The sequence below is a fragment of the Netta rufina genome (assembly GCF_964035555.1).
Source record: "Netta rufina genome assembly, chromosome: 1".
NCBI lineage: Eukaryota > Metazoa > Chordata > Aves > Anseriformes > Anatidae > Netta > Netta rufina.
This window is the reverse complement of record NC_140123.1, coordinates 142,348,396-143,385,393: the sequence shown is the minus strand read 5'-3', so window position 1 is coordinate 143,385,393 and position 1,036,998 is coordinate 142,348,396. Positions and strand designations below refer to the sequence as shown.

The window sequence follows — 1,036,998 nt, the reverse complement described above, 5'->3', positions numbered from 1 at the left end:
GGATGAAGGACTAAATGTATACCACAGCTCTCCTGGAGGGAGCAGACCACAGAAAAATCACCAGCTATTGACAGCAGTGATACCAATCGTGAACCTAGCACAATCCTTCAGGTGGTGGGATCGGGCAGGAAGAGCTGTGGCAGAGATCAGATCAACTCTAAAGAACCTATGGCTGCTGGCTGCGGAATTCCTAGCCTTCTGTATTAAGAAAAGGAGGGGAGGAGGAAAGAGAAACCCAATAACAAGCGTTCTGCAGTAAGTTTCTGGTGCTCAGTGGCCAAACAGGAACGTGTCTCTGCTGGAAGATGGAGGAAGCGAGGTGTTACTGCGGTCTGCAGAGCTGTGGTACACAGATCTTCAGGCTCTGCCCAGGTTGCTGGTGCAGGTCCAGTGAAATTGGTTAGTTTATACCACTTAGAAAGGGTTGAAAAAGGTTGACAGAGGGATCAAGCTTAACGCAAACAAGCTGGGCTTACTGCAGTGTTTGTCCACTTCTGTAGTACTTCTGATGCTGAAGACTCGGCTACTCTAGTAGCAATTGTTAGTGCTTTCTGCAAGGCCTTCAAAGCACTGTTTGTGTGTCTCACCTCCTTGTAGATGAAAGTTGTGGGTGTGGTCCACAAGTAGAGTTTTGTCAATACTCAGTCTTCTTCACAAAAAAACAAACAAAAAAACCACCACCAGTTTTGCAAGCATTTGAGGGCCCCTGACCTGCAAGAGTTTGAGTTTTTTTTTTTCTGTATGTTTTTCAGAAGGCTTAACTTGCAACTATTTGTGAGGTTTCCGAAACTAATCTGAGCCCTAAATCAAGAAATCTGCTGCTTGGGAGAGTCTCTGCTTTGAAATGAGAGTTGCTGAGCAAGCTCCCCCATCTCCTGCTCCACCAGCTGCCTCACTGTGCTAGTGTAGGCTCCAGGGACTGCCGGCAGTGTTTCGTGAGCTAGAGCTGTCCTTGTCCTGCTTGCTCTTTCACAGCCATGCCTGGGACAGCAGCTTTGAAGTCACCCAGCTCTTCAGCACTAGTCACAATCCCATCTGAATGTGTCTTTTTTAAAAAAAAAACAAACAAAGTTAACAACAGAAGTGTTACCTGTGTGTAGGCTGTTGAAAGCACCTGTCTGTCTGTACCTGTTTTCTGCTGTAAATATCACCAAGAAAAGCTTCCTTCGGGGAAAAGTGGTGTGGTCACACCTAGCTAAGAGTCCAAATGGCGAATATTTTGTAACAAAACAACGAAAATAGATCAGAAGTATTTTATCTGTTCAATTAATAGAGTTTTAGAAATTATATTGAGATATGTCACTTGTGCGCTAATGTCTTCTTTGCCTCAGCCCCCTCCTGTGTCCCTGGGCTCCGTCGATGTGCACAGGCGCAGGGGCGACACACCAAGGCTGTGCTCCCAAGGCCTGGGGGGGCAGCCCTCTGCCGAGACTGCTGATTGCCCAGCGGCTGCAGCAGGAGCTAGCTCAGTGCTCAGGCTCTCTGAGGACCGGATCGAGAGGAAATTGGGATGAAATAATCTTGTCCAAGGGAAAGCAATGCAATGTGAAATTCAGCCCCAGAGCGAGCCTGTTATCCGTAGGTATAATGCTTATGACTACAAAAAACAGGGCAGGGGGGGAGGCAAGGCCCTTCCATGCTGCAGCTCCTTTCCTTACACCTTGCTGGCGGGCAGCAGAGCAAGCCCCAGCCTCTCTTGCCCACAGCGGTGCAGCTCTGCACCCGTGCGAGGTGTGTGCTGCCGTGCGCGCACGCTGCGGCGAGGAGAGCAACTTCCCATGCCGCATGTGCCAATGCATGTGTTGTACGCCAGCTGGCCGCAGAGAAGCTCATGCACCCAGAGACATCGGCACACAGCGTGTGTTAATGCACACACCATCTGCCAGCATATAAGGCTATATGGCAGAGAATATGTAGGCGCCACTGCTATCCACGCAGCCGAACATGCCTGTACAAAAATGTCAGGCATATGCAGCCATCCTCTGTCTGAGCGGGACAGCTGTGCTGGCTGCAGTTACCATCACAGCACATTTCCTAAGTTACGTAGGCTCAGGCTTGATTAACATTTGGATGGGGGACACGTAAGGAAAATGACATTTCCCATGCAAATCAGATGTACGTGCATATTTACACAAAGCATAACCCCAAGGTTAATGAAACCGACCTTTACAAAGCTGTGTGCAAAGATGAGAGGCATGATCCGAGACAAACATGTGCACACAAAGCAAGCTCTCCTCTGCGAAGGCCGGGGGAAGGCAACCTACATTCTTGCAGCTGGGAGTCCAACACGTGCGGGGTCAGACTGCACTTGCTGAAGAAGCAGTCTGTAGGTTGCAAATTCTTTGCTGGCTTCAAAGAATCCCTTAGAGCCCCAGGCCCATGGTGATACACTTGGGAGGACAGAAATCCCTCTGGGACACAGACAGGAAGTTTCCCAGGGATTCAGAGGCTTCCGTTTATGTTTTTGTGTGCCACGGATATATTATATATCAGTCCATCCCAAACACATCCATTTTCTAAGATGTTTTGTAGCAGGAGTTTATCCGGAGAAGTTTCTGCCTGATGTTTAGATCACACACCTGGCTGTAAAGATGAAAGCAATAAAAACAGATTGTCTATATGTGATATACTCCTACCTTGCTCTGATGTGCATACACTACTACTATTGAGAAGATGGCAGGTGCCTTTATGATGGATACAGTGTAGGCACATATAGGTAGTGCCAATACAGAGTTTACAACCTGGAAAGCATATACCACAACTGTCGTATTGCATCTGTACAACATAATATCTATAGTGTAGATAATGCACAATGCACCGACTGTACATTCAGAGCTGATCAAAACATGCCAATCTTTTCCGCAGAGAAGTCTGAGATGCAATTTGTTGTTCTTGGAGTGAGGTGCTCGTCCCAAGCCCACACAAACAGTGGAGCCCTGAGGGAGCAGCGTGGTGGCAGCAGGGTTACCACGAGCCCAAACATTTGGTGGTCTTCAAGCATCTTTCCTACAGCTAATGAGAGCAACTGAGGTTACAAACTGGCTGAGGAGTTGTGTGTGTGTTGTTTTTTTTTTTTTTTCTTTTTGCCTTAAAGCTTACAATCCATGAGCTGGGCTTATTCTCAAACACGTAGAGTAGGGTCTGGTTTTGTGCATCACCCATGCTCCAGCCTTGCCTTCTGGCAGGATGGCACAGACATCGGTGACTTCTTGAAAACAAGAGTCCTGTGTCCCTGGGCCTTCCTGCTCATGAAGGGCAGATCCTCCCAAACTGCAACAAGTTCATTGCAAAACAGAAATTTGCAATGAACCTGATGGCATGGGGGGCACAGGTGGGGCCGTGCAGGTGATGGCAACACAAGGAGGAGCACAGGTTGGTCCCTGCCAGGCAGATTTCTGCCAGGACGAGCAGGCAGTGTGCTGGTTTCAGCACTCGCATCAGCTTTCTGTGCAGCTAGGACCTGCCCCAGTGTTTCAGACACTTCTCACCTCTGCCTTTTTGCAGAGGGAGAGCCTTACTCAGAGAGGGCCACACAGACTCAGGCAGGATTATCTTCCCTTTAAAAGGGAAAGAAAAAAAAACATCCCCTGGGCTCTGACCTTGGCCATCACATCTTCTGGCATCCCCAGTGCAAAGGACACCCCGTCCAGCAGCTCAGGACATGTGGCCAGGAAAGAAATGTGCAAGGGAAAAGCAGGAGCTCTTATTAAATAGCTTGTTCAAAGATAAACCCCCGGCCATCTGTCAGCTTGCCCTAGAAGAGGCACTGCTGTGGTAATTAGCAGAGGGAAAGGCAGCAGAGACGCCGAGGGAAAAAGACATTTCACGCAGGTCTGCCACGAACACAGTGCAAGGAAGGAGCAGGGGGGAAAGCACAAGGAAAGGAAGCACACAGTGCCTCGCAAGGGCAGGGGATGCTGGAGGTGTGGGGTAGGAGCTGCCCAGGGCCCGCAGGATGCTTGGGGTTGGTGCAATTTGGGACTCGGCGTCCCGGGAGCAGCTCCTGCCATGGGGAGCCGCAGGGACGCTGCCACAGGGTCTGTGCTGCTGTGGCTGGGGCTCTGCCACCGAGCTCCCCAGCAGCACCAGGCTGAAGTTCCCCACGCAGAGCTGAAAAGCCGCTTTAAAATGCAAATCGTGGATTATAATTCCTAATCCCTTCATTGACAGCAAGCGCAGTCAGGGGACGGAGATGCCAGCTCCCTTTCTCTCCCTCCTGCGGGACCAAAACCGCTTCAAGAACACATCCAAGTGTTGGTGCCACAGGCTGGGCAGGTGGTGACCCGGGGACAGGGCCGGGGACATTGTGGTGATACACGCCAGGCTGTGACAGCGGGGACGAGGGCTGCTGGTCCCCAGGGGCCACAGAGGGGACAGATACCACCCAAGAGGTGCTGTGGTTTCACCCCGTGGCTGGCCGGCAGTGAGCACAGTGTCTGGGGCTGGTCCCTGAGGCCCCAGTGAGGCCGGTGCCGCTTTCTTGGCAGCAGACCGGGCTGTCAGGAGACATCTCCATCAGCGTCACGGCCGGCAGGTATTGGTGCGGGAGCACTAACCTCTCCTGAGCCTCTCCAGACACGGATACTTCCCGGCTGATGGCACCATGGGGATGATGGACAGGGGCTGGGCAGGAGCCAGCGCTGCCCTTGGTGCGCTGCCATGGCAGTGCTGCAATGGGGGTGCTGTGATGCCACCCCCTGCCCCCTGCCCCCTGCCCCCTTCCTACCTCTGTCCCAGGGGCATGGTGGGGACAGCCAGCAGCCGTGGGGTTGCTCTGGATGGGGGGAACCAAGCCGGAGAGCCCAGGTGCTGCCCACAAGCAACACTTCAACGATGCAGGAAGGTTGCTCGTCCCGAATGGCCTCGTTTTTCCCTGCACAGCACAACTGCACCCAACTCGTTATTTAATGGGGAGAGGATTGTGCCCGTGTTGCTGGGGGACGTGGCACTTGGGCAGCATCGGAGCCATCCTGCCTTTTGCATCGCCCCTCAGCTCCTGCTGCTGCAGCAAAGGGTGGGGGCACGGCGTTCATTTTTATTTCTCACAGCCCTCGGGAAAAAGAGGATTTTGAAGGGATTTGAGCACAGCTCCCTAAATAGCTCCTTAAAATTAAGAGGTTTCACGGCGGATTATGGTAAGCGGCCGCCTGCGGCGGGCGGGAGGCACCAGCAGGTGCTGGGGAGCTGCGGGGCAGAGGAGAGGCAGGAGAGCTGCGGGCAGGAGCAGCAGCAGGGGAGCAGGATCTGCCCCAGGACCTGCTGGGGGCAGAAGGAGCAGGGAGGTGGCCACCAGTAGCTGCTGGTGGATGGCACGGAGCAGCCCTTACTGGGAACTGGCCTTCTTCTCTGGGCCCTTCCTTCCACACCAGCCTGGATGTACAGCCCTTGTACAGCCGAGGTCTTCCATGGTTTTAGGATCTCACCCAAGCATTGACTCCTCTGCCCATTACCCGTGTTGGAAGCCCCCACGCTGTGTTTAAGGGGGGGGGGGGGGGGAAGTGACCGGGATGCACAAGCAAAAGCAGGTTTCTAGTAAAGGTCATGGCTGCAAAGATCAGAGTAATGTCTGTTCTCAACACATGCCCCTCTCAAAGGATTTGAGAAGACTCTGGGCTCCTTCATCACCCAGTTTATAAAGACAGGTGAAAGTGGAATAGAAATTGTCAGATACATGAGTGCCTGAAATCACAGGGCAGGGAAAGATGACATTTCTGTAACTACCTGAGATTAATCATGCTGAACTATGAAATCCTAGTTTTTGGCTTTCAGCTTTATGAGACCCAGCGTGTACACCCAGAGCTCCCTGGTGTCTCTCTCAGCTGTGAGTTTTTGGACGCAAATACCCTAATGATGAGATGCGGGATGGGGCCTGCTCTCAGCTTCTGATGAGGGCCGTGCACTCAGTGTGCTGCTTCCACCGCCTCATCTGGGGAGCCAGAGCTCCGAGGTGTTGCAGCAGCTCCAGCAATTCCCAGCCTGGTGCTGGGTGTGCTGCCGGTGCAGGAGCTCCCCGGGGAAGTCAGCACCGCTCCACGGGGGAGCCCACTGCTGGCTGCATCCTGCCAGGAGCTCCCGTCTTCCACAGCCCAGGGTTTTGGTGCTGCCACCTCCCCAAACAGGTAGAAGCCATGCTACCCATGGGCACAACCCTGCATCTTTCTGCCTCCCACCCGGGGACGTAGCCAAGGAGGGTGCTTGGCAGGAATCGCCTTGTCCCAGCCTGGGGGCAGATCTGCACCATGCCAAAAGGTCTCCCCGTGACCCAGCAGACCACTGGCCTCCACACAGAGCAGAACACGGTCAGCATAGGAAACAGGGCAAACACCCAGCAAAGAGCCCTCTTAATTGCTTTTTAGGGTCAGGGGGGGCCACTGCATGCAGCTGCAAAGGGCAGGGTGCTCCAGGAGAGAAAGGCTGCCTCTGTGCTCAGCTCTGGCTCATGGGGCCAGCCCGATGGATGGGGTGGCAACAGCTAGGGACATGCAGGGCTGAGATATGGCATCTGGGCAGCACAGCCTCTCCTGATTCCGTCTTAAATTTTAGGGTGGTGTCTATCAGCATGCTGGGCCCCTCACTGGAATTGCTTGTCCTGCCACATCCCCTCTAACAATGTGTTTGCTAGAGTTGCTTTATGCTACATCACTTGATGATCATCTGGGATTTGAACCTGGTGGCTTGCTGGGGTGGCAGCACAGCTGTGTGCTACGGGACGCTCAGTGTGGGATCATGCAGAAAGGCAAGATGGAGAAGGGGGAAGTGGCGGGCAATCAGTCTAAGCTCTCTAGAACATCGCCTCTCTCCAGGCGGGCCAGGATGTTGTACGATGAGGACGGTCACCGCACAGCGCCCTGGTGGCACCTCACGCAGAGCCGTGGTCAGCCAGGAGGGGGGAAGAGATTGAGGGGCTCCTCCGCCAGGTCCTTTCTCCTCCTGGAAAGCCACCAGAGAGCCGGGGACAGCGGGCTGTGCTGGAGGAGCTGGAGGGACGGCGTGGCGCGGGCAGCTACGGGGCAGGGCGAGGAGCTCCAGCTCTCCTCCTAGACGGCAGCATCCGAGACCCTCCCGTTCAAGGACGTCTTCGGCTGGAGGCCGTTCTCCTGCACCTGCACCTCGGGCTGGGGCTGTGTCATCTGCTGCAAACGCTGCAGGACAAGCAGAGAGAGCTCATCAGATGCTGAGATGGCAGCAGCTGAGGGCTGGGACCCCCATCACCAGCCTTGTGGTGGTCCCGGTGACAGCGCGAGGGGACAGTGCGCATGGCAGGGGTTGCTCCTGCAGCTTTGGTGCTGTGCAGAGCACAGCAGCGCCTGCTGTTACCTGAAATGCAGGGAGCAGCTTTACAACACGGGTACACTGCTAGCAGGCAGTACCCGCTGCAAGCAGGAACAGGAGAGAGCTGTAATGTCACAGACTTCAGAGCAGACCCATTTTCCGAGTTCCCCTATTTTTTGCAGCTAGGGTTTATTATGGAACATTATTAGCTAGCTGCAGCATGCTGACAAGGTCACGGTCCGTGCCTCTGATGCAGATCAGACCCGTCCCCCTGCACAAACCTCAGCGCCAGCAGTGATTCCCGTCACCCTAAAACTGATCAAATGGAAACTGCAGAGCAAAGTAAAAAGAAGCAAGAACCCAGGAAGATACGGAGGGGCAAGTCATTACTGGAGGCGTGTGGACTGAGCATCAGGAGTGATGAAAGCAAATGAATCACTTTTGCCTGTCAGGGAGGGACTGATGCTTCAAATTGCAAAAGAGAAGGCAGAGGAGGATCGAGCCTGACCTGAATAGGCTTTGCTAAGTCAGGAAGAGGCTCCTTCCAGCAAAGAGAAACAAGCTCCTACTCTCCAACACAGCTGAAGAGGCTGTTGCTGGGTGAAGTCCCTGAAATGTTCACTGAGCTGCTTCTGCCATTCATGGTCTTTTTTTTTCCCCTCGCATTCATGCTTGGTAGGATCAAAATGACTTGTAATCTTCCCTGTCTGTCATAACCACTTTATTCAGCATTGGCATCTAATTTCCCTCCAGCTTCAGCTCTATTACAAACTAATCCAGGATCTACGCATATAAGAGGCCAAAAATTCTCCCTGTCTCTCTGACACACACGCACGCACGCACACCAAAGCCTGCTTTCTTCCTGCTGCCATCTGCTGCTTATTGCTGGATCTATGGGCACCGGGGAGCACAAGCCCGTGGTCAGAAGGAGTGGGGCTACTCCTGGGGGGCACAAGTCGGCGTGGGCTCCCCCAGACCCCAAGACGTGTTATCCCCATCCTTGCTGGGAACAGGATTAAAACCATATCTGTATCTGCACCCTTCTTTTTTCCCCCCTTTTCAGCTCTTAGTACAAGGTGGTAAGGAGCCCTCTAAACATCTGAGGAAGGATCTTCTATTGGAATTGCACTGACCCAAAATCACCTGAGTGGCTCGAGTCCTGTGGGAACCTCAAGGCTGGCCTCAAGCCCAATGGCAAGAACCAAAAAATGACCTCAGATGAGAGGCCAGAAATGGAAAGCAGATGTGAGACATCAACCCCCCCCCCCAGTTCCTGCACCAGAGCCCATCCAAACAGAGAGTTGGGAGGAAGAAGAGTCAAATCCACCTGACCTCAGAGGTAGGGAGCCTGAGGCTGACCTCAGCCCAGTGAATCCAGCCCAAACATTTCCACATTAAACATTATTCAAGATACGTCATCCACGAAGTAAACTGAAGGGGTTTAGGTGGCGTCTGCTGTCTGCTGCTGCTGAGCTGTGGAAGTCGTAAATCAGCAGCACCCCTGCAGAGACTTCTTGTGCACCGAGCCGGGGACGTGGTGCACGGTGCTCGCAAGACTGAGCGTCAACACTGTAATTGAGATCTTAACAGCAATCACTAGGTAGGACATACAGAGACTCATGATTCACCGCTATATAAAAACCTTGCTCAAATCACACACACACACACAAAGAAGTTTTAAACAAGATTGAAGAGTTGCAGGTATTTTAGTTCCCGTATAAAAGTCTGCCTTGCTTCTTATCCCCTCATTCACTGGCTGCCATTTGCACAGCACATATCAAACGAGCACTGTATGTCTCCATACTAGCATGTCTTAGCCCTGAGTTATTTCAAGCTCTGTGCTTGGAGGATGCTGATTTCTCTGCTGAGAAGTGCCAGGTAGCCATGCTCATGGCTGGGGACCGGTGGGAACCGGGATTTTTCTGGGTTAGTAAATTTCAAGGGTTTTTATTTATTTTTTTTCAATCTCCTCCAGGGCTCCAGTGCCCAGCTGTGCTGGGAACTCCTCTCCAGCCAGCCCACGTAGCCAGAGGCTGGTCTGTGACTTGGGGCTGATCCGAACCCTCCTGGAGGAGGGGATGCTCAGGGCTCCTGCAGCACCCAACTAAAAAGCTCTGGCACAACAGCCTTTGTCAGAGCAGTCTCTGCTTGGCTCTCCTTGGGTCGGTTCAGCAGGAGGCTTAACTCTAAGCAGAAAGCAGAAGAGGAGAGGCAAAGCCATTCATACCTGCCGGAGAGTCCCTGTTGAGGTGAAGAAGCAGTACAGCATGTATCCTGGAATCAGCACCATGGAGGACAGAGCCATGAGCCAGCCAATGCCTTGCCCCCACGCAGGATAGACGTATTTTCCCAGTGTCAGAGGGGTCATTTCCACCACACTGAAGAAGAACACGCCCTGGGAAAAGAGCACCAGCCATTGCAGGTGAGGGTGTGCAAAATCAGAGGCCATCTGTTCATCTTTTTCCTTCATCATCCTCTTAGCTCACAGCGGTATTACAGAAATCCAGCAGCTCCTTAAACTATTTCAGATGCTTTCAGCCCATTGCCTCTTAATTTTATATCATTTCTCTCCGATTATCCTACGGAAAATGCTGGAACTGGAATAACCCTGGTTTTCTTCTCTACCAGATTGCTCGAATAAGCAGTGTCCCCGTAAGCAGTTCCTACCCAACTTGATTACTAACTGGCCTCAGGAGCCTTCAGCTTTCTGTCACCGACCTTCTCACGCCATTCCTTGTACTACTCCTGCTGGAAATGTGGGAACCAGCAAAGGCAAAACTGCTCCACAGTCTGCTATACTGTTTTTGCTGGTGTCTTGAGCTCTGACAAGCCTATTAGGCACTGAGGCAGAAGCTGCAGCAGCTGAGAACCTTCTCCAGTACCAGTAACAGCTTCTAAAGACAGTACATTATTTGCTTATCTCTTGGCATCTCAGAAAGAAGAACTGATAACATAGTGTAGATTAAAACAATCACTCTGGATCTTTTCTTATTATTGATTTTCAGCAGACAGGGTGAAAGAGGGTTTTGTATTACGTCGTCCATCTCAGATAAGCCTACCAAGCACCTTGCAGTTATGGACAGACCTAGAGTGGATTGAGAACACAGTGTTTCCCCTATAGCCCACCCAAACTAAGAGGCCCATCTGGACCCACTCCTGCAGATAGGTTCCTTCTGTTCTTACCAGGCAGACAAGAGGAGTGAAGAAGGCCCAGCAGATCTTCCACCAGATGCAAGGTTTGTAGCCAATCATTTCTTCAATGTTCCTGTAAAATCTGTTCACACCTACAAGAAGAAATGACTCTTGGAGAAAACCATCCCACCTCAGTGCCATGGTCATCACCTCTTCTCATGACAGAGCAAAGGCCAGCCACAGGGAGAGGGTGACAATGCATGAGAATCATGATCTGGAGGAGTCAGGACATGAGCACTCAAACACGGATTCATCCTAGCAGCTTTCAAGGTCCTGGTGCCCTCAGGAGGGACCAGAGGGCAGGACCCTAGGCATCTGCCAGCTTGTGCAGAGGTCTTTGTGGTGGCCTGGGGAAGTGAGATGACAGCCTCCTGCTCCTGATTTTCTGGAGTTATCTGCCTGAGCTGTTTTCAGTTGCAAATATTTCATTGGCTTCACCGTGGGACGCTTTTGAAAAATCTCACTGTGTGTGCCCGTGGAGACAAGAAAGAAACATGGTCTTTTGTGCTTACCGTAACACCAAGAAATTGAGATGGTCTCAAAGAAGACAAGAAAGAGAAGACACATGCCGCTGGCTGAGTAGTAATCAAAGAGCTTGAAGACATAAATGCCACCCTGAGGAGACAAAGCCAGGGTCAAGGAGTTTAGTTATAGATTATGCTTGACAATATCAGCCAGCTGCTTGGATTGCTACTGTTTACAACTGCTGGCTTCAATGATAATTTCCTTGGACAGCAGAGCGAGCACTGCAATGTTTCCACTGGAATCGGGTTCCCAGAAGAAAAAACGATGTGCTCTTGCAGACAATTAGCCAGCTTGTTCTGGCATGGCCAGTGGTGAGGAGAAAAGCGGGGATTCACTAGGATTTCTTATTTTTCTCTGCTTTAGATGGTGGTGACAATTACAGAGGCATCCTAAGCCACCTGAGACACGACAGTCATGGTAAGCCCATTTGTTCAGCACTAGGATGGCTCCTATGAGTGCTGTCACTTCTCCCAAAGCTTTTGATGCTACTGTGGTAGGCAAAGGTGCCTGGAAAAGTGCAGAGGTACAAGCTGTCTGTACCTGGGTGATGTTGGAGAATCCAATGAGATAAGAGATGAAGCAGACTATCGCAATGAAGACCTTCTTCCTGGCTCTCAGGACGTGAGGATATTCATCCATCAGGGCTGTAATGAACCCCTCCACGGTGCAGAACTGTGGCAAAAGATATACACCAAGGACATGTCTGTGAGTATCTGAGCCTGACACCACCCCCACCTCCATTTAGCCTCAGTGCTGAGAGCCTCATTTCCTCGAGTGTCATCTCTAGACACTAGAAGAGAAGGCTCTGCACAACGTTGATTTTCATCATCTTCTGAAAGCGTCTCTCCCCTTCACTGAACATAGAGGGGAATTAAAAGGACTGAATTAAATGCCTAAAATTAGCTGGGATATATCTCCACCTTCTGCCACCCGTGGAAAGCTTCCTCTTTCCTCCCCGACCTCTCGAGGGCCACCCACCACTGCCCCACTCCCTGAGCTGCCGTCGCAGCAGTGTGTCTGTCTGCTGCTGGCTTTATTTCACTTTGCAAGCACACAGTACTTAAAAAAACATCCTCACAGCACACGGTCTTTCTAGATCTGAAGGCACCTGGCTGGCTCACGTGGTGCTGTACTGGGCACAGTGTGCTAATGCTGCCTGCACTGTGACACATGAAGAAGGCCCCATGGGTGTGACCTTCCTGTCCCATGGCACGAGGGCAGTTTGTATATATGGGCAGTGCATCCTTCTCTCCTATTACTTGTTAAATTCTGAGATTCATTTTTACATCTCACTCCCAGAAACTGCTGGTAACGCACAGCTCTCAGAGAGCACATCACAGCTGTAGCAAAAATGCTGGGAAGCTTATGAGACCATTCCCCTGGTCACCCTCAGTAAGTGCATAAGCCAGTGACAATGACAGAGCTTTCATTGCTCTCGGGTGTCAGGGACTTCTCTGTCTCTGGGAGAGTGCTCTAGAAAGAAGGGGGCATTTCTAGATTTAGGTTTGAGCAGGGAGATTGAATCAGGAAGATTGAACAGGAAGAATCTAGATTTATATTTGAGACAAGAAGAAAAAAATAAAATCAGTGGAGGTAGGGGTAGAGATGGACAGCCTAAAAAGAGCAGCATAGGACTAGAAAAAATCTGTGGAGAAAAGCCGGGTGTCTGAGTCATGCCTGCTGCTGGGCATGGATGGTGGAAGAGCTCATGTCCTGTTGGTTCTGAGGCACAGAGTGAGGCAAAGAGCAATGTTTCTACCCAGGGTTTTATCTGTACGCGGTGTAGCATGGAAGGCTGCACCCCAGAGAGCCTAAGCTCTATTGCTTTGACTCAAAAATATAATGAACTAAGCCTTTTGTGTTGGACACAAGTGCTATTAAAGCATCCTTTCCATTTGGGCAGGGGTTAAGCTGCCTTTATACTCATTGACAGCCAGCTCTGCATCCCCATCCCACCTGGCTCGCTGTCTGGAAGAGTCAGGACTGAGCTGTACCACGGTGTGAAGCGCCAGGGTGACAAAAACAACCCTGTCGAAAGCTATTCCTTCCATGTGGCTGCGTGGCCAGTGCTGGGCAGCCTGGCACCAGGCAAGGCAGAGAGGCTGGGACCAGGGAGAGAGGGTGGATGTCAGGGGTGTCCAGGTAGCTAGACAAAATGGGGAACCAAATGGTGGTACATTGTTTTTTTCTGGGCGTAAAAGAGGCAGTGACCTTCACACCATTCACTGAAGATTGCCTTGTCACCTCATTGCCTCAGGCTTGGGAGATGACGCAGCTACAGGGGCTGGAGGAGGCTCAAATCCCAGACCTTGGTTCCCTGTCCGAAACTCCCAGCCCAGACACTTAACCCCAGACTTGCTAGCCCCCCTCGGCCATGCCAGCCAGAAGGAGCCCCCTGACCCGGCCAGGACCAGGGCCTGGGGGTGCTATAACCACTGCTGCCAGCTGTGCAGCAGGGAGTCCTGAGCGTGGGTCTGGCTGTTCTCAGCAGCAAATCCTCATGGATAACCTGCGAGAGGCGGCCTCACATGGGACAGACGCGGGCGTGCAGTCACAAGGCTTGCTAGCTCCCTTGGGGAGAAAACGCCTGACCTGGAAACTGGTAGGTTAAAAGAAAGCATTAACATGTTATGCAAGATGCAAGAGAGCTGAGCCGGGGTAGATCAGAGGCAGAGCGAACACGAAGGACCACGAGCAGCAACTGGGGGACGGTTGGGAGGCACATGTGCCCCGATGTAGGTCACGGCTCCGCTCATCGCGCCGCGGAGGAGAGGAGCACGACGGCAGGGAGGCGGCTGGAGCTGGGCAGCATCTGCAGAAGGCTCTCTGCTGAGCTCGTGGGCACAGGCACACCTCCACCCACCTTTTTTTTTTTTTTTTTTTTTATTTAATAGATGCTTCAAAACACATGTGTGATTGCAGCTCTTATTGAAGCCCGTGCATGTTATTTGGTTTAGATGCACAGGCTGCCACTCTCTAAATCATGCGTTTGATCGACTCAGAGCTCCAGCATGCACGTGGAAAGCTTCTCCCCATCTATTTATCTGCACTTTTTTAAAAGCCTGTTCTCTGATGCTTCCTCCCCCCCTGCTCCTCCTCCAGGCAGCGATAGCCCCCCACAGACTGCCTGCCCTCTGAGACCAGCTGGCAGAGGGGACTTGGAGAATTTCAAGTGGTATTTGAGAAGCAAATGCAGCAAATAAATTCCACGCTGTGCTTTGAGGGCTTATTGTCATGTCTCGAACTATTTACTAGAGCCGAGTGAATAATCCATGGAGAACATTTTTTTTTTTTTTCTGTAAATGGAGCTTCTTTTGGAACATTTAGTCATTATTTGAAATTATTTGCCAAATAATGTCTGTGGTCATGCAGCTGTGAGCTTCATGATGTGTTTATGGGAGTGTGCCATAATTGAAAACTAGGTCTGGCTGATCAGATTTTCTTGGAAACCAGTCATGACATTTCAGGAATATGTCTGATTCTGAGCTAGACTCGGGTTTATGACGGCTACATGTAATCCGGGAGAGCATCCATTTTGTGCCAGTGGTTTGCACTGCAAGGGAAGACCATGCAGGCACAGGAGAGGATGTGGTAGACCAAACACACTCTTCTGAAGGAGCCTTTGGTTTTAGTGCACATCCCTCCCCAAAGGGGTTACTTCGCATGGGTAGCTACTTATATGCTGAACCACCAGAAAAACAAAAAAAAACAAAAAAAAACAAAAAAAAAAAAAAAACAAAAAAAAAAAAAAAACAAAAAAAAAGAAAGAAAAGTATCATCACTTGTAAAAAACAGAGAGAGCCCATGCTGTTTTGTTTGGGGAGCCTTTCCCAAGGCACGGCTCCCTCCCTCTGCCAGGAAGCTGGTCAGAGATCTCAAGCTGCACAACTCTCCACCTTGTTATTAACAGGACTACACTTGTTATTAACAACAGTGCCACAACACTGCACTGAACCCCCATCGCCACGAGGGAGCCCTGCTTCAAATGCCACATCACTGCTTTTCTCAGTGCAATCTGGTGATGCCGCACCAGAGCACTGCAGTCTGACTAGAGACTGGTACATGTCGCACAGAGATGTTCCTGGGAGAGGAAAAGTTGGGGGACTTCCTACCCTAGCCCATGCCAGTAAGCCAAAGTAGTTGCATTTTCTTGGCAGTGCATCACCAGAAGTGCAGTTTGGTCATGGTGCTCCATGACACGGTAAGGAAATCCAAAGCACACAAAATTAGCTTCTCACTAAATACTAAGAATGGCAACAACCACAAACTGCTATCACGCGGACACAAAATGAAATAGCGTCAATGACGCTATTTATCAAATAGCTACTCATCACTGACCCAAGGTGCAGAAGGGAAAATCACCACCACATCCAAAAGTATCTTTGTACCTCACCCCGCTTTAGCCCTGGGTTCTCTCACCTGACTGTCCAGGCCCAGCATCATCAACATAGAGAAGAAGAGGATGGACCAGAGCGGGGACAGGGGTAGCTGTGTGACCACTTGTGGGTAGGCGAGGAAAGCCAGTCCAGGGCCTGCAGCAGTGAAAAGAAAGATGAGCCCATGTTTATAATGCATTTGGTGGAAAGTCTGAGTGACAAGCAAGAGTGAGAGAGAGTCAGTGATGGCAGTCAAGGAGTGCAGGAATTTGAGATAGAGGCTAGAACAACCTGAGCCTTCACCCATGACACACCAACCCCATGGGGTGAACAGTGGTGGGAAGGGGAAGCAGCAATGACTGCAGAAATGCTTTGCCTTTTCTTCTACTGCCAGAAAGAAAGTCGTCAAATTACTGCTACCAAATGGAGCTGGAGTACTTTGCTAGAAAAAAACAACGACAACAACAACAACAACAAAAAAAACACAGAATGAAGATCAGAGCTGGATGTAACTTTCCTGATATATATATATATATATTTTTTTTTTTTCTCTCTCTCTCCCATCACAAAATGCTGTTGCTTGAGATTAAAGCTTTCTCTGAGAAGACAGCAATTTCAAAATATGTCTTTGGGCAAAAAGACGGAGTCCCATCTAGGTTAAAAAAATATTCTGCGATTACAATTTTTAAATTTCACATGGAAAAGGGACTCCAAGTTTTGATCACATCTGCTGAGAACACAGGCAATGTGTGAGGAGCCATCTATTCTCCAAGGAAGATTTCAGAAAGCAAACAGCCTAAATATTTCACTGTAGCAAAAGCACATAAAATGTTCACCTCCTTTCAGTGGTGAAGTTAAAAGCCATCAGGGATGCCCCTGGCAGCAGGAATTGGTGTGCAATAAATGACAGCCACAGGTGCCTTGGGCCCATCTTGGCGGGAGGACACGCAAAGAGGGTTGCACGCTTGGCTTGCGGACAAGACAGGAGCATCCCATGTGTGAAGTGGTGTTGGCTGCACCAATAAAAGTGGTGTCATTACACTGATGACAGAGAAAGACCTGGTCCTCTGTACATACACAATGCATAAAGGTTTCCCGGGAAAATATTAAGATCTTATTCTTCTCCATTTTCACTCAAGGACACCCCCTGAGTATCAAAACAAAGAAATGCAAGCCCACAGAGGGGATGTTGGAGGAGCAGGGATGGAAACACAGCCTGAGCCTTATTGGCAGTGCTGCTGTGTCTGCTTACCTGAGGAGGCCAGCTCTGAGATCGACTTCTTCGTGATGTGCGACATGAAGCCAACAATAGAGAAAATAACAAATCCAGCGAATATGCTTGTTGTGGAGTTTATACAGCAGACAATAATGGAGTCTCTGCAAAAGAGAAGGTAAGAGAAGAAACCAGCTGCAAGACCCTACCAGAGAGGCAAGAAGCAAAGGGTGGGCAAGCAGAAGACGAAGCCTTTCCCCTGGGGAGGTGGCAGCATGCCCCTCAGCTGCGTGGTGACACAGGGGTTGGGCTCCCAGACTCACTGTGACCCCTCCATCCCCACAGACACTCGGGGCAGAGGGGTTTTGGTGGCTGTGTGGTGGTGGCTGCAATGTTTCTCTGCACCCACCACACGGGGACACAGGAGAACCCAACAGACCTGTAGACATTGTTGTGGAAAGTGTTGTAGCTCCCCAGCGCGATCAGGGACCCCAGCCCCAGGCCGTAGGAGAAGAAGATCTGCGTGGCCGCATCCATCCAGACCTGTGGAGGAAGAGCCAGCTTCGAGCCTGTCCTGCCCCGTGTGGCCAGCTGGGTGGGTGAGGCCCACCACCACCCAACCTCCAGGTAGCATGGCCCAGCCTCCACGCTGCAAGCAGCTCCATGCAGGGCCACCGAGGGGGCCAATTCCAGACATCAGGGTTGGTGGCTTGGCCATTCAGCACATCATCACTCTCCATCTAAAACTTCCAGGAATTGCTGTTGTGTGCCCTGCTGTGCTTGTGCTACTTCTGAGCTCCCAACACCAATGCCACCATGGCATCCTCTCCCTGGGAGCACCAGAGCAGGGCCAAATCACCAGCCCAGGGCGATCAGGGAAATGAGGCACTCCTGGTGCAGAGGGGAGGCCCCTTTGTTGTGGTAATTTCTCACTTAAATATCACTTAATTACAACACACCTGCGGCACTCATTTTCCACCCTTTAAGGACCTGAGTTTTGCCTCAAACTGTGAGGGTTGTGACAACTTTAATGGGGGCAGCTCTTCCATTTCATTTTCAGTTCTTTCTTAAATTATTCAAAGGAAGATCCCAGGGTACACTAACAGGGAGATAGCTGGGATGTCAGAGCTCCCAACATACAGCCAGGCTACCAACCTCAGAGTCAGAGAGCTTTCTGAAGTCAGGCGTGAGGTAGAAGAGGATGCCCTCCTTGGCCCCCGGCAGCGTGACTCCCCGGAAGAAGAGGATGAACAGCATGAAGTAGGGGTAGGTGGCTGAGAAATACACCACCTGCGGGAGACACAGCAGGGGAGAGGCCATCAGCCATTTCTCTTCCTACCCTTGGTGGCTTTGTGGCCACTGTGTCCCACTGTGAGGGGGGACAGGGTCCCCGTGCACGGGAGAGCAGCCCACACAGCCCCCAGAGAAGAGATTGGCCAAGAGGTTCCTTGTGTTTTCCATCTCCCACTCCCATGCAAGTATCGTTTCTGTCTGTTCCTCTCTGCCAATGACATACAAGGACGTATTAATCGCAAAAGTAGCAGGCGAAATTCTGGATGGATTGCCCAAAGTCGAGGGAATTGCAGAGGAATAAATTTAGTTCACAGAAGTAATCCCTTTAAGTCACTGCATCCTTGTTTTGCAGAGCTAAAGCTGGTGTTCCTCCAGTCCAACGCATCAAGAAACATTAGCCATCTTGGCTTTCTTTTCAGCAGTGTTTTGGAGCATCAAACATGTGCCATCAATCAACACATAACAGCAGTCAATGGGGCTCTGCTGCAGCCGTGTAGCAAAACCCCATCCGAGAACCCCCACAGGAGCCAGCAGTGGAGGTGACCTACCCCTGAAGTGTTTCTTTCTGATCTTCCCTCTAGATTATTCCTTCCATAATGCTGTCCCTTTACAACACGCTGTGCTCTAAATAACACACCTCAGTATCTCATCATCACCATTTCACTAAACTAAGCAATTACCTCTCCGCTGTGCTGGGCTGAAATGCTGCTCAGTGAATAACCATATGCTTCTCATCTGTAAGTCTCCCACCAATAACTAAAGGGCAGCAGAGAAATTTTCAAACCAGGCAGTGAGTGTTTTTCAGCCCGCAGCATTTTAAGAGACCCCGATTTTCAAAAAGGGGGAGCCTAGAACTGACCTCACCTTCTTGAACTGTCCTGAGGTGGGTAGCATAAGTCAGCTCTGAAAATTTCTTTCCCAAACCTTCAAAGACTGAGTGCTCAGACCTGTGACTTTGCAGGGAACTCTGTGAATTCTCTATGCTTAGACTGAAAGTTCCCATGAACACAGTAGCAATTTTTTTACAGCCGTGTAAGGTAAATGTCAAGAATTTAATAGCATCTACTGTGATTCTGCCTTGAAACACCGTAACCGTAGTTATAGGCACTCAGAGTAAATTGAGGCTGGAGGACATTGCGACTGTGCCAAACCACACGTACCTTGCCCGTCCACTCCACGCCCTTCCAGATGGAGAAGTAGACCAGCAGCCAGGCCAGGGCCAGCGTGCCGGCCAGGGGCCAGCGGATGGAGCCGGGCTCCCCCAGGCCCCCAGACATCTGGTGCATGTTCCTCCTAGGGGCGGGAGAGGTTGTGTTAAGGGGAGGCTCAGCCCTTGGGGACAGAGGGGTGGGAGATCCCAGAGGTGGCTAGAGAGAGAAGGGCCAGGTGCAGGCATGCACAAAGGCCTGCAAACCCCTAGGAGAACCTGAAGCCCATCGTGAGGGCCTAAGGGAAGGAGAACAGATGCAGGGAGGCCATTACCCTCCCTATGTGACTGCACATCACACCCCATGTCCATGCCCACCCCAGCCGAGGGCTGGCTCTCCAGGGTGAGGACTTGACAGGGAGGGCAGCAGCCCCAGCGGGCAGGACGGCCACGGCGGGGGAGAAACCTGGTGTAGGCAGCTGTGGACGTACTCCCAGAACTCGGTGACGGCGCTGGTGAGGTTGGTGGTGTCCTCCAGGGAGTAGTTGGAGAAGCAGCGGTCGGTGTTCCAGGCGTTCCCACAGCTCTGCCACGGCAGGTCCTGGGGAGCACGGCTGCAGTTAGCACCACCTCTGCCTTCTTTCAAACTGCAAACCCATTATTAATGATTTATTTATTTCAAAGAGGATGGGTGGTTCATCCGGATGGGCAGGAGCCGTGCAGCCAAAGGCACTAAATGGTTTTCCAGAATAACAATGAAGTGTGACGCCGGCTTTTCCAGGAAATAATATCAAGACATGATTAGGGCAATGTCATAGCTCTAATAAAATGCAGCGATTCCCTGGATAGGAAGCAATTTCCAATTAACTGTTGGTAATTAATAGCTACTAATTAAAATAGCTACCAGCAGATATTGTGTTTATAATCACTTCAGCTTTTGGCTATTTTCATACAACAAGAGGTTGGAATTTACTGCACAAAGGATAAACTCTGTTTTGTTCCTTATCTCCTATTTATACCAGGCTCCAATGTGTAAAAAGCAATGTGGCATTGAGAACTGGGGGCTAAGGGCTTGTCTGTATGAATAAACTGTTGCAGCATAAGCTCAGGAGTAAACGTGAAGCGCAGTAGTTATTTCATGCTGTCCCCTCCCCTGATTTCAAGCAGTGCAGAGGGGTTCTCGGGATATGTTTACACCGTGGGCAGCAGCGTGACAGCAGCACACCGCTGCAGGTTGAATGCAATCAGCTCTGGGGCTGCAGCAGCACGGGCTGTATGAGCACACAGGGCAGCGTGTCCTTGCCACGTAGTGCTGTGGCTAAGGGAGCCCAGCTTGAGCAGCTCAGACACATCCCCACGTGCAGCAGTCTCATTTCCCCAGCGCAGAGCAGGCACGTCCACAGCACGTAGACGGATGCAGAAGGGCTATTCTGGATGATTTCCCTTTGTCGATTAGACCTCGGGCTCTAGCTCAACAAAGCCTTTGGGAATACGTCTGTGTCCATTCCTATCCATCCATGAATGCAGACCCCATTAAAAAATATGATCTGTGTTTCAAGTGCTTTCTTGCACCAGCGCCTGTAAGCAGAGCCAAGCAGCAGCCCTTCAACCAAGTGGTTTGCATGACAGAGATGCTGCACAGCTCTTCCAGGAGGGGTGGGCAGGGGGACTTGTTTGCTGCTCTATTTCCTCTGGATCTCAGAGGACAGAAGCTGCACAAGGCAAGCTGGGCCCCTTGTTCAGCTTCCAAATACTCCTAGTCAAACGTAGGAGAGGCAGGGGTCATGCATCAGCCTGGCTTTGCGATTGGCATGTTGAGAAGCATCTCAGGTGAAAGCAGACACCTGGAGCTGCCTATGGAGACACTGACACTGTCACCAGCCAGGTCTGTGACACCTCAACAAGATGCATCCTGCCCAGCATTTTGTTCATTTGGGAATCCCAGAGGGTGTACTAGTCATCCACTGCTGACAATTTTGTTCAGGACCCAGCAGCCTACAGTGAGTAAAGGTGGTATAAGTACAGCTGGGAATGTCAGACAGAACATTTCAGCTAAAGTGTTAAGAGGTATGTGAAATCTTTTGATCAAACAAAAAGTGCAAGTGGTTGCACAACCTTCATAACAGCAGTTCAGGCTTATGTTTAAATGAAAATCATCCCATTTGAACCATAGACTTGATGTCTTTAAGGCTGCGGGTTGCTCAGAGAGTTAATGGAGTTCTTCCCAGCTGCTAGGCCAGAAAAAATCACTCAGAAACCAAGAAATTTACATGGGGTGTTAACATGGGAACCTCACACGGTAAAATACCGTGCTGCAGGAGAGGAGCCCACCACATACCACAATGCTGAAGTACCTCTTAAGGGACAGTCACAACCCCATGTCTAAATGCTGTCTGAATCATGTTCCAAGCAGAAGAAATTCTGGGGATTTAATTTATCAAGACAAGTGTAAATGAGGACTAATTAAGGTCAGGACCTTAGATAAATCCCACGTAATGAGAACATGTTGTAACAATACCCAGCTGGGGAACGTGCAGCTCTTGGTTTCACATAGCTCTAGACATAAAACAGAGACACAGGGTGGGTTTTAAAGACCAGTGTGAGTAGGGAATGGCTTGCAGAGAGTGGATAAGACCATCCCCTCAGGAGGACCATCATCTCTGGTGGACAGTGATCAGTGATAGGCACTGCAGGGCTGCCTCTAGGCTGAGGAACCTCTACATGAAGGGTCCAGTAGGATGCTGAGAAAGTCTCTTTGCACACACTACGAGGAGCTAGCGTGTGTTTCATGGCATGAGCAACTCTTCCTGGTAAAACAGCGAGTAAGGACTGCACATCCAACACCACAGCACAGAAATGCCCATGACTCACCGCAGTGAAAGAGTTGAAGAGATAGTAGAGAGACCAGGCGATGATGACAATGTAGTAGATGTTCAGCCAGAAGGAGAGAACCACAGCTGCCAGGCCCACTCCTGGGAAAGAAGGCAGAGAACAGCATCAGTCCAGGTTTCTGGTGCCCAGCTGAGCTCCTGGGCACCACAACAAGCTTTGTGGCAGAGCCAGAAAAAAATGGACGCTGTGTGCCTTCAAGTGAACTGGTCAGCAAGGGAGGCTTATTCCCTTATATTTCTCACCCACTCATTTCCATTGGGTGAAAATTTCAGTATGCTAAAGGTACTTTAGGGACAGAGCTCCACAAAAACAATATCTGGCCACTTCCCCAGCAGAACCTCTCCTTCCCACATCCAAGGCATTTCTAAATTGTCATTCCCTTCCAGAAGGCTGTGACTCCAGACATGGCAGCAGGTCCACAAACTCTATCTACAGTCTTCCCAGGCAACTAAAGCGAGCCCTCATAGAGAGGGTAGGGGCAGGTCTCCTGCAGCCAGAGCCCCTCCATCAAGTCCTTGCTGCTCTTGAAGAGCTCTGTCACCACACAGGACTGCTTGACTGCACGGTGATGTTAGTGACTCCAGGCTTCAGGGTCAAGGACAGCCTGATAAATACAGATGGAAAAAACCCTGCTGACCTGGCATCCCACCCCAGCTCCCCAGGGATTTATTTCCCATACCATTAGAGGACTTATTTTCTGTAGCCACGTGCCACCCACTCCACAAACTTACAGTACAGTACCTTTAAACATGGGTGCTAATTTCCAGACCCCCAGTCCACCCACAGAGGTATACTGGCCGAGAGCAGTTTCCAGCAGGAAGAGGGGAATCCCAGCAAACACCAGCGTCAGGAAATAGGGAATCAGGAATGCCCCTGAAAGAAGGAGAAGTGTTATCAGGTGGCTCCCCATTTTACTGAGAAGTAAATGCCTCCAGCTGCAGTTTCTCTAGCAGCACCTACACGATGATGAGCAGATTTGCTCAGAGGCAACAGCGGGTGTTGGTGAGTTTGGAAAGTCTCCCACTGAGAGCACCTCTGCCTTCTGCTTGTGTACTCATACCACTATGGGTATTTGTATCTCATGTATACATATATACATACATCATAGCTAGATGATGCCTGTCTCACTTAGTTGATAGATTTTGGGGTGTTGCTAAGCCCAGTGTGACAATGAACCCAAATGCCCAGGTACTGACATTGGTGACTTGTTCTTGTGGGTGTTTTCTGTCTTGCAGTGGCACACAATTTTACGACTTGAGGAAAAGGGCATAGGAATACCTGGCATTGACCACCGTTTTCTTTGTTTGCAGCTGTTTCAGTCTCTTAAGAAAACTATGGCTAAGCCTGTATTTGCTCTTCTATCAGCCCTGTATACCTCACCACCCTTCTCCTAGGTTTTACCCTTGAAGTCACTGGTGAAAACATTATTCCTCTCTACGAATCCTTTTGGAAATCATCTTGTCACTAGAAGGGAGGCAGTGCAGCCGTCCAACAGAGATATTACTTGCACCCTGATATTAGAAGAGCAAATACAATAGGTGAGCCTCACCATGTGATTTGAAGGGTGTACATGTGCAGGTCATCCTGACTTCTAGGACCTGGCACAAAACTCACTTCCCAGCTTCCTTGTGCATGTGCATTGTCCCTGAGGAGGACAAAGTCTTGCAGAAGATACCAGTAGGACGGAGAGAGGGGGACACTATGCACAGCAGCAGCTGGCTGTCTCCAGGGTGGCACTAATGCCTGCATCAGCTGGAGGGCTGAGCAGTCAGCCCATGTCTTCTTCTGCAGGTGTTATCAGGAGAGCAGACATGGAGCCAGACAGCACAGCCACCTGCAGAGCTGCAGCCCAGCTTGCACCTGGCAGAGCCGGGCTCCCTCAGCTGCTCTCCGAGGGCAGCAAAGCAGAGAGGATTTCATGGCCGCTGGCCCGGGGGCACCCAGCTGAGGACTCCTGCGTGCCAAGCGAGGAGCCGAGCCCAGCTGGGAGAGCCCGGTGCCAGCACCCGGCGTGGGACTCGGCAGGGGCCACCATGCAAGCAGAGCTGGCAGCGGGTGGTGGGGATGAAACGCTGCAGGCCAGCAGCTCAATGTCCTCAGCCTGAACTGCAAGCTGGCATGCAAGCACAGGCTCTCGGCTCCGACAGCAGCTTGGCGAGGAGGAGCCAACAGCTCTGAGCATGGCAGCAGGAGTGCTGCCCACACAGCATCCTACCCGTGGGACAGGTCCAGCCCCAGGAGCTCCGCAAGAAGCCAGGCCATGGATGCTGCCTTGGTACCGTTGTAGAGCCTGGGGATTGGGCTTATCAGTGGACACAGTGTCTGGCTCACTTCTGTGCAAGCAGCTGATGAAATCTGGCCACTGCCTGGTCCTGCATTTTTCATCTGCAGCAGGCCAGGGGGATTTGTAAAAGGTTTTATTAGACTACTGAGAGAGAAAATAAACGAAACCAACAAACCAACCAACCAAACAGAAACAGACAAACTTTTGGACCCAGGTCAGTTATCCTGGCTTGACCAAAAATCTTCTAGAATTGGGGAAAATCTACAAGCCAGACTACAGGCTTAAACTGAGGGCTGTTGGCAACAGTGCTACTCTGCAGGATCAGGTTCCCCAGCAGGCACTGATAACACCCCCAAGGGGCTGTACAGCCAGAGGGGAAATCAGTCTGGAAAATTTTACCTAAAATCTGCATGCCGGTGCCTCACTATGCAGCCCCACATCTATCTGCAGTCTCCAGCTCCTAATGCCATACAGCAAGGAATAACAATTAATCTCTAAGCCAGTGAACACTGCCCACGAATCAGAAGTTGAGCATTACAAGCTGTTATGTGCCTTTTCTTGGCATCTCAAAGTGTAAATGAGAAGTGCATGATGCTTATTTAAAGAAACGTTCCTCTCTCAAGTTATTCAAACTCAGGATCTCACAGACAATTTTTAGTACCTACTGAGCCACATTTAGAGTCGATTTAGAGTCCGGTAAAATCCTTTTGACATCAGAAGGACTGCATGGAGCTGAGCATTAGTCATCGCTGGGCTCATCTACCTGCGCGCAGAGCCAGCAGGGAGCCCGGGCATCTCTCTGGATGAAGCCTGCTCCATGCAGAGGATGGGGCTTGTATGGGGCTGCCATACCCAGGGTGAATATCCCCTAACTGCGTGCCCATTTACAATGCAGAGCAAATCAGCCACGAGCTGATACAACGTGATGGCAGTAAGATGACATTTCCATCCAGTCCTATTGTCCTGTGTGTGATGGAAGCAGCCTGTGCCCTACACAGCACACATGCAGGATGCCACAATTAGCATCCTACCCTCTGTCTGCTCTGCTGGAGCCATGCCCAGGCGCTGCCCACTGGCTTGCCATCAGATGCAGCGTGACCCTTCCTCACTGCTCCCCACCGGGGACCGCTGACGCCTGTGTGCGTCACTTCTGCCTCTTCCAGGCATCAGCTGCTCTCTGCTCCTTGTTGCCAGCTGTGGGCACAGCCAGAGTGGGATGGAGCTGGAGGAACAGGCAGCACAGGCTGCCACCAGCCGCACAACCCAGCAGGTGAGGCGAGGCATGAGAGCAGAGGTACCGATTCCCCCGTTTCACAGCATTTTTGCTGGCAGCTGGCTGGTCCCTCAGCATGCCTGCAGCTGCCAGGTCAGAGGTTACCCCACTTTGCTGGCACTAATTACAGCAGTCCGCACCTCTGCTGCACCATCCCTCTTAGGATCTCAGCTGGCTTTATAAATTGTATTGATTTAAGCTCAGAGAAACCTCTCACCTAATTATAGGTATCGCCATCCTAACTTTTAAATGCAAAGAGACGGGCAGCATAGATACGGTGTGTTTGAGATCATGCAACCATCACAGGGCAAAGACTGGGCTAGCTTTGTATGAGGGTGGGCACCACAGCCTCGTGCCAGAGCATGGATGGATAAACACAGGAAACCTGCACCATGGCTCCCCTGCATAGACCTGGCTGATGCCCACAAACCTCATTCAGCTCAGCCACTCACTTGTGCATCCCTACGAAATGACACACCAAAACCAAGATCACCTTTTCAAAATGGAATACTGCCCGGTCTCCCACTGGGACTCACTCCACAGGCTTCAGATAAAGGGCCGTGATTCCCCTAAGAGCCACGCAGTTACACAGGCAGACCACTGCAGGTTCCCAGGAGGGAAGAAGGTCCACCTACACTCCCTATGCCAGGAACAGCAGGGGTGGGCTGGAGACATCAGAATTCATGAGAACCAGGGATGAAGCAGGTTTTGAAAATAAAATTTGAGGCAAAAAGAAAAGAAAAAAGGTGAGGAGAAGATAAATGAGGAGACCCTCAGAGCAGCACAAATAAACATGACCCTGGGGATGAGGACTCCGGGCAACCAAGAGCTAAGAAGGAAGCAACACCAACACGGGAAGGCTAACATGATGATATAATTATACGTACAGCCTGCAAGGTGAGGTGGAGGAGTTCAGATTTGTGGAGAAGTCTGAGGAATGGCCCAAGGAGGTGAGCAGCATGTTAAAGAGGAAGGGAAGTCTATTTTACTAATAGACAAAAACACTGAGAGAGATGGGCATGGGGGAGGAGAAGAAAAGACTGTCTGCTCTATGGATGTGAAAGCAGCACATATTCCCATCCCCCCCAAAGCATCTCCATGCTGAGGCTGAAGGAACAGCATGATTTTACATAGGCAAGCTGAGACACAAGGGAGTGTTTAATGACTTGATCCAGGTCATGGAGAAAGTCTGTAGCTGGGGTGGGAGCTGACCTCCCATCTCTCTTGATTTCTAACCCAGTGCTGTTTCCACATGCCCACCAGCCATTTGTACAGACCCACACCAAGCCAGAGCCCATCCAGGGGACAAGGCTGCTCAGAGGTGTGTTTCTCTCACCTCCTCCATTCTTGCCACAGAGATAGGGGAAGCGCCAGACATTGCCCAGCCCAATGGCATAGCCCACGCAGGACAGCAAGAAGTCAAATCTCCCCTTCCAGGAGCCCCTGTCTGGGATCTCCTTCTTCTTCTTGGTGCTCACAGCTTCAGGGGCGATGGGCTCTGACTCCTCCAGGGCTGCCTGCTTCACCTCAGAGGGAGAGCTCAGCTCCACGGAGGTGTTGTCCATCTTGCCCATGGTGATTCAGATGTACGGCTGCTCTTGCTCAGGGGCTGAAGGAGCAGAAAGGGCAGCCTTGGTCCTGGCCAAGCTTGGATGAAACGGGCAGTGCTGGGCAAATCTGATGAGAAAGGAAAACAACAATTACCCAGTTAGTGTGTCAGGCTCAAGGGAGAACCTCACTGGGCTGACGTGGACCTGTGAGGCTCATACACATCAGGGCAGCCTCGGCATGCCTCTCTGCTTTCATCAGAGGCAACCAGGAGGGAAATTTTGCTCTACTGAGGAGCCATGGTCACACAGACTGCTAACAACGGGCTCAGACCTGGTTGTTATCAGCATATAGCACACCTCTCACCTCTCATCTCCTCCTCATCCCAACACTTGCTCTGTGAAAAGCTCTGGGACCAGTGTGCATGTGGGGACACCCCAGCAGTCCAGGCAGAGAAGTATATCTGGCATGTCCATGAGACAGTGGACAGAAGGGCACACCAGAAGTACCACATCCCCCATGTCCAGGACCCAAACCTGAGTACACAAAGCCACCTGAGATGGTGTGGCCCAGCCATCCATGCATGGCTGTAACCATGTAGCTTTGCAACAGCACCTCCACTATGGACACATGCTGCTTTTCTACTCATTGCCCTAAAAGAGGGATTTTCATGAGTACTTTGTGGAAGTACCCTGAAGGCATCTAAGCAGGCCTTTGGAGCTGTGATGTGCACCCCAACAGGATGTCCAAGCAGGGCCCAGGGCCTACATGCCAAATCAGCAGCCATGCAGGTTTTTGAGGCCCAGACAGGGCAGAGATGCCCAGCTGAGGGAGAGAGCAGCCTTTGCAGCACCTACACACTCCCCAGCTCCTTGGAGCATGGCAGAGGGATCTATTTTGGGCTGCACAAGGTGGCAGCGACTCAGCCATAATCACTGCAATACCCGGCAAGGAAATCCCTGGTCTGTTCAGTGCCTCCTTCTACACCCTGATGCATGTGATGTTGCACTCACCAGACGATGATCAGGCGATGGTCATGAGTAGAATCCACCAGGATTTTCACCAGAACTGAGGAGTTACCACCTCAGTTCGGGAAATCCCTGAGCTACAAGCTGCTGGAGGCTGAGGGGCTCTTCTAGGGAAGCACTGCTCCGTACTTCTCCTGGTTGTTTCCTTTCCCCTCAGCATCTGCCCTTGGCCAGAGCAGAAGATGGGGCCTGGGGCCAGCATGGCCTTGGCTCTCACCCAGGCCATTTTCCGTAAAAGTGAATATTATATATTCACTTCACAAGTGAATATCCAGCAGGGGCCATCACAGTAGCCAGTGCTACAGTCTCCCAGAAAAATTCTGTTGACAAAAACCTTGCCAGATACACAGATCAGAAATAAATGTCAGGTGGGTCTATCAGGAAACAAAAGCATACTATGAAGAGGTGGCATAGTCTAGTAGTCAAAGCTGGCCTTACTTGAGCTACTTATACTTGCCAGTCTCATCTAGTAAGCAAAGAGTACCCACTTGCCCCACAGGATACTTGTGAGTACTCACTAACAGGTGTTTCTAAAGCTTTCTGAACAGACACCCTCCCAGCCAGGCTGAACAGCAGCATCAGATCCTGCTTACTAGAAGTGATGCCCCACGACTACAGCAGATGGATTTCCTTCCTCCACAGAATTTGTCACAGAGGTTAGAAAAACTGCCAATTGCAAAGAGTATGGCTGAGCCAGAAAATAACTATAATTTATTCTGCTACGTCAACAGAGAAGCCAGAATACTCCTTGCTGCAGAATAAAGGCTGCAAGCCAAAGCCCTCAGAGCTTCAAAGCCAGCCCAGAGCCACACAACTCCTTTAGCCCGAGGATGGTTGCAGGTAAGCCCAGCAGTAAATGACAGCACACAGAAGCCTCCTGGGGAGAAGAGACAGTTTCAAATAGCCCATGACGCAGATACCAGAAGAAAGCATTTCTGGACACCCGACACAAAGGCTTCAGTTAATGGATCCTCTTCCCATCCTACACTTTGTGATAGCACTGTCACACCAACTCCCGTCTCCTCAGTGAGGCAGAGAGCACAAAGATTATACAGAGCATGTAGGAGGAAGGTAAAATAAAGACAATTTATAAATCAAAACAGAAGAAATAGCACCAAAACCCCTGGGAAGAATTCAGAGCTGGGCTAAGTCAGGATAATTAGCTATGCCTGGAGACATAACAAATTAGGCTCAGCAGAAGCCATTTTGACTCTTTTTTTCTTTTTCTTTTTCTGAGACCAAAAAAAGAAAAAAAAAAAAAAAAAGCAGTAGGTAAGTTGTTATCTTATATATTTATATGTATGAGATAAATATATATCTCTTAAATCTTGCTCTTCCTGTGCTCTTTCACTATGTTTTCGCTGCCAGAGTGCTGGAGCAATACTTTTACTAGATCCATACTTCATATGCTTGGGGCTAGGACGTTAGAGGGGCAGCAGACCATACTGGCAGTTTCTTCTAACCTGAGAAGTGATTTCCTTCATCAAAAGCTCAGAACGAATAAATTCTGCCAGACTCTAACTAGATTTATAATGTTTCTCCATAGCCAAGAGACCTAGCAGAAAAACAGTGAAATGGACCCACTGACAGTCCATCTTACCTACTGTCCTGCCTCTTATAGTGATGGATAATTAGGCAAAGTGTACAGGAGCACGAGAAGTTTGAGATGGTGTTTCTCACAGTGTATCCAGCTTCCCAAGCTAGGTTTTGCACCTGCACTTTAAGATTTAATCGAGTCTGATAGATTTTTCATCTGTCAGAGAGAGATCTGTCAGAGACATCCATCAGAGAGACATTTAGCCTTGGGACGTGTCCTTTTCCAACCGTCCCTCTCCTCAGCACACAGGTGATATCATTGAGGGGGGTGAGCAATAGGACATGTAACCTCTCTTGAGAAATCTCCAGAAAGCCTCCAGGCTGTGGATGACCATCTCTCCGGTTCCCATACATCTGCTCTCAGGTGTCTCAGAATCTCTCCAACCATCAGTACTCAAGTAAAGCACAGAAGTCTTAAAAAGCAACCTTGTTCAGGACTGAGAGGTGCTGAGAAGAGCAGTCTGATGCCCCGCAGAGCTGTGGTGTCCCGTGAGATCTGCCCACCAGCTATGGTGGCAGGGTCCACATGTGTCCTGCAGCCTGGCCACGCGATGCCCTTCCCATGCATACATGCACCTCTGAGCAGGAAAAATCCAGGTATTGGATTTGCTCCTAGGCACAGGTATTGGTTGCTCCTAGGCACAGCGTTTGACTCTTGTGCTGGGACGTGAGCTCACACACCAGAGAAGTGGTCCTACCAGGACAAGATACCACGTTTGGCTACGTGGTATCCTCAGCACAAGTACAAGCCTCTGCCCTGTGATGAAAGCCTGGAGAAAACAGAGTGGGTGCAGCGGCTCTCTGTCATGTCACATTATTTGTTCTGAAAAGCACACGGTGCTTTGGGCACAGCAAAAAGCCCGAAGGACTGAGAATGATAATCAATAAGAGCAGAGTTACCAGCTGGAGGTGGTCAGTGCTCGGCAAGGCCTTGAAAACAAGGTCGAAAAGTCTGAGGTCAAAACATGACTGTGCAGCAGGTTTCTCATTCAGCTTCTTCCAAACACATCATAAACTGAAGCTAAGGCTTTCAAAATAATCATTAAAAGCTGGGGTCATAAATCCCTGGCAGCAAAGCAGTGACCTGAGTCTGAGAGTCCTACAGAAGGCCTGGTGTTCTGCTGGTCAGGTCAATAGGAACAACGGCATGGTCTCCAGTGGGTGCAGAGACAGGCTGCAATGCCTTCTGGAAACAGTCCTTTATCTCATTTTTGAAGAGTTTCAGAGAAAATAAGAAAATAGCCCTGAAAATATATTACCTCTGCTCAGAATGCTGCAACCTGAAACCGCTAACAACGGTGACCTTTCTGCTTTCCCCTGCTTCAGTGTGAAATATTAACAGTCTCCTCAAATTTGACAGAAACCAAAATTTCAAGGGCGTAAAATTGCCTGAAATGAAACAGCATAACCACTTGTGGAAACGCGTGTTAAAAAAAAAAATGCCTTCACACCGCCCCACTTCTTATTTGTCAGGGCCGTAACAGCCACACAAATCACTTCTGACCCATGCAGGTAGAGCCACAATTAGTTTAATTACACGGCACAGGCTGTTGTTCAGTCAATTAGACTTTTCCTTCCATCCACACCATTTTAATGACAGCCAAGTAGCCCCAAGGCTCTTGCTTCTTGTTTGGAGCCGTGACCAGCTGATCAGGCCACGGCAGGCCCTGTGCTGATTTTCGGCTGGCTGTGGCAGCAGCATATGCTTGGGCTTCCTGCATCTCCGAAAGCCCTGGCGTGACTGAGCTGCTCTGGGGGCACGGGGACAGATCTGCACATCGGATCTACAGGGCTTTGGGGTCAAATACCAGTCTGTGGCCGGGTGAGTGCCAAGAGCTAGCGCAGTGAAGGTTTTGCAACTGGGTTTGGCCAAAATCCTCACAGCAAGATTGCCAGGCTGTTTATGTTAGGTGATGCTGAAGTTTATGAGCAAAAACACCATTTGCATGGCAAGCATCTTTAGAAAGAGTAGAGGAGAAAAACAGCACCGGTTTGGGGAACATAAATCTGAAAGCTGCAATCACACAGGAATTTGGGGATTTGGGGTAGGAATTCTCCTCTCCCATCGCCCCCAAAAATGATCTGACAGAAAGGAGAAGGGAGAGTGCTGCATGGTTTAAGAGATATTCAAAAACTGGCAGGACTGGAAAAAAGCCCCCCAGGAACCCAGGTCTGCCCTTGAGCAGGCAGGATGTGCAGGGGAGGTGTCTGGTACCGTTCTCCAAAATGCCCCCTGCTCAGTATCATGTCTCCTGACTTGGCAATGCCTGCTGCTTCTGAAGAAGGCTGAAAAAGCCACCTCCATGCCTCTTTCACAGCCTCCTGCACGAGGTTTGGGCTGTTGATGTCCAGGTCTGCACCATGGCTGTGGCCCACCCTCCCTGCTCTGCCAGCAGCTGTGTGTGACCCAAGTGACACCCGACAGCCCCAGATGGCACCATGCCATGACCCCCTCCAGCAGAGAGAGGAGGCGATGGGGTTGTGGGCTGTGTTTTGGGAGCCACTGAGCAATCAGGATGTCAACGGGAGACAGAAAATGTTTCACTGCCCTGTGCTGCAGGCCTGGGGGAGTGCTGGGAGTCCCTCATGGTCCTGAAAATACAAGTGAAGAACCATGGAGCTGCTGGCTTTGGCTCCAGCCCTCTGCCTGGTCACTCTGTCAAGTGACACCTTTATTTTTACATTACATAAGCAGGAAGAGCTGGGTCAGCTCTTGCAACCTCCAGCCCAGCTCTGGATGCTAATTTAAACCTCCTCTAGCTCCTCTTCCCACAGGGAAAGCAGGGTCAGACCCTATCCCCCATTCCTGCCCTTGCTTCCACCTACAGTCACCTTGGGTGGCTTGGGCTACCTGGTGCCACTAAGGAAAGGATGTTTTTTGTGCCTTATTTTTAAAAGACAACCAAATGACACAAGCAACACACTTTTCCCTAGCAGCACCGAGCAGTTTTAGCAACCTTGCTTGAGGATCTGCCCCAGCTGCGAAGAGGGGATGAGTGGCATGTGTCTGCTGGGGACCGGGACCTCGTGGGGACCCCTCAGCTCCTGCTGGCCATCCAGACCCAACCTGGGTGGCCACGTCGCACAGCCACGGTGGCAGCCTCCAAGCAGGCAGCAAGCAGATCCTCCAGCCCCTGGAGAATCTGGCTTCCAGATTGGGAAAGACAGACAAGGGGCTTAAAGGCACCCCTGCCTCCACCCGCCTCAGCGAAGCTACAGCATTAAAAAGATTAAAGGCCCATTTCTGCCTATTTAAAATGTGCTGATTAAATTAGGAAGCGTTTTCCTTTTCTTACACAGTGCAAGCTGGCACACTGGGATGCCAATTTCACAAAACTGGAAGTTTATACAGTTTTGATATATTTTTTATTTATTTATTTATTTTTTCTCTGCTTGGAGCAATTCAGACATTTTTAGCCCTATTCCTGTTCCTGTCTCCGGACAGCCAAGCACCATGCCCAAGCACCACCACCACTGCCCCCTCCCTCTCCTAGAGAGGGGCTGTGGTGTCACAGCACCCATAGCTCCTTCTGTCCCCTCCCTCAGCCCAAACCGTGCCTCTAAGCAATGATTTTAGCTCCAGCCCTGAGCTGCAGCCTTCAGAGAGGTGTTTCCCCATCTCACCAGGAGTCACACCTGCTGTGAAAGGCACGGCTGCCCTGTGCATGGGGGGGAAATAATAACTTCATATGCGTAGAAATGGATTTCATAAATCCCCAGAGACATTTCAGGTAATTTCAGTGGTTATTTGCTGGGATACTATTTTTTGGTTTTCTTTCCTTCATTCTTTTTTTTTTTTTCTTTTTAATGAAGTCACTGAGCAGAGCTCTGGGTGAAATTGGTCTTGCAGCTGGAAGCATTGACCTTCACTTGAAAAGGTCACCCTGGACTTCATTGTCACAATTTAATAACGAAAAGATGAATAAAGAAGAAAGAAATGACAAGGAAACACAAAGAGCAGAAACATGTGAGGGTGACCAGAGCCCGCCCCCACATTTCCAGCCTGTCAGGGGAGCAATCTGTCCTCTCCTTGTGCGGCTGAGGAGTAAAGGTCTGGCACTGCATGTCCCCATCAGCTGGGAAGCTCCCAGGTGGGGCATGGCCTGTCCATAAAGGCAGGGACGAGGACAGCACCCACTGCTTGTGGAGAGGGGTGAGCAGGTAAAAACCCTGCCCTGCCCCAAAAGCCTTTGCTACACTCATCTGAGAGCATGGTGGGGAGATAGGCAAGGGTGGGAGGAGGAGACGTGGCAGCTGCCAAGCACTTCATCACATTTCCACGAGACCCATCCAGGCCAGGATCTTTCAAAATGTAGCCCCTGTGAAACTGTCCAGCATCACTTGGGCACGCAGCTCTGAGAAAGAGCATAGCCTCCCTCACAAAGAGGACAGCAGCCTTCTCCTGCTGCAGCGCAGCCACGCTGGAGAGGAAATCTGTGTCCCACTTTCAGATGCCAAACTCTTTGTTCTCCTTCCCCATGAACAGAGAGATAATCGTGGCCCAGAGCCCCGCGGCTGCTGTGAGGCTCAGTTTGTTCATGTGCTTTTTGGGGCTGGAAAACAGAGAATGGCAGAGGCAGCCCCCTCTGCAGGAGCCACACATGAGGACTGCTATCTGGCAGCCCTTTGACTGCGTTTTTCCTGGAAGCTGCCCAGAAAATGTGCTCACAAACCCAGCAAGGCCATCATCCCCTGCTGTCTAGGATCAGCCTGCAGCTGGCTGGGCATTATAATTCCTACTGCTATAACACTCAGAGCTTCCTCCTCCTCTCCCTACACCTTGTGCTATACAGTGGTGCAGAATGACCAGCTCTTCCCCCAGGGCTTGTGATACCAGGAGATAAGGCTGGGGAAGGAAAGGCTGTCACTGCGTGCCTTGGCTGGCCATAGTGGGGTTCAGGTCCCAAACCTCTGGGGCCAGGCTCAGCCTTTATTGCAGGAGGAGATGAAAGGGATTCCCCCACAGCCCGGGACTGCAGGGGCCGGGCACGGTGGTCACTTGCTGTATCCCCAGGACATAGCAGCACGGGAGCTCTGTCCCAGTGTAAGGACATTGGTCATTCATTCCCTGTGGCCATTAAATTCTTCAAGAAGAAAGCACACGTGCAGCTACCTGACTTCAGGTTTATTATCATTCTCCTCAAGCTATGGTAGAGCTTCTCTGGGAGGGAGGGAAATACAGCGAGGAGAACCCAAGTTAAGCGTGTTGGAGGTGTCCACCAGACACTGGTGGAGTCGCAGCATGGTCACCAGCCAGCTGAGGAGCCCTGGAGGGCAGGCTGCAGCTCTCTTCCTCCAGGCAGTGCTCCCTCAGCCCCACGTCTGAACCAAGGTGTATGGAGCAGAGCTCAATGCCCGCAGCTGCCCTTCCCCAGTGATGCTGCTGCATGGCCATGGTCCCTTCCCCAACCTCCACACTCCCACACCCAGGTCCTGCTGTCCCACCTACCTCCGGATGCCCACCGGGTCCTCACGGAGCCTCTCAAGAAGCCACCAGCCCGGGGAAGCAGGTAGTGACCCACTGCTGTGCACAGAGGGGAGCTATCAGCCTCGCCCCACACAGCTCCTCATCGTCCGTATTGATGAGCCCTTAATGAGCTTTGCGCTCACGTCCAGTCAAATCAACACCAGGCATGTCGCGGCCGGGGGGGCACCCGGAGCCACTGGAAAAACACCGGGTGCTGGGAAAGACGAGGCTCCAAGGGCATGGGTAGGAGCTCTGGCCAAGGGCCTGCTGCCAAAAGCCATCAGGGAGGATGGGGTGTTTTGCCCCTGTGACCCAGGCTCTCAGTCTTTCAGAGGGCTTCTTGGCAGCCCCTGGTGAATTCCATCTCCTGGGCGGTGTGTGGGCTCAGCAGGGAGGGTGCTGGTCATGGCAGGAGGCTCAGCTCTGGCCTGAGCTTGCTTTGTACCAGTCATGAGGCTCATGCTGGGAAGGAGTTTTCTGAATGTAACAGGGTGTGACCAGGTTGGATTTACCTTGGCTGAGCAAACCAAATTAGAGCACTTACCTGCAAATGGCAGTCAGTGGGCAGCCCGTAGCAAAGCCCCGGCCTTCACTTGCAGAAAGGAATGAAAACCCATCTACAGAGACAGATAGCACTACCCACCTTGCAGTCCAAAGGTGCTTTTAGGGCTTCCCACGCAGCCCCAGCTGAGGACCAGCTGAGAGCAGTGGTGGCTCAACTGCAACCACCGGGTGCTGTAGGCAAAGTCACGCAGCCCTTTCCCTGGAAGCACAATAAACCATCTCCCCACCTCATGCACTGCTGGCCTGGAGAGCAAACAGGCCGCAAAGCAGCCATTTCCACTGAAGGGATAAAAAATGAGTTTGAAAGCAACACATTTTCTGCAAAGGGTTAGTTGTCCAAGTTAGAGGCAGAAGCAGGCAGCCGGTATCAAAGACACCGGGGAGCGTGAATTTCAGCCTGACACAAGCAACCCCTTTCTTTCCCAAAAGGAAGGGAAATGGGATCAAGAGAAGAAGAGAGGCTGGAGATATTTCATACTTGGCTAGAAGGAGGTACGGACGGGTGAGCCCAAATGAATTTGGGAACGTGCCGTAGAGGAGAAGCAGGATTTGCTTGGAACGATGGGATTTGGAGCTGTTCTCTTGGTTGTTGTCCATAAACATTCATGAGACTAAATTTTGATTCGCCAGCATGTTCACAGAAAATGGGAGCTTGGCAGATACTCAGACAAATACTCGCTGGCTTGAGTATTTGCATCTGAAGCGTTTGGGCTGCCACCTCCAAAGCTTTTGGTGGCTTGGGAGCTATCCAGAGAAAGAGCCCAACCCCACCGTATAATCTGGGTGAGTAAACACAAGTGCGAAGAGTGTTTTCTGCATAACAGACACTGGATGCAGTGACAGCAGTAAAAGCAGCCAGATAATCAGGCTAGCCATCTCCTGGTTTAAAATTCATTTGCAAAAATCATTAGCACAATAATTGTAAAATAAGCAGAGGTATAATCACTCGAGGATAATTTGCAAAGAGGAAGAGGGCTGCACTCCCTGAAAAGAGCTGCTACGAGCTGTTAGGCTGCCTGGCTCTGGCTGAGGCCAGCAGCCCACCAGCTCCAAGGGAAGCGACGCTGGCCAGCACGGCAGGTCTGGCAGGCATTGCTTTTTGGGGCTCACTCGGAAGCATGGCCCTCTTAGGGGTCCTGCCAGCCTGTGCTGTGGCCACTCTTGCTTCTACTCCTTCCTTCCTCCCCGAGGAGGCTCAGTGCTCAGCACTGGTCTGGCTCCTGGCACCTCTTCTCCCCAGGAAAGCTTCAAGGACCTGGGCTCCCCCTGATCTCAGGCACCTCATGTGGGTCTCTCCCTGTTGAGCTGTGACCAGTCAGTCCCATGGCACAGGGTATCTGATTGCCTCAGACATCAGTAGTTCTTCACAGGCTGCCTCCCGGGACGCACAGCTTCTTGGAAACCCTTCCCACGGAAACCTGTTCGATACTTGACACAGCTAGCACTGTTATTTACAACTGCCTTCACCCACTGGTCTTAAAACTGCATTTATGGCACTTGCCCCTGCAGCTGCTAGGAGCCCTGGGGAGTGATTTCATTTGGAAACCACCTCTTTCAAAACAGGCATTTTTAAATCATTCCCATTGCCAGCAGCAGAAACAAAGCAGAACATGGTGGAAGAACCAAAGACCACAAAGAAATACAGTAAGAAAAAAAAAATGAAAATACAAGAAAGGAAAAGTAATTTCCACCCTGGCAGAGATTAAGGGTGACCTGCAAAAGCAAAATAAATTAGGTTGGAGGACATTTTTTTTTCTGGACTCGCCAAATTGTTTTTCTCCCTCAAATACTCTGGAGACACAGGGAACTAGTGAGATAATGTCAGCTGGAGATACTGCAAGTAAGAATTCATCAGCTGTGAAACAGACAGATTCTTTTAAGCTCAGTGTTTTTTCTTGTTTCCCCTGTGCATACCACCTTAATTCATTTGGTCAAGAAACACCTGGGAGAAAAACTGCCTCTGCTAAAGATTTATAACCACTGAGATTTCAGATAGCAGGTGGGACCTGGAGGACCAAGCATCCTCCAGCACAAAATGAAGAAGATCAACCTGACAGGTCCCGAGATGTGTTATGGGAGGAAGGGGGATACGAGGTCATTAGCAGGAAATCCATTTATTCAGAAAGGTCACAGTGGCATTTTCCCTATTATTCCTTTGAATGAAGAGCTTTCACATCCAGTTTGTTTCAGCAGGGGACATAGATATGTGACCAATTTTTCCATTTGATGGAAATAAATGTCTGTACATAAGGAAGCTTCTGAGAGAAGAGAAACACGCTGCTTCATGAGGGGTAACGTGCCAGTGGCTCCATTAACTGCTAAAGCACAGTGTCAGACCCAGGTTTCCAGTTTCTGTGATGTGCTCCTCTTGGTCAGTGCAATGGCAAGGGGCACCAGGCCCCAGGAACCAGGAGCAATAGGTAGGACAGACACCAGCTGTGGGATTTCTGCTGGGAGAGGACTTTGGGTAGGACTCTGGTACCTAGCCACGGGCAGAAAGAGTGGGGAGCTCTCTTAGGCCTTGTCTTTGCATAAGTAACCACAGTTGCCTGTCTAAATCAAAACCAGCTAGGCTAAATCAAACCAGAGCAGCCCCCTTTGCAAGCAGTTTAAAAACAATTTAGGTGGGCATAGTCATGTTGATGCAAGCATGCCTGTGTCTGTAGGCTGCTTTGATAAATGTAGTTAAAATACCCAAACATCTTTCTATCAGTGAAACTGTGCTCACGAGGGATTGTGATGGCTTAGCTCTAGTGCTTCTAAATCCATCCAAAAGCAGTGTGAAAAGTAACCTGTCTTCAATTTAGCTTAAGCTTGATCATGATGGACTTCATACAAATTAAAAAAAAAAAAAAAAAGTGCCACACAGATGAAATCTGGTTTACAGCAGCATGGGAAGGGTCGGCATGTGCACCCATGTGCAGGGTGATGCTGGCATAAGCGCAAGCAGGAGAAATGGAGCAGAGCAGGTCTGGGTTAAGGAAAGCATCTCCAGCTTTGCTTGCCCACGTAATGCACACACACAAAGCGAGCCCTTGTTTGCAGCAATTGTATTTCACCCCCTCGGGGGACTTGCTCCTATCGATAGAATTGGACGTTGGGAAATTGTTTTGCCGTCACTCGATGGGCCATACGTACGTCAGCCTGTCCGAGGGACTCTGGCCAGAACAAGCTGAAGGTGCTGCTGACACCTCTGCCTGGGCCCATAAGATGAGCGGGAAAGGAGAGGCATTTGGAGCACGCTCCCCCTGCCCATTACAAAAAAAGCCCAGCTCTGACTTCACAGAGCCCAAGTAAGCAGCAAAGTGGGACTGAGCAATCCCACCCCCAAATACCAGGGAAATATCAAACCCCAACTTCCCCGTCTTGAACTCCAAAAGAGGCTGTGGTGAGGGTCCCTTGGTTCATACAGGTAAGTTATGTAAAAATTCATGCACCAAATAACTTCTAAACGCTGAGTCCTTTCACTGCTGCTCCCAGACAATGAGGTTTCAGGGGCAGGACAACCACAGAGCCCTGTGGTTCCAGAGATGCTGGCTGAGAAACACCTGCCTCCAGCTCCCAGGGCATCCCCACTACAAAGCTAGAGAAGCCTGTGTGTGGGAGGGAGGCTCACATTGGACGAGGTGCTGATGGCCCTTCTCCAGGACTGGGGAAGTGACAGGCTGCTTTTTGTTTCGGAGTGGGTTTATGCTCCCTGCGAAAAAGAAGCTCGTTTCATCGACTGCTGAAATAGGAGCTTGTGAGAGGCACCAGACTGCCTGTCATCACTCACCCGTCTCCAGAGACTGTTACCCACACCGTGGCACAGCGTGGCACAACTGGATAGCAGCATACACATCTCCCCAGCCTCTCAAGTCTCAAGTCTTAATCCTTACTTTCTGAAATCTTATATTATTTTCTTCTCCTTTGATTATCATTACTTCCCCCTGCCCTGTTCAAGGCCTCCTTAGCTAACTAGTAAGAGGTGAGGTGTTTGTAAACACATGCAGCCTTATCAAGCAAAGAACAGCAAGGTGGCCAGATGCTCCCTGTGCGTGTGTGAATGCAGAGCTCCCTCTTCCCCTGCCCTTGCTGCTGTGCACCCAAGGCACATGGCTACTGCCTCTGATTTCTACCCAGGCAAGGGCCACGACCCTTCATGGTCAGGAAAACATGTCACCAAACCCCTCCTGCCAAACACCCAGGTGTCATGCTTTAACCCGGCCGGCAGCTAAACACCACACAGCCGTTCGCTCCCCCTCCCTCTCTGGGACAGGGGAGAGAAATGGAAAGTGAAGCCCGTGAGTTGAGATAAAGACAGTTTAATAAGACAGGAGAATAACAATAACAGTAACAATAATAATAACAATAACAATAATAATAATACAATGATGATAATAGTACTACTGCTACTAATGTGTACAAACAAGTGATGCCCAATGCAATTGCTCACCACCCGCTGACCGATGCCCAGCCTAACCCCAAGCAGTCCCGGCCCCCCTCCCCCGGCTAGCCACCCCTATAATATGGTTTAGCCTGACGTCAGATGCTATGGAATACCCCTTTGGCTAGTTTGGGTCACCTGTCCTGGGTCTGTCCCCTCCCAGCTCTTACTGCACCCCCAGCCTGCCTGTTGGCAGGACAGAGCAAGAAGCTGAGATGTCCTTGGCTTGGTGGAAGCACTGCTCTGCAACAATTAAACCATCGGGGTGTTATCAGCACTCTTCTCATCCTAAGCCAAAACAGAGCATTCTACCAGCTACTAGGAAGAAAATTAACTCTGTCCTAACTGAAACCAGGACATCTATCCACCCCTTATTCCATACCATTTATGCCATGCTCAGGTTACACTCTTTCCCATACATTCTAATCAGTCACCATTTTCATCTAGGGTATATAGTAGTCATGGTAGTGATGACATACAGTATTATATAGTAATTAACATGATACAATTCAATTCATGAGCTATTCTCACCTCGTATTAAATCCCCTTGAGGTACACACCGGACCTCTCCGTTCTTTTGCATTACGCACCAAGTGTATCCAGGTCCCTGAGCAAAAGCCATTCCACAAATGGGTTTGCCTTTTCCTGAGGCAGGAGTAGCCCAGACTGTTTTACCCAGCATATTTCTTACATGCACTACCGGAACTTTATCCCCTTCTACAGTACGTAACTAATTTGATTGGGCAGGTCCAGCTCGGTTGGCAGATCCCCTAGTATTGACCAACCGGGTGGCTTTTGCCAAATGTGTATCCCAATTTTTGAATGTCCCAGCGCCCATTGCTTTCAATGTAGTCTTTCACAGTCCATTGTATCGTTCAACTTTCCCGGAGGCTGGTGCATGATAGGGGGGGATGTGATACACCCACTCAATACCGTGCTCTTTGGCCCAAGTGTCTATAAGGTTGTTTTGGAAATGAGTCCCATTGTCTGACTCTATTCTTTCTGGGGTGCCATGTTGCCTTGGACTTGCTTTTCAAGGCCCAGAATAGTGTTCCGGGCGGTGGCATGAGGCACAGGATATGTTTCCAGCCATCCAGTGCTTGCTTCCACCATTGGAAGTACATGGCGCTTGCCGTTGCGAGTTTGAGGGAGTGTGATGTAATCAATCTGCCAGGCCTCTCCATATTTATATTTCAGCCATCGTCCTCCATGCCAAAGAGGCTTTGACCGTTTGGCTTGCTTGATTGCAGCATACGTTTCACAGTCATGAATTACCTGTGCTACAGCGTCCATGGTCAGGTCCACCCCTCGATCACGAGCCCATCTGTACGTTGCATCTCTACCTTGATGGCCTTATGCTGCCAATCCAGGTCCACCTGAGCTACTTCAATCTTAGCAACCTGATCCACCTGCTGGTTGTTTTGATGTTCTTCAGTAGCCCGATTCTTGGGCACATGAGCATCTACGTGGCGTACCTTTACAGCCAGGTTCTCTATCCGAGCAGCAATATCTTGCCACAATGCAGCAGCCCAAATGGGTTTGCCCCTGCACTGCCAGTTGTTTTGCTTCCATTGCTGTAACCATCCCCACAGGGCATTTGCTACCATCCGTGAATCGGTGTAGAGATAGAGAACTGGCCATTTTTCTCGTTCAGCAATGTCTAAAGCCAGCTGAATGGCCTTCACTTCTGCAAACTGACTCGATTCACCTTCTCCCTCAGCAGCTTCTGCAACTCGTCGTGTAGGACTCCATACAGCAGCCTTCCATCTGCGATGCTTCCCCACAATACGACAGGACCCATCAGTGAACGGGGCATATTTCTTCTCATTCTCTGGTAACTGGTTGTACAGTGGGGCTTCTTCAGCATGACCCACCTCCTCCTCTGATGATATCCCAAAGTATTTGCCTTCTGGCCAGTCCATAATCACTTCCAAGATTCCTGGGCGACTGGGGTTTCCTATGTGAGCCCGCTGAGTAATCAGTGCAACCCACTTGCTCCATGTAGCATCAGTTGCATGATGTGTAGAGGAGACCCTTCCTCTGAACATCCAGCCTAGTACTGGCAATCGGGGTGCTAGGAGGAGCTGCGCTTCAGTACCGACCACCTCTGAAGCAGATCGAACTCCTTCATATGCTGCCAATATCTCCTTTTCAGTTGGAGTATAGCGGGCCTCAGATCCTCTGTATCCCTGACTCCAAAACCCCAGGGGCCGACCTCGAGTTTCCCCAGGTTCTTTCTGCCAGAGGCTCCAGGTGGGGCCGTTCTCCCCGGCTGCGGTGTAGAGCACATTCTTTACATCTGGTCCTGTTTGAACTGGCCCAAGGGCTACTGCATGGACTATTTCCTGCTTGATTTGTTCAAAGGCTTGTCGTTGCTCAGGGCTCCATTCAAACTCATTCTTCTTACGGGTTACTTGGTAGAGCGGGTTTCCAATCAGACTGTAGTTTGGGATGTGCATTCTCCAAAACCCCACAACACCTAGGTAAGTCTGTGTTTCTTTTTTGCTAGTTGGTGGAGACATAGCTGTTGTTTTGTTGATCACATTCATTGGGATTTGACGACGTCCATCTTGCCATTTTATTCCTAAAAACTGGATCTCTCGTGCAGGTCCTTTGACTGTATTTTGTTTTATGGCAAAACCGGCTTTCAGAAGGATTTGGACTATTTTCTTTCCTTTCTCGAAAACTTCCTCTGCTGTGTTAGGGGAACCCAGCAGAGGGGAACCCTTGCTGAGAGTCTGTCAATCCCATCCAAAGGGTCTGGATGGAAGTCCCAGTCCTGGGAATTCTGAAATTTCTTCAGTGGGAACAGCAGCTCCTCCCCTGACTGTTAAAGCACGCTGCCTCCTGACAGGGCTGGGACGCTGCTATCAGATTATACACAACCAACAGAGGAACCCGTTCAAACCCGCTACATCCCCCCCCTCACCTCTATGAAAAGCGTATTTAAGAATAATCACAATATACTCTCCCTTTACAACCATCACAATCTTCACAAACTTGCCTTACATCAAAAAGAGAAAAAATTCCCCACACCAACAATATTGTGTAGCAAATTGGAAAGCAGGTCTTCTTTATCAACAGCGCTGGGGATGTGGGGGATAATGCCAGGACGCCCCTGGCTCCCAGGGGCAGATCCAGGCCGCGGGCCGCCCTCCTGGCCTGGACCCCAGCCTGGCAGACATTGCTCCTGTCAGCGTGGAGCAGCCATCTCACCTCAGCACTTCCTCACCACAGGCAGGTGCCCTCTGTCAGCGCTGCCATCAGGGGCACCCCGAGACCCTTGTGATGCCACCACAGAGTCACCGTCACCCTGTGACCTCACAAAGGGTGGCAGGCTATAAGAGCCCCGAGCGTCGCGCCTGAGTCCAGTCCGGCTGCTGGTACTCGAGATTTCGAGGTGCCATTGCTGGAAGGAGAGAGGCGGAGGTGTAGCTGGAAGCTCACGCGAAGCCCTTTTTGTTGCACACGATCCATCAAACTCCTTCGGTAAGGTTATCAAATATCTATACGGATATGTACCTCATCTGTCCTAAGTGTAGTCTTGTGAAGCATAACCTATCATGAGCATATTTGCCACTCCAGTAGCAATGTTTGTAATCCATACTAAGAATGTTCACTGCTACAGTACTGTAGACAACCTGGGTGAACCTAGCAAGCTAATGTATAGTTGCTGATAGACTATTTTCTGCCTGGTTCTGTCTGTAGTGGTCCTGCTGGTGGAACGCGACGCGTCGAGGTCCAGCCAGCGACACGAGAGGAGGCCCTGAGGTCCCGTCAGTGACCATCAAGGGAGGTGCTGAGGACCGCAGGCTGCTGAGAAGCGCCTGGCACCAGGAGAGATCCCAGGGGACGACCATCCCCACGCCAGGGCGGCTGCAAGCAGCATGAACCGGTCCCAGCAGGAGCAGCCAGAGGAGGCCCCCGGGGACGAGACGTGCCCCATCTGCCTGGGCCAGATGACCGACCCGGCTCGCGTCGCACCGTGCAGGCACTCCTTCTGCCGGGAGTGCATCCACGTCTGGGCTGCCGGCAGACTCCGCTGCCCAATGTGCCGCGGGCCCATCGTGGCCATCGTGCGTGTGGTGCCGCCCGCCCAGCGGGACGCCTTATCCCGCTGGCTCCGCAGAAGATCGGAGCACAATGCGGAGCTGGGGCGGCGGCAGCGCCAGAGGAACCCCTCCAGATATCGGTCCCGCAGCGTGTCGCCCAGGCGCCCGGAGCGCAGCCCCGCCATGGAGCGACAACTTCGCCGAAGCTTTTCTTGGCACTCGGGGGACGATGGGCGCGGACTGCTACGGTCCCGCGAGGACGACAACATCGGGGACATGCGCTGGATTCAAAGGGCCCAGCTGGAGGAACCGGGGTCTGGCGACCACGCGGGCCGCGAGGCCAGGCCCGAGGACTGAGAGGGGCCTCACTTGGGGACGGGCTGAGGGTGGCAGCCACAATTACCCCAGTATTAAATTGACTTTTCCACCCCACAAAGCCTCTGTCTGCACTTATTCCTGCATTGGTTAGGGGAAGGGGGGGTGAACGCAGCCCCCTCTGGCTGCCCGCTGCCTGTGCCACACATTGTTTCGGGTGGGGATGTCTGCTCTTGATGGGGAACGGCTGCAGGTGGCGGGTCCCCAAGGGACACGTGGGGATGAGAAGTCATTTGGCAGCCTGTTCCAGTGCTCTGGCACCCTGGGCCACCAGCTGGGCCACCTTTTGGGAGGGAGAAGCCCTCATACCCTCTCGACCATACTCAGTGTCTTCATAGGAACCAACCTCTCACCAACCCTCGTGTCCTTCCTGCACAATGGTGTGTCATCCTCAGCCTTCACCGAGACACAAGACTGCAAGGTCTTGCTAGCACATTCCTCACCCACAAGAACTGGCATGTTACTCCAGGCTCCTTTCTGGTGCCCTCAATTCCACTCCTGCCCGCTCCACACCTAGTTAAAAGCTCTGTCCATGAACCCTGTCAACTGCCATCCTAAAACCCTTTTCTGCCAGTGAAAAGACCTATTCCTGTCTGTTGTCAGCAGGCTTGGTCCCATCTAAATTGACTCAAGGTCAAAACAAAAAACAAAACAAAACAGAACCCTGCCCGTTACACCAGGCTCGGAGCCAATTATTAACCCGCTGGCTCATCATGTCCACTCCCTCATTATTTCCTATAACTGGAGGGATAGAGGAGAACACGACTTGTGCTCCCGAACCCTTGACCAGTCTCCCCAAGGCTCTGAAGTCCTTCTTCATAGTCCTTAGAGGAGTTCTTCCTATTTCATCACTGCCTACCTGAAACTACAAAAGAGGACAATAATGCGATGATACTTGCAGGTGTGCTATGTAACTGTACCCAATCTGAATAAACTCTTCAGGTGAGCAGCTGTATCCTGCACGGTGTCAGGTCCGACCTGGTGTAGTGGGTTTACGTGGCAAGGTTTTGGTAGCAGGGGGCCATAGGGCCCCCCTTCTCCCTGCGACTGGCGGCTAGCAAACGTGACGCCCATCTACAAGAAGGGCCAGAGGACTGACCCGGGAAACTATAGGCCTGTCAGTTTGACCTCAGTGCCAGGGAAGCTCATGGAGAAGATTATCTTGAGAGTCATCACGCAGCACTTGCAGGGCAAGCAGGCGATCAGGCCCAGTCAGCATGGGTTTATGAAAGGCAGGTCCTGCTTGACGAACCTGATCTCCTTCTATGACACAGTGACGCGCTGGGTGGATGAGGGAAAGGCTGTGGATGTGCTCTACCTTGACTTCAGCAAGGCTTTTGACACCGTTTCCCACAGCATTCTCCTCAAGAAACTGGCTGCTCTTGGCTTGGACTGGCGCACGCTTCGTTGGCTTAGAAACTGGCTGGATAGCCGGGCCCAAAGAGTCGTGGTAAATGGAGTCAAGTCCAGTTGGAGGCCAGTCACTAGTGGTGTTCCCCAGGGCTCGGTGCTGGGGCCGGTCCTCTTTAATATCTTCATCGATGATCTGGACGAGGGCATTGAGTGCACCCTCAGTAAGTTTGCAGATGACACCAAGTTAGGTGCGTGTGTCGATCTGCTTGAGGGTAGGAAGGCTCTGCAGGAGGATCTGGATAGGCTGCAGCGATGGGCTGAGGTCAACTGCATGAAGTTCAACAAGGCCAAGTGCTGGGTCCTCCACCTGGGGTGCAATAACCCCAAGCAGAGCTCCAGGCTGGGTGAGGAATGGTTGGAGAGCTGCCAGGCAGAGAAGGACCTGGGAGTGATGGTTGATAGTCGGCTGAATATGAGCCAGCAGTGTGCTCAGGTGGCCAAGAAGGCCAACAGCATCCTGGCTTGCATAGGAAGCAGTGTGACCAGCAGGGCTAGGGAGGTGATCGTCCCCCTGTACTCGGCTCTGGTGAGGCCGCACCTCGAGTACTGTGTTCAGTTTTGGGCCCCTCGCTACAAGAAGGACATGGAGGTGCTTGAGCGGGTCCAGAGAAGGATGATGAAGCTGGTGAGGGGCCTGGAGAACAAGTGCTATGAGGAGCGGCTGAGGGCGCTGGGCTTGTTCAGCCTGGAGAAAAGGAGGCTCAGGGGCGACCTTATCGCGCTCTGCAGGTACCTCAAAGGAGGCTGTAGCGAGGTGGGGGTTGCTCTGTTCTCCCACGTGCCTGGTGACAGGACGAGGGGGAATGGGCTTATGTTGAGCCAGGGGAGGTTTAGGTTGGATCTTAGGAAGAACTTCTTTACCGCAAGGGTTGTTAGACATTGGAACAGGCTGCCCAGGGAAGTGGTGGAGTCACCATCCCTGGAAGTCTTGAAAAGACGTTTAGATGTAGAGCTTAGGGATATGGTTTAGTGGGGACTGTTAGCGTTAGGTCAGAGGTTGGGCTCGATGATCTTGAGGTCTCTTCCAATCTAGAAATTCTGTGATTCTGTGATTCCGTGAAAAAGAAGCTCGTTTCATCGACTGCTGAAATAGGAGCTTGTGAGAGGCACCAGACTGCCTGTCATCACTCACCCGTCTCCAGAGACTGTTACCCACACCGTGGCACAGCGTGGCACAACTGGATAGCAGCATACACATCTCCCCAGCCTCTCAAGTCTCAAGTCTTAATCCTTACTTTCTGAAATCTTATATTATTTTCTTCTCCTTTGATTATCATTACTTCCCCCTTGCCCTGTTCAAGGCCTCCTTAGCTAACTAGTAAGAGGTGAGGTGTTTGTAAACACATGCAGCCTTATCAAGCAAAGAACAGCAAGGTGGCCAGATGCTCCCTGTGCGTGTGTGAATGCAGAGCTCCCTCTTCCCCTGCCCTTGCTGCTGTGCACCCAAGGCACATGGCTACTGCCTCTGATTTCTACCCAGGCAAGGGCCACGACCCTTCATGGTCAGGAAAACATGTCACCAAACCCCTCCTGCCACACACCCAGGTGTCATGGTTTAACCCGGCCGGCAGCTAAACACCACACAGCCGTTCGCTCCCCCTCCCCCCTCCCTCTCTGGGACAGGGGAGAGAAATGGAAAGTGAAGCCCGTGAGTTGAGATAAAGACAGTTTAATAAGACAGGAGAATAACAATAACAGTAACAATAATAATAATAATAACAATAATAATAATACAATGATGATAATAGTACTACTACTACTAATGTGTACAAACAAGTGATGCCCAATGCAATTGCTCACCACCCGCTGACCGATGCCCAGCCTAACCCCAAGCAGTCCCGGACCCCTCCCCCGGCTAGCCACCCCTATAATATGGTTTAGCCTGACGTCAGATGCTATGGAATACCCCTTTGGCTAGTTTGGGTCACCTGTCCTGGGTCTGTCCCCTCCCAGCTCTTGCTGCACCCCCAGCCTGCCTGTTGGCAGGACAGAGCAAGAAGCTGAGACGTCCTTGGCTTGGTGGAAGCACTGCTCTGCAACAATTAAACCATCGGGGTGTTATCAGCACTCTTCTCATCCTAAGCCAAAACAGAGCATTCTACCAGCTACTAGGAAGAAAATTAACTCTGTCCTAACTGAAACCAGGACATCTATCCACCCCTTATTCCATACCATTTATGTCATGCTCAGGTTACACTCTTTCCCATACATTCTAATCAGTCACCATTTTCATCTAGGGTATATAGTAGTCATGGTAGTGATGACATACAGTATTATATAGTAATTAACATGATACAATTCAATTCATGAGCTATTCTCACCTCGTATTAAATCCCCTTGAGGTACACACCGGACCTCTCCGTTCTTTTGCATTACGCACCAAGTGTATCCAGGTCCCTGAGCAAAAGCCATTCCACAAATGGGTTTGCCTTTTCCTGAGGCAGGAGTAGCCCAGACTGTTTTACCCAGCATATTTCTTACATGCACTACCGGAACTTTATCCCCTTCTACAGTACGTAACTAATTTGATTGGGCAGGTCCAGCTCGGTTGGCAGATCCCCTAGTATTGACCAACCGGGTGGCTTTTGCCAAATGTGTATCCCAATTTTTGAATGTCCCAGCGCCCATTGCTTTCAATGTAGTCTTTCACAGTCCATTGTATCGTTCAACTTTCCCGGAGGCTGGTGCATGATAGGGGGGGATGTGATACACCCACTCAATACCGTGCTCTTTGGCCCAAGTGTCTATAAGGTTGTTTTGGAAATGAGTCCCATTGTCTGACTCTATTCTTTCTGGGGTGCCATGTTGCCTTGGACTTGCTTTTCAAGGCCCAGAATAGTGTTCCGGGCGGTGGCATGAGGCACAGGATATGTTTCCAGCCATCCAGTGCTTGCTTCCACCATTGGAAGTACATGGCGCTTGCCGTTGCGAGTTTGAGGGAGTGTGATGTAATCAATCTGCCAGGCCTCTCCATATTTATATTTCAGCCATCGTCCTCCATGCCAAAGAGGCTTTGACCGTTTGGCTTGCTTGATTGCAGCATACGTTTCACAGTCATGAATTACCTGTGCTACAGCGTCCATGGTCAGGTCCACCCCTCGATCACGAGCCCATCTGTACGTTGCATCTCTACCTTGATGGCCTTATGCTGCCAATCCAGGTCCACCTGAGCTACTTCAATCTTAGCAACCTGATCCACCTGCTGGTTGTTTTGATGTTCTTCAGTAGCCCGATTCTTGGGCACATGAGCATCTACGTGGCGTACCTTTACAGCCAGGTTCTCTATCCGAGCAGCAATATCTTGCCACAATGCAGCAGCCCAAATGGGTTTGCCCCTGCACTGCCAGTTGTTTTGCTTCCATTGCTGTAACCATCCCCACAGGGCATTTGCTACCATCCGTGAATCGGTGTAGAGATAGAGAACTGGCCATTTTTCTCGTTCAGCAATGTCTAAAGCCAGCTGAATGGCCTTCACTTCTGCAAACTGACTCGATTCACCTTCTCCCTCAGCAGCTTCTGCAACTCGTCGTGTAGGACTCCATACAGCAGCCTTCCATCTGCGATGCTTCCCCACAATACGACAGGACCCATCAGTGAACGGGGCATATTTCTTCTCATTCTCTGGTAACTGGTTGTACAGTGGGGCTTCTTCAGCACGACCCACCTCCTCCTCTGATGATATCCCAAAGTATTTGCCTTCTGGCCAGTCCATAATCACTTCCAAGATTCCTGGGCGACTGGGGTTTCCTATGTGAGCCCGCTGAGTAATCAGTGCAACCCACTTGCTCCATGTAGCATCAGTTGCATGATGTGTAGAGGAGACCCTTCCTCTGAACATCCAGCCTAGTACTGGCAATCGGGGTGCTAGGAGGAGCTGCGCTTCAGTACCGACCACCTCTGAAGCAGATCGAACTCCTTCATATGCTGCCAATATCTCCTTTTCAGTTGGAGTATAGCGGGCCTCAGATCCTCTGTATCCCTGACTCCAAAACCCCAGGGGCCGACCTCGAGTTTCCCCAGGTTCTTTCTGCCAGAGGCTCCAGGTGGGGCCGTTCTCCCCGGCTGCGGTGTAGAGCACATTCTTTACATCTGGTCCTGTTTGAACTGGCCCAAGGGCTACTGCATGGACTATTTCCTGCTTGATTTGTTCAAAGGCTTGTCGTTGCTCAGGGCTCCATTCAAACTCATTCTTCTTACGGGTTACTTGGTAGAGCGGGTTTCCAATCAGACTGTAGTTTGGGATGTGCATTCTCCAAAACCCCACAACACCTAGGTAAGTCTGTGTTTCTTTTTTGCTAGTTGGTGGAGACATAGCTGTTGTTTTGTTGATCACATTCATTGGGATTTGACGACGTCCATCTTGCCATTTTATTCCTAAAAACTGGATCTCTCGTGCAGGTCCTTTGACTGTATTTTGTTTTATGGCAAAACCGGCTTTCAGAAGGATTTGGACTATTTTCTTTCCTTTCTCGAAAACTTCCTCTGCTGTGTTAGGGGAACCCAGCAGAGGGGAACCCTTGCTGAGAGTCTGTCAATCCCATCCAAAGGGTCTGGATGGAAGTCCCAGTCCTGGGAATTCTGAAATTTCTTCAGTGGGAACAGCAGCTCCTCCCCTGACTGTTAAAGCACGCTGCCTCCTGACAGGGCTGGGACGCTGCTATCAGATTATACACAACCAACAGAGGAACCCGTTCAAACCCGCTACATCCCCCCCCTCACCTCTATGAAAAGCGTATTTAAGAATAATCACAATATACTCTCCCTTTACAACCATCACAATCTTCACAAACTTGCCTTACATCAAAAAGAGAAAAAATTCCCCACACCAACAATATTGTGTAGCAAATTAGAAAGCAGGTCTTCTTTATCAACAGCGCTGGGGATGTGGGGGATAATGCCAGGACGCCCCTGGCTCCCAGGGGCAGATCCAGGCCGCGGGCCGCCCTCCTGGCCTGGACCCCAGCCTGGCAGACATTGCTCCTGTCAGCGTGGAGCAGCCATCTCACCTCAGCACTTCCTCACCACAGGCAGGTGCCCTCTGTCAGCGCTGCCATCAGGGGCACCCCCAGACCCTTGTGATGCCACCACAGAGTCACCGTCACCCTGTGACCTCACAAAGGGTGGCAGGCTATAAGAGCCCCGAGCGTCGCGCCTGAGTCCAGTCCGGCTGCTGGTACTCGAGATTTCGAGGTGCCATTGCTGGAAGGAGAGAGGCGGAGGTGTAGCTGGAAGCTCACGCAAAGCCCTTTTTGTTGCACACGATCCATCAAACTCCTTCGGTAAGGTTATCAAATATCTATACGGATATGTACCTCATCTGTCCTAAGTGTAGTCTTGTGAAGCATAACCTATCATGAGCATATTTGCCACTCCAGTAGCAATGTTTGTAATCCATACTAAGAATGTTCACTGCTACAGTACTGTAGACAACCTGGGTGAACCTAGCAAGCTAATGTATAGTTGCTGATAGACTATTTTCTGCCTGGTTCTGTCTGTAGTGGTCCTGCTGGTGGAACGCGACGCGTCGAGGTCCAGCCAGCGACACGAGAGGAGGCCCTGAGGTCCCGTCAGTGACCATCAAGGGAGGTGCTGAGGACCGCAGGCTGCTGAGAAGCGCCTGGCACCAGGAGAGATCCCAGGGGACGACCATCCCCACGCCAGGGCGGCTGCAAGCAGCATGAACCGGTCCCAGCAGGAGCAGCCAGAGGAGGCCCCCGGGGACGAGACGTGCCCCATCTGCCTGGGCCAGATGACCGACCCGGCTCGCGTCGCACCGTGCAGGCACTCCTTCTGCCGGGAGTGCATCCACGTCTGGGCTGCCGGCAGACTCCGCTGCCCAATGTGCCGCGGGCCCATCGTGGCCATCGTGCGTGTGGTGCCGCCCGCCCAGCGGGACGCCTTATCCCGCTGGCTCCGCAGAAGATCGGAGCACAATGCGGAGCTGGGGCGGCGGCAGCGCCAGAGGAACCCCTCCAGATATCGGTCCCGCAGCGTGTCGCCCAGGCGCCCGGAGCGCAGCCCCGCCATGGAGCGACAACTTCGCCGAAGCTTTTCTTGGCACTCGGGGGACGATGGGCGCGGACTGCTACGGTCCCGCGAGGACGACAACATCGGGGACATGCGCTGGATTCAAAGGGCCCAGCTGGAGGAACCGGGGTCTGGCGACCACGCGGGCCGCGAGGCCAGGCCCGAGGACTGAGAGGGGCCTCACTTGGGGACGGGCTGAGGGTGGCAGCCACAATTACCCCAGTATTAAATTGACTTTTCCACCCCACAAAGCCTCTGTCTGCACTTATTCCTGCATTGGTTAGGGGAAGGGGGGGTGAACGCAGCCCCCTCTGGCTGCCCGCTGCCTGTGCCACACATTGTTTCGGGTGGGGATGTCTGCTCTTGATGGGGAACGGCTGCAGGTGGCGGGTCCCCAAGGGACACGTGGGGATGAGAAGTCATTTGGCAGCCTGTTCCAGTGCTCTGGCACCCTGGGCCACCAGCTGGGCCACCTTTTGGGAGGGAGAAGCCCTCATACCCTCTCGACCATACTCAGTGTCTTCATAGGAACCAACCTCTCACCAACCCTCGTGTCCTTCCTGCACAATGGTGTGTCATCCTCAGCCTTCACCGAGACACAAGACTGCAAGGTCTTGCTAGCACATTCCTCACCCACAAGAACTGGCATGTTACTCCAGGCTCCTTTCTGGTGCCCTCAATTCCACTCCTGCCCGCTCCACACCTAGTTAAAAGCTCTGTCCATGAACCCTGCCAACTGCCATCCTAAAACCCTTTTCTGCCAGTGAAAAGACCTATTCCTGTCTGTTGTCAGCAGGCTTGGTCCCATCTAAATTGACTCAAGGTCAAAACAAAAAACAAAACAAAACAGAACCCTGCCCGTTACACCAGGCTCGGAGCCAATTATTAACCCGCTGGCTCATCATGTCCACTCCCTCATTATTTCCTATAACTGGAGGGATAGAGGAGAACACGACTTGTGCTCCCGAACCCTTGACCAGTCTCCCCAAGGCTCTGAAGTCCTTCTTCATAGTCCTTAGAGGAGTTCTTCCTATTTCATCACTGCCTACCTGAAACTACAAAAGAGGACAATAATGCGATGATACTTGCAGGTGTGCTATGTAACTGTACCCAATCTGAATAAACTCTTCAGGTGAGCAGCTGTATCCTGCACGGTGTCAGGTCCGACCTGGTGTAGTGGGTTTACGTGGCAAGGTTTTGGTAGCAGGGGGCCATAGGGCCCCCCTTCTCCCTGCGACTGGCGGCTAGCAAACGTGACGCCCATCTACAAGAAGGGCCAGAGGACTGACCCGGGAAACTATAGGCCTGTCAGTTTGACCTCAGTGCCAGGGAAGCTCATGGAGAAGATTATCTTGAGAGTCATCACGCAGCACTTGCAGGGCAAGCAGGCGATCAGGCCCAGTCAGCATGGGTTTATGAAAGGCAGGTCCTGCTTGACGAACCTGATCTCCTTCTATGACACAGTGACGCGCTGGGTGGATGAGGGAAAGGCTGTGGATGTGCTCTACCTTGACTTCAGCAAGGCTTTTGACACCGTTCCCCACAGCATTCTCCTCAAGAAACTGGCTGCTCTTGGCTTGGACTGGCGCACGCTTCGTTGGCTTAGAAACTGGCTGGATAGCCGGGCCCAAAGAGTCGTGGTAAATGGAGTCAAGTCCAGTTGGAGGCCAGTCACTAGTGGTGTTCCCCAGGGCTCGGTGCTGGGGCCGGTCCTCTTTAATATCTTCATCGATGATCTGGACGAGGGCATTGAGTGCACCCTCAGTAAGTTTGCAGATGACACCAAGTTAGGTGCGTGTGTCGATCTGCTTGAGGGTAGGAAGGCTCTGCAGGAGGATCTGGATAGGCTGCAGCGATGGGCTGAGGTCAACTGCATGAAGTTCAACAAGGCCAAGTGCTGGGTCCTCCACCTGGGGTGCAATAACCCCAAGCAGAGCTCCAGGCTGGGTGAGGAATGGTTGGAGAGCTGCCAGGCAGAGAAGGACCTGGGAGTGATGGTTGATAGTCGGCTGAATATGAGCCAGCAGTGTGCTCAGGTGGCCAAGAAGGCCAACAGCATCCTGGCTTGCATAGGAAGCAGTGTGACCAGCAGGGCTAGGGAGGTGATCGTCCCCCTGTACTCGGCTCTGGTGAGGCCGCACCTCGAGTACTGTGTTCAGTTTTGGGCCCCTCGCTACAAGAAGGACATGGAGGTGCTTGAGCGGGTCCAGAGAAGGATGATGAAGCTGGTGAGGGGCCTGGAGAACAAGTGCTATGAGGAGCGGCTGAGGGCGCTGGGCTTGTTCAGCCTGGAGAAAAGGAGGCTCAGGGGCGACCTTATCGCGCTCTGCAGGTACCTCAAAGGAGGCTGTAGCGAGGTGGGGGTTGCTCTGTTCTCCCACGTGCCTGGTGACAGGACGAGGGGGAATGGGCTTAAGTTGAGCCAGGGGAGGTTTAGGTTGGATCTTAGGAAGAACTTCTTTACCGCAAGGGTTGTTAGACATTGGAACAGGCTGCCCAGGGAAGTGGTGGAGTCACCATCCCTGGAAGTCTTCAAAAGACGTTTAGATGTAGAGCTTAGGGATATGGTTTAGTGGGGACTGTTAGCGTTAGGTCAGAGGTTGGGCTCGATGATCTTGAGGTCTCTTCCAATCTAGAAATTCTGTGATTCTGTGATTCCGTGAAAAAGAAGCTCGTTTCATCGACTGCTGAAATAGGAGCTTGTGAGAGGCACCAGACTGCCTGTCATCACTCACCCGTCTCCAGAGACTGTTACCCACACCGTGGCACAGCGTGGCACAACTGGATAGCAGCATACACATCTCCCCAGCCTCTCAAGTCTCAAGTCTTAATCCTTACTTTCTGAAATCTTATATTATTTTCTTCTCCTTTGATTATCATTACTTCCCCCTTGCCCTGTTCAAGGCCTCCTTAGCTAACTAGTAAGAGGTGAGGTGTTTGTAAACACATGCAGCCTTATCAAGCAAAGAACAGCAAGGTGGCCAGATGCTCCCTGTGCGTGTGTGAATGCAGAGCTCCCTCTTCCCCTGCCCTTGCTGCTGTGCACCCAAGGCACATGGCTACTGCCTCTGATTTCTACCCAGGCAAGGGCCACGACCCTTCATGGTCAGGAAAACATGTCACCAAACCCCTCCTGCCACACACCCAGGTGTCATGGTTTAACCCGGCCGGCAGCTAAACACCACACAGCCGTTCGCTCCCCCTCCCCCCTCCCTCTCTGGGACAGGGGAGAGAAATGGAAAGTGAAGCCCGTGAGTTGAGATAAAGACAGTTTAATAAGACAGGAGAATAACAATAACAGTAACAATAATAATAATAATAATAATAACAATAATAATAATACAATGATGATAATAGTACTACTACTACTAATGTGTACAAACAAGTGATGCCCAATGCAATTGCTCACCACCCGCTGACCGATGCCCAGCCTAACCCCAAGCAGTCCCGGCCCCCCTCCCCCGGCTAGCCACCCCTATAATATGGTTTAGCCTGACGTCAGATGCTATGGAATACCCCTTTGGCTAGTTTGGGTCACCTGTCCTGGGTCTGTCCCCTCCCAGCTCTTACTGCACCCCCAGCCTGCCTGTTGGCAGGACAGAGCAAGAAGCTGAGATGTCCTTGGCTTGGTGGAAGCACTGCTCTGCAACAATTAAACCATCGGGGTGTTATCAGCACTCTTCTCATCCTAAGCCAAAACAGAGCATTCTACCAGCTACTAGGAAGAAAATTAACTCTGTCCTAACTGAAACCAGGACATCTATCCACCCCTTATTCCATACCATTTATGCCATGCTCAGGTTACACTCTTTCCCATACATTCTAATCAGTCACCATTTTCATCTAGGGTATATAGTAGTCATGGTAGTGATGACATACAGTATTATATAGTAATTAACATGATACAATTCAATTCATGAGCTATTCTCACCTCGTATTAAATCCCCTTGAGGTACACACCGGACCTCTCCGTTCTTTTGCATTACGCACCAAGTGTATCCAGGTCCCTGAGCAAAAGCCATTCCACAAATGGGTTTGCCTTTTCCTGAGGCAGGAGTTGCCCAGACTGTTTTACCCAGCATATTTCTTACATGCACTACCGGAACTTTATCCCCTTCTACAGTACGTAACTAATTTGATTGGGCAGGTCCAGCTCGGTTGGCAGATCCCCTAGTATTGACCAACCGGGTGGCTTTTGCCAAATGTGTATCCCAATTTTTGAATGTCCCAGCGCCCATTGCTTTCAATGTAGTCTTTCACAGTCCATTGTATCGTTCAACTTTCCCGGAGGCTGGTGCATGATAGGGGGGGATGTGATACACCCACTCAATACCGTGCTCTTTGGCCCAAGTGTCTATAAGGTTGTTTTGGAAATGAGTCCCATTGTCTGACTCTATTCTTTCTGGGGTGCCATGTTGCCTTGGACTTGCTTTTCAAGGCCCAGAATAGTGTTCCGGGCGGTGGCATGAGGCACAGGATATGTTTCCAGCCATCCGGTGCTTGCTTCCACCATTGGAAGTACATGGCGCTTGCCGTTGCGAGTTTGAGGGAGTGTGATGTAATCAATCTGCCAGGCCTCTCCATATTTATATTTCAGCCATCGTCCTCCATGCCAAAGAGGCTTTGACCGTTTGGCTTGCTTGATTGCAGCATACGTTTCACAGTCATGAATTACCTGTGCTACAGCGTCCATGGTCAGGTCCACCCCTCGATCACGAGCCCATCTGTACGTTGCATCTCTACCTTGATGGCCTTATGCTGCCAATCCAGGTCCACCTGAGCTACTTCAATCTTAGCAACCTGATCCACCTGCTGGTTGTTTTGATGTTCTTCAGTAGCCCGATTCTTGGGCACATGAGCATCTACGTGGCGTACCTTTACAGCCAGGTTCTCTATCCGAGCAGCAATATCTTGCCACAATGCAGCAGCCCAAATGGGTTTGCCCCTGCACTGCCAGTTGTTTTGCTTCCATTGCTGTAACCATCCCCACAGGGCATTTGCTACCATCCGTGAATCGGTGTAGAGATAGAGAACTGGCCATTTTTCTCGTTCAGCAATGTCTAAAGCCAGCTGAATGGCCTTCACTTCTGCAAACTGACTCGATTCACCTTCTCCCTCAGCAGCTTCTGCAACTCGTCGTGTAGGACTCCATACAGCAGCCTTCCATCTGCGATGCTTCCCCACAATACGACAGGACCCATCAGTGAACGGGGCATATTTCTTCTCATTCTCTGGTAACTGGTTGTACAGTGGGGCTTCTTCAGCACGACCCACCTCCTCCTCTGATGATATCCCAAAGTATTTGCCTTCTGGCCAGTCCATAATCACTTCCAAGATTCCTGGGCGACTGGGGTTTCCTATGTGAGCCCGCTGAGTAATCAGTGCAACCCACTTGCTCCATGTAGCATCAGTTGCATGATGTGTAGAGGAGACCCTTCCTCTGAACATCCAGCCTAGTACTGGCAATCGGGGTGCTAGGAGGAGCTGCGCTTCAGTACCGACCACCTCTGAAGCAGATCGAACTCCTTCATATGCTGCCAATATCTCCTTTTCAGTTGGAGTATAGCGGGCCTCAGATCCTCTGTATCCCTGACTCCAAAACCCCAGGGGCCGACCTCGAGTTTCCCCAGGTTCTTTCTGCCAGAGGCTCCAGGTGGGGCCGTTCTCCCCGGCTGCGGTGTAGAGCACATTCTTTACATCTGGTCCTGTTTGAACTGGCCCAAGGGCTACTGCATGGACTATTTCCTGCTTGATTTGTTCAAAGGCTTGTCGTTGCTCAGGGCTCCATTCAAACTCATTCTTCTTACGGGTTACTTGGTAGAGCGGGTTTCCAATCAGACTGTAGTTTGGGATGTGCATTCTCCAAAACCCCACAACACCTAGGTAAGTCTGTGTTTCTTTTTTGCTAGTTGGTGGAGACATAGCTGTTGTTTTGTTGATCACATTCATTGGGATTTGACGACGTCCATCTTGCCATTTTATTCCTAAAAACTGGATCTCTCGTGCAGGTCCTTTGACTGTATTTTGTTTTATGGCAAAACCGGCTTTCAGAAGGATTTGGACTATTTTCTTTCCTTTCTCGAAAACTTCCTCTGCTGTGTTAGGGGAACCCAGCAGAGGGGAACCCTTGCTGAGAGTCTGTCAATCCCATCCAAAGGGTCTGGATGGAAGTCCCAGTCCTGGGAATTCTGAAATTTCTTCAGTGGGAACAGCAGCTCCTCCCCTGACTGTTAAAGCACGCTGCCTCCTGACAGGGCTGGGACGCTGCTATCAGATTATACACAACCAACAGAGGAACCCGTTCAAACCCGCTACATCCCCCCCCTCACCTCTATGAAAAGCGTATTTAAGAATAATCACAATATACTCTCCCTTTACAACCATCACAATCTTCACAAACTTGCCTTACATCAAAAAGAGAAAAAATTCCCCACACCAACAATATTGTGTAGCAAATTGGAAAGCAGGTCTTCTTTATCAACAGCGCTGGGGATGTGGGGGATAATGCCAGGACGCCCCTGGCTCCCAGGGGCAGATCCAGGCCGCGGGCCGCCCTCCTGGCCTGGACCCCAGCCTGGCAGACATTGCTCCTGTCAGCGTGGAGCAGCCATCTCACCTCAGCACTTCCTCACCACAGGCAGGTGCCCTCTGTCAGCGCTGCCATCAGGGGCACCCCGAGACCCTTGTGATGCCACCACAGAGTCACCGTCACCCTGTGACCTCACAAAGGGTGGCAGGCTATAAGAGCCCCGAGCGTCGCGCCTGAGTCCAGTCCGGCTGCTGGTACTCGAGATTTCGAGGTGCCATTGCTGGAAGGAGAGAGGCGGAGGTGTAGCTGGAAGCTCACGCGAAGCCCTTTTTGTTGCACACGATCCATCAAACTCCTTCGGTAAGGTTATCAAATATCTATACGGATATGTACCTCATCTGTCCTAAGTGTAGTCTTGTGAAGCATAACCTATCATGAGCATATTTGCCACTCCAGTAGCAATGTTTGTAATCCATACTAAGAATGTTCACTGCTACAGTACTGTAGACAACCTGGGTGAACCTAGCAAGCTAATGTATAGTTGCTGATAGACTATTTTCTGCCTGGTTCTGTCTGTAGTGGTCCTGCTGGTGGAACGCGACGCGTCGAGGTCCAGCCAGCGACACGAGAGGAGGCCCTGAGGTCCCGTCAGTGACCATCAAGGGAGGTGCTGAGGACCGCAGGCTGCTGAGAAGCGCCTGGCACCAGGAGAGATCCCAGGGGACGACCATCCCCACGCCAGGGCGGCTGCAAGCAGCATGAACCGGTCCCAGCAGGAGCAGCCAGAGGAGGCCCCCGGGGACGAGACGTGCCCCATCTGCCTGGGCCAGATGACCGACCCGGCTCGCGTCGCACCGTGCAGGCACTCCTTCTGCCGGGAGTGCATCCACGTCTGGGCTGCCGGCAGACTCCGCTGCCCAATGTGCCGCGGGCCCATCGTGGCCATCGTGCGTGTGGTGCCGCCCGCCCAGCGGGACGCCTTATCCCGCTGGCTCCGCAGAAGATCGGAGCACAATGCGGAGCTGGGGCGGCGGCAGCGCCAGAGGAACCCCTCCAGATATCGGTCCCGCAGCGTGTCGCCCAGGCGCCCGGAGCGCAGCCCCGCCATGGAGCGACAACTTCGCCGAAGCTTTTCTTGGCACTCGGGGGACGATGGGCGCGGACTGCTACGGTCCCGCGAGGACGACAACATCGGGGACATGCGCTGGATTCAAAGGGCCCAGCTGGAGGAACCGGGGTCTGGCGACCACGCGGGCCGCGAGGCCAGGCCCGAGGACTGAGAGGGGCCTCACTTGGGGACGGGCTGAGGGTGGCAGCCACAATTACCCCAGTATTAAATTGACTTTTCCACCCCACAAAGCCTCTGTCTGCACTTATTCCTGCATTGGTTAGGGGAAGGGGGGGTGAACGCAGCCCCCTCTGGCTGCCCGCTGCCTGTGCCACACATTGTTTCGGGTGGGGATGTCTGCTCTTGATGGGGAACGGCTGCAGGTGGCGGGTCCCCAAGGGACACGTGGGGATGAGAAGTCATTTGGCAGCCTGTTCCAGTGCTCTGGCACCCTGGGCCACCAGCTGGGCCACCTTTTGGGAGGGAGAAGCCCTCATACCCTCTCGACCATACTCAGTGTCTTCATAGGAACCAACCTCTCACCAACCCTCGTGTCCTTCCTGCACAATGGTGTGTCATCCTCAGCCTTCACCGAGACACAAGACTGCAAGGTCTTGCTAGCACATTCCTCACCCACAAGAACTGGCATGTTACTCCAGGCTCCTTTCTGGTGCCCTCAATTCCACTCCTGCCCGCTCCACACCTAGTTAAAAGCTCTGTCCATGAACCCTGCCAACTGCCATCCTAAAACCCTTTTCTGCCAGTGAAAAGACCTATTCCTGTCTGTTGTCAGCAGGCTTGGTCCCATCTAAATTGACTCAAGGTCAAAACAAAAAACAAAACAAAACAGAACCCTGCCCGTTACACCAGGCTCGGAGCCAATTATTAACCCGCTGGCTCATCATGTCCACTCCCTCATTATTTCCTATAACTGGAGGGATAGAGGAGAACACGACTTGTGCTCCCGAACCCTTGACCAGTCTCCCCAAGGCTCTGAAGTCCTTCTTCATAGTCCTTAGAGGAGTTCTTCCTATTTCATCACTGCCTACCTGAAACTACAAAAGAGGACAATAATGCGATGATACTTGCAGGTGTGCTATGTAACTGTACCCAATCTGAATAAACTCTTCAGGTGAGCAGCTGTATCCTGCACGGTGTCAGGTCCGACCTGGTGTAGTGGGTTTACGTGGCAAGGTTTTGGTAGCAGGGGGCCATAGGGCCCCCCTTCTCCCTGCGACTGGCGGCTAGCAAACGTGACGCCCATCTACAAGAAGGGCCAGAGGACTGACCCGGGAAACTATAGGCCTGTCAGTTTGACCTCAGTGCCAGGGAAGCTCATGGAGAAGATTATCTTGAGAGTCATCACGCAGCACTTGCAGGGCAAGCAGGCGATCAGGCCCAGTCAGCATGGGTTTATGAAAGGCAGGTCCTGCTTGACGAACCTGATCTCCTTCTATGACACAGTGACGCGCTGGGTGGATGAGGGAAAGGCTGTGGATGTGCTCTACCTTGACTTCAGCAAGGCTTTTGACACCGTTCCCCACAGCATTCTCCTCAAGAAACTGGCTGCTCTTGGCTTGGACTGGCGCACGCTTCGTTGGCTTAGAAACTGGCTGGATAGCCGGGCCCAAAGAGTCGTGGTAAATGGAGTCAAGTCCAGTTGGAGGCCAGTCACTAGTGGTGTTCCCCAGGGCTCGGTGCTGGGGCCGGTCCTCTTTAATATCTTCATCGATGATCTGGACGAGGGCATTGAGTGCACCCTCAGTAAGTTTGCAGATGACACCAAGTTAGGTGCGTGTGTCGATCTGCTTGAGGGTAGGAAGGCTCTGCAGGAGGATCTGGATAGGCTGCAGCGATGGGCTGAGGTCAACTGCATGAAGTTCAACAAGGCCAAGTGCTGGGTCCTCCACCTGGGGTGCAATAACCCCAAGCAGAGCTCCAGGCTGGGTGAGGAATGGTTGGAGAGCTGCCAGGCAGAGAAGGACCTGGGAGTGATGGTTGATAGTCGGCTGAATATGAGCCAGCAGTGTGCTCAGGTGGCCAAGAAGGCCAACAGCATCCTGGCTTGCATAGGAAGCAGTGTGACCAGCAGGGCTAGGGAGGTGATCGTCCCCCTGTACTCGGCTCTGGTGAGGCCGCACCTCGAGTACTGTGTTCAGTTTTGGGCCCCTCGCTACAAGAAGGACATGGAGGTGCTTGAGCGGGTCCAGAGAAGGATGATGAAGCTGGTGAGGGGCCTGGAGAACAAGTGCTATGAGGAGCGGCTGAGGGCGCTGGGCTTGTTCAGCCTGGAGAAAAGGAGGCTCAGGGGCGACCTTATCGCGCTCTGCAGGTACCTCAAAGGAGGCTGTAGCGAGGTGGGGGTTGCTCTGTTCTCCCACGTGCCTGGTGACAGGACGAGGGGGAATGGGCTTAAGTTGAGCCAGGGGAGGTTTAGGTTGGATCTTAGGAAGAACTTCTTTACCGCAAGGGTTGTTAGACATTGGAACAGGCTGCCCAGGGAAGTGGTGGAGTCACCATCCCTGGAAGTCTTCAAAAGACGTTTAGATGTAGAGCTTAGGGATATGGTTTAGTGGGGACTGTTAGCGTTAGGTCAGAGGTTGGGCTCGATGATCTTGAGGTCTCTTCCAATCTAGAAATTCTGTGATTCTGTGATTCCGTGAAAAAGAAGCTCGTTTCATCGACTGCTGAAATAGGAGCTTGTGAGAGGCACCAGACTGCCTGTCATCACTCACCCGTCTCCAGAGACTGTTACCCACACCGTGGCACAGCGTGGCACAACTGGATAGCAGCATACACATCTCCCCAGCCTCTCAAGTCTCAAGTCTTAATCCTTACTTTCTGAAATCTTATATTATTTTCTTCTCCTTTGATTATCATTACTTCCCCCTTGCCCTGTTCAAGGCCTCCTTAGCTAACTAGTAAGAGGTGAGGTGTTTGTAAACACATGCAGCCTTATCAAGCAAAGAACAGCAAGGTGGCCAGATGCTCCCTGTGCGTGTGTGAATGCAGAGCTCCCTCTTCCCCTGCCCTTGCTGCTGTGCACCCAAGGCACATGGCTACTGCCTCTGATTTCTACCCAGGCAAGGGCCACGACCCTTCATGGTCAGGAAAACATGTCACCAAACCCCTCCTGCCACACACCCAGGTGTCATGGTTTAACCCGGCCGGCAGCTAAACACCACACAGCCGTTCGCTCCCCCTCCCCCCTCCCTCTCTGGGACAGGGGAGAGAAATGGAAAGTGAAGCCCGTGAGTTGAGATAAAGACAGTTTAATAAGACAGGAGAATAACAATAACAGTAACAATAATAATAATAATAACAATAATAATAATACAATGACGATAATAGTACTACTACTACTAATGTGTACAAACAAGTGATGCCCAATGCAATTGCTCACCACCCGCTGACCGATGCCCAGCCTAACCCCAAGCAGTCCCGGCCCCCCTCCCCCGGCTAGCCACCCCTATAATATGGTTTAGCCTGACGTCAGATGCTATGGAATACCCCTTTGGCTAGTTTGGGTCACCTGTCCTGGGTCTGTCCCCTCCCAGCTCTTACTGCACCCCCAGCCTGCCTGTTGGCAGGACAGAGCAAGAAGCTGAGATGTCCTTGGCTTGGTGGAAGCACTGCTCTGCAACAATTAAACCATCGGGGTGTTATCAGCACTCTTCTCATCCTAAGCCAAAACAGAGCATTCTACCAGCTACTAGGAAGAAAATTAACTCTGTCCTAACTGAAACCAGGACATCTATCCACCCCTTATTCCATACCATTTATGCCATGCTCAGGTTACACTCTTTCCCATACATTCTAATCAGTCACCATTTTCATCTAGGGTATATAGTAGTCATGGTAGTGATGACATACAGTATTATATAGTAATTAACATGATACAATTCAATTCATGAGCTATTCTCACCTCGTATTAAATCCCCTTGAGGTACACACCGGACCTCTCCGTTCTTTTGCATTACGCACCAAGTGTATCCAGGTCCCTGAGCAAAAGCCATTCCACAAATGGGTTTGCCTTTTCCTGAGGCAGGAGTTGCCCAGACTGTTTTACCCAGCATATTTCTTACATGCACTACCGGAACTTTATCCCCTTCTACAGTACGTAACTAATTTGATTGGGCAGGTCCAGCTCGGTTGGCAGATCCCCTAGTATTGACCAACCGGGTGGCTTTTGCCAAATGTGTATCCCAATTTTTGAATGTCCCAGCGCCCATTGCTTTCAATGTAGTCTTTCACAGTCCATTGTATCGTTCAACTTTCCCGGAGGCTGGTGCATGATAGGGGGGGATGTGATACACCCACTCAATACCGTGCTCTTTGGCCCAAGTGTCTATAAGGTTGTTTTGGAAATGAGTCCCATTGTCTGACTCTATTCTTTCTGGGGTGCCATGTTGCCTTGGACTTGCTTTTCAAGGCCCAGAATAGTGTTCCGGGCGGTGGCATGAGGCACAGGATATGTTTCCAGCCATCCGGTGCTTGCTTCCACCATTGGAAGTACATGGCGCTTGCCGTTGCGAGTTTGAGGGAGTGTGATGTAATCAATCTGCCAGGCCTCTCCATATTTATATTTCAGCCATCGTCCTCCATGCCAAAGAGGCTTTGACCGTTTGGCTTGCTTGATTGCAGCATATGTTTCACAGTCATGAATTACCTGTGCTACAGCGTCCATGGTCAGGTCCACCCCTCGATCACGAGCCCATCTGTACGTTGCATCTCTACCTTGATGGCCTTATGCTGCCAATCCAGGTCCACCTGAGCTACTTCAATCTTAGCAACCTGATCCACCTGCTGGTTGTTTTGATGTTCTTCAGTAGCCCGATTCTTGGGCACATGAGCATCTACGTGGCGTACCTTTACAGCCAGGTTCTCTATCCGAGCAGCAATATCTTGCCACAATGCAGCAGCCCAAATGGGTTTGCCCCTGCACTGCCAGTTGTTTTGCTTCCATTGCTGTAACCATCCCCACAGGGCATTTGCTACCATCCGTGAATCGGTGTAGAGATAGAGAACTGGCCATTTTTCTCGTTCAGCAATGTCTAAAGCCAGCTGAATGGCCTTCACTTCTGCAAACTGACTCGATTCACCTTCTCCCTCAGCAGCTTCTGCAACTCGTCGTGTAGGACTCCATACAGCAGCCTTCCATCTGCGATGCTTCCCCACAATACGACAGGACCCATCAGTGAACGGGGCATATTTCTTCTCATTCTCTGGTAACTGGTTGTACAGTGGGGCTTCTTCAGCACGACCCACCTCCTCCTCTGATGATATCCCAAAGTATTTGCCTTCTGGCCAGTCCATAATCACTTCCAAGATTCCTGGGCGACTGGGGTTTCCTATGTGAGCCCGCTGAGTAATCAGTGCAACCCACTTGCTCCATGTAGCATCAGTTGCATGATGTGTAGAGGAGACCCTTCCTCTGAACATCCAGCCTAGTACTGGCAATCGGGGTGCTAGGAGGAGCTGCGCTTCAGTACCGACCACCTCTGAAGCAGATCGAACTCCTTCATATGCTGCCAATATCTCCTTTTCAGTTGGAGTATAGCGGGCCTCAGATCCTCTGTATCCCTGACTCCAAAACCCCAGGGGCCGACCTCGAGTTTCCCCAGGTTCTTTCTGCCAGAGGCTCCAGGTGGGGCCGTTCTCCCCGGCTGCGGTGTAGAGCACATTCTTTACATCTGGTCCTGTTTGAACTGGCCCAAGGGCTACTGCATGGACTATTTCCTGCTTGATTTGTTCAAAGGCTTGTCGTTGCTCAGGGCTCCATTCAAACTCATTCTTCTTACGGGTTACTTGGTAGAGCGGGTTTCCAATCAGACTGTAGTTTGGGATGTGCATTCTCCAAAACCCCACAACACCTAGGTAAGTCTGTGTTTCTTTTTTGCTAGTTGGTGGAGACATAGCTGTTGTTTTGTTGATCACATTCATTGGGATTTGACGACGTCCATCTTGCCATTTTATTCCTAAAAACTGGATCTCTCGTGCAGGTCCTTTGACTGTATTTTGTTTTATGGCAAAACCGGCTTTCAGAAGGATTTGGACTATTTTCTTTCCTTTCTCGAAAACTTCCTCTGCTGTGTTAGGGGAACCCAGCAGAGGGGAACCCTTGCTGAGAGTCTGTCAATCCCATCCAAAGGGTCTGGATGGAAGTCCCAGTCCTGGGAATTCTGAAATTTCTTCAGTGGGAACAGCAGCTCCTCCCCTGACTGTTAAAGCACGCTGCCTCCTGACAGGGCTGGGACGCTGCTATCAGATTATACACAACCAACAGAGGAACCCGTTCAAACCCGCTACATCCCCCCCCTCACCTCTATGAAAAGCGTATTTAAGAATAATCACAATATACTCTCCCTTTACAACCATCACAATCTTCACAAACTTGCCTTACATCAAAAAGAGAAAAAATTCCCCACACCAACAATATTGTGTAGCAAATTAGAAAGCAGGTCTTCTTTATCAACAGCGCTGGGGATGTGGGGGATAATGCCAGGACGCCCCTGGCTCCCAGGGGCAGATCCAGGCCGCGGGCCGCCCTCCTGGCCTGGACCCCAGCCTGGCAGACATTGCTCCTGTCAGCGTGGAGCAGCCATCTCACCTCAGCACTTCCTCACCACAGGCAGGTGCCCTCTGTCAGCGCTGCCATCAGGGGCACCCCCAGACCCTTGTGATGCCACCACAGAGTCACCGTCACCCTGTGACCTCACAAAGGGTGGCAGGCTATAAGAGCCCCGAGCGTCGCGCCTGAGTCCAGTCCGGCTGCTGGTACTCGAGATTTCGAGGTGCCATTGCTGGAAGGAGAGAGGCGGAGGTGTAGCTGGAAGCTCACGCAAAGCCCTTTTTGTTGCACACGATCCATCAAACTCCTTCGGTAAGGTTATCAAATATCTATACGGATATGTACCTCATCTGTCCTAAGTGTAGTCTTGTGAAGCATAACCTATCATGAGCATATTTGCCACTCCAGTAGCAATGTTTGTAATCCATACTAAGAATGTTCACTGCTACAGTACTGTAGACAACCTGGGTGAACCTAGCAAGCTAATGTATAGTTGCTGATAGACTATTTTCTGCCTGGTTCTGTCTGTAGTGGTCCTGCTGGTGGAACGCGACGCGTCGAGGTCCAGCCAGCGACACGAGAGGAGGCCCTGAGGTCCCGTCAGTGACCATCAAGGGAGGTGCTGAGGACCGCAGGCTGCTGAGAAGCGCCTGGCACCAGGAGAGATCCCAGGGGACGACCATCCCCACGCCAGGGCGGCTGCAAGCAGCATGAACCGGTCCCAGCAGGAGCAGCCAGAGGAGGCCCCCGGGGACGAGACGTGCCCCATCTGCCTGGGCCAGATGACCGACCCGGCTCGCGTCGCACCGTGCAGGCACTCCTTCTGCCGGGAGTGCATCCACGTCTGGGCTGCCGGCAGACTCCGCTGCCCAATGTGCCGCGGGCCCATCGTGGCCATCGTGCGTGTGGTGCCGCCCGCCCAGCGGGACGCCTTATCCCGCTGGCTCCGCAGAAGATCGGAGCACAATGCGGAGCTGGGGCGGCGGCAGCGCCAGAGGAACCCCTCCAGATATCGGTCCCGCAGCGTGTCGCCCAGGCGCCCGGAGCGCAGCCCCGCCATGGAGCGACAACTTCGCCGAAGCTTTTCTTGGCACTCGGGGGACGATGGGCGCGGACTGCTACGGTCCCGCGAGGACGACAACATCGGGGACATGCGCTGGATTCAAAGGGCCCAGCTGGAGGAACCGGGGTCTGGCGACCACGCGGGCCGCGAGGCCAGGCCCGAGGACTGAGAGGGGCCTCACTTGGGGACGGGCTGAGGGTGGCAGCCACAATTACCCCAGTATTAAATTGACTTTTCCACCCCACAAAGCCTCTGTCTGCACTTATTCCTGCATTGGTTAGGGGAAGGGGGGGTGAACGCAGCCCCCTCTGGCTGCCCGCTGCCTGTGCCACACATTGTTTCGGGTGGGGATGTCTGCTCTTGATGGGGAACGGCTGCAGGTGGCGGGTCCCCAAGGGACACGTGGGGATGAGAAGTCATTTGGCAGCCTGTTCCAGTGCTCTGGCACCCTGGGCCACCAGCTGGGCCACCTTTTGGGAGGGAGAAGCCCTCATACCCTCTCGACCATACTCAGTGTCTTCATAGGAACCAACCTCTCACCAACCCTCGTGTCCTTCCTGCACAATGGTGTGTCATCCTCAGCCTTCACCGAGACACAAGACTGCAAGGTCTTGCTAGCACATTCCTCACCCACAAGAACTGGCATGTTACTCCAGGCTCCTTTCTGGTGCCCTCAATTCCACTCCTGCCCGCTCCACACCTAGTTAAAAGCTCTGTCCATGAACCCTGCCAACTGCCATCCTAAAACCCTTTTCTGCCAGTGAAAAGACCTATTCCTGTCTGTTGTCAGCAGGCTTGGTCCCATCTAAATTGACTCAAGGTCAAAACAAAAAACAAAACAAAACAGAACCCTGCCCGTTACACCAGGCTCGGAGCCAATTATTAACCCGCTGGCTCATCATGTCCACTCCCTCATTATTTCCTATAACTGGAGGGATAGAGGAGAACATGACTTGTGCTCCCGAACCCTTGACCAGTCTCCCCAAGGCTCTGAAGTCCTTCTTCATAGTCCTTAGAGGAGTTCTTCCTATTTCATCACTGCCTACCTGAAACTACAAAAGAGGACAATAATGCGATGATACTTGCAGGTGTGCTATGTAACTGTACCCAATCTGAATAAACTCTTCAGGTGAGCAGCTGTATCCTGCACGGTGTCAGGTCCGACCTGGTGTAGTGGGTTTACGTGGCAAGGTTTTGGTAGCAGGGGGCCATAAGGGTGGTTTCTGTGAGAAGAATCTAGAAGCTGCCTCATGTTAGTTTATAGCCCCGCTGCTGTCCATAGCTGAGCCAATAAGCTATGTTGTTTGAGGTTCTGTGAGAGGAGATTTAAGACGGGGGAAAAAAAACGCTGCACCACACAGCAGCTGGGAGAGTGAGAGGAGTGAGGAACAGCCTTGCAGGTGCCAAGGTCAGTGAAGAAGGAGGGGGAGAGGCGCTCCAGGCGCTGGAGCCGAAGTCCCCTGTGGCCTGTGGTGAGGACCATGGTGAAGCAGGCCCCTGCAGCCCATGGGTCCCACACAGAGCAGATCTCCACACTCTAGCCCATGGAGGAGACCACAGTGAAGCAGGTGGACCTGCACTGACAGAGGCTGTGGCCTGTGGAGGACCCCTGCTGGAGCCAGAGCCCCTGGACCAGAGCTGCAGCCCATGGAGAGGAGACCACGCAGGAGCAGGGGGCCTGGCAGGAGCTGCTGCCCATGGATGACTCAGGTTGGAGCAGTTTTCTCCTGAGGGATGGACCCTGTGGTACAGACCCATATCTGGAGCAGTTCTTGAAGAGCTGCTGCCTGTGGGCAGCCCATGCCAGATCAGTTCATCAGGGACTGCATTCCGTGGGTGGGACCCCACAGCACAGGGGACGAGAGTGGCTGAGAAAAAGTGGCAGAGAAGAAGCGCTACAGACTGACCACAATCCCCATTCCCCCGTTCCCCTGCACTGCTCAGGGGAAGGAGGTGGAAGAAGGTGGATGGGAGGGGAAGGTGCTTTTTGTTTCTTTCCTTTGTTTCTCGCTTCTCTAGCTTGTTAGTAATAAATAATAAAACTTACTATCTCCCTATGCTGTCTGTTTTGCCTGTCACGATAATTACTGTGCAATCTCCTCGTCCTTATCTCAACCCTTGAGCCCTTTTCATTGTATTTTCTCCCTGTTCCTCTTTGAGGAGGGGGAGTGAGAGAGCGGTTTTGGTGGAGCTCAGCTGCCCACCTGAGTATAACCACCACTGTGATTAGTTTCTATCTAGGATTATTGCAGTATTATCAGGCTACCTCAGGAAAAGTGGACACATCACCACCTCTCTGGCAGCAAGACACTATCTTCCACCTTAAAGGCATGGCAAGAGGAGCCAAAGGGTTAAACATCCTACCGAGGGTTGTACGAGAAGCCCATGTTAATACCTAAGACTGAACCTGGTTGGCAAGACCCAGTCCTGCTATTTAAATTTATGTTGCTTAAAGAAGAGAAGGCTGATATCTTCCTCAAGACCAATACTGACATGTTGCTGGTGGTTACCACCAAAACCAGACCCCTGTGAACAACCCTCCTGTTGGGTGGTGGATGGAGGGCAAGCACCCTCAAGACCCATGGGGCTGGTGGCTTTGCCAGACAATCAGGCTGGGCCCCCATGGCACCACCATGTGCCTTGGGCTTGCAGTGGTGGTGACCACCAGTTTTTGCTGTGGCTGCAGGTAGGGACCTGCTGCAGGGTGGCTCACCCCACCAAACTGTGAGCAGCACTGCTGGAAGGGAGGGGGAAAACGTCAAAATGCTTACCGTAGGGCATGGCTGCAAGCCTGTGGATTTTAAGCTCTTCCCAGGACTATTACAGCAAAGTGACATTTAGCTCTTAAAAAATAAAATAAAGTAAATGGTGCCTTATGTGGTGCTGCACTCCTTTGTAGCGAACAAGAAAGAGGTTTGCCAGCTATCTCTACCTTCTACAGCAAATCGTCTCCAATCAAATGATAACATCCTAGAGAGGTAAAAAATTTGATACTTGACTTTCAGCATTCATTTCACCGATGGTTTTTAGTTTTTTATAGGAAAGGAAATTAAATGGGGAAAAAATTGTCCTATGCTAATTCACCAGTTAAACTCACAGAAGAGTGCAAAAGATAAGGTTCCCATAGCAATTGGAAAAGGTACTGCGCGGCACAGATGAGGCCTGATTTTCCCACTTACTTTTAGTGCTGGCAGTTTATCTCCACACAGCATGGGGACAAGCAATTACTTGGAAGGTGGAACAAGGGAAAGGAGCCTGTGGCACCCGTGATTCTCTTTAATGGCAATTCTCCTGCAAGGTGCGATACGGCACTATTGCAAGGCAGCTCCACACGACCGTGCATGCCCTGGATTACAGTAAGGCTCCCAGGGAGATCCTGCTGCTGGCTTTTCCTCTGGTTTTAACTGTGAAATCCTGATAGGCATTCAGGTGGGTTTTGGCACCAAGTGTTAGGGCCGCGCGTGTGATGTCCCAGCCTCTGCAGGACAGGGCTGTGTGGCACCACATCGAACGCTGCATCCCTGTGAAATCTCTCCCATTCACGACCACCCGTGCAATGAGACACCGTTATTTCAACACAATCTGCTGCCAATGAACCCATTTATTTATTAATTATCCCTTTATCTTGCCTGAGTTTATGACTGTTGTGCCCAATTTTACCTGCCTTTTCCCCTGAGTGGTCACCAGTAGAGCCGAGGCAGCACAATCCTTCTCCCACCCTCGCCCCAAAGCTGCTCTGCAGCGCAGAATCAGGCCCATCAACTCCTTCAATTAATTCCTCTATAAGATGCCCCAGCAGTGCAGTTAAATTTGTGGGCGTGCAGTCCCTGGGGTCTCATTTCTCTCTGTTGTGCTGCAGCTCATTTTTAACCAAACTGCTCTGGGACTTTGCCTTCGCTCCATGATTTTTCTGAGAGAACTAAGACTCAGCTGTTCCACTCTCAGGTGCATGTTCACTGGGCCATGTGGGTTTGACTGAGAGCACATCCCCTGGATAGCTATCCCGCATCCCTTTCCCACCCTGCACCTGCCATAAGATCCATCATCAGTAACTGCGGTTGCATCCAGCGCCCTGTCACTTGTCCCTTTCAGCAAGAGCCGAGGCTGTAACTGCTCACACTGCAGCCTCCTTTCATCATTGCCTGTGATACATTACTGGCTCCCTCTCCCTCCTATGTAGGTGACCTAGCAATACACTTTCCTTTGTCATCCTCACGCTTCTTATGTACTTCTGAGCCCACTCACTTATTTCCTGTGCTAACGCCCCATCGTTTTGTGCCTTTGCATCCCTAACTTTGCTCCTGCACACCTTTATTCTCTGCTCTCTCTCACCACTGTGGTTTCCTTTCCTCCTCCCAACATCATTGCTTCATTTTTTTTTCTTTTCTTTTCTTTCCTTTTTTTTTTTTTTTTTTGTTAACATATTACTTTTTTTTACATTTATTTCCCCCCCAGCCAGTGTCAGTACTGGAGGACACCTCTGACAAAAGCGTGTTGCTCCCTGCCCAGCTGCCAGCAGGGAGAGTTGTCCATAGGGTGTCCTGAAGCTGGAAGGAGAGATGTCCCTGGTGTCTCAGACGTGAAGGAGAGAAGGGAAGAGCCCAGGAGAGAAAAGAAACTACTTCAGGAAGGAGAGAGAGCGAATCAATCCGGAGCACGAAGCCGACATCCCCGGTGCCTCAGAAGTGCGTTTCTCTCTCTGTGATGCTGAGCACCTCCCGGACTGGAGGGGACTGCTCCTTGCACTCCGATTCGGGCAGACACGCCATGTGCTTCTTCACCTGTGGCAGGTCCTCTGCTGGGGAAATCAGCTGCACGAGCCGCTGCGGAGGGGAAGTCTCTGTTAATTGAGCTGATAAACAAAGTGACACCAAACAGTGATCTGAAACCACTGCTGGGAGCAAAGGCGTCCGGAGAGCTAATGCATGCAGCTCCCATTCCTCTCCTGCTGCATGGCCATGGATGGGAGAGGAAGGAGGGAAGGCTTTCTTTAGCTGCTTGCAGCAAAAAATATTCCACCCCTGGGCTCAGACCCTTCCTGTGGACTGACACCTGACATACAGGGCCTCACAGATGTACTTGTTGGCAGAAAGGTGCTAGTTATTACCCCACAGACATTTTTCTATGGCCACAGGGGAAAAAAAAAAAAGAAAAAAAAAAAAAAAAAGAGTAAAGCCCAATATTGTTTCCCCATGCCGAGTAGCCCTGCTTCCCTTTGAGTTTGGTGGGGGCTGGGATATGATGGCCCTGCTGAGTACCCACAGCCACAGCTACTTGTCCCTTCGTGAGCTGTTCAGGCCACGGTACTCTCCTTCCTTGCAAAGCACATCAAAAGGAGAGCAGGCAACTCATCCATGACCCATTTGATTAATTTCAGTGCTTCCACTCACTGTGAAGTGCCTGCCAGGATTCAGGATTTCAGTCATTTATTCAGAAGTATTTGCCCCATGATTTATGAAACCAGCCTTGGCCTGGAGCTACTCTATCAGCAGCTCATTGCAAGTTTTCAGTGCTTGGGACTTGAGCTGTCTTAATCAGACACATTAAGAAACAACATTTGTGTTTCTTGATCAGTCAAGTGTAACAAGGGGAATCAGTTTGTTGCAGCAACTGATCATAATTACCAATTAAATGCTTGCTTTCAGTGAAAGGTTTGCAGTATTCAGTTAAAAGGAACCGTACCTGGAAGCAGCTGTATCGGGAAATTAATTCAATACATTTGTGGGGCGTGACTGGAAAAATGGAACAGGTATGTTTTGAGAAAACTTGTTTACAAAACAGGAGCAAATATTCTGGGAGGTGTCATGCAGTTGGCTTTGATTCTCCCCTGAATCAGCCCGAGCTTGGCAGCTGATTCCTTCGTGCATGCCTCAAGCACATCCTCGAAAGTTTCTTCATAATAATGTAACTGAAAAGTCCCTAGAAATTACAGCTAATATAATTCAAACCAGGGCAAATAGAAAAACCCTCAGTCTGAAATTGGCCAAATCAATTCCTTGGATGTGCTGTAACATAAGCATTAGCACCACTTACAGCTGCATTTCAGCCCAAAGGCTCAAAGCACTTTGCAACAGGTGAGAAATATTACCTATTTAGCGAGCAGGACATTTGGGCAATTACTTCACAGACATCTCCACGTCCTTATACAGACATGTAAAAGTTCTGAGCTGTGGGGAGTCAGACATAGTGCCAGCCACGACTTCCTAGACAGTCTTCCTAGCATGAGGCCAAGGGGTCTACAGTGAAAGAGAGCAGGCTTGGCCATGGCATTGGGCAGACCTCTACAGATCTGTGAGCATCTCCTCTTTAATAGCCCGTGTGCAATTTCTTCAGAGAAAGTAACACAGCTCTCACCCAGCACTAAAAGGGGAGCAGGGGAAGGGATGAGAAGTAAAGGCAAAACAGATCCTGGTTTTGTACCAGGTGTGCACTAGTGGGAGTCTGTAAAGGAAGAGGACCCTCCAAGAGAGACCCTCCAAGCCCCACAAGTTGCCAGCAATAGCTATAGGACACTCTGGGGAAAAGCCACCTTCTCCGTGGAGAAATGTGCTAAGTGCATCTTCCCTGGTGCCCTTGCCATGCGCCGTCATGGGGAAGCAGCAGCAATTCACCCAGCGACCACCATCTCAGTACCTGCTTCAGAGGTCCCTTGGTTCTCAGGAGGATGAAGATGGCGTAGAGAGGAATGCAGACCATGGAGGAGAGTGCCATCATCCAGCCCAGCACGTAGCCCCAGGTTGGGTACACGTAGGTGTTGTTGTACTTCAGGGGTGTGTACTTGATGAGGGAGAACAGGAAGACAGCCTGAGGAGCAGAGAACAGACATAGCCCAAGGATAGGGAACACAGCCAGACAGCAGTCCGGTCACCCTACAAGTGCCAGGTGGCAATAAGTGTGCTGCCTTGCATGACCTGGCACAGACATTGCTAGCTGCAGCAAGGCAGGGCTTGGTGCCTGCTGACTGCACGTGGGGTCAGTTCACAGCCAGGTCCAGGCCTCTCTGCAGTGCAAAGCCTTCAGGCTCCCTGTGTGCAACCTATGCGAGGCTGGCAGCAACTCTGAGTCCATGAACACTGAGACAGTATATTAGTCATATCAAGGTCAGGAATTGTTGTTGTCCACCTCAGAAGCCCTCCAGAAGTACTGTGTGGGCCCAGATTGATACCTCTAGGGGGTCTCTGGCCACAGAGCTATCAGATTATTTGGGCTGGATCAGGCTTGCTTTGAAGATTCCCCCAGTATTCAACTCCTTGTGGAGTCCAAGGACAAGGGACCAGAAATATTTTGTAATCCGTGGGTATACATCTTGTCTATGTTCCCACTGAGGTCAAAGAAAGCAGCTCACAAGATCAAGCACAGGAGCAGAATTTGCCTCAGAAAACATGTAAACACCGGTGGAGCAAAACTGGACATACTCAAAACAGGCAAGAACTTGTCTGACTTAGGGTTTCCTTGATTTTAAAACACAGTTGTCACAGAAGTTTTCAAAGATATTTAATAATATGGAAAGCAAATGGCCATAAAAACACATTTCTGAGTCATTGGAGGTCACAAGAACACAGGCTGAAGTGAGTATTTCAGAATAGGGTAATACTCACCAGCTTTTTATTCAAAATTTGACCAAACCTCTTCAAACTTTGAGTGTGCATTTTCTTTTGCCTGCGCAGTAAACAAATGGCTCTTCAGGCTTAATTAATTTTCCAGGCAAAAGATAAAGCTTTACAAAGGAAACAAGTTGCCACCTCAGCTATGGATAAGCTTGTGCTTCTCCATAGTGGTTTGATAAAATTACACAGCACCTTGAAAACAAACAGAGAATGCAGGGAACCAGAATAACGTGTCGTTATCTTTAACGGCAGTAGCCAGATTGAGCTCCAGATGAGCTTTGGCCTTCCTAATTTTGTCCCTGCACAGCCTCGCTACTTCTTTAAAGTCCTCCTTAGTGGCCTGCCCACTTTTCCAAAGCTTATAAACCCTCTTTTTCCTCCTAAGATCAAGCCACAATTCTCTGTTGAGCCAGGCCGGTCTTCTTCCCCGCCAGCTCGTCTTTGGGCACGTGGGGACAGACTGTTCCTGCGCCATTAAGACTTGTGGTACTTGCACATACTCACCAAGCACAAGCCCGGGGTGATGACCAGCCAGCATATCTTGATCAGGGGCCACGGCCGGAAACCAATCATGTCCTCAATGTTGTCGTAGAAGCGGTTGGCTCCTTCACCACCAGCCAGCACGGAGACAAAGACAGAGGTGAGGAGGTGAGATCATTGCTCTTCCCTTCAATCACTACTCACTTCAGATCCCAACCTTCTCTGTCCTCAGTATCTCTTCCTGGCAAAACACATAGCTCTCCTAGTGAAATAACAGTTGACAAGCTTTGCTGGCATCCAGAAAGCCCATCTGTGGCTAAATGCAGAGGGAAGTTTTTAACTTCAGCCATAACTTTTTGGAAAGCTTTGAGTTACACTGTGGTGTCTGATCTCTTCTTTCTCTCCTTAGCTTCACTCACTAGATTACGTTGTCCATAATAGACTGCACCCAACTGAACTTTATGATACACCAAAGAGGGATATACCTCTAAAGATCATCTAAAAGTCCTTCAACTGATGAGACCCTGTCCATTAACTCTTCCCAACCCAAAGCATAAATTGAAAATGTATGCAATAGTATGCAGAGGAAAAAACACAATGCAAATGGACTTCAGCAGACCTTGTAGGCTAGGATGTCTTCAAGGTGTAAGATCCTTACATTGGCCAAAAAGAGAAGCAAAAGGAAGAAGAATCAAAAAGTCATTCATAAGATGCCCTATCATCTTCCTAACTGCTAGAAGTACTACGTGAGACAGCCTTAGATTAAATAGGGTAACAATATGAGACAAAATGCTCGAGCTAAACTCTCCAGAGAAAGGGTTACCACTTAAGTATCTCCGGGGTGAAATAACATTTATCTTACTGATGTTTTATCATAGTGCTTAGCTGATAAAGAAAGGCTTCTGCCTTTAGGGTTGTTTGAACTCATGGCCATGCCACATTTCCCACATACAAGTGTGGTGAGACCATGCTTCTTTGCATCTCGACAGCAGAAGGCTGGGAAAAATATGCCCGGAGGACTTGCCACACCTGCAGGTGCTTAGGGTTTGCTGGGTTTTATTTGGGGTTTTCTGTCCTAGAATTAAGCCCCAGTATTATGATTCCTTTATGTGAGTTCTACAAAAGCACATTATGTATGCTTTTCTTTTCTGTAATTCTTTGTGTAATTTTCTGTATCCCATGACTAATGTTTGCAGGAAAGCCGTCTTAAAACCAGCCTTTTGAAGTACTTAGGATGGGGAGGAGCAGGTTCTTCGAATACCTCATAGCTCCCATCTTGAGTTGGCAAGTTAACAAGTAGCCTCGAGCAAAAACAAGCTGTGGCATATCAGGGGACTCGCAGGCTCGTGTGGGAGCACAGCCTACATCAGAGAACAGAACCCTAAAACTTCCAAGTGGTAAATCCCATGAGGCTTCAGATAGCATTTCTGAAAATATATTGGGGATGAAATGGAGATGGTATAAACACGTGTTCTGCCAAAAAACTGAAATCTTCCACAGGGTGGAAAAAAAGGAGAGCATGATAAATGATACGACTTGCAGTTTACAGTCTGAGCACAGTGCAGTCTTTTATACCACACAGTGTTTCCACAGAAACACACCGTGATGTCAGAGACACGATGGATAAACTCATTTACACTGGTGGCTGAAGTCAGTTCCACTGCAAATTTGGAGCTAGTGAAAGAGACAGAGTGATCCAGGAAACACAAAGGTGTCGGACCAAAAGAAAGACACACAGACATCCATTCCCCACCAAGGAAACAACACAAGCCTTACACCACTAGCTGCTGCGTGCCTCCACCCATCCTTATCCCTATTCCCTGTAGTATAGCCATCAGGTCCTGTGTTTCCACGGTCACTGTGGCAGTCAGGAGGTGAAGTGGTGAAAGACAAAGGGCCCTGACAAGAATGGCCTCAGAGAGTATATGAACAGGAGGTTTTACATGTTCTGCATCTCACAGGCACATGAAGAGGTAATCAAGCTTAAGAAGTCATCAGTTCAATTACTCAGCATTGGCTTTTTGAGCAAACTAGAAGCTGGAGGCCATGTGCAGTCCCCCTTCCTTCCCAGGATTAGATAAAGCTCCAGAAGGGGAATCCTTAAGCCTCCTCAAAGATACTGCTGCTGGATTGAACAAAGATGTTTGCTGTTATCCCCATTATTCCAAGACAAGGGAGCTGCTGTGCAGGCTCAGGGCAGCTGTCCATGCACACCGGTATCACTTCTCTTCTGCTGACCAGTCCTACATGCTTTCACAGATGCCGCAGTCTTCCTGGCAACTCATTTTATTTTGCTACATAAATTTGTTGGAATAAATTTCATATTAACCCAACTGTAGATTTGTTTATATCCTTATATTTTGTCCTTGTGGAACCCTTCTCATTTTAAGTAGCTTATAACAACTGCAAGTGATACCCAAGCTGAAAGAGACTAAGATTTTTTTTTCTTCCACATCCAGAAATGGTGAGTTTCATAGATCAATAATATGTTCTGGGAAATATTTCTCAATACAATCTGTTCAAATTTTTAGTTTGGAACATACAAAAAAAGTCCCCCCTTTTAAATCTTTTATCCAAAGCTACATTTATTTGCATTCCTGTGTATCGAATTTCATGCACAGGATGTCAATAGGTGATGTCCTTGGCTCCATACCATAAAGCTAATCTTGTATCTGCTCCCTTGCTGTCCCAAACCTGCAGCGCCCACCCCTGCACCAAACCTGTGCGCAAAGCCAGCAGCAGAGGCGTTGGGGCACTGCAGGAACAACACGCCCTTTGGGTATCAGGTGCTTTTAAGGAGCCCTTGCTGTCCATAAATAAACATGTAAGGCTGCCTGTAGCAGGTGCACCTGAGAGGATAAAGCACGCCCAGTAAGTGCAAGCCCGATGGGCAGGATCCAGCCAGGAGTAGCCACACTGCATGTGAGTAAAAAGACAGAGAAAGATTTATGCCAGCAGGGCACAGATTCACCCTGGGGCCACCCACAGGTACCTGCTGTCCTCAGTTTGCTCTAGCTTTGTAAACAGTCCTTTTAGTTTCAGCCCCATCTCTCTTGTAGCGATGGAGGCCCTCCCTTTCTCCTGCTGATCCTAATGTGCACACTGTGACTGCCTGGAAAACGTCCTCCCCACGTCACATTTCCATGGTATCATGCTGCAAACCCCAGCATGCAAAAAGTGTGCTTGCTTGTATGAAGGCTGGCTCTCCCAAAACGGAAGGGACAGAGGTGTGGGGGGGAAACCAAACCACCTCCAGCACCTCACTGCAGGTGGGATGCCTGAGATCCTTGCACGGGCAGAGGGTGATACGTGAGGAAAGCCTCAGATCTCAGCGAGAGCATCTGCCTGGCAGCAGAGGGAAGCTGCCAAGCGGTGGGTGGCTGGCGTATGTGCTGGGAGAGGGGAAACTCGGAGCGCGTATTTGTGTTAGCAGAAACGCTGTAATTCTTCACAGTGTAAGCAAGAGGCTTGGTCCTGCCAAATCTGAGGCAGGGAAAAAAGCAGTGGCTGGCACTAGGCACATCTTTTCCACTAAGATGGCCCACCTCAGCCTGCCGACTGTGTCTCAGCCCAGAACCAGGCCTGTGTGATGGCTACTTTCCATGAGGAGCGGGGCGGCAGGATGCACAAACTGCACTGTAAGTTTCACATAACTCAGTGTGCTGATAGTGGAGCCCTGTCATGCATGGGCAGGAATGTCTCCTTCTCCCTGGAAATCCCATGGGGGATGTGTAGAAGTTGACTCTAAATTTAAAGCTGGCCGGGACCTGGCACTGCAAGCCCTCAGGTGAGCTTCCCCTGTAGGACATCTCACTGGAATAATCTCTCCTACAGACCTGCCTTTCTTGCATCCCTGGGAGGTCAAGCACAAGCAGCTGGACCTGCTCGCATTTCAGCTAGAGGGGAGCCCATCCAGACAAGAAATTGGCTATTGCTGTACATAAAGTGTTTGGAGAACCCGAACTGTTTTGCTTGGAGAACTTCATCAGCTACTCAGCTACAGCTACTGCAACCTCGGTAAAGCTGCAGGTGGCGAAGAGGGCAAAGAGGGACTGACTGTTCACTGTCTCTTCTAAAGTAAGACCCAGGTGGCACCAAATAAAACTAGCAGGTGGCAGATTCAAAACAAGCAAAAGCTAGCGACTCCTCATGCAACACCACACCAAGCCATAGAGCTCCTTGCTATGGGGTTTTGTGGATGATTAATGCTTGTCTGACCCAACTTGAAAAAAAATCACAGAAGTGAAATAAATAGAAAGATTTTACTTCTGGTTCTAACAATCCCCGAGGCAGTAGTTGTTAGAAGCTGGAAGAATATTCCCAGAAAGAATCATTTCCTGTTGGAAAACTCCACAGCTATACTCTTTCCTAAGCACAGGCTTCTGGCCATCAAAAGAGATATGGTATGGTGCTTGTGCCTGCAGAAGCCTGCCCTTGGTTTCCTTCTGATAGTTCATGGAGCTCAGCCTAATCCTGCTCCTGCATGGTCTAGTTACAGCTCCCTGAGAGCCAAGTCCCACATGCTTCTACGAATGCCATCACAGCCTGTGCAAACAAAAACCATGCATTGTCACAGATGTGACACATAGCAAGTTGGCATGCCAGCACTTGGTGTGAAGCGAACCAGCAGGACTAGACCAAAGGCCCAGGATAGGGAGACTGAGACAGAGGCTGAAGAGCAGCAGTCACTCCTCTGCAACTGATTTTCTACCTCAAAGGACAGCTGGGAAGAGAAGAAAAGATACACAAGATGAGGAAGCTTCAGAGACGGAAAATTCCTACTCCAAATGTGGAGCAGCTAAAAAATGTTGTAAGGAAACACTGGAAAACAGACAAAAAAGAGGGTCATTGCAGCATTTCTTTGCCCCCTAAGGGAGTGGATGGATCTTTTCTATCCACCTCCACTTCTTTACTCCCAGTCCTTGCCTTGAGATGGAGCAACACAGGCTTTTGTCTTCCACTTACCGTACACCCATCCTACACAGATGACTTCAAAAATGGCCACAAAGAGCAGGCAGGTGCCACTGGCAGCGTAGTAATCAAAGAGCTGGAAGATGTACATCCCGCCCTGTGAAAGAGGGAGAGAAGAGGGAGTCGTGTCAGGTTTCTATGCCCACAGGAGTGGAAACTATTTTGTTGGTTTTGTTTCATTTTGGTTTGGTTTGTTTGTTTATTAACCACATAGCAAGCGACCAGCATCATTCCAAAATATGATGTGGCAGTGCAAATCTCTGCACCTAAGAAATTGGGATCCGGAGGATTAGGATATTCAGATACCGTATTTTATCTCTATTCATCTTTATGCATTGCTTAAGGTCCAAGCAGCACGATGACAGAAGCACACCCCTCCCCTGCTGCCCCTGCCCACGGGCTGAGCCTTCTCACTTGCTGTCGGCTACCTCTGAGGCAGCTCAGTGGACTCCTCCCTCATATTTTCATGTGTTTTCTCAAAGAGAAAGCTGCTCTGTTAGAAATCGAGCAGATGTTTCCAACAGTGCTGAAGGACTCAACAGCAGGAGAGTGAACCCTTCATCCCACCACATGTGGGGCGATGTCCTGCAGCGGTGGGTGTAGGCACTTCGGTGCGAGGGGGCAGACAAAAGCCGTGGGATCCCTGAACCCAGCTTCACAGTCCAAGCTCTCTTGATCACAGTGGGAGCTGCCTTCAGCAAATCCTGAGCCAGGATCCCGTTGGAGGATCGCTCAGTGGTGGCTAAGAGGCTTAGCAGGAATTAGCTGTCACCACACAGCGGGTGGGGACAGCGCGGAGGAGGGCTGAGCCCCCTGCCCACGCGTGTGGTGTGCAGGCACAGCACAGCACCACATTTTGTAGACAAACACCACGTCCGTAGCATCAACACTGCATCAACACGACTCTGCTGCCTCTGGTCCTGGGATGACAGGCTCTCCCCTGGCCCAGGGAAGGGGGTGATGCAGCCATTACCCCATCCTTCCCTCCTGCTGCCCTGTTCCTTGTGGAAAGTAGCCAGCAAACGCCTGCTGATCAGCCTCTACACGTGAACAGTGCTCATTTTAGCAAGCTGGTATTTGCACAGGGCTGTGCGTCAGGCAGCCTCGCGGGGCTGCAGGACTGTCGCTGTGTCAGGCTGGGCTCTGTGGCTCTGTATTGGTGTAGGAGCATCACACTGGCTGGGAGAGACACCAGCTAATGCATCGGAAATTAAGGATAAATAACAGCATCAAAGACAAGCCTGCTGCCTCTGAGTGCTCCTCCAGAGCAGTCTAGCAGGGCTTCTGGTGCTTTGTTGTAATCCAGCTCCACCTTTCTTACCTCAGTGACCAGCAGCAGGCCCAGCAGGTAGCAAATGACTGCGATGGTCAGGATCAGCAGCTCCCGACGCCCCTTCTTCCGAAACACGGCCGGGAACATGTCAATGAGAGCTGTCACCATGCTTTCCACACAGACGAACTGCAGGAGAAGGCAGGTCAGAAAGCCCAGTGTCTCTCCTTCCCCAGGCACATGCAGATGCTGCCCTTGAGCAGGGTGAGGAAGCATCTGAGATGGCACCAGCAAGCGCTGGGACAGAAGGGAGCTCCCCTTGCCTCTGTGAAGCACAGGGAGCCAGGACACATGAGAAATGGAGGTGTGAGACCTCGTTCTTCATGTTCAGGGGTTGAGGTGCTCCAAAGTGGAGCCTGAGCAGAATGCCCTGCCTGGCACCCATGCTGGGACACCACCCTGTCCCCTCCAACCAGCACACAAAGACTGCACACTGCCCCACCGGGTTTTCCTCCTGTGGTACCAAGGGTACAGGAAGGTAAGAGATGGGCCCAGTGCTGAGGGGAGCACACAGGGGATTGCTCCAGTGAGATGCAGGCAGTGGAAAACAGCACCACTCCCCTTTGTAGCTGGGGATGTAGCTGGGACAGCCTCTCCTTTGAGGAGAAGGATGCCACCACGCGTAGCCACTGGCCGTGGCTCTGAGCACCCACAGCGTGGAAGTGCTGTGGCCAGTGTGGGGATGTATGTGAGGTATTAGCAAAGCACACACCACCTCGTCCTTTTCCATGGCTGTCAGGAGGTGCTCAGTGTGGTTACAAGTATTTTGGGAGTTAGACATGGAGAAGCTGTTTGCTGTACCTGGCTGTCCAGTCCCAAGAAGATCAGCATGAGGAAGAAGAGGCAGGACCAGAGCTGAGACACGGGCATCATCGTTACTGCTGTGGGGTATGCTATGAAAGCCAGCCCAGGACCTGGCAACAGACAGTAGCATGACCATGAGCTCCCTCCATGCTGGCTTTCACTTCAAAAAGGCCCCCACTGCCCTCCTCAGGCTCTGAAGCCTCCCGGGAAAACCCACCTGATTCAGCCACTTCTGCGATGGGCACACCCTGCTCTCGAGCCATGAAGCCCAGCACAGAGAAAATGGCAAAGCCAGCCACGAAGCTGGTGGCACTGTTCAGGAAGCAGAGCATGAAGCAGTCCCTGTGGGAGGAGAGCAGAGAGAGCATTGTTCCCCTCTGCACCTAAGCACAAGGCACCTACGATACTAGAGGAAGATACTAGAGGAAGGTGTCAGTGCGCTGCTCCACTGGTGACAGATACAGTTTGAGGAGCCGTGGGGAAGTAATAATTGCCTGCCAGCAGCCACAGCAGCACCTATTTGGGAAGGGATGAAGAGGAGAGGTGATTGATGTCTCCATCCAGAGTACTATTAAATTCTCCATCCATGCTGGAGCAATACTTGAAGGAATAGCAGAGCTCCAGCTCCTTGGAGCTCTGGGGATGTGTCAGAAATGGTCCTGATGGCTTCACTGAGCTTCATGTCAGGCCATGGAGAAAACAGTCCAAGGGCAAGGAGGAGGCCAGACAGGCTCAGTTAATCTCCTTGATAGGATCAAAATGCCACTGGTAGTACATTACCCTGCTGCTAGTAAAGCACTGGAGACAGAGGGCCCAGCATTAATCATCTTTGTACCATCTCCCCTGCCCAGCAAGGGACAGCAGAGCTGGCCACGCAACCTACCATTCGCTCACCCTGTCAAAACAGCCCGTGGTGTCTCCACGCTGGCTGGACACATTCTCCACTTCCATTCCTCCTCCTCTAATCCCTCCCATTTCCAAGCTGACTCATGCAAGGGAGCACTTCTAAAACAATTTTCTGGTTTTCTGTGTTCCCATAGCCCCTCTCCATCCCTGTGCTGTGTTGTCTGCAGCTTCCAAACTCCGAGCACCTCCTCATGCAAAAGAGCATGACCCAAGGTCTCTCCTGTGGACGGAGCCTTCCTCAGGTGCAGCAAATTTCCAGAAGGCTGCCAGGAGCCCAGGCTCCCCTTACCTGTAGCAGTTGTTGGTATATTTGTTGTAGCTGCCCAGAGCTGTGAGGCACCCCTGGCAAATGGCATAGGAGAAGAGGATCTGAGTGCCTGCATCCATCCAGACCTGGAACAGAGAAGGGCAGTGGTCTCCAGACCTGGCAACAAAATTAAACAAGTGGCTGTGCCCTGTCTGGCAACAACCTCTCCATCAGGGCAGAACAAACAGATTTCAGGTTTGAGGGGTGCCCTGGCATTGCATGGGAAAACTGAGTGGGCTCGTCCACCTCTGCTCCAGCCCTGTGCCCTGTGGAGGGTCCCTTGCTGTCCTGGTGCATTGCAGGGTGAACCTGGCCCTGCCCGAGCTGCAAGGTAGTAGGCAGGAAGGAAAACAGCCCACCTCTTTGTTTGTCTGTGTGCTCCCCCTCGCTCTCTTTTCCCTCTAAGCAGCCTCCAGCTGCAAACAGGCAGGCAGCTGCAATTTGGCAGCCTTCAGAAAATCCCAGCCTGGGTGCTTGCACTTGAATCTGCATGAATCTTTAGCAGATACACACATACATGGGAGCCCTTTAGGCATGGGCACACGCACACGTCCTCCTTTACACCCAAACTTCACACTCTGCCTAAAATCAGCAGCAGAATCCCTCACCCCTGCCGCACTGCCTTGCAGCAGCCTAGATAGACCATGTCAGCTTTGGTTAGCTTTTAAAAGACAGGGAGGCTTTCTCTGAATAAGCTCTGGCCATGAATAAAACACATTCAGCCCCCGTTGCCCCCCTGTTATTTATTTTGATATTAAAATGCCATTTATGTTCAGCTGGCTCTCGCGCTCGGCGCACTGCAGATTTTGTATTGACAACACATAATTGCATCTGAAAGCCATTTGGGGGAAGACAGTGTGTTTGGCAGCTGGTTTGGGAGCAGTTGGGGCTTCGGCCATCTGGGAAGATGCGGGAGGTAAGCTGGGGCTGTGGGCTAAGCATATTGCTTGGCAGCCGCCATGAGAAAATTTGGTGGTGGAATAATTAGCAGCGGTGGCGTTTAAATGCTCTTTTCGAGGGCGGGGGGGCTGCATTGACACCTCCCGGGGATGGCACAGGCATGTGGGGCATTGCTGAGCCCATTGGGAATGGGAGGCAGCCTGCTGAGGCAGAGAGAAGACACCAGGGGCTCCTTGGAGGGGGGTCTGCAGCCCCCAAGGGTGCTGCCCAGCTGGGACAGGGGAAGCAAACCCACTGCCCGGGTCCAGCATGCACTGTCAGCGTGCAATGGGTCTCAGGAGGGCCCTGTCCTTGCCAAACAACGCTCTAAGAGGACCAGAAGAAATGAGAAGTGGTAAATTGTTTTCACCCCACCTTTCCCTAATTATTTGTCTTTAAGAACCAGCAGGACCATCTGCTCCATGCTGAATATTTCATGCGCTGTGCTGCTTTCGCCGAGCCCGTGAGTGGAAACAACCCACGTGCTGTGCGCCCAAGCAGAAAGGCTGTGCTGGATGGGGGACAGACCCCTCTCGGCTCCTTGCAGAGGTCTGAAGGTCCCCCTTCAGGGCAGACAGCCAGATCCTCATGCAGCAGCAGCCCCAAGGGCTGCGCCCACCCACCTGCGGGTCTGCCAGCCTGGAGATGTCCGGCTTCAGGTAGAAGATGATCCCCTCGGCAGCACCTGGCAGCGTGACTCCCCGCACCAGCAGGATGATCAGCATCACGTAGGGGAAGGTGGCGGTGAAGTACACGACCTGTGGACGTGAGGAAACCACAGGGGAGATGGTCAGCGGGGATGGGGTGCAGGTATCGGCTCCTCTCATCTGCAGCCCCCACCCTACACACCAGCCTTGGCTCTGCCACCGGCCTTAGCTGCTACTGCTAATGTAGTCGTGGGGTAGGGAAGGGATTAATCAAGGTTAGATCTCAGCAGTGGCTTAGTTAATCTGCATTTTGTTCCTCACCCAAGGCTGTGCCACTGGTTGCTCTTGCTATTTTCTCCTTCCAGCCATCATCATTTCCCTGCTCTCAAGCTGTTCTCTTCATCTTTCTAGAGCTGCAAAAGAAACCTGGGTCTCCTCCTGTCACGGAGTTTTAATGAGGAGTTATTAAAATGATCCCATTCCCAGCAAGGGCTTTCCAAATTAAATAGCAACTTTTTGTGTCCAATTTGAGACATCTCATTTCCAGAGGATGCTCATGTGGTTCCCTCATCGCTTCTGAGCTCACAGGTAAAAAATGGGGGCACCAAGAACCTCAAAGCCTTTCAAGGAGACATGGACCATTGCTCATGTAAAGCTTTCTTTTCACATCTTGTGTGTGAAGTAAACAAATATTAAATCAGAATTAATCATCTCTAATCCATTGACTAGCTTGACATTTTTGTTTCTTTGCAAGCAAGCTGCAACTTCCTAACAGGTATTCATTACTAAAATTCATCCAAGTAATACGCAGGCTTGTTTACTCTATGGATTCATAGTGAGGGGTTTAAAACAAAGTTGCTGCTGCTTAATGACTGTTGGTCAAATAAGTCACAGTGTGTGGCACTCTTACTGTTCCCTTACTGAAGTAGAATATGAGCACTTTTGGCACAAGTGTGAAAATCTACCTTCAGAAATCACTTCTGCGGGGCATTTATACACATCAGCTGGATGCATAAGGAAAGGAAACATGGAAAAAGTACAAGGGTGGGCAAAATGCATGAAAGGAAAAGGGTTTTAATGAAAATGAGTCTTCGTGGAGTTGAACACAATTATTTTCCAGAGGTCACCATTGTTTCTTTAAGCTCAGACTCCTTAAATCACAGAAGCACAAATACAAGGGTCTGGAAGGGTTATCAGATCAGTGCAGCCTGGCAGTCAACCACGGCGTCCTGTTTACTCTGCAACTGGTGAACAGAATTATGCACATAGACCTTCTGGTACCTCCCTACTGCCTATCCTACTATGCTGTCAGTGAGGAAAAAGTAGAAAGGAGCTGCATTTTTTGACAGTGCCCCTGCAAATTTCAATATGACTACCTGCAGAGGAGACAACTACCCTGTCTCGCCTGAGGCATGTCTCATGACTGAGAAACCCACCCTGTGTTACTGCATCATGCCCATAACATCTGGCTATTAAAAAGTAGGTCCTGTATCCCAAAACCTGTGATGGAAAAATCCCCTGTGGTCCCAGGAAAAGCATTACAGCTATTCACTGCGCTCACTGTTTCCTCTCACCTTCTGGGCTGCCTGCTGAAACCAATTGGCCCAGCCAGCCCAAATGAACTTCTTCAGCCTTCTCCCACAGGGCAAGGCCATATCTCCAGAGGAGAGACTCGGTGGGGAGAGGTCTGAGAGCTCAGGGGAACCTGGGACAACTCGATGACACTTCCATGCACATCAAACAGCCTTTCAGACCCATCCCCTCAATATCAGAAGGGTATCTCTTGTGAAGAGGGCACTGTCATCTCCAGACCAGCCTACAAGGAGCATCAGAGATTTAAGATTTGATGCAGAGCACCCCCTCGCCCCACAGATGGGGAACCTGGCTCTTCCTCCTTCGGAAGTGGTGGAGAGCAGGTCAACATCAGCAAGAGGCACTGGCAGTCTAGGAGAAACCTAGCCAGCAGAGCAAGCTCTATTCTTGCCCTGTTAAAATAGGTGCCTTGTGTGGTTTGAAGGTGGGAAGGGGGATTTGACACTGAAACGTGGGTGTCCAGTACTACAGGGCATATCTGCCAATATTAGGGGTAGTGATTTGGAGGAAGAAGGCTGCTGAAAAAAATTGGTTCCCCTCCCTTTGTTCCTGAGACATCCCCTGGCCACCCACAGGACTCAACCCTTAGTTAATAACCCACCCATCCCACCACACCTCCAGGAAGAAAGGAGGTCCCAAACAAGTTGAGGCCATAGCAGCGTCCCTAACACCCACCCCAAGGCACACCACACTCATCCACCCCAAAAGGACAACCAGTTCACCTGATCTATGAGATCAACACCAGCAGGGCTCCAGCCTCACTAGCAGTATGCATAAAGTGACCTGCTGAGCCAAAACCCACAGGGGAGAATAAAAGGAGAGCACAAAGACATCCCTCCCACCCCATTATTTTGTAGGAAGAAGGAGCAGGAGAGATTCATGATCTATTCACTGAGGTGGTTACAGGCGGAGGCTTGTCTATTTTGCTTAAGTGTTTAATTATTGACAGGGATAGGAAGCTTAACGCTGAAGAAGACCTAGTCAAAAATGAGGTTTTAGGTTTGACGTTGGTGCTGTCACCTGCCTCTACTTCATGAAAAGGGGAAAGAGATTGGGAAAGAAATGTAAGACGGATACAAGGAGGCTTATGGACCAGGAGGACAGTCTCTGTTCCTACTTTGCCTGTGGACTTGACCCCTTTCCAGATGCAGAAGTAGCAGATGATCCACGCCAGCAGGAGACACAGAGCCAGCTCCCAGCGCACAGTGCCCAGTTTGTGAATACCATCCGTGAGCCCCAGGACTCGCTTCCTGCCGGTGTCCGGGGACAGGGAGAGAAACATTAACACCCCAGATCCCATTAATCCATACAGACCTCTGCCAAATTACCCCCATCAAGAGACTTAGCAGACTGTCCACAACTCCTCACCTCTGTGCCTTGTGCTGGCTGCAAAGGACTAAGGGCACTCACCCCTCTCAGAGGTGCTTTAAGGGCCATAGATGAAAAAATCCCTGCTGAGGCTGAGCCTCTGTCACCTCCTCCTTTCTGAGACCTTCCTCAGTTCAGTGAGAAGCAGCAGCATGGCTCTGTGGCCATTTCAGCCTCTCTGGGGTGCAGCAAGGAGCCCTTCTGGGACACTGTCTGGCCTGATGCACGACCCCTCTTTCAGAGGTGTATTATGGCATGCAGAGGTGTTTTATGGCTTCCAGGCCCATAGTCAGACCTCCCTGAGCAGCCCGATGGACCTCTTCTCTTTGGCACCAATAAATACATGGACGGAAGAAGTGAAATGGCACTTCTGTCCCTTTCTGTTTCACTGTTCAGTCTGCTCTGGCCTCTTGTGCTTGCCTGCCAAGGACAGCCTGCAGCACCCAACGCAAGCACACCCTTACAGCAAGTCCTCATCCTCTTTTGGGGCTTCTTTTTCACCTGGGCACGTCAGTGCCAGAATTTGTGCACATTACTGCTCAGTGCAAGCAGCCTCTGGGGTGCATCTAGTCCTCATGCCCCTGGGATCTGTGATGATCTCCTTGGCAGCTCCATGCATTGTGCTCCCCTGGGTCTGACCTATGGCATCTCACTTGGCCTTACTGGAAACCCCCCACCCTGGGGTATTCCTACAGCTTCAGCCTTTGGATGAGAGTGGAGCCTGAATCAAGGGAAAGTGATCACATACTCCCAAAACTCAACCACTGGGGAGGTGGCGTTCGCAGGCATGGTCCTGTTGTCCAAGCTGGATTTATTCAGAAAGTCCACACAGAGATCTACCAAAAGAAAAGGAAGCCAATGAGCCAGAGAAATTCTCCAAGGCTCCTCCATGAGGGATGCTCCTTCCCCTCTGTACCCTAACCCTCATGCTGACTGCACACAGACTCTTCACTCCATGCTATTGAGCATCTCATTAAACCCTTGTATCTCATTAAGCATCTCATAAAGGACTGGCTCTCCCCAGCTGCAAGTTCCAGTCCAGGAGCAGCCAAAGAGAGGAAGGAGAGAGGGAAGGGGAGAGCAATTCCTAGCCAAAGGGAAAACAGATGGCTGCAAGATGTAGATTATTGTGGGATAACCACTACAAGTAGCCAGGATACAAAATCCCGTTCACCTCCTGAACTACACATCACCTGCTATGCACACATACAGGTATATGTTCACACATGCACCACAGCTGCCTTCGTGTCCTGCTAGCCCACCCCCAACCCTGTCACTTAGCGTAAAACTGCTAAAAACAGAGGACATGCCATGCATCCAAGAAATGCACCTCGTCATGCATTTGGCAAGCAAAAGATAATCCACAGGAAAACAGGAGAAGCCCAGCTGTGGCTGGGAAGCTTCTGCACGTGAAGCGAACATCTGTGGTTTCCTCACACCCAAACCATGCTGGGAGAGCTGAAGGAATCAGATCCTCTATTGACAAGGCTGCTTACCTCTCCTGGGATGCAGGGGCAGAGGAAGCTGTGAGTGAATGGCCCATAGGGCGGGGAAGTTTAACACATCACAGAAATGAATCATTACAGCCCAGAGAAAAAGGGAGGGAACTAAACTGCTGCCAAAGCCCTTTCCAGCTTGGCTTTGCACTGAAAACAAAACAACCTGTTCAACTTGGTTAAAAAAAAAAAAAAAGGCCTATCAGGGCATCTGATCCATGAAGGTTGACTCACATCTACCCCATCTTCACAGCCCGAGTGCCTTGAACAAAACCAAAGCCAGGTTATCACTGCTGGTCACAGTTTTGTGAACTGTGGCCAGCACAATGAGGTTAATCCAGAAGAAGAGTGCCTTAGGAGTTTTGTTTTCCTGGTTCCTGCACTGGAAGACTTGTACTGGCAAATCCTCCACAAGGGCCTGGACCAACTCAGCCAAAAGCTGAGCATGTGAAGGAAAACAGTTTGGTATGTGACAGCAGCTGCTCCAGTAGCTCTGAAGTAGCAGGGTAGCATAAGGCAATTGTGAGATAAATTGTTGTGCCAAAGCTAATGAAATGCTCCTGCGTTGTGAGGAGGACACTAGATTCGTTTAAAAACCCTCCTGACCCACCTCTCTCACTTTCAAGAAAATGTGGGTTTTTCAGTGAAATCTCAATGACCAAAATATCTCCGTGCAGAAACAGTTTTGTCCCCTACTGCTAAACACAGGGACGGACCTGTCACTCCTGGCAGCTGCCCAAGGTGAATGACGACAGCTGCCTTCGCTGGAGTCCCTGACCACAGAGCACCTCATGAGACCTCTGGGCACCTCTCTGTGACACCCATATTACAACTACAAAGCAATGCAGGAAACCATGACATTCATCTACAGCTAAAACATTTTTTAGACGAATAAAAAACATTTTCTACAAAATCCAGATAATGTGGGGGAATTGGGAAGGGGAGTCAGCTTGAAAGGCAAGTTTGCACCTGCTCCACCAGAAGCCATCCATAGGAAAGTGTACCTGAGTTCCAGGGGTTATTGCAGCTGGCCCACGGCAGCACTGCGGTGAAGGAGCTGAAGAGGTAGAAGAGTGCCCAGGACAGGATGATGATGTAGTAGATGTTCAGATAGGACTCAATGACTTGTGCGGAATATCCAAGTCCTGTGAAGGAAAGCAAAGGCTTTTGAGACAGATGCCAACCAGCTACGTGTCGAGCTTAGCCCCAGAAAAGACATAGTCCATGCTGTGGTAAGAAGGGCACAATGCCAACCACATGGGTCCCTAGAGAGCAGGATCAGACCTACTTCTGGGAAAGGGAAAGGATTATATGACTGTGCATGAAGGCAGGAAACGTTGTTGGTAACTCTAAAACAGCTCTATGGTGGAACAGAGGAGAAAACCTTTCACTGTCAAGAAAACATTTTTGTAGTACTAATGTGTTACTGTATTGCACTGTGTCTCCTGCAGGAAAACCAGCTGTAGCCCTGAAAGTGAAGAAATGCAGGTGAGTTCCTTCCTTCTGGAAAGACTCAGGGAAAAAGGGTTCATAGTGCTGATGCACACCATGCATAAAGCGTGGAGTTGGGGCAAAAGTGCAGATACTGCTGAGCTCCGGCCTCGGGTCCTGCTTAGGCCTATCACTCACTGGGACACCAGAAAATTCATTGGGTCAGAAAGCCCAAATTCGCCTGTTTAAAACTGGTTATCAGCACTGAGCCAGCACCACTTGCCCTCAGTCACCTACAGGAGTCGTGGTATTGCTGCCCTGCACAGGCACCAGGAGAGAAAATGAGGCTGGTATAGAGAGGATGGGAGGGGAAAATAAATTAAAAAAAGAAAAAATAATAATAAAATAAAATAAGAAGGAGAAGAACCAGAATAAGAAGATTTCCAAAAGAGGCTGTGAGTCACTACCTGCCAGAAAGTGCTGCCAGCAATTCCTGCAACTTGACTCACCTTCGAAGATGGGACAGATCTTCCTCCAGGCAGTCACCCCTCCCTGGCTGGTGTACTGCCCCAGCGCCGTCTCCAGGAGGAACAGGGGGATCCCACAGGTGAAGAGGAAGATGAGGTAGGGGATGAGGAAGGCTCCTGCAGAGATGGGTGAGATGCTGCCTCAGGAACCTCTGTAAAACCTTACCCCACACACACCCCTTGCCAGGTACCTGTGGCCACAGTTGGAATCGTCTAGATAAACACAAATATTTCTCTGAATTAACTGCGTGGCCCGTGCAAAAGAGCAAGGTCTCTAATTCCCTCATTTCTTGGAAAAATGACCTGTCTTGTGCTACTGCGGTACTTTGGTGTTTGGTATTGGCCAGAACCCAGAGGTAGGGAGTAGTCGGGTGAGGAGAAGGGAAAAGACCACTCTGGAGGAGTTGTCCCTGTCGTCACTCCCCCACCTCCTGCTGGCTTTCAGCAGGAGCCAGGTAAAGCAGAAGGAGCCCTCGTTTCACATAACCACATTAGTTATGCCTGTCCCGGGAGTCACAGCAAAACTCCCACTTGCCCAGAGGATACGAACCTGGGGGATGGTGACATTTCCTGGTAAATAATAAATTTGCTGGGGTATAGATTTGCTTGAGACAAATTTCACATCAAATTTGACAAGTAGCTTGCACTGAAAGGATGGAAGTAGGGGGATGGCTAAAGAGCATCTTTCCATCATTTTCAAAATGAAAAAGTTTAACTTCTCTCTTCAATTTTTCATTACAATATAGAGAAACAGCTCAAGAGAAATTGGCCTGAAATGACCCTTGGATTAACTCTTGATGTAACGGAGAGAGAGCAGTTGTTTTCCCAGAAACAAAAGCCAACAAAATCACTGCAGCAAAAAAAAAAGACTAAAATAATATTAATAAAATAATAATTAATAATAATAATTAATAATTATTATTGTTGTTATTTATTGTTGTTGTTATTATTATTATGCCATGCTCAACTTTTTTTTTTCTTTTTCCTCTTCTTTTTGGTTCCACTGCCACCAGCACTTTTGTTGTTCTGCTCAAAACTGCTCCTGAGATCTCAGTCTCTCTGCTTTCCTCCCTTCTGTCATCTCTCAGACTTTCTCCCCATCATTCTCCCACCCCCAGTGCCTGGGGAGCAGCGCTGGTGTGAGCAGCAGAGAGGAGGGCCCTTTCCTCAGCAGGACCAGGCTTTGTCCCCAGGCCCACTCCTCCCCTGCCAGCACAGCCATTCATGCTGAAATTCCTTCCCATGAAGGATAATTAGCAATTAGGAACGTTTCCTCTTGTTTTTAAGCCAGCAATGTTACAATAACAAGCAACATCCAGATTTCCCCTAAACACAGCTGTGCCATAGCTGCAGGGGACCTGGGGCTGGAGGCAGGGAGGCCAGCTCACAGCTTCCACCCAGGTTTGCAGAGCAGGGAGTGGGAACTGCCTGTGATAAACCAGGGGCAGCTGCTCCTGCGATGTTACAAGGCATCTGCATGCCAAATCTACAAGACAGCTTTATTATCCTGCACATGGACGAGCCCTTCAGCAGGGCCCGGACCCTCTCCTCTCATACTGTGTCTCAGAACCTGATCCACTTTAGTCTCTGAGCAATGAGGGTCTTCTCACACCTCTGTTGTCTTGTCTCCGTTAACATTGCCAGGGTTGTTACCAGCTAAAACTCAGGTTGCAAGCTCTTCCCCAGCTTTCTGCTCCACTGGAGGAGGCTCAACCCTGACTGAAGCCCCCAGAAATGAGCCCTCTTTCCTTATGAGTCTACGACTCCATAATGCTGAGCAATTAGATCAAACCTGAAAATGAAACCAGACACTTGGTTGCTTAACAAAAAGGTAGCACAACTGCTTTTATGGCATCTGTCTTTACAGCTTTATAACTGTTTCACTGCACCTGAAGGTGGAGAAAGGTGACAGGACGCCATTCTCCAGTTTGGGAGCGGTGGAGCAGTTATAGATGGCAAATGCCTTTTTTTGCAACAACTTGAAGGACTTTACCAATGGTGAGAATATCTTTTAGTGGCATGGGAGAGACTGTGTATCATCCCACACTAGTTTGTTGGCCAACTAGTTCTCTGGAGCACCAGAGAGAGAAATACGCCTTCTGTTTTCTGCAATGGCAGTGTGTGAGTTGGGAGGGAAAGACTCTCCCATCCCAATCTTTCCCAAGCCTAGCCTTGATGACCTCTGAATGTCAGCATTAGATATTCCAGAGTAGTTTAATTTAAATATATATATATATATATATATATATATCTCATATGGACATCTAATATGAACAAAGTAGCCTTTCCACACTAATTAACATAGAAGTTGCAAAGACTACTGAACCAGATGCCATAGGCACGCACTATGCAAAGATATCATCTGAGCCCAGGGAGCCTTTTCCACGCAAAAACCATTTCTCTCAAGGCATCACTGCAGAATGGGCTGTTCAATGAGGTGCAACACCAGTGTTTACTCTCCTGTGCCATTCCGACTTGCTTTTGTTGCCCACAGTGCCTGTCATCAAAACCTCAGAGAGGGAGACTGGAGGACCTGCTAAAAAATGTCCCAGGTTCACGTAAAAACTTTTTTAATTTTCTTAAACCATCTTCCTATCCAACCCCCATTTGGCTCAGAGGAGACATTGTATTGACTCCAGCTTGATTTGGAAAAACTTCAGTAACAGCGCAGGGGACAGGAATTTGGTAGTCCTGGGCTGAACAACAGCTGAGTCAGTAATCCACTGGTGACAGCTCACAGCACCTTGGGAAAGAAGGGCCTTTGTGACATGGCCCGCAGGGAAAAGATGCTTAAAGGAGGGGGAACGGGCTAAGAAAAATTGGTGACAGTCTGTTATTCCCTTCCTACTTCCCAGTTACATTATAATGTTTAACCACACAATGATTTTATTGCATTGTTATTATGAAAGGGGTAGTGACACAAGAAAGAAATAAAAAAAAAATGGGGAAGAGGAACAGAATCTTCCTGGGAATAAATTTCCCTTCTGTGGTTTGACAACCAGGAGAGCTGCTCCTCGGGAAGAGGCATTAGTGTCCTTCTTCCCATCCTCTGCGAAAATCCTTCCCTTCAGCTGTGGTTATCTGGTCCCCTTTGTTGCTTCTGGAGCCAACTGAGTTACACTGACACAATAATATGCTGTGTTTCCCTCATAACCACAGGGCAGCCAGCACAGTGAGAGGAGCTGGTGGGAGGTAAGTGCCCTGGAGATGGAAGCAGGCTCCCAGGTGCCAGGAAGGCAGTACCAGGCTTTGGCAAGTATACCAGCACCACCAGAGCCTTTCTTCCTCCACAGCAAGGGCCCAAGAGAGGTTGGGGTGGCAGACAGGGTGGGAAAGGGACTGATGTAGAAGGAGGTTGCTGCTGGTTTTCTGAACCCTCACACCTTTCTGGTCATTTCAGGAGATAATCTGTGTCTCTAAATGCCCAAGAGCCTTGAAGAGTTACAGGAAGGGCTTCCCTAAAAGACCAATCTGTCATCCAAAGCTGGGAGAGCTGCTTTGAGAGCCAGAACCCAGCGGGGAGCTGGATTCACCTCCCAGTGCTGCTCAGCTCCTGGCTTTGGCAGGAGCCAACTTGCTGGAGGAGCCACTAAGGGATTGCATATGGGGGCACAAAATGTGTAGGAGAAATAGATCCAGACACGAGTGTGTCTTGCAGTGCCCACAGACCAAGAACAATTGATGCATGCTGCGAACTTACCACCGCCGTTCTTGTAGCAGAGGTAGGGGAACCTCCACACGTTGCCCAGACCAATGATCTCCCCGGCCACAGACAGCACAAACTCCATTTTGCTGCTCCACTGGCCTCGCTCTTCCATTTGCTCCTTTTTTATCTCTTCGGGAGCTGCAATGGCCCCATTGGGCCCTGCCTCCTTTGCTGCAGCTCTTGTCATGGCTCTGTGGGACAAAAGAGAAATAGTGCACGGGATGCAGGGAGCTGCTGTGGGACCTGCTGCTGGGAGGAAGAGGGAGGGGACCAGCAACCACGATGGATCTGTCCCTGCTATCACCGTGGGGTTCCCCTCATCCTTTGGAAAATGGCTGATTTGGCATCAGCAAGAAGCATTTTCCCTGGGACAAAAATCCTGTGTTGAAGGGACAGGGGAAGGGTCTCTGGTCTTCCCCGTGTGTATTATACAGCAACTGCCTCTGAACAGGCTCCTGGAGTGGCTGCAGAGGGCAGGACAGGAATGTTAAGGATTAATAGCCTGACTAAGGGTGACCTATCATCTTGTTTCAGCACATTGCCAGAAGTGCCGTCTTCAGACCCCTGGCCACCACATTACATGACAGTGCAGCCTGCCACCTGAGCAAAATGCACGTGTACTTATTTGACCTGGGCTCCTTTCGGTAACAGGCACAAGCAACAAACCTCCACCTCTTTGTCCAGTCCTACAAGAAAAAAAAAAGGAAACAACACCCCTGAGATTAGCAAAAAGGCCTCATCCTTGCGAGGTGCTTCTGGTCTGGGCAGGGATGTACTAAGCATAGACCATCTGTGGAGGTCTTTAGAAGACATTTAGATGTAGAGCTCAGTGATATGGCTTAGTGGAGGACTGGTTAGTGTTAGGTCAGAGGTTGGGCTTGGTGATCTTAGAGGTCTCTTCCAACCTAGGTGATTCTGTGCTTCTGTGACAAGCTCAGTTCCTGCAATGAAAAGGTTAGTAGGGAAAAGCCCAGGTGTGGAAGCACGGAGCAAATCCTCTGTCTGAGGAGCACACTGAATGTGGCTGGGCCTGTGAGGTGCTTCCTGTGCACAAGGAAGACATTCCCCAGCCTATACTGAACCACGAACTATGCTTCTTGTCATCCTAACTAAGCAAGATAGTGGTTGCTAGTTGCAAGATATAATTTTGTATCATATAAAGAGTCCTTTTAAGTGGCTAGTCAATCTAAATCTAGCCAAAACTCACTCCGGCCAGACCAAAACTTCTTGTTGACAACATTTTACATTGATCTGCTGAAGCCGAAGTGTAAAGACAGGAAGCTCCCTTTGACTTAGCTACAAGAATACCCCTCAAAAGCTTGCTCTAATGAGCTACCTCATGTAAGGATGCACGTGAGAGTCCAGCTGGAAAGCACAGACCTAGCACAAGGAGGATAGATGATGAACGGTGCCAGGGAGCTCCGAACTGTAGCTGCCTCTGGCTGGTGGCATCGCTGAGCAGAAGTTAGCCTTTGGAGGCCTGACTGCTGTCAGCAAGGGATAGATGTTCCCATGCTGGGATTAGGAAGCTACACTGGAAATAAATCTCTCCAAAGCAGCAACATCCCTGTTAAAGACTTCCATTGCCACCAGCTGTGAGTGCAAGAAAACCGGGGCTTTGTCTCTTCACATTAGCTTGCTGTTGGTTTGATAGGTATTTTAATAGCACATCTATAGTTTCCTCTGCACATCCTAAGGGGACATCCCCATTACCAGGGAGCAGCAGGGACAAGAATCTGCGTCACTCACACTGCTTAACCCTTCCTCTGCCCCTGGGTCTCCTCAGGACCACTGCTGTGAGCTCTGTCCCAGGAGAAGTCCAGGCATGGGTCTAGGGGTAGCTCAGCCCAGGGACTGAATGAGCAATACCTCACCACGCTTGACTTCCTCCACGTTATAGGACCTCTGAACTTATGCAACAATCTTTGGCACCCTCAGATGGGACTAGGACACCATCTGCTCCCTCCAAAGGGGCCATGTTTGCACTTGCTCCACACCAGACAGCATCGTTATCAGCATCTCATTTGTGTCTGTAAGGTGCTCGGTGCAAATGGAATGATTTTCTAAATGCTAACCCGCTGGATATATCAGGCCCTGGGGCAGAGAAAGACACTTGCACATGAAAAGACCACTTTCAGTAAATGTTCACAGCAAAGCAAGCAGCTTTTGGCAGAAGGTGTGCTTCCTGCCTGTCATCCAAGCAAGGAAAAGAAACCAGACCTCACACTGCAATACACCAATTGCTCTCTAAGTGCCCAGGTCTTTTTTTCCCCCTTTCACTTAGTGCTGATGACCCCATCCTATTCCCTTTGACATCAGCAGCACGTTTCCATAGGCTCTGAGCACAGGTGGCTGAATCTCACGCAAGGCATTAACATTGCCCTCAGTAAGAGGAGCTGCGGCAAGAGCAGGGGAGCATAAAGCATGGAGGAGGGCAGCCAGGGGTCAATGAAAACCATTTTCCTGGCTATAAAGGTGCATGTTCTAAAAAAGAAAAAAAGAAACAGAAAGGTTCTGTTCCTCTGTTAAATCTGAAAGACTTTTTTTAGAGTTATTTCCAATAAAATGTTATATATAGGGCACTACTATTGCAGGCACCACCGCTTCAAGAGCCAAATGTAGATGCACCGAGGCGCTAAGGGAGCAACCTCCCTTCTTTCCCCAGCCCTTTATGCTCTATATGTCAGGAAGCACCTATCTACAGGTATGGCCTGCACTGCCCCAATCCCACCAGGTCCTACAGCACATGTGGATCTGCACTTGAGTGGCATGCTGGGTCAGCCCTCTGGCCTCCAGCCCCACATTTAAAGAGGTCTGGGCATGAGCACCAAATGCTGCCTGGTGCAGAGCTCGCGGGGCATCAACAGCTCACCAGCACGGCGGTGCTCTCGGCCCCAGCTTTGCCCCCTCCAGTCAGCTTTCCTGCCGGGCTGGGTGGGGAGGTGGAAGGACCAGGTCCTGCTGCCAGTCTTTTCTCAGCCCCTGCAAGGAGCCCGCCTGCTGCACGGCCTGCCAGCTGGCTAATCAGTTCATTCAGATGCTGCAGCACAGCCTCCTCGTCTCTGAGAGGAGCAGAGCTCCACGCGCTGTCAAATGGGAGAGAAAAAATAACTCGTACTTAATGAAACGTGTTTGATCTGTCACAGTCCTTGGCACGTTCCAATTTGCTGCAGTCCAGGGCACATTATCAAGCACAATGGTGCTTAAGTCTGGGCTTATTGAGGATGTCATGAGAAGCTGACAGGAGAGGACTTAGCTAATTCTCTGCTTTTATTCTTTTAATGCAAGGAGGATCCAAGAGCCAGCCTATTTCTGCTAATATTTGTGTTTTTCCTGTTTTTGTGTTAGGCCTGTCTCACACAGGGCAGAGGGAGAGCACGCTCAGACCTCCTCTCACCCATTCCAGGCAGCGAGTGCCTCGGGATGTCTGGAGCAGGGCTGGGACTCTGTGCCCAGCCCCGGGCTCCTCACCAGGCCAACACAAAGCCAGAAGCTTGGGCACTGGCTGGGAAAACACAGACCGGAGAGGGAGATCCTGTGCTGGTGGATTTATGTTCCTATTTTAAACCGTGTACAGGTGGTAGATTAAACCAGAGCCTAAAATCTGGGCCCTCTGTGGCATGAGCTCCAGCTTCTCCCCTCCCAGGCAAAGCAGGACACAGCATTACACCTCTCCATTATCTCCCTCCTCTGCATTGCCCGCTGTTTCTCTGAGAAAGCCTATTCACACACCTCCTGCCTCTTTTCCTGAATGTCTGCTCCTACTGTGCTCCTGCCCTATACGTTCTCAGGCCAGATGGGGACTCAAATAACTTCTTGTTTCCAGCTAGGAACAATCTGAATCTCCCACAGCAGCCCAGCCACCCGCCGTGTTACATCCTCCCCAACACGCAGGCATTTTCATCTCCCTTTCGATTCTCTTGTCCTTCACACACAAGTTTGGAGAAAAAACTTTGCCTCTCACTGCCTGCCTGTGATTTTACTGCTCTCCCTTTACCAAAATTTGGAGAAAAATCCTCTTAATTCTCAGCCTATTTTTTCCTCTGCTATAAAGCTCTTCCCATGGCTAAAATGCCATCCTGACCCTCTCCTGGACCCATTCAGCCACCACCTCCATCTTCTGTCCTCAGCTCTCTCAGACCTCACCAATTTCTTTCAGAGGTGCCTTGCTTTATTTTCATCCCTCAGTGCTTTGAGAAGCCTGGAGTACCCCTGGCAGACATGACCTGTCCTCTTCCCACAGAGGAGAGAGGGCTTCCCTTCCACCCAGAGCAACAGGCTTGGTGCATGCAGGCAGCCCAATTTTTTCTCCACAAGATTTAATGCTGCAAAAATAAGAACCCACCTGGATTCTAAAAAAAAGGCAGGCAGCATGCAGGCAGTCATAAACAAGTCCCTTCCTCAGTAGCTGATGGAGGTAGCCCTGTCTGTCCATGGTCACAAGTTTTGGGCCGTGTTGTCCTGCACCTACCAGCACGGGATCCATCAGGTATGGCCACCCAAGGCAAGCAAGGCCAAAGACACACCTGAAGCACTGTGGATGCTCACCTCTTCAGTGCAACATGCCAAAAGCATGATGCAGGAGATAAACATTTATTGGCTTCCCTTGGGAGCAGGCTATCATTAAAGGGAGGAGGCAGGAACTGGAAAGAGAGAAGAATGAAATGTCTTTTGAAAGCAAAATGTGGTGGCACCTCAACCACTCCTAGGGCAAGAAGGGCTTATTGAGAGCTGCTCATATGAGATGAGGAACAAGAGAAAGAAGCTGCTTGGGTTTCTGTTGCAGGAGAAAGAAGCCATCAGAGACTCCCCTGAAGCTTTTCTTCCCCCAAGCCTAGTGCCATCACACAGGAGCTCCTACCACTGGGTAGCTAACGCCGTCTGTTTGACCTCTTCTGCTCTTTTATCTCAAGGCAAATGAGAGGAGGAAGATCTTATGCGCAAACAATGAAACAGCAATTGAGACATTGCTAACAAGCACTAGATAACGCTTACCAGATGACACACAACTTAAAGCACCTTTGGACACTCGTACGGGTTGCCTGAGCTGCAGGAGGAGGAATTGCAGGCGATGCTGCAGACAGCTGCATTGCATTTGTGCTTCTTGGGTTTGTTGTGGAACGAGCAGCAGCCAAGCACAGAAACTGCAGTCTGAGGTGGGGAGGGAGGAATCAGAAAGAAGGAAGGCTAGGTTGCGTTACACAAGGAGGAGCAGGAGGACGCAGAAAATTCACTGGTTGCACGATACGAGCTGGCAGCTGGTCAGCAGCCAAAAGCCTGCATCGCATTTTGATGGCAGGTGGAGGGAGCAGGGACAGAAAGTCAGGGCTCTGTGAGGAGTAGCAGAGCCAGGGCACAGCTGAGGGAACAAACCCAGCTGGATTAGTGCATGAGGGCTGCTGCTGGAGTAGGTCATATCTGCAAGATGGACAGAAAATTATTAGCAGTAAGTGCTTCCCAGACAGTCTGAGAGCAGCGACATGAATAAGGACAGCTGCTCCCAAACCCAAACACTGCTGGGGCATTGCTCACTGCAGCTGCAAGAAGGAGAAGGGCAAGGAAAGGTGTAGCAAGAGAAAAAAATGATCAGCTCCAGGACAGCAGTCAGAATTAAAATGCCTTGCTTTTCAAGCTGTTGAAAGCTAGCTGCCTTCTTTACAACTTTTAATCAACTTGCAGGTTGCGTGGGCTACGGGGCATTCTCAAAGCATCTGTTCAGCAAGGTTCATAGGGCACAGGAGGCTGCCACAAGGCTCAGACCCTGCTTCCATTCCCTCCAGTGTGAAACCAGGGCCACGCTCCTGCAGTTGGCGAGTTTGCTGCTTACTGACACCGGCAAGAGTGAGATGAGGAGCGACTGCGGGTATGCTAACAACACGTACATCCGTGATGCAAGCCGCGAGGAGTATGAGCATTGTCCTTCACAGAGCACAGCCCCAGATCAGGAAGCACAAAATGGCTCCTGCCCGGCCCTCTGTTACCAGAGCCTGCCCAGCACCCAGCAGAGGCTGGACCTGTTGCCCGCATCCCATCCCTTGCTAAAAGCAGCATAGGCTGTTGTTCTCCCTGCTGGCTTAGTCTCCCGATGCCCGTGGTTCACTGTCCCTGCTGTAGAGGACAGATATAGAGGTTGTTTTGTACGTAGCCTAGAAAAAACTCAAGACTAACCAATGAAGTCCATAAATAGGATGTAAACATGTTCAGAAACCATTCTCTGCCTTCACACTGAATCAAATACACCTGAGACCTTTGCTTAGCTTATACCTTGGCCGTACCCACTTCCCGGTAGCACAAGACCCCATAGTATGCAACCAGAGCAGGAGCAGGAGCAGGAGGCAGTGACCTGATGTGCAGGCTGGGGGGGACCCCACAGGGATAGGACACAGTCCTGGGCAATGGAAACGGAGCCCTGCAGCCACCTCACCGGGGCTGCAAATTTGGGGAGCATGCCCAAATGCAGTTGTGCATGAAAACCCTAACCTCTGCAGCACCTAAAATCTGAGCCTTGTAGACTCAGGACAGGCACAACACACAAAATCAGGGCAGGCAGAGAGGAGGTTGCTGGCTGTGACTTCGAGGGCTCTGTGCCCCACTGCCAGCAGTGCCTGCGGCAGTGCATGTGTACGTGCATCCTACCCACCCATTGCCACGGCATCCTGCGCCTGCAAGAGGAGATGTGCCTGCTCCTCACCGCAGGGCACCACACCTTTCCTGTGGGCTTGGTGCCCTGCCCAGGAGCACTGGCAGGCAGGGACAAGGCACGGGATTCATCAGCCAGCCCTCGGCGAGGACTGCATCTGTGCCCGTGAGTCCAGCAATGCTGGGCTCTTGCAGAGGTCAGGTCCAAAGTTCAGCCTCTCCTATCAGCGGCTGTCAAAGAGGAAGAAGCGGGGCAATAACATTTCCAATGACATTGCATGAAAGCCCTGATTAGCAGTGATTACTTTAAAAGCACTGTTGATTTAAGGAGATGTGGGTCAGGTGTTATGAAACCCCCTTGCGCTCTGCCTGGGTTTGTTCACAAACACACCCGCCGGTGCCCAGAGTTTAGCACATGCACAGACTGTGCCTTCTCCGTGCCCTCCCTTTCTTCACCCCAAACCAGGAACAGACGTGGGGACACCCACAGCAGGAAGAACCAGCAGCACACTGCCGAACACACCTCCAGGAACCGCAGCCCCAAATCCATGTGCCAGCAGAGGGCCAGCACCTCTGCAGGGCAGGATGGGGGGAGAGGACATCTCTGTTTCCTGCTTGCCCTAGCACCTTTCCTCCCATGTTTACCCGCACCCAGCCATCGCTGCCCTCCATCCCCATCTCTGCCCTGCTCTCTTCTCAGCCTGAGGACTCCTCTTGCTCTGCTGCAGCCTCCAGTGCCTCTTCCCTGTGCCGCTCCAAGCTGGTTATTTCTCACCCTCTCTCCCTTTGCGTGGTGCTGGAAGCTCTCCCCTGGCAGGGTTGGACAGGAGACACCGGCACAGCCACCAGACCTGCACCCAGCTCACCTGCACCCGGCGAGCTCTGCCGGGCAAGCCCGTCCCGTCCCACCGGCGTCCAGGCAGGGAATCCACTGGCAGCCAAAGAGATACAGCAAGAGTTAAGGCCAAAACTCCCCTCTCTCCTCCTCCTGTCCCTCCCCTTCCACCAGTTCCCCCAGCACACTGCCACCCGGCTGGCAGGTGGGTGGCAGGGCGGTAGCAAGGGAGGTGCAGCGGGGAGGGAGAACTTTCTCCCCGGCTCCCTTACCACATACCTCCCCAGCCCTTGAACTGTGGCCCCAACAGGGAAGCAAGAATAGAAAGCAGCCATAGTCGGGCAGGGCAAAGGCCCCAGGTTCACAGAGCTCAGCCGCAGCCACCCGTGGGTGGCTCTGGGGCCTTGGAGAGGTGGCAGCAGGGCGCTGTGCCCCAACAGACCCCATGGCAGGACCCCGGCTCTGCATCCATCTCAGTGCTTCTCGTGAGCAGTGCCAGCAGCAGGCACTCTGGGTTTGCTGCTTTTCTCAGGACAGTTCAACTCGGTTTTGTCTGTTGGTTTGCCTGCCAATGTGCCTGCCAAATTCCTATTGACGTGCTCGTGTACCCACGCGGTCAAACGGGAGCAGCGTGCGGGATCGAAGATAGGACGTGTCCACCACATGATCCGGTCTTCTCACCCGTGTCAGCACTCACCAGATGAATATCCTCTGGTCACCTGAGAGCTGACAGCAGCCCTCGCCACCATGGGGTGGGGGCAGTAGGTTTACATGCCTGCCTTTTCCACGGAGGTTGTTTGTCATCTTGTCTCTCCATAAAACCCTTCCTAGGTGCCAAAAGCCAGTGAATCACGTCATATTGGAGCAATACTGGATTGCCCCAGGGACATAACGTGCCTGAGACATGCAGGGAGCACTATGGGAGCCACCCTCGTGCCTGGCAGGATCCTCGGGACAAAGGGCCTAGCCCCGCACTGGGGGCTGTGGGGCAAAAACCTCCCCTTCTGCTCTGGTCTCCGAGCCCCTGCTGCTGGGGAACACGAGGCGGGCTCAGGACAAGCTCTGGGGGATGTCCCCAGGGCTGGGGGCTTGGAGACATCCTAGGCCCAGCCCTGAGGCCACGGTCCTGCTGGGGCATGTGGAGCCTCTTCATGGACAGCCGCATGAAGACATAGAAAGATGACCCCCATCTCTGGGGCTAAACTTTCCGAACATGTCATGTTTCAAAGCTGTGGTTTCCACCTTCCACTTGGGCTGTTTGAGTGGGTTGGGACTGCCCTGGTCCCTGTTGATGAAGGACGGTGCCACTGCCCGTCCTGTCACAGAGCACTGGCGGCAGCCAGGGCAGCTGGGAAGAGGGGCAGGAGAGGTTATCCTGATATGAAGAGGGGATTGAGATAAGCCTAGGTAAGCAGAGCTGACCTGAAAACCTGATTTATGACTCTGAAGTATTTCACAAGAACATCACAGCTTTTTGAAAGCTGTAGATGGGAATGACCTGCGGCATTCAGGCAAAAGAAGAAGAAAGCCAACCTAAATGAAAACATTATCCATCAATGGGTGAAAATCATTTTTCATCAGGAAAAAAAAAAAAAAAAAAAAAAAAAGGCTCCTATTTCCAATTCTCAGCCCAGAGAGTACCAGAAGTTACAAACACTCGGAGTTTCTCCCTAGGCTATAATTCATCCTGTTTTAAACCCTGCTATGGACATGGAGCAACCTCATCCCGCCATGGCAGCCTCCGCTTGAGGACTTGCCCTGGTGTCACAGCCCAGATCAAAGAGCAGAAATCACCTTCTGACCAGCTCAGCTAGGGGGGTACAAGCCCAGGAGAGGACAAGGGAAGGGTGACAGGCTCCCTGGTGAGTTGCCGTGCTTGCTGGCAGCCCCAGCCCCAGCCAAGTACTCTGGGCTGCACTGCTGTGAAGGGTTTCCACACCTGGGACCCCCAAGGAAGGCAGCTGGCACAGCAAATGGGTCTCTTCAGGTCACATCTTCCTCCTCCACCATGGTCAAGGGCAGAGGACACATCCTACACCCCAGCAAATGTCTCCCCCTTCCCACCCTGCTCACTGCCGGCTGGCTGGCAGTGCACCCTCACCTCCCTTTTTCTCTTGCCCTTTGAGGACAAAGCATGGTGCAGACCTGGCTTCCACCTCACTGGGCCTCCAGCCAGAGAAGCCACCACTGTCCTTGCTCATCCACAATGATCCAACCTTTTGGCACCTTTGCTAATGAAACTGAAGAAACGTCGCCTCCCCCGCGGACAGAGAGCAGCTGCTTGTTTAATCAGGAATTTGCCTTGCCGGCTGAATGCTATATTTTTAGAGGAGTTTCCCCTAGGCATTCTTATAATTTATTTTTTATGTTTATGGTTAATTTCTGCTTAAGTAAGCCTGCAACTTCCTACAACAATTCCAGCGTAACTAATCGCAAGTGAACATAACCAAAGTAACGAGTGCTAATGAGGCCCTACAGAACCGTAATGGGCTCGGCAGCCACAGCACCGCCCCAGCACGGGGCCCCGCTGTGCCTTCCTCAGTGCCACCTACTATCCATGAACCCTCCCAAGGGCTCAGGAGAAGGCTTTTGGAAGGCCTTTGGAAGCACATGAAGGGAGAGACATCTCCTTATTCCACAGCACCCATGGCAAGGGAGAGGACAAGGCAAGGGCAAATGGCTCAGGAGCTTGGTGTTGGCAACAGCAGTGGGGAGGATTAGAGATGCGAGGGTGATGTCCATGGTCTAGCAGCCTCTCTGAGTCTAACACCAGTGCTTACTGGTGATCGGAGGCCAAGGAGGATGACGGAAAACCTCAGGCAGAGGACCCAGGTGCAGGCTCGCTTGCTCCTGCTTGTCCTCCCTGCCTCCTCCGGGCAGCCAAACCTGCCAGTGCTGGGCGCACGCTGTGACAGCAAATACCTCGGATTGTCACAAGGATGTGAAGGACACGGTCGGGCTGTGGGGACAGAGGAAGGCATGTAACTCTGGACAGGTCAGGTGGAGAAAGAGGGCAACCAAGTCACTGCTAATATCTCAGAGGCAACAGCTTTCCCTGTGCTTCTTCGTGCTCCTGCCGTGCACTTGCCTTATCAGCGCTGTGCAGATCCCCTCACAGCAGGCTGCTAACCACATTAACAGACAAGGGCTCAGCCAAGCACCCTGCTCCGAGGGATACGCTCATTTGCACTGGCCTGTAGGCCACATTTAGCAGATTATCTGGGGATGTCTGCTTCACAGGATTAAGTATTTCCCATATTAAGATGTTAATCTTACTCTGCTCTCTCCGTGTGCACACCATGCCCTGTCTTCACCCCACACATCCACCTTCCCTGTCACCTGAGTATCCAATATAACTCACACTGCACGATTCTTCAGTAGCCAAAGAAAAACTGCCTTATACACAGCCCATGGCTAATGGATAAGGATCCCTCAGGGCATCCATTTGAACCCTTGGGGAGATCTAAGGTTCAGGCTGCTTCCCACGGGATCAGATGCATCCTGGTCCATGGAGGACAGCAGCATCACCAGTACTTCTTCACCTGACCAGGGGGCTGAGATGCTTCCCCAGGCACCACTGATACAAGCACCACAGCGGGAAAAGCAGAGCCTGCTTTTCATGGCCAGATGGACCGTGGCAGTCTTTCCAAGCGCTAATGACGCCAGGCAGAATCTCAGGGACTCCTTTATTTCTATGTCCTTTCTCATTTGAAACCAAAAGAAAAAATAATAGAAGAATAACACTATGAAAAATAAAATGTGTCTTTAATCTCATCCCCATATTCCTGAAACTTATGGATTGACTTCTCAGGCTGTGATGCAAATTTTGGATTCTGAAGGTTGGGGGGAAATTTCAAAGATTTACATGTCTCCTGTCTAAAGAGACATCATGCCTTCTCTGTCTGGGGAGATGCTGAGTAGGGGCACATGCCACAGACTGCAGGAGGGTGTGTACTGAATGCAATATAAACTCGTTTCTCTTGAATGCAACATAAACTCCTCTCACTATATTCCAAATCACCAAAAATCACCATATTCACCAAAATTCCAGGCACCATAAACTGGTGAGTGGTAGGTTGTGCTGCTGTGATCTAACGATGGAGTTTTTAAAAAAGTGCTGTGAAAAATACCGTATCTGGAAGTTTCAAGTGTACTCATTTCAGATTTAATCCATCAGTCTGCTCAGTGAGTAATGCAGAATATACTGAGTCGTATTTCAAGCCAGGCATCACAGGTTCCAATATTTCATCCCGAAGTCCTATCACAAATAAGAATATCCAACAAAACCTTTGGTTTTCTTGCTTATCTGACCTGCCTAGCTCATCCAAAGCTTTACAGCAATTAGGTCATTTAGGAACACAGGCTTCAGAGGTTTCCTGGCTCATACATAACCAGATCAATAAACCACATGCCCAATTCATTGGACACCAAACTATTTTGAAACAAAGCAAGTCACAAGCCTTTCAGCAGGCTCCCACTTTGCCTAAAAGCAGCCGAGCAGGCTTTCTACCTCAGCTATATTCTGGAGAGAGCTGCGGACAATTTTATGTTAGGTTTAATTTACTTTCCCAGTGGGACAAACCTCTTATGGATGTTACTGGAAAATGAAAGCATAATTTTGTTTGAAATTAGAATGACACGTATAAAAATATCTGTTGCTGGAGCTTCTAATATGATTCACACAGAAAGCCAACAGAAAAAAATATCTTCTGCATTAAACTCCATTCATTCGTTTCTACCAGTCATTTCTACCAGCCAGCAGTGTATGCAAGTGTAATGGCTCCATCCCCCATCACACTGCAGGGCTCTTCCAAAAGGGCCTTTTCCCGGGTTTCTAAATGATTCCTGACCCTCAGCTCACAGATGAGCACCAACCTGTAGGTCCTTAGGAGGCTAAAGCCATCTGTGCCACAGCTGGGAGGAGCGTGGTCCCTGTGGGAGGGAGCTGACTGCAGAGCATCAGCTTGGAAAATGTCGACAGGCAGCAGGGATTGAAGGGCCCCCATCATCATGATTGAGGGAAAATCCCCTCCTTGGTCCTACCACTGGTGAACTGCCTGACACCAGCCATGCAGGAGGAGCCCAAGAGCCACTCAGCTCAGAGGATCTCCTGATCTGCTTTGGAGACTGGTTTCTGAGACAGATTTGGGGTTTTTGCCAATTGCTGGCTGTGGTCAATCGTCATCTTTGCAGAAGGGCAGGGAAGAAATCCCCCAGAGCACAGGAATCAGCACTGCCTCCCACAGACAACTATCTATATGCTGGCTATGTGTGGAAGGCAAGAGCTGACACTGTGCCAAAGGAAAGAGTCTTCTCCAACCCTTCCTGCACCCTTTTCTGCAGAAACCCATACACCACCTACACCTCATGCTTGCCCAGGAGCCCCATGGCCCCAGCCCTATCAGGCAGGGAGCTGGAGCATCTCCTCTTCCTCAGCTCCTTGCAGCAAGGAGCAGGTGATGTGGAGACCCGGCCACCTCTCCTAGTGCCACCAGCCTGCCCGAGGAGGGACCGAGCCTGGCACCTCGCTGCTCTGCTGCCAGCAGTAGGTGAAGTCCTGGGGCCACCTGGTGGCTAATTGCGTGGATTGTTTTAATTCCTCTCCCCGTGATGGGTGCTCCAGAAGACCGGGCCATACCTGTGGTGCCCACCAGTGTCCATGGATCCTTTGGAAAGACGAGCTCTGCTCACTCACTCAGCTCTTCCTAGGCTCCGGCTTCCTCAGGGTTACCCGAGAGTCATCCAGCTTCCCAGGGCTACGTGTCCTCTGGCTGCCCTCCTCAGATGCTGAGGCTACACCATCTAAAACAGCAGCTCTCTGATGCGTGGTGGGTTTGTTTGTTGTTTTTTTTTTTTTGTGGAAATGAGGGGCCCTGTTAGCGGCAGTGTTGACATAACATACAGGTCCTGTCTCAGCCATGCAGCCCTTTTTCCATACGCAGGAAAAACAAAATAACTGGCTGCAGAGCACCTCGAAGCCAGTCAGCACAGAAATTGCCTAGACCTGCAGATGCCAGGGGCAGTTTGCCGTGGTCCTTCACTTGCGTGAAGAAACGCCAGCCCACACACCTCTCTCAGGCCCCAGTGACTCCCCAGCCAGGTGACTCCTTTGGCTGGGAGCTGGCAGTGGCTCCAGCAGAAGGTGGCACCACGCTCTCCACCTAAGAACCCCAAGCATGCTGCTTACAGAGGCCTCCTAATCAATGTTCCCCGTTTCCCCTCCTACCCTGACCAAGCTTCCTCTTCTCTGGCCATGCTGCTGTACAAATGTGCCAGTGCAACAGAGATGCAGACCAGGACGCCCGGCACAGCTGCACTAACAGCCCACCAGGCGTGCCCTAGCAGTGGATGCAGGTCAGACAAAACTGAGACAGAGTGTATCTAGAGGGGAAATACAAGGATTTAATGGAATTAACGGAGAAGCTCCCAAAGTCCAGACCAGAGCCACAGCTTTGAGACTCTCTGGCACTCTCCACTCCATGATCAGTCCTTCCTTTCTGCCTACCAGAAGGCTGGGGATGCTCAGGAACACCACTGGTGCTTGATCTGCCCCTTCAGAGCCCTCTCTAGGGAGAGGATTAAGGTGCATTCCGAACTCCACACAAACCATCTCCATGGCAGCCTCTCCCTCAGCCCTTCAAATCTTCCAGGGAAGGGAGCAGAACCCAGAAATCCCTCTCTCCTCGGTGGGTGAAGAATCCTTGTGTTTTCCGACAGGTAGTAAAGGCTGCACAGAAACCGTCCTGGGGGGAGGGAGGGAGAGCCGCACAGGTCCTAGCAGTGAGATTCCAGCTCTGTCAGCATCAGGAGGCTTGATCTGGTGGAGGGAAGGGGCAGTCCCGTGCTCGGCCTGGAAGACAAGTCCTCAAGTGGGCAGGTGAGCTGGCGGAGCCTCTGGAAGGCAAAGGCAAGCATTGAGTATGGCCACAAGGGCAAAAGGTGACCTGGACCCTCCCCTTCCAGTCATGGTTATCATGCATTCAGCCAGCTATCACAACCCATTCCCGAGCACATGCAGGAGGCAGAGAACAGGCAGGGTTGTGGATTTTCTTGGAGCAAGACTCCTGGCTGCAGTCAATGGCAGCCTCCAAATTGAGCTGAGGCACTGGAGACCATCTTTGTCCTCACCACCTAATGAGTTTATTCCTAATGGTGCTTGCAGAGAGACAAAAGCAATAAAGTAAGGACACCAAGAGGCAACAGCCAGCTTGGAGCAGCCCTGCAGCCAGGCAGAACTCAATAAAACCAACAGTTTCACTGTAGCAATGAACTCATTCAATTGATTTATTCCAGGCTCCTTACTAATTAACCCACAACACACACAAAGAAAAAACCTTGCAAGGCTGGACTTCACCGCGGCAGCACAGCCCTGATCCCAGCGCATCAGCCTCACCTCTCTGAGGGAACCTTTGATGGTGGAGAGCTTGTAGACGATCCAGAGAGGGATGCACACCATGGAGGAGAGGGCCAGCAGCCAGCCCAGGGTGTCACCCCACCACGGGTACACGTACTTCTTGTTGTAGGTCAGTGGGGTGTATTTGATCAGAGAAAACAAGAAGGTCGCCTGGCAGGGTGGAAGAAACCAAGAGGAGAAGTGCCAGAAAATCAACTGTTAGTGAAAATATGTCTTCCTGGAGGCTCCACACCTGCAAAGTTTTATAGTAACCAAGAGCTCCTTGGGACAGCAACAGAGGAGACACCAGTCAAAACAGCTCTGCTAGGGCAGTCCCCATGCACAGCCCCAAGGAGCTCGTCCCAGCAGTAGACACATCTGTCACTGTTCAAACTGGGCCCTTCTGCCCATTGCTTAGCCCCATACCCGACCCCAAATGTCACAAACATGTGCAGAAGAACAGGCTACACAACCCTCTACATATATGCACACACCTCCATATATATGTACGTATATCTCAGAGGCACCAGGCTCTGCCCATCTCCCTCCCCACACCTCTTCCCGTGGGCTCTCACCATGCAAACTGCTGGAGTGATGAAAAGCCAGCAGTATTTGATGATGGGCCACGGCCGGTAACCGATCATGTCTTCAATGTTATCGTAGAAACGCTCAGCACCTGTAGAAGAAGGGAAGGATGGATGCCTCACTGCCACCAGGAACAAGGGCAGCAGGGTCTGTGTGTCCCAGGGAGGATGGCGAGTGGAGTCCCTGCTTCACCACCATTTGGGAGCTCCCCAGAAGATGAGGCAGTAACCTCAGCATAGCCAAAAACCCTGCTGGGGAGCTCCCTGAGGAAGAGTGTGGCCATCTCTTGTGAATATCAGGACTGAGAGAGGTGTCTCAAAAATGCTGGGGGAATATCAGATGCTTGTACGCACAGGGTGGGAAATCACTTCACAACCAGCTCCACATCCCCAGGGAAGGAGGGCCTCAAAAGCAGGGGCACGTAGGAACACACTGGGGATATCTGCCAAGCAGATCCCCCAGGGCTTTGCTGTGAGGAAGCCCCCACAGCTGAGTCCATGTTCACCAAAGCATATGTTTAGAGGGCTGCCTTGCACTGCGAAGCACTTGCCAAGAGGAGTTACGGACCGTCACGTTGAGGATGGGGAAAGCAGACTGAGAGAGCAGATCTGGGGGCCCTCCCGGTCCATACTCACCATAGACCCAGGCGATGCAGAGAGTCTCGAAGATGGCCACAAAGAGCAGGCACATGCCACTGGCAGCATAGTAATCAAAGAGCTGGAAGACATACATCCCACCCTGGGAAGGGCCAAGCGGGCAGCGAGGCGAGGTGGGGAGGGAGAGAGGGGAAAGGAGTCAGGCACAGGCCAGGAGCTCCAGCCAGAGCAGGAAATGAACTCAGCATCTTCCCCAGAGCTGCGGGCACCTCCCTCTAACTGGGGCACCGTCTGAGCTGACAGCAAAGCCACATCCCTTGTACCCAAGGCCTGATGGAGACGTGGCAGCCCTAGGAGGCTCCCTGCTGCCAGGAGCCTCTGCAGCCCTTCAGCCCAGGGCAGGACAGGAGAGGGGAAGTGGCCGTCAGAGACTGTGGGGGTATTTTAGGACAAGACAGGTGTTTCCACTACCCAGTGCCACAAACCAGTCTACAAACTGGGCCTGAAGGTTCATCCAGGCACAAGGCTGCAGGTGAAACATTATTCGGGCAAAATTTTGAAAAAGCTGTCCTCTGAACACAGGAGATGCAAATTGTAAAGGGCATCGTGGCAGCACCAACCCCATGATACACAGACTGCCAGGAGGAGTCAAAGGTCTTAGAGCAGAACAGTTTTAACTCTGAGGCAAATAATCACAAGGGGAATATACATGAAAACAGTGTAATAGATACAAGACATGCTCAGTCACACTAGATTTTCCATCCATTTTCCACCTAGGTCTATACAGGAGGGAAGAGAAGGACAAAGGCTCTCCCCGAACCATGCAACAGGCCAAAGCAGTAAAGATTTGGCTCATATAGAGATAAATCTATAACCAAAATATTGGCTGGCCAGAGCTCCAATTATCAGTCCTGGCAGGAGAGCTGTCAGGGCTGTAACTGGCACAAGGGCTGAGGGCTGGAAGCAAAAATGTGAATGCCCTGGGGAAGGGCAGGGCAGGGCAGCCTCCCCCAGGCACCAGGCAGCAGGATGGGGCTCACCGGTGAGCACGTGGCCCCAGCATGAACCCCACCACCCGCCAGGCCCCCAGTGAGCACCATGCGGGTGGTCTGAGCCCAAAATACCTCGGTGAGCATCACCAGCCCGACCAGGTAGGAGAGGACGGAGACCAGCAGGATGAGGGTCTCCCGGCGGTTCTTCTTGCGGAAGATGGTGGGGTACATGTCCACGAGGGCTGTGACAAGGCTCTCCACGCAGACGAACTGCAGAGAGCAGAGACCCCACCTCTGTCAGCCCATCCCGCACCTCCTCCCCAGCACCCCCTGCACTCCCACCGGCCAAGTTCAATCCCGTCCTGAAGGGACAGGGGACCTGCGCCTTTACCTGGCTGTCCAGTCCCAGCAACACCACCATCAGGAAGAAGAAGCAGGCCCAGAGCGGGGAGAAGGGCAGCATGACCACAGCACGAGGGTAGGCGATGAATGCCAGGCCAGGCCCTGCGGGGAGAAGGGCTTCAGAGCAGGCAGCGACACGGCACGGCTGGTGCAGGACCACACGGCCACGAGCCATGCAGAAAACCCAAGCTCCTCACGGTGCAGAGGAGGTCCTGAGGGCAGGAAGGGAACGGAGGCACAGCAAGCCACAGCCACATCACTGCTGCGAGGGCTGGGAGGCCACCAAGATGGGGACGTGCAGTGCAACAACACTCAGCCCGGGGCGAGTACCTGGCCCCGGGGACAGCCAGCAGCCCCCCCATGACCCCACCACGGCCCCACTCACCTGACTCGGCCACCTCGGCGATGGGCACCCCCTGCTCCTCTGCCATGAAGCCCAGGATGGAGAAGATGGCAAAGCCGGCCACGAAGCTGGTGCCGCTGTTGAGGAAGCAGAGGGCCACGCAGTCCCTGGAGGAGGGGGCACAGCATCAGCCAGGGGGCCAGGGGTGACCCACACCCCACCCTGGGCACTGACCCATGAGATAGACTTGCTGCACATCTAAACGCCTAATTTTTTTTTCCCTCTCTCTCTTCTGATCCCTCCTGTGGGGGAGAGTGCCAGAGATTATTTCTGTCTGAGAGGGGGGCATTTATTTTTCCTTAATAGATTTCTCAGACCAGTTACAATGTTCTGGGCTCTCAGCGCTACTAGATATCTCCTGGTCCTCGCATTATGAGGAAAAGATGAACAGAGCCATCCAATTTATTTCCTCTGATCTATTCCCTTTTGTCTCTGTTTCATCTCATTCCCATCCATCTACTTGTTAAACTAAACATTGCTTATCTATCCAATTCTTTTTTATGCTCCAGTCTCCCCGGGCCTCCTGTGGCGGCAGCCCTGGGGACAACACTAACATTTGCAGCGTCTTTCCAAAATAGTCTGCACTAAACTGAACACACCCTTCCGGCATTTCATGGCCTACTCTGACTCTGTTAAACGCTACTCGGCGAATCCAGTGTGATTTTCTTTGCCACTCTGTAGATCTTTAGCATCTGGGGGGCTTCACGCTCCTCCCTGCACAGGAACTAGAGCTAGTCACGGTCTGCAAACATTTCTGGAGATAAAGCAGAGTTCACACAGAACCCCCACACCACACGTGTAGCTCAGATTATTCCTCCCAAACCACAGCACTTTGCATGGTCAAGGACTGCCCATCACTTAACACCATTTTACACTAACTTGCATTTATTTCACATATTTTTTCTTCCTTCCTAGTGTTCCTTCCCTCTTTCTCCCAGATGTATGTATGAGGTCTTTGCCTCCTTGGAAAAGCATGGGCTGGAAGGTGCTCTCCAGTCACCTGGCAGGTGGGAAGGGGCATCATGCTGGGGAGTGAGACATGGGAAATGGCCAGAGCAAAAAGGAGACCCCAGATTTTCACCCTAAAGGAAGCTGGAGAGATCTGGTGATGTCCCTTATCATCCCAGAGAACGAGAAACAGCCCCTGCTCTTTGGTGCCAACTTGGAGATGGCCTCTGTGTGAGCCTCTTTACAACTTTGCTGCTCAGCAGCCCCTCCGTGTCACATAACCAGACTGGAAATGCACACAGATAATGCCCAAGGCCATGCAGCAGGCCAGAGTCAATCTGTTCTCTTCTCTTCCCACAGCTTTCTCTCTGAGAACTGCACCCACCTGACAGAAGGGACACGAAAAGGAAGAGAGGTCCCAGCCCCGCTGCTGGAGAGGGTGGGCTAACGCCTCCCTACAGCAGGTGTTAACTTCTAAGGCGAAGAGAAAGATGCCAAGCTAGGACCACATGGTGGTTTGCCAGGACCTTCCACAGCAAGGACAACAAATCTGAATTTAAAAGGTGTGGGGAGAACCCAGTACTAAGAGCAATATGGCCAGCAGAGAAAGGGTGAGAAGGGAGGCAGGTCGGTTTTCTGAGCTCTTCCTCTCACACTATTTTTTTGACTGATCCCTGTTGGAGGGCTGCTCAGCATGGGCAGAGCACACAAGAAACAGGAGTCACACCTGCAGGTTTATATACAGACCACAGATAGCATGTAGGCACCCAGAGCACTGATAGCTGTGCAAGACACTAGGTCCAAATGAACCTTGGGAGGATAAATTGCAAGGTGGAAGGACTCCAGTCTAGAGCCACTTGGTCTGACAGCTCTGCTTCAGCACCTATGTAAATAGGGGACATCATGGTGTGGGGTCACAAAGCCAGTTAAGAGGATCTGCCTCTGATGGGTTTTATGCAGTGTGGAAGAGGGAATTTGTCATCTGTGATACAGACAGAAAGTTCCTGGCATTCCCCTTGGGTACAAAGCACAGAAAACTGGATTTGAGGAAAAAACACGTGGAAAAAGTGTCCTTATGCCTTGAGTAGAAATGGAAAGCAAGGCACTTCTAAAGGCCAGGAGCCTCCAGCAGCTCACCAGCCTATTTGTGCTGATGTTGAGGGAGGGGAAGGCTCAAGGCAGCAGAGCCATGCTCCAGTTACCTGTAGCAGTTGTTATGGTATTTGTTATAGCTGCCCAGAGCTGTCAGGCATCCCAGACAAATTGCATACGAAAAGAAGATTTGAGTGCCTGCATCCATCCAGACCTGCAAGGGAGATGCAAACACAGGTGAGAAGACAAGGCCAGCACAGAGCGCAGACACTGCACTGATGGGAGGAGGCAGAGCCCCCGGGGCCACCATGAGCAGCAGGAAGATCAGTGCTGGGGTGGTCAGCAATACCCAGCGCTTGGACAAGCCCTTGCTAGGAACAGGCTACACAGTGCCAAGAGTTCCCGTGCTCTGTGAAGCGCCCTGGGGGTGATAAGAGTGCCAAGGGGAAGGGACGCAGCCAGAGCCCTGCAAACCCACGGCACATACAGCTCTTCATCATCATCTCTGTCTTCCTCAGACAAATCTGCAGAGAACTGTGATTCTCCAGAGTCTCTTGGAGTGAGAGACTGGGTGAATGCTGTTCAGGAGAGCTGAAGGAGCCCTCACTGCCAGCAGAGAAAGGGGACACGATTTGGGCAGGCCTGGTCTCCCACTGGGTGGCACAGGTACATGCTGATGGTGGCCCTTTGCTCCAAGACCTAACTTTAAAGGATCCAAAATGTAAAAGCAAATTAACCAGACAGGAGGGGAGTATAAGAAACAGACAGAGTTGTTTGCCCAAGACAGCTCCTAAAAGCAAATACAAGAGTGATGTTAGTGCCATGAAGCCCCTCTGAACTCCACTGCGATCTCTCTGTCAAGAGCATGTCCCGGTGCTTGGAGGCTGACATTTGTCAGTGCCAAATTTGATTCGAAAGCCCTGCTGTGTGCAGTCACTGCTGCAGCCACAGCCACCGTCTTCTGCAGAGAGCAGCAAAAGCAGGAGCCAACAGCGAGGAACGAAGCAGTGACAAAGGTTATTAATTAACCCCTCCACTGTCTAACATCTTTCTTCCTGGAGGGTTTATAAAATAGAGATAAGGCAATCATTCAATCAGTGCTGAAGTGCAGCCACCTTCTAGAGACAGGAGGGAAGGCAGTCAGGAAAGGAGAGCAGAAGGAAGTTGTTATGGGGACAAGCTTAATGCAAAGACTCTCCAGGTGGAGCAGCAGTGCTGGTGAGTCCTCAAACACTTGCCTTGCTCAGGGCCCTAAGACGTCTCCTGAGGAGAGCAGAAGCCAACAGAAAGCACTGCAATGGTTTCGGTGGCTCCAAGTAACACCTGTACCTTGCCATCCACGGCCTCGTGTCCCAAGGGGCAATGGGGTGCATGAGCCAGCAGTGCCAGCAGCTAGAGCAGGATGGGGAAGCCGCTTTCCCCGGCTGTCCTGCAAGCAGCTTGGGAAATGTTCAGCCCTACCTTCTTCTCGTCAGTCACAGGGAGTCAGATCACGCCTTTGGTTTGTAGAATGGGAAGAGGCAGACAATGAGGTTGGACGGGAACAGTTAGTTCCGGGCACGAGGATTTGGAAAAAGTCATTGATCTCAGTGAATTTTACTTGTTTTAGAGGGGTGGAATAGGGACGCAGGTTTAGAGACCAAAATGTTAGCTCGTTACTGCATTTCAAAAGCATTGGGAATAAATGGGGCATTTTGTTTTGCTTTTTATAAATAATTCCTAAAGAATCATTGTGCTTGTGGGCAGCCAGGGCATGGCCTTTGCTTTTCTGCTGCTTTTTGGGGCACAGAAACGCACTGATGTGGGCTGGCCCAGCTGACACCTTTGCATCAATAATGTAAGCATCTTTTCATGGGATAGGGCAGAAAGTTTTATTAGGTTTATTTTTTTTTTATTTTATTTTGCTGTTCCTTCCTAGGGCTCTGTGTTTTGTTTTGTTTTCATCAAATTCTAACTTGAATCCCCCTCTCTTGTGTTTTTTTTTTTGAAGCCCTTTTAGTTTCATTTATTGGGTTTTACAAGACTTTTGCTGTCAAATGGTGCCCCCCTGCCCTTGCTACAACATCAGACCCAGTTGCCCAGTTTCGAACAGATTTAACAGTGGGCAGAAGCCTCAAAGAAACCAACTACCTATGAATTTCACAGCAACCAGGGAACGGGAAAGACTCAGCATCCCCTCTGAGAGGGAATCTGCAGGGAGGAACAGTCAACCAGTGTTAAATATCAGACAAATCACACAAGCAAGAGACACGAGAGACATCCCAAGGGCAGGAAAAGAAATGGTGCTTTACCAGACATGGGAGAAGTCAAATACCAAGACAGCGAGCTTCATTAGCTCTGTGGCTCATGGAGAGGCTGCTTTCTACAGCCAGCAATGCCCCTGACGTGTGGCAGAGACCAGCCTGGGGTCTGCAGGCTCCTGCTCTGCTGCCTGCTCCTTCCAACACAACACCCCTGGGGTGCATATCCGAGGGGATATCTGTGGGGAGTGCGGGGCCTGCCTCAGCACTTGTTCCCACCTGAGGCAAGGCAGCACATGAACCAGTGTAAATAAAGCTAAATGTGGCTTGTGGAGCTTATGGTCCATAACCAGCATAACCGTGAACACCAGCCTAGGCTGTACGCGGTTTTATTTCCTATTTTAAGAGGCCACTGAGGTTCTTGTTCACTGACCAGTCACCTTTCCCTCCTTCCCAGCCCCTTGGCAGTTCCTAAATTCCTTGAGGGCTGAGAGGCTCCACCAGGACTGATGCCATGGGTGCTCCTGACCCACCTGTGATGGAGCTGAGCAGCACAACGCAGGACCTGGGGTTGGAAGAGCCCCCAGCCCACCTCTCATCCAGCCTCCTCCTCAAACTCCTCATGAGAAGCACTGCTCTCCCCCCAGCCCTGCAGGCTCATGGGGGCCACACACAGCAGCCACCCCTGGAAACAACAGCCCAAATCTGCCCTACCCAAGCTGTGCTCAGTCCCCTCCCTGCTGTGTCTCAGAGAAATGCTCATTTCAGTCCTTCCAGGACCCCCCCCCCTCCATCCCACACTGCTGATCAGCATCCTCCCATTATTTTAATATTCCCACTCTGACTGAAGGGGCTTGATGGGGTCGCAGGAGGCTCTCTCCTTCCCCTGCAGAAAATCTTGCTGCTGTTCTCTGACCGCCGCTCCCGAAGCAACTGGAGAAGCTCGCCCCGTGGTTCAGATTTCGCCAGCACATTGGCGGCCTGGGTATTTTGATGTGGTTGCTGTCTGCAGTTTTCTAAGCCATCCAGTTTATTTAATTCATAATTCAATTTCCTTGAACATGTTGTTTACTCCAGTCTGTAATAACCTCCTACTCTCTGTTTTTAAGCAAAGCCTTCACACCTGAGCTGCAGTTATCCAAGGTAGTTATGGCCTATCAGAGGACATTTTCCTTCCTCCCTTAATTTTCTCAGCAATATTCGCTTTATTATATGTGCTAGAATTTAATAGCCCCCTGTACTGAGACAGATCCTTCCTCAGGAAGACCTCAGAGCACTTACAGATAATAACACAGACCATTGCAGAGCAAAATCCTGCTGAAGCCCAGTGCCAAGCTGCCCCCATCGGGGACTCAGCACAGAGCACGCCCAGGGCCAAAGCCAGGTAAGCCTCCACCTGCAGCACATTGAGCACCTCTTCCCAGATTATTGCCTTCCTCCGACCTCCAGGATTGGCACTTGGGCACTCAGGGTCCCCACGACACCCCACCAGCCTGCCCCGACCTCCTGCACCCACCCTGCTGACCGACTTTTTGCACCCAGGGGAGCTCCCCCACTGCTGGGCTTCCTTTAAACACTGCAAGAAAACACAACAGGTTGTGGTTCATCCCAAAAAGCACAGCTGCCCACCCTGGGGGGTGCAGCGGGGCGAGGGATGCTCCTGGCCCCCAGGCTTTGTGGCTCTGCCCGAAGACAAACACGCTGCCTTCAGAAAGGGGACGTGGGGGGCCGGCAGCAGCACGGCATGGGCGTGCAGAGCTGAGTTAAAGGCTTGCTGGGAAAGGAAACAAATAAGGGGAACAAATAATATTTAGCAGGCCCGCAGTCGCCTTCCCCTCTTGCTGGGAAGCAGCGGCTCTCGCTGGCAGAGGAGCAGCAGCAGGAGGGGGCTGAATTGGAAGGGGTTTGGGGACTCTGACCCCTTCCCATGGCTGGGGGGCCCACGATCAAGCAGTCCTTGGCCCTGCCGCTGCCTCCTGGCCCCAGGGGCCACAGGGGAAGTGGCTCTGTAAAGATTGCTCCGTCATTACATTACACACAGGCTTTCTGAAGCTCTCGGGGTAAAGCACAAGCACACGCAGCAAGACAGCGTGTTTTCTGGAAATTGCAGGGGGAAAACAAGAGTGGGAGGTCCTGGGCATGTTGTGAGAAGCACTCGCTGTTTGTGCAGAGAGGGAGATGCTCAGGGGCTGGGGAATTTTACCCCTTCGTTCTCACTCACCAAACACAATGAAATTTAGCCAAAAACACTTGTGACTGATACCAGAGCAAAACGAGACCATTATATTTCTTCTCTTTCAAGCAAGCCCAAGCACACTGCTGGCACTTTCTGCACCAAGCCCTTCAGCTCTCCCCCCAAGCCTGTCCATAACACTGGTGTCTGGTCATGGTACAAAAGCATCGAGCGATGGCCAGCCTGCCAGCACTGGAGAAAAGCTGCTCCAATGACAAGTTTCTCACACTTAACGCTTATTTTTAGTCTGAATTCCTCTCATTTCAGCCTCCTGCTAGTGGATCACGCTGTGCATCTCCCTCCATAATCACATCAGGAAGTCCCCGGTGTTATCTCACTGAAATAAACAATTGATAAAATTGCCACAAGGCTCCTTGTGAAGGGCAGAGCGAGCAAATGTGGAAGTGGTGAAAAACCCCAAGCCCCCCCCTTTCTGTTAAACCACAGCCTGAACTATGAAAAACGTAGGAAGTTTCTGGAGCTCCAAAAATGCAGTCAGGGAGGGGGAAAAAGATTTTGACTTGGTAATTGGCTAGCATGCTAACACAAAAATACTAAATATTATGCAACTTTAAAATATATACATGAGGTTGCTTTTTTTTGGGGGGGGGGGGGCGTGGAGGGGGGATTTTAATTTTGGGACATACCGTTCAAAATCAATTTTCTCTCCGGTGGTTTTGCTGTTATCTGCTTGTATTTCAGCAGAATTGGATTCCAATATGCAAAACTTCTGGTTAGCAGGTTCTCCGTATAATCCGCTCTTCCTATACATCAAATATTTTGCATCTGATGTTTTAATTACAAACGTTTTATAAAGTGAGAAGGTGAAGGTGCGGGAAGATTTAGGGAGTTTCAGACTTTATGGCCAGCAGAGACCATTATCAATCAGCTCTCCTGCGCAGGATTTCACACTTCTGTCCAAGGTCGTTGGGCAGGTGATAAGCAATGATTTCCACACACTGACACTTCATCACATCTCAGCTCCTTCTCCCCTAGTAGAACCTGCTAAATAATTCATCCCCTCTTTTGACATATGTTTTCATATACTTTTAAGCAGTTACCCTTTTGTCCCCTTGTGCATCGTTCGCCCTTCGCTTAAACCTCCCCTTAAGACTCCTTATCACAAGGCTCAGATCGAAGAGCTTATTTTGCTTATTTTTATTTTTATTTCCCACCTCCAACACCCCTCCCCAGGAACTGCAGAACCTTGCCTTTTTCCAGGACTGCGGGTAAACAACCACAGCCTGCTGCCTTGTGGGCACAAATCAATTATCATCGACTTGGCCCAGGCTCGTGCTGCCCTTGCACGGTGCACACGCGGGGCACTCACCCTTACCTTCCCTCCCCGATGGGGGAACAAAGGAGAAACCACAAGCTGTGCTACCTGGCTTGGTAAGACAAATAAACCACAGTATATGAGGGCAACCACTGCTACTGAATCCACCTTTTCTTCCCCAGAAACAAAGCACTGGTCAGGGAATGATGGCATCTGTGGTGTGTCGGGGAGGAGGGAGCAGAGCTCGTGTGCTGAGGGGTCACAGCACAACCACATCCACCCAGGCTGGAAGGAAGCCGTGCTTCCAAAGGTCAGGCTGTAACTGGGACAGAGCAGCAGCAGACCACGCCGTGCCCGGAGGGGTTCAGTGCTGTCCCCTGGGGGACGCAGCCAAAAAGACCACGGGGCTTTGTGTAATCTGGGGAGCACCACTCGAAAATGGCATCTCGGTGCAGAAAGCCCTCATACAACATCAATACAAAGGGAGCCACACACACAGTGCTACCACTGGCCTGTCCTCGTGCTCCTGGGTGTTTTGGAAAAGCCCCTTCCAACCGTGCTGCACTTTCCCAGAAAGGAAGGGCTGTCCTACCCACCTCCTCCCCACGGGCAAGGGGAGACAGCGCGAGGGAAGCCAGCACTGCAAAATTAAGCTTTTCAGCCACTGCTCAGGCACACAGCTGGCCAGAGAGCGACTGCCAGAAAGCTGAGCAGGAGCTCTGAGCACTGCACAAATGACACAAAGCAGACCACCTTCAGCTGCAAAGCGGAAACTGGCGCTTAGCTCCCCAGATGGGACGCCCTACGTCAAGCTGGATCACCCGGAGCCGCACCGCACCAGTGGCACCAGCAAGGCCAGGGGTGCCCAGCAGCCCTGGCACACCCCCACCCCAGGGACCCTCCTGTGCACCTCACATCAGGCAGGGCAGGGTCAGCTGGAGATGCCCCTGCTTGCAAAATTAACACCGAAGGCAGCAGCGGGGTGAGAGCAGGAAGAGTTAACAGGGTTACGAGGGGTTTTGCTGGCCTATTTTCCAGGCAGGCACCCTTTAATCTCCTTTGGAAACACCTTCGCACAAAGGCTGGTACAGCAGCTCAGCTGGAGCCAGGATTTAACGTGGAAGAACTTGTCCCAAAGAGATTAACATCGGGTGCCGACCCTCTGTTTCTGCAGGCAGCAATTTCTCGATGGGGACGGGGAGGCGAGGAGGGCAGCCAGGCCCCAAGGGTGCACAGAGCCATCCTCCTCCTCTTCCCCATGTGCCGCAGTGCTGCAGCAGCACAGGGGTCTCCTCAAGAAATGGGGGGGTTCAGCTGGAACTGCTCTCACAGAGGGGTTAATCTGCCACCTCAGCCCATGCCACTGGGTAGTTCAGACCCAGCTCAGGCTAGAAAATACAGGAAAGGGAGAGGTGAAGGCTGAGGGTGAGGGAGCATGGGGACCCACAGTATCTACCCATATCTCAGCTCTGCCTTATGCCCAGCAGGGTGAAAGAGGAGATAGACAGAATAAACTGGAAGAAAAGGAGCGAGAAGGCGTTGGTTAGGCATTGGAACGGGTTGCCCAGGGAGGTGGTGGAGTCACTGTCCCTGGGGGTGTTCAAGGAGAGGCTAGACATGGTGCTTGGGGATATGGTTAGTGGGTGACACTGGTGATTGGCCCTGATGATCCTGGAGGTCTTTTCCAACCTTAATGATTGATTCTAGGATTCTATGAAAAGGAAAAAGAGGTGAAGAGGACAGCCCCAGGCATCCATGCAAGCACAGCTCAGCCATTTGGCTCCCCACAGTCCTTACCTGGGGGTCCCCGAGGCGACTGAGGTCTGGATAAAGGTAAAAGAGGATTCCCTGGGATGCCCCGGGCAGGGTGACTCCCCGGATCAGCAGAACCACCAGCATGAGGTACGGGAACGTGGCCGTGAAGTACACCACCTGGGAGGAGGATGAGAGGACAGGTGTGAGCGCACCAAGCGCCTTGCTTTAGCCTGCAGTGGGAAGAAATACATTTTTGAATGTGCCCAGGAAACCTGGGTCGTGGCATGGTGCTTCTGGAGCCAGAGAAGACCTTTCTAGTCCTAGGAGAGACACAGAGCATGAGCTAGGCTATCAGCAGTCACTGGAGCAGCTCCACGGAAGGCAGCAGCAATCCCTGCGTGCATCAGCAGAGGACCTGCACGCCCCCACCCTGATTACAGGGCTGAGTCACACGCACAGAACATAAATGTAACCTCCTGTTTGGGGACAAATGAGGAGTTTTCAGGACTACTCAGGATAATTGCTGTAGTGTGCTACAACACCACACTGCGGCCTGTTTCCCACACAGTTAAAACCAAAGCTGAGGGCTGGTGTGGCCTCACCAGCAATTTGGGTAGTGTCATTAATGCCTCTGCTTGGCCACCACACCTTCAAGACTGATTGACCACCGTGCAAACACTAGTTGAGTTTGTTGTATCACACTGGGGCAGCAAAGAAACGCTGCTCCTTCAGTTTTTTCCTGTGTGGATGTGCAGAGCAAGGTTTTGCCTTCGCCGTAATGCTACCCAACAGCTCTTTTCTCAGCTTTGGCAGTTACACACCAAAGAGCTAAAGCACATCTCTAGAGGAGCTGCAATGTGTGATGCTGTGAAATGGTCTGTTCCTCATGCCTGCCCATCCATCCAGAACGAGCCGTTCCCAAATCCTCCTAAAGCCCACCACCCCATAGTGGTGGTGGCAGTCTGTCGCTGCTACAGCAGTTTCTGCAGCAGCAGAGGTACTGCCAGCAATGGGAGGGTGATTTGCCTGGACAACACGATTAGGTTTATCCTGGATAATCCTCATGGATCCAAGTGGTGAATCAAAACAAGATTCTTCTGGACCCACCCTGATATACTCCATCTGAGTAAAGCACCCAAAGCACCTGACACTGCAATGGGTCTAAGCTGAGATACAGACTTGGTGACTCAGGTTTGTGATGTGGAAGGACAGAAGGATTTGAGAGATCCCACCCTTGAAAAAACAAACTACTAGGTTATCACCTCAGCCTACAGCCCCAATATCTCCATGCACTTCATGTGTCTTGCTGCATATATCACAGCAGTCCTGGGGAATGCCACAGAGAGAGGTGAAAAACACCTCCTTGCTGGGGCTCATGATTGCCTGAGACGTCTGTGTGAGCAGCTCCATCCCTGTCCCTCTGAATCTGCATCCTGGACATTGAAGGAGCCCAGGGACATCATCCTTCAACACCAGCAAATGCCATTACTCATTTCAATCTCAAAGTTTCAAGAAGACTCTGATTTAGAGCTTCTCAGTGACAGTTAATCAAATCTACAGGTCCTGAGAGTTTAACAGTCATCCCTGTACTTGCCACACAACCGAATTATTGCTTTGGGATATGGCAGGATGAAAGTCTAATCTTTCTCAGCTTGTGAAAGCAAGATTAAAAGCAAAAATCTTAAAGACAACCCATTGACTTTGAACCTTCGTGCATATTCCTCCAGGATGGCAGGCTGCACGTTCTCAGATGGATCTCTACATCACAGCAGTTTCAGGGGCTCTGTGCACAACCTGGTTGTTCTCTGGTGCACGGTTCAGATCTTGGTAATGCCCCGTGTGCCTGCAAGAACTCGCGTGTTAAGCTCGTCACTCAACAGCCACTCACATCTGCAGAGACCAGCATCCTGAATTTGGAGAATGTTTTCTTGGATGGAGAGTGCCAAACTTCTATCTAACAACACGAACATCTGGATCCAATGAGATATTACTCACTGCTTGGCTCAGACCCAATCTTTTTATTTCTTGGGCATTGTTAGCACTAGCTACATCACCAGGAACCTTGCCGGGATCAGTGTGATCATTCTGTCACATGCTGGTCAGCAACATCCAGGGTTTTATTTGAACCTGATCCACATGCCTCGGCGAAGTGATTCCATCTGTGACAACCTCCTGCATCTGCGAGCGCTCCCCGGGGAGATGCAGTCCCTGCATCTGAGGATGCAAACCACTGCAGGACTGTTCTGTCCAGGGCAATGTCAGTTCAGGGGCTGATAGACCAGTGGGCAGTGATTCTCCACTATAAGAAGAAGGGTTCTGCTTTCCAGGTGGTAAGATCTCACCATCGCTTGTCCTTTTAGCTAAGAAGTGCCTGCATTTTACATAGAACTTGTATCTAAAATAGATTGAATTTGTTCTCAGCACTTCCCACACTATGTTTGCTGTATCTTAGTATCATATTTGCTGTTATTATACTGCCTCTGCTTTCTTTTACTAGGCCACCACAGCAAGCAGTTGCTCTTTTCTTCTAATTTTACTCCATGGAAACCAGAAAACATCATCTCTGCAAGCTGCTTGATTTCCCCTTCATGTTTCATAATTCCAGACCATTCTGGAAGTAGGAGAAGCTGCTAACATCCATGCCATCAACTTGATGGAAATGGATGCGGCAACAATTTATATCCCATCACACATGCCATGTTGTTTGAAGCACACTGAGAAGACACCATGTAGATAACAGACTAAACCTTTTCACTTCCATCTGCTCTTGCTGGCTGGGAATGGGTCAGGAGGCAGTAGTAGAAACTAAGTAATGGTGTCAGTGCAAATAACAGCGGCACATGCTGCAACAGAGGGAGAAGACAGGGATGGGGCAGCTTGGGATGGAGCTGTATCATCACACCAACCCTTCCTAGGAGAATTTGGAGAAATATCTCTGTGGTGACCAGAGTGAGTAAAAAAAGGAGACTCTTGCTGGGGAATATGAGCAAATATAGCAAGAGTTGGGACCAACAAAAAGACAAAAAGAATATCCCCGTGATGCTGAGGCAGAGAGGGCTTTGAGATCACCAGTGTTACTTTCGTAACTATCTAATGAATTTGAAGATTTTCCATCTGCACCTGCCAGCAGAGGCAAAAACCACACTGCTTGTTCATGCTGTGGCAGAAGGGAAGGGAATGTGCAGCCATCCACTATGCAGAAAGACAGCAAGTTCTCCTGGGCCTCAGATGGAGAGGGATCAGGTGGGAGGTAATCTTGGAAGTTAATGCTCTGAGAAGCCTCCCACCTCTGTCTAGCACTCCCATCCTTTCTAGCACAGAGCCTGGTGCTGCACAGTGAGCACTGCAGGGTCCTGCTGCCTCAGAAAGGCATTTTCAGGACTTGCCTAAACACACAAGAAGCAGGTGGGTCAAACACCCCAGCTGTGATCAAAGGAGGAGCTCAACGTGAGCCAAGCACTCACCTTGCCTGTGGACTTGACCCCTTTCCAGATGCAGAAGTAGCAGATGATCCACGCCAGCAGGAGACACAGAGCCAGCTCCCAGCGCAGGCTGCCCACATGCTGGATGCCATCGGAAATCTTCAGCACTCTCCTCCTGCACAGAGGGAAGGAAAACAGCACCTGAGTGTCACCAGAGATGGCCACCAGTGTTCCCAGCACCATATCTCACTCACCCCACCACCAGAGCACCTGACAGCTCAAGGGAGGAAGGATGTTTTACAAACAAGGCCCAGCTCTGAGCTGCAAGCCACAGAGGTGTCAAACAGCACCCCACACGTAGACTGCTACTGCAGTACCACCAGCCTGATTCTGCACTTACTCCGGCGCTGGCCTGTTGGGTTAGACATTTCTACTCCCTTTATCTGAGAGTGATACCATGGTGCAGTCCTGAACCTGAGACAGGCAGAGAGGGACCTGCTGGAGCCCCAGCAGCTGCATGTGGAGCATGCTCACAAGCCTGCCCTGCTGTAAAAGGCTGCAATTATCCCAAAATAAAGGCCACATTCCTGGAGAACCACAGTCTAAGATGGTAAGAAGAGGATAAGAAGGGAATCGCAAGAAATCATGCTGTTCCTCTGAGTATTTTGTTGTTATCTCGCTCTTTCCCTGCTTCTAAGCACGTGGACTATGTAACCTTTGGGGAAGGATGCTAACAGACCATAACTAACTGGACACTGTACCGCAGCCAGAAGCATGCCATCACCCCAGTGGCAGGTCAGTGCATCTCAGGGAAACACTTGCCTCCTCCACCCCTGCCCAAGGAGGGCAGGAACAGACGCTGCATCAAAAGGGACAGACAGTGGAAATTTCCAGTCCTGTGTGCTGGTTCCCCAGAAACACAGGGATGCTCACAGAAGACCAACTTTTCCAGCTGCCAGTCTCAGGAGGAGCAGTCTGAGGCAGGCCAGCATCTAACTGCATGCAAGCAGGTTGAAAGAAAAAATACAAGTGCACTGTAGGAGAAAAGAAAAATCCCATCTATGGAAGGAATTACCATAAGCTCATTAGGAGCAGTGTATGTACCCAGCGCCTTGCAGTCTGTAACGATCACTGCTCATGGGCAGATGCAAGACCAGGGCTTTGTCCTATGCTGCCCCAGGGATGCCGCTGTGTGCAGAGCCCTCTGCCAGCCTCAGCTCACAAGGGAAATTCGTGGTGGCAGCAGAGGCTGCCTTCTTGGTCTGTCAGCCAGGACTCGGAGCTGGGCAGTGCCCATTCTCCCAGGAGATGCTGAGCATCATCAGAAATCGCACGCCTGCAGCCTGTGCCTTTGTGCCAGAAATCAAGCTACTCTGTACTTTGGGCTAACCAATGCACAAAGGAAAAAGACAACGAAAAGGAGGGAGCGAATATCACCATGATGTGAGCTGAACCCAGCACTCAAGTTTGATTTCGGTGAGCTTCTCCCCTCAGTATAGCTATCATATTAGTCAGTGAAGTAAAAGCATCACCTCTTTTTCTATTTTTGAGATGAAGATTAGCCTGCATACAAAAGTCACCATCCACCATGACACAGCCTCCTGGGAACATGCTGGTACCACACAGGAGCACAGATCCAAAGGAAAGAGAACACCCACTGCATCACCAGCATGGGCTCCTGCAATACTTCACAGGGTTTTAAGGTCTCCTCTTAAACAGGTGAATACTCTAAAGCTTACAAAGCATACAGACAAAGACCCAACAGAGAGCTGCTTCATGGTGGATCACCACAGATTGCACCACACTCACAGATGTGTTCTTGTGTCCTGAGCGTGGTTACAGCGGATGTAGCCACCAGGCAGGTCAAGGGCTGCACACACAGAGTGCTTAGACAGAACGAGAGCAGTGGATAATCCAGCAGACACATAAACCATTCCCAAGCCATAAGGCAATGGTCACCATATCCTGAGGTAGTGACTCTAATTTTAATGAGGTTTGCACCCTGGGTAAGCCTGATCCACAGTTTGGGGATGAGGAAGATAAAGCAATTCACCTACACTGCTGGAGGAAATGTCTGTACAAGGGAGTTCACGGGTGGAATTGAGCAACATGAGAGGAAGCAGAGAGAGAAGCAGCACAAACAGAGGAGGAATAAGGGAGAAGAAGAAATGTCAAGGCCCAAAGGAAGTAAAGCAACAGCGAGGTAAAGTTTTTTACAGAGTCAGCTGGCCATCACCAAGGCCTGTGAGAATGAGGAGCCCAAAAAGTCCAGGGGGATAGCAATAAGGCATAAGGGCAGGACAAGTCTGAGGCATGCCAGCACAGCCCCAGACAACCACGTCTCGGAGGGAAGAGGAGTACAGGCCGTGCTTTACTTACTCCCAGAACTCGATGACCGGCGAGGTGGCGTTTTCGCGGGTCACGTTGAGGGTCGAGTTCGCCCTCTGGAGCTCCATGCAGTTCCCTGCGGGAGAGGCCCGGGGAGAGAGGGGGCGTGAGTAGCAGTGACTGGAGAACCGGAGGAAACCGCTCCCTGTCCATCCACAGGGTCAACACCCAGTGACATTGACTCAGAGACAAATTTTGTACAGTCCCACTGATGCACCAAAGGAGTCCCCTCCAGGGCAAGAAACCTAGGACAATTAAGAAGATGACATTTAATTTTTCCTTCCAGCAGGCATGGTAAGCCGTCCCTGGGTTTGTAGCTAACACACAGCACAGGATGATGGATGGAAGGAAGGAGGACGACACCCTCAGTGGCTGCAGCCTCATCCCCAAAAGCACCATCAGGACTGTGGTCACTGTGGGCTCCCCACCCCTACAGGCAGCAGTGCGACCTGAGCTGGGGTTTCATGGGCTCAGCAGTGCCTGGACCCAGGGGAGCAGCAGGGCCTCCGCACCCACCTGTGTTCCACTCATGGTTGCAGCTGCCCCAGGGGAGGTCGATGGTGAAGGAGCTGAAGAGATAGAACAGGGCCCAGGCCAGCACGACGATGTAGTAGAAGTTCAGAAGCACTACGATGACCTGCGAGGCGTAGCCAATTCCTGCAGAGAGGAGGCCCCCAGAGGGGGTGAACCACTTGTTGAGGACCAGGTTTCACCAAGGGGTCAGCACCTCGCCACCCAGCCTGTCCCCCACTGTGCTCACTCAGAGCTTCATCTCTGCTCTGCATGGTGAGTGCTGCTGGAGGAGCACCAGCACGTCAGCCACCCGAGGTGTCAGTCCCCCCCAAAATCCCACTGTCTATACAGGTGCTTTAACCCAACCTGCACCAGCAGATGGGCTTGGAGGGCAGCTGAGGTGGGATGAATACACAAAACCACTGGCTGGGAGGCAGCTCCTGGGGCCTTAATCTACAAGGTTTTGGTACAGGGAATTCAGGCAACTGGGACTTTTCAGTCCTGAGAAATCATGGAAAGTGACTTGAGAGTGGATGATTGTGCTGAAACAGTGGTAGAAGTGGATCTGACAGTTAATGAAAGCTAACACCTTTCACCACTAACGTTTTAAGCCCTCCACAAACTCAGGGAAATGACATAGCATCTTAGAAAGGTAACAGTATATTTCAGGTTCTGCATAACTGCCAGGAGCATTTTCATCATTAGAGCTAGGAGGAATTTTTATTGGGTGCAAAGCTCCCAGCCAGAGCCTGACATGAAGAAGGAAGCTGGGATCAACTTTTCTGGCTTAATTTTGGGAAGGGCTGGGATTCACAAGGATGGGCAGAAGATGAGCACAGAGCCCCCATGGGTCCCCCCAGTCTCACCCCACTCACCTTCAAAGAGGGGACAAATCCTGCGCCAGGCTGTCACCCCTCCCTGGCTGGTGTACTGCCCCAGCGCTGTCTCCAGGAAGAAGACAGGGATCCCGCAGGTGAAGAGGAAGATGAGGTAGGGGATGAAGAAGGCACCTGGCAGATTCAAGCAGCATACAAGAGAAATAAGGCCTGGATGTCAACACCAAGACAAAATGTGTCAGCCTTTTGGTTACTCCAGGGTTAGTGTTCAATGCAATAACAGCTTTCACCCTGCAGGGCCTGAGGGACATCCCCACAAGCTGCTTGATGATCCCAGGTTCATTAATACCCCGTGGAAATTGCTCAAGCCTTGCCTTTCCCTCACTTAGTCCTTTTCCAAGACAGTGAGATATTAACTGGCTCTTGGGTCAGGCTGGTGGGAGTACAGGAGAAATAACAATTCTGGAGCAGAAGTAAACTCAAAATCCAAGATTTTTCATTAAGAAGCTTGGCTGGTATGGATGAATGTGGAGAAGGCTCTTTGGGGCCAGAAGTCCCACCCTATGCTCACGCCGTCAGGAAACAGGGCCACAGCCCTCCCCTTCTGCAAAAAATGTGACCCAAAAAGTGCACAGAGAGAACTTCCTGGCAGCACCATGAAAGCGGTGCCTTTTTCCCAGAGGGACGTGGTGGGACGTTGTGGCAGGGACCCCAATGCCCATGGGAGGTGTGCCGCGTGTCGCCCCAGCCCCTTCCCCTTCCCCTGCGGCGCCAGCAGCCGCACCACCAGACAGGCTTCCCCAGTATTTCCCAATCGGCCGGGCCAGCCTGCCCAGGGAAGGCCTGACCCTGTCATGGGAGGCAAAAGCAAGCACGAACGAGAGTGAAAATAACTTTTTTTTTACTGTTTGTTGTTTTTTTGTTGTTGTTTGTTTTTTTGTTTTTCCCACTACTATACAGGACCTTGGTATCTCACATGGAGTACTAAATATGTAAGACTCTTTGCTATATGGAAATATCCCTCAAGAAAGACAAGGTGACAGGCTGCCCCTATTTACATAACTCAGATTTTGCAGATCTCTTTTGTGGAGAGCCCGGCGCATTGAGCCAAGCAAAGCACAAGCTGAGGAGAGTTATCACCACTGCCTGCAAACGCTTCAGCAAAAGTCACTGGGAGCTGCATGGCAACACTGGTGACAGGCTGGCCACAGCTGCCCTGAAACTGGAAATTAAATAAAGGCCCCTCACTTTTATTTAAGCACCAGAGAAGCAAGTGGCTAGACCAGCCTTCCCCAAGGAGCACAGAACCAAACCAGGTTTTAAAAACCTGGCAGCCTTTAAAATCAATCTCGATGCACTATGAGGGATCTGGTGCCAGGACGGGGCTGGGCTCTGGAGGCAGGGCAGAGCCCCTGCTGCTGCCTGGCCTCACTTCACCTCACTGCCCCAAGAACTTCTGCCCTCTGTGCCCCAGTCTCGTGCATCCTTCCCCTGCCTCACAGGATGAAAACTTTGCCCGAGACTTCAAACTCTTCGTTGCCTCTGCCACTTCACGGGGCTTTGCTTCAGGCCCATTTTGAGGGGAAAAAAAAAGGCTGAGAAACCTCTTTTCTGTCCAAGCAATCCCGAGCTGCCTTTCGAAAGGGAATGAAATTCCCAAGCACCTGGTGAAAAGCAACACGCACCAGGCAAAGCACAGCGTGAAAGTAGCTAAACAGCGGCTAATCCTCTTTTATGCCACCGGGATGAAAGCAGTTTAGTGAGGCCCATGAGACTGCCCCCAGTTAACGCCAGGGGATTTCAGCCCTGGTCCCCAGTGCCCACCAGCTCCCAGCCAAGTGCCGCTTCCCCCAGCCCTCCCTCCCTTCCGGAGAGCCCAATTAGCAATTAATCACCAAATGGGGACAGCAGCTCCCTCCCCACCTGCCACCGAACCGAGCTTGAGAAAAACTTTGGGCTTTCATCTTTCTCTCCTAAAAGGGTGCCTCAAGCTAAAAGAAAATGTGCACTGGGGCTGGGCAGGGATGTCACCGGGGAGATGCTGGTGGCACCAGGGCCGCACTCACCTCCGCCGTTCTTGTAGCAGAGGTAGGGGAAGCGCCAGACGTTTCCCAGGCCGATGATCTCCCCAGCCACCGACAGGACGTACTCCAGCTTGTTGTTCCACTGCCCTCGCTCCAGGGTCTGGTCCTTCTCCTCTTCCTTCTCCTTTTCCACGCCAGGCCGCGTGGGCACCGTTTCGCCATTGCTAACGGCGCCAGGGACTCTGTAATCCATCCCACCTTCAGGAGGAGTTTCCTTTGTTATGCTCATAACAAGCCATGCAACGAGGCCAAAACCCGAGCTATGGAAGGCCAGAGAGGGGAGAGGACACGCACAGACACCCATGTGCCGAACCCTTACTCGGCTGTTTGTAATGATTCCTGCTAGAAGGAGGGCACCAAGGCCACGTGTGAGCTTTGGCTGTGCCAGTCCTTAAAAAGCCATTCCCAGTTTCATTATTTTTAATTGACCCATCTCAAAACGCTTCTGGAAGCACATCCTTCTACAGAAGCTCCCACTGCAGCACGCACCGGGAAACTGCGTTGGGGCTGGAGTGGGGTGAGAGAAGGGATTAAATACATAAAGAGATGTTTTATAAGGACTTCTCTCACCTGTTGCTGTTTACTAAGGTCTGGTGTTACAGACTGTATGGTGAAAGCTGGAAAGGACACAAAAGTCTTGGATATGGGAAAGGGGCAAACTGAAATAGGAGGGAAGAAGCTTTTGCTGTCAGTGGTGGCAGCTGTTAGGAGCAATCTCCCCGGCTCTGCGGCTGCCATTTAGGAGGCTGGGGGTGTTTGGGCCTGTTCCTTGCGGGCAGGATGCCCTCCTGCCTGCAGAGCCCTGGGGGCAAAGGGCAACCCAACCAAACCCCATCCCACAGCTGGGAGCGCCGAAGACCCTCGTGCCCCGGAGGGAGCCTTCCTCTGCGTGGTGCCTGCCGCTGACCCTCGCACTCTGAGCTTGAGCCCATCGAGCTCAGCCTACGGTGGGAAACTTTGGCCATTCATTCACGCCAGGAGAGCAGGAAAAGGCACCGGCAGCAAAGGACACTCTTCCCCCATCCGGGGAGGGGAAAAAAAGAAAAAAGAAAAACAGGCAAAGCAGCACTTTGACCCCCTCCCTCCCTCCCTGCCCCTGTGTAGCCCCCTGCAAAGCCCTCGGGGAGGTGGAGAGGAGCAAGAAGCACTGGCAGGAGTTTGACAGCAGCGGATCGGGAGGAACCGTGGGTGCTGGAAAATGATTAAACGAGCAGAAAGCGCGCGGTGACCTCTCATCCAGCGCGGGCCCAGGGGTGGGCGCGGGGGGCGGGTGGGCGCGCAGCGGTTACCTGGCGGACGGGGCCGGCGGGGCGCGAGCTGGCGGGAGAGGCGAAGGCAGGACCCAAAGGTGCTGGCGATTTAAAGCGTGGAAAGGGAAAAAATTCAGCCCTGGTGTAATCCTAGACTTCGCCCAACCCACATTCCTTCCCCCACCCCCCAGGGCCGGACAAAAACCTACACATGACTGATTTCATGGCCAGGGCGAAGGGGCTCTTTCCCCCTGCCTGCCCGCAGCTCTTGCTGGGGCCGCCCGTCCCTCGCCCTCCCTGCCGGCCGGTGGCTTTTTGGCTGCTGCAGGGTCACACGTGGCCGTGCTGCTCCCCTTCGCTGGCCACAGAAGCACGGGAGCACCCAAGGGAGCCAAAACCAGGGGCTGAGGTAAGAGCCGAAACCCCATTTAATGGGGTCTCTCCTGGGAGAAGGGGACGTGGGCAGGGGGCAGCGCCCAGCCGCACATCACCCCAGCAGCCAGAGCCAAGCAGCAGCTGGAAAACCACACATGAGGATAAAAACCAGCCCTGGTGGCGCACAGGGCTGCAACATCAGCAGGAAGGAGGTCTTGGTACCGCTGCTGGTCGTTATCTGAAGGCATTACGGCCGTGCTTGGGGGCCATAAATAAGGCAAACAGAGCTGGATTTTGTTCGCAGAAGGCATGCTACAGCTGTGATGGTCCAAGGATGTAAGTGAGACACGGCTTTAAAATATTTTTATTACATCTGCTGCTGAATATCTGGGGCAAGAGAGGAAAAAAGTATCATCTTTTTGGGCTCAGAGTCAGGCCTGCAAAGCAGCAGCAGAGCCTGGGCTGTAGGCATGTAGAGTTAATAGGGAAAGGAGAGGAATAGTGCAGCCACACCACATTAATCTATGGTAGGCTCACATCCACACAGTGCTGGACTTCCCAGGGGAAGAAACAGGGAAGGGGAACAAGGAACAGGACTGGATCCAGCCAAGGGGTGAGCACATACACCACAACTCATCATCACGGGGAGAGAAGGATGAGATAGGGAGGGAGGCAATGGGGGTCTAGGAAACAAGGACATAGCAGAGGAGGTGGATGCATCATTCACTACATCTCACAGCGCAGCAACTTCCGGCACCAGATGAAATTCAGAGTTAAAACAAAAGGACACACTTCTCCACAAAAAACATACGTACGCTGCATAATGGATGAAATGCAGTACCCGTGGCCCTTGCCACAGGCACAGCACTCAGAAAGTGACCAGGGAAACTCACACAGGACTCTGCTGCTGCAGCGATTTAAGCAGATGGGCCAAATAAAAAAACAGCTCTAGTCCTCAACCCAGAGGTTGCTGGAAAACGGGGAAAACACCGCAGAGGGGAGTTAATGCTGGAGGGAGAGGATGGGAGAACATTCGTGGAGGGAAGCCGTCTGCCAGTCAATAGCATAGCTGTTAAACAGCAAGGGTAAGGCTACGTGGATTAAAAAATGAAAGCAAAGCCAAATAATGCCTTGCCTTGTGCAACAGATTTGCATAAAAAAGAGAGGAAAGTGAATAAGGGAACATGTCTCAAACCTCTAGTAGGCACCAGCATCACTGCACAAATATCCCTGGATAACAGTGATAACTACAGTGCACCACTGACAATGTTCTTATCAACAATTCAAACAGAAAACAAACTAATTAGCAGGCACTAATGGACTATGATAGGAAACGGTGTAATCAGTAAGAAACTATTTAACTTCTGCCTGGTCAGATAGGACTGCGCTGAAAGCAACAATAAGTTTAAAAAGAAAACGAGTGTTCAGCAGAAACAAAAGCAGCCAGGAAAAGTGCTAAATCTACGAGTGTAAAAGAAAGCCAGAAAATCCTGAATAAAGTGAATTTAAGTAAAATCTCCCTTTACAAGTCTTCTGCAGAGAAACAGGAAAAAGTCTGTATGGTTGTGGGAGATGTTACTTGAGAGAGCTGAGAGCTTACAAAATAATTGTATCTTTTTACCGAAGATGAGAAGAGGACCAACACATATCACAAAGGATCGTTTAAGACTACAGAAAGAGATGAGTTCAATACACATTTTTAAAATTGCAGAAGGTAGAGAAACTGGGGGAGGGAAGGGGCTTTAATCAGCCTGTCAGAGGCGATGAAAATCCAAAGGGAAAAATGCAAAGGATGAAATCCATCTAGCTGTCTGAGATTCTGCACCCATACAGATATCTAAGCCAAAAGTAGAAGAACTAGGACAAGCAGCATTAAAAGCTTAGGAAATTTGCTAGAAACGAATAAGAGATAGGGAATGAAGTGAGCCTTTGAGGAGGGGACTGGCCTAGCTGAGGTGCATGCATTTCTGCAGCCAGCAGAGCTCCGGGCACTGATGAGGGGACAAGAGGAGGGGAACACCCCAGCCCACCAAAAGACCATCAGGGGAGCCCCACTGCTGCCCAGTTGTCCCCAAGGTGCAGGAGCTGCTGGCCCCATGGACAAGCCGAGATCCCAAAGCGGAGGCCCCCAGCCCCACCTCCCCCTCTGCTTCCCCTCCACGTGGGGCCACTTTGCCCGGCGCCCCAGCGCCCCGTAATCTCGAGAGCCACCCCCCTGCTTCCAGGAACACGATTTGCCGTTGTGTTATCTGGGAACCAAAGGCCAGAGCAAATACGATGCCTTTCCTCTATCTGATAACCACCGGGCCACCGGCCTCTTCAGCCTGGAAACGTTATTAGGCTGAAGTGGAAACGGCTGTATAGGAAGCCCAGCTCGCACGAGTACGCGCACACAGGGATAATAGAGACTGATACTGCAGAGAAAGAAGCCGAAATAAGCACAAAGGATTGATTCCTGCTTCAGCCGGCTTCAGAGAAAGGTTCGTGTAGATTGAAATAGCCATGGCAGAAGCCAGAAGTCATCACAAAGAGCCTGTGGGTCCTTCGGTGAGGGAAAACACTGCTGCAGCCATTTGGCCAGCCCCAGAGAAATGCGGCTTCCTCAGAGGACACTTGCTCTGACAAGCAACCTGAGCGATCAGGGCCTCAAGGCAAGAAAACCCATGTCTGCACTGGGCACCTGCGGGGTGGCGAAGATAGGTGGCTCTGTGGACAACAGATAAAGGGGCAGAGCCCAGGGAGCAGCCCGAAGGCAGGACAGCACCGTGCATGTCCTTATAATATAACATGCAATATAAGCAAGAGCTGATGTAGCAAGCAAAGACTCCTGAGACTGGAGTGTTCATTCATTTTGGCATCTCCTTCCTTGCTGCCACCTCCAGCAGCTCCTTGAGGTTTGTCTCTTGCAGCTTGCCAGAGGCTGGGCAGCCTGAACAGACACACGCGGAGCGGCTGCAGGAGCGGAGCCTGAGCTCGGATCAGGGAGGGGATAGGAACCACGGCCCTCCTGAGGACCGGCCATCTACCTCCTGGTGTGGAAATGGGTATTGTGCATGGAAAAATAAAGCTCAGCAGTTGGCTGCTGCAGCCAGAGAGCTAATTAGGGGGCACTGTCACATCACGAACCATATGCCAAAGGAAAGCATAATTTCAGCCTAACGATAGCAGTGTTGTGCAAGTGGCCCAGAAGTGAGACAAAAGACCAGCAGATGCCCCCTGACAGTGTAGGTCAGGGGGCAGAGAAGCTGGGTGTTGGTCTGGGGATGATGCACTCTCCCTGTGCTCTGCACACCTTACTCCTCTGAGGTGAAGGTTTTCAGTCTGACAGACTGCAGTAGGAACAAAATCAAAGCCATTGACAGGGCTGGGATGTTTAGATGCCCCTGCTCTCTGCCTGGAAGATGGATGCTCTGAGGGGAAAAGGGAAAGCTTTTCTCAGAGGTGAGACATGGTCGTACCTGTTTAACTGATTTTTTCACAGAAAACCTACGACCTGGTTTTAAATAGGCAAGGCTTGAGCAATGTTCACACATCATCTGTCCATACTTATCTATATACTTTTTAAATATATATATATATTTAATTCAAGAGCTGTACAGGGCCGGTAAGTACTCAGAACGCAAAGTTTCCATTCTGGGAGGAAATCCAGCGCCCTGTCTCATTTTGTCCACAAGTGACTAATTTAAAAGATTCTCAGACGTAAGTTTTCTAAGCAAGAGATGACAAAGCGGAAAACTTGGCATTGCAAAGAGGTCAGTAGGAAATAAAGCTCTCACCCAGCTTTCCCAGCCTCAAATGTCAAATAGGCCCAAAAATCAAATACAGCCAATTTTGCTAAGGCACCCGTGCTGCCAGGAGGTGTTACCTCTTCAAAACATCCTGAGCAGCCCCGGCTTCAGCAGGAGGGGAGCCAGGACAGCACTGCCTGGGCAAGGCAGCCCTGCGAGGCTGTGCAGAGCATCCCTGCAGGGTGCTGCTGCCCCTCAGAAGGGGCTTGAGCTTCTTGTCTGCTCCTGCAGGTGCTGCCAGCCCCGAAGGGCCGGAGGGCCCTGTGCTGCCTCTGTCTCTAAGCTGCTGAGGCCTCTGCAGAGCAGTCCGTGGAGGCACGGAGCACAGAGTACCACTGCAGACAGAAAAACAGAGGTCACCTATTGCAAATGTGCTCCCTATCACTCATCTACTGAGCTGGTTCAGATGATTTTAGGGTCCCTCTTCCAACCCGAGCTGTTCTGTGAAAGGTAACCCGTCCAGCCAGGCGGAGGAAGAGCAGTGGAGCAGAGGGCTGGTGCCCAGGCACAAGGCATAGAGATGAGCTTTTAGCACAGCCACGTGCTGCATGGAGCAGGCAGCTTCTTGGGAGCAGCCTTCTCCAAAACCTACAGAAGGGGTACTGCTGCTGCTCCCGTGCTTCACTGCTCTCCCTTCTCAATAAGACCCCAAGTCACGTTACTCTCTTGTCAGCATGAATGCAAATATGGAAGCCCACATGAAACAAAACCAGCAGGGGCTGCACGAAGAGGACAGAGAGAGAAATCCACACTTATGACAGGTTTTCCCATCATAGGTTAATATCTCCTTTAGCTCGTCTGAGGAGTGCAGGACATGGGTTTCGTTAGGTCAGGCCCAGGCCAGACACGCAGTTTGCACAGCCATCAGAGAAAAAGATGTAAGACTCCATGGTGACATGCCCAGATGGGGGAAATAATTAAAAATATGGAGCCAACCAAACCTTAAATCTTGGTATTTACTATAGTTGGGATCCACAAGGAAAAGGAAGGCTAGTTTTTGATCCTATTTTCCCTGTAAGTTCAAACTGTGTAGCAGTGTCAGCACACACCCTACTGCTAGAGCAGGAGCTGTGGATTTACACCCTAACCAGGGGTTAGGGGTTAGCTCTTCCCCACCAGGGAGGGAAAGCAGCTGGGGAGGAGCACAGCTTGCCTGCAAAGGAAAATCCAGCCCCATTTCCTTTGGCCTCACCTCCCTTGGGATTTCTCAGGGCGTAATGGGAAGGCCTGAGGGAAGAAAGCATGTGAAGGGATTGCTTCCAAGCCAGAATCTGATCTGCTGGCTTCCTAAACTTGCCTTACTTACTCAGTAAGAGGAAAAAAAAAATGCTCCAAGTTAGGAGCTTTGCTGCTGCCAGGTAGTCTCTTAATTATTTATTAATGTATTTTCTAGTTCCCTAACACCCCTAAATCCTGGGGTGCAAGGTCTAAGCAAACCATTCCAAGTGTGTTCCTACCAGAAGCCAGGGGCAATCAGTGCTCCTGTCTCTGCCTCCTTGTGCACACATGCATGTCCAGGAACAGTGCAGGATCCTTTTAAAACACTCAATTGCATCTTTACTTAAAGCACAATAAACAGGGAGAACTGTCCTGAATCCCTTAATTTCTTCTGAGAACCACAATCCCCTTTCTTCTGCACCTATGTTCCCTGAGATCAGGGTGTCAGTGACAGATTTGTTTAGGTTCTTCCCTCCTTTGCCATCAGCAGGCTCTCCGTGTGTGTTCACTATCAGGGAAGTCCATCCCCAGTCATTCCCATTTCTGGGGAATTCTATCCCCAGACCAGAATCTGCCCCTCGTGGCAAAGACTCATTTCCTTCTGGCAAGCTACTCCATGGTCTCCTTCCCTACAGGCTCCCAAGAATGCTTCTAGGCAAGGTTACAGCATCCATCTCCTGCCTCTTTCCTGTACAAGAGGCTATCAGGAAGGCTGGCAAGGAAATAATGGGATGCAATGCTATCAATGCACTGATAACGCCTAGATGTTGATCTCTACAGTGTTGTGCGCTGATAATGCCATTGCAGGGACATGTGTTAAGAGCCAGCTAACAACATTTCCAGCAGTACAAAGGGAAAAGTTGAACTATCAGTTGACAGAAGTAAATATTGTGCTACTTGCCTCGCATCTCCCCAAAATCTGGGCTGTTTCTCAAATTCATCACTTGGATTTGTGGAGGCTCCATTGGTGTTATCGCGCAACAGCAGTAGCAAATGCCCTCCTACCCCAGGGAGAAGAGCGCTGCCCCTGGTGCCTGGCAGGCAACCGAGCTGCTCCGGGATCAAGCAGGGACTGCAGCAACTTGGGAACTGACCCATGCAGCCGCTTGATCTGCTGGCACATCACCAGCCTGTTAAAAGCTGATGCTGGGCTGGCCAAGGTGATCGGCTGTCTCAGGGACGGCTGCTCTCCTCAGACCCTCATACCCACAGCAGTTACTTGGGCATTTGGCTTTAATGGATTTCTCCTTTTTTTTTTTTTATTTGCGGAGGTGTAAGGGGGGATATGCTAACTGCCAAAAATCGGCTTCTGAAAAAGCTCCAATTTAGACATCATGCCCCATCTAGGATTTAAAACTATTCACCACAGCAAGGCTTTTGTTTTGAACGCATTCAGAGCATGTCTCCTTACACATCCTTACACATATTTCTGCCTTTTTTTTTTTTTTTTTTTTTTTTTTTACAAAGCCTCGCGACTTTCAATGCCTTTACCTTGCAACTTAGCATTCATTTGTACCAAGACATCTCATTACCTAAGGCTCAGTGCTCTAAATCTCTGGCTGTGCAGTTCCCAGCTGTCCTACGCATTTATCACCCCTCCAAAGCCAGCGTGGCTAGAATTTCGATAAGGGCTGAATTTATTGCATCTCCCCCATGACTACTGGCGCTCCAAGCAGAGTTCCTGTTTGGTTCAGGCAGGCTGACCAAACACATTCTTAGTGCTTGCAGCTGGAGTTCCCTGCTGCCCGTTTGCACCTAATGGGACAAAGCCTCAAACCCTGCTTTTAGCAAGCCCGTAGCTCTCAGCTTCTTACAGAGGCAGGAGCTGATTTCAGAGGGAATGATTTTAAGAAGCTTCTTCCACCTTTTATAAACCTTTCATTTCCAGGGTATGAAACACCCATTGATGCCTAGGGTGTTCTCAGCCAGTCACCATTTTTCCAAAGGCATGCAATGGCCCTGGAATGACAGCAAGGCATGTCTGGTAAGCAACTGCTGAATACCCACCTTGTTTTGGCTTCACCTTGCTACAAATCTGCTAATAACTGTTACAACACAAAGTGAAGGTGATAGCTACCCTTGGGCAGCCGCCCAGTAAACAGCCTACTGCTGAGTGAACAGAGGTGGGCTTCATCTTTTCTCCTCGAGCAAAGCTTAGTTGTCCTCATTCATTCTCACTCATGTTATGCCTTTCTTTTAGTGCAAAGGGCTGTGTAGTGAAGGGCTATGCATCAGTAACATTGACCTCAACCAAACCAGCTTGGAACCGTGTGTCTGGATACGTGGGGCTGATGTAACTGCTTACCAGCCCACACAGTTTGGGTATGAGCAGCATTTGAGGCAAGAACTCAGCCCTGCCATTTAAAGGTTTCCGTGCATCTTACAAACTGCAACTCCAGTGCGTTTATTTCCTTCTCATCTTACATGCCACGATGATGAATGAAGAGCCCAGGAAATGTCTGTACAGAGGATCATTTTCCTGATGGGTTTTGACAAACCCTTCTGCACATCATGCCCGTACTCAGTGAAGAGGGAACGTGAGGAGGATGCAGGGCAGCTAGCTTCGTTCCAATGCCTGGGAAGATTACAGAGCAAATCCTCCTAAAAGTCATATCCAGGCCCATGAAGGTTAAGGTGACCAGTGATAGTCACCACTATACTATTAGCCCTACCTGGTTGCCCTCTCTGAAGGGCCCTGGGGACAATCAGGGAGCAGTGGTTGTTCACCCTGTCTTACAATGAAATCAAGCACTTATGGATGGACAGCCTACAAGGTGGGTGAAAAAACGGGTGCTCTGCTGTGAACTGTGGCCAGTAGTTTGATATCTAGAAGGTGGTGAACTGGAGTGGAATACCTGGGGGTTGGTAGTGGAAGCAATGCTGTTTTATGTCTTACTCACCTGAGTGATGGGACAGAGTACAGAGGACACCAAACTGAATGACGAGGGGAGGAAGGGAGCAAAACAATCTGAAACATGGGAGGAAATTCCATTCAGTTGGATCTCAGCTGGCTGGAGTGATGGGCTGACAGCAAAAATTAAGTTCATCAGGTCTGTACCTGAGAAACAATAAACCAAAGGACCTGGGGCTAACAGTGGGCACACTGAACAGGAGTCAGCAGCCCGCGCCCTTGCAGCCATGAAGACCAATCCCATGCCAGGCTGCATAGGAAGGGCACAGCCAGCAGGTGATTTTGCCTCCTGTATTCAACACTTGTAAAGCAGACCTGAAGTACCATGGCCAGTTTTGGTCTCCTCTGTACAAAAAGAGATGATAGCAAACCTGAGTGCAGCACAAGGCCAAAAAAAAAGGTTAGAAAACTAACATGTGACATGGCTCAAGGGAGGGTGAGCTGCGTTTCTTCATCCTGGAGATCAAGGCTGCAGGACCTTTAGTCTTCAAATATGTACTGGATAGTTATTGAAAAGAGACTCACTTTTCTCAAAAGAAAAATTAGAAGAAGCAATTGGAAAGCTACAGCAAGTGAGTCTGATTGAACATTAGAAAAAAAAAAAATCACATCAAAGATGCTGCAAAATTGGATCAGGAAGTAAGAGACTGTCAAATGTTCATCCCCTGAAATACATAAAACTTAATTGGGCACAGCCTTGAAAAATGTGACCTGCTGTGAAAATCAGCCCTGCTCTGATCAGGAGGTTGACCCAGATGACCTTCTGAAGTCTCCCCAGCCTGAACTATGCAGTGATTCTAAAAACAGAAAATATGAATGCAAGCTTCACAGTGTGGCTAACAGAGGACACAGACATCTGTTTCTGCTACCTTGTGCTGTGTGAGACACGGTGTTCTAAATAACTCAAGTTAGTTTTCATAACATCATCAATTTTACCTTAAGCCCTCATTATCACGTAGTCCAGGCTACATACATATTCAGGTACAGAAACTCTGTAAAAAACGTAAATCCTAAAAGCAATGGTACTGAAGCTCAGGAGTGACTTTTATCTCTATGCAAGTAAAGCCACCCCAGTCCAGGCGCTTCTTCCTGAAAAGATACAAACCACATGGTTTGGATAAGATACACAACTCAAGTCCATTTTTTCTTCCTCACAACAGCTCCGGTCATTTCTTTGACCTTCTGTGTCAGACACAAGAGAAACAACATGAACAGTGGTTAATATCCTTCGTAGAATATAGTATTAAGTCATGTACTGTTCTAGATACACGAGAGCTAAGATTTTTATATAAACTGAAATTTCATCTCCAAAGCATGAGAGATTTTTCTCCTATAGCTGTAGCACACATTTAAGAAAATAATTTCCTTAGCTTAACTTTGGATGCTTAGCTTCTTTGCATGTTTTTATAAAAATTCAAAACTCTAAGGTCTAGAGACAATATCACAGCTGAAACTTCAAGTTTTTTTAAACCACTAACTACATTTCTACAGATTTTTCCAAAAGTCAACATTTATTCAAAAGTTTATACTATCAGCAATCCTTTGAGCGGAATTATGCTTTTAAAAATAAAGGTTTAAACAGTAAGATGTAAAGCTAATAATGCTCTTCAGTTTATGAACACCTTACCCGAAAGCAGATGGGAGATCTCTAACTGAGAAAGTGTGGCAACCTCCTTTTGAAAGTGTAAGGAAAAGACAAAAAGAGCCTCCTAATACCATTACATGAAAAACAGCTACTAAGAATGTGGCTATTTGCACATTATTTGCACATTTCTCCTATGCCCGCTACAAGCAGAACGATCGACCACTGCATCGTACAGCTGTTTGTTTCCTTCTGGTTGTGACCACACCTTCTACTCAGAGAAACAGGAATATTCAACGCGTATTTACTAAAAGGTCTCTTTCCAGTTGGTGGCAAATTACATATAACAAGGACTTTTATCACGACAGAGAACGTAATAAGAGGATATGCTCAACGGTTAACAGGATACGCTGACCATATTTTCCCTGTTGTGTCACAAATTCTAGGAGTCATGAAAGAATACAGAACACTGGGATTCTTCATGAAATCTTGTGCTAGTCTACTTCTGGAACGATTAAACATCTGTGACAGAGAGTCTATCCACTCCATATAGGGAAACATTTATGTAGTACCATCAGTTAAAGCCTGAAGGAAAAGAACATCTGTTTCAACCAGTTTACCAAAACTAAATGTACAATGAGAAGAAAAAACATAACTGGAGGCAAAAAAAGAGGGTATATCTAGCTATGGCATATACTCCTTCATAAATAAGTAAACAAATAATACTCGTAAGTCTTCTGCGGTGCCTGTTCAGCCACATGCTTAACCACAGCTTGCTTTTAATACCGTATTAGTCTTTACGGAACAGGAATTAGAAGTCTGTGCCCAATTTGCACTCAAATAACTCCCAAGATCCTGCACCTTCTGCCCTTCGTCCTAGTTCTTTTCTCTTGTATGACTTCCTCTTCCCAGGTAGCAGGCACAAATAAAACAAACCAATAAAGTTCATCTACCTGAGCTGAGTTTTTCTGGAGGGGTGGACAATTCTGCCAGATAAATAAACTCCCAAATATTAGAGAACAAGAGAAGGGACACAGAACAGTCAAGACAGAACACTTTTGTTTTTGTCAATGTTTTTTTTTTTTTTTGTTTTTAAATCCCAATCCAGCTCCTAGTAAGACTGGACACTACTTACAACACTCCTAGAACTGCAGAAGAATGGAAACACAATAGGGAGCGAGTGGAGGGGGGGACAAGACAGCCCAGCGGCTGGCTTCAGACATTCACATACACAAAGCCAGCACTGACTGGAGTCATTAAGGCCCAGATGCCCCACTAATAGGAACAAACCCAAACACAAAGGTAGCACATGAAATGTATTTACCTATTTAAACACAGGCAGCTGGTCAGGCTAGAATGGGGAAGGTAACTGCTAATTCCTTGTACTACAAGGAAGGAATGGAGTAAAAAAACCCAAGCCCACGGGCAGGTTTTTGCTTTGTGAACCTCTGTCTGTGCTGCTGGTTAACAGTGGTAAGTATAAAAAAATCAAAGAAAAATAATCTATTTATAGAACAAGTCAGTAGTCTGAGACATTTAGAAAAAAGTAAAAACAAGTCCTTCTTTAAAAATGGATTTACTAAAACAACTGTCACCCAGGATGACCCCAAGCCCTCTGGTCCTCTGGCAAAGCCAGGGGCAACTTCAGCCAAGAACTGCTGCTGATTGTACACTGGTACACATCCAGCAAAGCCAGCAGGGAGGGGGATTTGCACTGCGAACAGGATCTGCAGACTGCTTGCTGGTATCGCTTGAGGCCATGCCCGTAGCCTGGTGATACTGGAAATAGTTGTGAGTGAAACTTTTCACAGAAGCACATGTCAGTGTAACCTCTGAGGTAAGTGGGCTGTCTTCTTTCCTTCCCGTCCCTGGTACAGATCACAGAAGCTGGCGCCCTGGGCGCTGCACCTCCTTGCCAGCTCCATCCTGCGTGAGACAACGTTAATGCGCAGGAGTGCACAACTCTAAGCAAAGCCTAGAACAGGAGAGGGCACCCCCGGGGAAAGGGAAGCGCTCTGCTTTTCGCAAGCTCTGGTCTAGCTAGGCATCTTCATCAATTTGTTTTCTGGCCCTCCTCAGGACAGGAAGATCAGCTGTTCCCCACTAAGGAAAAACATTTGCTAGTGGAGTAGCGTTGGGTTTCTTTTTGGTAAACAGAACCTTTGCTGATTTCTGAGATCATGAGCTCCTCTGCCCTTTAGCTACTAAACAGAAATGAAAAGTAATTCATCCACTTGCTCCCATCCTTATAGTGTAGTGTTAGCCGCCTGGATACGGAGGCAACTTAACTCTCCTAAGACACTGCCCTTCTCACTGGGGTGGCATGGGGAGGCAAAAGATAACTTCCAAAGTCACCTCCTCTGGGCAAGCTGGTGGGGCTAAAAGCTCCAGCCTGAGCCCACCAATTCCAGGCCAGCTCCGCTGCCAACATGTACTTCTAACACCCTGAAGCGTCTAATCTAACAGCCTCGGGTTTGCTCAGTCTTTAAGAGCAGCAGCCGCTCTCAAAGATGGAAATACTCGAGTCAAAACACCGGCTGGAGCTCCTAATGAGGCGGTGTCTGCATAGATGAGTCGGTACCACTGTGCCTTGACGTCCCCACTGAATGAAGGAAGCCAGCTGTAAGGAAGGGACCAACTCCGCTGCAGGTCTGTACATCCTTGGAAGAGAAGCTCAGTGGCTACATCAGCTTCAAACCCTCTCTTTCTCTAGGGGTTTCAGTGGTCCATTGCCCAGCAAGTTCCAGCCACCGAGTAGTTGCTAACTTGTCTCCTTAAGATCTTCCAATGGTAGTTTGTAGCTCAATAAGAAAGGAGGAGGTGGTGCGTGAGCAGGGCTACTTGGGCCCTGCATGGGTTTCTTTGCACAGTTTATACAGATGTAATCCTCGTTCTCAGCCATTTCGGGAGAGACACCAACGCAAACTTGATGAAACCACTCATCGCAGCCACCGTCACACTGCACCCAGTCCACCTGCAAGAGATTGTATCGGCAGCATTAGGCACAGGCTCTGTGAAGAAAATACCTTCTGTTAAATCCACCTGATATACTCAGAACACGAACAGGTTTTGGCACAAAGTGATGTCCTACAGAGTTTGTTTTTAACGAGATCCTTCAGTTTAGGAAGCAATACCCTTCCAACAAACCTTGTCCCTATTGCGTTGTCCAGCCCAGCTACAAGACTCCTACTAATGAGGGAGAAGACGCTCAGCTGCCCTAAAATGAAAGACAGGTACACCAGAACACATTTAGGTAGGAGCATGCTCAAGGAGTTCAGTGTAAGTGAAATCCTACAAATACGCACGCTGACTTGCATATATTCCCTCAGACTGCATTGTCAAGTGGTGGCTTTTGCAACTTCAAAATTACAGAAAAGAAAGGGACTTGATTACTGCTGCTGGCCACAAAAAAGCCACTTGACTTTAGCAACTTTATTGTCCTTCCACTAGCTGCACGCTATGGGCATACAGCAAGCCTCTGAATACCCAAAATACGTAACAACTGTAACTCTAAAGCCACAGAAAATTTAAGCTAAAATATTTCAATCTGGGTTGAATTTTCTGTAGAGCAATCAGGAAAAGACATAAAAAGTAAATTAAACTTCAAGAAGGAGAAAAATTAAGATGAATTACTAGATTTCTGTAATTGTCCAAGTAAAAAAGTGCATGTTAATTTGAGTCAAGGAGCAGAAACTGAGACCTGCAGGATAACAAACACAGATTCTTTAACGTTCTGTTACAGCTACCAAGATTGTTACTGCTCTAGTTCTGCTTTTGCCTTACAGGGCAAAGTGAAAATGAAAATATATTAGAAAAACAACAGTACTGGCAACATAGCTAAAATTTAGTTTGTAGGAAAACTATTCCTGAACATATTTTTAAAGTGACTAGGAACAGACAACTGCAGCTGCAGCTTCAGTCATTACATTTCCCTAGCTACCATTTTGCACTTGTACTGCATTCACTTACTGAATGTGCAAAAACATGTCCAACTTTATGGACAGACGGGTGTTCAAATAAAAGCTTTGATTATATAACTAAGGATATTATCCAGTTTCATTTATGGGAATTTGATGAGTGTGGTATGACCCTCTTTATAAGGTGAACTGAAAGGCACTCTCCTGCCTCTTGTAATCTCGATTCTTTTTAAAATGTGCTACCATAACCCAAATTATCTGTAAAGAGAACAGTTGTATCAAGATTTTATCATCTTATGAGCAATTTATCTTCCAGTCTAATTTCTAACTTTGGCTTTAGATAAAGACTTCAGAAATGGTCTTCTAACACTTATCTGAACACTTGAATTCCACATTTCAACTCTGCAAAAAAGACCAAGTTTTTGATATTTATATTTGATCCTACTCTCCTGTGTAAGCCAGTGCTGTTTAGGGTGAATCCCACAGTTACTGGGAGTAGGGTTTTTGATTGTTTTCTTTAAAGCAGAAAAAACATTCTGAAAAATATTTTGTGACGTTTGATCATCAATTAGTGCGTGTTAAAAGCTGACAATCAGGACAGGCACTGCCACAGAGAGGCAGATCAAGGTGTTTTTGTTGTTGTTGTTGTTTTTAAAATCATAATCCGATTGGGTCTAAAATCACTGCTAATTCATCTCCCAAGAAAGCCGAAGCACTGCAGTGTGCAGATCCCTCAGCCTGCAGCACTACTGTTCACAGTCAGTATGCAAGAAATACAGGAAATGTACTTCAATTACATACTGCCCATTTCTTGCAGAGGCACAGAATGAATTCTTTGAATCAGACAAGGCACGCTTCACATTATCAGCAAATAACAATACCGAGCCCAGTTTGCAGAGGTTAAACTTCCAAAGCAAGGCAGAGTGCTTCTTCCCAGACTCTATTTTTTCATCATCAGATGTTTTAAACCAGCTAAAGAGAATGAGATAGGTTTGCAAAGTTTTATTTACATTGATGGACCTACCCAAATACGACTCAATACTCTCACATTTCAGGTAACACTCTTCTTGTTGCTCATGCTGTTCAGCCTAATTATTAAAATGCACTGGGGTTTTTGTCTTTGCATGAAATTGCCTGGGACAGAACTAAGCAAAAAACTCACCTTGTCCTTGCAGGGCCTCTGGCAGTTTTGTGCAGCACACACAGCATTCTCATCATCCGACTCCTCAGCTCCTGACCAGTCATACTTAGAAGGAATATCTAGAACCTTCTTCTCTCTTTTCTTCTCTGTGCTGTCCTTTGTTAGTTCCACCTTTGCCACAACTGCCTTCTCTCGTTTCTTCTTTCGCTCTTCTTCCTTAGCCAGTTTCTTTGCCAGCTTGTTCAGCTCCTTTGTCTTATCCATGGTCAGTTTTAGCTTCTTTTTCTTGGGTTTTTCTAGTTTTTTCAGCTCTTTAGATTTTTGCTTCATATCTCCAAAAAACTGTTCTGCTCTCTCCAGCTTTCGTTTCCGCTTCCTCTCCGAAGAGTCCCTCCCTCTCATCTTCAGTGGTTTCTCATCCATGCTGTCATCCTTCAGAGAAAGGGTGAGAAGAGATTTACTTTTGTCCAAACACAAGTTTCCATATACTTTGTTCGAGATGTGCTTACTCCACCATTACACCTTGGTATGGTGGAAGAAACTTGCTCACAACATCCAGTAACAAATTCTAAACAAAAAAAGGCTCAACTTTATTTTCACTGTACTAGAAAACCCTCAGTGGTCAAAGTTTAATGAATTTAAAATCTCCAGTGGAAAAAGTAAAATATCAGCAAGAGTAAGGAGACAAAATAGGCAGTAACCACAACTCCCTTCTCATATTGATTTTCAATAAAAGTTAAGAAGATTAACCATTTGTTAGATGTTCTTGCTTATTTTTCATCCCAAGTCTGTCTTGTTTATTATTTTTGAGAGAAAGCAATTGCTATCCTGGAGATTAAGAAGGAACATTTGCTGAATTCTTAAAATGTATTATCAGCTCAAGCAAGAGAAGAATGTAGCAGATCCATTATTTGAATAGCTCCCAAACTGACACACACTATAAAAATCCTGGTGCCATTAACAGCTCGTAAGTAGCAGATTCTGATCACAAATAGCATTTAAAATTGGCAAACTGTCACTGCATCCAGAGTGACAACTCCTATTTATATCAGCAAGATCTGCATGTATAGCTCCTTTGTACAAACAAGCCTCACTCAATTTCAGTTAACCCAGCTATATACGTTAACTGTAACAATATTCAGAGATGAAGGACATACTGTAAGCCAGTACAGACAGAATCTGTTTACTGTACATGACTTAAAACATAGCACCCTAAACCAAATCCTCCGACAGTTATTTTACAGAACTCTACCTATCTTGCATATGAATAGATGTAAAAGGCATTCAATTCAACACGAGCAGTTCTGGCCAAACAAGCTTTCACAGGGGTTAACCAGAAAATGTTGAACCCTATCCCCTGCCATAAAGCTGTTCTTAACTATTAATACAAGACTGCGGCATGCTATTCATAGAGTGCTACTTGCCGGCATTCAAATTGTTCTTCAAAAAAATCCCATGCCCAAACCATTACATTAAAAGAGCATTAAGCTTATGAAGTGAAGTACGTAGGTCAAAGCAGGGCAATGCGGTACTTCTTGGGAGGCAGGCTCTGCTTTGTACCTCTGGCCTATCTTGTGGCAGCTTGGCAACGTCTCGACTTACCCATTGTGTTGGAGGGCACAGAAAAAATGAGGCAATTGACCATAACGCCAGCGTAACCGCACTGTTCACAGAATGTAACCTTCCACCTGATGTTACTGTACGCTACCAGAAGGTCAAGCAGTGTATTTCCTGTGCTGTTTAGTAACTCAAAAAGCAATCCCACACTCCATAACTACACACGGTCAAACTGACCCCTATCTTCAGCTGACAGATGATGAAGGATGGATTCCAATATAGCTTCAACGCAAGATTTTACTTTCTCATCTAACACACATCCCTCATTTCCACAAAGCATTTAGCCACCGCATGAACGAGGCATAAGTGATTTGGATGAGACCTTAGAATCAGCACATATACCTGCCTCGTTCGCTGTCAGCAGAGCAAAGAGGTCAGCACATCTTCACAGTATATTAAGAAAAAAATGCAGTGTCTGTGCTATTCTGGGGAGAACCAGAATCTTTTTACTTATATTACCAAATCATGTTTTATTAAAAACAATGTTCTTTGCTCAGTAACAACAAAAGCTTGGCAACACACAAATATTATATAAGTATAAGCTGTCTATCTTGCAGGAAATACTTGCTTCTCTTTGGCAGATCAATTCTGATTCCAAGCATAATCAAGAGCAGAATTTCATTAGCCTTTCTAGAATAAAGTTTGCATTTGGAATTGCCTGTCTGAAAAAAATGTTCCAAATATTGTTAACTGTGGAGGACAGTGCTGCACAGCATGAGTGATCAAGGACTGAATTTCCAGGTCTGTTATTCTGTTATTTTATGGAATCTCCTATTCCCTGGCTACAACCCAAACATGTCAAGTAGCTAAACACTCGAGTATCCAAGATTATACCCAAAAGTTTTTTGTTTTTTGTTTTTTTCCCTATGCCAAGGTATTTCTTCAAGTTCGTACCTCCATTACGTGAAGGAACCTGTCCTCAGAGGGTGGATGAGTAGCCTGTAAAATCCGCCAGATGTGCTGAGTCTCATCCAGTGATACCTCTAGCAGATCTCCTACCATCATGAGATCTTCCAGCTGAGCCTTTGCTCCAGGTGACAGCTCCAACACAGGGGGCTCCAGACTGCGAGGTACCAGCGGACTCTTCCGAGGCTGCTTTCTTGGAGTGCTAGAACCTTTCAGATCGGAGGCAAGTTGCATGAGGATAAAAGGAAGGGATGAAAACAAAAAAGAAACAACACGTTTCATACAAGTAATTAAGGAGGGAGACAATTCCAGAGGAAAATAAATGTTGACATAGCTTTATATATCAGACATCAGGAAACAGAACTTAAATGTTACTTAATGTTACTGTATCATTCTTACAGACAGCATCTCCTTCAATTAGCACAGGTAACAGAGCAGTTCCCCTCTTCACTGACTGCTCATCCCAGCTGTCTGTTCTAATTTCTATCAATGCATAGAAAAGCAAATACCTTGAGAGCAGCTTTTAGAAGCAGATGAATATGCATGTTCGGCACAGAACGAGGGTGCAGTCCACATGTGTGTCACCACTTCCTCTGATTTAATAGGGATTTCCTCATCACAAAACAAATTGGGCTCCAAGCTGCTAGAAGATTTTACACTGGCATTGTCCTGAAAAAGACCCACAGAAAACATGAAATATCTGGATCTAGCAAATACCTATTTCCTACTAAATTCTGCTAAAGACCAACCAGTCCTGCTGTTCCCAAACACCTTCTTGGAAGCACCTCCACCACAGACACCAAGACCACCAGGAAAAGGTAGAAGTTAGACCCCTACTTAAACAGTGGAAAAATGTAGCAACTGTGGAGACAGGTGAAGTCAGATTTATAGCCAGTGTGTGAGAAACACTGGTCGAGTTTCCCCACTAAGCAGTCCTTCATGCAAGGTCTTCAGAAGCCAGCATAATGACAGTCTTACACTTTGCCTAGATAATTTTGTTTGAAGAATTTGACTGCCAGACCGTAAAGACTGGCACAGTTTTGCAGAGTAAATAATGGCTGCCATAGGAAGAAATGATTGAAGATCCTACAAGTGAATTAAAAACAGAGTGTGGTCCAGCAGAGGAACTAAGTATCAACAGATAGGTGGCCACTAAATAGCAATAAAATAAAATGTTGCCTTGGGATCAGGATTTTTAGGCAATTTTGAACTATTTTTAGATACAAACGCCAAAAAGAAGAGGGCTGTAATAAAGATTGTTGTGAACATTTTCAGGAACAGAATAATGATGGCATTGGCTTGTGCTCAACGCACTGTATAGGATGGCTACTTGACTTCTTAACTGAATTACAGAGACAAATATTACACATGCCTTACATGCAGCAGGTGGACTCATGAACAGAAGAGTGATTAGGAAAGCCTTAAAAATGGAAAATGCTTTGTTTTGGCTTTGTATTATAGTAGACAGAGAATCCAGAGAAGAAAAGTCCATTTGAGTAGATACCCTGATGTCTACTAGTACTCAATTCTTCCTCACCCCTGGAGGTGAGATTAATAAGGATAATCTCCTCAACGAGCTATCTACTTTCACAGCACTTTCCAGAATGTACCTACCCTAATACATTTGTGATAAAACTGGCCAACAGGTTAAACATACTCAGCATGCCGTGTAGTACTCAAATCTTTCAGAAAACAACAAAAACCAAGGAGGTGATTTAAAAGAATCAAAAGGCTGTAGAGGAGTTAATGACACTATCTACGTGAAGATTAGCTACGTGAGTCCAAACTGGACAACTCAGGACATCGCACCACACAGACCCTGTCATTTCATGACATAAAAAGGGAGTTTAAGAATGGTAATCTCTCTCTGGGTTTCGGTTACATGTTTAGAAGGAAGTGAAGTACACTCTACTGATTTCATAACTAGAAGTGGGACGTTCAGATTTATATTGCCCAGATGAAAAAGCAGAATATATATGTTCAGAATGAATAAAAGATACTTCTCCCTACATAGTAAAGGTCATGTCCCCGCCCGGATCTTCTTCTGGTTATATTACAACAGATTAAAGAAAGTGCAGTCAACAGGGAAATAAATAAATAAATATTTGGTTGCTACAGACAACACAAAAATGAAGGCAATGAAATGTGAGGGAAAGTTACAGTCAATTTGATGACTGAATCAGTTCATTTGGAACAAATCTTAAAAGAAGATTTTTTTTTTATGAGTGCTATTGCACTCATAACAAAGTACTCATTGGCTATAATCATGTTTTAATTAGAAGAAGCACAATATAACCAAATAGGCCTTTTCATGTTTGTTTTTTGTAACCACTGCTGTACCTGAGATGTCAGAGACAGAAGCGTAGAACTACAGTCTACGGACCCTTAGGAAACCAAGGATTACTTCTATGGGGTCCACAGTAAATTAACAACACATTCACACACAATGCGTCATAATCTATAAACATTATTTTTTAAACACATCAATCTAGTAGAAAACATTTATAGACCATAAACTGGAAAAAAAAATTGAAAGTCAACAGTATAAAGACAATTAAATTCTGAGCAACTTTCCTATTTCCTTTGAACTCTGCTGCTTCTAGTTTAGAGCTGAAGGGCGTGGTTGCCTGTGGTTGTCTTCTCTTCCAATCACATTACTGTGATTAGGTTGGGTATCAGGAAGAGCTTCTTTACTGAGAGGGTTGTGAGGCATTGGAATGGGCTGCCCAGGGAAGTGGTGGAGTCACCATCCCTGGAGGTCTTTAAAAGACGTTTTGATGTTGAACTTAGCGATATGATTTAGTGAAGGACTTGTTAGTGTTAGGTCAGAGGTTGGACTCGATCTTGAGGTCTCTTCCAACCCAGACAATTCTGTGATTCTGTGACACCTGACCTAACAAAAGACACTTCTGGTCCCTTCCTGCTTTGTTTTGCTATACTTTTACTTCAGGTTTTTACACTTACATATATGGATGGACATCCAAACCCAAAGGGTAAGTAATGGATTTTGAAGTCATCACAAAATACATTGAACAGAAATTAAATTACACTCCTGCAAAACCTTCAGATCCTAACAAGCATATGCCACCTTTCTTGACATACGCTTTCTTTTATCACAGCCTCAGAATGTGCCACATCTTTCAGAAATACCTTATTATTACTTCCAACACAAGAAACCGTTATCAATTTTATTAAAAAAGAACTAATCTAATTAAAAGTTGTAGCACCCAGTTACAGTGCACTCTTGCTGTCCATTGTGAAATGCCAACAAGACAAATGCATATGATTGCATAAAGCTACTTGGAGACAAAATACTAAAAACAGGACACTGAGGCAGATCATAGCTGAAAAATTTGCTGTCACTCCAGAGAGCTGAAAGGTCTGCCTTAGAAGAATTTCCATGACCACGCTGAGTATTAAACTAGCATTTTTTAAACTAGAAATGACACTATCACTAAAAAGAAATCACTGCACAGAAAGAAACAGTGGTGTTGCTTCTGTCTCTACACATAACAAAAGGACATTTCAGAAGTTTTGAAATGACATACATTACACTGAAAACACTTGGCCATCTCCGTAACTGCCTTTTTTTATGACTGTTCCTCTCCAGCTAAAATATTTTAAAAATCTAACTGCTGCTATGATTTCTGAACTAAACTAGTTTTACAATATGATGCAGATCAAGTCTTGAATATTTCCACACACGAAGTTGAATAGGTGTATCTCCTTTTCTATGGGAGTTGAAAGAAAAGAATGGTATGAAAATGTGAAAAGAAGCTCTGACGTCAGGAAACTTTCTACACAGCATGAAGTTTTCAAAGACTATTTTTTTTGCTATAGTGAAAACTGATGAAGCTCTCCCCATAGACACTTATTCATATTTATGATTCATAATATCTCTGAAAAAGGCATAAAGACAATGTTCAACCTCAATGGTATTATAAAAACAAATCCTTTGAGAAGCACAGTTTTTTTCCTTGGCACTAAAAAGAACCTTCTGAAACTTGATCACAAGACATTTGGGAATTCTGAAAGAAAACACTACAAAACTTTCCAATATGCCAGAAATCAGACATCTAGATAAAACCAAGAAGAACCTCTTCTGCAACAGAAGCCAGGGCAGAATGTACTTAAGAATAGCTTAAGATATTCTTGTATAAATTGAATTAATTGAAAACAGGTGTTCTGAGCTAACTCCATGCAGACAAGCCACACTGGATTACTTACCTTTATGTCATAGCCATATGTCTCCCTGATGTCTTCATCGGAGTCTGTCTCTTCATCGTCATAATCCAAAGTCTGCCGTGGGGATGAGGACACACTCCCTATCACTCTGTTAAAGGCTGACTGCTGGAAACTAGTTAAGTGTCCCTAAGTGAAAAATGGAATATGAGAATGAAACAATAAAGCTTCCAGAAAAACCTGTAAAAAAAAGAAGTTGAAATCATAGTCACTAAGAAAACTGTGATTCTTTTGGCCTGAGGACAACTGCCTGAACAGTGAAAGAAAAGCCCACTCACAGCAAGATGTGGAAAGATTGGGAAATATCCAAGGAAATAGATTCTTTCACACTTTATTTCCATGTTTTAGAGTAATAGTGAAGAGAAGGATCTAGCTACTGTTGTTCAGTGCTACCAAATTACATCACCCTGTAGTTGTACAAATTTCTTTTGTACAATTGATTACTGGTCTCAAAGATGAATAGCCAACTGTAAAATGCGCCAGGGATTCCCTAGAGTACTCATTGAAATTTCCAAACAAGGTAACGAAATCCCAAGAATGGAATCCATTAGAAATTATAAATATGGACACCTTTGATTCTGTCAGAAGAAAACGGAATTTTGGACATCAAAGCAGCCACTACTTTACCGATCTTCAGGCCACAAGCTGGGTGCTACCTTTGAACCACTGCTCCTTACAAACACCTTCAACAGTTGCCAGTGACATTGAGTTCAGAGTAACAGACCTGCTCCTGGCAAAGCCTGTAACAGACTGCTAACAAGCTAACCACAACCCAGGTACTGAACTAGAATAGTTCTAATTCTCAGACTAATCCTCTAAGGTTCTCCAAGAAGGATAAAGGATTTTAACACACTGAAGAAGGATGAGCATGGTAAAGAGCAAGATATTCACATCCCTACCTGCAGGTCTGGGTTGGCTGCTGCTTTCTGTAGCTCTGCACTGATTATTTTCTCTGTTTTCTCCCGTGCTGCCTGCTCCACCATTCGCTGGCTGAGCACAGAAAGCTTGGCCAAAGCAGACGACAACTCATCAGTGGCCAAAGCCTGTCGTGCTCGGTCCTGCCAACTCATGGCACGTTCTGTCAAGCACTGCAGTGCCTCCCCTTCTGGCAGCCGTACAGGCAGCTTCTGCAGGGACACCAGCAGAGACAGTATTGTCTCAAGCCGCGGCCTTCGAGAACGCATACAAAGCGGACACAAAAACTTCACTTCTTTGGCCTGCCAACTAGAGCCCTTCTTCTGAGAACTTGTTTTGGGAAGGGGCACACAGCCACTATGAAACCAGTCTTTGCACAGCTCGCACTGCAGCATGAATCCGCTAGCTGTTTTGCGACAGATACAGAATTTGACTTCTTCGATGCGATCCACCATAGTCATCTTGGCCAGGTTGGCTGCCCTGAGAGCATGCATGGCTTCAATCTCCTTCTGTTCCCGCTCCTTGAATACAGCCACCTGTCCGAAGACAAAAACAGGTCATGACCTTCACAGCTAGGAGCTCGTGTTTTATTAGCAACACAGAAAAAAGAAAAAAGACATACCAAGAGATCTTCTTAGTTAAACTAGCTCAAAAGTTTGGAATTTTGTGATCTAGTTAAAACTCTTGTTAAAATACCTCCTCCGTTATCCGCTACGCTCATGAATCCTTCTGACAGCTACTAGATAAACATTAGCTCACATTCACCATATCCAGAAAGTTTCTGAAGTTCCTAATTAAATCTGTCATAAGAACACCAGAAGAACAGATTCTGACTACAGGAAATCTGTTCCATTTATTTCCCTGTGAAGACTATGCAGCTGAGAACAGTTTTAATGCTGGCAGATGTAGGAGCTTCTGAGTGACCACAGATCTTCATGAAGTAACTTGCATTTCCTCAGCATCTCCATTTAAGTAACTATAATGAAGAATACTAAAGTAAAATTGACTGTGCATAAGCCACAATAATGAGCTTGCATGTGTTTTCTTTGTTCACGGAAGAAGGGCAGACAAATGACAGCAAAATATTGTGACAAGCTGCATCAATATCCTCCCAACAAGGAAGAATTAAATGTAACATTCTTCTCCATGCACTAGAACCAAGTGCTTACAAACTGCCTGACATTTTTTACACAAGAATGGGGAAGGACAATGTTGAAGTAAGAAGACTTTCTACAGTAAGGTGGGTACCGTCTATGGTCAGCAAATTTAGAATTGACTTTTTACATTTTTTAACTCATGTCAGTAAACCACTAATATCAATCGTAATAATCAAAGGGATGACAGCCAAAACAACTTGAAATGGAATTTACTTCGATTTGGCATCCTGCATAAAACTAACCAAATAAATGGTGATACGGCTTAAGGGAGAGATACAGCTCATTCCGTATGCATTGAAATCCTGTCAAAATAATATTAGTAGTATTTGATGAACAGCCACATATTTTAAACCAAGAGAATGTAAGCCATCCATGTAGCCAGGTTCATATTACACACCTGCACTTATACCCTGAACTGTGCTTCCCTTTACTTTCGCTGCAATTAAAGCTGAACTATACTGTTGTGCCATACATACTATGAGATGTTTGTTTCAGCAAGGTTTTTATCATTTTTTCCATAAGATTTCTACACCGATTAGAGACAAGTTAAACCCAGATATCAGGAGACGCTACCTTTCATTGCTCCTTACCACAGCTGCAGTGTCCCTGGCCTCTTCCAGCCCATCCTCCAGTTCACTTAGGGATTCCAAGTCAAGATCTTTCTCCTTTTCCTTCTCCATCAGCTCCTTTGCCCTCTTCCGCCTATTCTTACTGCTCCCATAAACACCAATATCAGTCCGAGGGCTCAGAACCTGTAACCACCAAGAAAACTTACACCGTCAGTTAGTCCCAAGAAATAGTTTTAATGCGTTCCTTCAAAAGGAACATTTGAAGCTGTCCACACATAAAACAAGACCAACCAAACACAGGCTTCCTGCCTTTTCCATTTTCACCTGAGTACAGCTGAAGCTTATTATTACACTGTATTATCAAAAGGAGATGGGATCTATTGTAACCAAACCATTCAGACTGCAGGGGACTACCAAGATCCATTTCTGAAGTCTGACACTGAACTGTCTGTGGCTTACCTGTAACAGACTGTAGCTTGAGTTCTTCTTCAGGAAGGTCCTTCCCGTGCGCTCCCTCCAAGCCCGTGCAGCAGCTACCTGTGACTCCAGCTGTGGCAAGGCATCCAGACGCACCGGTATCGGGCGGCCTTTGGCAGACAAGTTCTCGAGTTGCTCCAGGTAGGCATAGTTGCTCCCATTCTGGGGTAAAAGAAAATTCTCTAATCCAAAGATTCTACCAATTTTATCACTGGCTGGTTTAATTTCAAGCTATACACTATTTTAGTCACTGACAAAAATAAGAACAGCATGGAAAGGAGAGTGGGGTTTCAATCTTACTGTTACTTTAAAAACTCCATCTCACTCAGTTTCTATTTTAACATCTGTTCTGACGTGGCCAGCTGGCTTAGGGAGTAAGATATTTCATTTCTAGATGGCAGTCTTAAATCCTATCTGCTCCACAGCAAGATAAATTAAATATCTGAGGGGCTGATGTGAAGTCAGTTGAGATTCTTGCTTCAGCTCCCAATAAATACCTGATACAAGAATAACAGTTGCAGTCCAGAGATTAATATACAGGAATATCACAGAAACCATGTCTCTTTTGGACCAAGTTATCTGGGTAGAACAACAGAAAAGTGGAGTGTTCTACTGAACTAATGATGCCATAACTTCATCTATTTCAAGACAGAAAATTGCCATCAGTGCCATTAAATCCTACACCACAAAAATTTATTAAACACATTTAGGGGAGAAAAATAAAAATGTTTCCATAGCCAACTCCAAAACTGAAAACCTTTAAGCAGAATCTCCTCCACTGCAGCTGAGTATTTCCAGCGACGGTGTGTAGAACAGTTTCAATAATAAACAAGGCCCCACTAGAGTTACATTTGTATCATAACAAAACTGTCAGCTTTTACATCCCCCATGAAACACACAAAAGAAAAGGAAATAGAAATTGGATAGCCAACAGGGAAACAGCAGCACAAAAAGAAGAAAAGAAATTGAAGCACACCATCTACGGTAAGCATATTTAACAGCTATGGCAAGGTTTCCCTTCAGGTCACGTTTGTGGGTAAAGGGGCTAGGAATAAAGAGCATGTCTAAATAAAAGGATGCAAGCAGAAGATTCCAGTCCCTGCTGTAACCCCTACCTGAATGGCCTCCACTTTGGCTGTCCAGTCTCTAGCCCGCTGCAGGGCTTCTTTCAGTGCCAGCACATTGGGCAGGTAAGCAGGGATGTTCTTTGCTTCATTCACGATCCCCTCCAGAGCCATCATACTTTGGCGTGGTCTAGAGTAAGAAAAACCCGATTCCAGCCTTCTCTCAAAATGCCAGTCAACTAAAGCCATAAATTTGACAGGCTGGCGATGCAATTTCATCACTACACTGCAGTGTAGGATACCATGGCTCTATTCTGGGAGGGTGCTACAGGCTGCCAAGTAACAGCAGAGGTCAGAAAGCTGCTGGACTTTGCACAATCAAGTTCAAAAGGGCACAGCATCAGAACTCCTTAACATAGAGGAAACTGTCGTGCAGCATACTCTGTGGTATTTTTTTTTCATTTGAGGGGCAGAGGGGTAAACAGCAAAAACAGCAGCAACACTCACACCCTCCTGCCATCGTACAATACAACAGGGAGTCAACTCTTCTGCAACTCATTAACAATCTGAAATCCAACTTTTGAGCAACCAAAGTAATATACTGCAGCTTCACAGCCCCTACTTTTCACCACACTCCTTGAAAGAGGCTGAGAATCCCTGCAGTGTGTGAACTGTAAGGACAGCTTGCAAGGGAACACTCACCTGGCCTGCAGGCAGACCTTGGCCTTCTCCTCCCACCTCTCTGAGACTGTCAGCAGCTCCTGCAGCTCAGCCATGGCTTTCTCTACAGCGTGGTGTGGTGCCAAGCCCACGCCTGAGTCAATCAGCTTCTTCATCACATCTAGGGTGACCCTCTGGGGATCCAAGAGGGTGGACCTCACCTCATCCAGCCACCGTGCCTGCTGCAGTTCCTGCTTCAGCCTTGGAAGTTCAGGAAGTTCTACATAAAGGCCAGAGCCCATGTCTATCAACTCTTGCAGCTTGGAAGAGTCTGGGATCTCATCCATCATAGCTTCTTGGGCACGCTCATGAAATTCTTCCACATCATCAAGTAGATTCTGGAGTAACGTACAGTAAAGAGTGATTAGGAAAAAAAACAAAAAAAACAGAATCAGAACAGAAAGTTGACTGCAGGATCAGTCAGCTGTGAATTTGTATGGGATCATTATATAATCAGCCAAAGCTTCTACAAACAATGTCAACAGCCATCAAGTCTGACATAAGTCAGGGACCAGCTAAACACATTTGACCTAACATTTCATGCACTATGCATATTAGTTACATCAAACTCTGCACCTAAAATAGGTATGGCTGCGACTAACTACAGATCCCAACAAAACAGAATATTATGGACTGCCCAGTCAATGTTAATTTCAAAATAGTGGGTTGAGGAGGGACTTCTGCAAACATCTCATCCTTCCAATTTAGTGTTGGAGGCATTACACTGATGATGGTAACGCACAACAAAACACAACATGCTGAGGAAAAAGAACAAGCTGGAGTCGTACAAGGACACGAAAACCAAAATATCATTAAAAGAACAATGGTCAGGTTTTAAAAGTATGCCCACCACTTAAATACGTCAGGGTTTTAGCTTATAAAGGAAAGATATGAAAATACAAGCACCCTCTAATGAAAGGAGAACTTCACAGACATCCAACTGCACTGCTGCAGTTGTCCACATCCTCATGTTTTGGAACTTCAGTGAAAAAATCAAAGAAAGCAAACTGACAGGAAAGTATCTCTGTGGGAGATTTATTCAAGGACATTCAACCAGTACACTCAATTGATTCACTCCCGAGACTCTTACAGAAAGATATTACTGATGGCAGTTCAGTAGCAGAATGAAGAGCAAAACCTGCATTTCCTATCCCTTAGCTTATTGCCCTTTTTGTCTGATGCTGCTTTTCACGACTGTCTGGAAACCAGAAGACATTTAGAAAAAAAGAACAAGACCCACATTATAAGGATTTTGATGTAGGGAACATATGCTGAACGTTCCATAGCTACAACAGTAAATTATTACAGTCTAATAATTATAATGGCTTTTGTGTTAGAAAATACTCATCATCCAACATGATAATTATTTTGCAATTCATTATGATGGATAATTGCATTCAAATGCCATGCTCAAAGTTAGCGAGTGCTTAGGCATAAATGATCATTATCTGACTTCATTCAAAAACTAAGACTATGATTTTTAACCTGCAAAATGATATTTACCCATTTTACTAGCTAGTGACTGTTGAAGCTTCAAGGACACGCACATGCACAAAGTACTTCAACAAAACTAGTTCCCTAATGCTCAAAAAAACCCCACAGCTTTAGAGAGAGACCAGCTGGGAGAAAATATTTAGACAAAAATATAAATTTGAAACTGTTAAAAGAGTTTACAAAACGGATAAAAAGCCTTAATAAGCCACCCAGAAAAAGGATGCAACAGCATGGAACTGCTATATAATAAGTGACAATCAGAAAACTGGCAACGAATATAATGATGTCCTCAACTCTGTCATCTACGGATTATGCCTTAAGTAGAAGCAGGTTTTAAAGACATTATAATCAAATGGCTCTTAACAATCTTACGGGTCCATTAGTAGATGATAAAATTTCACAAGGCAGACAAGAAAATGCATTTTTGTACTTTGTTTTGTATTTGGAAAGAAATGCACTAAGATCTTCCTATCTTATACCTTCCACTCAATTAACTGCTGGGAAACACATTCAGAAACATCTTTGAAGGATAAAGATTAGAGTCAACAGGCCTGGATAATCAGAATCCTGCAGTCCTACAGAGCTTACTGACGGTACCTGTTTTCAGCAACAACACCACTAATATCATCAAGACAAGAAACAAGTCCAATGTTAAGTCTCTCTGTCGTATCAATATCAAAGAATCACGGATGAAGAAGGTCTTAACCAACAATAGTAAACACTTTGACAGAAAAATAATCTTTTCAAACAAGACTAACTCGATTATGTTCTAACCTAGATAATTGGTTATGTAGAAGTAGCTGCACAAATGGTAATATTTAGAATTTTAGGGCCTCAGTTTAGCACTATAAAACATTCTTCTTAAAACTGTATCAACAGAGATCGTATGAGTTAATAAATGGTTGACATACATCAAGAACTGTTTATCAGAAAGAAAAAAAAAAAGAAAAGGATGTTTCTTGAATGTTTTTTTTCTAGAGGCTGGTTAGCAGGCCAAACAGTATTTAACATTTCATCAGTGATACAGAAACAAATTAAAATTACTGCTGAAAACACTTGCTGTGATAAAAACTGCCAGCGTGATAAATGATAATGGCAGCCAGGGGTATCAGTATGATCTGGATCACTTATTAGTCTAGATTCACTCAACGACAGGTGCACAGATATATACGAAGGACAAGAAATGCAGGCCACGCATACAGATTAAGTGGGCTATAACCTGAAAAGCAAAGGCTGAGAAGGATGTGATGTGAAGAATTGCCAATGTGCTACTGCCTCCCTGCTCCCATAAAGGAGCACACCAGGATAACCTTCAGAACATATGAAGGGTATGATTTAATAGGAAATTCCACTACTATAGACAGCATTAAAGATGCTGGAATAAGAGTAACTGCCTGACTGAGATAAAATTGGGCTGCTTGGACAGTGACAGGTAGAAGGGATCTTTTAATCTTGGTGTAGCTATAAGACCACCACACCTGACTGTGTCAAGGTGCAACAGGCACCTTGAAAATATATGTTCACATAAAATGCTTTGTTTCAGTTGCCTAAGTGCTGGCCACCATGTGATACCTCTGTCTGAGACTGCCACACAAGATCTCTGGTATTCTTCCAGAATGGCAATGGAGGCCAGACAGAACAGCTTAGAGCCACTAGATATCCAGGTTTAGGTGACCAAACTGAACCCTACATATCAAGCTGCTAGGACTACACGAGCACGCTAGCATAGCACAAACACCATTGTTGCCCACTTGCAGACATGCTTGCAGATGAGCAGGAAATACACATCGCCATTCCAGCATGGACAGATGGCAACATGTCATCAGCACAACTTCAACAACGCTAAGATTACCCAATAAGGCAGGCTAAATGTATCCAGAGTATTCTACTTTTTTACGAACTTCACTACAAAGCAACTACTTGCTATGAAACACCCCATTCAATTCATCTCTGTCAGCGCAGGACTAATCCTTAAAGTAAAGTCTTTCGTCCTTTATACCAGGCAATGTTATCTGTTAAAAAAAAACACTGAACAAAGCAAAGGGCACATCACACTTAGAGTATATCCAAGGAAGAGATGCAAACTTACCTTTACTTGTCGGGCCTGGCTGATAACACAGGGTAAGCTAAACAATTGCTGCACAAATGCCTTCAGCTCCTCCATCGTCAGCTTGGTCCGTGTCCTTCCACTGTCTTGGCTCTGTCTGCTGCGTGAATGGACAAAATTAATATTATATGGGAGACAGGACAATGATCCCTGGATTTACTCCCATTGACAGAAATCTATCAAGATTACTGAGAAATTACAGAAAAATTCTTCACTTCAAAACTCAAAAAAAGCCTTCCCAAGAATTCCAGTATCTTAAAAACTATATTTAATGTAATTCCTCTAACCATCTTCAAGAGAATTTACCCTATTCTTTGAAGCAGGAGTGTCTAGATGACTTTCCAATTGTGTTTATTCCAAATAAGTAAAAGAACATAGCCCCAAAAAGCAGCATGAATAGAATTCGGGTGGTTGGTTTGTGTTTGTTTTTTTGGGGGGGTTTTGTTTGTTTTCCTCAGAACTACTTAACTCTAATTAGAACAAAAATCCCAAACTGTTTTTGGTAGAATACTGGTCACAGCTTCATAAGATAACCAGGGCAAGTAAATGGCAGGTAGAATTGCTTTCTCTCCTCCTGTAAGCCAATGGATTAGACACAAAATGCCACTGGTTGAAATAAGTAAGGGAAAAAACACTGAACGAACTACACAAATCCATTATGCAGCTACATGAACTATATAAAGTCCCAGGTGCTTCAAATATAAAGTAATTCAAGATGCCTCAAGTGTGAGGAAACAGAAAAGGAAAGAAAAGGAGGAACCCCTCCAAAAATTACTCAGGTTGATCAGATGCAGATAAGGACAAAGTCAGGAATTGATGAAAACAGAAATGAAGAACGAGACCGCTCTGAAGCACAAGACCTACACATCTTCAAGGCACTGGAAGACACATTCAAAACCCCTCCAGATGAAAGCAGGAGCTTTTTTTTGTAAGGGTCTCCATGTCATATGGGAGAGAATATAGTAAAAAACAAAACCTGAAGAAACCCACCACTCAAGCATAGAAACCTATTCCAAAAAAAAAAACTGAAATGGAAGAAGTCTCAGAACACTTGATACATGAACACCTTCAGAATTCAACTCCTGGGCACCTCCAGCAAGGGATGTATCTACCCATAAGGATACTGGTTAAGGTTATGGTTAACAAATCTGTGGGAACTGTAAAAAACATTTCTGGAAGTGAAGGGCATGGAGTTAAACAGCATCAGTGGTGATGATGCCACAACTTCTGCAGAATCTTTCTCATCAATTCAGATTTTGAGCAAGAGACATGCAAAATGGTATGCAGGAAACCGTATGGGCCAAAAAATAAAGGAAAAAGAAGTAACACTGATTCCCTGTCTCTAAGTTGATAGCATAAGACATTTCCAAGGAACTAATTTCAGCAATGATCCTCTCTTGTAGTTAGCTTGAGGGACAGAGCTATTTCCAAGATCCATGTGGGGTATGTACTTGCTCAAGCAGTTGACTGCCATGACAGGCACTGACGAGAATTCTTGGATATGGAACAGCAATAAGCTCTGGAAAGAAGTCTTACTTTCTAAAGCTGTCTCACTTGTTGCCAGAGAACTGATGAAACTGGCCTTGCAACAGGAAAAGACTGCTACAGAGTAGAACATGTCCTGCAAAGACACTTCCATCAAGTATCACTTGAAGCAAGTATCACAAACCAGATGAATGCAGCAGTTGTGACACTGCACAAATTAAACACTTGGTATAAATTATCACTGGCAGGCACAACAGTCTCGCTAGCAGGACAGATTTTAAAGACTGAAGAGCTGTTCCCTGCTAAGCAATCTACATTTTATTACATTAAAGAAAAACAACATTCAGTCTTTCAACCCATGGTCTTAAATATAAAATTTAGATGAATCATCACATGTAATTATGCTATCTAAGTCTCAGAGAGAAAAAAAAAATACTGTAGGCTTGATTTGCTATGACAGACAGTGAGAAGGAGAGGGAGCTGCACTGGACCCGCTGTGCCTCCAGTACTCTTGTGTGTGACAGTGAACGGAGCACAGAGCTCCAAGAGACACCCCTGCAGGAGGGCTCGCTCTCCTTCCACAGCACCCTAGTGCTCTGTCCCTAGTCCAGGCACAGACTGCCACAGCACTGCGTGGCGCACAAAAAGGTACAACTACCCCTGCCTATGAAAACTCACAACTTTCAGCATTAAGGGAGAGAAAAAGCGTGGGGGTATAGAACCCATCACCACTGTTCTGTGTCACCTATTTCTCTGTTTTACATACCATCAGATGCTACATCCTTAGCTACACCTGGATCACGGCTTTATTGCTGCTTTATTCCCTGCCAATTAGTTCAGTTTCAACACCCATTTTTGATTTATTTATAACCTTATCCTTTGTGTAAATGTGACCCACCCCAGTGTATTAAATATGAGCATAAATGTTAAAGAACAAGCTGAAGGCAACCTCCGTATTTAAACTTCCTAACACCATTTAAGGAGGATTCAAAATATTTGCTTTGGAAAACTTCTCAAACCTCAGTTTTGTATCATATTGCGACTTAGCATACAACCACCCTTAGGTTATGAAAGTCTTCCCTTGACCCCTGGGATTCATCTTAGTTCAGATACACCACTGACAACTGTTGGTTCTTTCTAACGGATCTACTTGTTGCAAAAGGCCTGGAAATGCACCAATTAACTGGAGGCACGTCTGTGGAGAGAAGGCTGACATACTCCAACAGCTGGAGGAGGAAGCAGCAGCAACAGATCCGAAACATCTGGGAACTACCAAAATAATTAAAGTTTACCAGGAACAGGGCAATACAACAGCTGTAGCTCTGCTTCCTCCATCCAGACCAGAGTTCTAAGTGACCATACCTTTGCACTAGCAGGATCCTACAAGCAATTATAAAATAAACACATGGGCTTTCTTTTCCCTGCTCAGATTCAGCAAAAATGCTTCTCTATTCCAAAGAAGAGTTTTCAAGGTATAATACCTGATGTAATTGGGCCTGTGGCATAACTCTAAGATTTCAGTTTTCAAATTGAAGCAATGATGATGCTTTACGTCCTGTGTAGCAAAGCTGGCTATTATAATTCACAACATATTTACTTTTCACCTCCCTCCCTTAAATAAGCCTTACATTTTACACCAAAAACTATGCATGCAAAAATACAGAGTCAACTCTTATATTCAACACAGGAAATCCAAGTTAAGAAAAGTTTATCATACAACCTTTGGCACAAGAAAGGTGGTTACTTTTCTGTGGTTAATTTCTGTCCCCAGAAATTCAGAAAAATACCTGATCAGCGATCAAACAATTTTTCTGAAGGATTTCATGCTTCAGTACATAGGTCAGTGGAAAACAGTATGTTTGACACACTCCAAGAGCTTTTAGGCCCTTTGTGTCACTGTATCTGTCTCCCCAACCCCTCACTACGGGCAAACACCAAGAGAAGTTGGTAGGAAGTGAGAAACTCAGGGCTCTCATATTTCCAAGTCCAACCCAATAACAACTTTAGAAACTTTAAAGAAAAAGTCTGTCCTACCTGTGTTTTTGCTTTTTGCTCAGAAGCAGCTGTGCTACTGAAGCACAGGTCTCTGCTTCTTTCACTGCATCTCTCAGCTTGCGGAAGAGATCATTTTCTGGGTATTTTCTGTCTTCAGCATCTTCCAACATCACTCTCAATTCAATTACATCTGTAATAATAGCGTATAGTTTGTATGCAGAAACAAAAGACATTTTAGATCGCTTCCAAAGCCTTCAATCAACATTCCAACAGGCTAGTTCAATTTGAAATACACAATGATGAGTGGTATTATACTCTCAGTTTAGCTCATTTCTTTTTTCCACTAAACAATACACAGTGTTTTCCCTCATTAAAATGAGAACACAGGGGAAAAGGAAGTGGGACGTCCTGAAACTCCTGCAATGAACAACAGAAGTCTGACCTTTCTTGTGGTTGAGGTTGGCAGACAGAGCTTCTGTAACTCTACTGACCCAAGTGTCATAAGACTGTGCTCTAACTTTCACTCCATACAGCAAAGAAGGAAGGTCTTCCAGTGGGTACCGGTACCTGGAGATGCAGAAGAAAATCAAGCTAGAGTATTAATGCTCATACAAAACCCATGATATTGCTTATATTGAGTTCTCCCAGCTACAAAGCCAGAAAAACACAAAATATCCTCTGCCTTGAATGCAAGAACCAAGCAAAGAGGATAAAAACCTCTTCGATTAAAGGAAGAAAAGCATCACCAAATGTTATATTTGGCCACTGCCTCCAGCACACTACAAGAAGAAAAGATTTAAAAAAAAAAAACACACTTGTGTACCTTAAACACTTCTTCTGCATGGGACATGGACATAAATCAGATGGATGGTATAGGCACACCAGACGCTCAGGATTACAAGAACACGTAAGAGCTGACAAGAAGCACGTGGTTCTGCAAGCTGTGCACTGACGCTCATCATCTGGAACAAGTTCAAACACCTCTTCTTCAGACATCAACACTCCCTAACAAAAAAAATAAGGCACTTGCTACAAACTCTAATCCAGGCAAGACAGGAAGGGAAGGGGGGAGCAAAATTCCTTTTGCAAACAAAGTAAAAGAGTTGCATTTTATTACTCACCATCTGTACAACAGATTCCCTTAAGCGTGTTTCTTCCTCTATCATTAATGTCATCTCCTTGCAGACCATGGCAGCCAGCCCAACATCCAAGCACTCTGGATCTGCAGCCATCTTGAAGATCAGCTCTTCGTGGGAGAAAACACAATGACGTCCCAGCCTTCGGTAATGACTCACACACTGACGTCCAATTGGAAGCTACAAAAAAAAACAGAAGCAAAAACCACGTCTGTCATTTTGGGAAAAGACATTTCAAGATCATCTCTTACCCCAACTTTCCTTCCTTTCACAAAACCTGGGGAAAGACTGACACTCAGATACCATTGTATCTTTCATGACAGAGACAAATATAAAAGTGTTAAATCATATCACATATGAGGATAAACAAGATATCCATTGGCATGTTAGGGGGCAGGCAGGCATCTGCCATAACCTAACTTTCAGATACAAGTTTAAGAGCTCTCCTAAGCTCTTTTTAGTTTCAGTGAAGGGAACTGGAACCATAATAAAGTCACCTGGTCTCTGTTAAGGTGAAATACACTGCCCTCTGGAAATTACTATGCTTGGACTAAAAGACAACTGAAACTGGTACCACTCATTTTGTGGCCTTTAAAGCAAAAAAAAAAAAAAAAAAAAAAAAAAACCATAAATACTAGATACATTTGCTACAGATTTCTGGGTTACATTTTGCATAAAGAAAAGAAGTTTCACATGCCTCGTGTCAGTTTAGAAGTTTTCCCAGGGGCTATACACAGACCACATCATGAGCACAGAAAAAGGGACCACTGACAATCCCGCAGACAATTTCTCTGATGAACGAACAAATGTCTCTGGTTAACGACCAGGAGTCGTACTTAAATGTATTAAAACAGAAGTTGGAGATAAATAAACTAGAGATGTGATTTTATCTTCCACCTGTAAACTCTGGATAGTGATAGGACACACTATTGACATCTTATTGAAAGAGAATCCACATAAGCTATGCTCTGCCGTGCCATGGCTATCATAATGTGGGCTAATATAATTAAAAGATACAATGAGATGGCTCAAAAGGAGAACAAGAGACAGTTATATAGCTATCTCCAACAAGCAAATGACAACAGATATTCAATACAGTACATTAATCTATATGAAATCCAGAAAGATGCATTACAGAAATACTAACTAAAGGTACTGTAAAATCAATAATTGAAAAGGAAGATCAAATGCAGAAGTTTCAGTCTGAAGCTGTTTAAAATTATGTGCTCAAAATCATTTTCTGTAATGTAAATTGACATCAATCTCACTGTTGTACCAGGAACCAGAAACATAAAACATACTGTGTATCATAAAAACTACTAACACTCTCATTGCAAAAGGTCACCTAGCAGAGTCATATGAAACAAATACAAAAGAACAGACCCAGTCAGCAGTGCAGAAGTTCACAGCTTCAGCAAAGTTGTATCCCTGGTTAAACCCAGAGTGATAGGCACGAGGAAAGGTCACAACAAACTCGCCAGCGCACTGATTGGTCCTGTATACCTAATACAAGTGAGGATAAAAGGGAAAAAATAAAAAGAAACTTGCAACAGAGGTTAAGACATTATTACGTGGTGTCTGACCAACACTTTCTCTACCTATGAACCATCACAGGCAAAATAGCTACCTCAAAAGCATTAAGGATTGGTTCTGTCTTCTCAAAGTGAATCCTCAGTTCATAGCCTTACTCAAAAAAAGCTAGATATGTAACTCAACAGTTTAAACTCTCTTTATGAATCCCAAAAGGGATGTTTCTCTATCATTATTTAATCCATCAGACCACAAAGTGCAAAAGCTTTTGGAAACAGTTTATGGTTTGCTTTTCTACAGTATTTGCCAGAGAAGAAATTTATCTTAACAAAAAAGCAAATGATAGTGTCTGCTGCTTAAAGGTCTGCTGTCAATAGTGTTTGGTCAAAACAGTTTGTAAAGCTGAGATTTCTATAAAACATAAATGTTTCACTGTCAAAAAATATTAAAACCAATTCACAGACAAATGTGCTGCTATAGCAGGAATTATTTTCAATAAAAATGAAATGTAACACAATGTACTCTTGTTCTGTAAGATATTTTTTGTAAGAAGTTTGGCATGCTCTTCTGACGTGAGATGATTAAAATTTCATGGTGATGATAGAGAAGGATACTAGAAAATGTGTTTTAAAACCACTCCATAACTAATGAATTGGAGATGTAAACGTCCACTCCAAAAATCCTTCAGAGTTATGTCAAACCATTGTTACAGAGATTTGGCACAGAATGACAAAGTGAGCGGATAAAACGCTCGTGTTCTACTCACTGGTACACCATGTTCCATCAGTACGTTGGGGTTCATGATAGTGACCAGCTGATGCAGGAGATCAGGCTGGGATTCAAATAGCTCAGGAGCTAACTCCTTCATCACATCCTCCAGTTGCTCTGCTGCATGAGATGGCACGCCATACCATGTCTTCGGCTCTCCCCTAATAAAATAACCACAATAATCAACATGTTATTTACAGAGAAGCGATGATGCCAACCAACTGCAAAGCGTACTTCTAACAGCACAGTGCACACAAACCAAGTATTTTACACGTAGGCACAAAATCATCTTTAATCAAAAACGATTTGATGTTGTGTGTCATTTTTCATCGTGTATAATTTTCATCTGAAAAAACAATTACTCTACGACACAATTCTCAACACGCCTGACAGATTTGCCATGACAAACCTAAGATGGAAGATACTGTCATTTACCATGCTCTAAAGGGATAAAATGGGCAATCCTTTTCCTTTAGAAAGCAGAAAAGAAAATTCATCAAGCAAAATCTTGGCCGTTACAGCCACTGTTTAATAGAAAAAAAAAAACAAAAAAAAAAAACACAAACATCACGGTATTCCTCCATTCTCTCAATTAGTCTTGAAGAAGTCTTATGTCTGAAACCAGTGGCAAAGAATACCACATAAAGAAAGTGGAATGAACCAGTGTGAAGAAGTATAATCAATCCCTCTAATATACATAACCAGTTATTAAAAATCAGTGTTTCACTGGACCCTTAAGACAGAAGATACTTAATAAAATGGGTTAGTTAAGTATGAGAGAAGAAAGAACATGCAGGGCCAAAACCAAATAGAATTACTTTTAGCGAGGTGGGGGTTGGCCTGTTCTCCTACGTGCCTGGTGACAGGACGAGGGGGAATGGGCTTAAGTTGAGCCAGGGGAGTTTTAGGTTAGATGTTAGGAAGAACTTCTTCACTGAAAGGGTTGTTAGACATTGGAACAGGCTGCCCAGGGAAGTGGTGGAGTCACCATCCCTGGAAGTCTTCAAAAGACGTTTAGATGTAGAGCTTAGGGATATGGTTTAGTGGGGACTGTTAGCGTTAGGTTGGAGGTTGGACTCGATGACCTTGAGGTCTCTTCCAACCTAGAAATTCTGTGATTCTGTGATTCTGTGTGATACTTGAGAACATACCATTCTAGTCTTCCCAGTCCTGTGTTAAGCAAAATAAACTGTAATGATCTAGAATCTACATGTATAGTATCGAAATTTTGGTGTTTTATTAATTTTGTTTTATTAAGAAGTACAATATCTGCTGAAATATCTGAATCAATTTATATAGCACTTGCTATATAACTACACTAATAACCTTATTATCACCAACCCTCCCAAAAGTTAGATAAGGAATGGTGTAGCATTTTCTTTGGTTCCTACAGGCTTCAGTGACATCTGCTGGTCGGACACAGCTAGCAAGCCCCAGTAAGTATGTACTGCTCTGTATCTGCCTGGGCTGCTGGAACTCACCAGCTGACACAAACTCGTCACATATTGATCCAGTTAACAGCATGCTGAGGACAATAACTGAACTCTAAACAAACTGAATCCTCCTCCTCAGCCTGTGGATGAGATCTTACTAGCAAACAGTTCTCCAGAAACATGCAGTCACAGTCTAAAGGCTATCAACTTATCCTTACCAGATGTATGACAAACTTCCCTTTCTGAAGGGGTGCTTCCTACAGCCTCCCCTTGTCCTACTCCCCTGATAAACTGGGAAGACTGCAATGCAAGGAGTTAATCTGTCGATATTCCACACTATATTCCACACCAGTGAACACCAAGTCAGTTCAAAACCAAAAACTTCCTTAGAAAAGATGTTAGCCTCTAAACCATGATTTTGCAGTGATATTAGATTGTTGGCAACACAAGAATATTTAATCAGATCATGAAAAATACTGAAGTGCTTAAAACAGTATTTGTGTTCTCCTTTTCGTTTAAGAATAGGGACTGCTCATTATAGCTGTATAGCTTTTGGTTTAGAAGTCATCAGGAAGCACAGGTATTTTCAATAAAAAAAAACAAAATCATTAAAAGCAAACAACGAAGTGTAAGATGTGCAAAGGAGGGCCCATACCAATGCAGGTAGTTGATGGAATAGCTCCAGTGGTCTTCAATATGCCAGCAAAACGAGGAGAAGCACATCCCTACATACAGCCAAGGTACCTTCATGCCAGAGATGTCGGCATTGATATGAGCAAGGACTGATTGTTCCAGAATTGGCATGTTATTTAAGTTCCAACCAGAAAGTGCATAATCCTGCAAGAAAGAAAAGGAGAAAATTCTCAACAAAGCAGATGACCATAAGGACATTAACTCTAGAAAAGAGAAGTACAAAGAAAGATCAGCTTATCCATTTCTATAGCAGACATTGCACAGTATTCTCCAACAATGAAGCACCTGAACTAGGAAATACTTCCTTAAACTCTTTAGTCGGCATTTAATCAGACTATGGGCTATGTACGTTGAAATACTAGAACTGGCCTTATTTTTTGGATCAACGCTCATCTACTTAAACTTTGATCCTCCCCCCAAGTTTCATGCATTTCTGAAGGAAAAAAAAAATGCCAACACTACCAGAAAAGCAAATGATAGAAGTCTTCAATAAAATGGGGTAACTTATAATTTTTAATACCACAATGAAACTCATGGTATTATTTCAGCTTTTGAGAGACCTGCTTTACTATGCTGCAGTTTATCTTGATCTTCATAAATTATTTCAGCAGGTTTTCAAGAGAAGAAATTCCCAAACTTATTTCACAGAAATCAGCACCACCAGTTAAGCAATTCCACATTTACTTCAAAATGTGCTCAAGTCTGTACAAAAAAAAATGAAAACTCAGACTGCTGCTACCATTCTACTCTTAACCTTAACGAAAGCTGTTAGCACACGTTCAGTCAGCTTAGGCATATCCTACAATTGCTGAAAGGAATGGTCCCACCCTCACTTCAGCCACGTTACTGTTGTTTCCTTCGCACTGACACTAAAGATAAAGCAGTGAGTACAATGATCTGGCTAGAAAGTATTTTCTTTTAATTACTACTTTCATACAAATAGATCAACAAGCACTTCTGACTCACCCAGCAGTTACAAAATCACTGCACCACCAAAGGCGCAGGTAGGAAGGTGCAGACATGGGTGGAAGACAACAGTGAGCAGGATTACCTTTTCCAGGGATTGCAATGAATTGATTTGGGTGCTGTGTAATCATGAAAACACACCCTTAATCTCATTTTGTAAGAATTCAAACATATAAGCAGCCATAAAATTGATATGCTACAGTAAGGTCTCAAGAAAAGTCGCTAATATACTTACCAGATGTTCTTTATCTTATTTTCCATAATAGGATGCTACATTTTTTTTTCATTCTTACAGTATGCACAGCCAGAAAAACAAGCTAAATCTGATTAGTCTGTTTTATTTATTATGAACCTCCTGAGGAGGTTAGAATTATGTTTCTGTAGATAACTCTTCAGAACAAGAAAAGAAAATCTTATCAGTTTCCTTACACTTGGATATCCCATAATACGGGCAAAGATGCGCAAGTTGTTAAATGATATAAAACAGGTGTGACTTCAATCATGACAAACAGCCTAGCTATCAGCAACCTCATCTGGAAAAGAACCTAAACTGTCAGATAAATGCCCTGCTCAAAAAGAATGTTAAGTGTAAGCAAGAGTTTATTAATTTTCATGATAAAAACCACATTGATTCCAGACCTGTATTCTTATTGTGAAATTTTATGTAGCACAAAGAATGGGCTTGGTTTGCATCTCCTGTTCCTCACCTCTTCCTCTGGCATCAACTTTCTTCGGCCATCCTTCACTGGAAAGCCACTTCCAAAGTCCTTGGATGATATATCAGCTCCATATTCTACAATGACATCTTCTTCTATGCTGCTCACCAATCTCCAGAATTCCTTTTCCACAAGCTCAGTGGGAACCATCTGAAAGCAAAAAAGTTAGGGTATGTGCAGACAAGATCCAACCTAAAAGCTACTATTTAAGCAATACATTGTTTTGAATCCCCCACGTATCTCCAAATACTAAGGCCACTCCCCCTCAAACCACCATCTCTTCAGTGTCATACAGTTTGGCAGTTTAGTTTGTATTCCCTAACAGTAGCTGCAATGAAATAGAAAGAGAATGCCACACCATGAGGGATGGAATGAACAAGAAAGATGAGGTTACCAGAGGCGCAGCTAAAACAAGGTTAATTCTTGACAGACAAAAAGGGAGAAGGAGACAACCAGCAGAAGCCAAGCAGCAAACAGAATAAATAGCATGCACATTCCAAACTGTTTCAGAGGATAACCAAAACCTCTGAATAACAGCAAGAAAATTCAGATAAATGCGTTCAAGAGTGTAGTCTTCATATATCTCATTACACCCCCATACTTGTAAGCATTTAGTTATGAAGCTTGTTAGAACAAAATAACAAAAAAAGCTTATTTTCAGTGTCCCAAAGCCATACAATAAATCAAAGTCCTTAAAAGCTGGAAGCTTTGACAATGCTGCCCATAAATTACCAAAGAACGCCGAGAAGAAGTAGCTTGGTGTTTCATGCAGTATGTGTGACAGTGGAATAACGAAGGTGTGCCAAAACAGACGTGCCAGTTTTGGAAATGCTGCTGAGGTGCAGAACAACACACAAACCACAACCCACAAAAGATTGACAGACTCAGTCTATTTATTGACTTGTTTGCAAGGAAAGACTGTAACAGGGAGAAAAACAATCCTTTGATAAACCAAACCAAGATAAAAGCCATAGGAAGGGTGGGAGAAAGACCCTTATGACAAACTATAACAGTTCTATACTTGGTTTAAATAATCAAAAAGGGAAAAAAATTAAATGGAGTATAGCCCTTCAAGCAATAAAGCTATCTATCCATCACAGGAAAAGGGTGAAATGAAGTTGAAGCAAGACCAGATGCCAGAAAGCTAAATCATTTGTTTACATATTTGAAGCTTATTGTGCCTCTTTATACAAACCTAAGATGCCTCAGCAGAAATTCAGGATCAGCTGAAACATCTTTTCTTTTTCCCCTACAAGGAATGACAACAAAAGTTGAAACTCACGTGGACTGGCATGTTGAAATAATCAGACTTGAAGTTATCAGCCATTTCACCAAAGCTCTGGAGAGTATATTCCCTGACAGCTTGTTCAAATCCAAAGGCCTCACGGGGTTTGTTGCATTCCTAAGAGACAGAACATGAAAATATTGTCCCCTGCAGATTATGGTAGACTGTCACACTTCTTGTTTTTCTCTAAAACACACTTGTGTCCATCTGAGTCCTTAACAAACACAATAAGCTATCAGTTCTTAGTGTTCTTCTTAGCTGAGGAAGTCCTACCTCAATGGAAACAGCAGAATTGATTGTACGGAAGCTAATGTAACATGGTAAACCCCAACACTATACACTCCTGCTTGCCTGTCCAAGCTAAGTGTCATCATCGGTTCTGCTAGCAGCAGAGTGTGACTGTGCACAAGATGAATTTAGTGTTGAAGACATTTCTTAGACACACTGGATTCAAGTACCTGCAGAATAGCTGCAAAGGAAGTAATCCTGCCAGTGCTTCAGTCTTAACACAGCGTAACATCAGCTGATTTAACACATTGGAAGTAAGAAGGAGGAAGAAGAAAATCACAACAATGCAACACGTACCAAAGCAGCTGACTAGTAACATCTAATAACACAGAGTCCATCTGACAAGATCTTCAAATCTGCCACTGTCTTATAATCACACCAAGAGTCCAAAAAGACCAACTTACGTTTCTGCTCCTGTTCCCATCCATTTCTACAATGTCTTTTTCACACAGTGTTTATGTATATAAGATGTATTTGAGCACTAACATGGCACAAAAGTTAGTGACTTAATGGTCAGTGTTTAGTCATAATGAAACCAGACTAAAGAGGAATTCAAGATCAGTACTTTCCTTTTCTTCAGGGAAATGAGTGTATAAATAAGTATGCACGTGTTTCTGCCCCTTTCTGGAAAAAACATGGTCTAGAAACATGGTCTTTTTGGAAAAGTTAAAGCCAGTGACAAAATTACAGCTTTAGAAATGGCAAGCCTTTTTTATATGAATTCTACATCTACCTATCTTCTGAGCTTGAAAAATTTGTTTTCTTAAGGCAAATACCAAGCCAATAAACTGATGTTTGCTGCCTTTAGGCTGCTGATCAGTCGTCACTTTGAACATGGTATTTTTTGAGCAAAGAAATTCAAACTAGCTTCCACTTTTAGAGTTTTCTCAGTTGCTTTCTAAGTCTAAACAAGACCTAAAATAGCTAGTTTTTAAATTAGTTCTTTCACTTTCTGCAACATGCTATTCTGAACAATGTTATAATGACTTCTCGATAATCAAAGCTCCCTGCTATGCCCAAATCACATGCTTTGATTACTTTGTTGCTTAGAAAACCTCTCATCACTGTGCTGAAACACCTATCACAACCCTCATTTTCACTTAATTCGCTGCTACCAGCTCATCAAATTGAGTTTCAACTCTTAAAATATAAAGGCTAGAGTTTTAGCTTTCATGTGGCAGTGTCATAAACAAAAGTTATACCCAGGCTCTGGAAGGAATATTTCTCTCTCCTTAAAGCTCATCAGCCAAGAACAGCTGGAGATTCACAGTTTGTATCTTGACAAAGTTCCAAACAAAACTACAGCTCCTACTCAGATGGAACAACAATGAGAGCTGAACTGCAGCTCTTCTGATGTTTCCTGGACCACAACCATACATAAAAAGCTCACGTAGTTCTTCAGCCATACCTCTGCAACACACTTTGGACACCTCCAATCACCTTTAGGTACATCAGGTAAAGGAGGAATCAAGCAAAAGGTGTGATAGCTGTCATCACATCCATCGCATAGTAGCAATTTGTCTTCATTATTTCCTCTGCCACAGAACAAGCAAACATACAAGTCAACCTGCATAGAGAAGAAAAAACAAAAAAAATTGTTATAAAAGTTTTTTCACCCAGAACCTGCCTTCCTTTTCCTAACAAAGAAAAGATGTAATCCTGAAGTTCGATATGAACATCAACACAACCTTCTCTGGTTGTTGAGAAGCACCGATAACAATTGATTGTGCTTCAGTCGGGGTGGAGGAGAATAACTGGAAATAGCTGCTGGAAATAACTATCCAGTTCAGTTCGGTAATTGTTTTTTAGATAATTCAAAGTAGCATCTCACTTGTTATCCCAAAACAACAGTAGCAAAACAGTAGGTTACGTTTTTAATGCTTCATGCTCTCCCTCTCTTTGAGCTTCAAGCACTGAGAACAATTCAAAGTGAAATCACTACGGACTGTTTTTGGAGATATTCTTCAATCACGTGCTGTTCCAGAAACATCCATGCCATCAATTGCAACAGAGCGGTGATTATGTTTGCAATGGACAAGAAAAGAGGACACAAGAACTAACCTACACATTTAAATCAAATTCCAAGGGGAAGGGGAGGAAACTGATATAAAGGTAGGAAACCCTCTCTTGCTTTCTCCAAAATAGAGGATATAAATTCCAAATGACGGAAGCATTAAACCCAACACAACAGAGAAAAAAAATAGCAGGAGTCTGCCCAAGACCACCTCTCAACAAGAACACTGACTGGAAGATGTGTCTCAGGGACGTCATCAGGTTTCAAATTTTCTCTGCTATTGCTTCATGCACTGTCCAAATGACTTTTAATTTAAACATTTAATACAGAACCAAAGATCTGTGATGGAATCTAAATGAAGAAATTGTGTATTGCTTTACCACAACTAAAAAAATGTCTTCAATATAAACATCTAACAATAATATGAACTTTACAAATAACACTAAATTCTGCTAAATTCTCTAAATTCCAAATTCTGCCACTACTACTCTCACAGTCACTGAGCAACTCAGGTTCTGTGTATTTTCCTCACACGGCTAAAAATCCTCCAGAAGGGGTGGGTTTAGTTTGGGGGGGGCTAGGAGGGATTTGTCATTTTTTCTTTCTGGTCAGGCTGTCATAAAAACATGTGCTTTTCAGGTCATTAAACTCACAGAGTTATGTCAAACACATGTGTGGTGGTTTTACCGTGCTGGGCAGCTAAACCCCACAACCGCTCTCTGACTCCCCCTCCTTTAGATAAGGAGGGGGAGAAGTAAAGCAAAGAACAACTCACGGGTTGAGATAAGGATAATTTAATTAAAGGGAAATAATTATAATAATTAAATAAAGACTACCATGAACTAAACAATTTAACTAAGGGGAAATATAAGGGAAAGGGGAAAAAGGGAGGAAAACAAACAAACAAAATAAATGAAAGCTATATGGAAGTGCAGAGGAAAGAAATTACTCTCTACTTCCCACAAATGAGCGATGATTGACCACGTCCTTGAAGCAAGGCCTCAACGCACGCAGCCGGTGTTCGAGAGGAGGACCGACGTCTTCTCAACGAGAGCCCACCCCTCCCCTCTTCTTCCTGTTTCCACCTTTTATTGCTGAGTGTGACACCACATGGTATGGAATATCCCTTTGATTGGTTTAGGTCAGCTGCCCTAGTGATGTTTCTCTCCTCACTTTTTTGCCCACCCCCTAGGAGGGTTAGAGAAAGGCCCAATGCTGTGCCACTGCTGCTCAGCAGTAGACACAACACTGGTGTGATAACACTGCTGTTCCAGCTACAAGTACAGAGTACGGCACTGAATGGGCTGCTGCCAGGAAAGTTAACATTCCAGCCAGACCCAGTACAACATGAAAACAACCCCATCTGAGTTATGCCAGCCTAGTTAAGCATGCAACTTCCTAGCTATGCAATAAGAAACTTCTCTAGGGGAAGATTGCTTAATAACTATCTTAAGAAATAATGTTAGAAAATAATGCAGCTCTATCAAGAAACTCAGCATTTTCCCCTTTTTAAGACCAAAAAAGACCACCTGAATATGGAAGATCACATCTATCTTAAACGAGTTAACAAATAATTAGTTACTTGCCTTGCAAGTATATAAAAGGGAGAAAGGCACCTTAGCAACCTATCTAACATTTCCAGGTTCTCATCCCAAAACTAAAAATGCATTAAAGTGGCAGTTTTAATAGGAGGCTATCCTATAATATTCACTAGTTGAACATTACCTGCTGCTGCTAACACCTTCTTCCCTCAAAATTCATATGAACTAATATAACTTTTTGTTAACCCTAGTGATGATTTGTCAAACACAAAGACTGCCTTGAAACACGTATTCACAAAATGCAGACCTGTGGTTACACAGTAACCACAAGTAAGCCTCCTAGCCATGGAATTAAAACACAGTAAGACTATAATGATACATGATTATAGATTTCGGAAGGGGGGAGGAGAGGATAAAAAGAAAAAAGGTGTATGTTATTTATTGCCTCTCACAAAAGCATAAATGGCTGAGGGAGAAGTATAAACAAAACTGCAGCACAGTATTTTTCAGACAAGTTATATAAGGCTGATGTATCACCTGTGCACTTCAAAACTGCTTTCCTTGAAGGTCTCTCATCACATTAAAAAAAAAAAAAAGGCATGGAACCAAATGGTACTAAGTCACAGTATTTCAGAAGACTCTAGTTGGAGGAATTAAGTTCCAAAATAGCAGTTCTGTTGCTACAGTATTTCCATTTTCTCTTTTAGACAGGAATAAACAGAACGTATACAAATATAGTCTTCTATATAGAAACAGATGCTGGATAAAATATTTTTAAATGAAAGCATACTTTAACAAAATGGTTGCAATACTTACACTGCCTAGGAATACCATCTACTCAGTAGTAACACAGTTTAAAAGAAAATTCAAGTCTCTTAACTTAGCTACAATGGCACAATGATCTGTTTAAGTGTCCAACTTCTCCCACATTTTCTTCCCCAGAAGGCATTTTCACATACAAAAATATGATTACTGGAGACTTCTGGCTGCCTTGGCCTTCCGTGGTCTAGCTTAAAATAAACTTTTTTAAGTGTTCTTGGGCTGAGAAAAAAAAACAGCTAAATTCTTAGTGAATGAGTTTATTTCTTAAGACGTTAAAAGCACGTCTTCATTCACTGTTGTGTGGACATGCTAAATTATTGCACTAAAATTGAAAAGTATCGTGCTACTAAAAATATTAAGAACAGCAATACACTACTTTTCCATGGTCAAACATCAGAGAGCTTAACATTTCATTTTTCCCCTTGGGTTCTCTCCTCATTTCCTCCTGCACTGACTTATATAATGACTAGTTTAAACTCAAAACAGCAAAGACAAGATAAAAACAGCTAAAAATGCTAATATCAAAATACTGGAGCGCATCACACGTTTGATGGAAGAGAAGTTGTATTATTGCTTCACAAAGGGGAGCTCAATTTGCAATCGAGCTGTTGAAGACATGCAAGAAGTGCACAGCAAAGGAAGTCCTCAAACCTGTAATCAGCAAGTACCTTCATGTTGAAACACCCTTCCTGTCTGGAAGATTAAAACTAAAACCTATGCATAAATTATCTTCCAAAATACTGTTCATTTTTCCCACACTAGCTGTATCATATTTGGCAGTGTCCATCCACTTATTTATATGGGAGGGATTTTCAGGGGGAAAAAAACAATAAATCGAGGATTTTTTTATTACCTGAAACCACAGTAATAGAATCAAACTTACAAAGTTGACAGAAAGAGTTCCTTTGCGTTGCCTCATCTGCATTCCAAATGCTTCTGATCTGGTTCCCTTGCGTCTTCGTGTCACCTCATCTTTAAGTAAAATAAAGTTAAATGTTATTAATATCACACGACACAACTTGCAAAAAAAAAACACAGGTGTCCAGTTGGGTGTCCTGCCTTTCAGATCAGAAACTACCCGATGGTCCACAGAAAGACAAAATGCCTTGCTGTAACCTCACCACCTAAACAGGGATTAGGAACATGTATTTCGCTTAGCCTCCCGGTTCATCCCAATTGCCTGACAAAACAGAGTGAATTACACTCATAATTTGTGCACTTAGCTGGTGGGATCAGTTTCAGAATCATCAAATCCTGTTTTCCCTTTCAGTCATTCAGTTCATGCAACAGCTGCTTAATTGTTATGGTTACTCTGTAGTACATAAAGAGATGAAACTTTGCCAAGTTACATGAAGCACCCTGTAAATCTTTCTCATGAATTAAAATCTAAAATACTTGGCTTTTTTTTTCCAGTTACAATGATTTGCTTACTTCTTAATGTTGTCTCTGGAGACATGCAGAAAGATTTAATAGCCTTACTACTTTACAAAGCAATGAGCCCAATATTTAATTACCCTCTTTATCCTTTGCTCCCAACGCCAGTCCCATCATCTTGGGTCCAGCTCCAAAGATCTGCAGCTTCTTGAGTTCAGTATTTCTACTCATCTCTCCTGTCTCCGCCTAAAAATAAAAATAAGACCACATCAGCACAAACTAACAATGCTTCTCCTCCAGCTCTCCCCGTCATTTGCTTATTTTTCAATCTCGTAACACCCAACATCAGCTCTTCAAACAAAAGGCAACAGAGGCATGAAAAGACATGATTTTCTTTTCCTAAAGCCAACGAGTGAATGCAGATGGAGTAAAAGACAGCATTTTTATCCCTCCAAGACTGCCATAATACCATGAAGTGCTTGGAAGGGAACACAAATCATGTTTCAACAAGAGTTTTTATATGCTTCCTTGAATAGACATATGGCACTAAGTTCCAATCTATTTCCTGGGTTTACTCATGATGGCAAGCTATAACTGAGATCACAGCTACTCTCTGTGCCTTTGCAACCTGAAAATCAGAGATGAAAAGACCTATTAAGTTAGATGACACACCTCCAGGGACCCGTAGCATTCCTGAAGCATTCCGTTCAAGTGAACTTCTTCCTGCCCCCATTAACAATCAATCTCATTCTCCCACATCACATCTGCTAACCTAGCAGCACAAAGAACCTCAATTTTCTGGTTTTATCTACAACACAATCACCTTGGTATTTGTATTTATGTTGTCGCCTTGCATGTTGAAAACCCTTTCTAAGACTGGTAAAGCCACCAAATTGTCACCATTCACAATCTTCCTCCTGAAATTAGCTGATCTTAAAAGATCTCAGCAAGTCTATCAATTTAGAAGATCAGTGTCTAATTCTGAAGTGGCTATCTTCACATAACCTACTCATGTTATTTTGTGTTATTTTTCACAGAATTGAGACCTGATTTGTCCCATATGACAAATGGGGAGAGAAACATTCACAGTTTTCAATCAAAACAACCAAAAAGACCTCTCCCAGAAAGTGCTTAAAATAAGAAATTCAAGTATACTTTTTGCAAAGCTGGAAGTAGATCCATTTCCATTTAATCAGTTGTTGTTTTCTGTTGCCAGAACACACTGAAAGAAATCTCTTTTCCTAGTCATTATTACCCAGGGAAATTTCAGCGATATTTAGAGGCCCTGTTCCCACTGAACTGCGTATTCAATCTTGCCAAAGTGATTATCGCTAATATTCTTATTTTGAATATTTATGAATTCAATGTTACTATTATTTTCAGTTTTTATATATATATATATATATATATATATTTATTATTTGTTTGTTAAGTCCACTCTGAAATTGCACCCCAGCTAGCAAATTTTTCCTCTTAAACTCTTCAGTATTTGGCTAACAAGTCATAAGGAAATACAGACTTATTTTTGCTGTATGGAAAAGCCTACAACCTAGGCTTGTTCCTATTTGAAATTTGTTCATATTTTGTCCGTTTTCTCAATGAATAGAACTTGACCGAATCAGCCCACATCACACATCTCATCACAGTATGATTTTCCATCACTTGAGCAACATTTATTAATAATCTCCAAAATATCCTTCCTGCTATTGTGACTTAAATTTCTCAATGACACCCAAAAAATAATTTAACTATTATATTTACTAAAATTAAATCACTGATGTTCTACCATCCTCTTCAGTTTTATAGCTTTGATTAAAAATGCATTGCCTAAATAATATTTTCAGAACACCTTTGACCTTATTTATTTGGATTCCACTAAAACTAAGTGGATACAATCCATGCTCAGGCCAAAAAAAAATTATACTATTAAAAAAAAAAAAAAAAAAAAGATTATATATTAGAACATAAGCATTTTTTTTAAAAAACAGATTCCTGTATAACCTTACAAATGCTGCAAGGCTGTTGATATTGTAAGTTGTGAAAACCAAAAGCATTCACAAGGCTTAATGAGGAGTCTTTCCGTGGTATCCTTCACAATAGTATAACAACACCCAATTCAAAACCATGAGTACATAAAAACAGATATCTTGCATTCCTTGCCATCTTTTCATTATTAATAGTACAAAACTTCATGTTCTTGCATTAGTTTTTTTGTAAAATGAAAAGCAAAATTAACTCGATTAAATCGAAATTCTTTTTCCTGAAGGGTGCTTGATGAAGATATCTTTTTTACTTTCTCAACAGAAAACATGATACAAAGACTTTTCTTGTATAAGGGCAAATCACGTAAAATGATGAGAATAGTTGCAAACAAGAATTCAAATGTGTGTGCTTTGCCCATTTGTTAGCATCTCCCAGAGTTCTTTTGTTTTACTTAATTATTGCCATCGAATAAATCTCTCAAATTAAAAAAAAAAAAAAGAGATTTCGATTTAATTGTTATTCTAAAACCATCCACAATTGTTTTTAGTTTTTCCCAAACTTGCTTGGATATTAATATCCTTATTATTTATCCAAATTGATCATATTTGACCAGACAGCACTTAATTATCTTTTTCTTCCAGCACTGCATTTCCTTACCAAAACTCATCATGATGTAACCTCATTAGACAAATCCCTTGTCAGTTAAAATACATCCTAAAAGATAACTTGTGAAGATTTTTTCCCCCATAAGATTCCCTTAAATTTAACTTATCTTGAAGGATATTCCCCTGTCCCAATCTGAATTTGCCTTTTTATTTTTGTTGTTTGTATCTTTACAAGCCTTTCGTAAGTATTTCAGCTGCCCTTCTCCACATTTTGTTTAATAGCTTTCTTCAGGAGAAAGAGAGTGAAGCGTTCCATTTATTTTTGAACAGAATGTCTCATACCTAAATTGTCCTCTTTCTCTTTGGAAATAAAATTCCTCCTTCCACGAAGGAGAATTGTCATTCCCTATTTTCATTTTTTGCTTTAAAAAAATTAAAAAATTGCTTTTCTAAAATGTGCCATCTCCTACTACTGAAGATCTGTTTATTTCAGTAATCTCCAATTACTATATTTATATAGTAATAGGACACATGAGAACAGTGTCAAGCTGAGGCAGGGGAGGTTTAGGCTGGACATCAGGAAGAGGTTCTTCTCCAAGAGGGTGGTCGCACACTGGAACAGGCTTCCCAGGGAAGTAGTCACTACACCAAGCCTGGTGGAGGTTAAGTGTTTGGACTGTGCACTTAGTTACATGGTCTAAAATTTTGGGTAGACCTGTGTGGTGCCAGGAGTTGGACTCGGTGATCCTTATGGTTCCCTTCCAACTCGGGATATTCTATGATTATGCTTTCTTACTCGTTTCCAATTCACATGCAAAAAGACACAGAGCGCCTTTGGAAAATACTTTTAGATCTTGGAAAGTCTTCTGAGATGCACTGTTCAGTGTAGTTAGCAATAAAATGGCATTTATTTAGCAGGTTGTTGGTGGTTTTTTTTTTGTTGTTGTTGTTGTTTGTTTTTTTTACATTGTTTTTAGTCTTTGCTCTGAAGACTATTGAATTAACCTCTGGTAAAATTCCAGGTATGCACTTCAAACAACATGAAGAGCACTGTCCAGAGTGAGTTACACTGAAATCTTGAACAGTTTCTAAGCATTCCCCAGATATCTATGCCTCTACGGTTTGGGGCAACTGAGGACAAATTTCTATTTCTAAATACAGTTCCAGAGTTGATTTTACATATTTATACATAGCCAAAGAAGTATTACTTGATTGTGGTGGAAGCTACGTGAGTAGGCTGAGTTTTTCCTGTATTTAAGAACTCATTCTCCCTATTTTAGTAACTGTAATGCTTAAATGATAATGTGGCTGATGGCCTTTTAAAAGGCATTTAAATATATATATATATATATATATATATATATATATATATATATATATATGCTGACCTTTTGCAGATCATCCCAGTAAAAATCCTCTCTCTCACTTCTGAAATGCAGCACCTTTAAGTGAAATGTGCTGTACCAGGATCACCCCAGAATGATTTTTCCAATGAGAAATGAGAGGTATCATCATTATACTAAAATCAGCAGGAGAAAAGATCCCACAGGACATTAATAACTTCATAACGCTTTTATGCTAGTGTGACCTCTTTCCTCCTACATGGTATTATCCTAGAAGATTGGGTCAAATCTAAAGCCAAATTCCACCTAATGAATGGCTGCTGCAGCTCCTGCACCATTCTGTTTTCCTGGGCATCTCGCTAACAATATAGGAGTGGAGAGATCTGGTAAGATCACAGCCTGGGACTGCTTGCATGAGGCACTGTTTTATGTTTACAATAAATAAGGTCAAGTCAGTGTCGGTTAGTAGAGGGAACAGGCTAAAAGGGACAATTTTGTCTGAGTCAGCCATGATGTCAGAGAAAAACATGAAAGTTTATAAAGGGCACTCAAAAAATCTCAGTGTCAAGAAAAAACAAATTTGTAAAAACAGCATTTGACAAAACATTGTGGCATTTAAACCAAGTCTAGAACAGCATGAAGCAAGGAGTAAGAATGTTACATGTAAATCCACCTTTCACCCATGTTCCACCAACTGGCCAGCAGGGAGCCACTAGAGCTGATCTGAAAAAGCTTCAGATGCTGCCTGCAACAGCAGTCTTTGTGAAAAGGTGAAGGCCTGCTTTAAACAGTGCAATAAAAGGAATGAAGCTGTCAGCATAAGCCTCCAAGACTGCTTCCAAACATGTAGCATTTAAAGTGGCAGTCTTTTCGTTGGAATTGAGACATAGGGGGGTGCTCCCAGGATTTAATATCACCTAGTGGATTAACAGATGTTCCTGTAATACTGGTAATGCAGATGAAGAGAAAGCAACTCTCAGCAGAAAGCCTGTGGAATTTGCATGCCATCACTGAGCACCCACCCTCCCACCCGTTTTATTTCTTCACAAAAATGGTTAGTCCCAAGCATCACACTGTTAACTTTCACAATTAACAAAGAGTTATGCACACACAATTACAGTCAGGTAGCTAAAAGACATATTAAGAAAACAATAAAGAAGTGTCAAACTTTGCAAAAGCATAAGCTTCAACATCATTTCACAAATGGCTTTTTATCTGCTTCATTTGCACGCACACTACCAAGGTACATAGCCTACTTGTAACTAAACAGAAAGCATCTTTTAGATGTTTTTCAGTAAAAAGCACATCTACCATAAGAAAACCAAGCCTCAGAGAGACATCTTCCACTGGATTTTTACTAAGCAAAGACTGCTTCTTCACGGCACTTTTGAGCAGGCTCCCACAGGCAACCTGTTGATGCACTTCCAGTGCTGCTCCGCTGGTGCAAGGAATAAGCATTCCGTCTGAAAGAGCCAAGCAAGACGGGTACCTGGGACTTGACACGCCTGGTTCTCTTCAGCACGACGTTCATTCTTGAGCCTTGCTTTGGGGAAGCCTGGGCATCTGAGCTGAGGTCCTCAGCCTCAACTTTTTCCTTAAGGTCCAAGTTTGGCTTTTGGATGCCCTAGAGGATCAGAGCACAAAAGGACACCAGGGTGATTGAGCAGGCAGCGCTGATCGTTCCACTGGCTGTGAACCAATTCACTTTGTTAAGAAGCAGGCCAATCTGTGAAATCACATCACACGTGCCATTTGTACAAGGGGCTATTAGTCCTGGCACCCTTCTCTTATGAAGAAAGGCTGAGAAGGTTGTGGTTTGCTTAGCCCAGAAGACTAGGCTGCAGGGAAGTGGACTTCCAGTACTTAAAGGGACCTACAAGAAAGATGGGGAGGCTATCAGGGAGTGTAGTACTAAGGACAAGGTATAATAATTTTAAACTAAAACAGGGAAGATTTAGAAGAGAAAGAAGTTATTTCCTATAAAGGTGGTGAGGCACTGGTACAGGCTGCCCACAGAAGCTGTGGCTGCCTCATCCCTGGAAGTGCTCAAGGCCAGGCTGGACACAGCTTTGGGCAGCCTGGGCTGGTGGGAGGTGTCCCAGGGCAGAGGGGGTGTGACTGGATGGTCTTTAGGCCCCTTCCAACCCAAACCGTTCTATGATTTTTTGAATCTCAGCCACCAGCTTATCAAGAGAGGCAAAGACAGCTTTCTGATCAGTCATCATCTTCTGCCCTATTTTCCTTCTCTGTAGGGTTGGCTCCAGCCTTATAAAGAAATTGCAACCAGAAAAATAACTACACAAGGTCACGTTACAACTTCTAGCACCATTCTGTCACAAGTAAGCATGAGGGCAGCTGTGTGTCCGTCTACAGAGCTGCAGCTTCTAAAAACGTAGGCCATGTTCTACTTCCATGTGCAGTAACAAACAGCATTCTAGGGGCAGTTCGGATCCCATCTTTACACCCTGGAAAAGAAGTGTCTCACCATAAGGCTGACGCCAGACTGGAAGAGCTCATAGGGGTACAGGATCCGTTCATAATGAGACTTGAGTAACGACCCCGTGCCTTTTCCTGGCAGGTAGCCAAGCCGACTTGCCACTTTAGACCATTTCTTCTCTTTAGTGACTACTTCAAAGCCTCCTTTGCTGGCAACAATCTGAAACACATAAAAAAAAAAAAAGTTAAGGGCTTTCAGTTGCTCTAACCACCTCTTTACATTTCTGCTTATCAAAGAGGAAGAAGTCTTGACAGGGGAATGGAAACCGGTGCGTTAGCATAGAAATGCTACAACTTCCATATCTAAGTTCCTCACCTTGCTAAAGAAATCTACCTCTTTATACTAATGATCCTTCTCTTGCAGGCAAGTTTACAGCAGTACGTACATTTTGCCAGGGCAATGGCCACCTCCAGCAAAGGCTTTTTATTTGTGTACAAATCTAGAAAAACAACATAACTATAGCAGTATAAGATTTTTAGCCAGCCTGTAGCATAGGCTGTACTGGAAACAGATTAAATCAATTGTTCCAGAAGTTAACAACACAAACTCTCAAAGATGCACATTTACATCACGTGGAAAATCTCTACCACCTTCTCAGAGACCACCTCAAACTCCTGCAGCTCTGCCATACATAAAAGAGGCCAAAGGCAAACAGCAGACAGACAGACAGCAGGATGTTCAAGCACTACAGTTCAAGGCAAATATGAGCTGTATACAATTCAACTGAAGACAGCTGATGTAAATATGCTTGACACATCTGCCACAACCTGGTGATTTATAAAGTTTCTTTCACTATGTTTTTTTTTTTTTTCCCCAATGAGATTTAATCTCCATGTTGAGATTAATGCCATAAAACAAGCCCTCCCTGTTACTTGGCTTCCCAAGCTAGAATGAAAAACAAAGTCTGTCTGACCAAATCCAGCAACTGCTTGCTCACCTTGCTCAGACCATAGAGATCCAGTATTTTCCTCTCCACCACAGGGATTTTTAAATTGGACCCTTGAAGTTCCCAAAATTTTGCTAACTGATCCAAGAAGTCCAGCTTCACTCTTGTCATTGCCTGCAATCAGTAACAGAAGACAAATGCACGTGTCCCAAAACAAGCATGAAGGTACCTTATAGTCCTGGGAAAACATATCGTAAGTTTTTATAGTGTTTACGTTTTCAAAGTGCAACCTGGCAAGCCAAATATTTCATAGGTTTAAAAAAAAAAAAAGTAGAAATAAAAATATTAGTAAGATGAAGGATCTTTATAAACATAAAATTACACATTTTTGCTCTCTGCATTTAAGATCCCATAAGCCAAATTCCTACCTAACAATTTCTCATTCTGAAACCAAAATGCCTACTTGTAAAATAAATAAATAAATAAATAAATCAGCATTCCAGGGAGAAACCTAAGAGCAATTAATAAAGCCTATGAGGGTAAGGGAGGTTAGAAACAGCTTTTCTGTATGCCTTCACCATGCAGAAGGACCTCCTCCCTTGAGTATTTTTGGAGTACTCAAATCACTTTCCATAAGGAGACCCATTTACAAGCCAAATGATACGTGACGTTTTGGTATCTGAACAGAGCAAGGCTTTGAGAAATGCTGTAGGGAAAAGGAAAACCAGAACAGAACGGGACTCACACTGCTTTCAAAAAAGCTCCCGTACATTTCTGAAACGTAAAATTAACCAAGCATAACCAGCCCTATAAAAACAAAGCAGTTAATTTTAATGCTGAAGAGGCATTATCACGATAGTTGAATATAAGGTTGAATATACACCAGGGGCTTCACAACAGCAGTAAATATTTTAAGAAAATAAAACATCGCCTGTGGAGCACTGAAGGCTAGACACTGGCTGCTCTTACTACACAACATGGTAATTGACATTCATTTGAGACATTTGCAGTTGAATGTGAAAGACTCTTGTGGTTATTTTGGGTAATAAAATAAAAACCAGACATTTCTCAAAGCCATGGAGAGTTATTTTATATGAAGTCTGCCACTGCCAAGTATAAACATTGATGTGGTCTATGGGTTTCTAAAGTCTCTCCATCCAGAAACCTGCCAAGATGCAAATCTCGAGCAAAGAGACCTACAGCTTTCAGCGCAAACACAAAATTGTATCAACAGTGGAAAAGCTCACCTCCAGCTCATTCAGGCGCTGAATTCGTGGAGTGAAACGAAAACTTTGTACTTCACAGGCAAATGGAGGCTGCCAGTCCTAAAAAGACAGAAAGACGTTTCAATGCTTAAAGAAACTTTGCCAAAAAAACGCACAAAAGCCCTAGTAATCACTTGAATAAACAAGGTCCTACTAGTAAACGAGTTTCACTACAATTTATAATATCTTCTACTTTTATACAATTATGATGTTTTTAAAATATTGTTCTTTCATCTAACGAAAATTCTATGGGAAGAGATCCTCACAAAGTTAAAAAGAAAATAAGGCGTAAAGCATTTCAGTATGACCTACCTCATACTGAGCTCACGTACGAGAGATCCCGTTGCTCGTTGGCATTTATTTACTTAAAAGAAATGAAGTTTTATATTTCCTACACAACGCAAAATTCTCACTGTCAACAGCGGCAAACACCAAATGAAGCACGTTATTACGCATCTAACTTTTTTCCTCTTTGTCTCCAGTCATATTTCAATAGAGATACTAACTCCCAGTCAGGAGTCCAGGGCTTTCACAGAAACACAATCCTAAATAACGCCATTCTGAACAGTCAGTCGCTGGTTCAATCGCATGTGCCTCCCAGCCCCATCTCTCAAAACTGCGCTCTGACATCAGAACAAGTACAATTCAGCTCTTTAGTACCTTTTAAGAAAGCTTAATTTATGGTGATAGCCCACCGGGCAGTAAATACAACAAGAGGAAGGACACAACAATCCAGGTGGACAAGCCACGCTAAGCATGTATTATCTGTGCTGCTGCAGAAAATAAAGGCCCCAAGTACAACTGTAAAACATTTACAGCTCCAAATAATGGCAAAGAATAACAAATCAGCCAGGATGGTAAATACGGGCTGATTTAGTCCTCCTTGCAGGTCGCAAATCAACCCGCCGCACGCCTCCAGCAGGACGCTGCAGTGCAAATGGCTGGGCAACCCCGGGGAAGCAGCACGGCTGCGTTCAGCGGCGAGGAAAGTTCCAGTTATTCTCAATGAACAGCATCTGGCTCGGTTTCTCGTGGCCTCCCAGCCTAAGCCATTCTGCTTATTTTAGAAGGGGCAGCCCCTTTCTAAACTTGACTCGGAGGTCAAGTTTTCACCGTGTCATCAAAGCAACGAAACGGGCTCCAGCAACACGGAGAAGGCAGGAGAGGAAGGATCATGAAATCTAATCAGCAGCCCCCATAACAAGCTGTGCTTTGCTCTTTCTTCCAGCGTTCTTTTTCTCTCTCCTCTGCTGTTTTCAATCTCCTGTTTTATGGCTATATTTAAGGGTTGTTTGTACTTTAATTACGAAGGGCTCTGACTGCCTTCTCTCGTGTTGCCTGATGTTCTTGCCTAAACGCTTTACCGGCTCGCAGGGCAAGTCACCATGAAATAATGGCTTGTGCACCGAGGCAGAGGAGATTCCAAGCTTTACCTTCTCTGCTACCAAGCACAAACATGCAAATCCTGCGCATCCACGGGCTGGCTGCACCTCCACTAACAGCTCGAAGCCTATGTTTATAAACAATGACCCATTTACACCAAACACCCTCCTCCTCCTCCTCCCAGCGCAAACGCCTCATTCCTCCCCCAGCACCGCTGCAGCTTTTTTTTTTTTTTTTGCCTTTTAAAGGGAGCAGAGCACCGAGCTCCGGGGCACCGCCGTGCCCTACACCCCCACCTCCTCCAAAGCACCCCACAGACAGAGCTGGGCGGCGGAGCCCCGCACAGGGCCCCCGGCAGGCACACGAAGCCCCTCGAGGGGGGGGCGGCCCCGGGGCTCCCCCCGCCCTGCCCCTTGCCCGGCGGGCGGTACCTTGGGGGGCCGGATCTTGCAGATGCCGGTTTTCTCGGCCAGGCCGCGGATGCGGCCGATGAAGCCCAGGGGGTCGCTGAACTCCTCCCAGCTGGGCTCGAACACGGGGCACTCGGGGGGGGGCACGAACTCGGCGGCGTAGCGCGCCCCGCCGCCGGGCCCCGACATGGCCGCTGAGGGTTGGGGCTGGGGGGGGGGGGGGGGGATAAGGAAGGCGCCGCTGCCTGGGGCTGGGGCTGGGGCCGGGGGCGGCCCTCAGGGGCTGTGCGGGGGGCCGGGGCGCATCCCCGGGCGGCGGGGCGGCGGAGGCGGGGCGGGGGGGCGGCTCCTGCCGGGCGAAGGCGGCGGCGGCGGCGTCGTGGCCCCGTCCCCCGGGGCCACCTCCCCCCGCCGCAGCCCCTCTCGGTCGCCTTCCAGCCCGCCGGAAGTTACGCGGAGTGCGCCGGCACTCCCACCCGGAAGGAGGAGGGGAAGGGGAAAAAGTAGGCTTCCGCGCGGAAAAGTAGTCCCTCCGCCGCGCCCGGCCCTCAGCTCCCGGGGCTCGGCCGCCTCCCCGAGGGGGAGGGGAGGGGGAGCGGGGGGGGAGAGCCCGGCCCGAAACCGGCTGCGGGGAGCGGAGCGGGGGGAGGAGGAGGAGGAGGCAGGGAGGGGGCCGCCTCCGCCGCCGACTTCCGCCGCGGAGGAATGCGTGAGGGGCGCGCGGCCATCCGCTTCCGGTGCCGAGGGGCCGGCTCGGCCCATTGTCTGAGCACGGCGTCAGGGAACGGCCCGGCCACGCCCCCCGCCCGCAGGCCACGCCCCCTCGCCGCCAGGCCACGCCCCCCCAGGCAGCCGGGGGGGGGGGGGGGGGGGGGAGGGGGCGCCCGGAGGCGGGAGGGGGCGGCCGCCATGTTGGGGCCTGAGGGGGGCTCCAGGATGGGCAGCCCTGAGCTTAAATGTCCCGGTGCTAACACGTAGCTGCATCCGTGTGCATGACACATACATGTATGTCCACATGTAACACGTATCTGTAACACGTATCTGTCTGTTTGTCCATATGCATAACACATACCTGTGCCCGTTGGCAGCTCCACCAGCCCACAGCATCTCCTGGTGCTTCTTAATTAAGATCCCGCAAGCCTGATCAGTGCTAAGTTCAGGTTGGAAATGAGATTTCTCCTCAAAAAGAGCAGCCAGGCACTGGGACGGGTTGCCCAGGGAGGTGGTGGAGTCACCGTCCCTGGGGGCGTTCATGGAGAGGCTGGACGTGGTGCTTGGGGACATGGTCAGTGGGTGACACTGGTGGTTGGGGGGCAGTTGGACCAGATAGATGATGCTGGAGGTCTCTTCCAACCTTATGTATTCCATAATTCTAAACAGCAAGGCTACATGAAGAACTCCCCAAACAACCCCCAACCTCCTTGTTACATGTAGGCATTCTGCACTCTCACCCCATGCGGAACATTTTCCTTCACAAGTCAAGCACTCACACCTTAGGACTTGGATAGTTTTACCTACCTATTATCACACACTCTTCAAAAAAAGAAGTGCATACTGTTTGTTTTTTAACCAAGGCTGATCTCAGCATTCACCATACCTCACACCTCAACCAATTGTTTATTGCTTTGTCACAGCCTTGATCCTGGCGTACCGTTTCAGTCTCAGAACATGCAATTTCCTCCCCCTGTTACCCTGTCACAACATGTGCTCCATGCAGACAAATACATTTATCTCCATCATTTTCCTGCTAGATTGAAGAGCTGTTGCCTGCGTTTTGCATATGGGAAACAAACGGCTTGAATGCAAATGGTTAGTTTTGACAAAAGTTATAGGTAACAGCAAACTGATATTATAAAACATTGAGTGAGTTTACCAGTGCAGATTGTGTTGTTGCAAAGCCTTACATATTTTTGCAAGGGGTTCTTGACATGGATGCCTGGTATTTTTATGACTCCAAAAGCATGTGGAGTGCAGATGTTGCCTCACCAGCATCTAGAAATTGTATTTCTACATACTCCTGCCAATTTTTTTTTATTTTTTGGTAGTACCTGTTTTTTTCTGATGAGCTGTACCAGATTCTCCTGAGGGCATGTATGTGTATAGTCACTATTCCCAAGAGCTGAATCACCAACATACCTGATTTCTTAGATAAGCAACGATTTAGCCAGGAATAGTATGGGGTGAAAAACTCTATGCTAGAAGGCACCTAATCCGTGCAAAACTTTTGTTTTGAGAATAGTCCCTTGTTGGTTTCCTTCTCAGCTAGTCAAGGCTGTTTCATTTGTGTGTTTTGGTTAGCAGAGACTACTGGAAGGCATTGCAGGGAAGAGCGCAGATTTCCCTGAGAGTAAAAAGATTAAAAGTTCTAAATTACATGTAAGGGGCACTTTTTTTTTTTTTTTTTTTTTTAATTTTATCAGTTCTGCAGGTTTCCTTTTTGAGATCAAATATGTTTTCTCAGTTACTTTCTCCAGTTTGGGTACTGTTAGCCTCTGAAACGTTGGAGCATGCTGTGACTTGCGGACCCCAAGTCAATCTTTGTTCTTCTTGGTCATCTGGAACTATTTAGCACTCCCCTGCTGAGAGGAGACTTAAACCTCTTATATTGTATTTCCAACTGCTTTATGTGAAGTGGAGAAAGCAGCTCGGCTAACCAAAGCTAATAACGGACCGCGTTCTGGACTTCGCCCTGAAAATTATCAACCATCACCTGTGTGTATTGCGTGTTCACTGAAACGTGAGGAAATTCTTCTCACCTGCAAAATGTAGCTTTTTGGAAATAACTGGGGAAATTTGAAATAGAACTTCATAGCGTTGTAAGCCTAGGAAAAAAAAATCTTGTTAATGTGCATGGTTTTTCCTAGCAGACACGGTACCTAGCTTAGGAAACGCTGCATTGCATAAACTGTAAGAAGCACTGCTGGCTATGGCAAGACACACAGGGGAAGGATGGGGCTAAAAAGCACCTCGATGATCTAAAAAACACAGGTACGAACTGAGAGGCCGGCTGAACCACCGAGCCCCGCGACTCCTTCGTGACCGGCACCCGCCACGACGCGGGTTGCCCCCCTCGCCCCTCCGCACTACAACTCCCAGAGGCTCCTGCGCGGGCCGTCCGTGTCGCCAGCGCTGATTGGTGGAGCCGACCGGCGCTGCGTGGAAGGCTGCCCGTGATTGGAGGAGGCGGCGGGCGGCCGGCCGTTCAAGCGGCGGAGGGCGGTTGGCGGCCGTTAGGCGACCGTTGGGGCGGCGTGAGGGAGGCGGTGGCGGCTCCCGGCCGGTCCCCTCAGCGTGGCCGCCATGAGCGCCGCGGATCGCTGTGCCGGCACCTCGCCGCGCTCCGCAAGGTAGAGGGGCCGCTACCCCGGGCCCTGCCGCCCGCCTTTCCCCCCCGTGTCCCGTACCGGGCTTTGCCTCAGGCGAGGCGCTGCTGTGCCCGCTCCCGCGCTGCTCTGCTTTCCTATTCCCTACTTCTGCCTACTTCTGCTGTCCTTTGCTCCAGTAATAAAGTATTCACCTGTTTTCCCTTGTTGCTGTTTTTTTTTTCAAGCGTGTCTGTTGTCCAGCTTCTTTTTTTTCCACAAAGCTTTTTTGGGGAAGTTCGTACAGGAAATAATCTGGATGCTCTTAATTATCCCTTCCTTACAATGACAGGAATTAAGGAGCTTGGTACATGTAAGGTTTCTGTGGATGTTGCATTTTTGGGTTCTGCTGTAAGCCCTGATGGGTATTTGCTAAGGGTCACCACAGCTTCTGTGTCACCTGCCAGAGGCCTCTGATCAAAGCTCAGGCTCCAGACCCAGGTTCTGGAGAGAGCTCTTACAGCATTAAATAGATCTTTTCTAAAGAGGCTGTTTAGCTTTAATTCTGTTACTGATGGTATTGTAAAACAATGGTGCATCCGTTCAACATAACGAAAAAAAAACAACACTTCTCAAGAGAATTTTGAATTGTGTGCAGCTCTAGATAGGCAAATGTGGTGCTTATTTGAGCATGTTAAATGTCTGAATGCAGTCACTGTTGCTTAAAATGCACATACATATTCTTAACGTGATTTATGTAATAGCAACACAGTCTCTTCCTACTACCTCAGCATAAAAATCAGTAATTTGGGAGTTTCCATTTCACTGTCTAGGGTTGACAAACTCTGTGGATAACACCAAAAAGGAAAGCATGTAGACTCCTAAACCTGCATCTTAAGTTATGAGGGCTTGTGCATCGACTAACCTGAAATTGTTCTCTTTAATCAGAAGTCTTTAGAAAGTGTTTTTCTCTCTGGTTATCAGAGAAACTATTACAGATTGTCTTTATCCTATAGTGCCTGCTGCTTCTAATGCCAAAGCAAAAGACTTTGTGATCTTTGCTCTCTCCTCTCCTCTTTTTCTTGCCTCTTCTTCCTTTCAAATTTACCCTCCCCAAATAACCCATCAGACTTTCCTCCCCTAACATTTTTGTCCTTCTCCCTTTTCCATAAGGTGCCCCATCTCTGCAATATAGTAAGTCTGCCAGCTGTTCTTTTTGTTGAACGTTTTGGTTCCCCTAAATGCTGTGATTTCCCATGAATACCTGGAGCACAGACAAACCAATGTTTAAAATCGAGTCTGTGTTAAAAGCAAAAATCTCATGGTTTATATATATTTTTAATGTTTTATTGTATTATCTGAGGCTCACATGTCATTAGAAAATGTTTCTGTCCAGGCTGGCAACGCCCCATGTCTCATCCAGACACGCTAGTTCTCAGCCTCAGAACCAGGAGGACTCTACTCCTCTCCCGTCCATCAACGAGCGCCTGGCCTTCCTCCGCCCTTCCCGGGAGCTGCTGGAATACTACCGCAAGAAGATTGCTGACTTTGATGAGGAGCATGAGGATTTGGTAAAAAGGCTGGAGAGATACAAAGAAACGTACGATGAGCAGGTTAGGAAAAGATCCTTGTTTTTTTTGATAGGCTGTGTATCGTTACACAAAACTCCTTGACTTGTGAAGACTTAATGCTTTTCTTCATTTCAGAGCTCAGCACACCTGGTCTGAAGGGTTACCAATAATAGGGGAGTACTGAGCTAGGAAGAAATAAGTGGATCTCAGGCTTTGATTTCGAAATCTAGCTTTCTGCCCTCTGTCAAAGCAAAGGGAAACACGCTTGTATGATATTCTTGTATTCTTAATTTATTATAGCTTGCTTTTTTTTTTTTTTTTTTCCATACTGGTTGTTCCTGTTCTTTTTACTTTTAAATTGAAGCCTGAGTTTAGATATTCAGTTCAGATGGCATCCAGTTTAATTTCCTTGCCTCTTAATGTGAGGAACGAGCGTGCTTTTGTGCAAATTTAATTAGCTTTGATATACAGATACAATTAGTATTTATTGCACTGGAATTCATAAGCTTGGCCATAGGCTATATGTAGCAGGAGTACTACACAGCGAATAAGTAGAAACTTAAAAGAAATTCTAAAACTTAAATATCTCTGTATTTAAAGAGGAAAAAAAATCTTAGAGGCTATCTTTAATTTGTGTTCTAATACGCCTCAACAGCATACATCTCTCTAGCTGGCATCTTTGTAATTCTGAATGACAGAATTATTATTATATTATTATAATAATTATTATAATAATTATTATTATCCCTTTGGGAGCAGAATGGCCACTGAGGTGCTTCCTCAGCTACTGGCCATGCTTGAAGCAGCCTTAAAGCCTTCAGACATCCAAACTTCTTTAATTCAAGATATAGGAAAAAGAGGTCTGAAGTTCCAAAATAGTGCCTTCTGTCCTATGGGAACAGTCTTCTGTAGGGCTTGTCAGTTTTCCACTCCAGGTAGACAAACATTGATGAAATAGTAACTAGACAAATTTCCTACTGCTAAGCCATACAGATTAGTGTTTATTGTTCAGTAACTGCTTTTAAGAATAGGTACTATTTTACAGGTTTTGTTAGTTTCTTGTTGAAGTCAGACTCCTCTTACCTGCGCCACTCTGGCTGCCAGCGCGGAAGTGTAACCATTGGAAATTGGAGGCCCTCAGCACGAGCCTTTTTACTGGTGTTGGATACTGACCATGATGACAACAGGGACTGTGAGCTCCCTATTGAAACCCACTTAAAATTTTTCCAATACTGCCCTCATCTGGTCAAATTTTTAAGAGATCAATAAGTTACTCTGACGGTTGGTACATTCCAGTTACAGGCTCAGGGGCTGGCGCAAGCAGTTTGTACTTTCTGAGGGCTGCCCAGTGCTCTGCATCATTTCAAGTACCTCATTCTCTTTACCTAGCACAAACTGCAGTGGGAAGTCCGTCAGCGAGAAGAGGAAATTGCGGAGTTGCAAAAGGCTTTGAGTGACATGCAAGTCTACCTCTTCCAGGAGAGGGAACATGTCCTCCGCCTTTACTCAGAGAACGACCGGCTGAAAATCAGGTGTGTCTGGATTGTGGACTGGGTCACTGGTGGTAGCGCGAGTGTGCATTACGTTCTAGTTCTCACCCAGATACAGAGTTTTCAGAGAAGCAGTCAGGCCACACTTCCCAAGGAGGGCTTCTATGAAATCATACCAGTCTTGAAGGTGGAATACAATCTATCGGGCTACTAAATATGTTTCCACTTATACATCCTATTCCAGTAGCAGGAAAAAAAAAAAAAAGAGTAGAAGTTGAACGTATGAACATGTTTGAATCAAGCTGGCCAGTGGAGGTTTTGATTTAAGTAGACCTTGCACCTGCCTGGCACAATGTCTTCCCTCAGTCTTCCACTTAAACTCAAGTAGAAAACACAGATGAAAACAAATAGTTTTCCTGACTTGCTGGGATCATGCTGGCAGCCACTCCATTCTATTGCTGTGTAGCTGTTGAACTGAAGTACACGCTGCTCTATGGGACTGGCTGCCAGTGGCAAAGGAGTTTCCAAGCTTCTTAAGAACTTGTGTGGGTGATACCAAGTTTTCTGTTACAGTTTTAAGATCTTAAGTCAAAAAATGTGTTGATGTGTTGTGGCACTTCTCAGGAGTGTGACAGAAGTGTGATACAGCACTTAATCTAGTTTGTTTTAAAAAACGACGTGCTTACAATCTATTGAATGAAGTATCTGCAAGGTTTTTAGGTAGTTCATAACTCTGGAATGCAAATTCTTTGCTACCATGTGTTATCGACCTAGTATTGTTATGTTTGGAAAGAAGAATGCCTCCCAATGCCAACAGAATTGGTATTTTCCTTTGTAAATATGCCACGTCGGTAATTTCTTTGGGAGTTCCTTTTTAAAGAAGTGTTCTCAAGAGCTGAACAGTTTGGAAAACTTGGAGACAACATTAATGAGTAAACTAGAAAGACCGTGTCACAACGTCTTGATGTGTTTAAAAATAGTAAAGCACTTATACCTTTCTTTGAATTCTAGGGAACTGGAGGATAGGAAAAAAATTCAGCACCTCCTGGCTTTAGTGGGAACAGACAAAGGAGAAGTAACGTATTTTCACAAGGAGCCACCACATAAGGCAAGTTCATTTTTTCTACAGATCTGTGCTTTTAATTGCAACATGAAGATCTGTACATGAGAGGCTGACCACAGACCAGATCTGTCCCACATGTCAAAAGTTGCTAAATAAGCCCGAAGTGGGAGAGATCTGTAGCTCTATAACAACACCAGGATGTAGTATAGCTGCTGAGATATTAAATGGGAACAGGCATACTGAAGGTAGGTCTTGTTAGCATCAGCCCCCTTCTGAACACCCACAGATCAGCCTCCTAAATGTCAGGAGTCTGAAGCCACGTGGCTAATGGTTATTGAGAAGCTGGAGAGAGGACTACAAAGACAAAAGAAAAAAAAGGAAGTGCAGAAAATCACCTGGTATTGCTGTTTTAGGATCAGCTGTCTCAGAGTACCACTGTAAGGTAGCATTAGGATCTCAGTAAAGAGTAAAGCAGTGCTGAGATGGCTGTTGCAAATTCCTGTGCAGGAGACTGCAGAAGAGCCATCCCCTCTAGTCAATACTGTGTTGCATATTTCAGAAATAAAGAAATAGTATCAAACCAATTAAATGGCAGTTCATATGAAGAACAGTGTATCTGAACCTACTTATCAAGAAAGTTGCAGGATTCAAATATACGGAGAGTATGATGGAATGTAAGGCTTTCTCGTGGAGTAAGGTGTGGGAGAGAGGCTGGACTCTGCATCCTCTTGTTGTTCTGCACTGCTCAAGCAGTGCAAAAATCTTGCAGAAGCTTTAAAATTCTGTAATACAGAGTAGCACTAAAATTAGGCATGCTATACAGTATCTGCCGTGAGATAAGCATTGGGGTTATAACCTGTTCCTTCATGGCCTCCTGTTTTTAAGTGGATTTCAGTTCAACAGTTGGTTTGTTTCATTAGCTGTTTTTATTTATTTTAGCTGTTTATTTATCCCAGGCTTATTTAGTAGCTTGAGTGAATGTGCTGATAAATCAAGCTTCATGTTTCTTTGGGCTGCTAAGAGAAGGAATATGAAAGAAGGAAATAACATAATTTTCATTTTCACCTTCTCTCTTTTTGTCTGCCCCCAAATGCTCTATTTCCTGTTGAGGGTGCTGTTTTTCATCCTAATGAAGCCATCAAGGGCAGGATTACTTTCCAGTTGTTTTTTGGGGGAAAAAAAAAAAGCAGAAATGGCAAGTTAGCCATTAGAAAGGCAACTTTTTTCAACATGTCCGTTCAAATCGTGAATATCTTCTTTTTCTTGTGACAGAAGTACGGTACTGCTGTTCTCTTGGATATCTTTATCCGTTTTCATCTTTAAGGTTTATTCTTGATTACTGCAACTTTAGAGAAGTCAGATGTTGAGATATCTGATCTTGTTTCTATAGGTTACTGTTCTGCAAAGGCCAGATAAATCCAGAGATCCACATGAAGGATATGATGCTTCTAGAACAGGTACCGTACCCCACAAGGGTCTAACAGCAGCTCAGCTCTTGATACTTGTGTGTTTGTCCAGTCTATCAAAACAATTATGTGCTTTGAGTACTTTGGTATGCTTCCATTAAGTTCCCTAAATGTATCCATGGATTCAGTAATGCATCCTTATGCATTCAGTACTCTAGGCTTCCCTTCAAAATCTTTTAAAACAACCTGAGCTGAGTCTCATGTCCTTGATCTGCTCAGCTAAAGAAGCAGCTGGTGTGACTGTGGAATGGCTGTTCTGGGCCCATGCAGGTACGAACTGGATGGGCACTCTTAGCCAAAGCCATTCCAAGATGTGCTGTTCTGCCTGTCTTTAGTGCAGACAGTAGTTTGGGTCTGTATGTCTACTTAGGGATTTTCTCTTGAGCTCAAAACTCACTCAAGGTTTGATGCTTGTGCAGCTGTGTTGTCTGCCTATTCATCCTTTACTTAAGAAAATCTGTGAAGTTCACTTTCTGAATATGCCAAGAAAATCAGTAGGTAGGTTGCCTAAATATTGAAGTGTGATAGTGTGGGATAAAAGTTTATGAGCCATAAGCTCTGAAGCTTTTTTCATCCAGGTAGCCCTCTGGAAGTCTTTGTGACTGTTGCAGTTGCAATTTTTTTCCTGTTCTTGTAGGCCATCCAGTGCATACAGCACGCCGTGTTTGGAAAGGTATTGCACTTAGACTGGAGTACACTTTTCCACTTCTCATTGATTTCTGCAAATAGGCACCAAGAGGAGCTCTTCAAAACGAGCAGCAAAAGGAGAGAAACCAGAAAGTCCTGAGAGGTATCAGAGGGACAACCAAACACTCCTACTTCAGGTAAAATCTTTCACTAACCGAAGGACATATTTTCTGGCTATCCAGGAAATTGGTAGACAAATGTGCTGTCTGCCTACATAAGATACGGATTCTACCAATTTATTAGTCCCACATCTTACTAACGATTCCCACTTTCTGTCAGTTTACTTAGCTGTTTCTTTGTGATGAATGGTTTAGATTTAAGAGCTTGGGTCTGATTCTGGAAACTTTACATAAGCATATGTTCCAGGAAAGCCAACTTGAATATGGTGCTTTTAAATACAGAATTTTTAAGTGATGTTAACTCTCATAATTTCCTTGATCAGCTATCAATTTACATTAAATCCCTGGAAAATCTGCAGGTTTGGATGGTTCATGGAAGTATGACAAAAGGAACGGGTCTCAGATGGAATTAGTCTTCCACAATAAAATGCACTAGTACAGCAAAAAAAGTTCCCTGTGCTAGACTTCAGTGAAAGACAGTATAGATAGCATGACAGAGTGAAGGATGAAATGTACAGAATCATGAACTGGGGAAGACAGCAGAAAGTAGATGTAAAGCATGAGGAAGGATGAGTCAAGAAAAGCAAATAGCAAACTTGTACAGCAGATCAAGATTTTCATTCAAGAACAGTAGTCACTGACCTAGTGGGCAGTTGCCTGTCATAATAACATTTACTCTGGAGTAAAAACATCATAGAAAATTGCCATAAAATAAGCAATCTAAATTCATGTCAAGTTGTTTGTTTTGTTTTGTTTTGTTTCAAATAGTGCCTTATAATAGGACATACTTACATTTTTCAAATACTTGTTCCAATTTGTCTCCCTGACCCAGGTCAAGACTCTTTGCATCTCTCTCCTTCACTCATCTCATGTGCGTTTAATGCTTCATTCTAGCTGAGCAATTTCTTTTCTTCAAGATGAAAGGAATTGCTGCCTTCCGGGAATTTGGGTTTAATTATCACCATTCCATTGGAAGTTGATAGCAGAGGGAGAAAAGTCTGCTTGCATATTCCACAGGATTTGTTACATCCTGTGTGCAGTTTAAATCTTGCCATTATCTTCTATCTATTGCTTCTGTTGTCTGTTGTTTCTATTTTTTTCCTGCTGTATAGTATACCTGTCTTGCTTATGGCATGAACATTTTTCTTAAAATGTTTTAGTTATTTGGGAAAATCAATGTTAAAATGAAAACAAAAAATGAGAATTCCAAACTCTAGAAATTATTGTTGGGTAGAGTCTTTGACTTGAATTCTGTAATTTAAAAGGGACTTGCAAGGACAGGAGCAGGCCTGCTGTGAGAGCTTCCTCAGTAATGTCTCTGCATGCCTATTCAGGTGGAGGCCCTGCAAGCTCAGCTAGAAGAACAGACGCGATTATCCAAGGAACAGCTTGAGGCATTACTAGAGGACAGGCGGATTCATATGGAGGAAGCCCAGGTCCAGCATCAGAGGGACCAGGACAAGATTAAAACTTTAACAGATAAGTGAGTGTGAGAGAATAACCATGATGTAATGTAGTCATGAGATGAGAAGAGGGGGAGCAACAGAAATATGTTGGCTTTCAGTATGTTGCTTGCTGCAGCAGGCAGAAAAGCAAATTATGCAGCCATCTGCTTGGCAGTATGTGGAAGGAGGTAGGGTAGTCAACATATCAAAAATACGGTTTCACATAGAAAGAACATCACTTCTTCCATTAGAGGAACTAAATGTATTAGGAAAATACCTCTACCTAAGTTTTATGTTTCTTCCAACTTGCAATGAAGACTGAGGAAATTAGGACAGGAACTAGGAAAAAAGTGAATTAACTCCACTGGGATCCCTTTTTACAGACTCCATAAGACTCAGAATCTCTTATATGAGAGTACCCGTGACTTTCTCCAGCTCAAGTTTGATGCCCGATCCAATGAGAAAGCATGGATGGCAGAGAAAGACAGTCTGTTGCGGAAACTTGACAAAGATCCAGATCAACTTATCAGCAGGGAGTCAGAAAAAGAGAAGAAGCAGAGAGATACCAAGAAGATGCCTCAAACAGGTCATGAAGCTTGGAAACTCCACAGTAGAGAAATAAAGGTAAATTTTTGTCACAGGGAGAGGTCTTTCTAACAGTCTTTGGAAAACTGCAAGCATCTGGATCTTGACAAGATAGGCAGTAGCTAGTTGTTGCCAAGCTATACACGTTTGCTGTAAGCTGCATTGTTGCTGGTACTAATGTGGTTTTTTAAAAAACAACAACTCAGCTCTCCTGCTGCAGTGTTTTTAAATTTCAGGTGAAAGGTATAGCTAATATTTATGGTAGTGTTTCACTATTGGTTTCTCTTATGCCCAGTGCAAATAACATGGTACATGTGCCAACAGTTCTTAACCTGCTTGTGGCACGTGCTCTTGTTTAAGTATAAATGCTTCCAGTTAATGGACTTAGAATGTGGTGTCTGTTCCTCCCTGTTGTTAGGGAAGAATAAAATCCTTTCAGTTGGTGTCCCGTAGCACTTCTGCAGCAGTCAGGATTTCTTCTACTTCTAATATGCTTCCAGAGAGAAGATCTGAAGTAGATAAATAAGCAATAAGGACTTAGCAAGTAAACAGACAATAGGGAATTGTTTTCATCTGCCACTGAATGCAGATTGTTCTGAAGTGCAGTACTGGGCAAGCAGCTGAGAAAACAGGAACTACAGCACTATTGTTGGTTATTATTTTTAAGGGGAAGTGGAGAGAGTTCTTTGAACTGTCATGAAGAACTGATCACCTAATTAAGATGTGTTGGTGATGGAAGGGGCTCTAGAATATTGTGGGAGGGGTTCTTACCTAGTTATTCCATTAACTTTGGCTCCAGTTATTATTATTTGCCAATCTTACTGTCCATCTGTCACACTTGATCTTCCAGAGCAGGGGAAATGTCATGAGCACTGGCTTTACAGTTAATTCTTTCTGTTCCTTCTGCATCTTAGTCAATGCAAGAGCAACTGATGCAGGAGCAGCGGCTCTCAAACATGTACAGAGAGCAGTGTATCACCCTGGAAAGTGAGCTGGCTAGGATTCGTGAGGAGGGAGATGTTGGCAGAGAACTCTTTAAGGTAATTAGTCTGTAATCATCAGCCAGCTATGTGATGATCTTTCAGCCTCTATTCTACTACCCCACTGAGTTTTCATCTCCATAGGAACGCTCAGAAAAGATGGGGAAGCGCCTGAAGCTGATGACTCAGCGATATGAGGCTTTGGAAAAACGGCGTAACTTGGAAGTGGAAGGCTTTAATAATGACATTAAACAGCTTCGACAGAAGCTGAAAGACGTAGAGAAGCAGCTGTTTAAGGTAACAACTAATTGCTGAAGCAGATCATTAAGGCCTTACCCAATAGAGGTGTAGTCTCAGTATTTAAATGCAGTATTTCCCTAGAGTTAAGGAAAATAATTACTTTCCTAAATGGCCATTTAGATATTAATGCTTGATAAAGTTTGCCCTCTTATGTATTTTATTCAGCAAAAATGGTTTGTCATTGTTAATCAGTCAAGCATCAAGTTTGTCCAGGGACTGTCCTGTTTCTACATTAGCGATATCTTTTTACTACAGCTCTGAAAGTTACCTGATACCTCCAGCTGTCTGAGCTGTCTCAAAATTCCAAGACAGGACGATAGTCTGTTGTAGAAGAATATTCTGCAAAGAATATGATGTTGATTTTTTTTTCCTGGGGGCCATTGTTTTGGGTTTTGTTCCAGTAAGAGGTAGAATACTGACTTAAGTATTGTGAATATTCTGTTATTCCTTTTTAAATGTCTCATTTGTAACTGCAAAAATCACAGCAGAAACAATGGCTTGAAGTTGAAGCTGGAGCTGTGTAACTTTGAGATAAGATGCACCTTCTAGATGTGCAGATGAATATCAGAACAGCTTAGACGGGCCTTAAGCCACAGCCTTGATGTTTTCTGAAGTTTACAATGTGATATTTATCTAATATATACTTGAGAGGATCACTAGGCATTGCTTTTGTCCAACTGACTCTTTCAGTCGTCTATTTGGCAGCACCACAGACTTGCTTGTTTTCTGTGTTTTTGGCACACAGCTCGGTTCATTTAGATTAATACATTTGTCTTCACTAAAGGCTTGCATTTTTTTTTGTTTGGCTCTGGGTTTAACTTTGTTTTTTGAGGTCTAAACTTCAACCATATGTGGATGGGGTAAAAATTGCCTATGATTATCTTTACTCAGAACTGTATATTTTGTTACTCTGGGTATGTTCTTAATCGTATTCCTAATTTCTTTACACTTCCAGCCACAAGAGGGCAGAAGAATAAAATGCTTGTTAGAAGTCTCCCCTGTGATACTTAAATCCTTACTTCTTAAGTGAAAATAACTATAGATGACTACATTTCCTGAATGGTATATTAAACTCTCTGACCAAGAACTACACAATGACAATGAGACACCCTGAGGGGTCAAGAGAAAAGAGCTTTGAGAGCAGCTTCCACGTCTGTGCTGCTGTGATGTTGAATGTGACCGGGCTAGCACACTATCCAGTTCCAGGGTGACAGGAAATGGCAGCCCTTCCTAGTTTGCCATCAGGAACTATGATTACCTGGCAGCTTCTGTTCAGCTCGGTATCAACTATATGACCTGGCCTGAGATTAGGAATTGTACTTGAAGTGTTCTTGAATCGTATGTGGTTCAGAAGGCGGTGGGTTGGCCACAGAAGTTAGACCACTTCTAGTTCTAACAGCAAAAGATGATAAACTGTCTTCCTATCAAAAGAGAAACTTAGAGCCATATAAAAGTTGATAAGTATTTTAACTTGCCTCTTTTTGTGGCTCTCCAGATAATACAGGAAGTAAAAATAACCCAAAAGGTTATAGGTAAACTTAATAATATTCTGTTCAGATTTATTTTTCACCAATACTGTAACACCCTAATGTATGAAAGCTTTATCTGTTGGGTTTTTTTTTTGTTCTGGAATACTTTTCTGTTGGTGATATGCATTAGCCCAGTGATGATAGCTTAAGCATCCTCTTTGCTAGCTACAAAGCATCTCCTTTAGAGTTCTCTTTCAGATAGACTCACTATACTCTCTAAACTGTGTTCTGTACAATGTTGTTTGTATTAATCTGTTTCTCTGTTCCTTTTTAGGTGACTCTGACTCTTGGGCCAGACCAGGATCTTGAAGTTCTCCGTGAGGTCCGTCAAGGAAACAGGCTAACCCGTAAAATTCAAGGAGAACTAAAAAACTTAAAAGCAAAAATCTATGGCTTAGAGAATGAACTGAGGGTCTGCTGAAGCTGAGGTTTTAGCTGGCATCATGGTTTGAGGAAGGGGACGTTGCCTCTTTAACGGCATCCAGTGACGGAAGGCTTGAGGAAATCTGCAGTTAGTGTCATAACATCCATCAGTGGTCTATGAGCCATTTCTAACAAGCCAAATTAGGTTGCTCATTCAGTTGAGATGGCACCTGATAAGACTGGTACAGAAAGTACCAGATGACTTACATTAGGAATATGTTTATGACTTCCTGCCTTCGTATCTGTGGTGTAGGGGGCAATGTATACTGGTCTTAAACTTTATTTGGAGCAGATGACAAACCAGATGTATTATTAATGATCACTGAAGGATCTAGTTCAAAATCCAGTTTGCTTGGTTCACCTTACCCTATGTGAGAAGGAACTTTTAAATGGTTACTGTTACAGTGCCTAGGCAATTCAGCATGTGACTGCAAATTTTCCTCGAAAAAGACCTTGTGTAGAAAGTATGTACTATTACATTTGACTCTACCCTTGACATCACAACTATTTTAAAATGTCTTCCCTTTGTTCATTTCTAACCCAGCCAGGACAAACCTGACTGATTTTAATATGTTGGGAAAAGGTAACTGTTTTTAGAACTCATCTGCAAGAACAAGCAACCTCCACTCTTGCTTTGAATGTGTGGAAGGGAGGGAAATACTGCACTATCTAATTTCATCTTCCTGTCCCCTTTCTCCCAGTTTATCTTAACACACAGAGGAAGATCATAATAAAAGGCATCTCCTATTATCTACCTTTGTAGCTTTAAACTATACCATGGCCACGCACCAACAGGTCATGGTCAGCTTGTGGTACAGCTGTCACTGAACTGTAACTGAAACTGGGGTGGAAAAGCCAGTGCCTAGTTGCTACATGATAAATATAACTCTAGCTATGTAGTGATTATCTTCAGATCATCAGGACAATGCTGTTCTTGAAAACAGATGAAATTGTGAAAAGGGCTGCAATGAGGCTTCAGTCCACTTTTATAAATGTGGGGTATTTGTATTTTTACTGTAGCGTCAGCAAATCTTGTCCACCTTGGAGAGCATATCTGTGTTGGAAAAGTGATTTCAGTGCCTTCATTTCCTAATGTACATTCCCTAACTTGTTAAATGTGACGGAAGCAGAATAATTTTCTGAAGTTTATACTTACAGGGTACCAGCAGTTCCTTCCCATTTGAGAATTACTTGGTGTGCAATAACAGGCAGTTTCTTTTGGACGTGGTAGTGGCTATGGAGATCCTGACGCAGCATTTGGGAGAGGTGTCTATACTGCTTTTCCTGTGCTGTGAAGATTTGGGGAAAAAATGTTTTTATAGTACCAGCTAAAACAATGCAGTGGGGAAATTCCTTTGAAAAGTCAGGGCTTGTTTCAATTGTGTAACCTCTCTGTGAAAAGCTTGCTGTCTCTTATGGTCCTGTTCTTTGGCTCTCATTGGGCACATCTATGCTTGAAGTCAGATTCACCACAGACTTCGGTGTGGGTGGCTGACAATCTGTACCTCGATGTTCAACTGCTACTACAAGAGGCTGTTTGAAAGTGTTGTCGCTGACAGGTTTAGCTGAAAATGCTAAATGGTGCAGAGATGGATTGATGAACAGCTTAGGTGCTGACACTATGTGGACAGCTGAGGAAAATTATTAAACTGTGCAATCCATCATTTAGTCTCATACCTTAAATTCAGCTGATGGGTAGCTAGCAAAAAAGCCTCTAGAATTGGTAGAAATAAATGTTTTTCTGCTTATTTTCAACTTTTCCAAGCTAGAAGTTGCTGTTGAAATTTAATTTTCCTCACCTGAAAGCCACAAAGTGTGTCTGGACAAAGGCTGTAGGCTTGGACATTCACATTTGTAAGACTGGGAGGAAGTATTGGGGGAAGAAGGATGTAAATGTTTAATTTCCTGTCTTCTTTACTGATGTTTCTTATACCTTGCAAGATTGAACAGAATAAAATGGTGACATTCCCAATATCTCTGCTGGTGCTTCCACATCAAAGTGCATCTTGAACTTTATTTTTCATTTGTCATTAGGTTATGAACCCTTTCTATTAGAGGAGGGGAGGAAATTACGGTAGTGCTGATCTGTAAATCCATTTTATTTGGAAGGTTGAATATATGTCCAAGGGCAGAAAGTGCAAGGTATTGTACGTGCTTTTTCTGTGACATCACGTGATCATGTGAAATGTTGCTTTCATGTTGCCAAAATAAACGGGGACCTTCCAGCCAAGAATTACTTTAAAAAGTCAAGTTCTTTCTGCCACTGACAACTGCTCTTAAGATGTCAGTAAGGCACCATTGGCATTTCTTAAAGGTTTCCTGAAAAAGGTGCCAAGACCCCATATTAGTCAATTTTCTTCCACAATTGTTGTGAAGAAAACTAAAAAAAAAAGTCATTCAGTCTAAAGAATGAGTCTCTTTTTTGCTAATTGCAGTTAATAACATGTGATTTGTGTCATTTCAACACAACTAAATGCCATGTTGTATACGTAGGTACGAGGAATTGGTAACATCTCTCTAAAATGGCTGATTCTTGGAATACAGAGACTGCAAAGGATTAAAGGTTGGAACTGGACAAACGTTGTGCAACAGGATGGTAAATTGTTTCTTGTGTAGGGGAAACGTGAGGAGTAAGGGAAAACTAATTGTATAGCATTATTTAGGCAAGGAAGGAATGCATGCGTTTCAGAAAGGATGTTGAAATATTGGGCAAGGCACAGAACTACAGATGATTCAGCAGAGGAGAAAAAGTTGTGCAAGAGCTCATGTTGTATTACATTAGATCTGATTAACACACATGTATCATTAATATACGTGTATTGCGACAACACAAATGAAAAGAGGCCGAGCAAAAACCAGTAGCCGAAGCCTGGAGCCCAATAAAAAAAAAAAAAACAAACACAACCAAAAAAAGCATACATTTTAAATCAGAAATAGTTTTTTTTTTTTTTTTTTTTTTTTTTTCTCCCTCATTATAACAAACTTAGCAGAGAGAACATTTTCCTTCTCTATCCTAAATTTAAAAAAAATGATTGCACCTCTGGAAAAGATAGCTTCTTTTAATAAGTTACTAGGCTCAATGCATTAGAACTTAATAAAATACAACGTGAAATGACAGGAAGTTATTTAATGGTCCCTTTTACTTTTGAACCTATGATTTTTTTCATAGGCAATATCAGTAAGAGTTTTCTGGCACTCATGAAGCTGCTTAATAGAAGAAGGAACTGTGTTGACTCAAACTACACAGCAAGGTTACACAAGGGGGGAAACACACCACAAAACCTCATGTTTTTCCTATACCACAACTTGCAATAATTCCAAAATTAATTGAAGCTGTGACTGTGCTTAGGCAAATTAACTGTAACAACAGTTCTGACAGCTATTAGAATGGCTCTAACTAATAGGAACAGATGCTTGTATGCAGGAGCTGTGCTCAAATTGCTTGCATAAGTGTTTGTTCAGAAATGCACACATTTTGCCAGTGTGGATGGACTCTCTGGACAATGTAAACTGGAACTGTGTGTGTATGTAGGCCAGGAAGTAATTCTTTGATAAATAATGAGCCACATTTTTTTAAGACTAGCTAGAGGCAATATCCCTGTGTACTTTGTTAGATCTATACATATTCATGGAAATCTATGTCTTTCAGACTTCTAATTACAGCTCACAAATGCATCTAATTCTGTTACACTGGAATGTATTCATGCCTGCTCAGAAGCCTAATAAAGATGTCACTTTGTCCCCATTCCAAGTGCTATAATAATTGTTTGTATACAAGGGACATTTTAAGTTTTCTTTACTTTTTTGTAACATTTTGCTTTTAGATTCCTAAATTGCTTTGAGTTGTAAGACATATCCCCTTTAACCCCCCTAAACAGGTATTCTTAAACTTGTAAGTCTAGCTGTAGCAGTAAATTTTTAGCATGTGGACTGGAATTGCATACCAAAACATTCAGATTCAAAAGGTGTGAGAGGTGAAAGTGTAACGATTCCTTTGGACTGCTGTATTCATAGGATTTGGGCACAGTGTAAAGAATGAAGTTTGTTTCAGTTCTGAAGTTGCATCAATTGTTCAGGGTTTTCTCTTTGAAATGTGCCATCAGAAGTAACTGGAATTTAACTTGCTGGAAGGAAACACTTCTGGCATGCCGTAGTATTTGAGAATGGTGGGGTGGACTTGTGCTATTGCCCATGCAGCACCAAGTGAACTGTTTGGAGAATGGGTGTCTTCGAATATGAGTCAGTGTGGCTGCCTTTCAAGTAAGCTCCAAACGCAACTTTATAAACAGAGCCCTCAATGGGATCGAGTATTCACTTATACTGACCAAACTGCGTGCTTTGCAAATTGCAGTGCTTTTGGATTGTGGACAAATTACAACTGAGTAAAAATGCGTTACCGGTTTCTATTCAGAAAGTCCAGAGAGGCTTTCTACACGGTAGTATTTCAATGTCAAAGCAAGAAAATGCTAAATTACTCAGGCATTAAGGGTTTCATTGTTGAAATGAGTTCACTATGAATTAATAAAAAACCTGGATCTACCCTGGTGAAACATATCCAGGATGTGCTGAATTCACCTGCATTGATTTAGGGTTCAAGTTGACTTACTTTCACTGCAAACACTTAGCTCAGTAGAGAGTCACTCCTGCACTGCCCAGTTAAACATTTTTTCCTTCAGTGCGAGCTCTGGTGGATAAAAGTCTGGCTGGTGTCGTCACAGGCAAAGCTGTTCAGGTTTGTGTTCAGTATTATCCCTAATAAAATTACTTGAAACATAGGCATGATGAGCGCCATCACTTGAAATATAAAGCAAGAACTGCTGCTTTTAAGAGGAAGGGGGAAGTTCGGGCAAGATTTTAGGCAGATTCAAAAAGATACGGATTTCAAGAAAGATCACAGATTTAGATATATCTTTCATTGTGGCAAACAACTATGTCCTGAAAGGTGTTTTGAAAGATCTCATCTTGAACTAGTTAAAAACTTTTTTTTCTTTTTCTTTTTTATTTTTTTTCCTGGAAGTGTAAATGTGCTGTGGATATTGAGAGGGAGTTTGGAAGCACAGAAAGCAATTCCTGCCCATTCCCAGGGCAGGACCTGCAGTACGGAGGCGCTCCGAGAGGTACCAGGTGAAGTTCATGGAAAAACGTGTCCTCTTTACAGCTGAAAAGGGAGGATGGGTCACTTCTGTGTAATTTTGTCTGGACAGCTACGGCTGGAGACCTATGAAAGAGGAGTGATGCTGTGAAAAGATGGGAGCGTGAATGAGATTTTCCACCCGAGTTGTGGCAAGACAATGCTGCTGCTGTCAGTCTGAGCTGAGGGAGCGATCACCTGCACGGTCACCTGTAGGGCAGGCTCGAGTCGGTCACACGAGTGTTGGAAGCATCAGTGGGTGGGTACGGGGATAGCTCCGCCAGTAACGCTTTTCAGAATCCAGTCCTGAGGAGCCAAAAAGGGAAAGAATGGGCAATGGTATTTTTGGAGACTGCCTTTTTGTGTTAGAAGCACTTCTGCCTTTGAGCCATTGCAATTAATGTCGAGATGAAGCCGTTGTTTGTGCTTGAGAGCATGGCTAAAGTCAGGAAGAAGGCTCTGGAGTCGCCAGGGTTAGCAGCAGCTAGGGGCAGTTGGGTGTACTTGGTGTGGAGCTGGTAATTAGCGTGAAGATGAAAATTACACAAGAAGAAGAAAAGGGAAGAAGCAAGAGGCAGATAATTGAACCTTTGGGGAGTCTGCAGAGGAAGGATGTTGGCACAGAGCTAAAAGTAATTTAGAGAACAGAGAAACAGTTGTTAGATAACTAGAAGCACAAGCATAACAGAAAGAGGCAGGGATGCACAGGGATGTAGCCAGAGAGGAACAGAAGATGCCGTCGTTAAGTGCAGCACTCATATCAAAGGCCGCTTTTATCATGAGGAAACTTAACCAAAATAGAAAACAAACAAAACCCCAAACAAAGAAAAAAAAATGCTCCAGTTGGCTCATTTGGCAAATCATCAGCTTGAATACCCTCTTTGAAGAGGGCACTCAGGGTAGGGTAGAGCAGCTACATCCCGCAGCAGGCAGCAATCTGTCTGATGTTTAGGGCTGGTCACTGGGATGAGAGGCGGGGAGGTCTGCGGACACAGTCTGTGTGCCTCGGGACACTCCAGCAGACTGAGGATAAAAACATTTTAAGTGAGGTATTTTTAAGACAGTGCTGGAAGTGATGATCTTACCCCCTGGGTATCAGTGCTTTCTGTAATGAATAAGTAGTCTGAAATAATTTAAGTACAGTGTAAGGCTAGACAGATTCCTCATTACGTTACATCCAGGTTCATTCAGTTCCTCAGTATTGTGACAGACGCCAACACCACCTTTGTTTCCTTAAGCTTTTACTCCAGAGACAGCTTCAGCGTCTTCATTACAGCGTGGCTCTATCATTCAATCCACACATCACTCGATTCTCAATCTTCAAATAATAAAGTTTAATTTAGATGCGTATTTACTACATATTTTTGTAGTATTTTCTTCTTGAATGAATATGAAAAGCTTGTTTCATCTCTCGTGCCTGGAAAAAGAAAAAGCCAACAGAGACTGCCCTACCTTCAGAGGAGATTTCTGTCTCGCGGTGCCCGCCCCGGTGCCCAGCTCCGAGGTGTTTTTGTTGTCTGGGTGCTGGGGGTGGCTGCGTGCTCGCAGCACCGAGGAAGTCGCGCTGTGTGTTGGCAAATTCAGGCTTGGAGCAAGGCCATGTGCAGCCTCGAGGAACGCGAGTGTGGTGTCCTCGAAAGTGTCAGGCCGGACCTGGTCCTCGGGGAGGTTGAGGAAGCCTGTGGGCAGAGAGGAAACCTGCCTCCGGCACCACAGGGTTGGTTTCTGTCTTAGGAAAGGTCACATCGAGATACCAAACCGGGTGGGCTTTTTAGGAATGAAGGGAAGTCTTTCCAGCGGGGAGCTGGAGGGAGGTAGCTCTGTGGGATGCTCGGAAGGAGGACAGCTCTCCTCCCCGGGCAGTTCGGGTGCCCGCAGGCTCTCAGGGTGCTGCCCGGACACCGGGGACGAGCCCCGCAGCCTCCCACCCCGGGGGCTGCCCCCTGGCCCCGGCTTTTCTCCGCCCGCGGCCCGACCCCGTGCGGGCGGCCCCAGGTGCGGGGGGCGGCGGCGGAGCCCGAGCTCAGCCCGAGCCCGCCCGGGAGCTGCCCCCAGCGGGGCCGCGGCGCCGCCCCGCACCTGGGCCCGCCCCGAGGACGGGGAACGGGGCCGGGCCGGGCCGGGCCGAGGCGAGGGGAGCCGAGGGGAGCATGGCCGGTGGCGGCGGGGGCCCGGCGCCCTGAGCGGCGCCATGCGGGGCCGGCTGCTGGCGCGGCTGAGGCGGCGGCGGCTGCTGCGGCTGCTGCTGGCCCTGGGCGCGCTGGCGCTGGGGCTGTGGGCCGCCTACCTGGAGCTGCGGGCAGCCCCCGGCGGGGGGGCGGCCCCGGACCGCAGTGAGTGACCCCCGGGGAGAGGGCTGGGGGTGCCGGGCTGCGGCAGCGGGGCGGTTCGGGGCAGCCCCGGGGGTTTTGTGGGGTGGGGGGGGAGCGGCGGCGGTGCCTCGGGTCCGTGGTCTGCAAAGCGCCGGCTCAAGGCAAGGAGCTCCCGCAGCCTCTGCCTGCTTACAAAGTCCTCCGCGGGACCACAGCTTCAGTCTGGGTCGAGATCTGGAGGTTAAATGCAGGAATATTGGGGCAGCGGTGCCGGGGGGCTGACTGCTTTGCTAGGGGAAAGCAGAGCCCGCTCGGCGGGACGTCCTCTGTGGCCCCTGCTGCACCCCTGCTATCCCTAGAGACAGCTTTAAAAGTATTAAGCTTTAAATATCTGGGATATCTAAGCCGTGGTTATGGGGGGGAGAGGGGCCGAGACAGGTGCGTGCAGCTGCATTGGGAGAGGGACGGGGAGCAGCGGGCGGAGGGGATGCCCGCGGGTTGTGCTGTGAGCTGGAGCCTTCCTCCCCGCTTCCAGGCAGGAGTTATTTTTACATCTTTGTTAAAAAAAAAAATCGTCCGGTTTCAAGGCTGAGGCTGGAAACAGTGACACGGCTGCGGTCCCTACCAGCCCGAGCATGGCGTTGAAGTTGAATCAAAGCTCCAGGCGCTCCCAAAGCCACCAGAGACGTCGCCGGTGGCCGCACAGAGGGGCTGCTGGCGAGCCTGGTGGGGTGAAGCCCTCGAGCAGGAGGCTCCATGGCACAAAAGAGCCTGTGCACGCCCGGAGCTGATGCTCTGCCCCGGGCATTTGGCATCCTGGGCTCCTGGGGAGCGTCCTGGAAAGTGCCAGCAGGAGGGGGGTTAAGCCGTGCCCCTCCCCACCCTCGCTCTTACCCCACACCTCCAAAAGCCTGTTTTAAGAGAAATCAGAAGTTGGAATGAAAAACAAACAGTGTTTGATTTCTTTTGGCTGTTAAGCCAAGCAGCGCTTTCTTCTCCTGGGACTGGGGTGGCTGCATTTGGGGCTCCACGTGGGGGCTCTTTCTGGAGATCCCACAGAGCTGAGGGGTGATTCTCAGAGCAATTAATTCCTTTTTCCCCTCTTGTTTTTGTTTTCCTTCTTGTGTCCCAGGTGGGAACCCTACGGTAAGTCTCAGCTGGGGACCAAGCAAGGGCTGCCGTCCCCACTCATCTGATGCAACAGCCTCCCCAGTTACTGCTGGCAGAATACAAAGGCTGTTTGCTCGGTAATTTTTCCAGGCATAAGACTAAGAAGCTCCTTCCTCTGGGGACAGAAAGCTGTTGGGCTTGGAAGGGAGCTAAAGCAGATCTGTTTCCATCTCCTGCGTCTGCAGCTGAGCTTTCTTCTCACCTCCCAAAAAGGCACTGCCGGATAGCCTGTGAAAGGAGCAGCAAGTGGTTTTTTTTCTTTCTTCAGGCATGGCCCTTCCTCCCCAGCATTTTGCTCCTCTCCCCCACCGGGTGGCTGTGGGGCAGGGGAAGCAAATCCCAAATAGACGATAGCCTAAGCCGTGCTCAGAAACCGTGTCCCTGGCTGCTCTCCCTTCATGTATGTGCAGCTCTGCTATGCAGCAAGGCTCAGCGTGCAGATAAGCTTGGCTGCAGGAGAATAAAGGGCCTCGCGGAACATACAGCACCACAGAAGCCATTGGGTACCACTTATTAGAGTATCACCACCTGCTGGAAGAGGCTGTGGCCGGGAGGTTCCTTGTGTTGTCACCTCAAATTCAAGGGCTGAGGAACTGGCTGAGCTGCAGGGTTTGTGCTCGTGCAGCCCCTGGGTTGATCCAGGCCCTTCCCTGGCTGCTGGCTTGGGATGGATTGGGCAGGGGTGGGTGAAAGTGAGTGACACCAGGGACACACCTTTCCTAGGAAGGTGCTGCTGAATGGAGCAGTCAGGCTGGTACAAAAAGGAAAAAAAAAAAAAACATTATTCCTTGCAAAGTGATTGCGTGAAGGTTTTCCTACAGGCTCTTCCCTGGAAACCCGACTGGCAGGACTCGTACCTCATGGGCAGGAGGGTGCTTCTGTTGTTGCGAGGCTTGCATATTTCTTTTCCTTTCTTTCTTTATTATTTTTATTTTTTTAATTGAGACTATGTGGCTGGTCTGCTGCCCAGTAGGTATTTATAGGAATCCTAAACAAACATGTTTACAGCCGAGGGAGGAAAAACAAGCAGGCTGATGTGAGTTGAAGATGGGCACAGCTCTCCTCCCCTGAAATGTGGCTTGTTGTCATCCCAAACAAGTTGTAACAGACAGGGCACTGCCTCCCTGCCAAGAAACCCGGGAGCTGCGGGCAGCCTGCGCGCTGCCGACAGGCGCAACCCTTTCTGGAGTGGGCTCTCCAGCAGGAGTGTGTTTTCTCCTCTTTCCTAAGTGCCACACAGCAAGCGTTGCTCCTGCGAGCGAGTGCTGGAGGCAGGAAAGTTTGTTTGTTCATTTATTTATTTATTTGTAGCTGAACAAGGAGTTGGGGAGGGAGAAAGCACCAACGAGGCCGATGCTTGGATGAAGCTGGTGCATCGGGGACCTCCTCTGCTACCTCCCTCTGCTCCTCGCCTTCCCCAGGCTGGCTCCGAGGGAGCAAGGCCGGTGCCAGGGAGCGTTGCTGGCAAGCAGGGAGGATGTGCAGCAATCCCTCTATGCTTTAAAATCTTGTGTCAACATCATAAAAGTGAATCTCAAGCGCTGAGCAGGCCTAGAGGGGAGGTCACTCCCAGCCATTGCTCTGCAGACTGGGTTGGTGGTTGTTTTTGCTGCAAAGCCCGTGGTATCTGGGGAGCTTGCACTGATTTCCTTTATTGCAGGTGTGAGTGACACAGAGCCAGGCAAGAGCAGGGTGTGCAGGATTAGATGAAATTGCTTGGAGGTGCAGCTTGTGGGAACGAGGGACCCGAGGGGGCCCTGCTTCAAGCCGCTCCCGCTGGCTGTTCCAACCCACCCCTGTTCCTCCGCATTTCTGCGCTGTGTGTAAGTAGGACTGGGAGCGTGTTATCTTCCTATCTGGGCTTCTGACACGCGGCTCGCGGATCTGCAGGTTGTTATGAAGCAGCACGAGTTGCTTAAAACCTGGCCGAGCCCTGGTTTGGACGGGCAGACGCTGCCTTTGTGTGAGGAGGGGAGCTGGTGGGAAGCTGAAGCTGCTCGTTCAGCGAAGAGCTCCGAGGGGTGCTGAGTTGTGTGCACACCATCCCTGTGTGCACACACGTCACGGTGACAGGTTGGCGTGGACGTGTGCCAGCGCAGCATGTGCTCCCGCACCACACCTTCTCCCTCGGTGAGCCAGGCTGCATGGGGATGGCTCAGATACCACCGAGCTGTGCCCTGCTCAGCATCTCCCCGTGCTGGGGGCTTGGCAGACGAGTCACGTTGTCTTCTGGAGATGCATTTCTGCCTGTGGTTGGCATCGGGCGATCTGGCACAGCCGCACAAAGGCTCTGCCGTACGTCGCCCACCTGCAAGTTGAGGCAGATGTGGAGGAAGAGTTTTTCCCTTTTCCAGCCACTTCCCAATTCAGTTGCTATTTTCAGGCTTGCAGTAAGAGCAGAGAAGGGCTTTCCAGAAGAGGAAATGCACTGCCTCATTTCATGTGGTGTGAGATCTAAGGAAAGACCCACGTAATGCCTTGGGTTGAAACAGGTGTGAACCTGGTCCTCGCATACTTTTGCTTTTTATGATCTGAGACGTTTGCAGTCGGCGCCTTTAATCAGCCCAGCCGAAATACACCTCCAGCTTTGGGCCTTTGCAGTCTGAGCTCATCTCTTGTTCTGCTTCCAAGCTCACTTCTGAATGATTTCTGGGAGCTTAAAAAAATAAAAAATACAACTACAAGCAGCGTCCAAAGTGCAGGTATGCACAGCAGAAGGGCGAAGGAAACCAGGTCTGTCCACTGGTCTTGGTCAGAGCTCCCTGGCACCACTGGTTGCCTGAGAAACCTGCCCCGTGCCAGGGCAGCACCAGGCTTTGGTATGGTTTGGGGAGACTCCCCTGTGCTTTGGGGTACTAGGGTTATATCTGGGGGAGCGTTGCTGCTAAGTAAATCAGCTCTTTCCGAGGAAGCCTCAGAACAACAAAGGATTTAAATTCCCTATGCTGGGCAACACGATTCAGTCTGTAAAATGTGGGATTGCTTCATACGATCCAAAAACTGCTGGGTAGACCTGTGAGTCTCCCTGGAGCATCAGCGCCACTCTCACCAGTTTGGTAATTCTGCTTTTGTCATCTCCTAAGGCTTTGGTATTCCAGCCTGCTGCGGCTGTGTCCCGTCTGAGACTCCCTCCTTTATTCTGAGGGAAAAAGGGTGAGCGTGGCTTCTTACCTCCTTTCTTTCTACAATCTGCAGAAGCTGTCCTGTTCCTCTGTGGCATAGTCCCATCTGGTGCGTTTATATGGCTGCAGTACTGCACCTTGTGCTATTCCTGCTTCTCGTGCCCCCGTTTTCCATGGCAGATGCAACGGGTGTCCCCGGCCTTTGCCTCATACGCGGCTGGTTTTCTTGCTGTCTGCATCCATGATCTATGGTATTTTATTTATTTGTTCATTTTAAGTAAGTCGGCTTCTGCCTTGCTTCAAGGAGCCGCTCACTTCCCTGCCATGAGTGTGGGCTGTTTGGCTTGGCCTGTGTACGTGGTGCTGGCAGCTCCGGCGGCTTCCTCAGCCCCGCCGTTTGTTGGAGCCTGGTCGAGCCATCTCCAGCCCTCCTCGCAAATGCTTCGCTTCTTAAATTAGCTTTATTTACATTAAATAACGTTGTTTTCTGTGAAACTGCAGCAGCCATGGCTGGGTGCTCTTAACCCCATCTAGACCACGCCACGGGGTTGATCCCACGAGCATCCTGCCTGTCCTGCCACGCACCAGCGGGCTCCGTCACCTGCTGCAGCAGCTCGCCCCCAGCACCAGCACTGGCTGCTGTGGTCTGATGGAAGCAGGCCAGCTGAGAGGTTTTAATTTGTTTTCAATCAAGGCAGACCATGGCATAATGCGCTGCTCTATCTCCGTTGCCTGCTCTGGCGAGTGTCTGCAGTCGCTGTCTTGCCCTCAGGCTCTCAGTTTGCACAGTGGGCTTGTACTGCGAAAGCAACCGATGTGGATCTCTGGATCACTGAATCGGTGCTTGTTCTCATAATATTAAGTCCTCTTCATTTGGTTTGCAGTTTCTTGATTGAAACTTCAGCCCTGTACCTATAGGATGCTCAGCAGACCGTTTTTTCAACCATTTATATTTTTTCCTTTCAATTCGCCTTCAATTTTTCTTTTTCTATTTACCATGTAGGTTATTCAGACTCTCTTGCTTCAAGCCAGCAGGTCCAGCTCTTCCAGAGCCTCAGGTCATGCCCCTCTAGGATTGCACGCAAAGCAAATACCCATGTGGGTCTAAGTTCACCTGGGTCCTAGGAAGAGTTTCAGGGCCAAACACAGCCCAAACGTCAGTCTGTGGAAAAAGTTTTTGCCAAGTTCATGCTTGGTTTGCCCCATGTTGTTGGCCAGACCACTCTGTGAGCATGTTAAGCATCAGAAATTCTTTAGTATTAGCCATTGTTCCCTTCCAACGTGAGTAATGATTGTTCTCTTCTGCCCTTGCAGACAAAAGTCTCTTCATCACAGAATCACAGAAGGGGTTGGGTTGGAAGGGACCTTAAAGATCATTTAGTTGCAACCTCCCACCAGTCCAGGCTGCCCAAAGCCCCATCCAGCCTGGCCTTGAGCACCTCCAGGGATGGGGCAGCCACAGCTTCTCCGGGCAGTCTGTGCCAGTGCCTCACCACCCTCTTAGGAAATAATTTCTTCCTTATGTCTTATCAGAATCTCCCCTCCTTCAGTTTAAAACCATTCCCCTTTGTCCTATCACTGTTCTCCTGAGTAAGAAGTCGCTCACCTTTATAAAGGTGTATAATTCTTCTGATAAATCCTTCTTCTTTGCGCCTTCCCCTCCCACTGAGTCCTTGTCCTCATCCCCACCACAACTCTGAAGAAGCCCTAATGATGCTAGCACTGCTGCTGCTGCCTTTTGCTGTGCTCAACACCTAAAATTTCTCAGAATGCGCCACAGTTCCTTGTCAACTGTTTTCACCTTGCTCTTGTAACTCTTTTTTAATTAGACATCTCTCATAGGCATGCTGGGGAGCAGGAAAAAAAAGTGTCAGTTTGTCTTGCAGCTCATGCAGATGAAGAAAGAAAAGGAAACTGGAAGAAGAGTAAAGAAGGAAAGAAGCAGCAGGGATAATGTGGCAAAGTAAGGAGAAGCCTGAAATGGGGCACAGTGAGATGAGCATTGGAGCAGGGTGGTCAGAAAACCCATTGGCCACCCCAGAGCTGTGAGGCAGAAGGAACTGAAATCAGAAGTAAAGTCTAGACCTAGACATTTGGGATTTTAGTGGAGCAGAGTCTGGAAGGTGTTGGGTGTGGAGACTGAAAAGAGGAGATGTGGGAAGGAGTTGGAAGGCACAGAGTAAACCACTGACCCTGGGTTTTAAAAAGGGTGGAGGAAAATGCAGGGGTGATTATTACAGAAGCTGATGGGGACCGTAAGCAACTCTGCTGAGATCGTTAAGAACATGTTTGGTGTCACAGGGGCATTTGGTGCCCTGAAAATTGGTACCACCGTGGCTTTTTGCTGTGGTGGTGCCTGCCAAGACCTCTGGTTTCCCTGTACCGAGCACAGTGCTTGGCGCTGCAGCCACTCTGCATGGCTTGCAGAGCGTGGTTACCTGTTTCTTCCTGGGTCTTGCAAACACTCAGCACTTTGCCAGCTTTTTATTTGCAGAAAAAGGATTTGCCAGCCCAGCCAGGAATCTTTCACGTGTCCCTCTTTGTTTACTAGGGATACAAAATCCCTTTTTTTCTGTTGAAAATCAACGAAAAAGATGGTTATCCTTTTCTATAGTCTGTAGTCAGGTAGCATTTAATCCAGAAACTCTGGAAGTATGTGTGGCACATGGGATCCTCTCAGGGATTTGGGATTTGCAGCCCAAATCGCTGGCGATTCCCCCTGGGCAGGAGCAGCCCCTGGCAGCAGGTCCCAGGGGAGCTGTGCTGTGGCCTCTGATGGGGAGGGCCCAGCTCCTGCCCCCCCGCCCACCACAGGCTTATATTTAGCCGTGGCGTGCGGGCTGTTTGAAGGCATCTCCCAGCCCTCACCTCGGTGCTGCCCGGCTTCCCGCAGCCCTCGAGCTGCCTGGGTGGAGAGCCGGGGGCTAAAATTAGCAGGGAGCACTGCTCTTGCCAAACGCAGCGTCTGACATAGCTGGGGCTGGCTAAGGGCAGAGGAAAGCATCCCTGAATCCCCCGTGGTGGAGCACACGGCGTGCTGCTGGCTTTTTGGATGCCTCAGTGCACGGGGTGCCCCATCAGGGGGATGCTGAAGGGATGGGGAGTGTCAGGCAGCATCGGGGTGTGGGGGAACGGGGATGCTGCTGGGCACATCAGCTGCGATGCCGATGGCAGCGGGCACTTACCCTTCTGATGTACTCGATCTCCACGAAGGAAAAGCGTGAATTGGGCTCCCGTGGAGTTCAGTGCAAGGGGAAAACACGCTGTGTCACTGGGGAGCATTACGCTGGACCCAGCCAGCCCTGCTGGTATGATCCAGCTGGCCTGGCTGCCCCAGGCGCGTCTCACCTCACAGCTTCCCACCTTTAACATTTCCCGTTCATTGCACTCACCTGAACTGCACAACCTGGGGCAAGAAATAGGTGGATGGGTGCAGCAGAGATGGGGACTTGATCCATAAGTGTGTGGTGGAACACAACAAGCACCCCTGACACCCAAATAAAGCTCAGAATAAACATAATCTAGGTTTAAATCAAGTTTTGTTGTTGTTGTTTTTATTTTCAGTGATGGGTTGGAAATGGTGGAGCAGAGCAGAGCCAGGTCTCGTGGTAGAGATACGGGGACTGCTCGGTGTGCCCTGGGAAGGTCTGTCCTCAGGGAACTCCCTTTCCAGAGCACCTCAGTGGCAAGAAGCTAAAGGGATACTCATGGGGAAAGCCAGGCCAGCTGCTGCAAGAAGTAAAAACCTAGGGAGGCATGTTCATGGGCTGCCTGCTGACCCTTTTTGTTGAAAGGCAGGTGAAATTCCCCTTTTCGTACAAACAGTGGAGAAATGAGTGCTGCTGGGATGGCTGTGCGTTACACCTTCAACCAGATAACTTGTCAGGTGGCCTCTCCAGCTGTCTGCAGGTGTGCACCAAGGATCACAGACTTGTCTAGGTTGGAAGAGACCTCAAGATCATCGAGTCCAACCTCTGACCTAACACTAACAAGTCCTCCACTAAACCTTATCACTAAGTTCAACATCTAAACGTCTTTTATTAAAGACCTCCAGGGATGGTGACTCCACCACTTCCCTGGGCAGCCCATTCCAATGCCTCACAACCCTCTCAGTAAAGAACTTCCTAATATCCAATCTAGCACAGGTGCCTGCCTTCTGTGAGCACCACTCTGTGTCTGCTTCTGGTGAAGCAAGGGAAATGAAACTGTCCAGCGTGTCCCTGGCTTCCCTTTTTCCCTGCCAGAGGTGGAATGAGGAGCATCCATGTGAAGGCCATCGAGGTATTTTTAGCATGGCTAAAGAAAGGTGAAATATATGGGCTGGGACAGCTGCAACATGAATTGCTCTGTGTCAAGACCAGCTCCGTCAGCTGGTTTTGCTGGTGAGGGTTTGCCCCAAACCCAGCGTGGTGAAGAAGGCACCACCAGATGGAGACTTGGCTGGGAGGCTGGGGGAGAAGGAGGTTGCATCCTCCTCTTCCTCTTCTCCTCTGGCACAAGATTGCTTCCTCGCACTGACACCCCGTTCCCAGCAGCTGCTTTGTGGCCCTGGGGTGAAGAAGAAGGAGGAGGCAGCTCTGTGCTGGCCCCAGGAGCACACAAGGACTGAGGCTGGAGTAACCCTGCAGGCAGAGGCACTGCTGGGGCCAGGCTGTGAGCCGGTCACATCACTTCAGCTCTCGTCTTTTCCCAGCTGAAGGCTGCTCTGTGATGGAGAAGTGGCTTTTTCCTGTGCTTGCTGGCAACAACGAAGGGACCTCCTTGCTCATAGTCATTGTTTGGTGATGGAGGGGTGGGGAGAATGGTGCTTCCAGATAGTATTTTTTTAGTACATATGATAGCGCTGACTGGATCCATAGCTTTGTAAAGAAACGCTTGCATCACTGCTCTGCAGGTGCGCACACTCAGGTTCTCAAGCCATCTCCAAGTACAGTATTTTCCACTCAGAGCAGGCTTTGTACTACCAAGCCAGCCTGGAGCACAGAAACCAGCAGCCAAATCTCCCAAGAAAACAGCTGCCTAACCTAATTTTGCATCACGTATGGAGATATTTACAAGGCTCTGTCACGACACTGCTGTGCTCCTCCTGTTTGCTGAGCACACCTAACCAAACCTCTTTGCTCCAGGTTAAGTAGTATTTCCCGACAGAAGAGCTGCAGCACGTGTACTCTGCTTCGTCTGGTTTTGGGCAGCCAGGGAATTGGATGCCAGACAGCTGGGCTAGTGCTTGGACAATTTCACATGCGCTGGGTTGACCCAAGGTGGCCTGCGTGGAGCTGCCCTGTAATGAGCTGCTCGCAGCCCTTTCCTCCTCCCTCCAAGCATGAGGTGGCTGTGGGTTGAAGGTGAGGTGAGGTGAGGGTTTTAGCAGCCAAGCAATGTGCTTCTCCTCTTAAACTCCCTGCTGCTGATGCCTGGTGCGTTGATTTATAGACCTGAGGCATGTTTTCCAGGCCAGCTTTACGATGCGTCTGTCCTGCATAATGGGCTCGTGGGCTGTGGCAGTCTCCTTTGTGCAGAGTCAAGGTGTGAGACTCTTTATTATGCTCTTCCCTAATGTATTCATGTTAGGGTTGATGTTAAAACCAGCTTGGGATTGATGGGATCACAGACTGGGGTGCTGTGTTAAAACACCGCAAGTGACACAGGCTGTGGGCAACAGGAGGAGCGAGTGGTTTCGGTCACTGTCAGTGAGCTTTCCCTCTGGTGTCTGTCCCTTTCCAGCATGGGGTCTCTCTCATTTACCCTCTCACCTTAGGATCCTCTCTGTGTAGAATACCCATGCACCGAAAGCATCAGAGGCGACAGACTGCAGGAAGTGATATTTTTCTAATAGGTGCTGCTGTGCCCCATGCAAGTGCCCTAGGGAAGTGCTGTACGTATACAGGCACATCACAGATGCAGGCTGTAATTTCTGTGCCTGCTGCCTGCCCAGAGGAAGTCGGCAGTTCCAGGTAACCCCAGCATGTGTCAGTACTTGCAGCACAAGCTCGCTCCTATATGCTACCACACCTCACCTGCACGGCTACAGATGCACACCCATGGCCATGTGCTGCTCTGCTTCTTCCTGCAGAATGTCCATCCGTCCGTCTGTCCATCCATCTATCCCTTCATCTCCGAGGCTGTCCACCCACAGTTGCACGCTCCCCCATGCTCTTGGGGTGCACAGATGTGCTCCCCACATACTCACCCCCTGCATACTTACCCGTCCCCACCAGGCACACGTGTACCTGCGAGTCACTGGCCCCGGCTATGTCCTGCTCTTCTGGTGTTTCCCTGCCTGTTTGCATGACCTTGAAAGCCTTGCTGTCTGCTGCCAAGCTCCCCCCTGCACAGCTTGCTCTCTTACATTGTTTTTCCCTTCTTGCTTTCCTTAAGGTGGAGAGAAATGGCCGTGAAGGTGCTAGGTCAGATCCCGGAATAAATAAGGCATGCTGCAGCCATGGCTCTTGTAATTTTCCTTTCTAGGGTTGCGACCGTGTGTTTCCATTTCAAGTTCTGACCCCATCCCACACCAGTGACGTGCTGACTTGCTTCATGCCGTGCAGCAGAGAACGGCAGCCTCCCCAGTGCTCTGTCAGCCTGTCCCCACGCTGAGCAGTCCCCTCTGCTATTGCACCTACCCCACCCTCCTCCTCTGCACAGGCCCCCCCTTGGCCTTCCCTTTCCCCCTGTGCATCATGCGGTGTGTTTCAGCTGCAATCAGCCACGTGGGCTGGAGCAGTGAAGCTGGGAGAGGGAGCATCCTTCTCCCAAAGGAGAGAGAATCAGGGGAGCATACTCGTATCCATTTTAGTATCCTGTTCCTCAGTTGTTTTTTTCAGAGGCTTTCTTAATCTCATTTTTACTTAATCAAATTTACAAGACCTTCCTGTTCCTCTCCCTGGATGTTTCTGTAGTTTTCCAGTGCTGGCAGGTATGCAGGTACCTGGAGGTGCTGGACACCTTCATAAGGGAAGCACAAAGAAGCCATTATATCTGAGGAAGCAAAGATCCAAAGGGTTTCACTTGTAGCTCACCAAGGTGAAAACAAATTTTTGTTGTTGATGTTGCTTTGTTTTTGTTTTTAAGTCTAAAATTCTGAGAAATCCTTCTTAGTCTCTGAGAATCTTGTGTCCTCGTAGCCAAGATAACAGGTATTACTAGATGTCTGGTCACTTCCTTGAGCTTAGAAGGTGAAGGTAGCACACAAACAGCACCAAGGCAGTCTGTGAGGATCTGGAAATTTCAACCTTGTAACGCGTTTTCACATTTTTCTAACAGGAACTTCAAAACTGGATTGTGTCCTGCCTTGCTGATGCATGTCAGAGGGCCAGGCCTGCCTTTTCCACATCTAAGGGAACTCATGCCGGGAGGCAGAGGGTCTCCTTGAAAGCCCACTGGCTCTGCAGCAATTACCAGATTTCCTGTCCAGGCACAGCCCATTAGGGCCAGACTCAATAGCTCTCCATCAGGAAGGCTTTGATGTGGAGGTCTGTACGGGGAGCTGGTGTCAGGCATCACATGCTGTCTCTCTGCTCACCAGGAAAGGCTGAGCTGACTTCCAAGCCTGGGGTGCTGTGGAGCATCTCTCTGCCGTCTCCCAGGTCTAGCCCACGGGCCTTCTTAGCCCTACACTAAGAAATTTAGCTTTGGAAGTCCACGATAAAAAGAAGCAGGGGTGCTCATGAATCAAAAGAACAATGTCAAACCCTCTCTGCCTTTCAATGTGGTACCTCAGGGAGGTGCTGCAGAGATGAGGCTGAAGAGTCATGGCCAAGGGAGCTAACAGTGAAGTGGGCGATGCTGGCTGAGGACAGATGGCAGCAGGGTGTGGAGGTGGGAGAGTCCAGGCAGGCACAGTGTGAGTGGCTGCTGTGTCTCTGGGAGCTGCATTTATCTCCGAATGACCCAGAAGTGTGAGGGAAGCCTGGCTACACTTCCTCCTGGCTACATGTGATTGTTTTTATCCACTTATTCACTCCAAGGGCAGGTGCTGGGTCTATCAGGTGGCATGGGCTGCTTTGCCTTGGGAGCAGTGCCTGGAAAACTCCTTGTACTGCCCCAGGCTGCCCATGCCAGTAAGCAGCAGTAGCCCTGAGGTACCCTGCCATGTACTTGGCCTGAGCAAATGATTACCTGTGCCACATCACTGCTGGACAGAGGTCTGCAGGGACTTGGGCAACAATCCCAAGCGCTTTGCTTGGGAGTCTGTCAATGGTGGAGCGAGAAACCACATAGTCAAAGACTCAGTACAGACACAGGCTAACTTGGTTAGCATTGTTTAGCAGAAAGTGTGGTGTGAGAAGGGCTTATAGCTGAACAGGAAGCCATCACACACCGTGATAAATACGCATATCCAGGCACCTACGCATATCCTTCAGCAAAACAGTATAAGCCAAATAGTTTTCTCCTGGACATTAGTGGCAAAAGTCCTGTTGAGCTCAAGAAGCTGCTTGCTGCAGCTGATTCTTCAGTGCCTTGTGTGGAGTGGAGGGGGCCAGTAAAGCAGTATGGAGCCTTTTCCTTCCCCCAGCCTACACTTGGCTGCTAGCACGCATCATGGGACCTGAGAAAATCATTTGCATCCACCATGCAGGATGTGAGAAACTAAGAATAAAATTGTTGAGATTTTTCTCACACAGGAGCATTTCAGTGCTGGTTAATTTTGAATGAGACCCTTATTAGGATGATGTTGGAGCTGTGTAGTTGGGATGGGAGAAGATAGAGGTGATAGAGATCTCGAACAAGTGAAATTGCTAGTAGTGTTGATGGGGAAGGCACTGAGAAGAAGGCTGCCATGCTTGGACAGCATCTCCTGGAAGGACTGTGTCTCCTTGCACCGCAAGACACAGGGAGGCTTGGGTTCAATGGCAAATAGCCAGAACGTGAGCTAGGATTAGGGACACAGATAAGCATCCAAGGAAGCAACCCCAGAACAGTCGGGATGGGTGGGTAATGGAAAAGACTAAGATGGGGCAGCTGCATGGGGATAGTCAGAGACAGCAGGTCAATGCTGTCCCTGAGGTGGATGAACTAACCTCTGGCACCCTTTTGGGATGTGGAGCTGATGAGGAACTGTCTGCAAGCGTGTTTGTACAAGTGTATTTCCTATATGAGTGGCCAAACGCCATCGGCTGCTTCCAAGAACCTCGTGTAGTTTCCAGGCCTTCAGCAGGGCCTTACCTCAGCCAGGCTATTTATGGCGCACAAGGACATGGCAGCAGCCAAGCAACCTATACTGTCGTCAAGCCGGGCTGAAATGCCATGGTTTCCTCTGGGTTTTCTCTGGTTATAGACACGGATCTGGGCATTAGACAAGCCGGTCATGTTCCCAGGCGTTTGTATGGAAGGGGAGCGTAGGATGCTGCAGGGAGGTGCTGGCTGCAATGACTGCCCCACTTGGCATGGCTGAACCTGCTGGGCTTTGGGCACCGGGGTTTGAAAGCTGGACCCTGGTGGTCTGGTTTTGACCAGAGATGTTCTCACAACTGCTTGATGCTCTATCCTCACAGGAGTGCAGAGGAGATCTGAATATCATGGCAAGGCCCAAACTCTGCTCTCAAAACTGTGCCCCTGAGGGAAGTTGTTCCAGATTGACCACAGTATTTCTGAGGTCAAAACCAGGCCACAATGAGCTAATTAAAGTCAGGCCAGTATGAGACGTGTTATGGTCAAACCACTGCCTCCTCAATCTGAATGGCTGGATCCCTCCAAGTTACCAGAGTTGTCTGGAGAGGAGACTGTGACACCAGATCGTGTTTACTTGGACCTGAAAAATCCAAACAGACCTCTCAGATGTTGGCACGTAGGGGGCACTAGGGGACGGCGAGTGACCCCAGAGTTATTCATTAATGCTGCATGGTAAAAATTGGCTGAGCAACAAATCTGCCTGCAGCTGATGGAAACTTAATTCGGGTGAGGGCCCAGGGCTGGAAAGGACCACAGAGGAGGAATGACAAAGATGGTCAAGGCAGCAGAGGCTTCCTTGTGACAGGAGTCGTTGAGATTTTTTTCAATTCTTTTACCACGAGGAGAAAAGAGTTAAAGGCAGTCCTACGGCAGAATTCAAAGTAGCTCCAAAAATGAAATCGGTCTCTTGGTTGCCTCCTGCCCCGTAGCGTAAGGGCGTTACTCCCTTAAATTAAAAAGCATTATTTATAAAATAACATCTATCGTGTACGTGCAGGGTAATTTCAGCATCGTTAATTCAGTGCTACGGGAGCCAATGATGCAAATGGTGTGGATGGATTTTTTTAAAGGGTTGGATAATTTTATGACTAATAATATTTGCAACTACGCGTGGTAAGAGAAGAGTAATCAGAATTTGTGCTGCGGGGCATAAGCTGCCTGTTTGCATAGGTCATGAGGACGTTTTTTTTTCTCTTCCGTAAGGTAATACAGCTAAAGGTACTTCTGAAGGTTGTTTCCCTTCTGCCTTTTAAACATTAGATGTTGGCCACTGGTCAAAGTGAGATTATCTGATGGGATGAACCAATGGTTTGGTCTGATCTGCTAATTACTAAATTCCTATGCAAGGCTTTTATTACATGCACAGTGAGGTACTGTGCACACGCTATGCGTTTTCAGAGGGGAGTTTTGTAGCACAGGGTTAAAGCACCAGCTCTGGTCCCTAATTGAAACCAGCAAAATTCAGTAAGCTTGGACCACATCTGCATGCTGAGTAGCCCTAGGCGGGCCTCTGTGGTTTTTCTTCCATGCACAGTAACTGTATTTCTGGCAGAAGTTCTTTGAGCTGAATGAAGAAACGGCAACAAATAACCTAACATATTTAGTTCACTTTCTGTGTGTGTTCGTGGAACTTCCAGGAGCAGATCAAACTCTCCTCAGATGTATTTGATGTTGTTTAACAACAGTTCATTACATGGGCATTGCTTTTTTTTCTTTTCCTCCTGGTTTGGCTAAGGCTAGCTCTTTGATGATCCAACCCTGGTCTGAGTTCTCTTAAGCAGTGAATTAAAAATTGGCCTTCTTTAAGTAAACAAAAGCATGGGTTGAAAGTATGTTGGGGTTGATTCTTCCAGGGTGGTTCAATTGCTGAGAAAACTGGGAGAAAGCTACTTTAATTGCTGGGAAGATGAGCGGTGAAGAGATTCTTTATAATATAACTGTCTGTGGCAAATTGGTTTTACTCTGTTCCTTGTGCTCCCGTAGCTGTACAGCCCCATACAAATTGTATACAGCTGTATACACAAGCTGCTGGGCAGCTTTGACCATTGGGCAAGATCCCAGTTGTTTTTGTTTTTGTTTTTTTTAAAGAGCAAAAAATAACCTGGCTTGTTTTTTCAGCTTGCACTGTAAGTTAGAAACTTTCCTTTTAGATTTAAAAACTGGAGCAAGCTACTAAAAGAGATAAAATGTGGGCTATTGAGGTGCTGTCCTGTGTCACCTCTTCAACTGTAATTGTGTTTTGGTGTCTCAAGGGATCTGATTAAAGCAGGCACCTCAGGATGCTGAGCAAGTGCGCTCCACTGCAGCTCTTCTCGTGCTCGTGGTGTTGAAGCCGTCAGGGATTTCACTAGGATTTTAATTTCTGTTTCAGGTTCACAAGTACTGAGTCCTGCTCCCACCAGTCCATTCGAGTTTGGTGCTACCCCTGTCAGATCAGGAAGGGAAAAAGACTTGGCTGTAATAAATGTGACCCTACACTGTAAGGACATTAGCACTAACAGTTCCCCCTTGCCCTTGCAGCAGGCCAATAGACAGCAGGGCTGCTTAGTGTCCATCACACCCAACCTTTGCTGCAGCTCTGGGAGTCTGCTGGGAGATTGTAATTGGTGCTTTTCTCACGTCTTAGATGGGAAAGTCCTGGGAGGGAAGAATCTCTTACAAATTTTTCTCATATGACAGCTAATTACTCTTTTCTCTATCTAGTCACTGTCTGTTTTCTTAGCTTTACCTGTGTGTGAGGTATGAGTCACAAAACCTGATGTTTTTTTCTGAGAAGAGCCTTGGGCACTGAGCAGGAAAGGACCAGGGAGTGGTGTTTGGTTTCTCAGGGGCTCTTGAAGGGGCATGGGCTATCTGAGGCCTCTAGATGAAAACTGGAGGTGTCTTGAGCTGTGATTGTGTGGGAGGCTGCTGGGGAAGACCACTCAGTGGAGGTGTCCCCAGGGGGATGCTGAGCTGGGTGGGGAGATACGGGTGCTTGGTTGGGTGGGAGCCTTTGGTGTGCCACCATAATATGGTGGCAATATCCCCAGGCTATGCCAAGGAGTGTCAGGGAGGCTCCTCCCTGTCGGGTCTTCTCCTCCTGAGGTGCTGGCAAGAGGCTGGGGCAGCCGAGAGGGGCAACATCTTGGCTCGCTCACCATCCTGCTCGGGTGGCAACCTGGCCTGGAGTGGGTCCCAGAGCTCGACGTGGCAGTGCCAGCCCAGGCAGGCACTCACTCATTGCCTCTGCAGCAGGCAAATTGCTTGCGGCCAGAGGAGAGGAGATGAAAGGGAGAGGGGGAACTAGCTATCTTTTATTAATGCTATCGAGTTGCATTTCTTTCCAGTGCTGTAAGACCAGGACAGGACTTGCAAGCAGTTGATGAAAGAGGAGACAGAGCTCTCAGGGAAACATGAGAGGACTTGAAGGAGTCTCAAGAGGATCATCGGAGCATTTGAGTGCTACCTCAAAAATATGAGAGGCTGGAAGTATCTGAGTGCAAGGGAATGACAGGGGAGAAGAAATCAAATAGAAAGTGTGGGGAGCCAACTAGGAAGGGACGGGAGAAGATGGATAGTCACCTTTTTATTGCAGAGTTGGTAGAAAGAAAGAAAAACAAGCAAACATTTTTTTTCCTCTTCTGTGATCTCTGTCCTGTCCTAATAATTTTAGGATAGGGTTTTGTCTGGGATGTTTTTCCTGTCATTTGAAGTGTTGCTGCATGAGGGCTTAGCTTTACAGAGTCTCTGCTACATTGCTAGCACAAGCAGACTCTGTCTTTATGGAGAAGACCTTTAGGAGTTTCTAGGGTTAAGTACAGGACTCAAATTTAGAAGCATCCTAAAAATTTCAGTAAAGTTCAGTGGAAAATTATGCATGCTCTCCGTGTTTCTTGTAACTGTTCCTTAACATCTGCAACAGGGATAAAGTTACTAATTAAACTCTTTCATATGAGATGGTACAAAATAGTTAGAGATGTTCATCAAGGGCATCCCTACACAAGGGTCACTTACAGCAGCAGAATGCTTTAGCAACCAGATTTCTCTAAGGGTCTGGGGCATGCTGTGTGTCTCATCTGATTTTCTGTCAACCGTGCTTTTGATCGTATATGAAGATGCATTAAAACGTTGCTCTGACATTTCCCAATTATGCAAAGTTATAAGCATTTGAAGTTAAATCCAGGGAGACTTTGCTAGCTTCAGAGATCCCTAGATGAAAACCGTTTTGTTTCACTAGAAAGCTTTTTGGTTTTTATTTCTAATGAAGATCAGAGTGCCCAGGGGCTTGATGTTTCTGATAGGACCACTAGCAGTTCAATAACAAGTCCATGTGAACCTGAGTGCACAGACCCTCTGCATCAGCCTCTTCATCCTTGCTATTTTTGGTGGTTTAGAAAGTGAGGTGATGAAACCTTGAAAAGGAAAGCTGTGAAGATTGTGAAAGGTCTAGAGGGCAAGACGTATGAGGAGCGGCTGAGGTCCCTTGGTTTGCTCAGCCCCGAGCAGAGCAGGCTGAGGGGAGGCCTCATGGCGGCCTGCAGCTCCCTCAGGAGGGGAGCGGAGGGGCAGGCGCTGAGCTCTGCTCTCTGGGGACAGCGACAGGACCCGAGGGAACGGCATGGAGCTGGGACAGGGGAGGGTCAGGCTGGGGGTTAGGGAAAGGGTCTGCACCCAGAGGGTGGTCGGGCACTGGGACAGTCAGTGAGGTACACCATGTCCTTAAAAGCAAATAAAAATTATGTGTATGATATACATTCATGGTGTCAGCCAAAAGAACAAAGGCTTGAGAGTGACTTGTTGGGCTGTTCAGAACTTGTGCCAACTTCATTTCACGTAATAAGCCAGATTGTCCTTCTGGCATAAATATCGCTGAGATCCAGGCACAGCAATAAAGAAATGAACCTGACAGAGGTGAACAATTTTGTTTTGGTTTTCCAGTTTACCTGTTTAGTGTGTTGCATCACAACAGGGAGGTTTCGGGTGGATGGATAAGCTCCCAGACAATAGGCTGCTTAGAATCTAATTGCCTCATTTTGGCATTAATCATCCAAGTAGAACAGTGTGTCTAACAGTGGCAGTTGTGTGTATTACAAAATAAAATAGACAAAGCCCTAATATCCTGCAGCAAACAGGATTTACATTCTGCTCCAAGTTTTCTAAATCCTGTGAAATGCTGATGTGGTAACCTCGATATTATTCTGCGGTTGCTTTATTTGAATGAAAAATCAGGATCTCATAAATACAGAGAGAACGTAAGTACTAAACTTAGCTTGCAAGACCTTTCATTATTCCTTGTATCATTTGATCTATTCTCTTTTGTCCTCCTATTCTCATTTTTCCCTATCACAAAGACTCTTGATCACAGATCTGAAACTTGCTGTGGATAAGGTGGATTTCTAATGGGGCAATGAAGTATTTGAGAGCACAGAAAGGGAGAGAAAGAAAGGTTCACAGTGATGTTGGAAACTCTAAAGTAGGTAATTGTATGGCCATTTTAGGACAGGCTTTAAAAAGGCACATGCGTGGCTTGGCTCAAATCCCAGTACTTTCCATTGGGACTTCTACTTTCCAGGTATTTACAGGCAGAACTTGCAAAAGCAGTTAAGCTGTAAACTTTTGGAGTTCAGAGTTATCAATGTATTGAGATGACTGGTTTAAAATTGCTTTCACGGCTGCTTTTTGCCTCACGTGGTGAACAGGTCAGAGTTAACTTGGAGCAGGGCAAAAAGCAGGATCATAGCCTCAGACTTCAGGAGAGCAGACTGCCATGCACCGGGACCTGTCTTAAAGATTTTCATGGGAGATAGGCCTGGAGAGCAAGGGATCCAGAAGAACTGGGGGTTTTTTTAAGGATCAGCTCCTCCAAACTTAAGAAGCCTCCATCCCAGCATGGAGGAAGAGAAGCAATGGTGGCAGAAGGTCTTCATGGATGGATATGCCTGACTAAGCTCAAACAAAATAAGGAAGTGTGCAGGAGGTGGCAGCAGGGTCAGCTCAGCTAGGATGCTGTCTGAATGTGCAGGGGTAGGGTTGGGAAAGCCAAAGCACATCTGAATCTGGAGGGAGATGTGAAGGGCAACAAAAAGGACTTCTACGGGTATATCAGTATCAAAAACGAAGACAAGGGAAAATGTGAGCCTGGTAAAACTGGTATTCAGGAATGCCAAGCCCCTAAGGCCAGAGGGAAAGACCACAAGGAAGATCTACCCTTGGTGGAAGAGGATCAGGTTAGGAAACATTTAAGCTGACTGGACAGACACAAGTCCCTGGGACCTGATGTGTTGCACCCACAAGTGCTGACAAAGCTGGCCTGTGTCACTGCAAGGCCCCTCTAGATCATCGCTGAAAGTTTGTCGTGACTGGCAGAGGTCCATGAGGACTGGAAGAAAACAAATGTGTAGTGGTACAAAAGGCAGCTGGAAACCAATCTCTTGTGTACACCAGGGAGTGACAGTTGGGCAAATATTGTTTAACATCTTCATTAGTGACCTGGGCAATAGGGCAAAGTGCACCTTCAGCAAATTTGTTGATATAAAACCAGGAGAAATGGTTGATACACTGGATGTTTGTGCTGCCATCCAGAGGGGCTGCAACAGGCTGGCGAAATGGGCTGGCAGGAACCTTCTGCAATTCGACAAAGGGACATGCAAAGTTCTTCCTCCCTGAGAATAATAAATCCATGCCCCAGTAGACTGGGGACTGGGCAGCTGGAGCAGGAAAGGACCATGGGGTGCTGGTGGACACCAAGTTGATTGTGAGTCAGAGATGTGCCCTTGCAGCAAAGACCAACAGCCTCCCGGGCTTCATTAGGCTTGGCTGAGGAAGATGATCCTTCCCCTCTGCTCAGTCTGGTGAGACACATTTGGAGCCCTCTGTCCAGTTCTGGGCTCCACAGATGAGAGACACAGACATGCTGAAGTGAGGCCTGCCAAGGACCATCAACATGATTACAGAAACGGAGCCTCTCACACTAGCAGAGGCTGAGAGAGCTGGGGCTGTTCAGTGTGGAGAAGAGAAGGCTCAGGGAGATCTTATCTGTGTGTACAAATACCTGACAGGAGGTTTTGAAGTCTCTGCCTTTGGAGGTATTCAACACCTGACTAGAAGTGGCCCTATAGGTGACTGCTGTGGACAGGGGTTTGTTCTAGATGACTTCCAGAGATGCCTTCCAACCTCAGCAATTCTGCATTTCTGTATTAGCAAGGGGAAAAAGTGGATTAAAAGACTAATCAAGAATGGACTGCCCTGGGCTATTTGTGGAGACCAAAAAGCCAGATGCACACACAGTCCTCATCTCCATCCCAGGAGATACAGCATTGGGAACTTTTCACATAAAACATTACATAGCATATAAACCATACTGAAGTTTTTCAGGGCACTGGAGCTGAGGCCCGATGCTCTTCCAACAGCACATAACCTGGAGCTCTGTGAGTTACTAGGGTCAGTGGCACGCAAAGGACGGATGATTTAATGACTAGTCCTTGGGCTAAATGCAGTAACGAGGCCAGCTGCTTTCACTCCCCTTCAGTTTGGCAGAACACATTAGAAATGGGTATTTTCATGTATGTGGTTAAGTTGTATAAGGTGGTACACTCATCCCGTCCTGGAATGGAGTCGACCAGAGTCACTGGAGCTCAGCAGGAATCGTACCAAGAGCCTGTGGAAAAGGTCAGTAAAACTTAATGAAGGGACTGAGAACAGAGTTTGGATGAAATCTCAGGTCAGTGTGTAAATAACCAACGTCAGTCCGTGTTTTCATTGGATATTTATTCTGGAGCTAGCGCAGGAATTACTGTGTGAATTTCCTGTGCTGAGCTGCACAAGAGGCAGACTGGATAGTCGCTGCGGCTTCGGTTGTCCTTCAGTTCATTAAGAACTCGCTGGACTAAGGCAGGCAGTAGGAACCTCTCTTCCTTGTCCTACGGAAATTTCCAACCCCTTTGAAAGTAAGCTGCAACTTTGCGCTCGGTCCTTGCAAGCCACCTTAAGCAGCCGGCAGGGCAATTTTATTACTCTGGTAGAAAGCTGTCGCTTGGTTAAACATTCCGCTGAAATGGGATAGCTCTGTAATGCGGGCGGCCCCTGCTCCAAGGTGCCTAACCCAGCCATCCCCTCTGGGTGAAGGATCACCTCCTGGAAGCCCTCAGGGCCGCCTGATGGCCTCAGGGACCTGTTGTGGAAAGCAGGGGCCCCGCAGCCTGTGCTCTGAAAGCTTCAGCCACGTCCCAGCTTGGGAATGGCTCCAAGTTTGTTCTTGCTGGGACTCCGAGCATCTCTCTGAACGCCTCCTGGTTCCTGCATTCCTCGTGATTTTCATCAGGCGTGTTGCGCAGGCTGGTTTGACACCGGTGTGGGATTTGGCCTAGGAAGAGGAGGAGCAGTATTTCAGGAGTTGGTGGTTTGGATTCTCTACATCACTGGGTAGGAGTGCTGTAAAGAGACTGTATGCAGCCATGGCTCTTCCCCATAGCAACCCTTGTTGGGTAAATGAAGGCGGCCAAGAAATAAGTGTCTGTGCCCTGCAGCCCTTCCTGTTTCGTGCTGAGTCTTTGCCCGGAGGGAGGGCTGGCAGCTTGCTTTGTCCACGGGATTTATGAGCCTGTGTCCCAGAGGAACCTGAGTATGCCCCTTGGCACTCAGAGGTTTAACAGTTTTTTTTTTAAGGTATAGCGCATAGATATTTAGGATTTTCCGTAACACATCAAATCATTAGTCCATCTTGCATGTTTGTCTGCTCTGGCTAGCAGGCAGAATTTGATGACTCAGAGGGAAGAGGACAGTCTTACAAATTTAGCTCCTTTGCTAAACAGGGCTGGTGGTGGGTTCAGGACACACATCCTTCACAAAGAGAGATGAAAGCTGGCATTTAGGGTTTAAGGCCAAATGAAGCTTTTGGTGTTCTCCACCTTTTGATGAGGATTTTCAGACATTCCTGAAGATTATCCTGAAATTCCGGTTGCTTTTTGCTGCCACTTTAAACGGCACTTGACCATGTGCAAAGCTAGAACAGAAGCTGTAGTTCTGAGGTTTGCACTGGAATCGAGGAAGTAAGCTTGCCCACAGGGATTGCATCCAAGTTCCTGACATTTTTGGAGTAGTCCTAGAGCCTCATTTAAAACCCATTAACATTAGAAGAAGGGCTTCAGTTGACTCAAAATTCCAGCTTCAGATAGTCTCTATTCTGGTGTACCTGCCAATGAGTGCCAAAGCATACCTCAGCCTCTGCACCATCAATTCCTCTTTGTTATTTAGATGATTTGCTTACTGTTAATATGAGGATGGAGCTAGTCCCTATTGCAGAAAAACAAGTCTCACTCTGTACTGTTTCCAGATGTTCTAACTCTATTCTTGCTTTTTCCCATCTCATAACTTTTCAGTAGAGTTGTTCCCATTTTGTCTGATGGGATGCTTCCTGACCTGCTGATGGCTCAGTACTGGGAGCTGAGCTCTCCTGCTGTGGGTGGCTGCAAGGAGCCTGGAGCGTCCTTGAGCACCAGTGGCCCAATCTCTGTGCTGCGATGTTCATAACAGTCTTTTCTGAGTCATGGGAGAAGAGTTCTGTGCTCCACATCAGATGTGTTCCTAGCTCTCCTTATTCTTACAGGCTTGTCCTGCTCTCCTGGGCTGGAGGTGCAGATCTCTCCCTTTCCCCAACACAAAGTGGTGTCTGGTTTGGACATAGGGTTATATTTCTCTGCATTTGATATTATATATTTATATATAATAATATAATATAATATAATATAATATTTAATAATAAATCATATTTCTGGAGTGGCCTTCAAGAGTGCCTCTTGAGCTTGCTTCCTTTTCTTAAAGTCAGGTCAACCCTACCTGCACCATTCCTGGTGGATGTTTGTCCAGCTTGTTCTTTGTCTGTATTCCTCTCTTCCTTCACTCTTGTCTCTTGTCCCAAAGGTGACTGGAGTCAGTGACCTCTGAACTAGGCTGTGCAGTACAATAATACTGGCCACAGAGGCCACAGAAGCAATATGTTTGAGCTGGAGTGGATTACTGCCTTCGAGATGAATTCAGGGGAAGAAAATGGCAATGGTGATTTTGAGTAAAATGGCAAATATAAATGGCAGTAGAGAAATATATATGAATATATATTTTCATGGCAGTAGTGGAAGACATTTTCTACAGTGCAAAGATCCACAGACCTTGACTGAAAATCAAGCAGCAAGCAGATATTTTGGGAATGCTGCATCTACATGGAAGCGGTGGCAAGCTGTTGAGTCATTGTGAAAATCCTCATCCAACATAGAAGAAATAATGGGTTAGCTATATTCTGTGAAGAAATAAGAAAGGTTGATTCAAAGGCACAGTTGGCATTCAGTTTCACATCCTAGACAGCTCCTATATTAAAAAACCCTTGGAAAGCTCTTTGAGCAGTGTTAGCATGCTGCGGTGTTTGGATCAGTTGAGAAAAATGTATTCAAAGCTTTCTGAAAGCTATGTGAATGACTTGCTGAACTTCCTTGGGCACAATTATGTTGCAAAAAGAAAATGAGATGGCAAAGATCACTGAGTATAGAATTGCCAGTCTCTTTATTTATTTTTGTAGGTACCTCCCGGTGCTCAGGGGAGAGAAGCCTCACACATATGTTGCTTCCATTGTGTTTATTCAGATACCAGGAGCATCAAAAGAGCAGATCAGCTGGTGGCTGAAAGCATTCAGAAGCGTGCTCCTTTTTGCAAGGAGTTCTTACTGCTGCTAATGACAACACTGTACGTGGCAATAAAAGTGGGTAGGAAGCCTCCCAGTTCTGTCTCTGGGTGCAGTGCCTATGATTTACCCCACTGAGCTGGTGATATATGGAGGCAAACGCTAGCTTTAATTAACTTGTTACCACAGCAGAACCAGCCTTTGTTGCCTCTGGTGTCTCTAAGGGCATGGCCTCACCGATGCCTGCAGACGAAGGGGAGTGGGCCAAGAACACCACTTGCACTGATCGTAACCAGGTGAAACATCTGCTTTTCATGCCAGTCACCCTGAGGGCCAGAGAGGGATTTTTATAAATTATTTTTTTTTGTTTGTAAAAGAAGGCAGACTGTATGTAGAGCTGCAGAGTGTGAGTCAGCAGCTGAGGATGTGGTCACTGGCAGTGAATTGGTAGAAACCCATGTAGATGTTCCAAGATTAAAGGTATCTTTGTTCCAAAAATAAAGTCAGATGTTACCATTAAAAAAAAAAAAGGCAAGAAATGGAGTCCACAAAGTAGAAAATGATTTTGATCTTAAGAGCAGGAATAAAAATAAAAATTTAGACTTATATGCAGACACCTGATTTTGTGCCCTTCTGTCAACCTGCCAGTTTTTACAAGCACTGCAAATATTGTAGTTCAAGCAAGCCAAACATCCTGATCTCCGTCAGTAGATGTTTTTGATGCAAATCCCATGTTTTAAAGACAATGACTGGTGGAAGCCTGGCTCCCTAATTGCAATACCGTAATGTGAATTACTCAAATGCCTTTAATCTCCATGTGACTGGAAGCTGCTCTTTTTAACGTGAACTGCGGCTGTTTTGAAAAATCTGTTGCAGAGCACCATGCACAAACAATGTAAAAAGTGAGAGACTGCTTGCTTTTGACAGCCAGGTCTTACAAGGAGGCATACACGGAGCCAGCCTGTGCAGCATGACCTCTCGGGGCCAAGCATGCTGTAGCAGCAAGATGACTGCCACGTGCTCCGAACTTGCCAGCAGTTTACGACTTTAATTGCACGGCTATTACAGGTATAATGTTGATAACAAATACTTTATTATCTGAATGTGTCTGTGTGTGTTTTGAGTGGTTAAGATGACCCGTGGATTACTGCCAAAGAGAAGCAGAGTAGAAAGGATTTCTTGCCCCGTTGTTGTGGAGGTTAGCAGTGCCAAAATCACAGTCTCCATCATATGTTCCTAAAAAAGGCAGTAGGTGCTCTTCTTCTCAGCTGGGTCCACATTCTTTCGCTGAAATTCAAAGTACCCCCCTCCATCTCTTCCCTCATAAGCAGCGTGGTAGGAGTCAGTTTGTTCCAGCATACACCAGGTTGCAACGTGTGGCATTTCTGGAGTCGATCTATGAGCTCGGTCCTGTAATTTTGAAGGGTAGTGCAGCTAGTGGTGATGACGTGGACTGTCTGAGTCACATCCAGCATTGCATCTCCATGTGTGTATTTCTGCTGAACTCACGCGGGGTAAGCAATATTTGCTAGATAATCCTGTGGCACAGGAATATCCCATGATTTAACTCGAGCAATGGAAAATTTTAGGGGCAGAGGCAAGATGTGAATTTTATCCCCCACAAAACAAGCTAGTGCCCCAGCCACTGCCTATCAGTTCCCTCCTTCCCGTATGAAATACTCCTCCTATAACTAGAAGGCATCAGCAGCAAGGTGTTACCTGACACGTAAGTCTGCAGGTAAGACTGCGTGAGTGCCCTGGGCTGTTACAGCTGCTCATTTTCCCTCTTGTTCTCGTGCAGAGCACTCTGCCTTTTCCTTAGTCATACCCACGTACTTCTGATGCTCCACAGCGCGATGTCGGAATTTGCAGGCTGATGGGCAGCAAAGCCATGCACCTTCGCAACGCAGTGAGTAAGAGATGTAACTGGAGGAAGGATGAAGTAATTCCTGTCTGCACAAGCTGTCTCCGACTCGTGATTTATGCCTGAAGAAGGTCAGCAATTGTATTTTGTGGGGTGCTGTGATAACCAGAAATGGGAAGGTTTGCCGGGTTCCCTCTGCAACAACTGGTTTCCTAACTCCTTTTAACTCCAGGACAGCTGTTCTGATCTTGATCTGAAGGCAAGGAGTTCACTGCCTATGGCTTTTACTTACTTAAATAAGTAACCAGAGAGAATCTCTCTTGATCAAGCTGTACGCTTGAATGATTTTTTTTTCTTTTAATAGTTTCTTTGCCTCCCTGCCCTTGATTCATGATCTGCCCTAACCTTCCCTTAACCCCGTGGCTGTGTTTTTTTCACTTCATCCTTCCCCCGCATTTCAGTTTCAAGAGGTCAGTTCACACCTCATCTTCATGCTTCGTACCCTTGGTGTCTGGGGACCTCAGACGTGTGTGCGGTAGACCAGGAGGTTGGCGTTGCTTCCCCAGAGCAGCGCTGCCTCGGCCAGGTGACCAGGAGCTGGCTGCTATCAGGCTGCAGCCGTGACACCATGCTGCCTGGGATGCGATGCACAGCACGGCGTGGCAGCGTGTCCCCAGGATCTGCCAGTCTATAAGCCGCAGCCTCAGGCAGCAGGGTGAAAGCACTCCCAGTGCACTGCGTTTGTGAGCAGGCTATGAGCTAAATGGGAGTGACTGAGGTGGAGGTGAGGTTTGTGTTCAAGGCAGGAGGCTTGATGTATTTGCGTGTGAGAGACTGCAGATAGCTTCAAGTTCGGCTCCTTTGTCACATTCAGGCAACTTCCCCAATATGGTTTGGACTACTACGTGTTCAAGGCACCTAATGGTAATATTTGGGGGTATTGGGCACTGCCCCTGCCTCCCTGTTCAGCCAGAAATAACACCAGGAAAGACCTCTAACTACACTGACATCCCTTGGGATGAGAGCAAGTTGCAAACATCCAGCCAGAAGGGGAGAGGAGAAATAGGATCACCAAACAGAGGGTTAAAGTGTCATGCCACGCTGGGGGGTTGCTGGACAGTGTGGGTGATGAAGAACAAGTCCCTGCCTTACACCTGCCCGTTTCTTCTGGCCCTGTCCCTGTAGCAGCAGAGGAGCAGGATGGTGTCAGATCAGAAGGAAAAAGCCTCCCAAGCAAACCACCCTGTGGACCTGCTGCTACCTGAGGCTGCCGAGCGAAAGCATTCAGCCTGGCTACAACAGGGTTGGTGAGCACCTGGGCATTGGTAGTATTTGCAGCTATGTCAGCAGCAGTAGCAACAGCAGGGTAATCAAATATCAACCTTGGGAGAGAAAGCTGCTCACCTGACAGGGTCAGGGCTTCCCTCCCCTCCATCACTGCCATGAACCTATCCACCCTTCTACCCTTCCACGGAGCCCCTGAGAACATCTCATTGCTCCTCAGGGAGCTGGCAAGAAGACCATCTTTGTTCCCTCAGGCAGCAGTTGGCTTCAGCAGGTCTTCTGGTTGCAGGATGCTGAAGGAGCGTTGTCTCTTCTCCTACTTTCTATCATTCCCTCCCTCCTCCTAGCAAGGAAAGCCAGGTTCACCTCCAAGGATGCTCCATGGAAATCCCCAGGTGGAAAAGACAACCTTTCAGCGAAGAGCTGCAGCACCAGGAACTTTCTCTAAGGGGAGCGTTTATGCTATTATTTTCTGAAATTCATTTCCTACCACGTCGGGGCATTAGCCTGCCAAAGTACAAATTACCCAGCAAGGAGAACGCTACCTCCAGATTAATTTCTAGCTGTTTTGTCTCTTCTGTATTGGCTGATGTAAGCATTAGGTAAATATTTGTACAACACGGAGAATTGCCCCCCTTTCTTCTCTTTTCCAAGGGCCAGAGAAATGTCAGCTGTTGGCACTCGTATCCAGCCAAGCTTCTGTGTATGCTCCGAGGTGGGCTCCATGCCAGTCGTGCGTAGGAGCTCGAGCGCAGACGAGCCCAGGAGTCACCGTGGAGGACCAGCCCAAAAGGCAGGCGGTGGTGGCCAGCATCCTGTTTCCAGCAGAGGCTGATTCCTGGCATCTCATGTTGAGCTTATTCCATAGATCGGCAAAGTTCTGCGTTTAAAAACAAAATTAAATAATCTCTCCCCTCTGCAAAAGAGAAAGAACTGCTTCTCTTGGTGTCTTTTTTCCTCAATGAGTCTCCAACAGTGAACTCACTGTTTTATTCACTTTTTTTTTTTTCTTTCGAGTTTTATTTATTTCCTGTCTGATCCAGCCAGGCCCATTCTTCTGGCTCTCTCCTCTGAGGAACGTGTGCCCCTGTCTCCCAAGAGCAAAATGAGCCTTTGAAGGAGTGAGCACTGAACTTTATGTCAGCTCCAAAGACTGTTCCAGCCCCATTGCGAGTGGGACTGTACATCCAACTGCAGGACATTTGGAAACAGTGGTTTCTGCCTCATTGCTCTGAACAAGGTGGAAGCTTTCACATGCTATTTTATGTGGAGACATAGAAATCTCCTTTCCCATGACAGGCAATCTCTGAAGCATGAGATATGCTTAGCTGCATTAATCAGTAGATTACTCACCCAGACTCCCAGACTATTTGACCAAAAAACAATATGCAGAAGATCAAAATTGATATTCACATTTTTAGTCTTTGACTAACCCTGTAAGTTCAGAGTCTGCTGGTGGGAAGACCTCGATCAGAAATTTGTGGCTGAACAGCATCTATCAGGGCCTGAATCAAAACCAAACACTTAAACCAACACTCATGTCAGAAGAGCAGGGCACTTGAGTTGCCCCTGAGCCTTGTCTCTTCAGTGGCATCTCTGACTACTTACTTTCACATTTTCCACAATTCTTGCACTTTCTTTTCATTAATTGTCTGTAGGTGCAATAACAGGCCAATTGCTTAACACAGATGGGGCAGGGAAGCTGTCAAGGGGTCATTTGTGACCTCTAGTTCCTGGGGTTGTTTTGGGTTCGCCTTGGTCTCAACTGAGCTGATCGAAATCATGTCACTTGTAAATGCACCCTGCTCTGCTCTGCGGTATGTGGATTTTGAGCTGCTCTGCTACCAGCCTGGGAGAAGTGTTGGTGGAAGCTTGGGCACTTGTGCTCTTTGCAATTAAGCTCTGATGTGCTGTGGGCACAGTGCTGAGCTGCTGGCAGGTTGGTTAGTTGCTGACTCAATGCCAAAATGTTTAGCAGCTCCAAAAACCACACGGCGTGAGCCACCGTAACGCTGCTGGGAGGCACGAGCTGTGCTCACCAGCACCTCCTGCTAGTGGTACCGATGGTGGTTATGCAGAGGTACAAGGTTATACACACTGCATCTGCTCGTCTTTGTCCTTTGGGAGAGCAAGGAGGCCAACGGAGCTGCAGAAGGATCCAAAACCAGATCCTGTCTCAAGCAGACTGGGAGGGGAGTGAAGCTGAGTTGAACCTGAAAGCTGATTTCACTTATGTAGTGATGCATCAGTGCTAGTACTTCAGGTGTTACAGCTGAACGTCCTATCAGGTTTGGTCTTTGTGGTCGTTCAGTATTTCCTTCAAGAAAAGAAGATTGAAAAATGTTATTGTGCAAAAAGGTGCATAATCAGAATAATATTCTTTTGGTGGTTGAACTAATTAGGAATCTGGTTATTGTCTTTTTATTTATTTATTTTTTTTTCTTTGGGATTATTAGTTTAAAAAATTGGTCATCTTTAGTTTGACCAATGGGATTGTTTGAAGGATCTACAAAGAGGTTCCCAGTCCTGTGATGATTAATGAAATCTCTGAAATACATTTTAGAACGATGACAAATCTTTAGTACAACAAATTAATAAGAACAAGGGAAGAGCTTTTGAGGAAGACAAAGGTGATTTCTCTTTCTCTCTTTGTGTCGGTCTGCCAGATCCATGTCACATAAACTCATGGTCTCTTCTGGGTGATGCAAGAGTGTTGGAGGTCTCTCAGCCGAAAGAGGGACCAACCACTTTATTCTGGTTACTGCTGCAGCTTCTTTTTTTAGCCTGTACTCTGACAGCTCTTTGTTTCCTCTGTGCAGGATATGAAGACTGGAGGGAACTGGCTAAGGCTCTGGCAGACACAAATGTCCCGGGTGGGGACCCAAGCCTCCCGTTTAACTATCGTCAGAAGATAGGACAGCAGGTGAGGAGACTCGGGATATCTTCTGAACATTTGGGAGGACAAGCCTTCCTTTCTCATGGTGGCCCCACGAGACAGCTCTCTCTACGTGAAGAAAAGAGAGCATGCCAGAGAGCAAAATCTGAGCTGGCTTACAGCAGTGCGAGTGTACAAAGACTCCACTGTAGTCAATTGAGTTATTTTAGACGTGCTCAGCTGCAGTGGTGATGTGAAGCTGGCTGGGTATGTGGCACAGGAAGAGATGGAAGCAGAAATGAAAGGTCAGGAGAGAGGTTGTAGTGCTTCAGCGAAGTACATCTTGTTGCTGTTGTCTGAAGGAAGTGTTGGAAGAACTATTGCTTGGAAGAACTATTGCTTGGACCCTTTGAAATGAGGGTGGGCAAAAAAAATAATTAAGGGATAATGACCTAAGTTTTAGCTCTGTACTAGCAGCCATTATAAAGTGCTGATATCCCTTCCCTTTAATGGGGAACTCTGGAAAGTTGGTGTCAAGAAAGCCAAGGAGCATTCCCCTGTGTCTCCAGTGGCCAGCCTCTTCCTTGGAATAGTTATGGGAAATTGCTTCTTTTCGTGCATGTTCTTGCAAACAGACTCTTGTGTAGGTGTCAGTACCTGGTCACTTGTCAGGTTACTTTGATTGTCCTCTCCTTGTATTTCAGAACCAGGAGCATCAAAGAGGTGGGAGGAATAAGTCGAATTATGCAGCTGTGGACAACCCCGTCCCATGGATGCCAGAGGTTTGTGCCTTTCTCCAGCCTTTTGCACAAGGGAGCTGTAGTTAGAGACCTGTGAGATTGGAAGGGAGGGACCTCTGCCTGAAAATGCATTTGCTTCACTAACAGTCTGTTCCCTATCGCTCCCTCCTGGGTTAATGACACTTACAGACCTAAGTAATCATCTGGAAAGACAGGAGTGTCCAGATTCATGATAATTAGGCGTCTTTCCCAGCCATCAAGGCATCAAGCACCTGCCCATAATTCCCTGAGAGCAGGCAGTCTGCTGTCCCCAAAAGGTGAGGTTTATTCAGATCTGGGAGTGCACAGGACCAAGTATTCAACAAGCAAACACCTGACTGTGGCACGCAGAGGCTATGCTACGCTCATATTCTGGCATTTGCGTGTTACCCAACTCCTGCTCGATGTACACAGAGGTCTCTCCACTTCACTGACACTTCTGATGAACAGAGACCTTCGCTGGTGACCCTTGAAGATTGGGGCAAATGTTCCCTTTGTTTCTTTCACGCCTCATTTATTCTTTCCTCTGCTGTCCCCTTATCTCGCCATTCCTCTTCAGATAAGGGAGCAATGCAGCCTGACGATAATGAGAGGGACACCAGCCAGGGGGCATTTGGCTAATGGAGTCAGCTGCCTAAATTCCTCGAGGTGATTAGAGACCAGCACCAATTAGAAGGGGCTGCCTCCCAGACAAGTGGGCTCATGGAGAGCTCACTCAGGGCCAAAGCTGCTGCAGCACACAGGGCTGACACGGTGCATTTACTGCTCCCTCATCCCACAGCACCGGGCACTACAGGCTCAGCGTGGCATCCCCATTGCTTCGCACAGGCTTAGCCTGTTGGCTCTGATTTCCACCTCCTGGTGATTTCTCAAAAGCCTGTTAGCCTTGAAATCTGCCAGCTGTGGTGTGCAGTGAGCTGTTTCTGGGCTAGAAATGCACCTGGTGGGGTGAGCAGTGTGGCTTGGGAGAAGGTGGGTGCTGTGTACAGCAGCTTGCCTTGCTCCCTGCTTGGCACCAGGCCTGGGTGCCAGCTTGGTGCCCTGCCTGCCCCAGGGGAAGGGGCAGGACTTGGGGTGGGATGTGCCTGTGAAGGTGCTGCGTGCCTGGTCCCACACTGCTCCCTGTTGGGGAGGAGAGCCCTGCCAGGTAGAGGGCTGCTGCTGCAGGCTGGGGAGCAAAGCGCACATTTCTCCTGACCCAGGGATTAAGTTTTCCTGTAACTCTGCCCAAATTAATTACCTGGGGCCTATGATCCCATTGTGCCCTCCCGGCAGCATCTCTAAGCACTTAATTGCATCCTGGATCCTGGGGCGAGGGCAGGCAGTTTGCCTCCCACAGGTCATGGAGCTGGGCTTTGTGTGAACAGAGGTATGTTCTTGACAAACGTGAATAATTAACAGGGTCGCAGGGAGCGCTGACAGCCAGCATGACCAGAGGAGGACAGGTTTCAGTTTTCCTCTTTCGGTATCAGGAGATGAAAGAGGTGGTTTGAATCTTCAGATGTGGATAATGTGGTGGGAAAGTGCACATGTAGGGAACCCCTAAAAGTGTTACACGCTGCCTCATCTTGATGGATTCCCACAAGTGGCTGCAGAGCTCGCAGCAGAGCCCAGCTGCTTGCTGCTGAACGTCCCCCAGCTGGGGGAGCTGGCCCGGGCAGGAGGAGGGGCAGCAGCCACCCTACAGAGACAGAAGAGGCTTATGAACTCAGCTTCGGGAGTTTGGGTTCGCAGCACAACGTCGCCTTTCTTCCCCAGCTCAGGCCCTCTCTGTGCCGCATTTATCATCCCCGGCGCTGCGCATTCCTGGGGTTGCACGCAGCTGATTTGCCTCTGAGATGCCAAGGCTGGCCAGGATTAAATTAGGAAAGACCTCGCTTCCCCATCCTGTCCCAGCATGGCACCAGCCTCTGCTCCTTCCTCGGGGCTCCTGGCACTCCTCGCTGCGTGCCCATGACGCCGTGCTCAGGGGAATTGGCCTGCCCAGACCTCCTGGGGAAGAACAGCTCCCGGGGACGTGCTCGTGGAGCACATGTGCTGTGCCAACAGTGCCCTTGGTGCATGACCCGTGGCCGTTTTGGATCCCAGCTGGGTTCTTGCAACGCTGCTGTGTTAGTGGGGTGGAGATAAGCAGTGGGGAGGTGGGGCTGGAAAGGAGGGACCCAAGCAGCAGAAGGAGCCTGAGCAGATGGGAAGGCACAGACCGCGTAATGCCAGCTCCCGTTTATGGCCCAGCCCCTGGGCTTCTATTCTTGGTGCTGGCCAAGCAAGTCTGTCCAAAATTTCCAAAGCAGATGCTGTTACGGGGAGCAGGACAACTTAACTTGTTATTTACCAGGCTGTAACTTTCAAACCCTTTGATTTCCCAGCTTGCAACTAATTTTCAAACTCAGAAAAAGTCCATCAATGTTTCTCAGGAGCTCTGTGCATGGATTGTGAATGACGGTGTCGTTTATTGCTGCAAACTGCAGCAAACACCCCAAGCAGATTATTTTCTGCCTGTTCCAGAGGGGACCCAAATAGCAAACAGAGGAATTTCTCAGCTGCCTGCACTGGGCAGCCATGAGGCGAGCTGGAGGCACAGAGGTGATAGGGTTTCAAAACAGCTGCTGCACTCATGACTCCTGGGGGCCTAAAATTAAAGCGTAGCTCAGTTTTCACTTCCAGAGCAGCATTTTGGGCAGCCAGCATGTATCTGTCAATAACATTCTTCTTTTCCCCTTCAGAGGAAACAGTAAAGTAGGCTGCTGCAGAATAGGAGAAGAACCGCTTTAGAAAAGACTGAAACTACATCCCTGCCCCTGGCAGGGGTTGGAACTGGGTGATCTTTCAGGTCCTTTCTAACCCGAGCCATTCTAAGATTATATATGTGCAAGAAATGCTTATTATTTACCAGTTAATTATTTCTAAATGTTGTGAGTACAGGAAAATGAAGCAGTCACGTTAGTTCCTGCGAGAAACTCCTCTTAGGTGCCTTTGTAAAGACATTGGAGGTGGGGATGTCGGGCTAGAAATCTCTCACAGCACTGACAGAGCACTTGGTGCGGGGCTGTCTGCCTTACCTTTATTAGGCTGCCCACTGCCAAAGCTCTGCAGTAAAGTTTTGCATTAGGAGGGGCTGCTCCAATTTTCCCCTGCAAAGGAGCAGATCTGGGCACTCTTTTGGGAATTCCCTCGTACGGATCTGCTTTGGTGTTTGGGCTACCCCTTTCCAAAGCCAGGGTAGCTCTGTTACAGCGCTGAGTCTCAGGAGCATCTCCTGGGTGTCTTTGCCAGGAAGGCAGTGCAGCACCAGCCTGTCCACGGTGTGGGAGTGTTGTGCTGCATTTGATAGAGATCTGAGGCTGCTATCTGCAGTGTGCAAACAGTGCTCTCCGAAGAAAAAACAGCATCTCTTGTGGATAGCAACAAAGCCACTGCTGCAAGACTCGATTCCTGGCAGAGACTAGCTGGGGGAGCCCAGCTTATTCACCTCAGCTCATATTCCACAAGAAACAGCAACTGTTATTTGATTTGGGGGAGAAAACAGTGTAAGACCCTTGGGTATGAACCTGGATTTCACCAGGGTGCATGGGACTGACCAGCAATTAGGTTCCAAGTCGGTGTCACGCTGGCAGTGATTGATTCATATCGCAGCTCCCTGCAGAGCCCCAAGTTTCTCTTGGCTACAGCCATTGCCCCGAGCCCTCTGCACAGTTCCTCTCTCATTCTGTGCAGCATCACTTGGGGAAATTACATCTGCTTTGTCCCTCTGCTTTTTCTCTTGCCCGATGGGCAGAGTGTGGGCTGAGGGATGTCAGCAGAGGCGGGGGGGAACAAAAGGGACATCCAGACATCACCTAAGCCCCGGCAGTGAGAGCAGGCTGACAAAAGACCACTCGAGAGCAGCAGTGGTTATGAATGTGTTTTGCCTGGCACGCGGAGATGATTTTCACGTGCATGACTAAAGCCCACAGCTCACAAAGAGCATTACTGCATAAGCTGGGGCCTGGCCAAGTCTGCTCCACGTCCTTCCTTCAGGCCCCAGTTTATTACAGAACCAAACCCCAACCTGCTGTCCTGGGAAAAATAACTCTGCTAAATGGTTTCTCTGCCAGAAGTGCATGGAGGGGCTAGATCCTCCTCCACCACGCTGTTGCAGCCCTGCTCGAGAGACTTCCCTGACCAAAACTAGAAATTTGCTGCCATCTGTAGACATTTGGGTGCTATTCAGATGTTTCCAAGCCCTGCTCGCAGAGCCTTGGCTGGGCTCTGTAGCTCCTTATATAGGCAAGACAGCTGTGGAAAACCTCCCCAGTCCCAAGGCAACCTATTCCTTTCTTCAGCATTTCCCCATCTAAGGTTGCCTGTACAGTCTCCAGCTTATTTATTCTCCGCTTTTGGATGCCAACCCCGCAAGGAAGGTTTCAGCATCCCGCTCCACTGGTTGCACGCGGAGAGCCTGGGCTGCCCTGGGAGGCAGCCAGCCCTTCCTTTACGGTTGGCTGTGACAAAATAAAGCCTGTTCCTCAAGGAGCACACATCTGCAATCCCACAGCAGCCAAGCCACCAGGCTTTTCCCAGCAGATCTGTGGTGCAGGTCCCCGTCAGGCACAGAAAGCCTCTCCCCGTGGGGCTGGTGGGGTAGCAGGGACAGCCACCCCTGCACACCCTCCTCTGCTGCCTGGACCCCAGCTCCTGTCAGTGTTTTTGTGTCCCCGTGGGCACGCAGAGGCCACACTGTCCATGTGCTGCTGCTCCTTACCCTGCTCATACATCCGTCTCCCAGAGCAGTTGCCTCTCCCCGCTGTCCTCCCTGAGCTTCACCTCGCAGACAGGCTTTGAGGAGGTCTGCCACCTCCCCTCCTGAGGGTGTCCCCTCTTCCACGGGTCAGGAAAACAGCCCTGAAATGGTGGGGGAGCCCAGAATACTTTCATGGAGGACGTAAGACCCTACAGTCTCCCTGCTTGGATCATTATGGCTGCTGCCACGCCACAGCATATCCCAGACCTCACAGCACTGGTCTCTGCTTTAACACCTCCGTGATGGCTCCAGATTGAGCCCCAGCCATTTAACTGGGCTCTCCCTGGCATTATCACAGCTCCCTGGAGCTGTTCAGACTGTCAGCTGGCCCAGCCCCAGACCTGCAGCAGCTTTCTTCTCTCTCACAAGCCCTCCAGTGCTGGGGCAGGGGCTGAGGTTGGCAGGGCAGGGGAGGGAGGTGGGAAGGATGCCGGGGGATGGGGACACAGCAATTCATGGTGCCCTGCTTCTGCCCCCCAGTTCCAGGGCCAGGCCAATCTGCACGTGTTCGAGGACTGGTGTGGCAGCTCCACCGAGCAGCTCAGGAAGAACCTCCACTTCCCCCTCTACCCCCACGTGAGTAAGACCCCAGCAGCCTCTGTCCCACTGTTCCCAGCTCTGCTTCCTATCTGGATCACCCTCGCTCCCTTCACATCTTGTCCCCGTCCCTCTCCATCACCTCCTCTTTCTTCCTGCCCCTGGGGGAGCGAGAAGCTTTCACAGGGGTTCAGTGGCCCTTGGGAAGGAGGCTCGTTTGGTCCCTGCTGGCCTGCCAGAGCTGGGACACAGCGTGAAGGAGCCCTGCATTCGGTGCTCTCCCTCCAAGTGGCTGATGAATGCCAGCTCCCATTCCCAGCATCTCTCTGGCATCCCCTATGCGGCTCTTCCCTCTCCTGAGCAGCTCCAGTTCCTCTCTCATCTCACCTGCTCTTTCCCGTTGCATCCATCACACACCGTCCCCCATCCTCCCCCAAAAGAAGCCTCATACTTCCCTCTACCCACTTATTGCACCTTTTTTTTTGTCCCCCACCACTTCTCTCGCCTCTTGTTCCTATCACATCTATTTATTTTTTTTTTACACCTTCCATTTCAGACACGAACTACACTGAAGAAACTGGCAGTGTCCCCAAAATGGACCAACTATGGTCTCCGGATATTTGGCTACCTGCATCCTTTCACTGACGGTGAGGGCCCTGAGGCTGCTGTGCCACTTCTCATGTCCCTGCTTGGCTCTGCACAGGGCTGCCGTCACCCACTGGGCGTGAGACCCCTCATGTAGGCAGCCCAGCTGGCTGTGGCCCTGGTGTGGATGAAGCACGTCTGCCTCCATTGTAGGGTGGAAAGGAGTAGCACATAAGAAAAGAGATTGGAAGTGATAGCTACAAAACGATGCCATTGTGAGTGCACAGCCCCATGACGTGTACGTAGGCGCGAGTGGCCTGTAAGCTTTTCTTCCCTCCCTCCCATGCACAGGACTGTACGTGACATTGATCATGTTCCTACTGCTCCCCGGGTGCGTGAACACTGTCTGACAGCATCTGTGTCACCCAGCTACGTGCTTCTGCCCAGGGCAGCGTGCTAACACTCGCCCCTTTCTCCTGGTCCTCGGGCCCTTGACTGCCATCCCTGTAGCCTGGCCAGAACAGCCAGACACAAACGTCTCTGTCTCCCTTCATGGCACCACATGCACGTTCCTCCATTCAGATGTGGCTTTTCACACAAAACATTTGCTCTGGGAACAAAGACAAGGCTGCCCTTGCATAGACTTCTTAGCTTTCCAGGTTAGATGTCAGGTGAAGCCAGCGCAGGAGGGACAGGGAACCAGCTGCACCTGTAAGTGATGTTTGGTTTTTAATCACAGAAGAACTAGAGAATTCAGAAAGGTCAAAAGGGGCAAGGTTAATGTCCAAAGGCTAAGCCTAATATTACCAGAAAAAAAAAAAAAAGGGTAAGGACAGCATTTTAGAGGAACATACTCCATTCTGTGTACAAGCCCTTACCCCAGAGCCCTACTTACTCCCTCCATCTCTTGACAGGGGAGTTTCAGTTTGCCATTGCTGCAGATGACAACGCTGAGTTCTGGCTGAGTCTGGATGAAAAGACCTCTGGCCTCCAGCTGCTGGCCAGCGTAGGCAAGGTACAGTGCACGCTGCGTGGCTGCTTCCACAAAGGCTTGAATGTTTCTGTGGGGGTGGATGCTTTCCCGTCTAACTTGCCACCTTGGACTAGTCAATTTTCTTTTCCTGCCCTGCTACAGGCACCACTGCCACAGTTGCCAGACAAATACAACGCGACATAACCTAAGGCAGTTGGCACTGCAGCTGTCAGCCCCAGGTTCATGATTACAGACCTTAAATCTGTTCACAGGTTGTGAATCTCACAGACGACTTACCAGGAGAAGCAGCTCAATTTTCCCTATTTATTGCTCCATCACAGTAACCAGGGAAGAAATTCATCTTAATTACAGCATTTTCTGTCTCTTCACAGACAGGGAAGGAGTGGACAGCACCAGGGGAGTTTGGAAAATTTCGAAGCCAGCAGTCAAAGGTGGTGAGGTGAGTGAGCAGAGTCCCTCACTCCCAGCCACCTTTGCACATGGCCAGGAAATGACAAGGAAAGGGGAAAACAACACAGGCTTGTTCTGAAGAATTTAGCAGTGTGGAGAAAGGAAATGCTCTGGGATGTCACCAAAGCTGAAGTGAGGCTTCCATACCTGTGCCAGTTGCTTTGCTGATTCACTGCAGAAAGGCAACACGGATTTTTTCTTCCCTGGAGATAGCAGCCGTCAGCAAATTCAGACTTCTTTTTATGAACTGTACCCTAAGCTTCCTGCCTTGGAACTGGCCAGGTTTCCCAGAGGCCAAAACCCAGCAGATGAGACTGAAAGGGAGTTTTTCAGAGTTACTGAGAAGGTTCTGAAGTGCTCCAGGTGCACGAGGGAAGTTACCTATCTAGCTGTCGGCAGCTGGATTTTCTTGGCAGCCCTATCCCTGCTTGCCCTGAGAATTAGTTTGATTCGTGGGCGCGGTTGCTCTCCGCTCATTGTCTGCTGACAAGCTAAGAAATGTTCCTTAATGCTGTTGGTGACAGACATGTTGTTCTTCACAGGTTGTCAGCTGCAGGCAGGTACTACTTTGAGGTGCTGCACAAGCAGGATGACAAAGGAACAGACCATGTGGAAGTAGCAGTGAGTCTATGAAAATGGCCATGCTGTGTGCAAATGGCACTGGTGTGTTCGTCCCCTCAGAGCTTGGGAATGAAGTTTGTAATGATTTCCTTCCTTCTCAGGCCCCAGCTCCTCTTTGTGGGAGATGTATCTAATCCCGTCCAGAGTCCTTACCTGCTTCTATGTGGGATAATCCTGGCTGTGTCAGGACCATTTTCTCTGTTTGTTCGGGACAGTTCTGCTCTCTCTCTGGTCTCTATTGCAGCTCTTCATCCTTTCCTGCTTTGAACAAGTCCTGGGGGATCTCAGCTCATTGCGAGTCTTTTGCTGTTAGGTAGACTGTCATAGTAAGAAGGAGAAAGCTGTGAGCCCACCTGGTGAAAAAAACATCAACAACAACAAAAAACGTGTGCTTATTCCTTTTGTCTAGGCTTGGCTAAATGTATAAACTCTTTGTTTCATTGTGCTTCTCTGTTCCAGTGGAGACTGAATGACCCAGATGTGAAGTTCAAAGTCATCGACTCCCAATACCTCTCCCTTTTTGCTAGTAAGTATCTTCACCACAGGTCTCCTTGAGCACCTCCCCATTCTTCCAAAACTTATCATCAGTGTTTCACCATGAATCACAGTCTAGCCAGCCAAATTCCATGTATATAGATCACTGCAAGAAAGAAGTGGAGGCAGGTTAGGAGAGAGACCTCTGGACATGAGTATGTGACTCGTTATTAAATACAGGAGAATTGGAAGAAGGATTGGAACATTATTTTAGGGAAATCTACAGTCAGGAAGGAAGGAAAGAGAAGAGAGTCTGCAAGGGTGAAGGAAACTGTTTGAGATGTGAGAGAGAGATCACAGAGTGGAGGTTGCCTGCCTGTTGTGCAGAGAGCTAGGAGAATGTGGAGCCCACAGCATGGGAGCAGTGGGGTTGCTCTGGCAGCTGGACATGACTAGGGTGAAGGGGCTGCTGATTTCACCGACTTCCAGCAAATTTCACTCAGGACATGGGACACAATGGGATACATCTAGTGGTATCAGACGTTGCTGCTTTTTTCTGTGCCCCCTTCAAGTCTTTTCAAGTTGCTGCAGGATTGCAGCAAGAACATCAGCCCAGTCCCTCCTGTTTTAAAAACCCTTTTTAGCACATCAAGTGATGCCTTTATCAGTTAAGGAGCTCCTCAGTCCTGCCTTCCCTTATCTAGCTTTGTCAGCATCACTTTCCCCTGCCAACATTCCCCCTTTCCCTATCTCCCACTGTTGCCTTCCAACATTTCTGTGGTGGTGTTTTTTTTCCTATGCTAACACTTTTGCCTATGGGAGACTCCCTGATGTAATCCAGACATCTGTTTGCAGTGTCTTAGATTACAGCCTGCTGCTGCATTTTTGTAACCCACCATTTGGCCAGGACTAGGTCTTCAGTCATGTCTTCTGTCCCCTTTCTTTTTTCTTCTGTTCTTTTCTGCTTATTAATTCCCTGTCGAAGAGGTGGCTCACAGCCCATAAGATCCTCTCATGGCTGGCATAGTGCTCCAGTCTCAGTCTTATCTTTATTTGGTGCCTTCTGCCCATACAGTGTCTCCCTCTTCCACCCCAGCCTTTGGCTATACCACACATTATATGGGTTTCCTGTTTTATTCTCTACCCAAAAGCTGCTGACAGTAACCCCAATGCCCTTGGCAGCATGTTGCCTTTCCTTCTAAGATATGTATTCAGTTCTGCTCATTTCAGAGCCAGATCAGCAGAGATATGTAATCCTTTGGCAGCAGCGCTCAAGAAAAAAACATAACCAATGCCCAGTGCTGAGCTTAAGCTTCCCATTGCTCCTGGCTTACTGTGGGCATCCGTTCCCCTGCTGGAGCATCAACCTCTTCAGCCACTGAAGGCCTTACTCCAGGGTCTTGCTCCTTTTCCAGCACAGGAGAAACCTTCCTTTCTCAGATTTCTCCTCCCATTCAGCTTTTTTTTTTGCAGCACCACTGGGAAAGGGCTGGGGTAGGGCTCTGTTGGAGACAGGGGACGAGTTAGCCCTTCCTCCCCCTTCCGTTCTCTCTCTGGCTTCTAGACGAGACGCTGTTAAAGATGGACGAGGTCGGGCACATCCCGCAGACGCTGGCCAGCCACGCGAGCCGGCCTGCCGACAGCGCGGGCGGCAAGGCACACCCCGCTGACATGTTGAAGCCTGACCCCCGGGACACTCTTTACAAAGGTGAGGCTTGCAGAGGGCTTGAGGAGGGAGCTGCAGCCTGCCCCAGCACGTGCAGAACAGCTGACAGAGGCTGTCCTCCTACGCCGTGGCTCTCAGAGGCCACCCCTTTTCCTCCCCACAGAAGAGAGGAGGAGCATGCAACATCCTCCACTCTAAGAGACAAAGCACAGAGTAAACCCTTCTCCTCTTTTTTTAAGAGTCCAGCTCACACAATGTCCCCAGGCATATTTTAGTCTAAGTGCCGTAGAGCAATGCGAATAAATGTACTGTACTAACTGTTTCACTGTATGTATCTGATAGCATTTCACATGGATAAATAGAAAGCAGGCCCAGAAATATCTATGCTCATGCATCAGCTGCAGCAGGGTCCCTCCAGCAACGCTTGCCAACCTGTTTCTTCTTCTCAGTGCCTCTGCTCAGCAAGTCCCACCTGCGCCGAGCCCTGCCAGACTGCCCCTACAAGCCCAGCTACCTGGTGAATGGGTTTCCTCTGCAGCGCTACCAGGGCCTCCAGTTTGTAAGTCTTATTCCGTGAGCTGGTATTTGCCCAGGGGGATGAGAGAAGGAAGGAGGGAGACCCTATTAACCATGGGCCACCCACCTGAAGCTCCTGGGCAGATTTGACCATCTGCTCTTCAGGTCTGCAGCATCCCAGTACGTGCCAGAGGGCAATGGCAAGAGAAGGGAGGTGGGTGCTATGTGCTGCTCACTGGTCTCACTGGGGTACAAGTGTGTGTGTCCTACAGAGCCCTTCAGACCTCAAGCACAAAGGGCTGGGCACCTTGCAACCATGGCTGGGTCACCTTATGAATGGTATCTGGCATTCACAGGGGTTTTGCTTTATCTTTCTTCCCAGGTTCACTTATCCTTTGTTTACCCAAATGATTACAGCCGCCTGAGCCATATGGAGAAAGACAACAAATGCTTCTATCAGGAAAACCCATATTACTTGGAAAGGTAGGATGCTGCACATGGGAGGCAGCATTTCCTAGCAGGGAGGGAGGAGGCAGTTTGAGGGCTGGAATTAAGGTGGAATTTCATATTCAGTTCTTTAGGAGTCAACTTAAAGATCGCTTAAGTCCTGCAAAACGTTAAAGCACTTATGGTTTCTTTTGATGGCCAGTACTTCCTTTACGTGAAATTATGTTTAGGTCTCAAAGGGAAACGGCTGCCACTTTTCTTGCTCTATTAACCAGGAAGCTGGGTCAGAGCATATTTGTTCCAATACATCAGGGAACGTATTTGCCAGCAAACCTTGCATGCCAGCAGCTGGAGCCTCCTGATGGCTGTCACTGTTTGTGCTGAAGCCAAACCATGCTCACAACCAGGCATCTCTCTGGAGGGATAAAAACATGGAGCTCATCCTCACCGAGGTCTGGCTCCAGTGATGGCTCTGCAAAGGAACCACCACTTGCATGTTCCCCAGCCACAGGGAAATACCTCGTGTGAGGATTCCCCTGCTTTCAGGAAGAGTTGGCAGCAGAATAAAGAGAGTTGCTTTTCCAGTGAGATAGCTGGTGGAGGCCTCCTTGTGTTCAGGATCATCTCCTTCCCACAGGTCTGTTTTGAGGGCTGGAAAGATAGATTTTATTGTAGGCTTGGGAGGGAACTGCTGGGACTGAGGTTCATTGTGAAGGATGGAGAAGGTGGCTGCTGTGGGCTGGAAGGTGCCACACAAATTTTTTGCTTTGACAAACAGTTTGTATTATAACAGAATTCAGGAAGCGTGCGCCCATTCTGCTTGGCATCAAGCAGGTATGGAAACAATCCAAGGAGGGAAACCCCTCCCAAAAGCTCAAAACACAGGCACGTGATGGGACAGCACACAGACAGTGTGAAAAGAGAAAGGGAGAAAAGAGAGAGGGAGATCATTACAGTTATCTGCCTGAGCCAGGCTTGCAGCACAATGCCTTAGGTACTACATTGTAAGTGAGCTTTAAGGAGCAGTTTAAGGGAGGCTAAAGCAGTGTTTCAGTGTACTTGCGTTGGAATTTCCTCTTGTGCACATGGAGCAGCACTCAAGAAAACGTCTGAAAAACTGGGATGATAATCAAGAAAAGCTGATTTCTTTGACAGTACAGAGTAAGATCTGATTGCCCCAAGATCTGAAAGAGGCTGATGATAATAGCCGGTGACTTGCTGCAAAAGGAGAGTCTAGAGAGGATGGGTAGATGTGATCAGAGTAATTGGCCATCTCCTCTGTAGCAGTGGCAAGAATTCATTTGGAGAGGGCAAAGCAACTTTGATCAGACTGGTGTTTTGTCCTTTCCTTTGCAGATTTGGATTCTACAAGTACATGAAAATGGACCGTCCAGAGAAGAACCTGGACTCTGGAGAAAAGACAGAGCAGCCAGGTAGGGGCCGGCCCTAGCGTCAGAGCCAGGAGGATCCTTTTATCTGTCACTGCGTGTGTGTGATCCTCCAGCACCAGCTGAAGGAAGCTGATGATTTTCCATTCTGAGCAAGTCACACCCTTTCCCTGGTAGAGCGCTGTGGCTGGAAGGAGATTTTTGCTGTCACATTCACTTTTAAGGGCAGACTGTGAGGCCAACAAGCAGTGGGCTCTAGTGGACAACGTGGTGACTAGCTCTCAGGCCTGCAACGTAGCTGAGGAGCAATCCCAGCAAAAATGTGGGCAGAAATGAGAGAGCCAAATGTGCAGTGTGGCAGCCTGTGCTCACACCTGCCCTGGAAAGCTGTGGCCAGACCTTTAGCTGAAGGTTAAGCCAGACATCTCCCCGGCCTTTGGCAACAGCACTGGGTGTAGGGTTGGGAAGCGGAAGGAGGATGCCAGAGGTGTAACTGCGATTACTCCTGCAGGCTTCCAGGAGGGGAACCTGGACGACCTGCAGTACGGGGAGCAGGACGTGGAGAGCACTGGCCCCCCGGCACCCTCTGGCACGTGGCAGGCAGAGCCGACAGGCACCACTCCCAGCAGCGTGGTGGGCAGCGAGCATGTCTACGAGGACTATTCCCTCCGGGAGCGGCGGCGGCTCCTCTCAGTGGGTGACACAGGAGAGGCACCTCAGAGGAGAGGGATGAAAAGGGCTGGTGTCAAGACTGCCCCGCTGGCCCCTGCCAACCAAAGCCTCAGCCGGGCTGGCACAGAGAGGAACCCAGCGATGAAGAGATCCCACTTAAAAGCTGGCATCAAAGACAACTCCAAGAGCCCTCCACAGCATGCCAGGGTTGTCCAGGGCAGAGCACCTGCTAAAAAGCCTAACCCACCTCCTAGGAGCAGGTCGCAAAGGGAGCAGCCTCTCAGCTACACCAGGGACTCAGGGCTCAGGATTCCCAAAGGGCTGAGACCTCGAGCAGACCTCGACGCTGCGGAGGACAGGCTGCAGCCTGCAGTCACTGTGCAAACTGGGAGAGGAGGCCCAGGCAAAGCTGGCAGGCACCCTGTGGCCACTGCTAGCCCCAGCAAGGAGCCGGCACGGCTGGCACAGTGGCTGAACCAAGTGGAGGCCTACGTGGCTGAGCAGAAGGTGGCTGGTGGCAAGGACATGGGTGAGAGAGAGGCGCAGGTGGCACCTCTGGAAAAGAGCAAGTCAGGGCCTGTGGAGAGGGCAGCAAAAGAGGAAGAGGAAGAGGTGGATGGGGAGCCAGAGGAGGAGGATGAGGAGGGTTTTGATTACGTACCAGTGTTTGACCAGGCGGTGAACTGGGAGCAGACCTTCAGCACAAGCAACCTGGACTTCCACATGCTGCGCACTGACTGGATTGACCTCAAGTGCAACACGTCAGGAAACCTGCTGCTCAAAGAGAGGGAGGCCCTGGAAGTCACACGTGTCTTCCTCAAGAAGCTCAACCAAAAGAATAAAGGGTAAGGCACAGTGTGAAAGCCAAGGGACAGTGTCCTGGAGCTTGTGAACCACGCTGCACAGGGAGCACCTGTGATGTGAGCAGCTAGAATGAATTGGAAGATAAACTAGATTTGGAAATTAAAACTTCAGGAAAGGATTCTGTGTAAAAAAATGGGCTTTAAACACCTCTTTGAGCTGAAAAATCAGAATTATTGGACACCGGATCATGTCTGGGGGCTAAATATCACCCTCCAAAAACTGGTGGCTGTCAAGGTGAAAGATTTCAGTCCAGCTGGCATCACTGACCCTTTGCTGGCTTCCTCCTTGCACAGTGTAGGCATTGAGAGCGCATAGGAGCATTTTACCAGCTGATGATTAAGAAACCCTGCTGATATGAAATAGGACTGGAGCTTCTTATGCACGTAATTTAATGCCTGTCACCCCTCAGTTTGCGAATCCAGCACCATTTAGGGCATAGGACCAGAAGGGAGCAGTCAGATATTGTGGATCAGTACACTGACCTCAGAAACAACCAAGTATCTTACTCTGTATCTGTACCTCCATCTTAGAACTAGTTAGATTTCTAGATCCTAGCAGTGATTTGGGAAGATGTCCCAGCTTCTCACTGCTCTGATGACCCACTGGAGATCAGCTTTCTCTGGTATTCTCTATTTACATTGCCCTGATAAGGTTCTTCTTCTTGCTGAGACTTATCATTTTGATTGCCTTTCTGGCAGACAAACATACCTCCTGTGATCCACTATAAGCGTCCAGCTTTCCTCCCCCTTCTGATGAGTTGGCCTCTATTTCCATGATCTTCTTATCTATCCTTTTCCATGCTTGTTTCAGTCTGGGTTAGCTTTCCTGGCCATAAATGGCCAATATTCTGGATTTTTTATAGAATGCAGTTATTAGTTCTTAATCTCTGCTGGAAGTAGCTCTCATGCTACCTCTTAAAATTGTGTTTGTTTTTTCAGGGTCAGATCAGTCACAGTCATGGTGTAAATGATAGGTACTCTCAAGGTTTTCTTAGCATTTTTAACTGACGAGCATCCATTTTACAGCAGAAATTCTTGTTATTACCTAAAAGGACACGATTTGGCATTTCATTCCATTTTGGCCATTCTGGACCTGCAGCTCATCCCAGTCTTTACTGTAGGATTGCTCGGTCTTAGTCCATGATATTGGCTGATAAGCTGTCATCAGCCAATTTCACCAACCCAGCCATACATACTTCCTGTGCCACGGTCTTTGAAAGAGGTGTTGAATACACTATTTACCAGCCCTACAATCATTCAGACATGTTTATTATTTTCTGTGTCACCTTTTATTTCATTTCCTTTGCCAACTATTTTCTCTTGGCTAGGATCCTGGGTCTAATCCCACGTGCTTGTGGATTTAGGAAACAGGTGCTAAGCCTTCCCATGGGACTTCTAACCTAGGAGGAAAGAGCCTGGCAGAGCCAAATAAGCCGAGCAGGGAGGAGGTGGGAGAGGGGCTGGTGGACAGGGGATGTGCTCACCCTGGCCCTGTCTCCTGCAGGCGGTTCCAGCTGCAGCGGATCGTGAACGTGGAAAAGCGCCAGGACCGCATGCGGGGAAGCCGCTACCTGCTGGAGCTGGAGCTGCTGGAGCAGGGAGAGCGCCTGGTCCGCTTCTCCGAGTACATCTTTGCACGGGGCTGGCAGGGCATTGGCGGTGACGAGGAGGAGGAGAGGAACATGAGGAACCTGGCATGGGGTCGCCGGCGGCACCTGATGGCTGTGGCCAAAGAGCCAGAGCTGTGCTGGCCCCAGGGCTTTTCCTGGAACCACCGTGCTGTGGTTCACTTTGTGGTGCCAGGTAAGGGGAACCTACCCTCATGGGTCTTAAAAGGCTCAGAGAAAATCCCTGTCACACCTTGGGGAAAAAAAAAAAAAATAAAAAAAAAAATACAAATTTCTGGGCTCTTTGGTCCAAGTTTTCAGCCTGGACCTATGTCAGCATCCCTGCAATGTTATCAGGGCTTGAGGCAAGAAGCCTTGCTTGTTGAAAGCCATGCCATCTTTGAAATCAGTTTTCCTTTGGTTCTCCCCCTCTTGCAATACAACCAGTGAAAAACCAGGCACGTTGGGTGCTGCAGTTCATCTCTGACATGGAAGAGCTGTTCCGAGTCACTAAGGATCCTTACTTCAACGTCATCATCACGGACTACAGCAGTGATGACATGGATGTAGAGAAGGCTCTGAAAAGGTCTAGCTTGCACAGGTGAGGGTGCTGGCTGATCACATAAAACTACTCACAAGTATACTCCTGCAAATGCAGCACATCTGCAAATCTCTGTGCATTGGCCATCCACAGCTTCCTGCAGCTGGAAACTGGGAGATGATACCCTTGCATGTGTACATGCTTATATTGTATAACGTGCTTACATGTATGCTGCTATAATACTGTTATAAAACTCTAAGGCAATACCTGTTGCAGTCATCCATCCAGGTACATCTCTTTTCTCCAGGGTTTTGTTCAAGTTTGCAAGAGAGGACAGAGAGCAAGTTGTACAGTGATGGGGGAGAGGGAAGCCAGAGAAGACAAGAAAGCTGTAAGAAATGAGCGTGGAGACTTCCAGGGACTCCTCTTGCTGGAATAGCTCTGTGGTTTATTGTATTCTGACCTGAAACAGCCTTGGTTGGTCCTTTCCAGTGCTAGGGGGTCCCAGAGATACCCAACAAATAGAGCTGGCAGGACTTTTGCTGAGGACTGCCCTATCCTTGCTGGATATGTGAGAAGACCCTCAGGGCACACTGGGAGCTGGGGTAGTGCTGAGCTTGCGTGCTTGCCCAAAGGCTGTCCTCCTCGTGAGGGTGCACAGGGGTGAGGGACAGTTCCTCAGCATGGCACCCATGGTGTACTGCTGCTAGGGGTGCTTTCTGTGCTTATCAACCTGCACACACTGATCCTCTCTTTCCTGTCTGACCCCCAGCTATCGGTACTTGAAGCTGACGGGGAATTTCGAGCGTTCTGCTGGGCTGCAGGCAGGGATAGACCTCGTGACGGTAAGCCTGGGGAGCTGTCGGGTGGATCGGTGGGTTTCTGATATGTGTCCAGCACTACCTCTTGCCTTTCATATTGAACATGCTGGTTTTTAGGGAATAGCCCAACAGAACAGATCAAACATAGCGTGTTTCCTGTCCATCTGGAGCAAGGACCTCGCCCCTTTCTCTGAGGAGACCAGTCCCTGTGGTCCATGCAGTACTTGGCCCACCTGCTTGGACCATGAGACAGGAGGGAAATCATCAGTAGCAGCTTCATGATATTGGCTCTGCCAGATCATAGTCGTAAAATCTCATACTGTTATTGAACAGCCAGCCAGAGGCAGCTCTGCCAGCCCCTAGGATTTCAGTTTCTGATCTAGCAATGAGTGACTCTTCGGTTGACTCCCATATCTCTGTCTTCCCATCCCCCAAGAAAGCCTTGCTTAAAGTCACCTTGCTTTTTCCTAACTGACGTGGTTGGTTCCAGGATCCGCACAGCATCATTTTCCTCTGCGACCTCCACATCCACTTCCCGGCCAGCATCATCGACTCTGTCCGCAAGCACTGTGTGGAAGGCAAGATGGCCTTCGCGCCCATGGTCATGAGGCTGCACTGCGGCACCTCCCCGCAGTGGCCTGACGGTAAGAGGGAGCGGAGCCCCTTGTGCTCAGACCTCGGGGAATGGGGGAAGGAGGAGGGTGCCTGCAAACTCTAGATTTGGTTCTCCATTGCTGTCAAGGTCTGGAGCTTAATGTCCTACCTGGGCCACCAGGTGAGAGTGCATCAGAGGATGGTGTTTAACTGTGTTGGGTACTTGGCATTTGAGATCAGAGCCAAAAGAGCCCTTTATATGATAAAAATCATGATATGATTTCTCCTAGTCATCTCTTAAAGCTCTCAGTGGATTTAAGTACCTCGAAGCCCCTCTTTTACTTCTTTCCATCAATTTCTCTCCTAGAGGGCATGGCCTGCCCTCTTGAGGACAGCTGCTAGCCCTGGGTTGAAGGAAAGCAACCCAAGTCAGGGGGAGGAAAGTGACATCGATCATCGGGGCATAGGATTTCCCTTAGACAGAGGTGGTCATCCTGAGCCCCCACAGAAGCAAATTACCCTTGAATCTTTGGTGGTTCAAAGCACCAACATGCCTGTGCCTCTTTTGTGCTGTCCTCAGGCTACTGGGAGGTGAATGGGTTCGGTCTTCTGGGCATATACAAGTCTGACCTGGACAAGATCGGAGGGATGAACACGAAAGAGTTTCGGGACCGCTGGGGAGGAGAAGACTGGGAACTCCTGGACAGGTAAGTATTCATTGTCATCAGCCTTGTGCTCAGGAGGGGAGACGTGTTAGATTACAGAAGAGCAGTGACCAGGGAGTGGGGATATGAGGAGATGGAGGTGGTGAATGCCACCACCAGCTTGGGCAGTGAGGGAGAGTCTTTGAGGAAGTCCTGACTTCAAAACCAGCATGTGAGTGTACCCAAAATACAGCCAGTGATAAGAGAGGAGCTGTTTCCTGATGTCTTCCAGTCATGCTGTTGGTTGGCCATGGGCAGATTGGGTACTGGTGATCATGGAGACTCCGTCTTCTTGAATTGATTGTCAGAGAGACATTTTAGGATCATGAAGTAGGGTTACGATTTCTGAGAAGTTTATGATGTGGGGCCTGTGCTGTACAAATCGTAGGCCTCGGGGTTTGTAGGTTGGGTTTGTAGGTTTCAGGACCTCTCATGTCTTTTCTGTCAGCTCACTGAGGAAAAGTCTAACACCCTGAGCAGTCCCATGTTGGATTGATAGGATTTCCTCCTTGCCTGGCACATGCAGCTGGCCTGTGCCTGTTCCCAACCAGTCCTGCTCTCAGGGGTCTATAAACACTCATCGAGTGTCATTAGATGCCTGATTGTGGGTAGGAGATACCCTGAGCTATGCTGGACTCTTGAGCCTGGTTGTGGTGTGTTGACAACAGGACTGCTTAAAGGAGATCTCCCACGCCTAAGCCCCCTGGTATCATTGTCATCAAGATTCCCCTGCATTTACCCTTCTCCTTTCCTCCAGGATCTTGCAGGCTGGGCTGGAAGTGGAGCGCCTCTCCCTGAGAAACTTCTTCCACTGGTTCCACTCGAAGCGGGGCATGTGGAACCGGCGCCAGCTGAAGACATTGTAGCCTTCAACACCAGAGCTGCCCGGCAGCACCGTCCACCGTCTCGCCCCGGCGTGCACTTTATCAAGGCACACAGCCAAGCGCACAAACTCTCCCTCTGCCCCCAGAGCCCTCCAGCAGGACGGCCCAGCTGAAGAAGGGACGGTCAGGCATGAGGAGCTTCTCTTGGGAGCCACTGCATCCAAAACACGGGATCCACGTCTTGCTGGGAAGCCGTGTGGGGAAGCTGTTGCCCAGTGAAGTAGTCGTGTTCCCTGCCGTGCGGCCTGGTGGATGGCACAGCGGGAGAGGTGCCATATTTCCTGTCGAGTCTGGCGTGGTGCAGAGCAAACAAACAAAGCTCTCGGCTAAGCCCAGAATGGTTTATTTACAGGAATGCAGCTTTTCTTTCAATACTTGAAGAAAAAAAGGGGAAAAAAAAATAAAATGGGAAAAAAAACCCTCTCCTTCCCTCTCAACCCCTGCCCCATCTCTCTGGTATCCATACATTTGGACAGGGGACCAAAATAGTTTCTCTGAACTGTATTGTGTCCACATGCCCGTGTGCTGACCCCAAAAAGATCTGGATGAGGAGGAGTTGATAGGCACTTTAGGCTGCTGGTGCTTAGACATTTCTCTGTGCTCTTCACTTCAATCATTATGAGAAACTGTGCTCATTCAGTAAATTATGGGCTGTGGATTGAGACCCAGATACAGTTCCCAGGAGAGCCACATTTGCCTGCAGCTGAGCAAGGTGGCAGGGGTTGATGTTTCAGCTCTCCCTGAATTATTGATCCACTGCCTGAGGATAGTGGAGGGGTTATACAGAGACGCTAGGAGGGCATCTCAGGAGGAATTTTGCAACCTTATCTGACAGACATGCGTGTTTGTCCTTACAATATCAGGGAAACCCTAGCAGGGAGAAGTGGCAATATTTTATTAATTGAGATATTGTGATTTTGTTAGAAAAAAAGAGGAGACAGATTATTCTGCTCTCTAAATCCTGTACATTTATGCAGCATCTAAAGGTTAATTTAATAAGTTATGGCCTCAGAGTGAGGTCTGAGCATAGTTTGGCTTTTATCTAAAGAGCAGACTTGCTTGCATTGGTGGAAGAACTGGCACAGCTTCACTTCTGGAGCAGCCCTGGGAGCTCTGTCCTGCTACAGGGGAGGTGGCCTCAGGCCTTGGCATTTGTGCTGGGTGCAAGGAACAGTGTGGGCAGAAGAGGGTTGAGTGAATAAAATGATGGGCAGACGCTTGCTGGCACAATAAAAGAGCTGTGGGAAGACCCAGCCTGATGATAGAGCGAATTCTCAGCCCCTAAAACTCCCACTAATGCAAGGCAAGATTTTTACCCCTAAAACCATTTTACGGGACTGCAGAAACCCAAAGATCCGCAGCAGCACAGTCAGCGCTCTGCACCAGAGCTTCAGGGTCCCTGCACGATGCTGAAAAGGCTGCTGCTGATCTCACCCTTCAGCAGGGAGCGTGGCATAGGATGCTGCTGACGGCTTCCAGCTCTGCGGGGAGCTGTTGAAAAGCGAGCGGTGGAGGTATGCAGCATACGAGCGATGCTGACACGGCACTAGAGTTGTTTGTGTTCAGACTGATGGAGTGGATGCCAATTCGGAATTGGTGTTCACTGGTTATTAATTCCGTGGTGCTTGGCGAGCCCATCAGGTTCCACTATTGCAGCAGAAAGCTGAACATGCAAGTCCTGGCACGTGAGATGTAAATCCTGTCAAATCATCTGGTTGCCTCAGCCTGGGCTGCGGGACTGATGGAGTCAACCCGATTTAAGGAAGCTTCAGTGTGCAGCTATGGTGAGAAGTATGCGAGAGACTGCTCTGTCTCTCAGTCCATGGAGCCTTTGCCAGAACGTAGACACTGAATATCTAAGAGGAGGCAGCCTCAGCCTTCTGCACAAGCCAGAGCAGTCTTTTTAATGAGGGAAGGTACTTTTCCTATGGAGACACTAAGGAACGAAATGCTGCCCTTGGGTGGAGGGGGAAGAGGCTGACAACCATCAACTTTTTTTTTTTTTTTTTTTTTTTTTTTAATGCATTATGTGAGTTTAGGAGGCCAGAGCCCGGGGATGTAGTGTTGCAATAAGCTCTGTTTCTGCCTGGAACACGCCGTGTCGGTCGCACTTTCGTGTCGGAGCCTGCGCTTCACTCGCAGACACAGGCACAACCTCGTGAGCACGCAAGTGAGATATTCTCCAGACACCCAGGCTGTGCTCACAGCTTGTCCGGGCTGGCTCTGTCAGGCAGCTCCTGAGGCACGGGGAGAGGCTGGCAGAGGGGGCGAGCAGCAGGGACGCAGCCAGGCCTTAGCAGCTTGGCCCCATGAAGCAGAGAACAGTGTTTTGCCTGTTTTGCAGATGGGGAGATGGTGGATTTGGTGGCAACCCTGATGTCAGGTGCAGGGAAGGTCATATATATATAGTATATATGATAATGAGTAACTCCTCCTCCTCACCAGGGAGGACAACCAGCAAAGAGTGGACTAGAAAGCAGGGTGCAACCCTCACTGCAGCACTGCCAGCAAAGCTGTAGGATTTTGTCCCTGTGCTTTAGCTGGCCAGGTGACTGCTCCGTCCTGCACGCCTGTAACCCAGGCCAGGAGCAAGCAGAATTTCTTACCTCGTAGGGGCTCCTTGGTGGACGTGGAAGGAGTTACTGGGGTCTGGTCCAATTTCCTAAGGGTCGGTGTCCCCACTGTAAAAACTGCCATCACAACTGCTCTTCTGTTCTTAGCACAATGGCCATTCTTCGTTGGTATTTGAGCATTGCAGTGGTGAACACGATTAATAAATACTAATTGGCACTACTTGGCAGCCCCCGTGGAGGAGCTTGCAGAGAGCCCATGGGGCCAGAAGCCATCCTCCAGCCCAGGAGCTCAGAGAGTGCTGCGGGTTGCAAGCAGAGGACGGGCTACAAGTGATCTTGCAGGAGCAGTGCCAGGCTGCTGCCCCTCTTCCTAAACAACCTGCAGCTTTTTCCTCCCCTCCAAACGGAGAGATGAAGAGTGGGCTCCCTGCTGCTGCAGAGAGGGCTCGTCCTGGGGGTCAGCACAGCCCCCACAGTGCTACAGGGAGCCTGGCTTCCATGGGGCACATGCATCCTGGCCACGTCCTGTCTGGGAGGCAGGAGGAAATGGGTTGCACACCGTGTCCTTCGTACCAGCTGCACAGGCAGGGAGGGAGCTGCTGCAGTAGGGCCCCGGCTGGGGAAATGGTGGGGCACGCTGCAGGAACAGGCTTTCCCCGCAGCAGGATGTGGCCAGGCTGGGGGCACGAGGGCGGGCGGCACTGCAAGGTGGCTCTGCCCACAGGAGCCAGCTCCACCGTCAGGGCTTTTTGGTTCCCCGGTGTGTTTGGGCCTGAGGTTTGTTTTGTGGCTCAGCAACGGGAACCAAGAAGGACTGAGAGCTGCATTGTGTGAAAACAGTAATGTGACTTGTTTCGTCGTTAATGTTTGCCTGGTATGAACATCTATCTCGCCTCTTTTCATTGCCTAAAAACATCTGATGTTGTTCACTTTTTAGATACAGATGCCTTGTGTTAAAAATCGAGATTGTACCTTGGAATTATCTGCCTTAAAGTGGCTCTGTGCCTTCAAGACGACCCCTGGGCCACCTCTCTGTCAGAACTGGGGGGGATGTACTGGTTCTCCCCCACGTTTTATAAATACATGGTCTTCCTACAAGAGCTCAGTTCTGTCTGCGTGTTTCTTGCACACCCACATCACCCCACAGCAGAGGTTAGGAACCAAATGTTGCTCCTGTGGCCTCACGTCACTGAGGCTGCAGGCAATGAGATGCTGCAAGTGAGGCTGGCCAGGAGCAAGACCTCTTGTAGACCCCTGGAGGCAGGGTGCCCTAGAGAAGGGGGTGGTAACAAAACAGATTTTCTCCTGTCTAGTCTCCTTATCCCATGGAACAGGGCAGAAACATGGGACAAATGAGTGCCCCAGCAAAGCAGCAGTGCTGTGGACAACTGTGCGGAGAATGAAGTTGTCTCTCCTGCAAGCATGGGACGATTCCTGCAGAAGGCTGCAGGTGAGAGCCTAGACCCAAGCCGGGTGCTTGGCACCACCTGTGCCAATGGGCAGCCAGCTCTTTAATGGCAACTGCTTACTGGGATTAAAATTCAGCCCCTTTTTACTTCAGCTCTGCCTCCTGTGGGTATAAAAAGCTTGGCACAAACGGGGGTCAGACAGAGAGAAGGAAAAAGGCAGCCAAGGTTGCTAATGACTCCGATCCCATTAAAATGGGAAACGGTAATTCAAGGTGACAGGGGAGAAGCGTTCCAGCACGCTGCCAGTCCTCTGCTCCCCTCTGCCAGCTATTGGGAATCCCTCTCCACGCGGGCCAGCCTCGCTCGCCGCCGTACCTGACTTGGCAGCTCTCTGAGACCATGATGTTGAAGTTAAAGGTCTGGTAATGAATTTCCCCTTGCTGCGTCTTTCTCAGATGAGCCTTTATTTTTGTTGCATTCACTCATCAATGCTAACTGCTTTGCTTGGAGCAGTGACTCACAGGACTTGGGATCTGCAGACAGGGTACACAATTTTTTGCCCTTTCATCAACCCAGCTAGCCAGCAGTGGCCCTTTGCTGATGGTTTTCCAGCATTTCTGCCTCTCCAGTGAAGGGTGTCTCTGGAGTGAAGGGTCTCTCTGGAGGAGAGCAGGATAACAGAGGCATCTCAGATACACCCACCCCCATTTGCTGTCGGTATCAGCAGAGACTGAGGACCAAGACAGGCAGCAAACTTCCTGCCACCCCAGACCTGTCATCCCCGGGAAAAGTGGCAGGCGAGTCTTTGCCTGATGCACAGAACAGACTAGGACGGTGCTCAACTTCACTAATTAAAATTCTGGAAAGTAACATAATTGTTCTTTGCCACCTGCACTTTCTACACAACTGCCCTGCAGTTGCAAAAAAGCCCCTGTGATTTGCAGCCACAACCTGATGTTGCCTGTAGCCTTACTCAGGTGCTGTTGTTGGCAAGGTCGCTCATGATCTCCCTGCAAAAGAAGGGCCACCCCTAAGCAGAAATCTTGTTCTGTGAACTCAGATATGGAGTATAAATGGAATCTGCCCGTATCTTTAAATATCTTATCATATAATATTTTTTGAAGTGTCAGTCACTCCTGGTAGCTCCTGAAGACGGGTATGTGGAAATTTCCATGTCAGTTCTTTCCCAGTGGTGGTAAGAGCATGCAAAATGAAACAGCCAGATTGATTCTGCCATACGAAGGAAAAAAAATCATTTAATAATCAGAAAAGCATATCATTATTTAAATAGGATTAAGCCAGGCTACTAAAATATCCATTTTAGCATGATTACGTAATTACAAAATTTAGGATCCAACATTTGTACTCTTTCAACAAAAAATCTGAAAATTCAAAGACATTTTATAAGGAAAAATGTTGCAGTACAAGAGAGTTCCCAATATTGTTATTTGAGGATTAGATATTTGAAAACATATATGTTAGTGATAACACCTTATATGATGGTGATTTATTTATAAAGTAATACACTATTCATTTGTCATTTCCCATCGTGGCAATTAAGCCTAGGATGCCTCATTAGGTATAATGTTTTTCTCCTACCTATTGTCAGGCTGCTCAGACAGCATTCCTGATGGGTCCCTGGCAATGACATCAGATCATAATATTTTCTGTCATTGTTACTTTCCCAATGCCGGAAATATATGATTGTTTTCATAACTGTTTCTCATTTAATTTTATTTTTAAACAACTAGGAAAATAGTTGAACTCTTTTTAGCCATGCTGACATACACACACTTCCCTATCCTCCCATGAGAACCATTTTTTTTTAGTTTGAGAAATCCGTTCCTACATTTGGGAGGTAAACTATTAGACAGCACTGCTTTAAATATAGCAAATTATGCCTGAGCCAAAAAGCTGGACATTTTATGTTTATTTATCCTACAAAGTAAATTGTCCGGTCTTCTCTACAAAATGAGCCAATGCTGGATATGTGAAGCAGGCAGCTAAAATACGAGACGAGATTTACAGAAGTACGCTTTGAAATCGTGTACCTGCTGCTGTTCCTGCAGCTTTCTCTAGAAATCACTGCAAAGTTTCCTCTAGTTTCAGATAGCAGTGGAAGCTGTCACCCTTGCAGAACTGTGTGAACGTCACAGCAAGGGGCTGCCATGCCAGGAAGCGCAGACAGGTTCTGAAAGTTTCACCCAGTTCTCTCCATTCATTGACGGGGTCCTGCCGAGGTGGTGCAAACAAAGAGGGGAGCTTCCATCCACCTCCAGGCACGTGGCTCAGGTCCTGTGGGACACACAGAAACACCGTAAGGTCGGGGCAGGCCCCTCCATGCCACACTGGCAGGGGGGCACACAGGATGGAGCAGGTCACTCGGCACCACGGCCACCGCTGTGCGTGGGGGCTGCAGCTCCTCAGCGCTCCCACCCCGCTAGGCCCCAAGGCAGTGGTGTTTTGTGCAGGATTTGGGCCTTCATGGTGAGTCCCAAATGCTTCCTCCCTCATTGTGTTATGCGTCTATCAAGCTTTCTTGCTGGCTGTTGCCCCAGTTTATTCCTTCTAAGCTGTGTTTACACATGGCATGACAAATAAGCAAGACATTCGAACTTTGCTACTTGACCTAAAGGACTTTTGACCTAAGAAGATGCCATTCCTTCATCTGACCTGACTTCTGAACCCGAGTGTTTGGTTGAACTCATTCACAAGGCTCTCTCCTGAAAATAAGATTTAGCTTCTTAAAATGGTCCCCGCCAAACCACACTGATCATGGTTAAGAGCCCCTTTCCCCACTGCCTCCCAAGCACCTTCCCTTTTTTCTACTCAGATAATGCTGCATCTTCGGATACCTCCCAGAACGAGCCCGGTTGTCTTTCCCAAATTTAGCTCTAGATCACAACTGCTATCAGTATCTAGCATGAGATCCACAGTCCTCTGAAACTCCATCAGCCGGGGTGTTTGGTGTTCTCGCTTTACAGACCAAGCAAGGAAATCCTCCTTCTCCCATTGAACAAGGAAACCGTTCAATGACCCTGGGTGCCCGCAGGACAACAGCATGCCTCTGGGAAGGTTTTGTGTGTCCATGCAGCATTGCCTTCCACCTTTCAATGATGCTGAGAGCCCCTCCAGGGGCTGGCAGTGATGGGGACACACCCCTTTCTTACCTGGCTCCATTGCCCCTTGACTTAATAAGGTCGAAAATTCCTGGTAGGGTAGAGGCCTGTCTTCTGCACCCCAAAGGCTGTGATGAAGATGTTGATGATGACTGTGATGAAGATGAGAGCCGTGGCAGCATTGTTGAGTATATTCAGGCGGGGTTGCTTCGCAACATCATTCAGGTTCAGGCGAGCTGTGTGATTTGGTGCAAAAACAAAACGTGATTTGTGTCTTGACTTCAAGTCCCCCAGCCCCTGCACACCTTCCCTGCTTGGTAAACGTCTGTCATGGCCCTGGACACAGCAGCCACAGAGCGGGGGGAATAGTCCCAGGAGCTTTACAGTGGCCACAGCCTTCCCTACAACAAGGTAGGAGGACAGAGCAGGGGAAAACCATCTTCCTTTTATGTCACCTGTCTCTTTTTGCCATGTAAATGCCATGGCCCTACAATGGCCAACCCAAAGCAGCCGAGTCACTGCTGCATGCTGGCCAGGCACGAGACACCCACTGCATGGCCATGGGATGTGCCAAGGTAAGGCTGGGTGATGCAGGGGACAAGGCTGGAAACATCCTGCTGTGGTTGGGCCTCAGGACTTTCTGTGGCCTCAGATCCCATATCCCCTATAAGAAAGCACGTAGGATATACAGGAAAAGTTAGCATTCTGCCCACTTTTAATAGTGGGCACATGTTGGAGACTCAATGCAAGAACTCCCATGTCAGATGGAGCACTGGGCAAGCCTATCTGAAACAATGGTGTTAACATACTGTCTATGTGGCAGTAGAACTGTGGGATTGGTTAAATGTGAGGATAATGAAGAGTTAATGAATGAATGGCTTGGGGAAAGGGGCTTCTCCCTCCCACCCCTTTGCCAGCAGCACCGTGCAAGGGCATGCACATCTCGACAGCCACCTTACCGCTGATGATGAGGAGAATCCCGATCACCACCTGGAAGAAGAGGGAGATGCTGATGAGCACGATGAGGGTGATGTAGTACTGGAAGGAAGCCCCCTGCTCCAGCACCGCTTTGAGCTGGGTGACGTTCGCCATGAACAGCGCCACGTCCAGCATGCTCTCCGCCACGCTCTTCTTCGTCGCGTAGTGGTTGATGTTCATCGGGCCGCTCATCCGGAGGTGAGGATTCGTGCCCTGGGGAGGAGAGAGAAACCACACAAACTGGTACAATTCCTAAGCCAACAGGACCCTCTATTCTGCCTTGACATGGGGTTTATCTAGAAAGCCTGGGAAAGTTACAGCTTCATGTTTTAAACCTGGTGAGAGCACCCAAATTTCTCTCACAGTCGTCTCATGGTGTTAATAGGCACAAAACACAAGCAGTGATCAAGATCTCAGCAAGGCTAGAAAAACACTGGGAATTTGTGTGGAAAACAAGCTTGTCCAGAGATAAAATAGCATAGATTACCCAGAGACAGGGATTTTACAAGCAATATTAAATTCTCTTCCTTCAGGGCACAGACAAGCCTCAAACTTCAGGGGGCTTAAAGAGAGATCTTCTTTTCCAGTTGGGTGTTCAAAGGGCTGTCAGTGGCTGGGCTTTGGATCTTCTCTGAATGCTTGTTCCTAGCTACTAGCTTAGACAAAATACTAGAGCAGATGTGACAATCCATGTTTTTTTTTGTCTGTTTCTGAAACCCATTTCTTCAAAACATCAGGCACCAAAATGCTTGGAGACAAGGGGTGGGATTCATCACAACTAACCTGAACTAACCATTCAGGTATGGTTTTTGTCAGCGGAGAGAAACAGGTATTTACAAGGGATAGGTCATCTGGTTGCTTTTAACCTAATTACAAGGTGTAGGTCATTTGGCTGCTTTTAGCCATCCACTTTTTCTCTATCACCCTTAAGTAAGCTCCTCTATCAGCTGCCTTGCCCCAGATGATGAAAGGACAACGAGATGGATGAGACAAGTGTTTTCAGCTCACTCAGAGTGCCATCAGCTGATAAACAAACAAACAAACAAACAAACAAAACAGCAAAGGCAACAATAACAAACGGTTTGAATATATCTGCAGCAAGCTATGATCATTGTCAAACATAAATAAAAAAAATCAATAACAACAATATGCCAATGTAGCAGACAGGCTTCAGTTCTGGATAATCAGCCTCCTGTCAGCTGTTAGTGAGTGAGGGTTGGCAGCCTTGCCCTCAGTGCTGATGGACGACCCTATAAATCTGGAGAAAAGGGCCAGGTGTGGTTCTGAAGGGCCTCTTTTGTTCAGAGTAGCAGAAGAGATGTCTCCAGGCGTGTACTGGAAGTAGGGCTGTGCCTTTGTCGAGTGGTGAGTGCTCCTTTGGTCCATTTGTCTCTGATAAAGCACAAAATGTAATCTTTTCCTCCAGGCAGAGCACTACAGAAAAATGATGGCTAGTGCTCCGTGCTGCTGTCTCTGGTCTCCTTGTGTGTCCCTGGGCAACGCTGGCTTTTCCTGTGCTGAGCAGAGCCAGCGAACCTGGGAGAGCCTTGTGCCGGGTTTGTCATTGCGATAGGGACCAGGTTTCAGAGGGGGGTTGTGGCTATGCCAGATACTGCCCTTGTGTGAGGAAAGATGTGCAGGAAGGGCTGTGTCCTGTTGGAATGAGTGATGAAGTGTGGTCACCTATGAAGGGGCCAGCTTTGGGAGTAGAAATGTGCTTTTGGGGATATTTTTTTTTTTTTTTGATAGTTTCAAGCACATAATTCTTGTGGTTTCTAATCCTGAAGCAGCTGTGGTTAAGAGGCTCTTTTGCAGAGCCTGTATTTCTTGCTGTGGAAAGCAGAAGGTAAAGGATGCTGGAAGGAGATAAAAGCAGAAGAGTGGGGAGCCTGTAAAAACTTTAAGGCAGTGGGGGGGCAGGGGTTCAGGGCTTTTTAACATTGCTGTCTGATGTCTGGGGCAACAGAAAAGAGGTATCATGTCTGGGAAAAGGAGGCCAGCAAAAGGTCTGACTGTGAGGATAATCTTAAAATCCTAGATTTAGGTATGACCTGCTCTCAGCTGACTTACAAGTATATGAGCCTGTCACAACGGAGTGACGCCCATGCCCAGTAATGCCAGGTTTGAGATTTGGTCTCTTTTAGCATGTTTTCATCCTCATCTCTGAGGTCTGCCTTCTGCCCAGCAGCGCTACAATGCTGGGCATTGAGAATTTATCTCTGTGTAATGATGAGTTAAGGATGCCAGAACAAGGACTCTGTACAAACCAGACAAAGCTTTTGTCAAACAAGTGACTGGCACAAGGAGGCTGAGACATCTGTTCCCAGCAGCTTATGTGGAGACAAATAAGGCAAGTCAGTCCTTTTTGAATAAAATCTCTTCCTCCTCCTGAGCTGCCAGCTCCTTTACCTGTAGCGAGAATTGGGGCAGAGTTGCAATGTGCTGAGCTGTGTCACAGACGAACAGGCTATGGAAGTAGTTTTCATGTGGTCTTTTCTCATATGAGTGAGCATAATGGCATGCACCTCTGTTCAGGAGATGATACAGCAGGCAGAAAAAGCTGCTGCTCTCCTATGTGGAGCTGCTGGATCTGGGAAATCCTTGCACTGAGCAGTTTAAAAAAAAAATAATAATAAAAAAATAAAAATAAAAAAACACACACACACACAAAAAAACCACTTGATTCCTGTTATGAGGTTCTGTTGGCCCTGACTTGGTAGATCAACAAAGGTGGCCAAAAGGTTACTAGATAGTGAAAGCTGGGCGCCAGGCTGATGTGAAGGCAGCTAAGCAATCAACCAGTCTGCAGAAGTGCTTACACTGCAGAAGTCCTATTGATTGCAGCTAAAGTTAGAGCAATCCAGCTCCTCTATGGATTCTGCCCTTACCGAGTGCTCTGTCTGGCCCAGCAGCCACAAATGCAGACCTGGAGTGTCCGATAGCATGAGGCTTAAGCAGAGCAGCAGTCTTCAGAGAGCTGGTGTTTCAATTGCTGTGGGAGGATGGCATTGATGGGGTGCCAGTGCTGTAGCTGGCACCAGCTAACCACTGCATCTGTGGGCAAGGGTAAGAAAGCTGTGACTGCCTCTCCTGTTTTATTCCTGGGCTGCTGCTGTGTGTGCAAAGCTCTCGAAATGGGACCGATGCTGCTCTAGCTTTGCCTCAAAGTTCAGTCCTCTGATGGCTGTGGTCCAGGAGCTGATTCATGAGCAGCTTGTGTTTCCCGCAGCAGGATTGCTCAGGGAGCTGCAGGGGGTTATGTGGGATCGCTGGGGAGCTTGTGATTCCCTTTTGGCAAGCAGAGACCTAAGGCAAGCCACAGGACGTACCTGAAGGCTTATTAATGTGCCTTAGGTCATCAGGGCAGAGCTGGCGTCTTTCTAGTCGCGTTGAAAGTGTGCCCTCCTGGGAGTGGGGATCACTGCAGTATCTTCTGGATGTCTTGGCTTTCTGTATGAGACAGCTGTATTCCCCTACAGAGCCTGGGCAAGCCTCAGTCTGACCTCAGGCAAATCATTTTTGTTTTCTCTTGTGTAAATGTGGCACAGTCACGCAGATCACTGAAGGGGCTGAGTGAGGCACCCAGCGATGTTTTATAACAGGCTCTATTTTTACTCCAAGCACTCCCCTACAGACACGTGCGCTAATACTTAGCTTCCAACTTCTACTTTTATTTTTATCTTTTTTAGGAATTGGTTTACAAAGGAGGAGCAGAATATCACCACAAGTGTGTGGGGCCTACCACTTTTTGCATGGGGAGCTGTCAGGCAGCAGGGCCTGTGAAGCCTGGCTCTGGCACCAGAGGGCATGCTGGCCTACACAGCTGCCCGGCGCCGCTTTGCTAACTAAATCTACCTGAAAACTTTCCACTGAAATTAGTTTTCAAGGAAATTCTTTGCTTTTTATTATTTATTTTCCTTCAAGAAATAGCTACCTTATTATGAAAACCTTTGGAGAAGGTTCACCTACACTTTTTTTTTTTTTTCCAAAGCTTGCAGTTCTGCTGCAGGGGGTGAGGGGCTGGAACATTTTTTTAAAGCTGCTTGGAAAAATTCTGCAAAACTTATGGTTGCTCTTGTATTTTTCGAGGGGAAGGAGGGGGGGGGGGAAACACAGAGCGGATCTAATTGCAAAACCTGTGGGTTTTGTGACCCTCTCCTTGGGGGAGGAGAGGCTGAAAGAGACAGTGGGACGGGGTGAGGTTGAGAAGTATGTGGATGATAATCCTCTTCGTGGGAGTGCTCTGGCAGAGGGGCTGTCTGAGGAGCAGCTATATTACCGGCCATCCTTTCCAAGGGAAATGCTGGAGGGTGCCAAAGCAAACAGAGGCGTGAAGGCAGGCCCTGCACGCAGAGGGGTAGGTGCGGAGGCTCGCACTGCGGGGATGGCAGCTGATAAACAGCCGCACACAGGCGAGCACACACAGGCATGCACCGGGCATCAGGCACCAGGGAAAACCCAGGGTGTTTTTCCACAGTATTTGCCAGTTGGCAGCTGCAGAAGTACTTTGTAAACATCAGCTGCTGAAGGTTAAAGCACACAGAAACTCATCATTTTGCGAGGCAGGAGAGGAGCACTGTTTCCCTTCTGCATGCAGGAGGCAGAGATGGAAAGCCCTGCTCTAAGTCAATGCTTGTGTGTGCACGGTTATTAGCTGCTCTGCTTTTCCAGCTCAGTTCCTGCAGCTCCAAATCACTTTGGGATGAAGGGAGCCAATTTTAATATTTTTTGGCATACATGCCACGTCTGGGCACTTGGCAGTGTTGGTGGCAGCATGGGGAGCAGCAGAGATGGCCAGACTCCTGCCCCCCAGCAGGTTGTACCTTTGTATGTCTGTCTGCAGAGGAGGGACATGCAGAGAGCACTCTGGTCAATACCAACTGTCTTGCAGACCCTGTGAGATCAGGACTGGTTATCTCCTATTTAGCCTGGCAGCAAGCACCCTGGCTGTGTTCCACAAGCAGAAGTTAGAGCAAACCCTGCCACGGCTGCTGCAGGCAAAACGAGAGCTGAGCGTTCAGGGCCAGTCCCCCTCCTCGGCCTCTGCAGGGTCTGTCAGCTCGTCCAGTTGTGCTTAGGGTTTTTTTGTTTTTAATATAGCCATCTGTTCTGCTTGCTGGGAGTCCTGTCCAGAGCTAAATGGTTGTGTTGCCTTTGATTCGCATTGGATGAACCCCAGAAAATAAGTCAGGGATGCTTTCCTTGTATCTCAGGCTCTGCCCCTATGCAGGAGTGGTTCTGATCAAGACCTTTCTGATCTTTCTCTGAGGTGCCCCCACATTTCTGTGACAGGGCACTGCTCAGTGTAAAACTGACCCCAGTGGTTTTAGATGAGCTTTCTTCAACCAAAAGTAGCTTCCAGTGCAGAGGGCCGGTGCCTCTTCAGAAGTGGAAACCCAGGCAAATGGCCAGCACAGATCCTGTTTGCTTGGTAAGCACCGTTCTTGTTCTCCAGTCTCACTGAACTCTCCACTCGCTTTACCCACCTTCTGTATCTCATCTCACACCCACGTGCAAACCCGGTGAGCTTTCTTAGGCAGAGATGTCACCACAGTGCAGCACCTACGGTGCTGGGACCTCACCCTTGAGCCAGCGGGTCTCTAGGTGGGACACTAATATGGATAAAGGGACGAGCATGAAGTGCTGTGAGACTGTCAGCAGAGCCTCCTGGATTTACCCAGCTGAAAGGCTGGCCTCGTGTTCTCACTGTGGCTCAGAAATGAGGCCATGCAGGAGGCTAACAGGGAAACCTACATAGAGCTAAAGGACTGGAAGTGAGTGGTGAGGTCCCCTGGCCGTGGCTGGCAGCAGAGGTGAGGAGCGGGGCGAGTCAGGAGGCCGCAGAGCCCCACGAGATGAGTGCCTCTCCTTGCTCTTGCCCTGCGGCTGACACGGCAGCAGGCTCTGCTTCCCGGCTGGCTGCGGCACTTGCAGCCTGCAGAGACCTGCTTGTCGCATCAGGCATGCGTGCGCTGCGCTCCCCTTCTCCCTCTCCCCAGCTCTGCTCATCCTGCAGGACCTGCTCTGCCCCCATCTGCCTCCTTCTCTCCTCCTCCTTCTGTCTTCTCCTTCTCCGTGGTTTTCTCAACCTGTGCCTCTCTCCTTGCCTTTCTCTCACACATTTTTCAGCTCCTTTTTCCTTCACTCAGGTTGCTTCTCCTTTTTCGCCCTGCCCTCCCCTTGGCACACTGCGCTGCTCTACGGCAAGTTCCTTGAATCTGTTCACTCTCGGATGCTGCACACGGCTTCCCGTGCTACAGGGCAGCATAAATTATGTATTGCACAAATAACTGTCTTACCAAATCTATATTAAACCCCCTCGTTAAGCGTATTTATGATACTGAATTGAAGGGATCCAGGAAATGACTGGCAGGCTGCAGAGCTGAGCTGGAATAGAAGGCAGTGTTTCTTTTCCAGGTAAACTGGACTGAGGAAGAGGCAGGAAGGGCAACGACACTGTGGATGAAGGCTCCTTCACCAGCTCAGGAGCAAGTAGTGGGCTTGGGGGCACACGTATTTCTTGGCACTAACAGCTAGGATGTGCTGATGTGTGATCCCTGGCTGCTGAACAGGAGCAACTGGGTGTGGGCGTGCGGCAGAGGGGGGACACCTCTTTGAATGCACAGAGCTGGGAGTGCACTTGAAAGGATTAGCAGGAGCAATTATTTCCAAAGCCAGGATATAGATGCTGGAGCCTGTTCAAGTCACTTGTGTTTAGCACCCAGAGCAGACTTATCCTGGTGACTTGGGGGGTGGGGAGAAGAAAGTAAGTGGAGGCTAAAAACAGCTTTATGGGGGGAGAAAAAATTAAAAGTAGGTTAGCAGAGAAAATGAGTTTATAAAAAATGGAAGAGCAGCCGGGAGGCACAACAGTAACCACTGCATTGTGCTTACAAAGCTAAACATGTTAAGATGAATCCCCGAGCTGGGTGGCTTATGGCACAAAATATTAAGAAAAGCTGGTTCTGATCTCAGGCTGCAGCCAGATCCAAAGAGCAGATAAGTTTATATTGATCATCTTAATTCAAAACACTCCTAGGGCAAGGTCCTAAATCAGAACATCTTTCAACTCTAAGGGTGTCTGCATTCGCTGCTGAGGGTCAGGTTGATTTCTGTAACTGTGGGAGGATGGTGAGAGCTGTGCAGGGTCGGACCAAAGTGCTAGCTCCCCTCTGACTGTGGCTGGTAACAGATGCCTCAGGTAAAACTCTTAGGATGGGGCAAGCATTTAGCAAAGATCCTTTGTGGTCTGGTGACCTGCAACTCAATACAGAGCTACCCCAGCCCTGGGCTCATGTTGGCTTCCATGTGAGGAAGCCCAAGGTTAACTTGTGTGTTGTCCTTTGCTATGAGGCTTAGGTCATTTTACATGCTCTCCCTGGATCTTCATTTTCCTGTCTATAAAATAATGAGATGGCTCACACAGGGCATGTCTGGAGAGAGACATGGCTACAGATTACTGTAGAAGCATGATATGTGCCCGTGTTTGGGTGTGTAATACACATGGGCTGGATTCATCAGGTAAGCCAGTGAAGTTTTTGAAACTAGGTGATTTTTTTATTCTCAGAGAGCTTTACTTAGTGTTTTTGCAGACAAACCTCCCTTTAAGCCACTCTGGGGTTCAGGTTCATCTGCAGGTTTTGACAGGTACATGCCCCCAGTCACCCTCTGAGAGCTCAGGGCTCCCCAGGGAAAGGGAGCTGTGACAGTCTGGCTGGAAGGAGAGGAGAATCTGAGGGTTTCAGGAGAGGCAGAGCTGATGAAATCATCCGTAAAGAGTGCAACTCAGGGGTTTTGGTCCCTCCATTATTTATAAGTTTATCTGCAGTGCATTTTTCCAGCTTCACGTGCTAATACAACAGCCTTGTCCTGTGGGTCTGTGTCTGTCTGCTATTGCACCAGCAGCTCCAAACATACCCTGCTGATTTGGTCTCACCTGGATGTGTGCTGTTCTTTCTTCACGTTCTGCCAGGCTTAGTTTCCTTCTCTGCCAGGAAATTGAACTAATCTCTTGATCTAAAAGGGTTAAATCTACAGATTTTTGTTCAGAACAGGCACACTCAGTTGTGTGCCAGCTGAGGCCTCGTGCCATCAGGAGGAAGGGGAAAAATAAAGGTGCTGCTGCCAATTTAAGCATTCATAAGCCCTTAATCCTAATTGCTTGTATGTGTTTTGTTTTGTTTTCCTTCAGGGCTGGCCAAACTAGGTAGTGAATGTGGAAACTCGTGAGCCAGTAGCTGGGTTACAGGGAAAGATGTGTGTAGTCAGCAATGGGCAGTGAAGTATGCAGAGCAGCATCTCAAGTCTGTGCTAGGCTGCTTGGGAATGTCACACGTAGAAACAACATCATCTGTCTCCGGGAAGACTTTTAAACACATTAGGGGTGTTCTACCAAGTGGCTGTGTCTTTTTAATGTAAGACAATGCCAAGTGATGCATGGCTGTGGCTGTTCGGCTTCAATTAGTGTTAACACCCTTCCATTAAACCCTGGCAGGCAGGGCTGCCCCTTGCTTGGGAGTGTGCTGTGCCAGGAAAGGCTGCTGCTGCCTTGCCAGGGCTGGGGTGACCTGGGACAGGTGCAGGGTGCTGTGCTCGAAAGGTGCTCTGAGGGGTGAGAGGGAGCACCTCTGAGTGCTGTGGAGCACATCCATGGCTTGTATCTCCAAGCCTGGCTGAGGAACTGCCGTGCTTGTTTGCTTTGTGCCTGGTGTTGCTTTGTGTGGGGCCAGTGCATTAGCATTTCTGCTTGTGGCTTGGTTGTTGTCCAGCTGAGGCTATTGCTCTCCTTCTTGGATTGATTGTGGCGAGTCAGTTAGCTGCATTCTAGAGGGTTTCAATGCTGCTGTTGCTAAAATGGAGAGAAATGGGATCGTGTGAGTCAAGTCAGTTCCAGGAGCTCGTGAGGCCTCAGCCTGGCCCTGAGCTGTTGTACAATATCTGTCTTGGATTCTCAGTAAAAATAAGTTTCACATCTCACGTTAAGAGCTTTTTGGTACAAGAAAATCCTTCCTCTTCTGCATATGTACAGTAACTAACACCATGGGGCTCTGGTCTCCCTGTGGGCACTCCACGAGTCTGACTGCTCTCAGTCAGAGCCTGTTATCCTAATTCTATCGGATTTTAAGTGTTCTGAAGTTAAACTTCATGATGGATTTGACAGTTAGCTTGTGCAGACTGTACACGTGTGATTATTATCCATAGATGTTAGGTAAAGTTATGTGAATCTGAACCACCAGGAAAATCCAGATGGGCTCAATGTGAGTTTTATGCTAGAACCTGTACTCTGGCCATGTGTGAGGGAAACCTGAAGCAGACAGATCCCTGAAGTGGAATGGCCTTGCATCAAAAGGCATCAGTGTGTAAAGCTGGAATTATGAGAGCAGTCTATTAAGCTAAAAACAGGTAATTCTTTAATTAGGGGAATTGCTGGGTGAGACACATTAATGTTTAAAACAAAGTGCCTTTGCAGGGTGAGTTAATTCCTTCAGTCTTAGTTCCTCTCCCAGCAATTTCCACAGACTTCCTGGTGTACATAGACCTGACAGTCTTCACTGAATCACTGGGAGAGCCTTCTCCCCAATTCCTGCTGAGTTGCTCACCCTCTTCTCCCTGCAGAGCCCTGTGGAGTATGCTCTGGGTGTCTTCCCCTCTTCTAGAGCCTTCCAGTGGCTGAGGGAACAGGAGCAGGGCGAACAGGCAGCCCTTCTCCCACGCCTTCCCCAAATGGAGAAGTGTCCCAGCCATGCCCTTTTTACTGAAGTATGCAACTTAGTCTCTTTCCAGTAAATTGGAAGAAACAGAGCCATGCAATTGTGCCATCTGCTACAATTAACGTTTGGAAGTTTATTCTGGGGAGAAAAAAGGCCCTGTACAGATCCATCTACCCACAGGACAAGTGCTCTTGTGGAAAGGCAGCAGTGGGCCCTGTGGGATATCCTCATACCCCATGCAGGGCCCTGGAGGCAGCTCCTTAGTAGGCTGACACTGGCAATGAGAGAGGGTGACAGGGCAGGAGGCAGGCAGAAGATTGCAAGAGTGGTTTTAAAATCTTTTCTTAGTGTGGATTTTCACAAACTACATAAATCCAGTAGGATCTCAATGTTGTGCAGAGGGTTCAAGCCCTATAATTAAGCCCCTCTAAAGGCTCACTTCTCATGGAGAACCTGGCATCCTGGGCAAGGCGTTATCACTAGAGGGCACTGGGAACTAGGATGTGGGGACACAGCTAACCAGGTCACCGTGGAGCCCTTCCTTTGTGAGGAACAGATGAAAGACCCAACACATTGTCCTCCTGGGCACCCAGGGCTTTGTAAGGACAATCTGAGATTAGTGCTTCTGATATCATTTTGCTTTATAAGGGTTTACCAGTCTGAGGCATCTGAGTTGGGAAGCTTTGACTATATTGTTAATAATTGAGAGCTGGGCCAGCTCTATGGCGTAGGACAAACAGTAAAGTCCAGGGAGGGGATTTAAGGTGGTAATAGAGTAGATGACTTTCCTTAATTAGAAATATTAAGTTTGGCTTACCCTTCTCTTCCTGGAGTAATTTCAAGGGTGGGGTCATCCTGCTGTTTGGGTTTATAGCTTGCTATGTTGACAGAAGGATTCATAGGATGGAGTTGTTTTTCTTTTTCTTTCCATCCTTCAGTGCAGCTTGATGGTGCTGTAAAAGCTAGCCGTGCTAAAGTCAGGGCAGTGATATAGTGTGCTGTAAAAATGGCCATTGGTAAATCGGTAATACTGCACATAAATTGGGAATCGCAGCTGGGCAGAGATCAGAACTGAAACAGCCAGTGGCCAGTAACTTCTCCCACTTCTGAAAAATGATACTGGGACTTTCCTATCCAACTTGCACTGAGTTCATCAAAAGTTAAACAATAAAATGCTTATCTTCGGCCATTTCAGATGAACTTCACAACTTTAAATTATTCTCCATCAGTGTGGCTCTGAAAGCATCCCCCTTGAAGTAAGATCAGACAAAGTGGTAAAACTGAGTGCCAGGATCAGTGTTTTTTTTTTTTTTTTTTTTTTTTTTTTTTTTTAATATTAGGTAGTATGGCTGTTCTACTTGGCAAACTGCATTAAGTAGATAATAGTAAACTACTTGGGTGATCACCAGGACACTGGCATAACTGACACAAACCCAACATCTTGGATTTCAACCATCAGGTGCTGCCGTGAGCAAGGCAAAGTCATGTGTTTAAAGGGAAGTCAAAGTGAGAGGAATAAGGAAAGAGCTTGATAAAATGGATAAAGGCCCTCAGAAACTGGAAAAGGAAGTGACCCCTGTCTTTGCTTTTCACGTGGGAGCTGTTCGGTGCAGGCCTCTGAGACTGAGCAGGGAGTGAGGTGGTGAGGAGGGGGATTTTTGTCCCCCTCTGCTCCAGCTGTGCCATCACAGCTGCTTCCTGCTGGGCATGGCCTTGAGGAGTTCAGAGGCTCACCTTTGAAATCTCTAGGTCCCGTGTCACAGCAGCCAGCCCCTTTTCCATCAGCAAGTCTCCCTAAAAGCTGTGATCTGACTTCAGTACTTACTGGGAAGAGGGTGGCAGGAGAGAGACGGATTAGACGAGAACCGAGACAACCAGCAGGTGGTGCTCCTTTGTAAACGTGAGGGTTGCTCCATCGCTAAGATGGTAGCAAGAATTTTTGCAGTGCCATTAATTACCCAATGCTCGCATTTCTTTTCCAGTGCATTATGAATTTGGATACAATGATGACTAAAATGGGTTATATGCTATCTAGATAGAGCTCTAGGTGAGGAGGTATGGCAAAATATCACTGTATAATCTGGAAACTTCTTTGACCAGCTGCAATGTAGGTGTTGGAGTAAGGGCAAATAATTCAAGAAAGCCCTAATCATTTGGGCTTCAAAAATGCCTCATGTAACTCATTTAAGATACGGTGCCAGATGGAATCCATAGAAAAACAAATATGTAGCAACTGTAGAGTTTCTCTCTCTTTCTCCCCTCTATCAATCTATTTCAGAATTCATCTTGTGCTTTTTCTGTTGTATTAAAATAACAAACAAGCGCCTGGAAGATTGTAGTAATGTGTACAGCAAAGCTCAGAAGGGGTGCTCTGTAAAAAGTGCTACTTCAGAAGATGGTCATGCATGTAAAACTAGATTTTATTAAATTTGATTTATTTTTTAATGGTTCATGTAGCCTCTGATTTTTTTTTTCTTGATATCTAATATTAACCACCTAACTGGCACATGTTCTCCCAATAATATTTCTCTTCAGGTAAAACTGCCTGTCCTGCTTTAATACTATATGCTATGATTTTTCAATAGCAACCTGCCAGAGTCTTAAGTTTCTCTTCCCTGCAGCACAGAAAAGAAGCTGCAGTAGACTGGGACAAGCATTATGTTTTGGGCCCAGTTCTTCATACAGCTGTTGCTGTTCAGCTTTAGGTAAAAGCAATACTAAAGGTCAAATTATCTAATGTTTTAGAAATAAAACTGTCCTTGACCTAAATCCCGTGCAACTCTTGCGCAGACTGCAAGCAATGATAGACTTCGTCCAGCTGTTTTTAGTTTCCAAAGCAATGATTCAGAACAATCCTGCTCTGAAGCAAGTGTTCCCACATGGTTTTAAATGGTGAATGCCTACCTGGTCTCAAATCCAGCAAGAGCAGGAACATACCCTGTTAGTTTTTACCCCAACATATAGTGAACAAAAATTTGAGACAGGAAAATGAAGGGAACAGTATCTCAAAACAGAGTGTTCAAGCATCCCAGAGAATGGGGTTTTATGCTTCCAAAAGCAGTGAGGGCTTTCTAGATGACTGAATAGAGATGTGCTGGCCTTCACAGGCTGCTGAGAAAGCTCATGTGGCTGAAGTTGTACTTGTGAGAATGCTCTATGGATAGGCATGCATGGGGAGGAAGATCAGTTGGCAGGTACCTGCCAACATGTCCTGGATGGGTCAATCCCAGCACATCAGACCTTATTGCTGTTGCCCATCTGGTCCAACATATTCTGTATCAGACTCATGGAAGCAAAAACTGAATTATGATTCTTCCACTTCAAAATTAATAGTGGTCTCTCCTATCCATTCAGTTAAGTGCTATACCTTTTAATGAGCCTAGCAGGGCTGGAACTTCTAGTATAACCGGTGGGAAATCCTCAGCCACAATACATGGCTTAGGTAGCTGTTCCAGGCAACAGGATAGCAAAATGCTGGTATCTGAAAATTATACTGTCTGAGGTCTTTATTTTCATCCACCTTCTTTCAAGTGACTACTAGAAACTCTGAGATTCATTGTGACACTCTAGGTATCAACGTAAAGTGTTTTGCGTCAAGAAAGCCAAAGCAACGTTTAAGCAAATGGCTGTGGAATGGTCTTTTGGCTGCAGCCAGCTTCAGAGAAAGACCTGTCTGGCATGTACCTGCTTTGATGGCCAGCTGTGCTTGTATTGAAAGCGGTGGGGAAGAAAGCTTCCACTGACCTCCCTGGGGGAAACAGGAGCAGGCACTCAGTGGGCAGTGCTGGAGCATGGTTTTCTGTCCAAGGGCACTGATTAATAGCTCCTATTGGCTTTGGATTTGGCACATACTGAGCACTTCTGCAAGTCAGGCGGGGTTTATGTGTATTTGAGGCAATCTTCCCTTGTATAAGTAATTAGATAAGGTGCATTTAATTAGGCTGTAGAAATTAAGAAATTCAGAACCCAATTCAGCTGAAGTTGTGCCTGCTTTCACAGCCAAAACAATGCATTTGAAACAGTTTATTGCAAATAAATCTGAGATTCCCTGTTAAATATCCATGCTTACAACAGAACTGTCATTGGGGGATGAGTGTCTCAGTATGGGGGTTGGATGGAACAAGACTGCAGTTGAACAAAACTAGAACTTTAACTTAGTCTCTGGACAAACCTGGTAGTTATGGGAAGTTTAGTGATGTCGAATATTAAAGTAGCAACTATTGATGCTCAAAACTGAAAGAAATTGTCATTGCTGACAAGCTGAGAGAATTCGTAACTTAGTGTGGAGTGTGAGAAGAAAAACACAAATCGTGTCCAGGAAGAACTTCAGGAATGGTCACTGTCTCTAGCTGTGCTGTCTGCTCATACGGTACTTGCACTTTTGAATCTTGCATTATCTTATCACTGACGTACTAGAGGGTTTGGCAGGTGATTCATGTACACTGATTCACATTTCATCCTGGGTGAAGCTTGCAGCAAAGGTATGATCTCCAGTGTCACATACAGGGCAGGGGGGATGGGACCTGTGATCAGACTCTTCCCTGGCACAATTTTCTTCTCTGTGACTTGCAGACCTCTGATTTGCTCTGCTGCCTGTGAAGTTGGAATCGAGGTCACATTCTGGCAATTTACACGCCATAAGCTCTCACTTATCTGCGGGTGGTTATTCAGGTTATGGATTAACTAAGCAATCATTTAGCAAACCCAGCTTTCTGCTGCTTCCGGTCCAAATTGGTATGTGGGGCTGTGCAGACTTGGCTAGGCGCTCATTTAGGAATCCCCACAGCATGTTGTCTGCTGTGTTCCTCGGCTTTCTTTTCTCTTATACCCTCAGTCTTTGCTCTCACAACCGGGACGCAGTAATGCCCAGCTACAGCAAATTGTCAGCTATGACATTTACCTGGAAAAGCACAAACTGCTATTGGCAAATGGGTATTTTATTTTAACGCACCCTTTATTTTGTGGGAAGCTTATCCAGATTAGGAAGTCCCAGCAACTTCTACCTTTTCAGTGTTACTTTTGATGCAAGAACTGTTGAGTGACTCTGCAGGAAGAGGAGATGGGCAGCAATAATTGCCTGTCAGCCCAAAGGCCCCCAAGACCAAACCCAACAAAGTCTGCCAGCACAGTCACTGGCTTTGAAACACCAGAAGAAGCTGTGCTGGGGCATCCTCTGGTTTCTTATTCACCAGGATGAGAGCCACAGACATCTGAAGGGACAGGAAGATCTGTATATCAAAAGCACCAGTTCTGGAGCTTATGTTCCTCATGCAAGGAGATCTTCAGAGAAGAGGCATTACTGCCCTGTTCTAAGCCCTTGGCTGGTGTGGGTGTTGGAGAGCTGCCATGGGACTTGTACGTGAAGGCCTGGGGCCCCAGCCAGACTCCCAGCACTAATGGAACACGTAGTTGATTTTGTGGTGAAGTAAAAAAGATGCCTCCTGAAACCCTGTGAGTAAAGAAGGGTCTATTCTCTTAATGAGGCAGGACTTGCATGCACACAGTCCTGGAGCACTCCAGGATGATCTGCTACTTTCTCAAAGCCAACTCATGGTATCATTCTGGATGTTTACCTTCACAGTTAAAAAGTGCATTTATTGATGTAGTAAACACCTTCTCTCTGAAGAAACCAGTTTGGTTAGTCAGCCTGGGTGTTGACATGAGATGGAAGGAAACCATTAGAAGAAACTGCATAGTAGGTATGATAATTAGCCATGTGGTTGGTACCAGGCAGTAGAGGCTTATGTGGAGCCTAGGGAACATGGAGAGATAACTTTACCTTTCTAAGCAGGAGGGCATTGAGCTCTGCTTCCCTGCCTGGGAAGTAGGTCAAGAGGAAGTGCACTCAATTCATATTCATCTCATAATTATTTCACATACTGAAGAACAACATTTCTGTCAAGGGGAAAGATGCCTCTGTGGCCAGTCTTATGGAAGAACTCAATGCAACAGCATGCATATTTGACGCTTTCAGCATCAGCACCCATCAGCATTGCCTTCCACATGAGCTCTCATTGCACTTCTGCTGTTAGTCCTGACCTTGCCAAGCTCCAGATGCACTCCAGTCACCACCAGTGTGAGAGTGCACCATCTCACCTTTGCCAACAGGACTCAAATCAAAGCATGATATGCTCTTGCTCCTGTTACTAAAGCCAGTTGTCATCTTTCACCATCACTGTTGGAGAAGCAAGTGGTCCTGACAGAAACACTTGTGTCAGGATGCGCATGTTGAACAGGAGACCACTTTAAAATGTTTCCTTTTGCTTCCTAAGTATTCTCTTTTCCCCACTTTAAGAAATATTTGCTTATTTTCATATGTAAGAGATAATAACGTAAGACAGAAAGGGCCTTTGGAGGCCATTTGGTCCAAACCTCTGCTCAAAGCTAGGCCAGTTGTGAAATTACATTAGGTTGCTGAAGGTTATATCACTGAAGTATTAAATGGACAGACTGCCCAAAACCTCTGAGCAACCTGTTGCAATGTATGAGCACCATCAGTGTTGTTTCTTTCCTTAGAGGTTTTAAAGGTATGTTTTAAAAATGGATACTGAAGGTTAAGTAAGGATAAATCTGTATTAGTCTAGGTAGAAAACAAGTGTTATATAGTCATCTGCATTACCTGTTTGTTTTTTTTTTTTTTTTTTTTTTTTCAGAAGAGCCTTTCCCAGAAGTGGGGTGAGGAAACACACCAAAAAAAGTTTATATCCATTTATATCCCATGTAAAATTCCCCGTGACTTGAAGAAACATGTAAAGCAGCGATGGAGGAAAAAAAAAGTCAAGCAACAATGTGTTACAGAGAATGATGGCTCTAATTCAGCATTCAACTATAGAGAAATATAAACATAAGGCTAAGTACAGCCACTCAATTTGACAAATCTTCTAAGTTGAAAAACAATCTACATAGTATGTGAAATAATGATACCATTAAAAAGCACACTGCTTTCAAGCTGCAATGTATTATCTCTACATATGCTCCTTACAAATATTTCTTAAAACAGTGACCTATTTTTTTAAAGAGAATTGCCAATAACATAGGAGACAAACACGTTGCTGCACCAAATTGTATATGTTCCAGATCTCTTTCTGTAGTAAAATATTTAGTAGCTAGCTTCATTCTCTGCCCCAGTTAAACCAATTTTTTGATAAAAACTTTCTCTGTTTCATCATAACAGTGTAACTTTTTCCTCAGTTATTTCAACATCATGCTCTTAAGATGACTAAGTTGACTTCAGTGGAGATAGGACACTATGGGTTTTAGTTGAATCTGAAAAGTGTAATCTAATCTCTAAATTACTGGTCTACTTGGCTGGCAAAAATTGAAGTCCGAAATTCCTGAATCTCTTTCTTATCCAAGATCATAAACATAAAAATGAGCTAATACAAGGTGGCTGCCTTGGTGGTGGTGGGGAAATATCCACTTTTTTTTAATTCCTCCAATGGAATTACTGTCCCTGTAACACCCCATATAAAATACAAAACTCAGCCCTCGCAGCAGTTACATTGCCTGAAGTAGCATTATAACTGCAGACATGCCTGGGATGAATCAGTCTTTTCTTAAGAATGAGGATTGTCATTTTCCTTCCGACAGATCCCTGATCTGTGCATACACCAAAGCCCTGATTTCCCCTCAACATGTACTTAAATATTTCCTGCTGACAGCCATTCATACCAGTTTCCTGTTTTATTCTATTTTCTTCATGAATAGCAGTACTAAAATCAAGTAAGTAGCTATGATGTAGCAAAGTTTGTATAATGTCTATTAGGGGGGAACAATTGGGAACAATAGTCTCTCTTCCAGCTATTGCAGTAGGTTTCAATTAAGCGAAGAACAGAAAAGCTATTTGGGAGCTCATGGGTAAATACTCCTGTGTGTTATCACACTTATCCTCAAATAAAATAAAAGAAAGTATACTAAGTATTATCTGGATAAAGTTCATAGTCTTTATATTCATACCACATCTTAGCTACATCAATTTTCAGTAGTGAGTAAGACCCTAATCTCATAACCATTAGCTATTTCAGTCCTGTTGAACTTCTACGGTGTCATTAGGAATGCTTGCTCTTTGCTTCCCTATACTTCTCAAACAGCAGTGTTTAACAGGAAGGAAAAGCATCAACTAGTCAACTATGTTCATCTGTTCTTAGTTTTCTGGATATGCTACACATTTTGTTTTCTTCACCAATGTACTTAAAAGAAAAAAATCTGGTAAACTGATGTCATGCTTTAGTGTTTTTCCCCTGGGACTTGTCAATCTAACACAGTTCACTAAGAGCAAGATCTAATCATCGTTACTGTTAACCATATTTCAGAAGCTTGTTCTTCATTAAGTACTCAGTATTTTATTGCATCTTTGAACTTCTAGTCTTTGTAATCTGATTTTCCTTGTAACTTTTCACTTCTCCAGAAATAATGCCTAACAGATTTCCAATAATTTTTGAGCTGAGTAGAGTTGGTTAATTCCCAGAAAAGAGACTGCCAGGGCAAGCCTGGCAACTCCTGCTAATGGCTAAATACTTAGACTAAATTAGAACAAGAACTGAACCCCAGCACATTCTGAAAGGACATTGAAAATCTTTTTTCCTTTGAGATGTTTAACTAAGAGTCTTTCATCATGCATGGTATTCATACCTGCCCAAAAAATCTAGCAAAGACACAAGATTTAATTTCTGTTCTGTCTACTATTTCTCTGTATAGCCAAGTTTTCCGTGTTTCTGAATGGGTTATTTCTCAAAGCAACCAGGAAAATGATGAATGAAAGTGACTGGGAAGAGAAACTTGAACTGATTTGGACAGGAAAATATGAATGGAAGGTGGAAATTATTCTAGAAAAGTTTACTAAAAACAATTTCATAATCATGAATAAGGACTGCTTTGGTTAAAGGCACCTTCTTATTAAGTGAGGAAGTGAAGGCAGCTATTAAAAAATATATCAAATAGATGGGGAAGAGGAGAAAGAGGAAGGAGGCAACAATTATGTAAATTAGAGACTGGGGAAACATAAAGAGAAGAGACTTGAGCAAGAACAAAAAAATAAAAATAAAACCTCTATCTCAGCCTAAGGACAGTAAGGCTTTTTAAAGGATAACAGAAATAAAATAATTCCCAACAATACATAGCCTGCTTGCTAGCAGAAGATGGTGAAAGTCTTAACGATACAGGAAAGGCAGAAATATTCGGTAGTTCTCTTTTGTGTTTAGAAACAAGCCAGATGATGTAATCATGCCTCCTGGGGATGCAGAAGTACTTTCCAACCCTCCCAAGTAACTAAGAAAGATGTTAAACAGCAACCACAAAGAATTTTTTTTTAAAAAAGCATGCCTAGATAGCACCAGTTATGCAGAAGAGAGTTTTGTGAGATGAGTGTCCTTCTCTTGCTAGCTTGTCATAAGTGTTTGTGCACTAAGGAACTTTGAGTCTACAGGAGAGTTAACTCAATTGTAGGGCAAGATAACCTGGGTAATTGCGATCCAGCTTGTTTGATAGTAGAGGCAAATCGTGTGAAAGTTTGATATTGTATTCAACTTGTACAGAAGGAAAAAGGATATACTGTATTGTGCCTAGTATAATGTGAGGCTTTTTTTTGGCTTTTTATTTCAGAAAATATTAATCAGAAACATGAATTGCTTTATATGCTATCCTGCTTGAGCAGATTTATTGTCATCTACAGCTCTTTACTAGCTCCTGTAGAATGGTCTGGTGCCTGGGATTAGTTTGTGCTATAGCTGGATCTGGCATAGATCTGGAGCATTAGAGCTGGAACCATCCAAGCTAGGGTCAACCTGTTGACTGCTGCTGAAAGAGTTCTTTGCCTGTGTCATTTCTTGAGACCAAAGCTGGCTTAAAATAGAGGTACAAAAGACCATTGCAAGCCTGGAGAACAGAATATATGACAGGTAGCCTGTGATGAAAGGCAGGTGGGCCATGAGGCTATGCATGTGGCTAAGGGAGTATGTAAGGACTAAATTTTTTTTAACAAAAATCTGTTGATTTTATTTGTAGAGGTAGCAAAAGTAAGAGCAGATCATTTAACTTTGTGTGCCACAAGGTGAAACTAGCCTCAGTATATCCAATATGGTTAAGTCTCGATTCTAATCAATGTGGTCATATGGCAGGTAGTTTTGTCTGGCAAGTTTGCATTGATTTGACATAAAATAGTAGATAAAGGTAACTATAATCAGTTATAATCCATAACTATAATTGGGTCTTTTTTAAAGTCTAGATACAATACAAATGAAGTACAGTTTATGAGCATTAAGAACTACACAAATGGAAGGCAATAATCCTGAAATGGATTTAAGAGTGCTAATGAAAATAGAGCTGAACAGGAGCTTGATGTGGGGCATAGCAGCTCTACATTCATGACAGGAGCAGAGCTGTGTTTGTAAGATTAATTAGTTCAATACCAGAATAACTTGGGAAATAAGCTTTTTTGTAGCTGAGAAATCCAGAAAATCTGGACCGTGCACAGGCAAAGAGCCATAAAAATTATGAAAACACTACAAAAAAAAAAAAAAGCCTTCTAATAGGAAACTAAGAGAATCTTGATTCAGACTTATTAAGAAGCAGAATCTACCTTTAAAGCAACTGTGTATTATTTCTGGAGGAAACATCAAAAACCTATAGCAGAAAGCTGAATCTAGGTAAGTTTAAATTAGAAATGAAGAGAGTAATATAACTTGCCAAGAGACAAGGTAAAATCTCCACCTCTTGAAACCTTCAAATGAAGATGTGGCATATTATATGCTCTAGTCAAGTACCAGTTACTGGATTCAGTGCAGAAGAAGAAAATTAATATAGCATTAGCCTTACAGAGGAGGCAACCCTGCATTATTTAATGATCCCTAAAGACTCATGAGTATGTGTTGCTCTTCCTGAACTTCTGAAATGTATTTTTGTACACCGGCAAACTTCAGTCACCTTTGGTGCTAGCTAATATTGTGGTTATTCTATCAATCTATTACAATGGAGATATAGTTAAGACTTAGTCAAGTATTTAGTCAAGTTATGTGTGTAACAGGCTTTGTTCAAGCAGCTCTGTGGGATCTGGATATTGACCCCAAAAAGTGGGAGTTTGAGATTCTAAAAACAAGGGTGCTCATAAAGATCTTGCCACATGATGATGGTAAAGTACATCTGCTAGTACTGGATTATTTAAAAAAAAATTAAAAAAAAAAAAAAAAAAGCTGTAGTTTCCCTGTACTGACTTCCTGCCTGCTTTTGCCTAGCTTCCTGCCAGAGAACAGCACACGTTCTAAAATCTCTCCAGGATATTTGTATATCTTCCTCTCTATGAACAATCTAGCATGACCTGAAGAGGCAATAAACTGCAGAGTTCAATACAGTGAAGGTGGAGTATCATTCAGATCCAGTCATATCTTGACATCACAAGTTTATTTTATGTAACAGATTCACCAAGATTTTAATGAAATCCCAGAGCCGTAGATGGTCAGTAGAGTTATGCAAGGCCTAAAATCTCTTGAGAAAGGCTGTGAAGCTGTACTAATACTACTGCAATTGCACGACAAGCTGGCAGGCTCTTGAATCATCTGAAGAACCTTCCTGTTTTGACTTTTTCTGTAATGATGACGTTGACACCATGCAACACAGAACAGCATGTGAAGGTGTTTTGTCCAGCTCTTGGTGTCAGCAGTGTGTGGCCTTCTGTGCAGGATCTTTCAAGTGTATGAATAATCGGAAGCACCAGAGGGCTGTGTGTGTGGCTCCATGCACATAATAATTTCTTGATCACTTGAAGATAGTGATGAATTATGAAGATCTGAATAGTTACAGAGGAGCCCACAGCATACTGTTACATGTGATGGGACATCTCTTTGTTAAGGGCAGACTTAAGCATATAAAATCTGTCTGGCTGCTAGGCTGCAGCTAATCCTGGCTTTCAGAACTATAGATTGCAAACATCTACAAAGATATCTGCATATTTGGAAGTAATGTAAGAAGACAGCAGTCAGAGACATAGCTGATATCTGAGTTAAATGCTGAACCAAACATTCCTCTTCTTCACGCTTCTACATCCCGACTGTCTGAGACAATGTGTGAAGAGGTTAGCCTTTTGAGAATGGGTTAGAAAGAGGTGTTGATTCTTGGTATATGCTGGAACAGCATGAGCACTAGCTGGTTTGGGCTGGTAAGTTTCCAACTCTTTCCAGGGTTTGCCTGCAACAACCTGAATTACATGCCCTAACAACTGTAAATGACTTTCTCACAGTGTAGTTAAGATTGTTGTATTCAGCTGGAGAAAGCTTGAATTTTACCCAGTAGATACATAATCAATAAACACATAGTAGAAAACTGACAGTTTTCTGTTCATCCAATTTCCAAGATCAGGAAAAGGAAACATACATCTTGCAGAAAATCTCAGTTCTCCATGCTACACTCAGAACCTGACCTCTCCTATTTTATTAATCAGTGTATTAGTAGTATAAAGTGTTTGTCAAAGCTACAAAGATATCTTACTACAGTTTGGAATTTGCTCTGTATTTACTAAGACCACACAGTCGGTGGGTTTTACTGCACTAGGATTACCAAATCCAGTGAGTATAGATAACTGCTGCGATAGCCAGCACCGATGCCGAAATCTTTAACCAGACAACATCCAAAGCTGAGCGTGGAGGTCCCTGCAGCCTGAGCCAAAGAGCCAAGCTTTTCTGCAGAAAGCTGTAACTTATCCAGGTCCTGCGTGGCTCAGACCCAGAAAAGAGTGCGTAATATGCACTGATTACTTGGTTACATTCAGTTTATTTTGTTCTGATCAGGAATGATGGCTAAGCATTTCAAAATTGTCTGGGAAAGAAAAGTCTAAGAGGAGAAAAGAACTTTATAAATGAAATATATATATTAAGAGAAAACATTCTGATTAATCTCAACAATACTTTAAATGCTTCATAACATAAAATACCAGGACAATCAAATCCAAAATAGACAGCCATTTCAAGAAGAAAAGATGTAATGCTTCATTGTGAAACATTTAGGTGGAAAACTTTCACAAATTTGGTTGAATCAACATAACTTTTGAGAGTTTTATTAGAACTCTATTTTTCCAACAGAATGATCCTGTATCATTATTTTATTTTATTTTTTTTTTTCTGACTAAAACTTCTGGCCAAGCTGTTATAATGCCCCAAGTAAATGTTAACAAAGCTTGTTCAGTATTTCATCATCAGATCTTACAGAACTTAGAGAACACTGAGTTGCTTGGAGGGAAACAAAAAAAAAAAAAAAAAAAAACCTTTCCTGTGAAATATGCATATGTCACAGTTGAGTCAAACTGGCAATAGCAACACCAGCACATATTTGGAAAGACGGACAGTTTTTGCTTCTAGAGTATTCTTCATTCCAAAACAGTCAAAATTGTTTCAGACAAGATTTCTAAACCTGGAGAGAGGAATGTGCTTACTTTGTAATGAACCCGGATTGTGTATAGCCCCATTTGATAATGTTAATGTTCGGTGATTTAGAGATCATAATCGGAAAAGAAAATGGAGAATCACTGTTTGAATAGCAGCCCAAGAGAGTATTCATTAAGTTTATATCACTACTCAACAATGTGGTTCAGAAAACATAGTTCAGCACTTGGAAACACATTGGAAATTGTTTACGTTTTTTCATTATTTTTTTTAATCTTGGCAAATGTATCTGTAGGAGGGGGGAAAAAAAAAAAGACTACTGGCCAATTCCATAAAGACACTGAATGCATGCCACTGATGAATAGTACCATATATAGTTGATGCTGATTCCAAAAGAGATCTTGATTGGTGCTCAGCTATCAAATTTTACTCTGGCAAAAGCTCAAGTGGTTAGTATCTTACAGTATGTAGTCAAATGATGTCAGCCTCTGTGGACCAGCTGGGCCTGCAGGATGAAGAATTAAGGGCTTGTTATCGAAAATACCCTGTGCCTGTGAATAGTCAGGTCACTGGAATCTTAGCTGAATCACTGCAGTGGGTCTGAGCTTTTCCAGCTAGGATAAGGGATGGCTACTACTTGCTACAGGCAGATCATAAATGCTCTTGCACCTTTAAAACTGCATTTAGTCCCTCGGAGTGCATCTAGAAATGGAGAGGAAAGCAGAGAAAGCACTGCTTGCCTCAGCTGTATATTTGACAGTTAAATGAGCAAGCAGCCCATTTGGACTACCTGGTGTTTCTGGAAAGCTTGCAAGTCTGTACCCTCTGGAATATATCCTTGAGCTGACTGAGAAATCACAGTGCTGTGGAAGTGACAACTCTGTATGACAAAAAGGATTGCAGCTACCTGGAAAATGCACAGAAAGGACCTTGCTGGCAATTACTTTCCTTTGGGAATCCAAGATCCCTTACAAAGAAAGCAGTAAGGTCACGATGCCAACTAGCAGTAGTGTTCAGGACAAATGGTGTTTGTTCCATTCACTCCCTTCTATTCCAAAGACCCCCAGATTGTCTCTGTCAGTGCAGCATGGGGCTAAGCAATGTGCCTCGGAGATGTCTGAAAGTCCCTGAGGAACAGAAGTAGAGGCTGCCCCACCACCCTTTGCTCCCAAACCCCTATATACCACAGTCCTCTTTAGGAGGAGTTTTCAGTCTACTTGCAGTCGTGTCTTGACACTGAGGAAACTGTAAGAGCAGACTGGTCCAGTGCGAACCTCCGCTGTGTGTTGCAGAATGTCACACCCAGAGTGATTGAACTATCTGTCTATGGCATCCCTTCATCAAAGTCAAGAGGAGAAGGGTCACATGCGTCCCCGCGTGATGGAGACGTGGTTGCATGTGTCTAATTTACCTAACATCTGTCTCCAGCCCTGCCCTTGCTCTTGTTGTGCTCCTGTGCATATGCTGCATTCTGCCAGTACCTCCAGGGTTATCATTCATCTCCTCTTACTCATATCCTCGTCCATGGTGCTGTGTATTGTTGAGAACTCTGATTTGGTCCAGCATGTGATCTCGTGGGTTTATAATCCTTTTATTTTTAAGAAAGCAGTTCTGCAGCTACAAAGTGATTACCAAGTCCTGGTAGCATAAAGGAATTGAACAAACTGAAAGTTCTGCAAGAGGAGTCAAAGCTATTTATGCAACTGAACCAGAGTGGACAGCAACTTTTGTTATTCAAAACTGCTATCAAATCCAGGCTCAAATAAATAAGAAAAGTCAAATTTTTTTTTACACAGTACTGAAGATGAAGTTAATCATATCTTTCTTAATATCATGCGATCAGTAGAAATGTTGCCTTAGTCACTCTAAATGAGCTACCACTCCATGATCCCAAGCACTCAGAAGCACTATCAAAGTATAGGAGAAATTCAGGCTAAAGCCCCCAGCAACGAACAGCATTAAGTGGTGAATCTGCTTTGCACCACAAGAGAGGAGTCCCCCTTTCATAGAGCAGTGGCTGGTTTTGAGGAGTTCCAGATGTCCTCCAGGTTACAGGTTGAGGTATTACATGTAAATCATGTCTTTCTTTCCAGCCTCTGTGGGTTTGGCTGAAGACGCTAATGTCCTTGCTATTTCACACTTCAGATATTCAGAACTGCTTCTCACACTGAGTGGAGTTTTAAATCAGCAATTTAAGGGCCTAAAAGAAAAAAAGGTTAATACCTGTGTTGTTCTTAATTAGCAAGCCACAGATATCGTGTATAACTAAATCAGAGCCTGGAGTGTAGGTTTCGCAGGAGTTATAAAGTGATGATTAATCCTTAAATGAGGATCTTTCAGCTGTTCTTTAAACTCAGAGACTGCTCTCCCTTTCAGCAGAGGAAAGAACTTTTAAAAATTATATTTGCTGAATCTTTCTGGCAAATATGCTGGCCAGTGAAGACAAAAACTGTTGGGTTTTTAATGCCTCAAAATTAATTATGCTAGCATAACTGGTTATCTTTGGCATGAGTACAGAGCTTGAGGGACCAGCCGTGGCACTGCCCTGCTTGTTACCATGGCAGACAATTATGAAAGAAGTACAGATCTGGACTTGCATAACTCAAAAGCGGTTCTGAGCAGATTGCAGATTTCCAGGTTAAGAGTAACAGAAATACTCCTTTCTCAGAAGCTAAGATTTAGGATACAACAGGAACCTGACCCACTTGCAGGGGAAAAAGCAAAAAAGTAGTTTAAAGAGTTGCGATCAATGCTTTACTGGCTAATGGGTTTTCACAAACCACTCTGGAAAATTCATTTGACGTGCACTTAATCTGGTACAAGGTGGTAAAAGCAATCTAGGTATGGCACCAGTTTGATATTTTTAGCTTGGACTTTTCTGGCCTTATCTTCTATAGTTGGGGCTCAACATGCAAGCAAAAATGGTGAGCAGTTTCTGTGAGACTGCAATAAACTACTTAATCTGGATACGTTGGTGTAGCTACTTGCTCCTTTAGATAGTTTTACTTGGAACTGGGGCTTGGTCAAGCTCTGCAGTTAGCTTCAGAAGTATGACTGCTTGTAAATGCTGCTTCTAAATTGTGCAGGGTAAATAACACCTGGGATATGGTGACAGCTCTTCTACTTCCCAGGAGCAAAAAGCACCCATCTCAATAATCCCATGGATGCAGGGATTTTATGAGACTTTATGAGGAAATGGCGAGCAACAGCAACCATCTTTGTTCCATGCAAATATCAGCTAAATGCTCAGTAAGGCGTAGTGTCTCCTGTCTAGAAAGGAACTTTTTCAAAATTGTCTGCGGACCTGAATGCAGTCCAGTAGCTGAGGTACATTTAAACAGTGTGCCAAGCAGTGTGCTCTTTGCGTGTGCCAGATGTAAGCAAGCCATGATTTATGTGTGCAAATGCCTCTGTGCATACGTGCATGTTAGCTCAGCCGGAATTTAACATGAGGGCTTTTGAAAACTTGAATTCTGAGTTTCACTTCCAACACTGTTTGTTCTTTCATATTGGAACAGGCTCTGCTTCTGAAAGGGCACAGAGTGGAACTTTAAATGAAACCGAGAAGATAAGTTTTAGCTCAGTAACAAATGGAGGTGAGTGCTAGTGAGTCATCTCCGAAGTTTTGAGGGCAGAGGGCCGGACAAGAAATTCCAAACCATTCTTTTCACACCACAAAAATCTTTCTAATCTCTGACCATAACTATGGAGCTGTTCAAAACCAAAATCTGGAAAGATGCAACAGTTTATTTTTTTCAGAACTTAGCTTCCAAATACAGCTGCTGTGACAAATTCATAAACTTTTAACCCATGTCCAGTGATAGCGGTTACACATCCACATCTTCTGTCACCTCTGTGCAGCAACTGAGTGCTGAAAGGAACAAACGCACATGCATTTGTCGGGAGGTGAAAACACTCAAGTGGGGTAGCACTGAAGCTTATTTAAGGATTCTGACAAGGTGCCCTCCAGGTCTAGGGCAAGCAAAACTGGACAGAGAAAATGGGCTGAATTCTGCAGTGCACTGTGATGGCTGGTGACCTTCTGTATGCTTTAGCTTAGTCATATAGTCACAGATACTGTTTCAATCCACAGAGAAGACGTGGGTATACCTGATAGTGAGTAAAGCATTACACAGCTCCTAGTGGCTGTGATGTCTTGCCATCACGGTATATTCAACCCACGAAGGCTATTCCAGTCACGTGTCATCAGCTCTAATTGCCTTTCTTCGTTCTTTTGTGGGATTGCACGGTACAGCTTGAGGCGTCCATTTGTAGCTCTATTTGTGGCTTCTGAATTATACTAGTTATTCTGCTAATCCCCCTTCTGGCTTGAACAAATTCTCTCAGAAAGCAGCTATGGTCATCTATGTAGAAGAAGTGAAGCTACCACTGTGATAAGGTAGTGATTCTATAGAAACTAATAGCATGTGGTGGACTTTAGTAGTAGGTTAGAGGTTGGACTAGATGATCTTAGAGGTCTTTTCCAACCTGAGTAATTCAACGATTCTACCAACAAGAAAGCATTGTTTGCCAAACTCTGGGGGTTGCACCTTGTAGCTGTGCTGATCTAAGAGTCCAAAGCAAATGTTTCTGCTATGGGCCTTCTGCTCTCCTACACTCTGGCTTTCATAAGACCGTGTTCTGAGACAAAGTAGCTCATTAAGCCAAGGTAATTTAACAAAACAAAAATACCATTTCCTCCAACTTTAATAAGCTGAATAGTTTGATGGAAAGGTCTGTCAAACGCCACACAAAAGCAAGGAGAGATGTGTCTGGGAGCAGGAGGTAAGGAGGGAGCAAGGGGTTCCAGGCTGAAGAAAAGAGCATGACCTCCCCTTTTGGGGAGCAGCAGGCTGTTAGATCATCCCGATATGCAAGCTTTCTGTCTGTTAGTCATTACCTTGGACTGGGGGTGTCATAACAAAACCTTCATTGCTATTGTTGTTAACCTGATGACATAGAGGAAGCATGACTTGTTTCACATAATTTCCTTCGTGTAAACAGTGACTACAACTTTTGTGTTTCTGTGTGTTAGGGGCACAGCCAGTGACTTCTCAACAGGTTTTGCTGTCTGGTGAGAGTGCTGGGCTGGGAAATAAGGGCAATGGTGACCATGAAAATGACTACAAAGAGCGAGAAGTAATCTTGATGGAAAATATGCACTGAGAGACCCTGAGGAAAGGTGCCGTTAATCTCAATATACCCTTTCCTTTTACGGTCACCTAGGTAAAGTCAGTGCAGCAATATTTGATTGTATGTTTGTGCTAAAAAGTCATAAGCAATCAAGTTAAGCTATAAAAGCTGTTGTTGATGCAATGTATTTTCTGGACTGCTTATGTCACGTTGTCTTCTCTTTGTGGAAACTGATGAACAACTCATTTAGTTGGTAAAAGCTGTTCTTCCACTGGGAGTTTTGCCAGTATAACAACGCCAGCAACATCTTCACAGTATCATATATGAAGTGCAGGCTGAGATTCACCAGTAGCCCAGAGTGAAGCAGCATCTTTTATTTTGTGAAAAGCAGCTGCACCATGGAAAGGTTCCCTAGAAGAGGTAGCCTAACGCTGCAGAGTGTGGGTTTGGGTCCAAAGCTTCTAGCAGTTTGCAGGTGATCTACGCTGAACTTTTACTTCTAGTCCCTAACTTTTCACATACTCTTATGTGCATATTTTTATATTTTTAAGTCTCAAACTGGTCCCAGAAAACATACAAAAGGTGCCAAGCAGGAATTGCAAGCATAACATATAGAGTTTCACATTAGAGTCAAATAGATGTGCATGAATTCACCCAGTACTTTGTGTATTTGCACAGTGTAACTCTTGGTTACCTGGTTTGTGGACAGGTGCTCAGGTTGTGTGTGTGGAATGTCAGCAGTTGATTTACTGAAAACATTAAAAAATAGGTTACTATGTCTATGCAAGTTCACTACAAAGAATGCTTCACGCTTGCCTATACATGTTAACTCTTTTCTTTCTGCACCCTCTAACATTTTGCACAAAATAGCCTGTCTTCTGCAGAAGTGAACCTATGAAAACATCCACAGAGCATTAATTTCATTTACGCCTCCTGAAGGAGCTCATTTGCTGTTTCCAGAAGCCTTTTGTGACCCTCAGATAAAATACACTTCATCTGTGGTAAAATATTATTATTATTGTTGTTGTTGTTAGTCTAGTGTTTTCAGTGTTTTTTATTGGAACCTGATGTCCTGCCAGAAGTAACACCCTGAGAATCTTTCAACAACTGTTCCTGGGTGTTCTGTATATTACTGCTGTTTTCTCATGCACTGTCCCTGGGAACTAAATTCTCAGATTAGAAAAATGTCAGTCCTCTTCTATCCACGAAAAGAGAGAAAAAAAAAGGAAAAAAAAAAAAAAAAAACAAAAAAACAACCCACAGTTCAGGCTCTATACTAAAAGATTAGGCTAGCATTTTCTTCTGGTGACTTCTTATTTATTCGTGCTGCTTTTTTTTTTTTTTTTTTTTTTAATGAACTCCTTGAAAAACAGGTTCAAAATGTTAAATAAGTTTAGTGTGAAGGATCTTATAGCATTATACAAACATTTTGCTTAGCTGTGAATGCCAGTTAAAGGAAAAATGGTGGAAAATTGGACCCAGACATTCAGTCAGCAACTTTCAACCCTGCAGAGACAAAGAACCTTAAAGAGCTAACTTTATAATGAGGAGCTAAAGTACAGCATAGCAGAAATTAAAGAGAGGCCCAAATCCCCTTAGTGACAATTGTGTTTTTCAGAGATCTCCTGGGTGGATGTTGCTTTGAGAGACCTTTGGGAAGGGGTGTAGCAAATGAGGGCTTCCTAGGAGACTATGTTGGGGAAGCAAAAGCCTCTGGGCCAGAATAGGAATGGGAGGAGATTAAAGCAGAATAACCCTTTCTCTGACAATTTAATGCCCAAATTCTGCAAATATAGTTGTATTCTGAAAAGCACTCTCATTCGACCACAAAACACCCTCAAAGGTCCCTAGAGTGGGAAACAAAACTTTGTATGAACTGCAAGTTTCTTATGATTCTTTTGTTACTGCTTCTGGTGTTTATCCTGTCGTTTCTCACTTCAAGATGGCTGAGGGACAAAATAAGTGGGAACTGCTGATACGGAACAAATGCCCTGGACTTCATTTGGGTTCACTCAGTCTGCATTTTGTACTGCAGGTGGGTTCTTGTAAGAGTGCAGCCATAAAACTGTGCCCAAATGGACTCTTGAATGAGGAGGGATCAAAGAGTTGAGGAGAATTAAGTGTAGGGAGAAGTAGGAAAAAAGAAAGGACCGTACAGGATGGACTAGGCACTGGGTGCTTGTGTTTTGGAGTCCCATGGTTGTTGCAGTTGTCGTTAATTGATATGGGCTCAGAGAAGCAGCTCATACTAGCTCCCAGTTTTAGTTGTGTGCTTTGACATTTGCATATACCTAACACAAAGTTTGTTCAATTTTGATCGCACTCTTTTGATCACACTCCTTTTCTGGTTACTGCCTCCTGCAGCACAGCTCACTGTCATTGCAGCAGATCAGCTTTATGTGAAGATGTTTTGTGGTGCCTTTCTGTGCGCTCATTAGAGTCAGTTTCTCTGCAAAACTGAAAATAAATGCAAGTTTGCCCCTTTATGCTTATTCACAGTTTATGTCTTGTCTGAGCATCCTGATACCATGTTTGATGCTGATGATGAGATGACCAGAGAAGATGGGCAAAAGAAACTCCTCTCCATCTGTTAACATGATTGTCATGACCAGGGACTCTTAATCAATATTTACCTGACAGGAAGATAAATATTTAGGGAAATCATTACAATTTTTCTTCTCAGTTCTCGACCCAGGCACCAAATATTCTTGTTTTCATTGGGCCTTTTGAAAAGGCTTTACCTCATAATCTACCTTCTGCAGAAAGGCTGCCTCAAAGGATACCTCTTCTATCTCGAAGGCCTTCATTCAGCTATGCCTATTACATTGCCTGTAGTTGCGAAGCCTTTCCTCTCCTTCCCTGCCCTCCCTACCTTAATTTCGCACATCCTAACACCTCAGCTCCTGCGGCATTTAAGCACAGAATGTGAATTTCCCTCTGCTCGCAGGTATCAACATGTTAGCGTTGACTGTGTGTGTAATACAGGTGCCTTGGGCAAAAGGCAGACCCAGAGCTGCTTGGTAACAGATACAATATTCCCACAGTTTTGGGCCCACGGGATATTATCTATAATGCAACCAGGAGGATTCACAGAGGCCTACCTGCCCTTCACAACGCACCAGGAGGACAAGCAGCCCTTCAAAAGACACAGATCCTCCCAAACAGAGATTGTGATCAGTAAATCACAGCCTTCTCTTAGTCTCTGTATTTTGCTAGTCCTAAGACAAACTTCCCACAAGCGTTGCTCTTGTTTCTGCTGAATCTGCCTTACAATTACGCCCACTGGGCAGATGATAACAAACGAAGAAGCGCCTCATCGTGTGCTGGGCAGTGATACAGAATGCGTGTGGAAACGGCTGAGATAGCCAGAGCAGTTACTCAGCTAGTTGCTGTCCCCTTATTTCTCAGAGGGGGTGAGGAGAATGGGGCTAGAGGCATTGTCTTCTGATTGAAGGATAGCAGCATGCCATTGGGAAACAGCATCCTCTCAAACTGCTCCAGCCAGATCTGCAGCACAATGCACCCACAATGTGCTTCATAACAGATGTATGAAGTCCATGGACGTACATGGCTAATTGTACAGGGCTCATGGTAAAGCTGAAAATACGTATCAGTGCTACTTGCTCTTGCATAACTCTCTCGAGGTTTAGTTGGCTGAACTTTACTTTTCATACGTCATTTGATAATATGTAAAATAAAAAAAATGTGGCGGGGGTGCCCAAAAACATATGTTAGGCACACCAAAAACGGACAGATTGGGCTCTTAGATAGGAAAAAACAGGGAGGAGAGCAAAGGAAGAAAAAAAAACGCTTTTGGATCACACACAAAAAAAGAGGGCTGTTTTGTTATCATGTGCAGCCACAGAGTGATGGATTTATTTTTTTTTTTTAAATAGTCTTTGCTGTTGGCAGCTATGGAGACACCTTTCCCTGCAGCTGGCCAAGCATCTGAGTCAGTTGCTCCCACAGGAGAGATAATGTCCCTGTTTGTACATTGTGCAAGTGAGGCAAGAGGAAGTGCTTTAACACGACCCACTGGGCTCAGCCCCTGCCCCACCCTGGCTGTAAACACCTGAGTTCACCACCACCACCACGCTGGCCCGTGTCCGAGTCCCAAGCCCATTCCCCACCTGGGGTTCCTCGAGAACTGCCATCTCGCCATGGCCCAAAAAGTGTCTGCCCTGAGAGTGACCCAGCTCAGTAACTCAGAGTTGCGCTCGGAGGCTTGTGGCTGGAGGTAGCACGGAGGGGGCTGGAAATGAATCAGAGGACTGCTCAGCTCCACATCACTCACCAAAAGCTAACCTAATTAGTAGCCACCAAGCACTGTTGCCATCTGCTCTGGAGCTGCCTGTCTGAGCCTGGTCCTGAGTTCAAATCTCTGCATACAGATACAGATCTATAGCATGCCTGCCACGCTGTCCACATCAGAGATGACATTAGTTATCTTTATTTATTTTTTTTTTCAAGCTCTCAGCAGAACAGTTGTGCATTAGATGGCTCAGAGATGAAACATGCCTCTTGCTATACTTAGTAGCTCGGGCTAGGAGGAAGCGGAGGGCTCCATCTTCTCTGATTTCTGGGGACAGGCTTCCATGACTTTCAGTCCTCTCTATCTATTCACCCCATTTTGTTTACTAGCAGGCATAATCTGTCACTTGTGGACTCTGAGCCTTGCTGAATTTTTACCTGTGTCCCTAGGAAGGTAATAGGTCTCCGAGTGCTGATTTTCCTTCTTTCTTCCCGTGATCATGCCATATTGTGAGCTTTGTGGGATTCTGGCGTTTCTTAAATCACGGGCACAAAAGAAGAAAGTCAATATCCTTGCACAACCAAAGCAACTCAAAACAAGATGAGCTGCAGCTTTTCCTGCTGTGCTGCCAAGCACCACACCCCACTGGAGCCCTCTTCTGGGTCTGCTCTCCTGGCTGCAGGGCAGGAGGAGGGACAGGCCTTTAATCAGGGATAAGACTCACCTTATCCCTATTTTTTTTTTTCCTCTCCTTCATGATTTGCTTTCTATACGTAAGGATTTTGTTTGTTTGTTTGTTTTTCTATGAGGATGAGGTTTTTACCTCCTCTGAACGCGTGTTAGCGTTTTTATTTTGTTAGGCCCATATCTCTTTCCCCCAGGATCTGTGTAGCACCTGGGTATGAGTAGTTTTCTCCCTTGAACTCTGTTGCACCCTTGCTTCTCATCTGAGGAGGAGGGAAGAGGGGCTTCTATTGTGCTGGTGGATTTTGCCCATCCCTCTCTGGATCTGAATAGGCCAGCATTATTTCACAAGTGCTAAATCCACTCACAATGGTTTTAAAGGACTGAGCTGCTGAGCAAGCTGAACAGCAAACACCAGAGGGGAAACCACATTTCGTGAGCACTTCAGATTCCTTCAGACCCTACGTGGAGCCATTAAGAGCAAAGTAAAAGCCCTTTGACACAACTCCCTTGGGCAACTTTTTCACAGCCACATGCCAGAAATGGGGACTGGCTAAGGATTTGGTCCAGAATCAACTCCCAAGAATCTAGCACATGAAGATGAAAATGGAGTTCAAATCTGTTTCTATTAAAAGAGAGGAAAACAGCAGCTTATTATATTTTCTTGTGGCATATTAATTCTTTGCTGGATGTCTCTCTGATCAGTGTGGATTGCCAGTTGAGGTATGCCGTGGGCTAAAGATAAGGAAAAACAAGCACTGGTGTTATGCAGGAATGGTTTGGGTTGTATTTCTGTTTGTATCTATTTTCCTTATTCTTTATTTTTAAGATAGAAAGAACCCAGACTGTAAATCTTATGATCTTCCCAAATCATCCCAGAAGAACTAGATCTTTTTCTAAGATGACCAGCCAAGAAAAATCCAAGAAAGGGAACAATTATTCCATTGCAATAAGATGGATGAGGGCCTGTCTAAAGGAGCTGCCATTTCTGTCTCTGTCCAGACTCGTGAAGACAGGGGACTTAATTCTTCCTTGGAAGAAGACATAATTGCGCATTCCCTAAACAAGCTCTTTCACAATGATCTGGGTTAGCTTAGAAACTCAGTAATGGAAGTTTCCTAGCCCAGACAGTCTTGATAGAGTGATTACTTTGAGCAGTTGCTTTGGTGGTGGTGGTGAGGATGAACCTCCCCACAGTCAGTGCTTCAGCTCCAGTCAGCAAAAATACGTAGACACAGCCTGAAGTCACACAGGGATGTGGAGGAACATTTAATCTTGAATCAGCTAAAAAAGGGTGCAAACTTAAAGTAGAATAGAGGCATCAAGAGCATGTGTGATCATTCTGAGTCAGAATTTATGTTTAATTTAATTTAGCTTGCTTCACTTTGGCTTTGGGGTTTGCTTCCTACACCAACATGGTTGAACATGACTCTAGCTCCACCAAGAAAGAGGTGCAAACACAGCTGTGTGCCTGTACTTTTGAAAGCTTGTCAACAAAATTTGTTTCCAATTGATGTTAAAGTTACATTCAACAGGGTAGGAATTGTGTTTGCTTCAATTCCTCAATTAATGTTTTACTTTACATTGTGTGAAGTAACAGAGTGCTCTCTGATGACTAAATACAACAATCTTTTAACAATTTCTTTTTTTTAAAAAAAAAAAAAAAAGGAAAAGTGGAGATTAAGACTTTAGTCAGTGAAAAGTACAGATGGAACCACAGACCACGCTGCTGCATGGCAATTCATGTATTCAGTCAGAGATGATCTGATTTTTCTTCCTGCTTCTGTCATTTTCTGTTTGTATGTTCTTGGATACATCAGTGGTCATTTAACTGCCTCTGCCTTGACTTACCCGTCTGCAAAATAAGCAGGAAAGCACTTATTTCTTCTGGTAGGGACTGTGAAATTAAATCCACTGATATTCACAAAATGCTTGGAGAATGAAGGACAACAGAACTTGGTTCTCACAGAAGTCCCGTGTACGTATTATTTCAGTGTATTTAATTTCTGCGGAAACATTCCTTCAGAAAAACATAGGTTACAAAAGAATGGTTGATTGCCCTTTGACTCTTTTCAGAATGGTTGGGGCAGATGTTTTTCTCACATAACTAGGGTTTGTGGTGAGTTTGGGGATTTTTTCGTTTCCCCAAAAATACTACTTTGACTTGTGTGGCTACAAAGAGAAGAGTCCTGCAAATATGCATAAATATTCACAAAAATTAAAAACCTAAAGAAAAAGAAAAGAGCCCAAACAATCCACAAAACAACACAACATCTCGTTTTCTTGTTCTCATTTCTCTAAAGTAGCTGATAGGATTCCCCCAGAATTTCCAGCACTTGCTGAACCTTGACCCAAGAAGCTTCATGAGAAATTTCTTCCCTAAGGGTTATTTTGGATAGAAAGTTCTAAGATCCCGAGTATAAAGGTTTTCACAGCTATAATTATAGAATCACACAGCTGATTCATGTAATTTGACAAGGAATTATAACTTGCCTGCTTCAAAGGTGTGTGTCAAGGTGTATGGTAACTGGTGATGTGAATCTTGCAGCATCTGCACTGAGGCTATTCCATCATTCTGGTGTACAATTCAGAAGTTTCTGTTGCATGTTTACATACCTGGGGCGATCCAGATTACAGTAGTGTTAAGTTTCTTGGAGCTCCTTTCGTGTACTCCCTTCTCTCAGAGAGAGTTTTATAAACATTTGACTCACAAACCAGGGATGGGGAAATGGCAGTGAAAATACCCACATGTCCTTTCATACTTAGAGAAGTTCACATTTTTTTGTGGGGGGGTTATTGTATGCATGGAGCATCACCTGTTGCTGGCTCTCAGAAGGAAAGACATGACAAATGAATATGTATTTTTCAGAAAGAGCTGAGAAATGGTAGCTTGGGCTGAAGGCTTCAATTTTTACTGGCTAAATGAGCGGAGGAACTGTACCTGTTTGTCAGATGGAGGTGAACAGAGAAGCAGAGGCATGGCTCAGCTCTCAGGCATGGGATGGAATGAAGCCAAAGGAGGCAACTTTTTGACAAAAGACACAAAAATCAGTTTATCCATGGTTTAGCAGGTGCTTCACATTGTAAAGGACTCCCACACTCAAAGATGGCTTAGTGGAAGAGTTTGACATTGGCCAGCCAGGAGAAGTGTATGTTACCATGACCATAACCAGGCTCATGAATACTCACTAAATAAAACCCATGCGCTGTGCCATCAAATCTGTGATGTGCAGGTGTGGGAGACACTTGTCTGTATCTCAGTGTGTAAAACTGGTAAAGGGGAAGAGATGGGGCCGTTAAAGACTGCTGCTGAGGGGAAGGTTGCAGGACGAGGGGGAAGGGGCCCTGATGCACAGGAGGTGGCAGAAGGGCTGTCCTGGACTGGTTTAGTACAGCTGCCAGCTGACCTTGTCCTCTAAATGGGGTGCAGCAGCAATGGCTCACTGCCTCTCTTGGCAGGGCATGGGGCCACCACCATGCAAAGCTCAGAGCATCCCCTCAGCCTTTGGCACTCACAGGCGCCATCTTGTCACCTCCTGAACTGCTTCATGTCCTTCCTGCCCCCCCAGGAAGACCCATGCTTCCCAGGCCTGCTCCCTCTCCACTACCCCGCTTCAGTGGTATTATATTTATATAGTAGGCACAGAAATCTGTTATAAGTATTATGCTTTTGTAGCCACTGACCTCCGTGGTCCTCTCCCCTTACCTCAGGGAAGTGGCAGTACCCCTGTCCAACAGCAGGCAGTACAGGCAGGTAATATATTTCTTCTGTCTCCTTACTTTGTGCCCTGTTTTCTTATTCACTGGCCACTGCTGAACCATTTCTGAGCAAGGACTGTCACCAAAGAGCACAGTGGGACCTCAGTATGGGCCTGAGGCAGTATGAGTGTTCAACAACCCTAGCAAAGATTATGATATGAATTAAGCTGGGTTGCCCAGTTAAGCTGGGTTACTCTGAAATTCGTGCCACAACAGGCATAAAAAAACTTAGGTCTCTTCCTGTGAGCCTCTCGTGACTTCAGAGAAGACATGTCAAAGATGAATCTGTCTCCCAAGAGGTGCTCTGGCACGTAATATTGCTGTGGACCTATGTTCAACTGCTGGCAGGTTCTCACCAAGTCCTGGCAGGCAATGTTTTAGATACATCAAAGGAAATTGCTATTCTCATGGCACATCATTGCCTTTTCTTTCTGCTGCAGTGCTATCAGACTCCTATACTAGCCCTAAACCCAGTGTAAGAACCCTTTCTAACAAGAGTCCCTCATACTCTTGCATAGGAAGCCTTTGTATGCCTATTGTTTCAGTGAGACCAGATTTACTGAGTGGTCAGTCGGGCTAATTCACTACTTGATATGCTTCCTATCAACATCCCTTGCCCTTCTCTACCTTCACACCCAGAATTTCACTGTGGATGTGGTTTGCTAGCATGGGATCAGACTCCCTCTCTCACTAAGACATTGGTACTTGCCTTTTGCCACCCCACAACAAGGTGGAGTGCCAGGGCTGGATCAGCCTCCAGTACATAAAGCCACTGGTTTCTGTGGGATAACTCCAAGGATCTGATCAACTCCACTTGCCTCATTTTCCCCATATACCCTGAAATGTGAGGTTCAGCTGCTCAAGATGAGAAAATCCCCTTGTTTGGGAAGGGCATAAACGAATGTGCTCTCTACGTGGGAAGTCTGGACCAGTTAGAGCTGGTGGGAGGAATGTACAGGGTAGAGGAGAAATGCCACATCTGGCTGGAGAACAAAGGACCCATTAGTACAGGCTTAAGAAAAAGTCTCCTTCTTCTCAGTGTCCTGTCATCATGCTGTCTGTCTGCTAGTGTCGGAGTTACAAGTCTCTGGAATCAGCACGGGTAATGCTACACAGACTTTGCAGGTCACTGCAACTGAGGGAGAAGAGCACAGGATCATTCTCACTCCTAAGTGTGATAGCATATTTCATATCTGCCTGTCGACTGACTAGCGCTTGGTGATTCTTCACCTTAACCTCTAGCATGCCCTATAAAGGCTTTAGTCTTGAGCAGCAATCTGAAATCTTGCATTCTGAGTGATGTGCACTAGTGAAAGCAATCACTGCTACCATTTGGACCTTCCCTGCTCCTACTGCTGGCTACACCCAGACTTGGACCTTCAGCTGATTGATCTGAAGTGAGAGGCAGCTTCTGCTGGAAGGAGAGAACCTGCTACCTCTCCATGCTCTCCTGGCCACACAGACCTACCTCTCCTGGGTGTCAGCCCTTGTCTGATCCTGCCAGGAACCAGTTCAGCACAGCAGACCAGAAACCCTGACAAAGAGAGATGAGTTTTCTCTGAGTTTAGCTCCCTGAGAATCAGCTGTACCATGGTCAAATGAATGGCACAGGAGGAGGAGTGCACCCTGGCAGTGGGGAGTGGGATCATGCCAGAGGGGCTGTAATAACTGGACTAATTTTGTTAAAAACATGGTGAGTAAGTTCGACAAACTCTTGATGATTGAATTGCACACACTACAGTGATGTATGTCACAGGAATAATTATTTTAGAAGCACTTGAGATTTTCTTTCTGAAAGATTTTTGTTTCTCTCTCTCTCACTGCAGACTGGTGTTATACAAACACAAATCACACAGATTGTCCCAGAACCCAAACAACACTACTGAAGTCCACTGGGGCAGGGACACTGCTTGGCTGGTGATGTTATATTGCCATCATTCTAGGAAATTGCTAAATGAGGGTAAAGGTCCTACAGCACTAGAAAGCACAAGCTGGCTGTTGCTGCAGAAGCAGGCAAATAAGTGCCCAAGCCAAGAACTTGTAAGTACGTCACAGCCTTGAGGCACAAGCTAAAGCCGTGAAACAAAAAATTCAAAACCAAAAGTCTAACACACTCACTGCATTCCCTCATCAGGCCTAGACCAAAAGTGGGATGTGGGAGATGGGATTTAGAGCAGTAAGTGGGACTTTCCATTTGTTTTGTGGGCGTTTTAGAAAAATCCCTCCTGTTAGGCCTACAGCTAACTCAATCTGTCTGCATGTCTAAAATTTTCCTGCTGCTGACCTGGTCAAAACCTGAGCACTGGAAATAAATTATCCAATGATTTAAAAAAAAAAAAAAATCCCTTGCAAGTTGCTTATAAACCTGTCTTTATTTCTGCAGATGTACATAGCATTCAAAGCATTCACCAAACAGCTTCTGCCAAAAATTTTAGCATAGGGTCTGTTTTCCGGAGTGATTATTTTATCTGTTTACTCTTTTTACTTTTGATGTGTGAATGATTCCCTAAATGGTGATGTATTATTTCTGTTTCTCATCCCAGAGGATTGTAATTTTTTTAAACCAAGGAGTAAGAAACTATAAAAAGAAAGAAGCAACATACACTACACAGTCTCTTTTGCAATGTGAATGTGGATGGCATTCATCCAGTGCACATCCTTTAAACACTCATTTATGCAGAACATAACACTCATTCATGAATTAGAAAATATAAAAATGCAAACCTAATAAAATGCTGGAGCCATTTAGATTCAACACTAATCTTTGCCTCATTTTGCAGCGTTCATCCTGGGCTTTGACAAACCTAAGCTGTGGCAATAGCATGTGAGTGTTACTGACTTCAGCTGCCCACAGACTTTCCCCTGGTTACTGCCACTGCGGAGGGAGTGGTCGAACGGATGTCATCGCAGTTGCTCCCATTCAAAGCCTGGTATATTACTTTAAATCACCAATGAAATAGGGTTGTGTTAAGATGCCAAATTATGAGCTGCAGCAGCTGAGGTACACAGCTAAACAGATTTAATGGGTCTTTTGCTGCTGAAAAGAATGGCCCTGTATGGCTCTCTCTTTCTCACTCCCCCTGCAAATCTCTGTGCAAGGGGAGGGGATGAGAGTCAGGGGGAGTAATAGCATAAAGAGGTGCAGATAAATCAGCCAGAATGTGACTGTCAAAGCTGTACTACTATCTTGATTTGTAAGCCTTTGTTTCCTGAAGCAAAAAAGAATGGGTGATAGGACTTTGTATGTTTTTTCTTTTGTTTCTCTCCCAAACATGTTTTTCTGATCCCAGCTATCTTGGAATATACTCTGTTATATCTCATCACGTTATTGGTCTGCCTGCTCAGTTTCTTGTCAATGGCAGATGTTAAATAGGGGAAGATGAAACTTTTGCTTGGAAGCCACAAATAAAAACGTCTGGTAAGAAAAATCCATTATTGAAATTAATTTGTGTTAAAGTTTTATCTTTTAACAGGTAAGCTAATCTTTCCAATAAAAGATTTTAATTTAAGCTTTGTCTTAGCACTTGGCTGGCTAGCGCAGATCTGGCGAGGATGCTGTACAGCCTTGTGGCTCTTTTTTCCTTTCAGCCTCATTTCCCTTTAGCATCTCTCTGTGCAATTTGAGGTTCTGTTAGTCTTCCTAGAAGTCAAAACTGGAAAAGAGACTCCTTTGAAACACGCTGAACAAGAAAAATGTTGTGAGGGAGAAAGTGGATTAATGGGAAATACCTCTTGCTGGTAAAGACCTGTTCCAGGTTTCACTTCTGGTCAGTTGGCAAAGATCTTCTCTAATGCTCTAATGCAAGACACCACTTGCAGTCTGGTCAGCAACCATACTATTGCCTGTAGGGAGCTGAAAAGGGTTTTTATTTTTATCCTGCCATTGGATTATGGGATTTGAAGGTACCATTTTTAACTTGCATAACTGTAAATATTGTTACTGGTCATAACATTTTCCTGACCTCTTCTCAATGTTGCTCCAATATTTGTCTTTCTGACCTGCTCCAGGAGATGGCAAATTCCACAGGCTGATGACACGCTGGGCGAGGGAGTGCCTCCTGTTAGGGAGACTTCTAGTTTTGCTAAACCAGCTCTTGTTCTCCTCTTTTAGGAGGAGCACAAAAGTGGGTGACCGATCAATCATCCTTAGAAATGTCTTAAATCTTGATCTCTTCTAGCTCTCCACTGTGCTAGGCTAGAGGCTCATATGATTTTTATTCTCTCATTACCTCTCCAGCCTGGCTATGTGAGTGTTGTGTAAGAAATGCTCGTAGTTACGGTGCAACTGCTCTGGGACCCTATAAATAAAAATCCCTATTTCTGTACTGTATCACAGTTAACATTCGTAACTGTTCCTGCCACTCCAGCCAGGAGCTGAGGAGAAGTGGGTCACACGTCACCGCCCCAGAGTGTGCAGCACACGTTCCCACCAGCTCCTCGTAAACCCACAGCTGGAAACTTCCAGGAAAACACCTGCTCTGCAGGCAGTGCTCAGAGCAGGGACTCAACAGAGGCTTTTAAATTTACTTTCTACTGAAAGACTTCTTCCCCACCCCCCTCCATCAATCCCCACATCCCCCACTTCTCAAGTCATGTCATGCCAGGACCCTTTGCCTGTCCCAGCTGTGCAGCTGTATGCCATGCTCTTTCCCTCCCCTTCCAGCCCTGCATATTTTCTGGTCCTAAGAATGCAGAAATCTGTGTGCATTTGTGTGTGTTTTGTTCTTTCTGGTAGCTTCATCCCTGCAAGGTGTCACTACGAAAATCTCAGTAGCATGATTTTTCTTCTGGCAACCTGTTTAGAGGTAGATAGAAACACTCTGTATCTTTCAGCTCTAGAAACAGATCTGTATGCTCTTTTCAATATTATAACTCAAGGGAACATTGACCTTTAGGGCTTACCAACCTTTTCTGAGTATCGTAAAGACTGCTTTTGGCTGAAGGTTCCATGGATCACTTTTGGCTCTCATTTAATGTCAAAATGGGTTGAAAGAGAAAAGTCTGACGGCAGAAAAATCTCAAGTCCAGATTTTTCCATAGTTTATAAGCATTTTAATCTGCAAAGCTGATTTTTTCATCTATAAAACCTGGGATAAAAATCCAATATAGACCTGAAATTTTCCATTGTGCGGAAATATTTAATATCCAAGGAGTTAGTTTGGCTTTTTATTTAGCCTTTTTTTTTTTTTCCCTGTGCCCTCTCTCCCCAGTTTCTGTGTTACTGATTTCTATATTTTTTGCCTTTTTACCTAGTTCTAGAAAAGCCTAACCTCTCTCTTTCTGAGTGCTACACAGAATACATTTTCAACAATTGTCAAAGCCACCTGTATATTTTCCTCAGCTATGGTATCTCTTATCTGAACTTAACTGCTAGAAGGTCTTAAAAAATTGCTCTGCACCTCGTATCTTAGGGGACGTGAGCCTTATTTTCTGCAGGATCGGAGATCTTTGGTCCTTCTTTCTAGACCACTTACCTATCTCTGGGATAATGTGGTTATTCCCAAAGGTTTCTAATCTTACATTACAGCCTCTGTGACGTGGGCCAAAGAGTTAAAAACTGAGACAGACTTCCCCACTTTCAAGTCTGAGGGCTGTTAAGACCATTACAGACAGAAAAATCAGCTGCAGAATTTGGACACTGCTGCTGACCTTCCCAGGGCTGGAAGCTGTGACCCAGGCAAAGCTTCGTGGTCTCCCCTTCTCTGGAGTTGGCTGAAGTGCAAATCTGGGCTTGAACTTCTGATGTTTGACAGGTGTTTGTGATCTGGGCTTTTGATTCCATTTCATCTCTAACAGTTTCTTTTTCCAAAGCCTTGGGCAGTTGCCCTTTCCTAAAACACATGCTGAGCACAAGAAACACCCTTCTTAAAAAACACAAACACTCAGAAGAGGAACACAGAGAACTGAAAGAGCTTTATCAAGAAGTTTTGTTTTCTATAAACCCTACATAGGAAACCCTGGCCTCTGCGCTCCCTCAGCATTTTCTGTATTTATTTCTTCTCCTCCTCTCCAGATCAGGAGCACTTTCTGCCAAACAGAGAAAGGCTTTGTAAGATGAGGAACGGCACAGATTTTTGCAGCTTGTAAAGTATGTGCTGCCTCCTTCTGAGAGCTGAACTCTTAATTTCTGCCCCTGCTGCCTCTCACTCCCCCAAAAAGCAGCCCTTCTTAGTAATATCCCCCTTCTTTCCCAGACTCTTTCGGAAAAAGGTTCATAATAACTCCTGCCAGAAAAGGGGAAGAGATCCTGCCACTGGCTTTTCTTCAAAGGACAGCAGAGGAAAAAAACGGCACTGCATTTTCAAGTGAAATCAGCTGCGAAAGCTGAGGAGCAAGTGGTAGGAGGGATGGATATTTCCCCCAAAGCGGGGATCTTCCCTCCCACTTCCCCTTCCCCCGGGTATTTCCCCGAGATGGACTCACTTGCAGGTTGATGCTCTCCCCTTCTGAGGCCATCCTGCTGCCCCCAGGTCCCTTCCTCGGCGGACCACGCAAGGAGCAGGGCACTCTGTGTGCTCCTGCAGCCTCTCTCCTCGCTGGACCGGGACGCGCAGCTGCTGGAACAGACCTGCTATTCATCTGCCGGCGGCCGGCCGCCCGCCTTGGCATCAGCTGGGGGCTGAGAGGGGGTGGCACGCTGATTCTTCATTGTCCAGGCAGCATGTGGAACAAGTGTTCCTCTTAGACTTTCCATGACAGTTGTGTTCCTTACGTGTCGGCGCTACCTCCGAGCCCAGCTGAGCCTCATGAGCTCACTCGGGCTGGGACGCGGTGATGCGGACGGTGTACCAAGAGGTTCCTGGCATGGGCTGTGCGGCCACAGCAGCGATACCCAGCTCGCCCTCCCTCACCAGCACGCAGCAGAGAGTACGGATGAAAAACTAACGGGTAAAGAGATTAGGTCCAGAAAGTTGTGCCAGCTAGCTGCTGCTGCTGCAAGGAAGATATTGTTACAGCGGAGATGAAGTTTCCACTTCACTCTGTTTGTAGTCACTTCTTCTCATTTTTCTCCCCAGCCAAAATGCCCTTCCTTTCCCTTCCTCAACACATTTTCCAGCTTGAATTTGATATGGCTGGTCTCAGCTGGAATGAAATCCTGCTTTTCGCTGAAGTTAAAAACAACTACAAATGACACTGGAATGGAAATTTATACAGCCAGAATCAAGTCATACCGTAGAAAAATAAGTAAGTATTAGGTGAAATGTTCAGAAAAATCAGTGCAATTCTCTAGATTTCAGATAAATTCTGCTACTTTGCACTGCCTGCAGATCAGGTAGGCTTGTTTGGCTTTTTGAAGGACAATTTCTGCACAGTAGCATGGAAAATGTATGCTAAGTAATATATTCTGTTTAAACAGCTTAACCAAATGTATGTCCTAGTAGTCTAGCTTTATAAAAAGTGCTGACAACTCTGTCAGTAGACGATCTTGTCACACTGATGCTTCCCAGCAAAGGCCTAGGTTTGCAGTGATAATACCAAGTGCTTAGTACTGCAAGTTCGCTTCAAAGTGCTGATGAACTTACTCTGCCTGAATTCCTCTCTACCAGCTTTTTTTTTCTTCCTTACAGATGTATGAGATGAAGAGGTGAGATATGTCCAGTAAGTGGCCAACACCATGCAGAAAAGCAGGACTAGGACACAGCTCTTTTGACCCTCAGGCTGTGGCTCCACAGCAGCTTAAGCCCACCTTGGTTAGGGATGCTGCAGCTTTGCCCAGCTCACCCCTCACCTCTGGCCTCTCCTTGGGCTGACACCAACCAGCTGGGAGCTGACCCAGCCACAGGCTTATCTGGGGCAAGGAGAGGGGCGTACCCATACAATTCATATGGAGAAAGGTTTTTTCTACTGTCAGAAGCTCTTTTGCTCCATGACGTGTCTACATGCAGTGGGTCAAGGTTTCTTTCACTGGGGAGCAGCAGTTCATAGTTCAGATCCTTTTCCCCTCAAGCTCCTTGGGCCACATGGAGGTTCCACATCCCTGGCAATCGTGACTTACAGTAAGGGATAAAGCAATAACTCTTCTGCTGAAAACATAAGGCAGAATTGTCGTTTGGGCCAAATCTGGGCCCCTGTCCAACACCTAGACATGCACTCTATAAACCAACAACTTCCCTTCTAAAATGTGTAGCAGCAGCTACAGCAACTGGCTTCTGTATTCTTGCTTTCTTTTGTTTCTATAACACAGTCAGTTTTCAGATTTATCGTCGTCTTCTGAAAGAGAATGAGACAAAAAGATTTTGGTTCATTTAAAAGATATGCCCTGCTTACGCAAGTTTAGGTGAGGCTGACTCTGCAATCACAATGAAAGCCACCTTCATGGCTTCTACTCTTGAATGAGAATTAAGATCCCCGTGTCTTGCTGTCAGTTAAGTGATTGTTTGAATGTTATGTTAGGCTATTCATTGCTACTTTTCAGCAACTGATGACTTTTTCATTTTATTTTTTATTTTTTTTAAGGAGCACTTAAACCAAAATGCAGGCATCTGCTGCCATTGACTTGCTGTGCTGATGGGAGTCTGTATGTTAAAAAACAACTCCCTGAAAGTACACTACTGCAGAGACGTTCATATAGAAAGTTACCTGTTTTAAAATACTTTTCTTAGATTAGTCTATGCAAAAATAATAAATAAATCTATGGTTGTTCTATTTATAAATAATAAATAAATATGTCTGGTTTATTAATAGATAATTTATACTGCATATACTGTGTTTGTTGAGGCTGTTCCTGGGAATCAAAAGGAGTTCATGTTGTGCAGGTTCTTTGTGGACAAATCTCCAGTGAATGACCCATGAAGTCTGGCCAAAGTTTCAGAGTCTCCGCATGTCATGAGCATAAAAACAAGTCCAAAATAGCTTCTGGTAGGCAGACTGGAATGAAGTATCTGTCACTTTATTTGGTAGATAAACAAATAACACCAGTGAACTATCTTCAGACAAGACTGCGTGATCTATAACAATATGCCCTTTTATAACTAGTTTTTCTTAGCACTGTATCTAAATGCTATGATAGGGTGTTTTTTCCTTACACTCTCCAAAGAAGTATTGCAAAGAGTAATAGTCTTGCACTATGTCCTCAGAATACCTACAGAAATCAGTCAAACTTTGCAGTAATCCTTGTGTCCATCACTTCAGTCAAACTAGGTTCCCAATTTGCTCTCCCAAGACAGCATGAAAGAGTTTTTCTGCAAAGCATGTTAGCAATAATGGCTGTATCAACCTCCCTTGAACTGTCTGGAGCCAAACACATTAGAATGAGAAAACTTCAAACAATAACATTTTTCTTGGAAATTTTTTGTGTATGTCACTAATAGCAAAGCTCAGAACTGGAAAATGAAAGAAAAGAATGAAGTGGGTTTATTTTAACTTGAATTGTAATAGCTTACCAAGAAAGGATGCCTAATGAACACAGATATAACTAAGATTTACTTGTTGCTAAATCTGATGGCAAAGAGCTAAACTTTTCAAACTGTCCTTCTAGTAATTGTTATGATGCCATAATGCACTATTACAGTGGTCGAAGGACGAAGGCATAGAAAGTTCAGCACAACATCTAAAAGGGATTGTGTGATGTGAGTGGCACCGCTCACGAGATTTACGCTCACTGACTCTTCCAGACTGCTTTTATTAAATGAGATAAGTGGGAGACCTCCAAAACCCGGCTGTTCTAATGGATGTTGATTTGGTTAGAGAGTCTTTTTTGGCAATATGTACTACAGATGGATGGGGAAAGAGCAGCGTTCCTTGAAAGGAGGGTGGGGAGTTCTTGGGGCATGACAAAGAGCGAGTACATGATTTCCCTTGCAAGATCAGCCCACGCTAGCTGAGAGTGGAGGGGAGGCTCAGTGGAAGAGCCGCGTTCACTTGGGAGGAGCACGCATGGCAAAGTTGCTTATTTCCACCCCCGTCCTCTTCCCTCCCATATGCCAGCCAAAGTTCTTGCGCAGCCACCCAAGAAACCAGACAGAAGAACTTATTCCAGCTGGGGAAAATAAATAAATAAATAAATAAATAAATAAATAAATAAATAAATAAATAAAAATTGCCAGGCTATTTTTTTGGCTGGGATCAGATCCCTGACCTGGTTCTGCACATAACTGCACAAACACTTATGCTGGCAGTAGAAGGGCGCCCAGCGGGAAATGGAAAAAGCAGCTGGGAGTGGAGAAGGGTGGGGACGAGCCGGTTCAAGCAGCATTGCTGCTGGATGTGTAACCACAGCGCTGCAGTGCTGGTGCCACCAGTGGGGCTGGCCTCTGCAAGGGGGATGTGGGAAGAAGAGCTGCAATTCTCAGGCCTCAGCTCTGGCCAGCGGAAACTGCCAGCAGCAGAAAGTGGGCTGTGCTGTGCAAAGATGGATGCAAGAATTACTCCTCCCCACAACTCTCAGATTTCTTGTGGTGCTCAAGAGGGAACCATAACCAAGACCACAAGAGTTTCTGTAGGACAACTACATTTCTAACAGAGCAAATAACAGCGCAACTTCACTTCTTAACCCTTCCCAGGCCTTCATTTTGTGTTATGAAAGTGGTTGTGTTTTGTTTCTGAGACACCCTTTCTCCACCCTACAATTTTGGGCCACCTCTTCATTATATCAGAAAAGGAGTATGCTGCTGTTATGGGTGCATTCACCTGCGCCTCTGAGAGGATATGAAAAAAGCTAGGTTTATTTAGCTTAACAAAATGAAAAACAAGAGGGATACTGATGTCATCTACAAACCCACTAAGCTGGAAAACACCAAGGAAGTAGAAACACAGCATTAGCACAGGACCTAATTAAGAAACTGGCCAAGAAAATATGCAAGGTTAGAAATTAGAGGAAGGTTCTCAGCTGTCAAAGTGCAGGCGCTGGAGAAGCCAGACAGTGCAAGCAGCAAGGACGAGCAACCAAACCCATCTGGAGATGGGGTTTGCTCAGCCTACCAAGAGAACTACCCAATGTGGTTGCCAGTGGCAGCCAGAGACTGGACCCGTTAACCATTCTGGGCCCAAATCCCATTTCCTGTGTTTTACTGGTGGTCATCTCTGAAGATCACAACTCGGCAATGCTGTTGTGCATGCCACCTCAAAAGTGAAGGCAAGCAACTCTTTGGCCAAAAGGACCTTTTTTTTTTTTTGCAACTTATTTAGGTGCAATAGTCCCATTGTCTATCAATGAGTGGTAGGGTTCTAGCTCCCAGCTGGCAGGCCTAGTTTCACCTTTAGCAGGAGAGAACCACAGAGTGTAGTTGGAAGGGGAATAATTTTAAGGCTGCAGAAACTAAGAACCCAAAGGTGCAAGCATATTTCTAAAATTCTCCCAAAGGGTGACAAATGGATGTATACTTATCCAATCAATCACTAAATTATATGAAAGCAAGGCTGGAAGGGATTTTAAGTGGTCACAGATTGCTTTTTCTGTACCAGTAGGTCAGTGGTCCCTGTCCCATTAGCACAGATGTTGCCCCAGCCTGCTCCAAAATCATTCCAGCTGTGGAGATTTCCAAGGTGTCCTGTCCCAGTGCTTCTATATCACCTCCCTTACAGCTAGAAATGGTTTTGTTAATACTGACCCCCCCCCAAAAAAAAAAAAAAAATCCAAACCCTTGCTGCAATTTTTAGACTGTTACTCTTATCCTCTCCATGTGGGAGAGAAGAGATTATTTCCTTCCTCTTTAGTGAAGTCGTTTACATTTTTGAGGACTGTTATCATGTCTCTGTTCAGTCTTCTCTTCTCTATATTTAAGAAAACAAAAATTCCTTTGCAGTTTCCTCATAAGTTATATTTCATAGATCTCCGAGCACTCTTGCTGCTCTCCAAACTCTTTTCAGTTGAATAATTGGAGAGGTTTGAACTGTTGGCAGTCTGCATTCATTCAGCACAGGTGAAAATGGTCATAGGGGTGCAAGTGAGAGACATAATAGCAGAATAACCTTCTGTGGATTTGGACTGATAATAGGAGTCTGGGGCACAGACTGTAATTTTTGTGGGGTTTGACTAAGAGCAAATTTTCTGTCTGTCCTTGAAAGAAAATCACCACTTCCAGCTAGACAGCCAGGACAGATGCTAGACCAAAAAGATTCTTCTAGCACACTCTTCACATTTTTTAAATGTTGTGGTGAGCCACAATCAGAAAGTGAGAATAGATTAAAGGTAGAGCAGGCTGTAGGGAGCCCAAGGTCACCTCCTGACCACCAGCTGAAGGTCGTATAGCTAAGAAGCTACTGATAATTCCCAGAAATCCTAGCAGCCCAGACTTGCTTTGGAGTGATGAGACCATGTCCCATTCAGAGAGAGGTTCCTGAAGCCTAAGCACTGTTTCCTGGGTGCTGAACTCTTGGCGTTTATCTTCCTTAATCAAACACCTGCCACTGCAGAGGTGAGTTAAGAACATTAATTAACCACAGGCCTGGCAGGAGAAGATACCACTCCAAAAAGGGGGAGCCAAGTCAAACTCCAGCCTGACTGGTGTTTCCTTGAGCTCTTTGGGAGCTCACCTGGACAAAGAAATCCCATGTCAGTCCTTATCTCCTCCAGAGGAAGGCGTGAAAGGTTAGGAAGGGGTTATGTGCATTCCAGTCTACACCCCTTCTCTGCTGCACCTCAGCAGCAGCCTGCAGAAATTACAGGTTGCTTCACGCTCTCTTTTCATCTCATTAGTTCAGGACAGATGGATACCTGAAACTTCACCAGCAGCGGGTCAGGAGGCACGTACGCGTGTGTGTGCACACACACCGAGGCACACACCCCTGTTACATGAGCACTGCTAACATTGCGTGGTCTTCTGGAGTCATAATGAATTCTTGTTTTCTGAGTCCTCCAGTGATTACTTAAACATCCTCTGTGACACTTCTCAACCTAAAACTCGCTGCTATCTAAATTTCCCTGTGGATCTTTCTACTGACTTCAGCGCTTATGGCCTCGGTCCATATGTGACTTGTCCGTGTGGGCCTCAGCAGTGTTTCCTAGCCTTGCTGGACCTGGCAGCTTTGAAGCCATTTTCCAGGGTAAAATTTGGAAAGTTCAGCTAATTAAAACTCCCTCGTACATGCTCCTTTGCTTTTCTTCTGGAATTCTTCTCTGAACATGGCTCTTGGGAAATGGGCAAACTAAGGATGCTCGCCCTTCTTGCCCCTTTCCATATTAGTACCTTTCCTGATGTTCCTCTCTGCTTGAAAGGAGTCTTTCCCAAACCTGTCCCTGGCAGCAGATCTTGCCATTAGCACATTTTGCACTCTGCGAACAAATGCTGCAAAGTTCCCTGTGTGGCAACAGCATTTCACCTGTATGCCATTTTCCCAACAGCTGAGAATTGGGAACTCAAATCCAGCAGTGGCTTACTCATACAGACTAGTTCAGAATATTCAGATCACTCCCATTTACTTCATCTGGAGCTAAATACGCTCTGCAGAAAGTGAACCAACCCTCTACAATGAACCCCTCTCAGATTCCCTCTCCTGTAGCCTCCCTCCCTCCAGTGTCCAGTCCTCCACCCCATGACCCCACAGAGAACTGACCTAAGGACAAGTTGAGGGATAGGTCAGGAAATGGCTTGTTAAAGGCATTCCCTTCTGCCATCCTTGCTTATTCCCATTTTAACACCGCACATTAACTATAAAAGCAACCCTCAGTCTTGCTTGCTCTCTCCCTTCCCCCACCCCTGCCCTCCTGACAGAGTTTCCAAATAAACCTTGAAACCCACTATCAGTTGTAAAACCCCTAATCAATGAAAGACATAGGAGTCAGTAATATGAAACCCTCTGTCTCAAGATCTTAGTGTTTCTTACTGAACTTCAGTCTCTAAGGTCAGGTATTTGAGCTGCTGTTTGGCTTGATGTTCATTGAATACAAAGTCAAACAAGGGGCAAGCCTAAGTAGGTTATTCCTCTGTTTACAAAGCAAGCAGCATGCTGACTCCCAGCAAAAGGGACGTTAAAAGGGCATCCTCAGGTAGGAAAGCACCTGGAGGACAGCAGAGAAAAATAAGGAGAGATTTTGTATGGTGGGAACTGGAGCATTGGGCTGCTTTGCCTCCAGGTACTGAAGAACTGCAGACAACTCCAAAAGCAAAGACTACAAGATAATGAAAGCCATAATTTGCAAAGAGCTGTTTTAAGAACAAAACATGTGGAGGATAGCTAAAGCCAAGGCCTCCTACAAAGCCCCCTTAAATCCACAAAAAGTCCTCTTGTCTACAGCGAGCTTTAAAGCAGCCCTGAAGGGACAGAGCAGGGGAGGGGGAGATTCCACCTACTTTTGAAACAGGATGGAGGAAGGGAGCTATTTAGGGAGGTAAAAATACAGGTACAATGGGACTGAATTAAAACAGCAGCACCTGGCAATTGCACAAAACGTACTGAGTGTTTGGCATCCTGTGTCTGGGAAGACCCATGTTTTTATAATGGTTCTGATTTGACATGATTTATCTCCGGGAAGTATATTGCAACAAGATAAAATAATCGATTTTCACAGTGCAAAGTGGGATTAGGAAACTTAATGCTGCTATCATATCTGTGTCTTGAACGTCCTTTTGCTTTCTTGCTGCTGGGTTCTAGGGGAAAATAGATTTTTTAGTCTCACAGATTATTTCTGTACAGACATTTATGATTACATTATTCCCCCGCCCTAAGATCTCCCCCACAACAAATGGGGGATGAAGAGGTCTTAATGTCTGCTGTCTTCAAACAGTTTTATCAACAACAGCTGAGACCTGTTGACACTTTAAAGACAGTCTATTTAGTTAAATTGCCACGTGTTCCAAGTGCTGCCATTAGGACAATGCCTCAGGTCAAGACCCCACATGCAAAGCTCGATAATGTATATTATTCGGAAGGTCATGTTACTGAAGACTGTGTTTGGAGAGCCATCCAACCCACCCTGAAGTCAGGGGAAAGACTTTTCTCTGGCTTTAAAGGGCTTAATAGCAAGCATACACTGATGCAGTAATTAGGTGCAAAATATGTATTTATTTGCTGACAAACGCCCTTTTTGGGCTGCAAATTGCTAATCAAAAACTTATGCTTAATCTGGTTTGACAGGTATTTTAAGTTACGAGGTGCAGACACAAGAGCTACTGAAATGTTTTTGCTTTAGCTTCATCACTTCCGCAGCATTTGTGATATTTGTGAGCAGCCCTTTAAGAGGTCTTTTTGCAGTAACATTTCCTGGTGGAATAGGAGAATTTCAGGCCTGAGTGTGAGTCGTGATGAAAATCACTAGTCTCTACAGTTTTCACTCTGAATCAGACACAAGTATTTCATTGGTGTGGTTCCAAAGGCTTTGCTGGAATCCCTCTGATTTACACCCATATGAGATCAGCATGAGGCCCCAGTGTTTTCATTTTTCATTTGTTATTCTTGGCCCTAGTGTCCTTTTACCACTGTTGAATACAATGTTCCTAAAACACCAGATGTGCTTGTGAGATGAGGGAATACAGAAAAAAAAAAAAAAAAAAAAAAAGATGCAGGGATTCACTAAACAAAGCATGATTTTCTTTTGCCCTGTAGTCTTAATACTGAGCTTTTACACCAGCATAAATGCATTCATTTCTATAGGGCTGTTTCTGATTACAGCTGGGAAGTGAAGTTATAATCCTTCCTAGTGTAAGGAGTTTTGTTACAGTAGCTCCTTATCAGGATCATTGTGCTAAGCTCAGCATTAGCTTGTGTAATAACTGATGCTTAAATATACAATGCTGGCCACAGAGTGTGTACTAATTCTGGCTTTCCAATCACTTTTCTAGTGTTTCAGTCATATTACTTACTGGTTCCAAACCATTATGGGTTTTGTTGCTCTTTCACTACAGGCTAAGTGGGGCATAACTCACTAGTGAGTTACCTATTAAATAACACAGTTCATATCTGTTATCACATAGTTTATACCAGTTAAAACTGGTGGGAGATCCAGATCTGCCCCAGTACCCTTTGATGTGGTAGGAAGAGCAGGTTCAAATCTGCAGAGTGCTGACCACTCCAATCTCAAACAGCAAAGCATTAAGCAAAATGCTGAGCTTTAGGTGAATGAGTAATGGGACTGAACACCCATCTGCTCCTCAACCTGCACAGCCAAGCCCTGTGTGAGCAGGGAGGCCACAGCTGTGTGTGATCACCTGTAATGTTTCGTGCTTGAATCTGGGATCTGATTACAATAGCCAAGCTATAGCTAGCTACTCACAAAGTCATCTACTTAAAAGGTCTGAGGCACCTTTGCTGATTATGGAAGTTGCAGGGAATTGTTTTCTCCCATCTTGAGGTAAGTTGTTCACTGTTGTCACTGAAGACCAGGCTGTAGGTAAGGGAAAAGAATGAATGGAAAAACCAAACAACAACCAGAGAGCATCAACAGTGATATTCTGCCATGTATCCTGTCAGAAATTAATGTTCAGTTTGTAAGGGTGAGCTGTTGCTAAAGCATTGCTTACCTTTAATTAGCCTTTGGGGATTGTAAATGTTTTGAAATGTTTGTTATAGCACTGACAGTCACGCAGGCAGCAACAGTAAATTTAGTATTTTAAGGACATGTTTTGCTCTCATGTATACTGTAGTATATTTGGAGTTGATCACTTGATGTCAGAAATTTACCTTAAATTAGCACTGGTACAGATGATGCCAGAATCTCTACTTGAGTGAGTATCCACTTCTTGCTGCACCCACTAAATTGCACTCAAATGAAGCCAGAGGAATAAGACCCAGCCCCTCCCTGCATGGGCATGAACAAAAGCATTGGTATTTCCAAGCGACAGCATGTCCATCCTGCTTGAGCTGTGAAGCAGGGGCCTGCCAAGATAGAAGAGAGGGGGAAAAGGTGAAATCCTTGACACCAGCCTTGCTTCCAAGGGATCCACAAATGACTCAGATCCTCTGGCAGAAAGCAGAGACCTTGTGGCAGAGACCTACGGGTGGGATTGTATCGGGGTGGTCATTTATTGTGTCTGCTTCTCCAGGCACAAGCTCTTCTTGTGAGACACTCAAAATATAGGTGCGGTTAGTCGTCCTTCTCTGAAAAAAATATTAGAAAACTGTGTTGGCAGTGCTTTCCTCTCAGCCAATTTCCATCATTTGGATTAGTAAGGAGAATGGTTTGCAAAGTGGCAGCTTGCAGCTCAGAAGTAAAACCATGGACTTAACTAATTGTGTCAGTTAAAATCCTGTATCACTTTCTGGACTTTATCAAAATATAAATCTCTTTTATCCTGGTAACATCCTTGATGTGCAATTAATTCATTTCTGTCTAAAATCCCCCTTTCTTTCACTGAGAACATGGTATTTGCCACTATATGCCTCAAATAATACTTGCTTTCTGCCTAAAACAGTACCGTCCTAGATGTGTCTAAATTGCAGTAGTGAGCAAAATGTTCTTTGTCTATATAGTAAATAATCAGCTGCTGAATTTCACTAGGTGCTTGGAGATCTTTGGATGGAGGATATAATATGTGTAATATAATATGGCAGGAGTATAGGTGGGCTACGGATGATGGGTAAAGTGAGAATTCCAGGAGTGTTGAGAACTGAACAAAGGAAGCTGAAGGCTTATTGTAAGGCATCCTTTCTTCTCTTTCTTTTCATACTCTTTGTTTTTCAGAGATACAAAAGAAAGTGCATCTAAAAAGCTTTTTCTATTGCATATGTAAAAGATAGCAAAGATGTTCAAAAGCTAAAATCATCTCTCTAGCCACAGCACAAGATGAACTGAGGCTTTAAAATTTTCCCCTTTCCAATGTCTTACCCAGTATATGTCATCTGGGATCTGAAGGGGCTGCTCAAGGAATAAGAGATGACATTGTACCTGTATTCAGGTTTATAAAGGTGTGATGGGTCTGTAAATATGAATCTGTGGCAGGTGGCCAAATGTTTGCACTCTAGGAGTCTTGAGAACTTGACTGAAACACAGTAAAGGTAATGGAAACATCCCCAGCGACTATCATGTAGCCCTGAAACTTCTGCTACCATGCTTGTGCAATTTCAGCTGTTTAATCATGATGCTGTGAATCCTCCATTCCAGGAGGTAACTAAGCATCAGTATTCATTTATAAGGTGTTTGGGATGCTACTTAAGGTAGGAAGCAATGTAAAAATACATGCGTTTTATTTTCCAGCCCACCATCCCGTGCTTACTTCTAAGTGAATTTCATGTCTTGAAAACTGTCAGGTTGATGGCCCAGGCACAGCATCCTCCTTTTATCTACAAACACTTCCTCCAGCAGCAGAACAAAAGCCCCCTCCGTTCTGATCCCTGACAGTACATCTTCCTGCTGAAGCGACTTCAGATGGCAGGCCCTCCAAGTCCTTGATCTGCCTGCCAGCCTCTGTAACAAAGGTGCAAATTTGTGATGGTGCTATTTATGATGTGCTTCCCCAGCAGATACTCGACTGGGAGCCTCAAATTGTCTCACGGAGATCAGCGCCGTCTAATGTTATTATTCACTGGTGTGCTAAAAATAGTTGTGATTAGATTATAATAGATAGAAACCTATAAAAATGGCCTAGAATGCTAACAGTTTACTTTGGAATAAATATTTTTTTTTTCCCTAGTGAATTCTATCACTATGCTAGAAAAAAAATTACTCCCAAAGGATTTTTTTTTTTATATGCCCATTAACTAACTTGAAGGGTACTTTGTTTGTTTTTTGTTTGTTTTCTTTTGCCAAAAAAAGACCGGACTGTAGGAGCCAAGAAATATGATAACAAAAGCATTTCTCACAAACATCACCAGTTTTGTGGAAATACTGGCCATGGTACCTGATTATGTCAGGCATCTGTGACTGCCCATCATGTAGGAGTTACAAGGGCACCGTGACCTCTACAGACAAAGGAAAATCATAGCCTCACCCAATATATGATCCATAGCAAACACAAAGTGTTTGGGAGATAATGAGTTAGCATGGTAAAGTAACCATCTTGCTTACAAATACCTGAAACAGGACTTCCAAAATCCGCTATTTCTAAGTATCAAACTTCATCCTGATTTACACACAACAGTAAAACTTCTGTTTCAGGTGCCATTCTGCTTACTTGAGAACAGGTTTAGATTTTTTTCCTGTCAGGCAGCATCAGCCCTGAATGAAAACACCCTACTTAGAAACTTGTATTTTATCCTGGTCACCTGTGCAGACTGAGACTCTGAGCCTTCAGTACCTGTTCTCCTGTTCCAAATACCACAACCAGATGTATTCCCTTCTCACCAGGGGCTGCTGGCAGCGTGCATCCCTCAGTCAGTGAGGAGAAATAGGAATGGCTTTACAAGCAGTTTGAATAAAGTGCAGCTGATAAAGGAAAGGCACAGCTCTTTACCATCACAGGCCCATCTCACCTCCTGCCAGCCTATGATAATGAACAGCATAAGTACTTGCCTGAAAGCATCTCATTTTAAGCTTTTTTTTTTCCTTTTTTTTCTTTTTTTTTTTCTTTTTCTTTTTTTTTTTTTTCCCATAATAAATCAAAGGAAAGTGGATTTTCAATCAAATAAGAAAAATCCCTGTCTTCCTTCAGCCCCAGCAGAAGCGTCAGATACCCTAGGGGAAGGCCTGTCTTTGTGTTGGACAGGTCTCTCCATCCATCCCTGACTGAAGTGGCATCTACTCCTCCTAATTTGCATCTCTCATCTGGGACCCATACCCTCGGGCAAATTCCTGGCACCTGTGCATTTTTCATTACAGAGCTGGACCAGCTGCTCCACCAGCTTCACAGAGGGCCAGCAAGCCTTTCTTGGAGCAACACCCAGGGGAGAAGGATGGTGTGTCCTTCTGCCAGCGCCCACCCCAAAGAGGAAGTTGCCTTTTGCCTTCCAATTGCCCTAAAGCAGACATGAAGGGAACCCAGAGAGTGGTGGTGTTACCAGAAGCACTGGGACATGGAGGAGGACCCTCGTGGTGTGGGCAGCCTGCTGTGAGCTGTCTCCTGTGTGGAGCAGGGTGTGACAACAACTAGCTTTTCTTTGGAAGTGATAGGGAGAAAAAGAGAAATTCCGTTCACATCACAGAATTTTGGTCTCAGTTTTGGTTTTGTTTTTTACACCTGACTAAATGTACCTGACCATCTGAGGTGCTCCTGTATTCCAGCATAACAGAGATCAAATCAATAATAAAAACAGTTAGAAAACTGAACTACAGAAAAAGAGTGTAAAGAAATAAAATAGAGCACAACTAAAAGAAAAAAAAAAAAGGTCATGTTTTATACTCACGGATTCCCTCTCAGACTGAAGTTTAGCCAGAAATAGTGTTATGGAATAGGCAAAAATCAAAGGAATGAATTATTATGACCCACTAGTACCCATCATGTTGTACTCTATTGTGAATAAACACTAACTAACGGCACAGGGACAACCCTGGTTTTCTAAGGAAACCATACAGCAGTCAGACTTCTGATTTTGAAAATGCCTTTTGTGAGCTCCCTCCCCAGTGAGCTGCATGGCTTTACTTCAGAGGGCTGCACAAGCTCAAAGACCTCATGAGCTTTGGACTCTGTATGAGGGTTCTGAAAATTTCTGTTTGTTTCAAAGATCCCTATTTTTTTTTTTTCATTTTTTTATATGCTTCAACTTTTTTCTACCTCCTTAAAATTTCTACTCTTCTCTGAGTTCTAGTACAAATTAGGAGCAATTCCATGGAAGTCAGTGTTGCTTGTCATAAAACCTGCCTCAGTGAAATGCTGTTTTTTAAAAAAATAAATTGTTTTTCCAGCAGCATTGGCATTTCCTCCTCCTCCCCAAACCACCTCACCTTTTTCCAGTCATCTATTCTTTTGGCTATTATTTTAAGTACACCAATAACAATATTGATGTAAGTTCAGTCCAGAGTGCTTAAAATAATAGAAAACCACAGGCAAACCCTTTTGCTGCTTTTTGTACTCGGTGTGGAACAGTTAGCACAATAGCTGAGGGCTGATAATGAGCAACCCTATTGCGAAGGATCCTGGAACAGTAAGCTGTTTTTGCAGGCTGATCCAAAGTATAAGGAAGCTAGTGGATGGCTTCATACTTTGGGCTCCAAGGTTACGGGATGGGATCAGGTTTTAAGAGGATGTATAATAGGCTAATTGTTCTGAAGAGATACCAGCAATTTGCAGCTGGATGGCTATACTGCGGTATTTATTCTGAAATCTTTTTACATGTAGTAAAGCCATTTTTTGCTCTTTATAAACCTATTTACCAAGGAACTTAATGCAAGAGAAAATTAATAATTTTGGAAGGGCTGGATTCCTTGAATGGGATGTTCTCTTTGCCTACCTGACAGCAAATTTGGCTGCTGATGGGAAGAATAGTTACAATCAAGACGGCTGCAGGATGTGTTGCGGAGTGCTGCGTGCTGCCCAGCTTACCTGCAGAATTACCAGAAAAGGCAAAGACAAATATCATCAGAATGGCATGAAAATGAGAAGAAAACCACACCACAAAAAGAATGAAACCATTCTCAATTACATATCCGCAGTCCAACTGATCTCTGCGGGGGCTGCATGGTTTTAGTGCACACAAGTGATGGTTGCCTCAAAAGGCCTGAAATAAGAGTGGGAGGGAATCGCTGATGACTAACAGGGAAGTTCCAGGGAAAGACCCCTGGTAGAATAAGAGAAGTACCTATGGACGTTGTGCTTGGAAAATGTAGAATGACTGAAAATGAAAGTAATTCGATAACTGTGCGGAGAGAAGAAGGTTGGGTGTTTAAGTCATCAGAGAAGCTGAAATGGCAAGCGTGAGTGCTGGCACTAGCTGCAGCCTGCAGGCAGCTGAAAGGGGAGCTCCAGCTGCAAGCCCAAGAGTCCAAGATAACAATCACTTGGGAACACTTGTGCCAAGAAGTATGGCTCCATTACTGCTCTCCCACTAATGCGAAGGATAATAGAATGAGAAAGATGCAGGTCTGGAAGGGGCCTCGGTAAGTCCTTTAATTGGTTTCCTGCCTGAAGGCAGAATGAACTGTACTTATGCTATTTCTGGTAAGTGTGAGTCGAACCTGTTCTTAAAGGCCTCCACTGACAGAGGCTCTGCAGGCTGAGAGGAGAGGGCAGGTGGTGATGATACATGAGGTGGAAAGGTGGGCAGAGGTGGAGAACCAGTTGACCAGAGGAGCTGAGTGCAAGAGCGAGAGAGTGTGATTAAAAATGAGCAGAAAGTGAAAAATCTCAGCCAGAACATCTATAAGAAAAATCCAAAGAATGTGGGGCATAGAATAGGAAAGCCAAAGCTGTTTGTCAGGAATTAGGTGAGGAAACGTGGAGTTCACAAGGGAGGAAGTTAGGTAAGTGGAAAAGGGCTTGTGTAGCAGGAAATGTCGACTAGTGCTGGATTCCCTGCACATTTTATTATTATTTTTTATTTATTTTTAACAGTACTCTTCTTGTTTCTTCGCCAGTGATCACATGTATATTCATGCAATTGTCAACTCGATGTCTCTGTAGATGAACAGAGCACTCTTCCTGTATTGCCGTGGTGATTGCTGTAACCGCCAGATCCACAAGGAAGGGTCTCGTGATTGGCACTGGAGTGTTTCCACATAAAGGTGGGAGCACAACAGAGTCAAGTATGAAAACCTAGCCGGTGACACGAAGTTCTTTCCTTGGCATCTGCCAAACAATGCTACCACTGAAAGGCTGTTAAGCCATCCGGAAAAACTTCTTCCTCAGAACACAAATGTCATATATACATTTTTACAAGCAACTTGAATCTCCTGAAAACAGTAAGGCCAGTACCAGATGAGGAAAGTAAGAGAAAGGAGGAGAAAATGGAGGCTGACAACTTCACCTGGTGTAAATTAGTTTGCTGCCTGTCGTAGCCAACACAATATCACTCACCGAGGGATGGAGATAAATTGCAGAATGGTATCTTCAGGACTTTGTTTAGATACTGAACACCTCTACGGTTCCAATGTGGTTTCACCAGTTAGGGATGTCATGTGGGAGGATAGGTTCTCCCACAGAACAGCTCAAGTTAAATAGGGTGTCCAGTGAGACTATGGTGATGATCCCTTTTCACCAACTTTTAATTTCATGAATCCAAGAAATGTCTGCTACTAGTCAGTAAGCCCATACTTGCCAGCTCATACCTGGAATGGAAATTTCCTCAGAAGAAGAGTGATATTTCAAACACTCACATCCAATCTAGCTAGCACATAGGTGGCTCTGAAGAGCCATATGGCCTTCATTAGAACAGGAGGCAAATGGAAATCAGGAAGAGATTAAAACTCTCTAAAAAGAGCTGAAGTTACAGCACACAGTACGTGGTCATTCATTATCACTGGACATATTGTCTTGACACTTATTGCACGCAGAAATGAAAACCCACATAAGACAAGGTAAATTAAATATGGCTTTACTTCCTAATATGCTTTTCAAACACACATCTCACACATCCTAACAGAAATTGACAGAAAAGCTGCATTTTAGAGAAACCTGCCTCTGGCTTTCTTAAAGGGACTGCACCATTAATCTAACTGTGCAGGAGTATGATGTATTAAAGGTGTCCCAGGTTGGATAGTGATGACAGAAGCTTGATAATAATGCTTATCTTACTGCTAAGTAAAGAACAATGCTATACTACATCACCAGCTCTGGGCCAAATCCCAGCCCCTGATGGTGAGACGATGTAACGGTTCGGGCCTGGAATGATACTGGGGAGCTCTACGTTAAAAAGGATGCTCTGTAGTAACTGTGTGGGGCCTTGCTGCCCCACATGCAAGAGACTTCCTAGAAGAGAGCTGTGCTCTGCATAGACAGGATAATAATGGTTGCTTTGTGAGGGGTGGGTAATGCTATAGAAATCCAGCCTCTGGCTCATGTCAGATGTTGAATACATTATTCAAGTGCAGCAGAATTATGTGATTACTCAGGAGAACGCCCTTGAAGCAATAAAAAGCTTTGAGGGTGAGGCAGAATCTCTAACACTGATAAAAGTATCACTTTCCTGCCTCTTCTGTGTGCAATGGTGAAGTGTCACCACACGTTGGCCAGCAGGCAGCTACGCCACCATGGTTCAAGACCTGCTGGCCCTTTCTTTCCTAGAAAGTTTTAAGTTATTCAGCTGAAGTGTATAATGGGTGAACTCTCATGAACTCAACCTAGCATTAAAACAGACAAAAGTGGTCATTCTGGCCACCACAAACAAGGGGGGTATCTGTTTGCATAGCAGCCAGGGTGAACCTGCAGTCCCCGCTGATGAAACCCTGCCTGGCTTCCACCCGTCTGACTTCACTTGTGAGACGAGTCACGGTTGCATGTGTTGCTCCAAGGCCAAGTTTGAGGCAAGAGATTCCTTCTCTGTCTCCAGTGTTATTTTGGTATATTTTATTTGGCCCAGTATTTGGGAAAACAAGAGGGAGGTTTTCCGTAGGGAGTGGAATGAGGAGGCAGGAAGGGCTACCATATTTCTCCAGACGGAAACTCCTACAGTGTTAGAGTCCAGCACTGCTGCATGTGTCAACAGATCAAATATGATACAGAAGGCCCTCTGCCAACTCTTTGCTACTGCAGCAGCAAACTGGTGAGGAAAGCAGGATCTCATATCCAGTACCACTGAGCTAGGTTCAGCCTGGGCTGGAGGGGGGTAAAGCAGGAAGAAATTAGTAACCACCTTCTCCTTTCCACACAACACAACATGGGCTGGCCCAGGGCCCCCAGCAGGACATGGCTGGCCTGCAGAGGCTCAGAGGCAGGGCGATCGGGTCTTCTGCTGCGTCAGATACAGTATTAGCCACCTCTGTGGCAGGGTTCTTAACATGTGGAGTCCTCATCCCAGTCACTGCCCCTGAAAATGAAGTTGCCGCCAGAGCACCACACTGCACACTGTGCCCCTCCATGCCAACAGGTGTGATTCAGACCAATAGCTGCTGAGGGCAACAGATTGAGCCGTAATTAACTGCTGTTAGTCATCCTCTTCCCAAGTACGAATGGTATAACATTTGATTATTTCATCACAGTTGGATGTGGGAGGAAGGTAGGCCTGAAAACATTTTCCTGACAGCATACTTCCCAGCTCTTTTAAAACACCTCTCATGTTGACACTCAGCACAGCATTTCAAACAAAATGCTATTTCCTCTTGCAGAGCAGTGAGGAAAAAATGCTGTCACAGATTTTGTAACAAACATTAGGTAAGCAATAACTGTACCCATTGTGCAATCTGGAATCCAGGTAGAAAAACAATCCATAGATGGCTAACAGAGAGGCAGCGTGTGTCTCAACCATCCAAAGATGTGATCTACTTGAGAAGCACAGAGAAGGGACAAGGTTGAATGTGTTAGTAGGGCAACCTCATGCTGGCAAGTGTGAAGAACAACAAGGCATAGTTTTTAGACTGGAAGTTACTAAGCTGACACTGCTGGAGAAAATGTGGGTTACTTGTGCTCAGCTAAGCTCTTCATGTTCGTTTCTCACGTAAGTGTTCAGTGATCTGCCTTCAGCAATCTTCTGTTCCGATAGAAATCTCATCTACCATGTAGTGTCAAACCCATTATTAAGGTGGTGATGTTTATTCATATTATGAAAACCACATTCTCTAAACAGAAAAAAAAAATACAGAGGCTTTAGTGAGGGTTTCAATAACACTTTTTCTTTTCCTTTTTCCTTTTCCTTTTGCTTTTCACTTACTGCCTCATTATTTCATCCTCCTCTTGAATTCATAGCACCTGGAATACCGAACCTCTCTCTGGAGGTCTTTATTGTTGGTCTTCTCAAAATCCTGGAGTTACAAGAGCCAGTTTGGTGGGAGGAAACCATCTAGGGATATGGGACAGACCTCAAGCAAGTATAATGTTCTCAAAATCCACATAGTAAATTTCTGAGTGGTAAAAGAGGATTTAACAAGAAAAATTCCCATATATAATAACTTCTGGTTTACTTCTGGGGGGTTTATAGAGAATCAAATGAAAAGTAGTTGGGATTCTAGCATTCCCAACATTATGTGTCTGGCCTAAGAGTGTCCCTTGCACAAGCAGATCCTGCGTTGTATAGTACAGATTTAGATAGTGTTGTATAGTACAGATTTAGATAAATGCTGCTTGTCTGTCTAAGGTCAGCTTCTCTTCTCTTCTCTTCTCTTCTCTTCTCTTCTCTTCTCTTCTCTTCTCTTCTCTTCTCTTCTCTTCTCTTCTCTTCTCTTCTCTTCTCTTCTCTTCTCTTCTCTTCTCTTCTCTTCTCTTCTCTTCTCTTCTCTTCTCCAAAATATTTTATTTTTAACAAGCAAACTTGAAAGAAAAAGGAATCTAGACACTAAGCTAAATATATGTTGTGCAATTGCTTACTCCAACATTTAGAGCATATTGTTATCAGCTGGCATTTTTAAAAACTCTGAACCAGCCAGCTGAGTGAGCTGAGCTGTTAACAAGCAGATCAGAAACCACGCCATAGTGGTGGTTACTTCTCTCTCCTGCACAAAGACCTCAGCAACATTGATAAAATGATATGAACAGCTTAATACGTTGGCATAGTGCACAGGTGCTACCAGTTTTACAGGTGCTAAAGAGGTTGTACATCTTGGCTTTGAAACAGGAGGGGTGGATGACCAAGTGTCCATATTCAGAGTGTAAACTGATGTGTTTTGTTGTTGTTGCTGTTTTAAGCAAATATTTGTAACTATACCACTTACTGACAGTGATGAACTTATTACTCTTACAACCAGGATGATGGATTCAGTTTACAGAAATAATCAGTTTCACGTTCCAATGTGTCTCTCATTTTATGTGTTTTAATTCAGGAGATTTTGAATGCTGTTTTGGGATTGCCACCGAAATAATGTCAAGTAAAGCACTATCCGCTCTGTCTTACTGTGAGATTATTTCACATTCAAACATATTCAAACTTTTCCATTTTTCCATTCCACAATTCACTGTGGTAGTTCTAATATTACTTTCTTGTATTACATGAACCCTCTCTGTGGTTTTATGCTTTAAATATTTATAGACTGCTATAATGCCCAAATAATCACATGTCAAGTCCTCAAGAATAATTGTATGTTAAAATTACCTACATTTTAACAGAGCTTTAAGCCCTTGAAGGAGGTAAATGATGGCTTCATTAAGAAGAAATCTTCACAGCATTGTAGCTGTCCTCCTTTTTGATGGTTTTCTGTTAGAACTGACTGGCAATACGTGATACCTCGTGTGAGATATGTTACATACATGGTACAGTGAGGGGACAAAAAATCGTATTTGAGGAATAACCATTATTCTTCTTAATTCTTATTCTTCTGTGTCTGACAACATATATCATGTTTGAATTTTGGGCAAAGAAACAAAGCATCAACTAGGAATTTTTTACAGTTAAGAAGAAAGCTCTTGCAGATGCTGAGTGCAGAATTTACACAAACTGAGACATTTGTGTGATTTGTGCCTCATGGTATCTTGGGCCCCAGCCAAAAGTGTAAGCTGCTCAGAGACTGTTTGGTTCCCCTGAGATTACATATCCCCTGTAATGCAAGATGTTTTTAAAAAGTAATTTACTTACTGTGATATTAGGAGTCCTAATGTGTGGATCTATATTTCCTTCTGGGTTGCTTTTTGCTTGAAAATCCTGGCAAACCTTGTAATGAATGTTGTGTAATCTCTGTCACTTGATTGTGGATCTAATTTTAGGTACTGATGTTTGATTTGGAGATTTTTTGTACTTTAGGAGAGATCAGAATGATTTGCATTTCCATGACCTGCATTGTTTTGAATCTTAATTGCTGTCCCTGTAATCACATAATCACTGGGAACCTGATCCTTCAGACACTTACTGTTGTTTGCAATGTAAACTGTCAATGGGACTGTTCATAGGACTAAGTACTGTTTCCCAGCTGAAGTGTTTGCAGATTTGTATCCTGTCTCCAGACACAGTGGAGGGGGTAATGATGGGGGGAGAAGGTGCTGGGAATAAACAACTCATGGTTCCTTTGGAGGCACCAGGAGTAGTTAAGCCCTGCATCCCAGGCAGGGTGGCACCAGCTAGAGGAAATGAGCCTGACTCATCAGAAAGCTTTAATAATTTGCCCTTTATACAGACCTTTCTCTGGACAACCTGCCTCCTTAATGTTTATGTAGCTGAAAGTTTTGAAGTTTTGAAGGCTGTGTCTAAAGATACCTGTTTCCTGAGGCTTTGTCCTGTCTACCTAAGGCAGTTGAGGAGTTATCAGAGCAGAAAAACATTGCCCTTACTATAGGCATAGTCTGGTCTTCACTGTGATGTTGGCTTTTATTCCCACAAGGCAAAACCTTTGCATTCCACCTATTGGTGGCAGTAAATAGTTTGTGGAGGGGTGTATGAGAGGAGGAGTTGTTTTCAAAGAAAAAATATGAAATAAAAATATTTTTAAAGGCTGAGGTTTCAGGACTGAAACAGCAGAACCACTGTGTTGATATCAGAGGCAGATGAATTGAACGAGTTGTTTTGGAGAGAAAAACATTGAAATATAGATGTCATATATATGTACATTAAACACTTCTAAAAATGTGTCACATCTCAAAGATGGTCATACTATGGACTTCAGTTCTGCTTCATCTGAAGCTACTTGTTAAGTTCTTGTGTACATCATTAGCTTGGAGAGGCTGGTGTTTTGTGACGGGGTCATCCACCAGCAATTTGTGACAGTTCTGCCAGGGCTGTCTGCGTTAAGGTAGTATCACATGGATGCAAAGGAAACTGAGAACTTCTCTAGCTTATGTTGGTTTTCAAATCCACCCAAATATCCTCTCCAGCAGGATTCTAACCTGGAGCTTTAAGACACCCATCAGCCTCACAAGATCTCTGATAAACACCAGGTAGATTCCCTGGAGCATGTCACTAGGACCAAGTGCAGCAAAAAATCCATCACTGTGTGCAAGTCAGCTGCAGCTCCCTGATTCTCTGCCCAGCCTTGGACACAGATTTGAGCAACATGAGAGCTTCTCTGACCTGTGTCATCTGGCAGTGGTCCCCAAGAGCTTGTTTACACTGGGTATTTTTTCATTAGAATGTAATTACACCACTGAAACTACATGAGCTTGAAAACTTTACACGTGTAACAAAGTTCAAACAGGTAAGGGGTTTTGTTGTAAGTCACATTTAATACCAGCATGGTGTATCACCAATAACCCCCCTCACTACTGACAAAAAGCTGCAGTAGGCCATGCATCGGCTGAAGATTGCCAGCGTTACGTTTCAGGTCTGTGCCTTCACTCCTGATCCCAAGAGCATGCAAGAGGAGCAAGCTGAGTGAGCCTGCAAGTGGTAAGGGCTGTGCACAGAGTGCTGCCATGTGCACAACACACTGGTGTTTTCACACTGTTGTTCTGCAAGGAGAGAAGTCATCTGAGGAGTTTACTCCAGGTGTATATTGGTCTCTTCAGTCAAATCATCATGTTCCTTTTTTTTTTTCTGTAGAACTTCTGCCTTAGCCAAGGCTCAATTCTGCAGGGTGCTGAGCCCTGCTGTGAGGCACCAAGTGCTTCTTGTTCCCTGCCATCAGTGGTGCTGGAGGGCAGTCATTATCCTTCAGGAATGTTTGACATCTTTCAGAAATGCTGAGCACCTTACAGTGCTGGAGCTTCTGGGTTAAATAGGACAGAAAGAGGTCACGCTTTGCATTTGGCCCAGAGTATTCGTTTGAAGGACATGAAGAAATTCTTTATGCTAGACTATTAGCCTGCTCTTCCCTTGACTGAGATGAGTAGTGTTTGATTTTTGTACTTTGTTGTAGAGAGGAACAGGATCAGGCCTGCTGGGTGAGTGATTGATTTTCATCAGCTTGTGGCTGGCAAGCAGCAAGCAAGGCAGGTTAGCCACGCCACAGCATCATGGGCAGATTCAGTCGCAAACACAGCATCATCATCTTTTTCACACTTTTCTCCGCTTACCTTCATCAAAGAGCTCCTCTTCATTAAAGCAGTACCCTGCTTCTGTGCTTGCTTTAGATGTGTTATGACACTGCTGTGAAGCACAGAATTCCCTAAAGCTTCAGAGAGAAAAAGATAAATGAGACATCCTGAGCCATCACTACAGACAGAAAAAAAGGAGAACACAACGCTGATTTCAGCAAATGGCCACGCTTCCACGCTTACTCACTATTAGGCTACCCAACAAACTTTTTATATAAAGAAATTTTGCAAGAATAGCCACAAAGATGACATAAAGAACAAAATGTACAGACATTTTCCACTGGCCCCAGTATGGATGACATTAAATTTGGCCACAGCACCTCTCATTACAGCTTGATGCAGTTTGAAATAGTGCATGTATAATAACTGAGTCTCACCTGTGGTAAAACTTAATATTTGAGGCTTTTTTAATGTCTTTTTATCATGTTCCTGTTGTTTGACTTTATCTGAAGGGATTATGTTTAGAGAGCATACACAGACAAATAGATATGCTAATAAAATATACAATAGTTGATAAGATATAAACAACAGGGAGCCAGCAGCACAGGCTACGATGAGCTCCAGACTAAAAATGGTTACTAACGTAACTGAAATCTGTACTTTGGTCACTAAAAAACACAGATAACAAACCAGCAATGTATCTGTCAACTGTTTCTCTGACTGATTTACTTTCACGTGGCTGGAACATATTTGTTAACCTAGATCAAGAGAATGGTGAAAGAAAGGATATAAAAAGAGTTATGCTTTCTGTTCTAGCAGCTAGGATGAGGGGTGTGAAAGGGAAATGCAGGTTTCCATTTGATGAATAAAAACATGCTCCACACCAGGCTTATGGCAGGGCTGTCAACATTTTCTCAATCATAAGAAACATCACATAAAATCAACATCTCTGAATTGAGTCTTTCTCATGCTGTCTGGCTGCCTCTTTCACTGGTCCTTTAGTTAGAGCTCACTCTGCCCAGGTGTCTTGGTCCTGGCGTGTTCTTGCCTTTGCTGCAGAAGTAGCAGACTGCAGGTCAGGAGAGTTCAGGAGAGATGCATATTTCTGAGCCCTATGAGACTGGTAATTCTTGCTCTTTTTTCCAGTTCCCATCTTCTCTGCTTGTTGAGAGACTACCCACGTTCAGAGGTTTTGGCAGGACTCACCATCCAACATCATCTGATGAATCACCTATTACAGAGTCTGAAGAATTAAATCTACCCAGGGATCAGGGAGATGTTTCCAAAGTTCAGAATGAATGATTTCATAATCAATGACCTGACTTCCAGAGCTACTTGAAAGTACAAAATTTCATTAAAGATAAAAGAATAAAAGAAATGGAAGGTTTTAGAATGTTTCCAATTAAAGCTGGCTTTTCTGGGGGAAAATAAAACAAACCAGATTATCTGGAAAGTTAAATACTCTAATTTCTCAAACATGGAGTCCTGAAACACTTGGTTTCACTAACTTCCAGCATCAGGAAGCACAAATGAACACTGTGGCATAAGCCTAGAATCCAGAAGCATCAAGAAAAAAGAAGAAACTGCTCAAAAAATTTGGCTTGTCACTATTGTTATATGGCACTGGAGCTGCAACGTTGTAATCTGCAATAAAACCGACATGAACAGTTTTCTTTGCAAAGCACTTAGGTTCTGGAATAAAATCACATGCATCAAAATTATGGCATAGCCTTCTGTATTGCATAATGCATTGCATAAGAGAAAATAGAGAATAGCTGTTTCGCATTAATACTTTGTCACATGGGCAGGTCGGGAATGCTAACGGTGAATGAAATTTCACTGTAGAAAGTAAAACAGAAAAAAAAAAAGTTTCTGATTCAGTCAACTTCAAAATCACGCTTTGTTCAGAGTAATATTTTAAACTATTACTGATCCAAGCACGATGACAGTAACTAAAAGAGGCTTGATAGAAGGAGGATATTTTTACTATGTCAAGTGTCAGCCCTTTGGATTTAATCAAAAGATCTTTTAAGTCTCTTTGCCTGTAATTTCTCAAGTACAGTCAGACTCCTTATTTCAGTGTATTTTTCTTACAGCAACAGGAGAAAAGGACATTTTTAATTGGCTGAGGACCTCTGGCATTAAAACTATTTTAATTACTTGTTTCTAAACATAGAATACAAATAGAATTTACTTAATGCTTTATTAAATCTTGCTGAAATACTGAAATTTTCCATTTAGCCTAAACACATTTTTACAGACTAAAAAAGACGAAATAAAATTGAAGGGCAAGGAACCCCACGCTCTTTATTATATTCATCTTTTTTTAGGTTGACAAAATTAAAACAACACCCACATAAAATTTAGTTGCCAAAATCATTCCACTTCGTTCTGTGAGTCAAAGAAGGCAAAATACATCATTCCCACCTCCAGGTCAGCTGCTCAACCATTTATTTTTTATTTTTTAAATTTTTGCCCAAGGGTGACTGCTATACCCATCTCTGCCCAGAAGAGGAGCCAGTGAGAAGACCTGGGTGTTAGGGACCTCGCTGAACACGTTGTGCCCAGACGCCTAACCTTACCGAATTTCAAGAGCACTAAGGAATGTGCTGGATCAGACACTGGGGAGGTGCTTTTTTGCATAATTACCACAATTTTCTGGTAGGAGGCTGCCTCGGGCCCCCTGTGGCTATGCACTGTAGGGCTTCAGGTCTCTTCTACAAAGATTTTGCTTAATTAACTAAGAGAAAATATATTTAAGAACAATGGGTGAAAAGCACTTGGGTAAGAGAGGGGCTGCATGCGAGGTTGCATTTAAACCACTCGTGTAGACCGCAGGGAGGTGGTTCCCCAGCTGCAGCCCAAGCACCTTTTGCAGTGGATCATACGGTAGGTACGTGGCTGGGCGCAGGCCTGGGAGCTGCCTGCCGAAGATGACTGATACTGCAAGTGGAATTCACCGAAGAAAGCTGTAGGCTTGCACCACAAGGCATGATTTATCACTGTGTTATTTTAGGTGTATGCTCATTAAGTTACAACAGGCATCAGGCTGGAGTGAGGTCTGCTGTGTACTCCTGAGTTTGCCACTTATCCCACCCAAAGTGTTTGCAAAAACGTAGCAGGCAGGGGAGGAAAGCAGACCTCTGCTTGAATGTAGCTCCAGAAGGCAACAACAGCAGTGAGGATAGGGTGGCATGGACCAGGGTGGATAATGGGGCCTTGGCTACAAACCCTTGCGGGAGTCCCGCTGCTATGCCCCACTGCCCTTAATAGTGCAAAGCTTCCAAGGATGTGCCTGCTGACACTACAAATAAATCTTCATTCCGTGATGAAGAGATACACAAATACCTGTAGGCAAGTGTTGAGTGAACCTGACCCCTGCTTGATATTAAAGATGTTAATGGCCAATTGTTGGAACTGGCAGGGCAGTGAAGATACAGCAGATTGAGTTATGAGTTAATCAGTTTTGATCCGGTCACTCTTTGCTGCTAATCAGATCATGCTGTTTAGTTCAGCTTTGTTTTGGAGAGTATCTACTCACTTGTGCCAACGCAGTTCTACTGGAGCACAAAGAATATACTAACTCAGATCAGCTTTTGCAGCGAAGGCAAGCTCTAGAATGCTTACACAGTGCGGAAGTCTTTGCTGAAGAGTTGTACAACAAAGTACGTTTTGTCCCCTTTGTGAAGACTGTATCATTATTTTGTTTCCTGTTACAAAGAGTAGCTGATACAGGGAAAACAGCAATCTTCCAATTAGTGTGGAGTACTGCATTTTTTAGGTGAGGAGTACAAGCATATGAGAATTGCTTCGGTTGGTATTTTGTGACTGGGGGCTTGCGGGGCTCTGTAGGGGCTGTTTGTGTTGTGCTGTGCAGGATGAGTTCGGGCCTCACACCAGCCACACAATGTACAACTTCCTCTAAACTGCTGTTTTAGAAGTACCTTTTTTTTTTTTTTTTTTTTTTTTTAAGGTATTTGAAGTGCCAGAGTGTCTCCTGGGAACATATTATTTTCATAGGGAGATTTCCTAACATTTTATTTCTTGACGTATTTTTAAATTACAGTTGCCTAAAAGGCATGGTACCAAATCATTCACGCCTCCTCCAGTACATTCCCAGTGTCTTCAAGTGGCTGTTCTTGTAAGAAGGAAAGTGCTTGGTTTTGGTACATGACTATGAAAGCGGAACATGATATAAATAAGTAGATGACTCGAGTGTACCCAGGCTTTTTTAACCTGACAGTTCCTGATTTGTGTCAGCGTTCACGTGGGCTCTTCCTGCTCTTCTGACTGTTGTACATCCTTTATGCCACTATAGCTGCCAAAGCCTTGACTCAAATGATCATTTTCAGGGCAAAGTCTGCAAATGCTGTCTCTTTCAGGCAATTGTGAGCATGGTTTACATGCTGGTTATTTGCATTTTAGGTTACCTGGCCAATTGATGCATGTGCGGGTGATGTAAACCGAGATTAAAAAAGGGCCCAAAATAGATTGTCATGCATACGTGGTGTGTGCACCTAAGGGGGTTATCTTTGCTCGAAATTTCGAAGCAGGGAGGCGAGGAGGTGGTGTGAAGCCGAACACCTCACGCCCCCAAGGCTTGCAACACGGGCTCTGTGGCACTCATGGCTGGCCGCCATTCTTGTGGCATCTGCTCCGCGGTGGTGCCACCACCCGCTCCCACCCAGCATGGTGAGCGCTGCCCTTGCATGAAGGAGGGCGAGCTGTGAGCCGCTCCCTCCCCCTGCTGACAAAGGGACTCCCCAAAAAAAAAACAACAAAACCCTTTGCGGCCTTCCATGCGCAAACCCCGCACAAAAAACTACAACTCCCATGAAGCTCCGCGCGCGGCGAGCGCCGCCATCTCCCCTCTCACCCTCCGCCGCAGGGAAGGAGCGGGCGCGGAAGGGGGCGGGCTGCGCGGCGCGGCGCTCCCCCTCCCTCCCCTCCCCTCGCTCCCCTCCCCTCCCTCCCGCCCCGCCCCCCCCGCCGTGTGTCGGTTCCGGGCGCCCGCCGCCATTTAGCGCCCAGACGGCCCCGGGGCAGCTCCGCTCCGCGCCCCGCCGCCTCTCGGCTCGGCTCGGCTCGGGGCTCACCTGCGGCGGCCGGGCGGCTCTGCGGTGAGGGCGGCAGGGCCGGGAGGAGGAGGAGGAGGAGGAGGAGGAAGGAGGAGGAGGAGAGCGGGAGGGCTCCGGGCTCGGCCCCGGGCTCGTCTCGGGGCTCCCCGCGAGGCCGCCGCCGTTGTGGAGCGCGGCCTGGCGCGGGCGGAGGCTGCGGAGCGGCGGGCGGAGGCCGCGGCCGCCATGGGCGCCGCTGCGAGGCGGGGCTGAGCCCCGCGGCTCGGGGTTTTTTTGTGTTTTTCTTTTTTTTTTTTTTTTTTTTTTTTTTTTTTTCCTCCCCACCTCCCCTTCCCCCTTTTTTCGCCCCCGGTGCCCCATGTCGGCCCCGCTGCCCGGCGCCCCGCCGCACGATGGATGCCGGCGCTGAGCGGGGCCGCACCCCGCCGCCTCCCAGCCCCGCCGTGAGGAGCCCCCGGGGCCCTCCTCCTCCTCCTCTTCCTCCTCCTCTCCCCTCGCAGCTCCCTCGGCGGCGGCCCGGCCCGCCCGCCGCTCGCTGAGCGGCCTCGGCCCCTCTCCCCCTTCCCCCCTTCTCCCCCTTCGTGCCCCCTTCCCCCTCGGCCATGTCGGGGGGCGCCGCCGAGAGCGGCCCCCCGGCCCCCCGCTTCCTGGCGCCGCCGCCGCCGCCGCCCAAGAACGGCTCCAGCTCGGACAGCTCCGTCGGGGAGAAGCTGGGCGCCGCCGAGCACGGAGCCCCCGGGGCCGGCGGGGCCGGCGGCGGCGGAGCGGGGAGCGGAGGCCGGAGCGAGGAGTACCGGCGGCGCCGCCACACCATGGACAAGGACAGCCGGGGGGCGGCCGCCACCGAGCACCGCTTCTTCCGCCGGAGCGTCATCTGCGACTCCAACGCCACGGCCTTGGAGCTGCCCAGCCTGCAGCCCGCCGCCCCCTCGGCCCCCGTGTCGGGAGGCAGCGCCGCTCCCTCCGTGTCGCCCCCCGAGTGCGCCGGCCGGACCTCCGGCATCGCCGCCGCCGCCGCCCAGCCCAGCTCGCTGCTGCTGCAGCAGCAGCCGCCGCCTGCCCCGCTCCCCGGGGAAGGACAGTGCCCGCAGGAGCCCCCCGCCGCCAAGGATGCCGCCCCGCTGCTGCCCAAAGAGGAGGAGGACGAGGCCGCCGCGCTGCCCCCCAGCAGCGCCGCCGGCAGCGCCTCGGCTGCCAGCCGCGAGTTCGAGGAGCGGAGGACGCAGCAGGAGGACATCGAGGAGCTGGAGACCAAGGCGGTGGGCATCTCCCCCGACGGCCGCTTCCTCAAGTTCGACATCGAGATCGGAAGAGGCTCTTTCAAGACCGTGTACAAAGGGCTGGATACGGACACCACTGTGGAAGTCGCCTGGTGCGAGCTACAGGTAATGTAAATAAAAATTCGGCATCGCCAAAGCGTGCTCCGTCTCCCAGGTGCTCGGCTGCATGCTTGACAACGACAAAATCCATTGATTTTTGAGGTCTGCTTGACTTAGGCGGGGAGCTGCAGACCTCAGCTGAGCCTCTCCTGTGGAAGAAAGGTGGTGCAGCCTTTCCTCAGAGTCTGAATAATTTGTTTAGCTTTTTATCTTCAGAAAATACATTGCAAAATGTTATAAGAAATAAAATTATATTTTACACCCACAAAATAAAACTTGGAGGATCGTAGAAATACTTGCACATAGCGTCAGGGAGGCAGAAGAAAAATGTGTCTGTTGCAATGTAAAGAAATGTCCACTTGAGCTAGAATTAATTTTTCACAATTTCTTTAGGTGCTTTTCTTAGAAAAATATTAACATGTAAATTTCACAGATACTTACTGTGCCTGTGGCAGGGGATCCTTGTAGGAGGTAACCTTAGGATATACCCAAAGTCATGTAGTTCATCACCTTTAGTTTTGCAAGTTACTGTTTCATTCTAAGATGTAGGGTTCTTGCTCAATACAGGTACAAGGAGGAAAACAATCATCTCTTTTCTGAAGCTTTGCAAAACAAGGAGGAAAATAATCATCTCTTTTCTGAAGCTTTGCAAAACCTGAAGTTTAAAGTTTGCAAGTGACTAGTGGATTAAACTGAGTAAGAAGCTGTTCTTCTACCAAGTTTCTAGCCAGAGCAGAGCCAGCGTTCTGCAGAAGCCCAGCCTGATGATGACAAGAACACCCTTATTTCGTGCGAGTCAGAGCTTGTGTAACTGAGAGGCAGGTTGCTGTGCAACAACCTTAAAAGAAGTGGGAAGAGCTGGAGTACCAGGAACAACTACCTGGTGCAGTATTTGGCTTTTGAAGCCTCAGTGTTAAATTAAAAGGATAGCGCTTGTTTTTAGGGTGGCTTCAGTGCAATCTATAGGGAGACTCATGTAATGTGGCCTTATTATTGTGTGTGCTCTCATGCAATTTAGGGCAGACAAAAGAGCATTGGGTCAAAATCCCACGATGTTCTGAGGAGGCTCTAAGCAGGTAGCTCAGTGGGGTGAAGTGTGGTACTAGGCCAAAACTTTGTTACCCTCAAAAGCAATTCTGTGTCTGTTCCAGTGAAACAGACGGAATATATTAAAAGATCTCTGTTTGTATTGATACTTGCTTTTGGATGATTGCTCAAGCATTTCAGCAATACCTTGGTTGATTATTATATTGTTGCCCTTATTTCCACAGTCAGTGAGTGTAGAATCAACTTCAGTTTTCGTTGAGACCCTTCAGCATGCACTTTTCCTACATGCTGGTTATGTTCTTGCTGTGGTGGTCCTTTGAGCATTAATTTTAAATAAAGTGCTAGGCTCTGCTTAAGCTTTTCATATGCAGTTTGAGAGGAGATTAGTAATCCACCAAAATGATATGACTTTTATTTGAAATCATAATCTTTGCAGTTCTGGAGTTCTGTGACTTTAACCCCTGGGTCTGTTTTCATCTTTACAGCGTACTTACTGATCAGAAACTAATGTCAGCTTGGCATCAGTCGCTTTCAACTAACACTACCTCTGAAGTGTCCTAGGCATCTTCAGTACTATGCAAGCATTGCCTAAAGAAGCACCTTCTTTGAAGTAACTTAATAAAGAAGTTTGTTTTCAGGGACTGTGTAGCAGAGCTTTCAGCTGATTGAAGAACTGAATAATTTAAGTGACAGTGAGGCTGCAAAAAGCTCGAATGAAAATGTTTCTAGGGGGGAAATATTTGGTGTTTTGCTTGGAGACTAAGTATATTAGAGTACCTTCTGGCTTAAGTTACTTTGAAGGCGGTAGCTTTTCTCTCATAAGGAGAGTGCATACAAAATGCCTCTTTGAAACATGAATACAAGTTTTATAGCTGTTGAAGTGTTTGCCAGAGGAGCTAGACTGTACAGTTAGTAGAATATTTTAAGATAAAATCCTGTTTTATTGTTTGCATCTAGAAATAAAAGGAGGAACTTGGGAGTTGTTGGTGTGATGGGTACATCCTCTTCTTTTTATCTAGGAAAACTGTAACTGTTGACAGGGTGATGAAATGCCTTATGCATGACTTGTATCAAAATAAAATCTAGATTCACAAAAATAGACAAACTTAAATGTCATACTGGCTTTCCAGAATGCCATGGCTCAAGGATGGGTGAGCCTTCAAAGCCTGTTTATTTTATGTTGGAAACGTGAATTGCTTTCTTTGAACGACTCTTCCATGCTATATTATAGCAGCCATAACTGACTTGTGTTTATTTTTAATTGCCTTGAAGTGTGTTCTTTACCAATAAAGCATCTTTTCTTACCAGGGTTTATGCTAGCAAGCATAGGCATCCGTAGGCATCCCACCTCTCCAGAGCCTTCTACAGTACAACTGTAGCGCTGTCAGGATGAGGCTGCTTGGCAGGATTATGCAGGTTGAGTTTTCCCTCTCTGGGCTTGCCCAAAGTTGATAGAGGTATATCACAGTTCTCTGGAAGTATGTTCTTTTCAGGCTTTTCTAGCGCACCTTGATTGCTTCAGTTTCTTTAAGTTCTCTGCTGTTTGGAAGGCAGGAATATGCCAGCTGCTTTCAGTTCAGGTGAATTAGCATTTAAACATTGGAGCAAATCTTGTAGTAGGAACCTTGTGGATCAAGGACAGCGTGGAACAACTTGTAGTGGTCTCTGGCAGAATGACTATAATGATGGACAGTGTAACTGGATCTAACTTTTGTGTATGTGTTCTCTAGAGATAAAGGATAAAACCAAAGAGTGTCAATATTCATCTCACCAAAAAGTAGTTTGGGCGCTGTTTACCACATGCAGCTCAGGTTCCCAAGTTGATGATTCCCTGGAGTATATTGCTCCATATCCAAAAGCAGGCTTTTCAGTGGCACTCTAATGCCCCTTATGCTTGATGTACTGAACTGTGGTGGAAATAGGAGAGAATGAACTTTTGGGGTTAGCTTTATGGTGTTAGTGCCTTCAGCATGGGAGGTCCTGGCCAAGGCTTAATTTTCCTCCATTTGAGGAAGATGGGAAGGCTTGACTTGAAGGAATTAAGTGTTTAAAGGTTGCTCATAGATGTCTAATAAAATTCTAAGGAAGGTATGAGTGACAGGCAATCCTAGTTTAAATTTAGCTGTCTGTATTAGCAGATTGTAGCTGAACCCAGTTTAAATATTGGATGCAGATATTCAAATTTGAAATACAGCCCTGCATGGAGAGGAGCATGGCGGAGCTGTGAAGAGCTCAGCAGGAACTGCTTAGGGCCAGTGCTCAGCTTCAGTTGCTGCAAGGAAAATTTGAAGGCTCACACTGAATTAACATACTTTTATTCCCATTGTATATGTTCATCTTGGCTCTAGTTATTCTGAGTCAAGTGTGCCTCCTACTGTTGTCATTAGCACATCTCATAAATTTAGTGAAGTAGTAGTTAAGATTCCTGCTTTAATGGTCTTTAAGTAGGCAGAAGCAGGCAAAAGTGCTTATTGCCACTGTTCCCATTTAATTTAAAATCTCTTCCTGTACAATTGTGTTGCTCTTCAGTCTTTAAAAAGTTACACTTCTGAGCAGTGAGCCACCTTATACCTCTATACAGCTCAGGTAATATGGCTAAAATGTGCTGCCTCTTCCTGTTGTATTATCTGTGTTAAGTAATAGGCTTATGCCAAAGGTGGTAGTCACGTAGCTGACCATAAAAGTCAAATCTTAGGCGTAATGTGTCATTCTCTGAGGCTCTATTTCAGTTTGAGTCAGTGTTAAACTAAAGGTGGTCACCTAACCTCTGGTTCACAGAGCAATACAGGCCAGTCCAGTCACTGGCTGGACTGCAAAACTTTGTGCAGAATTACTGCGCTGGGTGCTGTCAATCAAATACTTAACTCTTAAGTATGGGAGGAGAATTGAGCTCTTTTTTGAACTGTGTATTTGTCAGGGATTTGAAGTCTTGCCTTCTTTCATTTGGACAGGGTTTCCTTTTTTAAAGGAAGCATGATCTAGAAATTGTTCCTAGAATGGTATTTACATTAGTTGAAAACACTGCTGGTGTAAACTGCATGTGTAGAACTGCACTGCTTGTCTGGTAAGTGCTGTATCACTCCTGTCCCTTGTATTCATGAACTGTATCTGGTGCCTGACCAGCCTTCCCTTCTTCGAGAGGAAATACATCTTGCTGATGTCTCTGCCATTCCTACTCCGTCATCAGAGCAGCATTAGTCAGGTTGCTGTGCTTAATGCTGGGTGCCTGAGCTGCTGGGGGGGAAAGGAGGCCGAGTGCTGGCTGCCTTAGGCAAGGCAGAGCTGCTGGAGCTAGGCAAAGAGTTTGAAAGGTGAATGGTACAAGGAGTTATGTTGTGCTAGATATACTTTGAAGGGAAGCCAAATGTGAATTTGGTTACCTTTAGTTATGAATCTTCTGGGTAATAAACTAGTGGAGGATACAAGAAGCACGATTCTGTTGCAGACTGTAAGTTACAGATTGAGCATCATGTATGAAATGTCCTGGCTTACCAGTGGAGTTTTCCATAGGCAAGAGCTATGAAAACCAGTTGAGAACAAACATAACTGAATGTGAACCATGAGATTCTTAGTGCAGTCTGGTAGGAATGATAATGCAGCTGCTCGTCACTCTTTATTACAGGAAGTAGTGAGGTGCTGAATAATATTTCCATATGTCAGATTTTTTTTTGACTGTAGCAATGTGCAAAAGTTAACTTAAGCTCAAAATACAGGAAGTTGCTTAGATATGAGGTACATCTTCACTTCTAGTGACACTTTAGTTTTAATTCTACCCATTTTTATTTCTTAGTTACGGCTATACTTAGAAATGAGTTTTATTTGCGCAGACAATGACGGAGTATAGCCTCTGTACTCAGGAGGCTCCACTTGACTGCAGGCTCACCATGAGAAGTATCAGCTTACTGATAGAATAATTCTTTAAAAAAAAAAAAATCTCTTTGCTTTCTCAACTGGTTGAGCTGGGAATGTTTCAGAAGCTGCATGTTTGTCTGACAACCAAAAAAGGTCTTGTATCACATAACTGTGGCATCCTGTAGTCTTTTTTTTTTTTTAAGCTGATTGCATATTGCTCACTGGCCAGCCTGAGTGCAGAGATGCTAGCTGTGATGCACATGTAGCTGCATTAAAACAAAATGGAAAACGAGATCAAAACCTCTGTGCAGAGAGAGGAAGCTGAGAAGTGTGAACCTGGAAGTCATCTGACTGTTGACATGCTACTAGAAAACAACTACATTCTGCTTGTGGAGGAATAGTCAACAGCCTGAAATAAATGTGCATTCCTTGACAATTGTGACTGTGCTTTAGTTCTGAATATTTTATATTTTACAAAACTGTTGCTGAAACAGTTCAAACTTGAATCTAATCCAGTATTGTGACTCCTCTTCCTACCCTGTACTTCTAATCAGTGTTTAAAATACTCCAGTGGTCTGTGAGCATAACTGTTATATGCTTCTGTTACAGTCATTGTAATGTATCCTGTTCATTACTACTTGTGCTAGATGTGTGATTGTTGTAAATATTCATAAATGAAGGTACATGACAATTCCTGTGAATATCATTGGGGCTTTGCAGAGCTAAGAAGAGAGGAGCTAATAAAGTCCAAACCACTGAAAGCAAAAGCTGTAAAACTATGACACTTTCAGGTTACACTGGATTTCATTAAGTCTGCACATTTAGAGAGCTTGAAGTCTTCTGCAATCAGCTCTAAATTTATTTGCAGCTGTTTTCCCTGCTGTGGCACAGAACAAGTTACTGGTACTTACTGCCTTCACGTCTCAGATTTGAAAACTCCTCCTTTAGCTAAAGAACAAAACCAGCCATATTCCTGAGTGTTTGTGCTGTAATTGATACAATTGACAAGTTGATAAATGACATGGGAAAGGAGCCAGACTAATTACCTGCAGAAATCTAAACAGTGGACAGACTCCTTCAGACTTCACAAAGGTGACCCTGAAAAGAGAGAAGGGAGCTTTAAAGTGCATTCTGGAGCTGCAGCTGTTAGGAGACCTCTACTTAGGAAAATAATCTTACCTCAAAGGGATATCACTTTTAGGGGATGGCTGTGGTTCAATTTATTGTTGGCTGCTTGCGAGACAGTAACTACAACCAGCTATGTACCTTCTGAAAAATGCAGTGTTTCTTAGGGAAATGTCATGTTTGTCAGTTCATGTGCGTTGGAGAGCTGTGTAACTAATGCTCTTAAAGAAGATTTGTTTTGGGCTGCTGTGGCTTAAAATAAAAACTTGGCTCTGTAACTAATTTTTGAGGGCTAAAGGGAAAATATTGGGGCCATAATCCATCTTTGAAAGTGGGGAGGGAACCTGCTAAAGCTCCCTGGAGACATCCTGTGTAGGGTCCTTTGAGAGCTGTCTAGCAGAGTAATAAATAAAACAAGCAGTAACAGATCTGGTTGTCTCCATGGATGCAGTGCCTGGTGCAGCGCAGCTTCAGTACTTCTTGGTTAGTAACTTCCCTCAGGGCCACATGTCCTCTTTCTCATTTTGTTGTTTTGTTTCATACCAGCGGCTTGTTAAACAGCACAGCTCCAGCTGTTACCCGGCTTCTCCATGCTGGATGTGACAAAGCCTGTGCTAAGCAGGGGCAGCCGTGGTGCTTCCTGTCATGCATGTCTTCAGAAACTTTCACATCCTGTAAAGACTAGCAACTTTTCAGAGATTACTAACTATTTCTCCTGAATCACAACTGAGTTGAAATAAAAGCCAAGTACTTTTATGTTACGCTCCTCAGATTCACATTTTTAAGCTTGTCTTGATCTGGAGGACTATAAACTGTTGAAAAAGGGAAATGCAGACATAATGGCTGTAATGTTTGGGCTTTAAGAGGAATAATAAATGCCATGCAAGTTTGCAGCTGGGCATAAGACTTTCTCTTGGCAGAGCATGTGCTTTTTTAATAGCAGATGGTACTGAGTTACTATTCTTGACTCTTAAACTTTAAATAACGATTCCATGGTTTTAACTTGATCATGATGTGCATGTACAATGTCTGGAAGAACATTCCTGCAGTGTATTTAATACACAATTCCTCCTCTAAATAGCAGGATTTATTGTGCTGCTTGAAAATTGAGTTCTTGGAGGAGTTGAGGGCTTTTACCTAATCTGGGGCATCTGAAAGTCTCTTCAAGTAAGGTGTGAAAATTCTTGTCCTAACCAATGAGACTCAACTCACACCGGCACTTGCAAGTGTTGTGTAGGCTGCTTGCAGTCCCCAAGGCTTTCTTCTAAATGCTTTTGAGAACAGTTTAGGTTATATACCGAAACTTAAACAGGGTTCAAATGTCTATGGTCAAGATACTACAAGCATCCTCTTTCTACTTTACCTGTAGTTTCCTCAGCATGTTTAGGAATTTCCAAAAAACTTAGAAATGTCATGTGTGCGTTTGGTTGCAAGTTCTAAAAAGTTCCCTCATTATTCCCTTTGGGAAAGCAGGAGAGGTGATGAGGATTGAATCTGTGGCCTCAGGCAATAGGCACTTGAGGTCAGCTTTGAGAAAGGCAGTTTGCTCACTTCTTGTTTTATGGGCACAACCTACAGGCTACTCCCGAACTCCCAATTTACAAAGGACAAACTGCGTGTTAATAATGTCGTAGGTCATGTGATGCTCTCCTCTTACCCTAAAAGGTGATGCTCACGACAAGATCATCACAGATGTTGTTAAATATTTTTTTTTTTTAATAATTCAGAACAAAATGGGAGGGAATGCAGTGAGCAGAAGCATTCAGATTCATTTTTAAACGTACTTCTGAACATCATTTCGGTTGTCATTTTCACCTGGTGATGACACATGCATTACGCACATCCAGATTGTTCTAAAGCGCTTCCAGATTTGCCTGGGTAATTCCCAGCAGCACTGCATTTTACGTTGCCTGAATCACGGGCAATTTAACATACTTATTTTTTTGGCAAAGGAAATTGCAGCTTGGTCAAAACTGTACTTGTGTTGGGGTTTTCTTTGTCTTCCAGATTCAGTTTAAGAATTGCTCACCTAAAGTGATAAGCACTTTTCACAAGAATAATGCCTTCTAAATCCTTCTAAATCACTCGGGCAGAGAAACTTACAACCTTTAGATTTATCACTTTAGGTCTAAGCAGAATCTTTGGGGCTGCTACCTGCATACTTGCTCAGAATGTAGAAATCTTGCAAAAAGCTTGATGCTTGATGGCCATCTGTGCTTTAGACAAAATACCTATGAGTTCTCAAGCAATGTCAGCGACCCTGGACCTGACTGGGTGTTTTAATGGAGGATCCTTTTTCTTTTTGTACTTGGTGTGCCCAAGAATGTGGCACTGAAATCATCCGGTCTATGATTTGTCATAGTCTGAGCAGCAATTCTCTGAAGTTACCTGTTTGCAGGACGAGATCAGTATGGTGGTTTTCAAGTCTTCTCATTTCTGCAGTGGTTGGCAGGGTTCCTCTGAGCATGTTACCAGTAAGATTTAAATCAAAGGGGAGACTTTGACAACTGATAACTTGTGATGTGGATGCTGTGTTTCGAGCCGTATTCCAGAATGCTTTGGATCCTGTCACCTTTGTTAATAAGAGGTCGTGGATAGAAGCTTTTGATGGCCACCTACCGCACTGTGTTTTGTTTTTTTTTTTCGTAGGACAGCAGATGGTATGGAAAACAAGCTTTGTTAGACTCCTTATTCAAGCTTAGTGGTTTCTGTTTAGTTCTCCCAGATCATCTATTTTATCTGCATGGTTTCAGCCATTCCTAACTTCGTGGCATCAGTGGCTGGAGATGGTGGGTTCTGATAGCAGATTTGGGGGCTAGCGAGAGAAAGCAAGCAAATACAGATGGAAAAAAAAAAACACAACACCCTCATTTAAGTGACTGCGGGTTATTACCACCATTTAGAAGAACATGAAAAGAATAGGAACCCTGCTCTCCATGTAAATAGGGTAGTTTTGAAACAACTGTGTAGGGCTTGGCTAAATAGAAGATGGTACAAAGCAATACCAACAATTATGTATGTTTTATCTGGTTTTGGCTGGTCGATAAGAGTCTCATGATGGCTTATGTCTGTCCAACTGGTGGTGTTACCCAGTTTCCTTGGACGTTTTCCTCTGAGTAACCATGTGATGTGTTTCTTCTTTGCTGACTGTTGCTGGCAAGTTTATGACCCCAGTATGAATGCGTTTGCCTGCTATGAGAACAGCTTCTATCCTGGCGAAGACTAATGACACACAAACAATAACCCACGAATATTGCTATTAAGAGCTTCAGCAATCCAGGCTGATTATCTTAAGGATCTGCAAATCTGTATACACTTATGTAATACGCATCTGTTAATGGCAATTTTTGAACTGTTAGCAGGTTTTGCTGAAATACTGCAAAATGTTATGTCTGTTTCTCAAATCTGCTTCTTTATCTTATTCTTACAGTTATTTTCCAACACGAAACTATTTTTGGTTTGCATCTTTCATTATTCAGCTGCTTGCACTGTACTTTCATTCAGGAAATGTAAATTGTGTATCTATATAAAAATGCAAGGCGGTAACTTTGTGTGCTCCATTATTCTATAGCCGATACGGACTCTGAGCTTTTGGGTATTCCCTAAGGAAAAGTTATGGTAGGTGAGACTAAATTTGAATTGGAGGGTTCTTAGAAAGCAGTCTGTTCAGACAAGGATCTTAGAGTAAGAAAGGCTGTCTGAAAAGATTGAGTTATTGTTATGTTGTCATCTCTGGACGTAATGTGTAGGATGTCCTGTGAGGGCATGGTCTTTATTTGTGTTTATCTTGCTTTAGGGTTAGTGTGTTGTTAGGTTTGCTAGGAACAGTGTGCTGAAAATGGAGAACCTGCAAAAACGTCTGGTAGGAGAAGACTTTAAGTTCACTGTTAGCATATTTCTTCTGTGGTTTTCTCTACTTCCTTTGCAAGCAGCTTGAGCTTTTGTCTGCAGATAAGCAGCTGAAAAGCAGAAATGCAGGTTGTCAGCACATGGGAAAAAAAATCTCACGTGGTACTTGAATTTGATTTTTGTTGCCTCTTGATGGCAACTGTGAGCCAGCTCAGGTGATGGTAGGATTTCTTTTGCAGTTCTCATTACCCAAGCCTTAACGTATCTGAGAGGTTCAGTATTTACTCGTGGGATCAAAAAAGGGACAGGGGAAGAGAAGCAGCTCTGGGTTGCTGCTGAAAGCTTAAATACTGTAGTATATTAATAGATTGTGTGTGGTCTATATCTGAAGATCTGCCTAAAAATAACTGCCTTTAATAGGTATTCTTCTAGGAAAATATGTATTTGTCTCTTTTGTGGCCCTTTTGCATGCTTGAACGTTCAGCACTTCTCGGGGTAGTGGCAACTAAATGAAATTGTGAGGAAGAAATCTGAGGGGGAAGAAGAAGGAATTTCAGCCTGCAGTTGCAGTCATTTTGTGCTTGCAGAAAGGGAAAAGATCCCAGGGAATTCTGGTTTGAGTTACATTCGTGGCTGAAGTAAATTTCATGTACAGAACGAATAATTAGTGAACATCTGGTTGTTTATGGACTACATCTTTTCTGTCTGTATAAGAGAGGAAATCTTTCCAGTTGCTTTCTGGTATAATTCAGGTATTTCAGAATGTCCAAGTACTTTGTCTCTATTATCCGGGTATGAGTAATGAAAACTATCATGTCCAAAATTAACTTCTCGATTTATGGAGGCAATACGCTTGCAACCAAAACTTCCTGTAGTCAGGTTGTACTAATGCAGCTCTGTCACACACTTTTCACTTCTACTTTCATTTTGTTGACGGACTGGTCATTCTCCCTATAGTTGGTGTCCTTGGAGTTTTTAGGGTGTCTGTATGGATGCATGGGATATAGGGTTTGTGGAAGTGTGCGTATATGGTAAGGGTAAAAAAAAAAAAAAAGCATAATGCAGCACAAATTGCAGCATATCAATGCAACTGGACAGGACTAATTGGACCAATTAGGTGGACGTGTGTTTGTAAATATATGTGATAGTGTTTATCTATTTCAAATGAGAAAGATAGCCAGTTTTCTTGCATGTATTTTGCAATTAGGATCCAAAAATGTTTCTCTTCTCACCCTGTAAGAAATCTTACTTCTCAAATTTGTGTAAATCTCAGAAAATTAGGTGGAATTGAACCATGATTAATTGGTGTTGGAGGTGCTTAAACCTGTCATTATGGTTGACTTAAGTGGTTTCTTCTACGGGACTTTGAGAATTGAAGAGGCTTTTGCAAGATAGGTGGGGCATAGCAAAAACGTTTGTTTCTTGGGTTGTACGTGGCATGAGTTGTAAAGCTTTAGGACTATACAAGTTTAAAAGGGTGAGTTGATTCTGAAAATTGCCATTGCTCTGAATGGCTAGTTCATGAAAGTAGTCTTAATGTAGTACTTTGTGGATTTATTTTGCCAAAATACCTCCTTTTGTGTTATTAAATTACTAACACTTTAATGAGTCACCTGATTTCAACATGCCTCGGTTTCTCAGTTCTTTAGAGACTTGTGAATTAAGTATCTGTGTTAATTGCATTGGGCATGTAAAGTCATTTTATACATGTATTCAGACTGAGCTATATAATGGCAGCAGCCAGTACGGATGAACATTTTGTTGCTCTTTGTTTTTTTAGTATTTTGTAATACATTATGCTCCTGCAGATTTTGTCTCCAAGGTAAAAAATGTGATCAGAGTTTTGATATTTGAAGGCCATTTTTGGATTTGGAGCGATCTATCCCAAATACAGCACCTGTGGCTTGGCTAGTGGTGAACAACTAGCTGTTTCAGAAGGCTTTCTGGATCTGTCTGCTAAGGTCTGTAGATGAAGAGCTGTAAAGTATTAACGTGAACATGACTGGGGAAAAAAGTGCAATTTTGTATTGCAGCAGCAAGCGTAGAGATGTGGGAAAGCTGCTAATGTTACCAACATAATAAAGTGTTGCTGTTGGATAAAGCCACGCTGTGAAATCCCATTGTTTGTCTTTTTTTTCAGAGAAAGCAAAGCAGTCTTAGTTTTTAGACCATGGTGGTAGTGTTTTGAGTTTTAGATTGCTGATAAACGGGTCCAAAAGAATCTGTAAGAACTCTGATAGTCCTGTTTTTGTGTGTGAACGTTAACACAAGTGAAGCGGTAATTCTCAGAAACGGTGAAGTAAAGAAATGGTCCAGTTCTATGAAAAAAAAAAAGCTCAAGCAGCTTCAGATTAGGAAGGGGTAAACAAAGGGAGTGTGCCAGAATCCACCCTGCTAAAACAGATCCTTGTACTTTCAACATCAGCAGAATAGCGCCCCAAAGTCTTTTTGTGGTAGACATCATTTGACGATTATTGCGGATTGCTGGTTGGCGTACTGAATGGTTTAGCTGAAGGTTTGCTTCGCTCGAGTTCTTTGGTGGTTTGACCTCTGTCAAAAAACAGTTGTGGCTTCTACTGTGGCAGCTTATAAGACAGTTCTGAATTCCCAAGTTATGCTCGCGTTCTGTGATTTTGCTCTTGTATCACATCCAAGGGTATATGTTGCTCAACTTCTCATCTCGGTGACTTTTTGCAACAAACCACATGGCTCGGGTAAACTTGTAAAATGTGAAGGGGCGTAACTGCGATATAAAATCACTGATAATTACCGCCTAATGACTCCACTGGTAGACATCAACTAGGTAGGTTTGGGTGGGTGCCGTTAAAATCTGCAGGCTGCAAGCATGGTGATGTTTTAAGTATATTTTGTCACTTAAGGAGCATGAAATCTGAGGAAGTTGGCATTGGAATTTTGAATGGAAAGAATGAGTTGACGATGTACAAAAGTATTTTCCACTTTCCCTCTGACTTCTTTCCTTATCTTCTCTGGCAATAATGCGCACGGAAACAGCATCTTTTTTTTCTGGTTCCTGCGTGTGGGAATGGTAATTGTTCTTGCTGCTTACCTGTTCAGGAAGTATTCTCATTCCTCCCCACCACTCCTCTGCCCTCCAAACAAAACACTGTGTCGGTCATTGCCAATGACACTTTGCTTTATTTCCTAGCTTCGGCCTTCCTGTGTTGTCCTGTGGTCTCTGGACACTGTCTGGCAAAACATGGATTTTTTTTCCCTTCCTTTCTACTCCAGGATGAAGTGGATTTTGTACCTCTGCCTGAGTTTGGGCTGCCATATGTAAAAGAGCGATGAGCAGAGTTAAAAACTTGCATTTCAATTTTATCTCCCGGAGCTGCCTTCTTCCAAACAGATTTTTCCAGCTGGTAAATCGGTCTTATGGAAATGTGCTTACAGTTCTCTTGGGAATTTGTCTTTTACTCTTGCCTTCTCTCTTCCCCCTCTTCCAGCCAAATCTCTTTCTAGGAAGGGGGGGGGGGGGACCCATGGACTAGCATGAGCTTCAGCTGGATAGGGTGTCTCATTTCAGATACACTTTCTGCTGCTTCTCAGATGACCAAAACATAAGTGACAGCTGAGTAGTCTGTTTGTGCCGTGGGTCAAGGGCAGTCCAGCTCAGCAGTTTCCCTTTCCTCTTCCCTGAGTTTTGTTTGGAAGCGGTCGTGATTTGCTGTTCTATATAGTCATCCTCTTGTCATGAAGACCAGATGGAAATACGTCAGTTGTTTCATGTATAAATACTCCATCCAACAGCTGTGAGTTTATCAGGAGTCACTGGGATCACAAGCTGGTGACCAAATTGTTAGTTTAGAGGGCTGAAAGCATTGCTCCAACTTGAAGTAAATAAAGCTGTACTACGAATCTCTTAGGAACTATCTTAGCACTAGACTCATGGAAAGAAGAAGAAATGAAGTTGGAGCATTTAAGTTTGAATTTCTTTTTCAGGTGAAGTTTTATTATTTTATTTTTTTTCCTAGAGTATAAGCAAATCTTACACTGATGGTGATGGTTCAGCCACTGTTGCTGGGTTTTACTGGTGCTATTCCTAAAAGGATTGCTCTGAAACCTTCTAATTGCCTCCTTTCCTTTTGTAGTTTTATTAGGTTAAAACATTTATCCAGACCACTGGCCAGTGATCTGGATTTCTGGTGGAAAAACCTGAGATACTTGTTGTGATCCTAGCTAACGATGAATCAAGAGTAACAAGGTTGATAATAAATCTACTTGATGCTGATAATTAAGGGGGTTAACTTTGCAGATTGCAGAGGGTTTTGCTGCTATCCATGTGTAAATGAGCCTTGATTTATTCCAATAATATTGAGAAAGGGGAGATGGAAGTCTGCCAATGGCCATTGGCTATGTGTTTGCAAAATGCAATGTGTTGCATGGGCTACTGAGCATAATGTGAAACAAAGTGCCATAAAAAACTTGAGTGCTAAGTACATGACTGAAAAAAAACACTTTAATGGGAGAATGGGCATGGCCATTAACTTAGAATAGCTTCTCTGCAGCAAATTTCTGTAAAGTGAGATCTTAGTTCTTGACTAATGAGCACTGCAGTGTATAGGAAGGAAATGGAATTAGAAATAAAACAAAAACTTGCAATAACTACAGGCTTCTGCTAAAAGCATGGAAATCGGTCATGTATTGGTTGAACTACCTGCTGCTCAGACCTTTCAGAGGGGTTGCGCTCCTTGCTTTAAAAAGCTTTCAGTTTCCAAGGGGTATTTAAGGCATTCTGAATGTCCATGGTTAACCCTTTTGTAAAATGGAACAATAAATGCGAGCTTCTAGACTTCACAGGCCACAAACAAAACACCAACAAAACCCACCCAAAGACAACCAACCCAAACCTCAACCCTTGTCTGGTTGAGCTGTTTTGTCTACACAGATCTGGCTTTTTCTTGCATTCATGTTGTGTTTTTAGAAAGGGTTTTCTCACGGCTCGTAGAGTTCCCTAATGCAGTGTCTGTGGGATAGAAGCCCTTGCAGCCAGTACGAAACAGATGATTTGCAGCTCGAGAGGTTTGGGAGATCTAACGGGAGCTAAGGAGGCTGAAGCTGTTCTAGACTCCTTCAATGAGAATTTTCTGGCCTTTGAATTGCAGCTGTCCTTCAGCGAAAACGCCTGTTGTTCGAATCTTCATGGCTGGTCTAGATGATGGAAACAGCATGCTTTTCTCTGTCATATGGACAGTGTTTATGGGTATGCTAGAAGATGGATATGTTTAAACAAGTCTGCAACTTTCTCGCTTCAGAATCTCGATGGACTTCAGCTCTTACTGTTTTCTGACTTTTTAAAAATGGCTAAGTTGTCTGCAATGTCACGTTCTGATAAATGTCTGTTTTTTTAGCCATATAACGGGGTGACCTCTTGCTCTGGTATCAGAGCGCAAGCCAGCCTTTGACTGGAGTCTCATCTGAACAGCCATCTTCTGGTTCAGTGTCAGGTTTTCAGTTTGAGAGTCTGGGACTCATCAGCGCGTGCTCTTGGAAACAGCAAGGATAGCTGTTGCCTCTCTGTCTTTTCTTGGTCTTGAACAGAAGCTGCAACAGAGGAGTAGCTTGGGGGAGTTCTTGAGATGGAGCGGCATGAAGAAACATGGTTCATACTTGTGCAGCTCCTCTGGACCTTGCTGGCAAACCTCCCACCACAATGATTTAGTGTTTGAATGTTCAGAGCAGGACTTCGTGACAATTTTTAAAATGATGGTCCAAATGGTTATTAAGCTGTATATAGTTGAAACTCTTTGCCTTACCATTAGGCATTGCTTGCATAGTGTGCAAGCTGCTATCTTTTGCTGCTTCTGAAAGTATGAAAATGGGTTCGCTTTGCTTTCATGATAGGCTGGATTCCTTCAGTAGAGCCTCTGATCTTAGTATAAGGACAACATGCATCTCTTTCCAGATGAGCTCTATCCTCTTCAATCATTAGAAATACTACTGCAATATTTTTTCTAATGCCATAAAACTGTTTGGTTTGAACCCAGGCTGCCGTGCAATGAAAAGAGTCTCTGTGTGAGAGCCCAGAACTGAGAAATCAGTTGAGTATGCTTGCTGTAATGCTCTCAGTTAGTGCACTGCGTGTGATGCATGTGCTTAACGTGAATGTCAGTCAGGTCTTTTTTCCTCTGACAGCATGAATACAGGTCCCTCATCCAGTGTTAGAAGCTGCTTTTTGAACTCCCTCCTCACTGCACTTTTTGGACTGTACAGTCAAGCAGATTGAGAAGTCAGCTCTGTAGCACAAATACATAACTTTCCAGCTGACTTTGGAAGAAACGCGTAGCTAATGCTCTGTATTTACATAATGGTCATCTCCTGTTCAATTTTTTACCAGCACACGTGGGACTAATACATCAGGTAGCACCACTTGATTCCTGTCATAAGATCCTGCTTTGTTTCCCAACTGGCATGGCTCAACCACTTGGGCTGTAGGATTTCAAGCTGAGTGTCTGTTTCAAGCTTGTTTCAGAAGCTTCAGCCAAGGTGGTGCAGGTGCTTCAGAGAAGTGCTTACTCGGTTGCATCCAGTGCCTTCTTGAGCTTTTGCACTTCAGAGTTGTCAAGCGGGGACCTAAAAGCAGCGTTGAGACAGGTGAGCTGCCTTTGTTCTGAGGAAGTATTTCCAAATAAATATTCTTGAGAATATTGCTTCAAAATAGATGGCGTTTTTGATGAGAGACTTACCTGGAACCTCTGTTATCTTTTAAAACTCCAAGTCTTGATCCATGTTACAGTCTACCAGTGGTATGTGGTAGTGTCTCTGATGCCCTCTGAAGGAGTTTGTTCCGCATCTATTTGTAAATCATAAAGCCAATGCACGTGGCGTAATTATTTTTATATAGCACGCACAAGCCAAACTCAGCATGGGAAATACAAGGTAGGCTGTATGATATAATTCAGTTCCCGTGTTTCTGTTGCAGATGTTTAAGCTATTAAAGTTTGATATCCTCAGGAAAGGCATACTCCATCAGTGCATAAGTTCCTCTGAGGAATAAGGATTGAAATTTCCAAGTAGAAAATCTTCTGTGGAACAGCAGCCTCTATTTCTGCAGAAGCAGCAGTCTTTGCAGCTTAGTTCCAGTGATGGAGAGCTAGCTGTGGGCCTGGCATGTTGTAGATGGTCTGATGCAAACATCTGTGAAAATACACTGCTCAAATAGCCTTAATTATAGGAAATACAGATCTTGCAAAGTAATTTTTATTTTAAAAGCAAATGCTCTTGTTAAAATCCATCTGCTTTCCCACAAGCCTGAGAGAAAGATGTTTCTGGATAATATGTTTTTACTGTATTTGGCAATTAGATTCTTTATCCTTTCAATCCAATATATTTTGTAAAATACAGGAGTTCATATGTTTGCAGTTTGGCCTTTTAAATACCTTTTGGATTTTTCACGTCAAACTGGACTAGATAATTCAGGGTTTAAGTCAAGCAGGGCTGCCAGCGAGCACTGTTGCTATACAGGCTGCAGGGTTGTAGAGATGTTTTGATTTTTGTGTAACGCGAGTTGTCATGATTGCGCAGAGGAAAAATAGTCGGAAAGAAATGTATGTAAATGAAACAAGTGCAAGAAATCTAAACAGGCTAAACATAGCTACAACCGGAGTAGTACTTGCCTACTTTTAGTTTTGTTCTAGTGTTTAGAATCTAGCACGCTGTATGGAAATGCTTTTTTAATTAGCTCAGAGTCAGGTCTGTGCTGTGTCTCATGCTGTGTGCCCCTCCTGGGAAGCAGGAACCTGAAGGTGCTTTGGGAGGAAGGGTTGGCAGGAGCTTGCAGTAGGAAGAGGCAGTTATCCCTTGGATTAGCTGGAAATTGGACCTTTCCATCTCTTACCTCATTCTGGATGCTTGCAGCCATTGTCTCTTCTACCGTCCTAAGGTTTCACCCTGCTCTTACAATACCATCTTGTTCCACTGTTTATTTTTTGGAAAAACGTGAATTTTGGAGATAAGTGTCCAATTTTTACAAAGGTGATCACTGCCAGTAGATTTCTCGTGAAGCCCTTCTTTAGGTGTAAGCGTTGTGAAATCAAGTGAGATAAGAGCTCATAGTGGCACAGAAATTTCATCTTCTACCTTACAGCCTTACGTGTGTGACTAATTCCAAACTGGAGTTGTTTGGACTGAGTCAGCATTTTAGTTGACAGTACTCAGGCTATCTTGGTTTGCTTTGCGCTGTATGTTAATTTGCTGTGCGGATGGAGATCCAAATGATTGGTTATGCAGACCTTCAGCTGTAGATAACGCGGGCACTGGGTCTGTCTGAGAAAGCATGCTTTAAAATGACAAGTCGCAAGAAAGTTTGAGAGGTTCAATATGTGTTGGAAGCACAGAAGAGATTAAAATAGCATCAAAAAACTAGCAGCCTCTGTAGCCAAAGTGCTCAGGGCAAGAGCAAGCAGGGGTGGAACTGCAGCCCTTTGTTTGCAACGGAGTCTGGATTTTATTACTTGCAAAGTGAAATCACAAGGGGGAATGTCTGTTTCTGGTGGACAGAGATGTTGCAACTGATTCTGAAGAAGCCTGTTCATAAATTTTTCAGCCTGCTAACAACTTTGAAGGTAGGACTGTAACTCTTGACTGTGATTAATCTATCTGTCCAAGTCCTGCTTACTGGGCAGCCTCTTGGTCTTGTTCTTCTTTCACAATTACAGGCTGTTAAGTATTGATGCCGGTGCGGTTACCATAAATTTAGAGTTTTAAAACTTGCTACTCTGTACTCTGATATTGTTGTTGTCTATTGAAATCTATTTCCCATATTTCTGAGGTGCTGCTGCAGCAGGTGCTTGTGCTTGGCCCTTGTTTTTTGGTAATCAGAGAAAACTAGAAGCAGATACTTTCCTTTCCTTTATGCCCCTCCTGGAAGGATCCAATTTTGTGGCCCAAGCTGTAAGTAATTAGTATTAATTAGTATGAAGTGTTCTACAGTGCACTGAGATGGGAAGCTCTAAGCACAGAAGTGCTGTGGTGGCAAGGAGACAGTTGTCTTCTCAAGAACTTCCTGGTGTTTTGAGGAGGTAAATCTATGATGCTTCCACTTTTGATCCCCTAGCAAAAGCAGTCTTAAAATTGGATCCCCGAGGGACTGTTTCACACAGCTGTCCATCGGAAGCACTAAGTCTCTATTTGGATCAGAGCCATCCTGTGCAGAAGTTTTTATATTGTCGTGGCATCTCATGGAAGAAAAAGTACAAACCTACCTGAAATTGCTTCAGAAAGAATCGGTGAGGTTCTCATCAATATCTCTAGATATTAAGCATTCAAACACCAGCAGTTTTGATTAGAAACTTCATCTTGCCATTTGGGTCATTTCTGAGTTAATTGAACGTGTGGGAAGGGCAACAGGACCTGATTCTGGGGTGCTCCTGGACTATTGCTTATGTGGATTTCTTCTTGCTTTTACTTGCATCCCGTTGGACAGAAGGCTTTTATTCTGGAAATTAATATAGCTGCTCTGCAAGATACCTATCCTGAGATCCATCCAGATCCTGTTTCTGCCTGTGATAAATAATGTTCCTGGGTAGCCTTGGTTGTCTCAGGGGTGGGGAAGGATAATCCTTTCTAGCAAGAGTAAGCCCATGTACCTGATGAAGCAGTAACTGCTAGACTTGAGACTAAAACCAGCTCTGAGTGTCTAGTGTCTCCATGACACTCTGTAGCTTCATTAAAATTGCCTTCCTGGGATGCTGCAAGGGGTGGTGAAATAGAGCACGGAATTTAATTTAAACAGAAATACGGGATGCCTCAAATCCACTTAACTGCTCTTACCCACAGAAATGTAGTTATTGCCACTGGAGCAAGGGATGCAGTACCAGAACACTTGTGCAGCTTTTCTGACAAACCACTTCTATTTGAATTCCTACTTCTGTGGCTTCTTGTGTATGCAGACTTGCTGAACACAGGAATGTCTTTTAGATGGAGCCATGGTGCTAAAAATGTTTCCAGATAACTTTCTGGCTAAGGGAACCTTTTCAGTGTTAACGTTGTTAATACTTTGGTGCATGATGTGCAGAACATCAGATATTTCAGTGTATGGAAAGAGTAAAGCTTTAACTCTTTGGGGGATGATGCTCTTCAGTTCACAACCACAAGTAATGTTGAAATGCAGATAAAGTTCACACTTCAGTGTGACAAAAGAGGAGGTATGTTGAAAACAAGGAAACATTTTTACAGATTCTGATGTTCTATTTAAGGTAGACCCTTTGGACCACAATATCCACAGATCTCACGGTTTTACTTTGACATTTGTTCAGTGTTGCTGTTCAAACAATTGAAATAATGGCACCAGACCAAGGACAGTATTTAACTAAAGCACAATATAATGACAGACTTTCTGGATAAGCTGTAAAAATTTGAATAGCTGATTCATACGTTAGGTTGTGGTGAGTATCTGAGGTCTTTTAGGTCATGCTTGACCTTCTAGCAATGCAGGATGTTCCCAGTAGCGTTCTTCAGAGAAAGCCTTAGTCAATACAGAATAGCCCTGCCCATGGTGGTAGTACCATATATATTCTCCAAATGCTAAGAAGAATTCAGAATATTCATCCTAAACTTCCTCTAGTATTTTTCTCTAGCTGTCTGCCTTGAATCACCTGGGAGATTACTCTGTTGATAATCTTTCATCTCAACTCTTACAATACCACATTTTAGTTGTTGAAACCTTTTCCTGGAGGTTAAGCCAACTCTCTAAGTATTTTTCAACTTATTTTAGTCCTTGATTTATCGTTCTGCAAAGTCACTGTGTTTATGTATTGCATCTTGAGTTGCTTTAGAGGATACAAGCTGACTGCTCTGTCCAGCTGCATTTCAATTACATTGTTTTCTTTTGTATTTTAACTCATTATAAAGTTATTCAGAGGTGCACTGTAAAGCCAGCTATGCTTCTGGATACTTAGTATGCTCGACTCCACCACTATTTGTAGTTTTTCTTCCTACTGCTTTCCCACTGTTAAACTTTTGAGTGTTTTCTCTCTCTTGGCTCAACGTCGCTCATTTTCCTTCCTCTATGAAAGGTGATGTGCATATTTGTAAATTTATATTTGATATGTTTAAATTTATTTTTGATACTGATTGTCACTTGTAAACACAGGTGTCTCATGTATATGGTATCATCACAAGAGTCTAGTAAAGATATGAGTGGTGGAAGAACATGATTTTCTAAGCCTTCCTGCTAGGTATCCCTGGAAGACTTACTACTGCTTTCTGCTTTCTTTCATGAGAGGAAGGTGTGCATTAAGTTAGGTCATAGGAAGATGACATTATTGTTGCATTTTTATTATTTTTATTGAAAGATAATGCTCCTCCAGTTCATTTTAGGACTTTGATATTTGTGGCATGCTAGCACTAATACTAGCACGGAAGCAACTCATTTCTAAGACCTCATCTGGGATGCAAATTTTGGTCACCTCATAAAACTCTCCATTGGTAAATGGTGGAATTCTTTAACCTTTCCCTACACGAGATCCCTTTATGATTTCATCCCCCTTACTTGGGGGGGAGTTGTGATGAACCTGGGAGGAACACTGAAGGAGAGATCTAATATTGAATGAAAGATCTGTCGGGGAGTTTTCTGTCTATTACGTAAGGATTTTCTGCTGACTGCCAGTACTTGGCCTATACTTCATGTGTCATCCTGGTATGTCAAAACTGATAATCCCCAGTTTTGTAAAGTATTTCCAGTACTCGTTTTGGATGTGTTTACAGAAGAAGCAGCAAAGCTAGGAAGATATAATTAGGCTGCATATGCAGGGTATGTACCTACGTTGTATATAAACTTGAAGCTAATGTGTGTTGTTGGCTGATGTGAGTTAATTTTACGACTGGAAGAACATGGGCAGGCCCGTAGGGAAAACTTCAATGCCTGAGCCAGGTTAAGTTTGTCACTTCTGGTTTTATGCTGGGATTTCTGTAAGGGAACTAGTCAGTGGCACGGGACTGTTACTAGTTTGTGTGCTTGTCCATCTTTGCTGATATTCTATAGTTTTAAGTATTGCTTATAAATCTTGTGAGCCATCTTTGCACTTCTGTATCATTTCCAACCAGTGTATCAGTTCAGCTTGGCACCATACAGAAAAATGGAAACTGGAGATAGAGAACTCTTCTCATTGTCCACTAGTTCTGTGAAATACTTAGGATGAAGAATTGCAGTATGTTTTCAACTCTCTAAATTGATTGGCCTCTATCAGAGCTGGGTAAGGTTTCACCCTACTGTTCCAGGCTTTTGCCTACTCATGAAGGATTCTTATGGTCATACAGAAATACGTGAAATGAAAATAATGACAGTTGCTCTTTAGGTACCGTGAGTTAATAGATGAGTAAGGGAAACAGAATGGGTTACGGAGGAGGCTTTTTTCTTGCAGTATTGTCACCCCCTAAATGGAGAGTTGGGTTTTCCCAGTCAAACTAAACTGAGGTGATTGAATGTAACTTCCCCCTCTCTAACAAAGCAATCGTTTCAGCACAAAATGAGAATTGACATGGGCTCTGAAAGTTTTAATGAGCCATCTGAGCCAAGTGATAAGATGGTCCAGCTTGTTAATAGCTCATCAAGAATTCAGTTCAGCTAGCACTTCAACTCTTTAATAAGCTATATATATTAGACATAAGCCCTATTGTGAGCTGATATCAGATAGCAAACTTACCCCTTTATCTTCCATGGATCAAATAGAAATGTTAAAGTGAAAATAAATAGAGTTTTCTGTTCTAGTACTGCTTATTTCTGTGTAGCACAGCATTTTGATTACTGTCCCTTATGTTCATCCTTTGAGGCTGAACAAACTAACTAAAACTTTCAGCGTTTTTTTTCCCAGACTTCTGTGTAAGGAAACACAAATGCTGCCTAGAGAAATCCTAGAATAGAAATGACTGAAGCCTAAACAGTTGCTTGCCATTTTTAGACCACATTTTCAATGACCTGAGAGATTCCAGAGAAGGTCATGCCTAAGCTGTAGGTTTCATATCTGCTGTTTTATTTTTCCCTCCTATTGGTTGTGAGGAGAGCAAAGAAAAAACACGTAATTGACTTGATAAAGTATGAATATAAGTTTTCTGAAGCTACTGTGTATTTGTCGTAGCTGTATTCTGCACTGTGAAGAGTGCAAGTGAAATAATTGAGATTTCCTGAAGGAAACTGTGGGATTAGGCAGTATATCGATTTGTTGTCATTATTTTCAGCAAAACTAGAATTTGGTTCTTGGATCAGTTCCTCAACCCAGCCTGCTTACTTTGCTTGTAAACATTCAGGCTGGCAAGATAAAGAGGGGAGAGGAGTAACACAGACTTGTATTAATGTGTGTTTACACACGGGGCAGTCCTGGAGCAACCTCACAGGTGGTGTGATTTTTTTATTTTTATTTTTCCTGGGAAAAGCTCGGTGCTTTACTGCCTGATCGTGCCCATGTTTCTTAAAATTGAAGTGGAAAGCTAAGAAATCAGACAGCGTCCTTATCTTGGTAGCCTGTCAGCCAGCCCTGTTCTAGCTCTTTTGGAGCTGTATAGGGTCTTTTCTCCATCAGTATCTTTTCTGGAGAGACCTGGGATGTTTCTGGTTGTCCCAGCCTTTAAGCAGCATGCTTTCCTCTGTCTCCAGTGAGCATGGTATCGAAGTGCACTGGTGTGCCATCTTTGGCACTGCTGGAAATACAAATTCCTCCCAGTGCTGCTGTCCAAAAAGATAAACTCTGAGGGTAGTGTTGCAATTTTTTTGCCACCTTACATAAAGAGGAAACGTTCCAACCTGCTGCTGCCCTGCACAGGGGCAAAAGTTTGTTTGCTGCTGCTGTTTTCCTGATGCACGTTGTATTTACACGCTCCTTATCTTCTGATTCCACTTCTGCTGTTTGTTCAGCGTGAGGAAGTGAGGCAGAATGACTTCATATCTACCTGAGTCAGTGAGATCAGCTCTGATGCAGCGTTCCTTTGTTTAAGCCCTTTGTTTTTGCATGATGCAGTTATTCCTGTACTGACTGCTTCCTGTACAGCAATAGCTGTATTAGAACTAGGCCTGTTCTGAGTGTCCTTGTGAAACCAACTTTCTTTTTTCTAGCTGAAGACTTGGAAGAAGCTTGTAATTGTGACTAGTTACAGGTCAGTTGTGTTTAACAATGCTAGAACTTGGTACCAACAAGCACATAGGTCACTGTTAATGCCTTGTTATCAGAGTATCTCAGTGAGGATGGCTCTTCAAGCATAGGTCAAGTCTATGACATTGCTGCCACCAGGTGTCTTAGATGCTGCTTCTGTGCCTGCTGGCACGGGTGCTGCATATATGAAAGTGGAAAAAGACCACAACAGAGGACTATAATTATTGGTGGTGTTCTCCCTGCTTCCCCCATGCTGATGAATCATAGCTTCATCAAAACTAACAAGCAGTTGCAGGAAAAATGGGGAGCAGTGCTAGTATCTTTCAATCATATGTGTAGGCTTTATTTGTGGATACTCCCTCTTTAATGTTAGATGAAGTTGTATTTCTTATCTTCTGAAGCTTCAACATCACCTCTTTCAAAAATGTGTAGTTGACTTCAGACTAAATCCTTTTAGTGACAGCAATATTTTTTTTTGTGTGCATGATATTGCTAGTTCTGACACAAACATTAAAAAAAAAATGCCACGATACAACACCCTTTATTCTGTCTTTAAGTACAAAGTAAAAAGTTACCGGTGCTTTCAGTAAATCACCAAACTATTTCAAATCTAGCTTTGGATTTGTATAGGATTTATTGCCGTGAAGCTTAGACAACAGGAAAAATAATTCTCTTCCAAGAGAGAATTGGAAGCTCCCCTCCAAGTCGTACATTTTCGTATTCAGTGTGTTAGCAGAAAAGGTCAGTTGTGCAAAGATACATGGAAGTACCTCCGTGGTGCAGACTGCTTCTGACCTGTGTGGTCTGCTGTTTGCCAATTCTTTGTGTTTGTGTTGTTTTTTTCCTTGTGTGGTGTGGTTTTTTATGAACAGAGGAACCCTATTGAATCAAGCCCTGAATCAGTAATCACCTCGGAAAGAAAAATAAACAAGGAAAGCCCAGAGGTTTTTTTTTTTTTTTTTACTGACCTACTTTCTCCATCCAGTCACCAGAACAGTTAAACTCTCATGAGAAGTTTGTCTACATTTTGAGTGATGAAGTTTTGTCTGCTCCCTTTTTGATTATTAAATTGCATTTGCCTCCTCTCCTTCCACCCCCAATCAGTTCACCCAAGTATCATCTCTGTCAAGATAACGTGTACAGTTTCTTGAGTTCTGACCTTTGGGTAGCAGCACTAAACTTGCACATCTTTGCTGTATTGCTTCTCTCTATTGATTGTAAGATTATTGATCATAATAAGATTATAATCTTATAAGATTATTGATTATAAGATTCTGCTGTGCTATTCTGATTTGTGCATTGAAATGCTAGAAATGAAAATGCAGAATATAACCTATACATTACCTTCTTTTCACCAGGAAACCATACAACTTTGTGTGAGTAATCCCCTGACCTTTCACTTAGGATGATGACTTGTGTATTTGCCTAAAATTTAGAGCATTTTTGAGTACTTCACTTGAGCAGGGAGAAGTCTACATAAAACTATTTACCCATAATCATAAAGTTTAAAAGGTGTAGTAGATCCCTGTTTTAACCATCCTCCTTTCCACTGTGTTAAATATGTACATTATATTTTAGTGTTAGGATTATTTGTGTGCTCACTTAACCTGTCTGTAGCTTATATAAGGTTGAATCTTTTTGTGGAGACTTCCCAAGCAGGGACATGAAATGGTACTTAGAGCAAGCATTACCTTGGCGTTGCCTTTCATTCTGCAGCCCATCCCAGGAGCTTTGTCTTCAGTCTTCAAATTAAGATGAGGATGAGGAGGAAGGGGACTGAAAATTGCTGCTTGTTAGCATCCAGAATATAGGAGTACTAAATTCCTCAGGTTTACTTACCTATTAACTAATCCTTCTGTATTGATACGACTGCCTGCTTTTCTGCCATTACACGTCTTTGTTTTGGGACTTGCAGCCTAATATCAAGAAGAAGATATTCTTCCCTTCCAGCAAGCCACATGACTTCATGCAAGCACAGAGATCGACGATTGATCTTGGTTTCTAATTTCTCTAAGTGTGGACAAGGAAGCAACACTGAAGTAGCAAGGAAACCCTTTCTTTCAAAAACCTTTCCAGAAATCTTTGCAGAGCTGTTTCTGGGGATGAATGGCCTGGGCTGTTGGAGGGACAGCTAAGGAGTTCTGTGTTTGGGAGATGCCTAGCCTTCTGAAATCTAAGAGAATTTTAGATGTTGCTTTGTGGCAAGGAAGCCTGACTCTTTTCTTAATTTTGTCTGTTTTGGCAAGCAGCTTTTTTTTTTTTTTTCCTTAGCTTATCTTTTGGCCAATGTATTTATATTTTTTGGCAGAAATAACATTTGATTTATCTGAAGAACAACCAGTGTGTATAAGATGACAGTCTGTTTTTAATAAATTATTCCACGTGTGCGGAGTGCAGCCTGGAAGCACTGAGAGCTGTGTTCTGACAATGCTTGATACAGTGACTTCTTGTGTACTGTGTTGGGGTATCCAAATGTGGCACTCACTGTCCTCAGTAGCCACAGTGTTAATATATTGCCTTTCTAAATGCTTTACTCAGCAGCTGACAACCTTGGCAGCTAATGGTCTTCCCCCGTGTGCTCAGAGCCCCCAAATTATTATCAAACTCAAATTTTGGAAGCAACCCCTACTATCTTACATGGCAGAGACTTGCCTGTGAAAGGCTGGGCTATTGGAAGGTAGGAGAGCTGTGCAAAGAAGCAGGAGTTGCTTGAACAGCAAATGGTTTGCAGACCTGATTTGTAGCTCCATGGTTAGCTAAAGATTTATGTAACTCTATAAACATCATGTTATACAATTAAGCTTCCAAACAGGGTGCTCAAATGCTCTGAACATTTGAGAAACTGTATGCCAAACAACAAAAAAAAACCCCTCTTGCATGCTTTTACAACAGCAGATGCTCAGCTGCATTTAATCTGTTCTTTGTGTTCAGAGGCTTGTAGAAAGGTACATTGGTGGAAGGATATGTGCAGATCCTTAATCAATCTTCATGTCTGCTGCTGTACAGAGATGCATTTTAAGCAGTATCTCCCCCCTTCCTTTTTCTTTCTCATGTTCTACCTAGTCTTTTAACATTAGGAAGTCTAAAGTGGTTTCTGTTGACACAGAAAAGTAGATGCAGCTCTTGTGCAGCCAGAATTCCGTTTCTAGGTAGGGACTGCATAACGCTGGATGATTTTTAAGCTCAGTGGATTCTTTGTTGATATTTTGTTAATCTAGTTTAATGGTCACTGTACTCATTTTTCCTCTTAACTGCTAGATTTTTTCAGGATGAGAACACTGCAGCCTACAAAGCCTTGGTTCCATTAGCAGCGCTGAATATCAGAGCACTGTCTTGCTAGCTTCTCCTCTGATGACCCCTCATTAACCTTGCCTAAAAGGCTTGCAAAGCCTTTCTCATATGCTGCACAAATGCACACAGAAGAACATTTGTCTGTTCTGTATACTACTTCTTCCTTTGAATAATAGGCTGGGAGCTGCAGTAACTTCCCCCCAGATTTCAGCCATTTGGAAAGCTTGACAAAATGCCACTTGGTGTAACCTCAGCAGAGCTGGATATTTCACCTTGGTTGTGAGTCAGTTTATCTGTTGTTCAACAATGCTTTGAAAGCTGACGTGACCGTACATTGTCAGAGCACATCACTTGAAGAGGAATTTCTTACTAATTTGCCTGGTGTTTTCTAGCACATCTCTCCTAGATAAAATCTAGACAGTGCAGCTCTAGAGTAGTTCTTAAAACAACACACACAAAACCCCAAACCAGCCGAAGCCCACTGCCTATGCGAGCAGTGTAACAATGCAGAGTTTCTGGATCTAGTGGCACGACGTGCAGAAAGCTAGCAAAACCTGTCTCTAGTAGGCAAAGTGCTCAGTCTGTTTCCTCTGTTGGGTACCTTCTTCATACTGTGGAAGAGGGAGCAGCTCTTTCAGTTCCTTAGCAGAGTACAATTAACTTTTAAGATGTATATCATGAGCAGAGAGTGGATCTAGTTGCTGCCATGTGGGGTATTTCTCTCATTGTCCACTTGCTTGGTTTCTTGTGCCCATGTGCTGGAGAGCAGCGTGGTGTGTCTTTAGTGCCTACCTGTGTCCATTTAAGTCCCGCTGAGTGTGTCAATTCTGTCTGTAATATCACGTAGGGTTGCTCATAGTTAGCAAAAATGGACATTGAGGCAAGACAGAGGGTGAGACCCTTACTTGAGCTCGCTGTGAGCAGAGCAGGGTGGCCGGAGTGGAGCATGGTGCCTCCCGAAGGCAGCTGCAGATGTGCTGTGCAGGTAGGTGGGCTTTCTCGTCACTGTGTTTCTGAGACAGCACTGAAAAATTCTGCAGGAAGTTGGTATATGAGCAACCCAGCTGAAATTTAAGATTAATTTAGGTGACAAATGCATTTCCTTTCCTTGTTCAGAAGGATGCTGAACAGATATTGAGCTTTGGCTGGAAAAAGTCACCAAGGGAATATAGAGAACTTCTGCTGATGTGCCTCACTTTCTGTGGCTTGGCAAACCAGCTAATTTATGTGGGGGAGTGTTTTTAGTTGTGTGTCTTGTTTTTCTTTTTTCCTCTTCATTTATATAAGGTACCTAGGCACGGGGATAGAAAGCAGGTAGTAACAGTTCGAAGTCACGCTCCTCCAGATGGGGTACCTGGTTTATCACGAATGGCCAAGATTTCTGTCTTACATAGAATAATGTAAGTACCTCTGATAGCTGTTTCCTGACCAAAAGAAGTCAGAGGGAAGTACGTGGATAAATGAAAACTGCCGAGGAAAGGTTATTGAATGGTATTGAGCCAAACAATTGTTTCACTTACTGCCTCTCTCTGTTCAGGCCCCTGGCACTGCAGAGCCGTGGGTCACGTGCTGGGAAGCCTTGCTGTTTGTCCTGGCTTGTCAAAACAATTTAATGTAGGTGGAAAGGAATGAATGAAATGAACAGAGTGGGCTTGATGCATCTGTTTCAGTTTGTTGGAAGGGCAGCCCAGTGATTGGGATGTGGCACTTGAGTCCTTCGGGGAAGCTATCGGTTCAGGAAGAACAATGCTGCCCAATTTATGGGATAGTTAAGTCCATTTTAGGAAGCAAGCTCTCCTCGAGTTTGACAGCTTGTATATTTTTAAATATTTGTGCTATATCGGCTCAGCACATGCTATAACTGAGATGCGAGAATGTGATTTGCTAATGTCTAGGCTTAGGAGTTCGTCTTGTCTGCCTGGGGTTGCTTCATTATATGGTAAAAAAGGAATGACTGAGGGAGGAGGGAGGATATCCAATTTTTTTATTTTTAGTTGAAATTCCAAAACAAATTGGTCTTTGAAGGATAGGATATCAAGCCATATATTATTAGCTGTTCTTAAAGTGGTTTCTTTATAAATTTGTTTCTCAGACTTAAGAAAAGCATCTTATGCCTTTTTTGTTTTGTTTCTGGCTATTAAAAATAAAAATGTAAGTTAAAACATTAAAACTGTTTACCCAATCTTATGCTTTGTGATACTGAAGTGTCAAATTGTGGAATCTGTTTTTGCTTTTGGATGGAAGCAGCAAATAGATGCTGCTCTGATCTTTCTATATACCTCTTTAGACCTCAAGCTGCAGGGAAAAAGGCTGCAGAGGATATAGATCTTATTTGATTCACCTTTAATACAATTTAATCAAAGGTAATAGCTTACTTTAGATGATACACAATGATGCTTTTTATGGTTTTGTTAGAGGTGGAGATGTGCAAGAGCCACCCTTGCTCCACTGCCTTCCTTTTGCTTAGCCTGTAGGCTATTTGCAGCTTGCATTGGAAGGTAGTTTGTGCAAGTATAAGCACCAGTCTGTGTATACAGATTAATTTGGTTGGTATAATTGTACGTGAGGTCTAGTATTTTCTTGATTGCTGGTTTTCTTGCCTTTTCAGGTGCATTCATGGTTTTCTGCTACCTAGTTGTTCCTTTAGGGAAAGAAATAGAAATACGTGTCATGGATGAGTGTGGGATCCAAGGCAACGAGGGTAGTTAGAGGCAGTGTGCATTGCTAGACTTATGAAACAAGTGGCCTCTCTGTCCTTTTCTTACAGCTCTGTTTAATGTTAACTTTTGCTGTTGCAGTGCACTCCTGGAAGGTGTGATGTTCCCTTGGTTGCAAAAACATAGCTGTTTGCTCTGGGTGGGATTTGTGTTTGTTTGCCTGTGTTTGCGTCCTGACTTGTCTGAGTTCATTAGGGCACTATGACTTTCAAAGAAGTGTTGAATTAGTCTATTGTCGTTGTCTGGATTTTTTTTTTTCTTCTATTAACGCCAGCACTGAAGTGTTGAGTGTCTGCTTTGAACGTCACAGATATGCTTGCAGGAACACGATGCTACCATTAATGTGACCAGAAAGAGAAATGACTCAAAATATGTGTGCCCATTAGGAGTCTGTTCATTGATAAGAGTGATTAGCACTTGTTAGTTTCTATTTGGGGCTAGCAGTGCAGTGCTAGGGAAGACTGAATGAGGCCCTTAAGGGAGATCAGGCTTACGCAGGTTTAGATGAGAACTTAATGTCAAGTGTGGGTTAAAATTGGTTAGTCATGTTTGAGGTAGATGACATGCACAAAAATGCACAAAATAAAGGAAACTTATCCAAATGTACATCCACGGTCTACTTCTTTTAGACAAACATAAATGCAAGTATTCATATTACATAGCTAAAATTAAGTAATGTAAAAAAGTAATTGTTGCAGCCAAGTGCAGAGGCTGAGAACACTTTGCTTCATTTCCCTTGTAAAAATATTATTTTATTGTAATTTTATGTTCTAAGGATTGAGTTTCTTAAGGCATGTGCATATGATCTGTTGATTGAAGTACCTGTAGCAGCTCATTGCTTTTCTGCATCGCAGCTGTTTGTAACAGCTGGGATTAAATTGGCCTTGGACAGAATTTGTGCTGCTGCTTATTGTAAAGAAAGGAAAACTATTAGCAGAATAAGGTGGCTCAAATGGAAGCATTCCTTCCATATTGAAAATAAAAACACAACACAATCTCATCAGATGTGAGTATTTACGTATTTGCTTAGTGTTTCTGCAAACATGATCTAGCAAAACTTACACTTGCTCAAGGATGCTTTCTTTTAGGCGTGAGGGGAAGTGGTAGTGCTAATTTCTGCAGAGGGGAAGTGGTAGCGCTAATTTCTGCAGAGAAAAATAGTTTCAGGATTGAAAACTCTTGATACCTATTAGTTAAATTCGTGACATGAATTTGGCATCTTCCAAAAAAATCCCAAACACAGAAATATATGTGATTGACAGTTATAAGCACTGATCTCTGAAGTAATTGCAAACCTGTTGTCAAACTTTCACCTGGAAGACTTTTACACACCTGAAAACTGGAGCTTCACCTAGAAATGAAGTAGGCTGTCCGTGCACAAAGATACTCTGTGGGCCTCTTAGAAAATGTTGATAATTTAAGTGACTAGGGGATGTTTTAGATATTAATGTGGCTGAATTATATTGAGAAAACACATTAACTGTTAACAAAGGAAAAGGAGTTACAGCCTGGTGGACAATAGAAGGTTGTGAGCAGTATGAGTAAACCCTGCATGCTTATACTGCCTTCTAATTGAAAAGGAAATATGAAATGGAGTGACTTAAAATCATTGCCCAGATTTGACAAAGGTCACTAAGTTATTCGTAAATAATGGGTAGAAATGCTGATTGTAAAATTCTTGTCTTTAAGTGTATCCTGAGATGTTTTGAATACTACATATGGATCCAATTCGTGTCAGTTGATCAGGCTGACTGGTGTGACTATGCCTTGGGAAACTGACAAAACTGAAAGATGGAAGGAGGCCTTTTCTCCTTCTTTTGAGACTTGCAACTTGTTCTGGAAATAGCTGGTCAGACTCCTGAAGATATTGGATAGCCATTTGTTGGTAGATAATACAGTAATATTGTCCAGGAATGCTTTTTCATGGTTTGTCTCTGGCCAAAAGCTTGCTGTCTCTCTAACGTGAATTATGTCTTTGTTTTCCTTGATGCTAGATTACAGGAAACTTGCTCAATCATGAGGTCATACTTTTAATCTAAGAAAATCTAACCCAAATTCATTTGTCTACCGTAAGTGCATCCAACATGTTAGGTTTGTTGCTCTACTGTCTTCATGGAGAGTTAATGCAATCTCTTACCAGTGGTCTGGATTCTATAAACAAAGGAATAACTTTTATACATACATACATATATAATATAGATATACATATATATAATATAAATATATATCATATATTATATATAATATAATGCATATATATATTATATACAATACATATTATATATATATTAAAAGAATATCTGTGAAATGTGCCTCAAATGATCCTGTTTTGCCTGTCCTTGAATACTCGAACGTTTTAGGACATTAAGTTCCCCTTCTACCTCAAGTCAGACAACCTCTTTGAAGTGTGGGAGGGAAACAGGAAGAGAAAATTCCCAGTCTCCCTGGACTTACCTCTGAGAGCAATCAGACTCTAAAGGAAACTAAGATTTAAACAAGCAATAATAGAATGTCTTCTAAATAAAGTATTTAAGGGTAACTGCGAGCAAAATGGCATTTAAAAGATGCTGATGCGTGTTCACTGCCTGTACATAATTGTTCTTCAGATTGTTGCTTTTCTAAGCAATAAAGCAAAGCTTTCTTTTCTTTTTCATTAGGATCGGAAACTGTCCAAGTCAGAGCGACAAAGATTTAAAGAGGAAGCTGGGATGCTAAAAGGGCTTCAGCATCCCAATATTGTCAGGTTCTATGATTCCTGGGAGTCTACAGTCAAAGGAAAAAAATGTATTGTTCTTGTGACGGAACTCATGACATCTGGAACGTTGAAAACGTAAGTAAATTCGACCGTGTCAAAGCATATGATAAACATTAGCACAAAATTAGAGCACTAGAAGCAGCTGATAATTCAGAATAGATAAGAACAAAGCCCTTTTAGTGGGAACTGAACTTCTGTAGAGAAATTCTTGTTTAAGAAGAGTCTTGGTACTGCAGGATACAATGGATTATTCTTTAGGTTAGCAAAATTGTCAGATTCTTCTTTGTGATAGTAAGCACATGCAGGAGAACTGTAAGATTTTGTGGTCTCATAAAGAGAATGCTCTATTTTTACTTTTCAGACCTTTTCCCTTTCCTGTCAAGCTCACTTCTGTTTGGTGTGAGGCTTTGGATGTAAAAAGAAACAAAACCAAAAACACCCTTTTTATTTAGTTGAAACTTCATGAAGTAGTACTTGAGAATAACCTGAAAGTATTCGCAATTTTGCCATGTAAAGTAGTTGAGTGAAGCTAGATCTGTCTTTAAGTCAGACACCAGCAAATCAAACTGCTGTGAGGGCCCTCTAGTGGTGTGTAAAGCTTGGAGGGAGTTAAACAGAAATCATGCCTTTGTCTTGCACTGTACAATCTTGCAGAGATGTGAGCTTGTTCAGAAGCATACAGTTGTCATAAATCTACTGGAATTAAAGTTGCCAGGATTTGAAATTCATATATTGTGGGTCATTGTCTTAATTTGGTGCCCATTTAAGTCTTGGAGAGGCATTCAGATCTTAAATATGTGAGCAGACTGTAGGAGCTGGAAACAATTTGCAGTCTATTTGGTTAAAATAGCCTGTGAACTTTTTTTTTTTTTTTTGGTTTGTTTTTTTTTTTTTTTTTTGTGACGCTTATTGATAGCCACAAATGGACATGCTTAAAGCAGGAAAAAATGCTACTGGGAGTCTGGACTGTATGGAAGTGTTTGTCTCTTGAAATAGTGCTGGAGGTTTAAAGATGTTACAACTTTTTCTTTCTCCATATGTTTGAGAAAGGCTTTTGTTTTTCTAAAGGTTGTTTAAGGTATTTCAGATTAAGTAATAGATCAATTGCTCTATGTCCTGTACTTAAAGCAGTATAAAGGTTTTACAGCTCTGGACAGGTGCTTAATTTACAGTTATCTATTTTCATGATAGTCTGTATAGTGTTAGATGTAACTTTCTTTTCTCCCTTTCTTAGCCTGTTCTTTCCCTCACAAATGTAATGTTTGGATTGTCTTGTTGTATAGTAGCATAAGCAACATAATACAGTAGTAACAGACAGCCATAAGATAATGTTTTGATGGGAATAAATACTTTAGATTTGCTGGCCATGGGATTATTTTCTACTCTAAATGATGGCCTTTTTTTTTTTATCCAGAAAAAAAACTATTTTTCTTTTTAATTGCTATCTCTTAAACTGTAGACTTTCATTTTTTTCACCATTGTGTACTTCGTTATATTTTAGTTTATTCTTGTCCACTTCACTTAAGACCTGACAGGTAAATTGTATGAGAAATTTCTGAAACACCAAATTTAATATGATTAATATCATATTTCGCTTACCTGTGTCATATTCCTGGTTTTGTACTGCGCACTTGTTTTAGCATATGAAATTTGACGAAGTATAACTTCCGTATACTTTCAGTATGTCTGTAGTATCTGCTTTTCATGTAAGTGGTATCTTCCTCATTTTGAGACTAGGGACATAGCCATCGTTGCCACTTTGTTTTAAAAAAAATAATGACCAGACTTAAGTTTCAACCTCTGGTCTTGTTTCCTGAGGACACTGTAGTATGTGCTTCTGATCTACTTAAAAAGAAAGTGTTAATTATCTGATAGGATACGTGCCTTCGTAACTATTTCTGCTAAGTTAGTAGGGTTTCCTCTAGCTCCTGGAGATGAGATGCTGTGATAGGTCACGAGCCTTCCTGTTTAAAAAAAAAAAAAGAAAAGATTGAGACAGCCAAGCTCTAGTTCCTGTTTTTCTCTGTTCATTGTAGTTAACTATTAGGAGTGTTCTGTGCTCAGATCAAATACCTGTCTTTAATGTAAAATAGCCAAGAACGACATTAAGAGCAAGTTCAGTGCAGGGTCACCAAGATGGTCAGGGGCTGGAGCACCTACTGTCTGAGGAGGGACTAAGAAAACCGGGCGTCTTCAGCCTGAAGATGGGGAGCCTTTGGGGGAGACCTCGAAGCAGCCTTCCAGTGCCTCTGAAGAAATCAGAGGCTCTTTTCCTTAGTGCATGGCAGGAGGATTAGAGACAGCAGGCATACGCTGAAACAGGAGAGGTTCAGACTGGGTATAGGAAAAAATCCTTTACACTGAGGCCATGGAGCAGGTTGCCCCAAGTCCATCCTTGGAGATTCCCAAGACCTGACTGGATATAACCCAAATTTAACCTGGTTGACTTCATGCTGACCCTGCATGGAAAGGGCACTTAGACCAGAGACCTCCCGAGGTCTCTCCTAACCCGAGTTACCATATAACGTTAGGAAAATTGAAAGCATACTGGCTAATATGGCTGTCCGTGTACTTTTAAGTATTTATACATTTCCATTTTGAAATGCTTTCTGCCCTAAGTGACACGTGCCTTAGTTCATGCCAGTGTTATGGAAAAATTATAGCAACACTGCAGGATGCTGGGTGATGGTTGGACCCAGGTCCTTTAACAGTGAGGAGCTGGCAGTAGGCTAGCATAGTTGAAACCAAGAATGTAATTAGGGATTCCAGATGCTGAACTGAAGTGCCCCTACCATGTGATCTTTGGAACGGGCTCAAGAGAGATGAATGAGGATTGTGTCAATAGCAAGAATTCAAGTGGTAGCTGATGTGATCCAGGACCTCCTTCAGCTTGTCTCCTTCCTTGGCTTGGCTTTTCCCCTGTCCGTCTTTACGTTCTGTTTTGAGACTCCTTCTGGAATAAGGTCCTGATTGCTTTTACAGTTCTGCTTTCACAGCAGAATTATTGCTCGCAACTTGCTTTCCAGATCTTCCTTTGAACCGGAGAAGTTAAAGTAACAGGGATTTATATATTGAATTTTTATGTTGGCATTGATTTAAGTAATTTTATCAAGATTTATGCTCCTGGTTAAGTGGATATGCAGAAGAGATTGAACACTGCCACAGAATAATGGAACCAGACTTGGTTTTAAGAATATGTCTGCTGAATTCCATCCTGGTCACGGAATTTACCACCAGTCTTGTGGCAGTGTAAAACTGGTCAGATTTAACTGAGTAACGTTGGCTACATAAGAATAAAGTTACTGCTGTATGCAGCAGCTATTTCAGCAGCTCCTTCTCTAAATGTATTTCAGGCTGCATTTTTTAAAAAGGAGAAAGAAAGGAACTCTTCACTTTAAACTCTTCTACCTGGAGAGGGATAGTGGGACTACACAGCTGGAAAACACTTGAATACTGTCATAGGTTGTTCACCCTGTGGCATCTCTAATCTGTTGAAGTCAAGGAGTAGGATAAGATCACGCTCCTCTGTCACAAGGATTGGAAAAGATTGGAAAAGATTTTTTGACTCTTCTGACATGGATTTTAGAAAGCAGCAATGTTAGAAGAGTTAAGGCTGTTAGAACAGTTAAGGGATGCTGACATTATGTACGAACTCTTCCCCATCAATTCTTTGGCATAACATTTTAAAAGATTTTTTCTCACATTCTTACCTGTCTGTAGGTTTGAAATAGCAACTGCTCAGATTCAGGCGATCACATCTCATGTGGGATAGTACTAGGGAGGTGATCTCTGAGAATTTCTGATTTGCTTAGCCACTCAGCAAGTAAATTTGAATCAGATTTAAAGTGTAATCTGGGGTGCTTGGTCAAAAAGTTTGGACTAATACTGATAACTGGGGTATAATGACTTCAAAGCTCTTGCACAGTTTGCAACAGCTCAGTACTTGGTTGTTCTTTGTTAGCATCTTTGGCTCTACTGCCCCTGCCCCCTGTTCCATCAAGGAAAAGGTTATAACTATTTATAGTGGTAAGTGGTTACAGGATGAAAAGTAGGGGGAAATAATCCTCTCAAATAAGTAGATAAGGGAGGTGTAATACAGAAATTTTTAACTCTTTGTTGGGGAAGCAGTGCCTTGAGACTTAGCAAACTGAGTGTTTTTGTCTTTCAGCATTATAGTCTCCTGGTTAGAAGGAATTGGGTAGAAATTCTCAATACGGCAGTTTGTTTTAGGAGGGGGGTGCATCTTTAGCTCTTCAATTGTGAAATGCACGGGTAATTTTTAAAATAGAGGGTGAAGCTGAAATTTTTGAATCTAATTACTGCTTTTTCACTTCAGAACATCAAATGGTACAGCATAATCTGCTACTTGGTAGCAGAACTTGATTTTGAAAGACAATGGGTTGACGTTGGAACCTGTTTAATGTACTATTATTTTTCACTAGGTATTTGAAAAGATTTAAAGTGATGAAAATCAAAGTACTACGAAGCTGGTGCCGTCAGATACTGAAAGGCTTACAATTTCTACACACACGCACTCCTCCCATTATTCATAGAGACTTGAAATGTGACAACATCTTCATTACTGGCCCCACTGGATCAGTCAAGATTGGAGACCTTGGTCTGGCAACCCTGAAGCGAGCTTCTTTTGCCAAAAGTGTGATAGGTAAGCCTCTACTGTTTTGAAGGCTGGCGAGCCAGTCTACGTACTTGGGAACTTGAATATTAAGAGCTTTCCTTAAAAATATGGTTTCAAAGGTACATGGTCAAAGCCTGTAGATGTGCAGGCTGGGTTTCCCGTCTGTTGAGATTACATGTTGAAATGCTGGTTGTGTTTTTGATTTTTTTTGTATTAATATTAAGTATTTCAGTACAGATATACTGCCTTGCCCAACAATTTCATGTAACATTGTTGATAAAACCTCTCTTAACTATAAACCTCACCTTTAATATGCCTCTTCAAGAAATGTCCAAATGGATTTTGGTGACTAAACAACATTGATATTTAGTCTAGCAATAATTTGTATGACCAATATTTTTGATTGTCACCAGGTGTTAATATTAAATCTCTTACATTTTGCGAGTAATCAAAAACTAAGATGTATCAAAAAAAAAAAAAATACTGCAAACTGTGGTATAATGTCTTACTCAGGAAGTCCCCAGACAGTGGAAGGGGATGCATCGTGGAAGTGTAGTCCTGTACTTAGTCTGTTCTTAAGTATCCCCTAATGACCTTTTTTTTGAGAAATAAACTATTGGGCTGATAGAACTAGGATGACCTTTCCTGTGAATTCTTTATAGAATTGGTTTTATCAGCTTTGTTCTTGTAGTTGGGTGAGTAGGCTGCAGGAAATGAAGTTGCTTTTATTCCTAGTATTTCAGCTTGCTAAAATGCAATATTGCTCAACAGTCCTGTTCTAGATTCCCAGATGGGATCAATGATGTATACCTGTAAACTATCTTGCAAGTAGTCACTGAAATATTTCCTGCTTCTTAACCAGGTCATAGTATTAGTAGGAATGAAAAATATCCCATACCAAAAAAAAAAAAAAAAAGATTTTCTTAAACATACTCTTATTATTTAAAAAATTACAGCTTTGTATTCTGCTGTTAATAGTTAGCCTTTGGATAAGTGGCTACAACTGCATTCTCTTTTTCTGGTTTCATGTGGTGAAAAGGAGCAATGTGGTTGTTGAATGATTTGTAAACTGTCTTGAATCTGGTGTCTGCAGGAAATACTTCTGTGTTTAAATTTACAAGCAAACTTGCATCTCTGGCTTAAAGTAAATCTGATCATACAACGCAATCCTTTGGACTGCAAAGAGGGTGCAGTGATGCTTCCCTGAGCAAAAATTCTCTTCAAACTCTTTAAATGGGACTTGTTGAATCTCACGCTCTATGCCTGTAACTCAATCTCTCTGTATTTCTAAGTATTTTTGACTGTAGGATGTTCCTCACTAATGCCTGTATCTGCAGTAGGCCTATAAATATACTGCAGGTGGGAAGGTAAGTATATGAAGAAGAGGGCTCTGGTGAGTGGCCTTTGCAGAAAATTACTTCTTATCCTTTTTCATGAAGAGTTATGTTTTAACGACAGAGTTTTTCATTGCAAGGCCTTTCCTGAACTATTCTACCTGAAAAAATAGGTGGAGAGCACTAGGTCAGAGACTAGCTGTGGGCTCCTACCAGTACTACTTCTTTTGCAGCAGAGGGCAGTCAGGTAATTCCTGAAAACAGGTTTAATGTGCCTCCTTTCTTACAGGGAGAAAAGGTAAGTGTCTTAACTCTCTTTAGTATTTGGTTTGCAGCCTATGGCTAGTCTGACTGTTTTCCCCTCTTCTTATCCCCCTTCCCTCCATTTGATGCCTGATCCAGTCTGTTTTGATTCTTACACTAACATGCATCAAACAAGAATTACATCAGCCCTTTCATGCCATTCTTATTCCATAAAGACCTTGCAATGGAAGACTCAAAAAGTATGTTGATGGAACAGAGTGACTAAGGGTTTCCTCCCTCTTCTTTTTGCCTCCACTTTCTCTTGTCTCACAGGTCTGCCCAACTGCTTCCTCCTGCGGTGAGTAACGCCAGCAGCCTCTGCTCGCTTTGAGACATTTAGAGTCTGAATCGTTCTTTTAATTTAAGGTACCCCAGAGTTCATGGCCCCCGAGATGTATGAGGAGAAATATGATGAATCCGTTGATGTATATGCTTTTGGGATGTGTATGCTAGAGATGGCAACGTCTGAGTATCCTTATTCTGAGTGCCAAAATGCTGCGCAGATCTACCGTCGAGTGACCAGCGTAAGTTCCTCCCCGCTTCTGATTCTAAAGCTATGGCCACTAGCAAGGGAGTACAAACGGTTGATCAGAAGCCTGTAAAATATGTGAATGGAAATAAAATTTTGCATATCTTGATACTCCTTCAGTATATTAGAAGGTATAGCTTGGGATTTAACAACAGCAACAACAAACAACCCAGCAACAACAACAAGAAAACACATTAGAATAACATTATTTTCTAAGCGACTGAAGGGTTGGGGGTAGTATTTTAGTCCTGAAAGCTAGTTGGCAACTTTGTTCTCTAAAATAAAGCTGGTTCACAAATTCAGAGCACTTTGCTGTAGCAGCCTGCCAAGACAAATCATAAATTGTTACTTACAATGATTTTAAGTTTACTGAATACCAGATGGCTCTTAGCTACTGTGTCAGGTGCACTTCTCATAATTATGCAGTGGAAGTACTTAATCAATAGCAGGAAGATATTTCACTGTGAAAAGTGCTGGTAAATGCGGTAGTAGTGTTACTAATGAAACCAAATAATGGTGAAAAGGTGACCAAGAGCTGAATTTTGCCCATTTGACTAGACTAAGTAGAGCCTACAGACCTTGAACATACAAAGCAGACTAATGTTAGAAATTCTGAGAGTGGTTGTAGCTGATTTACTTTATGGTCTCTAAAACAGTACCATGAGAAGTACAGCGGCATAGTAAAACTAACTGCATACATTCAGCCTTCTTATCTAAGTGTTCAGAAGGAACATAGGCCATTTGGAGAAGCAAAAACTTGCACTGATTTTTTTCAGAATATCTGTGCACACATGCAAAGGGAGAAAATGACTTTCACTAGTCTACAAATTGAGGAAAGAGTTACTCATGTTAATCTTTTAGTGTGTATTATCTTTGAGAAGTTGAGGATTTAATAACAAATGGCTTGCTTACGGCTGGAAAAAATGCTTATTCCTGATACCGCAGAGTATCAAAGGCAGATATAATTGCTGACTGCAGACAGGGGGAGAAAGGGCCTTCATGGCAGAAGCAATAAATTCTTGAAGGAAGGCTTGGTAAAATAAAATGTGATTTCTTGCTTGAAGGGGAATGTGGGAGAGGGACAGGAGGAGGAAGAGGAAAAATAGGTGTTTTTTTGAACAGGTGTTAAGAGTATGTTTTATTTATATATATATATATATGTATATTTTCTAGTATGATGGTGAACTTAGCTGTAATCTTCTCAGTCAAGAGGAACAAGGGTAAAATCTAGTGGTTAACTGTGCATGTTCTGATGTGTAAGCTATCTGGATCAGTGAAAGAAAACAAACTAGTTTAGCAAAACAGTTCTAGGGGTATCTTCCAGTATGCTTAGGTTTGTATATTGACCAGAGCCAAAGAAACATAATTTCAGTATGGATGGGTACTTTATATCAAACGGGTATCTGATGCCGCTGCCCTTTCATTCCTTAAAGTGTGCTAGGAACTGGGCTATGGTGAGAATAATCAGCTTTTGAGACAGTCCCAGGCTTGGAAGTCCCCAGGTCTGTCATTTCCCTGCTCTGTGAAGTACTTAGCAATTGGAAAGCCTTGTAGGGGTTTGTAGCAGACTTATTTATATACAGACTTACTGGATTTCTACTTACCACTTGTTTCTTGTACCTTTAACAAACTTGATACTTCTTTCTCCCCACTGTGTTTGGTTGACTGTTGATCTTCTAAGTGGACAAGAAACATTGAATGGTAATTTTTTGGTCTGTCCTAACACATTTTTTACTCTTCTCTGCTCTTGGTGGTTCACAGATTGAATTTCATTGATTTTATTTCCTGCTGTTTCATCTGCTGCTTGGTATCTCTAAAATGCATTTTTATATGAAAGAAAATATTTACTTGATTTCAGAAGGAGTAAAGGACAAGAAAATAAAATGAAATGTACATTTCTCTGCTTCTAGGCAGAGAATGAAAGGCTGTGTATTTTGGTATCTTTGGATTTGTTGTTCTTTGCATTACAGTCACAAAGCAGTCTATTTAAAAACGAACAAAAAGAACAAAAGCCAAAACAAACACTTGAATTAGCTTTCAAGGAATACTTTCAATGAAGAAACAATGATATTATCTAGAAATGAAGCATAAACCTGTCTTAAATGACAATGGAGAATTCAGTGGTTCTTCCATAACACGGGCAGCACAAGCATGTTATGAAAGCGAAATAAAATACTCTGTGGCTCTTTTCACATTGGTAAAAAAAAAAAAAAAAAAAAACAGTTTTCTACCCTTGTCCTTTACTCGTTGTAGAAGAAAATAAGATTCTCTTACTCTTATTTTGAAGGATACTTCAGGAGTTCTGACAGTATCTGTAGTTATGGTTGAGGGGTGAACCAGCAGAGAAATTCAGCACTTAGAAGGACATTGTGTGAACCATCAATAACAGAATGGATTGGGAAAACTTCCTGTAGGAATGCATCCAAAGGTACTTACCAAAACATTTCCTTTTAACTTAGGTTAGAAGGTGACTGTGGTTTGTGGTAGGTGGTTAGCACTTCCAATTCTAACCTCTAGTTTGCTGCTTTTCTAGGAATGTTTAGACCAGTCGAGGTAGGAGCTGTAGTGCTGCTTGTGCCTTAAATGGAAGGATTATTTTATCTACATGCATACACAAAGACCAGAGGGGAAGATGCTAATGGCAGTTTGTCTTTGAAAGATCGTGAAAAAAGACCATAAAAGATCATAAACACTGAAACTCCAAAGGCAATAAGACAAAATGTACAGACACTGAGTGCAGGAGATAAGTATTTAAATTGTTTGATTTCCCTCCACCCTTTTGCAGCAACTCTTGGGCTTGGTAAAAAGCACAGTTGCTGTGTTAGCTTAGACCCTAACTACTGCTTAGGAGAGAAACCTGTATAAGGAGTCTTAATGTCCATGGGGTCCTGTCAGCTCTGGACTTGGTACTGCCAGCTTACATTCTTCTCTCCTGTTTTGTCTGTATGTTGTTCTCTCTTCTAGGATGGCCTTCAGCTGCGTTGCTTTCTGACCTTATTCCTTTTGTGATTAGGATGGCTCTAGCCAATGCCTGATTCTGCAGCATTGGCTTGAGGCATTTGCCAAGATTGCTCAGAATATGTGGTGGTTCTACCTCTTCAGGGTTTTCTCTTTTTTTTTTCTTTCTTTTTTTTTTTTTTTTTCTGGAAGCAGTTTTCTGATGAAGTAATGTAGTTAGGTAAGCAGAGACCTAGATATCAGATCTAAAGGCTGAAGTTTGTCTTTGTGATGAGACTTTATGGCCCAGCTGATTATTGTTGCTTTGCATCGTGTACAACAGCAGTGCTGCACAAGTCTGTCGTTTCACTGGATGACCATCTTGTCTATGTGTTCATTGAGAGATTCTTATTTTAATTTAATAAAGGAGCACTGGGGTAAAAATCCTGAATTTTCCCTGGCATGGAAAACAATTGTTAAACTGGTTTTCTGGCTTGACTTTGTTCAGAAGAATTCTTTTAGTAGAAGAGTCTGAGTAAAAGTCCCCTTTTTTAAAAAAACAAAACAAACAAACAAAAAAAACCTGTCTGCAATTTTTAGGGGCCAAGGTGTTACGTTGTTTTACCTTTCTGGTAAAGAAATCAGGAGGAGTTTAACACAAAGTATTTACCTCCGGTTGTGTTTGCACGCTCTACCACATTCAGTCCAGACGTTATCACTAGCAGTTTCTTTAGAATAGAAAATACCTGCATGTCTTGTTGCTCAGGTATAAGAGTCTAGCCTCCCTCTATTTTCACCAGAACGTAATGTTGTAATTTTGTCTCCACCAAAAGCATATATCCCTCTTTGAAGCTATCCTCTACTGTTCTTTGGAAATGGCTCTAAATAAATGAGTAGTTAGTACTTAAAGAAGCTATGATTTTGAGGATTATCTTATTAAAAAAAAATAAAAATCTGTGGTTTAAGCAGTAAGTCTCTTCAGCTGGGACTGAATGCACCCCGTGGGCATTTACTGCTGTCTACATAACCTCAGAAAAAACACACTTAAGCTTTTAATTGGAAAGTAAGCTACCTATTAATTAAAGCTACCCATGAAGGTAGTGTTGTCAGCTCCTGTGATTTTTTTTTTTTGCCCCTGCCCAGTTGTGCAGACACAGCTGTGTCAAACTGCATGGTGCAGTACTAGGTTATGCAATGCCCCACGCCTTTTTTTGCAAGTCCAAACCATATCAAGCAATACAGGCAGTTTAATACAAAATGTGATAATGGTACTTAATTGTCACGTAATTATTTATATATATATATATAAAAAAGTTAAATAAGATCTTGGTAAAATTTGGGAAGATTTTCATGTCTGACACCGTTCCTCTCTCTCAACTGGTATTCTTTCTTTGACCTGTTTCATGCATATTTCAATTATTTTGTCACAATAATATATTTGAAACGGGCTATATGTGTATTTAAATGAAAACAGATACTTAAGATGTCTGTTCTATAAGTATGATTTCTTAATTTAGTCTGTTTGGGAAGCAACGCAGTGGAGGCATAACTGCATAGGTGCAGCTGCTTTGTCTCAGTGTGACATGTAACCCATGCAGTTGCTTCAAAAGCTAGTTTTTTTTTTTTTTTTTTTTTGGCTTACATTTGCTCTCCACTCACAGATGTGGTACAGACCTTGGCCACTTCTATTCTCTGCCTCCTGCAAGCTTTCTTTTTGTAGCACAGAGATTATTTTTCTAAGTGCATAGAGGTACTGGTTGCTCCATCTCCAATGCTTGTATATCTAAGTCTGAAATTTGCTAGATGATTGACTAGTCCTGGGATGAGTAAAATGACACTTAAAGGGGTTTATTGTGCAGATTCATCTCATTCTTGCGTGACTATCACTAACATAAATCCAAACATGTTAATTCCAAAAAAAGTTAAGACCATCCTCAGTTTTAAATGTACTGATCATCTAACGTGAGTGTGAGCAGAACATTTTTTTTGCCCCCTCCCGTTATATAAACTTACCTTTTAAATTTTCCCGTTAGTGTTGTTCTCTGTACTTAATTTTCTTCATGCTTAGTTGGACAAAGTGAAGTTTTATACTCGTCCTTGCCTTCATCAAAAGTCCAGTCTCTTCTCTAAATAAATATCTGCCTTCTGAGCCTTAGGATGAGAAAAAAAAAAACATTTTGCATTTTGACTTAAGAAAACAAAGCAAAACACAAAATGTTCTGTACTGAAATGTTCCACAGAATGGGCACAGCTTTTTTTCATCTCTGTTGTACTGAGCTTAAAAAAGGCCTGAGGGAACAAGGTACATAATGAGTAACCAGACCAGGCAGTGTCTAACTGGTTTGAAAAGCTGTAATTTCCCTAGCTTGTGGGAACTGAAGCTTACTGGTTAGAGTGAAGGTCATTGTCTTGGCTAGAAACCAGTCACTTATGAATTGCTGCAGTTTGGTCAATTGAGATTAAATTAATTTCTTCTTTAGTGACTTAAAAGTTAGACATCATAATTGCCTAACTTAATCAACTAAATTCTTTATTTTCCTTAGAGATGAAGTGGTCAAGTCATCCTACCTCTGTCTTCTTTTTTGTTCCCTTAAGAATCCTAGGCAGCAAATATAAATGTTTAACCTTTAGACTTGTGATTAGTTTTACTTGTCTAATGAATATTGATGAATATCCTATTTTACTTTCTAGAAGGAATTTGAGATTTGTTAAGTGTACATAGAGCTCTGTTCCTTTACCTTGAATAACTTGGTTTCTTAGCCTCATTCATATACACAGAGACACCCTTCCTACCAAGTTCTCAGGCAAAAAGCATTGGTAAGGAACATTGGAAAAGCAGGGAAAGGGAACCCTCAAATAAAGCAAGTAGTCTTTTGTTAAAGCACATACTGAAAATCCCTGAGCCTTCAACCAAGCACAGGAGACATAGTAAGAAAGGGAAAATTGTTGTAATTGTGTTGACTGAAGGAAGAAAATTCAGGCACTTAAGTATCAAATGGAAAACAAAAAAAAAAGCACACCAGGTGTAATTCCTCTGTATCACACTAAATGGAATTAAATGTGTCTGGATGGCCAGTGACGCCCTTCAGACGTCCATCCTGGGGCCAGTACTGTTCAGTATCTTTATCAACAACACAAATGGTGGGATCAAGTGCACCTCAGCAAGTCTGCAGAGGACACCAAGCTGAGTGGTGCAGTTGATACAACAGAAGGGAGGGATGCCAGCCAAAGGGACTTGGACAAGCTAGAAAGTGGGCCCATGTGAGTTTAATGAGGTTCACAAGGCCAAGTGCAAGGTGCACCTGGGTCTAGACAACCTGTACAAGAGAAGATTGTGCAAGATTGGGAGAACTCATTGAGAGCAGCCCTGCAGAGAAGGAGTTGGGGATTCTGGTGGATCAAAAGCTCAGCATGAGCCAGCAGTGTGCGCTTGCAGCCCAGGAGGCCACCCATATCCTGGGTGCATCCACAGAGTAGTGGCCAGCACGTAGAGGGAGGTGTTCAAGGCCAGGTTGGATGGGGCTTTGAGCAACATGATATAGTGGAAGGTGTCCCTGTCCATGGCAGGGCTTTGGAACTGGATGATCTTTAAGGTTCCTTCCAACAAGAGCTGTTGTGTGATACGATTCTGTGATTAAAGAGTATGTAAGCTTCTGCTGCTCGTCTTCTGTAGCCATTCAGCTCAGTTGCAAGCATTTTAAACAGCACTTCTTTAAGAGTGAGGAATCTTCCTGAGTGGAAGTACAGTCACTGACTCATCAGTTCAGAAATACATAGCCTTACAAATGGAAGGGGGACAAAATAGGAATACTAGGTCTCAAAGCATTAATAATATCTTAAGTTTTGTCTTAGTTAAGTCCCTCTTTTTAGAGAAAAAACAACAATCTAAGTAAGAAACAACAGGAAACAGCTAGAACACTGTGATGTAACATGCTACACAGTTTACAAAACTGGGGTAGATATATGAAGTTGGAAGGAAAAAGACTCATTCAGCTGAATTCCTTTCTAAAAGTAGATCACTTTTATGGGTTTGTCTTAAGAGGCATTTGTCGTATTTAGCATCAAAAGTGCCTAGATTACAACTAAAACTGTTATGTCCATATCGGTATTTTAAAACAAATTTAGTTCAAGTGAAAGGGGATTTTTCTTATTTTGATCTCTGCTGAGCTTGGGATCTGCCTTAATTTTAAATTATGTATGATTTTAAAATGATCAGGAACTAAAATGGGGGAAGGCTATCAGCTGAGGTGCAGAAAATGAAGATTAATACATTTTTTTCAATGTGGAATTCAAAAATTTGGTTATACTGCAGACTTCTTATATGTGTTTTTATAAGCCTACATTAGCCCATGGTATATTGAGTAAACAATGTGTATATATATAAAAACAAGAACAAAAACAACAACCACAAAACCAACACACTTCAGTATCTCTAAAGGATCTGGCCTTGTCAAATTGTGATGCTAATATCTAAAATTGTCCTGTACAGACATTTATATAGCTGTTACATTAACTGTGGTTAATTTAATTTACCAGAAGATGGGAAGGTGACTCTTTTCTTAAGAACAGAGAAGTGGTCAGTATTTGAAAGTGCCTGGCTTTGCAGTGTTACAAGAACCATTAATGAATCACTGAAGTCGCAAACTCGGGATTTCCATGGGGAGACTGATAGTTTTTTTGTCAACATAGTGCCACTAGTCTAAAGTACTGATGTTAACAATGGATGGGCTTCTATTTCTTGTCCGAACAACTGTGCTGCTATAGTTGCACTGGGGTAGAAATGGGTTGACTTCAGGAAAGTTTTAGTCTTGCAGAAGCTCACAGCGGCAATGAGCTTAAAAACAAAACAAAAGAAGTTATTTTGAGATGTTATGTGATTCATAGGCCAGAACTCCGCTAAAATTGTATGGAAACCCTATATAGGTCTCTAAAAATTACCCCGAGCTGTTCCCAGAACAGACAATAACATGTGAGCATATATGCCTATTTGAATGCTTTGTTTTTTCATTGGAACAGGCTGCCCAGGAAAGTGGTGGAGTCACCATCCCTGGAAGTCTTCAAAAGACGTTTAGATGTAGAGCTTAGGGATATGGTTTAGTGGAGGGCTGTTAGCGTTAGGTTGGAGGTTGGACTCGATGACCTTGAGGTCTCTTCCAACCTAGAAATTCTGTGATTCTGTGATTCTGTTTTGTTCCCATATTAGAACAGTGAAGGCTACCAAAATTGAATGAAAATTTGCAGGTAGTTTATTCTCAAAAGTAGAGAATAATAGAATCGTCTAGGTTGGAAAAGACCTTCAAGATCATCAAGTCCACCTATCAACCTGACCTGCTGTCCCATCACTAAAACACATCCTTTAGTGCCACATTCACGTCTCAAATACCTCCAGCGATGGTGATGTGTCCACTTCTTTGGGCAGTCCATAACAATGCCTGACCACCCTCTCTGTGAAGAAATTCTTCCTACGTCCAATTTTAATCTTCCCTGGTGCAACTTGAGGCCATTTCCTTGCATCCTATCACTTCTCACCTGCAAAGAGAGACAGACACCCTCCTTGTTACAGCCTCCTTTCAGGTAGTTGTAGGGAGCAGTGAGGTCTCCCCTCAGTCTCCTCTTCTCTAGACTGAACATCCCCAGTTCTGGGGGGCTCAGACATTTCAGTGCTCTTCTCTGTACGTGCTCGAGCAACGCGCTATCCTTCCTGTAGTGAGGGGGCCCAAGACTGAACACAGTATTCAAGGTGCAGTGTCACCAGTGCTGTGTACAAGGGGATGATCTCTTCCCTGGTCTTCCTGCCTACACTAATTTTGATGAGAGAAACACCAAGCTTGAAAGCGTCTATGAGAAAATTCATTGCTTGTTGTGCGTAATGTTTTTATGCTAAAGGGGAAAAAGACTTGCTTCTCCCTCCAGTGAAGGTGTTTTGCTGCTTCCTAACACCGAGCTTGTGCCTTTTGAAGGTAAACACCTTTCAGAGATGTTTCTACCTTACCACCTATTACCATCATAATTCTCTGAGTAGCAGAGAGTTATACTTCCTAGGATCCTCCTCTGAAACTGAGTCTTTTGGTACACAAATAGAAGTCCCTCGCTCCTATTCTAGTAAGTCAGAAAATAAAAGAGATAGTGAGATAGTGACTTTTGGAGCATTGTCTGAATTGTGCACTATTTTTGGAGTTTGCAACATTATCCTAGGCCTTTTAGTAGTTATCTTCTAAGCAGTAGTTCTGGCAGTGAATATGGTTTTATGCCCCATGGAAAAGATTCAATGTTGGATTGTTCTTTTTAATTCAATTCCAAGTCCACTGGACCTTATCTGTGGCTTTAGAATTATTATTGCTGTACTTAAATTTTAAACTGAGTGCTACATGATGTTTTTCTGTCAGAATGATAGCTAATTAAAGCAGAGAATGCAACTAATATAATTTGATTTTTCAAAAATATATTTTCCATACTGAAAATAGAAGAAAGACATTTTTGTTTCTGATATTGTGTCACTGTGGTATTTCTATATTTATAGCACTGAGATGTGTGTCTAGGCATGCCCCCATTTTTTTTTTTTGAAAGCCGTTTCCAAGCTAAAATCCCAGCAAAACGACAGCTCATTTAGCTAGCTCAAGATGTGCACCATTGCATGTTCTTGTTCAGATAACAAAGGCAGTACTCCTGCTTCTAAGTGTCAAGTTTAACAACTGTGTGATAAATTAAGCTGATCTTACCTTTGTACTCTTGTGGAAGAATAAAAACTGCCAAGTTTGTTCTCAGTCTGCTTGTGCTGTCACTGTCATTTTGGAAGAACTTGTATCCTTATCGTGTGTGTTTCTAAACAAGGCCCTTTTCACCATTTCACACAGCCATATCATAATGGTTTGACAACTGTACACTAAGGAATTGTGTTTTGCCTTTTGATTACTAAATTTCCTATTCTAGAGATTGTGATTTCTTCTGTTCATTGGAAAGGGATGCTGCAGCTACGAGAGGTGCTGTGATCAGTTCATCTGCTTCTTAACTAAAGCTTTCCGTTCAACCAGTTGTAAGAGCTCCAGTTTCTTAAAACTTTTGAAATAGGTTGATGTTTGTACTTACCTGGAGGCTCTGATGTGAGAACTTGCATATTTAAGAAAAATCAAAAAGCCTTGTGTGCTGGGCTAGGTAACTAGTCAATGTGGTAATTGTAAGGCATGAAGTATATCTAGCAGTAGCGCATAGTCTAAATTACAGTTCAATATTATCACAAATACAGTGGTTTTTACCTTGTTACAAGCTTTTACTTGTGAATGCTGGAAAGGAACACAACCAGGGATTTCTCTAAAGAGTTAAGACTAGTACTAGTTCAGCTTCTTAAATTAGATTTGCTGATAGGATGGATTTTAAGTATGTGGAATTGTAAGGCTTTTAACACTAAATTCTCTGGCTGTAAGTAAAATGTACAGTATAGAGGTGCTGGCAGAGCAGTTGGATAAGGAGACAGTGTAATTGTCCTGCAGCTTGTGGGCTTGGAGATAAGTTGTAGAATATGGATGTGGAGATGACAGCAAGACGTTATAGCTATTCAGACAAGGAATATGTATTTATTCTTTTTACCAAAGATGATCATACAAATAACTAGACGCTGCTCTTACGCAACCTCACAACTCAAAGAATAACACTCAGTGTGGGTAGAATGGTTATATTGGAAATGTATCTTGTGCATATAACAGCTTCAATCATGTATGCATGGGATGTTTTTGCTATTAAATATGACGAGCCTTTTGTTTTTATTAACATCTCAAATTGTTTGAGAGTACTTGGTACACTGAGGAGAAAACAGTTCCCAAACTGATCAGTCAGGTTGTGGCAAGCAGGCCTGTATAAATACAGCGTTGCCTCCACTGCCTTCGTAACTGAGCATGAAATCTGGACATACACGGTTATCTGTTGCAAGTCTGAAGACTGCTGATTTGGAGAAATTTAAGAATCATGGGACTTAGATTACTTGCATGCCAGTACGATGAGGGGAGAGGGGGGTGAATGTCGTATCTCCAGCCTCTGCAGACTGAAGACACTGGTTGAGCTATTTTAGTGGTGTAGAGCTTTCTTAAATAGTTGAGGGGAATTCTGGTCTGGCTGCTGGTAGATTAGGCAAATTCAAAAGGTATCAGGTTCAAAATGTGCAGTCATTACTTCTCTTCAGAACAGGGCAAAATTGTCCCAAGACAATGGTCTAAGTAGAGGTTTGTGAGCTGACTGGCTCATCGAAAGCCTTCATCGGCTTCTGTTGCTTGTACTGCAGTACTACTGTTTACTCTGTTAGGATATTGATCTTGTGCAGAGCTTATTCTGCAGGATTTACCGATTTCATTCCTGACAGAATTATCAATTGTCCAGAATTAATTACTATGGAAATACTGAAATCAGAGAAGCTCAATTTTCATTTCCATTAAATGTGCTGCATCGTTTCAATTTTATTCTGAACTCTACTGTATCTCGTTCTTTTTAATGCAGCTTCTGTAGGCAACCTGTATCTCTTCTGAACTGAGTAAATGCTAAATGAGGTCTTTTCGTCATAGATACGCAGGTATTCAATTGAACTGGGATGAGAATTATGATACAAATATACTCTGTGAGATAAGGAAAGAAATCTGAAAGATTGTTTCTAGATGATAGAACAGAATTGGGATGAGGGATTAGAGGTGGAGAAGGGGGTGAAATAGTTAAACTTGTAGGTTTTGAGGGCTGGGTGAGTAACTAATAGCCAGTGGTGACCTTTAGAAGATCATAGGGTTAAAGTAATTTAAATGCTATATATACTGTTGCCCAAGGGCTTCTGTGAGACTATGGGAAGGAGGTAGGATCCCTGGCTTGTTTTCCACTGGAATCATATGCTCTGTCAAGTTTCCTTGAATTAATGGGTTGTGGCAGCCTGGATCTGGCTCAAACTAGCATGGTACCAACTTCGCTAAAAAGAAAATATAGAGACTTTTAATTACTTTGTTTTTGAGATTTGACTTTGCTACTGATTCTATTAGCCTCTGGACTGCAGAGTTTGAACATTTTGTTTGAGAAGATTAATCAGTTACGGTAGAATTCCTCTCAAGCTCTGCAGTTAAAGTACTTCTGCAAAGAGCCAAGCAAACATCATGGTTAGACTGGGACAGGTACGCTGTGTGCATACTAAAAGCTGAAAGGCTTCAAATATTCTTCACATCTCACGCGGTGCACCCCAGAGAAGTGCAGCCTTAATTTAATGTGTTGAATGTTTGGTGCTGTTCCTAGGAAGTAGATTGGCTTTGACTGCACAAAACCCGCTGTCATTGGGTTTGAGTGCCACTGTAACAGTGACAAACAGATCATAAACACTGTCAAGTGAAATTCTGACGTGCTTTATTGAAGATACCAGTAAGCACCGTTAAAACTGAGGTGATAATCAATAGTTGATGCGAGGGTGTAAGAGCTAAGCAGTTGGAAGGCCACGCAACATAGCAGTATCTTTGAGGGCCTCTTTTCCCTTGATAGCTCTAAACTTTCACTGCAGCTGGTGAAGGGGATTTCTGAAACGCCCAGTGAAGGATCAGAAGGTGTTGCTTTGCAACGTTGGTGTTTGTGGTATAACAATATTGGTATAATTTTGGTATACTTGGGGAACTGAGTCTGCCGTTTTGTGGGTTGAGAAGCGCTCTTGATAAACTGTTACTATATTGAGTTTTAAATGATCCCTACTAGCTATCAAAATGTGTTTGTTCACTTTGCACTTTAAAGCTGTGCATGTGAGCTTTCTTACCATTGCTGCTTTTGTCCTTCCAAAAAAAGCCTGGAAGCTGTGAACAACTCACTTTATTAGAAAGCAAGCTCTGCAATTGCTGTTTGAAACGAGATACCAGGGGAAGAAAAAAACAACAGACTTCATGTTGGGTTTGGAATACAGCAAAAGGCGTTGGGAAATATAACTCCAGATTATATTCATGCACGTGATGTAAAACAAGCAACAACACAGCCTTCTAAATTTGTCCGGCAGTTTGAGAATCTCCTTAAATACCTATTCCCTTACGTTAAGAACCTAGTAAAAGAAGAGCAGGTGATGGTAGCACTGGTAGCAGATGTAACTGTTAGGGAAGAGGGAGATGGGCTATCCTATGTTATCCTAGTGCAAGTTTATGTTCTTTTGGGATTAAATTGGGAAGTACACTTATGTAGCTCCATGGAAAGAAGAGGAGAAACAGCAGCTGCCTTCCCTCCTAGCACAAAATAAGTGCCAGCAAGCTTGGGTCAGAGCAACATACTGACTGATCCATTCCCAAGTGTACTTCTGCCACAGCCAGCGTGGAGCTGGGTGATGTTCCTCCTGCAGCCTTAAACTATGGTAGAAAACTTGGGTGGAGAATAGGAGAACAGCCAAGCGGGGAGGCGGGGACATGCAGGAAGTAAAGGCTCCCTGTGCTGCCTCCTCTTCCTCCTCCTCGCAGCTAGCTGGGCAGGCAGGAAAGGAGAAGCTTACCTCTTGCTTATATTCATTCTTTCCATTCAGAATTTGAGTGGCAAAAGCAGATATTGAGCTTGAACCTCTGCAGCCTCATGTACTGGACTTGGAAAAGTACAAGGGGTATCAAACAGAAAACAATGCTTCCTTCTAACTTTGATGTCTGCTTTCCCTCCGCTGTGCGTTAAGTCCACAGCCTAACGGATTCCCTTCGGAAATTAACAGCCAGCTAACTCTTTGGTGTGTGCATCTCTTTTTCCTGATGGATTTTACAAAAAGAGAGATCTGTCCCGTGTTTGTAATTGTTAATTCCCACTGTTGTTGCTGTTCTCACAAGGATTGCGCTAAAGAGGTAGGTGAGAGTGTCAGCTCCAGAAGAATTGTGTGTAGCTGCAGTGAAGGACTTGGGGGGTGGTGGATCCGAATTCTCAACAAGTCTGAACTGCTTTGCATGGAATCGCTCCTCAGCTTTTAAACTCGATGATACTTTTTCTGCAACTTCCTAATGTACGTTAAAATCCTGAACAGCAAAGCTAGAACACTTGTTGCTCCTGCTATTTCCAAGCTGTGTTGCTATTTTCATTTTTTTATATAATTAGGATTGCTGACGGTACATGATGCTTTTTCTTCATTTTTTTTGGTATAATAAGTAATACAGCATTGATTGTATATTCTCTTACAATATTTTCAGTATCTTTTGAATTACAGTGAGATGTTAAACCACTGATTCAGTTATTTGGTGAGCACTGATGCAAAATACCATGTTTCTAGGCAAAAATTGCGAAGAGGAGTTCTTGTGCTTAAAATATTTTGAAAATACGGAATTTTTTAGAGTTATAGAACTTGCTTTTAGCGAATCATATAACTATACAAATGTGGATGTTACAATTTTGGAATTCAATTTTTTTACCGGATTAAAATCTGATAAAAATCACAAAATTTATCATGTCTAAGTTAAGTGAAACGTGAAATTTCCTGTGCTTAAAATTAAGACTAAGATAAGTGTTAGTAAATACCCAACTTTGCATCAGTTGCACCTTGTGCTTCTTTACATACGTGCCCATATTTTAAAGGTTTAAATGTAAAGGTTTTTACATTTTACAAAATGTAAAAATTAGTGAGTTTCCTTGAAGTTTGCACTGCTTTCAAGGGAAGCGATTCTGCCCTTGTTAGCTATAGCCCTAGTTCTCCTTTTGTAAGCCTCAGAGCTCGTGCCACGATGTAGTGAACCTGGCCGAGTTTGTTTCAAGTCTGATAAGTGCTGTGATCTGGTTCATTATGCAGCTGTATAAAGGTTTGTGCCAGCAAGAGTGGGGAAATGACATGGATGTGGAAATGGGCAGTGGAGAGCAGGAGGCTGCTGCCTTCAGCACCAGTGCCAGTTCATGCTGTTGTAGATAATAGCTTGGGAAAATGTTTGATTTTATGTGTGCCTGTTTTACCTGCTTACGCTTTTATTTTCCTTTCCAAGAGCTCTTCCTTTCATTTCCTTAGCAAATTATTAAGACAAAAAAAAAAAAGCTAGTAGGATTTGGGTATTTAGCTCTGATTAGTGGGACAAATAGATTAAAAAACAATTGGATTATGTGTTTTTTCTAAGCAGTTTGGAGACTGGGAAGAGAATGAGGAGAAGCATGTAAGAACGTGACAGTCTTGCAGTAAGTGTGAAGTGTTAAAACCAGGAGCACTGAGTTGCTTAGTATGTACTTGAGCGCCTGTGCCTTTGGAATCTAGTGAGAGTATGCTTGGCTGCCCAGCTCCTCAGCTTTTAAGGACACATCAAGGTTATTTGCATTGTAGGGCTCCCCTTTGGTTTCTCTGTGATGGTGTGATGAAGGTGTAAAAGCAACTCTGTGTTGATGTATTAATTATCATTAATATTATCTTCTGTCTTGCTATGTGAAGTAGTCTGACATTTGCAACACTTGGAGGGGAATTTTTTTTTTAAGGGTGATGCTGCTTAAATAGCCTAAACTTTAGCATAAGGGATGCTTGGCCAGCGCTAGAGTTAAGCAATTCTGGGGAAGAAGCTAAGAAAGGTGCTTGAATACCTAGTCCTGCATTGGTTTTAGGCCCTAGTCTGAAGGTCTCCCAGATTTTCTGAGTAACAGTTAGGAATGTGGAAGGTGTGCTGGAAGAATCTTGGAGGGGTTTTCTTCTTAACTGAACTACTGGTTTGGAACTCACAAATTGGAATAATCCAAACTGGCCTCTATGGAAGGTCCCAAACACTTTGCACAAGTATTTAACTTCTCAGGATAGAGATGCACATAGTATCAGACTGAATCACAGATTTTATTTATTTTTCTTTCCACCCTGGCATTGTGCAAGAGCAGCGCTTGTAGTCAAACGGGCAACAAGACGGCTCACATTCTGGTTTCTTTACGTTAATAACATTGTTGTACCAGTTGTCTTGTATTCATCTTAGTTTTCAGTTTTTCTGACATGAGATCATGGCACAGATCCGACACCTTCCTTTTACTGCCACAGTATAAATGAACGTACGTGTGGGCTGCTGGTATGGCTGGAACTTGAGCTATTTAGAAGTATTGAATGTGGTAAATTTTAGGCGACTTCTCTGGCAAATTTAGATATAAATCTATTCAACAAGCACACAAATAACTATTGCACAGACTATGCCTGCATATATATGCACGTTGGTGAGCATTTTATTCTATATAGAAAGATCTATCTTGTACATTTATGAACGTGAGCTGCTGGGACCATTTTAAGCTTGGCCACGGTTAAGGGTGATGTCTGTGTGACCCATCATTGCTGTATGAGCAGAGATAAATGCAAGTAGTAAATGCAAAAACAAGTTTTATGAATCTCTTAGAGTGCTTTGCTCTGTGACATGTAGCTGGAGACTTACGATGTGACCTGGTTACAATATTAAAATTTACTTGTGCAAACTTTGCTCTGGTGTCTTACCAGCTGAGGCACTGATCTTCAGAAGTTTTATGTTCACTGAAGCTTTTAAGAATTAAATTAATGTTCACTGACAGGCTGTGTTTCAGGGCTTACTCTTGTCACAATATACTCCTCAGTTCTGTGAATCTCAATTGCTAAAATTTCATAGGAACAAATCTTAGACCAAAGAAATAGAAAATCCAGAATGCTGTTCTAACAGGAAGTTTTTATTAAGTGAAAGATCTGTGTCTTTCTGTAGTTCTTGTCCTTTCTTTTAAATTCCAGATGTGATCACAACACCTTTGTACAACATAAAGACAAATGCTACTGTTCACTGAATGACTGGGTGGTTGTGCACCTCCAGTCTTGCATTTGCATCTGTTAAAGTCCACTGTGCCCTCTCCTGGAAGAGTGTGGTAGAGAGTATCTTAGGTAGTGAGCATATTGAATTCAATGTAATGCAATGCTTGGCCAAGAAAAACGGTATCTGAACATAGGTGAAAATTATGAAGAAAAACAGTATCTGAATATAGATGAAAATTACTATAATATTAAGTCCATGTTCCCTTAAATGACGGTCTGCAGTTGCAAAGGCTCTGGTTCGGAGACTTGACCCTTTCCATTTCAAGCCTTCCTTGCTACTGACAATAGAGGAATGGTGAGAGGGGTATCTAATGGTACACTGAGAGAAATACTGCCTTCTTAGGACACAGATCATGCTGCTTGTATTACTGCTTCATGTGTATCTGCACTTTATCTGTGGTTTTTCAATTGTTTAGTTGCAATTCGCCAGTGACATGGCGTCAGATGTGTCCTGTGTAGGTGGTAGGTAGGAACTGAAGGCTTGTAACACGTAGTAATGTGTGCCAAGTTGTACTGATTTCAGGATTGTTTGGTTTGAAAGTTTGGGCACTTCAAATAACAGCATTTAAACAAGATGGCTCCACCCTCTCTTGTGTCCTAAAATACAGAATTTGAAGCTAAAGGCTGAATCAAGTAAAATTGAGTGCCAAATTTTGCTGTTTTGGACAACTGACCTCCTGAAATAGAGCTTTTGAACATGATTAAATGATGGAGTTTGGCTTTCTGTGCCTGCAGTGCTTGCAGGATACCCAACTGAGCATATCTTATGGTTTATTTACTTGACTGAAATAAGTAGTTGACTGAAGTTAAATTTTGTTTCCCTCTGTCCCCAATGGCTTTAACATGTATTGGAGAAATTGTCATGTGTTGTTGAAGAGCAATTGGAAAGGTGCATATTGTTAACTTTCCGGAGTTCAGCAGTAATCGTGCAAGGGTGTGGTTGGAGATTAGTAGATCCAGGAAGAGCTAAGATACAAGAAAGTCTTTTTTTTTATTTTTTAAACACCGACCAAGTTATTTAATGATTCAGTCAGATCATTCTGGGCTAATGTTCTTCCCCTAAAATCACTCTGCCAAAATTAGTTCATATAATGGCATGTTGGAAACATTCTGGGAAGCAGCAGAATCCTTTGAAGACTGTTAAGTTAATCATGTGGGTTTGTGCATTAGTGTTATGTAGGAAACATTTCCATTCCCGGTCTAGTGTCTGTATGCTCCTCTAACCATCGTGCCTTCTGTAGAAACTAAATGGTATGCTTAACATACCTTGGCACCTAACTGCCAATTCCTACTGTAATGGAGGTCTAATTAAGAAATGGGGAAAAAAAATCCATGTTTGAAAAACTCACTAGCAAACAGATGAATGGTAAGACTGGGGGCAGATTTCATGGTAATTTCCACTAGTGGGCAAGTTGGGCCAGTTACCTGATGAATAAAAATAGTTGGTTTGTATGTGAACTTTTGCACAATTGAAAGTTAAATCAAGTGGGCCTTTCAGTTTTTCTGTTGTTACTTGTATGTTCCAGGGTGTCAAGCCAGCCAGCTTTGATAAAGTAGCAATCCCTGAAGTGAAGGAGATTATTGAGGGATGCATTCGGCAAAACAAAGGCGAAAGGTAAGTTTTCTTTCTAGTCCAGATAGAGGTATTACCGTTGACTCTGTAACTGTGTTAATACCAGATACAGTTAGTTGTTGGGGTCTGATGAAAGTTAGGAAGCTATTTTTACTTCTGCAGGATCTATTCTCTGGTAGGTTCTTATTTAACACTTGCTTTACAGCCTTAGTGCCAGAAAAAGTGCAAAAGCTATGGTAACCACCCAAGTTGTTTTACTCAAATTCTACTGTTGCTGTAAAGCTTTGACCTCATCAGTAAAATAGTGTATGACAGTCTTTCCACATTACCAGGTAATAATGGGTTTATTTGGTTGGTTCATCAGTCCATAGTCCTGTGTTGTTTTTTTTGTTGTTGTCCCTTCGATTCTGTAGGTATTTATAGCTGGTTATTTCGAGGGCTCTTTATTTTATAAGTTCTTGCTGCTCACTTTCATTCAGTTTTTCTGCAAGATGACATCTACTTGAAGTAATTAGCTTGTAGCGTTACAGAAAACCTGTAGCTGCTCTAATGGCTTATTTGATGGATTTTGTTTCACTTTCTGCATTTACATAGTTGTTGCTTACTGAGTGTTGAGTTTAAGAATGCCTCAGCCTTCTGTCCTTCTATAGCTTCCCACTATTGCGTTTGGAGCCTGTTTTGTCAGTTTATGGATGTAGATTAATTTCATTCTATTCATTCTTGAAGTTTTCCATCTGATGGTGTTGCTGTGTATTTTTAATTTCTATTCATAAAACAACAGCTTAAAAGCTGTTTAAAATAATTATCTTTTTTTTTTTTTTTTCCATTCTGAGTTAATTTTGTGGCTGCATGTCACTTCTTTCTTGCCATTTAGCTTAAACAATTAGCTTTTTGACTACTGCTGTTACTCTGTGTATATAAGAACATAATTGACCTTTGGTACCTTCTGGACAAAGGTATTTGTGCCAAACAATACAAGTCGAAGTGGTTCAAGATAGTACAGAATATGAAAGAAATCATGTAGTGCTTAGCTAGTGGTGAATTAGCTAGATGAGACTTCTGACAATACCATGAAATAGACTGAAATATATGCTTCGTGATTACTGATTTGATTTGGGGACTGTGGGTTGTGTTAGATCTTAATCTTCAGTAAAGCCAAACTGTTTCTTCTTTAGTTAACACATCGCCTATTCAGTTTTGTTGACGTAAAATCTGTGGGCATTTCTGCTGACCGATGTGTGACTTTTTCCTGCATCTGTACTTTATTTCTCTATCATGATTTTATATAGAAATCTGGATGATAAGCTGTCAAGTTAATGGGAGGATTAATGGGAGGAAACATGAAATGTAGACAATAAATTTAGTGGATCACCAGGCAGGGACATTCCTTAATAATTTATGAAAACCTAATAACTGAGTGCTTTCTACATTCTTTCCCAATGCGCTAGGTATGCTATTAAGGACCTTTTGAATCATGCTTTCTTCCAAGAAGAGACTGGAGTACGGGTAGAACTAGCAGAGGAAGATGATGGAGAAAAAATTGCCATTAAACTCTGGCTGCGAATTGAAGACATCAAAAAACTTAAGGGCAAATATAAAGATAATGAGGCGATAGAGTTTTCCTTTGACTTGGAGAGAGATGTCCCAGAGGATGTAGCACAGGAAATGGTAAGTGGTGGTGGTCTTGCAAAACATTGAAGGTATTGACATTCTCTGACAGTGAAATATTGCCCATCAGCCTCTGCATTTACCATTAATGCCTAGAAATAAAACTACTTCAGAAGTTTGTGACTGAGAAGTTAGTGCAAGAGAGTGATAGCTTATGTTGTAGTGCTGCAACAGTGGCTGTCTATGACAGTCTGAATTCTGTGAATATATCCTCCTTCAGGTGGAATCTGGCTATGTCTGTGAAGGGGATCACAAGACAATGGCGAAAGCTATCAAGGACAGGGTATCTTTGATTAAGCGAAAGCGAGAACAGCGTCAGTTGGTGCGAGAAGAACAGGAGAAGAAGCTTCAGGAAGAAGGTAGTCAGAAGCAGCAGCCGGAGCAACAGCAACCCTCAAGTGCTTCCCATGCAGGGTCAAAGCATCCTGTATCTGTCAGTGGTACTACTCCTGTCCCCACTACTTCAGCATCAGTTTCTACACAAGTGGAGCCTGAAGAACCAGAAGCTGATCAACACCAACAACTGCAGTTCCAGCAACCCAGTATATCTATTCTTTGTAAGTGTGTCAGTTGGTTTATTTAGGAACGCTTGCACTTACACTATTTCCCCCACCCTTAGAGAGTTTTGAACTTCTGGTGGATATAGCACTAATTAATCTACGATGTTGCTGTCTGCTGAAGAAAATAAGGCCACTGGAATGTACATCAAAAGACGATGCATTCGTGTGCCTTAGCTGAGCCAAGTCAACAGTGCAAATTGCAGTTCAGTCTTAACACAAAATAATTTTCCTTTGTTATAAGTTAATAAACTAAACAAACTCAGGCACCTGAAGTATGAACGTATGTTCTAGTTCTTGCTGCCCTCCTGCAGGGGCAATATATTGTTGTGCAGAAGGTTGCATAGTTTTGCACCAGTGCAGTTATATTAGAAACAACTCTACGAATTGTCACTAACTTTTGTTTAAGGTGATAATTAGATTGTTGCAAGCAGTTCAGATCAGAACTTTTTTTTTTTTTTTTTTAAAGTTTAATTTCCTATTCCACATACTTAACGTGAACAGATGAGGTAAAGTTGGGAGTGTTGTCCGGCATCCCAACATTTGAATAACTACCTGAATAATAAAGTTAGATAAGCTCCATGTTAGAGTGATGAAATTAGCAAATTGCTATCTGCCCTAAGGAAGTAGAGATTTTAAGTTCTCTATTATGCCTACTTCAGGTGCATCTACCAGCCAGCACACCTAACCTGTTTTATGCTTCTATATAAAAATAAGTAAAAATAATAAAACAAAACAGAAAGATCATTCATGATGGATGGAATTTAAGTTTTCATTTCTAGTTCAGCTTTTAATAGGGAGCATAATTTACTTTTAAGTATCTTTCCAAAGAACTCCTGAAATTACTGATTTTCAGAGGTTAAGTGAAGGCATACTGGTAAGGAATTACTATACTGAGAAAGGAAAAATATACCTCAGTTTTTCTACCAGCATAACTTTTAGCAGAGGTAAAATGCTTATAAAGTCTATGTGACATGAAACAAATGCAATCTAGTATTCTATTATAATACATTCAAGTTACGAAACAAGACTGCAGTTATTGAAATGTGGATTTTTATTTTTAATTTCTGCAGCTGATGGGACAGTTGACAGTGGCCAAGGGTCATCTGTTTATACTGAATCTTGCGTGAGCAGTCAACAGACTGTGTCTTATGGTTCCCAACACGACCAGCCAATCTCAACAGCTGCAGTCCAGGGGTACGCAGCTTCAGTTGGCCAAGTGCAGTCACAACAGCATGGAGGATATCAGCCACCTGCAGTGGTAAGCCAGAACTTACAGTATTGCAAATGCATGGAATTACTTGGTTGTGATTTTTTCCTTCTTTTTAAAGGTGAGAGGAAGGTCTGTCAGGCAATCTTCCATGTATATTTTGGTTTGCATGCAATACAAATTCTGTATGGGAGCAATTAGTGGCCTGTTTTTATAAGGTGACCGAGTCTAGTTAAAATACAAGGGTATATTTGTCTTGAAAGTAAAGCTTTTTCTTAAAAAGAAAAGCTTTTGGGTTGAGATTTTAATGGATGTAAATAACATTCTTAGTACAAGACTATGGAAATAAGCATTAAATCTCACTTGGGAAGGTGTGTTGTGTGTATATGAAGTTACTGGGGCTAAAGTTAAGCTGTTACTTTGATTTGAAGGAGGGGCTAGAACAATTTAAGCTGCTGTTTAAATATGAAATTGCTATGTGTGTTCCGTGAGACTTTATTACAGATTCTGAAGGTAAGATCTTTTTAACTGTTATAGAATGCTGCATGTGAGAACTCCAGACTGAAAAGACCCCATGCCCTTGTTCCCAATTTTATTTCTAGCTTGCGTTGATTTGCTCATCAGTTGCCATGCATATTCCTTTACCCTGGAAAGTCTGCACTGGGCACAAATACTTTTCCTACTATGTTCATTTGTGTTGCCCTTTTATTTTGGTATGTTTTTTCCTTGGTATGTTTTAGGTAAGAGTATGAGACCATGCAGAAGTCTATTCCGACTCTGGAGTAGAACTTCTGCTACTGTTACATTGTCTTCAGTGGTTCCCTTGTCTTTTTTTTTTTTTTTTTTTTTTTTTTTTTTTAAATCAAAACCTGAGGCAGTGACATTATGTTATTATGTGGTAATGCCATGCAGGGAGATGATGCGATACTTTAGACTTGAGGGTCCTCACTTTTTTGGTACTTGTGCTTGCGGACTCCATTATAGAATCATCAGTGGTCCTATCTTTTTGGAAAACATCCTGGTTTCAGTCAGAGCCTGAAGCTGTGTGGTACTGCTAGTCCCTGAGCAAATGAGTTTTCAAGCCCTCTAAATAAGCTCTTGCTCTGGATAAGACATATTTTGGTGTGCGAGCATGTCTTGGACCAGAAGCCATTTCACTGCCTTGGGATGGCTAGCTTCCAGCTTGAAAGACCATGATCTTTTGAGAGGGATGGGAAAACAAGCACATAACAGATATAAAGTCAAGCTGCTTAGTTCACTCCTAAAATGTGCTCATGCTCTATGGTGACGACCACGGTACCAGAAGGTTGACAGAACGGAGTAGAACACTGCAAGAACTACTAACAGTTTGTTGGGAAGACAGGATGACAAGTCAAAATGATATTGACAACTGGAGAAATAATCCTAAAAAGAAGTAGAATGCAGTTCAATCAGGACAAGAGCAAGGTTCATGCCTAAACAGGAGTAATCTGCTACAGAAGTACAGGATGAGCAACAACCAACTAGGCAGCAATTCTGCCAAAAAAAAAAAAAGTCAGGGATTATATTGGACCACAAGCTGGACATGGTCAAAAACATCATGCTGTTGTGAAAAAGGCAAACATCATGTTATGTGAAGTAGTTCTGTTGCTCTTGGCCTTTGGTAAGTCTATTCCGGACACCCTGCCTGATGAAGAAAGTTGAGGGTAAACTGGGAGAGAATTCAGAGGAGAGTGACAAAAAAACAAAAACAAAACAGCTAGGAACACAGAAAACAGGGTTTGTGTGAGAAGACTGAAGGAGTTGAGTTGAGTCCATGGAAGATGAGCTTGAGGAGAGAGAATGCCGTAAAGGCTTCCATAACACAAGAAGAGGCTAATCAGGTCACAACACTGTTGTCAGATACAACAACAACAACAACAAAAGCTTAAATAGGAGCAAGGAATTATTGTTTGGGAAAGGTTTTTTTTCTAACCAGCGAAGACATACTGTAGACACCATCACTGGAGAGGTTTCTGAACAGGCTAGATAAATCAGTCAGGAATTACATGTATAACTAGTACTGACCTGGAACAGGTAACAAGGGTAAAATATTTAATTCCTTGAGGTTCCTTATGCCTCTGTTCCAAAATCTTGAGCAGTCTAGCAATATTTCTTTTATCAGAAATACTTAAAATCAGATCTCCACTAGAGATCTTGACTTTTTTTTGTTGGAGTTGTGTATTTGATTTCAATTACCTTAAGAAATTACATCCATAGGAGGAGCACATATAATTAGAGGAGATCTTGCAGTTGAAGGCTGTCTCTTTAAAACATAACCTATCCACTCACCCTAAAAAAAAAAACAAAAAACACTAAAAACAAATAGTCAAAAGTCTAATTCTGATTCTTCCAGGTTGGTTGGATTTTGACCCTGTGGCCTTCTGGATTGTGGCAATATTACAAAATCTTGGTGCTTTTATTGGCCCACTGTCTGGAAAATGCTAGTCTGAGACTAATTTTTCCTAAATTTTCCACATTTTAAAACAACTTTTTCCACAACTTTTGCTGTAGAATATGTAATGTTAAAGCTTTTATGGTAACATCTTAGTTAATGAAGAAGCCAACTGTAAACAGTTCACTTAATTCAGGGAGGTGCCCAAGCAGGGAGACTGGTGAGGTGATAAGTACAAACACATCCACTCGCTAAACTAAGAACAAACGAAAGCTCATCAGTAACTTTAAGGGCTTTTTGATTTGTCAAACTCCCAAATGGAGTGAATACACAGTATGGACCACACTGATGGCTCCAGAGAAAACATTCTTTTGTCTTTTCTGCCTTCCACATGCCTCTTGTGAGGGTGCTAGGAAACTTTCCTCCTTGTTCAGTAACCTAAGGCAAACTTGAGCCCTCCTAGGGGTGCATATCCTGTTCCTGGTGTATGTTGGCATTCATTCAGCATTCTCATATCTTCTTGCACACATAGTAGTCAGTATTGGGCCTATCATTGTGTGTCTGCATTTCTTTTCTATCTCATTAGAGTTTTTGCTAGTTTTGTTTTTATTTTTTTAAGTGTTCAATTCTTAACTTTTGTTTCCCTCCTTTAGCTTCAACGTGGTCGTAGCATGTCAGTTTGTGTCCCCCACCTTCCTGCTCTTCCCTCTATGTCCTGCATCCCTCTCAGTGCTCCTTGCACCCCACCACCAGCGCTGTCTGCACCTCTTTCTCCTTTCTACCTTCGGACTGTCCCTGAAGAAACCTTTGCAGAAAAGCTTTCTAAAGCCCTGGAAAGTGTCCTGCCCATGCACTCTGCCTCTCCACGCAAGCATCGACGCTCCAGCCTGCCCTCCCTCTCTGTCAGTCCTGTATGTGTTGCCATTTGCCTCCTGGCACAGTAAGATAAGTTATCATTAAATACATCCTGGGCTTCGGGCATTTTTAAATGAAAAAATGAAAAGTTAATTTTTCATTCCTAATTACTGTGCTGCTAGATTATTGTTTTGTTTTGTTTTCTTGAGAAGTGGTACACTTCAATGGTCAAACACTGATAACATTTTATTTTGTATTTTAGGATAGGATAGTAAAAATAAATGGAAATTATTCAGCTGTACCACAGAAGGTAAAGAGAAGACTAGTTCTTATCCCCTGATGTCAGAAGACTGTTTATTTTCAAACTTCTAAGCAGGCATTCAATGTTAGTTAAGCCTTGCACAAACCAGACAGCTTTTAAAGCTTAGTTGCTGTGGCTGGTTATTCTAGAAACTTTGGTTTGCTGAGGTAGTGTAGTGATAGTAGAAATTCAGAATATTAATACTTTTGAGGACTTTTCTTTAAGTTTTAATTGGAGTTGACACTTTGGCTGGTGCATGATGGAGAGAAGCCATAAAAACCCCCATGTGTTTCAAAAGGTCAGATGCAATATAGCTTGCAGGATAGGAGGTAGTCTGTTTTCAGTTTGGGGCTTTAATTTACATAAAATAAGCTCTGGAAAACTTTCGTTTGTAGTTGAAGTATATGGAACTAATTTTAAAAGCATAGGAAGAATTCTTTAGCAGTACAAGAGTAGGGACTGTCTTGTTAGTATTGGTCAATATGGAAATTTGCTGCTGCTTTTCTGTAAGATGGGAGGGGAAAAGAAACAGAACAATGTGGAAATGGCAATTTGAAAAAGTTTTAAGTAGCACCTGTATTAAAGATAATATATTTGCTGCTGAGTTTAACAATTTTTTTTTCCTTTAGGGTTGATAATGCCTTCTCTCAGTATACTGTAGGCAAAGATGAAAAAAGGCAGCATTGCTAAATTGTTTAGTGTTCTTATACAGAACTCTCTCCAATGAAATTTTCCCTGTGTTGTGTTGACTAACATAAGTCTAACCTGTAATAGCACATCATATGGAGTGGAGTTGCTTGAGGACTTTACTGTTATTAAACCCGTGAGTGTCATATTGTCCAGGAAAAAGTTGTTTTTTTTCAATGACTGATGATATCTTATATGAAAAAGTCTGATGCAAATGGATCAAAGTGATCAAAAGAGATGTTTGAATTTGGTAGAATCCAAAGACCATGCAGTTTTATAGTGGATTTTTTTCTTTTTTTCAGCTGTAGGCTGGAATGGTTCAATCTTACCTCATAAAAGGTCTGTCTTTAGCTCTCTGGATATCATACAGAGAACACTACTGACAGGACACTAGCACCGTGTTTTTTACATTAGATAATACTAAGATTTCATGTCATCTTTGTCTTCTAAATGCAAACTAAAGGCTCTGCACTGTTGCTGCTATCAAACTCCAAATTTTTATATGCCCATATGGCAGCAATGTCAGGAGTTATATTGGATTTCAAGCAATGACCACAACGGATAGCCCATGACAATAAATCTCATTCCATTGTCATGAGCAAAGCTAGTTTTTAGTGGATGATTGGATTTGGACTGGAAAAGCAGCTTTAACACAAGCAAATGTTTCCATTTGTAGCTATGCCTGCCATGGATGTATTTAATGGATATTTACAACTCATCTAAGTTTCCTAAGTATTGTATGTTTTTGACCATGAATTGAGTAGCCATTCTATAAAGTTACTTCACAGAACTGCCTAGTGAACTGTGCATGTTAATGTGCTTCACTTTTAATGTATGAATTACTTGTCTTGTTCATGTCGATACAGCCTCAGCATCCGCGTGGGGGAACACCAACGTTCCCAGATTCACAGATATTTTTCCCAACCGTTCATGAACGGCCGGTGTCTTTCTCACCACCACCTGTCTGCCCGCCGAAGGTGGCAGTCGCTCAGCGGCGCAAGAGCACTTCATTTTTGGAAGCCCAAACTTGCCACTTCCAGCCATTGCTGAAGACTGGCCAGAGTTTAGTTCCACCTGGTGGTAGTCCCACCAACTGGACACCAGAGGCACTGGTTATGCTGGGCACAACAGCTCATAGAGTCGCTGGAGAGCCTCTGCATGTGCAAGTTAATCCTGTGTTTGAGCCAGCTCCTGTACACAGTGACTATAGATCTGGACCAACGCCTCCAGAGGATGCTCACTACAGAATGCATCCAGAAGCTGTATATTTGGTGGGCATGCACTATCCATCACAGGTATCCGAGCAGTATGATCAAGTAGCTTATAACTCTCACGTGACTGAACAACATTTGAAGCAGGTCCCTGAGTCAAAGCATGTGCAAGGTGGTCCTCCACAAAGCTCTGGGTTTGACTATCAGTCGGGGCAAGCATTCCTGGCAAGACATGTTCAGAACCTGAGGCTGGATTCTGGGATGAGTCCCCTTTCTCCATTGTCCAGTGTTTCAGCTCCTCTGAGTGCAGACCCTGCTCAGATGACGTTCCATCAGGTATTTGTTCCGCACTCGGCCCCAGCTGTGCTCTCGCACAGCGGGGATGGCAGAACGAGCTGTGTCTTTGAGTTCCATGTGCACACACCGAGTTCTGCTCCAGCAGACGGGGCGATTTTAACCCAACGGGTCTACCGAAGTCGCCGGGGCTCTATGGAGACCAGTCAAGAGGAATCCACTCAAGGTGTAGGGTTGCACGGTCGGCTTCAGCCTGTGACAGAGGAGCAGTATAACTATCTTGGTCCTGAGTTAGCAGGTCCCGGAGGGGGCTCTGCCAGGCGGAGCTGGCCAGAAGGAAGCCCAGAATACTCCAGTGATTCCTCACAGATGACTTCCTCTGACACTGGCGATTTCCAGTCTCCTCCCCCTACAGGGGGCTCATCTTCTGCTTTTGGTTCAGACTTCTCATTGCCCATTGTTCAGCTGCCTCAGAAGGTGTTGCAAGAGTCGCAGCTCTTCATCTGCTTCCAACAGGGAGCCTCGACTCAGCAGGCCTTGTCCACCTCGCTTTCATCAGGACCACCTGCACTCTATCCTCAGGTTACAGGAGCAAACCCTTCCAGAATTTCTTTGCTTTTTATAAGTCATACTTTGCACTTAAAGGGGAGCCTTGCTCATACGCTTGCTCCATGTGGTTCAAATTTTAGCATTCATTGGGGGTGCCTTTACAAGAAGTCAGTGGTGTGCTAGGATTTCTTTAGCTGAACAGGTTGCTATTAAATAATGAGGCATCAGCAACCCCTCAGTCCGTGTTCAGCTTCGGGTGAAATACTGGTAGGGCTTCTGTGTTAAGGGTAACGAGTGGTCAGTGTTTTTTGTTCCAGTTACTGTTTTGGAAGGAGATAGCTGTAGTACCAAACTGGCTGTTAACCAATGGGTTTAATGAAATGCATCTTCTATGCAGTTTGAGTCAGTACTGATAGTAAAATTTGCTTTGTATTTTGTTTCTGCTCTTCAGTTGTTTGATGACAATGTGTTATCTGGAGTTGAGCATTTGTATGGACAATATTACAGTGGACAACAGCATGAAAAGAATTAATCTGCTGATTGTTGAAAGCTGTGAAAGATTTTCGTAGGCTTGGGGGAAGGAAGTGGGGAGAAAATGGAATGGAGCGCAGTATATATTACATGTACATGGATTTGGAAGTGCATTTGCAGGATCACTAAAAAAAGGAAACAAGCAGAGTAGTAAACTAGTGGCACAAATGACTGCTACTGTAGGTTTTGCTTCCTTATAAGCCTAGAACGTGGTGTCCTTTTGAAAAAGCAAAATTTGAGACCTGAAGCATAGCTGGAGGTGTGTGTTTTATCAATATATGGTAAATGTCCTTGCAGTAGTGAGTGTAATGTCCTTCAGTAATGTGTTTGTACACCATGGATGTGAGGAGTATGTGTATTGTGTCTGTGCTTGTATTCTGAAACTTTTCACGAGATTATTCTTTTTGTGGTGAAAAGAGAAGATTTACTTTAAGTAAGCTTCTCTCTTGTTCCTTCTGGTGTTCTTGGAATTGAGGACTCTGACGCTTCAGTTATTGTGGTATTAGCAATTTTGTGATTCCTCTGGATGAAAGAGGAGAATGTTTATGTTTTTTTTGGTAAGATCTAGAGCTAAGTACTTAAGCCTTTCTGTATGGGATATAAAGGTGTTTTGTTAAAGCTGAAACAGCTTAATCACTAGCGTAATAGATAGTAACTTCTGTGCTGTAGGAGAACTTGTGGAGTGAAGCTTCTGTGCAAGCAGTTTGAAATTACTTTGAGATTGTTTCTCCATAAACAACTTGCTGAACTTCAGAAGATGAAAAATACACCTGGAAAACATAATAAGGAATCCAGATTGTTTTACAGAATATAAGTTCCAGGAGCTCTTATCTAATTCACTAAAGATCAGAATCTAAAAGACACAAGCTGAGTCAATAAAAAGATATTATCGCAATGGGTTATAGATTATATTTATATTGTAGCCAATAAGGGCCTCAAAAAGCTTCTAAAACTGCAAAGAAAAAAAAGGCTTTTTTCAATGGCAGCCATCTTTCCCCCCAAATCTTTATAATTAAAATAATGTGATTTTAATAAACTTTTTTCCCAATAAGCTTCTGCAAGCTAAATATACAGAGAATTAAGACATTTTAGTAGATATTCCTGATATACCTATGCACCAGATGTTTCTTACAAAGGCAGTTCACCAAAGCGGTGTGTGCTTAGGGAACTTATCTGGAGGTCTCTAATTGTCTCCAGAATCTGATCAAAAAGGTCACTCACAAAAACAGCGGTGAAAATCCATTCCATTTTCCTCTGCATCTTTCACATTCATTTGTATGCCACTCAGCCATTTTTTGTTGTTGCTTATTCATTCAAAATTCTGTCTCAGCTAGAATGTGGGCCTCCAGATTCTTCCAAATCTAATTCTTGGCTGGTAGTGAGTTTGGAAATGACTTTTGGCTTGGATTTTGACATGCCTCTCAAAAAGAACAAATGATACATACATGTATTGAGTACTTTGTTATTGGTCTAGAAGTCTGTATATCGTTGATTTTTTTTTTAAACAGTTTTTTCTTCTAGCCTTCTTTTATCCCCTCCCCTCCAACTGTGTTCAGAACACACGAAAAGGTAAACTTTAATGCCTCTATTTCCAGTTATTATACCTACCAAGGCATCCTGATCTTAACACATCATCAGTGGAGGAAGAAGATGGTAGGCTGATCTGTCTCAAATCGAGGGGCATCTGGGTTGCAAAGACTTTGTTTGTCTTGGAAGACTTAAAATGGAGTTTGGTACTTTTCCAGATGGCACTACTTTGTTCTGGTTTTCATAGTGGAATTTGGCCAAATGAACTACTTGTCCAAAAAGAACAGCTAGAAACCTATTACAACCAGCTCGTTCCAGGCAGAAATGATTTTAACTGCCTGTTGCAGAAACCATATGTTTTTTTAAGCTGATTCTTTTTTTCCCCTCCAGACACAAGTGCAAGGCCAGTCTACTTCAAGTAGTGCATCGGTACCTTCTCAGCCTACCCAACACACTCAGCAGGTATGATCAGTTTCTAAACCTGGAACTAAAATATTTTCAGTGTGGGAACTTGATGACTCCTTAAGGAGCAGCCTTTCCCTGTCTACTCTTTAACTCATAGTTTTGGACAAGAAAAGAAGAATCCTCTGTCTGTTATACAGTCTTAACATGCTCTGAGACAAATTTCGTTGACTTTTTGAAATTTATTTTTAGAATCATGTTAATGCTTCTTCTCATATGTCTGTCTTCCCCAACTCCTAACTAAGCTTGCAGTGGAGATGCCATGCAAGGAAGAGCACATCAGGATTTGCAATGGACTGTCTAGACAGACAGACCTCATTCTGATGAGTTCTTCCAACTTGAAATAGTATCTTCTTAATTGTCTCTTTCCCTTTATAGAATCTGCATTCTTGTTTTCACTGAAACAAAAATCCTGTTGCAAGATTTGGTGCTGATAATGGAATTTTATTAGTAATACTAAGGAATGTTAAAGTTTAATTCACTCAGTATGTTCAGAAGAACCATTAAGGTCGCTTAGCAGGGAATAAAAGTTGAAATTTAAATAGATATAATGTTAAATCTTCCTTTTTGGGGCGTTAAGAATAGCTTCTGCCTCTCTTCCCTGCTACAGAATGCACAGCAGCCAGCCTCTTCTCAGCAACCTGGACAATACCTAGCGCCGCAGCCATCAGTTTCTACTGGTGCCACTCCCCCACAAACTGTCTCTCAAACTCAAACTTCACAGGTTATGCCAATGCCTCAGGCAGCAGCTGGGACACAGGTAAGCAGTATTTTTCTTTCCAGCAGAAGATCTGTCTTCACAGCTGGCAAATTAAATATGCTGCTACTTTCACTTTTATTGTCTTCTCTGAATAGTTCCAAAACATTCATCCAGATAGTAGTGTTCTTGGTATACTACAACTGTCGGGTTGGCTGGAAAATATGTATTGGAAACTTTCTTTCACACATGGCAGTCATGAATAATTTATTTGAGGGAGGGATAGCGCTTCCATGCTCAAAGATCTTTAAACTGTCAAAAATATCATGAGGCATTTTGATGAATGGAGTACTATGAATGCATTTTCAGGAACTTGTCATTTCTCTGCTTCCCATAGAATGTACATCTTCTGCACCATTGTGTGTGTAAAACACATGTTCACATATTTAGGTAGTGAACCATAAGGACTGCCTTCTCCACTCTTGTCATCTCTCTTACTCAGCTCTTCTCCTTTACTCCCTGATCAAGAAGCTTCTGTTACTGAGTATTACTTCATTTTGGCTCATATCTCTATCTTGAACATGTGAGCCTTGATTTTGTTTTTATAATTATTGTTTTGTTGCTTGTTCATCTAAACTGTCTCTCAAGTTGCATCATTTGCTGGCTTTAATTGACATATCCCCTGCCATTCTCTGAATGCTGGCACAGTGGCTTTTCATTCTCCATTGCTTTAGTCCCCATACCCAAAGCTAAGAGATTTGTTGAAAGATTTGTGCTTCTTTCCTGTAAGAGGACAGGCTTGGCTCTGGGGACAGAGTTGAGGGGAATTGGATTCTGTTTATGCACAAGTCAGTGCTTCAGGGTATTCTAATGTTGCTCTTTCACCCTCTGTGGGTGTCTGTTTCAAGAGCTTGTGGAGTTCTTCAGGGGAAGTGTTGTGAAGTGAGGACCTTTTGGGACTCCAGACAACTTCCCAGCCACTCTGCCAACTGTGCTCCCCACCCACTTTAACAGAGTGCTGTAACTTGAATAATCCTTTCTTTGACTAATGCATAAAAATTCTGCTTTCTGCAACCCTGCTTAAAAAACAAAAAAATCTATCTCTATTTTCTTTACCTCCCCAGCTTCCTGTTTCCCAACCAGTGTCGATCATCCAAGGCGAGCCTCAATTACCTGTTGCAGCACCTTCTCTCCCTCAACCATCAGTTGCCCCATCAGTCCCTATTGGCTCTCACTTTCTACCCATGGGACAGCCCTTGCCAACTTCCATGGTTCCCCAGTTCTCGGTCTCTCAGTTGCCCATAGCAGCTCCTCACGTGTCAGTGGCTCAGCCGGGTTTCCAGTCGCTGCCCATTTCAATGCCAGGTGGCATGAATCAGCCACTGCTCACGCTGGCAACATCTGCTGCGGCTACTGCTATCCCTGTAGGATCAACTGTTGTCCCTAGCCAGCTTCCCACACTGATGCAGCCTGTGGCTCAGTTGCCCAGCCAGGTTCTCCCGCAGCTCCTACAGCCGGCTGTCCAGTCCGTGGGATTGCCAGTCAGCATTGGACAAGCTGCTGAAGCTTCACTTCCTGCTGGAGATGCTCTTTACCAGGTATTGTTGCAAGCCAGCAGAGCTCTTCCCCACCCCTGCCCTCCACATTCACCTGCTCTAAGGAGCCAGCTCAGAACTGTGTGCCTTGGCCAACTCACTTCTCAGAAGAGAGCCACTGAGCCACAAAGATGAATTCTGTTTTGTGGTCAAGGACGTTTTTAAAGAGGAAAAAGTGTCCTCCAACACCCTAGTGTTTTGAGTTTTATTTTTATTTTTTACATTTGGCAGTGGAATTTGTCTAAAATGACAAACATAGTGCAGGACTTTGGACAACAACTGTGTCAAGGAGGATATCCAAGAGATCTGCCAAGTTGAATAAAAAAAGAGACCCAAAACATTGTGATTTAAATATGGGAGTCTTGTTTTGGAAAGAGAATCTGTGGCAGCATATTCAGCAATGTCAGTATTTCATACCAAGTCTGGGAAGGGGAAGGGAGGTGGGGAGGGGTTTACACTGATTTTCTAGAAATAAGGCAACATGGATCTTGAATATAAAGTAAGTACCTGATGCTAATCATGAAGTGCTAGACTGGTCAGCAAGGACTGTTTCAATCTACTTTGTGCAATCATTGTAAAAATGGCAATATGAATAGTGACAAAAATTATGACTTGGCGTGTGATTGTTCTTTTAGAACAAAGTTGCATTGAGGTACTGATAGTCTCGAGAATCAGCAGCAGTTGCATAACGTAGTCTGAGCAGTTCAGCCTGAAAATTCTTCAAACTAATTTCAAGTCTCAGGTCTTTAAAATATTAAGTCACATAGGCAACTGGAGAGAGTTGGGAGATGAAGATTGTTTCAACTGAGACTTGAAATTTTGGGTGGGAATTTGCTCGTTGTAGCATGATGACCTGTAAGCTGAGCTTTGGCTACTTGAGCAGCTGCTCTGCTTCTCTGGAAGGATGGTCTTTGGAAGAACTTGAATAAATACAGAAAGGAAAGTTAGAAAATGCCCCTGAAACTGACACTTTTTTATTTTGTTTGTTTATTTTTTCCTAATTAGCTTTGATACTCTCTAACTTGACTCCTTCATTTCTGTTGCAGGGCTTTCCATCTCGGCTGCCGCCTCAGTACCCAGGAGACTCAAGTGTTGCACCTTCCTCTGCTGTGGCTTCTGTTAGCGTTCCTTCTGCTGTACTGTCCCCTCCCTTACCCACAGATGTAGTGGCTCAGCCAGGCTATCTTGCCCCTGTTGTGCAGCCGTATGTGGAGCAAAATGTTTTAGTTCCTATGGGCAACCTAGGAGGACAGGTTCAAGTGCCCCAGCCTACAGTGAGTTTAGCGCAACAGGCCTCGTCAGCCTCTTCACAGCAGGCAGTTGTGGAGGTAATTATGTTGAATATAATGTAACAATACATTTAGGGTGTTTAAATTACGGTACAATGTACGTGTGTGGGGAACTAATCCCTTCCATGCTTGTCTTCAGATGGAAATTAATGTTTCAAATAACCTTTTTCTTACAGCAGAATGTCATGCCAATGTGGGGACCTTGTTGCCACTGGCTGTTCTGTTGGGAAGTGAGTGTGCCTCCTACAGGCAAAAACCTGTTAACACTTCACTTCTTGCTAGTACTGTAGAATATTTTGCCATATCAATGAGAAACTGCAACTGATAGCCTTTGAGATCCTCTCGTTATGCCCGTTCCCTGCAGCGTTGATGTTGCTAGGGAGAATTTGAATCGTCTTTGAGTTCTGCATTGGCTTGCCTTTTGCACATTCTGTTAGTAAGACTATGGCTGCATGGCAAACTGTAGTGACACGTAGCAGCAGAAAGGATGGCTGATTTTCTGCCCTTCCCCCACTCCTCCCCAGGATGACAATTTGCTTCACTGCAGTTTGCTCTCCAATCTTTTTGTAAATTAGAGCTTTCTAGATGCCAGCTGTTTGAAGTTCTAAAAAGGCAGTGCTTTTAGCTTTATAACTGATTTGGGAGGAAAAATTGAAAACTAAGGGGTGACTTCAAAAGGATGGGGATTCTTTGGAGTTCTTGATGCAGGTTTCTATCCATAGGGCACTCAAGGAGTCTCACAGACTGCTCCTTCAGAGTCGCTGCCATCAACACAGCCTGCCCAGTCCACTCCTTTGGCTTCCTCTATGGATAGGTAAGCATGGATTTCTTTTCACCATATTGAATTTCAACTTTATGTGGCAGATTATCCAAGGAAGAAAAATCTTTAGATACCTCTCTTTCATCAGGGAATGTTTCTTTTTCATTTGGGGTGTTCTCTGAGGACAGGAGGAAATAAACTTCGTAGAGGAAAAATAGGTTTATGAGAGTTGAAGAAAGGTTTGCTTTACAGCAGACTATGAAGGGAGTAAATAGGTTCATGCATAGTGACTTCTAATCATTTGTATTGACTATAAGGGATGCTTTTCTGTCCTTTTGGCACTTAAACAGAATTTAAAATTCAAGCAGCTTGAAAACATATTTGGAAGATGTACAGCTCAGCTTACAAGAAATACATAATTAATTACTCTTATAATTACTATTCAAGCAGCTTTATTGGTTGACAGGATTCTTCTCCCCTGCTCTGTGATTAACAGGCAGCCACTGCTATCCTGAGGAGAATATCATCTGGCAGGGTAAACCGTATTGTTGGTGCAGCTATGGAGTGCACGGGTACTAATACAGAGTTGCCTTTTTTAGTGCACATTCTGATGTTGCTTCAGGACTGAGTGATGGCAATGAGAATGTTCCAGCTTCTAGTGGGAGGCACGAAGGGAGGACTACCAAGCGTCACATGCGGAGGTCTGTCCGCAGTCGCTCTCGCCATGAGAAGACTGCTAGGCCAAAACTGAGAATTCTAAATGTGAGTGTTGTGGTTTTTGTTCTTAACTTAAGTGACAGTTTGGTAATGTTGATGCCTGTTTTTGAACTTCAAAAGTTGCTTTTCTTCTGAGGAGTATGTGTCTTCTGTGTGCTTGTTTGGTATGTTGCTGTTCCCCCCAGACACCTCTAAGCACACAAGCTATCCACTATATTTCTTCTGCTTCTGGAGTCAGTATTCCAAAAGTCATAACTAGGAGCTTTTGGGAGCATTACAGATGGCAAAATCAGCTTGCTTAGCCACTAGTGATTCCACAGACTATTCCTGAATATTTGCTTTAATCTTACTAGTAAAGTTAGGCCAGTGACCTGTAAGCTAGTAAGGAACAAGGGAGCATCAGGAGTTCTAGAGAAACGTGGACAAGGTAACCTTGGATGTTTGAATAATTGGCAGATCCTCAGAAAAATAGTGCAGTAAATTGCACCGTTTATTAGTCTAGAAAAAGAGAATGTGTTCATCTTAAAGCACTACTTTTGGTTTGCCTCCATGGGCTTTAAAACTCAAGCCTTATATTCTCATGCTTTTCATAATTTATTTACTTTAGGTTTCAAATAAAGGTGATCGGGTAGTGGAATGCCAGCTAGAGACACATAATCGGAAAATGGTTACTTTCAAATTTGATTTGGATGGTGACAACCCTGAGGAAATTGCTTCGATTATGGTAAGATACGTTTCAGAAATAAAAGATTGAATCCAGTCTTAATCACAGTAATAATATAAGCAGTCTTATTTTCTCACTTGCTTCTTTCCATGTAGCATAGCCTGCTTCCTCTTTTTCCTGTGCTCACTTTATTGATTTGTAAGTACAGCTAGAGACTGGAATATGAGTGGAATATGAAATTGACAGTTAATATTGCATTCTTAATTCATGTGAGCATTTGAGTCAGGTTTTTTTAATCCTAAAATTTCAGGCTTTACTGAGTCTATCTGCTTTCATTTCTTCACGGTCTAATTTTTGGAAAACCTGCAGACAACTTTTTGAAAACACCACAAAGTTAAATAAATCATTTGCTTTTCCAAGGCCACAACATTGCTAAATCTTTAAAACTTCTGCTTAAGGTTTGAGTTTTTGTTGTTCTTAACTGAAACATCAAGATTCTGCCCTTTTAAGGAATGAAAATCACTTTTTTTCTCATTTCTGAAAGTTAGTAATGACTGCTGCTTTTGACTAAGCTAGCCAATGTCTCTGAAAATAAACAAATAAGCCTCTCATTCAGCAGATACTGGTCAAACATAGAAAAGAACTTACCATTTAAACACACACACACATATTTATATAGGACATGTTTAAATGCAAGTACCATGTAGTGTAGAATAGAGCCTCCCACAATTATTTTAATTTAGATTTATATTCCCATGCTGGCACAATCTGAATGAGACTGAGATCACTTTAGCGTTACTGAAATGGAGTGAAGAAGTGGTTTGAAGCGGGATGTAACACAAAAAGCAGTATCTTTTCCCCAGCTTCTTGGACACTTGTGTGGTATTCACTGTTTGGCACAGAAAGGTGGCAGAATAATAATAGGTGGTCTGTGCTGGGTTCCTACCTTTTCAGAAGGAACCAAATTAGAGACTCAGGAGAGAAAGCCTTTCCAGGAAAGGAAGTTGGTTCTTGCCTATGTACCTGTATTGACAGTGTAAACAAGTCAGTTACATGATATTAAGTGTCAAGAAATATGCAGGCGATACAGATCTTACATTGTATCATGTCTCAACTGATCCTATGGAGGAATAAAACGGTATGTTTGATTAAAGAGCAGATGGTTGACGAGTGCAAACAAAGTAAGTGAACTGTTTCCAAAGCACAGTCACATCATCAAAAGTACATGACCTAATCTAGAATTTTGTGCTCGCCACTTTCTTGTTGAATATTGAGGAAACTTTTGGTTATAAGACTTTTCAATATTAATTTCAGTCAGACTTACAAGGTCTATTCCACATACCTCCTAGGTATCTGGCACTACTTTAAGTAAAGTACTGAAGTTTTTTTTTTTTTAATTAGTAAGTATTCTGCATTGCAAAGGCTGATATAAGTACATCATGCCTGTTTCTTGGGTTTCTGAACCAGCATCCCAAAAACCTGTTGAGAACAGTGCCTCATGCTTTACCTCTAAGGCACTTTCTTTCCCCACAGAGATACTCTGACTGACATCTTTACTTAGGTTTCGTAGAGTAACCGACTCTGGGAGGATGTTACTGTGTAGTATTTCAGGAGACAGATTTTTTTCTTGGTTCAGACTAACAAACTAAGAATTTTTGTCTAAATGCACAGTGTACTTATTTAATCTCATTTACCCCAACATAAGCAGCAGTGTGTATTTTTATAAAGCAGTACAGTGTGTTGGAATTAGATAGGCTGAATGTGCTTCCTCTCACCAAATAGGGAACGTAATAATTGTGTTTATGTACTGCAGTCAGACTTTCAAGAGCTAGTTCAGTACACAATGGAAATAGAGTAGCACAGAATCCATCTTGCAATATAGAATTTTATTTTTTTTAATATATCTTTCTTTAAATGTGCCAGTAAAACGGGGTTGCTAATTTTCAATTTCACTGTGTTAAGGAAAGATTGAGGTGACAGGTAGAAAATGAGATCGAATATTGTTCCACAGTAAAGAGAAAACAAGGGCAAGTATTTCAGTGCTGGAGATGATGAGAAACAATTGTTTCCCTTCAGGATGTCATCAACTTTAATTTGTGCATAAGAATGGTGAAGGGAGGACAAACAGTAACACTGAAAGTTAAATTATGGTCACTCAATGTTCAATACATAGTTCTGAAATAAATTGTGATAAATAAAAAATATTGCTCTTTTGCTGTCTTTACAGGTGCAGAATGAGTTTATTTTAGCAACTGAGAGAGACTCATTTGTAGAACAGGTGCGAGAGATCATTGAGAAAGCAGATGAAATGCTGAGTGAGGATGTAAGTGTGGAGCCAGAAGGTGATCAGGGTTTGGAGAGTATGCGGACAAAAGATGATGGCTTCTTTCCAGGGTCGCAGGTATGTAAAAGATGGATTGCTTTAGCTATTCACCTTTTCAGTTTTGGGTGGTATTGTTTTGTGAGCAGAGCTAGTTAGAACTGAAACATCCTTTCATGGGAAATATCAAAGCTTAAAAATGAAATGAAAAGATAACCAGAGCTTCAGATCAGGATGAAAGCCTAAAATTCATTTAGAAAGATAAATAACTTAAACCATTGTTTTTTGACATGTTCTAATGCTTCTGAAGGTGCTGAATTTCCAAACAGGAAATTAACCAAATGTCTGCTAGGCAGACAGTATTAAATGCTGAGGATTCTTGGGTTTGAGGTTGTTGTAAAGTAGGACACTAAAATCCCTAGCCTTCTGCTGCTCCATGAACACTGAGAGCTTGGATTCAGGCCCTCTGTGGTCAGTTAGCTACTAAGAGATTGGATGGGTCAATTGGAAAGCACAAGTATTGAAGCTGGTTGTTGGGAATCATAAGGGGTGACATTTCCTGAATCTCTGCCTTATTTCCACCTAGAACTACTTTGAAACATCCATTTATTTACCTATGGATTGTTTAAGGAAATAGGCTGGACTTCCTGTTATAAAAAAAAGATGCTTAGATCAATTTGTTACATTGACAGTCACTAAACCACGAAGTTATAAAAGCGCTTAGATGACATTTGTCTAGGTAAAATTCTACTGGTCTAGTACTGGTGCTTGGGTCCATGGCACTGCATACCTTAAATGCCCACATTTCAGTAAGCTAGCATTTTAAGAACTATCTTGTGGGTTTCTGTTTCAGAATAGAACTTTAAATTTTATCTTACTTTACAGAAATTAGAGTTCAAACAGCCAGATCCTACATCTTCCATGCCACAAAGAATAGGTAAGTCTTTTGTGATTTTTTTCGACAGTTACCTTTTCTGTTTCAGCGGATGGGTGCAGCCAGGTTTTTATTTTGTATGATGGAGTTCACATTCCATATTGCAGGTGATGTATTTTGTTGCAACTCTGTATCACTGAATATCCAACTTCTTTCTGTTTAGGGGTTCCTCCTAGCTCCTTTACCCAGGTTGTCCATTCTGCAGGAAGACGGTTTATTGTCAGCCCTGTCCCTGAGAGTCGGTTAAAAGAACAGGGATTTTTCACCTCTGCTATTCCTGGAGCAAAAGAAACTCCGGATATGGGTAAGTTATCTAAACTCTTAAAATCTGAAGGCTAAGACTTGTTCTTCAAAACTGAATTTAGTTGACTAAACAGACAAGCTCCTATGCACTTAAAGTACTTGGAAGTAGGGAAATGACTGGGCTGGTAAGGAGGTGGTTATAATCTGGATGATGATATGCAGGATTCCTGCAGGAAAAAATGTTGATGGGCTGTCTGCAAGACTCTGAAACCTTAATTCAGTGGTTTTAATTTGTTCCTGGATTTATATGTATATTTTCTAAGCTATGCAGAGAGATAAGCTTGGTCTTAGTCTAGCAGTAGGAGATAGTTCACTTAGCAAAATTCATTACAGTGTTGATATTTTTCTATTCCTTCAGTTGCTGCATCTCCGCTACATGGTCCTGGAATGAATCTCTCCCACTCTGCATCATCACTGAGCTTGCAGCAAGCTTTCTCTGAGATGGGGCATGCTCAGATGACAGAAGGACCTAGTACAGCTCCTCCAGTGTTCAACCAAACAATACCACCGTTTCCACCCGCGCTTTCTACCATGGCAGGCAGTGGTGCACCTCCCACATCTGCAGCTGCTCCTTCAATATCTGTTCCCTCTAGCACAGGTGTTTCTCTTCCAGGTTCTGTTACTTTGCCTTCAGAAAGTGCAGCTGCTGGAGTTGCACCAAGTGCAAGTGTGCCAAGTTCTGTTTCCCCTCCTCCAGCCTCGCAGTCTGGACAGCAGTCCAGTGGTGTGGCTTCCAGTGCAAGCGCCCCTGCTTCTTTCTCCTTAACTGTCACGTCCCAGCCTGCTCAGCCAGTAACTGCAGACATTGCCCCCAGCATCAGCACACCGGCTTCTTTGGCACTGCCAGCTACCCAGGTTGCTGGTGTCACTGGTCTTGGTGTCGTTGCACCAGCTGTGACATCTCAGTCTGCTCCTCAAATTGTGAGTAGTGTAGCAGCACCACAGACATCTGTTGCCCTGTCTCTGGCTCAGAATGTGGCTTTGCAGCTTCCTCAGCTTAGTACTAGTGGCTCTGTCTCCAGTCTGGCAGAAACAACAGTTGTCAGTGCTCCACAATCACTACCTGAGAGTGGGCAGCCTGTAGATAAATCACAGCTTTGCAGTGCAGCTGGCTTACCTCTCCCAGTCTCTGCACCTTTATCATCCTCTGTAGCAACAAGCGTATGTGGTTCTGTCACTCAGCCCGTTATACATCCCTTACTCATCCCATCAGCAATTACATCAACACCTGTCCTGCCCCAAATTCCAGGTGCAACACCTATGTTGCCCCAGGTTCCCTTACCTGGTGTCTTACCACAGCCAGTCACTAACTTGCCTGCAGTACAGCAAACATTGATACACAGCCAGCCTCAGCCGGCTCCGTTACCCAACCAACCTCACGTTCACTGTATGGAGGCTGATGCTGATGCTCAGTCTAAAGCACCTGGTATTGACGATATCAAGACCCTGGAAGAAAAGCTACGGTCTCTCTTCAGTGAACACAGTAACGTGGGAACAGCACATCCATCAGTATCTCTGGAGACATCGCTGATAATGGAAACTACTGTTATTCCTGGGATACCAACCACCGCTGTGGCACCAACTAAACCCCTGACGTCCGTTAGCACTTGTATACCTCCAAGCAGTTTGCCTCTTGGACCAACTGGCTTGCCAGTGCTGACACCAGTTGCCACCCCTGGGCAAGTGATCACCCCAGTCAGCTATATTTCGGCACCAAGCAGCATTGCAACAGCAGCAGTGAAACCAGGCACCTCTCCTTCGAAGCCCCCTCTTAGCAGGGTACCGGTAAGAAATGCAACGTTTGTGTGAATATTCAAGTATTGTAGAAAACAGCCTTTTTGAACAGAATCCCTTTTTTTACAGCAAAGTATTTATTTAGACAAGTGTGTCTTTGGTTATAAGATCAGAAGGAAAATTTCGTCTTGTTTTATTTGTCCCAAGAGGTGTTTTCTTCTGTCCATGCTGAAACAAATGTCCAATTCTATATCGTGTCTGAGCTATCAAATGTCACTGTTCGTTTTTCTTACTCCTACCATGAAGAGTGAAGCACCATGAAGTGTGTGGTTTTTTTGTTTATCTTTTTCCAAATAGAAGTTTGAGAGTCTTGCTTTAAATAGGTTTTTATTTTATCCATAATAGGTAAAACAAGTCAGGGAGGTTTTATGTTTCATAAAGTAGTTGTGATTGCTTAGCTTTGCTTCTTATCATTAGCCTGATCTGTGAAAGCAAGGATGAACCTGACAGTGCTTTTTTTTCTTTTTTTTTTTTTTTTTTTTTTTTAAGTCCTCTGTTCCTTACATAGTGCCTGGATAGTCTGATAGTCTCTTTCTTCCAAATGCTAGATTTGTGAAAACAGGGTTCTGAAAAATTTTGAAGAGATGAGAGTATCTGGAAAAATAAACAGTATTTTTTTTTCTGAATTGTGCTCTGCAAGCACTGTTTCATAAAGTGTTGAGCTACGTTGTATAGTAACAACTTGAGATGTCATGAAGTTGCTACTTGGCTCACTAACCAGAAGTGTAGGTATGTCAAATTAGGCTGGCGATTATCTTATGAATTGTTGCCAGTGCATTTCAGTATTTTAAACCATAGTTAGCTCTTTCCATTTCAAACCTTACGTGCAAATGGTTGAAGAAGCATTCAGGTTTTTAACAAAAGAAAAACCTTAATGTGCACTTCTGTTTCTGTAACATTCTTTCCCACTCACCAACACTTCATTGTCTTCAGCCAACCTTGTTATTAGAATAGAATAGTTCAGTTAGAAGAGACCATCGGAGATCATTGAGTCCAACTGCCCAACCGCTTCAGGGCTAACCAAAAGTTAAAGCACGTTATTAAGAGTTACCCAAATGACCTGAAGCTGGTTAATGTTCAAGGCATTCTAACTGAGTTAATGCTCCTACCATCTCCATTTATGAGCAGTCTTTCCCTTGTACTCTTACTAATACAGCTTCCTCCCACTTCCTCTGTGATTGTGTATGTAGCAGATGTAGAAAATGCTTCTTCCCTTACTATTTTAGCCAGTACTTCCTTGGGACCTGAAAATCTAAGTTTATTTATCTCTAATTTTGAACACTGATTTCATAACCAAAACGTATTTTTTTTCCCCTTTTTATGTTTCTGTGCTTCTCTGAGAAGCACATCCAAGTCCTTGGAGGCTTCTTTCCCATGCTGTAAAACACTGATGCTGCTGTATTTTTCTGCTAGTGGTAGAATCATTAATACTTCCCCCTTGGGGAATCTTGAATGCTCTGTTCAGGGGAGCAAGGCAACAGAAAACAAACTTAAGGCTTCTTGCCTTGCCCTACGATAAATAAATTAAGTTTCTAGGGTGAGGTAGAGAGCAGAACTCCTGTGCCTTGCCAACCAGGCTGATGTTATTACTTTCCCAGCTGTTTTTACAAAGGTGAAGGAACAGATGGGGTATGAATATGGTACCATTCCTGTGTAGAGATAGATATTTTTCTAGGACGAAACCAGATGTGATCACTGAAAAGAATTGGTGAAATAATTTCATTAATTTTATATCGGATAAGGAAGTTACAGCTAATCATAATAGTGTGTTAGTAGACTAACATGTAAAATTTGAGACCTGAGGGAATTTTATAGCTGCTATAGCAATAACCTTTGAGAATTTCACCACCCTCTCCAAGATTTCTCCTTATTTTATTTGTTACAGTTTTCTAGGAATCCCTTTCTATTTGATTGATTTTGCTATACTACTCTCAGCTGCATTCATATTCTGTTTCCCTACCTTGGGTTTTCTTCCTTGAAGGTTAAGTAAACCATACTGATGCTACTGAGAGTATAAGTCTACAGTTATCCCATGGGTTACACGTTGACCTCTAAATCCACCTTTAACAAAGACCACACTGGAGTAAACTTAATGGAGAAATAAGAGATGGAGATGTAAAAGGGGATACTGAATGAATGGAGCTAAGACTGTGGAGATTCATCTGTTTTTTTTTCCCTGAACCCCAGCAGATACTAGAAATGGCATCTTTTCTCTTACCTAGTGGAGGTCATGTCTGTATAACACTTGCCTTGAATTGTAAATGATTCACCAACTTGGACTCAGAAGTTACATTTTAAGCAAAATTGTGTTATTGCCCAGTGGGGCACTTCTTTCCCTTTTAGATTGTTTTCAAATGCAAAGTAGGAAATTTCTGCTGTGGAGGTGCATGAATAATGCCAAGGAAGTTAGGGAAGAAATCTAGATGCAGAGGCATTTATACTGAAATGAAGCTGAGAATTAAAGAAAGATTAAAAAACTGTAAAACCTAGTTGCTGGTTCAGGAACAGTTGGGAATAGTTAGAAACCTGCTAATTGCAAACCTGTAATTAAAAATGCTTGGATTTAAATGTAGTAAATATTTGGGGTTTTTGATGTCTGTTCTAGGAAAACTAGCTCCTTTCTGAGTCTTTCACTTCTAAATTACTTTGTGTTTTTTTTTTTTGTTTTTTTTTTTTTCTTTTTTTCTTCCAAAACTTAACTTTAGTTTCACTTGGTGTTGTTTTTAAGGAGCTTAATGCTTTAGTTATCTGGGGTTTACTAAACTGGGGGGTGAGGGGGGTATTTGATTTTGTTTATGGTCAGCCTGTTAGCCTGCACGGTAAATATGTTTTGAGTTGTCTTACGAATGTATTTAAAGTATGTTTTACCTCTTACTTATAAACAAAGTGATTAATTTACCACAGCTGAACAAGTCAACATGCATCAGAAACAGTAATGCCCATGTGTATGTTCGTAGCACACGCACACAAGCTGAGGTAATACAACTTGGCTAAGTTCCTACCCCAACATTTGGGGAAGGGTGGATAATTATGGCAGGTATCCTCACTGGACAGTTATTTCTGCAGTCTGAACTATTAGGTAAGCTGTGGTAACGTGACTGCAGGCGAGAACTGGTTCTGTTTGCAAGGACCAGAGCAGACTTTGGGCTGGTGACACGTACCCAGCAGTGTTCCTGTCACAGATGGGAAGCTGGCTGACCAGCACTGGAACTCATAAGGCTATCCTGTGTTTCTGAAACTTCAGAGTCACGGACAAACCTTCACGGTTACAGCTGAAAATAAGAATTTCAAATTGTGTAATGGATTGCTTAGTTCCTAGGACTTCCCACTTCCCTAACAATGGACATAACTAACTGGAATGTGCTCTCCAACCTTGCTGGGAGGCTTTGATCCCTCATTCTAACCTTTCCGGTCTCTCTAACCCCTTCCATGTAACCTGGATGACTTCCCCTTATTCAGCTGCATGGCCTAGTCATCTTCTGTGGGTGATCAATATCCTCAGGATCAAGGCCAGTAATGGATCAGGAGACTGGTGTAAGAAACTTTCGAATGGGCTTTCAACAAGTGGAGACATCCTCAAGTGTGACAGTTTCTGATCAAGTCATTGCTTGGAACAGCTTGCCAGCAGCACATGGCTTGGTGTTGTTAGTGGGCCATTAAAAGAGATCTTTTGTGAGGAGGTTGAGTGCATTCCTGCACCCTTCCAAAAACGTTTCAAAGAGGCTTTATTTATGAAGAAATGCTGTTGTAGCATTTCTCGCAGACTTGAAAATACAATTGCCAAGATGCTCTGCTCCTGGGCAGAGCAGCTTGCTTCAACTGGTAATTGTGGCCAGTCAAAGGCAGCCTGAATTAAAACAACAAAACCAGACAACCCTTCCAGCCCTGACACACACGCTTCAGCTGTCACAAAGCTCCCCAAGGACTCGATGCTAACTTTCCAGGAAGGAAGTCTCCACAGAAAAAATGTAGAGGCCTCTGTCATATAGCACGACTGACTGTAACGTGGTGTCTGATCCTCCTGTTGTGCCGTGTCTGATGGACTCGCGTTTCCTCTTCATCATAGGTGCTACCAGTAGGCTCTGAACTTCCAGCTGGCACTCCGTCCAGTGAGCCGCTGCCACCTTTTCCGGGACCTTCACTAACTCAGGTGCTACACGACTCAGCAGATTTTTATCTGCCTCTTTTTCTTTCAAAGAGCATGTTTCGATTAAACTCTCCATTGCATGTTATTAATGTCTGTTTTTCTGTTCTTTTGACTGAGTAACCCCTTTTGTGTAAATGGAGCAGTGGCCAGAGTTGCTTCAGCACTAGAGGTACAGCTTGCCCTTTGGGATGCTGTACGCAGTGTCTGAAGTACAAAAGCAATTGAATCAGGCTTGGAGTTATTTAGTGTTTTAACCTGAACCTTAAATTTATTTTTTAAATGTAACACAGGTGAGTACGTGCATAAACTTGAACTTGTTTTCTTCTTACGATGAAAAGATGCTTCCCTAAATAGCTATATACTGTAATTAAATGTTAATGAAAAAAAAAAAAAAAAAAAAAAAAACCAACAAAATTCCTGGCTTTGAGAAATCCTGGTTTTATTTTTTATTTTTTTTGCAGTTATTACTAGACACTTATTTCAGTAGGTTTTTAGAGTTGTAAAAGGTCTGTGAAGCTCCAGACCAAAACAAGAGCTGAAATGTAACAGTGGCTTAACATTATTCAGTTTCTGTCCTTGTGTGCAACAGTTAGCTTGGGTGTTTTATATGTGAATTGGACAGATGGTCAACTCAAGATCACAAAGATAAAATGTCTTCACTTTTCTTTAAAAAAGAAAAAACTAGATGAAAAAAAAATTAAGGCAAAATTGTTTTATGGATCTTCTAAATGCTGTGCAAGGAAATGTCACATGGGAAGAATACACTTCAATATGCAAAGAAAGGCTGAAAAAATAACCAGACAAAACCCATGAGATCAAGAGATGGCAATATGCTACTTGTGAAAGAAAAAAGACTGAATAAACAGACAGCTTTTTATAGAACTCTATTCAAATTGAAAATTACGATCCTAAATTTAAATTCAATTTTTATTTGATCGATATTTCATTCCAGTGTGTACCTAGTGGTGCCTGCTTAGGGTTCAAAGTAAGTTTGTTGTAAATTTAGCACTACCTATGTATGTATACTTTTTATAGTATTTACCTCTTCCATCTGTGGCTTTGGTCCACAGGGAATAGTCCTTGAATACGTGTCCTAAAGCTACACTTGAACTGGAATCTGTCCTTTCATAGAATGGGATTATTTTTAAGTCATTAGTATAATTATTTTTCAATAACTTAAAAAAATATTTTTAAATTTTATTTCTTATTTCCAATAAAATAACTACAGCATGAAAGCTTGTACAGTATTTCTGAGCATCATGGTCTGATTTATCTCCTTGACCACTGAATTTTAATGCAGACTGTGAGCTAACCTTGATAAAGTCCTGCTCTTTGACACCCTGGTAACAGTCTCCCTCTCATCTCTTGAAATAGAGCTCTCAAATTCAAGTTTCACCTATGGAAGTGAATTTAAAATGAACTGTAAAGGTCATTTTAGTTCTTTGCAAGCTGTTCCTTTTTGGGATTTACAATAGTCTGCGAGAACCTCTCTATCTGAAAGGACTTAAATTGACTATCATACAAAGGAATAGTTTTAGAAAATTGTAAATAATTTAAGCTGTTAAAGCGGCTTTGGTTAATGAGCTATCATGACTCATTTTATAACTAAAACTGTAAAAACAGATTTATATGTATTAGGATTCTGATCTTCAAAGATACTTTTTTAATTGGATTTTCATTTCTATCTTTCAAATGTGAGAAATATGGTATTCCCTGGTTCCAAGGGCATGAATAGAGTTGAACAGCAGGGCGTTAGCTGCTTTCGTGTGTTTTTTGTCGGCTATGACATTAATTGTCCCTCTGTTTTCCATTTTTTTCCTTCAGTGCTGTCTGTGCAGCAGCTGTCTTTATTCAATAGTTTGTTCAGTTCTCCCAGTAAATGTAATTATTTTGTGATCCCAGGAATCTCTCAGACAAGTTTGCACAGAGTGTGTCCTAGAGTTTAGAATGGGAACGGCCTAGAAGGCCTAAATTGCAAAATGCTGAAAGTTGGCATCTCGCCCTATCTTTTCCTGCTCGATCACCTTCTCAGTCCTCCTGATGGAGCACATGCAAATCAATGACAGTACTACATCCAGCTTTAATCGATGAGTCCTTGCAGATGGCTTTCATGTCCAGAGTTACTTTTTGGTTTTCTTTTTTTTTTTTTCCCTCCAAAAAGTATGTTTCAATGTTTTGAAAGCAATGAGGATCAGCCCACTGCTTGGGAGAGTTTTATGCAGTGTAAGAAGGCAAATACTTGTTCTCTGTATGTAAGAAGACTATGAAAGTGAAGGCATTGCTCTCAAAACCTGTAACAGAAAGGAGACTGCTACTGTATTTTGTTTTATGTAATTCTTACTAGCAAGCAGAACATGAGTAATTAGGCATGGGTATCTTCTGTCTCCAGCTGAGCGAGAAGCTGGTCATCTTATGTAGAGCTATGAGGTGGTAGTGTTAGCAAGCAATTTTTTTTTTTCCTCTACCTCGAGGCAGAAGCTTTTTATGAGCCTGTCAGCCAGTTCTTTTTGAAGTATGATTTTGCTGAAGAGGAGATGCCAATTTGGTGACAATTCTTAGGTGTTCTTACCACAAGCAATGCTAGCAAATGGATCTGAAAACAGTTGGTTCAAAATAAGTCCCATTAAGTTCACAGTAATTTTTTTGGTCATTGTTTGGAACTGGGTATCTTAGTAATCATTTGCCCAAACTCAAAGCAGTTGTAGCCACTTTAGTGACTCAAACCACAGGACTACTCCAAAAGGCTTCCTGAGGTTTCTCATAGGTCTTTCTGGTAGGGTCTGTGGTAAAAAAGGTATAAGTAGAGATCTCTTGCTTGTCCTTTGCAAACAGTTGACCTAATTTCACCTCTCATTTGAACTCTAAAGCCTGTCTAGGAGTGTGAGACAGAATTGGAGAAGACTTACTGGATCAAATCTAGTTGACTGTGAAGAGCATTTGCTGCTGTCACACAATAACTGTCTGGAAAATTATGGACTTGTCTTGGAATAGCCAGGCTTGCCTTCCTTACTGATTCTGTCAATAGCTCATTACACTATTTTTTTTTCCTTAGTATCAGATTCCTAATTTGCAGTTCAAATGTGTGTCATCCCAAGACCAGTCTAGGACAGTTTGTGCCTCAGTCTTAAGTACCTGTTCTTTTTATTCCTTAATAAGGAATAAAAATAAGCCTTTTTAAGGTGTGTTTAGAATAATATTTCAAGCTTCATTTTGCTACTATTATTTCATAAAGAAATCTTTATCTCCTGATTGTTCTGATATCTCAGCTCCTCATTTGTTTACTTGAATCAAATCTCTTCCTGTAAGCATGAGTGAAGAGAACTATACAGTATTTCAGACAAAATGTCATTTTCACAGTATTACTGAATTAAATTAGCCCGCCTATCTGTTAAGTATTTTGATCACGGCATCTTTACAAAATTCTTAAGGGAAGAATGCAAACTTCTGTCTTCAGGAAAAACAGAAGTTCCTGTTAACATTTCTTTTTCTATTTTTACCAAATGTATTGCTTAAATTGTTCCCAGTCTTACTGTGCTATAAATGTGAAATGTGAGCATACAGGAACAGAACGTGGTAGAAATATGGAAGCTGTACTGACTACTTTAAATTTTAATGTTAAATACGGCTGTTTTCTGAAACGTGACATGTTTTTCTCTTGAGCTGGGACACCTATTTACTTTTTTCCTCTCTCATCAGTCCCAGCAGCCACTGGAAGATCTGGATGCTAAGCTGAGAAGAACCCTTAGTCCAGAGACGGTTCCAGTGACATCTGCTCCTGCCTGTGTACGTTTGCAATGGTAGCAGTTAATAGTCCTGAGTAACGTCAGTGTTTTCTCATGTTCATGCACTTAGATCACTGCCTTTAATATCATTGTACTAGTCCATAGACTTTTAAAAATAAAAATGAAGAGTCATCTTTCAGCTTGCAAGACTGAGTCAAACAAAATAGGGAAAATCCATAGATCACGATAGATACTGTGTTTCTTGAGGCTGGTTTTGGTGTTAGTTCTTAATAGCTTTTTGGCAAAGTCATTAATATCACTGAAATAGAAGGGGAAGTGACTATAGGATAAGGGGAAAGAGGGTGTTAAAGAAGCAGTATGTGCTACGTCAGTCTAAATTTGGGAGGGCTGTTAAACGTGTGGATCTGAATGCTCACGACTATAGTAGAAGTTTGATACAAAATAATGATAGTGGTTAACGTTATGATCTCCAGGTGGCTACTTACGCATTACTTCTGCAGAGTAAAAAGGGAGGTACTGCTGACAGCCTTGGGTTGTAAGGCATGCAAAATTCGTTGCTGGTGTTGCTTGTCTTGCAGATTAAAAGATCTTGCATTAGTCCTATCATGGGTTATTCTGTAGCCCTGATGGAACTAAAAGATTCAGTAACATGCAATATGGTGGATTTGTTGAGGGTTCAATCAGACTGTGATTCTCATAAGTTTATTTTTATTTCCCCCCTTGAACTTGTAGTCTGTGCCCTCAGTGGCATCTACAACGGTTACCGGACTGGTGTCCACAGCCACACAGTCTCTGAAAGAAGGTAAGACAGCCTTTGTTATTTCAGGTGGTTCCTTAGCACAGAGATATAATACAGAATTGAACAGACTAGCAATTTGAAAGGATATAGCCATCATACGATGACAATTCCTTAAGAATTGTCTTAGTTTTTAGTACCTAAACTGAACTTTTCCACTGTAGATGAAGAGAGGGGAATGATGCATGCATATTATAATAAATTATTTAGTATTCAAAGCTGACCAAAATAATAAATTAAGACTTCCAAAGAATGTCCAGTATGCTTCTGAGGTACAGCTTCAGGATTTGAAGGAACTGCTTTCTGTTTCGTTATATTCTTTGCAGTAAGAACTTTTGTGTTGTCATGCTGTTCTGCATGTAAGATATCTCCTCCTAATCACCGTTTTATTTCTATTTAGTTAGAGAAATTGGTGTTAACTAGAAATTAAAGAAACATGGTAACAAAAAAGATTCTTCTGGCTGCTTTAGAACAGCTGAAGAATGACTAGATGATGATCAGCAATTGAATACTGGATGATCAATGACTTTCAAATCTAAATGACTTTTATTGTTGGGGATGGAATTAGGGGGTAGAATCAAACAACCCAAACTGCAAAAGTAGCCTGAGGCTTTCCAATCAGTATTCTCCTACTCATCTCAATTAAAAAACAAAAACAAAAAACCTTCATTTTTTAAAAAAGAAACCACTAATGTGATACTAACATTATTTCTGGTTAATTTAGTAAATGATATTAAAATTGCACGTGCCTCACGTTCAATGACAAACCTTCAAAAGCTAATAAAAGCAAGAGTAAATAGTCCCATTATAGTATGCCGGTAGGTAACGATACCATAGAAGTCATTCTACTGCTAGAAAATGAATGTTTTTTGCCTGGTTAAGTTTAGATGGTGAAAGTAAAGAACTGGGAAGTTGCTGAATAAACACAGCAAGCTGTCCAATAGAATTAGTTTAAATATAGAATGCTATTTCTCAGCTTCTTTGTAACCTTATGCTGCCAGTGCAAACAACAATAAAATTAGGAGCCAACATATAAGGATCCAGCTCTGCAGACTTCAGACTGCTTTGAGTAAACGTCGTTCATAGCATTTCTTTAACGTACCATTTTTCTATTAAGAAATTATCTCCAGCATTTGAAATTTAGGTAGTCACTGTGGGTACTGAACTAAAAGTAAGTGTGTTCTTACATAAATTTCAGTTGTTCTTGATTCTTTGGCTACTTCACATCTTTTTTAGAAATCAGTATGCTTTCTTACTGCAATCAGAAAGTGCACTTGTGGCAAGTGTACTGCACAGGGAAACTTCATAGAAAAATACTTAATATCAAAATGCAAATTTAAAATTCTATATGTCAAAGCTGAGAAAAGAGATCAGGTTCCATGAATTCAAAAGCATGACATAAATACTCAGCTGATAGTTGAGTTTGAAATGTTGAAGTGTAAATAGCTTGTTGCTAATTTTCTTCTCAATCCCATTCTCCTTTTTCTTAGCTTCAGCATCGTGTGGTGGAGAGAGCAGTGGTATGGCTGCTGCAGCAGGAGCTGGTGTTCTTAAGATGGGACGATTTCAGGTGGGAGATGTTAAACTGATGTAGTTGTTGATATGGAATCCTCACTGAGCAGTTACTACCTAGTGCCAGCTCAGTGTGCTTCTTGGAAGGCTTTCCTATCGGGAGAAAATACCCATAATGAGCTTGTGATCGGAGGGTTTTGTGCAGATACTGTTCTTATTCTTGGCAGGGATTGCACTAGATTATACAAAGTCTAGTTTGTGAATCCAGCATTTCATCATGTCGAGGATTAATTGCGTATCTGTTGGCCTTGGCCTTTATGTGACGGAAGTCCTGACTGTGATGCAAGTCCCCTCTGAATCTGTTGGGATTTTGGGCAGTTAATCATCCAGCCTATCTAGACCTGCTATTTTGTGTGGTCATGTGTTACTTGGAGGGAAGAAGCTTGCTTTGTGGCATTCCGGGGAAACTAGTTATTTTTTCCCCCCATATGATTTTAAGTATTTAAGGTAAATAAGAGCATCATGTTGAGGAAGAGCTAAGAAGATCTGTGTGATAACATTTCTGTTCTAGGTATCTGTGGCAGTGGATGATGTGCTAAAAGAGAGTGACAAACCTGAAACTAAGCCAGTGCAATTTGAAACCACCTCCTCTGATTCTTCGCCTCTTTCTGGCAGTAGTCCAGAGAGTACACTGGTAAAGCAGGCTGGCAGTCGGAAAAGTGAGGTTATCACTGACTCTTCTGTGGATGTGGGAGGTGGTGTTCCTCAGCCAGTTCCTGTGCTGCAGTTGCCAGTAGATGTTGGTCAGCCGACGAAGGTTGGACGCTTTCAGGTAACAACAACAACAGACCAAGTGGGGCGCTTTTCAGTGTCAAAGACTCAGGATGAGGTCACCTGTGCAGAGAAAGAGCCAATGACTCTTCCTCTCTCCGTGGACTTGGAACAAGTTGCTTCTTCGGCCGCAGCTCCTAAGAAAGAGTTGGAGTTAAGGCAGTCCCCACACTTGAATGGTCCATCCTCTGAGCTGGAGGCCGCCTTCTTGAGTGGAATGGCTAAGGATGTGGATGACGGCTCAGGGAGCCCAGACTCTCTCCAGCCCATGGGGTCAAAGATCAGCCTCCCTGTTCAGAGCCTTAGCAACTCGTTCAATTCTTCCTACATGAGCAGTGACAACGAGTCGGATATTGAAGATGAAGACTTGAAATTGGAACTCCGTCGATTACGGGAGAAGTAAGGCTTTATTTTGCCTTGTGTGTGTATGAAACATGTAGCAGATGCTCAGTATGAATATCTTTTCATTTCCTCTGGACTCTACTTTTCACAAAGAAAAAAGGTTAACTTCTTTAAAACACTAAACCTTTGCTAAACATCAGGTCCCATTGCTGGTGTTTATATGGAAAGTAAAATCCTTTAGTGAGAACTAAAAAGTTCCAAACAATGGGTGTACACACTTGTTATGCTTAATATTATAACCTGTAATCTTGTTGCATGTGTTTATATATAGATTGATTGCCATACTGGGTAAATCTATGCAGATGCATGGAAGTTTTTGCATAGGACTGAAATTCAGTGGTTAGTAGAAATATTGGTGTCACTTGAAAATGACACACAACTAGGCATTTCTAATATGCATTCTGGTATTCGTTCTCCTTTTCCTGAATAATCCCTGTTAATTTAGAAAAAAAACTCAGAAATCAAGGAATATGACCTCCTAATTTATATTGAAAGCTGGCTTTTTAGAACAGCTGGCAACTGCTCTGATCTGAAAAGAATGGTGCAATACAAATGTATGGCCTCCAAGGCCCATAAAATGAGTAATCTAACTGTTCCTGCAACATTTATGATGTATGGTTTGATCTTCTATGGTAGCTGTATGTTCTTGTCGGTACATCTGTTTATTCTGGTTTTATGATACAGCACTGGGAGCTTTGTATTGGAATTCTAGTCAGCGTTAAAGCACAATAGAAAAAGACAGGCCTTCTGCCATATGCATTCAGTGGTTATTTGCGGAAGGGATTTATTTCCTCTGTTCTTGAATGTTAATGGAAGTGTGACCAAACAAACTGGGAAGGATTGTATGCACACATGCATACATTTTTATTTTTTTTTTTTAAGTCATACTCTTTTGTTACTTGTCAGGCACCTTAAAGAGATCCAGGAGCTGCAGAGTCGCCAGAAGCAGGAGATTGAATCACTGTACACAAAATTAGGAAAGGTCCCGCCTGCAGTAATTATTCCCCCAGCTGCACCCCTTTCAGGAAGGAGAAGACGACCCACTAAAGGAAAAGGCAGCAAGTCCAGCCGTAGCAGTTCCCAGGGAAATAAGAGCCCTCAACTATCAGGTAAGGCTTTCTACATTTTTTCTAGGTAAGATAGTACTGACATGGTGCTGTCTGTCACTTTCAGATAGATGTGATTTGTCCACCCCCTTCTCTCCTGTCTCTCCTTCTCCCGCCAAGTTCCTCTATTGTCTGGACTATGAAGTCTTAAATCGCTTTTGCTAGTTGATGGTCTTGCTTGTGGATTTTGCAATCTACTGAAACATACAGAAAGTATATCATGTAGTTTTGTAAGAGCAGTTATCAAATTGAGTTTTTTTTTTTTTTTTGTATTATATTAGTGGTATGTGTCTGGTTAAGAGGACTGGGAATCCTTCCTATCCAGAGTGAAAAGTGTAAATTAGTGTAAATTTACTGTACCGGGGATTTTTTTCATAAACTATTGTTATTTTCTCCTGAAAATGATTTTGTATAGTGGGACCGGTCTCTCATCACCATCTCACTCATCTCCAGTCACAATTCTTTATACTTACCAAATTGAAAGTTTCAATTGTCAAGGCTTCCTTTCTCGTTAAAACAGTATTTATAACAAATTGGAAAATAGTTCTGTGACTGATTGATGTGTTTGTCAGATGCTTGCTGTGTAATCGTATATGTCCCTCAAATCCCGTAGCACTGAGTAAACAGCATTGGAGGGTCAGCCCCATGTCATGCAGCAGGGTCTGTATCCAGTCACACTGTGGGCTCACTTCTGTTTTGTTATTTGGTAGAGGGGCTGAGTGTGAGCGTGACAGTGAGCTAACACTGAGTTCCCTTAAGACCAAAGTACATAAAATTATTCCAGTCTTAACTCCTTTCTTACAAACTGCTGTAGTCCCTGCACCTCTCTCTCTCTGGGAGTGTCATGCTTGTCCAGAGGGTGATATCCTTCCCCCCACAACCTGCCCCTGCATTTCTTTCTGCATTACTAACAAAATAGCTCACTCATACTTTCCTCTGTTGTTTTTTTTTCCTCTCACTTGGAAACAATGACAAAAGCTTAGAAAATGACTTGACGAAACTGAAATATTCAGTGTGTTTTGCCTTTGTTCTTCCTATAGGCAATCTATCAGCTCAGAGTGCACCATCAGTCTTACCCCCACAGCAAACTCTTCATCCTCCTGGTAGCGTTCCAGAGACTGGACAGAACCATCTGTTACAGCCCCTCAAACCTTCACCTTCTAGCGAAAATCTCTACTCTGCCTTTACCAGTGACGGTGCCCTTTCGGTACCAAGCCTTTCTGCACCAGGCCAAGGTAAGACTTTAAACGGACTTAGTGTCGAGTCTTGCACCTTTGCTGCTGGTGAGAGAATGGTCTGCTTGATGACACTTGATATTTAATACATATTGTGAAACAGACAGGGAATTTAACCCATATGCATGGACACTGATAACAACTTTTTTTTTGCAACTAATTTTCTGGCTTCTCACATAAGTAAGGCATGTTGAGAGTGTTGAGGTTGTGAATACATAGCATATGGCCCCATCTGCCCTAATGAAAACACTAAGAAGGACACAAAGAATGCAGTGTGATGGCAGCAAGCAATATTCTTCTGACCTGGGGGAAAAGGTGTTGGCTGGAAGGATGAGGAGGAGACAGATGAGAAGGAGCCGGGGGGGAGGTGTGTGCAAATGTGAAGTGAGACTGAGGAAGGGGCAGAACAGCTTTGGTGTTAAGAGATGATTGAAATGGTAGGAAACTTAAGAAGACTTAGCCAAAGCAGTTAAATCTAAAAGGACTGTTTCTGTTAATGATAAAAACAATAAAAGGAAAGAGGCCCATTTTGTGCATTATGGGTTAGAGATATGCTGGATAAGAGTGTAGGAGTATGGAATGGTGTAGGAATAATAAATTGTTAATTTTACTCAAGTTAAGAATGGCTTGTAATTAGTTAGTATGTTATCAAAGCATTTCTCACTCAGCCCTGATTTATTTGGGAAGGTTTTTTTTTTTTCCTTGCCACTCATTAAGGGGATTCTTTTACTTCTGTGAACTTAGTTGCTCCCATTATTTCTGATTTATTATCTTATTGAAAAGCTTTACCATAGACTGTTTGAATGCATCAAATCAAATGACTTTTTGTTGAAATTGGAGAAGTACAAATGGAAAACAGAAATGGACTTTTTGGAAGAATTTTCTTTAGAGATTTTTTTTAATGAACTGTTCCAAGTGTTTTGGAGCTACTTTCATCTCCCTACATCCAGAGTTGTACAGAATATTTTACAGTTAGATACGTTTGCTGGCATTTGGCTTTGATTGAAACCCTATTGTTGGGTTATGTACTGGAGGTTAACCCAGCAAACTTGGCCTAATGTCTGCAGCTGTTGAAGGCAAGTCTTTCCACTCCGTATGTTGTCTGCGTACTCTTTGGTCCACTCTTTTGAGGCTTATTCTTGTGTGCCATGTTAATGCATTTCACCCTTCCAACCTCAAGTTGCTAACATCTTGTAGTGGTGTTCTGTCTCTTCTCCTCTCCTTCCTCTGTTCTTCCCGTTTTTGTTTTCTCACAGGCTGTGCGAAGTTTAACTGTGCATCTGAGAGAGTGACCTTCAAGCCTGGTGGCAGGAGGACCCGATTTCTGAGTACGCCCTGCTTGGCTCTTTGTGTGTAACACCTTTACTCCTTCCTTGTCTGTTTTTTTTTGTTTCGTCTTTTTGTTTTCTTCTGCTGCCTGGATCTGTTTCATGCAGCCCATCCTCATCTGCCACCTTGTATTCCCTCCCATTCCATAGCACAGCTGAGCTGCTCTTAGCACGCCGTTAGAAGTTTGGGTTCTCACCTCAGGTGTTCTCTTGTTAAACCCATAACAACAAACACTGATTTCTCCAAGCTTTTGGCAGAAACTTTTCTGGGCAGTTCAGTGAGATACCAGAAATCAGGGTTAGCTTGTAAGACGTTGGTGCCTGGGCCTTTTGTTCTGGCCTGCTTAGTAATTATGTTTCAGCATATATTAGCTGACATAAGACTTGGAGGGGAAGCACTCTTTCTAGTGGGACACAGAGGAAGGTTTGTTTTCCAAATTATTCCTTTGTTGGGCACTATTATAACTGATCGCAGGAGGGCTGTGTTGTCTTCCTCCAGTAGTGTGCTTACTGTGCAAGCTGGGTGTTCCTGCATGCTGTCAGCACTAGTGTTGATTGCAGTGCAGAGCATTGATGCCACCTGTAGGCAGTTAGCAGTGACTTCTTGTGTTCATTAGCAGATGGATAGCTAAAGATTGAAGTGCTGAGGGTTTTAAAAATATTCATAGGATATTTCCAGGCACACTTGGATGAGCCCCAGATTTAGAAGTTCTTACTGTGAATTGGAGACAGACTAAATATGACACAAATAGCAGTAAAGGTGGGGAAATAGCCAACGTCAGACATCCTGTCAGCACTCACAAGTTATCTTGCAGCTTTTTCAAAATCCTTTCGCTTGTGCTTACGTTAGGCCAGATTAAAATGAGAGCCTCAAACTTCTGATGTGATTTTCTGAAGTAAGGCCATGCTTGAGCTGAGGCTGCTGATGTGATGCTTTTGATGGGGAGTGCTGTGACATCCCCCATGCTGCTTCTGCAGACCCGACCTTTCGAATGCTCTGACATTTATTTCCCACCCTCTGGAATGACTTGGTGTGAGAAAGCTTTAAGTGCTGACTAGAGACCTTCAGTTGCTGCACTGCACGACGGTACCACGCACCTGTAGCATCTGTCTCGATGCAGTTGGCAGCCAGAGAACTGTGTGCAGGAATTCGACCTGGCCTTCTGCAGAGACAGCTGCAATGCAACCAACTCAGTCCTTTGAGACAGGAGTGAGTCAGAGGGAGGGGAGATTTTTTCCTGGCTGCTGAGTTTTGCAATTACACCTCTAGCCCATTGCATTGGATTTTAGGTACGTTACTGTGCAGGTGTGCAGTAACTAACATCTGCAATCCAAAGACTTATGGCTCCTTTCTTAGAAGGAGTGGAATGCCTACCAAAGCTAGCTTTTTAAAATTCTCTGGTTTGGCCTGTCCTTTTTGGGGTAGGGAGTATAAAGTATAAAGAGTATAAAGAATGACCATTCTGCTTCTGGACTTGATAGTGAATTGACTATATTAGTGTCATATGCCTACGAGCGTCATATGCCTTGCTGCAAATTGCACATCATCTGGCTAGAAGAGTACTTTGGCATGTATATCCCTTGCCTGTGGGACTGGTGCTAAGGGACATGGGTTCCTTTTGAAAAGTGTTTTGTAGCTGTCCTGTAAAAGCAGGTAATACTTGTAAAGGTATGGCACGGCTTGGCCTGGCTCCCGGCTTCTTACAAGTTGCTTGCTTCCCGGAGTCTTGTCCTTGAAATGCTATTGCAGACTGTCGTGGAGAGTGACAACTGGAAAAGATGCTGGGTTAAAATCAGCAGTGTTGAGGAAACAGTGCGGTAATTGATGCTTTTCACTGTGCAGCTGGAGAAACAGAGCGGTACAGCTTGGCAGGGAAAGTCTGAACTGCTCCACGGAGCTGGGAAGACTTGGGGAAATAGGGTGACAAACTATGAAAGCACTTGGCCTATCAAATTCTGCTCGTTTTGTGACACGGTTGAACTTGAGAGCTGTGAAACGCTTTCTATGTCCTGAAAAAAATGGCAGATGAGCTTGTTTTTCCTTTTGTGATAACAATGCTGCTTCCTGCCATTCTTCACTATTTTGGGAATTCTGAAGAATAAAAGCAGGAGGCTGAACCATTTCTTTCTCCGAAAGTACAACTGATAAAGCTGTCAGACCAGCCTTTGGATTTGTTCCTAGAATGTCCCAGTGGTAACTTCCAGAGCCATGCTGTGCTGCGTCCTCTGTTTCTCCCCAAGCTTTTTGTACTGTTTGCTGATACTAAACACTTCTCACTGTTTCTCTTATCTTTAACAAACGACTCTCTCTTTGTGCTTCAGGGAAGATGGTGAAAAAAGTCTGTCCTTGCAACCAGCTCTGTAGTAATTATCTTATTTCTGTTATCTCCAATTCCTGATTGTGAAGCTGTTCATTGGCTTTTTCTGGTCACCGAAGCCTTACCTCCCTGACTCTGTCTCCAGCACAGCATCTGTCTGTCTCTGTTGTGCCCTCTAATGTCTACTCTGTTGTTAGCATATTTATACAGCGTGGCTGTTACTGCTGCAGGAAGGTGGAGGCGGGCAGAGCCTCACCTTCACTGCAGAGCTCTTTGCTCACTGCTAATGACAGTGAATCGAGCATCAGGGGCAGCAGCTCACTGTGATGTGCTAAAACCATACCTTTGAGCAGCTGGCCTGCTTGCCTCTCTGCTGGGTTCTGCCACCTCGGTGACAGCTCCAATTGCAGAGACTCCTTCAGCATTTTAAGAGTGAGAGCGAGCCATCAGACCCAGATCTCCGGTCTGTGTCTGAAAGTAAGAGATGTTGAGAAAAGCCTGGATGTGGTTGTGCCATTTCAGATTTTGAAGGTGCCTTTTCACTGCTGGCTTATGGGGAGATTAAAAAAAATAAAAAGAGTAGAATAAAGGCATTGTAGGTAGCAGGCTGGAGAGGGAGAAGCCTTTTCACTTCTGATCACTCACCTCAGAGCAGAACTGGGGACGGCTGCTGTGACCGAGCAGGAATGCGGGGGGCTCTTCCCATTGAACGCTACAACTTGAAACACTTCCTTTTCAGACTCTTCTGGATGGCAGCTTCGGTAGGTGGTGAATACATCAGAGCTAAAATGTGAAATTCCTGAGAGGGAAATTTTAAAATTGATACTGTGGGAGCTGCCGTAATTTTATAGCTTGCCTCTAATGGTACGGGCTGGTCTGCTTCACATTGCGACCTGGGGCTGGAGCTCCAAAACAAAATCATTCTGTAGACAAGGCTCTCGTTGCCTCTCACCTTTCCCACCTGCCTTAAACCCTGAACCAAACCCTAAACCAATCCATTCCAAAGCCCCTGAGATTCCCTAAAAGACTTCTCACATTTTCAGATGAATGCACAGTATTATATTTCGTGAATAAATCTATTCTTTCTGTGGCCTGAAGAAGCTCCTCAGCTTAGGGCCTAGGTTGTAAGCTGTATGCTTACTCGTCACAGCAGAAATGTGAGATACCAAACCCAGATATTGGCCATCACGAAGAGTGTGAGAGTGAGTGTGTCAAGCTCTGCATGAACCCTTGTGGTGGAATGTGGTTGTTACTGGTTTTGATGCCTCCTCTTGAGTACCTCTTTGTCGGTTTTGCTTGTTTTGTCTTTAATTTCACCTTTCATGTCATAGTTCTGATGAAATAATTGTATTCTGAGCACTTTCCGTGCACTGCATGCTTCAGGGTCTCGTTATTTTGTTGTAGATTTTTCTTTACTGCCTTACAGTGAATTTCTGTTACTTGTCCATCTGAGCTGCAGCTGCACACCCTGGTCAGGGAACCTAACGCTTTCCTTCCCGCGGGTACTGGTGCATGTGTCTGCCTGCCTGTGCCCGGGAGTGCCCATGCTCGAGTTGGAACTGGTGGGAGGGATGCGGATCCTTCCCTCTTCAGCACCACTAGAGGCAGTAACACTTTGCTTAATTGTCCTGCGTAGTAAGTACCTCACCTTCCTGATCCACTCCTCAACGTGAAGCATTCCTGCAGGGGTTTGGAGCCAGTTCTCGCTTTGGTACCGTGGTTGCGAGCAATGGGGCAGGTGGCCAGGTGGAGGTGGGTTAGCTGTCAGGCGGGAGACAGGGACTCTCATTTGGCCCTTACAACGCAGAGGTGATTTGCCTTGCTGGGGCTTTTCGTGCTCCACTTTTAATCAGTTTTCTTCAGAAATCCTTCCATACACTCAAGTTTTTTTAGACTTGCCGGTTGCAGTCTTCAGAGCAAGTCAGTAGAAAGGTTTGAGGAGCTTTGAGAACCAAGACCAAACAGGTGAGGGGGTGTGCACCGCAATGGCAGGATGCTTATTTTTGATGCTTTAATTGGTTTTGTACTAAATAGGTTTGAGAAATCTAGATTACTTCTGCCTTTACTGTGTCCTTCAGAAAAAAAAACAAAAACAAAAACAAAAACCACAACTATAGGCCTAGTGGTTAACCATCATTTCCACATCTGTAAGTGAAGACACTTTGCAGTACCACTAGGAATTCAGAAAGCTTCCTTGATGGTATACAGCTTTGATTACCATTTTGGTAGCTTTGGAAAGCTCGAACTTGAGTGAAGTTGCTTGTTTATGAGAGAGGGGTAGGGCAGGGAGGCTATCCAAAACAACACTTTGTGATGTTTTCTACAGGCTGCTGTTAAGCAAGCTTTGTAGCAGAACCGAGCCCTGGTATTTCTGTGAAGGTTTCTCTTTGTCTTCTTGCGGTCAGCCCAGTGAACAGAAAAACTTTTCACAGCAAGGCCAAGGAACAATTCTCATTTCTGCCTTCTTTAAGCTGTATTAGTCATTTGCATCTGAAATGCTTGTTCTTCTGACATAGGAAATGTGAACATAATGGCAAAAAAATGCCTTCAGAGGCAAAAAGCAAAATGTAATGCAGTGCAGGCTTCCCATGCCGATCCTGGCTCTTTGGTGGATGCAGACAGTCCCATCTGGTTATTCTCAAGAACAGAAGTATGGCAGCTATTGGGAACAACAGTTGCTGTTTCTCACTGTGGCTTTTTTGTGTAATCTGGGTGAATTTTTCCTCTTCATTTTACGTAGTGGAGATAATTTTCTACAGAGCAGCTGGCTATGCTGATTGTACTGCTCCTTGTTCAGCATCCAGCATTGTGTCCTCCAAGGTGGTGTTGACTTGTGCTGATAGTGGTTGCTGCTGATTAAAAGGCATAGGATGAGAGAATGATGTGATTTCTGTCATTTGGTGCCAAAATCTAATCTTCTTTTTCTTCTGCAAAGACCTAGAGGCTGCTACCATTCCCCTCTTAAGATGACTACTTGCAGCTCTTCTTGAAAAGCAACCATACCCCTGAAACAGATGTGCCTGTAGGAGTCCTTGTAGTTCCTACTTCAGCGTGCCTTGGAATTGAAATGTAGACTTGATCTGCATGGCATTTTAACTGGCTCTCTATTGTTGTACCACTGCCACAATTACTACATTTACTAGAGGAAGGTGATCTTTAACCTGAGTTTTGACTCCTGTTTCTTGTACTTCTAGGGACCAGTAGCACTAACACAGTCGGGGCGACAGTCAACAGCCAAGCACCCCAGTCTCAGCCCACTGCTATTGCCTCTAGCCGAAAAGGGACTTTCACAGATGACCTGCACAAGCTGGTAGATAACTGGGCCCGAGATGCCATGAACCTGTCTGGCAAGAAAGTTGGCAAAGGGCATAGCAACTATGAGGTAAGATTTAACCCAAGATTTAACGTTTATAAGAAGAAACTGTCAACTGTCACTGCTGTCTCATTAGTGTGTCAAACAGAGTATGGTTGCCACGTAGCATGGACAACTGTGCCTCAAAAATGTTGGGTATATCTTTTCCGTGCAGCATTTTATTACATGCTGTGAAAGGGAAGGGGGATAACTGAAGAGTAAGGCCATAGTGTGTCCTTGCAAATATCCATCTGGAAGGGCTGAGGGGATAGCATGTGGATTTTAAGCAGTTGTGTAACTCAAGGGTTGGATTTTCTTTCAGGGCCCTGGAATGGCAAGAAAATTCTCGGCTCCAGGTCAGCTCTGTATCTCTATGACATCTTCCCTGGGTGCTACGCCCATCTCTGCAGCATCAGCTACCTCTTTAGGTCCCTTCACGAAGGCCATGTGCCCTCCGCAGCAGTATGGTTATCCGGCCGCGTCCTTCACCGCTCCGTGGAGCGGGACGGGTGGTCCAGCACAGCAGCCACTTGGCCAGTTCCAGCCCGTAGGTGCCGCATCTTTGCAAAGCTTCAACATCAGCAGTTTGCAGAAATCGATCAGCAACCCTCCAGGCTCCAACCTGCGGACCACTTAGCCGCGCTCGGACACCGTGCTGGCCAGACCTCGGGACAGGACATGGGGAGGGAGACGGGGCCCTGTATCAGCTCCTAGTGCTGCAATGAACTGGTGGCTTGCCAGACTGGGAATGATTTTCTCTTTTCCAACCATTGCTGTTAACTATGTAAAGGGGGTTTCCCCACACGCTTGCAAGGGGGAGGAGGATGATCAGCATCCTTACGATGGGACAGTTCTTTTGACTTGAGGGGTCCCGCTCTTGTGTGGAGCGAGAGCTGTGAAGATCAGTTCTGGGGTCAGTTAACGCAGTCTTGCTATAAAATTTCTCTCTGGTTTGAGGCTGAATCCACGCGTGTTGAGATTGGGAGAGTTGAATCCTAGCATGAGGCTTTAGCACACTTCTCCTCTCTCCCTGAAGAACCAAGACCAGGAGAAAAGCTGTCCAAATCCCCCTCCTCTCCCTCTCCCCAGTCAATTGTATTTGGCTCCAGAATGGTGGGGCACATGAATGGACTTGCAGTGCAGCCCGTGCTTGATAGGTCATTACTGCTTTAAGTAAGATATTAACAGCTTTGACTGCAGCATTAGAGCAATTTAAATTGTTTAAAAATTTTAAAAGTTCCCTGCGGACATGTACTTACCATCAGTTTTGATGTGGAAACACTGTGATATATAAATGTTGTTGGACAACAGTAGTTTAAAAATGAGTGGAATATAGAGGGTTAAAAAAGTTAAAAAGAAAAAAATGGGAAAAAAAGCTAGCTATATCCTTATACTTATTGGAGACACTTTAACTTTTTCCTTTGTATTTTCATTGTATTAGATAAATAAATGTGAATGTAAAATTGTATAAATTAATGTACTTGAATACTTGTCTGTTCTCCCAGTATGCTTGCTGGATATTTTAGTGCCTTGGACTTCTCTTGCTTCTGCAGTTAGCATCGTCTTCCCAGCAGACCCCGAGGCGGACGGAGGGCAAGTTCAGAGAAGGATGGATGGATTACTGGTACCTAGAGACCGGGACATTGCAGTTTTCTTAGCGATACCGTTGCTGTTTAGAGTAGGTGCGTGGAGGGCAAAGTCATTGAGGCAGGGGATGGGAACAAGGTGCCGCGTGTGGGGGAAACTTGTCCGAGGGGTGGTCTGAAGTTGCTGGTGTGATGAGGGCCAGGTGGGGGTGGGACGGAGGGTTGCGGGTGATGCCAAATTGAGACTAACCAATATTGTCTACAGAGGCAGGAGGTCTGGATCAGAAATGGAGAGGCTGAGGAGAACGTGTGTCTTTGGGAAAGGTCCCATTTCAGATGCAGTTTGACTCCACCTGTGAAGTGGTGAAGATGTTTGGTCAGGATGTGGTTTGAGGGAGAGGTGCCATTGCTCGTTGGCATGGGCTTGTCTGCTGGGATTGCTTTTCTTCCTTTTCTTTTTTTTTTTTTTTTTTTTTTTTAAATCCATTTAAGCCAGGAATAAACTGTCCTGGTGCAACGTCCATTGCCGGCAATGGATGCACTTGAAACAGCCGGCATCAAGAAGTTTCCTCAGTCTCATTTTGGAGGATTTATGATTTTGTTCACTCTAACAAATTCCAAGCTGGTACCAGGACTGTAGCTAACCGTCACCTCTTAGTAACTGTACTGTACCTTCTGCTTTGTTCATTTTCCCTTTTCATATTTAAAAATACTGGTTTCCTCTTCAAAGTAAAAATAATACCAGCCAGTATTTACGTAGTGCTGCAAAAAGCTGTGAAGGATCAGAGTTCTGCTTCCCGGTACTTGGGAGTAGCTCAGTGGTATCCTGGAAGGTGGTGCATCAAGGAGATGTTACTTGCCTGATTATTTTTTTTTTTTCCCTGAGTGCTGTTCCCCCGTGGAGCCTTAATAGGGAGTTTTTTCTGTCTGTGGATGTTCTCGCTTTTATTTTTACAAAGAAACACGCAAGATCCCTTCCTTTCCTGTCACTTTTTTTTTTTTTTTACAGCAGTTTTGGCAGCAAGGGCATGTACAAGGTGGAGAGGAATGCCTGAGGGTGAAAGCCAGTGGCAAGGAGGCTGGGCTCCGAGTTCCTTAGGTTTGGGGGTTTATTCTTTGTAACTAAAGTGCAGACTGGAGCTACAGGAGAGGAGGCTCAAGGCTCACGGCGTGAGTGTGGTGGAAAGGGGGGCAGAAAACAGGGGTTCCTGCTGCTGAAGTTGAAGAGAAAACCTCTGCTCTTTGGTCTGACGAGATGCAGAGGTTTCCTGAATACACCCAGTGTGAGGGGAGAGGTGTGCTGGAGGAAAAGGAGCAGTTTTGCAAACCCGCGGCAGTAATGAAACAAGGGGAATATTCATGACAGGGGAAGTAATCAGCTGAACGCAGCACGTGGTTATTTAATTTTGATCTAATAAGTTTGAGGTCGTTTTCACTTCATGTTATGCAAGAACTGGTTTTATTTACCATTGATTCCCCCTTCCCCTCCTGTGGATGAATAACTGAAGTCTAGAGGAATAAACTAATGCTACTGAACTGTTAAATTATTTTGTTTAATATTACACTTTGAGTATCTTTTTCCACATAAAATCTGTTTCTGAATTACAAGCGTTTTCTTTACATTATTTAACAATGTACACTGTAAAAAAATTAAAAAAATAAAAAAAATAAAAAGAATTGAAACTTTGGGCTTCCCTGGCCGTAGTAGTTAGTTGTATATTTTGCACTAAACCCAGGCACTGCGCTTTTGTACGACTGCGCTTTGTGCTGCTGTTTGTTACCTTTGTAGAGTATCAAACAAAGTCATTGAAATAATCCCAACCTGCTTTTGCTGAGCGGCGGGTTTTCTTGCAGAACAGCAGGTTCCAACCTTTCCTTCTTGCTCCGGGAGTGATGTAACTGTTAGCCAGTTCATCGCAGGAAAGTGCAAGAAACCCATTCCAAGGAGAGCCTTAACATCTCAAAAGCAGCAATCAGTGAGCCTTGGACCTTCTGATAAAATTCTCTGGAACAAGGTACTGCAAAGAGCCATTCACAGAATGAGTCTTTAAGAGAGGAGTCCCAGAGGTGAAGGAAGAGGGAGGGAGAAGGTGTGCAGGATAATGCCCGGAGCAGTAGGGGAGCGCTCATGGCTGCGATTGTCACGCAGTTATCGATGCATATCTGGGCCACTCGGGGACTTGGCTGCTCTCCCAGCCTGCAGCACAGGTGAAATGTGCCCAGCTGCGGTTCGGTGCTTCCTCTTTGGCAATGAAGCCTGAGCAGGGGTGCTAAAAGGGCTGGGGAAGCCCCTGCCCTGGCAGGGAACAGTCCCACTCCCTCTTCTGCTGGGCTCATCACCCTCCTCCTCTTGGGTGGAAGGGAGCAGCACCTGTGGTGCGGGGGGCTAACTGTAGTCCAGATCTAATCTGAATTCCATCTCCAAATATGAGACTCTACTGGTACGGTATAAGAGGAGAACCACTTTACAGAGTCATTCTCAAGCAGCTGTAACTTGCAGGAATTATTTGACATTTCTAAACACTAATTACTGCTGCATTTCTTTCCATTTTAAGAAAGGCTTCTGTTACAAGTCACGCTGCTCAAGTCCTTAAAGAAAAAGCTCCAAGTATAATCTTCACTGCTTTTTCTTTTTTTCTTTTTTTCTTTTTTTTTTTTATAGGACCAATCCATGAGGTATATTGCAATGATTCCTCTTAGCAGAGGCGTATCTACAGTTGCACTGTTCTGGAGTCAAGAAAGCTGATGAAATTGTTTTGGACTTCTAGGTTTTTCTCTTGTAAAAGCTTGGAGAGGGAGGCTTTGTTGAATGCAGTAACGCTGTATGTCTGTGCATTCCCTTCCTTACAGGTATCTTATTTCAACAGTGGGTGCATGACTCAAACATGTGGTATGTATTTCTTTCCTGAGCCTCAGCCCTGAGTTGGAGAGAAACCAGTATTGGTGAAATCTGAAACTATTTTCTAAGTATAATACGTTACATTTAACTGTAACTTGTCTTCTATTTCCATAGTTAAATCAATGCTTGTTCTTTGTCCTGTTTGGGAGTTAAGTGGGTAATAGTCTGCGTAAGGAAAAAGGAAAAGTGGCGAAGGGGAAGCAGGAGGAACAGGAATAAATGCTTACTGCCTCAGATGTAACAGATTGCTTTAAGAGGCACGTCCAGATAACCCAGGAATGGCAAAGCCCTGGAACGAGGGCCTGTTTCAAGTCTGACATCAATTTTGGGGTTGGATTAATCAACATTTGTAAATTTTCCTGGTGCAGTTCGAGCTTCCAGCCATGCTGCATCATCATCATCCATCCTCCGGGCCTCGGGTAATGCAGAACCAGCTTCAGCATGTGGGGAGCTCAAACTGCCACCTGCCAGGGAGCGTGCAGCCAGCGCAGGTGCCAGCTTGAACACTGCCGTGGTGCTGCCAGGTTCCTGCCCAGCAGAACTGCTCCCTCCAGAGCAGGGCTTCTCACGCTGGACATGGGAGTAGTTCTGAAACACTGCCTCAATTTTTTTCTTTGACCTTAGTTGAAGGAATAGCTGCTGCTTTGCTCTGTTTAAAACCCACTGGAAACTTTGCCCCCTGTTGAAGCAAATGCTGTGCGCAGTGGTGTCTCTACCTTCCTGCTCACACCTGGTCAGAGCACATTAGCTTCTTTGAGCATGTTAAACAGGACAGGAGTTGTCATTGTTTGAATAATAATGAGGCACGAAGAGCAAGGAGTTGTTTTTTCTCCAAATTTCATGTTTATTTTTGTGTTAAAAATATGACTATAAGCTTATTTAAAAAACCTGCAGCTCCCAATTCATTTTACAAAGAGTCCAAAGGAACAGCCTGGGATGCTTTGTGCACTCCTCAGCAGCAATCCCAGCACGCTGCTGCCCTGGCACAGGTGAACAAAGGCGCTGCGCTGCTGCTGCTGGACAGGAATCGGGTCTGGCTGAGGAAGAATCTGAGGCAGAGCTGTGTCAGGGCAACGCTTCTGACCGCCCAGGGGAAACAGTTGGGCTCCACAGGAGGCAGGCACTGCCACAGCTGCAAACAGCCACACGGACCAGGAGAGCACAGCATGTATGCTTTCGTGTGACTGTAACCCACCCCCTCATTTTATTGACAAAACATTCCCCTCTGCTGAAATGCAACACTGAGGAAGAAAGAAATGATGAATGGCAACTCATTTTAAGCATTACTTGTGGTACAGTTTCAGGCAAATTACTTGTAACTCCAGCTTGTACTAGAGCCACAAGTCGATACTGCAGAGGCACAAATGATTACTTGTTCAGAGAAAAAATCTGATACATGTAACAACCCAAAAGCAGGTGAAGTTCTTGCTGGTTGTATTAGCCTCTTCTGTGTTGCTTCATTGTAACACACAGGACAATCTATTAATAGTCTTCCTCACATACTTTGAACAGCCAGCTGCAGTCTTCTGATGTAACCTGGTATGTAGGTAACGATACGATCAGGTGTCCTATGTAGGTTCTAGCCTCCTTTTCTTCAAGCTTTGACTTCTTCTGTGAGGGCTGGGCTCTGTGAAACAGGGAGACAGTGAGAAATGCAAGTTTCTTAAAGCTTTTCTCTGCTTCTGTAAGTGCTCATCGATTCATTCTTTAGCTCTCCCTTCAGAGGACAGTTGGATGGAAAAAATATTTGTCCTAGCCTGCTATCACAGCAGTCTGCAGCCAGGTCCAAAAAAAGAGGGGTGTTTCTCCCTCTCCAGATTAATAATCCAACGAGTGCGTTCAAAGCAATCTAGCAATGCTTTCAAAGTCAGGAGCTGTTTGTAAGACAGAAAGAACACAGACATTTTATTACAGCACGTACCTGGTGTGTGCTGGTCGGCACTGTGGCTGTTGCTCATGCGAGCAGCAGACGGCTGCAGCTGTGCAGGTCTCGCAGAAGGTTTGTGGTAATTCATTCCCTGAGGGGTCCTGTTACGAGTAATCATTTGATGACGTCCACAGGGTGTTTTTGGTGACTGGTGTCCAGCTAATGGGCCTGCCATTTTGTGACCCATTATCTTGTTCAGATCAGTGGTCTCCAAGGAAATGTCCCAAAGTTCAGGATCATCTAGAATGAATGAAAAGATGATGAAACCACAGATAACAGCGTGGTACTACAGGAACAACAACTGCAGGACCAGCCCACTCTCCTGTAGTGCGTGGTGGCCACTATAAAAGTGAAATGTCAGTGCACTACCAGAGAACAGTACTACCCCCTGTGCTCTGAACTTAAGCAATGTCCACATGCTGTGGTATGCAACTCAAACAGCCAGTTATGTTAAGCAAAGACACTTTCCTCCCAGCCCCTGCAGATATTCTGTTTCTGTGCAGCACTGCTTGAAGAAAAGGGTTTACCAAACGTGTATAACCATGCTCTACTGAAAGGCATGCTGTGAAGGCCCTTGTAGCGATGGGCATCTCATCTTTCATACCTTTTAATATCGTTTTCCTGCTATTCAAGCTAGGTTATTACTGCTAAGCTCTCAGGATCAGACTCACACTTCTATTACTCCAACCTCTTCACAACTTTTACCTTTATGCTACTTTGAAGTGTTAATATAAATGTTAATGATTTAACATGCTGTTATTAATTATTTTTGGCTGACCTGCAAAGAAATCTTCTTCTATTGCTAGTTCCTGTTGTACTGCTGCTGGAGAGTCCTGTTTTACAGGAGGATGGGCTGTTGCTGGACAGAGATAACACAAAGATTAAAGTTAGAAGTGCAGAAGAACTCTTGTTCCTCCCTAACAGAGCATAATCTGAAATGATCATCACCAGTTCCACCAGGCACCCCCTTTTCCCACAGCTGCTTACATTTTGGAAGCAGTATGTGGAATGGTGAGATGCTGATGATGACTGGTGAGAGCAATTGCATTACTATAAGCTGTTTTTTTAGCCTATTTTACCCTGCCCCCAAGTTCCTGCTTACAACACAGCTGTCCAGACTTCCCCATGAGTGAGGACCAACATATTAGTGGTTAATACAAGGTCTGTTTGCCAGCCTCAATGAAGTGCCACAGCCTCAGCTGTGATGCAGCATGTTAATGGTACAGGTATCAGTGGCTGTGCTACGTGAAGCTTTAGAGTGGTTGTAGAGTTACAGTTTTAATTATGCAGTTTTGGAGATGACATTCCTGCCACTTTGAGAATTTGGGGAAACGAGTACAATGATCTTCTTTCCTTTGGTCTCAAAGGTGTGTGATAGTACGGTACAGAAGCAAAAGAAACTTGTCAGGCTCCTGTGTTAAGAATAACGCGTGCCTGCCAGTAGCTATCATTAAAACTGTCAGTTTTTAATGCCACATCTTACCCTGTTTGCTGCTAGGAGTGACTTCTGTAACCTGACATCTCTTCTCCATCTGTTCCCGGAACTGTTGCTGTAGCTGCTTTTGGCGCAATTTCCGCTGGTAAGTGGCATCGCACTCAATAGCCAAGGAATCTGAGTTTCTGCTCCTCCCCCAAGTAAGCACAAAGTTAGTTAAAATAGGATTCCAGCAACTATCTTTTATGAAGAAAGTTGTATAAGGAAATAACAGCAAGCAAAATCCACTAAACTGGTATTTTATGGCATCTTCCACTTTGGGCCATCCCCATGTTTTAAAGGGGACAGTAACTTCAAACATATCATGTGAAATAAATTTATAGCAGTGGTCTCACCTGGAACTGTTTGGCTGTTTCTGATCTTCTGTCACTACAGAAGCCTCTGTGTGACTAGGTTTGCAAGTAGATGCTGCCTCGCAATGCTGTCTCCATCCTGTGTTCTGCCTTTCCAAACAGCTGTTGTATCTTGCTTTCTCAATTTCAGGCTCGTAGTCCTGTCTTTTAGCTTTGTCCAAATCTAACTCAGGGGGCATCTACAAAAGAAAAAAAAAAAAAAAAAAAAAAAAGAAAATATATTCAGAAATTTCTGTAATCAACTTAATGAAATATGCACAGGCTTTTTCTATATGGTGCTGTTAGGAAATCTTATTCTGTTTGCCCGAAGTGGAGCAGTAAGATAGGAAACCCAAATGCATTTTTAATACATCACTGATGTAGTTTATCACTGAATTCATGCAACTTTGTGTCAGCTTAATAGTTGAGTGCTTCAGGGCAGATATTTCATGTCTCCCCATATTGTGCTTGCTGCATCTGAGAATAGAGGAAGACTTCTGTAGCTCCTCAGTCTCACAAGTCTGTTGTTGGTGTCTGTTACTTTTGCCAGTTCTGTTTTCACATGTGTATAAAGGGCAACGGCAGACATTTGCATAGCTCTGTGAGCATGTGGTCACTGAGGAAGGTATGGTACTCCATTCCTATTAAAGACAGAATGGTTTGTCTCTGTGATTTTATAAGTTTGTGGCAATGCCACTAATAGAAAATGACCCTGGCAAAACAGAAATCTGTTTCATCTTTAATTTGGACCAGTTCCTACAGCCTAAGTTCGCTGGACAGAGCCATATTAGAGCTCCAGGCCGACCAGCAGAGTTTAGTAGATCCGGTTAGGATGAAGGTAACTTTCCTATGCAGCTCCATGGATTAGCAGTGGTATAAGGCTTGCTTGTTCCCCAACGTGCAAGGTAGGTTACTGCCTAGGGGCCTACTGCCCCCAGCTGGTACACATCAGGAGCTAACAAGATTAATGTTAATTAACAGCCAGGGCACCTTTAATACTAATACGGGCTGCTATGTTATACCAAAGCATGCTTTGTGATAGCTCTGAAAGAATAGGCTTACAGTACTGTTGCCAATGACAGAATGTACAACGCATTTTTTTTCTCTCTCTGGACCAGAGACCTCCAAAAGAGGCATTTCTCCTGGGTGTTGGTTACCTCGGAAGGTTCACTGTTTGACCTAGTACTTCAGAGGGTAGAGTAACTGCAGCTCCTTCCTTGCAAACTGAAACCTAAAGGTAAGTAAGGAGCCTGAAAAGCAAAGCAAGAAGTAACGTGGCTTATTACTGTTCAGAAAGACCTGTACTGTTCACAACTGTAGCGATGGCAGGGAAAGTAATGGCATGTACCCATCAGCTGTACAAGCTAACTATTCTCATATTAAAGAGGTACCATTTGCTAAGTAGTATATACTATTGAGGCGTTTAAAGCAAGTTAGAATGTGTATTTTCTTAACACTACTCTTTTCTCCAGCAGCCAAGTCTAATGCACCCAGCTTTCCTCATTCAGTTGCAAATTTTGGGTACCAACACATTCTGAAGCCAAGCAGAGGATAGTTTCAGGGACACTTGTGTGCTGCTAATGTATCATGAGAAGAAAATACAGTTACCTCTTTTGCTTTTCTGTGGTACAACTTTGAAGCAACTGGAAACAGCCACGGTTTTTTAGAATCCAGTCTAAATGTTTAGGTTCCTTGTAACATAAATGCATCTAGTATTTTGCAGTGTTCTTTTGGGAAGGACCCAACTGGGTTACATTGAAAGTTGAAATCACCTTTTGAAACTAACTTTGCTTGAGACCACGGTACAAAAATACTGTTACCAAAATAACTACTTGTTAACTATTCTAAACAGAACAATGAACAGACCTCTGAGAGCTAAAATACAGGCACACTGTGAACTTTTTTTTGCAATGAGCATGCTAAGTATAGTTTCTATCTAGCCGGTGATGTGCATTAGAGCTTTGCAGAGGTTTGAATAATGATTAGTGAAGGGACAAGATAACCATCAGCACACATACTGATATTGCTACTGTGTGGATTTTACTTAAAATTAAGTAACTTTATTCGAAGGATGGAGTCTTTCTTATGGAAAAACTCCTTATTTTCTGCCAGAGCTCACTAAAATGTAGAGAACAGTTCTTCCTGCTAATCACTGGTTGACATACAGGCTGTCACCTTGAGAGACTTCAGGACTAAATGAAATTGTCCTGATTTTGCAGAAATGCACACAGGAGCTTTATCTGTTTGAAGGTAGGTCATGCAGATAATAGATGCAATGTCTGGCTATTCTTCTGCCCTGCCTACAACCTCTTATCACCTCTTCCAGCAACTGCCTATTGTGTCACTGTATGAAGTCAACTCCTATCCTTTTTTTGATTCCTGAAAAAGTCCAGCAATGAGAGTAATATGTCATATAAATCTGATTTTAAAATTCCAAGTAATAAATTAGATTGTGCCACCACTGTCAATGAGAACAAACAAAGAACAGTTTTGCCTCTTGTCTTATACAGGGCAAAATAACATGCATGCTACCTTGACAAACACTATTCTCCCAAGGATTTCAATTTCATTTGTGATACGTCTATGAATGCCAGTGGGATCATTGCTGATGAACAAGCACAAGTGGCTGGATGAGAGTGATGAAATGAGTTGGTGAAACTGAGAAAGCTTAAATGGGCTCGTGTAGGAGATGACACCTAGAAAAAGCTAGTTTAAAGAGTGAACGATTGCTGGTGTAGCATTTAACGTGTTATGAACACAGATGTAACTGTATGCATTACTGGCACTAAAGAGAGACTTAAACAACATGGCACCAAATGGCACAATAAGATCTTGAGTAGAATACTGTTTCCTCACCACAGTAAGCTTGCCTAATGCAAATGGTTAAACTTTGGAGTAGTTCTGGTAAAATGCTAGGGAACAACTCAGTAAGAGAAAGTTCATGCAATCAAACTAGCACAGAAAGGCTGTGGGTGTCATAGCAGGAAATATTCAGGAATAAGATGCATTTATGTTATTACATTCCTTTTAACATGAATGATCAGGAACAATCAATATCTAACAGTCCCCGCTGTAAAAGTCCATGTACTGCACCTGACGTGGAAGCTTATTCACAGCTTGTAGGTAGTTTTTGTCTAGGATGCAGTTCCCAAGAGCATTCCCAAAGCACCTGAGAAACAAAGACAGTTCATTGTCACTGAAAACAAGTTAATTCTCAATTCCCTTCTGCAAATATACAACTACTGATCTTCACTTACTTGAGCGCCCTCTTCAGTCCATCTGTTACTGCCTCCTTTCTTGCTTTCTCTAAGGACAAGGCCTTGGACTTAAGGCCTTCACTGACTCCATAACCTACATCTTCATGGTATGACCCATCCTGCAGTAAGATTTAAAAAAAAAACACAAAGCAACAAACAGCTAAGTATAAGGGAGATTCTGCACATCTATCACTTCTCATTAGATGTTGTGCTTTCCTAAGCCTGATTATTCACTCTTAGCTGGATATTCTATAACAAGGTCAATGTTATAGGCGCTGCTATATTCTCTGGTATACAGCAATATTTTTGAGAACCACAGCCTGACCAACGCATCAACTTTCTTTCCCAGCTTTAAGCAATTGCTCAGCTATAGCCAGAGTAAACAAAAAGCCACTTACCTTAAGCTGAACTTTCACAAATGCACAGACCCCCACATAGAACCTGCCATTGTTGAGGTCAACAAAATCTGGGGGGAAAAAATGTAACATCCTAAATAACAGAAAAGACTTCTGATCCACATGTAGATCTTATTTTATTTGTTCAGGATATTTGTAAACATGCAGCACACTTGCTGAACGGGCCCGAGATACTGTGTCTTCTACAAAATGGAGCATGATTTACAAGGTATCATTCTCAGCCTACAGTTAATAACTTGAATATATGCTGTATGTTATGTTTTGTTTTCTGGTTATCAGCGTCTAGACCTGTCAAACACTTGCACCCTGGTATTATGCATATAAACTTCTGCACTCATCTAGTCTGCTTGATCAATTGTTTTGTAAACCTGCCAGAGGTGCAATCACTTTTTGATACACGGGTTTATAAACAAGTATACCAATCTTCTGTCTTTGAATTGCTAAGGCATGACTTGTTATAGGATAATTTGGGGAAAAAAAGTTTGAATGATATCAGTCTTTTCTTGACTGAAAAGGAAAAAAATAAAGTGGTACGTACTAGGTGAAAAACCATGAAAACCTGTTCTATGTCTAGAATCTACCAGCCAGATATATGAAGTATTCCTGAAAGTGTGGGGGGTGGCATGCGGTGGGGTGGGGATGGGGTGGCAGTGAGTGGGGCAGAAAAGCAAAGATGTACATTCAATCAGCTGGCTTGAGCTACTTCAACAACTTGACCTGGGCCTAAGCATAACAGATCTGCAAGGACAATGCTTCTTTAGCAGCCACTATTTCAACTTTCAGGACAGGGGAAGCTTAAGCTTTAAGAACATCTAAATATCATTTCCTAGAAAGTGTTTTTTCAAAGCTTTATACTACAAATATAGAAGAGGAATCGGTAGGGAAAAAAGAAAAAGTCGCTAAAGATTAGGGAAATATTAACTCAGAGATACTTTTTAGAATGTAAACATTCCAGGTGAGAATGACAGTAGGCTCAGGGCTGCTGGGTGTTAAAACAAATGGTTTAATTGTTGTAACTCTTGACTGGGTGTTCCCACCCACGGAGATCAGAAAACTTGATTAGAATAGCTAATAAACACCCTTAGAATAATTAATTTGACATATTCCTGTGTAAGAGCTAAACAGAAAAGAAAACCTACATTATAATTAAATTTCTCTCATTCTTACCTGCTACTAAGACACCTGAAAATTCCACATGCCTTTTGCCAGGTTCTAACACTTAAAGTACATACCAAGAAACACATAAGTGATCGTGTTCTTGGATAGATACCATTGTCCTTATTTGAAAGACTTTTCCTTCAGGGGTTCATAGTGAAACAAGACAGATTTTTTATTTATTTTTTAATCCTAAAGAGGTACTTACCAACATTCTGTTGAGTGACTGAATGAGCCCAGCCATTGAAGCCAAACATCTCATTGGCCAGACTGATCACCTTGTGACCCTCAATGTAGCAGACCTGAAAAGAAAGGCACACATACATATATGCACGCATATATACATGATTTATTTTAAAAAGAAATTACACAGATCATCTTACACTGAAGAACCACAGCTAAATTTAGGATAATGTGAATGATGGTACAGATTTAGGTTCACCTTCTCCTGATAACAACTGTGGTGGGGGGAAATGACTGAAAATAGAAGTGAATTAATGGAAGTAGAGGTAGCAAGTGCTAAAGAGGTAAAAATACATCTAATGTCATATAATGATTCATATATTCCAGTTCTGGAAAAAAAACTTAACGTTCCACAAGTAGACAAATATTCCCTTTTAAAGGATGAAGCACTAAAAAGTGGCTTTTCCTAAAGTGTATAAGGACCTATGGCTAAGTTAAAGCCAGAGTTCATTCTATCCTTATTTTACTTTAATATCTGCATATTGCACTACCAGTGGGAAATTAATTTCAAAAACATTTTATTTATTATTTTTACAGTAGTTCTCCTGGAAAAGAAAAAAGTGAGTTGAAATATCTGTGCAAGTTTATTCATACCTTTTGTCCTCCTCCAGCTTGTCGACTGCTGATATATTCCGGACCCAGTTTCTGACGAAGAGCATGTTGGATAGCTTGATACTCACTTGCTGTATATTGACACTTGATGAAAACAAAGACAAAATTTCTCATTCCCTCCATATTAGCTCCCTCTCTTCTTCTCATTTCAATTCTTAATTCTATTTTTCCAAATACTGTCCTTTCAAGAGGTGTATGATTCATTTTTAGAATCAGGGTGTAACTGACAAGTTGGGGTGTGTGTATACACTTGTGCATTATATTGTTTGTTTGTTTGTTTTTTCCCTTATTCTTGGGGTCACATGTATACAAGCACTAATTATTAAACTGTAGCATTTTTTTTCAATTTTTCATAAGCATCACTTATATTAGAAGAACTTAAATGAGACAGGTCTGTTAGTGTCCTATCAAAATCTTAATGTGGTCATAGTCTTAGTCATGGCTTCCTGACATAAGCATACAAGTATATGTTTGCACATACCTCTCAAAAATAAAATATAATTCTTCACATGAAAAGTATCTCTAAAAACTCCAACAAAACCAACGTTTAACCTTACTCTATCACCATATTCCATCAAAGGCAAAGAGGACAGCAGCTCAGGCAACCAGTCAAACTAGAAATTTATTGAGTAGTGTTCAGCATATTCCCCTAGTGCAGGGAAGGTCCTCTGGGTAACTCCAGCATCATTGGTATCATTAGGAAGCCCAGAGTGCTGTAACTTTTGCTGTATGTGTTAGCAGAAATACAGTTTACGTTCTGCAAAGGTTAGAGAGGCCTAATTGCATGTTTAAGGATTCAAACATGATAAAGCTAGTGCTGCTACACTACAATGTGGGACAGAACAAAGATTTCACCACCTGTATCATAAGTATTGTGTATTCACATATTGGCTGCCTCATCATTCAGTAGAACAGTATTTGACAGTGTGTATGTGCCATTTAGTTCTAGTGCCTGCCAAACCTCACCCATTTATCTTTGGTTCTGTTTAACTTAAGGGAATAACTTGGTCTTTTTCTGGTACTAGAATGTGAAGTTGTTACTAGAAGATGTAAGGAAAAATGGAGAATGTACGTGCACATTAAGAAACTACATATAAATGCCTATCGCGTGGAATGGAATTCACTTCCAAAAAGGAAAATTGATTATTGTACATTTTTCCCCAATTTATTTATTTTAAGTAGGTGAATGAAAACAGTTTACTTTTCTGAACCAGTACTGAGAATGTGTGTGAACATGAGCCAAGCCGTCTCCAATACAAGAGAATAAAATGAGCCATTTTATGGCACAGCATCCAACTTTAAAAGGAGGAAATAAATATGTAGAGCAGATTTCCAGAAGTGCAAGCACAGAACTTCCACTTCCCTCTCAGGACAAAGGAACTGACCTGTCCAAAGTGAGCAACTGAACTGCTAGTGCTGGAACTGCTGCTGCTGATGTGGCTTTCACTGTCTTTCCCTTGACTTTCAGGCATCCCTGAAGATAAAAGAAAATACAAACACTGAAAATAACAGGACCAACAGTCCATAAGAAGACATATCAAAAAGGTGTTGAAGTCCAATGCGCAGCAAGCGTTGAGTCCACTGCAATAAATTAGACATCAATGTTATAATTCTAACTCCATGGAACTTCTGCAGGACCAATTAGAAATTGTGATGTTTTGTAACAGCCGAAATTCTTCTTCTTAAATATGTTATACTGTGTAGGCAGAAATAGCTAGCTTCATCCGAGAAGCAGAGGTGCTGCTCTGGTCCTTCATTAAAAACAATGAGGGTGAGCTTGAATTGAATTAAATGATTATTTTATTTAAAGAACAAATATATTATTTTTGCTAGTAAAATAAATAAGTAAAAATTCCACAGCATCTGGATCTCGTATAAGATCAGACTAGAACAACACCAGCAAAATGTTTTGAGTCGTTATTCTAAATATGAAACTGGTAACATATATATGTATATATATTTTTCTCCTTTTAGATAAGCGTGAATGCATTGTACCATTCTAGGTAAGGAAAACCAAAACATCTCACTCTTTCAGATCCTTCAGCACTGTCTTCCTACATTGCTTTCAGTATTCACCAATACTTTGATAAAAAGCAGGAAGAACTTTCTAAAATTGTACTTGTCCATACCCTGACTTGTTCGTCTCCATTTTAGATTGTTTTGACTATAACTGCCTTGGGTTATGACGGTATCACATAAACCACATAGAGTTTAAAATCATACAGAAGCTGTACAGAACACATTTTAAGAAGCTGTGCTGATAACTCAGTAGATGGCACCCTTTTCCAAGTCAGTATCCAACAATTGCCCAGTGGTAACTGGGCTTCCACTCCACTGTGCTGCTGGAGAAGTAGTGCTGAGCTTATACAGCAACACTTTGGTATAAGCCCACAGAGGCAATCTCGATTGTACTTACACAAATGCTGAGTACAGCTGGCTTTAGTCTATCAGTCCGTAAGACTTCTGTATACAACACAAATATAAGGCAAGTCAATCTACACACAGGACAGATGGGATATCAAAACAGTTGGATAAAGTTTAAATTCCTCTACAGATAGTGATATTTGACAGTCAGTAGGAGCCTAATAAATATTATGTTTTGCTACTGTACTTTACGTTCAGCATTTTTTCAAACAAGTCGTTTTTCTGATCTCTAAACAAGGAATCCAAATTTTTAGTAAGAACTTAGAAACAGTTTTCAGAAAAAAGGATAGTAGCCGTTTCCTCGGCAAGTGTGAATACCGATAATTATACCAGGTGTAGCTCAACTTCTCCTTAATTTTGCTTGGCTACAATTATTTACCTTTTGTTCCATAGTTGTGTAATTTCACAGAGCTTATACAGTTAAATATGTTGCAATCAAAGGTTAGCTGCAATTTGTGGTTAGCATATTTGGTTTTGGAACAGAACATATAGAAATTCATATTACCAGGAGATGTACTCGTGATTTAAGTAGGCTATTCGCCTTTTTAAGCAGAGTCCACTGCATCCATAGCAGGGAGACATTTAGGGAGAGAAAAAAAGAGGTGAGGGAGTGGTGGAGGAAATCAAAGTTTGAACAATACTGCATATTTTTTCACTCCAGGCAGCCTAAATCAGATCCTAATCGGTATAAAGCCTGTGGGAGAAAAAAAACAATGAAAGAAATGTGTGCATGTGCCTACACAGCCCTGTTAGCAGTTTGCCACAAATCTATATACACAGCAGGTGGGTGCCAGTTTGAAGTAATACTGCTTTAACTGAAATCAGTATTAAACCCTTTAAGTTTTTATCAGGTGTGCACCATTGTCAGTTTAAATTCTAAAACGAGATATAGCTTTAACAAAACTCTGAATAAGGTATGGGGGTTGATTTTGAATGAGAATGAGGAAACAGAATTCCACTAAAAATAGCATCACATCATATGGTTTTAATCTAATGGATCGGATTCCACTAGAAAATTCTAGCAGTATGCGTCTTTGCAATAAACAGTTTAAACATGTCAGTGGTTTGTATTCAAGTTATGATTTACTGTACAGCTTGTGTGAATGAGACAGCTGATGCTGGTTTAGTTTCAGGCTTTGCTTGTACCAACAGTTTGCTTCAGCTGTGAATCTTGTTTAAGCCAAACATTCTACTGGAGTAATGTGATTTCTTTTTTCAAGCTGGTGAAACGCAGCACAGCAAGGCCCTAAGCCTCTAAGCAATTCTCAGAACATTTCAAAGTGACAGGACTTCAATTTCAAAATTATTTGAGCAGGAGTTCAGAAGAAAGAAATGTTAATTCTGCAAATGGAATTATAAATCTCCCTCGACACCGGAACCAGGAAAGGCAAGATTTCCACTCCTCAGTAGGATGCTGTTTCCTCACTCCCCTTCTTGCTGTATATTTTAACTCACATGAAACATCAAAATATTGAAGTAGATAATAAGGATAAGCTATTGACTAGAGAACAAAAGAGCCTCAAATACCCTCCAGGGCAGCGGTAGGAGATTTCCTGATGCATTAACCAGTTCTAAAAAGCCATAGTTTCAATCTGCCTTTAAATACTACAAATTCAAGTTCATGTATTCTTGCCCTGTATGGAGATGATTTAGAGGATGGTTTAGAGATACCTAGTAATTATAATTTATTACATCTGTGACCATTGTTTAGTATTTACGGGGAATTGTTTTCATTTTAACTGCTAATATTCTCAGAAAGTTTTCTTATCGCTGAGAAAAACACACATAAGACTACAGAGGTTGCACAACGCTGCAGAACACAGCCTTGGTAGGCTAGAACAGGCAAAGAATCTTAACAGCTTTTACCACTATTGTGTTTAATGTTGCTTTTTAAAAACGTCAATAGCAAAAGCTTAAAATTTCAACAAATTAGGTATTCAATCAAAAAAAGGCTGTTTGGGGAAACCAGCTATGAAATATTAATTTTCAGCAGCACTCTAAAGAGCGTATTGGTTTGTATGGGGGTAGTGAACGGAGCAGCTGCTGAGAAAAATCTGGGTGTTGGCCTCTGATGCTTGCCTATACCCTATCAATGCCTCTCATTGCTGTTGACCTAGGCTATGTTTTACAGTAAAAGCACTCCAAAAAGAGAATGAAAACATCTAACACAGAAAGTTTGTGCTGTCTGCAGTAGTTAAAACATATTTGCTTTCAAGGCATAGGAACACAATGTTAACAATTTCTCCTCAGTTACGCACGTTTCAGATTTGACGTACCTTCAAGCAGTCCCAGTTAATTCAGTGGAATTTGTGTGTGTGTCTTCAGAAGCAAATCCCTTTAACCCTCAGGTTTATCAGACAGGACTGGGTTTACTTCTGGAATGTCTGGGATGATGACACCCTCCCTGCACAAACCACAACACAATAATTCATAAAGATTTTTATAACCTTTATCCAGCTTCAGCATATAAACTTGGTAAATTTGTGAGGGAGTGTTTCTCTTTAAGAATATGCAAAACCATCCAATATCTGAAATGAAGCCTATCCAGTAAATTCCTGCATTTCTGGAACACAGGATAAGAAAATTATCTCCCCATTATGGTGAGTTTCCTGTTATGACAGCCTTTGTGAACATCAATACATCAGTTGAAAGCAGTTATAGGACCCTACCTCCCCTGCAATTACAAACCCACTTCCAATACAAACGGATTAGTTTAATGTATGTGTTGCTGTGCTTGAGACTGCATATTGTTCTGGTTTTAGGGCATGCATGACTATTAAGCATTCTTAATAGCTATGTTAGGTATAAATTACTTCACTCCTACACGATTCTGTTCACTGTTTTAAAATTGTGCCCCATTGTCACTTTTGCCTGCAAAGGATCCACAAAGTTTTATTGGTTAAAAATGCATCAATACCAGCACAGACTATTCCAAAATGTTCTAAATTTGTCATTTATTTGCTTTCTAAGGATATAGGTACCTCATGTCACTTCTCACTTTATTTGCATTCCTACATAATTTTGTAAGAAGATGTTTCATCGAATGAATTACCTGGCACTCACTCCCAAAGAATCTTTTAATGAAATTATAAAGGAAAATATCTCTTATAACAAACGATGAGCTAGGTTTACAAGAGGCGATCTCTTATTGTGACAACAGACAGAACTTTAGGAAAGGAGAAACAATTTGTTTGGCACACAAGCTTTTTTCCGGGTGTGAAACTTGAACACCTCACAGTTACAAAAACAAAATGTGAACAATTCACTGCTGAACAACTCATTTCACGTTTGTAAAGATGGATGAGCCAGCAGTGTGCCTAGGTGGCCTAGAAGGCCAACAGCATCCTGACTTGGATCAGGAATAGTGCAGCCAGCGGCGCCAGGAGGTGATTGTCCCCCTGTATTCGGCTCTGGTGAGGCTGTACCTCGAGTGCTGTGTTCAGCTTTGGGCCCCTCAATACAAGAAGGACATCGAGGCCCTGGAGCGTGTCCAGAGAAGGGCTACGGAGCTGGTGAAGGGCCTGGAGCACAAGGCCTGTGAGGAGCGGCTGAGGGAGCTGGGGGTGTTTGGTCTGGGGAAGAGGAGGCTCAGGGCAGACCTTATTGCTCTCTACAGCTACCTGAAAGGAAGGTGTGGGGAGCTGGGGGTTGGCCTCTGCTCACAGATAACTAGTGATAGGACTGGAGGGAATGGCCTCAAGTTGCCCCAGGGGAGGTTCAGGCTGGCAATGAGGAGACATTTCTCCTCAGGAAGAGCAGTCAGGCACTGGGACGGGTTGTCCAGGGAGGTGGTGGAGTCACCGTCCCTGGGGGTGCTCAAGGAGAGGCTGGACGTGGTGCTTGGGGACATGGTCAGTGGGTGACACTGGTGGTAGGGGACGGTCGGGCCAGATGGTCCTGGAGGCTTTTCAACGTAAATGATTCTATGGAAAGAAAGGCGCTCGTTCTGGAGAAAAGATCTGGCAAGAATATTTCTCAAATACCTAAGAATACATTATTTATGTGGGGATACTTCTTTCTAAAAGCAGCCAGACTGCTTCATATTTCAAGAAAAGAAAAGCGAGGAGAGGCTTTTTAACGCCTCTCCGCAGCGGGGAAGCACCCCCTGCGTGACGGTGCCCGCGGGCAGCCGCTGCACAGGGGCTGAGCCCCGCGGCGGGGCGGGCTCCAACGGCCTCCCAACGGCCGCCCCGCGCGCCCACCAACGGCCGCCCCCTCCCCTCCCCTCCCCTCCCCTCCCCTCCCCTCCCCTCCCGCCCCGTACCTGTGCCGGGCCCGGCCGCCGCCACCGCCTGCTCGCAGGAAGGGGCGGGAGGGGCGGGGGGGGCGGTACGGCGCGGCGGAGGAGCCAAGCGGCCCGCGGGGGCTGACGCAGCGCCGGGGGGGGCCGCCAGGGGGCGGGGGGCGCCGGGGCGACGCCGCCGCCGCCTCCTCCCCCCGCTGCCGGTGCCGGTGCCGGGGCAGCCGCCGTGCAGGTGAGGGGCTCCGGTGGGAGCCGGCGGCTAACGGGGAGGGCGGGGGCGCTGCTGGTGGTGTCGGTGCCGCCGCTGCTCGGTAGCGGCCGCTGGGGGGAGCCAGCGGCGGGGCGGGGCGGGGCCTGCGGGAGCCGGTGGCCGCGGGCAGCCGCCGGGCAGGGCCGTGCCGGGGCTGCGGCGGGGCCTTGGGGCCGCGGAGCCGCCGCTCAGGTGGGGCCGGGGGCGGCGGGGCGGCCGCGAGCGAGGGCTGGGGGGGAGGCGGTGGGGGTGTGGGGGGGGAGCGGAGCGGAGCGGGCAGCGGGGCCTCGCCCCTGCCGGGCCCCGCACGCTGTCACCGCCCGCTGCCCCGCTCCGTGTGTCCGTGTCCGTGTGTCCGGCCCCAGGGGGGTGTCAGCGGGCACCGGGCTTTGTCCCCGCAGCCGGCCCGGTGCTGCCGCCGGTCCTCCCGGGTGTGCTCCGAGCCGCAGCCCCGCGGAGCCGGGGGGGGCTGGGGGCCGGGGGAGGTGTCAGGGAGCGGCCGCGGAGCTGGGAGGGCGGCGGGGGGCGCCCCGGGGGCACACGGAGCCGGGGCACCGGCACCGAGCGGGTGGGGAGGGCAGGGGGTGCGCTGCGGATTAGGCAGGCTGCTCGTGGGGCACGGTGGGGGAGGTGGGGTGAGCAGTGTGCTGCCTCAAACCCAACAGGTCGTAGCCAGAAGAAGTTGTCTGGTTGGACTGCACAGCGCTGGTTCTTAGGAAATGGTCGGCGCGGATGTCTGAAGCGGTAACCTCCACCCTCTGCCTGCCCTCCTCTTCTCCCAGCAAGCGCTGCATCCGTAGCTGTAGGTGGCTGAACGTAACCTCTCCCCCTGAGTTACTGCAGCCTGACAGATCGCTGTAAGGCACACTTTGGTATTTTGGGTTGAGAACTGCAGAAGCTCAGATGTGTGCCCCAGTTCGGGGTCACGTATGAGTCAGCACCCTTACAGTGTATCGAGCGAGGCTACATGAGAAAAATCACCACCTTGCCCATGCTAGCATGAGCAGAGTTGGTAAAGCAGTTGTAGGTTCTTATCTATCTTATGCTATCCATAAGAAGGGCTTCAACTAGAAAAATTGCAGATCTGCTGAGTAAAACCTGAGTCTGTCATGTTTGATATAATTTGAACTTTCTCCACATTGCCAATTTTGCTGTAATCAGGTCACTCCATAGATGTTAGCAGTTTTCTTTCTCTTTGGGTTTGTGTTACTTGCGCTACGTGAAGGCATCATGTTTTTACTAAGTCTTAGCATTGAGATTTTTGAGCCTGTCCTTTTATGAAATGTTGTCCACATTTTGTCTCATCTCTATTATCAGGTTAATACCCGGGATACTCTCCCACTGTTATTCCCCTCACCCCTCCCTGTCATCCTTCCTTGGATAAGGCTTTTGAAAATTGTAGGTAGGTTCACCAGGTCTAGCTTGTTTTATCTGAGCATGGTACGCCCGGAACTGTATGGATGCATGAATGCAGCTGTTCAAATAATCAAGCCAGTTGCTAGAATTAATAAAGTTCGTGATCCTTGCTGGCCACCCTGCAGTATGAGCACTCAGTTGAGGAGTTGTCTGTCAGTTGGCATCTGCTTAAGCTGGAGTAACCGTGTCACCTCCTGGGCTGCTGTATAGCAGCAATAGATCAAGAGAGCCTAGAAGATCTGGTGTTGATTTAAGAAAAGTGATATTTCCTAAGGGAAACATCTAGAGATGTTAAGAGAGAGATCCAGAGATGCCCAGAGAAGCTGTGGCTGCCCCATCCCTGGAGGTGTTTAAGGCCAGGATGGATGGCCTGATCTAGTAGGTGGTGTCCCTGCCCATGAGAGGGGGTTGGAACCAGATGGTCTTTAAGGTCCCATTCTGTGGTTCTAATTCTGTAGAAGGAGCATGCTTTGTGCTGATGTTACCTGTGGAGAGCCTAGGCTAGCTGTCTATGCAGATTCAGCAGTGCTTCTAGGTACTTCTGGGTTTTTAAAGCATCTCTATCACTTCCAGGGTTGTTTCTTACTGATTCCAGTACTGGGAAGTTGGCTGTTGGTTGCGTGCCACCTGGGGGAAAAAGAGAAACAGCTGTGTGTACTACATGCACATGATTTTTATTGATGGTATGCTTGAAAATCAGGCTATAAACTCTTTAGCCATACACAGTAAATCCATGTCTACAGGTCTTTAACCTTCTAGGTAATTTGAAGAGTGAGAATTATTTTAATCGAGGCTGTTTCATCACTAGTAAGTTTATGTGCATGCTCTGACTTCTGTTGCTTCTCATCGTAGTGTCTTTAAAAAGAAAAAAGACATACCAAATTTTGTTGGTTTCATCTCATACTTGCTTTAAAGTTAGGGACTTAGCTCCAGTTCATTGCCTAGCACAAATCCTGACGTGCCTGCGGACCTGTCAGTGTACCTCTGTGTTAAGAAGGTAGGGCTGGGAGGGACTGTTGGGTCCAATCTCTGGTAAACCCAGGAAAGAAGCCGCAACTGAGGCCGATTCACGGTGTGTGATGGTATCTGCACCATGTGCCAGTCACCTTGTAACAAATTTGAAGCTGCTAGTGAAAGACAAAACTGAAGGAGCGAATAGGTGCTTGAACAGTGTCCAAGACTTGTGCCGTACCTGTGAAACCTTAAAGCATGGCGTCCAGATAGTCTTAAGAACTTTGTGCCCCACTCTTCTGTGGAAGACAGAAAAATTTTTACTGGCACACAACCCCCTGACAAGGGGGAAGAATTTGCTTGTGCAAGCAAATCGAGTGACAGGTTAACTCTTAGTTTGTTGTGAGCAGAGCCACCTTAGTCTGAAAAATGAGATAAGGCCTTTAGAAATATCAGTAGTACCTTGTGTTCCCTTGCTGGTTGAGGCTGATCTCCAGAGCTGCAGGAAAACATGCTTATAAGCGAGTGGTGTATCACACAGTATGTAAATAGGAGTGAACAAAGCCATAGCTGAAATATGTGCATCTTTCTAATAATAGTGAGCTTTGTCTGAAGCTGTGATGGTGAAAACGTACCCTTTGTGCTTTTATCATTTCCGATAATAATTGGAATTATAAGCAGCAAAACCTGATGTCAATTGAAATTGCTTTTGCAGAGAAGCTGCTGTAGGGTAGGGCGTGTTCTGCTGTCCTAGTCATGTCCTCCTTGCGGAGCAAGTAGATCTCCTGAAAGGAAATGTATGCTGGGGAGGCAGGACTTCACTAGGAAGCCAGTGCATAGTTCTGCTTTGTGTTCAGTGTGTTCTGGATGTAATACCTTGAAACCGTGGAAGAGAAGAATGGGAAACAGAACTGTATCTACAAAGGACAGATAATAAAGATGCTTCTGTGTTACGCCATGATTTAAAGTGCATGCATACCATTTATGCCAACCTTCCCAATTCAGAAGATTTGTAACAGGAGTGGCAGTTTAGGTTCTGAAACAAAACGCACCTTTAATGTGCAACTGTTGGGATTTTCCTCAGAATGTTAGGGTCAGCGTTCACGGATGCCTACATTTACAGAACGTGGTTCTCAAAATGTCAAAGCCACATTCTCAGTGATTTTTGAGATTCTTTTTTTAGGAAGATTTCTCTGTCTGCATTTGTGAGGGAGAACACATCAATTTACATTTTCTTGTGTTCACTGAAGCAGAATAAGGGCACTATGACTTTCAGTCAACTCAGCAGATGTTCAAGTAGGTGAACTCAAAAAAAAAAAAAACACCACTAAAATGGCTTGGACATAAACAGATGTTGGTGCTTTGACATCTTTTCATACACATCTAGGAATGAGAATCAATCACAATATGAACAGTAACTTTTCTGTCATCTTTCTGTCTTAGTTTTGTTAATCTCCTTTGCTTTCTTGCAGTCAGGGCTGTGAGGATAAAAGTATTTTGATATGGATAAACAACCCTGAATTCCACGGGTTCAGTGCCTTGTATCCAGCACTGGCTGGCTTGCAAACAATTTCCAAGATAACTTTCTTCTGCCCTTTTTCTGTGTAGTAGTCACTAATTTGCTATGAAAATTGGCAAGCTTTCTTTGCAAATCTAAAAGGGCAAATCTAAAGCCTAGAGGACAGATAAACCTAATAACTTCCAAGCCAACAAGTCAAACTGTAAGATAAATACTCTTCATTCTTTATAAAAAGTGCATACCCTGGCTTTTGTAATTTGTGGTGCACACCAGAAAGTAACAGGGAAGTCCAGGTCCTACTGCATATCTTGATTAACTGTAAGGGTATTAATTGTGAAAAATGAATACCTTTGTTAATGAAGTGCAGTGTGTCTGCCTCACTGCATTGTCAGATTCAGGCTGCTCCTTGGAAAGGCTGACTTCTTTGTTGCTGTAGTAGAACTGACGTACAAAGCTCTCCTTCTGCAAACAGGGAATGAACAGGCAAGTTCATTCTTCTGGAAGCTGAGTATGTGACTGATGGGAGACACTGGAGGCGTCACTGTGCTGTAAGATGGGTTTTCCTGCCTCATTCACTGCTGGACTGCTTGGTTCCTGAGTATCGGGCAGTGATGCTCTTACAGAGCTAGCTCTGTATGTGCTTTTGTCCATCAGCTTGTGGCAGTGCTGAATGGAAACTCCAGCAAACCAGTTCCGAGGAAGCATTACCTATTGAAGGCAGCAAAGGTTATCCTCAACGTCTCTTTGTTTTAGCGAATGTAAGCAGGGATATTCCTATGCTTTCGCAATACGTTTTTCTGTATTTGGTTTGCTTCCTTACCTAAAAGTAGTTACTGTGTTATTACTGTTGTTCCTGGAGATCTGGGATTTGGGAAGGAGTGTGAGAGGCTTTATATATTTATAAGAAAGATTCTCTGGAGATTGACAAAACCGAAGCACCATTAACAGAGGTTTTCTGATAGGTGTAGCCAGGAACGTCTGCTTTCTGAGCCATTGGTCCACATCTGATGCTAGAAATAGGGGCTGAGTGTGACAGTGTTGGTAAATGCATCTCATTTTGTTGGGTTCTTTATCCTGAACCTGATATTAATCTGGTCCCTCCAGCAATTCTTACACTTCTGGAATGCCCGAATACAGCTCTTTTGTTGAAAACCACTAGATCTTTTCACAAGACGACCTGTTCGTGCCTTCCCTCACTTTGTAGCTGCCGTACACATCCATTTCCATGAAGCCGTGCAGAATTGGTGTGGCTGCATTTTCAGCATGCTGGCTTCTGGGGCAGCAGATAGTTAACCACTTGTACTGATGCATGGCTCTGGATAATGATAGACTTCTTGGAGAAGTAGCTGCCTTGCTGTTTTGAAGGCCGCGACTCGATCCTCTGTTGCTTTTCACTGAGTGTAACTGGGCTCTGTTAATGAAATTATTTAATTTTTGTTGCCATGAGTTACACTGTAGTATGTTTAAATGTTTGTCAGACTATACTTTTTTTTTTTTTTTTTTTTTTAAACCGTTCTTGGTGTTCATCTCATTCATGATCACAAGATGGCATTTACAACTAACACCTAAAGCAGGTTGATTGCATGTCTCTGTTCTGGCAAAGCTGCTATGCTGATCTTTAGATACCTGTACGGTGTTTTTGGCTTGACTGATGTTAATTTTTTAGGATTATATTTAATTAGCTTGCAGATATGATACCCTTTGGAAGCTTTTGTTCACTAATGAAGAGTGAACAAAAGAGTTTTGTTTCGTAGCTGTGGAAGTATGCGTTGTACCTTGAGGGGAAAAATGGTTTAGCACTGACCTCAGCACTTTATTATTATTTTTTAAACGCTTTCAGCTTATAATCTTTATTTGTAATCATAGGTGAGGCTTCCTGTATTGACAGAAAAGACTGAAATTTTTTAAAACCAACAGGGGAATTTGCAAAGCATTCGTGTCACAGTTCAACAGTGTTCCTTGTGGTTTTGACCACCCTGTAAGGTTAAGGGATGATCTATCTGCAAGTAAACCTCAAGTCACAGAGGAAAAAAGAAAGTGCTGCATCTTGGATTCATGAAAGATAAGAGGCCCTACTTCTGAGACTCCTAATAAAATGCTAGTGTGGGTCAGAATATTGAAAAGCTACATTTTCTGGTTATGGTGCTTTCTGAAGTCTTCCATGCTTACTGGAAGAGATCTATAACTTCCTTCTTCCTGATCAATTGCTATTGCAAATGGGAGGAGGCATTTCTGTCATTTCCTTCACTTTGCTGTTTCCAGGATGAAAGATATTCTTGCTAGTCTGAATTCTCTTTAACTACTTCTGCTTCTGGATTCAGCAGTAAAATGAAATAATCAGTGATGAATGCTACTAGAAAAAAAATAAATCAAAAAGAGGAATTGTAATGTGATTTTTTTTTTTCTCATTGAACCATGACAAGTTTCTGTGTTAGTGAAAATACTGGAACTGGCTGCGTGATTGGAAAGGTGTATTTAGTTAGTATTTGGAATAGTCACAATTTTCAAGTCTAAAAATTATATAGTGAAAGTTCTTATTTGAAGAGAAGTAGCGGTGGGTTAAGTTTTCTTGTTTCCAAAGACTTTTTTGTTTGTTTGTTTGCTTGTTTAGAAAAGCGAGTGCCATGTAATGTATGGAATTGGTGTCTTTTCCTGGCTGCCACATGTGCCCACTCTTAGTCCTGCCTCTACTTCTGATGATGTTCTAACTCAGTAGCAAATTCTAGCAGTTGCTATTCATAGATTGAATTCCTTAATTTATTTTTATTATTTTTGGACTAATAGAGAGGATGCCTGCCTGTGAAAAAGGGGTAGGAGATGAGCTGGTATAGAACTGGTGTTTTCAGCTGCGCTGGAAGAGGATTAATCTGCTGCCTGCTGTGTCAGAACATCACCGCGGAACCGCGCCTTGTGTGCGACCAGCTCCGCTCAGCTGCGTGGGAAGTGACTTTCCTGCCAAGGACACTAGTCGCTTTCATTCATTCAAAAGCTATTAATAGTTTGACAGAATATTACCTAAACCAAAGAGTAATTCCATGAGTTTAAACTCTTCATTATTTTTTTTCCCCCTTTTCCCTTTTTGGGGGTGATTAGCTGATTAGAAATAATCTAAAATCTTTTGCATGCTTCTTGTGTGTTGTTAAGCACTTGCTAGGTGATGTTTCTGCATGCCTCAGTAACGTACTGCTAGCAACATCTAAACTTCGTGTTTTTGGAGGGGAAAGTGCTTTAGCTGAAACTCATGAAATAAAACAGTTTTGGTTTGGGCTGAAACATTTAAAGATGTTTAAGTGAATGAGTGTTCACAGTGAGTTACGGTGGCGAGTTTCTAGCAAATTAAGTACTATGGATTAATTTTTGTGAGAATCCTCATAAAGACAAGCTCTCAGATGAAGGTAATTTCTGTAGTGTCGAAGAAATATCTAACTTGTTTTGAGTGCTCAGTGGGTGCTGTGGCAGCATTTTTAGCATTTTGATGCCTCAAACGCTGAGATTAGTCTGAACTAGCTTTTCTATTTGGAAAAAGTGTTTTCTTTCCAGATCTGGGGCACAGTGTCTTGATTATTGAAGTGACTTCAGTGCAACAAAGTCGGCACTGTTTCTTAGTTTGTATTTCTGTACTGCTTTGCATAAGGATACCTGGCTGAAGTATGAGAAACTTCCTATCTGTAACTTGCTTTTAAAAAACAAACCTGTAGATGATATTTTGGGAGCTAACTTTAATTATGAATGCCACCAGCAATCTTTCCATGGCCTTTTTTACTTTACATGTGTGTTTAAAATGCTCCATAGCAATGTTGTTGGTAGACTGAGCAGGGTAGCTATGGTTGTCATTTATAAAAAAAGACAGAATGAGCACTTGAACTTCTTGAGCACTGCTCATGAAGCACAGTAGCAGCTACACAGTAAGCTTTGTGAAATTACTCATGCTGTTGTATTTTCCATTAAATAGCGTGTAAATGGAGCTGTTCTACTCAGATGTTGTTTTGTGATTTAAAACTCCATGTTTAAACAGTTTCTTGCATTGTGTTCCTGTAGTGACTGTTTAGTGAGAGCAAGAATCATGTGTCTTTCCTTCATCAGACTTCTACCTCCCCTCTTGTTTTCTACCCTCATCCAGTACTTTTCAAATATTTTTTTAATCTGTTTTCAACCCTCTTCTACCTTCCCCCCATACTCCCCAAGTTCTAAATTTTTTTTGTAAGTGTACTCTTCTCTTAACTGTAATACTTTATCTGCTTGCTCAACTCACAAACATGCCCTCAGCAATAGGAGCTGCAAATATTGATTGGTTCCTAATATCTGGCAAACCAAACTTCCTAGCAGAAGGTGAGGCTGGATGAAAGCCAGTGTGAAAGGAGATATGTTACGATATATGTGGTGACTTTGGACACCACTAGGTCATCTTTCATCAAACTGGGAGAGATCAGACCAGAAATCTTTCAGTCTTGTTTTATTTTTCATTTTAGTTGAGCTTGAAATAGTTTTTACTGAACAAATAAATTAAAAAAAAAAAAAAAGTGAGAACTGGGTAGTGGTGGAAATAGTCCCACAGTGCTGTAGCTCAGTCATGAGAATAGATTTCACCCCTGTTTCTTGCCCTTGTGATAGATCTTGACTATCTGTGGTGTCTGCCCAGTGCCTGTACCAAAGAGGTACTTGCTAGCACACTTACAAAATGGCAAAATATGCATAAAATAAGGAATACAAAAATAACAGGGAGGGGGAACTGCAGCATGGTGTTGTCATGCTGTTCTATTTTTGGAGAGGTCCCTGCTGTTGGAATGATAGCATTTAATAAAATTAATCTGAGCTGATAAATGAGAAGTATATTTCGATTAAAATATTTATTTAACCCGAACAAAGATTTAAGTCTTGTTTAGAGAACAAATAAGAGATTGGAACCATTTTCCAGTGTAGGTACACACTGGATTTAGAAACTGTCCTATAGGAGCTAGCAGTGCTTGAAAGAAAAAATACAACCGAATGAGGTTTAAATTTTGGTTAAGTCTCTTTTACTCAGAAAAGTAACAGGTGAAGGAAAGGGTGAGTTAGAAATAGCAGGGAAAAAAGAAGTTACTCAACATTTGTAGAGTTCAGATCATGATCAACAAAATTATGGCTTGAAAACTGATGAGGTTTTCATTCTCTTTACCTTTATAACATGACAACGGAAAAACAAGAATAGAAGTTCCTTTTTGAGTTCAACTGTTAGGGTTGAAATAAAAGATCGCTTTTATTGCTGGTGGGAATTAAAAGGATGCTGGAGGAATACAATGGTGGTAGAATATGCTCTTATTCTAACATGGGATGAAATATTTTCTGATAAACTGGATCTTTAATGTGTTCTTTTTCTTGGCACAGATATGGTCCTGAGCATCGTGAGCATGTGACTCCAAAGATGGACAAATGGATCTTTTATAAGTTGTGATTGGCCTTAAGCTGACTTACAACCACTGAAGAACTTTGTAGGACTTCTCTCATTCCTGATTTATGCCTGTCTAACTGCCTCACACCACCAGCGTAATCATGTATGGAAGTGCTCGGTCAGTTGGCAAGGTTGAGCCAAGCAACCAGAGCCCAGGGCGTTCACCAAGGCTGCCACGGTCACCACGCTTGGGCCATCGTCGAACCAACAGCACGGGAGGCAGTTCTGGGAGTAGTACTGGGGGCGGCAGTGGGAAAACCCTTTCTATGGAAAATATCCAGTCCTTAAACGCTGCCTATGCTACGTCTGGCCCTATGTATCTAAGTGACCATGAGAACGTGGGTGCAGACACCCCGAAAAGCACCATGACTTTGGGCCGATCTGGGGGGCGGCTGCCTTATGGTGTTAGGATGACTGCAATGGGTAGCAGCCCTAACATTGCCAGCAGTGGAGTTGCCAGCGATACTATTGCGTTTGGGGAGCACCATCTCCCTCCAGTGAGTATGGCATCCACCGTGCCTCACTCGCTGCGCCAGGCCAGGGATAACACGATAATGGATCTGCAGACGCAACTCAAAGAAGTATTACGGGAAAATGATCTGCTTCGCAAGGATGTGGAGGTGAAAGAGAGCAAGCTGAGCTCTTCCATGAACAGCATCAAGACCTTCTGGAGTCCTGAGCTAAAAAAAGAGAGAGCTCTGAGGAAAGATGAAGCTTCAAAAATCACCATTTGGAAGGAACAGTATAGAGTTTTGCAAGAAGAAAACCAGGTTTGTTATCTAATGTCACTGTTGTGTTAGTGCAGTAGCATGATTTAAATGAGTTTAATAAGCTTGCATGTCACACAGACAGCTAAATTATTTTGGTGCTTCTCCCAGGCAATTGGTATGATTAAAATGTTTTCAACTTGCAAGCCTCTTTTTAAATGTTTCTTGTCAGACTTGTAAGCTTCCTCTTCAGTGCTGGTTTCTGCTTCTTGTGTTTTTTCTTTGTTTATCATCTTCTTTTCTGGGATTGATGCTAACCACTCGCTTTCCGTTTGGAAGTAATTTAACCTGCTCATAATCATTTCTATAGTGCTTACCTCATGAAGCATTCTCTGAGAGGCAGAATGTACTAACTGCTGACCCCAAATACAGCGGAATGGTGCTGAACGTTGACATCTTGCCAGTAAAACAAACTTCACATGACGCTGGTCTTAATTTAGATCTCTAGTTAAAACCTACAGTCCCGCAGCTTTCACAAATACATAAACTGCGTTCTTGGCTACATTTAAGTAATACTGTTTAATACCTGTTCATCTTTTGTCATAAGCAGTGCATATCTTGTTATGCAACTCATAAAGCACTCCACATTTTCTTTTTTGTAGTGGTCTGGCTAGTTAGAGAATAGGCAGAAGAACAGAGAATCTTGGGCATCTTTTGTCTTGTCTGTCTTACAAGCATCTCTAGATTAAAATAAACCCGAGATGTTGGTTAAAATTGAGGTCTCTTTGTAGTCGGCTCTACTTACAGTAAGTTTTTTCGGTTTTCTCATCTAGACCTTTTTGCTTGCTTAATACTGAAGTAGCTACTGGTATACTCCTGTATAGTTGTTTGTGGCCAAACAGTAAGAAACCTCACCACCCTCATGGAAAACAGGCCCAGTGTCCAGTTCTGAAAGGTTCCCTGAAATGCATGTCAGTCCTCACCATGGAAAAATTACTTTCCCTTTTTTAAAGCTTTTAAAGTATCCAAGGAGGTTTAATGAAATGGCCTCTATAATTCAAGCATGGTCATGTTTTTGAAGCTGTTTAGGTATATTTACTATTTTAGGCAGTGCTTTTTTTGGTTTTGCTTGGGAAGATGAAAGGGAGAAGGAAAGTACTGGAGGAAAAAAATAGTACTGGTAGTACTTGACACGTTACACTGTACTTTCAGGTGACCTGTGACTTAAACAGTAGATTCTTTTTGGTTAGTGATAATCTGCTGCACTGAAACTGTCTCGACTTTTCACGTTTTTTAAAAACCTAATTGAATACAGTAAGTTGCTTTTTCTGAGTTTGCATGAAACAATGTAATGAATTTATGCAGTTATAACTGTATTCTTACTGAGTAACAGTACCACAGTGTGGTATTTGTTAATGCGTGTGATATTTTCTATTCACTTTCATGTCATGTTGGAGAAAACCTAAAGTTAAAAAATTTTATTACAAAAGTATTTTCTTAGGAGTAGCCCAGTGAAAATTTCAGTTATACTGGTGGTTGTGGTTTAAACTGGTAAGTAGTTAAGTACCAAACAGATATTTGCTCATTCCCCTCTCCAGTGGGATGCAGGAAGAACTGAAAAAGGTTAAAATGTGAGAGCTTGTGCGTTGAGATGGGCAGTTTAGTAAGAAAGGAACACAAACAAAAAACAACAAACACACAAAGAAAAGAAACAACAACAGCAACAAAAAAAAGTGATGCAAAATACATTTGCTCACCACCAGCCAACTGATGCCCAGCCAATCCCTGAGCAACAGCAGTCTCCCCAGCCAATTCTTCCCAGTTTTACTGCAGATCATGACACCACGTGGCACAGGACATCTCTTTGGTCAGCTGTCCTGGCTGCCTCCCCTCCCAGCTCCTTCTGCATCCCCAGTCTCCTTGCCGGCAGGGCAGCACAAGAAGCTGAGAAGTTCTTGGCTTGATGTAAGCACTGTTCTGCAACAGCTAAAACATCACTGTGTTATCAACATTATTCTTATCCTAAATCCAAACACAGCACCATACCAGCTACTCTAAAGCAAATTAACTCTCATACCAGCTACTCTAAATTAACTCTATCCCAGCCAAAACCAGGATGCTGCTGTAATAACGAAAATAGTATAATGAAATACGTGAAATGTGTAATGAAAACATGAAATGCCATTCACTCAGCTTTCTGGTGCTGCTTGTATTTCAGCTGCAGGTGGGTATTTAAAGCCCCAAATTCCCTTTTCGTGGTTTTAAAGTTCTGTTTTCATGTTGAAGAGAATGCCTTTGAAAGTGACAATGTTTTTATCAAATCAGTTTTGACACCTGAGGATGCTTGGAAAATCTGGCAAGAGAAACGAGTGTTTGGTTTAGAATGGATTAAGTGGTTACTGAATATGTATAGAGTGGAGAACACTGATTTTGCTATCTGAGGGGTTTTTTTGTCTTTCCTTTATCCCCTAATTAAACATTTACAGATATTTCCAGGCCGCTGTTCTCTAGGCAATCACTATAATTACTACCACACTGGTAGAATTGTATAACTTTGGTCCAAAAAGAGAAGGGTGCAATTTAAAAGTAAAAGGGTATTATTGCAATGAGCTGTAAAAACTAAGAATGCTAATTAATAGATTATAGTTAGCTAACAGTGTGTCCTAATTAAACTCTGAATTCATTATGTCTTCTATAGCCTGTTGGAATTGGTCACTTCAGCCTTTATAAGGAAGACCAGTTTAATAGGATTTACTGTAATTAAACAGACTTGTTCAGTGTCTAAACAGACAAGGGATTTCTCTGGTCTGTTGGGGACCTGAAAAATCTGTTCATTACCACCCCCTACACTCCCCCAAACACGTTTAATATATTCCTGCTATATTATCTTTCAGTGTACTTGCAGGAACTAGTATTTTAGATCTGTACACCAATATTTCAGCACATCCCTTTCAATAAAGCCTTTTGTCATGGGCAGGACTCGTGTGGTATATTAAGTTTAGCTAAGGACAAATGTGTTGTTTAAAAACTGCCTTGACTCACGGAGCCAGGATGCTGGCTGACTCATGCCATTATCTGGTAGTCATCGCCATCTCTTTGCTGTGATCTTGGCGCTTTACTCCTCTCTGTACACTTGATTGTCTCTGGATTTTTTTTACTGCTGTTCTTGTCACCTCAACTTTGAAAGACTTTGTTGTCTTTTAGTCCTGGAAGTTAAAAATGTGAAAACATGACCTTTGGTTAATTGCTACCTCAGTCTCCTGTGAAATATGCATTGTTGTCTTTGAGTTTTCTTTCCTGTTTCTTGTGAACATGTGCAAATAAATGGTGATTATTGGAACAGAACTCCTGAAAAAAACTAACAGGGAGATTAAAGAGTATGTTACTTAGCAGGGCTAACTTAGATATAATATTGAAAATGTAATGCACATGGATCCATGTAGCCCTCTCTTGGTTTGAGACTGCTTAAGCCTTGCTCGGTTGAGGTGTTTTTAGCTGTAATGCAGCACAGCTGTATTCAGCGGCTACTCTGAGCAAGTATTAACAGCTGTGGAGCACAGCATATGCTGAACTTCATTTTCATCCTTTTGTTACTGATCTTGAAGAGACAAAGTACTTTCTTTTGGTACGTGGGGAATGTCATTGTCATCTCATTTTGAGGAGCTCAGTACTTAAAATGGAAATATTCCTGGAGTTAGCAGGTTCTTGGAAAAATACAGTAGTTTGCAGTCTGGTGTGGGTTAGTTATCCAGCTATGCTTTGCAAGAAGCCAGAAGTAGAGTCCACATGATTTCTCAAAGGTTAACAAACACACGCATATCCAGGGAGGAACTCATTTTTGGCATGGTGTTGCTCTCCTCAGCATGCTTTCGTAGGAAGTATATTTCTCTGAGTTGAAAAGTAGTGTGTTTTTTTTTTTTTTTTTTTTTTTTTTTAGTGTGAGTGTGGTTTAAAGGCTACCTGAAAATCTTTTCCTTAGAAGCCAGAAGAGTGAAGGAAAAACAGAGGGTTTTTTTGGCACTTTGATAACTTCCCTAAAAACTGGACCGTGATGGACTACGTGGAACTGGAGAGAAAAAAGGAACTCCTTTCAGTTGAAACTTGTATATACCAAGGTCATTGTCCTTAAAAATAACTAGTGCAGTGCAAACTTGATGTCTAGCACCCTGCATTGAAATTAACCACATTGTCTGATCCGTTTGAGATCTGATTTATGTTTTGGCTGAAATAGTGCAGTACGGCTGAAAACATCTTTCTACTTTGATGTATTTTTGTGGTCTCTTTGTGGTTAGAGGCCTTGGATGTCTGAGTGAGAGAATTTAACCAAGAAAATACGTCTGAAAGGAATTTCACCTTACTTGGGGTAAGCACTTACAGAATATTCTACTTTATTGAGGTGGAAAAGTGTGGCTGGCATTCTCCAGCAGTCTTCTCCAGATCTTTGTGATCACATCCTTGCAGTCAGAAGTGGTCTCCATTTAACAGCCGTGTGGAATGGGCATCTCACTTTTTAACACGGTCATCCATAAGTTAGTTTCTTAAATGCTTTGGGTGCTGCTGTTGTCAGACTGGCTGAACTTCTACAGAGTAAAATCAGATTCATTCTCCCTCTCCACTAATTTTACTTTTTGTTTTGTTTAATTATATATTGAAAGTTTTGATTTGTTTGTCCTCATACTGTATCTTTCTAATATTAGTATCATTCTTGAGTTGGTTATTAGTTAATAGAAAGATAGATTTTTCTCCCTTTATGGATCTTTAATTGTGCCATGTGCAGTTCCATAGTCATTGCTTAAAGTTATCATCTGTATCACACTTAGATATTTTTTGGCAATGACAGATCTGTCATTTCTCTAGAACACTGCTAGCTTTGAGGTTCCCTCTGTCTTTCCTCAGTTGAAACTTGACATAATAACTTAATTCTCTTTTGGAGTGACTCAAAGCTATCTCCTGAGGAGTGCTTAGTATGAAGCATTTATGAAGTTGCAGCACTGTGTAGCGACTTCAGAAATCTACTGAATCACGTAATCTACTAAGAGATGGGCCTTCTGTGTTCTGCCTCTTTGCAGTTCTACATGGAAAGAAAAGTTAGATGTTTTGCACTTATCAAAGTTCCCTAATGCTCTTTTTCTTCCATGTTTCTTACTGATCTGAAGTCATCCCTGAGTTGCTTTTAACTTTAGCATAGGCTGAACAGCTGGTCCCTACTTGTTTCATTAAAAAAAAAAAAGGGGGGGGGGGATAACACTGGCAGCTTAAAAGCAGCTTTTAATAAAGTGGGTGGCATCAGTTGAATTTCTTTAGTAGTTTGCCTGTGCTTTTTTCTGTTAAGCTGGAAGAGGAGTTACTTGAAGTAACGTATAGTAGACTGTTCCCCTACTCTGCTATTTAAATTCTCTGTTTGCTGTGCAGTGAGGCTGTTCAGCTTCCTAACTGGGGTTGGGACATATTACTTCACCGTTCAGTATTTATATTTTTCAAAAATCATATCTGAATTACTAGATTTCTCTAGAAGTTGTTGTTGTTGTTTTTTTTTTTTTCTATTATCTTTCTTCTGGTATTTGAGTCGTTTTCCCTTATTTTTTTTTTTCCCCTAAAGTGTTCTTTCTTTATCTAAAGTATGTGGTATATATCCTGAAACTGTGTCAGGCTCAGGTTTGGAACAGATCGAGCTTCCTGCTCGTCACTCAGTGAGCAGCTGAACAGTGAGAACTGATAGCAGTAGCACAGAGATATTTCTACATTCCTGTTCATTTTAGTAGATGTCTTGTACTGCTCTTAGAGCTTTCTAATACTAAATGTAGTATTCTTGTGTGTCTTTCTTTTTCTGTGTGGTATTGATTTAAGTAGAAAGGAGAGGAGCACTTCTGATGGAAATGCCAGTCCATGGAAAAAGGGTTGAAGCGCTACCGATTATACGCATGCCAGTCTTCATGTATGCCTTCCAGGCCAAAAATTGAAATTGAGCAGCTTTTTTTCTTTTTTTTTTTTTTTTCTTTTCCCCCAATCTGGTGATTTTAGAAAGTCTCACAGACTTGAAGGTGGCCCACAGTAGAATGGGCCACCATCCCTAAGCTCATGGTTGGAAGGAATACTCTTTTTTTAAGCACAGTAGGTACCTGAGATCTTGTTAACTGTCTGTGTAATGCTTGAGCCATTGGTAAGACAGAAGCTTTATGTATTTAGTGTAAATACATTTCTCTATATATGATAGTCTCTGATAAAGGCTATAGAGCAAAAGAGTTTAGAAGTGATATTTCTGTACTTTGAAAGAAATTACTGTGTTGGATAAGTTATCAAAGGTAGTAGTGATCTCTGGTGATTTGAGCTTCTTGACAGAAATCAAATTACAATGGCATGTCAGCACGAATGCATAGCTATTTGGTACTACAGATTTGTTTTTCCTACATTTTCTGTATTATTTTAGCATAATCTAATGAACAAAGGCAAGAATTCTAAATGCAGAGGGTCATAACTGTACCTCAGTTGTTTTTTCCCCTGAAGATAATTACTACACCTTGAAAAGAAAGTGTTTTCAGCAAAAACTAGTTTCATAACGTACAAGATATACATAACTGTATCTTTAGACAGTATTTTTATATTTATAATGGGTCCTCTTGGAAGGACCATAGTCACCTTTTGTAGTGAACAAAATCCAAGGAAAAGCATGGTTAGTATCATCCTGTGTTGATGTGAGTTAATCTGATTGACCTCCCTAGTGGTTGCAATAGTACCTTAGACTGCAAAGTGGAAGTAGTTTCTTCGTGCATTTACAGCTTTGCAACTCAGTCATGCCCTGTTGTGTTGTCCTGTATGGTCACCACCTTCGCTTCCAAAAAAATTCTTAAATAGTTTTCCTGTATTTATCCTAAGGGAATGACAGTATTTCTTTTACTGCCTTGGATTAAACTCTGAAAACTTTTGCCCTGATTGGGAGAAACTGAAGCATACCAGTATAAATCATAGTTTGCAACTGCAGAGTTGGTGTTTACATTTCAATCATAACAAAAAGAAAGAATATATGAAAGGATTCATTAGCAATATCCAGATCGATACTTGAGGATTTTTTATGATAATTTGAATTTTTTCAGTTGAACTCCATGAAGAAACTAATTTTATGGTTTCACCTTTGGAAGAGACTGCATTATTTTAAAATAAATTAATTAAAAGCATAAAATACTCTTCTTATTGCATATATGCTAATTGAAATTAACCTAATCAGATGCCAAAATACTGGCACAGGACACCTATTGAGAGTTCTTTCAGGGGTCGTGGCATCAGAAATCAGAGAAGTTCAGCTTCCAGCAGTGTATAATAGCTACTGGAAAAAATACCGTATGATTGACTTCTTCAGTTTAATTTCAGCAATTTCATGAATGCAAAGTAATATATTATCATTGGTAAACCTAAGTTTTGATGTTTATGCTAAAAATTGCTACTTGCTTGTATATAAGCTTTTTTTTACAGAAAAAGATCGTGTATCATTATTTTTTCCTATTGTTTTTAAATGGTTTAAATGTGTGCACATTGGTCTTCTTTTGCTTTTCTCTGAGTAGGGACTGCTGGTCAAGAATCCTTTTGAAACAGAGGAAAACGATTGAGTCCTTGCTGTTTTATGCTGCCTGCATCTCCTGTGTGGATTGCTTTTGAGATCTAATGATTCTTGTCAGTGTCTTGGAAAATAAATACTGTAAGTCAGCAAGGGTGAGGAGCTGTTCAGAGGCATTTAGATTCTTCCAGGATTTGATTCCACAACATCAAAAGCAATTTAAAGGCAATATATAGTTTCCCAGTAATCTCAGGCAGTTCATTGCAAGCATGCAAGGTAAAACTAGTTCACAGGGGTGATGACTTTTGTAATCTCATGCATAATACAATAAAAACATGCTTTTTCTTGAGGGAGGGAGAAAGGGATGGAGGTCAGCTGTCCAATAGAAAGATCTTTTTCAATGCTTTGCAAATAAGCAGAGAAGTTACAATAAATTATATTTTTCTAAGACAGTGCTTTGTTAACATCTGCTGTGTACCTCCATTATTTTGAAGTTCTATAGTGCAATGCCATCCCTTTCTTCTACAGGGCAGCCATTTACTGCTTCTTGCCTTATGTTTTTACCCCTTGCATCTCTACCCCATTTGGCTGAGGAGAGAGACAGGGACACAGCCTAAGGTTTGGGAAAAACAAGTAAGTAATGAATGATAGTTCAAGATTAACTAAGTCTCGTTGGTATCTGTATCAAAGCCAAATATGGTTGTGTTTTTTTCCTGGCCAATAAATACTTCATGTTCTTAGGAGCAGCACTATCAAGGAGTAGGCACTTCACTAAATAACTCCTTTGCCATCTGAGCATTTCACAGACACAAGATTTCTACATGGATTCCCTCACGGATTTCTACATGAGGAAGCAGTGACTGACATTAAGTTTATGGGGTTTTGATCCTTGCCAGATCCTAGCTACTCGGTGACTTTTGAGATGGTCCTCTAATTAGATACTGATATGGATTCCAAAGAATAAAGGGTCTTGTATTTCTTCTGATCACTTTGGTTGCTTTTTCCTGACCATTAAGCCAAGGCAGCACCCAAACTGCCACCATTCAGAGGTGAAAATCTTTTTTTCTTCAGGTACTGTGTACAGGTTCTGATTCTCAGATGAGCAGAAATAAACCATGAATCAACAAAAGCAACTTGAGAAAACTAGAGCTTGCCTCACCAGTGAAACAAGATACCCACATGGCCTGTTGCAGCATGCAGTCTTAGTTATAAGCCTCCATGAGGTTTATTCTTCTGGCTACATCTTTTTTGAGAATTTGAAGTGTTAAATACTAAACGCTTGATTTGCTAAAGGATTTGGAGCATTGTGCCAAAGCTTTACTGGAACTTTACTTAAGCTTTTACTGGAAATGTTAGAAATGTCACAAGTAACAGAGCTAAGAAACTCCAACGTGCTGTGAAAATAAAGTTTTATTTGTAGATGATGCCGATGTTCTGTAATCAGTTCACACCTTAGAACGGATCTAAAGAAGCAGTAGATTGATGACAGACCATGGCTTTAAGAGAGGTCATACTTCTGCAACCTGGGCTAGATCCTTTCAGCTCCCCTGTGGCGAGCTAGATTTTATGGTTGAAGGTTTCTACATGTATATCATGCTGAAACTAAATAATTTCTTGCAAGTAGAGTACAAAATGAAAGTATTTTTCCTCCTTTTCAAGAGCCAGAAGGTGCATCTTATGCACACAAATAGAAGGGGACTTGGATTTGTTTTTCTCTTATACAGAAGAAAAAGTGGGGGTTTATTTGCATTTTGGGTATAGAAGGAGTGGAACATTTAGGTCATGATTTGCTCCTTTCTCTTTTAAGGCTAAGGTTTGTTTTATGGAAGCCTTATGGGACAGTTTTTTATCTGATGCACAAGAAATCCCTCAGTTCATAGTAAGACTTAACTATGGGTCTGGCTTTTACATTGACTAGAAATGTGTATATGAAGTTCCTTAAAATGGTTTTGGCAAGTGGTTTCAGTGTTTGCTGCATGATAGAAACAAATCCATGCGGAGGATGACAAAAGGATTAGGATTAAGTGAAATGATAAACCCCAGAAGAATCCTAGAAAAATGAAGTGGGAGCAAATAAAAATAGCATTATAGTAAAAGCTTTTAATTAGGTAATTGTTAGGAAATGCTATGCCCTGCACTGGAGTGGTAGGAAGCAACTGGCTTATCTCCTTCATTTGACTAAATGCAGAGAATCAGACTGTTAAGTGACTCATTATTTGTCCCCATTGAGTTTAAGAATACAAATAACTTTGTTGTGTTTACAATGTAGAGCACAGTAATAGATTAGAGCATAAAATCAAGACTTCAGTGCTTTTCTGGTAGTTCCGCTCAGTGATTCTGATGAGGAAGGACAGAAGAGCTCTGGGAGAGGGCATACGTAAAAAATCTAGATAATTCTTTAATTTGACCAGGCATGGCAATCTTTGTGTGTTCTACATTAGGGTAACAAATACATGTGCATATCTGAAAACTTTCTTCTGTATATGTTAAAATTAATGGATGCAGTTGTTTCTGAAGATTAGCTCTATCCAGCATGAAGTAAGTGTATTTATGGGAACCCACAGGATCTGCTTATTTTTGAGGGTTGTGGAATTTCCCAGTCTTTCTTTATTGGCCAGTAGATCAGTTGAGTAATATCAAATTATTATTATAACTATGCTTTGATTTGGAGGACAATTTTTAAGGCTTTCTCCTTCAGCTGGTATCTGATGGGTCAGGTTTGGCCGTATGGTTTTGAGCCTGTTAATGTGTAACCATTTTAATAGATCCCTAAGCCTAGTTACTCAAAAGAGGGAACTTTCTAAGGAAGCATAGATATACTTTCATATTATAAAGCAAATATTATGCTATGTATATGCAATCAAAAGCATTTCTTGTGAAAGAAGAAAAATGAAACATTCAACCATTTTGTAATCCTCTTTGCAGAGTGTTTGGACTTACTCCGGTCTCATTCGCTGTGCGGAAGGTTCCAAGGAATGGAATTATCCTCAGTGCTGTATTTTGGAGGGGAAATACAAAAACAGCCCCCCCCCCCTTATTTTGAAATAAAATGATTTGATCTAAACTTTTCTTAACAGCAAATTCATGTTGGTTTGAACTAGCAGATGGTTTTGACGCTAAGAAAAAATTTAATAAGTGTGCTTTGGCCATGATTCAAGTACTGTGCACATATCTGACCAAGAGTTGAAGTGAATGTGGGTACTGCTGTGTGCTCAGGTTATGGTTTGTATGTAATGTCAGAGGTATCTGCTTTTGGCAATTGTGTTCTGGTACAAAATCCTACTAGTAGTTCCACAATTAGTGCTTTATAAGCTATTATAGCTGGAAATAATGTCTTCTAATTGCTCTTACAAAACCTGGCTTTTTTGTGCATTGTGGTTTTAAATCACTAAATATCTTCACAATTTGACTTTAAAATTGGACTTTGCACCTCACATGTAACAGCTGAATGAATTTGATAGTTACACTGTCATTACATTCTACCTCCCCATCCCCCTAGAAAAAAGATTCAAAATCCAATGTTTGCTATTTAAGGAAAGTTCCAAGTTAGCATTTCTATCTAGCAAAAGCTTTTACTTTTTGCTAGGGCTGGGAATGCATTCAAGGCTAGCCTTTTAAAACTGCATGCTTTGTTTTCCCAAAGCAGAATCAATTTAGCATATAGTTATTCAGAAATGATGATTCTTCTTTCCATTTGGCTGAATCAGCTCAAATCTGTCTGCTTTTAAGAGGTCTGAGGTCTGTCTCTTTTCTTTGTGAGAATCATCATGAATTCGTATTTAGCATCACTTTTTTGTTAATTAACCATTTATAGTGTTTCATGTCAGACTTCTTTAATCTGAAAGACTGGGAACCTGTGGAAGAAATCATTAATTCACTTCCCTTTACAGTTAATACAGATGTTAATGTTTCCTTGTGAAGTGCTGAATGCTAGACAGTCTTTGAAGGCTGGTCTGGAAAAAGTGGGTCTGTACTTCCCAGGTTGAATGTGTTAGCAAGTTATTTGGTGCAGTAACACCTTAACACCCAATTATAGATAGACAGTTGGTGGTGGTAGGACCTCTTCATGTATGCTGCATGCAGTTTGGCTGTTAAACCCACTGCACGTGTGATTTTATGTTATCCAAAGGGGTGATACACGGTTCACTTCGTTTCTCCATTAGGGACTGGGATGCGTTTGGTATGCATCTCAAGCAGAGCTGCTCTTTTAGTTTCCTTTGTTACATACTTCATGTGCACCAAAACTGTTGTGTGAAACCAGCCAACATGTGACAAGTACGGACTATCTGAGGATCTTTCAGCCAGTGCCACTGCTGCCAAATAAAAGGCTGTTGTGGATATAGTCACATTTGTATAATTTCTAATGCTTGAGCCTTCAGAGGAACTTAAATACTGATGAAGTTAAGTATTTCAGCACTCAGGAAGATAAGTGTTATTTCTGTCAGTGAATGCATATTGCAAAATGTTTCCAAACCATTAAATTGGGTTAGATATAATGTGATTATTCAAAATCATGCAGTTAGTGGTTCCTGTAGTTTGAGACATTGGAGAACTTTTGTCCTCAGTGCTAACCATTAGACAGCAAAATTGCCTCCTTCTTCATAAGGTAATTGGATGTATCGAGTGTTGTGAGCTCTTCAGATACGTATTCATAGGAGCTTTGCCATATCCTTAACTAAGGTTTGAAGCAGGACATATTTTCTTTCCTACCTCTTCTTGAATGTGTTGAGCTTTATCTGTCCTGCAGAGTTAACATGTATTTCTCTGTAACTGAGCAACTGTAACAGTTAATTTTGTTAATCATGTAAGGTGAGGTATCAATTTTTAGTAGTGTATCAATAACAGGATGGGTCACTGTGCAATACAGACTTGTATGTAATGAGATGAGATTTTGCTGCTGAGCACTGCAGTTTTTTTGGACTTCATATCTGATCAGACAGTGAGTATTTCATGAATAGCAGACTACAAAAATGCAGAAATAACATTTATTCCAGAAAAATGGGTCATATTAACTCCAATATTTTTATATTTTCATTGCATTTTCATTCCAAGAGGGAACTTTTTTTTAAGTGAAAATTATTTTTGGATGGACAATATTTCTGCCGTTAGTGTCCCCTTCTGATAGGTATCTTTGGTTAATTTAACCAATAGAAATCAGAATAGGTAGTGAGATATTTCATAATTAAAAAGGTAGCACGTGACTACGTGAATTTGGTGGCTTATGGTCTTTAATAATCCTAAAGTAACTGGTTGAGCTTCTGCCAGGTGTAACTTATACTATGCGTTCCCTTGTATAAGTCATAAACCAGAAGTACAAGTCATAAGCAATGCTGTATTAGATTTCTTCAGGTGACAAAACTGTTACTACTGTCATAAGCTGATTAAATTTCCAGTAGGAAGCTTCTTCCTTACTAACCTATTCTTAACATGTTCTGAATTATTGTCTGTCATGTCATTTTTTCATCATTGAAAGGTGATATTAAACGGTACAATGTTAAATCATGAGAAGAGGAAACCTATGGAAAACATTAAGCACAAGGCATGAGAGATGTACTGATAAATGAAGTAAATAGTAATTATTAGCTGCAGCCTCATATGCAATACTTGGTAGCTAAAACTGTTTTTTTTTTTTTTTCTTTTTTTTCCCCACAAAGTACTTTGTCTTTTGATTTGTTATCTTTGGGGCTGTTTACTTGTTTTTTAAATACATATTCTTTTTTTTTTTTTTTTTTTCCTCCCTTCAGCGTTGGGCTAGCTGTTAGGATGTGAGTAGCACAATTGCTCTTACATCACTTTTGATACTGGAATCGTTTAAATTGCACAAGTTGTTTTTTTTTTTTTTTTTTTTTTTGTGCAACAGATTATGCCCTAAGGTGCACACCCATGTGTATCCAAGCTACACATCTAAATGGTCTGCATGGAAACAAGAGGAGCCCTTTGTATCATGGAGATCTTATAATACCTCATGTTCAAGGCACATTTTATATTGACTATGATTTGTACATTTTCTGAATGGCCATTAGTCAGGTCTCCAACAGAAGAGTGTGAGTGTCATAAATTGTAGGGAAATGTTTGACCAATTTGATGATTGACACCTGACAAGAACTCTGGGCAAAAAAAAAATAAACACAAAAACAAAAGCAAAAAATAGCTGTTGCCCTAATTATATTTTCTCACTGATCTAAGTTTTCTGCTTGTTCTTGGTGGATATTTAATTGCCACATGCTGTGGATAATACCAGTGGTTACAATCAATACGATTTTAGTCCCCTAATTAGCACCATTCAGTCTCTGTACCAAATGGAGAACAGTTGGTATTATAATAATGTGAGAACACATTCAACATATGTAGAATAAAGCAGAATTAGTTCAATATGAAGCCATCCAATTATTAGGAAGTCCTGAACTTAGCACATATTTTTAATGTAGTTCTTGGATGGAATTTGCTTTTTAAAGTGCTGTGTTTCCAGTATCATTAACCTTATATAACTTGGCATGGCTGTCCCCTCTTGGTTGTACTGGTTTTATATAGCTTCAGATGAAGTGAGTGTCAGGGAACTGTTCTGGTTGGAGTCGTTTGGAAAAAAGGGTTCCTTTTCATCTGACTTTGTTCCTTAAACAACAAGGCTGAAAGAAATAAATTTGAGATATAACCTTAGAACTATAATGATGTTTTTATTACTGTAAAACATGTTTTGTAAAAAACTCTAGAACAAGATAAATCTCACTTATTTCCTACTCAATATCTCTGTTTCCAAACAGCGTATGGACAGAAGCAGGAGAATTCACGATAGAATTTTCCTTTCAATTTTATAAACAGAGTAAAAATAAGCTTCGGTTTCTGAAAAATTAGTATTCTTGGGCGAGTATGGAGGAAAGGAATGAAGAATTCTTTTCTTTACTCCTGGATGTGGAACTGAGGTGTTTATTCAAGAACTCTTAATGTGAAATGCAGACTAGTGTTGAGCCCCTAGATCGATTACTCAATCTCTTCAACCTTCCCACTTGGCTTCCTACATTCTCCCACAGTATGCAAATAGAGAGAGAACACATCTGAACAAAATGTTGCATCTTTCTGTGCTATGCAAGTCTGCTGAGGTACTCTAGAAGATCTAGCAGGCCTTTTTGATGGGAACCTGGGTTCAAGGAGACCTATCAGCAGTGAATTGAATGAACATTGAGTCAGGGAGTACTTGGAAGTACTTGTTCTGTGTGAGATCATGGGATGAAACTGAGGGTGCTGAGATTGCTGGCTTATGCCAGTGGAAGGCTTATTCCCTATTTTCATATTCTTTTAAAGATGAGAGGAAGGGGTCTCAAACAACTGGGGAAACGTAGATGTTATCTGGTCTTCAGCCTAGGTCAAAAGATAAGGCATGGGATCACAGGCAAGTCCCTGGAAATTCTGCGGGATGAGTTCCTTTGGAAAACATTTCAGCACAAGTGAAAGACAAGAAGGGAACAGTCAGCATGAATTTACCAAGAGTAAATAATGCCTGACCTCCCTGCCTTCTCTGATAAAATGGCTGAATTTGTGGAATAAGGAACTGGGTATCATTTACATTGCCTTTAGCAAGGCTTTCATCACAGTCTCCCACAATATTCTCGTAATTCTGATTAGAATGCTATGGTCAGAGTGGTTGGCCAGACACGTGGGTAAAAAGCTGTTAGTGTCTTCAGATCCTGGGTAGTGATTAATGAGTTAACATCTACTCCACTTCTTGTAATGAGCTGAGTCTTGATTAAAATCTTTATCAATGACCTGGATGAAAGTGACATGGTCAACTTTCATTAAGATTGCTGATGACACCAAGCAGGGGGAGTAGTTGATATGTTCTAGGGCAAAGCTGCTGGTCAGAGAGACCTAATCTGCAGGAATGAGCAGGCTGGAGTCTTGGGGATTCAGCAACAATGAGTGGGAAGAAGGCTCCTTGCAGAAACAGAGGATGGGGATGGGCTGCGTGGGAAGCAGCTCTGCAGAAAAGGATCTGGGGGGCCTGGTGGACAGCAAGTTGAGTGTGAGCCAGGCGTGTGCCCTGGCAGTGGAGGAGGAGGCTATTACGAACAGGCGAAGTCATTATCTCCTTCAGTTTAGCAATTGTGAAACCATATGTAGAATATTGTATCCAGATTTGGGCTGCCCTATCCAAAGAAAATACAAATTAGTGAGTTCCTTGAAGGGGTGCCAAGCTGGGTAGTGGGCTGAAGTACAGGCCTTGTGGGAAAAAGCTGAGGAAATGGGCCTTGCTTACCCTGGATAAGGTCTTTGGACCTAATAGCAGTCTGTACTATAAGGAGGTTATTGAGGAGGTGGAACCAGGCTCTTCACAGTGTTGCATGGTGGAAGGGTGAGAAACAATGGGCATAAAAGTTCTGTTCAGATATGAGAAAAACCTTGGTGGTTTTCAAGATCTGACTGGATAAAGTCCTGAGAAACTTGATATAATCTCATAGCTGACCCTGCCTTGAGCGTGAGGTTAAACTAGATGACGTCCTGCTGTCCTTTCCAACTGGGATTATTCTGTCATAATTTTCCTTTGAAACACTGATTGGTATAGTGTCTTATGTGTGCTTGCGTTTCTAGTCTAAATCAGAAATGAAGATGACTTCCTGTACTCATCTTGTTTCAGAAAGGTGTGGAAAGAATATGATACAAATACAGTATCAAGTTACGTGTAATTGTTTGTACACTAAATTGACAGGCTTTGAAAGCTCTCCTTATTCTGTTTCAGTTATGCCTTCCAGTAAGGATACTAACAGTCACCAGCATCATTAGTTAAAGAACAAATGTAAACGCATACAGAAAATACATTTCTTCACAATGAGGTGGTGAGGCACTGGCACAAACTGCCCAGAGAAGCTGTGGCTGCCCCATGCTGCCTGGAGGTGTTCAGGGCCAGGCTAGATGGGGCTTGGGGCATGTGGGGTATTTGAGGCTAGTGGGTGGCATCCCTGCCCATGGTAGTGGGGTTGGAACTAGGTGATCTTTAGGGTCCCTTCCAACCCAGGCCGTTATATGATTATGATTTTCTGGAAGTCTTTTTCTAAGCAGGTACAAAAATTGTCGATTATTTTGAAAAGACATCTTTCCTTTTAATTTCTGAATAGACCTAGGTTGGGTCTGAAAGGGAAGTGTACGGCTCCCATCTAGCAGTGCTAGGTTCACCTTCATGAGACGATAGAAAAAAGTCTGTAAAATGTTCAGTGAAAGAAGGTATTGGTCTCTGGGGCATTTATTACTGTGATCTAGGTTTTATGGTTGTCTAAGCCTTTATAGTAACCTTTATATAGCCTTTATAAATCTCCTGTTCTTCCACAGTGACTGAGCTTCCCATATCAGTTTAGCTGGAAAAACGTTCCATAAAATATAATAGGACTAGGTGGACTTTCAGACAGCCAAAGCGTTGCATCCCCAAGCTGTATTGAGTAGGTTGGTACTGATGAGACTGCCTGCTTTTGTTTCCAGTATTACTGATGTGTTCTTGCTGGACATACTGGTGCTGAGAGAGCATCAGCTGCCCAGGCTTAAAAGGTTGCTGCACACTCTCTCTGTCAGCAACTGGAGTGCTCTCCTCTGTGCTGACAGTCAAGGGCATCCATTCTTTTGTTAGAGGTGAAATGAAAACATGTCAGGTATGATGATTGCTTCTGCGCTGTTGCTATCGCTGTGTTCATTTTCTCCACTGATCACACAGCCTTTCCAGGGAGGCGCCTTAGTCCAGGTGCATTAGATCCAGATTGACCTTCAGGTCTTACGTTTGACAGTATTCCTACAAATCCAAGGTTATTTGTAGAAGTGTGACTGTTATCTTTCCAAATCCCAGGTTCAGGACATAGATCACTTTGATTTGTTTTGTCTCCCAGCTTTTCATTGGCTTTGCTTCTGTTGCAGATTTATTTCATAAACATTGAATAATACCTTTACTAGATGCGTTTGTTTGTTTCTCAGATTCTTTATGATTTTAGTGTTAACACCTATGCACAAAACTCATGTGTTTCATAGCACTGAACAAATGCTCGTGACAATCATTATTTTTTAAATATTTCTGTGAGGGAGGAAGATATTCTCATGGTACAGATGGTGACGGTACTTTTCAAATACTAATCAACATGGAGGCATATCTGTATGAGAGTTTGTGGTGAGCTTTAGGTTGTCACATTATTATTTTTTTTAAACCTCAAGAAGAGCACTCAGTCTGCATGGCAGTTCCGTAGCTGCTCTGCCTCTGGCTCACTGTTCAATTTCAATTCAGGTCAGACCATCTTCCTGTTAGCCTTTTCAGTAGCCTTGCCTTGCCTTCCAAGTCTCCTGAGGGTTTTCCCTAGGATAGCCTTAAAGATTAATTCTTCAGAGTACAGTTAGCCATTTTATTTTGATTTACCCTTAGTAATTCTTCATTCGCTATCAGTTTAGCCAGTTTATTATGCCTTTGTTCAGATTTTAAATATTAAAGACTTGAATTTTTAAAAACTTTTTATATCATGTATACATTTTATCTGCTAAAAAATTACATTTTGTTAAAAAACTAAATTTTATCTTTGTTGTTTTTGTAGTAAACTGATTTAGCAGTTATCATGACAATTACTTTCTATATGTTGGAAAATAAGTCTTTCTCAGCACCCCTGAATGTATATAAATACATAAGCTGAATGTACATAATATATAAGCTAACAGCTTGTCCAGCATCAGCGAAAAGCCTTTAAATTTACTCTTGTCTAGATGATCTATTTTCCTCAGTTATTTTCGGTGAGTTTTGTCTTTCTTGTTTAACAACCTTTCCATTCCAGTTTCTGTCACCTTCGTGTTTGTCATGTTTTGCAGTGTGTGGGCGTCATGGAAGATACAAACTGTGTTTAACTTGTAGCAATTGGCATAAACCATGCTGAGTCTCCCTCTGCTTTATTTTCTAACCAGTCATCTTATTTCATCCTGATCCTGCCAGAACAAGGATAGCGAAAGGAGCTCCTTCTTTATCACCTCTTGTGGTGGGCTGGCTCATCAAGCTGTTCTGGCATTCCCCCTCCTCAGCAGGATGGGGGAGAAAATAAGATGAAAGCTTGTGGGTTGAGGTAAGGACAGGGAGATCACTCACCAGTTACTGTCATGGGTAAAACAGAGATGGCTTGGGGAAAATTAATTTGATTTATTGCCAATTAAAAATAGAGTAGGATGGTGTGAAACAGACAGCAGTAAAAAATGCCTTCCCCCGACCCACACCTTCTTTCCAGGCTTGAATTCCTTCCTTCCTGAGTCTTATTCTTGTCCCCACCAAGTGGTGCAGGGAGGTAGGGAAGGGAGGCTGTGCTCAGTACATAACGCTTCATCACCACCGCTTCTTCCTCCTCACACTTTTCCCCTGCTCCAGTATGGATTCCCTCCCACAGGTTACAGTCCTATGTACATTGCTGCAGCTTGGGTCCTTCCCATGAGGTACAGTCCTTCAGGAACAGGCTGCTCCAGCATGGGTCCCACGCAGGCTGCAGTTCCTACCAGACAACCTGTTCCAGCGTGGGCTCCTCTCCATGGGCCACAGTTCCTGCCAAAAGGCTGCTCCTGTGTGGGCTGCCTGTGAGCTGCAGTATCATTTGGGATGTATCTATAGGCTGTGGCGTGGATGTCTGCTTCGGCTCCAGTGCCTGGAGCATCTCCTACCCTCCTTCTGCACTGACCTTGGGGTCCGCAGGGCTGTTTTTCTTGCGTGTTCCTCAATCCTGTCCCTCTCAGCTGCTGCACAGTGTATTCATGCTGTCAGAAACACTTCTCAAGTTTATCAAATAGATACTCAACAATCAATCTGGTTTTTGCATCTTTCACCACTAATTTCAAGTGCCTATTGATTCAGCTTCTTTATGATGACTGTCTTGTAAAAATGGTACTTTGCATAAGTACCTTGCAAGTATTAAACCTTCCCTGGTTTTATGCTGTGAAAGATCTTTGATCACTTACTTGACCTTCAATCATTTATACGGATATCTTCTTCCCAGCTCTTGCATTCATTTAGATCTGGGAATCTTGATCAGGAACTACTGTCCTGAAACTTCTTTTTTCTTTTTTTCTCCACTCCCCTTCTCTTTTATTTTCAGACTTTAAAGGCATTCTCTACTTAATTTTCTTTGTGAGACTGACTCAAAATACGTCTTCTGGATATATCAAGACATTTTCTGTTTATTTTCTATTAAATATGTTTATATGTGTGAGCGCATATGTATGCATATTATGTGTAAAACATGCATTTGTTTTAAAAGTCTAAAATCTGTTTAGCATGTCTCATCATTAAAGCAATTGTATGTTTTCATCTCTGTCTGGCTTGTTCCTTTTTGATTTTTCCCTTCGTAGTTCCACTGTATTTTATGAAATTGGTTTGTAGGTAAGCAGTTTCAGTTCCTTTACTCAGCTTGTTCATACAAGTTTTATTGTTCTAGCACTTCTGAATTCCTCTTGCATTCATAGTCTTTAATTTGTTCAAGTGATAGCTCAGTTTTGCATTGTTGATATTCGTGTACCATTAGCACCAAAGTACAAACACACTGTTGCAATCTCACCCGTTCTGTATATTGCCCATGCTTGTCTGCACCTGCTTAAATATGTCTGAGATCTTCTCAACAGTTCAGTGTAGTGAATCTGTTTAGAAGAGCCTACTTTCTCCGTTCCCTACAGCACTGAGGTCATACCATTGACACTGAGGGTATCCTTACTTTTTTTCTGCAGAGAGCTTCATTTTCAATGCCAGAGATTCTAATGGTGGAAATGCTTAGACTTCTAACTTCTCTGCATCAAAGTGGGTGTTTAGTGTATCCAAGAAACATAACTCTTTTCTCTGTTTTTTTTTTTGTTTGTTTGTTTGTTTGTTTTTTGTCCCACTTAAAATCCCTGTTTGGGAAATAGAATTTTGTTTCAAAAAAATAAAATAATAATAATAATAATAAAAAAGAGCCAGACCAATTCTGTAAAGAATGTGAGCAAGCGAGACAGCATATTTGTAAGTATCTGAACTTACTGTGTAGTTCCAGACCCTTCAGTCATCCACCCCCAGCGATCTCTTTCAAGAGATGGGGTGGGATTTGAAAGTTGTTGTCATGTTGTGTGTCATCCCCCCGGCCCTGTTTGTTCTTGACTATTGCTATATGCACACCTCTGTGATGTTAGATAAAGACACCACTGCCACCACATTTTATATCAACAAATAAAGTGTAGAATCGCTATCTTCCCTCTGGAGAGAGAATCAGTATCAGAACCAGTGTATCCGACGTGGTATTTGTCAGCCATCTACCTGCCAGGACTTCTGAGTGCCTCATCCGATGTGGATCGTTCTACATGAAAGGGTCAGTGCCACATGAAAAAACTCATACACGTGAGTACTTGATAATGGAAAAGGCAAACACCATGCCCACCTTCAATGTGGGAAAGAAAGAGGATACAGCGAACTGCAGGTCATTTAGCATAATCTCAGTCTCTGGAAAGGTTACGTAGTAGATCCTCTTGGAAGCCACACACGTGGATGTTTACCTGCACTTAAGCAAGGCCTTTGACATGGTCTCCCATAGCATGCTTATTGCCGAATTGGCAAAATACGCACCAAATGAGTGCGTTTACATGGCTGGGCTGCCAGGCTCAAAGGGTGGTCAGCAACAACAAAAAATCTGACTGATGATGGATTACTAGTATTATTCTTGGGTCAGTATTGTTCGGTGTCTGTATCAATGACCTGGATAATAGGATGGGAGTGTACTTTCTGCATATTTGCAGATGCCACATTATGGGGAGCAGTTGCTATATCAAAGGGCAGCACTGCTACTTGGAGGGACCTCATAAGGCTGAAAAAAAGGAATGGCAGAAACCTTACAGAGTTTGGTAAAGGTGAGTGCAAAGTCCTGCATATGGAATGGGAAAAACCCCATCCACTCAAGATGATCTGGGGTTGACTGGCTACAAAGTCCTGATGAGGGGCCAGTGGGTCCAGGTAGACCTCAAAGTGAATGTAGAGCAGTAGTGTGCCCTTGTGGTGAAGAAGGCCAGCTGTATGCTGTTTTGTACTAGCAAGAGTATGGTCAGCTGATTCAGGGAAGCAAATATTGCTTCTATTCAGCACTTGAGACCACATCTGGAGTACTACATCCAGTTTTCTGCTTTGCACTACAGCAAGGAATGTGGTGTTCAGGAGCGAGTCAGCGAGGTAGCCAAAATGATTAGGGAACTGTAGGGCATATGAGAGCCTGAAAGAACTGAATTTGCTCAGTCTGGAGAAAATAAGGCTCCAGGCATCTTTTTGTGGTCTTCAGCTACCCAATGGGAAAGCGTGAGGATGATGGAGGCAGACTTCTCAGAGGTGTGCAGCAGAAAAGGAACAGCAGTTTTCACCGTTAGAGTAATTAAACACTCTAGGAAGCTAACCAGCCTCTCTGATCTTGGAGACATTCAGAGATTGATCGGGCAAACTGCTGTGCAAATGGGTTTCATTGCCCTGCTTTGAGCAGGACATTGGATTAAATAAACTTCAGGTGTCCCTTTCAGCCCATATTACTTTATGGCTCTACATATCTGTACTCTCAGAATGTGGGTGCTCACTGTCCAGGCACTATCTGATAAAACTCTCATCTTCAGTTTTAGTGATGTATGGATACCCAGAGTGTGACTGTACATAAAGACCACTAGTAAAGACTAGTAAACAACAATATTTATAATACAATATTAACAATTACAATATTAATATTTACAATATTAATTAATATTCATCATCAATATTAACAACAATATTAATAATCCAATTCTTTGGATTATGTAGAAGTTAAAATCATCCTTATGTCGATAATGCTTTGTGTAGATGCTAAGCAGGTGACCCTTAAGTTTGGTAGAATTTTGCTCTGGCTTTTTTAATTATAGTTTCTGATTTCACAAATCATAAAACTATTAAAGAAATTTAAAACTGATTTTGTTTTTGTTGCAGGTTCGTGCTTATGCCAAACCAGTGGAAATAGAGCTGCCTGATTGCTGTTCATTATTTACTCTAACTAGTCAGTTTAGACAGATTTGTTCACTAGTGCCTTGAACGTTTTTTGGTGATGTTTGTCATAAGCACTTTACCACGTGCTTATCTTTCCTCTGCAGCTTATGCTGTGTTAACTGTGAAGAAATTGGAATGTAAATCTTTAGGCCTCTTTTTGGAGTCATGGTTCAGCGAAACAAAGATTTCTCAGAAAGCGAGCACAAGTATGACCATTATCTGGTACTGTTTCCCAGCTGAAGTAGAGCTGATCTTTAGCGGCCATGCGTTTGGTAATCAAGTAACATGATTTTAAGGATAGTAAGTTTTAGTGATGTAGAACTGGGTTGAAATGTGATAGTGTTGTTGTGGCATTTTAGTATTACCTTGTTACCATGCTACCCTGTTGGGTTGGCTCTGGCTAGCAGCCAGGCACCCGCACAGCTGCCTTCCTGGTCCTCCGCTCCAGTGGGACAGGGAGAAAATAGGGAGACAAGGAGCAATAAAGCTTGTGGGTTGGAATAAAGACAGGGAAATCACTAACCAATCACTGTCACTGGTAAAACAGACTTGACGTGGGGAATTTAACTTAATTTGTTGCAAATTAACATAAATATTTAATTACTGGGGAACAAAAAAAGACAAACATTAAAGTACTTGGGGAAAGACATCTGACTTCCTTTCCCAGGCTCAGCTTCACTCCAGACACCTCTCCTCCCCCCCTTCTGCTCTCCAATTCACTACCCCAGTCACCCAACTGCTTGTTGCCACCCCAGGCTATACTCAACGCCTTCAGCAAGGCAGGGGGCAGTCAGGGGTTGGGGCCAGGACAGAGCAGTTTCTCTCTGCTGCTCCTTCCTTCCCACCCATTTCATGTGTCCCAGTATGGGTTCTCCATGGGTTTCAGTCTCTTTAGGGTGTATCTGCTCTAGCATGGAGCTCCAATCTGGCTATTCTCTTGCTTCTGCTGTTCTCTTCTCTCCTCCTCCTCTCTCCATCTGGCATTTTCTGCCCTTTCTTAAATACGGTGGGTCCACCTGAGACCCCATAGAACTGACTGCACCGGGCACAGGGCAGCCTCTGGCCTCCTCCCTGCCTGCGGCCCCCCTGCTACCAGCACCTTGACACCTGCACACCCTGCAGTTGTAATTGGAACTGCTTGTATTGCTGGCTAGTCCATAACATCCCGGGAATGTGGAAAAGGGAGTGCTGGGCTAAATATTACGAATAACTGGTGATAAGCACTTCCTCATTAGAAGCTAATGCTGCCTTCAGCATTCATGCAGTTCGGTGTAAGTCTGGATTGCTTCCTCAATCTTCAAAAAATGCCTTTTTGAAGAACTCTTTAGTGGCTGAACTCTTGGGTTCTGTTTCTAAAATACTTCTGGTGCCTTTTGTCTGCCTGGCTAAGGCTACGTAAGAGTGGTTTTGCTGCAAATAATATCACAGTGAGTAAATAATGGAATAAGGTGGTATAATCAAGCAAATCTGAAAAAGCAGAATTTGGACATGTATAAAGAACAATGTCTCTGAAAAGCAGCCTAAAACCTCCCTGCCCTGAAAAACAAACTGCTAATTAATTTGTTAGTAATTTAATGGATTTTTTTAAGTTAACAAAATAACATGGAAATAAATCACGTTAAGCGAGATCTGGATTTCTCTGTACTTTTCATGTTCGTGCTTAATGAATCCTTTGATGCTTCTGAAAGAAAGTAATTAATTGGCTTCTGATTTAACAAATGATATTATTATTCTTTTTGAGTTAATGTCTTCAGTAGCTGATTTTAGTATAATGGCCATATTCCAACATGAATATGCATTTAACTACTGTCATTATTAGTCTTTTTCCTCTAATATGCTGGTAAACATTTGGTGACTCGTTAGGAACTTTATATATTTATTCATATATATATATATATATATATATATATATATATGCATATATGCATATATGCATACACATACACCTTAGATAACTGGGTTAGCAGATCTGGATCCTGCAATTATTTAGAAATTACTGTTTTCTTATTACATATGTAGCTTATAGTTCTTGAGCCACCTTTAGCCATAGAAAGAAATGTTCATAAGCAGCTTAAAAAGTCTACCCATTTTATCTTCATTTTGTGTATTTTGTGGTTAGGTAAATATTGCTGTTACTGGTTATCATGAATGAACTTGTGTAAATTTCTGATACCATGTGACAATGTGTATCACAGTTCTCATTTCATCCCATTTGGTATGTTTTCTAACATACTGGCTAACAACTTTATATGGTATTTATTTCTCTTATTACAAAAACAAATGAATAGTTTTCCTTATTCTCTACACACTTTATCCATAGCTTTTGTAATTTTATTGACCCCATATAGAAACAGACAGATCTGAGAAGCTGTTGCAGAATCTAGTTGACAAATTAATAATATCCACAAATAAAACTTTTATTTTGTTAGCTGTTAATTGACAAGGGGTGGGAGAAATAACTGACACTTCAGTATTGAGAAACCGTTCTACAGTATCTTGTGATCTAGATGTTTGATGTTGTTGATGGTTTATCAATATAAACAAGATACTGTTATATGCTATATTTAGCTAGGCTGTATAGCTTTGTGGTTCGAATTTACAGAGAACTCTGAGGTTTAAAAAGGGGAAAAAAAACATCTCATGTAGAATTTGACTGTCCTGAAAATAGGCAATATACTAGTGGATATTGCTCTGGATCTTAAAAGTCATATTGCAAGAAGAAAAACTTAGCTAGTAAATAATTTCCAAAAATTATTTTAAGTCTCAAATGAACTTAAGGCTTCTCATTTCATCTTCTTGATGGCATATATAAACTCTTTAAAAAAAAAAAAAAAAAGTGCCATTTTCTGGTATAGTAAACATTTTGCAGACTTCAAAATAATAATTTAAAATACGTAGCTAAAAAGATATTCTCTGTTCTGTTATAGCTGGAATATTCTTCAGATACTCCTAAGGAAGTCAATCTCAGGCAATTGTGGATATACATGTCTGGCTCCCACTGACTTATTAATTCTGTATTTCTTTAACTTTAGGTATGAGTTTGGCTGTTCAAGACTTAAAAATTATAAATCTTCAATATTACATTTATCAGTAATGAAAAATTATTGACACGATTTATTGTAGAAAATGTTTAAACTCAAAGATGTGACATACAGGAATTTATACTCAAAGCAGCAGAAAAAGTAAATGTGTGAGCTTCAAACTGCTATTGTTTACTAATTCACAAAGCTACAGTATTTTTTTCAGTACTACATAGCCTGAGCAGAGGCTTTTCTAAGGGTCTTTGTTCAATACAGTCTGGAGGACGGATTGATCTCTTAGACGGATGCAAGTGTTTAATTGGCAAGGAGTGAGTGCCTCTTTCAGCTAGGAAATTTTCAGCCTCTGAAATTACATTTCAGTGCTGTAAAATAGTGCCGCATGCTAAAGCTTAATTTGAATTTCAGCAGACATTTTTGTCTTTAAATATATCTTTCTCTGGGAGGAACTCAATGTAGAGTGGTAAAATGTAAGTTTATAACAAAGTAATCGAATTATGTTCTGCAGATATGGATGAATCAGGGTGCTCGTCAGGTCTGGAGAAATGTAGGTACCCCCTGACAAATGATTATGGTTGTTCTGACAAACTGGTGTTCCAGAGGTCTAACTGCATTATTTTAGTGTTTTAGTGTTGGTGAACATGGTTGAGTGACCTAAAAGTTGATGTTGTTTTTTTTTTTTTTCACCTGTCCTCTGCTAACGTGGCAGAAAATTACAAGGGACATGCTTGTCAATGACAGTAATTAACAAAAACAGCAGAAAATAATGGATATGTAGGAAATATGACTGTTTACACCGAGGCCTAGATTTCACGTGCTAGATACATCTTTAGTTTACTTGAATTTTAGAATATGCTTGTGAATTTTAAATATACAGTCCAATTAGTGATATTACACTTCAATTCCTATTACAGAACTAAATATTCAACAAAACATATGAAGTTTTTAGCTGTTACCCTCTTAGTCTGGTAAGTTGGAGATAAACCTAAAGCTTTCCTGCCTATCTTAATATGTATCTCTAATGCCGTAAGGGAGCAGAAGAGAAAAGGAGATGTGCATTAAGTTGTGTGGCTTTTGAATGAGATCTACAGGGCATGTGGTCTCTGCTGAGTTTGTGCGATTTGGCTATGAAGGGCATTTTGAATTCATGAACAAATTAATGTTTGTTCTGCTTTTTTTTTTTTTTTTTTTTTATGTACAGGCACTTATTTTCCTTGTTTGCCACTGAAGTGGTAGTCTGAGTGGTAGGCTCTTTAGCTAGCACCTGCAATGCCGGGCAGCCTCAGTAACTGTACATTTCAGAAGGTTGATATCCAAAGAAACTGGTAATGTCCTTTTTTGTGTTCGTAGGAGTATGCAGCTTCTGGAATCCAGGCTAGTTTGCTGAGGTTAAAATTTAAACTATGAGGTTTTTAAAAAAATTAAAATAAAAAATCCTGTCAGCCAAGTACTTAATCTCACAGAATCAGCTTGACTCAAAAATACCGCAGGCAGTAATACCAAGTTAGTGCTCACAAGCAAATGAGTTCCAATAAAGTCCTCTTGTCACTTCTATTGGTGGAAAAAATTGAATATTTCTTTTAACTGCTACTTCTTTTGCATAAGCTGTAGAAGAAATGAAGCTTCATACCTCAGGGATAAAGTTAGGAGCAGTTAAGGTGTTCAGTTTCTGTCTTGACTCAGAAAAAATACCTGTCTAATCGAAGGACTGGAAATATAACATGCTCTGGAGCATCATTTTCTCAGAAAAAAAAAAAAAAAGTTCTCTAATGATATCTTTTATCAACGTATTTTTATTCACATATATATGTGAATTTTGTTTGTTCTTGTGTATGAGAAACAGTTGAAGAGTAAAAGAACTTGAAGCGGCATGTAGGCAAAACAATAAACACCAAAAAGACTAAGGAAGCCGTCCCAAATGCTCTATCTCTATGGCATTACTAACAGCCATGACTGCTACAATTTACAATCAGTGGTATATCAGCTTCCAAAGGTACAAAGCGTCTGACAGAAGAAATGTTCTGAACTCTGAAAAAACAGTGTCTTCAGGGACACAGTGATGGTGGAGTCAGACCCTCCTCAGGACGGAATGGTATTTTGTATGTGTTTTTAATTGCTCACTGCTTACTAATTAACTTGCTCCTGATGGGAGATGCAGAGAGACTATTGACCCTTGATTAGGAAGCAGCTTACTTGAGACCAGTTTTGTTGCATTTGTACTTTTAGTCTGGGCTGCCAGATTTTTTAAAAGCTGATAATTTGAAGTAAGCTTTTCTAAATAGCTATTGTAAAAATAACTGTGTGCAGCCTGGCCTGCTAGATTCCCTTCAAGTTAATCTACTGTGCCACAACACAAACATAATTTGTTCACTTGCTGTCTGAAAACACTTCTTGAAGAGCAATTTATGAGGAGAGGGAGGGAGCAGCAAGGTCTTCAACACATTACATTAATCTGTAACAAGAAACCTTAAATGTTAATGGAAGGAAAGCAAAGATCCTTTCTGATGTCTTTTAGAGTGTTTTAAGTCTTGATATATTGAAGCTTTTATAACTTTCATTTTGCACTGTCTTGGTTTATGTGCCCATATATTTCTACAAATCCCAACATTGCTAACCATTATCCTAGTAAACTAAAGTCTTTTTTCTTTTTATTTTTATTTTCCTTTTTTTTTTTTTTTTTTTTTTTTTTTTTTTATTCCAGCTGTTGCCTGTTGGGTTGGTTAAACCTGTCTTTTGCTAAGCTGGTTTCTGTTTTCCATTGCATAGAAGTTGGCCACTGTTCCAAACAGATAAATAGAAAAGGAAATGAGGCTGCCTGAGGGAGTGCAGCGGCTTTTACAAAAGCAGGAGATGGTGCATTGAAAGATGTGGTATTATTGATCTTTGGTGAAAAGTACAGCATTATTGTGGTCTTGAAGGCGTAAATCTTTATAAACTGTTTTTTTTTTTTCTTTTTTTGGGGGGGAAGAATTGGACTTAGCCCTGTTGCTAGGGATTTATGAACACTGATGCATGGATTATCTTCACTGCTTTTTCTTGCCTTGGTTTAGTTTTAATCAAACTAAATTGTGAAAAATACCAAGGCGAGAAAATAATTGAGTCTGAAAACTCAGTACTGTAAAGTTTTGCTACTTTAATACTCTTGATGATCTCTGAGAATTCTTGCTTTTCTGAGACAGAGGCAGTTGTGCTATGCTATATGCTTTTGTAATACAGGTCTGTAGGATAGAGCTTAAATTTTTTATGGTGACGTTGAAAAGTTGTTATTGAACAGATATAAACCGTGCTCAGTATTATTATATATATATATGTGTAGCACATATACAGAATTTGGATTTCTAGCTTGAAATACTGCTTGTGTATATGAGCAAGACTGATTATGCACAAATGCTATACAAATTATTTTCTATTTAAACAAGCTAAAAGGAAAAATCTATTGGCATATGTCAATGATTGCTTGATATATACATGAAGTTTCTAATTCATGTTTTTATGGCACAACCCATTAATGATGGTAAATATTTGAGAGGAGCTGACCTGATCTAGTGTTGCTACTAACCCTGCTTTAAGTGGGAGGCGGAGTTAGACTATGAACAACATTTCTATGTATCTGTAAGGTATAAAAGAAATATTGCTTCCAGTTGACACGGTATCTTTAGTGGCACAGGGCTGACCAACAGCTGGCATCACATACTCTACTTTCATGCCTTTTACCTGTTTCTAAGTCATTTTTTCTCTTTGCTTTACAAATACTTCTTTTTTTCTTGGAGGACCATATTCCTGAGAAAACCTTTGTTTTACAAAGGCATCAAGTCTAATACCTTTCATGGAAAGGAGGGAACGCTACATAGTTATTTGCGGGAAACATCCATCAGCTTTGGCCTTGAACCAGAACGATCTTAAGTGTTTGAGGTGTATATAAGCGTTCAACTCTGATTTTTCCTCCAATCTGTAGACCATAACTGGCAAGTCTAGCATGAAGTTAGTCCTTTGATAGTGTCTCCATATAGTCTTGTTCCTAAGACCTGCGGCATCGAGCGAAGATCCCTTCCATCCTGAAAGAATCAGCTCCATTTTTGAGTGATATAGAGGGAGGATAATAGAAAGTACAAAGCTGCTACTTTTGCCAAATAATGGCCTCCAGTTGCATGTGATCTGCCTTCAACTTCTAGACTATCCTCTGCTCTAAAGCACTGGGGTTTTCCTTTCACAAAACCATGCCTATTTCATTGAAGTCTTCTACTACCTTCTAACATCTTTTCCTCCAGTCATCTTAAGTAAACTGATACAGGTGTTGAAAATATACAAAAAGACTGCCTGGCCATAGGCCTCTACATTTTCTGCTTGGAGGCACAGGCCAAGAGAGTAAATGCCAGGTTTACCAGCAGTACAGTTCTATTCCTGGAATCTAATAAGCTAGAGAAAGAAATTCTCTTTCTCAACAGTCTAATGCCAGGCTGTTTGCTGCTGTGCAACTCTTGTACTAAATATCATCAGTAACGGAGACGGGCACTGGCATGAGTTTATAGTTTCCATTGTTTGGTTGCTGGGCCACTGGTCACAAACCACTGAGCCTTCTGCACTTCTGTTCTTGATTCTTTGGGTGCTGAGCTCGCTGCTTCAGCCCTTTGTCTTTGAAATCTTTCATATCTCTTCCTGTACAGGAGCAAGTCTAAGAGGTGAGTCAAAGAATTACTTAGCGCTCTGTGTCAGGTTGTTCCTGCTTGAGTTTATGGCTTTATTAAATGATAAAGACCATCTTTCTTGTGTGCTCAGGGCTTAGGGGGATGTCTGTATCCCTTGTCATGTGTGTTTTCAGTTCCTGTGGATCTTCTATAGCAAGTGGTCAGTGCATTCTAGTTACCTCAAAGTCCGTACAGAAATCTGCCCTCTGCCCCTCCGTGCTTCTCTGACAAATACTCTGCACCTTTCCTCTAAACTGTGTGCCTCACCAGACAAGCTGACCATGCAGAAACTGTTTTTTTCCCTGTGGGATATTCTTGCTTCCATATGGTCTTGAGTGTGATTAAATCCTGGCATCGAAGCACATTTTCTTTTTTCACGTGTCCTTGAATTATTTTGTTGCAGTGGTGAGATTACAGGGAGTTCACTAGGTTTGCAAGTCTGAAAGGATGGACTGTAAGGGACGAGATGTGTTAAGAATGGAGGGGGAACATGCTCTTCTAACATCATCCTGTGTAGGACTGTAAAACACGAAGCTCTTCAGACTGATTGTACTTATTTTCAACTTGGGATCAGCTCAAAGCACTCCTGGATGATTCCCCTGCTGTGAAAGCTCCTCATATATATGCACTTACTGAGTGCTTGGTCTTGTGAGGCGGTTCTAGTTCTAGATGGGGCAGATAGTTCTATGCAGCTGACTGCATAGAGAAGCCAACTGTGTCTCCTACTTTAACCTTTTAAATGTTGGGCAGATATTGCAGTGTATCTAAATGTCATCTTTGGTGATCTTTATGTACAGGCTACGAGCTATAACTCATCCACATGCTCAGTTTGTTTTCTCTCATTGGCATATTTCGTGTGTTCATTGAGAAGCACATGACTCATTTTGCCTCAATCTCTGTCCACCATCGGTAGTCACTTTTGGTTAGTAATGTGTCTGGCTGAAATGCCTTGCTTTTGGATCCCTGTTTGCTGGATGCTGAGAGTCATGCATATAACATCCGGCTTCTTTTTCACCCTCCCTTTTCAGAAGGACCCCTCCCATCCACACAGTCTGAATCATATTATATGAAGGGTACTATTTTTATCTGGTGTCAGAGAAATAAGCAAATAAACCTCCTGCTAGGTCAAGTTATATTTCATGGGACTGTTGGTCTGCTAAAGATGCTTCTCTTGCATAAATCTTCTTAAGATACAAGGAGTGTGGGAAGCATGCCAGACGTTTCTCTCTGTCATAAAGCATCATTTGCAGGTGATGGCTAAAGCATTTTCAGTAAATTATAATTTCCAGTTCCCCCTCTTACAACGTTTTCGGGCTTTGGTTCACTAGCTTCTCATATATCTAAAATGGGGACTAGCAGTTGGCAATCTGCTTGCAGGGAACAGTCATTATCCTAGTTGTACAATGAGACATTTTAAGTGACACATCATGACTGAGGCATTCAGAATGCCTTTCACGGGGTGATTTTTTTTTCCATTTGCTAACTAGGAAAGACCTGAGATCAGCCTCTTTCAATTCCAGGAGAATATTATTGATTTTTCTTCCAGGATTGTCTTGAGTTTATCTCTGACCTGTGGGTCTGATCAGCTAATGTATCTCTTCTTCTGTAAGCCCCACAGTGTTGCAGAAGGTAGCACAGGTTGTGTCTAATGTGATTTCAGCTGTACTGGCTTTTCTGGGGTACTCATGGATTTGAAACTTCCATATATTCATGCTGATGTCTTGAATGCTGTTCATAAAAGCAAGCTCCTTTTTGGGAACTTGCAGTGCAGGGAATCTGGCCAAAGATGGAAAATCTGCATCACATGGTGTGTTTACTCAAGGTTTTAGTAGGATTGCTTCAGAATTGCAGAGAGGCTCCTTTCTTGAATCTTTATGAATGATGGGAAAGCATACACACGTTAGTAGGAATGTGATGTGGTAAGGTTTTCTTTGGGTTTCTGGGCCTGTCCCTTGTTCTGACAGTACTTCTCTGTATCATTTTAAAATAGGTCTCAAGAACGTGGATCTGTCAGCTTCATCCAAGTAATTTTGAAAACAGTTTTAGTACAGCATCTTTGCACATGAATGAAAGAGTGTTGCAATCTGAAGAGCTTTCAAAAAATTTTGGTCTCTAGATGAGTTCTTCAGTGCTTCGTTCCATGCTGGAGAGCTTTGCTGCTACTACTGCTCACAGGAAGATGTTTCTTCCAGCTCTCAACTTAGTCCATTCATGTTCTCTGATAGCACGTTGTCATTGCTTGGGTGCTCAGAGCAGTGTGCTAAAGGCTGAACACTACTTAAAATAATGGTGTGTTTACAAATTTCTTGCAGCCATGGAGTTATAAAAGTCCTGTAACTAAGCTATCTTGAAGACGCCTTTCAAATATGCTTGGTTAACAGTAAATAAACACTGTGAATAAACATGGAAGTACACCATTACAAATGGCTTATAAAAGAGCAACACAGAAATGGAAGAGGAAGCTTCTTTATTACAGAATCACAGAATTTCTAGGTTGGAAGAGACCTCAAGATCATCGAGTCCAACCTCTGACCTAACACTAACAGTCCCCACTAAACCATATCCCTAAGCTCTACATCTAAACGTCTTTTGAAGACTTCCAGGGATGGTGACTCCACCACTTCCCTGGGCAGCCTGTTCCAATGTCTAACAACCCTTTCAGTGAAGAAGTTCTTCCTAAGATCCAACCTAAAACTCCCCTGGCACAACTTTAGCCCATTCCCCCTCATCCTGTCACCAGGCACGTGGGAGAACAGACCAATCCCCACCTCGCTACAGCCTCCTTTAAGGTACCTGTAGAGAGCGATAAGGTTGCCCCTGAGCCTCCTCTTCTCCAGGCTGAACAAGCCCAGCTCCCTCAGCCGCTCCTCGTAGGACTTGTTCTCCAGGCCCCTCACCAGCTTCGTCGCCCTTCTCTGCACCCGCTCAAGCACCTCCATGTCCTTCTTGTAGCGAGGGGCCCAAAACTGAACACAGTACTATTTATTTATGCCAAAGTTGAATCTCGAAGTTCTTCCACCCCACACCTCCTTCAAAGGACATGCAGCTCCTGCACTGAATGCCTCTCTGTGAGATGAGCCTTGCTGGGTAGTTTCTCTGCATACCTGATGCCCCTATGTGCATACACTGAAGGGAACCTCATCTTGGTATAGCATTTGCTTTTTATAATTGCTTTCTTGAAGTTTTATGTGCTGTCCAGACAGCTTGACTTTTTTTTTTCCTTGCACATTCTTTCCTTTAGAAATTTATTTACAACTTCCGAGGAAGTTCTACTTGTCTGACTAAAATAAGCACCATTCATTTTCCTCTTTTCATTTCACTTTTAGACCAGATGTTGTCTCTTGTCCTGGATTGGTTGATCAACTGACTGACTCAGTAAGAGGTACTCCTCCCAACATTTATTTTGGAGATTTAGCACCTGGTAAATGTCTCCATGCCCAGAAATATATGTTTGTATTCAATGTATTCATAAAAGAAGACATTTGATACAAATATCTAAAATGTCCTAAATGAATGTAGCTGATTACTGACTCTTGATTACCATCCAGATGGAATTCAGCTATGAAATAACAATAGTCTTGGAGTAACCTTTGATATTTTTCTTCTAAAGAAAGTCTTCTTGTGCTACTTGTTTGTGAATACCACAAGTCAGTAACACCAACCCACAACAGAACAGGAAACAAGTATTAACGTTAGGCTAACCATATGCGGTTATTGTCTTCCTCTCTATCTGTCCACAGGAGTGGATTTCTTAATAGCTGTTATCTCAGCAGGCAGGACTGCAGAAATTCAGGCATGTGAGAACTGATTCTCTCTTTCCTGCTGCCTTGTTCTTTCAGGATGCAGTTGAGTTTTGTACGTCTGCGGAGGCTTTAGCCCATGTGGTTTGAGCTGTAGTTTTTGTGGAGTATCGTCCTTTGCCTGTTTTCAAAATAATCCATTCATCCTTACTGGGAACAACGTTACAGAGGCTACCTTGTAAAGGACGTCGTCATCATATTTATACAGAACTTGGCATTTCTGAAAGTATGTCTTTGTTGTTGTTGTTTTCCTGATGGACAGAATCTGATTTTGACAGTTTCTTCTCATAACTGGACTGGACTTCTCTGCATACATTTGTTAAGCATGCCACTAACTGAGGGGTCTAGAAAACAAAAAAGCTTTAACTAGCTACAGTCCACGAGTTCTCTGATAATCCATTCAATATGCAGGTACTGCATGATCATCAGCAGTGGGATGACACGTAGACTATCATTTAAAGAGAGAAGGAACATTACAAATGGAGATTATTTGAAAGTCTGTATTTATGTTAACATCCTGTATGTCTTGCCTGCTTCCATGGAGCCCTTACCTTATTTTTAAGGTAACTCTTTTTAAAGCAGGGTATCCTTGTGTTCAAGGAGAAACTGGTGGCAGGAAGACATGGGGAGTTCATTTATAAAACATGTCATGGAAATGGAGGGATTAGGCATGTACTAACGAGGTACTGTTAGGGCTAACAGTCTCTGTCTTGAGTGCATTAGACAATGCTTTGGTACAAAAAATGGTTAATGGTGATTAGTCATCTGTTAAAATTTATATGCAGAGCAGTATTGGCAAGAAGCATAAGAATGTTCTCACTAGTAAATGTATAGCTATTCAATAAGAAAGTTAATATTTATGCAGTTATATTGGCAAGGAACAGCAAGGAATTTAGCCTTTACGTCTTCTCTGGAAAAAGATTGGTGGATTTTAAAGTAAAGTCAGGCTCCTGGAGAAGAGAGACAAGTTGGTTGGAAATACAGTTTCCATCCTTTCTAGAATAGCATAGAACCACTTGTTTTGGTACTTCTTGTAAGAAAATCCTTTCATTGTTTAAGGAGCTTTATCTATGCTTTCTAGGGTTGATTTTGTTACTTAAATCAAGAATACTAGCTTCTGAACATTTGGCTATTTCTGTACTTTTTTGTTCGTTTAAGTTATAGCTGGTCTTGCCACTGAGGAATACTATACATGGACAACAAGCTTATGTTACAAATGCTTCTAAAATATAGTATGAGGCTGAAGAGCATCTTTGAAGGATGTTGTTTCTTAAAGTTTGATAGAAATAGGGGAAATGAGGATAATGGAGTACCTCTTCTTGTTTAAGACAACTACTCAGGAAGTTTCACGTCTGTTAAAAGCATCCTTGATTTTTTTTTAACTTTTAAATTTTAATTTCTGAAATACATAATCAGTCTTTACCAATGATTTTTTTTTTCTATTATAATTTGTGGAAAACAGTTTTATTTCAAAGTTATTTCTAGTTTTATTATTCATACATTCTTAGGAAAGGAAAAGCTTTCTCCATAAATTTTAGTACTGCCTTTTGAACTCAGTTATGAAAGTGTATGAATGGATTCAGTAAATGGATCAATAGTTCAGCTTTGGTTTCATTACTTAGCTGCTATCCATTAATTTTCCATAATGTAAAATTAACATACATAATAACCATCTATTGGCTGCAGGAGAACTGTTGGAAATCAAGGTTCTTGTGTTATTCTTTCCTAAGAAATAAATGGATTTTTTCAGTCAGAGTAGTTTAGGATAATTACATCTTTTTGCTCCTAAAATCACCTATCAAGAGTACTTACTTTTCCATTTAAGACACTGTAGCAGTATAGTTGTTTATTTTTAGTGCCTTATTGTTCATTTTATTTTCCTATTGCTGAAAACATCTGGAGAACAGACAAACCAACAAAAGGTTGAATCTTCTCAAAACTTCTCATGGAAAACCTTAAATGCGGTTGGCTAAGACAAGTGATTATCTTTTGAACTTGGTCTTCAATACAAACTGTTCTGAGGAGGAAAAAAAATCCATAATTGTCTTAGTATTTTTGAGCATTTGAATTGCATTTAATTTTAGAAAGTAACCAAAGCTTTTGTTTGGGCTGAATAAATAGAGGTGCTTTTATGTAATAGAGGCAAGATACGTGGCATCATCTTTATTACCTTGCTGTGGATGTTGGATATGTTAAACTGAGAATAAGCAAGGCTCCTGAAGAACTGGTGCACACAGAAGTCTGCATCACAGGAAATCTTGGCCGGAGTGAGTTACTGGTGAATCATCACCAGCCACAGTGTTGAGAAGCACAGGAAGGTTGTTGTGTCCTGCCATGGGATGGTGTCAACAGTGAGTCATGGATACTTCTGTTACAAGGGAAATGATGCAAATAGATGTTAAGGGTTAAAGTCTTCCTCAAAATATGTTGTCGAATGTCCCAGTAAGGCGATCTGATAGTCTTCCATAAAAATGAAGGTCTATTTAGTGTCTAGGTGCTGTTATGCCTGTTACTTAACTATTACATCACTAGTACGCAGATTTTTTTCCACAGAAATTCTTTATTTTTCAGAAGAGAACTCAGAAACCATATTTGCTACAGGGTTGAGCTACCATACTTAATGTAAAATAGATGCTAGACATTGTCATGAATTTGCTCTACTCAGGTCCATGTTACTGTAAGCAAACTTTCTCCTTTTTGGGGAGCTACAGTAAGATACCCTTATTATCTGTGTAGCAATACCTTCACCTTTTCTGGTGCAGGTGCAAGGAAGAACTAAGTTATTATCCCTATTATGTAGGTATTATATAATAATCCCTATTTATTTTGCTATTCCCTATTTATTTAATTATTTATTTTGCTTTTAGAGAATCATAAAATCACAGAACGGTATGGGTTTGAAGGGATCTTAAAGATCCCCTTAAAGTTCCAACCTCCTGTTATGCACAGGGACACCTCCCACCAGCCCAGGCTGCCCAAAGCCCCATCCTGCCTGGCCTTGGATGGGGCAGCCAGAGCTTCCCTGGGCAACCTGCTCCAGTGCCTCACAACCCTCATAGGAAAGAATTTTTGAGTATGTAACAGTACTGACTGATGTAGCTGAGAGAAGACCAAATTTGTGGACACAAACTTCCCGTGTTTTTTTTGTTTTGTTTTGTTTGGTTTGGTTTGGTTTCTTTGTTTTTGTTTGCTTGGTTGGTTGTTTTTTTGTAGGTGGAGAAAATAGCCACTTTTAGGTTAAGAAGAAATTGAGAAATTTTGGCCTGGGTAATGTTTCTCAGTTTCAGTAGAGAAGAGTTCTGGCTGGTAGTTGTAGATAAACTCACTTTATAATATCCCCTCCTTATTAATGTAACGAGCTTTCATGAGTTAGAGAATTGTCTGTAGGATAGTGACAAATTAATGATGGGTATGGTATGGGAAGAATGTAATATGCAATACTCAATTCTAAAAATCATAATTTAGATAAAATATTGCTTTTATAGTATATAATCAAGGTTTTCTATTTGCTTGTGTATAACTGCAAATATTTAATACAAAAGCAGCAAAGCCTTAAACAGGACTAGGGTTGTGAAAGCTGGTTTTGGTTTATCAGCTGCTAGAGCTACTGCCTATCTATATAAGTCTTGTGCTCTGGTCTTTAGACCACGAGAACTGTAATGTTTTTGTGAAAGCCGTTATTCATTCATTATTTATTTCTCTAAGTCCTTTTTTTTCCATTAACACGTTGACTTACTGTTTATATTGTGATTGTGTGTAACAGTTGGCGTTGCATTGTTCCACGTGATGTACAAGCACAGGCATCAAAATGACAGGTGCTGCCTGAAGAGTTGATGATCTGGGTTCAAGGAAAGCCACGATAGTAAAATGATCATGATTTCTGACTGATAGAAGTCTGATTGCATCATTTGCTTGCGCGTTCTCCAGAGATGTTTAATTTTTACGTTTTATATATGGACTAAAGAAAGGTTACATTTGCACGGTTTTATTCCCCTATTATATATATTCTGTTCTTTTGACGGTTTCTGTGTTTTAAGGATCTAAGTCACTCTTCTCTAGTTGAAGTAGGGATTTTTAAAAATAGCACTTTTGTCTCATATTCTGCATAATATACAATTTCAAGCCACTTAATAACTGGTTATTTTTTCAACTCCTATCACTTAAATTAGTCACCTATTTTCAGGTTAAATTGATGCTGATTTTTTTTTTCTTGAATTGATCATAATAAGTTAACTAAGAGAAGCTGTTATGTCCTTTAATTGTAAACCTAGTCAAATAACAGTGTTTTATTTTTAAAAAGGCATATTGTGGTACCCAGTATCCTTTAACATTTATTGAATGTTTTATATCAGAATATCTAATGAGATTTTTCTCAGGATAAGAAAAACAGAATAAAAATCAAATAAATTACCAAGTGTGACCAAAAAACACTCAAACCATGCCTGCAGTTGAATGTTGAACTTCAAAAATGGCTTTTATTTTGTGATATAGCATGGTAGGTGAGTTAAAAAGAATGGTATAACTATGATATGAAAGCTATGAAATTTAAATTACAGGCATGAAAGATGTTCTTTTGTGAAAATTAGCTAAACTGAAGTACATGTTAGGAAACTAGAATTGTAGGAATTTTGTGTGTGTAGCTAGATACAGGTACAGATGTTCTGGCACAATGCTTTTTTGCTTTCCATTTGCTGGACTAGTGTTTAGTTTCTGTGTTTCGGTGAATCAGTTTCTGGGATCTTCTACCTAGGCACCAAAGTGTTGAGATCTTCTAAAATCAGTTCTGCCTCCTTTAAAACAATATTAGGCCCTGTTAGTTTGGAAATTGAGGTGAGTAATGTGTCAGTGATAGGTAGTAAATCATATTAATCTCCCTATGCTAAGTCTGTTTTGCCTGTGACAATGGTGAGTGATCTTCCTGTCCTTATCTCAACTCTTGAGCCATTTCCATTGTATTTTCTCCCATTTTCCCTTTTAGGAGAGGGAGTGAGGGAGTAGTTGTGGTGTTCAGCTGCCCAGCAGGGTAAAACCACCACATGCCTGCCTGAACGTAATAGCTAGGTTCTGACCAGAAGGTAATTGTAAAACTGCATAGGTTAGCTTCTAGCCTTGCTGTCTGTTGGAGTTTGTTATTGATGCTAGCTGTTACGCAGTTACCAGTTTAGGTAGATTATCCCTCAAAATTTTGTTTGGAGGGATACAATATAAACAGCAGTTAATTAATCTGGTGGCAGAGCAAGATGACAAATAGGCTGTCCACTCTCAGTAGCAAAGGGCATAAAGGAAACAGAAGGTTGTTCTCTCATATCTTGTTCTCCAAGAACAGCGTGTTTGTAAGCAGTTTCTAAAAAAAAAAAAAAAAAAAAGTTTCTTAAAAAAAAAGCAAAACATAACAATGCAAAACCCAGTTTTGCCCTGACACCAAAACCAAATGGCCCTGAAAGCTTAGGTACTTATCTGCTTGTGCTCATTAGTTAAAAATATCTATTGGAAATTATATGTTTGTGCTGCAGCTGCATTAATGGAAATTGAGGTTTGTTCTACCGGACTTGGGTGTTTGGGGGTCTAATTAGAGGGGAGAAATGTGCATGCGTCTTCAAGAATTCAGGACACTTCATTTCAGTCCTGAGTTTGTGGCTCGTCTGCTGACAATCTTTATATCAAGGGTATCTCCAAGCAGTGCTACCAGCAGGAGCGTTGTACAACATATGGTAATGTTAGATGGAATCTAAAAGGAATGCAAGGACTATAAAGTTCAGGAATGTGGAGTGGTTCCTTAGTAATATGTTCCGGGTGTCTGTGTTAATTAGATGTACAAGTCTTGTGTCTAGTAAAGCTGGTCTAGGCATCTGTTTTTTTTCTGAGTGAAAGAAAAAAAAAAGGAATTAAATGCTGCTGCGTTTTACTTTTGCTCTGTTTCCTGATTAATGAGTGCTCTCTGTAAAGCCAAGAGAGTGTGTGGGGCTGGGAAGGAGGGGGGATATTTATTTCTCAGGGAAAGTTCAGTCAGTTATTCTGAAGTGTACCTTAAAATGTAAATACATCTTAACATTGGCCCTTCAATCTTGCAGTGAGGTGGCTTAGAGGAAATCCATTCCCTAATTCTTCTAGGTCCTAGGACACACCCAACAGACAGGAATGCTAGACTTCAGAAGCCACCTTGTTCTTGTTCTGTCTCCCTGAAGCTAGATGCATAACACTAGACAAACGAGGTTAAGAGATTCTCAATGTTACAAGCCCTTTCTAGTCTTTTTCATAGTTCTGAATTTAAAGACTCTGAGATTAGTATCTTTGTTCAGATGCTTGTGCCATGCTTAAACTCTTGCTCAAGTCGGTGGATTGACACCTCATGCTCACAGCAGGGAATTCCATTCTCCTTTCTGTCTTGACAGTTGTTCATAGAGATGTATCAACAGATGAAGATGCTTCTCTGAATCATTTCTAAATGCAAAACACTTGGTTCCAAGATAACTTGCATAAATGCATTTGAACCAGACCCAAAAAGCTAGATTGTACAGCATTTCTATCTATTTTATCTCTGTTTTTACAGATCTCGAACATTTATGTTCTCAGTCTGGTATATAAAGAAGCAAGAGACTTTAGTCATTGCTCTGCAGGAAGCCTAAGAGCATGACATATACAGCATGAATGACCATGTAGTAATGATTCAGGAATACATAGTTCCTGAAAAATGTATTAAGAGCCAATATTCATCTGGAGAGCAATTTTTACTCTAAACCATTTTATCAACACAGTCTACACCAACTATCCATTTTGATGGGAAATGCAAGACAGTTCTCAGTGTTTGGTAGTTTAATGTTTATTATGGTGAACCCAGATCTCATTTTTGTTCTTCTATCCATTTCCTTGATTGCTTGAGTGATATGCAAGGTTAGGCAGGATGGTAGTAAAGCTTTCCACTGACAAAAGTCATTCTTGTTGTCAGTCCTATCGCAGATGTTCATTTTAGCTTATCCATTTCGCGTTTTGATGAGATGCATTTCTGATGCTTACTGAGAACCCAACTTACTGCACCTCATGGCTTGAGTGCTGGGAAGATGTCTACAGGGAAGAACTGCTCTTCTACATGGAAAACTTTGCTGAGTTGCTATTTTCATCACAGATGAAAAGATCCAATAAAGATTTTCATAATGACAATCCTTGATTGTGCTTCCAAAGCAGCATGTGGGCCAAGCATCGATCGCTGTCACGGTACATTCAGCAGGAATTTGAATGCCCCAGTGCAATGTCCAGGTGCAGCATTTTGCACTTGGCGTGGTTGAACCGCATGTTTTTCGCACGGGAGCTTATTGCTTGAACTCAATCAAAGGGATGTTGTGTTACCTCTTATAGGTCACAGAAAGTTCCTTTATCGCGTAGTGCAATGTGCTGCACTCTGCTTTGCCCTCAAAGGCACTCCTGTCATTTCAGCAGGAGGGTAGGTGCCAAAACATCGGGATCAGTGTTTTTTTAATATGTTCTTTCACAGGGACAATGATTACTGTAACCATATTCTAAATTTATCCCAAAATTCCAGTAACACATTTCATCTGCCTGTCTTCCCAAAACTACACTCAGCATAAGAGACTTGACATACCCAGAATAAACATTTTCAAGTCCCTTAGTCAGTGAGTGTAGCCAATATTTTGTGGCAGAGAGCTGAGAAGATAACATGTATAGTATCAAATAGCAACAGGTTTGAAAAGGTTTAATTGAGGCTCACTGCTTGTTGCTTTTTATTGTAAATTCTGTCACAAATAATGAATTTCTACTTTTTTCGTTCATGTATTTGGAAGAAAATGAGAAAAACTATGAGGATGGAATGGATTCATATATTTCATTTGGCAAGGAGGTGATTTTGTTGTGAGAACTAAAAGCCCTAATCTCCTAATCTTGCAAGATGGACATCAAGTGATTGCTGCCATTGTGGCTGACTGGTGCACTGATAAGTCAAAAAAGCCCATACTTCCTGCTCTGAGAAGGGAGAATGACTGACTAATTTTGGGGCCAGTTGAGGGTGGAAGTCTTCAATTATTTCATACTGCAGCTTAAAACAAGCAAGACACATAGATGCTTTTTCAGGAAACTTGCTGAAGAATTGACAGGATTGTAAATGTGAGAAGATGCAATGCTTACAGTTACATATTGGATAGCAAGCAGTTAAGAAGGCATATTGGAGAAACTATGAGCAAGCAAAGCAAGAATGGAAGTATTACCATGATGTAACTAAATTGGTCCTATCTTCTTGTGAAGCAGTGGGATGGTGTGTTGGGCACACAGTGTCTCAGCACTCTGTACTTAAAAGTCAGCACCGTAAGCTGACTTTTCCCTTTTTCCCTTGCAACACTGCCAAGGAACAAGGAAAATTATAAGCAGCCAATGTCCTAATTCCTATTGTCCATCTCCTATGCTTTTCTTGCTCCCACTCCCAATTCCATCTCCTGGCCATGGAATGAACTTGCACCCAGTTGCTGCAAACTGCTTGACCCAGGGTAGGATGTGAGCAGGCTGGCAAAACCTCATTCTGCCCGCAGGCTGAGCAGCCAAGAGACAGCAGCTCTTCTGTGCCGTTGGTTCTGTCCCTGTCTTGGTTGAACACTGCAAAGACAACCTTGGCAAAAACTTTTCATGTGTCATAGTTTCAGCACAGTACCAGCCATTTGTTGTTTATGAGATCCTGGGTGTTACATGTCCTAATATTTGACAGGATCAAAGAATCAAGTCCTTCATGGAGTCATATTTGTGGCCATATCTGGTCATTTGATGCTCTTCTTTCTCAAGAAAACTTCTTTAAAAACAACAAATTTCAGTACTTTCAGAGTGTTGGTGAGCTTCTGTCCAAGTTTTATGATTTGGTCTGGTGGGGCTAGCAAATCTTTCATTTCTTCAACTGGGTAGTGGGCTCTTGAAATCTCATCTCAGTAACTCAATTTCTGGACAGCAATGCTTTTTATTAATCTGCTGTAGTTTGAAAACTCCTTAATCCTATCATCTGGAGAGAGTATTTCCTAAACCACCAAAATGCCACACGTTTGGAAAAAATACTGCTGTGGTCACTAATTATAGTCTGTGAGCATCAGATAGCTCATGAGATCTTCTAGTATTACTTACAGCTGTAGGATGCCACTACATTGTGTTCCAGACTGACAGGAAGAAGTAAATATTGTATTTGCCTGCAGTGAGTTGCTTACAATGCTTTGCTGTGTGTGGGTAAGCAAAAATTGAAAAGCTTACTGTTCGATATTAAAACTAATTATTTGAAATCAACATATTGGTTACAGCTTACCCTGTGAATGGTGCATCAATCCACAGAAATCACAAGCTTGAAATGCTCAAAAAGTTTTAAATATCAGGGCTACTCCGTATGGTATATCCTTATATGAGAAGAATAGGGTTTATGCGTGCAGATTTAGTTATTCAAAATACTGTGGTCATATTCTTGTGTGTTCTTGCAAATGTGTATTGATATTTATACTGCACTCTCCCCAAATCAGCTAGTATAAAAGGTTTTAAATTTGGGAAGGAGATGGCACAGGAGTTGATATGGATAAAGCAGTCAACTGTTTTTCCTTGCATTTGTTTTTTTTTTTTATATATTATCCTTTCATTATCAATGATCAGCTGTTTTTCCTTTTTAGAGCTCAGGGTTGATGTGTGCACATATCCTGGAAAATACTGAACATGAGATCAAAGGTTCCGTAGCAGAGCACCTTTTATCTTGGATTGATTCCTTGCATCAGCTAATGGAAGGATGTATTTGCTGACCTCCCTAATACAGTTGGCTAATAAGAATACGTTTTTGCAGAAGAGCTCCTATTAACAAAATGAGTCATGTTTCATATAGAAGCTATTAATTTGAAAATATTAGGCACTTCTACATATGGAAATGTTAATATTCTCTTTCTCTCAAGTACCATTATAATTTCTAACTACTTCCATGGGCTGAGGGTTTCACAAAATCTGTATTTGGCACTTAAACACCTGTTCCACCTATTCAGTTCATGCAATATTTAGAAGTAATCTATAATGTGAATGGAAATTGAGTTCTAGTGTGTTGTATAGCCCTGCAAAACTCCTTAAGATGGAGTTTTATAAGATGTGTCGTGGCTGGCCTGAGTATGGATCAGTCTGATGTTTGTGTGTTGGTTTTTGGTTTTCCTCCTCCAGAAACCTCTTACGTTAAGATCCGTTTAATCACCACAATTTGTGACAAAGGAGGTTGGTGCTTGCCAAATAAAGGAGACAGAACTTATAATGAATTATCTTGCTGCAGTGAGAAAGTAGGCTCAGGGGGAATCTTATTGCTGTCCGAAAGGAGGGTGCAGAGAGGATAAAGCCAGGCTCTTTGCAGTGGTGCCTGGTGCTGGGACAAGAGGCAGTGGGCACAAACTGGAACACAGGAGGCTCCCTCTGAACACCAGGCAGCCTTTCCATGCTGTGCAGGTGACAGAGAGCTGGCACAGGCTTCCCAGAGAGCATGTGGTGTCTCCTCCTTGGAGACCGTCAAAAGTCACCTGGAGGTGGTCCCAGGCAACCTGCTCTGTGCGGGGATCCAACCCGATGGACCCAGAGGTCCCTTCCGAACTCAACCATTCTGTGATTCTGTAATGTATAAAACTGCATATGCATAAGGGCTTTGCTTCTTTGTCAGCACAGAAGCAAATAATCAAAGCTTGTATTTGGATATAAATAAAAGATGATATTTAAGTGGTGTAGTACTAACCCAATTTGGGTAGTCTCACAGGAAATTAAATGAGGTTAAAATCAGTACAGAAATTGTCAGTGTTGCTCATTTGTAGAATGTCATTTTTTTTGTCAAATGACAGTTCATTCATAAGAAATTTTTGTTTGTTTAAATAATTAAACATGTTTACATTTGACTGAATTGATTTTTCATTCTGCTGTGCAGACATTGGTATACCATCGAAGTAGCTTCTTGGTAGACCATTTCTGATTTTCCAGTCTTTCTCCTGGTGAAAATCAGTGTAGGGATAGAGCTAGTTCATATTGTTTATATTTTATTTTTATTATTGCTTTGTCACAAAGATACCATCTCAGATTTAAGAAATCCCTCAGCTACAGATGCTGGGAGAGTATACTAGAAAAGAATTATTATACTATTACTGTATATTCACCCCCTTATGGTTTTCCTCAGGTATTCTCTTTCAGCAACTTTGAAGGTAGGATACAGGACCAGATGAAATCAATGTGGTTTATTTCCGTATGTTCTTATGTTTTCTATCAGTCCATATGATGACAGGTTTATTTTTATTGTCTGTCAAAGATGATTTTCTCTGATTTTTCTCAGATTATGTTTCTCTGGCCCTGAGAAACAGCTTTTCTGTGCACCCACTCTTCTAGATAAGGCAATAATAAGTCCCGACACACTAATTTTAGCAGTATTGGTCGTTTGCTTGGCTTATCTACTATCGATCCTTTTTTACAGCAAAACTGCAGCTTTAAAAAGCTGAAGTAGATAGATAGGGCACTCTCTTTACCTTCATTAGCTATTTGCTTTAGATGCCTCAATCCTAGCAATGTGAACAAATACATGTAAATATATCCTGGGCAGGGATTTTCTCAATAGTATCTGACGTATTTAATACATGTCTCTTGTTTGTTCCCCAGCGTACCTTACCTGCTGAGCTTCCCGGTGTGTTTGTTACGCTGTTTACTCTTTCCTTATCATCTCCTTTTCCCTTCCCTGATACAGAAGAATACAGAAATCACAACCCAGAATGGGATGAGCTTTCTTTTCCACCTGGGGAACTAGGGATGAAGACTGTCATCATCAGAATCTTCTGAGGTTCTGGACAGTGATAAAATGGCAGAAATAAATGTTTGAGACAATTCAACTAGGAAAATTAATTCTCAGGCCTCTTTTCTTAACCAGACAATTGTTATCCCTTAACGCTCGAATCTACTTTTCCTTGGTATTGCATGGTGAAAAATATAGTTTATGATAGTACAGAGACGTGTTGTTAAAGACTTTCTATATTAAAATGCATTTAAAAGCACACTTCTGAAAAGGGAAAAATACATTTTGTTTTTTCTTTTACCCATTTTCACTCTTCATTGCTGTTTTTTGGTAGCCCTATGTGTTGGTAAAGCATGTGCAGGATAGAGCTTATGTTCATACAGAAGAAGTGCATCTTATGTTCCTGGTTTCTGCAGTCACTTTCTGTGTAGAAGCACATGAGAAAGTAGATAATTACCCACCCAGTTCCCCTCTCCCATGCCCAGGATTGTAGACTTCTGAAACTAGACTTGGGCAGAATCTTGTAAACCAAGGACAAAAGGCAGGAGACCTTTTCTCCATTAACACCAGTGACAGGACCCGCGGGAACGGGGTTAAGCTGAGGCAGGGGAAATTTAGGCTGGACGTCAGGAGGGGGTTCTTCACAGAGAGGGTGGTTGCACACTGGAACAGGCTCCCCAGGGAAGTGGTCACTGCACCGAGCCTGTCTGAATTTAAGAAGAGATTGGACTATGAACTTAGGCACATGGTCTGAACTTTTGGGTAGACCTGTGCGGTGTCAAGAGTTGGACTTGATGATCCTTAAGGGTCCCTTCCAACTCAGGATATTCTATGATTCTATGATTCTGTGACTTGATAACTGGACTTACATTTTCTTCTGATAGATTATGATTCTTACAATAAATATTTGGCCTTTACTCCCATACAGTTAAGAACTGAACTCATCTTCAGAACCTGGAAACTGTTAGCTAGTATGATGATAACGCTTATTAGTCAGAAGAAGTAATCCCCTTTTCAGGATGATGCTTGCAGCAGTATAACTTCAGCTTTTCAGATATCTCTTGATCATGATCACAAGGTTTATACCCCGTGACTATAGAGAACATATTGGCATACCTAGAAAAAAAAAAACAAAAACAAATGGAAATTCTGCTGTTGTCTATAATACATTTAAGTGATCTCTTTTCTCCTGTTCCCCATAAAATAAGATTGTGTGAAAAGCCTAACATCATGATCTATTTCTAGAGATGGATCAAGAAATTTGTACGATGATGGCTCATTGGAATCTCCATCATCAACACGGAGTAACAATATTCAAAACAATATCAAAAAAAAAAAAAAGAAAAAAAAAGTATGTGCACAAATTGCTTCAAAATAAGTTATGCTTTTTAGTGCATCAGGTATTCTATAGAAACTTCCCATACACTTGTTTTACTCCTTGAAAATACAAATAGCTTATTTTTTTCCTTTGCCAGATAAGCTGCTTTGTATTTACTGTAGATAAACATTTTTCAGGTGAGCATTTGCCACTGAATAACTGGTATACTGTGTTTATTGTTTTACCTTGCAGCTATTTTGATGCCATCTACCTGTACACTTAGTATGAAGCTAATGAATTGCAGTTTTGGTTCTTCTGTGGCTACAAGTTTACCAGTTGTTTCTGGTCTGCTTACTTTTGGAGTTTAAATTCATTTCTGCTGTTTTGTATGTGTGCATGTAGGGGTTTTTCATTTGTTTTTGTACAGATGGGAGAAGGACTTAGGCTGCTGCACACTGCCCCCTTAAACCAAGTGAGTCACTTCATGTCAGTCTAGTTCAGCTGAAAAATGTATTGCTGACAACTTAAGCTCTTTATAGCATTTTTTATTATCTTGCCCTTCTGCTGTCTCCGAGGTAATGCAATGTATGTTTGTCTTTAACATACAAGTCTATTTCTTTGACTCTCACAAATTAAATCCTATTACAGTCATAGCTGTATTTTCTATCAGAGCAAAACATTATAAAAATCATCCATTCATTTCCATTCAAATAAGGGTTTTGAAGCCCCTGATCCATTTTAGAAGGGAATATGTAGCATTTCTGGAACTGACAAGTTCTGTTTCATCCCAGCCCTGCTGGACACCTGACATTAGCCCTTTTTTCAGTTTCTTTGCGTGGGCTGCAGCTGAATGTCAGCAGGGACTCCCTCAGATAGCCAGGCCTTTGCTCCTACTGTGCATTCAGCAGAATCCATTTCCCAGAAAGGCTGCCAAAACATTAACTCTTTGAGAATGGGAGAGAGTGATTTCCCATTGTGACCAAACTCTATTCTAGCATTTGGCATGGGATCGCTTTTGAGCTTAATGGAGTTCATCCTCTTACAAAAGTTTGAAACGCCTTCATTGTGAAGAACACTAAAGGAATCGTCATAATACAAAACTTTGTGATTGTGCATGCAGATTTACTGGCAAGAAAAGTGCATTCACGGGCTCCTGTAGGTTCTGTCACTTGCTGCTGCTCCACATTTGAAGGTAGACCTTGCTGAATTGTCCTTTGGACATAAAACGTACTCTAATTACTGTTTCTTTATTTTTAGAGTAGTAGCAATGTAGTCATGATGACCTAAAGATAAAAATAAGGCAGTTTTTGTTAGGTACTCCAAGTGTATCTATTTCAGACCTTGAAGGGCTTTCCTGGCATTAGGTTTGTCTCTTTTTTTTTTTTTTTTTTTTTTTTTTTCTCCCCACCCCCAACTATAAAAATAGGTGGCTGAATAAAAGAGATTACCTATAAACTGGCATCTTCAGAAACCTGTTTTTTGGTCAATTAGCACATTATATCTGTCTTTTTCTTTCTTCTTTTTTTTTTTTTTTTTTTTTTTTTTTCCTTCAGCCCTGGGTTGTACCCAGAAATATGTGATACAATAAATGCAAACCTGTCCTATGTCTTTCCAAGCACTTACTGTTTTCTACACGCAGAACAGCTTGATCACTGAGCAGATTCACAGAAAACTGCCAAATACATGTACATCATAAAGCTGTCATTCAGTACAGGATGTCTTGGCATTGTGGTTTTACAGTAGAAGTAATCAGGAAATTTTCAGTAGCTAAGTTTGTCAATAATGTTTTTAATGAGAAAATTTATTGAATCTGCCAATATCAGCAAAACTTGTGTTCGGAAAAGATTTCTTCTCTCTGGAGTGGAATTTCTGATTAAAAATTAGAAAAGAGTGAGATGAGATCAACCCTTGAGCAGGAAATAGACTTATTCAGGGATGCACGCTAGAGTGTGAGAGATTGTAAGGGGCATCTTGCCTAATTCAAAGACCTTGAGCTGAGATTCAGCTTCCCTTTATGGCACTTCAATTCGAGAGACATAGGTTCAAATTTTTAAGCCAGTCACTAGTCAGATATTTATACAAAGTAGAATCTCTCAGTCATTTCTGTAAGAATACCTTGTTAGAGATCCACCCCAAACCAGTTTATTGTCCGCTGAGCAAACATACGTGCTTTGGATGCATGAAGATGGTGAACAAGAGCTTAAATAGTTATCTCCTAGGCTGAAACTCTGCTAATACTCCACATATATCTTAGTGGGACCTCTTTCCTCCCTTTCCTTGCCATCACCCCATATTTCCTTGCTCCTGAACATGAGAGGCCTCAGTGTTCTCCCAGAGTAAGGGGACGTATATGTATGTATGGCATTGTGTTTTGCAGAATGTAAAAATATTTCCCGCCCCGTTGTGACACATTTCTGTGACAAAGTGTTGTATAATTGTGTGTCATGTTTTTCCTTGTTTCTGGGAAAGAGTAGGTTCTTAGCGTCTTTTTTCCTGATTGTTGACAGGTATCCCCTGAACATACTGATTGTTTTTTTCTTGGTATTCTAAAAAGTATGATTTCTGTGCTTAACCTACTTAGAATTTAAATCCAGAAGATTAAAGAGAACTTAACTACAGAAGTGTTCAAAGCCTAGGTGCCTTGCCTCTATTGCAGATCCTACAGTTCTAATTTAGGCATTCAGCCTTCTCAAATAAAGGATGGGACGAGTTATGCATCTCATTAAGGTAGTTGCAAAGACAGTATCTGCAGTGCGAATAACCTAAACCAAGCAATTAAAAACAAACACACAACTGCTCTGAAACACCTTAGCTTGGTAGGTCAAGCTCTGTCTTGGCAGTGTGAGTATGGAAATCCTTCTTTTTAGAAGTATGTCACAATTTAATTCTTTCTATCAAAATCATGCTGGTAGCAATGCTTGCCTCCTTTTGATCTAAAATTTAGGGTTAGAATGGAGATCTTGGCTGTAAAGTATTGACTAAATTCCCTTTTCAGTCTTAGGATGTTAAAATCCACTTCTTCCACTGCCTTTGGAACGGTAAGACGATAAACATTCAAATTAATTGGAAGAATTGCTCTTCAGGTCTTTCTGTTTTCGTGTGTGCAACCAATTAGAATATGAAGCTGTTCTCTGTTCAGTATTTTCCATCAGGCCTACAGAATCTTTAAATATTTCATGCAAAGTAGAAAAGCTTCAATGGGGAGAGATGAAAAGAGCTGCCTGCAGCAAGGTTCCCAAATTCACCAGTGTAGCAAGAGGTGTGTTGCATTACCCTGAGCCCACAACAACAGGGATTTTTGGTGAACCGAGTACAAGGAACTTCTGTATCATTGACTGGATTCATACTGTAGGTTGGAAACTCATCTGACTGATCTGCCAAAGTGAGGGACATGTGAATTTGAATCCTGCTAGGCGGAGTAGGAGATTGAATCATGTTCTTCTTCTTGCAGATGTAAATATTGTGCTGCTGGATGAAAAGCAGCCCTTGCCCTTGTGTAGAGTCCAATTAGCAAACTTTTAAGCTGCCCCATGGAGGTAGTGTAGGCAGAGGAACAGCTGGCAAGAGGTTGTTTGCACCTTGGGTGTTAACATTTGAGATGAGCCAAAAGGGGCTTAGTACTGCAAAGACAGAAGTACGTTAGATAAAACCAGAAATACCCTAACTAGGGAGCTGTGCTCCCCAAAATATCTTTGTAATTTGCAGATGTAGTTATAATTTGTAGTGAGGCTTAAAGACCAACTTACATTACTGGAAAAAAACAGGGAATCCTCAAGGTCTGAAATAAGCAATAAGCTTCAAGCAAAGTACAGGTTGAATATAATTGCTTTGACTTTAACTACGTTATCTTTATTAAACTATGGAGGAGTGAGATTGGTACTTTACCCGGCAGGATGTAACCAAGCTCAGTGGGATTAAAGGTATTTTCACTTGTCTATTCCTAGATGAGATCATTTCAGCAGTATTTTTTCAAGTCAGATTGAAGGTCCTAGAAATCCAATTAACATCAGTGGCTAATGTTATGTGAACGTGGAAAAGATTTTGCCTTTCTGGGGTAGTTACTGATTTAAAAGTGAAGTCTAAGAAATGGATGAGAAGCTGATAAAACTTGTCTGTTCCTTCAGAGGGAAAAGGATGTTTTCTTTGAAATGATGTGAAAGGAGAGCTATGATAACTGAAAAACTGGTTTATTTATGATGCCAACTAATAAAAGTTGGTTAAATAATGTTTCATTATTCTGAAAATCATAAAAATTTGTTGGAAAGCAGAGCAAAGAACCCATTTTGCATACCTCTTTCATGTTAGAAAGGAGTGGGTGTCTAAAGCACAGAACAATATTCTGTGGCTTGTTTTCCAGCTCCTTTGCACATAATGAAGTTTTTCAGCTGAGCAGCCTGGAGAACAGTGATCAGGGTTAACCCCTCCTCTCTTCCATAGCTCTTAATTTTCCCTGGGAAACTGCATTCATTGCAGTTGCTGACCAGTTCTGTCCTTGCTTAAAACTGATGGATTCCCTTGCGTACCATTTGTCATTGGATTTCAATTTTATTTCACATCCTGTTTCTGAATTGTATGACAGATTTTGGTTCTTTGGCCCAGAAGTGATAATAGGGTCTTTCCCAGCTTTGGGGGAGATAATTCCTGTGGGTCTATGAGACGGAATATTTGCCTATGTAACCCGCAATGAGATTCACAGCAGATCAAATTATTAAAATTCGAATGCAGGAATTTGGTTGTGGTGGTTTAGTCCATTGATGTTTATAAATAACCCAAGTTTGATTCCGAGACAACACTGAGTAGAGGAAGTCATCTCATTTAGTAGATGATGTGGTTGCTCAGAAGAAGCTCTTTTCTTGCTTGGGAGAAAGGAAACGCTGAGGAGGCAGTATGTGGAGAGGCAGGTGGAAGCATGTGGGAGCTTGTTAGCTGGAAGAACAACACACAGCTGGGCTCTGTATAAGTAGGGCTTCTCAAAGCCATATTTACAAATGGAATTAACTCCTGTGGAATTGTAAAGTTGTATCTAGTTAGGTAATTCATTTTTAAGTTTAAGGAAATAGAAGGATATTCTCTTGCTTCTGCTGGTAAGGTCTACTGGTTTTATTCATGTTATATAGGTGCAGATAAGGCAAACCTTTTCATGAGCACAGTGGATTTTTTCTTACAGCTCGATCACTGTACATTAATTGAACAGATTGTAGTAGCTTTGATTGCCTACCTGCACACTGGCACACTTGTAGTAGTGCCTCAGGTTGAAAGCTTGGAGGTTTTCTGACATTCTTACTCTGACTGTGGTTTGGAGGAATGACAAGGAATAAAAATGGAAATCTGCATTTAAAAAAAAAAAGTGTTGGCTAAAAAGGTTTCCAAATCCAAACTGATTCCTTTGAGATGTTTCTGTTCTTCTCTTGTACTACTGAATGTCAACTTGAAAATAAATTCCAAGTGCCTACCAATATATAAATGCAATCTACATTTAAGAAGAGTAATTAATTATCCCCTAACCTAATAAACCTATGCCAAGTTATCACACAAATTCTGTGACCTATTTTTTTAGATTAATAGCATGACTAACTGCCAAGAATTGTGTTATTGAAATAGAAGAAAAGGCAATTAGAGCACCTTAAATCAGTCATGAAGCTACACATTTAAGCTGATTTCAGTTTATGTTGATAACATAAGGGATAGTTCCACTTTTCTCTCTACCAGCTCCTTGGCTGCACATTCCCAACCCTACACTGTGCCAGGATCAGCACTGGTGTAGTCACTCCAACAGCTGCATCAGAGATCTGGCTGGAAAGACTCTGTGGCTGGTTTTCAGCCAAGTTTTCAGTGACAACCACTTAAGAGAACTGAACTGTCCTCTAACAGGCCAGAACACAAAAGGAGAAGTACTTCTGGAGTTTTGACCTTTGTAAAGAAAATGGGATTTGACTGCCTTTATGCATTATTCCCTACAACCAAACTGACTGTTAAATCTAAAACGAGTTAAAGAGAGAATATAGTATTTGCAGTACATATATCTAGCTATTGTATTTTCATAGTATCATAAAATGACAAAATGGCTGAGGGTGGAAGAGACCTCTGGAGGCCATCTGGTCCATCGCCCTTGCTCAGGCAGGGCCACCTGGAGCAGGTTGCTCAGTACTGTGTCCAGACAGTTTGTGAATATCCTTAAGGAATTTTATATAGCAATTGTGGTAAATACATTCTTGAAGTAATACTTCAACCTAAATCTTTTTACATCTTCTCTTGCACAATGTTTGAGTGAAATGAGCTACTTGAATTTATGTCAAACATACAAAATTGGCACCGTCTTTACATTACAGACCTTAACAGTGTGTTTCCAGCATTAAGTCTGGTAACAGTTTATAATATTAACTTATACTTTAGTCCTGGTGAATACTGGAAATAGCTGTATTGCAGATATTGATTTCGGTAATACAAAAGTAAACCCCAGAGAACAAGCCATCTGACTTGTTCACATTCAGACTAAATTGTGAGCACATCTGCCACTCTCAAGAAGCGAGTTGAGATATATCACACAGTGGGTATCTCATCCCTGGTAATCAGACCTTTGTTCAGCATCTTAGTACTTCCTTCTTATTGTCTTAATACTTCTGTCTTACAGAGAGGAACACAAATGTTTATCTATATATGAAGTAAAGACTTTTTCCCAGGCAAACTGTGCTTCTCCTATTTTATCACACTTATCTCACTGTATTCATAGTCATTGAGATAGGATTTATTGTCTTGCACAACCACAAATTACTGCTGATCATTGGATTGACTGCACTTTCTTATTTGTAAGACAGCAGTCTCTGTTCTCTACTAAGATCCTCGTGCATAAAATTGTATGCCCCCCAGTCAGCATATACCCATTTTTCTGTAGTTGTATTTCTTTTTGACATGATAAAGCCTCATCTGTAAGTCAACTGAGATCTGGACTATATATAGTGTCAGTACTGAAGACCTAGAGGAGCCTCTGTGGCTGATTACATTTTATTAAATAGTACATATATTTTTATAGACATGTGTCCCTTTGCTTTGCCAAGAGAGTAATTTTCATCCAGGACTTCTTATGCAAAATTCTCCTGTAGCATAGACAACTACTTGGAAGAAGAATATTTGAAGCTCTCAGATTTTGCCTACCAGCAAAATCTGGATTTTTGGATTTGAAATGGTGACTCACTCAGGTTGGTGGAAGTGGCAGTATCACTCAAGAAGATTTCTAGTGTTAAGCAACCTCTACCATGCATAAAAGGAGGGACTTGAAAGTACTATAGAAAACCCGGTTTCTTCTCTAAAATTCTGCTTTCAAAAAACAATATTGTTCTGTCAGTGTTGAAGTTTCCTCTTTGTTGGTAGTTGAGGAAGACTGAAGTGGTTCATATTGTCCTTTTTATTTCTTCAGTGGAGGGAATCCTCTGATTTTGTTTGTTTATTCTTTCAGCATATGCAGATGACTATCCAGGCTCTCCAAGATGAACTGCGGATCCAGCGGGACCTGAACCAACTGTTTCAGCAGGACAGCAGCACTAGAACCAGTGAGCCCTTTGTGGCAGAGCTGACAGAGGAGAACTTCCAACGGCTTCATGCAGAGCATGAACGCCAGGCCAAGGAACTCTTCCTGCTACGTAAAACCTTAGAAGAGATGGAACTGCGTATTGAGACACAGAAACAGACCTTAAATGCACGTGATGAGTCCATCAAAAAGCTGCTGGAGATGCTGCAAAGTAAAGGTCTGTCAGCAAAAGCCACTGAGGAAGATCATGAGCGAACAAGACGGTTGGCTGAAGCAGAGATGCACGTACACCACTTGGAGAGCCTTCTTGAACAGAAGGAAAAAGAAAACAACATGCTGAGAGAGGTAAGTGACCAAGCTCTGGGTTCATCTCCGGTCTTCATTTCTAGTTCTCAATTTCCCATCCTTTCCATTTCACATCTGTAAGGAAAGAATTTTACATCTATAAGCTGTATTTTATATTGCAGACAACAGAATTTTTCCCTGTCGTAAAAATTCCTTGTGTGTGATTTCCTGGGGTTTGTGCCTTAGGCCCCACTTTCCCCATTGCTCCCATGTGAAACTCTGGAAGTGAATTGAAACGTGGACGGTAAAATATATTCTGCCATTCAAATTTAGCTTCAGTGAAAGTAGCTACCTGTATTTAGGAGAGAGCTGAGAGAAATCTTTGCAGGAGTAATGGATGATTGCTCTACAGTTTCCATGGAAACAGTCGTCTTGCTGTGAAGGGTATTTGATAAAACTATTAGCTGCCCTGGATGCACAGCCAAAAAAAAGATTACTTAAAGGGACACTGCTGCAAATGTTGCAACCCCTTCCCCCACCTCTCTTAAAACAGAAAAGAAAACGTGCTATTACGTCTGTATCGCACAGTAGGGGAGTATGATGACAGGCGTTCTTCACTACTCACTATCCCAAACTGATTACAGTAAAATATAGGATACAGATAATACGAGCATCTTAGAAAAATAAAGGAAAATAAATAAGGTATGGTGTAGCCAGTGTCATTAAATTCCTTGACGTTAAGTGCATTTTCCACTTGTAGTCAACCAGCCTTCTAAAGCATTCTAATTGCTATGCTTCTGAAAGGCTAGTAATTCAGTGTGTGTTGTGTATGTGCACAGGTACGTACTTATATGCATGTATTCACTAATTGTACAATTTTCTGTAAAGATTATTTAATATACATCTCCAGATTGAATGCATGAATTGATGGCTATAGATGTATGTATAATGTGTGCATGTGAATCTATGACTGGTTTTGTACATTGTATCTCTGTTTTGTGGTTCAGCATTTTTTTTGAAAGCCTGACATATACGCAAGATCTAAGCCCCCTCTCTAAGAAGGTGGGGAAGCAAGGTCTTGCAAAAAGGTTTTTGAAATGAGTGTTGTGAGCAAATAAATACTTCCTAATACCTCTTATTTATATGTTTTCCATGGCCCAACCCATTGTACTAGTGCTCTTGTAAGCATTTATATAAGAAAGCAAGACCCCATTGCATTTCTGAGCCAGATTTAGGCCAGATTTATTTTTTTTTAGAGCAGTAATCTCTTGAGTGTCTGGAGTGAAGATAATATGATTCCAGAGTTTCTACACTACAGTTTTTCCTTTATTTAGTGACCAATGATAATTCTGTTCCAATTCTTGTATCTATTTCAGGAAGAGCCCCAAATGGCTTCCATTTGTTTCTGCTCTAAGTCCGGCAACGTAAATGAAAAGCTGGCGGGAGCTGTGTAATTTTTTTTAGGAATGCGGTCTCTTTTGTTTCTGCTCAATGATGAGTAGATGTTGAAAGATAAGAATTCTCACTTCATTCACACGTCTGGAAATCATCAATTATTTAAATCTTAATGTTTATGGTAAATGATTTCCTGGAGAAGGTAGAGATGACATTGATTTTCTAAGTGCAAATGCCATTTATCTAACATACTTTAATTACTCTTTACTGCCAACCCATGGCTAATGCACTGAGAAGGATAAGCCGGGAATTTTGCAACTTGTAGCTCAAGCTGTTGATATGATGTAAAAAACAGCCTTGGAGATGAGCACTGTAGGAACCTCAGAGACATGGTGCTATGTGGGAGATGCCAAACTATTTCCATAATGAACTGGGCCTTATCACGAAGGGCTTATTAGCACCCATGTGTTATTCTTGAGCTCCAAGCTCGACTACGTTGACAACTCAGGCTTGTCTGCACGAGAGCTGTGATTTAATGCCAACAGGCAGCTGAGCACCAGCCAGCCACTCACTCGCTCTCCCCAGGTGGGATGGGGGAGAGAATGGGAAAGGTAAAAGTGGGAGAACTCATGGGCTGGGATAAAGAGTGTTTGCTGGGTAAAGCAAAAGCCATACATACAAGCAAAGCAAACCAAGGAATTCATTCTCTGCTTCCCATCAGCGAGCAGGAGTTCAGCCACTTCCAGGAAAGCAGAGCTCAGCACGCATAATGGCTTCTTGGGAAAAATGCCATCACCCCGAACATCCCCCCCTTCCTCCTTCTTTCCCCCAGCTCTTATTTCTGAGCATGATGCCACGTGGTATGGGACATTCCTTCGGTGAGCCTGGGCCAGCTGTTCTGGCTGTGTCCCCTCCCAGCTCCTGGTGCACCCCCAGCCTCCTCGCTGGCAGGCAGCACGAGAAGCTGAAAAGTCCTTGACTTGGTGTAAGGGCTGCTATGCGACAACTAAAACCATTGGTTTGTTATCAAAACTATTTCCATCAAAAATCCAAAACAGCATCATAAAAGCCTCTGCAAGGAAAATTAACTCTATCTCAGCCAAAACCATGACAATGAGTCTCATGTGTGGGGGTCCAGAAGGCTGGGGAAAGTTAGGGTATGTTGCTGAACTGTAACTGACTGCCTCTGAAGCAAGTTTACTACCTCAAGCTTATAGACTCAAGCTGGTAAACTTGAAGAGTTCTTGGGCACCATGCTGCTGTGTTCTGTGAGATCTGGTTCATATTTAATATCACTGTCCCACAGTTGGAAGTGGTCTGCGTGCAGATCTTCCTAGGTCTATCTGCATCACCTTCCCCACTTAATCTTCCATTATCTGAATATTTATCTGTATTTCCAAATCCATAAGGTATTTTAGCCTTTTGATACCCCAAATACTAACTATGCAGTTTCTGAGCTGTCTTGAAGAAAGCCATCTACTTTCTTGATTGTTCTTTAACTGGTATTTCCAGTATCTGAAAAGGTGTGCTAAACTCTTCTTTAAATACTGCTGTTAAAAGAAACATTAATATCCCCAAAGGATTTGCAAGAGCTGGGAGGTCACTGTGGATACTTTATGTCCTAACACATCAGAAAAGCTGAGAAAAACTTCAGTAGCATCTTAGCTCAGACCATCTTAGCCAAAGCAAGTTCTGAGGTGTCAGAATTCACAGGTACTGGGTTGCATGTGTATTACGCTGTTGGTTAAAAAAATAATTAAAAAAACTAGGAATAGTAATAGAAGTCTGCATTCTGGAGGGAAAGGTATCCCTTCATTTTCCAGCTTTGAGGCTTACGTGTAATTCAGATGGTGATGTTGTGACTCAAGGTCATCAGATGGTCTCTCAGATGGTGCGGGTGCAGCGGCCAGCAGTCTGACCTTCAAAAGTAAATTAATTGCTTTCTTCAGCTACTGCTATTACTGTGATTAAAGTAAGGTTTGCACTAATTTCCAGAGGAAAAGAAATTCTTAACAGAACCACAAGTCTGAGCTAAGAAAGCAACTAAAGAATAGCTGTACTGGATCTGGCCAAGGATCACTTTATTGAAAGTTTTCTGTTTCAAATAGTGACCGTACACAGACATCTAGGAAAAGCTAAGAGCAGGGTAAACACATTACTTTTCTTTAACACTCTCCCATCTTCCAAACGATTTACACCTTGGGTATTTCCTGAACTTGTGATTTGTCAGCTAAGTATCCTCCATGGATCTGCCATATAAGTACTTGGTCAGTGTCTTACTCAGCCTGTGTAAACTTTTGCATCTGTGGCATCATCTTGTAAGTGGTTCTGTAGTTCTGCTCTCTGCTGCAGGAAGAACCTGCCTCTTTTCCTTTGGGTTTGAACCTGTCTCCCAGTAGCTTCATAGATGGCTCCTTGTTCGTGTACTGGAAGACAGTGCACAGGTGATCGCTACTGGGATTCTCTGTGCCAGTTGTGAGTTTGGATTTTTGTCATATCCCTTTCAAGTTCTCTCTTTTTGCAGGCTGAAGTCATTTGCTACTTAGTTGTTCCTCATACAGAAGATATTTCATGTCTTTTCCCATCTCCCGGAGAACTGTCTCAGTTTACCATATCCAGCCTATGAAACGGATTTTCCTTCAGATAGCGTGAGGTATCTCTTATCAGTTTGGCTCTGTTGAAAATTTTCCGAATATTGTCCTGAATACCATGAAGCTCAAGTAATCTCTCCTTACATTTCCAAAGGAAAGATCCTGTATCAAGCATAATGTAGGCTGCATTTGGCAATTCACTGATACAGACGGCAGTCTCTCATGAACATAAAATAACGAAAAATTAAATGTCTTATTGAACATCTGGATGCAGTGACTTCAGCAGATGACAGTGCGATTGCATCACATTCCTCTTCCCTGGAAAACAAGCTTAAGCTTCATAGCTTATAAAAAGATGTTGCTATTTTGAGTACCCCTCAAGTCTTAGTGAAAATTATTCATATTGCTGTTGGTATTTTAGACCTAACTTTCAGAAACAAGATTATTATCATACCAGCAAGAAATACTTGATGAAATCCAGCAGCTGGACCTGCAACTTTCAGAATAGCTCCTGACTGACGTTAACTGCCACTTCATTGTTCCAAACTCACCTGCTGCGGAATGATCACTGATGGCAGTGACAGCACATAGCTCTAAAGATAACGAAGCTTGCTGTGCTCTTTTGGACATCCTTCCCGCTCCTCCCAAAATGCTAAATGCACTGAGTAGATGTATGTCCTTTCTCCACTACACAGAGTAATAGATACACCAAATATCAGTGCAATTTATGGAAGAATATTGTGTGATTGTGTCCACATCTGATGTTCTAGAGACTAGGATTACTACGGTCAAACTAAGTTTCATAAGGACAGTCCAACACAATTACACCAACTTGGTTAATCCTTTCTCTTTTGAATTGTTCATTACTATCTGTGTTTAGGAATATATTTACCTGAACAAAGACCTGTGATTATACACTAATGGTGTCACAGCCAATAAAGAGTAACTTCTTGAGAGTTTTTGGAAAAAAAAAAAAAAAAAAAAAAAACTGGCCCAAATTTCCCATCTGCCTAGAAGAAAGAATAAAAACAAAACCATCTGCATTGTTTCTACCCAAGGGGAACAAAAATAGGCTGCTCAGTGTGTATTATTGTCAGATACAGTAGACTTCAGCAGTGTTGTCCCATTTTCATGTTCCTTCACAAGGGATATCAGGACAAACTTTCCAACAGCAGTTCATGTGATGATGAGCTGTTTGTCTCTGGGTTGTTACCAGACACATACGCGCTACCAAGCGAATCTATCTTTGCTCACAGCAGTGCTATGGCATGCACTCACTGGAGTCCTCAGAATATACTCACACATCACTGCATTCCTTACGCTCAGATAGGGATAGCCTTTGATGTCTGCTATCCTAAGGACCGAGAAGGGTGTATGAGGGGAAGTTCCCAAATGTATTCTCTTTTCATTGGCCACTGTGCTCAGTGGTATCTACCTGATCCTCCTCCGAAGCCTTTAATCCCATAGTACCTTGTATAATATGCATTGAGGGTCCTGACAACATGCATAGCCCTGACCTTTGGCTTTTCCTGAAAAGGTGCCACAGAAGTCATGCACAGTGTTAGTCCTTCTTACTGCAGAGAAGTTCTAACTTGTCCTTGCAATGAAGGATATGTAAGTCCTGCAAACGAATTGTGGCCGAGATTGTATGAGGCTGTTGTCAACACCTTCAGCAAGAGGTCAGAAGCAACTCTCTGTTTAAGTCAAATGGTGATCTTGTAGCCTTAGGGTTCTCCTGGGAGAGGGGAGTGGTTGGTGCAAACTTTGAGGCCAAGCAGGCATTAAAAGTGGGGTGAGGCGTTCATTAAGATGCCAATGTAGTAGTCAGAGTGGTGATGTATTTCATCGTAATGAAGGAAAACAGCCGTTTGAATTAATTGACAAAAATTAGACATAAAAATATAGGAAAGAAAGCTGTGAATCCAGCCCTGGGACAGATGGCTGGCTATCGCCTTCTATTCCAAAAGAGAACGGAGGCAATATTCCTAGAAGGTTTCTTCCTGGGTCAGTTCTAGATTCAAGGTTTGCATAATAGCGTGGTATGGAACAAGGAAAGAGTAAGCAGCAGTAGCTTTGCATTTTGCATCACAAAAACTGTTTGTTAGTAAATTGCAGGTTTAGTTGAATGATATTTTGATTTTTTAAAATAATTGGGTCCATTCAAATGATGCATTTTTAATACTTCCAAGTGCAAAACTAAATTAAGGAGTTAGGAATACAGTATTTAACAGGTAAAGGGTGGTTTTGTATGTAAGGTAGTTGCTGAAATGGATCATTCATAGGGGTAGACATTTAAAATGGGCTTAAGGATAGAGGTTATGGCAGAAAAAGCTATTATTTGTTTTCATCTTCAGAGTGCATTGAAATGGCAACCCCACAACATCCACTTTGTGAACTATTTTATGGTAACCTAGTGTGGCATTATTACAAGGACTGATCCGTATTTGTAGCTTTCTCAAATCAAACAGTGCTTACTTTATTATAGGAAGTAACACAGCATTTCTGTGAGCCTTCATTCCAGTGTCTCCACTTAGAGTATATTTCTGGCACAGCAGAGAGCAGACCTACTAGGCTATAATACAGATGTAGCTGGCTTAGCTTTAAATTATCTAATTTGATGCAGTGACAGCTAAACAGGAGGAGCACAGAGCTCAGTGAGAAGGGTAGGTAGGCTGTGCTGTGTGAATATACCATCTGAGGACTGCTGAACAGTGATTTTGCCATTTTAAAATGCCCTGTGAAAAGAAAGGTTGTTTGCCTTATCTGAGCAGATTTTAATTAACTGTGACAAGTTGTGCAAAGAAGTTCTTTTTCCATGCATGTGTTAAAATTCTTACCCTTTTCTGCTCCAGGCTTAGAGAAGGATTTAGCAATTTTAATTAGAGCAATTAGAGTTATCTCAAAGAACGCTTTTGTCCTATTCCAAGATTTTGCAACATAAATAAGACACACTTCTAGAGAGAGGTTAGCAGTAGTATATAGCCTGGTTCACAAGCTGGAACTTTCATGCCATTGTAGTACGGAACACCTTTCTAATGACTTAAAAAATGAAGTTTCTGCTTTGTTCTGCTGCTTTTTCATTCTTCTAGCCAAGGATAGCAGGGAGAAATTATTTAAATCAAGATAATTTAAATAGTTCCTGTGTTGGATAGAATCACTGGATTTCTTTAGTTTTCAAGCATATTGAAATTTTGTAGAACAAAAGTTGAGAATTTGGGCTATTGCAATGTGAGAGCAAAATGTGCAAAGAACAAATTATGCATGCTTTTATTTGATCCTGTTATAGTTTGGAATGTGTTATGTGGCCTTAATAAAAGAATGATGGCTAAATATTTTTAAAGTAATTATTTTCATCCTTCCTTGGTTTAGGGGTTGGTTGCATGACATTTCTTCGCAGAACTAGTTTCCAACCCCAAAAAATAGGTTGAAAAATTAGGGTGAAAAATTATTTCTTTCTTTCATGTCTTTCTAGACTACAAAGAAATCATAAACACCTTCCAATTCTTATATAGAAAATCTCTGATTTTTGTGGAGTTTAGTTAATTATTTAATAATCGGCAGTAATTAAGTGAATAGAAAAAAGCAGAACTACAGCTATCCATGAAGCTTTTTTCTCTGTGTAATAGTTATGATCTCATCAACATGAAATAATCTACAAAAATTTCAATGTGCTTATTCATACGTTTTTTTTCAGCATACAGGCCTAAAATTATGAATTTACATTTTTTTATTTACTGTGTTATACACTTATTTCAAATAAATTATTGCTATATGAATGAGCTACTGAAGCTTCAAATAGGTATGTCTCTTTTTTTTATTTAGACAAAGCAAAATTTCTGACTAATAGTTCACTTTAGCACCTCTGATTCCCTTAGGTGACATTTTTAAAACCATCTGAAACAATTATAGAGGCAGAAACCAGTCTGAGGTTTATAAGTAAAATAATTAAGCTTTAATGCCTGTTGATATCTCCTTATATTCAAAGATTTTGCTTGTCAGTATATTTTACATGACTGTCTTTGTTTACAAATGACAGCTTCAGGCATACTTTCTTTGGAAGTGCTAATGTTATCCTACACCTTTCTTCAGCAGAGCTGATGTTTGTGGAACTTCGTTTCTGTAAGTGTGAAACTTCTCAGTACAGGAAAGTATAAAAGTAAAATTTGAAAATACAATTAACAATTTGGAAGCTAATTTAAGAAACAAGTAGAAAACATAGGTTTATTGCTCTTTAAATAGGAGAGAAGAAAAGATTGAATAGCACATATATTAAATAAAGTTATAAATTAACAGTATTTTAATTTTTAATCAACTTTTCTTTAGCTTTTGAATTTATACTCCTGTAGCCAAGACTTCAACACCATGATTTACTACTTAAAACTAGTAAGATGGTCTGAATTGGTCTCTCTCATCTTTGTCTCCTGCTTTTAATCTACTGCTGAAGTTTTGGAGGATTTTGCGTTTGTTTTCTGCTGATTTGAACATTGAGATGAACTAGAAACTGTGTGCTAGTTATCACTTTAAGTGATACCTTTGTAAAGGAATTTTGTGTGTGCTGGTATTTTAGTTCTTGGTTGGATTTTGAAATCACTGGCTGAATGTATTCATCAAATTGCAAAACATCAAGATGAATTTCTTTAGCTAGGAGTATATGAGCTTCAAAGCAACTGTCGCCCTCCATTATTGATTTGTGTTGAATTTCCAGCACATGATTCAAAGTTATGCTCATTACTAATATGAATAATTTATTGTTCAGGGAATTACATTGATTGTGTTCACAAATACAGGAAATGAGGCATACAGAAGTAATTTCTGAAGAAACTACTATGATTATTGGTTCCAAACTTCTATAACTGTATTTTTTCAGTAGCAAAATTCTAATACTAATGAGATAAATTATAGAGGACTCTTACTGCACATTCTTTTTTTCAGTCCAGTTTTATGTGTTGTTGAAATATAGATCAAATTACTGGGCTTGAGCACTTCTTAAAAAATACTCGTAGGAAACCTGAAACTAAACAATTGTGATACTCAGTTGCTGTCTGCTCCCAATTAGTAGAGATAATTGGATTCTGCAGAATAGTCATTTCATGCAACCTCCTGCTCAGTTTGGGACTCTCCAGTGATGGGGATTCTGCAACAGCTCTGAGTCCTATTCCAGCATGCTAGGGACACACTTTAGTGGTCAGACTTGGCAGTGCTAGATTAAGAGTTGGACTTGATGATCTTAAAGGTCTTTTCCAACCTAATTCTGTGATTCTGTGATATTGTAAGTCAAAATTTACATCTTTTGCTGTTGACTCTCATCCTTCCACTGTGCACTTCTGTAAAGAGTTTGTCATCATCATCCCTGCAGTGTCTGGTTAGATAGCTCTAGACATCAACAAGATTCACCCCCCAAGCCTTTTCTTTTCAGCTGAACCAACCCAGTTCTCTCATCCTCTCTTACATCGTATGTTCCAGATCCTATCCATATTGATCTGTTGGACTCTGTTCAGCTTTTCAATGTCTTCCTAATGCTGGGGAGGCCAAAGTTGGGCGGGCCCGATACTCCAGGAGTGGTCTCACAAGAGCCAGATAGAGTGAAATAACTGCTTCCCTCATCGTGGTATTTATACTGTTGCTAATAAAGCCCAGGAGAATACAGTTGTCTTTTTTTCTATTCTTCCTTCCAGCAAGACCACACTAGTCGTGTCTTCCCCAAATTAGATATACTCTGGAAACCTGCAGAGAGTGCAACCTATCCCATAACCTGGATTGTTAATAAAAGCACCGTACAGTATCAGCCACAGTATCAAGCTCCAAGGATTGGCAGTAGTAAGCAGCTGCCCACTGGACGTTATATTGCTGTCCACCAAACGCAGTTTGAGCCTGGCAGTCCAGCTAATTTTCTGCCTACCTTATAAACCACTTATCCAGTCTGTATGTCACCAATTTGGCTACAAGGATGTTTGGAGGCAATGTCAAAGGCCCCAGTAATTCAGGATATGCCATACCCACTGTTCACTGCTTGTCCACGAGGCCGGTCATCTCATCGTAGAGGAAAATCAGGTTAGTCAGGTACAATTTGCGCTTCTACACAATTATAGATCCATTTGGTACATTAAATAGCTTCTAAAAGTAACAATGATAGTTTATGCTGACACTGAACTACATTCCTGAAATTTTCTTTTGGTTTATAATATTTGCATTTCATTATAATAGAAACCAGGGTGCTAAATTCTTTCAAAAATTTAAACGTGAAAGATTGACAGAAGCCATCTGGGAAAATAAACTTTAAGTACAAGTGTAATGTTCTCTGAGTAAGGCCTGGACTACATGTTGGAGAATAAAAACAAACATTAGATAACTACCCGGTCTGCTGAATGATGCAAAGATCATGCTGGACAGAAAATTGTATTTGACCATATAAAGGCATGGCTAGGCTAGTTATTTTTTTTTCCTGTGGTGTTTTGAATTGCACATTGTATCATTTTTAGCAATTTTTTACTAAAAACAAATTAATGCCTGGAAGAACACCTTCAAATATTTTTTTCTCCTTCATTCTCCATGTGATATATGCTGCCTGATTATAGGTGGGTTCTGCAGGAAATAGAAGGCGTGTCCTCTTCTGCATTTGGAAAGTGCTTATCTCATGGTAATACTGAAAGATAAGTTGCTGTATTTTTAAGCATGAAGCCTACTTCCCTGAAAATGTCATCACTTAAAGTGCACTTTCATGTTTCTGAGAAATTCCTTGCAAAATCACATGTGGGAGTAACTGGGGGAGTAGCAATGAATGATATGGCCAGGATATTTAGGAAGAAAAGGTTCTGAATAAATTCCTCCCTTCATCATCATGTGCATGTGTTATAAGTTGCTAATATTTTCTAGATGTAGTGCTGATACTGCTCAGTATTGAGGACTCCCTCAATTCTGAACTATAATCTGTAATTTCCAATTGTTTTTGCACTTCTTGGTCAGGAAAAAAAAAGCAACAAACTAAATACATTTAAAATATGACATCCTTCAGATATTTTGGGGTGCATTAAAATTACATTATCACAGATATCCTTTACATATTTAATGTTCTTAGTACGTTTGATCAGCTGTTCTATGTAATTATGCTAGATAGAAAGTTATGGTATTATTTCTCACAGGGATACAGTACTACCTTGCAGACCTAGTTGGCAGATGCAAGGTAATAAGACACAAACATTTAGTTTATATCTTGTTTGAAGAAAAGGAAAATAACTATTCTTAATTAGAAATTGGTAGTGATGAAATGCTGAAGTGAAAATTCATCCCTTATTATAATTTAAGTTTGATTCAAAGGATAGACGATGTTGAATCTTACCAATCTGTTATGGAACAGTATCAGTTAGATATGAAAGTTCTTTCTGCATGAAGATAGAAGAAATGAAGGATGTTTTATTACTTGATCAGAATGGATAAGTCACAAGAAAAAAGGATTAGTTTTGTATTTTTTTGACCCTGATACCTACATGTGGCCCTGCACTTTAATTATTGTGCAGTGTCCTGTTTTGATGATGAAAGTACTAATTTTCGAGCTTCTATGTGGCATTTGTCCACAATATAATCTGAATATGTTGGAGAGATACTAAGCTTTCTCCTTTCTGCCACAAGGATAAGTGCATAACTTATATTTCAATGTTAAGAAGGATGTTTTTGCATGATGTTCTTCTAGCAGCCGTACTTAAATTTGTGTTATAGGGAGGTTCGGTGTGACTGTGGCCCTATTTTCAGTCTTGTCAGAATCATAGGCAGGTTGCCAAAATCAAGTCCTTACTATGCACTTGAGAGGTGGGAGGTGTTGTTTTTCTGCAGGTTATAATTCACCTAAATTACAGTGAAGCTATTTAAGATGATAGAAATAGGACACATCGTTTGCTGTTGTGCAAAGCATCGTTTCAGACAGTGGAGAGACAGCCTTTCTAAAGAAAAAGCCTAAAATAATTTTCTATTTGGGAAAATGCTGTGCAATGTCAAAAGCAGACGCTGTTGTGCCAGCATCCCTTTAATGACATGCTGTTCTCATACTGGGTGTTTCATCTACTGCATTTCCGTAGTAGGTTGCTTGTATGGTCTAAGGTCAGAGACCATGTCTCTGCACAACTGGAAATGATCTAGTACATAAATGCACCACTAAAATAAAAACAATATATTATTCAAAATAGATTTCTGACATATTCGTTTTTGACCTCTTTATCTTTCATTTTCTCAGTTTCCAAAAGTTCACAGGAATTTGTTTGTTTTTCTTTTCTATTATCAAGCTTTTTCATTTTCTTCTACAATAACAGTCCTTGGATGCTTGTACAGCTGACGTGACAGGAACAGCTGGGGACATAACTTTCTGCATTTAGTGAAAGTTCATGCTATTCTGAATAGGATACTTTTCACCTTTTTGATTTATCAAAGCTTAAAATGGTGAAGAATCATTTTCAAAATGATTCCTTTTCGCCCATACATGTATTTTGTGTTACTCAAACCCTCTTTTCTTCTCCTCCCCCATAGCCTTTTTTTTTTTTTTTTTTTTTTTTTAAAGTGGACGTGAATTTGAGAATGTCCACAACATGTGACTGGGGTGTCTTCAGCTGTGGACAGTTTTTACTAGTTTTCTCTCTGAAAAGAGAAGCTGTGTCATTCTTTGACACAGAAGAGAAGCTGTGTCATTCTTTGAGAGGCATTGTTTTATGTGTGTATTTTCAGTTGATGCTCTCATAGTCAAGCAAAGATTACAGAATAATTTGGTGTTACAGCACATAGGGTGTGTGTTACAAAGAGTGTTCTCAAATACCACCTCACTCAGTGTGCTACATGTGCCTTTACAAAAAGGCCACCATGTGTCTTACTTTGTTGGTTCCTCTCAATCTGAGAATCACAGGAAAAGACTTTGAGAATCTAAGGAGGGTGTGGAGGATGTGGGATATGTGAGTCCCTGCTGAAGAATAGTTAGAAGTCACTCTCATTCAAATGTTTGTGTATTCTTACACAATGGATCATTCCAAGCCGTGCTGTTCACTTCAACCAAATAGGTAGTAAATGCATTGAGAGTTCATCAAAGACTACAGAACTGCCATTCAAGAGAAGTAAAATATCTGGATGCTTTTCCAACAATATGCTGTTTGGTGAATGCATGAATAGAGTTACTGTGTCCACTCTGGAAACTTAAAAATAGGTAATGTTTTCAGTGTTTTTAAAACACTATACAACTCTACTTTTCTCATTCAAGTAATTGATCGTATGGAGCAAGTTGCATGTATGACTACCATATAATACATGTATGTTCTCTTCATTCACCATCTGTATTGAAAATACAGGCTTGTGGATGGCTTTTTGGATTTGTGTTCCAGGGGTTTCAGGGGACTGGGTGGCTAAACTATGCGTGTGTACTCAGATTGTTAGGTTAACTGGTATCACAGTTCATAACCTTTGGTGCCTTTGGGCACCAAAGTACTTTCATGTCATATAATATTAACATCCTAAACGTATTCACATGCCTACATTTAATATTAGTGTTTGTTGTAAGGACAATATTATTTTAACACAAATAATGAAAAAGTGGAATATGTTTCTCTTGTATTTCCATTTGTTGGTTTGAAACATCTACCTACTGCATATGGGAGAACAAGCTATTTCTGCTTTCTGTCATTTTATTTCATAGAGAGCTCTCTGAAGCATACTGCTTCTGTGAATTGGTATCAACAGCAATATCACATGGACATTTGTATCCTCCTGTTTGCAAACTCCCATCTTTAGAGCAATGTGATAGCCAGTCATGTACTTTTGGCTGAATTCTAACCCCAGTGGAGAAAGATTTTCATCCTACATCATTAAGCATTGCTACTCTGGAGTAAAAAATTTGAAAAAGGTTTATCAACACAGCTGCACCCTATAGCTTGCTGAAACAGAAACTACAGCATTATTGTTTTCAGTAAGCATCTAGTCAAATAAATGATGTAGACACTTCCATGTGAAAATAGTATCCGTTTAGATTAGCTTGCCAGGTAGATTATAGTTTTCTTTTAGTGGATTCATCTGTCATTTTAGCAGTTTATTTTGAGTAAGTACATGGTAAGTATTGTGCCTTTTCAACTGAGATGGTGATTCTGTTGAATGAACATTTGCGTATCCTTTCTCTCATATGAGAGATCATAAAACAAAATAAAGGAACTGGTAACATCAGAGAGCAGTGTTGAATTATGCCGTGAATTAGAAAGAGAAAGCTGTAGTAATTTTGTTTTTATTTGATAAATGGCTCAAAATGCCTTTAGGCTAACTCTTGCTTTGTTTTCTGCTGACACAGGAGATACATCGACGATTTGAAAATGCTCCTGACTCAGCCAAGACAAAGGCTCTGCAAACTGTTATTGAGATGAAGGTAAATGGTTGCATATAGCCAGTAGGAGAGCATATGCTTTGTAAAACAGATTCTCATAGGAAAAGCAACTGTATCAAATACCATACTATTTTGCAAGTCTTCTCACAGAATTTAATTCAATAATTTAATTTAAAAGAAATATATTTATTTTTTATTATTTTATTTTATATTACTGATCAGGGAAGACACATAACTGCTTCACAACACAATGAAAACTGCTTACTGCCTGCCTACAACAGCATATAGAGATTTCTTTCAGTTAACTAATAGTCCATTGTATTGCAAAGATGAGTGTGATGTACTAGTGGTTCTTTGTGATGATGTGGTTTACTTCCTTTTTACACTATCAACCTTTGAAATGTCATTGCTTCACCTTCCATGTGTTAATAATGTTAGCAATTTGCAACCTCAAAATCCACTTAAAGAATGGGTCTTACAATTAGAAAGATGTCTGTATGCCATCTTAAATGCAGCTTTTCTGCATGAATTTTCCTCTCTTTCTCCCTCCTTCTTTGTCTGAACCTTATTATTTTGGTTTCCTTCCTTTTTTCCCTTCCAACTCAGTCCATTCCATCTCAGTGTTTTCCGTAGTCATTTCCCATCTTTGTGCTTTCAAAGCCTTTCTTTTACTGTCATTCTTTTATTAGTCTTTTTTATGGTTCAGAGCAATGAGAACTAATTTACCATCTGGTGACAATAAGCAGTCTTATTATCAAAAGAGAAACACAGGTATTTCTTGGAAATTATATGAGGGCTGAAATTAAGATACTGTTATAAATTACAGTGTAGAACTTTACCTCGATACCTCTGTAATTTTTTGTAGCAAAAGTCTGCTTTTCCAATTTTAACTTGAGCATCAAAAATTAAGCAGGGAATCAGACTACATCTTCAAAATGGTCCTTTAGAACAATCATATCTTATGAATAATAATAATAAAAAAAAGGTCTTCTAAGCTTTTATTCAGCTATGCTTTGATTATCACACACATACAAAAAATGAAGGATTGGTCTATATAAGAATGGGGGATAGTTTGAAATCTTGTATTTCAGGAAAGACAAAATATTTTGAAGACACTGACTTAAAAAAAAAAAAAAAGCTACTCTAATGGATTGCATTTCATAAAGGCATATGCATGTAATAGAAAATGTGTGTGCAACTCTGTGTGCTGTATGAATCAGGTTTTGCTGTTCCTAACACGTAAGACTTCTAAAGAAACAGTAAATCAGGTAAACTGAAAACCTCTGTTCATTCTGTAGAACCATGAAGATAATGGCAGATAGGCTTTCTCATTGTTCCAGGTGTATATTTTTAAATGATGGACATGTTTTATATGTTGTGTATATGAATCAGAATGCATGAACATCCTTTACTGCTTTATATACACAAAAAAGATTGCTGCACGTCTTCCTTGCTTACAGTGCTTTTTATGTTCTCCATTTGTGACCCGGCACACAAATTACTATCAACACAAACCTTTTGTTTTTCTTCTCTCCCCCCCCCCTCTTTTTTTCTTTTTTTTTTTTTCCCCATTTTTGCAGCCATGTTATGCTGGTCATTCAGTTAGAATTGAATTTCTTTGTTTTATGCTGGCTTAGCCTTACAAGGCAACCTTTTTTCGTAGTCCTTTATTTATTTTAGGTATAGTGTGTCCAAGCCCCTAGCCATGTTTCCTCTCAGTACTAAATCCTTGTTTGCCTTGAAAGGTGTAAAAAAAAAATGAAAAATGAGTATTTGAGCACTCAGACAGATGTTATGCAAGGAGGTGTAGATTTGTTTCTGTAAAAACTTAGGGACAAGATTTCAAGGGTGGGTACATGTCCAACAAATCATTTCATATTTTACTTTTAAGATATATTACCAAATCATCTAGCTGTATGTCACTATCTGTTTCTTCTAATCCTTTTCAGGATTCAAAGATTTCTTCCATGGAGCGTGGCCTCCGGGATTTGGAAGAAGAGATTCAGATGTTGAAGTCAAATGGAGCTCTGAGTACAGAGGAGCGTGAAGAGGAAATGAAGCAAATGGAGGTGTACCGTAGTCATTCCAAATTCATGAAAAATAAGGTATTGAGAAAACTGTGACAGTAGTAAGATAAAATGAGCCTTAAGAAACAGATAGAATAAATCTTAAGGAAAGTACCTGTTATCAGGTTTCCCATTCAAGTGCTGGCAAATAGTCAGAGTTTATTTGTATGTTGTCCTAAGCCAATAAAATACCTTTAAAATAATTAAGAGAATTTTAAAGACAAATTTCAAAATAGCATTATGATAGTTCTTTTATTTCAGAAGTATTTTGTGGTTATGTTTAGACTATTGATAATCCATTATAGTTTCAAGTTTTATTTTGTCTATAGTCTTCTCAAATGTAGTCTATTGAGAGAGAAAAAAAAGTGTGTTTCTTTTTGTGACCTGTTGAATAAATTATGTTTTATTATGCAAAGGCTAAAAAGAACATGAACTGTCAGTGTAACAGCTTTCCATTATGCTCTTCTTGTAGTGGAGTCAGAATATGAGTAGATCCTACAACAGTGGTCATGCCACTATTAATTTATGCACTTGGGAATATTTGTGCCTCAGGACAAATACAACAGTGAGATATGTTGGTCCTCAGACATAAAGATGAACACTGCAGTGTCAGTGTATAGCCAAAGTTGTACTATAGATAAATATCAATTGCTTCTTTGTTTCTCTCAAAGAAGTGTTTCTCAGTCTTCTAGGTAGTCTTCTAGGTAGTCTTCTAGGTAGTCTTCTAGGTAGTCTTCTAGGTAGAACTCCCTTGCACGGTAAATTTAGGTTTCTTGTCAGCAGCCCTGCTTTTCATAGTAACTTGCGCATACTCCTTAAAAGCACTGCACAAATCTCTGGAACAGAGGTTGAAAATTACCATGTCCTGAACAGTTCCGACCTACTGCATTTATTGTGCTTTAAGTTACTTGTCTTATATAAAGAATGCTGGAGAAAGTTTCTTGGAAAATTACTACTTGCCCTAAAGAAGAAACATTAAGTAAGTATATGTTTCTTCCAGTTCCCTCACATCAGCTCACTGATTTACCTCAAGATAACCACATCTATTCTTTTACACTTTCCTCCTTTATCCTACTGTTTTGCTTCTAGGAACTGAAGGATACCCCCTTCCAAATTAGGAATGGGGGAGATGCTTTTCTTCTTTCTATCCTTTTTTTTTAAAAAAAAATTCCTTGTTCTTTTTAATTTCTTTTATTCTTTCCTTCCTTTCTTCTTCCCTTATTAGCAACAATTTATTTTTCCTTCTCTTCTCCCTCTGTGTTCTTACAGATCTGTCTGTTCAGCAACTTGATTAATTTCTGGGTCTATTCCGTCTACTGCATCTGCTCATTACTTTTCCTGCAGAAAATTTGTTCCCTTTTGGTAACTATTCGCTCATGAGTCATAACCAGCTCCATTCTTTATATCTTGCTATCCTGCTCTGGTTTTTAAATGCACAAAACTTTATCGGGTTTTCTTTCAATATTGTATTGTATAGTCATATGTGACTGTATCTTGATAATTAACTTTTTTTTTCTTTTTACTGTAAAACCTTCCTTTTCCTGTCCTGATTTCCTGGTGAATTCCAGTTTCAAAACTGTTGGGTGAAGTGCCCTATATTTGACATATATAAACATAACCATAACTATACATCTTTGTTTCATAACCAAATATTTGTCTGGCAGCCTATGTGAAATCACAGAGACATAAAATTCTGTTTTGAGAAGACTTAATGAAGAATAGACGAGAAAATGAGTGACCAGTGTTGATCCTTCTGTTCAGTTCGTCACTTTTAGTTACTTGTTTAAAACAGGCTAACTAGAAGATGGCAAATGATAAATATTTAAAGCATAACAATGTCGTGACAGGTAGAGCAACTGAAGGAAGAGCTAAGTGCCAAAGAGGTTCAAGGGGAGGACCTGAAAAAAAGAGTGGCTGGTCTCCAGGCCGAGGTCTCTGCCGTAAGATTTATTTTTTGTGTGCAGTGGCCATGCACTGGGGCTTTCTAGCTCTCTTGCTTTCGGGGTAACTTTTCTTCTCTTACCTTCCTTAAAACTTTATATAACCATAGAACTAACAGCCTGCTCAGCCCTGTAGCTGCATTTTATTCACGTGGTTTTGGTGTCCATAACATCACTCTTCAACTGAACATTTATATTAGTTCTATTGCTTGTTTTTTAATGGTATGATTCATTTAATCAGTAAGTTATTTTTCTCTATTGAAACAGATTTTCAAAAGCATTCAGCACCCATTCTGGGGCCAGACTTTCAAAGAGATTCACTTTCCCTAGTGGAATAAAAATAATTTATAACATTTCAAAATCATGTTCTGAATCCTCTTAACATTCTTTCACAAGAAAATGGCAGAAATTGGATGCTGAACGCTTTTTAAAACTGACTTTTTCATATTAGCAGCATGAACTTAGGCTCTTCCTTTGCTGTGAAGGTAGTGCATTTGCTGAGTGTTCATAATGTCCCATCAAGGAGATGGGAGAACCCATTACTACCTTAACTTCCTTTGCACTGCATTCTTCCAAAAGAACTTTAATGCATTTGCAGTGTGGGCTTACTTCTTCGAAACAGGGATTTCTAAATATAATTATGTTGGGGTGCTACTTCAGGACTTTAATGTAAATGAATGTGGTTCTGTTCAGATGAGAACAATTCATCAAAACACAAATATTTAGGGTTAGCATCTCTTCTAAAATGGCCTATTCCAAAGAGAATTTATTTTAAAAAAGAAAGACCAAACTGGGTTGAGAAAGGTTTGCTATATTTTTAGCAAACCTAGTAATTGAAAAAATAATGCCATTTGAAGTTTTTAAAGAGACTTTTTTACTTAGATACTGCAGAAAACATAACAAGTTGTTATAACTGGTTGTATTGGTCAGTAGCTGACAGGAGAAGTAGTCCTGGTAGCATCAATACTTTTGTATCCTCTTGTTTAAATGGATGGTGAAATCATTCTGTGGACATATTTGCTTTTAGTAAAAGTATAAAAAACAACCAATTAATGTCTGAATTAAATGAACAATCAACTATCTAATAGTTCTCTAAACTAAATTCTTCATATTCCTTCACATAATTCCATCTTAAAGACAGAGTTTGTGGGGTTGTTTTTTGATTTTTTTTTTTTTTTTTTTAAGAGATACATGTCCTCCTTCTGTCTCTCCCCTTCTTCCATGTGCCATTTCGTACTGGAATACAAGAGTCCTTGATGAAATCTTTTGTTGCTATTTGATTACTCTTTGTTAAAGAACTGTCCATTATTGAAACACTGTTGTCAAGATAAATTCACATTTACCCAAGCCTTTCAGTAATTTCTAGTAGTACTTGCATTTATTTTGATTTGAAATACGATTTATAGCTTATATCTATTTAATTTTGTTCTTGACACATTCCCAGAAATCCCAATTTTGAGGTGGATGTTTTTTTTTTTTTTGTATCACAGAATTTTCAAGCTAAAAAAGGGAAAACTGTTTAGTTTTTAGAGAGATGCCCATCTCTACTGTATAATATGCAAGAGTAATATATTCATATTTTATTCTGAGGTGTATCAAACACAAGCCAGAAAGTTGGTTATAAACTTGGACAAAATCTATCTTCAGAGTTCCCTGTCCTCTTGAATTAAAAACACATAACTCTCCAAGTTTACATCAAAATTGTCCTGAATGATCATTGTGCTGAAAATGAGATTTCATCTCATTTTAGTGCTTTACTGTTAAAGTTCATACTGTTTATATTTTTAAATGATAATCCATCCTACATTTGTTAAAATAAATATGAATTTCCATACTGATTTAATTCACTAAATTAAACATAGGAAACTGCTCTCAGCATCATGTGGTTCTGAAAATGGTTTTAACAGAATCACAGAACAGTTTGGGTTGGAAAGTTCCCAGAAGATCATCCCCCTTTGCCATGGGCAGGTATACCTTCCTGCCCAAAGCCCCATCCAGCCTGGCCTTAAATACCTCCAGGGATGGGGCAGCCACAGCTTCTCTGGGCAGCCTGTGCCAGTGCCTCACTATGCTGATAAGGAAGAATTTCTTCCCAATATCTAATCTAAACCTTCCCTCTCTAACTTTAAAATTCTCACTGCAGGCCCTAGTTAAAAATCTCCATACATTTTTCTTAGAGTATTGAAAGGCTGCAATGAGGTCTCCCTGGAGCCTTCCCTTCTCCAAGCTAAACAGCCCAGGCTTTCTCAGCATTTATTCATGGAAGAGGTGCTCCAGCCCTCTGATCATTGTTATGTTGTTCTGAAGTGTATCTGCATCTGCTTTAAGCATCTTTCCTAAATTTAAAAGTGTTTCTTAGACGAGAGAAATCCTAGTTTCCTGAAGAGTGTGAAAAATAAAGGCATCTTTACATACTTTGTAAATATGAGTCTGGATTGAGGATAGAAAAGCTCAGTGGTTTGACATTTGAAAGCAAATGTCATGCTTCTGAAGAGAAACCTGTAGCTATCTCATCTTTTCTGATGCAGCAGGGTAAGGGTACGTTCCTGTTACAGTTTTGCTTCATCTTCATTAAAATCTTATCCCTGCTAAGTAACTAGTTTTGGTCAGTCCTTTGAAAGATGGCTAAGAATAGATTGACTCTGTCAAAAAAGAACATCTCTTAAAAAAATGTTATTGCTCTCCTCTCTTTCTCCTTCTACCATCTATTCATGACACAATTTTTTGCTGGCTCTCCATTCAAGATAACTGAAGGCTTTAAAATTATTTGAGACAAGTTGAGGGTATAATACTGTTTGTTGGTACTTAAGTGAATTTAACACTATTTTTGAAGCAATGATACAAATTGATCATTATTTTTTCCTTTACCCATCTTTTCTTTCTTTTTCAGATCGGTCAGGTAAAACAGGAGCTGTCACGCAAAGACACAGAGCTGCTAGCCTTGCAGACAAAGCTGGAGACCCTCACAAATCAGTTCTCTGACAGCAAGCAGCATATTGAAGTCCTGAAAGAGTCTCTTACAGCTAAAGAGCAAAGAGCTGCCATTCTGCAAACAGAGGTAAAATGGGCAGTTCTTTATGACTTTCTGTACTTTATGACTTTCTATAGATCAAGAGATGAACAGCATTATTTCTTTTCCTCTTGCTTAGGTTATACAATTCCATAATGATGCGATACTGCTTGTTTTGAGCACATTGTTTCTTTGCTTACATACTTGGGTTCTCTTTCCAGAGCTTTGATGGTAAAGAAAGTATGTGTAAGTGAATATATGTACCTGTGGATGAATGTACACTTGTACAATATGCTCCTCTAACATATAGTCAATAATTTTTCCAAGGCACAGCTAAAGTGGAAGTTGCAATGCCTGAGCCAGGGGGAATTATTTTCAGTGATCTCGTAGCTAAAAGAGATCAAAGAAAGGAAGTATACAACTTCCTGTGGCTTTACTACTACTATCAGCATGTACTGGAACTCTTGCATGTGAGTCTGTGCTTATACCTGAAATACAGGCTTTCATGCTTTACGAAGCATATTCAAAGATAAAGGAATAATATTTTCGAAACTGCTAACAAATTCTTAATAAATTCCCATATTGTGTAAGATGACTGCATATTTAAATAGCAAATGAGCAATAAGTAGAATATATACATGACGGGACATTCTTGAAAAACAAGCGTGACATGTTGAGTGAAGACAGCATTTCAATCCACTGGCGTGGAAAATTGTAGTGATAGGAGAAGTCCAAAAGATGGCGGTCATGCATCAAAAAATCTTTGGGTTGTTACTGCTAAAATAGCAAAAAGCTAAGAGCTATGAAATAGGCATGCAGAAATTTTGTGGCTAAAGCTGGTAGAAAGATTTCATAATACAGGAGTGCGACAGAATTTATTTGAACTTTTTACCCTCATGTAGCTTTCCTTTAGCCATATTCAGTAACTCTATGGGTGCAAGTGGCCTTAGCTATCTGCAGAAATCAAGTTACGCAGCAAATGTCCTTTGATGTTCTAAGATGGCTTTTCTGTTTGTTCTCAGGTTTATGTGAGAGCTGAAATAGTAGTTCCTTTAACACAGTAGTCTTGTAGATATAACAGTGAAAGTCATAAGCAACATCTATAAAGTCATAACAAAAGCATCTATAAAAGTCATAACATAACATCAATAAGCGATCCAAGTCTTACAGGAAAGAGAATATCTTTAGGTATTAAATTTAACTGACATAAGGAAAGAAATGCAAAGAGACCCCACAAAGATAATCTCCAGGTCAAAGGCAGCAATTTTAAATTTTAAGCTCAAGTTGAAAATGAAGGTCTGTGTTTAAACTTGATTTTATTAACAGACAACTTGACATGGGTAAATAACTTGGATTGACCGAGGAGATAGCAGATGAAGAGCTGTTAAGATTCTCTGGAACAAAAAGAGAAAAGTATGCACTCAAAACCTTCTCTGGTTTATTTTTTAAAATGCATTAAATAAAAACAACAACAACCACCCTTTCCTTTCTAGTTTCCTGTTGGCAGTAGAAATAGAGTGAGTTAATTTAAATGACCATTTTAGTTGTGGTTTAATTCTACAAGCTAGAAACCTTAATTTTGCATTTGTTTTTATTTTATATTGATACTTCTAGATTATTGTAACTAGGTTCATTGGTATTCGTTGGTGTAACTGTGAAAATGTGTTAGTTTACGATCATAAAATCCTTTTAAAATTTCTTCATTATTTTTTGCTAGTCAGGAATGTACCCTGGATTTGTATATGTTTATTTAGGAAAAATAAAAAAAATTAAAAAAGAATAGAAATTACCTTTCAGAATATTATTGAAAGATATAGATATTATATATCTATACCTAATATAATATATATATATATAATATATATATAATATAATATATATAATATATTATATATATAATATATATATAATGTTTGCTTACCTAATATATAGATATTAGGTAAGCAAACAATTAAAAAAATACAAATAGTAGGTTTCAATCCATTATAATGTTTCAAAGTATTACAAATAAATCACTGAGTATTGTGGCAAACTTGCAAAGCTAGAAAAACATTTCACTTCTTCCTTATATATAGTAAAAAGCACTACTTTTCTGCTCATGACATGAAGTTCCTGGAAGAATTAACTTTTAACAAGTTAAAAGGCTTCGGTAGATTTTATTAAAGTTAATGTCTTAACATTGATTGTCATTATTTCAGCTGTTATGGGAGGTAAATGTATTTATTCAACTAAAATGTGCATAATTTAAATTATTTAAAAACAAAAAGATGTTTTTATATACCTTTGATAGACACTCATGATAGTTATTCAAAACATTTTGATGTCATTTTAGCTGAAGGCCACAGTTGTTTGTTTGTTTGTTTGTTTTCCTTTTTTTACTGTAGAAAATCCTTAGGTTCTATTCTCTGATTTGCTGTATTTCTATATAATCACTGATAATGTCTATTCATCGCTGGTTTCTTCCAAATGGGTTTCTCATATAGCACTAGAATGCAAAACCAAATCTCACTTTCTCTGAAACATGAGAACACCTTTAATAATAAAAAGTGCCTGAAAAGAGAGTTTTTCTACTCTCTGCTTTTAGGTTATTCACATAGTTTGCTTCCAGATACCATAACTGAAACTTAGCTGAAATAACTGCACTAACAGTGAAGGATGATTTTCTGTCTGTCTTCCTGTCCTTGTCTTTCAGTAAGCAGATGCTGTGGAATTAAAACATTAACAGTAGTGTTTTAGAATGATGCTTCTATGACAGAGTTAAATGGATTATGGAGTTGTAAATGATGTAACTTCTCTATAAGAGTAGTTCAAATACAGCCTAGGGTATTTTCCATAGTAAAATGTAGCAATGTGGCATGGATTGAACACATAAAAAGTGCTGTTGATTAATCAGAGCACTCCTTTGTGTCAGAGTTAAGTTGAATATTTAGAATTATCCATTTATGTTCATGAGAATTTTTATGTAATTCCAAGATATTTATACTTTTTGAAAGGTAATCACATCTATTTCATCCTTGCTGATGTACTTGACAGAAAGCTCAACAATTAAATCACCATGCACATTACCTTTCTTCTGTTTTCAGGAGTGATCCCCTCAAGCATAAGATTGAAACACATTGATAAAGTACACTGTTGAGATGTTTGTTGCATCCTGCGATGCAACTGTTTCTGAAAGTGTATCTTTCCATAAAATAACTTTCACTAGCAGCAGGGTAGGAGCATGAGATCCTGCTTGGCCTCACTGAGTTGTTGACAGCAGCAGTCAGTGTTAAAATATCTCTAGGCCTTCTCTTTAGACACCTAGAGGAAATTAGGAGGATGAGGAAAGGTACATTCTCTGCCATATATTGGCAGAAATACTTACAGGGAAGAGGTATTTTAAGGTTGTATTTAAATAAGCATTTTGAGGGAAAAGAGCCTTTGCCAGTTAGTCTTCTATTAAAGAAAACTGCAGATAGATGAGGAAAAGATGTTAGTAAAATGTCTCAAAAGTGCATCTGACACCTGCCATTGCTAGAACTACAAAGAACAGTGTCCTATTTGTGGGGTGTTTATCTTGAGGGCTATTGGGTGGAGAGGATATTGTGGTTAACTTTTCATTTTCTGAAGGAGCCTTTAAAAATAACTCTAAAGTGTACAATCCTTTTGTAAATAAAACAAAAAGTAAGTATTTATTTTGGATTTTTTCCATATAAAGTTAGTATTATGTCCCAGTGAGCCCTTTAGCTTAGTTCATTGCTGGCAGGTATGTGACTTCAATGGGAAGTTAGATTAATCAGTGAGAATTTTCCGTTTATATACTGCCCATGCTGGCATGGTACTGTAACTGGTCTATTCCAGATGGTAAATTCAGATTTATATTCAATAGAAAAATGAATTCAGTCCTCAGGACATATGTTATTTGCTCTCAATGTCTTAATAGAATGCAGAATTCTCTACAGTTCTTACTTTACTGGGGCTTTTACCAGCATTTTGGAATTATAGTAGTAGACTCTCCCAAACCAGAGGCATTTAGGGAGTGGATCACATTTAATGAGGTGTGTATGAACAGGAGCTGGGTGTCTCCAGCAAGACTTGTTAGCACAGGCCCCATTAAGACCTACACAGACACCTGCAAATGTTCTCAGTGCACAAAACTGTGTTCACTGTGTTTATTTAATACCATGTACTAGAGATTGTGGAAGAAGAGTTGGAACTGTTTTCTGACCTGAGCAGGCCCTGAAAATAGTAAGTACAGCAGTCCTGCCTTGGGCTTAGAGGCCTAGGAAGAACCAAACAGGCTCGGCCCAGTGTGTGTGCCTCAGTTCTGTGAGGTACTCATGTCATCTTAGTTGCCCAGATAACTGGGAGCTGCATGTTCATAACAAATTCACTTCTGCATGCCAGAATGGATGTTGCTGCAATTGGTACAGCAAGTTGAAGAGTCAAATGTAATTTAATTTTTAAGATAATCAATGTCAAAAATTGAGAATCAAGTCCTGTGAACTGCCACAGTATGCAAAATCAGCCAGTAAACATAGCTTTTAAGGTTTGACTCCTGACCATGCTCTCAGGGAAATAGCTGAACTCATTTTGTGTTTACTGTCTTTCAAACAAATCAAATAGTAAAATATCACTAAAGTGATCCTTTTTAAAGTGTCGTTTTTCATTTCAGGTACTTGGATACTTTATATAGCATTATCCGTGGCAGCATAAAAATAACATTTCACCTCACACACCAAGTATATTTTTATGTCTTCCTTTGTGCATTTCTCAATTATTTCTGTGTTCTGAGTGCTGACATAGATAGGAGAGAATTACTTCAACATCTACCTTATAAAGTAGCTGGCTCTAGTTAGAAGTCAGAGCAAGCTCTTAACACATTTCAGGATTGATACTCCGTCTGTGTCTTTTGCTGCCAACAGTGTAGTAAGAACAACAGAGAACAAATATTTTGAATTTTGCCAATAGAGGGAAATCAGACCTTAGATAAAATGTTTGTGGGATTCTACCTTCTGATGTGACTGAATAGAGCATGGCCTCATTCACAGATCCAAATGAATGTTTCAACCATGGTTTGATCACATGGCAGTCAGATGCGAAGAGTCACTCAGTCTAAGGAACAGAGTAAAGTATGTTTTTTTCCTAGGCATCACTAACATCTTCATAAACCCAAGTGCAAACCACCAGCATCACAATAATAGCCTGATTGCTGGTGCACACTAGAGATGATGGGAAAAATAAGAAAAAATATGTGGAACCTAAGTCCTGTTGTCTCAAGCTCCTTGGTCACTTCTGAAAATTTCTGTGGATTTTTGAAAATTTTAGTGATTTCCCCAAGCTATAAATTGGTTATTTGCTTCTTAAAGTTAAGACTAATTATAAAACCCAAGATTAAAAAAAATGGCTTAAGAATAAATTTAGTTTAAATATTATGTAATTTCTTATGTTAATTCTGGTAATTATTGGAGTTACTAATGTTCTAGTTTTTCTTGGAAATTCAGAATTCTGCATGCTTCATATATGGCTATTAGGAACAGTCATCGAGTATTATTTACTGCTACAGGAAAATTCTGTGGCTCCTAACAGTGTTTTTCGTACATGCTTCTTACAAGGAAGAAATTGAAAAATCTTATGTATGGTACGCAGCTGAAGAGAGGTGCCTGTCTAGGAAGGCTATTGTGTTGAAGGAAGCCAGAAATGTTCTTGTTTTACTAAAGCTTCTTGGGAAATTGGATGGTATGTGCAGGCCAAGTTAGCAAGCACATTGTTATACGAGGAACTAGCAGTTGCCTGAGCTGTGCTGTAAGATTTTACTTGCCATGCGTAATTAAAGACATAGCAGACTATTACTGTGAAAGCAGTTGGGTTAAGTCTGGGTTAAGACAACACCATCCAGGACACAGAAGTCAGGAGAAGGGGCGTCAGCACCTCAGTAGCTGTTTGCCTAGTCGTTTCCATGTGCAGAGAAAATCTTAAGCTGGCTTTGTTGAAGTTGGCATCACCTGACTCCCACAGACCTCAATTCTTGTCACTGTGGGAGGATGCCATACATAAACTGAGTTGACATGAATAAACAAGTGCAGTGTTCTGCCAGGAATAGTGTTAAGGTGATGACTGTGTATCCTGCCAGCCTTTGAAAATATTCCTGAAAGTGTTTTCTGTGGTTTCCTAGGCAGGGACCTCACACAAATAAAACCAGGAATGCAATTTACCCCAAACCGTAAGCTAATACAGAGTTCAAACAGGATAATCAATCAGAAAATGGAAAGCTTTTTGTGGATAAATTTCTGTTTGCAGATGTTCTATGTTCACGTAATACTTTGCTGTAGACATCTGGAGTGTCTCAAATATTTTGTAACACAAATGTTGAGGGTATATAGATATACTTGTGAGAGAGATTTTCAGTTTCCCTTCAAGTATGAATGAAAATGACAATTAGTTTTACTATTATATAGTAAATAGGTATATGCAGAGAAGGACATACCTAATCGATCTCTAAATCTGTTTCTTAAAAGAAGGCAGTCTGCTCCACCTGCTAAACTTTTCATTACAAACAGTGTCAATTCCATATATCACATTTGGGTAGTACCTGTTCCTGTAATATCACTACAAAATATACTCCATGCACTGCCTGTTGGGTGAGAGGTTAGGAATGTGCTTTTAATAATGTATGTGTAAGTGAGAAGGCTCCAGACATCGAGGTGGCAGCAGGACCGCAGTGCTGATTGGAAGAACAGGGCAGTTCTTTTCCCTCTGGCAAGGACTTGTTGCTCCATGTAAAAAGAATCAGACAAAACAACAACGGCTTTTGTGGGTGTAACATACTGTAAACGTAGAGCCTTAGAGGCAACCTTTCCATTAGCAAATTGAAATAAAGTGGAATTAGAATAACTCATTAAAACTAAACGTTGCTCAAAATGCCGTAAGCAAGTGACTACCTAAACTCTTTCCCTAGCTGGAGTTGTCCATGTCGTCTTTTAACTTCATGTTTCCACTGTGCAGAAGGACCAAGAAGTTCAGTAATCACCCTGTTTACTCTGTGTGACTGATGTCCTGTAATGGCTTCAGCTAACAGGAACCAAATCTGATACTGTCAAATAAGATTAGCAGCCAAGCTGGCAGATTTGAGCTTTGTCTGAATGCTGAGTGGATAGGGGTCAGTGGGTTTCTTTTGCTATCTTGAGCAGGTTGCTGGTGTTGGATTTCGTATTCTACAATGGTGTTTGAGATTAGTCTGTGCTCTGTGGTGACCTTTTTTTTCTCATCAAATTTATATTCGGGTAGCTCTGATTCCTTCTCCCATTTCTTTTGTCTTGTGAGCTCTGTGTTTCATTTGTGCAAGATAACTGTAGAAGGAAAAGCAAAAGCTTCTCAATGTGCAGTTTTGAAGTTTGAGGGTACCTCAGAATTCTCAGTGTTTCTAAGGTTATCGAGACTCTAAATATGTTTGTGTGTCCAAATTGCATTCACAGTATTCTATAGCATGTAATTTGTTCCATTTTATCTTTAATTCAAAGCTGCATCCTACAGAAAAAAAAATACTCAAACTGTTTTATTGCTATTTAAACTAAATATTCTTAGCCCTTGTAAAGTAACCCTCTTTCCGTGTTTTTATCTGAAGTGGCCACACAGACCTGTGTTTTCATTACCTCCAAGCTGAGCTAATACTTTAATTAAAACCTGAATACGAAGTGACTATTTGGTACTAATAGTAAACATTTGAATCTCTGAACATTGTTAGTGTTTCAAATAAAAGGGTTGATTTTCCTACGCATGAGAGAACCTCTGCAGCTTAGAAGAAACGTATTCTTCTGGCATCTACTTTGAGGGGGGAAAATGCCTAACTTGTATCCTGTAAGACTGAGCTATGTCTGAAGTATAGTTCGAGATACTTCAGGAAGGACCATTAATGTCATATAACTGGGAATTAAAACATGATTGTTTTCAGTGTTTTGTCCCCTTTCTATTTGTAATTTGATAGCACACACTTCCTTGTAGAAGAGCAGTTTATCTTTTTAAAAGTTCTCTCCTTCATTGTTAAACAAACCGTTTCTGTATGTTTGAATCTAGGTGGATGCATTACGCTTACGTCTGGAAGAGAAGGAGACTATGCTAAATAAGAAGACAAAGCAGATTCAGGAGATAGCAGAGGAGAAAGGGACACAAGCAGGAGAGATCCATGACCTGAAGGACATGCTAGAGGTGAAGGAGCGCAAAGTTAACGTTCTTCAGAAGAAGGTAAGATTGTAGACGTCTAAGTCAGATACCCATCTTTGACACAACCTCATTCCTAAGCTTGTCAAGAAGTCTGAACTAGAATTTACGTTTTGGATGTTAGTGATTCAGTCTGTTCACTTAATGAGAAGATGGTGAATGATGAATTTCAATTTAAAGTTGTGAAGAAAAAAGAAAAAAATTCAAAGCAAATGTTCCCTTTCAGTGGGCGCAGGTGCTGCTTCTGGTTCCACTGCACTGTTAAAAAATGCCTGAAGTATTTGTAGGAGGCATGTCTCATGGAAAATCAATCCTTTCACACCAACCACCTTAAAGCTGAACTGATGTGAAGCATTGGGTACAGTGTGACTGATACCAGTATGTGAATGAACGAATGAAGGGTTGTCTCAGTAGAAGCAATTAGGTTTATTTCTCTGTAATTTACTGAGAAAAATTCAGAAGAATTCAGTAGGTATAACTTTAATTAGAAATGCTGTTACATCATACTAAATTCTTCTCAGGAACTTGTAGAAAAGGATAATCAGAGTTAAGACTATCCTACATAGCTTTCTGGATAAGAAAATGTAGACCTTGTCAGTGAAACTAGGGAGGTCTGGGTAAAAAAAAAGATGTAGACCCTGTCACAGAAATTAGAGAGGTTTCCTAAAGGACTTAGAATCCTAGGGCAAGGAAAAAAAAAATAAATATATATATATATATATATAATATGTGTATATATATATTAGTTTATAGAATAATTTTTTCTCATTGTTTGCATTTGTACATAAGATGTTCTTGGATCTTGTTATGTATGTATTAGGGTCTGAATGTGCTTTTTTTTTTTTTTTTTTTTTTTTTTCCCTAAACGCTTTAGCAATCTGTGGAGTTCTTGTAATTTTAATAGTTCAGAATATTGATTAATTTCTCAAGCCTGGACAATGCCTTTTCTTTGACTATGATCTATAAATCATGAAAGTTTAGGTCATGATCAGTTCCATTACAGCCAACTTCATGTGGGAATGGAAGTTCAGCCATGGAGTTTAGCCATATATGTGTTGTTAATAATTCTAGAACTGCCTTATTCCCAGTCTTCATGGTCTCGCTTTTTGACTTTTTTAATCTTTGTGATACACTTAAAGACTTCTAATTTTTGTACTGTACTTTCTCGTTGTTTTCAAAATTGGTCATGTACACTCCAAACATTGATTGAGATCCCAGCAGAATGCTTAACCAAGAAGCAGGGAATCAGACATTTTTGTAAATGTTAAATGTCAGCAAGGTTATTTTACTTCTGTTTACTCTTACATTGTTGGCTTTTTTTTCTTATTTGTTCTACTTAACTCTTTAGAATGGTCTTTTATTGGTTCGTTCATAAGCAGTGCTGAAGGTTCTATTTTTGATCATTTTCTTTACTTGTACTTCTTGAAACCACTCTAACAATTATTAAGACAGTTTCATCTTGCCTCTTCATGTGGCTACCCTGTTTTTTGAGGTTTGTTTGCTGCTGCTTTCAAGTAAAAGTACTTGATCTCTCCAGATAAGAAAGTGAGGTCCCAAACTTTTAGATGTGGAGTTTTTGAGCTCTTGTTTTCCTATATAGCTCAACAAAGGACAATATTACTGTAAAAATAATTTGAGCTGTTTTTGAAAACCTGTCTATGAGCTTCTTAAACAAAGAAACATATACTCTGTCTATAGAAAAATATCTCTTTCCTGCTGCTAACTAGAATCACACACAGATTTGAATTTGCTTTAGCCTTCAAGTTGTTGGAATCATTTTCTTTAACATGAACTGTTAAATTGTTAGGTTTTTAAATCCAAAGATATTGTTTTCAGTATCTATCATTAGCAAACCTAGAATATTTTTATGGAGAATTCAGCTGACAATCCTTGAACCTGAGGTTTTTGAAGCAGTATGGAATTTATTTTTGGTTTGTATGGTCCAAGGTAAATAAGCATAAATTCAGTCCTTTAAACTTTCAATTGATTTTCTTAATTGTTACTTCAGACCTGAAATTTAAGACTAAGTTTGAGAATCTCTATAGATTGTGCTTTGCACTTTCTTGCATAAAATCTGTTACTTTAAAGTGCTAGAGAAAATTTTGAACTCTCATTTTATCTGGTACATGTGTCTTTCCTTTTTTTGACTCTACAGATAGTTATGTCAGCCTTCTGCCTGAAACTTCATAAGCCTGTATCTACTCTCATGTGAATGTGAATGTTATTCTCTTAAAGAGGAAAAAAACCTCTATTTTTTTTTTTTTTTTTTACCTTTTTGTATTTCTTAAGTACACATTTTTATTGAAGTGCACAGCCTCTTTTATGCTTTATACACGTGCTTTCAGATCTTCTAGTGGCAGTTCAGAATTTTATTTACATTTAAAAAATGTGTAGCCTTTAAACATTCACATCCATACAATGACAATAAGTTTTTTTATTTGTCCCTCTGATTATAAACTGGTAAGTTCAGAAAGATCAGATTTTTAATTGAAGATCTGGATGATCTGGTAGCAGCAGATCTTTCTGCTGGCGTAGTTATCTGTTATTAAATGCTTATTTTAAATTTACAGCATGATTTAAACGGTATTTAGGCATTTTAAGTGAATACAGTGAATGATTATAAAAGCTGTGTGGTACAAAAAAGTGTTCATCTTGTATAGTGTTAAGAAATGTTTTTCTGTGGATTTCTGAAAACAGCAGCAGCATAAAACTACTACTTGCAGTTATGAGGAAGAATGGGGTACAGGTGTTGGCATGTTGAAGGAATGTAACCAGATAAAGTATTTGATTAATAGATACTATTTAATCAGAATTTACCAACTATTTTTCCTTCAGCATATGCTCAGATTGAGGTTAGTTTTGAAGTGTGTGCTCTCATGAACTAGATTTTGAACTCTAACATATTTTTAATGCTAGGTAAAAAAATTAAATTGTATCAAATACTAAAATCATAAAGACATTCAAAGAAAAATATTTATTGGAAAATCATTAACTTACATGTCATCAATTTAGGAAAAGCTTTTTACTTTCTTTTAAGATTACATAGGGCACCTCTACTAATAACATAGGCATAACCAAATGATGCCTATCATGGCATTTGGACTTTTGTTCTTAATTTTTATATTTTCTGTGGCTGTTTTAGATGTGTAATCACCTATTCTAATGACATTGACAAGAAATACTTTGGTATGGTGTCCAAAATTGCATTGTGCTAAATTTCTGCAATTTCCATTGTTGAGACAAAAATTATTTTAAATACACCCTTTAATATTGAGTCTCTGTTTGGATTCATTGACATAGGTCATTGCCTGGTTTGTTTTATGAACTGTTAGTATCATTCTAGTTCACCACTTTTATTAATATAATAAAGTATACTTTTTGGTCATTCTGAAATCCAGATGAAGAAAGTAATGTTTACTGGTTGATTAACAAACAAATAAAAGACACAGAAGAAGATTATGAGCAACAAAAATCTGAAAAATTAACATGACAATGGGCATCGCTACTGATACCCAATAGGTACCAATTGCTGAGAAAAACACGTGCTTCATATCTTCGGTTGTGGAATCTTTCCAAAATGGGAAGCTTCTACAGTGGAGGTGGTTGATAGCATCTTTACTTGAGACAAGAGAAGCAGTAGAAATGCTAGAAATTTGGACATTACAGAAATGGTCTTTATGTCTGAAAATTTCATGCAAAATCTTTGTTTCGTAGAGCTTTGGGATTATTGTTTTTTAATTCATTGAAAATAAGTCTAGCATAAAATCTCATTTTCAGTTGTTAGAAACCCAAATGAGGGGAAAACATCAGAAAATAAAATGAGGAGCATTCAGAGCAAGTCTGAACCTGAAAAAGATTAAGTTGTGCTTCATTATTCTCTCTGCCATATCTGTCTGTCAGTGCTGGTAGACCAGAATGGAGAGGAGTGGGGAAAAAAAAAGTCAATGCTTACTAATCAAATCTTTTTAGAGAAGTATCATTTGCGACAAAAGGTAAGTAACAGTTACAATGAAGAAAAAAAAACCTCTATATAAAAGCAGTTAATTGTTCACCCTTTGCTTGGTGGAGGGGCATGTTTTATCTTTGGGAGTGTAGTTAATACTCCTTCATTGTGCAATGCAGCTGCAGGCAAATAAAGTTCTAGTGTCTGAACATAGGGGTGTTTTTTGGCAGCTCCCCACACATAGTGTGGTAATTGACCTGTGATAAAGTAGAGGAAGAACACGGATTTTTTTTGTGGCTATGGTGATATTACTTGTTTAGCCAGTATTCAGGAAGACTCCAGATGCATTCCTCCTGCTCTTTTGAGTAAGAAGCATTACCTTTCCCCAGAGGAAAATAAATTCTGTCTACTTTGCAAAAAGCTTAGAAATCAAAACAAATATTTATGCTTAATGATAAGAAATACTACATAGCAGGAGAGAAAGACTACAAATTGAATTTATAACTCAGTTGTTTAAAATCAGTATTGGTCATATTTACTGCAAGAACGGAGTTGGTTTAGTATTCATAACTTCTAAAGTTCAGTGTTTTTACTTTAAGGGTAATTTTGTTTCCATTCCCTCATCCATGAAGTAGATTCACCTCCTCAAGCATCTCTTCTGATACAACTCTGAAGAGACAAGAGAACATAGAGAAGGAACTGCATTTTCAAACCTTAATTCAGTTTATTGTAGTTTCATCTTCCCTGGTGTGGCCTTCATGTTGGTTATCAGATTAATGAATACATGTATATGATTTTCTAAGAATTAATAAAATGTAGGGTGGAATTATAGATATGCCTTTGAGATTTTCTAAGATGACACTTAGTGCTTAAAAATCCTGTATTACTAACACTTCACTTGATGACCTGTTCAAACCTGCAGTGTGTGTCTGAGTTTCAGGTTTTGCTTTCTCTGTAGAAAAGAACAAAGTAAGAACGTCCCATCAAAGATGTATGTTTACAGAGTGAGTAATCATATGGCCTCTCATTTAAGACCGGATAATTTTTTGCCTTGGTAATATACCTGTGGGCAAGCTTATTCTCTGCTTTTTACATGATTGAATTATGAGCATGTAAGGAGGAGCACTGTACAGTGCTACACGGTCATATTAGATTGCTAATCAGCCCAGCTTCTGCAGGGAGGCAGAATGAAAGTATTTGATGTGTTTTTTGCTCAGACAGGATTGATAAAATAGTTACTTTTCTTCGGGAACAATGTGTCTTAATAAGCAAGGATTGGGCGTATTTCCATAAATATTTTTCTGACAGAAAAAGCCATTCTTCCACTCATTTTACACCATGTCCCTATTCATGTCACTGAACTGGTTCCAAACCCAATTTAGAGATTTCAACTACCACAAAGAGGACGTAGAGTCCCCACAGGCTTGTGCCAGCTTGTTTAAAAAAACTGACAGTCGTGACCTCAAAGATGTGTCCTGGAGGGTCATGAGGGAACCTGTCCCTCCGTGTCCCTGAAGGGATATCAGACCTCTGCTGCTTTTTCCTTCACTCCAACCGTTCTGTTACAGGCTGACTGATTATCATTGAACACAGCAAACTTGAAATGTATGGCCTTTAGAAATTTACAAGAGGTATAGTTCCTGTTCTTTTCAGGAACACCCTCTTAGCGTAATGATCCTGTGGGTTTTCTTAATTCCACTATTCAGGGAGATTAGTTGTTTAATTCCCATATGGGAAATGAGGATGAAACACAATTTACTTTCATTTGACAGTGAGCCATGAACACTTTGAAAATATGATCCCTTACCCTTATTCGTTGACTTTATACTTCTCTGAGAATCCACTGAGACTTTTGAGCAGTTGCAGCCCAGCTCAGCTGGCATGATGGTTTTTGTTTGTTTGTTGTTTTTCTCTAAATATACAGTAGCTAGTAAGAGTCTATTAGGGTGGGTTTTTAGTATAAGTTTAAAGATGTCTGATTACCAAAAAGATCTTAGAGTTTATTAAAACCATTTCAGATTCAGTGTCAGCAAGATATCATATACCTCTCAGGAAAGGCTTTAGCCCATGAGATTTGATCTTTTAAAATACTTTCTTAGCCACATAATAACACATATCTTTCTGATTTGGAATATTGGCCCTAGAAGGTTCACAAGCATAGCTTCAGACAGTCTTTTCAGTGGCAGGTATCCTTAGTTTACAGTTGCTGGTGGAGGTGACAGTGTATTCTTCAGGGACTCAGCAAGGAATATATTTCTGATCTTTTTGCCTAATCCAGATTAGTCACGGCAGATGCCTTGTTGTAGCTTGAGGAGCACTCCAGCATTCTCATTTTAAGGGCTTTTGGTTTCCAAAGGAACAGATGTCTCACAGCTGAGTTGGGTGACACATATACAGTGCTCCATGTATGGCCTTACAAGTGCTAATGTAGAGGGAAGTGTCACCTTCCTTGACCTGCTGGTAGAGCTCCTCCTAATGTCTTGTGCCTTTTCTTGTCATTCCTTGCTCTAAGAATTTTGATTAGGAAAAGTGTTAATGATCTGACCATGGTTTAGTTCTAGTGGAAGGATTCTCTTGGTATATTAATTTCAAGTCCAGCTACTTACTCCCTCTTCCCAGACCTACATAAACTTCTAACACACTCTGGCACCTGGCCATGTTGTACCACATCGCATGGATGTTAGTAGCTTTGTGAACAAAGCACACTTGTCTTGTAAGAAAGGACTTTCTAACCAACAGGATGGCACCAGGCACATTGGCCAAGTTGCTACCTCAGTGTTTCCACAGATGTATCCTTCCTGCTGTGCCTCTGATATTCTGCACTATATCCTGGAGATGGCAGACTGCACTCTGCAGAATGTGTCTGTTCTTTCTAGCATCCCTCAGGTGTCTGGTTTCCTCTTCTACTTGCGAGATAAATTTTGTATCTGGGACTCTTGTGGATCTCCTCTTCAAGTCACTAGCATCTAGTTCCTTGTTTTATCAGTCTACAGATCGTGATTTTATCATGCAGGAGAGTAGGCGAAACCTGGAGCTTATCCAGTTTTCTTTTTGAATATTATCTCTGTAGCCTCATAAAAAAATCTTTCTGAATACAGGTTCTAGGCTCAACATATATCAGTTTTATTCTTGGTGTTTTCCTTTTTTTTTTTTCATATCAGTTAGAACAAAACATTCTTTGATTCTACAGTATACCAGAAATAGTATATTTGAATATCAAATAATTATTCCAGAGCACTTAAGCTTCTCATGGAATTTTTTCAAGAATCAGAGGGCAGTTAGGATTTATATAGAATTGTATTTATATAAAATTATCCAAATAGTGCTCTCTTCATTTAGTTAGATTTAGGTTTTCATATATGAACTTAGAGTGCATGCATTTCCTGCTGTTTTCCTTGCAATTATCTGTTCATAAGGGTAGCAGCTGCAGTAGGATCACCCTAACACTGTAATCATTATTCAAGCAATTTGCCACCTATTAACTTCTACATGTATGAGTTCTAAGAAATTTGTAAGAAAAAATAATAATGATATGGCTGGTCATTCTTAAAAAGCATTAAAAAAGGTAATTTACCAACAGTGGCCATGATGTTTGATATGTTGGCCACAAGGATTATGTGATTTGTGACTTGTTCTTTTTAGGCTGCCTTGTGGAATCATTCAGAAAATGCTATCATTATAACCTAAATAAGTATTATTACTAGTCGCCTAAAATGTAAGATGGATGGAGAATCCCAAATAAATACTGCATGGATTTGGAAAAATAACTCAAAAAATGTGTTTTTTAAATGCACATTTTAAAAATAAATCTGAAAGTTGCATAAAACTCACTTTTATTAAACTTCAGTGTAGTGAAATATGTAAGTGAATTTACTTGTGCACTTTGGAGATTGTTTAGTAAATTATATGGAGCATTTTGACCTAGTGCAGAAAGAAAATTTTAAATTTGAAAAAACAGTTTTAAACAAAACACATTTTATGTTATTCAGTAATTTTTAGTGTATAGTTATGGTTGCCAATGCAGCAACTATGTTAGAGGAACTCACTGGATTCACAACAAATATTATGTCTGGTTGGTTTATAAATTAGAATTTGTAATTGGAGCATATGTTGCTTTATTTTTATACAGCCCTCTCTTTAATATATGCTCCCTCTTTTGCTTGGAGCACCGTGTGATACCACAGTAAAAATAAAAACATCTGGATCATATGTAACATATGTACCTGTATTCCCACATGAATGATAATAGTCTTTTCAAAAATCAGGTGCTGTTCTGATGTGTGTGAAAGATAGCAAGCCAATTTCTTATTCTGAGATATAGTAATGTACAGAACATTTTCTTGACGTATGCTGATGTTACTAAAGAATCTTGCCTGTTGCCTTTGGTAACTAGAGTACTTGCCTTTTTTTTTTTTTTGATAATGAATATTCACTTGTCCTTTTAGATAGGTAATTTCAAAGAGAGAGGGAAAACAGGACTGTGGGGTTAATGATTTTGGTTCTGTAGTTCAGCTGTTGTAGCTGGCTAATGTAGGGTTTTCAACTGATATGCGTTGCTGTAATAGTGTTACATAAGATTGATAGCACCAGCAATGTTACAAGAAAACTCAGTGGGGTTTCTGGTATTATCTCAGCTCCTATGTTCCAAAAAACTGAAACCACAATTCAGCAAATCTGTCATATACAGAAGGGATCTTTTTTTGAGTATCCCTCAAAGAGGAGCATTTTAATATTACATCCTTCTTGTGCCTTGAGATAACCTCTTGATTGGCAAGACAGAACATTACTCATAGGTAGTGGGACTGACAAATTCTGGTTTCTTGAAGGGATCTGGGAAAACAGCCAACTTTGGGGCCTCTTGGTTTCATTATAAATTAAACGTGTAGTTTTTCTGGCAAGATAAAGCTAATAAGCTTTGTTGGTGTGTTCCCTGTCATGCTAGACAAATACAAAGCTCCCTATGATTGAAGAGACAGGAAAAGCAAGGGCGTATGCCTTTTTTGAGGTTGCTTACATCAGTGTTCCTCACACGGCTTTTCATTGCTCTCTGGGTTGCAAGACTTCACAATTTCCAACACTTTGGTCACCGCTGAATTGCTGTCCAGGCGTTTTCTGCTCCTCAGGGGATTGTCTGAGCTACGTCTGGAACAGACATTACTGATACAACTAGCCAACTTAATGATCTTCACTACAACAGGGCAGGAGTAATTTTTCAGTATAAATCAATATTTCCTGGTTTCAAGAGTGGGTTTTGAATCCACTAGGCTAGGTAATCTTCTAGGTTGGGTGTCTGTTCAATATTTATACAGTCATTAGGACTGACATAAGGCACAAGTGTATGAATAGCTTTCAGGCTTGTGACTTTTCTAACGCAAAGGTTAAGAAAACTTCATTCCAGTGTGTGGTCACTATGGAGCAGTGTCACAAGGAGCAACTAAGATTGCGTTGTCCTAGAACATGAGTTTGATAATTAGGATGCTCTTCTGCATGACGAAGGTCTTACCTACCTTCAAGCAAAGATGAGAAGAGCATGGTTGTAAACACAGAACTTCTGCATAAAGAGAACCACTCTTCTAGCCTTTAAGTTTAGTAGAGTGATGATTTGCCTAAAGCAGTCTGTGTATAAAATGGAAAACAGTGTTATCAAATGATGATACTAATTTAATAGATTGAGTTCTTAGGCTCATACATCTTCGGAGCACAGGCCATGAAAGAATTTTATTTGGGAGCTTGATATTTTTGTCAGCTGTCACTGTGTGTTCTGAAGAAATTCAGTAAAAGCAATAAGAGGTAAATACTCAAAATATACATACGTACTCTTCGGTTTAGTATTTGCAGTAGTACCTTACTCCTCCCTTGTTATTCATCGTTATATTTCCTTTCAAGGAGAATGAAGCAGGATAATGGCAGTGGATTGGGCATGTTTTATAATGGAATTAAAAACATCTATCCTTTCCAGAGCTCTCCTCACTGGTTTAGGGCAGTTTTATCTTACAGTATTTCTTTGATCATTTTAATAAATCAGTGATTTGGACAGTGTAATTGACTGTCTAAATCTCATTTAAAATCTTTGTTCAAGGTGTAGAGCTGTCTTGCTTGAGTGATCCTTAATGATAATGTAAATGAAAATGAAGTTTAGTTTGCTGTGAGGGTTTCCTTTTAGTCAACATTAAATCCCCATGTTCCCATCCTTTCCACTGCCTCAGTTTGTCTTCTCTGCTCTCCATTTTCCGTTCTTAGCTATTGCAGTGTCGTTGCAAGTTAAGCCTCTACATTCTTTTTTTTTCTTTTTTTTCTGTGATGAGTATGTATGTGATTTGTAGCACTATACTACTAGGTGGATGTGTTTCACTAGTTATGGTATCCGTACTCTATGTAGAACCAAAATCAAAGTCTAAAGCACATCAAGAAAATAGCATCAGTATTTCTGAGTATGAGAGATCAAATTGCTATAGAATGAAGAATATTTGATAATAATACTCAATGAAACACTGCACTTGGGGTTTATTCAAGTGTAGAGGTTTAATTCATAATTTACTAAGTTTTTCACTTTAAATTTTTTAAGCATTATGTAGCCTTGTAAAGCTTGAACTACTCCAAAAGGAATGTCACAATTTCTTAGTTTTACTCTGTTTCTTATAAAACAGAATGTAAGATCTATGCTAACATTTACTGGTTCCAAGTTTTCCTTGATTTATCAGCCTTTTGTAAGAAAGGGAGAGACTCTTCCACAGTGACGTAGTTTTGGTTTTCTTTATTTTGAATGTTTGGATACCATCAATAGAAAAATTCTCCTAATTATAGTATTTTATTTTTTTTTCTGTAAGGAACTTTCCTAAATCAAATCTGCACATATATCAGCAAAATCCTTCCTGGGACTTGGTACAGGAATGAGGAAACATCCCCAAAACAGTTGTTGGTGTTTTTGTTGTTGTTCAGGTTTTTTTGTTTGTTTTTCCCAATGTATTTGTATTTGGTGGCTCTTAGGAGGAAATCTTTAGAAAGCACAGTCACAGACATTGCTTCAAAATGTCAGGACACAGCTGAAAGGGAAATTAGCGTGATGCTATTCTTCATGATTAGGCCAGGATTTTAACAAAATGGATGTCATCCATAATTAGATTGTGAAATAAATTACCAGCTGATTTCGATTATGGTTCTCAGTATAAGTGACATTTTAGCACATGTGAAATAAATGAGTAATACATAAGCTTAGCGTTTCATTTTAGGAGAAGAAGAGAAGCAGAGTCTAAATGAATTTGTTTTGCTATTTAAGATAGTGTTGTTCTGTAATAAATTACATGGGTGAATGAAAGTACTGTCCTGAAGTTGGAAACAATGAATTGTCTTAACAAACAACCCAATTTGAAATCTTGATATTAGTGGGTAATGCATACATGTTTTTAGCTGATAAATACTGGCAAAAACAAGAGGTCACCAAGTGAGGCTTTAAGATAAAACAGTGATAGAGATGTGGTTTTTTTTTGATTTTATGTAGTTAACCACTTGGCTCAGATAGTGCTGAAACAAATCTCTTATGATCAGCTTTTATACTTTCATTATTTAATTTGCATTTTAAATATTGTCCGTTCATATTAAAACCTGTATGCTTTGCAATATAACCAATATCTGTGGGTTAAAAAGAGTGTCTCCTCCTGCACCCCTCTCTTCAAAAACCTCTCTTGTATTGGCCAACACACCATGGAAGGATTTTTACAGTACAAAGACTGTTTCTGACTAGATTGGGCTATTGATATTATTAAACCTCCTCAGAATGAAGTAATTTCTTAAGTAAATTTAACTGTTTTATGGCCGTCTAAGGACGTGACTCATTGCTAATGTGTAATTTTTTCTAAGCAAATACTTTGGAACAGAGACAATGTTTAAGAATGTGTAAATTAGCTCCCTTGAAAATGTGAATTTCAGGTTATTTGCCAACACAAGAGTCAGCCTACAGTCTGTAGGTCTTCATTCCTTCTATTGTTGTTTTTTTGTTTTTTGTTTTTTGTTTTTTCTGACTTGAACTCTGCAAGATTCTCCTTAGAAGCTTGTAAGGAAAATGCTTCTCAGCGTAAGTTTTCAGAAACTGAAAAGTTTGGTAATAACATTGTGTTGGAAGGTTCGAAGGAAATTCAATCTATTTACTAGCAGGACAGAAAGACTACAAAGACAATAGTTATATTCTGAGAGTATGATCTGAAACATCTGGTTTAAATGCTGCTTGATATAGGGAATACAATAGCGCAGGAAAAATTCTCTTCTATTCAGATGATGCTATAATTGTAACTCAGCTTATGGCGACAGTTCGTTAGTTCTATTTTGCAGGGATCTGTCAGCAAACCGGTGCTACCAGAGGGTGATTAAGTATGCAAGGGAAAGGAGAACAAGAGAAAACAAAGGGATGGAAATGTCCTCGGAGATTATTTCTGTAAACATAGATGAACTATTTTTCTAGTAGATATAAATATACTAGCACAGCACCTTTGTGTGGAAAACAAAAACAAAACAAACAAACAAAAAACACTGAAAAGAGAATAGTCTTTTGGATCAGTGTCAATTGTTTGTAACTCCTTCATCACAGGTACAAAATAATTAACTGTCTATACAAGTTATTAAGTCAGGCTTTGTTGTAGCAGCTCTTCTTTCTCCATACCATTCTTTTCTCAAGTCAGTATTATTGCATAAATGTGAATACAAAGTCAGGTCAAGAATAAAATGTTGATTCGATTAGCAGTTCCCTGATTTCTTTTTAAGCATTGTTTTCACTTTGTAACCGTTTCTTCCTTTAGAAGCAGAAGCAACATGCCTGTTTGTGGCCCATAGATTTATTTGATGTTGTTTGTTTGTTTAAACAGAAACCACAATAATAAGTTCTTTGTGCTTTCTAAGCTGCATAGCTACAAATTTTTTTGTGTGTAAAACTAAATACTGTAAGATCATCATGCTGATTTCTAAGGATTTTCATCAGATTGGAGATCATGAGAGTAAAAATGACAAAAAGATTTAATCTTCTGAAAAAGCAAGCAATTGTTTTTGTTTTGTTTTGTTTTGTTTTTACTCCACCCATGGAAGTTATTCTGAATTATAACTGGACCTGGGTAGAAGTCAATAAGAATGTACCCCTGAAGTAGAAGTGCCCTGAAGGTAGAAGTCAATGTGATGTACCCCTGTGCTGGAGTTTCCCAATCGCAAATTCTTTTTCAGTTGTGTCCTCCTCCATGCTCTCCCCATCCCTTTTAGCCTGTTTCTCTTACACCAATACAGATCAAGGTGTTAAGGAATCCCATTGTACATCCCAGAATCTCAGTATACTAGTTTCAGCAACATCAGGGCATTTTGAATTGATATTCTGATATGTTGCAAAGAGAGCGATGTTCCAGGTAAGCACTGAAGTAGGAGAGTGGTAAAAATTAAAAAAAAAAAAAACATCTTACCCATGAGGCAAAATAAAAAGTAATCATATCTGCAACGAGTAGCAAGAGGAATGTAAATTGAACAAACAGATTTAGCACTTAACTGAACATTCACCATCTCTACATTGAAGTGTTAACTGGTACTCCAGAATTTGATCTTTAGAGAAAACAGAAAAGAGAGAGACCACCACTGGTTTCTTGCATTTTTAGAGTGTCTTTAATTGACTTAATGCTTCACAGATTTTATGAAATTAACTGATATACAAAGTATTCCAGAATCAGTTTTAGCTTCTTCATTTTTATTCTTGTTCAGGAACAAGAGTGTTACTTTACAATAGTTTAACTGCATTTATATCCATTGCTTAAATCATAAAGTAAAAAGAGCATATTGAATGCGGATGAACTTTGGAAGAAACTCTCACTTGTGTTTGCCAAAACATTAGTGAAAAAAAGAAAAATTTCTTTGATCTATACTAAACTTCAAAACAGGTTAAAAATCTCACCCTTGGAACAAGACATGGTATGCCTGAAACCTCAGCGTAGCACACTGTTGCTAGTCTTCAAAATTTAACCATAAAAATTAATAGCAAGAATATTACTTTCAGTCTAAATGATACAACTCTATGATACAATTGATATTCGCAAATGACATACATTATTTCACTCTGGATTTGAATAGCAACACCTTATATTGGAGGTTGAAACAGAGCCAATACACGTACAAAAGATCAAATTTTGTCTCCATCCACAATAGAAAGACAATCATAATGATGAGGTTTTTAGTATGACATCTATAAAACTAGAGCTTAATCTTATAAAACTGACCATTAATCTTTGCTTATGTGCTGTCATTTTGGTCTCCAAAAGTTACTTTAAGAGCATAGTAATATTTATAAAACTCATAGTGTATTTTTCTTTAACAATCTCTTGGGACTTGAGGTGACCAACACATTTTAGGAACAAAATTTTATGAGTTCAGTTCCCTCTCAATTTTTTGGTGTAAATGCCTTACCCCTTCTGAAGCAACATTTTTTTTTTTGCATATGTCAGACACAATGATGTGATCTTGTCTATTTTAACAGTTCTGTTCTCATCTTGATTCTGATGCAACCCCAGCTTTCTCAGCTTCTCAGATATCATGAGATTATAGCAAAATAAAATATGACTACAGACTATCAACTTTTTGCAATGGATGAGTATTCTTACGTTGCCATTGAAGGGAGCGACCTCTCTTCAACCAGAAAGAATTGGAGCTGTTTTATCATCACATGCTTGCTAAGCTGCCAACTCTGTCTCCCACACTATTTTTTTCTCCTCCATGTTGTTATTCCTGACACGGACAGACTCACCTCTGCCTGTACTTGGTGAGATTCCATCATATTCTAGTCAATGACCCTGAAGCTGACCTGGCCAATAGTGCTGTTATAAAACTATGGAAGAATTGTTCAGAAAACTCGCAACTTATATTAAGTTTTTATTTGTTTGTGCAGCTCTGCCATAGGAATAGAAGAGAAAACTTCTCGTCCCACCTGATTATTTAGGTCCTTTTTACAGTACTGCTTGCACTGCATGAAACCTGGGATCAAAAAAGTGGGAGGCTTAGCAGCCCCCTGAGATTGTCATGTACATCTGCTCTTGTAATACAATCAAGGAATATTATCCTATGTTACAGTGATTGTCTTTTATATATTCAGTGTACACTAAGATGAAGATGAAATATTACTGATGAAAGCAATCTCGTTGCTGAGCTGTGTTGGGGAAGTGCAGAACATAAGCATTTTCCCCTGTTTATACAAAAAAAGAATGGTGAAAGATTTGTCTGTAGGTAAGTGATATAGCTAGTTATTTGATATTGGAGTTACAAACAGAATACGCAATGAAATGTGAAATGTCTCAAGATTGAAAAGGACCTTGAATATGCCAAAGAATGATCTAACTTAAAGGGCTCTTAAAACTTTTTTTTTTTTTTTTTATCACTTTGTTCCTTTTAGAAGACAAAAAGAAAATAGCAAAGAGAAAATAAAAAGTTGGAAGTGAAACATAAATACAGTTAAATCATGTTTCAGTCAATGAAAGAAGCTGTAGGAAGCTATTGATCTTTGAATAAAAACAAACATTTTGAAGGAGGATAAAAATATTTTCCAGTAACAGGAAGCAAGAGAAAAAGAAATTGAATTACCAATTCACAAACCCACTGTATTTATTCTGATGCAGAAGTCACTGGCACAGTAGAATTCAGCTTCTCGAGTGTTGTATTTATCCACACCTCAGGGTTTATGGGGGTTCTACAAAAGTTTTTCTTGGCTGAAGCATAGTACAAAGGATCTACTAATAACCTGTAACTAGAGAAATTAGGGAATGTAATGGTCTGTATGAGTCTTAAACTAGATATGTCTATTTTAATTCCCTGAGCTGTTGTTTGTTCTTTGCGTTTGTATGGGGTTTTCAGTAGGACAACTATTTGCAAAAAGTAGAAGCTTCCTTGCCTTTGGATCAGCGTGCTAGAGGCAACTTCTCTTGCCTCTACTCCTGTGCTTCAGGGCCGGGAAGTGAAATAATTGGTTTCACAAAACTAGGAGTAAATCATCCAGGTTGAAACAAAATAGTGCCTGACACCAGGTAAAATTGAAAAAAAAAGATTTCAGTAAATCATTATTGATAAAGAAATTGCTATGCAGAGCAGATCATTCCAGTGTATGTATGTATACCTTTACGGTAAGCTTAGTGTTTCTAAGCTTCTAGAAGATCCCTGTCTTTACCCTTCAAAATAAGTATGTATATGAAGAGTAAATATTATTAATGATCTAATGATATTATATATATATATTTCCTATTTAAAAATTTTTGTACATAAATATGTATATTTCCTAGGTTTCTAGAACATTTCAGGGAAAATTTGTCACTTTGTGGTTGTTTCAAGACTAAACAGTGCTCCTTCAGTTCTTGTCCCTTTCTGTATTCCAGAGGAATACAGAGAGATTCCATTGCATTTTATTTCATCTTTCTTTGGGGAAAAAGACCCTATTTTGGTCATCTGCTTTATTTCTATCAGCTATTTGTGAATTTGCTTGGTGTTACTTTTTCATTTTTTCTGTTGTATAGGAAAAGAGGATGGTAAAACAAATATGAGGTACATCATATATTCTTTTCAATGAAGGATCTCAGACAACTTGCAAAGTCATAATAGCAACGTCACTTATATTAACTGACTACAAAGGCTAAGTGTAGAATATTAATTGCTTTTTTCTTCTGATTATATAGTTTTGGATAACCTGTAGTTTAGCTATTATTTGTTTAAGTGGTGCACGTTTGGGAGAAAAATGGAATAAAGAAATTCAGTTATTGTTCATTGTGATTTTGTAAAGGAAATTTTGCATCTGGTGTTGTGTAAGTGTTTAAATTTGGACTCATGAGTTGAGCCAGGTTTCTGTAGTTGAAAGGCACATCCTTGTTGGGAACCATCAGTTATCCCATGCTGCAAAAGGCACATTTGTAGGTAGCTTTTTTTTTTTTTTTTTTTTTTTTTTTGTGTGTGTGTTCTTGTTTTATTTTTTTGTTTGTTTGTTTTTCTTGATAGTGCCTAGGTATTAGTGTGACTTGGAACAGTTTATTGTACCTGCTGTTCCCTGAAGGATAGAGCAAGAAAACATCCATTACTTCAGACGGCAAAGCATGTATGTAGACAGAAAGAATAGATAAGTTCATCTTCTTTGCATATAACCTTTTTAAAAATATATATATACATGTATATATGACAGGGTGCGTTTGTAATGGGAAGATGCTTCAGTCATACACAGTACTATTACATAGCTGTCATTTTACTCTCATCACAGTAACTAGTGTTTGTCACACGTGTAAATGCATGTTGTGCTCGTGCAAATGGTTGTGCTCCCCAGGCAAGCATTTAACGTAGCTGGTGTGAATTATTTAGCTTTCTCTTGTGTGCAGTTTGCTCACAGCAGAAAGTCACTCTGCACTCTCCCCTCTCCAGCCACTTGGAGCCTTTGCTGGAGTGTTTCGCCTCCAGAAGTAAACATGAGTCTAAGAATAGCTCAAGCTTCTTTGTAGTATATTTTCATGGCTGGCTGTCTAAACAGCCAGTCTGTCTAGACAGTTGACGACACTGAAAGCTCCGAAGGTCGAAAGCAGCCACGTAGGCTCCTCTCAGGGATGTTACCTAGTTGGTAACTGCACGTGTGGGCACCGTGAGGGCTTCCATTCACAACTGCTGGAGTTCTCTCAGGCTCCGTGTGCTACATGCATATGCTATTAGGGCATTAAATAATAGATAGGAGTGCATTAAAAAGTTGGAATTTTCAGTAATTTCCAAGTCACATGAGATATTACTAAGTTATGCTTCTTTGGTGATCTTCAAAATTTATGAAGTCATTTCTGTTGTGCTCAATTTAAAATTTTAAGCATAGTTTGGAGGCCTAATACTTTTCCTCTAAGATAAAATGATGAGGAAGATAAACTGAAAACGATTTTAGTACATTCCTTAAAAACTGGAAGGAAAAACAAAACAAAACATGTATGGCATTCTACTGCTATCAGTAATATATAAATTGTGTATAAAGCTAGATCATAGGTTTACATGTGCTTACATAAGAAAAATTAAAAAACCCAACCCAGTATGGAGAATCTTATACCAGGAGATTTCTTCAGTGGCTCTGAATAACAGAAGACCATTAGCAAGGGTTTCCCTGAATTAGGTGGTTCTTCCTTTCTTCCTTCTAGCTTCCACATATAATAAATTCCCATTTTTGTGACTAAATGTTCAGCCTCTTGCAGAATCTTTTAAATATATCATTACTGATCTAGACTGTTTCACAAAACAGTGGTCCAGAGGTGATTTTAATAGAGAACAAAGTAGTAGCTGATGGCTTTAAATACCTGTTTGCTCTTAGATCACGATGTCTCAGTTCTTCCAGGGTAGAGCAGTTAAAAGTGGGGATATCTGATGTGTTTCCCGTAACTGAAGAGCTTCTAACTGCTGTTAGACAGGTGAAGCAAAAAGGCTAGTAATGCTTTCAAAAAGTTTACTAAATAATGGACTAGATAGTCCTTGGGGTTGTCTTGTATAAATTGATTTCAAATAATATCCTGCTACAATTGTTTTGAAGACAGGCACCTTACTTGCCACATGTCATTCTCCAGTGTATGATTTATGTTTGCTGATGCAAGAAGAACCTGTCAGCAATAACAAAAGAAAGAAAATCTATACCCACTTTAATCCTTTGCTGATAAATTTGTTTTCGACAGGCAATGATAATGTGCTAATGTGTCTGTTCTTTGTGATGCGTGTGTGTGTGTATAATATGAGCTTACCTTTGGGTCTTCTCGGTCTGTCAAAAGATATATTCAGATCTCATAAATCAATTGAATTCTATTCCTGGAGAAAACAAGGATGATATATTTTCTACCCAGAGAATGATGCCTGGTGTTAGTATACCATATAGCAAAACACTTTAAGATGAAAAAGCAGCATACCAGTATTGTGAAGAATGCAGTGTCAAAGGAAATACTTAGGAGAATAGTTAACAGATTCGTAATAATTAAGAACCTTTTTGTTTGTTTGTTTATATCTGCAATAATGTTTTTATCAGCTTTTATCCTTTTATATTGTTATTACATCAACAGCTTTTCCTTAATATCAAACCTAATTGTTTCCTTCAATCATACTGTGCCCAACGTCTTCAGAAATTAGGTATAATACCATTTCTTCATTTCAGTTTATTTTCCTTGATAAATATTTAGACTTTCTTGCCCTGAGTTCTATCCCAGCTTCCAAAAAAATTGCTGATTCTTTGTTAATATTTGATGGTTTTGATTACATTGCTTGATGTTTCCATGTAGGATTATAAAAATGATGCCCTCACCTACTTCCTTTGTTTTAAGAGCATTTTTAAAAATGTAATATTTTTGGATGATTTGAATGGTTTTGATCACTATTTTCTTAAAATGTAATTTTCTTCTTTAAGATTGAAAATCTTCAAGAACAGTTAAGAGACAAGGAAAAGCAAATGAGCAGCTTAAAGGATCGAGTGAAATCTTTGCAGGCAGACACCACAAATACTGATACTGCCTTGACCACGCTGGAAGAAGCACTTGCAGAAAAAGTGAGTTTGACGCCTAAGCCCCTGAGTGAATAAAGGTCCTTCTACTAATAACCTCTCTATAGGCAGCTTTACTATGTGTTTGTTGGGCTCTGCATAAAAGAAGCCTTTTGTGCAATACCAACTCTTCTGTCGGTGACAGCTGAGGCATCAGGAGTGATGTTTCTGCTGAGGTGCATCTCTCACTAGAGGGCACTGTAGGATATTCTGAGTGGCAGCCTGGGCTGCCCTCCTGTATAGCATCCCACAGTGCGATTGTAGTACTACGAGTAAGGCTTGAGGACAGAGCTGAGCCACAAGCTATTTCTCTAGTCATTAGCTACTTGCCATATTTTTTTCTTTTTTGTGAAAGAAAAATGTGTTCTTTATATCATCTTATATGCTTGGGTACTGCTCATGCTGTCCTCTGTTTGCATGCTCTTGTGGGATGCGCTACATTGCAGCTGTGCATTCATCTGCTTTTTTCCTTCTTTCTTTATAAAGTCTGGCCAATATCTAATTTCATTTTATGTTCATTCCTCAGATATTTTAATAACTTTAAAAATAAAGTTTAGCTATATGAAATTAGTTCCAAGTATTGAATCAAAATGCATAGTTATCCTGATGTAGCTGTATTTCAGTCTCACTTCATTTGCAGCTTTTTTATTCTCATTGTATTTTTGTACGCTTGCCCAGTTCTCAGGAGATAGCCGACTGAGGGAACAACCTGGTCTATTCTGTTTTGGTGGGGTGGTTCGTAGAATTACTGTATATTTTTTCTTGATCCCTGGAGAACCAGGGTTACAGCACCTGTCAGATTCTATAAATGTTAAAGCTATGGTAAAGCTTTGACTGAGCTTGGGGAATTCACTTGCACCTCTTCAGCTTCCAGGATAACCAAGGCTCTGTTGGTATCTGGTATACGGAAAAGTTGTTTTACTGCCTTTCTTAGCACACATTGATCCTGATGTCACGTAGGCACTACACCCTTTCTATCTGAAGGGCCACAGGCTTAACCGTATGCTTCAAAAATAAGACTTAAATAAATAAAGAAGCAATATATAACATGTTCTAGTCTAGGGTAATTTTATTTATCATAAGCAGATAAATTGTGTTACACTGTAGCAGTAATGTGAACTTTTAGGTACAAAAAGCCTGATTTTTTTTAGCAATGAATCCATAGATTTTTCAAGACAAATTTTCTCCTTCTTGAGGATGTGTTATACAAAATAAAAATAAATTGCAGTATCCTACACTCATCATTCTCTACATTATGTAAAGTGTTGTGATAAGAAGCCTCAGAATTTGAATGACTAAGAGGGATTTTCCTCACAGAGTACTTTCTTTTGTCAGGAAAGGACCATTGAGCGCCTAAAGGAGCAACGTGACCGAGATGAACGGGAAAAACAGGAAGAGATTGACAACTACAAAAAAGACATTAAGGACCTGAAAGAGAAAGTTGGCATTTTGCAAGGAGATCTCACAGAGAAAGAGGTTGACCAGCGAAATGAATCTGTTGTATTTGAGTTGTTTGTTCCATATGTATATGTATCTTAGGTGAAGAAAATGAACTGTTCCTTTATAGGAAAGGTTCCTTTATAGGAATCTTCAAAAGTAAAAATACATCGTTAGAGAATTTTTCAAATCATAACCATTTCAGAACGATCTTTTTATGGATAGCACACAGTCCCATTATTAGCAGCAGGTAATTATACCAGTGAATGTCCAGTGGTCAATGATAGCATTTACTGGAGCAGTGCTTATAGAAGACTGAGAACGAGCTTGTTCCTAGCTAAATATAGAAGGGGAAGGACAGAGGTAGATCAAAGCTGTGGGCACAGAAAGCATACAGATAGTAGATAGTGTTTATGCCTTTTTGCCAACAATATAAGTAGTTCTTTTGACTCACAAGAGCCTGGTTTTGGTAACTAGGTTAGTTGTTGTTAATGAACCAACTGGCTAGAAAAGATAGCCTGACTATATCAGAGATACATCAAAGTATTCTGTTCCTTTCTTGGAATAATAACATTCAAGTCTACTTACAATATTATCTCAAAACTATCAAATTAAAATGATACAAAAAAATGCATCTACAAATGCTACAGGGAAGTCAACATTTACAGGAAAAAAAAATAATCAAAAAATAGTTCAGAAAGCAAGAAGTTGAGATTTCTTCTGGACACAGGTGGCTTAAATCAGTTTCATCCATAGCAGCTCTATGGAAAAAAAGCTTTGAAAGTTTTAGATACATGACCAAATCTGCTAAACACATATGACTTTTGAATATGGTTTTATTTAAAAGCTTTTTATCTTACATATGACTATCACTGAAGAGCTAGTTCTAGTTTGCAAAATCTTTGCAAAATCTTCCATCTTTAAAAATGATTTTGGAACAAATTTAGACAATGTTTCATTTTGATCCTGAGAACCTGAATTAAATCAAGCTGTCTTAAATCAGCTCTGTGAACATCCAGTGAACATCCCAACAAAATACATAGTTCTAAGTTGGATCCTGAGAATCATGTGAAGGGATAGGAAGAAAATGAAGACAAAAAAACTAGCTGCTACATATAGAAAGTATTTATTTGATAGCTATTTTGCATCTTTTATTTTAGACATCGTTACTGGATCTGAAGGAACATGCTTCATCCTTAGCTTCATCGGGACTGAAGAAAGATTCAAGGCTCAAGACACTGGAAATTGCATTGGAACAGAAAAAGGAAGAATGTTTGAAGATGGAAACTCAACTGAAGAAGGTAATCTTACTTCATATTTATATATGCAAAATAAACATCAAGTGTTAGACAAATTGTCCATGCCTACACAGAAGACTTTGGGTTTGTGAGTTGCTTTTCAGCAAGTACTCTGGAGCTGTGTCCATGCAAACCATATTGCAAGTTAAGCCTATCAGAAAGTAACTTTCAGACTCTGGTGCTAATTTTGGACTTCATTTTCATGCAACAACAGTGCTATTGACTGTGTATATTTTAACAGGTACTAGAAGTTAGACACATAGCTTGCTTCAGTACAGTTCCCTGTAGTAATTGTACCATTAAACTGGTGTAACAGCTAACATTTTAACGTTTCACTTATAAATTATCAGCACATGTAGGTGTTAATGTGATAAATACAGGTGCATGGTTGGCACATGGGAATGTGTAAAAACAAATGAAAAGAATGTCACCAGTGAAGTATCTAATCTTTTGTTTTAATCTCATTGCCAGTTGCAGTAGATAAGCAGGAATATACAGCTTAGCAGAGTAGTACACCATTACAGGCAAGCTAATTTATTTGAACAGAACCTTGCAAGCATTCTTTAGTTTAGATGTGAGTAGCCCATATACTATATTTTAAGAGAAATATTAATTTGATTTTAACTTAGAAGAGTAGGTAATAAAAAAACACAAAACACAGTAAGCGAACTAGTGATAATGGTTTTATTCATAAAATTAGAACAAGACAAACATTTATATTTGTATATTAATACAACATTTGAAAGAAATTTAAGTTTTAGATTATGTGTGTGCTCTCTCTAGTCTGGAACTCTGTCCTAATTTTTCAGATGAATATGAGATTAAATTTTGAGGCAACAATTAAGAGCTGTTTAGCAGTACTTTTGTGTGAGTGCAAGGTGACGCAACAGTAATGCACATAAGAATTCTGTGAGTGAAACTCCATATATACATATCTAGACTCATGTTTTCACAGAATCACACAGAATCACAGAATTTCTTGGTTGGAAGAGACCTCAAGATCATCGAGTCCAACCTCTGACCTAACACTAACAGTCCCCACTAAACCATATCCCTAAGCTCTACATCTAAACATCTTTTGAAGACTTCCAGGGATGGTGACTCCACCACTTCCCTGGGCAAGTGGAAAAAGAAGTTTTCCCTTCTTTTTAGTTCTATTATCATCAAGAAACAGTTCTATTGTTCAGAAATGTACATTAGCGAGAATAAATAGTTGTTGTGCACATTTGATCATTCTTACAGGTTGTTTTCAATGTACCGCAGAATGGGTGAGTGCTTCAGAAGTCCTGAAGGACCCTTTCATTTGAGTTGCAGTTTCATGCCTTGTCAGTGTGTTACTGATAACGAGTTGAGGAATATATTATTGTACCTAAGATTAGCCAGATGTTCTTATAGCATCTGGATAACAGTAATAGTTTGTAGATACACAAATGCAGTGGAGAATGTTGTTACAATTACTTAAATAACAAATATAGTATGAACTGGGAGAGTACATAACAAAGTTAGATAATGAAAAAACAGTTGTGGAAATTCAATTATTTAGGGAATGTGGTTTTATATTGAGCATTTTTAAATGTACTGCTTTTAATTGCTTCTCCAGAGATCACTTTCTCACTGTATGCACTAAGTATCTCTATAGTATAAGCAAGCACCTGTGAAGGGTGAGCAAAATCTGGTGAAGCACTGCTATCTAGAAGATGAATGTGCGCTTACTTTGCACTGTAGTGACAGCTCTACATTATAGTACTTTCAGGCCTACCTCTGCTCATTCTATTTTAGAGAAGATTGTGCTTAATAACTGGTATCCAATAATGTTGCATGAGGACACTGAGCCAGTTCATAAGACCCTATCTTTTTATAATCTATTCTCTTTGTTTCAGGAAATAATTAGGAGAATGAATTATTCTCCTTTATCCTAAGGATGAAAATAGGAAAATAGTTCAAATGTAAAGATCACTCTTAACTATGCAAGACAGCTGTGGTACAAATAACTGTATTCTTTATTTGGTTCTGAGAAAAATGATATACATTCGTTATATTGTCTGTATATACTTCTGTAATACTCGGGATATCTCCTCTGCTTCAGGCATTACTGATCACTGGGACATTCAGGCAATTATTTCCAGAGTGCCTAAAATGCTCTCTGAAGTCCTGCTGAGACAAAAGTATCAATATCTTTTTCAGTTTTAAAAATATTCTGTCATCCTTCTGATTCAACAGCTGCATCCTTCTGATTCAAGGGAAAATTCAAAGGAAAGATTTTTTGGTGATAATGTCACTCTAGTCTGGCTTCTTAGAAAGGAATTACAGCTACAGGACCCCATTGTGCTTTCATGTAATTAACTATCTCCTGCTTTCCTCATGTTGGATGAAAGAGCCCACTTCTACCACTGATCCTCCTTGCTTTCTAGAATCAAGTTACTGTTTCTCTTTGTTACAGCAGAAAATATAGTTAACAACCACTTGAATATGTTTTATAGTTATGAGTAAGTTTAGGTATTTCTTTAATAATCTTTTCCCAGCTGTTTTTAATTTGCCAATGGTTTTTGTCATTTGCAGAAAAGTAGAAAATATTTTTAAAAGGTTTCTCTCTTTAAGTGCATTAGCTATTCAGGCAGTTCGACGTTTTCAAGGTGGATTAGTTTCTTGTCATCCTTGAAACAATTATATGATAGATAATCCAGCTCCAATTTAAAACTTTTATAAAAACCCAGTTTTACACATCTGCGTTGCTAACCATTGCAGATGACTGTCACCTTACTACTAATGGCTACACAAGAGATTCAGTTTAAAACTGAATTAAAAATGATCAGAAGAATTTTATTATGTTAAGTTTTATTGCAATAACATAGTGCCTTTTTTTTTTTTTTTTGCATAAGACACATGAATGAAGGACACATGTGTAGCTCTTAACAGTAAATGGCAAGAGGCTTTTCCTTCTAAGTTCTTTCCCTTACAGTATGAATAGAGATATGTCTAATATCATTGTTGGTTCCATTGCCTCTTATTTCTACTGAACAATTTGAGTACTTTCAGTTAACTTTATTAGCCTCAGAAGTTCAAAAGAGATTGAACTGGAGCACTGTTAAACCATGAGGTAAATAAGATTTGGGCAGTCATTGGGAAAAAATTCTCACTAATCTCTAAAAAGTGAGCCTTTCAGAAATCATGAGAAGTGCAAGCTTCCACCTTGTCTGTAAAAGATATTTAACGTTATACTAAAGTGAAATATTACTAACCAAGTGCAGCACAGGGATGCTGAAAAGTTGCTGATATTATTTTTCTTCCATGTAGGCAGTCTGCAATTCCTGATTCTAGCTGTCTAGTTCTTACCGTTACTCTTCTTTTTCTTACTAATGACTATTTTGTAGCAAATAGAACTTCAGTATTTTTCATATTGTTTGGAAGGGTTCCTGTGGGTGGTGATGTTTTTTCTTTAGTAATAACATAATGTTCATGCAAAGCTCTGTGCTAAATGTTCTTACTATTCTACTGCCATTGCCTCTGCACTCAACCTACCACCAGGAGATACTATAGGACATTCTGCGTGCTGAAAGCTAGCCATAAATCCCTGTTGAGTTTACATGGTTTGATGTCATACATTAAACAGTCTCCTTTTATGCTGAGATGGAATTATTAGAGGGAAACCAAACATAGGGAGGTTCTCTCCAAGCGTTTCTTTCTAAGATGTTTTTTTTTTGAAGTGTGTTGGTAATATTTTTTAGTGACTAAGTTTTCTTCTAGTTGTGTTGTCTTCAGGATGTCGTCTTTTCCTAGCCTTTTCTTTCTCATCTTTCCCAGCCAATATGCTTTGTTTCATTTTGTTTTTCTAATCTGGGAGAGACCTACTAATATTAGAATTTGTTCCAGCAAAGATGAGCAGGTCTTTGTTGCCAGTGAATAGTTCCTCTCCCTCTAGATATTTTGCTCATTTGAAAGGGATCAAGAGTAGAGAAAGGAAAGAGTCCCAAACCATATGTTAACAAACTTCCCCTTGGTGCTGTTCTGGGGACTTTTCATAAGAGAAATGTTAACAGTGATTCCCTGCCAGGAAAATACCTCAAGATTCAACAGGCTCACTTGTAGGATTTTTTCCTGCTGTGGTGTTCTTCCTTCAAGTTAAAGAGGGTAATATCTTTCAAAAGACAGGAAAAACAGACTAAATGAGGTATTGACCCAGATTGTATTTTTCCCAAGATCTGGTTTGGTTAGTTTTATATAGGCTCTGATGCTGTTTGTCATTTGTCATCAAACACTGGACTACATTAAAGATTTGAGGACTGAAAAAAGCTCTTACAGCAAGAAAACATTATCAAATTTAGAACTTGCACAAGGGTACCTTTCCATATTGTCCTTGTTACAAAAGCTGTTTAGTAATGGCTATAAGGCCATTGTAATGGCTGTAAGGCCATTGTCAATTCCATTTAAGTTTTTGTGTGTTGGACGTGTATTCACCTGTGCTTTCATATTTGGGCTACCACAGCGTATATCAGTGAATTACTTAGTGCTGTGGGTATGGGTAATGTAGTGGGATACAAACAAATGCAATGGTACATCTGACTAGTCAGGCTCAGGAAAGTCTTCTAAGATGCTTTTACTTTTTGGCTGTGTTAGTAAATTCATTTTGCTTGGACAACTTAATGTTGTGCCAATGTTTTTGTTTCCCTTTGCTGCCAGTGATGTCCTGTAGCTTTTCTTTCATCTCCATTGCCTGTGCATTTTCAGACCAAAAAAGCAGAGGAATTTCCATGCAAATCAAGCTTATTGTGTGAAAGTATTCTGAAACACCATGTACAGAATCACATTAGGAATAATAATTAAGATAGAGCAAGTAAAAGATTCCATAAAAATATAAATCATTAATAAGCTCACTGGTATTATGTCAGTTTATTTTTGGATTGTATTACCAACTTTCTGGTTGATGTCAAAGAGCACTCCTTTCAAGGAGTGTTTGTATAATAATATCTTGGTGCTGCAGATTATGTAATCCAAGGTGTTTTTCATCAGAGGTTTCTTTTGTGAATGCATGCATAAAACATCATGTTACGAAACTTTCTGAAGGCTGTTACTTTTGACAGTGTTCAGGGAAAATGTAGCTGTCTATCCTGACAATAATTATCGGAAGGTTAGAAAATTCCCAGTGCTTTTTCAGTGCTTTTTTTTGTTTGTTTGTTTTTCCCCAGTTTTTCTGGCATTCTGTATTAAAAATTGTTTTAGTAAAGGGGACACTAGTATGCCTTTATGTGACTAGGTTTAGAAAAAAAGTTACATGTGCAACAGGGTAAAGTAGTTGCTAGAAGTATCAGAAATAACAACAAAGTGTCAACTAGAGCATAAAAACTACTATGCTGCATTTTGAAATTTTTATTACACATAAAAAAAAGTCATTAATAAGTATTCTAAGGTATTTGATGCATACAGGTTAGAGTAACGTCCTTAAATGATATACGATTAGTGTATATGGCTTTTACATTATTTAGCATTTCATGACAGAGAGTTTTTTTTTCCCAAAGGTAGTATGCATTCAGGTATGAAAAACAGGCACTCAGGAATTTTCTGTTAAATTAATATATTTATTCACTTTCAAGGAATTTGCCATCCTCTTCTGTTATAGCTTAGGCTATAGGTACAATCTATTACTAAATGTGTTTAATGCATCCTATTAAATAGATTCTATAATTAATTATGATTTTGTAAAAGCTGTCATTTGAAATGGATGTTGTTTGATTCAATGTGAGACTTTGTCTGATATTGTGTCTTCTTGAAAGAATCTCTCAGCCATAACAGTTGAGTGTTTTCAAGAACAAAATATATAATAGATTGGTTTTTAATCTTTATTTTTTTTTTTTAGACCAGTAGTTTTTTCTTATGGAAGGATATGGTCCTTATACCAGGCATTTATTAGGCCCCTGTTTAAATCTACCTAAACTGGCTAACAGTTAATTGCATTGCCTAATTGCACGTGCTCAGTAGAGATACAGATTTAGCAATTGAACTTCCCAGAGGTTATATCTGCATTGATTATGCCCTGGCGTGGAGTGAGAGGAAGAACTTATTGTTTTCTCTCTTCATTGCCATAATGCCTTCTATGTCTGGTCATTTGAGCAAGCAGCAGTAAGTGCTAAGTAGACTCTTCAACGAATAACTTGCTGGTTCCAAGCAACTGCTTGATACAAATACAGCAGAAGCAAGAAGCAGCATCTCATTGTGCAGAACAGGTCAGGACAAATAATCTGCTAGGATTGGAAGCCAGTACTGGAATTTAGCCCCTGGGAAGAGAAAAACAGATTGGATTTTGCTGAGGGAATGAGTAGATAACATTACCAGGAAAATTGCATTGAACCTGGGACTCAGGGAGCACATGGTGTGAGGAAGGGGTTGTGTCCCCAAACCTGAAGAAAGTGGAAAGGAGAAAGATGGGGACAAAGGAGAAAGATGGGGACACCTGGCAGATCAGTGGAATCTGCCTGGGTAGGAGAAGAGGAATTTGAACCTGGCCAAATAACACTGACAAAAGTTTGGAGAAATGAATTATAGCACGAAAGGATTGTACTTAGTGCAAATAGGCAGGAGAATCTGTGCCCAGGAGAGCATATTCTTTGTGAAATCTTTAATAAAATGCAAGATTTCTTAATATTTCCATTACTCTAAAGTCAGAAAATACAAAATGTTTGAACAAACTTTGTGTTTTATTCCCACCTATGATATAACCAATAAAGAAGCTAAAGTACAAGTGATGCATTCCCTTTAGAGAACTGGCAGAAGCTATGGGGTTTTTTTTAAAGTACAAGCCTTGTTGGTGGATGATGATATTATCAACATCATCTTAAATAATATTAGGGAGGTGTTTTTCCCCATGTGTGATTTTATCGTACCTAAAAAAATTAAACTTATGAACTCTATCTCCCCTTCCAAAAGCCTTGTGAATATAACATTCATTTTAAAAAATTAGACATCCAAAAGCTAAGAAATGGCCATTGCAACACTGTGTGGCCTTCCTAATTTTTGATTATGAGGTGGTTGTTATAGTATTTCATAACTAAAATGTTGTCTACCAGCCTCTTGCAATCTTCAGTATTGTGTGAAAAATATTATGAGAATGAGCCAGAGGTATATAAGGAAGAAGATTGCCATTTAGAAAAAAAAATAAATATATATATATATGTATATATATATTTCTAATAGTAGGAAAGCATTAAGTGAATATCAGGATTCGCATGATAGAAAACTGGGAAAATACATTCTTTTAAAGTGTGGCTTGTATACTTCAGAGTAAATAAGGCATAGAGCCACACACTGAATATTAACCCTCCCAGCCCCCCAAATCCTCACAAATACTGAGTATCTGCTGATTATTTGAGTAAATCTCTTCTGTGCATGAAGAGAGAGAATGAAACACTGTTTCTTAAAATACTAGGTTTTGGCCATGTCACTAAAGCCTGATTCAGAAGAGGAATGCATAAGGATGCCGAAGTATGCTTGCAAAGACAACCATAGTTTGGACATTTCTTTTCTTTCCTTGTATACTTTTTGTGTTGGTGGAATTTCCAAAGAGAGCAAATTGATAATGTTTGGTATCAGCTATGGGAATTCGTGTCTTTCTGATCTCTTCAGAAAAATGCAAGTTCCCATAGTTGTTTTCTTTTTTAGAGTAATGGGTTCTCTTGAGACATCTTCCTCTCATTTAGACCTTCTGTCTTCTTTATAAAATTATTCCAACCAAATACTTGCTTTTGAAGTGTCAAAATTTTACATTCACATTAATAAAGATCATAAAGTTCCTGGAGGGGATTTAAAAGACTTTGTTAAAAATAAGATAAAAAAACAACTTCTTGTGACAGACTAAAGTTTTTTCTGGTACTAAGTATATCAGAGAGTTCGCTAAGCCTTTTACTTCCAGCACAACCCTTTTGAAAAACCATCATAGTATGTTGTGTAGAGCATTGAAGCTAAAGGATTGCTTTCAAATATATAATTTTGTTGAAACTAATAAAGGCATGGTGGAAGTCAGTGCAAATTTTTCATCATTTAAATTGCTGCCATCACAATAGGAAAAGAATCGTTATATGTGCTTGTCTTTTTCAATAAATAGTAATGATATTTTTTTCATATTTGTGTATGCATTTACTGTTTTCAGGAGATGTGATGCACACTTGGAGGTATGAGGGTGAATTAAAAAGGGATTTCATATTCTTGGGAACTTCTACTTTGTGGCCAAAAGTTCTTGGCAACATTTGTATGTGAAATGTTAAACTGAATTTACTGTCTCTACTCATAGGTAAAAGTAGAAAGTGCTGTGAATTATTTGCTGTTTGATTTAGCTAACCTTTTAGGAATATTGATTTGGAATCTTAGTCATAATGTTTGGAATTTTTACTTATATTTTAGGACTTTAGAATTAGATCTGTGCTATTGTTTTCTTCCTTGCCTCTGACATACATTAAGCTGTGTAAGATCACCTTTCCTCTTAGTAAAGAATTTTTTGGCATGAGAAATGCTAGCTTACAAAATTCTTTTCAATGTGTTTTGCCTTCTTCTCCTCTCCATCTGCAAATAGTGGTTATTTCTGTGAAAAATTGTTTGTCTTTGCTCTAGATGCAGAAATTGGCTTTATACAATGATTTTCTGTGGAAGCAATAGAAGCTATAGTACATTTATTTGAAGAACAATCACTCTTTCTTTTATTCTGTAGGTACCCGAAGTGCTCACCCCATCACTTACCACATTCCAGATGGGAAATGGCTAAGAGCAGAAAAGCAGAAAGCTGTTAAACCACCTCTTAGTTTATACTCACCCTTAAGAACTTTGAGAGCAAATCCAGAGTGTTAAGATCAACTATTCTCAGTCCCGAACCACTTTGAATTTGGAATTAAATTTACACTGAAAGGGATGAAAACTGCTCAGATGAGCTTTGTTAATCATAGTTTAGCATAGTTTAAGAAGGTGCTGCATTTTGGCTAAAACTTGTGTGTGTGTTTCTCATACAGATTAATGGAGAATGAAACATACAAGCTTAAAACACTCTTGAAAGTAGATTGAAATCACCTGTTGGACTCCATGCTGAATGAGATGAGAAAAGCTAATGACAGGGCCAACAGTAATAGTAACAGTGACTTAAAGTAGCTTGTAATCAGGTAAACTCAATGGCCTGTGTAGACACACCTTCACTTATGTACCTCGTTTGTCAGAGAAAAATACAGTGTTTCCTTCACCCTAAGCAAGTTGTTTTTTCAATTTATTTTTTAATCATATATTTATACATTTTCGTACTTGCTTGTAACTATATTAAGAGGCTGCAGATTTACAAGCAAGCCTCAGTCAGAGCTGGAAGCAGACCTATCAATATGTACTTTTTATGGTCTCTTAATACAGCAGAAACTGTCTTAGTTCATTTGGCACTTTACATATCTATTCTGTTTTGAAAATGGTATTTGGAATTTTTGTACCTTTAGTGGGCCGGGGAAGTTTTTTGTGTATGATTTTAGATTTTTTTTCCCCACTATGAATATAGGAATTCATTATTTCTGTTCAACTTTTTTTTTTTTTTTTAATATACTGCTGAATTATTTCACACAATGTTACACTGGGAAGGCAGCCAATTTCATCTGTTTCAGATCTTGATGTGAGTTTGTGGGAAACCTCCAAATGCATTGGTTTTCTCTTCTATACAATAAATGAATCCAGTAGGATTGTAGATATGGTCATGTAACACGTATTTTGTACATAAGCCACAAAATGGACCAAAGTCACTCAGTCAGTAATTCACAGCTCAGGAAGTGGTCTCCAGTTTACACCATATCACATAACATTCTCTTTGTGTTAGGTGAAAGTATCCATACTTATGTGCATTATATACAAATAACATGTGTTACGTGTCTTAACTAATAATTTATGTCGTGTAAATAGCTCTTTCATTCTATAAGAACCAGACACACTGAGTTGTTGGCTAATTTTCTATAAAATAAAATTGATTTCCTCTTCTCAGTAGTGTCTCTTGGGTTGTTGTGGAGATGCTTTTATTAGCATGGAGTAATATAAATCAGAACTGTCTTGACTGTAGAATTGCATTAGGTCTTATAACTTCTTTGGAACTAGAGAACTCTGTAATCCATGCTAACAGCCTAGCTTTGCTTTTTTATTAAAAACACACACACACACAAAAACAACACCGTTCTTGACTGTCTGAGTATGTATTTTGGATGACTTTAAAGAACCTGGAGGAGTATTTGTTAAAACAAACAATTTGAGATGTTGGGAACATACCCAAATCCAGTATAGAAGAATTCAGGCTGTGCCTCTGGTGAAAAACTAGACTTAACTCTATACACAGTGTCTCTTAGGAAAAAATAGATGCCTGCATTCATAGACACCCCTCAAAAACAGTATTCCCAGTTCCTGCAAACCAGCAAGTGGGAGAGAATGATGGAGTTTTTGTCTGAAATGTAGGTATAATTGAAAAGGAAATGAGATCAAACATTTCAGATTTCTTGCATTTTCTTCTGATAAAGCATTTCAGGAACACTCAATGATACTCTTTCAAAAACGAAGTACATTCCCTGATGCCTGTGGCTGTTCAGTGGAACTGATGCACTTGTCTGTCTCATTGCTGCAAGGTCTTCCCAGCCTTAAAATTGTGTTGGCAACACGTTATTTAGACTTCCACTTGCCTCATAAACCCTTGGAAAGTGCGCTCTAATTCATACTGCTTATTTGGCGGTAAGGAATGTGGAAACGTAGGCAGCCCTAACTCCAAAAGGTTTCACAAAGTTCTCAGGCTCACCAGGGACGCACTTGGAGCTGGAGCTGGCTCAGCAGCTCAGAAGCAGGATTTTCAGACTTACAGCTCAGTGACAGAGGAGTGGGGAGGTTTGACATGGAAGTCTCTCAGAAATGGGGAGCCTAAACACACGACCTCCAGAAAGGGCTCTGTTCTTCCAGGATTGGTGGTTGTTGGGCAGTCCTGCAGAGAGCCCAGCCCCAGAGACCTAGTAGTTGTCAGGCATTTTGTTCTAGGATAAAATACTGTGCAGGTTATCCAGTTATCTGGAACTCCTGCTTCGAATAAAACAAACCCCAGACTGTTTAGCATAGGCCCTCAGGCAGGCTGCACCGTGAGTACTGTGTTCAGTTTTGGGCCCCTCACTACAGGAAAGACGTGGAGGTGCTGGAGTGTGCCCTTTCCAAAGAAGGGCAATGAAGCTGGTGAGGGGTCTGGAGAGCAAGTCCTATGAGGAGTGGCTGAGGGAGCTGGGGTTGCTTAGTCTGGAGAAGAGGAGACTCAGGGGCGACCTTATGTCTCTCTATAGGTATCATAAAGGAGGCTGTAGCGAGGTGGAGGTTGGTCTACGCTAAAGTTGCGTCAGAGGAGGTTTAGGTTGGATATTAGGAAGAACTTTTTTACCGAAAGGGTTGTTAGGCATTGGAGTGGGCTGCCCAGGGAAGTGGTTCAGTCATCATCGCTGGAGGTCTTTAAAAGACATTTATATGTAGAGCTTAGTGATGTGGTTTAGTGGAGGACTTGTTAGTGTTAGGTCAGAGGTTGGACTCGGTGATCTTGGAGGTCTCTTCCAACCTAGGTGATTCTGTGTTCCAGTATTCGAGCAACCCAGATTCATCTCACAGTCCCAGTAAAGAGCGGCATTGAGGCATGCTTCTGTCCTGGACCACTCTGCTCTGAGATTCAGCAGAATTTCACTAGAACAGGGTGTGGGCTTTAACAGTTTTAATTAAAAACAGGAGATTCCAAGGTTAAAATGCTGAGGTCAGTGAATAGGTATTTTCCTTCAGTCTCATTTTGCTGAATAACTAAACTGCTTTCTCCAAGCGTGTCTTTGCTGTTGTTTGGTTCTATGGAAGCAGCAGCTTAAACCCAGACGTTTATGTTGCTGCAGTTCTGTCCAGTTGCCTTTAAAAGTAACAGAGTCCTATCCTGTTGGATCTAGTCTTACTGTGCTTTGGAGCAGAACATTTGCAGCTTGTAAAATAAATTTCCAAGCTACACAACAGGGGGAAAGGTCAATAGTTTTATATTCTGTTGTAGGTTTGTTCCAGGGAAAAGCAAGGCCTTGAGTTCACAGGCAGTCTTGGTTGGCGGAATAGCTCCGCCAAACCTGCTATTCACTGAAGCAAATTTGAGCAGTTCTGAAGGAGCTTTGATTAATATCAAATAGCAGTTCAAGATCCACAGGCATAGGGGGAGGGAGGGAATGTCTTACAAAGGTATGGTTTGCCCAGCTCTCCTGATGCAAGCTGACAACTACCCTTAGGACCCTGAAAAGATAGTCCTCAGTCTGCTGGTTTAAACTCAAGCATAAATACTGCCTTTTCTTTTCCTTTGCTATGTGTGGGAACCATTGAATTCATTTTACTAATAAATTAGTCATTTTTACAACAAATCAGGCCACTTAAAATAATTAAATTAATTAATTAAAAGAGTCTTAGCTGGGGCCATTTTGTCCTCAGTCCTCTGATGCTTCTTGTGCTCATAGCCTGATTTTAAAACATGCTTCCTAAAGAACTAGTCAAAGATAATTTCATTATGTAGCCATATTCATATTAATCTGTATTTCTGAGATAACTAACAAGGACATCAGTTCAAGAGCACTGTCTGTGCAAATCTATCTGAAATTTCACATACAGATTTAGTAATTGGAAGCTATTAACCTGTGATTTGGTTTTCTAGATTATCCAGTTTAAAAAATATCTCAGATATCTAATTCTATGTTTATATCACTGTTATAGAAGTGTATTTTAGGAATTTTCTTTTTCCTTCCTTTCAAAGAGATTTAATGTTTTTCATATGTTTACTTTTTTTTTTGTCAGTTCTGTTTCAGTTAAAAAATCACTTAAAATTTTTGAACTCTCTCTATATTTTTTTTAAACATTTCTGAACTTTTCTCTTCCTGGAAAATATTTCCCATACTTAAAGTGGTATATGCACACTATGCTCATTTCTCTTTAATAATTAATCTTCTCATTTTGAAGTAGATATAGTTTTGCAGTCATTGTAATATCTGTAAAGTATGTGTGTGAGTAAAGTGTTTTTCCTGACTCTTTTTCTCACAGGCTCATGAGGCAACTCTTGAGGCGAGGGCCAGTCCAGAGCTGAGTGATCGTATGCAGCAGCTGGAACGGGAGGTAACACGGTATCGGGAAGAATCTGGCAAGGCTCAGGCTGAAGTGGATCGTCTTCTGGAAATCTTGAAAGAGATGGAAAATGAGAAGAATGATAAGGATAAGAAGATTGCAGAACTGGAAAGGTGAGAACGGTATAAAGTTACTACAGTCACAAAAGAGCTGCCTAAAGTTAGAGATAACGTATTCCGTTTTTCTTGTCTTAGAAACCTTGGAGTGTCTATTTTGGGAAAGTCTCATTAGTGTTTTTCTGCTTCAGTACTTAATTTTAGTAGTGAAAATTTTCTTACTGGGTGCTCTTTTTAACTAGTTCCTCAAAAGCAGAGCTGATAAGATAGAACTAGAAGGGTAGATAGAACTGTCAGGGAGTGGAGATGGTAGGAAAAGTTGCCAACACTGTAGTGTATTTGAAGAACAATTTATTCATTTTGTTTAATAAATTCCTCGGGTATGGTTCTCCCACACACAAAAAAAAATCAAACAGGAAAAATTACTTTTACGAACTCATGATGGTTACCTTCTTCTGACAGATGGCATTGAAACTCTTTGTTATGGTAGAGACACAGGTAAAGTTTGGCTAATGTAAAGCTGAATGAATAGATTAGGTTTTGTCCAAACCAAATGTAATAAACATTTTCCATCTTTGTGTTGGAGACAGGATATTGAGATATTTTTTCTACTCTTGAGTGTCCCAAACAAAAATGGTAGTGTATTATGATTCCATGACATTTGCATCACAATCCAGTAGATCTTGAGAATGACCTGAAACAGATTCTCTTCTCTGTTATTTTCTCACCTTCTAATGGATCGAGAGAGATTTTCTAAGCAGAAATACCTGTTTGTTTTTGTTTGTTTGTTTTTGTTTTGTTTTTTACTCAACCATTCATGATAAAGAATCACTTACTTAGAAGAGAAAAATGGAAATTTGATTATTCCCCTTTGCATTTGCCTTGTGCCAGAATAGTGTCCGAGAAGTGAGAGAAATTAAAGAGAAGATATTTCAGGTACTTCATGAGGGCAATAGTGATTTTCATTGAGTTGATGATAGTCAAATAATGGGCTCCTCTGAATGATTTGAAAAATTCTGTTCTAAGAAGCTCTGCTAATAGAAAGGCCACCCTAGGGATCTGAGATTGTTTTCACGATATTCAGAGAAAGCATTAACAGGAAGGTGAGATTTTAACTTCCGCAGCATCTGCTGTGTGCCTTCATTTTTCTTCTTTCATCTTGTGTAAGAAAATCTCAGTGATAAATCATGTGGGGAGAAGATCCTCTGAGTCCACTAACTTCAAATAATTTGCTTGTACTGCAGTGAAACTACTGGACTGAATAGCTTTACTCAGCTGTATCTTTCACTGTAGGATGTATTCTTATTTTCTTGAAAGTTATAGAGCAGTTCAGGTTGTCAGCTAGGTTTCTTCTCTCTTTGTGGTTGTACGGATCATCTTGTTTTGTTACTTCTTACAACTGTGGTATAAGTTCAAACACTCAAAAGTGAACATAATGAACTTCCTAGCCATCTTCCCTTTTTTCTGAATGATTTAACTTTCAGCCCATTCCATATATCATGTATTCAGAAGAGCATTTGGGCAATAGATTGGTAGAGAAGGTGCATTAAGTATAGCTAAAGAAATATAAATAGTAGTTCCAAGTCATGTTTTGCTGCAGGATTTTTCAGTCCCTTACAGGTGTCTATCTCAGGCATTGAATTCCCAATGTAAGTATTACGAGTTGATGAGGGGGTCAGGAGCAACAAACATCAAAAAGAACTAAGGTAGGGGGAAGAAATCTGTTCTTAGTGATTTAATTCTTTCTGTATGCAGAAGGAATTACTGACCAGGAAAAGCGAATTGGAAATATTAATCATTCCTTACAATCTGATTCGTAGAGGAGAATGGAATGGCAGGAAGAGAATTTTCTTATGCGTGGTTTTAATATGTCTGACTGTTTATTTTTTTTTAAATTATGTTAGCATTCTGAAATTCCAGTCCAGATTGGGACTTTCAGTGTCAAAAACTGAATGAATACATATAAATGGCTTATAATCAAAATAGCTTATAGTCTATAAAAAGATAGCAAAGAAGAGAAACAAAGCCAGACCTTTTTCTCTTTTATAGATAAAAGCACTGGCACCCAGGCATTAAAGAGTTATAGAGACTCTTTTTCTTTGAAAAGATGAAATTCCAGAGATCAGCAAAGCAGTTACTAAGTTTTCTGTGCTAAAGTGGTTGTTTGCTGCTGCTTACCAGTCACAAAACAAAGTTATGCTATGTCAATGAAAGCATAAAACCCAAAAGTGACTGGATATCATTCCATAACAACTTTGTGGAATACTTTGACTATTTGCTGCTATCCATTCCTTCTTACCAACTGATCTCTGCTATTATTAAAAGATATATAGTGAGTGCCCTCTTCACTTCTTAGCTTGTTTTCTTTTCTGCCAGTACTGAGATAGAATATTTCTTTTCTTTTGCTTCTAGTAATTTTAACATGTATTTCAGCTGTGTCAAAGAGGAGACTACTTTTGTTATTATGTGATTTACTGCAGCTATGTAAATCAAGGAAAAAAAAATCTGAAAATATTCATATTCATTAACCACTGTAAGTGGGAATGGAAAGGGTCCTCAAGTTCTGGAGACCCAAGGTACATATTGTTAGTGTGGTAAATTAGCAAAATAACAATGATTTTTCAGGTGGAACTGCAATATAATCACTTTATTTATAAATATCATTTATACTACAAAGTATCATTTCAGATACTTTGTAGTGACTACATGACTACAAAGTGAGTACATTCTCATCTGAATAATTGCTGAACTTTCTATTTTGCCTTAGTTCTTTTCAATTCCCCCCCCATCTCTGTTTTCTGAACGCTTGCTTTCTACTTGTGAGCTTTTACATAAAGCAGAGATTTTAACATGCCTATTAAATATATAGTTGTTTTTTTTTTTTTTAATATACATAGATACAATATAGGTGTTTACCATGTTTGTTTATAAATTATTGTTTCATGCTAAACGGATATATCCAGGCACGTTATGAGGACGTTCTAGAGCTACAGTCTTGGTTTCCAGGCAAGAATTGATAATGTTGCCTTGTAAGAGTCCTTCCTAAACCAGTCCATGCAGAGTAAGCTAGAAATCATGACTTCTAATGCCTCTACAGCTGTTCAAACTCTTCTGTGTAAATAAGAACTTTGATGCTTGCAGAAGCATTTGTCAGCAAACAGGAGTGAATATAGCTGTGTCTGTTAGGAACTGTTATTTTAGCATGTAGGGCAACATGAGAAGAAATAAGTCACATTCAGAGAGTAACTGTAGTCATGAAAATGGGATTTTTCAAAAGAGACAGTCTCTCCCTGGAGTTTTTCCTTATGCTAGTTATATGTGACAACTGGACTAGGAGGAGAAGAGAAATAATAACTTGGTTTTGTCCGTAGAAGAGAAGAAATGAAACACCTGTTAGAGAGGTATGTACAGTGAAGCAGAAGGAGAAAAGGTAGGAGGAGAGGAAGATGAAGTGGAAAGCAGAAGGCTGTCATTATGAACCTTTTCAATGATTGCAAAACTGCCTTTAGTTCAGATTAAAAAAAAATAATAATAAAAAAAATAGGGAAATGCTTCCACTCTTTAGTAACTGTTGCAATTACTGGGTGGGGGACTTTGTTTTTCACTTGTGAATGGGAGGGAAGATTTCCAAAAATAATGTATTAAATGTGGTGCATGCTATGCAAACTTTTGAAAAACACTTTGGAATCAACATCAGATTTGGAGCACAAACTCACTAATTTATAGTCTCTGTGGGCAGGATTTTGTTTTTTTTTTATGGGGAGGTGGGCCATAAATTTCCATTTCTTTTGTGGGTGAACAGCCCAAAAAGTTTTGGTTTTGTCCCAGTTGTGGTGGTGTAGAGGTTTTGTAGCTGTCTGGTTATTCACTTTTTTTCTAATGAACTGTTTGCTTTTTGCATTGCCATTCCATAACCTCCTGTCTCTCTGTAACTTTTCATTTTGTGTCTTGTTTCCTTCCTCACTTTTTCTTTCCATTTATATTGTCACGTCCTGGTTCCACGAGTTGTTTTGTTTTGTACGTGTGGGGGTTTTTTGACTATGCCTTTTCTCAGAAAGCACGCCTCCCGCAAATTGCACCCTCCCTACCAGGTGTCGGTCCCTGCACCGCAACACGTAGGGGGGTTTGTGTGGGACTTCCTGGGAAAGTGAGTGCTCTGTAAGGCTACTGTTCCGTACGGGGTGGAATGTCACTGCTGGCTGCTGCTGCTGCTGCTGCTGTTTGGGGCTGCTGCAATTACGCTTGTTTTCTTAGATTAAACAGGAACTAGTTATGCCAAATACAAGCTCTAACAGTCTCTGCGTTCAAGTCCTGCCACGGTGGTTATGACCACAGTCCAAAGCAGGGTTGCTGCTATTCTTGATTTAAACTCTGTAGAAACTGGTACTTTTTAGTCTAATTTTCTGCTGTGTTTTACCTTTGGTTCTAATCTCCGATATAAGTTCTGCTAACCATCTAAAACACAAGTGCTCTAAAATGTGCCATTAATAGAGGTCAGTATTGCCTTGTTATTAATTTTTTTGTGGTTACTGTCCTGTACAGAGAAAAAAAAAAGAGGAGAAAACAAAAAGTATGTACTTAAGAGGCAGTAGTAAATACATATGTAGATGTTGTTTCAGAAGTAAGCACTGTATGTATGGAAGTCATGATAGCAGTTACAGACTTCAACCAGATTTTAACTTGGTATGCTCACTGTATTGGATAGGTAGTCCTTGTAAGCACATAGGGCACTACCACTTTTTTTCTGAAGGAAACTTGACTTTGACTGGGGACCAAAAGAAGACAGTGCCCACCTTTGGAGTACCAGCAGTCCCATTAAGGACAGCTGAAGATGATGACTTTTAAGGGAGAGATTTCGGTGAGTCTTTCTAGAAAGAATTTACGGATGCCTTGTTAAAGAAGAAACCTTAGATCTTTTGATATGTATAGCTTTTTTGAAGCTAAAAGATACTCCTCATCTTAAAAATTTCTTCTCAAGAAAGAATAAAAGATTCAAAAATGTAGGGCGATACAGAAGGAATGCTGAAAAACACGGACAGTAGGAGGAAGTATCTTACTCTGCCTATAAGATGGCAATATGTTTGCATCTGTGGATGGTAGAGGAGGAGAGAAATTAACTGCATGTTCCATCAGATTTGTGGTTTTCTAAATTAGTATAAAGAAAACTATAGTAGTAAATTGTGCCCTAAGCTTATCTTAAGTCAACAATTTGAAGTTGAAATACATATTTTCAAACTACTGCTGATATCTTGCAATAATTGTCCAGGGCTTTCAAGTTGCTTCTGTGCATTTTAAAAGATTTTTAAAAGAGAATTTCTAAACAAGAACTGCATCAGGGCATATAAGGAATTTAAAATGAAAGGGATGGTATCAAATTAAAGAACAGGAAGGTGTTGATAAAGTCATAATCATCACAGTTAATTTTAACCTTAAGAGATGGTATATCTATAATTCTATGTTATAATATGGGAAGGCTTGTTAAAGTAATCCAAAAATAATGTGAACTCTTATTCAGGCACAGGAAAAAATGAAATAATTAAGTATCAATTTAAAACAGTTAATGCATTTGGGTACCTTAAATCACAAAGGCAAATTGTGTATTTTTATGTCATGGTTGAATGGTGTGAATACAGAGCAGAATTCTCTGTTGTTAATTATGCTTTCAGATGCATGCATGTGCATACTAGTGTTTTTTTTTATCTCTTTTTCTTCAACTCCTTCAAAATTTAAAGATTTTCATCTGCTTCCCATCAAAAATCACTAGATTAAGTGAGTATTAAATTTCTAAGTTTAATCACTCAAAATTTCAGATATTCCAAAATGAAGATTGCCATATAATGTTAATTCACCTCCTTTGTGAGCTTGTATATCACAGTGAAGTGACACAGTCTTTAACCACATGAACACGTTTTTCCATAAGAATGTTGCCTTTGGTGTGTAAAGGGCACATCTGTAATTGTCGCCCAGAAAACAGGGTGAGACTGATACCTGTCATGGACAATTTCAGCAGAATTTGTTAATACCTGAGAAGAAATTGAGAACAAGGTCTTGTAAAGAAAGAAGTAGTTAGGCCCATAATTAGTCCAGCTCCATCAATGACCGCACAAATCTGTTGAAAGTAAAGATTTTCATGATTTCCGAGTTTGGAAATGAAGAAGTCCTTTCTTTTCAGTCTTGTTTTGTCATCATACAAAATGAACATTAGGCCTGAAGTCCCACATGGAGTTTCACAAGGGATAAAGTAATAGATTTTATAACACTATAACTGCTGTAAACAGATAAGGATACAAGACACAAACAGTTTTACTCATAGGTACTTAAATTCCGACATTTGAAATTATTCTGATTTTCAGAAGGCAAGTGTCTGCCTTCAGAAAGTCAACCTTTGTTAAGATGCCTTAAGATCAACACTGAAATCACTTTTGAAACCTACTTCTAAGAAAGGATGAGAGAGAGAGAGATTGCCAGTAACTGTAGAGAGGATCAGATAAAGAAGCCCTCACAATGATTTTATAGTGACTTCTCAATCCATCCTCACCTTTTTCTTATAATAGTATAAACTTTTCTCGTTTGTTGTTTATTTAGCTGTCCTTTATTTCCCATTCTCTCCCTTTTCCTTTCGTTTGTGGGAAACCGAAACTTTGTGTTACTGCAGAAGCAGCTGCTTAAAAATACACAGCCACAGAACCCAGAATAGCCCAGCCCTTGGCACATCAGGAAGTCAGAGCTGATGCAGGCTATGGCTGAATGAGCTTGCCTATGGTACCCCATCACTGAACCTCCTAATCCAGTGTTCAAGCATGAAATTCCATGTTCAGGCAGGCAGGAATCACAGAATCACAGAATTTCTAGGTTGGAAGAGACCTCAAGATCATCGAGTCCAACCTCTGACCTAACGCTAACAGTCCCCACTAAACCATATCCCTAAGCTCTACATCTAAACGTCTTTTAAAGACTTCCAGGGATGGTGACTCCACCACTTCCCTGGGCAGCCTGTTCCTGAATGATACTCTTCAACTGAGCGATTTGTCTCTACAGAGCTATGTGCAGACTGTATCCTCGATTACATTCAGCAATGGCCTAAAAGCATTAGTTAATCTGGTCTTCCCAGACTAAGCATCTTATCTTGTGCCCTCCAAGGAGGACCTTATGCTAAAGCAATATTTATAAGGAGGGAGAAGCATCCATTGTGAGCTTTTTAGAAAGCTTCTACAGCTTTACTGTAGCATTAAAGTTCTGATTGTTTTTATCATTAAATCAGCGTTGTTATTAAGCATTCCCTCTCCTGCCCAAATCTATTCACTGTAATGAATATAGGAGCTGTCATCTGATGATGCCTGCATTATACCAGTGATGGGTTTTATTTAGCAAATACCTCCCAACACAACTGGTAGATCAGTGGAGTGTAAGAACTGTGATATAATTAAAATAATTATAAAATCAGAGGAGAAAGAAATTTATGTAAATAATGAATCTAGTGTGTGTATCAGTGTTTCATTGTTACCTGCATTGGCTACACCTTTTAAAAAGCTGTATTGCATTGTTTAAGTCAACATCTTTAAGCACTCTGAGGGTACCCATACTCACAATGCTAGTATGTAAAGAGTAAAAAAAATATTCCTTTTTGTACAACCGACACAGTAAGGATAAAAGTGATAAATCCTCACGTTGTCTTGGAACACAGTAATAACCATTATGCCAGTGAAATAATGGTAGTTCTCCCAGGGACAACCAAGCTCACATTTGTGCTTATGTGTGTGCAAAAAAACCTCTTTCCGTCTCTTCTCCATCCCTCTAAATATCAGATAAAAAGAAAGGAAAAGACCAACCATCATTCTTTTTTACCAAGAAAAGGTTTCAGAAGTGGTAAAGCATAAATTGCCTTTCTACGTCCAAATTGACACAAGGAAAATCAAGTGTGTATTCTTGAAAATCTGTCAGATTACTTTGAAGGAAATATGAAGTAGTAAATGTACACAATCACTCACTGCCAAGTAGAATTCAAAGGTTGACTAGAAATCATTACACAAATGTCTCCCTAAGTACATCTGAAATTAACAAGGCAGACCTATTCCACACTTAATAACACGCAAGCTCAAGGAAAAAATTATAGCTGGGATGATAAACAGCTTTTCAAATATATACATTAATTAAAATACTGAATATTCACACTTCACGACCTTTTGGTCTGTACCCAGAAATCATATTTAAATTGGCTAGATCTTTAAGATTAATCAGTTAGCATCTTAAAAGAAAATGGATTTCTCTGAGACTACCAGTTGATGTATTGTGTCCCTGTATGACGATTGCATCAGGGTACGCAATTAATGGGGCGGGGCTGAAGAGCTGCTGCTGGATCTTGTAAGGAATGCTGCAAATGTGTGTTCCTGTTCAGAGTGAAATAGTGCCAACCAAAAAGTACTTCTTTGCCGTGTCATGAGTGTGTTTCACCCTGCGTTGGGTCTGCTTGCTTGGGCTGCTTCCGTGGGGCAGGTGCTTTCTGTGCTGTGCTGATCAATTTCACTGATGTGGCCCCTGCACTGGGGGCTCCCCTGGTCTGCTGCAGATCGCCCTTCACTGTCCTAATATATTGCTAGCGACTGTAGCTGTCTGCCTCATTGTTAGTTTGAGTGCCAGCACTATTCCAGATTTATTTCTAATTGTAATGTGCTTTCAAAGGCAACTGACACATTCCTCATTTCTGTTTGGATAAATATTGCGATTATCCTGAAATCCTATTTCATATATTTTTTTAATATTTTGAACCCTTATAAAAGCATGAAAAAGGGACTAGTGATTACACAAAATGCGTTTTTCTTACTAAGAAATAATTTATTCCATAGCAAAATGAAGATGTAGCAATAATTACTCTCCATTCAAATCCTGTGCAGCTGGCTAAATAATATTTCTGTACTGTAGAGAAAATTGCAAGTGACCTCAGCACAGCTTTTCAGATACTGTTTTGCCTTCATCTTATGCCAACAAAAGACACTAACTTCTAATACCAGTTGCAAGAATGTTGTGGTTAATTCAAATACTGCAGAACTATCCTAAATTTTATCCTATAGTTTTTTTCCGCTGTTATTTTGAAGAAACAATATCATAATGTTATCGTAATGGAAACAGTAACTACAAAGTGTCCCTGTAACACAAATGAGAATTCTTAAGCTTTCACAATCTGGATTCAGTAACAGCTATAAAAAGAGACAAACTTTTTTTTTCCCTTTCTTATTTAGTCCCACATCTAGCCAAGCCGTTGTTTTCACTTTTCTGTTCCCTTTTGATAAATTTAATTGACCAGACATGGTTCTATAGTTCATCCTAGAGAGCATAATCTTGGATTTCAGTCAGAATTACAGTTGCACCATTTTCTATATAAATTAACTGGGGCTCTTGGAACATTATGACTTAGTTGAAGATCAAACACTGAGTATGTAGTATTTGGCATTTTCCAAGTCTCATCTTTCCTGAAGTCCCCAAATAACACAGCCTTTAAAAGAGCAATCCTGGAAGAACTCATTTGAAGGATATGAATTTAAAAGCCTAAGAAATATATCTTTACACTAGTTTGTACGTTATGGAACAACAATACACTTTGAAATTCACTTTGAAACTGCTCCTTGTACAAATTCGATATCCAACATAGCTGGTTGTAAAATTTATGCCAGAGGTAAGGACTTTAAATTCCATTTATGTAGTTCCTTATAGCCAGAGTAATAAGGCATATAGCAACTAGACTATTCTATAGAAATATTTTCTCCAGACAATAGCCTACCTTTAGGCCTTTATAAAGAGAAATCTGTCCATCGGTAAAGCACAACATGCGCTGTAGAAGGCAAATTGATGTTTTGGGCAGCAGGACGTTTACTTTTTTTCTCTTCCGGTGATTGAAAAAGAATAAAATTTAAAATCAGATTAAAATAATATGTATTCATGGCTCTTTGTTGACTTACATTGCTGTTATCAGTGAAATTGACAGCAGATGCCTATGAAAAGATATTGAAGATATATGAAAAGAAGCAATAATGAACCTATGGGGTCTCATGTTTTACAGAGAACTCCAGCATTTTGGTTTGTCCAATCCTGCTATTGAACAATGTTGGAGAGAACTGTCAAAGATATGCCTGTTCGGTCATTATTGTTTTTAGATTGCACCGTACATGGAAGAGTTGAGACAGAACGTTGTAGGAAGAGGCAGATGCTTCCTTTTTTTGCCATTGGAAAGGTGACTTCAATGTCAACATTAAGAAAGATGAACTTTTAGCTTTGACAGGTCTTCAGGACTTGAAGACTTCATGTATTTTTTACCTTCTGTTCCCTTTTGACAAGTCTGGGTCATCAGCAGGAAAAATTAAAAAAATGTTTCTTGATTATGGAGACAAAATAAGCCCCTGGAAGAAGATGGCATTAAGGAACATCTTAGGGCTCATCTCAGACAGTCAACTTTGATGTTTTTGAAAAGTTAGCAAGAATTCTGGAAGAAGGATACTTGCTAGTGATGTGATGTAATTCCAAAGTTTTCTACAGTTGTTTTTTTTTTCCCTTTTTCCAAGAATTGATATGTGTATTATAGACTTATAGACTATTTTGTCTACAGAAAATTTCCTCTGAGTGAAATGGTGTAATCTAAGTGTCCTTTTCTTCTTTTTTCTTTTTTTTTTTTTTTTTTTTTAATGTCTATAAAACATGCAGCTCTTTGTGTTTGTGAAGGATTGTATGTCTTTGTGTCATTACCTTATGTAGATCTGCTTGTTTAGTCCTGAATTCTTGAACTGCCTTATCTCTGGACACTGTTTTCACAAACTCTAACTCTTTTTCTTTCGCATCTCCTTCCTGGATTTGCTGCTTCCTTCAGTCTCACATCAAGGTCAGTATTGATTTTTAATAAGGGTGTTTATAACACTATTGTCTATTAAGCTAAATTTGAGATCTCACAGAAGATTGCACATTAATTTGCATGATCCACAAAATAAAAAATCAGAGATTTGGTCAAGTCCATGTAGGAGGATGGGTTGGATAGGGCAGATGTTCAGAAGAAATCTGTGCTTGAAGGAAAAAAATGTATTAAAGCCACTGTATATCAATGTTGTAGTACACAGGGAAGAAGTGGGAGAAGATCGTAAAACAATTTAAATATCTGTGGTTTTATCTGTCATGTCAAGAAGAAAAAAGCTTGAACATCACCATATTCTCGGCCATGATATGTGCTGTTGACTGCAAAACTAGTTGCTTTAAAATACTATTCAGTGTGCTTTCTTAACTGTTGAATTTTTACCATTGCATCTGTGTCTGAAATCTTGTTGTTGTAGAGCTAGTTTTGGTGCAGTTTCAGAACAGAAACTGAAATTTTAGAAACTTTGATACTATAATTGTTGCATATTCAGTGCATTGTGTTATCAGAATGAAATTAAAGATGATACATAAATTAGCAAGAAGATTACTTTGTGCCTTCAAAAAATTTATAAGCTACAAAAAAAAAAATCAAGAGACAATGTTTTGAAGTCTTGTGGCCATGAATGAGATTTTTGAGTCTTTTTTTTTTTTTTTTTTTTTTTAAGCAGTCATTGAACATAGATTCAGAATTTCAATAGAGGTGCAGCTAGGAACAAACTTCTATGATCTATGTAATGCAATAAGCCAGAGTGCATGACCTTATAACCCCTAGTTACCTTTAAAACAATCAAAATACCATTTTGGATTCTTGACTTTGCTGATTAAGTTTGTTTGGTAGAAAGCATCCATGACTCTTGATGAGAGAATGACTAAAATTGTTTCAGGCACTGTCTTTGCCCAGCAAGCCTCTGTTTTAAAGCCTAAAGTTCCGAGTTACTGACCGATGTCAGGCTTTTCTACTCCTGATTAGCACTGTGAAAAATGCAGTGGTTAATGGAATCCCACGATGGCGTGATGCTGCTGACGCCTTTAAACTGTGTCAGTGTTTTGACCTTGGTTTGGCACAGATGGTGCACTTGTGGCCTTGGCTGCACATTTTCCTTCCTCCCACAAACTGGAAAAAGATTGGAAGTTCATCATGCTGTTGTCCATCAATACCTTCTGTATTTAGTGTGTTGTACTGGCATACTTGTTATTTCTGTTGAGAGGAGGACCATCCTTGAATGACCCTCTTTTTTCAGTTCGCTGAGAAAAGAACTGCCAGGAAGCTTTTCTGCCCTGTGAGCATTCTCATCATTAAATGCATACCATGTTTTTTCTTGCATGAGTAGTAGCAGTAGTAGGGTTGTGTGTGTTTTCTGGTTGCCCCTGAAGATGGAGTTTGATGAGCTTTGTTTGGCTGATGGAATCCTAAATATTATAAAAGCCATCTGTCAAAGACATTTCGGCTTCAGTACTATAGGCTTGTATCAAATCTGCACGTATACTGGACTTTGTGGTAAAGAGGGGTTTAGGGTGTTCAGGTGATTTTTTCTTTCTGATTCAGAACATACCGTAAAATATATCCAGAGGAGATATGACTGCAGTTTGAGGTGTCCAAGCGTTAGGATCTTTGAAGAGATGGAAAGTTTTCTGACTGGTGTTGAAGAGATTCTCCATTCAGTCCACATAGTTTCTTAGTGGTTTTATTATTGATACATATTTTTAATTGATTGCTATGATGGCTAGTTGCTGAGGTTTTCCTGTATTTGTTAAAATAAACGTGTAGTGTAAGGGAATATGTGGAGTGACTGCTCTTGGAACAACAAAATCCCTGCTGGCCAGAAACACAATGAAAAGATTCTTCTAAGCACAACAGGAAAATTACAGGGGTTGCAGAACTTCTTCTTTCCTATGCATTTAATTGTTTGCCTAATTACTGTTAGCTGCAAGATATGAAGACATAGCTTACTTATGATTCTAAGATTCTATCCCATAAAGTTCCATCCTATACTGAGAGCTACTATGGGAATCATAACTTTATTTTTCTCCTAATGGTGTAAAAGCACTTATTTTTTTCAGACATCAAAGCAGATGTGTCTTCCTGAAAAAGAACCGAATATGTGCAAAAATACATTAGGTATGTGTGCTTTCTAGAAACAGGAAGAAATACTTTGAATGAAGAATGAAGAAGAACAGCTTTGCTTACTGTAACCAGTGCAAAACCTCTGAATTGTCTGATCTATTAAGCTCTCCTGTTGATGAACTTGTTGGACAAGAACAGTAGTTTAATCTACATCATCATTGCTGTTATGACACGTATTTACTGTTTAAAATTCTGAGGGTCTAGAGTGGATTTCACAATGGTTCATAGTAAATAAAATAGACTTAGAAGGCATGGGTGTTAACTCAGTTTTCTGTAAGGATTTTTTTGCTAAGCATCTCTGTTGATGAGAGTTTTACTTAAAGAACTATCTAATGCTGAGTTCCAGAGAAAAGAAAAACAATAAAACTACTCTGGTGTCATCAGCCCCAGTAGTGGAAAAATTAGAAAAACACCATGAAGTTATATGCTACAGTACTTTCAAGCAGTCCTTACAGATACATGTCACAAAAGTCGAGATGGTATTACTATAAAATAGAAAAAGATAGCAAGATACAGAAAACCAGAATTTTTCTGGAATCTTTGCTATACCAAAGAGAATTTGATGCAATAGGAAGTAATAAAAACTACTGTAAACCTTATTTCCACACAGTGGAGTGGTTTGGCGATTAGATAAGTGCAGGCTTGTGGCATGGATCCAGATAGAAGCCTGTTATGAGTGTCCATGTAAAATTAAATGTCTGTATAGCAACTCAATGATATTATAGCCTTATAAAATTAAAGTAAAAACAAAGTACTAAATGCGAAGAAATGTTTCAGTCCTTTTTCCAGAGTCCTAAATTTCTGCTACGTATCTAACCACCAAAGCGTAGCATCCTTCTGTAAGAAAATGATAGATAATATTTCATAGAAAGTTATGCAAATTCAGAAAATTCAGGATACTACTCAATAATTGTAAAATAATACATAAATGCTGAGTAGTCGATTACAGGCATACAAATGAATAGTCTAAGGTGCTAAAGGTTTTTCATTCTTATGGAAATAACCTTTATAAACTGTGTCATATACTGTATCTCTAGGAAGCTGTGTTTCTGTGTTCTGAGAAAGTGCCAGGGCAATCTGGACCAATTTCACTGGAAGTTTGGCTGGCTCTTTAATTTCTTACCTTCAGGAGACTCTGGTCTTTATTCTGCCATGATGCTGGTCATTTACCACAGCAGGAAGTGATAAAAATGTCAAGCATGTAGAATCAGCAGTGGTTAGTTTTAGGTCAGCAGAGTTTTGTTTTCAAAGGAGTTTCCATTTAAATTTCCTTGGTTGTCTTTAAAATGTAATGACCTCTAATAGTTGCTTTCAATTTAACATATTTTTCCTTTAATTCTACTTAAATCAGTAATGGCTTTATGGAATTCTTTATGTAGAAGAATACTCTTTACTTATAGAAGTTCTCCATTCCTTTTGAGTGAGGAAAAGAAGTACAGCATCCACAAGATGATAGTGGGAAAAGAAAAAACGAAGGAGTCAGACTTGTTGGCTGTTAAGGTTGGGTAGAGCACAAAATAGAACTATGTTTTTTGTTAAAACAGTTCACTGGCATAGTCTTTAGCATTTGCTTTAGGAATAATGGTTATCAGAATTTTCATCATCCATTTGAAGAGGAATCTTGCTTTTCTGAAAGGGCCTTTTTTCTTGCCTCATTTGATTGCATCTTAACAAAGCACAATTATCCACAGCTGTTTATCATCTCAGAATTCTCCCTTTTCTGCAGTCTTGTATGATCTGATTTCTTTCCTATTACCTGCTGAAATCAATTTAATTAATTAGCCAATGAGTTGTTTTTCTTCTGTGTTATTACTGTTTTCAGTACGTGTATTCCCAAAGCATGCAGCTTTCCTGTGGGAATTAGAACTGAAGGAGCACAGAAAGACATGTGGCTGCATATGGCACTGGTGGGATGTTCTTATGGCAACAGTAGGCTGTGAATTCTGAGGAGCTCTGAGTCAAATGCAGTTAGAGCAGCCCCTCATAATTTTTTTTTAATATATATATATAACAGAAAAGATAGCTTCCTACCGTACTATTTGAAAAATCAAAATGTGACATAATTTAGAATACATTTTAAAACATGTCTTTATGTTAACTGTAAAGTTAATAGATTGTCTAGCATGTCATCATCAGAAGATTAGCTGAAATTATCATTCAAACTTCATGCAACATTAAACATTTTGACTAACCCATATGTGTCACATCACATTTAGTCAAAGGAATAAAATCTGAATGTTATTTTTCTTCTTTAATGGCTTACTTCTGTGCAAAAAAAAAAAAAAAAATCCTTGAAAATGGCTGGATTTTTATTTCTGCAATAACTCTGAAAGGTAGGTAGGTATATGGACAGATAGTGAATCTGTGTTTTAGATTAGTCTTGGTACAAATGTTTGCATTACTGACTACCAAAAGGTTTAGCGGATCCTGGACTCAGAGAAAAAACAATAACAGTAAGAAAACACTACTAAAGGTACAGAGAATTCAATTGGGCAGGAGACTTTCTTAAAATGTTACTGAAGAAGATGAGAAGTTCAGTAACTTTACATTAATTTTTACTGATAATCACTGATTTCAGGTCTTCCAAGTCCCTGAGCCTAGAGGCAGGATCTGCAGGAGTAAAGCATTACTCACAGAAGTGGAAGACCAAGTTACAGACTATTTAAGCAAATTAGGAGTATGCAGGCTGATGGAATCAGATCAGATACATACAAGGCTGCTGAGGGAGCCAGCTGATGTCATTGCAAGGACTCTTTCTATCATCTTCAGAAGCTCATGGCTGTCAGGGAATGTTCCTGATGTCTGGGAAACATCATGCCTGTTTTCAGAAGGGATGAGAAGGAGTGGCCAGCGAATTACAGGAATTACAGGTTAGCCAGTGTCACTTTAGTCATTGTGAAGTTTTTGGAGCAGATCCTCCTGAAAGCCGTGTTCAAGCAGTTGAAGGACAAGAAGGTGATAGGGAGCTGGCAGTATGGTTTTACAAGCGTAAATCATGCCTGACCAACCTGATTGCCTTCAGTGATGAGATTACCGGCTCAGAGGGGAATCAGCACTGTTTAATGTTTTTTTAATGATGTGGATGATGAGACTCTGTGTCCTCAAAAATTTCAAGGATGATAGCAAATGGTGGGGAGTGGTTACAGGGAATATATGCTGCTGGAGGGCAGGGCTTGCTTTATAGGGTGACCTTGACAGGCTGGAGAAATGGGCTGGCAGAAACCTCATGAAGTTCAATAAAGGTGAGTGCAAAGTTTTGCATCTGGGGTTGAGTAACCCCTGCATCTGTACATGCTGAGGACCAGCCGGCGGGAAGGCTGGTTTGAAAGGAGGGACAGAAGTGTGGTTGAGGACAAGTTGAACAAGTCAACAGTATCATGTTGGTATGAGGAAGGCCAAATGCTTACTGGGATGTATTACCGTGAGCATGGCCAACAGGTCAAAAGAAGTGATTGTTTCCTTCTACCTTGTACTTGTGAGGCTGCACCTGGAAGACTTTTTGGGCTTCTGAGTAGAAGAAAGATGTTGGGATAGTGGAGTGAGTCCAGCTGGCAGCCCAGCCACGGTTGACCACGTGCTGGAGCATGTGACATATGAGATGAGGCAGAGAGAACTGGCTATATTCAAGCCTTGTGGGACATCGTGCTGTGGTCTGTTGGCTATCTAATGGGAAGGTACAGAGGAGACAGCCAGACTCTTTTCATGTTGCTCAGTAATATGACAAGAGCCAACAGACACAAATTTCAAAATATTCCGAAAAACCAAATAAACCAAAAGCCTTAGTTCCTTTAGTCTGCAGTGTTTAAAAAAGAAAAAGTATGCCTGTTTAATCTGAATTTTCAGCTGGTGGTATTGTTGGTTATGCTGGATGTACTTGAATTCCTCAGCTAATCATACCAAATAAATACCAGCAGTAATGTTGTTAATAGCTTTTTCTTGTAACCGAATACTACATAGATATAGACCCTCACTTTACTTTTCAGTGTGTATTCTGTAACTTTACATTGATATTACTGGCAGAACATGGTGGCAATGTCATATAGAGATCTGAATAAACAGCTAAGAAATATTTTCCGTACTAACTCTTTGTAGCAATATATATAAAGAATATAAAAGCAAATATTTCTTCATTATTTCACATAACATATTTTAAAGGATGATAATATCATTAATTAGGATAAGGTGGTTTTTGTTTTTCCTTTTAGCATTGCTTGCTGTCTGTTCTCCAGCAGTTTGCATAGAAGATCTTTTTAGATCATAGAAGATGCAAGTAATTGTTGTTTTTTACTCTTAGTTTAAGATATTCCTTCTTCCCTTTCTCATATCTCTTGCTTTCAGCACGAATTTCACATTTAATGTGGAATATGCAAGTGCTCAAAAGGATGGGTCAAAGCACTCAGTAATTGATTGTTTCCTTTGCCTGCTTCCATGATTTTTATGGGTATACTTGGATCACATGAACAAATGACAGCTAAAATGTATCTGAAGGAGTCTGATTTGTATTATTTAATGCTTAAAGCTTCAAAAATTATTGTAACTTGGGCAAAAACCTTATAGTGTAAACAAAATCCTAATATTTAGAGGATTGTTTTAAAGTATTATTCTGTTGGTTAAAGTTTAATAGGATGAATAAATATGTGCTATGCCCAATTTATTCTAATTTTTCTCCTAAGTTATGATGTGATGCTTCTGATAGCAGTCTGTTTTGGTTACATTTCCCATGCTACATTTGAAGATTTGTTTTAGAAGCAAGGCCTTGCAACTTACTTTCAATTTGTCAGGAGTGCTTGATTTGGACGCCAACACCTGAAATACATATTTCAGTAGACACATTATTGTTAATATCATTAAACATAGAGGATCCCTCAATGAATTGTCTTAGAACTGCTTAGAAAAGTCCTGTCCAAGGAACTGAGATGCGGCAGCACTTTCTCTCCTAGGGTCCCTAGTGTAGTCGTACTCTTCTCATGGGATATAGGCTGTGATTTATGTTCTGCGATGCAAAGTACAGCATTGCTCCATCCTTCACTACCCATGTCTTCTCCAGTGCAAAAAGCTCAAAGAAAGAACACCTTTCTCTTGTGCAGGAACAAAGCGGTTGGTGTTTGTCCAGTTATTTCTTTGTTATTCATAGCACTGGTAAAGATGCGGTTGATAACCTGAAGTTATTTCCAGGCGACTTTGGGTGATGGCAGACGCTATTAAAAACAAACAAATATATAAAAACAATAATTGTGATTACATTCCAGAAATTAATTCACATATTCAGGACCTAGTGGTGTTTTACACAGTGCCTAGAACACCAGTTCACATTTTATAATTCTACTGCTTGCTTAACAAATTAGAAAACACTGTTACACTTTGGGTACCTCAGACTTTTATTGAATGCAGTTTTTTTATTTGCTTCCTTTCCATGTCTCTGAAGAAACTGCAGATCCCCAAACTCAGAACCATTTCTGCTATCAAGCTGAAGTTTGTTTTCCTCAGAATAAACACCTGCTGAGGAAAAAAATAAAAATAAAAAGAATGGTCTCACTGAAAATTAGCTGCAGTTGAGATCCCGTCAGCATGGCAAATCAGCATGTTTGTCTTATTTCCTTTGAAGGATGTGAAATAGTTTCAGGAGTGCTTATGAACTGCTAATAGTTTTCAGTTACAGATATAATCTTCCCTATATATATATATATATATATATATATATATATATTTCAATTGGACAAAAATACATCTCTTACTATTTTGAAAATATCAGCAGGGAAAATCTGGCCCTAATCCAAGAGATAATGATTTTCTGATTAAAGTGTCACGTCTTTTTAATTTAATTAGGTTAAAAGGAGTGTCCACTAATACATTTATATTTATGCTTATTTATACCTACCTGCACATGCTGAAAGCTATCAACAACAAAAAACCACCAAAACCTTTTAAGGAGTTGTAGTTGGTTTCTTGAATTGTCTAGAGGTGAAGGAGCATATTTTCTTCTGCATCTTAGAATAGTGGAGGATGCTTTTTGAATAACAGATAAAGAAATTCTTAATATTATTTTGAAGTAGAAAGATTATTGAATGCTTCTGTTGTCTTTCTGTATCCCATTTTGACCATAGCCTCGATAATTTTTTGTCAAATTTTCAACACTGGTTATAGTCTCAACCTGCACCATATAACTTCATATACAGAGACACTTAATTTACAGAAAACACATGAGATTCCTATTAGGAATATTCCTTTTGTCAGTAAAGGCTGTTCGTTGATCTTTCATAAGATTATAAGTGTTTCCTGATTACTTGGAAAATTAATTCATTGAAGGAGTCATAAATGATTCATACCTGCTTGTAACTCAGTGACAGGCTGCATCAAGGCAGTTGTCTTAGTAAAGTGATCAAATGCAATCAATTCAAATCTTCATTTTGTCTCATTTGTCTCAAGGTCACGGAATAAAAAATAGTTCACTGGAGTAATATAATTTTCTAGATAAAGAATTGATCTTCCTCAGCAGAAACTCTAAACTAGCGATAACTTAATTAACAAATTTCATGATCATCAAGGATATCAGTGACGATATGCTTTGGAATCTGGAGCATGGCATGTCTTGTAACTGTGGACTCACTTCAGCAGATTTTTTTCTGTGCTCATGCAGATAATGTCCAAAGGAATGTATTTATTCAAAATGCTCATGGACGTACTTGTTCTGCAGAAGATCCACTTATGAAGTGGTGGAAGTCCTGAAATGCACAGCCAGTAACATTGCGCGCACACATTACCAAGACGAGAAACCTCTGATGAAGAGATGCTCTCAAGTGTTGCTTGCAACACAGGTTCTGTACTCACTAAGTTCTCCAAAAACTTCATGGCATTCACTTGGCTTGTGAAGTTCTCCTATCTGAACTCCAGAGACCTAGAGCTACAGACTGAGAAGACAGTATTACAGCTATATTAGAGGAACAAGAACTAAGCCATATGTACTATTTAGATAGGCAATTGAGCCCTGTATGTGGTGTATCTGTTACAAATAATGCTGCTGTTCCCCATTTTCTAAGCAATCAAAAGTCTGTAACAAATGATCTCTGTGGGCACTCTTCATATTAACCTGATGTGAGCTGTCAAAGCCAGTGCTACAGAATGTATTTCATATGAGGAGTTACCTCTTAATAATAAATCTCTTTGTTAAGCACCAGAAGGAAATATGCCAAACATGCAGTCCTGAGACATTGTAGTCTGCATTGCATACCAGCAATCAGTCTCACCCACTGGATACCAAAATAGAGCTATATATTCCCCATCTCAAATTCTGATGTTAATGAAGACCCTGTAGCAAAATACAATTTGATGGCCATGATGCCATTGCTTTGCAATCAACCGTATCATTTTTGCATACTTTTCCCAGTATGGTCTCTGAGCATGGCTGAGTTTGATCTTGTCAGAAGCGTCAGATTTGGTACTGCTTCTTTGTAGCCAGCAGGATAAACACCTATCCATTTACATCTATAGTGAGAGTCTGGAAGATTCTTCTTGAAAACAATTTTGTCTTTAAGGAGAACAGATGAAGAATGTTATCTTTATTTGGGCATCCCAGTACAGTAAAAATCAGAAGGCTTTTAGCCCTGAAGCAAACCATTTTGTATTTTTTTCAGAATGGTCCTGCTAGCATCTCTGGTCTCACATCATTTCCATGGAGCTATTATTAACTTTTTTCTTCCCTACACAGTCAAGATTCTGAATGTTCTCGTGCTTATTTTTCTTTGATATCAGAAATCCTTTTCCACTGAATTGGTACATTCCTTTTGCTTTATTTTTTTGTCCTTAACAACTGCTTGTTTTAATATCTTTCATTGTAAACTGTGTTTTCAATAGCTGTCAGCTTTAAACTATAAGACGTATTTTGATTCTTTAATGTGACCTATTTCAAAATAACAGCATAATATACAACCCTTATCCCACATTTATGAAAGCTTTTAGAAGAGGACTTTTCTTTATTGATAGCTTGTTCAATATATGCAGTAAAATAAACATAAGCTACTCTAGCCTAGTTTTTTAATGCTTTGCTTTTAGAATTTTATTCCCCCTACATTATATTTAATTCTTGTTTTTGTTTCAATGACTGATTTTTACATTCCATTTTTTATTTTTATTGTATGTATCAGGTATTATTCTAGCAGGAATGAAAAGATTGCATGCTCTTATGAAAGAAAACAACTGCTCTGTTTTGATTTGTTTTCTTTTCTGGCTAGTGGGACTGCAGTTAAAAGAGATGTGTGTGATCTTAGATCACAAAAATACCCTCTGAAACCTCAATAAAATGCCATTCATAAGGAAGATTTTATTGCTGTTTAGAAAATACTTTTTTCAGCCAAATTGTGCAGGTCTCTTGAGCAGAGAGTGACTGGCTGTGTGTGATCTGTTCACAGGGTGGTTGGCTCATGATTTGGAGTTGAAGGTAAAAAGAACAGCACTTTTGGGAGTTCTTCCTACACTGCTAGGGCCAAATTCAACTAACTCAGCATGTAGCAGGGAGAAGGAATCCACACTGAGGCCTCATCAACCATTTTACAAATGTCATTTTTGGCTTTGCATCTGTTTGCTCAATTAACAAAAGCAGAAGAAAAAATACAACAAAACAAACTTATTTGTTGAACTACTGAATACTGTTATTAAGGTCATAACAGGTCATAAGGTCTTAAAGCATTAGTATTTTTCTTAACAAAGGTGTACCCCTATCATTATTTTATGGCCCTGTTTTAGGGTTTACTCTGAGTTTGTACTTTTAAAGCTCTTAGTTTCAATAAAAATTAAAGCATGCAAGGTTTAAGGTTAAGGGTAATTATCGAACTTGATGTTGAATTAATTTGACATTTAATCTCTGAAACCTAATTTCAAATTTATCATCAGTTATGAAATTATGGTATGTATTTATTATACATACCATATCACAAAGCGTACTTCCTACTAAGTAGATTTTGAGAGTTTAAATAGTTGGGAAGCTGCACTTTAGTTTTAAAAGAGTGGTGTGATTACGTGTTGCAGATTATATCTACAACAATAATAGGTGATAGAGATGAATGAAAACACGCAGTGCAATAGATGCTTAGCTGAAGCTTTTTGATTCAGTCTTCTCTTTAGCATGTTGTATCTGTCCCTGTCTAAAAGTGAACATTTGTTTTTTTTAATTCATTATGGACTTGTTGAACTAAAATGAAGGATCTCCTGTTAATCTCTGCTGTTTATCCCTCGATTATAGCCAGTTCATTAAAGCACATTTTTCTTTTCTTCCAATTGTTTTGAGAATACTAAGACAACACTTCACTGTTTGTGTGTAATTGGGCTGCTACCTCCTGACTGGAGAATAGCCTGCTTTATTCTATGTTTTCGTTCAGTCAAGAGATTGAAAGGAAAAAATCTATTTTCTCTGAAATAGAATAGCTTGATAGTACTTAGAGTATGCAGTGGAGACACATGTGCTTCTCATCTTTAGTAAAATCTCTCTATTTGTTCTTGTATTTATTACATACCTTTCTTTAAATTCACTGGCTGTTTATGCTGCATCATTTCATGAGGAAAATTATTTCCATGTTTCTATAAATGTGTGTTCCCTAGAGATCACTGAGAAATAACATTTCACAGTGGAAGCACCTGTAACATTCAGATTTAGTGTGTGTAGTTTTGATTACATTTTTTAGTTTTCTGCTAGAATGAGTCAGAGAGCTTAGAACAACAAGATGAAAAGCAAACTTTTATACATAATATATATTGTATTATTTTATTAATATGTATTATGTATTAATGCATATTGTAATTATGCATTGTATGGAGAAATACAGAAGGTTGGTTGTGTTTGACAGTTGATGCGTTTACCTCAGAGAAGCTTGGACCTGAGTTTGAAGGCCTTTCGTTACTCAGAGAAATAATGTTCCAAGGTAGCATGTTGGTGCTGTTATCTCTGCTGCAGGCTGATAGAGTGATCTGGTTAGGACTTGCTTACGTCTTCCCATGAAACATACCATATACCACTAATAACTTGTGCTATCTCACTTTTTAGAATGTGTTATCTATAAGCTTTATGTATTGCTTGCGTGTCAGGTAGTGGGTTTCTGTTAGAGGTGGTTTTAAACAATATAAGGGTTTTAGACTGTGTTTCTGATTATACAGAGTTTCTCCAACTTTTGCCCGATCTATATGCCATGTTCTTCACTTTCCCTATCTTCCCATCAGCTGTTTCTGGAAAAAAAAAATAAAAAATTGCTCTTTTTTTTTTTTTTTTTTTAAAGCTAGAGACAGAGGTGAGATGACTAGCTTGCTTAGCACCAGAAAGCATCCATTGATACCATGTATATGATTCATAACTTTGAGGAAGGAAGACAACCTGTGTAGAGTTGAGATCTTCATCTAGTATTTGACTTCCCTACCTATTGTTTCAGACACTGTTAGGCCCCTGTTCCGAAAATTTGGGGTAAGATGGTTTCCCATAGCCTTCCTGGTGTTCTTGCCCCCTCCAGTGCTGATCTGAACACTCACTTTGTTTTAAAAACCCAAATTTCCTAGCTTCAGGAAATGAAGTCCACCATCTCCATCTCTTAAAACCACCATGGGACTTCTTGACTCACATACAGCAGACCAGTTAAATTCACAGGGTCTGTTAATATTTTCATTGGCATGTGTTAGCTTGTCATATAAATGTCACAGAACAGCAAGAAACAGTGCAACAAAATGATGAGAGGTTGTTGAATGAGACTCACAAGCAGAAGAAGTCATTGAATGCTGGAGTTAGCCCAGCTCTGCATCTGAACAAAAGCAGCTCATTGAAAGTATGTTGACTGGACTTTTATCTCAGACACGAAGTGGAATAGAGTTAATAACATTAGACCAAGCTGTCTGAAAACTGTAATGAAATTATTGTTTCCTTTACTTTGTAAGTTAATGCACCTCTTTTTTAACAGTAGTAGAACTACTTTAGAAGCTGGGATTGTTGATACTGCCCTACAAAGCAAAGGACCAGCCACAGATAATGCTTAGGCTCTAAAGAAAAAGTCCAGATGTACTAGCTTTCATATAGATCTTCAGCAGTATGTTACTTCCCTGATCCTAATTTTTCAATAAGTAAGATAGGGAGCTTTGTTTGAGCTTTGGCAGCTTTGCTTTGACTGTCAATCAGACATGCAGCTGTGGTGATGAGACTGTGTGATGCGATCAGTCCTGTTTCCTACATCGCTTATTTAGCTTTCATTCATCATTTTCTTTTTCTTGAGGTTAAGCAATTAACCTTTCCAAATGCTGCCATTCTTCTCTGTGGTTAGGTGATCAACTACTTGTAAGGTAAAGTGCGTTTTAAGCAACTAAAAGCTAAAGCAACACCTTTGAAAATATTTTTTCTTCTATTCCGTGTTAAGTGGCATTTTTAGGAATAGTTCATCCTTTCCTTCTATTATACTTTCCAAAACGTAAACATTTTTATTTGTGCACCAAGACTATACACACAAAAAAATCAAATAAAAAATCCCACACCTCAGCTATATCACTGTGCTTATGATCTTCATTCATTGCATACAGGCATTTTACATTTTTTGTAATGTTGATTATACATATATATATATGTGTGTATATATATATATATATGTATATATATATATATATACACACACATATATATATATGTATGTGTGTATATATATATATATATATATATTGCACCGGTTTGATTATGTTGGGAAGCAGTGTGCTTTAAAGCCAGTGAAGTTCCTCTGTCCATCAGGATTAGTAGCTGCAGCAACTGTGGACTGTCCTGTGGGTGGTGGTAATGCTACATCAATGAAGGCTCTAGCTAAACACAGTATTTCTGACATGGCTGACTGACAGTATGTCTACTTTTTAATGTAGAAATATTTTCCAAGAACCTAAGCAAGATGAATAAAACAGGCAATATCTTTAGGTGTGCATGAAATCAGTGCATTTTTTCTTAATACTTGCATTCATTATTCAAAATACAGTATGTATGTGCATTTTATTTTGAAGATAAGCTCCTGTAGTGGTTTTAATGCATTGTAAATGTATACTTACACTTGGATTAGTACAAAAGCAGTTGTGGTTTAGGTATATAACTGAAGAACAACATTAAAACTTAATTAGAAAATTCAAAATTAGCTTCTGCATACTTTCAGTTAAGATTTTGTCACCTTCTGTTTCACAAGAAGAACATCTGAAATTACCCCAGAAAAGACAGCCAGATGAGGATAACAACTTACAGTACATTAACATGTAGCATGAAAAATCCATATGAGGAAAGAATTAACAGCTATATATGCTGGTGTGCATAACAGTAAAAGATGATGAGATTAGTATTAAAATGCAAAAATATTCAATTTAGCATGGAATAAATTCATTTCATTAAAACCTTAATAAATAATAGGGCCTGTAAAGCAATTAATCTTACCGGAATTGAATCTTAAAGGAATGAAAAATATGCCAAAGCACTTGCAGGTAGTAAAGTGAATTAGATCAGTCTTCTTTCCACTTTTCAGGAATACTTGATTCTCCATTGGTTTTCCATTGCTTAAATTATTCTCCCCATGTAAAAAGTCTTTGAAAATGTGGAATCTTCTCATTTGAAAATTTTTATGTTTTATTTTGAGTATTTTAATTCACTTCCCATGGTGTTTAGGATAACAGCAATTCCTCATTGCTAGAAATTCAAAAATTTCATAAAGGAAAAGCATGGATTTTTGTTTGTTTGTGATACAGCTTTATCCTTCACTTAAGAAAATTAAATAGAAATAAATAGTTATTTTCACTGTCCAGTTTCAGAAATTTTATTTTATTTTATTTTATTTTATTTTATTTTATTTTATTTTATTTTATTTTATTTTATTTTATTTTTATTTTTATTTTTATTTTTATTTTTATTTTTATTTTATTATTTTTTTTTCCAGCAGGACTATCACAAATTAGGCACCTAGAATTAAAAGTTGTAAAATTATTAATTCTGAAAATCTTGGCCCAGCTTTAGTTGAAAGACTGCGGGTTGTGGTTGTTTTTTTTTTTTTTTTTTTTTTTTTGGTTGTTGTTTTTGTTTGTTTGTTTTTTATATTAGAAGCCTGATTTTGATTCTACTTTGTTTTCTCCAATAGATCCATTCTACCAGTACTTGGCAAGACATATTGCAAAAATGGAGAAAGATTCTAAGCACTGGAAAAGATTTTTTTCTTTTGAGTGCAGAATATTTTTAGGAGCCATACCTCAAAAAATGTTGTTATCCAAAATTTTGGTCTAGCAATGCCACGACTACCCAGCAGTGAGATAAAGCTGTGGATACGTGTATCATTTGAAAGGTTCATTCTCCAACTTTTTGTTGCTTTTTGAAAAAGGAACAGAGTGATGGTTGTATCCTGAATATAAATTCAAGTTTCCAAAGAATATGGCAATTACCAACATTACTATGAGTATTATAAGCACTAGGTAATTTCAAGACTACATCTTTCAAACTGCTTTAGGAAAGCTTGAATTTGTCTCAGAATATCTACCTAATTGTTAGGAAGACATTAATTTTGGTTCAGACATGAGGAGGTATACATAATAGCACAGATCCTTATAATTACTCCTTTCTTTGAAGTGCATATTTTGTTTGAAGACATTTTTGGACTGTGCAGGAGATGATCTTCCCTATACGTGTTTTGATCAGGGTTATAGCTTTATTAATATTGTTTTCTCTTATCTAACCAGTAGATTACAGTAACAAATACGATATTTGCAGCAGATGAATCGCGTTTTGCAAGTATATCAAAAATACTTATTTCCCTTACTTTTAATTTAGGTGTTGAATAAGAATCCTTATGTGGAGCTGAATGTGTCAGGCTTGCATATTTTCATTTTCTGTGTTAACTTAGCTGTACTTTCTCTGTTTATTTTATAGGACAGCTAGAGCCGTGTATTGTACAAGCTGAGCTGGTGCCAACATAATATTTCCAATAAGTTGTTTAATCACTGAGCAAGTCTGCTTTCAAACTGGGCAGTGTGCCCATTACCAGTGTGTAGCACTGGGTTAGAGCAACTTAACAATTATACTAGTAGTGTTTAAAAAGCATTCTGACTCGAATCAGCTGTAACTGTTGGAAAAGGTAGTTAAGTATGCCAATAATTTTTTAACATCATCAGAAAAGGAGTTTCCTTTTTTCTTGGTCTCTGGAGGATGTCAGCACTTTTTCTCACTAATAGAAGTTTTTTTAGCACCAAGGAAAATTTGCTATCTTTGCAATTTTTCCAGCTCCGGTTGCCCTACATTGCAAAAAGCAGAGCTCAGTGTTGAAACTACATTTCTGCGAGAATTTAAAGCACTGACTAGCCATATGCCACATAATTTGAATATGTATATATATATATATATATATATATATAGTGAAGATATGTTCTCGATGATACTGTTGTTACGAGTTCTGGAGAAAATATTAAAGCAAAGTTGTTTGTGATCTGTTCTAAAAGTATTCTGAACTACAGAAGAAACATTCTTCCTTCTCTGTGTGGATAACATACCAGATAGGAAGCTAGTATATCATTCTGCTTTCTAAACAGTAAATTAAAGAGCTGTCTCTACTACTTGTATGATGTTTTGGGGAAATCTTGCAACCAAAGAATCTGTCTTTTATTCCAAAATCCGAACTCCAGATATAATTATGGAGAAAAGGGCTGAGGAAGCAAAGCTAGCCTGTTTTGTTTTGATTGGACTAAAAGTTTAAACTTAAGTTCCCTGTGGTCAGGAGGCTGAGATTAAAGGGTCTGTAATTAGATTCAATACTCCATGTGTCTTAATGCCCAGAAAGGCCAAACCCTGTCTGCAGGCAATGGTAGTTGCCAGGATCATCAAAAATAATTCATAGATGCAAGTGAAAAGGAAATTATCATGCCTTCTGAAATAGTTTGCTCTTACTTGCTCTTTCTTGGTCCCTTTTGTAAAAAAAAAAAAATAATAAAATTCCTCAAAATATTTAGTAAACAAGTAGAACTTGAGCTTGAAAAGAAATAAATAGCTTTAGTTCTGGAAACAAATTGCCTAGGTCTTGTAGGTTTTAAACTCTTCTATGTTTAAATCATGTTGCAGTAGTTTTTCCTTTCAATCCTCCTATTATCCTTATATTAGATACAGTGGTAGCCTGTATCTAAAGCAAAACACACTATTAGATGTGTGCATTTTTTTTTATATGCACATGTGTATGAACAGAGAAAATATTTCTGTGTAACCCATACCACATAGTCATAAGAGGACAAATGTGTCTTTTGATTAATAGGTTATATACTATATAATCATTTTAAGGTTCTTGTTGCAAAATTTCCACATTTAAGTTAATAGTAGTGAGTAAATTCAAGTGTTCTTTAGGTTGACTTAACAGTTGAGGTTAACACTTGAGGATAAACTTGGTTTTTACAATGCATGCAAACAAAGTCACCACATTTGAGGGTACCACTTCTCATCAGTACAACTCACAAGCACCAGGCCTGACTGGAAGCATACGCTGGACTGCATTCTGAGTATTCTTCTCTTTTACAGGCAAGTTAAAGATCAAAATAAGAAGGTAGCAAATCTGAAGCACAAAGAGCAAGTAGAGAAGAAGAAGAGTGCACAGATGCTGGAGGAGGCCAGGAGACGGGAGGATAATCTTAACGACAGCTCCCAACAGCTTCAGGTAACATAAGAATTGAATAAAAGTAGTATGGACAATCAGCCATAGCTACATCACTCCCAGATCTATTTTTGTAGCTGTTACATACAAGTTTGTTATTCATTATTTAAAAGGACACGTCTATCCCAGAGCACTTCAAAGAAAGAAGCCTCCCCATTTTCTTCATAGCTTATTCCATCTTCAGAAAAAGAAGAAAGGTTTCTGCCAACTTGGTTATGAAGTGTATCATTGAAATAGTTTGATCATTTTGACATTGAGTTTGGTGTGATGTTTCTTCCTTCACTGCTCTTCTAATAGCATTTTTCTTTAGCTATTTTGTGTGTTTTCCAAGCTGATATTGCCTTATATTGGTGCCTCTTCTTCAGCAAATGAAAGATAACCAAGTAAGTATTTTTATAGTAAATTGAAATTGTTGTGGGGTAATTGAAGGACCTTGTTTTCTGTGTTTACTCAGCCTTGCTTGACAATGAAACCCTACTCCATGAATTCACAGTATGCTTACTAGACAGTTTGCATTATTTTTGAAATCATAACATGCTCCTGCTGCTCAGAACTAACTGGTTATCTCAAATATATCTAGGCATATGAAAGTCACCACCATGAAACCAAGTGAAATATTTTTCAGTCTCCTCTATGTTGATGTCAGCTCTAGATGGTTTATCAAGCAGTTAAGTTTTCAAGTGTTCTCATAGAAATGTTAAACTATTGCCATGAAATAAAACGAAGATCCCATGATGCCAAGAGATAATAAATATTTCGCCTGTGATTTCTTGAATTTACAAAAATAACTTTCCTATTGGTAAGTGAAAATAAACATGGAAATCATAATCTACCTTTAAGACCTTTTAAAATTGTTTTCTAAATCCTTAGAGAGCAAGCCTTCTCATAGGTGTTTTCTTTGTTATTCTAGATTAAATCCTGGTTCTTGTTACCAGCTATGTTTCTTACTACATCTACGCTAAGGACGTAGAATAAATCCTAAGAGCTCACTAGCTGAGGCAAATCCCCTCCTTAATTTAAACAGATACTTCTTTACTCTGTTCTGTGGAATTCCGGTGGGGTGGTTTCAACTCTTCAAGAACTTCTGAAAGAACCGCAGAAACATGTGTCCATGAGGAATGCTCTCAGATGCAACATTTTGTGGTTTTCCCCCTCAGTTCAAGTCCTACATGTGCAGTGCACTGAAATAGTTAACTTCCAAGTGTATGAAAATGATTTCATAACTACAGACTTTTATAAAAGGCTGGGATGTGGGTTTTCTACATCTGCTAATGGGTTTTGTGGCTGTAATGCTATGGCAATCCACAAGGCTCTTGTTATGTGACAGCTTCAATTGAAATAACACAATCCTCCTTGTATTAGCGAAATATCTTAAAATTTCTAAAAATAATCTAATATTTGTTTAGATTTCTGATCTGTATTGTATAAATCTATATTTTAAGTTTGAAAAGGAAAGTAGTACTTGACATCTGTCTTTCAGCTCTATGCATGTTGTATTTATCAGGTGATACTATTCCACAAGGTCTTTTTTTTTTTTTTTGATGTAGTACTTCCAGTTTCTAAAATGCAAGGCTTTCTGTACTGCCTTTTTTCCCCCAACATTATTCTTTCCCTTTTCATTTTTCTTTCTGTTACACAAATGGAATGCATTGAAAAAAAAGCCTGAAATTTGTTCTCTCACAGCTCCTGTTAGCATATTAAAATTGCCCTTCTTTAGAACAATAAGTTATGTGTAGTTGTACAAACACTTTACATAGAAATGGACAGACAATGATATTCGGGTTACTGAACTTTAAGTCCTGTTAAAATTAGTTAAGTTTTAAGACATATTTCTGATACTTCAATGAGATTTTATAGCTTTGGTGACAGCAGTGAGACAGCTTTTACTCGGAAATTGTCACGTTAATGAACAGCACTGCTTTGTATCAGAGTTGTTTAAGAATGTACACTTGTCCTTTGAATGTACTATCCAATTCTTTACTTGCAAAGTGTTTTAGCAGTAGAGATATCATAGATATAAAACCAGGAGTAGCATAGATAGCATAAACTTGCTGTAAATATTTCCTTTTTTTAATATCAATGTCAGAATAACCATATTAAATCTAGAAACTAGACACATAACAGTTGTCTCTTTTGAGGAAGCCAAGTTTGATTTTTTTTTCTTTTTCTCTAGTGTTATTTTGTTGCAGGTTAGAGGTCTAAAAGGGAAGGTAAAGTTGAGAACAAATATGTCAAAGTGTGTAATTTCATTATCTTTACCCTTTTACATTCAGGTTTTTCCAATCAGATATTTCTATACAGCAATATGCATTTTTTCCACTTTGCTTAGGCTGTGTTTTATTCTGCACTGCTGTCTTCGGTAGTTCTGCTGCTTTCTCTATAATCATATGTAAGTATTTCTGAGATAAAAATAGATGTTAACAAATGCAAATAAGAACTTAAGATTGAAGTAACATGTGATACCCCAAATTAAAATGAATAAGTTATCATGGTGTTAATATTACTTGACCTTTGCTGGTTCCTTTTCTGCTTTTGTGAACCTAATTGTCCCATTTGGGTGGGCTCAATTTTAAAGAGTCTTTCCCCATATTCAACATAAGGCTGAAGGGAATGCTTTCATTCACGGATGAAAAAGGTCTGTATGCTCTAATGAAAATATCAGGCTATGGTAAAATATGGAGTGTTTAATGACAAGTGACAGGTTCAATAAAAACTCCTTCCTTTAGAAGAGCCCTCTGCTTATAGCCTCCCTCTCTCAAGGATTTCAACATTTTGGTTTCCTGGAAGTAAAATTTACCCAGGACCACATTTCAATTTGTTAGTTATGGAGACCTGTCTTCTCTAAAGACTCTAAAGGGCACTGCTTTCTAATTGATTACAAAAAATTAAACCTGAGAGGAACATAGATTTTTTTTTATGCAACCATTGTTGGCTTTGGGGTCAGGACACACAAGCACCAATTTCAGATAATTTTGGTCTTGGTGGTTTTGGCTGGAATTAATAATAAGACATTATGAAATGCTTAAAAATATATGATCTGCATGTTCTTTGGTTGACCGTCTGCAATCCAGTCAAATAAACACGCTCCCAAGCACATATTCCACTCCTCCTCTCTCTGTCCCTAACAGGCATGTGGTTTCTTTCTTCCTGAGTCCAGTAACAAAATGTTCGTTTATTCAGAAAGCTCTGATGATGGAAATTTGGTATTTTGGGGAGTGGGGGAAGAATGAAAACCATAATGTCTCAATTCTAGTGAGCTGGATAAATGGGTTTCCAAATTTGTCTTTTCCTCCTGGGTTCCCTTAAACCTCAATTCTCCAGGGATCTGAGAGGTTAACGAGTGTCTGGTCTATAAACAGGATAAAAAAAGAGGCTCTTGGGCTGGTGTAGAAAATTTTTGCTTCAAGAAACTAAAGCTTGGCTATTGTGAAAAGGAACTGATATGCTATCTTTTTGTAGAGACGTAACATTTACTGAATTTTCAAGATACTTGAATGGGAACTTGAAACTAATATTTGGAAGGTAGTATGTGTATTTTCGTGTCCTATCCCTCCAGCATCTTCCAGAGTTTTCAGGAGGAATTTTCAAAATATTTTGTGTCTGGAGTTGTCTACTGTTGTATCTATATTTCAGCAACTATCCAGCAATCAAGCAAATTGCTGCTGATGAACTGCATATCCATAAGCTGTGTAAAATATATTTGGATGCTTTAATACACAGCTGTAACACTGCATAAATTTAGTAATTGTTTTTTTACACACCCATGTTTGAATAATTTAATATATAGTTCATAATCCACAATTTATATGCAAAGAGGCAAATATATGCTGTTGTTTTTTTTCTCGTGATTATATAATTCCTTTATGTATTGAGTATTCAATAAGAAAAAATATACTTATTGTGAAAAGAACTGAATTACAGACTAAACAGATTTGGAGTTTTGAGGGGGAACCTTTTGTTCAGTTATGATTTTACCTGGATAAAATGGAATAGTAATCAAATTGCCTTCTCACCAAATGAACCTTCTGAATTCTTCACATATCAGGAACTGTTTGTAATGAGGCACCAAAGCATGTACATACAGTTGGTATAGAATTCAAAACTCTGGAAAGCCAAGTGAAGCCCAATGCATTTGGTCTTAAATTACTGGAGAACTTCATCCTGACATGCTTATTGAATTTTGAGGGTAGATAGCTAAAGTGTTTTAGTCTGATCTGTTGATGGTAACATGGCGTGATGAAGGAGAAGATGGTTTGTCTTCTTTCAGTTGTTAGTAAAGAGAGATCATGCTTCCCTAATTAATCAATTAACTTGCTTTTGGACAGTATATATAAAGCTACTGAAGAAACAATTTAAACAGATTTAAAGAAAAGCTCTCCAAACTTGAAGTTCAAGATTTCCTCCATAACTTAGTAGGTATCATCAGCTTTGAAGCAAATTGGTTATGCTAGGTAAAATGGTGTTACATGTTTTTCTAGGATAAGTGAATTTCAAGTGCTGAGTTCCTGGCTAATTTCTCTTCCATATAGACCGCTGACATATCGAATTCCAACCCAGCCTGCCAGCTAAGTGGAGTGTACTTTCTTTATCCGTTGGATAGTACAGCTCAACATGTTAAGGCCCATGAAACTGTCAGATACTCAATTTCAGCCTGGTAGAAACCCATTTTTCATGCCATCTTGCATCTACAGGTTTTATTACAAAAAACAATCTGACCTATCAGACGTATTTTCTCACTGAGCTCAGGTCCACCTTTGTGAATTACTCAGATCAAAATGTTCTTTCTCTTTCCCTTCCTCTCCCAGTACTTTTTAGGTGCCTCCTCAGAAAGAAGTCTGGGCCTTAGTGGATCCACTGTTAGTGGATAGTTCTCAGTATTGCCCAGCTTTGAAGGTGTCATTCTTGCCTGGGTCTGACTAGGTGTCATTATCACATACTCAGGTGTCTCAAGTCTCATTAAATAGTATATTCAATTCTAGGTTATCCTTCTGTCCTCTAGAACAGAGCCCCTAGCACTTAAAGCATTGAGAGAATGTGAAGTCCCTTTGCAATTCAGTTTTTAAGAAATTCATTGGCATTTTTGAAGGGCTAACTTTTCTTGTTAGTCACTGTATCATTCCACAGCTTACCACAAAGGATGGAACTTAACATTGTTTTGAGTTCTTTATAATAAAGCAAAACCATGATTCTAAGTTCACACATAGTCTGAATGGGATTTGTACTGTCTGGCTTCCAGTATTACACAGAACTTTTGTTAATGAAAACACAACAGATATGAACAAATACTTAATTTAAAGGACAATCATGGCTCATAAAAATCTTAATGGACGACTGTATGCAAATTATTTCTCCTTTTAGATTTGGGCTATGCAATGGTAGCCAGTAAGTAGCTTGGGGATCAATTGACCCTCCATCCCTTTTTCTGACACATTCTGTGACAGCTGGCTATGCATTAGAAAACCAACTATGCATATGCAGTAGCCACTTTAATATGCATCATGCTTTGTTAGTGATGTAACATTCCAGTAGTAATTTTAATTTCCGTCAGCTTTTACAATATGTTACAGAAAATACAATGTTCCACAAACATTGATTATTTTTAGGGTTTTAATTTTCAGCACACTGTACAGTTGTTGTAGACACAAGCAAACATTTAACCCTGGCAGATGCCTGGAGAAAAACTAGGTCTTGTTCTTATCATGTCATAACTCTCTCTGTCAAGAGAGCTTTTCCTAACTTTCCTGGATGTCTGGGAGAGGTTCCAAAAATGATGACCTTTTAGCAAAGCTTGTCATGACTTAATGTGAGGGGAAGTTTCTATTTGGGGATTACTTTGAATTTTAGCCTTTTTTCATGAATTAAAAATTCATAATTAGGCATGGCTGGATTCCAGTTGCATCAAAATAGTAGTACACATAAAAATGAGCTTCTAGCTAAATGGGAAAATTCTATTTTCTCTTTTGAAGTAATGAAACACAACTTTATTTCAAGGAAGATCATGAAGACTTGCTAACATTGTCAGAAGGAAAACAGGAGAAGGTAGCAAAAACATCTTGATAAACAAAAAGGACTGAAGTCAAGTTCTGCAGCGTCTGCTCAGATGAGGTCCCATTATTAGGAGCATTAGTACTATTCAACTCTTAGACTTTTACACACAGATCTGAAGGACTTTGTAAGACAGTGGGTCTTCATTTACTAAAAGGAAGCTCATCAAGACAACCTGTAATGCTCATTAAGCCTCAGGAGTATTTATCTGTGTCTGTTTATAATACTAGTTCTCCCGGTTTTCTGTACAAAAGTCTGATATCTGTATTTCCAAATCACTGCATACAGACAGAGTATGTGGTAGTGTGGGTGACCATTAAAAAATGTAAATTTATCTATCCCATTTCTGAATTTTCTAGTATTCCTGAGATTTGATGTTTTAGCATTCTTACAATGTGAGCTATGAGCCATGAGCAAATTGTGGTGACAAGTTTTAGTCAAGTTCTAGGAAAAACATTTTTTTCTGATGAATATTTACAAGGTCTGAATAACCTTATTGTTGCTCTTGTGTGCAGTGTTGCACGTTGAAGCAACAACAAAAATAATATACTTTTGAACAGAAAAATGATTGTCTCAGGAATGTATTTCTCTGTTGCAATACAAATTGTTTGTGTTAAAGGAGGGAGATGTGTGTTTTTCTTCCCACTGAAATTGATTATACATTTTTGAATATTGGAATACATATATGGCCTTATTCTTAGATTTGCTATGGCAGTTTTTATAGAGACAGAATCTGTCATTTCTCTATAATAGACGTTTATGCCATTAAAGAATTGTTAAGGAATTGCCTTCTTCTGTATTTGACCAGATGAGAGCACTCCTTGCAGAGTACTTGTTACTGTAAAGTTTACAGAAACTAAGCCTGAGAACAGACTTGACATTTAGAATGGATCAGTGTCTCCCTGGACAGACACTCCACCATCTGCTCTGTTTGTTTTCACTTTACAGTTTAGTTTACCATACATTTATTATGTTCAGGCTAGATGTAACACACTGCCTTCATTTCTTTAAAAAAGATGAACCATGTTACTCTGTCTTCTTATATAATGTAAAAATGCTCTGCAGTTTTGAACAGACAGCTGGAAAAAAGTCCTGAAAGTCACTACTTACAACTTGAATTAGGCAGTCTCCCAATTATTCCAATGTTTCCTTAACTGCAAATTGAGATTTGTAGTGAGAGAAAGCTATTATAAGGCTTGAGAGTTTTTCATAGAGGAAAGAGGACTCCCTCCATCCTTACATTTCCCTGTGATCCATCAGGAATATTATTCTCCAGACACACTTTCACCCAGTCCTTACTGCAGAAACATTAGGTGTCAGTGGAAGAAGAAACCTGTTATTTGTACTCTTGTTGCCTGTTTGGCAAAGAGCAGCATTGGTACCCATTATAATATGCCAGAAACTAAGTACTGTGAAGACTGGACTGCTGAGTGTGTGCCAGCAACCTTAACCACTAGATGTTTTTTGCAAGTTTTTTTTTTTTTTTTTCCAAGATTAGTATCTGAGTTCAAACTCCTTTCCTAAAAACTGTCAGAGAGATTAATGTAACTGTTGACAACATGGTGTGGTTCCTGTGAGGAGGTCTCTCCTGAGAGCAGAAAACACTGAGGGCCAGATTTAAGCCAAACAATAGGAGTACATTCAAGGGGAAAAACAGCTCTCTTTTCACTTTGGTGTTTTATTTCATGAGCCTGAGAAATGGCAATAAATTTGCATTTTCCTTTTTTTTTTTTTTCCTCATTCTTTCTCTGTTAGGCTTTTTTTTACTTGCTGTGTTGAAAATTGTTTCTAACTCATCTCTGCCTGGGAATAAAAAATGTTCAATTGCTGCCACTCATTTCATAGTCTCATTGGTGAATAAAGATGCAATTCTGCCTTTTACTTGGCTTGACCAACAGAAAAGAAGTGGGGATAGGGTGATGCTGGGAACCTAAAAACAATGTTCATAATTTATTTTAAAATCATAATGATATACATGGATTATTTTTTTAATATGATCTGTACCTGTGGCAACAAGTGCTTTGGCATTTCCTCTGATTGATTTCACATAGTAATAAACCTGATTCATTTCATTCTAATTCAGTATTATTCCTTAATCTTGCTTAGCAAGGTGCCCAAATTGCTGTCGTTCTTAAAATACTCTTTGTTTTCCTGTAGAAATAAGCCTATTCTGCCTTTAATGAGCACTTTCCCTATTGAATTTTCCTCTTCAGTGAAATGTTACACACTCTACATACATATATGAACAACTACTCTTACTGTGATGTGCAAATATTATCTGGCATTGAAGTTTAGGCTGCAAGTCATGTATTCGTAATTGACAGAAGGCTGTGAAATACTTAGCATCAGTCCTTTCAGCTATTGAATTTTGAGATACAGTGGGATCTGAATACAGGTGGTGGGAAAAAATCACACCTCTGTTCATATCACTTAGTCTTTTACTGATGACTAAAGCATTATCTTCTTAACATTCTAGAAAATGTCTGTTCAGTTAAAATTTCCCAGCAAATTCAGTTGAGGATGTTGTGTTTTTTTCCCCACAGAATCATTTCATAAGATCATTTAGGTTGGATAGGACCTGTCAATTCTAACCTTCAGCCTAACACTACAAAGTCCACCACCTAAGCATGCCTCTAAGCTCCACATCCACACATCTCTTAAATACTTCCAGGGATGGGGACTCCACCACTTCTCTGTGCAGCTTTTTCTGTTGCCTAACAACCCTTCCTGTGAAAAAGTTCTTCCTGATATTCAACCAAAACCTCCCCTGACACAACCTGACATCACTTGCCAGCTGAAAAAGGAGACTAACACCCACCTCATTACAACCTTCTTTCAGGTATTTGTAGAATGTGATGAGGTCTCCCCTGAGCCTCCTCTTCTCCAGACTGAGCAACCCCAGTTCCCTCAGCCACTCCTCCTGAGTCTTGTTTTCTGGTCCCTTCAACAGCTTCAGTGCTCTTCTCTGAATGCATTCCAGCAACTCAATATCTTTTATTGCTGATGCTCTAAATCTTAAGTCTTGATGTCCTTGAGCTCAGATAGTTTTCCAAAGCCAGGCATGAAGAGAGGTAGTAAAAGCTAATGGAATTCAGTGTCCCAACAACACTCATCTGTGCCCTTCTTATGCAGAGCTTTCTTTTCTATGCCAATCACCATGCTTGGACCTCTCTCTTCCTCCTTTTGAAGAACCATTGAATGTTCTTAAACTGTAAACAATTGTTGCATTATAAGTTCATATGTCTTAATGTCCTAGATCTATATGGTACAGTTCTTTATGTTGAGGTAATGTACCTGGTCAAAATGGCTAATGTAACATTTTCTGTAAATGAGGCTAAATTTCTGAGTTATATTAATTGATTCTCGATACTTATATAAAAGATAAACTGTATAGTTCCACAAGTATCTCATAACTATAAGTCATCAATAAATTGGCAAGTGTAATTCAGTTTGAGAATGTATTAATATGTCAGGAGAAACAATCTTAAGTATAGGTGTACAATGGCAGGTTCTGATCTAGCTGTGTTAATATTTGACAACAATCTTGTAATTAGAATAAAAATTTTTGTGAAAATATTGGTTACCAAAATTATTAAAATAAAAAAAACACACAACAATGTTGAGAAGTACTAAAGGACAAAATAAAAAATATCAGTATGCCAGTAAGTACATCAGCAGTGCATTCACCTCTTGAATAATGGGTAATGATGTGGGCTGTCCACCTCAGAAAGCACATAGTGAATGTAGAAAAGTTAAAGAAAAGGAGAAAAGTTACCAACATAAGAACAAGCTTCCATTCAAACAGATATTAAATAAATTTAAACACTTGAATGTGGAAAAGAAATGAGTGAAGTCAGGAGCCAGGGAGGTTTTTTGCAACGTTGCAGGCTGAGAACAATAGATAATTTTGGAATATTTAGGACTAAAGAAAAATAATAACTATTTTTCTCCTTCCTCTGATCTACTTCAGGCATTTATAGAAACAGTAAAAATGTCATACAAAAATGAAGAATATCTCAGAATGTGAAGAATTTACACTTTCTCATCCTTTTGGTTTTTATACCACTGAATTGCTGTGGCAATTTTTCTGCATGCTGTGGTGCTGTTGCCTGTTCAAATCATATTATGAGTGTAGCAGTGAAAATATACCAACAAGAAGCTTTTCAAATACTTCACTTTCAGTATTTTCAACTCATGATTTTCTCATTATGTTAATACCTAAAATTCCAGTTTTCATCTTTTTCAGTATTTTCTTTTTATCTGCGGTATCTAACTGGTTTAGTGTTCCATACTTGCATATGAATTGACTATTGCCACGCAGCTAAATAGTCATTTAGTTCTTCAGTCTTTCTTGCCTTTTCTTTTTTTAAAGATTGTTACTGTATCCAAGTCAGAAAGATGTACCAGTGAGCAAGAAACATCTTGGAATTCCACATAAAGATGAGGTCATACCTAACTTTGTCATGAAGATTATAGGCTGAAAATCATTCTTTAAAGGGTTTCTGGTTAGTAGCATAATTCACATTGACTTAGATGACCTTTGACCAGGATTCAGACAGAACAAAACTTAACTAAAAGTCATCATTTTCTGTTTTCTCAGAAAAGAACATAAGAAATTCATTTTTTAAATGAGCTGTTATGTTTTTCTCTTTTCTTTACCTAGTCATTTTAAAGTTGAAAAACTGTTTATTTTGGGACAGTATTAATCATTATTGTTGAGTTGTGTAATAAACAATAGGTTAAAGTACATGACAGATTTGTTTTTTAAATACATAAACATGTTCATTTCCTGTTTGCAAATGTATCCTTAGATTTTCATGTGCGATAAAGCTGATCTGTGCAGTTATTGGTAAAGAAGAAGAGAGAAGAAAAATAAGTTTTTAATATTTTAAGCAAATATTTCCCTAAATCAGTATATATGTTTGGTTAGCAGCTGAATTCAGCATGTACTGAGACAGATCTTTTCCTTGAAATTAACTTCATTTGGTGCATCTGGCATCCAGAGGGATTGCGGGTAGGCTGGGGTGTTGTGTTCCCAGATGGTGTGAGACCCACTGATGATTTAATTCTGACATGTGAAATGGTATTGATCATCTCTTGTTTGAAGCTGGGGAGGTAGGAGAAGGCCTGCATGGGGTGAAAGTAATTACAGCTTTTTTACATTAAGTAAAATGAATAGTGGTTAGCATTTGCATCTCACTAGACTGTTAGTCCTATCCAGGAACTGATGGCTGCTTTAAAGGAAACAGTTCTGCAGTCAGAGCACAAATACAATAGCTATTCTACTCTGATGAAAATCAAGAAACGGGTATCAGAGACTAAAATGAATGTGCGAGACAGGAGGTAACTTGCAGGAATTCCCTTCTAATTTGAGAAAAAAGAGAGAGTTTCAGTGGAATCAACTGCTGGGTAAACATTTCCTCAGTGGTGGTGTATCACTAGCATTTTTTGTCGAATGTTCAGCTATGAAAAAGAGAAAAGAGATAAGCGTGGTCTTGTGGCTGGCTGTCCAAGCATGCTGCTTCCGCTGCTCTTTTCTGCTGAATAATTGAAAATGAGCAAAGAAAGGCAGGTTTTACAGCTACTGTGATATATTAGTACAATTATGATGACAGGACTGATGTTGTGAAGGAGAGTTCAGAGGAATAGAGGTATATCAAGGGAATAACTTACGGGTTCAAGCTTCATATTAACAGTGCGGTTAGTTAAAACTGTCACTGTTTTTTGCTGTAATCTCATATGTATTTAGGTGCCTTGAGTCGTAATATTGATTTGTGTATGAAGAAGAAATCTTTTTGTAGTAGCGTTTCCCCAATTAGCCTCTCACAGAAAAATAAAAGAGAAATGTATTGCTTTTGCTCACTTCAAAACACTTTCACAGCAGCATTGTCAGCCTCAGGTCTCATTCCAATACTCAGTGCAGTGACCCACCATGGTTTTAAAGAAGCATAGACTCTGTAGGTTTTAAAAAATACAAATGTGGTAATTTGCAACAGCTGAAGTAAATGTTAAAGCTGTTGGCACCCTACATGAGCTGCTAAATGGTAAACCTGGTTGTTAATATTGGCGAGGTTCTTTAGTCTGTCTAGGTTGTTACTAATGAAAAGTACATATACAAAATCAACATACCTGTCTGATTACTGCGTTTGGCACGCCAGACTTAGAGTAGTAACAGGAAAGAAGTGTCAAAAGCGTGGTAGCTATCAGTAAGAGAAGTTGCCGGTTTCTCATAGATTTAATCTCTTATGCCTTTCCCTTTTAGGCCTCTCTGTGTAATGCTGTCTGTTGGGCCTTTTCTTCTCCTTCCTCTCCATCCTCCTTCAAGTAGTGTATAAATAATCTAGACTGCAGTGGAATTCCACTTCAGTTTCAGAGAGAGAGATTGGAAGTACAGAGCTTTAGGGTGGACGTAATTAAACTAATATTGATTTATTAGATAATAAAATAATATTGATAAGATCCTTTGTTACTGTAACCCACAAGCTCTATGTATTTCAGATTGCTGCTGATGTTGAACAAAACTGCTGTATATATACTGGAAACACTTTTTGAAAATAACACAGCTGTGAGTGAGAGCACATAAAATATGTTGGAAGAAAAAAAAAACTGAATGGCTGGCACCATTCACACATTTTGTGTACTTGTATAGTGCTCAGAAACATTTCTAGCCCCTTTCAGGAAATAATGATAGGTACGAGTTTTACTAAGCACTTCATATGTGTTCAAGAAACAGACAATGTGAGAAGTTTCTCTTAACTAAGTTTTTTTCCTTGCGAAGCCTTCTTTTGATTAACTTTTTTTCCTACTTTTTGTTTCCCATTCATTTAAAGTGGATCCATTAATAGTAATATGTATCTAGGTATTATCTGTTGCGATGTGTCTTTACCATTGATATTTTTCTTGGCTTTTGTTCTTCTTCCACGTGAATGTGTTGTAGGGAACAATGTGTGCTTGTTTTGCCCTTACAATTGTACATGTGTTACATACAGAACACTATTTACATCTTGAAATACTTCAAAATTGTTGCTTTCAATATCTTTTAGTGTTAGTACCATTGTATAGCATTCTCACTTCTGTCTTTGTTTTACTGATTCTTTGTGACATAAACATTTAAGAACAGAAATAAGTGCACATAACTTCCAATAGATTAATTAGTTCCGTATTCATTTTCTTAACGTGAAGAGAAGAGCATGGTGTGTTTCTTTTCTTACAGATGCCTAACACACCAGTCAGCTTCTACGTAAGTAATCTTAACACCCAATGTGCTTCCCATCATAAACTTGTCATGATGTCTTACAGACTTATTTTACTATCTACATATTTTTATTTTTTCCTTAGTAGCCATGAGGACTTCCTTACAAGCCGTGAAGTAGACATTCATGAGGACTTTGTGCAGGGTAGAACAGACATATGGCTGTTTTCATTACCGTGCATTTTATAAAATATGCTCAAGCACAGAAGTTAATGATTTTCTTTCAAGTGATTGTCCGTACACGTAACACTTAAATTGTGCGATCATCCCATGTACAAGAGCAGATATTGTCAGCAGCATCTTTTATAGCTCTACATCACTCTTCTGTGTCCTCCCACTCTGCAGCAGTGATACCCAAAGGACAACGCTGTCCAAACACCACTCCATTTTTCTACTACCATTCTCTTTCAAAACAAAAAAATCACAGGCCATTTCTCACAAACTGTTGGCTTCCTTTCACAGTGAATTTTAGTGCACTAATTCAATTATCATTTGTGTGTTGGAAATAATTTTTCATCAATATTCTCTTTCTGCAAGAAAAATACTTTTTGTTCTTTCTGCAACTGATGATCCGCAAATGTACATATGCTCTAGATGTACGTGTCTTCTCGGTTTTTGTTATGGTACTCTCAAGAGAATGTGTTCAACCCCTTCTGCTGTCCCTCATGTTTGTAAAGCTGTGGCTAGCTTCATCACACTTCCCTCTCAACCCCTAGTGGAATTAAATTCTTCTACTGCAATTTTTCTTCTTTTGTCTCCTGAAGTTATTTTTCTGCATTTATGCAACATGTCAGGCTTGATTTCTAATCCACATGTCTTATTTGGCAGACATAATTTTTCAGTTGTCAACATATGTTGTCCTAATGAATCGGTCATTCTGCATCTCAGTCCCTGATCTCACCAATGATACGGAAACATTGATTGAGGATCTCCTACTTGGCAGTTCTCTTCAGCTCTCAGACTTCTTTCATTCAGAAACTCACGGTAACTATACATGTATATGCTGTTGCTATACTTCCAAATAAATCTTTTTTGGCTCACTTTGTGAGAGACAGGGACTTGGGAGGCAGCTATATGCAACACTGATACTAGCATTAGAACTTGTAGTTCCCATTCTGTCAAATCCACTGTTTGCTCGTGTCCAGCAACATATAAAGTACCAGCATCTCTGCTGCTATGTTTTCAGAATCTTTAATATCGGGTCTGTGTTTATTTGTGGTTCATGAACATCCTTGAACAAAGCTATAAACTACCCTAGACATGCTTCCCTCATTTGGAATTTACAAAGTCTTCTTTTATTCCACTCTTCAAGACAGCATGTTTTTTTCTTTTATTGCCATATTCTTCAGCAAATGATAATGAATACAGAGAGAAACAATTCACCACGGGCATCTCCTGCTTTGGATGAGTTGCTCAAGGACCCCAAGTGCTCTTTTTGAACTGTATTCTATGATAACTACCATTCAGATAATGTACTATGGTGTTCTGTCCTTCAACATTTACCCAATATATATATGCTTGAAAGCCTACTAAGTCAAAATATTTTCTAATCAGTGTAAGAGAGATTTCTCCGTTTGTGAGCAACATTTTTTTTTCATGCTTTTCTTGTTCAGAGACTTCTAAAAGTAGTTTATCAACATGTGGAACCAAATGAAGGAAATTCACCATGTACTCTTGAGCTTTAAAGTAACTATGATTATTTGCTTCTGAAATCAGATGAGACTGTAATACCTTCTTTTGGTACTGCAGCATTGTATGTTCACTTCAAGGTTCAGGTCCTTCTTGAAAAGGCCTGCAGGTTTTTACAAATATTTTTTTTCAAAGAAAAAAAACAGTAAAGATTCATTAACAAATTGATTATCAATTGCAAAATTCTGAAGTTCAGCCTTCTGATTTTGTCATAGCATCTTTCCTTCTGGGTTTGGCAATGTGGTAGTGCAATCAGCACTGCAGTATTGTGTTCTTCATTTCTCATCTATGAAAGCCCAAAAGGCAAAATCTGAATGATTACACATATTATGGGTTTATATGAGAATGGTCTTGCCCTGACTAGGTGATTGGCTAGTCCTAGAAATATTTTTAACAGTCAAAAGAAGCAGTTCACTGGTTTCACAAACTGTTAACTTATCTTTCCCAAGAGTAAACTGGAGAGATCCGTCTTAATTTCAATTCAAAGAGTGAAATTAAGCAATAAAGACTTCTGTGAATCTAGTTCAAGACATGATTACAAAGAAGTTTGCCAGGATACCTCAGACTTCATTGAACCTAAATGCTTTGGTGAAAACTTCCATCCTATTTCATGCATTTTCACAAAGCTTCATGTCAGATTACACATTACATGAATGCAGAAAAGATTAAATTGATACATTCTTTTAATATGCATCACTTGGACATCCTACCACTTCCTTCCTGAAGTGAAAGAAAAAGCCCAGAAATGTGTGTCAGTCACACCTCCTTTTCCTTTCAGGCCCTAAGATGGACACGTATTGGAATGGGTTTTGCTTACAAATCAGCTACGGGATCATAGTAATTTGTAGCAAAAATGTGTATTGGAGCTGAACTCTTGGCAATCCCACAGTGTCGACTGGGTTTTTCATTTTCGTTGTGGTGTTACCAATGAGCATAAAGGCAGAGCTATCTCCCCTGTCCTGGTTTAATTCCCTCTCTGCCATGGCCTCTCACACTTACGGAACTTGGGAGCAGAGTTAAGGGAGAGTCATTGAGATGTAGGGTAGGGAATACATCATGAAGAATCCAGGTAGTCTACAGGTAAGTAACACTTTTTTTCTTTCTTTGTAGTCACATGTATAAGTTTCATGAAAGGAGATTGCTATGATCTATCATTCTGCAATTTTATTAAAATAAACTTGCCCTCTTTGTCACGACTATTGTATATATGAAGCAACACAAGTTGTACTCTAATCCTCTACTTCAGAGGATCAATCCATTTCACCATTGGGGTTACCTACTTTAGCAGCATATGAAAAATCATGAGATGACAGTTATCTTTTTCCTGCAGTTAAAAACTTTATTATCACAACCTCGTCATCTGGATAGGGCGTATTTGTATCCTGTTCATGTTGAAAGATTTCAGATCTCTGTTCCATTCTAAAGCTGTTATTTTGTTCCTATTTGGTAGGGTGGGGTGTGTTTTTTTTTGTGTTTTTTTTTTTTTGTCTGTTTTGTTTTGTTTTTGAGTTTGCCAGAACTATTTGTAGAATTAAAAATCAAAATCTTCTATTTCCATAGAAAACTCTCAGTATAACTTAGTAGGCAGTGGTCATTATGATTAGCCCAGTTCTTTCTCCAAATACTTGTAACAATAAGGATAAAATATTTAATGTAATTAAAAAGAGGAAAGCAGCAGCACAGGTTGAAGGTTAACACGAGCCTATCATGTTTTAGATTTTAGAGCCAAACAGTTGGGAAAATATTGCTGGTAAATTAAAAGGCAAATGCTCTTCTTTACTTTTTCTCTATTTGGTTTGAAACAGCAGCTTGTATTAAAAATAAAAATATCAAATACTGATTATTTAAGCATGGAAAAAAAAAAAAGAGTTGGAAACAAAGTAATTATTTAAAAGTCTCCTGAAATTATTCTGCATTTTGGAGTCCTTCTGGTGTCTGGCTAAGCAGCAATCTTATGCTCCACCCAGACAGACATGGATGTCATTTTGTAAGGCAGGTAGACCTATTGTGGCACCAAAAACATATGCTCTCAGAGCTCTTTTGTTTATGAGATGGAAGATGAACTTTTGTAACTAAACTTACCTTACTGGATGGGTAATTCATATCAAACTGAAGTTTAATATCATCACTTGTAGGCATTTTTTTCTAAGTTAACACTTGTCTTTTTTTTTTTTTTTAACTTGCAAATCTTGAGCCTATATGTACAATCACATTTAATTTATTATATATGACTACTGATTTTTCAAGTGCAGGTAGTGCAGTACTGTCTTGAACAGTTTTGGTACCATCAATTACTCTTCCCCCTGTCCCTAAAGGATTTATCTGTCTGAACAGAGCGCTCTACTGTGTCAAATTATCCTCTTAAATTTTTGCCTGTAATGAGGAAAAGTGGGCACACAGTACACGTTATAATGTTTTATTCTGCAATGTTATTTTAAAAGTTTCCATTTTACATGCAGCTGTTCAAATGAACCATTCCCACTTCAGTTGTTTGAAATGGAGAGATGCAGTTTCACACTTCCTTGTCTGTCCATGAATAATACATCAAGAAGTACAGCTGATATTTCTCATGGAATGCAGATTGGCAAGTAAATAGTTTTCATGTCTGGCACAGTTAGTATTCTGTGCTGGGTGTTTTGTAAACTTTTTTGAATCTTCAGTTAGGCTAATCGTAACCATGAAGCGGTTTTGGAAGACTTTAGCAGTGTTTCAGAAGGATTCAGAAAGTATGAAAACATGTTCTGCAACTCTGATTTTTTGAAATGAAGTCTCTCCATTTGTTTCTTTAGAAATCAGCAATTACTTGCCCTGTGGTCCACTTTGGAAAGTAACCAACAGCGGAAAGCTGGTCCATCTGCAAAGTGTAACAAATTTCTTCTGCCTTTGCTAGTGGTTGAATGCTAGCCTTCATCTACATAAGGGCAGGGGTGCCAGGGGTCTTGCATTAGTCTGATACAAAGCTTTGCATCTCAGCGGAAAGGTTGTCTTCAGAAGTGATAGTCACGAGACTGCCAGAAATGATGTTCATATGACAGTATCCCTGGTATCCAGAGTTTTAGGAAGCAGCAATTAAGGTATAAGGTTCATTCTTTAAACTCCAGTGACTGATTTTAGTGTTACGAAGGTTGCAAAGTTAACTTCTTCCAAGCTAGATGTCTTTTTTCCTTATTCTTTATATGGTGTGAAACGTGGAGAGAGTGGAAACTTTCTGTAAGGACAGAAAACTAAGGGGTAAATCTGGCAAAAAGTGAAATGCAAAAACCAAAGAGAAAAATATTTCATTCCTCCACTGTTGCTGAGATGGCTAAAAAATCTTTGTGTTAACTTAAACATGCGTTAATATCTGATCTGAACCATATGATCTAAACTGATCTGCAAGATGAGAAATGCAGAAATCTTCTGTCAAGCTGCTCCTTTCCGATGGATTTGTTAAGCAGCCATGCTCCAAGACGTTCACATATATCTGTCAGGATAGCCTGTTCTGCAATCTTTTGTCCAAGCCACTACAGCAGAGGCAGGAGACAGACATTTATTTCCTTAGAAATGCTAATAAGGAGGGTCTTCTAGACAAATAAGAATGCTGTTTAGTTTGTATATAATTTTTTGAACTTATTTTGCGTGTATAAACCAATTGAACAGTATATTTTCTGAGGAGAGTTACAGTTTTCTTCACTGGTCTTCGTACATGGGTTGGACTTCCGAACCTGCAACTGTGAAGATGCTCTTAACTGAAGGATGTATTTTAAGACTATCTTGATACTTGGATGTCTGAGGTTCAAACTTCCCAGATGAACCCTTCATACTTCCTTATTAATGAAAAACTTCCTTAAAGACTTATGTGAACAATGGAAAACTCCGTTGGGTTAATGTTTACTTTTCTCCCACTTAACCTGGAAATGGCAAATTGCAAGACCACAGTGCTATGTTTCCCTTTGTACCATGACTGCTGCTGAATGTGTGAGCAAATGGGCAATTCTGCGTGCCTGCTGCCTTCCCACCAATTCTGGCTACTCTCCTTCTTTGGAACTCCATACTAATCTTTATTTACAAACAAACCTTGCTTAGCTACGCTGCGCTGCGTGATCTGACAAGACTGGTATGTCTGATGCAGAGGGCAAACACTCTTGCATTGAGGACCTGCTTTGCTAGCTTTTTTCCTTCTCTTTACTGTGATCTTCCTCCTATTCTTGCATTCCTTCATCTTTCTTTCCCTTGTGTGAAGATAATTTGCCTGCAGTTGCGCCTTGGTAGGGAGAAGCACATTTTGCTTGGCATAAAACTTGGTTGATTAAAAGGCTGTCATTCCAAACAAGTCTTCTTCACCTAGTCTCCCGTCATTTTCCAGGACAATCTACGTAAAAAGGATGATCGGATTGAAGAATTGGAAGAGGCACTCAGAGAAAGTGTTCAGATAACTGCAGAGCGGGAAATGGTGCTAGCACAAGAGGAGTCAGCCAGGATCAATGCTGAGAAACAGGTCTGCAATCTCATAAAGTCAACGGTAGTTCTCTAAGGAAACTAACCAGACAGTAAAGTACTGTTTCCCTTGCTTTACTGTGAAACACAGATGGTTTTCTTTGATGATCAGCTATCTCTGTTCAAATACAGCATAACTGAACCCATAAAGTTTGCAAAGCATTCATGATGATTTGTTTTTTGTAAGTACTATTTTCTTGAAAATAGAAATATAAGGTATCCTGTGCTTTAAGATATTATTTTCCGTAATAATTCTTCTGACCAGTCTTCCCCATCATGTCTATCTTCCTACGTGTAAAGATATTTACACTCACTGTGTTGTTCATTGCACATATTTGAAGAAGCTTATTTTTATTAGCATGGCCATATGTGTGGACCGCAGCCTCGTGTCATTTACAGTTGCACAGCTACAGGATAGAGAGACAATTCTCTTGATTTAAGGCAAGAATACACAGAGAAAACAGACACTTGTGTGTTGAAGCCGCAGGTGTAAATTTCTATGCATTAATTTATTCTGTGCCACAGACTGGATAAAAGTATCATGTATGTGTCAGATTTTTAACCTCCATAAGTAGTCATTAAGAAACCACAACATATGTAGTGAATAAAATTTCTGTGAGCTTTTGATAAAGTTTTTGAGTAGAATAAGCTGAACCTGGCATTCTTACTGTGTGTTTTGTGAACCTCTTCAGTGTTTTTCCACAGTTACACTGTTCCTCACTTGACCATAATTAGCAAACAAGGAGCATTTGGTCAGTTACATTGCAATGACTTTTTCTGTTTGTTATTTAAATGAAAAAGATCAGACTAACTGCATTTTAAAAGATTCTGGATAACCTTATGGAGTTCACTTTAAAGACTGCCATCTTTCTAAACTTTTTTTTTTTAGTTGTTATAGAAATGTTACCTTGGTAGTGAATAGGACATCAAAGAATAGATCTCCTTGTAAGAAAAATATGTATCTCACTAAGGAGCAAGTTCTATGCTGAGATGCAAATTAACCAAAATAGCATGCAATTTGTTACCTAGGGTGTCATAATGTTTTAATTTCTTTGTTAGAGGACATTGACAATTGTACTTTTGGGCACACAGAAGCCATGTAGAATTCAACCTTTTGTGATGGCTATGCTATAGACGCAAAACAAGATGCGTCTAGGGTTTAGTGAGTTTATGAGAGAGAGTTCTGAAGAAGGTTGTAGGCTGATTTTGTAGGTATTAGAAGTATCTGAAGTTAGGGAAATAATTACAAAGGTAAATGTAACTTGTAAATTTACACAAATATAATTATGGTGTTGGCTTGTATTAGTGGCTGATTACAGGTCATCTCAGTATTTAAAGTGAAGGGTGGGTGAAGTACAGTTTGTAGATGATGAGTAACTTATATTTGATTCCCTAGCAAAGAAGCATGCTACTAAGATTAACGCAGTAAAAGCTACAGACAAGTTTACTGCACAAATTGTCTCAATCTGCACAAGACTGCAGACTCAGAAACAAAAGAAACCCAGCCAAAGAATTATAGCAATATAGTGCAATTGGAAAACAGGTATTAGAGATATTCCATAAAATAAATTCTGCAAGTAAGTTTTTCACAATAACCTTTGTACAAGGATGTTTGAGTCAAAGATATCAAGATTAACAAAAATGTGACATCTGTTCCGTCCTAGATGAAAAGAAATGAAATAATGAGGAACGTTTCAGTCACAGGATGGAAAGGAGGGACAGGAGGGACTCATTTTTAGCCTGTTAGCATGAGCTCCTTATGGATGTCTGTCCACTGTGAGCTGTTAGCAGCAGGTTTATTGTGGAGAAGAGATAAGTCTGGGTTAGTAAAACAGGAAACTGTTATAGAAGTGAAATTTTATTTATACTTGAGACATCCTAAAACTAAAATATAGAAAGAAATTAGTGCTTAGGGAATATCCACAAATTTCAGTTTTGTCAGCAAGGAAACTTTTCAAACAATTCACCAGCAAAGCCTGATGCGAGGCAAACAATGAGGTCAGATGGTCAGAGCTTGGAGAAAATGGGGGGCAACTGGTAAATAGATTGAATGGGTCTACAATGTGAAAGATGAGGCAAGGCAGGGAACTGTGCAGTCTGAGGGTCGATAAGCCATGAGGACCACTGAGAGGCTGTGAGGACAGGAAGGGAGCCAAAAGAAGTAAGATGTGTGGGAAAAGATTGGTGGAATATGGTGGGCAATAGCATCGTAAACAGGAAAGAAATGTAGTAGTTAGGATGGAAGTGAAGAGGAGGAAGAAGGGTGGCTTGAAAGTAGTGGGATCAGAAGAGGAAAAGCTCTAGTCCGTACCAGCGCTGATTATGACAACTGTGTCTTACTCCAGCAGAAGAACTAAACCACCAGCTGTGACACACTGTACTTTATAGAATATGACCAACAATGCAGCACAAAGGAAAAGTAACCAGTGTCCTGTTCCAGTCAGCATCAGGAGAGCTGATGGGCAAAATGGGGTACGATAGGATTTTGGTTTTGATTAGTCAAGTAACAGATTGATAGCAAGTGTCTGTTTTACACCTCAAAAGTGAGGAAGGAACTTTCCTTCAAATATTTTTAATTTCTTCAATAACTTAAGAGAATGCTTGCTTTGTTTTATGTTCTGGTGAGGTGTTTTTTTTTGTTTTGCTTTGTTTTTTTAGAATCGTGAAACACTCTTAGCTTTACAGTTTTACAAAGGCAAGGCTTTGTTTTGTGTAGGATATTAATCTTTTGATCTCTACAAGTGATAATAATAGGTTAGAAACATTCTTAGACCAAATATGAATGGTGTGTGTTTGAAATTGTAATATTGTCCAAAATGATTATAATTTGCTTTTAATTGCATGCTTTTTCTTTCCTCTCTTCTGTTTATCTTGTTTTCTACCATTCTGCCACTTCACTGCCTGTCTGAAGCTGTTTAATGAATCAGTGCATGAGGTCAACCATTTTGGCTTTAAGTGGTTCAAGGTATGAGGACATCTCATCTGTGTGTACCTCTACCCCAATATTTAATGTTGTTCTTGTAGTCCTGTGTTGTGTAATCCTACCCTCCATCATCTTATGATATGTGGTTTCCTGCTACTTTACAGGCTTCAGATTTGAAATACACTGCATGTGAAGCTACTCAGGATTTCATGGTCCTCAGATACCCATTTCAGACTAAAACCTTGCTCTTTTTAATCCAGTGTTTGAGAATATCCTGACCATGTGTGTGAAGGGTTAGGGTTAAGTGTGTTAACACACAGTTTATATTTGGCCAGATTTCTCCAGCTGACAAAAGCTTCATGGATACGAAAGTTTGAAAGTTCTTCAACAACTTCTTTATTTCCAGTATATTCAGCTGGTTTTGTTGCTTCACATGTTGAATCCTGTATGTAAATATTACTGTAAATTACTTATAGCTATAGACTGTGCCTGATCCCATTAGTTCAACCCATTAGACTGAAATCTGAAAGTATACGGATATATGGACACATATTTTTTTTTCTTTTTTTAATAGTCTCCATAAGATTGCAGTAAGAGGCAGAAATTTATTGTATATATCATCTAAATCATAATCAGGACCATTCCCAGAACAATGCTTGGAATGTGTTTCTTCATTAAAAAAAATAAGGCTTTTTTGTGCAATAAAGTGAAACAGAAGTTCAGATTTTATAATTCAGTGACAGTAATAGGTAGTGTCAGGTCCTTGGCTCATGGAACACAGTATTACAATTACTTGCATTTTGACCCCTAATTACTGGAGGGCATAGTTCACAAATAGAGGAAATTAGCAATTGTACTAATCTGAGGTGCTTGTGCCCTCCCTCTCTTTGTTCACTTTTATCCCCTCGCTTCAGTGACCATCCCTTCAGTTTTACCAGCCTGAGTCTTGCTGGGGCCATGTTGTGAAATGGAGGAATGACCTAATTCATTAGTAATTATCTTACAGTTTTGAATGAGTTTTTTCACAGGGACCTATTTGCTAATCTCATTCATGGATCCCCACACAGAACAGAAGCACACCTGAGAAGGCATTGAATTGTGGGAGCAAGACACAGAAATGGAGCCAGGAATTACTTAGTATTATTTTTACCAAAATTGTATTAGTGTTATTGACAAAAATGTTTTTACCAAAAGCTGTTATTGTGGCCTTTACAGTAGGCTGATATTTCTAAGAGTGTGATGGTGTACTGCAAAATGTGGTGTACTGTAAAATGTGTACATCACATTTTATCATCTGTCCTATTTTATTTCCTTCAAATTTGAAAAGCGATAGTTTCAGAGTTTTCAGTAGTATCTCTGCTGATAATATGGTAACTCTGTTCTCTCATGAATATCAAATCCTGCTTAAGTGCTATCTCACTCTATACAGTGTCAGCTAACATCCAACTTGGTACCCTAAGAGGTTATGGCAAATAAACACATGAAAGACTAGCCATTGCTTATTCTCTGCTTTCTTCCTTAAGTAGTTCCTTAAATTGAAATTGCTGAGTTAGCGGTCTGATTTTGACACCTTCCATCAACATTTTTTGAAGTTACAGTTCTCAGTGGGAAATTTTAACTTAGGTTAAGTATATAAACTTATAGCTATAAATAGCTTTATCTGTGGTCATACACTGTGTCTTTTTATCCTGCACATGGCAGGTTTCTCTGCCTAGCCTTTTGAGAAGAAACAAAACACTGAATATTGTAATAGTACTGTATTGTTTAAACGTACGTTTAAACAATACGTTGGGAGGAACTAATTTGTTCCTCCCAATGTCTTTATAAGCTATTTCAGCAGGTTTTAATCTTCAGTCATGTAAATATGATGTGTAAAATATGTTGATAACAAAACTATTGAAATCCTCTGTCATATGTGCCCACTTCGAATTTGCATCTGTTTATTAGGAAAATATGGAATTGGTTAATAAGTCAGTCAGCTAGAACTTCCTCCCCAGTTCTTTCATTTTTCCCCACCTCCTGTTCATCAGGATTTCCCTATTGTAAGTACAGGATCTGCAGAGGTTTGAATATACAGTTCAGCCTCCAAGAGCCTTTTCTGTTGTATCTGTAAGGTTCTATACAAAAAGTCTACCCAAGTTTTGGATGATACTCCTCATCTGCACTTGCCATCAGACCACCGTTCTGATCCTGTTTAAACTTCCTAACATATACTGCTTTAACTATTTTTCTTGTAAGAATAGAAAATACATTTACAACATAATTATTATGTATTGGACCCTAACATTCAGCACTGACTATAATCAAGTATCATCTAAAAATGTGAAATAAATTTAAACATATCTCCTTTTTGCTGTGCTATTCTGTTATTGGAACAGATCTAAAATATTTTCTAAAATATGTCTAATGTAGGAGTTATTTCACAGCCCAAATTCTTACACATAGTTACTTCCTATAGGTCTCTGTAAGTGGAAGATATAAAGTGGAATTTCTCACGAACTGCTTACCTACAGCTGTTTTCTGAGCACAGTAGAAATGTCAGAATCTTGTCTCCTCTATAACAGATGCTGGATAGTTTGCTTTTAACTAACGTTTTCATCTGTTCTTCTCTATCTCTTATTGAGAAGTTTGGTAAACCAAGTGATTGAAGATCAAGGCAGTTATCCAAGCTATGGTTTGGGGGTGAAGCTGCTGGAGCCTGATTGCTTCCCATTGATTTGTCTAAGCAGTCTACACTCTATTTGGCTGAACTCTTGAATATTTTCTGCAAAACTCCTTTCTATAACAGTCTGCCAAACTCAATCTGTTTTGTGAGAGTATGTATATACATACACATACAAAGTCGTATGTGTATTTAATTCATATTAAGTTAAAATATGTACTAAAAAGTTAGGTTTAAATTTCCTGTACTGATATAAATGGTTTTTAGAACTTTTTAACAAAATGATTAGCCTGAAGTCTTGCAATTGTTTTTCAAGATCTAGAATGTTTTCATTCTTTTGTCTGATTCTTTTTGTTTGGTTAGAGGAAGTATTTTGGATATGTAAGGTGCACTGTGTCCATGGTAAAAATGGACATAGTGCATGGTAAAAATGACTGCCACCAGCTTCACAGATGTGAAGCTTCTCCCTAAATTTACTTTGTCCTCCCAGAGTAATTTAATGGATTGTGTAGCCCCTTTACAAATATCCAGATTGGTATCAAGTCACACTGCATACATGGGAGGGGTGATTCAGTATGTCAGGGAAAATATAGAATTCCTTCTGATTTCAGTAATGTACTTTTCAGGAGGTGTTACAGAGTACAGTTTTTATTCTTGTCATAGGTGTGTTCAGCTGTACCTATTTGGGGGTCTTTACGGATTTTTTTTCTTCAATGAATAATTAACAGAAATACAATAACCCCAAGCAGAGCTCCAGGCTGGGAGATGAGTGGTTGGAGAGCTGCCAGGCATAGAAGGACCTGGGAGTGATGGTTGATAGTCGGCTGAATATGAGCCAGCAGTGTGCTCAGGTGGCCAAGAAGGCCAACAGCATCCTGGCTTGCATAGGAAGAAGTGTGACCAGCAGGGCTAGGGAGGTGATCGTCCCCCTGTACTCGGCTCTGGTGAGGCCGCACCTCGAGTACTGTGTTCAGTTTTGGGCCCCTCGCTACAAGAAGGACATGGAGGTGCTTGAGCGGGTCCAGAGAAGGGCGACGAAGCTGGTGAGGGGCCTGGAGAACAAGTGCTACGAGGAGCGGCTGAGGGAGCTGGGCTTGTTCAGCCTGGAGAAGAGGAGGCTCAGGGGCAACCTTATTGCGCTCTACAGGTACCTCAAGGGAGGCTGTAGCGAGGTGGGGGTTGGCCTGTTCTCCCACGTGCCTGGTGACAGGACGAGGGGGAATGGGCTTAAGTTGTGCCAGGGGAGTTTTAGGTTGGATGTTAGGAAGAACTTCTTTACCGCAAGGGTTGTTAGGCATTGGAACAGGCTGCCCAGGGAAGTGGTGGAGTCACCATCCCTGGAAGTCTTCAAAAGACGTTTAGATGTAGAGCTTAGGGATATGGTTTAGTGGGGACTGCTAGCGTTAGGTCAGAGGTTGGGCTCGATGATCTTGAGGTCTCTTCCAACCTAGAAATTCTGTGATTCTGTGATTCTGTAATATCAAATAGAATATCATAACCAAAGATGACTTTCAGACAGAAATCTTTTTCTAACATTATAGAGGAAAAAACAAACCCAAATCTTTTAATTTTATTAAACTTGTTGCCCAGTTGCAAAGTGAGCAAAATTTGATGACTTTTAAGAGAATTGGGGATACTGAAATTATAGCTAGCTTCTGCTCAAAATATACATTGAGCATTTCTCCATTTAAATCAGCTTTCCATTTTAATGAAATGAGAAATATTGATGGAAACTGATTCATGGAAATTTGGTGCAAAGAGGAATCTTAACAATGTTTTTTTCTGGATTTTTATTCCTTTTAAATTTTTAATAGACAAGTATTGATCTCAAATTATCTCCTTTAATATAGTAAAGCATACTAGAGAAAACTCCATCCTGCCACCTCTCTATCTGATATGGTATTTTCTCAAGTGCCTAATTCTACATAGTATTGTATTTGCTCTGGCTCAAGAAAAAAGTCTTGAGTTGCCTTTAAGTCTGCTTTGAAAGAGAAAGTCATGCAGATTTTTACAGTGAAGCTCACTTGGAATTGTAAGGACTGGAGCAAATACTTTCTTTAATATTTGCTTAAAGCTAGTGCTGTGACTTTTCCAATTGGAATTTCTTTTCCATGTTCCAGTTGTGATCTTACACTTGCATCTAAGGTTGCAATTTAATACAATAATATGTAGATTAAAGCAATAGAAAAAATCATAAGACTTGTATATTAAATTTATAAATTAGAAAAACACACACTTTTTTGTGACAACTGATTTTTCATCAAAATACATTAAATGCAAGAAAAGAAATTGTATTCATTTCTGGACCATTCTTCTATACAGAAAAACACAAAAGAGTGACAGAGAGAGATTTGAGGTTAATTTAATTGAGGATTCTTTCTGAAACATTTCCTATTGACGCAAAAGCTTCCAGACGTTGCTGTACTGCTGTTTATCATCAGATTCCTTCAAAGCCTTCAATGAATTGTAGCCTTAGTTCAGTTGGCTCAGAACAGTGGGATTACTTTTTAGTTGCTGTGGCTAGATTCTGATCTTTGTTTTCTATTAACTACAATGCTAAAGATTTGCTTCCTCAAGTTAGCAGAGGTGGAAACTTTCCTGAGCTTGCCAATGAGACTGTACTTCTTCAGTTAAACTTTAGCCATATGTTCAACCTTCATGTAAATGCATGTGCTTTCACATAATAACTGTTCATAATCCTTAACATCTTCTGGGAAGAGTGTTGAAGCTGAATGGTGAATTAGCATACCATTTTTCACTACATGTAGTGAGTTAATATATCATCCCAGAATTTTTCTCTTTGGAGAATCAATCTGTAACTATATAAATTGACAATCTGTGCTGTGTAGCACAGCATTAAATATTTACTTTGAATATTATTAGGGTATGTCTAAATTTAAGTCTGCCATGATGACATACCCCAGTTAACATGAAACTATCTAAAATGCAACAAAAGGAAAGCCAGTGTGGTTTGCAGACTCCTTGTGAGCTTAGATCCTTTGGTAATAAGTCTGAGCTGAAATGCTTCCTTTGGCCCAGTTACTACTACTACTACCACCTTAGCAGCAATCACAGATGTACCCTAAGAAAGGTCAAGCTATTTTGAAGATGTCTTTGTTTAGAGCTGTGCTTGCAGTATCATGAATTAGCCACTTTTCTGAAGGAGTTGTTTGGATTAACAAATAGTGCTAAATTTGTATGTGCAAAATTCTGCAGAAAGTGCTAAGTGTGCTAAATTCTACTTTGTCTACCTCTGTAGTGATTTTTAAATGGTACTAACGTAGTAATTTTTAAATCCAGTTTTTAAATCCAACTTTTGTCAAGATTGTTTGTTATCTTTCAAAGTAGTCATTGCTGCTCTGTTCTCAAGGGACTGGAGAACTTCATTGCTAGTCACGAAGATGAACACAAGACATATGACTATATGACTGTAGATCCACGTAAAATAAAATTGGTCAGCTTCCTTTGGTATGGTTGCAAGGGTTAAAAAGCATAGTGAATATACTTCATCAGATGAAGGTTCTAGCTCAATACAGTGTAAAAAATACAATTTTAACCTATTATAGTCTTCAGATGATGGAGACTGCAACAGGCTTCTGTCCTTAACAGAAATCTGAATTCAGTCTTTCGCTTTTTTTTCCTAGTGTGACTCATTTAGTGTGTGTGTGTTAAGCAGAGAGGATTATTGCTTCCTTCTCAAGAGCTCTTGTCCCAGCAGCCGGCCATTGCTTATTTATATGGCTTATAGCCCTCATTTAGGAGATACAACTGTCAAAGCTACCTCCAAACATCTGAACAGGACACAGCTGTAACTTCCTCAGTCCTAACATCTAAGCTCAGGAGACATTTCTCTTTCCTAAACATATGTGAGCTTTGATTCCTTCTCCTTCACACCAAGAACACAAGGCTCTCAGAATATGAGCAAAAATCACTCCTGATGGTACTCAAGTACTCCTGTGTTTCTGTGGGTACTACAGGAGTGACTTTGTAATGTCAGATATCTTCTGGTCAGTCTGACTATTAGTCTTCATTGCTTAGAGTCATCAGTGACTCAAAGACTTAAGAAGGATACACATTAATGTAAAGAAACACGCAGTTCATCTCTAAAAGTCTTGTTGTATATATAGTTTAGCACTAAAATTATTGCTGTATATTACAGATAATCAGAAACCTTGCCTTGTCTCAGAACTGATAATCCACCAGCCAGTTTCTCAGATTTGACACCAACTCCCCTCTTCATTGTGAAAAAAACAAAACTGTTCTTCTCAGTACATGCAGTCTGCCACAGCCCTGTAATACTATACACAGTTGACTTTGGCAAAAGGGGTGCTGCGAATCTGACGTCCTCTGGGATGGAGGAAAATGTGATATGCAGAAACACTGTAACTGTTGCACAACATTCTGCTATGTTTATTTCCCAGTTTCTTTAGGCAGGATCTCAGCTAAGGAATTCCAACATTCAAAAAAAATTTTTTTTCACTTGTCTGTGTAGGATCTCATGGTAGTGTTCATCAACAATGACCATGTGGAGCATGTACAGTGTAGGGAAGAGCATTCTCTTTATGTGATGAACATCTGTTCACCTTAGGATATCCTTACAGTATCCTTACAGTTACAGAATAAAAGCGGAGGTAAAGCATCTTAACCTCACATACGTGCTTCAAAAGGATTAGTGACAATGTGACAGCATTGTCGTGACAGAGAAGCCAGTAGCTGCGCCCACTTTCTCTGTATGCCTTCCAGAATATGCATGTTCTTGCAGTGGTAGTGAGTAAGAGGGGCTTGATGCAGAGCCAGAGCTGTGCATGTGGTAGGGGCAGGGCCATTCTGCTCTGTGCCATTCTGCTCCGCTGCCAGTGTGGCAGAGCTTTAAACAGGTCTTTCAGCTAATGGCTGTCGTTAATATACAAACCAGAAATAATATTCTAATTTTACTGAAAACTAAGATTTCTCCTTTTACTGCTTACTTATTTCTCTCATTCTCCCCTGATATTTTAGCTCTCAAAAAGCTATACCCATCAGCTGTCCCAATAGCTATAAGAATTTGAAAGTTGTTCCCTCAATTCAGAATAGCCAAGAATTTAGTTAAGTGTCTTGGTTATGGTCTTTAGGAGTACCTAAAGCCACCCTACTGCTTTAACAAAAATGGGGCTGTGATGAAACCATAATTCATTTCCTTCTATTTTGTGTAAAGGTTTATTAGCTCGTGATTTAAGCAAACCATCTGGTCCTGCTGGCAATCCAGGTTATGTCAGACTCAATGCATTCTCCCTGTAATATGTTACTTGAGGCAGTTAAATTACATACTTAAGTCCCAAGTCTGGCCTGTGCTTTTTCCATGTCTTAACATCTGTTCTGGGAAAATTTTCTGGTATCCAAACAAGTTTACATGGAGCCAGAACTCTTGTCTTTGTCTTTCTTTGCATGTCTGTTTCTTTCTTTTCTCTCTGTCCTGCAGTCTAATCAGCTCAGTAAAAGATAATGCAGAAATTTGCAGTCCCTTTATCATTTCATTAATGTACACAGTGAAATGAAAAATAGCTTAAAAACTCAGGATCTGAAAAAAAGTTGGAGAGGGTCCTCTGAGACACTGAGTAGAACTTCATGAGAAATGTTAATTATTTTTTTCAGGACTTGTAGTATTCTTACTACTGACTTGTAATTTCAAGACCTTTTGTTTTGGTGGCCTAATTCATTTTGGACAGAAGTACAGATTTCTAGTACATTTTGTCTTGTAATACTAATCCGTTGTTTATTCAAGAAAGGCCTATGTTCAGAAAGCCAATAATTTTAAATATGTAAGTTAGCTTCCTGAGGTGGTTTTGAAAACAAGATCTTTAGTGATTGATTTATGAAATGCTCATTGAAAATAAATTGTTCCTAGTGGTCCTTGTATCTTTGTTTTCTAAAATTCCATCTTTTTGTTTCTGCCTGGAACTTTTGAGATACATTAATGAACATATACAGCTATCTCATAACCCACAGCACCTGTATTTATACTGGAATACAATTTTTTTCCCTAAGTCAGAAAAATGAAAATGTATCTATTTTTTTTTTTTCAGTAGTTAGACATCAAACTGTAAGTTTCCCATGTATCACTGCATCTGAGGTACCATATCTCCAGTTTAGGAGTATGCATGGTTCTTAGTCTAATAGTCAAGTCCCTTTGTCATGCCCTTTGAGACCTTTCATTAAAAGTCTTCTTCACTTGATCATAACAGTATTCAAATACTTGACCAGAAGGAGAAAAAAAAAAAAAAAAAAAGAATAAGGAAAGAAATATAACAAGAATAACAGCTTGGACCATCTGCATGATTGAAACCCCATATACATTTGAACTATGGATTCTTTCATGCCATTATACTATCATTTCAGCACAGAGAGAAGAGGAGTGAGAGTATGCTCTTTACACATTCTGAAATAGGAGCTTTCTAGGCATTGGACACAAGCTTACCTTGAGTTAAATTGAAAACGTCAACAGCATGTCTCAGAAATCTCTGGTTATTGGCAAACACTTTCTTTGTTATTTAATTAGATGCTCTCAGGGGAAAAAAAAAATCAAGGGTGGATTTAAAGTTTCATGTATAGGCTAAATTAGACATCTATTGCAAGGAAGGTGCTTCCAGTGATTATTTCTGTATCATTTCTCACAGGACTGCTTACAGGGACATGTAAACAGATCTGCACTAAGATTCATAACTTGCCACATAAAAAGTTTTTCTTTTCTATAAGTTTAATGGAAATGCTGCCGTGGAATATCTATAGCTTGATGAATTCAAACAATTAAGTCTTTATTGTAAATACAGACATTACTACTTCAGTGAATTTTGTCCTTAGTAAGTAGCATGACAAATGATGGGTTCTAGACAGAATGGAAGGTAGTGACAGTTCAGTAAGCAAAGTTGTTGGTGCCACGTGAAATCTACTCACATTTTGTCTGTTCCCAATATATGATTAGATCAATTTTATGTTAACATTCACAAACATAGAATAAAACCTCAGAATGAAAAAATTACCAAATGGAGTGATTAGAAAAAGAATATAATACCCACAGAAGTCAGTACTCCAATTAATATAAGCCTTTGCTGAAGGGTTTAATCTTGCCACCCAGCAGTGACTGCCTTGCCCTAGCTATTAGCCTCCAGCTTCATTGTGTCTTAGTAGCACAGAGCTGTTATGTTACAGATCTGCATCAAGCAAACGGATCCTTTGGTGTTAATATCACAAATTTGGATGACTGGGACTGGAATGACAGATGGCAGAAATCTTTCAAACTTCATTATGGAAAAGTTGTTGCTTCAAAGATTGTTTTATCTTGGCAACTGACAGATTGACACAAACCTTTTAGGTTGTTGCAGTTGGCTGGGGACTTGTTTATTTGAGGTTGCTTTTTGTTAAAAGCGGAGGATTTTATAGATGCCATGCCTCTTCTCTCCTTGATTTAAAGGAAAATGTTTATGTCGATAATTCTGATCCAGCCATAGGAAGTAGAAGTTGATATACTAGTACACCTTCACTTGTCCAGCATGTTGCCATTTTTCTCTTTCTAGGTATCAGTTTTCTTCCCAGAAGTACTTTTGCTATTCATTGTTTCTGCAGTTTTTCTTTACATTCTTTTCTAACTTTTCCCCATTTCTTTCTACGGAGCTTTCTCTTTGTTTATTTTAAAAATTGACAGAGGTTCTGGTCTTGTTTTGCACATGAACAAGACAGGAAAACTGGGTTATTTTATGCATGCTAGCCAGTTTTGACTATGCATCACTGAAATTCCCCTTCAGTCTGCTGATTGCTGGGTGAAGTATTGGCTGTACATTTTGAATAGTTTTTGACAATGACATTTCTTAAATTTTTCTTAATTTGCTGGGCACAAGAATTTCTATTGTCAGCTGCAGTTTAGTGTAAATAGATAGGCATTTTGCCTTAAGCAGTGTATGTCTATGCTAGATTTTATGAATATTCCAATTCTAAATTACAGTTTTGCTTTATAAATGATTGAGGATGATTATCAATGTTTGTCCTGAGCCAATAGCTCTGCCTTTTGGAGTGTTTGATTTATTACCGCAAGCAGTGGTAGACTCCACACCTTACATCCTCTAGTACCTGTATAGTGAGTAATGCTCCCAACTCATTGTAAAACCATGTAAATAGAAATTGAGCTTAATATAATTTCAGTAATTCACTTCTAGGTTGAAGCACAAGTTGATTGTTGTCTGGGGATATGCAATACAATGCTGTAATGTCATACTAAATTTATACGAATGTTTGATCGTGTGCAATAGTAACATTTGAGTTTCTCACATTTGAAACACATTATAAAATTATTTATGAGTGATTGGTTATGATAGATAAAATCTATAAGGATGATGTTGGTGAAAGAAATCTCTGTGACATCTAACATTACTATAAAATTATTGTTAAAATATCCATTTTTTTATACTACATATAGCTATGCTTCAGCATTTATTGTGATTTTGCATGTTAAAGTGATGAACTGCAGCTGTGACAAAACCTGCTCATAGTACAGAACAAAATACAAATAGATTCATCTGTGCAGCATCTATTCTAGAACCTACAATTATGATAATTGTGAACCTTTCCCATCTTGTAATAACCTGGAGATAAGAGCGTTGTTCTTTACCTGTCTGCTATCAGCAACTCTTTGAAGGTAATTTATGTTGCTAAATCACAAAATGTGGTTATAAGCATTGTTCAACATTTATTTTGAGGGAAGTATCCTTACTTACATCTGCATGGTAACCCAGTCCTCTCCCTACTTCAGAAACATTGTTAACTTCATTCTTAAAGTACATACGTAGCTTCTTTTTAGGGGTTACTTACAGAGAACATTTTCAGAATATTATCCATGTGTTCTATTTAATACCTAGCAATTTTCTGAGCTAATTTAATTCATATAGATCATCTATTTATCCTTGTGGTACATTTTCTAAAATAGAAATATTGAAGAGTTGGAGATGTGTAATACGGTATCATAACGGTAATGTTCCAGTCAGCAGAGCATATTAAGCCACAGAATATAATGCTGCTTCCATCAAGTGTAGATGTAGTTTCCACAGTGCTAGATGATGCTTCTTCTGGTCTACAGTATTATGCAGTGTACATGCATTGGTAACCTCGGACTCTGATTTAGTTGTGACCTTTAAGTTCCAGGTGATCACATTGTACTTTTTTTCTCTCTTCCTGCCTTCCTCAAAAATGTTTTAGGTAGAGGAGCTGATGATGGCCATGGAGAAGGTTAAGCAGGAGCTGGAGTCTATGAAAGCAAAATTGTCCTCTACTCAACAGTCTTTGGCTGAGAAGGAAACCCATTTGACCAACCTACGAGCAGAAAGAAGAAAACATTTGGAGGAAGTCCTGGAGATGAAGTAAGTGTTTCTTACCATTTTTTGTAAGCATGTTTTATTGATATTTTTGAATTCTTCTCTGATCCCCAGTGACCTAAAGACAACCATTTTACGAGTATGCCTTTGTAGGCAGCTATCTATATAATCAGTCAAGTCTTCAGAAGTGACTTCTGACTAGGGATTATCTACATTACTTTCATACTTCTGTTGGGGCTCAAAAACACATCTTCTGAACATTTGCAGTAGAAAGCTATTATCTGCACAATGGCATCTTCAGTGTTCCTAAACAATTGTTGTGACCCAATTATTTTAAGTCTTACGAATGTGCCATCTTGTCTAGAGTGGCCTATGATCTACTTAAAGGGAAGGCACAAGTCAATGTAACAAATGATAAAAAGGAAGGAGGGATGAGACAAACATATTGTCAGATAGTTGCAATGCTGAAATGATACGGCAGATGTCTAGTCTGCTAAAGTGGTTTTCAGACTCATGTGGATGATTCATTAGTACTTGAACTGAGACTGAATTTCTCTATCAGACTTCTCTTGTCATCTTTACATAAGGAGACCTGAATAAAACCAAGCTTTGTGATGGGGAAAAGTGAGGAATTAGACTTCTAAGGCTTAAATACTTCCTAATTTCTGACTGTGCATTATAGATGAATAGTTATCCTTAGTTTAGGGAGACATGAATCCATTTAGTGCAATGATGGATAGTGCTGCCAGCAGTTCATTAGAAACACTTTCAGTTGTTTAGCCAGCCCTGAAGAGAAGGAACATTTTTATTGGCAGGACCAGCAGTGGTTCCTCCACTGTGGTTTTTGTGAGCCATTATTTATTTATTTAGCTTTTCTATACTAGCCTCTTTCCTTTTCTTTTTTCTTTTCTTTTTTCTTTTTTTCATTCCTTCTTTTTTTATTTTTTTATTTTTTTATATTTTTTTTTTCCTTTTTTTCTTTCATTTTTCCTTTTTTCTTTCATTTTCCTTTCATTTTTTCTTTCCTTTTTTTTCTTTTCCCCTTTCCCCTCCTTTTATTTTCTTGGATAGAAAAACAGCTGTTACAAAATGGAAAGAGAGGTGGCTTAGATCTTGAAACTCTAACTTAGGAGTGCTCTGCAAAGTGGGCCAAGCTTCTTCAGCATCATATTCAACTACTACAGTCTGATCTAGACCTGGCATAGGGACATTGGAAGACTGCAGTACTTGAAAGCCACACTTCTTATTTTTAATAAAAAAGTTTTATTGAGCTATAAATTTGACTGGCTTGAGAGTTGGTGTACTGGGGGATGGGAAGAATAGCTCTTAAGGTGATGTGGGAATCCAAAGCAACTGGAGATATATCCCATATCCAATCACTTGGCAGTACTTTCTTCTGCCAAACTGCTCTGCCAAACCTTCTCATTAAAATATAAACGTATTGTATAGTATATCCTGAAATGTATTTCAAATTGTGTAGCTCCAGCGCTTTCAATATAACTACTCACTTCTTTTAAATGATGACCTCTCTTAGCTAAGTAAGTTATTGTTGGAAAGCTATTGTACTGAAATTTAGTATTGGGAACTGCATAAACTGGTAGATCCATTGTACCTCAGAAGGAAGAAGAACACTGGAGAGAATGGTAATGCTGTCAGCACATGGACGGAAAGATGGAAAAAACATTACATTTGTATAGTTAACTAGCTAAACATGTTTTAGACATAGCTGATCTGTCTTAAAGTTCTATAAAGCTGCCAAACGCATCCAAACTTCAAAAACTCATGCTCACTGAGAGGCTCTGTTGCAAACAAGTCTCTAGTGAGGACTCCCAGTCAATTAAATATCTTATATTTATATACAGGAACCTCAGTATATTCTTTGTTGCCACATTTTCCCAGTCCATGCCTCTTTTAAAAAGTACTCTTCTCAGCTGTTTTCCAGTTTTGCAGAAGTTTCTAATGTTGACAAAATGTTTTCTACTGTCTTAATTAAAAAATAACAGCAACTGAATGATTTTGTGAAGCATTTGAACAGATTTTGATATCCTTAACAGAAAACAGTAATTGCTGTACATTTACTTTTCATGATTACCATAAAGCAATATTGTTGCCCAAGTTTTAGGGCACACTTCAGTGGAAGAGTTTCAGATACTCAAATGCAGCTCTGATTAAATTTGCAATTTGTTAGAGGTGTAAGTTTAACAGCTTGGGCCCTACAGTCAACTAATGAGGTAGGGGAGAATGAGAGAAGAAGAAGAAGAAGAACAAGAAGAATAGCTTAGATTATGTTGCTTTAGGAGATTCTAGATGTGGACTGAAAGAAAGTTAAAGCAGCAAGATTACTCCAGAAAGCTACCTTGGGGTTGTGCTAGGAAGTTGTTATGTATTATGTTAGTGATAATATACATTTGAAATAGCATTTCTTAGAGTACAACTTGTGTTTACTACTGACTCTGTAACTCTGAGAAGATCATTTCACACTCTTTAGGGACTACTGTGGCATTGGAACAGCAGAAATATGAAGTATTCCAAGGAAGAAATTTCACTCCTTAAAGAAGTACTATGTATTTTGAACACCTCTGCCTTTAAGTCTAATATTTTTATTTTCTTAAAAAAAAATTATCTTTGTTATAAATAATTATGAAGCAGCTAGATAATGGTCTCTCTATTGATATCAACAAACATGATCTACTGTAAAAAAAAAAAACATTAGTGAACTGCTAGGATTTTTGTTTTGTTATGTTTTCTTTAAGTTCTAATGTTTCCATCATTCACAGCAAATCTTTTAAATTAGGCAGGAATAAAGTGCTGTCTACAGAGAAATCTCTGTTCTTTGTCCCATAAAAACCTGCTTAGGCTGAGCTGAGTTATAAACTGTTGAAAATCACCAGTTTTCCTTTCCCTTTTTTTCTCCTGGTGTTGTCAGCAAATTTTGGCAGTGTGTGAAAATAACTGAGCACAAACATTCTAATCTGGGGCCGAGTTCATGCAATTGCCAAAACTGTAGCAGTGGACTCTCTACTTATAGGGAAGGAGAACAGACACTGTGTCTGCATGTAGAGAAGAGACTTTTTTATTTTTATTTTTTTTTGTCTAGGCAGCCCTTTTGTTTTGGTCAGAAGGACCAGAAGATTCTCCCAAGTCATCTGCTTCAAGGTCAATAAATCCCAGTTGGAGCATTTCTCAATCTGTTCCTTTAGAAAATTGTCCAACAGCCCTTTCCTGAATTATGCCCTTTCTTGCTAATTGAAGTCTTTGCTAGCTCTATAATTCAAGTGATGCAGACTTATATAATGTAGTTGGCGTGTCAGAGTTGAATCCTTGATCCTGCTGGCGCACATCACAAAGTGTATTACTTATCCAAGAATAATTTACTATTATCTTTTCTTTTTCTTTAAAAATAATCAAGGATATTACAAAGGGATTGTTACAGTGGAACATAATTTGTTTCAAAATCAAGCTCTCATAAATGTGTTTTAACTACTCGTTAATTTATTTGAGTGGTCTTTTGAATATTTACCACGGTACTATTTGATTACATGAATGCATTCCATTTTTCCGCCAGATAGTGTTTAATTAAGATTGTTGGTACAGAGGGTAGGTGGTGATCAGAAATGAACCAGGGCTGTGTCGCTTAATTAAGCTGTCGATTGCATTTGTTTTTTATTTTATCCATGAGTTGGAAGGCCTGCTGAGAGCTACTGTTAAAAACAAGATGCCAACCTAGGCAGTGTTATGTTCATCCTTCTCTGCTACAGTTTTCCTGTATGTCATGCAAGTCTGCTTAAAATATTTGGTAGATGGTTGATAAGTCCACATGTTCATTTTCTGGCTGTCAGATAAGAAAAAGAAGTCAGCAAAAGCCATGATTGTTTATCTTCGAAAAAGTTCATCCTCTCAGCAATAAAGCAGTATTGTCTGGAGGTATGAGTAGGAGTTTGAAATTGAAAGTGGTCCAAAAGCAACTGATTAATTGGCACAGAGTTTATTTGCCAGAAAAGTAATTTTTGCTGGTTCAAAATGATGTGTGAAGTAATTCAAATGCAGCAAACAGACTCAACAAACAAAATTTTTTCATGCTATATATATCCATGATGAGCAAAACTTGAAAAAAAAAAAAGTATCAGTGTCCATCCAATAGCTTGTCAGCGCACTGGAAAATGTGCTCTTGGAAATTAAAGACTTGTTTGAGTCACTATAGAGTCGTATTTTATGCCTATGGTCTTATGACAGTTCTCCAGAGGAGAAGAGTGATTCCTAGTTGCAAAGGAAGAAAGGAAGTATGTGTATGTTCTACGTATATAAACGGTTGTCTCTGTAGTTTGAAGTGAGTTCACATTTGTCCTGTGTGCTACAAATTAGTAATATCTTAACCTTGCATTTGCAAGGTATGGCTTTCTAGGGTAAGCTCGAAGTCTTCATCATGTTGAACTAGACTGTAAGGTCTATGAGTCACTTGGTATATCAGGCCAATGGGCAATCACAGCAATGGTGCCAGCGCTCCTCCTGTAATTACTGTTGCAATTTTAAGTAATCTCCAGTCCCACAGGGGGCACTCCATGTCCATAGGATTTACTGTCTGGGGCAAAGCTGAACAAGTGCATGGCAGCAGCCTCTTCTTTCCCCTCCAAGCTTAGATTTTTTTTTTTTTTCATTAAAATGCCTATTTCAGAGGAGGACACAAAGTAAAAATGAACATAAAAAATATCCCGTTCCCATAGTTTTGTCCTTTTTAATTCCTGAGCATAAAAATATATGTTTATTTTATTTTGATATACTTACCCAGTAAGATTTTGACTTTTAAGCTGTAAAAAGTTCAGTTGCAGTAGTCAGAAACGTGAAAAAATGCCCATTTCTAATTACTGGAAAATAGAGACATTAAGATTGAATGACTGGAAATAAAATGAACTTGGAGCTGCTGTTAATCTCAAAATGAGTCCCACAGAAGCCAGCAGGAAAGCTGAAACGCTACGTGTAGATATGTTGTATGTCTTGTAAGGATAAAGGTTACTGAAGGGCCAGAAAATGTATTTTCATTTTTTTTTGGCTTCACAATTCTCCTCACTATAGTGAACCATTAAGCTCTTCATAAACGTGACAGTAAATCTCGGTTACCTCGACATTTGGTGGGTTCTGCTGTAATTATTTCATTCAGCTGAAAGCTTGATAGAAAACAATCTCTTATGCACTTTCCCTCTTTTGGCAAGTAAGGTTTTGATGTCTATTATCCTTTCTGTCCTGCTGCACTGTCAGTGAGCCTTCAAGCAGCCTTAGATATCAGTAGGGTGGTAATATCAGAGGCAGCCTGCCACTTGGTTTTCAGTGAAACCAACTGTAGAATGTCCTAAATCATGGAAAGAAGCAGAAAAGCTCAACCCATTTATGGGCACCAGTACAAAGCTCTTTGGTCATATGATTCACATGGGTGAGAGAACTATTAAATGTAAATCTTAAGGTTTAGCAGAAAGGATAAACTGCAAAGTAGGAAAAGAAGTGAGACCTTTAGTGAAGCCTGTGTAAACAAGGTGCCCCATATGAGCAGAGACAGAATTGGATTGTTGTGGTTTCCTCTGTTTCTTTAACTATCGGGAAGTTATGTATGTCTTTTGTAACTGGTTTGTTTTCACTCTTCACCTTCCTTGAAAAATTTTTTCTTCTGTGGTTTTCTCAGATACTAAAATCTTGGCACTATATGCCCCAGTCCCATTCTGTCTTATGATAAAACCTCCATATCTCATTTTATCTTGAATTCTATGGTCCCCCAGAACAGTCTTATATAGAGAAAGTACTGTACTATCTTAATGAGGCATGACAGGCCTGGAAGCAGGACCAACTGCTGAAAAGTACACCAGGTGGTGTTAAAGGGGTTTGTTCCATTCAGTAATTCCTACGGCTATTAATGTTATAGGGAGGAGTTGGGGAAAGGAGGTCCAGTCATTTACTTCCTGAAAAGTAAGTTACACTGTGCTCTTGTTTCCATGCCTTTCCATGGGAGGTGTTTTTTCTACTGGATGTTTTCCGGGGTCTGGGTTGAGTCTAGGTGATCCCTTGAGTAGTTCTGGGAACCCAATTTCTAGATGGTGCAATGAAATTACACCTCTTTCAAGACAGAATGCAAAAAGCATAGCATATAACCTCAGTGTTAACAATGCGCAGGTTTCATTTTTTTTTCTACTTACAGATTACAGTATTCTTATAGAAATTAGGATGAAAAATCTCATCAGTAGAGATCTTTGGCATACACAGAGAGTACTAAAATGTGTAACGTTTTAGGCTAACACAGTCCTAGCATTAGCAAATGAACACCCTTCCTGTCTTTTCTCAGTTTTCTAATTCATTATTGCAAACCTAGAGCAGGTGCAGCACAAGACAGTGTCTTGGAAGTCATTAGTGCCCTGTGTTCTTCATTGCCCAACTGACTTTACTTTGGGGAAAGTTTGTGTTTACCATAACCTGCGTATTGTACAGATCATCTTATCTAAAAGAATAAAAATAATAATCCCTTTTTCTAGATATAATCACTCAGCTTAACTAATGTTAAATTGGCAGAAGAATGGAGTCAGTGACAGATTTGTTTTGACTAATGTTTAAAGCAGATTGCTTGTAAAATAGCTCTGAGGGCACCAACATACCACCTTCTGCTAGATACTGAAAAGGAATTTTTCAGTAAAAAAGCACTGTTCCCCTTGCTATATTCTAAAATACACTTTCTGTAATGAAAGACAATCAGAAGTTCTCTTAGAAGTAAAGGTTTATCTGTTCAGGAGAATCTATGTATTTTTCCCTTGGGTGTATGAATGCTCCACTCCAATTATTTCTAGAACGGCACAGACAGAAATGGACTTCCTGGTTTTCAGCAGGTTTTTTTATTGTTTCTGTATACTTGATATATACGTATACAACAAACATAAATATGACTGTGGTCTTTGTTTCAAAAATAAAATATGCATGAGTGTTTTTTGGTGCAGGTTTGGTAGCAATAGTACATTTCCTATGCTAGCTGTTTCAGCTGCATCAGTGATTCCTGTCGCCATTCCTAATCCTGCTATAAGATTCTGGGGCTTCTAGGGGTGTTACTGAGCTAAACCAAATCAGGCGCTTTTTACTTTCTGTTAAAGTCGAAAGAACCATGAGCTCCTTAGGGTGCTTTTTACTCTTTTATAAACGCGCACTGTAAATAGTGATGCATATAAATCAACTCTGTGAGCACTACATATTTCATTAAATACAGTCAAGTTGTGGGTTAATAGAAGTTCCAAGTGAAAATATTATGGTATCTCATTGCATATATTGTAGATTTAATGTAGTGTGAACAATAGTAGCTTTGAGCCATTGTAAATCCCATCCGGACATCGTCAACATAGTTCAAAATACAAGGAGGGAAATCTCAAAGGTTAGATGTGCTCATATGGCCACTGTGCATATGTAAGTCATTCTTTTATTGTTTTTGAAATAGCAGTGAAGCTTTGCGGGATGTAGGTAAGGCAAAGCTTACTAACTTCATGTTATTTTCTGTAGTCGACCAGAAATTCCTTTTTCAAGAGAAGTCAGGTCAATTTACTTTAATTACAGAAATAACCTCTAAAGCAAATAATTGGTTCCCTACAGTCCTGGAGGACAAACTGAGAAGAAATGGGAGTCATATAAGAAACATGGGGAAATGACCCAAATTGTTGGCAGCCCCTATAATCTTTGAAATCGCTCTGAATGTGAATATTCACTATGTAATATTCAGTGTATCTTTTTGTTTTCCTCCCTTCTCAAACAGTATATTTGAGATCTTTAGGCAAAATAAAAAACATCATTTGCAAGTCTAAGGAAGTTCTGAGAAAATCCCATAGTGAGAGGGTTTGAGAGCTTGTTGGTTTGTTTGGCGGTGTCTTGTGTGCAGCACAAGGGACTATCATAAGAGGAGTTAAAAACAGGAAAATTGACCAGAACTGTTTGCTTGGAAATCCTAAGAGAAAACAATAAATACCCTAAAAGCATCTTTTTTAAGATGTGCTGTTGTCATTGTTTTATTCAGGTCTCTCAGTCCAATATAGAGCATTATAGTTCATGTAGGTTACAGGAGAGAGAGAGCTATCGTTCTTAGTACTAGGAACTAGGACATACAGAATTGTAGGAAAGACTGAAACATTCAACAAAATGTTGTATTTGGTGTTCCCTAGATCCCTTTTTATAGCCCTTGCTCAAGCACGAAACAGATAATGCTATAGCTTTCCATAAACCCGTATTTCTTTTTCAGTCTGCTGGCACTTTACAGCTTTTTTTTCTCTTTAAAACTTACGTCAAGAAAGCATTGGAAACTAAAAGATCACACTAGTTTATATCCACTTTGTAATCTAGGGATCAACCTTTTTTTATGATCTTGGAGGTCTTTTCCAACCTTAATGATTCTGTGATTCTAAGTTGAACTAAATGATAAAGTAGCATTTGCTAAATAATCTAGAAAACAACTAGTTTGAACATTTAGTTTAATCTCATAAATAAAGCTCTGAGGCCAACAATACTGCTATGAAACTGCAGGTAGCTGTAAGCAACCAAAGGATTTCATCAGTCTACCTTCAGTTCCTAGCTATATGTCGGAGTAAATAAGAAATATTATTTGTAAATACTCAGAAAATAGTCAAGTGTTAAGTAACAGGTAGCCTGAATTTGTGGAGATTAAATCATGACAAATCAACAAGGTGTCTCCATATGCCATTGGTAATACAGTAGATGTGATATGTTTTGACCTCAGGAGGATTTCTGTCATTATCTCTCAGAACTGTCTCATCAGCAAAGTAGGGATTATGTTCCTGATTAACTACTATAAAGTGAATAAGCAGGTAGCTGGAAAAGAACAATTAGTTCATTGTCAAAATGGAAACCTGTATTACCTGATTTTCTTAAAGGTCTCCTCCAAGTCTCCTACTGTTCAAAATGTGCAGTAATGACGTGGCTGACAAGCCAAAAGACATATTGCCAAAATGCCAATGTGGGTATTAAGGCACTTTGGAGAACAAGATGAGAATTCAAAATGATCTCACTAAACTGAAGAACAGGGTGTGGGTAGGGTGTAGAATATTGTTCCCTGCAGGTTTTTACACACAAATGACACCAACCTATTGCAAATAGCTTAGGTATGGTTGAGCATGCTTTCATGAAGATGAAACAGAATAGAGAGGGTGTTGTCTTGCAGATTCTTTAGCACAGATCATATACTTCCCTGAGTTGATGTCTATAAGAACCAAAATTGTCTCTTCAAAAATATATAGATTATATATATGAACTTGTTTTACATATCACGCTGAGGGCTTAGTTCTTTCTATTAATACCAGCTTAGGTTTGCAGATTCAACTTCTAAAGAGAAATTTTGTCCTAGCATGTAATCCATTTTGAATATTCCTCATGTAAGGGAAACTACCTTTTTTTTTTAGATCATTCACTTTGTTGGTTAAAGATAGCTAAAAATTCTTTTTCACTGTCAAGCCCTCAGTAGGTTGGAGATGTGAAAGGGTTAAGCCTGGTTAGCTTATAAAGAATGCCAGGGATATCTCCTGGTATTTGGAGAAAGTCGTTATGACTTCTGCTAGCCATATTATTTTCTAAAAATATCAATAATGCAAGTTTTAATACTGTGCAGTTTAGTTCTTTTCACTGAAGGATCTTGTTTATCAAAGTCTTCTTTTTCATAAAAACAGAGAAATTTTGTTGTTGTTTCTCAAAGAAGTAAACTGAAGCCAGAAACATGATGTGATTCCTTCACACATGAAGGAATCGTGTGGCCACAGAATTTCAGTGATGTCAGAAATCAAAATCTTATTAGCTTTCTATGTTTTTAAATAACTTGAGACAAATGTTTAACAGAAAAAGCTGTGCAAGTATGATATATAAATCTTCATTTAATTCTCTCTTCTAGTATGTTCTCATGCAAATCCTTTCTACATCCTTTTTTTTTTTTTCTTTATTGTATGCCTGTACCTAAAATTGAGTATGCTTATCTTACCACTTTAGTGCTGTAATTGCAGAGAAGCAAGCTGTTCTCTTTTGATAAGCTGATCTTTAGATTTGTCTTGCTTGCTATATTCTCATTGTTAGTGAGGCTTTGGTCTTGAGTTTGAAAAACCAGATGAATGTAGCAAGGAGATGTTAATTTAAAACAAAAACAAATAACATTTTTGCCTCACCTTGAAAAATATGAAGCTGGCTTTGGACTACAATTTCATAGGTTTTGTGACAAATGAGGCATGAAACAAATTGGCAAACCTGCAATGTCCGAAGTACAGTGGTACAGTGTGCTCTCTAATTCCCAGCCCTAAAGATCTCAGCAAAGGTCACAAATTAAACAAAGTCAAAATTAATCAAGTCTACAATCAAAATATGATCATTAAGGCTTTCGTTTACTACAAAGAGGCATTTGTGAAAGAGGCACTGGACCAAGTTCTTTTGTGCAATAAGGGAAAATCAACGGCAAGGTGTCAAACAGAAAAATGAAACCCTGCAGGTGAAGCTGTCTTTGGAGCCAAAAGAAACCAGCACGCAGAAATGCAAGTAAACTGTTGAAGAATGGAAAGGGTGTTTGGTGCTGAGCTGCAGAGTGTGTCAGCATTGCATTTGGCCCAAACAGAAGGAGCCTGTGGGCTAGAGTCAATGTTAATCAAATAGCTATGGAGCCATGCAGAATCACTTCAGGCAACCTCTTACCAAGGCTTCACTCCAGTGGTCCTAACTGCTGGACCTTTTGCCTCCTTTACAACATGGAGCACTGGAGTATCACTTCCTCGGTGCGGGAAGCTGAAAAGTACAAAAGATGCCTAGAGAAAACCTAGCGGACAACACATTTCTTTATACTCTTTGTGCCCAAATTTGGGGAAAACTGTGCTCCAGATGGCTTTGTGATGTGTATGTTTATATCTCCATTACCTCAAGTGTATTATTTATACAAATGCTACATTTCTTGTTCCATTTTATGGGCAAATATGCTCTCAGTGTAACTTAAATATAACAAAGTGTAAGGAATTCTTATTTTGTTACCTATTTCTGAACCAGAACTTGTAGACCTTTAATAAAGGTACAGTTTTAGGGGGACAGAAATTACTCTGGGCAATGATCTGGTTTTTGTCTCAGTGATATGAGTAACAAAAAGCTTTATTCCCATACATGGGAGATGCATTATCTTTTAATTCTGATTTTTTTTTTGTTTGTTTTACTGACTAATAAAAAAAATAGCAATAGGGAATGAATATGTTAAAGTAGAGCAAGTTATGCTTTATTCATACCAATGAGTCCTAATAATGAAATGCATTTTCCTTAGAGTGCACAGAGCTTAGCCCGATTGCTGTTCTACTTTTTCTTTGTGCAGAAACTCAAGGATATGTGATGCACATGCATAGCTTGTGTTCTGTTTGACCTGTGTAGAGAATGTGTTATTTTTATTTTAGAAATGAGTACAGTTAATTTGCTGAGATTCTGATAATTTTACTAGAATGCTTTAATGATTATTTAACATGTTTGCAGCATGTTAAATACCCATTTAATTACTGTCAATTTATAGAATGAGGCATGGAATAAAACCCTCTACTGGTCTTTCAGAGTTACTTTACTCCTTGTTCCCACCGTCAAATCATTCATATTTTGAAGCTGTTGTACCTTAATAAGCAGAACTTTCGCCTCATAAGTTTGTCAGGAGATGCCTGCTTGGAAAAGATTGAGAATTTGACTTCTCATGACCAAAAGCTACAGATCTTTGGTTAAAATTTGATCTCCATATATACTAATATATCTGGAACATGTATTGTGAAGGACAAAATCTAACTTTTTTGTTGCTCTTTTCCCAAGGAAAATCCTACAAGTGTTAGAAAAAGTCTTTTAAAAGTATTAACTGAAGGAACAACAACAACCAAAAAATCACATTCCTCTTACAATTCATGTACTGCATTGATACATTTCTCTAGTTTATGTCTTAACTGTATGTTTTGCTTTGAGGTATGAGTTAGGATAGTCTAGTGGAAGTATTTCATTACCTAACTTGTCAGTTCTTCCAGTTGATCTTGGTGGCAGCCTCATGGGACTTGGAAATACACACCTAAACTTTTAATGAACAAGAGTTTGGTGACCAAAAGAGAACAGAGAATAGTAAATCTTCTCTCCTTGTGACCTTAAAAAATACCTCTAGGAATAGATTTTTATATATATATATATGCAACCTTCTATAATTTTAATTTATGCTATGGCATTCAGTTCTTAACCATGCTACTTTACATTACAGAGCAATTTCCATCTGAAAATCTAAAAAGTGCCATGTTAATTCTCAAAATGCTCCTCTGCAAAAAAAGTCAGTATTGTTTATCTTATTTATGGATAAGGAAAACTCAGCATGGAAAAATTAAATGGCATGAAAAACCGTTTGGGTTGCTTTAGCAGAGTGACCTCCAGACCACACTGAAGACATTTTACTATGTTCCAAAAGGCAATTTGCACTCCAATATAAAATTTTATTTACTAGGAAGTGAGGGTTTTCTGTCATAAATATGGTTTATATTCCATTGCAGGTGAATAAAGTAAAGTTATTAAAGTGTGTAGAAAGGGTAATATTAATGATAAAAGGTTTTTTGATTAGGACAGACACCAAAAGATGCACACCTGTGTTGTTTCCTGTGGTCTTCTACCTACCAGTGAGTGCCCTAAGTGTGCCTGCTCTTGAAGAATTAATTTTTCAAGACTTCCACCACTGTACATACAAGATAGAAATGAGCTCCTTTCTCACCCAATTTATATCTCCGGGATACCTATTGATAACTTGATTACTGGTTTTAAGGAGAACGGTACTGCAGATCCATTGTCTGAACCTTGGTGTCTATTACCATTTCAGGTGCACTAGAATATCCCACTGGACCTCTATTGCCACTTCATAATGGCATAGACCTTCCAGATGTTGTGTGTCACACTATCAGCCTCTTGTGAATGTCTCACATATCCTGGGACAGCTAACATGGCATTAGATACCATTATTTGGGTAACTGAATCCCAAAACACACACCAGGAATGACTGAATTACCACCATCTCTATTGACATCAATTAAGGGATGAGAGTACAGTCTGGTCAGACAACTTCTCAGCACCAAAAGAGGTCATCTTGGAGTGATAACCAAATGTCTTAATATCTCCAAACTTGACATCTTTTTCTGTAGTTACTATACTTTGTAGTTTTCCTAAAGGTAGTCTGGGATTGTGTTCTAATTTAGTTGTCCAATTGCTGAAACAGCCTTTCTCCTGCTCACACAAACCTGACTGTTCGATTTTTCCAGAAGAACCTTCTAATCCTGGAACTTTGAGTAAGCATTATTGAAGACTTTTAAAGGTAGGGAGCAAAATTACAAATTTTATCAAATGATGCATAGAAAGCCACTATTGGAATGAAATTTTGCACTAAACACATTGTGTTAGTGAATAAATGGACTGTTGTGATTTACATTCCCCATTTGACAACTTTTAATGTTGTAGTTATATAAATAAATTTCAAACCTTATGGTGATGTAGCCTAGAATTTGTAAGTGCATGGCTTATAATTGAAAATTCAAAACTGTAAGAGAAGGGACACAATTTTCTTATCAAAGATATAGGGCAGTATGGTCTTTTTACTCTTTAATCAAGAATATTTATAGAAATAATGATGGTACCCAACACTCACAAAATTCCACTGTATAATTCAGCATACTAACTTGGCAAAAAATGTTCCAATTTTTGTGAAGTTGTTTTTCTTCTGGCTTAGTGCATTGAAATGGCAATCTGTGTTCAGGAAAGTCTGAGATGACACAAGTCAAGGTAGTTCTTCTGTCTTGTGTACTGGGAAAAGACTGACAGCAAGCTGTTAAGTTGCTTGAAGTGCGACTTGTTATAAAATAAGAAATGGCCATTGCATTGAGTGAATGTTTCCTGGTCTTCATTCATTCATGATTTCTCGTGATGAGATCTTAATTTTTAATAATCTTTTCATTTTTCACAATCCCCTCCTCTGCTGGTTTCCTCTCTTCTCTAGAAGGTCTATCCTACTCTTGACCCAGTTGGACTGGTGCCTTTCTCCAGCTTCCTCCTGTATCAGTAGTGTATTGGAGATAGAGTAGTGCTTTCAGTGCTGGAGCTGAGCTGCAACAAGTTGATCCCTCCATCACTGTGCATCTGCCAGTCAATCTTTGTTCTGAGTTGAGCAGGTTGATTAGAATGATTAAAGTAGGTGTCTGGATTGAGAGGGGTTAAAGAGCATCCATCTGTTCTGGATTTACTACTGCTTCAGTGGAGGCAGGAAGGCCAGGAATTAGTGAGTGGCTTAGTCTTTTCTCACTGTTGGCAGCTGACAGGAACACTGATGAGGTGATAATGAACTAAAAAGTCTGCCCTGTTGGCTGGGTGGGAAAGGGACCCAGACAGTGGGCAAGTCTCACCCCAGTTCTTGCCAAGATTTTCACGTTTTAATAGAATCCATCTAAAGTAAAATTAACAGGTATACTTTCCTGGACGAATTTCAGTAATGTAACTTATCACCAGCGGATACTAAAGAAATATATATCGTGTTATGTGCAGTATGGCAGCTCTGTAAGGTTCAGGCACCAGACAGCCCAATCAAATGGAAGCAATGGTGGAAACAGGGCTGGAATGTTTATCAAATGCAAAATAAAATGTAGCTTCCTTTAAAATACCGTATGAAGTTCTTCAGGAGATAATTCTTCCAGTTTAGTTTGGACTTCTTGTGGTGCTTGATTAGAAATTTCTTGACCTTAATTTTTAATCCTTAAAATATTCAGATCAGGGTTTGCAGATGCATTCCTAAGGCACTGTTTTGCATTTCCACTCACTGTTTTATGTGCTAAAACGTGTTACTTCTCTGACTTATTCTTTAAACTTCTGTCTTCCATCAGATCATATTCCAATTTAAGCTGTAACCTCACAATATTTCAATTTTGATACAAGTCCAGCTGATGGCAAGCATGAGCATTCATTATAAGTATACATTAATAAATACGGATATATTAGCATATCAAGTTGTAAGAAGCACTTTCAGATAACTTAGGAATACAGCATATGCACTCAGTGGACTTTGTAACATACAGTGTTCTCAACTTGTTGCTGGCAGACTTAATAAAGGTTCGAGATTGTACAGACCTTTAATTTGTAGAGTCCACAGACAGTGAATATGAAATCTCTTAGTATGGGGTTTGCATTTTTCTTAGAAAACAATGCTAAGAGTTTCGCAATCTGAGTTAGAAACTGTTTATTCCATAGTCAAAGTGTTTGGAAGGCAAATTCATGCTTAGAGGGTAAACCTCTCTGACCTTTATGCAGAACACTGAGGGGGTTGCATACAGGGAAGATCATGACCCCAGGGTCTCCAGTGGCTGTTGATTGAAACCTTGTGTTTCAAGAAATAAATGTTTAAGAACATTTCCTTATAAGACCTGGGCTGCATACACAGACTTTTTTATAGCATTTTAACTCTTTTGGTAAAAGGTGGTGTTTTGTTTTTTTTCCCTACTCCCCTTCTGGCCCTAACAAAACAGGCTAACTCAGCACAATCATTTGTACAATCCTTAGACTGAATTCAATTTTGTTATTATAAATATGACTTGTATTAGTATATATATATAGCTGCTTTTCCTAATTCAGTAGACCCAAATTGTCTCTGTATGTCTATACGACTATGACAATATTTACACTTATCAGACTGTATGTCAGTTACTTTGGTATGTTTTGTAGGTACCCAAATTCCAACGTTGAGAAAAGTTAACTCTAGTGGATGGGATTGGAGTGTGAGGGGTGTTGGGAGTGGAGGGAAATATGTAAAGACCTCATAAGAAACTTGCTTGCTTTATTGTTAGCAATTAAATTGAGGACTATTTTCATACAATTTATTTGATTCCTGTGCATGCCCCTCCACAGGAAGAAATTCAGGAATTCCAGAAATTCTTACTTTATCAGCCTTGTTCACATAGACATTTACCAATTTTAGCAAAAATGGGGAAGCAAATAGCCCTGCTTATGCCATCTAAGCAGCAAATCACTTTCAGATTAGATTTGTCCTTTCTTAAATGGTGAAGTATATAGCTTTGTTACCTATACCACTGCATCTCATACGGTGTACAGTCAGTGTTCTAACAACTCATCAGTACTGAAGGAATAACTTTTTTCATGATGCCTCCTTTGTAACATGAATGTTGTGATTCAGAAGAGGAAGGAATTATTTTTAACCCAAGACATTTGGAAGAAGTAGCAGGGTTAGCATTTACAAACAAATTAATATACAAGTGAGTATATCTGTTTTCTCATTCTTTTGATTTTTAGGGAATGTATTTGTCCAATAGCTACCCTATTTAGCTTTTAAATGGCCCACTGATGAATCCCTAAAATTAGTCTGACCTCTTGCAACTCTATCTCAAGAGCCTCGCTCAAATAGAGCCAGCAGTTGTATTGGGTAGAGTTGCTAATAAACTCTGGCTATGTTATTTCTTTAAATCTTTTTTTTTTCTTCTAACAGAATGAAAGGCTGTCAAACAGCATTCTTGAATCTGTCACAGAAAAGAGTTTGTTGTTTTTTTTTTTTGTTTGTTTTGTTTTGGTTTTTTTTTGTTTGTTTTGTTTTGTTTTTGGTTTTGGTTTTGATCAGGTCGGTATTGTGAGAATTTCCCCGAAAATAAGTTGGAGCAGTGGGTTCGAATATTCTTGTCTGAACAGAATTACAATTCTCTCATTCATTCTGGAATTACATAGCATGGAGACAAAATACAAAATAGAAATGTTTGCCATAGAAGACGAGCCATTTGTGCACACTTCAGAATGACTCTGATGTCCTGTTGGTCCATTTATCTGTGTGAGCCTTAACTTCTTCACCTTCCTCTATGCAAGGTCTGGGGCGGGGGAGGAAACACACTCTGGAAACTGGAGGCATTGCATAAAAAGTAAAAATTCATCTCCAGGTTTCTTCTAGGCAGTATTCAGGCATAAGGGAGATCAGCTTTGTCTCCTATCTAATCTCCCTTTCAGTTTTCACTGTTTTGTGGGGTTTTAGCCTACAGGTAATGTCTTCTAACTCTCAGGAGAATTAGGATAACAATATATTTTAACAAAAAATTAAGTAGAAAAGCAGACATGCCTTGATTAAAAGCACTTCTTAGTGCTTTAGGAAGGAGCTTATATTGATGAATATCGCCAAACTTTCACAGCCCATTCATATTTAGCTTTCTATATTTTTTCTCTCAAGGAAACCAGAGCACACTGTTTTTAAACTTGATTATGGGTTAGAAAATACCAAGTAATTATCTGCCCAGAAATCATTTTTCATTCACTCCCCCCCTTTTTTCTTCTTCTTCTTCTTTTTCATTTTCTGTTAAGTGTACTCAGGAGTAAGGGTGTGTCAGAGCTGCTGGTCCTGCCCAGTAACCATTCTCTTCTGCTATAGTTTCTCACTGTTGTTTAGTGAATGCCTCTTTCCTTCTGGAAGATTGTCCTCAGAAAACAAGGTGGTTGCTCATCCACAGAAAGCATCTGGATAGCATGAGGTTATGTTTCATGAAACTGTGTACAGCTGCAGAGAAGCAATTTAGTCTAGGGAACGTTTCCTTTTGAGTAAGTTTGTACAGAAACTTCTTTGGCTTCTTCCAGGACTTTATTGACATTGCTGTCATCGTGATTAAGTTTCTTGGTATCACTGATTATATTAATGACATAGAGCCAAAATCACTGTTACTTTTGGCTGACTAAAAAAAAATGTATTTGGGGAAGAAAATAAAAAAAAAAAAAAAGGACTGCTGAGACTGGAAAGTTGATTGTTGTATCTTCAGTGTCATATTAGAAAGCATGAAGCTTTTTTTTTTTTTTTTTACACTACAATTCTTAGTATATTTCATGGCAGAGCTGAAAATAGGAAAAATAGGATGAGAAAGCTCATGGGTTGAGATGAAGATGGAGATTGCTTACCAATTACTGTCAAGGGCAAAACAGTCTTGACTTGGTTTGACTCTCTCACTCCAGACTCCTCTACCCACCTCTCTGAGTGGTGCAGGGAGAGACGCGATGGGTATCCTCAGCAGAGCTGCTGTCTGCCCCTTCATCCCTCTCCTGCTTTTACCACCCTGCTCCAGCATGAATTCTCCTCAAGGGGAAGCATTTCTTCTTGAAAAAAAAATCTGCTCCAGCATGGGTTCTCCACAGGCTGCAGCAGGTATCTGCTTTTGAAACCGGAGCACCTTTTCCTCCTTTTTCTCTGACCTTGGTGTTCACACTGCTGTTTCTCACTCTTTCTGGTATATATCTTTCTGCCTTTCCTCTGCCTGTCTGGCATTCCTTGCCCTTTTATAGAGATGCCACCCACTTGTGTGATGGGCTTAGCTGTGTTCTGTTGTGGATCCATTGCAGAGCAGGCAGGAGCTGGCAGTGTCTGGCATAGAGGCAACCCATGACCTCTTCTCACAGAGGTTCCACCTGCAGCCCCCCCTCTGCCAACACCTTTCCATGGACACCCAATAGAGCAAGAAACTATTTTTTGAGTTTGTATTTATAGGGGAAGTTAGGGCAGTATAACAATGCTTAACTAATGTAGTACTGTGCCACTTTCTGAGTGAAGAAGGATGTGCTTTTAACAGGAAGAGCGTATTCATCACCTTGGACTCTGATTCTTCTTGCACAGATGTTGACAAGAGGACACAGATGTTGTATAGGAGGACAGGGCTATTTGTGTGGAGGCTGCACTTCTCTGATAAGTGGAGGACTGAGATGAAGATGAGCATTTTCTATTTTCAGCTCAGATGATCTTTCCTGTGGGCTGACCCTGCATTTCATGCTGTATTTTGCATTGTTAAGTTGTATGACGTGGCTAAAAAGGATCAGGCTCCACATTAAGAGTTTAGTAGAATGTTGTCAGTAGAAAGAGCTACTCTGTCTTCACATTTTCCTATGGTGTTTTAAACATCAGATTCTACAGCTGATGGTTTTGTTCGGTCAAGCATATAGCTGTTAAAAATTATAGGAACTGTGTGTGTGTGTCTCTTCTCAAGCACTTCAGCCATTTCTATGCTGTGTATTTGCAATGATAATTTTAATCCTAATTGTTAAGATTCCTTCTTTTTTGGGAGGATTATCTTATGTGTCCTTTATGAATGAGTGATGCCTGTAATGCTTGTTGTGTTGTATTTATGTAATAGATACATTTTGCATAGATGTATAGCCAAGGTTGCATAGATTTCACAGTGATATTACAGGGTAAATGATGTAATTTCCTTCAGGAGATTAGCAGTAAGAAGAAAGGGCTTTTTTCCAGCTATTTCTCTTTCCAGAAGCTACAGAAATCTGTTCTCTTAGTGGGAATTGAGATATGGCATTGCTTTCTTTCAGCAAAGCAATTAAAATTGCCTGAAGTATTTTCCAAATATTAATCAAGTTACTTGAATCAAGGTATGTATTATCCCTATATTGTTTGTAGGCAAATCAAGGATAAACAAAATAAATTTCAATGATTTGACCAGTGTGTCACAGGTGTATAGCTGATCTGCAAGCTGAATATCAACGACCTGCTCTGAAAAGAAGAATATAGCTTCCATACTGTGAGGCGAAGTTATCAAGAACAAGAGAATGATATAATTTAGCTGCTTCATTTTCAGTGACTTCATTTTCAGTATTGTGACACTTCTGGTTTTCACATCTAGGTGAGGATGCAATGCATTAGAGAAGGTATAGAGAGGGCAGATAAAATAATGAAGGGAATGGAGAAGTTGCATTAAGAGGAGAGACTAAAAAGGCTGTTTTTTCAATTTTGAGACAAAGTAAGTTTTGAGTAAGATCATGGAGATGCCACCAACTTGCCTGATGGGCGTAGCTGTGTCCTGTGGTGGATCCATTGCAGAGCAGGCAGGAGCTCATGAAAGCTTACCTGCAGATAAACTTAGTGCAAGACTGCTATAAACCAAAATTTGCAATAGAATTGGGCTTTACTCAGTGAAACTAAAGTTTGGTTTAAAACCCATCAAGGCACCTCTTTATGCAGCAGATAGTGAAGGTTTGTGTTACAGAACACTGTAGAGGAAGTGACAGCAGGTTCAAACATGGTTTAGACAGATTCATGGACAATAGGTCCGTAAGTGGATACTAGAATGAGATTAGACAGGGATGTCCCCTATAATATCCTTAATACTATAATCCTCAATGTTGACAGAATATGAGGTGAATAGACCGCAGAAAATGATTAGTGATCTCCCTAAACGGCATCTCAGTTGCTGCTTTCAAATACAAAGTAGTGTAGTAGATGGATCATTCATCTGCCCCATTATGGCATTTCTCGTGTTCGTACATTCTCATAAGCAGTAACATTTTATTAACTTGTACCACTAGAATCCAGACTTACATCACTGAATATATTAGGAATAAAAATGTAATTCAAATGCCAGAAATTCAAAATGAGATCTTTCAATTGCTAGTAACAGCAATACTAATGGCAAATGTCTGTTACTGTGCTAATGAAGATGAAAGCTGAGATAAAGCTTTGGAACAAAGTTGCACAAGTAGATGTATGTATACATGCTATGCTACATTACAGATTGCTTGAGATTGGAAAAAATAATACAACCAAGAAAAAAAGCACAATGGTGATTGTCACCATAATCTGAGAGGTGGCAATTATAAAAATATTAGAGAACATTGAGGAATTTTAAAGATCGTATTAAAAAAATCATTGTAAAACATTGTGTTTCCCTTTTTGGCACCCAGATTGGCTAATGTCAATATAAAGAATGCCAAAAAGATTTAAAGAGGAATATAACAAATGGAAAGAGAAATGAAGATACAGGCCATAAGGGAAGATTAGTCTGTTTAAGAAGCAGGAACTGAGTACTAGTCAGAGTTATAGTATTACACATTGAAAGAAAAGTTCTTGCTAGATAATATGAAATAGAGAACTAGAAAAAGCTGGAATAGATCTGTGGAAGTATTGAAATTAAGGAAACAGCTTTGAGCCAAGTAGACTTGGAATCAGTGGCATAATTCAAGGAAGATGCTAAGGAAATCATATTTTTCTACATGAAAAGACAAGCAGCAGAATTCTATTTCTTCTGTAGGTAGGTATGGGATAACATTAAAAATCTGCAGATCTTTTTTGTCACATGGCTTTAATCCAGCTTCTCTTAAGAATGCCTCATTCTTCTATACAGTGCTTCTGTATATTATCAAGTGTCAAAGTGGATCAGATCTAAGTTTTTAGTTGGATTTGAGATTGCTTCAATTACCTTGTCAATTAATTTAAAAAAAAAAAAAAAAAAAGGAAGAAATTAAAAAAAAAAAAAAAGGCAAGAATTGATTGGAGGAAGCAGATTTGGTGCTTCTTCAGAAGTGCCTCCAAATAGTTTTCAAGCAATTTGATCACACAGTGGTTCTTTTCATACGAAAAGTGATACTTGCTTTAGGTTTCCCTACAGTGGAAATATCTGATTCCCTTTTGCTACGACTGCAATCACTGATTGCATTCCTCCTTATTGTAACTTTATCTTACTTTACCTCAGATTTTTCCATTAATTTCAGGAAATAAGAGCCTGACATGGTAATGCTTGTGAGTGAAGTCTGGTCCTTGGCATCCTGGTGTTTGAACTTTATGGATTAAAATTGTTGACTCCCAGCAATCAAGTGCACTCTTGTTGTGTCTGACAGGGAATAAGAGGGGACTAAGCCAAAACCAGAGCCCCCAGAGTAAGCGCATTAGTCCTGTCTTTTCCAAACTGAATGGTTTCCCTTCTAAACAGACTCTGGAAAAAAGCTTAGTAATTCCTTAGGGAGGCAAGTTATAAAACTTGAGATGCAGATATTTAAATCCTATGAGCAAGCCAGCAGTAGTGGAATTGGCCGTCAGAACTTGTAAAAATCTCAACCAATCTCTTTTATTGTCCTGTGGCTGAAGCAATGAGACATCTCAGTTTTTGCAGGGTGAACTTTCCCCACTGTATCCTGTTTGCTACTGTTTATATGTATGCAAAAAGCAATGTGAGTTATATTTTTGTAATGTCTCTTTAGATTGGAAAAGGTTATCGCAGAGGTCATTTCATCTGCTGAAGTGTAAGAACATGAGAATTTACATCCATGATACTAGAATGGCTACAGAATTGACTGGAGCCCAATCCTGGGTCTATACAATTTTAGTACTTAAAATTGTATAGTGCTGCAGGCTGTATTTCAGCTTCTTGCATACAGTATTTTGAGCTGTGTAATTTTCACTGTAACTTGTTGAGCATATGGAGGACTTCCATATACATGCCAGCTGAGAGTTCTAAAAGTATTTCTCTTTCTGCTGGCATACTAATCTAGATTATTCAGGGAACTTCATAAGAAAAAATCTCCTTCCTGCTGTTCCTCTTTTTATATATGATGCTACCACAACTTGCAGTGTAACGTGTCTTTGGCTAGAAACATCCTTTCTAATCACAAACCGTAGAGTAATCCTGAACTGTAAACCTCTCCATCTTTTACATCAAGCCTAAGAAAATCTCATGCTAAGGCCCCATTCTGGTTCTACTTGGAATTCTGTTCTCTTAGACAGCAAACTGATGACAGTTGTTGAAGTCTTCAGATAGATGCAGTGAACTGAGGAGAAAATTAAACTGCATTTTAAAGTGATTATATGGTATGGTTGTCTGTAATGGCAATGCATTGAACTTGGTGAACTTACTAAAATAGAAATACACAGAAAAATTGAAGTGAGTGGCAGCCATTTAGTTGATAAGACATTAATTTGATCATTCATGTGATCCTCCTTTTTGTGCAATAACCTGTGATTTAGACAAAGGATGCTAATAGAGAACCACAAGAATTGTCTATTGTTTGTTTTGTTGTTGTTGTTGCTTTGTTTTTTGAGAAAGAAACATCCAGAAAAATCATTATTACTGTAACTTCTTAGCATGTCTTATAAGGTCTTGATCTGATCAGCATACAATCTGCATTAAATGAATGTACTTCATGGTGGGACAGTGCTGTTAAAGCTGTAGTCCTAAGGTCCTTTGCCAGCTCAGATATCAGTTGTAGACTTTAAATTTCAGATATGTTGGTATTGACATTGATTATCCAACTGCAAATGAGGCTCCCTGCCCACCCCCACCCCCTTTTGGTTGATTTTGGAACCTTATAGAAAAGGAGTCAGAAGTGATTCATTTTCATTGATGTGGTCATCAGGGTCATTGATGTGGTAATTCCTTGATTCAAAAGGAGAAATATTTGTGTGCAAGTTAGGAAAGAAAGGAGAAGAAGGAAAACAAATTCTAGACTGGAAATCAGCATGTAAGACTATTGCTCTTAAAAACCTGCTAGAGTCTGTCTAATACAATTCTGTATTTATAACTGCATCCATTTTTTTATATTAACATACAGATTCATACATTCATAGTTGAATGTTGCAAAAATGCCCTTTGGCATTTATGACGTCCACTGCACTGGCTAAGAACTTGACTACTACTCTTCAGGTCTTTCATCTTTTTACTGGCATTGGCTCTAACTTTTATTGGTTTCCTTATATCTGATACAGTTGTTTTCAGAGTGCAGAGGCCTAACTTTCAAACTCCACCTTTGGCTAGATGTGCAAAGGAGGCTTTGGAGGTTTTCTGCAGAGTCCACATGTTCTTTTACTGTTCTTTAATACAAACCTGTCTCCTACACATTTTTAAGAGGGTATTCTGTTTACCTGGTACAAGCTTGTTTAAGATCATAAAAATCATAAATGCACAACCAAAACAATAAAAAAACTGACATACCATTTGTAATAGCTTAACGTGAAATGAGGAATTTTGTTGAGTATTGTCAGTAAAGATTACAGTTTTGTATTTCCTTCTGCATAAAAAGGTCACATCCTAGAATACTGATAGCCTGGTTACTCCAGCAGCTGTCTTTCAGTGTGGGTTTGAGCTTTCTGAGACTGAGGAGGGACCATAACTGAATTTCACAGTTCCTGGGCAGTGTTATAAAATGGATTCCTGTAGACAGCCACTGTAGTGGTCACTGCCATGTCCTTCCTCTGTCATCATTCAGTTCTCACATATATGCTGTAAAAGAAGTTGATTCAGGCGGTTGCGCACAAATGCCTGTCTCAGATGTGTATCCTCAGGAGCACTTGAGGGCTGTGAATCTGTCTTTTACAGTTAGATCCTTTCATGACAGTATTTTTAACTCCAAAAACTAGGAACGAAACAAGTTCTAGATCTCTCTCCTGTTGATTAAGGTGTTTACCATTTTGTTGCATGTCATTAATCCCATCGTGAGGTGCATGACATTCTTCTTTAGCTGCCAAGGGAACCTGTACATTTAATTCTGGGCGGTGAATTCTATTCATGGAGCAAGATCTCCATGAGTAGATCCTCCAAGATTTGAGGCATTGCAACGCTGAGAGTGATAACAAGAAAATGCCTTTTTAAGTGGGCCAGAGAGCTTTCTGAAGACCTTTGGCATGATGTCTGCTTCACAGGTGCATTCCCATAGTGCTGGGAACGACCATGAGCTTGAAAAGGTCCAGTAATAATATTAGTCTACTTTTTCACATGGTGTTGTTAGAAATCATTAAATTAGTTAATCAGTATTAAATCTCAGATTTTTTTTTTCTAATCAGTCCATCGCAGTATTTATTATTTATTAAAATTGCTGCTATGCTTAAGCATTGTTACCCTTTCTATATTTTTTTTTCTAAATACTCATAAAATGTTACTACTTTTTCCCTGTACAGTTTGGGCTACTCTTCTAATTACCCGTTCTCACGCACTCTATAGTTATTAGACATATCAACTGTTGCTAAAACAAGGTGCACGCTGGTAGGAACATATGCTGAACTGGATTTAACAAGGTGTTTGTTTTTAATTAAAACCTTCAATGTACATGTTGAGACTTACATTTAACATTTGTCAAATATAATAATAATAATAATTGAAGACATTTCTAGTTTGAGAAAAACAAAAATATCTTAAATGTTTGCAGAGACTTTTTTGTAAAAATAAAATAAAATAAAATAAAAAATTGTATGAAACTGCCTGGGAAATGAGGAGGGGCTGAGCCCTAATTTGCCACGTTTCAGTCTGAAGTGAATTTTTATGGCAAAATTCCAAACCCTGAAAACCATGGGACTTCAAGTAAGCGTTGACATTGATGTAACCTGAGCAGTACAAATGAAGTTGCTTTAATACTGTGGATGTTCAGGAGCAATGGTTTCTGATGGAAAATACAGAAGTGCAGATAATGTACAGGAAGAGCGATTATGAACTTGCTTCACCAAGTCCTTCCTAAAGAAGTTTGCGAGAGGGTACTATGGTTGTAGGTGACTGCCATCTGTGTTGCCTTTCTTAAGCATGCTATCCAGGTAGGAAGTTGTAAGTCACAGCCTAAAGGCACAAGTAATGCCTTCTGCCACTTTAAGGGCCTGTAAAGAGTTTCTTTAATTGCAAAAGATGCCTGAAGTCTCACTCTGTTATATGCTCCTCATTTCCTTCCTTTTCCCCTAGTGCCAACTCCGCCTACTATCCCCCCTCTCCCACCCCGAACATTTCTGCGTGAGGCTTCGTGCAAGAAGTGTTTTTTTATAGAGTTCACATACTCAGGTGTCTGGAACCTGCACAGGCTCAGCCTGTTTAAAAATCCTGTAGATGATCTCATTATGTGGTTTGAATAGGCTCTGTGTGGTCAGCATTGCTGCCAGCACCTGAGGGAGCCAGATCTGTCTCTCCCCATTACAAACACATAACAGGCTGGATTCAAAATAGGCTTAGTGTGAAGATGGAGCCTCTCAAAGCTGTTGTGTGCAAGAAAAGTCTGAAATTCCCCAAGAAGGAGCTTTATTTGTGCTGAACACAGGGTGTACTGAAAGGGAATCATCTCTGTGGCTGGGGAATGGTTTCACTGTATGAACGCTATGCTCAGGGGGCAGCTGAACCATTTTCATTACTGATAGCACCTCAATCTGTTTGGCTCTTGAACTGATTCATGTTTCTTACATTGGATGTTATTGGCAATAATTCCTTCTCTCTGCCTGCTTCCCTTCCCTTCAAAGGGCAGGAATTCTCTTTTAACTGAGAAATTAAACACTCTCTGGAGTGTTTTAATGAAATCAAAGTTTTGTCTCCGAGTCATCAGTTTTACTCTGTCTCTCAATCATCATCCTTATACTCCTCCCCAGAAAACCCCAAACTAATCAACTTAGCATTGGGCATTCTGAAATGTTTGCTGAGAAAACAGCTCTGTTTTGACAGACAGCAATTATAGCACCTGGGCTATAGGCAGACTTTACAGCTCTTCTGGGGATCTCTTATGAATAGTCACCATGAGGCCAGTACAGCCTTGTGCAAACAAGCTTTGTAACCAAATTGCACTGAAAAACCCCCTTCTTCTCTACCCACACCCTCCCCTCCTAAAATTGCTGAGTAGCCTGGACATTCCTCCTTTACCTATTCTGACTCTGGAAAAGTTCTCAGACTTTCTAAGAAAACGCTATTTAGAGTTATGGAGAGTTACCATGTCATTTAGGTGTATTTATTCAACATCCCATACACATATGGGTGGGTATCGTACACACACAGTATTTGGATCCACTCATTTTATGTTGTTGGATTTTGATTTTTTTTTATGACTGTGCAAACTCCACAGAACCTATGAGAGCTTTTAGTGATACAACTGCATGGAAAATTAAAAAGAGAGTTTGTCAGTGAATATAAACACAGCTTCTATCTGCCACCTTTGGGGAGGCAAATTGTCTGGTCTTGTTTCTCATGGTTGAATTGCTCATTGGACATAAACAGCATTTTGTTTGAGAGAGGAAGAAATGCACTGTCTTAGGTCAGGCAGACCTCTGCCACCCATTCTCATTGTTCTTGGAGAACATGGAATTTCTTCTCAACTCTATTTTTCTTCCTCCACTGCTTTGGTTTATGGCTCCAGCACTCCTCATTCTGGAGGGCTCAATAAGAACTATGAATTCTCCCATAGGTAGCATTCTTTTGCTCTTTTCAGTAGTCTTTGCTATTGGAAAAGGAAAAGAAAACGTCTACAATTAGGTAGCTAACTCAGGACATCAAAAGATTGTGAAATGCTAATTTAAACAAAATAATATTGACTAGCCATATTAATGAAAAACTGCCATTAGCTTTAATGTTGTAAAACTGCTACAGCATGATAGCCTTCTTGTTCTGAAACATGCCTTTTCCCAGAGAGTTTTTTGGGCCATTACTCAAAGCAGTATTTTCTAGTAGCGTGGAATAGGTTATATTTAGAGTGTGTATTTTATTTCTGCTTCAAGAGCAGGCTCCTTGCTCTATTTTTAAGTGAACTACTTCAAAATCTTTTGCAGTGAGGTGTACAAGACTGAAAGCGTGAATGACTGACTTTTCAGTGAAGAAGGTGTCTGTTCCAGCCAGGTTGTTTTTGCTTTTCTCCCCTCGGTGTGACCTCTGCTATGAACATGCAGTGGCCTCTGTCAATGTCCTGATGGGGAAGAGAGTCTTTCATAGACCCCTGAGCACACAGCTCTCTTTGCAGTGAGACGAAAAGGCGCTGATCTCTCCGAGGAGCACAGTGACGGCTCTGGAGCCACATGAAAGCTAGTCGTGTTAATCCCCTTGCTATGGCTTGTGGTGAACTTTGGTTACCAAGCTACACCACGGGTAAAGCTTTCATAGGACACTCATCTAGAGAAAAAAAAAAAAAAGAGTCCATTTGGTATTTGCTATAACCTAAAAAATACCACCAACCCAAAAAATACCAGGAAAAATGTGGTAAATTTGGCATGTTTCTGAGCATTTCACAGTATCGCTGATGTGCACACTGATGTGCTGATGTTGCACAACTGAGCTCTCAGATCTAAACACCAAAAACAAATGTCTTGATAGAAGCAGATGTGATATTAATTACATTTGAATAGAAAGTTATATAGAGTGCTGCCATAAAATGGAGAGAACGGAAGAGATCTCACTTCTACAATTTATTCTACTTAATTACCATAATCTTAGTTACCGTTACTTTGTCTTTACCACATCAGTAAGTAAAAAAGCAAGGCATGAGAGGAAAGAAAAAGTATAGATTATATTTCCTTTTGCTTCTTGACTTTGTTATGGTTTGGACTTATGTTGATAATAGAATATTACTGGGCAGAGCTTTCAGAAATAGGATTATACCTTTCTAGATAAAACCTAAAAATAAAAACTTGCTTTTTCACTCAGCCTTGGAGGCCATTCTGTATGTCATAGTTAAAACTTCGGTGCAAATGATTAGCTAGAAAATTCTTAGAAGTACGCCAGTGCTACTTTCTGTTTCATCTGATTTGGTTAAGCAGTTTAAGGTGCTCTCCTGCCAGTCGCTGAATATATTGCTGTTACAATAAATAAGCTTGTCGAGATGGAATGACATATAGACTCTTTGGTCAAACCTATATATGTTCATTTAATAAAAGACAAATAGAATGCATAAAGCATACCTACAAGTAGATAGTGTTATGATTACATTTCTTAACTTCTGCAAGTTTCATTTTGCAACTTTTTTTTTTTTTTCTGATTTTATGTGTATTTTTAAGTAGATAGCTGAAATGGTGGAAATTTTTCAGTAGTATTTAGTGATTTTTAAAGCCATTTAGAAGGCAGAGAGAATTATTTCTCTTAATACAGCCCTTACTAAATTAAGTCAGTGGAAATCACAGAATAAAAGAATGGTTGAGGTTGGAAGGGACCTCTGGGGGTCATCTGGTCCAACCCCCCTGCCAAGCAGGATCACCTAGAGCATGTTGCACAGGATCATGTCCAGGTGGGTTTTGAGTATCTCCAGAGAAGGAGACTCCACAACCTCTCAGGACAACCTGTTCCAGAGCTCTGTCACCCCCACATTAAAGAAGTTTTTCTTCATATTCAGACAGAACTTCCTCTGCTTCAGTTTGTGCCCATTGCCTCTCGTCCTGTTGCTGGGCATCACTGAAAAGATTCTGGCACCAACCTCTTGACTCTTCAGATAACTTGTATATGTTGATCAGATCCCCTCTCAGTGTTCTCCAAGCTAATCAGACCCAGCTCTCTCAGCCTCTCCTCGTATGAGAGATGCTCCCTAATCATCTTCATAGCTCTCTGCTGGACTTGTTGCAGGAGCTCCATGTCCCTCTTTTAGTGGGGAGCCCAGAGCTGGACACAGTACTCCAGGTGAAGCCTCACCAGGGCTGAGTAGAGGGGCAGGATCATCTCCCTCGACGTGCTGGCAACACTTTTAGTAATGCACCCCACTTGCAAGAGGAGTATTGTCTTTGGTTTCAGAAAGAACATCATTCATATATGCTGTGGTGAAGAAATGATGGACTTTTTTTTTTTTTTTTTTTTTATGCCAGCATTCAAATTATTAAAAAGCTTTTTAATTATAAAACTTTGCTGGGTTTGGTTAAGTAAAAGTAAAGTAGTCAGCTTAATTAAGATTACTGGAAAAGCAAAGTTAATTTGTTCCATTTTTTCTTCAGTTCAATTAAGCCCTTTTGGGTATTTGTAGTATGACTAAACTACTATTTCACTTGTTTAGACATCTTTTCATATTTCTTTGGATCACATGTGAATTGAACAGAAATGTTTTGCCTTTCTTCTTAGAAAAGCACTGTGGCATTCCATATCTCTCCATTTACAACATAAGAAACTGCTGAAGATGTTATGCATGTGTTAGGGGTGGTATGCCAAGATTTTTGGTATCTAAGAACACTTAAAGGAATTGGCTAAAGGGAATTTTGGCTTCTTGAAAGATTAATAAATATTGGAATTCTGGTGAAATTCTAGAAGTTAAGGAAATGCTAAAGTTGTGGAAGTGTTGCAGAATAGGAGGCAGGATGACTAACTAGCTGTAAGTTGATTAACTGGATTAACTGTTACAATTTATGAGCAAAATAATGAATAATCTGATAAAGAATTCTTATAGTGTAAAGAAATAATTAGATAATTAATATCAGTCAACTTGGTTTGTGTAAAATATGTCATGCCAAAAACACATAATGTTCCTTTATTATATCCAAAGTTTGCCTAAAAGAAAACAAACCACTTGTTCAATACAACTAATTCTTGCCTTACATTTGAGTTCTCTAAATGACCAATTCTACCATCATATTATCAGTTTTGAATAGACGATATTCTTAAAGTGAGCGTTATCAGTATTTACCATTTACAATTAAAATTAAGTAGAGCTATTTATGTTTGAGCTTCCTTAATATTGGTACTAGTCTTGATGCTAATAATCATTTTATTAGTGAGCTGTAAATAAGTGTAAAATAACAGTCAGTAGAAACTGCAGATGATAAATAAAACATCATAACATTACCTAACGTTAAAAAGTCATGTATAACAATTTAAATTGCTTCTTTTAATGTGAATGCATTTACACAAAGTGCGTCTGAATACTAGGGATATAAATTAGAATAATACGGAAATATTATACACTGTTTTAAGAGGAATGGCTTGGAAAAGATACTGGGATGTTATGGAAAAATGCAGTGTGACATTGGCTGCAAAAGAAATTTGGCTATATAAAAGTAGGATTAATGACTAGGAATAGAATATGAATTTTACTTTTATGGTAAGTTCTTGGTTATCATGATATTCTGTAGAGTTCTAATGTCTAGAAAGGAAATAATAATGATATTAAAATAATGTTTATTCCAGCAAACAGTCAAAACAAGGATCAGTATCTAGCAAATGAAGCCAGAAAAAATAGGATTAGCAAGAGACCTGACTTTTTGACACTGGAAACGACTAACCACTGGGACAAACTCAGAGGAATAACAGTTAATTCTTCATGGCTTTCAGTCACAAGTGGTTGTCTTTCTGAGATTTTCTTATCCTCCAGAGCAAGTCACTGGGTTCAGTGGGAGTAACTGAATACGATGTAAGTATTTGTTCTGTACAGGAAATCATATAGGATAAAATCTATGAATAAGCCTTGATTCTGCTTGCTGTAAGCTCTGAAACAATCTACAACAGTGAAGGATATCCTTTAAGTACAATAAAAGAAAATAAGCAGGTGGTGGAAGTAGTTTTCTACATAACTGTTTTCACTTGTAGGAAAAGTAATCATGAAGCAAATAGCTTCGTGAGGGTTCCATCCTGGACAAATCTGATGAGTTTAGTATTACTTACATCTGCTTTACCGATCCTTCTCTTTCCTTATCTAGATTGTTTTTTCTACATTGATCATTTCAATAGCATTCTTTACTTCCTGTGTTTGAATTCTCCCCTAAATTTCCGTAAAACTCTCTCTCCTCTATCACTTTCTCTTAAAGTCTTATTCTCTGCAAGTCATCAAGTCTTTTAGGTGTGTTTCGGTATATGTAAGCTTTATGTTCCTGGCCGGTTTTTATGAGGCAGCTTCTCAGGAAATGTTACCTTGTTATGTTTACAATTTTAAGATTTGAAAGAAACTTGATGGGTGAAAATAATCAGGATCTCTTCCACTATTTGCAGAGTGATTCTACAGAATGACCATAGCCATGAAATGCTTGGAAGGAAGCTTCCTTCTCTTTTCTTATTCACGTTCCTCATTGAATGATGTCTGCTGAACAAGTATACCTGTGTGAAACTTTCTTTCATATGATCCATTATGGATTTGAAGGAGCAAAGCAGATTTTCTTCTGTCCAACTTTAGTAGCCACAATTTGTGTGGACATGGGAAGCCTCCATTTTCAATTTTTCATGTTGTTTCTAAGGAGAACAGCAAAAATACATCCAGCATGTGCCTAACCAAGGCACGACAAGTCCGAGGGACTATAAGAATATAAGTCAGGTCAGTGATAGCTTGCTCCTCTGCAGCCAAGAGGTTTATGGGATTTCAGTGTTAAGAAACAGGGCTCCTCAGGATAATTAGAGCAGAAAATACCCAGTGCTTTGTTTCTTGGCTTAAAATGAGTTTTCTGTTATTCTTTCTCCTGAAAACGTAACTTGTGGCATAGGAGGCAACATTACTCTTAGGTGAAACTGTGAGTTTTCAGAAGCCTAACAATACCATAATCTCTGTCACCACTTGGGTTGCTTTCCAGGTGCCAAAACCAAAAGTCAGATCAGTGCCCTAGACTGCAAGGAGAACATCCGTATTGTAACTGAAATTGCACAGCAGGTTCTTCAGCTTGCAAATAAGTAATGCTGTAAGTGAAGGATCTGCTTACTAGTAGAGAAACAAGTGAATTACCTTTCAAGTTTCTTTGCTGTCTTAACGTTTTGGGTCAAATTCTGACAGCACAGAAGAGAACTAAAAGCTCAAGTGGAAAGAGAAGTAACAGCTGGAGAATGTGCATTTCTTGGGTGAGGAAGCTACGTCTGAAGAACAGGATGGTATCAGAAGGTTTACTCCACAGTCTCGTCCCCCCGTGATGTGTTGCGGAAGGAGGTTGTTCCTCGAGGTGGTATTTAGTGTCGAACGCAACAGGCCTGGGGCGAGCGCAGGCCAGCGTGAGGCAGCGGTGGGGCTGAGGCCTATTGTTTCTTTAAGTGGTTGCAGGGCTGTCCAGGTGTCCTGATTTAAAGGCTGCTCCTTGAGACAGGAAATTGTATCTTGTTCTGAGGTTTACTGTAATAAAGTACATAGTCCTAGGGGAATGTGCTGCTGGGTCCATGAATCACTTTATGGGCTGGCTGTTCTGACCTCAGCCCTGTGATTTATTCATGCCATACCGCAGCAGGAATGGCAAAAATGTAACCAGCACATGGTCGTCCCGGCCCCCCCGTCCAACCCAGATGGGCTTTAACTAGAGGCTGCCATAAATCCATAAAGTGAGTTTGCTCGGAGCGGGCAGTTTCACTTGTCTTGCCCGAGAGGTCTGTGCTGTGTGTCTGCGAGGGGTTTGGCGATAGGGGGATCCTCTTGCTCCTCAGGCGTTTCTTCACTGCTTCGGTGTTGTGACCTTGTGTAGCGCTTTCAGCCTCTTCTGTGAAGAAGTGAAAATCATGGTGCTCTTAGCAAAAAACAAGGCAGCTTTAGGTGTGCAAGATTTTGGTAATCCCCTTTTTCCTTAATGCTAACAATAAATAAAAAAGAGAGAGAGAGGAAAAAAAAAACAAAACAATACCTGACTCTTCAGCTCAGGATGTCACTGTACTGTGTATTTACAGAGGCGGTTAGATGATGTGCTCTTTGTCAGACCACCAGTGATAGGCATGAAGAATAGATCTTAACTCTCAGCTCCATTTCTGTTTTAAATACTTAGTCATGTTTCTATTTCAACTGACTATGCTTGTTTATGTGTTCTGCAGTTAGCAGTTGTTAGCTTTAAAAATCTCACACCTGTGTTAGATGTGTTGGTGGTCTTTCCATCTCAGTTTTTAAAAGATTTTTTCTACATAAAGCATCTTTATACTTTTTTATACATTCATTGATCCATATACCTCAGAAAATGCTCAGATTTTTTTCCCCGGTGTTATGCAAAATACTCATTACTTAAGGATAGTCTCAGGATCAAAAGTTGTCCATATCACCCTGCCTCAATTATTTTCTGCCATTGTTCCCTGTGAATCTCTATACAACTGAGTTTAAATCTCCATTGTGTATTCTTGTAACAAATTTGTCTGTCTTAATTTTATCATTTAAAATAGTTTAGACATTATAAAGAACCAATAGAAGTCTAATATTTTGTAAATAATACTATTAGAATGAAGAAGCTGTAACCTAGAAAGCAGTCCTCTTCTTTGCAACATGCTCAAATGTCTGCCTTAACCTTCTCATCCTGAGATCAGCCTTGGAAAATATGTTTAATTCTTCTGTAAAGCAGACAGAAGTTAAACAACTCGGAATTTAGCAAGAATTTTTATTGCAAGAAATTAACCTAGCCACAAATCTTACACCTAAGCAGATGCCAAATTATACTTCTTAGCAATTGTACAACCAATTAAAGGGCATCTATATCAAAACAAGCAAGAATTTATTTAAATGGAAACTCCCATGCCTTCTGTTATCTATATGCAGACAAGATTTCTGGAGAGATGGACTCTGTGATAGCAAGCAGGTTTAAGTTTGTTTTAAGGCAATCATATTCCTTTCTATTTCATATGCTTGAAATCTGAGTTTTTTACTTTTTCTAAGATATTAGAGGTCCATTTACGTGTGATAATGTTTCTTCAATGAAGTGATTTTCATGGGTGCTTCATGTAGTTTTAAAGTAAAGGATAAACACAACTTCAAATCTGCTCAATAGAAAAGGTGTTGTGAACTGGAATATGTGCTAAAATGGTGGTGGTTTGCTTGTTTGTTCTTCAAATTCCCTCACACATGAATGACTTACTGTCACTTTCAACATGTTGCTTAATTTTTATGCACTTGTTTCTCATTATAAAACATAGACAATAACAGCTTATTTTGAGATTATTGATCTTCATTAATCTGTTTATAAAACCTTAAATCTGTACATGAAAAAAAAAGCTTTGTACAACATCATATATCATGATGAGCAGGGATCTGATAATAAAGGGTTGTCAGGAGTCTATTTTCAAGGTTTAGATCAGGCTTAACAGCACTTATTTTGGAGCAGAACATGCATACTCAGTCTCTTAAACTGTTTTACAGCATATAGCTTCAGTTTCTTCTCATTCTTCCCCAGAACTGGGACTGGATAGAGATAAAAACAGAAGACGGTGGGATGCTTCCTACGTACTGTTGAATGCCAGCTGCTTTAGTGTAAGCATCTGGAAAATTGTTTATCTTCAGAACTCATCAGAATATATTGTAATGCCAATTCAAACAAATCTGCACTGAGCGTCTGCAAGTAGCTGCACCTACCTTGGTCTGGAAAAAGAAAGGAAATGAAACTTCTCAGGCCTCTTCTGTTGCAATTACAGAACTAAGCATATCCAAATTTTATCCATAACCACTGACAACTGCTCCATTCCTGTCCTTGAACCTTTCAACAACTTCTGTTTGCTTAGAAACACTTTTTTTTTTTTTTTAAGCACTAATACAGCAGTCATTGAAGCTACCACGAGCAGAAAGCAAAATGATGCCTCAGTGTTGAATGATCTATCATCTTTTTTGTCTGATGCTGCTATCCCCAGCCATATCCAGGCACTTGACAGTTTTTATACTCCCTTTTCAATCCATCCCCTGGGCAGCAGCAGCAACGAGAAAAGCCTGAAGTACAGGTAGTAAGTGTTAGGATTAGGATGGAACAGATGTCAGCATTAGTGCTGCCGTAGTTACTATCACCAAATGCTAAGACACCCTTTGCAGAGGTAATGTAAACAATCCCATAAGCTGTGTTTGACCTGAGAGGAAATATATCTTTTAGAGATGAAACAAAGTGGTTCTGGAAGAAAGGCTTGCACAAGCATACAAAAGAACCCTCAAAGAAGGAGGAGGAATTTAGGAGAGATGTATCCAGGTTGGTCATCAAATAGTCAGTAAGTAATGAAAGAAGTCTGTAACTCTAGAGAGAAAATTTGTTGAAGAGCAGAGGAAAATTGAGATGTTTGTGAAAGAACAACAAAAAGAAATAGCTCTACACATCTGGTATGTAAAATGAAACCAGATGTCACCAGGATAATGGCAATTAATGGATAATAGGATAGTATGCACAGCTAGAATGTGTGTAGAAGTTGTTCAGGAAACCTAGAAATGGTAGGCATACATTAAAGATACAGGAGATTCTGAGGAAATTTAAAAGAAAAAAAAAGTGACAGTATGAGGACTTAATAACTTAAGGACCATAAAAGGAGTGGATGATAGCCTGCTATTGACTTTAGGCATAGAGGTGTGGTAGAGGTAAATAGCAATGGAGAAACATGTTTTTCTCAGACATTAACTACTGGATACAAATCAGAGAAATTGCTGCACTTCTTGACAAAATATTTACTTGATCACCAAAAAGTAACGTTGTTAAAGACTTCAGGATGGTAATTAGTGTTGATGATGCTAGAGAGGAAATCATCAACAAAACCAACTTCAGCTGGAGTGACCATGAATTGAGTATACATATATTTAAATTTTTAAAAGCTGTACAAAATACTTGAAAAAATAAGAGTATTTGCAAGTAAATTGAACAGAGGAACTCAAGGATTTGAGTGTAAAGGAAGAAGGGAGTTTATAAATGAAAAGTCCAACAAAACTTTGAGGTCTTTGCATCCCAAACAAAGAGAAGAAAGTGTAAGGAAGAATTACAAACCTAATTGACTGTCTATCTGCATCCAAACAAAATTAGGAGTGTGCAGCAGTATGCACATCACCTTAAAAAATAACCAAGAAAGAGAGCTGTTTTTTGGAGGCAGATGTTATAGGAATAAAGTGAGAATTGTCATAACTAATGTTGTATTATATTATCCAAAGGAAATTAAATAATAAGACATTTTATATGTATGAAATAAAAAGATCAGGAAAAGAAGTGGAACTCACAATGCAGTGGGGACAGGGCTGGGATTAGCAGCACTATACATATCATACTGAAAGTAAATGAATGCCTTCACCTTAGTTTCCAGTGAGCAGACTGATAAAATATAAAGAAAAGAAGGCATGATGACATATTGGAATGAGTAAATCAATTATGGAAACAAGACAGATGCAAAAGTAAGTGATATTTACACCAACCAGAAATAACAGTCATGATAGTCATTTAGCAAGGAGGTCAATTCTCCATCAGTTAAAATCTTTGATTCAAGTCTGTAGGTTGGATAGTTTCTTCATCCAACTATGTTGTAAGTCATGGCTTGATCTTTTCACAGGATCAAAGACCACACCAAGACCGCAGTATTGCAATCATTGTTGACTGACACAGCTGAAATTTCTTTCTACCAGCTTTCATCTGGAGGGTGATTCACACAGACATAATTAATTAAAGAACAATTGTTTTCACCTTAGCACTTCTTGTTGTTTGATGTGTTATAATCAATGTGAATAGCATGATTCACTTTTATTCTTAAGCTCAGACTGTACTAGCCTTGATGCTGTAGCAGTGTCTTGAGCTCCTTTAGGGATAAGGAACCTGTGGACAGATTTTGGTTTCTCCTATTTAGCCAGGGTGAAGTTTTAACTGGATCAACAGGTTTCAGGGATACACAGTCAGTAGTGCTGACACCAGGGAGGGAGCAGGAACCTGAAAAGGAACCATCTTCTTCAACAAGAGCCCTGTCTTATGTCAGCTTAAGCTGATTGTGAAACCACACGCTAAGCCAAAGCTCAACCTGTACTTTACTGTGTCACAGGAAAGAAACAAGAGCTGCCTTTCTTATAACGTCATTTTTCAAAATCTGCTGTACATATTCTGGTGGACTGCATTGCTTGGATGGAAATTATACCTTAATTTATGCTCTATTTGGACTGCTGTTAAACTATAGAAGAAGGCAGACAGTGCAAGGAATTCCCTCTCAGAAAAGTCAGCTCTGTGGAACTCAGAAGCCTTGTGAGTACATCTGCCTCCTCTCTGGTTTCTACACGGAAGGCTGGTCAAACAAGGATAGTTACTACTCTTTATAGGGACAAATCACTTATAATATCAAATATTAGGATTCTAAAATGTGCCATCTTCAGAATCTACCACTCTTCAGAGGCAAGTAGGTAAGGCTCATACTCAGTCAGTCTAGCAGCTGTGTGTAGCAGCCCCTTTCTCACTGGAGTAATTAATCAATAAAAATAGTTCAGTAAACTAGGAGTTGATTGAAAAATCCCTCTGCAAAAACCTTCAAATTTCTTCTGGAACCATTGGCAGGCACAGTAAAGAGCTGTACTGAAATTCTGAATACTCAGAGCTGAGACGTGAGCATGACTATGATGCTTCTGTGATTCTAAGCATTTAGGATGTTAGAGAAAAGTTGCATAGAAAAGTCCAAATATGATATTAGCAACATTTTTTTTTTTAACAAGTGTGGCACAAATGATAATGCTACCTGTTTCTAAAGGCAACATTTGCTATTATCACACTATTCGTGCAATAGAAAATTAAAGGAGCATCTCTTGTGACCACACAACTGCAGTCACAAAGAATGTACGTGTTTATCTCTTGTTTTCCAGTTGTGTTCACTTGTATGTGATAACATTGAAGAGAACAGTGAAAAGGTGTAAATTCAGGAGGCTTCAATATGCTGATGGCAAATGACTTCTGATTTTTTTTCTCAGTTTATCTGAATTCTTTCTTACAGAATACAGTTCTTATTATCACTGTAATTTGCTATTTTATATCACAGGCATTTTAAATTTGAATCTATCACATTTTAAATGTCTGTGATAGAAAAGCTGTAAAATCTTGATCAGTGTTTTCTGTAAGCCATGAGTAAATATGGCAGCTGTGACAATCTAGATCATGGGGTTGAGAGACTGTTGAAATGCTGTCCACACAAGACAAAGGTAACTTGTTGATTCAGAAAGGAAGTACAAGAATGAAAGAAATATTATCCCTTTGATTGAGGGTGTATGTTTGTGTTTGGAAAAATAATTTCCCGAAGTAATTGCTTTTTTTTTTTTTTTTTGCCATTTCCAAATTAATTTCCCAAATTAATTCCAGCCTGAGGTTTGAATACTGCCAGCTGTAATTAAAAGAACAGGTAGTATATTGCATTTTTACCACCTTATTGCAGCATGATGTTGCTACTGTTTCTTTTAGATAAATGGGGGTTTGTGCTCCTTCTTTGTGTTTTTTGTATGGCAGCATCTTAAATGCTGATGAAATTATAGCTGGTGCAGCATTTGGCAGCTGTTTTCAAATAAAGTTCTGGTCTGTTAGTATATTAAAATGGTGTTCTCTGATCTTCCTGTCTGTATTTGTCCAAGCTGTTTAAGAACCTAACTTTAGTATCTAGAACTTTGTGTGAGCTGCCTCCTACCTTAAGAGGTACTGCAGGTGCAGTAAACAGAGTGGCAGGATGGTGAGTTCCAGCTGCCAGGGCCTCAGAGTGTCATAATCTGGAATTCTCTCTATGTGGTCCAGAGCAGTCTAAGTTTCTTAATTTTCTGAAGATATTCTGTAACCAGACAAAAAAGTGGGGAAAAAAACGCTGAGTTTAGAACTACCATTGTAGATGCATTGACACAGTTTATTATGAAAAATATGGCATTAACGCTAGGATAACCATCCCATTGGGTCAGATGTTTTGTGTATTATATTGGTAATTACTTTTTAATAGTTTATCAAATGTCACTCAGCCAAACAGTATTGTTCTACTAAACTTATGAAATTACTAAATACTGTGTCCTAACACTTCTATGTTCTAAGCTGCTGCCTAACTGTCTATCTGACATAAAACGGGAAATTTTATCAGAATCTCTTTGTCTGATATTTTTTTATGTTGTTACTTTGAAGGGAAGGGTGTTTTTAATTCATATGCAAATAATATAGTTCTTATTTTAATGGTGATTTGCCATTTTGAGTCTTAAAAATATCTGTGATAGAAAAACATTAGAAGTTCGATCAGCATTTGCTGTAGGCTTTGAGTAAATGCTGTGAACTAAAATCACACAACTGAAGCAAGTACTGTCCAACTAGTAGCTCTTTCTTTCTGTGGAGACTGATGGCAGAACAGCTGGAGACTAAACAGTTTATAAAATAGCAAAACCTTTCTACATCTAAACCTTGCATACTAAAGGCATTCCAGGCATAATTACAGTTTATCCTAATATACCAACTTGAGAACCCTGGCAGGTCAGTCATTCCTCACAGAAGAGCAACAGTCTCCGTTGAAGCAGCTGACTGGATTGCTGTGAGCTTGTAGAGCTTGTACCTGCCTGAGTGGGTTTAATGAAATCAGGTTTCATATAATTAACCCAAGTCCTCAGTGGCATTAAGATCAATGCTGCAGATGGTCTCAATACTGCTTTTAAGTTATTTAGTTTGCACTTTCAGAAATATTCCATGTAGGAATGAATCTCATAATTTGGAATTACATAGATAATATGTTTGTAATATTTATATATGGAATTTGTGTTCTTCCTGAAATATGTAAAATTATTTTAATGAATTTTTAAAATATTTATGCTTTGAAGCATCATCAAGTGTTGACTGCAGCCTGTTATTCCTCCTAATTATACAGCTAATAATTATTCCTATGTTAACATCCTCAGAACTGCGCTGTATAGTTTAAAACCTCCTTATAAAGTTCATTTTCTGATAAGGTTTTACCAAAAGGATTCCTCTCCTTCACTAGGAAAGAGCTGTAAAGGACTATGTGGTCTCCCAAAACCAAGTGCTATAGGGAACCATTTAAAGACATCTTGATGTGATTATTATTTGTATGCCAGAGAACACGCATGGCTACTCTGGTAGTTAAAACACTTAAAATGTTGTTGATGAACCTTTTTAAATCTTCTTTGGCTTATCCTGCTACAACTCATTATCTAGGAATCCAGAATATTAGTCCTGCAGTGCTGAGGGTTACTGACTAGTTAGAAAGTCTCACGTCCCCCTTTGCAAAAATATGCTGTGGTTCTTGGTAACTAAATCTGTATGAGCTGCAGTTTGCCATTTTCCAGGCTCATTCAAACACCTGGTCACTCAAGCTGCAGATCACTTATTTATCCTCACCCAGACCCATGTGAGAAATCTCATCTCAGCTGTGTTTGTCTTTTTCTAGGGCCTCTGTAAACAGGTATATGAGATGCTAGCACCTGCCATTTTTACTAAAGTCGCTGCAGCTGAAGTGATCTTTAAGAATAATACTCTTCAGCATCTTAATTTAAATGTTGTATAACTTTAAGCCCTCTCTGCTGTGCTGCAGAGAGGTTTAGAAAATACTGATATGCTTAATGCCTTCTATTTCTACAGTCTTAGTAATATGTTAGTGTATAATAGTATATTGTTCTCTTTTTTAGCTTTCATCAAAAAAATAAATAAATAAATAAAAATGCTTTCTGTGGCTGAGGGACATTCTTAAAGCTTTACCTTGATTCAAGACCCATAGTGAAAACCAAGATGAAATTTAAACTGTTGCCATCTTGTCCCGCTATCTTCTCAAAAACAGACATTTACATTCAAGAGATGTGTCTTTGCATACTGTTCTTTGTTGTGTCTCGACAAAAGTATTAGGATAGCCAATAGATGCGACAGGACAACCTCATCAGGAGTGCTTTATAGGCTTAGAATATTTCTCATTGGAAGAATTCAATCATGGCAATTTTCAATGACTTCTCACCTCTGCAGTCTTCACTACCTTCCATAAAATATTTTAATCCTCTGAATCCATCTGTATCTTAGAGTTGGAGTCATTCATTATCACTGTGTCTTTGGTATCAAGTGTAAGAACTCTCAGACCCAGCTGAAATGCTGAGAAAAGGGAGGCTGATGGGTGAATCCAGAGGTATGCCAGAGGACAGCTATATTGCCATATCAAGCTTCAGAATATATCCACCACTGTCTCTTAAGAATTGAATTTACCTGTCTTGGTACAACTCCAGTCTGTAGCAGTCATAATTCCCATTCAGTGAAAAGGCTTCAGCCTGATTCTATTTTCACTAGATTTTCTTGTTCTCATAATACTATGTTAGGCCACTTTAAAGCCTCCTGCCTCCTTACTGCTTATGAGTGGCAGTAAAGCCTTGGCACAGGCTACAGCACCTGCCCAAATGGGGGGATAAATAGAATCATGCACTCATTTAGGTTGGAAAAGACTGATAAGATCGCCAAGTCCAACCATTCACCTAGCACTACCAAGTCCACCACTAAACCATGTCCCTAAGCGCCATGTCCACACAACTCTTAAAATACCTCCAGGGATGGGAACTCCACCACTTCGCCGTGCAGCCCCTTCCAGTGCCTGACAGCACCCTCTCTGTTAAGAAATTCTTCCTCATATCCAACCTAAACCTCCACTGGTGTGACTTGAGGCTATTTCCTTGAATCCTAAGACAGTGTTCCCCCTGCTGAGTTACAGTTGCTACAGAAACTCGACCTAATCTACGTTATTGTAAAAGATCAACCATCTTGGGTTTTGCAACGAGTACATGCTTTGCCTACCTCTTAGGACATTTGCAGTGTTGTAAACTAGAGATGCAGACCAAGCAAAGGCTATACCACTGACTGCTACCTAAGCTGAAGTTGAGCCTATACTACTGACTCCAGCACTTCTGACCTAGGTTTGTTCATGTGCTACTACACCCTTCTCACAGCAGCCCATTTTCTCCTTTTTACAACCTCACCTTCTCTTACCATAAGTTCTTCTGGCCTGTGTGGGGATAGCAGCACTTGAGAAGGGAAACTACTAGAAATTAATATTGCTCTTCAGACACAAAAAATTTATTTTACGTGGTGATATTTGTTCTTTCCTGGCTTCTGGAAGCATTCTAGCAATTCCAGGTTCTGCTGAACACCATTAGTAGTGCACCATTACAGACATGTCTCCTTTTCAGCAGAGGTGACAGTGAAATTTATACTTCTCCCGTATTAAAGATTATCCAATTAGCTTGTAGAATTAAAAAGTACAGCTAGTATGCATGTATCACATCAGAGGATATTTTTCTTATTTTGGTTCAAACTTCATCTTGCATCAGTTCCAGAAAAGATTCAGAAAGACACAACTCCTTTCTCCCCACTTCTTGACCAACAATCCCATTTCACACACAATGCAGAACTGAAGTTTTGGATAGTAGGATGCTTCTTTTCTAAGCCATTGTGATTAGTATTATGCAGCAATAAATTGATAACAGATCGCTTCTCATATCTCATTGTCCTGGTCCTGGAGTTTTCATTTAAGTAGAGATGAGCAACAAAGGATCTGATTGCAGAAGGTATGCATTATATGCTATTTGAGGCACCTCAAATTTCCATGCCAGAGTAATGGCTACATAGATACTGTTAGAGAGATATTCTTGGCTCTGGTCCTGAATCATCAGCAAGGATTGTGGATTTACTATTAAAAGAATAAGTGTTTCTTTAGAATCAAAACAGATTACTCTAAAGAAAGTGAAAATTACCAGAACTCTGAACCAGTCTGTCTTTCCCAGGACACCGATAGCCAGAAAAAGCAGAGGTCGTGTATCATGTTCTGTCACTTCATTCTATTGATATTTTTCATGTTTCAGGCAGACATCCAAAGCTGGATACTTTTCCATACAGCAAAAGCAACAGAACCAAAGTTGCAGTAATAGTGCAACCATTATCAGTTGTTCCCACACCTCTAATCTTGACACTGAAACTGGGATTCTGAGGTGCACCTTTTCCTTTCTTCTTCTCATTTCTGTTAGATCACCAGAATATCTGTATTTCTCTATAGCATAAATGTATTTGGATTATCTTTCAAATATTCTGAAACATCTAGAAACGCCTGACTTTGTGGTATCGTGTCATGAAGTACAAGGAATAATTTAAGGTGCTGTGTTTTCTACATACAGTCTAGGCAATATCTAGGTGCCCTCTAAACAGGATTTGTCAAGTTTCTGATGTTTTGGTAGTCCACCTAAAGCAAGCTTACTCTGTTAGTATGTACAAGAAATGCTTGTATAAATCCAGAGATGAATTCCAGCCACCGAAAGTCCATTATGTTTCCATTCTGCTGTCAGATAGTGAAAAATTTTGTCTGTTGAAATACACACTTTTTCTTCTTGAAATGCATGGGGTTTTTGTTGTTGTTGTCTTTGCTTTTATATACATATATACTGGATATATGGCTTTAGTTGAGATCCTTACAAGAGCAAGCATACGGGTAACTTCAGCAAAACTGGTAATCATTGGACCAACAGAAGAGACAAACAGAGATCAAATCTTAGCACTGTTTTTTTTTTTGTTGTTTGTTTGCTTGTTTTAATGTTCTGCCTGTGCAGGTCTTCAGCTTTAACTGGTGTAAATATTTGTAAGAGCATGGTCACAGACTGGGATCAGAAGGAAGCCAGGTCATACATCATCATCCTCTTCTCATTTAAACTGTAATCCATAAGAAAAAGTTCTTCTTCCATTCCCAACTATCATTGCTGTGAAAGTAGCAGTGAACTTTCTCATCAATGAATCTCATCAATTCACCTATTGTCTTAGCAAAACTCCACACCTTTCAAGTGAGAGATGTGTATTTAAGTTTTTCTCACCTGTAAAAATAACAAGAGTTTTTTCAAAAGGGATGTCTCATACCTACAACTTCCTAAGAGAAGCTGCTTCAGAAACTAGTGGCTTCTGCTCTGGTGCTGTGGAGTGCACACGCCGTTCACATAACTCTTCTTTATCTGTGGTCCAAAGTGCTGTGCTGGCTACTGCTGCACTCGGCTAAAGGGTTGCAACCCTGAGTTTCTCAGAGGCTACTGTCTACTCAGATCTGTCAGCATAACTGCATGTGTAGATATTGCTTGGTCCCATTCTATTAAAATGATGTGTTGAGGGTGTTTAAAGAGGAAAAACTATTGTTTGGACTTTTTAAAAGGGCAAGGTCAAGAAGCAAATATATGTGCTGTTATTCTTACAGTTTGGAGGGGGGATTAGTATTTATCCAGGACAGTAAATTCTTCATCAAACTCAGCTGCAGCCAATGCAAACTATCTGATTACATCCTACTTATTTAGGTATGCATCTCCCTATACCGTTGATTTAAGCCCTGAACTCCCTGATGGAACTATTTCACTCCCCATTCTCAGACACATGGCAGTAATAGATGCATCTTTTCATGCAAGGTCATAAAAATGGAGAGGCTTTCAGCATCTAACATAAAATTTTCTGTATTCCAGTAGTACCAATTGTTTCCCTTTCTAAGCCATCAGTTTCAAAGTCCTGTGGATATATATATTGGATGTATATGTTTAAGACATCAATATTAAATGGTAGCAGCGTCCATTTGTCCCATTCTTTTCAAATTTGCTCAGTCATCTCTTCACTCACAGGGAGCCTGATGAGTACTTTTTCCAGCAAGTATTTTTGTTTTGTCACAATTAAAAATTCCTAACTAAGATTAAAATTAAGTTAAGTTGTTTAGAAAGGAGATACAGAAAGGAAATGAGAAAGCTGACTTAGTCTCCTTAAGGATTGATAATAGATGAATTAGAAAAAGCAGATTAAGTGTCAATACTACCCTCAACAGTTTGCCATTGTTATCCTAAATCACCAGATTGTGATGGTGACGCTTGATTAAAAAAAGATCTTGACAACAGAAGGATGTAATGGTATAACTAACATCAATCTTAATTGTTTACACTAAGATTCTTTAACATTTATCATATCTTTAATAAACAACTGTTTATGCAACAGCATTAGCATAATAATTACTGTTGACATGATTAGCAGAATAATTTTAGCACCTTTGGTTATTCTTTAAAATTTTTTTCTTGAATTATCAACATTAATATGCTATTTTTTATATATAATTAGGTCAAAATTCGGATTATTTGGGAATTTGGGATCTTTACAACTTTAACTCCATTTGCAATTAAATTTTTAAAGAAAAGGTAGATATGAAAGCTGTAAGTTCCAAGTTCCTCTTTCTTCATCACTCCTGCCTGATGCCATCTTTCAAATGGCCACAAAAGGTTAGAAAGGATGTCTATTCTATCCCTTCTTCACAAGGTGAATACTTCTGTTGTGAGAGGGGGGACAAGCCACCCCTATTGGAGAATAAGGTCAATTTTTTCCTTTATGTCCTGTTGCACATCTTGACTTAAGCACAGCACCTAAAGGTGAGAATTAAGGTCAAAGGGCAGAAATAGTTGGTTTTCCTAACATATAGAAATCCTTTGAGTACATTTGAGAACTGCTATTTTATTGACAGGGTTATTATCTGTATCTCCCCTCTTTCCAGTATCTACAAAATGTTTCTGAACTGCAAGGGTATTTGTGAGAATTTTTTTGCAATTGGGTAGGAGTGTGATGAGTTATTTCTATATCAAGTTCTTATATTACTACAGAATTTTTTTGCTTACAGCATTTTTGCAAAGCTGAAAAAGGTTTGTGATGAGAGCAGGCCTATCTTTCCCTTCCGACATGCATCTGAAGAGCTCATCACTAAGTTAGTTGCTCACAAAAAAAGTCAAAGAATAGATCAAGCATCCTTGAGGGCATCTATTTCAACATCTGTCATGTAGCACAAAAGTGTCTGTGTCGTTGTATGCTTCTGGGAATACACTGTGTTGCTCAAGTGATTTCAATAAACTTGTCACATGCCACCTTCCTTCTAAAATAGCTGCATGAGTACACAGTATAACCTAACAATAATTTAGCACGGAAGTCTTACGATTAGTCAAGTATTTCTGTATGCATTCTTAAAGTCCATTCTGGAAATGTTTAGAACGTTATAAAGAATGAAAATGTTCATCTGAAGAAGCAATAAATGGTTGTTGCTAAAAAAATTAGGAGCTGAATGCAAAATTATAACTTTATTATATGTTTTTCTTATCCTATAAGCACTATCACCTTGGGGTAGGCAGCTGGGTCTGACTTCCAGGTCCACCAATGGACATAACCGGGACAACCGCATTTATTTCTGCCCAGCAGAGTTGCATGCTCTTACAATGTTTATGGTATATGGTATGTCTATGGTTCTTTGTTAAGCGCTCCTAGTTTTGCAGGATAATCATGTATCTGTGTTTTTCAGACAGGAAGCCCTTCTTGCTGCCATTAGTGAAAAAGATGCCAATATTGCTCTGCTAGAACTTTCATCCTCCAAGAAGAAGACCCAAGATGAAGTGGCTGCACTCAAGCGAGAGAAAGACCGCCTCGTACAACAGCTCAAGCAGCAGGTGGGTAGAGGAGGGATAGGAGAGAAACCAATTGGTAATTTGGTGTGACATTATTATTTTGGTTGATGGAAATAATAATGCATAATCCCTTTGTCTGTTGGGACAAAAAGTACATGAATAACAATTTCAAACTAGCTACTGAGCACGAAGACTTTAAAACATGGTGGGAATTAAACAGCCACCATAATCAGAGGGGTTTCCTTGTATCACTGCTTTTGTCGTACACGTGCTACACTATGTAGGAAACTGTGAATGAAAAAGACATTTATTCTTAACTTCCAGAGACTCAGGGAAATTGAGTGATACTTCTTTTGGTGTTCTATATTTGCCTTGTCAGGGGGGAAGCATAAATGGATGAAATTTGTCCTTGCCATAAAGGTCAAATTGAACCATATTACACCACACGGTCTCTGTTGTGGTTTCTAATCTGTGACAGAAGCTCATAAAGGAATGCTGGTTACTTGAGTGGAATCTGGGAGGCCACGTGAGTGGGGAGATCGGTCCATTTCTATTTCTGTCCTTCTCCTGTTCCTAAGACCTTTCTGTGTTAGTACAACAATCAGAAAAACTATGTTTCTATTCAAGCCCATAAAATTTTGTTTCAGTATTAAATGCAAAGTGAAAAATACATTACTGATAAAACACTGTGGAAGCAGAAGGCAACCCTGACAATAAGAGATCCAGGATCTGGGTAGATTTTTCACTTCAGCACTTTTGTTGGATTCTTCTGTGTTAGCGCCATGCCACATTCCCTGTAAGAACATGTAATACTGCTGTCAGCCCAGTATCAACTGTTTCAGTACCACTGATTCCATCTTCAAGAAGTTTTATCATGCACAGCATTTCATCTGTCAAACAGATCATTTCTGTTGAGGTCAAGAACACTAAGACAAAACCAGGTCTCTGCCGTAATAAGGGATTTCTCTGCTTCTTCTTTAGGAAACACAAGTAGGTTACTGGCTGTGTATTTTTAAGATGGCAATTATTTAAATTTTAATTTTACAACAGTAATTGTATAGTTTCACAACAGCTTTAAAATGAGTGGGAGATACAGTGTACTTATTTACTTTTGAGCAACAGTTGCAATTACTTTCACTTGTCATCCAGATGACTTCCTACTAGAATGGGATTCAGAAGTGTTCACAGCAATGTAAAGTACTTATTTTCTTCATTTAATTGTTGGTAGACATAACAGCCTTAGTATATGTTAATACTTGTTCTAAGAGAAATTGGAAATTTTTATTAGCAGTTCTTGTCCTGAGTTTAAATGCTAGCTACTTCATGCAACTTGTCCTTCTGAGTTTCCTTCTGATTATCCTTGGCTGGTAGACAGAATGATCTTTAGGCATTTTTTTTCTACCGAAGATTGTGTGTATGCAATTTATTTATTAATGTTGTGGTGATCTGTAGTGACTTAGGTTTCACTTAGTTGATTTTTAGTATTGCTGTAGTTCACATCATTATTTTTCAGTGATGGTAAGTCCCATAATATATACTGTTCCTAAAAAGACATTTCCCTTAAGGATGCCCATTTTAAGTGCTTTTGTGCATAGGTGTGGGATAATTCATTTCCAAAATAAACTTCAAATGCACAAGAAATTAACCTGAATTTGTTCTTGCTATGAAGTGAGACCAATTCTGGGCTGACGTGCTCTGTTTTGAAACAGTAGCACTTCTTCAAAAAATCTGTTGGAATATCCAAATGCCTTTGAAGCTTCTGGTTCCAGAACTGCCATCAGCTGTAGAGACTTGTCATTGTTCTTTCTCTTAAAAAGAACTGTGAAGAAAGCAAATAGTAAATCCTAATCTCCTCAAAACATGCCTGATATGAGTATTACGTATAAGGAATATAAGAACAAATACAAAACCACATATAAAAGCACTGCAAGGTATTGTCTAGTCCATACCCAGTCCCTAAGGCAGAATATATGTTTATATATAAACAATCTGTGCTATATTTAAACTCTACCTGAGAGATATTTATTTGACCTAACAGAGACTTGACATACGCTCCCTAAAATCTATCATACATCTTAAGGTTGTAAGTATTATCTTTTATCCTTTTTGTGTGTGTGCCACCTTCAATACTACTGAAAGAAAAGCTTTTCAAAGTTACTTATGGAACAGTAATTAAATCAACAGACAACTCACCAAGTTATAGGGGATGACATCACATTTATTTGTTCAATACCAGCAGCTTTGGTATGTACTTTTTCTGTGCTAAGGTCACCAACTCAAATCGTACAGAATTTAACAGCTCCAGAAGTAGAAGGTGGTGCAGCAGAGAGGCTATTAAATTTTCCACGATCCTCATTACAGATATAGTCAAAGGGAATTTCATTTTTCCACATTTTGCAAGTTATCAGTGTACTTGGCCCTTGTGGTCCTCTTTGGTTAGTGCAGGTCAAACAGGTCAACAGCCTTGTATTTTGCTGTGCTTCTTCATCAGTAGAAATTCCTAAATTTCCAGTAGAAATTGTGAATGAAAAGTCGTTTAAATTTACAGATGTATTAAACACAGCTGTTCAAGAAAGGCAAGTGATCCTAGTTAATCAGGATCTTCTGGAAGACTTTGAAAATCAATTCTGGATCTTAAAACGTTCATTCATCCCTTCAGATTCAGATCTGGAATTCTGACCTTGATAATTCCTTCCTTGTGTTTTTAATACTATTTCAGAACTGTTGACCTCCCTGATAATCATGTTATATTTCAGTCCATCCCATTTCTAGGAAACGCTTACAGTTTGTTGTGGGAAAGCAGCTCTTCCAGTTGGCTGGTAGGCACAGTTGACTAAGAGGTTCCCGTTTCCACGTATGTAGGACACAAACAGAAGTGCTGAGCAATATCGGAAGTGGGTGGTTTGTGTGAAGAGTTACACATACTGTGGTACATACCATAGACCTTATTTCTGAACCCAACTGCAAACTGGTAAAAAGCCTCTGAGAGAGATAATGTTTTAGAAAAGTGTTTTTTCTGACTACCCTGCAATAATGAATGTGAATAGATCAAATTGTCTATGCATGGGGTTCAGATTATACCCTTTCATTGCTTGTGCTGATAATCATTGTGTGGCTACAATAGCTTCTGCTGTTAGTAGACTGACTTACAGTTAATTTTACCTTTCTTAGGATGTATAAATATGCAGTTCTTTCCTAAAACTTGAACTGTCTATTGATAAGCCTCAATTTGCATCTTAAAAAATAATGTCCAAGTTCTTCAGCCCCACAATTTCAGGTGATTTTTACTCACTTAAAACTGTAGGTGAAGACACACAGATTCATCAAGAAAAGGTTATACCGACTCTGGAAGATTCCACAGTTATTCTTTGCTTTAATTCTCCTTTGTCCCTTCCCAACATTGTCACTTTCCAAGCCACTTGTGCAGGAAGGGTATTACTGTGAAAGAGAAGGAAGGAGTACTGCCAAAGACATTTTGGGTCTTTAATTTCTTTAAGTATGTATGTTAAAGTTTGGATGAAGAGAGGCATTTCAGAAAGAGGATATGGCATCAATGTTGTTTTAATTTAGAGTTTCTAGGCTCAGAATTGCAGGAATGTGCCTCAATATAGAGACCGTTTCCTAATGAGGCACTCAGCATTGACCAGGCTTTCCAGTAAATGGAGCTGCCTGTTTCATATTGGTTGTCAGTTTGTATGAGGGATTTCCTCTATCATCGGAAAGGGAGGCCAATTGCAGGGCGAGGGTCACCAGCTAATGTGGTCCCAATTTACTTCCTCCCAAAGTACTTTGTCTCCTTGACTAGCTCATAGTGAAAGAGTGGTTGGGAGGCTGCTTCACATGAGGGGGCCAGAGCTGATGCAAGAAAACAGAGCTGAAGGTTACCTAACAAAGTCCAGATGTAGTGTGGCGAGCGCCAGCCAGTGTGCTCAGATTATATGCCATACAGAAGTCCCTGCAATGTGTGTCATGCTGGAATTGAAAGAGTCCCAACAAACTGGCCTCTTTTGTGGCAGCACATCTACCACTCATCTGTTAGAAAAGAGCCTATTTGCCATTTATTCATCTTCTAGTCAGGCTAAGTTTTAAAAATCAAGATATATTTGTTATACCAGTGTGAAGTCCTACTCTTGTAGACTTGAGTTTTAAGTGGAAGGCATATATGAATGGGCTGAGGTTTTCCTGTCTGTGGGCTTTGAGTCTCAAAAGTTTGGGGTTTTCTACAAAGAGTTATTTGGAGCAAAGATTGTCATTTTCTGTGTTTGTGCAGTGTCTAGTACAGTGTCTAGCACAGTGGGGGCCCAGCTTCACCAACATCTCGAGGCACTACTATGCCATAAATGTTAAGTAATAGTGTTGAAATTGTTAGGAGGTACTGAATTGTTTCAGTGTCTGTTTTCTGAGCTTGGAGTGTTATTCAATTGAATTGTTTTTAAATAACTTTTTAGGTCCCTTCCAACCTAAACCATCTATAATTCTGTGATTCTATTATATATATTTCACAATTATTCCCAATTCTTTTTTAATATACTGTTGCAGAAATTATCAGAAACTAGCTTGATTCAGTGTTATTGATGATGGAATCTCAAAATTTTCATTCTAAGTTGTGTGAATCTAGATTACAGTGCATACTGGATTCCTGGGTACATTTGTATTATACTGCCTTTTCTTAACATACTTTTCAGATCATAGAATCATTCAGGTTGGAAAAGACCTCTAAGATCATCTAGTCCAACGTTTAACCTAGTACTGAAGTCCACCACTAAGCCATGCTACTAAGTTCTAAATCTACATGTTTCTTGAACACCTACAGGGATGGTGGCTCAACCACTTCCCTGGGCAGCCTGTTCCAATGCCACACAACTCTTTCAGTAAAGAAAATTCTCCTAATATCCAATCTAAACCTCCCCTGGTGCAACTTGAGGCCATTTCCCCTCATCATCACTTGGTGCTTGGGATAAGAGCCTGATCCCCACCTTACTATGACCTCCTTTAAGGTAATTGTAAAATACAATAAGGTCTCCCCTGAGCCTTCTTTTCTCCAAGCTAAACAACCCCAGCTCCCTTAGCCACTCCTCATAAGACTTGTTCTCTAGACCTTTCACCAGCTTTTTTGCCCTTCTTTGGAAATGCTCCAGCACCTTGATGGCTTCCTTCTAGTGAAGGGCCCAAAACTGAACACAGTATTCAAGGTATGGCCTTACCAGAGCCCAGTACAGAGGGACAATCATTTCCCTAGTCTTGCTGGCCCCACTATTTCTGTTACAAGCCTTCTTGTATCAGCAAGAGATGCTGTTGGCTTTCGTGTCCACCTGAGCGCAATGCTGGCTTGTATTCAGAAGGCTGTTGACCAATACCCTCAGGTCCCTTTCCGCCAGATGGCTTTTCAGCCACTCTTCGCCCAGCCTGTAGCATTGCATAGAGTTGTTGTGCCCCACGCCTTTATGCTTATTGAACTTCATACATTTGGCCCATTGGTCCAGTCTATCCAGATCCCTCTGTAGAGCTCTCCTACCCTCGAGCAGATCAACACTTGTGCACGTGGTGTCATCTGCAAACTTGCCAAGTGTGTACTCGATCCCCTCATCCAGATCATTTAAGAGAACTCACCCCGATACTGAGCCCCAGGGGACACCACTAGTGACCAGCCTCCAGCTGGATTTAACTCCACTCACCACAACTCTTTGAGCCTGGCCACCCAGCCAGTTTTTAATCCAACAAAGCATACACCCATCTAAACCGTGAGCAGCCAGCTTCTTTAGGAGAATGCCATGGGAAACAGTGTCAAAAGCCTTACTGAAGTCTAGTTAGACCACATCCACAGCCTCTGCCTCATCCACTGAGCGCATCACCTTGTCATAGAAGGGAGATCAGGTTCGTCAAGCAGGACCTGTCTTTGATAAACCCATGCTGACTGGGCCTGATCACCTGGTGGTCCTGTAAGTGTTGTGTGATCGTGTTCAAGATAATCTGCTCCATGAGCTTCCCCAGCATCAAGGTCAGACTGGCAGGCCTGTCGTTTCTGGGATCCTCCTTCTGGCCCTTCTTGCAGATGGGCATCACATTTGCTAGCCACCAGTTGACTGGGACCTCCCATGATAGCCAGAACTGCTGATAAATGGTGGAAAGCAGCTTGGTGAGCAGTTCTGCCAGCTGTCTCAGTACCCCTTCCATTTGGCTCCATAAACTTTTGTACATCTAAGTGGAGTAGCAAGTCACTAAACATTTCTTCTTTGATTATGAGGGCATCATTCTGCTCCCTATCCCTACCTGCCATCTCAGAGGACAGAGTTCTTGGAGAACAACTGATCTTGATGCTAAAGACTGAGGCAAAAAAGTCATTAAGTGCCTCAGCCTTTTCCTCATCTCTTGTCAATGTGTTTCCCCCCACATCCAATAAAGGATGGAGATTCTCCTTAGTCCTCCATTTCTTGTTTACGTGTTTGTAAAAACATTTTTTTAATTGTCTTTAACAGCAGTAGCCAGATTGAGTTCAATTTGGGCTTTGGCCCTTCTAATTTTGTCCCTGCACAGCCTCATGACATTTTTGTAGTCCTCCTGTGTGGCCTGCCCCTTCTTCCCAAGGTCATAAACCCTCTTTTTCTTCCTGAGCTCTAGCCACAGCTCTTTGTTCAGCCAGGCCAGTCTTCTTCCACACTGGCTCATTCTTCAGCATGTAGGAATGGCCTGCTCCTGTGTCTTCAGGATTTCTTTCTTGAGAGGGTCCACCTTTCCTGGATACCTCTGCCCTTCAGGACTGCCTCCCAAGGGACTCTGGCAACCAGTCTACTTAACAGGCTAAAGTCTGCCCTCCAGAAGTCCAGGGTGGCAGTTTTGCCCCTCCTTACTTTTCCAAGAATCAAAAACTCAGTTAATTCACGATCACTGTGCCTAAGTTGGCCTTCAACCTTCACATCATCCACAAGTTCCTCTCTACTAATGAGCAAGAGGTCCAGCGGGGCACCATCCGTATTTGGCTCACTCACCAGCTGTGTCAGGAAGTTATCTTCCATGTGCTATAGAAACCTCCTAGACTCTGCTGTGTTGTATTTCCAGCAGACATCTGGTAAGTTGAAATCCCCCACGAGAACAAGCGCTAGCAATTGCAAGACTTCTCTCAGCTGTTTGTAGAATATTTCATCTGCCTCTTTGGCCTGGTTAGGCACTTTATGACAGATGCCCACCAGGACATCTGCCTCATTGGCCTTTAGTGCTTTCAGCTGGGTGGAGAGAGGATAGGGAAACACCTCTATTGAGTATCCCTTCTGCCTGCAATGAGTTCCATAGCCTTTTAAGAACATTTTGAGTTTTGGTTCTGTACTTTAGCATGCTTGCAAAATCACTCACCTAAGCTTCTTCCTTCATATTTCATAAACATAGTTTCTTCTATCACACAGGTTGTTAATGAAAAAATACTGAATAGTACTGGGCTCAGGACAGAGTTTCATGTAACACACTTGATTTATTCATCCATTTTGTTAGTGAACAGTTGATAAGTACTTTGGAGTATAATTTCCTAAACAGTTTAGTGCCCACACTTTTATATTTTAATCATAGAAAATTCATCTCACCTTAAAACAGAACCAATTATGCCAGTAATCTGTTCTTAAATACTCTTAGTGGAGACTTTCAATCTTGAGAAATCTTTTCTATGGCTCATCTGTCTTTATCATTATAATGTCATTGTGCATCTGTAATTTTCCTTACTGCAATTTAAGCACATTACTACTTTTTTTTTTTTTTTTTCTATCTGGTATGAGCATAGAAAGAAAGAAATAATAATAAATAAATAATAATAATAATAATAAAATAATAATAAAAAAGACTTGTTTCATGGCTGTTTTTAGCAGCCCTTTTGGTTTATTGATGGTATCTCCTCTTGTGTTTTTCTTTAAATCGGGCAGTCTCAGTTCTTCCAGTTTTCATGTCTTGTTTTCTAGATACCTGATCCCTCCTGTTGTGCTTTCTCAGATTTCATTTAATTTGTCTATTTCTTTCTCCAAGTGTGGTATCCAAAATTGGACAAAACTCAAAATGAGGCTTTTCCTTAGCCTGAAGTTGTTAGTGAGTGTGTCATGTGAGACAGTGTCAGAGACCTTAACAGAGTCTTCCAAAACCCCACCATTCCCCACAGGTTCCCAAAAATAACCATTAATAGCTTTCATTATAGTAGATTATACTATAGTAGGAAAGAGTTTATCAGGATTAGTAAATTTGAAGACATCTGATTTTTCTGAGTACCATCCTGTTTGTTCTTTTCTGACCTAAAATGATATTATCTGGGTATTGAAATTAATTTTGTTAGTCAACTGAGTACAGTCTTTAGAGAATATAGACAGAGAAAAGGCATGAGCATTCTGATCTTCTTGGCTTTACTTTTGATAGCTTTCACTTTTGTCAGAGTGGAAGATAAACCATTGTCTTTGGCTTCTTTTTCGTTCTAATCTACATCAGTAATGTCTACTTTTTATCCCTCAGTGCTTCCATTTCATCTGGCACCTCACCTTTCCTGTTTTACCCATATACACTCTTGTTGTTTAGTTACTCTCAACTTTGTGAAAAAGTTCATTTCTATCTTAGCAAAGGGAGATAAGAAACCTCGTGCTATTGTAAGTATGGGTTATGTGCTAAGTCTGCTTGCCATTCAGAGGAATCTTTGATATGTGTTGTTCCGTTCTGCTTCTGTCTCCTTATCATAATCACTCCTTCCTCTGGAGGCCAACATGAATTGAGGGGCTTTACTTACCATTCCCATAAACTGAGAGAAATTATTTGGTCGTGACTAGTAATATTCAGCATTTACGCAATATTTAATACATATTTAATCTAGACTTTCAAGTCCCAAAGATGTTTTTTTCTGTACTACTTTGTGCTTCTTTCCTGCAAAGATTTTGGCTGACTTTCCTTATGAGGCCAAGGTACTGTAAAGATTCGTTTCTCAAGTAAATGTGGTTCGTGGGATCATGAGGAAAAGGAAAGAATTTTAGATTCCAGAATAGCTTCTCCCCCCTGAAAATACTCGTTTTCCACTGTTGCTTGTTTCCCTGGAAACCCAGCACACTGACACTTGACACTTCTCTGCTGTGAACTTTTCCAAAGTGAAGTTCCACTGGTTAGCGTGATTTCTCTTTGTAACAGGAGAATGTAAAATGGGTCAGAGGCAGCTGACAGGCAAGCTTTTTTTCTCTCACTGCCATGGAGTTGTGTCAGAACTACCACACTTCTGTAGGTTTTTATTACCACCCTGCTGATGAAATAATACAGATTCTGCAAGTTATGCAGTTAGTCTTTGCTTTGCCTTAGCTGCACTGATTTGAAACCATGTCAGATTATCCTAGCAGCAAAAGAACTTCATCTTTAGGTGATATGGATACAATCCCAGAAGATAACTGCTAAATGTAGCTGTTTCTGTGACAGAACTGCCATTGTTCTCCAAGAGCATCTGAGAGTTCTTGGTGGTGCCATATTGCTCACCTAGTTTAATGAGTGGAGGTACCTCTCAAATCATGACACTGTCAGAAGGGGACTTAGGAAGTATAGAGGAAGATGTATTTAAGTTATTTTGAGTGTGGTAGTGGTGGCTTCTTCGTAGCCAAGAAAACAAGGTAAAATTAAATGTCTGAAATAAGTGATGAGATCAGGGAACTTGGATTCATCTTCCGTTATTGATCTTTTTGCCACAGTATCTGCATGCTTGCACTAACAAGAGTGGAAATAGATGAAAAAATGGGGAAATAAAACCTATGCGATAAGAAAGCTAAGAACAGGCAGAAGGGTTTGAAGGGAACTTTCACATCAAAAGTTCCTGCAAGTATTGGGCAAAACAGAAGGTATTCTTTGAATGCTAATATTCTCCAAGTGTTGTGTTAACCTGCTTGAAACAGCAAAGGACAGATACTTTGCTAGAAAATTTTTAAGTAGTGAAGCATTTTGTGAAATATTGCCACTTGTAGTGGAAGTATTACCTTAATGGTGCAGTTACAGCTTCAATTACACAGTCTAAGGCATGTAGAGTCATGGTAAAGTGACTTTTTTCATGGTCTTCTACCACCTCAATCTAAAGAGTCAAACACAACTTTACAAAATTTGAATCTACTGTCTTTAATATACAGAGATGCCAAAATATGTAGTTTTTATAGTATGGTTTTAGCAGTTATGATGGTGTAGCTGGCATATATGTGAGCAGACAGAAGTGAGGGAAAGCATTCTGTGCACTTCCTATTCAGGAAGCTATTGGACTAGAAACAGAAGAGACTTCTGGCTGAAGTGATGTATATCCACTAATTGGCTCTCATCAAACATTGCCAGCTGTCAAAGTTAAGCATCATGGCTTTTGTCGAAGGCCTGTAATCCACCCAGATTATCAATCACGGCACTGCTTGCTTTGCCAGTCATTGCTCCTCGGTAATTGTTTCTGTCAAGCAGGGACTTCTGCCAGGAACAGACCTGAGCAACCTGACAACAGCCGAGCAGGCACAGAAAGCGAGGCTCTATCATGCCCTTGAACACAGCCTTGAAGTACAACATAAAGAAACTACCTTCTCCTTACCATGTGTTCCAGACTTTTTTCCCATCATTTTTAATCATCAGTTACCACAGTAACAGCATTCAGTGCAGTGTCAGCAGTCTTCTGTGGCAGCATTTCATCTTCCTGTGGTATTACATATACACTCATTCCCCTCTCCTTCCTCCTTTTACCTTTACCCTCTACCTCTTGTATTACTAAATAATGATGTATGTTCAAGCAAGTTCCTTGCTGTAGCTGGCCTCATGGTGCCAGAGAAATAAACTGCCTGTTGGCCCTGCTGTAAACAGCCATGCCTGTTTTCTGCTTGTGCCTTGACTAGGACTTCAGTCAGCAGTTTTTAGGGCATTGCAATGGTGGCTCTGTAGGTTTGCTTGGAGGCTGAGGTTCATTTCCTCACTGAAAGACTGAGGTTTATAAAATTGCTTTGGAACTCAGATGACAAAGCAGCGCTTGCTACCATTATTTCCAGACATTTGTAACATTACAGAAATACTCTATGGACTGATATTTTTCCCAAGTTTGATCTCAGTTTTCAAAAATAAACTCTTTCAGTCTATTAGAAATATTCCTCCATTTTATTGAATGTGTTAAGATTTTCATATTATGGTTTTACAGCTTTTTAATTCAGTAAAACTTTGCACAAATTAATATACATTAATAGGATAATTGTTGACAGCATCCACTGCCACATTTACAGTCTCTCTCATTCAAGGATTAAAAAGTCCCATCCTAAGTTATTGAAGCATCGTTGTCCCTGGCTAGAAAATCAGGATTGCTGAACAAATCTAGGTTAGCAGTTGAGAGACCCTACATCCCATTTATGTGCCTTCTCCATGAAGTGACAACCAGCCTGATGGTTCTTGTCATCAGTTATACTTGTTAAGCCCACACAGGGGAGAACTGGCTTGTGAGTTGTAATAATGAGTTAAGAACAATGGATGAGCTCAGTGGCTCCAGAAGACTGTACTAGGAAATCTAGTTTGGGACCTAAAAATAGTAATTCCTTAGTCTGTGAATACTATTTCTGGACATTGGTGCAATATAGATATAGTCATTGTCATTTCACATTGGAATTGTACTACATGGTGATTTTCTGTAGTTATCGTGGCACAAACCACTAATCAGATAGGCCTTTTTTTGTGGTTAAATAAAGAGAAGATATTGGAACAGATCATGTGTTTATTAATTTTTGTAAGACTTCTGTGCTGTAAATTTTATGTTGAAAGCAGTTACCCTCAGTTTCTGACAGTCTTTCTGTTAGCTGAGGAATTCATGAGATAGATACAAAAGCTTAGAACCAGCAGTTTAGAAGCGCTCAAGATTGCCAATAGTCCTTAATTCAAGGAATAAAATTATGGGTGCATCTTCTTTTGCTTGACTGTTACAGCTTGTGCGGTAGTTGGGAAGGGTCCATACACAATGACTTCCTGTTTGCTGTCCAGTGGCAGGATGTGCCTCAGGGATAAAATATTTGAGACTTTCCAACAACTGGTTCTTGTGGCTGAGCTGGTTTGGCATCACAGTTTCGGTATTTGGATTGATGATGTTTGAACGCTGACCGGAAAAACAGAGAGTTTATGATTACATTTAAGTCTTGTCATTTAGACACATTGTTTACTGAACTCTGAAGTTTTGATGACAAAGAGGATGAGATCAGATCTCATCCTGATAAAAACAAACCCAGGAATATATTGTGTGTGAATAAAAAGGGATTTAACGCTAAAATTTCAGTTCTAACAAAGGAAAATTTAGAATGACTTGTAATGCAGTAAAAATACAGTGATTTTCCAAGATGAGCATGTGATCATCCTTAATATTTAATTGATTTGATGTGTCTTTTTCTATAATAACAATTCTCATTAGTTTAAGCTGTTTTACCTGGCATCAGCAATTGTCTAGAAGACACATGTCTTGTTAACTTCATCTCCAGTCAAAATGTGCCAACTTGGTACGTTATGATTATCTGTTCCTACATTTACTGGTATTATTCCACAGGGAAGACACAACACATTGAACAGTTTCATACTTATGCTGTAAAGCAAGACTTTACTTGTGGTTACTTCTGTTTGGATGAAAAGTCTAGTGAACGTGTCACTTCAGTGTTCTCTCTTAAATAAATAGCAATTCGCCTTTCAACTGTCTGAAACCCATTTCAGTGGGTTTGCTGATGCCTTTCTGTCAGTTTAGAGTTTCAGAATCTTTGCTACAGGCACAGCTCGCATAACATGTTTTTACAAAATTTAGTTCATTTTTACAGTTTTTTTCTAGCAGAGTATTGTAAAATTGTATTCTGGAAACTTGTCTTAATCATTACTAAGTAAGGTAAAACATAATTAGTTTACAAACTGTGAGGAGGTAAGCTGAAAGGAAAAAATTAGCAACTTTCTGTCTGTAGCATTAAATGATTAAGGATCAGGCTGCAGGAAAAGTGATGGAAGTCCCCACTTCTTCAAATGTTTTTAAAGAATTGAAAAATAATCAAAAATGACTTTGAAGAGCAGCCTTGCATTGAGTTTCCAGAGGATATTCCTTACCAAGGGGTTCTGAATCTATTAATTGTGAAAGATGCCATTGAACAGCTGATATCAAATTCACATATTGATAGTTGGTAGAAAGGTAGAGGCAGAAAGCCAAAACCGTTTTACCAGCTTTAGTACTGGTTTTAATTCATATAAGAACTGTAACTGGTGAGGTGATAGATAATGCAACATGTGTTCCAAAAAAATTTAAGGAGAATGTGAAAGTCAGAGATCTGTGTTGACTGTTTGTCTTCTAGAGATAAACAAAAGATGTAGAAGATTTCAAGTAGATTGCAGATTAGCAGTTGTACAAATTAATATGCAAGTAATTGTGTTCTTTACTTGAAGGAAGAATGGTGGAAAGAATTGTGCGCCTAGAAATATGCAATGAAAAATAATGATCTATAAGATAGTATATGTTGCATATTTGGGGTTTTAGCTGTGGAATGACATAATAAATCAGTGAGTTTTTTGCTTGCAAAAGGAAAAATACATAGCCGGCAATAGAGAATTGTAATCCCCATCATCAAATTAAATCAAAATTAAGTCTTAACTCTACAGAATGTACTTCAGCTTCAGTAAATAGTGAGCTGTTGATGAACAGCGGTCTTGGATGTTTTTCAGCTTATGCCCTGCAATATCTCTGTCTACAGGTTTTTCATCATATACTGTATTAAGCTCCATGAAATTCTGAAAATAATTCCCCTTTCTGAATCAATCCAATTGAACCTAGTCCAGTACACTGTATCTTGGGCTAGTGCACAGATAGTGCAGAATAAAATAGAAGTTTCATATTGCAGTTGGAAAACTGAGATATATGCTGGCAATTAGATCTAGTTTCTTGATTCTAACCCTTCACTAATTTGCATACTAAATTGGTAGAATAGCATATCAGGTTTATCAAAACCAGTCACAGAGTTATGAAATTAGGTATCAGTTACTTATGATAGAATCTGCAAATGGACGGGTGCTGATGGCTGCAGACTCCCCTCAGTTCTGTTAAATTCATGCTATTATGTTCTGAAGAATCAAAGTCTTAAAAAACAAAACAAAAAAAAAAAAAAAAAAAAAAAAAAACTTTATTCAGGTTTTGGTGCTAAGTAAATCCATGACTCTTATTCCTTGATATGTACAGTATGTTCTCTATGCCCTGCTCTCTGAGATGAAAAAATATTCATGACCAAAGAAAAGGCATGCATTTTTTCCCTAGGTATCATGTTTTTTCCACTTGACATTTATAAATGTGTGTAAGGAGAGGATGGAGATTTTTTTGCTCCTTTCTGACTTGGGAAGCTGTGAGGATTCTGTTAACAGCTGCCAACTCTGAAAGATAAGGATGAGAAAGTTGATACTGATGGAAATCCCGCTTCCCGTTCCTCCCGTGAATGCATGTCTGTGGACAATGCTGTCAAATACGAGGTAGTGATTTTGACAGATTGTGTTAGGGCATTTGTGTTCTGCTGTCTCTGAGTGGACTTTTATTGAACACAAAGTAAACGAATGGCTTCTGTCCTGCCCTTTCTTTGCCTTAAAACATGGTACCAAAGGTTTGAGTCTTTTCAGTACCAAGAAGTGCTTTTAAAGATTGTGTGCGTAAAGGCAAATAAGTCTCAAACTCAGATAACAGAAAATTACTATCTGAATTTACATGGTGAAATCACACATTTATCATACGGAGATAAGATCAGTGAGGTACTAAAGCACATTCAGTTTCATATATGAGTAAGTTTGCCTTTGCAGTAACATGTCACACAATTTTAGGTTATCAATAAGTGAATATTAGTCTCCCAACTTCCATAATGCTTTTGTCTTCAAATGAATATTAAGTCTGATCTTAAGTATTGGTACTGGTGCCTGGGGGAAGTAATGGTCTTTTATCTTCAATACAGCCCTGGTTAAGGGATGGCTGCTTTATTAGGGGTATTGTTCTCTTTCTTTGATCACAACTTTACAATCACAGAACTCAGTCTTTTGTTCCCTTTCTGTTTACCACCGATTCCTGTCTTTCCTAGAGTGAATACAAATATTTCCTGTAGTTGAATAAACAAAAAATAAATGGAGCTCTCACAGCTGACCCTTACCAAGTTCTTCATAGGATTTGAACAACCTGGGCATCTCTTGTTTTTACAGCGGAATTTTTCCTAAGGAGAGAACTTTAATTTTTTAAACACTCGGTTTCACTGTTACACCATACTTGATCCTTTTAATGGTTTAAGAAATGAATCTTCCCACTTGTTTCACATTAAGCTGAAACTTAACTGTAATTTCTGACACCACGCCAGTGTGCCCTCCATCTCCAAAACACTATTAGATAAAACCTTGGCCTCACCTCCTTTGTTTCAGCCCGTAACCCAAACTGCTGCCAACTGCTGACATTAATGTTGTTGGGAAAAAAAAGAATAGTGAAACCAATATAGAGATCCTTAAGAAAACATGCATACATAAGTTGTTTAAACTTGGAAGACTGCATGGGTTTATTTGCTCTGTGGAAGTAATAAGTACTGTACCTTCTTGTTCTATGTTTTTCTTCTCTTTGTCAGGAAAATATTTATACGCACAAATTTTCATTTTGTATCTCTTCTGTATCTCACAAAGAGACAGGCAAGGTATCAGTGGGTGCTCCCAGACTGGAAAAAGAAGGATCCACAGACTGGGGGATACCAGGGAGAACAAGCTAAGAGTAGTTCCTCATTATGCATCTCTATCCTTTTCATTGCTATCAGATGATGAAAAGATTTCTCTTTCTCTTCTCATATCTGCTTTCCCATCACCTCTCTAAGTTTAATGACTTTGCACTAAAATGATCATTAAGGAAGAAACAGCAAAGGTATGATCTGCCTAGTTTTTCATCTTGTTCCACAGACCTTTTCCTTCTGCTGGTTCTGTAGGAGAGATGGAATTTTCTAAGATTTTTCTAAGCTTTACAGTGTGCTTTATGGTGCCCAGGGGGTGAGCCTCTACTGCTGTCTCATGGCATAATATCATATAAACCAGAGAAAGACAACAGGTTAGAAATAGAGAAGGCAGTGGCAGGAATAATGTATGAAATGCATACACCTTAGAGAAACTTATCTGACCAAACTGGCATATTTGTGCCATGAATTTATTTTTCCTTAATAAGAATAATTTTGGCACAAATGCAGTAGAAAATCTGATTGTTTCTCAGGTTTTCCAGCTAGTACTATTAATTAAGCATTGATGCAGACTTAAAAACCAACCTCTGCAGGGGAAAAAAGAAAAAAAGTTTTAATTTATTGTGATTCCCCTTGCTTCTATAGTGCATGCAATAGCAGGGCAGATGGACAGGAATCATCTGTGCAACCTTGTATTACACATGTGCTGCTATGTGCTTGGGCAGGAATTCTGCCTCTGTGGACCAAACACAGGGACAGTGTAGATGGACAGGAATTCTGTGTCTGCAGACCACACGCACAGATGGTGCGGACAGACAGGAATGTAATGTCTGTGTGTTTGTATGAATCTTATGAGACAGGGCTGTTCTACGTGGATGTCAGCCCTAATAATTGGCCATACAAAGAAAATTCTTAGCATTAATTTAGATCAGGGCAGCAAAGCCCTGTTGGCTGTCAGAGGAAATGCCCTTTCAACTCTTCCCTCCATGATATGGGGAATTTTGCCTAGATTGAAAGATGAAAGTGAGGCCAAAAAAATAATAGCATTGTTTTTCTTCTTCTATCTTTCATACACAACAGCTTTTTAAATTAATTTCAGAACATGCAAAATGGTCTTAAAGGTTTGTAAATTATTTTTTTTCCATAAATGTTGCTATCAACACTGTTTATATCATGTAGACACAGACACATTCATGTATACACCCAGAGCTAGGTTCTGGGCTGTTACAGACAGTCTGTGTTGAGATGATACTGAGCAGCTCACATCGCTTTAGAATCTAGGAATTTGTATCTGTACATAACTATTTTTTTGCCAAGAACAGCATGCATAGAGGGGGTTTGCTATTAACAACTCTTTGAAGCTGCAGGCAAATGCAATTGAAGTGGTGAGTCAAATAACGGTGAAAATATGTAAGGCTAAAAGAGCTGTGGTTAAAACACTAGTATATACCTTCAAAAAGTAAAAACACCTGGAAAAAAGAATACTTTTACTATATTTACTGTAAAAACACAGCCACAACAGACAAAGATTTGAAAACTCAAATTATATCAGCTAGGAAAGGTATAAGTACTTGAGCAGATGGCCTACAAATGATTTTGTCAAAGCAGGTGATAATGACTTAGGTTTTAAGATTTTACAGTAGGATGCATCTTCCATATAAAGTCCTAGGTGGGACTTTGCCAATCAGTTTTCATAAGTACCGCTGCACTGAGAAAGATTCTGAATGAAACTAGTTGAAAGACTATGACACAGAAGCAGAGTGAGTAAGTCATTTGGAGTAATACAGGCAGCTGTGTTGAGCATAAGCAAGCGGGTTTCCTTTGGAAAGGAGAGCCAAATAGAAAAAATAATGAAGGAAAGAGGGATGAAGTTATATAGAAGAGAATAAAATGACCAGGGTGTGGAGATAAGCTGAAGTGAAAAGGGAAGGAGAAATTTCAAGTTATAATAAAACAGAAAGCCCCATTATCTATGTAAAACAAAACAAAACAAACAAACAAACAAAAACTTTCTTAGTTTTCAATAGAAATATTTGTTCTGTGCGATACTATGTAGTTTTTGCCTTCAGATATTTATAGATTTTGTAAGACAAACCTATCTCTGGTGCTTAACCTTGTTACTTAAATTGCTCAAGTTTAAAGTAATCACTTTTTTTATATCTTGGAATTAATTAGCATAATGAGACTATTTTTGATTTTTTTCCTTTGTAAATTACATGTATCACCAACAGTTGTTAGAAATGTTTATGCTCTATGTATAAGCAAATTGTGCTTCACCTTATTTTTCTCACAGATGATAAAATGTAAAATGGGATTTTTAGCTTGGGCCCACAAACACACTATGAGGGGGGGGGAAATGAGCAGGAGAAGTACAATCAGGAGTTCTCAGCAGTTTGAGTAATGAGGACCATGACAAAGAACGGTATTTCCTTTCACATTACTATAGAAGTAGCGTTTCATTTTTTTCTTGAAGTCAGTTGTCTTTAGTGGTGTGCATCAAAGTAAGTTAAAGAGACTGAATAAACTGTATACATTAAACATTCAGGAGACACATGAGCTAAACATGAGTCTCACTGCTCTTCATTTGAGAATTCGTAGCAATTTGGCCTCCCAGAGTCTTAAAGAAAAGGCATGGAGAGTAGCATCAGAAAACTACAGAACATGGAGAGTACATACAAACTATTACAACTTGAGCAAAACATACTAGCTTGGACCAGCTTTTATCTTAATGTCCTGCAAATCAGAGTTTAAATGACAGCACTATCCATTTGTTTATCCAATCTGTAGTCCCCACCAAGTAGCTTTTGAATTTATCGACCATTCCAACCAAATTTGATGGAAGGAAAGAAGTCTCAAAGATCGTGAAACTTACAGGAAATTAATTAACATCCACAGCTGGGTAGAAGAGAAAAAAGTCTAAAGAAGTGCTCCCACACAGGGAAAGGCAAGAAGAACTGCGCCGTGATGTATTTTGTTTGGCTATAGCATATGCATATGCCTGGGCATTCAGAACATACATACTTTCACACTGGTCCCAGTTGACTCTTGCCTGGAGACACCATGGGGGAGGAGGACTGGAGAAAGAGATTATTATAGGGCTGAAGGCCATGCTTAGAAGACGTAGAATACAAATCCAAAGCACGCAGATTTCATTAGCTAGCATAAAATGAGTAATAAAGTGGACTCCTATGCTCTTCAAGAGTAGCCATGCTGTCTGCAAAAGAAATCAGTTCTTAACTGATGAAAGAGGTAATGAGGACTACACAATAGATGAAGAATGGATGTAGCAGCGTGATTTAGCAACAACCAGTTGATGTTAAGCTGATCTAAATAAATGAGTCGATTTTTGCTTTCAGGGCATGTGGCAGCAGAGGCAACAGCTCATACTTTCTCTGGCAGGAAAGGCACAGTAAGGACCTTCTTTTCTGCTCTGGCATGGAGCTGAGATCAGACTTGCCCTGATAGACAGCACCATGGGGCAGGCTCGTAAAAAATACCTGCTTACTTTAAACCTAGAAAGTAGAGGTTGTATATGCTCACTGCTGGAAGATATATAGAACCAGTTCTCTGATTTTGTCCTAAGAATTAAAACAGCAGTTCATTTGGTTTGCTTGCTGTCTTCAGATCAATTTCAATAAATAATTTTGGGGGGCTGTGTAGGATGAGGGATCCAGTATTCTTTGGGGATATTGTCACAGGATGGCATTTGGCCTTTAGATCCTGCTTTAAAGTCACCTAGTCTGTATAAATTAGGTTTACAATATGATGGTAAATGGTCTTAGACTTCAGTCCTTGTTGACATGTCTTTAAGGCATAGCAAAACATACCTTACTGATCTTTGTGCCAAAGACCCTTATATGTAATGAAAAGATGCCAAAGAACAAAAATACGTTTTACTCCTGAGTAGTTAGCCTTGAGATGAGAAGGGTTTTTTTATTATTATTATTTTATTCTTCTAGTTTTTTTATCTTTTAAATCTGTGTCTGGTAGATTCCAGGCCTTGTGAAACAAAGCCTGGAGAAAAGGAGGCTCAGGGGTGACCTTATTGCTCTCTACAGGTACCTTAAAGGAGGCTGTAGCGAGGTGGGGGTTGGTCTGTTCTCCCATGTGCCTGGTGACAGGACGAGGGGGAATGGGCTTAAGTTGTGCCAGGGGAGTTTTAGGTTGGTTGTTAGGAAGAACTTCTTTACCAAAAGGGTTGTTAGGCATTGGAACAGGCTGCCCAGGGAAGTGGTGGAGTCACCATCCCTGGAAGTCTTGAAAAGACGTTTAGATGTAGAGCCTAGGGATATGGTTTAGTGGAGGACTTTAGTGTTAGGTAGAGGTTGGACTCAATGATCTTGAGGTCTCTTCCAACCTAGAAATTCTGTGATTCTGTGTGATTCTGTGAAATACAAGAGAAGCAGTTATATTACCACTGTTTAGTCAGACCTAAACACAGCTTGATGTGTCTCTTAAAGAGAGTACAAGAGGGCTAAAAGAACAGATGGAATAATGCTCGTGTGGATATAACACAATAATGCATCCTAAGCACAAGGTCTGATTTGTGTTGTCAGTTGTACCACTGGTTTTCTCAATACCAGAGAGGATCCAGAGCAATAGGCTTCAGTGAACTTTGTCAGCAGGCAAACCTGTAGCTGGTTATTTGTTCATCTCCTAGGGAACTATTAAAGCTCCAAGAGACACATTCCTGTTCAAGGAAGGTTTCAGTTCAAAGATTGTTTTTTAAATCCGTCCACATATATCTGCATATGTCAAGCCTCAGAGAGGACTTCCTATACAAATGATCTCCATTAGTTTAGTTCAAAGTGTGAATATGAAGTTGAATATGAATTCTCCAGAACGAAGTTTCTCTGTAATTATGGCAGGTGGGGAGATGAACAGAAAAATGAAATAACTAAATAGAGAAATTAACTGAGCTGATAAAGTCATTCACTTTATAATGTAACATTGCTGTAACATTGCCAATAGTTGATGGAGAAGCCTTTATCTCAGGTAGAATCTGTGTTAAATCCTGTGGGATTTGAAAAACTCCTGTCAGCTGCATGGAGCACTTGCTCTTTGTCGCCATCGCTAAAACATAGATTCCGGGATGTACAGAATTTCAGTAATGAAAAGGTTTTTCATTTGCATTCAGATGAACATTGTGTTTGTTTGCTGCTAATACTGCAATTTCAGTTGCAAATATGAAACATAGCCAAAAGGAAAAACAAACCTTATTAATGACGTGTCTTTTAAACATTATAAATAAAAATGACAATTCAGCATGTACCATATCTTCACAGACCTGAAAAATGTCTCCTGGACCATTAAATATTATGAATGTAAAGGGCACATTCAATAAAACACTTGATGCAGTCTCTCAGAGACCCCATGCTCAAGGTGGATATTATGCCCAAGGTCGTTATGCACAGCATCACGTTGTAATGAGAGGTGAAGAGGGTTTGTTCTCATTGTTTCTGGCAGCCAGATTCCAGCAGGGAGATGGTTGGGTATTTGCAGAAAGTATGTCTCAGTGCGTGTTCTCAGAAAGGAAAAAAGGACTATCTGAAAGTCTTTGCAGGAGCATGATTTTCAGTTACTGGATTTGGCTAATGACCTAGAAAAATATATATATATTGCTACATTATTAATAGAGAAAAAGTTTTCAGACTGTTGCAGTTCTGTGTGTTTGCTCTCAGTGAAACATCCAGCTCTGAGAGCTGAATCATGATTCTATGAAAGAAATGGGATGACTCCTTTAACTCACTGACATTCTCTCTCTACCGCATATCCATTTGTCACAAGTACAGTCATTATATTAATGTTTACTTAATGTGGGGCTTTTTTAAGCTCCACATTAAAGGATTAATAAAGCTTGTTTAGACTGGTTAGCAAAGCCAGAATTGCATTACTCAAGTATTTTACAAAAAATGAGGAAGCAGTCACTGATGTCATGGTTTCCACAGTGTCCCATGGTGGAGAAGGAGATTTGACAAGAACTCTTTGAGTAAGTTAATGCAATGTGAGTATGAAGCTGCCTAAATTAATATAGGGAATGCATAGCTTATGAGCTAGTATCTGATGTTTATTAGAGGTCTTGTCCAGAGATACAGAAGTATGCTGTTCCTTCAAATAAAATTTGGTTTCAAAAACTTGCCAGTGTCGTGGTTACCAGAACACTAGCTATCCCACTGAAATGCTTAAGAAAGCTTTGTATTCTCATTGCAATGTACAATGTAGTACAAGCTTTCAAATAAAACTATTCTCTAAAATATAAACGATGTCTGAAAATAAAATTGTAGTTTTCAAATTTATGTGTGGAATTCCACTATAGAGAGCTTGTCAGTCCTGGGCAGCACTCCTCTAGGTTTTACCAGCAGGATATGTATCTGACTTTCCTACATTGTGGATCAGCTTGAGGTCTATTTTTTTCTCTTATAGTAATTTAGCTGTGATAAAATCTATTAATTTGGTCTTCAGGACACAGGTGCACAAACATGCTACTGGTGTAGCCTGCAATGAACATAAAATAGCTTACTCTTAGGAACCTGCAGGTGAGTTTGCCTGGAAGCAGTACATCCATGAAGTAGGAACATAATGATACTTAAACAAAATTCACCATGGCTACAGTTTTGGCAGCTAAAATCTTATACAAGTGCTGTTTGGAATGAAAGCTTTCAGGTGTTGGCTGCATTAGAACTGCTCTACTCCATGGTAATTTCCTTGTTTACCCAAACATTTATTGAATATAATGCACAGGCAGAAACAAACTGTATGATAACCAGAAAAAGTATGGGGAATATACAGTTAACAATAAGTGTGTAGTGCAGAACCACGAAACAACAGAAGAAAAGAGCATGTTTAAAAGCAGTGCTAATGCTGAGCATTCACATTTACTATTAAAAACAAGTTTATCTCATTTTTTCTCAGGTGCTTTTTCTTTTAAAATAACCACCTGTTATAGCAAGGAATAGGACAAGGGCTGAGGTTAATTATGACTAGAAGCAGGAAGCGCATTAAGGATATGTGTATCAGAGAGGTGATAAAAGGACAGCAGAAGTTCTGGGAAAAAAAAAAAAAAAAAGTGTGAGGGGGTGGCAGGCATGATCTGATTGTTTTCAGCATAGTCGTATATAATTAGAGAAAGCTTTTGTCATATGTTATGCCCTAGACCTGCAGTTCACTGTATGTGGCCCGCAGATCTCTTATGGCAAACTATCTGGCTTTCAGTTAGGAGCCTGAAATTGCACATTGGTTCTTCAGTAATTTTGAGGATTGACGCTAGTCTAAAGGGTTGTGGGACTGTTCTTTTGTGCAGTGATTACTGGGAGACTGAAGAGTGATTTCTAAGGCTCTGACGGGGAGTGTTTCGTGTGTGTGTGTGTGTGTGTTGTGTGTGTTTGTTGTTGTTTGGGGTTTTGGTGCTTTTTTCTTTTTGTTTGTTTGTTTTGTGACTGGAGGGGAAAGAATAAGTTTAGGAAATCCACTCTGTCGAAACAGAAAGAAACCTTCTGGAAAAAATCAAGAAACCTACTGAGTTTTGTGGGGTTTTGTCTCTTTTTTTCAGTCTAGTGTTTCATCTTCACATGCATGAAGAAGGTACCTATAGTGGCAAATGATACGTTTTAAGCAAAATTTGGATCTGGCATCCAGTTCTTATCATCACTAGTTCTGATTACAAGCTCTGTAGGTTTTAGACAAACGTTCTCCTGACACAACTGATTTGTCTGCATTGCTCATTTATTTTCTCACAGGACACAGTGGTTAAACCACTTTGTTGTTCACATTTTTTACAGTGATGTAGAAATGTTTGCCCTAGGATCTGAGCCATAACCTCATAAGGTGGGAGAGGATTGTATAATAGCACAATGACACGCAGTTTAGGACTGCAGGATGTTGGAGTGGTTCCCCACAGTAAAGTAAATGGTTTGTTTTTAAATCATTACAACAGCCATATGCCAGTACTCTAGAAATTTCCATCCTTGTGAACATTTTTTTTTTTTTTCTAGAGAGAAGCAATAGGAGAAAATTCAGTTCATGTATTTCCAGTTATTTTGAAATCTCCCAATTAGAAGTTCTTCAGTTAGCATTCAAGTCTAAAGCAGAAGCATTTTATTTCCATGTTTGACATAGAGAGAATTAGAAAATTGTTACGTTATATTAGAAATATGTCTGCAACACTGCTTAGAACTTTAATGCTGGAAAATAACTTGTAGTATACACCAGGAAATAAACTTTTTTTCTTCCATTTCTGAATTTTTGCCTCATTCCAAGGATATATATGTGTCAATTAGTTCCTGTGGAGAAATCACAGTGCTGAATTTGTTGTTTTCTTGCCAAGATATTTGTATCAGACACATGCTCTCTTAGAATAACAGCAGAAACAGTAGAAGCTCAAGTTGGATTAAAGGAGCAACATAGAAAACTTCCTTCTAGGTGAACTGATTCTGTAGGTTTGTCATTGGGGTGTTGGAAACATTGGTCTGGTTTAAATATTCAAAGGGCTGTAATGGAGCTAAGCAGCTAAATATTTGTGGAAAGAGGAAGTATTTTGGAACTGAGCTTTTTCCACTTTTGAAAACTCCAGCCTTGATAACTATAAAATTATTTGAAAAGTCCAAATACTAAGAATTACAGCATAATTTAGATTGCAATGGACTTTTGCATACCGTCTAGTCCAACCACCTGCTCAAAGCATGTCTGATCAGAGCAGACTGCTCAAGACCTTGTCCGGTTGAGTTTTGAGAATCTGCAAGGATGGAGATGCCTGTTCTAGTGCTGGATAATCCTTGTTATGAAAAGGGTTTTCCTGATCTCTAACTAGAACCTTCTGTTTTCTAATTTGTATACACTGTCTCTTGTCCTGTCCCCTCCAGGAAGAATGTAGCTTTCCTCCTATCAAAATAATTGAGGAAGCCTCCTCTTTCTCAGGCTAAACCTGTCCAATTCTCTCAGCCTCATGTCATGCTTTCTGCTAAGTATTAACAGTAGGATATTCTACTTGAAGTTAAATGTCAGGGGTATGCAACCTCTTAAATTCCGCTTCAGAATTTTCTGTGAGCGATGTTGTGCTTCAGATGATTAGATCTGTATATTCTTTCATTCCTATGTTGGCACTAAGACAGGTTTTTTTACATGCAAAAGCATAAAGCATGCTGCCTCTGTCTGGGAGTAGCTATTTTCTTTTGTCACAAAAGTTAATGTTTTGTACCAGTCTTCCGGTAAACTTCTGCTTCTTAACAGATCCGTTCACATACACATTGAAAGTCATGTGGAAAGTTATTATCAAAATGAAAAAATTCCAAAGAAAGGCAAAATCATTTAAAATCATTAGGTCTCCTTGCAGAGAAGAATTTATTAAATATCCAGTCTTAAATGTAATAAAATAATAAATATAGGGAATATACCTTGACAGTAAACTGGTTGTATTAATGTAGAACACTTCAAGTAATGATTTATGAATGATGAGTCAGACTTGGAATTCAAAACTTGTTTGACAAAACAGAGCAAACAATATAAAGATTTCGTGTGATTAAATTGCTTATTGCTTAAGCTCAGTTTGTTATTAGTTTTTGTTAAATTAATCCAAAATAAAATCAAATCCAGATTCAAGCCCTGGACCTTCTTTATAATGATCTGAATGCAGTCAATTAGAATCTACGTTCTCTAGCTTTGAGGCTCATTAAAATTATACTTTTCCATGAGAAATTCATTCAGTTATGAAGAGATTGAATCAACAACTGGCATTTTACAGTGAGCTTTGAGCTTTCATTTAAGACATTTAATTTTAGTAAATCTTTGATGATTTTAATATGTCTAGCTATACATAATTTACTATGTATCATATCTAACACAGGTCTGGCTAGCCTTTTTGGCTTTTTGTAATACAGGAATTTTACAAAGCTCAAAGTGGGGCTTCATCTACATTATAAACTGTGAAATGCCATCTTTCCATTTGGGGTCTGCTCCAGATGTGAGAGCCCAGTGACAGTGGCAGCCAGACAACCTCAACTGAAGCAGCTGACACGAAGGCAGCAGTTCATATTGCAAGACCCAAGATCCGGCTGTCTTTTGAAATCTACTTGCAGAGCGTTATTTCTGTCTGAATGATCCTTGTAAGCAATGTGTGTGTGTTTGTAGGTACCTGGGGACCTCCTTTCAGGATAGTTGTATACTAACAGGGCTTCATGTCGCTGACTTTTTCCTTTGCAGACAAAGCTAGGTAGTGTATTCTCATGTTCATTGAAATTGCTTAACTAGAGTGGTAATGTTAAGGTAGTATTCAATTTATTTTACCTGTTTGTTTTTTTTTTTTTTAAACAATATATTGCCTAGAAATAAGGAGAACAGGAGAACCTTGTACTCAGTCAGTTGTCCTTGTGCAAGGTGGAAGTGCCCCTTGAATTTTCATTTGTGTTTAAACTCATACAAAATGTATCTTCCATATATATTGTAGTCAATAATTCCATATGTATTTTATATTTTGTGATTAATATATATGTATATCTTCTGAATCTTGACATTTCCTGTGAAGTTGAAAAAATCTAAGAAAAGTAAAGAAACTCATTTCAAATTTTGTTAATTCTTTGCTTGACTGTATGCAGTTTGTAATTTTATACATCTTTATTACATCACCTCTTCTTCCCAAAGACTAATTTATTAACTTCCTAACTTCCTCACAGGAAAGTTTTTTTTATTGTTCAGATTTTTCTGAGTAATCTCAGGATTTTTGTACTGTCTGGTATATTAACTGAAAATGGTTTTGCATATTTAGATTAAATGTTTTTTTCAGTAAATAGTCAATATTCAACTTTCCTACTATTATCACCTTGTTTACCTTTTTTTTAAGCCGACTTCTTTTTTTAAATTACTTAAGTACATCCAACTGATGTTTTAATTGTTTTTTTTTCTCCAAGCTGGTGTTTCAATCTTAATCCCAAGATTCTTTAACAAGTAATTGGTTTCTTTGTACACATATCTACAGCGCCAGTTTTATTAGGTGAAGGTCAGATGAGCCAGTTAATTGCAAAACTAACTTTGCCTCGCAGTAAACTAGTTTGAATGTGTTTCCTATTCGTATAGTAATACCTACTAATGTTTTGTGTGTATATCTGAATTTTTTTTTTACACGTATGGATTTTGGATATACAGGATAGCCTAAGTAGCTTATGGTCCCTTTAGTCTCTATGACCACGTTAGGCTGAAATTCTTCTGTTTCTTGCATAGACTCAGAACCGTATGAAGCTGATGGCTGACAACTATGAGGATGACCACCTCAAATCCTCATCCCATTCCAACCAAACCAACCACAAGCCCTCCCCAGACCAGGTAAAGTGTCTCTCTTTTTCTCTTGTCAAGTAATTTTACTATGGTGGCTGATTATTTTGAGTTATATGTAATTTTCCCCAACATGCTTGCAGTATCTTGGAACAAAAATAGCATTCCACAGTGCAGTTATAAAGCAGAAACTGATGTTGCTGTTGTGCCGGCTTCCTTGAAAACTCCCAAAATGTGAACAAACAGTTCCTGGTACCAAGCTGTTATTAAGTGGGTGGAGAAGAGGGGGCAGACAATGAAAGAGAAGAAAGAAATGCTACTGTCTTAAAATGCAAGACTGGAGTCCTGTGTAGCATATTCAGATCTAATAACTCGGGTTTGCTGCTTGAATGTGTGGAGTGTCCAGGACTGTTTCTTGTCTTCAGTAGCAGGAAATCATGCTCCAGGATCAGCTTTCTGATCTATGCATTGCATATGAGCAGTTCCCTTCATTTCCCATGAGGAAATCCTGGCCTCTGTGCCAAATGAGCACAGACTACTCCCTCACAAACTCAATGGGCCATGAACTGAAGGAAAATCAATTTACCATCTCCAAGGCAGTGAGGAGCCTCTTGTGTCATTTACGAAGCACAGCCGTGTGTTTGATAACTATCAGAAAGATTATCTATCCCTTGGGTAGCACAGAGAATGCCAACGTAATTGCATATCCCATGTTGTAATCTCATCCATTCCAATTTAATTAAAATATTAGCGATCATTAATCACTGCCTTGACAAAATGAAGGAATGTTTGGCACTCCTCTTTGCCCTCTGGCTGAGCTAGAAATTGTTGAGAACTGAGGGAAGGCATCTCATTCTAGACCTTTAAGCACCAACCTTGTGAAATACAGAAATTGAGTAAGGTACTGAGTTATGAGGAAAATGGAGGGGTGGTATATATATATATATATATATATATATATATATATATATATATATATATATATATATATATTCACCTTGAAAAAAAAAAACAACACAAATAATTAATATTTCTCTTTATGTCTGTATCAGAAAATAGTAAGGGATGCAAAGGAAAGCAGAAAAATTCTCTTTTTCAAAGCAACTTCCTTCTGCATCTTGTAATACCCTCCTCTAAATGATAAAGAAAGAACTACAAATTGAGCATCTTTAACTTTCCTGAAATGTTTTTGGAAAATGTTGGTTTTAGCTCCTTCAGGAAAGTTGCAATTGTTAAGGCTACAAATTAAATTGCTTTCCTAACTGTGTTTTAGATGAAATATTAGAATATCTGTTGTTTCTGAATTGCAAGTGTGGAGTGAAATGAAGCCATTTCCACGGTGTAACTGTAGTACATGCTTGCAAGTGAAGGCAGTGTAGCATTGACAGATTAAATGAAAAGATTAAATATTTAAGGAAGTTCTTGCAAAGGCCTCAAAGACAGGGCAGCTGGAAGGAGAGGGCAGGAGGAGGGTCCAACTGTACTTTCCCTTTTGCATAGGGGCATTTTAAAAGTTAGCAAAGCCTACAAGAAAGCAAAGCAAGGTGTACCTCAAAGTGTAACTTTGAATATTGTGTAAGGAATTAAGACCACACTTTTTACTACTATTTGTACTTACATATGTGCTTTAAATACTAACCAACTCTTTATTTCATTCCCACGCTGCTCTGGGGCTTTTCTCCCAATGTCACCTCTGCACCACTAGGATGAGGAGGAGGGTATTTGGGCATAACCAGTCAGATGCTCTTAGCTCAGCCATTTTGTTCAGAACGGTGAGAATCAACTTCTCTTGCCATTAGAAAAGTTTCCAACAGTCACTCTGCCATCTTGCTGCTGCGTGCATTGTGAAACCGGGGCGTACCCCTTCTCCCTTGCTTGCATAGTCTCTGCATGTGGGTGTTTCTTGTGTGTTTATTTGTCATTTGCGATTTTCTTCTTCTAATAATCATGTCATTGTTTCATGATGTTGTGGGGAAAACTTTCCCGGGCATGTAATTGAGTTTATATGCAAAGCAAACTCTTAGTACATATGAGAGAACAGGAAATGTCTCTCATAATTTATCATTAACTTCACGGAGGAAATGTTTTCAGTAAGATTCTTTTTCAAAGTAGTTTGCACTGTAGCCAAATCTATGTATGCTTTCTCGATTCTGGTTGGTAAAAAATTTGCTCAGAGATAATGTTCCTCCTGCAGATAATGTTCCTCCTAAAGGTTTTAAGCATGTTGAGATCTGCTGCTGAGATTGCTGCCATGCAGGCTGACCTAAATACTCACAAATATTTATCAGCTCAGAACAGATGATTCTTGATACTGACTCAGAATATAAATCGTCTGTAAATTTGAAGGTAAAGAGTAACATCCCCTTAAGCTTCCTCTCTTCCTCCCATATCTTCCATTCTTTCAAAAAAAAATGGGGAAGAAATTGGTAGCTCTTTGTCATTTAAACTGCGTTTTGTTTCCCTATATCTGCCCCTATACTTTTATCTTTTCTGCTGTCAAATTGTCTCTGCAAAAAAAAACAACACACATTTCCGGAACAGAAGGCAGTGCACAGGACAGAGACATTTTCTAGCAAAGAAGAAAACATGCTTTCCTGTCCAGGAGCCTTGAGATTCAGAGCTGCAAAGATCAAATATGGATTATAAGGCTACAGTGCATAGAATTAATTTAAGCCTTGTAGTATCAATTTTAAAGCAAAATAAATTTATTTAACTACTTAAAGTATTTTAAAGGATTGAGAAGTGATGATATTAGTTTAAAAAATTATATGGAACTTTTTCATGTATCCTTAAGAAAAAATATTCCACATGAGTTTCTTTGTAGCTTTTCTCAGAATTTGATTTTTCCATATCAATTATTTGTAAGAAAATTCTTCTGAAAAACTCTGTGGAAATTATTACTTTAAAACAGATTTGTGAAAAATAAAAAGAAAAAAGAAAGAAAGAGCAAGTTACTCTCATCTCTTCACACTTGCTCAATTAACTGCAGGGTTATATGTCTGTCTGACTATAGATCAGATATGTCTTTTCAAGTCAACCATCTGAAAATTTAATCCAACTGTGGCATTGTCAAACTTGAATTTCATGCCTTGGGGTTTGAAGTGAGAAAATCTCTTAGTGAAAAAAACTATGCTTCATTAATTTAGACTCATTGTTGATTTTGCGTTCTTTTTGAATCACTGCTCTTGTAATGGTTACATGTTAGTATATGATGCTAAAGGTTTTAGAGAGAATGCTTGTAAAGTTTTGCTGAAGCATGGCAATTAAACAGGAATGATCAGGTAAGAAAACGATGAAAAGAAAGAAGACACTTGCAATCAAGGTAGGGATTATTCTGATTTTCATTCCAGAGCAAAAATGAAGATTATATAACAAACACTGATAGAAAGATCTTTCTCTTTTTTTCTCCCATCTACTGATTCATCTATGAATGTACCTGTGCTAAGAGAATGACTTCTTAGTTTACTGAATTAGTAGGTGCTCCTCATACCAATTAAATATGTTATATGCTTTTGCTTTGTACTTGAGGCATTTTCCTTAGCTTCCTCATTATGACAGCAGAGCAAGGAAAGCGTGTTACAGAATATCCTAGTGAAAATAATGAGGCACCCAGCATCCTCAGCTAACAGGCATCCCATCTGAGAAACACGTCAGTCTCAAGTCTGTCTTGCATACATCAACAGAGAAAAGCTTAAAGCCGATTGATGCCTCCCAAGCCTGTTATTCCTAACAAAGTACATGTTTTTATCATGATATTCCACGTACATTCAGAGAAAAACTCCTCCTTCCCTTTGTAAAGAGAAGATTTTAAGCCATGAAGTACTTAAATCTGCATGTGTTAAATGGAATGTATATGTTACAATGACTTTCAAATAGTGCCTAATACTGTAAGACTTGGAGATAATTTTATTTTTGCAAGATTCCTTTAGGTCTGAAGATGCAATCTTCTCTGGTCAATACTGAAGATAATGGAATTCACCAAAATATGTACAGTAACAAACTACATTATTTATATATATATATTACAAAAGGCCTTTTCCCTTCTAAATTCTGGAATTGACTGAAAATGTTAATGCTAAAAATGACAGCACTATCAGATACAGTTCCACTGAAATGCAGTATTACTTCTAAACATATGCGCCCTACCTGTAGTTTCATAGAATGGTAATTTACAGTTCAGTGTAAATACCAGCCTTTTTCTGTAGGACAGATTCTCTCATTTCCTTTCTGTCTGAATTTCTCATGACTCCTTTTATTCCCCAGATGGAGCTCTATGCTTCTCTATATCCAAGCATATTCGAATGTGCTTTCTCATGAGGGTACCCCTTTGTCTTTCTCAAATACTAAAATGGTCTGGCCAATGGCTTAATCAGTTATTACTTTTATCAAAATTAAAAGGGATTTAAACTTTATGATATCAAATACATATTAACGATATGTATGTATGCATGCATATATTCTTGTAAACATGTGCCGTGCATATGCTATATTTGGGAAAGAAGCAGCAGAGCTTCCATACATAAATTTCTCAAGCTGCTCTACTCATCTAGCTTTCTTGCTAAGTACAGCCATGCTATCTACTATGTGAGAAAGTGTGAGCATGGTTCAGAAATCTGCTTGTGTTAATTCTGCACATCAAAAAGAAGAACTGATTTTGTTGGATGGCTGTTGTGGGTATAGGATACCATAAAAGCTGTCAGAAGAGTGAAAGGCAATCAGAATGAAGGACACGTGGAAAAGCAAGGATAAGTTAAAAGTGCTAAGAGTAAGAATACAGAAAGAGCAAAAGTGAAACTTTGAGAACTGAGACATTTATTCCAGTTTATAATTTATACATACTATGTCTGTGTTTTTGAGCGTGCATGCCGTTATATAGCATTCGTCTTCCCATATTCCATGGCTCTGGCTTGCAGTAGAAGTTGGAACCTAAGAGATGCCATCACCATACAATTTTGGAACTCATTCTGTGGAAGCGTTTTCTAATAATGATTGCCAAAAAAATCTGAAGTCACGGATATGCCTGCTAAGGAGCAAAACATTTGGCTTTGCTGTGCTTGAATTCCAGGAACAAAATCTGAAAATTAATTTCATGCTTATTAAAGTAACAGCGTAATAGCCAAAGAGCTAGCATTAAACTAGAGCACATAAAATTTTCTTTTTCAAGATGATGAAAATATTAGAACATTACTATTACTGTAAGAAAAAAAAAAAAAAAAAAAAAAAAAACTTTGCAAGACAAAAGACCTCTTTTTGTGATGTTTTTCCAACACTTGAGTTTCACAAATTTTAACACAGAAACAATAAGTACTGTGAGTTGACTCCTGAAGACATTAGCATAATTTAACACATCTTTTTAAGATTTCAGAGTTAATGTCTGTGGTGGAAAGAGGAGGGTGACAGAACAGGAAAATATTTAAATTGTTTTTGAGAACTGAAAAACAGTCAACTCAAGTAAATTTTATAGATTTCTTTTCAAAAAATGCAAATTATAATGGTGACATCAACAGATTACGTATGTATTGCATAGCAAAGGCTATATTTTTAATTTTGTAATTGGCTTTGCTTAAGGTTTCCCTGTAGACAAGAGTCATCCAAACTTAAGAACTGGGGAAAAAAAAAAAAAAAAAGTCATCAATACGTTTAATGGGCTCCTCAGTAGAAGAGGGACATGGAACTACTGGAGCAAGTCCAGAGGAGGGCTACTAAGATGGTTAGAGGACTGAAGCACCTGTTGTACAAGGACAGGCTGAGAGAACTGGGCCTGTTCAGCCTGGAAAAGAGAAGACTGAAGGGAGACCTCACCAATGTGTATAAATATCTGAGAGGAATGTGTCAAGAGGATGGAGCTGGTCTCTTTTCAGTTGTGCCCAGCAACAGGACGAGAGGCAATGGGCACAAACTGAAGTACAGGAGGTTCCAGCTGAATATGAGAGGGCAATTCTTTACTGTGAGAGTGATAGCACTGGAACAGGTTGCCCAGAGAGGTTGTGGAGTCTCCTTATCTGGAGATACTCAAAACCAGCCTGGATGCCACCCTGCGCAATGTGCTCTAGGTGATCCTGCTCAGCAGGGGGTTTGGACTAGATGATCTTCAGAGGTTCCTTCCAACCTTGGCCATTCTGTGATTTTGTGAAACGAATTGTTTGATTTTTTTTTAAGGTATAGTTTCTCATCATGAGATTATAATATTCTAAAGGACATCTCTTGTGAATAAATTGTTTCCAAAAACAGTCTTATACTAAATAGACATTTGTGACTATTCAAGGGTAATGTAGCTTGAATGACCTTTCTGTGTTCCTTCTGTTGGGATAAAGGTATTAAAAAGTCTTGAAGTAAAAACAATAGAAAGAGTTATGCTCCCAGAGAAGTTGATACAAGCAGATGCAGACAAAAACAACAACTGAATGCTCAAGCTTGTAAGCCATGTTTCTGGTGTCTGAAGACCAATTTTCTCTCACCCTCAGGAATGCCCCAGATGAACATTCATGATTTCCTTTTTCTTTCTTTTGAGGGGGTATTTATTTATTTCCATCTGACAGCTGAAAGGAAATGCATAAGCATGGGCACCTAGTCAGTCAGCACACCTAGCTATTCATACAGATTTAGAGGATGATGGCAGAAGTAGGAGACAAATGACAGTAGTCTGAAGAGCTGTGGCTAGTATGATGGTAGAGTAAGAGGGACAGAAGTAATGATATTGAGGGAGATAGGATAGGACATCTCAGGACTTAATGCAACCCTTACCACAGTTGCTAACACCCATGAACTTCTTATTGAGAACACTGCAGAAGAAAAAGTGCCTGTACCTTGAGAAGCTTGAGAGGAATACTCATTTTTTTCATGCACTCTTTGGTGCTTGAATAAATATACTGATTTCCTTCAGCAAAGGATATATCTTATTCATGATGAGATCCATTTTCAGATGATTACATGGACATTCATTCACTGCATAAATGTGATCTTTCTCTCAACATGAAGCACATTTTATGCTTGCAGAATGTAGAGGGCTGCTCATCCTACTGTCACAATTCTTTTAGGTTCTCAGTCTTGTCACTTACTACACTGTGAGCTAATAAACTTCTCTGCAGATGCTTTTTAAATAAATTTATTTTCAGTATGGTCTTTTTAATTGTTAGGTCAAAAAAATCAAGCTTTCATGCCTGACTCATATTACAACATACTTTACTGGATGCGGTACTAGACCACGATTCAGAAGATAAATTCTTTCCTGGCATTGTCTCCCACCACTCGCTTCTTTTCTTTCTCTCTGTCTCAAATTCTGTAATCGTAAAATGAGCTGAAGTTTTTGTGAAGTGTAAGTTCTGCTTGGGAAAAGTGCTACATAAGTGCTAGGTAATATTATTACACAACATCCTAAAACTGTGTTGTTACAGTGGTATAATGGTGATTCTGATACCTCATTTTGAATTTGTTCCCAAAATTGTGTTAGATTTGTGTTCAACTTGATTTATTAATTATTTTATTTTTCTTTCCAAGATCCTATTCCTTCACAAAAAAAGGGATAATAACCCATTAACCCATGTGTTAAATATTTGAAGGAGCTCCAATTATAGCATACTGAACAAAGCTCTTTAGACAGCTCTCTCCCTTTTCATTGTCATCTTTTGTTTTCCGAAGGGTTATTTCTTCCTCCATAAAAATCTACAAATTAATTGTGTGGTGTATCTGTATTATATCTGTTATAGTTCTTTCATATGTGTAAAATCACTGTGAAAGAATGTGCCTTGCCTTAGAGACATTCACTGTGCAAAATTTGAAGGCGGCTACATGAAATAATCTTACTTTATTTAAACATTATCGCTTGGCCTGACTGAGAGATAAGATGCCAGATTTGTTTTGTCATACTGTAACAGTCAGGACTCCTCACTCCCACTTTCCAGATGGGCTAAACTTGTAGCAGTAAGAACCCTGGTGCGATGCACTCCAATAAGATGATGTAACTAATTAATCCTTACAAGGGTAGCACTTTGAATACAGTTGTCCTGGTTAATCACAGGACCTGCCTTCCATCCCTGCTTTTCTGGAGTCCTGTTTATGTGGGCGTCATTGTTAATTATGAAACTGAAAGACTTCTCTGCCATCAAGCTCAGGCAAGGAGGCACAAGGAGGGTGCATAGACTGACAGCTGTTCACTCAAGAAGTACAGTTCAAAATCAAAATGTTTGATTTACCTATCAAACAGTTATCTATTCTTTTCAAGACTTTTCAAGCATTTTGACTGTAATGACTGAATAATGAAAAGCCTTTTGCAGTGACTTTCTTATTTCAGTGTAAGTAACAATCCCATCTCGTTGGAGTGACCAATTTAAGAGTTAGTGAAATCAACCTTAGTATTTTGTTATATGATTAATGTTCTGTCATCCCAGTTTGGAAACCATTCCTTTCCACCTTCTCTCTTATTCTGTTCCTGTACTGGCATGCAATCTTTTAGCCAGTAAATAGAGTATTGTTAGACTGGGATGGGCCAGCCTGAGAAGAATGCTATCCTTAAAAAGGCATTAAGTTCTGCTCCCAGTCCTTTCCCTGGGAACAGTTCTTTTGTTAGCTTGGTTTTTTAACTATACTATTTTGCTATCTTAGTAACTATTTTATATTGGAAGAATATATTCTCTGTCCAAGAATGTTTTATCTACCAGCACAAAAGAATTGATCTTGATACACTGTTAGTCTTCTTTCTGATCCCAGAAAGATAAGGCTAAGATTTCCAGATGGAATTTTGTAATCTGCAGTTCTGGGATGAATTAAGCACTCACAACAGAGGTGTAACTGGATTGTATCACTGTCTTCCTATTATTCTTACAGATCAAAGTAGAACACAAATAGATACTTATATTCTAAAACATTCAAAACAGATGGCTGGTTTCTTTTTGTAGAGATTTGAGCTTTTCAGCAAAACAATTGCAAAGAGGCTATCATTCATATCTACCAAATCAGATTATTCCAGGTCTGTGTCTTATTTTCTTTTCTGATTTACAGCTCAATATGTTCTTCTACTCACAGCTTGTTCTTTGTAGCAAGTAAGAATTCTATACTCAAACATTTTTATTTGTTTCTGGCTGCTTCCAGGAGAGCGTTGTCACTTACAGACTTTTTTGATAGTCTGTACTATCTCCCAATTACTTAGTCATTTAGATTTCTTATAGCCTTCATCCACATGCCAGTGTGCAACCATGGAGGAAGCTTCTGCTCACTGTGAGTATGCTGTTGGTAGCATAAAGGAGAGTGAAGTTGAGCTCTGGCACTCATAGACGGGATAGAGACAGGAGTGGAGTAGCTGCAGCCAGCCGGGGTGTGCCAGTGCAGTTTGGAGAAAAGAAATGAGGGAGGATGAACAGCATTAGAGTAGAGAAAGAACCAAGCCCAAACCTGCTTTCCAATTTATTAACTATGAAAACAAGCTTGAGAGAAATATGACTAAAATAAAAACTGATAAGGGCATGTAGCCAACCTAGACGCTGTATTTTCCTGGCTGGTGAAGTTTGTAATTACTGACAGAGATGCCAGGTTCCAACTCATAGTAGTCTCACCACAGGCAATCCAACTACATCTGTTAATTTAATGCAACTTATAGAGAAGAATTTATATAGATATTTATATGTGTATATTTATATTTATTGATGGAAATTTGCATTTGAATGGAGAGCAAAGAATTCCACAAGGAAATCTTGATGACAGACAAACCAGGCAGACTGTGGCTTCATGTGGCTTTGCTTTGAAAGTGTCATGTAGCAGGTAGAGAGCTGAAACAACTGAATGAAGACTCAGTGTTAGAGAGGGACGAGACGAAGATTCGTATCGCCCATGAACAGGGAGGTTATAGTTCATCTGAACAGGAAGAGCACTGATTGTGTTCTCTGGTAGACTACTTAAGAAATGCCTTCTGTTTTCCATTAACAATGTATCAGACAGCAGGGAGACGAAAGAATGCAGTCCCTGATACATAAGCATTCACATGGACAGATTCTCCCAGTATATGTGATAAAATTTTCGGCTTTCAAACAAAAGCATTTTAGCTGCTGTTTCCTTTTATCTCTTGTAATAGGAAGAAGTAATAGACAAACTACAGCATAGCAAGGAATATATGTGCTTTCTTGTTCACTCTTAATAAGAGAATGAGTGCTAGAAAATTTTAACAGATTAAAAATACAAGCAGGTTGATGTTACATATTCTCAAGTTGCAATATTCTTGTGATGAAGGAATCTGAATAAAATGTGTTCTGTGAAATCAAAACTTTCACTTCCTTAATTGTATCTTCAGAAGTTTGATCAAGAGGATGCTTTTTTAAGTCCACGGTTTAATTGTACAAGCTGTGAGCACTTTGCTTGTTGAACCATTTTCATTGGCTACAGGAATACTTTTTTTTTTCTTGATGATATCCTAATTTTCAGTATCCCAAGTTTGACTACCCAGTTTCACAGCTTTCTGTAATCAATTTTATTATTGAAAATTTTCACCTGGTAACTATCAAAACTTATAGGAATGACACTCTCAAATTAAGTGGATATTGACATATTAAAAAGCAGTGGAAGATGTTAGATTCTCTGTAGACCTTACTCTGCTTTGTTCCACCTGTTTTTGGGAGAGTTAAGTTGCTGGGTTGATAGATTCCCAAGAGATTTTGAAAACAAAAGAAAACTTAGACAAATAAATACAACATTTGAGTTTGCATGTTCTGATCTCATCTTGCAATTAAGTCACAAATTTCTGTCCTTTGACTCAACTAGGAAAGAGACATATGGGCTGTTACAGAAGAAAGAGATGCCATGTGTGCATAGAGCAGTTAGTTATATTTAGTGGGTGAGGATTTCGGTGAATGCTCTTGCTTTTGAAAGCAAGGGACTGGTGAAACAGGTAAAATTCAAGCTGGAGTCGCCGTATGTAGAGAAACCTTTCAGCTCTGCTGAAGTACCCCCTTGCTGAACTTTAGTATTTCCCAATGTGCCAATTATAAGCTTCACACAGTCCTGCCAGTGTATTTCAGTTCTGATCTCTAGTAGTCCCTGCTATTCCGCACATGGTTCCCCACAAAATTTTGCTTCACAGCCCATGTAAGCAAAAGTTGCCAGTGTTATGAAAAAGCACTTCTGGATTTGTTATGTAGAAAAATATTTTCGAAATATTTTTTCAGTGCTTTAGGAATCCTACCAACCCACTTCAATTATTTGATTCACCTACATTATGGCAAAAAAGATTTTACTTAAATGAGAGAACAAAAATCTACTTTCCCTGTTTTGTGCTTTTTCTATTCTTCTGGTCTGGACTTTTCCCAAGATGAAGAGGGTGAACTCTGGAAATCATTAATCCATGGGATTTGTTCATGGTGTATAAAAATTTCAGAAAGAATTTGCTTTATAAAAATGACTTCCTAATTGATTCTGTCAGAAATGAACTGAGTAAGACAGCTCTGTCAAAATAGCCAGAATCTCTTTCACCTCCTCACGCATGTTGTTTTGTTTTGTTTTATGAGGAGAAAATGATGAAGGTTAGATTTAAATCCATTTTTGTCTCTAAAACAAATCTAAAGAAAACTGAGCCTGTCCTTGAGCCTTTGTATTGTGGTCTCTTGAAGAAACCAAGTATCTCTGCACAGCAGTGAACTGAGCTGAACTGAACTGAGGTCAGGCAGAGTCTTTTTGAGAACTTTCTTCTGTTTCCATTTAAAATAATGAAGGGAAGACATCAGTGATAAATTGTTCTGAATTTGGGAAAGCTTTGCACTTTCTGAGCCAAATTCATGCCTCATAAAACTCCACTGCATTCAATGGTTGCACGATGATCATAGTTGAACCCTTGCATTTGTTGCCAAACAAACACAAATGGTTTGAGCAGAGAAAAGGCATAATTCAATTTGCCATGCAAATACTTCCAGACTGTATCATTCTGTTTCTTAGTTTATTTCCATATCTTACAATACGAGAAATTTTGCTATATTGGCAAAATTTTCTTTTATGATGATATCTGTAACAAAACCCAGATACAGGAGACTTTTTTTTCTTTAGGCATCTGAGGGCCCACTATGATCTGTTCCATCTTTTGTTGGCTTTTTCAGGTCCTCCTTGGAATAATTTCTTTTTAACAAATCAAGTCTCTATTTACTGAGACTTCAAGCCCATCTTCTGTGTAACGGTAGTTTGAGAAGTACATGTAAGTTTTGTTGGGCAGTGTCTGTAAGCAACAAAGGCTAAAAACTGGAGCTGAAAATAATTTGCTGTGCTTGCATGATAAATGTGCTAGATACGAGATAAAGGGCTACCCGATTTAACTTGATTCTTTTCAAAGCCTATTTGCTATATCCAGTCTGAAGTTTTTAAGGTGTCATCGTTGTCATTGGTTTTGTGCCTTTGCAGAATCTACAAAGTACAGTCAAGGTCCACAGACCAGGCTAGCAAGCTAGAGCATTACTCAAACCGGTTAATTCCTTGGAAACTTCCTGATTCCTTCCATGCACACTTCTTTCAAACACTTTTGCAAATCTAGTTATATTTTGATCTCACTTTATTTACTTTGACCCTGAGATTATTTATCAGTTCCATTTTATTTTCTTCATTTTCTTCTTGGTATAGCTGTTCTTCAGAGATTCTCTCAAATATGTATGGGTAAGTGGAGAAAAGTTTACTGAATTATTTGGTTGCAAAATGAAGACCACATATCTACATTACTCTGCCTTGTTGCATTCTGTAGTGAATACAAATGCATGCAACATTACGTTGCAAGCAGCATAGGCAAGCTAATGACAGCAGTCATGCCAATGCCAAGTGTATGCATGGTACTCTGTATTAGCACTGCTGTGTCAAGATGTTACTTTCTTCTTTTTGTTTGCCCAGAGGATTCAGAGGTATGTTTCTGTAAGAAAAAGGATTACGGCTGTTGATCCATATGCATGATTCTGAGGGGTAAGGAGATTCTGTAAGCAACTAACTTTTTTCTAGATCAACAGATGCAAATGGAAAAACAGACTGGACACATAAAAGACTTCCTTCCACTCCAAATGGGGAGCTGCAGATTTATTGCAAAGTAGAAATTTAAAACATATTCTCTGAAGTTAACTAACTAAAGTTAATTAGTTAGTTCTGGCAAAGAAAAGTGGTTGCTTCCTTTGGAGAAGAAGGGAATTCTAGCAGGGAGAAAGGTGACTGGGTCATTAGTCCTTTTGCCTGGAGAACCAGTAATTTAAAGCTGGTGGTTGTGGTGGCTGAGTCCTATTACATGTTGATTAAAACCATACTTTACTCTGCAGACATTTACGGATAGTCAATATCGCATTTGTCTCAGTTCGACACTGCTGCACTTATACCACCCATTCACTGGCTTTCTTTCTCATATAACTACCTACGTGTTTTTGCATATTTACATTAGACACTGTTCAGACAAACTTTTAGACACAACAGTCTCTGTATCTAAGGTGTATTCATCTTTCACAATAAGCGTGACTAAACATTTAGATAAGTCTTTCCAGCCAGATTCGGTTACTAGTACCTTTTCTTATCTATGCAATGCATATATGAATTTAAATGCAGGCTTTTATCATAAAATCTTTTAAATACAGTTGCCTATATTTAAGCTGACCATTGTACAGCAACAGCAGAACTACAGTTGAAGAAGCAGTATTAATTTTATTCTAAAGCGTATTTTTGTCATAATGGCTTGCAGAGCTACAAATAGACTCCTATTTGTCATGCTCAAAGGTTTTTTTGTGTGTGTGAAATCTCAGAAAAGACTGGGCATGTTGTTTCCAAGTTGGATTTGTTTGGAAACACCTTCCCAAATGTCTGTTTCTGTTGGTAGAAGAGATGCTTTGGTTTTGTATCAGAGATTTGTTAAGGCATTTTGTGTCTCCACTTCAGCATTGTAGTGACTGCTTTTTTTAGTGAAATGAACTTTCACACATAGCTGGCTATTTGCAATATTCAGAACTAGGTGGTACATTAAGCAGACTTCATTCCATGCTTTGATGAGGATGGTCCAAACGTATCAGTGCGACTAATGAAGATTGGCTGCTTCAGAAGAGATTCCTGGGCTTGGCCTGTCTCCCCGTTGTTTTCTTAGAAAGCTCTACAGCTCTGAGCTGAACATGGGAGCATGATGTGGTTTATGCGTCCAGTACTGCCCTGCCTTTCCACTTAGCAAGTGCTCTTACACCCTCTTGAGATAAGACAGTGGCAGCTCTGCTGCGTGGGAAGCACGGTGCCTTTTGCTAAGTGTCTAGTTCAAAGTAGATACGGCAGGAACGCAAATAGAAGGGCATTTCCTACTTGACTGGCAGGGTTTAATGGATCCCAAGTGAGAGAAATGATTGCTCTGTGAACAGCTTTGGGAGCGCTGCTAGTTAAGAACTTTCACACGCCTCATTTGGCCTATCTCCAGAAAGGGAGAAATGTGCTGCTCAAGGTAAGGGGGAAGGGTACAGAAAGAACATCCCCAAGCAATCAAATTCAACTCTTATATTAAAGTCTTCCATCACTACTTGCCAGATAGCTCTGCTTTCTCTTTATCACAAAGAACAGTCAGGAAGGTTGGCAAGTCCAGGTCTTTACAGAGTGGAATTTGCACATCGGATGGATATTTGATAGAATGTGTTATCTGTAAGAGAATACAAGGCACCTACTGTGTTGATTGGTCAGCTTTATTAGACATTGACGACTTATTTTCCACATTTTAATGAAACAGTATTTTTTCAGGGTATGATCTCCCATCATTCTCCCCCCTGCGGAGAAACGGTATAGTAAGGAAAGACATCAGTTAAATTAGAAATGTCACAGGGTTTTTTTTTTTACACCTGTATAGGCAGTGCACTTTCAGATCATAATCCACATGATCCACATTATAAGAAACTGAGATGGGTAATGTAAATTCACCAAGCAACCAAAGCTGATGGGTGCAATTGGTTAAAGAACATTGTACTTGGTGATGGAAGTGAAGTGTGACTGTGCTGATGTTACTAAAATATCCCTTCCTACTGCCCTCTACAAGAGAACAGTATTCTGCCCTGCAGCAGTTTGCAGTCTTGATACACCAAACCATATTTTTATACGTGTTCATATCTGTAAACAGATGTTGCCCCGAGGCCACACATAGTGGTAAGGTTTATAACAGGGCATGCGAGCTTACTCTCTTTGCAGGTTTCTTGTCTGTCCCTTCAGCCTGGCTGCTGCTGGCTTGTCTTCGCTGCCGCCACCCTGATGTTCTGCTGTCGGCTGTCAAGCGCAGCTGGCTCTCTGTGGGACAAGGAGTTTGACATTAGTTAGCTGCTTAGCCAATGCTCTCAGATCCTCTCACTCTACAGAAATTAATCCATGTAGAACAGTGTTAGAAACAAAATAAGTGAGCCCTGACAGCCTTATTAAAAGGGCTCGAAGCCAGGGTCTTTGTTGAAAGTGGTGCCAGCACCCTGTTTCTGTTGACTCAGAGATTATCTCACTCCTTATTCATTAGTGGGGTCAGAGGTGTCCTACTGAAAAGATATCCCAAGCCTGTTAGCAGAGAGCAGGTGCAGCCTCTGCCTGGGAACACAAAGACAAGTTGCCAGCACTGTAGCAAGGCTTTCCAACTCTTGTAGCTGGTGCGCATCAGTGCTTATAGCTTCAACACCTCATTTTATGGAGTGGAGGCACAGTGCCTGGTTCTTCTTTAATTTTTGATCAGCTGCAAACCTTAGAGTCAAAGCTTTGTATACTGCACTTTTGAATATATGCCCATGAATACCTAGAACAATATGAAATAGTTTGGGTGGGGATATAGTGAGGGTTCCCACATATGTATTTATCCATTTGAACTCTATTTTTTAGTAAAGCAAATGAAAAATGGCTCTTCTGATAATTTTTGTGGGAACTGGATGATGCCAGGGCTTGCAATGAGCATTCAGATTAGGTAATGTATAATGAAATAAAATAGTACTTATTAGAGTTCTTTGATTTTATGTTTTTAGTCTGTTGTGTAGAATCTGGCTTGCAATAGTAATTGAAAGTCATCACCTTTTCAAAACTAATAGAAGACTTTCTGTTTAAGATACATCTCTCCATTTTCTACCATAGAGAGATGTTCATCTTTGAAACCAGCAACTTGACATCATTGGAAATTTCACTCTTTGGAACATGTTTAATGCATACTTATGTAATAGTGAAATGGTTATTTTTAAAATGAGGGAGAATCTCAATTGCACTTGCTTTTACTGTTGACAGGCACCTTTAATCCAAAAAAATATATTTTCTTTAAAGAAGGGAGTGGAAATAGCTGACTGAGTGCTGCTGGATAATCAATAGACTTAATCCATTTAATTCATACTGTTTCATTTTTCTCCCCATATCATCATTATTTCATATATCAATAAGATGGCTGTCATCTTTCTCTGCTCCTGATGTCCTTCATCTCTTTCTGCCTCAGTGCTGGATGGTTATGCGACTATATGATAGGAATACTGTGGGGAGGGAGAGTGTTCAGGTTTCTTTCAGTATAAAGCTGAACAAGTATGTAACCTTGCCCTTGATCTTTTCCTTCATCATTGCTTGTGTCTCAGACAGTTCTTGACTTCTTCTGTTCTCTTATTTCAGACAATTCAGCCCCTCTTAGAACTCGATCAGAATCGCAGCAAGTTGAAGTTATACATTGGACATCTGACAGCCCTCTGCCATGACCGTGACCCCCTGATTCTGCGTGGACTCACCCCACCTGCTTCCTACCACCTGGATGATGACCGGACAGCTTGGGAGAAAGAGCTGCAGAATATGTCCCAGGAGCAGGTGAGTTTGTCATCTGAAGATCTGAACAAAAGCCTGAAATGTTGGTGTAGGTCTTAGTGATGCACCACATCAAAACGTGAAATCATTCCTTAAGTCATGAAAACAGGTAGCAAAGACCCACTGTTCGGTTGGAGGAAGGAGCCAATGCTTTTTGAAATTGCCTTTAATATTTATTGTGGAATTTTATTTGCCTTTTTTCCCTGTTTGAGGACATATATTTACACACAAGGGAAATCTAACCCACTAACACAAGATACCACTTTTGCCATGTTTTACCTGTTAACAGATTTTCGCTGTACTTTATAACTTAACATAGTGATAGGGATCTTAAATCTTTTTTAGAGGACATTAATCATTTATATTTTAATTGGCACATTTTTATGAGTCACACACTTTACGTAAATATAACCAGTGTTACCATCTGCAGTAGTATGTTCTATCAATACTTTTTTGTATTACCACCTTGCCCAGATACCTGAATTGAGATTTGGACCCATTGTGCTAAGTGCAACACACCCATGCACATGTGAACACACACACATACATACACATAGAGTGATTTCAGAAATCCAACACTGTATTTCCAGAAGTTTTGGAATACTGAACTGAAAGGGTTTAATAACAGCTTCTCTGATGAAGTCTCTACAAAGACTGTCAATCTAGCTATAATTCAGCTGCAGAAATAATCTTCCTTTCTCCCAACTCTAGTGATGTCTTGCCTTCCTTAATCCCTTCACTGGCAGTTTTTATCTCTTGTTTTCATACTATAATCCATCATTCTCCACAACCCTTTTTTCTCATTCCTTCCTATTTCAACACTTTAATTTTTAATTTTACTCCTATATTACAAACACATTAGTTAAATGAATATAAGAAGTTTGTACCAGAAATAGATGTGACTAATTTTATCCTTTTGACCCTGACTTTGGATTATAATGCCAATTCTTTTACTAAATTATTCACTTCCATGTATATGTATGTGTGTATATATATATACATACACCACACCCAGTATGTAGATGAAACAGTGCAAGGCCAATGTAATTAAAAGGGGATTTGCAGGTCAGTGAACACTATCTTGAGTCTAACCTGAATACTTCAGCTCTGGTTTTCTTCTTCTGTGATGTTTAAGCATGTTTCCTTCAATTCAAGGCTGAATTTTTGTTCAAAAGTTTGAGACAGCAGCTCGGAAACTAAATTACAGGAAGCCAACAGGAGCACATCTAACAGTTCAGAAAGAAGAGCAGACCTCTAGAGATAAATATGCCTGTAACAGGACCTAGATGGTACAAGACAGTTGGTCTCTGTCTTTCTACCTGTCTTCATACATTTCCTTGATTCAACATGTGCTGTGTGCCTCACTCAATATCTACATTTGTCTCTATAGGCTTGGCACATTCCTTTTTCCAACAGACCCTGCTATCCCCTATGCACCAAGTCAGCATTTTTTTGTCTCTGGGATTTTGTACTCACTGATCCAGGATTAAAAGGTTTTCAGTATAATGCATGCCATCCTCATATATTAAAGAGGTACAGCTTCTACATTATAGATCAAAACATGAGGCACATGATTTTGAATCACCATGTCTTTCAGATTGAGATGAATCAATGAATGTAAAACTGGTATGGGAGGCCATCTCTGACAACAAAAAATAAAGGCTGTATGTGGGCAAAGTTTGGATACACCTGAAATTGGCTAGTCTGCTATCTGTTACAGTCTTTGAATATAAGACCTGTGTGGCTAGGTGATGTCTTCTATTAGGTCTGTTAGGAATTAGACTCAATGATCCTTGTGGGTCTCTTCTAACTTGGGACATTCTGTGATTCTATAATCAAGAGGCATAGGTGAAGAAAATGGAAAAGGTTTTCTTTGGCAAGTCCTTCTGAATAAACAGTCTACCCAAAACAGTTACCTGTTTTTTTCCAGTTCTGTGTACTGGTCTAATAAAAGGTTATTTGAACTGTGCCAGTCTACTAGCAACATTTATGGGTTACCCAGTGAAGAAAGCATTCAAATGTAAATTGTGAGAAAAGAAATTATCTAAGTTGTCTTTAGATTTTTCTGTCCTCTCCCATTATTGCCTTAATTGTGCATTACTATCCCCCCAGTTGTTTAAAGTTACTATTCCATTTGTGATTGCCATATATCATTAATATTTGCTAAAATAAAATGTAGCAGTCTCTTCTGCTTTCCCATGCTCACTTAGATTGCATTTAACAAGCTTCAATTGGAAAATACAAACTAATGATACATTTCAATTTGCAAACCACATTTTTCATTTATCTTCTGTGGAGCCTTTCTGTTTCTAACTGCAGAATTTCCTTTGTGTTTAAAGTATTCCCATGGGAGGGAGGGGTAATTTCTCCAGATTTGCAGAAGCCCACGACAGAATACCCGTTTTGCATCTTTGGAATTTTAATGAGTTTTGTAAATGACTTCAAATCCAGTGCATTAAATTCTCTCCTGTCCCTTCTAATATGATCTGTAGATAATGCTTCACAAGCTTCAGTGGGAAAAAATTAATCCTCTTGAACGTTAAGAAGTGTTACCATAGTTAGGGAGGATACATTTAACTGAAAACCAATGACACTTAAGAGTGATGCCAATGTATCCACTTCTCACCAATTAGATTATATAGTAGTTTGTGTTTTTTTTTTTCTTTTTTAACAAATAGCTGAGAATTCATTTTCATGCTGTTGCTTTTAGAGCTGTGATCTCCCAGTCCAGCAACTATTATTGGTGAAAGTTGGTCCTGCTGTGTTTCAATAGTCAATACTCTTTAGATTGATGAGTTTCGTAGTCAATACTGTTTAGATTTTTCATACCTGCTGGGCAGATCTGGGTACAAATAGTAGGAGTTTTCTGTGGCTTCTTTTGGTAGGTAAAACCAGTGTATGAAGTAGATGGAAGATTTTCACTCTTCTAGCACATATGCAGTGACCCACGGAAACTAATGTACAAGTCATTGTTGGAAAAGCATCTGCCAGCATCAACACCGTAGTTCAAAGGGGATTACGTTGCCACATAAATAATTTTGTGGATTCTCAAAGTTTGATTGATAATTGGTACCTTTCATGTATAATAGTTTCTTTATGATACCATTGAGTTCAACTGTATTCCTTAGTGACTTCAATTGATTTTAATCAAAATCTGGGACCAGAATGCTATATAATTGTTTGAATTAACTTTGTTGGCATTTTTTCAAAGACATTTTCTAAAGCTGCATTACTGTAGTAAAATTTTGGTGCACTTTTAATGAAGTCCTGAAGGCAGTATTTTACGAGTATATGGTATCTCAAAAACTAATCTAAACTGGGTATACGAGACTAAGTTGTGGGCAGTAGGGAATCTACGGTGCTTCGAACCATGTCGTTAAGTTATTCATGTGGTGGAAAATATTACTCTGAGTCAGTTCTGACCCAATATACCCAAACATTTTAGCCAGCACTGTTGCTGGAACTGTCCTCCTTCGACTAGTTCATGTCCTGTTCAACTTTTCTTATTAAAAAATTGGAGTTACCAGAAAGAAGGATGAATGTTCCAAATCTTGACACTGAGAAATAAAAATTCCATTCATTCATTATAAATAATTGCATTATGCTAGCAATTTCTATTAAATATAATATTTTCTTTCACTTTGCCCTAAACATATCATTATGTTAATATTCTTGGGCTCTGTAGAACTTCAACTACGTTTCACATTTCAGTGGGTTGCCTTGAAGTGAGGGATTTTGTTCCTATATGAAAGGAAATGACATTAAGAACGTAATGATATGTTCCACATTTTTATTTATAGTTCAGTTTTTGTTTTTTTTCTTATCTTTACAAAAGGGGAGAATGGAAAAGAAACAGGAACTTGCTGAAAACCATCATTTAAATAAGTTGGGGCTGTGCTGCACTGTGGCTGGAAGGCAGCAGTGTGAGAAACTAAAAAGACAAATTAATACAGCAACCAGATAGACGACAGTATTTATTCCGCCAGTAGCTTAACCAATATAAAAAATGTTTCTCATCACTTCAAATCCAGCTGAAGGTCATTCTGAGGGGGAAAAAATATATATATATCAGAAAAGTCTGATTAAAATAATTTTCTTAGCCCTGCAAGTAGTAGGGGGTGGCATTTGCTCCCTAGCTCCCTGCCATCAGTGGCTCTTCCCAGCCATGTCTGACATATCCAGGCTTCATCCTGGCTATTCCTGCCCACCCCCAGGCACCACTTTTTCTGTACAATAGACCTCTTCCTGTTTCTCCAGAGGTGTTTCCAGCACCATTTGTATTGTCACCTGGGCATCAACAGCAGCCTGTAGGAGCTGGGCAGGCTTACTTCCATGAGATACTCTCTCAGGGGACACCTGCAATGGAAGGCAGTCTCACACCACTACTGGTCCAGCGTTGTACCATAGCTTCGGCCATGAGCTGAGAGAGGGAAGCACTTTTGAAAAACTTCATTGTCGTAGAAGAGCCCTTGTAGTAAAGCAACATTATCTCCTCTCCCCGTGTACAAACTTCAGCCAAAGCACAGACTGTCTAGGGATTCCTGGTTACTAATCCTCTCCTGAGAAACTGGGAATTTCTCTTCTTGGCTGCTCAAAATAGAGGAAGGAAAAAGATAATAATGTGACTTCACTGTATCAGTGAAAACCTGCTGCATCAGCTAACTAGTCGTGGCTTAGTTCCAAGGAGCAGCATAATTTACATCGTACGTGACTCACATTTCACTCTCATCAGAGTTAATGTTAAGCTTTTTGTACAGAAGGACACCAGACTGCATATACATGGCTTTAAAAATCAGTTTTAAAATGGCATATATGCCTGCTGAATTTTTCAAGTATTAAACACACATTTTGTTATACAAACAATATCCTAAGTGGGATAAACTTAACTCTGAATTACAAACAGCTATTCTATAAACTTCCTGTATACTTCTTTGTTCAGAGTCATCTCGTGTTCCTACTTCTGTATCATCTATGAGAAATTACTTATTTAGTTTCTGTAAAGAAATTACTGTGTGGTTTTGCATTGAGTAATTCCAAGTTAGTACATTACTTCAGAGTTTATCCTGTGTTCCTTCTTGGACTGCTCTTCCATTAGCTTGTTATCTCCCCCACCTGATTTATGTCATTTATTTTTAATTTGTAATCCTATGGGAATGCATAATGTATGTTAAAGTTAAACAGCCCACTTCTGGTCTCTGTTAGAAATTAGAAGTAATAATTGCAACAATTTATATACTGCTTTAAGTGCAAATGCATTTGCTGAGGTTAGCTGGGAAAATAATGGATACGGGATCTCTCTAAAATTATTACATTATGTAGCATCGTGAGCTTTTATAGTAAATTAATGTTTTGGGTGAGGATAAGAACTTGGAATCAGTGTCATAATTCTTAAATACTGATCGAAGTTACAAACACTATCCATAAGTTGATTCTGATATAACAGTGTCCGTTTTTATTTGTGCATGGAATTAGTATAATTAATGTTAATTGAGATATATACTGTCAGTCAATAACTCTAATTATTCATACTTTGGAGAGAGATCTAAAGAGAAAAGCATTGCTTTCAGGATAAGGTCAAGTGTTCGGTGGGACAAGTGCCTAAAATGTTGTGTGGTCTCAATTCAAGCAGTTCCTGCAAGCAGATGGAGTGACAACCTCTGAGCTATTACTGCATTTGTTTAAAGACAACTCACCTCTCCATGTGTTTTGTTATTAGTAACAGGTTCCGCTACTCCGTGCCTCTCTCAGATGCTGTGGTCCTCAAGGAGTTTTTCTGCAGCCTCCGCTGGCATGAGACATCGCTAGGGGGTTGTGGTTTGCTTGCGTAGAGGGACAGCTGGGGAGGTCTGCGGGGTGTCCTTCATGCGTGAAGGTAACCACACGCAGGAGCAGCTGCATCCTTGTGTTGCTTGTTGGCCTCACTGGGTTGTACAAAAACAAAATATTCCACAGAATTTTCTTTCTTGGAATATCTGTCAGAAATTTCCGAGCTAACAGGATTCTCCATCACTTCTTAATAAACAAAAGTCCTGAACTTCCTCTTAAAGAGAAATACGTAATGTGAAACAAGTAGGAAGAGCTCAAGCTCTGATCCTAAAATAAATGGATGCATGTAACTTAATTTCATTTAACAACCTGCTGCTTTGTCCTCTCCTCTGTTTTTAGCACTCGGGAGGTACAAAGCAAAAAAAAAAAAAAAAAACAACAACAAAAACTGGACCCTAAGCCTTCTTAGCTTTTTAAAGTTTTAAGCAAGGACTTAAAAGAGTTTTCTTTCAGATTTGTCTTGTAGATAGGTGAGTTTCCCTGTCATGTGATTGCTGCTATCAGTCACTGCCTTTAATAAACCCACAGAGTCCCCATGGAGCCCTGCAGCCCCATTCACCAGCAGAGGAGGGAAGGGGTGAGGTGTAGGTACAGAATGAAGCGGGGATTACAGACTAATCGCAGTGCCTAGTCATCTTGCTGCACAAGAGCAAGCTGACATATAAGGTAATGTTTAACAACCGAAACCAGGGGAAGTTGCTGCCTAACTGCTTTTCAACGGTCCCAGTAAGATGCCAAACTGTGAGTCGCTATAGATGAGGGCAGTGGGGTTCACCTGTACCAGGTACGTGCAGTACAGCGGCGCCTTGCCCTCACTGGTAGCCCTGTGACACAGGCATGCACTACTCTTTGTTACCTGCAAGGACAGGATTCACAGGCAAACTTCTCCAGCCAAATGCAAAATATAACATACAAATACTTATTTAATTCCTTCTTCCCATTTCTTTTGAAATTTCCTAAACTACCAAAGAAATAATATTTCTGCTATTTGCAAAGCTTGGTGATGCTCAGAAATGCAGGATAAATCACATGTACAAAGTTTGTCAAATATATGCTTTGGTATCCCTCAACAAATTCTTAAGGGTGTTCTTTCTCAAAATAGGTGGTGAAATCTATTCAGCTGTGTTTAGATATATTTAAAGCATATTTTTAAAGTTTAGACATTACTCTAAAAAGGCAAGCCAGAATGTTTACCTCGAAATCTCATTTTAATTTTTAAATGATTTTTAAATATTTTGATAAAAGATAAAACATTTCCAGATAGAGAAAAAAAAAATTATATATGTTTGAAAAAAAATGTTTGGCAGACTGGGAGTTCTATATTCCTAACCCATTCTTTGGTCCATTTTATAAGTCTAATAAAGTTGAGAAATAAAGGGAAGTATATAATCAGCTCTCATTACTCCAAACATATGTATTTAGACTGATGTGTCTGGAAAGATGCAAAGATGATGTTTGCCCCAGGTACACTGTAGTTTAACTGATTTTCAGACAAAGCAAAGGCTAAGATAAATCAGTTGAGTTTCTTTTTGTTGCTTACTTCTGTTATTTTAAGCTCTAACACTATTTTTCAGAGTAGCCATAGTCTGATACAAAAGCACCTGAACTTTGGGGAAAATGTGATTACAGATCCCAACATTGTAGCCTTGTAGAAGCCCTGCACTTAATTTGCCTTTGTGCTTCTCTCTACAAGCAATTCCTTTCCTACTTTCAGCTTTACTGTCCATAGGCAGAATTCATCCGCATGCGATACATTGTTTTTTTTTTATTTGCCTTTTTTTCATCACCGTTTGTGCAGAATTACTGAGAGGAGAATAATGCATTCCAGAGGGAATATCCTCCATATGAATAAATATAGCAGGTTCTTAGCTTAATGTTGCCTTGCATACATAATAGGGCAAGCAAAGGCCACTGAGGCTCTGCAGAGCAGCACCGTGGTTCACCTAGTACACGGGTAAAACCATGGCATCATATTGCAAAACTATGAACTTATTTTCCCTCTGAATGACAATTAATCTTTAAATAACTTCCGGAGAAGTACAAATGCAAGGTAATTTCATGGTGAATATATTTGTTTATTTATTTTCACTAATGGAGTTTAACTATAAATGGCAAAGTATCATGACTTGCTCTAAACCCAGGAAGGCAGCAGTGGTGAAAAGTGTCTGAATCTGTTGCAGGTTATCTGCAAGCTTACATCCCCCTGAGACACAGAATGTCCCTTCTGTTCTTCTGTCCCTAGATAAAGCATAAATGCTATGAAGCACTTTGGGAGTCCTTGCTATCCCTTTCTTTCCAGGTCGCCTATTTTTACTTATCATCAACCGGGAAAGTATATCTGACCTTCTCTTTTTATGTCATTTCTATGAGGCAGGTGTATGAGTCTTATCATATCCTGAGCTGAAAATACCAACTGAAAAAGACTGTTAACACTTCTTTATTTTCATAGAAAAATGGCATGGCACTCTTTATGTTTGCATTCACAACAAGAAAACCTAGGTAACCAGGAGAAGAGCTGATAGTAATAATTTTAAAGAAATTCTCTAAATTTTGGACTGCCAAACATCTAGGTGAATCAAGTTATACCACGGATGTTCCCCATTAAGAAGCTTGTCTGAATGAGGAGTGACGTATGCTGGTCACAGCTGTTTCTGAGAGGAATGATGTAAACAGAGATGACATAGATGATACAGAAATGCTGTACCAGCCACACAGTCAATTAAGATGACTTTGTTTAAGTAGAAATCTCATTATTAAACCTAGATGTTCTGAAGCTAGCAAACTTGATGCAAGGCTATCATTGCTATTTATTTCAAAGATGTTGCATCACAGACATCTGCGAGACAGCTGCACAGACTTTCTGTCTATGCTGATTTACAGAGTATTATTGCTTGCCTTCAGCATTCAGAGCAGTCTCCTCTTGATGGCCCAAAACTTACTTTTTGAGAAAGTTTTCTTCATCTATTTTCTTCATCTGGTTAAGTTTGCTACTTTTGTTTGATTGCATTTGATTTATTTCAGCCTTGGTGGGGGCTTATGCTGTTGGGCTTCTCTTGATTTTGTAAGAAATATTCGTATTATACATACATCCACATAAATGAATTATGCAGCAAGAAACTGAGAAGTCACCGACTTTGCTGTGCTGCTTGGCTGAGGACAACAGCCAACAGCATTCCCCCTTGCCCACCAACCTCCTTTCACTTCTGAAGGTTAATCCCACCGAGGTACTTTTAAGTTCTGTTGATGTTGTACATTTTTTTGTCCTTTCTTGGGGTTTCACGTGGAAGATTTGGCTGGCGTACCTGGAGGACAGATCTCTGCTCAGAAGGTGGTGGTGGAGCATGGCCCATGGGGAGCCCGGGCTGTGCTTTCCCTGCTAACACTGCCCTCTCCTGGTCCTCTTCTGGTGACTCGAGAGCCCAGAACAGGCTCCTGCAAGGGGATGGATAAAGAAAAGGAGAATGACATCATTTGCTTCTTCTCCCATTGCCTTCTGTCTCCCCTAGCCTCCATGACCTTCCACCCTTCCGATGAATGACACTGAAATCTTCGCTTTGGCCCCAGAAGCCAAGGAAGCCGTGCCTCAGAGTCCTGTACTGAAACCAGTCCCATGAATTTCCCAGCAGTAGGTGGTTTGCAGGCTGCTGTTTCTGGGCCCACGTGAGCTGCTGGCATCTCACTAGGCTGAGCAACCAGCAACTCGGGACATAGCTCCTCAGACCGCATCTCCTGGCTTCTTACGTGCAGCGCCAGCTCTTTCAATCCTGCTTGCTGAATGGACCTCCCCTAGGCTTAGCCACCCATTGCAGGTTTCCGACTAACAACTCTGCCAGGCTGCTGGAACTAGGCTAATCGCAGAACCGCAGCGTGCCGTTCCTGAGCCGTGCTGGGTTCCTGCTGGATTCCCTCCCCGCTCCCCCGAGAGCCCTCACGGAGCCCCGCGTGCTCCCCTCCCGCTCGTTTCCCCCCTTCCCCGGCTCATGTCATTCTGTGGAGCAGGATCGGGTTGCTTTTGCCTTGTGATTCTTGGCATCAGCCCCTCTCAGATTCATATAGCTGTGCTGTGAGTACGGCAGCCAGTAGGAACAAGGCACATAAGAGCACATTAAACTAACATTCAGCACGCAAAACCCAAATAATTTACTATATGCTACCCTGCCTAGTAAAGGGAGTAGTAGAGCTGGCCTGCCCTTTTAATTTCCTTTCTCTCACTTTTGTCTATAGAAGTGTATGCCATAGCTTCCCTAAAAAGCATTTGTATTTATTTTGTAGTCATTCTTAGGCTGTTTGGTTATACGCAGTATTTCTTGCAGTAACAGCATAGCAATCTTACACTTTCCTTGATACCACCTCTAAGCAGAGACACGCTGTCCTATCTGAACAGAATTTTAGCTGTAGAAATAAAACCTTTCCCCCTGCATTGTGCTCTTACTGGGGTAAACTGATCTGTTGTCCTACCATCTGACCATTGTTCCTCATTAAAACCTACAGCAATCAGTGTTACAGAAGTACAAAATATGCTGGTGAGCAGGTATCCCTTCACGGATGAGAAATTCCAGTGTGACATTCTTTCAGTGTCACATATGAACACCGTAGAGTTCCAATAAAAATATTAATAACTTAAGAATAAGAAGTGTTATGGGGCTGAAGGGTGGTAATATAAACTCAAAAATATTTAAAGGAAGGTTCAAAACCAGATAAGGTAATCACTACGGCTGCTGAAAATGACAAAGACGTTTAAATGCAACAGCTTGCAATGAACTTCAGAAGCCAATCTAAGTATAGGTACCTGCTACAAATATACTTGTCTTATGTTTATGGAGAATGAATTAGAAGAAATAATACCACTAATAAAACAGAGCAGGTTTTTTGCTGTATGGTATATGACAAAGCTGTATGCTTGAAAGCTTATCCAATCTATTTAATGATATCGTCTGGGCTAGTAAGAGATGCTGCATCTCCTTGCTCCGTTAGACCCTCAGACCATTGTGACTACAGTAATCCCTTAATGCTTGCACAAATTACAGCCTTGCTTGGGATTCTTCTGCACAGTTCACAGGCCAGCATGGGCTTTATCAATTGCTGGTCAGATAAACAGGTTACTGAAGGCAGATGTTTCCTGCTCTTTGCTAAGGCTGCGGGCCCCTAATTCTGGCAGGGCCATTAGATTCAGAGCTAAAAACTATGTTCACATAAACTCCAGTGTGTTGTGTGGTGTGGTTTGTAACACCATTTGTTGGACAAACAGTTTGTAGATGATACAAAAAGCACATAAGATAAAGTTTTGAAGTTTCACGTCTCATTCTGAGCCAACTACTCTGAACAAAGAGTAATCCAATAGGAAGTTTATAGTCAGTAAACAACAAATGTGTATGCTCCACCACAGTTCTGTATGGTACCCTTATGACTGAGTGAGGAAGCACCATATCTGAAAGTGATTATTTCCACAGACAAATTAGAATTCTGGTTGTCGCTGAGTGCACTTCGTACAGTTATGTAACATTTCTGTTGATGTCATATAGGAAGTAATTCCTAAGTAATTGCATCCTGTTATTCATGAATAAAAGTCAAACTATTTAATACACTAGCAAAATAGTATATTTTTTTTTCTGGAACACAGTTGCTTTCAGGAAAAAAAAAAAAAAAAAAAAAAAAAACATTCTACAGAGGAAGGTTTTCTAATATTTATCATAATACAATCTACTTGGGAGTAGTTAAGCCACTTAGTTTTCCCATGTTGACATGGCCTGTACTGGGAAGGTCACAAATCTGGTCCCGCAGACTGGAAAAAGTGACATCAAGAGAGGGGAACTTGCCCAGTGTCTGCAGGCTGATGAGGGAGTCACCAAGGGAAGGCGTCAATCCTGGAAGTGCCCAGCATGGAGCACTCTGCTAGCTGCCTTTCTGAAGCTGGTGTTTTAGCTTAGAGCTGAGCCTGCTGGGCAGGACTTGTTATGCAGTGAACGTGTTTAATAGCAGAGAATGATCGTGGCTCTGTGTGTTTCTTGCAGCTTCGTGACGAGTTAGAAAAGGGCGAGAAGGAAAGCGCAGAGCTGCAGGAGTTTGCCAATGCCATCTTACAGCAGATAGCGGATCACTGCCCTGACATCCTGGAGCAAGTCGTCAATGCACTTGAGGAGTCATCATGACCTCGGCCACTGGCCCCGCTGGAGCAGCACACCAGTGGCCAAGCCCAGTCAGTCCAAGGAGCCATGAGAGGAGGGTGAAAGACAGAAAATGGAATAGAAACTTCTGGTGCACCTTTTACAAGGAAAACAAAAGAAAAAGAAAAAAAAAAAAAACACAAACAAACAACACACTCTAAAAACTACCTGCTCTCTAGGTTCTTCCAGTCTGTGATTAATCAATCATGCTTGTGTTCAGCTTCTCACTGCCTTTCTACTTTAGCATCCAATTCCCCACTGACTTTGTTGATGGTATTGTGATTTTGGATGCAGCTAAGCAGAGCTCTTCCAAGTCTCCTGAGCGAAGAAGAGGGGATCCACTGAATGCAAGAAGCTCTAGTTCTCCATAACTCCATAAGGTTGCAGAAGGGTAGCCTTTGCCTTTCATTCATTTATTGCTTCTTTTTTTTTTTTTTTCATAAAAGCTGAAAGCCTCAATTTCATAGTGCTAAAACCTAAACCTGAGTGTGCTCTGGTTATGGCTCACAACTGGCCAGTATCAGCTAGCTAGCTCAGGTCTCACTGCCTGTCTCAATATTTCTTATGTTCTTAAATAACAGAGAGAGGAGAGGAAAGGAAAGTTTCCCAATTTGGCCCTGTTAGTCACTTCGTCTGGCAGCTGGGAAACAAGGTAGGCATACTGGTACTTTCTGTTTACTTAACTTTGATTTTTATTGTTCACTGATTTGACTCTGAAATGCTGAGTGGGGCATATTTTCATATAACTGTTTTCATCTGTCGGCTTCTTGGGTTTTTGTTTGTTTTTTAGCTGAAGTTTCTCATCATAGGTCTGTACCTCCTAAGTTCTTATTTTATAGAGAGCTCTCTCCATTCAAGCAGGTGTGGTCAACAGGTCAGCTCCCAGGATCAATTTGTATAGTTTGTCCGTTGCTATTTTTTCAGGCCACAGGTTTGTGAACACTAGCTGCCATCAGAATAGTTTCAGGCATTTTGTACATGAGCAGATTGCATCACTTAGCTTAGAAGTATAATTTTAAAACTAATTTAGGTAAATTGGTAACATAGTTCTTATTATAATTATAATTTAATTTATTTTGGTTTAGCTTAGGTTGACAAGGAATGAGTTTGAATTCAGAGCAATAACCCCTTCTTATAAAGAGGAGCATCTCTACTGGGGTTGGCACCCCTCTGAGTAGATAGGTATAAAATCACAGCTTTAGTTAAACCAGTGCAATTCTTATATGTATATGAGAGGCCTTACTCTTGCTCCCAGCCATCTTTGACACTCATTAAAGCCCCTGCTGATAGGTAATATGACCTGAAATAGCAGGTCAATTTGTCATTGTGGTAGCAAATCAGAATCCTATTTTATGGGTAGGACTTTCACGTTCATTCTTGGACTCTGCGTTAAAGGGGAGGCATGTTTTTTCTCCTGGTTGCCAATGGTTATGTGTTTCTGAGGGCATCTGCAGGACAGAATCCTTTAACATGTCCCCGTGTGCTCCTTAAAGGAGGTATTCTCCTCGGGCTTTCTCATATTACTTAAGAGAACAAGGGGAGGGGGAAAGGAGACCAAATATCAACACAGCAGTGGATGAAATCTTGGCTTTCTAGTCACCAGCTAATTTTAAACCCTGTGACTCCTGCAGCCATTGCTGTAACTCTAACAGATTTTACAAGTTTTAGAAACATCAGCTGATTATAGCATTCATAATCTCTCTCAGTAAACCTCCCATTCAGAGCCCTCAATTTAATTCCATAACTTACTTTATTTTGAGCTTAAGCACTAAACTGCTACGCTAAGTAAAATGTTTCAAACCCTTTCAGAAAAACTGCATTTCTTATGTCTTTCAAATCCATGGCACAGCTCCCCTGTAGGTCCTTCACACCGTATTTTTATACTTAGAAGTGACTGATTGATTGCTTCTAATAGAAAGGAGACCAACAAAAGTTTGAATAAGTGAAGCTGTACCCTGTCTTCTTTTCAACCACTGAAAATTGGGCAAAACTGAAAACTTATATACTCATAGATTATATTGAAAACTAACTGATTGAAAATAAATCACACCCAAATTCATTCAGCTGTAATGATTCCAAAGAAGCAACCATGGAAGCATCCATAACCATATCTGCTGGGAAGAAATATCTAAGTCTCCAAAGAAGAGGTGGTTCACACCTTTTCTGTGTTTTGAACTGCCAGCGCTTTGCAAATCGGGACACGTAGCTTTAGTCCTCAGTGTAGTAATAGCCTGTGTCCCAAAGCTTTTTTTTTCTCATGGAACAGGAGAGTAATGGGAACCTGAATGTTTGCAAGGGGGAAATACCGGAAGGTATGTAGACAGTGACTGTACATACCACTGAGCCATGCCTCATACCAGAACCACCCCTTTGGTCCTATTATTTGAGTCAGCACGTTTTGATAGGAGCAGTTGTTTTGAAATCTTTCCTCTTGCTTTTTCTTCATCACCCCTAATTACTCACTCCAGGAATTTAATGCTGCCTGTAAAACCATCAGGGCCATCAGCCTAACATCATCACACCACCACCACCACTCCTGACTATCTCATTAACTTATATGGTCAAATCTCCAGCTGCCCTGGTTCCCTGCTGTAAAACAATCCTTCCTCTGTGAGAAGCTGTGGAATTTCCCTTATCGATGGTTCAAATGACTCCTGCTTGTAAACCTCTTACTGAGATGTTCCTTGATAGCGTTTCTGCTGCAGGGGAAGGGGGAGGGGATGGGAGCAAGGGGTGGTCATTTCTGGCTGTTATTTCAATTGCATTTGTTTGCTGCATTGCCCGTACATCACAGGAAAGCTCCCAGTTTCAGTGCTGGTTCTCGTGCATCCTTAACTCAGCTGCCAGCCTGAGGCTCTGTTTCTAGGTTGGAGAGTGCCTCAGCAAAAGGCATGTTGCTGTCGTGACAGCATGTTTAGGACCCATGCATCTGAAACCAGGTGAATCTCACTGTTTACACATCTCCCAGCTTCATCCCTGAAAGGATTTGTCAAGCCTGGCTAGTTTTCACACTGGCCATTTGGTCTTTATCTGCAAGCCACACACCTGCTGTTCTTCCCATCTGGATTATTGGGCCTTTGTAAGTTTTCTCGTTAACTACTGTTATCTTCTGGCGCTTCTAGACTTACCATCTTAAACATTGATCTTAGACCTCAGTAAAGTGCTTTCAGGGAGAGAGCAGATCTCATTTGGGAACAGACTTGATCCGACTTGATCTCCATTGAACTATTTCAGATAATCTCCCTGATCCTGTGTAGATAGAGATCTTGTCACAGTGAATAGCTTGGGAAACTGTGGGATTTGGGAGATGCTGCTGGTCACTGCTGAGCATGACCAGTGAAAGCTTTTCCTTTTGCTTGTATGGAGTGAGTGCCACACCGCTGGCCTTAGGGTAATTAATGGATTTGGTTATTGTAATCCATCAAGAAACTACATATCAGAAGGGCCATATGTGTGCATATACCATGACACTCATCCAGTTGCCTAACCCTCCCCAGCTCCTTTAAAATCTTTTTATTCAGGTGTCAGCAGCCAGGGAGATGCAGACAGTTTCCTAACACAACAGTCCTACACTGCAGCACTTCTGGGAAATTCAGGGGCCCTTCCTGCTTCATGGGCCCCCATCCAGTTCCCAGTGTGCCTGGGGAAACTTGCTTGTTCTTCTCCTCTTTTGTGAACTTCCATTTGCTCTGGGAGTTGTGAAAGTCTTGATTGCTTTGATATTTTTTTTTCTTACAAGCTGTCATTTATAAAGAAACAGGGATTTAAGGACTTGAGAAGCTGTCTGTAGAAAATTAAATAGGTAATTTTAGCTGTGTTTGGGCTAAAAAATAACTCAAGCCTGAAGCCCATGTACAGTGTAAAAGCTGACACCCCAACCATGATGTTGATGATATCCATGAGCCCAAGTACATATTTTCCTCTGAATCAAGCCTCATTTAAAACACTAAAAGGACATTATAACACTAGAGTTGCAGTGTGAGAACATTAGCACTATTTGTGATTGGAAGAATTGACTGGAGTGCTCCCAAGCGAAACGCTAAGCTTCTGGTATTCTCTCTCATTTTGACTGCCTTTAACCAGCTATCCCTCTAGAAAATGCCAAACTCTCTCTGGAGTATCTGATTTTTGCCAAGTCCAGGGGATGGAAGGCGAAGGTCATGCGATGCACAAGGCTGTTTGTTGCAGTTTCCAGTTGCACTGCTGGAATACACCTTCTCTATCAGATTTGCTGGTACTTTGTGGCTCTCAGTATTTTGCACAAGGGAGCATTAATGTCATAAGCTTGTACACATAACCCTGTTTTTTGAACCAAAGGGGCACCTATTTTCATTTGCCCTCTAATTCCACCCATTCTGCTGCTAATGCTCAATTTGTTGGGAAATTTCTGCAACTGATAAAAGGTTAACAGGGTTGAGTCCCCACTCATGTACTAATTGCCAATCAATGCCACTGAAGGGCTCTTTACAAAGAATGTGAAGAGCTGTGTGCTGATACCATTGTAAAGCAAAAAAATTCACTACGTAAAGTAACGCATGCATTTCTCAATGACACTGATGAAATAAAAAGGGAAAGAGTACAATCAAGGCATCTGACATTAAAAGAAGCCTCTGCTCAGCTCAATGTCGGCACTGAAACAGGGAATCGGGGAGGAAGCAGAAGGCAATGGATAACTAACACTGCCCCAGTGAAGCTGGTGGGGTGGAAGGGTCAGGCGAAGGGCGGCCTGGGCGGCCACCGCTGGCGAGAGCAGCCCCGCCAATCAGTCTTGTCAGCGCGGTGAGGAAAACGAGTGTCTGGGGGGATTTTTAAGCAAAATGATGTTTTTAATTGTTTTTTTCCACATATACGGGAGGAACCTTACTCATCAGCAAATCCTTCTGAACAAAATGGCTGTGTCCACTGACTATTAAAAAAAAAAAAAAAAAAAAAAAGAAAGAAAGAAAAACTGTTTTGAAACTTTTTAGTGTCAAAAGCATAAACACAGAAATCCTGACTTTTTCCAGTGTGTGTGGTGAGTGCTGTAACCCTGTCATCAGTATCTCTCCTGACTTTTTCAGGGGCGTTTTTTCCTGTTTTGTTTTCTGCTTGTCGATATTGTCTGTGTGGTCCTAAGGCTGGGGCAGTTACCAACAATGTGTGTCTGTTGTCGGATTAAAAAAGATAGTAGTAGAACCGAAAAAGATGTGTTTTAAAAATATATAAAAAAAATAAGTTTCATCAAAAGGAATTCAAGTACAGAAGCAACAAAGCCTTGACTCCTCCTCTCAGGATTGTACGGAAAAGGATTTGTGGGCTCATAATTATAACAAGTGGCCTTTTACAGGCTTTTGAGATCCAGGAGAGCTTGGCCTCTTCGGAAATGTTACGAACCCTGTATCGTGAATTCCCTCTTTCCCAGTTTTATACTGTACATGCTACATGTGTAATACAGAAATGGGCAGAATGAAGGAGTATTTTGGAAATCAGTCTTTTCTAGTAACAGTTGCCTACATCGGGTGTCCCTTAAAATATGAACCATTGATGTAAATGGACCAGACACTTTGGCCAAATTTTTAGTCTTCTGGACTGCACTTGCAAATGCCAGGGACACGTGCAAGATTGGCTGGAATAGTTAGGAGTGGAGTGTAGGCCCATTTTCAGATTTTTATCTCCTTGTGTCCAGTCATGGTCACATATCCACAACAGTTTATGTTACCTTAAAGGACTAGCAGCTGCCTTCTGCTGTGGTTACCTCAGAGCTAGAAGGAGCAATGTGAGGATAAATTGGCATGTAACGTAGAGAGACATAAAAAACAAACCACAAATTGCTTTGCTATGATATAGGTAAAGTAATTCATTAAATTATTTTTTCTTTCAAATTTAATTATCATATGCTACTTGCACTTCCAGTTTGGATCTTGAAAGTCAATTAAATTGATTTTGCTTTTAAGTAGATTTTTCTGCCTTCGGTTCTCGATGCTCATGTGGTTTTACTGCTCAAAACATTATTTTTTCCATTTGGACTGACCAAAAAATTGATCTCTTCATCAGTCATGTGTAGTCTCTTTTATTATGAAATGTGGGTATCATCTAAAATCCAAATTTGAAGCCAGATTTTACAAGTCAGCCTCATTCCTTTAATCTCCCTCACCTTGCCAGCTCTACGTGGACACGGCCAAGCCTCAGTCCTCATGAAGCGTGGCCACCCTTTGCACTTCATTTGGCAGCACATGGGACGTGCCCTGTCTTCTGTGCCTGCTCAAGGGCAGCTGGCTGCACCTGGCCCTTTCTGAGATGCTTGTTACAGTATATCTGGGGAAGTTTGGGTGGCGAATGCCTTTATCTGTTCAGAGTCTGAAGGAGGATGTATCAAATGGGACCATGAATGGGGGAATAACTTCTATGCTAGTCTAACATGCCGCTCCAAGCCCACTACATTAGTACATTGCTGTTTCCCTCCAAGACAGTAAATGATGAGGGCCACACAGCGGGTTCTGGTTCACAAAGTGTGTGTTTGGGGGGAGGCAATCTGGAGGATTGCCCCAAGGATTAAAAAGCTGTGGGATACTCCATCCAGTCTGCAGATATGGGTCCCTCATTTGCTTTGGAAGAGACATGTTGCACTTTAGTGGAGGGGGAGACAGGCTTTGGGTATGGGATCTAGTGTACTTGAATTCCTTTTTGAAATAACAGCAGCGGGAGACATTGATGTCCGTGATGCAAGTGTGCACGCTGCCTTCAACTTGTATGTGTTTTATCGCTGGAGTCATGTTACTGACAGGATAATGAAACTGCAAAGAAAATGTGTTATATTCAACTTTGCCTTGATAATATAAACACTTTGTTCATTTTTTCTTCTTTTTTTATTCACAGACTAAGTTCATCAGGAAATTATAAAATTATTTAAAAATTCTGTGCCATGTCTTCATTTCAGTGACTCTCAGTGCATCTTGCTCGGTACCCTCCCTGCACGGCAAGGATCAGTGGGCATGCAGGAGGTCTGGGCGGCTGCGTGGCAGTTCCTTGAGAGCAGGCTTGGGGTCGGATCTGCTGACCCAGATCTGGGACAACCCTGCTGGGGGGCTTGGCTCCCCCTGCACCTGGCAGTGTGGGTGGGCGTAGAGGGGCTGCCGCAAGGTAAACGTGAGCAAGCATCAACGTAGGGGTGTCCCAGATACTCTGGGACCTCATGGGCCAGGTAAGTGGAGATAAAGCAACTGTGTTTATGGTGAGCTCTTCCCTTTGTCTCTCGCTTATTTTCCAAATAAATGTGACTTCAACGTTGCTAATGAGTGACTGAATCCCAGATGTACATCGAGCGTTGAGCCAATTTCAGGATCACGTCGTATGGAGTAATGTGCTTGGAAAGACTTGCTGTGCAAAGGCCAGCAAGGCTGCCTTATGCAGCAGCGTGCTTCACAAGAAACCTGAAGGTGAGTCCTGTCCCCGCGGCACCAGCCACCACTGGAGAGTTGCAGCTTTGTCACCTGAGGTGGCCCGTGCCCCCCTGCAGCATTGGAGGAAACGAATTCAACCCAGTGTCCAGCTTCCAGCTGCATTTTGAGGACACAGGAGATTGCCTGAGTAATGTCACTGTACAATCTCATTTTTCTGGCGTTTCTTAACTGTTCTAAAGAGAATAGCATTGCAACACCAGGTCCCAGTGGTAGAACAATGTCCATTTTAAACACACTCCACCAGATTCTCTGCAGCTATCCCAAAGCCCAGGGAGACAAGACTTCCCCACGTCAGGACACTTTCCAATTAATTTCTCTTTTAAAGCCTCTCCGTTCCTTCCCCCTTTTGTCTATCCGTGCAGCAGATTGTTTGCTGAGATTTTCTGCTGGCCTTGTCCTTTCTGCTCGCACTAGATTTATCATTTTAAGGGGCTCTTAAGGTCCCAGCTTGCTCTTTCCATCGGAGTGACCTTGCACGTGACAGGAAAAGGCGCCCTGGTCCCAGCGCCCGCAGGGTCCCTTCCCGCCACTAATTGAATCTCAATCACTTGGTCTTCAATCAAACGCCCAAAGCTGCGTGTGGAAAAAGGATACACGGGGATTAAGGGTCTCAGGAGCTTTGAAAGGAAGAGTCCATCGGCCTTTCGGTGCCTAGTCTGCTTAATGTTCACTTAAGTGTCTGACTGGGAAGGGGGTTTGCGATTCCAGTCAGGCCAGGGTGTGCCTGGCTTTCGCAGCAGAGCCCAAATCAGCTGAACGAAACCACATGCCACATAAATTTAACCGATTGCTGTACGGTGGGAGAGCTGGCAAGCCTGCAAGCGCTCCTGGTGCCGTTTCTGAGGGGCTCATCCCCTCTAGCAGGACAAGGGAAAGGTGAGGGTGGTGCCGCCAGCAGCAGAGAGCAGGCCTGAGGCAGGACGCGCAGGGCCCAGGCTGCTCCGTGGGCTGCAGCACCACATCCCCACAGGCTGACTCATATCTTGGATGGCCCGTAACAATAACATTGTTCACGCTACAAAGTGAAGATGCCAAATCCCTTTTGTGCGTTATCAGGTTACATTTCATGTATTCTGCAGTAAAACGCAACGAGGCATCTGAATAAAATTGTCCGTGTTGACTGCTGTCACTGTGACAAAAAACAGGCAAGGCTGCAGTGAAGACGGAAAATGGTCGGCCCTGTGATCAAACACACACCAGTGTGCAATGTTTTCCTCTCTTGCTTGGTGGGCATTGCAAAGGTGGGTTATGGGGAAGGAAGGGCTCCCCTCCTCACTGACCAGCCTCTCGTATCCCCACCCATGCATCCTCCTGGCGAGTGTGACACTTGCCCCATCTCATTTCTAAATCACACCGGTCAGGGAAACAGCTGAAGCCACAGCAGCGAGCAGCTGGGAAGAGCAATGTATTTGGGTCTCCTGTTTTCCTGTTTCCAGCGGGGTCAGCTGCAGTTGTGCTGTGTAGATGCTTTTTGCTGCTGTAGATTGATGCTGTAGGGACGCATCAGCCGGACTGCGCGTGTACAGGATTACCCAAAACAGTGATTGCAAACTAATTGCCTGCACTAATGAGGTGATCTGCATATGGCAAGTGACCTTTAGAGCAGGGTTTTGAGATATCAAGTAGCTGCTCTTTTCACTGGGCTTCAGGGTGTTTGGAAATCATGGGCAAATGGCCAAAATCCTCCTGCAACTGTCTCTAAAGGCCCTCAAACTGAAGAAAGGGAGCATGCTCCAGAAAAACAGATACATTGTAGCTGCATATAATAAAAATAATTGTGAACAACAACAGTTCCTTGTCAGGCAAGCAGAGCCAAATATCTTCTGTTGGTAGACTCCATTCTGGAATGTTCTGCTGATCTGTCATGTCTGTGTGGGCCAGCCAGGACCAGCGAGGGTGTAGCAGTAGGGTTATAGCAAGTGATTCTGTGGGTGTGGGCCTTAAATCCATGTGTTTTTAAATCCCTGACCAGCCACATTTACCAAAGGGTTACAATTGCAAACATTAGGACTGTTCTGGATGAGTCACCCAGAAGTTAAATATTTAGGCCCAGGATCCGCAGCCCCTTTGCGTGTTGCTCTCTTCATGGGAATTCAGCTCCTGGAACATCTACGAACGCAAACCTTGTGACAGGGCGAGTTAAGTCACTCGGTTTCTTTCTGCGTTGGGAAAAAGGAAGGGTTGCTGCCCTAGTCCAGAGCCCCTCCTAAAAGGATTTTTGTTCAGCTTGAGTAAACCCTTCATTTTCTGTAACAGCGCACCATTTGGAGAACCACAAGTCTTGGAATGTATATGAACGCACTTAAACTCAGTTATATAACACATAGAAACTGTTTTTAGCTTTAAACAGCGTGTCATCTGTAGCTCAGTGCATTGACGTGCATGTGTGCATGTATCTCTGCGTATCTGTCTACATCTGTGTGATAGTATATAAACATATATATATACAGCTGCATACAGAAAAACGTGTTCAGAACGCTAAGCTTGCAATGCCAAAGGTCTGGAAATTAAAACGTCTACATGACTCCATGCCTGATGGGTCCATGATGCAATTTTCAGTGATGTATTTACACAAGTGTTTTCTTGCTGAACCTTTCCTTCATTAAGTGTGCAGGATGCACTGACTTCTTCAATTCAGTAACCACATAAGCCCTAGCATTGCTGTCATCTGTGCTTTTTCCGAGGCCACCGGTTCTGCGTTGCAAACCTCTCACTGCTTTGATTCGGTAAATTGTCCCTCACATCAGTGACCTCCCAGACACCAAGTAGGCTGTTCCTATAAAGAAGGAATTGCCTCAGAGTCCTTCCACACTTTTCAGGAGACATGAACTCAATCTGCTCTGACTTGACTCTAAAATGAACCAGATCCTGACATTTGGGAAGACCCAGACTTCAAATTCCACAGCTCACAAGTGCCTGGAACAGGGGATTTAGTTTGGCACAGCAAGCACATATATATCATCCAGATCCAGAGCTAAATTTGGGAACATCTCTCTGTGCTTGTGTTCCTTCATTCAGGCCTATGAGAAAAATCTTTTTATTTGGGGGATATGTGTATCAAGCACTTATTTGGATGTTCGTCTCAGCTTAGTTTTGCAGGTGTAAAAATGCAATCTAATTCCCTTCAGCCATACCCCTGGATGTGCCCAAGCCTTCACTGTGCTTCAGTGCTCATCTCTTCCTCTTGGCAGAGGTGTCCAACGCCTCTCCACCAAACACCTGGCAGGGATGTGCAAGGCTGCAAAGCCCTCCACAACTCAGCAGTGCTTGTGAGCAGCCCTGATTCTGCCTCCACACATGGGCACCTCCACACCTGGTGGGTCTTTGACTGAATTGCCTCCACCTGTTCCCAATGGGTCTGGCAACTGAAACCCTCCTCTAGCATCTCAGCTGTTTGAGTCTTGCTAGGGAGGCAAAGACTTAGAGGGACAGTTGGCTTGATGTTAGTGTGGTGGTAGTGATGTGCTTTTTCTGGTTTTCCTTGCTGGCTCCTAAATCCATTGCCTTTCTCAGCCAGGCTATTCCAGGTTCCTCCATCCTCCTACAGAGTCTTGCATAATACATATGAGGCTCTGCCTGCTGGAGTGACCACTGTCCCACAGAGGGGGCAAATTTTTGCATCTGCTTCTACACTGCTGTTGGTAGGAGCAGCGGTATGCTCTGTCAGGTGCTTAATGACTTGAAGGACATGTGAAATACATGCATGTGTGACTTAAAGACTGAGTGTGAAGTGCAGAAGGAGGTAAGTGATTTCAGCATCTTATTTTTTGGTCCTTGTTTGACTTCAGTCTGCAGTTCTTGCTGCTGTGGTTTAGATTAATTTACCATTAATAATTTCTATTAGTATTTTGGTGGTAATAATCATTAAAGTTGGAGCAAGCAAAGTGTGGCTACCAAGGTTCCCTTGATTTATTGCCATGTTGAAATCAGGAGTATGTTGTTCTGATACTCTGGGCTGCTGTAAAGTAGCTCACTTCAGCTTCAGGGTTGTTTTCTCAGCCCAAGCAGTAGCTGCATGAGGCTGTTTTCGCTGGGGCTCAGCAGCACCCATCCGTGGCACCCACTGGAGCCAAGGGACGCTTGGCTGTTCACAGGGAAGGTGCTTTGTGCATCGCTTACTGCAGATAAGATCAAATGTGAAAGCACAATAAAACTGTCACTCCACCTGGACCAGGCAGCCTGCAACCTGAGCGTTATCAGCACTTGCTTGATATTAATAGTAAATGCTCCAAGATGCTTCCAGCTGCAGCAGAAAACACCACAATTTTTACCAGAAACTGTAAAAATCATTCCTCTCTTCTCCTCTTAGGAAACATAGCTTTGTGTTGGGTTATTGTGGGTGGGGATGGATGCAAAGCCCTGGCCAGAGAGTGCAGTTCGTGGCTGGTTTTGCCTGTTCTGGGCAGAGCGCACACGGAGAAGACTGGCTTCATTAAAGGTCAGTGCTCAGTAGAGGACAGGGATCTTTACTGAAGACGGGAGTGAGATTGCTTGGCCCTCCTTTAGCTTCTTCTTTTGTGTTGTTGTTAAGTGGGGTGGATTTTTTTTTTGTTTTGTTTACTTAAACACTTTGCTACCACCTCAGCTACATTATGCTACAGAGATATTAATGGGCTTGGCTCTGTTCCCAAGATGTCCTATTTACTGTGCTTGGCGTGACCGGCGAGTACTGGTGTTTTTGCAGAGTCTCAGGGCTCCCAGAGATGTAAAATGACCCGGGATAAGCGGGAAGTCATGCTGTTACCTTGATTCGCTGCATACGAGTAGGTCCTACAACAGAGGATTGTATGGACAAACAAGAATCTCCACTGAGAATGATATATGACCGTGGCAAGGTCTTTCTGCTACTCAGCAAGCGAGGAGAGGACAATGGTAGCTGGCAGCTACTGTTCAGGCTGACGTACTTGCCTTAGATTAGCACTGGGGTAAGAGCATGCATTCTGCCAATTGCTAAAGCACAGCTAACTTGCAGCAATTTGTGAAGGGGCAGTAACTCAATTGCTTGCATTGTCTGCTCGGATGACAGGCTAGCAAAATGCTCTAAGGCGGTGGCTTCCAACTCTTCAGTACTGTCAGCTTTTGGTGTGTCTCAGAAAACAACATTTATTTTTTTTTTTTATCTTAAGTTTAACAGTTTTGAATTTTTAAAGTGGAGGGGTTTGCTGGTTACTTCTGAAGTTATCGGATGGGCATGACAGATGGAGGAGCTGCTGCCCCGGAGCAAATGGTGCTGCTGGTGGCTGAAGTGAAAACAGGAACCAAACTGCTCAGTCCTCTCTGGTTTTTGCAAACTCTTTTGTGAGCTTTTCCAGTTACAGAGTGCTGTAAGGCCCCTGTTTTTTCCAGTGATTTTAGAGATGCGAGGAGAGGCAGAGAAGCGCCATGGCAGGACAAAGTGTTTTGCCACAAAGTCGATGTCAGATGTGGAGCTCCTGGTGCCACACCAGCCCCTGCAACCTTCCCCGGCCTGTGAGTGACCCAAGTGGGGCGTAATGACTTCAAGGTGGCAGTGAAAGGCTGATCTGCGCCCTTATGGTTGGAGGCTTTAATTTGATCCCATTGTGCATGAAGTGATGACTCCTGAAAACAACAGCGGCGGCACAATTATTTATGTTCATCTGTCAGAAGAGCAGATCAAAGCTATCTATAGAGCTGCAGACAAAAATCACCACGGATGACCCAGAGGCTCCCTTTGTGTGAGGTGACAGACTGGAGTGTGACTTCATTGGGAAATCAGTCTTAGACCCACACAGCAAAGTCACCCAGCTAACGCTGACCCAGAGCTTTTCTTTGCACTTGCTCACGGCTGAGCAGCGACAGGGGTTAGAGACGATGACGCCAACTTTCCCTGTTTTTGTTTTTCGGGGAAGAGACCTTGTTCAGCACAACAATATCGCTTGTGCTCATCATTACGTGTGCAATCTTAAGATGATATCTCGGCAAGTTCAGACGTGATGGAGACCTTTTGAGCTGCATGGCTGCGGGGTGTGTTGCAGCCTGGCACTGTGCAGCGAGGCTGTAAGGGATCATCTGGGAACCTCTGACCGTGTGAAGAGTCAGGGGAGCAGCAATTGCTTCGTGCCCAGCTCAGAGCCAGCCATGACCAGATTCCTGCCTCTCAGGTCTCTCAAAGCACATCTTTACTGAAGTGCTGATACCATTAACTGCTAGCATCTCCTCAGCAAGGAAGAGCCAAGGGAATTGAAGGTGATAGAGGTCAAATCAGCAAAAGAAGTATTTGAAGGTCACTTTCCCCTCTTTGTCTTTGCTAGGGTTCTGTCCACACATATCTTTTCGTTGCCTGACATGCAGATGGTGACTGATGCTTGGAGTATCTCTTTCATGTGCTTGGAAAGGTTCCTACAACTCTGGCAATGAGTGATGCAGTCAGCCCTACAGCCCAGTTTTATAGATTCATTAAATATCAACAGAGATAGATCTGGGCCCTCTGCACCACCCAAAAACCCATTCATTCCCTATAGGGTTTTGTGCACAGGTTATTCATGCTTCTATAAAATAGATGATACACCAGACACAACTTGGAAGTGTTGAACATGATGTGATGATCTTTCATGATGCTTGGCTCTTCAAAACACAGCCCCAGTGCACTGCAAGGGAAAGAAGGTCCCCAGCTGCATGTACCAAAAAAAAAAAAAAGAGAGAGAGAGAAAATCCAGCTCTCATTGCTGGAGAGAGGCAAAGAAAAATGGAGGTTCGGTGAACTTGAAAGCCTTGAAACAAGAATCAAATCCACCAAACAAAAAGCCTCCCAAGTGAAAACAAGATCTGGTGTGTGTGAGCTAGCATCATGTTTTGGGGCATGAATCACAAGGTTTTCTTTTTTTTTCCTCTTTGGCAGGTGTATATAATTACAGTCCCAGGATCTGTTGAAGTATTTAGTGATTTTGGCTCAACTTCAGATGCCGTGGCTGGTGTTAGCCAGTAGGTGTTCTGTGCATCCTGGAAGATCAGTGCCTCGAGCTGCAAATTCATTCATGACTTTCTTAAGGAAGTTGACCAGAGAAAAGAGGGAACACAAAAACAATTAAACTACATGGGACAACTCTGGCTTTAATTTTACCCTTACAGGGATAAATGACTGCAATCTAAGCTGGAACTTGTTTTAAGTCTTTAGCTCATTGCATGCACAAATATACACTGTGGGCACAATTTTCCTGACTGAGCCCTTGAAATGTGCAGGGGGAGCACCAGTATCTGTGTGCAACCCTTTTGTCTAGTGCCTGGGCCCTTAGACACAGTCAACACAACATCTAAGTGCCTATGAAGAGAACCATCTTCTGCCACGTGGTTTCTTCTCCTCGTGTCTTGTGGCTGCACTGGTGCTTCAGTTGTCATAGCACACAAAATAGGCAGACAAGGAAACTTTAATGCTGATGTTTGTGTAAGCCCAATATTACCACTGCTATACATACTTGTTTAAAAACCACTGTGTCTAAGAATTGTTTTTATGTTCCCCTTGGGCTGAGCTGTGAAGGTGAGACTATTAACCAAAGGCATTTGTCATCAAAGGACGCTCTGGAGCCAACACAATGCAATGATTTTCACACAAAGGCTTGATTGTCATTTGTTTGGTTTGCAGGCAGCCAAACCAGCAGCTACAGAGATCACCCCAAGCCTTGCTTACGCTCTTCAGCTCATCTCAGGGCTTTGTGGGACCCAGAAATAAAAGCAGGCAGCGTGCTGTGGTTTTGCTGGCTTTAAATAGCACTTGTCCTGGGGCTGTGTGAGCTCTACCCAGGGGCAGTTGCGTGCCCAGCAGACAAGCATCACGTCCCTCCTGGCCACCCCCTGCATCGCCACCCTGTGCCACCCTCCCCACCTGCATGGTGACGCATCCTGCCCACCCAGCACTGCCCAGTTCCCAAACACCCTGGTGGCACCAGTCACACCCTCCTGGTTTGATGCCATCAGCACATTCCCGGCCACCTGCCCAGCTAGGATGCCTGTCCCAAAAGCCAGCTTGCATCACCCCGTGCCAGCAGTGGTGTGGAGAGGCTCTCAGCAGGGTGAAGGGGAGGATGAGGATGCCCACCGACCTTGTACACACACAGCTGAAGCAATGGGGAGGTCCCTGTGGAAAGGAAACCTCCATGGGGCATCAGACCTAGGGATAGGGCTGGGTACAGCTGCTGTGGGCTGTGACATGGGGCCTGGGGCCCGGGCAGGGAGAAGGGGCTGCCCCTGTTAGCCCCAACCTCTGCCACTACCCACTGATGTGAGCCCCTCCGCTGTCTCTGATGGAGTCCTGGTGGCCTTTCCCCCAAACCAACAGCGAATACTCTGCTGTTTGGGGACATCTTGCCAGATTCATGGGACATCAGCATCGTGGCACTGATCTGGATGGAGGGCTTGATGGAGTGGCTGCTTCCTGGGGTTGGTCCTGTTGTGGCAAGGTAATGCTTGCTCCCCCTGCATGCCCCAGTCTGCACACACGTGTGCACACCCAGGTACATGGACACGGGTACATGCACACACATGCGCTGCTGCCCCTGCTGAAGCCATTGGCGCAGTTGCTGTCCCAGACCAGGTTTAATTATGCTGCGGAGCTTGTTACCACAGGAAGCAGCCGAGGCCAAGAATTAAGTAAGACTTGAGGAAGGGATTGGCCATTCGGACAGACAACAAGAATATCCAGAGTTGTCATAATTCATGCCGATAAAAATTTTGGAAAGGATGCACAACTCCTCGCCTCGGGGTCTAAGCCAAGCAGAAGAGGCCGAGAGGCTTGGTCCGAGAGGAGGGGGCCGGGGGCAGATTACCTCACCGTCTGGCTATGGCAGTGGCCGTGGCCTCACGCCTCCGCTAACCACATAGCCCCGGACCCCCAGCATGGGCTCGGTGCCCCGTGCTGGCCCTGGGGACACCTACCACCCCCCGTGTGCCATCCCTGCCCGAGCCGGCAGGCCCGGTGTGGGGAGCTGGAGCCCGTGGTCAGGCGAGCCGGGGCTCCTGGCCAGGGGCTGCCGAGGGGGGCAGTTACACTTTAACCCGCCGAGCCCACGGAGCCCGCTGTGGGGAGCGCCTGTCTAATGATTAAAGCGCTAAACGAGGAGGCATGAACTCTGCGTGCTCTCCCCGGCCTTGCTGCCGGGTTACGTGGAGCCAGGCAAGTCAGGCCTGCGCCGCAGCCGCCGGGTCCGGCTGGTTACGACCGCATCCTTTAAATCCTGGTGTTTGGCAGAGGGTGTCTCACTGTTTGATTTCTAGGTATTTAAGACCTAATAAACGTCTCAGTTCGCCCTTTCGTCCAGGGAACAGGGGAAGAAGAGACAGGAGCCAAAAGGAGAAGGGCTGCAGCTGGAGGAGGGAGCGCTGATGCCCTGACTTCTCCTCCAGCCCGTGGAGCTCAGCGTTGAGAAGCGCAGGTCTGGATGCTCAGACCCGTTGTGGACACCTGAGGAGCTCCCCGGGACCCCACCATCACACCGCCAAGGTGAGGAAAGGCAAACGTGCATCAAGCAGTTGCTGCGTTACCCTTTGTGCCCTGTGCTGGTGGAGGGGAAGAGCAGGCTGAGCGTCCACCTCCGAAGGCAGCAGCTGCTGTCCGTCCTGCAGAGCCCCCGTTCGGCTCCCACCTCTTCTCAGCCGCGTGTCCCTGAGTCCAGGATGGATTTTACTCGGTGATGTCAGGCCAGATGAATCCTGGTTTAATTGACCGTGGGTGAAATCGTGCTTTGATGGTTAATGTTATACTCGAGGCTGGGAAAACTACTGCAGGATCATAGCAATTAGAGCTGGAAATGATTCAAGTCATCTAATTTATTTCCTCTCTCCCCCCTCATTGTCTCTCCTGGGGACGGGGGCAGTAACGTTCCCAACAATGTGTCCCCCCCATGCCTTGTCCGGTCCTGTCTCACTGACTCAAGGAGCCTCCAGAGCATCCACGTGTCCCCGGGGGGACAACTCCGCAGCTTGAAAGACGTCAACATGAGGAAACGTTTCAGAAGTTTAGCCTATATTTCCTTTTGTGGAGCACCACAAATTCTCAGGTCGTGAGCTTTATGCCTCCGGGAAACTGGCTGCTTCCCATGAGGGCAGTGGCTGGGAATAAGGTGGTGGTTTTCTTTGGGGTTTGCAGGGGCAGGTAGAGAACATGGGGTGGGTCAATGAAGGTTTTCACACCTGCGAGGCAGGTCAGATCAGGTAACTCATCTGGAATAAGCCCTCCTTTGGCAGGAGCTGGAGATACTTTTTTTTTTTTTTTTTTTTTTCCGTTTCCAGATTTTTATTCCATGAATTCCACCTTGACTCATAAAAATCTCACTGTGGGAAACTTGTTCAGCTCCTCTGAACAAATTCACCTCCTTTGACTTGCTCCTACTGCTTCCACTGATGCTGCCACAGGAGAGCGGGACGAATGTTAATTAAAGGGCAGGAAGTGTCCAGTCCATCCCGATGAAAGAAGCATAGCAAGGAGAAGCAGCTACTCCTTGAAAGGTGTCACAGGACGGGCATCAGCTCGGTCTCCACTGCTCACCAACAGCAGAGGTCAGCCAGGTGAGACATGACACCCACTGCTGTAGGAGAGGATAAAGGGTGACCTGAGGGTGACCGGAGCGGTAGTGGTGCTTGCGGTGTCCAAGGAGCTGCGTGGGTTAAGGTACTTTTCGCAAGCACTCGGATGCGAGAGCTTCCCTGGGCGTGCTGTGACACCATCTCCCACCAATATTAGTCACATCTGAGGCTCTGGTCGTAAAGTCCAAACCGCAACCAGCTCCAGTTGTGGACACAGCTCATTATTAAATCAGTGAGGCTTAATCATATCAGGACATCTTGCAGAGAACATCTGGACGACATCTCCAGCAACGGAGGCTAGACAGGGGCCCCTCCTACCGGCAGCTATTGCCCCCGGTACCTCGCGAGGATCAGATCTGGCCAGGAACAAGTGCCTCTTTCCTCTTCCATCCTCCCAGGATAAACTACGATAAGATATTCAAGGCCTGGTGTTTTGCTGGAGGATAATGCAGACTTTTGGGGGAAAACAGATGAAAAGTAGACAACTAACTGCTCTCCTGGAAATAAAATTAGCAGAGTGATTTCAGCAGAAAGGACAGCATGAGGTAAAGCAGTAAGTGGCCTGCTGTCCTCACCCAGCCCCACGGGGAGCTGTGACCAACTCATCCGTGATTTTTGCGTTCAGCCCTGGCAGGGAGGGGTACCAGGTGCCCTCCCTTGTGAGCACCCCCAGATGTGTCACGCACCTCGTTACTGCTGGCTGGGGACCCCTTTCCTCTCTTCCAGCCCTTCATGTGGCCAGCCAGGGGCCTGATCCCACCCAGTTTTTGAGGTGCACGCCCCCAACTGTCCCTCCTGCCCTTCCTGGCACCCAGCACTGCTACATGCCTACGTGCCTTCCTGCTCTTCTTGTCCCACCAAAGCAGCTGTGGAGATGGTGAGGAAGGAGTAAAACTGCGAGAAGTCCCATCCTCCTCATGGACTGCACTGAAGCCAGCATGATCTTGCAATAAGCCAAGATCTTTCTGAATAACCCACGTAGCTCCTAGCTGCAGGTTTCAAGGAGCACATCTATCCAGTCCTGGCTGTCTGCCTCTGCCGCTGGTCCTGCAGCAGCTCTGCCTTCCTCCTCTGCCACCTGTAACCCTGAGGCATCTCAGGGTGTGAAGCAACGCCAGCCCCAGGATTCCTGTGACAGAAGGTGCCAGTGAGGATCTCAGGCCTGCTAACCCGCTGTGGCCAGCTGTCCCTTGTAATGCTAAAACTGCAAAAGCACATCACTCAACAGTGTCACCAAGCCCCGGGTCGTGATGCTCCCCCTCACACCTCCAGGTGCCCAAAAGAGGCCCCTGGTGTTTGCTGGTTCCCCACAGGAGCACCCTGCACCTGCTCTGCAAAGCCTGGACGTGCAGGCTAAAAGCTTGGCAGACAAGCATCACAAAGCAGCTTTACCTCAGAGGGAGAAAAGCTGGCACCTAAAATTTCCTGCAGCCAGCTGCAATTTCGGGACAGCGTTTCCCCTCTAATTAGTTGGTATTTGCTCTACCAACTATTATCTTCCTGGTTACGTCGTGCTGGGGACAATGGTTCCTTATTTCCTACCACAAACACCAGGTTGCTATTTACCTCCAGCTGTACCTCCTCTCTCCCCTGCTCACATTAAAGGGAAGCATCACTAATGACTACCGTGATGGGAAACACTGCAATAGCAGGTTGTAAATTAAGACACCGAGAGCCTTCAATTAGCTGCACCGTGCATCCTGGAGTCAAACCCTCACCTGCTCCTCTAAACACGCTCACGCAGTGTTTCCACTCCGGACACCAAGGGATGCTCAGAGCTGGTTGCAAGGAGATGCTCGCGTATGGGTACGTGCTGTCGAGCTGTGCCGGCTGGGGCAGCCTGGCCCAAATTAGAGGAGCTCCAGCAGGCCAGCTGCCTCCCAGATGTACCCCCGACACCCAGCCCTCCGTACGCCCGCGGGGGAGCAGCGAGGCGGGGGCTGGCAGCTCCTCGCACTGTGCACCAGGCTCCGCAGCCCCAGACCTCGGGTTGCTGCGGGGACCAGAGGTGGGGACCCCAACGCAACAAGTGCAAGTCGTGGCTTTGCTCACGGCTGTGGAGCTGCCACCCAGCTCGTGTAATCCCTGCCCCTGTGTGTGTGTGCTGCTCCCCAGGCCGTCCCGAGGGCTGGGCACCACTCTCCCCCACCAGTGCCAGCGCGCACCCATCCTGCCCGTGCCCCCGCGGCTTCTCCCCGCTGCTTTCCGCCAGGAGCAGCGGGGGCAGGACCCGGCTGTGAACCCACCGAGGTTTTACGGGCTCAGGGGGAGGCAGAGCCCGGTGGTGCGACCCGCTGGTGGGGAGCCAGCCCCACCGAGACCCCCCGAAATCCGCCTCCAGCCCCTCTCCACCCGCCCCCGGGCTCCTCCTCGCCCCCTTCCCCACCCGCAGCGACCCTCGGGGAACCACCAGCAGCAGCAGCAGCGGGCCACCTCCCCTGGTCCCCTCGCACTTTGGCGACCCCCTCCCTCCAGTGAGCCCCCCCAGGAGCCCCCCGACGGCAGCAGCCCCCCGGGCCGGCCCCGGCGAGCCCCCTCCCGGCGGCGGGGCGGGCGCAGGGCGCGGGGGGCGGGCGCGGGGCGGGGGGAGGCGGAGCGGAGGCGGCCGGAGCCCCCGGGATCCGCCGGCACCTCCCGGGCCCGGCACTCGCCGCCGCCGCCAACTTCGGCCGGGAGGCGCCCTCGGAGCCGCGGCAGCCCAGCGCCGGGAGCCTGCCCTTCCCCAAAACACCTCCAGCTCCCGCTTGCCTGCCTGCCTGCCTTCCTTCCCCGCTCCCCTCCCGCAGCCGCCGGCGGGGGGCTCAGCGCGGCGCGGGGCCGCGGCCCCCGGGGCAGGTGCGTCCCCTCGCGGTGTCCGGGGGGCTCCCAGCCCCGTGCCCACCTGCCGCCGCCGCCCGGGGACATGCAGGTAGGGAGGGGGCGGCCCCGGACGGCTTGGGGCGGCGGGGGGCTCCGAGGGGGGCCCCGCACGGTGGTCCCCGAGACCCCCGCCGCGGGGGCGCAGCGCACGGCGAAGGGGACGGGGCCGTCGGGGGGCGCCGAGGGGAGAGCGGGGAGCGGGTCGGGGCCGCCGGCGGGGCTCCGGGAGCCCCTGGGCTCGGCTCGGAGGGTCGGGGGAAGGTGTCCCCGGGGCTCGGCGGGGTTGCCGTGGTGGGACGGGGGCGGTGCGGCGGTGGGGAGGGCTCCGGGCCTCGCCCTGGCACGAGGGAGGCTGGTGGGGCGTGAGGGATGCTCCTCGGCGTGGCAGCCGCGGCCGTGCTGAGGCAGATGGTGCTCTGACGTGAGAGGAGAGGCGCTGGCAAAGCAGATGCTGCCCCGGTAAGACGGACCTTGCTGGAGGGTGGGGGTCCGCTCCCTGCCCGGGGTGGGCACCGGCTGCCCGCGGGCCCCCTGCCCGCGCCGTCGGTCTCGCCCCAAACCTGCTGCGTGGCACCCGCACGGGCACTGGCACAGCAGGAGGGGTGCTCGTGCACCCCGAGACACAGGCGAGCAGCGACGGCCTGCCTGGTCCCAAGGTACCAGGGCGTGAGCATCCCAGCTGTACCCGTAACAAACATTGTGTTTCATGAGACTTGTTTGCTTTTTTTTTTTTATATATATTCTGGGAATTATGGTGCAATACTTCCCTTAGCGGTACAGGCAGAAGAACTTCCCCAAACATCTTGTCGTGTGCTGTGACATGCTTTGTTGCCCCATGTTTTTCGTATTTTCCCTCTGCCACCAGTTGAGCATCCCTGTCGGACTCTGTCCAACTTTTTCCTTCCTCTCAATGCTTTCCTGCACGTACGCTCCAGCTTGTGTTCATCACCACTCTGTCTCTGCTCTCTGCATCCCTGTACTCACCTGTTCATCCTTTTTTCATGACAGTGCTGTTGCTCACCCGTGTGCCAGCATCTGTGTTCTTGCTTCATTTTCTTCATAGCCAGAAACTCTGGTGCACACACATCACATTCCTGGTTTGCACGTCTCTCATAATCTGCTCTACCGCACTTCACCAGCACGTGGGGACTGCCTTTTGCACCAATGCCTCCTCTGCTGACTACACATCAAGCACTCTTTCTCCATGCTCTTTATTTGGGCTCAGGTATCTCCTTCCTTTACATCTGCATCTTCCTGTTCTGTGCCTTTACCCCATCTGGTATGTGCATGTTACGAGGTCTTCCCCATCCTTTTCCCCAGGCCTTTGGTCTGCAGGGGGACACCAGCACTCACTCCCGAGCCTTGCGTTGCCTTTTCTTCCCACTCTGCCCTTCCTTCCCACGTTCACCATGGTGCATCAGAGCGCGGTCTGAAGCAAGCCCTTTTTCCTGTAGTGGCAGTTTTAACACTCAGGTGCGCTCCTGTCTTGTGTTGTGTGCACTGTGTTTTAAAAGCAGAACAAAGTTTGGTATATGCTCTTCTCGAGAAAGAAAGAAGAGGATTCTCTTCTTCACATGAGAGACAGACTCCTCTTAAACCGATGTCCCATCCACAGGCACACGGATTTGTAGGTGAAGCTTGGGCGCTGAAGGAGTTCAGGTGGACTTTTTTTACTCCTAGTGCGTGCAGTATGGAATAAGTTACCACGTGTGGCAGCAAAGCCAGCCCGAGCACTCTTTTTTTCCTTCTTCTTGAAAGAAATTAGCCAAGTATATGAAGGGAAAAGCATGAGGCTCAACTGCCAGCTGAGGGTAGGAGGCAGAGTTGGACAGGCGAGCTGGCTGCTGCCCAGCTGTGGATTTCCTGTGCTCCGAGGCTCCATCCCTCACTCGCGTTTCTGTGCCCAGGAGTGTCGGCGAGAGATTCCTCCTTTTTGGAAGCAAGTCCCTCCCTAGCTCATTCGGTGACTTGGGGAATGTTTCACCTCTCCTCCTGGTAGCTTTAAGCAGCCCCTTTGTCCTTTCCTCCGTCTCTATTGTACGTAAAACCAACACGCCTCCGTTTGGGGCATGCTGAAGCTGAAATCGTTGCTGCGGGATCCCAGCACCAAGAAGTCTTCTTTCTCAGCCCCTTCCCTCCCAGCCTGCAAGAACTCATGAGAGCAGCTGAAAAAAACTTGAAGTCTTGAAAGAGCTGGGTCTGAAAAGTTGGGTTTTCTTGATTTATTGCTTTTAGGGAGTAAGGTATGCCCCTTTTCAAGAGGACATACATCTCTTGAAAAAGCTTTTCAAGACTTTTTCTGCAAAGGCCAGAAACATAACTTTTTAAGAAAAAAATTCAAGTTCTCATGTACTGAAGTTTCTGGGAGCTTGGGCTCTTAGCGAGCAACCAAACGTTGTGAAATTTACACAACAAATAAATCAGCGCAGTCACCTTTAATGCTATTTGTTCTTTCCTCTAGCCCAGTGGGCCTCTGTGTTTCTGGACTGCTTCATATCTCGAGCCTTTTGTCCTGAAGTTGTTGGGCTTGGGTTTCAAGGCGCGCAGGGAAGCCAGTCTTTTCTGAAGACTGCATGATTGCTCATCTAAATGAATATAAATTGTTTCTATTCATAAGATCTTTTTCCTAATGGCTGATCAAAGTTCAAGTGAAAAGCATTTCATCATTTCAAAATTAATTGGACACACACACAATGAGCGTTTCAGAGAGACTTTTAAGCACAGTACTTTTAAAATCAGGATGCGGATAGCCAAGGCATGTTGTCATGTAGGACCGCGCAGTCCATGACTTGCTTCCATTTTTACAGAGGAAGGGGTGTTAGCTTGGTGGAAAGAGGAACACGGGTCCATTAGAGCTGAAGGCAGTGCAGACGGGAGTCAGGGGAATTGTTCCTGGGCAGGAAACAATCCTTTCTAATGGTAGGCTTCAGGAATGTGGGCCTAGGAAGCGTTTCAGAAAGAGAGCCAAGCGGTGGCTCAGTGCAGTACCTGTGTGCTTTTGGTGGTGGGAAGTGGCTGGTACTTGGAGAGCTCTTCCAGTTCAAGAAGAGAACTGCACAAAGCAACGTGTTGCTGGTGTTTAAGCATTATGTGTTCACATTAGCATTAGGCAACATTTTTAACAGCGAGGTGATCACCCATTGGAACAAACTACCAAAGGAAGCGTTAGCTTCTACAGATCTTAAAACCCTCGGATAAGGACCGACCGCCTCTTTGGAAAACACGCGTCGCTCGCCCATGAGTTATGGGGCTGTGGAGATAACTGGATGAAGCACACGTACAGAGGCACGGGCAGCACCGGGCCTTGCGATCCCCTGCCCCTTCCAAGCCTTGGCTTGCAAATTGACAAGGCTTACGCAAATCTTCCTCTGCCGTGAGGGAGGTAGAGCAACAGGGTCGCTGAAAGCAGATTGCCGCGTTGCAGCACAGCTGCTTCACAAAGTAGGGATGCTCCCGAGTCCCTTGTAATTACGCAGCCTTTCCTCGCAGAAGCACTTTGCAAGCTGAGGCCGTTGTACGGCGCAGCCTGCCCTTCTGTGGGGATCCTTCACTTGTCCTTGGATGCTGTAAAACACGCCGTGAAGCCTGTTGGCTCGCAGCGAGGCTGCAGACAGCCTGGAGAAGGCAGTGCTGTGTATCCCCTCGAGCCCTCTGGGCCGGGAAGACTCAAGTTAAAATTTGGCTGAGTTTGCAAGACTTTAACTCCTTCTTCTTTCATTAAGTGTCACAAGCAATTGCCAAGCCTCTTCCGTCATGCCTTTTTCCCTCAGAAAGGTAGCTCGGCAGGGCTCTGGCACCTGGACGGCTACACCAGCCCTGTGGCCTCCTGGCTTCTCCTTGGGTGTTCTCTGGTGCCTTCCCCGTGTGTGCAGCCCCAGCTCCCCTCCATCAGTACCCAGCTCGCGGGGCTGTGGCTCCACAGCTCAGGCTGCAGTCTTGCACACCTCTTGGTGCAGATGCCTGGCTTCCCTGGGGAAGCAGTGTCCGTGCCAGCAGCACTCCCGCACCTGCCCATTCAGACAGCCCACGTGGAGGAGCCCCCGTCTATGGTTGCAGCCCCCCGGCAGGGTTATTGGGGTGTCCTCCCCGGGGCCAGGCAAAGACGGGCAGTAGGAGCTGTGTGAACCCTGCCTCTTCCCCTCGGTCTGTTTACCTGTCTAAATTTAACTCCCCAGCCGGCTGCATCCCTCCTAAGCCGACCTGTTCTCTTGTGGCTGAGCTGTGGGTCTGGCTCGTGCTGCAGCGTTTCCTGGCGGCCTCGGGCTGGCGGTTTGCTGCTCAGTCCCTCTCTCCAGCAGACGCTGGTTCTCTCGAGGTCCTGGGCAAGCCAATCCTCCTGTTCCTGGCTTTATTTTTAATTCTGTCTGTGCAGAAAGCACCTCAGAGCCCTCAGGGCTGGAGGGTCTCTTCCTCTGTCATCTCCAGATGCTCTTTCCTGCTCTGTTGATGCTGCAGCGGGCTTTGGGAAATCTCCCCTTGTCCCATTGCAGCCCTCAGACATTTTCATTCTGGCTGTGGTCATTCCCAGATGGAGACCCGGCATGCTGAAGGGCTTCATGGCCATCTCTAGAGGGACAGTGCCTCTTTTGGCCCCTGTCGGGACCGAGGCGGGTGGTCGGTCAGTCCTTCCTGGTGGATGCATCTCCCTTATTTTGCTTGGTACAGACCTGGGCTTTCCTGGGCTGGCTTTGGTCCCAGTTTGTTTGGGAACCTACTGATGTGCACCTCTGCTTCAAAGGAGCTGGCGAGAGGGCAAAGCCGAGGAGAGGAAGCGTTCCTATTTCTGTCAGGCTGGGCAGAATTAACTTTCTGTAGAGTTTCAGAGTCTGGTACAGTAAATATGGCCTGACCTGGCAGCCTTATTCATCTAAATGAAAACGGCAGGATCAGACCATTAGTGTCCTGCATAACCCTGCAAGAGACCCCTAATTGATCTCTGCTTTTCCGGGCATGCCTGGTTGTCGTGCAGTTAATGCTGTGGTCTACCACATGAGAGAGATGGTTTGAATCCTGGCCTCCTCTGTCACTCTTTGAGCTAACCCGGTGGCCTTCTGTTTAATGCTCTTGTATTCAGAGGAAAGGTATTGAAGGCCAAGGTTTCCAGCAGTGACTAGTGATTTGGGGTATCCGACTTGAAACGCTGTCAAAGGTCCCGATTTTTTCCGAGGCTCAGCTATTTCTGATGCTTGGGCATGCTTAAGTAGCCTGGGATTGATTGCTCAAAGTGATGGGTCAGTTTTGCAAAGCTTTGTCTCAGGTTCTGGAGTGGCATTAAGAAAAACAAAATTAGGTAAAATAATGCACTCTTTAGGTGATACTAGCAGGGTTACTCAGGTGGAGGACATCATCCCAGAGTGAGCAGTTGTCCATGACCAAGGAGCTCATGGCACTGTTGCATGCAGAGACTTGAAAAAAGAGTTCTGGCTGTAATCTTTGGCTTTCAGTAGGTCATACAAAGGGTTTGATAGTTTTTCTCTTAGGGAAAGAAAAGGAGAGCAGCATTGTATCTTTGTGTGTATATATATATGTATATGTATAAAATATATAAAATACATATACAGTTTAAGTCTTAATTTGTTTGAAGGATTTGGGGAAAATATAATGTGCTTTCTCTAAACTCTCCCATCTCAATTGGACATGGAGACTGAAGTGGTTGGGTGGAGCATGTGTTTGGGGTTTATTTTAGTCATTAAGGGCAGAGGGTTAACAAAAGTCATACCAATACTGGTATTTCAGTGGTCTCCCTAAATTTATCTTCCAATTGTTCTCTTTTCAGTTTCTTGGCTGTTTCAGCATCATTGTTTCACTGAGTCCCAAAGCACTGTAGCACCTCTATTATGTGCGAGTCAGTCTGAAAGCAAATAAACTGAGAATATCCCTCGCTTAGCTGTTAAAACCTCTCTGAGCTTTGGTACACATCAAAGAATGGCGAGAAAAACATGGGAGCCCCAATATGTCTTCATTAAGAGAATGTTTTTGGAAAATATTGTTTTGTGGCTGTCAGGTTCATTAGTCTCTGAGGTGTTCCAAAGTACTCCAGAGTTGGCTGTAGCCAGAAAAAAATGTTACTGTGCAAAAGAAAACGAAGGTGTTAAGGTGGTTTTGTTTTGTTTTGTTTTTACAGATTGAGCAGTGTGGAAGCTCCCTGATTATATTCTGTGGTCCAGATTTGCTATAATTATTGTAAATATCACAGCTGGCAGAATGCCAGGGTTTTGTTTGGCAAATAATTTGCCATTATCATTCATTTCTGTGTCGCAGTTGGGAGGGTTTGAGTATCCCGTGACCGTCATCACTGTTGATTCTGCCCATCTTTGGATGCTAAAAAACTAGCTGGAGTCCTACCATCGTGCAGGGAGGCGATGTTCGTGGGGTAGCCCCATCACCCTGCAAGCTGTAGCGGAGGCTTCAGGGTTTGAGCCAGAGTGTTGCTGCTTGTTCACGCGCAGGGTGTGTACAGAGCAGGTTTCTCCCTGACATCTGCAGCCCTGTGTGACTGCAGCTGTGGTTCCACCTGCGGAGACCTCGCCGCCCGCCACGCAGGTAGCGCTGCATTAGTGCTTGCGGGAATTATGACCAAATGCCTGTCATGACTTCTCCTCTCTTTTCCTAACTATTCCCCATTTCCACCCATTCTTAACAAGCTGTTCGGGAGTTTTGCCAAAGGACAAAATGAACTTCTAATAATTCTTTATTAATGGCAAGAAAGTTTTCAGCTGGGTGAACTCGGTGAGCGCAGCGCTGTTTATGTGCAGTTTTTACTGGAGCTGCTCGGGCTCTTTCAGCATCTCTGCTGCTTTCCAAGGAGTCTGCACAATCCTGAAAGGCTCGAGAGCTGGCTGTCTTCTCCACAGCACGCTGAGATGATCTACGAGTCTGCATTTCTGCATAACTACAGTTGTACTCCAACAGCATAAGAACCCGCTGCACATAATAGCCTTTTTTTTTTTTTTTTTTTTTTTTTTTAACTACAAGACATGTACAACTTCTGTATTTTCTAAGAAAATGGCACCATTTTAGGTCAGACTTGCCTAGATGGAACAATTGACTCTGATCAGCCTCTGTCTGAATTTGACTGCTTTTGTTAGGTCCTGTCCATGGCAGAGCATGGCTCTGGTGAATTGGGAGAAACAACACCTCCTGCTGTGGCCTTGCTGGGATCTCTGTCAGCATAATGGTGTTAACCGGGGTGTACAGAGGCATGGGACTTTTTTTCTTCTTCCTTCATGACCTAATGAAGTTTTATGGGGTAAACTTGATAGTCTGGATCAGGCCATAGTATAGATGCTAGGTGACACTTCAAGTCGAGCATAAAACCAAGCTACGAGCAATAAGAAAAGTGGTTATGTATGTTTAGACAAAGTTAGTTTGTTAGTTAAACCTAACTTTGGCTTATGGACAAGGCCAAAGTAGGAAATGTATTTTAAATATGTTAGAGATAAGGCTCTGTCACTTTTGGTAAACCTTCTTGAGATCTGGGCTGGTGAACCTTATGGTTCGTGCAGTCCTTCCTGAGATGAATAAATTGAAGGTGCCGCTCACCATCACAGGATGGAGGGGTAAGCAGCTTTGCCTGGCACCTGTACAAGCTTCTGCACCTCCCTGATGTAACAGGGAAGTTGGTCCTCTTATTTCCCAGCTGGTCCAGTAACTCATTATCCTGCCTGATAAAAGGTGGTGATCTTCAGTGGGCCCCGACCCCTGCTCGGGTTATCCATTGAACCTGTGTGCAAGAGGACATTTGTATGCCAGCCTTCAGGGCATGCCAGAGCTGGACCAGGGATGGAGGAATCTTAGGAGGAGGATATGTTCCTGTGGGATTGCAAGAGCTCAGAACCAGTGCCTGTTCCCAAGGCACGGATTGTCATCCAGAACGTCTATCAACATAGCAGATACTGGTCTGATGTTGAAAGCCATGGAGTCACCTTCACAAAATCCATTCCCTGCTTGGTTTCAGGCAGATGCTGCTGCCCTGCTGAGCACTGTTGGTATTGAAATCTCTTCCTAACTGAGCCTTGCTTATCCCACCAACTCTGCTGCCCAAGCGGGCAGGAGCCTTTGGCTTTTACTGCCAACAGTGTTAAATTCATCACTTGATCCTCCCACTCTTTTCTTGGTAGTGCTTTCTCTCAATACACTTCAGCATCATTCTAGCTGCTTTTTCAGACTGTCTTGTTCACTTGTAACTTGAGGCCTTGTGTCTGTGACTGGTTGCTGAGAACTGACTCAATGTGCGGCTTTTGTGCAGTGCAGACTTGATGTTCGTGCCCGTCATCCCACTTGTCAGAGGCAGCAGACATTTGTGGTGTGGGTGCCTTTTTGGTCAAACTTCACAACCCTTTGTTGGTGGTATACTGCTTTCTCTTACTGTCCCCATTTCTGCAGGAAAAACTGGTTGGTTATTTCTGCATGGGGCAGAAATTGCTGTTGGTTGTGTGTGTGCTTAGAGATGTCTTCAGACAGAATGAACACATCAGAAATGTTCTGGATGTTTAGAGCTTTGCCTTGTGTTTGTATTCAAAGACAATATTAAATAAATAACAAATGATTAGAGGTAATTTCTGGAGTCCCATTTGCCTTTTCCTTTCCAAAGTTTCGCAGGACAGACCATTGGAAAGTGGTCTGTAATCCAGCGTGCTGAATAAGAGGTGGATCTCTGCAGGGCATCTAGGAGTATCCTCAGACCCTACCCATCATCTGTGTGTAGAAGTGGGTTTCTGCTTGTCCAGTGCTCATCTGACACCACAGACCCTTTTCTTGAAACCAAAATCTGCAAATTGTTCTGTAATATTTTGGACTATAATGTTCCTAAACAAGTCTGGGTGAAGGCGTACCAGTTCCTGAGCTTCTGTGAGGTACCTCTGGTGAATCTGCCCACTGGGACCTCCATATGCTTGGAGCAAATGCCCAGTCCTCACGCAGCATCACAAACAAATATGGAGCAGGCAAAGTAAAGAAGCTTTCATTAGAAAACATGCTTCGGTATAAAACAAAATTTTCAGAAGAGAAACATATTTTTCCATAGTGATGTTTCAGAACTTAATGATTTCTGTTTCCAATTGATATTCAGACTTAAAATGATATTTAAGTTGAAACCTGAAACAAGAGTTTAAATTTCAGGTCAACACACTGAAATCTTTTGTTTCGGATCAACATTTCTTGTTGAATGCTTTGTTTCTATTTTCCCTCGCATTTTCAATGCAAAAGCGTTTGGAATTGTTCATGGCATGAAATATTATAATATTTTGACCTTTCATCTTTTTTTGGGATGAAGGCAAATGTTGAAATCCCAGACCTTCTTGGGGAACAGAGATTCCATTCTCTGACCAGATCCACAAAAGTATATTTCCACTGGTTTTGCTGGCTGGCTACTTCAATACTTTGTGTGTGATGACTTGTAATTCACTGCAGATTGAATCTGCAGTGCGTCCACATGGCTGGTCTGGAGAGGCTGAGGGCAGTTAATCTTTCTTGCTCTGTTTTGTGCTTTCAAATTAATATCCAGATTTCTTGCCCAAGATAAATTTTCCTTTCTAACCAGTGTTTGGTAGGTCAGTGCAGTTTCCTGATACACAATCCATGCATAAAGTAGGACTCCGATGCTCTCTCAGTGCAGCTACGAGCTCTATGAAATCAGGATGCTTTCAAATTTGAGACAGCTTCTTGGTTGTCTATTGTTTGCAATCTTGCAAGCTGCCATATATCTTTCTGCTCAGAAGTTACTTTTTCCCCTTCCCACCATTGTGGGGAATGTTTTCCTGCCGGGCTCTGCGCGCTGTGTCTCTGTAGCAGTTTTATGGTGTTCCTCAGAAGCATGCTTTTGTAAAGTTGCCTCAAAGCATAATCCAGAGAGAGCCTCTGACCCAAGAAATGTTTTTTTTCTGTTTGGCTTTGAGGTGTTATCTCCACTCTTCCAAAATGCATTTGGCTCCATCTACATCCCTAAGCTGTTTTGTTTGGAGCAAAGAGAGCTCAGAAAATCAGGGGAGGCCACACACATAAACAACTGTGTGTGAAATCAATTAGTCTAAACGAGCAGGAGATGTATTCCTGAAGGAGAAAAGAGCGGTTCTCACAGCAGCTTCCCCTGTGTATTGCCTTGGCGGGCCTGCTACAAACATTACATCACTGGAACAACCATGAGCTAGGTGAACGTTTTAAACTTTTCTTGTGATCTTGGCCAGTATTTACAGGGGTGTTTGATTGTGTTTGAAGACTCTTCCGTACCCTTTGAGAATATTTTAACGAAGGAATTTAATAATGGAAATGCTCAAAGATACCATGTTAACATGCTAAAGCAAACGTTACTGAAGGGACCTAACTCTTGATATCTTCAAATATTTGCATCTGAAATTTGATTCTAGGAATGGCACTCATCCATTTTGGGATAGGAATCCGTGTCTGTTTTTCTGGTGTATTCAGTTATCAGAAAGTTTCAGCAGCGTGCACACAAGCAATCTATGGGAAAAAATTACTTGCAAGAGTTCTCATAAACAATTGTTTATCTCAAGTTAGAGGGAAAAAAAAACTTGTACTGCTTCTTAAAAATCTGAGAAGAAAAAGAAGTTTCCTCAAGTTGTGTGTTTCCAACTACTATTCCTCTCTTTGGTTGCATGGCTGTGAAACAGGACACCGATGTGGAACGATTTCTAAACCTGGTTAACTCTTGGATCGTTGTCATGTATAGTGCGAGTGCCCAACTTTCCCTGCCAGAGGAGAGTTATTCATGTCTCAGCATATTGTGGTCCTTTGCTCTAGGATACCCGAGGGTCAGTGGTTAAGATCACATCCCAGTTCTTCTCTGCACCTCTTTAAATAATAGCCTTCTTTCTCTGCAGGCTGGCCTGGGGCAGAGATAACGTGTCCTAGGAGCAAAAAGCTATGTTCAGCCCTTGTTGACTGAAGGAAGGCCATGGAAAGGACACCCTGAGAGAGCACTGTATAGGGGAAAGGAAAGAAAGATTGGGAAATCTAGGAGATGGCTACTCCACTCAACTTCTTAACTTGTCACAGGAGAGGCTGAAGCAGTTCAACTCTGAAAAATCTTTTTGTCTTTGTGCTTGTGGTGTCATTCAGACATTTAAGACTTTTCATGGCCATGAATGTTCCCTGGCCCTATCCACCTCCCATCCGGGGCTGAAGAAAATACGAGAAATTGCTTTGTGTTTTGCACTGAGGTCTCCCTAATGAATCATGCTCTGCTTTGTCCAACCCTGAACTGGAAGTCCCTCTTTAAACAAAAAAGGTTCCCAAAGGCTTACAGAAAAACCACCCATGTTAGGGAAAGCTGCAGGATAAGGGTCTTGACTGGGTTCTCCTGTTCACGCAAGCTTGGGGTGATTTCTTTTTTAATTTCTAATATGTAATAATAGATTATTGTCCTGATTTGAAAAGAAAGTCCTTTACAACTAAAGTTGTGGTGTCTGATTTTGTAGTTTGAGCTCAAGAGATTTACCAGCGTGGAAGTCAAGAAGACTCCATGGGCTACTGCACTGCAGCTGGGAGCCCTTCTTGAGAGGGCTCAAAATGTGTTTTAAAATGTGTTTTATTGCCTATCTGATTTGCCTGAGGAGATCACCTCTTGGGGCCCTCAGGGCAAATGTGGACTTCCTAGAGCTAAGCTGTCTTTGTGACCACAGAAGGAGAGACCACCACGGCCCTGTGGTCACCCCCAGAAGCATCTCTCCAGTGAGGTGTCTGCTCAAATGCAAGTTAACCAGCTATACACCACTGAAATCCATTTTCCTCAGGCACTTCTATAGATCCCCAAAGCAACCAGTGTGCTTCTTCAGGCACCTAAATATCGCTGTTAAGGTGGCTAATTGTCCCTTGGTTTCACACCTATGAAAGGGGAGTCCCAGCATGCTGCTTCTGTGATGCTCATGTGGTCCTTGCTCCCTTTTCTCTTGCAGCAAGCTTGAGAAGCAAGTGGAGATGGTGGTCTTGTCCCGTCTTCTCTCTTCTTGTGGGAAACACAAAGAACGCTCAACCGCACAAATAAATTCAACTGCTAATTTCCAGGGCCTAATTACACTTCTTGGGTTTGCTGCCTGACCTGAAAATAAAACGCCTCTTCCAAAGTTGTTTTATTTTGTTTTGTTTTAGCAAAGCAAATAAACAAAAGTCACACTACCGAGCGCAGAGGATGGCTTGCGCGGTTCGTTTTCCTTTCTTCCTGCCTGGGTTCTGCTCGGCCAGTTGTGCCCCAAGCTGCGCTTTGGGAGGGGCGTCCCACGCTAAATATATCCGCGCTGCCTGTGAAATGCAGTATGGGGCACTGCGTCATTTGGTGGAGTTTACTTGGAAACTAAGGTGGGAAGCCAGCTTTTATTTTCAGCCTTGGGTCAGATGCATTGGTCAGTTGTCTCACCCAGAATTTTAGTCTCGATCAGGAGCTTGTCCTTGAAAAAGAGACATACGACCTGCTCTCTAAATAAAAAAACAAGCTAATCGCAGCAACAAAATAACATTGGAGCAACCCTATTTTTCTTGTTCAGCAACCAGAATTAAGATCCAAGAGCTTCTTTGGATAGGTCACATTAAAACAACCAAAAAAATCATGGCTCGAATATCATAGTTTATTGAGTAGAGGAGTTGGTATAATGCTGAATGCTCTAAATATATCAGGAAGGACTCCAGCTCTGGCAGCACACCAACAACTGAAGTCCTGAGCTTTTGATGATGTTGGGTCAGAAATGCATACCTCCAAGAAAATACATGATGAACAGATGCAATTTGGCATCTGAAGAGGGTTCAGATTTGCAACTTCTAGTTCTGACTTTTAGCTTGCCTTTCTTCCATGCTTCCAGAGTGTGGAAACACCGAGGTGCAGGTCCAGCACCTGAGCTAGCTTTGGTGCATTTGACCTCAGCAGGGTCAAATTGGTGACACAAGTGTGCTGGGGACTCTTGGGGACTTGCCCAGGCAAATAGGAAGGTGGAAACCCTCACTGTCTGTCCAGAGCTAGCCAGGAGCTCCTGCCTGCATGTCTAACACATGGCAATCAGTCTCTGGCTGACGTATATATTTTTCTCTCTCTTGCCTGTGCTGTTATAAATGAGAGGAACGTCAGTGCCTGTATACGGCTGTCTTACTAAAATAGGAGATGAGTAGACCGTTTAGTATAAGGTCTTATATTTATCCAGTGGGATAATGATGAAATAACTCCTGTCTTGTGCTTTATAGTGCCTGGCAAGCTGGGGCCTCTGGATGTTCTTACAGTGTGAGCTGAGCTTTGAAGCCCAAGGCCATTCAGCTCTACCTACGTAGGGCACCGGGCATGCCAGGGTCCTGAGCTGCAGCAAGGGATCCCTTGGCTCCCTGATGTGCATTTCATGCCAATGACAATAAAATCTTCCCAATTTCTCTGGGAGGATTCAGTTGTGAGGATGAGGGCTGGGATTTCTGGGGTTTATCCCTGGCTGTGTGGCTTCTGCTAAGATGGAGCGCCTCTTTTCCTTCGTGGGCTCCACCTGGCACTAATGGCTGTGAGCAGCAGGGAGGGCAGAGGATTCCCACTACCACCTGAGCCTGCCCAGCTGTAGTTTATCCTCTCTGTAACAGAGGGGTGCTGGGAGAACAGCTGAGAAATACTTCTCTTCAGCTTCTGTTGTGGGCTCTGTGTCTGTCCTGCTTTCCTGGCTGCCCAATGCTCCCTAGGAAGGAGGTAGGTAAATGAACAGTCTCTAGCAGATATTATGGTAGATATCTGACAGTTTTCTGTCTCTTCATATCTCCTGTGTTTTGTTCAAATCTGCGTGGTTTCTGGGGCTTTGCTGTATTGGGTTATGGCAGGGCTGGGGGAAGCGGGTTTGCTGGTGGAGGTGGGCAGAAGCCACGAGCAGCCGTCCCATGGCCATGTGCTCCACCTGCTGCACCGTGGGCTGTGGTGTGGGCTGAATACCCATGGGTTTTGTTCAATGGTTATGTGGAAAGTAGGCCTGTCTGTGCGGCGTGTCAGAAAGGTACCTTTATTTGGTGAGGAGGTACCGGTTGGATGGTGTTGGCGTCTCTCTAGTCCACCTCAGGTTATTAACTAAGCCATAATAACGTGTAATTAACCCTTCAAAAATAAGCCCTGCTCATGTATGGAGCTTGCTCCCTTCCCTCTTTCCCCCTTAAGCCCTTCTCCCTACCCTCATAGCCCTTCAGGATGACAACTGGCTGTGTGCCCCTGCTATCTAGCAGCAGTGGGCAGGCTGAGGCCTCAGGTTTGTGAAGAGGCAGCCATGGCTTTGCCCTGAATCCCAGCTGTGGACGGTGGCATCGGCTGAATCCGCTGGTATGCCCGTGTGGAGGGCAGGGTGTGTGAGCACACCGAGAGATAACGCCGTGCTCCGAGGGCAGGGTGTTGTGTCCTGACAGAAAATCTGCTGATGCTCCAGCGGGAGTGACTGAGGGTGGCTCCTGGAGCACTGGAGGGGTTTGGTTGGTGCTTTGGCACAGCAGTGCTGCCACAGGGGCAAGAAACATCCTGCGAAGGGCAGCCAGTCTGGAGGGTTTGAGTTCCCAAACTGCAGGGTCCCAGCGTGCCAGAGGATGTGGTGGGCAGGAGAAACTCACATCTGCTCCTCTCCGCCAGTTCCACTGCCCATTGTGCGTGTGAATGTCAAACAGCAGGGTGGATGCTGGCAGCCCGGCTCTCCATTTGCCTGCTGCACGGCTCTCGTGTTTCCGTGCCTTTGAAAGAACAGCTGACAAGTCGGGGTTGCAGTTTTTGGGAGCGGTCTGGCTTTAAAGCAGCAATTCATTCAGCTGTGCCAGTGGGAGTAACCATGAGCTTCTCCTCAGCTTGCAGACATTTAGTGCCAGGGGATGAGGAGGGGGGTGAAGGAAGGATAAAGCAGTCTTGGGCTGGAAAGAGCAGGGACAGAGGAGGAAATGATCAGGGAGAGGGGAGGTGGTAACCCAGCTGGGATGTGGCACATGGGAAGGGTGCAGGTTTGGTTATCCATTTCCCTGTACCTACACCACACTGGCAGGCTGTGGTGGTGACCCCAGTGTGAAGTCCCACGTAACCAACAGGCAGTGCTTGTATGGGGAATGAGATAAGACAGATGGTTAACGCCACCGCTGTGAGCTCTTCTCAGTTGTCACCTACCTCCTGCTCTGTATTTTCTCACCCATACTTACCTGAGGGCTGTCATCTCTTTAACTAAAACAGGGCTTTGCTCATATTCTGTGTACTAAAGCTGCAAAGAAACCCTACAGCTGCAGAAGGCAGAGCAGGGAGATATTTTATATTTCCTTCATCAGTACTGAATCAGTGTTCCAGGAAAATGGAAAAAAAAAAAAAAATAAATGGGTGTTTTGTCATGGGAGAAAGTCTTATTTAGGGGATATAAAACTTTGTGTGTGACCAGTGAAGGTCTCCTGGCACTCCTGCTAACCCTTCCCAGGTCTTGCTGTGGCGCACGTAATGCAAAGCATATAATAATTCCTTCTGTAGTTTCGGTCAATTTTTTTTTTGTTTGTTTCCTGAACTGGTGTGCTGTGTTCGTCTGTCCTGCTAAGCCACTGCTGTGTCCTGCTCCAGCAGTCCTACCTTAACGGCTTGACTGGTTTGCTGGGTGGTTTGGAGCCTTTTGATGGAAGGCGCTATTTAATTATCAGCGGTGTTATGTTCCCAGAGTTCACTACATGAAAGGAAAATACCGGCAGTCAGTAATTAATCTAAGCTAATGTGCCACTGTTTACACTCCATCTCCCAAACCAGACAGATGTAAGAAGACACCCAGCCTTCATCTGGGATCCTCCCAGGTTATTTCTGAGCTATCTTTGGAGAACTGCCGTGAACATATCTGCCCACCCCGCAAGTCCCTCAGAAATGAGTACCTTTAACTTTTTTGAAGGAATGAGTGGGAGACTTTGTTCTCTGGCGGGGAATGGGGTTTAATGCCTTTTCGTTTGCATTACCACAGCTGACATTGGCTGGCATGGCGCTGGAGTACAGAACCTCTCCAGCAGTCGTGAATTTTGCAGTGTGAAAGGGTCTGATGTAATAGGCGTCGCTTCCTCCATCGCTCCCCTGGCTCTAGGTGACTGGAAGGCTGCTGAGCGTGGGGATGTGCTGGCTGGCCGTGGGTGCAAGACGTGTGATTCTCTGTTGGCCCGGCCTTTGGTTTTAAAATAAAATATCCTATGTTCCTTTCCGGTCACTCTGCTACAAGTATTTAGCAGAAAAAGGTGATGAAAATGCTTAGAGCTGCGGAGAGACTGAAAAGATTATGCATCTGTAGTTAGAGTGAAGGGTAATAAAAAGCAACGTGACAGAGGTATATAAACTTAGAAGTACAGAGAAGTAAACCAGGCATTCCTGTGTGTACTTTTACGCAGTACAAGGTTTTCAATTGAAACAAAACATCTGACATAGGTAAAACTTACTTTTTTCTTGCAGCACATAAATAATTGAGAGCAAGAATTTAGTAGAATTCAGAAAGCATTGGACATTTATATGGATGAAACTCTTACAGTTTATGAATTTTACTCTAGCTGTTTCAGAAGGTATCAGGCCTCCTGTTCCTGGACGGTCTTCCAGCTGCAGTTGGTTTAAATGGCCCCATCGTGTGTCGTACCTTCCTTTGTCTGACAGTGGACGCTAGTTCAGAGCCTTGCATTCCCGAGCATCTCTGCATCAAACGGGCACAATAAATGTGGCTGGAATCAGAGGTGACCACGAGTTTCTAATCACCTGAAGGCTGATACGCAGCACACAAGGACGTTGTTTTTCCCAGACCATAGATTTGAGATGATAATTATCCACCATGTCAAACCACCAACTCACTTGGCTCCGCTACCTCTTTGCCCGTCATCCATCCCAGTGCTGCAGGGGATAGGTGACCTCTGCAGGTCTGAGGCGCAGCAGAAAACCTGATGACAGCAGGACCTATACGTTCCCCTCCTCTTGGGGAATGATGCATTTCAGGTGTTACATCAGCACCTTTTGTCAGCAAGCTGTTTCATTCAGACTGAAACGAGCTGTAAGCAACTTAATCATGTAGCGAAGGCTCTCCTCGGGTTTACCCTTTTGTTGTTATGTCTTTGGGCTCTGTGTCTGATGCACAGTGACTAATATCTGCAGATATACCAGTGCAGGGTAGTCCCTGCAGTGCTGCTGCACGGGGCACTGTGTGCAGGGAGATACTCAGGGTAGGCTCCTGCCTCCATGCCCTAACCTTTCGCTGGTTTAGCCAAAGTAGCCTGCTGGCATTACTGGCCTGGAGGGAAGAAAGCTTTGTAATATCCAGCAGAGGGTGCTGATAAACAGCCTGAGCAATCGGGTACCTCTGCATGCTGGTTCTCCTGCATCTGAGCCCCAGTTTTGGGTGGGTGCCTCCAGGCTAGCAGGTGGAGTGAGCCAGTGGGAGCAGGGCTGCGGAGTGAAATGGTTGGTGCCAAAGACCTGGCATCTGCACAGCAGCACAGTGAGGTGAGGGGCTTCTCTTTTGGGCTGGCTTCCTTCTGGTCCCATGGGCATGGTGGAGGTGTGTGAGGTGTCCTCCTTGAGCATGTTCGCTGGTTCGGTTTGATCCAAAGGGAATCCAGTTCAAAGGCTGCTCCAAGTTGCAGATCAACACATGGGTAGTGGGAATGACGGAGGACTTGCTTAGGAAGCGAATCCTGGTTTGAACTAGGCTACTGGCATGCTTGTGGCTCTCTCTCTGGTAGAGGTCAGGTCTACTATGGAGTCCCAATCTCCAGCATCAGGCTGACCCTCTTTGAGATGTAGGTGACTGCAGATACTCCATCTGCTCTCCATTCAGCAGTGCAGTCTGCAGCTCCTGAGTTCTTGAACCAGGTTTATGCCTGAACTGAACTCAAACTCTCCAAGTGCATCTCAGTCAAAGCTTCCAAGTTTGATCAGATCTTGCTGTTCAAGCCACAAAGTACTATGCAAAACTGTAACTTGGTCCCAGCTGTGCTCAGAGGGGTCACAAACCTTTCAGTGAACCTGGGCTGTGTTTGTGCCAAATCCCCAAATCAGGTGTATTTTTCATGTGCTTTTAGGACTGTGTGTTGTAAATGTCACGTGGCTCTGAAATTTAGTCCACAGAGCAAATGTAGTATGTGATCGGGGCACTGGGATTAGGGAAGAAGAGGAGGAATTTTTCTTCAGGTAATTATAGGCAGCTGAGTTGCCTGTGGACAAAAATGCTGCTAATGCTCAGCACCTTTAGAGTACTTACTTGCCTTGTAGCGCAGGCATCCCTGCAGTCCTGTACATCAAAGGGTGTAATGCCAGTCTGGTCTGTAATCCAGCACACTCTTGCATTATACAAAGATCATAGGTCACAATTATATCAAATGCAGAAAACTTCCCTGCTGTCTTTAGAAATCTCTCTTATTTTCCCTAACGCCTTTTCTCCTGGAAAAAAAATAATCCCAGAATATTTAATAAGCGTACCTAATTAACAGTACCATCTTGCATAATTCATCCTTAATCTCTCTTACATGGGGTTTTCCATCAGCAGCTCTCAAAGCACTTTACAGAAGAGATTCTTCTCACGATGCCTGTTTTGTAAGTGGGGAAACCAAGGTAGAAGGGCAAGGTAGGAGGGATGTGTTCAAGGTTATGTGGCCAACCGAAGGTGGGGTCTGCAATAAAATTTCAGGTTCTTAGTTCTGTGCTCTGTTGGAACTGCTTCTCCAACCGCTGAAGTGCCTTTGGGTCTGGGTGAAACACAGCAGCCATTGAAACAATTTGGGACAGAAAGTGGAGGGAGGCAGAAATGCAATTACGCGCATAGGAGCGGTCACGTAGCCAAATGCCAATGTTTGTGTAAAGCGACGTGTTGTCTTTAATAACCGCAAGTGTGGTCAGGCACCCATTTATTTCCTCTGAAAGACAACACGCCGAGCAGGTCAGCGCCCTCTGGCATGGTGCTGAAACACTGGGGCAGTGTTGACTCAGAGGAAAGAGTTACACTGACTAAGTCACCCCGCATCGCTTCCTGAGGGACCCTGGGTTTTCCTGGGAGTATCGGCGAGACCCAGCACTGCCGTCCTGGTGAGATCAGATGAGCTCGTGACCTGAAGTGGTCTGGCTGCAGTTAAATGGAATGAGATGCTGAAAAAAAGCACAGCTCGTTTTAAGGGCTAGAAGGGTGTCAGTGTCGTCCTCCCTCCCCTTTTTTTGGGTAAGATCTGTAATTCAAGATGAAATCATTTGAAGAAGAAAAAAAAAGCCTTCTCTAACTAACTTGGTAATAATAGTATGGTTTTAAAAGTACTTGTTTAGCCAGTGCTGACTATATGCTTACACAGCTACCTCTGGCCTGGGAAAGATGAAAACCACAATGGCTAAGTATAGAGGCCTCTAAAATATCTTCATGTATACAGTGCCTGAATACACAAACAGAACTGTTCTCTTCTGTCCACGGGAGCAATATTTTCCATAGGGTCTGTATTGACAGAGGTTTCCCCCAGAATTATGCTTATTTATTAAAACAAAAATCCTGTAGAACTACTGAGCCCCATTTCACAACCACCTTCAATCTGATACAAGAAATGTAATCTCTTCCTAAATAAAAGCAAGCACTTTTTTTTTTTTTTTTTTTCATTTTGTGGTGGAAGCAGGCTCCTGACTAGGAATTGGGTTTTATTTTTTCTTCTTTTGTTTTTTAACAAGAGCGGGGAACTATTGCCTGGATTTCAGCCTTGGCTCCTGAGAACAGCTGGTGCATGCAGGAGAGGAATTCTCCCATCCTTGAAGCATGGTGGGATCCACGTACTGAGCAACCAGGGCTGCAGTGGATGCTGGATGCATGGAGATGATGCATTTGCCTTTGCAAAGAAAGCATGTCTGTACACAGTGTGAAGCTTGCTGCTGGGATAAATTCCTGCTTGCATTTAGTATTTTGCAGCCTGTTTTCTGGAGTACAAATCTGTGCCTCTTGTGGAGGCTGATCCCTCGCTGCTGCGTGCCTCCCTTTAGGTCTTTGATTTAAACTGCCACGGTTGCTTTTGGGCAGCTGTGGGCAACGCAGCTTTCTGTTCCTCCTCTGCGAGTGTTATACCTCAAATATGTTCCTGCTGATTCCCAGCTGTGGGCGCGTTTCATACTGACACGACATATTCTTGTGTAAACGACAGATTTCCCTGAGCTGGGCTTAGCGCCCCTCGCTTTGCACGTAGCTGTAGGCAGTGCGTGACATTGTGCTGGTGGGAGCGACATCCCGTCTGAGGCAGGAGGTGGTAGGAGTGGCACACTGAATGCATGCCCAAATTATGTGCTCCAGGGAGCAACACCTGGTTTGTGAGACATGTGCAGATGTTGCGTAGGTGGTCCTCAGATGCCTGGAGATTGTCCTATCATTTCTACCGTGATTATCTATTCTGGCTCCGGATCGCTTGCTGGCATACTAGCAACGCTGGAAGCCCCCCAGCTTTCATAATAATAAGAACTTGTCCTTCCTTTTTGGGTAAAGCAGCTTCTTCAAATGTTTGTAACAATACGCAGCTGAATATATAGACAGTTCTTTCAACACAGAAGCCCCGTCTGACACAACTTGTCTGTAGTTACAGCACTCAAGCTGTGTTTTGAAATACTTATTTCTACAAGGACCATTCTTTGGGGAAATGGTGTGGAAGGGGAACAGAAATGAACGTGCCCCAGGACCTCCTCCAGGGTTGTTGGGAGGTTCTGACGACTTCCTGAAGTTGTGCCCTGGGCATGGGGATATCAGTGATTATATTTGAGTTGTCTCTGGTGGCTTCCTTGCAGAGATCTGAAGTATTTTTTTGAACTTCCATAGATTAGCTTTTCAGTTCTCGTAGATACATGGTGGGACTCTCAATCTGTGCACGAAGCAGTTGAGGTGCAGCCAGGTGGCAGGTCAGGTGGCACGCTCTTATTTTTCCTCAGAGGTGCAAGTCACCAGAAGCTCCCACACCACTCTAGCGTGTCTGAGCACTTAGACTTTGAAAAATTCAAGCCAGAAGCCATGCCACTTACCTCACCCTACTGGTGCTGATGCCCAGTGCATTGCATAGCTACATGTGAGGGCAATACACAGTTTAAGACGTGCAGTTTTATGCTCCTGGGTGAACAATAACACTTTTGTACTGTATGGTAGCCCAGTATCTCTGTTCTGCTGCACTAGCGATGAGGCTGGAGATGCAATTGTGTCTTGAAAATAGTGGTGGTAGTGCAAGCAGCACAAGTGCATCCATCTTTTAACCACTAGTGGTCCCTGGGCAGGGGCCACTAATACTGTCTCTGGTGATTCCTGTGGAGGCTGCCACAGATTAGTGGGGCCACAGTATGATAGATCACCAAAAAGAAAGATAAAGGAGCAAGGCTTACAGGAGTCTGTAAGAGAAGGTAGCGGGTATGCTGTGTTGGACGGGGAATATGGAGTTACCAACATGTAGTAGGAATTGTTAATAATTTGCAATGGCAAATTGTCTTTGTAACAACATCTTTATATAATAATATTGTAATATATGAGATCTTCACAACATCCCTGTGAGGAAGTCGCTTCACATTGTTGGGATTCTGGATTCAAGCCTTGCAGGCCACAAACATTTGGGAAGACTCTAATAGTTTCCAGACGTGTTTTATCATATATCTAAAAATTTACCTGTGTGATGTAAGACACTAATTAGGCTCTTCACAAGACAAACCCAGCACCGAGGTGAAGCATGTTGCATTGGAAGCGCATCAGCAGACAGCTGAGAAGGGAAGGGAGTAGTGTGCAAGACCATAAGAGGTTGTCCTAAACAGAAGAAGAGAGGTAAAGTCTTTTCTGCTGTCAGTTGTGGCAAACATTTAAAAATAAATAAATAAAGCTTAATCTGCAGGGAAAATGAAAGACTTCAAATGGGTTTGGAGAAGAATTAGAAGGAAACTGGAAGTGGTTAGGTGGGGGGCTGCAGGCTGTGCCTCGACAGCAGAGTTTTAGGAACAGGTGAGATGAACTTCGTTAGGAATGATCCTAGTATACTTGATCCTGCCTCTGTGCAGGATGTTGGACAGTGATCTCTGGAAGTCCCCTATGTTTCAGTGACACTCTAAGAAGGGCTTTTCAAGGTTAACCATGGACAACGGGCTATGTATAAATAGACTGGGAACTCCAGGAGGGAGGCTTGCCTGTGGCGCTTAGAGCAGCAGGCTGGGTGAAAGATTCAGTTTTTAGGGAGCAGTAGAAGGTGGCTGTCTTGTGCCTGGTGTTCAATTCATTGGGGTAAGAAGCTGGAACCAGAGCTGACTCCTCACCTGACCTTACTTTTCTTGTAACCCTAGTGAATCATACAGGTCGCATACTGTACTAATAGCTACTGGTGATTCTGGATTCCTTATCTTTGGGTGCTGAAGCTGTCAAGCTGTCTTGGAGAGTGGACTCATCCGTCTTCTGAAAGTTAGACACATGCAGAGTATCTTGAAGCACATCAGCCTTAATGAGCAATTTTGAAAATGCAAGGCCATTAGCCTCTTTCTTTATCTTACCATCTTAAAGCTCTTCACAAAAACAGTATCTGTGTGGATAAAGAACGAGAGGGAGGTGAGAGACCTCATCCAAGAAAAAAAAAAAAAAGGCGAAACAAATGACATTTAGGCAGTATTCAAAATTGCAAAATCAAAATCCCCAGCTTAGGCACCACCTAGCTCCTGGGGGCATCTAAATTCCACAAATGCCTCATTTGCCTCTTCCTCTGTGTTTGTTTGTCTGTCTGTTTTTTATTTTAACGCCCCTCGGGTGCTGAGAGTGTTGTACTTACATGCCTGCCCAAAACTGCTTGGGTCTGATCACGATCCAGGAGGAGAACACTGTGGCCCCTCAGCCTCCCCAGGCATTTTCAGAGCACACCTAGCACATGTAGACGTGATAAGATCGGAGACGGTGGCGGCTGCAGCTTTGTTCTGAAACATCTTATGTACCAACCAAATGGTTGGAAGGCTCGGGGATCAGAACCTGCTTCTGTTTCACTCAACAGCTGCCTTACACAACACCCAGAAAGGTTTCCACAAGGACAGACTGAGAGTAAATGCTCGTGGTCTGCAGCCATTCCTTTCCTTGTGTACTCTTCTCCTTGCCACGAATCCCAGATGACCATCTGTACCACAACGTGGCTTAGAGGGGAAAGACAAAGACTGGCCCTTTCTCCCGGCCCTCACCTGAGGGCTGGTGCTTATACTTTCTTGGTGAGGTGTAGGTTTGGAGTGCCACAGACAGAGGAAGGAATTAAAGCAGGTCTCCTGCTTCCTTAGGCTATTGTTTAAAAGCAGGGCATGCCGCTGCTTCCTCGGGGTTTGTTTTGTTTGTTTGTACACAGGTGTGAGCGCAGCAATTTGACAGTAGAGGAGAAGCACCTAATTGCATGGGTTTGGATCGCGTGTGAGCGAAGGCACTTGCTCAGAGCTACCGGGAAGGTACATTGCTCCTCAGGCAGGAGAGCCGGCAGCGCTTCTCCTCCGGCTGCCCCATGCTGAGTGTGCTGACAAGTGGCTCAGTGCCCAGCAAGAAGTTGTTTTGGAGCCTCTGAAGTGTCTGACTTGTGTGTCAGCTGTGAAAGCACCAAGGACCCTAACCCTGGGTCCCACCCTTGGAGCAAGGCTCTGGAAAGCTGGGTGTTGCACTGCATGCGCCTTCTGTGCCAAGTCTTTTTTGGAACTTGTCGTAAGGAACTTGTGCAAGACCTCCTGCATAATGGGTTTGCAGAGCCAAAGCCCAGCCTTTACTGCCTGTCCGGAGGACCATATGACTGCCTGCCCTTTTTTTTTTCTTTTTTCCAGTTCAGCGAGGCTCTCAGGACTGGAATCAGTTGCTTTTTCTTGAGTTGTTATTAAAAAAATAACAACAAATTTTTAGTGTGCAGCGTTGCTTCTGTGAGAAAGAATTTCTGTTAGGTGCACGGTGCGGAGTAGGACTCTGAGCCTGGGGTCTGGCTGTAGGACTGGGAGGAGGCTTGCTGCTGAGATGAGCGGTGGTGGTTTCTCTGGATCCAGCTGCAGTGGTTTGGTTTCTGGCTGAGTCTGTCTGAAAGCGGCACAGACCAAAACACAAAGAGAGGGAGGGTCGTAAGTCCCCCCATTCTCTCTTGATAATCCCTTAAAAAATAATTGCAGGCCTAAACCTCTGGCCTCCAGCAAATTTTCCACTCGATTAGAGGCTTTTGTGAAGCTGGGGAAAGGGACACGCAGACTTGCACATTGTGCCGCTGCCCGAAACTTCCAGCTGGGATTTTTTCCATCAAAAGGGGATTTTAGTAAAACCATTATAAGGGGCTTAGTCACAGAAAAGCAGTTGAGCTGAGACAGGGGTAGATTAGCTTTAACATGCTTGTTTTTGGCACTAGGGACAGGGTGGAAGTTACACCCAGCCGCTCACATGCAGCCTCCCCCTGTCTGTCGGAGCTCCTGGCAGGTGTGTGAGGGAGATGTCATCCCGGCACGCCGCGTCCAGGCGGACGGAGACAAGGGGAAGGGAGCCAACAGCCCAAACGCAAGTTCTCGTGCAGTGTGGTCTCTGAACCAAAAGCTGCTGCCATTTGATCGGCCTTTGGTGTGGTCTGCGCGAGTGTGCTAATGGACAGGTGCCCCTAGGGATGGAAAATCGTGATGGGCAATACCATTTGCAGCCTTAAGGACCATGTCCTGCCTGCGCCTTTGATCCGCATGGGTGGTCCCTCTGAGTCACTGCAGAGACAGTTGTGGTGAAGATGTAGATAGAGCAGCTGGTACCGCTGCAATCTGAGCTGTACCTGTTGTTGTGACTAGACGTCTGCCTTCAGGACTGTCAAGGCACCGCTTCTTGTCAGCTTTCTTTGTTTTGTGAGCCGAGCTGTTGCCTGAAATAAAAGCTACAATGGCTGGAGAATCTGAAGAGAGGGCTGTTTGGTTGGAGTAGTTCCTGTTGCTGGGAGCTCTTCTACAACCTGTGTTTGTACATCAGCACTTCTGGGGCTCTGGGTGGCAGACCCTGCTACGAAAGCATTAGAAAGATGCCACGTGCACTTTGTGTGTTTCTGTCCTCATCTTCCTTCTCCAGGGCTACATTAGGTTGGAAAGCTCATGTCAGGCTTTGCTGCTCCAAGTGCCAAGAGCGAGCAGAACTGGAGGCAGAGAGTGGATACCAGACATTGCTTGGCCACTTGCTGATTTGGGACATTACCTTAGTCAAGTTGCTTCCAACCCTCCTTCCCCATTAGTGACTATACTTCCTTTTCCGATGTCTGTGCATGGCGTGAGCCATGCAGAAGCTAATTACTAATTCTAGTAAATTATTAGCTACAGCTGTTTCTGAAAAAGACACCATAACTCTATCTGTAGCAGCAGCGTTAGAAGTGGGGGGGGGGAAGCAGTTTAGGTGCTAAAAAGGTCATGTGCATACAGCCCTTGATACTTTAATCACTAAGGAGGTAAGCCACTGAGCAGCTGCCAACAACATAACCAAGCCCTCCACTGAGCTAACATAATCCAACCATTATTTTGATCCTGATCTGTTTGTGTTCCCATACTTGCATGCTTCATAAAAATAATCATAATTTTCTAAGTGTGAAGCTATAGAGATGCAGGGTGGCCTGGGTGGTGTTGGAGACAGTGCTACTAGACCTGGAGCCCGTGAGGAGGCTCGCTGGTGGCTTGTGCTGAGGCAGAACCTCCTTGGATGGGGCGAGGTGGTGCTGGTCCTGAACCAGGTGGGGCTTTTGCTGTGGGAATGAGTTTGTTTCCAGCTGCAGCCAACCTGGGCCTGGACACACAGGACTCAAACGGGCAAGGTGTGCTGGTGGTGACCTGGCGGCTGTCTCTACAGGAGAGACAGCTCTGTCTGTGTGGCTTCCCATTTGGTTTAAGGTGTAAACCCACAGCAGCCTCGTCTGCTTGGAGGCACACGCTGCAGCTCTCACTGGAATGAACCGCAGGGAAATAAAGGGCTGGTGACAACAATGCCAAACTCTGTTTTGTGGCAGAGTGGTGCCATCTCAGAGTGGTGCCCTGATGGCGGCCATCTCACCCACGGCACTGGTGGTGCCCACACAGCCACCGGGCACCCTCAGGAGCCGCAGGTGGCTCCCTGCTGGCACGGGCGCCCTCAGAGGGGACGAGGCGTCCCCGACACCCTCAGCCTTCCACGGTCACACGCTTGGCACCCCACCCGCGCTGGGGAGCGGCTTCGCCAGCGTGTGCTAGTTAGTTAGTTAGTTAGTTAGTTAGTTAATGAAGCGGCGAGGCGCGGGGGCGTCGCCTGAGGGGCCGCGGGCCGCGGAGGGCGGCACTCGGCGGGCAATGCTGCCGCCTGGCGGGGCGGCGCCGCGCCTGCAGCCCCCGGCGGCCGCGGGGTGGCCGTGAGGCGGCGGCGTGCCGGGGAGCCGAGCTGGGGCCCTGCCGCCACCCTCGGCCGAGCCGCAGCTCCCTCGGACGCCGCCGGGGGAGAGGAGGAAGCCGGCTCCCCGGTGGCACGAGCAGCCCTAGGGGACCTCCCTTTGACATGTGGCGGAGGGGGGGGGTTATAGCGCCGAAGGGTGCGTGCGCTTCGCTCTGAGGCTGGGGCGCCGGGAGTGCAGCTGTAGCTGTCATGAAAGGAGATAATGGCAGGGTTTTATTGCTGCTGAGTGCTTGGCGTTTTAGTTCACTGAGCAAGAAGAGAGGCCGCTGGCTACATGGCTGCGAGCGGCGTGGCCTCGCAGTGCTGTCCGTATGCCTGTGGTGCCAACCCGCTGAACTCACCTGGGGGTTGTAAAGTTTGGGCGCTTGGGGAAAAGGGGAGGAAGAGGCTGAACCTCAGATAAATAAAATCTTTCTATAGGGTTTTATTGTTTGTTTTTTTTGTTGTTGTTGTTGTTTATTTATTTTTTCAGCTTGGAGGGGGCAGGGGGAGTTGTTTCATCTTCAAATCCTGGAGACACAAGAATCATGGGGAGGAAAATGACAAGGAATTGCCATTTCTAGGTCTGACCGCCTTAGTTTCTGTAGCAGAACAGGAGCTTGGTTTATGTCTCAGGAACCCTCTTACGGAAATACGTGCTTGGAGCATGTGTCCCTGGTACTAAACTTCTGACACCCCTTCCCAAACACACCCAAGATTTGAGGAAGTCTTTTAGGAAAATCCCGTTTCCGTTCATCGTTCTGTCGCAAGGACAGATCGGACTCGGACCTTTTGAAATCCTTGCAGTGCTGTTTCAGGTTGGGCTGACGTTTAGCTAATGCATTCGGTAGATTTAATTAAAGAGGGGGAGAAGCACTTGTATCACTGCCAAACGTGGCTGGAATCTAAGTTCTGGCATAGGAGCCCGGCAAACCCTCTCCAGCTCTTTATTTCATGCAGCTTAGGGCTGGGGAATTCAGTGGGACGGCCTTTCTGGCTGGCCGCAGCAGGGAGCATTATGCAACCCGACCAGCAGCTCTGGCATGGTGCCTTGCTCATGTCCTTAGGGGTCCTCAGACACAGCCAGAGCCACCCAGTTGGGTTTATCGATTATCTGTTCTCCACAGAAGGCGCTGTTAAATCGCTGCTGGCTGAAATACTGGGATTTAAGGTAGAGGATCAAGAGAGAGAAGACAAAGAGTGTGCTTTGCTGGAAGCTACCCATGCACATATGTAGTGATGCTGCCAGACTCGGGGGACGCTTACCTTGGAGCTGTTAATGGCAGCCTCTGTGAACTTCTAGCTTTGGTTCCAAAAACTTCGGGTGTCTCGGTCACCCAGCTCTCAGTTTAACTCTTCGCTGGCAGGCCAAGGGCAGGTTCAGTAGCTATATTTGCATGGAGACAACCTCTCGTCCTAGCACGGACCCCAGGCAGTTTGCGTTACACCTGTCCCCGGTCCCCCATGATTTATTAACGGGAAAACAAAGGACCCCGGAATCACCGCAACAAATGGATTCAGGCGAAACTGTAGCATGGGGCTGGAGGGCGTGCAACGTATAAATCTTCCACGCACAGGCCTCCCATATGCTAGTCCAAGGGCAGTAGGACCCAGGTGGAGCCTCCTTTTTTCTCCCCATCTCCCCCTCCCCACATGCGGCCTTGGAGGATGGACAGGAGAGGAGCCAGCCACAGGCTGTGGCCAGGGGCGCAGCTGCGGCAGCAAGCAGGGACCCCACGCACAGCAGCGCTTCGCTGCAGCTCATGAGCCCACATCCTCTGCCACCAGCCTGTGCCCATCTCCCCTCCGTGTCATGCCTGCTTTGCTTTCTGCCACCACCTCACGCTTTCGCTGGGCTCAGCACCGCGGCTGGGGCAGGCAGGGCAAAGCCGGTGGGGCTCTGAGGAGCGTGGGGGCACTGTGAGCACGGCGACACAGACAGGAGATTTCCAGCTGGCTTCCAAATAGTGTTTTTTTTTTTTTTTTTTTTTTTTTTTTTTTTTTTTTTATTGCTTTCTACCTCAGTTGCCAACTGAGTCATGTTCAAAAATTCGAGAGTGGCTGCAGAGTGAGAATTAAGTTTCCCTGTTACCCTGAGGAGTCATATGGTAATTGGTCTATGGTTGTTGGCAATGGGTTATTTATTTTAAGAAACCCTTCTCTTTACTAGTAAACACATGCGTTCTCCCAGCTCTGGCCTCGCCAGACAGTAAGGCCTGCATCTGTGCCCGAGGAAGTGTCATTCCCGGGCACCAGAGCACGGCAGGCCGTGAGGAGCGCTCGCTCCTTCTGCGGGAACAGCCCGCGGTGCCTCAGCGCTGGGCCTCAGGGAGGCTTTGGTTTCAGCAGTGTCCTTAGGCTTGGCTTCCGTTTAAATAGCACACTGAGCCATGTGGGCAATGTTTTGGGTTGTGTTTTTCTTCTTTTATTTTTATTTTTTTTTAAGTGGGGAAAGGAAGTTTGGCTGTTTCTTGTTTGTTTTGTTTTTAGGGAAGGACAAAAAACTATCCTATTTCTGATTACAGAACTCAAGAGCACACGCATTATAGGCATTTTTGACACAGATATCCAACCCATCTGAACGTGGTCCTTAATAGATAGCATTTCCAGTCAAACCCAGCAGAAACAAACCATATAGGGGACCTGTCCTGAGAGCTCTATCATGCTCAGTCCCTTGTCCCTTGATAGAACTGCTGACTACCCCTATTGGAATTTAAATTTCAGAGGTAGTGGGAACCTGATCTTGAATTCCTGTTGTTTATAGTGCTCGTACATCCTCTTTTTCAGTCAAGAAGTTACTGTAGACTTTTTTTTTCCTTAACGCAGGAAAGAAAGACCCCACACCTCCCTGCAAGTAAAGGAAGATGGATATAGTGTCAGGCTCAATTAGATCCAATTGTGGTGGCTTTCCCTACAGCGAACAATGCAGCTTTTGTGATGAACTCCCAGCAGAAAGCTTGGAAGTTGGGGTGGGGGGAACAACAACAACACCCCCCCCCCCCCGCCCCAAAGCCCAAATCTTGAGATAGCCTAGGTGCCGGCCCTTCTCCTCAGGGTGGGGAGGAGACAGCGCGCAGCTGTGGCCCCCATAGAAAGAAATTATTTTCCCCTTTGAAATGAGGCACCGGCACACGAGGGGAGAGAGAGGTGGCTAGAGCTGGAGACAAAGAAGTGCAGATAGTCCAGCCTCAGCCCAAAGTGTCTGCGGCCGAGGAGGTTGGCGTGGAGGCCAGGCTGGCCCTGCAGGCGCAGGGGACCTCCTCTGGTGGGGCGGCCGACCCACCTGGAGCAGCACCCGATGTGATGCGCCGGGGCGAGCGGGATAGCGCAGGGGGAACAAAGTGGCCTGCTCAGTGCTGGAAGTGCTTAAAATGCAAATGTACAGGAACTTCAGACCATCCCCCTCCCTCCTCGGCATAGAGGAAAGCAGCTTAAATACAGCCAGGCCTGGAGAGGAATGTTAAAAAGAGGGGAAGAATCACCCTCCTCCTTTCCATAGGGACCCTCACACGGCAAGATTCAGTATGCATGACTGAACAAGCAAGCAAGGACAGCTCCTCTTTTAACTTTCCTGAACAATGGCTCCAGCTTCTTCCACCATTTCGCATTCTGTCTACCCCAACTCCTCCTTTAAGAAAGGAAGGGGGCAGCGGGGGAGAGAAAGCCCTGCTGCAGGACTTAGAGGGAGAAAAGCTTTGTTTCGTGCCCTATAAACACCGCTTAAGCTCCATCTCAAACAACAATAAAAAACCCACATCGTGGAAGTCTAAAAGGGACCCTGTCAGGTTAAAAGTCATACATTAAAGAGAAAGATTATGGTATAGTACAAAGGATACCTTAGATATTTTTTTTTTCTCTGTTAACATCCCCACTTTACTTTCTCTTTACTTTCATCTTTGCTTGGGCAGTGGAAACCAACCGAGCCATTTCAGATTTCCCAGGTTCTGATGTGCTTGCGAGAGCACAGTTTTAGGTGATTGTCATAGCTGGGAAGCATTTTTATTTAATGGGTCTTCCACAGGGGATGGTGAGGGTAGGCCTCAATTTAGGTACAGAAAACCTCTGCCATCTTCCTGGAGCTTTAACGAATTAACAAACCCAGTCCTTCTGCTCCCCCTTCCAAACGTCAGGTTTCCCCTACCACGAAATATTTAATTTGCTTGACAGCAAACTTCAGCACTTGCAGCTTGCCTGACCTCAGACAGAGCAGCTGCCTCACACCGAGCAGTCCTACTCGGCTTCTCTCTAGATGCTGAACGCTCCTGCAGCCAGCGCTGGTCCTACCAAAACCCTTCCCTACAAACTTTTAATTATGATGTTACTCAACATCCTGCACAGGAGGGACCAGACTCTCCACTTCCTTTCCCTCAGCGGTCACTCCTTGAAGCGAGAGCAGCCCCAACCCCGCTGCACAGCACGCTTACCGAAACCCAGGCAGGTCGATACCTCTTCAAAAAGCACAGACAACACAGATACGGCGTGTTTTTTTTTCAAAAACATACTTCATATTTCCTCTTTTATTATATAAATATCAGTTTAACCTTTTACTGTAAGAATATAAAATGTTTTAAGAGGATCTTTGTTATTTTTATACAAATTCACAAACAGTACAATTAATCCATAGGGGTCTCTGGGTTTGCGTTAACTCCATGGTCTGGCCTGTTACTGTGGAGGATTTGAGATTTTGAACACACAAGAAAAAAAAAAAAGCCAAGATATTGTTCTTAAAAAAACAAAACAAAACAAAAAACAAAACAAAACAAAAACTTACTCTTCCTCTTTAAAATAATAATAATAATAAAAAAAAAAAATCTAAAGAACCAGCTCCATTTTATTGACAGAACAGAGATAAGACAGATGAACTTCAGTCTCCTCCCCTTCACATTACAGCCTCAGGGCCTGCAGGCCTGCTCTGCTCCTCTCTCCACTCACAAACAGGAAGCCTTACATAGTGACCTTTTGTAGGTGATTTGGGAGGGGAGGGGGAAATATTTGCATATATCTATATATATAAATTTTTTTTTTAAACCAACTTGCATTTTTACACATTTCTGTTAACAGTAGCCCAATCCTCAGCATGGATTCTCATGTTGCATGTTTGTGCTAGAAGAGTAACAAATGCAGAAGCACAGTTTGGGTCCCCGGTCCCCAGTGAAGAGGGACGGAGAGGCACAACCAGAATGTGAGGGTGGGACACAGCAGGGTAAGCTTAAAAGCAAACAACAAATAAAAAAAGGGGGGGGGGGCGGAAAAAGAAGAACAAACCCAAGGGGCGTTATTCCAGTCTAGGCACAAAAATGTTTCAGTCTCAAAATCTCTTTCCTGTAAGAATTCCAGGGTTTTTGAGGAGAAAAAAAAAAAAAAGTAACAAATTAAAACGAGGTAGCCAGACATCATATATATATTTATATATATAGAATATATTCAGCAGAAAAAAAATGTACTTAAAAATCCACAAGAACAGCAACTTCAAATGTCTTTAAAAATAAAACCATGTGAGAAAACGAATACTGTAAAGAGGAGAATGAATGAGGAAAAGTGGGATCAGTTACAGGATATAAGCAAGGGATAGATGGGAGAGTAAGAGGCTGTTTTTGTAGCAGTAATTTTTTTTATGCATTTCAAAATAAAAACAGGTCACAGTATCTCAAATGAAGCAGAAATGAAGCTGGAGATTCTTCCTTAAGCCCCCTGGGCCGAGGGCAGCTAGCCACCCCTTCCACCCGCTCGCCCCCAATCCAAAAAGAGGAATGGATATGTAGCTGGATATGTCTATCCCTGTTGCCAAGAAGAAGGAGGGGAGAAAGAGAGAGAGAATGATGAAAGGGAAGACGAGTCTCTCGGTAACTCTCAGTGTCCCCCAGTAGATGGGAAGGTCTAAGAGACCGGGGTCTGTGTCCAGTCCCTACAGAAACAGGCGTAGGAGGAAATGGCATCTTCATCTCCAGTATAGAGAGATGGGAGAAAAAACAGAGTGCCTAGGCTTCTCCCTTCACCATAGTGCAGGATGACATGGAAACAGACTGACAAAAGGAGAGGTTGTAGCTATCCCTGTTCTCAGTGCAGTGGAGAACTGGAGTAGTGGGAAACTGTATCCACCCACAGCAGAGAATAACATGGAACTGAGAGATTGAAAACAGACCAAAAAATAAAAATAAAAATCAATGTACCTAGGGAGCAGTATTTCTGTCACAATTCCCAGTTGATAGGGGAGGGGCAAGCGCAGAGGTGGAATGGTTGTTTGTTTTTTTTTGGGGGGGGGGGGGGGGGGATTTTAGCTTTTTTTTTTTTTTTCCTTTTTTAAAAAAACAAAAGCTGTGTCTGTGCCCAGTGCAGGATGACTGGGTGGCCAGGTACTTTAGTGTAGCTAGGAAGCCTTTTCTGCTATTGTTTGTTCCCATCTCCATTCCCACTCTCCTTGACATAAACCAAAAATAAGCTACTCTTAATACATGGCAGAACAAGGGTCTCGATCTTTATCCATCCTTAGTGCACGAGGGGATGGAAGCAGGGAGTGGGGATAAAGAGGGGTGTCTCTAGCCCCAGTGCATAAGTGTGGGCTTCTACCTCTTCTGTAGGAGAGGATGCTGGGGGGTGGGTGTGGGGGAGCTCCGTTTCCCCACTGTGGAGCTGGAGGCACGACCTGGAAAAAGGAGAGGTGCTCTCTCTCTTTCCTCCTGCCCCCCCCCTTCCTCCTCCTCCAGAGCAAGGGTTGTTAGGCAGCAGAGAAGAAGGGTCAAGGATATATACTCTTTCTCCGTGTTCCTCCCTCCAGTGCCAGGGTGCGTGGGTAGCATGGCTCTGTGCGTGCCCCTCTCTCTCTTTCTCTCCTCCGTTGCAGCAGTCAGTCAGTCAGTCAGTCTGTCTGTCCGTGAGTCCCTCCAGAGGAGACGGAGGTCTCGGGGCACCCCCCTCCTCTCACCTGACCTTCTCGCTCTCAGTCATTTCCCAAAGTCCCAGGTTGAGCACCTTGAGGCAGGGCAGCTGGGTGATGCGCTCCAAGCCCCGCTTGGTGATGCGGGTGCAGCCGTAGAGATCGATGCCCGTGAGCTGGCTGAGGTGTTCGGCGATGAGCTCCAGGCCCTTGTCGGTGATGCGGACGCACTGGCCGATGTTGAGGGTGCGGAGCCCGTGCATCTGCCGCACCATGCGGTTGATGCCCTCGTCGCTGATGTGGCAGGAGCAGAGGGAGAGGGAGCGCAGGCCGTCCAGGCCCTGTGCGATGTAGGCCAGGCTCTGGTCCCCCACCTTGTCGCAGAAGGAGACGTCGAGGCCGGACAGCCGCAGGCTGCCCATGGCCAGGTGCATGATGCCCGTGTCGCTGATGTTGTCGCAGGAGCGCAGGTTGAGGCTGCGCAGGCTGCTCATGTGCGACAGGTGCAGCAGCCCCGCGTCCGAGATGCCGCCGCAGAAGCTGAGGTTGAGCTGGCGCAGGCGGCCCAGCCCGCGGGCCAGGTGCTTGAGCGAGAGGTCGCTGAGCTTCTGGCAGTCCTGCAGCGTGAGCTGCTCCAGGCCCAGGCAGCCCTCGGCCGCGCTGCGCGTCATGCCCGCCAGGTGCCCGATGCCCACGTCGGAGAGGTGCCGGCAGGAGCGCAGGTTGAGGCTCTTGAGGCGCTGCAGCCCCCAGGCGATGAGCAGCAGCCCGGTGTTGGTGATGTTGCTGCAGCCGCCCAGCTCCAGCACCTCCAGCCCCTTCAGGTACTGGGCGATGCGGCCCAGGCTGCTGTCCGTGATCTGCTTGCACAGGCTGAGGTTGAGCGAGCGCAGGGAGCTGATCTCCGCCACGAAGGCGTGGCCCAGCCCGTTGTCGGTGAGGTTGTAGCAGCCGCTCAGGTTCAGGCTCTCGATGTCGGCCATGCCCTGGATCACGTAGCTCAGGCTGCGCCGCAGCGACAGGATCTGCACCCGCCGGATGCCCCGCGCCGCCAGGCTGGGGAAGAGCGACGGGTTGGCGCGGCGCAGGTGCAGCTTGGCCTCCACGCCCCGCCACACCGAGCGGTGGTAGGCGGCGTCCCGCCAGGCCGTGCACACCTGCGCCGCGCGGCCCTTGTCGCGCACCTCCAGGTAGCCGAAGATCATGGCCAGCAGCTCGGGGAACAGGCACGAGATGTGCGTTTCCATCGCCCGCACGGCCCGCACGGCCGCCCCCGCCGGCGCCGCGCTCCGCCGCCGGGCCCGGCCCGCTTCCGCTCGGGGCCCGCCCGCCTTCCGCTGCGCCGCTCTCCTCCTCCTCCTCCTCCTCCTCCTCCTCCTCCTCGCCGCCGCCGCCCTCACATCGCCGGCCCGGGCGGCGCGGCCCGGCCCGCGGGAGACGCTGCTGCGCGGCGCGGCCCGGCCCTGCGCCCGCCTCTACCGCCGCGCCGCGCTGCTACCGCTGCTACTGCGAGCACTGCTGCTACTGCTGCCGCTGCTACCGCTGCTGCTGCTGCTGCTGCCGCCGCGCTGCTGCTGCTGCTGCTGCTGCTGCTGCTGCCGCCTTGCCGCGCCGTGCCGCATCGTGCCGCCTCCCGGCGGGCGGCCCCCCGCGCTCCGTCCCCGGCGCCGGCCGCCGAGCCCCGCCGCCTCCCTTTGTCTCCGCGCCGCCGCCGCCGCCGCTCACAGCCCGCGGCCCCGGGCCGCCCGCATCCCGCGGAGGAGGCGGCGAGGCGGGGAGAGGAGGAGGAGGAGGAGGAGGAGGAGGGAGGGCAGGAGGCAGGCAGGGAGGGAGGCAGCGGCACGGCCACGGCCCCGCCCCGCCGCTCCGGTACCGGCTCCGCCGCTCCGGGCCCGGCCCCGCCGCCTGCTCCGCTGCGCCGCTCGCTGCTGGGCCCCGGCGCCGCGCTCCGGCCGGGAGGGAGGGAGCGGGAGGAGGAGGAGGAGGAGGAGGAGGAGCCGGCGCTCCCCGCGCCCCTTGCGCAATGGTACGGCCCGGAACACTCCGAGCCGTCGCCTCGGCAACAGCGCGGCCCGGCCGCTGCTCCCCCCCCTCCCCGCTTTTAACCCTCGCGGCGCCGCCCGGCGCACAAAATGGAGGCGCCCCCCCCTCCCCTCACAGGGGTGTGTGGCTGTGGGGGGCTCGGGGGGTGTGTGAGGGGCTCCGAGGGAATGGGGGAGCTCGAGGGAGTGGCTGCCGGGTGGCGGTGTCCTGCGGCTGAGGGGCTCGCAGCGGTGTCAGGGGGAAGCGCCTGGGGCTGTGGGCTCCGGTGGTGGCAGCCCCCGGTGCCCCGGGCACCTGTAAAAGCCGTGCCAGGTGCTGCTGCACGCCGGGGAGGGCTCTGCAGGACGGTGTTAGGAGGAGCGGGGCTGTGCCGAAGAGCTTCCGTGCCAAAGGGCTGTAAAGGAAAAAAAAAAATAAAAATAAAGTTTGTATTTGTTCAACACAGCAGGTCGCATCTTTAGTAGTGTTTGGATTGCCACAATGCTCAGGTCAGCCTAGTTACCAACACGCTTTCTCTAGCTCAACACGTCAGGCTCTTTGACTAACCTGAAGGAACACGCGCCTCATCTAAGTGTCTGCCACAGGAACACCTGCGGCTGCGTCTCCACACAGATTCCACATCAGTAGGCTCTTGTTGACCACCCGGAGGTTAACTGCTTTGTTTTCGTTCTGCCTTCTTTCCTCTCTGCTTTAAGTTGGAGGCCACAAGAGCTGAAGGACAGCTAGGCCGTGATCCGGCAGCACGATCCCCGCGCGTACAAGCATCGCCGCTGACATTAGGCTGTGGTTTGGCAGCGCACGCAGTCCAGCGGCAGTGCTCCGAGTGTTGGCTCAAAGACACTCCGGCCGCACGATGCGAAGTGCTGACCTGGTGCTCATTCACTCTGCCTGCTCGAGTCAGCTCGCAAAGTTTTTGACAGGTTAACATTTTACTAGCAGACTTTATGCCGGATCAGGTATCGCCGTACGCAGCTCCAGCCAGATCAGGTATCGTCTGCACCCCTGCAGCTGGCATAAAGCCAGCGCAAAATTGGCGCTGGCTCCATATCGTGTGCTCTGGCTCGTTCAGCAGAAGTGTGATCATGTGCCTTGGCCTGATCCCGATCAAATTTGTGCTCCTGGGTGATCCAGCGAAGTGTAGGTCTGGTTTTAATGATCACAGAGACACGGCTCCACACAGACACTGCACCAGGTATCGCCTGATAGGAATTTATCTTCGTGGTGTTATTTATGTATTTTTGCGCTGTCAAGGGTGGTGGTTAACCACCGGGTTAGCGTGAAGATGATTAGGTGAGTATTGCTGAGCAGCAGGACTATAAATCTCAAACATTGCAATCAAAAGGGAAAATTTAGGTGAAGTGAGGAGCAGGCGAAAGGAGCGCATGTTCTGTGGCTCACGGGCTGCGTGGGGCTGACACGGGGAGAGTCGTTCAGCTGAAGACAGGGATCGCTTACAAGAAGGATGAGTCCCATGGAGATCAGGCAACACGTGAAAAGAAAGCAGCACAAAGGTGGTGTTGGTATCTCTCGGTGATTGGTGCATTACTCATAACTGGCAAAGCTACAAGCAAGTTATACAAGTCATTCCGAGAGAGTGCTAATGAAGTCTTTTACCGTATTATCCCGAATTTGGTTGCAGAACCTTACCATGGAAGTCACGCTGTATTTCCCATCTCTTAACCTTTTACTTTGAAACCACATTTGGGGGAAGCGGGGAAGGGCATACTGTAAGGCACGAAAGTTAACACAAAAGACTTTTTTCTTTATATCTGACCGTGCTGTGTCTTTAAGCGCCTGTTGTGTGTAACCAGCAAGGGTCAGAAAGAGATGATGCATTTTTTGGAGACCCTGAAGTTCCCTTTCTCACATGGTATATTTCAAGTGCCTGTGCCTCCTTGTGAGTAGTTAAGATTTACGTGTTAAATGGAATTGCCCTGGAATTTGGATTCCTAATCCTAATCTACATTTTCTTTTTGTGGAGAGTAAAGACAGAAAATATTCTTCTAGTAGACTTTTGTTTGCTTTCTCTAAGTGACAGATGTTTGGAAATAGAGGCATAGAAAGAAAAGTAAAAGTACATGAAAAGGAGCAATTTATCACATGGCTGTTCGGTTGGTTTTGCGTTTCCAGGAGTAAAGAAATAAGTGCCATGTTTATCATGATCTCATGGTACAAATAGGAGGTGGTAATCACCATGTGATAAACTGCATTTTATTAAAAATCTCTGCCTGCCTCATACGCGCTCTGACAGCTAATCTGTCCCGCTGGAACCATGTCTGACATTCCAGCCCCTTGAGCAGCTCCCAACAGCCGCTTTCTCTTTTTGAAAGCACTTGCCAGATAAATGTTTCATTCTTTTTTTCCCCAATTACACCGGTGTTCAGTGGAGGCTGGACAGTTTTCCTTGGCGTTGGTTCAGGAGGATCTGCATAACTCGCTTGTGGCTTCAGCGACTGGGAGCAATCGGTACCGATAAAGCTGCACCATCGCCTGTCCCGTATCTCTGATTGCATGGTTGGGAATAACGACCACCAGGTCTTTCTGCAGTTCCCATCTCAGTGTCTCTCTGCTTGTTTCTTTTGCTTCTCAGTTTGCAAGATGGCTTTTTTTTTTTTTTTTTTTTTTTTTTCTTTTTCTGTTCTGCACCTAGCTCAAATTGATCATTTAAGAGGCAACAAATACATATTCCTTCTGTCTCCTTTTTCTTCTGCCACCCTGTTCCACATGCTTTGTGCATTTTTACAACTTCATCCACAGAATGGAAAACTTGTGAACTTATTCACAGGAATCTCTTGGCATTTGGCTTTTCCTTACCAATCAGTGGTGGCCACTGGGATTGCAGGAGAGAAATGACACAAAACTGCTTAAACGGTAAGGCCTGGGGTCTGCTAGCCTTTCTCCAGGGCTAGCAGGTAGGAGCCCCAAGGTGATCCAAGGCAGGTAGGAGCCCTGAGGTGTCCTTTATTCATGCCAGAGGCTTTGGAGACCTAGGCTGTCATTTAAAACGGCAGTGCTTTACTTCCCACCCTTGAAAAAAAACAAGGCATGGATGGCCTCAGCCTCTATCGTTTTGTTGCAGAAGTTGCAGGCTTGTGCTGTTTGGGGTGTAGCCTGATAAAATCCGTTAGCTAATTTCCTGTGACTGGCAGGCGCTGGGTTTTTCAGTCTTTTTGTCCAGCCCACCGCTACATTACTTCTCAGTTTGAAGTGTTTCTCCACAGCCCAAGCTGCAGTGGGGAAATTTCTCCTTTCCAAAAAAATTGTAACTGGCTTAACAAGCAGTTCAGCTGACGCTGGTTTGGGACCGGTTCAAGTTCTAATGTCACCGGTTCGCTGTCAAACATCCAGGTGGCTGCAGTTGTTGGAAATCAACTTCACAAGTTGGTTTCCAAAACTTCGTCAGATTTGAAGTGTGTCCACAAAACTCAGCTAAGCCTGGGACAGCCCGGTGTCTGAAACTGGGTTAAAGCTGGTCTAGTGGATCTGCTTAAGAGGTAACTTGGGAAATGGCTTTGTTACAAGGATAAGATCAAACCCATCCTTGTGCACTGCTGATAGCTAAGCCACGATACTCTGGCTCAGCAAAATGAGGGTGCCAGCAACCTGTGGCAGAACATGCTGCCGTCAGGGTTACACGCCGAGTCAGGCTGGGTGCTGCTACAGAGCTTTTCTGCGCTTAGCAGTGTCAGACGAGTAGGTGGGGTGACTTAGAGGCTCCTTTCCTTCCTTGAACGTGAAGCAAAACCGATCCCCTGGAACTCTTCTGTGATATAACCAGTAATTATGTGACAAAGATCTCTATTAAGGCTTGCACATTTAAATGTAGGCAGAACAAGTGCAACGTGCACATTTATATATATACGTATATTCCTGTACTCATACGCACGTTTATAAATCAGGACGGAGCTGTTAGTGAATGGATTCCCTTTGGGATAAAGAAAATGTAACTAGTTAAGGGGTTATGCAGAACTTGTAGCTTTAGGATCTGCTTGCATTGCAGGGCTTTTTCATGAAGCTTGGGTCATAATGAAGCTTTCCTTAAAAATAATTTTAAAACAATGTTTTTACTGTACAATTATCGTGTCTCTGATATGGTGAGGTGCTGCTACATTACTCTGCACTTTAGGATTACACGGTTTCTCCTGCACAGGGTAATTCTGCTCTGCCATGTATTTTCTGGTGTCACGGATGGTGTTGCCAAAATACAGCGTGCTGTGAATATGTGGTTAGGTGCCAGGGCAAAATTCAGAGTTGTCTTAGTGCAAACAGCAGCTCTGACTTTGAGCCTGTGGAATTAGCTGTTTTTTAATTTAGGTTTTGATTTTACTTGTCAGCCAGTAGCCGACAGGAATATAACTATGCTCATCTGGGGAGGAATGCTCAGAGGATGTAAAGCATGGTATTTCTGGGTTCTACTCCCAGTTTTTCATTAAAGTATAAATTAAAGGATTGCTTGAAGAAGCAAAATAATTATGGTCCAGGCAGTTGCACTCGAATGCCATGTACCTGTCGTGCACGCCTCATCTGCCCTTGTGCGCCAGGACTGCCTGGTGGCTGGGGGAAGCCACGCATGTCACACCCTATGTAGCTGCTACGCACCTTGGTACACGGTGGTTAAATCATCAAAGAGAAAGTGCTCTGGCAGGGCAGGATGTCAGATCTCAAACCTCAACACTTCCAGTTCCTTGCACTAGCTGCTGTTGCAAGTGCTGGGCTTTGCCGTTCCTGTATTAGCAGTACCAAAGACGATCAAGATGGCAGAAAGTATCCGATGTGATCGTTATTATTAAAAGCAGGGGCAGAAAAACAAAGAGGCCTTTCAGGTAGTACTTGCTTTCGTAAGCCATTCCTGGGGATTGAACTCTGAGACCTCTACAACTGGAGCTAAGCCGGCAGCCCCTGCAGCCACAGCACAGACGTGCACGTCCGATGTACTGCGCAGTACCTGCTACAGCAGTGCGCTTCCCAAGCCTCCCCCTGGCAGCCCTTCTGTCCAAAATCCAGCAGATAAGGCACAGAAACGCTCGGGGTGCTGGCAGAGATGGGAGAAAAGTGGGTGCAACCCAACAGGTCCACACACAGCCAGGGTAGAGGTAGCAGCACTAGCCAGCTCGTAAGCAAGGGTTATGTGGCCATCAGGGGGGCTGGGAGCTGGTTCCCCCCACCAAAAGCTCCAAGGAAGAGAAGGCATCGATACCTGGGCTGGTCCCTCTCCAGGGGCACCTGGGAGCAAGGTCCAGGGCAGGGTAATGTATGTTCTTAGATGTAACCTCACAAGAAGGTAAGCTCGGCCCGGGGAAGGTACTGTTGTAGCTGTACGGTTCTTAAAACACGATATTTCTGTACCCAGGGATTACTGCAGTGTTGGTTTTAACTGTTAACTCCTCCCTCTCTGGACTGCGGCCACCAGCACATTTGCAGGTAGTAAATAGCCTTCTAAAATTGGCAGTTCACTAGAATTGGACAAGGTTATGTCACCTGCCCTACAAGCATTGGCTCCGAAGTAAGGTTTGGGAGGAAAACTGAAAAATAGGGTAGTAGTGTTTTGGAAAAATGCAGTGAAAATCAGAGTCGCAATTTCAGCCCCGCATAGAACAGAAGCTGCAGGTGGGAGTTACAAAATGCAATTTCACATGGAGTGCAGGAGAAAGGTGCAAAATAATGTTTTATACAGAACGAAGGATTCGTAGTAGTCCTGGCCAAAGGAAAGTTACTTTAATATCACGTTCCTAGAAGTAACAGTGCAGAAACCATCGGTGCTAAATTTGCCTGATTTTCTGAAAGTCTTTTTTTACATTTTTTTTCTTGCAACCCCAGTAGATACATAGAGAAGTGGTAGCAATAGGAGGTGCCTTTCAGAACCTGCATTTACTCCTGGGTACATGCAGACACTCTAAAACCTCACTCAAGCCGCCAGAATTACCAAAACACGTTATCTAGCAGTGCATGACAAAAAATCTTGGAAATTGTCTCTGAAAAAGCATGGAGGTGAAATTAAGGGGAGACATGAGCATGTCGCGGGGAGCGAATGGAGTTCATGGTGTTGGAGGTGGAAAATCAGTGGGTAAAACAGTCTGTTATTTTTTACCTGCTCTCCCAACTTGTTTCTGTACCGTTCAGAAAAACACCAGAATCCTTGGCCTACCATATATTTCTTTATTAATTAACCTTCTATGTAGTCAGACTCTGTCATATACAATGAGAACACAATTTTCCTTAATCCAGATGGTTCCCCATTAAAACAAACAAACAAACCAACAAACGTGTGTGCACAGGAGAACACAAGTTAGAAATACTGCTTTTAGTCCTTTTTTTTTTTTTTTTTTCCCAGCGTACAAGCGGACTGAATTATGTGGAAAAGCAGCTTACTTTCCACTATTTCACCCCTGAGATCTACTATTTTCCTAGTCTTGTTGGTGTTGTTGTTCCATGCTTTTTGCCAGCAGACCCAGGCTGTATTCTTTACGTTCCTCTTGGAACAGGGAATCTTTTCGTCTGAAGATTATTCCTTAATGCCCCGAAGCAGGAAACATAAACAACAAAAAATCTTTAGATATATTGAAACCTGTGAAAATATTTATAGAATGGCGATGGTTGCCAGGACGTGGGAAGCGGCAGGTAACTAAATAATACTCCTTTGCATATCCACAGTGCCTTTCGTTTGGCAGGCTCAGAGCTCTATGTAAGCGCTTAATACCTTGAGTTTCGTCCTGTTCCTGGCTGCTCTGAGCCGGTTTTAGCCCCGTTGCATCTGCGGCGAAACGGAGGCCCCGAAGGTATCTCCACGTGGATGGGAGGTGCGTCCCTGCTTGCTTGGGTGCCGGGTGCTTGGGCTCGCGCTGCCTGGCGTTGAGTGCCCAGAATTACAGGCAAGAGATCAGGTTTTGGAAATCCAGGCCCCAGCTTCGTGTGCTGAGCTCCTCGTGGGACTGGGGCTCCAGCCCAGATCTGCTGGCTGCCGACCCAGCGCCGAGCTGCAGGGCTGGTCCTTTGCTGGGTTTCAGTGGATCCTAGAGAGTGCTGGCATTTTAGCAAGTCAGCTGGCAGCCTCGCCGTGTTTTGTTTCGAATGGTTCACATTCTTCCATCTAATTCCCACACTGAAAATTTCCAGCTTCCTATTTTCCCCTAGCTGTCCCAGCAAGACGTATTGAATATGCAGATGTGATGGCACACACTCACACACGTGCTTTTCCTGAAGCAACCCCTCAAAGTTTGTTCTGCATGTTTGTTTTACTCCAGTTCCTCTAATCCCCAAAGTGACATTAAACAGATTTTTTTGTTTAACCTTTGTATGAAATGCTCGCTCTCCCTTTATTTGCAAGGATATGCGGGTTTAGTTACGTTTTGTTCTATTCCCTTGTGCGTGGAGGAGACCCTGCGTAAATGAAAACATATTATAATTGCTATGCACCGCACACAAATTTCTCTTCAAACTTCTCCCATGCATGCTTTCTCTTGAACATATTTATGAATGTGCACATCGCTATATTTTCAGGCACATTCACATGCTAAATAACTCTGCTTTCGCTGTATAAGTGTTCAGCAGTGTAAGTGCTGCTCACCCAAAGCCATTGAAACGCATTTCAAAGGCTGGGAGCTCTTTGGAGAAGCAGGGCTGGTGGCAGAGGAGCTGGGGATGCTGGTAGCCCATCTGATAGTGATGAATCTCCCCGTACAAACACGGCGCTGGGCTTGACCGAAGAACTACACCCTGTCAGCACGAGCGAAGTGAAGACAATCAGAAAGCTGGCTTCTGCTGGAAGTGAGGAAGTTATTTTGCTGCAACAGCATAAATCCTTAATAGGATTTCTTGCTTTCCCTGCAATATAGAGACTCAGGCAATTCCTTCTCTCCTCCTACACCCTGCCCACCACAGGGGTGGGTGCGTATGTCCTCATTCACCAGCTTTCTGTGCCCCACGCCTGCCAGCGAGCATACAAGACAGCACCCACATCACACCACCCTCCTGTGCAAGGCAGCGTGCTGTCCTCACCCGCAGGACAAGCAGCCCTTACCTTCCCTGAAAATGCCCTGTTTTTTTGCAGAACGCACTGCAAGGACGTCGTATTTGTCCAACAAAAGCAAGATTGCATTCCTGATGAAAGCCGTTCCACCTACAGTACTGTGAATGTCCTTTTGTGTGGTGGGATAAAAGAGGTGGTTTTAGTTTTCTCTGTTTGAGTGGCAATTGGAAGACCTAAACCCACTTAATTTCACCCATTGGGTGCATGCTTTCCTTTTAGCTTGAAGGGTGGAGCAAGCACATTTCTTTCTTTGGAAAAAGCTGTCACCTGTAGACTGTTCTCTTGCATATGGAAAGTTCTGCCTGGGGTGTCTCTGTGAATATGGAGTTAATGATAACTGTGCTTACACAGTGTCGCTGAAGGATCTTTACAGGTATTAGAGCCTGTAGTGGATCACAGCATCCACAGGCAGTATCACGATAGTGGTCTGAAATAAATCTACCTTTCCTTGGTCAATAATGAGACCTCATTTCGGATTTGCAGTTAGTTAGAATTAAAATGGGGTGGCTGAGCAGGTCAGCAGCAGAGCTGGGAGGACAAGGTCCCGACCTGTCCCCGTGCTGTAGGCACCAGACTCAGGGGCTGATCCCCACCTCTCCAGCCCAGCCGAGCTCCAGACAGAGCCACCACGTCGAGGGCTGCTTGTGCCAAAGCATGGGCTCTGTACGTGCTCCCGGCTGGAAATGCTGCTGCTTTCCAGTTCAGTGCCGCACATTAGGCGGTCACAAGCACCATTAGTGTACGGGTGTGATGCAGCCTCGGCGTGACCGGGAGGGGAAGCAGGCTGTCCCCATGGGACCCGACCTGATGGCCATAAGAGAGGACTAGATGCTCATAGATGCTCAGCGCAGCCTAGGGTCAAATTCCCCGGGGTACATCCTGCACGGCACTTTCTGAGTAGATGCGGTGTGAGATAAGCACCCGCGTTTTCCAGAGGATTTAACCCTTGGAGTTTTTATTCTGGTGGTTTATGGCATTTTTTTGTGTGTGTCAAAAGCAGGAAAGGGAAGGCTCAGTTTTCCACAGGCACTTCTGAAATCGGATTCCTCATTTTGAAGCTGAGCTCCTGGGAGGATAAAGCCCCCAGCAGTGGAGCACAGGATGTGCGAAGGGTAGCGCTGTGCTCAGAAACACTCGGGATGGGTGGAGAGCCAGCCTGGTGGCAACTCGTGCTGGCTTCTTTGTTGATACAAAGCAAGGTTTTGCTTTTGATAGCCCTGCTGGGCTGGCAGAGCTGTGGGAGGAGAAGACCGGTTCTGCTCTAGTGTCTGTACCAGCAGTGAAAACGTCACAGTGCAGTTCATGCTGAGGAGAGAAACAGAAAGAAAAAAAAACACATAGCTTTTTTTGGAAAGCTTTTGGATAGCTTTGGCAGTTAAAGTATCTATATAATATGCTTTGAAAACTGAGTCAAATTCAAAGTCATTGAAAAGGAATAAATTCGAGTAAAGTGCACCAGTGGTTTGGGTTACTTTTTCAGTTCTGTTCTCTTTCTTGCTCGGGAAAGGATTTACAAAGCAGCAAACGCTAGTTGCTACACTGGAAACCTCCTCTGTTCCAAGAAGGTGATTTTACAGCAGTGTCTTCCAATTGAATACTTTGTTACTATCTTTTTTTTTTTTTTTTAAGATTTATATTTAATTACTTTTATTGTTGTTGTTTACTACCATATTCTTGCACGTCAGGCCTTGGACTGATTCCCCAATGGCTTTGGTAGCAATATTGGGCTAAGTAGCTCCCATCCGAGATGCTGGTGCTCACCCTCTCTGCTGTGCCCTTTCCAAAGGCACTCGGTTGTGCCTCATCCTCATCACAGCCTCATCACAGCTGCATGCTGTGAAATTGGTCAGGGATTGGAGCCACAATCCCAGAGCCTCCAAGGCATAGAGCTGTCCTTGCAGTGCCGGCGTGGCTCCATGCGAGTTCACATCGGGCAACAGTGGCACTGTCTCAGTTCAGACCCCCAGCCACACATTCCTGCCCCGCTCTGCCAACCAGCCAAGGCAATTATATTAAGTAAAACCTGGTCTTTTCTTTCCGTAAGTTCAGTTCTGAACCTTTTTAATGCCCTGCCTTTGCTCACTGTGGGGCAGATGTAAATCAGTACCGGTACAGGAACAGGGGCAGGCAGACGGGAGCCTGGGACTAGTGCCGATGTAGATCTGCGTATATCACTGCAGAGCTGCTTCTATCTGCTTATGCCATCTCCTTGCAAGAGCAGTGTCCTGCGGCACAGGGCTGGGATGAACTCCCGGAGGTGGGAGAGAGGTATTTATTGCCCCGGTAATGCCGCCAGCAGGACCATATTGTCAGGCTGCAGCCTCAGTCTTGGCGTACTGAGCTTGAAGGGACGAGCTGGCACACGAACAAATGGGTGTGAGCTGACCGTGAGTGCATTCAGGCTGGAAATTGGAGAAGGAGTCACAGCTTTTTCACATGGCAAGATTGCAGACAGCGACCCCGCATAAAACAAGCAGCTTTCAGGATGCTCAAAAAGTTTGCGTTATGGGATCATATATTGTGTTCCCCAAAAGAGGCACAGCCCCTTTTTCCTAATATCAACTTAAAGTGGGAAAAAAAAAAGAAAAAGTAGTGATTTATCTGAACAGTTTAATTAAATCAGTGCAGATCTTACTTTTGAAGGCTTTGCTTTTGGTTTAAAGGGTAACTAACCTACACAACGCTGATGTACTGGTACAACTTTCAGATTAAGTTTGCATGAAGGCACATTTTGTTGAGCGTTTATATCTGCAAACTCTTTAAGAAGGTAATGATATTAAAATAGCATTTTAGAAATAATCTTAAGTACACTTTTTTTTTCTGCAGTTAGAATCATACACATGTGACTGGTGCTAAAATAAGGGTGAGATATAAAACAATCTTTTCCATACAAATGCATATGCAGCCTAGTCTATTTCTGAGACAGTTTGAGCAGGTTTAGCTTAAATCTGTTGCATCCAGAATTAACAAGACATTCCTACCCTGGATGGAAACATCATGTAAAGAAGATAGATACGTTCTGAAATTGGTTAAATCGGTGTAATCTTCTGATATAGATAGTGCTTTATATATAGTTTCAGCATTTTCTGCCTTTTTTTTAATACTCAAGCTTAATAAGCATGCTTGGAAAATGTTTTTTTTCTTTGTTTTGGAAACAGCGATAACTATGTAGATGATTCAGTTCACTGGGACATTATTCCCAAAATGTTTTGTTTATTACTTGTGGCTTTGAATGCACTGCACTTGAGCAGGAACAATGTTTAATTGAGGGCAGAAGTATCTGGTGGTCTGAGAAATGGAAAAAAAAAAGTATATTTTAATGTTGCCCCTGATTCAGCAGAAGGGGTAGGTGTGTGCTCACCTCTAAGCGCCTGGTTTAAAGCTTTGCTGAATGGAGATAAGTCAGCACCAGGCAGACTGGTTTGAACCTCTTAGCCAGCCCTTCCCGTACCTCTTTTGCCCCTCATATAAGCTAAGGGAAAAAATAGTTTCTGCTAGTGCTGTGGGGTCTAATGTGTGGTGCTTGGCAGTTCTAGAGTGGAGGAAGAGCCGATCATTAATGTTATTCTCATTAGACTGGACTTTGTAAGAACGTCTTTGAAGATGAATAGGAAGGAGAGAGAAATTAAATCTGATTAGAATTTATTCCATGGCTTACTGTTTCCTTTGGAAAGGCGTGTATCGAGCTTTGCTGGTAATGATTTAATAAAAGGAGCTGACAGGAGGCTGTTGATCCAAGTCGGATGGATCCGGTCCCTCTGACCTATGTTGAGGTCCAGGGCTGAGCAGTAACTGTGTTTCCCCCTGGCCTTTCACTCCCAGGCAGCTAAGAACCACAGCAGCAGCAGCTGATCTGTGTTTTAAATTCTCAACTGCCTTTGCCAGTTAATGTAATTATTCCAGAGCGTGGGACACGCTGAAAGGGAAAATACACTCGGAGCAAAAATGAGGTCCAGACCTGTGGGATGCAGAGACGTAGATCCTTTTGGGTGGGACTGGGGGAGCCACACAGCGCCTTGGGGAGGATGAAGGGTGCTCTGTGCTTCACAAGGTCAGGGTGAGGAGGGAAACGCTTAAAGTCACCCAGCTGTTGCCTTCCCCTGGCCTGTTCTGAAACCTCTGCAGAGAGGTGGCTTTGACTTGTCTTGCCATTCACTGCGAAGTTGCTCTTGTGCTGTTGGAGAACTTTGTCCTGTTGTCCTGCCTGACTTTCAAGGAGGACCAACATACCTGTTTGTAGGCACCATAAGCTGAGCCCTGGCCTCCTGGGTCTGCTCCGAGGAGCCTGGGGAGCTCTGAAGGAGAAATTATTTGGGTGAATTAAGGAGCTGAGAAGGGGTGTCTATCTGGCAAGTAGACCGTGACATTGCGTGCATGGTAAATAAGCCACGGAACAGCCATCAGATAATACTTACTCCTTTATTTAAATACATGCATTTGTAAGATTATGGCTACGTGTAGTGGAGCTTGTCTAATTTCATACAGGCTTGTCCGTGTAAATAAATGACAGTAGGAAGGTTTTGGTTTGACATCAAAGGCTATTTGATGCAGCCCTATACACTCCGGGATTCTGAAAGTTGTGGGAACAAAAAGGGCAAAATTTGGGCCAAACCCAGTCTCAGCCATGAGGCATTGCAGCTGAGTGAAGCTGATCTTGCCTCAGCACAGGCAGCTGCTGCGGGTGCTCCATAGGTCGCAGCTGAGTCTCCTGCACCTTCCTGTGGACCACCGGGTGCAGGTCTCCAGCAGCCAGGCTGGCTTAATGAGAAGCTGTTTTTACATCTTCTGGTTTCAAATGGTAGAAAGATTTAACACCTGGCCTCTTTTGTTGTTTTTGATACTTCTGCTTTTCTTGCTGCCTTCCTCCCTTCTTGCTCTCCTTGGCCCGTCCCTTCAGGGACGGCTGTCACCGGGGTTGTGAGCCTGGCAGGTATATCTTGGCATTTGTGCCCTACACGGCGCGGTGACCCTCAGACCAAATGTCATTGGCCCGGGGAGGCATGGAAAAATGAAAGAGCAAGGTAGCGGTGAAAGGAAATCTGGATCTGTCAGCAGGGGTGACAGGTGATGAGATGCAGAAGAAGGTAGCACATGAGCACGTCAGAAGATAAAACCGAGCTCGTAAGTACCGAAAGAAACAAGCGGGGCATAGACAGGAATAATCTGCCCTTCCAGCGGAGACAGACGGTGTGCAACAAGTCAATGTCAAGACAAAGAGGCAGGCCTGAAGGACTGATGTGCTGGGGTGCTTTGAGGAGGTTTTATCACACCATCTGTAATGCCCCAGCTGGGCCTGGGCCTGGGCCTGCAGAGGTGACTCTAGCTGCTGGTTTAAGTAATAATTGTGATACAAATGAAGTAGCACGTTTAGGTCAGCAAATGTGGGAAAAATCAGCATGGTGGCACAGTGCTAAGGGTCAGCAGCAGGGGAGCAGAACAGATCCCAGACAAGCGTGGGGAGGGGGATAAAAGATGGTGTGGGCTCCTGGGTGAAAGCTGCAATTTAGCTGCAAGGGATTTCTTAAAAAAAAATAAAATCTACACTCCCTCTAGAACTGGTTGAGCTGAATGGGCAGGTGTGTGACTTTAATGAGATTCCTGAAGTCTTAGTAAGACCTGTGGTTAAAACCAAGCCTGGCTGCCAGAACCAGACATGTGGCAGGGCAGTGCGGTGCATCTCTTGGTGCTGTCAACGCCTGAGTCCCCGGCGCAGAAACAGAGGGCAGGGACTGACACATGTAAACCCTCCTTCCTGGGAATGGTTCCCTACGCATCTCTACTGGCTCCTCAAGTAGACGAGACTCTACTTAAGTGAATATTTTTCCCATCTTGAGTAAGTGCCTTATGTCAGCCTAGAGGGAGAGAGCAGTGAATGTTTCTGGATGCACTGGATGTTGCAAGGCATGAGAAACAGGCATTGAACCACAGTCAAGTTGCAAAAATAAACAGGAACTTGAAAGAGGCTCTTGATCATAACAGGAAGAATGCATGTCCAGTTCTCCCCAGTCTGGGAGAAACTGGGCCAGATGCAGAAATGGCGAGCATTTACGTTGCATGGAAAGAGACGTGCATTTTCCTTCAGCTCTCCATATGGCACTCAGTAAAGGTCTGTGTGGCACTTGGGGACATCCCAAACTTAAAAAAAAACACTAAGTATAGCACAAGGAGTTTGCGTGAATAACTCTCCGTTTCCAATTTATCGGGGCTGTCTTCCAGGGTTCAACTTTTTCACAGTCTGCCAAATCTTTGGGAATGATCTCATGGACGCGACCTCCCATTCTTTCCTGGAGCCTTGCAGCTTCGCTCGGGCGCACGCGGCACGAACCGCGTTGGGAAAGTGGCGGTCGTTCTCCAGCCGCGTCAGCGTGACTTTCAAAACTCGACGCGCCAGCTTCACACATGGCTGTCGCCTCTGAAAATTGAACAAACAGGGACACTAATTTTAGGCAGCACGGGAGACGGTTGCCTAGGGCAGCAGGGGCTTGAATGCAGCAGGGTGCCAAGGCTTTGCTGAGGTGCAGGCTTGTTGGTACTGCTGCTTGCTCTGAGGGGGGGGATCGTCAGACCTTCACCCCGAGGGCTGAGGTTCATGTCCCCTCTGCAGGTGACAGCTCCATGCTTGATGATCCTCAGTGCTCTGGGTGCGAGCATCAGACACAGAGTGGGTTTGCCACCACCTTTGGGTGTGCCAGCCCCTCCCAAAGGGGTGGGGTGAGGCCTCTTCCAGCAGAAGCAATAGCAGCCAGTGGTTTTGGAGTCACAGCCTCCTTCCCCCGAACTCCCGAGTCCTGCTGGCCCTCCCAGCACCCCAGGCAGTCGTGGAGGATCACCCACCTCTCCTGCCTGGCACCTCGCTGGCCCTCTTCATCTCAGCCCCCCAGCACCCTCCTGCCCCTCAGCCCTCTTCTTTGCCAAATTTCGCTGATGTCTCCCACCCAGCCTTGCTTTGGCAAACACCTTTGCCAAAGCTGTTAGAATCAGCCCTGCGTTGGGGCTTGAAAAGTAACTCAGGCCTTGTATTTATAAAACCGAAATCTCATTTTAAAGACTTGCAGGGCGGGTAGAAACAGAAAGCAGCGAGGTAGGGGGATCAATGGCATTCTTCAGACCGCCGGCCGAATACTTCGCAGCTTTTGGTTTTGGTTTGGAAGCTGCTGGCTGAGGCAAAATGCCTGCAACAACACCTCACCTGCTATTACCACTTTATCTGGAGTCATAAACACGGTCAGTGAAGAAATTATTTCCAGGACCTTGAAGACGACTCACTTCCGTAACCCACAGCCACTCTCGCCAGCGGCAGACTCGAGCAGGAATTCAGTTTCAGACATTTTCCACTGAAGCATCTCCTTCAGTTGCCGCCTTTGACAGGATATTAGCTTGGCTGGATAAGTGATCTTATCCCGTACAGCAATTTTTGTGTCTCATGTTTCAAGATAAGACGGAAACATGCTTTGCTTGTGCTTGTTGGTGGTCAGGGCACTGCTAGTAGTATTCGCAGCGCTTTGCTGTTGTTAATCATCAGCTGCCTTCGAATATTAATAACTGAGATATTTATTTAGTGCCGTGTGTTTCTAGACCAGGCTCCACGTGAGCATCTCACGGGCTTTACTGAAGGGTTTCCAGTCCCACGACGCCCCAGTGCTGTGGGCTGACCATGGCAGCTGGTGGTACATCCACGTTGTGCTCCGTGAGGATCGGGAAGCACATGGGCAGGTGCCATGTGGCATTCCTGCCCGGCACGGACACGGGACGCCTCGCTGCTCCTCGCTCCTTTCTCAGTACCCATGAGGAGACGTGGTGAGGGCGAAGCTCGGAGGTACACCTCTCCCGTCGTGTCTTTTATTTACATCGTGCATCTTGTGTCTGTGCGTGAGACAGCGAGGGCTTTGTCTCTGTATTTTGTTTTGTTTTTTGCCCTAATCCTCCCTTCTGGCTGTGTTGAAATGGAAAGGTGGCACGCGCTCTTCTCCGCCAGCGAAAAGATTTTCTGTATCCGAGGCTGGCTTGGAAATTCTTTAGGTGACATCACGCCGTGTCTGTGCAGACTCATTGTTTGTCATGGAAAAGCCATTCATCCATACACAACTTCCTTCCTCCCCAGACTCCCAGAGATAAACTTTCCATTCTGCCTGTTCCCTATAGAAACAGACCCCAAACACGTATGCCTGGCTACGCACACAGACACCTCGCCATCCCTCCGCCACGCTGGGGGCTGTGGGAGGAGGGAGAGGGAGGCTACCCAAGACGTGAATAAAGTCACCCTGTTTTCCTCGGCCGTGGATCCTGCTGTGCCCGAGCGGCAAAGCTCCCCTCCCGCGGAGGCAGCGGGTCACACAAGGCTTTTTTTGTCCCGCGGCTCATTCTGGCGCCGGCGGCCGCACATCTGCCTGCCAGGTGAGGCGGCCACCAGCTGCAGGTACAGCACATCTGGACGGGGCAGGCAGCAGCGGGTTGTGCTGCGAACAAACGCCGCGATTCCACCGTGGCGGGCGCGAGGAATTCGATAGAAAATATACTTGGGCAGCCCGAGCTGCCGAGCCTGGTGATTCACGTCTCGGGCAGTGTTGATGGGGAGAAATGAAAGAAAGGGCTGGGCGCTGCTCGCGGCTCTCAGGCCACGCAGGAGGGGACCCCCGGGGACCCCCGCATCCAGCTGGGGTCACCACGGTGGAGGGGAGGCTGCCTGGGGATGGCGTGGGTGCAGCCGTGTCCCTCGAGGTCCCCAGTGGGATGAGCGGAGAGGGGAGTAGGGGCGAGAGGAGCCTTTGAAGCCTTCCTCTCTCCCACCTCCCCTTGTCCCTAAGGCCATCAGGCGGAGCTGCCGGCCCCCGGCCCCTCACCCTGCCCGGGGGGCGCAGGGCTGGGGGTGCCGTGTGTGTGTCTGTGTGTAGGGGGGCGACATTTCCGAGCCGCCCCCTGCATTACAAAGGCGGCGGGGCCGCTTTGATGCTCCCCGACGGCTCCTCGCACACCTGCCGCCGAGGGGCACCGGCGGGGAGGGGGGGAGGGAGAGGGGGGGGCACATCAAAGCCGGCCACCACCCCCATCCCAAAATCCAAAAATCCCCCCCAAAACCCCACACATCTCCCCCCCTTGAGCGGCCCCGGCTCCTCGGGGGCTGCCGTCGGGGGGGCGCGGCCGGGGGAGGGGGCGGCGGGGCGGGCCGGGGGGCGGCCGCCGGCGGCAGGGGGCCGTGCTCGCCGCGCCCCCGCCGCACGCAGGCCCCGCTGCAGGGCTTCTCCTCGGCTCCTCTCCCTCCGCAGGGCGCCCCGTCCCGGCGGCAGGCTCCGCGGGGGCTGCCCCAGAGCCGCCGGAGCCCCCCGCAGCCCACCATGACGGGGCCGAGGCTGGCGCTCGCCGCCGCGCTCCTCTGCAGCTGCACCTCGCCGGTGGCCGACGCCAGCTCCTGGTGGTGAGTTTTTTTGGGGGGGCAGCCCCAAAATGGTTTTGTCCCCAGGTTGGGGGGCCGGGGGTGGGAGTTGTCCCAGGGAGGGGGGCTTGGTGGGGAAGTTGGCTGCTGGCTCCGTCCCGGGTTGCTCTCGCTGCTGCTCGCTTCTTGCGAGGTCCCCCCCCTCCCTCTCCAGCCCCTTCCCTGGGTTTTGGGGAGGTGGGACGTGGCCCCTCTCCCGCAGGAGTTTCAAGGGGGGCTTTGTGCGGGGCTCTGGGCGAGGCGTAAGGAGAGGCTGGGTAAGGTTTCCGAGCCGCTGCCAAAAAGCAGCCGCGGAGCCCCTTCCCCGAACCAGCGGGAACCTCCCTGGGCTGGAGGCATCGCCCATCGGCGGTCCCGCACGAAGCGGCAGCCCGCTTTCCCCTCCTGCGGAGAAAAGAGCCAAGCTTTCCCTCTTGCTCCCCTTCCCCATCCCGGCTGGTTCAATTCGGGTTTGGAAGGAGCCCGTGCTTCCCTCCTGAGCAAGGCTCGTGCCTGGCAGAGCACGGAGGGAGGCAGCTGACAGCCGAAACGCGGCCGGCCTTTGGGAGCAAGGCTGGGGAAAGGTGCTGGGGCCTCCCCCGGCAGCCCCCGTTGGACGCCCTTCTCTCCTCGCAGGTCTTTGGCCATGAACCCCATCCAGAGGCCCGAGATGTACATCATCGGCGCCCAGCCCGTCTGCAGCCAGCTGCCGGGGCTCTCCCCCGGGCAGCGCAAGCTGTGCCAGCTCTACCAGGAGCACATGGTGTTCATCGGCGAGGGGGCCCGCAGCGCCATCAAGGAGTGCCAGTACCAGTTTCGGCAGCGCAGGTGGAACTGCAGCACGGTGGACAACACCTCCGTCTTCGGGCGGGTCATGAAGATAGGTAGGAGCGCCCCGCGTGGGACCCACGGCGGTGGGGGCACGCTGGGTGTCCCCCTGCAGCTTTCTCCCTTCCTTTGAATGTGCGTTTGGGAGCCAAGCCCCGTTAGCACTGCTCCTAAAGCTCCCTTTAAGGAGCTTTTCCATGCCCTGGTGCTGCCCGCACCTGAGCGGAGGCAGCAGCACACCTGAGCCGCAGCTGGGGCAGGGGGCATCTCCCCTGGGGGGGCCGTGGGGAGGTGAGGACGAGGGGGCTGCTTTTGTTCCCTGTGCTTGCTGAGAGGTAGGGAGGGAAGAAGCTGGAGCCAGGAACAATGGACCCACGTTATCGTCCCCAGCATCTGGAGTGCCCTTGGACGGGGAATGCAGCCCTGAGATGTGGGAAATATGGACTCCCCGGCTTGGGATCTCCCCCTCCTCCCTTTTCTGCTGTTTTCTGTGTAAACCGAAGGGATTTTTATAATTCCTGCCCTGCTGGCCGAAAGAGGCGCATTGACAGGCCATTGCTGCACTTGAATTGAGGTGTGACCTAGCTGCATTGTCCCGGCTCCTTTTGAAATGCAATCATCTGATGGCAAGAAACTGAGAAATCCGGGCTCGGTTTGATGTGTCCGACAGCCAGGACAATAAAGAAAAGGTGTTAAAACAGCCGCTTACACACACACGCACACGCACCAGCCTTTGTGTGAGGGGGTTTTGTTTCCCACCCACAAAGCTCTCAATGAAGAATCCAGGGCCAGCACTATTCCTCACTTGTAAAGTCGGGGAAAACACTTAATAGGGGATGGAAAAAAAGACCTCCTGCGGCCCCAGCTGCCCCCAGCGTTGCTTGCACCTTTTTGGCCTCACTCTCAAAAAGCAGCACGGGGAGCAGAACACCCGGAGATGCATCTTTAATGCCTCTGGGGCATCGGGGCAATAGGGCACTGGGGCAACCGAGTCCTGTGATCACTTCCATTCGCTCCTGAAGTGATGTGGCATCATCCTGGAGAATTTCAGGGGCTTTCCTGCACGTGCTGCTCTGTCTCTCAGAATCCCTAATCCAGCCCGTTGGAGCCGTTCAATTCCTCCCCTCCTGCCCATCTGTCCAGCTCACACCCCAACAAATCCCTGCCTCTCTGGGATGCTCCCCTGGGAAGTGCTGTTTCCTGACACATACTTTCAGCTGCTGACACACATCCAAGGCATCTGCGCATCCTTGATCTCTTGCTGCCTGATACCAAGGGTGGTGGCCAGATGAGGCTCTGTGCAATCCCAGGCTGTTAGAACTCGTGCTTCAGGGCACAAACACTGAAATTTCAGCCACCAGAGGAAAAGGACAGCAAATACCCCTCCATCTCTCCCTTCTGGCGTCCCTCCTTCCCATATAATTTAACATCCCAAAAAACAGGGCACAGTTCAGATTCCCAAAGAGATCCTATTGACCCCACAAGGATGCATGAAAAGAGCAAACCTCATCCTCTTCTTCAGTACCTTCCTGCAGCCCCAGCTAGGTCCGATGGATAAGTTCAAACCTGAGAAACAGAAAGAGAAAAAAAAAAAAAAAAAAAAAAGGAAGTAAGTGTGATCTGAAGGGAAAATAAAGATCAGAGCTGGAGGATGAAAAGCAGTCAGGAAGGATCAGCGGGTGTATGAGAAGAAGAGAAGAGCATGGATATTAGAAGACAGATGATAGTTCCTTTTTAAAATGGATTTGATGCCATTAGCTTAAATTGAGATTCGGGGTTTGATGAGGAAGGAGGCGTTGTGGTTATGTGGTGGCTGTGTCCAGTAGTCCTGCTGTTTGGTTTGTGCATGTGCACGCCTGTTTGCTAGGAGGACTGTTGGACCTCTGGCAGGGATCTGCTGATGGTGGTGTCTGTGAGGCGATGGCCTGTGGTTGCCCCTGTTCCAAAACCTGTCCTAGCAAGGAGTTTTGAACCTGGCTCCTCTAGACCCCCTACTTTGATCAGTCAGAGCATGTTCAGAAGGTGATGTTTGTTCTCCAGTGCAAGAAAATTGTCACCAAAGGTGGCCTGGAGTGTTAGAGGGCTTATGAAGGTTCACCACTGTTGTGTAAGTCGGCGGTAAGTTGCTGCAAAGGGGGATGCTGCCTCTGGTTTTACTTTTTCTGAGTTTGTAATGGAGCATCGCTCGTCATTTCAGCAGGTCCATTTTCCACGCTAGCGAAGAAAAACCCTCTCAGTCTCTCAGGTCACATCAGCTATAAAGTCATTCTTCCCTGGGTTCATTCACACCGTGTGCCTCTCTCTTGTTTTCAACCCCTAAGCCCCAGTTCTGGACCACAGCCCTCTTGCTGTATGCTGTGCCAGCAGCACGAGAAGGGGCTGGAGACCAGTATATCTGCGAGAGTGCAAAGGCATGCCAGAGAGACATGGAGAGGGGGGGAAGGAGATAAGGACCCAGAAGGTGTGCTGTGTGCCAACAACCTTAGGCTGCCCACCCACTGATGCAGGCATGGCATATGTTATGTGATTTCTTGAGCTGCTCTGGGTTGTGGGAGGGGAGGGGAGGGGAGGAGAACCTGCCCTGGCCAAGTCCAAAGCCTGGGAGAAATTTGGGAGAGCGTTCACTCAGAAACCTGGAAGATTGGTTTCCTTTCCACCTCACAGAGCTTGGCTCAGCTCGGAAACGGGAGACCTGCTTGGTCTGTGTTTAATCATTACACCTTCATTTTGTGCATTTTATAGAGGCGAGGCAGGCCAATGATAGAAAAAATGTTCAGGGGCATCTGTAGCACAGAAGTCAGCTGCTATCTAACACTGATATTTCCTCGTGTTTGTATTATCGTCAGAATTGCCCTTAGCTTTTGGACATGCCCTCTGCCTTATTCAGTAACAATAGCTGCTGATGTACAAAAATTATCCTTCTGAAGTTGCTTCGTGTCCTTTCCGTACAGATTTTAGACTGCATGTGTGTGTATATACACACCTATAAGTTACATACAGATACAGTCCTAAATTCTATGTTTATATGGGAGAAGACAGAGCATCCAAAAAGGTAGTGTTAGTATTTTCTTGGGGGAGAAGAGAATATGCAGCCTGTGATTTCCTTCAGCACAATCCTAAGTGCAAGACTGGGGTGTCCAGGTTAGTCCAGTCCTTTCTGGAGCCAAAGATTTTTATCTCTTCTGCCTTTTCAAATGCAAAAAGGAGAAAAGGAGTCATAAAAGACAGGACAAAGAGAAATACTTTTCCTCGAGACAGGAAAACTTTAGGGAATTAAAAAAAAAAATCATTTGAAACTGCATTTTTTCCATCAAAAAAAAAATAGAGTAACACATTTTTGTCTCTTTCACTTCAGTCGCCCCTCTGGGGTCAGTCCTCCTCCCTTTTCCTTCTTCCAGCTCTGGAAGGTCGGGCAGCAGGCGGAGGAGGGCAGCAGAGCCCCGTGCTCAGCCTCCCTCACCTGGCAGCACCAGGGCTGCAGCCCCGCCGGGGCACCCACTGTGCAGGAGACCTTTGCTGTGACTGCAAGGTTAGGGAAAAACAGCACGAAGATGGCAGCGGGGTGAGTTTCAAGAAGATGAGCTAATGTCCCAATGCTTTTTCAAGGCTGGGTGTGTGGCAGGAGAGCAGAGACAACACAGTGAGGGATCCAGCCGAAAGCTAGGATGTATCAGCCCCCAGTTACCAGCTACAAATTTGCTTTGTATTAGCCTGGGATGCCATACACGGATCCGATCCTGCCTCCCAAACCAAAAGGACATCAGCTGAGCACCGTGGTTTGTTCCTCTTTGAGTGCAGCAAGGAGGGAAAACCACTGCTGCCAGCCTCCACGTCTGGGACAGGAATCGCAAGCAAGCCGTGAGGATCCTAAGCACCTGGAGTCACGCAGTCACTTTGAACAAAGTGCAGCCCTGGGAGCTCCTCTATGTGATGCAGGTCAAGTCAATGTGGAGGCTGGTATGGCCACAGGGCTCCCACCACACGGGCACAGGCTGGTAGTGGTACAGTGCACGTTGGGTGTTACCTTAACACTGCCCATAAGCTGCAAAAGTCGACATTAGTTGCTGCAGAAGGACCACACGGCCCCTCTGAGCTGGATTATCTCAACTCGGAGTCACTCCTCTTTGCTTCTTGGACCAGGAAGGTTCTAGGGGCATAGTCCTCTTCCTTATGACCTGCTAGTGAGGTCCTCCCTTCAGTGCTGTGTGTCCCCTTGTGTTTGATCAGTCCTGGTGCACATGGCAGAAGCCCTTAGCATACAGCCCTCATTTAGGGAAAAATAAATAAATCCCAAGGTGTTCTGCAAGGTGAGTGCCGTTCACAGCCTTGCCTTTGTCTTGGGTCATTACCACTAAGCTGGTGATAAGGTGCTAATAATTGCAGATTGTCCACACATGCAAATTGGAGCAGGAGCATACCAAAAGCATCAGCTGGGTCCTCCTGCTGGGGGAGCTGGCATTGAGCACAGGTGACAAACTGTTCTTAGGGCATCTGCCCTCTGAAGTCATCCTAATTTGCTCGAGAGCATCCAAAGGTCACCTCTTGCTGGGATTTGGTGTAGGTAGCTCTTCAGGATGGGGCTGCTTATTCCAATGAAGCTTTGGCAGTTGTTCCCTTTATCACCTGGAAGCGTGGTGACGCACGCGATGACTCTGGAGGTGTTGGTTTAGGTATTTATTGCAGCGTGTGGTGATAGTGCAGGTGTGGATTGCCTCCCCCCTCTCCGACCGCGGCACTGTGCTGCACGCTTGGCCTCGTGCCATGTTCTTGGCTAAGCTGGTGCCCCAGGCAGGCTGGGGCTGAACCAGGAATGGAGCAGGAGACCTGCTCCAGCTGCTCGGCTTGGCCTCTGAGCAGCACTGAGATGCACTCCAAGCAGGGCAGCCTCCCGTACATGTGCAAGCGGAAAGTCTTTTCATTTATTATTGGCTACATGGGAAAGTTTTACTCCTTCCAGCACTGCGGTTCTCTAGGTGTTGGGAGAGCCTCTGCCTTGGCGTTTCAGTGTAAAAATGGTTTCCTTCAGTTTATCTTGAATCAAGTCTCAGCTGGCCATGTTTAACCAACGTGAAACTAGATGAAGGTGAGGTGCCCATAAAAAGAGCTTGTCCTGGTTGGCTTGAAGCAGTTATAGAGAGGTATCTGGCTGGCGGGGAGTGCTCCCCTTGCACCGCTCCAACCTCACCAGTTGTTCTCAACGATTTTTGGCAGGTTCAGTGGCAGCAGTTGCATTTTCAGCAAATGAATAACCCCCTTGTTGCTTGAGAGGTTCCTCCGGGTTAAAATCAGCATGCTGAAGGGTTGACCTGAGGCAGAAGGGGGAAGGAGGCTGAGCAGTCCCTGCCAGTGGTGGTGCTGTTTCTTTTGGGCAAGGCTCGGGGCTTCCATGGCTCTTATATGGACAAACATAAAATAATAAAGATAATAATGAGGAGCAGCACCTAAAAATTCATGGAGAACATGCTCTTCCCAAGGACACTTCTCCAGGCAGTATCAGGAATCTCAGCCCTTTCCCTCGTGTGTCTCAGAGTTGGTTTTGGTTTTGATCCTGGTCACACACAAACTGCCAGCACTGGGCAGGCAATCGCCTGGGGCTGCTATTGTGGAGTGAAAACAACAGAGGGATGTGTTATGGCAGCTCCCCCTCTACCAGAGCAGGGTGGTTCTCCTATACTTGGCCACCCAGCTCGTTTTAATGCACTTTCTCATGGCACAGCACTTCCCGCTGTCCTGAGCGTGTCTGGTTGCATTTTGATGCGCGTTTTGTTTGCTAGAAGGGATTTGCCTGTTGTTAATTTCCTCCTTGCATCCTCCTGCAGGTAGCCGAGAGACTGCTTTCACCTACGCCGTCAGCGCCGCCGGGGTGGTGAACGCCATCAGCCGGGCCTGCCGCGAGGGAGAGCTCTCCAGCTGTGGCTGCAGCCGGACTGCCCGGCCCAAGGACTTGCCCCGAGACTGGCTGTGGGGCGGCTGCGGGGATAACGTGGAGTACGGGTACCGCTTCGCCAAGGAGTTTGTGGATGCCAAGGAGCGGGAGAAGAACTACGTGAGGGGCTCGGAGGAGCAGGCGCGCATGCTGATGAACTTGCAGAACAACGAGGCTGGTCGCAGGGTAAGACTGACCCTTCCCTGTTTTGGAGGGGCAGAAGCAGATGTTATGGGGTAGCTGGATGCCATGTTCCTTGGAGGTTTGGCGAGGGACAGTCCAGCCATCCCCCAGTAACTCCCTTGAAACAGTGTATGGTCTCATTTCCTCCGTTTTTTACAAGTAGCACAGACAATGCACATTATGATGTTCCAGCTCTAAAGGCTGGCTTCCATTGACAGCTAAAGCCTGTGAATTTGGGGTCTTTTGAGATACTGGATGGCACGTGTGCAGGCATGTAATCCCTTACTAAATAAACCAGGTGCTCTCACAGACCACTTTCCAGGTCTAAGTCTCAGAAATGTGCTTCCCAGAGCGGCCAAAAGGACAGGGCAATGGTAAAAAGGACAGTCTGTTGGCAGGTGGAGTTTTTTTCTACTGCCATCATTAAGATTTTGGGGTATATAAGGCCAGAAGCAAACATTGAATCAAGCTGCCTGGCTGTCTCTTAAACTTACACCTTGCTCAGACACCTTGATATTGGCAAAATAAATAATTTGCACCGAGGCAACAGACCTTTTCTGAGAAGATGCATAGTTTTGATCTGCAGACCTCTAGAGATGGAGAATCCATCACCTCCTTTTGTAGAATGCTACTGTCATTAATCATCCTTGCTCTTTCAACACTGTACATCATTGCAATTTAAATTTATCCAGCAGCAGCTTCCAGTCGGTTCTTTTTCTGACTTGTACAGATAGATTGAAAAACCCCTTGGTAAACAGAATCTCCTCTCCATAGAAATATTTATCTGCTGTGGTTTATTCACCACTCTGTTTTGACAAACTAAGTTGAGAACTTAAGTGTTTCTCGCTTGCAGATGTTTTCAACAGTCATCAAATCATTTTTCCATCACTTCAGTGTACCCTTTCCAGTTCCCACATCCTTTAAAATTCAGATACCAAAATTACCCGTCAAGTTCTGGTACTGGTCTCAATGATGCCGTAAACATAGGTGAAGTTGTCCCCTTCAGTGTCTGTGCATCTGCTTTTCATGCAATTCCTCCTTCTGTAATTAACAGCCTGCAAGGTGTAGCATCATTCATATGCAGTACAGCTCTGTAATCCTGCTTCTTTCCAAATGCAGGACAGAAATGCCTGAATGTTTTTGCTTTCTCCACAGAATGTTTAAGAATTTTATCATTCCTCTCTAGTAGCAAGCTGTTCTAGAGTTAATTTTGTTTCTAATCCATATTAAAAAATCCTATTAGATGTACTTAGCCTTGCTCTTTTACACATTCTTAACTAATATCCTTAGTTTCCTTAGCAATTTTATGCCATTTCTAACTTCTAATTGTTACTGAATTATCTTCCCCTTTCCCATTCATGTGTTGCTTCTCTGCATATAATTTCAGCTTCCTTTTGCCACCTAAGATGTTTGCTCTGGTTTTTGATTGTGGAATTGATGTGTCAGGTTGAGGCTCTGCATATACTCCAAACTCCTTTTGCAAAATCAAACTGAGGTAAACATGCAGGAGGTGGAACATGGTGAACTTGAAAGCTCTGGAACTCAGTGGTTTTTGGTTAGGGTATTTATGTATTTATTTTTTATTTATTTAGGCTTGGGAGGGCAGAAGGTCAGCGTTTCCTTAGAAAGGATGACCATCCCTCCATGGAATAGTAGCCTAAATGGGATGTTCTTTGCTGCATTACGTACTTTGAACATCTTGTATGTCTGGAGTCATGAACTTGGATTACTACAAAAAAATGTCCCATGTAAAATAGTTTGAGGGATGGCTAAACTGTTAGTAACGCCTTACTCAGAAGATCACATTAGAAGATACTTGCTCTGCAGCATGGCTGAAACATCACCATGTCTTGTTGTTCTTGTTATACAAGGAAGAAACCGAGCTGTGATTTCTAACTATGGCATGGTTTTAGATAGAAGAAAGCTTTGTCCTTTTTTAGGGATGCAGCTAAATCCAGTTCTGTCCCGCCTTTACTACAGTGCAGAAAGTTGAATAAGCTGTGCTTGGGGTGCTACAGTGCACATGCTTCTCTGGGCTCTGCAGACGAGACCCTCAAGGTGATTTCTTTGTCTCCAATTAGTGCAGGACCTGGACGAAAGCTTTCCTAAGGGCCCAGCAAAAGACAATGTTATTTCAAGGTTGGTTTTGGTAGACGCTGAGAACAGATGCCCATAGAAAATAACCTTAGATTAGACGAACAGAAGTCATTTTAGATTAAATTGAATGGAACTATAAACCAGTGTGTAATTAAGCTGGTGGATTAACAAACTCTGATAAACTAAGGGAGCCGGTTAGTAAACTCAGCTGAAGAGCTCAATGTGGAGGAGGTCTGGAACTTTTTCAAGTCAAAGATGCTAAAGCCATTACAATTGTGCATGCCAAGCAAGAGGAAAAAGCTTGTAGGAAGAATATCCAGACCTCACTGAATGAATAACTACCACAGAGAAGCTGTTAGGAATAGACTGAGAGCTTACTAAGAATGGGGGAAAAAAAAGAACCGATAGCAAATAAATAACAAAATGCTCTGTCTTAGAGGTCAAGAAGCGTAAAGATGAAGTGAGAACAGTAAAAAGCAAGCTGAGTCAGACCTTGCAAAGGGTAGTAACAGAAATAGCAAAAGGTTTTTTTAGCTTAGTAAATTGGAAAAGATGGGAAGAGAAAAGACTGCTGTTCAGCGAGAATGGGGCTGAGTTTAAAGACAGAGTAGTTTTGGTCCCTGAAGTAAAGGAGTGCTTTACCTGGGGCTTCAAGCCAGAATGGTGCGTTGCTCGTGCCCTGTGTCTGCTGCACAGTGGAGATGTCTTTTTCTGTCCTCAGCACTCCTGCCTCGGGGAGTCAGTGCTTGCGCTGTAGATTTGTAAATCCCCCTGGGACTGTATTTTTGGGGAAAGCCAGGCAGAGTGCTCTGGGGGCAGGCAGTGGCTGATGATGCTGGCACCCTGTGGAGGTGAGGAAGGCATGAGGAGGCAGCTGTTGTGTTCAGACAGGTAGCACGGGTAGAGCTGAGCAGCAAGTACTGAAGTTTGGGGCCAGCAGACCTGGGATGGGTGGGATTGTGCAGAGGGCTGCTGACAGAGAGGCATTTGGGATTGGATTGAATGATTCAGGTGGGAGTCAACCGGTAGCAGCAAAGAGTTGGAAGAATGGAGGGCTCTGGAATAAGTGGGACTAAGATGTTGGGGTGGATTGAGTGGATCAAGATTTTGGGGGTAGGGAGGAATGGAGATGCTGGCATCAGGAAAGGAGATGAATATGAATTGATCTGGCCTGAGGCAGCTCCGAGATGGCATTGCTACAGGTTCCAGGGCTGTCTGGTCAAGATCATAATTTGGCCAGTACAGGGCAGCCTTCGCTCTTGTCTCTTAGAAATATGTTGACATGGCAGTGAAGGGAAATTGAAATTATTGTCACCAAGATGGAAACAAAAATCAGGAAGCTTGAAGCCCTCAAGTCACAGGGAGTGCCCATTTTTTTGTCTGGCACTCTGAAAGGGCTGGCACCTGGCAGCATGGGCAGCGTAACCTTGGCAGCATTTACACGAGGGTGCAGGGGAAAGGATAGTTCAGAAGAAAAGGCAAAAAGGGAAACAATTTGACAAGAATTTCTCAAAGATTGATCACTTGGTCATTTAGAACATCACTGATTTCCTGAAGGCAAACCAGATCCAATAGGTCTCGTTTAGATGATGATCTGTGACACAATTTATGTGTTTCCCATGTGGAAACACGTGGTTAAGTTGGAAAAGATAAGGAAAAATACAGCAACTGTGGGATGAATGAGAAACTGGTTCAAGGGAAGATGTCAGTAAGTTGTGTGAAAAGATGCATATTGATCTTGACAGAGCTTAATTAGCAGAATTCTTCAAGGACTTGCTTGAAGGCCAACGCTTAATATTTTTGTTTCTTGGCCTTGACACAAGAGCTGGAATGGGACGATGAAATTTGCTGACAATGCAGAGGTGGAAGGTATTATGCATATAGAGGAGAATCTGAATTTTGTACAGCAACTAGTGACATCCAATAAAACAACATTAAAACCGTCATTTCAAGGTCTTGTGTGAAAAACTTTTTTAGTCATTAGGAAATAAGTAGAAAAGAGTTGGATGCAGCAGTCAGCTGCAGATGTAATGTGGCTCGTAAGGTGGCAAATATCCTAGAATGTACTAGGGAAAGTCTTTTTGAAAGACACAGGGGAATGTTAATGCCATTGTATTAAGATCTTGTAAGGCCCCAAAATATTGTATGCTCTCATATTCCCAAGTAAAATGACCTCAGACTAGAAAAGGGTTGTTATGGTTGACCCAAGGGATAAGAATCTTTTCTTAAGAAAGCAGGCTAGAATAGCTTGCCATGTTTAGCCTAGCGAAGTGAAAGCTGAGAGAGGATATGACTGATGTCTATGTTAGTGGGAGAACTAATAGGGAAGGAAAAGTACTTTTTAAGCAAAAGGCCAATTTGGCACAATGGCAAATGGGCATAAAGTGAATACATTTAGGCTGGGAATTAGAAAAAGATACTTTATCATTGAAACAGTGATCAGAATAATGGTGCCTGAAAACCAAATTGCTTTTAAAAGGGCACTCAGTACTTTTAAGGAAAACATTAGTTGAAGTGGTGCCTACAATAGCAAGAGATCGTACTTAGTAACCAAGAAGGCCCCGTCTAGTCCTACATTCCAAGATGTTAAGTTTTCATTTCTGAGATTCTGGTTTTGGGAGTAGGAAGATGCATCTGTAACTCCACATTCCTGAAAACGGTGCTGCAAGAAAGGGGTGAAGGAAGAAGACACAGCAGTGAGCATTTGCTAAGTTACCGCCAGCTGCCGTCCCTTGTGCAGCCTTGCCCTGACTTCCCGGCCAACGTTCGAGTTGATGATGTCTTCTGATTTTTGGCAGGTGCCCCCACTCGGTTTCATCTAGGTGAGATGGTTCTCCTTGAACCCTGAGGAGCTCTGATGGCAGGAGAGAAGATTGTCCTTGCTCTCAGTGCTTCTTGGAGGGAGCCGACAGGGCTGGGAAGGAAGCCGAGCCCTTGTAGCTTTCAGGCACTCCTGACCCCATCACCCTTTCACTCCACATCGCGGTCCTTGTGGTAGTGCTCCTGGCTTTAGTGCCCTTGTTTATTTGCCTTGGCTGTTATCTCAATACGCTCTTTCCTTCCATCTGTCTCTTTTTTTCCAGTTGGGCTCCATTACCCTCTCTTCTTTCCCCCCCGTTCCTTATCTGTCGCCCTTGTCTGGCGGGCTGTGGCGGTCAGTCCTTCCGCGCTATTTACCCAGCCAGCATATGGCAGGCCTCAGTCATCAGTCACTCAGCCCCGTGCCAGAAGAGCCTGGAAGGGGGTCTGGCTAATTGACCACATAGGAATTCCCTCCATTAATTCTCTTCCCGTTCCCATTCTAGCGAGGAAAGAATTGGAAGAGAACTTGGGCTGATGGGAAGGGGCTTTAAGCCTTTCCATTAGAGGCATTTTCAACCTGCTTAAGTGGCACGGCCATCGATCAGGCCCTGCCTTCAGAACTACACGTGGGGTCTGTTATTCTTTACCTTGACCCTCGCCCAGTCAGAAAGGAGCTCTCCAGTTTCCTCTGCTTTCCCCCCATCCAGGCAGCCGAGGGGGAGAGCCATTTGGAGGGTAAAGCTGCGGTTACCTCCGCGGGACGCTGATAGTGGGAGCTGTGGGGGGCTGAGCGGCGCCGTGCTTACCTGTGATAGCTGGTAGGGCTGGCGTTCCCCCGCACGGCTATTACCCGCATGGGCCAGATGTTTTGAGCATCAGTTGCTTAAAGCCAAGCCAGAGTGAACTCAGTCCCATGACATTAGCTGAGGGGGATCGAGTTGCAGTGTTTTTCTAAAGGAACAAAGCCCAGGATTAGGAAGAACCATAATACTTTATAAAAACATATGCAAGGGCAAGGGAGGCATGAGTGGCCTGGGATTTGACAGAACCATAACCAAAAAGTGCTAACACAAGCTTATAACGAGCAGGCTGGCAGTGCAGTGAGGATATAGTAAGTGTCTGGGCCTCGGGAAATTCATCTGCAGCTCTGTCTGGTGGTAGTACAGCAGGAGTCCTTAAGTGACAGCGTGGTTGGTCCTCTGCAACTACAGCGCAGTCCAAGGCGAGCGCTTAACTCCCAGCCCGTAGCTGTTGCGCTGCGCTGTGAGGCAGTGCCTCAGTAAATTGAGCTCCGAGGAGCACAACTAAAGCTTCTCTGTTTTAAGGACTCAGCCCATTGACTTCCTTGGGAGCTGGGTTGGCCTCCATGTGATTTAGCCATTAAGCCCAATTGAATCTTCACTAGCTGTCAAAAGCACTAGGTGTTTGTTAGACTGGGAGCAACCGGTTGTTTCAGGAGAACTCTGACCTCTCCCTGCTAGTCCAGAACGCAGTCATACGCAGAAGGTTTTGTTTGTAGGATCTCCTTAATCACCTACTCCTTGGCAAGTGAATGCGGAGAGCTGGGAAGCTTTCTTTGGTGTCAATGAGTGAGACAGAAAAGGAGCCTCAGTCTTTGGCTGCTTTTTTCAGCAGAAAGCCTGCTAGAAGACGTATTGCCATCTCCTTCAAAACATCCTCATTTTTCTCACGTTCCTTGATCACCCCAACCCAGATACAGCTGGCGGTAGTTTTGCAGCCGATGCCAAATAGCTCTGTTTGGCATGCGGGATCTGGCAGAGGCGCTGCCCTGCAGACCTGCAAGAGGCAGGATGGCCATGGGAGAGCAGATGTGAGCCTCATACGTGAAGCGTGAAGAGCTCTGGAAGTCAAATGCTGTAACACTTGGTAGCTCTGACTGAACGTGGATGCCAGCTCTTCCCTCTGTAAACTCTGTAAGTTCCTGTTGGTGCTGACAGGATCTCACATAGTCTGCAGCCTGGTACATGTATCTGAAATTAATGGAAAGAACAAACCTGACCTGCACTTCAGGTTGTTTTCGTAGGTTTTGAGCTTTGTTATTCTAAAATGTTTTCTTATTTTCTCTCTCTCCTCCCAGCTAGTGCGGGAGGAAGGACTGTTTTCCTTTACATCGCATACTTGCTCTACTGAGGCTTTAATGCTCATTGGCCTGAATTCTTAAGACTCTTTGTTAATTTTGGTTTTCTGCCTTGCTGCACGAGATGCTGCCTTTTCAGGGGTACGATGCATCTAAAACTCCCATAGACCTCTGAAAACGGAGCTTAAAGTATCTCAGAAAAGACAGCAGTGAGAGGTTGTGCATGGTTTTTGGACTGTGTGTCCTCCTGCGCAGCGCTGGTGGTTGTAGTGCAGTGGAGTATCTGGACACGAGATGGCGCAGATCTGCAGCCAGGGCTCGCTCCTCGAGCAGAGGGACTGAGGAGATGTGAAGGCATTCATCTCTCGCACATCCACTACCATCTCTGCTCCTTGCTCTTCAAAAAAACAAGGACTCCTCTGGGAACCGCGGGAGCAAAGATCCTCGGCAGAGAGAGGGGATTTGTTTCTAAAGGATGCAGATGTATTTCTAGAGCGATAGCATCAGTTCCTGTTTTAGCCGACAGGAAATGAACAGGTTCCCAGGTGTTCCCTTGTATCAGCTATGAGGGGAAAAACATGAAGTGTGGTGGTCCATGAGATGCGGGCAATTCTCAGAAACACAAGTGTAGGGCTTTCCTGTTCCTGGCCATGCCATCAAGCCAGCAATCTGCTGGAGGAAAAGGTGGGATGGGGGAGTTCTGGTTAGAGGCAATGTGACCAGACACAGAAATACTTAGCAAACAGGATCACGGCGGGAGGAAGAGGAGACTTTTGTCTGTTCTGAAGGGCGAAACAACAGGAATGGGGGGAGGGATAATCAAAGCAGTTATGAAAATGCACTGATAAATTCATGATAATGAATGCCAGCTGCCGGCATAGCACGAATGAATGCAGCGTTGCCTGACTGCGCTCCTTTCCCCGCAGGCCGTGTACAAGCTGGCGGACGTGGCCTGCAAGTGCCACGGCGTGTCAGGCTCCTGCAGCCTCAAGACCTGCTGGCTGCAGCTGGCTGACTTCCGCAAGGTGGGCGACCTGCTGAAGGAGAAGTACGACAGCGCCGCCGCCATGCGGATCAGCCGCAAGGGCAAGCTGGAGCTGGTGAACAACCGCTTCAACATGCCTACGCAGGAGGACCTGGTCTACGTCGACCCCAGCCCGGACTATTGCCTGCGCAACGAGACCACCGGCTCGCTGGGCACTCAGGGCCGCCTGTGCAACAAGACCTCGGAGGGCATGGATGGGTGCGAGCTGATGTGCTGCGGACGGGGCTACGACCAGTTCAAGAGCGTCCAGGTGGAGCGCTGCCACTGCAAGTTCCATTGGTGCTGTTACGTCAAGTGTAAAAAGTGCACAGAGATCGTTGACCAGTACGTCTGTAAATGAAAAGAGCCACCAAAGCGACAAATCTATATTATATAAATCTATATAAATATATTTTATATTTGTATAAATAAACAGATGATGATAATAATTAAAGAAGCTTATTTAAGAGACATTTTGGTTTTGAAGTTTCCCCCCTCAGGCCGGCAGGTTTGCCAGCCCTCACATTCTGCTGGGGAGCTTGTCTCTGAATGCATCTCCCCTTGGGGGCTTCAGGTGGGGCAAAGAGGCTATGGAGGTGCCAACAAACCGAACTCCCTCTGCACACACGTGTGCACACACACACGTACACATACCACCACCATTTCATTACAGACATAAAATCAACAGGAAGGAGAAGGGTGGGTGCTCTCTGCTGTCTAGACATTACAGATATTTTACAGATACAATATTTTGCATTGTTACTGGACATCTGAGATTACAGCCAGGTCTGCCATAGACTTGGTAAGCTGTGTTTCAAGCCCTGCTGCCCCACTAAACCCACCGGGGATTTTGGAAACAATTCTTGATCCCTCTAAAGGGCTTTGTCACATGAGAGGGAAAGTTAGCCAAGGCTCATGCTCAAGAATACAGCTTAAAATCCAGAGTCCTGTAAACCATTCCTGGACGCCAGACAGTCGGCAACGTGGTGGTGGAAGGTTTGCATGCTGCTGTGAGGAAGGACGGTGTTATCTGTGGCTGGCTGGCACACAGCCTGGGAGTCCACCTGAAGCCATGCCCTAGCTCCTTGGTGCTGCCTGGACAAAGGGGAGATCTGTCCAGCTCAGTCTACATGGCTATATACAAGAGGGAGAACATTTTTTCCTTTAATCCCATGCTGAAACTTAACTTTTCATTGTAGAGGAGAAGCTGCCAGTGCCCAGGGACGTTTGTGAAGGAAATATACTTCGTATTTTTTCAGTGGTCAGAAGTTTTGCACGCGCATGACTGCTTAAGCACTCCTGGTGCTGCTGCTGTCCTTCCTCTCTGAAGTGGATGCGGTCCTCACCTTGTTCAGCTCTGTTAAACCCTCCTCACCACCCTCTCAGATGTACAGTTTTTCTTTAACATTAAACACACCTCGATGAGATTTCTTTCCCTCTGTTGCTTGCGTATATGTGTATTTTTGTTTTATTCTTTTGGGGAGTCTTTTATTTTGCTGCTTTGTATTTCAGAGTCTGGAGGCCATGCTCTTCCCCGGTACAAACTATCCACAGTTAAGTATGTTCCCAGAACGTGGGCATATGGCCACCAATGGAAGTCTTCTCTGTGCTTTTTGCTGGTAGTATGAGAGCATAATAAAATCACAGTAGGGCAGAAGCCACCACCAAAGCCTGCTAATCAGTGTTACCACTTTGGAATTTCAGCAGAATCCAATTCATAAAGCGGGGAACAAATGCTGTTCCTAGCACAAGACGTTTCCTGTGCCTCTCAGCATCTGCAGAGTTCATTTGCAGTCAGAGAACAATCAAGAGAAGCCAGTCCCAAAAATACAACGGTTTGCTGATGTACACCCTCTTTCTTACTGACATTCCAAGGTGTTTTTTTTTAACTGTAAATTTTAAAATGCACAAAATATGCCAATAAGCAAAGAGGCAGTCATGAAGATTATTATTTTTATATTAAACCTCTGTTTCTTATAAAGCATTGCAGTTTTACAGATTCCACCATTTCAACCACCAGAGAAGAATTTATATGTACCTTTCATACTTCAAATATTTGAGGACTCCAGAAAAGCACAAGGAAGAAAAATTATGTTTAATAATTAGGAGCTGTTGTTTTTTTAAACCAATGTGTCCAGTTTTTATTTTATTTTTTTTACTCCAACAGGCAATATATTTGCTGGCATCCCAGAATGCAGTTTCTTGGAATATAAACAGTGGCTTAGATTTATTTTATTATATAAAATCCAAAGCCAGTGGTATTGTAATTCAAAGTAACGGAAATAGTTTTCCATGCATGGAAAAAATGTGAGTGCAATGGCCTGATCCAACTCCCATTAAACTTCAGTGGGAGCTGGACTGAGCCCAAGATCAGATCAAATGTGTGAGCTATTCACTCCTGGGATACTATACATTTCTAGCCCAGTAATAAAACTTGCTCTACCTTGGATACATCTAAAAAGACCTTTCCTCCCACCACTCTCACCTCATGTTCTTGTCCATCCTCATTGCATCAGTCCTTAAAGGTGTCAGCTATTTGTATATGGCACCCTTAGGCATTGTTAATGTGTCTAATAATTCAAAATGATTTCATTTGGCCTTCCCAATAAAGACCACACGTTTAAGGGAGTCCCAAATCTCCTCGCAGTTTGGCACCACAATTAATTTTGTGGGTGTAAACAACTTAGGGAGCGGAAAAGTTGGCATTGTTAAGGCTGCTATTCATCTGGGTGTCTCTGGACATGTCCTTCTTTTTCCACCTAAAATTTTGTCTGGATAGAAAAAAGATGATTTTGGCTATTTGTCCCAGAACTCTGGATCTCTTGCAGCCTGCCTGGAGCCAGTAGCTCCTACTGGACAGGGGCTATATATCAATACAGGAGAAGTGACCATCAATTCCTCCTCCCACACACACTTTTTTTTTTTACAAGATCTAGGTTTCAGTCGTCTCAACTTTCTGTCTGTTTTGTATCAAAAAAAATTTTGATTGCACTACGCAATTAAACCTTGATTTATATGGCACCCAGACATCAGAGAACCTCCTTAGGGTGGCAGTAAGTATAAAGTAAATCAGAGCACGGCCAGTTGGGTTTGATGCAAAGCCAAAGAAAGTCAAAGAGAAGACTCTGGCAAAGCTGCTGCTTTACCATGAAAGTTAAAAAGTGGTGGGTTTGAAGCTGTGTATTGTTAGATACACAAAGCAGTAGGGGGATGTGGGGATGGGGAGCTAAGCTCGATTGTGAGCTCTGCCAATTGCCTGCTCTGTAATCTTCAACAAGTTAATTTATGTGCATTTTAGTCTCCAGCCTCCTCCTATATAAAACCGGGAGCGGAACACCTCCTTTTTCTGTAAAGCTCTTTGAGAAATACTGATGAATAAAGGTAATTGAAGGCCTACTCCATACACTCCCTAACTCTGGCAGTCAGTACGTCCCCATGGTGCAGTGATATGGACAAAGAGGCTCAGCGGCACCCAGAGGGTCGATGTCCAGACGTGATTGCTGGGGGGCTCGGTGGGACCCTCAGAGAAGTGAAAAAAATCAGAACTTATTTATTTACAGCTGTTGAATGTCCTGTAGTAAGACTAAGGCTTAGAGAAGGTAGCCTGGTTTCTGAATCAAATACCTGTCTACTTAAATTGTATTTGCAGTTTCATATGGATAAGATATTCCCACAATATGCTATTTTATAGTGTGTGCTGGTTACTGACTGCCACATTCCAACCCTGAAGTCGCTGCACTTCAAGGCTGATAGAAATGACCACCCGTAAGTCATGTAAAACTAAAATATTTTGGAGTTAAAGGCACTATGCAAATACACGGTTATTGCAAGTCAGTGCACATCAGCTCCTAAACGGAGCAGAACAGGATGCAAATCTGTCATCATTTTCCAACTGGTTAGTAATATATAAGTTATAAAGTGAATGAATGAGGCCTCAGTATACTCTGCTGCAAGGTAAGCTAAGCAATAGCTGACCCCAGAACAAACGGAAACTTTCATTTGATAGTAATTACGGCAAAAAGGTAGTGGCAGGGTTGTGAGAAAATTTCAAGGCACCTTTTAGCACCACTAGGGTCAAGGTTGTTTGCGTTGTTTGGAAGTTCCTATTCCTCGTCTGCAAGATGTCGAACGGAGAGACTGCTGCCTTTGCAGCTCAGCAAACAGCAATGTTGAACCCAGACGCGTTGTTTAAGTGTACCTCACCCTGCCTATATGGACCCAAGTTTTATAGCCCTGGCAAAGCACAAATGAAGCAAATCTTGGTCACTCATACAATCAGACATGCAAGGGTTTCTCTCTGCTCACTTGATGCTGTCTGGGGAGAAGCCTAGTAGGTTTGAATTACGCTGTGGGAGCAGTTCCTAATCACCTGTGGCTACAGAAATACAGACAGTATTTTCATCAGCTGACACATACACAGAACATCCCAAGGAGACCTTGGGAAATACCTTCCAGCAGCTAAAGAGCATTTCTCAAGTGTCTGTCACAAGGTTGTCCAGAACCAGCCACTTATATGGGCATTCATTGTTGTTTATTTAGCTTTTGTTTAACTACATTAACTACATTTAGCTTAAATAGTTTCTAGAAGGTATTCTAGGAAATAAAATTCACCGAATGGCAGGCTCTGCAGGACCTGTCGTGTAACAGACAGGGGGCAGATGTGAACATAAGACTGTTCCCACCAAAGGGAAGACTTCTCATCAAAGATAGACTCCAGCTATATCAGGGCTACGGGTCCCAGAGGTGCAAGCACCTCCTTGGTCCAGACGTGTACCCTGGCCATGCCCTCCTTGCCAGGGCTGTGTGGGCACCTCTACCTTGTGCGCAAAGACTGATGGATGCACAGACCATTGAGCGTGTAGCCTGTCCCAGCCCCAGCATGGATAGCTGGTGGCTTAGGGACGGGACCATTTCGTGAGCATACCAGCTCTGAAGTGTAAATATAACCAACCTCAAAGATAAGCAAAGCAGATTTCTGTGGCCAACAGGATACATACCAGAAAGGGACAAAAGGAATCATGACCAGCCGTTGTAAATCCCAAAATAACAATAATAAAAACCCACGGTGTAATACAATGATCACAGTATGCTCCTGCCTTCCTGCCGAATTCCCCATTGTCAGTCTTCTGCAGGGCCTGAAGCTGTTACTATTCCCTCTTCTTTCTTAGCTCTGTTTAAATGACAGTTGAAACCTATTTTTGCATGAGGATACAAAAGGGCACGACCTACTCATAGAATTTCCTCAAAGACAGAACAAGGGAACAAACAGTGGGGTCAGGAGTTCTCCTGCCTCTGTGAGCCAGGAGAAGCTGTTTCTCTATTTTTTCCCCATACTGGTGGGCAGCCATGAAATGGAGTAGTAGATCCTGCCCTGTGCTAGGGTAAACCAGCTCTCTCCAGGGCATTTGAGCTTTCCATAAGACCTACAGATTTAAAGGATCTATTTGTCTATTTGGACTTTGCCACCTGTCCTCTATAAAGAGTCAGCATTTCCTTGCAAAATGGAAAGCCAAAGTAATTTTTTAAGCCTTTTTTTTTTTTTTTTTTTTTTTCCAAGCGGATGTAACACTGCAGCCATGTCTCTCCATCATGAGCATCCCTAGAAGAAATGCTCTCCAGTGAAGTACTGAGCTCTGAGCACTGCCTCAGCCTCCAGGAACGCAGTGAGAGAGTGCCTGCAGCCCTCTTTTGATGTGATGTGACATGATGGGAGGCCAAATTGTCACAGATGCAGTTCCAACTGGTGATGCCAGAGCCATTCGGACTCAGGTCTCTCATACGGCCAGTGAGGCAGGGCCATCCATCTGCCCTGGACACCTTGGGCACCCTGAAGGTTGACCTGAAGGTCCTTCTGGGGCTAGCGATGCCAGCAGTTCTGTACTGAACCAGCAGAGAGCAGGGCTACCTACTGGCACACCTACACCAAGGCATCTCCATAGCACTAATAAGAATGTTACGAAAACATTTTTTTCCTTGATTTATTTCCGTTGTTTTATAACATCAGAAGAACACCAAAGATAGGCTTATCTTAAGGAGCTTGCTCTTTACATTTAAGAGAGAGTCCCACTTTAATTTTCCTTCCCAGTAGACAGTACATGTTGGGAGGTCTCAACAGTGCTTAGGAAGGGACTGGGAAGTCACCTCTAAGACATCAGAGAGTTTTCTTTCTCTGCATTTCATTTTTAAAATTATTCTCCTTGCATGGGTTGGGAATGGTAGGCTGGATTTGGGCCATGCTCAGACAGCACGCTACCCTACCTGCAATGGCCCAGTGGTGATTCAGGGGCCCTGTTAATCTGGAGGGAGAAGCGTGGCACTCAGGTTGGCCACAGAAATGTCACAATTACCTCTCCACGCTGTGTGCCCAAAGGTATCCAGGTCTGATGGCCCCGTGGTGCTGCCAACAGCGGTCAAGCTGGCTGTTTTGAACTTGGCTCCTGCAGCAAGCACCACCCTTCGGCACAGTGCCACAGCATGCAGTGAGCATGCCCTCGTGCTTTGAGAGGGGAAGATCTGATAGCTAATTAATTGTTGTAAGGAAATGCAAAGAGAATGAGCAGGCACAGCTTCACTGGGGGACGGGGCGATCGTGACCCCCACCCCGGGCCTTGTTGTCCCCATGAGCGCTGCCCCACGCTGGTGTCACATGGATGCAGCCTGCCTGGGGAATTCAGACAGCAGCCTCTCAAATATGTTTGCCAATAGATGAAGCAGTTTAAAGGCTTGCAGAAATAAGGCATATCCTGTAAAAAAAAAAATGTACAGGCTCTTCCGCACCCTAGGGCAGTTTTATTCTGAATCACGATTTGTCTTCGGCTGTTCCTAGAGTGCCACACGGTTGTGTCAGTGTCCTGCATGACTGCCAGAGCATCGTGATCAGGGCAGGAAGAGCAGGGTGGGGCATCACCATGCAAGGGCCCACTGCAATTACGCCTTTCAGAGGAAAACAGAAGCAAAACCAAACCAAACCAAACCAACAGAGGTGGGGTGGACCCAGCATCACTTACTGAATGTCACAGACACTGTGCTAGAGCTGACTGTAGCCCCAGCCTGGCTCACAGCCTGTAGGAGCTGCACTAATAGCCAGTACCTTTCTCTGGCTGAGGAAACACCTAGGTGAGGGTTTTAGAGTGTCAGCCGCACTGCAATTCACTGTGGTTATTCCGGCCAGTCTGAGTTTCATTTACCACAGGCAAATTTGTTCCCTCTTGCTCAAGAACAATAACAGAGTTAACTAATGACCTGCCAACTTTCACAAAGTGCAGGACTGCGTAGTTAGGACTAAAACATTGAGAGGAGGAATTAAGGTGGTGAACATTTTATATTAATGCTGTGAGCACTAGGAATTATCTTTAAATGCCCAAGAAGTGCATAACTCATTTTTTAAAAATGTGTCTTTCCAAACGAGTAGTTTGCCCTGTATGGCAGAGCACAGCTTTGCTTTTTGATTTACAGGCTTTTGAACCAGAATAAACCACTTTAATTCAGTTTATTTAATATTTAATGAAACAGCGTTCCTATCTCAATTTCCCTCTTAACCGGCTGAGTACGCATTAAGTTATGCTGACAGGAAATGACAGATGAAAATGACATGCAGTTTTTACATGCATTTTTAGTCGATGGAGCTCGCAATATTTTAAAATCATTAGCGCCATTTTACAGATGAAATACTGAAACATGGGGCAGGAAATGCTTCATCTGACAGGCAGGGGTGGAGCCAGGAGCAGGCTCTGCAGCTGCTGCTCGCTGCTGTGCAGCCCGAGTACTGTCAAAATACATTCAGATTGATGTTAGGAGCCGTAAATACATGCAATAGTGCCATTGTGGTGCTCAGTAACTGCCCAGGTGCCTTATGGACCCTTAAGATTGTAATGAATGTGTGAGTTGGGACATATTTTAAAGGAGGCAACAGGGAATCATGTTTTTGTAAACAAGGTCTTAAGGAATGGGCGATATTTATTTTATGTCGGTATGTATTTGGGGCCAAAGTGTTTCAAACATTAATTTATGGGGATAATTTTGCTTCCATTAACTGTCTTGTTTACGCTCGATTGTTTGCCATTAAATTTCTGGGTGTGGATCCAAGTTTATAGGCGCGCGCCTCCAAGGAGCACTGAAGCGAGTGGAGCCACAGAAATTTCAGCTAGATGAGTCCTGCCAGATCATCCAATTGTTCTCTTCAACAACACAAGATCATCCTCTGGCAGGTCATTTCCCTTGTGTTTTGACCCGTTTGGATGTACAGCACCCAGGCTGAGGGTTTCCACTATTTCCCCCAAGGAAGCGGTTTCAGAAGGTGTTATCTTAACAGGGGTTTTCCTGCCATTCTGCTTATGCTTCCCACTGCCTAACAAAGACACCTCGTGTCAGGCATGCCGGAGGCATCACAATAGCCGGGCTTTCCAGAAACCTCCAGAAACCAGCATCGGGTTTAGGGATATGTGTGTGGGGGGTGTTAAAATGGCTGTGGGCGCACGCGGCGTTGTGGTGGCATTTCTTAAGCACTGCTCTAGCCCGGGTCCCTTCAGGAAGGTGCCCTCAGCGCCTGCTGGGACCCATGGCAGGCCCCTTTCCGCCCCACCAGTGCCAAACCCCCGAGGCAGCCATGACGGGCGGCAGCCCCTCCCTCCCCGCGCACCGCCGCACCCTCCCTGCCATAGCAACGGCGTTGAGCGGCGAACAACCCCCCGCTCCGCCGCGTCACCGCCTCCCCCCCCAACCCACTCCGCCAATCAGAGCCGCCTCGCCGCCGCCGAGCGCCTACATTCCCCAGCATGCCCCGCGGCCGCGCTAAGCCCCACCCCCTCCCCTCACACACGAGCCCCGCCCCTCCCCGCTCCTTCCGGCGCGCGGGGCCCGTCCCGTCCCGCATTGGCGGCGGCGGCCTCGCGCGCTGCTCACGCCCAAGGGCCGGGAGGAGGCGGCGGGGCCGGGGCCGGGGCCGGGGCTGGGGCCGGGCCGGGCACGGGGGGCGGCGGCGGCGGCCGTTGCCAGGTGAGCGCCGGGGGGGGCGCGGGACGGGCCCGGCGGGCGGTGGATGGGCCCCGGTGCCCCCCTGCGGTTCCCTCTGGGTCCCCTCTGGGTCCCCTCTGGGTCCCCTGGCGGTGTCCAGGCCGGGGCCGCCCGGTGAGGCGGTGTTGGGGGTGGGGGGGGGGGTACGGGAGGCCCCTGGGGCAGGGGGATGGGACAGGCGATGCCATAGCGAGGCGTGCGGGCGGTGTGTTGGGTGCTTCTTGAATCTGTTTTAACCCTCATTAGAACCTCAGGCAGCTAATTGAGTACATTTAGAGAATGGCTGTGCTGGTGTATTCGTAGGAAACCCCTTAATGTTAAACTTCGGCTGCAGTGCCTGTAAGTCAGAGTAACTCAAGGTGAGGCACCGCGCACCTGTCACGCAGCAGAAAAGCTTCCAGGTGTTAGCCCTTATCTAAAGGGACTTCTCCGTCCTAGCGCTGCCTGGAAGCTCCTCAGGTGGTTGAGCTGTCTCACACACCATCAATTCTCAGTTTACTCCTTAAAACAGGCCCGGTTTCATGAAGGCCCTCTGGGCGCGTGTTCTGGGCACAGTCTGGTTTCCTAGAGTTGAGGTCCCAACGTGTAATTTAAACTCCTGCGAGCCCTCCCCTGCTGTAGCTGGTGTTAAATTCCAGGCTGTGTGCTGCCCGTGCTCCTCGCCGCTCCTGGAGGTCGCAGAGCTGCGCCACACAGCCACCCCCCTCTTCTGGAGCTCTGCTGTGAGATCTGTCGGCTTCCAGGGGCTGTTTTGTGGCGTTTCAGAAGTGAGACACTTTCTTCACAAGAATACTTCACGTTTGGGTGGTAGCTGCTGCAGCAGAGGAAAATATCTTTACGACTATCAGAGCGAGATGATGTGTCACGGAACGGGTGCAGCGCAGTCATGAAACGCAGCCTGTTTTCTTTTCTTATCTGCAGCTCGGAACTGTTATTCTGTAGGCAGAAAGGGAAGTGATCGTGTTTTGGGTTTGTTTTTGTCTCTTCCTGTAGGGGTGCCAGGCAATTCCAGTTATGATGATGTTAGGCTGTGGTTTGTGCTTCGTAAAGAAACCTGTTATGTATGCAAACTTCAGCTGTACCGTGACACCTTGTCCTATGTGAGGACTGCGAGTGGGGGTTAGCAGGCAACTTGAGAAGTTTGTTGTTGTCTTGGAAGCGTAACGTTTGTTGATCATCCGGAAGCGACTCCCTTAACTAAATCTTGTTAAAGAGCCTGTGGATAAGGCTGTTGGCAGCTTCATGGTGAAAACCTGTGAGAACAGTCACTAATGCAGAAACTGAGTTGGAGTTGGTGATGGCAGAGTTAAAAGCTGCATCCAGACTCTGCCTGAGTTTTCCAAATCAAGCTTTCTGTGTACACATCAGATACGAAAACATAATCCAGCGTGAAGGAAGAGAGTGTATTTTGGCATAGTTCTTAACAAAGGCTTTCATGGCGAATATTCCTTCAACAGATTTTTGTTTATGATGCATATGTTCTCAATGACAAATGTAAAATGCGATGAGCATAGGAGCTTATCCTGTATCGGGTCCTGAACTGAGCCAAACAAAGGGCTCTCCCCACCCATCTTTGCACTGATGGAGTGGGGTCGGTGCCACTGAACTGGTGGCCTCACTGCAAGTCTGCCCAAATGCCTTGTGAGCCGTAGTTTGGGCAGTTGTGGGTGAGATTCAGACTTGCAGCCTGACTCCTGGCTGCAGGATGGGAAGGCTGGGCTCTGAAAAGCCTGCGCTGGCTCTAGGCGAGCCGTTCTGTTGATTTGTCACGAAGGAAAATTAATGGGAATCGGCAGGGCATGTAATGCCAGTGATTTTAATGCTTGGACCTCTGTTGCCATCTTATGCTTTCGGTTGAACGTTCCAGGAGTTGTTGAGCTTCCCCGTACAAAGATGCTCAATGCGAGGCAGTCGAAATTTTGCAAGTTTTACAGGTTTCTGGTTGTGTAACTGTGTTGTCCGAGATGCTGCGCAAAGAAAGCAGGCTTGCTTTCGTCAGTGGAGATGTTGTCTGTACATGAGGAAAATCTTGATAAGGAAACTTCAGGCGGTTGTTGGATTATTATGCTGTTATGCCATCATCAATTCAAACGCTTAAATAGCAGTAGTTCTGAAATGGAAATAGCAATTCCGAGTATTTATGGTCTGAAAGTGTCTGTGTCTGAGTCATTCAGTGAATTTTCTGGCAGACAGTGTTGGTAGATTTTAAAAGACGCTCTTACACAAGATAATGGTAGTGATTGCAAAGAAGTATTTAGGACAGAGTTTACAGAGAAGGCGATTACTTGGAATTGTATCATTCTCTGATAAATCTTGTTTTAAATGAGTGCCCATCCTTTCTGCAAGGCGTTGTGTTTCTCTGGTTGCACCTAGCATAGTGACTGGCTGCCTTTGCTTTTTAAAGTGATACGTTTGTCAAGGAAAAGTCCAATAAAGAAATTGGTTTGTAAAAAAGCAAGAATATGGTGACAAACTTAGTGCTAGTTTTGCTTCTGCAGAAAACAGGCTTCTGAAAACATTTTTAACTTCTGCTTGTTTGAGTATGTTTCGACTACCAGAACACTTTTTTATTAGAAGTAGGATGCTGCAGGTCAAGATGTAAAATAATAAAAAGCAGAAGTTATTTCCACATAGTTCCTGTTGCAGTACTTTGAAAAAAATAACCTTCTGTGTGTGGCAGTAGTTTGGTGTATAAGCCTCAGACTTTCATCATTAGGTAATCGTGAATCTGAGCTGGACTTCATCCTGCCCAGTGAGTACACACGCTTTCTGGGAAGTTTGTCTGATTGTTTTGATGTCAAAATGCTTGTCTCGATCCAGTTTAAAGGCAAACATCAATGCTTCCTTTCAGGGCTCAGTGTCAGTCTCTGAATGCAAGCAGCTGCTGTCCCCTTTGCGGGGTGGCTGTTGGGGTGGCGGTAAGCAGGCAGCGTTTCCTGGGGAAGGAGGTGCCGCAGCTTACACCACTGCTTTGTTGGAGAAGTAGCAAATAACTCGAAGCAAGGAGGTGTGGGCAAAATTACTGTGTTTGCAATTTGGAAGAGGGAATATATGTTTAATACCAGCTTGTCATCTGGTTTAATGATTCCAGTTATGACTTCTTTTTGAATTTTCACCCCCGTATGGAACTGCCTGTCCCTCGCTGTTTTTTTTGTTAAGTGGCATCTGTTTGAGCCCTGATGTGGTCAGGGTAGAAAGTATTTTGAAGCCTTTTCAGTGTGTGTGCATATTAACGATTCCTTGAGCAGATGAAATATTTGTAGGGGTGACAGGTATAAATTAAGCTAATATTTGATCTGTTGCATGTAGTCACGATTGCTCTTGTGTTCCAGTGCCACAGACCTCTGCTGCCCCGTTAGTGGAGGAGGGGATCTCTCTTCCTGGCCTCAGCTCTCTTTGGCCTTATGTGAAATGTACTCCTGCCACGCTGCTTCAGGACTTCATCGCTGTAGACTTGCTTGCAGAAAGGTGTCTTCAAAGGTGTAGGTAGGAATAGGGTTCACAGGATACATAATTGTCAGTGTAGGGAACTTGCAGCACGGTTCAGCTGGATTTCATTAGCTGGGAAAATGCAGTGGAGTCTGCTGGGGTGTGCCAGCTGCTGTTGCTCTGAACAGGACTAATTAAGCTCTTGTGAGAACAGAAAATAGGCTCTATTAACAGAAAGAAAGTGTTGGAATAGGCAGTGCTGTAATCACCAGCTCTCAGATACCTTTAGATAGCAGTAAGCAAGACAGCAGACAATTTACTCCCAGAGTGGGCTGGAAGTCCAGTCTGAACACCTAAAATGGGTGTTGCAGTGTTTGGGGGCCAGATCCAAGCACCCTGTGAGCCTCTTTGGGGTGCTGCTGTGGGGAAGGCTGCTTCCTTTTTTTCCCTTCCTTACTCTCTCCTTCCTGGCAGGGTTTTATCTCAGAGCGGTTAGCGCTCACGTTGCTTCATGTGGTGCTGAAAGCTGAACGCACGCTCGATACAGGTGTTGTAATGTTGCAGCATTGCCTACGGTTGTTGTCTCTGCAACGTGAACTGTTGTTTTGCTGAATGCAGTCATGATCATTTGCATATAGTCAAAGGCACGGTTAGATCGACTTACAAGTACGTGAAAGCTGTTTCTCATAGGTTTTCACTCAGTTCCCCTCTCTCTCTTCTTAACCAAATTAAGTGTTATTTTCCCCAGCCTGTCCAGTTCCATTTGATTAGGGGATTGCAGAGACTGCTGCTCCTTGTTTGAAGGCAAGGTCAATTGTGCTGCCCTGGTTAGGTCTAGAGGATGGCAGCTTTTATTCAGTTAGATCACGGAATGCATTGAGCAGGTCTCCTGCAGTTTTTAGTTAAGGCTCCTTTTGCTGCTGGGAATCCTTTGCGGATTTCTCTCTGTTTCAGTGATAGCATTTTGGTGAGGTTGCTGCTCTAGCTCCTTACTTGCGGATATGCTCGGTGCTTGATGAGTACAATTTCCTTGAAATGTCTCTGTGTGTGATTTAGTAAATGGGATGTTTATGGATATTTGAACAAACAGGTGTCTTTTTGGAGGGAATGTGCCACACACCTTTGTGCTGCATGAAACTTGATGTAGTTGTGCAAACTTTGATTTCCTGTACAAACTACTGGGTGGGTGATGCTGTAACAGGGACCTCAAGCCAACATGTCTATATGCTGTTCCTGAGTTTTTGAAAAATGGAGAACTTGTGATGAGAATGGAATAATGAAACACAGGCAGTAAAAGCAGTCTTCTGAGGGCGATTGCACCTCTGGTTTCTTAGATTTAATGAGTGATAAAACTCCTCCCTCACCAGATGCACTGATACCTGCCTCCCAGGTAGACGAGTATGTAGACGAGTGCTAGAGCTGTGGGGTAAGGTGGTGGTGGTGGAGCCTGGTGCTTCCTGGCATTTGGGGATGTGACAGAGCAGTGTGTTTTGCAAGCAGTGCTTTTATTTGCTTTCGTTGAAGTGGTTGCTTGTCTCCTTATGTATTCCGGAGAACAGCGTTATAGCGTTGCAAGGTCGATAACAGCAATATTGTGCTGTTCTCGGTATTAATCTTTCAGGCAATTTTTAATGGAATGTGACTGTAGAAATAAAAAGAAGGGCCTATTCATAATTATCCTTAAAGTAGCTGTGTGATAAAGTGCCAGCTGTTGGCTTTCTGCCTGCTGTACCTCCAGTGGGGAACAAAATGGATTGTTTTCCGAGGTGGATGTGCTGAGAGTTGAGGAAAAACATAACAAAGTCAACAAAAGCTTTACGTAGTGGCTTTCTGACCTTTATGTGGTCTGAGCAAAGAGGAGAATGCTGAAAAAGGCTCGTGTCCTCATGCACTTAAGCATGGACATGAAGATTAACAGCTCTCTGACTTCCTGCTCTGTGACCTTTTTAATAAATGGCAACCATATTAATTCTGCAGCGTTATAGGAATAGTTCAATAATGAATGGGTTATAAAAATCTGTTCCTTTTTGTGGACTTCACTAATGCAGCAAAGGAAATTGCTAGGTTGCTTAGATTTGATTTGTAAGATATTTATTAGGATTTTTTTTCATAGCTGCCTTGGCATTCTTGTATCAACTGGGACCATAAAGAGGGCGGATCGATAATTAAATGTTAGATTTTTGTAACCAGGAGGGTGTAATGGGTGATTCAGTAAGCAAAGATGTAGTGCTAAAATAACTGAGAGGGAAAAAAACAACAACAAACACTTCTCTTCTAATTTGGACTTGGCCCTACAAGTTTAAAGGCAGGGTGTTCCCTGTGCCCTGCCATAAAGGCAAACTCAGAATTTCAGGTTGAGCCGATCCTTGATGGAGAGCAAGAGAGGCCGGCCAAGTTTCACAGCACTTGCAGAAATGTTTCTGTCCAGAATACCCAGGCAGCGCGTGATGCTGTTGGAAATGCCAGTTATGTCAACTGAATTGGAAGGACTCCAGCGTGCGGGTCAGCGGGGGGGAAAGGAGGGGACACAGGACTGTCTGAGGTGATACGGGAAAACAAACCTAAAAAAAACTCAGGTAAGGCCAGGGCTGATGTAACGGTACTGCCCTGCGTGGCTGTCAGTAACCAGGTCTGCTTGGATTTTGAGAGCCGAGCCTTGAAGTGCTGTGGGACAGGTGGTACAAGATGCTCTCAGAAGGACGCTGGTTTCTCATTCTTCAGTGTAAGCCCTCTCCAGCTGACTTTTTCTGCACTGGTTAAGCGGTTCAAAGCAGCCCCTTGTTACACATCACAGTAAAGTCATTGTGAAAAACAAAGCATGATCACAGAACTCATGACTGTTTTCCTCTGAAAACTAATGTCTTGGCTCAGTTTCAATAGTTCATTATTATGGAAGTGCCTGAGGGCTTGTGTGCCTGCAAGACTCACATGAATGTTTCGTGCAGGCTAAGGTCATCCTTGAAAAGGTACAATTCCGCATTCCTCTACCGTTAGCAGTCCGGGCTGGGTGTGCAGTAGTGAGATTTCAGGTGGCACCGAAAAAGCTACCTTTTTGGTAGGTTTTATTCTGTGGAGAGATTGAAACTCCCTTCAAATTTGGTGCTGCCTTCTTGTAGGTGCTGGCCTGAGCTAACAGGATGTTTTGAACGCTTTCTCATTTCAAGCCAAAGGGACTCGTGAATGAGGTAGTAATTTAAGTGATGTCTTTGTTATAAATGAACACTTAAGCACGTTGTTATAGCATTCAAAGTCACAGGTGACAGTGGTGGTATTTGGGGTTGACCGAAGCATAGCTGCATAATTCCCGTTGTAGAATGACATTTAGTCACACCAGTGATGGCGTAATTGCAAATTGCTGGCACTTAAAATGAATTTCTAGGCAGCCATAAAAAGGAAAGGTGCAGAAGATGTGCATTACTGCTGCTTCTTCAGGGGATGTGACAGGTCACAGGGGAGCGGTGTCAGCACGTGGCGTGGCTGAGGCTAAGCTGACATGCAGGATGTGTTCACTACAGCTGCCTCTCCTCAGCAACTGCCCAACGCTCTCTGCCTCTGAACTTCTTGGATTGTGCTGAAGACCTTGGATCATCTCGTAAGTGGTCTAGAGAGTTGATTGCACTGGGAGGCAAGTGAAACCAATTCCAAAACTGGAAACCAATTCTGCTTTCTGTGTGAAACAGTGAGGGAAGCCATACAGTGTGAAGGCTTTGAACAGGCTGCTGGGGATTAAACTTTGTGCAGGCGTAGGACCAGCACTTCCTGACCATACTGTAAGAAGTGCAACGTTTGAGCCAGCTTTTCAGTTGGGTGTACGATGTGAAGTATGGCTGAAGTGGGTTGGATTAACTCGTAAACATTCCCTCCTCCGCTGGAGTGCAATGAATGTCAGTTTGAAGCTGGCTTGGGAGTGCTTTGTGCTTTACAACTCCAGCGACGCGAGATGCTTAGATAAACTCAGACTTCATCTAGTGATGTTTTTAGGCTTTAAAATGCCATCAAACAAAGCAGAGAAGAATGGAAGGGGATTGCAGGAAAAGCCTTGTGCATTCCTCGCTGTTTTCATGCTGCAATATTTGTCACAGATCTCTCCCAAGCTATGATTTCAAACTCCCATGCGGGCTAAAAGCAGTGTTGTCTATGGTTTGGTGAAACTCCATTGTCTCATTTTGTGACCTGAAACAGACTGACGTGTGCTTTAATCTAATTGACAGTAATAAATCAGTTTTAACAAGTACTAGTTTAGCCAAGAGTTTGGATAAAAGGATAGTTCCACCGAACATTTTATGGGGAATGCCGTATCTGAGATGGTGAAAAATTCCCTGCTTCCCTTGGTTTTGTGCTGATACATGTGCACACTTATCTAGCTGTGACTATAGACAATGTTATTTAAGTCGAAGTTGTTATCGTGGTTGGCAAGCCTACAAAAAAGAAAGGATTTTAATGTAAACAGAACGCATGCATTTCATTACCCAGTGTACACATTTGATAGCTGCTCTGCAGCACACAACCTAAGGATTTTTTCCTTTCTATGTAAACTTATTTAGGTTTAAGCTAATTTGGAGACAGCGTCCATGTTGCTTTCACATCCTTCTTGTAGGAATTTTGGTCTATAACCTCCCAAAATTTGAATACAGAGGCCAAGAACCAGTGACAAATCTGAAGTGAGAGAAACTGATCTTGCTCCCTCACAGGTAGCACAGCTGTTTGTCTGACAGCAGCAGCAAATTTGAGATTAGGAGTACTGGGTGCTGTGCTTGTGCTTTTAGGAAATTGTGTTTTAGCCATTGAAATAAGTGCTGTGTGGTACTCTACAACAAAGGTTTCAGATCTTTTTGTTCCATTGCTTGAAGTTGTATTTCTCAGCACTGGGGCTTGCAAGAAATGTGTGCATGCTCTGAAATGAGGTGACTTTTAGTAGGACAAGCTTGGCTTCTGGTGTGGGGTTGGTAGCTGAGGTGGATGCTAGGTGTGTGTGTGAGAGTATAAACCAGTCAGGGAGAGGGCTTGAATTAGCCACTCTTTTCCATTTCAGGAGGAAAACTGCAGCGATGTGTCAGGTACTTGGTGGGGTGCTGAGTTCTTGTATTTTTGTTTTCTTTTACCTTAAACCTTTGCTCCCACTTGGAGCAGCAATAGAAATGGGTGAAATCAAATTACTGAGTGACAGTGTGCACACTCTTCATTGAAGAATGTAAAAATCACAATTGGCTGTCTGATCTGCATAAAAGAATGAAAATAGGGGCATGTTGGGTGTTTTGATTCAAGTCTTTGGTAAAAGGTGAGTCATTCCAATGAAACCTGGAATTCCGGAGTAACTATAATGTAAGCCAGGCTGGGTCAAACCAGAAATCCCTCTGCCTTAGCCTCAGGATCCTACCTCACCTGTGGAGCTGCTGCTGAAGCTTCTCAACTGTGAGCCTCTAATCGATGCTGCAGAAACATCTCTGCAAGCTCGTGCTCTGCTTGCTTGATTTTCTTGCACTCGTGTTTTCTTGCACCCATGCACAAAGTGACAAGACCTCCTGCTTGCAGCGGGGAGACAAGAAACTTTGGGCTGGTTTGTGCGCAGCAGGTTCTCACCTTTCCTGGAGATGAGTGGGTGGTAGGGTGCGGGTGTGTTTGTGGTCGGGTTCCCTTGGTGCACCTCCCTGCTGCAGGAAGGAGTCCTGGCAAGCCTGCCTCGTACTGAGGCTTTGACTGCGCTTTGTCCCTAACCTTTTCATTTATGCCTTTGGTGTCTGAAGCCCAGCCAAGTTGTAGGATCGCCTCCTGGCCCCAGCCAGGCTGGTTGCTTAGGGGTGAACTTGGCAAATGAGATTCTGGCAGCTGTCGGGTTTTTCTTTTCCCTTGGCCAGAGCGCCATAGGATGGTGCCTGCTGGTCCTTGGGTGCCTTTGGGGAGCTATTGGTATTATTGGTAGGATGCTCTGCCTGCTGCCCCTGAGAAGTTTCCTGTTTGACCCTCATCCTTTTGTCCATGGGGTTTTTAATTTCCTGTTTTGTAATCATTTGATTTCTTCCTGTTTTGTTGTTGTGTGTGGTGGTGGTTTTGTTATTGTTGTTTGGTTTGTTTTAAATTAGGCTCCTTCCTGTTGTTTCACAGGGAGAGCTCTAAGGTTTGAGTAAGCATGCCCATTCCCAGAGAAAGCAAGTAGCTTCCAAACATGGATATAAAAACAGTGTACAGAAAGCATGCACTGACATCGAGGGGCTTCTGGAGCTAGTGCTGACTTCACGTGCCTAACACCCCTTGATGGATTTGACCAGTCTCCCAATGAATCCTCATTCTGGAGCAAGGATTCACAGGGTTTCCCCATTTGCTGTGCTGAGAACGGCTTTCTGTGTTTGAGGTTGCTGTCTGCTGACTCTGGGACCTTTGCTTGTCTACATCCAAAACACTGAGTATTTTCTGGTGTTCTGGTGTTGTAGACATGAAGATTGAGAAAGCTTGTGCTGTGTTGCAATCTTACCGTGCTTTTGAGTGGTCAGCACTGGTTTTAAATAAAACTTTCTGTGCTATTGCGAAGCAAGTCCTCTCCCAAAGTGTTTACCAAATGTGTAAAATGTGATGCAAAAACACTTGAACTATTGCCGGTTAGCTAGGACGTGATAAAAATAGATCTCAGATTTTGTGTTTCTTACGTGCAAGGCTTGTGTCACTTCTTACTCCTGTTTCCCTAGCTACAGCTGCTTGTCTACGTGGCTGTTTATCTACGAGCTTGGCTGTTTATCAGGGCAGGTCGGTTGTCATCCAGGACTGTACTTCTGTTCTGATATGACTAAATTCACAGCGTGGTTTGCTGACTCTCAGGATTTACATGTCTCTCAGTGCCTACTTTTTCCCCAGAAAGCATCCTTACAGCTACTGTCAATACGGTAAGAACCCTTCATACCTTTCCTACCAGTATCCCTCGAGGCCGTAGAAGTGGATGAGGCAGCATTTATCCTCTTTTTCACACCTGACCCCCCTGTATAGAATTGTTGGCTGGGTTTCCACGTATGTCCCTGGCACGCTGAGTAGCGTCTGGATGCTCTGTGTAGCACTCAGCCTCTGGTGAGAAGCTTGGCCTGCGTCCTCTGGGTATTGATGCTGGCTGTATTGCCTTTCAGTCGCAGCTGTGGATGCTGTAGTTTGCCTTTGCACCAAAACTATATTAAATGGCTTGTCTCTCTTTTGGAAGGATACCAAGCTTATACAGGAATGGGATCCCTCTTTTAGGTGTTGTCAGTATCCAGTATTTTCACCCCTTTCCAAAACAGTTTATCCGAGCAGTTCCACCTGTATTAATACCCCGAACAGATGCAGTTGGGCTAGAGTAAGAGTACCTCCAGTGGCGATTGGAAAACTAGGACAAATAACTATTCAGTAGTTTGCTGACCCAGTTCTTGCTCTCTGCATGTGTTCCTCCTTTCTGGGCCCTTGTCCAGAAAATCAACCCAAATTCCTACCCTTCCTATTCTGAAGAGTTTGATTGCTTATCAACTTGGCCACGCTTCCTTCCTTTTCATAGGGCTTCTTAAAGGAATTGGGTGTCTGCTGTGTTGTCTAGGACTTCTTTCTGAAATTAGAAAGTGCAGATAGTCAGTGACTGCTTAGCTCATGTTTTTTTTGTGTTTAGATGTTGTCATTGGAATACAGCACCAGATGAGCAGCAGCAATCCCGAGAGCAAACGCTCCTCCACCCTGCCAGGTACAACTCTCCTCCCAGCATGTGTGGGTTTCCATCTCCACAAACTGAACGAGATCCTTTACAACTCCAACAAACGCTCTAACGCCTGGAGCAACTGCCCAAAACCCAACACTACTGCCTTGCTGCTTAGCTCATGGTTTTTTGTGGTTTCATTTCTGTCACTGGAATATTTACAAACTCGTGGAAGGACCTTTGGGACAGAACAGCAATGCCTGGGTCACTCTGCTCCAAGGATTTCCCTCTGGGGGTAGGGTATTACCGTTTCAGAGGGCCCACTTGGGTGCTTGTCCTGGGGCTCTTTCAGACTTTGTTATTGTGTTGTAGTTCTTCTGTAGTGCTTTAAAGGCAGCTAATGCTGTGCAGGATTGCAAAATAGGAGAAGGGATGGAGGGCTCCACCCTCACTGGTACATCCATGTTTATGGGCAAAGAGGAAGCTGTGTGTGTGTAAGGAAAGCCAAGGACTTGTTAGTAGGTTGATGGAAATAATCTTCACAGCCTGACTCAAGGTTCATTGGGCTAGATAGATTTCGTAAAGAAGGAAGAACAGTGAAGCTAGAATACTTAGCTAAAGGAAAAAGTTGTCAGCTGTGGCAATGTGGCTATGTTTTTTTTCCTTTCTCTGTTATGCTCACCCTTGCACTACTGCCCCAAGCCGTAACGCCCGCAGCTCTGGGCTGCTGGAGAGGGTACCACCAGGTCAGCAGCTTCTGGAGTGCCCCGCTGGGAGGGCTGTGACGGTGCCTGTTTCTGCTTCCTGCCTCTGAGAGGAAGCAGAGGTAATTTTGTGAGCTGCAATTACAGTCATGCCATGTTCTGTCCGCAGCAAGGACAGCCTGGGTGTCTTAACTTGAAACTCTGTTCCATGTGAAAATTGTTTCATTTTTATTTTAAAGTAATACATTTTTATTACTGTAAGTACTAGCTACTTCCTGGTGTTTTTCTTTCTTAACCTCAGAACAGAAGATACAGGTTCAGTGAGGACAGGGAGGTGTCTGCTGCGTGTAGATTTGCCAGCACAAAGTTTTCTTTATTTTGCTTTAATGGTGCTGACTGCCATCCATGCAATGTTTCTGCTGGTCCTCATCTTACTGAACAAGTAGTGGAGCTCAGTGAAAGGATAGCTTTACAATTACCTACTCCGATGTGTGGAGCGTGTATTTTTCAGTATACAGATATGAAGTGCTCCCTATCACCACAGCTCACCAGCAGCACTTTTTGTGAGTTAAGACTTGGGTCTTTGTCCCACCCTACAGTCATACCAGCTAAAATTCTTATGCCAAGATGGTAAAACAAACCACAGCAAGATGAGTGTTTGTGAGAGTGCCTTAGTTTAGGTCCTGATGATGTGTTTTGAGTTCAAGCTCCATCTCTACTTTAAGGCCTTGCACATATTCTAATAACAATTTTGGTTCTTAGTGTTTTAGCAGTAATCTCATGGAGTATCATAAGTAAAATGTGGTCTTTTGCTCAGTCTCCTTAGTTATAGGACAGTAAAAAGTAATAAATGATTAACTTAACCTTTCTGCTTTTGAATTACATCAGTGGTGTGTTGGGATATCAGTGTCCCCGGTCTTGTTGCGAAATTTGAGATGACGGCCTGCATTTCTTTCCTGGTAATTGTGTTCATCTGAAAAAGTGCTACTGGATAATAGGGTGTACTGAAGGTTCACTTAAGCTTATTTCTTAACTCTCAGAAAACAGGCTGCCTTCTCTGTCTGTTGCATTAAGTACATTAAAAGGTACATAATTAATGAGTAACTTCACCTGGTCTTGGCTAGAACTTTGCCTGTTTGACTAAGTCTGCTTCTAATTGATGCAAATTAGGTGCAGTCTAGCTTCAGTGCATCTACTTTTTTTCCTTGGGTTCCTGGATGTTAAGAAAGTGTCTGCAAAAAATGGTGTGCTGCTTTTTTGATCTTAGACTGATACAACTCTGTGGGTAAGGAGGTTGGTTATTCCTACAGTGTTCTAACTTTTTTGCTGTGGAGAAGCAGCAGATTTTTAGCATTGTCTTACTTGTTGCAAAACTACATCATATTTCTAAAGGGTGATGAGTGTGTGCTGTTTTCAGCTGAAGAAATGCCATTGTTGAGCATCAGCAAACAAATAAGATTTTTCATATTTATTTTTTTTTAAATCCAGGAATGTGAATGTTTTGCAGACCAAACCAGCCAGCTTCAAAACAAAACACGGATGAGCAAGCTCATAACACTGTGACAAAGCCTATCGAGATGGTCAGCAAAACTGGAGAGCAGCTGCTCCCAAAAACTGGGAAGAGTGGTGGTCAGCATTTTGCGAGCTAGCTTCTGAGGTCCTGACCAATATCTGGAAGTGGGTAGTCTTGGTTGAGTGTTGGGTTTGCTGTGCCATGTGTGGTCTGCAGCTGGTCGACAGGTCGTAGTAAAGACTGTGGTGTACACATATGTGACAACTAAATTGTTTGGTCAACAGGCAGCATTTTCCTCATCTGCTACAGACTGACAGCTGCCTGTAAAACACTGAGGTTTAACATCCTTGGTGCCTGGTCTTAAATACGTCCTGCATTTAAGCCTGAAACATGTATATTCCCCTTGCCTTGCGTCTGCCCTCAGACCCACGTGGGTCTTCACAAGGCAAGAGATGACAAAAAAGAGAGGCTGCCTCCATGAGCCCTCACCAGGCCCCAGCCAGGAGCCCTGTGGCACAGGAGGGCACACAGTGCCCTGGCGGGATGCGTGAGCAATAGACAGTGGCCTGAGGGCATCAGAAGGGGGCCATGTGGCCGTGCAGCTTGGCCCAAACCCGACCTGGCCTGCCTCACAGCTTCACTTTACTTGGTGTAGCTGGGACAGCAAGTTCACTAAGGCTAGTAAATGCTCCTTTTGCTCATCTGTGTGTGAAAACAAAACACAGTTTTTAACAGATTGCAGTAACAAGCAGTTACTCTCTGCAGAGTTATTTACACGGCCATAAATACAGGATGAGCAGGACAGCAGAGGCCGTGAGCAGGACAGACAGGACGCAGTGTAGAGGAATAGAGGCACAGGATGAGAGAAGGCACGGGCTTGCCACCGAAGACCCCTGGCTATAAACATCTCTCTAAAGGTCAGTTAGAAAAGGCAGACCTGAAGCGGCACAAAACTGGCTTTAGGGGCTACAAAACCAGGAACTAATATATGCAGAGGGCACCATATGCAGTGAATGTAGGTGCAACCGAGAGCCACAGACCAGTGAAGAGAAATGTGTAAAACCACGCAAGCAAACACGCAGAAAACAACCCGCAGTGTATCTCAGAGGCAGGAAGCAGAAACAGGCACCATCACAGCCCTCCCAGCGGGGCACTCCAGAAGCTGCTGACCTGGTGGTACCCTCTGCAGCAGCCCAGAGCTGCGGGCATTGGGGCTCGGGGGAGCAGGGCAAGGGTGAGCGTAACAGAGAAGGAAAAGAAACCATAGCCACATGGCCACATCTGACAACTTCTTTCTGTAGCTAAGTCTTCTAACTTCACTGTTCTTCCGTTACAAAATCTATCTAGCCCAATGAACCTTGAGTCAGGCTGTTACGATTATTTCCACCAACCTAGTAACAAGTCCTTGGCTTTCCTTACACACACACAGCTTCCTCTTTGCCCATAAACATGGATGTACCAGTGAGGGTGGAGCCCTCCATCCCTTCTCCTATTTTGCAATCCTGCACAGCATTAGCTGCCTTTAAAGCACTACAGAAGAACTACAACACAATAACAAAGTCTGAAAGAGCCCCAGGACAAGCACCCAAGTGGGCCCTCTGAAACGGTAATACCCTACCCCCAGAGGGAAATCCTTGGAGCAGAGTGACCCAGGCATTGCTGTTCTGTCCCAAAGGTCCTTCCACGAGTTTGTAAATATTCCAATGACAGAAATGAAACCACAAAAAACCATGAGCTAAGCAGCAAGGCGGTAGTGTTGGGTTTTGTACAGTTGCTCCAGGCGTTAGAGTGTTTGTTGGAGTTGTAAAGGATCTCGTTCAGTTTGTGGAGATGGAAACCCACACATGCTGGGAGGAGAGTTGTACCTGGCAGTGTTTGCTCTCGGGGTTGCTGCTGCTCATCTGCTGCCGTTTACATTCTCGTACAACATCTTCTCTATAGAGGAGAGAAATGAATGTCACTTAGCTTACAACGAGTAGAGCTGTGGATTTTTGTGCTCCAAAGACACTTTTTTTTTCGTAATCACCCAACAGCTTTTCTGTGAATTGGGTGTCCTTGATGCAGAAGTTCAAAGTCTAGTTCTTTGAAGATGAAAAGTTGTCTGATTTCAGTCTTCCACCTGTAGACAGCCTGCGATCCCAAGTGTTACTAACGAAAACCAAGTGCATCTCTTTACCGTGGGCAACTGTGAAGTAAGTTGGTGTGTGCTTGTAAGATGTCTTCAGAATAAAATCATAAAAGGGCACAAAGACTGAATGTTTTTTCCCTTGGAGAAGCTAAACTGCTTAACAGAAAATGAACCAAAAGCAATTTTTCCAGGCCTGGGCTGTGGCTCTTTGTGGAATGTGATGTGAAAAGAACTTGAACTTCTGTTCCTCATTTTATGGAGCTTTGGTGACAACTTTCTTGGCTTTGGTTTGTTTAGGAGTCCAACTAATTTACAGCAGCCATCCCGTCTGTAAGAGCTGGGCCCTGTGTGCTGGGGGTGGGCCAACCTCTGACATAACACTTTAACCCAGTTACAAAACTGGGGCCCAATTGGCAGTACAAATTGGGCAAACCTTGTAACGTTGTAATAGGATCCCCTGAAATGGATGCGTTTAGTTAATGCAGGCAAGCTCTTGGCTTGTTCCCTTTCTTTGGATCCAAACGCATCAGAATGTGCTCGATTGTTTGCCTCTGCAGCCTGCTGTGAAATAGCTTAGGCTGCAGTGTCCACTAACAGTTTACAAGTCACAAAGATGGCTTTTTGGCCACTGACCCCCGGCGGGAGTCTAATCTTTGTCTTGTAGATGCCCCTTTATCTAGGGGAGTTGCATCCAAGAGAAGAGGAGCTGAATTGTCTCCTCATTGTTCCTCGCTTTTGAAGATGACCCCCAAAGAACTTTTACAGCCTGATTCTTACATTTCTGTCAGGGTACATTAAGAAAGCAAGGTTTCCTGTGATTTTTCTTCATTCCCTTCATTCATATGCGCCTTTATTTGGTTTACTTTAAACCTTGTATTTCAGGAGAATATTTGGAAGGCTGCGGATCTGTACTCCTTAATTGAAAAAGACATGGCTCATCATCAAAAGGCTTTTTGTTTTTTTAAAGGAAGGGATGGGAATTTAAAAAAAAAAAAAAAAAAAAAACAACTTTATTTCAAGTTATGCTCTTGGATCTTTCAATATTACTGCTTGTAAACTTTTTAGTTGTGGTCTTCCAAGGGACAATTCACAAATCTGCTTAAAATGTATGGAATTTGTATCTCTTCTGCTTTGCTCTATCCGTGACGGAGAAAGCAGCCAAGCAGTGGATACCCCATACCCAGTAAGTGACCTGGTGTGGGTTTGCTAGGCCACGCATACGGGGGAAGCTCAACAACACTATAATTCATGTGACACAGATCTCTTCTGACTTCCTCTCCCCCTTTGCTAGATTGTGTGCTTTCACCTCCACCAGAAGACAAACCCATGCAGAACCAACCAAAAATCCTACAGCCCCAAACAACCAACATGCCAGCAGTTTGCTGATAAACCCAGTTAAATGCTGGTGCTGGGAAGTGAGGGAACCTGCTGTATGACTTGGGTGACAGGATGATGCCAGTGTCACCTGAGAGTCATTTAAGCCATTGTGTGATGCTACCGAGTGCTGTTGGTGTTGCTGTATCATTTGGGAGGGGCTGCTCATGTCAGAACCTCTCTAGCAGATTACAGCTTTCATGACACATTGCATGTAGACTGATCTATTTAGTGTACAACATCGCAGTTAAAATAGCCAGAATCAGCTAGATTATCTGCAGAAATCCCCTCCGTTACCCCATTCTTAGCACAGTCTGCCCGTAGGTTGTACTGGAAGTACTTTGTATCGGCGCTAACAGCTCTGGAAATGGGCTTGGACCTATTCTGTTACCAGGGCCTGGACTGAATGATTCAGGATTTGTAAAGTTAGTCAGCCCATAGGTGTTTTACTGCTCACTCAGCTGTGCCACGTTGCTGCTGTGCATGTAGCTCACTGAGGAGTGCTGTTCTTGTAGCCGTGGCGGTACAGGGATGCAGGCGAGGCCAAGTTTGTAGGTTGAAATAGCAGCTTGTAGAAGACCTGTCATGCACTTAAGCCCTTCTTTAAAAATTAATTGGTGTTGTGAGACATGGTGTAGCCTGAGATTTCATGGTGACCTTTCGTTCTTGCAATAACGAAGCTCTGTTGGGGATGATGAACTAATATTATGAAGATTAGTCCTGTGTTGCTCATTAAACGTTGCTCATGCTGGTCTAAGGGTTGGCTGGAAGAGGATGAGCAAGGAAAGGACGTAGAGTGGATGCCACCGCCTTCCCAAACAGGAAGGCTTCTGTCAGGCTATTGATCCATGAGAGAGGAATGGAGAGAGATGACGTTTTCCTTCTTTCAAATACTCCAGCTGTAGACAGAATGAAATGGCTTGTGAGGGATTTCCGTGCTGTTTATGGGAGGAACACGCTGGGAGGAGCTGGATGTTGGAGAGGTTGCTTCGCCTAGCCAGCGGGAGGTAATGTGACCACCTGGGGACTGTTTAAGAGATCTGTAACTCCTTGTGATAACGTTTAACTACAAAACTGCCCTTAGAGTGCTTTGTTTGCTTGCTGCCATGTGGTGGTGTTTAGCTTGGGTAAAAAGCCAGTCCTTGTGGCAGGCAGTTTGGGAGCTTACAAGGGCTGTATGACTTACCTTGGGGAAGGTTAGTAAGCTGGCACAGGCTTTTCTCTTGAGAATATCCAGGAAGGATTTATGAAGAAACATCATCATCCTGTGGCACTCAGGCTTGTGTAACTACTTTTCCTCTGTCATCTTGAGGAGTAAAGCAGTGTCCCGAATGTGCTCTGTGACTCTGGATGTTGACGACTCTGCCGTTGCACAACTGCGGTGAGCTGCTGCAATAGATTTGCCTTCTGAATTTCTTTCCAGAGAGATGACAAATCTCTGTCTCCAGCCTGAAACTGCTGCTGGCTGTTGTTGCTGTAGGGTTGACCTTTTTAGAGCTGGGGAGGAGTGAGCAGCTGGGAGTGATAACCACTTGGGCTATTAGAGCTTGGTGGCAGCAGCAGGATATTGGGGCAATGGACTGGTGGAGTGCTGCGTTTTGTTTTAGAGCTTGGGGTAGTATTAAAGTCGTAAGTCCTTTCTGAAAGCTGACTTAGCCTTTAGAAGTTCTGTATATTTTAAAAGAAGTAATATATATACACACCAACCTCTGTAGATGCTTTTCTCAGCTGATCTGAAGCGCAGCAGGAACTCGGTAGTTGATCTAGATGCTGATATTATGCTTACTATATATGCAGTCATTAAGTAGTTTTAATTGTACCTGGCAACTTCCTTTTTAAATAGGAGCTAATTTTAATGAATATTTTGAAGTTGTTGCATGCTGCAAAAAATTAAAGGCCTTATATTTGAGATTTAAAATCTCAAAACAATCTCTTCCAACACCTTGAGTGTTTTGGAGGTTTTTTTTTTTTTTTTATTTTCTTTCTTTGAACTGCCCAGTCTGAGGGGCAGAATGGAGCTTGCTTTCCTTCACTTGTGAACCAGGCATTTTGGCTGTTAGCACTCTTCCGTTTGCAATTCCACGTTGCACTCAGGTGCATGTTTTTGGCTTTTGTAGTACAAGTTCTGAACGGACTAAGAACTAGTGATGGTTTTGGACTGTTTGGGTAGCTTGTCCTGCATACTCAGTAAGGATATCCAGCACTGAAACGATCCTGCATCAAGGGCAGCATGGAAGCAGCTTAATTGAACTGAGCGAGTCCACTGTGATGCCAAGACACGATGACTTCTATTCACGTGAAGCTAGAGTTCATCCCTCCTGCTGAGTGCAAATCTCCCTGGCAGGAGGTGAAACGCGTCTTTTATTTTTAACCCTAGTGATCGCTTGGCAGCGAGTGCTGGTTCAGTAAGTCCTCAAGGCCTGAGTTAAGCAGTCTCTTGGCATTCGTGCACCTTCTCGTATTAGAAGAACCTTTCATAAATCTGTTGGCCAAGCGTGGCTAAGCCTGCTGTGTTGATGCTGTGTCTCTGCCTTTGAGCGTTGCTCCCGCAATGCCATAGAGGTGTAGGCGAAGTAAGGCTGTGCTCTTAGGCAACGTAGCAGGTAATGCAGCACGCTGCTGGCTCTGTTGCTTGAAGCTGGCAGAAGGAAAAACTAGTATAACTTGCTGGTTAAATGGCTAATGCAAACTGAGCAGTTTGCAACCTGCTGTGGCCTACCCGTTTGAGGTGCTGTGGAGCTCAGGCATGGGTGTTTGCTGCGCCTGTTTGTTTGCAGATGGCCATTTGCTTTTGTAGACTTTTTTGCTTTGTGGTGCAGCGCACTGTACTGAAATTAATCTATTAAGTTACCTTTTAAATGTAGTTACCCAGTAAATTTCATTTTTAAAACGTAGCTGTTATTGCATGCTCTTCCTTCTTCCCCTAGATCAGTTTTGGCAAGCTGCAGTGTGGCAGTGTCCCCGTGCTTCTCGCATAAAAATAGAATTGTGAATTGGCTGCTTGAAGCATCATGAAAGATTTCAGTTGTTCTGTAGCCGGCTAAATATTTGTTCTTAAAATCCACGTGCTCAAATTCTTTATCGGGCTTCCTGTGTAACGCTGTTAAAACCGTGGCTTAATTCTGGTGGGGTGAGAAGTCCCGTGGCTCTCGGGTTTACCAAGCAAGCAGATGTGACCATTTCAGGTGTTAGCTCTCCGGGGGAGGTCACGGACCCCGTGGCAGAGCTAGCAGCGAGGTGGGCACGCCATCTGCTCTGCTGGCACCCGGTGAGCTCCCTGTGCTGAGGTGTGCCGGGGCTCTGCAGGCTGTCACCTGCTCATTAGCAGCTCTCTGCCCTGGGGACTGCCAGGCAGCTGCAGGGATGTCACGTTACAAAGTGCTACAGCAAAATTAACGATAGCACATCTGACAGAGCTGAGAATTACCTTGCCGTGGTCGTATGTAAAGGAGATTAATCCCTTAGAGGAAGGGGGTACTTGCTTTATTGGCTTTTTGGAGGTGACGTTTTACTACAAGACCGCCAGTATCAACCCCCCAGCTTATCTTTGTAATTGGTTCTCCATTCTGACGAAGTTCAGCATCTCCTATTAAATGCTAAAATTCCAGTCTAATTATGCGCTCTGGCAAGTTCAAGCTTGTTAGACGGGTTATCTTCATGTTACCTTAGTCACATCGAAGCACTTAAATGCTCCAATAATAGAATGATACCAAGTGAGTATTAGTACAAAACGAAGAGCTTCTGATTCAAAGTGACTCTGCAGTCTGTCTCCGCTGAGCACTAACTCATCCTGCTGGTTTCTGGCATTCTGGTTGAAAAGTGCCCTGGCTGCTGTGCCTCCCCAGGCAGCTTCTGGCTGGCTGCTGCAGTGACTGCCACGCAGTGATGTACCAGATAAAGAGGTAACCACTCAGCCTCTTAGACAAGGGCTCAGATTAATGGGCTGGCAGCAGGTAATTTTCTGCAATTTTAATTAATCTTTGGCACCTTAAGTTAAACTTATCCCATATTCTTTTTGCAGTTTTATAAGTGTAAAATATAGTTAATTTTCTGGGTAGATAGTATGGCTTTTCTGTGGTTTTCTGGGGAATTTATCGATTCCCAACAAATGGGATGAACGGTGTCTAAAGCTTTCTGGCGTAATTCCTTGTACAGGTAAAGGTACAGACCCACTCCCAGCAGTAACTGTGAACATGTTAGTTTGAGCAATGGGAACAACGTGATGTCTGTGTGTACTACTGCCCTCCTTTCAGTCTGACTATAGCTCGTTGTTCTTGAGCTCTGCTTGCTACCAGCCACACAGCTATACCAGTACTTAATGCCCTGGTTTTAGTGAAACCTAGCCCAGATGATTTGAAATGAGTCTCATAGCCACAAAAAGCTGATGGCTCTAGAATGCCTGTGACAAGTAATTTATTTATAAATACTATCAACAGTCCAGTGTTTGCAAGTTAGTGAAAAATAAAAATAGTTTGTAAAAACACTATTGTGCTTTTGTACTGTGAATCTCTGGAGCTCACTTTCTGTCATCTTTCAACTTAATTTCAGTTAGGATACTGAAGTGTTAGCAGTCACAAGATGAGAATTCACTTTACAGCAGCGTAGAAGTCTATACAGATGGTTTTGTGGGGATTTGGGCACGTGTAAAGGCACTGATCACAGCTGTCTATCAGCTTTTCGGGATGCTCTTCTTCCAGCCAGTGTGTGATCTCCATTGTAACTTCAGTTTAGTTATACGAACTGTTTGTCTTTCAGCATCAACACACCATCAGCCAAACCGAATCAAGAGGAGGCAGGATATTTGGGACGGCTCCCAGCATCTCATGAATGAACTAACGGAACTCGATAATGCTGGTTCTCCAGAGCCGGTCCTACGGCTCAGAAAGGGACACATGTCTGGCTCAACAACAACCCAGGCAGCCTTGGAAGATGACAGCTCTGAGCAGAGGCTTCTTTTAGTGGAGCCACCTTTGTCTTCTGACCAGGAAAATGTAAGTTCTGTGACTGTTAATGGGATAAATGAGTTTTGATGCAAGTGCTTCACTGCTTTAAGTTACAGGACTGCAAATAGAGAGTTCACAACCACTTTATGCCTGTTAAATAATTGTAGTAAAACCAGAAGGATGTCAGAAATACTCAGCTGAACACATGAGAATTTAGGTGACAAGCCTGGGCATAAGTGTAAGTGTAGCAGCTTTGTGTTGCATATTCGTGCCTTGAAAAATGGAGGTCATACTAGTTTGCTCTCTGCTGAGACGCAGCTTGTGTCAACAGATTTTTGTTCTGCAATTGCCAGTTAATTGCAAGTGAAAGGCGAAGATAATATTGACTCTAGCTGAATATAATCTGAACCTTGGCTAATTGCTATCCTCTTGGGGATTAGGGCAGAAAAATCTGCTTGCAAGCAATCTTGTTGGAGGAGTGACTGTACTGGATTAGACCAAAACTCCCCAGTGCTTACTATCTTGTCTCTGACAGTACCAGTAACAGACTTCTAAGGAGAGGACAAGGATGGGGAAGCATGCTGTGTTGCTCCCCAGGGACGCTCTCCCAGCTTTTAGCAGTAGGATGTTCACAGATTTTCTGAGCCAGTGGCAATGCTTCTGAATTTTTGGTGCACGAGCCTTTGGAGAACTTAGGAGGCGCAGCATCCTGTGGAAAGGCATTCCGCAGCTTAATTAAATGTTGTCAGGAGGTAATGTCCGAGTGTTGGACAGAAGCACCTTCTGGTTAGAGTTTCAGAACTGTAATTAGTGCTTCTCCCAGGGTATATACAGATGAATATCAGGTCAGTTAAATAGAAGAAGCATTCATCTTAGGCTTACTATTAAATTTATCGTGGTTTAATGAGCTGACAGTATCGGTTTAGTTACAGCAACTGTGTTATTTAGCCAGCAGCAAAAACATGGTGATGCTATGTAACAGTCTTCAAGGCAAAAGAGTTGGGCTATTGCTGTAATTGCATTTGCCACAGATTTGGGTTGTGTGCATGGACTGCAGTCATGGTTTAGTTGACATGGTAAGTCTGTGTTAGGCTGTCTTAACTTTATTAGTCTGAGAGCCCTTACTGAATTGAGTGTAAGGTGTCTGTGTAATGAGAGTCAGGTATTCATGGCCAGGAAGCTGAGCCAATGGGTGTACAGTGCAATAACTAATACAGACCATTCTCAGTATCGTGATAAAAGGAAATAAACAGTCTTTTTACTTGTATTATGTGGAAAGTCATAAAATGTATAATATATAATATAATATGCGAAGTGTTAGTCAATAGTTGAATTTGCTAAGGTTAGAAAGGAGAAGAGTTGTGCTAGCAGATATCTTGAACAGATGTGCATTTCTCTGACAAAGTGTTTGTTATCATCCTTTGTGAAGTCTGTTTTCATTCTTATCTCTGACTTTCCTGGTTGAATAATATGAGTTACCTGGAGATGGAATAGACAAAAGTAAAAGTGCAGTCTGCAATTCATTCTATACATTTGCTTAGCTAAATAGACATTATTTCACTGAGTAAGTATTCATTTTTTTAGAATTTGAAGTAAAATGGTTGAAGTACTTTCATTCTCTCCTCTACTTTTTCAGGCATTCTTAGCATGATTTTGTCCTTATGACAAAAGTATATGCTGCTTTTTAGTTCACTAGGAATATTTAGCTCTTTTGTTTGCTGTCTTCCCTCTTTCCCAGTCTCTTAAAATGCTGCCACAGAAATCTGGTGTTGCCTCTTGGACCTGGCTGTTCTATCCTGAACTGCAACACTTTCTCTGCCCTGTATGGCCTAAATTTTATTTTTATATAAATATACTTTTTTTTTCAGCTTAAAGCTGTATTCCTGTTCTTTGTGACTTTTTGCTTTTAGAACTGGTATCTTTTAAACTTTTTTTTCCCTTTTAAAAAAACTGTATACTTGATGCTTCAGATGGAGCATCCCAAAACTCTCTGCTGTCAAATGTACCAGTGTTAGCTTGCCAAATGGCCCTTATTATGTGACATACTGCAGTGTTCTAAATAATCTGGAAAATGCATTGTGCTATGTATCTTCCTCTGTCTTCAAAAGCTGTTGTTCAACACAGCTGTTACTCAGAAGCATTGATATACACGCTAGGATTTACTTTTTCCAATCTACTGTACGTTCTGGCAATGTGAAACTCTTTTAGAGAGGACTTCAAAAAGATGATTTTCCTTTGGTTTTAAAGAGGCTCCTGTTTAGAGAGCAGAACTGTAAGGTTACTGCTCTGCTGTAGATGGAATATTGACCCATAGGGGTTACAGGCACATAAGCTAAATACAGTCTTATATACTGGGCACCACTTGAGTCCCTTTATTAGTATTTTAATTGCCAAATGCTTTCTGCTTCGATGTGGTTGCAGCAATCTAGGAATTCCTATGCTGGTGAAGGAGAGTGGATGAGAGCTATATAGTGTATCCATCAGAACATCCATTGTATTTTACTAGGCTTTTAAATGTCTCTGTTTATGACAAGCTAATGATATTGGCTTTCTTTAATATTGCCTTGCAGGTGTATATTAATCGTTATGGTATTTCCTTAAAATTTACTGGGCATAAAGCTTGAGGCACTAATGTAAAATACTTGTATTTTTGTCCTGTGATAAAATTGTTTCCTTTTTCTGTTGCTTGCGTGCTAACTGTTGATCCTATTAGCCTATTTATTTCACTGCAGCTCTGTTATTTATATTAAATCCGCCACAAACTCTCCTACAGGATTCCATTTCTTCTGCCTACTTGCAAATTCACTTTGTACTCTGCTCGTAGGAGGAAGCTATCTGAGCTCATAAGAGGTGGTAATTGCTTTTAATGAATTATTTTAGTAGTCTTTCCTTAGAAAAGGAGGTTTATGGATGCATGTCGTGTATTTTGTGCAGAATTACTTCTCTACCTCCTCCACGGCTTGCAGTATCTGTCTCTCTGTAATTTTGATGGTCCAAAATATTGGTCCTCTTCAGAATGAAGCATCTTTATGGAAAAAAATATAGGTGGTCTTGAGAATTCTGATGGAGTCCTAAAAGCTAAAAGCTGTTGAGGCCTTGGTGTACCAGCAGATGTACCTGGGTGGCTGCATGGCTGTGAACTAAAATAGTACTAAAGATTCTTCCTGTAAATTGTGGCATTCACTGAGAGCATGTAGCGGAGATTTATCACAGTACTGAGCATGCCTACCCAAAATAATAGTAAAACAGCTGCATCCATTTACCAGTGCTGTTAATCTGCCAGTTTTATAGTGATGCTTACAAGAAGACATGGATCATATAAAATTAATATTCTTTACACAAGAACCTCTTAGTCTCCTCCATCCATGGTTCTGTTCCCTCCTAGAGTGCTTATACGTTCATGGATTATCTATTCTTTGAAACAGATACTTGAAGGTGGGGTAAACTTCTCACTAACTTGTTTAAACATGCAATTAGCGTGGTGCAGGTGAGTGGTGTATGCTCTGTACCTTCGAGAAATAGTGACTGTGTATCTGGATGTGAAGGATTTGGTGGTAAGAAGAGGATCAGGCAAGCTGCAGTAAGTCTTCTCTTCCTTTCAGCAATGCAAATTTGTTGCATGTATCGTGTATGTGCGCAACTAAAGCGTTTTTCAGCAGGTGCTTCCAACCTGTCGCATGCTGGATTGCTTAGCCTTCCTGATGGCATCTTTTCTCCTTTCCTAGTGCGTCTCAACTGCCTGCATAATTCCAGCAGTGATAGTTCCCAAAGAAATCCCTCTTACTGTGGCTTTGTTACGCTGATGTAATCAAATATGGGTGACTTTTATAACCTGATGAATGGGCTCTTTATGCAGCCCTAGAAACCTGTGCTTGACTCTCTCCTTTTCTACTATAATCTGTCAGTGACAGGAGGTGAACAGAAGAACCATTTTCTCTGCCTTTATTCCATCCGTCAGGCTTTCACGTTCCTGAACGTTGCTCCCTTTCAGGCACTTGGGCTGTGTTGTGCGGCTGTGCTGTGCAGCACAGAAACGTGCCCTTGAAGTTGGGACACAACGCCCTGGAGTGTTTGATAACAAACAGTAAGGGTTTGGGAGGAGGTACACACAGCTCTCAAGTCATCTAAAGGGGCAGAAGAAACTTGGGCAAATACTCGTCTGGATTGCTTCTCAGGGAGCATGGGTTTTGACTTCAAGTGGGACTTACTTGACCCCTGACAAATTCATGGTACCAGCGTGTGGCTACAAGAGCTTTTCCAGGGTGTGAAGACCGAAGAGATGTGAAGGAGGAAGACAGAAAAATATACCAGGTATAAAAGAAAAGGTTTGGAATAATTGGAAGGTGAGCAAATAATTTGAGGTTTTAACTGGAATTGCAGAACTTACTCAGAGCCTTTTCTGTTAAAGAAGTGTATTATCTACAAAAATAGTTTTGTTAGTGACAAAGCCATGCATGCATATTCATGGCATTGTTAACTTGTCTTTATGGTGGATGCTAGCTGAGTGAAAATGATTCAGATAGTCTTGAAGGCCAAAGCTAGTCTTAAGAATAGTCTTTCTGGAACTTACATTCATAAATTTTGACTGTCTCAAGGTTTTTTTTTTTCCTTTATAGACCTGCTTGCAAGTTTACTCAGTTTGAAACTACTTTACTTTTTCCATCTAGCATTTACTGTTGTTACTTGGAGTTACAATTAAAAACTTGGCTGCTGCTTCTGCCCTTGCTTTCTTCTTGCATTGTGTTGCAGGTTTTGTTGTTAGAGATCGTATTTTGAGTGTGTATGGGAGGAGCCTGGCGTAACAGAACTCGAGGTCCTACCAAAATGTGTTTCTTTCAAAGCAGATCATACTCAAAATTGCTCATTCTGCAGATTTCTTTGACTTCTCGTGTATGTCCATTTTCGCAGCTCTTGGGAAGGAATACTGCTATTTGAAAGCACGTGAATTGGCATTTTATTTCAGGTCAAAAGATCTTAACGTCTGAATTCTCCTTCAGTTGCTGTTCTGAGCACTGGAAGTAATGCATATTTTGCTCAGACCGCTAGTCACTGGAGCAAGTACTTGAATCTAGTATCTGTCCCTACCAATATGCCCTTTTTTGTACAGCAAAACACTTCTGCATGTGCAGAGCGGAGTATCTCTGGGTATTCCTGTTGGAAAAGTACGAAGACGTGGTGCATCTATGGAGATGGTTTCCAGGCACCCCAGGCTTGAATTGGTTGGATGCTGATGTATCCTTCACTGGGAGTTACTAATGGGGCTGGTTTATTAACGGGCTCTTAGAGCTTGAATGCAGGGGAAAAAAAATAGAAATGTTGACTTGGTCAACCATGCGTGGACAGGTTTCTGCCCAGAAGGTTGGTAACATGGGATACAGCCGTGACCGTGTGCCTGCCCTGTCTCCCAAAAACCTCTCCTGAGTTGTCGAGAAGGCTGCGGTAGGTTATGCTAGCTGGGTTCAGCTGTCTCCTCCGAGTGTGGGGAGCCTTAGCTCTTTGAGAGGGGGAGTACTGGTGCTCTGCTGAGTTTGCTGCCTGTCAGCTGGGATTGGAACCATTGCTTGCTGTGTCCTGTGTTGAAACTAGGAGAGGGAGGGAGTGGTTTTATTTATAATTCACTGGTACAGCTGCTTTCCTGGACAAAGGTTAGATTCCACAGTTTTTCCCTTTGTTCTCGGGGAGATCGTATCTGCCTGATTTGGGCAGTAATGGGGGAAGTGGCAGCCCTTCAGAGCGATAGAAGAGAAAACAGTATTGTACTGGTGGCTTAAAACCTGCATCTTAAAACCTGACAACTGTTTTAAATTGCTTGACTTTACTTTTCTGTTCAGTTCAGCAATACACTTTCAGACACTTTTTCCTGTGTTTTTTTCCCCCATAAACCCAGCACACTTGTTTTCTTTCTTTTTCTCCTGTCAGGATTAACATGATAAAGGAGCAGAAAATGGCACGCAAGAATCCTCTGCAGTAGATCCAATTTTTTGCGGGCTTTTCTGTGAAGCGTACTGATGAGGACATGTGGGCACTGAGGTCTTTGGTCCATGTCAAGTACTGAGCATTGCTATAAAATCAGTAGTTGCTAGAGCTTACACATTCAACAAATCCTATTCATCTGAGGATATTTAATGAGGGAGCTAGTTCGAATAAGGGTGTGCTTGCTGAAGCCAGTGTGACTTTGTCCTGTTTGCTAAACAAGTGTTAAACCTTGGTGCTTGTTTCTAATAGGTGCCAGCAAGCAGCCACCCGTGACCAGCTGTATAAAACTGTTTCCAAGTGCTATATTAAATGGAGTGTAGCTTTTATAGGAAGGTGACCCACAAAGGAAAAATACCAAGCTACAGGAACCTCCAACTTAATGTTTTGACCAGTAGTCTGCAAGGGTCTTTGGCACAGAGCTAATGAATGACTTTTTTTTTGGTATTGTGACAGCAAAAACAGCTTAGAGGGTGATGGTGGTTAGCCTTTTGGACACTTTGGTGTGTGGATGTTTACAACCCTGCCAGATGAAGAGAGAATGTAAACTCTAAGAGACAAAGCTGTTCTAAAATAACCTGGTAGGTACAAAAGGTAAGGGGAGTCAGGGAAAAGTGCTGTGCTTTTCCAGTTAATTACTTATAATCCAAAGAACGTAAGCTGACAAAACTCTGGGAAAATGTGCAGCAGCTTTTTCAGGAGAAATTGCGTGGCACCGCCTATCACTGCTTTCCCCTTTCAGAAGGCCAGTTGGTAAAAGGTCAGCTGATGAGACGGGCACACAGGAGTTGCTGAAGAAAGCAATCTGGATAACTGGGGGAAAAAAAAAAGCCTTTTTTATTATAGCCTTCAACATATCTTGGCCATTATGCTCAATGCTCTCAAGTTACTGAACCTGGCACATTGCCCCAAGAAACATTAAATGACTTGAATGTCATGTTAAACACTATTAATCATTCATCCGATGAGATCAAGATAAACAAGAGCAAGATCTCCAAGTTCATGTCTAGACTTTGTGACTTCAGTTTAATATAGGAGATAACAGTGGTATTGTAAATGAGGCAATGTATGTTTTCTAACTTTATTTTAAGAAGAGAATTGTATACAAGTACTGTGTTGTATAATGTCCCATGACTGAGTGTTACTCAAGACGTTTGCTTTATTTTTTTTAATTGTCTTGCTCATGAGACAATGGTGTGTTCATACTGAGGCAGGATTCTGGCTGGATGCAGATCAGGAAGAGAGCAGGGGAGCATCTGTCAGCTGCTGAACGAAGCAACAAGAACTTTAAAACAGATTCAGACAGCATCGTGCCTTGGAAACTCCTGTGATAGTGGTTTTAGGGCTCCAGTGACATCTTGATAATGAATTGGCATCACAAACAATTGAGCTTTGAGACATGGGGTTTCATTAGCTCCAGACCTTAATGCCTGCACATTGAGGTATGTGTGCAGCCCTCAAGTAACCGAGGGGTGACTTTGAAGAGGAACCTGTCACAGCACAGTTCTGCCCTTTCCAGGGTCTTGGCGACTTGTATTGCAATTATTAGTATTGCAGCTTAATAAACAAACAAACAACAACAAAAACAAACACAAAGCTACCAAAGTTCTCAAGGTGCAGTCGTAAAAGCTGCTGGAAGTTTTGGGAATATAACAGCCTGTGGAAGTGGGTATTAGCATAACTTTCTGTAATCCATGCTTGCCTAGGTTCTTATGTTTCTTTCTAACTGGTTAACAGTACAGGAGGGAGTGGAAATCATCTGGCATCCAACTAGTAAGCATTGAACTGAAATGTGGCCATGAATATGATCAACAGAAAGCATTCTGTAGTGGATCAATTTAAAATGTTGCTGCAGCACTAGCTCGAACTCCTTAAATCTCTTGGTTATCTGGACCATCTTAATTATTTAAGGAGAAGCTCACTTAGCAGAAACGTGAGCTATTTCTGCCAGATTAATATTGGGTCAGCTAATCAACCCAAGGGTCAGAGGAGTGCCAGAAGCAGTGCAATGGAAGATGGAGGTGAGGGGGATCATCACTTTTGATAGAATAGGCTTTCTTGGTTGCTTTGTCTGACTTGCTTCAGTTTGCACGCTCTAATCAACAGATGGAGATTTTTCTAGCAAAATTGCAGTCTAAAGTGGTGAACAAAAGAGCTTGCTTGTCACTTGTGCAAGGTAGGAGATGTGTAAATTCTCAAACTTTCAGTAAATCTTTAAACTGACGTTAAGAAACTACAGGCCTCGGTAAGCTGTACTTTTACCACTTGAAGTCTGGAGAGCACAACTTTCTCAAAAGTAGGTAAAGGGTTTCTGAAATCTTTTGCCACTGCGGCTTGACTCCTGACAGGCTTTCCTGTAGTGAGTGTATTAATAAACAGAGTATCTGCTAACAGTTAGGAAGGGGATAGTACAGAAAATGTTAATCTGTGTGAGAAGGGTAAGCTGTTGTAGTAGACAAGAAGTGTATTGATTTTACCAGAGCAGGTTTTACTGTGTTTCTCTGTCCGTAACAAGATCTTTGGCTATGTGAACTGCCTTTTGGAAGGTGTTCAGGCAACAGATTCTTGTCCTTAATGTAAACTTCTGTTACAACACAAACAAACAACTTTGTGCTAGTGCTACAGAAGAATAAGATTTCAATATTAAAATAAACTTACCTCAGGATAGGCGCTGTGCAGCTGAGCTCTTAGTGAGGTTTCTTGCTCTTGCTTGCTTCGCTGCTCTAAGTCTTGTTTTTGGCATTAAGCCTTTTCCATCCCTAGCAAAGTAGTTTGAAATTCTTGTTTAGAAGATGATCTGTCCCTGGAAGTGTGCTGCCTCGGCTTCTGGACAAAACAGTATAATCAAATCTAATTTCCACCTCTTTCTTTTGCCTTCTTGTCCATCACTGCTATCACACAAAGAATCTGGAGAGCTTCCCAAAATAAAGTGCATATGGATCAGTAAATCAGTAAAACCTTTTTCTTCCAACCATTGTCACTCATCCTTCAGTTTTAGTTTATTTTCTGGCTCAATTTATTCAGCTCGGGCTGCATTTATGCTTCTGGTACGTAATTGATGTATCATTAGGTATCTGTACTATGCTGGTAGGTTGATCACTATGAATTTGCAAAGGTGGTCAGTTTAAAATTAGAAGGATTGCTTAGTATTTTCATAGAAGTAAGTGTCTGGGCCCTCTCAAGTATACAGAAGCCATGATTTCCGGTTTGTGTGGAAGACTGATTCTAGGCATTGCTATGCATGTGTGGCAGAAGAATGACAGCTGACAATTACTCATTCCAAGAGATTGAGGGGTTTTGTTTCAAAATCAAATATTTCCAAATGCTCTAAAGACTTGCTTCTTTTAAGAGCATTCTCAACTTCTGATTAAGTTAGACAATGCAAAAAAGCATCTGAAATGTTACCCAACTAGAAATCCTCCTAAGCAACAATGTGGAAGGTACGAAGGCAAAAAGGATTCCACAAGTACTTGCTTCAGGTTCTACCCTACTGCATTAAAAAAGTGTTGTTCTGGGTTCCAGTTTAATGTAAGGTGTCAGGCAAGTGGGATTATTTACCCATTGTTTTCTCCAGTTTTAAATTACTGATTTGGTGGCCAGAATTTAGAAATAGTTGAAAACAGGTCCTAAAGCATATGCTTGCTTATGTTATATTCCAGAAGTATTTTTGCATTTCTGATACGGTCAGCCAAAGGAGAGAAAACATGGAAATCATAAGATACAAAGGAGCTCGTCCCGTTGGAAACCTTGCAATGATAAGCCCTCTGAACAGAGAAGTGGTATCGTTTTCTTCAGTTGTTGTCTGAAGAATCAAAGGTCAATAGACTCCTTCAGCCTTCCAGATGAAAACTGGCGTTGGTGTTGCACTCCAGCTATGTTTCCAGCTTCCAAAAAGTGCAGTTTGCTGTTCTTTCTAATGGCACATGGGGGGAAGGAGTTGAGAGAGGACAGATGTTCCAGAACAGACCTCATTTTTCTTCCTTACCAAGAAAAGGACTAAGAAGCTGAGCTTTAGCTTTTTCCTTGAATGCTAATTTTGCAGCTTAATGGCAGGAAGGAGATAGTAAAATCAATTCCATTTTCTGGCAGTAATCTGGACTGTATATATATGATATGAATTCTTTTTATCACTAAAAAGCTCACTAATGATTTGTTTGTAGGCACATTGCCAAAATGCAAAGATTTTGGACTAGTTCATAAATAGCTGTGCTCTTCGAGCTTTACAGTCTGTTCAAATTAAACCTTCCCATCATTCTAGAAATGTGAGTATGTGGAGAGGGGGAAATGAACATTTTTTTGGCTTTTAGTCACTGGACAGACTGCAATGAATACAGGCTTTGATTCAGTAAGGGAATGGACCTTTTTTCCTGTAGTCCACCCGGATTACCAACTTGATCGCTCCGTTCCAGCTGGTCATTGTATGGTGCCGGGGCAGAGACTTTTAGGGCAGCTGAAGCCATAGCAGTGCTTCTTGTAGCAAGTGCATTGGGATGTGGATACCAGCCTTGCTTTTCTATAAGGGATTTTCTTGGAACCTGAAGATTTCTTTGATTTGTAAGATTACGCAGGTTATCATAATGAACATCTAATCCAGACCTTGAGTAAATTATTTATGATATTGAAACTGAGAACCCTAACAGAAGAGATCCATCAGCAGAGAAGGCCGGTAAAACTGGTGGTGTGGGAAATACATCTTAGAGTCAGAATGAAGCCAAATTTGTTTTTTAATAATATGCTATCTAGCCCAACAGGACTTGTGCCTATTTTAGAAGGATATTAAATGTAATTGCATCCATATTGCCTGATGGTTTTCTCACTAGAATTAATGGGATAAGCTAGGCAGTGGGAGTGTATGTACTGCTGCTTTATACTGCTCTAGGATTTGCCTAAAGCTGATCAATATTTATATCAATCTTTTGGTGTAAGATAAGAATCATATGATATAAAATTGTCCAGACTTGCTCAGAGGTGGGATTGGCTGGAATGATAAATGAAGGTAAGTAGATAGTAAAAGTAATGTGGTTTTATGTGCAAAGATTCACTCAGTCAATTGAGTTGGTCTAATGTGGACAAATGGGGAGTCACACAAAGGACGTATGCTATGTATTATATAGTAGAGATCCGTGTTCTGGGTAAGCGAAACTGCGTCAAGAATGATGTGGTTGGGGGATCTCTTTGAAAGATGAAGCTGCTGCATTGCTCGTGACCCTGTGCTGGTGGGGATATGAGCAAGTAATAGCATGTTATTCCTCCCTCTGGGGGTGGGGGAGAAATAAAATTGAAGACTCTTGATACCTTTCTGTAGGTTTAAAGAAGTCTTTTTATTTACTAAAATTTTTTAAAAGAGGCTTATTCAGTTTGCTTGTTGATGGAAATAGATAGATAGAATAGTTAAGAATGCCTTACTCTAAGGAGAAGTGTCACGTGTGACAAATGCACAGCAAGATCTTCTCTTCACTCAAAACTCAGGGTGCTGACCTCAATATTACTGGTAATAATTAATGAATTGGTTATGTGAGGTTATATGCTTGATTTCCAGTCACTTTAGACTGCATTATTGATAACGAAATGTTAATCTTGATAAGGGAACAGGAGGGAAAATGAGTGTTTACCTTGTGGTATAGGGGAAGCCAGTCTCCATAAGGGTTGTGGGGCTTTTTTGGCTTGATCATAAGATGTGGCGGCTTTCTACGTCAAGCCTGAAGTGTACAAAAGGCTCATTCTCTCTTTTCTGGCTTTCCTTGTTTACCTTGGAAGCTGGAGCCTTGAATGGAATCTTTGATGGGCTGTGAGCATTGATGAGCAAACAAGAGCGTAGGACTATTCCGTCCCCACCCAAAAAAAAGAAAACTATAGTGCATCTGATGTTGTGGCAAGGCAACATAGGGTAGAAAATTACTATACCAAGTAACTCTTTCCTGTATAGTTATTAGTAATGTGGATCAACTGACTTGGTGGCTTTGTTTTCACAATTCTCTTGGTATGATCACCAGAAGTCCCTTCCTTCAACCTCAACTGTTCTGTGATAATGGATGTTGGGTATTTCTCTTGAATTTTGCTTAAAACTTGGATGTCTGTTCGCAGTAAATGCAGTAAACTGCGTTTACTTGATAACTTGCCTTTGCCTAACTGGCAGAAGTAGCTTAGTAGTTTCTAGAATAGCTTGAATTTCAGACAAACGAGTGAATGTCCATTGCTGGATTACGAGCTGAGCAGAAGTTTCAGTTAAACAGAATAGATCTTCAGATTTAAACTAAAAATTGAAGTAAAAGCATTTATAGCAAGGTAAATGGATGCCTTGCCTTGCCTTGCTTTTATTATCTTAAAATGCCAGATATGTTATAGTGGTATTAAGGCAGATGTAGCGGCATTGAAACATAAAATAGGTAGTAAGCCTTCCCTAGGGGTGGGTTAGACGGCAAGCCTCAGGCTCCGTATCTGGGCTTTAATGAAGCATAACTTAGAGGAACGTATACTTTCACCAGGTTTGGAAGAAAGCAGTATGAAATGGATCAGGCATGTGAGTTGTTCTCAGATATATGAAAATGCAATCTTGTTTTTTTGGCTGGTTATTTTGAATTCCTTCCTCAACGGAGGACAAGGAAACAAAACTTCTTTATTTGCCAACACCTTTAGCAATCATAGTTTTGTATGGAAAACAACATCTTTCTCTGTTCGTTTTCCTAAAAGCATTTTCTTTTTTTTTCTCCCCAGAGTTCTGAGGATAATAACCACAATGATGAGTCACCTCAAGAAGAAGAAGGATTTATGGGTATGTCACCTCTTCTACAAGCCCATCATGCTATGGAGAGAATGGAAGAATTCGTGTGTAAGGTAAGGGCCTGTGGAAACTGCCAAGGTAACTTCCTTGTTCAGGAACTTCCAGTGAACAACAGACTATGCGTGCAAAAACAGTGCTGCTAATGTGAGAGAAAGCAGGTACACACCATCCCTGAATGGACATCTCTCGTTATAACTAGTAACATTGCAACTTCCCGTGATCTCAGTCTGTCATAAATGAATAAATTGGAAAGCATGGAACAATAGGGATTATAAAAGAGACTCTAAAGCTGATCGTGCAACTGAGGAGCCTCTCTTGAGAAACACCTGTGAGTGCAAAGCAGAATAAAAGCCTTCTGCTTCCAGTGTTTCTGGTTCAAGGCACTTTCATTTACAAGGTCATTTTTTTCCAGGCTTCTTTAGACTTGCAAATATTTTGCTTTCCTGGCACCATTTGCATCCATTGTAGAATAAGCTTTGTCCCTGACTCGAATAGAAAATGAGGATGTATTAAAACTATATATGTCAATCCATTGTAGATTTTGTAATTACTGACCTTGGCTCAAGTTTTGTTACTTTTTAAAGCCATGGGGTGTGTTCTATGTCAGTCCCTGGACCTCCTTTCTTGGTAAAGGAGGTGCTATCCCTTTATATACTTATTCCTACTGGTTTTATGAACTACTTTAATATTTTTACAGAGGGACCCAAGTTACTTGTGGTGTGTTTTTTGTCTGCTATGCATCTCTTTTCCTTTTTAGATGCTTTGTAGGGTGGATTGTGTAAAAATAATTTTCTCCTGTTGTTCCTACCTCAATTGAAATCCTTGTTTTATGAAGTAAACCAGTTATTTTTTCTTGCTGAATGTATTTAAGCACCTAGTCGGTAACTGGGATGGTTATTCTAAGTATTTTAGTCTTGCTTTTGCGAAGGAGTGAAGAGAATGGACTTAAAAACTCTAGGCTCTTGATGTTGAAACTGAAATAAGAATGTAGTTTTTTCAAACTTAGTGTTGCAGGATTCTTCAGGCTCGTTCCTGTATTACTAGCCAGACGCCAAATCCAACGAACACTGCAGAAACAACCCCGGTACATAAAGCACTTCCCCGATACCCCTCTGCTTGGTGGTGCTGCTTCTGAAGCCAAACTGAAGACTACATGTATCTTAAGCCACCGAAGCAGCGCTAACAGCCATGCACACTTTGTTCATTTGGAACCAGCTACAAGAATAGATGTGTGCATTTACATTATCTCTTCCTTTAAAGAAGAAATCTGATGGAATTGAGTCATGGATCTGTTGCCCTAACTGACCTGTCACTGTTTATTCTGGGAGTGTGGGAGAACTTTTTTCCAGCTTGGACAGGGGTTTGGACACTTCTTGCTGGGCTCTTGCCACTTCATGTGTTCTGCCCTATATTAGCGTTGATGGGTAGCCTTTTTACTAGACTGCCCCCAAATGCCAGCAGATACATAGTCAGGTTGTCTCGTGGTTCACAGGACAGGTTTTCACTTATATTTATTTTTTGGAGAGAGCTATGTGTAGGCTTCTTCAATTAAATGGAGAGGTTGATATGTGAAAATCTGCTTCGTAACAGAACATGGAAATAAATTAAATGCTTTCCCTTCATTAGCAGTAAAAAAAAAAAAAAAAAAAAAGCCCAATAGATTTCTTTTCTGAAGTACTGCAGTGCTTCTCTTTCTGGTGGTGCAGCTCAACTTCATGGTACTGTTTTGAATAGGGAAGTGTGACTGAACGGTTACATTTCAAGAGTAAAGCCTCTTCCCCAGAGACATCCCATCAGACCCTTTTCAGTTTATTGCACTCCTACATTAACTCTAACACTTCTACTAATATGGGTTTTCTGACTTTTGCCTTATTTGAACTCAGTTTCCTGTATTTAATCAAAACCTTCTATCCTCTAGGTATGGGAGGGCCGATGGAGAGTCATTCCCCACGATGTTCTACCTGACTGGCTGAAGGACAACGACTACCTGTTGCATGGACACAGACCACCCATGCCTTCCTTCCGGGCTTGTTTCAAGAGTATCTTCAGAATACATACAGAGACTGGTAACATCTGGACACATCTTCTAGGTACTGTCAATTTGCCTTCTTGCTTTGAGAGCAAGATAGAAGGGGGTGTGGGGTGGTCAGCATTATCATTCCATTAGGAACCTGTTAAATTAGCTCGGTGTCTCTCTCCTTATTTTCTTCCACCAAGGCTGGATGGGGTTTGTTAATGCATTCATTTGTATTGAATGCCATATTTAAGGAATTTCCTAATCACTAAAAGATTACCAGTAGATGCTCCTTATTTCCAAGTGTGTAAGTGTTAACTGAGATCCTTCTTGCCACAAGAACACACTTAAGTTGCAGCTTGTATGAGTGGTTTTCAGCTTGCAAGGAGCTTTGAAGGGAAAGGATTTCTTCAAACTGTAGCATTCTCATTCTGCAGCAGACTTTTTTTGTTGTTTGAGAATGCACAGCCAGTTGTCAGGCATTTTGCAAAACGAGTGAAAATACAGAGTCCATGCAAGTCTATATGGTTTCAGTTTGAGACAGATGTGGTTGGAATACATAACTGAAGTATGGAGGAACCTTATTCTACATGTATGCTACTGGTTGTCATGTAGTTCCCCTGCTTTGCACTCCTGTACGTTAAAGTCATGATTTTTGAAAGAAAAGCTCTCAGTATGCACGAAGTTGACACCTTTCTGCCGTATGTTTTTTCAGGATGTGTGTTCTTCCTGTGTCTGGGAATATTCTACATGTTCCGGCCAAACATGTCCTTTGTAGCACCTGTGCAGGAGAAAGTGGTTGTTGGATTGTTCTTCTTGGGAGCCATACTCTGCCTCTCCTTCTCATGGCTCTTCCACACAGTTTATTGCCACTCAGAAGGTGTTTCCCGGCTCTTCTCCAAGTAAGTGCCTAGAGGACAGAGCGAGCCAAATAGGAAACAGTTGGGAAAACAGGGCTGGAATTTATGCCTGGCTCCCTAGTGTAGGAGTGGTTCACTGCATGACTGCTCTGAAAATTTTGGAACAGAATTGAGCAGAGATTCACTGCAGTTTCTTCTAATCGTTCTTTGTTTCAGCATGGGTTATTTTATGCTGTCTCTTTAGTCTTAAAACTGTTTCCTTTTCTACTGTTCAGCAGGTGTGCGCATGCATCTTGCTGCTGTAAGTAATACACCCAGAGCTTAGTTGTAGGACTTCGAGTTTTTAATGCAACTGTCACTGCTTGTCCCTTCAATTATTCTGGGTACCTCTGAATCTTAAACTTTCTTCTGTAAGACAGCTCTGATAAGTATCAAGGTACCTTGGTCTTTTGGTTTTACTCCACATTCTTCTGTTGGATAGCTGCTAAGGATCTCTTATTTCTTAAGATTACTCAACATGGGATTATGTAATCTGCAGGACCACCTCTAAAGTAACCTGGCAATTAAAATCCCATACTACAGAATTAACCCAATCTTCTCTTATATGAGCATTTTATTGGGATGTGGTAGTAAGCAGTGGCTGTAGGAATTCCTTTCTTCATTGGTCCCTAGAAAAACAGCTTGTTTGAGAAATTGTGACATTATTCCCCAGTGGTCACTTAAGCTGATGCCTAACAAACCCTCACTTGTCAGATTCTAAAGAGTTTGTGTTGGCTGTGCTCTCACAAAGTACTGTGCCCTTCTTTGTGTTCAGAGCATTTTGTGCTGCTTTTTTTCCTCACCCAAAGCTTAAATTTTGAGTTTCCTTCAAAAGGCCTTGATCTAAAACCTGCTGCATGTATTTCTGATGACTGTTCAAAACTGACCTTATGTGCTCTCGAGATGATACATTGCTGTAGGAGGGCACTGGTGGAGGAGCTGCAGTCAGGAAGTTAGTTTGCAGTAGTGAGAAAAACTTGCTTTCGTGGTGAGTAGCAGTCTGTTGGTCTGCTAGAAAGAGTGTTAGTACAGGAACTTCGAAAGGCTTAAGTTTCCTGTCAAGCTGATTTTTGTTTCCTTCTAGGCTGGACTACTCTGGCATTGCACTTCTCATAATGGGCAGCTTTGTACCATGGCTGTATTACTCCTTCTACTGCAACCCGCAGCCTTGCTTCATCTACTTGATTGTGATTTGTGTCCTGGGCATCGCAGCCATAATTGTCTCACAATGGGACATGTTTGCGACCCCTCAATACCGGGGTGTAAGGGCAGGTAAGACCTGAAGTTAATTGTTTTGCTTCTAGTCTGCCTTCTTTCCTTGCTTTCTACTTGTCACTGCAAAAAAAAACAAACACAGTCTTCTCAGGACTTAGAGTGTGATTTTAGAGACAGATAATATTCTCTGATTGGGAACTTGATGGGTTTTCTCAGTGTTGCTTATAGCCAGCTGGATGCACAGATAAGGGCTGGTGTGAGTCCTGGAAGTGCATTCCTGAAATGGACAGTAACACGCAGTGAGGAAGGGAGTATGAAGCATTTCTAGCAACTTTGCTCTCAAAAAATGATTGACTGCTTAGTGTGTGTATGTGTATATTCCTTCTGCTATTTGTTTTGTTTCTGTAACACCAAGCTCTGATACTATGCAGATTAATAGAAATCATTGAATGATTTACTAATTTGCCTAGATAAAATAATTATTTAGGACCAAAAGCCTAGTTTTTCTTGTCACGGGATAGAAGGAATGAAAACAAATTTGTTTTCATGTTCTGGGGTAGAGAGTAAGCGAAAGCTGCCATGGGCAGTTACAGAATATGAGTACAGCTGGTTTGAATAGAAATATTTCTTGTTGCTTAATATGAGTGTCAGTAAATCCAGTTTTCTTGGACAAGCTATTGGTGTACCTTCAGCGAGTTCAGCCTTTTATACTTCAAATAATCAGTGGGTGATGGGTCATGATTATTTTCCTCCCTATTTCCCTTCCCAACCTTTTTTCACCAAGATTTCTGTACTTGCTGATGAAATCTGAGTAAACAACATTCTCCTATATGGCAGGCGAGGCTCATGTGATGTTTTTCTGTTTACTGGGATCGTTTGCACAGAATATGATAAATAATGTCTTTGTTTCTCCTTGTTGTCCTGCTCTTGATTTGCTAAAGTGTGACATAATTCATGTAGTCTCAGTGCCCTCTACAGTCCCAGCTGTGTAACTGGTGTAATATATGTGAAAGCTGGCAGACACGATCATTAAATGAAAAATGTTAATATCTGCTGGAACACTTAATTAAGTAGCTTCTGGTATACGAAGGAAATCTGTGCATTCTTTAACTTCCCTCTGTTAAAGCTACCTCAGGGACCTCCAGCTTCAAGAGTTGTCACCTTTCTTCTGCTTTGGCCAATACTGAGTTTTCCTTCCACTGCTTTTTTTTTTTTTTTTTTTTTTTTTGTCTCCCTTCACTGCCAGTGTGTTCAAAGCTGACTCTCCCACATTTTCTTTACCTCCCAGGAGTATTTCTAGGTCTGGGTCTTAGTGGGGTTATTCCCACCCTGCACTTTGTCATCTCTGAGGGGCTCCTGAAAGCAGCCACTATGGGGCAGATAGGCTGGCTGGCACTCATGGCATGCCTGTACATCACTGGTGCTGCACTCTATGCTGCCCGCATCCCGGAGAGATTCTTCCCTGGCAAGTGTGACATCTGGGTGAGTCTACGGAATGACTGGATGAGGAGACCAATGTGAAAGCTGGTTCCCCTTGAGGCTGGAGGATGTTATATCAATGGTGTTTTTTTAATTATTGCAAGTACTAAACCACTGCACCAGGCATACAGATCTTAAAGGGCCAAACAACTGCGGGCTCTCTGAGCCCAGCCTACCTAGTGCCTCTCGTGTGGAGTTATCACAGCTCTGAGTTAACTGATGCCATACAAGTTCAGCCCAGCACATGTGCTAGATAGCTTTAATAGATAGGTGAGACACTTCACGAGCCTTTTTGTTTCTTTCATATCTTCACCATGTCTGGCTTCTCATTTTGTGAGGCCAGGGGAAACACTGGATAGAACCGATAAAACTTTGGAGGGATCTCTGGCCCAGAAGAAAGAAAGGTGGTGTGGGTAGGGAGGAAAAGTTGGGAGGAGGGCTAGGGTCATGAAGACTGTGTCGTAGAGATCTGTGGGAAAGGTGCAAAGAAAAAAATTAAATGGAGCATGAATAGAGATTGGAGGGAGGCAGACCTATGGGGAGAGATGTCAGGCAACTGTGCTTCCATTAAAATAGTTTAAGGCCCTTAAAGATGATCAGAAGTGAGAGTAAGGCCTGGGTTGTTAGTAACTTCTGCATGGCCTCAGTTTGCTAGGTGTAAACATCAGTGATGTATAATATAAATGGCCAAACTAAACCTTCTTACAATAGTAAGATATGATCCAGGAGCACTGGTGTACCACCAGCTCTTTTCCAAGCTTCCCATGGAGCCTACAAATACACATTTATGGAAATTTTTGGAGCATTACCCATATTGGTATAGCTTCCCTAGAACAAGGCTGTGCTTTGTCAAATAGCCCCTTCATGGTTTTCATTCTGCTCTATTATAATCAATAGCATCCTGGGCATTCATTGAGAACATCTGGTTGTTCCTATGTTTTCACATAATACCATTTTTTTTCTGCTCTGTTTCTTTGTGGCAGAGAAGTAAAATAATGTTCTAAAAATCTAGATGGTAGAACTTACACCTGTGACCAGAGCAGAGTTTGTATGTGTTAGCTGTATGAGGTAGCCCTTGTTATCAACAATGAGCCAGTGTTGTTGAGGAACTAATTAACGTGTTATTTTTAAGACTTTTGCCCAAAGCTTTGAAGTTATTCCTGTCCCTTAATAAAGATATGCTGTAGCCTTTATGTAGTGTATGTGCTGATTGATCAGCTGATTCAGATGACTGAAGGAAAAGGGCGTGGGGATGTGCGTGTGGAGAACTTGATCCTTCCTCTAATGGTAGGAGAGGGCTGGGCTTAACACACACCTTACTTCTGCAGCTTGTGGTTTGAGGTACTGCTACGTGTTACTGTATACTTCAGCTGAATGTATGGCTTTTTTGGAGACGGGGTAGCCCCCAGTTACTCAAAGTCCCCTGGCTGATCACAAGTGTTTTGTCTTCCGCAGTTCCACTCCCATCAGCTGTTCCACGTCTTTGTAGTGGCTGGCGCCTTTGTGCATTTCCATGGGGTGTCGAACCTCCAGGAGTTCCGTTTCATGGTGGGAGGAGGCTGCACAGAAGAGGAGGGGATGCAGTAACACCAGGCTTCAGCCCGAGGTCGTAACCAAAACAGCACCGCACGCGCGGTTGAAGCATACAGGCTAGTGAAATGAATACCTAAGAAGAATCCAAGTTTCAGCTGATGGAGCACGGAGCTTCATGGGGATTCTGACTAATCAAGATAAATTCTATACCTCAAGCAATGGAATGAATCAATTTGAAGACCAGGAAATTCTGAAACCCTAATTTATTCTTGGGATCTACAGATTGAGCTACAGAGGACCCTTTCCAAATCGGCTTCTGTTCAATGCCATATTTATTTGTAGAAGTGGGGAGGGATAGCTTAGCAGTTTCCTTTTTTTTTTTTTTTTTTTTTTTTTTAAAAAAATCGAGGTTAAATTTATATCCTCTTGGAGGGTTTGGGAGTTGATTTTAGATGCTCTTTTGGGAGAAAAGCAAATTGTAAATAAGATTTCTAACTTTCTGTTTAAATAAATTTATATAAATGTTTTAAACAATGGGTGGGGGGAAAAGGGTTTTTGTAAAGAATGCAACATGCAAGTACCACACACTGTTTCAATTTTGCACAAAACGAATGATTGCAGGAGGACCAGGAAAAATTCCCAGGAGTGAAGCATGTTGGCCCTGCGTTTTTGCCTGGTGGCCATCGTGCCCTGGGCATGCCCCTGGGCAGCGTGGGGTCCTGGCCAGCACTTGGAGTAGGCTCAGTACACGTACACGAGGGTTGTGAAGGCTGGATCAGTCGTGTTGTCGTTTGGGTCACAGCGTTAGCCAGTTTTACTCGAGTAACTTGAAAGATCCATCTGTGCTCTGCTTAACTGTGTGGGACAACTGCCTTCCAAGCTTGCTCGGCCAATATAGTTCTGGATCTTACAGTAAGCTGTTTTGGTTCTCATCATCCGAATTGCAGCGTGATGGGATAACTGCACGTGGAACGGCGAAAGGTCCGACTCCATCAGTGCCTGCCTATTCCCAAAGGCCCCTGCTGAGTAGATGGCTGCCGTCTGAGTGAGTCCTGCCCTGTTTTGTCTGAACAACCGATGGTAATGCACTTGTCAAAAGATAGTTGAGCATGTGAGGGGAAACAGAGATGGGGTTAAGATTGACTGGAAAGAGGAAGCTGTGCGCTCCAAGGCTTGGAGTTAACAGTTACTGCAGACCTCAAGCACATTACCTTCTCATGTGTCAGGCTCCATATGCCAAGGAAGTTTTTGCAGGTTTTTCTTCTTAGGAGGAAAAATCCACAATCGGCCCAATGCAGTTCCATTTTTTTCCTTAGGTCTGCTTCCCATCTGCGCCTTAGCAATGGGACTGCTGGTATTTCTTAAACCCGAAACGAAGAGTTCAGTTGGATTGCTGTGGAGCAGACACACCTCCTATATAAGGGGAGGTGTATGCCCTTCTCTTGCTTAATTGATGTAGCTTGATCTTTGGAGCCTAGTCAGAAGCCAGGCTGAAGGAGAATCTTTGGAGTTGTAAGATGAAACTTGAACGTTTTGTTTGTTATGGCACAGGTATTGCTTGGAGCGTTTAGTTGGAAATTCGGAGCAATTACCTCTTGTGATGAGTTAAACAGCTCATAAAATGCTGTAGTTCACAAAGAAGGGAGGTAAAAGGGTGTTTTTTTTTTTTTTTTAAATAAAATGCAAATTTGATTTTTTTTTTTGTCTTTCAAGGGGAAAAAATGTAGATTGCAAAGATCTTTTAGTATGCTGGGTGTTACTGAGTGTTTTGGGGAGTTACTCTGCCTAATGGAGTCAAGCAGAAGCAGAATGCCTTCGTGAAGTTGACTGGTGGATATTAAGGCTTCACCCCTCGACTGGAGTCTTTGTAAAGCCTCTGAGAGCAAGGTCGGCTGCAGAAAGAGCTGCTGCAGCAGCTGGATGCCAGTAGGGCCAGAAGCAGCTTATCACAGGTCGGTGTGGTACAGAGATGAAGTAAAGAGCAGTATTAGCTGGATGTAAGGGCTAGCAGCACTGGCGTCCCTGGCAAAGGTGTGGAGCTGCCTGGCAGGAAGCAGTCTGGTGCCTGAGGGAAGCAGGGTATGGAAGCATATCCGAATCAGAGCTGTCCGTACAGCTTTGGGATACCTCTGTAACAGTACCAGCAGAAGCGGCCGTCTCCATCCCGGATCATCCCACGTTCACTCCCTGAAGGGTGATTGTAACCTGGTCCTACACAGCACAGAACTACTACAGAAACACAGTACTCCACCTGCTATTCTGAACCCAGTCAGTCTCTCCCTTCAAGAAGTTTGTGTGTTCCAATAAAAGCAACCTAGCTGTGCACTTTTCTGTAGCTCTTGCTGAGAACTCTTCCCAGGTTGGCACCTGAATGCCTTACTCTCAGCAGTCAGAGGCTTGCTTGCTCTGTGTGCAGGTTATTGCCATAGAATAGTTAGGACCTACAGCTTCTTTCCTTCCCCATTAAATAGTGGCCTTGTTCAGTATATTTCTTTTTAAAAATTGCTTACTGTTGAAAGCAATGAAGCACATTCTGGGGTTTTGATGGTTGGGGACTCCGGTGATGGTTCCATGTAAGATGGGATCTTATTACTTGCTGTATTCTTAACTTCGCTAATAAAAGAACCAAATGGAGCACTGTCTAGCTGGGGTTTTTCTTCGCTGTGTGTGAAGCTTGAAGGAGTTGTGCTGGCTTCCTTCCCTCCTGCTGTTCACAGGTAAAAGTCCAGAAACCAAACTGGTGCCTAAGGGCTTGTTCACATAGCGTTGAGCTGATGCTCGCTGTCTGACAAAGATGTCTGTGGGCCACGCTGCCTTTTCGTTGCAGTGCTAATTGGCAGAGAAGCAAGATTTTTGTCTAGTTTAGGCTCTCACTTTGTGCTCTCTGGAGTCACCAGCTCTAGTACAGTGCCGGCAGTGGCACGGGGGAGGGAGGTGTTACTGGGTGGGCCTGGTGCCACCATCTCATCAAGCTGCTCGTCGCTGTCAGATATCCCCTGGCACACAGCTCTTCTGAACTTCCCCAGGGAAATAGCCTGGGGCACCGTTTCTCATGTGAGCTTGTGAGGAGGAAAAGGGGGAGGGATGGAAGAACAAGAGCGGGGAGGGAGGAGGGCAGGCACTGGTGACTTCAGCTGGGGTGGGCTTTTGGGTCAGCTGAGCTTGGGAAGAGCTCTCCTGGAAGGCTGGGCTGGAATTAGTGGTGCAGAGGAAACGTCTCCCAGGCTGTACCCACGTAAGGGACCGATCATCTGGCACGCAGGTGTGGGAAGGAGCCGTGTTTGGCTGGGGAGGGAGCGAGGCTGACCAACAGCTCTGTGCCTGGAGCAGAGCCTGGTGCTCCTCCTGGTGCTCCTGCATCTCCCTCAGCTGTCAGCAGCCATCTGCGAGCTGCCTCAACGAGATCCGCCTGATCCTCCTCTTGGGTTGGCTCACACTGAGTCCGGGCATCCACAGCTGGGATGTTTATCAGTCACTTGACACAAGATGGGTGTTTTGCAGAGCCTTGTGAGAGAGCCAGCACCAGTAACTAACCTGTGTCAGCTTGACGTCTCAGCGTGGGTATTTTTTTATAAATGCAAAGCAAGTTCAAGGAGCATGGAGAGCTTCTGCACCAGATTACATGAGTTGCACTAAAAAAAGCTACCACGTTTGAAGATGAATTGGGTTTATTTTGTTTTCAAAAACTGGAATGATGCTTACAAGTTGCACAGGCAGTCCTAAATTGTATGCCCTACCTCTTCTGCATGTAGTTGTGGCCGTGTGTTGCCCTCTCCCTGGGATCATTTGCTTCATTCATTGCAAAGGGTGGACTTGTCCTGAGCACGGACTGAAGCACTGCAATCGGGGTGAACATCTAAGGCCACTGTCTAACTTTTTAAAAGGAGCTGGAAGTAAGTTAAATGTGTGATCAGGACGAAGGCCCTGAGTTTGTTTTGGTTGAAGCTGTTGGAGGCTTCCCTGCAAAACCAAGTTTTTTTTTTTTTTTTTTTAATTGTTTTATTCCCCTGCCTGCTGTGTGCCATCAAGCAATCTGTTCGAGCCAACCTCTCCCGCTGGTCAGTGATTCTATATTTGTCTTCAGTGCTCAAGTCCCAATTCTCAAGGCTGATTTCCAGAAGTGCTGAGCGCCAGCTGATGTGCTTTGGATAAAGTTCCTTAAAAAAAAAAAAATAAATCAGCTCCTTGGAGGAGATCCCTAGATCCGAATTGCTACAGCTGGAGGACTACCAGCCTGGATCTCAGGGCAGCACCACGTGTGATCATCCCCAAGTATTTCAGCAGCGGCAGCACCTGGGCAGCCTCGTGGGGCCGGTTCCTGGGTGTGGGCCATCCTGCTCACCCCAGGAGGGGAGACTTTGGGGATGGGGGCTGTGTGGGTGAGCAGTTACCTGGTGTGCGGCCTTTGCCCGCTCAGCCCTCATTCTGGTGTTTCCAGAAGGAGCTCAGATCTCTGCCTTTGCCCTTCTCCCCTCCTGTAGCGCTGGTGTTTGAACACCAGAGCTGTTGCTGCTTCCGAGCCCGGAGGCGTTTGCCCCGGAGACTCGAGCTGATCTCATTTTTTAGCAGCTTCAGCGCTGGCACAGAACAACCGGGCACAGAGGCTCCTCACAGCTGGTGTGAAAACTGAACTGCTCCAGCTGTAAACGAGATGAGAAAAATCATGTATGCCTGGCTGTGTTCCCGGAGCAGCGATGTGTTTCCCTGACAGAGGCAAATTATTAGAGGTGCCTTTTGTGTTTGGCTCCAGCCGTGCTGGACCTGGGCGCGTGGTTTGAGCTTCGTCTTGCAGCTGGTCGGAGCTGGGCTCCCCTGGAAAAAGCATCCTGGAAATTATCCTGGGGCTCTGGCCTAGGAGGTGTGTGTAAAACCCAGCGGGGCTGTCAGGTGGGTCCTTCGCCTGCCCTCCTGGCACATATTGTGCCCTCTCCCAGCTGCAAGCAGCTGATGTAAAAGCTTTTCTGTGGCATGAAGTCACCTGTGTCTGGTCGTACCTGAAGGGCCAGTCACCTCCTTCGCTCCGTCACGAGCTTGGTAGAGTGACTCGAGGTGGGGAGCCCGTGCAGATGCTCACAGCGTCTGATGCATCCAGTGGTGGCTGGGGGCACTCGATGGGACGTTTGAATACGAGCCAGCAGTGTGCTCAGGTGGCCAAGAAGGCCAACAGCATCCTGGCTTGCATAAGAAGCAGTGTGACCAGCAGGGCTAGGGAGGTGATCGTCCCCCTGTACTCAGCTCTGGTGAGGCCGCACCTCGAGTACTGTGTTCAGTTTTGGGCCCCTCGCTACAAGAAGGACATGGAGGTGCTTGAGCGGGTCCAGAGAAGGATGATGAAGCTGGTGAGGGGCCTGGAGAACAAGTCCTACGAGGAGCGGCTGAGGGAGCTGGGCTTGTTCAGCCTGGAGAAGAGGAGGCTCAGGGGCAACCTTATCGCTCTCTATAGGTACCTCAAGGGAGGCTGTAGCGAGGTGGGGGTTGGTCTGTTCTCCCATGTGCCTGGTGACAGGATGAGGGGGAATGGGCTAAAGTTGCACCAGGGGAGGTTTAGGTTGGATCTTAGGAAGAACTTCTTCACTGAAAGGGTTGTGAGGCACTGGAACAGGCTGCCCAGGGAAGTGGTGGAGTCACCATCCCTGGAAGTCTTGAAAAGACGTTTAGATGTAGAGCTTAGGGATATGGTTTAGTGGGGACTGCTAGCGTTAGGTCAGAGGTTGGGCTCGATGATCTTGAGGTCTCTTCCAACCTAGAAATTCTGTGATTCTGTGATTCTGTTTCTCCCATCTCCCAGCACTGCCTCAGGTTTGAGGTAGGGCACACAGGCAAACCTCCACCCTTAGTTATTAGTTTAGGAAATAATTGGGTCCTCACCTCTGCCCTGTTCCCTCCAGTGCACTGATTGTCTGAAGAGCTGGGTGTGATTCACGCCTTGACTCTCAGCACAGCTCTGTTCACGGGACCACGTTTGCTGTGGATTAATGCACCTGAAATCAGCCACGGCAGGGCAATGTGTGCTGACACAAATTTGTTAAGCTGCGTGGAGCCAGGGCCGTTATCCCTTCTGACAGCGAGGTCACCCTTGCCAAGGGCAGCAGCACCGAGCCCTGGGGAGCTGCTCCTGCCAGCGGGGAGCTGAGCCTGAGCTCTGAACAACTTGGGTTTGACAGAGCCCCTTCTCCTCCTGCACTGTCGTCATCTTCCTCAGCTGCGTCTGACTCTGATAAGGTCACTGGAGCTGCAGGATGGAGATCAAACCCCCCTCCGGAGCCTGATTCACTCCCAGTACCACAGTCACTCCTCTTCTCCGGCAGGGAGAGGAGTTCCTGGGATGTAGGGCTGCGTTTAGCACCAAACATGACGTGATGAAACTTCAATATCTATAGCAAATACACCTTTTTTTTTTTTTCTTCTTTTTTTTTTTTAATGAGGTGGTACGGAGCAGTTCATACAAAAAGAGAAGAAAAATGGGTGCTCCCCACCCCTTGTTCGTAAAGCTCTGTGACAAACGGCCCGTGCCTCCTGGCTGGGAACACCAGGCTCAGGGCAGGGGCTGCTCACCCCGGATAACCACGGGCAGCCTCCCCGAGCAGGGCAGCGCTGCTCTGAGGGAACAGTCCCGCACCCGAGCTGCTCCTGTCGTGAATCCAGCAGGCAGGGGGAACCTCCTGCTCCTTTGGCAGGTCACACGCAGCCCCGTCCTCGAGGCAAGCCCATGCCTGGAGATGTTTCTGGATCAGATACGTGTCTGAGCCGTGCCGGCCACCCCTGCTGTCCCTGGAGCCGCAGGGAGTCACACAGGGCGTCCCCAAAGGTGCCCCTGCCTCCTGTCCTGCCGCAGCCCCGTCCCTCACCGTGTCCCTGCCGTGGGCAGTGTCACCGCAGGAGCAGTGCCAGGGGCAGAAGGAGCAGCGTCAGAGAGGCAGAGAGCTCGGCAGCACCACCGCAGTCCTGGGCGTTTTCCTGGGGGACAAGAGCAGACAAGGTATCAGCGTGCGTGCTGCCAGGGTGGCATGGTGTGAGTGCTCCCCTCGCTTTCAGGAGGGAGAGCAGGGGCTGCAGAAGCCATGGAGCACAGCCAGGAGGAAGGCGTGCTGAGGGATGGTCCCAAAAGCCCCCCCACTACAGGAGCTCAAGCCCTGCCCAGGTGTCACTAGCATGATGTCCTCCTGCGAGGAAGCCCCTTGGGGATCCACCAGGCTGCATTTCTGGACAGGCACACAACAGGCACGATGTGTGCAGGAACAGGGGACGTGTGTGCCCAGCCGAGGTGCCCGGGGTCGAGGAAAGCCCAGCCCTGTGCTCTCCCACCTGCCATACCTCGGGGTGAAACGCGTGGCACGTGTCCGGGCGCCGCCTCAGCTTCTGCGAGCGCATCCGGTCGCACTTCACCGAGGCGTTGTGTGCGGGGCGGTTAAGGACACGGGCAGGGGAGAAGGAAGGGGCACAGAGACAGGGCCCTGGGGCATTTCCCCTGGGGAAATGGACAGGGGAGGACCGGGGCCAGGCAGCCACCTCCCAGCTACAAATGGCAAAATAGCACAGCTGGGCTCCACAGCTGGACAGTTGCCTCCTCTCCCTCACATCAGTTCCATTCCCCTGCCCGCCCTGGCTGGCCCACAAGCCGGGCCATGCCCTCCACCCCTTTTCCCGTGGGAATTACCACGCGTTTTTCCACCCTAGCCACCCCAGAGCCCCAGGGCATGCAGAAGGATATATTTGACTTCTTTCGCATCCAGCAGCACAGGTGGGAAGATGCTGCAGTCGCAGGCGGCATCCGTGACGAGGAGCAGCAGGTTGCTGCTGGCAATCTGCTGTGCCACGAACATCCTGTGGGGAAAAGAGAGCACCAGAGAAATCGCAGCCCCGGCATCGCCTGGCCCTGCTCACCCTAGCAAAGAAGGCCAAAGGAAACAGAGACGCTTGGCAGGGGGGTGTCAGCAGAAGGCAGGAGAGGAGCAGTGCACACCTTGCTGTCCTCAGGAAGCACCCACCTGGCTCAGTACAACTCCACCCAGCAGAAAAGCCAAAATCAGAACCAAAACCCAACCAAAAAAAAAAAAAAAAAAAGCAAAACCCAGCAGGGGCCCTCCCCAGGCACACCGGAGTGGGGCAGCACGTCTCAGAGGAGTGCCTGAGAAGGCCTGGCTTCACGTGGAGGTGTGCCAGCACCCAGCCAGCGTGCATGTACACATGTGCGTGCAGCACGTGAGGCTGTGTGTGCGCTGTGCTCCTCAGGGGGCAGAGTTCTGCTAAATTTCTCGTTATGTGAGTGATGACTGGAGGAGCTCAGTAACATCACGCATTACACCTGCGTGACAGGACTGGCCACCTGGTGCTTAGGCTCCCTGCACAGCTTCAGTTTGCAGCCACAAGGTTGTCAGTCCCTCCCTGTGAGACCAGCAGAAAGGGCTGGTGATGGGCACGTGCAGGTGAGGATGTGCCTGGATGCAAGCCTTTGCCCGAGGGCATCCGTGTGAGGGCTTGCATGAGGGGCTGTGCAGGAGCTGGAGGACTCCTGTGGGCAGAGCAGACAGGCAGCCACGTGTTTTGGCCCCGTGTGTGGCTTTGTGCATGTGTGTGCATGCACGAGGGGTGAGTGGGCAGCTCAGGCGTGGCTCTGCACACAGGAGGCTGCTGTGCCTGTGGGTGCACTCACCAGCCGGTGTCACCCCCTGCCTGAGGACTCGTCCGTGTCTCTCCTGCTCCTGCTCTCAGCCAAGGAAGAGGGCTTCTGGACCGGGCTGTGGCCATACAGGTTTGTGAGGTTACCCTCACCACCCAACCACTCTGGAGAACCGCCCTGTTTCCCTGGGTGCTCAACACCCAGCCTCTCCTTCTAGCTGACAAGGCTCTTCGTATTCACCTCCAGAGATGAATATGAACCAGGCCGTGTCCCCGCTGGGGCGAGGCAAGCCGCTGGTTTGTGCCAGGACAGTGTAAGGCACAAACAACCGGGTCTGCTCCGGCTCTGCCCAGAGGTTTCAGCACTGACACAGCTCCCTGTGTCACCAAACCCACCCTCTGCTCCGACAGCGCACAGCGAGGCCCATTTTTCATACAGCTGCTGAGCACAGGCTGTTTTCCTGACCTTTAATTCTTTCCTGCAGTCGGTCCAAGACCCAAGGCAGGTAAGGCTTTTCTTTTCTTTACGAGGGATTCCAGCCAGATCTGTTTGGCCTGCTCTGTGCGGGTCTGTGTCACAGCCCGCTAGGAAAAGCTGGGCCAGTGGAAATTTCATCCTCCTCTCCCCCTTCCACGCGCGATTACTGACGGTGCTACGCAACTGCTGACAACGGCCTCTTTTCACAATGACTTTTCTGTTATTTTTGACTGCTCGTTCTCTTAAAATGAAAACGGAAAGCAAAATAGGGTACCCACGTTTTGCTTGCTTTTGGTTTAACACTTCTTTTTTTTCCCCTAATCCCTCTTTTTTTTTTTTTTTCTATAGAAAAACAGAAAAGAGGGAAAATAAAAAGGGGAAAAGGGAAAGCTGAAAGCATTGCAAAAAGGAAAATGTTCTAAGGAGAAAACTTTTGCCAGAAACGTGAAAAAAAACAGAAAAAAAAGCTCCTTTCTGAAATCTGCGGAATGGAAAAGAGACTTTTTTTTTTTTTTTTTTAAACTCTCCCTCCCTCCTTCTGCAGCCACCTCTGCTTATTAGCAGATGGCTTTAATTCTTCCTTCTCTATCGAGAAGCCGTGACGGGGTCGCTGTCCCTCCGTGCTGCCCCCAGCCCAGGGCACAGCAGCGGGCGACTCGTCTCGGGCCGTGACCATGCTGTGGCGGCGGCGTGGCCTGGGGATGGTGTCTGAGTGCCACCAGGGCAGCTGTCGTCCTTACTTTTGGCAATCCCCGCACTCGATCAGCCCGTTGGTCTCCTTGATGGCCGGCTCGTACACGAAGACGGGGTACTCCGTGTCGCAGGGCTGCAGCGTGTCGTGCTTCTTGTGCTTGTGAGCTGCGGCGGGGGCGAGAACAGGCAGGGTGAGAGAGCCGTAACGGGGACGTCTGCCCTGGGACACGGGGGACTTTAGCTCTGGTGACAGGGGGGATCAAGCCAGGCAGGTGCCCACCAGGGCTCAGCAGAGCGAGGAGCAGCACCACGGGGCGCTGCAGCCAAGCCGGCTCCCACTAGGTGGTGTGGGAAACCCAGGCTGTGCGAGGGATGCTCCTGCTATTCCCCATCCTTTTTTCCCCGCAGAAACTGGGGTGTGGGGCTGCTGGGGGGGTCCTACCACACCTGCTGCCTTCCAGAGACCCTCCTGAGTCCCTCCTGCCTGCCCCAGAGGGCTTTTTAAAGATGCTGAAAGCGTCTTTAAAAAGAAAACACTGCCAGCAGACAGGGCTGGCCTGCACCCACAGGGGAGCAGAAGGTGGCCGTGAGGGCCCGGCTGAGCCTCCCCAGTCACACTCTGTGGGGCTCCCACACTAATTTTGGGATGAGGCTGAGCTGAGCTGCCTGGCTGAGCCTCCCCGGAGAAGCGAGGGCATCATTTCTGGGCGCTCAGCAAAGTCCTTGCCTCGCTCGATTGGGCCAGCCCAGCAATTATTGTCTGCAGCTGGAGGTAGCAAAGGCAGCTCCTGCCTCTGTGGCACACAGGGGAGTGTCTCTGATAGAAATGTGAGGCTGTGCTGCTAGGGGAGAAGTGGCTGAGGTACAGACAAGAAGCACGAGGACTATTTCCACACCAGCTGCAGGGGCTGGGCACGGAGGCCTTGCCTCACAGCCCCCAGACCCAGGGGCTGCAGCCCCCCTGACCTGGGGACCACTAGCTCATCCCGAATATTGGTAGAAAAACGCAGCCACAGAGGTTTGGGTCGGTCAGTGTGTGGTAAAAAGGCATCGGGAGGGCGTCTGTGGTCCCGAGGGGTAATTTGCACCATGGTCAAGGCCTCACTGAGCTACGGAAGCCTCTCACCATCTCCATTCCTGCTTTGATGACAAAAGCTGCCAGTGCTTTCCAGCTCAGAGCAGCTACTGGATGACCATAAACTGGCCAGTGAAGTTCCTGAAGGACTAAAGGTGGCTGAAGAACGGGGTGGGAGCTCTTTCCTTCAGCCTTAATTTGTTGTACTAGTGGGAAAACAATGCTTTAACGCCATAACCTGCAGCCACACTGCCACAGGCACAGCCTGTCTTAGGGACATGCACGTGGCAAGATGCTATGTCCATCCCTGAGCCACGAACTATCACGGTCCCGCTGTGTCAACCTCTGGTTCGCATGGCGGTGCTGTCCAGGGCTGTCACAGCAGCAGACACCTTTTGGGGCAGGCTGTGGCATTTCTTGCTCAGAAGGACAGCTGTGACGACCACAAAGGTGACCTGAGATGGGGCCTTAATGAGAAGACAAGAGAAGAAGATGCCAAACCCACGGCCAGGGCACACCTGGAGCCTCGGCCATCCCAGCCCCGCTCGCAGCCCCGACCTGCACCAGCCCTGCTTCAGCTCCAGCACAGGACCAAGGACATAAGCGATGAGAAATGCACCAGGGCTGGCCCCTGTAGGGGCTCTTCATCCCCTGGCAGTGTGGGCTGAGTCCCTAAGAGGAGGACTCACAGACGCCGGCAATTAGACTGGCTCTGGGTTAACCTCATCACGCACACCACGCGGTTACATTGGCATACAGCCCCTGCACAGACCATCTTAAAGCAGTTTCTTGGCACAGGCTAAATGAAAATACGCCACTTTCAAATCCCTGACTTCTGCACGGAGACAAGACCCGAGACAGAGATTATGCTTAAGCCCGCTGCCACTTAATTTGCCTGGAAGCAATGCAGCTGCAGCAGTATTGGGGAGCTCAGAGGAGCCCGGCAGCACGAACACCAGCAGCAGCTCGCTGGGGCTGAGCTCTGTGCGCACAGGCTGGACATCAAAACCTTATCAGCAGCTCCGAGAGTCTGGTGGCCGGGGATTAGTAAACAGTCGGAGGAGCTGATAACAAATTGCAAACTTTATAGCAAAGCGTGAGTTAATTCCTGGCTGTCATTGCTACCATCTGCACTTCCAGAAAGACTTTGTTGGCAACCAGTCCTTCCGAGCAGCAAAGGCAGCCGCTGCTCCTTGCTGCACACAGTGCAGCCCAGATTGTGAACTCTTTCCCACTGCCATAAATCATCAATATCTGCACCGAGTCAATGGATTTACTCGGGTATGAAGGAGAAAAAATCTGCCACTGACAAATACAAAATGCGGATTTCAGTTGATTATCCTCTGTGCGCTTTACCATGCAGTCAGAGAGAAACTTTTCTGAGCTCCAGAATTCTAGAAATATTCCTTTCTAGGCTGCGTGCCTTGGCTGGAAGTATTTTGGGCTTAATTGAAGGCCTTCATATCTGTGGTGATGTCCATAGAAGCAGAAGCCCTTACAAACACAGAGGGAAAAGAGATGCTGAGCAGTGAAAAAGCTGTGGCAGCAAACGTCTTCTCACCATCCCTGAGAAGCAGATTTGCATGAGGCGTTCAGTCTGAATCAATCGTGCCCATGCTCCAGCCTCGCCTTTCCAGAAAGCACAAGAATTTGGGAAGCAGAAATAGGAGCAGTGCTGCAGGGCCGGAGGTGCACACAGCAGGGGTGAACATTAGATCCCCGACTGTTAATTCCTCTGTACATAACCTCAAATAAACATACATGTATACTTAGTTTCTCTCCCAGAAAATGTCTCCTCGCCATACGTTTTGCATTCGGCAGCCTTGGCAGGCAGTCAAGAAAATGTTAACATCCCTGGCAAAAATCTTCAGCCTGTTCTTAACAACACGTGCAGCCCGTTCCTTCCAGCCCCAATGGTTTCCTTCCACCCTGCCACTCCCTCCCCCATGCATGGACCCTTGGTTTTTCATCCACAGCCACGCTCTCCTCCTCTTCCTCTCCATCACACAGCAAGGCACATTCCAAGTGTCTATTTCTCTATCTCTGTCTCACACATACGTCTTGCTGGGCAGAGAGCAAACCAGCAAACACGAGCTAGATATGGAAACAGTGAGATACAAACACAGCCGCAGTCTGGACTCTGTCTGGAGGGATTTCTAGCTTGCCTGCAAGAGTGGATTTATGAGCTACAGCACATACTTATCAGTTAAACTGCTTGAAAGTAATTCTGTGTTATCCTGGAGCTGGGCTGGTATTCATCAGAGGGGCTAAGCCATGGGGTGTGGAAAAGAGGACTTAAATTGCCTCTGAATATCTGAAGACGACAAGACCCAAACATATTTTTCTGCAAGAAGGCACAAGTTGCTTGTGGTTTTGGTGTATTGCCTGAAAAGATGGGGGCAGCCAGGAGCTGGAGTGAAGGCCAAACCATGTTCCAGTGGCTAAGAGCCCACCTGTGCTATGGCCACGAGGGATGGTCTTGTTTGTGCCTGCCAGAGGCTGGTGCGTCCCTTCTTGTGTTGACTCCTCAGTGACAGACCTTCACCATCACCAGCTCAGCCAGCTAAACCAGCAACAGCATCTCCTCATTCCTTGCAGTGTGGGGAAATAGAGCCAGGCACTGCCATGCAACCACAACATCCTACTCCAAGTTCCCCAAAAGGCGTAAAATTGTCACTCCTAGCCCGGGATTTCTAGCTAGATGCTCCTCTTCTGGCTACACGGTGGTTCTACTTACAGTGATGGAAGACAGCCTTGGCTGGAGGCGCAGCATGCACACACACACACAGTGAAGATGGAGCCACGTGGCAGTTTCACACGATGGCAGCACAGCGAAGAGATGAATTGGCATGCAGCAGGCATGGAGGTGATGCAAGAATGATGAGGAAAGCACAAGAGGAAATGGTGATGAGTAGTGTAGCAGCAAGAACCCCCTCCCTTTCCTCTCACATCTCTAGCAAAAATTAAATCCAATTGCAGCCATCCAGCATCTGTAACAGCTCTCTACAGGGACACCATGTCTGTCCGTGTCCCTCCTGTGCTATTGGAAGCGCTGTACTTGCTCATCTCTCTCTTCCTCACTGATTTCTGCATGGGGACACTCCCTTCATCCTGATGCAAGTTAAAGCAGCAGCCAAGGCCACACAGAGGAGATCTGCAGCTTCTAGTGCCATGTCTGGAGAGCCTCTTTGGAGGAGCTAAGTAGGCCGGACAGCACCCAGGCACTGCGCTGGCTCTCTGACTACAAGGACTTTCTGCTCTCTGAAAACAAGCGTTTCCCTGTTGCACCAGGAGGACTCAACCCCCTGTTAGCAGGGAAGGGTCCTCTGTGTCCACTCAAAGTGCAGTTAGTGCTGAATAATTAGCGAGGAAGAAATAATTACGTCTACACTGCTATGTAGATGTGCAGTCGTCACCTGTGCCTTAGGGTCACCTCCGGGCCACTGATGTCCCTTGCCTGTAGGAGCACGTGCCACCACCTTCTGACTTCCAGAGAGGGCCCAGTGGGAAAGCAAAGACCCTCAATGCGTTATTTGAGCCATCCAGCACAACTCAGTGGGATGGCTGCAGGAAAGGATGCAAGGAAGCTGTTCTCAGCTGAACCTTACAGGCTTTCTGGCTAGCTTTCTGGCTCAGAAAGAGCACGCTCTGAGCTGCAAAAGGCTTCCCCCTGATGGCTCTGCTGCTTGGGCAGCTTGAAATGGGGATGGGAGGGAGATGGGTGGTGTTGGGAGCTGGAAGCTGGTGTCCAGTGCCCACAGAGGGAGATGTGATGGGCTGGCAGCTTCCTGCACGAGGTTCGGCTTCCCCACGCAGTTCCTGCTGCCACCGGCAGCTGTGACACTCGCGTGCTAAGGGGTGGCTGGACTCCCGCGTACTCACCGTCTGCCAGGTTGTCGGCGTGCCAGAAGCTGCTCATGTTAAACTCCAAAAGGAAGCTGTCAAAGGAGCAAGAACAGAGGATGCTTTTTCAGCAGCCGGGAAGGGTGCAGGTGGCAGGGAGATGGCTCTGTGGCCTGGCAAATACCAGCTCTAAAATGTTTATTGTGGATTTTCAGGCAGAGGAAGTCGGAGAGCATTTTTTTCCCTTTTTTTTTTTTTTTTTTTTTTTTTATTTTGGTTGCTCAGCGTGACACAGCATGTCTCCGTATCATGGGATCTATTCTGTGGAATAACTGAGCGGGCTTTTTCACGACGGACACACCGTCTGGGTACCTCACCAGGGAAGGGATGAATGTGGCAGCCCCGGAGGCTGAAGCTGGATCCAGTCGCTGTAGAGCCACCCGAGTGGGCACAGGCGGCTTGCAGGGAGCTGGCACTAGCTGCAAGGCACGCTGAATGATGCTGTGCCAGTAAGCTCACAGCCCAGGATCTGGGGCTTTTCAGCCTCTCAGGATGAGATGCTCAGGGTCAGGCTTTCAGCCTGGGCCCAGCAAGCTGAGCAGCTTCAGTCCCAATTTGAGCTTGGTCCTAATTTGAGCTCTTACTCTCATTTCCCCCCACAGAGTTTGAAGTGAGCCTGAACCCAGGGCTCGATCCAAGGCATTCCCTCCCCTCCCCATCTTCTCCCCTGCCTGCCACTCAGATCTGAGCTTCCTGGCTCACATATCGTGGGCGAATGAGACAGGGAGGAGGACTTAGCATCGAGGACCTGCACGGGGCCTCCAGAGACCCAAGTCCTATTTCTGACTCTGCTTCTTTGTACTGAGTGACTTCAGGTAAGTCCCAGACCTGCTCAGGGCCTCTGCATGTGTGAAATGGGAATAGTAATAGCTTTCTGCCTCCCAGGAGAGAGGCACCGGGCTGGCTGTCACAAAAAGGCTGACAGCAGTGTCCTGCTCATGGCCTTCTCAGCTCCCACCCCAGCCGGTCTGAGCCTCCCAAATACCCGTATCTTTTTGTACTCACATGAGGAAATCACTTATCAGCCATTTCACTGCAGCTAGAAAGGCATAAATTGGCTGGAGAACAAAAGAAGAAATGAGGAAATGAGAAGAAACACCATAAACACCATAAGGACCTGGTCAGAAGGTTTATAACTGTTAGGCAGGACCCCACGTTTCAGACCAATTCCCTCCACTACTCAGAGCTCTCCTAAAGACAGGCTGGAAATTCAAGGTCTGGGCATCACTGGAAAATGCTCAAAATACATCAAAAGCCAGCGGAGCTGCCTTGCTGCTAATAATATTTTCTCACCCCTCCCAGTCAGGGTCAGGGAGTTTATCACAAATGCGTGAAGGACTTTGAAGATGTAATTGCTCGATGAGTTCTCTCCAGTATGGATGACCTTGAGAGCTCAGAGCAGGAGAGAAATACGGCTAAATGGGACACCACCAGTGCAGGATGCTTTTATATTCCAATTGCAAGTGGTGTTTCTGGGACAAGCTACAGCATTGTCCAGGAGTTAGTGCTATCTGCTATTGATTGATTACACTGAACTGTGCTTTCATCCAGCTTTTCCTCGAGATGGCACGACTTCTATCATTTTTCTTCTTTTCAGCTACAAATTGGAAACCCAGCACAGTCCCAGGGCCAGTTGCTCAGCAGAGGATCCTGCTGGTTCTTCTCTTGGTAACCATGGCTAAGTTTCATCTCTCCCCCTCACAACTCACACCCATGCAGCCTCGAGCCCAAAACACAAGGCACAAGAGAATGTTCAATTACTGCTAACTGGCTTATCTTCAACCAAAATAAGTCAGCAAATAGTAAAATGCTTGGGGATGTGACTGATTTTTCCTTTGAACAATGTACGTGTATATATAAAAATGGACTTCTTCCTTTTTGAAGATTTTGCTAAGAGGGTGAAGAGAGAGGTGAAGTTTGGAGGTTCACCCTTTTATTCTCTTCCCTGCTCACCCGGTTTTGGTAGCCCATATTTTTTGACTTTTTTTTTTTTTTTTTAGTAACCAAAATTCTCAAGGATATGATCAAGCAAGTATTTTAATTAATATCACATTATTTTATCTATCCAGATTCAGTATAGCCATTGCCAAAACTGAAATATTGTTAAAAAAAAAAGTGAAACATTATTAAAAAGGAATATTTTCTCGAAAATTCTTTTCCTAGAAAAAATGATGATGTCATGCCATAAGATATGACTCTCCCTCTTGGGCTGCTGAGAAAAACTACACCCTGTGCAAGTATTTCTGCTGATTTCAGCTGCAAGCTGGTGTCACAGCTTATAGCTGAAGAAGCCTGGCATCGTATGGTTCCTGTCCTTCTGGTCTTAATCACAGAATCACAGAATCACAGAATTTCTAGGTCGGAAGAGACTAATTTGCATTAAGATCCTACATGCCAATAAAGAGCCAAATTGGAAACCTCTGTCGGTGGCCACCACTGCCTCAGAAACCTGACTTGAATGAGTCTGGACTTTCCCAGCACTTGAAGATAAACAACTATGAAGTTTTTTGGGTGGATATGCTACACCATAGTGCTGGGGATGTCCTAAAAGAAAGCCTCCACAGACAGTCCCAGCAGGGAAGGCTGGGTGCAGAGAGATACGTACACTGAGCAGCGGCCGGGCACCGCTGTGGTGGTGGTAGGGTATCTTACACATTGCTTGATAGTCATACATGGTCACCCTAGAAGCAAAACAAAACAAGCAAGCAGTCAAAGGCAAGCAACACAACCACCTGTGGGGCAACACAATCACCTGTGGGGCAACACAACCACCTGTAGGGCGCCCATGCCAGCCTGTACTGCTTTTTCCTACTTGGGCCCGATCCTACAAAAAGGTTTCTGCGTGGAAGAACTAATGCAGTGGCCTGCTTAAATGTGTCTTGTCTGTTTGGCCAGGGCTGGACTGTGAAAAGCGAGAAATACAGGCCCTGGATTAATGCAACTGGGTCAGCACAGGAGGAAATATGTCCCTAATTACAGGTCAGGAGCGAAGCAGAGTCTGAAGTTGAAGAATTGTAATTGTATCTACCTCAAGTCCCTCTAGTTCCTAATTTCAAGCCATCAAAAATCTGAATTGTCTTTTGACATGCGCTGTGGGGATGCAGTGGGGTGACCAGAGGTATTTTAGGAGAGAGAGAAATGTTCTCTTCTCAGCCAACTGAAATGCCAGCTCTGGAGGCCTCTCAGGCAGCCTCTCCTGGAAAGGCTTTGCAGGTGGGAAAAAAACAGGGTATGGGGTGACGATGGTCAAGCACATCATGGAAGAGGGTGGGCATCTAAAGGAGCTCTGGAAGCAAATTAAGTGCCACATGTGTCCGCTCGTGCATCCTGCCCTGCTTACAGGAGGAGCCTGATGTGCTCTGCCCCACACACCAGCTGAGGAAGGAGGAGCACAGAGCAGGGACCCCCACTTACTTCTTGAACATGCCCATGTTCAGCAGCTGGGTCATTACTGAGCCATCCACTGCACCAAGAAATTTTCCAGTCTGCAAACACAAGAAAGGGAAAAAAAGAAAAAAAGCAAACAAAAAAAAAAGAAGCTGTTAGGCATAAATTTTCCAATTTTAAAGTAAAATTTCTCTCCTGCTCCAGCTGCTCCAGTCTGTCTAGAGGCCTAATACACACCCCAAATCCTACTTACATGCCTGCATTAAAAGTGGAGTTTGTGGCCCTCTGGACCCATTTATGTTTTGGGGTCAATAACCTCAAATACAGTCCCAACCCTACATCCAGGAACCACTGCTTTAGAGACTTCTTCAAACAGATGAGAGTTCTGGCTTTCCCGATTACTAAATCATGACAAATCCATTACAGAATTTCTCAGAATCTGCTAACTCCACTGCCTGGTTTACAAGCAAGTAAATAAAATACTCATAAATAATAAAAATTTAGATATGAGCTGCCGTGTCTCCTCCTGGCTCATGGGGCTTGTCACAGCAAATAGCTCCCATATGTGACAGAACTGTCCATGCAGTCTGTGGGGACGTTTTACTGCTCCTCAGGTAGGTCCCCAGTCATTTAGCATGCATTACCAGATGTCAGAGGACTTAATTTTTTCGGGGTAGGGCATTTCCACTGAAAAAAAACACACACGCACACAAAAAAAAGTAGGCAAGTTTACCTAAGGTCATATGGTAATCATCTACCAGTAGCCTGGCATGGATACGAGCCTCTTCCCAACAGGCCTTAGAAGGTGTTTCACTGTATAAATCAGTACATAACACCAACTCCCCTTCGAGCCAATTCCCCTGGGATTTTAATCATCCCAGGCAGAACTGAAGGGGTCTGAGCAATCGTTAACTTTTCTCACCCCTTATCTCACCCCTTTTCTTACCCCATTTCCACAACCCCTACTCAGCTTGGTGGGATCTTGGTCTTCTAGGTGCCACACCACCCCTTGTCCCTGGAGTCCCACCAGAGCAGAGCTTGCAGAAAAGCCCTGGAAGATGCCCCAGGGAGAAGGCAGCAGTCCTGAAGCTTTTTGGGAGCCAGTTCCCCATCCCAAAGGGTCCCCAGAGGGCAGGGAGTGGCAATTAGCCCCATGCAGCATCACTCAGCTTTCCAGGCTATGGAACACAGGCTACTGATTTAATGCTGCTGCTGTCTTGAATTCCCTACAGGGGTTAGGAGTCTGGACACTAGTGGTGCCACTGGGAAATAAAATCAGTAATTGGATCAAGATAAAGAAGTCATTTGGGAAGAAAAGCAGTGGTGAACTCTCCAAGGTCAGGGGAGGTAACAGCTGGAGAAGATGACAGCGCTGGTGCCTGCCCAAACATCTGATCTCAGGGGCATGTGGATAATGTTTGTAATTTACCCAAATCCACTATAATGCCACGTTTCTGCTAGTCAGATCTTTCAGAGATAAGCTTTTTGAAAAACAAAACAAAACAAAACAAAACAAAACATTTTTCATAAGATGCAGGAAAAATAGACAGAACCCAGGAGGGCGATGCTGAGGATGAGCAGTAGTCATGGTGCCTGAAAGGTGCAGTTGCCTTTATCTTTGGACACGTGATAGGGCTCAGTACAGCACCTTTGAACATGCCATGGAAGTCAGTGGACAAAACAGTGACTACTGACCCATACTGAACATGCAGCAGGACCTGGCCTGCCAGAGTAGGGAGCCAATGTGTATTTGCAGTATTTCTCTTCCTTACTCTTCAACTTTTATTTGCTTTTTTTTTTTTTTTTTTGGCACAAGAAGTCATTGACCAGGCACTTTTACTGAAATATTCGCTGTGCCAGGCAGGTCACCTTCCTGACACAAAAGAGACTGGTTTTTCCTTGCAATGTGCCCCCTTTATATGTCTGTACCCCCCTGCTGGTACCATGGTGCAGATTCACTTTGCTTTGTGAGCCTCAGCAGTGCCCGTTTTGGCCTCTCTGAACTTACTGTGTAGTGTCTGCAGGATTTACAGTCTCAGTTGCTTCTTCTGCCAGCCTGTTATGGGTATGCTCACCAAGAAAAGTTCAGATGTGAGACTGTGGGACTCGGAGATTTTCATTCTAAAAATCCTGTTTTATTCCTCTTCTTTCTTTTCTGTCCCAGCTCCTTTGAGATCAATGACGCTACTTCACGTTCCACTCATAACTACAACCTCTTGAACAGCCTCTTGTGAGGGACCTTGCTACACGTTTTTTGAAAAACTGAGATATGGTAGGCCATTCATTCTCTGTTACCATTTTTTGCCGACACTTTCAAAGAAGTACAGCTGATAAGACAGATTTTCTGCCTTTATAGGGGCTGCACTGCTTGTCCCAATCACATCCACCAGGTGTTTTATTATTTTATTTTTAATTACCATTTCAACTTGTTTGTTTCATTCTGAAGTAGGTAATTTCTCACATCACGTGTACTGCCTTTTAGAAATACGCACACTGTATTTTTTAACTCCAGTGCTACACAATTTCACTGAAATTCACACTTCTGTTTGGACCAAAATGCTTCATTTTCCATTTGCTCTGTAAGCCCATTCTTGCCATTGACATACTGCTTTGTTGTTTATGAGGCTGTTCTCACACGCCACCTTTTGACATCCAAATCCGTGGCATTTCATTGCTTTGAAATGCACAGGTTTGTGCTGCATTTACCAGAGAGCAGAACAGTACAGCTAAACCACGCAGTGACCGGTGGTGTTGATTTTGCCCAAGGTTAACAGGGTGTCTCATCATAAACTGCACCCCTTTAGCACTACAGGGCTGCTCGTGGAGGCACTGGCAGCAGGAAAAAAGGAGGCAACTTCTGTTGCTCATATTTTTATTAATATTCTGAGTAATTTTCCTTGCTCATTTTACCTCCACGAGTCCACTAAATGCCCCAATTCTTTAGGTGTACTCCTGTTTCCAATTTGCTTAAATGATGCCATTTTCACTTTCACCTTTGGCATTTCACTGTTCCCATCCCCTCCACTTCCTTGGCTGCAGAATGACTGTTCCAGCTTCACTGGGGCTCAGAAGCGCCACTTCCCTCCCTGTCCCTTTCAGGTCGTGCTTGCCCCCTGGGGCTGCCTCAGATCATCCTCAGTAGCATCTGCAGTGAGGGAGCGGACTCTGATTTCCTCCCAAACTCCTTCCTGACCTAGGATGTGCTGTCACCGTGCCTGGAGGCGTCCCCTCACCACGCAGCTGAGTTTCATCGTGCCCTGGCCACCTGTCACACCAGTGCACCTCACTGGTTTTCACCAGCTCTGCTGTGTTATTCAGGAACACACAGAGTACCCTCCCCTCCTTCTCTTATGCTCTCTTACCTCTGCAGGTCTTTTGGAAATGAGTATAAAGCCATTATTATCAATGAGGAAGCAATTCAGAACCTGTGGAGATGAAAGAGAAGCCACATCAGAGATGGCACAGCGGTGGCTTCCGCTGCGCACTGCTGTCTGCAGCCTCGGCCCCGGCACTGCCACGCCTCGCCCCTTCCCTCAGCTAACACAGCCTTTGGGCCGTTGATTTTTCCCTTTCTGCTTCAATTTTGAGGTATTTAGCTGTCTGTGACAGAGACGGTCTCTAGCAAATGCCAAAACACATTTAGGGAGACATCCTGCAGGCAGTGACAGGGCATTTGGAGAGCACCCCTCTTTAACAATAAAGTATCAACTATTTTCCACCTTCAGATTTCAGAGTTTTATAAACACTCATGAAATAAACATCTCTTCTGGTCTTACCATTTTTTATTTTGTTTTTGGAGCAGGAAATGGCGGCACAGAATTTAGATGAAAACCTTCAGGCCTCACAAGTAAAAATCAGGACCCTAGATGAACACAGAGGATAATTCTCTGGGGATCGCACCATCAAGGGCACGGCATCTCGTGTCCTGACTATGCCCGAGACATACAGGGCAGTGGCATAAATACAAAGAAGGGTGTCCAGCACACGTGTCACACTGCCAGCCAGTCTCTTTGGCAGACCAGCACACTGGTGGGCCCGCCTTAAAAGAGATGGACTCTCCTTAGAGTCCCTGGCTGGAGTCCACATGTCACTGCTGGGCTCAGCTGACATCTCACAGCTGACACTGCTTCTAGGGATAGACCTAAGCTGCAGGTTTGTCTCAACAGCACGAGGTCCTACCCTAATAGTGCAATGTTTTGAGAGATGAGAGGCAACACCTGATGTCTGGGGAGAAAAAGGCCTCCAGCGAGCAGGTGGTCAGTCAGCCCACCACAGGTATGGAGGAGACATCTGGGAAACTTACCTCATCCTGGCAGCTCAGTGGGCAGGCACCATCCAAGGCACTGCACTGGAAAGACAAAGCAGAATCGAATCACGGCGTGCTCCCATCTTACATGCTCCCCTTTGGGGCTGCTCAGCAAAAGCGCCCCGTAAAGCCCTGCAAATTCGCTGGCATTTTGAGCAAGCCAAGAAGCAGCCCCCAGGTCGGCCAGGCAGTGCCCGTGCACGGTGTCTGTGCTTGGGAAGGAAGGATGGGGGCAGCAGCCAGCTCTCCGGCTCTGCTAGCAGAAGTTACTGTGCTCTGGCAAGAAAACAGCACGCATTTCAGCAGCTGCCAGTATCTGGTCTGAGTACACGGCATGGTCGTTCGGATCAGGATTACTCTCAGGCGGGGATTTTTTGCTGTTGTTGCTGCTGGTTTCTTTATTCTCCGGACAGCTAATGATAAAATAGGATGTGAATGGTGCTTGTGCAGCCCCAGGCACCGTCCATTTGTTTCATTTAGGATTTGGGTACTGGATTTGACATCTGTTTCACAACACTGAACCGGGTGGGGACAGGAGGGGTTAAGTGGTGAGTAACACAGCCCTTCAGGTGCTCATTGATTTTGTAATTGTTCTGGGTTTGCGGTGGCTGCCCGTGTCTGTCTCTTTGTGTTATTTCCCAAAGCTATTTTCCCTGGCAGCTGAGGAAAGGAAGCTGACACACGGTGTTGCCGTTTCTGTACATGGGGTCCCCTTCCTGCCAGAGGTTTCCCAGGGTCAGGGGAGGATGCTGACGCGTGGCACAGCCTGCCTGCTCTCCCCCACAGTCCTTTCTTCCTGCAAAACCCTCACGCAGGAGTCCCAGCCCCCTTCTGGAGGATTCTGAATGCAAAGAGGTGAATTTGCCATTTCAAACCACAACAGAGCCGTCACTCTGAGTCAGGCTTTGTTTTTCATTTTGAGTTTTGCAGAACAAACTCGGTATTTTCAGGTTTCCATCCCCCCTGCTCGATTCCAAAGGAGGGTCAGTGATGGTCAAGGCTGTCTGCAGTACTGCTGGTACTCCAGCTTGCTCTTTGAGGCTGGAGGGAGGATGTTAAAACACATCCCTCTGCCCACAGATGCAAGCACAGCCTTACACAGCAGTGGCTCTGGACTTCATCCCCAGTGGGGTCCTTCCTTCGTCGAGCAGAGAAACACGGCCACAACGAGGCAGCATTAACTCCCCGGGGGTTCACACGTACAGCCTGCAACAGGCTTGGGCTGCCTCCAGTGAATGTAGTCAAGGGACAGTGCCTGCCCCGTGCTGGCACACAACCCCACAACCACAAAGCGATGCCCCTGTCCCAGCTTGTGCCTACTTACATCGGTGTCATTGGGCTGGGGATGGGGGTGCAGCGTGGACATCCAGAGCGGCACGGCACGGCACGTGTGGCAGCGGGAGAGAGGAAACAAAATCTGTTAGTCACCCTCCATAAGGCTGTGGCCACATCCTAGGAAGCCAGGCAAGGGATTTTTTCATATGAACACCTCTCAGGACCACGGCATATAGGCACTTGGCACACCAGCCTCCTTTCTGCTCCTCTAATAAGCATCCCCTGTTTCAATTAACACCTGAAACAAGCCTGCGCGTGTGTTTGTGTGAGAGCTGCCTGGGCATGGCCCACGGGGGATTTTTATATTTAAGCTAAAAAGGAAGTCTTGTAGCTCAGGCGGTGTTTACGTGAGGTCCCTCTGCCTCCGTCCTGCCAGGCTGCCTCCTCCTGCCACCACGCTGGATGCTCTGCCCCTGGGAGCATCCTCCTGCTCCCCTGCCTGCACAGCCCCCATCTGCTGCCACTTCCCTCTCCTGATCACCGAGAGCTGCTTCTGCCCTGTGCTGCTCCACTCCTACCCACACCCAAAACCAAAACCTCTGGGGAAAGCCCCCGGGTGGTAACAGGACAGTGCTTCACCTTTCCTGCCTCTCGGACCAGGGGGCTGCTGTAATTATTCCACGTCTCGTGGTCCAGCAAGCATTCAAAATTAGCACAGCACTGAGAGTTTATCCCCGGAGCAAATCATTTTTATTTTGGCAAGCTAGCAGCATTTCGTTACCATTACCAAGATGATAAAAGAAGGCAGTAGATTTTTTTTTTTTTCCCCCGTGTGCCCAAAATTTCAGATTTCCATGAGGTTTCTGGAAGGCTGACCGAGCACAAGCATATTTCCACAATTAAATGCCTCGTATGCAGCGGAGCTAATGCCAGGCCAGGATGCTGACGCCGTCGGCCCAGCTTTTGTGGAGCAGGCTCCCAGCTCACGCAGCATTTGTGCCACCGAAGGATTAGGGAAACGTGTGACTTCCGACTAATCTACTTGAGAGATCTTTTAATATGAGTTTCACTGCAGCCCTCCCTCACCAAAATGGCACCGCACGTGATGTAACACAGCATCGACAGTGACCGCTGGTGCTCCTACCTGTTGCATGGCCGCCCAAAACTTGCGTTGGAGTAACTCCAGCTTGATTTGCACACCCACCGCTACGGGAAATGAAAGGGGCAAGAGAGAGAGGGAAAGACAAACACGAGTTAGGAAAGGAGGGGCAAAGATTTGCTCGAAGTAATGGGACGGAGCTGCGATTGCGACCTGCTTCCGAGTCAGCAGTGAGTCAGGCTGCCAGGTGAGAGTCAGAGGTTTGGCAAGGCGGGGGGGAAGTGGGCACTGACTGTACCCAGGTGCTGACACCTCCCTCCCACTGAACACGACGGAGCTACAAACACATTAACAGCATCAGCAACACCCCCGCACCCTTCCCCCTCCTAAAAATCATCCGAAAAAAAACCAACCCCCAAAAAACACACAACAAAAGAGAGAGCATGGGAACTTTCATCTTCGTATTTTGTGGATTTGTCCAGCCAGAACTGACTTTTTGGCTCATCCCAGGCTCATCCACACAACCTGGTGTCAATCAGACAAAAGTAGGGCAGAGTGAGGAAGGGGTTCGAAAACCCGCCTGTCTCAAGGGGAGACTGCAGTGATTTAGGCTGCTCTAAAGCCACTCCGAAAGCACAAAAATATCAATGCCCCTTGATGGCTGGAGCCGCTCAGGCCCCCCATCCAGCCTCCTGCACGCTCCTCTCTGAAAAAGTGCATGTGTTTCTTAATGAAGAGTGTCCTAATTTCTCGGCTTAATTTCTCTTCTATTCCCAGCATCGTGCTCTCGAGGCAAGGCACAGCTCCACACCAGCAGGAGCCGCGCAGGGTCTCCCTGGCCGAATAACACAGCAATTCCCTGGGTCGGCTGCCTGCAAGCACAGCTCATAACCAGGGCAGTCGTGCGCATCCCGGAGCGGTGATGGGGAACAACAGGGCTGCGTGTCAGCTAGGTGAATCAAAGAGCTTTGCAGGAATTACAGCCTCGAGCAGGACCTCGAAATAGCAAATGCAGTGGCAGTGAGGGAGAAGAGGAGGCACAGCAAGGAGAGGTTTGAGCCCGTTTTCACAGCCAGCAGTGCTCGGTGGATGAAGCGTCGCTGGTTTCCGCAGGTTTCCTGGCCCCGGCCAGGATCGCAGCCATGGTGCAGCAGCCCTGCCTTTGGTACCGGTGTCGGTGTCCTTCCTGTCACGTTCCCATGGCTGGCATGTCTTACGAAATCCCAGTCACTGGCATGCTTCTTATCCAGCCCTCCCTGCTGTAGGATGGGTCTGACTGCCTGTGAGTGGGGGAATTATTGCATACAGCTGCCTTGCCCTAAGCCTCACGGGGCACCGACTGGACAAGACACAATGCTCACTTGAGATTCATCTGTAGCTGTTTCCAGGAACCAAACAAAAGGAGAAAGTCCAGCCCTGGTGAAGATTCACCATCTCCAGCGGGGCTATCACAGCTCGGCACGGTGCTCTCACAAAGCAGCAGTCCACGACATGGTGCTGATGCTGCTGAGACCACCGAGATGCACGGCATCTGATTTGGTACCTAGCTTTAAATAAATTCACCACGATCCTTTCTAACGTCCATGCTCCTCGTGTCACTGCTCTCTCTGAAGGGTCCTTAAAAGCAAAGCCGGGGGCTGTTCTGACGTGCAGTCAAATTTCCCTGGACAACACCCGTCAGAGGGAACCATGGCAGAAGGATTGCCCCACGCTCCTTCTGGTACCATGGCTCCATGAAATTATGAGTGGCCCCGGTGTGCCGCACAACAGCGGCCACAAAGAGGAGACCACGGCTGATCGTTTCATTCCCACTACTGTGCAAACGACCTGTGCGACCGTAGCTCCCCAGCAAGGCAAGGAAACACGAGGCCAAGCTGTGCTGCGTGCCTTGCATACAGATCTGTCACTACACAGATGAGCTACCCAGACCTGTGCACGGCTTCCCAGCCAGTGCCACCCGCCGCACTGCCGCAGCCGCCTTCCTGCGGGGTCGCCCGGCGAGAACAGCCTCCCCTCCACCTGCTCGTGCCTCCGACGAGCACGTCTGCCTCATTAGCTCATCCTCTGCTTGTCTCTCGTCCTGTCTGCCTTCCCTGCCTCGTCTCTTTGATTATCCATACGCTGTCCTCACAAGGAGCGTTCCTCAAGATTGAATTCTCCGGCCTGCCGCATCGCACAGAGGCGTAACAAAGAGTTGCAAGATGACACCCTGCGGCCCGCTTATCAAGATGTGCCTTGCCATTCATAAACCTGTTTTTGTGGATGTTTAAATAAGAGCTGCGGCGCCAATGAAAGGACGTGCCAGAGCAGCAGCACGGCCCCACCGGCACTTGTCATTTGCATTCCCTGCTCCCTGTCTCTGAAATATTCCCCTTTTCCTGCTCAAGCCAGCAGTGGGGCTGCCCCTCTCAGTCTCAGAAACCCAGGAAACATGTGCCTTAAACAATAACTTCAAGACATTAAAAATAGCAAAAAGCTGAAATCCGAGGCAGCCTGCCTCTGCTACTGAGCCACGCAGGAGAGGCAGCTGAAGTGGCTCTGCAAAGCAGTAATTCTTGCAAACGCTGGCTACCGAGGTCCTCAGCCAGCAGGAGAAAGACAAGCGAGGGGTTTGAGTTCATCAGGGCAGGCTGCGGGATCCTAAAGGAGAGCAGGGACGCCTCACAGAGGCCGTGGCATGCACTGGGGTCCCTCCTGTGCCCCTTCACCAGCGGGCAGGGGATGCCCCTGGCACTGCGGTGAGGCATCGTGGCTGAGCAGCACACCCAGGGGAGCGCAGCACAGGTGTAAACGCTCCCCTCTCTCACCTGTTCCCCTCCCTACCAATATTCCCTGCTCCCTGCCAGCATCCCTCAAGTTCTCCCTGAATCCCCAGGCCGGGATGTGCTCCATCCAAGCGCGGTGGTGCTACAGCAGCCGGGGCAGGGTGCATGCAGCCCGCTGGGGTGAGGTCCCCGTGAGATGCGCCATGCCTCCGGGGCAGGGATGGGAAGGGGGTCCCGCTCCAAACGCCCCACGCTTCCTCCCCTGCAGGGTTCCCTGTCCCTGTAGGACACGCGGCAGACACAGCGGCGCATCCCTTCGCCCGCCTTTCTCTCCGGGCTCATTGTGAGCAGCCATCACATCAGGAGGGAGGCGGGGAGGAGGCAGTCCGGCTCGGCTCGGCGGCTCCTCTCCAGCCTCAGCGCCTGGGAGCAATCTGCCCGGCGAGGGGCTGGGGCAGCTCCCCCCTCCCCAGCACCTCCTCGCCCCCCTCGATCCCCTCGACCCCTCCGGTCAGCGGGAGAGGGAAGGGAGCAAGGGGGGGAGGAGGGAGATGGAGAGGCTGAAGGCAAGCGACCGCTGCTTCCCCAGGATGGGCTGAGGGAGATGAAGACCTCCCCGGCCCCTTCCCCTGCCCGTTGAGGATCGGACCCTGCCCGCCTGGCGGGGTGATGCCTGGGCACCCTGGGTGCACACCGCGGCTGTCACAGATGTCCCCCCGGCCACCGCTGCCCTGCGCTCAGCCGCTCCCGCCTCTCGCTCGCCTCCTCTCTCCCCCTATTTATTATTTACAGGGGATTACAGCCCCTGGCCCACGCCGCCCCCCGAGCGCGCAGCTCCTGGGCCCCCTGCGTGGGCCGGCCGGCTGGCCAGCGAGCCAGCGGGCTCGTGCCAACTAGAGCCCTCCGAGAGCTCAGCTCGCCGGGGACTTGCTGCTGGATTTGGCTTTGGGATTGTACAGGGTTCGCTGGAAGAGCTGCCCGTCTCTCAGGAGGCTCCGTCGCAGCCCGGGCACGGTAAGTAGCGCCGTCTCCCCGCCGTGTTTCCACCCCAGTGAGAGCAGGGGGCTGCCCATGGGGAGCCAGCAGCCTCCCCGGGGAGGACCGCGAGGTCCTGAGTGCGAGGCCGAAGGGCAGCAGTCCTCCCGAGGCTGCCGGTACTGGTCCCAGTCCAGTTCCAGGGTGGGCAGCTGGAAGCAACTTCCCCCTGTTATGAATGGCACCGGCATCCCTCGCCGGGGCTCTGGCAGCTTGGGTGCAGCACACGCGATGTGCTGCGGTCAGCGGGTACCTGACAGGTCCCTGTGAGCCCTGCTTTTTGTGTCCCCCCCTCGGTGCTGTGGGTCCAGCACAGAGGGTGCTGCTCACCCGAGCTGCAGTGGCTCGGCTGAGTGTCATTTAGGTCTCAGCCGTCTCGGTAAGAGCAACCTAAAATGGAGAAGGGGATGGGGAGAAAACTGCATAGGTGACGGGTCCAGCGGTCAGAAAACAGGTGTTGGGGTGAGGGGGTGTGCATCCGTGTGAGTGTGCATGTGTGTGCATGCAGGTACAATTTCACAGCCGAGGCTCACAGACATCAGCACAGGACACGAAGGGAAGGCTGCCCTATCACAAGCAGAGCCAAAAATAAGTCCCCATGCTGCTTCCAGAATCCCCGCAGGCTGAGCGTGTGATTTCTGAACTTTCGGGAGGAAGGGGGGGGAAATGCAGCACAGGGAAACTTCGCAGCCTTTCCCAGTGTTGCCACAGAGGGCAGATCTGCCTGGGAGAAAAGCGGGAGAGCTGCATCCATCCCGAAGGAGCTGACGTGGAGCCTCCTACAGATTTCGGCTGAGGCGGGGAGCATCTCCGCGAGCGTTAGGGTGTGTGTCTGTGCCTGCACACCACGCGTGCACGGACACGTGCACACATCCACCCCGCACGGGGCACCCTGCCCAGCTCATTGCTGCCACTGCATCTTGTTCTGATCGAGGGGGACGTGTAAAATCAGCCCTGGGCCAGGCAGAGGGGATGCCTGGTGCTCGCTGCTCACGGCTGAGGAGCCAGGCCCCAGGGCCACAAGGTGCAGCGTCAGGTAGAGCCGAGGTGCCAAGCCCAGCGCATCCCTGCTGCCAGCTGCAGGCAGCGGGGCACAGCACCGCTCTGTGTCCGTGCCTGATCCGCCAGCGAAGGATGGCGAGAGAAACGGAGACCTCGTTTTGACACGCTAGGAAGGGAGCACGGAGGGACTGGTCACGAAGCAGGGGCCGTTTCTAGCAGCGGTGAGGAGGGGGTGCCTTGCCGTGGTCACGGAGCGTTTCTCCTCTCAGCTTTGCCACTTGGGTCTGTTTCGGGGGGAGGCTCTTCCGCTAAGCGCTCGGGGCAAACAACATTTGCAAGGGAATTTATTCCACATGAGCACAAGGCTGGAGGGAGCTGTCTCCCCGTCAGACAGCAGTGCTGCCTCTCTTGGTGCAGCTTGTCCTCTCGGAGGGATGATGGCAAACCTCAGCAGAGGGGCGGTTTGCAGGGAGGGAGGGGGGAAGCCCTCTTATGTAAGTCTTGCACCGGATCAGAGCTTCACCCTTGCCTCCAGCCAAGCGAGTGCCACATGCTAGCAAGGTGTACTCACAGCTCGGGTGTCTCCATCCAGCTCCCTGCCCATCCTGTGGCTTTCCTAACCCTGACGCAGGGCTCTCAAAGCTCTCCAGAAGCAGAGCAGCCTGCTGGAGGCAGGAGTGCCACCCCAGCACGGCAAGGAGGGGAGATCCAGCAGCAGCACAGGGGCACGAAGGCAACTGGGTGGATGCACCCAGAGAGAGGCAGAGGCTGGGTATGTGAGCATGGGACAGCAGGGGAAAGGCTCAAGCCCATGGCAGGGTATTTCTGGGCAGGTCTTCGGAGCCTGTTGCGGATTTAAAAGAGGGCCCAAGCAGCTTCCCTCGCTTGCCATCTTTGGTTAGGAGCAGCTGCTCACAGTGCTTGACATCTGTCCCAGTGCCGGGTGGCTGGAGCAGGAATTCGGATGACCATACTGGGATGCTCCTGGCAGCACGACACGAGGAGCTGGAGCCAGCACCCTGGGCTGCTTCTGTCCCTGCTGCAGGCTCTCCAGCACCAAAACACTTCGTGATGCATACCTGGGTCCTGCCGGGGCTTTGCTGGCTGACAAAAATGCTTTGTGTGGCCCCAATAGCAAGAAGCAGCATTTCTTTCCATATACCAGCTCACATGCAGGCTGGATAGGCTGAAGGGAAAGTGGCTCCTTTCACCTGTGAAGTGTGGGTTTACATAAAATATGGGTTTATTCCCGCTGCAAAAACCAGCACTTGAAAGTTAGGAAATGTCAGGATTCGGGGCAGGGCTGCAGCCCTGACTGGTTTGATCTCTCCTTATTTTCACGGGGCTGATCATTCAGGGCACGGCGGTGCTCAGGGGGTGCAGCAGGGGGGTGGTTATCTTTTTGGTGCCGAAGCGCGTGCCTCTTCTGTTTGTTTACCGCCTGTCATCCCAGCCCCGCAGGCAATACATCAGCGTGCAGCGTCTCGTGGTGCTCTGAAGATGCTCGCTGCTGTAGCTGCCTCCTAGATGATGGAGAATTTGTGAGGCTGCTGAGGCAAGAGGCTTGTTTGCCTTGCTGCGGAAGGGGAGAGAGGCTTCTCCCCTCGCCAGCCCGTGAAGGAGCAGCAGGTGCAGGACTCAAGCGCGGGGCCTCTTGGCTCTCAGTGCCACTAATTCCTTCAGACCAGTACCAGTTTGCTGGCTGGGCTGCCAGCATTTTGGAAAGCAGCTGTGAGCACTCAGCAGTTCTGCAAAATGGCCCCTAGGGTCTCGTGCTGGGCACCCGCAAAATTAGGAATGTGCAGACCGTGGCCAGCTGCCAGCTGGGGTTCAGTATCTTATGGTGACCATACAAAAATAGCCTTGTTTGTTACCACATCTTCATTGCTGGCCCTAGTATCACGCGTCGCTTGCTCTGAAGACATTGCCCAGGCTCAGCAGGCCCTGCAGCACGGGGCTGTGATGGGTGTGCTGGCCCAGACGCAGCCGAGGCTCCTGGCTGGGCTGTGAGAGCTGTCACCACATCTCGCCGAGCTGCGGGCAGTGTTCCCGGCTGGCGCAGAGCCCAAGCGTGTCCCAGCGAGCCTCGGGCACCCCTGGAGCTGCGGGCAGCACGCTGGACCCTGTGCAGATTGCAGGGACCTTTCAGGGATGCCCCTCGTGGGTGCTCTGGGAGGGTGATGGGGGATGGTGGGGTAGGGGGAGAGGAGCTCCTGGCTCTCTCTGACAGGCAGCACCACGGTGCTGGGGCCGTGGAGGCAACCAAGGGAAACAGTGCTATGCAACTCACCGGGGTGGCAGCCATCCTGCACCACCTTGGCTTCCCCACCGGGCACCATCTCAGCTCCCAGAGGGAGAAGTAACAAGAGGCAAACACCGGGAAGGGCAGTGCTCAGGGGCCTGACACATTTCGGCACAGAGTGTAGGAAAAAAGGCAAAAGCAGCTCCTGGGCGACTGCAGACAGGAATGGCAGCAGGTCAGTGGGTGAGGGACACTTCGCATGCTGGTGGCTTGCAGAGCCTCACCTGACCATAGGAACTGGGAAGCAGGAGGAGAAAGGCCGATGTTTGGAGCACTTTGCTCCAAATAAGACTTAGCAGGTGTCTTGGCATCGATCTGGAAGACCTCTGATTTGGCACTTTGGCTGTACTGGGGGACAGATGCCTGTCTCTCCAAGGACACGGCTGTGAATGGAGAGCTACTTGGTAATGAAACCTGTATTTTCCTACCTGGCTGTTAAATTGATGCACTTCCATTTACTACTCAGAGCATGTAAATGCATCTCTCACCTCAGACAGGCTGATGCCTTCCCTGTTATGGATCTGTAGCCCCCTTTGACCCTAATAAGAGATCCGAGGAGAACTCAGGGTCATCTCAAGATTTCTGAACCCTCGGAGAACCCTTGGCAAACATGGGCCCATGCTCTCCTTCCTGAACACAAGCCAGAAAAAAAAAATCCACGCAAGAAAGAGATGAATTTTGGTTCCCAAGCACCACCCAGCTAAGAAGTGTGAAAGGGATCTGCGTGTGGGGCGGGGAGGGAGATGAGCAGCACCGAGCGGGGATTCTCCCACCGAGCCACCTCCTCTCCCGCAGCCTGTCCCTGGGGCACGCCACCCACCCAGCACCCAGCCGCTGGGGAGGCTTGGCAGGAAGGGGGGGAGGCATTTTAAATGCCAGCGGGATGAGGGATGCTCGTGGGGTGTAGGAGAGGGGCTGGGAGCCCAACTGTGCCTCCCTCCGATGTGCTGAGTCGGGAGTGGCCGCAGTCCTTCTGCCAAGGGCGGTGTGGAAGGATTAAGGGTCTGAGCTACCACTGGCCACGGGATTAACCCCTGTAGGAAATTAAAGTTGTAGAGAGGGCTCTTCGCAGCGCAGAGAAAAACTGGGATCTGGATTAGAACTGGCAGAGCTGGTGACAAGCCACCACCCACAGCCAACTGTTCCCGGCTGGATCAGAAAATGTTATCTCAGCCTTCATGCAGAACCCCCCCCCCTCCACATCCCGCTTGGTTATCAATTTCTGCCAACAGCGTGAGAAGAACAAAACCATGGCTCTGTGGCAAAAAAAAAAAAAAAAAAAAAAGAGGAAAGAAAAAAAGAGGAGGAAACTGGGCAGCCAGCTCACGTGTCTCTCCTCTGAGCCCCCCTCCCACTCCCGCTTCCCTTCTCATCTGCCTCCGTGTTGCTGAAGGAAGCAGGCACGTGGTCTGTCGCGTTCAGCAGTACTCAGGAGATGCTGGCACACACATGGCTGGATTTCTTCCTCTCAACTGCCCCCTCAGCTCTCCTCCTGCTGCTGCTCCGGGCCTCCTCCATATGCCGCGCTCTCGCTGTGCTGGGACTTTCCTGTCACTCTCGCCTTGGATCTCCCGGTCTCCCCACCTGCTTGCACAGCCTCCCAAGGAATCCCACTTCTCCGCAGCAGTCTGGGTCTTTCCCACCAGTGCTACCCCCTGCGATGCTCCCTGCTTGCTCAGAGGCTTCCGGGAGGATGGATGCCCTTGGGATTTCCAGCCCCTCTGACCTTTCCCTGCCTTGTTATTGCACGTTGGCCAGGGAGACTTGGGATGCAAATAATGTTTCCAGGCTAAGGCATGGGGTGAGGAACCAAGACACCTGGCTCCTCTCCCGATTTCGGTGCAGCCCAGACAGGCAGCTTTGGGGAAGCCCTGTCAAAACTCCTTTATTTTGTGTAGCTTTGCTAAGCCCTACACATTCCTGCAGGATAGGAGAGCATTCTCAGGCTCATGTGATTCTGTGCAGGCACCGCACTTGGCAGCTCTGAAAATCTCGAGCTGGGAACTGATGGGAGCCCACGATGAAGTATCAAGGGCTGGGCAGCTGATATTTCAGACAGCCAAATTCAGCAGTCATTTTTACTTCTAGCACAGTTTACCCCTACATGAAATGGGGATGAAGTTGACCTTTCTTGGCAGCGTTTGGGGAGGGAGTGTTGTTGTTTTTTTTTTTAACACCAACCGCATTTGCATTTCAGAGGTGCCTACACATTGTCATTTCAAAGATCAGAAGCTTTTCGACCCCTTCACATCGCAGGGAATAGGGTGGGGTTTATTCACACCGAGTCAGGAATGTGGCAGCTTCCCTTACCAGGCTGAGTGGGTTTTGCATGCTTTGTACTTACTTTACAGCTTTCTGTGTGAGGTGTTTTGCTTTGCTGGGATCGATCGCTGCAAGTCAGATGGCACCGTTTCTTGTGCAGCTGGGTTTCTGGTGCGAATTTACAATGTGCTTTCCATTGATTGTGACAGCGCAACACTAATAAATCCCGAGCACACGTGTTCATAAATCAGCAAGCCTTGGAAGTGAAGCCCCCAGCTATTTAGCTTCCAGGCTCACTTGGGGCAGTGACACACGCTGTGCGTTTCTGCAGCGCTGCTGAGCCTGGCTGCCACGTCTGGGTGCTTCTTTTGCAGTCCAGATAAACAACAAACGGGGAGCTGCTGCTGACACAGTGAGGTTCAAGGTGAGCTCTCATGGCCAATAATTTGCTTGACCGACCTAGGTCTGTTGAGGGACCAAGAATGGGCACCTTGTCCACGCCATCTAAACCCTCGCGTGGTACTGCAGGAGAGTACAACTCCCTGCTAGGATTCATCAGCCAAGTTACAACTTCCAGTTGCTGTCATCAGATGATGTGGCTGATGCATCTCCCTGCCCTCTGTGTGCAGACTCTTGCCCTCCGAGCACTGATGGAAGAACAGACATACAACAACATGCTTTAAGCACTGGGCTCTGGGGTACCACCGTCCCCTTCCATTATGGGCGATGGCAATAAAACAGGAATCCTAAAAGCAACACGAAAAGGGGGGAAAAAGGATAATCTTTAAATGTCCTCCATGCCCTCCCTTGCACTGGTGGTTTTCCGATAAAGGCTAGAGCAGTTCAGCACTGGAAAGGGACTTTACCAGCAGTCCTCAGGGAGAGCATGGGGGAGGGATGAACGTCTGCTTGTACTCGCTCATAATTTATCAGTGGCATCTGTTGCAGCCTGTTACCTACCCTTTCATAATATAGGTCACCCACATGCCCTGCCGGTGCTAGGCAGCCAGACTGTTAGAGTCTGATCCCCTAGCCGTGATCCAAGCGTTAGTGCAAAGGACTGGGAGAGAGGATCAGGGCCAGAGGTTGCCGGCTGGCTGCTGACGGAGCCCTGCTTGTGGCTGCGGCTCATCCCAGGGACACGCTGGGACAGTCCAGCCCTGGTAAAAGCCATTCATAAAGCAGATGGAAAGCTTTGGATGGAAGGTGTTGCCCAATTTGGAAGTGTTACTAAAGCAGGATGTGGATGCAGGAAACAGAAACCCTCCCCACCCTCACAGCATGCTCCTTGGGACCCTACTTACAAAATATTAAGGCTTCAGAGTGATACTGCAAACATTCCTGGAGTCTGGGCAGGGAGAAGGGATGAACACGATGCTGATAGCTCCTGCTGTACCCTCCATGCCCTGGCAAGTGCTGTAGAGTCCTTACAATCTCCCCAGCATCCCCTCCAGTAAAGTTCCCTGCTTAAGCTAATTAGGGGAATCCTCGTTAGAGTCCTCTGCAAGTCTGACAGCAGGCCAAATGTCCAAGCGGCACTTCAGCTCAGTGTATTTTTGGCCACTGGAGCCAACGGCAAGAAATGGATGACTTCATTCTGCTGCTTTGAGCTGAAACTAAAAAAAGTTGTGTTTCACTCTCCTTTACCAAATGGCAAGAAGAAAAGGCCATCACCAGCCCCGCGGGGTACTCTGTTCGTCTCTCCAGAATCGGGAAGAGAGAGTCAACTCCGAGCATGTGGAAGAAAGCTCTAGACTCCGTGTCCCACGGATCACAAGGCATTCAGCTGGGAAGTTGTTCCAGGGAGAAGGAACCACGCAGTAAGCCCGGAAGAAAGATTAAAGCTGGGCTTGTAGAGCCCCCGGAAGACTTCAGAGCATTTGGAGCTTCAGCCCTGTAGATCAGCATTAAGCTCCAAACGCATCAGTCCCACACCAGTGCAGAACGGATGGCATGGGGCCTCTCCTCGTGGGCTGGGGCACTCCTAGGTCTGGCAGAGCCCCCACTGCTGGAAATGTCCCTGGCTGTAAGGCTGAAAGCAGCCAGGCAGCTCTGGTGATGCTCTGGAAAGCTTTGGGCTGTGGGCAGGTGCTGGCAGCCCAAGGACTGTGAGGTTCCCAGTGCTGCACTTGCATCTGGCTGGTGCTCTGCAGACCAGAAGGCATCTCCTGGACCACTTCACAACAGCTCATTAAGTCAGAATTCAAGACAAAGCAGAGAAAACCTTTATGAAAAAAAAAAAATATATATATATATATATATATATATATATATATATATATATATCAAAAATCCTCTCTGCCTCCTCACTCTCTCCTGGTTGCACAATATTAACCACCAGGGGCACAGGTCCAACATGCTTATGGGCAACACCTGCATGATAAAAACTGGGCTCTTGGCATTAACATTTCTATTTCAAGGTAAAAGTGCAGAAGCTCACCGGCCCTTTCAATTCAGCGTTCAGGAACCTCTGCCTATTCCAGAGCTAGTGCCCTGCCACCTGAGCATATGCTGTGCTTGGAGAAGCGGGGGGTTCTGTGCAAGACACGGATCTCCATAAATATGGGTCACAAAAGTCTGAAGTGTGTGCGCCAGCCCAACTCTGCGGCCGTATTTGTGACTGTAAGCTAGATTAGCGACTCTCTCTGCATATGCATATGATGCTACTTGCCTTTAAGCCTGAGCAACGTGTTCGAGTGCACAAAGGCATGGATGCTATCTATGGGGCAGGCAGCGCTGTGTTTGTGCGACACGCTTTTAAAATAATCCTGGGCTCATGGAGGCGCCTCCATCTTTGTGCATGTTGCAGCGCAGGAGCCGGCACGAAAGCCTGAACAGGTGTTAATCACTATGCACTGCAACAAATTCTAAACATAGGGAAAGGGCTTATTTATACACGGCTGTTCCTCCCACCCTGCACGCGGTGCTTGAGCCCTGCTTCGGAGGAAGAGGCGCCGGCGAGGTAGCGGGATGAGCAAGGGAGCTGGACTCTGCCTGCCAGAGCAGAAGGGAGCAGGGGCACGAGCCCGGACTCCTTCAGCACCCTCCTCCTGCCCGGGTACGCGGGTGCTGCCCTCGGTGCCCCCAGGGCTGGCGTGGCAGAGCAGCAGCAAGCGGGGGGAAGACGCCAGCCCCGGGACCGAACGGGGGCCTGGGCTGAGTGAGGGGGGCTTGCAGAGGGAAGCGGTGTCACGAAGCACCCAAAGGAAGCTGTTTTTATATATTTATATATATATATTTTTTTTTTTCTCAAAAGCTTAGCCCCCCTGCTTGGAGCTCAGCCAGCTGATACAGATGGGGTGTTACAAAACAGAGCCAAAAGGCAAGAGCGCGAGGAACAGAGCTATCTATAACCCAGACAAAGTTAGATGGAGCGAAGGTGGGGACGAGGGAAAGACAGAGCGTGGCAGGCAGCCCCTGATGCTGAAAGCCAGGACGCGCTCGCTCGGCAGCAGGATTTGGAAGCGAGCGAGTCCCGCGCTCCAGCCGCCAGATAAAGGCTCTGTGGCTGTCAGCTTAACTCTGCCGTTTATTCCTGTGCTGTAGGGAGTTAAATAGAGCACACGGAAAGCCTGCTGCCGGCAGCCAAAGTCACGCAGGGAGAGGGGAGGAAGAGGCAGTAACCGTGCGCTGCCCGGGGAGCCGGGTGGAAGTGGCAGTGGGCAGAGCCCCTCCAGGTAAGTGCTCGCGGCTCCCCTTCGCCCTTGTTGGTAGCGGCAGCCGGAGAGAGGAGACTTCGGGTGGCGTTCAGGGCAGAGCCATCGGTACGGGGGAGGCTGGAAGCCTCGCTGGCAGCCGGTGCGAGCAGAAGCACTGGATGGGGACAGCTTTTTGTTGAGGTTTCTCCTTCAGCAGGGGCTGCAGGAAGGCGCCCGGCTCAGTTTGGGGAGCGGGGGGCTGCCGTGGGTGAGGGCTGGATTTGGTGCCGCGAGAGGCATGCGTCTGTCTGGTGCACTGGCATTTGGGTAAAGGATCTAAGCAGCCTGGCAAGATGTCCTAGTCCAGGCGCCGAACCTGCTCATCTGTCTCACCGAGATGCTAATTTAAATACCTCCTGGTGGTTTACCAAATAAATCAGTCACGGGAGCCTGGGGGAGGGGAGCAGCTGGCACGTGTGTGGGGCGCGCATCCCGGTGGGAGTGCGGTGCCCATCTGAAATAATGGCTGCAGATGCTGCCAGAGCCCCTCAGAGGGGATGGAGGATGGTTTATCTCTGTGCCCTGGTTGAAACGTGCCCATCGAGCTGCTGCTGCTGGTGGGTGGCATGGCAGAGTGCCTGTGGGTCAGCAGGGTCTGTGGTGTTTCCCCTTTTCCTGCCTGCCTCTATCCAAAAGGGAAGCGGGAGGGTAGGAGGGACCTGTTGTCAGTCACTTATTGTCAGGGGAGAGTTTATGGTCTTTGGGTTTCTAATTAGACTGAGCATTTTTCCTTCTTCTAATTAAGCTGTGATTCCTCTCTTCTCAACACTCCCACTCAGCCTCCCCCGCCCCAGGTCCTCCCTTCTCCTCGGAGGCTCGCTCGCTCCTCAGCTCCCGCGGTTGCTGCGGCGCGAGATCCCCCAGCTGAAGCTGTGCTCTGCTCAGCCCCGCTCTAGGCACCACATCCATTTTACTTTGAAACAGAGAGGAAGTGCTGGTGGGAGATGCTGGGGAGGAGGGAGGGGGGAGAAGCGGCTTGGCAGCCACCAGCGACCAGACCTCGTGAGCCCGAGCGTGCATCAGGGCACGGGGTGCACAGGTGGCAGCGAGCAGGGTCCCCTCAGCCGTTCATCAGGCTGACCTTGAGCATCAGGCTGGCAGAGGCTGCTCAAGCACAGGCTTGCCTCTTCACGGATGAGAATGAGGCCTTACGTCTGTGCCGCGAGGGTAAAAGTGAATTCGTGTTGTGCCTTCATCGTGCCGCGCCTCCTCATCCCCCAGCTCTGCTCCCAAAGCGGGGTTAGGCCTCAAAGGCAAAGCTAGCTGGGGAGGGGAAAGGAGAGCGCCGAGTCCAGCCCTGGATCCTGTGGGCAGGGAGCTGAATCCCACCCCTTCTGCTCTGCTCTCCCCTCCAGGAGCAGGCAGGCAGGCCACGAGGTCGACTCCTCCGCTCTGTGGGGCTGTGCGCCAGGCTGGCTGGTGGATGTGAAGCCACGCTGGAGAAGACAACCATGCTGCCTGCGAGTGCCGGCCAGCGGTGGAGGAGCAGGTTCCTCATGAGGTGGCAGGAGGCTTGCCGTAAGTAACGTCTACCGGGGTGCTAAGTGCGACGATCCTCTTTGTCAGGGGAGTGGAGAGAAAATAGGTCGCGCCAGGGTTAAGAACAGGGGAGAGGGACAGCTAAGAATGGAGATGTTTGAACTAATTCCTGATTCCTTTAGAGGCCAGGCTAGCTGGGAGGGAGAGCGAGGCTTTCAAACTGAAGATGGGCTTAAAGTGGGACAGTGAGTGATGATTGCTGCTGAATTCCAGTGGGCCTGACAGGTGAGAAACAGTGAGACAGATACCACCGCACACGGATCTACCCTGAGTGCTTCTTGGATCGGCATCGTGTAAGCTGCAGCCTCCTCTCCGTGCTAGGGCTGTGCACGTAGGCTGCTGAGCGAGGCTCCCAGCTCTCCGTGGCAGGAGAAGTCATGCCAGATTTCAGAAGGCAATACGGGATGCAAATGCAGAATTCTCCTACTAGGCGCTGCCACTTGTCGTGAAAATCAAAGAGCAAATTAAGAAGAGACGCTTCAAATTAAATGGTAAACCCTCAGCCTCTGCAGCTTCCCAGTGGACCGGGGCATCTGCTACAGCATTCCTGAGCGCAGAGCAGTACTGCTGGGGTGATGAGGGCCTTCAGGGGATGTACCGAGCTTCTGAGAAGCACCTGGGGACTACCACAGAGGAGAGGGAGCACTTGGAGAGTGCACATCACTACTGCATGCCCAGGCAGCTGGGCAGGCCTGTGGTTTCTCCTTTTCCTGCAATCCCATCAAATTTGGGGCTGCTGCTGTAAGAAGCCGGGGGAATTATTTCCTTCTCCAGAAAACAGGCATTGCTGTAATCCATCCTCACAGTCTGGGCTGCTGTATGAATTATTTACAGCGAATGCTACTGAGTCCTGCCTTAATCTGATATTCCTGGATCAGCTTTCTGCCACCTACCAGAGTCACCAAACACCACACAAAGTAACTTCATCTTCTCCTAACACAAAAACAGACGCTACTCATCCTTCTGCAGGGCTGGAAGAGAGCTTCAAGTTCTGCCTATTGCTTCCCTCTCTCCCTTGGAAAGCTGAATCCTCACCGGTGCGATGAGTTTCTTGGCCTCAGCTCACGTTCTAGAGGATGCATCTCTCACAGGGACCTAAAACAAAATCAAACTTTCCCCTCTCTGTGATTTCAGCACAATGTTTTCAAGAGCACCGCGCAGTACATGGGTAACAACAAGATGTTTTTGGCACATCCTTGATGGCTGCAGAAACTTGGCCTAAGTCCAGTTCCTGAAGATAACCACGGCCAGGTGCCTGAGACTTTGTTCCTGCCCGCCACCGGTGGCACCCCACAGCCACGCAGCCGGGGGCCGGTGGCAGGCAGGTATTTTGAGAGATAAGCCCCGAACAGAACGCCACCTGGATCGCCTTCCACAGCCTGCCCTTGCCTCTCTCAGTATACAAAGAAGCTCAGTGTTATCTCACCATCGCAGCTGTCAATCTATTATTAATGCTGTACTTTTGTTAAGCATCCAGGAAAAGATGGGGTCACTCGAGTGACTCATGTCTTTCCCTCCCCTCCCCACTCCAGCTCTCATTCTTTTCATTCTTTTCCTGCAACAAGAGAGCGCTGTGTTCTGAATGGGATTAAATATCGCCCAGCCAGCCAGTACCTGCACTGCACAGGCTGTCATCTGCTTTCATGGCAATCTTTGCTGCTAACCCCAACCTCTGCATGACAAGAAAGCACAGAGGTGCCCAGGATGGGGATCTCTCTTATATCGCACTATAACGATCTATAATTATCATTAAAAGAGCAGATTGGCGTGGCCTGGGCTGATGTACACCTGAGATCTCAATTGTAGGGCAGAAAAAAAACTCTTGAAGGAACTGTGAAAGATGGATGAAAAGAGAAAAAAAAAAAAGCAGAGACATTCTCTCTGAACACTTCTCCCTTGGCCCTTAATAAAGTCACATAGCTTCGGATCCAAACCATGTATTCTCCTTAGGCTACCAGTCCGAAAATCTGCCAATTCTCACAAGGATCACTGGGAACACAAGAAGAACTGACACGGGATGACAGGACTTGAGGCAGACTCAACTCCAGAGACAGTGGCAGGAGGGAAGAGAGAAGAACCATGACTAACCCAGAGCTTCTCCACAGCACAGGTCTCCAGCAGCTCTCTCTCCTACGACTGTCTTTTCAGAATTCTCCTTGGGTCAAGAAATGACACACCTGTTTGCTGGTTCTTGGGGGAAAAAAGGCAGGAATGCAGGCAGGGCAGAGGAATCTAGTTTCCAGTCCAAGAAAGAACAGCAAGACAATAAAGGCATTCATTTTAGCCACCATTCTCCCCCAAAGATTACCAAGACCAAGTGCCTGCCTTCTCTGAAGAGGAGTGATAGGGCGTGAAGCAGAGACAAGCCTACTTCAGTTTTAGTCAAGTATTCAAACTCGTCATCTTCAAAAGCACAAGGGAGCTGAATTTGCTTCCCACATGGAAGCAATTAATCTCAATTCCACAAAAGGAATTAGGATGAAGGATGCAAATGTTTTACATCGTCTGCTTAAACAGAACTCCCACTCCTCTAATGACAGGAGGCACAGAGCTTGCTTTCTTCTTGCTGATGCTTCCTTGTCACAGAAAGGGAAGTTTTAAAAGCTGCTGACTCCCAAGGAGGGTTGACAATTAGAGCCCTGACACTACTCACGGGACCCGAACCCATGTCTGGAACAGTGATCCAAAAACTGCTGTCTTGTGAAGTTCCAACCTTACATTTGAGGCACTGTAGGAGAAAGAGGACGCATGCTAACCCCTTTCCAAACACCCCTTTCCTCAACTACCAGCCTGCAATGTTTTCATCATTTCTCCCTCGCTATGGGTAATTTTGGGTAGGGGAGATGCTTGTGGGGCTACTGCTGTGGGACTCAGAAACTACTTTGAGAGCAATGGCAAGTACAAAGTGTTTGGTGGCTTAGGGTCTCATGGTTACTTCCTAATAGCTTTCCTGGTCATACCTTTGTAATGTAATCTAATTCATATAAAAGTCTTTTGCCACAAGACCCACATAAGATGTTGTAGATATGGAGAGCAAATGATTTAGTGCCTAACTTAGACTTGAGCTTGCCATCACAATGATTGTGATCCAAACCACAGGATTAAAACTGAGGTGTTGGTTGCTTAATTTTGATTTTCATTCATGTTTATTCCTTGAAAAAAAATAGAGCTTCTTAAACACATCCTAGTGACTTGTCTCTCGACTCTGACTTTTTAGAAGTGGCTGTCCTTTATCAGAGGTGACATCTCCCACTGCTCTCTGCTCCATCCTCTCCTGACAGGATCCAGCGCTCCAGCTCTGGCAGCAAAGTCATCTGGGATGCGCTGTCCTTACCTCTGTGTGAAACTAGGAGGATATTTATTTACTTGCTCATAAAAAAAAGGCTCGCAGGAAACTCGTGCTGCCGGGGTGCAGGCCAGCCATAAAGGATCTGTCTGTGGGGAAGCTTATTTCCCTCGGGGCACTGTGGCGAGGAGTCCTGCTGTGGGGGTCGTGCTGTAGCCACAGCTGTGTAAAGAGAGGCGGTTGGTGAGGATGGGGAAGCAGTGCTCTAACATGTGCACTCTCTCTCCCTCTCCCCTGCTTTTCACCCAGCAGTGCTTGGCTGCTGGCTGTCGCTGTGTGCTGCAGAGTCCTTCTTTGCCTGCCCTTCCTCCTGCAAGTGCAACAGCGGCAACCTGGAAGTGGACTGTAGCGGCTTGGGCCTCTCCTCCATCCCCTCAGACATCCCCACGAACACCAGGACCTTCCTCTTTCTCAACAACAAACTCAGCATCCTGCCGGGCCCGGTGTTTTCCAACCTCTCTGCCCTGCAGAGGCTGGACCTATCCAACAACTTCTTGGACCAGCTCCCTCAGAACATCTTCAGCGACCTGGGGAACCTGACGGAGCTGCAGCTGAGGAACAACAGCATCCGGGCCTTGGACAAGGACCTGCTCCAGCACACGGCCCTGCTGCGCCAGCTGGATCTCTCCATCAATGGCCTGGCCCAGATACCCTCGGGCCTCTTCGACGAGCTGCCCGCTCTCCGCTCCCTCTCCCTCAGGTCCAACCGCCTGCAGAGCCTGGACAGGGTGACCTTCGAGCCGCTGACCAGCCTGCAGCATCTCCAAGTCGGGGACAACCCCTGGGAGTGCGACTGCAACCTGCGAGACTTCAAGCACTGGATGGAGTGGTTCTCCTACCGAGGTAGGTGCTCGCACAGCGGGAGCTGCTCGCGGGAAGGGAAGAAGCATGGGCCGGCAGATCAGGCTGACCTGAACTGCAGATCCTAGCAGACTGGCTGTAAAATCCTTAAAACAAGCATATTTGGACAGGTTTGTGTTTCCAGCTTTCCCCCGAAGGCTAGGAGGGTACCCACCATCAGGAACCCTGACGGACTGACACGGTTTCAGGAGCCGCGACTCCAAGCAAAGCGGCACAGTCTGCAGGAATGACGATCGAAGGCCTGACCGTCTGTCACTGCACCCATGAGTAGGGAAGGGTCTCAAATCATGTGGAGGGCAGCAGTCAGCTGTCACATCCCTGCTGATCACAGCCACGCTGAAAAGAGATTATCTGCGCCTATGGCTAGGCTGCAGTCTGAAATATGCACGTGTGAGAGCAGAAGCAAACAAGGATACGAGTGCCACTTTCCTCTTCTTTTTCTTTTTTGACTCTCATATCACACAACCCATTAAAAACATAGAGTTATTTTTTTTTTTTCCCTTTCAAAAGAAATTGCCCAAACTCACCCAAGCATTTGTTTCAACATCTGTCACTGTTTCCACTGGGGGAGGGTGGGTTAGTTGTTAGAAGATGGTGCTCTGTGTCCTCTGTTATTTTGAGAAGACGGAGCTCGGTCCTACCTTTTTGCTTTAATTTCTCCTTTTCTAAAATGATTCTGCTGACACTTATGTAATTCAGCAAACAGCACTAGGCTGACTTAATAGATGGTTTCAGAGAGCTTTCATGTCTCAGCATGGAAGATGTCTACACAGGTATCGTGAGCCATGAGCCGTACTCTCAAGTCCCACCTAGGTAGAAGCATCTCAGAAAGCTGCCATGGTTCAAGCCATTCCAGCAATGGAGGACTAAGGCATGCAAAACATCTCTAAATCAGGCAAAACAATCATTTTAAAGGATACCTCATGTGCTCTTTCTGTCTGGTGCATGGAGGTGCAGCCATTCCTCCCTCCCTCCACCTTTCACAAGCACTGTGGACCTGGCAACACGGAGGTCTGCAGCACTTCTTGACTTCAGCCTTAGCCCTGAACTCTAGAAACATCCCGTGCCAGGTCATGGCTGCCTTTTGGGGTAGGGAGGAGCTCTCTGAATACTCTTTTTGTGATGCATTCACACGTCAGGCACTGGATTTATGGCTCCAAGGCTATAACAAAGCAGTTCCCCACTTGAAAATTGCAGTGCTGCTGTGCCTGTCAGGCAAATCCTGGCCAGGTGCGAATGGAGTCAGAGGAACTTATCTCACCTGAGGCTCTAGCTCTGTTTGTTGTCTTTAACTGCTTTACCATAGCGCTGCATCAGGATGAAGCTTGGTTCACTCCTGTTCTCTCTGTTGGGACAGGTGGGAAAATCGACCAGCTGGCATGTACCCTGCCCAAGGAGCTGAAAGGGAAGGATATGCGAATGGTGCCCATGGAGATGTTTAACTACTGCTCACAGCTGGATGACGAGAACAGCTCTACCGTGCTGGACAATACTGGCCCACCCTGCACAAAAGGCAGCCCGACTCCTTCCAAATCGAAATCGGGCCCAGAAGCAGAGGTGGAGCCCAGTGTGGGGTGCCCTCAGAAGCAGCGGTACAGGCCTGTGAGCGTGCGCCGGGCTATTGGCACTGTGATCATCGCAGGGGTGGTTTGCGGCATTGTTTGCATCATGATGGTGGTGGCGGCTGCTTACGGCTGCATCTACGCCTCCCTCATGGCCAAGTATCACCGGGAGCTGAAGAAGAGGCAGCCACTGATGGGCGACACAGAGGGGGAACACGAAGAGCAAAAACAAATCTCTTCTGTGGCGTGAAACTCTTCTAGGAAGGAAGGGACAGCGATGAACAAAGGTACCGGAGAGCAGTCGAGCATGGGGTCCTCCCAAAATACATCTTCCCAGACAAAAAGACAGACTGTGCTATTGCTCCACTCACCCAAGCAGTGCAACATGCTTCTGGGGGGTCAGGACACCTGACTCTAATCTCTGTTCCTCTGCCCCAGGCCCATTTTGTGCCCTTTCACCCTTGGGCCCAGACAAATAAAGTAGAGTCAGACCTCGAGTGCTTGCTGTGCCTCATGCTCTCGCACAGAGCTTCCCTCACATGCCTGCTGTGGAGGCAGCTGGCACCTCCTGGGAACCTGTGTCATCCTCTCAGCTTCAGTCGTGAGCTGTCCTCTATCCTGTCAAGAGCTGGCTGCAAACAGAGGGAGCAACTCTGTGAAAGCTTGAGTGAGGAGCAGGACACCCAAAGTGTCCGTGCCTCATCGTTTAGGGTAACTGCTGCTGTGTGATGGTAACTTGCTGCCCACAGTACGGCTAAGAGCGCATCAGAAGGGAGGGAAGGTCCCTTGGGGGCGATAACAGGCAGAGGGAGATTGTCCTTGGCTCTTTTAAAGGTGGAGATACCACTAACATGCTGCCGGAGAGCACAGTGTCCCTCTTGTTGCTCCTGGCCAACTCCAAATCTGCCAGCGGCCACATCATCCATTCCAGGTGCAGGGACACAGAGCCATCCTCCTGTACACGCTTCCTGACTCGTTCTGATCCTAATGCACACGCACAGCCTCAGCTCCACCTCATCTGCGCGTGCAGAGCCACATGTGCACACGCTGATCTGCCCCGTGCATGCAGCCACGAACACATTTAGCCACTGTACCTTACTCTTAGCATAACGCTGCGCAGGACCTTCTGCTTCGGATGAAACCCATGAACTCTGCCACTGAGGAGCTACCACAAAACATCTCACCATAGTGCAGAGCCAGTGGAAACGGGCAGGAGAGGACAGGGAGAGGCAGAGTTATTGAGGTTAGAGCATGAGTCAGTGGAAATGACTACACAGCATGAAAAAAAATGGCATTTTTGTTATCTTTTGTATGTTTTCTGTGATAAAAAGAGAAGGCAAAGATAGGAAGCCTCCATTCGGAAACGTTTGATAGGCACAGCAGATGTAGGCCATCAGGAAAGACACAGAGGAGAACATGGCTCACCAGCCTAGCTGGTGAGAGTGCTGCTGAGGGGTCGTGTGGGCGCAGGGGGAGGTGGCAGGAGAAGAAGACACACAGCCTGAGAGCCAGCATTGCTGGTGACTTCATTGGGGTGACTTCTGGAGGGTCCTGAAGTGAAGGCTGAAACCTGGACCACAGCGTGGCACCGGTGAGAGAGCCCACGATGGGGCTGAGGTGGCACGCAGCACAGCCCACAGACGCCCACCTCACCACCGCCGTGCTCACCACCACCCACAGCTGCACGAGCGTGCCCATGCACACGCCTGTGCGTGCAGGGTGACTTTCCCCAACCCAGATCTTAAAGCCCGCAGACTGCAGTGCCTCCTATTAGTCTCAGCTCCTTTCAGCCTGACAGGAAAGGGGAAAAAAAAAATAATAAAGAAGTGAGAGGGGGAAAAAATGAAAGGAACCCAACATAAGGACTCGTTTTGTAGCACTGGAAGTGGGATAAAATGCTGTCTCCAGGGGAGAGCGCACATTGCCATGGTAACCTGCTCTAACCCGTCACAGTGGGTATTCCTGGGCGAGGAAGATGACACCGGAGGTCGTGCATCCGCAGTGCCTGGGGATGGTGTGATGCTCGCCGTCAGGAACCAGGCTGGCAGCGAGCCCAGCTTGGCAGGGGGCTTTGCGAGGCACCTGTGCTCGGAGGGCAGCAGGCACTGCAGGTGGGCCCTGCCACGGCACGTCAGCTCTTCCTCCTGCTCCAGCTGGATCCCCAAGCCTTCGGACACCTCCCCGCCCTCCTGCTTGCTGCTGCTGGACCCCTGTGGGAGCGATACCCGCCGGCTCCTCACCCCTTCTGGTCCCGGACAGGTTGTTGTGCTGACCCACGGGCATGCTGTGCCAAGTCTTTAATCAAAGCCTGGCGTGGCGAAATCCCTCCTGGCCTACCCAGGACCACCAGAGGCAAAGAGACTGTCCAGGGATGCTCTGAACTGTTTTAGCGTCACTTCCCTTTGACACGGGGCTGCACGGGACAGAGGAGGATGCTCTTCAGGAAGCAGAAGCCCAGGCTGCCCTGGAAGAAGGCCTGGGAGAAGCAGTCCACCCACGAGCACTTGCACACAGCGCACCCCCCTCTCCCAGCACACTGCTCGTGGGGAAGAGGAGGAGGAGGAGGAGGGGGGCTGGCGAGATGTGAGGAGGAAGGACTCTTCCCCCATGCACTGTACAGGCACTCAAACCATCCCATCTGCTGCAGCCCCAGCCCGCTCTGAAGGGCAGAACTGGTGCACTGCAGCCTCCTTATGTGTGTTACTGCTGCTCCACATTCCCAGCAAGCTGGGACTAGACTGCCTGCTGGATCCAAATCCCCCCACCGCCTCCCTCTCAGGGGAACTTCTCCCTTTACCATCCTGGACTCCGCAATCATACTTGAAACGGGACTTGAGTCAGAGCGGTATATTTATAGATCTATATTTTACTTGCATCAAATAATGGTGAAACATTGCACAAAACCAATGGGATCTGTGTGTGTGTGTGTGTGTGTGCGCGCGTGAGTGAGCAAGAGAGAGAGTGAGAGAGATTGTTTTTAAGGAGATAGACTAGAGGTGACATGAGTAGGAGGGAGGCAGGGGACAGTGCAGGGGCTGGGGAAGGGGGAAATCCTCCTGACTCTGCATCTTCCCTGTGACCACCTCCTGTCCCAACCAATTTTTCTTTGTTGCTAATAATATTTTCTATATCTTGTGTTGTGGGGCTGACGACGACCTCGCCCATCCTTTCCTATTTGTTTTCATTTTGAAGGCAGAAAGCCTGGATTCATCTCAACCCTAGGTGAGGGACTGCTATGTTTAGAAACCCACCCAGGAACGAAGAAGACAGGGAAGGGGAGAAAAGAGTTGCTGAGAAACATGAAGGCTGGATGCTACGGGGAGTCCCGCTGCAAAGCAAGTGGAAGGACAAGGAGCTGTCCTCTTCCACGCAGAGCAGAGTAACGGGGTTCCCTGGGAAATGCCCTCTTTGTACCACTGCTGGCAAACAGGCTCTTAATCTCTTTCCTAGCACACCTGGGAAGCAGGGGCTCCCAGTGCCCCTGCAGGCACGGCTAAGCATGGGGCAACCCCCAGTAGAGCCACCTTTTGCCCCAGGCAGGGCCACCGATGCCATGAGGAGGTACCTGCCCTCAGGAAAAGGTTTTCTGGAGCAGGCAGGTCCAACCAACAGGCCGGGGCCGCGTGTCCCTTAGGGGCTGGCAAGCCCACCAGAAACACCCCTTCTGCTCCCCGCCACCCCCTGGCCCCACACACCCACCTGTGGTACAGGCAGGCACATTTCCTGCAGGGAACAGATGGCACTTGTAATTTCTTTTTCTTTTTGTTACTGTTTGAGGAAGAGCATCGAGATTTTCTAAAATGACTGAATGGAGGTTTCTTTGGCATGAGACAGATCATTTTTAAAGGTATATTATATTTCTGGCTTGTTGTTACAGAAGAATAATAAAGAATGTATTTTCCTATGCTCCTTCTTGTTTAAATGAGATCTCTGCGAGCTGCTTTCCCTCTCCCCTGCTCCCTGCTCAAGCAAACACCGCAGGGATACAGCCAGCTAAATGAGAAAACGCTGAATTTCCCCCCATGCTTGCCTGTGCATAGTGCCTGAACGTGGAATGAACATGCAGATAACACTGACAGCGTTTGCATGTGTGCTTCAGTGCCAGGCAAGCATCTGCCCGCAGTCAGGGTGAGGCTGGAGGACTAAATATGCAGGCAGTCAAGGTGAGACCCTGGATCTAGAAACACACAGGCAGGGCTCCAGGGACACAGGCAGGCAAGGGCGATTGTGTAACAAGGATAAGATACTGTGGCAATCAGCTCATTACATAAAAGTAGAAAGGGCCAAATTAATCCCCAGTGTAAGAATGCGGAAGCCAATGGAGTTATATTCAGGTCAAATTTGATTCCAAAAGCTTTTTTTATTATTATTTTTTTAATTAGAGCGTAATGTTCAATAAAACCTGCTGTAACAAATAGTGAGCGATGGGTTCCCACCTCTCCAGATTTCTTACCCTCCTGAGCAAGGTTATTTTAAAACGAGTGGAAATCTCTGTCTAATCCCATTGCACCCCCAAGTACACAAGCTGTCACCCCTAGAGCTAAATGAGTCTCTCCACCAGCTGTTCACTAGCTAGGTTTATCACACGCAGCTAAGATGTTTAAATTCCCTCCTCGACCACTCCCCGAGTTATCCACACAATCCATCACACATTACTCCTGCGAAAAACCTTGTCCTGAGGCACGTGTGGCACCATACTCAGGCTGATCTTCAGAGAGAAACTGGGAGCAGAACCCAGGTACTACTCATCTGGTAGCAGCTGAGGCATCCCTCCTGCTGAAGAGGTATGTGCCGTGAGAGAATCACCGCTGCTGCTTAACAGTACAGGGTCTATGACGCATAGTTTAATCTAATTTTACCGTGCAGGTACAGGAGCGCACACAGATACCACGAAGCAGCTCCTACAATGCCAGAAATGTAGAGCTGAAAAGGCAAAGCCAACACACTCATCTGATGACTCCAGGCTTTTCTGGTTCACAGATCATCCGGGAGCAGCCTATGATTTTCTGCAATTTGATTATCTTTCATTTGGCAAGTGTATTTGCCCCCTATACATATCTACTCACACACACATATAATTTCATGTAGATAAACATGCAATTAGGTATATGCATGTATAAAATACATGGGAAATATATAAAATAGAATTCCTCCTCGGCATCTTGATCATTGGCAGCTTGATCTGGAGGCTTGCACAGCGCTTGCTAGCACTGATTGGGAGCACAGGTCAGAGGGTCAGTTGCTATCCACTGATTAGATAAGGGCAAGTCTTGGCATAGGATTTCTGAAGACCGCAAAGCTTTCCCTTGGAGAGCACTGTGTGTAATGCAGACAAAGGATAAGCATTCCCTGATGATTACAGTTACAGAACACAGCTGAAGTAAATAAAAAATTTCCTGTGTCATTTTTGGGGAGCTTCCCACAACAGTAGCAGCCCTAGGGAGGCAGGGACAAGGCAGCATCCTCACGGCTTTTCTCCCTTTAGAAGGTGGAAGAGAAGGAATCAAAGGGGTAGACAGACCTCTCCTTCCTACAGTGGCACAGTGCTGCTGCCAGGCAGAAACCAACTTGCAGGGCACCTGGAGCCAAGGAGAAAGCAAAGAGCAATGCTAAGAATAACAACCTGTCTTGCACGGAGCTTCTGAGCCAGGACAACGTGCAACTCCTTGCTCGGGGCGCTAGGTCGAGATCTGGCCCTTCAACATTTGCTTTTTCTGTGCTCTAACTTGGGAATAAACTTGTTTGCTAGAACATCTGCAGAGAGTCAACACGTAAAGGGCACAGGAAGAGCGACAAATGTAGGTATTTCATTTGAGAAAAAATGCACAGACGCTACACCGAGATACTCACCCAGCTCTGCATAAAGCTCAAGGGAAATATCCAGAGTAACAACAATGCTTTGCATTTCTATAGTGCTTGCCTTTGGCAGCTCTCTGGGAGCTTGCAAACATTAATGAATTCACAGAGGCAGAGATTCAGAGAGTATAAAGGCCAGAAGGGACTTTAGATCATCCAGTCTGACCTTCTGTGTATTGCACGCTACTGGGAAAGTGTGCAGAAAAGAACCACAAACGTTATTTGAGGGTGGCAGAAAATGCCTTGCTGTGAAAGGCTTAAAGAGCTCAATCTGTTTAGCTTATGAAACAGAAAACAGAGAAGTTATCCTGTAGAAAGTCCAACAGGGTGTGTTTACATGCAGCTGAGTCGAATTTTCCAGAAAGGCATCTACATTTGATTTGAAAACATGCAAGAGATGAAAAATAAAACTCTCTTCCTTTGGTACCTTACTACAGTAACTACTCATGCTCACTGTTAGCGTTCTTGCTGAATATCTCACTTGAATCTGCTTGGTTTCAGTTTCCTGTCACAGGTTTTTGTGATGCTTCTCTCTGGTAGATTAGAAAACATATGCTTAGTAACCAGCACCTCTCCCTGTGAAGGTACCTTATACACTAATCAAATCACTTTCCAATCTTCTTTTTGGTAGGATAAGCAGATTTTCATTCAGTTCATTTTCACTATAAAGCACTTCCTCAGCTCTGGAACAATAATGTAGCCCTGTGCTGCACTGCTTCCAGTTTTTCCTCCTTTTAAAAGTACGCTCCTCACCCATCAAACTCTGTGACCCGTATTGTAGGTAATACGTAGCTATTGCCACCCAATAGTAAATACCACCTTTCCCTACACCTACCCACCAGCCGTACCTCACAACACACTTGCCAGGCGGTGTGAGCATTGTTCCTACTTTAAAGATGCCAGCAGAAGGAAAAGCTACTGCAAAACCCTGGCAGTCATTTTGATGGAGCTGGTTAATTGTAAACTGGTTCTGATCTCACTCATAACCCCCTTTATTGTAGTACAGATTCACAAAACTCTCCAGATTTCTACAATTCCTGGCAAGAGGAAGACCTAGCGTTTTATCTAAACCGATGGTCCCCCTCCAGCAGTCCCCGCTTTCTCATTCACTCCTGGTCTCACATGGTACCTTTCAGCCCTCTCCCCCTGGCCATAAATGTCTTTGATCCCCCAGTTCCTCCTCCTCCCTCCTGCTGGTTTTCCCTCTCCTGTGACTGATCATCCCCGCTCAGCGGCTGCCTCTGACCAGCTGCTTTTCAGATTCGCCCTTCTCTGATCTCCTCTACTGTCACTTCTCAGCTGCCACACACACACGCCAGCCCCCACGTCCCCATCTGCTTTTTAAAGGCTTGTTATCATAAGCTGGGGCTTCTCCGCTCCCTGCAAAACCCAAATCAATCAGGGGAAACCATCACGCTGCCAGAGGCTGCGGGAGGGTTTTAGGTCAGCCCCGGCCAACCTGCGGCCTGCCTGGCGCTGCGCTGAGGCCTCCAGCTGTATCAGCAGGAGTTATTTTTATTCCATCGTGACCAAAATCATGGAATACGTGAATTATACGGCAAAAAGGCCCAGCCTGGCACCCAAAGGGAGGGCTGTGGTGAATGGGGAGTACCCTGAATGACTGCTCTGTGGCTTACGTGCCTAACTGGGTCCGTATTGCTGAATGGTGAGACCAAGGACTTCAGCTGGTCTCCAGTGACAGAGGAGGGACTGCAAGCTAACGCAGTCTCACCTCTCCATTATAAGCACCATCACCCTCTTACACACTTTTCAAGCTTCACATTGAACCCATGTGGCTTTTTACCTCAGATTCTGCCTGGAGAGTTTTTCTAAAGCTCTATCACCCTAATGGCTAGAAACCCTCCTGGAGTTTTCCACCCTAAATATTTTCACGGCCTCCCCATACTACACTGTTTTCACACTAGCAGTGCCCTTTAGTTTAAATGTTTCCTCCAGGATGCATTATTACAGCAAGCCTATCTGCTGAAGCCCTGGTTCCACTTGGTTAAGCAAGCTGGGCTGTCACAGGCTCCTCTCACAAAGCTTCCCTTTCCTCTCCTGTCTGTACCTCTCTGAGGCTGTACGCCTCTGGCCAAAACTGTAACACAAACCAGAGAGGTCTCACAGGGCTTTGGGCAATAGCACTACTACTTGAGTTATTGGAAATAACTCACCAGGTGCATTTTAGGATATCCTTTCCTTCTTCCACAACTGCGTCACACCACCACGTGCCATCATCCTACCAGCAGCTAATAAAGTTCTCAGCATTTTTCCTTTCAGCTTTCTCGTGACATATTTACCAACTCTTTCCTGAAGAGATTTTTTTTTTTTTTTTAAATCCTCAATTTGGAAGACAGATCCTCAGAACACGAACTTCTGAGAGCCAAAGGTTGGTGATGAACAGGGTGGGGAACAGCAGGACATTGCTGAGCCCTGGCTAAAGCTGCTGGGAGCCACCAAGTCTGTCTGGCTGCCTTTCGGCAAGGATCTCAGATCTTCTTGCGGTAGGCAAAGGTTCCCTCATTTTTTTTTGTGGGCATCAGGGGGCAAACACAGCCTAAACTGAGGACCCTCACTGAGATTTTTCAAAATGGACCCAGCAGTTCCCAGAAGACAAGGGCTGCCTCTAGTCCTGCTCGCTGTGCTCTCTGCCAGCTCTTGCAGAGTTCCCAGCTCACGGATTTCCAATATTAGTTCTCAAGCGTATGACCTTGTCTGTCGTACTACTGAAATTCATTCTGTTTCTGGTACTCCTGCCAAGGTCAAATAAGGCTTGCTCTACGATATCCTGGTCCTTCCCTGTACTAGCAATGCCTTCTAGTGTTGAATCATCAGGACACTTCCTCACTACCTGCTCCTATTAGCGTCAGGGTCTCAGTTAATGCTGGCGGGGAGTGCCACAAGTGACCTTGTGCTAGATGGACAGGTGACCTTGCTGTTGCCATCATTCCAGACTCAATTCTACCTCTCTGTCCCTCACAGCTCCTCTGCCTTTCCTTATCTTCTCTAGTTTAACAAATTGTTTCTTATGGGGCACCGTATCAAGTGCCTTACTGATACACAAAGATCAGACCTTTGAAATTTCTTATGCCTTCCAGGAAAACAATCATCTGAAAGGAAGCTAATGGGTTAGCCTGGCATGAGCTAGCATTGTTGAACACGTATTGCCTGACTCCCTTTTCCCTAACCACATGATAATAATTGCACTTTCCTTCCAGATTTCCTCTAAAGCACTACAAACATTACAGAGGTCACACGTAGAGGTCTGAGACTGACAAACTTATTTCTCCCCCTTCCTTCATCCTGACTGCTGAATTTTCACTTTTCCAGTCGACATGGAGACACAACTGTGGACAGAGCTGAAAAAAAAAACAAACACCCTTGCTATAAGCTTGTGTTTCCATGTGGCAGGGAGGGAGAGCATCCAGGCGCCAGCACTGAGAGCACTCAGCAGCTTGGGCAGCTTGTTCCCAGCACTCAGACTGCTTCTTGCCCCAAGGACGACACTGCTGCCCTTATCAATAACTCGGGCGCAGAGCCCTCCTTTCCTCTCACACCTTTCAGGCCTCCACGCCCAATGCTGGGCCCGTACCCACTGCATTCAGCACCTCCACAGCCCTTGGTGAGCCCTTGTACAGGGCAAGGACAAGCAGAGAAAAAGAGACTTGCTGCTGGTAAAGCCTCTCTACAGCCCCAGAGTGCAGTGTAACTGCATTAGGGAGGAACGAGGAATATTTCTGGGAACATTATCAGGAATATTCCTGTGATGAAGCCCTAAGCAAATTGGTCTGGCCTCCTAGCTGACCCTGCTTTGAGCAGGAGGTTGACTAGAGCCCTCCTGAGGTGCCTTCCAGCTGAAGTATCCTATGATCCTCCGAATGGGACTTCTCTATCCCAGTGAGAGAAACGGAAAAAAAAGGTCTTATGAAGAGAAAGGCCTTGCAGCAGGAGCCTCATTACACAGCCTTGTGATGGGGAGATGTGTGCCTTAAGGGGATGGCACAGCAGAAAAGCAACTTAGGAAGGAAATAGCCTGAGTTTGGTGGTAAAAGTCATACATCTTAGGAATAGACTGGAAATGCCTCAGACCTGCTAAGTTTTCATGTTTCTCAACCCACAATGCTTGTTTGCTTGTGCCTTGGCTGAAATAAGCCTAATCACCTCACGAAGTATTTCCTATAACCTGCTTTACTATAATATTTCCTACCCTCATCCTCACAGTCACAGACTGCTTCTGTGACCCTTTTAGCATCTTCTCACATGACTTTACACCTACAGGTCCTAACACAGCTCATGACATCAAGTATAGCCACGCCAAAGCTATGATCCTTGCATGGGTAACACCACTTTAGATGTGCAGACACGGGTTGTTGTGGGGGGATAGGGGTGAGTAAGGCAAAGCACTGGCCTTGTTCTCGCACAGAGATTTAGGTTTGCAGCCTACTTGGTCAGAGGCATTAATAAGATTGGTTAGGCTGGTTGGTTAGTAAGGTGTTAGTTAGGCTGGTAGCCTTTGCCCTGGCCCATCCATGACCTGACGGACTGCTGCCACCCTTCTCTGCACACCCGCATCTACTACACACCAGGCACACTTCCACATCCACGCGGATTACTGATGTCCATACCTCTGTGTACATGCAGAAAGCATGTGCAAGTACGCAGCCCCACCACAGGCAGCACTATATGGAAATCACTCCATGAAGATAAGCATCTCTGCCTGCTCATAGCTGTATGCGCAGACAGGTACCACAACCACACAGCACGCTGCAGAGAAACTGTTTGCATATGCAAAACCACACAGAGATGCACAAATGCCCTCGCACGTTGCGCATCTCCACATATTCTACGTGTAAGATGCTCCCTCAGGCTCACGTGGCCCTGGGCAGAGATATAGGCCCCTGACCATCCTGGCTAGGTAGGAGTTAATGCAAGAGAGGATGGGGAAGAAATTAAAAGAAAAAAAAAAAAGTTGAAACCCCAGCACATGATTCTTCTCCTATCACATCTGTGAATCCTGGAGCGCGAGAGTAATTGTCTGCAATGAGTCAGAGCAAAAGGCACAAGGAAATGGTTGCCGTGGCAACCCTCGCACTGCTCTAATTCGGCTCGGAATTAAAATGATATCAAATAATTTGCAAGCAAAGGGAACACGGCGAAGGCGCCGGGTGCCAATCTAAAAATCCAGCTATATGCAAGCCTCTCCTGAGTCAGTGTCAAGGGCTCTCTTCCCTTCAAGCGTGACAACCATGGCAATCAGAGGAGCTACAGAGGCGGGGGTGATGGATAACCCTAGGCTAGAAGATTTCTGCTACGCACAGGCAAGAACAGGCTCCTGGGCTGGAGCCCCAGCCCGGAACAGGCTCCAAGGCTGGGGACGTTTGAGGGCTGGATGTCCCAGGAGGGCTCATTCCCAAGGCAACAGGCAATGTCACTCACACCGGGAGGCACTGAAGATCTCAAAGTCTACGCAGAGAGCATATACAGCGTAGAGGAAAAGTAAATTGCTGATGGATGACCAGCCAGAGGAGGCAGAATGCTATGGAAAATGTCCCACATAACTGTCTTTTGCATTCTTCTGAGGATAAAATAAACATATTTGGCCCCACTGTCAGTAGGTACCATTTACGTGCAGAGATGTGGAGTTTTGAAGGCAGATGCTTTCTTTCTGCCTGTTCACTGACCTGGCTGGAAGGTAACTAGCTCTGAGCAGGGAACTCTGTGGTCCCAGCTCCGATTCCAAACCCTGTCAAAAAGCTGACTTTGTAAGAACAGTCCCTGTGAAAAATAAGGCAATCGCCTTACTTTTGTCTGGCTCATAGAGTAGCTGGGGTTTGCCCCAGAAACATTGAGACCCCAGCCTTTTTGCTTGCAGATCTCTCTGCACAAAGGCTCAGTACATACAGTAGGACACCAAGGATGGCAGGCAGGCAGGAAGGTGGATGAGGGATGCAGGAAAGCAGCGTGAATGGAGAGAGACTGGTTTTGGCACACCAAAGTGGGCTGAAAATGAGCTAGGTCTTCCTTCTTTCTACCCATTCTACCCCTGGATGCAGGGGAGATCATGCCCTTCCATAAAGGCACCCAGGCACCCTGGGAGCTTGCAGAAGTTTCTTGCAAAGTTCCTATGTTGGGAGGACGTTGGCACCACATCCAGCATTAAAAGAGGGACAGCGTGCCTTCTGTGTACAGCAGCAAAAGCTCAGGAGATCAGCTGCTCTCAGATTTTGTACTGGCAATGTCACACTGGTTTTCAAGCCAGTGTAGTAAAATAATTTCAATTCTCTAGCTTGAATGCAACTATTCCAGTGTAAAAGGTGCTCACGTTATTGCAGCTTATTTCCATGCATTTTACATCGTTTTCACAGGTGCAACTGTCACTTTCTGGAGAGGAACAGAGAGGGGGTTGAAATGTTTTATCCACCCAACAACAAAACCGTAGGAATACAGAATTGTGTGTAGATGAGTTTGAAAAGATGCCACAGCAACAGAACTGCTGAAAAAGACACCTGCATCTCTCCTCTCTGCTCGCTGGTAACAGACAGCAGGTAGCCAAAATTGGGGACCGAGGGAGAGGACAGAGGGACGTCAAGCTGGCCAGTAAACGGTTTTCAAATGAAGAGCTTCCGCCAGACTGACAAAGGCTGGGTTTTAACCAGCAGTCTAATGGCAAAATTACTTTCCATTACCCATTTTCAGACTGGCTGATTTCGAATACTTCTGGAAAAAAAAAATAAAAAAAATCTAAGCTTTTTTGAAAATCTGCTCCTGCTGGGAGTACAGAATTGTTCGGAAAATACTGGCCTTAATACTGTCCTTACTCAATGTCTCCAAGCCCTCTCTGTACAGTAGGAACGATATTTCTCTTCTTTCGTCCTTCTTTGGGCTTGTCTGGGCTCTCCCCATACACATCTGTATATACTGCTGTCATCACAGGGTAACAATTTTGGTGTGGTCCAATCGTTGTAAATAAGAAGCAACTTTGAATATGAAGAGAAGAGAGAGGTGTTGTATAAAATAAACCTGGATCTCCCACCTGGCTGTTTGCACGTCCTGTTTGTTTTATCAGGCACGGTGGAGCCTGTGCATGCCATGCCCTGTGCTTTGCTGGTATCGGCCACCTCCTGTCCCTGAGACACAGCAGCAGTGGCAAGGAGCCTCACAGAAAAAACCTCCTACCTGTTCCTGCTCTGACCAGCAGCCAGCCACCACGTAACTCCAACAGGCAGAAGGTCAGGCAATAAAAGAGACGTCATACCCTGCCCAAAGTGACAGCTAACCTCCCGTGCAGATTCCAGCAGTTTCACTGGGGCTTTAAATCACTAAAAGCTTCTGTCAGCAGCTACATGTGATTTCTGCAGCGCACCCCCTGAGGACCATAAAGCCCCAGGCTACTGACTCAGTGGAGGGAGCAGATGACAGTGCTATCTGGGGCAGGACTTGGCTTGGGGAGAGTGCCATCGCAAGCCCTTATTTTTCATTTCCAGCGAAGTTAGCGCCAGAGCAAGGCACTGGACTGACATCCCAGGAGACTGGCTGCCTGCTAATTAATTATAATTAATCATCCAGGCATTACTTAATGTTTGCAGAGTGCTTTGAACTGCCAAAGCACAATAGAGCAGGTAGCTAACAGTAACTCAAAGTAACAGCTACAGCGGTAGGTTTGCCTGCGTGGCCTCCCCAAAGCCCCAGCAGCTCTGAGAGCACCCAAATCAGCGAGCACAAGCAGCTCCGTGGTGTCCTCTGTGGGTTTCTCCAAGCCTCCAAAGGTCTGCACAATGCCCTGGCTGCAGGGTTTTGGCTGGGCCATGCCAGGCAGACCCGGGAGGATGGAAGCCCCTGTGCTCCCCCCTCCATCGCTGCCCTCAGCGCTGCAGGCTGGCTGCTCTCTAATCCCAGCTGACATCTCCCTTGCTCTCTGACAGAGCCCAGGCCTATCTCGTCCTCCTGGCCACTTGGTTTTTGGAGCTTGCCTTTCTCCGCCTCGGCCGGGGACTGCCATCCAGCTGCCAGCAGGAAAGGGGCCCTGTCATCGGCATCCTCCTTGAGGGGGCATTGGGGGTGCCCCCAGCCCACGGGCAGAGCTGTAAGCCCTAGAGCTTAATTCTTCACTGCACGCATAGTGAACATTTCAGAGCGCTTACAAAGTCCCCCCAAGCACCATCAAGTCAAGCAACTGCCAGTAACAATCAGTGGCAGAATGACAGGCCAGTTCAGACAAATTGCACTTTTATAGGGGCACTTAAAAAGCCTTCTGCTGTCCCCCCTCTACAGAACGGTGACAGCATTTATCCAGAAACCGCAAGCCTACCCAGGTATTTGGCTTCCCGGGATCCTGTGCTGGGAATCAAGCTGATTTCTGGTAGTGTCCTGACTCTAAATGAATGCGATTATCATGCCCACTGAGGGCTGATGCCATCCAAATAACAATAATAACAATCTGCATCCCGTTCTGCTCTGATTGCCTCTTGCTGTGTCTCCATTCGCTCCCCTTCCCTCACCTCTCCCCTGTACCCAGCTGGGGGTAGGATGGTTTTGCAGCACAGCCCACCATCATTTGTGCTGCAGCCTCTAACGCTGGGTAAAGCCCCCCAGTACCAGGCCCGAGCTACTCACCATGATTATGTCAGTCTGAGGGGAGTGAAGAGAGGCCTTTACCCTTCCTCTCATAGTTGTTACCCTCAAGATCAAATAGTATTGCAATAGGTAGCATGAACACAATATTTGTTTTTTTTTGTTTTTTTTTTTAAAGACTACTGCTATTATGAAAGATTCAGATGATGAACCTTGTCATGACTAAAAAAATGCAAATGGTAAAATAGATACAGAACCGCTTTGCTCCTGGATGCCCCAAAACCAAGTTGTAAATGTACGCAAACCCTTCCACTCCCACTGAAGTCAATGGGGGATACAGCGGGGGCCTGAAGGATTTTGGACCCTTTGGGAGAAATTACTTCCCTCGGTGCTGTCATGCTTTGGATGAAACATGAGTATTTTTCATCAACACATAAGGAACAGGGAACGAAGAGCACCCAGCTGAATGTACCACGTGTGAAAATAAGCAGAAGATGCTTGTGGTCAGGTCACCTAGCATGATGACTTGCGACGGGGACCATGGTACCTCTAAGGAATGAAAGCAATTGAGAATTCATTTCTCTCAGCTTCTGTGGTTACAGGTGAAGAAACTGGTTTGTTCTATATAATTTCCACAAATGACAGAAACTTTACCTTAACACCACTGTTTTGACAGGACTTTTCCCTATCCTCTGCTGTTTTTCCCACCCTCATCTTCCTACAGCAGAGGACTCTGCCCCTTCACAGCATGTCCGTGCAGAGTCTATTCCGCATTCAGCATAACTGAGAGGGTGGAAATCTCCACAGGGGTTTTGAAAAGTGCTGCTGACAGAAGAAAAACAGCTCCGTCAGGGGCAGCTCCTCCTGTCACTTGTTCTTGCTCCAGCTCTTCCACACTGAAGTTTCCTTCCCTGTGTTTATGCTGAGTACCAAATCAACTGTTTGTGTGCCTCTGCTCTAACTCACAGCTCAGGAAAGGAAACAGAAAGAATCATGAAAAATGATATTTAAAAACATTTTTTTTTCTCCTCCCAAATTGAAGCCCAGAAAAATGCCCCAGTGGTACATAGTCTCAATGCTATTTAGTTCTTCTAACAGTGCCAGCTAGTACCAGTTTTGGGGGCAGTTTCTGTGACCCAAGCACCTACTTTAAATGAACTGTATTGAAACCTCCTCTATTTCACACGGGTCTCTGGACAGGCTTCACGTCACAATAAATTTGTTTGGATTTGAGACAGTGTTATAGCCGTTAACAGCACTATTTTATATCACCACTCCCTCAGTTTATAAGTACTCTCTCATTCCCCTGGTGATACTTAGCACCACTCTCAACTGCAACTTATTGAAAGCCCGGAAATTAAAGAATGGTTCATCAGATGAAGTTAAATTGCTGCAGTTTAACTGAGCAGTAGATTGAAGGCCATCCATTGCGTCCTACCTAGCCTAGGTACAAGCAGCGGCTGACTCTGTGATCTGAAGGTATCTGCAGTACGACCTTGTCTCTACTGGATATTTCTTTAGCAGTTGGCATAACCTCATGCTGAGATAAACATTGCACAATTTTTCTTTAGAGAACATCTACTGTAATGCTACTCAGTATAGAAGAAAAGTCTGCAACTGATTTTACTGTTAAGAATTAAAAGACAGATTCCCACATAACTGGAAATTCAAAGTTGTTGTTCAGCATCTGCTCTGTGCAGTCATTTCTCCCACCAGACAGGACTCCATTAACACTAACCATTCCTTCACAGGTAGCTTTGCATCTCTGCATGTTTCTGCTAATAACTGCTCCATTATCTGTTCTGCCAACCTATTCCCTTACTGTTGCCACATCAAAAAAAAAAAAAAAAAATCCACTCAGATTTAGCTACAGTTTTGTTCACACCAATACTCGTACACAGCGAGTTTAGTTTGGGTCTGAAGCCAACACTATTGATTAAAGTTGTTTTGTTTTGTTAAGTGGGTACTCTGATTCACTTCTGAGTTTATTGTACTGTTGTAAAGCCTGAAGCAATTGCTACAGAAAATGGTAAAGTTTCAGAAGCTTTGAGGTTCTGAGAGAAATAATGTGTTCTGCAAGTACTCCAAAAGTAGACGCAGAGTATGGTGAAAGTCTGTTAAACAGGGTTCAAAGCTCAGGTGCAAAGAGAAGTTCAGAAATCTGTATGCATAAATTGGAAATCCAGCAACAAACCCATTTCACCAGAAAGTTATTTTTCGGTGGAGAAAACAATAGAGATGCAGGAATGTGCATCTCTACATCCTACACAACCAAAAGTGTGCCCTGAAAGTGGTTCAAAACCTACATTGACTTCTTAACCAACTCATGCTCCAGGGAAACAGGCAGTCTCAATCCACAGAAATCACTGGTGCTGAAGATGGAAAGCTTGCATTCAAACAGCCCATTTCCCTTGCAAAGGCATGTCAGCCATTTAGTACCTTTTCCAATGTTCTCTGTTTTGCCTATTTTTCAACATGACAATCTATTGTGGTTCCCATCACCTCCTTTGAATGACAATCTAACAGCTCTCAACTCCCACTCTCAACATACGACGACGTTACTGTTTCATTCAAGATAAAAGAAAAACCAGGATTTCCTACCTGCAGCAATACCCATCTTCCCATCCACGGATACAGCCACTGCTGTGCTCACTGTCACCACTTTTGGAAGGCCTCCTCCCTCTGTCAAGACATGAAACCAGCAGGCTTGGTTAGCTTACATGCAGCAGGATTCACATCCAGATCAGTGCATACTTATGCCTCAGCCCTGAAGGATCCAAGAATCTGGAGGACTGCATCTTTCAAACCACATAAGCAACCTAAAAGGCTAATGACTTGACTTGTTTATCTCAGGAGAAAAGCAGCATCCTTGGCATAAAATATAAGGGACTGGCCTCCTGCATTTTGGGCAGGCAGAACGCCTCTTGGGCTGGAAGACTGCTTTGCTTCACGCACCAGCTAAACTCTGTAGGCAAAGGAGAAGCAGGACAGGGAATTCTGACATTGATCCTTGCACAGCAAAGGCCAGGCTTATGCCCAGCTCTGTTGCCCAAGTCAGGCTGGCACTACAAACTGGAGACAGACGTGATACTCATGGGTACTTCCAGAGTGCACTCTGTTTTAAAAACAGTCTTCTGGGATAGATTCAGCTGCCTAAACTTTGTTATGCCCAAGGGCATCCCTTTTATCATTTAGCTGCTGCTTCATGTGTCCCTGTAGGTCCTGTGTCACATCTGCCAGCCCCACGCAGATCTTTTGGATCCAACAAGGCATTTAAAATAGCACGAATGGATAGATTTAAGCAACTGAACCCCACTTGCTGTCTTTGCTAGTGCAGTTGTTTCAGCCTGCAATTGCCCATGTTACATTAAATAATAATAATACAGAAATGGAAAGCGATTAGATTAGCTTCAGCTGGAGCACCTCTTCTGAAACTGCCAGGGGACAGTTTGAAGGTCAGCACAATCAATTTAGCCTACAACTGCCTACTTGCTTGCATGCTGTATGGAAAACTCTTGCTCAGCCGGATGGATCAGGTGTTCTTTCCTCTCCCAGAGCTACAGCATTTGTTACTGTTTTCCATTTCTGCCGTCATCACTCTTTTTGGTACCCAGCATGTCCTGAGCATGATTCAGTGGCTACTGCAGTTTAGCCTGGAGTCTCTCTCTTTTTTTTTTTTTTTGTTTGGACTGAAGCCAGATTAGCTTGCTCAAGGATGTCAGAACTAGTAAAGTCCTCATGAAACAAATACCCAGCCAACTTATGCTCACATGCCTCGAGCCTGATCCTGCCTTTATGGTGAACCCCAAATTTCTTGCTCACCCCGAGGATGAGACAAATAAGCAACATGCTCATATTGTCCCTTAGAAAAACAAAGGAACAAACCCAGCACACACACACAAAAACTAACAAACATCACATGACACATCTGGACTGCATGAACAGTTTTATTTGACTTGCAGAGCTTTCCCTGCTGTCTTCTCTCTGGGACTTTTGGACACTGGAGGAGTGTACCCTGGATAAATTTTTCTGATGACCTGCAGCCATTCCCTGCTGTACTCCTCGCCAGTTCTTTGGGCTCTTCCCTCTTATGTGACAAGAAGAGTATTGGCAATGGACCCACCTGTCACACCGTGGGCATACACTGGCTCATGAGGAAAGCATGGAAGGGGTACTTTGGGATCTAATCAGCAAGAATTTCTTAAGAAATTGGGTGGCCTGTTCTGACCAAAAGGTGAGGCACCTCTGCTTCTAAGGATGTCAAGCGAAGGGCTCAGAGTCTGCTCTGACATTGAAGCACAGTGGCTCAGAGGAACTGAATATTATTTCCAGGCGCTTCACAGCCATCTTGTATGATCTCATGAATCAGTCTAATCCCAGCTGCTCATGCCTAACGAGACTAATAATCTCCTGTACATTTTAGAGAATAAGGTCTTCAGGGGCAGGCATTACTTCTTATAAAGTGCCTGTAGGGTTTCCAGGCAAATGGGGTCCTGGACTTTATTGAAGTTCCTGACCAATAGCAATGTCATACAAAAAAGAGAGGCAGCTTCTATTCTGCCTTTATCCATGCAAAACTACCTGTAATGGCAAATAAAGCCACATCAAGCCACAATCCCAGTGTTTAGCCAGCAGTAGTAGGGCCTACTAGGTTCTGGATAATAGCTGTCCTAGGGAGCCCCACAGGGTGTTCCTGCCTGTTTTTCTAAACCACACCGTATTCCAAAGAGCAAATGCTGTTGTGTGTAGGGGAGTAAAAGGTCTCTCCTGCCATGCCTCCTCCTCCTCCCCTTTCTTCACTTGCCATTTGAGGGAGATGTAAGGGTGCTGTGCAGAGAGAGAGGCTTGGGTGGAAGGTTTCAAGTCCTTTCTCTTCCCATCCCTCCCTCTTTACATCCTGGTTCATCTCCAACCTCCCAGTCTGGTTTTCTCGTTGCTGCTTGCTTTCCCACCCACCAGCCTCCCACCACCGTGCCACAAAAAGCTTTAACAGCTCAAGTGCTGAGCTCCCTGACAAAGACTGAGTGCTAGGGGCTAGGGAGGGCACAGAGGGGATTTCGCCTTTTGTGTAGGAGTCTCACAACAGGATTTTGTTTTGATATTTTTTTTTCCTTTCCAGGCTCTTCTGCTCTCTTCCAGCCTTTGAGGAAGTCCTGGCTGGCTCTGCAAGCTCACAGGAACCAACACCCTAAGCAAGAGACACTGAAAAGCCAATCTTTGCTTTTTCTCTTGTGTTTGAGCTCCTTTGCTAAGGAGGAGGTGCCATATTTTCGTAGCATGATAGAAAGAACATAGGGCACCAACGAGACACCCTCACCAGGAGAAAACTATGGACAAGCACTCCTCCCTTGTCCCTAACAAACCCGTCCTGTCCTGTCATAGAAAGTGGTGATGGAAAAAAAAAGCCACCCTCTAAAGTCACTTCTTCCTGAGTCCCTGCTGACTCCTCATCAGTCCTGACTGTGACTCTGATGGTTCTGACTCTATGCCTCTACGCAGGGTATGCTGAATGCCTCAGTAATTCCTACTGTGCAAGAGTGGCAATAAAGGGTTTGGGATAAGCGTGGCGTTGGAAGATATACGTGAAAAACCTTTTTTCTTCTCTCCTCTCGTGTTCAGGCTGAGGTTACCTGCATCATCTTCCGAAACTATGCTGTAGATGAAGCTGCCAGGGGGATGCTCGGCTGCCCGGCGATACCACAGAGGGAAGTGGTCCATGGTGAAGATGCTCTCCTTGTCCTTCCGAGTCAGGAATTTCCTGCCAGCAGAAACCAGAGAGCAGCTCTTCACACAGTGCATCCCCCTGGGGCTGGCCACCCCCTTGGAGCCACTTAGGGCACCTCAGCACCTGCGGGACACCCGCGGGCCCCATGTAACCCACAAAGGCAGGAGCCAAGCTCCGCGCTGGGAACCGCCACGTCCCCTCAGGCTCCCCGGGGGCCATTCGTGGCCCTCCGGCCGCCATTTTCTGCCGGCACCCCCGGGGCCATCGCGGCCGCCGCTCCGCCGCCGGCCGCCCGCCAGGTGCCGCTGTTGGCCCGGCCGAGGCCCTGGGCGCCGCCGCTCCGCCGCCGCCCCCACGGCGAGGGCACGGGGCAGGGCTGGGGGTGAAGGAGACGCTAAGGGCGCCTGAGCCTGCCTGGCCGACACGTCCCCGTGGTGTTCGGGCTCTCCTTTTACTGTATGTTTTTTTTGACAGAGCGCTAATTGCTCATTTATGCAGTGCCTTCCCGTCAGGAGATTCCGAAAGTGCCTCTCCTGTGACAGATCCCTCATTGAGGTGTAGTGACTGCGAGCGTTGAGAAGCACTGAACAACGCTGTGTGGGGTAGGGAGTCATCGTGTTAGCTTCCTTTAGCAGGTGGTTTTTAATTCCTCGTCACCAGATCCTGGCTATGCTGAGTTATCCAAGACTTCCTCAGAAACTCGAGGACTGTGGCTGTCAGGGAGCGCATGTCAGGCACAACGAAGCTCCCCGCCTTGAATATCCAATTCGTATTTGGAGAACTGGGAGACAGCGAAACACCTGGCACAAAGCTGAGGACCACCGCCATCCTGTTTTGTTCCATCTGCTGGTGCTGCCTCTGCAGCCTGGCCTTTTTTTACAGAAGCTTGGACCAGCCTGCACGTTCAAACCTCAACTAAAATGAAAACTGTGCCCTTTCCACATCAAAAAACTCCTCTGAATGTGTACTTTTGCCTTGAGGGAGAGGACAAGAGAATGAATCGTGTATGACAGATGTCAGTCACATCACTTAATGCATCACTGGAAGGCACTGGGATGCTATGATGGGAGCAGTGTAAGACTCAGAACAGAATAAAACTGGGAGAGAGGAACTGAGACAGAAAGATCAAACCTAGCCAAGCTGGAACATCACCGGGGCACTGGAGTGCAGAGCCTTTACACTGCAAAATGTTCCTGGGGGTATAGAGTAATTGTGGACATTTCCTCTCTAAGATAACTGAATTTGGGGCATAATCGAAGTTTTCCATTTTACAGTGAAATTAATGCACTTTGGGACAGTGTTTCAGGAAAAAATCAAGAGGACCAGAGAAACATAAAGGGCCCTTACCCTGCCTGCATAAATCAGCACCCATCCCACCAGGGTCTTGCTCCTTTACTTTCTATTTCTGCATCCCCAAATAAGTTTCTAAGCCTGGTGTTAATTTCATGGTGCCCCTTCAGAGACACTGAGAGAAATCCCTTAATGCAGAGTAGGGACTTACCTGTTGGAAAGTTTCTCAGAGCCCACATACAGAGCACTCCTCATGAGTCCAGCTCGAGTGCCCAGAAATGCCATCTCGACCCCTGCCTCAGTCTCCCTGTGGAACAGAAATATACGAGCAGAAGCAAACAGTTCTCAGAAGAGCCATCTTTCTGCCCGAGTGATGACCTTAGGCTTAGACCTGTGTCTAGGTTGACACCTTGGAAATTTGCTCATTGCATTCTTTTGAAAGGAGGATGTAAGCTGTTGTCTTCCTGCTAGCCCTGCTCTAGGCTGCCTGTACATAGGTTGAAGCGAGGGAAAAGGACTGCAGAGAGAGAATATCTGTCTCAAACAAGCAAAGGATGGGCAGGGTAACAGACTGGCTCTGTAGATTGATTTGGATGTGTCTTGCTGGATTATCAAGGGCACAGATGGGAGAGCTACATGGTAGAGAGCCTGCTGCAGTGTGGTGGTATGGCACAACCTTAAAATAAGAGGTGTGTGTTGGTGTTGGCTGTTTAAGGGTGTGTGCACTGGTATCGGGGTATCCTAGCATGATTGCTCCTGGCTCAAGCTCCATCAGCAGCAGGGATACTGGTAACTGAAACAGGGACAAGAGTCCCATAGCCACACATCTGTGTAAGTTGCATGTTGTCTGCTGGAAGCAGATCTTTGTTCACTGAATCACTGCTGGCCTCCAGTGGAATTCAAACATGAATGGCATTAATATTCTGTTACCAAGAAAAACCCTCACCAAACTAAAGGCTTACGTGAGGAGGCCCAACCTGATGGAGTCCACTCCTGAGAAATGCTTTTTGAGCTATTTGTAAAGCTATTGAGCTAGTTCTAACAACCTTTTGAGCTATTTCTAAAATTTCTTACATACTTTGAAAGAATCTATGACTCTTTCAGGCATTATGTAAGCCCATAGCATCTGGAAATGCAGGTTCAATGGTGTTTTACCCATATTTGCTTCTCATACACTTACAAGGACATATTGAGGGCTAGTGTTGTCCAGTAGGCTTCCAAGGGTGCAGTGACCACGGCATCAAACAGCACTTCCTGGACCAGCTCCTCATCACCTAAGGAGGAAGGGGAACAAGAATCAGGAGAGGAAGACATATGCCCCTCTAGGTACCTTAGATATGGAGAATCTGACGGCCCAGGGCACTGGAGCTACATGGCACAAAAAGAGACCTCCCCTTGCAGGGCTGAGAACATGACCTGCCACCCTGATGGAGGGAAGCAAAAGAAGAGCTGTAACAGCTAAGATCATAACAGTGGTTCCCCTGCAAGCTCAGGGGAAGGATTTAGGATTGAAAGTGTTGGCAAATGAGAGGCTTTCAAATTAAGTTACTCATCAGACTCCAGCCTTCTTGATTGAACAGTCTATCTATAGCCATTGCCTCAGATCCCTGCCTTGACTTTTCTTCTGGGTGCCCCATAGTGAGGACACCAGCTACCCCGTTCCACCCAAGGAGCTTTCTTCAAAGCCCCTCGTGACTTCTTGATGGCCTCTACTCTGTTTACCTTTCTCGAGATACCATCCCGTGCTAAATGGCATACTCAAAACTCCCACTTACTCAACCTGCTTCTTTTCTATACCACCCTGTTCACCAGCAGATCTTTCCTTCCTCAGGCCCTGTATGCCTAGGATGTGTCCTAATCCTATTTCTTTTTCCCCACAGAACTTAAAATTTTCAAGGTCCTCTACTCAGCCCTTCCAAAACTTCCTTTCTCCTTCCTGTCTTCTTCAACTGCTACATCTCTTTTCAGCCTTTTCAAAGCTCAGCCAGGAGGGGTCTGTTCACATGGTATAATAGAGAAGCAATTATCGGATTACATTTGTTTTTAGTTTTAAGAGATCCAAATCCTTGTGTCAGAGGTTTCTGAAGCATTATACACAAAATCTTGGTTCAGCACTTGGCACGGCTAAGAAGGCTGAAGCCATGGAGAGTGAGGTGAGCCGAAGGACATCCTAAGGCTAAATTCCTGCAGGGAGCTCCCATGCACAGCTGCCCACCTCTGCCCCTCAACAGAGGTCCCACTCAGCTGCTCGCCTGCCTATGCTTCACCTGGAGAGCGGACCTGCTGCAAGGGGTGAGGAGGGAGGATAATCATCCTGTAGCATTTTTTTTCCCCCCCAAAAAAATCAATTACTGATCATCTTTGGCAAACAGAATTAATAACCTTTTTCTGAAAGACTCCATCTGTCTACACGGCGCAATGCAGCCCACGGAGGATGCTAGCTGGGGCCCTGGGGAGCAGAATAGTGACGGCAGCTTTTTGGCTCCTCCTGCCAGCCTCTAGCCCAGCTGGTCGGTCTGTCTCAAGCATGGTGTGCAGCCCCCACCACACCCCAATCAAGCCTTTCGTCCATCACTATTTCCTGTGCTGAGACCTTCAGTGAAGTTAAGTTATGTGACAGCTTTGAAATTAAAAAAAAAAATCCTCTGCTGGAGACAAGGAGGTGGATCCTCACTCAGCTCATTTCCACCTGTGAATTCAGCTGGGCTAGAGTTCAGCCCTGCCTGTGGGAGCAGCTGCCAGGGGAGCTCAGTCTGACACCAATCAGTTTCTCACAGTCCCCGCTTGCCCGTGAGGTTACAGAAAACCCCAGCAGGGCCCTTCTGATGGCCAGGACTCACATTCCAGGTCAGGTTCCTCTCCTGTGAGGAAACGGATCACAGCCTCCAGCTGGCTGAGCTTACGGTGGTCGGGATCGATGTCCGTGATGCAGTAAATCCTGGTGGGGAGGGAGAAGAAGCCCCAAAGGGCAAAAAGAATCACAGTCAGACAAACACTCCACGACAATAACAACTGCAAACAAAAATACAGTGAGAAAGCTTGGGCTGCAAAGATTTTGCTGTAGCTGCATGCCACGGCCACACAAAGCCTAACAATGTGGCTCTGAGTCAACCCTACCAATAAAACCAAACAATAATTAATGTGACTGCTGCACTTAGTAGGGCTGCTGGTGTGTCCTCCAGCTGAAGTTCACAATGCAGTGTGGTTAGCAGTCCCAAATCCTTCCTGCAAGGTCATTTATATTATACACCGAGTAGTGTGTGTACCTGTGTATCTCTACACAATAACGTGATGGAGAGACCTGAAAAGCAGGGGGCTGCATGCAGTGTGAGTAACATTGATTTGGGAGTGGAAAAAAGGAGGCAGAGAAGCCATGTGAGATGAGGAATGAGCTTTCAGTGTGATACGGTGTCAGCAAAAGCTTTCCCAATGGTACACAGCTGTAGGACACAGTTCGGGGAGAAATGGGAGAATGTTTTTCAAGTGTGGGTCTCTGTATGATAAAATAAACCAGCCTTCTAATCCTGCTTCAGTTTTGACTGCTTCACTGTCAGGACAAGGGAGAGGAAGGGGTTATGAGAGAGAATTACATCTCATTAATGGACTGAAAGGAATGATTTATGAGCAAGGCCGAAGAGTAACGAATATGTAAAATGTGGTAAGCTGACACCCCAAGCTAGGAGTAGAAGAAGGAGAAGTCACTGCATGTGTCTCAAATGCTCTGCCTATGAAACTTGACAGTGTAATGAGAGGTGTGAAGGGCTGTGGGGCTTCTAGAATATAGTTATTTTGGCTTTGGTACAGGCTGGGTTCATGTGCCTGAGTGTAACTGAATGTTGGGTTCATGAAAATCCCAAACCTCACAGCAATAAATGGAAAGTGCCATGCTTTACCCTGTTTCATGTCCAAACCAAGCAAAACCATAAATTATGCATGCTCTTGAAACAGCGGTCATAAATCACCCCCACGTTCACTAGAAATTAGGTCTAGGCTCAGTTCAGAGGAATGCCAACCAAAAATAAGCTCGGATTTTAAAACATGGTTCAGTGTCTCGCTAACCTTGCTACAAAATGCACTGACAGGTCTGACATACTGCGGGTTTTGTAGCACAAATCAGGGCAACACGAGGAAGAACAAAATGAGTTTGGGTACAGAAGACTGAGAATAAATCTCAGGAGATGTTTCCTGCTGGGGACATCCCAGGCCTTGGTGGGATCTCCCAAGGGTAGAGATGGAACTGAGTTCTGGAGGCACCGCTATCATACCCTGAGGCCATCAGCTCTTTCCAGGTGCAGTCCCTGAACAGCACAGCTTTTCCTCTGGGCCACGGAGTGTGGTGAACTCGAGCAAAGCTGCTGGGAACTTTGCCAGAAGCTCATGACAAAGTCCAGCGTCTTTGACACGATTTCCTCCACTTACCATTCATTCGCTAAAGACAGGTCTGGCTGGAGCAGGTCGTGCAAACCTGAAATCAGATCATACGCTGAGTATTCAATTAGGTAGCAGACAGACAGATACAGGCTGGTAGGGAGAAGGGAAGCAGTAAGTTTCAGAGCAGCTACCTTGTCCTTTGGGACAGCGGGGCTGTTCCAGAGCCACCTACCTTCCTCCACAGAAGTGTTCCCCAGCAGAATGTACTCCCCGTGCCCCCTGGACAGCACGACCCCCAGGCTGCAGGCAGGAGGAGAAACAGAGGGCTTGTCAGCAAGGAGGGGTGTAATCCCAAAACACGACACTGCATTCCCTGCAGTGATGACCCCTAAAGGTGTTAATTCCCTCCACAGCTATTAAAGAAAAGAACAGCATTGAAAGAAGATCAAGTGAGATCTGACTGCAGCCCAGGAGGCTGGGGAGCCTGTCTGTAGGGCTGTGAGACGTTTTTGGTGACAACATTTTTGGCCAAAGATGTAAAGTTCAAATCAACAATAACATGTATCAAATCTATGACAATTTCAAAACATTTTGGATGTGAAAAAAAAAAAAAAGTTTAGCTAGATTTTTTTATCATTTTCAGTTTGTGGGATTACGGGAACAAAGCAATCAGTTATTCACACTGCTCTACTCATGAGTTATGTTTTATGACCATTTTAAAGACCAATCTCCCAACCCTGATGGCAGGCTTCTGATGCATTGTATTGGTGACGTGTGAGCCCATGCTCACCTGAAGGGTGTGCCACTGATGTCCGTGAAGAAATAATCATTGGTGAGGAAGAGAACTCGCTTCTGGAATGAGAGAAAGAATGAGAGAGTGAGAGACCAGCTGACAGACCAAGGTCATAGTGGTGATGGTGACCTGGGATCCACATCCCCAGGGTTAAGCAGAAGCAGGTGATCATCACCAACACTTTGCACCCCTCTAGGACTGTCCAGAGGCAGGGATGAACATGTGGTATTCAGCATATCCAGCAACTCGTGACTTTCAGGGTCCAGGCAGCCACCCTGTCTTTCCATCTAGGTCTCCAGTTCAACCTTTCTTTTCTCTAGAGGTGAGCTGGGAGGAGAGGCAGGACGGACACCCTACCCACTGCATCAGTGGGCAGCTGGGGACAGCTCTTGTCACTCCTGTGGGAAATGCTGAGATTCCTGACACTTCCCTCCATGCCAAACGGGGACAAAACATTAACATATTCCAATTTTGTTAAAAAAACAACACCAGCAAAAGAAACAATTTACATTTTCGAATGAAACAAAAGTGCTGATTCAAATCCAAGACATTTTGATTCACACAAAAATATTTGTTTCAGACTGACATTTCAACTCAAGACATTTCAGATTTTTGAAAGCTGCTTCAGAACCTCAGCTGCTTGCCAGACTGGCCTTTTCCTGTAGGAAAGTGTTGATTTCAGTGGAACTCTTTTCCAAAGGAGAAAAGTTGTTGGAAAATTTTTATTCAACCCTTATGGCAGTATATGAACCCTAATATGTTTAAAATCCCAGCCCCAGCCTGAAAACGAGGTGAGAGGATGTGTGTGGGAGACAGGGAGTGAATACAGAAAGCTCACTGTTCCCCGGGGAAAGCTGCACCTCCTCGGGCCGTGCAGCTGCAGAAGAGGTGTGATGCACAAAGGGCAAAGCCAGCGCCAGCTCCGCAGCGTGCCCTGAGTTAGTGCACATGGCAGATGGGGGAAGGAGATGGGGTTATTTTTTGGTGAGGAGGTGGCAGGCAGCTCAGCCCCTTCTCTCCCTTCTTTCTCCCTGCATGGCAAGTGCGTACTGCAACACAACTGGCGCAGCAGGGGCTGAGGCTTGTGGGAGGCAGGCAGAGCTCTCTTTCTGCAGGATTGGGGAAAGCACAGCCTCCCCAGGACAGCTGTAGGCAGCACCGCTCACCCATGGGAAGGGGGAGCAGCAGAGCACCCCGGAGCCAAGCAGGGCCGAGGACAGCCAGGCAGGGCTGCGCCATGTGTAGGTCAAGTGTCTGCATTGTGGCTGTTTGAGGCAATCACTCCTGACTAGTGGCCTTATCACTGGTTTGCCACAGGCCTACCATTTGTCCCCTAGCAGAAAACAAAAGCAGGTTTTGCCACCAGATTTCTCCAATGACTGCCCTTTGTCTTTGGACCTTATTTTCCCTTCTGTATCTCACTCCGCTCTCAATACCTCCCCGAGATCAACCCGTGGAATTTCTTTTAAGTGGCTGACAGAATAATTCCTATCCACTTCACTCAGCCCTTCTCTCTGCTGACTGCCTCATCCTCTCTGTTTGCAGGCTCTGTCAGCAATTTCTTTGTTTCGGCTGCTGCTCTGCTTCATCAGCTACCACAGCACTGGTGGGAATTGCTACGTTTTGCTTCGTGTCCCTGCTCCGCGCGTATTCAGATAATAGTAAAATGGTGACTTGCTCAGTTTCAGTCTCCTATTATGCTTCATAAAGCTTGCAGACTAAAACAGGTAATATCTCTTACCAAGGCCTTTTTTTTTTTTTTTTCCCTGGGTAGGGGAACAGAAAGATATCCCTAAAATACTGAACTAAAAAGCCACCTTTGGATGACTCAGAAGGTATGTTATTGAGGGTGCACAGAGAAAAGGTGAGAAAAGAGGTTAAGTTAGAGCAATAAGCAATCTAGACTTACAAAGAATAGATCTTGCTGGAAAACCCTGATTGCTTTTCTGACAGCATAACAAAGATAATGGATGAAGGGAATAAGGGACATGCAATGTATTTGGGTTTATATAAAGCACTTGAAGCAGCTTTTCATGAAATTTTATTCTAAAGACTTAATTAATGTGGACTTAAATAAAATGTGAAGTGAACCAACTGCAGTACTGTAGCCAGAAAGAAGCAGTAAACAACAGTGCATCAGGAGAAAAAGATCTCTTGAGAGGAACAGACAGACTGTATCTTAGGAGCCATTATGTACAGTGATCTGTAAGATAAAATAAATCACTGTTTCTCTGTGTACTGAGAAAAAGTTCCAACAACCCAAAATATTAGAAAGATGGGACAAAAAGAAGTGAGATTTGGGGAAAAAAAAAAAAAAGGAAAAAAGGCAACTGGAAAAAAATAGCTAAAAAACATGGAAACTGGGGGTTGGAACTAGGTGAAGGGGGATCGGAACCAGATGATCTTTAAGATCCCTTCCAATCAAGCCATTCTGTGATTCTATGAAATATAGGCAGTAATTCTGGGTCAAATGTGTGATGGAGAAAAATTTGAAGGGAGAGCAGAAAAGAAGTTTGGGGCTTCCTGTTCAGAAATATCCTACTGCAGAGAAACAAAGCTCTCTACAGAGCAACAGGGAAACTGTGCTCAAATAATTCAGTGAAGCTCTGGTACTTGTGTAAAAGAAATGATACAAGAGACAAAGGGAATAGAAATAATTGCTGAACTGATTGGACTGAAACGTAAGTATTTCAAATGCAGCTGTTGGGGAAGGGCGAATCCATTGACAGTTGATGGTTATAAACACCAAAAATAGAGACAGATAATTTAGTTATAAGGTCTAGCCATACAACCATCCAGGGGAAACAGTGGGGTGTCTTCACTGGGAAAGAGCATAATCTCAGCAATGGCTGAGTGCTCGCTTTATTGGAATTGCATGGGAGCAGCTCAGCCAGCCTGATGGCTGAAAAAAAGCCTGTCTACAAAAGATGGAAAATTTTCCTCAAATTTGGAAGACTTCTGGGCAGTTAAACTTGCAGGACTCTGGAATACTTCCTAAGAGGAAATGATGGAAGCCAAATTCTTTGGGAGAATTAAATAAACCCGAATGAAAAAGTAGCAGTGAACCTAAATGTACAAGTCCATTTTGCTCTGATTCCAAGGCAAGATGTATAACCCTACATTAGAGCTGGTAGGGAACCTTCAGAAGTCTCCATTTCACTAGGAGTTTTCAGAAGATGCTTGTAAATATTTGCATAGAAATTTAATATCAGACTTGGATAAAGAAAATCTCATTCTGACAGAGTGAAGAACAGTTTTCTTGAGTGCGTTTGGGTAAGGAAAGGGAGTCGAAAAAAAGCCTCCAAACCTCTTTCTGTCTAGATCAGCTCAACATGTCTTCCCCTCCTCTAAACTCTTGAAGATCTCCGATTCATTTCACAGCCCTATAAACAATGTACAAGACGATTTTTTGGCTTTGCCTGGACAGAGTAGGGAGCTGTGAGGCATTTCCAGCACCTTTGCACAGACGGAATGCCGGTAGGTATAAAGAGCACTTCTAACGACGTTCTATTTTATGCCTTTAGCACATGTGTTATATATGCGGTGAAACAATAAAATCCTCACACTCTGAAATGCTGAGCATTAAAACCACATCCTTCATGGTTCTTCAGCATCCATTTCCCCTCCCTTCCCTCCACGTGACCCGAGCCTGATAATTTCTTACCCCCTTATCCACAGGGACCTTCACATCCATAGAGAGGTAGCCCGTTTCCCCATTGATCATGGCAGTTCTCAGCTGCAGAGGTGAACGAGATCAACATTAGCATCTCTAGGCAGAGCAGGACAGGAATTAATAGAGCTGCTTGACATTAATATACAGGGGCTGTGACAGGAAAGAGTGACTGTCATTTTTTTTTCTCTTCACAGCTTTCTTGCTTCTTTTAAGCTGAAAACCTGTTCTCAGTGGTCAGGATCCTTGTTCAGTCGGTAACACGGAATAATAATGGCTTATGCTGAAAGCTTGTTGATATGTCTTTTGAGCTAAAGGAAAGGACCTGGAAGCTATGAAACTGACAGTCCACATTTCAGACTTCACCATTTGGCAGCCAGCAAGTCATTAGCACCGTGCTCCGAGAGCCTGAAAGAAGAGACACCTGAGAAACCCGCTGGCTCCCCCAGACCGAGTACAAAGCTCTTTGGCATCTTTTAAAACTGATTTATAAATTATAGGCTGCATTCAGCACCACTTCTGAGTTCAGCAAAGCAGCTGTTTAACACAGCAAAGCAAGGCTGTGTGATAGCCAGGGAGGCAGTGAGAAGACCACTTCATTCAATTCAGGTTCCAAAGGCAAAATGTAATTTTCACAGTGACTCCCAGCCTCTTGCAAGAAAGAGCCAGGGAATTTTTCCATAAGTGCAGAGGGTTTGACTTCAGGTCCAGCCTGCCAGAGCATATCAGCCTATTGCTTCAGCCTGGATAGAAAAAAAGGTGGGAAGTAGCTTATTCATTCACACAAATTGCTTCCGTACTTCCAGAGACAAGCTTCCATTCAGGTGCTGGCCAGACTCAACTGCAGTTGCTTTACAAGGCCACAGCTCTATTTATTATGGCTGTTTGATGTGGGTTATTTACAGACCTAGAATATAAAGCCTGTGTTTTCCAAGGCCCATGTCTTGGAAATCAAAACACGGCCTGGTTCTGTAACTCCTTTCTTGCTAAGAGAGTTTGACCTCCTGCCAGAGCCACGGCATGCTCTGTTCTGGCCTGAACAGCCTGCGGCAATTTCTCTGGATTCTGGGTTTAGTTCGGTTATTGCTGTTTCGTCCAGATCTTCTCGAATGCCAGCCATCTTTCCTTGCCCCATGAGGCAGTGGAGAAGTAAACCAGTGGATATGAGATCTCCTTGGATCTCCTCAGCTCCAGCGCCAGGCCTGTGCCCAGTGCTGAGGTGACAGTGTCTGTAGGTCAGTGGCACAGCCCAAGCTTGCTGCTTCTTCCTTGACAGCTTCTCCTGCATGGAGAACTCAATCAGCCACAGTCCTGGTGTCTGGGAGTCCCTGTAATGCTCAGTCCTCATTACACAGGACACTGCTGGCAGCGGTCAGCCTTCACTTTGACAAATGTGTAGCCGAATTTGGATGGAGGGGTTGTTTGCTGCTGACTCCTTTCCCCTGTCTACTCATGTGGTTTCAAACCAGCACAGACATACGGTTTACCTGGGAGCTCTCATAACATCTAGGTGTTTGGCCACTCAGTCTCAACTTCTTTGCAGGCTAATTTCTTCTTCAAATGTTCTGTCAAGGCTGCAGAAACTTGTTTGGGTGGTAGCTTCCAGACTGCTGGGCAGGACCCCACAATCCCTGTTCCCTTCACGCTAAGAATAGCCCCGTGTAACTTTAAAAGCAACCCCAAACTTCCTTGCTGCCCATCTGCAAATAGCACTGTTGTACATGAATTTCTGTTTTACAGACAGTGCTGTGTTCCCTCCCTTTTTCTTTTCAGCAGCTGGCTGTATTACACATCATTAGCACTTGGGCATATTTTTCCAGTCTGATTTTGCTGCTTATCAGTGTTGCTGAGATTATACTGCAACTGATGTTGAGTCTGTCATTGATCTAATACCATAGCTGCAAATCTGAGTGTTGAAACGTTGGCATCTTTCTGCTGCAGTGGGTGTATCTTGAGAGACTCTCAACTTGCTGAAGTCACACTGCAGATATCAGTGACTGCAACCTTTCTTTCTTCTGGAAGATGCAGTACAGGAACACAAAGTGGCTTTGTTTTTTATGCCTCTTTTGATATATATTTTCACTCCGGATAGTTTTATTCTGATTGCCTAAGGGCAGAAACCTTACACTGCATCATATCTGCATTCAGGTATCAATGCTTTTTTTTTTTTTTTTATAAATTTTGTTGTAAAATAGCAAACTGTAGAGAGGAATATCTCTAAAAGCGTCTTCAGTGGCAGAGACATTAGTAAACCCAGAAAAAGACATAGATAACCTGTCAAGTTCACTGCATGTAAAATCTCTTATTTTTGTCTTACTTTCCATGTCTCACACACAGTCCCGTTGTGTTTTCTTTCTCAGTCTGCCACCCTTCCACTTGCTGAGTTCTGCCGGTGAGACCCTTTCTGCTTGCCCTGTGCTTGCAGCAGTAGCTGCTGTAATCCTCTTGCTGGACACTTTGCTTGTCCCACCTGTTTATGTGATATCTATAGCATCAGATCCCTTTATCTCAGCAGTCTCCCCTGTAATCCAGAAGCATGTGTCCCACAGCTAATTCTATTTTACTCCAAATTAATTTCTTACCATAGCATCTTAAGTAGCTATTCTCTCCTAATTCTTCTGAGTAAAAGAAAGCCAGCTACAGAGGAACCTTTCTGCCTTCTCGTTGTATCTGGGTACCCAGTTCTGAAACACTGCAACATGCAGCTGTTGGGGTGCACACTGTTTCTTGCTTACTACTTTTTAATAATTTTGCTTGAGAGAGTAAAAAAGGGATTTTCTAGCCATTTCCCTCTGTCTGCTATTGTTTTCACTGCTTCCAAAGATATGCAATAAGGTGTTTTCTGGAAAACTGTTTTTCTCAAGTGTTTATATTCCTTATGCTTTTTGTCTATTACCAGAAGTGACCGCAAAGCTTAGTCTCTTTTGGAACTGCACGTTCTTTCTTGCTGCAGATCTCATTAGTTGAGCGGTTTCAGCTCTATCTCACATACTACACAGATGGGCAACATCATGGGATGCCTCCATACTCCTGAGCTATTTTGGCTTTGTGTTAAGCTATGTGCAGAGGTGCAGCTGCCAGCACCGGCATGTGGGCCAGGTACAGACAGACCAGCTCCCTGGAGCATCCTCTGACTGCTTCTTTCCTCCTGCCAGCACTTTCTCTGCCTGTTCCATGGGAAGGAAAACGTGTACAGAGAAGGAAGGCAAGCATTTTGTAGGTGAGCATCATTCTTGTCCTCTTGTAGACTACCAGTCTCTCTTAGTCAAGGGCCAGTTCTGCACAGAAAAAACAGAAGTGCCCTTTCCCTCACCCTCATTCCATGCAGGCAACACAGTAACCGAAAGAAGGGTCTACAAAAGTCTAAATTCACTTCCTGATACTCACTATTTCATCCTGGTCTTCCCATTCCACTTCTGAGAGATCTACACTGTTGTAGTTTGGCTTAGGCTTCAGTTTCTTTCCTTCTTTATACTGGCATTTATTAAAAAAAAAGAAAATAAAAAAAGAGAGAGAGAGAGAGGATAAAATAGGGAAAACCACCCCAGTAAGTGGTAGATAACTTTTTAAACTAATCCTTTAAGAACTTAGTATTAATTTCTAATTTGAAAAATACGCATTTTTCAGTCTCATTTATTCTCTGACTGGGAAGCAGTGTTTGGGTGCAGGTACCTTCTCAGTCCCATGCCACATATCTCTTTATGCAAACAGTGCAAAGCTGGGAGAGTTCAAGTGGGAAAGGTTGTGTCAGGAGTAAGGGACAGGCAGGAACATAGGTGAACTCGCAGGTAAAAGCTACAGCCTGGTTTGCGAGAATATTCAGCTAAATAGATCAGTACAATATGCTTACCTCCAGGAAATATTTTTTTTTCCTCCACAGCTAAGAGTGTAATCCCATTAACACTATAATACCAGCAGGAGATCTTTCCTGATGGGAATTAAGCTTTAGCTTCACTGACAAAAAAGTAGGCTTTTCACCTCAGGTTAACTGATGGAAGAGAGCTATTTCCCTCTAATCTTACTGGTGAAGAAAAAGGTGTGAAGTAGACTAAGAGAGGCCAATTTCAGGTGGAGGATAAAGCAACGACCTTGCCTAGCTTTGCTTTGCCTCATCCTGGCAACATGATGTGAAAGTTCTCCTCACATAGTGAAGTAACTACCCAAGTCTGAGGTCTCTCTGTGCAAAGCTGCCTTTATGAAGACAGCTGGTGTGAAGCCCTTGTGGTGGCAATTCCTCTTGCCAGTAACCACATTAACACCTATAAGCTGTGCGCATGGAGATTTGTGCAGACAGGCATGTGTATGAAACAGAAAACGTATTGCATGCCTGGGTAAGAAAGCCCGTAGTGTGTTTGCAGATATGTGCAGGCTGGAGTTCCAGGTGGCACCATGAAGGAGAAACATCCTTGTGTCCACTCTGAGCCTTAAGTATTTGCAGCACACTGGTCCCTAACTTGTTTCTGACATCCCATGTTACCAGGATTTGTGTTACTCCACCTTGCTAGCCTCAAATTCCCCAAATTTCCAACGCTACAGCTGCTGGGCAGCTTTTAGTGGGGAGATACCCATGCTGAATCTTCCTGTAGGAGATGTGCCTGAGTGAGGGGATTTGGTTTTCCAGTGGAGCCTTGCATGCATACGTATACATGTGCCCACAGTACAGCAAGTGCCCAGAAATACAGCACCCACATACAGAGAAGACAGGCAGGGTACCTCCTGCTTCACACACATGTATACATAATATGCACCTATGGGTGTGGCATTGATTTCTCTGGCCCTCATATTCCTAGGGCCCATATATCAATAAAACATGAGAAATCAGGATCGTCCCTGAAAGCTGGTGTTCCCAAGTCAGCAAGGATTTCCAATTTACTGTTATACGTACCAGAGGGCGGAGGTCTGGGTGAGAAAGGATGTAGCCATTGTTGGTGTTCAGAAAGGCGTAGCCGTGGACACCCAGCTGGAGGAAGAGAATAATTAGCTCTGTTTTAGCTAGAAGCACCGCTGTGTAGTGGCTGCTGCTGATACCCTGGCCCCATCAATATTCAACAGGATTTTCTTTTTAAAGATATCGACCAGCAGAAAACAGGCTCCATCCCAACCCTTTTATCCCTGCATTTCTGGCTGCTTGGAGAAGACTGGCTGTGCTCGGGTGCACACAGGGATGGGCAGGTAGCCCATCTCTGCACACAGGCAGGGAAAGACACCCTCTTAGAGCCTGACCAGCCTCCTTAGCAAATACCACCAAGAGATTTCCATGAGAGCAATTATTCAGATCAAACCCATACATAATACAAATTCCAGCTAAAGCCTGAGTTGCTGAAAACCCATGGATAGTCCGTGCTTGCCAAAATATGAGGTGTCTCAAGGAAAAAAAGAATGGTGAAGTTTTCTATCTTCAAAAAAACGTAGCAACTTTATATTCCTATAGAAACAATCCTGGAGGGATAACAACAGGGAAGCAGGGAGGTAAGTCTTTCACAGTCCGCCTGCACTTTTTTGGAGGGAATGAATTACATATCACACATATGCCAGATCAAAACTCTGGACTTTATATGAAACTTTTTTTTTTTTTTTTTTTCAATCACATAGAGCTCAACTCAGCGTGGCAGAATGAATCCAAGGACTATGGCAAACTTCCTTGTTGGCCTATTAAAGATGAAATTTCCCAGCCCAATAAGTGGGATCATAAATGTATGAGCTCTCAAGGGCTTTGGAACCAGTCCTTTGTAGCACATATGCCAAAGGATTCAAGCTGAGAATATGAGGTTTATGAACCAGTCTGGAACTGAAAGAGCTTCTGGGAAGTCATGTCCTGCCTCTGATGTAAATAAATCCTTCAAATAATTTTCTCTTCTTCCATGGCACTACTTGGAGGAAAGGACAGCGTCCCTTCTTGGCTCAGAAGAAAACTTATTGTGACATATGGCTTTTGAGTGACACAGGGGAAGGAAGATGAAAAGGTATTACTAGTATTCTACAGAAAATAAACATGTATAAGAATTGAAGCTCCTAGACAAGACTTCCCCAAACCTAAACCAACTAGCTTTTGCCTGCTGAGCACTTGCACCCTGATGCTCTCGGTTTCTGGGTTGCCTGAAGGGCCATTTTCAGCAGCTACATGCAAATAGTCCGCAAATCCTGAATCCAGATCTGGAAGCACCGTGCAGATGCATAGCTTCTGACAGCACTTCCAGTCCTGCAGGTCTCTAGTGACCAGGTTTTGGACAACTGCCTAACTGGTAGCTGTTGTCTAATAGTTATTTAAGAGAAACTGAAAACTTGAAATGATGGCTCAAACTGCCTGATAACTTTGGCAATCCTCAGATGTGCTTGGTCTCCTGGTATGGAGAAAGATTGAGCAAAAGGTCACTGAACACAACTAACAGCAGAAACCAAACTAAACAGTGCGTCTCTGGGGTGTTTTCCTATGGATGAACATGAACATACATGTATATATATTAAGATATATTGATTACAGAGCTACAAGTAACTGTTGGAATAAATTCTGGACAGCAAATACACTGTCTAGGTACAGCAACAATGAGTGAGAGCCAACCTCCTGTACGCTGTCCTGCCAAGAAGTCTTCATGCTGATGTGGAGAAAAAGACCTTCTGATACGGCAGAACTGTTCGGTCTCTGAAATGAATTCAGTACTGTTTTTCTGCCAAGAATATTGACAGTGAAACTTGTTTATTTTTTGCCAGCTGGTATGGCAGCTGTTGTCCACTGGGAACTGGCTATAAAACATTACTTCTTCTGAGACAGGCTATCAGATCCATATCATCTCTGAAGGATCCAAGCTGGTGACCACAATGGTGCAAAGACTCCGTGACCAGTGGTGAATCCACTGGATCATCCAGTCCTTGTGTTTCTGAAACAGACTAAGCCTTTCTAGTGGTGAATGATTTCATATGTATTACATGCACCACCACATCCAACTGCTTCTGCTTTATGCTCATACTTCTTCCTACAGGAGGAGGAATGATTTTTCAGAATCATGCCCGTGGAAGAATGACTAGTGACTTTGCTGTGTACAATAAAATTGCCTTATCTCAGTCTTACCTTATACCGTGGAGCAAGTTTTAACAACTCTCTCAGGGGCACGTCAGAGCCCACCACACCCAGCAGTATGCCGTGAGATCTCTTGAAAACAAAGGAAAACCCATTTTCAGAAGCAAAACTTCAGTAGCGTTCTGCCTGAACACACACTGTTGCCTTCCTACTGACCTTTCTTGTGTTCTCTCTAAGCTTATGCACATTCATTCAAAGCCAAATAACATACTGTTTGTGGAGAGAAGTATTTCTACTACCCAATACTAGTCTGCATTTTTGGTAATGATTCAGAAGTAATATAAAATGACTGGCAACATGATTTGATGGCAAAAATCTGCATTCAGTGTGCAATTCAGTGTAAATAACAAAAAGGACAAGGCAAGCATGCAAAGAAATTTAGCAAGCAATTGCTCACAGGACCTAGATGAAGACTTTATTCCTCATACAGCAATGGTGAGGTAGAAGATGCCATTTTAAAATGATGCTGAGAAGCTAGAAATGGTACAGAAAAGACTGTCTAAAGGGTTTCAAAATGCCCTTATCAAAGACACCAAATTTTTTCAACCTTTTTATCTTATCAAAAGAAAGACAGGTTTGACTGTATTGCAGTGTAGAAGATGCTTCCCAGGAGAAAATACCAAGGGCTATAGCGTTTTTAATCCATCAGAGAAAGTCATTATGATGGGAAAGTGAAGCCAGCCAGACTCAAAGTGGAATTTGGACACCAGTTTTTAACAGGGAGTGAGAAACCACAATGGAGAGCTCAAGGCTGGATGCCTTTCTTCAATGACACTTTTGCCAAACACAGGTTATTGGGCTCATGAAGGACTGTCTATATGAAATGTAGAGGTCTGCAATAAAATGTACAGACTAGACAAGGTAATGATCCCTTCCAGCCTGAAACTTTATGGGTCTGTGAATTAGGCTGGGTTTGAAAATGGAAGGGATAAAAACAGGGAGAAGTGTCATATTTAAGAGGTATTTGGAAGAAATAGCATTCAGAGGAAATGGCAGGCTATCATTTCAACAGACAAGTTATCATCTGCACATCCTGTCCAAAGTCTGCCATGGTCCCTGAAGGCCAGGCGGTCTGTCAGAGGTGCGCTGGCTCTAAAACCCAACAAAGGTCTGCTGCAGCCCTCCACCTCTGCTGGCGGGAGGCAGAGCAAAGCCCACGTTGCACTCACCGTCTCGTTCTTCTTGCTGAAGACCGGCATAGCCACCGTTGTCATGAGCAACAGACTTTGAGCCTGAGATGCAAAGAGCTGCCACAGAACAAGGAGCCGTGTGTTAGCAGGTGCAATACGGCAGATAACCCGAATGAGAGGCGCTGGAATTCCCAGGGAGCCCAGATGTTGGGTACAAGCAGACACCTCCTCGCCTCCCACGCCCCTCCGAAAACAGATGGCAGCACTTTTCAGTACTCTGTATCCAAGAGGCTCGTGGGATGGATGCTTGCTCATGTGGGGTGATGAGGATGGGCTGAAAGCCAGCAAAATGTGTTGAGAACCTGTAGAAATGGTGGCACCATGTATACCCACCATAGGCAGGAGACATTAAAGAGCTGTTCTGAGGAGGAGACAGTAATGGGTGTGTAGACATGGGTGCTTATGCAACAAGTGTAAAAACCACCAACACATGGAGCACAGAATGAAGAAAAACAACACAAATATGAGCAAAATCACAAACAGCATATTCTATATTGCAGACACATGAATAGCACGAATGACAAACAGCACAGGCAAATATTTAAAGGGCACAAATACACACACAGCCTGCTTATATAAACTTGTCACTCAGGCATCTAAGCATAGGAAAGACGGAGGCAAAATCATGATACAAACAGGTACAACACAGTGAGCTGTCTCTACAGCAGACACAGGACATGCACATGCAGTGGGGTAGCAGAGGCTCCCAGTACTGCAGATGCTCTAAAAACACACAAGAAATGAGGTAAAACAGGCAAGACACATGCACAGAAGTCTCCCAGGTCTGCCTAGCACTAAAAAGGGTTTATTCCCTCAAAGCCAGTAGCATCTCCCTTCCATTTCTCCTTTGGTCAAGTAAGCAGCGAGGCCAGAACTGGCCTCTATCTCCATTCGTGTGCATGCTAGGAGCCATAAAGCAGCCAGCCAATGATCTGTGCAGTTGCCTGATGGAGGTTTGAGCCTGGTATCTTGAGTTATTGCTCTGGATGCTTCTGAGTGGAAAATTCCTGTTCACAGCCACACTCTTTCTAACACACACCAAGTAACTGTGTCCAGCACTTACCAGACACGTGGAAGAAGAAATCCAGTGAGCTAAGCTACTGCACAACACGGACACCCCTACTTTGGACCCACAGCACAGCTCTCCAGTACATCCAGCATTGCCTGTCCTCTTGCTGGTGTAAGAGGGCTCCTTGAGAGCTGCAGCCCCCCGCCCCCCGATGTACAGGCCAGCTGTGGCTGTGAGCGCTTGCACCAACACACCGACTGGCACAAGGGGAACGGCACGCTCACAAGACACAGGGGAGCAGTTACCTCCTCGGACTGTGGCAGCTAGTGAGAGACACGGATGAACAGACGAATGAGTACATGAATGGAGTTATGAATCAAAGATGGGGAGGTTGGAGTGGAGGAAGAGAATGGCAAGCCAAGCCAAGAAGAAATGCAGCAAAAAAAAGTGCAACAAACAAATCCCTGCTGCTGCCTTGGTAAATGTAGCACCCCACACCAGTGCCAGGGATGGCATGTTTACTACGGGAGTAAACTTGCTGGGGAGCTGGCAGCATTTCTGGAGCTTGTGCTTAACACACTCAGGCACCAAGTTCCACCTCTTCCTTGGGACCACTCCTGCAGCAGAAGGCAACCCCACATCACCCTCACAGAGCCAGTGTGCCATGACTGCAGCCCCAATGGTCAGCCACAGCACAGAGGTTGGGGGCAGCCTCTTCACACCAGCGTCTCCTGAAAATATTTCCCCCCCCCTAGGAAAGCATACAAAGTGTCAAGGTTTGTTTCTGGAGTAGGGGAACCTGACTTCTGGTCAGCTCTATCACAATTACATGGAAATCTGTCTGTGGCGAAGATGCCAGTATACATTTCTGCAGTGTAAAAATGGATGGAGATGAAGATTGAGGAACACCTTCTATCTGGGGAAGTGTAGGGGAAAGCACCTTCAGTGATGATCTCCTTTGTCCTTCCCATTGTTTCTTTGAATTTCAAAGCTGCCTTGGCAATAAAACACCACGATGGCACTAGTTTGTGGTCCCAAGGCCTGCAGTCTTCCCTTAGGCCAGGCAAGGGGCACTGGGAGCCCTGACTCCCTGGTCCCATTTCCCTCCTAGGAGGCAGCATGTGCCCTTTACACAGGGGCTCTACAGGGGGTGACCTTGCATCCTGCTAGCCCAAGGAATGAGGGAGTGATAAGCTGGGACCTTATCTCTGACCGGCACTGTGCAGTTAGCTGCTGGGCTGAGGGAAATACATCTCTGTGACCCATATCCTGAGCTGTAAATAGTCCTTTGTGTGAATAATCCTTTAGAAGGTTAGCCACCTTTTGCAGGAGCACTGCTTAAGTCATGCTGTGTCTGTGTGATTAGTCCTGGGCTCCTGGGTCACTGCAGGTCCAGACCTGAGCCTACACATATCTCATCTCCAGGAGCAAGCAGAAGAGAAATATTGCCTGTCTCAGCACAGCCAGAGACCAGTAATTTCTATCAATCAACCAGCTCCTGGTTTTACGTAAATGTCAGGACTTCATTTAGGTTCTGACACACATAAGACATTGAGATGGGAAGCTGGAGCAAGTTACATGCCTATTATACTAGCTGAATGCCTAACACCTTTGCCAGTTATTCATAGGCCCTCCTGTTTGCTGACTACAGACTTGTGCTGTGGGTTCTTACCGCACTGTCCATGTAGGCCTCGGTCCAAATAATGTCATGGTCGTGGTTGATGACCATGGGACGGCTGAGCACGTGCAGGTACTCCATCACGTTCTCCTGGACGTCTGCCAGCGTGGAGATCTGAGTGTAATAGCCTTCATGGAGAAACAGAGCTGTGAGTCACTCTTCTGATATATCTCCCATATTTATAAATAAGTGTCTGCACAAAGTCAGAAAATGGGGTGCCAAAGCCTGCATCTGCTCAGACAGTTTAGTCTACGTTACAAAAAGTGCCCTGATATGCTTTGTATCCACACTTTTCTGTGGATACAACTTTCTGGGGAAGTCTAGAGTTTCAAAACACTGTCTCTGTTCTTCTCAGGACACTGGACCAATGCTCAAGACCAGAGTCTCGATATAATCACAATCATGACACACAGGTGTAAAAGGCTGGTTTAGGTCTTAGGGAAAAATATCCACTAACCAGGCTGCCTATGGTCCCCAAATCCAAACATATACAAAGTATTCTACCAGGCTGCCTGCTTACCCTGTCCAACTTCTCTTCCAGAGTTAACAGTACAACAAGGAGTACAATGGAAGAATGTCTTCAAGTTATCAAAAGACTGTCAACAATAGCTGCCTAACTGGTAAGAAACCTTAAAACAATGCAATATCCCGAGGACTCTTGTCCTGCTTCTCACCAGATGGATCTGATTGGTTGCACTCGTAGCACTGAGTATGCCAGATACATGGAAAAATGATGTTATCACTAGGAAATCACTGCCATGTGAAAAGACTCATGATTTGATAAGCCTTGTGATGTGGAAACATTTTGTGTGCTTGAAAATGAGGACTACAAGAGCTGTAAAATGTGTTGAAACAGAAGAGCCAAAATCAGTGAGCCTTCCTTGGAGATCAAGTTTGCTAAGTGAGAATGCAGGTGCTAAGAGCATATTTTTTGTTCTCAAGGAGAATCCATTCTCACATTTTATGGTGAAACAACAGCACCATGAAATCCCTGTCTCTAATATTATAGCTGCATGTGCTATCTGAAATCCAAGTTTTTGTTTCATCTAATAAAAAATAAAAATGTTACATGTGATTCATAGCACTAACAGATGAACCTTGGACATCCCCAGCTCATGTACACACGGGCCAGCAATTCTTGTCTGTCGCATATTTTCAGTAGCAAATGTACCAATGCCTTTCATAGTCTGCTGGAGACACTGCTGAGATGGAGAGAAAATACTCCTAGCTAATCAGCCCCCAGCTTCTGTCTCCCTTTCCTTTCCCTGTTGAAGAAGGATACTGACGTAGGAAGCATTGCAGGTTGCTGTCCATCTACAGATACACCAAGGCCAAGTCATGCCCAGACAGGGAAGACTCTTTTCTCCCCCTCTTCGTTCACCTTTGTGGATTCTAATAGGGCTAACTGGACTTTCTAACTGGCCCCAAATGCATAAGGATGATTCACCTACTCTGAATGGACTTTCCTATTCATGCTGGCTACAGAGGATATTAGTTTGGGGGCAGGATTAACAAGCTGTCCTGGTACCTCGGTGAAACCACTGGCACAAAAAGAATTTGGCAGGGGTACAGGGGTTAACCCACAGACATTGTGAAAAATGCTGTAAAACCCTTAAAAAAGATGTTTGTTTTACATCTCAGCCAAAAGACATCAGGCTCGCTGACAGACGTTTAGACAGCTTGTCAAAAGCCAGCAACCAGGACACAATAAGCACAGGGTCTTAGGTGGACCACAGCCAGCATGGATCTCAGTCACAGTGTCCCTTGGCACCAAGACAGGAAAATGTGGTGGCTCAGCACTAAGGACTTGTGTTAGTTGGACACAGGCACACTCCACGCAGACTAGCAGGGGCTGCTTTTTCCCTAAGACATCTTCCAGCTGAGGACAGCTATGCAGAAATGGGCCCCAGCTATGGTGGGGAAGCCTTGGAGGGGCCCAGGGCCCCGTGGCTGAGGCCTACAAGTGACATGAGTGACTGGGGCTGATGCCAATAGCGCACCTTTGTTGTTGCAGGCGATCCATTTCACGTTGGGGGCAAAAGTGACTTCCCGTCCGATGAGGTAAGTGAAAACCCGGACCTGAGAACAAGAATGCAAAGGTAGCCTCAGTAGGCTGTCACGTTTGACACCCTGCCATGCGCTGGTGGTGCAGGGCAAGAGCTCTGCCTTCACGCAGAGATGGAAGCTTCTTGCTCCATTTGTTTTGCATTTTCTGGGCTGGAGCTTCATTTCCAATTACAATAAGCTCAGAAAGCCAAGTAGCACCCGGGATCATCTGCATAATAAGCCAGGACTGCAAATTCTGTTTGATTTTATGATAGCAGCTCTGCCAGGCACTCAGCAACCACATGCAGAGAGGTTTATAGCTCACAGGAATCCTTCACCCAGGGGAACAGCTGGCCACGTGAATCATTTAAAGCAAGTTTCACCATTTCTTGTGTTTGACCAACAACAAAGGAGTGAATCCCGAAATAAACAGCTCCAACAGCCCTGTGCTCTGGTCTTTCAGCAGGCTGCTTCTCTCCCTTTGTGCATTGCTGTTAGCTAGGATGAAGTAAACAAATAAATCAGGAAGGCTTAGGATGAGCCTGGTCTATCCCACTTTCACAGTCTGCTCTGTAAATACAAGCCTGTAACCGCAGACCTCAAAGCAGATAGGGCTGGAAGGTACCTGGAGAGATTCTGTGGCATTGCCCTGCCCACCATAAGGACTGGTAATAGCCAAACCTTTCCCAGACAGGACCAATTACACACAGTCCTGGAGGGGATTAAAATTCTTTGCAGAAGTGTTTTGGTTTTGTTTTAAAATACTCAGTTCAGTCTTTATAATCTTATCAGAAGAATGCTTTGCTTGCCCACACCTGTGGCAAATGACGTGTATGAAAAACAACCTGCCCTGACCTACAGGTACCCATTTGTGATCCCAGCACCACTAAAATCACTGCAGTAGGCTCCTGCCTGGCTGCTTTTCATTGTGTTTACAGCAGGATGCATGCGGGTGCTGGATGCTCAGCTCTGCCCAGCATCCTGGCTCACCCTCTTCTACTCCCAGCATAGCAGGATAGCATCTTTCCTCGCCCTTTCTATTTGTCACTTCCCAGACAAACCTTCCGATCTGGCCAGTTGTACTTTTCAAACACAGCTTCATAATCCTCCACGGCTCCGTCTGTGATCAGCATGATGGCTTGGTTACACAAGCCTCCTTGACCGGCGTCTCTGAACTGCAAGCAGAGTGGAAGAGCATTAGTTATCTCAGCACAGGCCCCTTCTGTGTCACTGCAGCACATTTATTCATGATGGGCCGGATCCCAACTTCCTCTTGCAAATCTCATACTGTGTTCAGAAAGAGCTCTGCTTGAAAAAGGACAATGTTTTGATGCTGCATATATTATTATTTTTTTATTATTATTTCTACAGCCCTTCCTAGCACATGTGGACACAGGAGGCTTTACAAAAATAAAATAAGAAAAAAGAGCTGTGGAGGAAGGGTTTGATTCCCTGCTGCTTCACAGCTTGCGCAGTCACATTCATTTATGCAAAATGGCTGTAGACTGACCATAAACACTGCCATTCTGATTTGACAGCAATAACTGTCATTTTTTATGGCAGAAAATGCGAGAGGAGGGGGGAATCAGACTCTATTTCAGGGTAAATCCATCAATCTGTCAAAAAGAGCAGAGAAAAGCAGGAAAACATGAAAAAAGAAGGCTGCTGCCATCAGCACCGAAGTAGGTTATGAATGTATCCGACAGAAAGACCACACGCTGTAATCAGAGAGGACGTTATCTCTGCATAAGTGGCATTTAAGGTAGAGGTATGCTAGGACTCTGGTGCAAACACCAGTGCTCTGTTTCCAGAGATGCAAGGGGAAGTTGAATGGGTGTGCTCTTAAACGCAAGCCAGCAGCAGCCTCCTTAGCTGGGAAAAACAGCCTTTGGCTGCTGCTTATCTACAGCTCCCAAACACAGAGCCTGTGCCTCTCGTGCCCTCGGGTACACTGGCTGCAGAGATCTGAGCTCCCCATGCAGCACCAGCACAGGTGTTGAATTAGCAGCCACCAGAGGAGGTAGCAGAAGGCATCAAGGAACAGAAGTGAGGACTTTGCTGTGGCACCTAGCTCTGTGTCAGCCTGCACTTCTTTCCCTTGCACAGAGCCTCACTGCTTCGGTGAACAAGGAAATGGGATGGAGAGCATATGGGAGACTAATTGAAGGGTGGCCAGGTTTACATCAAACTGCCGCAATTTTGTGGGGAGAGCGTAGACATATCTTATAAATCAGGAAAAGGCTTCCAAGTGGCAAGACCAATTGCATAAAATGAAAGCAAGCACTGGACAGAACAGCATGCAGGGTGTGAGCTGGGACTTGTTAGTGTTTCAGGTTTCAATTCACAAATCTCTCCTGGTTTTGTAATGCTGTTAGGACAGAAGGCAAGCGTGATTGCCAATATGGTTCACTGTGGTTCATCTGCAGATTAACATCATAACCATTGATACCGGGAAGCCTACTGCAAGTCCAAATTTCCTCAGTCATTTCACCACTCCTTTCATTACCTCTATGTTTATTCCTCTTTATAAAATACCAGGTTCAGTGTTAATGTCACCACAATGTCTCCATCCACTGCCATTTATGTCAGCAGTCCTGCCTTCTTCAACATTACACTTATCGTCAGTGAAGTACTTGTTACTCTACTCCAATGATCGTGGATTCAACAGTTTCTGAACAACCAGTATTAGACCACAGGTATGATCCCATCCTTCCCTGTTGTATAATAATCCCATTATTTGTATTGCGTAGCAGAATTAGGACAGATGATCATGAGAGAGAAGAGTGATGCAATGTGGTCATTTCCATGTCTTTCTGTATACAGCCCCCAAAGTCTGATATTTCCAGTCGTATAGAAAGTTTCTACACCTTGTACCATGGAAAAACAAAACAAAACAAAACAAAAACAAGTGCCAGCTACAGGGTAGCTGGAACCCCAGGAGGGCCAGAGCAGAAGTGTCCCCTGCTCAGCAAGGAGACCCAAGGCAGAGGCTGGGAGTATGGAACAGGAACAAGCATAGGGCGTCCTTAGGTGCAAAGGAAAGGGGAAAAACTATTGACAGCCACGTGGGATTGTGCTAGAGACCACTAGATAGGAAGATGACAAGGAGTCTCGGGTGAGCTATTCCAGGGCACATATCAGCTGTGTCCAGATTAGCAGAGAGGACAGCCTAGCTAGCATGAGCTTCCATCACAGAGGCACAGAGTTATGGTGGTGCAGGAGGTGCTGTCAGAATGAGATTCAAATCACAGATACGCAAACCCTGAAGTTACAAAACCAGCTGTTTTCATAACATGAACAACAGGCTGTTGCAACCTACAACATGCTTTGTTTAGGTGATTATTAAATTAACACTTAATTAAGGTCACCCACCATTTTATCAAACTACTTAAGACATCTCTTCACGTAGCTTGCTTTAGACCTCATAATACTGAGATACTGGAAATTAGATGCTGTATCAGAACCAGCAATCTCCTAATTACAGGAGTAGATGATATTTTCAACAGGGAAAATGAGATCATCAGTGTCATAGAAATAGAGATTAAAAAGACAGATTGAGAAAACAAATGAACAAGAGGTAATCCCTGATTTTTAGGTCCTTTTGTGGCTGACTGCAGCTGTAGCAAATGATCTGGCAGCACTCACATGAAGCTCTGAGCATAATTCTCTGCTCTGATTGAAGTCTCAGGAGCGTGAAAGAAGAGCACGGTGAGGAACAAGATGCCTACAGACCAGATGTCTGAAGAGGTGTGGGCTAGAGCTGCGGTTGGCGAAGGAGGCAGGGAGCTGCGTATTCCCCTGTATAGCTTCAGTCGTGTTGCCAGGAGTAACAGACATGATCTAATTCATTCAGGGTCACAGTCTCTTGTACTCCCTGTTTTGCTCATTGCCATTTACATTGCAGCTTTAGCCTGGCAAAAGCAACGGTGGAGAGATACAAACATCAGCATAGCTCTGGTATATACGCACCCCGTATCTGTCACAGTCCTGAGGGAACGGGCTGATGGAGTTGCCAAGCCTCTCTCCATCTTATCTGAAAAGTCCTGGCTGTTGGGTGAAGTCTCTGATGACTGGAAAAAGGGAAACATCATTCCCATTTTTAAAAAGGATAGAAAGGAGGACCCGGGGAACTACAGACCAGTGAGCCTCACCTCTGTGCCTGGAAAGATCATGGAACAGATCGTCCTGGAAGTGATGTCGAAGCACATGCAAGACAAAGAGGTGATCCAAGTCAGCCATCACGGCTTCACCAAGGGCAAATCCTGCCTGACCAATCTGGTGGCCTTCTGTGATGGAGTGACAAGGGAAGACTGACCAATGTCATCCACCTGGACTTCTGAAAGGCCTTTGACATAGTCCCACATGACATCTTGATCTCCAAATTGGAGAGAGATGGATTTGAAGGGTGGACCATTCAGTAGATGAGGAATTGGCTTGAAGCACACACCCAGAGGGTGGTGGTCAATGTCTCTATGTCCAGGTGGAGGCTGGTGATGAGTGGTGTACCTCGGGTCTGTCCTGGGACTGGTACCGTTTAATATCTTTATCAACAACATTGACAGTAGGATCGAGTGCACCCTCAGCAAGTTTGAAGGTGACACCAAGCTGAGTGGTGCAGTCGATACACCAGAAGAAAGGGATGTCATCCAAAGGGACCTGGACAAGCTTGAGAAGTGGGCTCACATGAACCTAATGAGGTTCAACAAGGCCAAGGGCAAGGTGCTGCATCTGGGTCAGGGCAATCCAAACATGAGTAAAGACTGAGTGGAGAACTCATTGAAAGCAGCCCTGCAGAAAAGGACTTGGAGTTTCTGGTGGACAAAAAGCTTGATATGAGCCAGCAGAACGTGCTTGCAGCCCAGAAGGCCAACTGCATCCTGGGCTGCATCAACAGAGGGATGGCCAGCAGGGGAGGGAGGTGATTGTGCCCCTCTGCTCTGCCCTTGTGAGGCCCCACCTGTAGTGCTGCATCCAGGTTTGGGGGCACAAGAAGGATGTGGGGCTATTGGAGTGGGTCTAGAGGAGGCCACGAAGATGACCAGAGGGCTGGAGCACCTCTCATGTGAAGACAGGCTGAGGAGTTGGGGTTGTTCAGGCTGGAGAAGAGAAGGCTTTGGGGAGACCCCATTGCAGCTATTCAGTCCTTAAAGGATGCTTATAAAAAAGATGGAGAGCAACTTTTTGCTCAGGCAAACAATGACAGGACAAGGGGGAATGGTTTTAAACTAAAAGAGGGGAGATTTAGATTAGAGGTTAGGAGGAAATGCTTCACTCAGAGGGTGGAGAGGCACTGAAACATGTTCCCAGAGAAGCTGTGGATGCTTCATCTCTGGAGGTGTTCAAGGCCAGGTTGGACAAGGCCCTTGGGCAACCTGATCTAGTGGGTGGCATCCCTGCCCACAGCAGGGAGGGGGTAGAACTAGATGATCTTTAAAGTCCCTTCAAACCCAACCAACCTCATGAGAAAGTTAGCAGTAGAGAAAGAAATAGAAAAACATTGAAGAAGAAATTAGAAATGACTTTAAGCAAAAAGGCATGAGTTGATCTGTAGGAAATTCTGCACTTTCCATATCCTGATAAATATGCTGCAGAATCCATGTCCAGAAAGATGTCAGTGGAATCAAGAAAAGACTTATAAATGCTCAGATAAAAAGCAATAAAGTGGGTAAAAAGAGCACATCGGCAGATGATAAAAAAGCACAGGGAAACTGCCAGGCAGAGATGCTTTATAGCCTCCATGCTTCCTCATCAAAAGGACAATATTGTAGTGGCTGGGTACAGCCTGAAATGATAAGAAACAAAGAAAAGAAAGGATTACATGCAGGATCACAAACTAGTAGGGTTAAAGAAAGTTAATTGAAAGCATTCAGATAATCTGTGCTCAGCAGGAAGGGAAAAGAATGGCAGGAGTTGCTGTACTACTTGTCTTGTGGGCTGAGACTTGACTGGGACTCTATGAGATCCCAAAGGACAACAACAAATCAACAGAAAGCACATTTTGCAAGAAGGGAATAAACTAGATGGGTAAACTCTCCTGTAGCATCTATGCAGTGCTAGAAGAATGGCTGAGACTGTCCTCTCTGAGTGCACAGAGGGAATGTCCCACACAGGCTGGGCATAAGAGGATAAAAACTCCTGTGATTTCGTACATTGGACAGGTTTATTCTTTCTATGACATCAGTTCTGCTCATGTTATGCAAATCCTTACATCTCACCAAAAGCCAGTTTATTAACAGTTTCACTTTTTTTTTTTTTTTTTTCACTTATAGCTATTTTGGATTGCCCTAGTCATTACTAACCTCATAATTTATGTCACGTCTGAGTGCAGCAACAAGTCAAAGTACCATTAAAACAACCTGGTGTTGAAAGCAGAAATCATTCCATGGTGGCTTAAGAGAGCAGAACCTGGGGTTTCTTTTCCTCCGTGGGGTCAGAAAAACATCATCTTTCAAATCACCTGCTTACTGAGTGCATCCTGAGGAAGGAGGACCCATGAGAGTCACAGATTCTGTACTGCCTTACCCTAAGTTCATATAAAATGAATATATGAACACATGTATGACTCCCACCTAGAATTAGGGGTGTGTTTGCATAGGTATATATGTACATACTTGTATATATGGCATGTCTATAAAAATATAGAAATATATTTACAATTTGTTTGCATTGGAAAAAATAATCTGAGGCTGAAATAAGGAAGAGGAGGGTGAGCACTGGCTGGAGAGGAATACCACAGAGGCAGATCAGCTGGACATGAATTAACAATGTGACAGTGTCTGAAGAGAGGTAACTGTTGTCTTCTGTTGTATTAAGAGGACTGTGGAGCTTTAGACAAGGAAAGTAATTATTCTGCTCCGCTTAGCACTTGATAGCTCTCAGCTGCAGCACTCAGTGCTGTTGGGAGCACGATGTTTGAGGGGAGGTGGAGCAGAGCAGTGGCCAGAACAAAGCGGTATAAATCCTGCCAGAAAAGAGTGAGAGGACAAGACATGCCCAGCATGTGGGAACAAAGAAGAGAAGGCAGCAGCGAGATAGACTAAAACTTGATAAACTAAAAAGCTTGAGAGACTGCACTTGGCACTCGAGAATTTGGAAATGCTCTGCAAATGTGTGCTCAGCGCCATCGTTGCCCTGCGATGCATATTTCATCGGAACTACTCGGTGTGTGACTGAACTGAAACAGAGTGCCAGTGGCTGACAGAGCATGGCAGAGAGGCAGGGGAAGCTCTGGCTAGCTGTGCTCCTGGAGCTGTCGTGCAGATTGCGTCAGAGATTAAAATACACCCTGCCTACCCTGGGGCATAATGGAGGAAAACAAAGACGGCGAGAGGTGGCACTCTTCGTCAGCCCCTCTCTGCTGCTCATCCCTCGCTGAATAGGTCTCTGCTGGGCTATTAATTCTACGAGCAATTGGGCTAAGGAAAATTACCAGGGAAATTTTGCAGTCACTTTCATTACAGATATTATTACTGGTTGTCTGTTGTAATCAGCAAAGCCTGTTTCATCAGTGTGATGTAGCAATTTTCATTCGCTTGCGTACGCTCCCGTGAACAGCAACAGGAGAGTCTGTGAGGAGCAGCTACGACTACAGGCTGAGAATGTGAATTTTGTCTGATGGGAAGGGGGTGGCTGATTCCTTCTTCCCCACTGCCGTGGGCCTTACCTGCACGGCTGCAGCAGGATCACAGGGTTGTTTCAGGACATGCTGATGCAACCCCTTTTTCTCCCCTATTGCTGATAGGGATTTAACAGGCTCTAGGGGAAGATTTCAGAGAGTCCTTAAAGCATGCATGCACTTGCAAAGGGTGCCCTTCTGCCTCAAAAAGGCCAGCTGTGGTGCTGGCAGAGCCTGGGGTGCCCCAGCACTCTGTGATGAGCCCTTACTGGGACACCCACAGTATGTGAAGGATGCTGCAGGACAGCAGGGGAGCTTCTACCCTGGCATCCTCCATGCACACTGCCTCTGGGGCTGCTGTGTGTGCACTGAGACATGGTCTCTGCCTCTTCTGGATGTTATTAAGGGAGACAGAAATCCTGGGATGAAGCTGAAAGTGGCTGCAGGAGGTCCTGCAGACCTTCTGCTGCATGTGCAGCTCTTCCACAGCTGGTTGCAGATGAGGCTCCCAGCTGATGGCTTCTCTGGCTGTGGATTTAACCCCCTGTTTGCTTAAGAGGAGGCAACCAGAGTCCATGCTACTGAATGAGCTCCCTTCTGTCACACTGAGAAAGCTGCAACCAGCGTTGCTGGGAAAGGAAAGCTGGGCAGCGGAGATGCATAGCCCTCTTTCACACCTTTCTTTGACAACAAATTCAGCAGAACCCCTATTTCATGGACATTCATGCTGCCACAAAATGGGCAACAGCATCCTTCTGCTTGCCTAGGAGCTTCTGCAGTCCTGCCTGCACGACAGTGCCAAATTCTTTAGTCACTTTAATTCCTGAGGTCATAACGAGAGACAGCACCTCACCTTCTGAGTAAATGACATCAGATGATGTTTGTTTGTTTGTTTTTGCTTGTTTGTTTTTAATCACTATTGGTTCTGTCTAAGAGAAATTTTGACCTCATTAGCTGAGGAAGAATCAACAAGGATCAACATAAGTGATGGCTACCTAAGCTGTTAAGTGCATTTTTGATGCTGAATAGAGAAGAAATTTTTCTCTACCTGCCAGCAAGTTTCTTGTCTGTTACCACCATGGAATTATGTTGATCCATGGAGCTGCACAGACACCATTCTCTCTGGAGTATTTTTGTGCCAGCTATGTCAAAAGAGGACTGTTTTTTCTCAGTCTCAGCTTTCCCTGCATGTACTTTCTACTTCCCAGGGGCACGCCTGGCTCAGATTGTTCCAGGTTTTGTAACGGTTCTGCCTTCTGCAGGCTTCAGGATTGCCTGCTCTAGTGGGTGAGCCATGCAGGACAGGAAGGAGGCGTGAAGTCTCTTCATTACTGGGACCAGAGCAGTGCCTGTACCAGTTGCTGTTTCAGCTGAGACAAGTGGCTTCCTTTGGGGCTATGCTCCATCCTTCTCCACTGAGATCTTCACAGCTGTGCTGGTTGAGAGAGCCAGCAGTAGAGCTGCATTAAGCTTCTTTAATCTGTTGTCACTCTACATAACCAGTGACATGTTAGACATTAAGAAACCAGTTTTCCTCTGGTGGAACAACTGTTTTAATATTCTGACTTATACCACTCAGACCCACATAGGCTCTGCATCTTTGGTTTCTAAGATAAAATTAATTGTGCCATAAAATGCAAGGATACATTTAGATTAATCTAGCAGAAATTCTGTGGTCATCTAAGCAATTATCTTCCCCAAAAGATGTCAAACCATTACTGCTATGCAAGCCAACACCCTATGACTGCAGTGACAATGCTACATTACTCTTCTCAGGTTGCCATTAAATCCATTATGCTTCTCTTACCACTGACGAGTCAGCTCAGCCACCACCACTGCTGGGTTCAACTCTGATCATGCTTGCACTAGCATAGATTTGGAACACCATCACTATTGTCAATTAAACTTATAGTCTGTACAACGAGTGAAAGTGGAGAAACTTTCCCAGGATGCCAAGTCCTCTATTACAGCACCTCTAACACCATCCGAGTCATTACAGCCACTAGCATTGTACCACACACACATTTTTCCCAGCATCCAAGGCATGGGCATCTTTACACCTACACCACTACAGACGGGTCATTGAGGAGGTTGGGGCATCCAGCAGCTCTTGCACCTTTTTTTTTTTTTTTTAATAATTCCTTCAGAAACGGAGCTAAGTCACATATCTACCTCCAGGCAGAAGTTAAAACTGTTCACATAAAGCAATTAATTATTTTCAAATCTTACCAGAGCCAAAATGCTCCCAGCCCATGACAAGGTGGCACATTACAGCAGTGATGGTGAGGAGGGGCTGATTGCTTGGGGCTGGATGGGACCGCCACAGTGGCACCCATTGATGGGGTCCCCACGCCCAGAAGCTCTGCCAGACTGGGCAGGTTCAGCAGCTCCAGGGCATCACCCACAAGCCAACACCTCCTTGATGCCTGGTCACTCTTGCACACTGTTTGCCACAGCTTTGAGACCCATGAATACCACTCATGTCCCTCCTGTGGCTGTGCTAAGCCAAAAGGGGGAAAGCAGGGGTGGGCAGGGACAGATGTGCCCAATGTGAGTGTTGGCACTGAGCCTCTTACCTCCCGCAGGATTTTGAAGGACTCCGTCAAGGCCTTGTTCACCGTCCCCACTCCTTTTGCCTGCAGTTCGTCCACCAGCTGCTTGAAGTGCTGTAGCGAGAAGACAGAAAGGCAGCAGTGAGCTGCAGGCAGGGATTGTCCTTGGAGGGGGGAGAAAGGGTGACCTGGAGAGCCCGATATGTGGGCTGCCATCCTGCATGGATCCCGATGGATCAAGGTGGGGAAAGGTCAAGCAGCTGCTCTCTAGGCAGTGCCATCGTGTTGCACACAGCCACAGGACTGCATTTCTCAGCCTGTGGGCAGTGAACCATTACTGGTCCATGAAATATCACACAAGGGACAAAACTATTAGAAAACACACTTTCCCTTTTACACCCCTTCAGGAAAAACAAACAAACAAATAAACAAACAAACAAATAAACATTCTTGTGTATGTGAGAGCAACAGGATAGGGAAAGAGAAAAACAAGCACCCAAATTTTAAGTGGCTTTGGTCTGGTTGCAAAACACAGCATACTCCACAAGAAGGACGGTGTCCAAAAGGTTTGGGGTTCCTTTGGGAAACACTGCAGGAGATGTTACCTCTGGAGTCATGCTCCATGGCCCAGAGATAGACTGGGAAAGAAATTTGGAGAAAAAGCTGGCTGTTGAAGATGTGGAGGGACGCGTTACCTCTGTGGTATTAATACAAAGAGGACAATGAAGGAAGAAACAGTAGGAAGAGCTAAAAATACTGTTTGGCCCAGAAGGTGGTGGAGCAGTCAGATGCAGGCTGACCACCTCTGGGCTGCAGCTGCTGAACCCTGCTGGGACAGAGCAGCAAAGTCCCCTAATCAGAGGCTGTTTGCTGGAAACATGCCCTGGAGAAGGGTCAGGCCAGGCTGAGAAGACGTTCACTGGGAGAGGGATGAGGATGCAGGGTTTCAAAGTTGGAGAGCCTTTGCCCTCTGTGCACTGAGCACGGTCCACTCATGCTCGACCAGCAATGGCGCAGCACATAGCCACCAGCTAACCCTTGTGTCCTGGCAGCATTGTGTAACCAAAGATGAACCAAGGAGCCAGCACATGACTGAACTGGTGCTTGTTTCTGAAAAACAGACCCACGTGCCTCTAGGAGACAGCTGTTTCTTGTCCCTAGGGTTTCATGTTGCAGCATCTTAAACCCACATACTTATCATGTTAAGGGAGCAGACTGGACACATCAGCAGGAGCCTGGTACTCACCTCTCTGTTATCTCTGTCTGCTTGCACCAGGATACCCTTAAAACAGGGTTCAATAAAATGAACGTAATCATTGTACTGCAAATACAAAATGAAAAGAAAGGTGTTGTAATGGGAGAAAATTCACAAAGTGGGTTCATGTCCTAGGTGGACATTAAGAACAGTATCAAGCGTAATGATTTTTATAGATGTTTCCCATTAGAATTGTTTGTAGTGATCATGGCAAATTATATTTTTGATACATCCCATATTTGTTTAAGTATTGTGTTAATTATAGCATTTACTTACTTCCACACATACAAAATTATTTTTTTCCATTCAGGCACTCCAGAAATCTCCACACTCTACAAGCTTGTGCCCCTAGCCTTGTTTCTTATACAGTTTGCACATATTTTTTTTGACTTCTGGAGACTTTGAATCCCTGGTCATCAGCTGAACCTTGTAAAAGGTTTTATAGCCTGATATCTGATGCCTCTGGCACACAGCTGAATAATAACATATCGAGTTACCCCACATCCACTGAACTGTGATAATCAGTGGTGTGTATGCTTCCAGCCTGATATGTACCTGAGGTAAGAGATGTCATTGCAAACCTTTTCCTCTAAGGTTCAGAGGAACGTGTTTTGCCATGGGCTAAGAGGGTACAGATGGTTACCGAGGCTCAGCTGATCAATAGGAGCTTAGGTCGGGCTATAACATGCCTAAGCCAGAAGGTTCTTGGTGTAACAACACAGTGTATATTGCTTGCCTGATCTTTCTGTGACTTTTCTTTTTTAAAAAGTTTTACAACTCCTTAATGACTTCCCTTCCTTTCTCTGCCAACCCAGTTCACTCCTCCAATCATCCAGACATATGAAGCCAGAGCTTTCACCGCTAGAATTTCTGACCGTCTCACACAATGGAAAACTATGAAGGAAAAATAAGCTTTGTATCTTGGTGATTGTGCCCTGGCAAACTTATATGGAAGGGCCTGAGAAAGAGGTGGTGCAAGAATTCGTTTTAAGGAGGCCAGCATACACACAGGAACGTTTTGCTTTCTGTGGTCAGTGGTGCTAGTTCTGCATGGGCAACCAACCCATCCTCATCCTGGCAGGGTTGTGAAAAGGGAGAGAGTAACACCAAGACCCTGACCCAAGACCTTTGTGGTCTGACTGAACTGGATTGCAGCGTTATAGGGTGCTGGGGCACAAAAAGTCATATGGCAGTGATTTTCTAGCCTCGAAATATTATACTGAGGATTGCTGGACCCAAGGACAGTGTTCTGGTATTCTCTGCTAGGTGAATTTATAAGCTCAGGTTCCTGTTAGCTCAGATGTCTCTCTATAGCACTTTGTTATCTGCTGCAGTCACATGCCTAAGCAAGCCAAAAGATGCAGCTGACACCTTCCACAGGGGGTGAGATGACTTGACAGTCACCCTGCTGACCACACAAAGCTGACTTCCAAGGGGTAATTGGTTTTAATCCCCCATCCAACATAGGTATTATGCATTGTCATTCCACCTTAATGTCTGCAGCTTGCTAAGTGGACTGAGGGATCGATATGAGGCACAAGGAAGACAGCTCTGCACTGGGAATAGGACATACTCACTGCAATAATGTTCACAAAATCGTTTTCCCCCAGAGTATCTAAAATGGTGACGATGGTGTGTTTGGCAATGGTCATCCGCAGGCCCTTCATGCTCCCACTGACGTCCACAATGATGACGATGTCCTTGGGAGAGGTGGCTGCTTGGATGTACCTTTACAAAAGAGGAATGCGAGGAAGCACGGTGAGCATATGAAGAGGAGGATCTCTGGGTGTACTGCTGTAACATGATGCAAGCCCCAGCATAACACATGCCGTGAGCACAGCTGTCCCACAGGGTCCAGCTGGGCACTCGATGGGGTCCTTCCCACCCACCTGCCTCTCCTGCTGGCCCCAGCCTCGCTCTTCCCACATGGACAAGAGGTGGGACAGCTGCAGACATGCTTCAAGGATCAGCCAAGAGTGATGATTGTTAATGCATCATTTAGCCGTGCAGAACAGACTGAACAAAAGCCCTGAATTTCTGTTTGAACAGCCCCATCCCTCTGGCTGCAGAATTCAGGCGGATAGGGCAGGGGGAGGACGCACAGGTGGTGTTGTCCATGTGGCACATCAGACGCCTTATGGAAAGCTGGCACTGGCCGGGGGCAAGGCAGGTTTGCTAACTGGGTATTGCCTTTGCTTATGTACCCCTGTTCTGTCACAGGAGCAGCCTGGGGCAGTGACTGCTGGTTAGCAGCTCACCAAGTGTCACCTTGGAGAAGAGGGAGAGGGGAAGACAGACGGGTGCTGCGGCCATGTCCCTCCAGTATGCTTACCAGCCGCGATTCCTGCAGTCGAAGGAGATGACCCCATTCTCATCTGGTAGCCACTTTATTCCTGAGGGGAGCAGCAAAGGGAGCAATCAGCACGTGCACAAGTAGGCATCAGCTCCCTGCTGATGTATTCAAAGCACAAGCAGAGCTGCATGGCTGTTGACAGTTCTCAGCAAGCTTTATTAAATTTCTGTTAAAGAATACACCTCAGTGCTGGCTGGTGTCTCAGTACAATCTGGTAGAGTTTGGGGGAGCAGTTGAATTTACTATAACCATTCTGTAGTTCACCCAGTTTTTTCTCTCCCTAAGGACATCTGAGAGCATAAGGAGGCCGATGCAGGGAGAGGGATGTGCCCCGTGTTCCCTTCCACAGCACGCAGCAGGTCACAGAGCTAGGGCCCTCAGCCATCTGATGGAGGAGCCACCAGGCCATACCAGGCCATGCTGCAGCTGTGGAGGATCCCCAGGCTTCCCAGTTCAGGCTTTGGCACAGCTCAGACCCTGTCCTGCTTGGCGCTGAAGGAGCGAGGTTGCTGGCTGCTCTCTTACCTGGGTAGAGCCTGAAGAAGCCCGTGGAGCTGCCGAAGTACTGCCAGGTCAGCGTGGGATCCCGTTCAAAGTTGTCCACAAAAATAGGGTTCAAGGCTTCTGACATATAAACACCATTCAGGATGTCGGGGTCTTTGGGGAAAAAGGAGAGAAAATGGAAAAAAAAAATGCAAAAGAGGGGAAGGCACCCCCCCAAACCCCTCTAGGATGGTGAGGGGAACATGAACAAAGAAAGCCCAGGCAGGAGTACAGCCATCTGTGGAGGTGTTTCCTCCTGTCCTGCACAAGGGTGCGTCCCTTCATCATAGTCCCTCCCTTCACAGTGACTCCTGTCCTCTCGGCAGCAGCTTTCCAGAGGCTGTGGAGGGAACTGAACACATGGCTCAAATAGGCCTTGGAGGGCAGGTCACTCCTGGTGGCTACACGTGTTCCCAGCTTGGCCACACATCATTATGCCTGATACTCTTACATCCAGGTGGAAGAAGGCTCTGAGAGCCTCAGGATGACCAGCAAGCACCGAGTACAGCTGGTGCACCATGCAGGCAGGTCTGAGCTGCTGGAAGGCAGCTGCCTGATGCACCACTAAGTGGAACAGCCTTTGCATGGTGCTTAAATATATGCTAGTCCCCGTGATGCAATTACCAAAGACAGAGGAGCCTTAGGCTTCGCATGCTGTTTCTGTTTCTCCTCTTTTCCTCATGTTTTTTCTCTGTCTGCCCTCTCCTTCACTAAGCTTGAGCTGTCCTCCCTTGCCCCTGGTCTCTTCCAAACCAATATACAGCTGCAGACTTGCATGAGCTTGTAGGAGGCAGTGTACATACAGCGTCTGTGTTGACTCATTGCCTCAGGGGGCCAGGCAGAGCAGCAGCAATAGAGAAGGGAATTATAGGAAAGTGGTCATCACAGGATTAGCTGTATTAAAGTCAAACAGGATGGGGCTTTGACCCACCACTTCCTGCTTAGTCACTTCAGTAAATGCAGTTTTGGCCAAAGGAAGGGCAAAACTGAACTGTGGCTCCCCAGTAACGAGGCCAAAGTAATTCAGACAGGAATGGAGCCAAAAGAGCTGCTGAGAGCAAGGTTTGCTGCTCCCGTGGCCGTGAGCTGCCAGACCTGCTCCCAGGAGGAGCCCCGGCACATACAAAGCTTCTGCTGCTTCCTCCGTCTCCTGTTTGTCCTCCAGCCATAGCAAGAGCAGCTGGACGGTTTGTGTCTAGCCATACAGACAAGAAATCAGATAGCAGGGCACTGCGTCCCTGCTGTCTCTGACAGCAGCCATTTGGCCACCTTTCTGTGTGTCACTGCAGGCAGCAGCCTACCTCGTGTTCAGCCACAGCCAGCTCTGCTGCGCGCAGGGTTTTAGTGTCTGGGGCTCTCAGACCAGATAAAATTAATCTAAAATCTGGCGAGAAATAATGCTCCCTCTATTGTCCCTCTAAATAATGTACCAGTTGTGAGATCAGTCAACAGCGCCTGCCTCGTCTGGTCCTGAGGCTTAAAAATGAGCTCCATCTACAAAAAGAAATAATAGAGCTTTTTTTTTTTTTTTTTTTTTTTTTTTTTTTCTTTTTTTTTTTTCTTCTTCTTCTTTCAGTAAAGAGCAGTAAATCTAGAACAGTTGTAACTGGTGCCTCAACCTGAAGTTTCTGCATTGCACCCACCAGCTGAAAGAGGGGCCAGTTTCTGGTACGTGGCTGGAGCAGTGTGAATGTACAAGGGGGAGAGGAGGAGAGGACAGACTGTGCACAAGTGACTGCCCCCCAGGCTCCTTCAGCTGCCAGAATGCCAAAGGCTTGTTGAGATAGGAACTGTCATGTCCCAGCAGCAGTTGTGAGCTGCGTCCCCTTATGAATACAATCACTGGGAGCTCAGTGTTCCCATGAGGTGTTAGGGCCTCAGAACACAAAGGTGAAATCAAATTTTCTCAGCTGAAATTGATTTTATCATTAACACGTAAAGACCTTGATCTGACCCTTCATACAGAATAACAATTTCCAATAAATTTACATCACAGTTCATTTCACAGCTCCTTTGTTTGAGTAGATGGACCCTAACAGACTATGCTGCCTGCCTAAGCCCTCTCACAGTCACAGACTGAAACACAGACATGATCATGCCTTGGAACAATGCCTTTCCAGGCTTTTTTTCTTTTTCTTTTTTTTCTTTTTTCCTTCCCATCCTTCATTTTGGTGTTATTACTCCCTGGTAGTTTCCACAGCAACATATTAGCAGTGTGAAAGTAAAGGCCAGTGGTCCATTACCTTTGTTGTAGACATTGGTGGGGAGCTGGATATCGCTGTATGTTGTGTTCACCAGCAGGTTATTGAAGTGCTCATTTGGCTCCAGAATGAATTCATCTCCAAGCTCCACGTAATTGTCATTTTCATCCTTCTCATTAATCAGGAGGGAGTTGTAGTAATCAAACTGTTGATGAAGACAATGGAAAAGGGAAAGGCAATGAGAGAGAATGACATACATTTTTATCAATATTGCTTGGAAAAAAAAAAAAAAAAAAAAAAAAACAAAACACACCAACAACACAAAAAATGAAAGAACACTTTAAACAATAAAAATGGGACATCTGGAGAATCTGGGCTTCGAATAGGATCAAGATGAGCAACAAATGATAGCCATTACCAAATGAAAAGTGTAAAGCTGCCCAAATGATGGTTTCTGCCCAATTTCTTATTGTCAGGTACCCATGTTACTTGCGAGCATGGTCATAGCCAGCAGCCGAAGAGCCACCTAAGAGCAAAGGGACACAGTGACAGATTCCCATGGTCCCTCAGCATTATTTGAATTTCTAGCTGGAGAGGTGGAGTATCTCAGTGTATCTGGCTCCCAGGTTTACTACAGGACATGCCTACGCTGATCCTAATTGTCCAGTCTCTACAGCTGTCGTCTACTGGATTTAACTCCTAATGCATGTCCAGCCAGGGTTATCCCTTCACTGTGACTCCAAGCAGCAGGAGCTCATCCAGAGCAAAGGACAGAGCGGAAAGTGCTTGAAGACAGCACCATTTTCCTCCGTGAAGTCCCAGTGAGGATTTAGCATCTACAGACGCATTAGTATCTCCAGGATAGTCTCCACCCTTGGATAACAGTTGATTTTATAGTGTTTTATTCAGCTTACCTGAGAGAAAGGATATTTAAGGATATTCAAGCATTACCAGTACTCAGGGGTGTGAATAGGGCCATGAGCCTTGACTCACTGTGAAAGTAGATGACCCAAGTAGCATGACCGTAATGTGATTCTTAAACAAAGAGGTAAAAGAGGCAAAACTGATAAGGTAGCTTGGTTTCAAGAAGGGTTTTCATTCCTTGCCTTTTCCAACATTGACAGTTGTACTTGCAGGGGTAGCTTGTACTTCTTCTACACACTGAGTGTTTGTAGTATGGATAATGGACTTCATTAATCAGAGTTTTCACTCCAATTTCCTTCACGAGCAATAATCCCTTAGCTTAGTTACAAACAGTTATTAAGAGAAAGCCAATTATCCTAATTGGACAACACCAAACTGTCATCCAATGGGAAGTCCTGATGCACGCTTGTCTGCAGGGTAGAGAAAAGATGATTGGAACTGGTGAGAAATTCTTCTCACTGGGATTCATGGTTTTCTATGGGCATTTGTAACATTATGGCTTTTGCAACAGCACCCTCCTCATTGCTCATACACTCTTGATTTTTAGCTCATTCTCCAGGAAAGTAATTCAGGAAGCACCAGCTAATTTGCACTAACGTGTCATGTAATAACTCTGTTGAGCAATCAGGGTATTACCAATAACATCATGCAACCAACTGTCTTCCCAAATCCTTCCCATTCCTGAGCCAAAGGGACTAACCTCGCAAGTGTTGCTTGGCTTGGGATCTGCCAAGGGAGTTGCACTGGTTTCTAGACAAGCTGAACGTCCTGAAGACAAAGAAACTCCTAACCTGGCTCCTAGACAGAGGTTAAGCATGCTATGCCAAGTGTTAAAGGTGAGAGGGTGCTGCTAGACCAGCCTTTGGGCTGGTCCCTCTGAGGATATGAGCCATACATGTATTTTGTCACTGATGGTGATAAACTTACCTCCAGTGAGGAGTTGTACTCATGGTTCAGATCTGCATCCTCTGCTGCTTCCACCAACCGCTAATGCAAACAGATAAAGAAAGAGGAGGGATGCTGTGGGAAGTCCCCAGAAACTTTTTTACCACTACCAGGAATTCAAATAGTGAGAAGATGTGACCACTTCCCTTCACTACAACACAGTCATGGGGCTAAAACCCCTCTTCTCTACCTCCTGCTGACCTGCCATCCTGTGCCACAGCTTTACAACTCGGGAGGTGTATTTACAACTATTTATGGCTGAGTGTATTCACACCTGCTTACCCTGGAGTCCCTATTAGACCCCAAGTGGTCTCAGGCATCACAGGACACACACACACACACAAACAGAAACATGTCCAATTAGACAACAGACATATCTCATTTTCCATGAGCCTTTCCAAAAAGCCATGGGAAAAGCATCCCAGACCCAGCCTGATGTCAGTATCTTGTCAAAGGAAAACGCCTTGTGGGAGTCTCAGCCTGCTTTTGTTACTGAAACACCATGACTTGATTTCATAGAGGGCTCAGCGAGGCTAGGGCCATTTATAAGCTTTTACCATCTATGGGTGCCAGTATAAGCACTAGTATTCTCCAGCATGATGCTTCAGGGCACCAATTCTCACTTTGCACAGACTGGGGAGGAATCCAGCTAAACATGCACATGTTTTCAGAGTTACACAATTAGTGACAGTCTCAGCAAAGCTACTTTTTGTTCCTTCACAAAGGGTAAGGCAACCCAAACACTGGAAAAGGCTGGCTGTGAATTTAATGTTATGGGCCAAAGCCCTGACTCTAACTATGCCCACATTTCACTTTGAGAGTTAAATGATGTGTTTCTGGATGGCTTTTCCACATTAGATGCCTTAAACAGTCAAGGCTCTGTGACTACAGAAATAGGCTTTTTATAGTGGGTAAATATAAGGGAATAAGATAGACCCTTAGATGCAAGAAGAGGGGCCATAATGATTACCTGCTCTGGCCTCCGACACAGCAACATCCTAAGTCCACTTGCCACCTTCTCCGTGTTTCCCCCTGTATGCAGCTGGAAATCCAAGCGCCTTCCTTGCAGCTCATGTTCAGGGGCTGCAGGAATTTCCCCTGAGCCACACACACAGCCGAAACAAGCTACCAGTCTTCAATGGCCAGTGGGCATCGTGCAAGGATGAACTTTATTCCCACTTGCAATAGGCTTTTTTCCCCCCTCGCTCTTTAAACAGCTACAGAATTAAACATCTTTCCTCCTAAGAGTGTTCGTTCCCTCATATTTATTCCTAGACTTTGTTTTTATCTTATTTCTTACTCTGGGCTGACGGAGAAGCCAGCATTCCCTTGTCTGAACGCCCACGCCCTCCCACCAGCGTCTACTTAAAGCTCAGAAGGAGCCAGCTGCACCAGCAGGCGCTCGCTTGGGCAAGGAAGTCCTCGTGCTACCTCTGCGCCCACGCGCTCCTGGTGCAGGCAGGAGAGGGGGACTGCTGTGGGGCCACCAGGAGGGGACTTCCTTCCTGCAGCCCCCCTGGTCGTACCTCAACAGCTTCGACCTTCCTGCGGAGCATGCTCTCCATCTGCTCCGAGAACTTCTTCACCAGCTCCAAGCCGTCCACCTCTTTGATCTTCAGAGTCGGCTCCACGTCTTTGTACTTCTGCCCAAGGGAAAGCAGAAAATGCTGCTGAGCAGGAGGCCCATAAGGAGAGGGTGAGACTGTTATCGTCAACTGGGTATTGCTTTGGGTAAAGAAAGGTGCCTTGAAGGGACCGGCCTGATTTAGCACCACCTCCCATCGTTGCCTTTCCTCCCTTTATACGTTGTAATTTGGGAGCATGCAGATCATTGACCAGAACACAAAGCACTCTAATTCAAATCAACCGATCCAATTATGAGCTTGTGGTTGTTGAAAAAAATGGTGTACCTAGGAATTGTGAGCTACTTCATGCTGTCTCCACTGGGAGAGACACCGTAAGGAAGAGGACCTGGATCTGACAGCTTCAGAGCTAAACAGTTTCTTCTGGCCATGTACATTGTAAGCATTAAAAACCTGAGAGTACTCCTAAAGTGGATAATTGTAATTTACTTCCCTAAGCCTGCCCTTTCAAGACTGCATACAATAGTCTTTATGTCTTCTTTTCAAAAAAGTCCTAACACTAACAGAGATAAACAGAAAGAAGGGGGCAAAAGACCTGCAATGGACACTATTTGATTAACATTAAAAATAATAATAATAATAAAAAAAAAAAGACAGAGCCTTGTCTCCCCGGCAATGATACTCTTCAGTGGAAGTGTAGAGGCAAATGACTGGATTTCCTTGGTCCCTCATCATCACTTCTCTCTGCAGTATGTACACATCCCCTCCATCTCCATGTTGCATTAGCAGCAATCTCAGGCAGGGCTGTGCTTCTTGTGCTGGTACAAAATGAGGAGGTGAAAAGGGTGAGGGGATGGCAGGGGCTTTTGCAGCACTTTTCAATTTAGAAGTGTGGAGGAAAGACTTTGCATGTCTTGAGGATGAGCAGGCACAGCTCCTTTTGCTCAAGCAGCTCACTGACCATCAGGGAAGGCAGCTGAGAAGAAGCAGAGTGAAAAATGCCTTGAGGATGGGGCAGGCTGAGGATGTCAGACAGAAATAGCAGCAGCATCCCGCCTGCAGCATGCACGGCAGAGCTGCTAGCTCTGCCTGGTGTGATTAACAGCGAGGGTTTTACTGGATTAAAAATGCCAGGCCTCACATCCCCTCTGCTGCAGCCGGGTAGCTTGGACAGCAGGGGATGAGGAGGAAGAGGTCAGGATGAGCACAAAGGTTAGCCCAACCATGCCGCCGAAAGAGGGATGTGCAACGGCCCCCTGAGCCAGGGCCCAGGCTGATGACGAGACCGCAGCACACATCCCAGCTGGTGCCTGTCCCACTTAGCTCCGTGTCATGGTTTCATCAGGAGGGAGGTGATCCCTGCCATGCCACGCTTTAATCGGGCCCTCCTCGGGGGGAGGAGAGTAATCTCTCCTGGGTGAGCTGGCGAAGGGGAGGCTGCACCAGCACACGCCTTACACAGCGACCTGCCGTCGTTTGCCTTGGGTCACGTCTTGAATTAAAAGAAGCAAAGCTCTTGCCTCTCAATTATTTTTAATGTGCTTTTGACACATTGACAAGTAGAGGTTAACAAAGAAAAAGCAATCACAAGCAAGCATGAACAGCCTGCTAATATCATACACATCTCAGCCCTGGGAACTAGCCAGTGCTGGGAAGGTGTGGCAAAAGAAATGTTCCCTGCAAAATTTCAGTTGGCTATTGTGATGGATAAACCTGGTTTGGGCTCAGATCCCCTTTGAGCTTTTTTCCTACAAAGGATCCAGCAAGCTCTTTTGTATCTATATTACTGCTGCTAAAGTCTCCTACTATTAATGAGTATTTATTGCAAGAGTTCCTAGAGGTAGGCAACAGGACACCTGTTATTTCAAGTGCTATCACCAGATGCCATGGCAGAAAGATGGTGAGCATCAATGCTGGCGCTTGTAGACAACCAAACACAGCCCAAGTTTAGGGCTCTGGTTATCAGATCTCTGTATTTTATGGCATGGGAATCAGCCACAGGCTAGGGAGAACTGACTGAAGAGATCTGATGTAAAGAAGGGACCAAACATGCAACTGAAATAACAGATCTTCTCACATACATCTAGCGCTTTACTCCCTTAAAAGAAGGAGGACAATTCATTACGCTTCTCCTTCCGTGGGGGTGGCAATTTAAAAGCGGAAGATCCAGAATTCAGAATCCAAAGTTTTATCTGTGAACTGAGATGTCACCAAATATATTTTCTCGTTCCCACCTCCATGAAATTAAGCCCATTGAAGTATGTAGTGTTACATTACTCACTGCTAGTGAAACTATATTAAGAGTGTGAAAGACGTTCCTTTCATCTTTACCCAGAAAAATGTCTTGACTGTACTTATTTGTCTGTTCTTTGCCATGTAGTTGTTTGTAGTGCTTTCTAGTAATTACACAGCTGGAGCAGAGCCCTACTGTCCTCTCTCAGCCCTATCCACAAGGGAAAGCAATTGGCACTTCAACCTCAGAAGGAAGCAGGAGTTAATTCTCAGAAACATTTATAATGCATCATTAACATCGCAGGGGAAAAATTAACTGTGGGGCCTGCCGAGGCCAGTTGGTGTTTGTTTCACTCAGAGGCAAGCCAAGCCCTGGGGAGAGGAGGAGAACCACCCTGGGGATCTCTTTGCGTGCTTGCAGTTGGTGGCCTCAGGCCTTTGGTGACTCTGGTAGCCAACAGCAGCAGCAGGACAGAGGTGAGCAGACCTAATAAACCACAGGTTCAGGATCTGCTTCACTCCATCTGTGTTTCCCTCTGCTGTCCTAGACCCCATCCAACATTTTGGCACACATCCATCATCAGCAAGGCAGGCTGATGTGCCAGGCAGGCATACAAGCTTATCTTGATCACCGCTGTGCAATGGTCAAGAGAATGCAACAAATGCTTCAGCCATCAAGTCAGAGCAACTCTTAGGCTTTTTCTATCTCTGTGAGGTTTAATTTGATCATATCTTGTCTGCTCAGGACTGAGAGCCACCTGGGGGCTTTCTCAAAGCTCCCTGGTCCAGGGTGAGAACCCACCCTCGTGGATTCAAAGACAGCTGCTGGTTCACCAGGACTCTGTGAGCAATAAAACCTGGCAGGAAAATGAGTGTTTGGGTTTGCAATGTGACATTTAGTTTCTTCTGAAGGAAAAAAAAAACACAACACAGAACCCCCAGAGGAATCCAAACAAACTGTGTAACCCACAACAGGAAATTTATGCCAAATTAAGAGAAGGTTTACATGCAAAACATTCAGGTAACTGAGGAATTATGGCTCTCAGAACAATAAACTAGTTACACCATACCTATCAGGCACAAGGGAAACATAAAGTCAACTTTGAAAGCTACTGCTTGTTTGTGTTTTCTCAAAGAGAAAATACCCATTGATTTAAACAAGCCCCAAGGAAAGAGCTGTCTGGCACTCTGCACTGCATTCCCCACCCTTGTGCTGGCCTGCACATACTAACCCACAAAGAAATATTTCATGTGAGCAAGAGGCAATGGCCCCAAAATGAGAAAGGCATTTGGGGAGCACACATATTTGAATTTCCAGGGTGCATTCTTCTCCCCTGGCTGGACTTCTCTGTAGTCTGTGCACCAGGGCAGCGATCCCCATAAAGCCATTTGGAGTCTGCAAAGGTTTATCTGTGAGAAGCATGAAGCATGGAAAAAGCTGCCTGTTAGTAAGAGGTTGGTCTGCAGAATTGTATCAGGGCTCAGAGGGAGCCCTCCTGTGCAGTCTCTGGTTTGAGATGCTGATTTGTGAGGTGTCCAACTCAGAGCTTGCTGAGGCTGATAGAAGGACTGAAGATGTGGGTGCTGGCTGTTCCTCCTGTCTTTTCCATTATCCCATGAAAACAGGGAGAAATGAAAGCTTAAGGAGGGGGACTTGAAGGGTGAAAGGTAAGCCTGACCTCTCTGAACTGCTTCGGCCAGGGTAGGGCAGGACGTGCATTTGGGAGATGACTCTTTGATGGAGTGTAGACAGAGGTAGGCTGGATCAAGCTCATCTTTTCCCCCCTGCTGGAAGTGGTGACAGTGACTCACTGGAGGACATTTTCTCTCTGAGTCATGGGTGACACTGTCCTGTTCTGTGCTTTGCCTCTGGACCCCACTATCTGCCTGTGCTGCATCCAGGCCCCAGGATATGCTCTTGCAATTCAGACACCTTCAACTGTACGAGAAGGAACCTGGACTGGGGCAGGCACATGTCATTTTATAAGGCCAAAAGGTCTGTCAGGTCACCAGGAAAAAATAGCTCTGCCTCAACTCCCCTCAAGACAAACGCTAGATTGGATTTGGCTAGATTCAGACTTCTTTTTTCATCAGTTTTCTTCTCTTTCAGTGAATTATACCAAAATCTGATGGTTATGGTTTTTTGTTTTTTTTTTTTTTTTCCTCCTCCAAAATCCAGTTGCTGTGACTGTCACTCCTAGTGGTTCTGTACCAACCTCCACAGGTCTCCTGCAACCCCTACCTCCAAAAAAGATCAAGATCCCAAGAGACAAAGCATGCAGTGTGGACAGAAGGAGGTAAAAGGACCCAGTGCAACACCTCCAGAGGACCAATGCAGCACAGCTATCTATCTCAACACCCACCTCTCTATGCCGTGGCTGCCATCCTTGGCCTCCACCATTAAGTTTCAATGATTAAATTTCAATTCATTTTCAAGCTATAACCTGTTCTCCATAGCCCCACTGACTTCTGGACCTTAAAAAAATGTGAACTCTTAGTCTGTTAAGAACAGTACCCACAGAAATAGCACAGGCTGGCTGTATTCAAGCAGCAAGGAGAAGACAGTGAGAGCAGTATTTCTTCAAAATGTAAGGTAGCACTGTTGACACCTTCCAGAAAAAAAAATCTGGAATCTGCAGACTTTGCTGGACAGCAAATACCTATCCAGCATGAGGCACAGATATCTGACTATCAGATAACCCTAACTTGTGTGTCCTGCACACTTTGCCTCTAGCACTACCACTTGGGAAACCTATGGTAGAAAAGGCACTGCATATACACCATCAAAACTGCTAAAAACCCAAACATTTGCTTGTGCCAATATCACAACCACAGCTGCCTCATGATTAGGCCATTAGGTACCCATATCCAGGCTGAAAAATTTTTGTGGCATGGTTGCACATTCCTCTTAAGGACTGGTGATCAGCATAGACCTTTGTGACAAATGCTAAAGGCCTTTCTCAGCCGAGGCTAGCAAAGGTGATGCTGCAGAAGCCTCCCCTTTCCTCCAGGGAGAAAGCAGTGCTGTGAGGACAGGGGAACAGGGGGCTCATCAGCAAGGCAACTCCAGTGATACCTGGAGTTTTATTTACTTACGTACTAGGATGTAGGTGTTATTAGACAATAAATAAATAAATAAATCAGATGCCCAAAAGGACTAAGAAGCAATGCATGGATTGTGTTGGCCAGAGAAAGACAAAGGATTTGGAATTCCACATGGGGTGGAGAAACACGCACTCAAGTGTGTTCAGCAGCCACCAGGTCCCTGGAATAGCAATCGTGGGGCCTGATTAATACAGCCTGCCGCAGCTTTGGACAGAGATCATTAAGATGGAAAGAGGAGCAGCCATTCACCTCTGACTTAAGGAATCAAAGGCTACAGGGCAAATTCTCTATGGGTGCAAACAGGAAAATTTAATTAAAGTCCCTGGAGTCACAACCTTCAGAACAGCAGCGTCTATTTTTCAGGACGTGTCCCTCAGAGACCCTGTGCAAAGGGTAGTTTTAAAGACAATTCAAAGAGGGGAAAGTGCCTTGATGAGTCACTGGTGTGAGACAGAAGAGGAAGCAGGAATAAACAGGAGTATCTGCTGGAGAGCTGCAGGAGGGGACAGTGGGGTGGTGACGAGCAGATGAGTGATGAGCAGGCAGAGAGGGACTGATGTGCAGTTAGGAAGGGAGGACTGAAAGGCCAGTATGAGAGGGAGTGAAGTGATCACAGGGAAAGCTTTACAAGTACTTTGAAGAGTTTTTTTTTTTGTTTTTTTTTTTTTTAAACAATTGGACAATTTAGCTGGCATTTGGCCATAGCTAGTGAAGGCAGGATAGGCATGAAGTAGATCACCCTCTCTGCAGTTCAGCATAGCTATGGGATATCTCTTATCATGGATATGAACCCACATGGTTTTAAAAGTTAGCTAGAGAACTGCATGCTTGCCTTCTTCCACCCCAGATTTTCTGTGGAGGGAATTAGGTCGGAAGGCTACATGGGGAGAAGCAGCAAGGCCAGAGGAATCGTCACAGCTGTTGCCTACCTTCTGCAGCAGGAGAGAGCCTGAATACTTGGTTACAATGGAGTACAGCTCCCCACCAAAGGCATCCGCCCAAGACTTCACCCTAAAAAGAGGAAAATCAATATTAATAATGCAAAGGCAATAGGACTGCCTACTTCTTCAAACTGTAACAATTCTATCTTCCTGAGCATTAATCTTCTTTTATTTCTCTGAACCTCTACAGTGAGAATAACACTTTCTCTCCAGCCTGCTTGTGAGACAAGCAGCAATAGAAGCAAGAGATGGTGGTCTTGAATATTCAGCCTCAAGACACTGGCCAGAAGGTAGCACCATGGAGTTCTACTCGTCTCGGCCACTGCTTGCTGACTCAGAGTGGAATCTGTCTCATCTAACTCTAGAGGTCCTAAAGTTGCATATTTGGTCTTAGATATCGTCTGGTTTCCTCTGTTTAAGTAAAGCAAAATAAATAGCTCTCTGGAGACAGTTGTCTTCTTTGATTACAGACAGAGCCTAGAATGAAGGGGCAGACACCAAACGTCAGGACAGCTGAACAGAAATAAGCATCAGCGCTGAAGGAAGTTGTCAGGACTCAACCCTAAATTCAGTTGCTAGAGCTGCATGGGGCAGAGGCTAACGAGGCAGATGAATCCACTGCTCTCAGAGGAGGTACTACAGCTTCATAATGCCGGAGGATATTATGCACCTCCTCATTGTAAAACGCTACTCGCATTTGTGCCATCCTGTAAATAACTGATGATAGCAATACCACATGGAGAACATAAGGATGCTGAAGAGCAGCCTGAACACTGAGCCATCCAAATGAAAATAGATGGCTCTCATAATTGACAGAGCACTTCATCAGAAATCTGTTACATGATTCACATTAGGCAGTTCCACCTACATGCAGTTCCTTCAGCAAGGATTCACTTAAGAGAGATTTATTTAATGGAATAAATGGTCTTCTCTGCTTACCAGAAAATACCACTTATTTATGGGCTGCAGAGTCTTACCTAAGGCTCTAAGTGGATGCCTCCAGGCGCCCAGCAGGCTTTAACCCCAGGGCCTGATGGCCCAGCACATCACACCATTTTTATGGCAGAATAATATTCAGATATAAAGATGAGCTCCAGAGCAAAGCCAGTGCAGTAATAGTGGAATAATCCTTATCCTAAGACTTATCCTAGGGAAGTCTGCCTGCTCAGAGTCCTCAATGGCAAGTGCAGGATGATGGGCAGCCATGGGTTGGGATTTAGAGCCTCTGTAAGACTTCTGCTCTCAACAGCACCTCTCTTCACTGTCTACAAAGGGACCACAATGCAAGTAGGTGCCCTTTGTAACCACTCCTTAATTGGCAACAAGGCATTCATTTCCAGCTGCCGAGTGTAAACCAGCACCAGCTGAAACCAGTACAACTCCATTGTTTGGGCATTGTGGGATGCATCTTACTTTGACAGCCAGGGCTTTTATCTCTTCATTTCATTCTTAGAGCAAAAAGAATACGGGAATTTGGTAGGAGACCAGGATTTATTGCTGCTTCTCAGACTTATTCTACCATACCCAGAAAAAAAGAAGAGGATAACACACAAAGACACCCCGTGGGATGCTTTCCTGACTGCTGTAGTAACTATCTTATTGCCTGAGGATCTATGAGCCAACATTAACTTGATGCCCCACCAGCAGCTGCTTTTACAGCTTTTATATATGAGATGTTTTGTGCTGACATTAACTAATATTCTCCAGATCTCTTCACTTTCTACTGCAGAAAGAGAGAACCTAAACATGAAGTTTGAGACAGTAATTTTATCAGGGAGATTTATTTTTACCTGTTTTCAAAATTAAAAATAAAAAATCAGTGGTATGTGGTCGTGCCTTTTTTTGTTTTGTACTGTGTCTGTGGCCATGCATGTGACCCTCTTCCTACCACCCCTAGTAATTTTTCTACTCCACATGGTGGAAGACTCAGGGATATTAGGTTCTGGCTAGTGGGTGTAGTTGGGCAGCTTCAGCAGAACGATGCAGTTATTGAGGCAAAAGGTTTGCAATATGAGCTTAGCAATTAGTAATCAGTAGAGAAGCCAAGCACAAGGCACAGCTTCAGGGAAAACCAAGCCCCTCTGCTCAGGGAACTGCTTGGCTGTAACATCGTCAAGTCCTGGTGCCATGCATTTACATGGGATTCTCAGCTTTCATAAAAACAGGAAAGGGGGGGGTTGCGTTTTAGCCTTTGAGGCTATGTTAAAAGAAGCCTAAACACGTGAATGTTGAAACACGCGGCAAAAGCAGAATTCAAGGGAAAGAAAGAAAGAAAGAAAGAAAGAAAGAGTTCAGGATTGGCATAATGTCTAAGCCAGTCTCCAAAGTGTTAAGTGCTAGCTTGAGCATTCAACTCAACAGTGACTCCTGTTTGTGACTTTTTTTTTCTTTTTCTTTTTCTTTTTTTTTTTAAACATAAATAAGTGAGAGAAAAGGTCAGTCTACAATTCCGCTGGCTCCATGAGCTCAGGAGCAAATGGATAGAGGTGGCTGGGGCAGCCTCGAGAGGCTGAACCACACTGATATTCAGCTCTCCCACCAGCATTTCTTGATGTGCCCAGCATGCACAGGCGGAGCACCCAGCCCAAACCATCCTCACAACTGCAAGCAAGCCCATGCCACGGCCAATTTATAAACAAAGCAGTGTCTGGAAGACAAGAGGAGGTGATTTGTATGGCAAACTTGCACCCCTGAAGCATTGCTAGCAATTGACCCAGCAGAATTTTGCACCCCTGGAGTTAAAGCCAAGTGACCTTTGCAAAGACATAAATAAGCTGGTGATGAACCGAGTGTGGTGCCGCAAAGCCAGGCATGACTTAGGAGCAGAAGAGGCTGAGTTAGCTTTGTGTCACTTTACAGTGATTAGATTCAGACGGTGCTTAAAAGCTTTTAGTTTTATGTCCTCAAAATGTCCTTGTGCAAACTATGAAGCAGGTCCGTTTTCTGCTGATTTACTCCCTTTGCTCCTCTGGCCAACGTGCTCTTCTCCTGAAATTTCATTTGAAAAGGGCAACTTCTGTGTTGCAGTCAAATTCATGACTGGATTTGAAACACCAGGGATTAATTCAGCTGTTGGTCTGGTTTCGGTACCAGGAGAGAAAAGCTCTTTTTCCATGGTTTATTCTTTATTCTTGTACATGAGTAAGTTCCAAATTGTGCAAAGTGACGCAACTCTTTTCTCAGTAGTAAAGGGCTATCACATTATTACCAAACACATCAGAAAAGGATTTGGTCAGAGATTGCCTGCCTGTAATCCCTGCACTTGTATTCAGTGGCAAAAACAGCAGAAAGGACAGGCTGTCTTCTTAATGCCACAGATTTCAAGGCCAAAAGGTGTTTCCATGCATTTACTCTGGGCACAGAAAATCTTTTTTATTTCCTCTTTTTTTTTTTTTTTTTTTTTTTCTTTTCTTTTCCCCCACAGTCTGAATTTAATTCTACATTGATTGAATTTTATTCTACAGTTGAGGTAAATTTCTAATTTTGTTCTACAATACAGACAGGATCTTGTTCTATGGAACGAAAGGAGAGAGGAATATTTTTAGGGAGAAACTGCCTCTTTTGCTGGGAAGTTCCCTTCAGATGGATCCCAAAGTCCTGTCTCCAGGGCCTGTTGTAGAGCACAGCGACACTGCTGCAGTTTGAAGGGTGTCGTCCCCGGCTGCACAGAGAGGTGGAGGTGTGGGGGTGGGTTGGGCACTGCTCTGCACAACCTGGGCATCCCTTCTGCAAAACCCAAATGAGAAGCATTTTGCTGAGGCAGGGTTTGATAAGGGCAGCCAAAATGAAGGTGGTGGCAAAGTGTCCTGAGAGGCCCCTGGTGCAGTGCTTGGTAATCACGTGAGCCGTGCTGGTGAGCACACCTGCAAGGGTCTTACTGGGACTTTTTGAACACAAAATGCTTTCTCACAGTGCTGATTCTGGCTCCGGAGGACTTGGGTTGGTCTAGAGGACATAGCTCTTTCTGAAACTCGATGGCAGCATTGTCTCCTCCCCGCACTAACCCCCTTCCCTGTGCAGACCAACCCATCCCAGCCATAGAGAAGATGCCCCCCAAGCACTTTTACCAACCACCTTGCTGAAGTTTTTAATCCTTACAGGATTTAACTTGCCTAAATCAGCTTAACAAGGTGAGGTTTCCACAAGCTCAGCTTGCTGGGCCCTGCTAGCCTGCTGGCGGGCACCGAGGTGGAGCAGAGTGGCAAGACAAGGTGCCGTGGTCCCCATCCTCTATTCAGCCTCCCCGCTAGCATCCACTGACACGAATTTGAACACACGAATAAATACGAGCATGTATCATGCAGGCTGCATGTGTGCACCAGTGAACCCTTGTTTTTTTCAGCCCCCAGCACAGCAGGCTAGCACAGGGATCAGTACCAGTGATATATAACAGTAAGAAGAGCCGCAGACCTTGCTCTGGCAATCTGGCTCAAGCATTGAGGAGAAGACTCATCACCCTAACATGCCGCACCTATGGCTCCCCAGGCCGTATCCTGGCCAGCATGGTGTCCCCGCAAGCTGCCCTGCAAGCACCCATGAGAGCAGCCCTCAGCGCAGGCTCTGAGGCTGCCTGTGTTTGCCTCCATGACTGAATTACCTGGGCTGGGGGTTTGTGAACGTGCCTGTACACTGCCTTTGCCTTTTACCACCCAATGCAGCAAGTGGAGCATTAAAAGATGTCCAAGTGCTCATCTAAAGCAGATGGGTATCACTGCCCTGCTTGGCGAGCAGCGAAAATGGTGCTTCGGCATCAGCGCTGGAGCTGGGAACCGAATCCATGGCTCCCATGCCCGTGTCCTCTCCAGGGGTCATCACTGCCACCTTTCACAATGCCTCGAGGAAATGCCAGCCCCCTCCCACCCCACGCCGCAATGCGAGGGAAGCACTCACGTCTCCAGCGGTATCTTGGTCTGGGGCCGGGTGGAGGGCAGGAGGCAGAAGAGGCAGAGCAGCAGCGTCGGGACGGCCCCGCGCCCCATCCTCCATGCGCCGACCATCAGCGAGGGGACCAGCCAGCAGGACGTGGGGGGTCCCTGCTCTTCCTGCCGCCCCAGGGGGGTCCCCGCGCGGCCCCCGCCATGCTGCAGGCCCGGCGCCCCGAGGAATGGCCGCACCGGGAGGCAGCTCCGTGCCCGGAGCTGCAGCGGCTCCGTAATCCCCCGCCAGCCCCTTAATCCCCTGGCCGAGCAGCAGCAGCCGCAGATTTAGGGAAGTGGAGTGGGATAAAATCACCCGGGATTACTCTGATTCCTGAAGACGGGTCTCGGCTTCTCCAGCCGGAGGTCAGGGCGGCCTGTTTAAAGGGGTCTCATCCACGGTCCTGAAGTCCCCCCCCCGACCTTTGATTTCTCCTTCCCATGCCATGGGGTGCTGAGTGCCCTGCTTGGGCACCTTGGCAGTGTCCAACACATGCCCAAGACTGATTCATCATCTCACGGTGTCTGGAGGCCTCATTCGGGCCAGGGAAGGGGAGATGAATTGGGCAGCAAGGAAGGACTGTGCCCATTAATCACCTCCTAATGTGAGTGATTATTTATTAATAGCCGCACCTCTCCATTTGGGCAACACTCAATTGAGATTGCCATCCCCTGATCTGTGTCTGGGGACCGATGAATTAAAGGAGGCCGACGGCTAAACTTGATGAACAACAGAGAGCAGCAAAGTGCACGCTCAGATGAGGGGCACGCTTCAGAGGCTCATTATCATCACGGGGAGTATGAATTATAAATAACTGTAGATTCAGCAGTGGAAAGATTATAAATGATGAGAGAGATCTGTTGAACAGCCGGTGGCTATGTTTTCTCCCGTTTGTTAGAATATCTTCCAATCACCTTTTGCACCTTTAAAAATGGTTTGTTTTACATGAAATGCAAAGCTGTGATAGATTGTCAAGTTTCTCATAGGAATGTGAATGGGTTAGCTGCCTGTCAAACTACTGAAGTAAAACCAAGACCCCTGCTATAGATGTGCTACTGAGTGCAGCGTTGGTGCCACACATTAAATGGGACAACAGAGGTAGCAGAGAAAATACAGAGAAGGGAATAGAACGGTGATATGTGGAATCGAGGTTAAATTGTATGATGTAGAGGCTTGAAAGCCCAGGGTGAGCAATTAAATAATTACAAGGCTGACTCACCCCCGGATAGTATGTTTTCTGCATTTATTGCAATCTTTACTCCAGACTGAGTGTCTTTTAAGTTACAATCTTGTTCAAGCACATATTGTGGGCCCGAAGGGCTGAAATTTCCAGATGATGGTCTTAAATCTGTGCTGTGCAAAGGGTTACATGGGAAGGCTGAAATGGCTCTTCTAGACCTTAAAATCTACAAAAAATCAATTTCTACGCACATAAACTCACACTCTACAGACAGTGCCTTCAGGGTACCACGTGGCTGTATAGCAAATGGCATTGTTAGCAGATGAAGGTAATAGACAGACAGGTCTGGATCTTACCAATGCATTCCTCAAATGTCCAAAATGTGCTGTGGGGGCCCTGCACTGAACAGGGGCCAGCACAGACACGGACTACCTCTCAGAGGACTCTGATGATGAGGCCAGTATGGAGAAATATCTTCCTCCCGTAAATACTCACTGCAGACCAGGGGTGTGAGGTGTTGCCCATGAGAATGGAAGGAGCTGGTTGCTCTTCCCTGGACTGTGATCATGCTGCTGGCATGGGGGACCACAAGGACAAGCTTCTCTGCCTCCTCCTCCTTCTCTTCTTCCTCCTTCTCTTCCTCCTCTTGAAAAGAAAAGGTTGTTCTAGGAGGGTCTATGAAGATCAACCCATCAAGGTCTCATTTCTCACTTACCAGGATTAAAAATGAGGGGTAGAGTCCAGGCCTACCAGGATATTTGTCTGGATACTTCAGGAAGGACATGATAAAAATTCACATGCTGGAGAAAAAAAAAAATAAATACAGAAAATAGAGAGATAGATCTGAAGGCAGAAGCATTTTCTCTCCACTTTGCAAGGATCCATAAGCAAATAGTTATTCTGAGTGATTTTTGCAGCATCTTTTTGCTAACCCTTCCAGTCATCTTGTGCTGTTTGCAGCTGGGACCCAGTTTAATCCAGATGGGTTCTGGCAGGAGCCCTGCTCTGTGTTTGGAAAACCAAGGAAATGCAGCAACATGCTGAATTGGGAGACCCAAATTCCTTTATTTGGATTGATCTTGTTTAATGGATATCACTTAATGGATGTATCTCACTTAACTCCTTAATGATCTAAAGTTGCAAGGGAATGGGATTTGAAGGTGAAATGAAAATAGAACGGAAAGCTGGAAGACACCAGGTGACCGAGAGCCCTTAATGGGATTAGTGTGTGTCGAGATGCTTCTGCAGAGCTCAGGCACTGCAGCATGAGCACAGCTGGAGCACAGGAAGGAGATCAGTGACGGAAGGGTCACACTGGGAAGGAAGAAAATGAATCCTGTGAGAAAGAATGAGAGCAAATATGTAACGAGGTGTGGGGATCTGAGGAAGGCTGCAAGAGATACGGGGTGAGACAGTAGAGAAAATTAGAGCTAAATTTGCAAAACCACAGGGCAATAAGAAGTGCCAGTGTGATTTTGTGCTGTATTCACAGGCACGGGGAAGATTTACCAGCTCTGTTCATTTCTGATTTGACTGAGCCCAGTTTGGATTATCTTGTTATGAGAAGGTGCTGGCAAATGTTAGGACCAGCGAAAGAACAAATACAGTCAAAACTCTGGTGTAAACAGCGCATGAGGACAGTTTATTAAAGACACCAGGAACCCTCACTTGTTTAATGCATTCATGTGATGACACTAAACTGGGAATGCCAGAGCAGACTGAAGTGCAGTCTTAGTGCAGGATAAATATAAGGAGAATGGGGTAAAATGAAGAAAGGGAAACTACACTGAGCGCCAGAAAAAGCTGACCAGAAAAACCTGCTAGGCACGGCACTACCTCTTGAGGCAACTTCTGTGCATGCAGTACAGGTTGCCAGGGCACATTTTGTATCACCAAGTGTCTCTGCTGGAAAGTCAGCTGCGATGGGGGACATGGCAGCAGCCCTGAACACAGCCAAGGAGTATGCAGCTTCGTGGAAGTGAAGAGCAGCTGGGGCAGTGTCTCAGCCTCCTTGGGCACAAAGCCCATGTGCTGGTGCTTGTGTTGCCAGCTTTGTCTGACTGGAGCTGGTCACCAGACACTTCTTCCCCCTATGCACCTCCCAGCTGGCCCATGTGGTGAGGCAGGGATGAGCCCCCATCCTCTGGGCAGTCTGCAGCAGTCACTTGGGGCCCACAGGGAGCAAGCATCAGGGACCTCTTATAGATATTAGGACAGAGACAAGGGTGTAGGATGTGTGTGCTGAGTTGATTTTCATTCTGGAGACACTGGGATCTTGCTGTGTGCTTGCCACCATCTCATGCCTCAAAACAAGTCTTTGCTCCGTCATCATCCTGAACATAAAGCAGCATCATTGCTTAATAATAATTGATTGTTTTATTTTTCTATAACTTAAAACAAGGACTGATGAGAATAAACTACGTGATCTTGCTCACAACAGATGCATTTATCTGAGATCATAACCTTGTGCCTCTCTGTCTCATGGTAGGACCCCTTAGCTAAGTATCTATTTACAAAAGCTCCTTTCTACCCTGCTCAAACATCGTGCTTGTGAAACTGCTCCCTCAGCTGTGCTGAAGTCTGCATCCTGTTTGTGAGATATGAGGACGATGTCTGTGGCCTGCCTGAGTGGGTTTAACTGTTCCTTGGAGTGGTTTGGAAAGCAGCCGTGCGGTGTTTTGCCAGTAGCAGAGAATCTGATCTGCCTGTCCCAGCAGCAACCAGGAGGAGGGGGCCCTCGCCAGAGCCAGTGGAGGAAAAGCACTTTTATTTGTGGTTTTACTGGCTGGCTGTGCAAATCTCTTCTGATCAGGTTTCAGAGCTGTGGAGGGTTAGCACTCGTGAGCTTGTGGAGGCGTGGATTCAGTGGGTGAAAAGGGCTGCAGATTTGTGGCAGGCCCCCAGGCTGGGGGCTGGAGAAGCATCCCTGTCCCCATCCCCATCCCCTCTGTGTGCTGCCCTCCCTCCTGGCTGGACCACACCAGGGCCAGCTGAGCCCCAGGGATGTGCAGCACAGTGGAGGTGGATGTGGGGCTGTGGTGTCTGCAGGGCTGGCGGCCTACCTGGGCAGTTTGGGAGCTGGAGAGCTGGAAGCTGTGCAGCTCCAGGTGGTGCTGGCTGAGCCATCTTGCTGAGTGCCCCTTCCTCATCGCTCTTGATGGGAAAATGGCAGCCCTCTCACTCCCAGGTGTGTTCTGGGTTAAACTAGCTGCAGGTGTCTGACACCTCACTGAGCCCTTTGCAGAGCAGGACAGATTCACCCTGGTGTAACTCCAGGGGCTACAGGCAGGTATTGTACCTGACTTTCTGCATTTCATGGGGCAGAGGATAATGGATGAACATCAGGCCTACAGAGCACCATCAGATGTCTGGCCAAAAACAGTCCTTTAGACCTCCATTCCACCCAGCTGCTCTGTAAGTATCTGCCTGGAGATTGTTCTCAGCAGGCTGCATGCTCTCCCTGTTGTTTATAGGAGCAGCCATGTAGGTGTCATATTAATTAATGCCTTTGGCTGGTTACTTTGCCTTTTTTTTTTTTTTTTTCCCCACAGCTCTTCTCTAAATTTAGACTTGTTTAAATACCCCAAGATGAAACTAGATTCAAAAACCAAAACAAAACAAAACACCTCTGTGCAGCCCCAGTGTTCAGAGCATCAGGACATTCAGGGCACACAGGGAGACACCAAGGGAGAGCAATCTGGTGAAAAGGAGCACTGATGCATCTCCCACCATCACTGAAGGCAGAGCAAGGCAAGAAAAAAATAAGGAAGAAGAAGAAAGGAAAAGGGGAAAAAAAGGAAGTATTAAGTGAAAGCAGATGCTCACTTCAGCAGACAGCAGCTTTCCAGGGTCCTGTCACAAAGGTAGCCATAGTGATAGCCAACTTTATCCTTCTCCCTCTACTACCAAAGGCTTAAACTTAATCTTTTCCATTTCAAATCCACATGACCTGAAGGAACTTGATTAGGAGGAAGGGAAACCCCATTTTTAAAGGGATTAAAGCCTCTCCTGGTAAAGCGACTGTGCTAGCACAGCTTTTTCGAGGGAGGAGGCTTCGCTTCCCGGGGAGCCCCAGGAGCTGCGGTGCACCAAGTGACTAACCAAATGATGCCACTTAATCTGCTAAGCTCCACAGCCACGGAAACACTTGACTCAGTGCGCATCTCACAGCATCCTTCCTGTTGCCAAATCCTTCGTATTAAAGGCATGATGCAATGACCCTGCTTGGAGGACATGCCGCAAATACCTCCTTCTCCCCACTCAGTGTGTCAACGAGGATTTGGGATTTCGCAAGGTTATCACCACGGCGGTATTTGGGCTAAATTAGGGTTGCTCCAGGCTGGTTCGGCTGGAAGGAAGGAGGGTCCCTCCTCTCCTTCTCTGTGTCCCTGTCAGGGTCAGCAGATGTGGGGGGCAGAGATGAGCTACCTGTGTTTGTGGTCTGATGTTACCACCTCACCTATGTTCTGAAATCCTGATGAGGATTTTTGAGGTAATGGTGTGCTTGCTGCTTTGGGAGTGCAGGATGCTCACTGTGCTCTTGCAGAGCTGGGGGCTGCCTCCTCGCTCAGCAGGTGATCTGTGGGCACAGCCAGCAATCCACCATATTCCCACCCCTCCCTGATTTATTTGGCCCACGTTGTCATCTGGAGCCCTGGGCAGTGGTGTCCCTGCTCCAGCAACGGCAGCGGGGTGGGCTTGCAGCAACAACGCTGGGTGCAGGGCTCTGCAGACCTCTCTGTAGCAATTTGGGCATCAGCACCAGCCTGTCTGGGAAGATGGCATCAATGGACAGGAGCTGGCTGCCCCCCGTGTAGCACATAATGACGATGAGCTCTGTGGCTGTGGGTTTGCATAATAAATACAGCTTCCTTGCCTGATCCCCAGAGAGCTGCAGCATGCGACCATAGCACAAATAAGGGGCAATGACTGTGCAGAAAGCCTCCTTTAATTGTTTTTCAATCTGTTAAAGTTTTCTGGCAATTTTAATTTATTTTCTTTTGCTTCTGATACTGAGTGTCCAGACAGGAGCTATTGTAGAAATGTACATCAGCATGGCTGGAATGTTCAGAACTCAATTAAAAATCTTAAAAGCTTGATTACTTTTTTTTTTTTTTTTTTTTTTTTTTCCCTTCCATTTTGATTTCACAGAAGGGAGCAGCTTTGCCAAAATTCTAGGTCACAAATTAAAACATTTCATGCTTTTCCCCTTTGAAAACAGGACTATTTTTTTTTTTTTTCCCCATAAAAATCAGAGGTGATCAAGTTTCGGTGTGATTAAAGATAAAAGCTGGGCTTTGGATACATTTTACCACACGCTGATGTAGGTGTAGATAAAAACAGTCCATTCTTTCATGAATATTAATGAAAACATGTTTGTGAGTTTAGGCAGCCATCAATTGTTATTAAAAATATCCTGAGAGTCTTGAGGAAGAGAAAGGCTGGGAGAAGCTTTCCGCATCGGATTAGCACCATTTCGAAGGAGCCTGCGTTTTGCTCCGCTGTTCCCCTGCAGCAAGTGGAAGGTGTTTCCCTGACTCATGACTGCTGACATGACCGGGGGGGATGGCCTTCAGCCCATGGGAAGGGGGCTCCAGTGAACCCCTGGTGACGACTCCAGTCACTTCCCGTCACCCTAAATTGCCTCCGAGCCCGTAATTAGCTCAGTCACCTGCCAGCTCTCGTAGCACACGCTCACCCTTCCTTCCCTCACTGCCTGACAGCATCTCGCGCGGCAAGAGGCTTTCAAAGAGATTTTCCCCTCCACTCCAGAGGATTTAATGCTGCGAGTCTGCCCTGAGAGGATGGAGATACAAATCATGCTGAGCGCAGAAGAATCATTAAATGCCTCCCCTGATTTCCTTCAAGGAGCTCAAATTAGCTGAGGAAGCAACCCAGTGCACTCCTCGCTAGCAGTTTTTGTTGCTTTTTTAACCCCTTGGGTACCAGCTGACAGCATGGGACTCCCACTAAGGGTGAGGTCTCTGCCCACAGAGGTGCTGGGCAGGCAGGAAAATGTGTGCAAGAGGGAAGGGTGACTCGCCAGGACACAGGCACATATGTTACGAGAGCAAATCACCTCTCTGCTCCTGCCAGAGCATGTAGCAGCGTGCACGATGTAACAGCGTGCAAAATATGTCTGAAACAATCAATTTCTAGCAGCCTCACTTGTTCTGCTTCCTCCTGCTGTTGTTGGCATCTGGGCAGCACATGTGACACGTGACAGAGAGAGCGGCGATGAGGCAAACCATTTAGTTGGGATGGGGACAGGGCAGTCTGCAGCTTGCTCGAGACGAGTTTGAGAAATGCATTCACCTCACTTGACAAAAAAAATGGATTTTAGGTTTACCAGAGCTATCGATAAATAGATAATGCGTGCCTGAGTAACAAAAAAGAAAATCCCTATTCCAAGCCTTGATGCCTATCTAAAGTCATCCGCTGTTTCCTAAAGACGCACTCCAACCGCCTGCCTTCAGGTTAGCACAGCAGGAAGGCTGAAGCTACAATCTTTCTGAGCCAGAGGCTCCCAGGTTTCGGACCAAAGCCAGGCAGTCGTGCCCTGGGGATTCCTGCACGGGAAATCTGATGTGCAGCAAGTAGGCAGGCCCGGGCTGAAATCTCGTGAGCAATGGCTGCTTGCTGCAGCTCTGCCCCCAGCTTAATTTGTCCGAGTGATGACGGAGTTAATTGGCATTCCCGGTTTGGAGTGATTCCCTTTTCTAGCTGCAGTTTAAACTTCGGTCTGCTCTGCTTGCCAGGTCTATAAATCCACTGGAAAGAAGAAGCATTGCCTGTCTCCTCTCATACTCCACTGTGCGGTATTACGCTCTGACAGCCACTGAGCTTCTTCATGTCTGTAAGGGCCAAAATGTCATAGCAGGCAGCAGCGAAACACGTGTGATGCTGCAGCTTGCCACCGGTAATGGTGATGGAGCACTTCTGCTCCGAAGAGGTACAGAAGCCACTAGACCGCAAGGTCTTTGCCTATTTTCAAAGCACAGCATTGCGAGGCGTGAAGACCACAGCCGTGATGGGTGGAGCCAGCAGAGCCAGCCCAGGCAGACTGGTGAGTGCTGGTTGAAGGGGCAGGTCCCCGAGGAGGCTCTCACAGGGTATGTGAGAGCTGTGCTAGTTGCTGCACCTAACTGGGACCCCCAGGACACCTCACCTCCGGCTCACCACATTCCCCTTACACAGCTCACACCTCCAGCCTGCAAGCCCCAGGCGGTTTAGGAGCTGTGATGCCGAGGCTGGCAGTGGCTCTGTCAGCACCAAGGCTGGAGCCCTGGTGCCCCCCATCACCCCCTCGAGGTGGACACAGTGCCTGGGACTCAGCAAGTCCTCTGCTGGGGCACCTCCAAACCCTGCTACTTGCAAGTCCTTCGTTTCTGGTCAGCTTTGTCCTGTCTTTAAAGTGCTGTAAGCTCTCATTTGTCATCTAGAGGTTTTCCAGAGTTGTGCTGTTTTGATTTTTTTTTTTTTTTTCCATATGCTAATGTCTGGCTTCACATCTGCCAGCAGCTGCTTTCTCCCTGTTTGCCCAGGCAGCAACACAAAATGCAGAGGTTATTCGCTTCACTTCCAAAGCCTTCCCTCCGAGGATGTCTCCAGCAGCGAGATGGAAATAGAGGAAGTATTTTAGGTTGGTGCAACCTAGAAATTCTCTAGGATTAATTGTGTAGGACAGCGAGGAAAGCTGACGGGGTGGAGTAGCCGTGGAGCCCTTTCCCTGCTTTTTGGCAGGGACGACAGCGATCAGCTGGGTTTAGTATGGTGCTGCACACGCTAACCGAGGAGAAAATTGTTATTAGCACTAGAAAATTGCAGGTTGTGCAGATGGCTGTTCAGGGCCAATAAGCTGTGGAAACGAACACAGACACTGTGCTGGGGAGCACGCAGCCAGGCCAGTCTCTGTGCTGCAGCTCTGCGCAGCCAAGCTGAAAGGATGCTGCCTTCGGGAGCCAGGAGGATGTTTTGTCACTCACTGGGGTTTTCAGCACTGCTGACCAGTGTTGTATGGGGCTGCCAGGCTTCTCTGAAGGATGTGCTGGCCAAGGAAAGGGTCGGCAACAGATCTCAACAGCCCGATAGTCCCACCTGTTCTGGCAAAGTTGTGTTTATAGGTGAGCAGCTGACAGAGGGGATGCTTTTCCCTCATCCCCTCCCCCTGAAAATGGACTGTGTGTTAACCCTGCTCTTTTCTGAAATGCCAGCAGCAATCGCTCACCTCTGGCAGGCCATCAGAAAGCCTTCAGGACTCCCACTGTGCTGCTGCAGCCACTTGGCAGAAGAAAAACATTTACAGGGAGGAAGCACAGCAGCACCTCACAAATCACAGTGGAGGCTCCGAGACAAGAGCCGAGCAGAGAGCAGACGCCAGCGGGCTGGGAAGGACAACAGGAGCCCTGCTCTGGGTGGCCTTCGGCATGGGCTCTGCCATGAAGCTGGGAGAGTACATCTCGGAGCAGCGGTAATTCATTTTTTGATCAATGCAGGAACTGCATGTGGAAATGCCATCGCTGCTTGGTTCATTTCTGCTGGTTGCATCAGTTCTGTGCTACAGGAGGCCACCTCAGCAGCACAACCTGCCCAGCCTGAGGGATGCTGCAGGGAAGGGGAAGGGGAAAACGTAACACCAGAACCCCCACGTGCCTTGGGGCTCAGTTTTGGCCACTGTGCTGCTGCCTCTCTCTGTTCCTTGCTGTTTCCAGTTTTCCCTGCCCACACAACCTGCTGATCCCTTATGAAGAGCTGCTGCTGGGAAAGAGAGGTGTTTGGGCTGGACCGAGACAAACAACAATTATGGGATGCAGAAAGGAGCGAGCCCCCAGTGGTGCGTGGCTGAGTCGCTGGCTGTGCCTCTTGACTTCTTCTGCGACTGCCATAAACCCATCGTAACCCCTCACCACCTCAATTTTAGGTGGAGGTAATGCTTCTTTCTCTCTTCTTTGCAAGGATAATTTGTATAAAAAGCACTTTGTGTCATCTGGCTATTTTTGGACGAGCACTCTTAGAGCAACGCTGAAGACAAACAAAACATACAGAAGAAACAAAAATCCTTTAAAATCATCCAAGAGCTCTCATCCCAAGATGTTTAAGTGGATAATGAAATCACCGCTAGTGTCATCCTCCTGAAAATGAGCAGACCACTGTGGGTTGAATATTGACCACAACTTTTGTGTCCCTCCATCCTGTACCTGACCCTGCCAATCTTCCCCATCCCACCACCTCTATATTCAGACCTGCTCCCTCAGCACCAGTGTAATGAAACATGTTGTTATGGTGTGACAAGAAGAAATACCAACTTTAATCTTTCTATCACCTCCTAATTGGTATTTTCTCTCTGAAATCTTCTCATTTTGGTAGCTGATTTCTTCAGGGTATGCACAGCAGCACTTGCAAAGTGCCCTGCTTTGCAAAGCCTGCTTGCTTTGACCACCTGCTGATGGCTCAGAAATAAGCGCTTACTGTCTTCAGCTCTGGTCAGCTGGCTGGTTCAGGGCACTTCACACTGAAGAACTTTCGATTGCTGGATTTAACAGCCCCCTGCAGTCAGGGATTAGCTTAGTGTCAGGTGTGGAAGCAGGAAGGGAAAAGGCTATCGTAAGAGGATGAGACAGTGGCAACAAATGGGTTGTGCATACAAACACAGCTCTGGCAATCGCTACCTCTATTGCCAAACAGTAAGCACTAAGCATGGGACCCCAGGCTTAGGCTATGATACTACACCCTGACTGATGCTCTAATTCAAACTCCAGGCCACAGCTCTCTGCATCAGTGGGAGAGGCCAGGGAGTGCAGGATTTGCCTGGTAAGAACCCAAGGGGAGATCCTCAGGCATAACAAACAATAAAAATTCTAGAGGAATGAGGACCACAGACACTTTTACTAAGTGGTAGGTCTGGGGCTACTGCTCTAAGTGGAAAGAAGGAGACCGTCAGTGAGCCAGACGGCTAAGCAGCAGTAAAAATGAAGGAAAGCAGAGCTTTTGTTCCCAGCCCGAGTGGCCCTACACTGGGAGTGCTGCCAAGAGCCTGCACGCTCCATCCTGCCGGCCTGCTACACGCCGTGCTTACAGGAAAGTGCTGGAGAAAAACACACCGGGTAGGTTTTGAAGTGACATAATAATAGCATCCATCTCTATTTCAGTAGGTTTTGTAAGTAGATTTCAGGTACCAGGTGAAGAAATACGGCGCTGATAGCTATACCCAAAGCTATTTGCAGTAACAGAGATGCACACCAGCAGAGTTCAAGCCAAAGCACAGGAGCTCTGCACTCAGCTGATGGGCCTAAAATGCGGGGTGGCGACACCCAGGCAAGAAAAGAGTTAATTATGTAGGATCTAGCCATGGGTTTAGCATCCAGCTGTGTATAGGGTAGCAGCTGCAGGACGTTGTCATCGTTTCCCCTAGTTCCCTCACGGCTTGAAAGCAGGCTGCTATCTTACTGATAGTAAGGGAAGCTGCGATAGTTTCAATTGCTTGACTTTTGGTTAGCTACCACACAATGTGAGGTGTTTTTTTTTTTCATATCTCTATTGAAAATATTGCTAGTGCACACACATTGTCATGAACTCAGAACTTGCTTTAATTTTTATAGAATTTGTGCCCTAATATAAGAAGGATTTTAATCAATGAATAACCCAAATAGTTTCATTTATTTATTTTTATTACGTGTGACTGAGGTTGCTGCTCCCAAAACCCATGTAGTGACTTCCTATTGTGTACACCAGATGCTTACGCTAAATTCATTCTTTGGAAGCCTTTATGGTGTTACTCAGCTTTAAAAGCATGAATGTAGACTACTTAAAACTAGAATTCTTTCTATGAGCTAAAATGTAAAGGTGATCATATATAGGACACACTTTTTCTCAAAAATCTGTTCTTTAAAACGACCTAAACATATATATATATTTTTCCTCCTTCTCCCTGTATCTTACCACTGCTCATTTCCTGTTAGTTTCAGTAGTTTTCTCAGCCATACACACAAATCCAGTCTGTTCCTTGCCTTTCTCATTCACCTCCATACCAGGAAGATTTGTATCTGAGCAGTCTTTTGAGGTTTGATGATAGTCTCCATTGAATTAAAAAAAAAATAACAAGGGAAAATTCACCCAAAAAGCTGCTGTATTGTGAGGAGAAGTTGTGGCTGGCTCAGCTGTCACTAGTTTCAGTACAAGACAGTGGCAGTGCTGTGGAAGGTGCTTGCAGAGGCTAACTTTAGCCCAGTCAATCTAATCTCCCTGGCTAAATTAGGTTTGTACTCAGGCTTGCCCTCAGGATCCTGTCCTTGCCCTGCCTCTGCGCAGAGCCTAGAGAGCTTAGGCTCAGAAACAATACCTAACCTTTGCGGAGGGGTCTGCAAATGCATTCACAGACTTCCACGAGCAGCCAAGGTAGGGCACAACAATGAAGTCACGTTTTCATCTTTGTGGCATCTTCTGAGTACTACCCGAAGAGGCAAACAGCCTTTAGATCAGTTTCACAGAAATTCAAGTCAGTTTAAGGCAACAGAGCAGCTCAACCTTCCCGCCTCACTTTCCTCTCTACAGATCCCACTCATTTACCACATGCCTCACACCCACATCCTCAGACCACTGCAGGTGCCTGTGCTGCTGCCCACTGAATCCATCTAGGTTTAAACCAACCTCTGAGCACAGGGAGTCTTAACCTCAACCAATTAGCTGCAACACATTGTACCATGTAGCTGCCTTAATCAAAACAAAGAAGGAGAAAAATGATGGGAGATGGAAGGAAACGACCAATGTGGGAGCAGGAGTAAACAGCCTAGAGTGGGTGGCTGGGATGTGATGCCTCTTCAGCACCACAGCCAGCTTAAAGTGTTTATAAAACTACAGCCTTTGTTTCTTCAGTGTCTTGCAGGACCACATTTTGCTCCTGTTTGCACATGCCAAGTCCCCTCCTGTACTCTCAGCTCCACTCCATGCCGATTCATGCCCAGAGGTCAGAACAACTCTGTTGGAGATAGCCACAGCAGTTTGGAAAAGGCTGGCACTCACGAGTGTTTTAAAAGTCCTTAGTCAGGACTAGCAGTGAAGTTATTTGTATGTTGACTGAGGATTAATTTTTTAGTGCATTATTCACTTCAATGACTAGAATTTTGCCTTTTCTCTAGGTTTCAGAAATCCCTCTGGGTAAAGCTGCTGCCTTCTCATAACATTTGCAACATTAGAGCCTCAAAAGCTTGCTGAAAAATCTCTTTTGTTTTTTCTGCGGCAAATTTCTCCAAGTTTGCTAAAATATTAAACTGTTGTTTTAATATCCTAGAGGGACAAAGATATCTAGAATACCCACTGCACTTGTGACTGAAATTCAAAGCTCAACACAACGTAAATAGGCCGTCAGAGGAGACGAAGCACCCTGCTTATTCAGCTGCATCCTGCTCCTGGAAAATTTTTATTTTGCTGTGCAGTTTTAATTATCCCCTTTGCAACAACAACAAGGAAGAGAAGAGAGAGGAGCAATAGAGAGCTAATGAATAAAAATCAAATTAAGGATTTGATTTTTCTGTGAGAAGGGCCTGAGGAAAGGTTTGGATGCTTTCACTGAACATTACGGATTTCCGTGATAAACACCAACAGAATTAGTTAGAGATTATGTTCCAGCGTTTCCTTAACTTTCTACTCCTCATCTTCTCTCTCTAGTTCAATAAGTATGGAATTCTGTAAGGAAGTGGGCAGTAGTTAAGTGGAAATACACTGAAAACCTTGATGCTGAGACTGGGATTAATGCATGAAGGTGATAAAGGTCACACTGGTATGAAACCAGTTCCCAAATGCCTCTGAAGAAGCACATTTGGCTATCTGAAATAGAAAGCTAGGCAACAAATTTGGCTTCGATTCAGCTCTTTCAATACTCTTCCTCTTTTGTTTGTTATCACAGAATTGAGAATATTTCTTTATGAGCCTGTTCTACATTCTTACCTCTGTTGTTCATGGTAAGTATGCAAGTCAACTAAAATGGCACCTCCTTCATGTAGCAACTACCCTCATAAACCTCACAAAAGGCAAGTTAACACCACCTGAACAATCCCAGATACCTCTTAGAGCAGTGAGAATGTGAGAAAAACAGTTCCATCATTGTTATTCAGCGCAGCCATAACCAGAAGAGAGGGCTGCAGGTAGAAACCCTGAACTAACTTTATCCTTGTCTGCTTTAAGATATGCCTCAGCTTGTTCAGTGTAGTGCCGATACTGCTGTCATACACATCAAGAGTTAGCAGGTATTTAAAAAAAATAATCCTGTAAGGTTTTTAAAATGACACCTTACTCTGAAAAGCAATAAAAAAGGATGTTCTTAAAATTCATGCATCAAAATAGCTTTTTTTTGGTAAATAAAAGTGTTTCTCCCCTAAGTAGAAAACCAATCACAAACACAGTCAGAGATACTAAGGGATTATTTTTACCCACCATTTACAAGCAGTTCTACATGTCATATGAGGTCTTACCTATGCATCCCCATCATCTCTAAATTGTACTGTCAAATAATCCATAATCACAGACATTATGCACGTATTTACGTATCTCAAAAAATCCCTTGTGCAGATTCCAATTTCTTTCACACCAGTTCATTCAGAAGTTATTCGAATTAGTTCAGTAGAATCACATAAATCGTAATGGCTACAGGGCTTCCCGTCTTTAAGGCCTA

General features: G+C 43.8%; 16 protein-coding genes and 1 pseudogene across 39 annotated transcripts; 9 read left to right on the top strand and 8 right to left on the bottom strand.

The window, feature by feature from the left end:
• Positions 1-7,037: 7,037 nt before the first annotated feature.
• Positions 7,038-27,041, bottom strand: LOC311211474 (sodium- and chloride-dependent GABA transporter 1-like; the record flags this gene model as incomplete). Its single annotated transcript, XM_084290207.1, has 14 exons — positions 7,038-7,142; positions 9,500-9,667; positions 10,456-10,556; positions 10,977-11,079; positions 11,530-11,661; positions 15,409-15,521; positions 16,618-16,742; positions 17,018-17,121; positions 17,734-17,868; positions 19,032-19,164; positions 19,510-19,619; positions 21,890-21,990; positions 22,652-22,783; positions 26,804-27,041. The coding sequence occupies 14 exons, from the start codon at positions 27,039-27,041 to the stop codon at positions 7,038-7,040; spliced, it is 1,800 nt and encodes a 599-aa protein (XP_084146333.1).
• Positions 27,042-71,913: 44,872 nt separating this feature from the next.
• On the bottom strand, positions 71,914-95,533 carry LOC311221144 (sodium- and chloride-dependent betaine transporter-like; the record flags this gene model as incomplete). Its single annotated transcript, XM_084304954.1, has 14 exons — positions 71,914-72,057; positions 73,868-74,038; positions 75,346-75,446; positions 80,287-80,389; positions 81,614-81,751; positions 82,424-82,536; positions 82,644-82,768; positions 83,622-83,725; positions 85,202-85,336; positions 87,936-88,068; positions 88,935-89,022; positions 90,687-90,827; positions 91,623-91,757; positions 95,341-95,533. 14 exons carry the CDS (start codon positions 95,531-95,533, stop codon positions 71,914-71,916), a joined length of 1,824 nt encoding a protein of 607 aa, XP_084161080.1.
• Positions 95,534-109,594: 14,061 nt separating this feature from the next.
• On the bottom strand, positions 109,595-132,189 carry LOC311221153 (sodium- and chloride-dependent GABA transporter 2; the record flags this gene model as incomplete). Of its 2 annotated transcripts, XM_084304967.1 has the most annotated exons (14): positions 109,595-109,714; positions 110,214-110,384; positions 110,789-110,889; positions 111,434-111,536; positions 112,519-112,656; positions 112,778-112,890; positions 113,174-113,298; positions 115,342-115,445; positions 122,778-122,912; positions 126,200-126,332; positions 128,537-128,621; positions 129,062-129,202; positions 129,934-130,068; positions 131,961-132,189. In XM_084304967.1, the coding sequence occupies 14 exons, from the start codon at positions 132,169-132,171 to the stop codon at positions 109,595-109,597; spliced, it is 1,815 nt and encodes a 604-aa protein (XP_084161093.1). The 2 variants fall into 2 exon arrangements, with proteins under 2 accessions (XP_084161093.1, XP_084161092.1); XM_084304966.1 differs by lacking the exons at positions 129,062-129,202; positions 129,934-130,068 and having other exon boundaries at positions 131,961-132,171.
• Positions 132,190-143,058: 10,869 nt separating this feature from the next.
• Positions 143,059-192,276, bottom strand: KDM5A (lysine demethylase 5A). Of its 2 annotated transcripts, none has more exons than XM_084301230.1 (28): positions 191,868-192,276; positions 190,036-190,113; positions 188,840-188,962; positions 187,891-188,061; positions 186,895-187,029; positions 181,615-181,720; positions 180,984-181,072; positions 177,132-177,290; positions 175,433-175,552; positions 174,142-174,300; positions 172,431-172,612; positions 170,341-170,503; positions 169,428-169,547; positions 168,030-168,224; positions 167,732-167,913; positions 167,351-167,475; positions 166,948-167,098; positions 163,411-163,528; positions 159,810-160,165; positions 159,159-159,297; positions 158,026-158,205; positions 157,588-157,749; positions 155,825-156,376; positions 154,911-155,054; positions 151,193-151,352; positions 150,672-150,892; positions 148,182-148,592; positions 143,059-146,076 (listed from the first exon to the last, which is right to left on the bottom strand). In XM_084301230.1, the coding sequence occupies exons 1-28, from the start codon at positions 192,033-192,035 to the stop codon at positions 145,864-145,866; spliced, it is 5,082 nt and encodes a 1,693-aa protein (XP_084157356.1). In that variant the 5' UTR covers positions 192,036-192,276; the 3' UTR covers positions 143,059-145,863. The 2 variants fall into 2 exon arrangements, with proteins under 2 accessions (XP_084157356.1, XP_084157357.1); XM_084301231.1 differs by having other exon boundaries at positions 163,411-163,525.
• Positions 192,277-195,074: 2,798 nt separating this feature from the next.
• On the top strand, positions 195,075-208,452 carry CCDC77 (coiled-coil domain containing 77). The gene is made up of 11 exons (XM_084285739.1): positions 195,075-195,193; positions 196,545-196,761; positions 198,109-198,251; positions 199,221-199,317; positions 200,663-200,729; positions 201,468-201,562; positions 202,879-203,027; positions 203,373-203,613; positions 204,489-204,614; positions 204,699-204,851; positions 206,658-208,452. Exons 1-11 carry the CDS (start codon positions 195,147-195,149, stop codon positions 206,802-206,804), a joined length of 1,482 nt encoding a protein of 493 aa, XP_084141865.1. The 5' UTR covers positions 195,075-195,146; the 3' UTR covers positions 206,805-208,452.
• A 5,605-nt stretch (positions 208,453-214,057) lies between these two features.
• Positions 214,058-267,938, top strand: B4GALNT3 (beta-1,4-N-acetyl-galactosaminyltransferase 3). 2 transcript variants are annotated; one of them, XM_084301598.1, is made up of 20 exons: positions 214,058-214,270; positions 244,331-244,434; positions 245,091-245,168; positions 250,429-250,524; positions 251,042-251,132; positions 251,985-252,085; positions 252,436-252,503; positions 253,057-253,135; positions 253,595-253,661; positions 255,174-255,317; positions 255,725-255,834; positions 256,174-256,274; positions 257,595-257,671; positions 258,138-259,143; positions 260,666-260,964; positions 261,216-261,369; positions 262,082-262,154; positions 262,621-262,774; positions 263,305-263,431; positions 264,186-267,938. In XM_084301598.1, exons 1-20 carry the CDS (start codon positions 214,129-214,131, stop codon positions 264,292-264,294), a joined length of 3,180 nt encoding a protein of 1,059 aa, XP_084157724.1. In that variant the 5' UTR covers positions 214,058-214,128; the 3' UTR covers positions 264,295-267,938. The 2 variants fall into 2 exon arrangements, 1 of the variants encoding a protein (XP_084157724.1); XR_014619128.1 differs by lacking the exons at positions 263,305-263,431; positions 264,186-267,938 and adding an exon at positions 261,617-261,700 and having other exon boundaries at positions 262,621-262,683.
• A 3,547-nt stretch (positions 267,939-271,485) lies between these two features.
• On the bottom strand, positions 271,486-315,752 carry NINJ2 (ninjurin 2; the record flags this gene model as incomplete). The annotated part of the gene is made up of 3 exons (XM_084297218.1): positions 271,486-271,649; positions 272,373-272,604; positions 315,720-315,752. The coding sequence occupies 3 exons, from the start codon at positions 315,750-315,752 to the stop codon at positions 271,486-271,488; spliced, it is 429 nt and encodes a 142-aa protein (XP_084153344.1).
• A 28,297-nt stretch (positions 315,753-344,049) lies between these two features.
• LOC311214108 (serine/threonine-protein kinase WNK1-like) lies at positions 344,050-449,147 on the top strand. Of its 9 annotated transcripts, none has more exons than XM_084294542.1 (30): positions 344,050-345,488; positions 378,123-378,295; positions 382,663-382,883; positions 384,860-385,017; positions 403,215-403,303; positions 404,710-404,929; positions 405,150-405,486; positions 406,560-406,747; positions 415,455-415,526; positions 416,137-416,286; positions 417,348-417,821; positions 418,865-419,146; positions 419,830-419,921; positions 420,467-420,629; positions 421,192-421,308; positions 423,476-423,649; positions 424,454-424,505; positions 424,666-424,806; positions 425,164-426,590; positions 430,666-430,749; positions 434,443-434,529; positions 435,222-435,291; positions 436,776-436,855; positions 437,369-438,027; positions 438,937-439,139; positions 440,177-440,371; positions 441,628-441,699; positions 444,022-444,063; positions 447,212-447,399; positions 447,692-449,147. In XM_084294542.1, the coding sequence occupies exons 1-30, from the start codon at positions 344,706-344,708 to the stop codon at positions 448,004-448,006; spliced, it is 7,308 nt and encodes a 2,435-aa protein (XP_084150668.1). In that variant the 5' UTR covers positions 344,050-344,705; the 3' UTR covers positions 448,007-449,147. The 9 variants fall into 9 exon arrangements, with proteins under 9 accessions (XP_084150668.1, XP_084150667.1, XP_084150674.1 ...); XM_084294541.1 differs by having other exon boundaries at positions 441,628-441,720; XM_084294548.1 differs by lacking the exon at positions 417,348-417,821 and having other exon boundaries at positions 441,628-441,720.
• LOC311219976 (uncharacterized protein) lies at positions 411,807-413,189 on the top strand (the record flags this gene model as incomplete). Its single annotated transcript, XM_084303331.1, has 1 exon — positions 411,807-413,189. The coding sequence occupies one exon, from the start codon at positions 411,807-411,809 to the stop codon at positions 413,187-413,189; it is 1,383 nt and encodes a 460-aa protein (XP_084159457.1).
• A 3,611-nt stretch (positions 449,148-452,758) lies between the features above and the next one.
• RAD52 (RAD52 homolog, DNA repair protein) lies at positions 452,759-468,018 on the bottom strand. The gene is made up of 13 exons (XM_084286833.1): positions 467,980-468,018; positions 465,992-466,119; positions 462,677-462,765; positions 461,274-461,375; positions 460,645-460,738; positions 459,264-459,331; positions 458,866-458,984; positions 458,702-458,777; positions 455,612-455,808; positions 455,265-455,401; positions 454,560-454,640; positions 453,776-454,021; positions 452,759-453,481 (listed from the first exon to the last, which is right to left on the bottom strand). Exons 3-13 carry the CDS (start codon positions 462,761-462,763, stop codon positions 453,423-453,425), a joined length of 1,266 nt encoding a protein of 421 aa, XP_084142959.1. The 5' UTR covers positions 462,764-462,765; positions 465,992-466,119; positions 467,980-468,018; the 3' UTR covers positions 452,759-453,422.
• A 157-nt stretch (positions 468,019-468,175) lies between these two features.
• Positions 468,176-770,291, top strand: ERC1 (ELKS/RAB6-interacting/CAST family member 1). 8 transcript variants are annotated; one of them, XM_084302885.1, is made up of 21 exons: positions 468,331-468,400; positions 468,874-469,065; positions 477,459-478,292; positions 532,832-533,248; positions 547,481-547,555; positions 549,463-549,618; positions 551,427-551,510; positions 554,410-554,577; positions 562,582-562,749; positions 582,063-582,200; positions 583,530-583,670; positions 584,792-584,932; positions 597,995-598,188; positions 626,676-626,811; positions 646,140-646,271; positions 649,182-649,235; positions 661,078-661,238; positions 707,630-707,774; positions 734,621-734,722; positions 751,241-751,429; positions 763,264-770,291. In XM_084302885.1, the coding sequence occupies exons 3-21, from the start codon at positions 477,624-477,626 to the stop codon at positions 763,399-763,401; spliced, it is 3,408 nt and encodes a 1,135-aa protein (XP_084159011.1). In that variant the 5' UTR covers positions 468,331-468,400; positions 468,874-469,065; positions 477,459-477,623; the 3' UTR covers positions 763,402-770,291. The 8 variants fall into 8 exon arrangements, with proteins under 8 accessions (XP_084159012.1, XP_084159013.1, XP_084159011.1 ...); XM_084302886.1 differs by lacking the exons at positions 468,331-468,400; positions 468,874-469,065 and adding an exon at positions 468,176-468,190; XM_084302887.1 differs by lacking the exon at positions 468,874-469,065 and having other exon boundaries at positions 468,328-468,400.
• Positions 770,292-784,011: 13,720 nt separating this feature from the next.
• Positions 784,012-853,231, top strand: WNT5B (Wnt family member 5B). Of its 2 annotated transcripts, none has more exons than XM_084305912.1 (5): positions 784,012-784,226; positions 836,763-836,911; positions 837,545-837,792; positions 843,556-843,848; positions 851,769-853,231. In XM_084305912.1, the coding sequence occupies exons 2-5, from the start codon at positions 836,832-836,834 to the stop codon at positions 852,225-852,227; spliced, it is 1,080 nt and encodes a 359-aa protein (XP_084162038.1). In that variant the 5' UTR covers positions 784,012-784,226; positions 836,763-836,831; the 3' UTR covers positions 852,228-853,231. The 2 variants fall into 2 exon arrangements, with proteins under 2 accessions (XP_084162038.1, XP_084162037.1); XM_084305911.1 differs by having other exon boundaries at positions 784,087-784,299.
• Positions 815,191-818,699, bottom strand: FBXL14 (F-box and leucine rich repeat protein 14). Its single transcript, XM_084283242.1, has one exon. The coding sequence runs from the start codon at positions 818,675-818,677 to the stop codon at positions 817,475-817,477; it is 1,203 nt and encodes a 400-aa protein (XP_084139368.1). The 5' UTR covers positions 818,678-818,699; the 3' UTR covers positions 815,191-817,474.
• A 7,508-nt stretch (positions 853,232-860,739) lies between the features above and the next one.
• ADIPOR2 (adiponectin receptor 2) lies at positions 860,740-905,139 on the top strand. Of its 4 annotated transcripts, none has more exons than XM_084295979.1 (8): positions 860,740-860,860; positions 882,424-882,659; positions 895,299-895,418; positions 897,284-897,455; positions 898,095-898,281; positions 899,363-899,550; positions 900,782-900,975; positions 902,428-905,139. In XM_084295979.1, the coding sequence occupies exons 2-8, from the start codon at positions 882,492-882,494 to the stop codon at positions 902,557-902,559; spliced, it is 1,161 nt and encodes a 386-aa protein (XP_084152105.1). In that variant the 5' UTR covers positions 860,740-860,860; positions 882,424-882,491; the 3' UTR covers positions 902,560-905,139. The 4 variants fall into 4 exon arrangements, with proteins under 4 accessions (XP_084152105.1, XP_084152108.1, XP_084152107.1 ...); XM_084295981.1 differs by lacking the exon at positions 860,740-860,860 and adding an exon at positions 861,625-861,645; XM_084295980.1 differs by lacking the exon at positions 860,740-860,860 and adding an exon at positions 867,829-867,899.
• A 4,236-nt stretch (positions 905,140-909,375) lies between these two features.
• Positions 909,376-1,022,214, bottom strand: CACNA2D4 (calcium voltage-gated channel auxiliary subunit alpha2delta 4; the record flags this gene model as incomplete). Its single annotated transcript, XM_084303707.1, has 40 exons — positions 909,376-909,462; positions 909,820-909,900; positions 910,215-910,329; positions 912,343-912,460; positions 916,108-916,128; positions 917,253-917,308; positions 918,279-918,331; positions 919,879-919,954; positions 920,688-920,758; positions 924,023-924,085; positions 924,964-925,008; positions 926,291-926,305; positions 927,386-927,447; positions 964,741-964,821; positions 967,770-967,897; positions 969,366-969,461; positions 970,335-970,428; positions 971,995-972,092; positions 973,574-973,619; positions 973,758-973,825; positions 974,316-974,377; positions 977,983-978,054; positions 981,376-981,462; positions 982,874-982,948; positions 985,055-985,135; positions 986,233-986,310; positions 987,568-987,585; positions 988,935-989,068; positions 990,941-991,019; positions 992,048-992,161; positions 1,001,178-1,001,267; positions 1,002,400-1,002,474; positions 1,003,986-1,004,136; positions 1,004,741-1,004,801; positions 1,005,287-1,005,418; positions 1,007,548-1,007,710; positions 1,009,357-1,009,416; positions 1,010,901-1,011,017; positions 1,017,224-1,017,305; positions 1,022,126-1,022,214. The coding sequence occupies 40 exons, from the start codon at positions 1,022,212-1,022,214 to the stop codon at positions 909,376-909,378; spliced, it is 3,294 nt and encodes a 1,097-aa protein (XP_084159833.1).
• On the top strand, positions 914,654-915,641 carry LOC311219965 (annotated as a pseudogene). Its single transcript has 2 exons — positions 914,654-914,921; positions 915,156-915,641. The product of its transcript is annotated as an uncharacterized misc_RNA (transcript).
• On the top strand, positions 941,856-947,962 carry LRTM2 (leucine rich repeats and transmembrane domains 2; the record flags this gene model as incomplete). Its single annotated transcript, XM_084284760.1, has 3 exons — positions 941,856-941,922; positions 945,542-946,132; positions 947,508-947,962. The coding sequence occupies 3 exons, from the start codon at positions 941,856-941,858 to the stop codon at positions 947,960-947,962; spliced, it is 1,113 nt and encodes a 370-aa protein (XP_084140886.1).
• Positions 1,022,215-1,036,998: the final 14,784 nt, after the last annotated feature.

Bases quoted from the DNA above. Each gene is read 5' to 3' on its own strand.
- KDM5A (XM_084301230.1), bottom strand. From the start codon at position 192,035: ATGTCGGGGCCCGGCGGCGGGGCGCGCTACGCCGCCGAGTTCGTGCCC. The intron at 175,553-177,131 runs GTATGGCTGAAG...TCTGTCTCTTAG, and splicing joins GTCCAAAGTGTGTTGCAGAG to GAATGCAACAAACCCCGTGA. The intron at 148,593-150,671 runs GTACGAACTTGA...CTTTCTCTGAAG, and splicing joins GGTTCCTTCACGTAATGGAG to GATGACAGCATGGATGAGAA.
- CCDC77 (XM_084285739.1), top strand. From the start codon at position 195,147: ATGAGCGCCGCGGATCGCTGTGCCGGCACCTCGCCGCGCTCCGCAAG. The intron at 201,563-202,878 runs GTAAAATCTTTC...ATGCCTATTCAG, and splicing joins ACCAAACACTCCTACTTCAG to GTGGAGGCCCTGCAAGCTCA. The intron at 203,028-203,372 runs GTGAGTGTGAGA...CCCTTTTTACAG, and splicing joins ATTAAAACTTTAACAGATAA to ACTCCATAAGACTCAGAATC.
- B4GALNT3 (XM_084301598.1), top strand. From the start codon at position 214,129: ATGCGGGGCCGGCTGCTGGCGCGGCTGAGGCGGCGGCGGCTGCTGCGG. The intron at 252,086-252,435 runs GTACAGTGCACG...GTCTCTTCACAG, and splicing joins TGCTGGCCAGCGTAGGCAAG to ACAGGGAAGGAGTGGACAGC. The intron at 259,144-260,665 runs GTAAGGCACAGT...TGTCTCCTGCAG, and splicing joins CTCAACCAAAAGAATAAAGG to GCGGTTCCAGCTGCAGCGGA.
- LOC311214108 (XM_084294541.1), top strand. From the start codon at position 344,706: ATGTCGGGGGGCGCCGCCGAGAGCGGCCCCCCGGCCCCCCGCTTCCTG. The intron at 415,527-416,136 runs GTATGATCAGTT...TCCCTGCTACAG, and splicing joins CTACCCAACACACTCAGCAG to AATGCACAGCAGCCAGCCTC. The intron at 440,372-441,627 runs GTAAGACTTTAA...GTTTTCTCACAG, and splicing joins CCTTTCTGCACCAGGCCAAG to GCTGTGCGAAGTTTAACTGT.
- RAD52 (XM_084286833.1), bottom strand. From the start codon at position 462,763: ATGCCTGAAAGTCAAGGGAAAGACAGTGAAAGCCACATCAGCAGCAGC. The intron at 455,809-458,701 runs GTGCAGTACATG...TTTCTTTTGTAG, and splicing joins TGAATAAGCTTCCACGTCAG to ATGCCCCCTGAGTTAGATTT. The intron at 454,022-454,559 runs GTCAGCCAAAAA...CATTCATTCTAG, and splicing joins AGAAGAAGATTTCTTTGCAG to ATGATCCTGAACTTTGGGAC.
- ERC1 (XM_084302886.1), top strand. From the start codon at position 477,624: ATGTATGGAAGTGCTCGGTCAGTTGGCAAGGTTGAGCCAAGCAACCAG. The intron at 478,293-532,831 runs GTTTGTTATCTA...TTATTCTTTCAG, and splicing joins TTTTGCAAGAAGAAAACCAG to CATATGCAGATGACTATCCA. The intron at 661,239-707,629 runs GTAAGTGTTTCT...TGTGTTTTTCAG, and splicing joins GAGGAAGTCCTGGAGATGAA to ACAGGAAGCCCTTCTTGCTG.
- WNT5B (XM_084305911.1), top strand. The intron at 836,912-837,544 runs GTGAGTTTTTTT...CTCTCCTCGCAG, and splicing joins GCCGACGCCAGCTCCTGGTG to GTCTTTGGCCATGAACCCCA. The intron at 843,849-851,768 runs GTAAGACTGACC...CTTTCCCCGCAG, and splicing joins ACAACGAGGCTGGTCGCAGG to GCCGTGTACAAGCTGGCGGA.
- FBXL14 (XM_084283242.1), bottom strand. From the start codon at position 818,677: ATGGAAACGCACATCTCGTGCCTGTTCCCCGAGCTGCTGGCCATGATC.
- ADIPOR2 (XM_084295979.1), top strand. From the start codon at position 882,492: ATGAATGAACTAACGGAACTCGATAATGCTGGTTCTCCAGAGCCGGTC. The intron at 882,660-895,298 runs GTAAGTTCTGTG...TTTTCTCCCCAG, and splicing joins TGTCTTCTGACCAGGAAAAT to AGTTCTGAGGATAATAACCA. The intron at 899,551-900,781 runs GTAAGACCTGAA...TTTACCTCCCAG, and splicing joins ATACCGGGGTGTAAGGGCAG to GAGTATTTCTAGGTCTGGGT.